We start from the raw sequence: 1,153,433 nt of genomic DNA, 5'->3' as shown, positions 1-1,153,433 counted from the left end.
AAATACAAGCCTCTAAATGCAAACTACCGCACTGCTTCTTCCAGGATGAAGGGCACAGTTGTTTATTTAGGTGATTAGAACAGTAAGGAGTTCTATTCTATATAAAATGAGCATTAAGACATCTTTTTCCATCTCCCCACTGTCTTGCTAAGTAGTTTGGCATCAGTAAGACAACTTCAGCTGTTGAATTTTCACCTTACTATAGGTTGCAATCTTTGAAGATTTTCTGAAGAGTTAATGATGAGGTATCTCTTTTAAAATGAAAATGCCTCCAAATCCCTTTTCCCTGTAGATACAGAACTATGTCTTGAGCCTCACGTTTTTCAATGCATACAGTTACGTTGCCAGAGTATCCTTCTCTTCTTGAAAATGGATTGCATTGTATTATAAAAATCTAGCATAGAAACAAAATCAGACACCTAGAATATGCTTGTAAATACAGTTTGAAGTGATGTTGAAAGGCAGATAAAAGCCAGGCACTTCTTAAAAGCTTATCCATCTCCCTGTGCATTCATTGCAGATTTACTGTTTTATAAGTGCTTATCTGCTATTACGTTCACTATGTGCATCTTTGTGGCTTGAGATAGTCTTGCAGTTGACCTGCATTCTCAGTAGAAGTTTCTTTTAGCTTGTCTGTGTTGTCCTCTTTTCTGTGTCTATGAGAATTACGTGCCTATTCTTAACCATCAACATTTAGGTGAGTATCTCCCAAGGTTTCTTATTTTACTTACAGTTACTATTACAGCTTTCCTACATTCAGAGTATTGGATTTTATGTTCTTCCTTCACACCATTTTGGTGGGGTTTCATCCTGAGTGTTGCATGGTTCAGTCATGAACACACAGATCTGAAGTGAGGATCCACTGATTCCAGACCTTTGCCACCAGCTTTCCAGTTTGATCTTAGCACCCTGTATACCCCAGTTTGTGTGATATTAATTAGAAATAGCCTTACCTCTGCTAAAATGTATTCTGGGGATGCACTCCTGCTTGCAGAGCACTAGGAGTTCCCTGATTTCAAATGATTTAGAGGAGAAAGTATTTTTCACAGCTATTTATATAGCAAGGCGGGAAGAGCAGCAGTTTTATTCACTATTTTGCAAGAAACTTTTGGTCTGTAAGAGTTTTCTAATAGATTTTTCACAACGTGAACCAAAGGCATATTTTTAGCCATTAAAATGCCAGTCATGCTGTTTAGAATTTGTCCTTGAGCCTTGTGACAACCATCTGAAGCACAGCCACTATTATTTACTGCATGCATTTCAAAAATAGTTCAGTCTCTTTCCAGCTTGCTGCAATCTATGGTTAGTAATTATTAACTCAGAGAAAAACACCTTCAGCATCTCCAGGTTTAGAAGTACAGCAGAACCTTGCTAAATGTCTTACTAGATAAATCAGCCACTGAATGTCTGACGCCGGTGTTTCTGGCAAGATCCCTTGGGATGATGGCTTCAGAAGTCCAGGAATCAAGGGAGGGCACCTGCTTACAAGAATGACATTTCTTCTGTTTTGCCTTTGTGAGAATCTAGCTTTCTTACTTGCCAGGAAAGCAAGTAGCTAAAACTCATTGCAACCAAATTGTTTTACTTCCACAGTGGTTTCCAGAAAGATTCAGCACTAGGAAGGACCTTGGAGGCAGTGACAGCCTGTCCTCCATCTGACGCTGAGGTGAACCAACCAATGCCTTTGGTCAAGAGCAACCTGTATGAATTCTATCTCCAACAGGCTGAGGTTGCTCTTCAAGAATCATCTAACTGGCCACTTACATTCTCCAGATGATTCCCAATGCCTAAAGAAAAGGGAAAGGGAACAAGTACAGAAGAGAAAAAATAAAAAACACCTTATAAGACAAAACATTTCTGATGTGACATTTCATGACTTTTCCAGCCATGATTCTGAGTATACAGTGTTACTGTCCTTAATGCTCCTGCCCAGGGCTGAGGCATTCAGTTAATTATTGAGCTATACTGGTTAGGTTGGCCACATCAATTTAGATAAGGTCAGCTCTTTTCGGAGCACACGTTGCTGCCACGTGCACAAAAGAAAAAGAAGGAAAAAAAATAAAAAGGAAAAGCAATTGCATTTTTTAATCTGCATCCTTGTGCTCTTTATTTTCATTGCCATTTAATACTAAAAATGTAATCCAGTCACTGGAAAAATGGAATTTCAGCTCTCATTTTTTATCTTCGGATGCTTTCACGTGTTCTGACAAGGAAGATTAGGGTCAAATACATACAGGGAATAAAACTGTTTCTGAGATCCTGTACTGTATTTTGGAAATGCTGTTTCCTCTTGGAACAGTCTGCTTGTTTTTCGGGTTTGTTTGTTTGCTTTTTTTGTGCCTCAAAGTTAATTGAAACTAATGACTTTCATATGAAAATTTAATGTAATTGAGGAAGTATTCATGGAAACGATGACACTTTATTTAATTCCTTTCTGCAGTCTGCTTCAGCTATGAATCGGGACTCAAATCTGGATTGCTCTTAGAAGGATCCTCTCTTGGATGAGATAAATGAGAATGAATACTTTCCGTTACTATGTACCTTTTCATAGTGTTACCCAGTTGGTGGGAATTGTCCTTTAGAAAGGAAAGGAAATTAATCTGCAGATCTGTCACTGCACCATCAGCTATCTTTGGTCACTCCTAAGCATCTTCTGAATGTGGCTCAGAAGGCTCATCTTTGTTTTCATCTGCTGAGTAATGCTGATGATCTCTCTCTGTGGATGGATGTTAAGATGAATGCTGTCAAATGAAAACAGATAGATAGATACATTTGATGCTCTTATATATATATTCTTCTGCTATTTGCTTTCTTGCCTTTTACATTTCATTTCTTAATGTGTGCAACTCTATGGCTATGTTATTCACTGCAGAATTTACCAAGATTATAATTTATCAATATTGATCAGTTTAGGAAAAGCATGCATGCAGAACGGGATCCTTTGTGACAGTGTTTGCATAAAAATAAGCCATATGATGCTGAGCATGTAAACATATTTACATGTTTTTACTGAACCTTCTGGGATTTCGCTGAATTCCAGCCTGCTTTTCTCATTCTGCTACATTCGGATGCAGTTATTAGAAACAGTCTGAGTTATGTTTTCTGTTCTGTCACTAACTTGTGTTTTCATAGATTGGGTTAAAAGGAGCCCCAAACACACTGGAGAAATTTCCATAATGGTCTCAGTAATGGAAAGGTATTTTGGAGTTCTGAGATTATTAGTCAGCGTTTCAGTAACAAACTGTGGTGAAAATGTTTCTCCAGCTCGATTTAGAGTAATTTTTATTTATACAAAACGATACAACTTCCGAACCTATAAATCAAGCTGAAAAAGAACATTTTTTACTTACGTTTCATGAGCCTCAAATTCCTACTGACTCAGAGGAAATGTTAGACATCTGTATTCCTTGGGGCATTCAGGCTATGTGAATACCAGCTAAGCTGGAATTAAAAATAAGCCATATCAGACTTAAATGAAACATATGCTAATTTGTTTCAACAGCTAGATACTGAGGGAAGCATGTTTTAAGAGAAACAAAATACTGCAAAGTTGGATTTTAGGCATGTACAGTACAGTTTTAATTGCTAGCTAGAAATGCTTTTGCATACTGTACAAACGTGGCTACCGAGGACGTGCAGAGAAATAGGCAGTGTTTTACAAAGCAGTTTTAATTGGGCTGTTTAAGTAGTTTAACCAGTCTGTTACAGCTAAGCAGGTCTAAATCATTTAGACCAGTGTGGTGTTTTGAAGCATTATGGGTGGACAGCTCTTAGAAGAAAAAAGGGCACGGTATAGGGATTGCCCCAGGCAGGTTTTAGCACAGTTCTCATTGCGCTGGTCCAGACAAATTCTACCACAGCACTGACCCAGTAAAGAAATGATGACATCAGGCACATGATAAAAACATAACTGTAGGAACACTGTCTTAGGAAATCAAAGGCAAACCTCTGGGCCAAGTACCTAAATAACAATGCAGCTGTGTGACTGTTAATGGGCAGTTCTTTGTTTAAATGTTATCCTGCACGTGGCTTTAGAAAGTCATAGGTAGCACTAATGTCTGAAAGCACTTTGTTTCAATAAAGCTGGATTCTCTTTCAACCAGTGATGAAAAATGCAGCACTGTAGTGCAGCTAGGCAATCACATCACTCAGCAGAAGGAGTTTCAGCTTGTTTCTGTTTTCCCACATGTATGCAAAAGAAGATGCAGTGATGGTGAACTGGTAAAGACTTCAGCTTGCAACCAGCAGAATTTCCTGCCGAAATAATTAAATCACACACATAGATATTATAAGTATTAAGTTTATTCAATATACAATTAAATACATAATTACTGAATTTATTGTATAATTATTATACAAAACTGTGTTACTCGTGGACACCTAATGCATGGAAATAGTAAATACACACATACACAGTCACTCAGATACTTCTGCATACGCTATTTACCCATTGTCTTCTGTCTTCATTAGCTCAGAAAACAAGTTAATCAACTTTCTGGACTTGCTCTGACACATATTTCTAAGGTACTATGAAAATCAAGTTACTTATGTAATTTGAAAAAGTATAAGTTGAAAAGGGAAGAGATCCCCTCCAACCTAAGCCTCTGTCATTTTATGGTTCTTTGTTTCTATGACTCAGAGAGCCCTGCCAGCCATGTAATAATTGGCTTTATTTTAGCTATGACAAATGGGAGGGCTGTTACAAAAATATACTATTATTACTTAGTAATGAGCAAGTGTATCAGCAAGTCAGCTGAAGCAACCAGCAAGGTTATGGCTGGATACTCTCAAAATACTCAATTATTATGGGGAAAACCAGGCCTTCCTAATGCTCCCTGCACTGAAATTGCTGATACCTGAGCAAACCCATGGAAAAATGCATCTTTGGATGATAAGTCCCTGGTCTGCAAACTGATGAAGGGAGGCACAGTAATTGCACAAACAGCACAGTCTATTCATCCAGCTCTCACACTCTTCTCTGTTTGTTTTTCACATCTATTGCTGTATCTCTGGTTTTTGGAAGTAGCAGCACAGTTCTGCACCACGTGAAGTGGATGAAATGAGCTTCTAGTCCATCTCCCGGCACAATAACATCCATTTAAATCAATTTAGTGTAAAATCAATTGAACAGAAAGTTCTCAAGATGAAGACACATCAAATATTAAAATGATATGGAAAGATAGCGTGCTCAATCATGGCCAGATCTTAGTCTGTAGTCTGACACTAGGACTGTCAAGACTGTCCTCTTACTTAAGCAGTCAGAAGCACAAGCTGTACAAGTAACGTGGCCCTTTCTGAAGTTATCTGTAACAGCTATGAGTTCTGCATCTTAATTGTGAGGCTATACAAGCACTGTGGCAACTTGTTAGATGTCTGAACACATAGTAGAGGTTCTCAGCTCTACCCTAACTCTAGGCTGGGCAGTTTTCCTTTTATATATACATATACCACCAGTTCCAGGTCAGTAGACAGTGTATGTGCCTCCCCTGTGCTGTACAAGTGTTCCTGGTCCACTGATCTGGCAGAAAAGAGTATTTACAGTGCTGAGGATGAAGACATTACTTGCCGGCGCCTGAGAAAGGCAGTGGGAATTTAAGAATACCCTAGTCAGCCTGTGATATAATTTATCTTAATTTGGGGAAGGAAATTGAGAAGTTGGAGGTAATTTCAGTGGGAACGGGGAAGTCATTCCGTACAAAGCAGGAACAAGTCAAATCTGTGCTAATGCTGTTGATGTTTATGTTAGTGCTCAGAAGCTGAGAATGACTGAAAGAGGATGACTGTGCGGTTAAAGCAAGGCCGCCTGACTCAGGAAATCTGAGCTCATTTCCTGGCTTTGCTATCTCTTTAGCTTTGCGCAAGAGATTTAATCTCTCCACTTATGACTTTTCTTTTTTTCTTTCTTCCTGTACCATAGGGGAACAATTATGCTTCAAGTTATTCTAAGAATAAATCCATTAATGCGACGGGTACATTCAAGTTCAGGCGCAAAGACGTACAAAGGCTTTGGCTGTTGCTCCCTATTTTAAAGAAGGCCTTTATTCTGCCTATGGGGCAGATGTATCAGGGTTCTCACAGCCCATGGGTGCAAAGGTGCTGCTGGTGGAGCTGGGCTGACACTGCCAGGAAGGCTCACCCTGGCAGCATGCCTGACTGCTAAGTAGGCGGCTGTAGCAAGTGATGCTTATCAGCAACAGGGCTTTTTTTCTTCCACAGGAGTATAGCTTGAAGCTACTGCATGTTCCTCCTCTTCTGGCAGGGCTACAAAGCAGGCAGGGTTAAGAAACTATGCTAAATTCCAGTCAAAACAGAAAAATCTAACTTTGAAAAATCTGAAGCTCAAGCACAGAAATGCAGATGCTGAAATGAAGATCTCCAAGCAGGAGAGAAGCAGAAACACACGCCCCAAACAAAGGCACGGGCAGCGAAGGATCTACATGCCTCCGTCAAAGCTGGGCTACCTGCAGGCCTATCTGCCTGCGCTCTAACATGCAGCCTGCTGTTCTACCTGGCTGATGGGCCCGTTACGGGGCAGAGCGAAGCGCACATCACGGCTCCGCGCACACCGCCGCCCGACAACAGGCGCGGGGCGGGGCTCGAGGGCTGGGCGCGCACCGCCCGCCGTGACGCCGGGGTGGGCCGGGGGACGCGGAAGGGAGGCGGCGGGCATGCGCGGTGGGGCTGAGCGCTCCGGCCCTCCCTCCGCGGGCCCGCCGGGCGGGGCGGGGCGTTCGGCGGCCGCTACCTGAGTGCGAGGCGCGGCACGGCTCGGCTCGGATCGAGGAGGGGGCGGCTCCGGCTTGCGCCCGGCACGGCGGTGAGTGCCGTGGCCGTCCGTAGCGTTGCGCTGCTGAGCGTCCCTCGGCGTCCCTCAGCTGGCGGCGGCGGGTGGCGGCAGGAGGGGGCTGCGGCATCGCCGGCATCTCCGGCCCCGCAGGCCGTGCGGCCGGAGGCAGGGAGGGGCGGTGAGGGCTTTCCTTGCGGGCTCAGCCGCACCCTCGGGGACGCTGCGTGCCGGAGGGTGTCCCAGGTTCACGCGGGGCTGTGCGGGCGGCAGGTAGGAAGACAGGCCTGCCGGCCGGCCTCGTTCGGCCCGCGCTGTCGGCTGTAGTCGGACGTACCTGCGGGCTGTGAGGAAAGCGCTGCTGAGGGCCCTGCTAGCGCAGAGCGCCGAAAAGCGGCTTTAGAACCGGCGTACGGCTGTTTGAAGACAGCAATTAAAAGCAACGCTGAGATGTTCTTCTCTGTGATGTATTTCAGCTCTACCGCGGCTCAGATTTCCCTTGCACCGTCCAGCGCACGTTAGGCGTGTTGCACGGTGACACAGCTTTGCTTGCATCACGCGCACCGTGCCGCTGCCTGCACTTTGACACGCCATGAGCCGTCGGCAGCCGCAGCCCTCAGCTCGCAGCACATCGGCCTGCTCGACATCGGCTGCACCGCGCGGAGTGCGGGGGAGCTCGGTGCTGTAGCGCGATCCAGGCCATACAGCGGTTTGAGGTAAGGACGGGAGCTGCGTTATGCCGGTGTGGGGAGTAATTGGTACAGCGTGGGTAGGGGTGGTGCTTCCCGCTCTCAGCAGGTTTGTTTCTGTTGTACGTGGGCCTCGAGCCTTGATTTGGTGCAGAACAGGAAGTTCTGTCGTTATCACGGTGTTGGAAACAGATGGAGATGGCATCCGAGGTCCCCTTTGTTGTGCTTTTATAATGGGGAGCACTAGAGGAATTTCTTGAAACTTGGAAAATGTGTTTTCTGTAGGGGTTAGAAGTTGGAAATGCTTCATCATGTCAGTGTGACGCAGTGAGTGTTTAATCCTGTTTAGTCATACTGAATGAAACTGACAGTGTCTCAAGCATTTATTGGCTTGCATACCCCTTAACGCTGTGGGCCCATCTAGAATTTAATACTTCCAAGCTGAAGAGGTGTCACCAAGCAGATGGTAAGCTGGGATCTATGTCAGCATACAGCTTGCAGTGGCTAAAATGTAAGTTCAATCTTTGCTCACAGCCAACACCTTTCAGAATAGCAATCTCTATGTCTGTGCTCCAGAAATGGCTGAGTGGTGTCTTTAATCATAAGACTGCTTTAAAAAGTAGGAATATTTGGGGTTTTGGAGGTTTCTACGGTTACTTTTTCTGCATTATGACCCCTCGTGTTTCTGAATTTAATAATTAACATGTATGACTATATGAAACATGAATGGTAATGACCACAATTAACACAGTGATCTCAATTAACACGGTGTTGTACTAATAAGTAATCCTGTTTAATGGAACTGCTGGTGTAAAAGCTTGCTGGAGTAAAACCTATTAGTTTGGGACCTGATCATCCTTTAAGATGGATCGGTTATTTGGAGTAAACCAGTTGTAAAGAAGAGCTGGCGCAGGCATTTCTCTACATAAAGCCAATCACACCTTCGGTCTTCAAAAGAACATTGCTTGTCTGCAGTTGTTAAAGAATGTAGGTCTGTGGAAATGGAGGAGACAAGAGGGAGTGAAAGGTTACAGCTGTGGTTGTGGTGTTTCCTTTTTGCCACTGTTGTGAATTGCAAACTGCCGTCGCCTTAATTAGAAGCTTTCAAGCAGGATTAAATTCTTTGCCAACAAGGATGCTAACAAGATGAAAATACTAATGGTGGTTTTGATAATTAGGTTTAAAATCCTGTATTGTGATTCAATGGAAGCAATACAGAGGCTTATGTAAATCTTTGTATGACTGAATGTGCGGATGTTAAAATAATGTGTGTATGTTAAAATAAAATCAGAACAGCGTTAAAGTAATTATTCCAAAGGTGAGGCCAAGCTAATAAGTGTAGGTCTCTGTATTTCTTCCTACCTCTGGAACATGTATTGAATCACACCTTGGAACTTCTGTCAAGTTAAATGCAGTTTTGAGGATGCTCAGTGCCTTCCATTCTTAGTTTAAAGCAGCTTGATTCACAGAGCTGAATTTTACTTTCTAGCTATTTTCCCTCTGTTCTAAAGGGGAGGATTCAGCTGGAACGCTTCTATTGACAGTATTGTATAGTGAGACAAGAATCCTGGGGCTGGGGGCTGTGTTTCTCTGGTGATATGGGGAACTGGTAACACAAGTTCTCAGTGAAATGCCTTTTTCACAGCACAGTTTGTTGGGATTTTCATGAGCTCTTAGTCCAGGATGATTTGAGGTAGTGTTCTGCAGAGTGCATTTTAATGGCTTTGATTGAAGAGGAGGTATGGCTACTGTTGGCAGTGTTTGCTCTGCTTGGAGTGCCTTAGTTTTCTAGCTAGAGGAAAACAGCTGGTAAGATTTAACTTTAATGTGGTGGTTGAACAAGTTTGGGGTCTGGAAGAGCCCTTAAATTGCAGACAATTTCAGACTTGCAAAAGAACTCCTGTGTTTTAGGCTTCGTTGGCCCAGATGGCTTGTGGCACACTCAGCATCAGTTAAGCTGAACATAATGGGAGTATGTCCTGAATATCCTGAGTTCTCTTGGCTCGGAAATACCATGTGTGGTTTGGGCTCTGTATAGATAGATTCACAGTAGACTATGGATTTGTGTGATACTTGGTTTCAGTTTGTGAATCACATTAATGATAGAAATACATGTAAGAAAAACTAGACTTTACGTAGTAATACAATTACATAGGCTTGCTAATCAGTATTTTTGATGAGTTGAGCTCTTGCTTCCAGCTAACATGCATCTCACCAAGGTAAATTTGCATAGGTATAAGCTTGGGAGGCCAAAGGTACTGTTGTTAGGAGATGTGAGGGAAGGACCAGAATCCTTCACCCTGTATAGCTTTGTCATCAGGAAACAGCTGATGATGATAATAATAAAAAACACGAAACAGAATGCCTCAATTTCCATGTGAATCTTGCAGTTGTGAATGTGCTCTGCGATAGTTTTGTATGCAAATAGCACTTTACCACAGATAAATTGTGATGTTGAGTAAGCAAAACTAATCGTGTGTCCCCACACCCTATAAATTCAAGTAAAATGTGAATACAGGTGACCACCTCTGTGTAAATTAGTAAGCTTATATAGGAGAAATGGCTGCTGTGGACAAGCTGTCACTACTCATGTTCAGTTACTTATGTTCCATGTGTCTACTTAGTTCAGTTTGTTAAAGAAACAGTTTTACTCTTTGGTTCTGGTTGGATGGAAGTATAACAAGTATCTGCAGCTTCTATGTGTTTAAAAGCTGACCTTGATGGGTACATTCCAATCTGTGTATTGTAAAATCAGAAAGAAAATGTTAAAACACTTAGAGAAGGCTGTTAGCCTGCGGTTAAAAATGTTGTTCTCTAATTCTTTAGCAGATTTGCCAAGTTGTTTGTTCTGGAATATTCTTTTAGATTTTGGTTTTGAGGTGGGGAGCTGATTTGTAGCAATCATGTTGTAGACAGAAGCTCTAACTGCTCAGCACTAATGAGGTGAAATTCCGGTGGCACTTTGAGAATGACTGTGGTTTAGAAATAAGTTTCAACTGAAAATTATGATGTGCTGGTATGTGGCTGCACTAGTTTTGATTAAGGATGGATTTTGAGGAGAAGTCAAATTGGATATCAGAGAATGCAAGCTGTCTAGTATATTCTTGAAAGAACATAGAAAACAATCCTATTAACTGGTTTGTTTGGTAATGGGGCAGAAATCAGTGGCCAGTTCTTGCAATGCAGGGTATTTACAATTGTGTTGAACTGGAGTATGTATGAGGGCTCCTGTTGTTCCAAATAACCTGGATAACAGTCAGGGTAGTTATAACCCCCACTGCACAACTTGTGTGTTAACACAGGTTAACTGAAGCTGAAGATTTTCAGGGGAAGTATTTTGGTGGGAGAAGTGTAAAAAGATGGAGGACTGATGACCTTTTAGGACTCCCTGCCTTGGAAGAGGGGCTACTTCTTGTGAAGACACAAAAATAAGATCCCTTAAAGGAAAGACAAATATAACCCTCCTGCAGTATTCTCCTATGTGAGAAGTAAAATGTTCAAGTTCTCTTTCCAAGAGTTAGCAGCAGTGCTCTGGAACTCATAAGGCAGTCATAGACAGGAAAAGTTAGAAGGAACAGGTTGGACAGGATTGCAGAGGAGAGATCTGCTGAGAGTTCTAAAACTAGATGGATCAAATTCAAGAAATCCCATGAGCTGGAATTATTTGAAGTCGTATTGTATGCTTTTCATTGTATACTTGCCCAGCTCTTCTTTTTCCTGGTGCATTGTTTTAAGACTGACATGAGAGACAGTGTTTTCTTATTCATTGTCTTTAAAATCAGTTTAACTGCTGGAACTGGATGGATGAGCTATGGAGAACTGAATACAGACATCTGAATTGTTGGGATCCCAACACAGAGAAATACAGGGATTTGTTTACTATTCCAAGCTGGTTTTCTTTCATGAGAGAAGCTTTAAAGATTTCATCTGTGTTCTGTTTTCTAATATTGTTGTTTTGTTTGTTTGTTTGTTTTTTAAATCCACTAGTGTTGGACTGAAGAATAGATATCTATCTTTAAATATCTCTAGCTGTAGTTTGGTACTTTCTTTTCTCGAGGCCATAGAATTCCAACAAAAACTGAATTAGTTTCAAATAGCACTGGCAGTTAGAAGAAAAGAAGCTCATAGCATTTTCCTCTACCTGCCTGCTGTTTTACCTTGAGTAGTCTTGTTCACTTTTCATCCCTGAACCTCTTCAGGCTTATCTCAGGTCCAGTGAGTCCATATATCTAAGTGTCTATATATGTTATTCAGCTTAATCTCTAACAAGCAGGCTTATTTATATACCAGTAAGAGGAATGAACATGCATGAGTTGGGAGGAGGGAAAGACGTATCAATGATAAGTAGAGCTTAGTTGGAGATTGAAACTGATGAGAGTTGACCTTAAGATATGTATGTGGGTGAAGTGTTCAGATATGGTTCATGCTGGTAGCAGTGCTTGCCAGTTATTAGCAGCAAGAAAATCTTCCTCTGGGCAGCGTCACCAGACAAGTAGCAGAAAGCTTCAACTTGAAGCTGATTCTTTAGTTTGATACTGAGACGGAGGTGGAAAGAATCACTCAGAGATGAGTTGGAGGAAAGAGTGTCTGTGTTTGAATTGCTGGGTGATGGGATAGTTGTGAGGCAGGAGTGATGCTCCTCTTCATGTGTAACATTTTGCTCAATGTAGTATGCTAGTTCATTAGTATACATGTAAACTTCACTTTTTAAGTAACATGTTCTCCTGAATGTGGCCTTGGTTTGTCTTCAAGTGAAGTAGTTGCTTGACAACAAGAGTTCAGTGCACCATATGTATGGAACAGCATTGCTTCTGTGCCTGAGCTCAGAGTAATCATATCAGAAAAACTGAAATGACAGCGATGGAATGCTATTGCTGAGGGAATTATTCCCTCTGCAAATGCAGTCAGTCTTCTGTTCCTGGTATCAATTATTTGATGTTGGAAAAAATCACCAAGTCTTTGAGAGGAGACCTTTTGCTTCTACAACACTTGTATTCTAGACTGTGGGCTCTGTTTAAGGTTATTCAGTCAATCTTAACTACAGAATAAAACTTAATTAGCCTTTATGACATAATCAGCGATAATAGCTTAAATCTTTGAAATGCAGTTGTGTCTTTCATTCCCACCCCCTCACCTTATAATTACCTTCTAGGATAGAGGTCTTGCCAAATACAAAGTGTTAAGACAGCATAAAAGAGTGACTTAGATAGAGGTGTGTTTTATGGCTGGTACTTGCTGGAGAGGTGGGAGTGGTGCTTGCATAATGGGATGGCCTATCTCTTCTTTGTAGCAGCAATGCTTTGTCTTTAGGTTCCAAGGCATTCTATCTGTATGGCAGACAGATGGTGCATATCTCTTCCTAGCTTGCTTTTCTCCCTTGTGTTTGCTGTCCCTGCAAATCTGTTAACAGTTAGAACCGAATAATGTCGTCATCGAATTGAAACAAGTAAAGACCCTTCATATCTGTACATCAGCAGGGATTTTGAAAGCAATGCATGTTTCAAAATGTAATCTGCTCTGCTTAAGAAGTGTGGTCTACATGACTCACTCACTGGGGCTGAGTCTGTTGTGGAGGTTCTGTCCATGAAGTCTATTTCTTGGTACGTGACAAACAAAGTAAGCAGTGTATTTTAATTCCTTCTAGCATGAGTGTTTTTCCATTGGTGTTAGGCATATCAGTCTTAAGTATGATGAATGTTTGACAGAATATACGAACTCCGTGAAAACCTTCAGTCTGTCTGTGTCTAAGCCATCTGTAGTTATTGCTGAAGGAGCTGGTAAGAATTTTGGCAAAACAGGTTAGCTTAGAATGGTGTTTTAGCTCTGTGAACAAGAGAGTTGAACTTAAAAGTGAGGGAACTGATTGCTCTGTGTTGATGCATCAGGTAGCTAGCAGCTTCAGAGCAGTGTTGTGGTTCTGGTTGCTCACTGACCCCTGCCCTGAGAGCAGGCTGCCAGCCACCAGTGTAGGAAAAGGCTAATCTCATTGGATTTCACTTCCCAGTTATGAACGAACTGTAGTAACTTGTATTCTTCCATTCAAAAAGAACACTGAAGCAGAATTTAATTGAAATGTGTTATTTTGGATCTGTTTCTTCTTTTTCAGGCCCTGGTTTTTTGGGAGTAAAGCCTTCTCCTTTCTCCTCAGTGTTACCTCTCATCTATATATATTTCTTTTGTCCTGAAGCTGCTCCTGAGCTTCTAGACTTCCCTGCCCTTTACCTCAATAGTCATTGGTGTGAGACTGCTGAAAATCAGTGCAGAATTACCTCTTTGAGAAACACCAGCAAAGTTCTTTTTCTTAATTGAAGCCTGTCTATTTTGTTTTGTTTTGTTTTTGTTTTTTTCTATTCAAGTTTTAAAGGTTATCTGATAATGCAAATCTTGGTTTGGGTTTTTTTTTTTTCTCACAGTCTTTTTATTTTTGAAAATGCATCATTTCTATTTTCCTATTGTGTAAAGCACAGGTGGGCAGAGGAGTACAAAGCAAAACATTTCTGGGCAGATAGCAATTAGCATCTCCTCTTCATCCCCTTCCCTTGTGGTGCCTGATGTTCAATGTCAATAGGACTGATGACTGAATTCTGAGTGTGGCTCTGAAGGATGTGAATGGAGTATTGTGGTTCTGTAAGTATTCTAGTAGCTTTCTCCTACATAAGCAGAGCAGCATTTTTCTGTTTCCTTTACTCCGGTAAGATCTTACATCCTCTAGCCATACTAAATGTTAAGAAACAGTATTCTAAATAACGGTAATGTTTATTTCTAAAGACTGCAAGGAATGCAGTCTTAATATCTTTTTGCTATATTGATTGGTTAAGTTGTTCAGTGTTAGACAAGTGATAGTCTCTTTATGATGTCTTGTTCTCTTTTCATCTCTGTACGTAATCATCCTCTGTTTATATTCCTTGGACTTGTGTATTCTCACCAACCTTAATTGAAATTCAGCTCAGCAGCAGTTTGGGCAACTGATTTGGTGTTTCTCAGTATGAACCTTCCATGTGGCTGGAACATCAGCACACCTCAGGGTGATGGAAAGAAGGCTTGGAAAATATTACTACAGCATAGGTAAATCTTATTTCATCTTGGAGTTCACAGGAAAGGGCTTTTTCAGCAAAACTGAAGCTAATCTTCAGGGTAAATAACACTAAAGAACATGCAATGCCTTTAAATACCCAGAAGTTCTCTACCATCAAGGCTTTTAATTGTATTCTCTTCCAGTTGAATTCATATGGTCTGAATGATTTTTTTTTAGGATTCATAATTTTTTAGTTCCTCAGACATTTGAGGCCTTGTCCTGCTCAGAGCAGGTGTTTGCTAGCCAGATCTTCTGCTAGGTTCTTTCGTTCTGTTCAGCTCTCATGAGTTCCCTCAAACCTGGAACCTGACTATTGGCTATGCTACCCATCCTGCACTGCTCCAAAGTAGTTCCTAAGGAAGTTAATTTCTACTGTAAGGACCTCCCTGTTTCATTTTCTGACATGTCATTCAGTACCTCCCTACTTTGATAAGAGCAATTCATGCATAGTTCATTTTTAATGTTATTTTTAAGTCAAACAGTCCTTAAGCTATACTTTTAGCCCAGAAACTAAAGCATTGCTGAACATACGCGGTCAGAAGGTCTGTATTCCTTGTGTCCTGAATATGTATGTGTCAATATAAAAGTTGATGTATAATATATAGATGATTTATGCAAGTACACAGAGGTTGTTTCCATAAGCCATGCATGGCATATGTAGTTGAGATATTCTTGTGCTTAAATTCACAAAGAAAACCATGTGATACATCTAGATCCGGGAAATACTTAAAGTAAAATACAATCCTTTTCAGATAGACAATTATGTTTTGGTTCAGAGGGCTTCACAGTTATAGTGAATACCGCTGGGATGTTAGGGGCAGGTATCTTGAAAGCATATCTTGAATGTGTTTCACGGCATCTTGAATATCTGGTCTTGTGTGTCTGTTTTCAACAGGACTCTGCTTTTATAAGCGTGCTGCAGAAAGCAGGATGTAATTGTTATTTAAGGTGGTAGATTCTGCCTTCCTCAAGACATAGATCTGTTGCCTTCTATTTGCCCTTCAGTTCTTAAAGGTGTATTTCACTCATTTCCATTTTCCATGCTGTTTGGGCATTGGTTAACAGTTATTCTGTTTTTTGTTTGTCCTCGGCTCTAGCGTAGTGATGTGGCTGAGAAAGTGTTTCACTAGAATAATAGCGCTAGATAATTTAGGTTTCCATGGGTGAAATGTCTTTATATTGTTTTCACGGGTAGAAATCAGTTTTTGTGTTCTAGGAAAAAGAGTGAAGGTACCTGGAGGTTACCTGGAAGATATCGATTGATGAGGATTAACTGTTGCTTCAGGTCAGCTGTCACTGAGCTGAGAAAGTGAATTAGGCAGTCACTTGATTCTTAGCCTTTCTGGAGAAGGGAAGTAAGAGAAGAGAATAAGGTCTGGCTTGGCAAATGTAGTTACTAAACTTTTGACTTCTGTAACATCCCAGTTATGGAGGTAGAAATGTGGGTAATGCTGCTAAGCTTCATAGTGGTTACGTCAGTCTGCCCAAACCAAGTAGCAAACAAAACTAACTGGTTGCTAATTGGCATTTGCCATATGTGAACACTATTGAACATAATGTTTCTAGTTGAGTGAGGAAGCTTGTGTACTGTCGCAGCTGTCAGCTTCTTGTAGACTGCAGGAAAGCGCTTTTCATCCTTCAGCTGCTTACTGTGCACTGCTATGGCTGTAAGAGGGAGACCGGTCCCACAAATAACTGCAATTTCGGACTGCTGTTAGCTCTCTGGCTTGGGTTATAGGGACAGCAATATTCTTATGTTGTCCAAGATGAAAATGTATGGAGATTGCTCTGAAAGCAATGCCTTCTAATTATTTACATGGAAACTACAACAAATACGATGAGCACGATAACACTATTTGATAGAGCAAATTCTCAGCTACAAAACTCTATTTTTCAACACGTTCACTGCCATTCACTGTGCATTTTTGCTAGTGATTAACAGGAGCCTGTGTACCACACTCAAAAGGATCTGCACCAGTGGAGGTGACCCACTATTGCCACTGGTGAAAAGCACCACCCGCTGGCCTCTCTGTGCTCACGTTCACCTCTTGGTCTCCATGAATGTTCAGCAAGTGTCGATGAATGTCACCGAGTGCTGATTTTACTGCGCTTTTTATTGTTTATGTGCTTCATTCAGACTTCCGTGTCAGACGCCATTTTGTCACACAGCAGCAACACATAGTGGAACACTGGTGGGAAGGTTCAACCCCTACTGCCATTCCACCAACATCGGCCTCCGATATAATGGGCCAACAGAATCTAGTAGTAGATATTGCTTTCTGAGCAGCCCTTATATAGACTTTGCCTTTTTTGTATGTGTGTGAGATTCATTCTAGTACATGTAGGGTGAAGTCTCAGGTGCGAAACTGGACTTAGAAGAGATGATGATGTATGGGAAACTCTTCTTGATGCTCTTGAAAGAGAGGCTATGGGTGTTGCATTTGCTAGTTGAAGCTCATGTCAGAGGATCTTGTCTTGATGAAAATAATCTTAAATGGGAAGTGCTAAGGAAAGTAACTGTGAATATCCTTTCTTATCACCAGAATCGTAAATATCCTTGAAAATAGTGATATAGCACCTTTTCAGTTGGTTCAGAGGGGTTGTAGATCTTAATTCCTTTTCCCTGGATTATTATGTATGGCTAGGCTCTTCATAATTAGTTTAGCTCCCTATTAGACTTGTGTGAACTAGATAAAGCATTTCCCAGGGCAGAATGTGTAAGGCCTGTTTGTTCAAATGTTAGTTTAAGAAAAAATCCATAGGTTGCTCAAATCTAAAAGTATGTTGAGTTTTTTAAGATACAGAGGAATACAATGTAGATTATAATGAGCCTGAGTTGTGTGCAATGTAGGAAACAAACTAACTTGCGATGCTCTTGTGAATGGGGTCTTTAGTAGTAAATGTATGTTGAAACTGAGGGAATTTGAAAGAGGACTTGGAGAAAACTTCCAGATGGTGGGAGAAAGTAACATCTGCCAGAGTGTGCTGCTAAGGTTTGGGTTTTTTTGATGGCATTTGTCCTTCAACCAAACAAATGAGACTGATAATAGGAAATGGGACAGCAGTTATAGCTATGTAGATAGTAAAACATAGGCATGTGTTTTTTGCAGACAGCATTTAATTATCTGAGGTGTTTTAAGCAGTCGGTACAGTTTTCTTGAAGATATTTCCTCTTTCCCTAATTAAGGATAAATGAACAACACCCTTCTGAGAGACCTGAGCAGTGTTTGAGTTTAATTTGCCGCAGTTGTTGGAGGATTAAAGCAATCTCATTAAATGGCCTCATTTAAATTTTACGGTTACCTGAGAGATGGTAGACAGATCTCAGAAGGGATTTATTCATGCAGCATGAAAGCAGCTTTCTAGTTCAGCTTTCTTGTTTTTTTTTTTTTTTGAGCATTTCTTTGCGAGAGTTGAGCTTTTTTTTGTTAGAGTTGGGATATGTTTTGATTTGTCTTATGTTGCTTGCTGTTGAGTCAGTGCTTCATAATGTTAAGTATAGTGTTGTGCATGGTGTTATTTTAAATAACAGTAATGTACATTATTGACATGCATTTGGCATTAAGTGTCTTGGAGGCTGATGTTTGATATTCAGACACAATTTCATTTTGATAAGGTATACAGGTACACTGTAGACAGAATTCTTTTTTATCCAGCCTGGCCTTGAATGCCTCCAGGGATGGGGCCTCCACAACCTCCTTGGGCAACCTGTTCCAGTGCATCACCACCCTCTGGGTGAAAGACTTCCTCCTAATATCCAACCTAAACCTCCCCTGTCTCAGTTTAAAACCATTCCCCCTTGTCCTATCAATGTCCACCCAAACAGGTGTATGGGTGTATTCTAAATGGGTGTGTACTACCTGTTGCAGGATGTGGATTCTGACACGTTCATTGTGTTATGATCCCTTAATGTGTATGATCCCTTATGTGCTTCTGAATATGTTTCTATTAATATCTTTTTAGTTAGACCTACTTTGAGAAGCACAGCTCTGGGGCATCTTATTCGGTTACAGAATCCTGGGGTTGCTTCAGTTTGCATGATTTTAATGCCACTTTGATTTTATCTGATGTGTTTCTTAGTGAGTTCTTGCAGCCTGGGGAGTGAGTCACTTAGAGCTAATGCTTGCTGTGGTTACATAGGGTATTTCCTGTCCCTTGCTCTGTGTTGTTTATCAGCGTGTTTGCTGTGGTTTAAGGACTTTGGTGTTTTTCAGTCTTGCCAGCTGTCTGTGAAAAATCAAACACAGATAATAGCTTCAGGGAATAACATAAAAACTAACAACACTCTGTGCTGGTAACCTTGTAAGACCAGTGGGTGGAGCTGACTGATAAATAAAATCAGAATGGCCAAAGCAACATAACTTTTCACAGGTGTCTTCTACAACAGAAACCTCATCTTGCTGATATGGTATTTATTGCAAGTGAGAACTTTGTGTTAATATGCAGCATCAAAACTTGGAGATTTTGCCTGTCTTTATTGTCTAATTGGGCTTTAATAATAATAATAGCATTTAGGCAAAATCTTTGGATTGTATTGCTGTGCAAAAGGTTGGTACAGATAATGTTGTCTGTGCAAATAGTAAGATGAGTATATGTGGACATGTATTCAAGTGAGATGGAAGCTTTCAAGCCAAGAATTGTTGAGGCAAAGGTACGGCTTCATAAAATAAAAGCGTTGTATTAAAAAGACCAAAATGACGTTGTCCTAAAACACATTTTTGATGATGAAGATAGTGGAGTATTTCCAAGGGTATAGGGAGCAGAAGTCACAGACATATGGAAAGGAATAAACGCTATAAATCTCTTTATCTCGGAATATGGAGGTAGGTTTAAATGTTCATGCATCTCTGCACAGAAGTCAAGCGTTTAAATTCATTTGTGCCAAGAAATATTTAATCATTGTTAATAAATGTAATAACTTGAATATTGCATGCAGCTGCTATCCTGTAACTCAAATCTTATATGGAAAGAAGGCAACCAGAATCAGTTCATCCTGAATGGGAATATGGAAAAAGAAAATGCTGGGTTGAAGATGCTTGTTTGTTTATTTATTTATTAATCTCAAAACTTAGGAATTGGGGAAACGAAATGAAATGATCAGCCACTGAATTATCAACAAATGTAAGCAAAGATATGTATCGCACAATGAATTTATGGAACTCTGGGACTGTATAGTTCCAGGCATACAATTGAGTCCAGAGTATTCTGACAAAATTGATGGAGAGAGAAGTTACTGTTAAATGGAGGGCTGTGAATGCAGGTTTGTGCTTGGGAAGTTTGACATAAACAGAATCCAGGAGAATACACTGGGGAAGGTCCCTGTGGGAATGAGGAGAAACATACAGTGAACTCTTGCTAGAAGGCAGTTTTTGCCTCCACCTCATGCCTGGGTGACAAAGATGATGTTTCTGTTTTGTGCTGATGGTGGAGGGAGTAAGTAGCTTTCTTCAGAAAGTGATCTTCAGGGCTGTGTTCTTGGGGTCAGTGCAAGTTAGTTTTACATCAGTCCGTCAGTTTTACATCAACTGCAGTTCCTATAGTCTGTGCTGGTTCTGCTGGCAGTAACCTGTATTGCTTTGTTACTCTTGCTAAAATGTTAAAACAAAAGCACCCCCTAACTGTTAACCATTTACTCAGATCTTCTATGTGAAATGAAGAGCTAGGGCAATCCCTAAGATAGAGAACGTTTCTTCAAATGGCTTTTAGTAATGTTTCTTCCACTGATATTTTCATTTGTTCATTCTTGACAATGTATGATGTCTGTTGGATTCTCTTCTCCTCTCGATGCTGTGAGCAGTACATTGTGAATGTTTTTAGCTAGGGAAGATAACTTTGCAAAGGGTAGTTTTTGTCAGGTTTTTATGGTGTAGTTTTAAAAGCTTTAGGTTGCTGACTACAGGTTTGTTCTATATTCAGTTTGTTCTTTTTTAATTATGAAGTCTTAAGTATGTAATTGAATGACTGCAGAACAGTAGAAAAAATCAGTTTGCTGTTCAAATTGGTAGGTGAAAAATGCACGCCCTTTATAAAGTTTACCTTAAATGATATGGAGGAAGGCAAAAGAATAGACAGTTTAGACTGACAACAAAAACCTGGGTGGTGGGGAGTGACATCTGAATAATATATTACTGCTGAATAGCTGCTGCTGTACTTCTGTTTCTCTGGAAGTCATAAAATGTGAGTTACTTTGTATGGTTACAGTGTAGTTAAGCATGGATGTAGTAAAGATAGATACGAATGCATGTTAAGTATGTTGTTTTGTGTTATTGATGAAGGTCTAATGCATTCTTTCTTTTTCTTAGATTCACGCACCCTTTGAGGACCAATGTACCCAATAGCTCATGGAAGAGAGAAATCAAATCAGGACATCCTTGGTTTCCAGGCTGCCAAAATATGGAACGAAAACTTTAGGAAGTGTCTTACAACCAACGTCAAATGGGACAGCTGTTAATTTAGCAGGGAATAATGGTGGCAAAAATTTCAGCAAGCACAATGGCACTGTTAACGCGTCTTCCTTCTCTTTCAACTGGAGAAAATCAAGCAAATATCAGCTTCGTGATCAAAATGAGAGAGAGACCAACTCTAAACATAGTTCTAATGACAAATTAATTGATGCTGAGAAGTATTCTCAGTCTCAAGGAGCATTGAATAATGATATGCTCAGGGTGGGTTTGAACAATACTGCTTCGTTTGGGTCAAAAACAGCAAAGCAAAACAATATGTTTGTATCTTCTACTGAGGAATCAAACCCCAAGTCTTTGCCTGGACTGTCTGGTTCAGCAAAATTCACCAAAGGTGCCCTGTCAGGAAGGACCTCGTATTCTGGACTCAGTGCTCCAAAATCACACTTAAATGGATTTTATGGTAATCGGCCAATGGTAGGTTTGCAGAGACCTAGAGCGAATTCCAATGCCTCAAGGACAAGTTCAGGAGAAAGCCTTGTACACTCTACAGACAATAGCAAGTCTTCTTCCTGTGAAAAAATGGTAAGATCACAAAGTTTTTCACATTCCATTCAGAATTCTTTCCTTCCCAGTGCATCGTTAACCAGGTCGCATTCCTTCAATAAAGCTGTGGATCTTACAAGGCCTTATCATAGTCAAAATCTAGCTGTTAGGACATCTCAGAGGTCGGCTCTGTGGTCAAGAAATGCAAGACAGTTGGATGTACCCAATGGAAATGAGTCTGTGAAGTATGGATTTGCCAGGCCATACTCTAGTATATCATCTTGTACAAAGAAGTCCCCGCTGTCGAATGGATCTGGGTCTGCACCTTCTTTTGGATATAGATTAAGTCGGCCTTCTCTGTTGAAGCCTGCTAGCCAAAGGTTTGCTGGAAATATTATTGTGGATGGTGGCAAAAGTACAACTGCTGACACGTATGTAGTGGAGAACTCTGAAATATCAACAAATATAAATAGAACAATTGATAAAAATAGCATTATAGAGAGTAATGCTCAAAGAACAGAATCTGTTGAAGGCCTTCATGAAAACTTGGGAAAACATGGATCAAATGTCATGTGTATGAGCGATGATGGAGATGAAATATCTATATCTTCTTTGTCGTCCTCTGAAAAAAATGACTTGAGCGAAGACTTCAGCGATGATTTCATAGATTTAGAGGATCCAAATAAAACAATACAAGTGCAGCAAAAGGAGAGCTGCATTCAAGAGTTAGAGCACGGGAGCATAACATCAGTAGAGCCGTTCACTTCTGTCAAGGAAAGTGGAGGATCTTGCTGTAATGCTGATGACTGGCTTGATATAAATGTGTCTGGTAAATACTTTGTTGCTTTTGATTTGAAATTTTTGGTACTAAAATGAAGATTCTGTAATTGCTATTGTTACTTTATGTATTTAACCATTCTGTTTTTCATAACAAAACTATACTAGCCCATCTGTTCTCTCACAGTGCCTTTTCTGCATTATTGCTATCTTCTTCAAGCAGTATTTTTTTCTTAAAGAGCTCTTTTTCTTTGGAATAAGAATTAATTGTAGCTTCTTTTGCTACTTTCATGGTAAGGTGGTAGAATTCCTCTTAGCCTTGTTTTGGATTAGTGGTCTTCGCATTTTTCTCCTCTTGATAGGGAGAGAGCAGCTGTAACTGCTATAAGTGGTGGGAGTAAATGTAGGGCGTCTCCTTTAATTAGTTAATTTTTAAAATCGGAGTGTTACTGGTTTTCTTCTAGTGGCATGCTATATTCCCTCCTAAAGTCAATGAAAGACAGAAGGTGCTTTAAAGTCTGTGTTTTCATATCCCTGATGGACTTTCGGTGTATAAACCTGTGTTGAAAGACATTATAGTTGAAGGATTGGGCTTAACTTTGGAGCCCACTTTATTAAGATCTTTTTAATAAAGATAGAGAATTCTAAAAGATACTTCTTCTTGGGAGGTAGATTGCTGCATTGTAAAACTTCAGCAGAGAAGTAGGTTGAAAGGATTCTTGGTTATAACTGCCAATCCAGCCTGAACTTTTACTTACTAGGGTGAGTAGTGTTAATACTGTAGAATGCTTTTGCTTAGAATTTGTTAGAATATGGTTTGGAAACACGAAAACAGGAATAATGCATGCTTTTATTTATTTGTTTTTGGAATATTGGATTGTTTTTTTGACTTTTTTTTTGTTGGCTGTGTTTGTTTTCTTTAAGCAATGGATGACAACAGTGAAAGCACAAAGCACAGTGCCGAGAGTGCGATTTCTCCAGAGATGAATTACAGAGCTGGGTCCTCTTTTGAGCTTTCTCCATCTGATAGCTCTGATGGCACATACATGTGGGATGAAGAGGGACTGGAACCTATTGGAAGTGTCCATCCGTGTGGAAGCTACGAGTCTTCAGAAATGAACAGCATAGTATGTATTTGTGTATAGCTTGTGTATTTGGTTTTTTACTGGGTTGATTGCTGAAGTATATTTTAAAAATAGAATTAATGTAATTTCTTTTTACTTGATAACTATTTCTTCTTTCCTCTGTAGCTGACAGATGTCTGAAACTTCTTCTTAAGGAATTCTTGTTTCTAGACAGATGGCACTGAAACAAAATGTTTACATACATGTCTTCCTCATTCTTAAGTTGTAACAAAATAAATCAATCCTCGTGTGATTTCATGGTAGCACTCACCGTTTACTGAAGGAATTTCTTTGTTCTGGTAATGCTAAATATCCTTTACCAGTCTTTAAACCTAAGAGTGAAAAAGGAAGATGACAGCAAATACCTGTCCTACATTGCTTTGTTTCTAGTCTGTATCTACATATGACCCTTTTGAATACAAATTCATTTTCATTTGTCAGTTTGTTCTAACATAGAATCTTTGAAGTAGGTACCTGGCCGTAGTTCATCAGGTGACCTGGGCTATTTCTGTGCCTGGAAAACATAAGAGGAACAACTGTTGTTTTTTTTGTTTGTTTTTTCTTTTTGCTAAACATTACTGATCTGAATCCAACATCCATCCATCTAGAGTGAGTGGATGGAGAGTAGTAGCAGTCCTCCAGCTGAAGTAAGTTAGCCAACCTCTGAATTCTGGCAGCCTTGATAAAAATGTTGTTTGTTCTTCATTCGCTTTTCACAGAAACGCTGCTCATATTTACTTATCTGAGTTGTTTAATTAGGACCGTTCAGATTTTTTTAACATTACACTAATAATTTGAGACTTCTAACAGTATCTGTGTGGAATGGATTAGTTTCTCATGCTTTGTAAACTTTAGGGCTGTTAGGTATTATGTCACCTGTGCCAATATCAGTACTGTAGAAGCATTTTGGCACTAATTCATGCTTTGATTTCTAATTTTACTGGGGTTGGCTATGCTAGCCCTGAAGTCAGAACAGCATAGAATTGGATAGGATAGAATCTAGGACATGGCTATCTAATTATATTGTTAGGTATAACTACATACAAATTTCTGATGTATTTTCAGCTCCCTGTGGTAGAGTTTATCTTCAGTCTTAAATTATGGTCCTGGGATGTGGTGCGTAAAAGAAAGTTTAGAAATAGTTATTATCTTCTCATGGTAATTATGACTGGCTTGAAAAAGCATTGAGATTTTTCCAGCATGAACTTTGTATTTTATGGACATTTACAGGAAAAAGTTTAGTTTATAAACAAATGCCCATCTCCCTGGCACACGTGTATGCACTAGGAAATGTTCTCGAACTTTCTTCTTGGTGAATTTTATGATATATGCAGTGGATTTTATGTAATAATTAAGTTACAACTTTCCACGTGGTTTTGGACTACAGAATTTGTTTGTTACACATAAGTATATTAATTTATGCAAGTGTATGAACTGTTGGTCAGGCATAGATAGTCTGTCTGATTGACAGAAGCTGCTTTAAGTCTCATACAGCTGAGGTACACAAGATGCCTTTGATATTTTTTCAACATTGTATTGTAGAATAATCTTACTTGTTTTAAAATGGATTATGAAATGACAATTGAAATCTCATTTGAAAGAGACAGATTTTAGCTGCTTTGCTTAAAATTTATTTTTTCTTGGCGTGGAATCCACATCTCAGTAGGGTGAATCTGGTTTGTCACTTACTGATGTGACTGGAGTTTCAGTTACAGAGTCTAAGATGGCTGTTTTCTCTACATCTTTGTGGGGTTTTTGTTTTGCTTTCCCTTTGTGGTTGAGTCTTTGTGATGGAATGTCCCTTTCCCAGGTTTCAGAATGAGTTTGAGAGTGGGTAGAATGGTTTGTGGTCCGAGGGACATGGCTAGTCTGAGTAATACGCTTTTTAAACATGCAAACGTGTTAGAGAAGGTGAACTTGCTGCGATAACATTGTGTAATATTCAACCTGTGGTACTCAATGTTTTCTTACAGTAATCTTAGTTACAAGTAATTGATTATTGCTTTATTATTTCAGTAATTTGCTTCCCTACATGACGTGGATTATCTTTTAAATTGACTTTTTCTGTTGTGCATTCTATCCAGTGGGTTAATGCCAGATCTGTAGTTCTTGTTCTGTGGGAAGGTGAGCTTATAACAAAGTAATCCAAACTTTCCAGCTTTAATAACAATACAATTGCAAGTCAGTTTAAGATAGTGTGCAACTATGGAATAGAGAGACTTTTTGGATAAATGTAAGTATTCTTGATGAAGTAGTATTTGGTTGCCTTGAAGGTGTCACCTCTTAAACTTTACCAAATGAGATAAACACTGGGGGAGTGATGTTTGTTTCTTTGTTTAACTGAACTATATGATACAAACAAAAATTGCTAAGTTTATTTTTGTAAACAGTACAGATTTTCAGTGCTCATTCCAAATATATAAAAATGGAGTCTTTGTACTGAGCTGGCAGCACTATGTAACATTCACTGGAAACATTTTCAAGACAAAGTCTTTCTGAACTAAGAGAAGTGTATAGATTTGAACACAGTTTAAGCAGTGTTATGAAAATAAGACATGGTTACATCGGGCAACTGTTCATCAGGAGCAACTGTTATTTTAATGAGGTTTCAGTACGGAGTGTTCAGAAGGTCCCATGCTTCAGTTTTGTTCTTTAAGAGGCTTTAGTGAAGTGCATGTGTTTCTTCCACATAGACAATTTTTTACCAACAACTTCTTCAAAAAGAAGAGCTGTGACACGAGAGCCCTTCATGTGCAAGTTAGTTACAAGAATCGCACTTAAAAACAGATTCTTGTCTAATGAGCTAATTTAAACGGGATTTTTTTCCCCTACATTTCATGCTGCAAGTGAATTGTCTAAGGCTTTAAGAAGCTGAAGGTAAAATTAAAGGAATGCATGTTTCAATATAAGATCTACATTTCTGTATGGAGGAATATATATAATTTCATTATTGAAACCAAGACTCTTAAATGTATTTAGATTCTGATAGTATCTTTATGGTAAGCCATTACTGAAATCCCTGGATTTCCAAAATCTGAGGCTTACCACCCTCCTCTATTCCTGTATTTGCTTTTCTCTTTGCAATCTGCTGTTAAAATGCTCCTTTACTAGGGATGTTCCAGTCAGAACTGACTTGCGTGCCACTTGGCTTCTGCCACCCTCCCACCCCTATGAGGGAGCTGAATGTTTCTGTCTGCTGATGGGTTGTGTCTGCCTGCAATTAGTGTATAAAATATCTCTATCTGCAAGTGGAGAAATTCCAGCTCTGATCTACAGTGTTTTGTGACCTTGAGTTGAGTCTCATGGAGCTCTGGGTCTCACTTGTCTATCTTTAGAATGATGGGTAAATTAAGAATGAATAATAGCACTTCATGTTGTATAATCAGTATATTTAATATTACTGATGTATTTGTACCTCTTGCTCAAAGTTAAGCTGATCAAGGGCAGGGATTTCTTACGGTTTATTCCTGGTGTGTTACAGCTGAAGGTGAAGTGCTAATGTCCAAATTCCATATTGACATCTCATGCTATATTCCAGGTTCTTAAAGAAATGACTCTGAGGACATGTTTGAATTATGCTGTTGTAACTTGATACTCTCACTTCCTAATTTTGATGTAATTGTTTTCAGGTTTCCCATATTACAAATACAGAAATTTCTGGCATTTGCTTTTCATATCCTCAATTTTAACAATTACAACCCTCTTCACCCCCCTCAAAGAAAAAAAAGAAAAGTTATTGTTTTCAGTTATGCTGAAAAACTTCTATTTGGAGAAGAATTGAACACTGTGAAGGTGTCAGTAATATTAATGTTCTTACAGAACTAAGGGTGTGTAGCTGTTTCAGAACATTCTGCAAGCAGTGCTGTTAGACCATTTATTCTTTCAGGAGGCCTTTGGTGGCTGTCAGTTTTCTGATTGTGGCATAGATGAATGTCGTGGAAGCGGAGACTGTGACTTCAGAGGTATTGAATCTGAGTGAAAAACAGCCGGTGTCTGCCCTCCCACTACCATGTGGCCTTCAGATGTAGAGCTTAATGATTACAGCGATGGGAGGCAGTAAGGAGCTGCATTACTTAATGAGATGGTGTTTCTGTCTGTGTCTTATGTGATGTGGGTGTCCCTGCTGCCAAATATTATTAAGAGGCGATATGACCGTGTTACAGTACACAAACCTCTTGTGTTGCTTTGAGAGGCATAACATTTTATGAATGAGCTTTTATGGTAAATTACTTTTTTTTCCCCTTTGGGATAGGAGAGCATACTTGCCTTTGAGAGTTATATGAATCAGAACTGACATAGCAAATATTCACATGCTGTTTTGGTTGGCAAAAATGAAGGAAAGCAACTTTACTTGAGCTTCCATATTTCATTTGTGCTAGCCTCTGATTTCTGTGATGGGGGGAGTGAGCAACAGTTGTATTGAGTGCAATATGATAAATGCTGGTAGAAATTAACACTTGCTTATTTCATGAGCTTAAAGTGAGATTTCCAGTATGACTTTCTAACAGTGTATACAGTGCTGTAATTTAATGTGAATTTAAAATGATTCCTTTCAGTTGTTGTCTTTATTCTACCAAGTAGCTTCATCTTTCAGTGACAGAAGAACTTCAGATTTAGTCTAGAGTGCTTCAAACTAATTGTGTTACTGTGGTTTTTCTTAAGGTATGAGAATGTTTAATTTATTCTGAGCAAGTCTTGAAATAGGTAAGGAAGGTGATCGTGTGACCAGAGAGACCGGTAGACTCTTTAAAGTTGGGGTAGTTTTCGGTGCTGTTGGTGTAAGCAGGAAAAACATATCTATGAAAGTACATCAAGTGAATTGCTATACACCTAACTCATCAAACTGAATTTCTGAACGCTTTGTAGATAGCTTAATTAAAAGCATGTAAATTGGCACGAGGTTTCTTTTCCTTTTTATCTGAAATTGTTATAATTATGTAATAACTATTATATAGTTATTAGCTGTATCAAGTTATAGAAACACTGGTATTGAAAATAACTTGTATAAGGTTCAGTTGGACAGCATCAGAAATGTGAGGGGCAGGACCTTAATGCATACTGGGATCAACATTTCAGTTGTATGCACAGTTTTGGTCCCTCTGGATGAGATGTATACGCTCAGTGCTGACTCCTGAGTTGTAAGGGCTGGATGCACACTTTTTTCAAGAACATGTAACATAGCATTTAGGCCACATCAATATAAACTACAAAACACCTTATCATGCTCATTGTCATAGCCCTTGAGATAAGAAATTTGAGTGTCATTTTTCCCCTGTAAAGGCTGTTTGTGAGTAAACAGCATTTTGGTGTTGTGGTGGGTTTTGTTCACTCTGAAATACGTCAGGATAATGCAGTGAGAATGTAACTTTGTAGCAGTGCAAGTCAGAGGATGGGTTAAAATAGCATAAAAACCTCAAATACTTCCTAGCTTTTCTTTCTTTTTTTTTTTTTTTTTTTTTTAAATTGGAAACAACAGTATTAATGTGCCTGTAAAAGAATAGAACACGTCAATACTATGGAATATGTTGTATTCAAATTACAGGAAAAATCTAGCAAAAATGCAATTTAAAATTTGTTCTCCAGGTAGCAGTCATAGAATCATTGAATGGCCTGGGTTGAAAAGGGCCACAATGATCAGCTGGTTTCAACCCCCCTGCTTTGTGCTGGGTTGCCAACCAGCAGCCCAGGCTGCCCAGAGCCACATCCAGCCTGGCCTTGAATGCCTCCAGGGATGGGACTTCCACAGCCTCCTTGGGCAACCTGTTCCAGTGCATCACCACCCTCCGGTTGACAAACCTCCTCCTAATATCCAACCTAAACCTCCCCTGTCTCAGTTTAAAACCATTCCCTCTTGTCCCGTCACTGTCCTATCACTATCCATCTATATTAACAGCCATTTACAGATAGTGATCTTGCAATCTGTGATGCTTCTCTGAATTTTGAGGTTGTTCTGTCTTGGTGAATTTCAGATGGTCGAAATTCCCTTTATTTTTTGTTTGCAGTTTGATTACTGGTGGCTAGATGGCAGTAAAGGAATGTGGCTGCGACTTCACTTGAGCTACATGTTTGGGAAGTGCTATTGTTTATAAATTGATGAAGTCTCAGCCAAATGATTAATATTTCAGATGTTCTTTCTTCCCCTTGATGCTATTGAATTTCAGATTTTTTTTTTTTTACTTATTCTGTTGTATAGTGAGATACAAAAGTAAAGCGCTGTGCCTAGCTGCTTCTTGAGAGATAATAACCTTAAGAATTAGTTCCTATCTGTTTCTGTAAACCTAAATTAAACCTACTGTGCCTCTGTAAAAATGTTTTCATGGAGGAATAAATCTGTAAGACTAATATCCAATAGTTGAAGTATTGTGGCTTTTCAGATCAAAGATCCTGTTACATTTGTTGTCATGGCAATCTTCCTTTATGGAGCATGAACAAGATGATGAATTGCTTGTTTGGATGTTGTGCTTAACTATCTTTAAATGCTGTGTATTACAAGTCATATCAAACTAGCTCCTTTTCTATCCTATTATTGATATTCTACAGGATTCTATTCCAGCTCTCCTCCCTGTGAGCCTTCCTCTGTTATTATGACTATTTAGTGATGTTTTTCTCTTCAGTTACCTCTTTGTCCGACTGTCCACTGAAAGTGAAGGAAGTCATTACTTTCATTTGTTTTCTCCCTCCAAGTAACTGGTCTGAGTAGTTTTTCTTTAATGTCACCTTTTGGTAGAGCTGTACTGCATTTCTATTTCTTTATTCATCTTCTCTCTCTCTGATGTTGTCCCTGGCCCCTTGAAGACTCTTCTCTGTACTGTTGGCCTGGAGATGGATTTGACAGACTTCTGTAGTTCAGATGTTTGATTTACTCCATTTGTTTATCCTTTCTTTACACATCTATTTCTGTTTCTCTTCAGGTGCCTCCAGTGTTATTTTGTTCATTGTTTTACTGCATATTTTTCATTGAGAATGGTTTTTTTGGGGGGCGGGGGGGAGAATTTCCCTTTCCTTATGAGAAGCTTGTGCATGTTGAGCATTAATCTCTGATCTCTCCATTCTTTTTTCCCCTCTGTCTTTTTTTTAATGGAAGTAACATTCATCAATTCTTAGTATCTTGCCTGAAGAGATGCAGCAAATGTACCTGCATAGAGGACGGCACAAAAATGTCTAAGATTTGTGTATTTAATACCGTGGGTCTTTGTAAAGCACATGGAGGTCTTAGTTGCAAAAGTATGTTTGAAACACTGTAAGAAAAGCACTTAATTATGACATATAACACTTGTCATATTTGACAGCACAGAAACATGAATTGCTTTCAGCTGGAAAATAGTGTAATTTTCATTTGAAATATTAAAACATAGAGTGTAGTAAATGCAGTCTATTTTTTTGTTCATCTTGTGAAATTGTACCAATTTGCTGCAGTAATTTCAGTCATGAAGCCATATAGACAACACACGGCATTTTGTTTTGAAAGTGTAACATTAAAAGCATGCATTGACTGAGGGCTTCAGTGTCAGGAGAGAAGTATCCAGATTGGCAGTCTTAGCTGCAAAAACATGGAAAGTAGGGCTTTATTTCTTTAGGGATATTCTCCCTGAATACTTTTTTTTCTTGTTAGTAGACCATACAAAGAGTAGCAATATGATAATGTAAGGGCTAAAAATGATGTCCTTCATCTTAATATGAGATTATTTCCTGGCTATTTCTGCCCTACTGAAAGGATAGTTTTGATGATGCCGGTGTGAAGACTCCTGTTGCCAAGAGAATTAGTCACTTACTCTAACTGTCATATCACAGGGCCTTAACCTTTTGACAGGAACTAGAGATTCCTATTTCAGTCTCTGCTCCCTACATCATCTGTTGTTTCAAGAGGTTTTTTGTTTTGTTCTTTTTTTTAAATGGGAACTTACTTTGATTACTGATATCTTCCATGTGATTTGAAACAAAATCATTATTTGCTGAGTGTGTAGTAATGTATCTGTTCCTCTGGCATCAGCCTCATGTATAAAACAGCATTGTGACCTGTGCTGAGAGATGGCACAAGTTTTTGTAAATAAGGGGTCTTTAGTCGTAGGGAACAAAATGTTGACATCTGACCAGGATGTTTGACTTTTTTTTTGTGTGGAATGTCTCAAGAGCAGCTGTCTGCTGCCCTATAGGGACTTTAACAGCTGCTTTCCAAGTGTGGTGCAATTGTTTCCAAGCCTGAACGCTTGCCTGTCTCTTCAGTCTTTTTCCCATCTCCCTACTAAGTAGGAACATTCACTACTATTAGGGCTCTGAGCTCATTCAATTATACCAATTAGTCACGGATCATCTGTTTCTCCTCGAATGCGGTTGTTGTTGCATAGACAATGATGCTTTCTTCACTTACTGAAGTATAGAGTTGAAAACCTGTCTAGAGGGACAGCTAGGCAACACCACTGTAGTTTGAGATGAGCTTTAACACTTCCAAACATGTATTTCTTCTTAAGTTGTACCATCTTGGAAAATCTAGTGATAGAAAGCCTTGCAAAGATACTGTAAAGTAGGATATCTCATTCGTAAGGGACTTAAAAACATCAGCTTTCAGGGCTAGCCAAAAGTGAAATGTGTGAATGCATTTTCCTAAGGTCTATTGATCACACTTGTATCACCTAGCACTTTTCTAGGAAGCCTATTTCAGTGTTTTACCACCCTCAGAGTAAGTAATAATATTAATAATAATAATATTTATATAGTACTCTAGATATATAGTATTTATTATTTATATAGTGTGCCAGAACTGCACGCAGTTCTCAAGGTAAGGCTGCACCAAGGCTGTCTATGGCAGGGGAACCATTTCTTGCCTGGTTGACTATCAGTTTTTAAGATGCACTGTTCTTTTCAGCTACTCAAATAAAATAGGATTCATCTCTTACAATAACTCCCCATAACTGCTGAAACATGTAATATGCGGCAGGGTTTGCGCTGATGCATTTTGAAATGTTTCTTTACTTTCTGTTTTGAGATTGTTGCCCAGAATAGGGTGATGATAATAGCCGTTAAGTGCTCATATTAACGGTGTTTCTGCTGTTCATTATGCAGGAGTAAGAATGACAACTGGAGTCTGTAAATACAGTTTTGATAAGTAGTAATGAGTTTGGGAAGCCTGCAGTTTTTCTCAGCTATTTCAAGATGGCAGTGTTAACACTTCATTTACAAAACGTGTCTGCGTTTATCTGCATCTAAGGAGATAGCAGTAGAAAATACTTGAGAGAATTCACACAAGGTGCAGCTATTGCAAAGAGTTTGTATTCAGAGCTTTGTTTTCTAGTATTGAGTTGCCTCAGTGTAGTTCAGTAACATATAATTAGCGAAACATGATGAAATGTGCTGTTGACAGAGAAGTATTTTCGGCATCTCCAGTTCTGACCTTGTTTGACATCGTTAGACTTCTGAAGCTCTGATGCAGATAGCAAAGTGACCTGTCTAGGTTTATTAGTTAAAAGTAGCATGCTCCATTTTTGTATTGTATTTTTAAAATACTTTTGCACAGTAAGAACTATGGTTTGTTTGGTTTTTTTTTTTCAACTGAGTGTTTTTGGCCGCTGCTTAACTGATGTTCACTGAGGTTCCCACAGTGGAGGGAAATAGTGCTTGTTCCTACTAATTGTGATGATCCAAATGAGGTATAGGAGCAATTTATCAACTAACAAACTGCGTTTGCTTCTCAAATGCCTACATTTTTCTGCCTCAAAGAAAAAATACATGTTGATTAAAAATCTTTGAGTTCCTGGAGAAGTATAAATTAGTGGACAGAAAAATAAGTGTACACCTGCAGTCGGAATGTTAAATTCACATTTTCTTTAATTTGCTTCCATTTCTCTGGAAGTTTTCCTGCAGATGTTTATTATTCACAATGTCCTGATGCTGTGTTTCTTGCCTGTGAATGCTTAAAGGAACCACAATGGATCAACAGTGCAGAGATGACTATCGTTGTTCTTCCTTTCTGTCAGTACATCTAACAAATAGCCAGCGGAGGGAGAGTTTTCCAAGTGAACAGTGTTTGTCTGCAAGTATACAGTTAAATATTTGCTGAACATCTTAATATCCAGAAAGGAGTAATTAGCAGTGCAGCTTTTCAACTTAATGATTTTCAATATTGCTCCAGTGAATTGCCTTTAGATGTAGCTGATAAGGCTAAGAAAAATCTGAATTCTATTCTTAGAAAAGAAATGGGTGTGAAATACCTGAGTATAATCCTAGGCCTTAAAGGTGGAGCTTTTATCTGTGGGATACTAAAAGACAGAGATCAAGAACTTTAGAGCTGTGGGGCTATGATCAGTTTCCTCAGATCTGCTTTGTGTAATTGCTTATTACTACTAAGTTTCTTTCTTTAAGAAACCATATTAAACATGCTGTGTTCTCTGATCAAGTACTGTGCTTTGGTGTTGACGCGGCTTTCCAGTCACACAGTGCGAGCAGCATCTGCCTGTTCAGTTAAGATAGTATTCTATAGCCTCCACCTCCTGATTATTTATTTATTTTGACAGACTTGACCTTGCTGACACTACAGTTATTTATCTTTAGAATACCTGTCTGACTGCATTTCTGAATGGGGCGTGATTCCATTTGGTACTACCATCTAATGGCCTTTCTTTATATTATTAATGTAACCTCTGCAACACAACAGTTTGCATGTGACTTCAGAAACAGCTTTATGTGAAGCACAGCATTAAAGACAGTGCTTAGTACTGTAAACCACGTTTTAAGTTTTGTTGGCTGAAGAGGGTGCTGGAACATGATGTTCTTACCAAAAACTTAGGAGGATGTTTGGTCAGTGGGAGTCTGACATGTTAAGGTGTTTAAGTATTGCTGCTGTTCTACACCAAAGCTTGCTTAAAAGCCAGAAACATGTTCAGGTACTGTTGCTTTTCTTGTGGATCCAAAGCTGCTTTTGGTGATGTTTAAAGGAATATAGAGGCCTCTCCATTCTTTATTTTAGGGAGGCAGAATTTGACTTAACGCTGATTTGGCTTCTTATTTACACGGAATTACAGCAACCAGATAAATCTTAATCTGAAAATACTGTCTCTAGACATTTAGATTTAGTAAAAAGGCACCAGAGGTGTGACACCAGAAAGATGCAGTAGAAGTAAATGTGTTAATGGAGTTAATCAATTACACTTTGCAATTGCATTTTGTCTCTTGCAGTCAGGTAAGTGTGTCACTGCCTGAGAAAGACTGCTGAAAATTATTGAGTGTTTTTATTAGATTTAATGGGGCTTTTCTAACAGTATTCAAGAAAAGACAGTGTGCATCTTAGGTGTACAAAACAAAAGTAACTGGTGCTGGAATTATGTTTAGCTTTGAAAATAGAAAGATTCAGTTTTGCTCCATACTTGTTTAGAAAACCATCTTCCTTGTTCTTTTGTTTCTTCCTCTTCTGAATAATTTGGTCTTGAATGCTTCAGTCAAGCCTACATTTAGAAGAGTGGAATTCTGAACTTCCTGATGTTTAAATCAAGATAGTATAGGTTCCCTACCCCTTTACTTTGTAAATAACTCTTTATCAATATGACATGAATGCTGAATCAAGATAGTTTTACATCATGTTCCACAAAGTTACCTTTGAATTCCAACTGAGCAAGATCATTTAGTTTTAAAGTGCAGGCAGGATAATAATGGGTAGGAAATTACTTGGAGTTTGGCATAGGCTCAATGTAGAAAATGGCATTAGTCCTTCTCTGTAGCACTGTTACCAGTATCACTGTTTCGAGATGAGTAGGAAGATGTTTAGTTACTATAGTCTCAGGTAAGGCAGGTCTTGGCCTTAAGAGGCTGCTCGCAACATCAGATGTGTATCTAATACCAATGTAGCAAAGCTGTGAAGTAAGCCTCTGTAGCAATGGAATAAAATATCAAACGCCTCAATTTGTGCTTTCCTTTCTTGAAGGACATCTTGAACAATCTTGATTCCTGTGATCTTGAAGATGATGATCTCATGCTTGATGTAGACCTGCCTGAAGACCCACCCCATGATAAAGGTTAGTTGAGTACCCAAGCGTTTTTACTGTGACATTGCATTTGTTGAAATTTACTCTTCTGACTTCTTCAGTGCTTGCTTCAGATTGTTTTGGGTTTTTTTAATTAGCTTCTTCCTTTGCTGAGATGCGGAATTGAATACAACACAAACTTCAAATCTGAAGTTACAGAACTTACTGCCTGTTATAAAACAAGAAACAAACACAAGTAAGCCAACAAAACTTCATTGCAGACTGCCTGTAGGCTGTTGGTAGTTTGAAGTTTACTCTATACTAAGTTAGTCTTTCAGTCCCATGTATTAGTTATATTTGAAAATGTAGCTTTGGTGAATGACTGTAATTTTTTAGTTTTTTTTAATTATTATTATATTATTACTATTATTACTATACAAAATGATGGTTATCTCCTAATATATTTGATTTGACTGCAACAGTAACCTTAGGCTTTAAATTGCAATATATTGAAGGATCTTCTGTTATGCTTCTGTTGTTAGTGAGAGTTCTGGCAACCTTTTAATGGAGAGGATAGATGCTGTTAAAATAGTACTAATTTAAACCAGAATTAACTGGTTCAGGTAAATAATGCCACAATTCTTTATCAGATCCTATCTGGAAAGTGTTAAGCATTTAGTTTTGGTTGTTCCTGACCTGCTCTTAAGAGTCACTGACTGCTGGCCGTAGGTCTGACCTGTGCTTCCCATTTCATGGGAGGCTAATGTGTCTTAAACTGAACAGGAACATTGGATGTGGACAAAGTAGTGCCCTGCCCTGTACAAATGACACTGAAAGTTTGGCGAGTTTAATAAATGGTTTTGTTAGCTACTTACTTACATATCTTTGCATGCCTTTCTAACTTTTTAAAGGCCTGACGTTATTGCCTGTAAGACAAAGTGGGATATGTTACTTCAGATTATCCTGGTATTTTTTCCTTCCCCATAGCTGTACCTGCACCAAATGACTTTTTTGTACCTGAAGTATTACAAAGGCTGACCTAATTTCTGCTGGAGATAGCCTTTAATGTGTGCTTGTTAACAAATTTATTGGTACTTACTGACGATTGTTTCTGCTGTGGTACAATTCAGCTTTTCAGCCCAGAAGCTTAAGATTTTTATTTTTCATTGTCTGGAATGAACAATAAACCAAGCATAAGGGATTGCTCACAGTACTAATGGTTATACATTAACTGTTCTTTCAGTAATGTTAATAGTTATCTTGTTGCAAAAACTCAGCAGTAATTACAAGGGGAAGATCAAGTTTTTGTTAAGCTTCCTTGTTTATGAAACATTCAGTGCATCTGCATCAGTGATTCCATTTGAAATGGATTTCAAAACTGTTCAAAATGCACACGTTTTTGCCACAAACTTAAAAAATCAATTTGCCATTCAATCTAGACACAGGTGATATACTGTTTTTATTTCACTGCTTTCTTCATTGCATCAATATGATAAATCTATACTCATGCTGCTACTCAAGCGTCAGTAGTGTTCGTGTAGCTGGAATAAATTGTGACTAAAGCAATCTGGGCTGACTTAAGTCAGTAGTTCAGGTGAAGAAATTGCTGTTCAATAGGGATCAATATTAGTTAATTACTACTCTTTTTGCATTTTTTTAATGTGGAATAAATTGGATATCTCTGCTATGGTTGCTTCTTCACTAAAATTCAGTGATTTCAAAGTAGCCTGAAAAGAACTGATCTCATGCTTTCCCTTCAGTAAATATGGCAAACTGAAAAAGTGAATTTTGTTCTTTGTTAATATTCTTATGTTTCTATTTAGTGTCTCAATTTGTTCCCCAAAGCAGAAAAACCATAAGACCGTAGTAACTTTCTGGGGGGCTATTTTGCTTTGACCCATTTGGACTTTGATGCGGTGCAAGCTGTAGAAGGATGCCTGTGAAGGAAAACAAATCTTGTGTTATTTTAAGTGTACAAGTTAGTTTATTACCTCCATTTTTACCTCCATTTTGGTTATTCAACTAGTTGATTTAAAAATAAAATAAAATAAATAAAATAAAAAAAAAGCAAAAAAGCCCAACAAAACCTGAATTGTAGACACAAGTATTTGTTTTGTTTGGCAGCACTTCTTGCCGACCCCTTTTCCATTCTTGTGTGCAGCTTCCATGACGTCAGCCTATTAGACTTCCCAGGTCAACAGAAACTCTCCTTGTTTCATTTTGGAGTCCAGGATGCTGCTTGGACACTATTTATAGCAGCCGTTCTAGTTCAACAAGTATGCAGTGTGTGAGGATGGCAGCCTTAAATCACAGGGTAAAACTGGGCTCCCTTCCCACCAAGACGCAGGCTGGGAGCGCAGCAGGAAGGAAGGCCTGTTTATGAGCGTCTCGCGCAGCTATGGCTGAGTAGGCAGCCGAGCAAAACAAAGTCCTCTTGTGTAGATTGATTCTTCTAGCAAAGGACTGACAATGTGAGGAAAAGCTCGTTGGGTAAGTTAGAGAGACGGTGTAATGGCAGGGGTGCAGTTCAGGACTCTTTGCTGTGCCTGACGGCACAGGCAGCATTTGTTTTGGCTGTGTTTCTAGTGGCTTATGAGCTGTTGCCAAATACAGCGTTTGTTCACTTCGGAAGTTTGTGGAATTTCCTTTGCTTTGCAGAAGTTAGTGTTTTAGAGAGATGATTTGGTTTGCTTGTTTTAAACTGTGCTTATTGTCCTGGTAACTGAAGTTTAAAAATGTCTCAAGTTGAAACAGAGGAGTGTCTAGAAGGAGATAGATAAACATATTAAGTATTTGTTTTGTTCTGACCCGTTTCTAAAACGACCGTATTTCTGTTTGTTGGCTGTTCTCACTTTTTAAAAGCCTGAAGATACTGTCTGTAAAAGAGGAATATGTTCTCTCAGATGATTTGAATATTTTTTTCCCATTCCTATAGCCCTGTTTCCTTCAAATGGTTTTCTTAGACCTGAAATACTTTCAAGGCTGACCTCTAATTCTGCCACAGGTTACTCTTATTCTTTTTAAATGTTTTGTATGCTAATAAAAACCTGAGCTCGTTACAGACTATTGCTTGGCTGTTCTGAAAGTGCTTTTGACTGGTTTTGGAGGGGGGGAGAAAAAAGAAGCACTGCATCTGCTATCAGCAGGTAGAAAACATTTTATTTACATGATCTGGAGAATAAATTGAATATGTTTTTCTAATTTCTGCTCCCTGTAGATGAATGTGAAAATATGAGCCGTTATGATAGACAAGACAGAAACACTAGGCAACATCAGGAAGGATTCTGGAAAAGAGCACCACAGCAGCGGTGGAATGCACAAGATCACTATCATCTTGGTCATACCGAGCACTATATTCATGGTAAAAATGATTTGAACAGGTAAAGGACTTTTTTTTTTTTCCTCCTCCCTTCGTGAGAAATCTCTTTTGCCGCTAAAGAGTATCAAGTGATCCTGGGTACTGTCTGTGAATAGCATGGCAAGAGGGAGCACTGCTGAGATTTGTAATGATTTCTTTGTGAAACTCGAGTAATTAAATTAAGAACGTTTTAACTTGTGCTGGAACTTACTTGGAAGTGTGATTTGTGTCTTGTCTTCGTAGGGTACTGTAAATGCTTGCTTCAATTAACATATCCATTCCATGGTGAAATTATTTAGCGTTTTGTTAGTTTCGTGTTTTAAGTTTGGATAGTTTTTTACTTGAGTTTTTAAGTAAATTAAATCCTATAGTTCTTATAGGCTAGCTTGCATGAGTGAGCTTATAGCGATAGTGATGACCAATCTAGTTTTAGGATCCTGTAGTTTTTAGTCTGTGAAAGATCTATGCGAGTGCAAAGTGAAAAAGCATCGGCATTTTCTGATTCTTTTTTCATCTGTATACCACAACACATAAATATAGCCCATGTTACATAAGTTTGTGTTGCTAAATGCTCCTTAGCTCAAGTTTGTCAGCCCTGTGTGTGTGTACATCTATATATAAATATTTGTATAAATAGATATATATGTTTATTTTTATCAGGGGATCAAACTACCTGGACTCTTCTGTTGGTCACTTGGAAAGCTATGGCACACCAAATTTTTACCAGTCTCCTAGACAGCTGGTGAGCTTACCGGAGAATACTGTGATGCTTGATGAGATGACACTTCGGCACATGGTCCAAGACTGCACAGCTGTGAAAACTCAGTTACTGAAACTGAAAAGATTACTGCACCAGGTGAGCTGCTTAAATGGAACAAAAGGTAGTATGTGTATTGGAGAATGGGCCCAGATGGGCTGGTCATCTGGTGCTATTAGGCTGCCATTTTCTGCACTCATTGAATTTACAGTGTTTAAGAAAGCGTACATTTTTCATGACCAATTAAAATAGTGCTTTTCTGCCATTTCATCAGTTTATTGAATACAAAAATATTACATATTGGTGTTCTGCTTCTCTTTGGAAATAATGAGAAATTAATCAGTAGATATGATGACAGTCTTTTATTTAATAAGATCCTAAGAAGCTAGGAGTTAAATAAATAAATAAATAAAAATCACGCTTGCTGAATGCAAATTAGTTCAATGGTGGTAGCTTTTTCTTTTAATAATAATCATTAAAAAAGCTTTGTATTCTTCACTCCTCTAAACATCGCTTTGTTTCAGAAGGAAGCTCTGCTTGTCCTGCTAGGTCAGATCAATTGGAAGTACTGAAACTTAACCTTACCCCATGTGTTGTCATAAATTTTTAAAGAGCTTTTTCATTTCACCTCCGTCCTCAACAAACTGTGGGAGTCTTTAGGATCCATTTACATGTTAGCATGGAAAAAATATTTTTGTTTATTGCAGTTTTTTCTTAACTGTGTAATATAATGGAAACAGGTGTTTTAGTTTTAAGGCACAAACAGCAAAACAAGAAGCAACTCAGCCCTGAGGCTAATGGGAGGTTATGACTCTGCCTTTGAGAAATGTGAGCATTTTCTTCCCATGGTAACCAGGAATGCTGGTGATGTTTTTCCAGTGACTAAATCAGAGACAGAACTGTACAAAAAATAACAGCGTCGGGGAGGATGTGTTCGTAGAGCCTCGTGTGTGAGCAGCAGGCAGCATAGGCTGTGCTTTCCAACAGCCTCAAGTGTGTGATGAGCCTACAAGATAACAGAAGGCTTCTTAGACAGAGCTCTTAATGCCTTTAGCACAAGGATAATGAAACAACTAGGCAAATGATGTGTGCTTGTACTTCAGTGTGTAAGGGTGTGCAAGTTAGAGCCAAATGGCGTGGGGCCTTGCAGAGTACTGTATTTGAAATCTTGCTTTAATTTATAGTAGTCAGGCTTCTTAGTAAGGTGGCAGAAGTCATCTTGTGTTTTTTTAAAAAAAAAGGAACTTAGGAATTAGTTATTCCTAACTTGTACATTCTTAACAATCTGCTGCTCCTTTTGCCAACAGTTTGATTTCTTCCGCTGTTGCTGCGGAAGTTAGTTTTGTAGTAACACCACTAAAAAGATGATGTATTTTCCCCCCTTGATTATGAATAAAGTTTGTGTAGTTGTTTTCAAGCTGAGCACTGAGCGAGGGCTAGAAGTCAGTTTGGATTATGTGACAAACTTTTATGAGGTGTGGAAAAGCAAGATGAAGTCAGAGCTCCTTTCAAGTGCAAACTTTAGTAAAGGAAGCAAAAGTTCTTGGACGTGTCACCTATGCTATGAAATGTGCAAACATTACGTTTCTAGATTTATGATTTTAGGAATGTTTTTAATTCGGGTGGGGGTAGAGCTGTATTCAGACCTCAGGTGTGAGAAGTTTTGTTCTTTAAGTTGTATTTGAAGTTGTTATACAAGTGATAAACTGTATGCCATACTACTGAGCATAGTGCGTAACAAATTTATACCTAGCAGACTCCTGGGGAGGCTTGATGTGCTATACTGGATTCAATGCTTTTACTGTAGTTCATATAGCCATATCTAGAGTATCTTTAAGTACCAGAGCAGCAACGGCATGGTTTCATGTTGTGTTCAGCATTCTGCCTGCAAAAATAAGGAGTTAGAGCAGTCGAGCCTTGTCTGAACTCTTTGTGACCAGGATAGCAATGTCAGCAGTTCACATGCTGTCTGCTTGCTGCTCACATACTGCTGTCATTCTCTCTTAAAATGCTGAAATAGGGATTAGGGTGTGTATCTTACGCGGACTTTTTGAACATCTTTTTTTACTGTGCTAATTGTAAACTAATTGAATTTTGCAGTAATGTTATATCAGCTTATATGGAGGGAACAATGTACTTTCTTGCACTAAAAGCAGTTTAATTATTTGCAGAAAGATGTTGAGCTACTGGCGCGTGTACCTACTTAAATCTTAGCTGAATCACTAACTTTCTATTGTAAGCAGTCAGTGACTATAGTAAGTGGCATCTAGATATTAAAGCCTCTTAAATGACTAAGATACTTAATTAGCATGCCTAATAGTAAATATGCTTTACTTTGATCTTAAAGGTTGCTTATTTCTTCCTTAATTTCCTGAACTTGAACTTGTTGCTCTAGATTGAGGCTACAGAGCTAATGTGTCAGAACTTCCTTAATTGTATCGCTCCAGATGTGCTGGAGCCAGTGATAGGCAAGGGCTGACCATCCTCTGTAGTAATTCCTCTCAGAAACAGCAGCAGTGATGTCCCCCCACATTGTCTTATCTCAGAAACATGAAGCGTATAGGCTTATGAAAGTGTTTTTTGCAATGTAGCGTTCATCAGTGGAAAAGAAGTTCTGTTTTTCAAACACAAATATTTGTTGCAGTATATAGGATAGGACTTTCTCCACAATATGAGCAGGTGTGAATGGAGAAAGGAAGTCTGTAAAATTGTAAAGTGTGGCAATATGTTTTGGCTGAGGGATTAAACCCATAAGGCACTTGAGTTCCTTTAAAGTATGTGATGTGTTCTTCTCTTTTTGATTCTGGTGAGATCTGTCAGAAATAACTTAGGTTTGTCACAGGAGCCCTGAAGACAAGGCAGTTACTGATTTAATTGGTAAAATAAATACAAAGGTTTCTCTTTGTTGTGTTGGTGGTGGTTTTGTTTTTTTCTTACCATGAGATAGTTTGCCTCGTTGATTAACCCAGGCTGGATTTGGCAGTTGTGTATTTGTCAGCAACTCAGTGGACTATTTCTGGAGGCACCTTTAATTTCTTCTTAGTTGGAAGTTTCACTTCTTGGGAATATAAGGACCTCTGAACCGCATGCGTGATTGCTCAGTGATTGTTGTGAGATGTTACGTTTTAATCATGATCTGAGCTGAGTAACTTTTACTAACACAGGCACTTTTGAATGTCAGCTTTAAATGCAGTCTTATATCATGTAATCGAAAGAATTTATGAAATAAATCCTCCTTCAGTTAAAATATCGTGTGGTAACTCGCCTTATATTACACACTGGATCTTCCACAGCAGTTTAAAACTATTTTCAGATGTATTGAAGAATTGTAATGGATTTTGCTTCACCTAGAGAGGAAAACCAGAAGTTAATTAATTTTTTGCTATGCTTTGGCTGTTTTCTGAAGTAAATTCCTAGCTGGAAGATGCTACTGTCATAGGAACGTGGTTATTATTTCCCTGTTACTACCCAGCAGGGGAACTGCAGAATGTTCTGGAGTGTGTCACTGTGTGTGTCTTCTGGTTTTGTGTATTTTGAAACTGTAAGCTAAGTGATAGGAGGGGGAAAAAACCCTAACCAGCCATGTGGGACACTGGTAATATTTGCTATCTATTGCTGTAGGGTTGTGCTGTACATTAGAAATGGGTGGTGATTAGCTGTTACGTACTCCTGCAACCTCCTATCGCTAATGTAAAGTGAATTTAATTATTTCTAGTCATAAGAAATGACAATAGAACAGAAATGTGCAATTGAGAAGATCTTATTATATATGCAGAAACCTTTCACACAAATCAGTTTCAGAGTGCATCATCTGTATTATGTAGCAGATTTTCCAGCTGGCAAGTGAATCATATAGGATCTGTCCAAATGCTCATCTGCTGGCTCTCCTCTGAAATCATTACTCTTTGCTTCAGTGGAAAATGGAGGACTAATGGCATTAACAGAATAACCTCTTGGTTTATACTGGCAAAATGTTAGAAGATAGCGCTCTGTAAAACAACAAGTACTAATAGGAATCTGCCGTATTTTGACAGCACAAGATGCAGTATTATTAATTTAATTGTCTTTGCTCTTTCTGAGACGTGATGGGAGCACAGACAGAGGAGATAAGATAGTCAGGACTTCCCACTTCTTCACAGCCGGAACTGAATTAAAACAAAGAAAATGAATGTGGGGAGCTGAGGTTTGAGAAAGTAAGGGAAGGTGAACTCCAGAGCCTGAAGTAACTTGAAGTATTCAGTTACACTGCAGTGTGATTAAGTGCACTAAAAAGGTGATCGATGAGCTGACTAGTACTGGCTGGTTAGAATGTCAGTAGTTTTAATGAAACACAGTGACATGGGCTCAGTGATTTGAAGGAATAAAATGACATTTGGTGAGGTGCCACCAAAGCAGAATGATGAGTCAGAAATGAAATAAATTAGAAGCCTGGGAGAATCAGTAGCCAATGAGAGAGAAAATAAGATAGGGCAGAGTGTGTGTTATTGTAAAATGAATAGAAATAATAATTGTTTACTGTGCAGTGAATGTGAGAAGAAAATTTTGACAGTGGAAACAAAGTGCTGAGGAAAATAAAGTGTGTGCCCTTAGATTGACAAGGTCTGAACGAGCTTCAGAATTATGTGGCTAAGGCGTATAAATCAGCTTAATAAATTCAGGGCTGTGCCGTGTTCAGTGATGAGGAGTCTGTCTAGAAGTGCGTGCTGGTGCAGCTGTGGGTATTACAGGGTGTTTCACTTGGGTTAGATATGGAGTTAGTTAATGTGTTTTAGGTGCAGCATACTCTGTAACTCTACACAACTGCTGTAGGGAATTCACAAGCTCAGATCTGTAAATAATCCTTTGTAGATGTAGATGAAGAAAAGCCATTTGTTTGCTTGGGCTCCCAGACAACTTCAGGAGCAGTGTATTTCCCTATCCACAGTTTCTAGTTGTGGATGTGCCTGCCACCATATCCTGCAAGCATGGAATTCTTTGTGGATAAAAACGCAGCTTAGTGCAGGTGCTTGCTAGTACCAGAAAGGGCATGGTGGGTGGATCTGCCTACAACCATCCAGCTGGCTGTTTCTGGGTGCTGTCTGAGCTAAATGCTACCCTCCTCGCTGACCCACTTTGTTAAATAACTGGTGCTAAAAGGTGAAATTTGGAGTAAGGATTCAGGCTACTGATGATCTGTGCGGAAGGAATTTGCTTAGGAGAAATGGGAAGCGTGGTGCTGTGGAGGTGCGCTTGGTTAGGAAGGCTTTGTTCTTGTTCTTTAGTCCTGATTTTTACTTAAACTCTTAGAAACAAGGAGAGCTGAAGAAATAGGCAACAGAGCCAATGTAAATGGCATATTTTATCTTTAAGCTGTTAATTACTAGGTGTTAGGCTGTCATTAAACAGTGTTTGATGATAGACAGGTGAAACTATGACATTCGTGGTAATATTTCAAGGAAACCAAAGTCAAATGCACTTTACAGTGTTGAGTGGTCAGCAGGTGAATAGCACCCCCTACTTGAGGAACACAGTTCTCTGGTGGCTCATTTACAGTAATGCTGACATAGCAAATGAAGGTATTGCAGTGATCAGTTTGTAGTACAGCTTGTTTTTCTGTGAGGCGACAGAGGAGTTGTCTTCTGAAAGAACACCCTTCTCTCTCCTGTTCCTCAGTGTTTAAAGGGAATTTGCACGGGTTTTTTTTTTCCTACTCCCTCAATCTGTTTCCTTTAAGTGGTTGTTAACAAGATTGGGATGATTTCCTAAATCTTGCTGTTGTATTTTGTAAGTTTCCAGCTTCAGATTTGCTCCAATTCAATAAGCTGCTTTTTAAACACCTCTCAAAGCTTGTGATTACCCCCAATTTGTTTAACAGGGACCACCCAAAAGTGTGCAAGTGCTGTAGTGGCTGCTGTTGACTGAAATAGAGTGAAAAGTTTCCAGTAAATGTGACTAAACTGAAAATCATTGCAGATTCAAATAGATTGCCAGTAGGTCACATCTTTTGCTTGATGCTCAGACGCTGCATTGATTGTCAATTGCTTGATTGCTGTTGAGAACAAGCTTGATTAAATATTGCATACAAATATATAGATATAAATTTCAGGCTACAAAAATGAATCTGTAGCTAAAGACTCTCCTTACATGGCTAAATGTGTGTCAACATCTGCGGCGTTCATCTCTTAGCCTCATGCCTACAGTGGAGGCAATGTTTAAATATAACTAACAGAGTTAGAATGTGTTTTTTGATGTTTTAATTGGTATTGCAATCTTAAATCTGGGGAATAGCCACAAACATGGCTATTTCTTTTCTCCCTGATGCTGCTGTTTCACAAAAGCAGTCTTCTGCTAAGGAATTTAAAATGTTTTATCCTTGCTTGTTTTCAGTTGTAGTTTATTTGTCAGCGTGCTTGGTGAGCATTTGATTTTGATATGCTTAATAAACCATCTTGAGCTGCTGTTTTTGCCTTCATTGTTTATATTTGGCACAAATGAGATTAGTTCAATTGTTCTCAATACACATTCATGGCATACTGAGTTATGTATTCAATGACTTAACACACAACACACAACACAAAACAATGGCAAACAAACAAAATGCAACACCAAATCAAACGAAGACAACAAGTTGGGTTAGAAGCAACAGCTTGGAAGTTTTTCTAGGTAACTGCAATGTGGTAAGGTTTTCAAGTTTAACACAAACCTGGGGTTTGAAGTGATGTTTCCCGATGTTGATGTCTTAGTGCACGATTTCTAAGCAACCAAAAATAACATACATGTAACCAGTTGCATTGTTTTGCAGGTTCTTCTATCTTTGTTCTAATTCCTATCTTTTCATGGTATGTGGTTAGCCTTCTTATTCGTATTGTTTTCTTTCTCCTTAACTGCAATTCAGTTAAGCAAGAAAAGCAAAGCAAGAAAGACTGCATAGATTAGCCCAATATATGTTCACAGTTGGGGTATGTGATGATAGTGTTAGATTTAATTCAATAACATTAATAATAATAAGATGATTAAAACAGTGGTGAGGGAGTTGGTGCAGATGATCTTGGCTCTTGCTTTGCTGGTGAGTATTGGATGCAGTATAGGGTGTGAGTGCTTGAATTACCAGAAGATGTGTGACTTAGGTTCTTTGCATTGGGGTCATAATCTGCTGCTGTAGAACGTTTTGTTCATCCAGTTTTGTGCGTTGCATTGGTATTCTGCAAATACCAACTGTAGAGCTTGAAATGCTGTGCAGGCTACTTTGTACATTTATTTTGCTTGGTATTTTCCCCTCCCCATAATTAATCCTTCCCAGTTACAACTGTGACACTGATATGTTTTTTCTTTGTGTAATAGTTAAAATAGTTATTTAAAGTTAACAGATTTCTTTGCTGTTTTTTATTGTTGCTCCCTTACTTTAGCATTTTAGAGAAGTTTGAGGTGATGTAAAGTTCTTCAAGATATTACTGTGCAAATTCATTCTAAATATTTCAAAGTGCTGTGGAACTACATATTGCAAGTTTCTGCTTCATCAGCCTGTCACCTGCTGGTGCTCTGCCCAGGAGCACACAGTGGCTTGTGGGTTGAATTAAACTGCATATTGGACAGCTGAAATAGGTGCCATAAAGGGCATAAATAGGACTATCTTTAATTCCCCCCACAGCTGATCTTTAGTATTTGAGCTGCAGTTTTATTCTGGTGGTTTTTGGGGGTAGTCTTGCTGGCTCAGACTTGCAGTGGTTTCAGACAGGTTTTGAGACATGATCATCTGTGAGTTTTGTGTTTTGTTGCTGTGTTCTTAATGCAAGTGCTTCTGTCCAAGAAAAATTATACTTTGGTACCATTGCTAGTTTTCCCACTTCTCCTTATTGTGATTAGTTTTAGAACTAGAAGAGAAAAGAGGGCTTTTTCATTCTTCTAGTTTTTGTAGTTATTTAGCTCCTATGACTGTGAAATAATTTTTTATTTGCCTGCATTGTGGTAAATGTTACTTATTTAATGAAGAACATTTAGCTGAATTATTTTGGCTGTGTATTTGGATGTTACTCAGACATTTTTGAATGGATACTAAAGGAGATTAAACTTTTAAAGTGGCATAGTATCACTATACCATCCTGATGTAAAGCATTTAAGCGCAATGGCCAATTTTTACACAAAATCAATGTTTTGACATAGCTGCAGCTAATTACTGTGGAGACATTCATGGCTCTTATTTGGGAAATGTACATATACTGCTGCAAGGCAAGCTTTTATATCAGAGAAAGGAAAATAGGAGAACTCATAGGGAGGGACTTGAGATGCTGTAGCAGGCTCTTCAGAGAGGTGATGTACCTATATATTTAAAAGGGGGTTGTTTGAGGAAATGATTTGACAATTTGTTCTTGTTCTCTGTTAGAATGATGAGAATGTGTCGCTCCAGGACATCTCGCTCTCAATTCCATCAAGTCCAGAACCACAAGAACCTGAGTCAACATATTTTAAGGTAAATGACACTGATTTACTTTTTAGAATAAGGGATATATGTTTGTATTTGTCTTATGAAGCAGTGCTTCCTGTATCTGTTAAAACCTACCAGGTGTGTGTGTGTGGTGCAATGGCCTGGGTTGAAAAGGACCACAATGACCATCTAGTTTCAACCCCCATGCTATGTGCAGGGTCACCAGCCACCTGACCAGGCTGCCCAGGGCCACATCCAGCCTGGCCCTGAATGCCTCCAGGGATGGGGCATCCACAGCCTCCTTGGGTGTATACGTGTAGGTCATCTGAGTTTTCTTAAAATGGAGTGATTTATTTGACCTTCTAAAGTACTTACTAATGGCAGTAAGTTGAGTAGTTAAAATAACCTTTCCTTATTAGTAGCAGTCCTGAGAATTATCAGCTTTAGAGTAGCGTCTTTAAAGATTTTTCTCACTGTTTGGTAACTATGGAAGTTTGAAAAGACGAAGTTTCTTTTCAAATGTAATAATACTATAATTATTTAAGTACTTGGATTTTCTGTTGCCTTATATTCCAGCTTCCTTAGATGGTCTAATAGTACTAATGCAAGTACCACTAGAGATAGTATTTGATGATTAGGGCTTTTGTCTCTGTGATGGTAGCTTCTCATACAAGAGCTGAGTCTGCATCAAGACATCAAAACTGCAGCTGATTTACTTACATGGGCTGCAAATTTAGTGAGTTGGCTGAACTTTTTGTGAAGAGACTTCAAGTTTCTTTGTTCATAAGGTGTACCCTTTATCACATCTCACCATGCAAATAAGATGAAGAAAGATGTTGTTCATGTTATTGCTAGGGCTCCATGAACCTCTGCTTTTGTATATCCGGTAGAGCAGTTGATTTAGATTATGTGACCCTTAGATGAAAAACTCATATCATGTCTATCTTTTGTAGACAGATGATTTATTGAATGAGATCAGGCAGCTTAAAGATGAACTGAAGAAAAAGGACGAAACAATCAACCAATTAGAGCATCAACTTGTAAGTATAATTGTAATGCTTAGTGAAATCCCAAGCAAGCACTGCAGAGTGCAAACCGAATAGGTATTTCTTATGAAGGCTTTAAAAGGGATAAACTTGTAATTTGTACCCTTTTCTGAGGGACCCTTTCATTCAGGAGGCCCATCATGATTTATATTTTTTTTTAATATTGAGCATATAAATACAAGCTGCTGTGTGAATCCAGGGGACACTTACAGTTCAGATTCAGATGAGCACGCGTCCTCAAGCAGAAGTATTGTATGACTATTCACTTTTTACTTCTGTTCTAGACTAGTTTTGTGTTTTACCCTGTGTTTTTCTGCATTGACTTCTGTCTAACTAGTTCATTGCAAAGTAGTTACATGTTTTCAAACCATTTGCTGAAGTTAATTAAGAGAAATTGCTTTTTAAATTCACATAAAACTGATTGTCTCATCAAAAACACGAATGAGTAATGTGGAGGGAGGGAGAACAGGATGCCATTTAAATGTATGTTGGCCTTTCTAAGAACATGGAGCATGATCTTCTGTAGGAATAACTTTTTCCTGCAATTTCCTGTGCAGTCCATGCATTTTCCATGACGAGTGATGCTGTATTTTATAATTACTTTAAAATACCTACACGTACTTTTTCAATTATTGGTAATGAAACAGACTTGCACCATTAGATGTGCGAGTCTGACATGGTGTATTAATTGTCCATTTTATAACAAATTTTGTAATAGTCATCATGTAACTTCCTTTGTTAATAGTAAGAACCTCCACAGTGTTGTTTCAGTGTCATCTCTTCTCGTGTGCTGAGTAAAGATTTTGAATGGGCTGCTACGTAGCCATTCATCTTCTTGATTAATTGCAGATATCTGCAGTTACTGTGTTTTTAGGTGCGTATGCATATATATGACAGATCTTTCAAGTACTCTCTTTGGAAAGAGAAATAATCCAGAGGAGCTTGTTGTTAGATAAGCAAATTAACACAGGCATGAGTACTTCATTGTATCAGTGCATGATAAAAACAGTAACCAAATACTGCCAGAAGGTATCAGGTGCTGGGCCTGAGCAGTGCTTTTCAACAGCGTTAATTAGTTATTTTCTAATAAATTCTTCGTTCTCTTTCTCGGGGGGTGTTTAAGGCCAGTAGATGTAACTGCCAGAAAGACAGCCAAAAACCTGCAGTGGCCAAGTGCGCGTATGCTGATAAATTTACACAAACTTCCTGGAGGAGGAGTTCTGTGAGTAAAACTTGTCGTGACATTGAGTTTCATTCCTCATTTTTCTAATTAGTGCTTATGCACAAGTGTGCCATACTTAACAGATTGTGTGCTGTTTATAAGTGTTCTTATTTGTATGTCCTTACTGCTGTGCTTAGCTTAGATGTTCTCTTGCAGACCTAATCATGTTTAAATATATTATTACAAACATTTATTTTAATACATATAATTAAACTTCAGAATTCTTTCCTTAATCATCTGTTGAACATTTATGTCATTTTCAACCCAAGCTGTATATCTAACCATACATTAAAATGTTTTCTTAATTTGATTTTGAAATTGGTTATTCATATCTTTTTTTCCTTGTTGAAATTTAATTGTTCCCATGTGTGCATCTGAGGAAGAGTGACAGCATATTCTAACCTGGAGCCCCTAGATGTAAATAAGGAAAGATACTTTATGCCTTCACAGTCATTGCTTTGTAGAAGTGGTTGAATTCAAAAAATGATTGGGTGAATGTCACTCTGATAGAGGACATCTTCATTCCCACATGTTGTTGCATGGATCATATTCGCTCCCATGTACAAAATTATTGCATTCTTAATAGAACTGTAAGAGAATATTGAAAATGGAACGGCAGTAGACAACATTTATGTTATAATAATGTGAAAATGTTTCTGAATGATGAACAAGGCTTTTATCAATTGCCAGCAAGTGGTCTTCAGATTATAATCTTTCAGGTGCTACTTCAGCTAGAGAATCATGAGGATTGTCTTCAGAAGATTAAAGCTGGGTTAGACTCTTTAGTTTCCTTTTAACCTGCCACAGGTTTTTTGATACCAAATTGTAGTAAAGACAACCCTGCCACCCCTCTAAAGCTATTCTTTCAAATATCTAGTGCTAGGATAGAAATGCCACCATATGGTATGCTCACCACTTCCTAGTGAATCTTTTTTTCCATGGAGACCAAGCTTTCCAACCTTCTCTTGTGTGATTAGAACCCAGAGTAAAGGGAACGTAGCCTTAAGTGGCTCTTTTTTTTCCTGTGGCACCTCTGTTTTTCCCCTAGGTACGTGTAATGTCCTTGATGTTTATCCCATTCATTTCTGTTCTTTTGTGTCTTTGGAGCTTTTATGTTCTTTTTTTTCCAAGATTTAGTTTCATATATGTGACCTGCATGCAATGTGTTTCCATACAGATACTGTTGCTGAGATAGTGGCTGTTGTTGTTTCCTTGGTCTTTTTTTCCTATCTCATTTTTTGTATAAATTTAGAAATAGATTTGTAACTACTGTAAGTTAATTGCTAGCTGAAGAAGCCTTAATTTGAGCATTAAGGATGGAAGAGGCAGGTTACTATTTCAGCTAAGAGCTTTCATTAGGCCAAGTTATTTCTTTGGTCAAATAGAAGTAAGTGTTGTCTTCGAAGTTCTGTCCTTTTGTTCAGAAAGACACTTCATTGCCATACAGAAATGGTCATGTGGAGGAAGAACATAGATTAAAAGAAAAACAACATAATCCTTGCTATGTTTATGGTTGGGAAAGTGTGTGTATGTATGTACACATACACATATACACAAACTTAGGCAATATAAGCTACTTTTCAGGAGCTGTTACTTGCGAATCAGCTCAAAAGTTTGGGCCAATGTTTTCTTTATCTTCTGTCTAAATATACAGTATAAATATAGAAAGCCTTGGCACAAAGTCGTCGTTGATCTGGAACTCAATGACAGTGTCAGTTGTAGTAGAAAGAAGAAACAAAAGACTGCATTTTCTTGAGGGATGAATACAGTAAAAGCAAATAGCAGGAGACAGGTGACAAAAATGTACTGTCACTAGAAGAAAGAGTTCCTGTTCATTCTAAAATAACGGTCTTGAACTGAGGGTGCAGGCTGGGAAAAACCAGGTTCATTGCATGTAAATGCGATTTAAATCACAAATGTGCTTAATGTTTATGGAGACTCTGAAGGTTTTATATAGGCTTTGGTTTTAAAAATGAAATTATAAATGGAATTTTTGCAGTAGATGTAGAACTCTGAGGCACGTCAGCTTTTTGAATCTTTGTGTATTAATAGCAAAGCTGATGAATATCCAACTGTTTTTTTTTTCTTTCTAAGCTCTGACCTGCCAGTTAATACAAATGATGTCAAATATCTAAAGTTACTTCAGTTACGTTGGCATAACTTTATTCTAACACTTCATAAATTCTAGCAGATCTGATACTCTAAGTTAATTCCTGAAGCATTAGTCCTTGTTACATTGTGTAATTTACTGTTTCAGAAGGCACTGCATACATGTATGTAATGTAGCATTTCTTAAGGAGTGGACAGCCGAATGAACTAGGCAATACTGAGAGTGGAAATCAGCTATTAAAAGATCTCAGGAAGATAAGAACTGTATGCAAATTATTGCAGGTTTAGTCTCTGATATAGCTGATAATCTTGCCAGCATTATGGTTTTCCTAATGAATAGACTTGTAAGTATCATTAATTGTGTTCCTTCACAGATATTACTGTTTTGTTTCTTTCTCTAGTACTAGGTATATTTCTTGAAAGTGGCTCATCCTGATGTAGTAATAAATTTATCTGTGACCACAGCTCTTTGGAAGTAGCTTTAGATATATACATATATATATATTTTACCTATACAAAGATAAAGACGTACATAATTGTAAGCTATGTAAATTTAAGTTCATTCTTCCAAGTCATTTTGAAAGCTGAGCAATTAAGGTTTGATAGTTAGCTCCCTGTTGCCCAGCCACCATCTGTTACGTCTTGTTTTCCATGTGGTATCCTCCTCAAAACTACATTCTGTAGTCTTATTGTCTGTATGGTCAGTGATAACTTAGGGGAAACCATTATTTTTGGTTAGCTGCCCTCAGGAGTAAAGTCTTAGGCAATTACTGACTGGGCTAGATTGTGAAGTTTCTGGGAGGACTTCATGTGGATCTCCTTTAATTCACTTCCAGTCAATATGTGCCTCCAGGTGCTGAAGCCTCATCACTGTGTGTTAATCTTCACATTTAGCATAGGTTTTTGTCATTGTCCAGCACTTCTGCACTGTTCACTTGCTCTTTTGTTATACAAAGGTTGCTCTGAAAGTAATGCTTCCTATTTATTTTCATGGAAATGGTAACAGCTATAAGGATCACAATAATGCCTTTTGATAGAGCAAATTCTCAGCTACAAAACACCATTTTTTTCAACATAATCACTGCCATTAGCTGTACATTTTTGCCAGCAACAAACAAGAGCCTCCTGCATGCTGTGCTCATGAAACAAAAATCATCACCAACAGAAGTGATGCACTGTTTCACAGCTGCTGTGATAGCATTATTGCTAAGAAAATGCTACCCATGCAGTCCATTGTTCATTGGCCTGTCCAGATGAAAGTCAGGAGGCACCAAATCCAGACTGTATGGTGGATGTGGTGGGACAGCCCAGTCAAGAATGGCGATGTTCTCTGACTTTATCCTGCAGCAAGAGAAAGGTTGCTACTTTCTCTGGCCTGACTCTGGAAATTTGGGCATTCATCTCAGTGTCACAGTGTAGTAGTCAGAGCTGATTGATTGTCTGGGTTCCAGGAAATCCCAAAAGATTGTCCCTTTCCTATTGCAAAATTAGTGCACATCACTTTACTTGCTGAGGGCTGTGCCTGGAACGTTTTCTTTGATGGGGAGCTTACATGTCGTCACTCCAGGAACTGCTGTTTTGACTCCAGCTCATAATGGTGGCACCACATCTTGTCACCAGTAATCATGTGACTCAGGAAACTCATCTTTAGCCTCATAAGTAAGCATGAGTGAATGTGTGCCACTTGTTTTACATGAAGGAACTGAGTTCCACACCTTTGCTTCATTTGCACTTCCATGTCAGGCACCCTTCTGTCAGACTCACTGTCTGCTGCCATCCGTTGCCAAACAACAACATGTAACAGAATATTGTCAGGAAGGTTCAGCCTCTAGTGCCATACTACCAACATCTGCCTGTGACATTGTGGGCCACCATAGTAAAATGGGAGGTAATACTTTCAGTGCAGCCTTCATGGTATTACTAATACATACTTCGTTGGTAGCACAGAAACTAACTGGACTAGGTAGTTACGTTGTTTGTCTGCTTCTTGCTTTGTTACAGTAACTAGACCAGGTAGTTATATTGTACATCTTCTTTGTTACAGTAACTGGACTAGGTAGATACACTGTACATCTGCTTCTTGCTTTGTTACAGTAACTGGACTAGGTAGTTATATTGTACATCTGCTTCTTGCTTTGTTACAGTATCACTGTTACACTGTGTAGCAGGCCGGCATTTGCCCAGTAGTGGGGCCATTGAAGTTTTATGGATGAATTTTGTTGGTTTAGTGAAAAACTACCACACGGAACTTAATTTATACTTCCAAAATTACCATTGCATACCAGGATTATTAATGTATGTCTTTCTGCTGCTAGGTTAGCAAAAGGCAACTGATGCAAAAACATTTTGTTTACGTTGATGCTTGAAGTACGTTGTAGGCTTATTTATTATGTCTTAAGTTTATATGGGACAGCTGATAATGCTAAGTGAGGCAGCAAATATCAACTTATTAGTGCTTTAAAGCTCCAAACATGTGGATCTTTCCTACATTTTTATTGTGTAGCAGGAAGAATTTCTCCTAGTAGTAGTAGTTCTGAGTATTGGGGTATCCTTGGAAGAAGAGCTGCAGTTTGGCTGATGGTCTAAGACTTCTATACAGCAATAGCTTACACATTTTTCTTTTGTTGTATGGCAGAAGCCTGTTTTATAGGATCACAAAGGTTGGGAAAGACCATTAAGATCACCTTGTTCAACCATTAACCGGTCCCACCAAGCCCACTAACTGTATCTCTCAGTGCAGTATCTACCCTTTCCTTGAAAACCTCCAGGGATGGTGACTCCATCACCTCCCTGGGCAGCCTGTGCCAATGCATCACCATTTATTTTTTTTATGGGAATAAAATTTTTTTAATATCCGTTTTGAACCTTCTCCTGTTGCAAGTTAAGGCTATTGCCTCTCGTCCTATTGTTAGTTACCTGGAAAAGGAGGCTGACCCTCTTTTGTACTTGGCTAGAATGATGGTATCTCCCTTGAGTCTCCTCTTTTCCAGATTAAAACAATCCCAGTTTGCTCAACTGTTCCTCAGTTGTTCCACTCTGTCTCAGGCCTGATAGCAATGTATGAGGTTGTTGTGAGCAAAATGCAGGACCCAGCACTTGGTCCTGTTAAAGCTCTTACATTTGGCCTCTACCCAGCTATCTAGCTTGTCTGGATCACTCTGTAGGGCCTTTCAATTCCCAGACAGATCAACACTAAGGAGCATATCTGTCTAAGCTACGGGTCGCCAGCTTCCCCAGAAGAATATTGTGGGAGACCATGTCAAGGGCTTTGCTGAAGTGTAGGTAGACTACATCAACAGCCTTTCCCTCATCTACCAGGCAGGTCACCCAGTCAAAGGAGGAGATGAGGTTGGTCAAGCAGGACCATGAACTTCAGGAAGCTGCTGAAATCAGGCCTAGACCTGATTTCCTGGTTGTCCTGCATTTCCTTTTATTTACATGATGGGTTATTCCAAGGTTAAAGTCTCTTCATAGCACTGGTAAGCTTTTTGTATTTTTTAAGGTAGTGTTTTTAGTTTTTAGGGTTTTTTTTAAGTCTTTTTACTTAAAACTAGGAACAACACCAAACAGGTTTTCCAGTGCAGTTTGGGTTAAGACTTCATGAAGCTTTTAGCAACAACTTTACAAGTTGTCAGGATCCGTGGGAAAATGTTCATCTTGTTCTGGTTTGAGTCAGTCTTAACACTTTCACCCTTCCCAGAGTTTCTTGTTTTGGTGGATAGTTAACCCTCTGAATCACTTTTCTTCTGGGATGCATTTGCTGGTTGTTTTTTGTTTTCCTGTTTCACATTTTCCGTATCTGGGAAATGAGAGGAATGGGATTAAAATTCAGTGCCTTGATGCACATAATAGCTGAGGGGGGAGGATCTGTTGAGGCTGCTGCCTAGCGTTGAGGTGAGGGTGCAAAGACTTGTATCGCAGCCACAGAACCTTGAAGAATCCAAACATCTTTCAGTTTACTTTTGAAGTAAGCACTTAGGTAAGTGACATTGTCATTTTTTAATTCTACTATTGCTTGCTTGTGAATTTTAGAGACTTTTTGATAACTGAGCTGTCTTCCTCGTATTTACTAGGAAAATGCAGTTTTCTATGGACTTTAAATATGTGCTGTAATCTGAAAAGATACACGCATTAATAAGTATAGGCTTTTTTATTGGGCCTCTGAGTGTGTATTTGGCTCATAGAGGGAGGCTTTTTGTTTTGTTTTTTAAAGAAAAAGCTCTTTAAATTTCATTGCTGGAGTTTTATATGCTATTAAAAGAAAAGCCATCTTGTCCTAAGTTAGACATTTTATCAGATATCTTAATGTCATTTGTGTAGAGGATCAATATAGTATTTATCATTTGTAAAATCAATGTAAGTTATACTAGAGGCTTTAATAAATCTCCAGCACTGTATTTCCTCTTCCTTATTTGATTCTATTGGTGTTGATTTTTCATTACTTTTTCTGATGTACAATTAGGCAAAGCTTTTGACTTTTACAAAGGAGGAGTTCAGCTTTTATTTGAGACTTGTTCATTGTGGAGCAGTGTCAGCTTTGAAGTCTGCTGCTGGAGGAGTAACTCAGTCTGCTTCTCAAGTTATAAGATGTTCCTTAGCATTTCTGAGAGGGGAACTGAGCCACACCTAGAGAGCAGTTCGGTCTAGCAGGCAAGACACTGAAATGAGTTAATTGCCCTTTCTCCATTTACTTCTTCAGTCAACCAATAATGATTAAATACCATGAAGAATTACTGAGCAGACTGTATTTAGGGCTGTTCTTTGAAGCATTAGTATGGATGCCTAAAGTACTGGAATGTTTCAAGGCATCTAAATATTTCTTTGCTTTCACAATAGTATCGTAGCTATTAAGTAGCTTGTTCTTAATCTCTCATTTTAGAGAGAAGAATAGAGGGTATATAACTTTAGCTACTTTTCTTAATTTAATGCACTAAAATATCAAAGAAGTCTGAGGAGAAAAAAAAAAAACGCCAACAAAACAAAAACCAACCAAACATCAAAGCAAAACCCTGCATTACCAAGCGGAACAGTTCTCTACAAGGTGAGACCTGTGCCTGCTGAAACTGGCCTCCTTACTGTCTCAAGCCTGGGCTATCTTTAGAGAATGGAAGTCATTTTCTATTGTTCCTCCATGCTGACATAATGTAGGATGAAATGTGAGCAAACTGTGTACAGATGGCCTGAAAAATGTAGTGTTGTTTTGTACAGTGTTGTGGAAATCCAAAGCTTTTATTAATGTTTCATCAGTCAGGGATCAGTTTTTTTCCTAGGAATATTTGTTTTTTAATACTGATCTCAATTGATGCAATATGTTATATTGTTTTGCCAGACTGATAGGCTGAAACTAGTAACGTTCTTTCATGTAGTAGTCTAAAAATATTGTGAACCCTTATGGCTACTGAGAGCAGACAGTGAGAACATGAGGTAATCAATATCTCTATCTAGAGTTTGTTGGATAACAGTGAACTTTTTCCTGGTGATTTCTTTTAAGTGATTGTTATATCTCAGCTTCTGAAGAATGAAGAAGTCTTCCCTACTTTTTTCCTTGTTTTCTGTTATAGTTTAACGGTGTTCTACCTGGCAAGCTCTAAGATTTCATTTAGATGGATAAATTGTTACATCTTAGCAGTAACAAAACTAGGAATAACAATATATAAAATCTAATTATTTGTAGAAAAGTGGCAGGTCAGGGAATTGTTTAAACTTGCACTACGGTTAAAAAAAAAATACCACAGTTTCTTTTTAGAAATCATATGGCATTTAATAAACTTGGAAAGGAATCATGGAAATAAAATACTGCTTTATTTTTTCAACCATGGCAGTGTGATGTGCAACATATAGGCCAGTGGAGAAACTAGAGGGGAGGGGAAACCATGTTTCTGGTGCTTTTGGTAGAGATGCTTGTTTAGATACAAGATTCCCATTATCTGAAGAAATAGCTGCAAATGGTTGCAGTTGGTGTCTGCTGGTTACTGGTAGCTGGAAGCAATGAAAGGCCTTACTCTTAGGAGCAGTGGAAACAGATTTTCCGCTGGTAAACAGTGGGAGGGTTGTAAAGACTTAAAGCCGATGTGCTGAAATGGAACAAGAGTATCCAATTAGATAGGGCAATTCTAACTTAGGTGGGTTTCTTTTAAATGCATGGGTGGAGAGAAAAAGATACTCATGAAGTTGCTTTTCTTCCTGTTGATTCTGTGATGATCTGAAATATCTGACAGGCAAACCTTGCAAGCAGTCAACGTACACGGTCGCAGTTCTCTGATACTGTAGTAGGGGGCTCAAGCTCCTAAAGCAAATTGCAGGCAAGCAGGTCAGTGTCATGTCTCCTCTTTCACAATCAGAAACACTATCAAAACATGGGCTCAAAAGCACCGAGGTTTATTAGGATTGTTTTTTTTCTGAGAAAGTCTTTTCATTATAAATGAAAGCTGATTGGTTTTGCAATGGATCAGTGTTGTTAACCAGTGTACTAGTTGGTAAGGCGTTTAAAAAACATTTTGTAAGCTGTGAAAGTAAGAATTTTAGCATGCATTTTCTACGTGAAAAGTTCAGCTAATGTTTTTCTTCCTGCAAAAAAAGCCCAACCAATTTTAACAGGTTTGTCTGCATATATAATAAATAAAGATGGAGGTGTGCTATAAGATTTCTGGTTAGGTTAGGGTATCACAGTGCCATCGCTTCGTGTGGACTTCAGTACAATCTCACATTTACCTCAACAAAGTAGAAAAACTTGTAAATATATTGATGCCTTTCTGGGGGAAAACGGAAAAGAATGGTGTGGCTTTTTGGTGTCTTGTTTTTCCCTGTTCTCTTTTTTATTATACTTCTCCCCCTCTCTCTTTCTGCACAGGGTGGGTATTCTGCTCCCTCCTTCTCTCCCTGGCAGGGCTCATTCCAGGGAATCCCTCGGACTGTTCCACCGCACCGCAGACAGAGTGAGTCTGTACTTCTCACTCATCTCCCTCACCGTGTTCCAGTAGAAGCTTCCCTTTGCACGCACTGTTCATCTTGTAGTATCCTCCTTTCTCAGGCAGATTTACAGGCATACACAACAGTCTGTGGCTAACCAAAATGCTTCCTTCAGCCAGTGTATAAGCAGCTTCAACTTAGAGCTTGTAACGGTTACTGAATGCTGATCCACTTCAGCAGATCTTCAGGCAAACCGGAGTAGTCCCATGTTTCCAGTCTTGTCTTAACATAAATCTCGCCTGCTGCATTTTCCCTTTGTTTTTCATGGCCGTAATATACTATCCCATTTGCATTTGTTCTGTTTGCTCATAAGTCTGCATGTATGCATACATGGATGTATTTACATGAACATGCTGTGGATGTACATAAAAAGATATGGGTGAGAATGTAATTGTCATTGCCTCTCACGACAGTTTTTCTTAACTTTGCATAATGGCTTTCCCAAAATGAGTATTTTTTTCCCCCCTCTGGTGTTTCTTGTAAAAATACTTCTAATACATCGAAGTGGCTGTTGCAAGACTTGCATGATTTGCTAACGTTGCTTTTATGCTAGCTAAAGTGTGGGCTGATGTAAGATGCTTTTGTTCTCTTGGCTTGGATCTGCAAAACAAAGACAATTGCTGATTTTAAGAATGTGTGCTTACATAGATGTAGAGAAATGGTAAGTCTTATTTTGTGCTTTGGATTGCATTGTAAACAGATATTTGTTCAAAGAAATATAACTAGTTAATAAAGCCAAGTTATATTTTAAAAATGTGCTGTAATTTGAAAATTACAGTGTTTGTTTAGCAATGTCCAAGAGCGTATTTGGACGGGAAATGCAGTATAATTATGGAAAGAGTAAGATTTCCAGGGCTGGTGGAGATCTGAAGAGTAAGCTGCACCTTGGAAAACTAAGCTTACATTTATTTCAGATTGAAATAATCCTGACAATTATTTCAACTGCAAGAAAAGAAAATCTCGTAAGATATCTGAAACTGTATTTCAAATACTCTCTTGACATTTGTGACAATATTCATTTAATCAACTCACCAGGAATGCACTCTCTGTTCCATAGGCTTTTCTCTTTGCAATAGAAGGATACGCCTTGTTTGTGTGTTTGCCTGTGTGTAAATGTAATGAATGTAGAACTCCCAATGCTGATCATTATGTGTTCTGTTTCTGGCTAGAGGGCAACAGTACCACAGTGCAGCTGGTGTGCTGGCCTATCAGCAGGGAATGGGAGTTTGAAAAGATTGGCCTTAGATCTGAGGAACATATAAGTACTACCTTTCTGGAATTTAGCAGTCATAGAGCCAGAATTGACAGCAGTACCTCAGCTCCCAGATACGCACCTCTCTGTCACATCATTCACAGAGTGCTTAACTAAAGGCAACATCTTTGCTAATTTCTTAGTGGTTCTGAGCTCCTGCTTCATTCCTCCACCCACTGCAGCAGCCTCTTATTTAAGGATTCTCTAGTAAACTTCCATTACTAAAGTTGGTTGGATTTTAAGTATACATCTTATGCATTAGATTCTGTAAATGGTTACTGGAGTTAACACTAGCATCTTTCTGCATCCTCCATACTAGGTTTTGTTTTAGTTTGGACAGGTTTCAGCTCTTCTGTCTTTAGTAAGGAATGCCAAAAGGGAGGGAATTGAGGCAAGAGGTGAGCTGAGTGTCACCACTGAGAATAGGAAAAAAAAAAACACTGAAGTTCTTTTGCAATAATATTGAGATGGCAATGGGAACACTAAGGGATGTTTTGGCAGTGTTTTCTGTCCAGAGAAATTGGAATTTAGGCACTTGTGTAAATTACACACAAACTTGAGCACTGGAACATGGGCGGTTTTGTCCAAACATCAGGAAGCACTCCCTTATTGTACAGGTTTTGGAATGATGAAAGTATTTGCTGTGTTATTGATAGGTGATAGATTACTTAGAAACACCGTAGATTGGGAATGTAAATCTGTCAACCAGTCATCTATAGATGTATACTTTAATTTTATGGCTGCTGGACAGCTAATTATAGAATCACAGAATCATAGAATGGCCTGGGTTGAAAAGGACCACAATGATCAGCTGGTTTCCACACCCTGCTTTGTGCAGGGTTGCCAGCCACCAGGCCAGGCTGCCCAGAGCCACATCCAGCCTGGCCTTGAATGCCTTCAGGGATGGGGCATCCATAACCTCCTTGGGCAACCTGTTCCAGTGCATCACCACCCTCTGGTTGAAAAACTTCCTCCCGGTATCTAACCTAAACTTCCCTGTCTCAGTTTAAGACCAATCCCCCTTCTTCTGTCACTATCCAACCTTGTAAACAGACGTTCCCCCTCCTGTTTATACACTCCCTTCAAGTACTGGATGGGCACATCGAGCTCTCCCTGGAGCCTTCTCTTCTCCAAGCTAAACAAGCCCAGTTCCATCAACCTTTGCGCACAGGAGAGGTGCTCCAGCGCTCTGATCATCTTTTTGCCATGCTTTGGAATTACATGCATGTTTTGTACTTCCAAGGAACAATAGTTTTAGTAATATTTTGTTGTTTCAGCAGACTTGGAGACAATTCAGCATTCTATCTTTCATAAACGCTTTCCTGATGGTGGGTGGATTTCTTTTTAAGAATTGAACTGTTTGGTTTTGTTATTCCAGTAACCCAGGTGTGCAGAGCTTCATTCATATGTTATGTTACTTGGTTTTTCTATTGGTAATAGGATTTAATTTGGCAACATAGCAAACCTTCTCCAGTGCCATTCAAAGCTTTTCTATTTGTATGCTGGAGCTTTAACAATGCTTCTCTAGAAATACTACATTTAGAATACACATTTTCAATAAGCCAACAATGAATTGTTGTTACATACAAGAATATAATCCCAGTGTATCTCAGCACCTAGCCCTGCCTACTTTTTCCATACAGAAACAGAGGTGAAAGCTGTTCTTTTGCTCACCTCAAGCTCTGCAGTTGTCTACGTTTGTTTACGAAGGACTTTGTGGAAAAAAGTATTTTGAGCTTTTATATATATATTACAAACAAAGGTAATGAAAATAATTCTAGCAGAGTTTCCATGGTAAATATTTGAATTTACTGACCAATTTAGGTTCTTGGTAGGGCATGCAAGGTCTTGATATTAACAGAACAAATTTGCTTCAGAAAGTTAACTTAAGTTCTATGACTATCATATTAGGAGTGATAAATTATTACAAATGTCCTGGGAAGGCTGCATTCTTCTTCTTTAGTCTCTCACAACTCAAATAAATGCATAGAGTGAAAAGTTACATGAAGAAATGTCCTTTAAGAAAACACCCTTCTCCCTGGTTTGGTAGTTGGATGTTTGGACTACAGTGGGAATGTTTCTTGTACCTAACCAATGATGTTTGCAATCAAAGCTTAATTTTCTACAGTCATACTTTTTTATTAGTTGGCCTTATATCTAAATTTGTGGACAAAAATCCTGCCTTACTGTACTATATTATTGTCAGCAATTCTTTTTTTTAGGAAGTTCTGTTTATATACACACTGTGCAGAAGAATCCATGCTATGTCATATATTATTACCTCACACAGTGGTAAATGATGGTTTGAAGAAAGGGGAGAGATTTGGTCTGTTATGTCTCATAGTTTGATGTCATACTCCATACTACCAAATGCTATTTTATGAAGCTGGAACACAGGTTTAATACAGCTAACTGAAAGAGAGAGAAGGGACAAAAAATAAGTCAAAAACCGTGACAGAATGTTGACAAATGCTGCAGATTTAAGGTGTGGAATCTTGATGGCAGGAAATGACAGCTTTTCCATGTAGCCTTCCAGCAAGGCTGCATTTTCAAATGAAGGTCTGTGAAATGGCAGCTTATCCTGTGCAATGTCAGTGAGATGTGGTGTCAGAAAATGAAACATAAATGTGGTGGAGTTTGTGTTCCTCCTTACTCCTTTTCCGAAAAGAAGACACATCAATTTGGAGTATCTTCATGCTCATGATTGAGTTGCAAGGAAGATCAGTGCAGTCAACAAGGTTGGAATATGTAACGCAGTTTATCTTATGATGATGTTCATTGTTAGGTATCTAGCATACGTGCGTTTGGATGCAGATATTTTTGATGTATGTGCTTATAATCATATACAAATGACACTTAATATTACGATGGCTACTTGAAGTGTAAGAGATTAAATGTGTTAAAAGACTTGAAGTTGAGAGAGCAAAGGTATTCCATGCGGGATTTGCTGTGAATATGGCTCATGCTGCATTACTTAAACACTATTGCTGTCTTTATTTCTGGAAGATGGATGAAAAAACTGTTTGCAATTTAAATGATGAAAAGTTGCAGTTCTGTCACGGCAATTGCTCAATGTTTTGTCTTGGTCCTCTGACATCATTGTCCTTGTCTTTTTCTTGTCTCTGCTTTCCCATTATGCCATTGGCAAGGAGTTGAGAAGTTAGTCCATTACTTCTGTGATACAGCGTGGTACAGTACAACTTTAGATTTCTTCTCATCTCCTCCTCACATGTTTTATCGTTGTTCTTTTGCCCTATGCATGATGCATGTCTATTGGAGATGTGCATGCGGTTTTTATTTCTCATTCCTTCATTTCTTTTGTTTCTCAAACACTGCAGGGAGAAAATGTCTGTATTTAGTTCTGCAGGGGTATTGCTGAGATGGGTATTCAGATTGGAGATACAGAGTAGCCAAAGCAGAATTTAAGAGGGCATTTGAAAGTAGTGCAGTGCCTGACAACACTGACATAACTGCATATCAGTACAACATATTTATTTGCATCTTTGTTAGCTTTGTTTTGGAGAACTATATCAGGGGTTCAGTACCTTTATGCTAATGATTAACCGCTTCATGGATGTTGTTGGCATTTATCAATAGGCGATCAGAGAAACAAGGAAAGATCCCTGAGGCTGATGTGATAGGGAACTCCAATTGAATGATCTTGATTGGTGCATCAACGTATCCAACTATTTGAAGCTCTTGCCACTACAGAAAATTCCATTTCTTTGTCTTGCAGTGTGTTCACAAAGCATTTTGTCTGCTGTACATTCTAAGGAGAACTAACTGTCCTCAGTTTCATGGTACTAGAAATATGAGCATCGAACGTTGCGTTCCAGGAACATCAGGAAGGATTGTAGGTGTTTTTATCTTCCTGGATTTTGTTTTTGCTTTGGACAAAGAAGAGAACTCTTAGCACGTCAGTCTCCACCAAGTCATGGTCCATCTCTCCTTGACATACTGTCTAATGTGCATTTAAAGCAAGACAGAAGACAATTTTTTAAGAGTTCTATGAACTAAAATATTATTCATAGGAGGAGAAATACTTGTTGTCTTTCTGCTCTTCCTCCTGGTGGCACATTTCACCAAGCAGTGATCCTTCTACTGGCTTTTAGACTGATAGCTTAGTCCTAATTTGTTAAAACCCCATGAACAGGAACTTGCATGTTTTGGAAGGGTTCTTCTACTTTCACTGACATCTTAGATGCGTAGCAACTCGGGATAACCTTTATTTCTGGTGACCGACCAGACTTTAAGTCAGTGGAAATACAAAGTTAGGAAATACTAGAGCATTTAAACAAAAACCTGGCAAAAGATGATCTCATATCTTTAGTGCCATCTTCACAACTTAGGGCACAAAGCTATCTTCTGTGTTTGAATTATGAACCTTATGGATCTAAAGTTGCTTATACCCTTTCAGATTAGGAAAGGTAACAAGGGAAGTACGTATTTGGTTATTTTTCTACACAAAGCATTAAGTGCAAAATGGTCCGAATTGAAAAGTTTAGGTATTACTTAAATTAAATTAAGTATTAAGTATTACTTTTGTCAAAAACCTTGATATAACAACATCGTCAAAAGCTTGTTTCTTTGTTGTTCATGTTTCTACTAACGTTCTTTTTCAACAAGTTAATTTTTCTCATTAGTATGACAAGCATAGCTAGTTTCTAAGTTAGGATTTGCAGTGTCAGGAAAAGATTGTGTCCTTTAAGACTGGCATTTAGAAACCCTTTCTAGGAGAAAGGAAAGTTTTTGTTGTTGTTTTTATGACTGTGTACGTATTTGAACTTGACATAATGCTACTTGCTATAAACTTTTTTTTTTTTTGCTTCATTACGTGAGAAAATCAATTATTCAAATATTTGTACACAAATAATATGTGCCTTGCTTTGATTTCTGTGCACATTTTTAGCAGTTTTGTTTTTGCAGGTGTGCTCTCATAACTGTAAACCAGTTTGGCTAACATCTGTCAGCTCCTAAGCTGGAAGGATAATGATTTCTGCAATCTGTTACAGAAACCCTGAGATGCAACATTAATATCTGTAGGATTTCTTAAACAAAGCCATAACTTTTACATTTTTGAAATACTTCTTGTTTTTAGTACTTGCTATAAGATTGCTTGCTTAGGAAGGCTGGTTCTGCATTTGACACCACTCAGAAAAAATAGGTAGTTATGGAGAAATGCATTAATTCTGCAGGGAGGTTTTTCTGCCAATTTTAAATCCTTGCAGCCCACAAACCGATTGTATTCAGACTGCTCAACGTGTCTGCCACTTCACTGATTGATGTCAGTGGTCTAACTTAGATGTTGCCTTTTCTTGCAAGTAGGACTGGTATATTTTAAGTGGAAAAAGATGGTTAGTAAATTGGAATTTGATCAAAGAACCTCAGTATTTCTCTCATTGCCATTAATTTCTCTCTTCATGATGACTTTGAGGATTCAGTTTGCAGCAGTAATACTATGAGATGAAAAATGAAGATCTAAAGAATCCTAGAATGTGCTCTTGTTCTAGAAACAGTATGGAATTTTGGCATGACGGTTATCATTATGGTTTCTCCGCTAATTCTAAGAAGGGCAGAAAGACTGAACAAATAAAGTTTCACATTTTGAAGCTGAGGATAATAATTCAAGAGGGTGCCTGAAGTGATGGTTGTACTCAAGTCCTGTAAAGCAAATGTTACTTCTTTTTCACTGACTCTATTTTACTTGTAAATAAAAGCTTTAATCTTGTTGACTGTGTACTTACAAACTAGAATTTGGTCAGGATGCAAGTAGTTTCAGCAAATGTCATGGATAGGAGTAGCTTGTTGCAGCTGAGTTCCTTTATATAGGAAATGAGAAAATCATCCAAACTTGAAGCTTGTTAAAAAGTGTAGTTTAAGTTCTGCTTGGTTTTGAGGTTTGCCGTGCATTGCAGACTTCTGTAATTCTTCCAAGACCTGCGTACAAGTTCAAGGTTGAGTATGTGTTTGTACACAGGTTGAGGTCTTTTTACGGGAAAGAACAAAGAAAACCTAGAAATGATAGAACTGTAGAATCGTAGAACAGCTCAGGTTGGAAGGGACTCAAAGATCATAGTTTCAACACACTGCCATGGACAGAGTTGTCAGGTTTGAATGTGCTGCAGAATTTCTCAGTGGTTCAGAAAGTGAGGTCACCTCAGACATGGAAAAGTTATGATTTTTTTTTATTTTTATTTTTTTTAATTTATTTATTTATTTATTTTTCCCCCTTGTTTTCTGGCTTCTGTGTTTCTGTCTCCTAACCACTGCTAGTGCAGAAATCGCGGTGGCCAGAATGCAATTCATAGCCGAAGGTGGAAGAAGTATGAGAGAGAAGCGTGTCAGATTCACACTGGGCAGGGAGACACAGCAGGGTTAATGTGGTGTGTGGAGGCTGCAGTGTGCAGCAGTGGAGGACTGGCTTAAGCCAATTGGTAGACAAGGGAAAAGGCCCTGCCAGCCCCCTGAGTGAGCTTCTCCCATTTACAGGCACTGCTGGTGAATATTAGCATGGTTATTTACTATGGATAGAAAGTATCAGGAGGGATACTGTCTGAATTGGAGATCCCTAGGGCTTACCCTGTTCATAACATTTTGTCTGCATAGTCAGTTGGGAGTCTGATGTAGGCAGAGGAAGAAGGATATGCAGCAAAACTGTGAAGGAGAGCTGTGGTGTATCTGTTTGGTGGAGACAAAACCTGCCTGTTCGTATTCATTTCAGAGCCTGATGAAGAAACTCAGCCTTCCACAGGTATTTTCTAGACTGTTGGCAGTTAGAAGCAAGGTTAATCTTACACACCTTAATTTAAGTTGAAGCACTGCTGTTATATGTAAAAATAACTTGTCCTTCTTGGAGAACTGAAAGTTACATCAGTCTTCTGTGGCAATGGGTTCCACAGCTCCATTCTCCGTGATTATTTGCTTCCCTTTGTGATCCAGAAGTAGCACTGGCAATTTTCTTGTCCAATACTGAAATGTCTCTTCTGGCAAAACGTAACGTCTTTATCGAGTTATCATTCTCTTTGGTTATTAGTGTAGCAGTATGTGATCTCCAGCTTCACATATACTTTGTTATACTGTTTTATTGAAGATCGTGTCTTTACCAGCCCATTTGAATTCACTTCAAGATAAAGCAGCTAGCTAAATCTATTCAGTAACCTAATTATAGCATACCTGTATCCAATTTATTTTGCATCATTTCTGCAAAGAAGATGTGCTGTAAATTCCTTTACTTTCCCTCCTGCGTTCTTGCTCGGCCCCCAGAATTGGTATTTTGTGAACTTCTGCTGCCCTTGGGCCGTCCTCTCCCTATCCCAGATTTTACCCAGCAAAGAGGCTTATCTTTATTAATGACGAAAGAAAATGCAGTGTCAGAAAACTGGGTGAGAACTGTAAAGGGACAGGTCATCCTCGTGTTTATAGCAATGTAGCATAACTCCCTGGATTTTGCTGGGGTTGTTTCTGCTTACTGTTCTTTCTGTGAAGGAAATTAGAAGTAAACCACACTCCAATAGAAGGAAACCTTAACGAGAATGAATATGTTTTATATAAACTCCTGTCTGTACAGTATGTAGCAATGATGGAAGTTCTGGGATAGATAACTCTAGTATGCAGCATTTAGAAACTAAAAGATGGATAGTCTGATAGCTGCTGAATTTGTTTAAGGATTCAGACAAGAATTTGAACAGTATTTTTGTGTCACTGTCAGGATGTCCTGCAGACTAAGGCAAAACCATAAACCAAGCCACTTTTGTGTTTCTTACTTTACACTGTATTCTATTTTTATTTTTAGTTTTACTTTTTGTCTTTACTGTTGTGTATTTCAGTACTGGTTTAACTTTTTCCACCTAAGTTACAAGTTGCATTTGTACGTGTTCCATGAACCATCCTATTTTGCCAAAGTAAAAAGTTTTACTTTTATAAAAGATATACAGCTGTTACCAAGCATCCAGTCAGCATACTTTGGGTTCAGAATGTTATCTGGTGCTTTCTTTGCCTAACATATTACTGCATTCTTTTCTCCTTAACAGCCTCAAGTACTACAGCCTTCCAGCAGCCTTCCCAGTTCCACAGACCTCGTCCAGGGAAAACTAATAAAAATGCCACATATCGAGGCCCCCAGTGAATATTCTAAACATGGTGTGCATGAAAATGGCAATCATCAGAATCAAAATGCTGCAAATGTATCTCTGAGAAATAGCCTGAATGATGTAAACACTTCAGTGAACCCACAGTTAAGCATAAAAGATAAGAATGCGTTGTATTTGGAAAATGTGAAAAATAAATGTACTGAAGATCCTGAGGAGGTGGCAAGTGAGAAAGAAGGTACGTTACTATCTCGTTCTCGTCTTCAGAGCTCTACACGAATTGATGCTAGAGAGGTGCGGACTGAGGTAGCTGTGAAAGGTCAGCCCTCATTCACATACCAGGCTTCTCGGCCAAAGACTTCAAGAATTGCAAAGCCCCCAACTGCTTTAGTGCCTCCTACAATGGCCATACTCACGAGGTCTGCAAATCATTCCGCTGCTTCCAAGGAACCTGAGCTTCTGCCATCAAGTAGTTCGACTCAGCTACAGCCAATGTCTAGTCCAGAAGACCTGAAGGGTAAACAGAGTCAGAAAGTGTCCAAACTTCGCCCACCAACTATATCCTTTGTTAAACCTAAGCAAGTGAGCAGTCAGAAATCCACATCGGTGTCTCAAGAGCCTCAAAGCACCTGCTTGAAAACTAACATCCCAAAGCCACAAGTACAGAGAAAAGAAAATGTGCAAACACAGAATACCGCTTTGCATTCTGGGGACAGTTTGCCCTCTAGTCGGCATTCCCGCCTCCCTAAACCAAAGACGCATTGAGAACATACCTACATCTTATTGGGTGATGTCATATGTTAAATTGCTTCCTCCGTACTGACGGCCATTGAGGCTGTTTCATCCGCAGCCTGCAGATCCTGGGTGAATAGCAAAAAGAGCATTTTCCTTTCGCGTTTGCTTATTCTGCTTTTTTGTTCTGAAGCTCATGTTACGAGCTGTGCAGCAGTTCTTGAGAGTGTTAAATTATATTGTAATTCTGTATTAATGATTGTATTGCACAGTGATCTTAGTACTGAAGTCTGGTGACCAGAAATACCAGAATGCTGCACTGTGTATTCCAGGAGGGCGGAAATGATATCTTACCTCTGTTGAGTAATTAGACAATGAAATCACTATTCTGTTGAACTTCTTGGTTCTGAGGACTCGTTAGGTTTAAGTGGTAGAAAGTTAGAATTATTAGCAGATGTTTTATTGGCCATAATTCTGACTCTGTATTCCAGAGGCCTATGCAAAAATCCTCGTATTTATCATTATCTGAAGACTGACATATTTAATGTTATTTAATCTGATGGGTTGAGTGGTTTGTGTTGTTTTTGCTGTAATCTGAAGTTGCTCTGTTCTTTATTTATCTAGTTTTCACTCTTCACAGACAACAGATTTCACATGGTGAAATGGATCTTCTCTCTTAAACAGCATCATTTGTTAAGATATCGTGGTATGTTTTTATCGTGTGATAGGCACATTACTGGGTAGATTCTCAAAACGTAGCGCTAAAGATATTTGTGCAAAACCTTGCAGTACAGGCTCTTGTGAATTGGTAAGTAAGGAGCCCGTGGGAATTAGGGGTCCATAACACCTACATTGAGGTTGCACAACATACATTTTAATGGATGTATTTTAACTTCTGTCGTACCGGTTGTATTTATTGATTTCCGTTTAATATTGAAAGACTCTGAAGTACCTGACTTGAAACGTTTGCACAAACTTTGCCATATGTGTAAGGATTTGAAACTATTTTACGTAATAAAACTTGTATTAGAAAAGCGACTATTTTTAAATAATAATAAATTAACCCCATTTATTTGTCCTTATCCAGAGCTGGTACTCTAAGAGTTTTTCAGAGATGTGCATTTTCTTTTGGGAGTTTTTCTGTAATTATTTTTTTTTCCTTCTTTTTTTTTCTTTTTTTGTAATTATTCAAGAAGTGCATGATAAAGAGCATTTGGGGGGGAAATAAAACAAGAAAATCAACATTCTTTGGCTCCCCAGGGTAAGTTTTTGGGTTTGTTTTTTAAGTGGTGTGGAAATGTGCCCATCATGGTGCAACTACGGGACCATAACACATGAGCTGTGAGTTGAATACAAGCATATCCAGTCACGTGTTCTGGAAACTTAATGTTACGTCCCATCTGCTCTTTTCTTCTTCTTTCCCATCACTGAATAGGAGATGTCAATGTTTTGGGGTTTGGGGTTTTCTTTTTTGTTCTGTTCTTGTATTGTTTTTAAAATAGGCAGCAGAAGGCTGTTACAATTCACTCAAAATCTGTTTGTGTACAGAGTGTAATGAGAGAAAAATGAAATACGCTAAAAGTTTGTTCTAGGCTTTGACCGTAGGACATTGACATATATTACAGTGTTTTCTTTGAGAAAATGAAGTGAATGGGTGTAGACATTTCATAAATATCTTCCACAATTATGTTGTGTAATATCAGCCCTTTAACTCGGGGTATCCTTATGGATACCTTGGTTGGATGGGTAAAAAGACAAAATGCATGTGATTTGAATTTCTCAGTGCATAGTGAATGTCCCCCAAAGGTTTGGATTCGTCATGCTGTAAATTCTTCTACCTGCCAAAGTAGAAGAAAAACAAGAGGTCTGGGGGAGGAAGAGTTAGGGGTAGTGTACATTCCAGAATGCTTCTGAATCTGAAGTAAAAGGCCTACAGGACTTTCTGGTTATTGAAGGGGCTTTGCTGAAGAGAATGTAACCAAGAAGTAATGAGTAACAGTAACTGCTGTAATTGATATAAGATGAAAATCAGTGCAACTCCCAAGTTGCTGTTACAAATCTTCTCCAGAGTTTTTCTTGCCGAGCACTGGGTTAGATGGCCTGCAGTGTAAACGTCTACTTTTGATAATGATATTTTGCATATTTCCCAAATGAGCTCCTGGAAGCTGACTGTGTTAATCAAGAGTTCAAAAACTGCCGAGGGAACGGTCAGGTTCCCAGTTTGTTTTCTGGTCCGTATAGATTTCTGCGGAAGGTTTTTATGTTCACTTTCCTTAAAGAGAGGCTGATTTTATTTTTGGTTGCATATGATTTTATGTAAAAACAAACAAACAATTTTTTTCACTTAATGCTATTGATGGATATTTCACCATGAATTTTGTTGTTTCCTCTTCTGGAATTGTCACCAGTCTGGTTTAGTGATGTCAAAGTTTTTATGTTTACATTTAAAAGAACGGATCTCCATTTGTCTGCACCTTTACTGAAAACTTGGGAATGAAGCAGAGAGATTACTGGGGTTTGCATAATACTGAAGGTGGCCCTTCATTTTATTTTCAGAAGAACAAAAATACATTATTCGGTGGTTTTTCTTCCCTGTTAAAGGAGCGTTGATTGATGATACTTTTTGACGCTAATAAATAGCACTTGTCTGTTTTGTTTTGGAAGAGTAGAGAGATTGAGCTGGAGAAACTGGGATTTGCTCATAGATGAGACAGATGCTAGTCTGAAATGTTTATATTTGGCTGCTAACCTCACATCCCTGTAAGGTATTTTAGCTCTTCTGACTTTTCCAGGGAAGGCTCTGTTGCATGTATAGTAAGTCCAGAGTATGAGCAAAGCCTGTCAGCAGGTGGGCAAGGGGGAAGAGTGGCAGTGAAGTTTGAAGGCTCGCTTCGGTGAAGGACAGGAGTTGGGGGAAGACAGGTAAGAGGGTGTTATGTACAGCTTGTAGAATGGGATTAAGTAAGTACTTTCAGGTAATTTATCTACCTTATGGAAGGTGCAGATATATCATCAGTACTTGTGCAGATTGTTCTAAATGCATAAATTATTTTATATCTTTAAATGTTTGGTTTTTTAGATGATGGCATTTTTTAATGTCTTATTCTTTTGTGCAGTATTCACAGAAGTATTCAACTACTGTTCAGTACGTGTGTACAGAGGCAATTACGTGTTTTAACAAGTGAATAAACACAAAAGAAAAAACAGAATTGCACTTTAAATGAGCTTTATCGCTTGGAGTTGTGCCTAAAATAATCTAGATGCCTCCTGCTGAGTATGGCTTTTGTTTGAAACTGATTTCCCTGCTAGCGTTACCGTTTCCAAGATACCTTCACATCACTTTCACAAAATTGATATGCACTCTAGCATGTTTATTAGAATAGTCATGTAGCGTACTGAGTTTTTGTTGTGCGATGGCTTTAAATCTGTGGAGTTTTAACGCTGCTGAAGCAGCCGGTTACCTTCCGCTTCCCTGAAGCCAGCACTTCATTTTGCCGATCGAGGCCAAAGGCAGTGTTTTCTTAGGACTAGCATAGCCCTTTAAAAACAGATAATGGTCCCAGCATATCTTTTTGTTGGAGAAAAATAATAATAATTTAAAAAAAAAAAGTGCAATACTGACTGTTATTGTTCCTGGAGTTGATCACAAAAGCCCTGCAAATCCAAAACTGCACTGAATTTTTCATGTAGTTCTGAGAAAGGTGGGTTCTTGAGACTCACTGCTGTGAGAGTCGAAGTTAGATGTAGCAACTAGACTGCACCGTAGCTCAGTAAAGTTTACTTCATCCTTGGTCTAAATGCCCATTTGTTGTAATGACGCTGGAAATCTGGTTACCATTTGCGTGATTTACTTTGTTAGCATGTCACGACCATATGCGCGTTCTATTCTAAAACCTCATACTTGGGTAGGTTGCATGTTGTGGGGGTGGGGGGTGGGGAGAAGTACTTGTTTTTGCACAGCACATAATCCTCTTATTGTGGACATTTTCTTGCCGTTCATAATGGCATTCTGTTCTTGAATTGGGCTTCCGTAACTATTCCTTATCTTGTTATAGTGGCTTTTTCTGAGCAGAGTGGATTTAATAATACATGATTCTGGTGGTAGGCCTCAGTATAGTAATCTTAACAACGCTGTTGAGGAATTTCAGTCACTGTTGTGGGAAAGCTTCTAGCTGCCTACTCAACTGTAAAAGCATCATAATAAAAACAGTATAATTCCAGTGTCAATGAAATCTTAAATTCAGTACTAGCTAAAACAAGAGGTACCCGTACTATATCTGCTTTGTTGGTTTTGTTGTTGGTTTTTGGATTTTTGTTGTTTTTTTTCACCCAGGCCAGAGTAAATATTGTATATTGGGATTTGCTTGTAAAGTTGATTTAAAACCCTGTATGTAAAAATTCTTTCCTCAATGTTGCTCTAGTGAATAAAAGTCATAATTCTAATCAGTCACTATTTCTCCTGACTGTTCACTTCATATATATATATATACATATATATATACACACACACACACATATATATATATTTCACTCTGTCATTGAACGTGCAGAATTATGAGATGGAAAGGGAGGTTTGGGGATGGTAGCAGTGGCGGGTGATTCTTTAAGCTTGCAATTATGTTTTCTCACGGACTTGTCTTTCTTCAACAGACCTGCAGCTTTTTCCCTCTGACTTAAGGCATGAGAGCACTTAGAAACAGACAAAAGGCATAGAAAAGCTATGAACGAGGACTGATGTGGTTAGTTTTTAAAGGTATGTTATTTCAGTTCTAACGTGCAGTTGAGGAGAGCAGGTGGTTACATTCTAGTTTTATCATGTAAACTAGTTAAATTGATATATTGTGATAATAACTTTTGAGTAAGTTGCATATGGCTTCCAAGTTCAAACATAAAATATGTACCTTCCTCATCTGATGCCCCAAAAGCTAATTATGTACTGGTGGATCCTCCTCTCTTGTTTCTGCTGGGTTAGCGTGCTTTTAATTGCTTGACGAACAACACTGTATTTTAGTGGTGTCTAATCATGTCTATGTGATCACCAGAAGATAAGTAACTGATACAATGACTATGTTGTTAGCACACATAAAAGCTGTAGTTCACATGGCCCTCCCATTATTTCTTCCCTGCCATCTCCCATCCAGAGGCATAGGCCTTACAGCAGTGATGTGCCTGGCCGCAGAGCATGTTCTGCTCACACTGGAACACATCTGCTCTCCTGTCACTGGGCATAATGTGTGAGAAGGAAGTGTGAGGTGATGACACTTCCTGCCTTTTGAAACCCAGGATCAACATCCTTGTCAGTTTTGCTGGAACAGAAATGAGTACGCTTGAATATTGCTGAACCACAAGACAAGTTATTACTGAACCACGTAATATCAACCAGATTCTGGTTGCTGCTTTTCCTGGGCTATTTGTATCAGCTGTTATTTGTATCAGCTGTTCTTTCAAATGACAATTGACTTTTTGCAGAGGACATCGAACGTAAGTACTGCAGCTCTTGAAAATATCATTACATACTTGAGGAACTCATAATTTGGCAGTCTGAAAAATTAGAGGAAGATTTTCTGCTACCATTTCCAGTCGCTTTCTGTGAAACCATAGCCATGTAGAGTCCTTGGGTCCCATACAATAGATGGAGTACTTATGTATGCTTAGTTCTGATGATAGTTGGGGATTTTACTATGCAGCTAAAGGCAGGACTAATTGCTTGTATAACAGAGCAGAAACTAATTTAAGAGTGATTCCAGACTTTGGTTATTCCAAGGTAGAGCAAAAGCTGACAACGTAAAGGTAACAAGTAAAATCCTTCCCTCCATCACAGCCTCTGGAAAGTAATTTCAAGTTGTTGGAGGCATTTCTTCATCACAAACCCCAGGAATCCCTGAACCATCAGGCATTTAAAGACAGGTGTGGAGATGGGATGCTCCAACAGTTGCTTACAGTATCTACCAAAATATTTTATAGAAAGGTAACAATTTCAGAGAAATGTTTAGATTTCAGTGGAATCTCTCACTCTGATGGAGAGGTATTAAGAGAAGTCCATTCCAATCAAAGGAATTGTTCAGCTTTTAATCTGAAGAGACCTAACGCAGCATTATTGTGGGTGTTACAGTTGGAAAGATCCTTGAAAATCAGCCTGGGCAGATTTCTGTAATTTCCTTATGATCATTGGTCTAAATATCCTTTGTGCATGAAGAGTGATTGAGTATTCATGTAGTAGTAACAAGTTAGAGATCTCCTAAGTGTAAGCATATAAAATGTATAAGCATTTCAGGCCTCAGGTAACAGCCTGATAAATTTCAGTGTGTTGTAATGTTAAAATTCAGCAATTCCTGCATTACTTTGCTCCATTTTAGTTGCCGTTCACTTTGGCCAACGAGACAAATCATTCCATGCTACCTTTAGTCTCTTAGTTTTCTTATATAAAAAATGAATATTAATATTGCAATTCTTGACTTTACCAAGATTTTTTCTGACAAAAAAATGAATCTTCCCTTGCTTTCTTAAATACTACATCAATTCCCCTGCATTTACCTGGTATGAGCCTTCAAAAGAATGAGCTACACCAAAAGGACGGGATCTCTCTTTGCTGGCTTTTGAAGATGGAGGCACATTTCATAGACTTCACTGGAGTTATCACCATCAGATCTGACAAATGCCCATCTTAACAGGGTTTCAAAGCTATTATTTGCAAGAATTCTTAAATGCAGATGTGAGGCAGTAGTTTCTCTATGTAAATTATGAGTACCACACTGGGCAAATTACACTGACATCACAGAGCAACAGGAACCTGCCTCCCTAGCTTCCTAGAGGGTCCCAGAGGTTTACATTATGCTTACACCCAGAAAAAGTTGCAACTTCATGGTGTTTTATCTTTTGTGTTATTGTTATCACTCATATTTTGCAAAGCTGCTTCTGTGTTGTTGGGGCTGCTGTAGGTAACTCCAAGTTCAGCCCTGCCCCTTTTAAGTTCTACTCTGTTAACTAATCTGGGTTGTTGCACTGTGACCTTGCAGGTTGCCGTCTTAAGGGAGAGCCCTTTCTAAGAGATGCTGTATCAAATATGGAGCAGAGAAGCAGGTACAGCTACAAGACACACAGCAGAGGGTTGTCAGGCTGAGTTGATCCTACCAGGATCTGAACTTATGTTTCTGGGAAGTCTGATGTTCAAACCATATGCTTATAAGTGCTGCAGATTTGGGAATTCTGTGCAGGGAAGCTTAATGATACACAGACTCTTTGCTAATAACCCTCTTGTGCATTTCATGTTGGCATTCAACTCCTTACTTCCAAAGAGTCAGTTAAGGGCTGTGCATGCATGTTGCATCAAAAAGCTGTGCGTGGCATTTGTGGGATGTGCACAGCACTGAAAAAATACTGTGTATTTCTTTTTTATACATGAAAACACCGTGTTTCCTTTAGAGTGCACTTGTTTGTTAGCTCCTTTGAGGACATTCATTTCCGAATGGCTGAATTTCTGAATTCTGCTATGTAATATTATCTGATTTACGTATTTCTTTAATGGAAAAAAAAAGGGATAACAGGTTATTTTCACACTGCGCTACGATGTCTCTTGCACTGCTGACAGCCAGAACACCGAGTCACATGTGTGTGTTGTATGTTTTCCACTCTTGTCCTGGGATGCAACTAGTCGAGGTCAAACTAAATAGGAAACTAAGTGTGAGGAGGGGTGTCAGAAATGTACCTGAGGGTTAATGTTACACGAGGGCTTTTTAACTGCAAGCAACAGCAAGTGTCACTACACTGCTAACTGCATCAGGTGCCAGTTGCACATGACTTAGAAAATGTGTTGTGTACAAGGCAACCAAATCCTAATAGTATGTGCTTTCCTGGTAAAGCACTTGCAGTTTTACTGATGAAAGAGACAAGAACTGTGTCATTTTAATTGTAAATGCATAGGTAGCAGGTGGATAACAAGCTAAACTATACACTTGCTGGGAAATCTCATGGAAAAAAATACTCCTGTTCGCCTCCTTTGCCTTTTCTGATCGGCTTAAACACGAGCTCGTATTGTAACCTGTCTTGATAGCAAAAACTTGTTGCCTTTCCTCCTTGAATGCAGATGGCAGGCTGCCTTTTGCTCCTATCAGCAGCAGAGGGCAGTGTAATGCAAGCAGATGAAAGACGAACGTTTACAAACGCGTTACCGTGTCAGAGCGCCTTCCCGGCCATAGGTGGGGCTCTCTCTTTAACTCTCTTACTGAGGTTCATCTCTTCGCTCTGTCCTGTTTGTTTAGATGGAAAAGCCCCAAAGAAAGAAATACTGATTCTTTTTTTTTCCTTCTCCTTTTTTTCTTCAGTGAGCAGAAGCAACATTGCTCAGTCAAGAGAAGCAATCATCTATTTGGAGGTGGGGAGTGCAGCGGACACTGGTAACCTTAACTGAAGCATCCGCATCATTTGAACTGGAATAACTGAGTTGGCTTTCCCTGCTTGGTCTCTATGATAGGCTGGCCTTGCTTCAGCCAGCTGTGTTTATCACACGGTTCACTGACTGCTTAGGCTGGAAATCCACAAGGGATACGGGAGATAAAGACTAAACGTGTAAATGTGTTCACAGCTCCAAGCCTTTGCAGAATCTTTAACCACTCACTGGGTGCACGAGGTGTCTCCCCTGGAGACAAAGTCCTGCCTAGGAAGAGAGTCCCTCTTTTCACTCCAACAACTTGCTGTGCTGGCCATCACTTGTGGAAAATTAAGGGAGAATGTGTGCGTTATCTTTTAAAGCAATCGGAGCTTTACGCCTGGGGTGCAAGCTCTGTACAGATACGGCACGGTATTCAGCAAATGCCGTTTCTACCATTCTACCTGTGTGATCTCAAGGCTGTTAGTGCTCTGTGGCACTAGTGAGCAATAACAGATTATTTCAGGCTGTATCCAGTAGAGGGAGTTTTGGGGTCTTTTTTTAAAATAGGGACGGACTTTTCTCTTATGTGTTTCCAGCATGCTTTAGTACAGTGCATACCTCCTACCAAACAGCACCAAAAGAACCCCACAAACCCAACAGCAAAAAAACTTTGCCAAATCATGCCATTATAAAAAGTGTGAAAGCAGCTGCTGCAGGCAGGAAATAAGCTGCCTTAACTGGAGCTGCATAAAGAAGCTTTAATGCCAAATTCTGTGGAAAAAGTCTGTTAGAGGAAGGACTGGCCTTGCAATCAGCATGTCTTTTGTGCAGCAGAACACAGTGCGGGCTAACCTGAGTCTGTACTAACTCCAAGACCAGAGGTAGAAATCGCAATAGCCGATTCCCAGATCCCTGGGAGCACGTTCAGCACCACGAGGGCAGCGCAAACAGCTGCACCCGCTCCGTGCCGCCTGCCTGCCCTGCTGCTGCTCCGACAGCCGCCTGAGTGCAGCTGCTGCACGCGGAGCGGGTCCGGGCCTCAGGACGGCCTCAGGACGGCCTCAGCAGCGCCTCGCGCAGCCGGCGGACCCTTCCCGCCTAACGGTCGGAGCGGCCCGCCGCCATTTTGAGTGCGAGCCGACGGCCACGTGGAGCTGCGTGCTGCGCTGAGAGGGGTGGCGGGGGAGCGGGCTGAAAACGCGAGTCCCTTCCAGAGGAATAAGTGTACGTAGATATAAGGAAAGGACTGTGCGACAACACCTGATGTTTGGCCTGCTGGTGTTCCTGGGGATTCCTGGAGGAAGGACGGCGGATTGACGGTGCTCGGGAGCGTTTTTCAACCTGTGAGGAAGAGCTGAGGCGCCTGATGTTGCATAGGGATTCCTGGAGGTGAGTGTGATTCGTGTGGGACTGCAAGGTACTAAAAGCTTCCTGGCGCTTCTAAAGGGCTGCTACTTTCTCCCTGTAAATAACGAGAATGGAGAAAGGGGGAAAAAAAATGTTACTCAGTTCTGAGGAAGAAAATATGTTTGATTTTCTTGCCCTGGTGCTCGGTGAAAGCCAGTTCATCTTCCTTTCAACAGCTTCAGTCAGGCAGAGTGTGTTGGTATTTATTTCACTGCAAGTTAAACAGGATCTTATGGACTCTGAGGGAGGCCGGTGGGGAGCGCAGCCCTTCCTCCGGCCTGAGGCTGGGCGAGCTACGGAAAGCAGTTTTGATTCCCAGATACATTGTACTGTTCCTCGCTAGCATGTGATAGCTTATTTCCAAGCTGTGGCAGTTCAACTTACGGATAAAATTATTTTGAGGTAGTTTTATGGTAGCAAATGTGTTGCCAAAACCCAGAAAGGTGGCTTTTATTTTATGTTATTTTATTATTGTAAATTGTATTGTAGACTGAGATTGTAACTCAGTAATAAGATAGACAACATCGAAGAACGCAAACGCATCTGTTCTAAAAGCTCTCTCTTGCTGACCTCTTGGTGGTGCTGCTTTAGGCTGAGCAGAGGTTGCCCACTGAGATTCCTACTCCAGCTGGTTCTCCTTGGGGGTCTTACAAGTGTGAGGCTCCTGAGCTAGAGCTCATTATTATTAATTAAGGATCAGCTCTCTTCTTGACAACCTGAGGCACAGCTTCATGAATCAAGTGCTAACTGTGCCGAGATGATCAATGAGGAGGGGGTGCTGTTGTTTTTTATAACTATAACCAGGGTTTTAAAGTGTAGTGAAGATTTGGGGTTATTTCTGAGGTAATTGCTTTAAGATCATCATTGAAGTGTTTGGGAAGATCCATTTTCTCCTGGTGACTTTTTGCCGTGTGATTGTCCTTTATATTTGAATGACTGGGAGATAAGTGCCTAGTTTTTAATTTGTTTTTAATTCTCCCTGGCTCTGGGGGGTGGTGGCTGAACACATCTCCAAATGTATTTATTGATCTCTCTTCTCAACTCCAAATTATTCTCTTAGCAGCCTTTATTACAGGTTCCTCTCTATTATGTAGGTGATGAACATTGTTTTTTTTTTTCTTTAATGGAGAACTAGTGGGGAACAGGAAAACAGCAGATGAGAGTTTTGAGCTGTTGCTGAGTTGAGTTTTGTGCTCTTTATTTTTCCAAATACTCATGTATGAACATAGCTTGTATGAAGAAGCCAAAGACCAGTCATTTCTTGTGAAGCAGAGAACTGAAGGGTCAGACTGTAAACTCAGGCTAAGTCCCTGCCAGAAGGTCTTAGTATTTTTCTTAATAGACTGTTTTGGCTTCTGCCTGTGCTGCTTATTGTATTGCAGATTCAGATCCATAAAGCTGCTACTCAGAGCTCATTTTGAATGCTTGGAGAGCAGTATTTTCCCAGTAGGGTTCTGCTTAGACTGGATACAATGTTCAGAGGGGACTGAGTAGTATTCATTGGCTCACTTTTCTGTCTGTTGTTGCCTGGCTTTTGTCTAGGGTAGGTCACTGCTTGTTGGTCTTGCAATACCTGTGTGTGGAAGAGCATGCCACGAAGTGCAAGAAATGATTTGCACTGTTTCTGGCTTCCAGATGCATTGCTATGTTTGATGTGGGCAGAGCTGGTCTGTCTCCTGCTTTGGTGAGTTGTTTTTCAATCCAGACTCTTCTTTTTGAGGTCTAGTTAGAGATAAGAAAAAGTTTTCATCTTGAATTTAGCAGAACATGCACGTCTGGTTCTTTCTCGGTGCTTTGGACCTGATGACCTCTAGCAAATACCAGTGCTGGTCTGGAAGCGGCTGTAGCACAAGTATGTGTGCCACCCTGCCGAGTGCAACTGGTCAGGGGATGCTTGGCCATCAGCAGTGGCTGTGTCCCATCCAGTGCCAGCACCAGTCATGGGTATAGTTCAAGAAGGAAACTGCATGCCATCACAAGTCAGAGAGGTTTGTATGTGGGCTACTGAAAAATCTTATAAGTACTCTATCCCACTGTTTGGGGGAGTTGCAAGGAAAGAAACTGAGAAGTGGAAGAGAGAGACAGTTTGGGTTTTTCTCATCTGGAAAGGTGCAAAGGTGTTTGTTGCTGTCAATGCACTCCAGTTGTGTGGGTGACCAGCTGTTCTTGGGTGGGAAGAGGCTCTTCTGCCCAGTTCTGTCAGTAATTGCTTTTCCTGTGCTTTTCTGAGTGCAGTCTGAAGACGGTGCTGTACTGAAGATGGCTTGTGTCAATGAACAGCATCTTGTGAGAGGCAGTGGCTCACTACACTAGGCCAGGCTGGGTCACTATTGGGGTATGCTTGGTAATTAAATCTTGGAGGAGCAGCTAAGTAGTTTGACCCCTTGTGTGCATGTAGTAATTAGAAGAGCTTGTAATTAATGGAAAACAGGGAGGGAAGTCATCTGGAACCTGTCAATTTTAGATGTGTTTTGATGGTGAAGATATATGCAATGAAGCAGGTGGGGTTGCCTTTTACTACTTCTGTAGGTCGAAGCTTTTCATGACCCTACAAATGGCCAGTGAGGCTTTGCACTCTATTGGATGTACTTGCCTTGCCTAACCAGCAGGAAATAAACAGAACTCATTAACTATGTTGGACAAATCTAGATTTTTCATTTTACCTGTAAATGTTTGAGGTTGCCTCCTTAGGGATACAAGTAGCTATGAATCTGTGGAGAGGAGGGAATCCTTGGTTTAAATACCTACGCATTTCCTTGGCAATGAGAAAAGCCTACTATAATAATTAAACCCAATAAATTCCTCCCCTCATTTTGAAGACTGCATTGCAGAACGCTTGTTATTAACCATCTGCTGTAGTTAGTCACCTGCGTAGTCTGTTAGGTGATGACAATCTTTTTTTTTTCCCCCTCTGCTGTGGAGATATTGGAAGGTTTGTAATCAGTCAGCAGAATTCTGTGCTTCTTTAAGTACTGAGGTACCAGGCTCCCCTTCTTCACGTTCCTCAAACTCTGTGCACGATGTGGAGTTCTTGGCTGCCTCCTGGGTTCCCATGGAGCTCACTGCCAACATCTAATTTGGGAACATAGTTAGCAGGCTTCAGAATCAAGTATAAGGAGGAGAACATCATTGTGCATAGAGGAAGGGTTTGTTTTGGGTGGTAGGGGGTGGAGGGTAATGAAATCAGTGCAGGGGTTATTTTGCAGCAATCAAGTCAGTTCCAGTGGTGGTTTTGTGTATTATACTTTGTTTCCATTAATAGTGTCAGGTGTACATTATACTTTGTTTCCATCAATAGTGACAGGTGTACATTACATGCTTTGAGACAGGGACATGTACTGCAGAAACAAAGTCAACTTATTTTATGTTATGGTGAATTAATTAAAATGAGTCCAGGAAATGGGAACAAAATTGAGCAGGCCTTGAAGGACAGAGCCACAGGAGAGAATCCAGGCCAGAATCCTACAAGCACACCTGGGAAGCTACTGTTCATCTGCACAAAAACATACAGATAAAAGAGATTTGAGAGACAGGAGTCTGAACTGTAAGCAAGTGTATACAGATGTACACTCTCTGAGGATGCATGACTGAGACACTGAAAGGAGCCGGGGATGAACTCGTACAGGTATCTGAAAGGTGCTATAATCAGACAAAGAAGAAGTGATCATTTTTTTGTTTGAGATGGTGTAATGATGCTGAAATGGAGAAAACCAAACTGGAACATCAAACAAGATACTGATTTGTATGTGAATTGAAATTGCATACAAAGTGAGATTTTGTTAGGAATACTCAACTGCTAGATGACAAGCTTTAGTAAGCCTATATTGGTTATCATTACAAGTTGTGTACTGAAATCATTTTGCTTATTTGATTATATGCACTCACTTGGACACAGAACTTTCATTTGGGATTGTCTGGGCTATGAATGGCAGAGCAAAATTAGGGAACCTGCAGTATTTACATACCATAGTGGCTCTGTACCTTGCTCAGAAGCTTATCTGACAAAAATCTGTTAAATGTTATGGTCTGCTTTACTTCCTGGGCAGGAAAATTGGAGGTATTTGAGAAATTCTGAATTTCTTGTATAGCCTGACATAAAATAGGTTGGTAATTTCCTTGTCAGAATTGCCACGGTACAAATGACACTTTGAATGGCTGTTTTGGTGCGTTTGTGTGTTCTGTAGTTATTGTAAATGTGAAGGCTGCTCTTGAGCACAGAGGTCATATCAACTGAGTTGCAAGAGGCAAAATGAAGGGCACAGTCCTACTTGCTGATGGACTGTGGTTTTAAAAGAAGAAGGCTTCCCAAATTAGATTGTGGTATTTTAAATATGTTTATTCCCAATGCAAAGCTTTGTCTCCAGCAAGTTCTCTCCAGTGAAACAGAACGCAAAGACTGCCTACTTGCAGTCCCCCTTTCCATCACAGAAAGGTGTGAAACAGACCTCTCGTGTTTTCTCTTTGTGCCCCAGTGCTATGCTACTGAGCAGCCATTCTGAATGTTATACAGTAGGGTGTCCATTTAGGTTTTGTGCACCATTTATTGGTATTGGGTGTTCTCCTTGCTCTTTTTCTTTCCTTCTTTCAACAGAGGCAAATAAAGGACCTGTAGCTTACTACCTCAGATTGCTACTGTATTGGGAATCATTGCGGGCCTCAGCAGGTGCTTGAACAACTGCAAGAGTAACCAGACATGTTGGTAGGAGTGAGTGCAATGTGATTTCTGTTATGACCTTTCCAGGGACTTGTTTCTCTAACAGCGAGCCTGAATTGTGTGCTCTGAGCATTCAGAAGTCTACATCAATTAGGAGAATTAATCTACTGACAGCTAAAGAAAATGGTGGTGTGGCAGTAGATGTTGAATCCTCCCACCAGTATTTCATTATATGTTGTTGCTTTGTGACAGGTGGCAGCAGAGGGGCTATCTGGCAAATGACCATATCATTAATGGTGATGAGATGTGGTGTCACCATTATGAGCTGTAGTCAAAACTGCAGTCCATGGAGGGGTGACGTGTGAATTCACCATTGAAGGTTGTACTGACCAAGAGTTAAGTGAAGCTCTGAGACAATGGAAGAAAGTGTGTCAGCTTTGTCCAGGACTGTGTAGTCTTGTCTATATCTGAGATAACAGACTTGTTAAAGTAAAATGTCTTCTCTACAATTTAAGTGTTACCTTGGAAGATACTTTTCCCTGCTCTTCTTCCCTCACTCCCTGTGGAGTGAGAGCCCAGAGGGTCTTAGCCGAGATAGGAGTTGCAGGATTTCCATGTGATGACTTGCAACCAGACAGCCTGCAGGGTACGCCTTGCCTTGGCAGTCTCACAGAGAGAACAAGTGTAAAAATGAATAATGTAGTGGGCAACAAGCTGGAAAAATAAAAATATCGATCTGTTTTTGAAGATCAGAATAAACTGCAGCTTTGGAAGTTTCAGTATCTTTATCCACATCTGGGAAGCTTAGCAGGGTTACAGAAGAACGAGGCTCCATATAATGAAGCGTGAAAGGGAGCTGCCTATTTTTTTCCCTTATTTGTTTCTTATTATATCCATTATTTTTCATGTTCTTACTGCTCTGTCATTGCTTAGCCTCCCTGTCCCTACCCTTTTTGCTTAATTGTTGAGTTATGGAGGAAAACTCAGGTAGTTTTCAAAGACTTTTTAAGGACTTTAACTGTTCAAATCTTGCTCTTCCTTATGTAGACAAGCAGATAAGTTCCAAACTTGGAAATCTAAAAAGGTGAAGTTGAACCCCAGGTGTGTGGTGTTGCAGGACTGAGGATCTGTTATCTGAATGCTAGAATGTCCTGTTGTATGGGAACTGTTGAGTCGTGGCCCGATCCACTGATTGACCCTGTCAGCCATGGGAGCACAGGTGAAGGTAATTAGCTGTGTGAGTGGAAGCTGCGGAGCCTGGCTGCACCTCTCTTAGACCTCATTTAAGAGCTGACTGCCACCAGAGAAGGATCTCTGGTTGCAGATCTCTCTCCCTATTGGAGTTTTCCCATTGTGAGCCTACATCTTCAGAGATGGGTGAGCGTTCCTTTCCTGTTTGTCTCCTGCCATTCTACCACACTAATCTTTCCAACTGTAACACCTATGAAAAGCATTCTGGGTGAAAAGGCTGTGAGATATACTCAGTAAAGAGTATAAATCTGTTTGTGGACTTGGTATTCCTGAGAGGTGAGCTGTATTCTATGATTCTATGATTATGTGCCCGTAGTTTTCATAACGCTGGTTAGGGGCTGGAGCAGGAGAGGCTGAGGGAGCTGAGTTTCTTTAGCCTTGGGAAGGCTGTGAGGAAGACACTGTACTGCTAAAAACAGAATCTGGGTTTCTCCCAAGCTGATTTTTCTCTACTTCTTTTTTTCTTCTAGCATTCCCATGTGTATGGTACTGAGTGCACGTGGTTCCTGCTGCTTTTGGCTAACCAGTATGAAAAGTCCAGTTGCCAAAACAATCTGATGTATGAATGAAGCCTGCTTCTGTCATGTGAACTGTCCTGAGGCACCAACAATCACGGAGCTGGAGGTGTGCTGCTGGGTCTACCATGAACGGGCTCCAGCTGTTCATTTTGTGAGTATTTAAGTTGCACCTTGGTGTTAGTGTTATAAATCAAAGAACTTTCTGAAACACTGGCAGTAACAAGTTGCACCATAGATTTAGCCTGTATCACCAAGCGGCAATCCTCCCATAGGGTTAAATGCATCCACGTCTTTGGGTTCCTGTTTGCAAATTAGTTTCACATAACTATTTAATTTAATTCAGTTTTGGTGTTGTCCATCTGAACGAAGTTCCTGAGTAGCAGGAGATACTGATGCTTATGAGGTTAGAAGGGAGCTGTGCTGGATCTGAATTGGAAAGCAGCAAGAGATGTTAGGGTGGCAATATCAAATCTGATAGAAAAATGAGAAAATAAAACAAGCAGGAAAAAAAAAACACAAAACGGAAACTGTTAACTCCAAATGATAGCCTGAGTCATGGAAAACAAATGGCCATATTGGTTGTGGATGAGTTCTTGTCTGGTGAGATTTCATTTTAGGCATTCTGGTATGGGTGGGATAATGGATTTTATAGGTAGAAACCATGATTTTAAGGCTGTTTCTTTTGCTGATTCCCAATTTAAATAACACAGCATTTACTACTGCCAGCTTTAGAGGACTGCTGGTTTCCAGTCAATTAACAAATAATAAAAATTAATAATAAGATAATAAATTAATAAAAAGGTGTAGTGTCCCAGAGCTGAAATAAAATATATATTGGAGTGTATTAAGTTGGGTTAAACAGGTAAGGTTGGAGACTAAAGACACTCCGAAGTTGTGCAGCAGCTGAGACTGGGCCCAAGGTCCTTGGATTCCAAATCAACAGCGCTACAATGGAGGAGGAGAAATGGCGCTGTCAGCTTTGTGCCTGGCAGAGACTGTATGGCACTGCCTGCCTCTCCTACAGAAAACTGACAGCAGGATCAAAGCAGCCTAAGGTAGGGTTCCTTGGGTAGTCACTCTTATTTTCAAATAAATATAGACTAGTCATAACAAGTCTTTTCCTACATGCTGCCCTTGGCGTGTATCTCAAGATGTTTGTTTACTGATTTTTGGCCTACAATTCACAATAAAGTGTTGTCTTTGAGAGGTAAATGCATATTGGAAGACTCCATTGGCTGGTAGATGAGAAACCTTCCCATATTTGGACCGTGCTTTAGATTTCTCTTTTGTTTACTGGCAGCATTAGAACATGTTATTTGGTAAAAATCTGACGCATTGAAAGTAGGATGAGGTAAGTCCTGAGTGGGTGGAAGTAATTTTAAAGACTTTTTGAGCTCTACTACTCTATTATTAACCTCCCTTAGTGGTGCTCTTTCCCACGTGGTGTATCTTTGAAACACAGAGACAATATAAGTGGTATAAATTGAGGTGCTTTGAGCAGACAGACTATGGCTGTTACTTTCAGAAAATCACCTTACTTGTGCTTTGAGCGGACGTTGGTACTGAGTGGAACTGATGAGAATTTTTCACTTTTCTCTGTTTATTTAGATTTCTGTTGGAGGAGGTGAGGAATGGGAGGACCCATGATGCAGTGTAGTAGTATTTGCTGTGTGCACTAAGTATTTCTTGTCCAAATATGCAGATGACAATCTGTACTTGTAGATTTTATCGAGCTATCAGTTTTTATTTGCTGTTGTAGCAGGACGGAGGTCTAGATGTGACTTTAAACGTCACTTGATATGTTTAAACCACACTTAGGATTTAATATCACACAGTAATGAATGAACAAAGTTGTCTTTGGGCACCAGGGTGTGGGTGCATTTGCCTCAGGGAATGATGGAGAATTTTTGTTTCTTGAGAGGATTTTTTTGCAAATGTTATTTCTTACCATAAGAATAACATATATCTGGAGACAGTATATGTGATACAGCTTTTCTCTGGATGAAGAACTGTCTAGCAGAAGTATGTGGGCTGTGCCCTTACAAAGCTCATGTGGATTTTGGATCAAGATAGGAGAAAATTCTGAGCAGTTTTGGCAGTACAGCTCTTGGTCTCTCTGTCAGCAAAATTCCCGTGTCTTCCTTTAGTCTTTCCCTGTTGTGTCTCCACAAACATCCCTTCACAGGGAAGAAGAGAAACCTTGGATTTGTTTACATTAAAGATTGTTTTGCATTTGCACTATTCTTTCTGTATGGAATTCTTCCCCATCTCTGCTCTAAAATGCCAGCATTTTCCTTTTGTTATAGTAGCCTTTTGTGAAGAGCTTTTTCCTATGCTATATAGAAGAATACTGCATAAATTGTCTCAGGCTATTGTTGTCTTGCAGCTCAAACCAGGCTGTACTCTTGCTATGAACAAGGCAATTTCACGAGTATCTAATGCTGACTGTTCACTGTTATTTATTATTACAGGCAGAATAATAGGCTCAGCCTTCTGCCAAATGCCCATTCCTTACCACACCCTTCTTACCTTCTTCTGTTTGAATAAGATTAGTGAAGTATAGAGAATGTTTAATTAAATTTAATTGCATGACAGCTTAAAAGTAGGAAGGTAATTACTCATTTAATTATTCGGCTGCTTCGTGCTTAAAGTGTGTATATAATTGCTCTTTTTATAAGGACACTCAACTTTGCAAGCTTGCATGAAATTATAACAGCCTCATACTTTTTGTTATTTTTTTAAGTGAAACTAAACAAGTACCATCTATAAAACAAGAGAAATGTGTTCTGTTACCTCAAACGTTCTCCCCTTTCTCTGCTCAGTTTTGATGGTGTCAGCTTCCCCTCATCACTTCTCTGTGTTGGAAAGGACTTTAACATTAATCATATTTAAACACACAACCCACTGTCACTTGTGTATTTTTCATTAACAGTTGTAGAACACTTTGAGAGCTTGGGATTGAAGACATGCAAGTGTAATTTATTCTTTCCTACACTGTCTTCATTATTTGTACATACCTGATCAATCACTGAATGTGATTGCTTGAAACAGTCAGAGGTTAAGTGACACCTAGTTATGAGTGCTGGTAGAAAACAAGGAGCTTCCCAGTGTGCATAAGTGCTCTCAAGGAAATCTAAGCAAGTGCCCTTCTTTGCAATAGACCATTTCTCTTCTCTCCTTAGTAGTACTGGCAGTGAGTTTGAGTTGTGGAGTTCTGACAATGCAATAACTCCCAGGGCAGCTAACAGAAAGTGGCTTTTTCTGTAGGTGTTGCTACAGTGGAGAGAAGCAGAGCTCAGTGGAGGGAGAGATGGTTATTCAAGTAGCGATTTGTAATTGCAAGGCAGCTCAAAGTCTGAGGTAGCTACAGGCTCTGTAAGATTGTGTTTGGTTTAATTAGCAAACAGATTATGTGAAAGTACAGTGCACTAAGTCCCTTCATAGTCCTTAGGCAAGCAAAAGAACTTCTCCAGCTCTCTCAAGGTTACTGTCAATTTCTGTATTGATGAGCTCTATTACCTTTCCCAAGTGAGAGGGAGCCAGTGTAAGTAAGTACTTTTCTTTGGTAATTCTGGTGTGACACCTCTAAATAAAGGCCAGTACTCTGTGACCTTCCTGCCAGAAAGTTAAAGGAACTGCACAAGCCCAGAAGACTTCATCTGTCAGGATTTGACCCACACCCCACTGTAGTCTGCAGCTATCCTGTTTGCTGCCTGTGTGTCTCCTTTTGTGGATGAGGAGATCTAGAGTAATTCAGGCTTATCCTTCTTCTGCTGTGCAAGGAAGACTATTGCTTGTCACCACAAACTGCCTTTAGCAGCTCCCTAACCTTTGCTTAACCATTCCCTAACCCTTGGTACCCATATCCATATTACCTTTCTGTGTGTTGTCCCAGCCTTGGGTACTCCTGGAACTCTTCCACTGTTTCAGCGTTCCTTCTGTGTTCCTAAGTCACTGTTTGAAGGAGATGATTTGACCTTTCAGTAGATCTTTAGGTACCACTGCCATTCAGGCTGTATACTTCTCATAGAGGATTCTATGGCTATTAGGGAAACTTTTCTCAACATGGTCAGGTTTAATGGAATAGCTGCCTTGTGTATATGATGCAAGAATCTTGATTTCCATAAGGCTGTGTCAGCCAGCAGAGCCTGAATGTAAAGGTGAGGTCTAGTGAAGCATGTTTACAGCTTAGTACTGCAGTTTAATCTGTATTACACTTAAAAGAAACTGAAAAGAGAAGATAGAAGCAGGCTGGAGAATCTCAGCTGTGGGAAAAGGAATCTTCGACTTGATTTTTAATTACCTGCAAGAAAGCATAGCCACAGGGTGCATGGATGTGGAGACAAAAAAGTTGTCCATAGCTGATGTTAAGGTAACTATAACTATCAGGCAGAATTGGTTGGAATTAGTAAAATGTGACTATTGACATTAATGCTGCATTAAGCTTGTAAGAGGACTGATTTGAGAATAACAGCGTCTTCATTTGGTGAGCTCCAGATGAGCTTGATTTTCTTTTATTATCTGTCAGCTGCTGATTTCCTCTGCTTATGTGGTTGTTGATCTGGAAAAGCAGGTGCTGATTTCACTGGGTGTGCATCATGGGGAGCCACATCTATGGAAAGTTCTGTTGACCAGCCAGCGGCTGTAGTTTGGCGCCTGATGTGGGCTGATACAGCATCACCTCAAAAACAATTGAAGGTAAAGAGCAGTTGCTGGGAAAATATGTGATTGCTTTGTTGAATAAGTGCCTGACTCCTCTACTTGACTAGTTTGAACAAATTAATTTTACTTTTTACATGGGGAAATAATTATAATTTTTACTTAGTGTTTTGTTGCCAGTAAAGTCACAATGTCAGTAAAGAACATTGGACTCCTGAGATGCTTTTTAATCAGAAATTCTGTTGTAAGTTGTTTTTAGAATCAAACATGCCAATCCTGTGGGCTTTTCCTTTTTATTCAGTATTTTTGTGTCCAGCATGAGGAACAGATGCTCCTTCACTCACTTCAGTATAAATTCCAACAGGGCAGCACTGTTTCATTAGGTTTTCAGGAAATGAAAATCTTCTATTATTCTTTGTGTTGAGAGTATAACAAAAAATATTAATAAACTAAATGCTGGTAATTTTACACTTTGGAAATGCTGTGCAGACTTCCTAAAAATCACAGGGTGAAATATCTTGCTATTAAAAGACAAGGGGACAGGGGAAATGGTTTTTCACACAGAGGGTGGTGACGCACTGGAACAGGTTGCCCAAGGAGGTTATGGATGCCTCATCCCTGGAGGCATTCAGTGCTGGGCTGGATGTGGCTCTGGGCAGCCTGGCCTGGTGGTTGGTGACCCTGCACATAGCAGAGGGGTTGAAACTAAATGGTCATTGTGGTGCTTTTCAACCCAGGCCATTGTATGATTCTGTAATTTTGATCATGATGTGTGACTTTGTCAAGCATTTATAAACAATGCTGGAAAAGGAATAGTCGAGGGAAGATGCTTCAGTGCTGCTTCAGTCCTGAAATGTATGTAGCATACCTGAAGCTTTTAGCGTTCTTCTGGAAGGAAACTGTTATCTGTGGGTCTGAAAAGAGCATAGAGTATGGCATTGTTTCCCACTCAAATGAAGTTAATGTTGCACAATTAGCTGAGACTTATTTCTAAGTAGTAAATCAGACTTATCATGTCTTTTGTTACTTCACTACTTTTTCAGAAAGGCTTCAGGGACACCTGATGCTCTGAAATATTCTCTGAACCGCTGTCTCATGTTTATGTGATTCTACCATGTGTCAGCTGGAAAAGTTGATTTGCACAAAAATTTACTGGACACAGCAGCTTGGCACATTTGAAGGTGCGGAAGTATTAGCCTTCTTAGATGTTGTCAGCAACTGATAGCTAAAGATGTCGGAGTGGAAGGCTTGGTTTCTCCAGAGCCTTTCTTTTTTCCCTTTGTCTTGGAAGATCAATAAGAAAAATGATTTGTCCACTAGGATTTGATCTAGCCTGAAGAAAACTGGTTGCTGGGCGTGCAAGTTCCTGCTAGATCACCAGCACTGGTAGAGCTGCTCGCTGGGGCTTATTACCTCCTGGGTGGCACTGTACTGACATAGCTGTTAAACTGGGAGTTCCCTTGCCAGCACGGACCAGAAGTAAGAATGCTTGTAGCCACATTCTTCTAAAGTCTGTTGAGTTCTTACCTGACCACCCAGCAAAGAGACAATGGAAATGAAACTAAAGAGAAGATGTTGTGGAATAAATGCTTTTAATATATATATACTTGGAAATTTTTTGTTAGATGTCTCTTCTTTGAATTAGTTTTGGGTAGAGATAGTGTACTATGACCAAATTACCAAAGCTACTAGTCTGGAAATGCAGTGAAAGTTTACTTCATTGCTGTAAAAAAAAAATGGTTGTGCTGACGTCATGCTCAGTAGTTGAGAATGCAATTCTGGCATGATGAGATGCTGTAGTGCTCTACCTGCTACAGGCCTTAACTGCATAGTCATGCAGCGTTGTGTCAGTGTACTCTAGACATTCTTGCTCCAGTCACAGAGTGAGTAGAAGATCTGGAAATGTTGCAGGTGATACACATCGGCTGGGAGTGGGTGTGGGAGGCTTGTGAAGGCTCAGTCTGGACTTCTTTTCCTGTTCAGAATCTGAGAGTTTTTTATTTTTGAATGAAGTGGTTAGTGAACTATGGGATTTCTCAGAAACTAAGTCTGCTTGTTTGTTTTGGTGCTTTGAGCTTTCCAACACTTCAAAAGCCTTTATTACGTGCTGTGTTAGGATAACTCTCTTGAGCAAATGCACTCTAAGGGGTGCTTACACACCATCGAAGAGCGTGTGTCTTGAACTCGGGAGGTGATGCTTCCCTTTCCCAGCAGAGCAATAGCATGTTCATCATGCCCCTGCATCAGGCTATCATGCTTCTGTTGAAGCAAATCCTCTCTTCTTAGGAAAGTAGAATATGTGGTCATTCACAGATGCATCACCTCTTGCGTGGTTTGTTTCTTGAGAAATGAGCATGGAAAGCATGCTTCTAGCACAGTCTGTAACGTGTGCCATTTGTATGACTGTTCTTTCTTCAGATCAGTTCATTAGGCATACTTTTTTTTCCTTCAGAGGGTAAAGGAGAGCTTTGATTCTTTGTTTGGAGTCTGTCTGTTGCAGAGAATACCCTGCTCTAATGCTATTCCATCGCTCTAATGGTATGCTGTAATCCCCTCTGGAAAAGGATTTAGCTTACTGCTTTAGGGTGTTCCCCCTCAGCTGGTAGTGATTATCAGTGTATAGCTATGCACCATGCTTATGATCTGTGGTGCTGTCTTCTCCCAGCCTTGAGCTTTTCATAGCTGAGGGTTATTTGACAGATGAATTCATGAAACATTTTATAAAGGTGATAAATTTTCTTTATAATTTTTTTAAATTATTATATTTCAACATGTTAAACTACAAGCCAGGCTTAAATTCATCATTATTCAGACTAGAAAGATGACCAGCCAGTAACAGCCCTGTGTATTCTTTTTGTCTGGGGGCACTGAAAGTGCTTTTCCAGAGGAAGGTGCCCAAAGTGAGACAATTGGGGGAATATAGATGGTCTATTGTGACAGTAGGCACTGGATGCAGAAAAAAAAGGCTAAGAGCTCTCTTTCTAATGCCATTTGTTATATATGTTGCTTATTGGATGTAGGTGGAGATGTCTCAGAATGAACAGTGGTTATTTAATTGGTCATGTGTGTTTTCTGTGACTGAGATGTATACTAAAGGGTTCTACACTGATGTATACTAAAGGAACTACAGGGTTCCTTTTTCCAAAGGTTTTTGTAGTGACCATGTGGCTATTAACTGTAGCAGAACTCAAGATACGTGTGAGGGATGTCAGAGATGTTTTTCACTCGCATTGTGACTGAGAATGTGCTGCAAGACTAGGAAGGAAGACTCGTTTTACCTTTGTTAGGTCCTATTTGGGCTGCGTGCTGTAAGTAGTTGGCGTTGGGGAGCACTTGATCACAGAGTGCCGCCGGCAGAGTGCAAAATGGGAATACTTCTAGTGATATGACGAGAGCATCAAATGCCAACAGTAATGCCAATCTTCTGTGATTAACTGGTAAGTAAAGAACCTCACTATGCAACATGACTGTCAGGCATCACCCATGGCTGAGCTCTTCTTCAAGCACAGACTAACATGGGACAGACTAATGTGTAGTGATATCTCTACAGACAGGAGAATGTGACTGGCTGGAATGTAATGAAGGGAGGGAATGGGAAAGGAAGCCAGTCTGCAGTGCAAGCAGAATCTGGGAGATGTGACCATTTCATTTTACTGTGCTAGTACCTTATATCCTGCAGTACAAGTAATTTCTCAAATAAGAAAATATATCTTGGCAGTGCAGGTGGGATTCTCCTCAAGACTGGAAGGCTTTAGGATTCAGTCTGTTCTGAATGTATTAATTTTCCTATGCCAGCTCTAGTGCCCAAAACCCAGAATCTATTACTTTGAAACATCTAGAAGTTATGTCACATCTTCCAGGCAAAATCCACGCTGGTACCATTTGCAGTATGTGATGCTATTGCAGGAAAAGTATATCGATTCATTCTTTGCAGAGAATATTAAAGGACTGTGTCTCCATGTATTATGAAGGATTTTCAGTTTTTACAATAGTAAAGAAAATTGGACCTTGCATTATCCGTATTTCTTCCTGAAACATTCAAATAAACTTTTCAGCATGTATCTGTCTGGCAAAAGGAATTGGTTTTACTTGGTTACTGGGGTCTGGAATTGAATATACATTGGCTCAGCTGCATTGTACAAATGATTGTGTTCCTGTTGGCTACTTATGCCTACAGGATAAATGTTGTTCTGCTGAGGTTGTTGGTGCTTGCCATCTAATTAAGTATAGGCTTATTAAACTGAGGTAGTGCTAGAATAGCCTTATATCTAGGTGCAGCTTAACTCTGGATCTCCTGAGGTGACTCACGTGCTAACTAGGTTCCTGTGTTTTGATGTCAGCAGCTTTTTGAGCACATTACTTTAACAACAATTATACCATTCGGTTGGTCAAATTCTGATTGGTTTTCAGGACACAGTGCACACAGCTAGGAATGTATCTGTGGTTTCCCTGGCCTTCCAGAGTTCTTACATGTCAGGGTAAAGCTGGTTGTCCTCAGTATGGCAGGAAGTGAAATGGGAAGCAGGGCTAGGAGAGCACTCCCCAGCAACTGTCTGTGAAAGGCTGGAAGAAACTGCTGAGCAGAATGAGCAACAGAAGAGCAGAGGTGATTTGTTGAGAGAAAGATGAGGGAAATCAAGATTTTCAAAGGGCAAGTACTTGCAAAGATTAAATGTTACAGAGCTTGATCTACGGCTGGTAAACAGGAAAATGCCAGGGTGATATTTCTGATGTGAATGGTTCTGCAGATTAACAGTAATTAAAGCTGGGCTTAGTCTGCCTGGGGCTTTCTTTTCCCTAAGTGACCGCATGCTTACCTATTAGTGTTGAGAAACAAGTAATATTAATGTCGTTTTTAAATTTCCATGTTTTTCTCCAATAAATTCTCTTAAATTTATGGGTGAAGCTGTGCAATCCCAATTGTACCAGTGTGTGTCCATGTTCCTCTGTGTGTTAGAGAACTTCTTTGTGACTACACCTTTCATGTATAATCACATGCTGATGTAAAATAGTGTTTAAACTTCCCAATGTAAGTGATTCCCACGTCACCTACATCAGTGACTGGTGTTTATGCAAGTTGCATACAGCTTGGTTATTTGTTGATAAAATCCACTCTTATGTAGACCTATTTTGGTGCAGATTTTTTTTCTATGGTAAAGCTATGAATGAAGAGAAAGAAAGAAAAAACTAAAAAGGACGGGTTTTATTCAGAAGAATACATTATGTTGGAATGGCTTCTGGAAGTGACAGCCATCTAGCAAAGGCACGGCCATGGTTCACAAGGGCAGAGAGAAGAACAAACTCTATCAAACATCTGATGTTTTCACTATGCAAATGGCTTTGAGGAACGTTTTATGATGATACCCTTGGTGACTTGTGCTTTCTCTGCTCATATGTTAGCATGAGTGGGTGGTTCCCTTTATCAACCATTTCTTGGTTTGCTCTTAGAGAAGTGTAGGATTTCATTTTCTTAATTAAAGTTGAGAAAGAAAACCCCTCTGAGTTCCCTCTCATGCAAAGCTTTATGTGCAATTTTAATCTCAGGAGACTGTTAGATCGCATTTCTTTTTCTTGCTAGTACATTTGGGCACTGGGAATCAGACAATCTGTTAAACACTACTTGGAAGCAAGGTCTTACTACCAAAGTGCTCGTACTTTTCAGAACAGCTCTTTGGCCCCTTTATTTTCTTCCATGTGACTGTGATGCATCAAATGGAAGATGGTATTCTGAGGCTTGACAGTGCAAAGTTTCAGTTACATTCTACACCTTCTGGAGATGCAGTGGTGTCTTTCTTATTGTTGTCTGTCTAGTAATGCTTTTATGAGAGATGCTCACTGACAGCGCATTCAATCTAATGAATAGTTGTCTGCTTCTTCCTGCCCTCCCCGCCCCTTCTCCAAGGTGATATTCTGTTACTACATGTGCATAGGTGCTCATTTCTAAGAGCTAAACTGGCAAAAGTCTGATTCACAGGGATCATTTTCCATGTGAGGAACATCTTTATGTTCCATCAGACTATGATTATCTCAAGATGAGGAAGGAACATTGGTGGATTGACTTTATGCAGCATTGAATCAAAAAGTAACTAGTATACAAATAATTGCATGTGACAAGGAATATGAAATGAGGTCCTTGACAAATTAAAAGGCAATTTTATGGTTTGTTTACTGAGTATATAACAAGTCTGGGTTCCATCCTGTTCTCACTGTATGTTAAAGGGATGTTTCATAATAGCTAGTATAAAAGTTTAAGAAAAAAGTGTTGTAAACAAGCATAATGTACAGCTATAATTATTTTGTTGGTAAAAGATTAACCAAATCACACAAATCATCAAGCCAAAAAAAGTCAAGTAGTACCAAAGTAGTACCACACTGAAACTAAAACACTATTTCATCATAACTAGCAAAATGAATTTCCTTTCAAAAAGAAGTAACAATGTACAGCGTCCTCAACTTATTTCCAAACAGGCAGTTCAAGACCTCAGTACTTGTCCTTCTGATGAATGTTTAAGTCGCCAGGGCCTTATCAGCACAGAGTATAACTTTTTTCAGCAGATTTATCCTGCTGTTTCATTAGAACTTAGCAAAATCCATTAGCACAGTCACTTTCCTCAGATTTAAAGTAGCCATCGTGTATTCCGTTTCTTATTTTGGAGTTGGAAAGGCTTTGCTCTGGGGCAGTGCTCGTTCAAACTTAATCTCATCATTATGTACTAGAACATGGCCTTTCAGTTGCTCTGTTGGCTGGGGCCTGGCTAGCCACTTAACAGACCACCTGCAATGATTGTCTGCAATGTTGCCCTAGATCTGTGGGGTTCATTCAAGAAAGCACTAGGTACTGTGCTCTGCTTTTGGTTGTCTGCTTTTTTTTGTGTTAATGGGGTTTTTGATTTTGAGGCCAGCAATGGTGGTTGTTTTGGTGGTTGTTGTTTTTTTTTTGTTTGTTTGTTTGTTTTTTCATAATTCCAGGATGGGACTGAAAACTTTAAAATATAGTGATGTGTGTTCTAATAAAATAAATGCTATTACGTACGTATATATGTTCTGTAGTAGTTTAAGGTCACTCATCTGCAATAATTCCTGTTCTTTCTGTAAGTGAATGCAGATGGGAGGAAAGAAAGGATTTTTCCTTTCAAACTAGTAGTCCTAGAAACAGCAGCATCAAAGGCACTACAGCGTTCTGCTTTGTCTTTTGCGTCAGAACTAGGAACTGCTGGGTGATGACTGAACTTTTCCTTAGACTGAATTGCATTAACATTTTGGACATGGTCTTTAGAACCTTAAACCTATCCCAAAAGATGGGCTGTGATCCTGTTTATCCTTCTAGAAATAGAATGGATTTCTCATATTTGTCCTGCTTGTGTTACTCTTTGTCCCTGTAGTTCCTCTAGTATGTATTTAAGAGTTATCTTCCCTAAAATGTTGTCATAATGCTGTATCTTCCATCTTGACAGCTTAAGGAACAAAAATCAAAGCCTTCAGCTTCAGAAGAGTCATCATTGGTTGTGCTTCCAGGCCCTTTGCCTGACCGAAGCCTGTAGATCTGCTTCCGTACTGCTTCTTCCAAAACTGAGCAAACATGCTGAATGTTACCTTGCTATTAATTCCCATAGCACAACTGAAAATGTGACAAGCTTTCAATTCATCAGTTTGGATGGGACGTGAGATGTTGTTTTTGTGTGATTGTCTGTGAGGAAATGAAAAGTATGTGTTTTAAATCTAAAGAACATCTGGAAGCTGGTTGTCATCTTAAGGTGTTTGTGCCTCTGAGTCTGTATTTGGCGTGCTTGTGGTTAAACTCTGGTATCAGGTATAGCGGTTTGCCTGGACGTTACCAGATTACAAGAGAAAAAATGCGTTTATTTCCAGAATTGTGAAATACCTGATGACTTTATAAGTGTACCTGACTGGAAAGGGTGTGAAATCATTGGTTTTCCAGGGGACCGAAGGCAACTTGGCTAGTAAACCGGTACCCAGGTGTCAGTTTAGGCCAGGGTCTAAATTCAGCTCTCATTCCTCCATTATCTTAGAGAGAAACAAATGCAGTTTAGTATGTCTGATTTCACTTCATGCTGTTTTGATCCCTCTTGTAGAGGAGATTCATTAGGTAAAGGGAAATGATCAGAGTTTGAAGTAGTTATGTAGTCTCAAGTTCTGTTCCAAGTGACTTCTAGAAACCTAATGGTTCCTCCTGCTACATCTATTACGTGTGTATTCTGCCCCTCATGTGGTATTGCAGTGATTTGCTGTAATTCAGAGGCCAAAACTTGTTGGGAGGTTCCAGTGCTGTGTGGCATTAATAATGGGGTTCCCAGAAGTCTGAAATCAGTTTCCACATCTTTGGAGTCTGTGATGTGACAGTGATACATTACGTCATTGTTCATGGCTCTCATTTCTGTAATAACAATAATGTTGCTGCCGCTTCTTTCTCTTTTGTTTATTTATTTATTTTTTTAAAATCCTGCCAGCTTAGATTATCAGAAATTTTGAAGCATTGGAGTGTGTTAGCAATGGTATGTGTGAACATTAAGCAATTTCACACCTGTGAATGGCTACAAGTCAATATGACCTGAAGCAATTGAAGGTGACCAGATAGGAATAACAGCCGGGTTGCTCCCTTTCATACTGTCTGGCTTCAGTAGCTGGTACGTGTCAACCTCTCTAATCAAGTGAATCATTCTGGCTGAGGTTTATCATGCTTGGCTGGCATGTCTTTCTAGGTATTTTCACATTGTTCAGTACAAATAAGCTCTGCTTTTGGCTGGGACTCTTAGACTGGTGAGAAAAGCTCAAAGTATTAACTAAATAGTTCTTCAGCAGATGGAGTCAAAGTTAACAAATAAAATATTTCATAAAATGCGCTGTCACTGTGCATGTTTGTAATGGTGTGGATTGCTTTGCCAGTTTACCAGCTGTAGTTTGTTCTTTTGTTGTTTTTCCTCTTCATTGTTTCTGGTTTAGTTGCTACCTGGTTTACCTTTGATCTTCTCCAGTTTAACAGTCTCTGGGGGGAATTTATAACAATCAACTCAGTGATCAGAAGGAATAGGAGTGTCTCTGACCTGCGTCTCCAGAGTAACTCCAACAGCCTGGAAATCGACATCATTACACTTGCATTAACTGCTCAGATAGACAGAAGATTGCACTCAATAGCAAGTATGTACCAGAGAATAAAATTGTACAAGGAACATCAGGGGAGAACAGAGGTGTTGCTTAATGAAACAGACTCGCTGCGAAATGTTTCTTATTTCCCAGGTACCATATTAAGAAGGTTGGCTTTGGAATTGGGAAGGAGAGAGAGAAAGAAAAGGTAGCAGGGAACAGCACAGGCAGTTTTCAATACAGAAGTTTCACTCCAAAAATAATCAACATGACCTGAAGCCTGAAGAGTCTGAAATTTATGAGACTTAGCTTAGTTGTCAAGGGGTGACTAGAGGAAGCTATGCAGCAGATGTCATGGCAGCTAGCAGTTGAGTGAGCTGATCCATTGAGAAAGAGTTTTTATTAATTCGCATTCTAAAATGAAATCAAACTACTAGTGATGCATTTACCGCCTAACCTATCTGAGACACAGCTTGGGGTGAGATGCTCTCTTATCACCTGCAGAGCAGAATTGAAAAGACCTATCTGTATTGCATTTTGAAGGCATTTAGATGAATGGTTGCTGTGAGACTGCACAGATGTTTTGCAGAAACCTGGAGTTACAGCTGCAAATTCATCCTGCGCTTTCAGACATTGACAAGGCTATGGGATGAACTCCAGTCAGATGGGCCATGGTTAAAGGCTTAAGGAGTCCAGCTATCAGGCACGTGGGCAGGTGGATGATAGGGTAGAGTACTACTGTGTACCACAGGACTGTTAAAAGCAGTATGCCTTACATTAGGGTTTGGGCAGATCTATTTCTTTAATTAGAAACCTGATAATTTAGACTTGGCATTTAGACTTGTTTTTTTCTGGTTTCATATCCCTTAATGTAGGGATACATTTTTAATATTTAAGCACTTGACAACCTCTGCTCCCTTGCTTTGCAAAATTAAAACTAAAAGGACCTGAACATGCACTAGTACTTCTGATTTAATGTTGCCCAGAGTGCAAATTTGCGTCCTCTGGTTTCTAACAGATTTTGTTAATATAATTGATTAAAGAGTGTTATATCCTTACTGTACGACAGCTGCCACGAGTCTGGCTGTTCTTTTAAAACTGAAATTCGTGATTAAAACAGTAACCATTTTTCCATCAATTCCCTGGTGATTTCAGGCTGAAAGAAAAGGCTGCAAAGAACTGATCAGACTGTCTTATGCCAAAGTTTCTCTCCTGGCAATCTCTGAAGGAAACTGCTGTTTCTGTTTTAAACAGAGCATTGCTCTTAAATTGATAATGTTGTGTAATTTTGTTGTTGTTGTTGTTTTTAAGTATTCTGGTAGCAATACAAAATGTGAATTGTGTTCCCTAGAAAGGAACGCTTAAATACCCGGCATCAGTACCTTCCTCCAGTTTATCTGTATCCTAATTTAGAAATAATGGTTGCAAAGGGAGGAGAAAGATGTACAGAATAAGCATGAAGATCTAATTTAGTTGTACTGTTAGAAGTGAACAACATTAAGTACATATGTAGGCTCACTGAAGTTGATGGAATTGTTGGTTACTAAACCATATATTTTTAAAAGTTCATCTGAGTAGGAAATTGAGTGGTTGAATTATAAACAGCTTCTTCACATAGGAAGGACACAAGCAATAGGACACTATTTGAATTGCTTTCTAAAGTGGAGTAGTTATTTTCCATTAAATCTTTTGTGGAGGCTCTCCCACAATTAATTGGACTTTAATTCCATTTGTCTTGATTCTCTTGCAAATCCATGCTTGAGACAGGCACTTCAGTTAATGGCTGAAACTTGGGCATAGGTTTTAGCAAATGGATGTGTTGTGCTGTTTCTGAAGGCTACCGTTTCTGTCCTGCTACAGAATGAAGTGCCTTGTGACTGTGTCAGTTCTACAGCCCTGACCGTAATATGAGGTGGTTTAACTAACCTGCTGGGAACCTCAGCCTAAACTCCAAACTGCTCAAGTAACACCATTATCACTGGCTTACCTGCTCTGCTGCACCTGTTTTGCAAAGACTATTTTGTGACAGCTTATACAATGCTTTTCAGTTGGTGCAGCTAAAAAGATGAGTGATGCATTTTAAATGTAGAGGAAATTGTTTAGAGGTGGGGGAAGAAAGAAGTGAGACAGGTAGCATTTAAGAGGGTATTGGGAAATTTAATTGGGACTTCAGCTCTTTCTCCTATATTGGTAAAAGGAGAACAAGCAGTTTTTCAAGCAAGTCCTTATCTGCTGTTATCTCCCAGAAAACCAAACGAGCGTGTTGTCTGGGACTAACTCTCTGAACTTTCATATGCAGGCAACGAGTATTTTTAGTTATGTATTTGTTAAAAATCTAAACAGGAATTAAATGAAGGCATTACAAATCTATGCTATGTATTGTGTTGCACCTTGAAATAGCTTCTTTCATTTTCATGTATTTTTTGTTGTATTGCTGTGGGTTGCATTGCATCATCTTTAAGTGGTGAAATAATTTAAAACTAAGACCAAGTAAAGAAAATGAACTAAACAGTGGTGTGAAAGTGGAACTATGTAAGAGGAGAATAACCTCTCGAAAGGATCTTTCAGAAGCTATTCATCAAAGACTGGTGAACAAGTGCTGAACAGAGAATCCTTAGACTTGGTGTAAAAATATAGATGTGATTACTAGATGCATTTGTTAAACGTGCCTTTGCAGATAAATAGGTAATTCTGACTGTGCTCGTTAAAATATCAGCCTTGGAAGAACAGACCTCTGCAACCTCTTGTGACATAGTCCATTGTGATAGATATTGTCAGATTCAATGCAAATGCTGCCAGCTGTGTTCACTGTTTTTCTGTGAGATGTTATTCGCAAGTACTCTTATTATTGGATAAGTTTCTATGGTAATAGATGAATAAATGTCATCATCAGTACTGCAAGGAAGCTAACTGGATCCCTTAAACATTCTGGTATTCTGTGCCTTTGTCTATGAAAAATCAAAAGCTTGCCATGACTGCTGTGGGTGTATTACACAAGTGGAATTGGGTTTAAGGTACTGTAGAATAAAATAACTTTTTTTTTTTTTTGTGGATTTTTTTCCCCTTCATGCATGTCATTTGGATGACTAATACCTGCCTGTTCGTTCCTCTTAGGTGCTTGTGTTGTTTTCTCTTTCTTTGCTCAGTGGTTCTTTAGGGTGTTCTGAACAAATTGTTGCTCATGACCTATTGTCCCTATGACCAAGGGAGGAGTTGGCGAGGCTCCAAAGGATTTCATTCTCAGAAACAAGTTCAAAAGCAGAAAAGTTAATTGAACTAGAGATGCTTTTGCTATAGGCTTTCAGTGGGCAGTGTGTATGTTAATATTTGCCTCTGAAGACTGACTTGTGGAAAGTTAATAATAAATATGTGGAACAGAATGGCCACTGAGAAGTCAGGATAAGCTGATTTTAAGAATTAGATAGCTTAGCTACTAATTGTAGTATGTAATCTTTTAAATTTCTGGCAACCAAAGGGAGTGGAATGCTCCTAGCAGGTTGTGAAGACGTAATATTGAAGAGGTCCTTGGCACTTAATCTTCAGTAAAGGTGGTTCAAAAAATGAAAGTGCTGAGTGAATTGCCACAAATTGCATATCCTTGCTCTTGCGTGGATACGTGGTTTGTTAAAAGATGGAAGGAACTTAGAAGTCAGAGTCATAGGGGCTGGAAGGGACCTTCAGAGATCGAGTCCGACCCCCCTGCCAAAGCAGGTTCCCTACACCAGGTCGCACAGGTAAGCGTCCAGGCGGGTCTTGAATATCTCTAGAGAAGGAGACTCCACAACCCCACTGGGCAGCCTGTTCCAGTGCTCTGTCACCCTCACCATAAATGATCAGTTTTCAGAGTGTAAAGAAGTATTGCTTTTAGAGGAGTATGTATTTGAAGCAGCACTGCTCAACATAGTGGCTTGAAAATGATGTGAATCAACAGGTGACAGTTTACTGATAGTACTGAGAATCTCAAGATAATAATGATAAAGGACAGCTTCAAAGAATCTCAGAATTTTCATGCACCAAAGTCATTAAGTGCAAGAAATGGTAGATGGAAATACAGAAGATAATGTGAAGTTATGCACGTAAGACAAAAAACAGTCCTGTCTGTACGTACAAAATTATGGTTTCTGAGCTGTTTCCACTTAGGAATGAGATCTGAGCATCTTGATTGATGCTGTGACGGAAACACTAGTTCACTTCTCAGTGCCCTCCTAAAAAGCAAATAATGTGCTAGGAGTATGACAGAAGAAACAGAGAGCAAGCTGAAACTAAATGGAATACCATGCCTGTTCCTGATTCCCTCTCTAGAATGTGGAAATAGACTTCTAGATACGACTGGAGAAGATGCTGAGCAGTGTGTTAAGGATATCCTTTTGTGCAGTCAAGGATGCAGCGGAGGATTCTTCATCTCGGAAAAGAGATGGCTAGGAGAGAACATTATGGATAGGCAGCAACAGGGGTCAGTTTATTTACTTATTTTCTCTCCCAGTACAAGGTTTAGGAAGTATTGAAGGAAATCAGCGTGTGGTCAGTGCAGCACTAATAACAGGCAGTAGTTGATCATACGGCATACAGAATGTTCTGAAGTTTGCATGAGTCCACTGAGGACTTGTAAATATCAGGGCAGTTCTTTTAAATTGAGAGATCTCTGAACTACAATCTGTTGAAGAGTGAAAGAGTATCTTTGGGGAAATAATACTGCATTAGTCCTGCCTATACACCTGCTTCTCTGTGATAATGCTCCTCTGTCAGCCAGGCTGGGTTGAACAACTGGACATGGTAGAATTTTGAGCTGATCGCTGGTTATATATGGGTGTATATGCAAGAAAAAAAAAAAAAAAAAAAAGCCTAGTGCCCTGATTCCTTCTTTGTCCCTCTTCCTTGCAAAGAGTCCCAACTTACCTTAGGATATGAAAAAAGCAAAATCTCTGACTGATTTAAGGAGAACAGATTATGCAGTTTCTTATAACGTTTTCTTTTTGGAGTGCTGCCGAATCGATAGGTATATGAACAATGGAAAAAGCTGACTCCAATTATTTTTCTTCTTTAAGAAAGGTGCTTCTGAAAGCTCATAAGCATTCCAGCTTTGCTGGCTATGCTGGCAAATGCCATCTTTAATGGAGCGTAGATCACGTTTCATAAATACAAGTTTAAAATTAAAAACTGAGAAGGTAATTTCTGCTGTCTAACCCACAAGGGAATGGTGTTTGTTCAGTATGCTGGAACAGTCTTTTTCTGAAAGCATAGCAAATCTGTAATACAATAAGCTGTATTGTTTCCTATTCAGTCTGCTTGCTGTTTCATGAAATTGTTCATCCTTTTACATCAGCATGCTAAGAAAAAAGAATTGCGAGTTTAATTGTTACAAGATGTTCTGATGTTCATTCCTTCAAGTCTCTTTTCTCCTTTGTACGATAAGCTGTGTGTGTATGCTGGATTTGAACTTATCATTGACTTCAGCAATAACAGTCTGCTGCTTGATGATTGTGCGTGTGTATGAGCAAAGTGTGCCTGGCCATCACTGCCATCTGATCCTGTTTGGTCCAATGGCTTATTGCATATCATCATCAATCTTGCCAGTGTAGCAAAATGGTTGTTCTCCATACTCCTCTTGCTGTTTATCTTGCCATTTGACTGGAGGAATCTTTGCAAATGAGCTAAACATTTTTCTTCTCCAGTGTTTCTGTGTTTGGGGAGTAAGAATATAAACTCGAGAAAAGCTGGGAATAATTATTTATTATTTATTATTACTGCTACTTTCCAGGCTGTGCACTTGTCCCTGCACAGCCTGTCTCTATCTTCTCTGAACTGTTAGTGGAATGTAAGTTTCCTTGTAATTAATCCCATATTTAAGTGTTGTTATTGTTTATGTGGAAGTGCAAGCATGCTTTCCAGGCCACCTAATAATTAACAATTTTAACAAGTGCTGTGGAAGGGCTTATTACAAAGAAAGGCACTTTTAAACTTTTTTTCTATATGTTTCCTGTTTTTCTGCCTTCCTTTGTGTCAACTTTCACCTGTATTTGACACGCAGAATATACTGAGAGCTGGTATTTCAAATGCCTCTGTGGACTTTAAAGGTCTTACAGAAATTTTAGCTATATTTTACCAAAGAAAGAATAAAATGAAAGAAAACAAGGGGTTTGACAATCAGTGTTGCTAGAGTTGTCTACACTGTAACTTTGGGGAGCATATTACTGTTGAAGTAGACTGATGTGGCTATTTTTCTTTCTTGTTGTTCTTTTCGTTGTGTGCACATCCTTGATTCCAGTGACAGCCAGAGTGATTATTTCTTTGTTTGCCAGGAACATTAAAATTGCTGCGTTTTCTAAAGAGAATGTGTTCAGACTTAGGGAAAGTAAGTGTACAATAGACTATCACAGCTGCCTTTTCTACTGGAATTGTTTTAAGTAATAGTGGTACATCGCAATTAACCCTTTGTGCTTGAGGATGCACATCATTGTCTCAATCAATGGGCACTTAAAGAATAAAGGGGCAAGGTATGAACAGTTTATTGATTCATTTTTGAAAAGCGTGTGGTTGAACTACCTATATCTTCAACAATAGCCATCTTTCAATAGCATATTGGATTTCTCAGGCTGTTATCTCATGTATGAAGTCAATAAAACACTTGGTTTTGCTCACTTTGAAAAATGTGTGGGTAAAGCTAGAACTTTGAAATTGAGACATTGCACCTGCTGCAGGAAACTGCTCTGTCATAAAGGCAGATGTGCAGACTTCCCCAACTTACAGCCTTGCCTAAAACCTGGTCAGAACGTGAGCCTCTGCATGCCTTTGCTAACATCTCCTAGTCTAGCGTAGAAGTCTTGCTTGTTTTAATACTTTTTATTGTATAATGGAAAATTATGTAAGCAGACATTCTGTGATTCCACCTGACTTATTAGAAAAAGATTACTTCTTATGTGGTTAAATTCTTACTTGTGTACATGCAGATGCTGAGAGAGCCTCTCATTTTTGCTGTTCATCTTAAATCACTACTAGTATTGACAACTGCATGTCCTTGTTTATACTTGTTTATAATTTTCTTGAGAAAGAATGAGTAAAGAAGCATGAAGCGCTGGGGCTTGGTTGAAGTTTTAGTGCGCTGAGTGCTCTTGTGTCTAATATATTGACAACTCCTTTCTAAGTCTGGCAAAATTAGAGTTTAAGACTGTGTTTGCAGTGACAGTTTCTCTTTCATTAAAATTAGAGCAGTACACTTCAGAAGTCTGGTACAGTTGCTCAGATTCTGTGGAGTCTTCTCCTTGGCAGTCCTCAAAAGCTGCCTGGATGTGACACAGGGCACCCTGCTGTGGGTTTTCCTGCTAGAGATATAATGGGGTGAGAGGGCCCTGCCAGCCTCGGACAAACTGTGATCTGTATTAGGTTGTTGTTGTTGTTGTTTTCCTCTTCTTTTTTGTTTTTCGAATGACCAGTCAGACAAGATTTTAGTTGTGTTTATTTGCTGGCTCTGGAAAACATAACCTTTTTTTCTTGGCACTGTATTCAGTGCCACTTTGGAAGTCTTATCTATAGATCACAAAGTGCAGGAGCAGGGCAACAAATCTCTTAAACAGTGAAATAAAAGTTTCTGTCTTTATATAAATATTCCACAAAGAATAGACATTGGTAAATTAATTTCATACTCATGTGACTGCTTTAATTACTGCAACATTTGCAGTTAATCCTGACCTTGTCTGTTACGCTAATACAACAAAGTGTTGGACTTCCTCTCTTGGGGTTTGATAATTATCAAGACTCCATGAAGCAGCCCTTTAGGTTTTGTTCCCAGTTGGTTGCCAGTGAACACCAGTGAGTAGAACTACCAGGAGGGGCAGAAATTAGTCCAACCAAAGGATTGTGATGTATATGAGGGAAAAATCATTGGTTCCTGTGTGTTCCCCAGACAGGAGGAATGGTCTTTTACTGCAGTTCAGAGTTTGTGCCTAGAGAAAGATGAGCTCTGAAGAATGTCCAGGTCCTGCTCATTTTTGTGGCTGTTCTTGCTCTGGGGATTACTGCTTGGTAATCATTGAGAGGTCTGCAGTATCCTCAGCACTGAAAGCACATACATCATGGAGACTGAAAGAGAGTAGAATGCTGAAGTGCAATATGCAGATCCTATAGTTGTTAATTACATATCTCTGCAAGGGAGAGAAAAGATCTTACTGAGAGAAAAACGTATTGTGGTAAGAATTTTGAGAAAGAGGATCCCAGGAAATCTTGATAAAGCAGGACAGATGTCATCTTCCTCTCCATCTTCCACAGAAACAAACATATATGAGAGATATGAGTGTGGGGAGGCTGTGGTTTAATACATGCAGCATTCTTTGCCCCTCAGAGATCTAGTAGGCAGAAGTCTTGTCATTGCTAATGTGTGATAGCTTTGCTTTGAATTAAAGCCAGAATAAATGTGAAATTGAGATCTGAATGTTATGGAAGGCCCCTCAAACTCTCGTATTTCAGTGGTAAAATATTCAAATGAGGTCACTTCTCTGCTTGTAGTTGGTTTCTACCTGGGCTACTGTAGATACAAAGTAATGTATTGGTGTAACATATAGGTAGTTTGTAGGCAAGTTGAACAAGAACTGTATCCCTCTCAGCATTTGCTGCGTAACAGTGTGTGTGTTTTACCAGTCAGGCTCTATTTCACTTATGTTTATACATTTATACATTCTGGCTCATTTGCATTTTATCATAATATACCGATGATAATGAAAAAGATCACTTCTGAATGCTTTACTGTCTAAAGTGCCTGTTTGCTTTTTCATTTATTGTTTTTTCTTGCATTCATTGTTTTCCTCCTTTAGATTTTTTTTTTTTTTTTAGTTTTATCTGTTAATTTGTAATTTACCATCTAATCCATATTTCTAGTTCTCCTGTTTAATTCTTCTCCTCTTTCTCTGTTATGACGGTACGTACGCTACTAATATTGCCTTTCCATTTCACCCTTCCCCTTCTTTTAAAAGCAGTCTTAAAATCGATTTTGTAAAATAGGCAGTATCTCACAATACAGTGTATTCACTCAGTGCTCCCAAATGTGTGATTACGCTTTTCAAAGGTTAAAGGCTACATTGCATTTTATCCCTTTTTGTCATTGTTGTTTATTTTTATTTTCTTTGTGTTGCTGTTTATGTTATGTTTAAACAACACTTGTCAGAGGCTTGGATGTTATTGGGCATTGATGTTAGACAGGAGAAAGGTCCCTCAAGCAGTGCAGATAAAGGTTGTTGATTCCAGAAACGTCATATCCTGAGAACTATTGTGATACAGCAGTAACATAACAAGTAAACAAGCTCATCAGACTTCAGTACCAGAAGAACCAGATCTGCAAACAGTATGTTGTGACTCATATATGTTGAGAATTCCAAGGAGAAGGTAAAGGATTATCCTGTCTCTGCACTCTTCAGAACCATTCTCAAAGGTGTAATCACGGAGGAATTCTTCCATTCACTCTCCCAAAAACACGGTTAGCTGTGAGCAGTTTTCCTAGTCAGTGTGGAGGAGATGAAGGAAGAGCACTGCAAGCATAACGATTAAAGTCACAAAGCCAAGTCAGTGTCTTTTGACAGCAGCATTCCTTAAGGATCTAGCTCAAACTCTTATCCCTGTAATGGAATTAAGTCATCTGTATCACTTTTTTATTTTTAACCTGTGTCCGATTTTCACAGCTTTGGGGTAATTTATACCTTTCATGCTATTATTTTGCTCTCTATCCTTCTATAAGCTTTGATTCATTATGATGTGCTTTGTTTTGATTATTTCTGCTGTGCTTGTCTCTTTGTACTGATTTTTCCCCATTTCTGCTGGTTAATGAGGAAAAGGCACCAAACTTCACAGCTCAATCAGTTTGGTTATGCAAGAGCAATCACATGCAGTACTGTAAATGTTTCTAATATTTGTCCCTGTCTTGCAAGGATATATTGCAGGATACAAACCTGTATAGAGAATCAGAACCGGACAAACTTTGAATTGGAGAAAAAAAAAGAAAGAGGCCTTTAATTCCATATTTTGGATTGTATTTCTGGGCATGAAAGCAATCCATTAGTTTCCTATAAACTGTAGTGTGAAATGAGCTTGCATTGTCATGGTGAAGTGCTTTGATCCCTTGAATTAGCACTATCAATTGCTATCATGCAAGAGCAGCCTTGCAGACAATGAGAAGTGAACAAGCATAACTAACAAAAACAGGCAAGCCACTAATGCTGCATTTCATCCTGATTCTGTGAACAAGGCTTCAGTCGATGTCAATGTGAAGACTTCATATGCCCAAAAAACAGATGACGTGTCTCTAATTAGAGACTGAAGGCACTGTTAGGTACCAAAGTGAGAACGTTCACTGAGAAGACCTACAAAAGGCAGACAAAATTTTGTGATTTGTTTAGGGCAAGATAAACCAATTGAAACCAGATTAAAACAAACAACACAATAATAATGCCTGTGCTTAAATTGGGTTGGAGATGACCCCAAATAACTTCTGAACTTTGTAGAACTTGGGTTTCTTCATCATGTGTTTAGCTGCCTGCCCTGAATAGAATGGAAGTGATGAAACGGACTAACTCTCAAGAGAGAAGGAAGTGGTTGCATTCATGTTTAAGAACTGGAAATCAAAGGGTTTTCCTGACAAGTGAAATTCAGTGAAGTATCTGAAGGTATTGAGGAATGCCCCAATAATGTCATCTTAATGTTACTCTTCATCAGAGACCTGTTTTGTTACTGCAGTCAACATCTCTTGCTAGGTGGGTCGTTGCATTTAAATACTTTTGTTTTAGTGTGGTGTTTTCCTCCATGAAGCAATCACCTAACAAGCTTAGGGAGCAAGTATGGGTAACTTAGAAGTAAGTTTCTTTAAATGAACTGCTCTGCGTGAAGCATGCAAGTAACTCTCTGTGTAGGCTGAGTAAGTGCATTCATTTGGCAGATAGTATAAAACTACTTATAGGCTGGCAAAAAGGTTAAAAAGATTAGTGCTTTAATTTCCCTCTCTCTGAGTGTTAATCTATTTGTGAAGTTTTTCAATAGTTCCTGCACAGGACTTACTACAGCTATGAAAATTCCTATGCAAATTGTCTAATTGTATTATTAAATAATAAGGTATCAACTTGGAGTAAACAAATAGAGCAAAAAGCAGCAGCCGCATTTATGTTCTGAGTTGGCAAGGTAGCTGGTTATTTAATCTCCCAGAGTTGGTGTGCTATTATGGTACTTGAGGATTGTTCTTCTTCTTTAAGTTATGGAAATAATTCTTTATTTCAAACACAGACTTTGAATCTTTTTCAAAGTCCTTTTCTTTTTTTTTCTTTAAACACTGACAGACAGAAATTGTTGAGCGTTTAAAGGCTCTTTCCAAAGCCAAGTGGATCTTTTAGGAGAGTGATCATGCTGTATTGCCTCTTAATTGAAAAAAAATCTGGAAATGGACTGTATGAAAGGAAGATGTAGATAACAAAGGAGACCTAATTTGCCCCATTTCCCTTCACTCTAGAAGGATTTTCATTCTTTGGTGTTTGGTTAATTAAACGATTAAGGAACTGTGAGGGGAGGGGAAGGAAGATCAGTATAAAGCCTACACGAGCCTGAGTGCCAGCGAATGTAATACTGTTCTTGTCTGGGTTGCTAAGTGTTCCAACTTTCTGTGCTTATACTAACAGTTGGAACTTTATGCTTACAAATGTATTCAGATAAGCAGGTCACTCTTAAAGTAAGCCCCCTATTTAGTTCCATGTAAGCTACAACAGATACAAAGAGCACAATAATGTTATTTGATAAAGGAAATTCTCAGCTACAAAACACTTTTTCAACATAGTCACTACTATTAGTTGTGTATTTTCTCCAGCAATGAACAAAAGCCTGCATGCTGCACTTGTAAAGGTCGGTGTGGCTGTTTGGATTGTGTCTGTCTTTCACATCACTGTTGCTGCTGCTGAAATGCACTGTTCTCCACCTCTCTGTGCTTGATCTCCATAAAAGTTCAGTTGCTGTTAAGGACTGTCAGCAGGTGCTATTTATTTTCAACATGGAGGAATTAAATTCCACTCCTTTGCTACATTCATGCTTCCATGTCAGATACCATTTGGCTGGACTGCTCTTCAGCTGCCATTTGTCACAGAGCAACAGAATATAAAGGAATACTGGTGGGGAGGTTCAATCCCTACTGCCATAATACCAAAATCCTACGTACTGCCACATATGGTGGCATTAAGGGCAACCATAATAAAATAGGATGCGTTACTTTCAGAGCAGCCATCTTACATATGTACATATGTCTCTTGCTCCCCTTCTGTGCAGAATTTATAGAAAGGAAAAGTTAAGTCCTGATCGTTATGAACACTAAGGAAATAGGACTTAAAGTACTAATGTAGTACATAGGGTTTTTATCCTGTTCTACAGTAAGTCAGGGTTGTGTCAAGTAAAGCAAGCCTTTTCTCTTGAGAGTTGGTGGCATGTATTTTCTTTGGTGTCTCAGACAGTAATGAGCTTGTTTGTAGTCTCTGTCAGTGGTAGCTAGTTGATGTTTTGTGATGACATTTGAGCTGTGCTTACTGATGTTGATGCAAAGCCAGAGAGATTATAGTCTTTCGGATTTCATTTGCCATAGCAGTTTGCTTGAAAATTTGCTGTCTGCCCTTCCCATTCCATGTGACTTATTGGCATTTCCAGTTCCTTGTATCTTGGATGAGCCAGTTGTCCAGCTTGTGCTCACCAAACAGGAAAAAAAATCTTCTTCAGAGACAAAAGTATCAGAGTCTCTTTGTATGCTTATAAAGAGATTTTGTTTTTTTTTTTCCTCTATTATGTCACCTTAAATTCAAAGGATGAAGTGGTTTTTTTTATCCCCCTCCCACTTTTAATACTGGGGAATTACACAACTCCTTTAAGATCCCCACACACAGAAGGGGAAATGAAAGCATGAACTGTAATGGTTAAAACCTATTGCCAAAGGAGTGGTTTTGTTACCTCAATGTATATCACAGTTATTTTCCTTCGCCTTTATCATTTCTGTGATGCTTGCAATAGTAAATAATAACCGTACTTTGGTCTTTATGTAGTGCTTTTGTCCATAGATCTTGGAGAAGTTTAATGAGAAATAGATTGTTTGTTTGTTTTTAAGAGAGAAACTAAGAGGTGAATTGAGTTGTTGAGGGTTATCCAGTGTGGGAACTGGCAGAGTAATTTTTGTCAATGTCATTTTTCATTAGAAAAAGCTGACACACTGAAACCGAATCTTTTCATGGAAATAGTAGCATCCAGGAAATGACACAGTTCCAGAAGCAGTGAAAATGACAGACACTATAGCACAAGTGCAGCTAGGAGCCCTGGTGGCAAGGGCATCCAGTATAGACAAGAAAGACCTAGATTTCACTTTTAGTACTGAAGTGAAAAGAAATTTGAATGTATCTCTCCCAAGGGAATATCCCATTGTACATTGCTAGACATACCTGCCTGCCAGACACAGAATCGCTTTCCTCAGGAGCATAGTTCAATGAGTCTAGTGTAGCTTAGTCTTCTAAAATAGTTACCCTGGTTGCTCACTGGTGTGGATTTTCTGGCATTTATTGAGGAGTGAGTTGATTTTATAGTTTGCATATCTTTAGCGTATAAGAAACAAAAAATTCCTTGCTCTCTAAGATCTTACTGTCCTCTCACACAGTTTCTTAGAAGTACATATTTCAAATTTACCAAGGGATTAGAAATTCCCTTTGAGTAAAGACAAGAACAGAGTGTGCAGATATAAATGTACTGTAAGGTCTGATGTGATGTATTTCTTCAGGTACCCAATGTGGCATCACGAGAGAGTTTGGGTTTTACAGTGATCCTTATATGAGATCTCAGAAACAACAGACAAGCAAGTGTTCTCTTTTTCAGTCCAGCATCTCCTCCAGCTGATGACTTTGGAGAAGTGTTCTTGATTATATGGAGAAAAAGGTAGTGGCATCTTGCTAATGAAAAGCTGCAAGTAGAAATCCAGAGCAAAACCCTCTGGCTGAGTATTTCGTATGGCAAATTCATTCAGACTTGAAAGTAAAAAGTGCAGAATAGCTGTGAAGTTTTTGTTACATTTAATGTAAATAAGCATGAAGGTGAGAAAACCTGTTTTGCTCAAGCTTTGGAATGACACTTGGAGGCAGTTTGACTCAGCAGAGAACAAGAAGATAAATAAAAAATAGCAACGTAGTAAATAATTTAGATTGAAACTCTGATGAAGGGCTTTATTCTGAGCATGTTCTTTGAAGAAGCGTTGGCAGTCTCATGTAAGAGAGAGCTGGGAGGTAGTTCCGCACATCAGTCAGGGAGGCAGCCTTTGTGCACTATTTTATGCTGAGCTGGAGTCAGAAATGCAAAGAAAAGGGAAAAAGAGGGTTTTGGCAGTAGAGAGAAAGGAGCCAGTATCCTGAGGACATTGTGAGTTGTGGTGTGCTACAGGGGGTAGGTCAGTTGTCTTCTTACCTTGCTAGGAGCAGAGTGTATGCAGGCAGTGTCCTACCAGCTGTTGTGGGGTTTGGCTTATAGCAGGCATGTCCAGCTTGTGGACCATGTGTGGCCCTGGACAGCTAGTAGTGTGGCCCCACAAGACTGTAAACTTGTAACATTATTATGGGATTTTTGTGGTATGTTTTGTGAGTCAGTCAAGCATCGCTTGGGCACAGACTGTATACGTGACACTGGAATGCCGTGGAAGGGAGAGGTCTAATTCTGCCTCTCATGCCCACCACACTCACTCAGAGAAATCAAAACCCACGTGTACTGAACTTTACATGCATTTGTACCACTCGGTGAGCAAAATGCAGTGATTGCCAATATTGCTACCTTAACTCACCTACATGTTTATATACCTGTGAAGATGTGAATTTCTTGTTATTAAGCAGATGTGTGTGGTTTCATATTTAATTATTCAACTTAGGCTTATGGTAGTTTGTATAAATAATAAGTTGACATGTTCACTGTGGACAAAATATTCAGAATAACATGTGGCCAAAGACATTTTTTTTACACTCGATGTGGCCCAGGCAGGCCAAAAGATTGGACACCCATGATTTTAGAGAGTACTGCAGTCGTTGCTGAATATCTGGTTTATCCCTTAGAAAAAGAGGGAGCTCTGATTCTACAGGAGCCTCACGTCTCCTCAAGAATGTTTTTGCCATCAGAGTGGGATGGGGATGGGGGAGAAAAAAAACAGTAGGAAATAAATCTGATGGTAGACAGGAAGGGAAGGAAATTAGAGGATATGTTAGCCCTGGTTGTGGGCCTGATCTCTTATGTGTGTTTGCAGCAATGCCCTGTGCTTCCTGGCTGTCTTTGCTCCCACAAGAGATATATCATACAAGTTACCATATTTTCGTAGTCCAGTTGATAGGAAGTGCTGGTGGATGTGGTCTGCCGTAAGTTGATGTGTACAGTCTTATAAACTATTTTAACAGCAGGAAAGTGCCTCTGTGAAATCTGTCCTATTACCTTGGCCTGTCATAAACTGGCCAAGATTTGCAGGCAGTATAGCAGCCTCCATGACTGTCTGTGAACCTCATTATACCTTTTTTTCCCTGTACGACAAGTCCACCTCTTCTTTATCTTTGCTTTATATGTATAAATAAATTCCTGTCATGGGAGAGTATTATAGAAATTTTGAAGGGAAAAAAAAAAAAAAAAAAGAAGTGCAGCTGCATTAATCAAAGGAATATTGTGCTGAAGGAAATGTCAGGCCTAATAGCTTGTCAGTGATCAGTGACAGAAAAGCTGCTTTCAGCTAGTTGCATGGTTTCTTCGGCACTAATTAAGAGACTCAGTACCTTTTAAAATATGATAAAAGGTGAGGGAGAGGGAGAAGCAGACCAGAATGTGCTATACTGAGAGTGGAAAAACGGATCTTCTACACGTGAGCAGTTCTAGCTAGAAGCACTCTTGTCCTTAAGGCTGCTTCTTGGTTAGCAGTACATGTGATTCCTAGCAAGTCAAAATCCGAAGCTGATTGTCAGATGTTAGTCTGTTTTTCTTCTCTGGCCAGACAAGGAAGGCAGTGCTTGGTTATGAAGTAGCTGTGTCTATCTGCAAGATCAAACTGTTGTAGTAGCATCTGATTGTTGTTACACTTGGGACCTAAACTGTAGTTCACTAGAATCTATCCAAGTTTATTTTACATGAGTTAGAAATTGTAATAGGAAATCGAGGAAGTTGTTCTTTGTTTCATACTGCTGGTGGTGCTGGTGCTGCTCATCAGTGCTGGCTGCCCAGGGGCAATGGGGGGGGGATGTTGGCTGTGCAGAGTAGAAGGGATGCTTTCTGAGGACAGATGTTGTCGTTGTGCCGTCAAAGTGATGTCTTGCTATAGGCCTGACTCAGCTGCATTCAAGCAGCAGCCAGAAGAATGATCTCTGATTCAGTTCTCACCAAGCCTTACTGCTGGGCTGTGTGATCTCATCTCTTCATAAAAAAAAAAATACCAACTGTAATTGCATTGTGTAATCTGGAGTAAAAACTGTATACAGTCCTGGGTATGTTCTATGTTTGCTGCTGTTATCAGAAAACTCCTGTGAGAGAAATGTCCACATAGCACCCTCTCTCTATCCTCCTGTGATTCATTTTCGAAGGAACTGAAAGATAAAATTATGCGTGATATTCTGAGCACTGTGAAGGGAAAAAAATCACAGGTGGTTTGGGTTGGTGACTTGTTCAGGAATCTAATCCACTGAGTGCCTCCATGGTGCTTTTCTCTTGTTTGTTACCTAAATGAGATTTTGCATGTTACATCTCTGGTTCTTCAGCGCAGTAGTTCTGTCTCAGAAAACTGAAGGATGTGTTGGGCATTTATCATGGCTAAGCTGTGGGGGAAAAGCAATGGTGCACCAAACTGCAGCTAAGCAGGATCAGATGTAATAAAAAAAAATGTTCCTGAGAGGAGTTGATCTGCAAGGGAGAGCTAAGGGTGGTGCTAATTGAGCTTTAAGATGAGCAATATATCTGAGCAATAACTGTAAAATCCTCTTCTTACCACTTACTTTGTTGTCATTAATGGGTCTCTTGTACTCCATAGTTGAGTTTCCTGAGTTTTTAACATGTGAACAAATGAACTCCAGAATGAATGTGAGACTTTTTTTTTCCTCTTTTACATAGAAAAAAACCACTTCTTCACTAAGTAATAGTTCAGTGAGTAGGCAAATAATTTCAGAAGTTAGAAAATAAGAATAAAATCCTTCCTTTGCCTTAACTGGTATCTGGCAATGGATGATTTGTTTATGAGTTTGGCAATACATTTCCTCATTTTGCCCTCAAAATCCATATTTGCAACTGAGTATCCTTCTGGGGATTGTTGATTAGGTTTTTTTGTTTGTTTGTTTGTTTTTCCTTTTTATTTAAGCAGCCATATTACAACAGAATTTGTGTTTTTGACTGTCTTTCTGTGGCTAACATTTGGCTGAAAACCTCCGAGCTGTTCCAAGCAGCAAGCTCTGTCAGCTCTATTGGGTAGTGAAGCTGACCTTGAGCCTGCTCTTCTGTTGCTGCCTATTTGTGCTTTTTGTCCTGGCAAAAAAAGAAGTAAAATTGCAGATTAAGCTCTTTTAACTTCTTCCCTTTCCACCAAAACCATCAAATTGACTGAAATTGTTTCATTTGTGCCTGTGTTTTGTGAGAAGAGGGAGGTTGTCTTGCTTTGCTTTTTTGCTGGTAGGTAATGTTCTCTGAATTCCTTCCAGTTTTTCTCAGCAGCCAGGCAAATCATGGCTTTTAAAATTAAAACTGTGCCATTCATTAACACGATTTCAGCCACTATGGGCTGGGCTTTAAGTCTAAAATACTGAAAAATCGTGATACTTGAAGCACGACCGAGAGCAATGACAGCACTAGACAGGTCTGCAAATCATCTGTCTTGACAGTATGATTGTAGTAATGTATTGTCCAGTGTTTTGAGCAGATACCTACTGCCCAGAGTTGGAGATGTCACACTGTGTGACATTTTTACAGGAAGAGAAGCAGCTGGAGCTGCTGATTTTGATGTGCAGGTAGGGAAGAGGCCTCAGAAGTGCATCAGGTGCTGAAAAATGCTGAGAGCCCACATATAGTCCTGGCCTGGGGAGCCCAGAGCCTCCCACTGAGAATGGGACTGAATAGTGGAATAGTGGAAAGCCATGCCCAGTCTTTGGAAGAAGAGCATGTGAAGGAATATCCATAAAGTTGAATGTCAAGATATCTCACTTCATATCTCCAGGCAAGTAAGACTGGTTGCCTAACTGTTTGACTGAGCTTCGGAGGTGTACCTGCTGCCTTAATTTTAGGACCCAGTTCTTGGAGCAGTGATCTAACACAGTTGTAGCCAACAGATCATTGATAGGCCTGTGTACTACTCACTCCCCTTCTATGACTCTTGTCCTCTTTCTTCTGTTAGGGAAAAAAAACAGCAACTGTATTTGCTTTGGATGAACTTACCCAGAGGAGATTTTCAACCATTAAATGTAACTGAATAAAACAGAATTGAATCAAGCAAATCCAGCCTTAAGTCTTTAATTAGTGTTGGCATTTGGAACGTTTCAGATAATAATAGGTCATATTCATGGAGAGGCTGAAAAATAAAAACTATTGTTAGGTGCTCACTCTTCAGTTCAAATATTTTCCCTGGGTATTTTAGTACTAGTATTTTTTTCAGAGCGTATTGTTAGTGTGTCCAAACAGTAACTCTGTGGGAAGTATTAGTTGTAACTCCGTTTTCCATGCTTAGTTTAAGAAGCTCTTTGTGATATCTTTTACAGTTCACATAGAGTTTATCTGGCAGTGCTTTAGCTCTCTAGATATGTAGCTGCAAGAGGTCTATAATAAAAACTTTGTCCGGAGTAAAATCCTTTATTTTCCATGTCACTGACCTAAGGGTTATTCTGGTGCCATAGAGAAATAAATGAAGCAGAGTTCAAATTTTTAGCTTTCCATTTGATTAAAATGTAGTGTCTGAGATGTAGATTTCTATCTGTGCTGTGCCATTAGGTAAGTGTTCACGAACTGCAATAGTGGATCCTGAGAGAACGTTTTAAACATGAAAGGTCTGGTACTTGTGTGTGCTGGCTTTCAAATATGGCTCTGCAAAGTATATTGTTACAGAAATATTGTTTCAGAAAGATGTGTAATGTGATTGCTGCTTACTGGTTAGATGTAATAGGTTCCAGAGAGACTCCTTACAGTTGAACTCTTGTTTAATTGTTTTTGCTGGATGAGCTTATTCTCTGGTCTTAAACTGCACATGTACTATTGTTCAGTTCATAATGGGAGCTGTATTTTCAGTATATAAAGGGGAGCTACAGGAAAGAAGGGGAAAGACTCTTTAGGAAGGTTTGTGATGATGGAACAAGGGAAAATGGTTTCAAGCTTGAAGAGGGTAGATTTAAGTTAGATATAAGGAAGAAGTCTTTTACAGTGAGGGTGATGAGGCACTGGTACAGGTTGCCAAGAGATGTGGTGGATGCCCCATTTCTGGGGACTTTCAGGGCCAGGCTGGATCAGGCTTTGGGCAACCTGATAGAGCTGTATGTGTCAATCAGTGGTTTTATCCCAGTTATTAATAAAGGACAGGCCATGCTAATAGATGTTTACATCTATTGTGTAATTTTAAGCAAAGGCAAAAGGTTTTCAAAGGATACTGAAATCTTTTCCTGCTAACACTTTAAGCATTCTTTCTATGCCAGTTATGCATGAAATGCCCTATAAGTGTGACTGTTAGCAGTTTTCTACCGCCTGAGATCATTACAGCCTTGTTCTGCTTGTAAAAGTTACTTCACCTCCAGGACTGACAAAATGACTCTTGACTAGAGTCAAATTCAGTTGGTCTTTTTATGTAGTTAAAGCCTTGAATTCAATCAAAACTTGAAACAAACAAACTGATTACTTAGTGGGGTAGGAGTTGTATCAGAGGGGTACCCTGAGGCTCGATGTAGAGGTCCTGAGCTCAACTACTCTTCAGGAGGATTTTTTTTCTTTCCTAGATCTGCAGAAGTAATGCCTTCACACAGAGCTGCCTTTTGGCATCCTGAAAGTGAGGCAGTAGAAACAGCTTTCAGGGTGATTAATAAAATTATGCAGATAGACCTGCTTACCTGACAGCTAAGTGAATATCTGGGCTTAAGAGAGTGCTGTATAGAAGTAAGTAATTTGTGGCATTATATCTGTTAGTACATTTTTTGTTGTCTTCTAAATTTGGGTAGAATGTCAGGTAAATACAAAAAAAAAGAAAAAAAGAAGGAAAAAGTCATGTTTATTTTATAGAAGTATTATATTGTTCCCAACTTAATGGCTACTGTCATTATAATTTTCACTTAGCAGCACACTTCTCCAGCAGCTATGTCTAAACTGTAGATAAGCTTGTCTCCTGTTTCTAGAAGCAGCATAGGACAAAGTTAAGTGTGTGGTTTCCCAGTAAAGGTACACCTGTGACTTGTGATGTGCAGATAAAAAATGCTCGCAATTTAGAGCTGGTTTGTTCTGAATGCTGTCAGATACCAAAATTCCTGCAAATGTTGAGTCCCTGGGGTTTTGTAACAGGGGCAGTCCAGTTAGTGCTGCACTTTCAGCTTTGCAGTCTCAGACCCATTTTGTGACAGTGGGAATGTTGAACCCCTATAGTAGATTGGCAATGGCTGAATCCTCCAGCCACTAGGGATCGTGCTGAGCTCTGATAAAATAAAGTCAGCCTCGTATCCCATGGAGAATTTCTGGAGTTGCTGCCCATGCTAACGTTTGTCCCCTACAATGGCTGCTATTTTGGGTAAATGGCAGAGAAAACCTTTGGTTTATTGCTGGCTGATATTAAGCTGCAGATAAGTCACTTTCTTGCAGAGCAGCTCTGAAGTATCTGTGTTCTGAATTATGCCTGATCATTTTGGTGACAGAAATAAAATTTTACTGCTTTTTATTTGTCAACCTTGCAGATTCAGCACAGCTGTGGATGAGTGAGCTGGAGTCTATTCTGCATGCAGGTGGCTCAAAAAAGCATTAACTATTTGCTGTTTTCATTGAGAATATTAACTATTTCCGTATCTTTATTGTTGTGTCTAATACATAAGCATGAAAGACTCAATTGGAGTCCCAGAAAACCATTTGAATTTTTCAGTGCTGGCAATTAGGGAAAACATCTTATCTTACTACTAAATTGAGCAAGGTTGATGTGGAAGGCAGAAAATAAACATACACTGCTATTTCACAAAGTCACCTTAGAAAGTCTAATCATATTTAATTTGGAGTAGTGCCTTTGGAGGGCAGCATGCAGCAGTTTATGGTGCAGTAAAGGTTAGTGGCCTTTCATCAATTAGAGTTTGACTCTAAAATTGCAATGATTTAATGTTTTTGTGAAGCCAAGAAATAAAGAACAGAAATTCACCATATCAATAATCTGTATTCTTTCTCTCCTTTCAGGATAAGGAAAAAATGCCTGTAAAAATGCAATTTGCTCCCATGCACAGGTGTTGTGTTGCTGAATGGAGCAGAAGTACTTTTTCGAAAGTGTGTTTTGTTCCAAACAGCTTAACTGGTTGGCAAAGGATAAATCAATGACAAGAAGTTCTCATAAGCAACTTGCATAAATGTATCCAGCACTTAGCAGTTTATCTGCAATTCTAATGGATTGCATTACTGATGAATTACTCTGCCTTAAAACTTAGTCTCTGCCAAGATTTCAGTGGTGACTTTGGCTTTCTGGGTACCAAGGAGACAAGTGCAAGTAGGAAATAAATTTCAGGTTTAATCTGCTATTGAAAACTCTGCAAAGCAGAGGAGGGACAAAGAACAGATGCGCACTAAAATTCCTGACTATTAAAAAAGGTAGTTTCTGAGCATCTGCTAGTTGGGCATATATAGGAGTATCTGTAGGTGCCTTGAAATGGCATAAGTTTCTGTCAGGGAAAGCATGGGATTAACTGTTAATTTTTAAAATCTTTCTACTTAATGTTGTTAAGAATTGTAAAGAGGTAAAATTCCTTTTCAGGGTTCCTTAATAAACTTCAGTCTTGGTCTGCAGACTGTGCGCTATTTTATTTTTTATATGAAAACAATGATTAGCTTTTCTTGTCTGTGTGTCATAATCTGCATTTCTTGTGAGTACCAGCTCTGAATGCTCTCATGGTGCCTGTGCTCAAAGTATTCTGAACAGGGATCCCTTTTAAGATGTATGCCCTTTCCAAATTGCTGTATTTCCCATTTCAGAATGTAAGGAATATTAACTCTCCCTGCTTGTCTCCATGTTCTCAGAAGATCTGTGAGGCAGATAGCGATTTGATATCTTCTTTTCTAGAAAACTGTTTTTGTGAAGCTTCCTTAGGTGATTCAGCTGAGGGAAGCACCAGCAGTAGTTCGTAAATGACAATAGACTTATTACTTGTGATAACTGTATACCACTGGCCATGGCCTATTGTTTGCAGACATACTGCTTATGGTAGTTGTACACTGGCAGAAGGTCACCATCATGCACTAGTATTGTATTTTCATACTTCTCATGTTATACTGTGGCCTAATGCTGAATTTATATTTAGAAGAAAATGTAGAATTTTGTTTTTTCTTGAGGCCTCTGGCATGGGAAGCTGTTTGTTGGTGAGAGTGCTTAGAACAACTTTAAAGAATTCAGATCAGGTACTCTGTAAATGTGTGAAAAGCAGCCTCTGTTATGTTGGAGAAGAACAGTTATATAAAACAGGGATAAGCATTTGTCATTAACAAACCTCCTGAACGTTAACAGTTAGGAAGAAGCTTTTTCTGTGGTAAAATAGTGCTCTGGTTTCCCATATCACCTTGTTGGAAGCACATAGCTATGGTCTCTGTCAGAGATCAGCAGAATTCTACTGGGGGCTGGCAGTCCTTATTTCCTTGAGTCAGGAACAGTTTTAGCCTTTACTCTGTAGTTGAGATACTCAGAAATATTTTGTGTGATCTGTTGAAAAAATATTTGTAGAAACTCCACATTTTTGTCTGAGGCAGAAAAGCAAACAGCTGTTCAGATTCATAACCGAAGGCCAGAGTTTTATGAATATCTTGGATGTAATTTGGCTGAAAGGAGTTAGATTATCTACAGGTGGTGCTGGGCACCCAGTGAAGTCCCTGACTAAACTTGATCATCCGTCTCAACAAGCATGCTGTGTGGTTCACAGCAAGCACTGCCTGGAAGAGCAGGAGGGTTTCTTATCAACTGGCATGCGTGCTCACATGCTGTAGCACTTTCTGTTCTCAGCTGCACAGCAATAAATCTGTACACTGCCATTACATAAATAAAACCACTGTTGGATTGCTGTCACACATGCACATGATTTTCTGTGTCCTCAAATGAGGTTTTTCTCCTCTGGTAAGTTGCCAGGCTCCTGTTCGCATTGGTCAGTCTCTTCTGACAGGGAAAATATTTCAAGAGACTTTTCAACTTACAAAGTCAGGCTGAAATAAGTGCTGTATATGTGAAAGTATGTCTGAAAGGCCGAGTCCAGCGGGAGAAACTAGTAGTGTGAAAGCGTGAGTTGCTGGGAAGCTAGTAGATGTGGAGTGGGCTTTTCAATAAATTCAATAATGTTCGATGTTGCAGATCGTTTCTATCTGTTCCATTTTGAACCACTGGAACCCTCTTCCCCTTTGCTTGGCATCTGGGCCATAGCATTGAGCCTTTCTGACATTTTCTTCATAGTCAGGGGACACTGGGAGTTTTGTTTGAAAAGCAAATGGGAGTTGTAGGTCTTTGCAGTGAAGCATCTTGACAGAGAGGTAAAAATTATACTTCTCTGCTGGAAGTATAAGAATTCTCAAATTTCAGTCATGAATTTGCATGGTTTTGCCTCAGTTTTATTACCCTGCAACTTCATTTTGGTTAGCAGATAGCAAATACCATTAAAAACACTGAAATATATTGACTTCTCTTTTTGCCGTTCTTGTCAAATGTGTTTCACAACTGAACAGAAAGACCATCTGTATGAAGGGAAGAAATAGCTTGAGTCAAACCTTGAGGTCACAATTTCGAACAAATTTTAACTCGTTATGAAAATTGATGAGATTTTTGATGGTTTTTGAACATCTAGTAAGTATTTCTGATATCTTTCTATACCTATGCGTATTTCTTAATCTGTCCTGGACTCTTAGACCTTGAATGCCTTTCCTTACATAAGGTAGCCTGAAGCACTGATCCTGAAGGAACAGTCTATATAGATAATGGAGTACCTATGTGATGTTCAATTATAGATTAACATTAGCCACTGGACATACTGAAGTGCTGTGTTGTAATTTTGGTGGGTTTGCATAATTCTGGATTTTTCTCCATTGGTAGCAATGGCAATAACAGTAATTTATTTAACAGTGTGTCACCTGTATGAGTGCAGTCTTTGATGATGTTATAATTTATTTATTTCTCAGTTCAAGATTTGATTCCTCTAAGTATAATTGATGGAATTTCTTCTCGAACTTTGGCTTTCTGCTTTTCATCTTGTTTGCTCTGGACTCCTACCTCAGAGAGATGCGACCTGTCCAGCTGAGATGTTACCTTGATGCAGGTGCAAAAGTTTTGTAAGAGTGCTCTTGGTCTCCAAGTTTTTGTTCCCTTAAACTGCAGTACTTTTATTTTCACTACAGGGCAATTGTACAGGCTTCCAAGCACTCTGCTTTGTTGAACTGGCATTGCATGTTCTTCTGTTTATCCCAACGCGAATGTAGCCCTGGTCCAGTAATACTGAGTAATGTTCCCCCTTAGACACACTAGAAAATCCTAGCAACATAAGAGCGTTTTCCCTCCGATCTCTAATTTGAGAAATGAGAGGAAGTCTTTGAATTTTGTTTGATCTTTTAATTAGCACTAATTTGATTTTATTTTATTTTTTTTCCTCATCGCATCGGTCATAGAATTGATCTTCATTCAAGAAACATCTTCATAATACTATTGCTTCATACAAACACTCAGTGGTGCGTGTTCTTGCGGAACTATACGATTTCTGCATTATGTATATTAATTATGAAGAATTGTACTGTTGTACTGTGCTGGCATAGAAGTTTAAATAGCTGAAATTATCAATTACATATCCTAAATATTTATACTTAAAAATACTCCGTGATGGCAACTGTCTGATGTGTAGTTGTAGAAGAATCTACCTTCTGTCTGTTGTTTCTCGAAAGGATGGTAGGGGTCATATTATAAAGCACACGTGACTCCCAGTGACTTCATCTGGAGCTGTAAATGCTCAGCACTTTGTAATGTAATCAGCCCCGTGTCTCTGTCTCTTGATAATTATACCCTTGGGGCTTTCTTGTCTTAATTTTTTTTTAATAATATAATTTAAACTATATTATCCTATTAGGAGTCTCGTTTTTAACTCCAACAAGCAGCACCTGCCCATTTACCAGAAACAAAGCGGTAACTGTTCTGCCCATTTCAGTGTTAAAGGAGATAATTCTGTCTGTAAAGTGGGGAGACTGAGCGAGCTTAGTTAAAAATAAGTACGTTAAATCTTGAATGGAGACATGTTTTATGCTTTTGCTCCTTGAATATTCATTTTACACTATCTTGGCTATCTCTGGCAGATGGGAAGAGAAAGGCTGTTTTGGAGTACGGTTAGAGCACCTACCTCAGGTCTCCATTTGAAATAAATTCATATCATAAGCTATGGGACATAGCCTTGGAGTTCTGAAGGGTGTGTGTACTCTGCTTGGTTTGTTCAGGTTAGGGGAAGGATGACATTAAAGAGGAGCTACTATTAGTTAAAAAGTGCTTGAACATTATAATACACAATGAATTAGCAGTCAGGCATAATGCAGAGTTTGAGCTAATGGTTACTCTGTTCACAAGTAGGTATAAATATGGCTGCGTTATCAAAACTTTGGGTTGTCCCACCCTCTTATGAAAAAGAAGTAAGGCTTGTGTTACAGCAAAGTATTTTTCTTTCCCACCTCCATGATTAAGTTGTTTCTGTTACTTCAGAGGTGGTTTGAAGTGTTTTGTACTATTTCTGTTTGTGTTCTACTGAGAAGTGATATTCAGGAGGTTGGAATTTAGCCAGTTGAAAATTTAAGGCAAAAGTGTTTTTAGCAGTAGAAACTCCATAACATGATATGCAGCACAGAGCATATGTTCAGGTTTTCAGGTGTTCAGGTTTTCACGGAAGGACTGTGAATGAAGGCCTTTCACAGATGTCTGAATAGCCAGGAAGCCCCTGAAGCTTCCGCTAGCTGCTATGAATTTTGAGAAGTGTTCCCCAGATTAACTTTATTTTTCCTTGTATGTGTGCATGATGATATAAATCCCTGCTCATGGAGCTGAAACCTTTGGCATTTTCATGTGTGCCACTCAGAGAATGGTATGTATGTGCTGCTTTGTGTTATGCTGGCAGAGATGTTTGATGGAGTGGAGACACAATCTCCAAAGTACTTTCATTTTGGGGGAAAATAACTCAGCCTTCGAGCTCAATAGCTTTCCTTTCTTTTTATATTATTCCCTTTCCCTCTCTCTACTTCTTTAAGCTTGATAGAAAGGCAGATTGATGGACGTGAAGAAAAGGCAAGTGTAACAGTCATGAATTTCTTTGAAAGATGTTATTGCGTGAGCTCATGGTAGATGGCAGGTACGTCTGGGCTGAGGACAGTTCATGTTTATTTTCTCTGCTTGGTACTCATCTGTGTGAAGGAAAACAGATTATAGCTGAGGTCCTCTGTTCCTGTCTATCAGAGTGAGAGTGATGGCAGCTAACCCATGATGAAGTGCCTGTTGCATAATGAAATATCTATGGTGAGAAGTCCTTAATTATATCCTTGCCTAGGCTGTGGCATCTTCCTGAAATTACTCCTCTGTTCAGCTATGCCTGGTGCAACAGCATGTATGTGAATGCTGAAAGTTTCTGTCAAAGTGCTTCCATGTCATCTTGCTCTTGTTCTCACTCCTTCTCACTGCAACCATCAGATGAAGAGGGAAAGCATCGCTCTGATTTGGAGAAGTTATGCCTTTGTTGACAGTTGCCGTTTGGTGATGAAACAGATCACAAAATATTTGACACTGTCTGCTGTGAGGAGCCAGTGGGCAGTTTGAAAGTGTATGATGAAACTTCTAATACTCTGGGGCATGTTCCATTGAGAACTAACCCAAGCCTCCTTCAGCTGCCGTTTAGACCCACCAGCTGATGTGCAGTTTTTGTGTTACTCTTCAGGTGGTAGTCAGGCAGGCTGACAGATAACTCTTGCCAAGTAATAGATCTTCGAATAAGTTTTTTGTTTGTTTGATGTGAAATAGCTAAGCAGTCCTGATCTTTTGGCTTTGAATGTTTCTGTAAAACAAGAAGCAGCCTATGCTACTCAGATAAGCCTATGAATGAAAAACTAAATGTCTCCTGCTGAAAACTGTCTGCTTGCTCTGGCCATCTGTTCTCTATCTCTGGAGAAAATAATGTAGAGGTAAAGCTGGTGCCTTAGACAAAGAACTTTTGTAATTTATTTGGCTCTTTCCACTTTGCAAATTGCACATGGAAATCTCTACTTTCTTAAAAGCCATTTGAAGCATGGATGACATTTGACTTTGTTCTGTGTATATAATTTAAACATACATATTTCAGCTACAGATTGTTTCCACTGTTGCACAGATTACTTATCAGTCTACATTTCTCAGTCATCTAAGCCCCTACAAGCATGACTAGGACTTGAAACATGTGAACTTTTTCATAATTGCAGAGGTGCTAAAATGACAAGCAGGCCATCATGTTGTGGGATAGACACCTGGTGCTGAGATTTAACACCTGGAAATCTGTTTCTGTGCATACTCCTGGAAGTGCTCTTGAATTCTTATGACTTTGTTTTTCTTGGAGGTCACTGTCCTGACACTGGAAGACTGTCCTGGGTTCTGCCTATTATATGGCCAAAATACCGACTCAGGCCTCATTTACAAACCAAAGTCTCTGCAATATACTCTATATGAATCCATCTGATTTTCTAGGTTACAGTTGTTGTTTCTAATAATCTTCATCTTCCTTAAAGTTACCTCTTTATAGAGCGTAGCGAAAGCATGTGCACCACTGAAAGTTTAAAGCTATAGCTAATGAGAGCCACATGAAAACTTGTGCATCAGCTTCTGAATAGAAAATTTCACCTTCAGAGTTAAGGATCAAAAGTGCAATGGGAATCATTGCTCTGATGTCTCTATTGAAAAGACAGTATCATTAGTACATTTTTTTTTTTAAAGTGCTATTTCTCTCTAGTGTGCATTACCATTAAAAGTTCCAGTATTAAAATCTACAGTACTTTCCTTTTGAAATGAGGGTTCATTCAGTGCCTTCCCTGGTTGCTTGAACTATGAATGATTGGCTCTGCATGAAGCACTTTGTTACCCTCCAGGTGGTGGAATCCATATAAAAATAAATGTTACCATCAGGTATATCTTGCATACTGTAGCCATGTGTAATTACCCAGTCTGGGATTCACTATTCTGCTGACCCTGAATTCACCAGTGTGCTTTGTGCAAGTTTTGTGACAGTTTAACCAAATGCAGTTTCAAAGGATTACAGAGATTACAGTTGTTTTTTTCTATTATCATAGATGGAAGAATAGGCAACCGGAATTTATTATATCCAATGTTACTAAAATATGTCCTTCTTAGAAGGACAGTCACTTAGAGGTCTGTCCTTACAAGGTTATTAACTCATCAGTTTCAGATTATACTCTATGGATCCCTTGAGCTCTATCATCTAAGAGACCTGAGAAAAGTATTTAAGAAAGGCAAGGATATAATTAATGTATTAACGCTGCGAGGTCTGCAAGGAAGTGCTTATGGGTCTGCAGATCAAAAGAAAAAACTGAAATGCAGTTAACTAGAGTTTCTAGAGAGTACATGAATATGCTCTGTTTTTTTCAGGTCATTTTAGTAGGAAGTGTTTAATCTCTTAACGGATTTCACATTCTGTAATTTCATCATAGTATAGAGGCAGATTATGGGTGGTTGTATTAAAAGGCCATAATAAGTTGCATATTTTTTTGCAGAAAACACTGGATTAGCTGAAAGAATAGCATGGGAAGTTTCTCTGGTTTCTGTTATTGCTAAGGACTGGTTCCTTCGCCATATTCTCTAAAGTTGTTTTGCAAACCACAAGTTTATCAGGAAGGTAATTGATGTGCCTATGGTTAGGATGAGTAAGGGGAGGAAAGAAGCAGCACTGTACGCTTATCTCGCTGAAATCTGTGTGGCTTTTATGGAGGTTTTCAGGGAAGTACACAAATGTGCGCCAGCCTGATGTGACCTCCAGGACAATTGGAAGCTTTTAATTTCTGGTTGTGTTTTGAGGAAAGGACAGGTTTTGGAAACCTCGTCTGCTTCTGTGTGCTGGAGATGGATTTGGGAAGGTATCATAACATCCCTGACCTTGGTCGTGATCTATGTTGTTGGCTATGTCCAAAGCAGTTTCTCCTGTTAAGGTAATGCTGACAGTGCAATTCCTAGTGATTCCTAAGAATGGCCTTGTTATTTTTGTAGCTTGTATAAAAGCACCTGCATTCAGTGTCTGCTGTGCGTGTTCTCTGGGCGCTGAGGTGAAAGCAGGGTGGCTGTGGTTGCTGACCTTACCAGCTACCTCACAAAAAGCACAGTTTGTGTTAATGGATGGTAGAAATCGTTTGAACCTGTGCAATCCAGCATCCAAATCAGCACCTGTCTGATCTCCTGTTGTGGCCTGGGAAAGTCATAAAGTACAGCACGAGTAGGTACTATCTGTTCCCAGATTTTAAAGACATCCCTTCCTCACCCCCACCAATATAAGCTCTTTGATCAAATGAGGCTGAGGAGTTTGTTTAGCTCCAGAGTATTCTTTACTGTTGCAGCTGAACACTTCTTAGCTTTGTCCTCTTTGTATTTGCTGTTCTCCATAAGGCAAATTTACCAAGAATCTCAGCTGAAGCTGAGAGAAGATCCTTTGACTTTAAAAAAAAAAAAAAAAAAAAAAAGCCTCTGAATAAATTATCCACTGTGAAAGAGTGATGCATATTCTACCTAAGAGCCAGGAAAGTGGAACAAAGAAGAATATTCTTAGAACTGTTCCAAAGAACCTGGGCTCCCTGGAAGAAAATGAAGCTTCTGGAACATGAATCAGAGGCTCCGTTTTAGCAACCTGCCTCACCTTAGTTACTCTGTCTGGAAGTCAGGTATCAAATGGAATTTAACTGCAGAACCAGCTGAAGATGAGTGTTGTGAATGTTTTCAGTCAGCACCTTTCAAGAGGCTGACTGGTGCAAGTGTAGCACATGGCAGCTCTGGCTGGGTTGGGAACTGCATGGGCAGGGCACAAATAGATGCATAGATGTGTGCAAATCCAGAACAGAACTAGTGTTTCCCATTGTAGGTGCTCTGGTCAGCAATTAAAAGGATAAAATGTTTCAATTTTTAATAATTTCTGGATGATTATAGTTTCTTCTAATTCCCTGTCCCTTGGTGTATCTTTCTTGAAAGCAAGGGCACGCTTCAGTTCTCATGTAAACTTAGCACTCTTTCACCTGCCTAGGAAGTGTAAAAGGGCTGTGATATCTCACAAGCTCCTTTCTATTGCCCACAACGTATATGTAGCTGGATCCAAACTTGTTTCTATGTAGTTGTTTGTTTGTTTGCTTTTTAATATTTCTTTTCAGAAATCAGTAAACGTTCTATGGAATACAAGCACTTGTGGGCACTTGAAGTTCCTAACATTTTTATATAGGAAACACATCAGCCCACAGGTTAATGGAATTCTTGGTGTCCCTGAAAACAAGCTGTTAATTTTGGGGCACAAAGGAAAACCATTGATTTTGAAAGCAGTATATTAAGATACTGAAAACAAGGTCTCTATTTTGGGCTGATTAGAAGCCTGCTTTGTGGAAAGCTGGTTATTGCCAAATGTCACGGAAATGACTTAAAGATGTCGCTGAAATATGTACTATGAGATCCTTTACATTAATGTCTCAGATAAATTGGAAATACCTCAAACATGCATCTTGGGTAAGCCAAACAAATTTTAGATGGAAATGAATGGAAATAAATTCAGGGTGTAGACTTAAATCCAGCCTCTAGGGACACAGTAATTGTGCCTTTTAGAAAATGGTCTCCTGCTCTTTGCATTTTAACTGTCTATAATTACTTTTGTGGTTTGTTGGTTGTTGAGGAGCTTGACAAGTCGGGAATTGGCGGATTCAGTGTTGCTGTTATTTACAGTGCTCTTGCCAAGTCATTAAGTTGGCAATAGGAGGCTTTGTTCTGACAAAACTAATCCATTGGTATGGCCGGACACTGCATTTTCCATTTAACTTAGTGCTCCTACTTTAAAACTATTTTGGTCAAAATTTAGCTTGGCAGGAATTATCAGAACACCACCAAAATTGGTCTAGATAAGCTGAGGATTTTTTCCTTTGTCCCTGTCATTTTGTTTGTTTTGTTTTCCATGGTTTTTCCTCACAGTGAGCAGTCCAAAGCTGATTAAGATGAGGACATTCTGTAGACCTTGCTGACTTATGTTGCTTTAATTTTTATTCTTACACTGCCAGAGGGATGGGGGAAAGGAAGATAGTCCTTCGATGGCATAGAAAATGCCAGGTAGCCCCATGAGCTTTTGCTCAATTCAAAAATGATCACTATTGTCTGCTGTTCATTTAGTTCTGTTTCCTTGATTGTGCCCAGTACTGTCCAGCCCTGCCAGTAGCTGCCTTTAGGCAAGGATGAAAGGCTAAGTGTGATTTGTTGTGTTACTAATGTCAAGGATTGCTGAATAACCATTGTGGGGCATAGTCTGGAGATGTGCTGTGTGACATGCTCAGGGATACAGTGACATTGTGTGGTACAAACACTAATTGTTATTATTCTTTCTTAAAACATCAGGGCATGTTTCTGTCCTTGTTCTGCAGGTCTTAGTGTCCTTGTACAATTAAGCTCTGACTTCATCAGAGTAATATTTGAATTGAAAATGAGCAAATATCTAAATCTTTACACTGAAAATTTCCCTGTTTTATGTAACCCTGGACGCATTGAAAACAGTCATTAGCAATGACTCTAGCACTGGCAGTCTTGAAGTGCTTTATACTTGCTGCAAAGCAAGTGTGTAGCAACTTATCCTATCGTCACAGCATAATGATTGTGTAAGAAGCCTACCCGATAACAGCTGATGTGTTGCTTAACTGCAAACTCAATGTATGAAACTGGAAGTCAGGATGTGGCTGGGGAGTATTTCTGATAAATTGCTTGATCTTCTAACATGAAGCCTATATGTTACCATGAAGTATGAATTCTTCTGATTTTACAATTTTGCTGTGGAAATTAATAATTGAAAAAAATTAATTTCAGGTTCAAGTCTTCCAGAGTAAGTTGAATTATGTGGGGTGTGTTGACTCACATTGTCTTGACCTTTATCTTCAGATAACTGTTCACTCCAGGGATAAAAGTTGTGTTCAATCTAGAGGTGGCACACAGACAAAGCTAGACTCTGTAAGAGAAAGGGTGAAGTTCCAATAACGTAACTCAGTGAATTGGAAGGGAATCATTTTTTTTTTGTTTGTTTGTTTTGTTTTTTTGTTTTTTTTTTTTTTAAATGAAGAGTGAGTTTATAAGAAGGGATCCAGGCCAGCACAATTAGAGCTGGGCCCAGAAGCAGGACATGGGCTCCAAATTGACACATGAGAACAGAAGCTGGGGTCAAACCAGAGGTGTGGAGCTGGGTGTGGAGCAGAAAGATGAAAGCTTAAGGGGACCGGTGCAGACCAAGGATGAACCAATAAAAAAGGTAGAAACAATGAGGTAATTCATCCCCAGTGAGTACATATTCATTTATTATCGTTGTTTTATTATTACATAAACCATGAATTTAGGTGAGTATAATGATTTCCATGGAGCAGCTACCATTAGCATGGCTAAAATTTTTGTGGAAGTGTCCAGGGACAAATATAATTTTATTGGTATTTAAATAACCCACCATGTAATCTACAACTCACGGATCTTAGACTGTACAGCAGATTACTTCTGTGAATATTTGATCTACATTTTCTCACTGAAATAAAGCTTCGTTGGTGCAGCTATGGAGCATTATTAGGTTGTAATCAGACACACAGTGGTCTTTGTTATGCAGTACTGTTAATTACAAATGCTGTGCAATTTGCAGGCCATCTATTCTGGCTAATTATGATGTCACTTTCACACCTGTGTCTGAGAGTATTTGCCTCTGTAACTAGGACTCATTCTTTTGACTCAGCAAGGAGCTTCTCTTGATGGTGGAAATAACTCATTTGTTGTCTCCATGGGTATAGAATAAGACAGAAGTGAAAACTTGGAAAACAGCCAGCAGTTGAAGTAAGCAGTGAGCCTGAAGCAACTATGTGGGCCTATGCAGCAGAGAGAGCATGCCTTGAATGTAACATGAATAAAAACTAGGCTTAAAACAGGCCTGTTTGCTGCTGTGATTTTTGCACAGCGCAATACATGTTAATTAGAGCTTTAGCACAACTTCTCAGCAAACACAATTTTCTCTCAAAGGAAGAGAAATAAAGAGGGGAGAAGTTTGATGCTGGAAATGAGATACTATGAATAAGAATCAGCAACAATGGGCTTAGTTTACCAAGCTGGACTGGAAATTCTTGCAGCTCTATTTTGACTTTGTAAAGGAAACCTGCGTGTCAGCTTCTGGTAGTGGCAGAGATGCTGGGAATTGGCATGTGAGGATAATGTGATAATACACAGGCACTAGGGAGTACGTGTACACAAAAATGCATCTCAGCCAGGCAGGAGGCTGTGCTGTGATTTCAGTAAAAAGCTGTGACAGGAAATCAATACCTTTCAGTAGGCCTTTACAGCATAGCAATGGCATTATCCACACTTCCTTCATTCTGCCTCTCCTTTCCTTCTTTTCTCTCTTCATAAAGATACAGAGCTGCGTGATCTCATATTTGAGTTTTGTTAACTCTGTTCCTCAGCGCACCTCAAGCAGTGAGGCAATTCAGGGAATACAAAGCATCTCCAAACTATGCTGGAGGGATGGAGGATAGGGATGTCATGCAGGCTATTGAGTTTATTGACAGGCTCTGATTACTTTGCAGGCAGCCTGTGTGGACTGCAGTCTCCTACACAGTTCCTCCATCACAACCTTGTTTTGTTCTTTAGAAAAACTTCTCAATGCATCTTAGTGCAGCCTTCACTCAGGTGTGCATTTTCTGATGTGTGGATTGGCAGTAAGCCCATTGTGCAGGCTGCCATGTAGGGCAGGATGTTCTAGTAGGATGATCTAGCCACGTGGACCCAGATTATGGAGTTTACATTAGGCATTGACTTTGCAGAGCTTAAAAGACTTACTCTGCGAAGTCTTCCAAATGTCTTCATTCCTCTATCTTTAATTAAGAAGTTAGTATAAGAGTTGTTAATGAGAAGTAAAGCAAAAAATACCTTAGTACTAGCTGATGTTCTATTCCATTTTACCATCTCTGTATTTTATATATACACGTGCAGTAGATACACAGGTAGTGTTGCATATGCTTTTGGTTTTCTTTTCATTGTTTCTTGAAATTTAAATGATTAATCATTCTGTGCTAAGATGCTTGGTCATCCTGCAAAACCTGAAGCAGGATGCAGAGTGAGGAAGACTAAGGCTGTTTCTTGAATGCCCTATTAAGAAGGATATTAAATCAGTTCAAACGGGGGCACCAGTGAAGCTGCATCAAATTACAGAACAGTTTTGGTTTGCACAGTGGACAGTGGAATGCACAAGAGGGGATGTTTGGCAGGTAGAACTCCTGCTCCATACTTTCTGTCCATGTGCAGGTTTTTCTGCTGCATATACATACATGGTTTTGTTTCTGAAAACTAACAAACGACCAAAAAAACTTGCTAGGCCCACTGAAGTCAGATATACTTGTGAAAGAGGTCCACCAATAGCATTCAAATGCGAGACTCTTATTTCAAGATATGGAAGACAGAACACTGTGAAAGTTATCAAGCCAGGAACTTTCTATAGTGTTTTTATTCTCTACTGTATCCACGCACTTGTATATGTGCAAAAGTATTTTGGAGATCTTTTCTGTACTGTTGTATGTTGGCTTAACACCAGTGGGCAGTCATGGTGCTCCCTCCTCAGAAGGTCAGGGGGAGAAAATAGGAGGAAAAAAGGCTTATGAGTTAAAGTAAGGACATGATGATCACTCACCAATTGCTATCACAGACAAAACAGAATTACTGTAAGGGTGTTTAATTTATTGTCTATCGATAACAGAGTAGAGCAGTGAGAAAAATGAGAGCTACTTCCCTGCTGACCCAAGCTCTTCTACCTCCTCCTGCAGGCAGCGCAGTAGGAAGGGGTTGTGATCAACCTGTAGCACTTTGGTACTGCTGCTCCTTCATGATCATTCTCTGCCTTGGTTTCACTTGCGGTCCCTCCAAGGGGATGCCATCTTTCCTGAGCTGATTTGCATGGGCTTCCCACAGGGTGCAAGCTCTTCAAGCACTGCTGTAACATGGCTCCATACCATGGGGCCCATCACGCAGGAGCAGATTGCTCCAGCACAGGCCCTCCTGTTGGTAGCTCCCTCAGGTCTCCTGTTCCACTGCTGATTCCTCTACATGGGCTGCAGCTCTGGGTCTGCTCCTGTGTAGGCTCCATGGACTATGGTTTCCTGTGGCCACATCCACTGCTGTAGTCTGGGCTTCTCCCTGGCTGCACATAGAAGTCTGCTCCACGATGTACCAGTGGGCTTTAGGGGGACATCCTGCTCTACCACGGGCTTCTTTTGAGTTGTACCTGGAGCGCCTCCTGCATTCTTCTGTGCTGACCTTGGTGGCTGCAGGGCTGTTTCTCTCCCTTCTCACTCCTCTCTGCCAGCTGCTGTTGAGCAGCAGTTTTTCTCTTTCTAAAATCTGTTCTCCCAGAATACAACCAGCTTCACTCGTGGTTCAGCTGTAGCCAGCAGCAGCTCCCTTTTGGAGCACCTGGAGCTGGTCTCATCGGACATGGGGCTGCTCCTGGACTCTGCTCACAGAATCCTCATCTGAATCTCCTGCTACCAAAACCTTGCAGTGTAAACTGAGTACACAATGTAGAGAGGAAATGTCAGCAATCTGGCATTAAGTAGTGATTAATTTGGTTTCTTTTGCTAACTGTTGGCACTGAGAATTTGAATGATGTTTACAAGAAAGTGTGAGGGTTTTTGTTGTTGTTGTTTGTTTGTTTGTTTATTTTTGCTAACACTTCTAATTGCTTCTCACCTTGCCCAAGGGTTCAGATCTTTCTCTATAGAAAGGGGAGCAACCATAGCATTTAAATCTTAGAAGGTGATGATTCTCATTTGACATTTTTCCATGAAATCTTTTTTTTTTTTTGTCAGAGCTCGATGTGTCAATAGACCAGTACATAAATGTTATTGAATTTATTCAGTGAAAAACTCAGAGCAAAAAGAGGACATTCTGCAGTACTTTACAAAAACTTTCCATAAACAGGTACTGTTTAACAACCAGTTATTCCAGGTTGGGAACAAAAAGTTCAGGTGGACATTTGTTAGCTGGTAAAGATACTTAGAAGGAAAAGTATGTCGTTTCCTTAGCAGTAGCTGAGGTACATAGTATACAGGAATTGCATAGAATTCATTCTATGTTGTCCACCAAATCACTGAATTTTCTTTGGTGCTGGGTTAGTTATTAACCTAATTGCCTGTGGGTCATAGTTCTGCCAATACAGTATGTCACTCTACCAACAGGAAAATTGCTTGAAGTATAGAAGTGACTTGATGACAGCAAAGATGCAGGGTGTACCTGAGTGACTAGAAGTTGATAATGAACAACACTTTCTGGTTTGTGTTTTAAATGGGCGTCTGTTCCAGCCTTCCAAGTGCACTGAAGTTCCACTACATCTGGGGTGGAAACTTGAAGCCTGCTAGATTAACTGATCTTTTCCTTCTTTAGCATCTCAGCTTGTCATAACTTGCTGCTCTTGAGCTCCTGTGACGTGAGAAAGGTTACAGCTTGGGAATTACTTGTAGCAGGGGAGAACCACTGAGTGATAAGTTTTCCTAGGAGGGCCATTGTCACAGGGTGAATCACAGTTCAGGTCAGTTCTAGCCATAGCAGCTGAAGAACTTCCTTTGGGAAATGGAGAGCTGAGAATTAAATGCGTGGAGAGGCAGCATACACGTCTTTAAATTAACAGGCATGGAAGCCCGAGGGCTTTATACTGCAGTGTACCAGGCAAGATTCTGAGGTCAGGAGGTACTGTGATGGGGCATTGCTCCCTGAGGATGCCCACGGAAGATATCCACTATGTTCAGACTTAAAGCAACCTGCAGTTGATGCATGTGTACGCTTCAGATGTGTTATGCTGTTGGTGACAGAAACTTGACTGTACTTAGAGCTTAATTGTAATAGGCATTAAGTATATATATTGTAGGAGATGGCCTCTGTTCACAGGATTTTGCAGGTTATGCAGTAGCAGATGTAAAAAAAAAAGAGGTAGGAGGAAGGAAGTATTGATACTGGGACTGGGAAGGAAAATTCTGAGGGACTGTATTCATGGAACATTTTTATGGTTGCAAAATGTAAATGTAAATACAAAGACTTCAGATTTTTCTTCTTCTAACTTCCTTAGTGCATTCATTTGTATTTCAAAACAAATAATTCGAAAGCAAGGAATGCCAAGGTGAACTTTGACACTGGTGCTTTTAGAAGAAAATGGAGCGTTAGGAGTCGGTGGTTCTGAAATGCTTACATTTTAGTTAGGTTTATCAAGGTGGATTATGTCCTTGAGGAAAAAAAAATGTTATTTACAAACTGTATTTTGCCAGCTTGCTAGAAGTCTCTCAAGCAGATACAATCCAGTTTAAAGGAAGAAAGCCTAAGACACAAAAATCAGGGGCATCAGTAAGCACTTCCCAGAACAAAGCTCACTGCTGTTGGCAGGAGCTACAAAGTCCTGTGCTAATCAGCTTGCCAAAGCCTGAGCTAAGTTCACAAAGCAATCATACTTTCATTAGGTGGGCATAACACTTTGCTAGTACTTCAGAGGAAAGTGAGTCTATTTGTAAACTTTGGGAACTGAAAGGCTGTTATTTATCTAGCTGCAGAAACTGCAAAACAGTCCATGTGTTATGAGGGTAACATAGACACCATTTGAATACCAATGTTGTCTGAGCTGCCAATGCCATTCATTTGTAATTAGTTAATTTAACAATGGGGTCAGATGAATGTCACCATAGTTTTTTGATACTATGTTATGAGCCACAACACTGCCACCCTTGCTGTTGGTGTTGAAAAATAAAAGTCAAGACATGTATAGATATTTCTGGCATCTTCTCTTGAAATGTCACCCAGTTTGACTCAGCAATGAGAGTGGGCCTATGAATCTGTCCTATTAGTGCACCAAGTCATGTAGGTAGCAGTCAGAAAGAATTGTGCCCAGTATCACTTGCATTATGACAGACTCAGATGCTTCTTAAGGAGGTGAGATTTTCAGTTCACTTATGCTAAGTTAATCATTTGGTTAAGTTAATTGCTGAGCTGCAGTTTTATAGGATTGTGCTGTCTTTGCTTATTAGATATTCTGTCTTGTAGAAAAGACATAGATTTCCTGTCAGAGTTGGTAGTATATATCCAGCACAACTCTCGTTCATCTTCTGGATGATTCACAAATTCTTCTGTGCAAAGCAGTCTTCTCAAGGATGCTATCATTTTATGCTCTAACTGGCACGATTTGAATGAAATATACTTTATAATTAATAAATATATATTGGTTATCCCATGATTTATCACCTTGAGAAAAAAGAAGGTTGCAACCAGGAATGTACAACTGACAGAAAATAGGTCTGCGTTTGCCATCTTGCCTACAAAGTCTGATTGTTCTTAGAATTACTTTCTAATCTCAGGTATACAAATATGTTGTTAAATGTGAAGAGCTTTTAGCCGTATCAAAATGATAGAAGTCCTGTGAACTGGATATATGTTGAAATATTTCACTTGATGCAGAATTTGAATTATTGTGAAAAAAAATATTGCTTAGAAATCTAAAAAGCAAAGGCAAATTATTTAAGTGTAGGCAATTTACCAAAGGTCATTTCAGTGTCTGACTGCAGGAAATATCAGTCGCTTAAAAACTAGAGTAGAACTATTAAAGCTTATAAATAGGTGTTCTAAGGCAAATCTCTCTCCACCAAGTTCAGTGGTGCCGTTCTTAATCTGTGCTTTGCAGAAGTTGTTTTGCTTTTATTTTTTAACTGCAATATAATCTACTTGTAATGAGCTTGAAGGCAAGCTAGCAAAATAATAAACAGGGTAGTTTACATTAGGAAAACAATGTTTAATTAAATGCTAACTGCAAAAACCAAGACTTTCTTGTTTCCGTGGTTTCCTTTTTTTGTCACTGTTCTGAAATGTTTCCATTTGATTAATAATATTTTACAACAAAGCAAACACTTGAAATCTGTTTTCAGTTATGAAGGGGAGGAATAAGTAGATTTAGGAACTTCCAGAAGCTTATGCTGATATTTCTGGCTAAGGGAATTGTTATTCTTTGACACTTCTGAGATGTTGAAGACAAAGTTTAAACTCTTAAAATTTCTTCCAAATAAAAACTTTTTTTCCCATACTGTTTTGATCATGGACCTTCGCTACAATGTGGAAACATGGGAAAGAATTCCTGGTTTAGTGGTGCAGGGAATATTGGTTTTAGTCAAACCATTTCCAGTACACAGCGTTCACCTCTGTGTGCAGTAGCCGAGGGCAGATTTCTTGGCTAGCCAAAGCTGCTGGGTGTTGTATGGGAACCTTCATGTCACAGCCTGAACCAGTGATTGAGCACCTGGTGAAGGGGCATAGTCAGTCCTGGGAGCATGGGTAGAAGCAATTCACCTGTGTGACCAGGAGGTCCCTAATCTCATGTTAAGAGTTGGCAGCCATAAAAGAAGCATCTCTACTTGGAGATCATGTTATTAGAGTTTCTAGCAAATCCTGATCTTTGTGAAAGGGTAACCTACTCCTTCTTTATTACTGAATTATGACTGCTGCCCTTCTTCGGTGATCTGAAACTGGTTAAATGTGACTATATCAACTGCCTCTTGTCCTTACAGGGTTTGTAACCTTACCTGTTTGTCATCTGTTTGTTTTTTTTTTTTTTTTAGTAGGCTATGTGAGATGCAATGGAGGAAATGGCACTGAAGCACAGTCTGTTTTTCCTGACATCATCTCCTTTTTGCCTTTGTTCAGTCTGAATAGAATAACCTCAACTGGATGAATTGCTTGTTTTAGTAGTTGCTCCTTTGCTGGAGGACTTTCAGATCCCTTAAACCAATATAAAGAACTGCGGGAATGTGAAAGTCAAATCCACACGTTGGTCAGTGAAGCAGAAATGTCATTTACTTTCTGTTTCAGTGGACTTTTGAAAACTGTCTTGAGACATAGAAATACATAAGTGTATTAATTGAAATTATTTTCTTGTTGTAGAGTACTCTGACTCTGTTCAAGTCTAGAGGTTGTACACCTGAATCTCTTCATATCCACAGTGAGAAATTTCTTGATGTCTTTCCCTGATGGGGCTCTGGGCAACCTGACCTAGGGGTTGGCAACCTGGCTCACAGCAAGGTGGCTGGAGCTAGACAATCTTTATGTTCCCTCAAAACTAATCCATTCTGTGATTGTAAAAGATTGCTCTGCCAGATACTGGGGCCTTCCCAATTTGGTACCAGCTGACAACAGACAAGCAGCTGAGTAATGAGAGAGCTACGTGTATTCTCTCATGATCACTGAACGTTGTGGCTGTGCATCACAACTGTGCTTGTCTGGGTAGAAGCCACATGAGTGTTTATAAAATATCTGCAAATAAAGTAACGGTGCAAAATGAAAGCATATTTAAATCACACAATTCTCATATATTTTGACTGTGTAGGAGTTGCCCAGGACTAGTGCAAATGTGGGTCAGTCTTAGTTGAAACTAACATTCGGAACGGGAGACTTTTTTTGTCATGATTTTGCAAAAGGCTATATGCTTTTGCACTGCAAATAACTTCTTATAATTGTCAGACCCTACATTTGCTTTTGCAATGAACTCACTCAAACTTAAATAAAATATTAAAATGAGTGGTTAATAAGTCATTGAGCGTTGACTTAGCAGAATCTTTTAACTTGCTAATTTTAACAAACTGTCATGCTGATGTTTCTGGGTTTGACACCTTGATGACAAGTAATTCTAGAAGACAGATGTATGAGTTCAGGGAACTCAGAACACTTGGGTTTCTGCTGTTGTGTTATAAATATAGAAATTGCCAATACTAAATAACTCTTATGTGACGTGCGGCAGAGGTGAATTCATCCCAGTACACACAACTCTAGGTCACTGACAGCAAAAGTTCTACATGAATGTAGCTGCAGGGCAAGTTATAGACATAGGCAAAGCCTGGAGTTGCCCAGGGCAGTGGGCTGCCTTTCCTGTCTAAGCTAGGGCATGGAAGACAGCTAGGAGAGCAGTGCGTGCAGTGAGCGGCTCATCCCTGCCTACCTCTGCTAAGGGAGGGATTGGCACACGTTGCCTAGTTCTTTGCTGTAGCACTGATTCCTCCTCTCTTTGTGCCCACCTGAAATGGCAAAAACAACCTTTACCCTGTTGTGTGGTGGGAGAGGAAACCAATGTGAATGTGGCGGTAGGGAGAGGAAATTCAGTGTTTGGGACCAGGAGAGGAAAAGGGGGTCTGTAGGGAAAAAACTGCATTGTTGGAAACCAGGATTCCTCTCTCCTGCATTCACCTATAGAACTCTTACAACCTCGATTCTTCTGAGAGTTTACAGATTTTGTTTGCTTTAGTATATTGGAGTGTTAGCAGTAAGTTGTTTTTCATCATGTAAGCAATCTGGAGAGGAAATACTGAGAATTTAATAACTTTTATGTTTATGAGAAAATAGATCTCTAGACTACAGAATGAAGATATGATGGCAACGTGTTTTACTTCTGTTCTAGAGTTAATCTGTCTGGAGTTGGTAATGCACACAGTGAAGGATAGGTAGGCATGAGTTGTGACACATGCTAACTACTGGAATGCAAAGCCTTGCAGATATCAGCTGCTAACATGAACTTGAGGACAAGTAATGCTAGTGCTGCCTTCTTTACGATGTGGATGTATGAGGCAATATTCCAAAAGGGTTGATTCCTGTTTCTGTCAGTTTATCTAGACAAATTTACTGCTGTACGTTTACCTGAATGTATTGTGAGATAAAATCTGTTATCTGAAAGTTGGATGCCAAAGAAAGCTAAAAATAAGGAACACATTTTAATTAGCTTCTGCAGTAGTCTGTTGAGGAAAGTGATTTATCGGTACTTTTGGACTCTAAATAAAAATTTGTTTTCTAAAGTAAGTTCTTTTAAAATTCAAGTGTGTTTTATTGCTTCCAGTTTAGAAATTGCTGAGACTGCATTCATGCACTCTTATGCAGACCTAATCAGATGATTGCCAGAGTTAAAGCTGCCCTTAAATTTATGGATATCTCTTTGTGTCCCATTTGTCTTTGAATTTCCTGCTTTTGCTCAGAATAGGAAGCATTAATACCTCTTGCTTATGTATTTGTGACCAACATTAAATGATAAAGAATGTCACGTGTAACGAGTTACTGCATTTCTGTCACAGTAAGTCACATCCTGATTTAAGAAGTCAAGCTATTCAGAACTAGAAACTTGCTTCTTTCGGAGTTAAAAATGGAAACTGTGGTAAGATCAATTTTTCCTCTCTATTCTCAGTGATTCCCCAACCCAGACCTTGTATTTCTGAAGTCTCTTTATGCTGCAGGTAGGGTGGGGGAAGGTAAAGTCTAGGCAAAACGATGCTAATAGCTGATGTCATCTAGACTTATCCAGAGCAGGCACTGATGTTCCTGTAGTCAAACCAATTGGGAAGATTTCACTGTTATTTTTCTTGTTCTGCCTCACATGCAACTGTTGTAGGGTAAGCAGTTAATATGTGTGGCATTAATAGGTTGCTGAACAGGGATTGCTGTTACTCAGACCATTTATTTTAAAGGCACAGATTCATTATGTTATCTTTATAAGATTCCTTGTTGATTAGCTTTGACGGTGTAATTTCCCAATAGATTATAAAAGCCAGTATGTGATGAGTGTTTGACATTAAAACATTACATGTGGAAAGCATCTGATACATAATATCTAGGATAAGATACAAGTATTATCTATTATATGTCTGGTCAGATGATGAGGAATAGTTGTCCGCTTCCTGTCACTCTTAGCTGTGTCAGTTTGTCTCTGCTTGATACAAAGTTCACTTTTTTGAGCTGAACTCTTTTCCACAGAGAAGAGAGTGAAAAAAGGAAAGATTTCCTCAGTTTATTCTTATCATTCATAGGAATTGAATTTATTTTTTGTATTATTATGCAAAAAAAAAGATCTTGGTTGGTGAATTTGAGAAGAAAGAAACCTATTCTGTATTAGTTAAACTGTGCAAGCTGTGATACTGTTGCGTATCCATTTTAGTAATTGGTAGGTTTGGATTTTGGGTTGCGTGGGTTGCCTTATCATTACGTCTGCTCTGGATTTTTGGGTTGAGTGATTCTGAAGAAGTTTTTAAATCTGACTGGTAGAGTTTTCAAACACTTTTATTCTCTGCTGGAGAAAGTTGTGCAACATTATTACAGTCTTACTGGCCATACATTTTGGTCAGTTCAGATGATTTTCTTATGCTTTTAAAGGCTGTTTTTCACCAGATGGGAGCATAGTTGTCATTTGAGTCTTCCTCGCTCTCTATGAAATTCCAAAGCAGCTAATGCGCAGAGTTCATGATGCACAGCTCAGTGAGTAAGTTTAGCTATCAGACTTCCTATTTCCCTCTCTTCCCTCCAGTCCCAGTCGGTGTCTCCAGGGGGCATCTTCAAACTGTTTGGCTGCTGGCATGTTGGGCAGAAGCACAGGTGGCCTATGAAGCACTTTGGCTGCCCTGATTTGTACAGTAGGTGAAGTCTGATGTTCAGCAGGCCATGGCCTGGCTTAGAGAATGCATCTAACCAAGTGAAAACTGATTGTGGGAATGTGATTTACTAGCCTTGCATGAGTGATGAAGGCTTCTACATTTCTGGAGCACAAAGTATTGGGAAAATGACTTTTCTGCTGCAATTCTATGCTGCTGCAATTTCTTGTTAGTAAGTGTGTTTGACATGAAAAGACAGAACAGAGCTGCTATGTGCATCACATTCATCTACATTATGTAGTGATCACACTACTTATCACAATGGAAATTGCATTGGTATCATCATGAGCTGTCATTTAGCCAATCCGTATTCAGCTGTCATCTGGCTCTTTGTCCGCTTAGAGCTCCTCAGATAGGCCCTGCAGTGCAATCCTCTGGATCCCTTCTATGTGGTCATTTGCATAGCTGCTTGAAGCAGAGATTTGAAGGGAATTTTAGAGGGTTTCTGAAGATGCAAATCAAACTTGCTTCATTTCTATATGAAGTATGTGTTGCCTTTTTTCACAATGAAGATGAGGCTGAATGACTTGGTGTTACACATAATGTATTGGTGACTTTTACTTGAAAGTTTTAACATTCACTCTGCCCAACTTGTCATAGTGCTGAATATCTTTTCCCCTGAAGTGCTCCTTAATAATTATAGTATGGGATTACCAGACAAAACAGGGCTCTGTTCTGTAATCTTAATAGTATGAGGAAACTGATCTTAGCTTTTCTTTAATGCATCCAATAAGCCTTACTGGACTTTTCATATATTCATCATTTAGAAGAAACTAGAAGTAGAAGCTGGCATCTAAAAACATATGCATCCTCTCTGAATCATTTGGGATGATTCAGTGTAGAAATCATTTTGAAGTGATAGTTTTCAAACTAAATAAAATTTCATATCTGTAATGTATTAGTTCCTGCTGTAGGATTGTATGTATTTTCATGAAAACAAGGGGTGGCATCTAAGCAAGAAATCATGAACTGATCACGTGGATGGGACTTAAAGGTAAGCAACTCAGTCTTTCTTTGTGAACTGATATGTTTGTACTATCTACTTTTTATGTTAATGGATCAAGAAAGCCCTAGGTCATAGGTTTTTAAAATATGTATTTACACGTTATGTATTTTAATGGCTATTTAGGTGACATTTATGTAATAAAAACCAAGTGTGCTCTCAGGTTGTTGAATGCTACACACGTGTGCATCAAACATTAAGTTGTAGTCAGCTAGGTGATGTGTGGTAGGTTAGAACCAATAGTTAGTATGCCTTGAACTCCACTTCTGTAGGAAGAGGATCTGCAATGCGCTGTTTGGCCACTGAAATACCAGTGTTGCAGTGGTTTGCAGCAAACCTGTTCTAGAATTTTGCTGTATTTGTTATAGTGCTCTAGAGAGGTCATGAAACCTGGGAGAGGCAGTGGCTGGTGGAAATGTCAGTGCTTAGAAGACAGCTATTTTGGAGGAGAGAAATCGGTAGGGTAAAAGCGTAAGATCAAGGGGGAGTTTGGATTATGTCAGTGAACGTGGATATAGGGGATTTACAGCAGTTATTTGGCCCCATTAACTGCTTCTTGCTGTGTCATTGCTGTGTTGACTGCACAAGGAAATGGAAGTACTCTTTAGTGTGGTATTCTTATAGAAACAACGTAATTATTTTTGCTATTACAATTAAAAAAAAAAAAAAAGTCTACTGAAAAAGGAGTCATCTTAAATTCCCTTTTCGTATGTAAGCTAGACAGCAGGTGAAGTTTCCCATGTTATTACTGCGGAGTATTGTATTGTTGGGCTTTAATATTGTAGTTACATAGTGGCTGGCTGGATCAAAACATGAGGGTGAGAGAGCATTAGTGAACTTTATGATCCTATAGGGATGTCTGCTATCATTGCACACTGAGACTTTGATGTGTGCAGCTAGACAGCCTCTAGAAGGAAGGAACTAGAATAATTGAATACGATGCTTACACTTCCTAGAAGTCAGAGTGTGTCTGTATCTTTCCCTTCATTCCTTCCTCACTGGGAGCAAGTAGGGTGACTGTATTCCTGCTGCTTTAATATTGTGTTTTCCTTTCCCTAAGGTGAAGGGACTTCAATGAAGTCACATAGCAGGTCTTTTATGAAGAGGGAGAAGCATGGAACAGAACAATATCCCTGCAACAGCCTGAATTGTTTGATACGCCCTAATGTTCTGTGACCCCACTATAAATCTTTTACTTACATAAAAGTCCACCTATATTGAAATTGAGGATTACAACAGAACCCTAGCAATTTTTGAGCTTTTCTTTCAGCCTTTATCAAGCTTTGAGAAATTAATGTTTTCCACTGCTGTATCTAAGTCCTTTCACGTGGCTTTGGTTTTGTGCAGTCCAAAGCAGATGTTTTTGATGAGGGCACTTTTCTGCCCTAATGGAACCTAGAGAAGGTTCAGTTTTGTCTTAGAGATGTATCTCTATTTCAGTCCAGAGATATCAGCCACATGGATTAGAAAGTGGGTCTGCTGACATGTTGTAAGGGTTAGGGGACTTGTAAGCACCTCTTTTTTGAGGGAGTAGGAAGAAGAGTGGTCCTGCTGCTTTTCTTTGTGTATGCCCACTCTTATTACATCCTTCCTAACCCTCACACCTAGTTCATGGGATCTGCCTCCCCCCTGTATTAGGAAAATTGAGAGTTTTCAGAAGTTGTAAATAGAATACAGAACAATAAATCTGATATCACCCAAGAAATAAATAATCTCTGCTTCCTTGAGGACAGTGTGCTACTTCAGGCATGCTTATTAATAATAATCATTATACCATGTAAGTATCTGCAACTGGAAACATCTTTGTGACAAGATGTTGAATATAATTAAAGGAACTTCTGTTTTGGTTGTATTTGTCTGTTGTGAAAGAAGGTGGATGAATGGAGAACATTGAGGATCCATGTGATTCTGGAATGGTAGACAGGAACTCTTCTTATTCCAGTAGGTTTATTTTGACCTTGGAAAAGCAGCTGTGTGAAATAGGTAGGTACTACCAAGGATGTTCCCTGTGTTATTCAGGGTCCAGTTCTGGCTCTAAGCTGGCTGCTTTAAGTAGTTGCAATACATAGTTTTTTCCTTAGTGGTTTTAAACTTTGTTTTTGGATAAAAACTTGTGCAGGGGGTAAACTCTGTTTACTCATACAGAGCTTTTTTTGCTAGTTTTCAACCAGCAAGCGTACATGAGGCTTAAACTGGACCAAGCAGCTGCAGTCCTACACTATAGTGCTGGCAAATTTCTTTAAGCCATTCTGTTAATATAGTTCTCATCAGCCATTACTACTTTCTTGATGATGCTCAAACAGCTTGTTCTCATGTGGGACCTTCAGCAGCTGGGAGAACAATAAGAAAGTAGGTTGAATAATATTTGTTTCACTCCCAGTCTGGAAGAAAAGAAGGTGGAAAGGATAAGAGAGGTTAAAGTATTATGGGTTGGCAGAAACTCAGCAGGAACCTCTGGTAGAAAGAGAGGAGGATGTGATTTGAAGAAACCAGAGCCCTGAGGGCAGTCCTCTAAAAATATATTAAAACAGCTCTTGTCAGTAATATTATTCTCCGGATGCACAAGTCCCGCGCTCTTAGTTAAAAAGTGCCAGGGGTAAGGTGCTCACCTTGAAACTTGTTATCTACTTAAAAATCATTTCTTTCATTTGCTGCTGCTGAGGGCTTTTGTTTAAAAGTGCAGTAAGTATTGCAGCATGGAATATCATTTACTTGTTGGTTTGAGAGTTCTCTCACAGGAGCAGTTGAGTCAAGGTAACAGAGCTTGATTTATTTACGATATATATTTGTGATTTATCAATTATGTAGCAACTCTGACAGTACTTCTTACCCCAAAGTAATTTTAAATGAGATTTAGTCATAGTTCCAGTTTGAAGTACCTCCTTATGTAATATATGTCTGTCTGTATTCATTATTACATGTTTGGGCACTACTGTTGTTCTGGATGCTTGTGAAAGGAGCTGGACATGAAGTATGGAGCATGTCCTGAAGTGGTTGTGGTCTAACTATGTGAATAGACAGGGAGAACTTTTGTCTTCAGAACAGGTTATGAACAGAGGCATAGCAATTTCAGTGGCTCATGTAAAACTATGTGCAGAATCTTATATACAGTCAAGGTTTATTGAGTACTGTTATTGATTACTATATTTTTCATGATTATTTTAAAATGTGAGGAGAATTTGTGCCATAATTATGACTCTGGAATCTTAGCCTTAAAGATCAGTTCAAAGAGTTGAACTGAAACTAAAAAAAACAGAACAGTTCATTGAATGACGGAACAAAAACTCAGCTGAAAGCTGAGTCCTGGGGAGGCAATGATTCTTCTTGAGTAACTCGTATCAATCTCTGTTGCAGAGGGGTAGAGGAAGAAAACTTGAAACTGTGATGGGGAATATGGTGTTACAACTTTAAGGGCTACTTTACTTGTCTCCAGGGCTCACATTTAATTTGGAGTTCTGTTGAGCAGTTTGCAAAATCAATGTCTCTGTTCCGATTCACCTTGAGACTCTTAGGCATATATTCATTAATCCTGTGATTCAGGAAAAAGGTGCTCATGTGTCTGAAGACACCCACCTGTATCACAAACAGAATATTGCTCTAATTGTTTCTGGGATCTATTTGTGTAGTTATCTTAGTCACATAAAGCAGTAGCTGAGTGAGCAATAAGCTAAATGACCTCTCCAGCTCTGTAGCTTCCTTATTCTGCCAGGAGTAGCAGCACTTATCTATCTAACAGGTTGCTGTTGAGAATGTCAAAGTAATTGGCTCCCTCAACCTGATAAATACTTCATGCTTCCTGAGCTGTGCACTAGCAGCAGGAATTAGTCTTGCCTTTTCTTGCCTTTCCTTTAGACTTGCAGAGAGGTAACCACCCCAGCAAGTGTGGTGGAAGGTGGGGCAGACTGCTCTGTGCTTGACCTGAGCACCAGAGCCTCACAGCATCTGGTCATGAGCTCTGCAACTATGAGGTATGTAGCAGACCAGGGAAAACTGGGTATCTTCGGTGGTTTTGGCACTTCTATTACTTGTGCAGAGAGATAAAAAGCAACGGCCAAAAGTTGCTGAATCCATTGCCAAATGGAGTGACTTGCTGCTCCCTCCAACTTTTCCCATGTTTCTTTTCAGTTCTTAAGTTACAAATCCAGGATGTATGTATCTATCTGTATTTTTTTTCCTGCTCTCTTTTTGGTGTTGATGAATGCTGTCCGTACCTGACCACACAAAGCTAACAAAATCCCTGACTCATTCTGCTAGGAAAGAGGTTGGCGACTGCTTGATTTTCACCAGCTGGAGCTCTGTTCCAGGCAGACTTCATCAATCTTTAGTGCTGTCAGCCTGAAATGAAGGGGACCATGCAGCATTTTAGGAACATAGAGGTCATGCAATCCATCATCTGAATACCAGACACAATCTGAAAAGGGTTGATTATTGATCTGAAACCTACTAAATTTTGTGACAGTGTTTTCCTTCAGTTCAGCAATCCCTAGGTCATGGTTCTCATTGTATTAGCACTTCTAGGAGCAAACTGTTTCCCTGACACTGAGTCTCAGCCCAATACATTTCTGGAACTCTAAGGTTCATTTCTCCCAACTTACTACTCTTTCTCATTGCCCTTGTGACTTGTTCATGGCAGGATAAAGTTGGTCCTTAGGGCTATTGTCATGAGCAACTTGAAGAGATACTTGCTATAAGTTACTATTTAAGTCTGTGTTCTGTGACTTTGTGCTTCTAAGTCCAGTGGGTGACAGGGAGGGGGGAGGAAGTGGAAATAGATGTTAAAATATTTTGTGTAGTGTACATAGTTTTTCTGGGGGGAAAAAAAGAAAGAAAGAAAATGCTTGAAATATTTAATAAGCCTCTATGTGCGTACTTCCCAGGGCTGAAGGTCATTAACTCTTGGCAGCACTTTATAGCACTTTACAGAGCATCGTGTGCTCTGCCAAGGAAGAGAGTTGCAAGGATGTGGGATTTGCAGGGCTGCAAGGAGAGCCAGGGCTTGTTCATTGGGGTGACAGGATTTAGTCCTAAAGTTAGTGTGACACAGCAGTGTGCTGTCTGGGGATAAGAAACACAATCCAAGATGAGCTGCCCTCAAGCTACATCCATGCCATTTTTCATAGAATAGAATTACAGAATTGTTTGAGATGGAAGGGACCTAGACCAGATGACCTTTCTAACTCTAGCAATGAACTTTTAGCAAGTCAGGCTTGCCTTGTATGTAATGCTGCATCTTTAAGGGATATGCTATGTGTATCAGAGCTGATCACTAAATAACTGATAAGCCTATGTGGTTGGGTGCAGACATGCTTGTAGTTTGCCCATGCTTAAACCTCTCTGCATGCTAGTATGGAGGCTCAGTATGTGGGGTAGTCCAGGGTTGCATTAGAAGAGCATGAAAAGGCAATAATAGTGCTGTGGCCCCCATCATTCCTGCTTAAAACCAGCTAATCATAGTTACTACACAGTTAAAAATATAGAATCATCAATTTATATTCAAATTAATGATTTTCTTATTTTGTTAAAAAGAAGGTTTAAAGATTTGACCTGAGGTATTTATAGAGAAACTCACGTGCTAGAGTGATAGGAATGTGACTGCTGCAGTTTTCAAACTGTATAGTTTACCTCGGGGCAAGCAGCATGAGAAAGGAAGCAGCAGGGAATTGGGATAGTGAAACTTATCAACAGTCTTCTTTTGTGATAAAGAACAAACAGTGGCTTACTCCTGCATGTTTTAAGTGCTCATCCCAGGTTCTTGGGGATGGATGGTCTGGGGAACATCCTATTTGCAGCCTCACAATAAGCAGCCGTTTCCTTGGCCAAATGATTTCTGAAAATGAGATAATCTGACTTGAATGGAGCAGCAGACACCCAGTTGTTCTGCCAAGCGAAGGCAGGGAAAAAGAAAGATTTTTTTGCTTCTCCTTCCTTTGTACTCTGCCATGATTCAAGGACAGATAAAAATCTTGGCTTTGTTTCTCTTGTTGTTTGTGGCCCTCGGTTGCTTTGTGAGCTTTGGTTGTTTTTGCTGGAAATGGCAAACTGACTTCATTCTCCCTGGCATAGTTTTTGACCATAAAATTTAGGCTGCGCCAGTACACAGAAGTTTGGTTCTGATTCAGCAAGGAATATAAGCATGTATTTGATTTAAAGCATATATTAAGCCCTCCCATGTTCAGCAGAGCTCACAAGCTATTTGTGTGGAGGACTTGCATGTCCAGGGGTCCATCTCTCATTTATCGGATGCCAGTTATTTGGCAATTTTACAATACACTTTTGGAACTGTTTTTTACCTTCACTTTGGAAGAAAAAAACGTGTGTTTCACTGTGACTTTCCTCATAAGCCCTTTGTCTGTATTTTCTCAAATGGTCACAGTGTGCTAGAGCTTGACTCAATCCTTCTCTAGGTGCAAATATAAGTATCTCTTACAAATAGCCTGAACGATATGGTGTGCAAACCACATTGCTCTCCCATCAGCTTCACTCAGGCCCTGATCCATCAGAAAATAGTCGGGTCACTGAATCTTCATATTGTCTTCTCTCTGCAGTTCCACATGGTGCTGTGTGTGAATGGTATGAGCAAGGCTAAGCCTTGCACAGTGGGAACTTGGTAATATCCTGTGATGTGAGGAGCAAATACAGACATAGCACTAACAAATGGGCCAGAGGATAGGTGTCATTTCTAGCTAATACCATACAAAGACAGACAGAAGAAAGTTCTCTTGATGTCTGTTTTCTGATGGCTCAGAGGGTTGTTTGGCTTCCCAGATATGATCTGTAGTGGAGAGCAGGAGGCAGAGTTGGCAACTGATTGGGCTCAGCTGCATTACACTGAGAACAGAAGGAATATGGAATGGAGGAAGGCTAAAAAAAATACTGAGTCTCGGTCTGGGGAATGCTCATCCTGCTAAAGAAAAGTGTTTGAAAATGTTCATCTCTATTGCCTAGCCTAATGTGTGGTGACTTGTTGAAGAGGGACAAAAGCAGCAGGAGGACACATCTGATACAGGCTCTGCCAAGTGACCTGCAGAGACTCATTTTGCAGGGTGGTAATTTGTCATCCTGAGGGCATTGTGCTCATGGGTGCCTCCTCTTTGTGCTGGTAACCTTGTCAGAGCCTTGTGACTCTCATACCTGAATGCCTTTATCCATGTAATTTTAGTGTTTCCTGTTCTGTTACAGGTAGGTTTTTTTCTTTGTTTGTTTAGATTAACAGTGTCACATTCCACTTATCATTAAATAACAACATCCTTCAGGTAGGGTTCACCCTAACCCAAGTGTCTGTAAAATTATACTCAGAACGAATCTATGCTATGCAAAAAAAAGTTACCACGATAATCTGAACCCATGTCAAAAGCATTAAGTGACTACAGTAGAAGAATACATTGGTACTGACTACTCAGATGAGGAACTGTCGCTCTTTGAGTATCATTTTCATATTTAGAAATACGTATTTTTTTTTCATCTGTAATTGATGAATTGTCTGCCTGGAGACTCTTCCGTACACTGTGAGTGAGCCAGACTTCATGTCAGAAGATTAGGTCTTTCCCAGCTCTAACTCCTGTAATTTAAAAGCTTCACATAGATGCCTTTTTTAACTTGTGTAGCAGTGGCAGTCCAAAGGTTAAACGACTGCCTTTCAGCTTCTGCACAGTAGTTACATGGGATAAGGTTTTGTCAGTGGGTCTCTAGGTACTCATAAATCAGAGTGCCCTTCCTATGATTTCTTCCTTTTTCTGTTATCTTTCCAAGGAAGCAAGTGACCCCTTCTCACTGGTATAGTGCAGGTGATGGTATTTTTCCCTTTAGTAAGTCACAAAAGTTTTTTGTTCTGCTCACAGAAGAGGTTACTGTTGAAGTAGGAAAAAAAATATCCAAATGCCATCACTTAAGAGAGAAAAAAATATCTGTTGCTACCTATAGATACATAAAAAAGTCTTTGTTGCCCTCTGTGTTCAGATGTCTGATTCATTTGGCTGAACTCCTCATCCTGACATGATTTCTGATTTTACTTCCAGAATTTCCTTCTGGAAATACCAGTTTGTTTTTATATTTGGGAGGTTTGGTTTATATGGAAAGGGAAATGACAAATGGCACTGAATAAAATGCCTTTAGCCAGCAGTTGGTGTGGTGACTCCATTGAATGCTGGATAGTGTGGCTGCACTTCATGACTTACGCTCCCTGTGTAAATATTTGAAGAATTAATTTATTTAGTAGCTCATGGTTATACTTTTGAGAAGACATTTCTCATGTTCTTTGAATGGGTGATATTATAGATGTAGTAAACTAAACTGAGTCCAGCCAGCTTACAAGTAATTTTTGTTTGTTTGTTAAGCCCAACAAACTCTTCCTCTCAGAGCCGTATCCATCCTGTAATGGTGATGTCAATGGTGTTAGGTGGAGGTTCTGTAAAAGAATATTGCCAGCTACATCTAGAAGTCAGAACAGAGTGCAGAGCAGGACTGTAGGTAAGTTTGAGGGCGTAAGTTTAAGCCAAAAAAAAAGAAAAAAAAAAGATTCTTAAGACTTGGGTCTTGGTGGCTTCCAGGGTGAGATGGAACATTTAAAATGAGGAGGCTGAGAGAAAGATGCCTGCAGCCTGAGAGTTTGCCTGGCAGGTGGTTCTGTGGCTGGGACATGCAGTGGTGCAGTTGTGTCTGACAGTTAAGGCCTTCCAGGAAGTGCTGCTTGGCCTGACCTGGGAAGGGCTCAGTTTCTGCTGGCTCAAAATCCTCTATTGAAGCATTTTATTTTTTTTTTTTCTTGGGAAAGTGCATCTTTGTCACCTTTCAGGTGTTTCACAGAAATTTATCAGTTCTGAGGACCTTCTGACAAAGTACGTGTAGTAATTAGCTGAAAGAAGCCTGGTTTGCAGCCATGAAAGCTGGTGCATTGCAGTAGATAGACTTGGGAAATCTTTTGAGCAATCTGTTTACCAAGGGACTGTCATTTTGCATTCAGTGACTAAAAGATTTGGGTAATGGGAACAGAGTATAAGCTAAAGGACCTATGATGTCAAGTCGCAAGAGGGCGGATGGGAAAGCTATCGTGAGTCAACAGGTTCAGCTGAGATACAGGATGGGTATGACCCACCCAAAAGTCACTGAGACTGGAAATGGAGGGAATTAAATCAGTGTTTGTCACTTGGAAGAGGAATTGCAAGTCATGTTGGCAAAACATCCAAAGGCAATATGCCACAAAGGGGTACTTTCTGTGTTAAAAGGAGAGGAAGTAGTGAATATGGTTGTAAATAGTGACATGTCTTCCCTGATTAGCAGCAATGTTAGATCATTTTAGCTGAAGTCATTGTCAAATAGCGTATGACAAAGTAATAGCTTGCAGAATTAACTACATTTACTGAAACGTTCACAGGCTGATTCTTCTGATATTTCCTTTTGCTACTTTAGCAGCTTGAGGAAAGGAGAAAATCACATCTTTGACTAACAAAGATTATTATTTAAGGGACAAAAAGTTTGCATGTACAGAGCCTTTAGTATAACAGCAATTTTTAAAAGAGGGTCAAAGCCCTTAGTCTAAGGAATTTAGAAGCTCTCAAGCTAAAAGCTTTGTTAATCCAGAGAATAGGAGAAAGCAGATCAGCTTTCCTGGGCTTTAATGTAGCAAGCTGCTGCCAGGCAAATAAATTGATCTCAGAAAGCAAGGAACAACAGATTTGGAAATGCAATAAAAAATAAAATGTGATCATAAAATGCAACATAAAAGCATGTGTTTAATGCATTTTTTGATTTTTTTATTTTCCATTTTGTGTTGTGATTATGCAATAGGTAACAGCAGCTATTACCCAAATCAGAGGCAGACAGACTGAAATATTGTTTCAATTACCCTGCTCACAGCAGCTCACTCCAGCCCAACTATAAATAACTGGCAGATCCTCCATTGCTCCATGGATTAAGATTAAAGATATACAGATAATTTAAACCTTCAACATACACTCCTCCTGTGCAGAATGTATTCTGAAGCCATTTGGTTGTACCCCCTAAAATAGAAATTACTGCTGAAAGACTACCATTGAATCAAACATTAGACACTGATGTTTCGTGGCAAGATAATGATAGACTAATCCAAGCGTTTCCTTTATCTATATCATGCTGTATGTAGGATAATTAGCATGTTGTTTCTTCTCCTCTTTTCTTCAGGCTTCTGGAAAAATGAGCCAGTCTGTGTGTGACTTGCTCTCTCCACATGAGGGAGCTCTATTTCACCAGCTTGGGTGGAGGGAAGCTTGTTCTTCTGCTGTGTTTAATCTGTTAAGATGATAAGTAATACAAACACAAACATAACTCCTCCATTCTCTCTCTCTTTCCCTTCCTGGAGAGAGAGCTGTTACTGTACCCGTAGGATATCCAGGTGACAAAAGAAGCTAAAATATGTATGGAACACCATACTGCAGGAGTTTGCTTATTGTCTGAATATTGCTGGGCTTAAAATAAAACTGGGTTCTGAAGAGTAGATGGAGAGCAGGAAGAAAACATGAGATGTTTAGGGAGCTGAGTCAGATGTTTATTGACATGTCAGACAGTTCATTTCAGTGAAGCTTGTTAGACTGAGCAATATGGATGCATTGCCTGGAGAAGGTGCTGGCTAGCAGACTGAGGAACCGTATTTGTCTTTGAGCTACTCACAGAAAATGTGGTTAACTCAGCGTAGAATGTCACAGTGCCTGCTTTGAACAGACCAAGTCCTTTTTTGAATCTTGTCCTTAGCTCTGAATTTAACTTGGGATTTATATGGATGGACATCCTTCTAGACACTTGATGCATCACTTTCTCACCAGACTTTGGAAAGAGGAAGAATGTTGCTTTCTTCTTCCTGCTCTTCAGATATTACTGAGTAGTGTTAAGAACTCATACCAGAATATGAGAGACATGATTTTAGTTCCCTTAAATTGGCAGGACGAAGTGCTGCATGTGGCATGAGCTAACTGACCGACCTAGCTGATAGATTCTGATCAGATTTTTGGTTTTTAGTGAACAAAATATTAACTGAGGCCAAGCAAGTAAGAGCGAGAACTGGTAGCTAACTCTTCTTGCAGCTGAGAGCTCTTGGGTTTCAGGCTTATTTACTTGGTATTAGGATGTCCTTGGATTTAGCATGTGCTGTTCTCCTGAGTGGACACTGCAGTCAGCACACAGTGACATAGTTCACTCTATCTTTTTTCGCTGTTTTCTTTGATTTTTACAACTTTAACAGAACGGTTAGATAATGCTTTTTGGTTGAAAAGCTGGAGAATTTAAATAGGATCTTGAGTAGAGCCCCTACAGGAAGGGAAGGGCCTTGAATCCACCATTGTTTTGAATTATTTTTTCTGTCATTGTGCTGTGAGTGAGTGCAAGAGAACCCTACAAGGATGAAAAAAGCAGTAAACTACTGAGTTGGGGAACTCTACTGCATGCATGACCTGGACAACTACCTCTCATCACTTCTCAGTGCGTTGTGGACACACATATACATGCAAACAAAGAGTACACATAAAGAACTTAACTAACTAGGAAACTCCAGTTTCTTGGTTAGATGGGTTAACTCTGAGTCTCTGTATGCTTTTATTTTGCTCATTTCCATTCCCCTCTGTGCTTCTTAGATATAATCTGTGTTTCTGGCGATATGTAGAATCACAGAATGGTTTGGATTGGAAGGGCCCTTTAAGATCATCTAGTTCCAACCCTTCTGCCATAGACAGGGACATCTCCCACTGGATCAGGTTGCTCAAAGCCCATCCAACCTGGCCTTGAGTGCTTCCAGGGAGTGGACAACCACAACTCTTCTGGGCAACCTGTTCCAGTGTCTCACCACTCTCAGCAATGTAAATGCTTTATATATCCTAAAGGAGTTTGATGTCTGTACCATTTGCTGGAACACTGATGAAGTAACTCCCTCTATTAACAGGGGGAATTTGCTCAAGCTTTTCATCACACATTCACTGTCAACGTGAAACTTAATCCTGCTGATTTATACTGAGTGATAATGTACCAGACAAGCGTTAGTGTACACAGTGGGGAAATACTGAGAATGAAGAAAAAAGAGGAGTTCAATATAAAGTGATGCTGATGACCTGGAATTCTCAAGGGTACAGTAGTGGGTACTGAAAAGGCTGAGCCACTGTTGCTGGCAGGCTGAGAGTTAGTCAGCTTTTGTGGAAACAAGAGCAGTCAGCTGCCTGCCCCAGGTTTCTCTTCGAGGGAAGTGGCTGAAGTGATTGTTTCAGCTCCCAGGCAATGCACTGTGATAGTGATGCACCTGTGTTGCTCTGCTTTTCACGTGCATTAGGTATAGTTGGGAGTTACATTAGCTGCAGTACAAGGCAAGGAGAAGAGGTGTTGAGATCCTGATGAGTGTTCTCTAAACTGTTTAGGATTTTAGATGCCTTTAGAAAAGACTTGGCATCACCTTTGGGTTGGCACCGCAATGGGATAATTTCTGTGGTGAGAAAGTGTATGTGCCGGAGGGCTGTTTCAAAGGAGCTGGTTGAATTGCCTTGAACAAAGCCAGGAAATCTAAGTTCCCCCTCTTCAAGCTCCCTCCTTGCATTAATCTCTTGTGACAATGCAGCTGAGTGGGGGAATTCTCTTTAGTCACTGAAAATAGCAGCAAATACAGTTATCGTGGTGGAAAGTGCAGAGGCTCAGAAAGCCTCAAAGCTTTGCAGAGCACATTTGTTTTCCTAAGTTTTGCGGGGCTAAGGAGGGGTCAAGGGTTATTAAGTCTCTCGATTTGTTTTCTAGCTGGGTTTTGAAATTGCGTAAATCAGACACAATTGATGAAGTTTGCCATCTGGGAAAAAAAAAAAGAAGAAAAATACCAAGTATGGGGAGTCTGGCTACCTTACAAAAACAGTAGAGACTGAAGAGTCTGGATACAAAGTATCTCTTGTTTGTTTGTACTGTAGCCCTTCCTCTCAACTGCTTCTAAGTGATTTCTTCTGCTTCTAGTGCCATTAGAGATGGTTCTGTACCAGAGCTAGGCAGGCTGTTTGAAGAGAAGTCATCTTCATGGCAGGTATCTTTTTGTATTTTCCTGGAAACAACTCGGAGTTTTGTGCCTTTTGATTTCATGGAATAGCTTAAGTGTTGTCTGTAGCCATCTGAGGGAATGTTTTCAAAGTCAGAATGTGAAGTCACAGGCTGTTCCTATTTCCGCTTATGTGAGCGGAGCCTGCTATCACCACCAATTCTGACTTAATTGCAAATTCAGAACTCTCTTCCTGCAAATAGTCTACTTAGAGTTTGTAATTCATTGTTCATTTGCCTGGTTCATGCCAACAGATAAATTCTCATGTGTTTATTTGGGGAAAGCATGAAATGGGTGCAAATGCTATGATATTCCAGTGGCTGTTTCTGTTAGTTCTGTGTTCCTTGGAGTAATGCATCAGGGATCAAAACATAGTCATTATCAAAAGGAAGAAAGGGAGTACAGGTTAAAAACAAAGCACTCATGACTCATATGATGGAAAAGTGCTTAAGTCTCAGCATCTCCAGCTCTTGATTTATCTGTATGTTTTGCAATGAAGAGTGAAGGGACAGGGGTTGTTACAGTTCTATATTAGGGAGATCAAGTACATGGCCCAGAGGACCCTCTTTTGTTCTTTGTATGTATCAGAGGCACCAGCTATCTTTACTTCTTTCACCATCTTTTTAACCTGTTGTTCACTGAAAAACACAATGCTGTCTTTCAGTTTGCAGTTTTCTTCTCTCAGAGTAGACCAGGAAGGGAAGTTGGAGAGCGAAGTTCTTAGATTGCATGTCACTGCCTGGTACCAGTATCAGGTGTATTTCCTCTTAGTTATACCTCATGGGACACAAGGAAGTGACTGGTAAGGAGTGTCAGAAATTGCAAGCAGGAGGTGGGTTGGTGGAGTAAATCTTTGCTGAACTTGTTAGGGAGGCACTGAAGTGATACACCCTAAACTGTGGTGGTCCCCTTGCCATCACTGAATAGAGAGAAGCAATTTAGTAGAAGAGGAAGAGTGGAAACAGGTCCCAGCTTAGTGTCACAGGAAACCCCCATCTGGGGGTGGTTAGTGGGTGGAGAGAGTGTATGTGTATTTTCTTCTTTCTCTTCAGTGGTAGGGAGGGATACTGAGGAGCAGGAAAGCCCATTTCATAAATACGTGGCTGAGAGGCTTGTGTAATCACAAGAATTTCATCTTTTTGACCATGGGCTGATTTACCTGGCACTTGGCATGATGTCTTCTGATGGGTCTCACATGTCACAAAGGAGGAAACAGACCCTAGCCCAAAAGCTGGCAGGGCTTGAAACTAGATGCGAAGGGAAGAGAGGATAAAACCAGGCCCACTGGAGATGAGCCTAGGGAAATGATGATTGGGGCTGGGGGTGAGGCAAGGGGCTCCAGCTTAAGTGCATCTACACCAATGCATGCAGCATTGCCAACAAACAGGAGGAGCTGGAAGTCATTGTGCAGCAGGCAAACTACAGTTTAGTTGCTTAATGGAAACACAGTGGGACCACCTCCATGGCTGAAGTGCTGCAGTGGATGACTATAAGCTCTTTAGAAGGGATTGATAAGGCAGGAAGGGTGGTGGTGTGCCCCTCTGTGTTAGTGTTGTGATGTTGTTGAGCCTTTGGGTCTAGGAATGATAAGGTTGAATCTCTATGGGTAAGGATCAGGGGGAGGGCCAATAAAACAGGCATCCTGTAGGGAAAGTTATTGGGAAATTGTTAGGATGTGACTCTCTGAAAGAGTGGACATGTCCTGTAATGAGCTGCCCAGGGAAGTTGGGAGTGGAGTCAGCATCCCTGGAGGTGCTGTTGAAATGTTTAGATGTCATACTGAGTGACATAGTGGGAAATATTGGTGATAGGTGGATGGCTGGACTTAGATGATCTTGTAGGTCTTTTCCAACCTGGGTGATTCTATGATTTTGCAATTGTGAGTCTGCAAAGTGAAGGCCTCAGTGCCACTGCTCCATGATTAGTACCATTACATTGTCACTTTTATTTCCTATATTCATAATTTTGAACTAAACACTTTCTTACTTGGAACAAATGCTTTTCATTCTGTGTTTACAGCATAGTGGTTAATACATTTTTGTTAACTGAAACTGTTCAGAATGAACTGAAGGAAATTCAGTCAGTCATCAAGTTGTCAAAAGACAGCTGTAAGGAGGTCTGGGATGTGTGCTAGTTATTAGTGCTCTTTCCAGGCATATTGTCATTCACAACATGTAGAGAAAACACAGGTCCTTAAAACTGCTCTTCTGTCACTTGCCCACTGAGATGTGATAAAATGGTTAATTCTATTTCAGAAGAGGAGACTGTGGATAATAGGTCCAGAAAATGAGTTCAAAGCCTGACTATATTCCTGACAGATAATCTGAAACAAAACCATGTGTGCTTTTGCCAATGGATCTGCAATTGCAGACCTGAAAAGAATTTGAAGAACAAGACCTTATAATTAAGCTTTTAATCGTGGATAATTCATTCTGCATTGACAGAGTTACTGTGTGTATACTTCTCTGGGAATTTCACTGTCAAACAGTGTCAGGATCAGCAAGAAGGTAACACATCATCTCCAAAGGCTGGGCTGCAGAGAAATTCTTGAGCTACTAAAATGATGGGCTATTTGTGAAACAACTTCAGTAAGTTGCAGCAAATTCATTTCCACAAAATCTTTTTTTGCTGCTGCCTGGATGAAGATGGTATAGGGCTGTGGGCCTGCACTGACTGCCACAGCGTGCATCCTGGGAGTTTGTGCAGCTGTGTTTGTAGCTTCTGAGTAGGGTGGGATGCTCTAATGGGACCCTTTTCTGCCACGACAGTAAGTAACTGGTTCTTAGTATCTCTTACAGCTCTGTGATTTGATTCATATGTTAATTCAATCAGACAATTTTATGAGTTGGTTGCAGATCTGCATGTAGAGCTCTGCTCGCGTGGCCACTCTTCTGCCAATCTGAATTCCTTAATGTACACTTGCTTGTTTATTGAAGTGTGCGCTCTCTAGATGACTTCAGGATCCTCTCAGGACTTTCACAGCATTAGGATCTATTTCCTTTTTGAGAAGAAGTCTGTGGATTCAGGATTCTTCCATTTGCGAGCAACATGAAGATGTCACTATTGAAAGCATAGTTTGTTGCAAGCTGTTCAGGACAATGAAGATGTCTATACAAGGGCAAAGCAGGCATCTGGAGATGTCTCTCCTGTTGATTCAGGCCAGCTGTGAAGACTTTTTGCTATTCACTAACACACATCTGAGTCAGAAGTGTTAGTCTCTATTATTCCAAGCACCTTATAGCAATACTTTCTACTAAGAGTAGCACAGAAGAGTGATTCTTAGAGTGAATTGAGCAGTGGCAATGAAAAGGTGCCTTTTCCCTTGTGTTCAGTGTGCTGAACAAAGCCTGAACATCTGGGCTTTCTGGACAGAGAAGATAGTCAGTATCCTAATGAGAATAATTGTCAACTAATGCTGAACTTTGAAGTGCCTTTAATGGATTTGGCCAATAAGTTGCAATTATTTTTTGAATGTGTGTTACGTTAATTTCTAAGTCTTTCTCCCCACTTCCCAAATACTTGGATTGTATGAAGTCTGTATGTCAAATCTATTGGTATATCACAAAGGGGCTTTATTTGCTTATTCAGAAAGTACTCGCATAAGGTCCCTAATTTTCTGTAATACATTTTCCCCTAGTTTTTATATGAAATCCATATTAAATCATCATTTGCAATTTTTCATTGAGTCATAGAATGGCTTGGGTTGGAAGAGACCTCACAGAACATCCAGTTCCAACCTGTGAGAAACACACTCAAGATCAAAAATTTCTGAGAAGGCAAAGATCTCTGTGAAGAGCAGTTTATTCATTTATACCTAATCTAAATCCATCATCTTTTAGTTTCAAGTCATTACTCTTTTTCTAATCACTATTATTTACCCTTGTAGAAATGAGGTTCCTCTCTTGCTTTCTTGTAGGGCCTCTTGACATAATCTCAACCCATTCTCTACCCAGCCTGTTTTTGTGCGTGGAATTGCTCTGACCCAGGTGTAGCAGCTTGCACTTGGGCTTGGTGACCTTCATGAGGTTTGCATGGGCCAGCCGCTTTAGTCTGTCCAGATCCATCTTGATGGCAGCCTTTTCCTCCAGTGTGTCAGCTGCACCACACAGCTTGGTGTGGTCAGTAACTTCATAGCCTTTGGTTTCTTTGGAGGTTGAAATTTGTCCAAGTACCTCAATAGAACTTGCCCTGCAGTGTTTAAAAGAAATGATCACCAGATGCCTTTTCTATGTGAATGTCTTTAAATATATTTTCCTTCTGTTGTACTGTTCTATTTAATGTATACACATTCAGTTTAGATTAATAACGTAGCAATATAAAGATTATCTGACTGTACTTCAAATTTAATTGCTCACAGGGGATTTTTCTTTTCCTTTAAGTACTCAAAAGAAACTGAATGGCGTTTGAAATAAAGGACGCTATTAGATTATTCAAAATGGAAATGGGGCTGAGTGCAGGAGGGAAGGTTTTGCCATCTGCTACCCAAAGCAAGTAAAAAAGGTGGATTTCACATGTTCAGAAGTACTTAGTCAAGTGTATTTAGCAAGGCTACTTTATTGCTACTTACTCAAATGTGCAGGTATCTGTTAAAAAAAAAAAAATAGTAAAGAGGAATAAATATGGAGAATGATCTTTCCCTTACATTGTGATCAGACTTCCAAAGGGAAGGGAAAAAAAGGAATAATAACATTGATAGAGAGATAAGTAGATAATTTTTGAAGAGACAAGAGGATGATGGGGAGTGTGTCATACAACCTGAGTTCCTGTGAGACCTGGAATATTTCTCCCATTTTATTTACCACGATCTGAATAGTAGACACAAGCCCCTGACCTAACTCAACTAAAATATTCTCACAATTGCTACTGAAACCTTTAGCTCAAATAATTTTCTTCTGCAAAACCTCTTACTTGCCTAAAGCTTATTCCAGTGGAAGTTAGATCTGAAGTGTTCACGACCTTTTATCTTTGTGCAACCATTAAAATCTGATCTCTTTTGCCCAAGTGAGTTTATCAGAATAAAGGTAGGAGATGGGAGGAAATAGAAAGAAGAAGCATTGTAACACAGAAGCATTAAAGTCTCTATGGAAAAGGAAATGCATTGGCCCCATCTGGCATACAGTCTCTCTTTGCCAGCTCCTTTTTGTAGGAATTGGCATCTGTGCAGACAGCCCTCCTTGGGGTTTTGCTGTTTAGGGTTAATCTGACACGGAATCTTCTGACTGTGTATGCTGACAACAATGCTGGAGGCTCAAAAAGGTACAATATGCCCCTAAGCTGCAGGGAGTTTACATTAGAGAAGGAAAAGTGCATAAATCTTGTCACTTCAGAACAAAATGGCTCCCACCAACAGAGTTCCTCTTCCAGAAAGCATTTCTAGGCTGCTGTTTGCCTTCACTGACTGATCTGTTTAAGCCACAGTATGCTTACCTTTCTGCTCTAATAGCTTATTAACGTCATTTTAAGTTAACAATATTCATTTCAAGTAACTTTTGTGTTTTACACACTGGTGAGGCTGCTGCAGGAACAGAATGTGTTAAGATATACTCAGGTAAAGGGAATAGCTTTCAGATTAGCTATTGTGTAGTTCTTTGTCTTCTGTGTATAATATGGAAAAAATAAAATGAATCATGTGAATGATACAGCCTACTGCAAACACATTCAGCTGTGGAAGTTTTAATGTGGAGGTTTCTAAGTTTTGCAGGGGAAGAACTCAGTATAACCAAGCGTGTGAATCTTGCCCAATAAGCCTCCCTGGTGGAAGGGAAGGCAGACTCAGCCTGTTGACTGGTCCCAGAAGTCCTGCTGTCCTACTGACTTTATCTGTGGCAGTACCTTCCCCCAAATTCCTTCTCTCAAGATGTATTTATACTGTTTTCTTCTTTTCATGTGGAACTTGAGTAGCTCTAATCATAGCTATGTTACAACTTGTGCAACAGAAAATTCAAAAGTTACTGAGGATAATTACTCTGAAGTTTATCGGCTTCATAGTATCACCAAGTTCCCAAGCGATCTTGATACAGAGCCTGGCCATGGAGTTCTATACTTTGCTCCACCTTCTGTGCTGTACATCTTAGAGTCAGCACACCAAGGTCCTGTGGTGCTGCTATAACAATCTAAGGTTTGCAGGTCTTATGTCATGGAACAGACTCCTTATATATTCACTGCATTTCACTGTGGAGGTTTCCTCAGTGCTTTTCTTCTTCTAAGAGGGAAATAACTTATTGGGGTACTCCTAATAATTACTCCACATAATCCACCCCAGAACTACAGTCACTTAAGCTTCTCAGTATTTAGAAGGAACCAGGGAAGTCACGTGCAGGTCTTGTTATTAGGATTGGAGATCAGTGTGCTCTCAAGCTGCTCACTATTATGGGGTAAGATAATTGGTTCACAGTACAGAGGGGAGCACACCATTACATGGTTGCAACTTCAAAAAATGATGACAGTAATCAGAATAAGTGCCTGATCCTCACAAGCTCACACATGCACTTCTCCCTGTTCAGCTTCGTTCCCAGCACCTACCAATAGTGGTGTGAATTGTGAGGCTCTTTGATAGTCATTCTCTCATGAAGCTGCAGACTCTGTGGAAGAAGAGCTAGGAGCACTTAGTGATGTGACTAGTGGGGTTGAAATGGTAATATATTTCTGTGACTGTGTTTGTGGAATGAAAAAAGGTAACATATATAGTAAGGCATATGCAGGTCCGCTCCTGGAGTGTGCATGGATTCCACTGGTTGCATGGAACCTGGAAACACAGCATGAAATTATTTCTTGTGATAGTTATTGGCAGAAAATGGGACCTAAGGGCAAGAAGCATTCTAGCCCAAATCCTTCCCCATTTTCAAAATGTGTTATCTGTTATATTGATCATAATCAATAGGATATGGGTGGCCATTAATATTTTAAAACAAGTCTTCACAATTGCAAAGCATTTTCTTTTTTTCTGCTTGTACCTTGCTAACCATGTTCTTCAACCTTATTAGCCATTTGAAAGATGAAGTTAAAGAGTCTTTTCTAAATGGAAAGGTATTTTCCATCATGTTAAACTCTTGTTTAATTGTCTCTTTGTGTATTTCTTACTAAGTATTTTGAGGCTTAGTTCCCCCAGACGTGCACCAGAACTGTGCTCTGAGCTGAGGGAGGGTTGTGTATTGCTGTTCTGTTTGCAGTCAGCATGAGTTTTGATAGAGCTCAGTCTTTCTTGGAACAAATCAGGACTATTGAATTTTTGTTGCTGCTCTTAAAACAATTGGTAAGAATTTGTAGTTGCTTCAGGGTGTTCAAAAGATTCAATGGCTGCAGTACCAGACTTATGGAATGTAGCAGATAGATTCCTAGATGAGCTGTGCTGCTGGAAAGCTGTACTGCTGCATTCTCTAGAGCCTGGAGAGTGCTTTTGTATTTAGCATGTCAAGGGAATCGCTGTGACTCGTTCACTCAAGTACACCAGGTCTCTGTAGAAGATGATGGGATAAGAACAGTTCCCTTTTCTAAAAGCTAGATGGAGGATGTTGCTTTCTTACTCCCATGTCTCAGCATTGGCAGTTTACAGTCCTGGAAAAGTCTTGAGAATGGTAAGGAGCACACCAGGATAGGCTGAACCTTTCTCAAGTATTTTCTCAATGATGGTCCGATGTGGTTGCTTTCAAAACTAGAGCAAGATTTTTCAAGGTTTTCCGTGCAAGATTCATATATACTCTCAGTATTCACTGGTACGAATAAAAGACTGAAGAGAGTCTTTTGGCATCCTGGTTTGAGACTGACTTCGTTGTGACCTTGGCATAACCTTGAACAGGTTATTGCATTAGGTATGGGCCACCAGAGGCCAGTTGTGACGTGCTGTGGCCATAACTGAGTGTGTTCTATGTACAGTCTTTTTCATAAATCAAGAAATTGTTTAAGAATAAGAAACATTTTGTGTGTGTATAGACATAAGTGTTTATATGTATTAGAGTAACTGTGTGATAAACAGTCCGGCTACATCAATTGCTCTTTCTGGAGCTTTTTATTTACCTGAGGTAACTCTACAAGCAGGTCCTGCTTGTCCACATGTGATCCTGGGGCAGTATAAAATAACTAATGCCAAGTGCTGTGTCTTTCACATCACAGCAGAAATGTGTGTGTGGAGGGGGGGGGGGGGGGAAGAAAAAAAGAAATAATGTTGCCAAGTGAGCAGAATCAACAGAATCAAGACGGAAAGCGAAGTTAGCACCAGACTACTTAGAGAACATCACCAGCAAGATGGAGTCCCTTATACCTCACAGAACAGCCACAACAAGGCAAGTTAAAAAGTTGCTAATGAGTCTGATGAGCCTGTAAGGTAGAGACATTGTTATTGAATTCAGATTAGTTTGGCTTTGGACAGCCTTTAGGAACCCCTGGAGGATCTTTAAAGGAAAGATAATGTCTTATCCCAGAGCATTATTTGCAGAAGAAACAGAACAATGAAGGATGATTTGCCTTCAATAACAACTTTAATGTGCGTGTTCCCTGCAAAGGGGCAGGTAGAAAATGGTAAGTAATCGTTACTAGGTCCCTCCTTATGTTGTTTTCATGCTTGCAAAGTAAATAGTTAGTAAGAGAAGGTCTAAAAAGCCAACTTTCTATTGTCTGAAATTGGGAAGCAGGAACTTGTCTGACTTGTGAACAAAAGCCTGCAGGAGGAGGGCTTGGTGACCAGAAGCAGCGCTCATGTGAATGTTTGTGGAGCTGCTTTTGCAGTTTCATTATGGGGATTCTTTGCTGTAACTGCAAGGTTTTCATTGTAGCAAAATAGGCCATGTGCTCCTTCTTTATCTGCCCACCTAAGAGAAAAAACAACAGCCTTAGATAACAAGAAAGAGGAGGAGGGAGGATATTAAAACAGCAACAACAACAACAAAAAAAAAAAAGTGGCTTATTTTATTCAGAAGAATAAAGTTGCCTGAAAATAAGTAAATGTTCCATTCCCTCCCTCTGCCAATTTTGTCCTTTGAGGCAAAGAAAGAAAGAAAAAAAAAAAAGGAAGATGAACTGCTGACAGTTATTATGCAAAACTAGAAGCAGTAGCTCGTATTAAGGCTAATAGTTCTGACTTTCAGCTTGATTCATTTTTAACTAATGTGTTTGGACTACTTGTGCTGATTCAAGGTCAACATTTGTAGGTTGTATGCAGCATATGGTGAGTACCTTTGAATTGTGTCTAATATTTTGTGTCTTGTTAAGCACGCTAACAGGACAATTTGTTACTAGAAGTACTCTTTATTTAATTTCCATCTGCTCATTCAGATGCCGAGTGTAGGATCAAAACAAAAACACAACTGGCGTGTGCTGAGGCAATCTCACAAAAACCACTTTTAGCTTAATGACATTGAAGTCCATCAAAACACTAAAATGTGCATAACTCAAGGATGTGAGTGGCTGTAATGGTGACAGGGACTTCTGCACACACTTAAAACTATGCTTGGATCTAAATAATTCTGGTACATTCTTCATGCCTGGCAAATGGTTAGTGCCAAGTAAATACATGTTCTACCAGAGAAAGATGGCCTTGGGAAGGAGTCCCTTCTGGAGAAAGCCTGGCATGCATTCATAGCTTAAAATTTAAAGGTCAAAACTGTATTATTGCACCACTTTTTAGATTGCATAATGTCTCTTCTTTTTTTAATGGTGTAGACCTGTATACATGTGTCACAATAAGCAGCCTGAAATGTGAGAAAGGATCTTGCAAACTGGTCTTGTATGATACTTCTAATGTCCTGCTGTCATATTTAAACCTAGCATTGTGAACATCTGGTTCCAGCGTATGAACATATGACTAAGTTGCACTTGATCACTTAGCTCCATAAACAGGATTACCTGGAAGTGTTCACTTATTTTGAATCTCTAAGTTCTACTCTTGACTGCAGGCACCTTTCACATAGCTTTGATTACAGTGAGATAAGACAAAAAGCAGAAATGCCTTTTGTTGTCAGGCTGACAGTTGGTAGGCAAAGCCAGACCCAAGAATATCAGCAGCTTGTTCCCAAAATCATGCACAGTGTGCTAAATCTGAAGGTCAAATCTGTTGTGGGTATCTTGGATTACTGGAAGAAGCAGACTCCAAATCAAAGTTTGAGAAAAGCAAATTTTCACTAGTCAATCACTGTCTGTCCCACACCATAACAGCTTCATTTTGGCTGTCTAGGAATGCAGAAGCTTGATGTTCTGTGACACTGAAGTTAGAGTTACCTGAAGGCTTTGTTTGGTTAAAACCAAACAAAACTACACAGGCTGCTGTCTGCATAGAAGTGAGGCAGTGAGGCTACTTACTATCTTTTTCTGCGGGTATTGAACTTCCTAGCAAGGATTTCTTTCTGAAAAGGCAATGCAATTTACAATCTGCAAGGCTGCTTTGCATTTTACCATTGTGTTCTGCACAATGACAGCACTTAGGAGGGAAAATTCCAATACGGAACTGTTTGCAGTTGTTGCAGCTGCAACTGTTGTTCCACAGTTATACTTAACTGAGATTCCCTTACTGAATGGCCCCAGTAGATCAGCAAGAGAAATCCATATTTTAGCCTGCCTTACTGGAGCAGCCTGTGTCACTAATGCACAGCTCTGAATTTGCTTACTTTTTTCTTTCTACCTGGGGAGTTGCTGTGGCTTGTCTCTGGTTCTGTCCATGCCTGCTTGCCTCCTCTGAGCCAACCTGCTCAATGTTACCCTCTGTAACTAGTGCTGTGTATGAGACTTCAGTCAGACTTTCCTGTCTTCTGCGTTATGGGGGAGATGAAGGTGTTGCAGGGAAATTCAGTTTGTAATTTGTGTCAGTGACTGAACAGGCTCTTTGCCAAAGTCCTTGGCTCAAAGTCAGCTACGCATTCCCAAGTTTCTTTGCAGTTTCATGGGAGGTGCTTGCTTTGCTTTAGACAAACTATCTATTCAAACATTTTAAAAGTCAGATACCTCTGCCTTTGTATCTTCGCTGCTATATTCCTCTCTGCAGAAAGCTCTGCCTTTTTTAGCCAGTCTTGGGCTGTAAATTGATACACTTACTCTTTTTCAAAATTTGCTCTGTAGGGATCAGAATATATTAGCTCTGAAATTTGTTGGAAATGTTTGTCATTATTATGGGAGCTTGTCAAATTCACAGTCCATGCGGAATGCAGAAGCAACAGAAACATCCATTTTACTGTTGATGGAAGTGCATTGCAATTATCCCAGTGCTGGTGCAGGAGGGTGTTTTTTGTCCTCAGGAAGCAGAACTACATGGCACCACGTGCTGCCAGAACAGGTTTCTTTCCTGATTTCAGATGTAAGTGCAGGGTAAATTGAAAAAAACAAAAATCTCAGACAGGAGGAGTCCAGGAGTGAGTAGTGAAAGGAGTCTGATGGAGCTACAATAGCATATGGAGATGGAAGATCAAATTTCATTTTCAGTTGTACCTTTTAAACCACTCAGGAAGTCAGGCAGCCATTTTTCAGAAGCTCGGTCTCTGTATGGATTGATTTGTTATTGTTGCAAAGCCTTTTGCTCAGGGCTCAAAACCTTTTAGCTATCTGTCTTCTGTGGTGTTTGGAACAGAGCTTTTCCCATCCCTGAAAGTCAATCTTGAGGCAGAGTTTTGTCAGGGATGGTAATTCTCTTCTGATGCTTCTTTGCTAGAATATAGGGCTGTTGCACTTTCACAGTGATTACATGCCCCACATAGGAGAGGCTGTATTATTAAGAAAGAGACAAGCTCCTAGAAGGCACTTTTGGAAGCCTGTGAAATTACGTTCAGTTTTTTGGAATTCACTGGACTTTGTAAAGCATTTGCTGAATGTTCTGACTTCCGGTCATTCCAACTCCTTTTCTTTCTGGAAAGGCAATGCAATTTACAATCTGCAAGACTGCTTTGCACCTGTTTGTCAATCACAGTTCAGATCTCACTGAAATACACTTATTTAGATGCCAAAAGCCAGAGATTTCTGAAATTGTTATTCTGACAATGAAAGACCCCAGATCTGTAGTAAGTGAGGAGGCAATTGCACATGTTTATTGTAGTGTTTGAATTTTTTATTAATTTAAAATGATACGAACATATAAGTTTAGCTGTGAAATGTCTGTGCTGACATGCCTACATAGGGAAGGCGTCAGGAGTGCACGTAACTGGAGGATAACTCTTCTAAGTCCAGATCTATCAGCAGCAAACCAGAAGGCAGAAACAATGTGAAAATGTCATTTCCCAGTGGAACCAGTACCTGACTGACACTTGTAATCTGCAATGCCTGTTTCTCATTTAACAGCTTTCACAAGAGAGGCACTTAAACTCTATTCCACATTTTCTTGTTTAGTTTCAATTTTGTACTTGACACATCACAGAGTCCTAAGGGGAAATACACCTACAACCTCGCTGCTTGTAAGCCGATGGAACATTTCTGAGAGAATCGGTCCAGAAGAGAACTTGATATGATAGAGTGCAGCTGGCTCTATGCAAGGTTTGCAACACACCATCTGAAAACATCCTGATTTTTTTGTTTTCCAGGCAAAGAAAAAAAAACAATCAACAGAAACCTCCAGGTGGAGCAACTCGGTCAGTCATAGACAGTACATTCAAATCTGGTTGAGCAGCTCCTAGCATGGTTACAGGAGTTTTTGCCTTTTCTTGCTCTGCTCATTCACTCACCATTTAAAAACTGCAGATGTAAAATGAGGTTTTGTGCTTTGTGTATGGAACTGTTTGATCAGCTGAGCCAGCCCCTTCTGGTTAAGTGCCTTATTTTGGGTGAAGGACTTGCCAGGCTGAGCTTCCTGTATTGAGAAGGTCTGTGCCAAAGACTAAAGATCTCAGGAAGCACATCACAGTCTTGCTTCTGGATGATGGTGGCCAGCAAGAGTCCCTCAGCCCTGCTGATAAGGATAAAGGGGGGGCCTCTTTTGTGCAGTAGTCATTTGCCAGGGAGAGATGGTGCAGCAAAGTGTCTGCTCCTGTGTTCTGCTGGGGGCAGAGAGGTTGCTTTGGAGGCAGACATGGTTGCACACCAGGCATCATATCATGGATCCGAATCTCTAGTGCCCATTTTTCAGTGCTTGTTAGAGATGGAGCTTCAAGTTACCAGCTCTCCCTGTTTTGTACAGTACCACTGAATAGCAAATTAGAACTGCTTTTTAAATATGTATTGATTGGCAAATAGTTCCTATATTGATTTCTTCAGGTGTGAGTGGAATGGAATATGATCTTGGTAAAAATGTCAAGTATTTATTTAGCGTGGCTAGAAATAACGATGGCTCCTCATTCTGCTGTTCTGTGGAACTGGCTGCAGTATTTGTGGTGCGGAGTAGAATCATATCATAGAATCATATCATAGCTGCCCATAGTACCCACAGCTGCTCTCTGTCTGTATCCTGGAAAGCATTTCTCAGCAGGAAGCTGCCTTTCAGAAAAGCCCCAAGACAAAGAGAACTGCAAAGCACAGGGAACTATGTGGAAGTGATGAAGAAAGATGAAGAAATGTGGTAATTTGAACTCCAGTGGTACTGAAAGAAACAGTTGCGTGTGGCTGGTGGATTTGTTTGTTTGCTTGATTTCCACTGAGAACATCCAAAGTGCCTTTGACCTTAACGGTCAAACTTGTTCCAAAAAATGTGGCCAAATTTGCCTTTCTTCTCTTAGGTGCTCTGGGATTTAAAATGACTGATATTCTGTGCTCAATTTCTCCTCTTTTCTCCATTTTTTCCCTGTCATCAGGCTACTGTCTCCCTTTTGTCAAAACCACTGTGTAGAACTTACCTAGCTTTTACACTGCCATTAAGTACTCTGCTGGCTGATATGTTGATTTGCTTGTCATTTCACTATTTCACGTGTTTTACATGAGTTCTATTTCTTTATCTTTCAAATCTTGGTGGTTTTTTCTTTCTTTCTTTTTTTTCTTTCTTTTTTTTTTTTCTTTTTTCAAACAAGACAGTGAAGTCAGTGCAATGGTATATTTTGCTTACCAATTGAGAGAGTGAAGAGTCAGTTGGTCACCTTCAATATGGAATTATTTACAAGTCTTTTCTTGTGACTGTGTGCTTCCTGAGTTGACATGTTGTAAAAGACTTCAAAGAGATTTTCTTAGTAAAGTACAGATACAGGTGGGAGCATTGGCTTGTTTAGATGAAAACCGGATCAAACTAGAGGAGAAAGTCCCCATACATATCTTCCCCAGTCAAGCAGTTTTGTATGTGATAGCTTTGTTTTTTCTGTTTATCAAAATACCTTTCATCATTATTTCCCTTCACCAAAAGTTGTTTTCCTTTGTATGAAGGTCCTTGATCACATTTAAATTAGCTGGCAGTGACAGCTCACATGCAGAGTCACTATTGTGTGCTTTTTTTGAAGCTTGCTTAATTTAAGGGGCTGCCTCCTGCAATGTATTTATCTGTAAACTGCCTAAGCTTGTGTTGCGTGCATTCCTGGAAATGAGAAGCCAAGAATGGACAGGCTACATGTAGGTAGGATGAAGGGGTTTTAACCCTATCCAACACCATTCAGCTACCAGTGGGAGAGGTCTCACAGTTTTCCATTGCCTTCTAACCCACCTTCATCTCCCATCCAGCAATTCACAGACTGAAAGCTAATCTGTCTCTCTGAAATAGTTTAATCTGGATTTCAGACAACATAACTTTACATGAATTTCCATGTTGGTTTGGATACAGAATCAGTGCTTAACATTTCACTCAGTGTTTGGCTAGGATGCCTCATATTCAATGTGTTTTCAAAAATACCACTGCTTCTTTTTCTTCTGTAAGAGAAGAATAGATCTGCATCCCCACCTTGTGTCTGGGAGCATCCCCAATTCTTTAGGAATCAAAACTACTACATTTAGGAAGACTGCTCTCCTAGTAGCCCAGCAGCAGGCAGGTCTTCTGGAAAATGTATTTTCTTTGTGTTTAAAAGTAGCGTACAAATAATTCACTTTCATTTTATCAGTTCTTTTGGGTTTTCTTTGCTTTATTTCCCTTGTGTTGTTACAGCTTGTTTGGTTACTGACTTAGTTATTTCTTTTCACAGCTCCCTTTTCTCTCATTTCCTTTTTTTTCCCTTTCAAACATGGACTCTTGATTTTGTGTGAAATCTGGTCTGTAGGTGGTCACAATGGAAGCTGTTAAGAATTTATGTTAAAAACAAGAAGATTCCCCCTACTGTGAAGACAATCTGTTAAAATAATGTGCACAACTGAACATGTCCTGGACTTCTTGTAGATTGTCAGGAGTTTCTAAAAGGAAGGGAAAGTAGCCTCTCCTTTCCTGAAATAAGGGAATCTTCCAAGGTTAGCTGCTCTCTGTGGTATGATAAGTCTTTACTTTCTTTGAAACACAATTGCAGGAGAAACTTCTTTATTCTGTATTTTGACAGCCGCTGAGGGAAAGGGCTTGAGGCTAAATCTGAGTTCCATATCTTGTGTATTTTGGATCTGAAATCTCTCCAGATTCACTTGAGGGAATGTATCCGTGTGTAAGTAATGTGAGGAATTAAAAAGTGAAATTGGCTTATGTTTGGTTTTATTGACTGTGGAAAGGGAGTATCCTTCTCACAAGTAAATGTTCTATCTTAAATTGCCATGCAACTGTTACTGACTGAAAACTATTAGATTTCACTGTTGTGTGTTTATGAAACTAAAACTTTCCTTATTCTGTTATTCAATATAGATATAAGCGGAAACAAGTCCTTTATGTATTGGTGGAACTAAATGCTGTGTTTCCAAAGTGGAGAAATATTTAGTGCTTTCAGAATTATTATTCTAGGAAAAGGCATAAGGGAGGTCTTCCATGAAATTGCTGTTCCCATTGCAGGTGTTTTTTTCTGGGCAGTAGCTGAAATTGTATCACTGGGGTTGAAAAAGTTGGTTGGACCATTCTCACAGCTTATTCCCAACTACTGTCAGGTGAAACATGGTGGTCCTGATGTGCTGGAATGCTGAAACACTGACTGGCTGTTTAGTACCTCAAAGAGCTGTACCATGTCCACCCTGCAAGCACAGGGCTACAGATATTCTTCCTGCACTTACTGTGTTTTGAGATTGTGTATATTATTGCAAGGTGAAAAGGCAATCCTGAATTTAGTGCCTGTTTGTGACCAGCATTTCTTTAACACAGTGAGCTCTTAACATGTTAGCAAGGACAGGTAGTATTCATATTTAAGGGCAAAGCAACTGCTGAATTTTCCTGGCCCAGATTCATCTTAGTTCAGTAGGAGCAGTGACTTGGCATCTGAGGTAGCATTGACTAGGCCAAGGCTGATTCATCTGTCTCTGAATGTGGATGGATTTGTCATGTTATCTGTCATAAATGTTTACTTTTATTGTTGTGATAGAAAAATATTTTTCTCCTAACATGGAATCATCATGACGTGAACAAAAAGTGGCTTGTTCAGTTGTTGAAAAAACTGACCAAGCAACTCCTTACTGCAGATTTCTTTGAGGGGAACAGGAGGGGTTCATGTTTGCTATTTTTTCAAGTGTCCCAAGTTAACTAGAACAATAGAGCTGAGTCCTCAGTTGTGTATGATTTGCACGTGATTTTGTCAGGTTCTAATTTACTAATTGACAAATGCTATTTAAACTTGTAAAAATTACAATTTCAAGTCAGAGTGTGCGTGGTAAAATAAACAAGCTAATTGAGAACAGGCAAAAATTCTGATGAAACCTTACCCACTAGTTAAAGCTATTCTTTCAGGCAAGTGATCTCCTACAGTTTTCCAAATGCGGTGTCATCTCTCAGAGGTGGTCATGAGGGTGCTGCTTCACTCGTGGCTCAGACTGTTACCTGGATCAGGGTTTTCTGGACTTCAAAATGCATCTGTACCATTGTGTTGTACAGTTAGGCATCAGGTTATAACAAACTAACCTCTGCCTTTAAAGTATTCTCGGAAACACTGAATGCTTGGAGAATCGCACTTGGTTATATTTTGCTTATTCAGATTTCTAAATGCAGTGTTCAAATTAATTAGCAGAATGTCAAGAATTTTCTACTTTCTGTCACTGGGGGAGAAGCACTGAGTATGAAATAATGCATCATCCTTGATTACCTTACCCAAATATGGTTACAGAGGTGCTGAAGTTCACAGCAGAGTTTTAATTTTACTTTCTCAGTTCAGAGTATTTCTCTTCTCTTCCAAGTTTTCAATGATAACTTCAAACATGCTACCCTGGTTTGTATGTTACAGCTCACAGATTAGCTATTGAAGGTGAATTACAAATGCAAGACCATGATTTCTGTAATCATTTTGGTCAAAGATTCAATGTAAAATTGTATTACAGAAATAAGAAACAAAGTAGGACAGTATGGTTTGGTATGAAATCTCAGTTCACATTCAAAGAAATTTTATTATGGAAGATATGGCAAAATACAGATATTTTCGGATTATGTTCTGTAATCATCAGGCTAAGGGAAAATTACAGTCCCTCAAAATACATAATAGCAAGTCTTTTCCCTGCCAACGGATGATGCTAGCCAAATAAATGATGGAGGCACTGTGCCAATGAAAAAAGTGGTAGCTGACATTGTGTCTCAGCCAAACCCAGGAAAATACATACTTGTCTTAGTCAAGAAACGGATGAAACTCTCTCAGTAGAGTAACCACCTTTCCTACTTGCCGTCACAGTTTGTGTTATTCATTCCTGGGAGAGAACAAAGAAAAAGAAACAATCAGCAGCAACAAAAAAAGAGCAGTTAGTTGACTTTCTTTTCTGCTAAAATTGTGCTGAAGAAGAAGCTGAGGGAAGAACAACTGCCTAAGACTGAAGTTCCTTTTTTAACCTCTGCAGTGATTTGAAAAGGATTGCCATTGCACCCTGAAAGTTTCCCAATTGAAATGTGAGATACTATATTTTTGAGAATGGAGACCCAAGCTATCACTGGTAAATAGAAAAAGTGGGATTTTAGTTTGATTTGTAGATGTAATGTTTGTAATGCTAAAATTTATTTAAGTTCATCTCATGACACCATAGGTAGCACTTTTTCAGTTGAGGAGGGGCTTTCTGTGTGGACTGTTTTGTCATTCTCTCCCACTTTTGCCTTCTTTGAGACAGTAATATTAGCTGAGCCCTACTTAGAGGATCCAGGCAGATAATCCAGCTGAAAATTACTGTTTTGTTGTCCTGTTGTAGGATTAGTTTTCAGTCAGCTCAGCTAACGCGATGACTGCTGCTAGCAAGATCTGTGAGAATGGGGCAGGGCTTCCACATAATCATCAGAACATGCCATCAGAGATATTCTGGCTTTACAAAATGTACAAACGTTATGCCTACAAGTTCTTCCTGTTTTTAAGCCGTAAGGCCAGATGTGGATTTCAGAGGTTAGTTAGATTCCCTGTAATGATAGAAGAGCTGGAAGCAAGAACATCTAAATCAGTCTGTATTTTACATTGAAACAGTTTACTCTTTACAAGTCTTAAGTTCTGAATCCGAATAACTGAAGTCTTGAGGAATTGAGACACAGAGAAAAGTTGTCGTTTTGGTGGTGTGTTTTTTTCAATGTTTGACCAATGCCTTGTCATTTCCATGGCAAAACAATCCTTCTTTCCGATCCATAGAAGCTGCATCTCTCAGATAAAGTATGAAGCAAGACTTATGTGTTTGGAAGCTAATGATGGGTGGTTGAGCCTCTGTGTTTCTCCACAGTTGGAATATGTGTCTGATTCAGAAATTTTGTTTCTCTCAGAGACTTGGTGCCAAATTACAACTTTACTTGTTTCAGTATAGGCTTCACGTGGCTTCCCTCACAAATCTGTTCCTTCATAGTGGATTGAAAATGCAAAAGAACTGATACAGGACAAACCAATGAGACATTTTCACAACAGCTCCACACATTCTGTTGATTCTTCTGTTATCTTGAGCGAAAAGTAATTGTACTAAGATTTTTCCTGAAGCCTGGGTGTTATTTCCATCCACTGTTGTCTGTCCCCACAGATAAATTAGAGTAGCTCTACAATTTGCCCTCTGCAAAAGTGGACAAGCATGAAGAGGAGAGGCACATATAATGGATTTCTATGCAAGAGTGGCAGAGTCTTTGCTTCTGAGATGGTGCCAGAGAAACCAATCAAAATTTTGTTCTCAGGACCTACTAGTACTTCTAAGTGAAAACTAAAGATGCGTAACTCTTAATTCTGCGATCCCATGAGCCATATAGCAGGAGAATGGATTCCTGGAATAAATGTATTCCTTTTTTTCCCCTACCACATCTTTGAAGTTTCAGTTTGGTTTTTGTAGCTTGCCCTCTAGCTTTACTCTTCTGTATACTTTTTTTTTCTTGTTGTACTTGTTTAGTTTCAACCAGGGCCACAGGCAGTAGCAACAGCAGATGTTCTTGCACCTCTTGTGGGACCCCACCAAGAAGATCATGTAATCTGGGATGTATGACTCTTTATGACCTCCAGCAGAAGCCTATTTTAGCACAGGCTTTGAATGAAGCAGAATGTCAAGACTGCAGCATAGGAAATTAGCCTGAAGCTGAGTAATGAGGCCTGCTGCAAACAGTGTAGGAAAATACTCGCTGCCTGCAGAATCACAGAAAATATCTTTGGAACTTTCTGCTTTTATGATGACGCTGGTCTTTCCATCATTGCAAGAAAGGTACTTTAGTGCAGTCATTATGCACACAATTGAAGTAAATAATGTCAGCAAGTGGTATTATGACTGGGAACTCACCTTGAAGTCCTCAGGTTCTGAGGGCCCCAGCTTTTGATTTGCAGAAATATTTCTGATCCAAACCATCAATGAACGAGTTTCTAATAATAATTTTCTCTCCTGATTTCATAGTTCTTAAAAGAATAATGACCTCAAGTTAAGTTTCCAATCATTTTCCAGTCACAGCCTTTGCTGTCAACAGGATTAATCCTACTACATGTGAATTTAGATGTCCTCAGAAGGTGGGAAAAGCTTTTGGCACAAGCTTGCGCTGACAGAGTTATGTTGACTTGTGTGGAAGATGGTCTAATCTGTTCAGTGTTTGGTCTCAAAGCCTGTCAGATCTCTGATTCTTTCTGAAGCGTACATAAAAGCAGCAGTGACTTGCAGGTCTCTTAGCAACAGACCATTTTAGGCCATAAGGAAGAAAGACTTGTAGAATTCGGTCTGGACTGCTGTGAGTTACTTACTCGAATGTCTGTCACACTGTGTATTTCTGCTTTGAGCAGTAAATTCTGTACGCACAGTTCCACTAATATTCTTGAACTAGTTAGGAATGCTTGAACACTTACATCTGTCCTATGGCCATGTTTGTTTTCACTTTGATTAGTCATATTCTTTCAATTGAAAGATCAATCTCTGTTTCCTTGAGGTGCCTCCTAGTAATTTACTCATTAAATGACTCTGTTCATTTTGTCTATAATTGCTGGGAAAGTGATGGTGGGTCGTCTGCACGGTAGTAGTTCTGGATGAAATTTAACCTTTTTTTTTTTTAAAGAAAAAATTATTTTTATATAGATTCTAGAAAGAAAAGTTGAAACCTGTTGAATGTTCTTAATCTGTACAGGAACTGCATGCTGCATCTGGAGAAAGGATCTTACCGGGTGCTATTTATGCATCCTCTTGCTTTAAAGGCTCTTTCACAAGAGCACTTCTTGTGTAAGTAGCTTTCAGCACCAAATCAATCACTAGCTGGCATGCCTGTCATAACAAAGGAGTGGAGTTTACCACCAAAATATCATGAAGGACAGCTGTAAGGATACTATAAAGGCTAATCAATGGCCTTGATTCCTGGAGATATATCTCATTGCAATGTCAGCATGATTCTTTACGCTTATTATTCCCCTCTCATTTACCTTTCTCCCAAGGACAATTATATCACCATTTATATTATTTAAAAAAAAAGAGATGTGCTCAGAGCTTTCTGTCCATAAATAGAGGGACATAAATTTTTCCTCATTGATTCAGACTTCGTTTTGTCCTTCTAGGCATGGAAAGGAGCCCAGGTTCATGTGTCATTCTCTCCTGTAAGTTGGGGGTGTTCCAGTTGTGGTGGATGGATGAAGATTTGAGCTTTTCAGCACTCACATGTTTCTTGCTATAGAAACCTGAGTTCTCTTTATCTTTTTGCAGAAGGTTGCTCCTATAGTTCAGTATCAGAAAGAAGGTGTATCTGTTAGGATTGAAATAGTTCCTCAAGGAGCTGAAACGCAGGGAGATAAGAGCTGGAGTGGATTTCAGCCCCTGGAAGCCTCTCCACCAACAGAGGTAGTTGCATTGTTGCCTGAGGAAGAATCTCGGGAAGGCATGTGTGCTCTGGATGGCTCCTTTGTGAGGAAGGATTCAGATTAGATGAGTGTAACACATCTAGTGCCATGGGTTAGCTGGTGCAGTATTTCTAACCTGGATCAGTACCAGTGTGACAGCCATTATCAACAGAGGGAGAGCAAAAATCTCTATTTGATCTGGTTCTGGCCTGGGGATTTTTAGGAGAACTTGGGAAATACTGGGCTTTATTTCTTTTTTTTTTTTTTTTTTTTTTTTTTTTTTTTTTTTTTTTAATTATATTTTATTTTATTTTATTTTATTTTATTTTATTTTAAAATAAAATAAAATAAATTATATTTATTTTATTTTATTTTATTTTATTTTATTTTATTTTATTTTATTTTATTTTATTTTATTTTATTTTATTTTATTCCCAACCTGCACATTTTTGAAGAGACCTTGTATCGTGGGAGGTTTGTTGTGGTTTTTGTTTTTTTATTTTTATTATTTACATTTCTGATCAAGTTTTATAGAAATTATGTTTGATATTTTGTAAACCAAGCATTTTTGTTTTCAAATCTGAAATTTCTCTCACTTTGAGAAGCCAGCCAATTATACATAACAAGCAAACACAACATGTGTCAAAAATAGGAAAAGAAACCATTTATAATGTAAGTACAAAAGTACTTAGACCCAGGCATTAAATTTCTTATCTTTGTTTATTCAATTCATATCATTTCTGAGGTACTGATATTTCAGCCTATTTCGGGATTGGGTAACTTCTCAACTTCAACCAATATGAAAAAGACATTTTCTACCCAGCTTCAGTTGCCTTACTGTTTTAAATCAGTCTGTGAGATGACTAGCTTCAGTGTGGCCAGAAGAAAGCCTTGCTGCATAGCAGAGAGCTCCCTGCATTGGTTCTTGCTGATGAAAGCATGTATCTTAACTTTCCTCTATGCTGTTCAATCTAGTAATTGTGGAGGAGAGATCTTTTCCTTATGTTGTTCAGCAACAAACAAAATTGGTGCACTCCCTTATGGAGAAGTGTTAGACAATTTACACACAACAGGTAGGCCTACTGATCTGCACATGGATGGAGGGGAATATGAAACAGCAGAAAATGCAGAAATACTGTTTTATGTATTTGACATTCATTCATCAGTTTAATCAAACTGATACAATTTATTAACCATACAATGGTTAATAAATCTTGCAGTTGAGAAATAAAGGATAATGATCGAGCTACGTGAAATCAATTAGCTGTCAGAGGAGCTGCTCTTCTACCAGCAGGTGTCGGTTACATTATATCATCCTTCTCATCTAGGTTACTCTTCTCACAGCTGCAAACACTGTAAGATAGTGTAAGATACTTAAGCTGTGTTTCAGGCTTGAAAACAGTGGTGCTGTTCTGAAGAGCCTTTTGTTCTGTGTGTTGGCTGTACAAAATATGTTATACTTCATATTATTTTTTTCAGGATAATGTATGTGCATATTCTTTCAAATAGATGGAAAGAAAGCAATCAAAATGTATTGGCACTGACTCAGAGGTAGACTGCACAATGAAACCAGCTGATTCTTTTAATGGCATATGTATTTCAAGCTGTTTCTGCTTTTCTGATTTTGTTTGAATAACCTTGCAATGTACTGGAGGGAAAGGCTGTTCTGTCCTTCCAGCTCCACACTTTTCCTGCACAAATAACGAACTCCAATATTGAAACAATGAAAACTTTATGTTACATGTAGATAACAGAGTACATGTTTTTTCTACAAATAGAAACCCTGTCAATTAAGAGAAAAAACAACTTTATGGTTCACATCTACTTGTTGCCTGCAGTTTTAGCAAGGAGCAGTAGCCTGATCTGACAGGGTGCATCACACTGCTCTCTAGGGGAGCTTTGTACAAGTATGTCTTACATGATTAAAACTGTTTACCAGAGAGGTGAAAAGAATGTGCCTATTCTTTGTCAGGAGTCTGTGTGTTGCAAGTCTGCACCTTGAAGTGAAAAGTAGGCCTTTGCCCTGGACACTTTGGGCAAACGCAAAAGGTGCTATAACTAATGGCCACAAAAAGCCATGCAATTTCTTTTCCCTTTCTCACAAGTTCTTTTCTCTGTTATTTGCTGTTTAAACTCTTTTTTTTTTTTTAAATGTTTGAGTCATACATTCTAACTCTAGTTTTTTTCCTTTTTCTTTAACTTAGGACTGGTGTTTGATACTTCACCAGGTATCCTGCCTGTGATAGCTCCCCTGAGATGGTACTGAATTACAAGGTCTGAGAAATCCTGACCACAAGCTAACAGATCCCTCAGAAGAACATCAGGGCACAAAAGGACGTGTTCTTCACTGTAAGTCATTTCTCTTCATTTCTCACATATTTTTTTTTCACCTGTATTTACCAGTTAAAGCAGCCAGCAGTGCTCTTTGTTTTGCTGCATGTTTGGAAAGATATTATGCAAAATTAAGCCCTAGTCCAGAAATCAGAAATATTTGGCTGGTCTTTGTATCTGGGTGACGATACTTTTTATTTCAGTGGCACTCTGCAAGGCTATTGGAATACCTTCTCATGTGTCCGACTGCCATTGGTCAGCTAGTGAGTTTATGAACACTGTGCATTTAGGTTTGTACTGGTTAGGTTTTTAGAAGTGTTTCTAAGCAAAATTTGTACCAAAAAGTTGACAAAAATAATCGATTCCACTCTGAAAACTCTGAAGTTGTACTGCTACAACTGGGACTGTCAGGTCTGTCTGGGCTACCAAACTGTCACACATTCTATTCCCTGCTCTTAAACCTCTCTTATTTTGTGTCGCATGAAGCATTGAAAAGATGTTCTCCCCTCTCTTTTCCAGAATTTTTTAGAGAGGGAAAAGGAAAGGGGTTGTTTTACATTAGAATAATGTTGTCATAGACACTGCCAGGGGATGATCTAGGCTGCATCTTGACTTGATTTCCCTGGTAGATTGCCAGTGGCAAGATTGCATCCCTAACTGAAGTTTAAGGTGGGGAAAATGGATTCTGGAGAAAAGTATAACAAGATTGAAAAGAAGAATCTATTTGAAAGGATCGTCATCTTTCTTTCCTCCACTTTCTTATTGTTCTTATGACCAGGGACAGGACAGCTCTTCATTATGGCTTTTATTCTTTCCCTCATTGTTTCCCTCCTTTCACAGCCTTCTCTGAAGGTCTTGTTGCTGCAGAATTGCATGGAGCTTTTAGAAATCTCACACCTGCCTTTCATCTGGGTTCTGCTGGTCTGACAAATTGCTGTGATTCAGGTACCTTAACAGAAGGCATCTTGGGTGGCTGGAACACCATTGTGCTAACTGTCCTGCCTTCCCCCATTGTCATCTCCCCCCCTTCTCTCTGCACTTTGCATGCTGTGGGATCAGCACTCAGCCACTGGTAGAGGAGGGAGACGCCAGGGAAAAGGCCTTTTATTTACAAGAGGGAAATTAAACCTGGTGCCGAAACAGCACATCATTCTGAGGCTCTTGGCAGACTTGGTAATCCATGAAAGGATATCTGAGGCTGGTGATGCCTTGTGTTGCTGCATGCAAGCCCAGTTACAGACTTGTGTTGTCCCAGGGATGATCGTGTATGGCACCACAGAATAGGGAAAAAAAAAAGCCACAACTGAAACAGTTCTGGGTAGAAACTTGGTTGCACACTGTGCTCCTGCTCTTGCTTGCCTTGGTGCTATGAAAGGAACACATGTTTATCATATCTGGGAATTATATTATCAAGTGTGGGGATTAATGGTCAGATAAGGGCAAATGTCAGTTCAGGTTGGTGGGTTTGAAACATGGTCCCTGGAGGTGTTCAGAGCCAATCTGAATGGGCCCCTCAGCATCCTGATCTAGTGCCCAATCAGGCAGTTGGCAACCCTGCCAACAGTAAGGGATCTGTAACTAGGTGATCTTTAAGGCCCCTTCCAATTCAAGCCATTGTGTGATTCGATGATTACTGGTACACTTGTAGACTGCTTTTCTCCTTGTGTGTTGAAGGAATTCAAGTGCTCTTTTGAGACCAAGTGACTTGTAGTCCTCCCTTCCCTTCACTTGCTTTTGCTATGTAATGTTAGGTCATTGAATGTCATGACTGTTACAAGATACAAGTTATGCAAACATACAAGGAAAAAGAAATCCTCATGTAAATCCTCCAGTTTCTGCAACAAGAACTTAAAGGCATTTTTTTTTATAAGTCAGACAGGGCTGAAGAGAACCAGAAAACACAACAGATATCAACAACATCTGTTTGGGTGTCTTATAGTAGAGATGTAGAATAATTTTGGTGTGTGAGAAAAGCAGCAGCACAGCTCTCTCCAATGCAGGATTCACTGTCAAAGAACTATGTGGAATATGATCTCTGTAGATTTTCTGGTAACAGAAGTGTATAATGATCCATGGAGACATGTCGGTGCATTTCCCTCACATACTTGCACATAGATATGACAATGTACTTAGTCCTTATATTCAACCATATTCAAGCATAATGCTCAAATAGGTGTGAAAATAGCTGTAAGAATCCTAAACATGCACCTTTACACAGAAATTTTCTTGCATGCAGGCACAGGTAGAGTTATTTTTTTTTAAGGAATTCACATAGAGTAAAACACAGTCATGACATATGCTGCCTGCCTTGAATAAATGAGTAGTTCCAACCTCATGTTTTGTAAAGGTTAATTACCAAACTCATTTGAATGTATCAAAATCTGTTTCCAAAATACTTGTGTTCTGAGACCTGGAACTTGGCAGATGACATAAATTTATGAGTTTTTATCTTGTGTTTGTTATGTTAATGATAGGCGTCAGAAGTGCAAAGATACAGAACTGCTTTTAATTAGTGAATAGGCAAGTGTGGTTTGGGACATAGTCTGGTTTCCAGATGGCTTTGAGAATCTCCATACTGTTGTTCATGTAACTGCCAGGCAAGGCTGCAGGCTCTCTAGGGTTATGTCAGTTGCCATTGTACTGACTGGCTGTTTGGAATTGTTTTCAGATTTCTGCAGGTGTTTTGTGATGGAGCCAGAATGTATGAGTAGGGGGAGAAGGTGATGGAAACTGATATTGGAAACATCAATTAAAAAAAATATATCATAAAAATCTTCGCATTCATCTGCACTATGTTATCCATAATTTTTATAAGATTAAAAGGAAGCGCTTGAAAAGCATGTTTCATCGTATTGTTTCAGTCTCATTTTTCATGCTGAGAACGAAGGGAAGCAGTGTGAGCAGGACAGATGGGATACAGACATGGTACATGATGGATGAGTCAGGTATCCTGCGTTGCTGGTACAGCAACAAGGCCATCTTAAAGTTGGAGGGGTTTAGCACAGGGTGCAGCGTAATCTGGAAAAGTTCTTGAGTTATTTAGAAGTTTTGCCTACAGTGACTGTTAGGAACTGAAAGGGAGTTGCTTTTTGATGGTTTGTGTAGTTTTTTTTTGATGCAGTTGTAGTTTGAGCATAAGTTTCCCTCATAAAGCAACGTGCTTCCAGTGTGTAACATTCTCAGTTTTTCTAGCGTTGCATATGGTTGTATGAGCATAAGCACTCACGTAAGCACACTTGAAATGCTGGATGTCTTGGTATATCTATCTGTACAAATTCTGAGCCTCTACATGACTCCTCAAGGGCAGCTCAGTTGCACAGTGAAAATGAAGCATTTCTATGCGCTAAGACTGTCAGTCATGCCAGAACACATTGTGACTGTGAGATGTTGATAAAAACTAGTTTATCATTTGAATTAGTGTCTCAGAGAGGGAAAGCATCACAGTTCTATTCTGTTTCCCAGATCTCAGCGTGGATTTAAGATCTGATTAAAAAGTGCCCATTGTTTGCTCTGAAAAAAATGTACACAACCAATTCTTCCAATGATCCAACATCAACATAGAAGTTCTCATTTACCAACCAAAGGAATTCAGATGAATCCTTTGTAGTCTGTTTACAGCGCAGTCTCAGAAAGGGCAGGAATGAGTGCAACAGAACCAAAGCAGGAAAATATCACTTGCTTTGTCTATAGCCTCCTGCAGTCATGGCTTAGAGATCCACCTCAGAATCAAGCAATCATTTCCCAGGTGTTCTGTTTGGAATTCAGTCCCAGTTACTGCTAGTTACTGACGTCTTTAAGCAAGTAGGGAAGATGTTTGGTGAATGAAGTTTTAATGTGTTCCCAGAAGCTTACTGTCGTGTAGGCTATTTGTATAATGTTGTTGTGCAATGGGAACAAATAAGTACTTATGTTTATTTTACTTTTTCTTCCTTTCTTTTTACCTTTTTAAAATACAATCTACCGCAGTCTCAGTTAGCTTTGATTTTGAAATATACCTTGAATGGAAAATACTGGATCTTTCTGCCATTTCTCAAATTGTGCTCCAGTGCTTTAAGGATTAGAGAGAAATTCTGGACTCCATCTTTGTGTGTTTACAAGTTTCTGCCAACAAGATACCGTGTTGAAAGTGAGTGAACAGGAGCTGTAAGAACATTCACAAGACGTAAAATATTAAAATATGTACCCTTGTTTTTAACCTTGTTTCATAGCAGAAAAATTCTTGTATCTAGAGTTGGTCAGGATTATTCATCACTCGTACTGACCCCTATGCAAAGCTGCTTTGGAAGCTGTCCTGAAAGCTAAAAAAACCTTCTGTAACTGTCCTTTGTTTCATGCAGTCGTATAATGTTGCATCCACATAAACTGTAACGATCTGTGTTTATCCACAACTGTGGAAGCATAAAGGGTTAGAAGCTGATTCTAATTACAGCAGTGGAACAAGCCCTCCAACTATGCTAAATCCACATTGCTTACCAGTCTAACCTCAGCAGTGCAACACTTGGTTACTTCTCTGGAACTTTTTATAGGATTTATTCCCTCTCTATCCTTGTCCCATTGATCTTTCAGTCCTATTCTCTGTGTTAATTCAGTCCTTTTCTGTTTCTTCCTCTTTGTTACTTTTGTCCAGGTGACTGTGCAATGATTTTTTTATGCGCAAAACATTTCAACTCATTTTGAGTTTTTGCTTCTTTAATATAATCTTCATAATTTTTCCTAGTTTCTTTGTTCTTGCATTTCCACTTAAACTTTCCCCTGTGTTGCTTCCATTTGTTTTTCTTCTCAAAGATCTCTCGAAGTGAAAAGTCTTTTGACTTCTTGGTGTAGGAAATCAGTGTCTTACTTTTCTGATCCAAGACCTGACCCATAAAATGACTCTTCAGCTTGTCCTGTTGAGTCTGGAAAATACCTTCAGAAGCATAAAATATATGCAACCCATTTACTTATCTGTAAAGGACTTACAGTGGTCTTTACAGAGGAATCTGATGTGTTTATATATATGTATTTTAACATGTATTACCAGAGAGGGAACAGATCCAGCTGTACAGGGATGACCTTCTTAGTCCTTTAGTCTGCCTTATGACTGTTGCAAGCATGCCTCATCCAGATCTATCACCCCTTTCTTATCTTTAGTTTTCCTTTTAGTAGTGGGTGGTAATCGATACCTTTTCACTGCATATGGTGTTCTTCTGAAGTTTAAATGCTAATGATGTCATTTGGCAAGGTGGGCTGCAACAGATTAGAAAATATAACAGTATAACAGTAAATTAGAAATGGTCTAAGCTTTCAAATGTGTTGTGTGTGTGTGTGTTTGTTTGTTTGTTTTTTGCCACTAGATTTTATCGTAATTCATTTCTCTTTCTAATTGGATTTTAACATGCGTTTCAAAACTCGAAATGACAAGGAAATAGATTGCAAAGAGCTTTTAGGAACAGGAAGCTCCCCGGGCTGTGTTTAATTTTTAGCATGTGAGTAAACAAGGAAGTGAAGATTGACAAGAATGGCAAGTATCAAAGTGACTCTGCCATTGAAATTCAATGATTAATTGCAATAATCTGCAATAAGCAGAATGAGTAAGCTGATTTGCTTAATTCCTGCTGCAGCATTGGAACAGCTCAGTTGAGCAGGATACTAATGATGACTTTTATCCCTGCTTTTCTACCCTTTACCTAAGCTGTTGTCTAACATTGGTTTACTTTGTTCTGTGCAAGATTATTTGGTGAATTAATTTAAGATTCTTTCCACCAGAACTTTAATAGCACAATAACCAGTTGTTTCTCCTTCTTAGTAAGAGCAAGTGTGCAAGTCTGAGTGAAAAGGATCTTCTCATCACTTCTTTGGAGCACTCAGATGTGCTTGTTGTGATGGTAGGGCAAGTCTGGATAATAAACTTAACACATGATCTGTTTCTGGGCTCTCTAGTGACCAAGTCTAAAGTAGGACCCTGCTACAGTTGCCAGCCATGGGAGGTATCGTGATGTACCCTGGCAGATTTCAGCCTTTACAGTCTTTGTCTGTATATTAATGCAATCATTATAATTGCATAACAGTCATAAAAATTCCAAGTGAGTTTCATTGTTTGCTTTGGGATGTTAAAACCCAGATCATATACATCATGGTAGCATTTCGTCCACGTTTTGAAAACAGTTTCCAGTGAAAAATGTGTTCTCCAGTAATGGTTTCTACAGACATATTGCAGCTTATGGATTGCCATTATTTTTCAGTTTTTTAAAGTAAGCAAATAATATTTACTTCACAGCTGAGACTTTCAGATGGGTTTGTTCCACCACAACCACAAGAGCATTACTGTGCAGTGAAAACACAGGGAGAGCAGGATTATAAATTCCCAGTCTCAGAAGCTCTGGTGGCTTGCAAACCTAAATATACTGAAGGTTGTGTGAAAGGAAGGGGATCTGAATGCAGTGAGAGTTAGATACGCTTCTTAATGCAAAAAAGGGATGCCTGTTCCATCAGCTTGTGTTGTTTTAGGAGCAATAAGTTCTAAATTTGGAAGTGCTTCTGTACCTGTTACATTATAGAAGAGAGAGAGTGAAATCCTCTCACTGCATCGTAAGATGTCTGTGATGTCACCTATACCTTCCTGAATCACTCTGTGGCCACAGAGGAGAACAGAGTTTGGAGAAATCATTGCATTTCCTCTTCTTTCACATAACTATTCCATATCTTGGTATTTGTGTGAGTATTTGAAATATGTTGGCTTTTTTTCTTTCTTTCTAGTCCTAGATCCTTCTTGGCTCAAGAGAAAAGACAGATAATGGCTAGTTTCATTGTCAGCCTACCAATCTGCTCTGTCGTGTGCTTACCAAGTAAAAGCATGGCTGTAGTTGAAAAAGCACTATGAATAACTGAATCCTTGTTTGTGATTCTTCTTCAGCGTCATTCCATGAAATATGAATTGTGTGGAAAGAGATCAGAGTGCTATAAATGTAGTCAGATTTAATTGCATGCAACATCTTAGCCATCTTGGAAGGGGGCATATTTTTCAGTAGTGACCTGATGTAGTAGCTTGCTTTAGATTCGTAAATGGCTGTGGATTGAGTTTATTTTCACATCCTTAGGATATTATGTCAGTGGCCTCAAGAACATCCTTTCATTTTTTCCCATTCTAAAGATTAGAAGGAACTTCTCAGGTACAAATGTTGTGCTAGAGTTCTCTGACATATGAGAGTACAGAAATGAAAAGAGCAAGAGACATTTAGCCTCATCACTAGCCAAGATCAGTGTTGTACATTTCTTTTGCGATATTTCAGTGCCTTCTTTGCTCTGTAACTCAGCTATTTTTTGGAAGGATGGAGAAAAAAATGTCTATCAAAAATGAGCTGGAAAAGCTCAGCTTAGACAATTGTAAAGAAAGCTATCAGTGAGGTAGGTGAAATGTGAAGATAACATCCTTTGTTGATTGTTTGATCCTTTTTCATGTATCTCCTCTGTCCATCATACATATCTTTGTGAGAAGGATTTTCAGTGAAGAATCCATAAAATCAGAGGTGCATCACATTGCAAACTATCTATCTATCTATCTATCTATCTATCTATCTATCTATCTATCTATCTATCTATCTATCTATCTATCCATCCCTGGAGTGTTCTTGACTTGTTTTTACAATAAGGAATATTCAGTACTTCAAGCTTCAATACATAAAAATATCTACACAGATGCTGTAAATTTTAGACCAGATGGGCTTTTTAGATAAGAGACAAGAACATACTGGCTACAGCAAAACAAAACCTAAATTTTTAAAGGTTCTTTTTTTTTTTTTTTCCCCAGTGTGTTTGTTCTCATGAAGACATCAATGGACAATTGTATTTCTGTCTCTAAAACAAACATAAGACAGACATCAGAGGTGCTGATTTCCTCACATTTTCTTTTTAGATTGGTGATTTGTATAATTCCGGTATGTTTTCCAGGAGTTGAAATGTGACTGCCCAATTGCTGCTGCTGATATCTCCTCACCTGGACTAGTCTCAAATCAGTGACCCAGAAGTGAAGTGTAGTTTCCAGTAGGTGACTGGAATTTTCAGAGTTATTTAAAATGAAAATTCAGGGCTATATTATTCACAATTTTTATGGTGCAATTTCTAGATAAGGCCTCCTCATGGCTTAAGGCTCAATGTAGAAAAGAATGAGAAATCTCAGTCAGCTGTTTTGGAAGACAGATTTCTGGGTGGATTGCTTGTTCCTACAAACTCAGTATTTCTCAGGAATCCTAAAATTTTCCCCTGCATTCACAATGTTCCCCCGCTTCTTCCCTGCTTAAAGTGCTTTATTATGGGAATGAGGGGGTTCTTCTATTTTCCAGGAGAAAATTGTCTGCTTTCCCTGTCAGGCAGTTTGCTGCAGGTGCATCTAAGAAAGGGGTGTGCCATGATGGCAGCATTGTGGTAAGGAACACTGGGAAGGAAAATGCACGTACAAACCAAGCCAAGTCAGATTTTCTTTCAGTGTGCCTTACAAACTTTCAGCTTTTCATCCAAGAATGTAAAGAACTTGAGCTAAAAGAGGATTTAATAGAGAAAATGTTATACATGTTCAGTATGTGCCATTTTTTGGCTCCTCATGTTTTGTTTTGTGAGAAACTCATTTTTCCTTGCAAGTGGATTTCAGAGCAAACTGTCCAGAAAGGCCCCGAGTAACTGAAAAAACCAAAAGATAAGTCCAAGATGAGAAGTAATGACCCCAGCTGGCAAGGAGCAGAAACAAGTAAAATACAAGAAAACTTTAGTGTTCACAGATCTGTGTTTTTTTCAGAGGAAGTTTACAGAGGAACTTACTATAATATTCACGTCCAGTCCTAGGCAATGCTGGCATCCAGTCCATCTCCACTTTGTTTTAACTCACATCTCACATTTTAACTGATGTGGCAGCCTTTAGAAACTTACCTTTGATGTCTTAATAGCATAAATCATAGACAGTACATAAGCTTGGCAATTCTTTACCTATTGAGGCAATTGTTTTAATCTCTTAAACAATTACCTTCATGATCATTTGACCAATCTCCAGCTCCTAAGTGGAGAGAAATACATGGAAATCATACATAGACTGAAAGGACTCAAGAGCTCTTAGCAATCTCTCTTTTTGCGTGTCTGCTGCCCCCTTTGTCCATCTATTTTGCAACAGGATGCTCTTTGTTTCCGTCACAGGAGACTACTGCAGCAGCACTGTGCTGCTGCTAGCTAGAATGAAGTCTTGGTTGGGATGAAGCATGCATCTCCATGTCTCTAATAAGGGTGTGTGTGTATGTGTATGTAGGAGTCGTGTTAAATTCATACTAGGTGGCATTTGAAGAAGTGACTGAAAAGTTCACAGACATTAATGGAAGAAGAGAAGAATGGAGTGAAAAGAAAGGGAGCACATTGAAGTTTCAGAGAGGAATATGAACAAACAACTGTCTAGTAGACAGGAAATACTCTGTTGCATAAATAAAACCAAAGTAATCTTTTTACTTTTTAGGACCAGTCATGCACTAATTTGTGGCAGAGGCACAGAAGGGAAATTTTGACCTCCAAAAAGCCATCACAGAAAACAGTGTCAAATGGTGGGGCTGTGTCTGTGGCGGTGTACCTCCCTCCATCTCAGCGAGACACACAGCCCTACTTGGCATCTCATAATCTTTCACAGGCAGACAGAGTTTCCAAGCTGGGGAACCAAGAGAAAAAGTCAGTACTCGTGGTCATTTATAGCTGGTAGTCTGAGGCAGCTGATGGTAAGAAGGATCATCATCATCTGTGTACAGTAGCATTTATTATGCCAACAAAGTCACAGTTCGATCATCTTTGCTGCTGACAGATCAGGTGTAGAATTACAGCAAGTGACAAATGCAAGCCTGATCTGTTAATCTGATTATAAATCACTCATTCTTTGAGTGCCAAGTAGGATAGGAACAGACATTTTCTCTTCCTTCTTCCTGACCAGAAAACAATTACTTTTATGTTTTTAGCCACTTTTCATTTCCTAGGAGTCATCTTCTCCCCTTCAATCAAAAACAATAGTTCTTTCCTTTCCAGGAGGTATATTCAAAATTCCACCAGTCTACCTGTTCTTGCCCTTTAACAGGAGAATGCTTTGATCCTTATCTTCATCCTCTTGTTCTGAAAACTGCAATCCTTGCCTGCTCCCTCCAGTGTTTCAGCCACTGTTTCTTCTACAGAGAAGTCTTTGCAGGGATGGCTCAGGAGATTGCCAGTGATTCACAACATCGCTTCCTCCTAAATTTGTTCCTGATTGTGACTGTTGTTTCATATAGTTCTGGGGAAGTGAGTTCGTTTTGTGTTCCCAGAAGAGAAGACTCTAAAAGAGAGGATTTGTGGCATTTATTTAGTCTTAGTCTTGCCAAGGAAGCAAATAACTGATGTGAAATATATTGCTCCTTGCCATGATCTTGGCCAGCAAGGGCTGAAGGGCAGTAGGTGATGGGCTGCCACTGCCATGTTTTCTGTCTGGAAATCCTAAAAAAGGAGCCTGTCTGCTGGTATCAGCCTGCTGCAAAATTCACTTCAAAAACTGAAATATGCTTATCCAGAGCAAATTTTCTTAGGTGGTTGAAATGACAGGAGATTTTTGAGTCCAAGAAAGATACACAGAGATGGGCAACCCAGATGTTTCCATCTTAGTCATTCTTCTGCAGTAGAAGGGAATGTGTTGTGGTCTTTGCTTGGGTGAGAGACACATACTGCTGCTTCTCTGGCTGGTATGGGGCACAGAAGAGGCACATATCGAAGTAACTCCAGGCTGGTGTAATAGTTGGTCAGTGTTGAAGTAAAGAGTTCTGGGCATGCTCTGATGAATACACAGTATGAATAAACAGTACTAGAGATACTGGGGCCAGCTGTAGCGTAATAAGTGGAACTGAGGCTAATTGTTAGTTAATGTTTTGAAATGTGTGTGAACCAAGTACAGCTTCCTGGAGGCTATTGTAGCTGGATAAAATTCAGTGGCTAGTGGAAAATATACTGTATTTTTCCTTGTAATCTTTTTGGTGTACTCACACACTAGAGCTGTAGTGTTTGACTTGTCTGTGAGTCAGCAGAGAATTTCATTTGTTATTTATAACCTCAGTGGTATGAAAACATGAACTAGCCTCTAACCAATATAACAGAGACTTTCCAGATTGGGACAGAGACTGAATGATCTAAAGTATGAAATCAAGCACTTTTCCTGGGGACTTGCAATCGCCCTATAGAAACAAATATAAGCAAACCCCTCAAGTTAAAATAGCTAAATAATCATTACTGCTAAAGACATAAAGTAAATGGAATAGTCTGTAATAGCTCAGACACTGAGTCTCAAACTTTTCCTTTTCACAAGGAAATGCTCCTGCCATAAATATATTCTTTTAAGGATACATTAATTTATCCAAACTGTTGATGTGCCACACAGAATCAGATAACTGTCACTCTCAATGAAAAGGGAAAGGAGATGAAAAACCAACCCAGCAAATCCTTTCTCTTTTAAGGAAAAGAAAAAGAAGAATCTGTATTCCTGTTATGTGACTGCTACTGGCAGACAGCTCACCCATCCTGCCCTTTTCTTTCCTCTGGTCAGTGGTAATGAAAATAGCCAGGGAATGTGAGACAGGCTTGATAGAGAATTGGATCACAGCGAAGAATTGGCAGTGTGAGTTTTTATGGTGATCAAAGAACACTATTAAGGAAAAGCAAATAACTTTATTTTGAAGAGAAGCCACTGCATTTTCTCTGCTGTTTCCTTATTCTGTATATCAATTCATACCTTGCAAGTTAGCAAGAACAGCATTCCATCCTCTCTAAATGACATATATTGGGAAGGAAGAAGTAAGCTATTATTACCTTCCTGTGATTATATTTTTGTCAGGGGATGGTGGAGTAAACTGGCTTGAAAACTGAGACAAAAAATGACAAACACTATTGCTTTTGATAGCCTTTGAGGAAACCAAAAGTACAGGGAGGGAGGGAAGAATGGAGATGATGGAGATGATGGAGATGATGGAGATGATGGAGATGAGGATTTTTTTCCTGTTTATCTGTTTGGGCTGGGTTGGATAATTTGTCTTTCAATGTAGCTTCATTTTAAAGTGGCTATGGGTTGCTTGAGCATTCATGGTTCAGAAGACTCTTTCTTGAATGATGTTGACACGTATGGCAAAGCTGACCTGACATTACTGCTGCTTGTCTCTGCCAACTGATAATTCCTCAAAAAAGGTTAAAAATGCACTTTCTCATTTAGCATGTCTGCAGCTGAGGCCCTGGCTGTAGTTTTATGTGTGTGCTTGGGCCATGCAGAGGGCTGGAATAGAAATCTCAGATGAATGTAGTTATATTCAAGGATGGAAGGCAAGCCTAACATTTAACTTATGTAAATTAGTGAGATTTCTTTAAATAGATATTCACTAGCTGAGTCTGACCTATTGTTTTTTACAAGCTAGCTAGTAAAAGATTAGAGGATGATTCTCAGGAAGAGGTCATTAAGTGTAGCACTGCAAATAACCTCCATCTGAATGTCAGACTCCGCTGAAAGAGTGAAGTCAGGCAGCTGCACTTGAATGCTGGTACTTGAGAAGCGCAAACTTGTTTTGTGCTGCTAAAGATGACAAGTCTCAGATATGGTTCTCATTCTTCTTATGCACAGAATTTGTACACACTGTGATCACTGGTATGCCACAGAGTGCCAATGAACATCAAATGTGTTTTGTTGAAGGAAATTAGTAACTATTTAGTTACTCTGGCAAGTTTTCAGTTTACATTGTGAGGATTTGATGCGTAATTTGGGGAAAATCCTACTGTCAAAACAGAACGTCCTGGGGACAAGCTGAATAGACTCATAAATCTTAGCCTTAGCATGAGAGTGCTGTAGCCTTGCAATGAGATGCCTTTGTTCTGCAGCATCCAGCTGTGGCAGTGCCAGGCTGTGAGCTGAGTGGCATTGCAGGACAGGACCCAGCATGAGGAGATGGACAGGGAGAGTTCAACAATCCCTGATGGCCTTTAGACTTGATGTGGAATATGTGTATAGATATATCCAAGGATCAAGCAATAAACACCAACACTGGAGAGCTGGAGATTTCACCACTGCTGACAATTGAATTGTGGGTAATTATTCATACAAGAGTTACCTAAATGTTACCCATAACCCCACTGTATCTACAACAGTGCTAGAAACAATTCTATGAGATGAAGGAAGCTTAAGCCACTGCTGCAGGCTTTGTTATCCCTGCCTCTCTGTGCATCTGTTTTATGTAATAGCTGAGAGCTGATTCCAAGGGACAGATTCTGTAGCAAAGAGGCTGAGGTATCTCTGCACAGATATCTGTGACCCGGTGCTACATAAAGGGAATGTGAGCATAGATGTGGCCAGGTAGAGCGTGGTGGATGTTACTTTCAGGCGGTCAGGAACTGAACATGCTTAAAGTGGTTCTGCTTTAGCTATTGCACAAGCTATTTTTAACTTTTTACTACGTATTTCTCTGCTGTCATGTCAGAAGTAGTCTCCTGCAGTCACTGCTCCAGGCTCCAGCCTCAGCAGTCCCAAGGTACTGTTTGCCTGATCTCTGAGACAGTGGCTGAAGAAGCCCTGAAGGTGAGGCACTGCTCACTAGGAGCAATGGGGATTGCAGGTGCATTTCCTACATAGGAATTGCCTTGGGATTTAAATGAAGGCTAGCCAAGTAGTGGGATTCAGATGTACAGTTGGGCTGGGTTGCTGGCTTCCTGGCAGTGGTAGTACTTGAATTGTTCAGTTCAACAAGCCAGACTTGTCTAAAATCAATCTAAGATTGGAGAAATCTCTGGTGGTTCACCTCACAGGGCTCTTTGTTGAAGATAGATTTCGGTATTTAAGTTCCATATGGCCCTGCCTCATATGGAAGATTCACTTGGAAACAAAATAAAAATAAATGAGTATATGGGTTGTCCCCTGGACATCACATGCTGCATTCCTGCTGCTTGGAGTCATCCCCAGATATCTGAACAGCAACAGAGGTGTTGCTTCCAACCTTTTTAAGGCTATAGTCTCACAGAGTTCAAAGAAAGGAGCTGTATGCAGTAAGGAAGGCTGTCACTTGTTCTGTCATAAACTAGTTTTTCATAAACCCTGAATGTTAAGAAAATTGAGAAGTTCTGCAGCTATCTATCCCAATTCTCTTTTTTCTTTTCTTCTTTAAGTTGTCGTACAGTTCTTTTGTGGTCATGCTGATACAACACATAAGGAGAGACAAGTCTTAGATAATGGCTTGTTTATTTTTTAAATCCTTTGAAGTTTTATCTTAATTTTGTACGTAGTGCTTAGGCTAATATGATGCTGTTGTAAGTATTTTGTACTAGTTCAAATTGCAGGGTGGGGTTGGAAACTCAGCTGACATCTTCACAGATATTCTCATACCCCTGTGAGATCAGTAGGGGGAGAATAGCGACAATATGATTTTCTTTTTTCTCTGGCATTTTGATGCAGAATTTCTGTTTTTGAAACCAGTGATACAGCAGACACAGCCATGGGAAGATGTGATACAAGGATTTTGTAAGTAACAGCTCTCCAAGGGAGAGGCTTTGAGAAATAGGCTCATTTGGAAGTAGCTCTGCCTGTAACATGCTGTCTGAGGCACTGTAGGATTTGCATGATATGAAGGTCATTTTGTTTCCCATGACAAATAACCTGCTTTTGCAGCTATTGTGCCTGGGCTCATTTCCAGACTGAGTGTCCAAAGGGCTCTGAGGAATCAACACCCTGCAGGACTGGCCCGAGGCAGGACAGCAGACAGCCCAGAGGCACCTGATCCAGGAGGGAATGAAATGAAAACATCAGAGTCCCACAGAGGTGCAGCCATCCTTGCTTTCTCTTCCCTAGGGAGGAAGGTAATTCAAAGGGAAATGTGTGAGCATGGTTGCACTACTGCTATCTGCCCTGTCTGGACAGGAGAGTCCAGCGTGGTACTCAGTCTGCATTAACATGCTGGTTCTGTTCCTATGCTGTCATACCCATGCAGCCACTTCCACTCCAGCTCTGTGATCCCAGGATGGGTGAGCCTCACAAGCAGCTTTAAAGTACACCCTTAACTTTTTATACCTTGTAGAAAAGACAGCTTCTGAACTCCTTCTCAGGCAAAATGGAAGGGCTTTGTTCAGGCACCATTCCCTTGGAATAGAAGAGTAGAATAGAAATAGTCATGAGCAGCATTGCAGTGGTTTATTCCAGCTCCACAGCAGATGCAGCACAGTTGCCTGTTCCCAGGGACTCTTTGTGCCCTAACCACAAGGGCTGGGCGGTTGTTATAGCACTGATGTGAATATCCTTCTGAGATTGACTTTCTGTGCAGGTGCTCCCTGACAGGTGACATCAGGGAGACTCTAGAGACAACAAAAGGCAGAAAATATTTCAGCTCATGTCATTTAATAATGAAAACATGTTTTAGCTCTCACTTGCATCCACATGGACGGACTGCTTTTTTCACTTGAAGAAAATGTCTTCTAGAGAGGGAGAAAACTACCTGTTGTTTCTGAAAGAAAACCTGTACAAGATCAGCTGTTAGAAATTAACAGCACTACAGAGCTATACTTGTTTACAGAGCTGTAGCTCCAGCCCAGGGAACCCCACAAAAAAAGCTGATGAAATAGATTTATTATGTGATTTTATGTTATGTTACAGAATTTCCCAGGGAAGTCTGGAGCTCTTGTATTCTGTAGCTGTTCATCCAGGCAACACTTTAGTTATTTATCCAGAGAAACAATAACAAGAAGGTGTGCATGGCTTTGTTTCACACATTGGTAATAGGTGGGTAATAAGGGTGAAGAAAATTCATATGGAGTGTTCTCATCTTCTGTGGTGTTGACAGATCCTCTTCCACATGAAGACAGACACTTATTACCAACACCTCCCAACCTCCTTTGAGGTCAGTAAGCTGTCCCATGGTACTTTTAGAGAGCAGAAGCAGTGAACAGTTATACTGATTTTACCCTGTTTTCCATTCAGTCTCTAGGAAAGCTTCCTTCTTCTAGTGCTTTAGTTTCATCACTACATGATGTCCAGCTGATTTTGCTACTGAAGCGTTACCATTATAAATCAGGATCCCTCCTGTTTTTGAAATGAGGCATATTGGGCTCTCTTTGCTCCTTTCACAAAGGTTACTTCTTCCTTACTGACAGAGCTGGGGAGAGCTGTGCTGCTGGCAGCAGTCATGGACCGTGACTGTGAAGGCATCCCTTCCCTCTGTGTCAGCAGGAAGTGCTTCTGCTGAAGCTCCAGTCTGCGCACTGTGCCTCCTGCATTCAAGACTGCGCACACATATAGGCCATAGGATTTGCATGTTCTGTGTTCTGCGTGTTTGGTTTTGTGCACAGATGTGATGTCAGTTCTTCCAGGAAGTTCTAATGTGTGATTGGCAAAGTTGTAAACAGATTATCTTAAATGGCTAAACACTGGGAAGTTGGCTAATATTGAGATACGTTTGATACAGTGCCCCACAGCTTTGTCGTAACCTGAGGCTTGCTGGGAGTATTGCAAGTCTTGCAATACATCAGTGAAGATTATGATATTTTTCTTCTGATTAGGTATGGGAATATAGAGAGTAATGGCTTTTTGGCAATCCATTTTCATCTAAAGGAAGACCATGCTATTCAGCAAAGAGTTAGAGCAAACCACGTACTCTAGCACTAAAACCTAAAGCATTTGTTTTCCAGCACAGAAGTGTATCAGTAAACTAAATCTGTTGTGTGGTACAGAAGCAACACTGATTATTTCTTAAAAGGATGCTTTATAGCCGTGTCTGTTTACACAGGCCAGAGGGTCTGTGTTCAATATGGCTAATTAAATTGATTCTTGGGAATTTAAAAGCAACGGGGAAAGTAAATTGGAAGGAAATGTGGTGACAAGGGTAACAGTAATTGGGAAATTGTGCTGCACATCACACCTTTCTTTTGGTTACAGAGTAATTGTTTTTGCATAGGGTGTTTGCAGTGTTGCCTGAAGCATGTGTACAGGGGCCCAGTCCTTTGGAGGTTTACTGGAAGGGCAATTTGGGTATTTTGTTTTTGCTAAAACCCCGCTGACTGACTTTAGGCTATTAAGCAGCCATTCAGAAAGATGCAGGCTGCCAGGGAAAAGCATTTGCTGCTTAGAGCACAAGAGAAAAGCATGATCAAGTTTGAATTGTAGAAAGAGTGTCAACAAATAATTTGTTTTGTCCACTTAAATTACAGGTTTTACCTGGATTTTTGTGTTCAGACCTGACCTATCTCAAATATGAGCATCTCGAACTTTCTTTTTTTCAATTATGGATCTGTACTTACGCTTGAGGTTTAGGTACTTGCAGCAGAGTAACTTTATGGGTGAATTACTTGCCATAGTGCCTACTGTGAGAAAGATGAGAAGGCAGACTTCTGGGTGGGTGTGCTCTCTGAGTGCTCTTTGAGAAATGACCTGAATTTGTGGGTAGCCAACACTAACAATCGCCAAATTTACATTCGTTTGAGCTCTCAGAAAGTCACTGGGGGTTATGATCAGCTTAAGGCATTCCAAAATCAATGAATCAGACCCCAAATCATTGTGAACTGACGTAAAGTAAGGATTAGAAAAGAGTTCCCTACCCCACACTGGTCCCTGCCCACAGGCCTGCCTGTGTCAGTGTTTCACACGCATTACCACGAGCACACACTTGAGGGCCACAGACGTTAAGTTTAGCAGTTTCTGCTTTTGTTGGATTTATTCACTTGGAGAGGGATTGGGGGTGCTTTCTTTTCCTCTGTAGTATTAATTTTCAAATTCAAGGCAGAGTGATCAGTAATCTATTCTGCCAGCAGTTTGACTTGGCTTATTCTTGTTTCAGGTATTAGTTTCCTCTGCAGATTTATTGCCTACAGCTTCGATGTTATCTATTCGGTATGGGATGAGCGTGCCTGTCACTGAGCCTACTGTGGCACACCAAAGTCTCTCTGTGGCCCTATATGTGGCTCTCTAAGTGGCTCTTAGTGCAGCTTGGCATGGTAACAGGTGAAATTATTCTGAGTTGCATGCAGTCGGTCATCCCTGAACTAAGCAATCATCTGCAATCTGTTCCAAAGTGCTGAAAAAAAGAACCATCACAGCTATTTCCATTTACCTGTACAACCTGGAGTCTTTCAATTTTCCTCCCCACTTGCGTCTGTTTTGGCTTGCATAGTTAGTACTGACCCCACACATTTGGCCTTTAAGTCAAGATTTCTGTATAATCAGATTCATGAATTGAATGACTTAAGTGAGTATTGGCCTCTACATCACTGTGTGGGCTGGTGCTACTTGCAGGTAGTCATACACACGCAGCTCTTCATTCCTGGCAGTGAAGCATATGTCTGGAGCGAGACCAGAACAAAGGAAGATAGAAAACTTCTGTGATTAGATAGGAATAAGGCTATGATTTAGAGTATTCTCCTCAAAACATTCAGAAAAGATTTGTGCAGAGAGCTGCGCAATGCAAAACAAGTAGTAGGGAGGCAGCCTATATACTGGATGGCACAGCACTGCATGCTGAGGTGCAGAGGAATCTGCTTTTCCTAGGCACTGATGCTTTGATACGTGCTGTCTGTTCAGGTCTGTTTACTATCTGCTGTGTTGCAGCACATTACTCATCTCCTGAAGGAACAACAAGGTTAGATTTTGAGGTACTCATTCAGAAAGGTTACATAAAAAGTGTCTGCCTCATAAGGACACAAGTTTGAGTTTTGTTTTATCACACAAAGTGATGTTGTTGAAGGAAAGGCACCTGGGATTAATGAAGGGAAGGCCTTTGGGTCATGAGTTTAGTTATTTTGCTGACTTGGACCAAACAGAGCTGAAGTTGCTGAAGCCAAACAGGCCAAGAATAGTTCTTTTGCAACCATCTACACCATGGGCTGTGCCTGGTAGAGAACTGCTTATGAAACAGTCTGATGGGCTCTGTCCAGGGATGTGCTAGGTTTGTCATCTAATGCTGTTTTAAACTATATAATAGAAGATAATTTTATGCTGCTACGAAGCAGAAGGCGAACAATAAAAGATTGATTGTCATTCTGTGTTAGAACAGTCACATTTTCATGGCAGATATTTTCTGTATTTCGGTTTCTGTCTTGTTTTTCATAGTATTTATGCGCATGGGAGTGGATCTCCATTTCTAGAGAAATGATTAGCTCCTGCTTCTACCTTGCTTGATGTCATGAACTTGGTTGCTGTGGAAATGATTAAGCTGTCATCAACAGGATTCAGATGGGGAATAAGCGCTGGAGAAAGATGATACAACATCGCTTCTTTTATGCAAATATGTGCAGTTAAGAATGACAAACAAACAAGAAAAAATAGAGGCAAACCCCCTTTCCAGTCCCAAATCACCCTTCAGACTGAGTAGACTTCATTTTAAAATTAGCAGGTTTTTTTTTTTTTGCAGGAGATGTCAGATGTTGTGTAAAAAATGCCACCCGCTGTTGTGCAAGTGGCAGAAGGGGGCTTGGCCTCAGTGAACACCCTCTAGTCCCTTCCATTTGAAAGGGTAACAAATTCCAAAGAAGAGGCCAGTCTCTCTTTTGCTCTGCATTTTGAGCAGGTCATGGCAGGTGTGGTGTGTTGGGTAAGTAAATACAACTTGCACATTTTTTCTGGGGGCAGATGGAAATGCAGCATGCAGTCAGATCCACTCTTAAATGTCTACCCAGAGCTGTGTTAAGCACACCAAGTGACAGTGAGGGAGTAATGATCCCCACACGCTAGATGATGCTATGTTGCCTCAGGAGGGTGAAATGCCTCCCAAAAGTACCTTTGGATTTAATTAATATATGTTTACAGTCAAGGGCAGTTCTCCAAAGAGGACTTTTGCTAATCACCAGCTGATTGCATCTGGAATTGCGTGAGGGACCTTTCAGTATGTGGTGAATACGCATGGGAAGCAGTTCATCTAGGTTATATATTTCTAGTTGTAATTAGAAAGACAAACTATATAAGAAAAGAAAGTCAACAAAGATCTTGATAATTAGGTTAATACTGCTATACATGTCTGTGTTTTCTGAAGTTGCTATTGCTGCTGTCTCAGTGGTGGGTGTAAATGCCCTTATAGTCAAACCCAATTACTATTACTTTGCAGAGTCTTGGCAGCACTGATATCTCTAACGTGGTCTATATTTAGGAAATGGAAAAATGCTCAAGTGTGAACAATCTAGAGTTATTTTCTTATGAGACAACTATCCTGAAGATGTGTTTTAGCAGAATCTCCTGGTACTCTGGCTCTGAAGCTGTAAGTAGTCTGCTCTTTACCTGCAGCTAAAATTATACACGCAGCATGATGAGCAGTTGTTATATGACTCAGCTGCTCTCATATTCAAACACTGATATGATGTTGTTATAAGGCATCAGGAGAGATTAAGGTTAAAAAGCAGGAAAAATCTTTCTATATCTTTTTTCATCACTTCTGATGCTTCGTGAAAGACTTTCCACTCAAGAAAAATTCCCTTTGTGTTACCTGCTGCTTTTTTGTTCTTTCTGATGAACGCTTCCCAGAATGGGCTCAGCTTGTAGCATGTTTTGAATCTGGGACTTTATGATCTGTAGGTGAAACTGCAAAATAGCAGAGAGCTCTCATTTTGTATGCTAGTTTTGTTATAACATCATTATTTTTTACCATTGGTTATAGGGAAAGATCAGCGCACAGTATGTTTGGGTCTCAGGATTTAAATAGCCATCTACATTTACTTAGTTCACTAATTGAACACTTTTTTAAGATATCTCCATAGCAGCTTCCTTAACTGCCCTGGTATTGTATTGCACAGTAGAAATAAGCATATGCACAAAGAAGAGCCCATGAAACTGAACATCTTGTTACTTTTTTTCTCCTGGTGAAAACAGCAGGAGGGCCTGAAATGTATTAGTAGTTCACTTGGTGCTGTGGCTGCTCTGCCTCTTGGAATAGAGTTTGGCTTCTTGTCTCGCTCCAATTAATAGGAGGGAGAGGAGGTTCTTTGATACATGTATATGCAGCGTGAGATTAAGAAACAACAGTTCAAATGTTGGTCCGACCAGTTTATTACAAATCTTAATCAGGAAGATGGGGAAAGGGAGGACAGACGCTATTACGATTTAGGGTGATGGGAAAGGGAAGGCAGGCAATAGAAAAGATAAAAAGAGGCAAGAATTATGTAAAACTGGGATGGTCACCAGCAGGATCCAGCAGCGGTTCCGTTGCATGACATTCTGATGGTCCAGAGCAAAAGCACAGGGAGAGAGCAGCAGCAGCGTGGCTGGCCAGTCTTGGGCAGCAAGAAGGTGCAGGTACTGGGTAGGTCCAGGAAGAAGTCTGGGAGGAAGCAGCAGGTTTCCTGTAGCAGGCCCTGGAGAGTCTGTCAGCATGCAGGCATTCCATAGCGAGGGATCTGATGGCAGACACCTATGGGGGGGAGCAGCAACAGAGTGGCCAGTGTTAGGCAGCAAGCAGGTAGAACACAGAGCAGGTCCAGGAGGGAGAGGCAGGTAGTGAGGTTTCTCATGTCATAAACCTTCTTGTTTTCATGAGGAATCTGTTGTCAGAAACCTCACTTCATGGCTGCTGATCTCTCTTTTATCCTCCTTTTTTCCTATCTACATGACATCCCCAGATGTTTGGGTAAGTGCCGTGTGCAGCACCCCATGGGATGGCCACCTTCCTTGAGATAAGCCCACACAAAAGACTGCTTCCCAGCCACTAAACTGCAGCTTCTCTCTCTCCTGTTGCCCCTGGCCTCATCCATCTGTGTCCCTCAGACAAAGGATTTCTCAACCCTTGGTCAGTACTTGCTTGGAGTTGTTCCTCAGCAAGCTTTGAGGCAATGGCATGAAAGGATAATCTTATACTTCTGTAGGATCCCTGAGCTGGTGGGGTTGGTGGTAGTTCTAAAGGGAGGTTTAAATAAAAACAGTGCTCGATTCTCTGCATGACATAAGCTAAAGGTCAGCTTTAGAAACTGATTTTTATTATTATTTTTTGGTCATCTTTCTTGGTAGAGTCAGTCTGTGCCAGGAGACCATCATGGCGCCTTTGATGAATTTTTCAAGAGGCCAAAACAGTGCTGAGCTGATGCATAATTTCAGTTACATCCTGCCAAAATGTGTCTGCACCAGATAATTTCTTGCATTTAAAAACAATTCATAGCGCACTTATCCATGTTTCTTTTTTTTTTCAGAGATTAAGGGGAGAGATTTTAGAGTATTGTATCTTTTCCATATATTCATCTGCACATGCGTATAAGAACAGTGAAAGATAGATGAATGCAAATGGATAGGCTCAGGAAGGATCTCCATCCATTAACCCAGTAGAACACCTTGGTTTCTGTTGTCACTCTGTGAGTGTTTATCACAATAAAGTTTCTGAGTAGAGCCATACGGAGGTGAAGTACAGCCTGTTTATATGAATATGCAGTTCATATATACACAGCACAAACAGGTGCAGTGCTAGCCAGTTACCTGGAGTATCTGTCTGCAGACATAAGAAATATGCTGTCATTCAATAGCAAAGTAAATCAAACTTGCCTCTTTTCTTCTTTTGACAGAGTCTGAAAATAGATTTAATCTTAGATTTTGTCATAAGTGCAAGGCACTATCTGCTTCTCCATTATACAGGATAGGATCTCTCCTCTTGCAAGTTTTATAGCTAAGCAATTCTACTGACTCCAGAGAAATTATTTCTTATTTAAAGCAAGTAAAAGAGAGGCAGCAAGGCTATTGGCAGTGATGCCTGGGAAAGCTGAAAAAATGTGATGTGGGTTTCTCCTCAGAAACCACCAGTGTTTTTCCATTAGAAATATCACAGAGATTTCTTGCTCCACCATGTTGTTGTTGCCTTTTAAATGCCACACTGCAGTACTTGGTTTAATAATGAGACTCACCAATGACATCCTGGAGAGCAAAGAGTTATCACTGGCCAATTACAGTTAACAAGGAGAAGCTTGGTCTGTTGGCAAGGCTACAGCATACCTTATGTTTTAATGACAATCGTGATCAAACAGTGCATGAGTATGCTTCAGAATTAATGTATTAATAGTGAGCAAAAGAGGTCCCTGTCCATGTATAGGGGATGCCATTACAAAAACAATGCAAATATTGATAGTAATTAGTCATGGGGATCTCAGTGTAGCCTCTCTTTCTCCTCTATTCCTTCACGGTGTCATTTCTTAAAAGGATCGCTGGTTTCTACAGTGATATTTTTGCACTTGGAAATTTTATTTTCATTATCCTTTCATGCAGTGTTCTTGACCTTGGCATTATCAGGGCTGCATTACGTAATGTATGCATCACATACTCCAGAAACTTTTTAGCATATTGCTTCGGAAGCAGAAGATCAGATATTAGCAGGGAGGGGTCATTCAAGAGACTGTCAGACATGTAGGCCAGTTCTGATGAAGCGATCTAAGCAAAGTGGGATGCTTTTGGAGGGCTGTAGATTTCTCATGTTCTCCCTCAATTAATCCTGACTAATGTAGAAGCAAGTTTGTTGAAACCAGCACAAAGCTGCCCGTCCTTCCACTTGAGAGGCTGTGGCTATTCCTCATTTAATCACCTGTCAACACTCCTCTGAACAGCAAGGGGAGGCACTCTTGTCTTCACCTGTGAACGAACTGTGCCCCAACAAATGCTCATCTTCTCCCAGAGGATGCATGTTCCCAAGGAGAAAAGACGTTCAGTGTCACATCCTTCACACTTATTAGTGGCTAAGCCTCCAGGCCCATGTATATGTGTTTTAGATGGGCTGACAGATTTCTGGTGTCTCAGAGTCCGTGTTCAGAGCAACCGAGATTGCTTCAAATGGCAGGATTATCCTCAGCCAATAAGTTTAGTACGTCTGCTGCCTGCTGTTTGCATCATAAGAGAGTATTGATGGATTGCCTTTAATTCAAATGATACAAATATCCTATAAAAGTCAGTCCTTTGTATCTAATGTTTTCTTGCAGGGTTGTTTTCATCACGACTCAACATATTTACCTATTAGTAAAGAGTTTAGGCCTCCTTGGAGGACTTGCTGTTATTTGACATCTTAATGTGATTAGAAACAAAGATCTTACAGGAAGAATCTACTGTGCATTGGAGCTGCTTTGTCAGATATTCTTCCTGCCCTATAGCAGGAGGCTTGATCAGGTTTTTCATTTTGAGAATCACATTGAAGAGATAAAGAGCTTAGCCCTTTTTGCTTTCCGCGCATTTGTGTTTCTGTGCACACATTTCCATGTGGGCTCCCATTACCTTGCAGCAGAAGCAGTCTAGCAGAAAATGTGGATGAGAGAGGCCACATCCCAGCTCTGATAGAATTTTTTTTATAGATTTTTTTTTCTATGTATGATTATTGATATTCCTAATGATGCTTTGCCTGGCATTGCAAAGAACTTGAGAGAAATAGTTTTTCTACTTCCCAACAGTGGTACATAAGAAAAACAGAGACATCCAGGAGCACAGTCCTTTCTGCTGAATATCAGTAGTCTTCTTCCAGAACTGTTGGACAGAACCTACTATTCCATGCTGTGAAAGGAAAGGTTCTTGTTTGTTTTTGTTTGAAGAGAATCTCAGACTGACACAGCATTAATCATTCTATCTCTTTTGCCCATTTTAAGCAGCAGTGGAGATTGATTCATTACACCAGTCTTCTTCTACATGTGGGCCTTACAAAATAGATTAAGAATTATCCAGAGATGCGAACTGCAGCTTGCATGTGTTCATTGTAGCATCCTCGCTCCATCAGTGCTGTGTGTACCTCATTCCAGCAGAAGCTCAAACAAATAATAAATTATTCAGACTGAAAGTCAAAGAACAGTAAGTTTCTAGAGTTACCAGAACCTGATTATTTGTCAATGCTTTTATAGAGGCAGCCTTCTGGGGGACAGAGTTTTCACGCAAATGCTTTCTTCTTCAGAGTGCCAGAGGCTTTAATAGTTCATCTTCTACCAGAAGAAAATCAATACATTTGGTTTCTGTTTTTCTGGTCTGTAGGTAGCAAAGAGAAGTAAATAAAAAGACTGATACAGAAGAGAAACAAGAGGAAAGCCACACAGGATTTCAGCAAAAGGAAAACTTATATGAATCTTAAAATGAAGCTCCAGATATGTCAGTTGATTGAGTGACATATATCTAAAGAGAGCCAGGAATTCACTGATTATGTGCTGATCCAAAAAGCCCTTTGAAATTAAGAAGAAAAAAAAAAAAAAAAGAAGAAGATAAAAACTTACTTTTTGCCCTTTACAATCTTTTTCTTGGCTATTTCCACCCATGTTTTGTATGCCTCATTTTAGGCTGATTTTCTACAGCCAAAATAGTTGAGATGAAAATCAAGAGATTGCTCAGCAAGCACCTTGCAGAAAGCTTGGCTAAGATCAGTGTATTTGGTGTTCTTATCTGTTTTGTTGTTGATACATGAAACTGATGCTGAGGTTATTGTCCTAGAAGACAACAAAAATCTGTTACGTGTGTTATGTAAAAAGGGTAGAGGTGTAGGCAGGTGAAAATATACAGTGGCTTTCTTGTGCTGTACAGATTTGTGTAGCTGTGATCAAATAGCTTGTCATCGGTTCCAGCTTATTGTATGTTTCTGTCCCTCGGGTGCCTGTGGGTGGTTGTTGGATTCTGGAATTCATTGGAACAGCTATGGTGGTTTCCCTGTTTCATCTCACTGATGTTGTTCCTTTCAAGGTTTCATCAGGGCTCTGGTACTCATCTCTGATGGGTTGTGGAAAGCAGATGACCTTAAAGAAGTGATTCAGATCTGTACGTTACACCCAAGTTTATTGAAGACTTAGTATTCGTGACTCATCTCCTTATATCCTTCTATTTTCCTATGTGCTCATTACCTGATGCCTTTCTTGATGGAAGTAAAAGAACTGTATGCTACCTGCCAACTAATCTAATAGAGCAGAACATTTGAGCGTTGTCTGTGACGTGTTGAGCTTCAACAAGCTCTGCTGAGCCAGTGTGTTAATACACAGACAGTGTTGTCAGTCAAGTTCTATACATTTTCCTCAACTGTCTGAAGTCAGCACTGAGATTAGGTGGTACTTAAAAGCCATGCTGGGATACACAGAAGAAATCTTATGCATCCAACTCATACTGAATTTTAATTGACTACAGGGATTTAAATTCCTTAGTTATCTCTGTTCTAAAGCATTAACGTTTCTGCTCTTTGTGATTCATTCCAAGCAAAACTGATACAGCTTCTTACAAATAAACAATTGTTTTGATTTGCTTAAAATTAAAAGTAGAAGGTGTAAATAAGCCTGTTTTGGAAGGACTTCAGAAATTATAGAGTAAATTCCTTGTGTGCTGGAAAGAAGCTGTAATGTTTTGTACTATTTTAGTGACTTTCCTTGGAAACTGTCAAGTTTATCTTTTAATTTTGAATAGTTTCTACAATTCAGTTAATGTGGCATTGGAAGTATTTACTGATACAGAAATACGGAAATGAACTCTACCTGTAAGGAGTCTCTTGGGCATGTCCTTAATTTAAACAGATGATTTTACTGATTTTCATTGTATGGGGAAAAAAACATAGCAACTTAGGGGTCTTATTCCCAACAAAGTGACTTTAAATGCCAGAGAAGTTTTCCAGTTGTTTATCTTTGACTATTGTTCAGACCCATTTTTTTCTCATGCACTTCGTGCTAAATAGTGTAGATGGCAAATATCCTCTGTATAGAGATGGTACATATATGGCCTGTTAAAGTCTACTTCATGCATTTTGATTTGTGGATGACTGCAAAATATGCTCAAAAGTATTCCTCCCTTGAGTCATATACACTGGCATCCTTGTGGAACAATCTAGGGGCTTGACATTACAACTTGTTTTCAGGCTCTATCAAGTGTTCACTTAAGACTTGTCCATGTTAGACAGGTATATTAACGGTGCATTAACAGAAGCAGACAAACTATAGTAAACTGGGACTACAGGTGCCCGTTCAACTGAACCTGTGTTTTAGTTGTCTGTAAATCAAAACCTGCTGTACTAATACTGTGTGTGGTGGTGAAGATGTTTTTATCCAGAAGTGAAGTTCTATGTATTTTCATCCGTCCCAGTTGGATGACCAGGGATAAGTCACACGTATGTCTCTAGGACCCAGTTAATGCAGGCAAAGAAAATGCTGTTCTGTTCTTTAGGAAATAATTCGGGGGACCGTGAGGCAGAGCATTATAATAAGCAGATATTAAGTGTTATTCATTGATTTACCTTTCCATCTTTCTAATTTGTTTTTATTGGACACTTTATCATACACTCACATACTGAAGTTGTCCATTAGTCTGCTGATTTCTTTGTAAAATTTCTGTTGCAGGAAGAAGTATTGTAATATTATAAGTGCTGATGAGTGTCTTTTAACAAGCAGTTTTGTACTTCTGACTGAATCTGTCTGCTGATTCAAGGCCATGGGCAATTTCAGTTGGAAAAGTGAAAAGGACACTAGATTGCACTGTTTGCTGTAATGTGACTGCTAAGAGATACCATTAGAGATTTAAGATAAAGATTTTCTTTTCCTCATGGATACAAAAATCAAGTAGGGAGAATGAAGAGGTACTTTTCTACTTTAAATGTACCTTTTTTTGAGCTGATGTGTCACTTGACACGTGTCAAAACAATGTAACTGCAATGGAGTTTAAAAGCTGGGAGCCACTGAGTGGTTTGCTGATACAATAATTGTTCTGTTTTTGGGTTCTCATGGATAATTACCATGAATGACAGTGAAAACTTCTAACTGACCTATCAATTGCCAGAAGAGCTTTATCATGGGGGTGCTGTTGGATTTGGGAAGTTTCGCTCCAAATAATGCAGGTTGTATAACTCCCTAAAACATCTTTACTGCCAAGCCAAGGTTATGTAGACTTTTACACTGGAGCCATATATGATCTTTGCTTTTAGCAGTAAGTGTTGTTTTGAACAGTCCATGAGATACACTGAGGATTTCAGATATGTTTTCCTCATCTGTGGTAGGTAACTGTTAGTACTGGGAGGTACGTATTCCTTCTCTTTTGCAGACATTCCTACAGCTTTTGCCAAATGCTATTTCAGCAGTGGCACCAGAAGTCATAATTATACTCTCCCACCTTCTCTTTGTCATCCCCTTAGAAGCTCCTAGATCCATCTCTAACTTTTCAAAGCGGTTGCATTAGCCAGCCACCTCTGTGCAGGAATCAGTTCTCTAGGAGTATCACTAAGGCATTAAACTTAAGGCCTTTAACAACATACAGAGTAAATACAGATAAAGGGTCAAACTTGGATTAACAATGTTTTAAATAATTAATTGAAACATGGAATTTAGAGTGGCAATAAAAACACTGCTTCCCAGTCAGACTTAAATAGATGAAGTGATTTGCAAAACAGATGAGAGAGGAAAAACTTGATGTACTGATTCTGATTCTAATCTACTGAAGTTGTTTACAGCTGATGAGTTTAAACAAATGATTTTCTTTCTTTGCTCTCAAGTAGATCTGCAGTAGGACCTTGGACAATATATTGGGTGTATTCATTCATTTCTAAAGATGTCTTCTATCAGACTGCATGATGGGCTATAAGCACAATTTAAAGTTATGTTCAGAAAAGTATTACTGCAGCAGATGCAGTATATCTCTCATTTTTTGTGGCTTATGAATTACCTGATACAACTTGGGCTGGCCCTTTTTGGCTAAAACACAGGGGCAACAAACTTCAACTCTCAGGTGAAGTAATCATTAGGTGTTGAATGGCGGGGAGGAAAAAAGATCTGCAAAGCTCCTCACTGAGAACTACTGATAGGAGGTGGCTGTGAAGGGGTGAGTATTGGCTTGTGGAACTGTCTGAGAATTTGATTTTATATAGTACTGGAGTAAAAGAGTATCAAGCATTATTAAGAGAGTCTAGGGACTGACTTCTGAAGGGGATAAGATCTACTTTAATAGTAGTAGAGGGAAAGTGCTAATGCTAAAGGCTGCTGCTCTGTTTATTTGTTAGAGTGTGTAAGAAGAAAGTCTGTTCAGTTTCAAGAAGACCCAAGAGCTCCTGTTTTGGTTTATTACTGTGAAGGCCCATGTTAGTTTCCAATCTCTGGTATACTAAATAGTTGTGGACCCTCTCCTCTTACCTGTTAGCTGTTTTTTCCCTCATAGGACTTGTTCCCAACAGCAATACAACTGTAGAGCAGTGAGCATACTACAGATTGCTGCTATTTCTAGCACTACTTGAGTGAGGGAAAGTGCTGTGTGTATAGCAGTAGCTGTGGTGCTGTAAGCCATCTTTTGCTTTGCTTTACCGAATGCTTTACTTGTGCTTATGTTCAAAAATATACTTGGGCAGATTTCTGTGGGGAGCAGAGGCTGTTAAAGAGGGAAGATTTGCCTTGTTTTGAGTTCTGCATCACAGTCTCTGTGGGCAAACTGAGGCTGGCGTTCTTCAAGTGCCTCCCCTATTAGCTGTTTCTGAAACAGACAAGAAAGACTGAAGAACTAGATGCCAGCACACTATCCGCTTACATCACATTAGATCTTTTGTGTGTGTGTGTGTGTGTGTGTGTGTAGATTTGGAGATATATTGTGAGTAATAATGGAAGAGGTTAGCTAGTGAAGTACAAGGAAATTGACGTTTGCTCTAATAGAAATACAAATCTTCAGGTTAAACTGGAGCAATACAAGTTGTCACTAATTTATGATCCTCAGGGAGGAAAACAAGCTCCCAAATTGTGTGTAGTGTGGTACTTGGCTTGCTAAGCATTTTCTGTAATGGCTCATTTGTAATATTCTCTCAGTGTAAGAAAGGAATGGTTATGTTCTTAAGTAAAGACTGTCATTTCCAGTATTGGCAATTGAGTTGTAACTCATAATTTGCAGATGAAGTACTTTAAGTACTCTGACAGCTTTGTTACAAAAGAAGAAAATGTAATGCTTTTGTAAAAGTAACCTTGAAAATAACTGAAGGTGTATATCCGTCCAGGTGCCAGTGGATGAAATGTTCCCCTGCTTCACCTTGTAATGGAAATGTTTGAACAGGTAGAGTAGCAAAAGTTAAATGTATCAGGTCCCTGAGGTCACTGCATCATCTCCCTGCTCATAGGACTGTTTTTGTATATCATGAAGCTTGTGGGGTTTTCTTGTTTGTTTGTTTTGATTGCTGCCCTGGCAGTGAAGAAGCCTTTGTACTAGGGTCAAGTGGAGAAAATACAATGAACAGCTTCAGAGATAGAGAGGTTTTTTGTGTGCTAGTCCATGCAAGTTGAATAGAAGTGGGAATGTAAGCAGTGGGAAAGGGAGAAGCAATAACCTAATAAGTGATACATAGGTTGTAGATGAAGATTTAGATATGGGCCTTCCTGTGACTGTCAGAGTGATGATATTTGTATTGGTGTCATGCCTGAAGGTCCTTGGGAAACTGCTGTGTGAGAGTCTTCCTCACACACGTAACAGCTGTATCAAATTGTGTTGGATTACAAAACTTGGAGTCTGAAGTTACAGAAAATCATCACAGTGCTGCTCCATTTTTACTTGAAAGTTAAAGAATTCACCTAGAAATTCAACCATCAGGAGGACTAAGCTCTGGAGAAAATCTAGGCGGGATGCCTGCTTTGAAACAGGACAGTACTGTGTTTAGGGACAGTGCCCTGTGAGCCAGGGTAACAGATTGCACCAGAGCTGAAGGGCTCCCAGAGTTGCATAGACAGTCATTGGGATGTCAGGGCAGTCACAGTTGCTTTCCTGCCCTCTAAAGGCTAAAGGGAATCTCTGGTGAGATGTGTTGTGGGTTCACTGTGTGAGAGAAAATGATGAATTATCAGCTTGATGCATTCTGGACATATAAATTCTAGATGATGCAGAATAAATTAAGGAAAGCTAGAGGACAGGAAATGATTGCTGAAAGATTTGCAGTCAGCTACCTCTTCTCCCACAGCAATCTTCTGGGAAGAAAAGATTATCTATGTTATTCCTCCTAAGGTAAACATTTAAAACGACCAAGGACAGCTGTGTAGGGGCAGACATTTAGGAAGGTGAAAGCATTCTGAAAGAGCCTGGGACACAGCATGTGTTCTTGGCAGGTTTGTTTTTTAAACTGCTCTTTGTCTCCCATTCTCACTAAAAGAAAATCTTCTCTCCTTTCCCCTGCTGCTCCAGCACTTGTGTTTTCAGATTGCTACCAACCTAACAAAAGTTAAAGTCAGGTATATCTTTTTAGAATGAGCCAAATTAATGCAACTACCAACTCTTAGATTTTAACAACTTTCTGTGGTATCACAGCTCCCGATGTATGCACATGTGAAATGCTTTAGAGATAGAAAGATTCTTTGTCCCCTCGTAGTTAGTTCATATAAAATGTTGAAGAGTCTCCTTGCGTTTTGGTGAACAAGTAGTTATGCAGCTCATGACATATATGTAGCTGACCAAAGCCCTGAGTTAATTCCCTGCATATTTTGAGTCTTTCTGAAAGGGTCTAACAGGAAGTAGCATCCTGCAAGACAAAGAATAGGGTGTTACCAGCCCCCTTTCTTTCCTGCAAGGAGCTAGGAAATACCAGAATGGACTTGCACGTGGATTTGCTGTGTGATATAATTATGGTCTGTGACAATGCTGAGTGGAAGGCTTCTTTAATGAACAGACATCTCAAGAAAGAATTTAATCTTGGGCATGTAGTAAAGTACTGAAGCTTTGTTTTGCTTCTTAGATAAGTGTCACATGCTATTACATCTGTGATACTTTTTTTATTCTTCTGTAATGAGGAAAAGGTGCAGATGATTCACTAAAATGTAAGGGAGAACATTTTCTCTTTGAGTTATTTCTCTTAAAAGCATGTGAAAGCAATTCTGAGTGTTTTAATTTGTATTCGAGGATTCACTTATTTACCTTCTCTATATTTGAAATAGTGAAACAGCTGAAACTGTCTTGTTTAAAAGGTTAAATATGGCTTCTTGGTTACCCATTTTGTTATCGTCCTTTCTGGTGGTGAATTAAATGGGTTAGATACTCTTGGTTAGGCAAGATACTGCTAGCAAAAGATTTTGCTGTAATGTGTCTAGTACCTTCAATGTATTGGCTCAGGAGCAGGGAAAGATATGTGTGTATGTACATACGTATGTAGCATGCATATATATACATAAAGCTTAAAAGTATAAAACATGTTTAAAAAATAAATTTTGTTTCAAGTGTGGACTGCTATAGTAATAAGAATTTGAATAGGAAAAGCTGTAGTCTGGGCTTTTTGAATACAGGTGATTTATTTACAGCTGGTGATAACCGAACAGCAGGTGGAGTTCATGGAGTCTGGAATCCATTCTGTGCAAGGAACGGGCAATGGTGAGAGCCTTGGAGAAATGGGTCATGGCTTCAGTCCTAGTGCATAGTCTCCTCTGTTGTAAAATTCCTCTGAAACGTTGTGTAAATGATTTGTTGATCAGGCCTGTCTTTCCCATTGAATTCTGTGTTAGTACAGAGGTGATCTTATACATCTATTTGACCAAAGTCAGAAAAATAGTTTCAAGAATAATTTTACCTCCGTAACTATATTATAAATGGAGCTGACAGGAAGCCTGGGGATTCTTTGTAGGTTAGTCTGGCCCATTTGGGGCTCTTGGAGCAGCTATAAGGGCCCAGGATGACTTGCTTAGAGTTCAAGTGCTTCTGTTTTCCCATGTATTTTGTAGATGGACATGGCCTTGGTACTGGAAGGTGTGGTTCAAGTAACAGTGACATTTGTTGGCAGTAAAACTTCATTTCATCAGCATGCTGTTCTTATGTCTCATTTATTGAATTTCATTACTAATAAATTCTGTAAAAAGAACAATGTGATTCAGTGCAACACTGTGGCTGTCATTAAAGTGGACTTTCTAATAATGTTGGGAAACATTTAGGAGAATGCAATTAAGTACAGTGAAAGGGAGGTACTGTTGTATTTAGAAAGTGTGGTGAAAGGCATGCAAATATCTTTAGACTCTATTCGTTTCTGTGGTGTTGGGGTATTCAGGCTGACATGATTCTTAATGACTTATGATATTTTCTGGTTCATCGTGCAGTCATGATCTGTTACTATCTTGGCAGATTATCTCGTAAGTGAGCACACTTCCAGTTTCAGTGACCTTGGATTTGTGTGTGTGTGTAAGGGGAAATGCACTTGGTCAAATTTGAGCACTTAAGCTGCTGTATTTCTAGGTAAAAGCTCAAGATGTTGAAGACCAGTTTTGGTATCCAGAGTACAGTTTTCATGAAGATCTCATTTTAAACTAAGCCAAGCAGTCCTTTTGCTTGGAAAACAATGAATAGTGTTTACTGCATGTTCTTTCTTTAAGTGCTTTGTGTTTATGGCATTTTCTGTGAAAATTTAGTTTGAAAGCATTTAATTTGGTTTTCTTGTACTATGCTTAAAAAAAAACAGACAGCCAAACAAGCCCCCTGGCCCTCCAAACGATCTCAGTTTTTCCTCAGTGTGTTATTTTCTTTAACAGAAATGAAAACACAGATTGGGTGCAGAGAAGACAAGGCATTTGCTTCCCGGTGAGTCTGCTTTAAAAATACAAGGATATTTAAGAATAGCGGATACCCCAAATCTGCATTTAAATAGACTTGTGATGCCTGGCAGCTTGTATCCAATTCCCTCTGTGAGAGGTTTGATGTTAGCTGAGACTTATCATATTCAGTTGTGCAGTTCTGTGACTGGGTTCTAGCAGCTGCCTGAAGGAGTGCTGATGGCAGTGATTTCATTGGGTAGGTACGGACCATTGACATGGGAGAAGTAAGAGGCACAAAGAAAATAGAAATGTACTAAACCCCTAAGTTAAGTCAGGTAGAGTTCTCTAGTCCTTGTAACTCAATTGTTATGCTCAGTTTTGTGGTGGCTGAGAGTTTTTGTCACTGCCTGTATACAATCAGCACTGAAATTGTAGTGCTCGATAGCAGACCTTCCACTGCTGTTTGGGATTCCTGATTATAATGAACTATGGAGATTTATAAAAAGTTTTGCTTTGTTTTTTCTTTCAAAGAAAAGAAGGGTCACTACAGGGTGAGTCAGCACTCTGTGGGCCCAATTGCAGACAAAAGCACAGCAATTCTTTGAGATATTACTGGCTTCTGTATGGGACAGGTGAGCATCACCCCCTGCACTGACAGGATGATGTCTGTGCACGTGCCAGGTGCTCTGCTGGGCTGTCCCTGTGCTGCAGGCTCCGTGTGATGCCTCCTGGGCCCCGCTGGGTGCCAGCCACCATTTCCCGCCACTTGGATGGCTGTGGGGCTGCAGCCGGTACCTGCCGGCTCCAGCTGGTTCCAGCAGCACCTCACCTCACCGAGGGAGCGGGAGGGCGGGAGCGTCACCTGTGTGGAAAGGACGGCGAGCAGAGACAGGTAAAGAGGGAGGGAGGTATAACCTTCAGCTCCATTTGTTTCTTTTCTTGGTGCCTGGGCAGGCTGGCAGCAAGTTGCACGATGTAAATGTCCCTGCTGGGCAAGCAGGCTGTGGTGAGGGGCTGCAGCAATGCCGAGTGTGGCTTGGGAGGCCGGCCCAGTTTGAGCAGCTTCTTATGATTTACCACAGTTTTTACCTCACGGATACTGCTGAGGAAGTTGGTCACAACTGGCTGCTGCTAGACACAGAAACTGTGCTAAAATATGGGGAAATACCTTTTTTTTTTTTTTTTTTTTTTTTTTTTTTTTGTGACAGAAGGGGAATGCTAAGCACTGAAAATATGAAAAAGAAGGGTAGCTTCAGTTCAGGTGCAAAAGCGGCGTCTGAGTTGTTAAAATTGCATTGGGTGTCTGTGTTAATGCTCTTCTGAGCTTTGCAGCCTCCGAGACTTTTCTGTAATTCAAGCTGGTTAGGATTGTGGGCAGTCATTTTCTGTGCTGCTGTGACCAGTGTCACACAGCTATCACCGTGCTGTACGTGTCTGTTGTGCATCCGATGGCAAACACAATTACACGCCTATGGAGTACCTCAGAGCTGGTTAGCCACAGGATTCCTTTGCTGTTCTTCTCCCTTGTGGCTGTAGATTTTTAAATTAAGTTTAAGTGGAGATGTGCTAGTTAAGGATTAAGGGTGGTTGCTGGAGAAACAGGGTACGCATGCTTCAGCTCACATCTCTAACAAATGACATGGCTGACCTCTCATCAAGCTGTGGGCCTACAATCAGTAGTACTGTGAGCTCTGGGAATCTGAGGCGAAAAAGATAATATTTCATTATGGAAAAAGTGTTTTTTTTAAATAAGCCTTATGCTGTTTGGGTCTTGTTTCTGTTACCATCCATCAAAAGGTACCGACGTGGTTTTCATCCCAGTGATTAAGCCAATTGCAAGCGATGCTTCCTCACTTTGATAAATTCTTGTGGCTCAAACAAAAGCAATTCCCACAGTATTAAAACAGTCCATACAAACTAGTCTATTCAAGCTGGGGAAAGTTGGGATCAAAACTGTCCTTTCACCTTCACTTTCTAAGCCTGAATGGTAAGTGTATGTGTGTATTAGACACTCAGTCTAATATTTTAATAATTAAATGAGGGCAGGAGATGCAAGGACAGGGAAATGTCTTGAATAGTTACCAAGTCATCATTGCTCCAGTTAAACCAGTTTTGAGAAAACTAATGTATTGAAAGACTTTAGAAAAGCCTCCAGCAGTCCTGGGTTCTTAATGCTATATCCACCTGTCTTACTTCTCCACCATTCTCAAGATGAAGTCCTATATCATCTTATGATCACGAGGGCTTTGGTGGTGTTTCTGTTAGTGTTACTGTGTTATTCTATGTGCTCCTGATTCATCAGTATGTAAAAGAAGGTTGCTGTCTTGCTGTGCTTTCAGATGCTTATTTCTGTACTCAAGAGGAATCTCTTCAGAGATGGTACAATGACTGGGCAAATGTAGTCTGGCACATCTGTAAGCACTAACAGAATGAATGCTTAAATATGATTGATGTAAAAGATGGAACTGATGAAGAAAGTGAAAGCTCGGTGTGGAAATACCAATGCCCAAATATTTATTGTGAAGAAATATTTCATACGTGGAAGCAGTATGAAGGGAGAGGATGTGACCCTAATAATGAGACTTCAGAAGTGACACTGCCAGGTATTTAGAGAAACTCCTAATCTTTAGCAGTTCTACAAATGCAAGAAAATTTCTTGAGCAATGTTATGATTTCAAACTCTGGTGCGGTGGAACATTTAATGAAGGTGCGAGTCTGACAAACAGCCATTTGTGAGCAGGATGGAATTGGAAGTGTTGATCTGGGTCTTTCTGGTGTCTTGGGTTTAGTAGTGGCTTGAGATGAGAGAAAGGATAATGAACCCTGTGCTAAAAGGGGAGTGTTAATAGGGGGAGACAAGTAGATTATTCAGCTGAAAGCAAAAGATCAAAAGTGTGAAAAAGCTGCTTATCCAGCCCTTCAGAGGAGTGCCCTGAGAAGTCTGCAGGTGGGATACTTGGATGCATGCAGAATTTCTCGAGTTGGTTTTGGTATGTCATTTTTCATACCTGTAGGTGTCTCCTTCCTTTTGGTTCATACTGCTAATTTTATTTTAATGTTGCACTCTTCCTTTCGAAGTAGCAGTAGTGTAAAAATTGCCTGACGCCTTTGTCAGGCAGCTGTGGAATTCAATTTGGTCTTTAGTCTTTTGTCCTAAAGAGGTGTTAATAGCTGTAATATTTTCAAAATAGATTTAGCCATAAAAAGAAGAGTCAGTGTATCATGCTATATTTCTAAGAAGGAAATAATAACTAGGAATGGTTTTTATTAGAAACCTGGAAATGCCATTACATTCCAGTATGCTGACATAGTATGTAGACTCATTTTATGGCTGTTCTATTACTAGCATACATAGCAATAAAGGAAGCTGTTTTCACTGCTGTAAATCGCATGTTTGCAAACACAATACGATAATGCAGATGACTGATGGTTTGAACACAGCCTTTGCTAGCTGTTGCTGCGTGGGAAAAAAAACAAGCCAAAGTAAGCCCACTCTGATTCAAATGCTTACTCCCATAGCTGACAGGGGCTGTGAACTCTTCATGTCACTCTTTAGCAAGCTTTCTAGTCAAGCATGGAAAGAGTTGAATCAGATACAGCTAGGCTCCCTCAAGGCTGGTAAAGATCAGGAGTTCTTCACTGGAAGTAGGCTGTAAATGTCTAGTAATACATTTGTCTGTTCCACCAAATTTGAACAGAAATGTGAGTTGGGGTAAGAGGGCTTCTTTGTGTTCTCTATTCAATCCCCAAACTGTTAATGATCGCATCAAAGTAAGGCCTGACTATAAACCAAATCCTGTTCAAATCAGAAATCTCATGAACACCATGTTTCCTTTGAAGCAGGGAGCAGAAAAGAAAATAAAGAAAAAGATTGAATTTTGGGGAGGTGGTTTATATCTGGAATCCAATTTGAAATATAGATGATAAATCTGGAAGGGTTAGTCAGTGTGCTTCAGGCACAGCTGACAAAATAGCTCTACAATCAGCAGAAGTTGAGTCAGGTTTCCATACGGGCTATGGCTTTGGTTTGGATTTTCTGGTAATATCTTTAGCTTCTGTTGTTGGGAGTCATTAATGGGCTTCCTGCACAGATTCCAGTGTATGCCTATCTCATGTCTCAGCTGCCTCCTCTACTAGCCACATTTCTATGAATGGTGGAAGTATTTAACCTTTTGAGTTCCCTGGTGTTATCAGATCTTACTAAAACTGACATTGGCTATTGGATTGGCACCCTACTCCTTGGTCTTGCTTGGGAGTGGCTGAAAGGATTTCCACCCTCCCACTCCCCAAAATGATTATGGCAGTGATAAGGACAGCAGGCAGCTGTGCCGTCTGCCCCTGCCTGGACAGGCTGGGCTATTCTGCTGGTTGCCTCTCCTTATGCAGAATCAGCAACTGTTAAAGTGGCCAAGTTCTTCCCAATTACAGCCTTGGTGAGTTACAGTGCGGTGCATTTATTCTGTCCTACAAAGATGGCCTCTGCTGCTGACATGTCATGGGGGCAAAAAAGAAAATAAAGCAGTTTAAAAATGAAGACCACAACTTTCAGCTATCTGAATGTGTAGCATTGTAAGAAGTAGAAAAGAAACTTTGGGTGAAATCAGTGAGCTAGACAAAATCCGTGTGTGCTGCTCGGCTAAATTATGGACCCAAACCTGCTTTTGCCCCGTGGAGGCCTGCTGTGCTGAGCTACTGCAATCTGTGCAGCCGAGTCCGGAGAGCATGGTGAGCTGCAAGGCTCCTGCCATCTAATGTGTGCTGTACCTCATGGACTTGCCTGTTTTATGCCACCAGGTGGTGACTTTATGTTGTGAATGATCGTGGTGAGGGGAAAACAAGGTTCTGCTCAACCACTTCCCAGCCTAATTGAAAAATATATGTACACCAAGGAAGGGTCAGGCAGAGCCAAAGCCATAACAAAGTGAAGTGAGACTTGAATTAAAACGACTTTAGGTCCCAATTTGGTAAACAAGTTAAATATTTGCTTAATGCTAAATCTTTCTTGAGCTTTCTTGTTGGTTAAAGAAATGTCAAAGTACATTAATGGACTGTGGAACTTGGTAAGAGTTAATGAATTTAGCTTTAGTGCTGAGATCCTTCCCTCCATCTGATGGAGCTCAACAGTTGTCACAGTTATCAGTGTAACTGGGGAAAAGTGAGGGAAATAAGCTGTGTGTGTTTTTGTAATAATAGGTTACAAATATTCTGTGTTTGAGAGATTTAATTCCATGCTTTTCATAATAACATTTAAGCCACCTCCAGGGCTGTGTGAAGCAGTTTACTGGTACAGTTAGTAAACAAAGGGAGTGGTAAGAGCTCAGCTATTCTGACTGTGGACACAATGACTCTCAAGCTTTGAATCTCTGGTGACTACCTCCTTCTAAAATCACAGCTGTGTTTTCTTTTGTAACCTAGCCATTTCCTTTTAACCCCGAAAAGCTTGCTGAAACAAACACTTGTTGTAAGATGCTTTTTATTTCAATCTAAGATGAAAAAATAGCTTTGATTTTCTCTTTGTTTTCAGGTAAACTGCATAGCAGGCTTAAGTAGGAGAGTCATGAATTATCTCAGTTCATTGAGAAATGTGTGTAGACAGAGAGTTTTATAGTAATTCAGTGTTTTGCCTCCAGCAATTTCATTCAGTCTCTTCATTTGAGAAATGTTGTGTGGTGAGGTCTAGTGACTCCTAGACAGGCAGTAAAATGCATGAGCCTTTTGCCCTAAGCCACTGGTTTAGTTCAGGTGCATTGTGAGTGAAGAATGCATTTTCCAAGGTATGCTCAGTGATATGAAATGCCTTTTTCAGGACTGAAGCCAGAAGGAGTTAGGTCTAGCTGGCCTTTAGAGGAGAGTCTGCTTCCTTGGGCAAGCTATCTATTGCTCCTGAAACAGGGCAAGGGGACAGCTAGGTACCCCAAATTGTGGTTCTGTGGGCTGGTGTAGAGGCAAGCAGGCACCAGTTGACCAATGGAATGTCTTGGGAGGAGGGGAGTTAATTGTTTTTTGTTTTGTTTTTCTTTTCCCTTGCCAGGAATTTAGTTCCTACTGTGGCATAGAATCATAGAACACCCCAAGCATCTACTTCTTTGCTGATACTACTGAATATGCATCAGTTCTTGATGTCTTGATGTCTCCCTTCCTAGCTGAGTTTTTGGCCTATCCTGAGTCTTCTGTCTCACAAATTGTCAAATAATTTTTTTGTTTTTGTAACAGCTTCAACAGGAAGCAAACCTGCCCTCTTTCCTTAAAACTCATTGACCCTGGCATTCGTGCAGAGCTACTCCACCTTTGCTCTTCAGTCTGACTAACTTACATCTGGCAGATTAACCCCAGCCTAATACCTGGTAACAGAATCCTAAATCCTAGTACTAGATCTGGAGGTTGGTGGCCCTGCCTTATATTAAATCAAGATTGTAGAGCTGTATGTGAAGAAGCAATTTTAGTATTCATTTTCAAAAACAAGCCACACCAGTTTCAGATGTTTTTTCATGTTGAGGTAGATATGAAATAATACACTGGAAAGTAATAGGAGGAGAAAGAAATTGATGATCCTTGGGGTCCCTGCTGAGCCATTCTATGATCCTAATGTGAGGTGTGGGTTTCCAGTCCCTCAGCTAGGGTAGGGAGTTGAACAAGAGTTTCCTTTTTCCAGAGGGAATGTGCTAGCATCTGTAAAGGTTAGATTATAGATGAAATGGTTTCATTCATGTTTGGCATCTTGCCTTCAACCCCAACTGTTATAATAAAATGTTCACATTGAATCTAGGTTTGTAGGATGAGTCAATAATTCTTACAACAGTGTGAGAAATACATTATAGTTCCCTTCTCAATTAAAACTCTAGCCTGGGGAAGAAACAGTGGCTGCTGACTTCATGGAAATAGTAATTTCATGATTATGTTTGGGACAGTTGGTGGGCAGCTGGGGAGAGGATAAATCAAGTGATTGTTGCCCTGTGTTTTGAGTAAAGGGTCAATTGATCATGTAATAATAGTTTCCTTGGACATACAGGGGCACAAGGAGCCAAGGCATAGCACTCTACTAAAATGGCTATTTATCCTGCAGCTACCAAGGTGCTTTTAATGGCCAATAGAGAATGATGTGGACACTGTTCTGTGGGTTGGTGTGTGTGTGTGTGGCTGTTTTGTTTGGTTTTACAGAGTAGAGAGGGAATGCATCCTTTAGATTTGCTGTGACATCTAGGTTCTCTTATGCATAGGAAAGCTCTGATGTAGCTTTACTTGGTCCTGTAAGAGAGTTTGAAACAAAAAATACACCAAAAGCGTATCTCTGCTTCCCTTGGTCCTCAAGGAAAGTGGTGAGTTTGTTTTTAATGCTGTTTTGATTTTTGTGCTGTTTTTCTTTTCAGTCTAAAGTTGAGGTTTTTTTGGATCATGTTTTTTTTCAAGCCATTTCAATTACAAGACAGGTGAAATTAGTCTGGGTTACTATTTGGATGGTATGTCCTGAAGCTGGAAGAAGTCTCCTCTGAAGCTCAGCAGCAGCAAAACATTCCTTTTCTCAGCAAACTTCTTGTGTTCATCTGAGCAAGATGCAGCATGTACCACTAGGCAGGCTTTCCTGTTTGGAGGAGGGGATGTACAGAAAGGCCTTGTTTTGGAGTTAAATGTAGGGCAGAGATCAACAACTCCACCCAAGTCATTCCCAATGTGGATATTCGCAGCCTTGTTCTTAACAGGAGATTGGACTTACCATTAAATCAGATCAATACTTGGTTTCTTTCCAGATGTGCTATCACACTACTGAGAAGATCTTTTCTGTGATCTGTAATTAGTCTTCCTGCTGTTTCAATACTAATCCCTGCTGATTATCAGCCAGGAGACTGATAAAGCAGGGAGCTGAGTAGTCTGAGTTGGTAGGAGCCTTGGCCAGCAGAGTTTGTCTCAAGTTTTAATGACTTCTGTTCATATCTTATATTCAGTCAAGATTTTAGAGCAGTATGTGAGGAAGCAATTTTAGAATTAATATTCAAAGAACAAACCACAAATTCAATAGTTTGATATTTTTAATACACTGAAAAGCAATGGGAGGAGAAGGTAGGAGATAATATGAAGGAACACTAAGTAGCTCTAGAGGCAAGGCATCTCATCTTGGGTAGTGGGGAGCATGCTGGTGTAGTTCGTGCCTTCCTCACACCAATGGAATCCATGACTTCTGGCACTCACAGGGTATTTCTCCTCTTTTCTTCCTTTGATGATGACAACAAAAAACTTGTAATGAAAGGAGATGCTATAGGCCTATTCAGCCTTTATCTTTTTTGGTATGTGTTAGTTTCTCTTGCAGCTACTTCCAGGCATATGAGCTACTGATCCTAGTCTTATTTTGAAAGGAAAATGTCAAAGCCAGTCACTGTGTATATTCTATATTTAATGCAGATTCTCATATTGAGTGTAAAGTACAATGTTTCAAACAAAATCATCGTGTTTGTTTATAACAGTCATTTCATAAGTGTCTTCCTCGGATCTATTGAGGCAGTTATTAGTAATTAAATGTTGATGTCTAGCAGCATATGACTTCTTCAATGGAAGGGAGCTGGATATGGTCTGCAGCTTCTTATCTCAAATATTACTGAAGCATTGAGCGTACAATTACCATCTTATTAGAGTAATAATGTTGAAAGAACTACTTAGATATTTAATTGGCATCAAACAACATGTGATTGTGTGTTGATTAGATATCAATTACAACAAAGTACAACTGACATTTGATAAGCGTGGTAACTGATAGCTTGCTGGCTTTTGTTCTGCCAATTATGTGGCTAAGTATCTCCTGGAAGGAATTACAAATCATTAGAAAATTACTGACTTGTTTGGCAGCTTGTCAGAGGATCTGAAATACGGAGACTTCTGGCTGTTTGGAAAATGGACATTTTCTCTGCAGTTGGGTCTGTTTTCAGCATAAAAACTTTGGATAACCAAAAATTCCACTTCACAAGAGTTAAGCTTTTCCTCTCAAATTCATGCAGTTAAATAAAAGATTTAACACAATAAAGGCAGATAATTAACAAAATCCTCTTACTCAGTTTTACCAGCAGACATCCTACCTGGCTGCTGTTCCTGGTCACGATTTCATATACATCCATCCATATGTACATTGCTAAGGCAACAATTTCATTTTCTCCATCTGAATTCAAGTTTCTATTTTTGTTAAATTGACAAGTACTTTCAGGTGCAGTACAAGTGAAAGACATGGATGAGATCGAGATTGTCATTTTCTTTCAGAGTTCATATAGCATGTTGTTTTCCCACATGCTCTGTGGAATAGGGGTTTTGTTTCATCCTTGAGAGTACTCATCAGATGTTTTAGTACTGATGAGAGTTTGATATAACAAGTCAGTTAATGAGCACAAGAAAAATGAACTCTGTAGGAAGTGAGTGTGTGATATCCATGCACATACCTTGATAAGGCTTCCTATCATCTGGTATGGTATTCTGCTTGGGAATACTCCTTTTCTGCCTGTGTTCCAGTGTAGCTCTTTCAGTCGCTCTTCTTAACCACAAAGCAAGAAACTCGCTGTCCTACCTGTCTTTCTCCTGTGTGCAGCCAGCAGAAGTGGCCAGCACAAGGTGAACTGCAGTGACTGGTTTCCCATCTTCTCTCTGTCCATCCTTACTGCCTGGGATTTCCGTAGACCCTATGCTGGTGATCTAGGAGTGTCTTTTTCCCTTTATAATTGCTTGCTATTAATGGCTCTGGATTTTTTGGCCTCTGTTACCTATATACATGGCTAATAATGATTCTGAGGTAATTCATAAGGAACAAAGGAAACATTTATGATAAATGTCAAGTGAGTTCCCACTAGTGGTGTAGGAGCAGCTATACAAAACCATCTTCCAGAATGCTTCTTGAGCTCCTAGAGATTGTGTGGCATATTTGCTCAGACAGACGATTCATCTTGCATGTTGCAGGGAGAATGGCATGTGTTTAGCATTCTTGTGTTTTTCTTCCTTTATGAAATGTAATTATATTTATTGCTTATATGAAGAAAAGTTGAATTCATCCCAGTGCAAGAAGGCTTGCCAGTGAAATGCTGTAAATGTCAAAAAATGTTGCTATCATAATGGAATGTCAGGATTAACTTAAAATAGCTCCATTACGCGCAAATGAAATGTTTCTTTGGGAAATGTTCACTCTCTGTCAACTTCATTACCTAAACTGCCTTTGATTACATTGACATACAACATACCTCTTTAGCATGGATACCTTAAATGAGTGCTATATAATCATTACCTTTTCCAGCAAAGAGAGGATAGGTGATAATGTGCTGCAGCCTGTACAGCATAGCAGTTAGTTTCAGTTATTATGGGTTACTGCCATTCAAAACGATCTTGCTAGACAGAGGAATAGTGCTATGGCTGTGTGGATGATTACAGCTGAAGCTTTGTCTAAGTCTAGGTTTTAAGAAATTGCTTCTTAAATTTTTACAGAAGTTCAGCTGGGAGCTGCTGATCACTTCACATAAACTGTTCCAAGCTCTGCAAAAGCCAATAGCGATATTCCTCTTAACTGTAATATTGAACAGGTTGTTTTTCTTGGACATTTTGGTTGCTGGTCTCTTAAATGCTTAGTCTTTCATCTCTTCTGTGCAGAATGTAGCTTTCTGGTGAGAGAAAATTCACATGGAATATAAACAAAGGTGGCTTGCTTGGTTTTTTTTACATGCAATCAGGTTTTAGAAAGACAGATAGAACTACTCTTGCCTGACTGCTGCTCTTCACAAAGCTTTAACTGTGCTGTTCTGATGTATCTCTTTACAGAGTGCTGTGTTTTATGAGGACATATATGAGGCCAATACATAATAGCTATTAATCTTGTGACTAATAGAGTGTATACCATAAGAGTAACACCAATCTGTTACTTGTATGAGTTGCGATGGGTAAGAAGTTGCATAGACCTTCTGCAGACCAGACCTTCACATCCCTGTTTCTCCTGGCTAGATCTTTTGAGTACTTCAAAGGTGTCACTGACTTGTGAGCAAAGAGTCATCCAAAATAAAGTAAGGCTCTCACTGAATCTTCACTATTCCTCTCAAAGTCTAGGAGGGCAGTTCTGACCGAAGCAACCACACTTCTTCAGTTAATAAGTGTATGGTATTTTTGATATTACTGTAGCTTGGAGCAAACAATCTCATGCTTGAATTCTTAGGTGGCTTCTGTATCTCATGTTTGTGACTAGGCAGGAATTAATGGTGAGAGAAGGCTCGTTCCACTGTGAGGTGCTAGAGGTGATCTAAAGACTGATCAGAGAAATCTCTAACTGAAAAAATGGTGTGAATGTGACATTCTGGACCCGGTAGAATCACACTTGGAGCAAGTAACTGCCACAGTCACAGATCTACAGAAGGTGAGCTGACAGAAGCAAGTGCCTTTTCAAACAGACTTCTTGTCTGCAAGATGAGACAGCTGTACTGTGTGGCACTTTAACATGCTCTTCATTTCTGACTTAGATGAAGACAATGAGAATGAGCAGAGTGATTTTAAGAGCTTTGCACTTTTTTTTCCTAGCCTGTCACATCCCAATCCTCCTTAGCGTGACCCTTTTCCATTGTGTTAACAAATGAATGAATGAACCTAGATGCTTCTGGAATCTTGGCTTACTTGTCTCAGACTTTCTACAGCCCTCTTTCCCTGAGAACATCTATAAATACAGTTTGCCAGTAAGTTTATTTTTATTTTCAGTTAGGAGCAATGTTTTCTTATGGTACAGAATATGTCGAATATCAGGGTGGTTTAAAAGTCAGTCAGTAAAACTGAGTGCTTCTGGGGGAAGAGGGGAAAGTGTGCTGGGTGAAGATGTACGATTGCTGATTTACTTCTAACAGAAGTTACTTACTGAGATCATATCCTGACAGAGGACTTGTCATCTGGGTGAATCTATTCTGCTCTGGTTCCACAGTAAGTTGGCTGACTAGTGGATGCTGCAATAAAAGAATCCCTTTGTCCCACTTGCAAACATAAGACACAGAGTGGGGGTGATGTGGTGGCATAAAAATCCATCATTTCTCAGACAGAACTTTGGGGAGTGTGTTAGGCCAAAATAAGCTTATGTTCCCATTCACATCAGGATGGACCAGACCTTCTTCTCACTCTAGCTCAAGTACCCAGCATATCCTTTTCCTGAGCAGTTCACAAGACAAAAGCTTCTGGCGTAATGCAAGAGGGAAACAGATCTGAGAAGAGCAGGAAAAGCCAGGCTGCACCTTTCAAGGTGTGTTGGACTACAGGCTCTGTTTGTGGCTAGGAGAACACACACAATTCTGTATTTGTGTTCTTTCTGTTTAATAGAAGCAGCCATATCTTAATAGTGAAGGAGTAAAGTAATAAAATGTGTAGTGGTGATGTGTCAGGACAGATTGTGTATTTGAATGATCTGTCATAGCAAAGAATGTTCCTCTTATTAGAAGTGTTCAGATTAAATGTTACATGTTGAAGAACTGAAAGTTACTTGCTAGGAAAATGCTTTCCTTTCACACGAGTTTATTGAATGAGAGAAGGGCAAAGAGCAGGGAAATGAGAACTCAACCAGGCCCATTGATTTTCTTTGGGTAGTAGAAAATCACCATTTATTTCAGCGTTACTATGGAACAACACTGTAAAATGCCTGGTTAAGGCAGAGTTGCCAGAATATGGGGTAAAAACACTTCAGTAAGAGACAGACCGGATTCTTCCCTGAGAATAGTGGGTTTTTCAGTGAAACTGCCCAGGGAGCAGAGAAATCTCTGCTGGTTGGAACAGTTTTGTGTCATCTTACAGAAGAAAAAAAAAATTGTCAAAGTTTTTAAGCACGCTTCTTGCTGCTTCATTTCTAGTGAAATCATTAAGATCATGTTTAACACAGAATACTTAAATTCTGATTATTATGTAAGAATCATCTCTTCAGCAGAATCTCATCCTGTTGTCCAAGAGCAATAGGCACGGTCTAATCTTTCATTGCCCTGTGCCTTCAGTAGCACATATTCCAGCACAGGAGCAGGTAACTGTACAAAACCAGAGCAAAGGAGAGACTTGTCATCTGAAAAGCACATTTGGATAATGAGTGGCCCTCTTGTGTTTTTTTGTTATCAGTTTTCTCAAACACAGTGAAGAACAGTCTTTGTGAATAAGCCTGCCCAAGGGCTTAGAGAAAGGGCTATGCATGAAGGTTATCATTTGAGTTCTAGCTGTTTGAAGATAAGCTTTTGAAGGAATTAATGAATTAGATTCCTTGAAATATACTGTAAAAATAAAATAGACAGTGTCACTCAACAACAGACAACTCTTGGACAGAAGATCAACTTGCTGTTCTTCTGCATTGTTTTCATTCACTGATTACAGATGATTGTATTGAGCTTGTCTTCTGAGAGTCTCCAACATATGTACGTACATACCTGACATAATTATCATCTCAGTGAAGGCTGCTGCAAATTCTGTGAAATTAGACTTGACATTTACAGATAGAAACTTGCTTCTGACATAGCAAGGAGATTACAGTGTTTGTGGGGCATGGGAAGAAATGTGTTATAGTAATCTTTTCTTGTTTTACAGTCTTAGGTAGGAAAAGTTACAGTGTGCTGCCATAGAAACATGGAAATAATGGGGAAATTATTTACGACATTTTCAATAATGACCTTGCATACATTATAATATTCTTGTATTGCTGCTTTGTGTTGTCAGGCACAGGGTAGGCACAGTTCTCAGAAGGAAGGGGAATTATCACTTAGTACATGTGTGGACACTATTGCTCTGAGTTAAATCCAGCATTCCTGTTGTGTGAAGGAAAAGGTCTGACTGATTAATGGAAGTGCACGTTTGGAATGAACTGACAGAGGCATTCTCTTACTTGAATGCGTACTTCAACGTGCACAGAAGGGAAAGGGCCAAGGATGTTTTATTTTGAATCTGTTTGTACATTTTCAACACAAACCTCTAAATACTTGTTGGTTTTTCCCCTTTCCCTCACTGGTTTATTTTTCTGGTGGCTCCAAGTGAGGAGTGCATGGTCAGTGATCAGGTGCTTCAAAGAAGAGTGACTGGTTTCAGAGAAGGAAGCGTTCCTCTCATGTAAAGCTCTGGAAGTGTGGCTTGTCAGATCACCCCAACTTTCTGGTGGAGCTACATTAACTAAACTAGAGCTGGGAGCTTTCTGCAACCAGGAGCTTCTGCTCTGCCACTGTCTGAGTTTGCCTTTCTGAAGAACCCCTACACACCCATGAGGTTTGTTCTTCTGGAGTATAATGATGTCTTATAACAAAGTGTTTACCAGGATCGAGTTCCTTCAGCCACCAGTCAGTGTGGATGTTGCTAAATGTGGTTTTGGAGCTGAACAGAAAGCAGCTTATGCAAAACCACTCTGGGGTAAAGTTCTTGGATTTTCAGTAAAAAAACATTGGAGACTTTTTGCTAGGTGGGTGGTTTGATTTTTCTGTTTTCTTCTGGTATGTATTAAAATACACCAAAATTATTTGCATAGGAGAGAAGATGAAATTAGGAGTCTTAGTGAGACTGAGGGCCCAGAGGCTGCCAACAGGAATGAATAACAGACTTTGTAACAACTGGTTGAAACAAAGTAGAAACATCTTGTTACCTTGGTAATTTAGCAGCAGACAACTGCAGTGCACTTGCAGAAATAAAAGTAGCTTTCATGTACAGCAGGTCCAGCCAAATTTGGAGCAAGGGAAGCCTATCTGTAAATGATGTGTGCCCCAGGGGAGCCTTACAATCTCTGTTAAGAAAACAGTTAATAAAAATACTGGACAGCACAACTTGAGGGATGATGTGATGCATGAGAGGATTCACTCCTGTAGCTCCTGTGGCAGAACTTGCCAAAAACATTAAGCTGTTGTTACTGCTGGCTGGTTAACTGTAGCGTCTTCTCCTAAACCGAGGCTGAGGGCATTTAAATCTCTAGCTCTCACATTTGCTCCTGAGTATGGTATGTACTGAGCCCTTTCCATGACAGAAAACAGATACTATTCTCCCACCACAAGTGAGAAACAAGTGAGAACCTTGAGATTGTTCTGGAACTGAAGGCTTTCCTAGAGAAATCTTAAAAGGCTCAGAAAATCTCAGGGCATTTGTTTGGTAAATGAGTTGAATTTACCCTAATTCTTACCCAGCTGAAACAGCACTGGCAGAGATTCCAGTCAAAAGTGTTTGTTTTCTCTATTCTACTTCCAGGGGGAGTAAATGAAGTGGATGGAGCCCTCCAAATAACAGAAGTAATAGCAACTCGCACTAGAATTAAGGTGTTTTGTGGAAGATAAATTGTGGGATGCACTTTTTCCTTGAAGGATGTTTGTCTACATCCTAAGGGTTTCTGAGTCCAGTTTCTCCTCTTACTTCCAGATCTTACAATCTGTTTCAGGACAAAAGCCAGGCAGCTTTTAACTTTTTAACTGTGGGGGACTCTGTGCTGTAGAAATGTTCAGAAATACATCTGCAACATTACAACAAATATCCAGTTAGGCACTGGGGAATCTAGTGGTGGATTCCCTGATGTGTTTCTCAAGTGTGAGACTTCTAAACTTGCCTTAGAGTGTAGCAGACAAACTATTTTTCTTTAATTTGTCGTTTTTTTTCCTTACAAGAACACCCTAAAAATATTCTTTGAAATCCTTTTCTTCTACTTGCTGTCTATAAGGATAGGAGGCAGCAGATACAGTTGCTTTAAGCCAGTTTCACATCACCCAAGAAAGGTAGTAGCCACAATTCAGTAATAAAGAAGGAATAGCTCCTTTTCTGAGGATTAGGACTCATCAGATGCTCCAAAGGAGTTGATCTCTGAGTAGAGATGCTCACTTTTTGTCTGCCAGTCATTAAATAAGATTAGGGAGGAGTAAGCCCTGGATCTACCCACTTCTGCTCACATAGGTGAATTGCTTCCACCTGTGCTCCCTGACCTGGCTATGCCTCTTCATCAGGTGTTCAGTCACTGGTCCAGGCCATGACATAAATGATCCCATACAACATCCTTCCCATGATGGGAAATGTCTTTTAATCAAACCCCTGTGCAAAGAATATTTCCTCTGAGAAAAAGTATGGAAAGATTCATGTCCACTTCTGTCCTTACAACCACAAGACACAGAGTTGATTAAAGTTGTATTGTACCCTATGGTAAAGCTGAAGAAAAACAGTATCTCCTTTTAATTTGGAAATGCCTGAGGCTGCATTGTCTGTGATGGAGAAAAGATGGTCTTTGAAACCAATTGCAATATTTTCCAAATTACATCATTGTGTTTGTTTAGTTTTGCCCTTCAAAATTCTAGGAAGACCAAGAAAAAAAGATGCCCTGGAGACACCTGGAAGAATCACAAAACATCATCTATAATTTAAGTCATTAGCAGGCATCTCCATTATGCTGTAATTATTTATTGATTTGTATATAGTATGACCATTATGCACAGCACTCACTGAACTGATGTTGTAGTCAGCAAATTTAAAAGCCTTCTTATCAGACCTATTTTCATCAGCAGAAGCTGATTGTATAATAATAATGAGATTCTAAATTGTTATAAATGAAAATAAAAGAGGAAGAGTGGGCAGAAATAATCAGTAGAATATGTTGTTGTTTTTCCCCCATGCTCTGAAAAAGCAAGCAGGAACCAAGCCCTTCTGAAAAGCCTGCGTAGTATTTCTATGTTATGACTGCTGTGGTTTCCCAATAGTCTGTCTAACCTTATCCCATCACACATGGTGCCCATTGCACAGATGCATCAGATGGCAACACAAAATCTGTATAATGAAGATAAACAGTTCTCGGCAGCTTTTCTTCTTATTTGTGGGCTGCTAGAACTGAGAAGTAGTAATTTTTAGTCCCAGAGCTGAAAGCAAAGTACAGCGTGCAGAAGGGGAGAAGAGCTGATTTACCTACTAGTTTGTGGGCTGCCACTAGCTGAGCAGCTGCTTGCTGTTAGAGTTTGATCCTCAATATTTTCACTCACTTTTACTTTGTATTGCATTTCTGTTGTGATACCTGCAATGCCATCAATAGGGAAAAAAATTGGAGAGAGATGGCACTGATTTTTAAAAGGAATGACAAATAGAGCAAGGACTTCTTTATTTTGAGGAGGTTTTGATGCAGCTTTTTTTTCTCCTCTGGACAGGATAGTTTACAGAACTTTATGCACACAGTGTGCAGAAGAATGTTGTGAATAGTTTAAATCAATTCAGGCTTTGGTTCCCTTCAGGAAATCTTAGGATAATAAGAAAATGTGGATTTGGTAGATAAAGGTATTGGGAAAGCTATGAAATAGCATGGAATATTCACGTGAAATACAAGCTATTCATAAAATCGACGAATTCCCAATGACTGTAACTGGGACAGGGTAAGCAAGTATACTCTTATATGCAGTTTCAATAGCACTTGCTCAGATCTCTTAAAGGACAACACAGTTTTATGGAAGCAAAACTTGCTCTGCCTTGTCTCTTTTAATGATCTTTAATCAAAGATGTGTAGGTTTCTGAAGCCTGCTCTTATTGAACTTGTGGGCTTGTCTCGTGTCTTGCTTTCTCTTCAGACTAAAGCCAACCCATTGCTCTCTGAGGAGGCTGCACAGCAAGTACAGCCCAAGACTATTGCCTGTGAGACTTCTAATGCTGCTGTCACATGCTGACTTCAGGTGCCTCTCTTATAGCTTGTGGGCAAGTCCCTTGGGGACATCAAAAACCTCAGAATAGAAGCAGAGGAGTCAAGTGCTCCCAAGGCAGAGTTCAAAGCCCCTTCTCTTTCCTTCTACCATGTACATAGGGCAAATATCTTTGTTTCCTGAAGGCTTGAATGCTCTCCCAGGCAAGTGTTATAGCAGATGCCTTATGGGCTCTTACCTGAAGAAGCTGTCATCGAAGACAAATCTACAGGCTGTGAAAGAGAAAGCACAGGATCAGCCATCCAGTGTCCTTGGGAAATGACAAATATTATTTTGCTGAGGTAGAGAGGAGAGGAGGAGGACAAGAGATTGCCAGAAAGCACATTTTTATGATAACTGAAGTAATGAACCCAAATGAAAGGAATAAAATAGAGTGGAAGAGCCATTTCAGTTTTAACTGCAGTGTTGCTCCTGCAAAGATATAAATTAGAGCAAGGTAGTTAGGTCAGAAGAAATAAAGCAAGAAAGGCTGAGCCCTTGGTAATAGGAAACTTGGAGGAGCCCAGCCTCTAGTAATTGAACTATGTCCTGTACAGAGTTGTCTTCCTTCTCCTCTCAGCTGATAATTAATGAAGTTGGATGGAAGATGCCAGGAGAAACTTGCACGGGGGAGGGAGGGTGGGTGCTTTCTTAGCCCAGCAAGAAGATTTTATTTTTGCCTGTTTCCCTAATCTTGGACTAGAGATTTGCAGTTAATTTCTCTGGGTGTATTTTCTGAGAGTAATATTTGAGAATAAGTCCATAGGTCACCATGCAAGCTTCTCCCTAGTAAAAACTTCTCATCTCCCTGTATTATATTGTTTATACATTCTTCCACTCCAAATCTATTCCCATCCTGGAGAACTAGAGTTTAGGAGATTCTGAAGTTCTACCATCTTGCTCTTCCCCAGGCACTTAGTCATTGGCCTATTCATTCTCCCAATAAAAACTATTTTTTTCCCTTCTGTTCTACTATGGATAGGCAGAAACTTCAAGAATTCTTGGAAGGTTGGATCTAGACAGAGAGATGAAGAACAACAACAGGAACGGTTCAAACAATCCTCCCAAAAAGGTTCAAAAGATAAAATGGGTCAGTTAATGTTTCAGTAACAGCTTTCAGACAGAGTATAAATGATGAACAAACCCTACCAAACAGGTCGAAAAGCCATTTCTTAGTGTAGCAGCGGATGGAACTACAAAAGGTTTGAATACGACCTCACTGACATTTTGCTGTTATGTAGTTTATTACCACTACTTCATTAACTAGACTTCTGAAGGGTGTAATCTGGCCACAAGCATGCCTATAGATGTTATGCAGAAGTTGAGTTAAGGGGCTGTTAAATTGTAGGAAGTAATGCACATCACTATTAAGGAGCTTGTTCTGTTCTAATACATAGAAGAATACAGCATTTTCTCTAGAAGTCACCTTTCATCTCAAAGTCACCCTCATGTATTTCAATCTCTTTGAAGGCTACAGGTCAAACTTTCAGCCTGCGTGCATTCACAAGTGAATTCTTAAATGAAAGAGCTAAGCCAATTTGCACTTGGTGAGAATGCTCCTGTGTATAAAGCACCAGCTGTATATTATCTTAAATCTGACTTGTGGCTAAAGAAGAATGCAAGTGGAACAAACAGCATTATTTGAGCGCCTGTAATGCTGTAGTGAAATGCTGAGCTGAATTTGATCAAATTTTGTCTGCTTTGCTGGGTTGCTTGATACCTGATACATACAAGGACAGATGGCCGTCAGACCTACTTCCTTCCTGTGGCAGAACAAAAAAATCTGTAGTTCGAAGGCCACAAATATGAAAGCATGCTTTGCTCAAGTTCTCGACTTTCCTGTCCAGGAAGCGAAGTGTCTTGTGAGTGGATGCAATTGTAGAATTGAATTCTCAAAAAACTTCCTATAACTGCTTTCTCAAAAACGCTAAGTCACTTTGCAGACAGAGATCTTCCTGAAAGAGTAATGAGGGGATTCCAGTGAGTTTCTGGCTAGAATTTGTCATCTGCTGCTGCAGATTAAATCAGGCAGGAGGCTTCAGAATGACTCATAGGCACATCATGATGCAGCACTCATTTTGCTTGTTGGGGAAGGGTTACAACCCTTGTTCCTAATCAGAAAATCATGCATCAGTTCTCAACATGGCTTGGTGTCTTGTTACTTTCAAATAAGTAAATGGAGTGTCATTAAATAAGAAGCATTGGTGGCTTTTTAAGTTGGCAGGCTTCCTCTTTTCTAGGAAGTAGAGGCTACTGCCTTGTACTTCTGCCCAAACAAGGCCTCAGATTTATGAACCCCAGCTGTCTGATTCTTAATAGCTGTTTGGCTTTAACCTGCAATGTGCCATGATAGAGCAGTAAACAAAAAAATACATGTATTGAAAGTATAAATTCTGGGGCAGGCCTTCTGTTCCCTCACTTGAGTAGGATGGATGGTTCCTTTCGAAAAATGCTTAGATGAATGATTTTTTGTATCTCTCTGTAAATATGACTTCTGCTCCATGGCAACCTCTTTCACTCTTTTAGTCAGCAAAGAACCCAAGAAATAGCCATCTATTTTGTCACGTACTTGCCTCTGCAGCAGGGACATTTCTTAGAAGCCCCACACTCAGTCAATCCTGGGCCCAGCTCTCCTGCCTCTGAGAGAGCTAACAGGATCACAGCCTGGGATACAAAGACTACAGTAAATCAATATTCACAAAATGACACCCATAAATCTCTGTGTGGAGAGGAACTATGAAAGGGCCTGTGGAGGGTCTTATAGATAGATCTCATTCATAAAAAGATTTTGACTTCTTATTGTGGTAGAGGTATTATTTTGACAGAATATCAATGCTCTGGTGAGTAGCCTTTATCAAGCTGTTTGTGCTGAGCTGTCATGAGGTAGGACACAATCACTTGTCCATCACTTTGCTGCAATTTCTTCTGCTTCAAGATCCATCCAATTTAGTCTTCAAATTAATTCTCACACAGTGAAACAAAAGGTATGAGGGGGAGCCTCACCTGCCGTTCAAGTGGAAGGAATTGCTGAGAATGGTGAGCAAATAGCTTCTTTCATCTGAATTCAGGGAACAGGGATTTCCAAAGGGATCTGATGGGTCAGTGCTCCTCTCCATGAAGCCTCATTTTTGATGGCATGAAGTAGCAAATTTACAGGGTATGAGTTAGAGTTAGAAGTAAGAATGTCTTGTGTGTAAGTGATAGATGTTTCTTCATGTCTCTGGTCCGGTTAGCTCTCATTTCAGTGTTGCTTGTATTTAATTCAGAGACTAGTATCAAATTATTTCCCTCAAATCTTCCCCAAACAATTCCCCCTGGCTGGAAGGCAAAGCAGCCAATTTTATAACCATGCTTTGTGCATCTTTAGTCAGCAGCTTTTCTCTTTTGACAAGGCCATTTCAGCCCTTGGTTTTGGTTGATCTTGTTTTCTGTATGATGGATGGCCAGAACCAGTTGGTGAACCTCTACAAGCTGTTTGTGCCTCCCATCTTCAAGGCATGCCAAGGTGTGGCTCAGGGCATCTCAGAGGGCAGTGATAACAAAGCAGTGTGCAATAGATCATCTGTTCTTATCTGTTCTTTCTTGGTGAAATAAATCACTTGGTTGTAGGGGACAAGCCATGTGGCTGCAAGTTGTGCTCATTTTCCTTTTCTTAAAGGGAAAGTACTGCACTATGGAAAGATAGGACAGTGCTGTGCTCTGGGTTTGTGACAGATTACTGAAGTAATTTAAAATGAGATAAAAGGCATGATTATGAAGTGTGCAAACTAAAATGTTAAAGTTAATGTGGTTTAAAACTGGCATATAGGTAAGGTCAGTTCCTCTCCAGTGCTATTGATGGCGAACCCTTAACTCAGGTCCCGTTGCAGCTCATTAGTAGGGAACAGATCTCAGCTGTCTGCAAAGAAAAGTATTCAGGCTACAATGCTGGGGCTGGCATGGCTCTCTTGTGTGAGGCACTCTGGTGCATTAGATTTAGTCTTACAGGGCTAATTCCTGGATAAGACCTACTTCAGATGCTCAAATCCCATGTTTGGAACTGGCCCTAAATCTTCATGTGGTTCTCACCTGTGCGATTCTGTAAATATTCTAGTATGTATCTTTAACTGATCTTTGTTGTTCTTCTAATTGCTTTTCAATATTTATCAGAAGAAGAAAGAAAGAATTACAACATGCTGAAACTGTCATTAGGTTTCTTTTAAAAACTTGATTTAACTATAAATGCTCTTGTAATAATGTTGCTTCTGTCGTTTTAACAAATCAGAAGATTATAGAAGTCCAAGTAGTAGAATTACAACAAATAGCTGCTTCCTGGGCTTACATTACTACAATGCAGGGGCACAGACCAAACTATTGCACCATGTAATTTTGCTGACCTGAGAAGAGAGATGCAGGCAGGTAACTGCAAAACCTAGCAGTTTGGTTTCAGATTTGTTTTTGTATGTAAGCTTTGTTAGACTTTGCTATGCAGTGTCTTAGGCAAAAGGACTGAATTACCTCTATTGCCATGGTGGTGTGTCACTGACCTGAAGTCAGTGGGATTGCCATTTGATTACTAACAATTCCTCTCCACTGACCTTTTCAGCTGTCACGTTTAGAACAGATGAATAGAAAAGTGGGGAGGGAGGAGGAGTTAAAACTGAGCCTAGTGAAAGAAAAATCCACCTGTATTTCAGGCAGTGCAATATTAGCAATACTGCTTTGTGTTTGTATTGGATAAATATTGACATTATTTAGCATGCATGAGGAAAATTCTTGCATCTCTCTACTTGTGACTTCACATTGAGGATTAAATTGTATTTTACTGATCCTTTTTGTTATCTCTGAACATTAACAGAACTGATGTGTATTTTAAAGGGCTAAAGAGAGAAGCTGTTTCATTAGGCAGACAAATATTTTTCTTAGGGTTGCTAGTCAATAAGTAAATTGATGTCTTTGCAGAAATTAATTTATGAATGGACAGATCTAAGAAAGTAGTCAAAGTGCAGGTGACAGCTCTTTTATGCTTTCATTATGGGTGATTCATGTCTGAAAAGTCTACAGTTTCAGTGGGGAGACTATTTTGTAGTCAAGAATATCTTACAGTGAAATATATTTAGAATAAGTTTTCCATGCCTTACTTAGTCTGGGAGATGGTTGGTTGAGAGTGGTCTGGTACTGCTTGTCTCATTGTACGTGTAAAGACTAGTCTACCATTTTCTTTGAGTTACTTGTGGCCTTCATCACTGCATGCAGCTCTTTGTAATCCTCTTTTGTAAACTATTCTGTCTGTTCTTTGTCCTTTTCATTGTTTTTCTTTTTGCTCCTTTTGATTTATAGCTATCTTTTTGAAAAACTCAAAAGGTATTTAGGTAGCAGCATATAGTTTCATTGTTACAGCCTAGAAGTTTAACTCCATGCTTAGACACAGATGAGGACCTTATGCATAAACTCCTCAGTGTTTTTTTGTGTCTGGTTTGTATTATGGAGATGATTGCATTACATAACTCTCTCTCTTCTAAGCAAACTAACTCTTTATATATACACACAGTGATTTCCTTTAAAGACCAAAATCAATCTTAAGGAGTTTCCACATGCATTCTTGAAGATGTCCCTGTTTTCCTGTCATCCACAGACAATTAGAAAGCTTCTGTCTATATCAGGCCCCAAACTGTATGTACATAGTATCCAAATACATCTATGTTTGAATGAACATGAATCTGTGTGCAGACTGCTTGCTTATTTGATCACATTCCAGTTTCCCTTACTGCTTCTTTGGATTATTTTGTCCCAGATGTCTCAGCCTATGATTTTCCAAATTGCATTTTGCTGGTAACTTCAGCTCATGTTTCTAATCCCTCTAATCTGGAGATTTCATTACCGTGCTGTTTATCATCTTGCTGGTCACTACTGGAAATATTAAAAAGGACTAGCAACGATACTTCAAGACCTCATATATTGTTATTTGATTTTATCTTTTGTTTGCACGTCTTAAGCCATCTTTCACTCTGTAGGATAGACTTTATCCTGATAAGAATTAAATGTTATACAGCACAGTTTCAAATCCCCAAAAGCCATACATTTTAAATCTGCTAAGGGCCTACGCCTACTAATTTTGTTGTTTTGTCAAAAATAGTAATGCAATCAAGTTGATCTTAAGAAATCTGCCTCTTTATAAGCTCATTCCCTTTTATCTCCTAGAATGTTGGTGTTGTAGATTCAGCTGCTTCATAGACATTTGTGGCCGTCGGTTGAAATTAAAAAAGCAAGCTGATGCCTCAATTCTCTGATAACATAACTCTGATCTCAGAAAAAAGTTGCTTGTTCTGAAGCGGAAGCGCAATTATTAGCCGTGTCTGTGCATCAAACAGCAGATTGGTGGGTTTCAGGACTTGTTAGGGGAACGCATGGAGGGATGAGAGGCCTTTACAAGGGATGCAGGGATTGACTGCCTTTGCTTCTGGTGAATCAAGAGTAGCCAGCTCTGAGAGCATTCTGTTCAAAGTGGCAGATTGATTTCAACAGCTTTTACAAGTTGACAAGAACAATATGAATTGCTCATAGGGAAATTGCAAAAAGGTCATAGGGGAAATGTATTCCTGGTGGGGAGATTCCCTCGCCCCAGGTTTAGTTTGCCAACTATCCTATGCCATTGGCTATTTGTGGTTTGTGAAGAACTGCATTACAGAAGGCTGCTGTTTATTTCTGAGGCCTCATCATACAAACACTTGTGACCAATTCGTGCAGTGGATGGCTTGTACCTTTTGCCTCCTTCAGCAGGGGATTTCAGAACTGCTTTACGTTCAAATACTAGTTAGTGGGGAATTTGGATTTGCTGCCTTCCTACTTAAGGTGCAGCTACCTTTCCTCCTTCTGAGAAAAATGCCGTGAAGAAGCATGCTTTCTTTCAATATTGTGGGCATATTTTAAATACAAATGAAAAAGCATCTCAACTGTGGGTGGCTTGACTTTCCACTGAGAAGTATTTGCATTGCCCTAAGGCCAGGATGAGGATTACTCAGGATGAGGATTTTTATCAGTATTTTCCCTTGCCTTTTCAGATCTTGGTTTTCTAACCAGATCACACTAAGGTAGGAAGGGTTGCCATCTCTTTTGAGTCTGGATATCATTAGTTGTGTTGGATCAGCTACAGCATTCAATAGGGACAAGAAAAAGTACTGTTTCCTTTTTCAGCGTCATTGTGTTCCAGCTAACTGCTTCTGAAACCCATCCCTCTTCTCGTATTCATGGACATCCATTCATAGTGTGTGTGTGTGCATTTGCATGAGACAATCTCAATGTTTACAGAAGCACAGATATTTTCCATATTTAACAGCCAGACATGGTAAGACCTGCAGTTGGGTTATGTGAATGTTTAAGAAGATATAGTGGGTATATCCTTCTTTAGGATTTGACTGAAGTGGGTATGTGGAAGAAGTCATCCAGAAACGTCTATAGTACCTTTTATGGTATTCTACAGCAGCTGATGGTTAAGAATGGAAGGAGAGCTCTATAATCTAATCCATTGCTTCTTTTTTGCAAACTACAGCTACAGTCACACTCGGATTGTAATTAATCAATTTTTGCTCTTTTGCTTTTCAATGGCTGTTCCCTTTATCACCTCTCTAGAGAGTCCAGCTTCAATTATTTTCATTTGTGAATTTGGAGAGGAGGTGAATTCCGTTTGAATAATCAGCGTGTTATCTCACCGTAAAATTAAAATGCTAAGAGGTGCTTTTGGTTCATACCTTTGTAAACTGTTTCAACTAGACCTTATTACTGTTAATTAGAGAAAACCTTGGTTTCATCAAAGCTAGTAGCATTAATAATATTCAGCTTGTTATTGACCTTTTGGGATAGCAAGTACTTTCAGAGGAGAAAATATCAGTTTTTAAACAGCCTCGGATACCTGACAGTACACAGTTTTGTTTTGGGCTCTGCATCTGCCTGGATTTGCTCCTGCTTCTGTTAAGACAATCAAGATGCTATATTGAATAGGGAATTCTCATTCTCCAGCTAGTATTATAGCATATCCGAGTTCTTTAATTCTTTCGGGCAGAAATGTAGGACAGTTCATACTTGTGTTGTTTTAGAAGCACCATGCATGCTTTTTTACTTTCCTTTTCATATAGTTCCCACAAGATAACATTTTTTCATGTTTCTTTTTATAACTGCTACTGCTTTAAGTATAGCTATCAATATTCTTAAAACTGCAGTAATTGTGGCAAATAATTAGTATGATTTCTAGCATGACTTGGGCATGTACATAGCCATTGCCAAGGGAAATACATATAAAAACATGCCTTTTTTGTTTCCCCACAGCATCTGTGAAAAGAACGCTAAGTACACAAGAGTCAACCAGAGATCTACTTCAACTCAAACAAGGTACCTCTTTTTAACTTCTGTAAGTTAAAGCCACAGGAGAAATCTGTTTTCAAAATGAAGTTTGTTAGTTTTTGATATGCTGCTGGATTTTGTGTGCTTGGAAAAGGTTTATATTTTTTTCTTTTCTTTTGCCTTTCATAGTTAAGTCATTGATGCTTCGATTTATTTATAAATGCTTATACTGCAAAGATTTCTGACTTAGAAGCATCCTACTAACTAACACAAATTGCCAGATATTTCCAGAACACCGACAGAAATCGACATTCTACAGTATATGGGATGATAGGTGCTACACTGCCACAGTAGAATCAAAATACCCTGGAGTCACCATGATCCAAAGGAAGTTTAGTTGTGATGCAAATGTATAGACAAACTCTGGAGTAGCAACGTGCCCCATTCCTAATTTTAGTCTTGTTAACTTTTGTCTTGCTCCTTCCTCATAGGTACAATGTTTGCGTGTCTGTTCTAGCAGGTCTTGATATGTGATATTAACTAAGAAAGCAGAAAAATAGCCAAAGAAATGATTAAAAAATTCAACAGTTTACATGAATGCTGCAGGAAAATATTTGCAAAAGCTAGGAAGGATGGTGCAATTATGCAGTAAGATAAATGTCTATTCCTGCATTAATGCAGATCAATATCCCTTGCGTAAGAACAGAAGAAGGTGGAGATGAACTAAAGGTCCAGCTAGCTCAGTATCCTTTTACTCTAGAGCCAACAGGTATCACCAGCATTAAGAGTTGTAAAAACAGAGCAAATTTATAATGCTCCTGTCCAAGGAAAATAACTCGTACTTCAACAATTTATGAAATTTTGACTTTGAATTTTACAGCTCTTGTGGATTTTTCTTTCATGAGTTTCCTACCTGACTGTATGATATAAGCCTTTATCTGTTAAATTAGGAGATTTACATTGTGGCATATTTGCACTTGGGAATTCTAGTTCACTGTGATGTATAGAAATTCACAGTGCTCTTTTTCCAAATTTCCCCTTATAAAGAGTTAATCCCTGCATTTTTACTTCAGGAATGATGAATGGGCAGATGATGACACATGCAACCATTTTATTCTCCAGGTCAGAATTATGCGTTAGTTTTGCTAGGCTTGTCATTTTTCTGCATCTATTCCACTTGTTTCACATCAGAAAAGTAATGGACAGGGTTGTTTGTGTGTGTGTGTGTGTGTAGTGTTCTTTGTAGTTAACTAGAATGAGCACATACAGCAAGTGGGCTAATTTAGCTGGTATGTACAGTTTGAAGGCAGATTTTGTAAGCAAATGATTGAATTTTTTTGGCATGAAAAACCCGGGAACATATGGCCATGTGACTGCATGTAAAAGAGCTAATTTAGTCTGTAACTTTTCTGACCTTGTCTTAGAATTAAGGTGAAAAATATGTCATAGATTTGTAAGTATTAAGTATTAAGGTGATAAATAACCTGGAAATGACCTGTGATTATGTAGTGTGACCTTTCTTGCTAATGTTTGCAATAGACTTGCTTTTAAATTCAACGACTTTGCTTGAGTAATGTGAGGTATTGTGTTTAAACCTACACAGTCATGATTTTGAAGTGTTCAGCAATGGAGAATCCTTTATAAACCATTGATGCCTCTTATCATAGCCTACACCTCTTATTTATTGTCTGAATATACCTAGATTCAGGTTAAATGATTTCAGCCCTATCCTGTAGTAGTTTGCTATATTGGAGAGCTTTCTCTGCCATCGAATTCTCCCCATGATGAAGCTGCCCCTTTCACATACCACCAGGATAAGCAATTTTCTTGACCCTGTTATTAAAAAATGTTCACCTACCCTTGCAGAGTAGAGTAGAGCTTATGCTGGATACAGCAGAAGAGATGCAGACTTGAGGGAAGGCCTTCTGAAAACTTTCCATCACAAGGGATGGCTAAAGTAAAGTAAATGGCTAAAAAGTAAAGTAAGTAAATGGCTAGAGCAGTTGTTTAATTTAAATGGCAAATACAAGAAAAGGTAATAAATAGAGATTACCCAAACAAATCAGAATCAGGATGCTTCTGTTGAAGTGCAAACCTGCTGTCATAAAAAATTCTATAAAATCTTGTAATTTCCATAAGCAAGTTTTCTATTGGATAATGATTTATTCATCTGATGTTTCTCTGCTCTCTAGCTAGCTGCAAATCCCTTGACTAAAAACAAATCTTTCTTGTGTTTAGTTTCTTCTGGAAGAGGTGCTATTATTTCCTAAGTTAGCTTAAGAATGTTTTTTCTTTCATATTTTTGTTTTAGAGGTTATGAAATGTTAGAGGCACAAAGCTTTGACATCCTGTGTAGAAGCTCATGCAATTTTAGTCTGGAAATCGGGGGATCTCCTCCATGCATGGTCTGCAGCAGCTCAGTCCAGCCTCTTGGATATCACCAACTGATGACACAGACCTTAAACTTGTGATCTCAGCTGCTGTCTTTGTACTATGAAATTCAAAAGACTGGAAGACTATTGCTGGGCATTTTTGTATTTTTGTAGCAAAGCTCTCCAAGCTTGTGCTATTTTAGTAAACTAGTTTACACACTTTAAAGGGGTGCATCTCAGCCAGCTTAAACCATGGCCCAGCTGGTGGCTGGTTCATATCTTTCTGAGCTTCAGCTCTGTGCTTCGTTAGCAGTTCCTTGCACCTCTACAGTGAGGAGCACTGCCTTACGGCATGATGTGGCATGTCACAGCTTGTTTCAGGAGCATTCTTGTATGTTATAGGTTAATATGGCTGCTGGACACCTTGAAATTCACAACTCTTTCCTGTCCTTTTGACCTCAGCCTGTTCAACTGTTCAGTCCAAGGGCCATTCTCTGTCATGTGCTCACTTATGTAGTTGTTTCATGGCCCTTATATTTGAGAGGGAACCAATATGAAATTCTGCAAAATGTCCAGTTTGTCCTGCAAAACCATCCCATTAAACAGAGCAGAGCCTGCTGTTTTGTTTCTCTCTACTGGTATTCTATTCTGCAAAGAAGAATATTGTAGGAAATAAGGGGCAGGTAATTATTTGAGTTTGGTGCTTGAAACCATTTTTAATTCTGCAAGTCCACGTCATTCTTACTGAGTGACTGGGGGAAGGACATAAAAGAATGCTGAGATGAAATCACCATTTAAGAAAATAAAATAAGCTTCTGCTGTCTCTGCTGTTGGTTGCAGTAAAAACATAGGACAGTGATTCCTAATTCTGCTTGCATTTGATTTTTCTGCTTCTATTTTTCTTCTTATATTGAGAGTGTTCACTGTAATCCTAGTAGACTCCTGACTAAATACCTGTGTAAACTTTTTGCAGTTGGAAAGTGGGGACAAGCATGAGTTAACTGGCATTCTTCATCTCTCATCAAAGCAGCTGGTATGCTTTAAAAAGGCTGAGTACTGGTGGCATGTTAGGTTTTCATTCTTTTGAAGACAGAAGGAAGCCTGAAGATGTGAGCACTAAATAATCTGTTATCCTGCAGGTGTCATCTTGTACTTCATTCAACAACCTGCAAACAGCCTCTTGAAGGCAGAGGCTAGCTGGAATGTTATTCAGGTCTCTTTGCAGGCAGAGTATCATTCTAGTATTTCCAGGTGTCTGAAAAGAAAGCAGAAGTCAATTTGCAGGTCGACTTCTCTGGGTTGAGATAATGTACCTTCTCGTTCTTAAAGCCACAAGGAGCTTTTCTGAAGACTTCTGCAGAGCATCGCATGGTTGTGGCAGATAATGGAATCAAGTCTCTTTGGTGCTGAAGTACAGGGTGTGTGACATATACAAGTGTATGCAATCACTGAAATGTGCAGTGTAGCAACACCTGAGGTAACTGCATCCGTCATTAATATAACTGCTTATGAAGAATTCTAGGCTGCTTTAGGTAGTGAATGATATTATGATCATGCTTTGAATATGGCAGAACATCAACAGCACTTGCTGAAACAAGACTTCATAAGGTTGAGGCTACATATACTCATTGTTATGGCCATCTTTTGAGTGTGGTGTTTCAGAAAACTACTACAGATACTTTCTTGGGAGTGCCCCTTGGCTGGCCCAGATCAGGTAGTGCAGAACTCCTACAACACAATCCAGCTCAATAATTATTTCAAGAAAGCTCTGTCTTGACGTAGTAACCAATCTGTTTTGTAGAACACAATGTCCAGAAAATGTTTAGTGATAAAACTTTTCATTTCATAATTTTAATTTTTGATATCTTGTCTAACTCCTGGTCTTGCTGCGGTGAGCAGAGAAGCCCAAAGTGACTAATGCAAGTCCTTTTCTCTAGGTAAGAGCAGAGGAGCTTTCTGAAAGCTTGTGTCAGGCATTTGAAGACTTGCCTGTAAAACAAAAACAACCCAAACCAATCAAACAGAAAATCTCTCTGAAATCTGACATACACTTCTGCAGTCTACTCATGAAGATAGAAGTCAATTGCTTCCTTTTTTCTAGTTCTGTTAAGTGCTACGGTTTCAAAACTTGTCTAGGTTTTTAAAAGCATAGAGTAGGATAATTTCATGTATTTGCTTATTTCTTTGAAGGTAATATGTCTGTATTGAAACATTTATTGAATTCTTGTATTATGCGATGGAAGTGGAGTCCAAGATGTGCATATGCAGTTGGTTACCGAGTATTGGCATAGATTCCAGAAATACAGCTGATGATATTCTTCTTATGATAAGGTTTGGCAGCACCTGGGCATTACCTATAGGAAAATACTGAGCTGGGTTTGTAGCTGCTGAGGAGCATCATCAGACTGTTAGATCACAAATGTATTTTTTTACTTTCAGTTTTTTTTTAAGTTATATTTGTAAATCGTTTAAAAGAAATGGAGTGCAATCAGACTCCATGGATTGAATGCAGTGAAAATGGCACTCTAGAACTTCCTGAAGGGATGTTGTGATGAGGGGCTTAACCTCTTCTCCCATGCAAACAGGACCTGAGGAAATGTCTGCAAGTTGTATCAAATGCAGTTTAGACTGGACATAAGATGGAACTTTTTCTCTCAGAGAGTGGTCAGGCACTGGAATGGCTGCCCAGGGAGGTGGTGGAGTTGCCACCCCTGGCAGTGTTCAAGAGGCGTCTGGATAAGGAGCCAGGAGATCTGGTTTAGTGGTTTTCTGTAGGTATGATAAAGGCAGGACGGTTGGACTGAATGATCTTGTAGGTCCTTTCCAATCTCGTGATTCTATGATTCTTTGAAAATAATGCCAACTGGTATTTGCAGAATCATACTCAGATTCAGAGTGTGATTTTTTTAAATATGTATTTGTAACCTGAATGTATACAGCAGGATTTGGCTGACATCATCTACATTTGAATATTATAATGAATGTATAAGTTATACAATATAACTTCATGGCCTGGTTTGCTAATGTTAAAAGGAAGTTTGGTGATTTACCATGCCCAAATGGAAGCAAATTTTTTTTGTCATTTTCAGTCAAGCATTGATTCTGAGTTATGAGCTGAGCAATTTGTATGGCTGGAAGCCTGTGTGCTAACAGTGGAAAGGAGCTGCAAAAGGGGAATGCCAGTCTATTGCATCATTGCAGGCTATGACCAGGTGATCTCTAGAAATCAACTAGAAGCAGATTCAATTATTGTGGACATTCAAAAGTTTATGAAGTTCCTGTATGATCCCAAATTGAACCAGTTTTGTGTGGCTGGATAGTATTCTAGTTGGCTGTAGTCACCAATCTGATCCTAACGGTTCAATTTATTTCCACATAAAGTAGTAGTGACCCACATTTCCAAAGATATTGGAGTGAAAGGGGGAAGCCTTCATTTACTGAATATTTGCTAGAAGGCCATGGTTTTTAGAACAGAATTTACACTGTGCACAAATAATGTTTGTGCAGAACACAGCTGAACGATCTCTATTGTGTTAACATTATTCCACAAAATGATCCTGCTTCTAATGGTAGTAGCAAATAGAAACACATCAAAGGCTGTAACATTTTAGGAGTTAACTTGACTCAGCGTGGATTTGCTTGTCTGTTCTGCATCAACACCCTCTTACTGAAACAGGTGGATATTAGCAATGCCTGTTGCACAAATACCTTCAGAACAACACTCATCCTGTCTGCTAACCTTAAATAGCTTCTGCGTTGGTCTGCGTCTCTGTCATTCTTTTCTCTGTTACTGCTAGTTCTGGGGAGGAAAGTGTCTGTAATTGGTGCTAATTTACAGCAGGCTGAAAATACCAGAACAGGGCTGGATTTACTGAGCTGGGGCCTGAAGAGGAGGTTTGATTGTAGCTTTTGCTTTCTTAAAGCAAGAATAGGTCTGTCTCTTCTTAGTTTAATTTTTTTTCCTTAAAATCATTCAATTGTGGAAATAGTAGAATTTAGCAAAAATTGTTCTCTGTAGAGCTAGACAGCATGAATACAATGAAATATAAATCTATTATCTTTATGCTAAATGGGAGAGTAACATGCAGAACTGATCCTCTGTGTGCAGTTAGTAAATAAAATGACTGCACCTTGTATTGGCAACTGGGGAAGAAAAGAAAGTGGAAAAGGAAAACTGTGATGCTGATTTTAATCCTGCAGCATGGGCTTTTTTTTTCCTCAAGGCATTATTGATTTTTGATACGTCAGTGTCCTAAAGATAGAATCTATGCAGATAAAAAACTTTAACAACTTCTCTGCTGCAAAGAAAAAAAGAAAAAGTAACAACCAACAAACAAGCAAACAAAAAACCAGGAATCTCTGAATTAACCATATTTCATACCTCATGTCTCTTGTTCTAAAAAGGAACAAGAAATGAAAGCTCAGACTAAGGCATTGCTATGGATCACTCAGAGTTGGGCACTGTGATATTGAATCAGTCACCTCTGGGCTGCTTCACTTGTCTGCCAGGTCACAAAACTGTGACAAATCCACGGTAATCCCTCTGCCGATGAGGAAAACTTATGTAGTCAGGTTCCCATAGTCTTATGTGAGCTGCCACAGCACATGGATTCCTTGGTGAATCGATGTTCTCTGTCAAATTGTTTTCACAGAACTGCCAAGCCGCAGTGGGGATGGGGCAGTCTAAGAGCAACATGATGTTTTTGTTGTTAAATTCAAATTTGTCTGGGCTTTTTAAAACTTAAGGGTGAACATTATGGAAACTGCTGTTCTAGACCACACATTGGGTGTGTTGTCTGGAAATTTGGTAAGAAAGAGAAGGTGTTACTGGGTACATCAGAGAAAGAAGTAAAATTGTCAGTACTAGATGGCTATAAAAGAATCAGGCCAAGAGAAAATGTCCTTCTGAATCCCAGAGGGATGTATTGACATTTAGTCTTGAAGTGGCAAGGTTTCTTTCTTCTCCTCTGATCATTTGCTCCATCTTCAACTCTTTAGCTCTTGTGGTCCGGGTAAGTAATAGCAAACATGGTTGGGAATATTGCTGTATTCTAACTGTCAGTTAAAATTAGCAGTCGTGAATTAGTATGTGACTGTGAATGGTACATAAGCAATACAGACAGCAAAAAAAACACAGGGGGGAGGGATGTGTTCATATTCACTTTGCTGAAAGCATTGGTGTGGGCATGCATACATCAGTGAATGAAGAGCACTGGTCAGAAGGAAAAGAGAACAGTACACCTGTTACAGCCTATTTGCAGCTGATGAAATAACAGGTAGGAAAAATAAATTATTCAACACCGTCTTTAGAAAACACTCTTTTAGGGCTAGTTATACTGCTAGAAGGTTGGGCTGTATGGTGTAAACACTCTTCAATAAACTAGAATTCATCATCTGTTCCTTGGCACTATTGTGCTAAGTTCAAAAATGAATACTTAAATGCAGATAAATAAATGTTGCCATACATAAGTAATTGGTATTGTGCCATTTTTCTACAGCATCAGTGGCAAGATTCCAGCAACAAAAGCTTTGGTTGCTTCTGATCTTCCCAGTATGTCTGAGGGAAATCAATTGTGGTTATTTAGTGTGGGGGAAATGTTTGAAGACTGCAGTAGACATGAGGATTGTGTGAAGTATGTGGTGCAGTAGGAAGTGTGTATTAAGGGTACAGATTATTACTCACTAATGGCATGCAAACAAGACCAGGAGGCTCATGTTTTCGATTAAATGCTTTGTGTGCTCATTGAGTATGTGTCACTAAGAATGTGATTCACTTCCTCTAATAGATGCTCCCCATCGAAAGTTCAGATTGATGGTGTTCTCAAGAGGCCTGTATGTTTATCTCCACATGGAAATACTGTCACCCTGTAAGTGTCCTCTAAATCCTCAGGCTTGTGGTATTTTGAGTTTTGATTTTAACTTGCTTGATATTTCAAGCTCAGTACAGTGTCGTAGTTTCCTGTCGCATTTTGGTAGTGCTTCTGAAATGCAGCATATTTAGAAGGGTATGTAATAGTTACTCTTTGAGGGAAGGACTGGATGCAAGAACAGTCACTTTCCACAGCGATCATGCAGGAAACCTCCTTTACTGGTAAATAAGCAGAACGCTACCCTGAGCCAGGACACCATCCTTGTCTGCAAGCCAGTGTTGAGCTGATAGGTTTTATAACATTCAAGGGTCATGTTGAGTGGAGCCCAGCACTGTCTGCAACCCCTGTGTACAAACCAGCCACCTGAGCTCTGGGCAGACTGTAGAGGAAAAGCTCATTTTTGTGCATGTATGCATAACAAAGTGCTGAATAATACTGAGTCCTCTTGAGATCATAAGAACTTGGTAAGCGAAACTCCCTTTTGCAACCTGCAGTCTCTTTTCAGGACATCTTTTGCAGTACGGAGTGTAGGTGATGTAGGAGTCCAGAGTAGAGAAATAGCACCAGTACAGCATTCTGCACTGCTGGCACTGATAAATGAGGTGATGCTTGCATGATGAATCTGTAAATTAAGGCAATTAGTGGGGGGAGAAAGATTATTTTTTAAGACTGGAAATATCAGTCAGTGTTCTGAGAAAAACAAGCGGGTTTAAAACTAACTAAACATAATGATAATTTAAAAGAAACAGTAAGCAATGAAGTTTCCTCTCAGTTACCTTTTGAGGAAACTTGTGTTTTTTATTCATTATTTTTTATCCCTCACTTCAGCACATTTTTGAAGAGTATGGTCACAAAACAAATTTGTCCTGCTGTTGCTGGCTGTCACTTGTAAAGTGCATTGTAATCTTGTGAGAAATGAAGAGAAAATGAAGGAGATTCATCCCTCTTTGTCATTCACGTATAAGAGAGAGTCCTTAATTAAAAAATAAAAATCTGTTCATGACATTCTCCAATTTACTGTTATTCACGTGCTTTGTATTTACAGCTAGGGCGCCATTTAAATGATAAAAACAGCAATCCCCACACTAGAAAATTCAAATGTTGGATGTTGATGTGATTAAGAAATAGTGAGTGGAAGAGCTGTGATTCATCAAGCTCGGTCTCAGTTTTCACAGTGCTTTTATCAGAAAAGATTTCTGAGGTGAACTAAAGTACTCATTTCCAGGATGAAGGGGAACAGAATGATGTTGCAGGATAGGAAGTTCTGGGCACTTTGTTCCCAGTTCAAATCTTATTAACATAAGGGCTTGGAGGAGGTGAAGAATTGAATTTCTAGCTGTAAAGTCCTTCTGATTAATTGATTTGTGAGGAATCAGATGTGTGACTTATATTTTATTGAAAATAAATGTACTAAGTTGCTAGAGAGATTCTTCCTTCCTTCCCCCCCCTAAACTTTGTATTTCTTTTTTCTGTCTATGCTTGCCTGGCAATAACAGAGGGCCCTGAATAAAAGAAGGAAGGATGATGACTGAATGACATTAGGAAATATTTGTGCTTATATAATTATCAGTTTGTGCTTATATAGTTACCAGTCACCATCAGTGGGAGTAGCAGTAAGCAGTGTCCTGCAGAATAAGGAGAAGGGACGTAGTAAATGGATGAGCTAAGTAAACTGATACTCTGTTTCTTCTTGGACTGACCTCAGCTTCTTCGGAAGAGCTGAATAAATTCTGCCTCAAGCAGAAGAGAGAACTAAAGCTGCAAATACTTCCTTTTCTGCCTTTTTGGCTCTGTGACATAAAAACCAGGCAAGCTACTGTGACTCCAGACTCTCTTTTATCTTCTAACTCAGATTTTGCTGCCTTTCTAAGAGCCTTGGAAGGACCTTGAACTTCAATGATTTAGGAAGTAAAGCTATGTTTGTGCTGTAGTTAGATATGGTTTGTGAAGAACTCTTTAAGTTGCTCCCTGATCATCTGGACTGGTGGCTTTCTTCTACTCTGTCTTTTCTTGTGTATCCATTTTTCCAAGGGAAACGAGCTATCCTGGACAGCAGGATGAATTTTCTGGTCTCCTATTGACAGATACTCAGCAACCCAAACTGGGCAGTGCTTCTGGGTCCTTCAGTTAGCAGTAGTATAAGAGCTTTGCCATCTGTCTTTTTCTTCCAGAGGTGCCTCTTGCAGTACAAATTATGAATTTTGAAGTACAAAAGAAATAGTAAACAACATAGTAAGGATCAAAACAAATTAGTCAGGCATCTTGCCAGGATGAAGTTATCGATGTAGCACTATTAATTAGTACGAAATAGTCTTTGGCTCTTTGTGCTATGCAGATCATCATTCTTTTTCTCTCTGCTTTACCTTGTTGTTATTAATCTCTCTCAGTCTTCCTCTTCCCTTCTAATGTTGACAGATGACAGCGTTCCTCCAAAAAAAGATTAAAAATGCCAGAATTGTAGGTAAGGAAAATACTGTGAATCCTCTTCATGTTAATAACACTAAAATCCAAATACAAGAAAGACCTTTAATTGACATGTAAGAGTTTTGGGGTCAAATGGTCCTTATCTGATGAGGGGAGGAATAGTAAAGTGATCCTAATTATGGATGGTTCTTTTTGTCAGATCAGCAGAGTAGTGCTTTAGTTATGTCTAAGTTAGCGTTTTATATCCCATGGAAATGTACTTGAATACCTCATTTTTTGCCAAAACAGTGTCCCACAAAACATACAGAAATGAAAGTTCAGAGTAAAGCCATCTGAATTTATTAAAGTGGCAAAACTGGTGTTGCTTAATGCATCTCTGTTCCTAGTTTTCAGTTTCGATAATGACCTAATTGTGCAGTGTAAAAGCCATTGAGCTTAAACTAGAATTTATTTTCTATAAATAGTTTCCAATTTGATTAAGCAAGGGTAATGTTTCTCTTATGTTTGTTGTCAAAAGATTTTTTTCCTGTATGAGTCAAAGGAACAAAATGACTAAATTTAGATGAAATCCACGAAACATTAAGATTTTAAAGTATATACACTCTATCTACAAGCATGAGTTTCCCTACTGGATTTTGACTGCAGCTTTGAGCTTCGCTGTTTGATTAATAATGCCTTATAGTTGTTCTTCAATAGAAAGTGAGAGGTTGAGCCCATCTTTACCCTTTCCACCACCATTTTTAACCTCTCAGCAAGCACGAGATTTTCAAGTGTAATGAAGAAAACTTGGAACTGTAGAAAGTGAACCACAAGCAATTTATCACACAGTTGCTGGACATGCAGCTATTTCTTGTAGCAAAATACATTTTTAATAATTAATTTAATAATTTAATAATTTCTTTAAGGTAAATAGACAGATGTAATCCTGTAGAAACAGAAGGGAAAGAACAAAGATTATAATGCAGTTACAGGATCTTAATATATATGTCTGTGTATATGTGTGTGTGTACATATCCATACACACTTGTAATTTCTCATTATATTAAAAATTATTGGCAGTGAAATGTATTCCATAGCAATTTCTTGTTTTTATGTGCACATAAATGTACTTATTGTGGAAATTAGCAGATTAGGATGTGCTTTTTATGAATGCTTCCCTCCAGAAAGTGGAGGAACAGAAATTATGTAAAGGAGAATGCATGTTGAAATACCAAAAGTATGATGGTCTCTATTTCAAGTGAAAAGCCCCACTGGCCCTTATCTTCTGACACTCAGGAGAACAGCAGCTTCTATTAAGTGAGATGTAAGATCAGTAGCAGGGCAGGTGATAATTAGAAAGGGGGACTGGGAATATTCCGAAGGAGTGATGGTGCTGGATGGAGATAGTTAACTCTGCTATACGAAGTGATGGTATCTGTCTGCAGCGCAGACAGGGTGTGGAGATGGTATCAGTGGTTTAGGAGACTTGAACTGTTTAGAGACCATACTTACCATGTGACAGACAGGCTCAAAGCAAAGGAAAATAGAGGAATCCAAGTTGATAGAGGATGCTATGCCCCTGATCCCCTTATGCAGCACTCTGAATTCTGTGGTGTGATGCAAGGCTTAGAATTTAGGAACTGGAATATCCAGGGCTGTAACATTTTCAAAAGTTTTATGTATGAATATATGATGTATATTTTTAATCAAGGTGAATCAGCAAGTGCAGCTTGGAGCACTCCTGTGGGCCTTTGAAATCCATCTCATTGGTTAAAAAAGAGGTGACCATTCAGGTAGAGGATGCTAAGAATTTTTCAACCACCTTCACTAGATTTATCTTTTATCATGGTTTATATTTAACTGCATGTGCAAACTACCATCTTACTTCATCCCAAAGCACCATATTTTTGCATTAAACAGTCTTTAAAACTGGAACTATATTTGTAAATAGACTAGCACATCAATAGCATTAAAAGTAGTTATCAATCTGGAAAGATCAATCAGTCTGGAGGCTGAACATTTATCCATAGTGCAAGAATCTTTTTCTGCCCATTACTTTATTCACTGGAGCTTTTGAGCTTGAATAAATACCCAAATTCCTCTTCTACTTGTTTTTCTCTCTCTCTCTCTCTTTTTTTTTTCCTTTCTCTTCCTTCCTCCTGCAAGTTTTGAGAACATACATTGAAATGAAATGAAGGTATCTTACTTTTAGCCTAGTTTAGCCTAGCATAATAAAAAGCGTTTGGCCTTAGTCAGGTAGAAATCATGTGCTCTGCTGGTACTTGGTTAGTCCTTCACAGAAGAAGTTGATTGTACAAAATCAAGCATCGTACTCTGTACTTCCTTGCTTGCCCTAATAATACATAATAGAAATATGTACTGTGTAATCGTAGAATCACCGAATAACCCAAGTTGGAAGCAACACGTATGGGTCATTAAGTCAAACTTCTGTCCACCAACAGGTTTCAGCTTGCCCCAAATCCATCACAGCCCTGCCTGCTAATTTCATTAGCATCAGCAGAACATCTAAATAAAAGGCAGAAAAGACTTTCTTGGGTTGAGTAACCCCATTTCTGTTATTGCCAAGCACTTGTGCAGCTGAGGGATTGTTTGTTCAGTTGTCGTTTTGATTTTACAGAGCAGCTCTGCCTGTCTTCTCACGAGCAAGGCAATTTCTATCAGAAGCAGTTATGAATAACACCTTAAGTTAGTGGGAACAAAAAGTTTTAAAAACTTTTAAAAGCTTCTTGGATTTTTTCACAAGCAGAATGAAAATATGGCTATTGCATGTCCGATGCAAATTTAGGGAAAATAATGCCACACATTTGTTTCTACTTCAGTACGCTTCAGTCCATCCAAAGTACTTTTAGTGCAAGTGATAAAACATAATTACTGCTCTCCTGTTCCGATTATTCATTATACCACAGACTGTTGCAAGAATAAGGTATCATTTGACTGTCAAGATTTAGTCACAGTCATTAGTACATCACCTTTATCTTGATATGGAATATGATGTTTTGCTGTGAGCTGCTGGTACTACATTATATGCACCACTGCATTTCCTAAACAGGGTATCAATTCTGACTGCCACTGTCTTGTACCCTTTCCTGGTGTAAGGGGAAAATAATTTTACTCCACTGATTAAAATGTTTTTAATTCATCTTCCTTTCTATCACACCTAGATGTGCGCAAACAGAAAAGAATAATGGTCACAAGTACCTTTATGTACAAATTAGAAGTGAGATATGCAGCCAAGTGTGGGCACTCACCTGCTTTTCCATTCTGGTGACAGTTTCTTATTGACTGCTGCTGGGTCAGAACTATATTGCAAGGAATTCAAACTGTATATATTCAAACTGTCCTCATCCAATTTTACCTTTCCCACAGGGTTTAACTTCTGCTCAGTGTGAATGTTTACCTGTTTTCCTTAAAGATTCCTTCTAGTTTCATCTAAGGTAGAATCAAGGCTTTCTTTGAATTTGCCAGTTTTGAGTGAGCTGGGATCTGGCAGTCTATGCAGTGTGTAGAGCTGAGTGTTTTCTTCAGTTGAGTGTTGTCAGACATCCATTGGCACAATACCAGCATGTTCAATTCAGCTTTATTCATGGCTCTTTTCACTCATTGCCCAGGAATGGTTGCATAAATCCATACTTCCATAGTGTGGGAGAGTGCTCAGAGCAATTGGAAGTTTATAAAAAGTGTAAGAATAGGTGCTTGCATATATACCTCTTGGATAAGCAGAGCAGCTATAGTGTGTTTGTGCTCTTCCTGCTCAGAGGACTGCACTGGGATGCAGGCTGTTAACATGTCCCAGGTGAGCAGTCTGAAAAGCTGAGTACGAAGAGTGTAAGCATCAACTGTGTGACACAGAGGGCACAATAGGCAGCCTGCATCAAACATCAGTGGAAGAGTTCTGGGTTCCAAGTGTGTAATCAAAATGGTTTGCTCTTGGTTAATTTGTGAACAGAAAAATGAGCTACGTTATGTAAATGATGAGTACTTCTGGCAGAGATGTTTTGCCAGACTGCCTCAGCAATTTTCAGATACATAGTCAAAGCAGTATGGGGTAAATGTATCTGCATAGCTCTAGATGGTTCCATTGGTTCTAATGGAACCAATGCTGCCTTATTTCTTAGGCCATCTGAAAAGAGAGCTGGATCCATGTAATGATTCATTATCCTCAATCGCATCTAACATTTGATGGTTGCCTTGCTAATCTTTAAAAGAAGTTTTTCTATGATTATGTTCAGTTTTGCTTGAAAATAGTGCAGGCTTCAGTTGAGATCAAGAATAAGGACTGTATTAGTTAGCACTTAAAATCTATACTAGATTTGTTTATGATCAGTCACACTTAAAAGTATTCTGGGAAGTCACAGTTTCCCTACTGCAAGCAGGACAGGAGTTCTTCATTGCTAAACCCAGAGCAGTTGTTTATCCAAGCACTGCCTGGTAGGAGCAGGACAACCTGGTGACTGGAAACATCCTAGCAAAAACTCCAAGGATCTGTCACCCTTTGCATGTGTTACAACCACGTGTGCTTTGCATTTGCTTTGCTGCTGTGGCTAGCATGGTAGGATATCCAGGTCTTGTTTGCTGTACAAAAAGGATCATTGATTGCTCTCTTCACATGTGATTGCTAAGTTGGAGAGTCTAGCAGGGAGAATTACAGGACTGACTGAACATTTAACACTGCTGGACTGCTGGGTAGAAATCTCCATTTAAAATACAAGGAAATGTGTGAGAAGTTTAGTTTGGGTATGCTGAACTCCTAGCACTGTTTGCTCACTGTAGTTTCAAAGCATGAAGCTCTTTAGGCAGAGCCAGAGTTGTACAGCTGCACAAGTGGAAGTTAGAACTCTGAGAAGATTGCAGTGGTCTACAATATGCTCTTGTACTGGGCAAAAGCTCACTTAGATATTAATTTCATGGTAACTGCTCTGCATTCAGTGTGGATGATTTTCTGTGATATTTTCCTTTCCAATTTTCTACTACTTCTAAAGCTGCCAGTGCATAACAGAACAATTATTTCCAGCTATTCATGTTGAATAAATGGACAAATTTTATTATGTACACTTAAGTTGTTGTGGTTTATGTTTAAGCCAGAAAGTAGTCTTTTTTTTTTTTTTTTTTTTTTTTTTTCCTTCTTAAAACATTCACTGTCAAATGAGATTTAAAATGCAATCCATGTAAAACAACTTATATAACATAGGAGATTATCCTGGGAAACTTCATCCGATGCAGGAACCCTTTAGGCTTCAAAACAACAGTACTGACATCTTAAAAAGATGTTTACAATTTGCAGTAACAGCACACCTACCTTAAGTGAAATGAAAACAATGTTGTGAGCAGGAAAAAAACCCCTCTAGATCGAAGCAGCACATGCTGCAAGCCTTATTAATCCAAGGACACTACATAGCTCCAATGGTAAAGTGACATTATTGGTATTTTCTGGGGAACGTTTTCTTGAAACAACATCTAAAGTGAGTATTACTTGCAAAGCTGGCATGGTGGTTGGTAGAATAATTTGTTTCTTTAATAGTTTCAGCTTTCACTTCTGTTTAATGTTTCTGTTTCTATGCCCTAGAACATTAATGCTTGCATTTTAAAAACAAATTTTGGACTGGAATACAGGTATTGTTAGGGAAAAAGGGGTTTGTCTTGCCCTCTGAATTTTACAGGAGTAATTAGTGGCATCTGTGGTGAGTTCTCCAGATAGTGAGCCTTTCAAAGCCAAGGGGCCATGTAACATCTGCATGCTTTGTTCATTAAAACAATCACAAATAATGGGCCCACTGTAAATGTATCCTCTGGGCTCCAGACTGTTGGTTGTTTTGCTTTTTGTCCCTCAGAGTAGAACAAACAAGGGTCATAGTTCCTAGTCGGTTTTAATTTGTAAGTCCTTATTGATATGTAACTCAGCAGGAAGAAAGCAGCTGTGAGAGGTAAAAAGTATCATCCATTGAACTGTAACCTCTTCCTCATCTTGCTTACAAAACAACTGCTCTGAAAAAAATACAGTATTACTGAGAAAAACTGAGAGTGCCATGAAGAAGATCTTGTCCTTTATGGTAAAACTGCAAAGTCAAACAGGAAATATATATAATAGAAGAATTCTAGGAGAGCATCCATTGTAACTATTGGCACTGAGAGCTTAAGACTGGAGAGAGATTTCAGAAAAGAATAGGTGAAAGAATAATATGTAACTGGGCATGCTATAAGGGAATAGTCTGAATTTTGGGTAGGGGGTGATTAGAAAAATAAATGGTCAAAATCTGTTCTGACTGAGAGAGAGAGAGAGAGAGAAGAAGGGAGGCTTGCTAAATATCAGAAGAAAGAGCAAAATAAAAGGATGTGTAGACCTGCTATTCAATGGAGTATAAATGATGTTCTGGATAGAGAGACTTCAGGAGAGCTGTACTGCTGTAGCAGTGTCTGGTTTTCTTTTACAGAAGACTTGGAATGTGAGCTGATGAGAGCAGTTTTGGACACCATGATTCAATTGGATCAAATCCCATATACAGCCAGTTGCATTCTTCCCATAGGCATATCAGCTGAGGCTTCATTTTCAACACACTGGTTCCCAGTCCTGACAAAGTAGTTCTTCGTCAGTGCAGGACTGCTAATCTGTCTGACAGCTCTCACACAGGACAGTTGGCATGTCTGAATTTTGCATCAGCATGACCTGAAATGAAGGACCAAAAATGGGCAACTGTCTGACAGAATGGAATTAATTGAGACTGAGTCTGCAATCTGTTTTCTGTGGGAAAAAAAAAAAAAAAAAAGAAAAAGAAAAAAGGAGTTTTTACCATGGCAAATAGTGAAGTATGATTTTTATACATAACTAATGGACTCACATATGGTACTCCTGTAAAACTTCTCCGTTACAGGAATTATTTTAAATACCAAGAAGAGGTCGTGCATCTCTCGTTAGCCTTGTGGCAATTGAGGAGATACATTCCTACTGACTCCACGCGATTTCAAAAGTAGGTTTACTGCTTTCTTCTAGTTAAAATAAGGTAGGAATTCTTAGGTTCTTGCAGTAAGGTTTGCAATCAACGCTTTGGAAGGATGAGCATTATGTAAAGTAAAAACGTAATGAGCATCAGAAAAGCAGTACAGAAGAAGGTCCCTGACTTCTCCCTCTGCCTCAGCCTTACATCCACACTTTTATTTTAAACCTAAAGTTTTTCAGTCTTTTTAAACCTATTTTAAACCTATTTTAAACCTAAAGCTTTTCAGTCTTTCACGCTGTTGTGGTTTATTGCTGCCTTTTAAAGTATGTGGCAATAGGGATTATCTGAGCATTGATTTTAGAAACTTAGTACAAAAATATCCCAGTGCAAAGTCTACTGGTAAGAAGAGACAAGTAAGACTACCAGGGGCTTTTCAGAGGAAAAGCTGACGTGATTGGATGTTCATGGCATGTCAGTGCCCTGCTCATGCACTGAACTAGCAAAGGATAAATCAGCTCCAAACTGTCAGTCTAGCTGTTAGGCTAATTGGTGTGAAGCGCACGTGTTAGACTAATAGTGATGCTGGCTTGTGCTCAGGCTGTCTGGGATGCAGTGTGGAGAACTAGCAGCACTGTGTGCTTGTGGCTGTGGAGGTGTGCCCAACACATGAAAATCTGGGTTGAAACAGCAACACTGAAAGCAAACAGTAAGAGTACTCAGGAGCAGCAAAAGGTTGGAGGGGAAGTCAGGAAGGTGAAGACTAAAGAGAATTAAAACAATAAAAAATAAAATGATAACTCTAAAGATGTTCTGTTAGGGTAGTTGGAGAAGGAAAACAAAGACAAATATAAGCCCAGTATGTACTACAAAAAGACCTGATGATGAATTGGAGTCAGTATTGTTTCATGAAGTCTTCATGACAAATATTGGTTATATATTATATGAAAATGGAGCCACTGAGGTGGTAGAAGTGGATATCAATATTTGTAATAGCAAAGAATGGTGAAGTCAGCGGCGTCAGGAAGAAGTTTCCACTAAGGGACTTGAGAATGGGCCAGAGTTCTCTCTAAATTCTGGGTTATTGATTTGGAGAATTCATACAGCATAAGGAAAGTCCAAGAGGAAATGTGGTGCCTATTTATATAAAGGGACACAGGTGAATTTGCAGCAGGAATGTTCCATACCAGATTATTATATTATCTGGCTGGTTCTTAAGTAGCTTCAGGGTAAGTAAGGCAGTGAAGTAAAACTCAAGCAAGAAGATTTGTGAAGACAAGATCATATGAAATTAGTCTATCCTGGCTGCCTCCCCCTCTCCACTTTACTTTTTTCTTCTGCAGTTACTGGTCTTGCTTAAAATAAATAAAAGTCAGAAAAAAATGTCAGTGATAAATGGACAGTGGGTAAAGTTACTAGAAGGATCCCATGAGAATGTGCTCTGGGAATTGTGTTGTTTGACACACTTATAACAGTAGCTAAAAACAAAGCTGAGGAGTTCTAGTGAAAACATTTGCAATTGAAAAGAAGGTCGGAATAGACCAAAGTAAAGTTGTCTGGGAAGAGCTGCAGAACTATTTTTCGCTACTGAATGACTAGGTGATAAAATGACAGATGAAAGCCAGTGCTGATAAATCCAAATAATGATCCAAGGAAAAATAAATTCTAATGCATATACTATAATAAACTCTACATTAGCTATTGCCACTCTAAAAAAGGAATCTTTAAAGTCACTGTGAGTAATTCACTGTAAATATCATCTGTGTGCACTGAAAAGGCAATAGACTCATAGTATTTAAGGGGGAGAAAGAGGACAAAATAGAAAACATTTTTGTCAGCTATAAATCTAGGCTTTGCTTGCACATTTAATGTGCTGCACAATTACAATAACTCCTTCAAAAAGAACATAAAGAAAGTTAATACAGAGGAAGGCAACAGAGGTTCTAAGAGGCAAGGAATTACTTCCAGGTACAGATGTAGTTAGGCACGATCTTGAGTTGGAGGCTGTCAGTGCAAAGCAGGGGGTATACAGAGCGCAAAGAAGGCAAATGGGAATGGGAAATTTCTCACCACTAATTCTTCCAATACTCAGTGGTACTGAGCGCTGCTTTATTCAATTACAATATATTTCCTTCAATAAAATTTGGTTTAATTGAATGCATATAAAATTCTTATGCATTGAAGTACATGCTTCAGTCTGCTGAAATTTTCCTCATTTGAATGCCATTATATTTGGGTAGGATTATATCATTTTCAAGAAATAATGGTGTGGTAGTTATTGAATGTCTGTTAAAGGTGAGCTCTGCACTACTTGGCTTACAAAGCTATTTTAATTGTGTTCTAAGTGCTCCCCAGATGTGGCTCAGCACTTTTTCCATGAATCTCTCTTGTGGTTTTTTAGTATTACCGTATCGGCTCTTCAAACAGGACTGAGTCCAAGAAGCTAATTAGTGAGTTCTGCTCTGTAAAGTGTCTCTTTATTCTTACTGGCAATCTCTTATTTTATTTTGCTGTTGTTGTGTGAGGGTTTTGATAAAACTCGTAAAACTGATAATGCATTACTCTTGGCATTGGGAACCACAGTGATGAGAAATAGGAAAGGCAGCCATACTTGTATTACAGGAATAGATTAATAATTATTTCATAGGTGAAATAATTAGCTGAGTTAGCAAAGTGTATTTAATAATCTAGATACATTTTAGAAGGGATAAAAATAAGTTATCACTTCATCTTCTGGGATAATAGCGTCTGAGTGCCATTCTGTGGTTTACAGCGTACACTGCTGTAATGGTGTTGCTGATAAAATGCTTTTATCCATACTGTGAGCTACATAGCCTTCCATTGCACAACCTGCAGGTCTGCCTTCCTCCCTGCTTCTCCAGCTCCTCTCATTGAGTGCAGCAGTGTCTGAGCTGCGCAGATCAGAGATGTGTGTGAGCCTATTCCAGTTTCCATTATGCCACACTGGAAGGATGCTAGCCTACACTAATGCAGAAAGCCTTATGTGTTCAAGCTTCTCTGCATTACCATTGTAACTTCATCTCTTTTCTCCTGAAAGAAAGTTGGTGCTAAATTTCCGTGAACTTCTTTTTGGACCGAACAGCTCCCTGCTCCATCTCTTGAATAAGGAGAGGGAATTGTGTGCTTTTCCTCAGGTTGAAAAGCAAAATATTACACTTATATTTCAGTGCTGGAGCTGGATGTTTGGTGGGGTCACTGTGTTGGAGATACGACTTTCAAAAACTCACTGATGTCTGTATACACTGTCTGGAAACTGAATAAACCCATTTGGTACCCTGAAGAGGGTAGGATCTCACATAAAAATGGCAGAAATGGATAACACCAGGGAGAATCGGAACTTTCCACTTAGAGAGCTTAGCTTTCCCTCACTGCTTCAGAGGATTTAGATAGCTTTAGGGAGTTGGTTTTACAATAATACTAATTCACACTAAATGACAGAAAACGGGACAAATGGGTACAGTGAACCTCTGTTAAAGCTACTCCATCACCTTTTCCCATTTGCAACGCTAAATGTATAAGCTGTGATCACATCTCATTATTCTTTCCTGCTTAGCTTTGTTTCAGTGACACTGAAGATAATTAATCTGCCAGTATCTGTGCAAAAAACTTTATTCATGCATTTTTCCATTTTTGCTGGGCAACAAAGCAAAGCTTGGTCAAGAGAAAGGAAAGTAGCTTTCTCCGTAAAACCACACAGATTCCAATGGAATTTGAGCCCACAACCTGCAAAGGCAAAGTCAGCCTGGCAGATGCTTGGGATTAAGCCATCTTTATGAAAGGCAGCTGCAATTTGGAGTTGTTGAAACTGCTCACCGCAGGTTGTCCTTGTGCCTCGCAGCAACCCACTGCCAACGGAGACGCAGAGAGCAGAGCTTGGAACAGGCACAATCCCAGTTCACAAAAAGCTGTCTTCAGTCATCAAAATTTGTCAGAAGAAATTAGGCTTTTTCCAAGGCACTGCTTTTAATCAGCTTAATCAGCACAATGTGATTATGTGCCACTTCATTTATTTTAAACCCAAATTAACCTCTGTAACAGAGCCTCAGCTTAGTTTCTGTAAATTAACAATGAGATATGACTTTACAGCTGAGGTTACATTAAAAAGTACACAGATGCAACATCAAAAATAATAATAATAATAATAGGCAAGCAAATGGGACGCTTGTTATGCTTCTGTAATGGAGGAACTCTTGCATACGTTTCCCTCTCCTTCCTCCATCCCTTCTCCCCATTGCAGCACAATGCTTTTTCTGCTGTTCCAGTGACTGGGAGACACTGGGTGCAGTGGAAACCAGGATCCCACAGGGTTGGGAATATTTCCGCAGCACTGCTTCCTCCCAGTGCTTGTGTGCTGTTTGCTGCAAGTCTTCAACTGTGCTCAGCCACTTCACGTTGGCTCCAAAAGTGGCCTTAATCCAGCAACCTTATCTTGTCTCCCTACTGCTTTGTCTCGCATGTTCCCTCTTTCTGTTGCTTCAAGTTAGGTGTCAACTCTTACAAGCAAACTGCCACTTGCAGCCCTCTTTTGTTCTGTATTTTCCATCCTGTGACACTGCTTTTTGTTTGAATAAGTTAGCTAGATGAGTTCTGATCCCTCCAGAGTATGAGTGTCAGGGTGAGTGTGGGGGCTGATGGAGAGGCAGTGGAAGGAAGTGTGGCAGTTTGCAGGGGGTTCCAAAATCTGACTCTGACCTCCACAGCTGTGTAGCTTGGGAATTGCTTGGGGGAGAAACTGCACGGGATACGCCATGCTGTGTTCTTTTAATTCAGTGTTTTGGTTGTGAGCGCACTGCACTGAGAGCTGTTTGTCTGCCTCCCCATGGAGTGGGTCAGTCTGTGAGCCATTCAGAAGTGCTTTGTCCCTGAGCTGTTTTGTGAATGACAGAGAGGAGAGGCCTGGTATAGAAATGAACAGGTGCAAATCCTGCACTACTCCTGGCTGTATTGAACTGAGGCAGATCTTAGCAGTGCAAGAGCTTTCTCTTTGACCTTCTGAAGTAAGCAAGGAAAAATGAATCTGAAAATTGGAAGGCAGACTAGGAGAGAAAATAATGCATATGAGTAGATTGATGGAAATGTCACTCAGTGAAGATGGAAGACAGTGCTGTTAGAGTTGCTGTTCTACCATCAGACAGGGTGATCACGTCGCTGCCCATGGCAGCATGGCTACGCTGCCCCAGCAGGGAGCTGGAAGCAGCATGTGTAGGTAGCTCAGTGCCTGGAAGCATAGGGAAAATTATTTACGTGTCTAGCTTGTGTACTTCAGAGATGGTTAACATGCTTTTCCTTAATGGATATTAAGATTTAATGGATCTAGCTGTTTCTATGTAATGAGGAATAATTGGACTTCCTTACTATGCCTGTATTTCAGCTGGTTTCCAGTTTCATCTTTTGGATTTGTACTGTCAGACAGACTAGTTCACAACAAAGCAGTTGCTGCTGAACTGTCCCTTGAAGCTGCATCATGGGAGTACAGAACTTCACTAGCTACAGGTCCAAAAAACCATCACAGTGGGGTTGTGGACAAGATCCTTACCAATGAATAGCAGCTCTGAAGGCAAAAAGCCCCCAGACAGTGGTTTCGTTTTAATGGGAAATATTTAAGGAGTGAAATAGTGACCTGTTCTGAACCATCTGCTCAGCAGAGGAGAAGTTCACAGATGCAATCACAGGCAGTGTGCTGCTGGAAGGACCACATGGATTTCTGTGCATAGAATGAAGGACATACAGTGGGCTTGGTTATTTAGTGACTGCATTTTCATGTCACTGTCAACTTGATCAGCTGCTGTGAAAAAGCAGGGTAGAGAGCTGAACACCAGTGAGGCAGCATCTGTGCTGTTAATGCTGTTAACTGTTAGCATTTATAACTTCTGCCTGTTTTGACATCCCTTGTATCAAAGAAGAGGCAGAAACAGGCAGGGCTTCATTCTGTATTAGAATAATTCCAGTAAAATATTTCAAGTACTTGAAAAATATTATTTTAATTACTTTGCTTGGTTGAGACTGAGATTTCACAAAGTCAAGGAAATTAAATAGCTGTTTTAATGCCTGAATTTAGGCCTGTTTGGTAGTGATTAAAACAGAACCTGATCGTCTTAATCTCCTTTGTAGACATCAAAGGACCACTTTAATTGTCTGTAAACTTAAGGGGAAATACTCGTAATATTTTCAGACTGTAAGGATGCATTGTAAGGATACTTTGAGTGACGAGAGGCTGTAAGAGCTCTGAACCAGTGTCCAAGGGAAGTAAGTATGATGAGAAGGTGAGCTTGCTTATTGTGCTCTTTAATGATACATAAAAGGGCCAAGAATGAAAAATCTTCCTGTATTCTTTCCTTCTGGGAAAGAAAATGGAAATCAAGTGCTAAATTTATACAGAGAAGGCTAAAAGTAGAGACTGGGAAAAGTGAATTAGGAAAGAATCATTTCTTCTTCTCTCTGTATTTTTAAGAAGCTTTTACTGTTTATTCTGTAAAGATGCTACGAATACAAACGTTTAGAAGACATTTCAAAATATTTTGACAACGTTTTTAATTGCGTTGCAGTTTACAAACACTTTAAAGCTATTCCTGTCTTTTTTTTAATCGTCAGTGTGAAGGCTGATATTTTTTTCTGGAAGGTAAGAGAGCAACTTCCTTCAAATGCACAGCATGTTTGCCATAAGGCAGAGAGAGAAAATATCTGCAAGCTACCTCACTTTTAATAATCATTCAGAAAGACAGGACTGATATTTTCAGGCCAAGGATAAATATTTGGAGAAACTTCAAGGGAGGAAAACTGTAAGGGCTTGATTGGGGTTAATGTATGAGCGATTCACTGGCAGAATTTTTCATCTCATCCTCTGGGCAGAGCCTGTGCCTCGGTTTTTTATTATTATTAATTTTTTGAATGTGCCAAGAGCATTTGTCTTCTCTGTGTGCAGGTGATCTGGATCTTTAGCATCCCCATGAAAGTAAATCAAGCCATTTACTGACAGGGATTCCCAACACCTTATTAACTAAGCTAGGTCAACTGTCTCTTTCAGTGCAGATGCTTCCTGGATATGGGAAGTCTGAAGTAACATACTCCATGCACAGTGTGATGGAATGGATCGGATGTGTTTTGGAGAAGTATAAGCTTTAACTTAGTAACGCGTTCGTGATCTGACAAGAAACTTAGCAAGTCTATTAATTTCTATTTTTATTTATTTATTTATTTATTTTTATACTCCACAGTAGAGTAGGACTAATGCACCTCTGACAGCTACATTCTAAGGAAATAGCATGGGTCACACTGAACTCAGTTTGTAGGATACTATCTGTGGCTGGATTGGGGTATGTGATCAGCCCACAGGCACGTCTTGTATTGCCCATCCCTAAGGCCTTCTTGATGTGCTTGGGTAGGTAATCGCATGCTTTCCTTTGAGAAGTCTTCTACATTTTTCCTTCACAGAACTAATGACAGTAACTTAAGGTAATTGACTCTATCCTTGCCAGCTCAGGCTGTGCTTTGCTAGTTGTTTTCCTGGTGGATGAATCTACGAACAGCAAAAAGAAATTCAAGACAGGTCAAAGTCAAAGGGAGAGCCTTCTGGATTAATTCATGCATGGGGGGCTCTGCAGTGTTCCGGCACAGTGTGTGATGAATGTAGTGCGATTCTGATGTCTTTCAGATGGCATGATGTTATCCTGCCTGACATTATGCCATTAGGTACATGATATGAAATGGCATCATGTAGCATGCTATAAAATCATTTTGGATTAAAAGCTAGAACAGGAATGACAAAGCCAAACAGGCTAACAATAGCTTCCTTGTAAACCAATAAGTTAAAAAAAAGATAACAAACAAAAAATCCTTCCATTTTTCTAAACTGTAAGTTCTTCCATTCAGCTGAAGTTAATGTAATTTTATGCAGACTTAGTTTTTGCCATTATACATACCTTGACACCCACACACAGTTTATTTCTGGTTCTGCTTATGAATCCTTAATGTTTGAGGTTTAGTAGAAAATGTATTGGCTTGGTCAATTAGTGCTTCAGCTTCTCTTGGCCCCAGCATTGCTATTCTAAAGGAAAAAGTGTCCTAACCTTCACAGCTGTCTCCTTTATCAGTCCTCTAACCCTGATGTACAAGCATTCAGGTTCAGTTGGTGTGCAAGCCCTCCAGTGTCTTAACAAAGTACAAAAGACTTGGATGTTAATGCTTTAAAAACAAAACCAAAAGAAACACACACAATTCTCATGACATCCGGGCTACTGTCATCACCAGGGATTGTCCCAGTTCCTCATCAGATAGGAAACAGTTCCTTGCCCTAAACTCGTAATATCGCTACATTAGAAGGGTGCAGAAGCTTGCCTTGGGGTTTTGGAGTACAAGAGTACATCCCAAGGACTTTTATCCTTGTGTGAGCTGACAAGCTTCAGCTACTTGCAGCTCTCAGGATGAACTGCTTAGCAATCGATCTTCTGTCCTTTAATATCACAGGTAGGGTGCAGTTCTTTGCAGTGGCTGTTAGTGAGCTCTTTCTCAGGGTATCATTTGCAGGTTATGTGTAATTAAAGCTTAGTCTAGCTGGAGGGTTTTTTAAATAGTACTTTTCCCATTCAGACTATTGTAAGGCACTTAGATAGAGGAGTGATTATGTAGGCAGTGAATTCAGCCGTTACACACTCAGTGATAGTCCACATAGCTCAGTACGTTACTACTGGACTTTTACAGAGGGATCTAATGTTAGTCTAGACACCAGGGTCATTCTCTCCTCTCTTAGGAGAAGTCTTGTGGAACCTTTACACTTACTCAGAGGCCAGTGAAGGCTCCAGTTTTATGACCACCATTACCAGAGGACAGCTGTGGGACTTCCCTGAGCACCTCTTTCTGCCATGTCAGCAGCTGGGTACAGAAACACCACCTGATCCCTTTTAAAAGCCTGTGACCTCCTTCTTCAGAGGGAGGAAGGTGAATCAGTGAGCAGGATTAAGAAACTTGTCATTTAGGTTGGGACTGTCCTGAAACTATTCAGACTGAATCTCTTGAGAAGCAAATAACTCTGGATGCCCTTAAAGTCCTCTGCTGCTCTTTCAGGAGGAAAATTCATTCATCTGTGATGCTGTGATTTTAGGTCCAGTGTTTTGACCAGTAACTTATATAAAATAACTATTGCATGAAGGTAGATACCAAAGCATTCGCATAAGAAACCCACAATAGAAGGAACTCTCACAGAAAAGTAGCATTGAGTCACTGTGAGCAAATGTAAGGAGCTTATTTCTATGTTTGGTTTTCTACCTTAGAACTGGCATAACAGTGGAAATGCTTTGAGGCCTGAGCCAGAGCAGGCCAGATGGTGCCTGCCTTCAGAGGAGGATGCTGATGTCCTGCTTCATGGAAGGACCCAGCTCACTGGTAAGGAGTGAGTAGACAATTCCTTGTTTAAGATGTTTCAAGAGCAAACTTCTCCAGACAAAGAGATCAAAAAAGATCAAAACAAAAAGCTGACATCTAAAAAAAACATGTGATTAAAAAAAAAAAAGAGAGAGAGAGAAAAAACTTGTAAGACAAATTTTGATTTTATCAAAATCTAGCTTTCTAAGGGAACAGCACAAGCCATGAAATGGGGAATGAGTGAACAGGAATGTACCTGGTCTTCTACAGTGCCTCTGTGTAACTTCCCAGCTGCCAAGTTTCTGGCCTGGTGCCGAGCTGTGCAAACAGGCAAATGGCTGTAGAAATAACAGTGAAGGGAGGAAGCAGCTGGGGTGGGCAGGAAGCACAAACTGAGCATCCTCATCATGAGCACTGCAGTTTCCCCTCATATTGTAGGGAAGGCATATAAAACTTATTGTGGCTGTGAGTGTTAGAAGGGAATTTACAGCCTGTGTAAATATCCACTGGGGCCGACTAACATGATTTTCTACTCTGTGCATATAATCAGTTTGAAGACTTGATAGTATTTCTGGCTGTGGAAAGCTGGAGGCAAGCTGCTCTGCAGCAGCAGGAGCCACAGGGCAAAACGTATCCACTGTTATTTGTAGCTTGTAGGGAAAAAAAATTCCTTAGAGTTGATTTGCAGTTTTGTCACATTCACACATACTTCGTGCTTTCTGGCACCTCCTCTACTATGGGACTCCTCCTGGGTGCACGTGGGGCACCTGGGATCTTCTTTTGCATTTCTGTGTAAATGCTGAAAGGTCACTCCAGCCTTCCCACCACAGCTGGACGAGGCGATCACAAGATGGTTGGCAAAGGGCAGTCCTTGAAAGCCCAGCCTAGTGGGCAGTCAGCTGGAAGGGTTGCTTTGACAGTCCCTGTGGTCTGGCTGTTAGTGGGAATCCCAGCAGAAGAGCCTGATGAGCACCAGTCAGTTCAGAGCAGCTGGCATGTGAGAAATGCTTTTGTAACATGGGATTTTTTGTGACAGCAACATTAGGCAGTGAGATTCCTTTAAATGCACAGATCTGGTACTTGTCGGTGAAATACCAGCGTGGCAGGACTCGCAAGCTTGTCTTTGTTGCAGCAGGTGCACAGACATGCATGTACTGCATGGAATGTTATTAAACATCAATAAACCCTCAAAAGGAAGCAAACAAACCAAAAAAATTCTCTGGTTTGCAGTTTAGTCTCACATCTGAAAAAGGATTTATTTTCAGATACTCTCTGTAGTCAGGTTACGGCTATCAGTGCCCAGCACCAGGTAACTTGACTGCCCGGATTTGTTTTCAGTGTCATTTCAGGCATTCTTTTATGTTCAAATATCCTACCAAACATTTCTCTTGCATCAAGATTTTTCAAGCAGTGTTTTCCCTATGCTTGTTTGTAATAATCATTTGGCAGCTGACAGCATATATCTGTTTTCTTATAAATGGTCTTCCTTTCTGTATGCACTGTTTATTTTGTTGCTATTTATAGTAGGGTCTCCTGCAAGGCTATGGGCACTGGTAATGGCTTTTTAAGAGCAGAAATATCCTTGCAGCAATTTCATAAATGGAAAGAGACACAGAATAAACAGATGCAACGGGAGAACTAATGCATGTTATAAATTGGCTCTTCATACTCTCATCACTCAGATGAATCTGTCAGTCCAAGAGGCTAAGATGAACTGTTATGCGTCTGTCTCAAGGAATATATCCACATACCTTCCAAATATGATCGTCATCCCCTGTCAAAAGAAAACGACACTAAATCTACATTTCTTAGTGAGTCTAAGGAGTTTAAATATGAGAAAGATGGAAATTGCTATAATTTAAATGCTACCACCATTCTATTGAGTACTTTCCATAAAGGACCCCATAATCTGTAAAACTTTAACAGAATGTGAGGATGAAATCAGATGTTTGATGCAATAGATTGAAATTAGAGTCAGAGAATTTTATTTATTTTTTTTTTTAAAATGGTGTGGATATTGTATATGAAATTCGGAGTGGAGAGGTATTATACTGAAATGCTGTTGTGGCCCAGTGATAAAGGCAGACTGCATGGGCTGTCTTAAAATGTCGGTAATGTTTACATTTAAGACCTGATTGTCTTAATGGAAGGAAGGACCTGAGAAACTACAGGCCAGTCAGTATCAGCTCTGTCCCTGGGAAGGTGATGGAAACACCTTATTCTGGATGACATCTCCAAGCAGGAGGACAGAAAGGTATCAGGAGTAGTCAGCATGGATTTGTCAAGGAGAAAGCACGCTTTGCCAACCTGGTGGCTTTCTGTGATGTCATGACTGGCAGGGTAGATGAGGGGAGAGCAGTGCATGTTATGTACCTTGACTTTGGCAAGGCATTTGACACTGGTACCTGTAACATTCTCTGTAACCATGGAAAACCATGACAGCTGTGAGGGTTACAGAGCACACAGACAAGCTGCCTAGAGAGGTGGTGGACCTCTGGAGATATTCAAAACCTGCCTGGATGCTTTCCTGTTTAACCCACTCTAAGGAATGTGTTTTAGTGAGGGATTGGACTAGATGATCTCCAGAGGTTCCTTCTAACCTCTACAATCCTGCGATTATTTATTTTAGATATAAATATTAACTTACTGAGGGCAGCTCTGCAGAGAGGGACTTTTGGGTCCTGGTGGATGAGAAGCTGGACATGAGCCAGCAGTACACTTGCAGCCCAGAATGCCAACAGTATCCTGGCGTGCATCAAAAGGGGGGTGGCCAGCAGGGAGAGGGAGGGGATTGTTCCCCTCTCTTCTGCCCCTGCGAAGCCCCATCTGGAGTACTACATTAAGTCTGAGGACCACCAGCTCAGGAAAGATGTGGAGCCGTTGGTGTCCAGGTCCAGAGGGAGGACCACAAAGATTATGAGAGGACTGGAGCTCCTCTCTTACAAAGAAAGGTTGAGGGAGTTGTGCTTGTTTAGCTTGGAGAAGAAAAGTCTTCGGGGAGACCTCATTGCATCCTTCCAGTACTTGACGGGAGCTTTTAAGCAACAGGGGGTCTGACTTTTTACATGGTCTGATAGTGATAGGTCAAGGGGTCTTTAAACTAAAAGAGTGGAGATATAGGTCAGATGGTAGGAAGAAATTCTTTACTCACGGGGTGATGAGTCCCTGGCACAGGCTTCCCATAGAAGTTTGTGGATGCCCCATCCCTGGAGCCATTCAAGGCCAGGCTAGATGGGGCCCTGGGCAGCCTGATCTGATGGGTGGCAACCCTACCCATGGCAAGACACTGGAACTGGATGATCTTTAATGTACCTTCCAACCTTAGCCATTCTATAACCTGTCATACTTGTACATTTATTAAAAATATATATATAGGATTGTGTAAACTAATTTTTTTTTTTTTAAGTGCTGGAACATTTTTTATACTCAAAATGTGTTATTTTTGTATTGTCTTTTCAGAAGATAACTGATCCCCTACGTAACTCTGACATTCTTAATCCAAGATCTGTACTTGTAGGAGTAGGCAATGCATTTACAGGGGCAACAAAGAAGACTGACCAAACATCTGTTTTACTTTTAATATTTAACAATTCCTTAAATTTCCAGATAGGTTAGTTCTAAAGTATTCAGTCTGTACTTACATCTAGAACTAGACGTTCAGGAACATAATTCTAGTTTAAAGGAAAACATTCAGATTAGGAATGGATGCCTCACATTAGGCACCCTATGCTGAGCATGCTTTTCTCACCTATGAGGGCAGGTGGTGCTGTGCGAGTCACCATAGTCTTCATGTTTTAAGGCAATGTCTCTGGGATGACCCTCCCTCTTTTCTGAGCCACAGGAGCGGTGGGGCAGGGCAGGCAGGTTGACTGTGGCTCCTGGCAGGAGGATGCTTACAGGCAGACAGCTGGCAGGGAGCGCTGGGGGCTGATGTGGGACTTGTCACTACACTGTGATACCCTGCTCACCAATGGAGTGGCCTGGCATGCTCTCTCCTTTCTGTGACATCTTTGCTACTTGCCTGCATTCCTGATTCAATTTAAAATTTGTGTCTCTTCAGCTTCTTCATTAGCATTGCTAGTGAAAATGAAAAAAACACTAAAGAAATGTAAGCTATGCTGTGGGTGCAGACACTGGAGCAGGGTCTTTTGTATCTCTAATATAGTCATCAGCTTGAACCACAGGAAAATCACAGTTAGATCTAAAGTAACCCTGAAATGTTCATGCCAAAGGGCTATTTCAAAATGATTTTCTTCTTGTGCTTGGCTGTGTTAATCTAACTACTGTGCCAAATCGGATGCTAATGGCAACTAGCTGGTAATAATGGGCCAGTCTAGGTCCTAGGTTAGGTCTTGGCTGTCATAAAGGTTTAGGTTTACAACCCGTCTGTATTAAAGATAGCTCAAGGATACAGCATGGAGTCTTTCATCTGGAATAAATGGAAGTTTGTCCAAATGAATTCACAAGTGTGATATTTAACAGCTTTCTCAGTTCTTTAGCACTATTCTTTTCTATTCTGTCAGTGTTAGTAAAAAAAAATAAAGGGATGACATTATTTTAGCTGCAGGTTATGTCTACATTTACCTGAATGTATTGGGCAGATTTGGGTTTTTTTAGTTATCAATGATATCTATATTCATATATATTTTTATAGATATTATGTGTATTTTAGTCATCAACTGTGTAGTTGTGAATTTGCCCAAGCTATTATTATTATTACGAGCATGATTACTTATACTGATACTTGCAAAAACTTCAGTACTGTAGGCAGCCTTATGCTTTTGCTGGGGTAAAGCTTGGGCAACGTTTGCTCCCAAGATAATAAGATGGCATCTTTTATTCCAAACTTAGGCACCAGCACGAAGTAAAACACAGCAGCTGCAGTTTAGATCAAAATTTTCTGTTCTCTCATTGCTGACTACATAAAATACTGCGATATCTGGGGAGAACTCTTTTTGGATAAGGTACGTGTAGTTTTCACTACTAATATAATTCATAAACTCCTTACTAGGAATTGTAATTGCGTACATATCCATGGTGGGATTTGCATACTACCAAATGCAGTTAATGCAGCAGTCGACTCCAGAAGTTCCTGAAAAAGGAGCACCTAAATGGAGATCAGCAAAGAAAAGAAGAAGAAACAGACAAATTTATGTGGCTTCTGACTTTTTTCCTAGTAATGGGTCTTTCACATACAAAGCACAGTTTTATCTTTATAGCAGACAACGTTTCTCTGGCCACATCAGCCATCAATTCAGCAAGCACTTTACTGTACTGTATGAGTCCATATTTTACTTGGCAGATTAATTACAGCCTGATACCTGCAGCTTTTCTAGAACAGAGAATGCAATTAAAACCTGTTAATTAAAAGAGAAAGTTAATATAATTGCTAATTTAGAACTTATTAGTTTGTTCAGTTAGTTGGTTCTGTGCTCAATATGTGCTCTCCATAACGACAGTCAGGAGAGAGAACCCAGTGTTTTGCTGATTAAAACTGGGGAAGCTCCACTAAAGTCAGTAGCAGCGCGCCCACTTGTTCAATTTCCATTTCTTTCATCCCACAAAGGAAATTTCTCCCCTCTTCTAATTGCTTCTCTGTTTCCACATGCACGCACAGAATGTGTGCATATGCAAACTGTCCACAAAGCCCTAATGAAGTTGGGCAGCAGACTTGCTTGAGCATAGTAGGAGCGAGGGGTGAATTTTTTAAAGAAATCTTTCCCTGATCCATATGGCAAGCATTCAGAATTGCATTTGGATACTGAGCTCTCCAAAGCTTGTTAGAATCCAGGTACTTTTGTACAGTGAAGCAGGTCTAACATTGCCAGTACTGCAGAGGCTACTGATGAATGGGTCCTGTCAGTTTACCTAAGAATTTGGAGTAAGATTTAGCTGAGCCATGTAGGAAAAACTTAAGAATCATCTGGGGGCAAGATGCCCTTCTGTTTCTGATGGTGGTCCTTTCCTTGCTTCTAGTTGGTTTACCTGGTTGGCAGTTATGGGCAAGGCAAAGAATTGCAACCTGGCCTGCTGTCTCCTTCTGTCTTAGCTCATTTGTTTCTCCAAGGAAGGCTGTATGGAGCTTTCACTTTTCCTTTTGCCCAGGTCCACCACCTGGAGAGAGCTTTAAGGATTTTGTTTTATGTGTCTTCTTCACAATGGAGCCCAGTGATATTGCCTTGTTCCACATTTGCACGCCATGTACAAGGTCCATGCGTATTTATGGAGGTCATGCTGAAAAGCTATGGCAAGGTGCGGTTATTTTTAAATATCTCATTCATATTGCTCCCCAGTTTGTTCCTTTTCCTTCTGGCTTCCTTAGAGGCTGCTTCTGCCAATTGCAGCAGTAAGAATGAAGGTTCTCAGCTACATTCAGGGAGCTTGAGCAGTACGGCTGGCTTATTAGAGCTTGCTTATGTTGCACCAGAGGCTTCAAATTTGGCTGTGGCCTCTCGCCAGACTGGCACAGAGTTAATGTACTCTTTTAAAGTCTACCTGGGGTCTTGATGTAAACAGAATTTCATCAGTAATAAAACACGTTCTCCCAGGACCTGGGGCTTGCTGTGAGCATTGATTTTTTTTCACTTTGAAAGTCCTCTAATCAAAAGCTGAACCAGGTTCTGCTTTAGTGCTTATTTCTTCCTACCTACCTTTCTCTGCTACGCACATGGCCTCCTTCCACACCATATTGTTAACTTGAACAGTGAAGGTTAATTTATAACAATGCTTGTTAGCAACCCAGAGCTGCTGATAAGCAAATACAAACATTTGAAAAAAAAAACAACAGTTTTTTCTTGAAGTGAATACTCTTAACATTTTACCAGCTTTTCATTATACTTAACCGGTGCCTTCTAGAACTGGGCTATAGTGGACGCACGCGTAATTCATCTGCAACATCTACCAACAGTGTATTTACCAACAAAGCTAATTCATGAATGTAACTTTGATGTGATGCTGTTGTCAGCATCTGGTAGAAAAAGACCCATTCAAGTGATGGGAATAAGCCATTATGGGGAACAAGGAGAGGGGAGTGAGGGGCAACCCCACACTACATGAGAGCCTATTCTGAAATGATGGTTTAGTGCAGAGCAGTTCAGACAGGGGTTTATGGAGCTTGTTGATTTAATAATTTATTTTGAAATAAATCACTTGAAATGTTTTGGAAGTTTATTTCAAGGGAGATTTATTCTTTTCTATTGTAGTATGGTGTTAAAGCTGCATTTCTGTCACAATGTTTTCGTGTGATTCAAGCTTGGACAGCTTAATAGAGCCACACAAAATATTTTGGAAATTGTGTTTAACATTCTTGTTTCATTCTAGCTTGAAACTCAGCTACGTTTTGAGATGTTAGAAGTTTCTGGGGAATTGAGAGTCTGAATTTTGATGAGTTCTAATGCAAAGGCCAGAAAGCATCTGTGGCTCAGTATGTTCTTAGGAAGCCGTGTGATTACTCCTGGAGACAGCTCTGTACAGCAGTTGTAACATTTATAGCTCTGGTCCGTGCTCGGGCAGCCTCTGTCCTGGGTTCACAGGCATACCCAGCCTGTCTGGTTTTGGCTCAAGTAATTACATACAGCAGTTCATCATCATTTTTAATAAAGGAAATGGAAGTTTGACAAGCTTGAAAATGATTCTCTGAGGAATCTTCCCAGTATCATTAGCGAAAGAGAGAGACAGGAGAGAACGACTTATTTTTGACAGGATTACAGTTTCTCCCGGGCATCTAAAGTTAAGTTTGCAAAAGGGAACACCGTAGGGAGCTTCAATCATGGATTCTTTTTTTTTTTTTGTTATTTCCAGAGAAAAGTTCTCTTGCAGTAGTCTGTGTTCTGTTCTCAATCTGTAAGAAAAATTGGCAGGTTTGTAGTAAGCAGCCTAAACCCACAGTAATATCTGTTGGTACCAAGTCTGCTACATGCCTCCTTTCCTCTGGGATGTGCAAGCAGCCACCTGGCAGTGGGATGGGTCTTAGAATCTGACTTGGGATTGATCCTTCTTGTGCCGTGGTCGATTGCATACCCAGAGCATTATTTTGCCTGGTTTGGTGATGAATGGCTGATGTGACCCACTGGTTTTCTCAGAATCGCTTTTGTTCAGGCTGGTAGACTGGCTGTTCCCTGACTGTGCAAGGTACAGGCCTGCTGCAGTTGAATCTTACCCGTTGCTGTGTCAAGAGTGATTGCCAGCATGTGCTTTGTGTTCCTTAGATGCCAGCCCTCTGAGGACAGTGTGTAAGCCCTCAAACAGTGTTGGACCTGGCTTCTGCAGAGGGCCTTTGCCTCACCCTTCAGGGAGAGCCCTGCTGGCCAGTTGCTGGTGGCTTTCTGCCCCTCGCTTTCTCATCTGGACTCTAAGGTGGTTTCTTTTCTGCCATCTGCAGTATAGGAAAATAGTGATAGCAAATGGACCACACTTGTTGCTATAGCTCGACCACACAAAGGCATCAAAATAAACCGTAGAGACTGCAATTGCAAAGGATATAGAGGGCACTGCTACTGAGCTGTTGCAGTCGGTCCTTGTTTCACTGGTAATCCAGAGTATCCCAGAAATGAGTGAGACCCTCTCCTTTTGGGATGGGAGGAGATCCAGATTATTACAATCACCCCAGCATTAACAATGCATTAACCTGCTGTGCCTACAGTGTAGAAGCAGTGACTCACAAGTAGAATAAACTAGCCCATTAAAAGCTGTGTGTATGTGTTATGCTGTGAATTGAAAACGTGCTTATCTCCCTCTTCTCTCTGGATCCCAACTGCCTTCCTTATAACAACTGAATCATAACCCTATCTTGTGTGGTTCTGCAGAGGGTGGAAAAGGGATGAAAAGAAGGGAAGGAAGAAGGGAGTGCTTTGTTGACCGCGTGTCATTGTACTAGCTACGCAAAAAGCAGAAGAGTGGCTTTAGAAGGAAACTGACTGAAAAGATTCTAAATGGATTTAATTAATTCCTCCCTCTTTCTCTTTTATCTCCATCTGGAAAGAGCTGGCCTCTCTGTGGCTTTTGTATAGCTCTCTGCAGGACCAGGTACCAAACTGTAGTAATTAAAATGGGGAACGAGGAGGAGGCGGTAAGACAAAAAGCCATTTTTCTTGGCATACACCTCCAGTACAGTGTTGCAAAAATCATTTGTTCACAGTTTTTTTCCAGTTATTCATGGCTTCAAAATCGCTTTAAAATTAGCTTCTAAAGAGAGGGAAAAAAGGATGAAATTTTACACATTAGTTACTTTCTTTGAACTTTGACATCATTTCAGAGGCTGTTCTCATTACAGGCAGTTACATGATGACATGGCTTTAAGAAGACTTGCATTCAGAGTTCCTGAAAGGAGCTGCTGTAACCAGGGACTGCTCATACATGTAACTGGTGTGTGCCTGATATGCAGGCTATTCTAGAAAGACAGAGAAGGCTGTTGCTGTAAAGGTGATCTCAGGAAGGAATAATTCAGGCAGATAATAATCAATATGAAATAAGTGAGGAGAATTTGTACCACTGTACATCAAGTAATTTGGAAGACACAAGGATTTGTTTCTGGAAGAGAAATTGAGGCTGAACTGATATGGAATAAATCAAGCAAATGCAGGAGAACTTATCTGTACTCCACAATTTCTTTTAAAATGATTGTAATATGTTGTATTTTTGGAAGGATTTATGTAGGCTCTGAACAATGGCCATCATCGCTGATCTTGAAGGGAGAAGGAGGAAAAGTCTAGAGATATAAAATATTAATGGTATACAAATATATCCTTTTCCTCTCAGTGCCAGCATAGCCAGACACAGAGTTTTATCTGTGGGAACCACTCCAACCAGTGTCAGTCTGACTTAAATCCCTTTGCTACCTGATGCAGCTAAGGGAAGCCAGATCAAGTCATTCTATTAAGCATTCCTTATCCTGGTAAGCAGCAGTCAGCTGAGCATTTGAAAGGCTAGCAGCAGCGGTTCAGTCCGGCATCTCGCTAATTTACAGTCTGCCCAGCAGGAATTATAACAGCATTATCTGTAGGCAGGGTATTTGTGCCCCACAGATAGCATGAAGGCTGTTTGCACAGTCTATGCAAAGTCTCAGATTTATTTTAGGAAGATGTGATGTTCTGGTTAAAGTGTCAGGGTAAGATCACCAGGCACAGCATCTTTGAGGTGAAAGCGTCATCATAAGTAACTTAACCATTCCCAAACAATTCTTTTCTCCATGTTGTATGCCCTTTCCTAAAGCTAGAATTTACAAGGAGGGTTCTCAAGATGCTAAATAGTACGTAATACTTAAATTCACATTCATGTGAAATTTGTTACGGCTATGACACAGCTATTTAGAAAGCACAATCAAGTCATGTTTACAGTGCTTTTATGAGCACTCTGCTCTGAGTTACAAGATGCTTACAGGCAGCATTTCTTCCCTCCAAGTTGACTATTTCTCAATTTAATAAACACTGATTTATGTCTAGTTAACAGAGCTTGCTGCACTACTGCAGCTACTGTGTCAGCATCATTTTGCTCTATCTTGATGAGAAAGTGGCCTTTGCAAGCAGTAGCAGTAGTGCTCACAAAGACAGATGGAACACAAAGCAAGGAAAGGCGGAGGGGCAAGACTCCTGAGCACATTCCTTTGCTGATGCTGATTCATCCTAGAACTATGGGCATGCTTCATTGTTTATGAAGGACAACTGCTGTTATTCAATGCATTAAATATAAAAGTGGCTTTCTAGGTTTAAAGTTATTTAGGCTTGTAGCAGGAGGGACAGAATGTCATCTTGCTTTCTTGAGGGAGATGAAGGTTTATTGGTAGAGGCTGTTGTTGGAAGGTTTTTTGAGGTCTTCTCTGAAATGCTGTGGGTGAAGCTGATTTTATTTGGACACAGGGGACACAGCAGGTATATCTGGAGGATACCATAAATGATACTCTTTGACATCTGACAAAAGATGAGACAGGGTGTGAGAGCTCCAAGGAGATTTAGATGGGAGTAAGGTTGTGACAGTGGTGTGAAGATGTCCTTGGAGGGAAAAAAAGCACATATATGTTTCATAGCTTCTGTCAACACAACTCTCTGCATGTGCCAGCAGCTAGCTGCCACCTCATGCTAACAGGGATGTCTCAGATTCTGATTGCAATGGAAAAGTAACAAGGGCACTCAGAAAAGGGTGCTTCCAGAAGAGATTTCCAATAGTATGCCTGCTTTAAACAAAAAAAAATATGCTCTTTAGCTTGTTTAATTACATAACTTGTTTTCTTCTATAGCCGTAATGTTTTTCCATCGGTTGTTGCCTACAGCTGCTGCCAGTGCTCACCAGTTGCTTGAAGCAATGAATGTGAGCAGTGGTAGAGCTCTCAAAGCACTTGGAGAAACAAAGATGTGATATCTGTACCTAGGCAGGAGATGTTCTTCGAATCTTAAAAATAAGCTGGAATATGTTCAAAAACTTATAGGCCATTAACCATAGTAGGAGAGCAGTTCACTAAGGAACATCTGATCCAGCAAGTGTGTTCACCAGGTGCATTTGGCAGTGAATGAGAGAGAAATGATTTATCCTCATCTTACACCCTTTTGCCTTGCTTTTTGACGGGCAGCAACCACGACACTGACCGGGGCTGCTTGGTCCTGCAGCTCCCTTACAGCACTGCCTGTGCTCAACCTGAGTGCGTGGGGCCAGGCCGTCCTGCTGAGTGACAGGGAGTGATGGAGGCCCCAGCACCAGCCCTTCAGAGAACTCTGACAATGGCATCAAAGAGCAATTTGAAATGCCACTAGAAGAGATGTTCTTTGCTCCTCTGCATTGATAAAAAGTGCTTTACTTGCATTCTACATCGTGACATCTTGCCAGGTATAAATGGGAAATTTCCAATTTCTGTAATTCACTGTCTTTTGAAAGCACTCTCTGCTCTGTGTTGTCGACTCTATCTGGAGAGTGTGACAGCTGCCTATCAAACGTTGGTCAAAAAGCCTGTGAGCATGAAACAGTTTTGGAGTGACTTGGATGAGGCTGGGACTCCTCTAGTCTCAGTCCTGCATTGTCATTAGCTGCTATAAACTGCACAGTAACCTTCTGTCACCTGCACCTACTTGTAAATATAAAGAAAAAGATTTCTTCTATTTATTGAGGTGGTTTTTTTTCCACAGATTTATTTTGCATCTTTGGTGTAAGATTCTATCCATATACGTAACTTTCTCCTTATTTTGCTTTGCAGTGGTTCCTTTTATGGTGGCAATGACTACATGACTAGCATAATCCTTTCATGTATGCGTATGCATTTACAATATTGTAGCAGGCCAGAAAGAAACACAGTCTAATGATAGCAATGCAGGGTACATTTCAAATGGCTTGATACTGGGTGCAATGTTTGTAAGTGAGGTGCAAAGTTATTCTGAAATTAGCAAAGGACCAGACTGGGTTACTTTGCTGTTATAAACAGCATTTGCATGATAAATCCATAATTAGAAGAAACAAGTAGTCGGCAAGGAAGCTTTGTAGAAGTCAGCAGCCCTTCCCTCACTGGTGAGCAAGAGTCTCCAAGGGGGACTGACAGTGAGCGTTTCTGAAACCAAAATATGTCCACGTGGATAAAGTTGAGGATTCTTTTCAGAAACAACTGCAGCACTTTGACCAATGTTAAAAGCAACAACACGAACACAAACAAATAGCAAGTCAGGCCAAAACAAATGCTAGATGAGTAACATGTCATTTGATACAGTAAATTTCTAGCCCAGCCCAAATGCAGAGAACTAAAAAGGAGCTTTGTTACTAGAAAGAGTCAAGTCATTATAATAATTGGCAGTGACCCTAATTGGTCATTAGAGGATCAGGAATGCCACAGTAATCACATCACATCTTCCAAAAGACCAGCTGCAGCAGGCACTGCTGGGTGCCAGGCTGCTCCTGCGGCGCGGGGCTGCTTTCCTGCCAGGGTGGCAGGGGTGCAGAAGGAAAGGGAGCAGGTCTGGTCTGTCTCTGTGTAGTGAGGATTATTTTGCTTCAAAAGAAATGTGCTGATCTTTATTTGGGGGGGGGGGGGGGGGGAAAGAAGAAAATTGTACTGTTGTACTAATGAATGACAGTGGCATCTGTTGTACACAGAGAACTCTGCCAGGCTCCTCTCCACAGTCCTGCACCTCTGCTTGTGCTTCCATCAGACACATCCTAATTGCAGATTCACAAACCAATGAGTATCAAGGGTCAAAAAATCATTAGCCTCTGTAGGATTACATAGGATTGATTAATAATCCACTTTATCGCTCCAGACCGGAGAAGCAGTGACCTTGTGAAGGAAAAAAAGGTTTCCCTCCCCTCAAATATTAGCCTCTTTAGTACCTATGATACTTTTTTGCATTTAAATCCAATAAGAGCACCATTCAGGACTGCAAGCAAGCACAGCAAAGCCTAATACTTGCTAGTGAATTGCTTGGCTTTTGACCCTTAAAATTCAGATTGTTAAATATAAAGATGGGGATAGATTTAAAAGAAGATCTGTGTTTAAGGGAACCTGTCAGGATGCTTTCCTGTCATCTGCAAATTATCTCCCCTCAGGCTGTTCTTTATGTAACAAGACCCTGAGGAGCTTGAAACTAAACTCTGTTTTGGCTATGCTTGCCTTTTTAAATATATATATTTTAAAATAGTTACTTGTCACTGTTAAATGCACACAATGTGTTTATTGTAGAGAATCGCAGGAAACACGAGTTCAGTTTCAGGGGCTGGTATGATGAGGGAAATTTGAAGAGCATGTTTGAAAGGGGAAACTGAAGAAATAAAGAACTGTGAAATCCTAAAAACATTTAGGAATGTTTGCTGGGAAATAGGACAACTGATAGGTTGCAGCCAGTATAAATTCAGGTGGATTTGAGTATGCAGACACATAAGGAAACACATCAAAATGCTTCTTTTTGGTAATGGTGAAGTTAATTATCCATAGGCTACTGGTATACACTGTGTGTGCCTGGACGGTCTGTGTGCTTGTGCTTGCATTGCATCATCAAGTAATAGAAGCTGGGAAAGCTGGAACAAAACATCTTTTTCAGTTGTCCTTGAGTTTTGGAAATCCTGTTGGCATCACTGAAATCAGGCTCCTTCCAGAGCTCCTTCACTGCATTCAAACCACATTACCCAGTGGGAAAGAAAATCAAGCTAATTTTGAATGTAGTTTTATGGATACTGTAAGAAAAACCTCAGCTGACTTATACATCACCAACATTGCTTAGAAGGGTGGGTACTATTTTCTGAATAACTTTAGGTCTGTGGTTTTATGCATATTTTGTTATTGTCAATTGAGAAACAAGGTTGTTAATTTAAAATCATGCCCAGTTCACAGGGACTTGGATAGGTGAAATGGTGGAAGAGCTTTAATTTGGTTGATGACAAGGAAGAAAGGAAATCCAGGCTGGATTATGGCACATGTGTGCGTCTGCCAGGCAGTGTGTGAGAGCCTTAAGGACCACTGCATTGACACTTCGACTGGAAGGTAGAAAAGGAAAGCTCTAAAATCACTTGGCAGAAACATGTTTAAGCACTGCAAGGCGGTATTTGCATCTTGCAGTGATGCAAGAAACAAATAGGGGCAACTAAATGTTAATACATACATTACAGCAACAGCCTTTCATATTTGGAGTGATTTATCAAGTTTCACAGATCAGTTTGTTGTTTTGCTATTGAAAATACTGAATGCAAATCAAGTGTGGTGGGCTTTTCCTAGTGGGAATCAATGTGTCTTGTAAATGTCAACACAAAAGGTTGACACTGATTCAGGTTAGACCTCAGGATCTGACTGGAGAGACTGGAGGTGGTGAGGAGTGACCCCTCCCTGGCAGTGTCCAAGGCCAGGCTGGATAGTGCTGTGAGCAACCTGGTCTAGAGGGAGGTGTCCCTATCAATAGCAGGGGATGAAACTAGATGATTTTAAAGATCCCTTCCAACCCAAATCATTCTATGATTCTGTGGAGATAGGAATTTATGGTGACCATCTATTTCAACACAAATGAAAAGGAGCCACGTCCTTCATTAGCTCACATGATAAGTTTTTTGCTAGCTAAAATATTTGCTCCAACAGTAAGATGGGGAGTTATTTTTGCATTTTTATTAGAATTTATATATTTTTTTTCCTTTTTTTGAGGATTTTTCCACCAATGCCCACAGAGCATTTGCTGTTGCCTTTAGGTCAGGTTCCAAGAGAAACAGCTGTTCTGCTCTGGATGTGCTGTGTGGATGGCATCTCCCTGGCAACTGGGATTGCTCAAAAGCTGCTGTGTGGTTCTGATACTTCTTTCTTCCCTCATTTTTGTAGCCATCCCTCATAGGGAACGGACGCTGCAGGAATAGCTACCCAAGTAATGGAAACTCAGTGATGGCATATGTTTTAATTTCCTACACAATAGGATTCTGAGATCCTTTCAAAACTTGTTTTATACTTAAAATGTATTCTTCTATGCCCAAGTATGTAGACAGCATGGCTAGATTTCACTATGTGTGCGAACATGCTCCCCAGGCAGAGACACAATAAAGTGACTGTTATCACTAGCCTGTAGTAGTTGTTCCCACAATTAACACCTTTCACCCTATCAGTTCAATTCTCCCTCCTCATGGAGACTGCCCTGTGTTACATGCCCTTCAAAGCATTGCAGTTATAGTTTTTTCATTAACCTGGATAGCCTAGTTGGTTGCCTGGCTTTAGCTGTAATTGCTGCCAGGTGCCTAGTTAACTTAAGAGCAAAACATACTCAGAGAAAAACAGCTTGCCAGAAATACTCACCTAATAACCCTGCCTCTGCTAATTACTTGCTTGTGCAAACAAGACCACCTGTTTGCCAGAGATAGTACTGGAACAAAATCTTAGGGGCACAGAAAATGTTTGTGGGTGTAAAAGACTAACATCTTTCCGTGTCTCCCACAGAGTATGGCAAATGGCATGATAGGGGGCACAGCCATTGTGCTGAGGGTGTGATTACTTCCATCTAATCAATAGAAGCACTGCAAGTGGGTGCTAATTACTGCCCTGTGGTAGCTGGGCAGTAGCTGGGTGGTAGGTGGAAGCATGGCTCTGACAGGTTTGCTACATGAGAGAGGATCTTTGCTGAGGACAGTGTGGTCTTCTGTGAGGAAGAAAGAATACAGGTTTCCCTGCAGTCATGAGGTCTCTCGCAAGCCAGAAGGTACTGTACTGCTTATTAGGCAAGGGGAATAGAAACGCAGCATGAGGTGGATATGACTAATAATAAAGGGAGGCTCCAGGCTTGTGGTTTTTTTCTTCCCCCTGGTACCTTGACTCTGTGTCAAGCTCTGTGCAGGTTAACCAGGGAAAAGCCTCTGTTCCACCAAAAAGCTTTCCAGACTAAAAGATTTACAGCTGCTCCTTCTGGCTCCTCAGTCTCCGAAGACTGCAGGGCTGATTGTTGAACAGCTTTGTGGAAAACAGAGGCAATTTTCCTTCTCTTCCTAGAATTTAGGACTTAAATAGCTTTAGAATCATGGCCATGGAGGGAATTAGCAGGTGTGTTCTCTGTTCTCCTGCTTAATTTCAGTTTAAATCCAGGATGCGTGTTCCTGTCTTGGGATTCTCATTCCTTACTGTTTTATGCGGCTTAGGTGAAAAGGCTGGAATGCATCAGGCAAGCCAATGTGGGATCTTGGAAATCAACTGTTAATGGGACTGCAATGATTGAGACAAAGTTTGGTGGGAGTTTTATAAAATGTAGCTGGGAATGCAGCCTGCTCTCCATATGTAGAAGCTTTGCAAAACAGCACAACTAACAGTGAAATCAGATGATGTCTGTGGTGGATGGGTACCTTTCCAATTTTATATCAGCATGTAACAGGATATCTGGTGTGTTTAGCACTTTCTAGGGGAGATGAAATAAATTCTGTAGTTTTTGCTAGCTTCCTAGCTAGCAGTGGAAGAATGCTTCAGGTGGTTGCTGCTTGCCACATAAAATCAGGCATTTAGCTCGTAAGAGCAAAGGAAACATGATTGTCCTCAAACTGGCTTGCTAATGTGCTCCTGTCTGCTCGCTATATGCTGAAAATAAGACTAATTCCCTTGGTACAGCTATTTAGCATTTAATCTCTTTTGCAGAACTTTTAGGGACCTTTCTGTGAGGTGGTGCCAGAATTCTTGTGCCAGCCACCATTCTGAGTGAGAGCTGCTGGAAGCAGGGCTTGTCAAGCACAGTCTTGGCTCTGGCAGAGAGGCTGCTTGATGGAGTGCTAGTTATTGGTGATCTCTCATTCCTCCAAGATAGTAAAGCAAACAATAGAAATAATGTATGCTTGCATCTGATTGATAGCTTTTCCCAGACCTAGACACAGATACATTAGAAATCAAGTCGTCCTGGCTGAGTCCCTGGTGAAAAGGAGCTGAGAGCTTCATTTTATTTCCCATCAGTGTATATCACACAACTGCTCTGGTATTAACTGCACAGCAGTCTTTGTTACAGCAAAGCATCTCTGGATTCGGTGACAAGGGGAGAGGGCTGTATCAGAAAAGTAAGCATGCAGTGCTTGTTATTTCATCCAAGACCTAATTAGGGTTAGAGGATCTTTCCATTTGGTTCACACTTTGGATCTGACCAAAGAAGAGCTGCCTGAGGTAAGGGTAGTCTGAAGAGATTTACAGAGCAGGAGGAAGACATTCTAGCCCTTACCTGGGCTACTCTTGACTGAGATCAGTTAGAAATCCCAGTTTACATGAACATCAAAACCCCCTCAAACTCTAAGCTGAGTTTAATACATAATCTCTGTTGAGAGCTTTTCCCCCTGCTACCTTCAGGAAGAGAAACAAGAAAGGGAAAAGTTATTTGTGGTAATGTTTGAACACTGTAACATCTCATGGGAAAACCTCTCTGTTTCTGCCTCCCTGCTCCTTTTTTAAGGAGCCTCTTTCCTCTTTGTCCATCCAGTTAGAAGAAACAGAGGGAAAGACTTTGAAAAAGGATCAGTTCTCAAACTAGTAGTTCTCAAAGCAGTAGTTTTGAAAAAACCCAAGGGGAATCATTTTAATAGGGGAAATTTGTTCTCAGCATATCCAGACTGGTTTATTAGGATCCTTTCAATCCCTTTGTTCCGTGCAAGAGGAAATCTCTCTGCCTCCAAAAATGTGATTTAAAAGCGGTATTCTCATTTTTTTGCTATTTTCTGTTGATTCACTTCTTTGTAACTGTCATAAATCTCATAACCCTGGTTACGTGCTCTGTCTTACCCCTTCTCAGTCTTACAGTTTTTCCTTTGAGCCTTTTTTCTTCCTTTTCAACCACGTGTACGTGTTCTGAGCACTGAAACTGACTCCACCCATGTTCTCCGTTCTCTGGTTTCCCAGTTTCAGACATCAGGAATCCAGTCCTCCATATCTTTTCTAGGGATTCCAGTCTGCTGTAAGAGTTTTGCTCTAACATATTCATACTTTCTCTGGACTAATTACATAACTGTTTAATTTTGAATGAAGTTACCAAGTAGGAAGTATGCAGTGATCACTGAAAGAGGAAAATCTGACTCTTATTTCCAGGTCAGGTATGTGTAAGGTCTTGCATTCCGATAGACAGAAGGGCTGAAGTCCAGCCCATTATGGTTACTGTAATCGTGTACCTGCAACCACTGCAAAATTACCTTGAAATCCTCTGTTAGGTTGTGAGAAAGGCCCTTGTATTTGAAGATAACCCAACAAAACAGCATAGTGGGGGATTCTGTAGAGAACAAAGAGAACTGAATGCAGCGTTAGTCATTGGGAATGATAATCCTTTTTGCTTTTACATCATCTTCAAGTGTTCTTTAACAGAAATACAAGTATACACAAGAAAAGACTTCATTTTAAAAGAGTATTTCCCCTGAAAACTGAGGACAAATATGTTCTGCAGAGCCTGTTAGTGAGGACAAGCAATGTGCTCAGCTCCCAGGTTTCCTTGTTACTCTGTCATACTGGTATGGCAGTTCTGCAGTATAGGACTTGTACTTGGTGTGCTTTCTAAAAATGTATTTCTGTGGAGGTTTCTCTTGGAAAACTCCAGAATAACTCCATAATTTCATTTGCCCATCTCAGGTTCCCTTTTCACCATTTCCTAGCTGTCAGGGGCAGGGCAAAGGCTCTTTCCCCATGCTCAGGGAACCTGCACCACAGCAAGGGCTGAATGGTTTGAAGGGCTCTGCTTGGGAGCCTGATCAGTGACCTGGTGCAGGCAGGCAGCGTTCTTCAAAGATCTGGTTTAGATGGAGACCATATAAACCCAGTGAGAGCTGCAGAGGCAGAGTGTTTGGGTAGTGCCTGGGATCTCTCAGGGAGAGCTGAGAAAATGTCAGGTGGCTTTTGGTGTGAGGAAAACCCGAACTTGGAACCCCATGTGTTGTTTGCTCTGTTTTGCTCTTCTGTCAGAAGTGTTTTGCATAGGTCATACTGGTGTCTTCAAGCGAATGAAGAGCTTGGGATGTTTCTTTAGGAGAGCCTTCTATTTCACCTTCTCTCGTTGCCTTGACTGTAAATGAATCCTTCTGCTGAAAAAAATGCAGCAAGGACTCAGTCTTTAAGGAGATGCAAATGCCACCTCAGATTCTCTGGGGATATTCTGACCCAGTGAGCAAACCTATTTTCCCCTCAATTGACTCTGTAATGAAGGGTTGGAATCCTGGCAACATTTATTAGCTGCTAGTTGAACTGGGGAGAGACAAGTGCTTTGGTGTGGTCTCAAGTCTTTATCAATTAGTAAATGCAGATGTCAGAGAGGCACCAAACAATGGGAGTTCTGCTCTGATAGGAGCACAGGTCACGTTGCCTGGCTGCCTTTCTGCAATTTAAGCAAATTATCTGCATGTTAGCTTCACAAGAGGCTATATTTTAAAAAGCCATTACTGGTAAATCAATGCTATTGGAAGAAGATCCATCTTCTCAAATGCGTTAATAATTCATCAAAGCACGTTACGAGGGGGCTGGTATAAGAAGTATTTGAATGTGAAATTAAAGTTGGATTCCACTCACTGGTATATATAATGTTTGTTTGCCAAAGATGAATAGCAAACAACATTTTGCTCTCTTACAGTATTGTTTACAGCAGTTTCAAGTCAGCATGATCAGACAGGCAAGGTGAAAGAGAAGATAAATTCAGAAAGCTTGCAGCTTGGTGGAGTCTGCCTTTTGTCCTTTTCCCCATTTTGTGAAATGCCAGTCAGAAAACAGAGCAGTTCTTCACATGTTGCACTTGTAACTCTCAGTCATTCTCAGAGTGGGATGGCTCATCCATCCCACAAGCCGAATGCTGGCATCAGCACAAATCATCTTAATGCTGACAGCATCTGTCAGAAAATACATCTGAATTGTAGTAAAAGACATCTGTTAACTAAAATCTAAGCTGAAATCGTGAGCAGGACCTTGTTATTTTTGTTAAGTATTTTCCTTCCACTTGAATTTGAGGTACCCACTGTGTTTCTGTAACCTTTTGAGAGGTTCTGTGGAGGGTTTCCAGCAAAATTTTCACAGCTGAGTGTTGTTCCTGCAGCTGGGGAATCTGGCTCTTGCGGTAAGCTTGGTATAAAGGAGGCAGTATATCTCAGCTATTTCATACGTGCCTTGCTTTACACATTTACTGCATGGTCTCTTTTCCATGGGCTCATGCTGGGGCTGCAGTGGTGGCCTGCCCATCTGAAGCACCAGAGGAGCATTGGCTCTGCTTTGAAAAACAACTGGCCTCACACTAGTTGCACAGTCCCTTCTAATGGTGCTGTCAGCCTGAACAGGTTTGTCGCCGCTGTGCACCCTGTGGACAAGTGATTTGCTTTCATTTATTTATTCATCCATCTACTGGAGTAATCCTGAGATGAGAGTACATGGCAACATAGGTTCAGTGCTTTTGTACAGAAGCTTACAGGATCAAAGTACCAAAAGTTCGGCTATAATGGCTTGCTGAAGAGAATCTGTGAGTAGGGGGGATTGTATTTACAGCAGTGAGGAAATAAACGCTAAGGAGTATTTATTATTCAAGTGTATTCACATTTACAACTTATAATAAGACAAGTACATTTGTTGTTGGAGAGTTTGCAGTAGTTTATGCAGACTTTGTTTTACAAAGCTTTGTTTAAATGCAGGTATTTCAGAAAGAGGTTGTAGCTTCTAGAAATTGCTAGGCCTCCTTCAAGGACTCGGTTTAAATCTGGCTGAGGAAAGAAGCAGAATTCTTGTTAGCCTTTCCCTTTCTCAGATTCTCACTGTGCCCGGCTGGGGCTGAGAATGAGGATGGACTCAAAACAAGCCTTCATACCAAAGCTGGTTTGTTTAGCATGTGTATCAGTTAGTGCCACTGTACTGAAGCTTGAGGCTTGATACTGGGAGAGATGCTGTCTCATCAATGACATAGCAAAGGCAGTGTGAGAGGTATGTGACATGGGTGCTGGGCACAGGGCAGCTGGGGCACTGCTTCTCAGCTCAGAAACGTGCCACTGGCCTGCACAGGGGAACATTTGGGTGCTCTTGTGCCAGGCACTGACATCATTGGGGATTCACTCAGCAATCTAAAAGTGCAACAACCAACCAGTCCAAAGAGAAAAAAGCTGCTTTCTGCTCAAAATAAACAACAACTCAATAACATGACTCTATAGTCTCAAGAAAATCTCAAGCCATTTGCAGTGTCAGCTCTTTTCATGAAAATCCCTGACAGCAAAACTTGGAGGCAACCCAGGCTTGTAGCTCCGGGATTTACCTTTGCAAGGGAGGGTAAGCCTGGACAAACCAAGCTATTAAGTGCAGCTACTGTGTGCTCTAGGCGAGGCGGAAGGCCCTGCCCCACCTTCTGGTTTGCTGACTCAGGGCTGTCTGCTCACGCAGCCAGCATCAGCTGTGGCAGAAATGCACCAGGGCCTGCGAGGAGAGCACCGCAGGGATGCTTCATCTTGAGCAGCTGAATGCTTTATGCTCTGCCTTGTTGCACTGCTGGGGCATTCTGTCATTTTTCAGCTAGCTGAATGCAGATCTAAGTAATGTATACATCTCAGGCCTGCCACAGCCCAGGGTTATTTATGAATTAGCATTTTCCTTTATCATTAGGTAGGAGTAGCTAAAATTGACTACATATTGAATGCATAAATCTGCCAACCCCACTCAAATGGGGGACAGCATTTGGAAAATAGCACGCCAATTTAGGCAAATTTCAGAGAAAATGTTTTTCTATCTTCATGGCCCAGGGTGAACATGATTTGAAGGCTCATTTCTGCTGCAGTGGTGTATGGTGGCAGAACCTCCTCTTTAAACACAATGAACCTTTGGATAGTGAAGCTTGCAAAGGGTATCAGAGAGTCAATGGTGTGGAAAAGCTGATTTGCTGCTTGTGGAGGCCTGGCTTGCTGTCCAGTGGCTTGCTCTGAGGCAATGTCAGGAAATGAGTTAGCTACCTCATTTTCAGATGTGCTCAGCATCCTCAGTTTGTCTGATAGCCTTGATGAATCTCTCTAGTCTCAAGAAGGCATTTGTTTGTTTTAAAACAGTGAACGGTTTAATTAGTGTCCTTGCCTCTGAGGCCTCAGGCTTCCAAACTACAAGAGCCAAGCTGCTGACTGTCAGGGCTGTGGGACATCACAGCAGAGAGATGCCTGGAGAAATGAGTTACATTGGATTGAAGTTCCTAATGAGACTTTTATAGGGCTGCAGTCTCCTTGGTTTTGCTGTCAGATAGTGCTTGTAATCCTATGGTTAGCCTCACCTCCCAAAGGATAAGCTTGTGTCTGTCGAACAAGGCTTACCAGCAGTTCAGGTTTCAACAACAGTCACCAAAGTACAGCAGCATTTTAAGGCTGAATAACCTTGAGAGCTGCTGGCTAGGTGGTCACTGCCACCTGGATCCATGGGGTGGTGCTGTTTCACCGGTTCCAGTTTGGCTTTTAGGAGTAGTGCTTTTCTTCAAAAGCTGCCTTCCTTGAGGAGGGACACCTGTTCTGGAGACCCCTGGGGTTGTGCCTATCTCTCAGAATGCATCAGGCTGGACCCATCCTGGCTGGCTGCTGCAGGTCCTGGACCCCTGTGCTCTGTGGGATCAGAGCCTCAGATGCCTTCAGCTGCACAGCAGAGGCTGAAGGGCTGTCTGGCTTGGCAGCAATTGCACCCATCAGCCAGAACATTTCCGTTTGTTGTGCCAGTCTTACATGGTGGGAAGCTTGTCCTTGCATGCCCAGCTGACATGAAGTGTTGGCCATGAGACAGAGAAAAAACTGCGAGCATTCATAAGGATGGTGTAATAGGGTTAGGAGAGGGCTAGGAAGCAGCTCTTGTCCTTCCCATAGTTACCTGGTTACAGGCACCAGGCCTTTCAGGGAGAGGCTGAGATATTCTGAATAAGGAATTACATTTCTAAAGATTTCCCATTCTCTAACATAAAATTTATCAAATTTTAATTTGATGGACAGCACTCAGTCTTTGTCTGCCCCCAGCTCTCCTGTCACACAGTGCTCTGTGCCAGCCCAGCCATACCCAGCTGATGTGTCAATTTCTGCTTTAAGCTGAAGGGGGCTTCAGGTTATAGCATTCAGCTGGCCACTCACAAGAAGCCCCCCTTGTAATGAGATGTTTTTTTCTTCCTGAAGCACTTGCACATTTAATAGGTGACAGAGGGGAAGGCAAAGAGAGGCATAATTTGTTGTCCTTTCCCTACAGACAGTAGGAACAGAAACCCAGATCATAGTTAAACCATCTTTTGAGAGGCAGACCTACTGCAGCCTGCAAATCCAGATTTACTGTCTGTCTAGACAACTGGAAATGAGTCTCCTATGCTGACTAAATGTCTCTCTCCAGTGCATGCAGTATCCACACCCCAAAGCAACTGGCAGCTTGCTTCGCTGCTCCTGCAGCACACAACTGAAGTTTGGATGTAAGCAGCCTTTGGGAATGTCTCTGCAAGCACTATGCTGGCATCCCCAGGAAGAGGAGGTGGCTGAGTCTGATGGCAAAGCAGAGCATCCCCAGGGAAGTGTTCTCTGTGGCACAAACCTTGCCAAAGGAATTGTGGTTTACTCAAAAGGGATCCAAATTCCTCTGTCCTCAGAATGCAAGCTCACTGATTTAACAAAAGGCTTTTATATTGCCCCCGTAATCAGAGCAGTGTCCCTCTAGTAGCTGTCTTTAATATGGAGGTACTGGAACACTTTGATGGGCCAGACATTCAGACATTTTTTTCATTGCTTGTTAGGACAGGCAATGAAAGTGGGCACAGTCACCTGCAGCACATGGCAGTGAGCAGCAGTGCTGCCCCAAGCCACAGTGCTATAGAGTCACTAACCCATCTGTCTGCAGAGTGCTTTGTTCTTCCTTTGCTGGGCGTGCTCAGTGGAAACAGCTTCAGAAACGTGGCACTTTCAAACCATTTATCTCAGTGACCATTGCCATTGTTTTCCCCTTTTCTTTCTCTCTTTCATTCTCTCTCTTTCTTTTGTGAAAGAGCAAGTAACAATATCAACAGGCTGCACTAATCAAATGAGCATCTGTAGCACCTGCTTTAGCTTCTGCTTCTGGCATGAGTGCATGCAGAATGTGACAGGTCTGGTGGATGTAAATGTCTTGAAATGAAAGCAGGACTCGCGCTCAGTGAAAGGTGCAGGAGAAAAAAAATGAGGAAAGTGAGGGGCTGGACTTCATCTCTTTCATGCTGGCAGTTTGCAGCCAGTGCTTTCTGCTTTTCCTGTTCTTAGCATGCGGCAGTGAGAGAGGGGAGAAAGCTAGAAGCAGTCAAAAGGAAGCACTGCAGCTCTGCCCCGTGGCATTGCCAGGAGGCCACTGCTTTCCTTTGGCCTTCTGGCTGGGCTATGTGTAGCTTGGCAGAGCCCCTACAGCCTGGGCTGTCTCTCCACTTGTCCTCACCCTAAATGGGAGTGGGGCCAACGTGCACCATTGCTGCTATCCATCCTGCTCCCACATCAGTGTGGCTGCAGCTGGCACTGGGTGTCATGGAGACATCTGCCTTTGGCAGGAGGGCTCAGCTCCTTTCCTCCACCTTCTTCTGACAGGAAGCCATGAACAGAGTAGTGGGATTTAGCACAATCTCTGTTTTTTGCCATGGAAGCAACAACAGTCTTGTAAACAGGGCAGCAAAGATCCACTGCAATGACAGTGGAGAGAAGGGCAAAAAAGAGGAAGTTATTTGTATTTCATTTGATGTTAGAATAACAACCCCAAATCAATCAGGTGTATTGGGTAATTACCAGTGATGGCAGCAACAGTGCTGGAAGTGAGCAAGCAGATGGATTTCCCTGGTAGCAATATGGTCTCACTCAGTAAAAAAACAATGAAGGGGATACTCTGATGTTCGAAGCCCCAAATGGGCTCAAATTATCTGTAACTTTGCAAAAATATGTCCTCATTCTGCAAAGATCTGATATGTGGTTATGAATTATGGGGCTTACATTAGAGTAGAAGGTATAATTCACTTAGAAGGCCTCATTGTTGTAAGGAACCTTTTTGTCTGCTTTCAGCTGGCTGAAAACAAATCTTTATGCACAGAGCGGATTATGTTTATATTTAAAGGCAAGAACAAACACAATACTGGGGTAACCAAGTAACAACAAACTGTGCCTTGGCAGGAAGACTTACTATTCTCAAATGTGCTTTTTGATCGGTCCAGACATTTTGAAAGCAGGCTTTTGTTCCAGAAGTTTACAAGTCTCAGTCTTTCTCTCATCAGCTTTTACTTTATTTTTCTTTTTACTGAAATGGAAAAGCCCCAAATAGGTGGGTACCACGGACCCAGTTCAGCCAGGTGCTTCACACATGCTTCTGCCTTTATGAAATCAATAGATGTGTCTCAGTCTCCAAAGCAGACTGGAAGAAGGAGGACAAAGTGACTGGGAAAGAATGAATTAGAGAAATGACAATTCGGGTTCCCATAAATTTTCTTCCAAAGTGACAAGCTTATCATGGAAGTCAATCCTGAAAGCAGCTGCACACACAGAGGGTGTCATATATCTGAGATGATGCAGTCTCTCTTTCCCTAGTGTCAGATATATACGCGAGCTGTAAAGTGGCCTTCAGAAGCCAGCAAGCTTGGTGCTTCCTAAGCTGACACCAACACATAACTCATGCATTAGGTGCTGTCTAGATGTCTGTGATTGCTGTTAGACCCGAGAAACTCTCCCAAAAATTTGTATAGGTGAACATGAACAACTATTAGGAAACTCCTTGAGGTGGTTGTGATTTTTAGAGGAAAATGTTTGCAAGAAGAAAAAAGAAATTCCACACTGGAAAAAGAAAATAACCCACTTCTAGGTTATATATTTTACAGGACTTGCAGAAGTTATATTATTGGTTGCTGCAGCCTTTCTGTTGCATGTGGATTTAGTGCTGTATGATCCAGGAAGGAAAGCTGTGTGTGCCACGCACTCCACAGGCTTCTAGTCTTAGTCAGGTTATGGATAGCATGGAAGAAATCAGTTTCTGTGCCAGTACAATCTTGTATGCAGCCTTCATCAACGTGCTTTCTCGGCTTCTGTTCTGTAATCATAGAATCACGTGATGGGTTGGGTTGGAAAGAGCCTCAAATATCATCTAATTCCAACCCCCCTGCTGGGGCAGGCTTGCCAACCACTAGATCAGTCACTAGATCCAGTTACCCAGGGCACCATCCAATCCAGGCCTTGAGCACTTCCAGGAGCATCCGTCAATGGCTGAAGGTAAAGCCTGTTACAGACTGTAAGTGACCATACCTGCTACTTATCCCACAATCCATTTACATGAGAGAGCACTATCTTATGTATGAGTGAAGTACTTCCAAGTAGGCAAGCATATTAGTTGCAGGGTATAGATGTGTATAGATGCCTAGTGAACAAAGTGATAATTATGTCAAATGGCAGAAGTGGGTTTTTTTTTGTAAGCAACTAATAAACATTAATGATCTTTAAATGTGTAACTCTTCTGTTTACATTTGGACTTGTGTTTTTGAAGACTTTGAGACTTTTTAAAATATTCGCTTTGTTAAGATTTAAGGATTTATACAGAAGATTCTTTGTTTTGTTCCTTTACAGTACAGAGAGGTTAGGGGGAGTATGAGAGCAGTTAATGCACGTAGGCAATGTGCCCACTACAGATGGATGATGGCTTTTACTTGAAACCTGCAGAAACAGTTACTTAGATTAATGCAAGCAGAGCAGATTTCTCTGCTTCAGTTTTGTAGCTGCTTGTCTGCTATGCTTCATGGCTATTTGCATATGCTGTCTTTACTCATCAGATAGCTCACTGAAGCCTTCATTCCTGCTTTGTGTTCAATATTCTTGCTTGTATTGCTCTCTGAACAAGACTGTGTTGCTTGCTACAACTTTAGGTTGCAAAGCATGCCATAACTCTACCCTGTTCGGTCTATTGTGAAACGTGGGCTCACACTGGATTAGTGGTCACAGAAGCAAATCCTGTACTGCCCTGTCGACGGCCCTTCTATCAGACTTGGAAGAAAAGGGTACAGCTTGTTCTTTCTGCTTGCTTGAACAGGCTCAGCCACAACTACTAGGAAGGGTGTGGGCTCTGCTCAGGCCACCAGGCAGTCATAAAGCTAGTATTAAATCTTCAGCCCATCAGTTTCTCTCTTTGTTGTGACCAGTGCCTTATAACTCGAGATCAGTCAGAGTAGCTGAGTGGTTTCAATGCCTGAAACCAAAGATGAGACGAAACTTTCACCGCATCAGCCAATAAGAGGCAGCATATTTTATAAAACAGCTTATGCCACAGATCGCATTTACCAATATTTCTGTTGCTCATTTAGCTTCTGAAAGGTTGGGGAAAAAAGCAATTCTAATGGAATGCCTAGGAAAGCACATATGTTGCCTGTCATACACGTGAATAATCACAAGCAACACAAACTACTTAGCATTACTATGCCAAGAACTTTGAGGAATTGTGGGTTTTCAGACTCTGCCCATATGGTAGGGATTAGCATGATGTAACATGTATTTGATCAGTAAATAGCTGAACGCTGCGAAGCATTGATCTTTTTTTCACCCCCAATGAAACAGAAAGTCTTGTTGTAAATCTTCATAAACAAAGCTCCAAAGAACCGAAAACAATATTTAGAGAAGGCGGGTTGATTGGGAGATTTAAGTGGTCAGTCAGGCACAGGTTTTGATTTCAGCTTTCAATGCAGGAAGGAGCAGCGATCAATAATTCAAGCTTCATACATAAATAAAGAACACAATGAGCTGGCACCGTCTGGCAGAAGCTTTTTCAGATATCTCCATCTCATTGCTTTGCCTGCATCAGTGGTGCTGCTGGTCACATAGTGGGGATGTATTCTGCTGAGCAGGGTATGCAGGGTCTTACCGCATGCTGCCGCAGCTGAACAGCTGAGAGGTGTTCAGGGACCGCAAGGTGCATTTTATGCTGCAATAAATAAAGAAATCAGTAAGCTAAGGCAAACTTTCCTCATTTGTTTTAAACAGATTTTACATGAAAGTAAGCATGTTTAGTTACAGAAACTTGATCAGCCAGAGGATTGGGTTACCAGTAGGCAATCACAGAGCTAGTTAAGAATTCATCTTGAAAACTCCTTGGAACATTTAATTCAATTGTTGGTTGTTTTGTTTCCCCTCCCTCTTCCAGAGCTGCTCTATGGAAATAAAATAATTTACTTCAGGGAAGCCTTTCAAGCATTTCAAAATGTATCCAGGCCATGTAAACCTCTGTTGCTCTATTTTTGCACTACCAAGGTTTTCTGTGAGTTGTCTTCAGACTGGAGTGCGTTTAAACTGTGTTTGTAGAAACAACTAGACAAGCAGCTCTCCTTTTGCACATCATCAATCCTCATCTTTCCTAATTAAGGAGTCCTGAAGAGATGTTATATAAAAGATAGTCAGATGAACCTTGAAAGGGAACAGAATTTGCTTAGAGTATTTGCTGAATGCCTAGGTCCAGCAATGAAACATCTAGAAAGTGTTTTGCTTTTCATTTTCTGCAATGTTTTCCTTTCTGAATTTGCTAATAGATCAGTAAATAGCCTGTCTTACCAAACACAAGCCCATCCGCGTTTCATGACCAGCAGCGATTTCAAGATCTGCTTAGGAAGCAATCTAAATGGTGTGGTAGGCTTTCAGGGCAGTTCAGTCACAGCAGGACTTCAGAGGCTGTCAGCTCAGAGAATGGTGGTGAGCAGAGCAGCTTTGTTGCTGCTGAGGATCATTAAAAAGAAAAAGAAAAAAGAAATCGATGGTAACTTCTTTGTTAAGAAACTGAGAGCAGCCAGAAAAGAATTCCTCCCACAATACTTGGAAAGTGAAAAATATGAAAACTGAAGTCAGAACTGGCAGCACATTCATGTGATTTGGGAAGCATTACGATTCACGTTTGCATTTTTATTTCTGGGTTGATACCATGAGCCTCTTCCCCTGCAGGGAAATGCATGGACAACAGAGGTGGGAATGCACTGGTGGTTGACATGATGCTTTGGCCAGAGGTAGACAGAAGGTGGTTTCATTCAGCTTTCAGACTATGGCCACTGAGGTTGCTGAAAGTATCTTTGGTTAGTGTCCTTCTTTACAGTCAGTCTGCCTTGAATCTTATTTCAGTCAAGCCAAAAATGGGGGCCTGCTAATGAGGAAGCCAGAATTTTTATAGCAGGTCCCCAGGGGAGTTTCAAACCCTTTTCACCTCTGCTGCTCCAGTTTGTACAAATCCCATAACTCCAAGTGTGTCATTCTGTGCAGATTTCAGGTACCAAAATAGGTTGAAGGCAAGTTGTTCTCCTCTTGCTTGCGCTGATGCTAAGAGACCATTTGGCAGCTGCAGTACGCATGAGGAATGGTAAAAGTGTTTCCTCCAAGCAGCTCCATCTATTGTATAGCAAGATCTTAGCCTGTAGTTACAGGAAGATGTGTGTTACTGGATTCCCAAAAACCTAGAGGGTGAGCTCACCTTTTCCATTTGCACATTTCTATTTTCAATTCAGCAATTGAAGTAGCTTGATGAAAATGCAAGTGTTTTGATTACGTACCAGGGAATTATTTTTTAAGTGCTTTTGGAGCTGCAGAGTACTTCAGTAAGTAAAGTACCAGCTCTAGGTTGTCTTCTGTTCAGCATGTCTGCACAGGCAAAACTCTGCTTTTCCTCTCTGCTCCTGACCTCATTTGTTATCTTTCTGAACTGCCATTGGTAAAAGAAGTTCTAATAGCAGAAGAGGAACCAACTCATGGAGACTCAGAGGCAGGGAAGGATCTGAGCAGTACACTGAGTGTTAGATAGGCCTGGCATGGTGTAGCAGTGCCCCCTGAATGCCATAGATAGATTAAAAAGATAATCTTATTCTTAGGATTATATTAATTTTGGGAAAAATGAGATGCCGTTTTGACCTGAAACACATTCTCTTTCACTTCAAAAGCTTTGAAAAGAATTTTTTAATTGAAAGCATTATTTCTATTTAAAATCACTGTTTTATTTTCAAACACATTTTGGCAGTAAGTTCAACCCTAAGCTTTACATTTTTAACTAAAACTGCTTCACTGACGTTGGCAGTCCTGAGTAGAGTACAGTTGTGTCAGCCTCCTTGTGCACTCAGCTTTTCTACTGAAATACAAAACATCCAACAACCAAACAGGAAAGCCCATTCTCCACAGAGGTTTCTGCTTCTCTAACCCTACACCTTGTCAAGCCCTGTCAGCTGAGTAATTGCAGAGCAGCAGACAGAGCCTGACATCTCTATAGCACGCTTGTCTCTTTGGCAGATCTGTGCTCTGATTCCTGCAGTCTCAGCAAAAGAAGGAAATCTTCCTTCAAAATTACAGTGCGGTATTTTCATTGGGAACGTGCTTAGATGAGAGATATTCTGTGATAGGGACTGATGGTAAAACAAAAACACACAACCGGGCAAAAGACTCGCATGACAAAACCAAGAGTTTGTCTATTGAGCACATGAGGAATTTTGTGTCATTCAGAAGGATGGTGCTGGATGCAGGTTTTCATCAGGCACAGAAACGCCTGAGTTGAAAACACTTATAAGGCAGAATTCCCTTCCTGTCATAGCCCTGCCGCCTGCTTTACCTGTATTTATACACATGTGCCATATTTATACATTTTTCCAGACAGCTCTCATTATTACCACACACCAGAGATGCGAGAAGTAAAGTGCAAATGATGAAATAAATTGGAGCTCAGGACGGGAATTCTGCCTTTTCATAGGAAAGCTGTCAGTTGGATTAATGGCTGGGTTGAGTCAAATAGCTCCTTTATCAGATCAGATAGAGACCTCTCCCCTCTCCTGCTGAAATAAATGAGAAAGGGGGCTCTGATATGGATTCTGTGAAAGATGAACCCCTTGAGAGTAAATTAAGGACAGGATAATGGAGTTCCTTACTACGCATGTGTAACTGCTGCTCGGATAAATTGGGATGAATGTAATCTTATATGTGTCAGTGACATCCAAGTCTTTCAGTACTCCAGGTATATCTGTATCCATCGATACAGATGTGTTTTATTTTCTTGCAGCACTAGGAGGGAACCCGTGAAGCATATGAATGAAATTGAAAATAGCTGCAGCAGTGGGTACACCATAACCACACAGACAAAAACTCTGTTACCTTCGGCTCAACCAAAAGTAACGCATTTGTTCTGAAAAAGTCAGGAAAAAAGCCACAGCTCCCCCCAAATCCTAGCAAAGGGAATCTGGGAGGAGAAAGCAAGGTACCAGCTGTGCTCCTGCTGCTTGTCTGTGGTTGGGAGTGTGGAGTGCTCCTGTTCCACGCAGTGCTCAGCGAGGGATGCTGCTGAGCGGTGCTTACCTCACAGGGGTGTGCGAGAAAATTAATGAAGGGAAAGGAGAGGTCAGAGGAATTAATTGGCAGGATGAATGAGAAAATGAGAAGGGGGGAAAGCTGTCTCATGTGTGGAAAGGCTGAAAATAATAGGGATGTGCCAGGCAATGATCGCAAGGTGCTGCCTATGTTCTGCAAATATTTGAGGGAACAAACAGCACTGGGGAAGAGAAATTAGTGCTTCAAGATTTATTGTGGCAAACAGGAAGATGCTCTGTCAGAGGAACTTTTGAAAGACATAATAGTAAAATAAACCTCCCATCAGCAAGGTGTGGCAGGGGCTGAGGTCTTAAAAATAGGATTGCAAATGGGCACCGGAGAGCAGTCCTGCTTTGGTGGGGGAATGGATGTGAGAACAAAAAGGAAGAGCAAATTGGATGCCAAGTAGCAACCCATTGAGAGCATAGGAACTGGGTGCGTGACCATGCTCGGGAGCCCACACTAATGCCTTTGCAGCTGTCTGTCCAGAGGCTCTGTCCCTCTTTGCCTTTCTCTTGCCACAGCCAGCAGTGTACTGCACAGGGGGCAAAGCTCTGCCTGTGGGTCCGGATCCTGCCACACTCTGTGGGACCCGGCTGCAGTGCTGCCATTGCCCCAAGCCCTGCCCTGCTTCCTGGGTCACCAGGGGTCCAAGCATCTCTGCTCACTGGGCTGAATCCATTTCTTGTTTGGAAGTATGTGGCGCATCGCAGAAGTATTATTTGTATTAAGATTTTAACACTGTTTTGTTTATTTCCTTATCCATGCTTGTGATTTTTGCTTCTGTCCATCTTTCCTAGGTGTGTTATATTCCCCTTTCAACACTGTATGTCTTCTTTTTCCCTCTGTTGCAGCTTTCTTTAGGTGTCTCATTTTCCACCTGCAACATGTGGTGCAGGAACAATTTTTCAGTGAGTTCTTAAGGAGGGACATGATTCTTTTTAATGAAATGTACCTTGGACAGTCCACGCTTTCCATCTCTGCCTTGGTTTGCCTCCTGGTCCCTCATTCCCGGACTCATAATAACAATTCAGAGATCTTGTTGCAGACGTAACTGCTTATCTTTACAGTATCACCCCTTTTCCAAGCAAATGCTCTGTACTCTGGAGTGTTACCTGTTGTGCCCTGATATCCATACTGTAACATGAATTAGTTAAGTGGCCTTGGTAATATTACTTAATGTTCTGAGCAGAATTCTGCACTCTTGTTGCAAATACTGAAGGATTTTCTCATTGCCTTGTCCTGCCTTTACGCCATTTGCATGTGAGGGTTGGCATTACTGACAGGTGGCCATGAAGCCATCATGGTGTGTTGCAGCCCTCCATCAGAATGCTCCAGCAGTCATTTGGTCTGGTAGGGGTTTCCCCGTCTTTCAGCCTGTCTGTATTTGAATCTCCCAACCCTTACTAATTTCAGTGCCTTTCTATCTGAGAAGGGGACCTGCATAAAAATCAGATGTGTGTTACTAATTCATTATTACATGGTTTTGGACAGCCAAGTTATTTTGTATTTCCCATCTAGATGTTTTGTTTGAATGCTGCAGTCCAACATGCTTTTGTTAACTGACATTTCAAGTATACGCTTTCAGAATTAAAAACAGAAATTCACTCTTTTTCCTGCCATCTCCAAAGAAACTGGGAGGAGAGAGAATTAATGAGGAAAGCCTGTGGGAAAACAGCATGGTGATCTTGCACCCTTTGCTTCATCTCGTGTTTCTCTGTGCTTTGGCTGCATAAACATTTTTTTCAGAAGACTTTTAGCTGTGTTCCCTCTAGGCCATCTTGGATCCACATGTCTGTTCTGCTGCTTCCTACAGGACAGGCACCGTCTCTTGCCCACAGATTATGTGTCTGTGTCACAAAGCATGTCCTCTTTGCTTGTTATCAAGATGGCCAGCACTAGCAGGCTGCTCAGAAATGCCAGCTTTAATTACAACCTTTGCTTTCAAGCAGCATACACGGATTATGCCTGGGTTTCTTGAAGCGCCTCTTGCCTTTTGAACTCTGTCTGTTATGCTTTGCCCTTCGTGGTTACCAGTCCTTGTACTCACCCTGTCCTGAGAAGAACCCAAACAAAAACAAATGACAGCAGACAACCCTGTGCACCTTGAGCTGTCTGGCAGTCAGAAATAGTGCAATTCCCTCTTAAAAAAATGGGAATACACTGGAGTTATGTTACTTGCTCTGTTTCCTGAAGTGGAATTGAACCCTTTGGTAGTTGGCGTTAACCACTACAGAGAGTGAAACAGATACTGCAGTGCCTCTGTGGGCACAGCAATGAGAAAGCGGCTTGCTACTAATTTCTTTCTGGATGATGGATTACCTTGTTTCTAACACTGCTTAATAAATGAGTAGATAATAGGTACGTATATAATCATCACCATTTTGGCACCATAAAGTGAGTGAAAATATAATGATGTTTACTCTGTAGTCCCATAACACTGTTAGAGCAATATAAAGCAAATCGGAGAACTGGGTCACCGAGAAATGTATTGCCTCAGGAATCCATCTATTGTAGCATATGAATATAGTTCATATGTACTTAGTATGGCATGCATCCCAGCATCAGGTGATAATGTATGTCAGATGCTACAAGCTTGACTGACTTCAGAGTGGTATTGTTTGGGTCCAATTTTACTGCAGTTTTTAATTCAGATGAGTAAATCTTTGTACATAATACCTGAGAAAGATGGCTGAATGGTGATCTGATGACTCTGAGTTTATTCTTTTGAGACTTACTGAAGAGGCTTTGTGCATGTTGGGCTGATAGAAGAGTTCAAGGTTGGCTCGAGAGCTCAGCAGGGCTGTGCTCTGTCACCCATGTTATTCAATTATCTCTCTGGCCGAGTGTGCAGACCTGCCTTTGGTGATTGCAATGGAGAAGCAAAGTTAGGGGCTTTTTATTTGTATGTTGACAGTTCTTACATTTTTTTTTTTGACCCTGAGTGTAATCAAACACACAGAATGTCTTGACACAGCACTGCTTTAAAGCAGAGAAATATAATTTATCCTGAAATATGACATGTAGGTTTTTGTGGTCTGTGACAAGGAAGAGTTTTTTTCATGCCTTTGAAAGTCTCCAAGTAAGGAGTGCTAGAGCTAGTGCAAGTCAGCTGAGGGGTTTTTTTCAAACTAATTATATCTAATCGAATGTAATCTTCTTAGGTTTTTACCTCGTCAGTGCTGGTGTAATTCCACTAATTTTCTGTACAATCACGGAAGAATGAGTTGATCCTCACTTAGGAGGTATTAAGTAAAGCTGAAGAAGGAGGTCTGTAGCTACCAGGGCTGCATGCTGACACTATTTTTAGATTTGGAAGGTGATGGCTGCAATCCAGCTCTGAGAAAATAGAGATAAATGCATTGATTCATTTGAACATTTATGGACATACTTAAATTTTTCCCTGGCTCTCAAGATGATCATTCAAGGGGGTTGGTTTTCTTTTAACCTCCACTAAAGCAGCGTAAGGCAGTGTGTATATTTGAGATAGGGCTAATGAGCCACAGCCCTGAATTTGCTCTGCATCCATTCACTGACTCCAAGCTGCAAGAAGATTGAGGCAGATCTCAAGAACCAGAAATAACTGCACTTTCAGTTAGAGATACAGTCACATGAGGTGTAATTTGTGTTTGAATGATGTATTTTTGTGTCTTAGTGATCATGAAAGGGATGAGATGAAGAGCAAAAACAAAATGGATCATTACATGTTGATTTTCTTTGTGCGTCTTCAAGGAACAGGTCTGGGTTAAAGTCTGTAATGCACTTGAGGGACCTTTTTTACTTTTTTTTTTTTCTTTTGAAATAATTTGGTGCTCTGGTTAGGACATTCTGAGCCAAAAAAACTACAGTTAGAAGCAAGCTGGCCACATTACGCATATCCCATTGCTGATAACTGACATTAGGTGGAAGCAGTGGGGGGTAAAGTACTCTAGAGTGAATCACTGAACAGTCAGTGCCAGAGGAGTTCATTCTAGCACGGAAACACTACGATTATTCTGGATTGGAAAACCTGTCCCCCTCATACAATATTTTTTAAGATCTATAAGAGAGTGAAGTGCTGTGTAAGATTTAGGCAATACTGAAGCTTCTCTTGAAGCTAACCGTTCTCTTCTCATCCACTGCAGTTTTTTGAAGCTAGGAGCTTCTTTTAGTGTTAAGATCCCCTCTGATATTCCTCGATTCCTCCTCTTTCACCTCCACGCTCACTTTTGATTAGTGCCACAGGGGCAGGATTGTGGTGGCCAAAGACAGACATCAGTGGCTGGTTTGAGTCACCAGAAGGAAATAAGAACTTCCAGGGCGTGAGCTCCTTTTTCTGGACTATTTGTATGAAACTCAGTTGAATTCTGTTCTAAAACAGTTCTTTCTGTCTGCTAACTCCCAGGGAGTTTCTGGTCCTTAGCAGAGATTTGGATATCAATGCAGAAGCTGTCTGAATGTCCTGAGCTGATGCCTGGTTGTCCCTGTGCGGGAGCCACACAGCAGGGCCAGTAGGAGACTTCATATGTTGGAATAGCCTGCCTACTTAAAAAAGAAATACGTGGAAAATATTTAAAGAAGAAAATGGAAACATGCAATTTAATGGTGAAAAAAAAAAAAAAAAAAAAAAAAAAATTAAATTAATTTTTCCTCCATAAACGTGTTGTTTGGTACTGTCTGCTTAAAATGCTTAAAGGATGTTGAAGTTAAGTCTGTTCTTTGAAATATCAGGGTCAGTGGATCTGAGCAGCAATCATCCATTCTCAGGAACCAACATGGATTGCCCTGACTATAGATTTTGAAATCTCCTTCAAAAAGTGGGAAAGCAGAGGCTGCTTCAGGCATTGCCTCTCTTATTTGCTGATCACAAAATAACTGTAGCAGAAATCAATAGAGCTTGATCTACTAAATCCTCACCATCTCTATGATGACATATATAATCTACCCAGTTTTCTCCTCCTAGTTAAAATTCTTCTAGAATGAAGAGTAACAATTAACCTCCATGCTGGCAGCCTGAAGTCAGCTTTCTGATGACCCAAAACTTTGAGGTAGGAGAAGGCTGGTATAGCTTTGAAGTCAGAGCCTTCATATGGGTCTCAGAATGTGAGTTTCTGATGGTTAAAGGGGCTATATTACCTTGGGGGTGTCATAGCATAAGTAAGAATAGGCAAGAAGATGGTTCACTTCCTGCAGGGACATACTGATATAGTTCAAAACAATATGTATTAGGAATGGTGCTGATACATTACCAAGAAGTTTAATAGAAATTTCCATCTGTTAAATTAAGCAAGCAGTGTGAATACAGAAATAAAGCCTCTGTAAGAGAAAAATGTATGGGGAAAACTAAAATTAGAAAAATAATAAGAGGGGGTTAAAATAGGCTGTTCAATTTGATTCTGAACAGGCAAAGCACTCACGAAAAGTATTACAATTAGAGATATATAACAGGCGAGATCATTCCTGGACACTTTTTTTCCCCCTCATTATTCCTAATGCTTTGGGGCAGGTTCAGAAGCAGCAGCATGTCTGATGGTGCTGGTGGCGCTGCAAATTGAAGCATTCCCATGCTGTGACTTCCCTTCTAGTCCTACTCTTCTGACAATCACAAAGTTGCAAAACATCCAAGCCCTGGAATCCCATTTCACCTCATCTGCTTCTGACAGTGGCCTATGCTGGGAGTTATTCCCTCCTAATGAAGTGCTTGTCTTCACCTCTGCAATTCTAATGGCTGCAGCATCACTGCGTTTTCCCTTGGGAGCCTGGGATTTTGTATTTGCCCTTGTTCTGATCTCAGTCTTTACATCTTGCTTTATTTAAAGAGGACAGGTGAGGTGGTGGTGCCTCTACCACTGCTGGGCTCAGGGACAAATACTATGTTACAAAGCCCCTATTGTGCTGGAGGTGTGCCAGCGCTCCCTGCCTGTCCTGCAGGCTGGTCAAATGGAGCAGGGCTGCTGATTCATGGGGTGTCAGATAGCAGCATGTCTGCCTATGTCAGTCTAGCAGCAATTCAGAGAACAGAATGACTGTTAAATCCCTATACAGAAAGCATAAGGTTCGCAAATCAAGCCCAGTTATTTTCTGTCTGTAACATTCGCCACTATTCCTGCCACCTGCTGCAGCCTCTTTAATTAGTCCAGTACTGGGGCCATTGTAATGCAGTCTACCAAGTTTATTGCTCTGCTGTTTCCTGGAGTGCAAAAGAGAAGTGGACAGCTCTGCCAGACTGAGATACACGTCTCCCATTCTTTTCATTATGTCTCCATCTAACAAGAATAGGGCTTGTTCTAAACCCTACCACCTGGTCACGGTCCTTCCATGGCATCCAGCTTGGGGTAAGCAATGGTCTTGCACCCTCCTTAAACCTCCTCCTTCATTCAGTAGCAATGGAAAGTCAGCTTTCTTCTCCTGTGAACTTGCTTGAAATTTCTCTCTGTGTCAAGGTTATAGCCTACAGAAGTTCATCAGAGTTTGCTGAGTAATACAAAAGGAGCAGAGCATGACAGTAGATTTGTCAGTGCATCTGGGTGCCATTTTTTTTTTACATGCTTAGTTGCTTTTAGTAAATTAATTTGTATTTTAGCTCCCCCAGAACTGCCAACCTCATGAAACAAGTGACGGAGAGGAAGCAAGGCAGAGTCATTTCCCCAGCATTATCAGCGAGGAAGTGGTTCCAACCCTAAATGTGAAAATGCTCTGATCTACTCATGTTTATTTTCCTTCCCTTATTTTTGGCTGCTTATTGTAGATATCAAAGGTGGAAAAGCTGTGCTGGATAACTGACTTCATATGCCGGCCAATGAAAGATTATTCCCAAAAGTCACCTCTTAAATATAAATAATCTTTAACTGACTTGTTTTATAACATTCAAATGAAGGTTTTTCTACTTCTGCAATGGCTATAAGCCCAACATATAGCTATAAATAATATTGTGCAAACAGTCCTTGATGCTCCTCTTAATATATTCTGTATGATGATTTACTACTGCTTGCATTTCTGATCTTTCAGCCAGGTAGGTAGTAGTAGAACACCAACTTTTTTCATTTTATGCTTTCTAAGATATTTGACTCACATACAAACACTCTCATCCAGCATATTCTCGATATTGCAATGTCACTGCAGTATCCCACTCAGTCAGGGCTGTGTACAAGTTGGTTTTTGACCTTGGAGAAGGTGAGCAATGTCTTCCTTGCATCGGGACATGCACAGGCAGCAGAGACAGCACAGTGTTACTGGCACTGCACAGAGCAGTTATGAGAGTGTCTGGGATCCTGCCCACAATTCCATTACCCACATGCAACAAGAGAGCCTGAATGCCCACAGACACAGCATCTCTGGCACTGAGTTGACAGCCCTGATGAGAAGAGATTAGGAGGGCTTTGTCTGTTCACTTGAGCCTACTGAAGGCTGAGATACAGGATGGTGGCTGTCTATAAATACATCAGGAAGAGACAAGCACGGGGCAGGTGAAAGGAATGTGTTGGCACAAAAGCCAAGTGCAGATACAGCGACTATGAATTAAATGTAGGCTGTAACGGAGAAGTAAGTTCAGATCCTTAGAGGAATGAAAGTCTGACACAGTGGAGACAAAATGTAATGACTTTAAAGGAGGAACTTGACAGGTTTACAGCAGGAGATTATTTGATACGTTGTCTACAGTAGCAAGGGGACCAGGCTAGACAAGCCAATCTCCTGTTGCTGTCCTGGGCTTGCTGTGAATCTGAGCCAAGTCAGCCTTATCCCTCTTAGGCTTCTTCTGCTTTCCCAGTCTTGGGTGTTTCTGCTTTTCTCATGCAGAAATTCAAATCCCCAGCCAGTGACATCCCAGGGAGGGTAAGATGCCCACCTGCAGCATCTCCCGTGCCGGTGACAGCATCAGGCCTATTGCTGACTGTTAGAAATATTTTGGTTTCTTCTGCTATTATTTAAGGAAAAAAAGTTGGATCTCTTAGGTTGGGCTTTCTGGAGAGATTGTTCTTTGTTTTCCATATAGAGAAGCCTTTCTAGGACCTATGATTCCTAGCACATCTACACATTGTATCTGCTGTAATCTGTCTATTGGCACACACTCATAATTTGATGATAAATCAAACTTTATCTGGTGTAATCATAGGAATGTGAAATTGATAAAACTGAATTTGGCTATTTGGGTATGCGTGTAATTCCCTCTGCTCTCCCCTCCACTCTCTTCTGTATGCTTTTTTTAAGCTGTGATATTTTGGTTATAATGAAGGCATGAAACCAACCCTAATTCTGGATGTTTATCTGAAACATTTTAGCACATAGCTTTAAATCTAGCTAGCTAGACAACTGAGTAAGCACTGAAGAGAAAGATATATGCCTCTGAAGCTCAATGTACCTAATGAAAAATTTCAATCATCCTGCAAAGGAATCTGTTTCTTCAGTGCAGAGCCTTCCAGGCCTAGCTTAGAGGAGAAGGCAGAGTGCTTAAGAGGGGTGAGGGGGGAGAAATGTGAGCCTTTATGTTTTCCAATACTCCAATCCATAGTAGTAGGACCCATACTGCTTTTCATTCTATACTTCATTTTGTAGCTGTAGGAAAACTTACCTGAGGGTTAAGGGTTATACCTATTGTGGCACTGTTACTCATTTTTTGCTCTTCCAGTGTTTATATAGATCAAAGGACCATAGACAGTCTTGTTTTGTTTATGTGTATTCCGTCAGTGTGACAGACTCTTGTCTTCATGGGCACATGACATCATCTCATATAGGTATAACCTACGGATATTACTTGTGGCATTGTTCCCAAACAGATTTTTTTGCTCCTACTCCTACTATGACCAGCAACTATCAGTCACAGCAATTTTGAAAGTCACCTTTATGAGTTCGAATGCAGCACCTGCCAACAAGACAGGAAGACAACGGGTTTCTTTGGTGTTTGCTTTTTCCCCAAACATAGCAGCAGCCCATTTCTGCACAAGGTGCTCACTGCTGCAATGCTAGATTGTCTTCACAAGAGCTTGGTGCTGCACTTGGCTGTACTGGTGCTCAATCAGCAATATTTAATGTGGAAGCTTGCTACCAACGTGGGGCACAGGAAGCTCTGGAATATGCATCCAAACGTGAAGAAGCAAGAGGAAAAGCAGGGCTGCCTTCCCAAACTTGGTTTTAATGAATCCTTGCTTAAACATTTGGAAATCTGCAGCCTTGTTTACAATCTTCTCAGGGTTAAGGGCCACAAGATGTCAGTGTAGCACCGAACATGGAGAAATGGCAAGCAGGCTGTCTGCACCCAGTGACACCAGCAGCCCGGTGAAACTGAGTTGCCTTCACTGCCTGCCAGATGGGAGACAGCCACTGGGCACTGTATCCCCTCTGTTAAGATATACCCTATCCCCAGCAAGAAAAATCGTGATGCTGTGAAGGGAGATCTTTGGGCAATGATGGGAAAAAGCAGGTAGTAGAAATACAGTTTCTTGCACTGTCTTCTGCGTCACTGCTAAAGAAAATGTAGGTGAGCAGGTTTGTGAGGTTTGAGGTTGACAATGGCTAAAGAGATTCCTAGAGCTTGGCATTGTTGTTTTATTTTGTGCAGTTTTGCTCCTGCTTGAGAAGCTATAATATGAGGGATCTGATACTGAACAGCCAAACTGCATTTATAAAATGCACCTTAGCCAAGTGGCATTATGCTTTCTTGGGAGTGACTGTTTCTGCATCTGAAAGAAGCCCTTGCTGTTTGTCTGAGTATATCTATGCCAGCAAATAGAAAGCAGGCCAGAGAAAATGGTGCTGGAACTGCCCAGAGGTGTGTGGACCTGTGTTCTCTAAGTCAGAGCAGCCGGTACCAATTAGACCATTTGCTCACTCATGGGTTTGCCCTCTTCCGTTTTCACTTGCCTCAGGGGTGACCATCACTTTTGCATTTGGTTGGAGTTTCCTTATACGCTGAGCAACTTGGTAACTTTGACAGCTGCATAGTAAGGGAGCATGGCTTCCCCTTGCATTTTAGGTTTATTAACACACAACATGCATGATTACAAAAAAATATATTTATTTTTTAATCCGATAAATTAATAGTTTTAGAAAATGAAGAAATGTGGTATTAGTCTCCTTGGCAAAGTCTTCCTTCATTAATACAAAGCTGTTAGCACAGTTGTGGCCTGGAGCTAAAGCTGGGAGTGAGCACAACTCTGAGGCTCAGACATCTGTGTTTGGGATCTACTTGGAACCCATGCTTGCAAAATGCTCCTGGTACCTCTTACAGATTGAAAACCCTGAGCTGCTTATTTGAAGAACTGAGGAGTTCTTCAAAACCAGAGCTTGGCCACCTTTTTTAGTCTGCACCCTTCCAGTCAGGGTTTATTTTAATTATCACTTTCCTGACTGCAATCCAAGAAGTCAGAGCAAGGCGTGCCACTGGTAACAGGAATCGGTGCTGGGTAATAAAGGACCGATTAGACAGGAACTGCAAGCCCAGGTGAAACTTGCTCTTGGTGACATCTCTGAGTGGAGTTCATTGATGAAATCTGGAAAAAAAAAAAAAAAAAGAAAACAGGTAGCAGCAACATGTTTATTTGTTTAAGACCTGACTTGTTCAAGCACTTTAATCTGAGAGCGTATGCGAGTCAGCGGTTCCTGGATGGCACAGGATAAATGCTTGGTTGTGTGTTTTGGTCATTGTTTAAGAACAGAACAAATAAACACACAGAAAACCAGCCCCACACTGGTTTGGTGATGAATTGATGGCATGATAAAACTTGTTTTAGTGCCATATTACTCTATTAAGTCTGTGCTTTGATAGAATATAGCCATCAGCATAACCAGACAATTTCATTTTGAGCTTTAAAGCCTAATCAGGCATTAACTAAGAGCTTTCTTAGCATTGCAAGTGACAGCAACATTTGATCGTGTTTCTGCCAAAATCAATACATGAAAACTCGCAAAGATAATGCATTAAATGAACTAGGGCACTCATCATTTCTCTTCTAACCTTTCTCTCATGTTATGAACATAAAATGTTCCTCTTTCAATCACGGGGTCTTGGAACACTTAAATAAGTTTGGATTGAGAATACAAAGTGCTAAGCCTTCATAATATAGAAGTGCCTGTAAGAGATGCATACAGATGGATACTGTGATTTTCATTACAGCTTGGTAAAATATTATGAGCTTACTCAACCACAGTATAACGCTTTAGGTAGAGAAATTAAGTATCATTAGTTTGCTTCGTTGTCTTCATTGTGGTAGGGGAGATGGATGAGAATAGTTTGCACCTCAGCTGGCAAATACTACTGACAGTATTTTAAGGCTGTTAGAGTTTACACACTAGGTAAGGACAGCCTACTGTTGGAGAAGCATCCTGTTGGTGTATGAGCTAGAGGGAGGAAAAAGAAAACCAAGAACCAAACAGCTTGGCTGGGAGTAATGTTGTTCCTTTCAGTCTTGTCAGTCTTGCATGCTGTACTCTGTTGAAGAGCTGTTCTTTGACCTCACTTAGATGTGGTAATTACATATTGCTGGCACCCAAAAGAAAAGTGCAAGGACTCTTCTAATCATTATCAAAGGTAAGGAAAACTGGATTGCCTTAGAAGGCCTTATTTGAAAATGCTGAAGTGTGTCCTTTGCTTAGTCATTCATATCTGCCTCTACTCCAGGCATGTAGAACTGAGAAGTGCTAATGCACCCACGAGGATGCATCCAAATTATATAGTTTTATGCAATACGTTTATCTGATAGAGAGATGAATGGATCTCTGTATCTCTTTCTTCTGTACCAACATACTTCTATTTGCTACACTATCCAACTGCCTTTTGGTGTGAATGAATTTAATTACTTCACTGATGTTCTAATTACCAGTGGATTGTATTGTTGTTCAAGGACAGATGATCACCAAAGACTGTACATTTGATAACAGACCTTAAAATCTCATTATGCTTCATGCTGGCCTCACCTTCATTACACCGAGCAAGAGATCCCCACTCATTTATTGCACCTTTAAGCAGTGCCTCCATGGGAAGGTGCAGTTTGCAGGAGGGCTGCATTTCAGAGTAAATCTTTGTCAGGTAGGCTTGTATGGTTGCTTTATCCCTCCAGCCCCTTGTTTCTCTTCACCTCCTGCTTTCCAGACATTACAGGATAAGGAAAACAAAACAAATCTGCTTTAAGCACCTATTTTTTTCCTTCACCTTTTCATAAGATATAAATCCCAAGTTGATGAAATGCAGGCTATAAAAATTTCTTGGGCCTGAATGAGTGCAGCGTCCCATTGCTCGGTGAAAGCTGGTTATACAACCACACTCCTTTCAGGCCTGGCTTTGCCGTTCTGAACTTCGTATGATGTCAGTAACAGCTTGTCCTCTAATATTTAAGCTTGGTTTTGGTGAAGGGTAGTGGTCAGTTTTTGTCAGGCTTGTCATCAGTGATCTACATGCATTCGTGTGTTTGTTTCCACTGGAGATGTATTTCAGGTGTGCAGTGTTCAAACACAGAATAATGGAGACGTAGTGTCACGCAGCCCAAGAGAACTGCTGCCTATTTATTTATTTATTTATTGGCAACAGACATTAATAGTGTGCTTATAAATACTGTGTTTAAAATGGGACACTGAGCACTAATTCCTGTTAACAGGTAAAGGTTAATAACGCCCAAAGAGAGCTTATGAAAAAAAAAATGTAAGTATTGTGTTCAAGAGCTCTCCACTGTAATTGCCCAGATAACCTCGGGCCAGATGCTATCAGCAGTCAGTGCTTCTCATGGCAGTGAGCACCTACCTCACTGAGCAGTCCTACTGAAGTAACAGCACCACTGGGAGCACTTGGCCTGAGGTTGTCCCCCGTGCCTCCTTGTGCAGGTCTTCAGGCACTATCAAATGTCATGAGAGCTCAGCTAATTTCAGTCACCTTACCAGCACTGCCTATGGGAGCTTTGTCTAAATACATTATAAACATGAGTGCAGTTAGAGGTTTTAAGTAAAACTGGATTAATAAAAGTGTTTATGGTATGTAAATTGCTAGCTTCCATATATCTGTACATTTTTTCTTCCCTTTTTCTGGTAGGGCTGGGCCTAAACAACACAGGCTTTCCAGCTCTTGTGACAGAATTCAAATCACTGCATTCTGTCAAAGGTAGAGATGCTCTTGGGCAGATCCGTGCAATGATTGGGCTGAATTTCAGTGGTGGTCCAGACTTGTGTGGATCTGAAGCTCACTGAAAGAAAGAAAGAGACCCATAAATTTCTGGGCAGCATTGCAGTAGTCTGTATAAACAATTTGCAGCCTGATCTACTGCCAGCTGTTGTTCTGGACTGAGGTGTACTTCAGTGTATCTCTGGTATAATTAGTGCTGAGAAAAAGGATAAGGAATGCACTTAATTTCAAGTAAGATGATACGAGGCTTTTTCTATCTAAAAGTTTTCAGGAAGCCAAGAACATATATATATATATATATATATATATATATATATATAATAACCCAGTCACTGATGTGCACTTAGCTTCAAATAAGAGTACTGTATTTGCTTTAGCATTATATGAAATGCTTTCCTCCTCCTCATTTTAAAGGTGAGCTTCAAAGCTGTCAGACCTAAAATGACAATAGTGCTGTTTAGAAAAATTCTCTTGGCATGAAGTTTCATATCAAATGCTATGAAGTGAATAAAATTGTCCTGAAAATAGAACTTGTAGCACAAAGCGACATCTTAGCGTGTTTGGTTGATTCATGCAAGATATAGGCAAAATTGGTCCAATCTTTTCCTGTAACCATTCCTGATATCTACAACAAAAATGATTCCAGCAATGTCCTTGGGTTATCGGCCTATTGTTGGGAAACTCTGTGGAGCTCATCTCGGTTTTGTTTCACCAGTGATCATCAGGGTACTACAATTCTCCCTCTCTCTTCATGTGCCTCTGGAGGCAGGAAGGCAGGAAGAAGGCAGGCCACCTTGTTGGCCAGCCAGTAGAGAGCTCTGTTGGAAGCAGAAGGAAGATGTGAGGTGCATGTGGGTACCTGTGTGCCTTAACCAGACAGATGCTCAATTTTAGTCTCAGGAGCTCCAACAAAGTCCCTTTCAGTGAACTTCCCCCAAATACCTGCAGAGATAGCAGCAACTTCAGAATGCATTTTCACCATGGAGAGGTATTTGCCTGTCTAGCCCTTTTCTGCTTAGAATCACTTTCTTTTCAATAGATCAGCAGTAGGGAAAGAAAAAAAAAAAAAGAAAAAAAATCTATTCCCTGTTTCTTTTCTTTCTTTTCTTTCTGTCATTCTGTCATCTCGTATAAACAGAGTTAGGTCTCTCAATTAGGTGTTATCTTTTGGGGCTTGGGGCTTTTTTTTAATAGCAGCTCAGAGGAAGAAGCTTGAACACCTGAGGTCTCTTGACAGAGAGTCACAGTCTGACTTTCTGAAATCCTGACAGTCTCGTCCTTCCCTCCCTCCTCTTTTGGTGTCAGGCTAATGTTTGTACCTTTTGATATGCCATCTCCTGTGGGATGCCTGGGCCTTAACCCCAGAATTCTCAGGCTATGTTAGTTTTGATAAAACCAGATGGTTTTGTGGTCGCTAAAGGCTTTGAAGAAAAATTAAGTCATTTTCTTTCTCTCCCTTTTTCCCTTTTTTGGGATTTCAGGCCCCTTAACACCTCTCCAGGAGAAGGAAGAAATCTACAAAAAAAGAGTGAACAAATCACTGCTCTCTGGGAGGAGAGAATGAAGCAGAGGAGGAGCACAGAATTCTTATGTGCCTGATAAATGCGTGTGTTGCTGAAAGTCCAAATCCTGAAATGGCAGGATGAGACAGGGAAGCTTTATCTTGTGTAAAGGATGATGTTTTACACTTGTTCTAGTGAAATCAGATTGCTGGGCTGACTCTAGGCTTTGTTTTGCCGGGAACTTGATTAATAAGACAGATTACATATGAAATAGTTTGCATGACAAGAAGCAGGAGTAGATCTCTGTGAAAGAAACAAAAGCAAGTGATATTCTAATAAGTGGTCTTTGAGAAAGGCTTCCTGAGATTAATCTCTTCCACATGAGCCTGGTGATGTGAGACTTTTCTCAGGCTGTAGGAAGGCTGGAACCCAACTGGAGCCGTGAGGCTTCCCTGGGTGCTTTCATTCCAGTGGAAGTTTTTGTCATCCTCTCCTCTACTTACTTTGCCTAACACTGCCCAGGGTCAGGAATGGGAGACATACAAATCCTGGCCATCAGAAGTGACCCAAGAAACCCAGGAATTGCTCTGTCAGAAACACACAGAATACAGAAATGAGAAACCTGCAGGAAAGTAAAAAGCTTGGAAAAGAGGAGCATAGGTTTTCATAGCGAATCCTCCACAGGATGGGGATTGCGGGTAATGGGGCAGAAAAAGCATGGAGTGAGCAGTTCATTCTGGAGTGGATGAAAGCTGTTGATTTTGGACAGAGTAGGATTTGTCAGGGCTGTGGCAGGTTAGAGCGGGGCTCGGAGCTGCTGCAAGGAACGCTCAATGCTCCGCCGAGCATGGAAAGCAGCACAAAGCTGCTGTGGGACAGATCATTGGGATCCAGGCCAAAATGAGCTGGGGAGAAAATACTGTCTGTAGACTTAGTTATTTTCAAAGTATATCATCGTTTTCCAGGAATAGTGGAACTTCTTGCTCCTGCATAAGGCATTTTAATGTTCCTTTAAAGCTAGTCTGGTTAAAAACAAACTAAACGCGCACACACAAAATTATCAGACCAGAATCCCCGAACCTTCAGAAAATGGATATCACCAAAATCATAATACATCCAGAGCATTCTGCTTCTCTTAATTAACCCTCCCCCAACAAACTAAAATAAAATTGTAGTTTGTATTTAATCTAAGCTGATTGTAGTTTAGTTTAGTTTCCTCTGCCAAAGCAGAAAACCCACTGTTATTCTCCTAAATCTAATTAGTTCTGGACACAGGAACAGATTTTCTGCCCTTTTCCATTTTGGTTTCACCATTCACACATGCAGTATCTCTTGATCTGTCAATTCTTCTCAGCCCTAACTTAAAGAAGATATAGTTAGTGTTGAAAAGCCTATTGTAAAGAAAAAGATTGATCTAATACCAACAAAAGTATCAAATGTTAAGGAAACGAAAAGACACCCACTGATAGAAGATAGAGGAAAGAAACATTTTCTGTGCCAATAAAGTGTAGAAAAGAAAGAGGTCTATTTGCTGCATCTGGCCAGCAGTGCCCTACTATCAAGTGGGGTGCTTCAGTGCTGTGTCCAGCCCAACTTCAGTGCTACTGGGACAGCTTGGAACTCCAGAGCCTACTCATGTGTCAGCATGGCATTAAGTTATCATCTCTGATACTTGAGACAGCTGTGTGGGTTACATAAATTCTCCTTATGAGCAGCAAGCAAAACCACCTGGGGCACTACTTAAGTGCTTTCCCTGCCCGATGTCATGGAGTCAGACTGGCTTTCTGCCTTGCAGAGCATTGCTGTATTCTCTCTGGCTGAGGTCTTCCAGCTGAGCCCTGACTGCTGGCTACAGGGATGGATGCTCCTGTTTGCTTTCTGCCTCAGTGCGTGCAGGAGCAGAGAGGGAACTGCCATGGGGCATGATGAGATCTGCTTTTCCTGAGCAGAGAATGAGGATTTGTCTGCATAGAAAAGTTGCCTATAAGGTAGGGAGCTGTTCTGCACTGACACACACACTCCTTTCCTTCACCCGTAGTGATGTACCACTGCAAGAATATTCCTGATTTGGAAAGGCTTGCAGACTCCTGCCATACAGGGGGATTCTGGAAAGCAACAAGTAGTGATCAGTTCAGTTCAGAAGGTTAAATGATCGCCAAGCTCAGCAAAGAAGTGAAAAGGGAGAAGTGTTCTTTGTGACGTACCCCACTCCCCAGATTAAAAACACTGTCATTCCTTTTCCTCTCGCTCTTGCAGTCTGTCATAAACACGTGGCTGAGACCAGGACTAGGGACTCCGTAAATGTATAAATGTGGCAGAAGCAGCCCAGTACTCCCCAGCCCTGTGGGCACCCTGCCCCTTAGCAAGAGGCTGCCACCACCGATGTGGAGGTGAGCATATGCAGCATCTCAGCTGTGACTGCAGCAGCTCCTGTGTATTTGCAAACACATTGTCATTGCCTGTTCAGGCTAATTAGGCCAGAGAGGTGAGACCACACTGATGAAAGAGCTCACAAGTGCAAAAGGCTGAGAAGTTTGCACACATTTGCTTCTGCTGCTTTTCTTTAGGCAGGCAGGAGGCCAGCAGAGGAGCAGGGAGGTCAGCGGGGTACAGGAACATCTTTAAACACTTCACCAGTGCTCACGAGTCAAGCCCTAGGATTTATCCTTGTGGGCTGGATCAGATTGCCTGTGGTTCCAAGGTCTTTCTTGAAGATATTTATTCTTGAAATGTTACTTTTAAAAGAAAGGTGAGAACTTGAAAAATTGGAATTAAAAAGCGCAGTAACACCACAGGAAATTCTCAGGTCAGGTGGAGTCTTTCTCTTCCAACCCTCACAAAAAAACAAACAGCAATCTCAATCTCTGAAAAAAAAATGCCGAATGAAAATGAATCAGAACGCATGGTTTTTATTTCTCCATTTGGTTTTCCAGAAAACGGTACCTTTTACTGAATTTTCAGTCTTTTGTTGTTCCCTTTAACATAATTAGTCGTCTTTGCTCATTTTGCTTCCTTCTTTAAATAAGTTAACTGAGATCAACAGTGCAAAATTTTCAGCTCGCTGAAACACTTCTCTGAATCCAGCACCGTGCAGGGAAATGTCCCCTCTCATGTCTGCTCCTGTGGCTGATCTGGTGATGTTGAGGTAACAGGTGTGTGTGAGCAAGGACTGATGGTGTGGAATTTGTATCAGATGAGGTTTAGACTGGACATAAGATGGAACTTTTTCTCTCAGAGTGGTCAGGCACTGGAATGGCTGCCCAGGGAGGTGGTGGAGTTGCCACCCCTGGCAGTGTTCAAGAGGCGTCTGGATAAGAAGCCAGGAGATCTGGTTTAGTGGTTTTCTGTAGGTATGGCAAAGGGAGGACGGTTGGACTGAATGATCGTGTAGGTCCTTTCCAAGCTTGTGATTCTATGATTCTATGGAATTTGGCTATAGCTTGGAGGAGCAGCTTTTAATTTTCAGAAGATTTACAGAAAAATGACGGTGACTTTCTATGCTGCCAGTAGCTGTGTGACACAGTGCAGTGGGGAAGCTTTTGCCCCTAAGATCTGCTCTGCATTGCAAAAATAGCACCTCGGCCAAGAGCAGCAAAAGCTGGGTGGGAGCTGGTGGAGTTGCAGGATCAAACATTGTCTTTGCAATTAAGATATTTCATAGAGATTTCTGTCCTGGTATCATGAAAGCACAGCTTTTGGAGGTGTGGACATAACCCTTCCCTTCTACCTTTATCAAGAAGCGCTATGACAGCTTTGCTTTTTTCTTTCTGATGCTATTTCTCTGATGCATCAAAAAAGGGAAAAGGGTTGTAGGATCCCTCAGGAGAGCAGTGTTTAGCACTCATTTTGCAGGTGATATTTACCCTGCTTTAAGAGGATTAGATGCAGTCACAGTCCATAGTACCGGCTGGGTATCTCTGACATCAGCGACCAAGGCTGCCTTGCACAGCCTCTGCCCTTTTTACCTGCTCTTCTGTAAAAGGCATGGCCACGGCGAGTTCATCCCCTGCCAGGCTGAAGGGCTTTTTGCAAAGAGAGGCAGTGAGAGAAAGCCTGCGAAAGCAAACCACAGCAGCGCAGCAGTACTGAAAGTTGCTATCAAGGCAGTTATTGGTATTCCAGTTGTGCTTCAGCTTTCCAGCTGCATAGCTCTCTTGTTTTTCAGGCCTGTTTTGGCTTGTAGCATTTAAAAGCACACTGTGGACAAAGCACTTAAAGGTGACAGTGCAAAATGCCAGTGGAAAAGTGGGCAGGAAGGAAAAGGGGTTTGTCAGTTCAGGGTCAGTTTGTTTTTTATCGTCGTTCATTTTTAAATTTAATTTGTATTTGAAGTGGAAAGTGTGTGCAATCACGTGGAAAGTAAATTACGGTGGTTTACTCATAGGTGACGAAGAGAAAAACACCTTGTTTTTTCACATGGAAGCTGCTGTTGAAAGATGATAAAGTAAATGTGTCTGGAAGCTGGACCCCACTTCCATCTTGCGTAGGGCAGGGAGGGAGGAGCCTCCAACCTCAGCCCAAAGAGCCCGGCTCTGCTTTATCCCTGTGGGTGACAGTTCAGCTTTAAAGCACCAAGGTGAGGGGATCCTCCTGCCCTCTCCAGATGCTCTTTCCTTCCCTCGCAGTTCCCCATGCTTACTGCTCCTCTCCCCTGCAGCTCGGCCATGCTCAGCTTGCTGCCTGCATAGCGCTCAGTTGGCAGCTGTGCTGGGCAGAGGGCAGTGGGAAGCATGTCTGAGACCATGTTCATGGGAATGGCCCGGTGGCTTTTGTGTACTTTGTAGAAACATAAACTAGTATTATTCAATCAGTTGTCACAATCCATGAATGGGTAATGAGTACAACACTGCAGCTCTTGCTTACTGCTCGTTTCAGAAGGCAGCCCAGCTGCCACAGACACACCACAGGACAGAGCATTTAATGCTTGAGTAGCAGGTTGTTTGGGAGTCTTTGCAGAAAGGAAAAGGAAAACCTTTTCTTACTATGCTTTTTCTCCCCAAAAGCATGGAAAAGGAAGCAGTTTAATAAAGAAGACCTGAGTTTAGCAGATGAACAGATAAGAGACTGAGCTCAGAGGAGAAACAATTTCTGCTGAATGTGTTTTTTGGTCTAAATCAATACTTTTAGCCAAATTTATCACATCTTTGAGCTGGCAGGTACCTGCTGTCACGTATGGAAAGTGAGATTTGAAGCCAGCTTTGATTGAGAGGCTTGTCTGTTAGTCCGAGTTTGAGGCTGTGCTAGTGTGAAATGACTGCTGCGATAAATGGCAGTACTCTAAGGTATGTGTTCGCTATTCCAGCTGCTTGTGCAAACATCATGTACAATCAGGTTTCGGCCTGGGGATTGTGCCTGAGCTTGTGCTGTATTTCATTTTGCCTTCCTTATCCCTTCACTTCATGCTAAGGGTGAAACTGGCACCTTGAGGCCAGGTCCCCTTCGTTATTTATTATGGCACGTAGTAATTAGGCATCTGACTTGGCACCCTTGAGCCTATGCGAGGTATCTCCATTTGATATATGGAGCACGAGTAGTTAGTTGTCTCAGAATGGGAAAAGAGGCTGAGGATATACTGAGCAGGGAATTCCAGCCAGATTTCATTCATCATCAACCAGAGCAATAAAGATCTTGGAAAGGTTTTACTACCCATCAGGGAGCTTATGTGCATTTTCTCAAAACTAAAAAGATACAATTGGAAGGACTAGGAACTTAGCTTGTAATTTTCCCTGACCTATTCCTGCCTTTTGTGAAGCCACTTCACCTACCGTGGGCAGTGTTCCCCCCACCAAACCTGCCTGCCTCTTCTGAAGCCCACGATGTGTTTAATTTTGTCTGCTGAGTACTGCAGGTACACCTCCTGGGTTTCCATCCACTTGTCCAAAATATGAAACAGTAGAGTGAAAACATCTGACATCAGCTCCAACATTTATTTCCTGCTAGATCCAAATATTTTTAACCTAGTAAGTATATTTCTGTTGAAGAATCACTCTGAAGGAAATGTTTTATTCAAAAGGTTAATACCTTAGCTGGCTTTTAAAATAAGATGTTAAGGAAGCCAACATTTGAGGTACTGTAATTGCAGCAGCTTTGTTGTCTGTTCTTGGGCAGGGAACTGCTTTGGTTAAAAACCTCATCAGGAATTCGTAACAATAATAAGATGAAGTACTTCTCATAATTCTTTTAAGCTACACAAAACAACATTGCCAAAAGGCATTGAAAGAATAATAGGGATTATCTAAATAGTGAGGGCACAGGAGCTGAGACCCCCAAAATGAGCTTCCTTGTTTCAGTCGTGTCCATTTGTTTGTTGGATCAGTTCAATAATTCAATCTGAAAACACGTCTTTTTATTATATAAATAACTGTTGAGGTTTTTCCTGCACGTCAGTGCATAAATGTTATCTAAATACTCTGTTGTCATTCCTGACCAGGAAATGGCACCGCACAGCTGCCGACAGGCCCAGCTAGCACAGTGGCCAGCTGCAGAGCTGACTTGTTCTGGTCTGTTTTGTTTTTGTTTGTTCATTTTCTTTATCAAAACCCATGAAAGAATCCACATCCCTATTGCTCTGTGTGCCACAAGCTTTCTTGCTTCCCCTGGTAGCTGTAATAATTTCATAGAACTTTCTCATACTTTTGTGTGCTGGTTATCCAGGATGTGTCATTAAATGCCAGGCGGGGAGAGCTTTAAGCTTGTATAGCACGGTGCCAGATTCTGCCTTAATTTATGTTGCTTGGCATAGCATCTGGCAGAGGATAGATGTAATTATATCCTTCTTCTTCCTGTTTAAACCCCTTTCCTTCCCTCTGCTCTGCTCCCGGAGCAGCACTGTCTGGTTAGGAGCCATGACGTGTCTCCAGATGGGGGCCCGGGTTTGTAAAGACAGAGCTAACTGTACGGTTTGTTGTTTTCCCTTGCTGCATGCTGATGCATACAACATGGGTTTGAAAATGTAATCTCTTCCCGCTGATAGACTGCAGGTCTCATCTAGTGACGAGAAAGAATTCAAGGAACTGGGCATCAGCAGCTGCCTTTCAGAAATACCTCAAAGTATCAGGGAACTGTGGGACTGCCTATTTCAGGTTTTGTTTTGCCACACATTGTTGCAGTATCTGTACAGGTATCATTTAAAACAGACTAGAGAACAAAGCCATAACCAGTTCTCACTTTTGAGTCATCAGCTCTTTTCTTTACAGTCAGGGTGACGGAGCACTGGAATAGGTTGCCCAGAGAGGTAGTGAAGTCTCCTTCTGTGGAGATATTCAAGACTCATTTGGGCATCAACCTGTGTGGTCTATTGTGGGGTTCCTGCTTTAGCAGGGGGGTTGTTCTCGATGATCTCTGGAGGTCCCTTCCAACCCCTGCAATTCTGTGATTCTTTGTACAGAGATTTCGGCCTGGATATATACCTTGTCTCCGAGTACCAGTAAAAGCTTTCATTCCTTCTGGTCTGGTTTGAGATTTTGAAACTAGTAGAGAGTAAGGCAATTAAGAAGCAGCTTTTTAAATATACATTTAGGCATCCAGCTATTAATTCATTTGGGAAAATGTCAGGGAAGAAACCTTCCGTGGGTGAGCGATCAGATTTATTTCCTGTGCATCTTTTACTGCAGTATCTGAGATGTTCTGAGGTGAACATCCAAACGGTGATCCATACCCCAAGAAACAATAGGAAGAAATGCACTGTTTCTTTCCCAGAGTTTCTTTGTGTGGAGCTTTTGGGTTATTCATGATTTATGGTGTAGTTCTGTGCTCAGAAAATGATTCCTGCCTCTCATGATTCTTCACAGCCGGTGTCTGTACTTTGGCTGCTGGATTTTATTTACTTCAACCTATAATCTTTAAAACAAGCTCAGGTTCTTTCCGCCATAAAGATTATGCAGACCAAGTCAGAAATACAAGTATCAAATTTAAGATAGAAGGGAAAAAAACACATCACTTCAAAATTCTGCTTATTTTATCCTCTTGGAGGTTGCTAGTTAGCTTCCCTTCCTGCAGGATTCAAAGCACCCTGTAACGTCCTGCAAATACCAAGAAAATAAAGGAGAGGTACGAAGTGAGAACATGTTGAGCCAGCCCGGTTCACCAGCAAACCACTGTGCAGCTGGGCTTCATTCACACAGGAGTTGATCAGAGGCAGGGCTGTTCTATCCCTGCTCCTCTTTGCCAGTGTTGCATCACAAAGGAGGGCCAGTCCTGCCAGCTGACTTGCTTAGGTCAGGAAGTCATATTTGCCTAGGCAGTAGGGCTTTGTAAATGTGGCTCACTTTCACTGGAATTACTGGGGGGATGATTACAGCAGCAGCTCAGCAGCAGGTACTGGGAAGGAGATGGCTTTTAGAAGGCAATTTTCCAAGCCCTTTTGTGTACAAAGCTATTTAACTTGGGGATGTTTTTGTCATAGTAGCCATTTTGCGTGGTTCTTCAGACTGTGGCTGTGAGTGACATATTAGAAGGAACAATCATTTTAACTGGCAAAGAGAAAATAACCATCCCAGTTAAATGTCCCACTGGGGAGGGCAGCGAAGACGCTGTCAGGTTTCTGATAAAAGAAGCTGCAAATTTGAGACTGGAAGAGAAAAGGAGGGTGATGTAAGGGCTGATAACCTGTCCCACCTATGGAAAAACATAGTGCTTAGTGGTGCCAAAGCCTGTGATGAGCCAGCAAGTGGTGAGAGGAATGAATCTGCAGAAGATTATGATATTCACAACAAAGATTTTGAGGGAGAACAGGAGAAAGGAGGTTGGTGAGGTTTTTTTACTGAACTTGTTGTTGGAAATGTTACTTCTCTTCAGGTACTCCAAGTAAGCAACACATCATGGCGCAGTAAAGAAAATTGTACAAAACTATTTGCTTTTCCCATGGAAGCTGTTTTGTTGAAACTGGCTTGTCCTTGCCCAGTATTACTGAAACAGCAAGTCAACTAGTGCATTAATGAATGACACATGCAGAAGCCAGAAGCTGTGTGCAGCACCCAGGTCAGCTGTTGGCTGGGATTCATGCTGTTGGGATGTGCTTGCACTGCCTCCATGAGCATCTGCAGAGATGTTTTTTCTCCAAAGCAGAGCAGAGTTGGAGGTGTGCAGTGAGTTGGAATTGCTGCTTCTGGCCAGCCATTGTTCCGTGTCTAGTTAGGAGGTAGACAGAAATACAACAGCTGAAGAATTGCTCTCCTTGACATCCTGCAAATCAGTAACCTCTCCATTCCAACTCCATCTTTCTCTATTGCTTGCTGCCTGTGTCACTTCTTTTCCTTCTCTGGTGGCCCCACTGCTGTCGCTTTTGCTTTGTATGTGGCTGATGAGTCGTGGGCTTTGTGAGATCATTACTGGTTCCAATGAGCTCTAGAAACAGCTAGAATAACATCATTTCTTCCTTGCTGTTCCTAGTCTCCCATGAAAGTGAAATCTATACAGAACTTAATTACATTTTATATCTTATGCATTGTTTTAACTGCACTAATATTTACAAACGGATTTGACAAATATCATTGCACTTAAAGGAAGGACCCCCTCTGTGCTGTCTGTTCAAGTTACTGAAAAGAAATCAGAAAGAATGAGTTCTTTCAGAAACTTTAATTACCAGCTGATTTCATTGACCCACTAGGCTGGTGGTATCTGCCTTCTAGTCTTTTTCCAATCATTCCTCTTTCATTTGGATGTTAGGGATACGTTAGTTTGTGACCATAATAATTACAAATGGTAATGATTAAAAATTAGGGCTTTCTGTTGCAAAGAGTCTTTCTCATTCCAGCCAAAGGCAAAATGCAGCCTCTGATTTCTGTTCTCTTCTTTGTAGTAAGGGGATGAGATTTGCAGATGAGCGTAGGAGGAAAGAGGCAGCTGATGGCAAGCTTGGGGAGGAAAGGAGGCATTTTGTGGGGTGTTTTTGAAAGCCTCAACTCGTGTCCTTCTGCAAGAGGAGGCTCCAGCTGCTTGTTTCTGAATCTGCTTTTGAGCTGGGAAAGGCAGCAGGTTTGGTTTCAGGTTTTGTACGTGATGATTTGGGTTCTGAGACCTAACCTCGACCACTGGGATTATGTTTCACCTTTGAGTTCCTAATATGTCAGGTGTGGTAAATGAAGTGACTACCGGCATTAGCTAACGCAGACTGACAGGTTCATCTTCTGCCTTCCAATTCTGTTTGAAGAGCCATTCACTAGGAAAAAGACAACTGCATGCTGGTACCAGCTAACTGCCTTTCTGTCACTGAGTACAGCTGTCAGTTACAGCAGGCCCTGAGGCTGCCCTGAGCCCTCTCTGGCCAGGCTCCCAATGCCCTTAACTGCTGATGGAGAACTGATGTTTTGCACTGTTCCTTGGTCTGAATCTTCAGAGTATCCAAAGGTGTTGCCCTTCTTACAACCACCTGACACTGAAGAAGGGGACTGCGAAAAATCAGAGAAATGAGGTGGAGGAAAAGCATCCTGTTCCTTTTCTAAGTGAGTTAGAAACAAAAACAACTTCAGCAAGGCTGCAGCTTCTGAGAGGAGAACGGAACATGGAGAAAATATTAATCTCTTCCCCTCCTCCAGTCCTGGATTTTTCACACAAACCCCAGAGAGGAGGAGGGATGGATGCTCTGAATTATTTCTCCTCTTTTTGCTGTCAGAGGTGAAGTGGGTATATTAGTGTAGGCAGCCGGCACTGCCGCGACTTCATATTTTGTAATAAAGCTGCTGACTGTTGTAGCACATCTGTAATTAATTCTTCGGTACACAGAGAACCTGTGGCACTTGATGCACCCCTGACTTGCCCCGCTCCCTGCTCTGGAGCCCTGTGCTGACACACAGCAGAAAGCAGAGTTTGGCTTTCATAACTGTTGGACAGCCCTGCTTGGGAGAACCTGAATAAGACTTGCCATTTTAGTTCTGCTGCTTGCTTCACTCTTAGTTTAATAAGCCAAGGAAGAATTTCTATTCCATATTTTTTAGGAGATGTAATGACCAAACTCATTTTTAACCTGGTTGCCCTCTCTGTCCCACTTTTAGCCTCTTACATTTGTTGTTTTTTTCTTTCTTGCCTATGTAGGCAGCTGAAGTAGATAATTCACTTCACAGATCAAGTCTCTTGTATCATTTTATTAGGCTAAATCAGAAACCTCAACAAAAGAAAACAAACCCAAAAACCCAACGCTTAAACTAATTCTTGCTTGATAAATGAATTCATTTCTTTTCCAGGGGATGAGAAGGGAAACCAAACTGTAATTAATTTAACAAATTTCCCATCTTAACGTTTCAGAGGAGATTTATGCTGTTTACATAACCAGGCAGTGTTCCTACCTTTGTAAGTACATAGCTGCCGTCAGCCAGCCAGATGTGACCCGAGAGCTGCCCTCAGAGCATTTTTGTTTAATTGGGCAATGTATCTGTTTTGGGGCATGTAAGGTGTGATGGACAAACATCTGCCAAGAGCGTCACTGTCTCTGCATTAGGAACATCAAATAGATCTCTGCTACAACAGCTGCTGGCATCTTCTGGAAGCAGTTCCATCATGTTAGTGAATAGAAATGTTTTAGCCCTATGTCTTCTATTTCCTCCTTTTTTTTTTTTTCTCTCAGCATCCTCTATTAGCACTGCCATTTGCATAAATGTTGAGATACTAAAGGGGAATTTCATTGCGTTTTGTCATTGCTGATGCTGTACTATGCAACTAAAACTTATAGTACCCCGGCTCCAGCACCTTCATCTTTTACTGAAATATGTGAATTCTCCCAAGAGCTCACTTTTCTCCTCTTTAAATAAAGCTATATCGGCTTTATTTAAAATATATGGTGACAGCTACAGATAAGAGCTTCTGTTGTGAAGGTGATTTTCTGGAATCATTGTTCCAGTTAGAGTGAAGTGCTGCTTCCTGTCGACATAGCTGTGTCTCCCCTTGACCTCTGTTGGACCGTGATGCAGGTGTAGCTTTGTGGGAGGAAGGAGCAGAACTGAAGGGATATGGGGCTCTTTGTGGTATTAAGCAGAGATGTCCAAGTGAGCACGTTTCTCTGCTGTCACAGCTAGTTTTATTTCTATTGTTCATCTGTTTTCTGCTTTTAGGAGAAAAGAGGAAAAGGAAACTCCCTCAAAACATAGCCACGACAGCCAGAAATTCAGGGTTTTTCCAGTATTTCCACTCAGTTTTTGTATTTTCTAGTTGAGGGACAATCCTGCAGTAGTGTCTTAAGTAAAGAAGTACCAGTTTTTGTGCTCCTTCATACCCCTGATACCGATACCCATTTTGTTTCTCGTTTGAAGACTGTGATGCTAAACTGATGAATGAGTTGGCAATAACACAGTTGAATACGTTAAATTAAATTTGGCTTGAACAATGGCATTTTTTTGTTGTTCTGCAGTGTGGAAGGATTGTGAATAGTTACCAGTGATGCGTACAACAAAGATGCGAAGCAATTTGAAAAATGGCATGCCTTACCTTAATAGAGCATTTAAAAGAAACATGCTAGAGTAGTATTGTGCTTCCCACAGCACAATACTGAATGCAGCAATTCAGAGTGTACTTTTCTGTATGTTGGCTTATGTTCATTGTATTGTCTGCATTCACTTAAATCCCTATCTTGTAGCATTACTGTTTACAGCAAGCTGGAGTTTTCCAAATTAAATGTGCAGGTTGGCGGAGAGAGGCAAATTCAGCAATCGCTACTGCATCAACACAATGGCTATAAAAGTATATTTTATCGATCCCTCCCACTAAGTAGCTACATGCAATAAATATTTTGGTTTTACAGCTAGACCCTGTAGAAAGGATTTCTTTCTAAATACAAACGTTTGCTGAAAGGAATGGGCATAGTTCAATTCTAACATATTTTCCTTCCTCAGTACTTCTATAATAAGGCAGCACTAACATAAAGCCTAGGGTACCTGGCCACAAAACAACAAGGTGGTTTGTGAAATGCATAGCCCACAGATCCTGAATGGAGTAATATCCCCTCAGTGGCACGGAGCTCACTTGCATTTATTCTGGGGTCACTACTCCTGATGGCAGAAAGCAGGTTGGGGCTGGCTCCTGTGCTAGCCCAGCATTACACAGAGCAGAAGCGATTCCCTCTTCCTTATTACCACCTGTCAAGCATTTTGTGTTATAAACTAAACATTCCTGCTTTGTATGTGGAATTCAGAGGGAATTATAACAGGTCTATCTTACCTGGGGAAGCATAGGACCTCTACCAAACACTTGGTATCAGTGCAGCTAGTGCAGACTGGAATTAGTTTGTGTTGTGGTGGAGAGTCCTTGTCAGGTGTTTATAAGTTTTGCCACAGACATCATAAGGAGTCTGTCTATCCAATTTGCAATTATGGATATGAGTTCTTTGAGGAAGAATGCTGCACTGTGGCTGAAACAGCTCTGACACAGAAGCCTTCCTTCAGTGTGAACTGTGCTTACAGTTAGAGCTGCAGTACGAGTGTCTTGGTTGAAAAGCTTCAGTATGCATTAAAACAAGAAGTGGAAAAGGCTGAGGGAAGACAATTGCTTGTATACTGGTTTGAAATTCTAGGAAGAGCTGATAGGGTAAAATGATGGCACTAGAAGTACTGATAACCAGAAATGTTGTGCTGCTGTTTCTCATGGAGTATGAACTCTTAGTAATGTAATGTTTACATCATCTTTACCAAAATATTCAGTTGACATACGGAGTGTATTCCTTTTTATATTGAAATGTAATTTCGGATATCAGCTTAGTACCAAAACAAGTTCTTTACTATGTAAGGGAATCTAGCATGATGAATTTCTGTCCACTTGCTTGCGTTATACAAAATGAAGATGAAATCTCTCATGGGTTTTCATAGATTTTTCCAGCTGTTAGACTAGAAGTTGTACTTTAATTCCTGAAGACAATATTATTTGTCGAATAAAATAGGAAACCCTGCTATGTTTTTGCCAAAGAATAGAATCACAGCATTTCTGTGTGCTTCCACATCAAATTCAATCACAACTCATTTTATCTTTGAAAAATAACATAGAAGAAAATGTTATAATCAGGTCTTGATGCTGACAAAATCACATATCTGTCTCTTTTGGAACGTTTTGTAACGATCTTATTCCAAAAGGCAGCTGCTTGATCTTCTGCTGATCTGTACATTTGGAATCTGGAATTGTGAGAAAATAATGGTTGAGCTTGATTGAGTGAGTAGAACAGCGTGTACTCATGAAAGACAGGTCCTACTCCATCTATAACTGTGATTGTATTGGCCAGCAATTTCCAGTCACACGAAGGAGAGGTATCGTCAGGTCACACACCTGCATCTGCTAAAAATGAAACAGAGCTGGAAGCGTGGGAGAGTTTATAAAGAAGCACATTTTCTCTGATTTGGGAAACCTGACTTCTTTTGTATCTTTCTTTTGTTAGTTCTGCATGTGGCCCTCGAAGGAAGGAAGCAGCCAGCACAACATGCGCGTGCATCCAGATATCTCAAAATCAGCAAAAGGTAAAGCTTACAGTTTTTTTTTTGTCCACTGCTTCTACCAAAACATAGCTGTAGTCCGCACAGACAAACCTCTTTGCTGTTGTCTCCGCCAGCTCCTTAGGACAAATATTTGCCATTCAGCTTTTCTTTCTTCAAATGTCACATGAACATAAAAGTCTCACCCATAATTTTGAAAAGCAGGGAATTTCCTTTGCAGTTTCTACTCCTGGCACAGCAGAATATTTGAGACTGCGTTTTATAACTTCACACAGTCCACAGAGACACCGACTTGTTAGAAAATGGTCATCATTTTAATGCATAATTAATTTGATTGTCATTTTGAACTGCTGGTCATCTGTCTCTCTACTTGTGTAAGACAGGCTGCACGCCTCCTGGATTTTGGCCTGTGTGTCCATTTCACTCGTTACTCATGACATTACAAGGAGTAACTCATTGTTTTAAGGTTCTTGAATTGAACAAGGCTTTGAAAAAATGTCAGCTACTGTGAGGGAACTAAATACTAGCAGTGTCCTCAAGTTACAGGTATAAAAGCCATCTGGAATTTATTTTAGGAACAACAGAAAAAGCCTTCAAGGCAAAGGGCTGTGCATTCAAAAGAGTTATGAAATCACTGAGATAGAAATCGGGAGTGAAGAGTTACAGTAATGTGGAAGAGCCTGACCAGGAAATTAGGCTGCATCGAGAGAGTGGGGATAAAGTGGTAATTACTTTGTTGTGTTGAACTGGATTTCACTATAGCACAATGCTTGTCAGTGAAAAAGAGGAGGGGGCTGCAGATGTTATTCTTGGTTCAAATTAAAGTGGTGCCAGTTTTTGGCAAGACAGAATTTGTTGCTGAACCCAAGAGCAAAGCTGGGAGAGCTGGTGAGGTGGAGATACAACCAGGGCAGGAGTGCACGTGGGACAGTTCAGCAGTTTGGAGGCAGGCTTGCCCAGGGATCTCTGCTGTAGCATAGTCCTGCATCACAGCGAACTGGAGCAGAAGCTCAAACCTGTGGCTGGGTCTTCTGCGGCATCTCAGGAGGCTGGGTGTCCATCTGTAGCCTGCCCTGATTTGAAGTGAAAGCTGTTAGCTCAAAGCACAGTGAAGTCTCAACCCTCAGCACAGAAGGACGCAGCAGTAGCTCTGCTGGTGCCATGGGAGCAAACCCAAAAACAGCAAGTCTGCTGCAAGGTAGTTCAGTCAGCCTAAAAGGCGTGCATGATACAATTGCCCAGTACAACAGGGAACTCGGCTCAGCAAGTTCTTGCAGAACTATATTTCTGTTCTAGCCAATAGTGGTGTTCAATACAGATGTGAAATAGGACTGCACTGACCTTATCATTCACTATTTTAAATGCTTTGACGTCAGTTTCTTGACCCTTGATTCTGTCCTGACTAGAAACAAAATCTCTGCCTAGGCAACACCATGAAGGAGCACTTCAGTGCTGTGTGACAACCAATGAGCCTTTCAGGTCAATGAATTAAAGCTGTAGCAGAGTTTGTTAGCCAGAGACTGGCAATCAGAGATACACCATTTTAGGAAACCTCTGCTTCTGGCAGGACACCTGCAGGCTGGAAAGCTATTCCAGTTTCTTGTAATTTTTGCATACAATGTAGAAGGGAGCTGGATCTCCCTCAGTATACATGCAGCTAATGCAGTAGCAGCCGTTTGCAAAAGAACAAAAATGCATTCATTTAAAATGTTTATGAGAAATAAAAATAACACAATTCGCCTTAAAGCATAAGAGGATTATGTTGAATACAGGTCTCTAAGCCAGTATGTTTATCTGAATGTATTCTACCTGTTTCCCACTTGTGATGGGAGGGAATCTTGAGAGTCTTTATTTTGGACAAGACATTGGAGTTGAGCAGGTCAGGTGGAAGCATCACTTGTACAATAGGCCAGCCAGTATGTGAGATTTAGGATGGGATGGTGTTTTTTAACAGTATCTCCAGCATGTTTTGTTATCTCAGAATGGAGTCTATCCCCAGGTAAGTTTGTCATTTGTTTATTTAGGTATTCATTTATTTTAGGAAGTGCTGAAATTGCTGATTTTTTGTATACATCTCTGCTAAAGGTGCTTTGTCTCAGCAGTGCACATAGGCCCATGCTAGGATTAGAAACTTCTGTGTGAATTCTTGTCCTCAGAAATAGGACCACAACAGGATAGAAGAGTTTTTGCATTGCCTTAGGAGCCAGAGGGATTAGTTACAGCCCTGTTAAGGCACAGATCCCTTTGCACTCATTTTGTTTCTAACCAGAGGTTTGCCCAGCACACATCACTCCCTTGCTCAGAATTGCCTGCCTTCTTTCAGGTGGATTCAGATCTACCTGTGTCTCCAAAGCTGAGTCAGGTGAGCTGGGTCTCAACAGAGGAGTAAACACTGCTGCTTTTTTTGTACTGAAAACTTTTGTATAGTGACAGCTTCACCAGAGATTAGTGTTAATTAAACTGAGCTGTAAATCAGTTAATAAGTGACCAGCTGAGTACTGTCTTGGTGCTCATTTTGTTACATAACTCTGCTGATCTCTATGAACGCTTTTGTGGGAGGTCAAATGCTCAGGGTTAAATCACTTGTTATCACCTGAGAAACGAGGGGAAGCAGTACTGTTTCAAGCGGTGTTAAGGGTTGGCTGCCCTGACCAGGGAGCGCTGCAGGAGTGTCAGTCTATCCAAAGGACATTTTCATCTAGAGAGGTAACTGGGGAAATGAAGGATTTAGAGGCTATTTAACTTCCTGTTTGTAAACCTCTCAAGTTACTGCAGTTGGCTTTTGCTTTCATCCTTACCTGCTGAGGTCCATGTGGCTGATAAGTGTGTGTTGTATTGCACCATTTGTTTCACCAAAATAGAGAAGCAAAATGGAAGGGCTAGAAAAACAGAATACTTTTTCTGCTTAGCAGAATAGAGCTGAGAGCTAATGGCTCCTGATCCACATCAGCAGGGTGTTAGAATAGAAAGACAGCATATTGTGTTCTGAATGAGGAAATGCGTTGTCTAAGTCAAATTAGAATTCTATGCTGGATAACTACATTTTATTAAACCTCTTAATTTACATTTGTAAAGGAATCCAGCCAGAGAGACATTTGACAGCAAAAAGACCCTTTCAGAACCCAAACTTCCCGTTAGCAACTTAATAGACTTTTCTGTTCACCCCTGAGGAATCTGAAATAAATAATAGATGGGAAAAATCAATATACAAACATGTGGGGAAATTTACTGGCTGAGAGTGTGGGCAGAACTAATTTAGATAAGGTTAATGTTTCTGGTGTAATCCAGTGTTTCAAAATACCCCTTTTGCAAATGTTTGCCCTTATGAATTATATACAGCTGAAGAAAGTGTGCCAGAAAAGTTTACTTTGCTTCTGGTAATTATCAGTCAAATTAAACATAGGTATTATTATTTGTATTAATCAAGGGTGTTTTTTTTTTGTTTGTTTATGTGGACATGGACAGCATGTATTATATATATCTCCATTATAGTTTTGTAATTGCTTGATTCTGGCAAGGCGTTTTTTATGTGGCTTTCTTGCTGTTTTCTGTCTTGTTTGTCTCACTCTTAATCACCCACAAGAGCACTTCATGTATGGCTTTTGTAGGCATTTGAAGTTCATTGTTTGCCCTGCTGTTTCTCAATAAAGTAGTCGGTAAATGCAGCATCTTGAGGACTAGAACAGAGAGTAGTGCTAGTACCTAATAGCGTACAGAGCACACCTGCTAGTTCCCGGCCTCAGGGAGAGATCTGAGAATGGGATCCATTTTTCTAGGTACTTAGAATACAAATAGGATCCCACCTCCTGTGGACTCCTCAGAAGCCCAGGACACCAAGGTGCTTGCCCTGCCATGTGCCAATTGTTTGCCTGGATTACCTTCCTGAAATGAGATGAGTCCTTTGGCCAGTTGTGGGTGATCTGTGATTAAGTAGTACTGAGCCAAGTATGTGGGTATTTCTACTGCTTTCTCATTATGATGGAGACACCAATCAGTGGAGAAGCTAAACAAATGCATATTCATAATACCATCTGAATCCCTTGCACTGGTCCGTGTACAGCTGGAGCTGTACAAACTTTCCAAATTGTAGTGGTACTCATTCATCTGTTAAAAACAGATTCTAGTCATCTTCCTCATTCATTATGCTCACAAAAAATAAGGAAACTGTTCTTGTGGAGCAAGTATATGAATGCAAGTGGTTGGCTTAGAAGTTGTTGGTAACAGCAGGGCAACTCCTTTTCCTTCAGCTTTCAAGTGAGGTCAGGGTGTTAATCAACACAGAAGACATTCTAATTGCTGCTGCTTCTCATGAGGCAGTTGTATCTGGCATCCGACTTTATAAAACTTTCTGGACTTAAAACTCAAGGTATAGATAAGTAGTATCTAGTTTGCTTTCTGCCACATCACGCTGACCCTGACACTGCTGATCTTAAATAGATGGAGTAGCAGAAGTCTTATTTTTTCTCTTGTCCTCTGCTTCCTTATTATGAAATGAGAATTCAGACAATGCCATTACTTGTGTTTCAAGATCTCTTCTTGAATGGATTTAGATGGATAAGCAGAAATTTCATAAAAAATACTTGTTCAAACATCTTGATGAAGCTGTTATCTATTATATATTGTTCTGGATTTCTGTGTAGGTTATGGGTTTTTTTCTTTGTCTTCCATTACAGTGGTAGGTGCAACATGAATGTCGTTGTGTGATCTGAGGGAAGAGGTAGCTTCTTGTTTCAATGATGGCATTCATCTGCAGACAGAATAGGTCTAGATGAACAGAGGTGGATTTCCATTGGTGTAGTTTATAAAGTTGTTCTTACCAGGACGATGATGGTTTTAACTTTACTGGCAGCTGTAATGATGTTCTGCTGATAGGAACAGTTCCAAAAAAACACTGAAATGTTTTACCACTTGTATCCCTCATTGGCATTGCTTGCATTTCAGGTTCCTTTTGGCACACCTAAAACTGTGACATTTTGCAACGAGCATATTTATTTGGATAGTAAGAGACACTGGATGGAAGGGATTGTTGGAGGTAGCATGTCAACCGCATGTGGGAGAATGTGAATCTTGGCTTATCGATTGTATCATCAACAACCTCCAAACTTAAGGCTTTATTTTTTAATATACACATATTATTTCCTACACAAAATAGTAGTACTTTACCAGAACAGAAGAGGAGCTTGAGATCTGTTTCTTTCACACTTGGCAGTACAAAAACCTGCTGCTTTCCTTTCCTTCACAGTCTCTGAAAAAATTTTCTCCCAGATGCTTTGCTCAGAAGCTCAGTTCAGTGGGAACAAGCTTGTGTCTGGAATACATGACTCACCATGGTCTAGCTTCTTCACATTACAGACTTGTTTACACTCAGAGTTCTGTGGAAATTCTTGATCAGAAGATCTTCACTACCAAATGATTCTAAAGATGTAATTTGGTATTCTCCCTCAACTCCAGTCCTAGGAGTGTTTTAGTGTTTGACTCCTGTAGCTCTCCCTAGTGATGAGAGACTCCAGCAAGAACTGTGTTGCCCTCTGAAAGCCGACATTCAGTGATGCCAATCCCCATGTTGAGTCCTTGCTTTTCTCTCCAGGGTCTGGGCACTGTTAGGGACTGCAAGGAGCACACTGACCCACTGCTTCCTTTATAGTTGGGAGTGTATAGTTCCACTCCTCTATAGCTGCTACCCCAAATGATTCCTAGAGCTGTGCTGTCAGTGTTGCTCACTGTATTGGGTGTAGAGCAGTGCTGAGGAACTTGGGCACTGCTAGTTCGTGTTTCCCATTTGGAGAACTCGTGTGAGTCAACACATTTATATCGATATCTAGAAAGCCAAATATCAGCAGTTCTGCAGAGTTCTTATCCTGACTTCCCCAGGCTTCAGTTCTCTTCATTAAATTCCACTATTAATCATTGCTTTCTATCATGGGGTGTTGGGAAAGTCATCCTAACATTAAAGATTGTGAATAGCTGAATTTGCATGGACAGTGCTGTTTATTTGCCTTTTGTAGCTCCAGTCCTGACACGATGTCATCATACTTTTGAGCTGTTTGTATTTCAAAGAGTAACACAATTCTGAAGTATGACTCAAGTAATTCATAAGTGCTTAACTCTCACTCACTTCCATGGCAAATCTTTAAATGAAACATGTTCATTTTTAGACATTTTACTATAAAGTGTTCCCACGTCTTTCCATGAAAACTCTGGGTTTTATTACTTAAGCAAACTCATGGTTTCCCCTTTGAAGATCTCAAGAAAATCCTTAATATCTCATTTCTCAATGTATTCAGCTTTCACTAAAGTTTTTTCAGACCTATATGAAGGCAGACATTTTACACTGGCATGTAGGACAACTGGATATGTTTCTTTATGTTTATATTATCTCAATCCTTCACTTCTATGTTCTGAGGCACTAGGAGTTATTTCCCTTGTTTGAAACGATAATTACTAACTTCATAATCCTTCATTTTCAAATTCACTGATTTCCTGTTGCTAGACTCATTTTTACCATCAGTGGCCAGCCAGCTCAATCAATTGTTCCCTGTAGGCTATTATTCTGCATTTCTGTCTATTTGTTAGAAGAGAAAAGCATACACAAAAATAATTCATCAGAAATCCCAGGAGGCAGGATTTTTATTTATTTATCTATTTTTAAGAAACAAAACCCAAACCAAAATGCAGCCTCCTCTCCTCTCAAGCTCAATACAAGTTATTTAATGAGAAACGTTGTTTCCAATAGCTCAAATGCACCAAAAATCAAAATGAGATTGATATGTACGCTGCAGCTTGAAAAAAAAACCTAGGGAGAAGCATCCTGAAATAATCTTATCATAGAAAAATCTTTGAGGCTTTGCTTTACTTTCTTTTATTATACATTCTTATTTATACCATGATATGAGTTTCTATCCACGCCACTTAACAATAAAATAGAAAATAAATGAGCAAGGTAATATGCTATTTAAGCATTCCTAACTGGCTGACTTAGCACATGCGTGTGCTTTCAGAGATATGCTGTATTTCTAAGAAGATAAAGAAGAAATTTATTGTTTGTGCTTATTTTTATGATCCAGATTTTATCCCAAAGCAGACAGCTTTTGTAATACGTTGCTGGTGTCATCTCCAACTGCATGCGTTGCTGTAGTGCTGGCCAGCAGGAAAAGAGAAACTGCCAGGGGTGTTTGGCTTTTTCTGTATTGTTGTTCATAACCAGATGAAAGGTAGGGTGACTGTTACCTCCTACCTGCAATTCAAAAGTTTCAGGACATGATTAGGAATCTAGAATATGTTTTCTGATTATTTCTATGCATTCTGAAGGAAGCCTATTAAAAAGGCTCAAAAGAAATGAGGTCGTCTCTTCCCTCAGTATTTGAAATTACAATAGCAGCCCGTATGCTGTTTTAAAGAACTATTAAAAATAACTATAACAGTTTATGATATTCATGTAACAAGAAAATAACTGCTCCACCTGCTCCTGTTTTATTTATTTTTCTACTGAGGTGCAGTAGCAAAACAAATCTTGTCTCAAGGAGAATTTCATATTTCTGAAGATGAAAAAGTGATACTGAGAAATACCTCTTTTTCTTCCTTTCAGTGTCAGAGAAAAAAATGCACCTATAAAAAGAACTTGGAAAAATACAACATATTCAATGCTTGATCTGTTCTGTTCTCAGTCCTAAAAAGAAATGATTAAAAATTCACTCTGATGTTAGCTTTGCATGTATCCTGTAGATACTGGTCTACATTTGTAGGCATTGTCGTATGTGTAAGAATAAATAAACAAGAAGGCTAAGAATAGATGAGAAACTGCAAACCAGTTTGTTGGGATTTGCTGACAGACTCTCACTAATGGCATGTACTACATCAGACCTGATGCAAATGTATCACAGAGAGGTGGCTTTAAGTATTTGATGTGATGGTACGGGGCAGTTTTTATCATTAGGGATTAGCACAGTTGAACTTGTTTACTTTTTCTCTATAGCTTCTTCTGATAAGCTGCTTCTGACATTATTGTTTCAGATACTCATAAAAGAGAAATAAGCCAACATAAGCCATACTTTCTGGTACCTGGAAAGCAAGCTAGTGAAGCATTCTTATGTTTTCATGAGCTATGAGCAATGCTCCTTGTGGAAAATGAAATGATCGGATCACTCGTTTTTTAGCAAAAAGCTGAAGACCAGGGCTTGGTCTGTCCTGAAAGCCTGTCATGTGTGGTTGAATTACAGTCAGCCACAGAATTCTGCCCTTTGCAAGGGCACTGGCTGTGAGGTGAGGTTACTCTTACCATGGTGTGGCTCCACAGAATGAGTGCAGTTCAGGGAACTGATTCAAAGCTTCCTGCAGGGAATTGAAGTTCTTAATTATTGGAAAAATGTCATAATTAGCAGGCTTGGCAGAAGAAAAGCAATACCATCTTGAGAATGTTTTTGAGCAGCCCGTGTATTTATTACTCTTAAAAGACATCATTAAACTTCTTCATAATGTAAGGAAATGGCCTATGTACTACTCTATCAGAACCTTAATAGTGTCTTATTATGAGACAGATTTTAGCCATAATATGTTTAGCTTCTCTTTCTTCCTAGGATCTGCCTTCTCGGTAGCTGTGAGAATTAGTTGATGTAAAGTCAATGTTGGTAGAAACCCAGTGAAAAATGACTCAGGGTTGAGTCAACAGAGAATTGCTGGTCCTATTTAGTGATGACGCATAGCTGGTGCTTGTTCCCTAAGTGAAGGCTTAGCTGACTGCACTTGGCTTTATTAGGAATGTTCCTTCCATAATTGCTACAAAAGTGGTAGGATAGAACTGAGAATGTCATCTTACCCTCTTTGCTGCTCTGTAAATTTTGGCCACTTTTCTTCAGGAGGAAGAGTTCTTCCTCCCTAAATGTGAGAACTGGAGCATAGCAATAGTGCAGGTGGGAAATTGCCTTAAGGAATGTCATCTGGCAAACAGTAATTCAACATTTGCTAGGAATTTAGTATTATTTCATTTCTCTTGTTTCTCAGAATGATGTGCTCAACTGTTTTGGATAGCAGAAATTTAAATGTAAGAGTGTTTTGTGGCCTTAACAGAGCATGCTGATGATCTCTGTGTGCTATGTATGAGGAGATTGAGAATCAGAGGATACTTTTGCTGGAAGTTCGTCTTAGTACTGCTTCATAGAGCAAGGACAACATGTGTGGGGAATGAAAAGTGAGATCAAATGTCATACATGCTTAAGCTTTATGCCTTATTGTTTTGGATCTGGTCTCTAGGATTTCTGTGATTTGTTTGAGAATTGGAAAAATGGACTGAGCTCTGAGAGCCCTGTCTGTGGGCAGAAATACTGGAAGACAAAACGGGAAAAAAAACTCCACATTCATAAAATGCAGTGAATGCTTATGGAGAAATACTTCTCATAGAATGCTGGAGTTGTTACCACAAGAGCTTGACATCTGCTGTAATTGCTGTTGTTTGGTGCTGTGGTTTTGGCCTTCTGAAGCAAAAGCTCTAGGGAGAAAATGCCAAGATGGAAGTTTCAGTGCATAAAGGATAGCTGAGTAGCCTGGGGAGAGGGCAAGGGGGAAGGACAGGTTTATTTAACGTTTGTTCACAAAACTAATATGGCACGTGAAATCCATATTTCAGTTCTGTTCTGAAGCTTCCAGTTGACACCAAGATCGTACTAAGACCTAATTTCTGTCTATGCAAGCATTAAAGATTAGCAGATGTGATTCTTCTAGCAGTTCATGCTACCATGGCACTCCACTGCATTATTAAACTGGGCAGAACTCCAAATCTCTAACTTGTGTTTTCCTGATGCATGAAACACTTGGTGTCAAGTCTAGAGGATCTTTTCTTTTTAATATTTAGACTAGGGTGTTGGGAGAGAAGAAAATAGTACTAAGTTTTGTGCAGTGCTTTCCTTAGCTTCATAGATATAAGCATCAGTATTACTGGAGATTCTGAAGTCCCTGCAGAAATAAAGAAAATGGGTAACTTTTCGCTTCCTTGTTTACTTTCTGTGTTTACGTCGTTTGATTTTAGAAGACGTCCCTGGATGTCCATTCTTGAATGTTAAGCTAAAATACCTCCAGAAGCAGATATGTTCAGTGCTGCTGACTGAGCAAAGGTTAGCATGAAGTACCTCTGCAGTGACATAGGAGATGTCATCTGTTTTTGTAGTACCACATTATAAGCATCCAGATTCCTCTGACAGTTTCCTGTCTCTTTGGCTTCCAGTATCCTCCAAGCAGCTCATGATTGTGCCACATGTCCAATGTTCTGTAGCTTATTGCCTTCATACAGCACTTTGGCACATTCTTGATTTCTTCCTGATCAACCTTACTTGTCCCCCTTTTAGAGAAGCTAGGAAAATGCGATGCTGTACAATGCAGTCTTTATGTATGCCTGCATGCATGCCCCAGCAGCTGTGCTCTTGAGTTATATTTGTCATTATTTGGCCTTTTGGTTCTTCCCTACTGGTTGGCTCTCGAATAAAAATTCTGTATTTACTGTACATGTCTTTGAGATGAAAACACTGAGCTGATGCAGGTATCGAGCATAGTCATGTGATGCTTTAGTATCCTTTTCAGAGTGGATTGATTTTGTTGTTGGCGACTTTTTTTCCTTACTCACTTTTTTTCATGAAGTTGCCAGACTGGGAGAAATCTTCTTGTCAGGCTGAAATCTCGCTCCCCACCGAACACAATATAAAACATTGATCAGTGGTGGTGAAAGAGTCCTTACATCAGTTCAGCGTTTCTTGTTGTCCTAGATCTGAAGAGATCCCTTTGAAAGAGAAAACATAAAACCATTTCTTCTGCGTTCTCAGTCCTCAGTTACTGGTGATATTGTAAAGAGAGGTCAGGGCATGGCCCTACCACCCTGATTTGCCATGCTGTGGTTTTATAGGAAAAGGGGTAAGGAAGAAGGGTGATGCTCAATCTATGACTGCTATTCCAAAGGAGCTGCTATTCCAAAGGAGTGTCTGCTGTGTTACCCATGAGATCTCTATTCGTTGGTTATGTTGGCTGGTCTGTGACAGGGTTTTTAAATGGCAGGGCAGATGCCATAGCTTGCATTTAACTTTTGCACAGTGGCTTAAGACTGAAGCTATTACTGAATTCAAGCATTAATTCAAGGAAACAGCACAAGTATCTGTTTCATCTGTTATTTCATTTGACTTGGTTAACACACTTTGTCACACCTGTGCTGTGCAGATATGCCTGAGTAGATGCCGCCTATGCAGTGCTATAATTAGAGCTCTGGTTTGAGGAAATAATATTGAACTCTGCACCATTTGGAAAGTGATACTGGCACTCTAGATCTGCTGTAAAGCATGGCCTGTATTAGTCTCATGATTCAAACTTGTCCTTAAAGGGTTCTATTGAAGAAGTTATTGCATTCAACTTATTTTAACACACGCACACAAAATGAACTATTATCTGTATTTTTTGCTCCTGTATGTTGAGCTATTTTTCCCCACAAAGAAACGTTAATCTCAAATGCCAAGAGAAAGCCTCAGTGTTATTCCGTTACAGAGTCTGCTCAGTCATTTTTCACAGACTACTGAAAAACATTGTGGTAAAAACAATTTGTATTCTTCTCCTGTCCGAGCTGGTCTTAAAAAAGATGCCAGCTCCCTTTAAGCTCTGCCAAGGTGTTCTGCTCCAATTTGGTGTCTAAAACTGCACTTATTTGGAGAAGAAAAAGCAAATGGCCTTGTGCGTGCATGCATAGGAGAGAAGGAGAAATGAAGGAGGCGAGGGATTGTTGTGTGTGACTTTTGGCACTGTGATCGGAAGCTTCCTCTCAGTGTTCTTGGAAGAACAGAAGGCTTCCATCTCTGAAGTTAGGAGTGTCTGGCACTTTGCACAAGCACTATATTTTGAAGAGAAAAGACTATAATTTAGCATGGACAGTGTATTCACGGAACCAATTCATTGACCTTTTTTTAAGAAATGTGAAAGGTGGTAGTGAAGTTATTTCTCTTCAATTTATCAATCGATATTGATAAATTCAGGGAGCTTATGCGGTCTCCATCTCTAGAAATACTCAAAATCCAAAATTTCATTTGCACCAGTGGAAATTCAATGCGTGTGCACTTCGTGTCTTTGAAGTGGCATCTGTTTGACACCATGGATTCGTTTGAAAAAGGAAGGGGGAGCTTTGATTTTAGAAGAGCTGGGGTAAGTTCATTAGATACTGTTCTGCAAGCGGGTTATAATTTTTGCTTCTTTTTATGTCACCACGAGGAACAATGAAAGAAAAGAGTAACATTTACTCTGTGCAAGTGGATGTACTTTACAGCTGTAAATTAGATCAGATTTAAATTACCTGTACTGTTGTTGCAGATATACTCAATGTGAAATTTGTAGTAATATGTATTAAGCCCAGGATCTTAAGCAGGGTGCTGGATGGTGGCTTAGAGCAGAATCTTGACCTTACTGAAGCCAACATGGATGTTTTTATTTACTTCTTTAGAGATTAGGTTTTAAGAGCTGTCTATGACAGCCCCCATGCTATTTTTAAAATGTATTTATTTGAATGATTGACATTAAAATAAACAGCTCTTGCTATTTCACTGTTATATTTTATGCTTTATTGCTATTAATGAAAATGAAGGAAGTCCGTACCTACTTTCTAGAGACATCCTTTGAAAGAATGTGGAATTCTTTATAAACATTAACTCCACAAAAAATGGTCATTTTTAGCACAAAGTAAAATCCTCCCATTTACACCATGAGTTTAGAGTGAAAATCTCGTATTATGCCACTATAGAAAGCATCAGAGGTTTTTTCATGGCTGAGTTCCGGATATGAATGTATTGTATTTGAGAAATAATACAGATAATGGAAAAGAAAAGATTACTGGTAAAGTTCTCTTAATATAGTTAAAACGGAAGGATGTTCACAATAATAAGAGGTTTGTATAAATGCACATAATATATTATAGACACCCATAACTAAGGAAAATATGAGGAAAACATTTTTTTTTTCCTGTTAAATGGAAAATGAAAGATGTTTGCATCTATAAAAGCAAATCTCTTTACGATGGATATTTTTGTTATTATTATTTTTAATTAATGTGGCCCGATGATAAAGATTTTCATATTTTTTCCGTAATTCATTTTTAACAGAAGCTTGACTTAATGAAAGATAAAGAGAGCCTGGGGAGCTTTGGGTGATATAGAACTGTTGTGACAATGCTGTAAAAAGGCATTTGTAAGCAAGTCTTCCTTCCCCTCATAGGTGGAGTGTGGTGTTTTATTCACTTTATTTGGGAACGAAAGCAAAACCAAACCTGGTGGATCAAAACTTGGAGAGAATATTTTTCTGCTTACTTTGTTATTTATTTATTTTCATTTTGCTTTGCTTGTCTCAAAATTGTCATCTCTTCCCCTGTGAGAAAGCTCACTCCCCTGCAACAGCCCTTGGCAGCAGACTTGTGACAAGGATGTTAACTGTGCTAAACCAACACTGGGATGATCTGTACTACAGAGGTCAAAGTAAACTTCATAGGGTGAATAGGGAGGATGACAAGTGCAGCTATTTTAGAAGCTTTTAGAGTTACTGAAAAGATCCTGTCTAAAATCAGTGGGAGCTAAAACCGGGATATCAAAGAAGTGTGAAAGGAAAGTTTGTTTCTCGAGTGATTCTCCCATACATCATGCTTCCATCCCATTGCACAGTGGTGACCCTGTACTCTGAGGTGAAGTCAGTTTGTGCTGTTGCTGTTTCCAACCTCAAAGTTTATAATGAGCTGTGTGCAGAAAATTATAATGATATAATATTATATATATAATTATATACAATATAATAATTAAAATGAAAATATTTGCAAATTCTCCTTAATAACAGCCATGTTCTCCAAAATGCATTTTCTTCCCAAGAAAAAAAGTTAAATGAATTAACTTCATTGTTATGAAATACTTGACAACTTCTAGCTATGGATGGAGGATAAGCTGCCAAGGAAAAATAATTAAGAAATGGCCCAATTTCATTAGTATTAAAAATAAAAGGACAAAACCACAGAAAATGTGTAATGAATAATAGAGTACTTTCTAAATGGAATTAATTGCCATTTAAGTTCTCTATGTCACATCAAGATAGCTTCTTAAGACATGAAGTGACAGGAAAGACTGGGAGGCCACTCTCTCCTAGTAGCCCCTGTTTGCATCTCCCACACTCCATTGAGGCAGCGGTGATCTCGTCTGGGGCATCCTTGCTTCAGTGACCCCGGGCTTGCTTGGATTGGTGACTGTGAAATTTTGGAGCAGGTAGAGGTCAGAGCAGGTCAGACCCAAAACTGGAAGCTCAAAAGGAAACAGAATGTGTTTGAAATTAGTGAAAAGAAGAAATTTCCATCTCACTTGACAAATATTATGTGCACATACTTGAAGGGCTTGGCAGTATTTTGAGAAGCCATTAGCACAGTTCCCTTTTGGAATTACTGTCACTAAAAGCATTTAGATTAAGTGGCCTTTTAAAATCAAGGAATAAACCCAGCCTATGGGAGCTGGCACTAGGATCTCTACAGGAGCTCTTCTGTGAGTGGCAGCACAGAGATTTGCCCTCAGTTGGTGATGGACTCTGATAGCAGCCATGGAAATTCCCATCTGCAGCCTTTAAAAAGTACGTTGCAGCAGGGTTGTGGAAGGCAGCACAGGAAAGCTGAATGTGCTTGTTTCTCCTGAGAAGAGAGCCAACCCTTCCTCTGTCTCCCTGGTCATTCGCTGCTGTCTTTTACTTCTTCAGTGCAAAAAGTAAAGAGAAACTTTGAATTACACACTGCTTGTCTGGAGCCTGTCAGAGTTGCGAACTGAACCCAGGAGGTATTTAGCACAGTGGCTGTACAATAGCTTTTGTCAGCATCAGTCATAGCTTTGGGTCATAAAGTTTAATATATATTTTTTAGTATTTTAATACAATTTTTAAAATAAAAATATTTTTTAATCTTTTTTTTTTTTTTAATTTAAATTAGATTTTTAATTAGTAGGACACTGAATCAGAGGACAGAGGCATGACATGTTGCTGAGAATTAATGGTGACCTTAATGCAGCCAGTGGTAGCAGCCCTAGTGGAAGCTTGTTCAGAAGAATCAGTGAGGCACTTTTTCTAATTGCAGAAAATGATACGCAAGCAAATGGATTTTTTTCATCACTGTTATTTGTCATTATCAGTGTCTACATTCTGATGCCTTGCTTAGTTTTCTAGATCTTTTCCGTTCCTTTGCTCATACTTCTTAACAACTGAGTTTTCCAGTCTTCAAGTAATTGCTGAACACCTTGTCATTCACTTGAGTGTTATCCAAAGATATTGCTTTGTTCATTGCCCAAGTGCTTGGAAGGGTATCAAGTGTGTAATACGCAGCCCACTGTATTTTGCATGAGGCATTGAGTTACAACTGATAGAAGCTAAGGGACCTCAGACTGCAGAAATGAGTTTAAAGTTCAGGTTTGCCTCCATTATTGCACCATTCTGAATTCCACAGGTAATCCTTAGAGTCAGCACACTTAGTGAGCTGAAACATCGTTCTCATTTATTTTATGGCTCTGAGATGAAGACAGGGTATCTGAGACTGCACATAAGAGCAGGATGTGTGCCCCATGCAGAACCTGCTCAGCCTTTCGTTATGCTTTCTCATCCATAGGCAAACACAAAAGGTAACTTTCCTAGTGAGCCCTAACAAGCTTGCAGTGCATTGGAGTGATGTGCCACTGCTGGTTTCCTTCCTCGTAGTCAGGGACTCTGGATTGGTGTGGGTTGTTCTAACAGTGGCAACCCTTTCAAACTCTGTCCTCTTCAGCGTAAGTCCTACTACCTCAATCACTCTCATTTTGTTTGCTGTGTTGGTTTTTGTTTGTTTGTTTTTGATATATGTTAGAAGTGTACAATGGCTTGGGCTTGTATGGTTTGTTTTAAGGAAATAAGCTTTTTAGTTTTCCTTTTCTCTCATAGAAATACCAGCAGTGTCAAGTAAGGTCTTCCCTTTTAATATTGACGCAGATCGCTCATGATAAAAGCAAGATATGACTCATACTTATGTTACATAGAGAGAGAAGAAACCTTTCCTCTGCACAGACAGCCTGTGATAAAAGCACTCACTGGAAGCTTCTGAGATATCTGTATGATCAAGTGTGTAGCGTGACTGAAAAACTGGCTGTGGGAAGGGGAGGGAGGCAGACAAGGGTAGACTTAACAGACTTAGCTCCTCTCTGTAGTGCCATTGGGCATTTTAGCAGGCATTTGAACAAAGCTGAAGTTCCCTTCTGAAGGTAAATGTTATGAGACTAAAAATAATGGTCCTGCTCTGTATCTCTTGCTACAGTAGTTTCTCAGAAGTGTTGCTGTGTTGTTTATGAAAAAGAAGACACAGAAATAGGCAGATGGACTGCCATTACTTTTTAAGTATGTTTGCATAAAAGGGCACTACAAAAGAGACTCACGCCTCCTTTGGGAAGTCTCATCTGAGTAGAAATGTTTGGAGTACAGGGTTGGGTTTGATGAACGGATGTTTCGACTGTCCCCCTTGTTGCAGCTCCTTGGGTGCCCCCAGCACTAAGCTCAGCAGGCAGATGCACTGGAGGTGATGAGAGGCCAGAGGGATTAGGGGCTCAGGGTGGGACCTGTGCTGAAATGGGGTGCACAGGGAAGCCCTGCACATGCTCCTTACACAGCTCGATTGTTTGCCTAGTGTGAAGGGAGAGCCACATAAGACAGCGAGCAACTTTGGCTTGCAGTCTTTCATGCTGTGCAAGTCAGAACCTGGTATTAGACTCAAATAACCCTGTTGATACCCTTGGCTTGAGTCTTGCTGAGTTCCAAGCAGTAGGGTCAGCGATAAGATTGAATAGTGAGTCCCGCTGTTGTTAAAACGTATAGAAACTTACTCTAATTTTCATCTGAGCAGATTTATACAAGCTGTGTGTGTAGAAGAGGGTCACTGGAAGCAAGCTGTTGAAGGTGACAAAAATTGTGCCATAAGAGGAACAGGTGCAATGAAGCAACAGAATGTAGCACTCTGCTGTTAGGCTCCGTGACTACATCTGTATTAGTCAATTACAGGCACGCAGTCCACTCCTGGCTTCAGGTTCCCTGCAATGAGTGCTGAATGCTCCATGTTAAACAGACCCCAGACCATGCTCACAGCAGGACTGATGAGGGAGGGTGGCCATCAGGAAATAATATTCTCTCTGATGGAATAGCACACGGTTTGCTGTATTGCAATAATTTCGGGAGCTTGGCTGGTTATGTAGAAAGGAAACATAAGTAACATGTCTTTAACATCATTTACAAAAGGAAGAAGAGAGAATGGGAATGCTAGTGACTCTCTGAGACTGAGGAGAAAATCTAGGCTGAAGGGCAATTTTACGAGGCCTGTCCAAGTCTTCAAGCAGTGTGTATGTTGTGCTTTTCTGTGGCAGGAAATTAATGTTGACTTATTAATGCTGACTTCCAGAGCAGTGCTTTAGCATCAGTAGCAGCTCTGTCAATCCCTGTCCATAGGTTGATGGCTGGCCCTTACTCTGGGTTTGTTCCATGTTATTTTACCATGATACAGTGATGAGAGAAATGCATAGAATAAAATCCTCCAAGCTACTCATGCTAAAAGCTGCTATACGGTAACTGTATTATTTTCCTTCATGTACCTAATGAGAATGGAATACAAGTAATAATTGTACAGGGAGAAAAACATCTGTTGTGAATATGGTATGGAAAAGATAAATAATTGCACTGAGTTTATAAGAACAATAAATGTACTATATGTATTCAAGCTTGAAATGTGTTGCTATGGTAGAGACATTAATTGCTAAAATTGTAGCATGACTGGAGAAAGGACTCCAACATTTTTACTGATTTTGGGGTGGAGCGGGCTCTGTTCTTTTAGAGTAAATGCACACCTGAATGCTTTTGGTTGGCACAACCCCATTTCCACATTCCCTGGGCTGTTAACAGCTCCCTCCTGTTTACCTGCCTGCTGCTCCCATGGGTGCCTGGTGTAGCTTCAGACTTAATAATGAGGAAGGTAAATATTTCCGATTTGGTTTTATGTTTTAAAAAACAGGAGCTTGTTCTTCCAGCTTTTGATGCAACTGAAATGTCTGTTTTTAAACCATGCATTCAAGGAATAAGTTTTGAAGTTGGTTATATCTGATAACTGACATCCAAATTTAAGGAACTTGTAAGGTGAAGAAACATAGCCAACGCAGGTTTGTAAGGGGAAAGTTGTGCTTAACTGATCTACTTTACAACAAGGTTACCCATCCGGCCTCTTCTCCCAAGCAACTAGTGATAGAACCATAGAACCATAGGTAATGGCCTTAAGGCAAATCAGGGGGTGTTCATGTTGGATATGAGAAAAAATTCTTCTCAGCATGAGGGTTAAACACTGACCCAGACTGCCCAGGGAGGTGATGGAGTCTCTCTTTGGATGTGTTCGTGAACTATGGAGATGTGGCACTGATAGGAACTGTTGGTGGGGATGGGTTGGGGTTGAACTAGATCCTAGAGGTCTGTCCAACCTTTGTGATTCTAATGGTTCTAAGGGTGACTGGAGCACTGGAACAGGTTGAGGAGTTTCCTTCTCTGGAGATATTCAAAACCCAACCAGATGCTTTCCTGTGCAACCTTCTGTAGAGAGCCTGCTTTAGAAGGAGAATTAGATTGACTGATCTCCAGAAGTCCCTTCCAACACCTATAGTTCTGTGATTCTGTGCTTTCTGGGGCAGTAGCAGCCTCATGTTCCCTGACAGGCCACTGACCATGCCTGTAGTGAAGGGGGTAGGAAGGGGGTAGAAGTAGCCTGCATCCACATAGTGCTCACGTGTTTTGAGCTGATGGCTTGTTACCAGAAGCCCAACTTTTACAAATGAAAACCAGTCTCGGACCTCATTGTGAATGTCCACATCAGGAGAAAATGTCAGTAAGATCCAGCTTCTCTGTGCCTTCCGAATGCAGTGGCAGCCTGCCTTGGACAGTGGAAGCAGCAGAACATTTTCTTTGTTGCTTACATTTCTATCATATGCAGCTTAAATCTTGTTTTAAATGAAACCGAGATGTAAACGAGGGCCCCAATGCCACACAGAATGCTTATTCTGATTCAGTGGAAGGAGAAAGGAAATGAGGGAAAACCCATGCAGGATGTTCATTTTTAGTCACAAAACTCAAGCACTGATGTGCAACAATGGTCAAGAAACTGTTCATTAAAAATCCTTATATAGAATATATTTTTATATCATGTTCCTCTCAATATATTTAAAAAGAAGAAAAACAGATGCAGAAACATAGAAACACCCACGTACAGCATGTCTGATGCTGAGTAGGTAGCAATAGCCGGCTTTTATGGATGCAGCAGTGGTGTCCAAATGTGAAATTATCCATAACGGTTTCAATGTTCAGACTCAGCAAACATCCAATTAAATTTTGGAACAGTGGGAAAGAACAGCCACATTTTAGCTGTAGTTCTGAAACACGATGATGACTGTGTAATTGTCAATGAATAGTTTGCATTTTATATTTTTTCGTTTCTAGAGTCATATGCAAATACGAGATGGCCTGCAATGTGGGTTGCTTTACCGCTTCCTTCCATAATGTTTGAAAAGTGGAAAGTTATGTGTAAAGCGGGGAAAAGCAATCAAAACCTTTACAGGATCTGGTGCCAGAATTAATGAAACACTGAAATAAAGGAGAGGGGAGGAGAAAAGAGAGAAAATAAAAGAGTGAAGAGGAAAGATGAAAAAATAAATTTCTTTTATCAGTCCTCCTTGAAGCTCCATTTGGTATTTCAGCATGTGGTCATCCTCAGCCACGTCTCAGGCATTTTGTCTAGTGAAGATTATATGAACCTTGATATCTTCAATGATAATTTCTCTTATAAATACTGTTGTGTTTTTTGCAAACCTTCCTTCCATTTGGGTGGTTTACGAATATGATACACCATTTTTATTAAATGAAAGAGCTGCTAGCAAAACTCTGAAGGAAACCTTATTCATGCACTGTGCATGAGAAGGAACAGAAAGTCAATTAGCTAGCTGTAAAATTCTCAGGAAAGGTAATTTTGGGGGGATAAATCCAAAACTGAAAGATTGGAGAGGAAGTGCGCTGGGTCTGGGTGATTAAATTTTACTATGTAGCCCGGGGAGTAGCAGTTATGTGCCATGAACATACACCATCATGTCACTAACCCACTCAGCGCTAATAACTTCAGCAATAAAAGGAGTGTTAATTAGGGGCTGGTCAAACCAGATTGAAGGAGCTTGTCCTTACCCCGAAAAGGCATGGTGCAGCACTCCTTTCAGACGGGTTTCTAGGCAAGCTGATAAGACTTCAGTGTTACTTTCGGTGACTGCAGTGCCAGTGGTGCTTCACTTGAAGTACAGCCTAGCTGGTAGTGAAGGAGCTGTCCTGGATGCTTAGCTAGTGAAAGGACACTGCTGTTCCATACTCTAGGGAAGGGATAAATAGCTGCTTCTGCTCTCTTTTTTCCTTGTGAAGGATAATGCTGTGCTGTTCTTCCTGTGAGAGAAAGAAAGGGTTATTAGATGCATACAGATGAAAAACGGCCTCTTGTAATTTGTTCTGATTGAGTACACTTATTTTTTCCTCTTGGTTTTGTCTGGGGAAAGGCATCTGGTGCTTGCATACTCACTTGCTCTGCTGCTGACCTCAGTTATGTTTACTCATTGGTTGGTTATTTTGTTTGCTTTAAGATACGTTTCTTCTACCCTGTCTAATGTCTTGATGTATTTTTCCAAGCAAGTGGCTGTCAGAACGAGCTAGTCTTGGTTCTCAGATGGGCAGGCTGCAGTTCAGAGCTGGCAGACAGGGACAGATCTTCTCACAACTGGGTTACTGGGGAGAGTTGATGAGGGGTCTCTGAAGGAAAGTCGCACCTTCACATATCTAAGAATTGAGAGATCAAATGGCACTGGTAGCCAAATGGGGCACTGTGCTGGTTGCTTGGCTTGCCCTGTGGCTGTGAGTGATGGCACAGCGGCTGGGCTGGCCCAAGCACAGATGCTAAGGTCATATCGCTGGAAATGACAACTACAGGCAGTACTTGGAAGCAGCAGCAGAGTTATGGATGTGAAGACTTAGGGAACTTGGGCATTGTGTTTTCAGGTATACTCTGCCTCTCTACATTTACATTTCATTCCATCATGTTGGGGCGGAAAATGTACTGTGCATAGGTATCAGCAATGCAGGTAGATACGGTGGGAATGCTGTTAACATTGTTAGGGATTGGTGGAGGTCAGAAAATGCCTATTCAATACATGCCTTACTGTGCTAATCCCAGACTGTTTTCCATAGCAATTTCGTAGTGGTCCCCTCTGACATTTATTTTGAAAAGCTGTGAACCAGGAAGTTTGTCTGACCTTTTCAGATTTAATTTGCACAGTCTCAAGCAACAAGTCTTCCACTGGGAACTCATTTCATGGGCTGAAGTGGGCAAACCCGTGCTTTGCTTCATTCCCATTCAGCTTCAATTTCAACCCAGCAGTGCCAGCCCTTCCTGCTTTGTCTTGTTTGCTGTGGTACCAACAGGTGCAAAGCAGCAGAGAGAGGCACTGTGGGAGTCCAAAGCAGTAAGGATGTAGAACAACAGAGGGAAAAACAAAGAGAAAAGTATATCTACATTGATTTTAGAGTCTGCCACGGGTGGATATTATTGCTTCGTTTTCATTCCTCTGTAAGAGATGAGGCTCTTCTGATACTTTCCCCTCTGGTGTAACAAAATCCTTAAATTAATAAAAAGGAAGAATAAATAGAAATGGAGTGAAAAGACAGACACAGAGATGCACAAGGTTGAAATCTGTTCTTCATTTGGTCACCCGCTTTGGAATAGGGCCAGGAATTAGTGTCAGCCCTTGGCCAGCTGTGGAGCCCTGAGAAGCCCTTCGCCACGGCTTCATCATGGCTCTGGTCTCCTCTCCTCCTCGTGCAGGAGGATCGTAAAGGCAAAAGGCTGGCCATGAGTAGTGCAAGTATATGTCATTCTCTCAAATATACGGTTTTCTAGTGAGAAAAAAGCAACACAACTGGGAAAACAGTATTGCAAACTTGAACTGCTTTTGATATTGGCCAGAAAGTATCTATTATTTCTATAGATGTGGGCTTCAATTTATCTTTTTAATATAGGTCAATTTTCAAGTAGCTGCACTCTTCAAACCTGTTTGTAGGTTCAGTTCTTTATAGGTCCAGAGCAGTAAACTGTTAGATATTCTTGGAAAACTGAACTAGCTAATGTAGAGGGTGAGCTAAGATTTGAAGAAAAATCTGGAAGGCTACTGCAAGCTTAAGAGACTGGAGCTGTGGAAGTGTGTGCGTGTGTGTGCTCATATATCTTGCACAAGCTTGTAAACATGTGCTGCCATCACCACTTCCCTGATATGGGTCTTCTGAGCTGATGCTGATCTCCCAGAAGCGTTAATTGGCATATGAGCCTGTCTGCAAACAAGTGGAGTTATCTGGCAATGTCAGGTTACTGTAGGAAAAAGTGAAGTTCCCTTTCCCCGTATACTTAATGCCATACTTCTTAAGAAAAGAAAAGTGATACCTTTGTATTCTAATGATAATATGCTTTTCATCCTCAATAACTCAAACATTTAATATGCTATCCAACTGCATTTTAACTGCTGCACCCTTTTTAATTACATAAAAAACGTAGCACCTCTAATGTAAGGGGAAAGCTTTTTTTTCCTGTGAGAAATGGCTCTCATATATTCAGAGGCCCACTTGAAAGTGTTTTCAAGCACACTTTTTGGAGAAAAATGAATTTTTAAGAATATAAATTTCCTTGATTGCTACTCAGAGCTGCTCTAAACAGCTAAAGGGAGGATGAGGTATACAAAGTGAATGCTGCAGTTTTCATTGAACCTTAAAGCAGACATAAAGCATTTGCACACTAATATAGCTGCAGAGGCTCTGTTTATAATTCCAGCTTTTCTAGAATGGTCTTAATGCTAAACTGCATCATCTGTAAAAGAGGGAAATACCATCCCAACAGTCTGGCTAAGAAGAGGAAGCAGAACAGTCTCCTGTTCACTTACGTGAGTGTTGGGTCTCTGGAAGGAAGATGGTGCAGTGTGCTCCAACAGCAGTAAAAAGCTTGGGCAGAGGTTTTTCTCATTGCTCTTGCTTGATGTTAATGCAGCGGGGGGTGGTTGCATATTTCCATAAGCTTTAGAAAGCAGTGGCATGTGCCAAGTTCATCATCAAAATACAGCCGTAAGTCACAGAAATGGCTGGTTGGTTTGCTTACTTTTGTTGTTATTTAGACATTATGCATTTGATTTATTTCTTGCTGTAGAAGTATTCCATGTTGTTTAAGCTGCCAGTATATCAGGATAATAAGCTAAGAAACACCAAAAACATAAAGGTGCACATTTAGTTCCCATTGCTTTTTCTTAGAGCCACTTACAATTAATGGTTGCAAGTGGACTGCCTCAATGTTGGCACAAGAAAATCTAACAGTTGTACAGGGAGCCCAGCCTAGCATCTTTCCTCTGGGACCTGTTCAGGGATTCCACTGATGCCCAAAAGTGTTATACCTATCCCTATATAAGATAAAACAGGCTTCCAAGTCTAATAGGCATCCCTGCTTTCTCTAAAGAAAGACAGGTAAAGCTTTTATTTTTCCTTTTTCTTTCCTTCTACATCATTTTGTAATTAATACTCACGCTTGACTAGAAAAGCCAGGTGTGCCAAGCCTGGGTTGCATGATGATTAGTGCCTTGATAATGAATCAGCCTAGGCTACACGTCTGCAGGATAAATGATGGACTTCAGTTAAACAGTAAATAGACAGTGCATCATTCTGCTCGTTTACAGTATTCTATCACATTCCTGTGTTTAGAGAAGGGAAAGGCTACTAAAATCTAAAAAATCACAAAAAGAAGTAACTGTTTTTCTTTCAACAAAATCCAGTATTTTCACCACATAAAAAGTTTTATAAAGCGCTTTCTTCGTTCATGATCTTTTCCCCTTCTTAAACATGAATGCTACATAAAGCTTTCTTAATATCATGAAAATGCATTTACTGATTCTCCTAGGCTTCCTAAGGGAATAGTGTAGAAAGCAAAGCCAAAGCAAACCTTCATCATTTCATAAAAGTCAGATTGAATTAAGGCTTCAAAAGTTTCAAGTTCTGCTCAGATTTTCTGATGTTTATTTACCTTACCTTCTTATCACACTGGTAACAGTACTTCAGTTATGTAAAGCAACACCGTAGAACTGTAGATCCCAATTCCAGATCTTCAGATTCTTCTTTTGCAAAATGGCTCCAGGAACTTGCAAGGACAGAGAAACACTTTACCAGGAGCACTTTAATCTTTTTCTCCAACTGTGTTTACTGCATTTACTGTTAACAAAAGGAGGAAATGGCCTTGTAATATATATTTATACTTATTCTATAGCTACCTTTAAAGCCATATTGACTTGTGCCACTATAACCTAACAAAACATATGCCCCTGAGGTGACAAAAAGCCTTACTTGAGCAATATATGCAGTTTTTACTGATGCTGAAGTAACTGGAGTATGAGATCTTCCCTGGGACACTGATGTATGAGAATATGGAGAGACACAAATTTCTGCAAAGCAATAGTTTAGCTCAGAATTTTAATATAGAGAACACCAATCTGAATTTTAATGACTGCATCATTTTTATCCTGCCACTCGTGGGGAGGATGTGAGAGATTTCATGAAACATTAATGGCCCCAACTGCAGTCTTCTCCTTTTAATTTTTGCTGTCTTCTCCATCCTCCTGGTGCAATGTAAAATACATGTTTGGGCAGCGGAGCGGCTTTCTGCGCAGCTCTGTGCTGCTTGCTTGGTCTTGCAACAGTGGCTGTGGTTCTTGCTTAGGCTGAGAGCTTCCATAGGGAGAAGGGAAGGGTGGAGGCTCGTGCAGATAACAGAGAGTCAGCTATTTCTGAAATGGTCTATATTTCAGGGAGGGTTAAGTAAAGGGCCAGCTAGGTGTTCTCCAGTATTCTCAGTAGCACCTGTAGGTTCCCTCTGACTGGCTGGTTAAAGGAGTGCAAACCAGAATTTGTGAAGGCTTATTGGTGCAGGGGCACAGCAGGGAGCAGGGAGATGTCTGTAAATGCTGATGTGATAAGGCACTGCTGGGCACAGCCCCAGTCAGGAATGGGTTCTTCCTGCAGCTGGTCTATCAGATCTCATTGCGCACAAAGATTTGTTGGCATTTGACAGCGTTCTCTCACTTTATAACTTTCCAGGAAACACACGGCTCCCAAGTGAAATGAAGAACCTTGAGGCAGATTAACACAGTTTAACACACGCGCTGAGGCCAAGCATATTGGGAATCTGATTTGTGAGATGTTGTAAAAAAGGAATAAATTCAGGACACTCTTCTCCAGAAGATGCATATACTTGTTCCTAAGTAAGAGCTCCTGTTTACACAAAGAAAGCCTACTATGAACTTAAGAGTGCATTGTGGGATGCCACAATATAGTGACTGCAATGTAGCAACAACAGATTCAAACATTGACTTGTTTATCATCATCCAAAGGCAGCATAATGCATATATTTTCAAATGTGAAGTCTGTAGTTACATCACTGTGACATTTATATGCCAAGCTATCAGTGATTCTTTGAAAACCCTTCTCACTAGAACAGCACAAATATGGTTGACTCTTCCAGGAACCAGGCACCTTGGAATACAGTTTTCTTTCCTGGTCTGTTGGACTTCAGTGACAAAATACAGCTATGGCTTGGGATACACTGTGTAAAGGGGAGGTTTGCTGCCTTAAGCTCACTGTACTTCAAGCAGGGGGTTATACAGAAAGGTGGATCGATTGCTGAAGCCTTTAGCTATTAAGTTTTTCTCTTCAGTAAATGTTCTTTTGGGTTTCTGTGATGTTATGCTCTGATTTCAGCTCTAGTGAAGGCTAGAAGGTGCCCTGGGTGTGCTTCAGGAAGCAGGAGGAATGTGGGATTTCTGTTCTGTGCAGTACCAACTAGTAACCGCTCTGGTTCTGCAGGGCCACGTTTGGTGAGCATGGGTGCACCGAGCAGCTGGAGAAGCAAATGGTTTGGCAGTGCTTAGGTGCACTATGTAGCCATCAGAGGGTGAAGTCTGCTGGTCAAACAGATGGATGTATACATCAACAGGTCTGATGCATATTTAGATTAGTCCATTACAATGATCAGTTTTGGAATAAGTCTGTAAGTGAATAATCAAGTCGTTTTCTGTGCAACGCCGCACTGCTAGTGTGCTGCAGAGCTGTGATAAAAGCGGGCGCAGAATAAATCAGGTCACAAAGAAAGATTGAAATGAAAGTTATTCCGAGCTAGCTGTGCTAATTAAGTGCACTCACACATTTCACCATCATTAAGATGAGACACAGTGGTAGAGCTCAATGTATGTGGGAGTTCATTTAGATGCCTGTAGTTCCACCTTTTTTTTTTTCCTTTTTAACAAGTGCTTTTTGAATTAAATGGAAATCTCTAATTCTGAAACTATCTCTAATTGTGTCACAGCAAATATGTGCATTCTGATACAGAAAGAAAACATCATCCCTTTGTATTGTTTTCGTTATTGTTTCAGGTTTACTTAACTCTTTCCTTAACTCAGTGCAGAAAAAGGCAAAGCTATTATCAGTGCATTGCTGTTTACAAGTGGCACTTAAACAAGTCTGGTATAATAATGCTGCATGATTGGTTTGAAATCTGAGTTTTCCTACAAGTACAGACACACCAGTTGGTTTATTTGTTTTAGATGGAAATGAAATGCAGAGAAGGGTGACATTCTGTGCTAGCCTGCATGACTTGGGAGAAACACCCCTGGAGAACCAGGGGCACCATTGGCAGATTTGGGGTCTCTGTGGCAGGGTTGCTTCTGGGATAAAGGCACTTTTTCTGGGGTGAGGATGGAGGAAGATTACAAAGAGGAGATTAAGGGTCAAAATGGGGAACCTCAGAAAGAGGGAGCTCCTCAGGGTGGAGTGGCTCGGTCTGACCATCAGCACCCACTGCCCGTCTCAGGAGTTTTGCACGCAGTGCCACAAACCATGTCTGCATCCTGTGCCTGGCTGGGCCTGTCCCTGCGGTGCTGCAGGAGGAGCGTTTGCCTTCAGTCTTAGCAGAATGCAGAAAGCAATGCACAGGGGGTCATGCCTCGGTTGCTGTAGTGTTCTTTGGGAAAGTGGGAAGCACTTTTAACAGAAAATGTGCAATATGAATGATAACAGGGGTCACTGGGATTTGGTCCTCCAGCAGTACAACCTTCATTTGTTTTCTAAGTATGAAACAGTGGTGGAAGGAGATAATTTATACTTCACTGTGCCAAAGCTGATGGTTGTAGAACTAATGAGAAAAACCCAAGGTTTGGGAAGCAGATTAAAAGAAAGGATATAACAACCAAGGAGAAGCACGGAGACTAAGACAAAACTTCCTGTACTGCTAATTCAAGGCCTTTTGTTGTTTCAGCTAAGAACAGACATACTAAGGCAGTGTGCGATTGTACGTAGACAGTCACAGAACAACAGCCAAATGGGCTTCTGATTCCCTTTAGAACTTTGTATTGGTAACTGGCAGCTTTATCATATTATGTGTTAGTTACATGTAGGGCTATATTTGCATAGCACAAGAGCTCCCATTTTAAAGCAAATATGCACTTATATTTTCAGAAGAGCTCAGCATTTTGGTTAGATTTCAGCAATACCTTTTCCAGAGACATCAAAGCTCAAATACAGAACTAGGGAGTTCTGTTTGTCCACGTGGGGCTGTGCTTGCAGCAGGCAATGCCTGCTCCGCAGGCAGTTTGTACAAGCTTTGCTACCCCACACTCACAACTGGCAGTCGTCATCTTGAATAAAGAGTGGGATGTTTTTCTGCTGTAAGCGTAGGCAAAGCTAAGGTCTCGTTTTATTGCATTCACCTTTCTTTTTCAGCAGATGATGTGCAAGTAATAACTTAGCTAAATTATGCCATTTCAGGGCTGACTCTCTGAGTGCGAAGCATTTCCACAAATAGCTTAAGGGGAAAAAAAATACTAAGCAAATGTTCGATGAGCAAATTGGACTGGGACATATCAGAGTGTTATGATTAATGACTTAGCTGCTTGATTACTGATGCCATCCTCTTCTTTTCTCATTGTACACATGCAGAGTGCTTCTCACCACAGGGAGCATTTGGATGCCTGAGGTTTCTGAGTTGATACACGGTTAAGATAGTGGCTGGTTGTGAAAGGGATGTGCACAACCTTTGTCACCACAAATGGGCTGTACCTTGGCCAGGAGTTAGGGGCATTTGCTGCTGCAGGTTCAGCTGAGAGATGTTGGGGCAGTGCTGGTGACAGCTGTGATGACCACTACGATCAGCTCTGTTGGAAATGGAAACCATCACAAACCTTCCTACACCCATTTCATACGCTGTGTGTGGCACATTCCACAGCTGTTACGGTTCTTTGCAGTGCTGCCTGTGATGGCTGCACATGAGAAACATCTTGCTTTTCGGGCCATTGCTGCTGCTTTATGTCTGTGTGTGGTGCTCCCAGCTCTGCCTGCAGCAAAGTGCTGCACGGCTGCCTTCTCGGAATGGCCTGACATTTGAATAACTGCCAGAGTAGCAAGAAAAACAGGAAAATGTTGAATACTTTCGTTGCTTCGGAGTCCATTGCTGAGCATGCGGTGATGTTCTGACGTACCGCTGGCTTGCATAATTCTGTTGCTTTTTTACTTTTCTCTGAAAACTGATCATTCTGCTTATGTGTCTTGTATATAATTACAGCCTTACATATCACAGAGCACACCACTCAGACACTGAGCTGTTGAAGAATCAAGTTTCACATGGGCTCTGAGTGTGTTTGGGGTTCTATCAATCATCTTCACAGAGAGACTCCTTTCTAAAACAGATTCTTACTATGTACTTGCCCTTAGGTGCTTTATTGCTGGAAATCCAATTTTTGGAAGTCACCTGTCCATTAAATGCTAGCTGTACAGTTTTTGAGCTAAATTTTGTCCTTATATCCCTAGTTTAATTTTCCATAGACACAACTGACTTCAGCTGAGCTGCTCCAGATATAAATCAGTGTGATAGAATGGAAGATTTGTCCTTTTCCTGTTCAACCAAAATTGCCTGGTTTTAATGCCTGGAAAACTATAATCTTCTGTCTTTCTGACTCACTCGGTACTTACCAGAATCCCCTGAAATCTATGACAGAGATAAAATCATCCATCTGGCTTGCTGTGTTAGTGATGTAATCTCCATCCTTGCACTGGTACTTGGTTTCCAGTCTGCTTTGTATTTCCATGTTTTGTTCTCCATGAATTGTACCTGGAAGAGAAATGCCTGGTAGAGATAAGAGTTCTTTTCAAAAACTGTTCACAGCCTTGCACCTGTTTGTCTCTTGCCTTTCATTTTTGCTTTTCAAACCATGTACTTCTTTCTCCAGTGTTTCCACATTACTTGTCCATCTATCTCACTTTATTTTGAAGGCCTTCTCCATGGATTTTTCTCTTGTACTGGCATTTCCCTCTAAAACTCTCAGGCTCAGTATCTTTGACTGTATCTCTGCTCTTAGTCAATAAATAGTTCAAAGCTTTTTGATCTACTTGCCTACTCCAAAGTAATCTTAAAATGCTAACTCCCTAACAACTGCTCTTTGAGTCAGAAGGTAGAAACTGGTCTAAAGGGCTGGACCTGGAAAGGCAGGATGAGTGAATTTCCTTCTTCTACTCCAAATGGAAAGCAGCTTTGGTGGAGATGAAGTCTGATTTAGGTCCCAAATCAGTCATGCCCTGGGCATTATGGATGTAGGAGTCTGGAATTCTCCTCCCTCTATTCCCAGGGGCTGTGTGACTGCAAACAGGCAGCAGTCAGGGCATTGAAGTTAATGCTGAAGGAGGTTAGCAGCAAAGCTAGGTGGGATCAGGTTGTACTAATACCTTCATGAAGCAAGAATTAGCTGCGTTATCTCTGTGCTGAAGAAGTACTTATGTTGAGTATGAACTGTAACTGTGACCGTATGGCAGAGCATCAGTGTGACACAAGCTCTGGAATTTACCAGGCCTGACAACACTCAGTGAGGTCAGTTATTTAGTCTTGTCATGTGCAGGTCAGCTATCTAATGTTGTACCAGGCGCTCTCATTTACTAATGCCCATCCTAGTAATGAATGGAAATGATTTGCTCTTTATCTCCAAGTAAACACTATGCAAGCAGGTCTTCAAGCAAAGCAAGCAAACAAAAATAAAAACCCTTATGGAATGAATGTAGTGGTGCAGCATGGTTTTGTATTGGAACCACATGGGTTTTTGTGCTTGCCTCATATTAAGCCAACTTTCATAAAAGTTTAGAGGAGAAAAATATCACTTATCTGTGTTGAGATAAACATTTAGTTTCCTCCACTCTGAGAATTTCCTAATTTCTTGTCAACCCAGTGGTCTTTCCACAGGACAAGATGAGATGATTTTAAATTTCTAGTGAGGATCTGTTATAGACCACCTAACCAGGAGGGATGAGCAGATGGAAGTTGTATGATCACCATCCCATATTTTCATGGGGAACTTAAACTTCCTTGATGTATGCTGGAAGTGTAATACAGCCCAGAGGAAGCAGTCTAGGAGGTTTCTAGAGCTTGTAGAAGATAACATCCTGGCTCATAAGAGAGCTTGTCAGGGAAGTACCCTGCTAGACCTTACTGTTCACAAAGAAGAACTGGTGGGAGATGTGGAAGAATATCTAATGAGCTGTTACCTTCATAGAATGAATAGAAGCACTTAGGTAGTAACTTAATAATGTGAGATACTTCACTGAGGTGTTCTTGATTGAGTTTGGGTTCAGTGAGTGTAGCTGAAGGCAAATCACTTCAGTGTCTGCTGATCCGTTGTGTCAGGCAATAATATTTCCCCCAGAGGTCACCTCTTGTGCATCCCTGATCTCCTTCTAGTTATTCCCATAACTATAGGGTGGATGTAAGGTACAGAGGCAGGTATCGTTCCCTTCATCGGTCTTTGGGTCTAGCATGGGAAGATCTGCAGGAGATCACCTGACTACAAGGCGTGAAGGTGCTGGGGAATATTGGCTAAGGATCACCCAGTGATGGAGCAGACCCTGCATTTCTAATTAAAAACATGTTATTTGTGGAAGAGAAATTATTTTTGAAGGACTTACTTGTAAATAAGCCTAATAGGAGCCCACATCACATCTATAAGTACTATTTACTCCAATCTTGAATACCTGTATACTCCGCTGTTCTGCTGCAATTACACTGGGCTTCTGTGGCACTGATACCAGTCCAGCTCTTGGTGTGAGCAGAAAGGGGCTGCTCAGCAGCAGCTGGGAAGGGCACTGCACAGCCCAGATCGAACCTCTCCTCAGATGCTGGGCCCATTGATCTGGAAAGCATTATTTCAAGGTTAAGTGCACAGTCTGAAGGTGTTAGGTGGGAGCGTCATCCCTGTGTTCATGTAGTGCACACATAATAGGCAGTTAGATTTACAGCTGTACTTAAATAGCCACAACTTTTCCTCAGTAAATGCAGTATAGATTAACTGTTGAAAATACTATTTATTTATAAGAAACAACTGGCGAGTATTTGAGCACGAGCCTCTCTGCTTGTGTATGTGTGCACGTAGACCTGGTGTTGAATTATCAGTGGAAACAGCGCTTTAATAAGTACGTAAGGATAGTCATTAATAGCACATGCAATTCCACACTCTGCTGGCTCTGTAAAATACAATGGAATTATCTGCAAGGCTAGGATAAAATCACAGCATTAAACTTAATCTACATGTAAGATTAGGAAGAAAATGCTTCTTTCTTCTTGTTGGTCTCCCAATGTGAAAATCTGTCTGTCCTGTGAAGATTCACAAATATAGATCTTCTGTGACAGAACAACTTGAATAAAAAGAAGGAATAAACTACTGCTGAACTACAAAAATAAAGGCATTATGTGCATATCTGAATGTATCTTAGTCATCTGCAAAAGCAGCAGACAGTCCGAATATTTTTAGGAGTACGGCTTTATTTTGTGTCTTAACTCTCACCCGATGATATTCTCAACAGCATACAGAATAATAGATAGAGGCAGGAGGCTGCATCTGAAGATGTTTTTACGAGAATTAGGTGAAGTTGTTTGATAGAATCAGCTTTTTTTTTTTTTTCCTTGATATAATAGAGAGTAATTCTCCTTTTACCATTCACTCAGTGGTCTGTCTCATCTCGCATTGGGATGTTTCCAAAATGACATCAGCCAGCTTTTGATTTTCTTCTTGTATCATCTTAGAATTTTTGATGTAGGGCTGAGTCAGCACGGACTGATGGTGAACATGATGAGAACTCGGGAACAGGTTCAGTGAGAAAGGACTGTCAGCTGTTCACTGCTCTGTTCTGATTGCACTTAAGAATTTCTTCAAGTGCATCAGAATTTTGCTTTTCTTCATGAAGCAGTGAATAACATGGTGTCCGTTGCAAAAGCTCAGCTTTGTTTCTGTGTAGCTAAGACTTCATAAAGAAGGAAAGCTCCTTTGCTGGGACATCAAACCCTTTTACATTAGAAACTACTGCATATGATTATTGGTGTCATAATATTTGCAAGAGGTTCCTTTTAGTGGTTTTTTGAGAGATGATAAGATGTAGACTTAGCACACCGTGATAGGTGATATTCTTCACTGTCTTAATCTATTGCATATATTTCTTTTCCAATCAGTAGACTGTAATTCTTTTATGGAGGAAGAAATTAGTTTAAGCATGCCAAAGGACATAATTTCTAATAGCAGTTGATGCCTGCATAATAGATTTAGTTTATCTCGCATTGCTACATTGTCTCTGAGCTGGTTATCCTTAATTATAGCATGGAATTACATGGTTGACATTAAGCTTCTGGACTCTGACTTCATGCTGAAGCTGCCTTGTGTCAAGTGAAGTCAGCTCAAAGTTCCCATTAACATCACCTTACAAAGTCTGTGCCAAAAGGATGCTGTTAACATAAGGGCCTGAGGAAGTCTGTGAGTTTGTGTACTGCCTACTTAGGCATAGAATAATCCTGAGCTGGATCCCTGCTCCGAGGAATGTGTGGTATAAAGGGAAAGAAGATTGTTCATACAGATCCCACTATACACTGTTGTCTTGCATTCTGTACAGGACTTTTAAAAAATACTACTGGGCTCAATTTAAAGTAATATTTTAAATGAAATTTTAGGGTGCCTATAGTTATTTTCAAAGCCTGTCATGTACAGATAGGTTATTAAATTATTGCCTATATCATAGAATGCGGGAGAACAGAATTGATGTTGTATAAACAGTAACCCAATTTTGTTCTTATTAAAGGCTGGGACTGTAGAATTGGGATCTTGACATGAGACATCACTGTTTTGAATTCTACAAGACAATCTATTCCACATTTTGGTTGTCGCTGCTCTGTATACCTGCTAAGCTTTGAAAATCTTCAGGCAGCCTTCAGAAAGTCAGGATGTGTGATCTCCAAGATGAAAATAGGGAGAAGGGTGTGGGAAGCAAGTGGAGGTAAAGAAGAAAGAGATGCTCTAACATCCTTCAGCATAAATAGAGGAAGTTTGTTTCCTCTCTCCCTCACCCTCCTCATCCCCGGTCCCTGACCCCCTGTTGCCAAGGAGTTACTCCTCAATAAAGGTTGACAGCAATTTTCAGGTGACCTTTCCAAGCAGGATCATAACAAACTTGCAGACATGGCTCTGCTGCAAAGTTTGTGGCATATGCCAAAATGCTAGAGCTTAATTCAACTCATCTGCTAAATGCTGCATCTGAGGTGCTGCTGCCTTTAAGAGGATGAAAGGAGGACGAGAGGCACTTCTGAGCATCTGAGGGAAGCCTCCTAGGGGCAGAATAAGATGCTAAAAGGATTATGGGGTTAATTAACCCCAGGTAATGGGGTTAAATAACTGGGTATCAGTTAGGATATGACAGGGTACTGCTGGTCCCTTTGGTTCTTGTGTTGTGTCACAGACAGTTCTATACTGCAGGCAAAGGGATTCCAGAGCAGTGACTCATTCAGATTTCACTTTTGTCAGTGAGGGTAACAGTCTGATTAGTTTCAGCGGTGAGAAATCATTTGGGTGACAGTGATTACAGAATGAAGGAATGGGAACTGCAGAATAAATGTAATGGTTCTCCAAAGCAGAATTTGAAGAAGTGATTAGAAAGTAGGGTCTGCTGGGGTTGTTTTGGTTGATTGAAGTATACAAAAAAAACAACACCCCAGCAACAAGGAAGCTGCAACAACAATAAAGAAACCTCGATGAAACCAAAACCAGCAGTTACTGTGACAGATCAGATTGAAAGAAAAACAGTAAGCTACTCTGGTGCAAGGGAAAGAGAAACAATAGTAGTAGGAGACAGTAGGACTCCACTTTGAGCTTTGTGAAGAATGGAACATCCCAGCAGAAGCATAAACAAGATGAAGACGAATCGAGTGGAAACTAGACTAGCATGGATGTGTTGAAGTGGAAGTGGAGCAGCTGAGGCTGATATCTCCCTGCCCTGGGTCCCTCTCCCCCACCCAAATGCCATTTTTTTGAAAGCCAGGCTGAGAGCTCTGCTTTTCCTTTGGATGTGGTTTTAATTGCTTCCTGGGTCCAGGGGCTGGGTGTATGCCTGATGATTTGCACATACACAGTATCTCGAGGAAAACAGGGTAAAAAATAATTGGGAAGATTATAGAACTTAATTGAAAAATAGAAGATTGCTGAGCTTCCAGTAAGATCTTTACAACTTCAAAATCATGCAAGCAAACTGCAGCTCCTTGTTTGTGCCAGCGCTAGGTAAGTTGTTACTGCTGTGTGGCTGTGAGCATGGAGCCAGCGTGTGCCCCCATGCAGCAAGTGCAGCTCAGGGCTCACCTTCTGTAAGGAGATCTCCACTCCCAGCAGCTGCTAATAGCCATCCCTGCCCTGAAATAGCCCTAGAATTGCTAATGATGACTGAGGCCAATAATATCAGGCTTTTTTCCTTGCTAGTAAAAACAGTTATTTTCACTATAAGATGCAATACTTGCTAAAAGAGAAAAAAATTACAATTTTTACCTTAACAGGAGTAATTTAGGAAACTGAAGTCATTTTGGGAGCACACTTCAACACAGCTGGAAATGCATTAAAGGTGTTGGTGTCGGACTTTACTGAAAATAATGGTAACTAGTAGTAGCCAAGTGGAAAGCTTGTGTTGCACTAAAGGATGTCAAGCATACTGGCATGAATGTTCAAAAGAGTTCTGAGCAGTCACTGCGGTGGTGAAAGCTTAGCAGGACGGCATGTACCTTGGCTTGGGACATTGGGTAATGTTGCATTTGTCCTTCCTAAACAGTAGCTTTTAGTAAGCGTGACCTCAAAGATTCACTTGTGAACTCATGTGTGTTTCTTGTCATTTCCACCCAGCTGTGCCATCCCATGCTTGTCTGTAGTGATTGTGGTGGTGCTCCAGGGACAGACGTGGTGATCAGTGACAGCAACATGCTGAGAGTGGGTTGGTGTCTCCCTGTGCAGAGCTGGGGTCTTATCTGGTAGAAATTCACCCTCTAATGGTGCTGAGTTATTCCTGCTTTGTTGGGGACACAGAAATTCTTGTCTCTCAGTTGAGACGTGTTAGGAGGAAAGGTTGTGTGACACTTTTGCCCATGGCTGCTTGAAGATACAGCTTGCTGGCAGCAGGAGTTACTCTTGCTGAAGAGGACTCTGCCTCCCACTGATGCAGTCCTGCCAGCATTCTATGGCACCAGCAGCTCAGGAACTGACAGCAGCAGCCAGCCACTAGGAGACATTGCAGTGCCTTGTGGGAGTGCATGCATACGCACTGTGCAGGGGGTGTCTGCTCCTAAGCTGATTGTAGCAGTAGCAGAAGGATTTGGAATCTGCTGCAATTTGTCTCCAGCACAGGCACCTCTTTGCCCTGAAATGCAAACCTCCTTCTCCTGACTTTTGCTCCCATTGCTGCTGGTGGCATTGCAGGTGACCCCCGTATCCTGCGCTTCACTGAGCTAAGATCACAGCACAGACAGGGGTAGAGTGGGACAATTTAGCCTCATTATCAGTACAAATATGCCCAGTTATACTTTGCTATTACACTGGGATCATGAATAATTAAAACAACACATCATCCTTAAAGTACATAAACAGTGCATTTCAGAATCCATTAGCCCTTTAAAAATAATTGGATATCTTCTCTTTGTTAAATTGCAGCATTCAGTAATTCACACTGGGTGAACCAGTCATTAGTGCAAATTATGTTTAAGAACTAAAACTTAAATATATTCCATTCTCTAAAGCCCTTCTGTGGATGGCAGGAAAATGATTGTGCTGCCTGTTACTTGATTTGTGAGGCAGCATATTAAGGAACCCCTGGCAGACTTTAATTCAGTGCTCTGAGCTTATGATGTTTCCTCTGTTACGTTGTGCTCATCGATGTAAAAATACAAGTAAAACATTAACACAAGTGTTTTTAAAATATTGACAAAAAAGTGATTTTCCAATTTTCCTTTTCTCCTCCAATGCCTTGTTGGAAAAGGGAAGCTATTTTGCATTGATTTGGTCAAAGTGGAATCACAAACACACAGACAAACTTACAGTGTTATTATTCAAGATATGTTGTTTCAAAGAGCTCCGGAATGGCTGCAGTAAAATATTGTTGCATCCCTGCTGCCAGCGTCATTTCAATTGGCATAAAAGTAAGCAGGTTCTCAGCACAAGGTACAAGGCAGGAAGGTGTTGTCAAGCAAAAAAAAAAGTTCACATCAAACCAAGTTGAAAAATACAATTTGTTTTTCAGTAGGATACAATCAAAAGAAAAAGAACACTTCCTTTGAAAGTAAAGACTGTTACTAATGGAGGGGGAGAAAACTGAAGGCAGAAGTTAAAGGAAATTAAAATAGTAGTTTAGGAGAGTTGGTTGTAGACACAGGGCTGAGTTAAGAACAAAAATGTTTCTACAGCTTGTATTACAAAAGCCCCTCACTTTTCTATGTTAACCTTTTAATACAGGATCTCAAATGTGATTAATGGTAGTGATAAAGAAGGGAAAATTCATAGCATACCACTTCTCCTTCCAAGTAGCAGCCAGGGAGAGGGAAATTAAAAACCAGCTTTGCTGTTTCCACATTTACTGGCTGTTAGTGATTGGCAGTTCCAGCTTTGAGCTGCAGCACAAGAGGAGAGGCCAGGAATTAAGCTTGCAGGGTTTAGGATTGCACACCTCTACTCTGTGCTCTGGAGAGTAACGGGATCATTTTCCCAAGTAATGGAACTGCCTCGGTGGTGACAAATTCTTCCCTCTTCCTATGTTGTTATTTTATTTATCAGACAAATTAATGGCTATATTTACAGCCCCTAAAGTACTCCACTAAAGAATAGACCTTGGAGACTGTAGAGAGACTCCTGAAGGATACTGCCTCACACACAACTCAACTTTTAATTCAAGGGAAATAAGACATGAAATGAGAGCGGATTCTGGGCATAACATCAGCATGGCAACTTGTGCAATGGTAACTGCTTCTGTTATTGGCATGTGACGCCCAGCATGTTCAAGCTCTGTTACAGTGGATGAATGCGCCATTTTCCACTTGCTGCTGTGTGCAGCCCAAATTTGCATCAGTTGACATCCTTTGTCTTTGAAGAGTCAGGTTTTCTGACAGCAACCTTCTATGCATGCAAGTGCATCTGGCTACAAAATGCAGACACAGAATCTAAGCGTGGCAATTAAGTCTTCGTTATTTATATTCCACAGGCAAATAAGGACCAGCCCAGATGGTCATAACTTGCTCCTACCAGAGCAGTCCTGATGTCTGGGTGCAGGTGAGTGAGTGGGCTGCTGCAGGGAGCAGTTCCTGGCTGCAAGGGAGAAGACTGCCACAGATAAAACAGTAGATCACTTGGATCTACTGACTTGGAGAAAGGGGAAACTGACAGCAGCACGTGTCAGTTTTTTTCCACATTATGGAAGTTTAGAGGTAGAAGAAATAAGCTACCCTACTAGGAGATACAAAAGAAGGAAATAGTGGAAAAAAAAACCAAGGATACTTGGGCAAAAAATAGGCAACTGACCTTGCAACTGATCCTTGTAGGGGAGTACCTGAGCCAACATGGGCATGTGATTATACTTCTGCAAACTTCCTAGGGCACGTAACATGTTTATTTGCCAGCAAGGGAAAGTCAACTGCACTCTGCACAAAGTTTTCTTAGACTGCTTTAGTTCTCCCTGGTTGCTCTTCCTACTGCCTGGTATTCCCACAGGGGCTCAATTCCTTCAGTCTTCATCTGAGGCCAAGTGGGAATGAAAGAGCAGATAGATACAGAATGATCTCCCTCACTGTTTTGAGTGACTGTGTTCCTGAGAGAGCGAGCTTTTCTCCAATTACTGTATTGTTTCAGATTACTGCACTTTGCATTGTAGAGCCTTCCCTTCAGTGAAGGGAAGTCAGTCTCTACCGGCTTCCAGTGGAGCCAAGAACTGACATCAGCATGTGCTTCCTTTTTCCTTTAAACTCAGCAAGAGGCTGGTATTGGGGCTTCCCAACTTGGAGCTCTGAGATGAGGTGGCTTCCAGTACGCTTCAAGGATTATCACAAGGTCACCTGGATATTTTTTCACTTCATCAGAATCATCTATTAAAAGCCAGATGAAAGAGACAAGGGACACAGCAGATACTTTTTGTCATTACAGTCAATCCAATCCTGAGGTTAAGGTGCAAACAGTGAGATTTGCTCTTTGCCATGAAACTTACAAAAATAGCTCTTCCTGTACAAAAGGCTCTGTAGCTGATGTTCTTTCCTATACTCTTTTTTTTTACCATTTATATTGTTGGATTACTGAGATATTATAATGGCTCATCTGTAAAAGAACTCTTCTTATTAGCAGTAATGATCAATTAGCAGATTAAATCTACAATAGATATAGGTGTTGGTCCTTTGTCTCTACCAGGGGGACTTGTGTTTGCTGGTACAAGGGGGGTTGTTCTGAAGTTGTTATAAGCAAGTATCTTTCCAAAGCATGCAGGAAGGTCAGGTAATGGCTGGGAATTCTCACAGGGATCACAGAAGTTTCATACCTGCCTCCTCTCAAGAGTGACCTTCAGAAGGAGGTTGAGGCTTGTCATATGTCCTAGGAAAGAAGACTGAATTCCCAAGTCAGGGACCTACCACTGTTTCTTTTAGAAGATAAAACTTCTCTTCCACCGGACAAAATGATGCAGATATATTTGTACAAAATGTGGGGGAACAAACCTCAGCAGCTTATTTATCATCAGCTATTACTTGTCTACGTCTCTTAGAATAGTTGTATTGATGATTGTAGAGTTCAGCAGCTGATTGTACTGTCTGTTTCTGCTAGCCATGATAGACCTGACATAATTATGTCTGACAATGAGCTGCCATTCCATGAGCATATGCTTAAGCTGTTGCAATGAATTATGGCTCAGCATGTCCCTGTTATCTCCAGTCTAACTGGTTGATAGAAAACAAAATAATAAAGTGCCTCCTAAAAAGGTGGGGAGGGTCAGACTCTTCCTCATATTTAATGCTTTTAAATTACAGAATGGCATCAGTGGAGTATGGGTTGTCATCTGCTGACATCTTGTTCAATGGCAAATTGAAAACAGGGCTGTCTGGGCTCCTAGCAGTGGATGTCAGAGTCAGTGGATACTTGTAGATATGCTAAGCGACAGTTCAGACAAAACAAAAATATGCAGTATGATTTAAGGTCCCAGGAACTGCAGCTGCTTCATGAAGATGCAACTGTGCACATCTGTGGTGGAAGCAGTGGCTGAAAACAGCACAGCTACCAAAACATGTAGGCTGGTACGACTGTGTTTGTTATTCCACTCGTTTGTGCTGTGGGAAAACAGATGACCTCAAATGCCAGCAGGCAATGAACACAGGGCAATAAGTTGGTGCCACTGAGGGAAAAACTCCCAGAGACTTCAATGACGAAGCTGTGGTACAGAACAGAACCAGGACAATTGACTTTGAGAAAACCAGAAGCAATGCTGCTCTGTCAGTGCTGAGTCTCAGCAGCTGTGCACTGGAAGGGCTGGGTGTGCACTGTGTGTGCTCTCCTCTGGGAATGGCTGTGCATCATGCCAGGAGAGCTGTGCCTGGCGCCCAGCAGGTGTGTTCACCCTCTGCCACTGGAAATTACCCATCCTGCAGTGTACCTGGTGCTGCAGTTCCTTCTCATCATGGGAGCTCATAATCGTAAAGGCTCTTTTAGGAAATAGTATTTTCTTCTTATTCTTTGTAGGCTTCCTTGTACAATGGTAATTCAAAAATGAGTTTAACTGCAACATATATTCTGTTGGCTGCAGTGGCTGGCCTGGTGTATTTAACCTAGCACTGCCTTCTTCTCTACTCCTCCATCCTCCCTGAAAAAGGAGAGCGTGTTCTCAAGCCTGTCAAGCTGAATGAACTGCTTGCTTCTGAACTCACTAGGTTAGCTTATTCTTTGGGCTAACATTCTTCATAGCCTTATGCTGTGGAAAAACGTGCTATACAGAATTGATTCCTTAGGAAACAGAAATCTTTTGGTAAATTTTCCACTTCTTCCTCAAAGGCAAAGACAGGTGGATCTCACTCAGGGCTTTTTGTTCTTTTGTTTCTTCTTCTTTTTCTGAGCATATTCTCAGAACCTGGAGACAATGCAGAAACAAACAAGACGAGGAGAGGGAAGGAAGAAAGGAAATGGATAAGAAAAATCTGGAGCTCTGTAAGGATGCTGGGTGTGAGGTTAATGTACACACAGCGCTCTGTATATCTGTGCTAGATCACTGATGCTCTCTCAATGGTCCCATTTTAGAGTTGTTCCAGGAAATCAGCTTTGTTTATGAAATGCCTCACCTCACCACTGACCTTATTTTTTGCACATAATATGAGACCTGAAGGATAGAAGGTAATGGATGGGAACTAATTTAATCTGAGCTGTGGTGAGTGTTGGATGAAGCTGTTCTGACTGCATCTCAACTTTCCAGGTAGTGTCAAGGTACAAAGTTTTGTTCAGATTTCAAAACTGCCATCAATGCAAATTGCTGTGACAACACATCGGGTCAAGTGGGGATGTTCCTTGCATCTTCCTTAGCTGTCCTGACATAGCTGTTGTGTGGCATCCCCAAACATTAGTGTTCCTTTCCTGGTCATATCAGTCTGAGTTTTAAACATGGTGGAAATGTCATGCAGGAACTGAGATAGCTAATTTTCTTTTGCTGTTTTTGGGGGGTTTTGTTGTTGCTGTTTTTATTTTTAATTTCTCTTTCCACTTCAAGTTACAATTGCAGATAAAACCTCTTTAAAATGCAGCTGGTTTCTAATTCCGTGCTGTACCAGTGTAGCTTCATTACTTTCATGTGGTTACTCCTTACGTCTGTGTTAGTATCAAAAGAATAAGGCTTATTACTTCTGGAACATAGAAACCATTCTGAATAGGCCACACTTTGCCTCTAGCATATGCTCACAACTCAAACTAAACACGTTTTGATATCTAAAAGCGTATTACAAAAAGTTCCTTTTTTATATGTCTCCATTTTCTTGGCCTTTGAAAATCTTAAAGCTGAAATAAACCACAGGAGAGTCATTTCTTTGTGCTTTCAGTCCAGGAGAATCCAGATAATAAAGAAAGCCTCTGCAAAGTTAAGCAGTTTGTTAAAATTTCCATCTATTAACCAGAAATCACTGATGTTTTACCAGCTATTGCGGGACGGTGCTAAGGGTTTGTTGTTTAAATAATCAGCTTAATTTTGGTGATGGTTTCTGCTGTTAGGATGGAGAAGTAGCATCAGAAAAAAAATATATATGTGATATATCATTTTCTGAAGTTTATAAAATGCTTTATAGCTAATAGTTGTATCTCAATAGTAAGATATTGGGCAATAAAGAAGTCGGATTCTTTTTAATAGTAACTGTTTCTGGGACTGTGGCATATATAAGTGCATTAGAAAAGATCAGGGAAAAAGTGAAGATTTGTGAAAATGTAGATCTCCTTTGATCTATCTACTTCAACCAGATAATGTATTTCATGTATCTGTGATCCAAATTGCAATCACCGTGAAAAACTTCATGTGATACATATATTAGCTCGTATGTAACACGTGCACACCCAACTGTAGAAAGCCCATACAGGGAATTTATGTACTTGATGCTCTTTCAGAGAAAACTTTATGATGCAGAGATAACAGCTGTGATTCAACAGCATAACTGTACGTGCTGATCTTGTCAAGCCCTCAAGGGATCTGTTGACAACACCATCAGTCACAAGAGTGATGCACATACATACAGCGTGGCTCTGATTTTTTGGTGTAGGGCCTGTTTTGGAGCTGTCTTCCAGCAGCCACTTGGGCTCTCTCTGCAACTCAGTCCTTTGTTATCAAATTCTTGTAGTACTGCAGCTGCTCCAAAACGAATGCTTCCAATGTTATTATGTTGGCCCGCGATATCAGAGGCAGATATTGATGGTATGGCAGTAGGGACTGAACCTTCCCACCAGTATTCTGTTATGTTTTGTTGCTGCGTGACAGATGGCAGCAGAGGTGCAGCCTGACAAAATGACGTCTGACATAGAAGTGCGGGATGGTGCGGAGGGGTGTCACTCAGTTCCTCCATGTAGAAAAAATGGCACTCAGTCATGTTCATCGATGTTTGCTGAATATTTATGGAGGCCAACTAGTGGATGTGAAGCACAGAGTGACAGTGGGTGGAGTGTTTCAGCAGTGACAACACTGACAGTGGGTCAGGTCCTCTGGTGCAGATTTTTACAGGAGTGGCATGCAGGACCTTAGTTCATTGCTGCTGAAAATACATGTCTAATTGTGGTGACTGTTGAGAGTATCAAATAGTGTTACTGTGCTCTTTGTATCTGCTGTAGTTTCCATGGAAATAAACAGGAGGCATTAGTTTGGAGCAACCTACTTATTTTTGTTTGCTTGCTCTACCACTGAGACATCTCCTTTGCTTTCCAAGATCTTGTCAGGGATAATCATGATAATAATGATCAGTTGGATACACACTGGTAGGTTGTAGTCTTGGGAGCACCTTTTCCCCTAAGATCTTCTTAGTGTTCAAATCCAGTGTGCCACACAGTTTGGACCCACGTGGTTAGAACCCCCACCATGTTTCAGTCTCCCTTTCTGCTCTAAGATTTTGAAGCCTGTCATTCCTCTCCACCCTCTGCAGCTGCTGTCTGCATCTTCACTTGTTTCTGTGATCCTCCCTCATCTTTTGAGGAGCTAAGCTTTCCAGGAACCTCATGTCGTGCATGTCCTTTGAATCACCTTGTATTTGTTGCTGTGTGGCATCCTATAGCCCAGCTCTGCTAGCAGGGGACATTGGATGTGTGTTTGCTACATGGTGACATATGGAGAATGCACTCCCAAGGGGAGGGGAATTTTTCAGAGCACATGGGGAAAACTGGCAGCCTGCAAATATGGGTTTACAAGTTAGAAGAAAGGTGAGTTAGTCACTGCAGACAGAGAAGGCTTGGGAATACATTTCAGCTTTCGGTGCTAAAGCAGAAATTTCTAATAGCTTTTGGTTACTTCTGTTAGCAATTTCTAAGCTCTTCTCTCTGAATACAAGTGTTTCATCTGCAGTCTAATAAATCTACATGTTAGCATCCTTGTCTTTCCAGAAGAGAATGTCCTATGTTGAGCCACCTGGTGAGTGGGACTGTGGGGTCTCTAAGAGGTTTGCTTCTTGCCTTGTTTTAAGAGGAGACAGCAAGGAGAAGCTCCTTTACTTTGCCTGAAAACAGGTGCCAGGCCTCACAGCAGTCTAGGGATAGAACTGGGGAGAGAAAATAAGACAGCATTTGCATTTTAACTACAGACTGGGGAAACAAATGTTGGCAGAGCTGAGCATTCAGAAGTGGCGGAGCTGCTCAGGCAAAGTTGCTGTTTCTTTTTCTTATTCAAAGGAGAAAGGAGGACTTTTTTTCTTTGTGTTTCCTTGGCAGGGACTGCATTGCAGGGACGGGGAGGAGGTTCCAAGGTAGTACATGCAAACAAATGTGAAGTGTGCTCTGGGGTCTGTTGCATTTCCACTTTAGCAAAAATATGTGCCTGGCTCAGGTTGTGCAGGCTTTGTGTCCACATGCTCTCAGCAAGTTGAAAGCAGTAGCGAGGGCTGTTGAGTGGGGAGGAGGGACTGTCACAGAGACTGGCACTGGGTCAGTCTGGGGACCGAGCTTCCTGAAGGCTGCTGAGGGAGGGAGTCATGGAGGTAAATGAAGCTCTCTCATCTGTTCAGCTCTTCTTGTCCATTTAACTGTTCCGACATGTAGCTCTTCTTTCCCACACCTACATGGGGAACAAACCAGCAAACTGTTCTTTAAAACATAGTTCTTAGTCTGATTGTTTCACCTTCCATCCCCTGCCCATTTCTGGTTAGAATGTGTCCAGAGAAGAGCCATGGCATGGCAAGCCAGTTGCCACTCATGGAGCGAAACTCTTACAAACACTTAGAATAAATGTTTTTGAAGAGTGTGAGCAGAGAAAGGAAGACACATTGAGATAGATTGTGTGGGTTCCAGAGAGTAAGATCTGCTTCTCATACAGTTAGGAATCAGCAAAAATATCCTTAGTAGTACTGCTAATTAATGTGTGAAATATACTGGTAAAACTTTTGAAGTATGTATGATGGCTCATGACTTAACTGCAGACCAAAACCTTGGCATTGAATTCTGGCAAAGCCCTTTCTTCTGCAGACTTCTTGTGTATCTCTCACTGGAGCCACAGCTGGTGCTCCCTCTCCCTGCTTGCCACCCCTCTTCTGATGCAGCCCAGGGTACTGTTGGCCTTCCTGCTGCCAGTGCACACTGCTGGCTCGTGTTAAGCGCTCACAGCACCAGCTCTAGGGCTCTTCCCATGTTGTCTTCTGCTTCTTTTGCTGTGTTTGTGGACTATTGAGCATTCTATCTGATGCTGAACCTGAAATGTACCTTCAGCTGTTCTTCTTCCCTGATGACACTTGGCTCACATTGTTCGGTTCTGTTTAGGGAAGCATCCTTCTCCCTCCAGTGCAAGCACTGACTGCCCAGCACTTTCAGGCTGCCTGCAAGGAGGGTGGAGGCCTTCTGTAGCACTGCAGCGAGCCCACCTGAGCTGGGTGACTTTCGAGGTAGAACTGTGTGTTTGTATGGCAGGAAGAAAGTCCAAACAATATTGAGACTTAACAATTCTGTGGATTTTTGCATGCAGTTACCTTGTTTTGGCCTGGTGGGAAAAGCTGCAACCATTTTCCTCAGCTACAGCAGACTCACTTTAGCTCAAAGAGGTTCTTATGCTGAATTTCCATGTCACTTGGAAACAGCAGTATAATTAATTCCCTGAAGTCTCACTTGCATCTAACATCTAGCAAAACTAGTCATCTCATTACTTTGGGCTGAAGGGATGTTTTGGATGGCATCAACACCAGGACTTGCAGGAGCCACCGTGGTGAGCAGCTCCCCTCTGCCAGCCTTGCTTCCTGCTCCCCATAGCATCACCCCCAGCACAGCCCTGCTCCCTGCTTGCTGGCAACCACCGAGCTGCCTGTTCATCTGTCCCTTCAGCAGCAGCTGGGGAGGTTTCTCTGTGCAATACAAGTCAGCTTTTTTTGGAATTATTGTCAGCCCAAATTACCCACCAAATGATGAGCTCTTTTCTTTCTAAACTCAAACAATTTGAAAGCTAATGCAAATATTTCCGGAGAGAGAGAAGGATGAAACCTCCAGGGACTGACACTAAGATAAATGACTGAGGAAAGGAGCTGCCTTGCATCAGATGACGCAGGGCACTCTCTATTGTCTTCATTAGCGTGCCGAGTGAAGTAGAAGTAACTGACATTTTCTCTCACTTACTTTTTTTCCAAATAAAAACATAAATGCATTTACCTTTAGGATCAATTTCTACCATTTATTGAGAGGTGTTTTACCGGGAAATTCCCAGACTGGAAATCACATTTGGTCCCTTTTCCAGTTTCCAGGCTCTCCCTCAGGAATTTTGACTTTAATCCAGGTCAAATACCAATCAAATGAGAGAAAGCACAAGTAAGGCCTGGAAATGCAGACACTGAGAGGATATGAAAAAACCCAGCATGAAGCCAAACACATTTGGCCATTGATGTCACCCCTGTGGGAAGCAGAGGCAATTGCAGCATCCAGCCCCAACCCTGGTGATGCAGCCACAGCCATGCATGTGTTAATACTCCTGTGGGTACAACCAGAACTGCTTCTGGTTTGGTCTGGGGGATGGCTGTGATAATTATTTTCTGTACACACAACTTCCTTTTTTTCTTCCCTCTTGTGTTTTTTTTTTTCCTTCATTCTGGCATAAGCAAATAGTACTTGTTTGCTGCTAAGCTATTGTCATTTGTCTCTAGGAACTGGAAAGTTACCAGATTTTGTGTGCAAAACTAGTTCTTGTTTCCCCCAAGACCTGAGCAATTAGAGGCTCACCATTTTATTGCCAACTGTCCCAGAGTAATTTCTGTGTGTAGTTCAAAGGCAGCTCTAAAACCATTTAAACAGTCACTGTATAATATCCCCAGTGCAGTTTGGAGCCCGAGAAAATCATGCAGTGATTGTGAGGCCTTCTGTTGCTCTGCAGTTCTTTCAAACATATTGGATCAATCTTTGTAATTTAACGCTATCAGCTTGACAGTGTTTAATGAGGATATTTAATGTTGTCCAATGGGTTTCCAATAATATTTTCTCCAAAGTGTCTATATCAGTGAGAACAACAGTCCCTTAAATAGCATTTTGGTGGCAGGAAGTGATACTGTAGCTCACCTGCAAGCCCTGCTGCTTTGCTTTGTTAGGGAATCAGGCAGTGCTTCAGCTGAGCAGTGTTACAGCAGTGCTAAACTCGGGCTGCCTTTTTGTATGCAGACCCCTGGGGTGAATTAGTAAACAGGAACACTGTACACACAGCAAGATGCTAACTGAGATGTGATGGGCTACAGTGTTTGTGAACAGTTTGCCAAGTGTCTCCATGCCCGTTCCCATCTATAGTCTGCAGGTTGAGTGCTACCTCACAGCATCCCATGCAACTGAGTCTTGTCTTCTGCTGCTTTCTTCTCTAGGTGTCTTCCTCCTCCCTCTTCTCTGTGCTACCTTGTCACTTTGGTTCCCCTCTTTGCTAGTGTTTTCCCATCTGAATTTCACCCTTTGACTCAGCCTAAATTAAATATGAAGTTCAGGAAAACAATTCCCATGGCACTGGGAAGGTTTTACTACAACTGCTGTGTTCACAGTCATTTTGGCTTTCTTTCCACATTGGTGCGTGTCTTGTCTGTGTGGCTGCAAGCTTTTCAGGACTCACACCAGCTCTTGCCTTGTGTTTCTCAGTGATTTTGCATAACAGGGTCCTATAGTCATTATGTCCCTGGGCATGACTGTAATGAATATAATAAACAAATAACTTACCCATCTTCTTCCACTTGATTGAGCTCTCCTCTTCACTGTTACTTCTCCACTTGTAACTTGTGGACATTGGTCTGAGTGAGGAAAGTGGTCTTCAGTACACTCTAATTCTGCTCTGTAGAAAACACCAGATGGGATATTCCAAAGGTACATAACAAGTGACATCCAGAGGAGGCTTTGCTGAGGCTGTTTCACCACAATATTAGTACAGATCTCAATTCAGGGCTCCAAACTTGTTTTCCTTACGTTCTCAGCACAAGTGATTGGGTGGATGATTCTGTTTTCTAGGCTTCCTATGTTTACATTTCTTCAGATTCTTACCTTTAGTATGACATCATGATAGCTTTTATGGATGAGTGTGTATTCTTCAGTTCCTTAGCAAGGCAAACACTAGCAGTATAATCCAGTTGTAGTATGAAAACAAAGGTTGCCTCTTAGAAAAAGAGGCATCTTCACTACAGTACCGTATTCTTAGCCTAAGGTCTAAGTACATATCATAACAAAGCAGCAGTCTTCAAAATTTATTATCAGTGGGTCTGAAAATATCCCAGAGACACTTTTCATTTTTGGTTTGCATCTCTCTCTTCTCTGTCAGTTATGTTGGCCACAGCTATTTACACATCTTGAGGGAGAAACAGATGTCAGCAATAAAGGCAATAATGGAGCTGATTCAGTTCTTCAGCTATTAGCCAAGATCTGCAAACAGGTATCTTGATGATACTCTGCCATAATAAATGTGAGGACATTTAACCTGGAAAGCCTTCAAGACAATGCAGTTATTTCCAGAGGGTTTAGTAGCAACTGGACTTCAGTCTGTCTCAGTACCATCCTCCCTGTTCCTTGGCAAAGGTTCTTCCTCACCTTTTGAGCAAATGGTATTTCCTAAGGACTGCGCGCTTCCACAGTTCTTCCCTCAGTGTGGGTTATAAGATGATTTTTTTTCTCTCTTTTTATATTTCTGAATTAGGGTTTCAATTTAGCAAGAAAATGTGGTTACACATACTCTGAATAATTTATGTTCATACTAGGTGCATGCCATTGCTGTGTTGTATGAGTTAAACACCATAGGAGATGGTGAGCAGTACGTGGAGATTTATTATTGGGAATAAATCCCTCTTTACTAACATAAGCTTTTGCTCCCCTCTGGAGGTTTAAGCCCTCTGTGGCACTAGTGGCCTCACTGAGCCAGCCCCAGCAGCCACCTGAGGCTCTTACAGCTTAGGTTAAGCAGTAAGAGCAGAGCCCTGATGGGGAAGATGACAAGGCAGGAGAGGCAGGAGCATCCTGCTGGCTGCAGCTGACCCAGGCTGGAGGCTGCAGGGCTGCGATGAGCACCAGCTCTGCTGGCAGTGAGCTCAGGGCAGAGTCTGAGGCTGGCGGGAGTGGTAGGTGGGCACTTCACAGCCTGTTGTTTCTGTTACGGGAGGTGCTGTTGCTCAGCCCTGCAAGGCAGTAAGTGCCTGCACTCCCAACATGAAGGAAGGTAATCAACTGACAAAGCGATATCATCTGAGAAACCATTAGCTTTCTAATGACTCTTGCAGGTCTCATTAAAATCGGTCACTTACTGATTGTTCACATTACTGGAAATTTGAGTAAAACGTTGTGGGATTTTCCTCTGGCTGAAAAGTTAGGACACTTCTTTCTTTATTCTACAAACAAAATTAAAAATAAAGAATATTGGATTTTTCTCAGCAGGCATTAAGAGCTCAGTTTGTAATAGCTGCCTTTATTATTATAGTAATCCCAATACCAACATTGCCAGTTCTCTGTCTGTACCTTCTTTCCAGAAAAAGCCCAACCTTTTCGGAGTACAGGACTTATTTATTGCCTCTGCTTATCATGGCGAAGGGATCTGACAGCTCGCTTATTTTGTAGGTTATGCTTTGTGATCTGAGTGCCTCCTGCTAATCAGCCCTGCCACCTCACCATCATCAGTCCATTTTGCTCCCTGATATAGACTCACGGGCGGCAAATATGGAAACTGAATGAGACAGGGCTTGTTCCTTGAAATAAGGTGCTGCCAGCAGGAAGAGAGAAATGCCTGATGCAGCAGAAGTTTTGTTTTTCATTAGAATTTAAGTAGGCTCAATGCAGTCTTGGGTTAGATTTAGGTCCTGGCTGACTAACTTAAGAAAAACTTTTCTGCAAATGTTACTTCTGCCCTTCTAGTGGTCAGGATGCAGCATTGCTCACCAGGCTGGATGGCTGAGCAGGGCAAGAAGGCTGCTGGAGGAACTCTGGGTACCCAGGAAGGCCCCTCACTTTAATGGTTCATTGCATTAACTAGTCATGCATCAGTAATCAGCTTAACAGATGTATTTGTAATACTCATGGAAATAATACAGGTGTGTTCCTCTATTTTTCACAATCATGTTTTTGTTTGTTTGATAATGGAGTGGAAAATCTTTGCAAAACACACTATAATTTGCTAGAAATACAGTCAATTGCTTCTGTCTTTTTGTACTGTGCAGCACTGCGTGATGACGTCCAGTTGACTTCTCCAGCTGTTAGATGAAAATTCAGTTTGCGCTGGCTTATCTGTGTTATCTGGCCCCAGGCACTTGTGCAGTTTGTTTTTGATAGTGCCCATCAACCTAAATCCGTACTCTCAGGCAGCAAATGAAGCTTGATTGGCGCCAAATGCACTGTACATTTACAGGTAGTGAGTGGGCCGTCAATGCATGTTAATAATAGGGAATGAGTTGTTAGGGAGTAGGAATTTAATAATGCCTGGAACCTATCTACTGGCATTAATGCTGGAAATAAACAACCACCTGAGCTGGCTCTCCAGCTGAGAGCTGTCTGGCATGGAGTGCTAGAACTTAGTTACTGAGACTATAGGAATTGAGGCGTCTAGTGCTTGGTAATGCAAACAACCACTTTGTACAGTTTACGTTTTGTAGGGGCAGTGAACAATTACTGCTCACATTAACACATTTCCAAGAATTGGTGCATAACAAACTGCCGTCATGAGCAAAGAGCACACAATATGGTACTCTTAAGACCAGCATCGTGCCTCCTCTGTAACCTGGATTGTAGGCCAGGTTACTATACCTCTTCCATGCTACTTAAGACTGAACCATGCTTCTGATTGTTTCAAGTAACGCCCTAGCTTGCTGCATGGTTTGCTGGCACATTGAGCTGCTACCACCTGTGCTCAGCAGTCTTTGTCTGCATCCATTTGTTCCAGCAAGCTTATCTGAAGAGCAGATCATGTGTTTTGTTAACACAGACTGGACCTTTGGACAGTGTATTAAAGCAGTTCTTTTTACCATAACAGCAAAATGCAGCTGCTGACTATTTTTGTCTCTCCACGTAGTGTCAAATTTAATAAAAGTGCAACGATGGCAGAAAGGCAGCCTTCCCAGAAACCTGGTTCAGTATTCAGATAATATCCTGTCAGATTTCATTGTCAAGTCACAAATGAAATCCACAGCCTCATTACGAACCCACGAAAAGGTGCACACTGGAATTGGGATCCTAGGGACTCAGGCAGCACAGCCGTTCCTGTTGTGACAGACTTGGTGCTTTTATGCCTTCTTCAAAATAATTCCCAGTAACTTTGGAGGATGGCTCTCGACAAAAGCAACTGGGGAAAATATGATGCACTGGAGAGAGAGTCTGTGGGACTCTGGCTGGGATTGTTATTGCATACCTGGAATAAGGATTTCCTTCTATCATTTTGTTTTATTTTCATGGTGCACCGAGTATAACAAGAGAAGGAAATAAAGTTTGCATGTTACGCTGCAACTGAAGAATGTTTTCTTAATCAGTGTTCTGGTTCAGCTGTCATTACTACTAGAAGTACGCTATACCTAAGCACATACAGCAAGCCACTGGGCATTTTTTAGTGTCTTGTGGTGTAGCTTCACCTACCAGGTATAGAAAAAAGCACAGATAGTGTTGTGCTGTAGAGACAGCCATTGGATCTGAGCTCCTTTACATTCTAAGGAAGTCTACAGCCTTGATAAAGGAAGGATTTCCATCACTGATTAATATAATGAAAGTATAGGCTAAGCTTCTTAAAATCTCAGCTTGTAGCAAAAAACTGAAAACCTACAGTAATTTCTACTTAGATTTTGTATATGAACTTTCCTTTTTGATGCATTAAATAGTCTATTAAAAGTCTTTAAAGTACTTTATCCGAATTCTACAACTTTTCCCTCAAAATGTCTTAACTTCGTTTTTCTTTTAGCTACATTTTCTGATACTCTGTTTGTCCAGTTTTCACTGTTCCAAAGCATAAAATTCTTCTTTTTCTCTCTTTTAAGAAGTTTTTCTGTTCTTTTAAAAAAATCTTCAGGGGCTGCGAATGCACACAGGTAACTCAGAAATAGATTCTTTCAGAACTTCAGTCTTGCCATGAGCTCGCTCCTCAGTAGAGGAAGGGTAGCTTTGACTCACTTGAAGAAATTCATGTCAGATGTTGCAAAATTAGCGTCTGAGAACCTCACGCTGTGCATGTGCAGCAGATGGCTTTCCACAACACTAGCTACAGGCTTTTGCAGGGTCCCTGATGTGGATGGACACCAGATACCACTGGCACGAGATAAATGCTTCCTGAGGGCTTTTCTCTGATGAACACGGAGCCAATTCTGAAATTATCTGACAGTTTTGGTCAGAATATTCTGCAGTTTGGTTATTCTTCTTTTGAATGTGTGTAGCTCATTGTGAATACTATTTCTTAGCTTATTCCCTTAGTGTCTTTCATTAACATCTACTGAGGGTGAGATAACAGACTCGAGGGAATCTTTGTTGTGCCTTTATGAAGCTACTTGTTTTTACGTTATGTGACTGTTCCTTCCTTATCCTAAAGAGCTGAACTAATTGGACAATACAGAAGCCATTCTACTGCAGAGTTTGAGAGTTTGTGGGAGGCAGCAGAAGCCCGGTTGCCTATCTGAAGTGTTGGAATTAGCAGATTAAAGATTCTTATTTTAATACAAGGCTTGTTCCCAGTTTGTCGCAGCTTCACTGAGGAGAGCAATGTCCCAGTTAAGTGTTTCTTCTTGATGCATTTCTGCTCCAGTATGCAGTCAGTAAGAGTTGGAGAAAGAAGGAAAGTAGAAAAGCATCAGTAGCTGAATTTTGAACAGCAAATCCAGTTTAATTTAGCTCAGGATTCTAACTGAAGGATTTGGCTTTATTTTTGCATTATTGGAGTTGATATTCTGTCTCTTTCTCACATGCATCATGTCATTTTACCTTTTAAACCATTTTAAAGGTTCTCAGACATTTTTAGTAAGTAGAACACAGTACAAGCAAGGAAAAATATCCATCTACATTACATTTCATTGTTTAGTTTCACCTGGGAATTTAAGCTAATGCATGGTCTAATAACTATTTATACGCTGTGCACAATATGGCCTTGACTTTCAGAAGTATTTTCAAGGGCTTTTTTTCCTGCAGTAGTTTTGAGGGCTGAGAGTGTCTGTCATTTAGGCATACAAAGGCTGTGACTTGTCGTGGCTGTTTCTGAGTGCACTAGCCTTGGCTGTATGGGTCTGCAATGTGCTGTTTGAGTAGCAGAAAGATATAGAAAGATATAGAAGCAAATTGCGAGTATTATTTTAGTATGTTTTAAGTGGGTAGCGAGGAAGAGGAATTGCTACTTGTTGATGCTGTCAGTGATGCAGAACAATAACTGTAAAGTCCCAGTACACTGGGAGAGTTTTACATCAAAATATGATCAGCAGCAGGTTGTGTGGCCAATCCTGTGCACCATTTCACTTGCATCTGATGTGAACTCAGAATATGGCAATTGCAGCATGTATGTTCCAGCTTCTGTGTGCTACAGCTCCTCTACCTTGCCTTGAGGAAAGCTAATAATGCAGCATTAGGAGCAGTGTGCAACCTGTCCTTCAAGCACCCACAGAATGCACCTAAAGAAAGCAGTAAGGTGTTTCTACCTGTAAAGACCAGTTACTGGTTTAACACTTCTGTTGGGTTCCTCATCCAGAGTTATTTTCTCTCCACCTGTAGAGAAGACACTTCACTGTGAGACAAGCCATAAGATATCTCGTATCTGGTTCTGAAGATGCAGCTATGAGGTTTTTAGGTGAAAGAAGTATCTAGTTATTACAAGTCTACACATGCGTAGGAATGGTCAAGACTGATCTTGATGTGAACTTAGAATTGTGGATAAACCTCCTAGTCTTGAACTACTAAAACTGTATGCACCACACATATTTTCAACATCAGGGCTGATGTAAAATGTTATCAGCACTGCTGATAGGCCAAATTGTTTTCTCATCTTGATTTTAAAGCAGGGAAAGATGTCAAGAAGTGGCCACATTCTGTGCAGTTTGTTTCATTCTGGTCTTAGGAATGGATTAATTAACTGTATGGGAGCTTTCTACTGCTAGAGGTGAGGCGTGTATTGATTAACCTAGTAAAATATTATTCATTGTACCATTTGAGATGAAGATATAGATCCAGAGCATGTAAAACTATGGATCTGGGCTAGCGAAAAGGACAGACAAATACTTTCAACCTTTCTGGCTGCTACATTAACATCAGTCATTTGGGAAGCTTTACATGAAGAGCTAAATGAGGAACAATACCGCTGTAAAATAACACATACTAGACAAACAAGCTGAAATAAGTACTTGTGCAGAAAAAGCACGGAGACTGAATGCTTTTCGAATGATTGAATTAGTAATAAAGGCATAAGTAATAACTGTTCTTTAAAAGAGCACTGAAGGCTGGGAGGGGTGCACACCTTTACAGGGAGTTAGCATTGTGAGGCCTAAAAGCAAGAAGAAGGGCTCTCAGCTTTCCATGGCAGAAGAAAAGTTTATATGCAAAGCACTCTTGTGACTACTAAGAGGGCAAAACTAGGATACATGATAACTTCTGTTTTTTTTTTTGTACTAAAAGAGCCAAAGAGTAGACAATAAATAACCTATGAGCATCATATTACAGATGTGAATGATAAATATGAGAGGCCATGTATGACTTGGGTTAGAGTTGGCAGTTGCTGTGAAACTCAGTGGGAAACAGGAGATGAAGGTACCCTCTGGAGCACAGCCCTAGAGAAGGGGCTCAAACACTGAACCTCTGCATGAGGCATGGCACTGACACCAAACCGTGTCTTGTTCTGCTTGCTTTTCCTGCCAGGGGCGTAAGTAGCATAAGGGAGACTAGATGTAACAGCCTGAATGAGTGTCAGAAAGGGCTTGATCTGTTCCATTGATATCTTCAATGTTTAGATCTGTAAAAGGTGGGGTGTTAACATTTATTGTCATTCTCTGATTTATGTTGTGAGTAGATTTGTTTACTTAGTTTAAAAGGAATCTCACCGTGATAATTGATGCATCTTGATGTGAACTTGTACTATGTTGAATAAGACATCTTTATAACTAACAGAGTTTTTTCACTTGGAGAAAGATCTATATTAAAGTTTTTAATACAGCTCCTTAAGGCAATTCTTTCTTATCCCTTTTAGTCTGGCATCTCCTCTATAGCAGAAGTTCCACTTCTGGCCAGGTTCTGTTGCTTTGCTCCAGGGTGCAACAGTCAGCACATGGCTTCTGGCTTCTCAGCCTTGCTTTGCTGTTCTGTGCTGCTCTTTGAGCAGCCACCAAATTCTTTTGCTTTGCTGCTGTGGCCCTGGGGCTGTGAGCCTCTGTGGCATGTAGAGATGAGGGTGACCAGGAGCAGGTCATCTTGTTGAGAGGCAGCAGCTCACCACCCCTGCTGCTGTTTCCCAGCTGTTCTAGCTTCTACTTTGAAAAAGGAAAATGCAGTTCTTACTGCATTTTCTTAGTTTCAGTGCTTGTCTTAAGAAATCATGTGAAAATAAGTAGATAGGGTTACAGTGTTAAGAGGTATTTGGGCACGGTACTAGTGGCAGAGCTGAGCTGCCCGCCGAGCCTGACATGGCAGCTGACTGCTGATCATGGCCTGATGAATTACCTCAACACACCACAGTGATGCCTGCAGTGTTGATCCTGGCGCTGTAGGCCGTGCCACGATGGTTTCTGTGTGACCACATCTGTATATTACAAATGAGTCATCCCAATAAACTCTGCAGTGCGCAAGCAGTCCTCCCTGTGCCGAAGTGATGTGTGCGTAGGTGGGGGCACTGGAGGCTGCTGAGTGTGCTGCTCTCAAGTGCCTAATTTATCTGTGCAAACAACGCATTAATACAGTCAGCAGGGGAAAAGCCAATGTGGCAGCAATGATTTACGTGCTGCAGGAGGATGTTTCCATAAGTTCTTTTTGCTTAGTCACCTGCAGGATGCTCATCTGTAAAGAGCAAGTATGGAGCCTGATGCTTAATGCAGGAAAAGCCTTTTCAGAAGCTATTTGCTGCAAAATATGCTTGTATACCACCCTCGCACAGTACAACATGCGTCTTTTTATATGGGTTTCCAAATTAGGTCCTTTATTTGCTGCTGCATATGGAAAAGTATTATGTAAACAATCTTGAGAGTGAATAAGCCTTTCTGTCCCTGCAGATATCTGTGTCTGCCATCAGTGGTTTCTTGAGGAGAGGAGATCAAGGATATTTTAACCTACTGTTGAGCAAGTAAGGTCAGCCTGAGCACCTTCTTGGCTGTATTATATTCTTTTACACTCTTTACACCCCCGAGAATGAGCTAGGAAGCTCTCCAGCATTAACTGTCATATGTAAAGAGCTTGAGTGACTAATCTGTGAGGCAAGACATAGTAGTGCATTACAACAAAAGCATCCTGTCTTTAGGAACAAAACCAACCTCCAGACAGTACACAATCTAAAGCAGACTAAACCACAGGGAGCACTGGCAGGGATCAATGGGCTGATGTCTGCCTGTTGCCACCTGTTGCTCTGTCTGAGGGCTCCAGCCAGCCAGCCAGCCATGCCTGTTTGACAGCAACTGAGGACAGGCAGTGCTGCTGTGTAGGAGGGAGAGTCATGCATAGCTCACCAGGAGCAAAGTCCCAGTTCTGCTCAATCTGAACTCCTATAGTTCGGTGGCTGGGGGCTGAAGGTGCAGTTGGCACTTTTTGTTAGAATGTAGAGCAGTGCTTGCTGTAATACTGCCCCACAGCACCACAATGGAGCACAAGGCTTGAGCTGATGTGAAATCTCTCAGGTTGTACGTAGGTCTTAGCCCACAGCTTCCCAAGTCCCCCATCTCTGTGCAACAGCTGGTCCCTGTTAGTCCTACAGCAGAGGACACCAGGAAGCAGCAGGGTGTGTGGCAGGCACCTCATTTCTCAACCACATTGCAGGGAAGCAATTTTGGCAGGGTTTTTTGGTCTCTGGGAACTGATGTCTGGCTCAGTTAACTTGGGACAGCATGCCCAGCTCTCTCAGGCCGTCTGAGAGTCCCAGGCTGAGGCGAATTCAGCTCAGCATAACACAGTGACTAGGCTTAGGCCTCCCTTCTCCTCCTGCCGGACATGAGAGGCTCCTTGGGCTGGGGTCTCCCTCTGTGTTTAGGAATTACTTAGCAAAGCGGAATGCTCCCTTCAGTCAGATTTCCTGAATAAATCACTTCAAATCTTTGTCAGTGCCGATTAGCTGGGCTCCTACCAAGCAGTGGGACCATGGGTGTACTTGTGGGAGCACACTGTCCCCACAAGGGCTCGCTGAGAGCAGCGGGGCTGGCACTGGATGGAGTCAGGAGGCTTCTGCCGCACCTGTGCTTGGGCTGCATGTGCAAGCACACTGCTCTGCTTTCACAGGAGAGATGCAATTAATGCTTTTTAATGGAAATGAAATTCTATAGCAGCTGGTGATCCAAAATGCTGACCAAAAAAAAAAAAAAAAAAGGACTCTAATGAACTGTGCAATCCTCTTAATTTAGTTAGTTTACATAATTACATTTCTGCCTCCTACTCAGCTCAATAATAGCACGGATGCCCTATCTTGAAAACCCATCTTTGTGCCTTAATGGAGGGGTTTAAATTATGCTGACCCACTATGCTAATAACAGTGATCAATAACACCAGTTCTTCTCCATTCATTTTTGAAGAACTCTCTGTGCTGTCGTGTCACTGTTGTGTTTGTAATTGGGATCTACAGTAATAATCACCCATTCCAGGTGTTGCAGAGATGAGGAGGACAGTTTCTGCTGTGGCAGCTTGGGACAGTTAGAATTTTGTTTTCTTCTTTTCCTTTTTTTGCCCTTCATCATTGTTTGAGAAATCAGCGAGCAATCTCCTGTTGTTCTGCAAATAATTCCTTGGTAGCAGCTTGAGTTTACAAACTAGTAGCTTGAGGCCAGCCAACTGGTGCCACATGGAGACACAGGGAGTCAGTGGAAGGTCACTGACTGAAATCTGCTGAGTGTCTGGCCTTGTAAATCTTTCTACCTGGGATCAGTCTGCTGGTGTCAGGCCCGCGACCAACAGTGATGCACAGGTGCAGTTTACAGTTTTGTCTTTGAGAAGGTAAGGTTACAGAATCGTCTCTCTACTTCCATAAGAAACATTCAGCTCTTCTGTTGGACGTAGGTTTATTTCAGGCTATTTCAAAACCAGTGATTAAAATATGGAAGCTAAAAGGTACTTAGGAACCTGCAGACCTTATGTGCTCTGCAGGAAATGTTTATAATTGCATATCTTTTGAACCAGTCTGCATATATTATTGGTCTTGTTACCTTTAAAAATACCACTTGCTGTTCAAGCTGGACACTCACCTATGGTGATCCCACAGGTTGGGGCTGAAACCACTTTATCTATTTATTTAATTTGTAGATGAAAGAAAAGTTATTGTTTTATAGTGTTCCAAGGCAATGAAAAACTAGATATAACTGACTTACAAAAAAAAAGAAGCTCTTGAGCTTAAACCCCAGCAGGGTTTTTCCTTGGTGTTGTTGTTCTTTATTTTTTTCCTGCTCATTTTGCAGTGTTATTGGAGCTATCACTCTAAAGGAAGCCAGGAAAAAAAAATCTGCTAATGTTGAATCATTCTACCGTAACTCCTGTCAAATCTGCTTCATATTAATGATGCCTGTTTCACTGCTGGTGAAGTTTTGTCTTGCTGCCTTTGTTGTTGCCCTCTGTTGTCTCGGGACAGTTCCAGTCTGTCCCATCTGACTTGTTCACCCAGAGCAGAGCTGAGATTTTCAGTAGGCATGGGGATTCATACAAAAGCATCTGCCAGATATTCTGTTGGTGTTCTTCTTAGATTTATCTGGAATCATCTGGGCAGAACGGATAACATTGTTTGTGCTCACTGCTCGTGAATGTAGATTCATTAGCAGTCATGAAACACTTCAAGAAATCGCCACCTGGCAAAACTATTGAGGTCTATGGTTGGATTTCTTTACCAACGCTTAATTGCATTGGAATGAATGTACTGGTGGTCCCCATGGGGTGGTAGCGGTACTGCAGTCCCTTGGGTGACCGTGTGTTTCAACCAGCAGACAGCTCTAAGGGGTTTTGAATGGTAAAGCTGGGATAGCCATCCTTCTAGTTTCAAAAGAGAGAAGCTCTGGGACAGTCTAAGATAGCTGCAGACAATGGCAAATGGGCTTCCTTTCCTGGAAGATGAAAAGCACAATGTTATTTGAAAGCATAAAGAACGAGCTTGGCTCCTGGTTTAAAAACGATTTATTCCTAGCATTTTGATGAATAGAGAAAATTGTGTTTAAGCTCTGTGGTTTTGCAGTATAACACGACAGCGTGTGTGATACACTCACTTCCGTACCAGCACTAATTCCTCAACTTTGGAGTACTGAGCAGTTGGCCAAAACACAAGAAAGGCAGAATGTGTTGAGCTGGCTGTGATGTTGTAAGTGCTTGAAACCAGGCTCAGCAAAGCTGCTGTGACCTCTGTGAAACAAAGCAGCCTCAAAAGCAGCCCCAGCTATGCCTGATCGCATGAAAAATGCCAATTATCTGGAGTTTACTTGAAAAACTCATTTCAAGGGAAAAGCATACATATATTTTTATCATTAGTAAGAGATACGTAGAGGCTTGTGTTGACTTATTTGGCCTTGATGGATTTGGCCTTGCAGTATGTGCACTTATATGCTAAAAACAGCATCAAGTTTCTCCACAGAGCGCATAATTTTTGCAAGATTTCTACTTATTTCAAGCTGATGATCTCCTGATTATACTGTATCCTTTTACTGCAGAAGTTGTTGATCTTTGCAGAAAAAGAAAGAGACTGAAATGCAGAAACTGTAGAGCTGTTATTTTGTGGTGACAGGAGAGATGCGCCAGCATGCAGGTTTGGTTTTTTGTAATACATGGTTGCTCCAAAAAAAACAACCCTAAAAAACAACAACAACAAAAAAGCAGTCTTGAAAGAAATTGCAAGGACAACAGAGCAGAGATGTTGTTTGGTAAATCTGCTTAGGCTGGACAGGAATGGAAGGGTGCAGGGATCACAACACGGTCATCACTGCAGGAGGACCTGTTGGACGGAGGAGAGCAGATCATTGTGTGCTCATCATGCTTTGGAAACAAAACAACCTGTCTGCAATTCTCGTTGCTCCCTTCTGCATCATGCAATGGGTTCACACCTCCAGGGATATTCTGGATGAGGAAGAGCTTTCTGTCTGTTCTGTAGGTCCATGTCATTGCTCCTCACTGCACTTTGGCACTGCAGGCTTTTCCATGTCTTCACAATGCCAGACATTGCTTCTCCCTACAAACCATCCATTGCTGTTATTCTCATGACTCCCACACTGTTATTCCCACTGTACCACTGGTGTTGGCAGTGTCTTGTGCTTGTTCTGCTGGCAGTGTAAACCAGGAGGTTTGAACTAATAGCCTTTTTATACCAGGCACAGAAGTGTCCCTGTGTCTGTCCTTATTTGGGGCTTACTAGCCTCTCCATGCAGTGATCCTGTCCCACTGGTGCACTGAACTGACAGATACCTCTGGAAGTGAAGACAGCAAATATGGGAGGTGCTGCCTGAGCATATTCTGTGGGTATCTGACGTGACAGCCAAATCTCCTTCCTGCAGCCCTCTGAGCACTCGTCAACAAAATACATTGCCATAGCACAGGCAGTTGCAGCTGTGTGTTTAGGCACGCACATACTAAGGATGAGGGTGAAGAACTTCAGCGCCCAGTCCTCCATCACATTAAGAAGGTGCTTCCCATACCAGGCCTCATTTTGGTGAGGTTGCTCCAGAAGTTGCAGGTGATAAAGTGAGGTTCTGTTGATGTGATACTTTAACAGTGAGGATTTTGCTTTGTTGCTTGCTTTCATTTTTCTTTAAGTCCTCTCTGGCACTCCAACACCCCCATGTGATCCCAGATGCTCAGGGTCCTGTGCAGTTAGGCAGATGGCAGCGCTCCTGCTCAGCCCTTCCCACCGTAAACTTCCCATTTGAAACCAGGAGGAGCAGACCTGCAGTTTGGATGCAGAGCTGCAGTCTCCAAACTGCAGTGTGATGCTGAGGATGGTTCCCCTGCCAGAGATCTGACACTCACACGAGAAGCTTATTTCATGGGCTGCCTTGGTAACCATGCTGGTTTCACAGATGTCTAACAAATACTGTATGCTATTTCATAATAAGAAGTTGCATTCCAATATGATTAGCCATCAGAAGAAGTAAAGATGCCATCAGAAGTATGCCTCTTAAGCATATGTGCCAGGCTCCTATGTGCAGTCAGCCGTGATAAACGATCATCGTGGAGTTCATCTGGCAGCAAATAAGCTGAACAAATAAGTTTTTACATAAGGCATAAAAACTCCACGATGTAACTTAAAAACTACATTATTATTCTTATCCCTGAAGGTTGACTTGTTTAAATTTTCAACTTAGTGAGTTTTATACACTTTGCAATACAATTTATTCACTTACTCACTTTGTAAATTTTCAAATGCAAGTATGAGAACATGTTCAAAGACACGATGGGAACGGGCTGATTCAGTTTAAAAAACAACTAATCTCATAGAGCTGTGCTTCTATTGTTATGTATTTATAGTTTTGGAAAATCACGAATGAACCTGGGGAAAACATTCAGCTAGTCTGAATTACTCTAATTTATCATTGGCATTAGGACAGTCCCTAGAAACTCTGAATGATAGGTGATAATTTACCATGCTCTACAATGTCCTACATAAAATAATAAGAGAGTGCCCATGCAAGAGAACTTAACATAAATAGCCAACACTCAAAAGAAGATTGATGAAAAAGCATTATCTTACCTATTTTCAAACATGCCTCTGGGACAGAGAAATGAAGTGACGTGTCAGAGGCATTAAGAAAACCTATAGAAGAAGTTGAGCTGAGCTGATGAAGTCTCCTCAGAAATATTCTAACAGAACTGACATGTACTGGAAAATTGGGTTTTCTATGGATGTGTTTTCTTTCTCATAACATGCATCTCCTTTCTATATTATTTCTGTGAATTAAAAAGGGGTGCTTGTTTTCAAGCATCATTCTTGAAAAATTTAAGGAAAAAAATATGAAAAGCTTATATTATGTTAGCATCTTTACTGGAAGGTCCTGTTCTTCCTTTAGTTCTGACACTGAGGTGCTTCCATTCTAGTAATGGTGAAGCCATCTGTGTGCCCCCGAAAAGCTGCCACAAGTGCTTCAGCAGCCGTGTCCATGCTGGAGTGGGAACTGCTCAGACACATTGCCTGTCCCATGTAAGCTGTGAGATGACAGCATGTATTCTTGGGGATCCTTCTGTGCTCTGTGTGACAAATACCTTGCCTGACAGGTCATATTGCTGTTTTTTTTTTTAATGTATGTTGAACATGTGACTGTGGAATGTGTAACCCACTGTATAATTAGTAACAAATGACTTCAGGGGCCCATGAAAAAAACAGTAAACATGCCAAGCTTTGATGCCTGGAGAGTTTCTGGCACAGGGACAATCCCCTGAGAGAACACAACCCACATTTCTGTGTTTCTCCTAGACTAGGGTTTCTCCTTACAGAGCTGAGAATACCTTGAAGACTTCAGTAGCCCAGTTTGTTGGCACACAGACGAGCGATGCTGCAGCAGAACTGAACGCCTCCTGAGGCCCTGCACCATGAAGGCAGGCAGCGAGCAGCTACGCTGGCTGTGCAGTGCTTAGTGTTTGACCCATTGCTGTGGGGATTTCTACAGAAGATGGCCTTATAGCCTCTGTGTGCAAATGAAATGGCCCAACAGGGGTAGGAATACAACTGAGAACTGGGCCAGCGTTGTCCTGGAGCAATTTGAGGCAGAAACTGTCTGGGTTTATGCTCGTATACAGCTGTTTCATGTAGCGCTGGGAGTTATAAAATGTGCTCTGTTTTTGCTGTCAAAGACCCTAATTTAAAGCCATAGTCTTTAGGAACTGTAGAAGCAGGAGAGAAAAACAACAACAACAACAAACCCAACAGACTAGGACAACATTTGTGTCCGTTTGTTTCTCTCATCAAGTTAATAATGCCTTCTTGCAGTTCAAAATGGCACAGCATCTCAGAGATCATAACAAATAAAGGCTTAAAGGTCTAACTACAAGACAGAAGGCTACCCCTTGTGTTGCAGTCATTCGCCTTTAATAGGATATAGAAGAAAAATTCTTTAGATTTATTGGACTTTACTGAATTTTTGAAAAAGCATGGACGACACTCTTTATTTTAAAGTGAAAAAGGGGTTTGTGCATCATGCATTTCCAAGAGAAGTATCTTGCATGCACAAAATTATCATGAAGTTGTCTAGTTCTTTTAATCAAACCATGCTTTACGTAACAGTACAACCTATCTTTTTGCTTAGCTATCCAAGAGCTGACAAATGTGGAGGAGCAGAGAAATGCCAGCAGTGAGAGAATCAGAATGGCAAAACCTCTGATTTATATAGATTTGCATGCTGCTAACGCACCTGAGGGTCAGCGGCCTAGCAGAGGATTCTTTCTGTTTTCTCACTCAGCAGAACTAGGTAGCTGTCTTCTGGATTTTAGTTCTTTTTTGACATCTATGCCATAAGACACTTGATATCTTCTTACTGTTTATTTTTAGTTCCACCTTTGGGCCAGGTTGCCTAAGCATTGGCCAGCCATTGCCCAATGGACATCCAGTCCACTAGGTAGAATTATGAGACACGTAGAATCTCTTTAATAGCATCTGAAGTCTTGTAAACACAGTTGAATGCCGGTAAGTAAACCTGCTGGCTTTCTTAATGCTGAGGAAAAACCGCAATATTTTTGTAATACCTTAATTACTCCAAAAATGCAAGGACTGGAGACACAACTGCAGGAGTTCCACAGAACTTCTCCAAATCAGCTTTGAATATCCTAAGAGCTGCTGTACCTTAGGTGTTTATGTTTTCCTTGCTTACCTCAATTAACACCGTGATTGGCTACAGAAAGCACTGCAGCTGGCACAGCTTTGAGGAACATATGTTAGAAAAACATCAGTTTGCCCAGAAGCTGATTTTAATGGGATAGTTTCGTGGCTGATAGCAAAGTGGGGAAAAGATTCAGAGTTTTCTTCTTTAGGCTATTTTTTGAATTGCAAACCAAATTTCCTTCTCTTGCTTTCTGAAAGATAGAAAGAAACCTCTAATTCCACAGAGGTAAATGCAATTTTTTAGGTTTGCTTAACGTTCTCTATTAAAGTAAGGGAAAGGTTGTAGCTTTTTTATTCCTTGTCTTTCCTTAAAGGAAAGACTTATGAGGATCGAGAGGGTGAGAGATGCGAGAAGAAAACAAAAAAGACGAGATGACCCTGTGGATAATATAGTTGGCTAAGAATGAAGAGATCACTTTTTCTCATAGAAGGGAGAGGGTGACAGCTGTTATACTGAAGCCTTAGTAGATGTTGTAGCCTGGGGCCAGTTCTGTGAAGTTTTTAGAGAAAAGAATGGTTAATGAAACTGGCACATTGCTCATCAGCTATCGGTGGAATAGGGGAATCATCTTTGTCTGCAGTAGCCTGACCGATGCTCAAACACTCTGAGAAAGAAGAGAGGCAGAGGAGTTGCCAGCCCTTACCAGGAGGCACCATTCTCACTCAGAAATGTGAATGGTAGCAATTTTGTTGCTGTGTAGTTTCTCCTTCTCTTTCCCTTCTCTTCGGTGAAGTATCTGTCCTGGAAAAGAGTTCAGGATAACCTCAGCTGTGGGATTCAATCTTTTTGAAGATAGAGTGTTAACTACGAGCACATACCTGTTCTGAAGCAAAAATGTGTTCAGTCCTTTTGAGCAGCTTTGGCATTGCTGCCAACAGGATTGCTGCTGGACAGGGCAGCAAGGAGAGCCCTCACTGTTCATCTCTATAATTGCAAAAAGCTGGTACTCTTTGATTTGAAAGAACAGAAGGTACCAAGTCATCTGTTAGCTGTCACCAAGCAGTTGTGCTATAATGGTTCCCTAACACTCCGCCCAGAACTGGTGATCATGATCTACCCCACTTCATTTTATAAAAGTGAATATCCTCTAGTTTTAATTCCAGAACCCTAAGTGCAGTTTTTGGCCATATACCGAGCCCTCTTTCAGCTTGGAGAGTGACCCTAAAAATACTCATCTGAACAAAGTAGAGCAAGGCAATGAGACTTTTCCATGTGTCAGGCACTGGGAGATTCCTGCTGTGCAGGAGGGTGAGCAGAATGGAAACCTGGAGCCCTGCCACGTTAGAGGGGGGGGTTGGTTCTGTGCTTTGGTTTGTTTCAAGATGGATCTTGAATTTTGTGAAGTGTTTGATGATCCTACCAGCAGTGTAAACAGAAACAGACAGTGACTGATTCAATTAAATGATAAAATCTGTTACCAACATGCCAGAAAATCTACTGGAGGTAAGCAGCAGGCTGAGGCAGATGTATGGCTGCCATCCTGTCCTTGCTGGGTGCCCGGCTGCTCTCTGGGCTGATGTAGGTAGTGCTGGAAGCAGGAGGGGGAGAACACTTGTTTTTAAGCACCCAAGTGCCCACAGTTCAAAAACTGTGAGTGCAATTTCTGCACAACTTCTTAGCTTGCAGACTGCATAGCTTCCTTTGAAGAACCTTTTGCATAGGAAAACCAGCCCTTACACAGAGGCACTGGAGTGCTGGAGCACACCAGCATGAGACTGGAAAGAGGCTTTCCTCCTTCTTGTCTGGTGTGAAGTATGTGGGCTTGGTGCTGTGCTCTAATAAACTTCAGAGGTTTTCGAAAATTGCATTCCCTTCTAGTAGGGGAATGAAAAGTAATCCTGACAAATCCAGAATGAACCTAAATACCATATAATGAGTCAGATGAAGTTAGGCAAAGTAAAACACCAAATACAAAGGTCCAAACTTCAGGCAAAGAAAAGGAAAATGGGGAGAATGGGTATAGTCCCAAGGTTGGTGAGTGTATGGTAACTGTTGAGCCCTGTCCTGACCCACTGATTGAGCACCTGGGGAAATGACCAGGCCAGCCCTGAGAGCACAGGTGAAGGTAATTAGCTGGGTGAGTGGAAGGGCGGAGCCTGGCTGCACCTCTCTTAGACCTCATTAAGGGCTGACTGCCATCAGGGAAAGGTTTCTGGTTGGAGATCCCTCCTTTTTGGAGTCTTTCCTGTGAACCTACAATTTCAGAGTTAGGTGAGTACTTTTTCTTTGTAGCACATTTCTATGGTGTTGGTCCCTTTGTTGCTATTCCATGGGATTGGTCTTTCTGATTGATACAATGTATTTGAAAGAAGTGTTCCTCATTGATGTGTCAGTTGTTCCTCACACCCTGAGCCCTGGTGTAGGTGAAAATTGAGCTGCTCCATTGTGGGTGCAAGGACATAAGTTTTCAGATGATGTGACTACTTTATTGTCATAGTTATTACAGGCCAGGAAGCAACAATTGAAAGCAGCAGAGCTTCTCAAAATCCCATAGAGGTTGTCATTCAGCTGAGTGTGTTCTAAGGTTTTAATGGAAACTGGCACCTGTCACTTTCTGGCTGCAATCTAATAGTCTATATTAAAACTATTTTTCTAGAAGGATGGGATTGAGGTTAATTTTAGCTGTGTATTTTGGCTTCTCCTGAATGAATTTGGCACTGTATTTGTCTTTTTCTTTTGGAAATATAATAGTTTGTTCTCTGAAGAAAAAAAATACGTGCCTTACTCATTTATATACAGTAATCATATGTTGACAAAAGACTGTATGGAGACTTGGATGTGCATTGATTGATAGGACTTGTTTAGTCTACTCCTAACCTACTGCTTTGAGAGCTTTCTTATTAATGTAACCTCAGGTGGGTCTGACGTGCAAATTGCTAGCCTAGAAATCTGGCGTACCCATCAGACCTTAATTTTCCAAAGGTGGCACTCTAAGGCTGCTTCAAGATTTTATTTTAGCTGCAAAGTGATTAAGAAAGGTGAACTGCAAAGAAATTAATAAGTAGTGTAAATCGGTGGGAGGCTTTTACACCAGCTGAAGTGAAATTTGACCCTTTGGGAGAAGTCATGAGAGCCAGAGAGAGGCTTTTCAGGCTGTTGTGGAGAAACAGCAGTGATCAGCTCCAGCTGTCTCTCTCACTAAAGCCAATTACAGGTGTGCTTCCCCACATCTGACGTCTCATTTTGTAAGGCTGTAAAGTTAAGGAAACTTTTAGTTCAATACCTCCCAGTGGCATTGTATGTATCATATTTTATGTTTGAATGAAAGATAACCACAAAGCTGTAATGCGTGCCTCGCCAGTGCAAGGAGCGAGGAACTGCTTTTTCATGGGTTTTGTAGCTGTTGTATTTTAATGTACAGGGATAAATGGGGTTAAAGCCCATGTGAGAGAGTGCTAAGGGGGAAAAAATTGGCTTCCATGTGAGGAAGTGGAGTACTTAGCTTCACTAGTTGATTGCAGTCCTTCACAAAGGGACCCTCAGGATTGGTAGTGCTCAGAGAACATCAAGAAGGAGTGACGTCTTGATGAGAAGTGATCCCCTGTCTAAGTAATACTGGGGAGAGGAGGAAAATGGCGGATTTGCTTGGTATTTGCTATTCCATCTTTCCCTTTTTTAAATTTGCACTAGTAAGTCTCTTCCTTCCTGTCACACAGTGTTTTTCCCCAAAGAATAACACAAATCTGACATATACAGTCACTCATTCTCTTCCTGAAAACTGTGTGATATTATTATTCACGATTTCTGGAAGGAATCTGAAAGGTGTTATTTTCTTTTCTTATATGTCCTCAACCTGGCTGTTTTGTTTCTTCTGCAATTCAGAAACTTGGGTAAAATAGTAATTTTAGAATGGCTTTGTAGGAAGCTCACAAAGTCCCCAGAGAAGACCTGGTGGGGGGAAAAAATGTATGGGAAGAGTGTGAGACATCCGGGCTAAAACTTAGATTAAAGAAAATGAACTTTTATGTGGTTGAGACCCTCTTAAGACATCATTCAGACAAAAACTTTTCGCAAGGTTGCAAAAAGTTCAGGTCAGCTTAGTAAGGATTTTAAAGCATCTTTTCTGGTTCTGGAGGTACAGAGATCTACAGCAAGAGTGTCTTACTGTTCTCATGGGTGGGGTTTCTACCCATCTTAAAGATCTCAAAGTGCTGTAGAAAACTTTCTTTGGTATAAGACTCACAATAAATGTAGATGGAGCCAAGAGGATTTCTAGTGGCTTCAGTGTAATGTACGGCACTGACCTTGAAATGCTACCATATACCTGGTTTTATGTGGAGGGTATAGCTGGGACCAAAGCATAGACATGAAAAGCTTTGTGTTTTTTACAAACCTGAAATGCTGAAGTTCCTGACCTGCTCAAATCTTGGCTGAAATCTGTGGTGGATTTTTTTGTTGTTGTTTGGCTTTATGAGAATGGTAAAAGCTGAAGTAAGCTCTGGATACCAGCTGTTCATTTATCCCCAGTCTGAGCTAAGCTCTTTGACAACTTCTGCAGTGCAAGTATGATTTACAAGTACAGGAATACAATAAAAGGAGAGAAGGAAAAAGATGTGACAGAATATCCACGTAACTCCCTTGTATGCCGAGGAGATTCTGCCTCGGACGCAGTCTTTGTGCACACATGGATTTCAGTAAAATGCTGCTTTTTTTTAATGTTGAAATGTGACATTTCTAGTCTCTTATCCCAGCTGCCCTACAGCTCAGGGACTCTGCTATAACTGAGCCTCTGTCTCATCTGTGGTATGGCCTGGACTGCACTGGTAGTGTAGGAAGCAGGAGCTGCTGCCTCTCTATCACCCTGAATTACAGAGTTTTGCACTGGATTGCTGTATCTGCACCAGAGTTGTCCCTGGGCCATCCACTAGTGGTTCAGCAGCATAAGCAGCGATGCCTTGATATGGGGGTTAGTAAGTCTAGTCTGATGTTTCTCTTTCAGAGTCTTAGGTCTGTAGCTGTTTTCTAAAACAATGCACTATCAGCTGCTATGCTATGTTACTGCTCTTGCAAAAGGCACTGCTTTCACTGTTACTTTCTGTGCTTCTGAAAAGCATGTGCCATTTCTATACAAAACTGGCATAATTCAGCAAGGGTAGTAAGAGGTTAACATTGGGGTGCTGACAACCAAATTTTGATGGAGACACCTCTGAAAGTGCCACGGGGGTCTGAGAGATCTAACCTGCTCTGGAATACCTGGCTGCTTCCTCTGTGGCAAGAGAAGGAAGCTTAATCGTGACAAAGACATCAAGGCTGTCTGTGGCAACTGATTTGAGGATGTCAAGGCTTCTGCACAGTCTGAGCAATTGCAAACATTTTAATAGCTCTAATTTAATCTCACACAGTTGAAGTTTTCTCCCAAATGAATAGTTAATTCTCACATAAATTAAATAAATCTTCTGTATTAAGATGAACCTTTTATCAACCAAAAACATTAGATTGCAAGAATTGGGGAAATTAGAATTTGATAGTGGAGCTGAGACTGAGGAAATGCATCCTTCAGTAATTCATGCAAGCATTGTTTTCCCACTAATTTGCTGTTGACTGTTAAGTATTCTTCCCTGGAGGTTATTCCATACCTTAGTAAAGTTGTTCATGAGTCATAGATCAGAAAACTTAAAGAATGAGAAAGCAACAAATGTTTATCCACAGCTGATATAGGAATCAGTCACTGGGAATATAGTTTGGTCTATGTCAATAACACCAATTTAACTAATGCAAAAAATTGCATGATATCTCAGTAGATAGAGGTGAAACAAACAACAATAGTAAACATGCAGTTGTTTGTTTGTTTGCTAAAGACCATCATAAAGATTACTGAGAACTGTGTGCATCCCCCTCCTGGAAGTTCACCAAGACTGTCTCCTGATCAGATCCCTCCAGTTTTATTGCCTCAGAAAATGTATTTAGTTCAGGTAGTAAAACAAGAGTGTTGGATGTGTACTCCCTGTATGCACATGCATTTAGCATGGATATCAGAGAACCAAAACAAAAACTGAAGCATAGGATGTTTATGGCCATCCTGGTCACACATAGTTAAATCCTTGGTAGGGAGGTGTTTCTACACAGAGTTGTTTAGCACTGAAAAGCGGACCAAGTCCTGGAAGGAAACGTTCCCTTACGTCTTCACACTTCTTCCATCCCCTGCTTTACATGGAATGTATTTTCCTGGGTCGTACTTGAAGTGTTTGCATGCCCTACAGCTCTGCACTGCCTCCTCTATTAGCATCTTTCTCTGTAGTAACCGCTGATCTAATCCTCTCCCTCCATTCATCCTCCTGTGAACCTGGTTTTGCACTGAACTTCTCTATACGTGTGTGGAAGTTTTCCAGACTTGTAGAGATTTTTGTTCTTGTGCTTAGATCTGACGGTGCCACGTGTCAATTGTCTGACCCAACTAAATTCATGCAGCAACTGTCTGAATATTCTTAAAATTTGATTTAATTACATGTGAGAACTTTATTAAACCTTTTTTTTTTTTTGGTTTGTATCTTCAGAACTTTCCAAAAGACCTGGATCTATACCTGTCAAATAAAGGTAGTTCAGTATCTTGTGTTCAAGGAGCTCTGCATGAAAAAGGCAGCAATGTTCAGTCATGTGTACTTGGTTGGCCAGCGGGTGGTAACCAGCCACTATTATTCACATGGGAAACACTGTTATCTTGAAGGGATGCAATTTGAAACACTGATATTCACTGGCAAGGAGGAGCTTGGAAATGAGTGTTACTGAAAAGGAGGAAGAGAAATTGCCAGTATTAAATTAGATCTGATTGCATACTATCATATAGTGGGGGAGGGAGGGGGAAGCCCAGTAGGATGTTATGCTTGAAATGTAGGCTTGTCAGCACACAGCTATTCCTGTTTCTTTAACCTGAGGGAGGACAGTATGTAGAATTAAGTCACTGAATTCTGGTGATGTGGTAAGCATGCATCCCCCACAAAGGCACCAGACAAGAAGCATGTTGCTGAGACAGGCTGCAAGTAAAATGCTAAGAGAGGTCCATGTGTTCTTAGTAGAACTAGATGCGGGCAGAAGAAGGTTAAGGGCTGAAACCCCCAAAACTGTGCTAGACTGATGTGTACACAATGAGTAGGATAAAGAGGCTAATCAAACTGGATGCCAGGTATAACAAAGCAGTACCCCAGTGAAATAATTAGGAGTCTCAACACTTTTAAGGGTAAACCAGAAATACAGAGCTGGTTGAGCTATAGGAAATGTAGGAGAGAAATGAATTGAGTGTTTGTTTGCTTTTTTTCTTTTTAATCTGGAAAAGCAAAAAGCCCCGGTGATGTTTTACTCTTCAAAGAAATCCAGTGTATTACATCATGAAGCATCTAAGATGTCTACTCTGAAGTACATAACTGTGCTTCACTCCTGAAATTTGCTGAGGAAGCTTATTTTCTACTAAAGCATCAAAGTCATGGTAGGAAGGACCTTGCTGCTCTGGGAGCTAACACTGGGGTAAGAACTCTGAGATGACCTGCTTGGAGTCTAAACAACCATCTAAACAGAACGAGGGTTGTGCTGCCTATCTGCACACAGACGTGGTTTTCCAATATGTTGAAGGTTTAAATTTCTGAGAAAAAGATATCTGCTAAACACCAGCAAACTGAACAACTCAAGAGATGACAATAGTAGAGCAATTTGCATTGAGAAGGACTTCAGAAATGATCTAGTCCTATCTGTTGTATAAATCAGTCAACACTAAATTCAGACAGTTTATTAACAAAAGCACAAGTATCAAATCTTTAAACTGTCCAACACAAAATGCTTTTATAATTAAAAAATCCTTGAGAGAAACTGAGGATTCTAATCTTAGTAAAGTCTTTCCCCTAAACTTGTAGTTCTTTTACCCTAGGTAGAAGGAGAAAGGAACATCTGGAAGCTAACTTAATACTTAGCTCCATCTTCTGCTGAAAGAATATTGTTTCCTAAACCAGCAGGGTTACATAGCATGGTTAGATTAAGAAGTCACTTCAGCATCACTTGTGTTAAGGCATGTCTGTTGTTATTTTTTTCCTGAAGTGGGGTATTTTGAGACTCCAGTCAACCACATGAGGGATTTCCCTTACAAGGAGTCCACAAAATCACTGTTCAAGGTGCCACAAGAGTCTTCTCATCTTACTGAGCGTAGAAACCAGACGGTTTTACAGAATCCTATGAGTGTGTGGGTTTGTGGTGTTTCTGCACTGATAAGCTATCCTTTAAGATGTTCATGCTGTAGTGCTTGAAGACCTCCTTCTGTGTCCCCAGCTGCACTCTTTTCACTTGTTGTATTGTTTGTCCTTTCTGCACCATTTTTCTTTTTCCACTTCTTGTCATCTTCCCCCTTTCTGTCCCTAAAGGCATACAGTGTTGCAGCTGCTAGCAGTCCCTGATCTGATGATACCATAGTACAGTGAGCTGTTTAATTCTCCTAGACATTTTCCTACAGCAACTCTCTGTAAAAAATTTGTTTTGCTGAGGGCAATTCATGTCATCTAATGAAGAATTGAAACAGGAAATCTTACTTAAGGTATGAAGGCTGTGCACTTCCCGTACCACGAGTATGATGCTACAACTCATTTTGACTGTCACAGATTTTTGTTCTTCTGAGATTATTCCTTCTGCCTGGCCCTTATTTTAACAGGATAAATTCTGATATTTTCTCATCGCTGAAGTAAGGGAGCTGGTTGAAGACTTGGTATTCCTCTTGAGCTCTGCTCCTCTCTGAACTAGGCCCTTCAAGGGAAGTGTTTGATACCCTCTAACAACTTATCAGTTACACAAAGACTCAATTTTTCTGCCTGAACATGAATTTTCACTTGTATTCATTTTGGGGTTTATTTTTCTCCTTGTAAAATTCAATGGTTCTTAGGGATATCATCTTTAGGTGGGGCCACTGTTATTAATTACTCTAACCAGATGCCTACTATGTATTTTGATTACCTATCTTGATTTTTGTTTATAGTTAGTGGAAAATATACAGATATTTCTAAGCCATTATGCAGCTCACCCTAAACTTACAGCTGTTACATTTCTGATGGGAGATGCTTTGCTCAGAAGAACATCTGATATCAGAAGCATACATTCTCCTTCATAGACATGCAGTTAATTTGAATCCTGCCCCATACGTAGCTTAAGGCTGTAAATTTCCTTCTGCCATAGGGTAAACAAATTCACGCAATGAATTGTCTCTTGAACCTTGCTTTTATTTCATTTCTTAAGGCACACGATGAGCAGTAACGTGATGTGTTGAACTTTGTGCTTGCCAGTGCTTGTTGGGGGCTTTGTGAAGAACTGCCTGCTTGGACTGTTCTGGGTATTTACAGAAACTCAGACCAGGGATGTCAGTCCAGTCTGTAGATAAAATATATCTCATGTGGCCTTGCTTACAACCCTAGCTTCTGAAATAAGGCAATTATCAGCTTTTTTTCCTTTAACAGGATGCACACATACCTACTTCTTGCTTTAGTAAACAAGGGCTTGAAAATGTGAGCTACTTGAGCCTGAAGACAGTTGAAATGCAGCTTTGTGATGTGCAGCAGATTTCCCAGGGAAGATGGTGAATACAGGGGGCTTTTCCTATTTTCTGATAGTGCATTGTAAATAAAAAGAAGAGGGACCATCAGTGACATGAAACCTAAAAACAAATAGGAAGAATGGAGCAGGTCAGCTGTGCCATGGAAGTGAAAATGAAACTTGATATGAGGGTCTGAGTCTCCAGTTTGATCTGAGAGCCTGGTATTTCCCTCTGCTTATTGATGGGCTTTTGCTAACTGTATTCTGGAAGGTACAAGACTGGAAGTCCATCTGGGGTTGTGCAGCTGAGCCCCTGTGTGCTTGAGCAGTTCTTGGTTACCAGGGTAGAGTTTTCTCTCCATTGGAGGTAACTAGTTTGTCCTTGCTGGAGGTGTGAATTACAGCGTTCATCTTAGAACAGTAGAAATTTTGTTTGAGAGGAACATAGGTTAAATCACTTAATCCAAACAGATGAGCTTGAGATGATGATGGAGAAATAACTCTTTCCTCTAGTTGAAATTTGTATTATCCTTAAACAAACTGAGCTTGAAAAACTGTGTTAAAGGGCAATACAGAAGTAATGAGAAGGACTTCCCTCCATGACCTAGCTGGGTTGGCTGGGAGTTCTTAGTTCAGGCTGAGGTCCTGCTGTGTGGCCCTACCGTCTTAAAGGCTTTTTCCCCTGTGATCTGCCATTTCATTAATTTCAGCTTTTTTGCTAGAATATTACTGAGGCAGCAGCACACCAGTGTGAACATGTAAGAATTATTTGATTTGAGCATGCTTTTCCAGTAGATAATGTATCTGATTAATGCGGCTTCTTCATCTTTAAATGGAGTGTAGTGTCCATCTGCAGATAACTGTCTGATTTTTAGCTTCTTACATTAGTGTGTATAATACAGCACACATACACATATTTTCTCATTGTTAACATTTACTCGGCAATTTTTATTAATACAGTTTTTCATATCCTTTGCCCTCATTATAAGGAACTCATTGAATGTGTGTATCTTGTATAATCAGGACATCTAATAGAAGTTATGATGGTTTTTCAGAGAAAATTGATAAACAAACAATAGCAATCTCATGAAATGCTCTCTTTATATTCCCCTTCACATAAGTTTTCCAAAATACCGATTTAATAAGTGGACCTGTAGCAATATTGCAGCTATATTCTGATTCTTTTATATGTACATCCAGTTGTTATTGATTTCATTAGATTAAGCCTTATGTAGTGCTCTCTAGACCAAGAATTTAGCATTAAATTATAATAAAAGCATCATTTTAAAATTAAATCAGTATCAATGTCAATTGCACCATAGCTCTTATTGCTCTGAAATAGATGTAATCATTACAGATTCTAACAATACAGTGTCTACCAACATTGTTATCTCATCAGAACTCTGTTATGCTTGTCCAAACTCATGGACATCTAGAAAGGAATGGAGAAAAAAAACCCAAATGGTGATGTTAGGTGTTTTGTTGCTGCTCACCTCCATTATCCTGATTTCAAAGGCAGTCCTTTTATTTTCTGACATGCTTGATGGCTCTTTTAGAACTAATTTCTGAAAATGGTTCTGTCAACGATTTTAGAACTCCATTCTACTGATAATCATGTCGGTAGCATTAATTTTCTTCTCTGTTTCCTGAACAGCAAGTGTTCTTGGTGTGTAAATACAGTGAAATAAAACTGTAAAAGTGAAGGATACCTTAGGAACAGCTTATCTAGCATAGTGAGCCTGGTAGTGCTGGCTCAGCTGGATCTACTAGAGTGAGCCTTCATTATATTGGTGTTGGGCAACAACCATGTGGTATCATCTCTTCTGAGCGCCATGGATTCTTTATTCCACTTCCAGTGTTTTCTGGAGGTGCATCTCTTGCTAGCAACCTTCCAGTAGTGGTCTCATTTAAGCACTGAGCAGTGTGATTTCACTAATTGTTCTATGAGGCAGATGTACATATTGTGTAAGATGTCCCAGTAATCCAAGTTTCCTAGCAGTAGGCTTGAAGCTGCAAATTTATTCATTATGTCATAGTATTTAAGATGTTTGATGTGTCTTTGAACCTCAGTGTTGACTGGAAGGTGAAGGGTGTGATTTGTTTGCTTTTCTTGAAATGAGAAGGCAGTACTAGTCAGTATTTGTGCTGTATTATGGGTCAGTACTTGTTTTGTTTTTCATCTGGCAGGTCTATTAGGAGGGAGGAGATTAAGGTGCAGCATTACTTGCTACTATGAGAAGTTAAAATACATTTTAAAATGTCACTTTTCTGTTCTTTGGCATTGATGTTTTCTTTGTCTTGGAAAATACACGTCTCATCCTCAGTTCTCAATTGAATGGGCACTTGGTCAAAATGGGTTGGGCAAAGCATTTTGTAGTACTTTGTAACATCACCTAAATCTATCTCAGCAAGACAGACCATATGGACCTACTGTATGTCTTGTGATCTGGAGTTCATTTTTGGTTAACACTCTGACAGCAGTCATGGCACTCTTAGTGTTTACTGGGACATTAAGGCATCTCTTCACATTTGAGAGGTGCTTCTTTTTGCTGCCTCTTCACCAGGGTTTTACATCAGTGTGAAAGTACCAGCCCCTCTGATTTATATTAAGGCAGTTTCACCTTAAGCATACATGATCAAACTAAAGTACTTGAATATAATGCTAAAGGAATCCCAAGTTTTGCCATAATGACCACCACCCTTTTTTCCTCTCCTGCTCCTTAAAATCAGGTGGTTGCATTCCTAATTCCGAAACAGATGCTGCCCTTGCACAATGAGTCACTGGGTGTGTATGTGAACAAGAAACAAATGACAATATAATGGCCGTCTCTGAAGTACTGAAATATTTGTCAAACTTTTCTATCTACCAGCTCCAAAGACCTTTTCAGAATTCCCTGACCTGTACATCAGCAAACATGGTGCATCTGCCTCAAGCATATGTTTTCTAGGCAGAAGCAAGCAGACCCATCATTATGATGGTTTCCTCACTGCTCAGATTTTCCACTTATTACAGATATTGGATGCACTGAATAAGAACAGCAATCTGTTTTTAGCTTGCAAATCTCAAAGTACTGTTTCAATTCTAATTTATATTATTGAAAAAACACAGGCCTCTTCCTGTAAGGGAGCCCACATCTTCCAAGTTCCACATCTGTGCAAGGTTGGGGGTATGAATGAGTTGGGATATAATGCAGCCACTTTCCTTAATGGGTCATTGTTTTTAATGGTCTATTTCAGCCCGATTCAGAAATCTCATTACAAGGCAAATGAGAACTATCTGATGGTCAGAAAGTGGGCTCTCTTTACGCGTTAAAACTTGTCAGGTTATCATTATTTTCACTGTAGCATGCCATGTAACTCCCTTAATCCTAGTGATATGCAAGCAAGTATATATATATAAAAAAAACAAAACAAACAAAAAACAAACTAATAAATATCAGTTTTGGAAAAACACCCAAATTTTGTAGTAAGTATTCACTTGGAAATAAATAACACATTACATAGCTAATCCTCCAAAAGCTTGGGCAAAACCTTACTTTATTACATAAGGAGAATCTGAAGCAATACTACATTTTATATATATATATATATATTCCTCTTTTCTCCTATATGTGAAGTATTTCCTCAAATATGAAGAATCATCCTGTCTGGTCAGGAGATATGGAAGGTATGAAATAGTCATGCTGAGCTACTGTAGATAAAACTCAATAAGTGGAATAAAAAGGTCTTGGTGGGTTTTGCTCATGTTTTGTACAATGAATATCATAAGAATTTCTTATTGAACAGAGGAAGAATTTAAATGATGTAATTGTTAAAAGGACAACTGAGGTATTAATATGTTGTTTTACATCTTTGGCACAATATACCTATGTCTTCCATTGTAATTTTTCTCACTCTCTTTGCCTCAGTTGTAATTTAAATATTGATTTAACAACTTAATACTTAACCATCTATACTTCAAACATAAGCATACATAAACATCCTTAATCTGTTTTCAGGAAGGATTTCTAGAGTATGATTACAGTCTGCAGTGTGCATCATGTTTGTTGGATCTTGGCAACAACGGCGACATCTTTTTGTGTCTCCCTGTAAATCCTGGGTGCAAACAAGTAATTGCTGTGACCTTGCTCCTGGCAATCAGAGCTCCCTGCGCTGCTTTAGCTGTTATGGTGATACCTAATGTTACTGCCTGTGAGCCAGTGACTGTGCACATTTTGGGCACTGTCTGTTGCGTGGGCTCTGCCTGGCTGTAGGGAGCGAGCAGAGCATCCTGAAAACATCCCGGCCTGTGCTTTGGGCACTAACTAACTGATAAAATCAGAGGAAAGAAATAGCCCCTCGAAGAGCAACACTGAGCTGCTGCTCTGAACTTAGGCTCCTCCAGGGCACTTTTCGAAGCAACTCCTTCTCTTCAATGGCAATAGACAAAGCCTACAGCGGTTTAGCTTTCCAGCACTGCTGGTGACCCAGGGAAGCATCTCTCTCAATAAATAAAACAGACCTCTCTCACCTACGATTTGCTTCACTACTTTCCTTTTGGCCAAGGTCAAATGCAGTAATTTGATGAGCATAGGAAATGCCGTAGGCTTTCTTTGGATGCAGCTGATGGCAACCATTTAACTAGGTGGCCTCTGACTTAACATTGATATAACAATTGTTATTAATCCTCTATTTGTAAGTCCGCTGCTAATGAAGGGTTTATAAACATCTCTGTCTTTCCAACAAACTCTGCCACCAGGGTGATAAAAGTGCTGACAGTCTGCCAACGCATTCAGTTGTGTGCATTTTCATTATTCTCCACTGTTGTTTTTAAGACAAAGAGCCTGAATCTTCAGTGAGAATGCTTCTTTGTATTTTTTTTTCCCCTTTTTGTGTGTGGTTTGTTTGATTGAAAGGATTAATAGCTTTAGGGCAGATGTCTGCAATATTTCGTGATTAAAAATGTGACCTCCAGTAAATAGTCTGTGCTATTTTCTTTCCACTTAATGCAAAGATCATCTACCTCACCTAAAGAAAAAGGTTATCTTCCCGGGACACGTCAGCTACAAACCTATGATTCACAAGAATCCTGAGTCCTCTGTATGAAACTGTGTCTTATGCAGATTCCAAGTGAAACTTTGCTTAGGGTCTGAGTGTGTGTCTGCTTAATAAGTACACTGTGTTTTGAAAAGCTAATCATCTTTCTGTTGTGTGTGGCCTTGTCCTTCAGACTGAGTCTGCTCTGGGTGCCTGCCCACCCTTTGGGTGTTCAGGAGATGGACTCGCAGCTCCTCCTGCCTGAGCTGAGCAGCTCAGAGGGGGCTCAGAAGCCAACTCTTGTAGCCTGCAGAACTCTGAAGACAGAAGGAAATGTTTGGTGTGTTTTGTACTTTGTGGAGCTGGATAGTCCTGAGTGTCTGAGGGCCCTGTGAGCACAGTTCAGAAGTCCACAACAGTTTGAGGTTTTTTCTATGTTGATATTCCTTTTCTGAATCTGTCCCAAAGTTTAAGTTGGGAACTTTGACAGAACAAATGCTGACTGTATTAAATACTTGGCAATAAGATAACACTTCCTTTGTGAGAAAATTCTAGGGCTTTGCAAACATTAATTACACTTCATGAGCCCCTCTGAGGAAAAAAAAACATAGCTAACTCTAGTTTGGAAGACATGCTGATTTTACTGATTGGCTGTATGCTGAAAGAAAAGTAAAACCAACCTCTATGTTGCCCAAAAATGCAACCAGTGTAAAGTTAAAAGAAAAAGCAGCAAGATTCCAAGGCCTGTTGCTTCGGTGCCAGATAGAAGGAATGGAAATCAGTTTGCGATGAGAAATGTGTCGTTTGATGAATTGGAATCTCACTTTACATATGCTACCCAACAGGTTTCTTTTTGTCAGTGTATGTGACACTGTTTTCTAATTAGCCCCGATGTTTCTTTTGAGCTTTATTTTTGTTTTGTGTATACCTGTTGGGGAAGAAAGCTCTGCCAATCCCTGGGATTCATGTTTAATTCAGAATAGCTATTATTCCTTTGATGAATAGAAAGCATATTTAAAGCACGGGTACAGAGCAACAAATAAAATCAGAAGGGGGGGGGGGAAGAAGAAGGAATACAGTTAATATGTTCAGTGTATCAAGTACTGTCTGAAAGATGGCATCAGGCACAGCCAAAAAGATGATATATTGCATTGGGATATTGGCCAGCGTGAAGGGGTAAAGGAGAAGCCTCTGAGGGAAGCATGAGGAATGATAAAATCTTCTCCAGAAGCATCCTCAGAGGCATCTTCCATTTGTTCTGTGGTGTGGAACTGGGCACTGCAGTACTCTCCCCTCAGAGTAGAGCTCTGCCTGAAGCAGTTCACTCATTGTGGGTTCTCATGGCTCCCAGTGCCAATCTGTGCATGTGAGACATGTTTCATCTTTAGTTCCTAAGCACAAAGAACTACCAACAGATGTTACTAAGGCAGAAGTGTCCTCTAACTTACATCTGCTTATTCGTTCTTTTACTTCAGCCTCTTTTGCAAAACTTTGCTCTCTTGTTTTAGGTTTGTTTGTTTTCCTAGTCATAACTGAATTTGCATTTTTAGCATTTATACAAGGCGTGTGATTGCTACTTTAGAGTAAGAGCCAAGCTGCTGGCAAGCTTCTTACTTGAGTTTAGACCCACACTGTGCTTTAAAAGAAAAAGAATCATACTTACCTTTTTTTTTCTTTTTAGTATATAAATGTAAGGATATTATAGAGATAATATAGTATGATTTTGCTGAGCTAGAGATGGAACAACACTTTGGACTACTAAAATCAGTGAGCACTGAATCAGTACTAGGATACTTCAGATGATCCAGCACCTGTGTGACACAGGAGGTCATCAATCCAAATTATGAGCCTGACAAGTGAAAAAGAAGCTTGACTTCCTTGTGGAATAAGGAGGATATAAGGGAAATGAAGTTTTTGCTGCCTTTATGGCCTGATGTGTTTTCTGCAAGGAAGGGTAATTTTAAGCTTTGATTAGGCCATTAAATGTACATGGCACTGGGCAACAATCCACATCTCACTTTGTACAATCAAGCACTGCGGTGGCTATGGCTGAACAGTGCTCTCATGTTAGCCTGATCCCTGCCAACTGGGTGCATGGCATGCAGAGAAACCCTGGCGGCAGTACTTCAGGCAAGCACTAATGCAAAGAGAAGGAAAGAAGCCGTTCCCTATGGCCCATTCCTAAAAGGTTAAATGACAGTGAGTTTGCAAACACAGCCTTAAGTCACAGCATTGTGGTCCTTATGGCTGGTTTTGTGCATTACCCCATCACGTACCAGTGTGGGCCTGACCCAGACAGCTGAGACCTGCTGCAGAGTTTATTGTGGCTTTATGTAGGTGTTGGAAGAAGCTGGTTTCCAAAATAAGGTTAGAATAGTGAGATACATGACACTAGAGGTGGTACAAAACCTACTGGTATGCAGTTAACTCAGGAAAGGGTTGTGTTTAGAGCTGGATTTATTAGTACTGGATTTATTAGGAGGCAGGAGTATCTCAGACCAGTGAAAACTCTAAGTATGCCCCGCAAATAGATAGTAATGTGGATGGGGTGGCTGCAGGGAGCAGTTTCCCTGAAATATTCCAAACTCCACCTAACAGTCTTCAGCCTGTTTAACTCAGGTCAGCCACAGCAGAAGAGAGGAGGCTGGCATGGCACTGGAGTAAGAGCTCTTGCAAATCAGGTTTCAGATGTCCGGCTATGATAGATCAAATCTCTTCCTTTGTTTAGATCATTACCCTGCAACTCCATCAAAGGAGGTTGTAGTGAGGTGGGGGTTGGCCTCTTTTCCCAGGTAATTAGTGCTACCATGAGAGGTAACGGCCTCAAGTTGTGCCAGGAAAGGTTCAGGTTGGGTATTGAGAAAAATTCCTTCTCAGGAGTGGTGAGGCCTTGGCACAGACTGCCCAGGGAGGTGGTGGAGTCACCATCCCTGATGGTTCTCAAGAAAAGGGGAGTTGTGGTACTTGGGGGATGTGGTTAGTGGGCATAATGGTGATGGGTTGGGGTTGGACTTGATGATTTTAGGAGTCTTTTCTGACTATAATGATTCTGTGATTAGCAGCATGTGTGATGCTGCATTTTTGTTCCTGCAAATAGCTTTCTGAGCTCGTGAATGGGACAATCTCCAGAGTGTTCACTGCCAGGCTGGCTCAAGGGATGGGATGCTCTTTTCAAATCTCTACCCATCTGAAGATCTTGAGCTCAACCTCTTTTTTAAGATATCTGATTGTTCTTCCTTCCAGCTGAGCTAGAAATGTCAGAAGGGCAAGTTTTCCTGTGGTGTGAAAGAAAGGTACAGAAATCATGCTACTACTTGCTCCTATCATTTATAAAAATCTACTTGCAAATGCTTTACCTCAAATAAGAGCTGTTTCTAGAAGAAAATCATGGCCAGCTGGTCACAGTAGGAGCCAGCATTGTGGATTCCTGCTGGAGGAAGGTGCAAATAATTACCTGTCCTCAAGTTAAATACAATGCCCAAGAAAAATAATAATAGCTGTGTTCATATAACCCACGCTGAGTTACAAAGCGAGTTGTGTCCAGGAGTCTGTAAAGTGCCCTGCTTTAAGCTGGCTCGTTTCTGGATCTCTCATCTTCCATTGGGAATCATCTGCTGAGGTTTCAACACAGAGATTACAAATAGTGGAAGAAATTAAATGTATAAATATGCTGTGAGCAGGGTGTTTAAACCTTAGCTTGGGAAAGCATCTTGGGGATGTGAAATTCTGTCACTGTGGGGGGCTGCTGGTGTAGGGTAGGTAACAATCTTAGTAATGCAATAATGGATCTCCCCTTGGAATAAGGGAGGCTAAAGGAGGTGACCCACAAAGGACTTTGCCTGCCCTACTTTTCTTTCCTATTTTTACATAGAAAAATCGAAGCTGTGGTAATCAAAGCCTTGTCACTTCATGCACTTAAGGTTTAGATGTTTTCCACCAGCGACTGATAATGCAATGGCTTCTGGCTGAGATTTTCTGGAAAGTAGCATGGTCTAATCTGGGGACGTTCTCAAAAGAGATAGCGAGGAATAAGAAATACCTGCAAAGATCCCACATTTGGAGAAAAGTTCTGAATCCTGCTGAATCCATTGCAAAAAGTGTCTCTCCACCCATACATACATGCATGCACACAAATGGGTCATGGGTTAATCTTCTCTAAGTTTGACAAGTGACACCCTGAGAGTTACAAGTTATTGCTGAGGAGGCAAAAGAGGAAGCAGGGCTTTGACCACTTCTGCTTCAGGAATTGTCTGCCCTTGAATGTTTTATGAGAGTAAGCAGGGCTTCATAGAGCCAGTACCCCTCCATCACTCATTCTGCATCAGCTGCTTCTGCTTCACAGAATTGCAGGGGTTTGAAGGGACCTCATGAGGTCATCAAGCCCAATCCCTCTGCTGAAGCAGGTACCTACAGTAGGTTGCACAGGAAGGCATCCAGATGGGTCTCGAATACCTCCATAGAAGACGACCCCTCAATGTCTTTGGGCAGCCTGGTCCAGTGCTCTGTCACCCAGAGAAACTCCCCATTGGGATGTTAGGATGAAGCAGGAATGAAGGTGTGCAGAAAGAAGTAGAGGTCGCTGTTATCTGTTACTCTACTGTAAGCTTATCATCTCAGTATAATGTGGGAATCAGAGGCATCTTTTCTAATCAAGAATTTAGAATAATACCCTAAACGACTGATATTCAGTGGGAGGGGAAAAGAACAGAATGAATCTCAGAGCTAAAGCTTTTGGCTCAACAAAAGTTAAGATTAATTTTTAGGGAAGAAAAGGTTATTTATTTTGCAATGCTTGATTATGATTTCTTTTATTCTAATATGGTGGGGGGGAGGGGAGCGGGAAGGTTGATTTGTATATTGTTGTCTGGTCTTTTCTGTATATCTGCAGGGGGGAAAAAAGTAAATTATCTCAATTTACCTGCAGTCTGTGAATGTGCCATTTCCAGCAAAAATCTTTGTTTTATTCATAGTGTCACGAAGCTCTCTCTATTCTGGAAGCTATCGAGGCTACTCAATTCAGCTGCTGATAGATGAATTTTCCTTCATTATGTTTCTCTTCACTCATGTGGAAGGATATAAGTTATCAAAATTAGTAAGAATGCTTTAGTTTATTTCTTCAGATGTACCAGTTAACAACAACTCAATTTGCAGCTGCCAGTCATGGTTAACCAAGCAAGTGAGTGAGCAAGCCTTGAAAATGCGATTGCAGCTGCTGTGCTGACTGGTTATGATACGTGGATAGAAGGAGCAGCTCATGGGGAGAAAAGAGGTTTGCTTCACCAGATCGTGCTACATGACCAGTTCTGTTTGTGTTCTTAGGAATAGATACTTCCATTGTGATTCTCACTGCTTCTATAAGAATTAATCAGGCATTCAGACACTGATATCTGGACACATTTTTCATCAAAAGAAAAAAGCTAATTAGACCGCAAGCAGCAGCGTGTATTCCACAGTTAACCACAGCAGGTGACATGACGTCTTGAATAACTGAGGCTCTGGAGGAAAATTAGGAAAAGAGTTTGAGCTCATACTATCTTAGGATTATAAGCACACGTCAGCTGCTTGCTCTACTGGCCAGCTTGCCACAGTCCCTCCTCCTAGGACTTTCAGTAATGCTATCCAGGAACCAGACTGTTTTGCATGCTCTGAACTCAGGTTACTCCAGGGAATGCTCTGGCTCACTTGAAGCCAGACAGCAGTGCTCAAGGACAGACCTTAAGGCTGAACAGAGCTTGGTTCAGGAATTCACTGTGAGCCAAAAGCCCCCGAGATTAAGGGCTTGGTTAACATGATAAGGTGATAGGATTGCAGAGAGAGTAGTATCAGAGAGCCCAAAATACAGCTTACATGATATAAAATGAAGCTTTAAATATTGGAATACTGATGATGGCAAAGATCCTTTATACAGAGGGAAAGCCAGGACAGGAAAGGCAGCATGGCCTGGAGTTGTGCAGTAGGTGTCTGAAGGGATACCATGGGTAGCATAGCTCCAAAATTGTATCTGTCCTTGTCTCCCTGCCTTTACTTATCTCTAGTAAAACAAAACAGCAAAGTGTTACGCTTTAACAGTCTGCAGCAGCTACAGATGTGGAAATGGTGCTACTTGTGTGAAGTAATCCTTTTGCTTATTACTGCTCTCACAGTGCACAGATGCATTAATACAGTATGTATGCACGTATAAAATACAGTTCCTGATAGTTTAATTGTGCAGGTTTGTGGCTTTAGTCTGTTTCTTAATGTTGCTTCTTACTTTTGACGAAGTTCTATCATAATTTGCTGGAAAACTGTGGGTATCTTTGTAACGTACACAGTGTGTACAGAGGACTACATATGCTGCACCTCAGTGCAGTAGACAGGTAAACCCAGTAACATGGCAACTTCCAAGCAAGAGTGCATCAGCAGGAGTTGCCCAGGATTTTTCTAGACCCCCAAATGATCAGTTTAGGGTTCATCTCCTCATGTCACAACACTCACCTCCTGCAGGCACAGGATCTTACTCAAATGTTGGTCTTGTCTGGAAGGATGTTTTCTCACTACATAGCCATAAATATTGATAGCATACATTTTCTTACTAAAACAATGTTGTGGAATAGTGGACTTGTTTTAGTGTGCAAATGTAAATGAAATGTGATTAATCTGGACTTTTAGCGAGGGATATCTTAGATATCATTAATGATGGGTTACTTCTTGTAGTGCCCTATTTATTGGGCTTTGGCATCGTGAGGAAAATTTCCAGTAGAAATGTTGGAAGTAAGGTGTAGGCATATGGAGTTGTTTCATAGGGGACTGTATGTTCACAAGCAGAAACTGCTCTATATCTCAAAATCAGAACTACTCTGCTAGTTTAGAAATTAAGAAAGGTTACTATTTCTCTTAGGTTCCAGTGTTCACATTGCTGCCATGCAATTTTTGTTTTTAATGTCTTTTGCATTTCTAATGAAGGGCAGGACTAATTTGTAGTAATTATAGCAGCAATAAGTGCTGGCGTATATAGTAAGTGTAAAAGTAATTGGTTTGCCAAAGGGATGGTGCATGTAGCCAGAATGGAAACCCTAGTGTGTGAATCACATGTGAGTTTGGAAATGCTGAAGAGCTGAAGTAATCATGTAGAACTAGAGATAGGAGAAAGAAGATACAAAGGCACGCACAGAGTAAATGATTTTTAAAACTTTCCTCATGGCAATGTTTTTGTCAGCAGGCTTTCCTGCTGTGCCAGGTCATGCTAATAGTAAAGAAGAATCTATGTCAAAACCAGGATGGAAGGCTGCTGTGGTTTTAATGCTAAAAGAATGTTAGCTTTGTCTCCTTCTTTTGGTGAAGTAGCTCTGTGATGACTTGTAGTAATGTGAGGGACAGGTCAGAATTGAGGTTAGTGAAAGGATCAGTGCCATCTGAGTTACAGGAACGTGTTTCCCAGATGTGGTGGTGGGGCTGTGTGTTGTGGGAATGTAGGCCACCGATGCCTCCTGCATGGGTGAGAAGGGAGTTTATCCCACTATGCTTTTGTTTATAGGGCTGACCTATACAGACTGCCAATTAAGACTATAACCATTTTGGCACTGAACTACGTGTCCTCACAGGAACATATTCAGCTTCCAAACAGATTGTTAGAGGGTTGTTAGTTAGGGTAGTATTGTTAACTTGAGGCTGTACTTGATCATCTTTAACATCTTCTCCAACTTGAGCATTTATATGATCCTGTGCTGTAGTTTTTGTCCCCAGAAGCCGTGTTTCCAGGTACAGCACAGAGACCAGCATATTTGCTTAGGAAATCATTTTATTTTTGAGCAACAGTCACACTGATCTTGCTATAAAATTCTGCTGTGTGTTAATAGCATTGGAATTTAGTTTAGGGAGCTGGTCTTCACAGGCACTGTTGCTATGCAGATGGTATCTTCCAGATGTGAAGTGTGTTATGGGAATTAATAAAGATTGTGTGTCTATGAGCATAGCTAGAACATACAAAATAACCTTTGCCGTGTAAGAAACATAAAATAGAAAATTAAGTGTGACCAAACATGTACGCCATGGAGCATTCAGAAGGCTTTGACTCTGCCCTCATTTTGTGCAGGGATGTTTCGTGGTGTTTCTTCTCAAACAAGCCAATGGTACAATGGTGGGATGGGCTCACCTGTGGAGTGCATTTACTCATACTGATGGGCCATAGTGTGAGAACATGGCTTGTCTGCCTGAGAGCACTTTATGCAGCAGGGATTTACCTCTTGTGCAGGGGTCTGAGGGGGTCTGAAAACTCCAAGTCTGGGAAAAATGAATGAGATCTTCTCCATGGCAAGAGCAACTTTGTTTTTTAGAGAACTGAAAAAATAAAGCTCTGCTTGTTTCCATGCACCAGAAAAGCAACACACTCCCTAGTTGTCAGATTATGTCTTGAAATAAAAAGAAGACCCTGAAAACTCATACAGAGGAGCAATCAACTTTGAAATCTTCCAAGCTTCAACTGCAACATCTGAAAAATGTGATTGTTTTTTGGTGTTTTTTATTTTTAATTATTATTATTATTTTTGCAAGTACTGGACTTTAGAAAAGCTTGGGAATCTTCTTGCTGCCCCTGAGGCAGCCAGCAGGAGCTTGAATCTGCTTCTGCTTGCTCTCTGAGGGATTAGGAAGATGGACCAAGTAGAGAACCAACTTGTTTGTATTTGTTTATTTACACAGTGTAACTCTGTATATGGCTGTTATGCCAACAGTCAGACTCTTTCCTACCCAAGGCTCTGCAGGAGATAGAGCCCAACCCTCAGTTGTGAATCAAGATGTTCTGGTGCTGTGCCCCTAACACCATACAGCTGTGATGCCTGCCACAAAGGCTGTGTTCAATGGCACATCTGCACAGCCACAGCAGCCATGTTGGTACAGCCCATATGGCAGTTCTAACAAAGAAGTGGAATCCTTTCTAGTTGCAGCCTCTGGTCCTCTGCTGGTGGCCAAGGACACTTTTCAAGAAGGATGATTGGATGGAAGTGTTAGAAACCCACTCTCAAAACTGCACAGCAGCAATGCTGTTCAGATCAGGAGCTCCTGATCCCCTTCATACCAAATAGCAAACCCTGACCAAAGATAAGTTGTGACCTGGAGCATATGCTCGTCTTCAGTCTAAGAGGCCTTTGTTACTCTCTAAGTTCCCGTACTTATAAACCTTTCTATTCATTTCAGCTGGCTTTTTTTTTTTTTTTTTTTTTTTTTTTTTTTGCTTTTTCTGTACAAGAAAATGGAAAGTTCAGTACTTGTAATTCAGTAAACACATTTTTTATGCAAGGCTTTTATTTCTCCTGTAGAAAGCTCTCACTTGTTTCTTTCTTTGGGAGGCATGAAAAATTGTTTATTAAATATAATAATAATAATAAGGTAGAGATAAGCTTTCGTAGCTGGCATTACTTCAGATTCCAACGTATTTTTCCTCAGCCTCACTTCATTATAGCTCTATTTGGTAGTGCATAACCAGCATGTGTCACGCTGAATGAAGGCTGGCTTCAGAATAACATGTCAGTAAGATGATTGCTCTTGGAACACACGGTGCCCTCACTCTATAATTAAATGCAAAACCTGCGTGGAAAAAATTGCTGTTAAAAGTCTTAGCTTATGCTCAGCAGAGACCAGTGGCACAGGGACAAATGCTGTCACGCTAACTTTAATTGCTTTCCATGCATCTTGCTGCAGGAGCTGCAACACTGCGGAGCTCCTGCCAGGGTGTTGAGACTGTGGAGCAGGTGGGGGGCTAGGTGGGATGGGGCCAAGGGGCACTAGAGAAGACAGTGCTGCCCACACCTGCCAGGCATGGGAAAGGGGATGAGAGCCCCACATCCTCATAATTTCAGCTGTGGTTTCTGGATTCTTGTTTCCAATCAGGGCATGGGGAGCATAAAGTGAACTCACTTTCTACAAGGTGAACACAATTGTGTTTTTCTGTTCTCAAGTTTCCCTTGACTTTCCTCTAACCAAACGTGAATGGAGCATGTTCTTTCAGGACAGCTCACAGGCTTTCAGACCTAAGCTTTCTGTCCTTCTTTCCCTGTAATGGTCCATTTCTCCTGTGAGGTTACCTTCATCCTGAGCAGCCCTTCCATTTACGCAGCTCTCATAAGGTACAGTCACATCACACTGCAGATCAGCTCGCTGTGTCAAGGCAGAGAGGTGCAGGCTCCTTCAGGCAGCCGACAGTTTCTGTGTGCTACGTTGTGTGTCCCCTTCTGAGCCAGCTGCATCATTCCCAGAGCCCGACTCTCTTCTGTCTCCTGAGACAAGACCTTTGCTTTTGATCTTGTCTCAGTCTTCTTTCCTCACAGACAACCTTCCCTGCTTAGAAAGGCCACAGCTATCTGTCATCTGCAGGAGCCCCTTTATTTCCTTCTCTGCCTTAGAGGTGAGTTACACCATAATAAATCAAGCAGCAAAAACCAGTCATCTTGGTCCTCTGTGCGGTCAAGATCAGGGCCCTCTGAGGTGTCCAGGAAGCATTAACCCTCATGTTATCCTTCAGAATCTTTACTTTCTGCTTTTTGGTGATGATTTCAAGTTGGAAATTGTAGCTTTGTTCTGGGTTCGGCTCATAAAGACAGATGTGTGCTGTTGAGGCATGCAGTCAGTAGGAAACGAGTGGCTTTTCTCAATTGCTTTCTTTAGGCTGATGAAAATAACAGCGAGAAGTGTGAGTTTAGCCGTGCTTCACTGCTATCAGTGTTCATTTCACTTTTGACATTTAAATACTCTAAATGCCTGAGAAAATGTGCTGGTAGACACCAAGCAAATATTCTGAACATTTCTTTGGCACTGCCAGGTCCTTTAATTCCACTCCTTCATGTCTACAGGAATCTGAAGTAGACTTGTGTGAATGGATGTGTTTTGGCAGCCTTCTCCAGGTTAGCTAAACCTTAGGGGGCACGTCATGTCTGGTCCTTGAACTGTTTCTCAGCAGTAGGAGGCATTGCAATTGATAGTCTTGAAAACCAAGGTAAGGATGTTTTCTAACTGCCACTGCAGCCTGCTGATCTGAGACCCCACTGCCCTCCCTGCAGGATGCCATCTGCACAGGGATGCAGGGCATGATGTGCCTGCACCCTGCCTCACCCTGAGGGCCTTCATCCCATCTCCACTGGGTCCTGAGACACCACAAAGCCCAGCTGTTATATGGCTTTCTAAAGGGCATTCAGCTAGGTTTCTCAGCAAGAACTCAAAACCAAGGTTTTGAAAACAAAGGTGCCATATAATGAAAAGGAAGGTGCTTTCATAAAAACAGGTTTGAAAGTTGGGATGAAAGAGTGTGAATGTATGGTTGGCTTATGTACTGAGTGTGAGAGGTGTCTCAGATATGTGCACTGGGGTCTGTGCTGCTCAACATTGCCTATACATGATCTTGAGGAGGGAGTGACTTGTAAGATGTTAGTTTGCTGGTGTCCATAAGTTATAAAGGGTGAAAAGGTAAGCGCAGGCTGTCAAGAACTGCACGAGGCCCTTACAAGAGTGGTCACTTGAAACAGCAAGGCATGGTCAGTGTCCTGAATACTGCCTGCATGTCCCTGTTCTGAAAAGGATACCACACAAGTGGAAAAGATAGAGATTTCCTCTGTGCAATATTCCCTGTGTGTGAGCCTGTGAGAAACTAATTCAGATTAGTTAGCAAATGTTCAAACTGACAACTGTCTTCCACTCTTCTCTGTGCCCCAGAATACAGGTTTTTTTTCCTCTTTTGTAGTCAGGCACAGGTTTGTAAGCCCCAAGGCCTCTCTGAGGACAGTCACTGTTGTCAGGCTTCATCTGCATTTTTGAGAGCACACTTTGTGATTCAGTTAGCATTTGGGCTCTGAAGACAGAATGTGTCTGGAGTTGTGGCAGAAAAAGACAGCAAGTATTCATCTTTAACTCCCTGCGCATTCCATCACTAAGCGCATCTCTAACAAGCTTGTGTGCAGGGCACACACATACACCAGAAGGGCAGTCCTTCCCTGGTTTCCAGTAGCACAACATTTAGGGAACTGAAGTTAAGAAGTCAGCAGGGAACCCCATGGGGATTGGAGAAAACAGACTTAGTGCAGCAAACCTGGAGGGAATTGGGATCGACATCACCTCTTCTGTTTCCTTCATGGGTTTCTTCCACACTAGTAATTTCTGCAGTGTTAAAATAACGCTGCCACAGGCTTCAGATGGCAATCATAGTTCTCATATAAATTATACATTTGTACCCAAGGAGCAGAAATTAGAACCGTACTGTATTTATTACTGAACGGCAAAAGTTTCCTGGAAAGGTTTTTGAAGACCTAACGTTTTTCGCCCACTTTGTTCTCTATTTAATTTTTGCAATAAAAGGGCTGGCAATGCAGGAACTCTTTGGAAAGTCAGCTGGATGCTGCTGGGCAATCAGTCCTCTAAGGAGCCAGTTTGTCGGCTCACAGGTACTTGGAGGTTTGATAGACCACCTGATGGCTTCTGTGGTTAAGCTTTGCTTCGTTCTCTCCAGGCAGCAGCCAGTAGAGAGCGATATTGCATACATGTGAGAAGTTAGTTCACTATGCTGTATTATTCTAAGGGGAATTAACCACTATAATTATTGCTTGCCTTCTCCAGCACTGCTGTAATATCTAAGCTAGATATAAAGGAGTTTAGGCTTTGCTAATGATTTTTCCTTCTCCTCAGTCCTTACTCTTTATCTTGTGTATAGTCAATGGCTTGTCAAACCTGAAGCTAATTTATTTGTTATTACATATTTAAAATGTTTTACTCCCTACAAACCCACTAATGGGATATTACACATCAGAATTAGATTAAAGAGCTCTGGAAAAGAAATCTTCTAATCACTTAGCTGAGTAAAAGCCTTTTGCTCCTATGGCAAATATTTGTAGGCTCCCAGTTTTGTATAAGCCAGTATTATTTTCAGAACTCAGCTTGCACTGGGGTCACAGGATGAAAATACGTGTTAGCATTTCACAATCTCCATCAACTAGTTTGTGTCACCTCCATCTTCAAATTTAGCACCTTTTTTTTTCCCCTGATATAATATTTATATGATACATAAAAATGTACAAGATGACTCCATATCTGAAATAAAATAGCTCATAGCCTTAATGCCTATCCATAATCACAGTTTTTAATCTAGGATCTTCCAAGTAGAGAATGGATGATCGCAGGTGAATAATTCATCAAGTATGTCCACATGCCTCTGAACATGGATATGGATAAGAACACTTGATGCAAACTAAGTGTCTCCATATCATTATTTTGCTGACCCCTCTTAGTGATCCCCAGCATCTGCTGTCTCATCATACCACATACAGCAGTTTGCATCAGTGTCCCTGAAATGCCTCATGCAGTGAGGCAGAGGTGCTGGCCCTATGGGGCAGGGAAAGGAAGGGCAGCATGGTGGTATGGAAAGGGATGGCAAGCGGCATCAGGAGCTGGGTGCTACACGAGAAGGACAATTGAATTCTTAGTTCTGTGCTGATCACACCAGGGTCTGCCATTAAAAATCAGAAACTCCAGCACCAACAGCATCTCCAGTTGTACTGGGGTTGGCTGTGTCTACTCTGAAATGTGCCCTTGGGTAGGAGGGGCTGCTTCCTTTCCTTAGCTGAGGAATTTGGATGTTGTGTTGAGGGATATGATTTAGCTGAGAAGTATTGGTGATGGTTGGACTGGATGATCTTTTAGGTCTTTTCCAACCTTGATAATTCTGTGATTCTGTGAATCTCACCCTGCCAGCACATCTCTGTGCTTCTTGGTGCAATGCAGACTCTGCTGTGGAAGGCAGGAAATAAGTCTTAAAAAATAATCTGTGAGCTTGCTTCTCCATCATTTTATCACAAACCTTTGGTTAAATTTCCCAAAGGCTTTCAGAGGTTTTTTTTAGTAAACTTGGAAGATAGAATTAAGAGGGGGGAAAAAAAATAATAATTTATCAGCCTGCTTTGTATGTGAACTGAAGAGTTGCTTGGTGAGTGAAGTAAGCCTAGTCAGCACTGGGATACACATCACTGGATAACATGCAATAACCTTTTCTGCATGCCCTGAGAATGAAAAGTGCAATCCTATTACCAATGCCCAGAGCAAACAGAGGCACCTTTGGGAGCAAAGTCTTTTGCTGCTCTTTATGAGAAGAGGATCCTCTTCTTCTGTTTGTGTGTAAGAGAGAACCGAGGTGCTTATCAATAATTTGATGGCACTACCTTCCTACAGATGAGCTTAGACAAACCTTCTTTCATTACTGTAAGAAACAGTAACTCTTGCATTGTTGTTTTCCTGGATTCTTTGCACTGTAGTCAGCAGAACATCCTCCTACCTCAGTCTCTTCAGTGCTGAGTCTGTCATTTTGGTTTGAACCCACATTTCTCTGCTGTGGTTTGGCTTCCCTTGTCTCTGCTGCTGTGGGTTCATCCTTGGGCACCTTCCCTGCGGACAACTGACTGCAACTGTCTTGCTGACACCTGCTTGCCCCACTCTGCAGAGAGACCACCAGGTGAGCCCTGCTGACCTTGGGTGTCAGTCTGTAAGGAAAGGAAAGGCACTGATCATGAGCCAGTACCTGTCTTCTTTCATGCATCTGTTCAGGAGCAAAAATTATTCAGAACCAAAAATGTAAGCATTACTCCTCGTTTGGGTCCAGGCTGTGCAAATGGCCTCTGTCTCTATGATGAGTATTTAGGTCTATCTTTGGGACATGAGCATCTGCTCCTAGGAGCTCCAAGACTGTCCCTTGCCTGACAGGAATACACTTAATGAAATTAAAGAGCAATAAAATCAGCTACATTACTCAAGATTATTACTTTCTGCCACATTGTGTATTCATACTATAATTTACCACCACAGGAGATCACAGGAACAAACCCTGGGTTTTACAGAGGTCTTTGTGATATTACAGCTATAATCAGAGTCAGCTACACCGAGTGCCATAATGAGGGCAATCAAATCCCACGCGTCAGCACGTAACCCAGTGCCTACAGTGTCCCTGGTGCAGTGCTCCCCTCCTCTTCCCAGCCCACCTCATAGGCAGCACACAGCTGGTCATCTGAGTTATTGGTGTTAAGGATTTTGTTATGGCACAGCAGCCAGGTGCTCCTAAAGGCTAATGGTAAACGTAGCGTGGATGTCCATCAGACTGACAGCTAGATTGCCTCTGCTTTGGGACTTTCCACCAAAGTATTGAAAGCTATGGAGTGAACTGGTCATCTGCCAGAAGGAGCACGGCAGTGGCCTTTGGAGCAAGGAGAGGCAGAATAAAAGAAAAAAAAAGGGGAAAAAGGAGAAGAAAAAAAAAAAAAAAAAAAAAAAAAAAAAAGAGAAGGAGCAACGATGTGGCTGCGAACAGAAATAGAATTCACCACCTTTCTGCTGTTCCCATGGAAATCTTTCACTGCCTTCCATGCCATGGAGTGTTTCTCTCCAATCTCAGGTGACCCTTGCAGCTTCCATTTGTTGAGCCTTACCTTGCAGAAGCACTGCTGTTTGCTTTTGGGTATGCACTGTACAGCTCGTGTGCCCAAGAATATTTGGCTTGCTGGGAAAAAGTCTCTTTGTAGAGCAACTCAGCTTACCCAAGGATGTACTGGGGTCACAGCTGTCCCCTGGGGGGCTCCTATTGAACCAGGCAGCATAGTCCTGCTTCTGGCTTCCCTCTTTCATTCCTGCTTGCCCCCCAGGTGTCTGCCCACATGCTGGCCTCTGCTCACTTGGTGGTACTTGCCATGACAACCTGCGATGCATCTCTGGATAAAAACAGCTTGGTCTTTTAGTCTGCTTGCTCTATTATTCAGGTCTTTCTTTTTCAGGCACAGGACTTTATTAAAATTTAGTCTTTCAAGAAGTGACTGTTAGAATGTATGAAGAAAACAAAAGGAGACTGCAGAGCTTCCTTCTTAGGTCAAAAACCTGTGACAGGATGACTTGGTAACACAGAGCACAAGAGCTAACAAATCTTCCTCTCTCATTTTTCTCTACTGATCACTGATGGCTTTTGAAAGCCCAGGTTCTTGCTGTTTTCACAGACCTACCTAGGGGGTGGGAAGGGGCCATAAAAGCACTGCAGGAGAGCACCAGAGATTTGGGAGGGGGTCAGCTGGAAGGAGAGCCACAGTGCCTCTCTGCAGATGGCAGCAGGTTTTCCTAACAAGGCTGGGGGAGCTGAGGGCTCTGTGTCATGATCTAAAGAGAAAGGACAGCCTAAACTTAGTGTCTTCTTTCCGCGAGGGACCCTGGCTTGTACCTCTTCCTCAATGTTTTCTTCTATTGAAATGAAAGATAAAAGACAAGTATTTAAAATATTTAGGAAGACAAAGCTGTGCACAGGAAAATAAACCAAGAGGCGTTTAGTGTCAAGTAACATTGCTGAGTTGTTTATGCTACCTTCTGTTGTGACCCTGACACCACAAGCTCAGCAATGTTGTTTCTTCTCAGGGAGTACTGCTTCTCACTCAGGCATCCCTTAGAACCATTTAGATCACAGACTCATGGAATCATAGAATGGTTTGGGTTGGAAGGGACCTTTAAGATCATCTTGTTCCAGTCCCCCTGCGATAGGCAGGGACAGCTCCCACTACACCAGGTTGCTCAAAGCCTCATCCAGCCTGGATCGTAAATATAGATGTGGATGAGCAGAACACGTTGTCTGAGATGCGCATGGTGGATTTCCAAATATTTTAATCCCCTCCACAAAAGAAAGGAGAAAAAAGCTATTTCTTCTTAGAGAAAACAGAAAGGGGTGAGTCATAAGGGGTTTTTTGTTTGTTTGTTCATTTTTGTGTTGGTTTTTTTTCCTTAAATATTCATAAAAGGAATAAGGAATAGGTCAGGGGTATCCAGCTGCAGGAGAACTCCTGACAAATATCAGTGGTGATCTCAAAGTGATGGGAAACTTCCCCAACTAGAAAGGGCTCATGAGAGAGGTGGGCTGAGCAGAGAGGTGGCGAGCCACTGGAAATAATACAGGATAGCTTTCTAATAGTTCCGATTAATGAATAGAGCCTGTTGTGAATTAATTTTTCAAGGAAAATGAATCATTCTGGGAATGAAAAAAAAAAAAAAAAGAGAGAGAGAGAGAAAAAAAATGTATCTTCTGAAACTCTTTGGCAATATCTAACAGTAGCTTCTATTCAGGCTGTTCTGTGATTTTAATAACATCAGATATTTGGTGCTCAGCTGTCTCCCTCAGTCACATGAAAATAAGCCTCATAAGGAAGTCCTACAGCCAGCCCCAGCTTGAGATATGTATGGAGACACTTCTCTGGAGGGAGGGGGCAGCTCCAGTGAGGTTTGAGTATTCCCAATACATGTTTCCTTCAGAGGGAGCAAAAGGTGCTCAGAACTGGAGCCAGTAGTGCTCCCAGGAGCCCTGGGTCCCTTCAGAACTGTCACTCAACATTAACACTGCCTTGGTCTGCAGCCTCAACACTGGGCTCATAACTCCAGCACTGGGAATGCATCTGTTTGCATTGTCTGAATTTATCATGGGTTCCAGGTAAAGATAACCGTGGGGCTGAGAATGTGATGCTCAGGATAAAGGCTTAGCAAAAGAAGTGAATGTTCCCATCCTGTCAGTGTTATTCTGGCCTTCTGCACCTGGGTCCTCCCGGCAGCCTCCATGTGGTGCTGCCTGAGCTGCGTACAGGCCTCAGTGCACAGAGCTGGCTCACTGTGCTCCATTTGAAAAGGATTGCTACGTGAGAAGCAAGTCAGGCGGGCTCTGACCAGAAATAAGGACATGCTCTGGTGAGATCCCAAGGCAAGCAGCAGAAGTGTGCCGTTGTTTCCTTCATGTTCTTGACTCCTTTTCACTTGTATGTTTTTTTCAGTTGTGTTTAACAGTCTACTTGCTTCATGCTGCAGCTTCTCATCGCCTCGGAGGAAAACTCCTGAGGCCTCATCTAGACAAAAGTGAGAGATTTGTACTGTGAGGGCCTAGGGAGAGCTTCAGAGGGCTGAAACTGTCACTGAGCACCTGCAGGGGTGGGAGCAGCAAGGCCTGAGAGGCAGAGAGCATCCCAAGGAATGGGCGGGAAGAGAGAGGCTGTGTGAGGAAAGGCCGGAGGACATCCTGAGCCAGTTTCTCTGTGTAAATAATGTATATAATAATACAATAATATAATAATAATGTAAATAATAGTCGCTCACACTTAAAATCGTAAGCCCAGTGCTTAGTCTGCAGTGCTGCCCTCAAACTGAATCATGGCCTGCACTGTTGGCATCAGGTATTGCTGGGTGCCTCTGTCTGCATTATAAAGACCCCTCTCTTTTTGGTGGGGGCAGTGCCATAATCACTATTAATTCTCTGGAAAGATGTAGGCCGCATGCGTGTAGTTAACACAAAGGCAATAAATCAAAGGGCAGTCGGGTAAATCACATAGCTCTCTGTGGCCATTTGAATACGTAGGCATCAATGGGAGTTCTCAGTGTGCATGCATCCAATCTGCTGTTAGCAGATGCAGGGTCAGGTCCCACCACTTCAGACTGATAGCTCAGTTATGTCAGGTAGGAAGTCGTAACCTCGTCTTTCACTTTTCGGGGGTTCCAGAATGGGCATTGCTATGGTGATTGAAACAACACAACAGTACTGATGTCTTCTTTAGAAAGGGACTGTAATTGCATTGATGTGCTCAATTATACAGAATTCAGTATGAGAAGTAACAAAAATAAGGTGCATTTTCCTAAGGCTCTTGGGAGAGGCACATTACACATTTAGTACACACAGAGCAATCCACAGAATCATCTGTGAAAAATCTGTGCTGAAGTATATTTTACTTGTTACCATAAAAACAAAATACATTGTATAATACAATGCGAATGTTATGTATTTACATATTTCTAATTGACTCATTCAAAGAACAGTTTCAGAAAGGTTTACTTTAGGAAAAAAAATGGTTCTGGTGAAATGAAATGGCAGTATGCACAAGGTTTACACTGCCAATACATTCTCCCTTTTTATTCTGCCTGCAAATTCATCTCAACAGCAATTAAAGCGGAAAAAAAAGAGGAAACCTACATATTTATAGTTGCCAGAGCAATTAGTTAGATGTAAGCAAGTTTACTACTCCTTTTGTGCGTGTTGTGTTGTGCTGTGCAGGTGGTGACATTCAAAGGTCATCTGGGGGATCAAGCTCTGATATAAGTATTTTGAGATGCATCCAGCTCAGGCTGGTCAGCTACCGCACCTCAAAACAGGCCCCTGACTTACAGCCTCCTTCCTCCCACTGCCAGCATCCCTGCTGCACCCTCTGCTAGCTCCCATTTATGAAGAGCAGATGTGGAGATAAAACCCAGCGTTCACCTTCAGAGCTGTTCCTTACAGGTCAGAGCTAAAGGATTTAATGAAATAGTAATGAGAAGCATGCCACTACCTCTGTAATTTCTGTAGCGCAGACAAACGGAGGTTATCACTCACTAGTGCTGTGAATCTGGCATCTTCTGAAAGCATGATTCTCTTTTAAAAGAAAAGGTTTCAGTTAATTCTGTCGTGTACGTCACACCCTGGGTGATATATGAGTCTTATTAGTACGTACAGATTTATGAGACAGCATATGGTCCTTGAAAAGAAAAATCTCTTAAATTATTGCATTTTACCTCTCTGACCTTTGTTCTTGCACAAGGTCAAACCGCACTTTTAAAATGTCCCCTGCCACATTCCTTAAAGGCACAGAGTGCTGGGGTTGACTGTGCACCAGGAGCACAGTGAGGGCTGTGGCATGCCCTGGTGGCAGCACCTGAGAGATGGGAGTGGATGGCTTTTGTGGTACTCACATCCCCCATCCCTGCTGAGCCAACCAGAAATTGTGCCCATCGGAGGCTATTTAGAAGTAAGCAAGCCTTCCTTACCCATACCACGTCCTTCTCTTGATGAAACCAATTTGCTATTCAGAGAAGTAGCAAAGAAATGGACAAATAATGATGTTATTTGTACTTCAGGAAGAGAAAAATTAATGCAAACCAACTAAAGAAAAGGGACAGTGGAGAGAAAAAGGACAGTGGAGGCAAAAAAGCAACTTTGGGCTTAGCAGACAGCTTTGCTTTTCAATTTTGCCTTTCTATAGATTTCTCATGAAATGCACAGGAGCCCTTCTTTAACCTCTGCAGTCTGCAGTGAGAGCAGTGTTGCCTCCTTCCAGTCCCATGAAGGTGAGCTGTGGGCCACAGTGGGCTGCCTAACCACAGGGCTGTTCCCTGGCACTGCTTGGGCTGCGGGCAGAGCTAGCCTTACAAGTGACATTAAATGAACCATCTGAGAGGGCACTTCTTCATCCTCAGAAACCATGTAGAAATGGCGCTGTTTGGAACCTTGTGAAAGAAGCCCTTGCTCTTTCTGCATGCTCAGTGTGAGCCCCTGCACTCCTAAGCAACAGGAGGCTGCTCGGGCTGAGCTCAGCAGGCAGTGCTTGGGTGAGAAGCACTCTTAACTTCCTTGCTGCAGAGGGATGCTGTGGGGCAGCTGAGGCGGCTGGAGAATAGAATAGGCTGCTTTTGAAAGGAGGATTATGATAGAATCTAGGACAAGGGAAGGAACTTAAGTCAGATAGTACTGTCTGCTGCTTCTCTGCAATGATCAGGATTTCAGATCTTGATCCATAATAAAGTTAGAATGAGAGGGAGGCACAGCTGCATGCCAGGCACCGGCAATGGGAGCAGGTATGTGGATGTAGTGAAAGAGCTTGTGGTGAAAATCCCCCAGAGGAGCATTAGAGGTTGACATAGAGGCATCCCAGCAGAAGTGAAAAGGAAATGCTGCCTGAACTGACCTGTTATTCTGTGAGCAGTTTAAATGGGTTGTCTAGTAATATTACTTTTGGCCTGAGTTTAAGTATATGCCTGTGAATGTATCTACATATTAAATAAAACACAGAGCTGGGAACCTCATTTTCCAATTGCATCTAGCAGAGATACCATGTAAAAACCTGATCTCTGTGGCCCTAGAGACAAGCCATGCTACAGCTTAATGAGAACTGCTTTAGTCCTCCTCCAAACTTACCTACAGTTACCTCCTGTTTAGGTAGCATTGACTCAAGTGGGTGCACAAAACTGTGCCCCATTGCTCCCGACAGGTAATGGGAATGAGGTGTGGACAATAAAAGCAATCACATTCCCATCATGGGATATGCTGCAAACTCTGGATTTTTCCTTAAACTGTGAATTCAAACAATGGCACTATTGGGAGTAGACCAGAAAGTAGCTGTAAAATACACGTTTGCTACCAGGTGTTGCCTTTAATTCCTTTCATGTATTATGTCTGTCAGCTTACCCATTTTCTATTCACAGTGCCCTCCAGAATCCAGCTGCAGTGTAGATAATGTAGATAGTCACAGGGTTTTGTTTGTTTGTTTTGCCTGTTGATAGATAATAATGTGTTCTTGAAATGAATTACCAGAAATCAGACCTTTCTACTACAGAGGTTTATTAGGAAGGTCTAGCATAATAATTCAGCTTCTTGTGTGTGCCCAAATGACAATGCTGTGAATTCTCTTCCTTCTCAACTTAATTCAAGGATCATTTCCACAACTCGATTTACTCTTGTACCTTCTCCAGCTACGCTGATTGAGGTAATAGACTGGCAAAGAAAACAAATCAAGGCTCACATCATGGTACACGCTATATTTTGCTCAGGCTAAATTATATGTAGTATTCCAAGTCCATCATTCTTTGTTTCAAGTAAAGGAAATGGAAAAGAAAGGCATTTTCAGGGAGGTTGCGCAGTTGCAGAGTATTTGTTGTAGAAGATTCTGCAGCTTCTTCTGAAATTCTGCAGCTAACGCTGTAAAGGAAAGGCTGCACAAAGGAAAGGGGAGAGCATGAGAGGGAAGGCTCTTCTGCCACAGAAGTGCAGCTGCAGAGCTCATGGCAGAATGCAGGTGTGGGTCTGTGTGGGTAAGGCTCAGCACGCACACACAAGGTATGGTCTCAGAGAGCAAATGTCACAGTGCAGGCACAACGTATGGGCTGTCCACACCTGAATGAGGTGATGGAGGAAGGTGAAGTAACCTTCATGAGTGAAACACGCCAGAGCATGTTAAAATGTGTTTCTTTTGTGGTCTCAAATCAATTGCAAAGTGCTTGTGCTGTTTTTGTGAATGCGCCACGGCAGCTAAGCACATTTTGACATCCTGCACAGGTTGCTATTATGCCTTTTGAAAACCTGCTGATTTGGAATGCATATGGTCATTTCAAATCGTTGGCTTTGGCAGAGCTCTGTGATCACAGGAGGAGGATCATTACTCTGTTTACTGTTGTTACCATGCCAGTGTGATGCTATATGAGATGGAAGTGCTGAATATAAGCCTTTTATAGTTATGTTTGAACAGTCAAATAAAAGGATGATTTGAACATGCTGAGCATTACTCTTCTCAGATATTCTGATAGAAGACATCTTCCTGATGACATGAAGTGTTTCAGGGCTGCAGCTTTCTCAGAATTTCACTGCAGCAGAAGGCAGCACTCCTGCAAGATCAAACATGGTTTAGCATTGCAAAATCTAGCACTTCAAGTATCACTTTAAATGGGATAAAAATGAAAACTCTGTGACAGGGAAAGGAAGAAGCAGCAGCAGAAGGAAAATCAAAGCGGAACGCTTGGGTGTAAAACAAAGCCATCCCCCTACCCCCACTGTTTGGAAACATCCTCACATCTGGTCTGATCCTAGAAGAGAAAGAGATTTCACATCTTTTGCTATTTCTTCCCAACCACAAAACAAAACAAAAACGAGTGTGTTTTAAATGACCTTTAACAAGAAGCTGATACTTATTTTATTAATTTCAGTAGTTTTGGAAAGTCCAGGCTGCAAAAATAACTGTAGCGCTCTTATAAATGTGACTAATGACTATGTCTTCCTCCATTTTTCTTTTCATATTATGATGGCATTATGCTGGAGATCAGATCGTATTCCTGTTGCTGTATAGGATCTTTATCTTTGCAAGGTAGCCCTCAGATGAGCTGATTTCCTAGCATGCATGACTTGAAAGCAGTGTTAGAGGAGTACTTTGAGATGCAGCAGGTGAATGGGCCAGGGCTTGTTGGCTGCTGGGGTACAGGTGAGCAGTGCCCCTCTATACCTCCCTGCTGAGCCCTGGGCAGCCCATGGCTGGGTCAGGTGCTGGGAGAGGACCGGTGCAAGGAGCACTCGCTGCACTGCGCTGGTCAGCGTAGGGAGGGATCCCCAGTGTGCAAAGTTAATCAAGTTGTGGCCTAATTAAAGCACATAGCTGCATTTCTGTCTGCCTGCAGTGCCTAAGACAATAAGCTCCAGCAAAGAAGCCCTGGTGGTGCTGTTTTATGCATTTCCCAAGAGGTCAAATAACTGTGGTATTTGAGATGTTGATCATATTGAGGGAGAAAAGGGTAAGATTTGTTTGCTTTGTTCCCCCTTAGCATGTTGGTTTCAGTACCTATTATTTGACAGTACTATTTAAACCATATTTTCCATTCTGTGGTGGCTAAATGCTAACAAATAGGACTACTGAACTGGTGAAACCTTAACCTCTACTTTGTCATATACAAAGCTTTGTAATATACAGAACAATTTGAAGTCAAGGGAAAAGTTTCAGTTTTAAGGAATCCCAGGTGTATTTATGCTATCAATCTGTGCAGTGTCTCTAATGATCACCTCAACACTCTAATCACTAGTGAAATACTTTATTGGTATTTTTTTAAAGGATTATAGAGAATTCAATGGTATTTAATGGCTGCTATAGAATGTAACAACTGGTTTTCCTCCTCTTCATTTTATCAAACATATATAAGCAGTAAGAGTTAGAACACAAAAACATCTAAGAAAGCATTGTAATTTTGGACAATAATTGAAAGTGCATTTGTTTTAGTAACCACTGTTACCTTTTAATTAATAGGCCAAACACCTTTATATCTTGTTAGTACAATTATTCTGATTTTTCCCCTTACGCTGTAGTCTCGCATAGGAAAGCATCACAAAATAAAACCAAAAGTGAGTGACCTAACCACTCAGGAAACGGTGGGCTGCTCTCATTTAACTGACCATGGAGCAGAATCTGCTTTCCCTGTAGTGTGCCAGGTGATTTCTGCCTGCTTCTGCTTTGGGCTTGTCAATGAGAAACTGTTGTGAACTTTGGCCTTCACTGAGCAGCTGCTCAATAGTTTGAGGACCTGAAAAATATCTGGAAAGAAATACCATACAACTGATACCTGAAAATACAGCTTCACTTGGGAGCTACAGGAAGCCTCGGCCTGGCTTCCCTCAGCTGTCTGCTGCTCAGGGCTGCCCGGCACCTCTTTTTGGTCCTGCAGGATACTCTTGCATTTGTGCTTCTAACACTGCTCCCATATCTCTCCATTAGACTGCTCTGAGATCCAGAATCTGAGGAGTCCAGCATCCTCTGGTGGGGGAGGCAGGGTAGGAATTAAAATGGAATTTCATCAATAACCAGAAAAATCCCCAACAAAAGCTCATTTTTAGGTTTGGTGTAACTTCTTGGTAGGGGAGTGGTTTCTAATAAAGTGCTTTTGGTTGGTTAAACAGCAATGGAATATTTTCAACCATTTAATTAGTCAGGAGGAGAATGCTTGAGAAATCAATGTGCTAATGAGAAAAGTTTGCATTAAAAGGCTCATCAGCCTCATAGTAGTAGACAGAAAAATATATGAAACTCATGACAATTCAGCTCTAAGTATTGAAGTGACATACACACATTTTAGAGAGAAACATTTTAGTTTGGTTTTTGCTTAGCAATTCAGGGGATCAACACGTTGTGGCTGTGAGTGTTCTTTTTTCCTGACGGGACTCACAGAAGTGTGTATTTAGGCTAGTTAGCCTCTTTAGCCTGCTCAGCTTCTCACCACCCACATGCTGGTGCACTGAAACCAGACACAGGGAGATTCCTCTGCCCCCTCTGTTCCTCTCAGTATTGCTCGTAGGTGGGTCAGTAAGCCAGCAGGTGCCTTTATGGCCATGCACACTGACCTCAGGCTTCACACAGAGCTGTCGCCTTCCTGCTGCAATGCGTCCTTCCTCTCACATGTGAGTTCTATTTGCTGTATTGTCACTTTATTCTGTAACGCATTTTCTCTCTCCTTTGTTATCTGAGGTTGTTGTAGCCTTCCATGGGCTAAAAGAAAGGGAACGCAATACCTGCTAAGGGAGATGTCATGGCCCTTCCATGCATTCATTCTCAGCATGCTTTTGTGCAAGGAGCGAGAAAAGGGCCATGATCTGTGCAGAAAATACATATGGTAGGGGAGTAGCATTGTAGCTACAAGATTCAATAGCATTTACTTAGGTAACACTTCTGAGTCGAGAGGATCACAAAGTACAATCTATAAGGATACACATCTCAAGGGGGAAAGAAAAAACCCTGCTAAAGCTATACTGTTGCTTTTCTTATCAAGAAAAAAAGATAGCAAGCAGGTAATGTTCAAGGAGAGTGAGGAAGTCCAGCAAGTCTGTAATAATAGATGTCTTGAAGTATTACACAGATCAGGTAACCCAACCGGACAAGTTTTATAGATGTTATTTCTCACTCCTTGAGTCTGCTGCTTCTGAAAATAGTTTTAGTTCTGCGGTGCACATGAGAGGAGGCTGCTGTCATCTTAAATAACCTGAGGAAAAGGGAGAATTACAAAAATAAAAATGAGATTTAAAGAAGTAGTAAAGAAGAGAGAAAGCAAGTTTTTATTCACATCGTGGCCCCTTGCTTCCCTCTTGCTCTGAGTGAGGAAGTGCTCCAGAGAAATCAAAGTGTTGCTTAAATGCAGGAGGGAGATTCAGTCGTTTTATTTCATTGTGTGATGAAACGTTACCTTCTTTGGATGTGTTGAAATATGGTACCAATTAAGGGCAAACCAGCAAAACTAACCATGAGGTTGTTATAGAAAAGGGTTGAAGGACACCTCATAAAACGTTATCAGGTCTTGGCAGTGGGTGACAAGGCTGGCAGACTGGAAGGAGCTGAAGGGGGGAGCAATGGACAGCTTCTGTACAGCTTTTTCTGCCAGTACCTATCTTTTTTCTTACTTCTACCAAACTCTAGCTATTGAATTCTCTGTTTTCATTACTGAGGACTGACCTTCATTATAGGACTGGAACAAGCCATAAGAAAATGTGTTTATGGTGCTGCAGAGCATTATCTAGAAGGCACTTTCAGAAAAAGTCCAGGAACGGGAACAAAATATTGGTATAACACTGCCAAAATGAATTCAGAATAATTGCTATGGGAGAGTTATATAAGAAATTTACAAATAAGATACCTAATCTACTAGAATATGATTTCCTATGAGCTTGTACCTGGTACTCTTCTAATCCTTCTTCTCGCTTTGTCTCTTGCAGTTAACATGCCCAACATCTGCTAAGTGGACACAGGGAGATGCTTGACTGGCTCCTGACAAATACACGTTGAGATGAAACTGACTTCCCGCCAGAATGTAAGTAATGGTCTCTATTTGACACATTTGCCTACTAATGATTAATGATTCAGATGTCTTAACTCTGTAAAATTAGGTTGAAATTGCCCAAATGGTGTCATAAGTTAGTAGTGAAAGGACTGGAACAGGCACAAGTAGATAGTACAAGTTACATGTTCTAGTTCTGCTGGAAAACAGAATTATCTTAGAATCACAGAATGTCTTGTGTTGGTAGGGACATAATGATGATCAAGTTCCAACCCCCTGCTGTGGGCAGGGTGGCCACCCACCAGATCAGGTTGCCCAAGGCCTTGCCCAGCCTGGCCTTGAACACCTGCAGTGATGGGGCATCCACAGCTTCTCTGGGCAGCCTGTGCCAGTGCCTGACCACCCTCTGAGTAAAGAATGTCCTCCTCACATCCAATCTAAGTGTCACCTCTTTTAGTTTAAAGCCATTCCCCCTTGTCCTATCACTGTCTGCACACGTAATATCGTGTTAACAAGACATCATTTTAAAGAAGAGCCATCCTGGGAAGTGGTGATTAACTTCTCTTATGTGTTTTAAGTCAGGGAGTGCTTATCCAAAAATAAGAGACAGACTGACTGTTTAAGAATTTGCTCTATCTTGCTCATCATGAATACATTTTAGTTAGGGACTAAAATAAAATATTTAAGGTATCAGAAAAACAGGAGGGCTTGCAGTGGCTGTTTCCCCAACAGACTTTTTTCAGACTACTCACATATGTCAGTGATACAAAGTGGTGCATTTGCTGAGGTAAAAAGACTTTGTGCCAGAGGGCTGTAGGACACGTTGCCTCCTCCCTTGGGGCTGCAGGTACCTGCTGCAAGACACACTCATCACTTTGCTATCCCTTCCCTTAAATAATAAATGCAATTACCGTTGCTGTTTCCTGGCCTATGTGGCTAGGCCTGCTGGGTGTTCATCTGAGTTATGGTTTTGAGCAAGCTGAGGGTTTTGGTTTCAATGAGAGCTTGCTGATCATCTGCTGTATCTATTAATGGCATCAGATATTTCCCAAGGTATGGATTCTAAATAATGTCGTGGTTCACATTCTGTTTTGAAGGGAAAAAAAGTATGCTTGTCAAGAAGTTTTTGAAAACCAATTTATAATTTATTTATTTATTGTTCTTGTTGTTGACAGTCATCTTGTAGTTAGTTTGAAGTGACCTGAATGCAATATGTTTATTCTCTTTGCTAGTTGAGTAATTGCCATAGATAATTCTTGGTTTAGGAACTGTTTTGTTTGTGAAGTTCAAACAGGCCAGGTAGCTGCCTGTTCCCTGTCCAGCCTGACCCTTCAGGATAAGCTTTCTGTTAAATCTAGGTAAAATGTCAAAAAATGTGTCTTTTGAGTGTTCCTTCATAGTTGCTTATGATGCATTTTATTCACCTGCTCAGAAAAAGTATAGAAAAGAAATTGCCAGCCATGGTAAAAGTAAACTAGAGTTATTCATGCAAATAACTCTTCATGGTTTTAAAAATGTTCCTTTTTGCATCTTGTATTTTGTGCTTATTAAATGTGAGTGGAATAGATTAGTATAATGAATATGAATTTCTGCTAAACCAGTCCAGGGAAGAAGTAGATGCTTTCTGGGAGATATTACTGAGCTAAATGTGAGGTCCTGGTCCCTCTTAAAGTATGAATTGATTAAACTATGTCAGACCGGCTGATCCAGTGGTATCTCCTCATTTAAAATGTTATGATTTATCTATGCCATACATATTGTACACACCTCTATACTTGAGTTATGTCTTGCACTTAGCTTCTCTGTGGTACTTAGCAGTGACAGGGGAAGAACATTTACATTTTGAAGTGATTTTTACTGTAAGTTAGTGGCAGTATCTGTGTACTCTTGCAGTTTGTCTGTAAATATGAGGGTGCTCTAAAGGTATTCTATTATTTTGAGCCATGAAATGAAAATCAGATGTCAGTGGGATAGTAGGAGAGGTTGAACCTTGCTGACAAAATGCCATTCCATGTTGTTGCTGCATGACAGATGGCAGCAGAGGGGCAGTCTGACAGAATGGCATCTGACGTGGAAGTGCAGGTGAAGCAAAGGTGTGCCACTCTGTTCCTCTATGAGGAAACAATGGCACCCAGTGACACTGAAGCTTGCTGAGCGTTTCTGGGGACCAAGCAGTGGATGTGAGCACAGTGAGACAGCAGGCGGTGCGTTTCAGCGGTGGTGACAGTGACAGTGGGTCACCTCCTCTTAGGTAGAGTTATGTAAGTGTGGCATGCAGGGACTATGTTGAAAAAAGGATGCTTTATAGCTGAGAACTCACTCTATCAAATAGTGTTACTCTGATTTTTGTATCTGTTGTAGTTTCCATGGACATAAGGAGGCATTACTTTTAGAGTGACATACAGATAATACCTATATGCAGTGGGTACAAAAATGTTGAGTGTATTGAAGCTAAGGATACATATTTGTGGCATGTTATGTGTAGAAAAAAAGTCACCACTTGAAGAGGCTTTGAGGTTTGGAGCACTAGTATTAGTCCTTGGAGAGAGGACTGTGGTCAGGCAATTATGAATGCGTGCTAAATTAATGAATCCCACTGCTTGATCACATAGCTGAGGTTTTTGAGGGAATATCTGCAGAAAAAAAAAGTTTCTCCTTATTCATCCACATACAGGATTTTCTCTTCTGTGGTATTTTTTGCTTAATGTCATGGATGCTAAGGATGAAGTCCTGGGGTAATAGGTTATCTGTTTCTATGCTGTAACTTTCATTGTGCTTTATAACTGTAAATTACACAAGGCGAATAATTGTATTATTTAAATTCTTCTGGTTCCAAATTACCCCAGATAGTACATAACTTAAAACTGTCAGCTCTCTCTACATAAAAGCAGTGTATCTTAGATAGATTAGCAGTCCTTTGGTATTGAGTGATACAAAAATTCAACTCAGCTGATGTCAGGACATCCAAATACCAAGAATGTAATACCCCCAAGTTTGACATATTCGAGTTCAGTTTAGCTGTCTGGGTTGGGCTGTATCTAACAGAGGGATGGGAAGTACTGAAGCCTTACAGGCATAGCACATTAGGAACTTATCCTTTGGGGGGATGAGCCCTTTTTGGGGTCCCTGATCTTCACTCGGAGCCTGGAGAAATAATCCTAGGCAGAAATCTCAGGGTGGGAGAGAAGTATAATTCATACTAATGCTTTTAATCTCTCTTTACGAGAAGAAAGAAAAGAAAAAAGAAATGCAGGATCATTTATGCATATTGTATATGCATATTTACAGAGACATACGTACGCCTCTGATACGTGTGCCAGACTCCGAGTGAATTTACAGCAATTGTACTTTACAAAGCAAAGGGGCTGGGCTGGTACACGGGGTTGTGACATACTGGCACTTCTCCCAGGCTGCCAACACGTCCAATTGAATCTCATTTTTCATTTCTGTTCCTCCTGTGAAAAATAAGGCTTAAAAACATTTATTGAAGTGCAAACCGATGCAGAGGCGTCTCCCCACTGGCAGCCCAAACCAGAGCCGCTGAGGGATGTGAACTGGCCTTTCATTTCAGTAGCTGACTCAGAGGTGATATGGCAGTGCAGAAGTCAATGCTAAGTGCTACTCTGCAGAAGAGTGGGGAGGAATGCCATCCAGAATATTTACATATCCGTCTGAGTGTCCCTTTTGTTTTCATGCATACGAAGCTACATCTCCATCTTCTTAAAGTCATAAATAGCATCCCAGCATGGCAGTGGATATCCCCCCCCCACCCCCAGCTGGTACTTAATTTTTATGCTAAGATGTAAAGTCTAGATTTCCAGTTGTTATGCTTTTTCTCTTCTTTCAGCCTCTACTTAGTATGAGCTGCTTTTTTACCAGCTTTGAATTAGATTTTGGTACAGGTTAAAGTTCTCCTCGCCGTATTCTAAATTAAACTTCTGTGCCTTTTCAGTCTGCATACATTCTTTGTCAGGGATGATGCAGAAGACATTAAGGAGTTCATTAAAAAGTATGATTAATTAATTTTACTACAGTAGCACTTAGAAACCCCTGCTGAGACAGGAGACCTATTGCAGTGGGAACTGTAGGGACACATAAAAGAGTGAGTTTCTGCTTCAAAGAGCCGAAAATTGAACCAAAAAAGACATGTTTCCCTTGGCTTCAAGGGAAACTGAATAAGGGCTTTTGTGATATTCTTGAGCAAGCTGAAGCCCCGTGTTTCATTGAAACCTTTTCTTTTTCATTCTGCAGTTTCATAAAAAAAAAAAATAATAATAATTAAAAAAAAAAAGATGAATGAACCCAGATTCAATTTCCAATTAAAAGCCTCTCTGACTATCTGGTGCTCTCTCTCCCCGCAGCCTGCACCTTTTGCTTTCTTCATTCTTCCTCTGCAGGAGCTATACAACAGCCCTGCGCCCCCTGATCCTCTTCCTGCTAACCTGTTCAGGCAGCTGTGTTTGTGTCTTGCCATCATTTTATAACAGTGAATATTATTTTCACATTTCAAAATGGGATCTACTGCTCTTAGTTTTTTTGTTTTGTTTTGTTTTTTGTTAGAGCTATAGTTAATTGAAAATACTCAGACCTCTCAAAGAGGAAAAACGGGAGGAAGGAAAGAATGGCCTCCCCTCCATTAGCCCCTTTCTATGGGTTCTGATTGCAAAGGAGTGAGAGAAATGCAGCATGACGTGCAATAGTTAAAAACTGTGCTGTCTTCTACCACTAGCCTTGAGTTGTTTTTTCTTCATTGTACAATAAAAGTGAAAAAAGGAAGGGTGCAGAGCAGGAGGTTAGTGCCTTTGTTTGTACAAAGGCAGAGAAATCTGACTTGAGAAACAGGAGATTCCAGCAAGCTGCTAAGGTCACAAAACAAATCTTGCTTTGTGCTCAGATTTAGCTTTCTGTTTCCCAAGTTCCTGCTCTGTGGCTGCTGGGGGACCCTTACAAGCTTTTTTCCACCAGCCTAGCAGTCTGGGGACAGGCTGGGCTGAATGGGCAAGGTGGGTGCCATGTGGTTGGTGAGGGGACATGGCCTGACCTGCTGCTGGCTGCATGTCCCCTCGGAGCTAGTGGCTTGGCTCCAGCTCCATGACTGCTCTCTGGCAACTTTTTCTGATCTCCAGCACCCTTAATCTTGCACTCAGTCCCTAAATTTCAGCTGGATTTCCATCACTGCTTGCCTCCTGGCGAGATGCAGACAGGGTTAGGGGCGAGTGAGGTGGGCCAGCACCCTGATGGCCACTCCATGCACCAGGGCTGCCTGCTATGCCTGCTTGGCCTTCTGCTGTGGCCCCGTAGTGCAGTCCAATGTCTGAACTAAGTCTGAAGACAAAAGCAGGAAGAGCATTACTTGCACAGGTATGTGAGGTTGGCAAAGGAAAAATGGAAGACAGACGTATTAGGATGAGTGGACAGTTCTGCCCCTTTGTTTGCTTTTCAAATTCCTTAGATGTTCTGCAGTCTCTGGCTTCTTGGTGTGTGCCTCAGTTTAAATTTTCATAGTACTCATTTCACCGCTTAGCCGTGTCATGTTGTGTTACCCCGTAGCACCACGCATCAAAACTTTATAATGGAACAAACACAACAATCACTTCAAACTAATGCTGCCCCTGTTTCATTATTCAGTGCATTATATCACAGGCTGCCAACAAAGAAGATCTTGGAGTTACATTTAGAGGCATATTTACGTAAGGAGTGTGTGTTGTGGGGGAAGTTTTTCTATTTGGTGGCATTTTTTTGTATTTACTCTGTTCTCCTCTTTGAAGAAGAAGTCCTTACTCACTACAAGAATAAGAGGGAGAGACAGGCATAAATCGTCAAAGAGCTACCTCTTAGTCACAAAAATCTATCTTTAAACTCTGCTTCTTTTGGTGGAGGAACATTTGTATCAACCTTATGCTTAGTGTTGCCTCATTTTGCAACTCTAGTTTATTATTAATATAGTTGTACATTCTTGAACAGAGCAGAAAAAAAGGATGCGGATAGTCCGGGTGTGGTGGCTTTATGTTCAGCAAAGTCTGGGTGTAGTGGCTTTATGTTCAGCAAAAGCATAATTGCACTAAATATTTTCAATTAGTTTCTGTCCTGATTTAGAAAAAATATCAGGACAATCTCGGTAGGTTTTTGTTTGTTTATTCTTTTTATTTTCACACAATATCCTGGGAGAACTACCATGAATGGCAGAATTTAGCAAAATATGGAGCATGCACATGAGCACCATAATAAACAGGCAAACTGATCATAATATAAAGTCATACTGATCGTTCTCTTGGCACGTGTAGGTTTAGTGCTGATTACTTATACTTCCTACTGTGATAACAAATATTCTTTGGTATGCTTTGGGAAGGTAATGAAACTCTACTGCCAGGTTCTGACACCTTTACTTTGAATTATCCATCAGTTATATATAGAGCTCCATGGACTTAAGAAGGAGTAATGTATCTCTGAACATGGCAAAAAAGGATCCAACTTTCACTCTTAGGAAAAAAAAAATATCTAGAAAAATCAGATATCTAAGTTGCATAGGATGATTGTTTTAATAAAAGCTGTTGCACCGATGTTCTATGGAAGCAGGAAATATATCTGCTTTGATTTAAAGAGGTGTCTTGCTGGATGAGGTTATCAAAAAGAACTCCAGCAGAGGACACAAAAGCATTCAGAAAAGGCACAATGAATTTTGACTGCTTTTGAATCTATTTATCAAAGCCATTGCCATTCCCATTTCGACACAGGTGGAACAATAATAAATACCGAACAAAGCAACTCAATCTGTATTCAGAGCATTTCAATACATGGAAAGTTAAATGCAAAGAAAGAAAGCTTGTGGAGTCAGACCTATTGACTCCCGCTACTTCTATTCCTCATTGAAAATGAATGGTGGATAGTGCACAAAGACTGGCAAGATGTTTACATTACTGCGATTAACATATAATAGGCAGCACATTCTGTAACACGAGTTTATTATTTAACTGAATCAGTTATATTCTGCATCATAGGAACACAATCCAGCTATGAACCTTGGCATTTTCTTTCAGTTTGACTAAACTTACATGTCAATTTCCAAACGTACTGGAGCCATATTATTTCTCCAGCTGCCATTTATCCCTCTAGGAGGGTCTTTGTGCATGAATGAGCCCCTGTCTGGTAAAGAAGGACTGCTTCTTCTGTGGAAGATAGGCAGTGGGAAGAATCCTCATTGAAGTTTTGAGTCTTGGCTTACATGAGAGTCATTCCCTGGGAGCAGCCAAGCATGGCACCGACAGCTCACTCCATGCTACTCAGTGTTCATAATCTTCCAAAGATCAGTGTCTGCACTTTTCTCTTTCCTTGGATTTTTCTTTCACTGTCCCTACAAGCTTAAAGGGAATTCCTAGATGGAATTTCACCCTGCTCAGGGACATAATGACCACAAAGGCTCAAAGCCTACCAGGCACTCCACAAAGTGGGCTCTGATGAATGCACAAGCTGGATTTTGCACAGTTACAGCTTCATCCAATGCAGGTCTTTGCTGATACAATGAAAGAAAACAAACAAAACCTGAACAGGCTGGATGATATAAAGTGCAGTTGTGCATGTAAGGGACATCACAAGATCACACAACAGAAAAAAGGAAAGAAAGCTCAGTTCAGTGCTGCTGCTTGAAAAAAACAAAACAAAACAAAACAAAAAAAAACCATAACAAAGCAAAAACAAACAAACACACAAACAAAACAAACAGTCTAGATATGCAGTGGATATGTCTGCTGGGCAATGCTTTGAGACCAGTAATGCTTTGAGACCAGTAACAGGAACCTCTCATTGTCTTCAGTGCTTCCTCTGGATTCTGGGTCAATCCATCAGGTATGAGCAAGACTTCCATCTCCATGGTTAGTGCTTTGCAGCAGATGACAGAAATTCAGTTTATCTCTTTTGGTCTTGAAATTTCCAAGGCTTTCTGGCTTTGTCTGATTTCACCCCAGTATTCAGCAAACAGCCTAGCACATCGCTGTTTGCTTTTGGTCATTTGATCTGTCCTTTGGGCAGTCACATAGGCATTTCTCATTTCAGACACCCTCATTCTCAGCATGCTGCAGCGCTTTCGCAAAGCTGATTCAGATCCATACAGCAAAGCAAGGAAGTGGATTTTAATTTTGAGTTGCTGCTACTGTTGTCAAAGTTCAGTGCATTAAGCATGGATTTTGTTTTCATTGCTCTCTTATAACACCAGGAACTACATAAACTATGAAACACGTGCTTAATGTAAGTAAAGTAATGGAGAAATATATTGTTCTTGTTATTTTAAATGTCACACGAGATCTTGCATTCATTTCAGTGGCACAATGAAGCAAGCTGCAGTTTTCACAAAGGCACAGTTTTAGGCGCTGCTAGTGAAGAGATGAAATGTTCTTTTGTTTCCTTTTGCTGCTCCTCCACAGCAGCACAACGAAAATCTGCCTCCATGTTGAAGCAGTGCAGATTGCTTCCTTCTTCTGGCTGCCTTTAGCTTGCAGGGTGGAGGATTTTATGTCCCCCCTGCTGTCTACAGCCATATTTCCTGCATTCAATTTGATGTGCTTTGTGTCATCTCTAACATATCTGTTTTCTGAGTTCAAATACATTACATTGCAACTCACTACAGTATTAAATTGAAACTTGAATGCAACCATACAGGAAATGAATGAGGACAAAAGTATATGTGAAAGATGGCTTGAATACTGGCCATACGTTAAGGTATGAGCTCCCCAAATGGCTAATGCAGAAAGAAAAGGGCAGTGCTGCCCATCCTCCTGAGGCTGTCATGAATAAGTGTTTGCAGACTATAGTGTCAGTCCCTGCCTTTGTTCAGTCCCTGTATTGCTTATGTTTCCACTAGTTAAAAAAAAAATTAAAAATCATCATTTCTACTCTACTTTTTGTGGGTTTTCATCACCCTCTTAATTCCCTGGCTGTTGCTGAATAGGTGAGATGGTAGCAGAGACAGTCTCACTGCCTGCCTGGAAGAAAGGAAAGCTGCAGCATAGGTATGTAGCTGTTATGTTTGTACATGCCAATAGAAATTTCAGTGAATTTATGGGGTGCCAAAATTTCAGCAACCTGCTGGAGTTCTCTCTTGTGTGCTGCCCCTAGATTTTTTGTAGCCATACTGGAAGTGGCTGTGGGATTCCAAGAGAATGGCAAACTCAGGCCAGCTGACCTGTCTGCACGTAGGGTTCAGACATACCTTGGGTCAGGCACTGATACACTCAAGCTCTGCCAGCCTGCTGCCAATGCAGCTGCTGGTGAGCAAGCGCTGGCAAAGGCTCAGAGCGATGCCCCTGGCTCACTCACTCATCACCTGCTGGATGCAGCAGTTGGCCCTGTAGCTTTCCACTGCTGGGGCTGTGACAGGTGGTGATGGCCACAGGAGTAGAGCCACACTGAACAAGCATGCAGATTTCAACCAGCTGTAACCAGAACTGTAAGATAATCGAGAGCACCACCACCTCCACCCATCTTCAGTGGCTATACTATATATCTAATCTTGTTAGTGCTAGGTGCCTTTGTTGCAGGAATAGAATTGAATCACTATTGAACTACTGGCTACAAATGATGAAATCATATTATCATATTACCAAGCATAGATTTGTAATCAAATGAAAGTTCTTCTTACGGTATGTTATAGAGGATTTAGTGGCATCAGACCAGTTCCTAATAAGCAGATGTTTGTGATACAGAGAGAAAACATCTTTGCATTTGGCACCCTTATCCAAAGTATCAGTCCAAACAGCAGAATATGAATATGGAAGCGAAAGGATACGAGTAGAGCTGTGACTCTCTTAGTTCCCTTATTTCTGTACTAATTTTTCCACTCTGACTGGCTCTGCAACCAACTTGCTTCTCCTGCAATTAGGAGAGCATCATGCACAGCACAGCTTGTCTCTGTAGTGATATCAATAAAGCAGCATCAAACAGCTCAAATTATCACTTAAAAGTCAGCAGTTGAAATAAATTACAAAAAGGTTGACCAAATATAAGCATGAAGAGGTCCTGAATCCCAGACTACTCCCACTTATTAGTTGAATTGCATGAAGTGCAGAAACTTCAGATTTCAGTGAACCAGACAGCAGCAAGAGATGAGTTTCTGTCCTACAGAAGATTTTGAAGACCCTTGCCGTGGGTTTGAGTTCCCGACGTTCCATCTCCATCACTTCCGAATACGAAGGCTCATTCCCTCTTCAAGTGTTTGAAAGCATTTATTTTTCTTCCTGAAAGCCTCTGTTTTCATTCTTCTGCTCAGCTTTTTTGTTGTTGTTGTTGGTTTTGCTGACACACTTCAGAAATACTCTGAAACCAAAAAGCACTTGAAGGCCATAACTATAAACTCCCCTCAGCTATGTATGGATTTCCTGTGAGCTGCCTGAGAGAAAGCTTTCAGTGAATCATGTCAGCTCTCTTCGCTTGCTTTACATTCTTTTCCAGAGGTCAGAGTCTGAATGTTCTTCTTTTAATTGGTCCCTGAACTTGGCTTTAATTCTGCCTGATGTGATAAGAGTGAATCCCATGGAAGTCTGTTGGCTTAAAGATGTGTCTTACTCCCCAGCCAGCTGTTATAGACAAAACCAAACTCATCTGAGTGGCCTGAAATGGCAGAGATATGAGCAGAAGTATCCCATAGACTTCCACAACTTCTACACTGAAGTGTTGGTGCAAGCAGTTAGAAAAAAAATGGGCTTAGCATCTCACTTCTATTCTCATTCAACTTTGCCTAAGTACAGAGCTTGGACAGGTGCATTCAAAATAGGAAGGATGACTCTTTACCACCTTCTGAATAAAGTATTAGTTATAGATTGCAGTTTTGATTGCAGAGATTGAATGCAGTTTTAGATTAGTGTTTCCTGACATGCAAGGTCTGTACCAGGAGTTTGATACCCCAAAGTACTGAAGTTCAGGTATTCAATAACAAAGCAAAAGCCTATCAATTTTTCAAACCTTAATTTTGGCACCTTGTGATCAGGATGTTCATATAGGCGGATTTTGGAAGTCAGAAAGTAGTCAAATCGTAAGATATCCAGATTATGCCAAGAAATTAAACAAACAAACCATTCCAGAGTAGTTTTCCATAGAACAAGTAGCAGAAAATCAAAGTCACAGTACAATATAAATGTCTCAACTACAGCCCCTCAGTGTGACACAGATGATGCATGGAGAAAGTTAGGAGCTGCATAATGCATGAGTTGAAAAAGAATAGCTTTCGCATAAATGTAAGGCTGAGAAAAACTGCATATAATTGAAGAGAGAGGGAAATAGGACAACACGATTTTTTAAGGCTTTACTTTTTTCTAACCAAATTGATAAAGCAGGCACAAGTTAAAATAGTGTAATATGGAGCCAAATAGTGTAGCATGGAGGCATGTTATTGAGCCTAGCAAGAATGATGGCAGTTCATCACATCATGCTTCATGGTATCTCCCATTCAGGCTATTCCATGTCAGTGGTAAAAAATGTTCTGCTCCCTGCCCGATATGTCTAGAACACTGAGCTCTTATAGACAGTAAAAGACTTTTGCTTAAACTGCTTATCTACAATGAGCATGTGCCTACTACCAAGTTGTATTTGTGTGTTAGGGGAAGATAATCCAAGCCATACAATGCGGTATAAGAATGTCTTGTTTTGTTTTGTTTTTTTAACTTTTAGGTTCATCTTTGCATTCTGCAATCTTTTCACCATGATAGATAACATCCCTACTAACAAGCTGAATGTGCAGTTGTTGCCATAAATAGGTCACTATATTGCTACTAGGAAAATCCGTCAGACTTAAAGTCTGAGGGTAGTGAAACAAACAAAAAAAACAAACCCAAAACATAAGATGATTCCAAAGGCTTTTAGAATTTTGGCCACTTCTCTCTCAAACACCATATGTTCAACATCATCTCCACTTGCAAAAAAAATTCAAAGCTGTCTCCCAGCTAAGTTTGAAGCACTGATCCTGTACTTTCCCTTGGTACTATGATGGAAAAGTGTAAGTTTGGAAGTAGAGTAAAGCTCAGAATCTTAGCAATCTTTAACTAGTCCTGTCTGTTTTGCTCCTTCCCTTTCCCAGCCAACACTGAGATTTGTCCTCATAGTGCAAAACCAGTGGCAAAGGAAACCTTTGACCAAGATGAAAAAGTTACAGCTACTCGACTAAGACAAAAATAAACCTGATTATATTGTACATAAAACCTCAAAAATGTCATGAGTTACCCATATTACAGACATGAAATATTTAATGTGCCTGCTGTCAGGCAGATCCACTGAGCTTACGCGCTATCTCAGAAAGAGACAAAAATGTTACATTCATGCGTTTGACTTTCAGCACAGTGCTGTGCCATTATCATTTATTTTGACCTGAAAATCTAGTGCTGCACAATGATGGCAAATAAGTAGTAATAGCTTTGGTAGCATAATTCCTAAAGGTACATCTTCCAATAAAAACGGTGTGCATGCATGTGTGAAGAAATGAGCATTGGGGTGAAGAGAAGATGCTGGGGAGTTAATGGAAACCTTTTTGACTCAAGTAGAAAGACATAATTCTAGACGTGGATGGAAATAGGTTTCCACAGTAATAGGTAAAGCTATCCTCATCTTGCTCTTTCATCACCAAACCCTAAAGAGCTGCATTTGGCACAAGAGGTGTATACGATTTTGCATGTGAGCAAATTCCTGGCTGGGCCACCTGAGTAGTGGCATAAATACTCTGTCACAGCCTGGGTGGTCTGCTATAATAATTCAGCATTTTTTCTTCGTGGTTATGACCATTCTCTCCTCATCTTTGTCAAACCAGCAAGTGGTGTTAGTGAGTACAGACACAGCCACCACACTGCTGGTGATGAAGCTGCTGTGAGCACCTTTGTAGGGTGCTCTGCTCTCAGATTTAAATCCTCTTCTCTAATGCAACACAATCTGTGTTTCCAGCCCTGTGCTTGATAACCACCACTATAACTCATCTCACATACATGTCTAATCTACTGGAATTTAAAAAATGCTGCTTAGCTGGGGGAATTATTTTCAGAGTCAGTTGCAAAATAGCAAGGCATTAAAATATACTAAGTAAAATAGACACAGGTAAAAAGGAAAGGAAATAATTATGACCAGAAGGTTGCTTTTTCAAATATTTGATTGTAATAAGTTCAGGGTTTTTTTAGTTGTTGTTGTTGATCTGTTATTTAGTGTCACAGCTGGTCTTAAATCCTCAACATAGATGCATACATTCTGCATACATCCTGAGGTGTTACCGGGTTGAAAGCTGCACTGGATTGTACTGTATTCTCTTATTCCCAGACAGCAGGAAATAACACTCTCTTTTCCATTAATAATATTGAACTGTAATGACAGTAATAAAATAAATAGTCATGAAATTATGAAACATAACATTGTAACTGTAATGACTAATTATGCTTACAGTCCTTAGCGTTTATTTCGCATTCTTGAGAAATATCTTTGCTTGCAATAAACACCAGCGCTGACAGTATGATAGCAGTAGACAAAATGCCTACTACTCAGAGTGCCTCTGCTCCCCTCTGTGCAAGATGCTGATTTAAGATTGGCTATTGCATGGATTCCTGCTTGAACTTTCTTACAAAAAATGGGGCATCTGGAAGAGGATGTTTGATTTTGTTTGAGATATGGCCTCCAGGGAAGTAGAAAAGAAGAAAAAAAATATCTCACTGAGTCATAACAGGCAGGGAAGTTGAAGAAAATGATGGAGTGTATGTTGTGGCTATGTTATTCTGCGTACTTTACTTCTCACAAATGCATATATTATACACAACAGCAGTGAAAATGGAGAGGAAGATTGGTCCAAAATGGAGGGAGCAATGGAAGAGGGAAAGGGACTGCAGTTTGCATTTGAATCCTGCCATAGTCTGGATTCAGAAGTCTATCCTTGGTCATTAACTTTTATGAAGTGCTGATTTCCCTTTTGGCTTCTGCCGGTCTATCAGCCCTGCAGCGAGGGCTGTCGTTCTACACACAGCTGAGCCACGTAATTGCTCAGTGTGATGATCCTCGAATACAGCATTTGCTCACAACCCACCTTTCAGCAGCTACCTAATAGCTTTGAGACAGCCTCGGTCTGCCTGACTGAATGACCACTAATGACCCAACTGTTCTTAGGAAGGCGTTGCATGATTTTCTGCCAAGACTTAAAATGTTTCCGTTGTATTTAGTACTCGCCGTGTGTATGATGTGGTGCCAAGCCAGCACTAAGCAGCCAGCTGTTCTCAAAGCCATCTTTCTTTCCTTCTCCCCCAGTACTTAGACCTTGTTTAAAGTTCCCGGAGCTTGTGCCTAAGGCACACTTTGAAAAGCACAGGATAGTGCTGCTGCTGTTCTTTATGGCCATTTTGATCAGTTCTTGTGTTGGTTTTCAGAAAATGAAATGGTTCTGAGATGAGAAAACGTCATCTGTCTTTAACACATTAGGTCCTTTCTGACCCCTTCTCGGAGAGCACAGGTCAGTCTGAAGGCTTAAGTGCAGTAATAGAAATGACAACTTCTTTCACAACTTGACAATTATTTCATGATTCGCAGCTTCTCAAGTGCACAGACCAAAGTCTCAAACAAAACAAATAGTTCATGCTATGTGCTACCTAAGTATACAGGAAGAGAAGAAGGTATCACTGTAAACTTGTGTGCTATACAGATGAAAGAAGGGCTTTTTCTAAGTGACTAAGGCACTGAGAAGTAAAATGACATATTGACATCACTGAGGTGCAAAAAACACAAAACTGAAAATAGTGGTCATCTCCAGAACTGTCTGGGAGTGCCTTCCTCCTCAGATTAAGCTCTCTTCAGCTTGTGCAGTTTTAACTAGTATTTCCAAGTGTTTGAAAGCATGGAGGGTAGGCCACAGCTGGAAATAGTGCCCCAGTTTCCTCCTGTCTGAGTTTAGGCACTGAGCTCGGGCACCTTTGTGACACTGAGGTCCAGATGAGTTCATGTCAGGGTGTGATGTGAGCTGACTCGCTCTCTGTGTCTGCCTCTTTCCATCTGTATGTCAGAGTTCTGAGAAAGCTGGCAGCTGGCTGTTCGAACAAAGAAGGAACTCAGAGAAGCTGGTATTTTAGTAGCCACTCCTTTTTGATGTAGACTTCCCCCTTCCTATGTTATGGGGATTGTTTATGTATAGTAAGAAAAATATCTTACTTCCATGTTTGAAAAAGTCTTTTTCTTCAGTCTGTGGGTCATCAGAGCTGAAAATAAACCAAGCTGGCTGCCTCTGGGGATTTACTGAACTACAAGTGCCCATGACTCACTCTGTGATTTAAAAGAAATGAATGCCTATTAAATTTGCCACAAGAAAGCCTGAAACAGGTCTTGGTGCTGCTGCATGGTAGAATGGAAAGAATGGAAAAGTTAGACCAAATCTATCAGAAAATGCACTTCTGTGTTACTTCCTGAGCGTCCATTGCACACAGGAAGAAAAGTGTTAAAATATATATATATATATATATATATATATATATATATATATATTTGCTTTAAAGAGGAAGAACTGGAAATTATTTGTACAAGAACTTCACAAAGGGTTTATCAAAAAGAAGGCAGTTTGCATGGCAAATGTAGCATGGGTGAAAACAAAGATGCTGTTAGCAAGTGTTACCTGGAATACACACAAAATGCACAAAGCATTCAGTACTACTCCTGCATGGAAAAGAAAGAGCTTTGCTGCTGCTACAAGAGTGCTTCTTAGCACTTAGACAAATATGTGGTTTTAATTGCTGCAGGTAGAAAGCTCTGAATCTTTTCTTCTGAATGAGGATTTACAATAATGATTGTCTTCAGCTGCTGGCAAGCCCTGAGTGCAATCTGTAAGTACTTCAGAACTGTCCAAAGCTTTATAAATAGTAAATGTGGGATGCTGCAACAATTCAGTTGGGTTGAAGTGATTAGGTATGCAGAGGGAATCTATGATTGATGAGAGGGCCTCTGCTGGAAATGAGAGCAGATAGAGGGATGGGACTGACAAGTCTGAGCACATAGCAGCCACTACCTGCACTGCAGGAGATGCATGAGGAGGAAGGTTGGAGCCTCTCTTGTGTGTGTGTAGGTGTATGGCTGCATGTGAGATGGGCCTAATGTAAGTGCCTAGCATGCAGGCAGTCTAAATTTATTGCAATGGTAAAAAGGTAGCTCACACTAAGGCTGCCTACTCATAGGCCTTGTTTGGATTCTTCATTCAGTGCAGCAGGAGGCACCTTATAGAGAGAAGAGAGGAAGAAGGATTTGAAGGGAAAGGATGACTTTTGTTTTGTTTGATATTTCTTATGCAATTCTAGCTTTCCAGAATTACAAGGATTGACTGCTCAAAAATAATCTCTCAAGGAAATTGATAAACAACTAGTGGCATGATGGTTGTTTGTGTTTTGTGCCTATATGTCTGATGCTGTCAGCCTTGACAGTGCAGACTGTGGTGCCATCTACCACAACAAACTTGTGGGGTGCTGAACTTAAGGAGGAACATGGGCTTGTGATGTTCCTAGTCTGCTCATCTCTATAGGATTATGGTTGGCTGATGTTCAGGAAAGTGTTTTGGGAGCATGGGTGACCTGGGTTACTTCCAAATAAGTTCAAGTGTCTGTTTTTTTATGTAGTCATGGTTATAAAGTGTTTGGACATTTATGTGAAGCCTTGGACATGTTCAAAGGATATAAAGGGCAGATAGAACATCTACAGAGTGAGAAGAAATAATAGTGGTGATGGTCTGTGTTTCTGTTCCCTTTTCAAAGTGAGTGTTCTTGATCTCTAAACTGGTGTGCTAGATGGAGGAAGAAAAAACTGTTCTTTTGCGCTAGAAAGAATGTAGAAGGAACGAGGAAGGAAACACATGTAGGGAGCCAGATGCTTTGTCTAGTCAAGCTGATATAATGCATGGTTTTGTCTATTCCATCCATGGAGGATTGGTCTATGAGTGATGAGAAGGGCTGCAATTAAAAGGAGAAGAGGTGAGAAGTAAAGCTCTACTGCTCCAGCTCAGCTAAGAATCAAGGGAAAATCTAACTTAAATTTTTCTTCTTGCTCTGAATTTTTTGGAGACTTTACCTCTATCATGCACTAAATCATGCATCTCTAATGGACAGTATGATGCTGTTTGACAGCAGTTGATCAATTGTGATCATCCTGTAATATAAGGAACCATTAAACCACACAATCAGATCTGTTGCGCATACCTCTCTGCACTGAGCCCAGTGTTTTCGGGTAAACCATATTCCCTAGAAATCAGCCTGTCATTCACTTGAAGATATTCGATGTCTGATAACTCTCAAAGTACTTCCTTTCCTGATTTTTAAATAAGATTGTTTTTATGTGGCACGTTCTCACTACGCATTTGGTAGAAAAGACAATCACCATTTCTGTAGTTTCAGAGTAAAATGCAAAGTAGCCTATATGAGGAGTGGACTTGGAAAAAAAATTAAATGAAATTAAGATTCAGGTCTAGCTTTTTCTATGCTTGTTTCAAAGTCTGTTGTCATAGCTACTGCAGCATAAGCTGGCTCAGTATGTTTGCTTTTCCTTTAAAGACACATTCACCTTTTTCAGGAGGCTGACTAATAGCACAAGCAGCTGGGGAAAAGAAACCAAACTTTGTACATCCATGTTTTTATCATGAGTTATTTAGATGAGGCATATTCAGCCTTTAGTAGCTATTTATTCTTCAAGACTGAAGAACTGGAGAATAATTAGATGCATATTAAAGTACACCATAGTACAGAGCAGTTGCAAACTTCAAAGGGGATACAATTCAGCATGGCTAATTCTCTGCAAAGTCTCACTTCTTAACATAAGCCATCGAAACATGTGGTAGTATCAGACATCTGGCCCCCAGGAGTAACTTAACGCTTCTGTTTCTGAATTCAGGAGTGACTCCAAGTTTGGGCATCTCTGAAGGCATTAGCTTTTTAATTGGCTTAGTTTTGACAAATATCTGGGATTGCTTCTCTTCTCCTTTTTACCGCTTATCATATAATCGGATTCTTTTACTCATTTATCTCTAGAATTAATTCTTATACCACATCATAAGAATTTCTCGAGAAGACAATTTAATTAAGACCTTATTTTGCTTAGGTAAAAGTGCTTTTGTTTTGTTGTTGTTAGGCTGGAAGTTAATGGTTGTTTTGATGGAGGACATGAATAATTTCTGTCACACCTGGATAAATTAATATGGGCGTCTGGCCTCTGAGCTGTCTCCTTCAGATTGCTGCTCTTGTGGCTTTGTTCCTCTGCAGGACTTGGGCTGTCTTGAGTGAGCTCCTTTGAATCTTGGTGTTTCCTATGGACTCTGCTGCTTAACTGGGCTGTGTCCTGTTATACAACAACTGAGAAACCTCCTCAGGTCAAGAGTTGGCTTTTGTCCACAACATCTCATATGGATGCTGACAGGCATTTTCTGTACTCTTTCTATAAAGATCTGACAGAGGAGTAGCTTACATCAAGAAAATAGGTTTAGAGAAAATCATGCTACGCAGATAGGATTCCTATCTCTAAAACCCGTGCCTTGTCCACATGTTGATCACATAAGCTGTGCCGGCTTTGCCCACTGGCAAGCATTTCTTCTTTGAACAGTTATTCTGTACTGTAATGCGGACACTTCAAATCACTTTTGGTTCTTGAAAATCTCTGATTTCACTCACGTTGCTTCCAGCAGTCTGTAGCCTTGGTAGTAGTTTGTCTCTTTGTAGGGAAACTCGCTTCAGTAAAGCTGACTGTGAGAAATGAGAAGGAACAAAAGATGTTAATCAGCTTCAGGATGGTCCCTACGAATGCTCTAGAAGGCAGCTCTGTGACAAGAGGCAGAACAGTGATTGAGCAAAATGCTTCAACATGCAGATAATCCTGAGCATATGAGAAATCACCTGTTGAGGCTGAAACCTGTGCCAGATTGTAGCTTTATATTTTCTGTCAACATAGATATTTTAAGTTGTTTACACTCCCTGGCTTAGAGATATGTATATACTTCACTGGATCTGGACCTAATTAAGCAAATTCCATCTGTTTTTGCCCCTGGCTTTACTGACTGATAGTTGTATAGTAATTCATGTGAAGTGTGCCTTCCAATTTGTACTCATTTCTGAAAAATGAGATAATTAACTTTGTTTTCTTGTGTACTCATTCAGTGCATGTGGAAAGCTCCTTCACGTGATCTGCAAAGACATAAGGAGATGTTAAAGTAATATTTAATGTAACATTTTGCATATGACAGTAATTAAATGTTGCATGTCACCAGCAACAGAGTGATCAGATAGATGGCTGCTTATAAGTAAAAGTTTTTCACGTTTTTCAAGTGTAACATTAACCCATCCTGACATTTGCCCTTCCTTAAGCACAGCCTAGCTAACAGTGTGCTGGTTAACTGCCTAGGGTACGCTGATGATGATTTTTGTTGTTGTCTGGTATAGTACCTTATTTAAAGGCTAAATATACCCCATTTTGCAATATTCTGAGTTAAGAAGGAAGATTCTATAAATAGTATGGTTGTGTTTTTTTGGTACACTCGGTGTGAGTGTTGGTTGCTGAAATGATGTCCTAATGAACAAGCTTTAGAGAAGAATCATGCATGCTATAAAGGGACTGGAAGGTGTCAGTGTGCCAATGCTTGCATGTAAACATGCCAACACCCACTGATGTTGTGCACAGGTTTGTCAGTGAAACCAAAAAAACCTCTGAGTCATTGGAGCATAATCAGCTTTTTTTAATGACGTGCTTTTTAGGGACTTTTTTTTTTCTTTTATGAGCTATATTTTGATGTGAAAGTTATACATACGCTTCATTTATATTTGCTTTTTTCCTTCTCTCAGATGCTTTTTTTTTTTTTTCCTGCCAAATAGCATAAATGAGCTAATTACATTTGCTTGCTTAACGTGTGGGCAGAGAGAGGTTTAACAGCCGAAACCTCCTTTTCTGCCTTCTCCCTCCCCTTTAAGCCGACGTCATCTTAGTCTTTGAGGAGCTGTATCAGCATTTCCTGAGTTGCTCCTGGCTGGGTGTAAGGAGTTTGTGGTAAGCTCAGCTGTATTGTGACTGAGTGGCCATGCCACACTCTCAGGAGGATGGGACTAATGGAAATCCAGCCAACCCAGAGAGCAGCTTGATGTAAAACACTTGTACAGCACAAAATGATTTCGCATCACCTGCAGAGAGGGCTATAGAAGTAAATGCTTGACTGGTGCAGGATGACACTGGAAAAGAGATGACTGTGCACCAAAGGCCCTCAAGGCACAATGCAACCAGACTTCTTTGTTTCTGCAGGCAAGCAGGTCCAGGCTGCAGTCAGCAATACTTGTGTATTATAAATAAGTGTCTTAATTTAGCACGCTTATACTGATGCTCTTAACTAAAACTGCAGTTCACTGAAAAAACTTTGAAGAAAACTCTGAAGAGTTCTCCTTGTCAGCTGTCTTTGCGTTGCTGCGCAGTTAACATTGCCCAGCCATACAAACATTCTGCACCTCAGAATGTATGTATGAACAATAGGCCTTTTTGGCCACCAGGGCACACTGCTGGCTCACAGCCAGCCTGTTATACACCAGGACACTCAGGTCCTTCTCTCCAGAGCTCCTCTCCAGCAGGTCAGTCCCTACCCTGTACTGATGCATGCAGTTATTCTTCTCCAGGTATAGGGCTGTCCATTTGCTCTTGCTGAACTGCATCAGGTTTCTCATCATCCACCTCTCCAGTCTGTCCACATCTCACTGCCTGGCAGCAGAGCCATCTGGTGTGTCAGCCACTCCTCCTAGCTTTTTATCATCAGTAAACCTATGGAGGGTACACTGATCCCTTCATCCAGGTCATTGATTAAGATGTTGAAGAAGGCCAGATCCAGCACTGATCCCTGGAGAGCAGTGTTAGCTACAAGTCTACAGCTACACTCTATGCCACTGTGCATATATAAGCAGATGTTCTATTTCTTGGATAAGGTAAAAGTGCTTAACCTGTAATTTCACAAAATTCATCTGTGAAACACAAATCATGATTGCATCTTCAAGCTTGATTTTCTTCAGAAGCTCACAGTAGAAGATGCCCAAAGGTAGTGACTGCAGGCAATGTAATAAAGCAGTGCAATGACATAAAGTCAATAGCATATCACTCAGGTGTGTACTGGGCTCTGTACAGGTATGTTGTAGCTCTGAGGTAAAGGTTTAATGGCTGAGTCACTCTCTGGGTATGAAGTGAGCAGCACGCTGGAGGTAGAGAAGTTTAGGAAGGTTGTAATAAAATCCTCAAGGTACAGAGGAACAAATGTTTCTGGCAACAAAGCAAAATGGTGGGGGGCATGGGGGGATGGGGAGGAATGGTGTCTTTTTGAAGTGACATATGGATTTCTCAACTGTTATTATGGCAAAAGTTAAGAAGATTCCAGATGGGAAAGTCAGGAAAACTTCAGCTTGAAGTATTGATGTTTCAGAGAAGTGATAAAGAAGCTGTTTCCTCACTGTAGCAGGGAACTATGCTGATGAGCACGAGAGAGTGTTCCATCTAGGTGCTGTGTGGCATGTGCATCACAAAGTGGCAGTAAGGGAAAGAAGGGAGATATGGCTTTCTTAGATGTTAGTTTAGCCTTCTAATGCCTTGAGCACAAAACTGACTGTGCTTAGGAATAAGGCCCAAAGAAGGGTAATGAAATGGAGGATTTGTTTTGAGGTCATTCAAAATCATTATCTCAGGGTTAGATGTGACCCAGACCTGTGGGAATCCTCAGATGTAAAAATATAGAAATTATAATTTATTTAAACAAATAGGAGCTTACAAAACTTTTTCTTTTCTTAAAGGCCTTTTCAGGCTTGGTTAGCTAACTGGGAGTCTACAACTTATTCAGTTGAATTGGACAGAAAGGGCAAGGCATTTATCACTTTCACAACTCCGTGTAGAAGATGACATTTTGAGAGCATGTCTTTTGCTATCTCTTAAACCCAAATATATTCCAGGAATTGTACCCTGAAAGAAGCACAAAACTAATTGCATAGCTGCAGATGAAGGGAACTCAAACGTTAAAATGAATTGCAGAAAAATGAAATGAGTGCTGAGAAAATGAATTACTTGTGTCCTCCTGGATAGAAGAGTCATTGAAATAGATCAGAACAATCTTAGAATAAGGCTATTCAAAACAAGTGTTTTCTTTCTGATTTTTGGAAATCAGGTTAGGAATGACTGTATTGGTTTGATCTTATTCTAGTTGAGTAGACCAACTGAGAAGTATGTGAGGATATCATTAAGGGGTACCTAGGACATAAGGAAGGTAAGACCTTTTGAAGGAAACAGATTTTACATTGAAACAAATTGAGGAAACAAAATGCTACGAATCAATGATTCAAAAGCAGCAGCTGGGGAAATGTTTGTGCAAGAAGACGGGTGTTTGGCTCAGGAGTGCTGATGCCTGGTCTGCTCTCCTTAGCTCTTGTCACTGGAAGTCAGAAATGTCTGTGTTGGAGAGCAGCATGTATTTTGCAGCAGCGTAGTTAAAATATATTGTAGCTCAGAGAAATAGTTTGTGTTCCGTCATACTGAGCTGTTGATTCTTCTGCTGAGGTTCTCATGTGTGGTCATGATGATGTAAAGGTGAAACTTAAGATGGGATATTGTTCTGAAGAGAATTTCTAGTAGCAGATCAGCCCCTGCACTGCTTTAGAAAGATGGAAACAAAGCAAATGAGAACAAAAGATGCAAAGGAACATGCGAATGAGATAGCAAAAGAACTGTTCTGTACAAAGATGTTACTAAATACAGGAAAACAAATGGGTAGTTGTGCAGTTACCTTGAAAGCAGCAATACAATCAACACTTCCTGTATCAAGCTCAGTTCAAATGCAGTGTTGTTCTTGTTATGGCCAGTGGATCTTTATATGCCCCTGAAAAATGGCAGTGGGTTGTGGTTCATCCTCCTGTGGGCTAGCAGAGAAGTAGTCCCTCAGCTCACTGACACAGGTCCTGAACAGCTCCAGAGGAGATGCTCAGAACCTTCTCTTGGTTCTGCAGAGCACTCAGAGCTCACTTGGGTGGGCAGTTTCACCCATGCATGCATCTTGAGCATCTGCAAGCATCTCTCTAAAAGGTTAGATAGAGGAAAGGCAGTGAAGAGCCTATTATAATAGCAGTTCATAACACTGAAAAACTTAGAAAAGTTATCAACTGGGCTGGGAAGCAAGCTCACCTAGTTGGGATTCAGCAACTGAGCAGGAAAGGATGTGTTATGGTAGATGGAGAATGTTTATCTGTCTAAGAGACATTTCAGACACCTGAAAATGCTCTTCTTAGTATGGCTACATGTGATGATGAAAATACTGGCCTAAGGTGCTGAAGCAGACAATGAAGAGAGCAATTACTGTGATCCCAAGAAACCATTAACAACCACCTACTGTGTGGGGAGAAGACACTGCAATTAGAGCAGCTACTGTATGATCCCCAGCTGCTGCTAATGGCTGAGTGCCCAGGCACACAGAGCAATGCTTCTGGTGCGGTCTTGCCTGAGCAGTGAAAGCCTTGTGATAACTTCTAGATAAGATTAACACACAGCTTTGTTAATAATGACATCTCCTACTTGCCTGTCAGCCAAGAGCGAATGTACTATACTTCCACTGTAGTAGCTTGAAATTAATGCAATCAGGTCCTTCTTTCAGTGTTTCAGCTTCAGATCAGCCCTGTTATGTTTGGTAGTCTGGCATCAGTTTATAACCATGTATTCGCATCCCATTAGTTCCCACTCAGCTATCTTCCAAACAGGTATGGATGGCAATTGAGACTTTAATGGGAAGGAGAAACTGAAAGCTCAGGGAATGACCAACTGAAACATCTGCTTGTCACTTAGTAGGATCTGGGCACCAAGAGTCCTCACCTCTCAGCTGAAAACTACTGGGTAGCATTTTTGCAATGATTCTGAGTTAGATTGCAGGGTAAATTTGGTAAAATGGAAAGGGAAACTATAAAGGAGATGGTGTTTCTTGAAAGAGTAAGAAAATAGAGCTTTTTTCAAAAGGGAGTAGAAAGTTTGTTGAAGAAGTGATTATCGGTGTTTGTCTGATTATTTCAAGTGGCAAGCAATGCATTCTTTATTTTTTCAAGTATGAGGTCTAGGAGAGCAAACACTGTTATTAGGTCTATTTTGAAGAGTTAGAGGGTAGAGAGTAGATAAGAATCTTGAATTAGAATTCCAATATTTCTAAGCTCCGAGTGGTTCAGTTAATAGGCTTATTAATATTTATTGATAGCCTGATAAAATGAATTTAGTTGCTGCATCATGGACAAATTCAATTTGAAAGATTTACCACCTCTTTCTTTCCTGCAGTTTTCTGTTCACACGTTACTAATATCAGCCCCCACCCCGTCTCATAAATAAATGAGTAAATAAAAGAGCTTTCCGCTCAACTGGGTGCCATTGATGATGCTTGCAGAAGTAGCTGCATAGCATATAACCAGACAGGGGTAGCATTCAGAGGCGTTGAGTCCTATCCCCTGAGGCTGGCTTCAGGGAGGGAAGGATTTCTGATCTTGTGTGTGGCCAGACTGTGCTGAGAGGTCCAACAGTCAGGTTTAAAGGGGGGAGGGACTAATGGTGCCGGTGGCTGGCTGCGCTGCAAGTGCTGTAGTCAAACAGGGGAGTGGAGAGGTGGAAATTAGACCCAGTGAATAGAGGGAAGACCCCAGCAGTTGAAGCATATTTAACCTGCAGACTTGGGCTCACTGTGCTGTCATCAGTTCCCTCCAGTTTTGTTCATAATGAGCTGACCTGCTGTGACATGTTGGACTCTTCCTGTCTTTCTCTGCGCGTGGCCTTTGAAGAAAAAGATGCTTACCTCCTAAAACACCTGTGAGCAGAAAATTCCCTCTTTTCAAGTTAATGCTCACAAAATTTCGTAGATGGTGTGCTCTGTAGACTGAAGTTAGTAAGGGTCGGTGATTTTTGGCATGGCAACAACAGGACACATAGTACCTACTGAAGCAGACTACAGTCTTAGCTTTGAGAACGATGTTACTGTCTGAACTTGTCTTTTCCCTTCGCTTTAGATGCTTATATTTATTTCAGTAACTCTATTTTCATATTAGAAAATATCTGCCTTCTCAGTTGTGACTTAGCGATTACCCAAAGCCACAGAAGTTTGCATCATTTGGTGTCTGCTCCAAACCAGACCACATTGGTGTGTCATATAATGGCTCAGACTCAACAGTCAGCTGCTTCCTGGCACTTCCTTTCTTTCCCAACTAAGCTCAATATTAGTGGCAACCAAGGAAATACCTACAGTTGCAGGTATTGTTAAACACCCTTATTAGTAGTGTCTAAGTGTTCTGAGATGCGGGGCTGTGAAGTCTTTTAGCAAATATGCTTTTGTCAGAAGGTGATGATTAGTTTCATTTCTATCTTTTCTTTTTTAATCTTTTTTTTTTTTCCTTATTAAGAATGAACTGACTTTCAGCTCATCAGCTGCATGTGCCTCCCTTCTGAGGCTTTTATAGGTAGCATGGCAGAACTCTCTTCTGAGATGTCACAAGAACTTTCAGCTATAAATTTCCCCTTCGCACACCCCAGGACATCACTTTCTTTAAGTCCCTTTACTCATATTGTTACACGCAAGACAGGCTGCTCCCATTTCCACAGATGCTGGCTTCAAGCTCTCCAGGTGAATATTTTCTAGACAAACTCCAATCTATTCATACAGACATAACTCTGAGTTCGGTATTCCTAGCTGAGAATGTTCTGTCTCTGTCCAAATGCACAGACTGAGATTCCTGTTAGGAACATCCAGAATTCACTGGGTTTCTAGACTATAGAAATCCTTCCTTGTATCCTAACTTCAAAATAAAATAAAAAACACATCCTGCTTATTGTCAGTCAGCAGTCTTTAAAGTATGATTACATACTGTTATGTTAAGCTCCCAAACACTGTAAGGGCATCAAGTCTATAATGAACACCTTCCTTATTACTGCTATGAGGTCTGCGTGTCAGGAGCTGTTAAAGGTCTTTAACCTTCTCTCTTAGCTGTGCTCATTGTCGAGGAGTTTTGTTTTCCCAGTTTTGGCAGAGCTTTTAACTGTTCTGTTTGTTTGTTTACATCCATTTGGAATGTTTTCCTCTGTTACATTCCCAGTAATAGAGCCAAAGTGCCTAACGGAGGTCTGCTTCATTCAGTGTCTGATCAGCAATGCATAACATCAACATCTCTACAGTAAAATAACCATTTCCAGCTGCCTTTTGCCAGAGTCATTTAAAGCCCATTTCTCTATAGCTGGCATGGTGTGTTTGGTAAAGAGGCAGAGCCCAGCCTTAAGGGAATTATGGGGGCAGAGACTAGCAGCTTGGCCAGCTGAAGAGCTAATATAGTTCATGGGAAGCCTCTGGTCCTTCCAGCAGTGCATCCATTCACACTTGTCACTTTATTGGTGACCTAAAGTCACTTACCAGCTTGGCATATTATTGCAGCCTCTTCCCACTAGCATTTAGTTCAGTAGATAGAACAAACTTATGTCTCCAGCACAAATATCTTCACAGTTATGAATTTGAGACAGCTTAGCAGACTTTAAAAAGCTGCCTTTCTTTACCTCTGTGGAAGGTCTTTTTATCCAAACTGGTTCTTGAGCTTCTGAGAACCAGGATCCCAAATCTGACATGAAACCAAAGCAGTCAGTTTTATTTCAGGTCATCAGAACTTCTAAGGTGATCCTGCAGACGCAGTGCTGATTTGGGATCTTCTTGCAAGTAGATGGTAGACCTTGGAGGTCTGATGTACTGACAAGAATTTACTTCTACATTTTAAAAACAAAACAGCCCAAACCAGCAACCTTAACTGAACCACCAAGGATAGAATGAACATCGATAGGAATTGCCTTCCGGAGAGGAAGGGTTGTGACATATTGACAAGATGGTATGCACATGCCCAGATTGCAGCCTTGTAGCTTGTACAATGCATGCAGTGCATGCTCTTTCTATATGTGGCCTTCTCTCATGCTACCATATGCTGCTAGTTGTATTTTCCTTTTTCCTTAGAAAAACACATTTATTTGTGTATTTGAACATTAGTTTATTGTACTACAGAATACCTCTTGTCTACAGTACCCACTCCCTAATTCATAACCAGGAAAGAACTGGAACTGGTGATGTCAGGCCAGCCTTTAGGAAACAACTATACTGCTGGAATCTGCTGGAGGGGAAAAAAGCAGGTTATGACATAAGAGCTCTTCAGTCAGTGCTATAGGCTTTATCCTCTCACTTGCTATGATTTTGTTTCACTCTGGGGAGGAAAAAAATAAAGAAATAAACATTTTCTATGTAATAAAATGAGAAGTGATAAACTTAGTAAAAATGATTCAATTACATTGTTGTGTAACAGCGTACAATTCTTTGACATATGACATTGTTTACAAGATATATTATCAAGTGCTTTTGAATAGTGTAATTAATTCCACAAAAACAAAGTTTTATGGAAAATCAATTTCTGTACTGCTGTTTAACAAAGTAACTACTCAACCATAATTATTTGCACGTACAATTAATAATTACTTAAATTAGAGCGGAAAATGTTTCTTTTAGTGAATGTGGAAAGCTGTGGTGTTGTTCCGCTCTGCCTATGCTTTGCTTCTTGAAATATCAGTTTCCTACAGTTCCACATTGCAAGCAAACATTTTAAGCTTGCAATCTGCATGCAGTCAAAGGCAAAACTCTGATGGGAGCCAAGTACTTGCAATAAATTAGTAGCTTTATGAATATTTGAGCTGGTTGTACTCATGGTGCGTCCTAGTGGGTCAGGGCTGCTGTCACTGTTGCTGAGGCTGTACAATTACGCTTCTCCGTGATGTGTGAGTACTGTGAGAAATGGATCTAGGCTGGCTGGAGGCAGACTTCCCATGCAGTGATTATCATTCTGCATATGGAAGTAGAGGAACAGTAAAATGGAGATAAAGAATGTTTTCTGTTAAATTATAGAAGAGGAGCACACTGTATGAACTCTTCTCCTGTAATTTTGATTGTGTACGTATAAAAGGGAATAATGCACGTTAATCCCCAGGAATCGATCAGGAAGCCGTTAACAATGTTTAAGTGATTTCTTCCTGCTGCAGGTAGCATGTTTTGATATCCCAAATACCCCAGACCTATTTCTCCAGGGGAATAAGACTTGTTGGTATTACAGGTGTGGACTCAGAGCACCATCAAATGTACTTTTTTCAAGCTAAGATCCTCATTTTTACATAAGGAACTCTGGGTAACTTACGTGCAGGATAGTTACTGAGGGATGCAGGTATTGCCACATCCACTGGAGCAATAGGAAGAGCAATAGGAAGCAATAGGAAGCAAGGCGCCTTGGTTACTGTTTACAAAACCACTTTTGTATTTTCTACTGTAGACAGAATTCTCTCTCTTCAGTGAGAGGTAAGGCATCTGAGAAAGGCAGTGTGAGAAATCAGCATCCAGCCCTCAGGAGTACACACAGGCTTTGAGCTCCTACACAGTTGTATAACATCAAGGCAGAAAGGGATGTCCCAAAGCTGCTCTCAGGTAGCTGGAAACCCACATTCACATACCAGGCAGATTGAAACTCATCTCATGCTCAGTTCTGCATCACCAGGTGCCCTCAGGCGCTGTCAGAGAGACGAGTGCCCCGAAGTCATGCTGTGACATTTGTTTCTAATGCTCCTTTGTAAATGGGGTCCTGCATGACCTGACCACAGCCGTGCAGGAGGTTGGTGATGAAGCACAGCCTTTAATGCCGCTCTCCAACTGGGTTCCGCACCAGTATCTTGGTTATCCTCAGGTCCCAGTGTGCGTTAACTATGGTGTTTGTAAACACTGCAGGGTGACTGGTACATAGTTTAAAGAGGAATGGAACAACTTTAGTAGCTGTTATACATGTGTAATTAGTAGAAAGCTGGTTAGGTAACGAAAGGCTAAAATTGTGTGGGAGGAGGTTTGGTTGGTGCTGTGAACATCAAGTGCAGAACTGTGGAGTTATTTCCATTGTTATAAGGCACAAGAGCCCCAAGAGACAATTTTCTTCTTTTTCCTGAATATTGGATTTTTACTAATAAAGTATTGAAATGTGTAGGCAGTCTGTTCCTGCCGCTGTTGCTGTGCTGCACTGAATGCGTAGCAGGTCTAAGCATGAATGTCACAGACAAGAACTTTTCCAAGAGAATTGTGTCTTTTGGCCTCACTCTTAACTAACTAGCCACATCCTTGTAAGCCTGTCTGGAGTAGTTGTGTTTCTTCTTAATCTTTCCTCTCTAGGGCTGCTTATGTTGCAGCTTCTATATTAGGTAAAGACATACATAATTCAAAAGACATCATTAGAGAACTGAATATAAACGCTTTAGGATAACTGTCTTACAAGCACTGGAACTGGTGTAGGAACAATGTGAAGCAATATTTAGTATGTGTGTGATGCTGCAGGTTTAAAAAGGAGAAGCAGGCTGGCAAACTGTAAGGTGTCCTTAGGTCTGGAGCATTCTGTGGAAGCAATCATCCTGGGAACTGCACTGTAGTGTGGCTCTGAAAAGCCTCTCAGGGACTTTTTAGAAAGGGAGGAGAAATTGCCAGCAGTGTGCAGAGAACATTCGTCGTGTTTTGCCTTAAAAAGGAGATGCATACATGCAGGCTTATAAACTGCACAAGTATTTCCTTTGACGCCCATCCCTCCCACCAAAATTCTCAGATTAATCCTGAGGCAAAATGGGAAAACATGGTAATTGTAATAAATACATAAATACAAAATAAAATCACACGATGGGAAATCTCTTTCTAGTGTATCTTTATTAGGCACATCTTCTCTTCATAGCAGAACTTTACTTTTCACGCTTCTTGACAGGTCTCAGTTTGACAAAGGAAACTTAGCTGTAAAAAGCAAAGCCATTATTGGGATTCTAATTAACACTTTGATGTTATATTATGAAGCTGGATGTGTGTGAAATTATGCCCCAGGAGTTTTCCACCACTGGGAAGGGTGATGGATACTGGTAGAAAGTAATAGATAATGTATTAAGTAACCCAGGGATGGTTTGTTTTGTTCGTGCTAAGTAAAAGACAAATTTCATCTTCATTCTAATTTTTAGATGAGAGGCAGCACCACACAGAGGCACAGCTGCAAATCTCAAACTTCTGCTGCTCCATATTGGGACCCCAGTGAAGCAGAACATTAATCTGTATGGCAAACAAATGACTATCATTTACATAATTACATTTAGTCACGACTTATAACATATTCATGAGCGCATGAGTGAGAATGATGCACTTAGGGTGTAAGGGGTAGGAATAGTGGATCCGTCTGTGCCTGATCAGGAAAGGACAAGTGAAAGAAGTAATTTGCCTATGCATTAGAAAATGGTGTTCTACCATCAGTAACCTGTTCTTATTCATGCACCTGTGTTTTGTTTCTGTGAGTGGTTGTGGATGGAGTCATTGTTCATGTGAGCGTGTGGTAATTCTTGCAGAGAGCGTCAGTGAGGAAAAGGGCCAACACTTTTCTGTCCAGAAGGGCTTCTCTCAGTTTGGGATTTACTTGAAAATGAAAGAAAGCAAACAGAAATCAGAGAGACTGCCAGAAAATCTGCCATACATCTCCGGCATTGTTCTACTGCCCCCAGTGCTTAAATAGGAAAAAGCAAAACTTCCATGAGGTTCCATAAGTCCAGGCCCGTTTCCTTACCCAGAAGAGTTAATCAGTTTAAATATGATTTTAGATCTCCTTGTATTTCAGTCTCATCTTCCTTCTCTCTCACTTTTTTTTTTTTCCTAATCTTCTTGGATTTACCTCTTCTTTCTCTTCCACTGCCCTTTTTTCTCTTGACTTTAGAAGTAAAACTGGAAAGCAGTCATCCCACCAACTGTTAGAAGTAACAAATGCTTCACTTGTTCCACCTTATTTTCCCTGTTTCACATCAGTTCCTTTAATTTTGACATCTTTTAAGCTACTGGACAGTCAGGTCTGAGGTAAATCACCATTGTTAGTTTCAACTTTTGGACTTCTCACCTAAGCACGTCACAGTTCCAGCTCTGTCATTCTAAAAAAGGCATAACACGGGCTTTAGGGAAAAGAGAACGGAGCCATGTTAGACAAAGCACCTATTTGAATCAATCAAATAAAGAAAAGTCTTATTTTCTCAAGGAAATGACAAGTCTGTCAGATAACTCCCTGTACGGAGAAGAGTCGGTCTCCCATGTAGTTTTTTTTTATTGTGATGTTTTGTGGTTTTCAAGCAGCACATAACAATATAACGCAACAATAACACAGATGGGAGCAGGGGGTTGGAAACTGCTTGCGGTTCACAGCCCAGCCAGGAAATGGAGTCAGCGGTTTGATAGAGGCTATTTGGTTAGCTCGTGGTGTTTGGGGCTCAGTGGCAACGCAGAATGGTGAATAACCACCCCTGTAGTGAATGAGAACTGCTTAAGAGGTTCTGGGATGTATCTGCAGCATCTTGACATAGGCCATGCGTGACTTCGCATAACCAGTGAGGTTGTTGATGCATCCCCTCAACTTGTGCTGCATTTAAACATGAGGCAGGCACGAGGGGTGATGGTTCTTCCTCAGAGTCAGCAGTCCTAATGCAGCTTAGAGAATGTTGTCTGTCCTGAGTGCAGGTATTCCTGCAGCTAGCTAGCCAGTTGTATTCATTAACTGACTGAATTATATGGCTTTCTTGCATTCAAAAGTAAGGCAATCCAGGAAATCCCAAACAGAACTTTTAATGCAATATCAGTATTCATATTCAACTCCCCCTCATTTCATAAAAATTTAAATGTGGTAATTTTTAGAGTAACTTTTGCGGAACTCTATTGTATTCTTCATAAAATCAAATTAAACGCACCACAATTACACTTCACATGACTTCCCTATCTTCAGAGATTTCAAAAGCCCAGAACTGTTTGTTAATGCATTATTAAACACCATTTAGAGGAGGGGAAGAAAAAGAAGAAAAAGAAGAAGAAGAAAAAACAAATGTGTGGTGTGGGAAGAAAAACTATTTCTCAGTCAAATTCTTATTTTTATCTTGGAAACTGTATTTACGTCTCTCCCTGTGAATACTGGAGAATTGAATTTGGAGACAGCGTAATTATCAGGCCATCAGCTTTTTTGTTTTTTAGTCTGTTCATCTTTCATCTGAACATTAAATCTGTTGGTGAACGTAGGGGTTGATGAGAAGTTTTGTGACCACTGGGCTACTTCAGCCTTTTTGGCTTACATAAACCTCTTGCTTTTGCACAAGGCTTATCATCTCTTTGGTAGCCCCCATGATCTAATGCAGCTTTATGGAAAACAGCACATTGTTATTCCTTTGCACTAGACATGTCACATTAGCTTATTTTGTGGTTAATTTCTGTCCATAGGCAACCAGTTGAACAATTAATTACTATTGCTATAATCATCAGAAATTTAACTTCTTCAAGTGAGGTCTTGCCCCTAAACTGAAATGTTTAATACTCTTCCCCAGGACCTCTGTGGGTGGCTCCTACAGTAGACTCTGGTTGGGTAATACAAATGGGAAATAAGTAGGGAAGGGTAAGAAAATGCCTACAGGCTGACTGGGCAGGCATTACACTTACAAATATGTAAAAGACCACTGAAACAAAAAAATATATATATTTATATGGGGAAAAATTCTGTAAATTATTGTCTGTGTGAAATGGTGGAAACTTTGTTGCTGTAAGCTTTCTTAGGAAGTGTTAAAACAACACCTAACAGGCTTTTGAAGTTACCTATCTTCACTTTGGTCTGTTATGGACTCTTGTATCTCCTGATAGCACGTTGCTTTTTGTGAGTGCATGAGGTGCTGCACACCTCAGGTTGAACTGTGCTTGGTGTAAGGATGAAGCTCCCTGTGAGAAGGGCTTGGAATGGACTGTGGGCATCTGTAAGCAGTGAGATGAGATGTGACGAGGGTTTTTGAAATGTGTTTATCTAAAAGACAGACCCACTCAGGAGTGCCGTACCATGGACTGTTTAATTCAGGGAAATTCAGGACTGCAGGCAAAATAATTATTATAAGTAAATTTTTGTATTAGTACATTTAAATAATCCTTAAGTTAAATAGCCCAATGATTTGGATATTACTTGTAGGAGGAATGAGAATAGAAGCATATTCCAAGTGATGAGTAACACAATAGCTTAATACTGTGTATTGAGTTACTTTATCACATATAGGAATGTATTATTGGAAAATAGAGATGCCTACGAGCATATGCTTTTGTCAATTAAATTATATGAAGGGGATCCCTAACGTCAATCAACCTGGTAATTTATTGCTGATAAAAAGCCACCTTCTCATTTATATTCACTGCACAATTACTGAACTGTGTTTCAGTAGGAAGCTGACAAGCCTCTTGGAAGCAATAAAGTAGATAAGCTCTTGAAGATTGCATTCCAACCCAGTCTTCTATGACTTTAGTCTCTAACAGGTTTCAAAACCTATGGGATTTCTAACAGACCCTCGTAAAGATAATCTACAGTTCTGAGGATTAAATAACCCCTGGGGGGAAACCCATTCTCAATCTAAAACTGACCAGGTCTGGAGGACTGGTGAAATCTGACATTTTCTAGATGTATGACCTGAAGGGCAATACGTGTTAGTACTGTTTTCATATAGGGAAGAAAAATGCGATGAAAACTTGTTCTCTGTCCATTGTGAAGGTGATCACTTTGCTAAAGAGACAGCATTTTTGGTTGCATAGGAGAAAAAAAGATGCCTGAAGTATCCTAGGGCCCTTATATCAAACTCATGGACATAATAAATATTATGTGGGGTTTTTTTAATTGTTGTGTGTTTTGTTTTTGTTGATTTGCTGTTGTTAGTTTGTTTGATTTGGTTTATACTGTTAGGAACTTGGAAAAAGAACAAAAAAACAAGAAAAGAACAATATAATGATTAGGAAAAACTTTCAGTTTTATGCAAAGCTACTGTGGAAGATGTTGTCCGTGCACCCCTCTGTGGGAAAACAGAAAAGGCATGAATTTGCCCTACAGTAGGCTGAGTAATAACGTTGTAGAGTGTCAGTCATTTTTGCAAGCGCTGTGGAAACTTTTTGCCTCTGAATCTGTGGGCGCTTATCCCAGTTTAGTGAATTAAGTGAGCCGCTCATCAGTCAGTGTAGAGTGATAGTGGTAGGTTTATCAAATCTACGGAAGTTAAATGGCAATTTTATAACGCAGTATGCTGTGTAGTGACACTGAGGAGGTATTTTAGGATTTTACTTATGCCTTTCTTGCTCCTAGTTTCAAGGAAGAATATTCTGTTTTGCGTTTTTCCCTTTATGCCACATACATTGCATGTTCCAATGAGGATACAGCATCTATCTCAACATTCAGGATCATTCAAATCTAGTTTTCAATACATTTTCACTCATTTCAAGTTTGCTGTCACTGAACACACCTGATGGCTTCGTGCACCTTCCCACTCTGCATTCTGTCCCCAGCTCTGTAGGTATGTTTTGGGATCAGAATCTAAACCAAAGAACACTGAAAGATGCCACCTCCATCTGTGCTGTGTGGTACAGCCCATGTTCTGCCCTCAAAAGCCGTAATGCCCACAGGAAGCAATGTTGCCTGAAGAGCATGCCAGCAGGCAGCCATGATTTCTAGTGGTAGCCTGCTCTAACAGAGACCATCCTACAGCAGATAGAAGTAGCTGCACGGTGTTGCCATTCTAGCCAAAGTAGAATAGCTCCTGTGGGAGGGAGCTGTGCTGACACAGCCTGCCTCAGGTGGTGAGGAAACATTCATGTGTCTTTAATTTATTTGCACATTAAAAGTCCAATGTAACAACACCCGCTGTTTGATGAAGTCTTTAAATAGCATACTCTTCTATTTAAAAGAGAAAAAAACCAAACAAACCTGTTTTTGTTCTACTAAGTATATTGTTGTTTAATCCAAACCGCTTATCAGTATATAGCACAGCCATACACAAAGAAGTAGTCAAGCCAGAACGAAGCTCTTTTGTGTCCTAAAAACCAACTGATCTCCTGAGAGAAAAATCAGTTCTAGGGTTGCAAAGACACCAACATTGCAAGCATTACTATTTTGTAAGAACAAGGTACAAAACTGTAAAGATTTCTTCTATACATCCTGCTGTATTGTTGAGCCCTTTGGATTTTAGTTGTGTGGGAAGAAGGATGCTAAATAGATTTTTCTGTGTCTGAAGTTATTTTAAGTCCAAAAAGAGAAGGACAGCAGCAAATCCACCTCTGAATTGGAACAGCGATTTAGATACGTTTGATTAATGTGAAACCATGATGGGATCTCTGCTATGTGAGTGAACTGGTGAACACTTGGGATACTGATGTCACCACTCCATGCAGATGTGGCTGGAGGTGCTACCTGCAGCCCAGGCTCCCCAGCCCAGACCTGGGCAGTGTTAAGTGCCACATGAAGAGCTGTACAGAGCCCTGCAAGGAAGTTGTATGAACTGTGAGGAGTATGAAGTCATGTAGATAATAAACGAGTGAAAGATGTTAACTTAGATTAAAAGAGATTGGCAGCCAGTCTGTATGGGAAGAAATCTTGCTGTGCATACATAAATTCAGAGACTAAGCTTCAGAGAAAGCTGATGGGTATCAGTAGGGGTTATAGAAGCTATCAAAAGTGGAGTTGTATGGAAATGCCACAAAATGACTATGTTTACCTCGGGATCACTTTCCTGTTGTCACTCATTTGCCTTAGACTTTCCTCATCTATTTCCTTTTTTACTCCAGTATTTCCCTTTCAGATCTTAGTTCTGGAAAGATGGATGAATTATTCAAGGCACAAGTGTGTGCATGCAGTTGCAAAAATCAGGAAACGGTTTTCAGAAGTACAACTTTGTTTTTTGTGAGTTTCAGCAAACTTTAAAGATGATCTTATCTAACAAGTTGGCACAGGTAACAACATACGCATCAGAAAGCGGTAACTCAGCAACAGTATAATGATAATAGAAGTAGAAGTAATCTTCTTAAGTATGTTACTGTAAATCAATCATGAACTTTAAAATGCACATGGCAGTGGCTAGTGAGAGATGACACAAAATACACTCTGGAAATGTTTACTGGACTGGGGACCATATTTCTTCTCATATCTAAGGCTTTCTTAAGCCCCAACATGAATAACTTGCCTTTGCTGGGGATTACTGGGCACTACTGAGCTGCAGGCCTTCGGTCAGATTCCTTGGGGTTCTGCTTGCTATTGGCCAGAAAGCAAAGCATGCTCACCATCATGCCATTAAGCCAGCAAAACAAAAAAAAAGTGACCATGATAATTATACCTCCCGTGGATTCTGTATTGTGCTTCTATTTGCTGCCTTTTTTGAGTGTGGTTGGGCATATATAGAACAGTCATACATTTTGGATTTGGAGTAAGGTTAAAGGCAGATTTTGTGTGGTTCAGTACCTGAATTCTACATCTAGGCAATGAAAGAAGTCAGTATTGAATGAGTCAGACACAATGTGCCTATCAAAGAGACAGTCTAAGCCATGTGAATTGCAGTTTCACATAAGTTCTTCAGAAACATGACATGAGCAGGGTTCCTTGGGGTATTGTATAGAGCTGACCAGGCTCAGGGAAAGGTTTGTCAAGATCCCACAGCCTGAGATGCTGCCAATATAGCAATCCTTCTATGTCCTTTTACAGGCTGAGGCTTAACTTCCCCTTTTCCTTTATCAGACATCTGAAGTCAGATGTCTTACTATGCACTGAGAGTTCCTTTTCAGCTGCAATGCTGCTAACTTAAGCCCTCCTTCTCATCCCTAGCCATTCAGTGCCTTCTGCAAGACACAGCATTAAGGTTAGTTAGAGTAAAAAAGCAGTATTTTATAAGACTTGGGGAAAGATCAGAAGTGAAGAAATACTGTATCCAGCTTTGATGCTACTGTTTAGTATAGAAAGAGATATGAAAGCTTCAGTGCATCTGGCATTTGGTAGTGAGAATGCCATAGGAAAATTTGCCACAGAATCTACACTGCCTTGTTTATTGAGGAGTTTCTTGTGACAAGCATTACAAGGAACTTCAATGACCTCTGCAGAGATTTTCCACACAAGAATACTGTATGGAGGAAACATCTTAAGGGGATGTTTTAAAGGAAGGAGAAGCTGAGTGGTTTGGTTGTAGGTGCACCATCAGAAGAGGAGCAATCCTGCAGAAAGAGCTGAAAGACTGATATTGCAGATCCTTCTTGGCAGAGTTTTTGTCTAGATCAATATGTTTTGCATCTGAGCTGCGTTCTCTGTCTGATTACAAGATCCTGTAAAGAGAATCAGATATGTGTTTTCTTGCATTTCCCATAGGGCCCCAAGTCCTCCACCAAAACAGGAGTGTAGAATAAAGATGCTGGATTAAAGTCTTATTTAAACATACTGCAGAAAGACTTTTTCAGGACTTAAAGTTTGCAAAGATGGAATTTCCAGAAAGATCAATGACAAGTCAGTACAATCAGCATTCATTATTGATGTTTCAAACCCTCAGTAGAGATCTGCCTTTATGACCAAGGACAGTAATTGTGTTTTAAATTGGCTAATGTCCATTAGGTGGTAGAAAGAGTATTTCAGACTTCCACAGCTGGAAGCTGAAACAAAATTCAAGTTGGAAGTAATTTCAAGGAGAATTTGCCTTGGAAGCAAATGCAGAATGAAGAAGATAACATACCCCTCAATTAAAAATTTCCAATCAAGACAGGGATCTGCTTTAGCTGATTAGAGTCTACTCAGTGCACTGCAGGAGTAAGTTCTGCCATCTCTGAAGCTGACAGTGGGCTTCAAAGATAATACGATCCAGCCTATTGTCAGGTCTGTGGGCCCCTGTAGTCGGTACAGGACAAGCTCTGCTGTAGCTTTTCTGGAGAAAGAAGGAATGGAGGCACAGAGTTTTGGCCAGCCAATGGTTATGGCTGTAGGGTGAGGCAGAACTCCTGTTGGTAAGGACTGGAGGAAGGACTGTGAGTCTTCATCAGCCGGTCCCCCAAAATATGGCCAACAGTGTTTGAAAACATCTCTGAATGCTGCAAAGTGTCTCCTCAGATGCCCTTGTTATCTTGCCTCTGCTGTCATGTGTTGAGAGTGTGGTCAACAAGACAGGGAGGCATTTAGTTTAGATATTTCTCTGTTAACTATATCAATTAATTATATTTCCTTGATGGAGAACCTTCACCTGATGTCCTTGCTGCAGTGGGAGCTGTCAAGCTGCCACATCGAGCCAGTGGTACAGCCAAACCTCATTTGGAGCCCTGTTGGTCTGGCACAGAGTCCATCTTCGTGTTACTGCCTACCCAGTGGCACTTCTTTTTGTCCTACCTGCTTCCTGGTAGGAGTTTCAATGAACTCTTTAGCACCTTGCTTCAGGCAGCAGTATAAGAACAGCCCAATGTTCCCCTGAGATTTGCATTTTTAAACAGTAATAAATCAAATTCTGCAAAAGGAATTCTTCCACTTCTCTCTCTCTTCTGCTTTTCCTAGGGCTGCCTGTGCAGCTAGTAAGTAGTATCAGTGTCAGGATCTGCAGTTTCCAGTTCTTCACATATTTATAATGACCATCTCCTCTTCCTTGAAGCCATGGCTGATGTACCTCTGTATGTCTCAGGCTTCTGTCAAACCATGTTGGTAAGGATCTTTGTTTTACATGCCTGGCCTGCAAAATGGGGTACCTCACCTATTTGCAGGTGAACATTTCTTCCTTTTTCTCAGTGTACGCCCTGCTCTCTAGGAACACTGACAGTGCTATCTAGTTTCTTCGTTCAAACACTGATCAGGTCTGAAGTGTTTCAGACTAATCCAAACTTGTTACGTAGTAAGAAGACAGGTTGTCCTTCATAACTTCAGTATTTCTTTTTTTCTGAACCAGAGGTTTTGCAGCAGCTCCCCTTTGGATCTATCCCTGTTGCAGAAAATGGTGACTGCAGTTTTCTAATAAAATCAGAAAAAGATTTTCTGGCGCTAGCAGGGACCACAGTGTGGTGTGGGACACCATGCAGACCCCAGAGCCCTCCCACCAGCACCACTGGGCAAAAGCCAGACCTACTGTTCTACCTCCCTTGGTGGCAGTTTGAGCAAATGTTCCAATAATTCCCATGAATATGCAATGAAAACCAATACATTCACAGCAATCGTAAGCTTTATCTTCTTTCTCTCTGACACTCAAACCTTATTACATCTGTAACTGAATTGATAAAATGTTATGTTTTGATAGCGCAGAGGGGAAAGCGATTTAGAGAAGGCTGTAATAGATGATTTGGATATTTTATTTCTTTTCTTTTTTTACATTTCAGGAAATGACAAGTTTTGAGGATTTAAAAAAGATCAGTGTTTGTATCCTGATGTCTTTCACTTCATTCTGTGGCTTCTGTTAGTGATGGCTTGCTGTCCTTGTTTTCATCCTAAGTAAAGCACTAATATTTTTGTAATTATTGAAAAACAGGGCTGAAGTAGCTACAAGTGATAGTAAAATAATGATCTGCATTTTAAAAGTAGATTTGGGAGAAAAGCAAAAAGAGACAGAAACAAGAAACAAGAAAAGAGTTTCAGTCTTGCTTAAGTGTCCAGTGGTCCTGAGCTGCCAAGTGGAAATGACTGTTTTTCACTGATTCTTGAGGGCCACGAACCGGCATCCCTCTGGGCTATGATCCCTACAAAAACAAAGCAGAAAGGCTGCCTTATTGCTGTCGTACAAAACTACTGTAAGAGTAACCTAGCTGAGGTGTACTGTTCCCTTATCCATGCAATGCCTGAAAGGTACAGTGCACTGCTGTTGTTTGTCAGTGCATGCTGTCTGCTGTGAGAAGGCAGCTCTTTGAAGGGCTGAGGTTCATGCTCTGCCTTGCCACGTTTGTCAGTCATGTTTGTAGCAGGAGCAGAGCTGGTGGGCAGCTGTTAGTCTGCTCAAAGAGGGAGAACGAGGGATCCATTTTTAACTTGTTCTATCTTAGCCTATGATGCTAAGGTTGGAAAATCACCAAGGCTGGAAAAGACTCCCATGATCATCCAAGTCCGACTGTCCACCTACCACCTATCCCCGCTATATCTTGTCCTTTAGTACAACATCTAAACACATCCTGTACTTTCTGTTTTCTTTTTATTATATATTTCCCTAGGTTATTTATCACACATCAAGCCATCACATTGCTGAATGTTTTTGAGGCAGGTAGCATTTGTTATTTCTCTAAGTCCCACACTATGCAAAGTGATTTCCAAGGTTAAAAAAAGAAAGGTTTCTTTATGACTTTAGTTCATTCCCAATCCCAGCGGTTTCTTTCTTGTTCTTGACATCTCAAATTCTAAAGTTTTTAAGAGCCCTTAACTTGATATTCTATTTTATTGCATTTTATAGAACATTAGTTTCTCATTTATAACCAGGAACATGTGCTAATTAAATAAAATCCATCTTATAAAATGCGTAGTAATGAATGTGGTATAAAACTAATAAACAGGCATTATGTTCCCATAACAGGGCATATTCCATTGAGCAGCATTCATTTCCCATATAAAAGTCCTTCCTTTCAGATTGGGGAAAACTGTAATAATTTGGACCTTTATTCTAATGCAGACTTTTAGTTTCTAGTATACTCTGTGCATTTTTAAGATAACTCTTTCCTCATGAAAGCCTTGCCCTGCTTACCTGCTTGCTTTTTTTTTACAGTGCATGTAATTGCCACAGCTTTATTAACTCTTCATTTTTCTTTTCGCTGGTTACTATACTAGCAGCTGCTTAGTAAAAATCTTCTCACAAAGTGCCAAAATATTTCAAGTGAAATATTTCAAGCTCAGCTTTTTTCCTATTTACATTATTAAGAACTAAGCCTCGCAGGCAGGTGAATCCATTGCAGGTAAATCTATGTGACTGGGTCACTGAGTCACTGCCTCCTAAATATAATTAACACATTATGGCGAACTTATACAGTCAGATTAAATTTTTTAGTTCCCAAACATCCCGTGTTAGCAAAATTGGAGCAGAGGGGTTGGAGTTTCACAAGGAAGATGCCCACAGAGATGCTCCACTCTGCTGCTGCACTGCCTTGGGCTCTAGGTATTGTTGCCAGCACTGTGCAGGTGCTAAGAATGAGACAAGCACTCAGAAAGTAGTTTGGGGTAAACTTTCTTTCCTTTCTGCCTTGTGTGTCAACAGATAGGAAGGGATTCTTCCTCTGAGTGAAGGGGAAAAAAGCATTTGTTGTACATTTAAAATCAACGGAAGGAAATGTATGCTAAAACAATAGAGCAAATCTTTAGGGGAAAAAAGCCACCAACAAACCTCTGTGCTCTGCAGTTTTTATTTATAAATAAAACATGATCTTGTCAGAAAAGACCATAATTTTCTGTAAACTTTTCACTTGCTGCTGTCGACTTTGCCTTATGGCCGCACAATGTGATAGTCATCTTTTCCCCTATTTGCATCAATTAGCTTTCATGTTTCCAAGATACCCTGTGAAACTTCCCCTACTATTGTGCCCAGTTAGCAAAATTACTCTCTGGAACTGAAATAAGACCTCCTCCAGATCCAGCAGCTTTCCAGTTCACTGCAGATACCCTCTACTGTTAAACTGAGAGCACAGTGAATGCTGGTTTTTGCTTTTTGATAAGGTCCTGTTATATGTATGCCTGTATCCTACCATTGAGGTGATACAAGCACAAGACTGGTGAGCACAGGAGCTGTAGGTGAGCAGGCATTAGGTCTCTGCTGAGGGCACAGAAATGCGAGGTCCTCAGAAGGTTCCATATTTCTGTGCTGTAGCACACCAACACTTCTTGCTTGTGTATTTTTCCTGTGAGGAGCTGGTGAACAAAGCAGTGCTGTAAACTACCGTGTGCCTAGCTATGCTGTAAATATTCCATGCTTCAGGTTTTTTTTAAGAAAGATAGATACGTGGGATGGTGTGTTTGCTTCCTCAGCTTCCCTTCCAGGCTGTGATGGGTAGGGCAGCAAAATCTGCACTGCCTGAATTCAGCTGCTTCAGTGAGCTCTGCTAAATGCAGGGAACTTGGCTTTAGGAGCTCTCAGGAAATAGAACGCTTATACCTCACTGAATTTACTTCTTTATCCTCCAGATGTGAAACACTGGGGGTAAACAAGACATTAGTAGAATTGTTCAGTTTGTACGTATGAGTGCGAAGAGAGAAGGGCTTTTCTTTTGCAAGATACACAATTGCATGTGGTGGTGCTTAACCACTTTGCAATGTTTTTAAATAGACACACACTGTAGGTACTTCCTTTCCTGCATCTTTTCATGTCACAACTGTGTGTTGCCTGAGCACCTATCACTGTAAAGCTATTTGTTAGTGAGGTTTTGCCATGAAGGGTGGCTTTCCATGCATCCCTGCCTTTTCTCTTACCTACAGTTCCTTGGTTTGCAGTGAGATGGGTGCAGTGCAGGGTGGGATTCACCCTGGGCTCTCCATCAGCATCGCTCCTTCCATTGCAGTAATCACAGCAGTGTCTTACTAAGGTAATACATTTGTATTAATTGGATTATGTAAAGTAATGTTTTTGAGGCACGAATTGGTAGGGATTACTAGCAAAGCAAGATAAAAGACTCCCACTTTTGTACCACTTCCTCTTCCTGCAGAAAAAGAATATCATTTTGGTTGTATTAGAGATCTGAGATACTAGAAAATAGATATTCTTATAAGCACATTATATATTCTGGAGTGCTCAGTTTGTTGCATGTCTTGTGTCAAACAGGCTCCAGATTTGTTCTGGAAAAAAACTGACACCAGGAGCCGTTTTTGGCCCATCTGTCACACTTACTCCGACACCTGTCTGCTGGTTCGTCACCAAGGTCGTTTCCCATCTCCATCCATATTTCATCGCTTCTGATCCTTTTCTGGGCACTGTCATGTGAGGATGGATGACATCTATGATAGGCGCTTACAGCTGGAATAAGGCCTGAAATTTTTGATTGCGGGTTGGCTGATGCAAGGCTGGCTCTGAGCTATGCTCAGTTTCTATGCTGGTTTGCTAACTGTGCTCACCATGCACTTGTTAGAACAGTTTTTATTTAACAGAGTGAGAGGGCGAGAGGTTTGCTTTCTTCATTGTGCACAGAAGTCAACATTATACTTGGTCAGGTTTCAAGAGATAGAAACGCAGTAATTTAACAAGAGGAAGACAAGGAGACAGATGGTTCATACGCATGTAAATGCCGTGACCATGGCACAGTAATTTGAGTAGGGGGCACTGACCTACTTGCTCCCGCACTTTGCTGATTGCACCTTGCATTTGCTGTGACAGCATCAGCACCTAACAAGCATCGTGCTGATGGCTTACAACTGCTTTGGATTACCCTGAATCTTACTCCCTCCCAACCCTGGAGAATATTAATCACCATTTTATTACCTTCGGCTGGAGAAGTTTGAATTCATTATTGTAATTTTTAACTACACATTATGGAATAACAATGAGATTGAGCATACACTTATTAATTAACATTAACAATAACTAGGAGGAGAGTAAAACAATCTGCCAGCTGTAGATTTTTCCATGTGACGCTGAACAAAGAAGCACAGAACCATATAAAGTAAGGTATTTAAAATTACTGTTCAGTGATTCAAAAGCAAGAGTCCTTTCATTATGAAACAGCAGTCAGTTGCATTAGACTGGAATTTAATTTAAAGTAGCTCCTACTACTCCTTTAGGTTCCCAAAGCAATAACTGGAACTGGTAGTGACGCATGATGTGGCTGCTGGTGCCAACCCATAGCTTATTGCAGTGGGCCAGTTGCAGGCTTGGTGTTGGCTTGCACAGCTCTGCAGTGTGCCCCGGGGGGTGTGGGGCTGATGTACAGCAGCCAGGGGCTGGATTGCAGCCAGAGGTGAGTGCATGAAACACCAAATCAGGTGAAATATTTAAAAAGAAAAAAGGCAAGGTTAGCCAGTCGATCCCATTCATTGCTATTACTTTTTAGAGCTTGCTTGACCCAGCACTCACAAAATTCAATAAGTCTTGGCTCAGATCTCGTACAAGCACTAAGACTCTGAATTCTTGCTCTGAAGCACACTAGCAAAGGGACAAATGAGAGTTCATTTAATGTCCCATGCACTACAAGACACTTTTATAAGGGAAGGTGTACTGTATGCGTAAAAACATGCATCATCATGTGCTCAGTGGAGAAAAATGGAATGCAGCATTTTTCTAAAGCTATTTTCTGCTTAACCATTGAGTAGTTTGCTGGCGTTTTACACTTCAGGTACAAAGCATGCCTGGAAACAGGAAGCTCATTTGTCTGAGTACTCATCTGAAGGGCTTGCAGAACTGGCTGGGGTCTCGTTGTCCTTGTGTTCCCTCCATGACAGAGATCAGGAATTGAATGAGGAGTTACTCCCTAAAACCACATTTTCTTTGCTTTTCTGTTTTCTGTGTGTCTTCTACAGCTATGTGTCAGGTACCATTAGCATACATGGGCCCAGGGGCCCAACTCGAAAGAACCTCCTATCTGTTGCCACTGACTGCAGGGCTTACGCTTCAGAGCCCTGTGCTCTGATATTGATATAAATCCAGCGGCCACTGCAGATAAATTGCAGTTTCCAAATTGCTTGTGTGTTCCCTTTCCAATTAAAAATATCAGTTTATTTGCATAGCAGCTTCTGCAAATCCTGCGCTTGAGCTCTGCTACAGTTGATGTCTGAAGCAAATCCCTTCCATGTAATTGTCTGCGTGCTTTATTTCTTGGCCAGACATCGTGACCACAAATATTATATGGACAGATAAGGTAGTTAGGGTTTTACATAAAATTTGCTTTGCTATGATCTTCTTTGGTAGCTGGTACTTGACAATCTCATTTTAGCTGTGCTTCAGTTTGAACTTTCTGGTTTGAACAGTGGGAATAATAATATTTCATCTCTCACTGTATATGGTTTATTTATGTTAAATATTTTGAAAATGGGAATTGCTTTTTCCTAGTGGCACCACGGTCATTCATTTTCTACAACACAGCCTATATTTAAAAACATTTCTTTTTTGAAATTGAAGCTGATCTTTTGATCAGGCTGCTCCCTTTTGTAATGCAGAATCCATGTTTGAGACTAACAACATTTGAGCAGGGCCGGTGTTTTGATTTGACTTTTGAAGCAATTTAAAATTTTAAGCATTAGAAATCAGACGAGATGATGAGTGTGTTTGAACCACGCTGGGTGCTGTTTTGGTGCTGGCAGCTGCTGCTGTCATGCAAGGTGCCATTTAAAACTGGGAGAGGAACAAAAGTTGCTTTTTATTCTCCAGAATTCACAGAATGACAAAAAAATAAAGCAAGATTGAATAGCTCTGGCAAGCATTATTAGCGTGTGAATAGTGTGACTTTGAGAGATGTCTCAGACAAATGCGGCCCTCAGGACTGCAGAAATGAAGGTATTTGAGACTAGCTGAAACCAAACCAATGTAGAGGTGTTGCTAACAATCCTCGCCATGAAAGGACGTGTGTAGACAGGGCTTAGCGATAACCTGCTCTGTGACAGGCACTCCATCCATCTACTGCACGGATTCACACACATTTATGGAATTAGCTGAGATTAGGAAAAAGATTCCTTATTTTCTTTGGACTTGACTTCAGTACCTGTCTTGAGCATGGCCCACTCGGGTCTCAAGCAGCAAAAGCAAAGCTGATCTGTGCTTGTGCTCAGGGAGCACCCCACGTTCCAGAGCAATTGCCAGAAGAGGGCTTCGTTTCCCATTCACCTAATGGAGGTGTCACATACGCTGTGGTCTTGTCTTTTATTGCAGTCAGCTGCTTAATGACACTGTTCCGAGCTTTCTAAGTGAGTTCTGTTACCACCCATTCTTCAGCAAACTGGAGAATCCAGCTGAGTCCTCCAGCACTTGAGCTGGAGCTTTTAGAAGTACTGATTATTTCAGCCTTTCCTTTGTAAAAATGTCTGTGCTTTCAGACAGAAATATGCAGCACTGTTCGCTCTCTGAGGGCATGGAAAGGGAAGGAATCTCCCAGGGGAGTTCTCCATGAACAGGCAACAGCAGCACACCAGCTATTTTAACTACTTCTTTGCAGATGGCTTGACAAGCTGTTGCAAGCTTTACCCCGACATGCAGTCTTCTCTACCAGCTTTTCTCTGAGTGATGATGTCTCCAGGTATCTAGCTCCAAAAAAATATTCCCTTTTGATCCTAATGATGCTCTCTTTATGATGGGCTTTCTATGGATATCCAGTAATCAGCAGGATGACTGCAGATCCCATTATAATCTGCCAGGTAGAAACACAGAAATCTATTGGCCTGTGCTCAGCTTTTTTCATCATTGTGACAGCTTCCCATGAGCCTGCATTCATCAGATTCCCTCAAAACGGCCAGCCCCCACAGCATCCGACAATGAAATTTCCACGAGGGATCTGCAGGTTAATATATGTTCAGTCTTTATTTAATCACTTGTTAATAATCCAAGTCCTGATTCCCTTCTCTCTCCCTCTGGCTCCCTTCTCGAAAAACTGAGTAGTGGATGTTGGCTGGGAAATCGGACGGATGACTAAAATTGATGCCACAAGTGTTTTGACATGAACATCCTGGCAATTTTGCTCATCACAATAAAATGAGCCCCTTGTTTCTTTTGCTTCTTATGAAAGGCCACCGGGTACTTCAGTTATATATATAGCAACAGGTTTCTGTGTGACAGAGAGCAGACAGATTGCTGTGCTGCCGTGCTTGCTGCAGCAGCCATCCTGGAAATGGCATCAAGCACCAGTATCAGCACTCTCTCTGCAGCCCCTGCCTTGTGAATTATCCATCCTGACAACACAGGCTTCATTATCTTTTCAGGTCCACTGGTGTAAATCAGAAGTAAAAATAGACTGAGGGAAAATCAGTAGAAAGAAGGAAGGCTCACACTGTTCTGATGTACCGTAACTGTCACATTTCTGAGATACTCTCGCTTTTTTCTTTTTGCAAAGGAAATATTACTGGGCAGTGAGAATTTCTATTGCATTATATTTAGACCGATTCCAATTCTAATTTGCTAATTTTCAAAGTTCTTTGTCAAAATGTTTGTCAGAGGGAGAAAGCCTGAGGTAAGTGGAAGCGGAGGTAAAACAGGCTGAAAAGGACGTAACCACTTCCAGCCCACTGTAACTTTGTGAGCAATATCCAGGAAGCCTTTCTAAATACTGACTCTACTCAAGTTAGGACTGCACTGTAGCACGACTGTTTTCTGCACAGCATCCAGATGTGCTCTCCTGTTGCTAAGCACCAGCAGACCCGCCTGTGGACTTGCACACTTAGCAGCCTTAACCCAATATGGGTCAGTCCTTAAATAAGTATTTCAGTTCTTCAGCTTGCTATATCTCTCTCTGGCTCCATGAGCCATTTTCTACCCCTGTTTCTGTTGCATAAGTCACTGTAGCTCCTTTTCTGTCTTCAGATCTTATTGTCGAAAAATTATAAAAAGAAATGAAAGTTCTTTCAGTATTTACAGATAGAAAAATGTGAGCATGTGTTCAGCAGGGGGAGGTGTTCTGTGCGGGCTTTCATCCTGCAGGTGACAATAGCCATAAAGCCACAGTGACTTCAATTGCTTCAGGTGCAGATAAGTATCCGTGGTCTTTTATCAGCTTTGCGGCTTTCTCTGGCTGCAAATCTATTAATAATGATGACAGAAGATCATTGCACCATGCTAGCCTGAATGTATATCAAACCAAGATATCTTACCTCCTATGGTAGAAAGCAGTGGACATCTAAGGCAGAGTGATATTTCCAAGATATGTTCTCCAAACCTCCTGTGAATTGCAGCTTAAATCTTGAGGCATATATAGTGCCTGGATGTAGAAAAATCTCAGTGGATTTCTCTTCTAGTGCTTTTTTCCAGTTACTTTTTGAACTCACGTAAACTTTTAGCATCTCCAGCATCCTGTGGTAATGAGCTCCACAGTTTTAATTGCATTTTGTGTGAAGATGTGTTTTCTTCTTTTGTGCTTTCTGAAATCTGTCATCTGTTCCTTTCATTTCACTCTCCTTAATCCTTGCATTAGAAGAAAAATGAATAATTGTCCTCTGTGCACTTTTCCATTGCTCCATTGATTTTATAGACCTCTATCATGTCTTCTTCATTTATCTCTACTCCAAATTGAAAAATCTCAATCTCCTTAGCTCATCCTTATATAGGAACAGTTCCTCGCCCTTCTAAGTTTTCTCATAGCTAGCTACAGAAATAGAGATAAGAACGTGTCCATTGACAGATTTTTTTATACTGACTGCAGTGTCAGAAAGATGTCATGGTTAAAATTCGTCTTTAAGGATGTTTTTGGTAGTCAACATTATTAAATCTTCTGCAAAGTGAGAGGCAGAAGTAGCGTTCCCAGTATCCAAGTGCTGCAAAAACATTTTTCAGCCCCAGAATCCTGAATGGGCTGAAGGTGCATCTCGGTGCCAGTTGCTCACTGTTCTCATCTGTATATCAGATATCCCAGACAGTTTTCAGGTGAGACACTTCTGTGAAAAGCAGAGGATGTGGGACAAAGCATTGTGGCTAACTAGCTGGTTGGCAATGATATTCGCTATGGAACCACCTTATGAGCAGCAAAACCTTCATCAAAATTCGTGGCATTTATTGTCATCCTATGGCCCATTTCTGTCCAACAGTGACTCTCCAGCAGCTTGTTCCCATCTCACAGCTTGCACCTCAGGCCGGCAAGGATCCATCCTTCCTGTCACTCTAGATGCAATAGATTTTTCTATTGTATTTTGCCCTCTCATGGGAGCTTATCAGATCAGGTTCATCCTCTGCATGAGTCTCCAGAAATCAGATGCAGTGTTTTCAAAAAAGATCCTGAAATCCCTTCTGAGATTTGCCTTTTCAGCATTTTTGACACCATAAAAAGTTAGATGTGATGCTAACACATGAGAGCATTCATCACAATTATAGCCCACCATAAACATGAGAAAACAATTGCAACCTTTTATTCTTCTAGGAGAAACAACAAGGTTGTATAAGCTTTCTGGGCCAGCCACTAACACAGCACAACTGCTACAAATCCTCATTCAAATTCCACCTGAGGAGGCGCTTGAATAAAGCAAACAGTACCAAAGCTGTGTCTGTAGGCAAAGGTGTAGAACAACCCTATCTAGGCATCTGCTGAGCAGCACTGAACCAATAGGCAGGAGCTTGTTCCCAAGTGTCCCCTATTTCCACATGCTGGAAACAGAAGCACACACAGCTGTTAAAGCTCAGTAGCACTCTGATTTGTTTGTCTTTAGGAAACTTGCAGTGACCTTCCGTCTATGTGTTTGGCACTTAATGAGTTGCTGGAGCAGAAGGAGGAAGGGATGGGTTTATGAGCTATGTGGCAGGGAAGGGGCATGCACAGTAAGTCACACAGAAAATGCATGACAGCTTTCAATTAGAGATGGATAAAAAGTAAAAGTTAACTTTCCTTATTGATCTAAGTGGGAGTAAGAGTCTCCAGTGTCTTCACAGGGCACTGTTTTTCTCCTACTTTGATGGATGAGTGCTCTTCAAACTGAAAGACAGCTAAAAAGAAATAAACAAAACCAGAATAAAGGAATTTTAAAAATTTAAAAATAATAATAAAAGGAAATAATTTGCATCAGTCTCGTATCGGAGATAGTACCATGTTGTTGCTTTTGAGATGGTGCTGTCCCTATTTGATCACCATGGCTTGGACTTCTTTTTGCTGGCTCTTCAGGTGTCTGATACACAGCACCAAAGGTGACTGTAGCCCTAGACCTCTCTGTAATAGACCCCACGTCTATTGATGGAGTTGTGTGAGGATAACACTTAGTGATTAAAGCTGCCACATTCATTTTCACTTGTGAGCTGAGTTGGAATATTCAATTTCAATCTCAGAAGTTGGCAGTTAGGAGCTGCCAGTCTAATTGATTCAGTCCTCAGAATGGTTTCCCTTTCATTTCCAAGCAAGAGTTCAGATTGATTTTCATTTTTAAATCCAGATCTCCGTGTCTCCCCTGTTACAAATTACAAATATATAGAAGGAACGAAATAAAATAACTTTCCTGGCTTGTTCCAGTCTATTCTATCTCTCTGTCTTTGGCAGAGACTACAGTTACAGACACTTAAGTTAGATTAATTTCTGCTAAGGAAAAAAAAAAAAAAAAAGCAACAAAAAACTGCTGTTTTAGCATCTGTTTCAGAAGGCAGCTTTCTGGAATTCAGCATTATCACTTTAAATCCTCAGTGCCAACCCTTGGTGTCACTATCACAAGTTTATTCCACTTCACATCTTACTTGATTAAATCAGTGGGCTTGGTGCTGTGGTTATTAATTCCCATCACTGTATTTCCAGCATTATCCATGTACGTAGCTGTGTCCTGGTGGCTGTAACCATGCTGTTGTTGTGGGTAGGGCCGGGCCCTTTGCCTGAGAGCGTTGCCAGTTGTTGCTGTGCACTCCTACCCTCCCATAGTGTACTTGAGATATGATTGTAAAAGCATTTTGCCTTCCTATTTCTGTAGTTCGTGTTGGAAGGTAGAGCCCTGCCTTGGATACGCGAGTCATATGTTTCGAGTTCCTTCTTATGCTGTCCAATTAAATCTGTGTTTTAAATCTGTGACTGCTCAATCAAGGGAACAAAGGTGAAAATGCTGACTGCATTATAAAACTCTGAGCTCGGAGTCTTATAGATCAGCCTTATTTGAGCAGTAACACTTTTTGGAAAAGCTACTAGCAATCTGTCCCTGAGTTAGATGTGTGCTGAATGTATAATTCCCTTTCTAACTGTTCCATAGTGATGCAGATAGAATAACAGCTAGACACTGTTAATAAGCCCTTTCTCCTGTGGGAACAGGTTGTTCTCATCTTCCTCATTTTGAAGAGTAGCTCATTCATCCTAGTGGTCTCTATGGTTTCGCGATTTCTGGGACTGGAAAGCATGAGCAGTTAATGCGATAGAAACTAGTTGGGACAGCAAAGGCTCGTGCCTGGCCAAAGGGCTGTTCTTCAACCAGCATAGTATCTTATGTTCCACTGGCTTTTCTGCTCACCTTAAGGTTAAGCCAGCACAGCTTGGGAGAAAAGGAAAAAATAAATAAAAAATTGGGCAATAAAAATACAGTATGAAGTTGTCAGCAGACTCAATCATTTGGCTCTGCAGGAGATTCCCACACCTGTCTGATGACAGACAGGCAGCAGAAGGAAAATCAATGTACTTGAGTGTATTTTTCCACGTGACTGGATTTGTGGCATAGAGGGAAGAAAGCTGGGCAGAAAGGTGGCAAACCAAGCTACATTATTTCTGGATGAAAACTAATTTTCTGCGAACAAATGAAAATATTCTTTTTAGTTCTCTCTGTCTGGAAGTGCTGCTTGCTTATTCAGGTTAAGATATTGTTCTAAATTGAAGTTTCGCTGAAGTTTAGGATAGCAGAAGGTGAGGAAAGGGTGGATCAGTACGCATAGCCTAGAGATACCCAATTCTGTCTGCATGAAATATCACAACAGGAGGAAGGTTTCACACTGCTGAAGAAAACCTTAGCAAGTTTGGACATGGAGCTGTCTGTTTCACTCCTAATACAGAGTTCTTATCCATAAAAGTCAACATCTGGAATCCTGTTCATGTTCTTTCCGTGTTCTGGGATATAGAAAAACATGGTTTGAGGTGGCTTACAGAGAAAAGAAGAAATCCTAGTAGCCTTCTTCATAAATATCTACTGAATAGCCAGTGATACTCAGAGTCTGTTGAAAAGAATTTTACTGCTCTGAAATGTGAACGAGACAAACATGTAGAGGTTTGGTCCAGTTTTGGATGTATTCAACAGCTCTTTTGTTAAGCACAGCAGAAGACAATTAGCATTAGTGAAATGAACAACAGAGATATTAATCAAGGAGCATATTTTCTGGGTAATATTGTACCACCTTAGCTCATGATGGATTTGTTGTTGACAATAATGCAAAATTAGCATGCGCAACAATTCCATCTCCCTGTTACACATCCATGAAGGGTCTGAGCAGGAGCAGCTGGCATGGAAGAATCTGTTGCAAATCAGAAGGGTATAATTACTGTGAAGCTGTTAGAGAAAAGATGGGCTGCAAAGATGCACATCAATCAGGAAACACTGGAGATTAATACAGTGTCTTGGGAAAAGCCCAAGTGAATCTTAGACAACATAATGCCATGAAGATGGATTTATAATTGCAGGGTTTATATCTTCATGAGTGTTATTTTTGTAATATTAATAAAAGACAATGAAATGTTGTAATGAAAATGGTTCCTTTAGATATACTATTATCAAAAGGTTCCTGCTTCTTCTTTTTTTCTTACTTTGACAACTCTGCTTCCCTCAGGCCTTGTGAACCTCTCTTCTTCCCAGACAAAAGTGCCATGCTGAAAATAAATAAGTAAACACATATCGTTGCTATCCAGAGCTTCAAACACTCCCTAATTCTCATTCTTTTTAAGGCTCTGACACCATGCTGTACTTTACCTACCTACGCCTATGGATCAGGTTCTGATCTGAGGTAGTTTGGCTCGCTTTGATCAGTGACGCAGCACCTCATGTTCTGTGTGCTGCTGTTGGTGACTGAAACATTTAGGGGAGAGAAAAGAGGAAAAACCTTTGAAATTAGGTTTCCAAAGAGTGCTTGGGAAAGAGCTCACGCCCAACGAAAGGCCAGTGGAAGGATCTGGTTGTAATCTGCCATCTCTGCTTGCAGCAGAGGCGGTGTCACTAATGTTTTCCAAAGATTTGTTGGAGGTTTGTGTGTTGGTCATCTCTGCCACAAGCAAGATTGCCGTCACTATCAGGATTGATGGTATTTGTTGATTTCAGATAGTAGTTGTTTACACTGTAGCAGAGTGCTAAGGATGCCAGTGCTGGGTGCCCCTGCCAGGTTAGATGTGCAGCTGTGGGGACACATCCATCTGCCTTTAGCTGCATGAAGCAAGCCCAGCCCCTAGGTGACATTGCCCATAACATGCACAATGTCACTCTTAGCAAAGGCTGCCTGTGTGATCAGTGGCACAAGGGAGGTGTTGACAGCAGCAGCAGAGCGACAGCAGGCAGGTACCTCATGGTGGATATTGGATATTCAGCTTTTCAGTGGGTTAGATAGACCCTGGTTTAGGTCTGCAGAAGCAGGCACGCAGCCCAAGAAAAGCATTCCTGAGTGTGTTCATCCAGGCTGGTGGAGGAATAGCATCCTCGGATCTTACTATGTAAAGGGTTGTTGTTAGGAAGCAATGCAAACAGCTGCTGTCATCTTCTGTTAGTGAAATTAATCCCTACAAGGCAGTCCAGCAATGCTCTATTTGCAACCTGTACTTTTCTCACACCTTCTCAACAGGATTCAGCAGACGCTGAGTGCTGCCCCCTCTCCAGCAGTCAGCAGTTTGGCCGGCATCCTTCAGATGTACATCAGTAAACTACGTGATCTTGTGTTTTCTCTAAAATTCATAGCACTCCAAGTCTGTGAAACAGGGAGTGTTAAGGAGGTGGTTAATAAGATAGAATCTATAACGAGATAGGAGAGAGTGCTCAGTGGTTTGCAAGATGGGAAGAGGGTCAGAGCTGTGCATTGTTTTGGGTCCTTTCCTAGGCTTGATAAAGCAGGAGCTTCTTGTGGAGTTGGTCCATCAATGCCACAGGAACGTAAGCATGAAACAGCAGCAGTTATGACAACCCAGGTATAAGCAGTGAAGTGTAACACAAACAGGAAGGGTTGCCAGTTATACTTAGAAATGTCAGTCTCCTACCTTGCAAAAGTAGAAAGTGATTTTTTTCTTCTCTCTTCTTCTCAGTTTTTCTGCTATATATTTTAGTTACCTCAATTTCTTAATGTCAGACCTCATAACAGGAGAGGCTGTGGACTAGATGAGGATAAATTAAGCCAATAATTTTAGGGAAAGGAAGAAACCTCGCATAGATTAGTCATATATTCTGAAGCAGCCAAGAATTGTCTGCAGTAAGATAAAGAGGGAATAGAATATTAATAACTCAAAAATTATAAATAGGGTGCAGATGTCCTGTTTAAATAAGGATAAAAACACTTGGAGTCAAGCTATGTGTGATGGTGAAGCTGTGTGCACTTTAAGGCTTTTTGGTCCAAACTACTGGAAAACAAATAGCGTTCACAGTTCTGTTAAATATAAAATAGCTTTCCTGTTTTCTCTTACCAAACATACGAGGTTGACTCCCTCATGACATCTACTTCATAGATGTTCAGGCACTGAAGTTAAATTAAGACAAAGCTTATTGCATATCACATGCCATTTAACTGGTGATACATAGATGCTCAGTCAAACTTCACTTGTATCATTACTTTTTCAGACAAACCTGAATGTCCTTCAGCTTCTATATGTATGTAATATAGATGGTGATGTATTTTCCATTCAGTCTGAGTTGAAGACTGCAGATATCTGTCTGATCTAACCTAAATCCTTTGGCTCGTCCACAGAAGTCTTACAGGCTATCAGTCATACACATTCCTATCTTCCTATCTTTCCTGTTCTCCTCCACCCATTCTGGGATTATCACTATACAGTGATTTGTGCAAGATCTCTCTTCTCTAGATCACTCCCCAGATCATTAGTTACCTGCAATTACCCACCAGTCCTCACAGCTCCGCTCGAGACCTCTTAGCTCAACAGCTGAGGCTGGCTGGAAGAGCATGGGCTGCAAAGCATTACATGCTTGGTGTAATGCATAGAGGCTTAAAAAAAGGCCAGAGTCAACCCAGCTACATGTAGAAAAGGCATATTTCCCAGGCAGCAGCAAGACTTTTCTTACTCATACTAAAAGCATCACGTGCACAAAGGCTGCAGGTGTGGGGACACTGTTTTCTTATCTCTCTTGGTCAAACAGTTCCCTGTTACACCCGCTGTTTTATGATACAAGTTTTTCATATCCTTCTGTCGCAGCACCAATCCCTTTGCTCCATGCTTCTCTCTTTCCTCCCAGCCTGAATGCAGCAGCTTCAAGTTTAAACGTATTGATGGTTCAATATATCAGCATTGCAATGCGTCTAAGTGGAGGCTCATAAGTAGCTCCTCATGGCTGGTCAGAGCTTTAAGGACCAGTTCAATAACACATTAAACCCATTTTAATTCAGGAAAGTGTCTAACAGGTATTTCACTCCCAACTGCAATGTGATTTTATTCAGTGCTTAAAGGTAAGCACCAGCTGAATTACTCTCTGAACAAAGAGGGTTCACCCAGGGATCTGGCATAAAGTTAATTCTTTTTGTGGGTACTTTATGTTAGGGATAAAATTAAATGTATTCTATTTGTATGCATGCATACATACACACATATATACTTATTCCTTACCACATCACCAAATCTTTTTTGCTTTTCTCTATCTTTGGAAAGTAATAAAAAACACTGATAAGTTAATGTGACCCTCCCTCTGTTGGCCAGGCATTCTATCCTAATAAAACCCAAATCATCTCCTCCAGAGTCTTGAACCAATATACTTGTTTTCTAGGAACGTTTACATAAATTTATTCTTGATTTGATGTTAAATATATATATATAATATATATATAAATATATATATATATTTAACTACTGACAAATGTCCTTTTCAAATTATACTTGTAGGAAAGAAGATGCAGTTCTAAACAGCCTTATCCCAAATGAAACATAGAGTAGGCTGCACTGAAGTTTGAAACGTTGAAGTCCACATTAAGTACAGTGTTATGGAATATTGAAACCATAATAAAACATGGTCTTTTAGTGCAACTGCAAGCCATTTCAGTGCAGATGAATTCATATTTAGTGACCAACTGATGTTAATCTTGTCTAAACCAGGATACTGCAAGTTCCTATGGGCATTCTGAGGTTATTCTCCCTCTGACACTGAAGATTAGCTATGCCAAAGACTTATCTGACTTGCTGCAAAATACTTAACGCTTCACTATGTAACCCTTTTTCTAAACCACTTATTCTTGCAAGACTTTCTGTTACAAAGCCTCACAAAATGTAAGTCTAGATGGCTAATTCCTCTCTGAATGACAAGCATTATGTTACCGGTGTCAATGGTGCTCAGGTGCAGTGCTAATATATCTCCTGTTAAGAAGAACAAACACCCTGAAATTAAAACATAGTCTTGAGTGTAATTTTAAAACAGAAGGGCTGCAGTCTTGAAATTCAAGATACAAAGATACCTGAATGTGATTCGGGAACAAGGATTTCCAGGTGTAAAACAGCTGAACTTCATCCATTGTGGAATTCTTGGGACTTCGCAGAAGTCCTCCTTCCTCCCCTTTTTTCCTATAGGAGAAGGATGCAGTAGCAGTTCACAAGTGTAATATGTACGTGGCAAATGAAATGTGTAGTAACTGTTGTTCTGTAGCTCAGGGCATCCTGATTCTCTGCTGTTAGCCTTCTGGAAGAAATCTGTGGCTTTGTCTTGAGGCAGCATTGTGGAAAAGGTGAAGGGTCCCAGTCTTGAAAACAAATACATGGGGAGTTCTTTAAATATATGATATAGATCTAAGACAAAAGAACAGCGTTATTTCATACAAAAAAATTATGAGCAATGTGGGACATACTGGGGGTTAGGGGGCGAAGAAATGTGTACTGCATGATGGGTAGCTAAATACTTACAGTGTTCCCTAGCAGCCAGCTCTCATGTTGTAAGCTCAAAGATTGATTAATCATCTACTCAGATGCACCATAAAGTTTTAGAGATTTTCCCTTGGTAGATGTCTGGAGCATTTGGGGGAAAAAAGGATGCAATTTACAAACAAGGACAAGAAAACTTAAATAGCTGTTACCATTTAAAAGGAAGCATTTACTGATAAAAGCTGCCTACTCTCTTTCAAGTACTTTGATCATAGGATGGAGGATGCTGACTGCAGCAAGCCCTGCCTTACTGGAGCCTTCCCTCCAGTTCCCATCACTGGGTTGCGCCTGTTCTGTGGGCCATTCAGTGTTTCTTGGCATGACGTGCAATTGCAGAATCTGTTAGCTTAATGAATGATGCACTTTCGTATTTAAAAGCTAATTGGAAAGATCTGAAATTTAAAAAAGAAAAAAGAAAAAAAAGAGGGAAATATCCTCATCTGGTCTAAGACAGTGTAATTCCTTTGATTTCATTCGAACAATGCTTATTGAAGGCAAGCAAAACAGCTGAAAAGCCCCAAGTGTAACCCATGCAAGGAAGCTGAGCTGCATCTGGGAAGAGCTGGGAAAAGACACAGAACTTCAGTATTTTCTGGGTGTCACTGAAGAAGGGAAACAGATCTGCATGCTTGAATCCAAGACATGCCTCAGTCCTGAAGGCCAGCATCTGACCTTGGTCATAATCTTTCTTTCACATCCTCTTGTTCACTGGGACTCATACACGAGAAGTCTAATTTTAAGTGCAGCCCTGGCATTTTCTCTCTTGGCAGTAATTTGACATTTTCCACATCTTTTTACTCATGGAACCTGACATCATGTCAGTCTTCTCGCATGAACTTTCAGCCACTTCAGTTTTCTTCCTACTTAATTACAGCCATGATTGAGGGGAAACCGTTTGCTGCTCTTGGCCAGCGAGACTGCTGATAGGATGACTGTGACATATCGAGATACAGATCATGTTTCTGTATTTATTAACATACTAATATAAGGGTACAGATGGATGGACGTACATTTTTACATATACTTGAATGTATATATGTGTAAACATTTTGTAGCGTACTGACTTGTGACAGCAAGGAAGTTCTTAACAGCCATATTTTGCAGGGATGTTCAATACTAAAGCAGTATTATTGATGCTACTTTATTTGTAGTGTGCATGCCCTTTTGAGCGTATTTTCTTTTCACATGTGTTGCAATAAACACTTCAAAGCTGAATATACCAGCACTTTGAAAACTATAACCAGCTTTCAGCTCAGACTGCTTACTCACCCTTCCTTTCCCCCTCACAGGTTATGATTTACCCAATAGAATGCCATCACCTAAAGTCAAAGCAGTGGGAAATGAAAAGTAATTTCTGTGCAATGAGTACTTTATAGCAGATACTTGTTCTTTGATACTTTATCAGAGAGACAAAACTGAACAAAATGCCCATATTGCAGTTGTGTGATCTCTACAATTTCAGTCGTCTTTGCACCTGCAGCTGCTGCTTGTGGTTGTTTGGAAAGAATTCAGTAATAATGAGTTTGAAGATGCAGTTTGTATCTTGAGTCTGTCTGTGTCACAGTGCGGCTATATGGAGATGAATGCATATAGCGAGGAATCATGCTGCACCTCTGCAGAGAAGGACAAGGGAGTCTGGAGGTGCTTCCCAAGGGAAGCGGTGAGCCTGCCCAGCAGAGCACTGTAGCATGATCACTTCTGATTTGATATGAATGCTGCTCCAGCACTTTAGGATGGGGAACTGACAAGGGAGCCTCAAACTTGAGGCCAGGCTGGTGGGCTGGCATGGCTGTGCTCCTTCAGCTGCTGGCTGGCAGCACCCGCTCTCAGGCACTGCTGGTGGGCACAGCAGCTCACACAGTCAGCTGTGTCTTGTGAAAATGCAGGCAGTAAATCTTAGTGTAGTTCCTTGGTATCTGAGTGTGCGTAAGTGCATTTTTATGTTTTAGATATAATGTGTGTGCACGTGTATGCACAGATATATTTCCCTATTGTTTCTTTCAAACATAGATTATTTCCAATGTTCCTTTTGCTGCTTTAATCATATTCTTCAGACTCTTTAAAATAGTGGATCCTTGCATCTCTGCCTTTTACTTGCAGCTGCTGGCACAGTGAGCAAGGCAGCAGTTTGGCCATGCAGTTGACTGGGCTGGAGGCCGCTCAGGTGCTCAGGAAGGATGCACCACCCATGCCAAAGCCATGCAGGGGTAGGGAGCACAACCTCAGAAATTAGCTTATGTGACGTGTTGTGATAGTGTATGTGAAGGAAGCATACACATTGCTATTGCTAGAGGTGAGGAAGCTCCTTGAACCCACTGGGCCTCAGAATTCAACTTGCGTACAGAAATAATAACTGAGAAATGCTGAGTTTGTGCAGTAGGAATTTTCTGATTCCCCTGGTGACTGAACCGAAGTGGCTTACCCTGAATTTTTCTCCTACTGCCATCATTCACCTCTCATCTGAAAATGTCAACTGAGTTTCAGAGTGAAGTCTGAATTCATCTGGTCAAATTAACCTGCTCAGTAGCATTACAGCAAAAGCTGACCTTTGCTGAGGTATATCTTATGTCAAATGCTTTAAGGAAATGTTCAGAACGTAAAGATTGCTCTGAAAGTGAATTGCTGTCTTCAAATTAGGAACAGGAATTAGTATACATAGAACCTGAATTTTGTCAACGCACAGAAGATAAAAAACACATATTTTCCTTGAGTTCTGAAGCGGAAACTTCAGACGGAGCCTCACCATTTCCACTGTAACAAAAAAATGTCAAACTGTGAACCAACTTTTCTACCTTACGTGATTGATGTTATGCACTAAATTTCAATTTGAAACATGTAGTTTTCACTTACATCTGTGAAAAAGGAACCTCGATGATGAGGAGATTTGTTGATTCAGCATTCTTGGAGAAGGAGTGCTCTGCTTGTCTTAGAGCGTGGAATAAAGAAAAACAATGAACAATGTCCATCGATTTTGATGACTGAAGTCAGTCTACCTTAAGCTCACTGCTCGATTGCACTTTATGTGCTGGATGAAAACAAGGAAAAATACTGTTGTAAATGAAGCAAAGTTTGATACCTTTACGTTAGTATTTTTAGTCATTGTAGTGCTGAGGGCAGAACTGCCACATGCCCAAGTGGATACCTGTTGAAGGAAGATGGAGTTTGTCCCTCTTGGTTTGAAATCTGAGTAAATATCCTTACTAGTATTATGTAGTGTGGAGGATTTATAAAGAAAGGTACTCAAGGTCAGATGCAGGAATTCAGAATAAATTTTACACGCAAGCAAGATACATTCATTATAAAAGTACAAACTGTAGGATTTCCAGTTTTTCTCCCATGCTCTTAAACAGCTGTCTCACTTTTCTCCCCTGGGCTACATGGGGCTGTTTGAAAAAGTACAGAAACATGTATATATGCATATAGATATAAACAAGTGCCGTGATCTGCTGAGAGTTCCAAAGTACTTGAGACGTTTTATTGCAGAACTTGAATAGATGGCGATTTCAGGAACTTTTAACAGAGGGGATGATTAGGAAGTTTAATTTTCCCTGTGAAAATCTCAGTTGGAAGTATATGCCACAAAGCAGCAATTAGTAATGATCTAAGAAGACTGGAAGAATATATTTTCACATATTAATCAAAGAAACTTTACTAAACTACAAAGCAGCCTTGGGAAGTGATGAGTGTAATTGAAGAAAGGGTTCTCCGTAGGGGAATAATGTAAGTACTACTCAGACTTGTTGCATCTTCCCATCCTGCTGCTTAGGTGGATTACGTGCATAACAGATCTACGTGTCACACATGCAGAGCAGCCCAGAAGGCCAACTGTAATCTTGGGCTGTATAAAAAAAGGGGAGGGGCAGCAGGTTGAGGGAGGTGATTGTCCCCCTCTGTTCTGCTCTTGAGAGGCCCCATCTGCAGTACTGCATCCAGGTCTGGGGCCCCCAGTGCAGGAAGGACATGGAGCTCTTGGAGCGGGTCCAGAGGAGGCCACTAAGATGATCAGAGGGCTGGAGCACCTCTCCTGTGAGGAAAGATTGAGGGAACTGTAAGGGTACCAGAAAACCTATGGGCACTGGCATAAAAGTGTGTGTGTGTGCATGTACCTAAGCAGCAATTTTAAGAGCCTCTCTTGTTCTCTTTCAGTATAAAAAAAAAGTAATGTTTTCAGTGGTTTATTTTTACTAGTAGTGCGTGGGGATCTTGAAGGTCAAAGCAGAGTTTGTCTATGGTGCAGTGCAAAGCAGCAAGGAGGAGTTATCAGTACCAGATTTTAGTACCAATTTGGAGTCTAGGTACCACAGAGATGGGCAGGGAATCATAAAGAAATGAGCATCTGTTCAGCTTCCAGTGATGCTAAGCTATTTTACTCCTCTGGCACAGATTTATTTATATGAAGTGAAGCACTGAAACAAAATGTTGGCTTAGCCTCAGTCTTTTTTTCTCTCTATCTCTCTCTCTCGTTTTTAATCTGGTATCATCAGACCCGTTTTGTTTTGTTTCAGTTGTAAGTTAATGTCCCATTTTCGTTTTTTGGCATAGTGGAGAATTGTTTTCTCCAGGTAAAAATTGGCAGTTTACAAAAGCGCAATTGAAAACTGAATAGAAACTGTGCAGAAATTCATGGGCTGTCCCAAATGTTATAAACTTTTCTCGCTGCTATGCGTAGGAAAAGAATGTGGAGCTATATTTGTATTTCCAGGTAGTTTTGTACATGAACTCCAAAGCCCAGGGTGAATTCCAAAGGCATAGATTTTGATCAACTTTAAAAATGGAACGCATCTGTGTTTCATACCAAATAACTCCCTCGAGGTTAAACACCTTGCTTTAAAAGCAGGTTGGTTTGGATCTGTCTGTAGCCTAAGGATTTCAATGTAAAGATTCAAAGGTCTTAATGAAAATTTGATGATCATCTCCTGAGAGGGCAGGTTTTTTGTGCAAGCTTTCAGCTGTGCCTCACTCTTCAGCTGGAACATTCCTTTACAGCTGCATTTCAGCTCCCAGCCAGAACAAAAATGAAAACATAACTTACTTTTTCTGCAGCCTCATTAAAATTGAACTATATTTTGAGAACATTATACTGTAGTTCCATACTTCATAATAAACTGTTTATTTTTCCCATATAAATGAGTGTGAACCATTAAGCTTTCAACAACAGCACCTAAAATAATGAGGAGGAACACATTTTTATAATGAGGATAATTGTAATTGCAGAATTTTCCAAGTGATGCACTAAAGTTTATCTCAGCTGTAAGATTGGACTTTCTACAAAATAGATGCTTTAGTTTATCTTTCCGTTATTAAGCTTATTACCAAAGTCACTGAGTGAAGTTTGGTGACCTAAATTTTCCAGATCAAACTGAGCAAAGCTTCTTCTACCTTTGGAATCCTCGAGTCCTCAGAAGAATCATGTGCCTCATCATTGAAATCCAATGCTTTTTTGTTTGTTTTTTATATCCATTTTTTTCCTCTCCTACCTAATATGATATTGGTAATGAATATACTGTAAGAAGTACTTATAATGATCAAACAAGAATCAAAACCTTCTGCAAAGACAAGCCCCCGGCATCCGGGAAAGGGCAGTTCACCCTGCTAGCTCCTTCCCTAGTCAGAAAATACCCCGCTGTGTCCTCTTTGTCCACCCAAAGGAAGTGTTAATACTGGTATTTCTCTGGGATTTAGCGCAGAAGATAACATTAACTGCAATTTTCTTATAAGTTGGAATGTCATTTTCTTCCTTGCTCATTTCTCTGTAGTAGCCACAGGAACAAGGCTGTCTATTAGGCAGGGGCATCACAACAATCAGCAAATGGGAAGACAATTAGAAATAATTTCCTCAAGACTCAGCGATCACTCCCTTCTTTAGAGCTCGGTTTGTGCAGGGTTGAGAACAGCCCCAGATCTCCTTCAGCCTCCTGCTATCCTTTCAATTAGCCAGCAAAACTCCTGAGGTACGTGGGTAGTTATCCTCAGAGGTGCAATGAATTTGACTTCTTGTATGCATTTCTAAGTATATGTTTGATTTCCCTTCTGAGGTCAGGGCACGTAAGTGATCATATGGCATTAGGTGCTTCCAATTAGTAGCCTTTCTGTTCCACAATCCAGCATCAAAACCTAATGAATGACCCTCGAGGACTTGGTGAGCTGCCAGAAAAAGGAGCAAGCCTTCCCTGTTCACTCCAGAAGGAATTTCTTCTCTTTCCATTTTCCTCAGCTTTTAGGAACATGGATGCATAGGGCTTAGCTGCTCAGCATGGCAGACAGATTGGTTTGTTCATACATCAGTTTACCAAAGCAAACAGAAGAGCTTTCTAGAGAAGGACTACGTGAGAGAGGCAGGGAGGTGAAGAAAAACCCTAAGTGATGATTCATAAAATGATATGATTATTTATGTAAGGGCTTCCACCCCCCACACCTGTCTACTCACTGCAGTTCAAACAAGCTTTTACTTTGAACCAACGCGTTACATAAAATATGCATCAGAACCCAAGGAAGCATTTGCTTAATTAACTGTCACCAGGCTAAGACAAAAAGAAAATGCCTCTTCTATCAAAATATGCTAAAAATAAAGGATGATACCACAACAAAGTGGTTGTGTCAAGGATCTGAGCTTTTGCACAGAGCTCTCCTGAATGTAGATTTGCTTTTTCCGTTTGACTGCTTTCACTGTGGTGTAGAACAGTCAAAGTACAGCACCAAGGCCCCAGGCAAGCGATGTTCACTTCCACCAGACACCAGCATGGCACACCGCGATTAGCACTTCCACGGTCAGGGCGTAGCAGTTTGGGCTGCTAATGTGGTTTTGAGTTGCCACTTGTGGTACGTGCAGTAGTCTGAGAGTTGTCTCCTTTAATGTCACTTTTAAATGTTTAATAATCTGATTGTGATGAGTAGCCTGGATGTTTTATCTCCCTCCTCGCAGCGAAGGATCCCATTAGTGAACTCAGTTATTTCAGGAGGACCAGGCTTCCTTGCTTGAGTCCAGCTGCAGTTTAGCACGGAGTCCATTTCTGTCCATACTTTATGCCCCTAAGGTGTCACAAGGGTCCATTTTTCAACCATCAGAGAGGACAAGTTGCCAAATGTTCTGCTTGAATTGTCCCCAGCAACCCTGAGGAACACCAACAATTTCCTGCTGCTCTGGTTGTGTAGGAACTCACTTCACTGATTCATGGCTATATTTTAATGCATGGCTATATTTTAAATGCAAATGTGGGTGGTTTTTTTTCCTCCGGGAGGGCACCCATTTCTACTTGTCTAACTGAAGAAAAAAAATCATTTAAATCAACAGAGCTTTCAAGCTAGTTAAATAGAGCTTGTAGGTGTGTCTCATAAGATGCCACTCCAAGACTTCAGGAAAATTCTGCTACTTACATAAATTACACTAAATTACTGCTATGCTATGTGATTCTTCTCACCACTCTCCCATTTGTCCTATAAATAAAATGTTGCATGTGACTGGATTCCAGTGAGAATCGCTCTCATGCCATAAGAACCTTCTTTCCCCTACTTATTGCTATGCCCAGGCTATTCCAGAATCGTAGCTCTAGAGCTGGAGAAATCACTTGGGACAGGTTCTGAAGGACCTACCTGAAATTCCTGGCACATTCTTCACTGAAACATACTGATGTAGCTTGAAGAAATTGAGATCTGGTGGCGGTTTGGGGCATGTGGGCCAACTCCAAGTGGTGTTTAAATGCTGTGAGTCTGTCTGCTAAGTAGGACTGCTGATTCCTCTACAGAAACCCTGCACTGCTGCTCTGCTCCGCTTGCCAGGGGAGGATGGCACTGAAACAGTGGGGTTTTGCTGCTCTGGACAGAGCAGGTGCCCTTTCCCATCCCTGTGACATGTCCCCAGGCTGGACACAAGCCTTAGCTGCAAAGGAGCAGGGCAGTCAGTGCTGGTCTGTGGCGTGACATTTTGGAAATCACTGATCTAGAGCCACGAGTGGGCATGGATGTGAGAGACAGTGCCTTGCACAACTCAGTTCCCCAAGGCTGTCAGGGTACAAGCTGGATTCAGTGGGTTTTATTTAGTTTTGCCTGTGTTCCTTGTTCTTATTTTTTTTGTAGCCTGCAGGTAGGCAAACAGGTTTGAAGATACTTACAAAGAATACTGGAATGAATGTAACCCTTCTTTTAGGCAAGTACAGTCTTACAGCTGGGAAGCGTTTAGCCTGAAGTCTCGCATTTTCCCTCTGTTTTTCCTAAAAATGAAACACATACAGCAAGGCAAGTGATGTTGCACTGGTGAGAAAAGTACTGCCGGGTTGAGAGCACCCAGTGCACATTGTGGCTGGGATGCACCGTGCTGAGGTGTCTCAGTCAGTGCCTTGGGTTTGGGAACCTTCTCTGTGTGCTGGCTCTTCCTGGAGCAGCTACCCTGGGTTTTACTTCTGTCTTTTCCTGGGCTGTCAACACAAACCCAAATGCTTGAGTGACTCACATCAGATGAGGCAAAGGTACTTTGCCATGGGTACTAATAGGGCTGGACTAAGAATTTTGTTCCATTTTGGATTACTTTGTTTTTTTTCTTTATTGTATGCTATGAACATCTTGTGATAAAATGGTTACATTTTTACCTGGGATCTGCTTCAAACATGGTAGGTTTTTGTTTTGTTTTGTTTTGTTTAATAATTGTTCATCTCAGGCCAATTAACTAGTTGTTAATCCATTTTAACTTTACTTAAGGTAAAAGGAGCATCCCTATATGGCGTAATATTAGGTAAAGCTGCTTCAGACTATCTGCTGTTGATAAACCAGCATGTATTTTTCTCATAAGAGCAAAGTTTGGAAGGCAGTGTGGGTGCAGTAAGAACCCATGCACCTTATGTCAGATGTCATGGACCCACTCACACCCAAGTCCTTTAGGCCTCCCTCTCTGTTAGGGGAACTCATGGCATTGCAGATAGAGGACAACTTGAAAACCAAGCTGGGCAGAACAGTAGGCAGTGTTGCATTACAGGTATGATGAAAAAAGCATGGGGAGGGAGAGGCATCTGCTATGGCTGTTAATCCATCCTAAGCTTGGGCACGGGCAGGTGAAGGTGCTCCTGCAGCAGCCAGGTGCATGCCTGGCTAAGTGCTTAATCATTTATTGGTGATGCTTTTGAACAGGAGCACGTTTCCATTATTGACCTTCAATTTTGTTGTTTAAGCAAATACAAATGATGCTGCCGTACTCCTTCAAAACAGAAGCACAATTAGATAAGTCTTGAGAAATTCAAACATATTTATGTGTGCTCGTGAGCAAACAGGGAGTTACCTTAAGCCTAGGGAAGACATTGCCATTCCTTGTCAATCTTCTGTAGGTTGTATATATATCTGCTTCACTCTGTTGTTTCCCCCAAATGATTGTTACCTTAGCAACTGCCAAGTTGCATACATAGGCTTACTCTGAGAAGCAGAGCATAACAAAGTAGGGTACTAATATTTAAGGAGTCACTGGAAATGTAGTGGAAACTGTGGATATTTAATTCTTATCAATAATCACCTTCTTTTGTTCTTTCATGATTTCTGAAACAACTTTTATCAACTAGACAGTTGTAGCATCTGTTGCTCTTCTGTCTTCCTGACTCTCACAAAAAATACTGTTTAATTTATAATAAGGGTGATGAATCACTGAGCGGTCAGTGACGTGCGTGTGTTGTGTTGGGATTATGCTGGAATGGGTGAGTGGGTGGCAAGGCTCAGAGTGCCAGAGGACTCATCTTCCAGTTGTGTCCATCTGAGATCTGTTTTGATTTGCATGCATGCTATAATAATTGGTGTGGATTGGCACCTTGGAATAAAATTAATGATTTTCAACCTGCTGCTTACCCCTCAGATGAGATTTTTGGGGTAAAATTTAAGGCAAGTAGTTGAAAAACAAACTGCTGTACTTACCAGTCTTTTACCGTCTTTTCTGCACACAAGTGGTAACAGTAAATGAATAGGAGAGCCAGCCTCTTATGCAGTAAATGAATATATGTACGATTTTACCCATCATGTTTGGTAAATGTTGGTGAATATACATTAAGCAATCTTCTCTCTGAAGAAATACATGTCGATAAGAGATGTCACAGGAGCACATTTCAAAGTGTCGTTCAAAGCAGCCTGTCAGAGAGGTCAGACTTCATACTGGTTTTCCAGCTGATTTCCTGAGATTCAGTGAGACAAGTGATTTATCCAGGGTCACACAGCAAGTTATTGGTTAAGCCAGGACTGTAAGATCCCATGATGCTCCTGCTTCACAACATTTTGCTTTGTTTGCATGTACCATCCATGTGCTGAAGTGCCAGTACAGCCATCTTCAAGCCAAACATTATTAATAGCAATGAATTCTTTTCTGCCCAGAGCCGTCAGGTGGTTTTTGTTTGCTTGTTTGTTTTTGAAACTTCAAATCTCTTGCTAGATCTGCTTTTAGCTCAACACTTGACTGGGAAAAGAAAAAATCAATTCCCTCAGTTTAAATAACCTGGTGAATACACAGTGTGGGAAATATTTCTTTACTCATTTCATTCTAAATCCACCAGACACCACTTCTGCAGGACGCTATACCTGTAATACAAATTGTGAGCCACTGAGAAGAAATAGGCATCAGGAAATTACACCAAGTGGAATGAGTTTAATTTGAAAATGATTTCAGATTGGATTTCTTATCCAATCTAAGAGCATTAACTTCAGTCAATTTTCTGGAAGACAGCCACATAACCACATCATTGGTCCTCCTAGATAACTGCATCCTGGGACTGCTGCAACATTTACCTGCAACATTTACCATCATGCAGGTCAATAAGGAAGCAGGAAAGGGTAAACCTTTTAGTTTTGAACCTGTTTGAGTCACAGTCATACAATCATATGCCGGCCAAGGGAGGGGGAGAAAAAAATGAAGTGAAAGAAGAGGAGAAAAGGTATTAACATTCAAATCTTCACTGCCATATTACTTTCTCTGACAGATTGCCCTGTCATAGGCAAAAAGTCAAAATCACCATTTTAATAAGAGCATTGTGAAGAATTTGTTCCCCTTTCCTGCAGGTGAAAGAGAATTGAGACCCCCATTTCTCACAATACCACAGCATTCCAAAATGAAGATCAACCATAGTTTTATTTTATTGAGAAACAATTTCATAGTGATAGCAATCCTGTTACGCCCTATTCTCTTTCAGTCTTCTTGCTCTGATCTTTTACAAGTATTATTTATATAAAATATATTTTGGCAAATATTTGAAAGATAGATATATATATATATTTTCACTTGGCAAAACCACAGTAGCAAAACCACTTCAAATTTTCTTTCAATTCTCATCTGGAAGAGATAGTGTTAAATACAGAAATCCACACAGAATTATAGAATGGCTTGGGTTGGAAGGGAGCTCAAGGATCATCAAGCTCCAGCCTCCCAGCCACAGGCCACGTGTTATATTATTTCCCATTCTTTACCAACGGCCTCTAAAAGCTGGCTCTTAAAGTGAGAGGTAAAAGGCAAAAGCTGGATCCTAATGTATGCTGGGCTAGCTGGTGTTGTTGGGTAGACAATAGCAGGAGGCCACAGTACCATGCTAATGCAGTGCTTAACCTTGCTGACAAGACTCACTGGCATGCTTATGCATGCTGCGTTGTTTCTCACTCCTCAGTCTGATAAAGACATTGAAAAATAAAAATACTGTCATTGTACAAAAGAGCCAGCCCACTTTGCTAGCCAAGCTCTGGTTTGTTTATAGTCGATCTCACTTAGGTTTTCCTTTCATTCAGCTAGACACAAATAGTCTTGATTTTTATTTTCTACCTCCCGTTTTTAGGTCCTTCTTGGAAATAGTTAAAATACAGTGCTTAAGACAAGGGTCTGTAAGCTAGGAAGTACCAGACATATGAATGGGAAACTTCATAATAAATTAGTTAATCTTTGGCATTCATACTGCTCACAGTGACAATGGTAACATCTGTGTAAGGGTTAACATTAGCCAAACTTTTCAGAATGTTTAATTACAGACCATGCTGGAGCTGAAGAATAAATTTGTATTCTTATTAATCTAAATAACAGATGAGCTAAGCACCGTGACAGCAGTATGTTTAATAGAAGTGGGTTTAAATGATAACTCCTGAAATGAGGGTTGCTAGTCTTAAGTCACTGTTATCATCACCACAGACCTTCTCTTAGGGCGCTGTGCTTCTGGAGAGGCTAAATATTCTATGTAGTGCAGTCTGCATTAGGCTGAATTCAGAAAAGCTCAGGTGCTCTCTTCATGTGCTCTTCTTTGTTACATCTACTGATCATCATATGCAGGTAATGGAAGCTACCTGTTGTGTAAGGGCTTGTTGTGAAACTGAACTTGGAGTAAGTAGCTGTGCATTCAGTGATCTCAAGCACCCAATAAAGTAGCTTGTTCAGAAGAAAGGAAGTAGATCCTCTCAGTGCCATAGTCAGGGATTTTCTATTGCCTGTCTTTGGGTTCATTGTAGTTTATGTCTATAGCAACTTGGAAGAAAAGACATGAAAGAAGAACAACTTTAACTTAAGCTAACAGCAAAAATCAATCCAGATAATTTCAAATAGGGAAAACAGTACTGGAGGAAAAAGTTGAGTTTGTATTTTGGAAGTGTGAGAAGAGTTGGATGGTAATAAAGATGCTCTTTGGAAAGCAAGGCATCCCAAACTCATTGGTCTTCGTTTTGATCAAGGGGGCAGGGACTCAGCAGCAGCTGCCCTGTGTCAGGAGGTCTGCCAGTTTGGCCCTGGCAGAACTGGCTGTCAGATCAGTGCTAAAGGATTAAAAACTTAAAAGCAATATGAATACTTACAGGCTTTCTCTAGGGCTCATGGCTTCAGGGGAAAGACAGGCTTAAGTTGATTTCTGGATGGTGACGATGTCACGTTTCATGTCAGACATGACTTTAGCATCTGAACTTTTTGTATACAATATTTTTTCACTTTCTGTTAACATACTGAAAGAGATTAAAAAGGAAAAAAAATTGGGACGAGGCGAATAAGAGATAAGGTATGGGTACAATGCCGTAATGGGATTTATTACCTGAGTCTGTTGATGCACACAGCAATTGGTGGTTTTCTCTTTCTCCCTAAAGCCTTGACTGAAGAACTGCAGTTAAAGGCACCTCAGGCAATCTTCCTAATCTCTACCAAAGCGAGGCATTAAATCTGAGGTGTAAGGGCCCCAGAGGGCACAATGCCCTTGACAGTGTAATTATAGAATCATTTAATGATTTAGGTTGTAGGGAACTTAAAGCTCATCCAGCTCCATCCCTGCTGCCATGGGCAGAGTTGCCCCCCATCAGATCAGGTTGCCATCCAGCCTGGCCTTGATCACCTCTAAGGATGGGGACACCCACAGCCTCTCTGGGCAGCCTGTGCCAGGATCTCACCACTCTCTTGTTGTGTTTATTTTAAATCACAGCTACATGCTAGTACCAGCAAGTATACTGCATATAAGGCTACAACAAAGCTATGTAAAATTACTGAAATCCATGTGATGATCTCTGTGGTGGGGTCAGCAAATTCAGATGAAATTTCTGCTATGCAAATAGCTGAAAAAGCTGGTGGCAGTTGGGGTAGAAGGGGTTTATTGCTGCTGCTTTTGTAGAAGTCTCCTTGTCTGCACCACATTAGCAGAGAAAAGTGAGAAACCAATTCTCAGCCAAGGGTTTATTTTGTACGTACACATTCATGCATTGCAATCTGCTAAACATTGCAGCTTTTTGCTCCCCTTTCTAAATCTTCCACGTTACAATATGGCTATGATATGACAGGTGAGATGTGATTATTACATTTTGCCTCTGTTGCCTTCTCTCCAAAGAACTTGTGAAATGAGACCTTACATAGGTGAGCGATCTGCGTGCTTGATATTTTCATTCAATAAATGGAAAAAGGAAAAAAAAAATGAAAACAGAGGAAATTGTGATTCATGAAATCTCTTTGTTCTGTTGATCCTGCACGCTGACTAGTAAGTACTTCTCTCACGTTGAGAAAAATCACTTCTCAGTCCGTGTGTCTTCAGATATGTAGCACTTGTGTTGCAGGAGTGAGACATCACGTAGGAGCTGGATGTTTATCCAGCTCCCAGTACTGCTTTTACTACCTGTGCAATTCCCAAGAATAGTACTGTATCTTTCCACAGTATGGTGGGAAATTTTTCCATCTCTGCTTCTGCGTAGCCATTGGTGGTGAGGAAGGGGGAAGGAACAGATTCTGTGCTGGTGGCAGTGCTGGAAGTGGGTTGTCTGAAGTAGAACTGGGGAATTACAGTAGCCAGAGACCTGAACACAAGTTTTGCTCTGTAGAAATGGTTTCCAGGGTCAATTTTCAGCCAGGAATATTTAAGAATTACTATTAAGGCAGGAAATAGATACATTTCCCCCCCTCCCCTACAACTACACTGAAATCCATATTCTCCCTTGCTATCAAAACTTGATCAGAATCCATACTTTCCCTGCAAACTTTATTTCCAGTAATTCTTCCCTTACGTAACCACACATCTTTCTTTTTAACCTATCCTTGTTCCCCTGCTGATTGTATCTCACTGAATTATGCCTCACTTCTGTGTTTGTGGTATTATCAGCTCTTTTTAATGAGGATGGCTGAGCCTACAGATCTGCTGACTCAAGCTGCAGTGAAACATGAGGGCATGATGGCAGGCCTTTATTCTATGGCCAGTTCACGTTCATTTGCCAGAGCAAGATCTCACCCAGGTCAGTGTGTGACAGTCAGGCACAGAAGGCCTTCCTTTAAATATCATCCAAACACAAACCACATAACGCTAAGTTATGAGAGCCCTTGGGGAATCTTATTATCCTCTGAGCTTGAAAACTATCATTTCTATTCCATTGTTAAGAGGAAGAGGAAACTTTATTTCCTAGCAGCTGCTGGGAATGTAGAGAGATGCTGTGGCTTTTGGTCTAAGGTTATGCTCACATCTATCATAGTTTCTCTGAGAAAAACAGGATGAGGGCAGCCCTGCCAGTAGCTTGTTCTGGAAAAGGCTTCTTTGTCTTTAACCAACCTTTAGCAGTTTGGAGCAATCTGCTTATTGCTCGTGATCCTGAGCAAAATCAGCATTTGCAATACAATAAGCATTGATCAGTGAGTGATGGAAAGTCACCTGTATCTCTTCTTGCACTGCAAGATGGAATCTGCCTATTATTCATTTAATGTCTTCCCAACTAGCTGTAGTCTGCCTACCTCTAAACACTGCTTATTGATGTGTTTCATAAAAACACGTTTGTTAAATGTGAGGGGAAGAAAAGTCATACTCTACAAGCGTTTCCATAATCAGATAGGATGCTGATAGGAACCTGGAGTGCCTATTTATGTATGTTTAAGGGTAGTCACTTACATCACACTGTAAAATTAACAATTACAACAACATCAAAAGTATTAACAGATCAGTAAAATATTTTCCTGGTTAAAGAAGTATGGCTGTGCATAAATGGTTCTGAACATTTTGAAGTGGCAGACTTAGCAGCTGCAATATTTCTTGTTTTGTATGATGATAAACAGAGCTGCAGTATCAACACTTCTCCTGATGGAAAAGGATTTGTTTCTACTAAGGCTGCTGCCTCCATCACCTGAGTCTGAAAAAAAAAAAAGGAATAAAAAAAATGTTCAATATGCTTTCAAGATTAAAGTCAGCAAGAGCAAAATGAATGAGCCCAGAAAAACCACCATAGCATGTGAACTTACTGCTTCCATACATCAAAATGGGAATGAACCCTGAATAACTGGAGGTGACCAAAAAAAAAGAGTAAAATGGAGATCAGCAATGTGGTTGGTTGGTTGCTTGTTTGTTTTATATCATTCACATCTGAATGATTCATACAGCTTCTTTCCTAAAGAGAGATTCGTAGAAGAGGAAGAATTGGTCTTTCTCTAATGCATTTGCTCATATATATGTAGCTCTATATGTAGTATTAGAGAGCCAGCAACAAGTTCTGAAGGTCTACTCTGTACTGCCTCACATTTGGTTTTCCTTTTAGGCTTTATAGATCTCTCACAAGCATTGCTCCTGGGAGTAAGTCAAACAGCTTAAAGAAACCAAAGAAACATGACTGAAGCAAAGATTACTAAGAGGAGAGATGAGAGATCCAGAACGTTCCTGTGTTTTAGAGCCCCGAGCCCAGGACTGAGGTTAGTTTTGAGCTACATTTTGAGATATCTGATCACAGTCCAGAAGAATTTTAGAAGACTAACCTTCAGAAACTTGGTGCAGGACACTGAAATTGGTCTCCTTAGGACAAACCACTGGTCCAATTATTCTAGGATATTTTACGTGGCTAGCAGTAAAATGACAAGATATAAATCTCTTGAAGACAACCATTAGAGATAATTGAGAAATAGATGATACAAGGAATGATGAACTCACTCGCTGATACTGAATTCACATTCATCTGTCTCATCAAGATCTATAATTATATGAAATTACAAATTAAGTGTACTTTCATTAGGCTCACGTAAAAGGAAATGGCTTTTCTAATGATACGAGTAAATCTGCACTGGAGGCCCCTCAGGACCTCAGCCAAATCTTTTCTGGCAGCTTAAAAGGGGCCCCTTTACCTTTATAAAGTGAACCGGAAGAGCTGAACCCCACGCTAAGTTTGAGACTACATTAAGCAGAACTAATTACACTGAACCCTCACCTCAGCCTATCTCATGTTTTCTTTCTGCCCCCAGGGCTCCTGGGCCACATTTGTAAAGTACATCGAGACTGTTGTTGTGGGATAGGACCCTTGTTTCACCTCTTGAGCTCAGTCTAGGTTAAGAAAAGGTGGAATGTGTACTTGTGTACTTCAGGAAACTGTGCTCATGGAGAATTATCCACTGGGGCTGAGAGCAGCATCTTAGAGCTGCATGCAATGATGAGAGCTGAGAAGGAAATGAATGAGCAACATTAGTGGGGAGATGATTAAAGTAGTATTCAGAAAGCAAGGAATTTAAGGGGTTGTAGTTTAGTTACTGGCTTCACTGGAGTCAGGGTTTCCAAGAAATTTCAGTCAATTAAAATAAAATGAGTCATTATGTCAGCGAGGTTACTGTAGATTTAAAAGAATGGCACATTTTATCAGATGGTATATTTGTCTCATGTCTAAGGACAAGTGTGCTTTCTTAGGTATTTTAACTGTAGGCTGTGATAATGAGAAGAAAAAAAGAATGGAAAAAGGAATAGGATATTTATGAAGCCATTATGTCAGTGTGCTCTGATTATATCTCACACAGCTTTCAAATACTTTCTTTTGGAATTTACTCTGAAATAAAACAAATATCATATCTGCGGAATCCTTTAATACGCAGAGATATCATAGGCAAGCAAGGGTCTCTCAACGGTTGATGAAATCAAATATGTATCGGACATCATTCTAATGCCATTAAAATAGAGTTTTATAAAAGATGACTTAAAAATAATCCCTTTGGATCGATTCGCTGGAAAGATCCCATTTGCCACACCCTCCTCAGGTTGCATCATGCCGCTCATTCTCTTCCTGTAATCCTACCACTCTCCTGTGTACTGCAGTTAAACAAAATGGAGGATTACTGAAAGCGAAGAGCTAAAACCAAAAAGGCAATTTGCAAATATGAACCAAATCAGGGGAGGTGTTGGATATGAACTTGCTTCAGCTGAGGAAATATTCACTACTTCTGTTTTCTAAAAGATGAGTAGCACTGTGAAGAAAAGCAAACGTCAAGGTATGAAAGGACAAAGGAAAAAGAGGAGTGTGTTCTCTGAGTCCTCAAACAGAACATAAGGAATATTGTCAATATTTAAACCCTCTTTTTCTTGCTGCTAGGAACAGAGTGCTATCAGCAGTCAATCTGGAAACAAGGCATTTCATTTTCAGCAAAAACCAAGGACTTTTCCCTTCCAAAATAGCAAAATTGGTCTGTGCAAATATGCTTTGCTCTCAGCAGCGTGCAGATGAGCAGCAGGCAGCTTCTTGTTTCTGTGTACCATATCTGAGAAGCCCATCATTTATTAATAACTCTGTTGACAGAGTCACCTGGAGCCCCTTCATTTTCCCTGCTTGTTTTAAATCCAGATTTAACCAGTGGTCTCTCCAAATTTGGATTCCGTGTTCTTCCTAAGAATTCATATTTAGGGCTTATATTTTTGCAGCTTTTCCCTAGCAGAATTAGTTTTCTTTTTCATCTCTTTCACCTCCTCTGGAAAGACATTTATCTTTTTCCTCTCTGAGGAAGGGAAAGAGCAACACAGGGTAGAGACAGGTGCCCTGACCTTCTCCTGCAAGGGCCTTTCCTGCTCAGAGACCAGAAGAGCTGGGCAGCAGAAGGGAGAGAGAAAGCCCCATTCTCCCCCTGCTTCAGGAAAATAAGGAAAAGAGAAAATGTAGAAGGTATCCTTAGGAACTTTGCAGAATTTCGGTTCTTCTTCATCATATAATGTGTGTTTAAAGCCAAAACATTAATTAAAAAAAAAATCAATTTAAACTTATAATGCAGGGGAAGCTGATAACTGCTACTTTTACTTAGTTAGAATACGTAACTGTAGGCTTCAGCTGATGTGTTTTATGTCCCAGCATGTTATGGAGGAGGTATCTTTCATAAACCTTCTTTCCTTCAGTCTGCCAGTGAGTTTGCCCCACATGGATGTCAAGGCCAGAACACTTTATGAAGGATTAGACAACTTTATTTCTTTCTTTCTTTATTTAGTACCCAAACTTCAAGCACCTAATGAGTGATTTCAGTCAGCTCTTTATCATTTAAGGATAGCAATAATTTTATGACTGAAAATGTCTTAAGTATTGGCAAACTGTCCCAGATCAAGTGCTCTTTTTATACTTGCATTGTACTTGGGATTGATACTTGGGTGGCTGATTCTTTGTTCCATAGTCTGTTTTTTAATGTCTTGTTCAGTGTCAGAATTTGTGTAAGTAGAAACAGTAACTCAGAAAGGAAAAATGCTGTAGACAAACAAGTGTAAGAAATGGTTATTGCCTTTCCACATACTCTCCCAAAGCTGCTCATAGTCTCTGTGAGATGTGTAGAGGTCCATGGGAATGCAGACACAATTGCTCTTACCCAGAAGCATTTTTTCTGGACAAGCTCATGTTTGCTGAGGCAGAGCAATATAACAGGTTGGTGGAAGCAGGTGGGATGAGAACCAAAGATTTATGAGACACATGGGCATTGCATGTAGCATTTCTGACCAGGGTCAGGACAGGATGGATGTCAGCTCTTCACCTCACCTGTCTCACTAGGTCATTAGCTGTCAAATCTATCATAGTCTATGAAATCATTTCAGTAAAACAGCTCCAGCCTCTACTTAGAACATAAGCAAAATTTGAACTGAATCTCATCTGAGGTTTGGCTGTGGCTCATACTTCAGCTGATTAAGGAACACAACTGCTCAGGACTGAATAGGAAACGTGTTCTTTAAGTGAATCAACTAAGGTAGCACTGAAGGAATCCTGGCCTTTCCAGAGGTTTCCACTTCAGTAACCATCTGCCTAATATTCCAGATTTACTTCTCTCAGATTCACTGTGTCAGAAGTCATTCTTTTTTGGCTCTACTCTTTTTTCTTATTTAAATCATAGCGTCTTAAGGGAGGAAATTCTTACTTTGTGTCCACACAGTGTAAGTTTCAGCTTGGTTTGTGGGTGTTGGGTTTAGTGTATTTAGATTAAACTGACTGCTGGGAAGTACATGTGCAAATGTTTGTTTTAAATGAGCTTTTTTGCTTTTAAATCAAAGTCAAACTTCCTCAAGGATTAAATTTTAGATTTTCAAATAGGCTATATTGAACAACACTGAAAACCAAATGAAGAACGAAAGTCCTGGAGATGTCAGGGCAGCTACAAACTGATTTCCAGCTCTTTAAATTCTGCTGATTCATCCAGCTCTGGTTGAGGTTTATATGGTATTGGAGAGAGGCAAGAGAACACACTGATCCATTTGTACATGCATCTGATAAGACTGATGAGCACAGTTAAGTCCTTCACTCCATCTTTTAAAGTCTTAATCTCATTCATAGGAGTTCTCATCTGGCTCTTCACCTCTATAGGCTGCAATCTAACAGAGCACCAGGCAAAGTACCTCTGAATTTCTTTGCTCAACCAGTACCACATTTAATTATTTCTTTTGGAGCTGACACCTTTCCACAGAAGAGGTTTTGCTCCCTTAGTTCTCAGTGCTGCCAGGAGCTGGCACTTCCTCTGCGGTTCTTCTCCAAATCCTTTACACAATTCTGGAGTTTTATAATCCCATCTCTGAAAGATCACCTGGGCACTGTGCTTAGCATTATAGATCTGCAAGGCTTGGCTGTGTTGTCTTAAACAATTAATTTCTTCTCTTTGTCCCCATCACCCCCACTTGCCCTTTTTCAGCTCTGCATTGAAATAAATCAATATCCTGTTTTGTGGGAAATATCACAAAATGCAAACAATCTGATTCAGGAAAATGATTCAGAAAAAGGATCGGGGCTTAATCATGAGATAAATCTTGCTGTTTTAAAAATGCCTTAAAAATTAAAAAAGAAGGGAAACATGATTATTTTCTTGGCCGTGAGGCAACTTGGACTCTGCTGCTCTGTGCAAGTGAGAACACTGTCCAATTCCATGATGGAAAAATGGGATCCATTAGCTGCTTTGTCCAGTCTGAAACAGGAGAATGAAGAACTCTTCACTGTATTCATCCTCTGTGTTTATCACTGAAACAAAGCACAGACCTGGCACAGAACTGTTTGTGATAATGCTTTTTATTTTTTCTTTCCTCTGGTTTTAGACTTCCACAGTAAGTTGGCATAGTTATACAGAAGACTATAACCTTGCATTATTTTAATTTCTGATTAAAATCAGAGGCAGTGGGCTTACTGTATTAACAATGACCATATCTACCAGCCTCAGCTGCTAATTGCCAAAGACATGTAAACGTTCCCTAGCTGTGCATGCCTGGGTAGCTGCCTTGGATCCACAATATCACAATAATAACACTGCGCCTAAAGAGAGTTGCCTATAGTTCTAACATGGACTTGGTGATAGCATACAGCTTAGTGACCAACGCCTGTGTATTCCCTTGGTTTTATTTAAGAGAGTAAAACCCTAAAGCTGATGATCTAAATGAAGATATGAGACACTACTGGTATCATTTCAGGTGAAGCCAAGCACTTATTTGCTGTGGTTATGATAACTCTATATGTCTTTAGCAATGTGAAAGGCACAAGTCTTAAAATCTACTTAATATTTATGGAGAGTTCTGAAGTAAGTTTTATTTGCCATCTCAGTGTTTTATTGAACAAAGATAGATTTGGAAGAATTTTCTGAGTGTGGATTTCTGAGATTCATTTGAAAAATTCCTGGCGAAAATGTCAAGATACAAAAACTGAAGGACTGTGTCAGCTGGAAAGCGAAAGGAGTTTTAGCCTGTGGTAAAAAAGAAAGCCAAGAAATCAATCATGATTGTTAAAAGTTGCTGCAGGAAAGCACCACATATGACAAAGGACATACTCAGAATACATCACTGAAAAAAAAAGAGCAGAACATCTTAGGGAGGATGTGATGTTCCCCAGTTCTTATTCTGGAAGGAAATTTAACAAGAGAGAATTTGAAATAGTAAATAAGATGCATTTCACAATTAGAGCTAAACAAATAACAAAATGAAGTTACATATCAGGATAATAAAGTGCCTTGTGAGATGGCATGACCCTTAGGTATAAAATTGGAAGGCTCTAGATATGTCACTGCTCTCGGTGCAGCCAGAAATGATGAAGAGAATCACCCCCGCGAGAAAAAAAGGGGAAAAAATCAATGGGAAATTAAATTTTGTCTCTCCTATGAAGGGCTTTTCATATTTAGATGTATGTCTCAGCCTCTCCCAAGCGATGACAGTCAAAGTGCCTCCTGTGTAGGTCTGACTGCTTTCCTGCCAGATGGAACACCCTCGCTTCCTCAGCTGGATTTCTGCATAGAATGGACTTCCAGCAGCTTCTCCCCCACCCCATTTTCAGTGAATTTGATCAGTGTAGGCAGACCACCAGCAGTGGGTTTTCAGGAACACATCCTTCTTTTAAATCTGATGTTCCTTGTCCCAGACAAATGCTGATATATACACTGATGTGTTGGTCCCTTCTCTTGATACATCTGTCTCTTCTTGCGTTGACTGACTTCCTTCTGTAGCAGCATTGTTCCTTCCAGTTCCCTCTGTTCAAGTGCTATCTATTGTCCTCGTGCCTTTCTGAGACTCTCTATCTTGGGTACTCAGGATTACAGAGGCTGTTTGGAACGACAAGCATTTTTGCCAAGTGCTTCAAGGCTGAGCATTGTAGGTTCATTTCCCAGCCATACACAATGGCTTGGTTTATGTATTCCAAGGAGGATTTTAAGGAATTCAAGAGGGATCTAACACAGCTAAGGTGATTAGACAAGGTGATGACATGTAAGTCATTTGAGAGGATTAAAAATGCAATACAAACTGTAATGAAATGAGTTTTAACCAAATTGTCTCTTTCAAAGAACCAAGTCTCATCATGGTGACTGACTCCACAAAGATGTCAGCATCATGCAGTATGAGCCACATAACAGTGCTGACATGACCACTGGCTTTATATGCTTATTTGTTTCAATGAAGGGCTCTTCTGTGAAGGAATCAAATACTGACTATCAAATCCAGCTTTCCCTTTTTTCCCTGCAAGTAACCGTGTGGCAGCAGAGCTAGAAATCCTTGACAAATAATTGCTAGATTACTACAGGATTTAGGCAGAGAAATTCAGCTGGCAGACTCTTAAGTGATGAGCATCAACATGCTCTATTTGCTTCAGTGAGACTATGCACGTGAAGTATCATAGAAAACAGGTGTGTAGGTTGGTAAATATGGATTTACCATCATTGCATAAATAAAATCTATTTAGAGAGCTGGAGGAGTTGCCTCATTTAAGCTTCCACATTTTAATCTTACGGTGTTTATCTAGATTATTAACTTGTAGAAAAACATGGAAAAGGGCGATCTCACAGCAAACACAGTGACCGGGACAGCGACTTTAAGGACTGGATCTTTCTTTTAAGATTGCATGTCTTTCTGTTTCAGGCAAACATTACTGTACTACAGAATTACACCCTGAACATTCTACATTAAAGTTAACCTTAGGAACTGTGAAATGTTGACATTTACAATAAAGATACAATGAAAAAAAAAAAGTCAATTTAATGTTTATGATAGAGAAAATGTCATCAAATGCATATTTTTACCTTAATGCATTACAGATACAAAGATATTCAAAGAAAGCAACAAATTTCAATCAACCCATCTTATTACATGGTATTCTTTGCCTGAAGACAGCAATAAGGCAAGCACATCAGAGACGTTGTGGCTTTTTTTAATATTGGTTGTATATCTGAATAAGAGCAAAGAGCAGCCCAGCTCTGTAAAGTTCTGATGACTCTTTTTAAGTTTCTTAACTTTTCAAGTATCTGTACATAGTAACCTGACTCAGTAGCGTCTCAAGGCAGTAATGAATGCTTTGATTCAAACTGAATTGAAATGAATGGTAAATTCAACGAAATCAAGTTAACCTCAGTGGAATTTTAATCAGATCCAAAATCCTGGCAGGTAATGGCTGCCGGCCAGGCTGCAGGACTACACCATCCTTAGGCTGATTTAAGGCATCAGAGTCAGAGCACACAGACTAAAATGCTCTTAGGGGACTGTTGTTTCCATTTAACTACAACTAGCTGGAAAACAAGGGGAAGGTTTCCTCCAACCTCAGGCTTTCACTGTCCCAAATCACTGTGACTTGGATCAAGGGGCACTTCACGGCTGCCCTGTTGGCCATTCGTATAGGCACAGCCCAGGGGTCTATCTCCCTATTCCATCTCAGAGCCGTGTCATTATTCACCACTTTGATTAAATAATGGAAATGGAACATCTTGGAGCAAATTAATGTTTTGAGTATCTCTGTGGAACAGCCACAAAAGGAAAAAAAAAAAGAAAAGTTAAAGCAACCGAGTAGGAAATGACAGAGAATTTGCCTAGAAACTCCAGTAGGAGGTTTCACATAATTAAATAGAAATGAAATTACCTGAATAACATTACCCAGAAAGGACCAGCCCTAGAAGTCCTGTCACACCTTAAAGCAATGCAAATGACTTGCAACGTTCCAGTCCCCATTTTTATCTCATTGATCCGAGTGGAACAGCACGAGGCTGAGTTGTAGAAATCCTTATTTTCACCAGCATTAGTAAGATCCAGATTTCATTATGCAAATAAAGGAAATCTGACATTTGGAGTTTTCCAAAGAGCAGTCAGTCAGCCACAGCCTCGTGACAGCTTTTATATACGTGCAGCTAATGAATGGTGGAAAATGATTACAGCAAGGACATAGAAATAAGCACGGATACTATAGCAATAAACAAGAGCTCATATAAATCAGTGGCGTTTTATTGACTTCAGTTCTGCCGGCCTGATTTAAATCAAGTACAGATTTGGGCCCAGGGCTGTGCACTGAAATCTCCAGGCCTGAATCCTGCTGCCTTGACTCTGGCAATTGTTTTTCTAAATTTCAGGGAGCATCGTGGTTGAACAAGGATTTCAGGATTCCGCCATCACATAAGGCAGGCGACAGCTCTCTGATCAGCAGTTCATTTAGTTTTGAAAGGCATCTAAATGTAGAAGATGTGGTTAAATAAAAACAAGCAGATATGGATTCATACACACATAGCTCTGTAGGTGGGGCATGTAAATAACGTGAGCATGCTTCACTTTTCTCTCTTCTCTCATAGTGATGTCTTGAGACTATAACATTTTTATGTCATATAGTCATTATGTCATGATAGTCTTATTACATATTACAGACATGTAAGGCACTGAATGGAATGTGTTTAAATAATTATTAATGAAGGGGAAATGAAGAAAAGGTATACCAATAAAGGCATGCATTTGTAAGGGACCCACTCATCTCAGGGTTTTAAACTTTCCAGAGTAAAGCAGTTGCATTGCTCACAAAACACAGTGTGGGTCTGATTTTTATCACAGTAACAACTCTAAAGCAGATGTACAAGCGATGTATTTTTATAAACTTGCATTCCATTTTGAAGAGACCTCCCGTGCCTGTTTGTGAGAGTGGCAGTTAGACTCCAAAGGATCATGGAGCCCTGCAATCTCCATCACCTGCTCTGGGTGTTCGTTAACCTTCCCATCACACCATTCGGCAGCACAGCAGCTGTGAGGGGTGAGAAGGCAGGGAGCAGAGAGAGCAACCTCTGAGCCAGACCAGACAGCATTTCAGGGGCTGCTCTTTCAGTTTCTGTCTGAGGACTTGTCCTGGTTGTGTGTTCTAAGGAATCTTCTTATCCCCAGGTTGAAGCAAGAAAGGTATTGTTCCTTTTTTTGGTTTAAAAATTATGTGGATATAAGTAAACTTTTGAGGGTGTGGGGTTGGGTGGACTTAGTCAATTTGTTTTGTAGGGGGGGATGACTTAAGAAAGAAAAAGAGAGTAAAGAGAGTATGAAACTTCTGGGTTTTCTTGGTTCTGTGGTTTTGTGGGGCTTTTGGAGGGGAAGAAAGATAGCAATCACTATTATCATTTTAATCCACAAATAAATGTTTTACTTTCAATTGGGGGCGGGGAACTGTGTTAAGAAGTAGCCTTGTATGAGTTCTAAGCACAGCTGTGTTCTCAAAAAGAGAGAAAGAAAGGTCTTTACGGGGTTTCTGAGGTGTTGCCTTGCTATTTTGCTTTTTATTTTTCCTGCTGCGTCACTACTGTTTTAATCTGTTGAATTTGCTTAGCCAGTTGAGGTAGACTTGTACATTGCTTTGTGCAAATGCTTGTGTGTTTTTTTGTGTGTGGACGAGCCAGTCTTCCTGGATTATTTTTGCATTTCTTCAAAGCACACGTGGAAGGTGCTAAACTCGATCTTTCGGCCTGCTTGTTTGCTCTGAGCAAGTCTGAGTGCCTTTTGCTGAAGCTGCAAGGCAATGGTCAGACACAGCTGAGCCTATAATCAGTTGCACCTGAGCCTGCGGCCAGACCCAGGGCAGCAGCATGTGCTGTCTTTGTCTTGAGTCTGCTCTGCTGTGTGCGGGCGAGCTGATCGATTCTTGTGCTCAGGGCTCTGGATCTAATGTTCTTGAGTGGTTTGTTTGTTTTGTAATTAATGGAATTAATGCTGTGCTTTGGATTAGGGTCAAAACCTCACCTCCTCAGTGTTGTTAACTGCTATTCACATCTGAATCCTTCCCAGGAGTTGCTGTGTGTCACTTGTGAGGTAGCCCTTCAGGTCTCAATACAGAATACAATACAAAAAGCAGAAAGCTTTTACGTAACTTATTTGCTTTGTATTGGAGGAACACAAAAAGCATTGTACTATCTTCTGCAGGTCGGTCACTGGGGTGCTTTGTTTGGGTCTGTCTGCTCCCTCACAGACACAGTTTCATTTGTTTCCTTTTTTTCTCTCTGCTACATGAAGCTGTAAAAATACAAAGTAGGTTACAATGGATGGAAAGTAACTATTGAATTCAGGAATAAAATATGTTAATTGATGCATTTGGCTCCATTGTGCTGTAATACTTTGGTGTAAGATTGCCCTCAGGGTTCAAAAAAGAAGGTGCCCTTTAAGTTTAGGGTAAAGCTTTATTTGGCCATTTACTAAGCCCTTACGTAAAAAGCGTTAAAGAAGAAATGAGCAAAAGTCAATGACATCTAGCAGAATTGAACAATTAATCCCAAATTATATGGTGTAGGCATGGATGTACGGGATCGATGTTTCAGCTGTGAGGGAGGGAACAGACAAAAGCAGTAGTCTAAAATACAAATGAGAAGCATGTACAGCAAGGGATTGTTTCGGCCAACTTGAGCACAGCAGCACAGTAAGTGCAAAAGCCCCCCAGACCCCCTGGAGTGGGGAGGTGGGACAGCCCCATAAGGCCTCGGGGCTTGGGGGGAGGTGTAAGTGCCATGCAGGTGGGCAGCATGTGCTGGGGATGAGTGGAGGTAGCATTGAGAGGTGCTTCCTTCCATACTGTGGTGGTCACTGTGAGACTTAAGTCACTTGGCTGGACTGAATAAGTAGTTTAGAGCTGAGGTCTAACATTTAAAGTAGCCTCTGGAAAAAGAGCAGGGGAAAATATCTCCTAGCCCTGATGTACAGAAATAGACTTAAGCTGTGGCTTTGTTTAGAGCATGCTCTCAGCTCAAGGATAATGTCAGTTCCGGTGACAGCAGTCACTGTGCTATAAAAAAGGTGATGCAGCGACACCAGGTTGCCAATGCTCTTAATTTATCACCTTGATAGATCAGGTCTGCTGTATTTTAAGGGCTGCAGTCTTGTGTTAGCACGAAAGCTTTGTTGTTCCATGAAAATAGGATTTCTGCCAGGTGTGTGGCACTTTACACTTTGAGGTGTAAAGAACTTCACAGTTGCTGTAGGCTTGTGCCTCAGAAAGGCATCTTGCTGCCATGGTGTCATTAATTTACATGAGCATGGGCTCACCCTGTCTGAGCTGAGACAGATTTAATTCAGAAACGGAGCTGTGCTGTGTGTGCATAAGAGGTCTGGAGATCATTCAGATGGGTTTTGAAGGATCTGTTATTTATCATCTTCTATCTGGACAATAATTTATTTTAGAGACCTTCCTTTAGAAAGTTCTTCTGGTTTGTGTTCAGAAGTACAAATACTTATGAAGGTACTTAAAATATTTTTATATAAATGAGGGCATAAAGAATTGCTCTGAGAGGTGTCCCAAAGAACAGTCTGAGTATCTGTCCTTCTAAAAAGCTGTGGTTTGACTGGATGTTTAACAGACTACCCCCAGCAGGGATGTACCATTGCTTTGCACAGGCTGAGATAGCAAAAAGCCAGAGCTGCTGTGATTTACTGCACTTACATGTGCAGGGCTTTTCCCTTTATTGTCAGATGGGTTGGTTTAATTTGGCAGTTGTTGATGGGATGTTGGCTACTTTGTCTTGTTAAATTAATGCTCCTTTTCTCTTTAAATTTCAGGTGAAGCCAGAAGTTCAAAGCAAGGTAAGACTTAAAGTGCCTTAACTGGTTTTCATTGACTGTTATTTCCAAAAACCCTGTCAATACTGGGTCCAATCTCCATTAATTGTTGATGGGGCAGAGCATGCCTTCTTTGTTTGTTGATAATGGGAAATTGAGATGAGTGACTGTTAACATTAGGAAGAATGTTGCCAGGAGGTTTGAGGGAGGTGATCCTTTTCCTCTGCTCAGTACTAGTGAGGCCACATCTGGAGTGCTGTGTCCAGTTGTGGGTTCCCCAGTACAAGAGATATGGATGTACTGGTGAGAGGCCCAGTGAAGGGCTATGAAGATGACAGAGACAGGAGCACCTCTTGCACAAGGGGATGCTGAGAGAAGGATCACAGGGGGAAATCTTCTTAATGTGTGTATGTAAGTAACTGAGAAGAGGATGTAAAGAACTGAGGTAGGCAACGAAGTGGAGCACAAGAAGTTTCATCTGAAAGTAAAGAAATATGCTTTTACTGCAAGGGTGACGATGCTGAAGCTGATGGCCTGTGGAGGTTGTGGTATTTCTGTCTATGGAGACATTTAAGTCTTGGCCATATGTGATGCCAGGTAATCTGTTCTAGGTGTCTCTGCATGAGCAGAGGATTGGAACAGATGACTTCCAGAAGTCCCTGCCAACCTCCTTCTGTGATAAACAGGGTGGAGGAGTTGGACTTGATGATCTTTATGGGTTCCTTCCAGGTGGGATAGTCTATGAAATAACTGAAGTTAATAGTAATATTTGAGCCTTTGTCCATCATGCCTCAGGAGATTAATTTTCTGTTCAAAATGATATCAGAAGAGGAGCATTAAGTACTTAATAGTATTCAGAAATATAAGCTGGATTTGGATTCATGGATTTGATTGGTTTAAAGTTGATTCTCTTTCAAGTGCTGTCTCCACATTTAGAGAAATAAGTGTGTGTCTGAGATGGGTGTTAGCCTCTTAATTGTAATTGGTGCTGCTTTTCCTCAGCACTCTGGGAGCCAAATAGGTGGTTGGGATGTCTTTTTCCCCCTCTCCTCCCCCCCTTCCCCATGACATGAGTCTCCCCAGAAGTACCCCTACCAAGGCCATGCATATCTCTGTAATTTGGTGTGTTCAGCTCCCCCTCCACATCCCATCTGTCTTTACATCTAGGATGTGAGTACTATGACTTGTTATTCTCAGGGGCTGTCTTTCAGATGTGAACATCTCAGATGTGTGAGTTGACCCTTTGTATTATACAGCAGTATTGGCAGCATTTAACAACTATTTTTAGAGGGAATTAAAAAAAAAATAAATTATAAACCACATAAAAGCTCTCATGGTAATTTAATCTTGTATTTCTCATTACACCATGAGCTGGTTGTAGCGAGAATGGAAGCGCAGAAGGTGGTTAATGTATGTAGTCCCTTCAGCTATTCCAGAGCAAGTCAGCTCTTCCATGTAGAGGGTTGCATTTGAAACTCATGAAGACAACCACGGAAAGACTAAATTAGTTCTGATGTGTTGTTCCAGCCTTTATCCTGTATACAAGCAGCAGATGGTTCATCATGTTACATTTTATTGACCTACAGGAAGTGATAGAGGAGGTGTTTTTGTCACTCTTACTTGCTACAGAACCTATAAAAGTTGCTTTTAGCTGTTAACTAGTGACTTTAAATTGGGAATCTGTCTTGTTTAATGAGGAGAGGAAAAGAGGCAAAAATCAATGGGAGTAGGGTCTGTAAATATGTTATCTGAATCCCCTGGGCTTATTAGGTAGGGTAGTCTTGCAGATGTTTGGCTCTTGATGAAAATCCTTGAGGTAATTTCATGCAGTGTTGTTCCATACTTGTAATTCTTTGGCTGCACAGATGATTTTGCATCTGACCGGAGTAAGTAAGTTGGGTGAGTCACCCATTAAGAGGATTAAATGCTGCTGGCTAGAAGAAAGCAGAGACCAGGCTTTCATGTGTGGTGTGCAGTTGAACTAGTATGATAAAAGAAATGCAAGAAACAATCTAACTTTCATTTCTGACATCCTTAGATAAGGGAAGAATTTGTAGATGCTCTTTTCTTAAATGAGAAACTTAAAAGGCTTACATGTGACCATTCAGGGGTAAATCAAGTTTAGAATATAAACTAGATGCCTAAAAGCAACTTTCACAACATTTGAGAGCTGTTTTCTTAACACAAGTGCGGCTTGGAGTTTGTCAGTCTATGAAATGTTTTATGGCTTTTAGGAAGGTGTGCCAAAAATGTGAACTGACAGAATTGTTACCTGAGGCCATAGGAACTCCAGCTCTCTGATATTGGTCTCTAAGCCAAATTCAGGTGATGGAGATGGGGGGTGAATTGAGACTGCATTTGCTGTAAGTCTAGACAGCCTATCAGATATGCGGTGTTAAGTAAACATACACCTTCCAGCTTTCTGACTGATCTGTATGTGGACTTAGTGTTAATTTCTGTCAGCTGGGCACAGTTGCTATTTGCATGTGAGGGAGTGAGGCTGTAAAGGAAGTGATCAGATTTAAGAAATAAAGTAGGCTCTAACAGTGGAAGGCAGTCACTTTTTGTATACAGGCTCATCTGCTGGGCCACCCTCAGCCTTCAACAGCAAGCTTGCATATACTTATTTGCGTTGTTCCTGAATGACAAAGGTGTAGGGGCTGTACTCTGCAAGTAGCACTGCTTGACCAACTGGCTCAAAAACAAAGAGCTCTGAGGTATGTAATTTCCCTAAAATGAGTTTTGAGAGCCTAGCTTATGTTGAAGGCCTGTCCAACTTTACTGTCACAATGTCCCTCGAATGGGTCCTAGCAGCATGCCGTGTTTGAAATTCAGATTTTTACCAGAGAGTAGATTAAATAAATATTAAGTAAGGAAGGTGGTATCGTTCAACATTAAAAGTAATTAAATGAAAACACCCCTAACAAACTGGAAGACAGTTTAATTTCAAAAGGCGTATTGAGTGATAGATAATATTTAGGTCAGGATGCTTTAAGAGTAAGCAGACAGAGTTGAAGGCTGAGGCAGATGTGGGTCTCAGAGGGCTCATGCCACAGTCCATCACCCTGCCAAGGGGGGGTGGATTACCACTCAGCAAGTTTCAGTTGGCACTCAGCATAGTTTTCAACTGGGAAGTCTCCTGTCAGCTGCGTAACAGCTTTCATTGAGCAGAGAAGGCCAGCATTGCTGAAGACAAGAAGCAAAAAATAATTGAGCGAGGGGAACGCCCCTGTCTGTGCAAGCCTGCTGCGGTAAGGAGTGGAACTCCTCTCAGATTAGATTAAATGCTATTTCTACTTAGTGTATTTTGAGTTGGTGAAGGAACGAAGACTAACAGCAATAAATCAGGGACTGAATGAAGTGTGCATGTCAGCTGATTTCCCCATGCATCGCAGCAGCCTTGCTGAAAACAGTTTGGTACCGGCAGCCACCTCTTCTTTCATCCCACAAAGCTTTGTCTTCTAGATTTAAAGAAGTCTTTATTTTATATATGTATTTATTTTTTGGCAAAGTGGATTAAGTCACCCAAGTTGATTTTTCTCAAGCTGGTCTAGTATGAAAGCAATTACATGTCTTGACTCAGCTCAGGGGTCGGGAATGAAACAAGGCTCTTCTTTACCACAGCAGTCCCTTTGTGCTGCTCTTTGACTCCTCTCCTGGGTTCAGTAACAGGATCAAGGGTTTATATCCTTAAATGTTAATAATAAAAAGCGAGGGAATGCTATGCTTTTATTTTCTGTTCTTGACTTTCCTTGCTCCTGGGGCTCTGACTGCGTGATGCTGCTATTCAGTATGGTGGATTTATTCCTGAAGCCTGTGGTGTATCTTGAAAGAGCCGCATCCAGGGAGATTTGTCTTTTTTTCCCTTCTTTCACTCTCTCATTCTAACAGGATCAGATTTTATGGTGTTCCAGCAAGCGCTAAATCTGCTGGTAGAGGGTGATGCCATGTCTGTTTTCCCTCTAGCTGTTTCCTCTAATAAAAACAAAATAAAATAATTGATGTGTTGCTTTTAGTGGACAGTCTGTCCTTTCTTAAGCCTTGATAGTGAACACAAACTTGAAAATGGGATTTTACTTCTGTTTTTTTTTTTTTCCCCCCTGCTGTTGTTTGTCTCTCCTAAACCACATCACAAACAGAGCCCTAGGTCACATCTCAGAGGTGACATAAAACAGTAGTAAGCTCAGGGTAGATTCAGCCACAACCACTGAACAAACTCATAGATATATAGCAGCCACGGGTGGGGAACCACAGCTCACAGTTCCTGGGGATGTTGACAGGGTTAACCACGTAAGAAATCCAGCCTGCTTTGGGCTTACTTGTTTTTCACTACACTGCAGCCCCAGCAATGCCCTTGCAGAACAGGGCACCACCTAGTGCCTCAGTCCTGTGTGCCTTGACTGTGAGGATGGGGGGAATGCCTACCTTAGCAGGGTCTGAGCACTGTGTGCGAAGGGCTGTGAGTTACTTGGAGGCTAACTGGAGCCAATAAAAGAATGAAGAGGTTCCAGCTCAGGAGGTGACTTTAAATGCATTAGCCCTGTAACGTGCTTGGACTTGAAATGCAATAGTGAGGAGAGAAATAACTCTAATTTACTCACTGAGGGTCAGAAAGGGGGAGCAGAACATGAAAAGTAGTGGAGTAGTGGCTATAGGAGATGCTTTATCTTATATTCTTACAGGAAAGCTCAGCAGAGCTGTGTGTATGTGGAGTTCAAGCCAGTAAATTTTTAACTGAGCTTAACTGCAATGCAATGGAAAGTCTTCCTGTGCTTGACAGCTATGGGAGCTCAGGGCTGATAGGTGCCAGGCTTCCTTTAAGCTGGGTTTCTAGGTTTGCTCTTCTTGGCAAGCAAGTCCTTGTGGTCTTTTTCCCTGAATTGTAGTTTGGGACAGAGCATGGTAATTTACCATGTGTGTTTTGCTTTCAGCAACTATACTGTGAAACTTACTCTTGTTACCCTGATATAGGTATTCATAGAATCATAATCACAGAATGGCTTTGGCTGGGAGGGAGCTCAAGGATCATTAGTCTCCTGCTTCCCCCCTGCCACAGGCAGGGTTGCCAACCTCCACATTTAATACCAGACCAGGTTGCTTAGAGTGACATCCAACCTGTCCTCGAATGCCTCCAGGGATGGGGCATCCACAGCCTCTCTGGGCAGCTGTTCCAGCACCTCACCACTCTCTTGGTAAAGAACTTCCCCTGACATCCAACCTGAACCTTCCCTCCTTCAGCTTAAAACTGTGTCTCCTTGTCCTGCTGTTGAGAATGGGATGGTTTTGCACAAGAGTTGTTTGATGTGTGTTCTGAATGATGAATAAACAGCGGAGGAGAGATGAGGGAATGTGTTCTGTGGTGTATTTCTTCTCTCACTGAGTAGGTTTTAAGTTTGCAAGTTACAATCTGCTGCAGATAAGCTCTGTGAAAATTGCATCTTCTCTTATGTCAACCTACTATTATGTTTCTTTGTCCTTGCCATAGCCTTGTTTTTGTTTTTTCTGCCCACCAACCCCAAAGAGTAGAGCAGTGCTTACAAATTCCCAAGGCATTATTTGTTACCATAGGAGCGTTTCAGAGCTGAGCTCTATGAGGGGAGGCAGATAGGAGGGTTTGTGCTGCTGTTGGAGCAGAACAGACCAAAGCTGTTGTGCTGTTATTTAAACAGCTGGGTCTTCTCTTGATGAAGTTAATAGACCTGTGCAGGATTGACTGCAGTGATGATACGGCTTTGTTGTTGTGTTCTCTTACAGTTAGGAAATGTTCTTTCCCCTTTGGAATTCATCAGTTAGAATCATTCTTCCCAGAGCAGCGAGGGTTATAGGTTAACTTCCCTAAGGCAGTCAGACGCAGTTTGCTCACCTCTAGTGCTGTGGGCTGTTAGTGCTGAGCTGTGCCTCCAGCCAGCTATCAGAGCCCATGTGTGACATGTACAGGAGCTGAGATAACTTGGTGTTGTCTGCTCTTTTGTATCACCTTTGCTTGTAGCTCCCAGCACAACAGCAAAAGCTACATCTCAGAATAAGCCTCTTTCATAAACGTGGCTGTATGTGTAGTTTGTTCTGTGCTTTTTCCCTCTGGGTGTCCCCAGGGATTCTTTTACCTCCACTGCTCCTGAAATCTGTATCTGAGGGGCATTTAGCATCATAGTGTTAGCACAACCACTTCCCCACATGCCTTGAGGAGCAGTGTGGCTATGTGCAGCCAGGCCCTGCAGCTCAGTTCTGACTTGTACCTGCCTCGGGCTGCCAGCCCTGGACATGGAGCCCATGCTTTCACAGCCTCTAGCTGCACACCGCAGAGCCCGTTTGTCCCATTTTAGCTCTGTGCGTGACTCACAGGCCAGCAGATCTGTACTCATCCCCCTGCTCATCCTTTGAGAAGGGAGGTGGGTGAGCCACATCTATTATAGTGGCTGGATGAACCAGGCCCACCAGCACCCATTCCCCATGAGATGATGCATCTCTTCCCTGCCCTCCTTCTCCCTCTGATGCTTGAAGCTGTTAATGTTTTGATGTATTTGAATTAATCTTTATAGAATCATAGAGTGTCCTGAGTTGGAAGGGATCCATGAGGATCATCGAGTCCAACCCCAGGCTCCACACAGCACCATCCCAAAATCAGACCGTATGACTGACGGCATTATCCAGATGCTTCTTGAATTCCAGCCCCTTGATGCCATGGCTCTGGAGTACCCGTTCTGTGCCCATTACTCTGTCCCTTAGGTGTTTTCTGACTATTTTTTTCCCTTATGGCTTTCTAAACATCGTATTTGAAATAAATTATATCTTTAAACGCTTCAATATTTAATGTTTTCCTCCCAGCAAAGCCTGGGAAGGCATAGGCAGAAACACACAACTTTCTATTTTGACATTCTGTGCAGTAAGTGATATCTATTCTTTCTCGCTGGTTATTTTTATCCCTTTACCCTTATTCTTCTTTCTCGCTTGTCTGCAGCTTTTCTAAACCTTTCTCCATTTCTGCTGCAGAAATTAAACTCAAGACAAAGAAAGTTTTTCAGCTTTGGGAAGTTAGTGTGTTTCAGTTGTCCTTTTCAAGAGTGAGATTCCCAAGGAGGAAAAAAAGAAATGATGGGGAAAAAAAATGTCTGTCGTTCCATAATATTCAGCAAAAAGTTGATTTAATTTTTTTTAAACTCTGCTCTGGAGTTTTCCAGTGGGGGGTAAATAGAGGTGGCTTAGAGCTATTGGGAAACTCAGCATTTGCTGCTGTGAAAGACTTCTCACAGAGAATTGTTTCCCTCTGTGCCAGCATTTGGATGGATGATTAAGAGGGAAGAGAGCTTCAGTAATTCTCTGGATAGCACCAACACTGAGCAGAACTTGGATTATTGCTGTGCGGTGTTTGGCAATTAATATATTCATTAGGTGGCAGTTTGAGGTCAGAGGTTATTAAGAATCAGAAAACAAGCAGGAGGTTGGAGTTGTTGTTTTCCAGAGCTGCTTTTCAGCTAGTGCAGGCAGTTACTTCTCCTGGCTGCTGAGTAACAGGCATCTGGATTTTTGCAGACTTATCTAGAGTCAAGTCATTTGGTAGTGTCAGGTCTGAAGAAATGTGTGACAGGTACACTTCCACATAGACTTAATGGCTGGGAAAGAGAAAGGGGCACAAGGCAAAGGGAGAAAAGATGTTTGTTGCAAAAATTCAGCAAGTGCAAAAGGAGCTCTGATCTCCATGTATTCTCATGCAGGTATTTAAAAAGAAGTCTAAAAACACTGTGTTAAAGCTGCACCTTTCAGTGTACTTATACAGGCTTAATGGCAGTGCAGGCTGAAGCACCATCTGTTTGCCTGGGTGCTGGTTGTGTCCACACAAGCAGGTCTCCCTTGATCCCAAAGGGAGCTACCAAATAAGCACAACTAATGAAGCTACCCTGGGCCTGTGTCACCTGGGTCAAGTACTTTTTTAAATTGGTTATAGATGGATTTTCTTGTTGCCTCCACATACTCCTAAGATTAGGATTCCCCTTTTCTCAATTCTCACATGGAATATTTGGCAGCATTTGACTGCTGAAAATAGATACCTGCATTGAATGTCCTCAGGGCTTTGTAAACTGATGACTTTCTTCTAACTCCCTGTAAAGTTATCTGTAATATTCATAGGAAATGCCTGGTCTTTGAGAGCTAGCAAATGTCATAGAGGTGTCAGTTCTAGCTTTAGAGTGTTGACTAAGCATCGCTGTGTGGTTCCTGTGTCATCAAAACCACTTGCAATATTCCAGTTCCTACATGCATGCGCCAAGAAAGTGGGTCCAGTAGTGATATGAAGATTTGCATTGTGTCTATGAGGTCATCCTAGTGACTGTGCAGAGCTCCGTGCTGCACCGCTGTGGCCTGCAGCCAGGTCAGCACTTGGCAGCGGACGTGTGCCATTGTCTCTTGCAGACTTTTAAAATGACCATTTCTTGACTTGAAATATTGCTTGAGATCGTTAATAACTTGAAATCATAGAATGCTCCAATGCTTCCCAGAAACTTTTATGACACTTGGAAATCTATCTTCGTGTTTAACCCTGTGAGGAGACAGAGCATTCTCTATTCTAAAGTTTGCCCATGCAGCAGTGTTTTGAAGGGTCAGAGTTCTTGCAAGATAATGCATTTGAGCTGTGGATAAGAGGAGCATTTATCCCCCCGATTGCATTTCAGGGTGAGTTTTGGTCCTTTTCCTGGCACACAGCCATGGTAGTTCTGTTCCGAAGTCTGATGGAGTCAGTGCTGAGATTAGAGAGACCTGAGCTTTTTGACCATGCAAATTAAAATAAATCTATTCTACATTAGAGCAATCGGTTGGATTTCTTTTTGTAGTAGGCTACTTTAAATATCTTTATCGTTGTTGAAACCATAACACATAATGCACCAAAGATTTTAAAGCGGTGCAAATATCAAAGCAAAAGGACTTTCCTGATAAAGATGCATTTGAGGAAGGTGCTCTTGTATTACGCCGTTTGTTCACCTTAGTTTTATGTTGTGAATCTTGTGTTTTATAGTTAATGGTGAATTGAAAGACTAATGTATGTAGGTTTTTAGACGGTAATCTCATTTGGATACACTCAAGCACTCCATTTTTAGATTGACCTTTCCTTTCTCTTTTTTCTTTAAAGTGTATTTGAAAATCTTCACAAAAGCCACCATCAGCATCATCACCTGAGGAAAAACTGGGTGGCTTAGCTGGGTAATATCCGTCACTCTAAACAGGAAAGGAAATGCATGGTAGCCAAGGCTTCTGTTCCCAAGTTTTTGATGAAAGCCTTCATTCTTAAGCTTTTTATTCTTTTTTTTTCCTTCTTGCACCAACATCCCTTTTAATGAACTAATTAAGAGCTATAGATCTGCTGTCGACAACAGCAAACCTTACTGCTATTTTCTGTCTACAAAGTTCTCCTGCCACATAACCATGAATTTTTCATTTATTTCAATATTTCTGCTTTTTTTTCCCTCTACTTTTCATTGTTTGCTGTTAACTTAGACTATCTTCTTCCATGATACCATTTGTCGATCTAAATAAATATTTCCATTACTTTCAGCAGCACTACTCATGGTTAATTCATTTCTACAAGACAGCAGTTCTGGCCACAATAAGCTCGACTATCGCATGTTTCTTAGTTGTTCTTTTGCTCCCACAAAGGCTGACAAACAGAACAAGCATGTTTGTCCTGACTGCTGATGACACTGGTATCCTGGAAACTGCTTTATTTTTTTTCCTTTTTAGATAGAGAAGAACAGGGGATTTTTTTTGCTCTCTGGATAGAAAAGCATCAAGCCACTTCCTAGAGCTTCAGCAAGATCTGCTCCCCAGATCAGGTCAGAAAAGACAAGAGCTCATTCACAGTATTTCCAGTAATATATTCGTTATTAGGAACAAAGAATTGCTGCAACAAAAAGTGAAGTACATTCAAGTAACATCGTTCATAGATCATACTTTGCAGGGAAGTAATGTTTTTTTTAAAGGCTGCTTTTACATCTAAGGCTTAAATATACATCCTACTCATATCATAGAATAGAATCACAGAATGGCTTGGGTTCCAAACCTCCCATCTCCCCACCCTCCCCCCACTGCATGCAGGGCTGCCAACCTCCACACCTAGTACTAGACCAGGCTGCTCAGGGCCCCATCCAACCTGGCCTTGAACACCTCCAGGGACAGGGCATCCACAACCTCTCTGGGCAGCTGTTCCAGCACCTCACCACTCTCAGAGTAAAGAACTTCCTCCTGACATCCAACCTAAACCTTCCATCCTCCAACTTTAAACTGTTTTCCCTTGTTCTGCTATTATCTACCCTTTCAAAGAGTTGACTCCCCTTCTGTTTGTAGGCTTGGTTCATTCTGATCACTGCAGGATATTTCTGATGTCATTTACTGAAGTTAACTAAATTCATGCCTGTTGTTTAGTTATTCTTGATAGCTTTTACTATCCTTTTCATATAGACACAGTGACAGGATGCACAGTTTCCCAGAATGGGGAGGTTTTGCTGTAAATCTCAAAAAGTACAGGAAAACATACCTTGTTGCTTACAAAAGAAGCAGAGGGTACGTTTTGGTTAATTTGTCAGGATCTCTGGACAGTTGTGCTATTTGCTTGTGAAAAGCATAACCTGTTTTTGCCACTAGGCTCGGTGGACTTCAAGAAGAGCTCCAGCTCTCAGCAGAAGCTGTGGGTGCCTGCAGTGGCTGTGGGGCTGCAGACAAGGTAAGTGCCACCCAGAGCTGCTGCTCGCCGTCCCCAGGTTGTGCTGCTCCAGCACCAGTTTGTCTTGTCCTGCAGCTCCTGTCTTTCTGCTCGTTAGCTGTATCTCTTTGCAGCATGTTTTAATGAGAGGAGAAATGCAAGCTAGCTTAGTTGTTCTCTAAACGAAGCCAATGAACCCTGAATCCCTATTCTGCAGTTCTGTATAGGCTGAGGGTTTCCCAACTGTTGAGAAATAGCGCTTGTTTCCTGAACCAAGCTAAATGGATACAAGGAGACAACGAGAACCCATTTGTTCCATAAATGTAGATGTGTCTGTCTTGCAGTATGTAAGGGTGGTTGCAGGTTGTTCAGTGACCATGATGGAAGGAGCACCCCTGGCCCCATGCCCCCCCCCAGCAGCCCGGTGCAGCTGGAGCATGGTTATGCTGTGTGCCAAATGGGGCTGTGCCTGTAGCGTTGGCTCTGGTCCCTTGTTTTCTGGGAAGCTTCTCATTCTGCCTTGCCTTCAAGGACAGTATTTCATTTTGATTTGTGGGGAAGAGTAAGGAAATGGAGATCCAAGTGATCAGCCTCTGAATTGTGTGTCCTTTACCTCTTATTAGAGGTGTTAGTTCACATCTTCATGAAGGATGTGTTACGTGATCACAGAGAAAGAAGAGATTTACCTCTTTTTAAATGCCTTTTATCAATTTGCTTTTGCCATAAAGAATGAATTATTGACAAACCCCAGGCCCTCTGTCACACCTACGTTTCTGGTTTAATAGCCAGCTCCCACATGCCCTTGTTGCTATGGTGCCCCATTTCACCACTGTGATGCATTATATATTGTAATAAGGGACATAAGCTCAAGGCAGCCAGAAGAGTCAGCATGGTGACAATTAATAACTTCACATTCTTGGCTTAAGCAAAGTTCTGTGAGGGCATAAGGCAACGAAGGAATGGCAGGAGTGGCAAAGCTGCTCATCGGGTAATTCCCACTTCAGCTGCCGTTTGGGAGCATGTCATGGGATGGGATTGCCTAGGAGCAGCGAGCAAAATACTGCATCAGTGCAGCAGGGACACGTTTCTCAGGTGAAGGCTATAATATTTTATTGACAGTTTTAGATAAAAGTAAGCAAACAAACCTGTCTCTTATGCTGATTTCCTTCTGTCTTGTTTGTATAAAATTGGCAGAAAATGTGATCTCTTCCGTGTGTGAGATCTCAGACTTCTTTGTGCAGCAACTTGGAATGAGAGGTCTGGAATTTCCCAGAGAAGAAAGCAGGAAACTTTTTATTACCCCTTCCCTTGTAATAACGGCTCCTGTTACGTATCTTTCTTGTGCACAGAACTGCCACAGAAAGCAAAAGGAAATGAAGATTTCTGTCTTGGGAATTGAACCTTCAGTGTCTTCTCGTACATGAGGTAATGCTATTGGTTGGTGCAGAATCAGGTGGGCATCTGTCTGTCTAAAAATTTGCAATAATAATGCTTTGTATTAACATTTACATCCGTCATTATATAAATTGAAAATGTAGTAAATCTGCACTTACTTGCTGAATCTAGCTGAGCTCCAAATGCCTCCCACCATCAGGCCACACAGCCTCTTTAGTTTCTTGGGCTCTATCTTCTCCGTGACCCCCTCTGGGTGATTCCACACCTCAGTTCTTGGCCCTTTTTCCTTCTCACCTCAAGGTGGGATGACCCAGCTCCCTCAGCCCCTCTGCACTGTGTACTCAGCCCATTCTGTTGGGTACCATGTGTGCTGCTGTCCCTCGGTATCTGGTAGGAGACTGACTCCCAGCATGCTGGCTGCCTTCCTGTCAAGGCCAGCAGCATTCTAAAAGGAGAGGATCAGGTCGTTTTGTTTTGCGTTTGTTTGGCGTGTTTTTTAAGCAAGAAGACAGCAGTGGTTGCCAACCTGGGACTGGAGTGATGAACACCATCAAATCATGCGCCGTTGCTCAGTTTCCTGCTTTTATTGGCTTGCACAAGTTTTGTGACTGTTCCAGAGTATCTGCTCTGCTGAGAAACTCTAACAACACCAGGCAGGTTTCCTTGCAGAGCCAGCAGCCAGCGTGGAGCTGCTGCTTGGAATTCGACAAAGCGTTTCTCCAAAGCTGGTAACAGCCAAGATTTATCTTGGTAATTTTGGTCTTGGCCCATTGGAAATGTTTTTTAGCCTTCAGACATGCTGCTGGTCAAAGCTTTCCAGTGGGATGCGAGCCATAGACTTTCTCAGTTGTCGTAGCTGAGTTATTTTGCTACTCAGCTATGCAGAAGCAGCAGGCCTTTAGGCTAATTAATAAATCATCAACACATTTGTGGTGTGAAAAATGAAATATTTATGCTTGCCAGAGTAATATTTCTGTCTTGCAGCCCCATGCTCTGTTGATGCCTGATGGAGGATGAAGTAAATACCAGCTGGTGTAGAATGAGCAGAATATAATTACTTTCTACAAAGTTAACTGAATATTAAAAATAGAAATCAGAGAAGCTGGCAATAAGAGAAAATATATGTGTATACGTTGCCTGAAAGGCAGGACACAGCCGATACATGGAAGGAGCACTTGCCTAACTAGTGCTGTGAGGATAGAGAACCTACGGGATCCATATTGTGTACAAACGTGTCACACTGAGGTCTTTTTACAGAGCGGTTAGTGACCAGCTGGAGCAGTTAAAGGTCTGAAGGGAAGCCAAGGATGCTCTAACGTTTGGTTGGTCATCGTTAGAGGGCCAGCAAAGGACTTAAAGCATCAGATGCTGCTTTCCCAAAATGTGACCACTACTTAAAAGAAAAAATTATATATATATATACTACTTGTACATTTGAAGGCAGCCAGGTGCTAGTTGTGCTCTTTGTGTTCTGACACAATAGAGGATTTAAGGGCTCTCTGCTGGGTGTTATTTCTGCAATCACCACCCCGGTCCTCTGCTGAGTGAGTGTACCTGCACCAGCCCAATCACACAGCTAGAAGGAAAACACTCTCCTGTCACAAGGGAGGATTTAACCCTGTGTCTGAAGCAGAGACTCAGCTAAGAACAGTCTGCGAAAGGAGCTGATTTTATCTGCTGGCAGCTGTGACAACAGGAATGGAAAGAGCAGGCCCCCTCACAGAGCTGTCCTAGCATAGGACATCAGCCTGCCCACTTCCCAGCAGTAATTTCCCTGGAATGTGTGGTCTGACTCTTTTCCTTAGGTTTGTGTGTACGGTCTGAGGCTCCAATGAGAGCTGAATGTCCAGAATCCAGGAAGAAGTCTCTGTTTCTGCAGATTGTTTCATTTGCTTTCACAGACATAAGAGTCTGTGGTTCAGGTGGCGAAGTTCAGTTCTGCTTATCAACTTCTGGGGCTGCATCTGAGCTGAACCTCTGTACCAGACCCTTCAGACTGGTAATTTCTGCTAATTATATAGGTGCTTACATTCAGATTTTTTTAATGGAATTGATATGGAAGGTGAGGTTTCTAACCTGTTGTATTGGTCTGTCCTGTGTTGAAGCATTGATGCTAAAATCAGAAAGGAACATGTTTGCTCCCATCCAGTCTTGGCATTTCTGAAGTCAGTGAGGGCCTGAGGTTTGCACACAGAGCTGTTCCTCTCTTATGGGGTCTGTTTGACATCAGGGGCAATGGAGAGGTTGGGTGTTTCTGGTTTTTCTGTATTTGCTACTTAATGTGCTTATAGTATTTCTGTTACTGTTTAATAATATAGGTGCCCTTGATGCAATTTCAGGACCGTGTTTTCACAAAACCACAGCACAACTGAGGCTGGCAGGGCCCTCTGGGTCCATCGGGACCAACCCAAGCTCCAGCAGGGACAGCCAAAGCAGACACCCAGGGCCACATCCATGTGGATCCTGAAGGTTCCCAGGAGGAGATGCCACAGGCATCCTGTGCCAGTGCCTGTCCCCCACAGCACAGAAGTGTCTGGCGTGGACCTTGCTCAAGGTATGTGCAGTCTGCCCTCTTATACCTTGCTTCTGGAGGAGGGGAGGAACTTGGAGCTGTGAGCGAACATCAGGGTGGTCATACAGGCAGGGAAGATGGCCCACAAGAAGCCCAAACTCCCCATCTCGATTGGCAACAGTGAACATGGTGCCACCAGGACCCCTCAGTCTTCTACCCACTGCCTGCTGGGTAGGACTGGCATGAGCCCCTAGTGTAGGTGGCCCATAGAGGGAGAGGGATGAATGGCTGTTTACAAGGGTGGATAGTGATAGGACAAGGAGCAATGGTCTTAAACTGAGACAGAGGAGGTTTAGGTTGGATATTACGAGGAAGTTTTTCGCACAGAGGGTGGCAACGCACTGGAACAGGTTGCCCAAGGAGGTTGTGGATGCCCCATCCCTGCAGGCATTCAAGGCCAGGCTGGATGTGGCTCTGGGCAGCCTGGGCTGGTGGTTGGCAACCCTGCACATAGCAGGGAGGTTGAAACCAGATGATCACTGTGGTCCTTTTCAACCCAGGCATTCTGTGATTCTATGAATGTACCTTTTTGCGCTTGTCTGCTAGAATAAAAGACAAATGCATTCAAGAAGTTTAAGAAACGGTTATAAATATTTCAGGAGGTGCCAAATTTAAGATCTTCAGGTGATACTTCAAAAAGTTGTTGGGCCTTTTGAGAAAATCCCTTTAAATGGAAGAATTACAGAAGCAGCAAATGATGTCCCCTCATCTCTTCTCTATTTGCAGCAAGGTTTAGAACTAAATGTCATATTTTAGCTGCATGCTTCATGTTTGCTTCTACAAGAACAGACAATTTAAATGTCAGTTATTATAGCTTGTCAATAAATTTCAGAATCTAAGCAAATCTGGCAAATGTGACTGACAGCTACAAATTAATTTAGCTTTGTTAAATAAGCAGCCCGCACTGCACTGCCATTGCTGACATGCATCATGGTATAACACTAGTAATTCCGAGTGCGGGCTGTTGCCTTGTCATGAAATACAAATTATGCAGATTTTACTCCTCTCTTAGGAAGAGAGAATTCTTTGAGGCTGTGATGCTCTTTCGGAGAGGTAATCAGTAATCCAAAATGCTCCGTGGCTTTATACTTAATAGAGCAATGGTGTGGTTTAAAATAAAGCAGGCTGTCATCAGTGCATAAAATCATAACCACTAGTGTGGATGGTAAAAATTACTGTTTGCTGCTTAGAAAGAGAAGAACTATTGTGGAAATGAAGGCCCTCACAAAGGTAAAAGTCAGTCAAAAGCCAGCAGGAGCCACCACCAGGTAACCAGAACTTTAAAGCATACGGAATTTCTTAAAGCACTTTAATAAATTCACAGTAGACTAAACACAGGTGTGTGTGTGAAAAATGCTAGGCTGTATCTGCACCAGGGACTTGTACCTGAAAATAATCTTAATGCTGCTCTTCAGGTTAGTATTGCCAGATGCTTTTGTTATAGAGAATGTGATACACAGGTGTTTTGACAGGAGTATTATTTAAAAATATATATATATCAGAAAAAGAGAATCTGTGCAGGCAGTTGTTGTACTCGGAGCAGGTGGCTGCAAAGGGATCATCTAGAAATCGCCAATTTTCTTCTTTTACTAATGTCATTAGTCTGCTGCACTGGGTCATCACCTTTTGCAAGTACACAAGGAAAAATGGGTGTTTCTTAACCTGTTATAAATCAGTGTTCAACATTTCCAAGGGCAGCAAGTTGTGGTCCTGATGAAGCCGGTCTTGTCTTCAGCCAGGCTTGCTGTGAACCCAGCAATTGGGGCAGTCAGGGCCCTGTTCCCAATGTGGAACACTCTCTGTATGGGACCGCTATTGCAGCTATTAAGGACTTGTTCTACCCCTGCTGGAGATGTATTGGAGATGTGTGCTTAGCCATATGTGTACAATTAGCATTCATGCTGTCCTTACCTTGTTGCAACTGTAGGGTTTGGGTTGGGCTTTGTCGTTGTTTTTATCTATTTAGTTTTAATGGCCAGCATCTACTTTCCGTGCAGTTATGAATGGTAAGCACTGGTAGCATCTTTCGCTGTTCAGTCTTTAGTCTATCATGGGTTTGTATCACGAACATTTCCTTGATGCAGGTAGGATGGGCTTACTGACTTACAATGTCGAAGATATGATATGGCTATGAAACATAATTGGTTTGGGGCACCACTGACATAAGCTGAGCTGGAGCTGCCTTGTGGCAGAGCTGACACAAGGACTGTTTCAACCCTTATTTGTATGGAAACAAATGCTGCTGTATGGATTCTGTTCAAACTTATTTGTTTTCCAGTATTTTTGCTTGTTTGTTTCCAATTTTTACTATTAACAGCAAAGAAATCCTGGCTTGATTTATTATGAGGCTGTTCCACCTGAAGAGGGATTCAGGCTGATATATCTGCTCCTACAGAAATCATTAAGTCATTAATCTACAAGAAATACAAAAAGCCTCAGTAATCTCAACTGTGTTTTAGTCACAAGGTTTAATGATGCTGGTGCAAAATTTAGCACCATTAATTACTGCATGGAGAAATATAGCAGCACCTCTGTCATTTGAAGCACTTTAACAGGTAAGTCAGCAAAATTTTACTCAAGGGCTACAAAAGATCAGATAATGCTCCAATTAACAATTTTGTACTTCAGCGGAGTGTCTGAGTAAGTAAACTGGGGGGGATGTGATTTGTGGATCTCAGAGGAGAAATAAAGATAGTACAGGAGAGAGAGACGGGACCATTTTAATAGTCAGTTTTATTTAAAAGCATTCAACCACAGTATGACTGATTTGCTCTTACAATGCATTTGGACTTTCATAGGTGTTGTGAGAGCAATATTCTAAGGGGAGAAAATAGAAAGGTGGTTCCAGTTTCTCTGTATGCTCTATCAGCCAACCCAGCACGTATTTTAAGTAATCATTTCTCTTTGAAACTCATCTGGCTTAGGATCTCTCAGTCAGATTGCCATAGGACTGTAGCAGCCCTTGGAGCTGCCTGCTGCTGAGCTGGAATTGAAACTCTAGCTGTTTCCTGAAGGTTCAAAACAGGAGATGGTCTTTTGTTTTGATGGAGGTTGCCATGGAGCAGCCTAGGCATCAGTGTCCACACAGAGAGGAAGACTCCTTGAAAGTCAGGAAGTGTCTTGGAGGCTGAGTGCTTGTTCAGGCTGATCTCTCCAGCTGCAGACTTAATAAACTAAAGTTGTTCTATGAATTTCATTCCTTTTTAAGCAAACATGCCTGTGATGTCCCCTGTGATTTCAATCACAGGAGTCTTATCGTGCATTAAAATGAATCCATTACCTCACAGTGCAGTATTTACCACTGAAAATGTGTTGGGTTGCTAGAGCCGGTGCTTCATTTCCCCCTCCAGCCCCTACAAGCCCAGTGTAACTGTTTTTGATAACCACTGTAGCTAGATGAAAATGTTCTAAGGTTCTTCCAGTTCTCATGCCATAAATGCCAGACTTGTTTTCTTCCTGGGAAAACGATCATCTGAGGAAAGAAAAAGAAGTGTGTTGTAAACAGAATATGTAATGAAATTGGCCTGACTATGAAACTCATCAATCTAGAACCCATAGATGCTGTAAAATCAACAGGTAATAGATAAAAGGTCATCCTATTTCATGGACATTGCTTGGAGATAAAATAGCTTTTAGAGTTAATAATTCTCACTATAAATCTTACTAACATAAAGAGCTTGGTTGTACAACTGTAGTTATTTTTATCTCAATGACCTTAATTATTAATGTGAACACTTCAGTGTAACAGATTTTGCTCTATCAACTGCATGTCCAGAGTATGGAAGGTCCCAAAAGAACACTAGGGAAAGGAGCAGGTACTATTATAGTATTTAATTTGCACTATGTACCTTTAATTTACAGTGAATCAGATCTGTCATAATTAGACTTACCACTGAATCAAAATAGCAGTGGTGAGGTGCTGGAACAGGTTGCCTACAGAGGCTGTGGATGCCTCATCCCTGGAGCGGTTCAAGGCCAGATTGGACGGGGCCCTGGGCAGCCTGATCTGGTATTAAATGTGGAGGTTGATGGCCCCACATGCAGCAGGGGAGTTGAGGTTTGGTGATCCTGGAGGTCCCTTCCAACCCAAGCCATTCTATGATTCTATGAAAATATTGGTAGGGAGCTGAATGAAGCACAACCGGAGTGGACTCAGCATCTGGTTTCAGTTCACTTGGGAAAGAGCTTCCAGTTCCAGGGAAGGACTCCTTAACAAAGCATTTTTTTGTCCTTTCAAATGGTAGGAGTTGGCCTAGTGAGAGCCACCATCTCTCCCTCCAAACCTGGCTTCTGGATCATGCTCTCACAACTTAAATCCATTTGTTACATGTAAGATTAGGCTTGGACAGACTTCTGGTCAATATGTAGTATGGGGTATATTTAGTCTGCCTGCTTTACCTGACTTTTCAAGCCTGCCATGGCCTGTTCCTCTTCTGAAGTCACAGAGCCAGCTTACAAGAAAGATGGGAGCGACGGGGCGGGCAGTGTTTAGCTCTCATTTGAGTCTGTCTGATCCTGGGGGGTTTGTCAGTGTTATGTGTAAACATAGAATGTTATTCTAATTTATGGAGAGCTTGTTTTATTTCTGTGCTGCTGCCTCGTTGGAAATGGAAAGTTCTCCATTATGCATGGAAGAAAACTGAGACCCACCTTGAGAGCCAATTGTTGTTGATTTATCTTATTAGGCCTCAAAAAATGAGCTTACTAGAACTAATCCAAAAGGTATCATATATTTCCTGTAAAGATTATCCTCCTCTTTCTTGCTTGGAAAGAAAAAGGAAGGAATTATGGAGAAGGCATCGGGTAACCTCAAAGTTACTGCTTTGCTGATGGTGATTTCATTCTGGTATTATTTTGTGTTTTGGTAATTGATGATAAGCCGCCTTCTCAGATCATCAGTTGCCATCCACAGCATCAGATGGGGTTTGCTGTGGGTACCATTCCTGGGTATCATAGCCTCTTATTATTTGATGGTCTACTTTTCAAATGATCTATTTTTGGGGGAAAAAATGACATCAGGATTCCTACCTTAGCATGTCTTCTAGTGCAATTATTGAATGCCAAGAAGGAACTTATTTTTAACTCGCAGAGAGTTTTGTTCACAGCACTGGGAAATGTTAACCTTTATATACCATTCTATATGTCTTCCTGCCTTTTCTTCCACCATGGTGAAGAACGAGCTTGTCATTCACTCGAGGTCAATTTTCTATTGCTGGGCAATTGACTGAAATGCAACCCTAACAGGTCTGTACTTAAATATGAGAATTCTCTCCTTATTGATATCTGAATTGTCAGGTCATGTAAGAGATTCACACACTGAGCACCCTGCAGGTAGGTTTTTGAAGAAGACAAGGTGAACATCAAAGCTGGTCTGATGAGTTTTCCTTCACATGTGTGCATTGGGAGCTCAGGATCCTGATGAGATTCCTGTGTTATTTATTAATGGGGAAAAAAATGTCTGGAAATCTAAAAATGCTGCATTTGGGAGCATGGTAAGCTACGTAATTCATACAAAGTAAGTCAGTAGAATCGAATGCTGCTTAAAGGTGGAGAGATGTGTGTGTGTGTGTGTGTGTGTGTGTATATATATATATACACAACCTGCCATATATATAGATATATAAACTCATAGCAGATGAACTTATACAATGGGCATTTTGTCAGCAATGATTCACTGGTGTGAAGAGGTAAATACGGTTCTGATTTTTAGACCTTCGAAGCTCAAGATGGGTAAGTTCTGTGCTCGTTATTTTTAACAAGGAAAATAAAAAGAAATGGACATTACAGTAAGGTAAGTACTTGCAAAGACTTTGTAATTACAAAGAAATGGGGGAAAAAAACCCAGCTTTACAAACAATGTTCACTAGCATGCCAAACTTCTGGGTGTTCACTAAAAAGATGGAGCTGCATGAACAAGTATGCTTTATTTAGTGACATTAGCAGAGAAGGAACCACAGGAAGCAAAAGAGATGTAAGAAACTAATAGAATTAAACTTGCAAAATGAACATGGAACATTTCAAGTTTTCTCAAGTAGAGATAATCAAACCTTGCTAATCCGTTTTACAAATTCTCATCACATAGGGCCAATTATATAACAATTCCTCAGTATAAAGTACAAGTCACTTCTCATACTAACCTGATTGTGAGTGCGTGAATAGGACATTGTGTCTAATTCCACGCACTCACACACATAGTGTCCAATTTTACGCACTCACACACATTGTATCTAATTAGACGCACTCACACACACAGTGTCTAATTTTACGCACTCACACACATAGTGTCTAATTAGACGAACTCACACACATAGTGTCTAATTTTACGCTCTCACACACATAGTGTCTAATTCACGCACTCACACACATTGTATCTAATTTTACGCACTCACACACATTGTATCTAATTAGACGCACTCACACACATTGTATCTAATTCCACGCACTCACACACACAGTGTCTAATTAGACGCACTCACACACATAGTGTCTAATTAGATGCACTCACACACATAGTGTCTAATTCATGCACTCACACACATAGTGTCTAATTCTGGCACTCACACACATAGTGTCTAATTTTACGCACTCACACACATAGTGTCTAATTAGACGCACTCACACACATTGTGTCTAATTCACGCACTCACACACATAGTGTCTAATTTTACACACTAACACACATTGTGTCTAATTCACGCACTCACACACATTGTGTCTAATTCACGCACTCACACACATAGTGTCTAATTTTACGCACTCACACACATAGTGTCTAATTCACGCACTCACACACATAGTGTCTAATTCTGGCACTCACACACATAGTGTCTAATTTATGCACTCACACACATAGTGTCTAATTCTGGCACTCACACACATAGTGTCTAATTTTACGCACTCACACACATAGTGTCTAATTCACGCACTCACACACATAGTGTCTAATTAGACGCAATCACACACATAGTGTCTAATTCACGCACTCACACACATAGTGTCTAATTCACGCACTCACACACATAGTGTCTAATTCACGCACTCACACACTTAGTGTCTAATTCACGCACTCACACACATAGTGTCTAATTTTACGCACTAACACACATTGTGTCTAATTCACGCACTCACACACATAGTGTCTAATTTTACACACTAACACACATTGTGTCTAATTCACGCACTCACACACATTGTGTCTAATTCACGCACTCACACACATAGTGTCTAATTTTACGCACTCACACACATAGTGTCTAATTCACGCACTCAAACACATAGTGTCTAATTCTGGCACTCACACACATAGTGTCTAATTTATGCACTCACACACATAGTGTCTAATTCTGGCACTCACACACATAGTGTCTAATTTTACGCACTCACACACATAGTGTCTAATTCACGCACTCACACACATAGTGTCTAATTAGACGCAATCACACACATAGTGTCTAATTCACGCACTCACACACATAGTGTCTAATTCACGCACTCACACACATAGTGTCTAATTTTACGCACTCACACACATAGTGTCTAATTTTACGCACTCACACACTTAGTGTCTAATTCACGCACTCACACACATAGTGTCTAATTTTACGCACTAACACACATTGTGTCTAATTCACGCACTCACACACATAGTGTCTAATTTTACACACTAACACACATTGTGTCTAATTCACGCACTCACACACATTGTGTCTAATTCACGCACTCACACACATAGTGTCTAATTTTACGCACTCACACACATAGTGTCTAATTCACGCACTCACACACATAGTGTCTAATTTATGCACTCACACACATAGTGTCTAATTCTGGCACTCACACACATAGTGTCTAATTTTACGCACTCACACACATAGTGTCTAATTCACGCACTCACACACATAGTGTCTAATTCTGGCACTTACACACATAGTGTCTAATTTATGCACTCACACACATAGTGTCTAATTCTGGCACTCACACACATAGTGTCTAATTTTACGCACTCACACACATAGTGTCTAATTCACGCACTCACACACATAGTGTCTAATTCTGGCACTCACACACATAGTGTCTAATTTATGCACTCACACACATAGTGTCTAATTCACGCACTCACACACATAGTGTCTAATTCTGGCACTCACACACATAGTGTCTAATTTATGCACTCACACACATAGTGTCTAATTCTGGCACTCACACACATAGTGTCTAATTTTACGCACTCACACACATAGTGTATAATTCACGCACTCACACACATAGTGTCTAATTAGACGCAATCACACACATAGTGTCTAATTCACGCACTCACACACATAGTGTCTAATTCTGGCACTTACACACATAGTGTCTAATTTATGCACTCACACACATAGTGTCTAATTCTGGCACTCACACACATAGTGTCTAATTTTACGCACTCACACACATAGTGTCTAATTCACGCACTCACACACATAGTGTCTAATTCTGGCACTCACACACATAGTGTCTAATTTATGCACTCACACACATAGTGTCTAATTCTGGCACTCACACACATAGTGTCTAATTTTACGCACTCACACACATAGTGTCTAATTCACGCACTCACAGACATAGTGTCTAATTAGACGCACTCACACACATAGTGTCTAATTCACGCACTCACACACATAGTGTCTAATTCTGGCACTCACACACATAGTGTCTAATTTATGCACTCACACACATAGTGTCTAATTCTGGCACTCACACACATAGTGTCTAATTTTACGCACTCACACACATAGTGTCTAATTCACGCACTCACACACATTGTGTCTAATTCACGCACTCACACACATAGTGTCTAATTCTGGCACTCACACACATAGTGTCTAATTTATGCACTCACACACATAGTGTCTAATTCTGGCACTCACACACATAGTGTCTAATTTATGCACTCACACACATAGTGTCTAATTCTGGCACTCACACACATAGTGTCTAATTTTACGCACTCACACACATAGTGTCTAATTTTACGCACTCACACACATTGTGTCTAATTCACGCACTCACACACATAGTGTCTAATTCTGGCACTCACACACATAGTGTCTAATTTATGCACTCACACACATAGTGTCTAATTCTGGCACTCACACACATAGTGTCTAATTTTACGCACTCACACACATAGTGTCTAATTTTACGCACTCACACACATTGTGTCTAATTCACGCACTCACACACATAGTGTCTAATTCTGGCACTCACACACATAGTGTCTAATTTATGCACTCACACACATAGTGTCTAATTCTGGCACTCACACACATAGTGTCTAATTTTACGCACTCACACACATAGTGTCTAATTTATGCACTCACACACATAGTGTCTAATTCACGCACTCACACACATAGTGTCTAATTCACGCACTCACACACATAGTGTCTAATTCTGGCACTTACACACATAGTGTCTAATTTATGCACTCACACACATAGTGTCTAATTCTGGCACTCACACACATAGTGTCTAATTTTACGCACTCACACACATAGTGTCTAATTCACGCACTCACACACATAGTGTCTAATTAGACGCACTCACACACATAGTGTCTAATTTATGCACTCACACACATAGTGTCTAATTCTGGCACTCACACACATAGTGTCTAATTTTACGCACTCACACACATAGTGTCTAATTCACGCACTCACACACATTGTGTCTAATTCACGCACTCACACACATAGTGTCTAATTCTGGCACTCACACACATAGTGTCTAATTTATGCACTCACACACATAGTGTCTAATTCTGGCACTCACACACATAGTGTCTAATTTATGCACTCACACACATAGTGTCTAATTCTGGCACTCACACACATAGTGTCTAATTTTACGCACTCACACACATAGTGTCTAATTTTACGCACTCACACACATTGTGTCTAATTCACGCACTCACACACATAGTGTCTAATTCTGGCACTCACACACATAGTGTCTAATTTATGCACTCACACACATAGTGTCTAATTCTGGCACTCACACACATAGTGTCTAATTTTACGCACTCACACACATAGTGTCTAATTTTACGCACTCACACACATTGTGTCTAATTCACGCACTCACACACATAGTGTCTAATTCTGGCACTCACACACATAGTGTCTAATTTATGCACTCACACACATAGTGTCTAATTCTGGCACTCACACACATAGTGTCTAATTTTACGCACTCACACACATAGTGTCTAATTCACGCACTCACACACATAGTGTCTAATTCTGGCACTCACACACATAGTGTCTAATTTATGCACTCACACACATAGTGTCTAATTCTGGCACTCACACACATAGTGTCTAATTTTACGCACTCACACACATAGTGTCTAATTCACGCACTCACACACATAGTGTCTAATTAGACGCACTCACACACATAGTGTCTAATTTATGCACTCACACACATAGTGTCTAATTCTGGCACTCACACACATAGTGTCTAATTTTACGCACTCACACACATAGTGTCTAATTCACGCACTCACACACATAGTGTCTAATTAGACGCACTCACACACATAGTGTCTAATTTATGCACTCACACACATAGTGTCTAATTCTGGCACTCACACACATAGTGTCTAATTTATGCACTCACACACATAGTGTCTAATTCTGGCACTCACACACATAGTGTCTAATTTTACGCACTCACACACATAGTGTCTAATTCACGCACTCACACACATTGTGTCTAATTCACGCACTCACACACATAGTGTCTAATTCTGGCACTCACACACATAGTGTCTAATTTATGCACTCACACACATAGTGTCTAATTCTGGCACTCACACACATAGTGTCTAATTTTACGCACTCACACACATAGTGTCTAATTTCACGCACTCACACACATTGTGTCTTATTCACGCACTCACACACATAGTGTCTAATTTTACGCACTCACACACATAGTGTCTAATTCACGCACTCACACACATTGTGTCTAATTCACGCACTCACACACATAGTGTCTAATTTTACGCACTCACACACATAGTGTCTAATTCACGCACTCACACACATTGTGTCTTATTCACGCACTCACACACATAGTGTCTAATTTCACGCACTCACACACATTGTGTCTTATTCACGCACTCACACACATAGTGTCTAATTTCACGCACTCACACACATTGTGTCTTATTCACGCACTCACACACATAGTGTCTAATTTTACGCACTCACACACATAGTGTCTAATTCACGCACTCACAAACATAGTGTCTAATTTTACGCACTCACACACATAGTGTCTAATTCACGCACTCACACACATTGTGTCTTATTCACGCACTCACACACATAGTGTCTAATTTTACGCACTCACACACATTGTGTCTAATTCACGCACTCACACACATAGTGTCTAATTTTACGCACTCACACACATAGTGTCTAATTCACGCACTCACACACATTGTGTCTTATTCACGCACTCACACACATTGTTTCTAATTCACCCACTCACACACATTGTGTCTAATTTTACGCTCTCACACACATAGTGTCTAATTTCACGCACTCACACACATAGTGTCTAATTTTACGCACTCACACACATTGTGTCTAATTCACGCACTCACACACATTGTGTCTAATTCACGCACTCACACACATTGTGTCTTATTCACGCACTCACACACATAGTGTCTAATTTTACGCACTCACACACATTGTGTCTAATTCACGCACTCACACACATAGTGTCTAATTTTACGCACTCACACACATAGTGTCTAATTCACGCACTCACACACATTGTGTCTTATTCACGCACTCACACACATAGTGTCTAATTTTACGCACTCACAAACATAGTGTCTAATTTTACGCACTCACACACATAGTGTCTAATTCACGCACTCACACACATTGTGTCTTATTCACGCACTCACACACATTGTGTCTAATTTTACGCTCTCACACACATAGTGTCTAATTTCACGCACTCACACACATAGTGTCTAATTTCACACACTCACACACATAGTGTCTAATTCACGCACTCACACACATTGTGTCTAATTTTACGCACTCACACACTTAGTGTCTAATTCACGCACTCACACACATAGTGTCTAATTTTACGCACTAACACACATTGTGTCTAATTCACGCACTCACACACATTGTGTCTAATTTTACACACTAACACACATTGTGTCTAATTCACGCACTCACACACATAGTGTCTAATTTTACGCACTCACACACATAGTGTCTAATTCACGCACTCACACACATTGTGTCTTATTCACGCACTCACACACATTGTTTCTAATTCACCCACTCACACACATTGTGTCTAATTTTACGCTCTCACACACATAGTGTCTAATTTCACGCACTCACACACATAGTGTCTAATTTTACGCACTCACACACATTGTGTCTAATTCACGCACTCACACACATTGTGTCTAATTCACGCACTCACACACATAGTGTCTAATTTTACGCACTCACACACATTGTGTCTAATTCACGCACTCACACACATAGTGTCTAATTTTACGCACTCACACACATAGTGTCTAATTCACGCACTCACACACATTGTGTCTTATTCACGCACTCACACACATTGTTTCTAATTCACCCACTCACACACATTGTGTCTAATTTTACGCTCTCACACACATAGTGTCTAATTTCACGCACTCACACACATAGTGTCTAATTTTACGCACTCACACACATTGTGTCTAATTCACGCACTCACACACATTGTGTCTTATTCACGCACTCACACACATAGTGTCTAATTTTACGCACTCACACACATTGTGTCTAATTCACGCACTCACACACATAGTGTCTAATTTTACGCACTCACACACATAGTGTCTAATTCACGCACTCACACACATTGTGTCTTATTCACGCACTCACACACATAGTGTCTAATTTTACGCACTCACAAACATAGTGTCTAATTTTACGCACTCACACACATAGTGTCTAATTCACGCACTCACACACATTGTGTCTTATTCACGCACTCACACACATTGTGTCTAATTCACCCACTCACACACATTGTGTCTAATTTTACGCTCTCACACACATAGTGTCTAATTTCACGCACTCACACACATAGTGTCTAATTTCACACACTCACACACATAGTGTCTAATTCACGCACTCACACACATTGTGTCTAATTTTACGCACTCACACACTTAGTGTCTAATTCACGCACTCACACACATAGTGTCTAATTTTACGCACTAACACACATTGTGTCTAATTCACGCACTCACACACATTGTGTCTAATTTTACACACTAACACACATTGTGTCTAATTCACGCACTCACACACATAGTGTCTAATTTTACGCACTCACACACATAGTGTCTAATTCACGCACTCACACACATTGTGTCTTATTCACGCACTCACACACATAGTGTCTAATTTTACGCACTCACACACATAGTGTCTAATTTTACGCACTCACACACATAGTGTCTAATTCACGCACTCACACACATTGTGTCTTATTCACGCACTCACACACATTGTGTCTAATTCACCCACTCACACACATTGTGTCTAATTTTACGCTCTCACACACATAGTGTCTAATTTCACGCACTCACACACATAGTGTCTAATTTCACACACTCACACACATAGTGTCTAATTCACGCACTCACACACATTGTGTCTAATTTTACGCACTCACACACATAGTGTCTAATTTTACGCACTCACACACATTGTGTCTAATTTTACGCACTCACACACATAGTGTCTAATTCACGCACTCACACACATAGTGTCTAATTCACGCACTCACACACATTGTGTCTAATTTTACGCACTCACACACATAGTGTCTAATTCACGCACTCACACACATAATGTCTAATTTTACGCACAGATTCAAGGACGGACGGACTCATTCTAAGACAAACCTTCAAAGACAAACTTTCAAACACACATGCATTCAAAGATACACACTTTCAATGACACTAACACTTTCATACACACACTTTCAGACATACACACATGAAATGTTTCACACACACACACTTTCAGAGACACACACACACTTTAAAACACATTCAAGCACAGACACGCTATCAAAGACACACATTCAAATACACACACTTTCAAACAAACACTTTTAAACACATATTTTTCTACAATATTTACTTTACTGCTACAGTGTAGAAGCACAATAAAACTAAAAAGCTCCTAGATGACATTAATGTGGTTAATTGTATTACAGTGTGCTGAGCAAACTTTTTCAGTGCCATCAGGTTTTTTTTTTTTTTATGATGTCTTTAGTGCTGACCGTCTGTACTGAGGGCACCTTGCAAATATGAATCTCAGAGGACTTACCCTGTTAAAACAAAGTTTTGAGTTACCCAAACCACATTTAGCTTCTTATGCATAAAGATGTTTATTGCTGCTGGTTCCTAAATGAAGTTTCAGGTTGCCTCTTGTAGCTTGGAAACTCCACCTTCTTAAAAACAATTTGTTTTAGTGACACTTTTGAAGTTATATGTTATGTTCTTCATTGCAGGAATTCATTTCTCCAGCTACATGTTTGAGAGGAGATGAGTGCTGTCTGGTGAGAAGCAAACTTGGGATGCGGACCTGAAAGCAGCCAAGTCTGGGAGCAAAGGTTATGGGTGGAGTTTGCCTTGATTCATTCTGTGCTTCTCTGAGGGGCAGAAGTGACCTTATAAATCCCATACCCTGGGAACATAAAGGAGCACAACAACTGTGGTCAATGCCTGCCCCTACTAACAGCTGATCAGTTTGTGGGTTTATGCAGTTTTTGTTCATGTGCCTAAACATAAATATGTATCATCAAAAACCCTCTCAACCTATGTGGAAATAAAGACTGTGAGGAAACAGATTTCAGGTGTATTATTTTTGTGTCGTTGCACCGGAGCCTTTACGTTTATTAGACAACTACTCACTATTAGTTATTTAGCTGTAGACCTTGGCAAGCTACTTTTAAAAGGAAGGCCCCCACTTAGGGATCAATATTTATGGATCATGCATTCAGTGAGCTCCACTTTACACTTGAGACTAATGGAAGCAGTTTGATTGAGGTGGACTTGTCCATCATTATGAAAGTGGGGTTTTGAGATCCCTGGGGAAAGCAAAACAAAACAAAACTGGCTTGAAAACAGAAACACCAACTGACAAACACAAGTTCCAGTCAGTTATAGGTATTGCTCTATTATCTTTGCTATCCTGGGAGAGAAAAGTATATTACAGCATTATTTTATTGAAAAGCTTTATAGACTTTACTTTTCAAAACCTCCCATGTAGTCTACCAGGCTGCAATTCATCAAGAAATACATTTGATGTTAGTCCGAGAGGCACTTTTATAACTTGTTCTTTCTCTGGGAACATAACAGAACATAAAAATATCCAATTGCTAATAGGTTGATAGGATAAAGGGGTTTGATGATGAGAACAGAAATAATCCTGAAGGCAACTCTGCCGTATGTCTGGGGACAGTGCAGCTGCTCGGGGTGCTGAGTTGATGAGCTGCCAATAGTGGCAGGAAAATAGGCTGTCTCCCTCACTTTCCCATTGACTTACCGCATCTGACCAGTAATAGAAAATCCAATTGTACTGGAAGGCAAAGGGAACACAGGGGCGTAGGAAGAAGTTGTGATACCAGCTGTGCATCAAGTCAGCAAGCTCCCCCAGCAGGCTCTACCTGACATGAAATCTGCCATGCCTTGATGGACATCTGAGAGCAGAGTGAGGTCCCAGAGGGGCTGCCTACGAATTTAGGCAGCAGTACATGAAGATGAGAAATGGATAAACAGCAGAGATGTTGAAGATCTGTGTTCCCAGTCAAACAAGTACAAACAAGGTCAGCAGGAATGGTGCTCTCAACAACACAGTTTTGACTATTGAAACTTAATATATTTACTACATGTAACTAAGTTTACCTGAAGGCATCTTATATTCAATGTTAATATTTTATTAAGGCTATGCTATCTCTTTGATGTGCTACATAATTTAGCTGTGGAGGGTAGGGCTGTGTCTCACTGCTGGCCTTTGCTGTGACAGCTAACGAGGGCACCATCTGCCTCCTGGCCTGACAGAAACTTGCTGTCTTGGTCCCTAGATGGCTGAACAGGCCTCGCGCCTGGTCCTTAGCTGCTACAGCATGATAGTTCCTCCTTCCTAGCAGTGCCTTGGCACGTCAGCAGGACACGGCAGCGTGGCAGTCTGAAGGTACCGCTGAGCAGGCTGCTTTGCTGCTGGCATTGCATGACTCCTCTTCAGTGTCTCATTAGCTTATAGCTTAACCTGCCATTAGCTGCTGGTAGGACACCTGCAGTCCACAGCACACTCACAGCTGTTTCATGCTGCCACATGGTCTAAGAGCTGATATTCCAAATGAATGCTCAAAAGATTGCCTCCTCACCTGCCAGTAGCTAACACTGCATCTCCTCAGCCATGTCCAAATTTCATACCTGTGACAGAGGGCCTCAGAGTAGCACCCATCGGGCATCAGGACACAGCAGAGCACCAAGGACACATTGACTCACTTACCTCTCGCACTTTCAGAAGCAGAGCTGCAGTTAAGGTACGTGCTGATGTCAAACACAATGAAACCATTACGGTGTTGCAAGTCGCCTGAGTGTTCTTTTGAATTTAATTATTTAAATGACCTGCTATTGTTTCTAAATTAAATTTTTAAGCTTGCTAAATGGCTGCCATCCTGGGTTAGTTGTTACGGTATTGTGATTGGTGCTGGCAGAAGTGGAGTTGATGCAGGCGTTGGGGGATCTCAACTCTCTGCTTTCTGAGCACTGTATGGGCCAGCCCTGCAGTGGTGTGCATGGGCGGTGTTGGGGGACTTGTAGCTGAGCATTGGGGCAAGCTAAGGCCTCAGAGCCAGGGCTGCCCTGACTTGTGCACAGAAACACAAACAAATGCAGCATGACCACCCTTCTGAAGGGCCACGGCTGTTACCACATGTGCAAGTCCAGGATGAATGGCCGCGCTGCCACAGGCACCCAGAGAAAAGCTCTGCTATTTTTACTTGTAGAAAGACAAGTCTTAGCCAAAAATAGAGCTAACAGTGTTTAGTTCAGCCAGTAGAAATACAGACCCATACAAGTGTCAAATGCATGTCTTCCCTTTAGTTCTGGACCCTGAAACCAATGAGAACGCCTCCTGTTGTTTGTATCAGAACGCGTAAATCAGCAGGATTTTCACATAACTTTATAATTAGGACAAAATAATGCATGAGTTGTTGTTCGACGGAACTGACGTCTGTTGCTTAGCACTGTTAGATTTATTTCACGTTATTTTATTTCAAATGTCACATACTACCATTGTAGAAGAGATGACTCTCAGTGAAACACCCAGATTGAGCTTCTCCTCTAATTATAATAATGGTATTTACAAAGGGGCAGCAGGTTCTTCTCACAGGGAGGAATTTAATCTGCTCTCCTGTTAGCTATGTCCCAAATCTATTTTCTTTATTCGCCTAGTGAGTAGGTTAAAAAGTAAGAAGACAGCATTCTCCCCAGGAGAGAGCTGCTCCCCAGGCAGAATATGTATTTTAAAGTGGCTGCCGTCAGTGTGATGCGGTAATAGACCTCCATCCTTAATGTGAGTGTTGGCAGCAGCCGAGGCATCATTTACTAGAATATATCCGAGGCTGACTTTTGGTAGCTTTTTGTAGCAATCTGAGTTCAATTCAAACCATAATCAGCTAATCACTGGCAATTTTCAGATATGAGTCAAGCTAATTTCAAGACAATCAGCCTTAGATAGTTTCATTGAGCAGCCCTGGAGATGATGTTTATGTTGCTGTCCATTAGTATTGCAACTGACAGTAACGCGTGCTCCACAAAAAGGAAAACAACCAAAAAAATTAAACCTTCTCTGCAATGAACAACCGAAAGTCTGCAAGCCTGAAGAACGGGAAGCTTATTTTTACCCACCGGTGTTCCCCAGCAGGTGCTCTAACCCTAGAGCTGCTTTCATGCCAAGAGACACCATAGCAGTTCGGGAATATTTATTTACCCTAATCTGAAAGCTTCATTTTAGCACTGATTTTTCACAACATTTGCTCTGTGTAAAAGCTGTGGAAACTGAAAAGATGGTCAGAATCTTGGCTGCAATGTGTGCAGTGGCTGTCACTGTTTTAGGAGTTTTGATTCCAGCTTGATTGACTTAATTGACATGCATCACCACGTTATGTAAACGAGCCTTTAATGACCCTTACTTTCTTGATTTTATCCTCTTTTCCCCCATTACTTGAATTTATTTTCTTTCCATAGACTATGGAGTTAGATAGATGCAACACCTCATTTGCAGAGAAATATCCCCTACAAGACAGAAGGATGCTGCTTCTAATCACACGGCCCAAGTGCGATGTTGTGAGACTGAAATGGACAACCGGACCGTATGATCAGCCTTCTTTTATGAGAACACTATGTCAGTCAGTCAGTTTATGACCTGAAATTGGATGGGAAAAGGCTGATCCTGGCCCTGCTGAATGCAAAGAGGTACTTTCTGGCATCTATTTCAGAGGTGGGAAACCCTGAGGCCTGTTTCTTGAAGCACTATATGACAAGGTTATAGCGGTATTAACTTCACTAAGAAGTATTTGTTTCATTTTGCTGTTCTGTTCAGGAGATACAGCTTTGAAGCTGCTGCTGTCACATCCTCGACCTTTTGCGTGTCATTAGCTTGAGACTAAAGTTTTGTTGTCCCTCACTGGAAGCTGAGCAGAGCAGCACTGTGCTAACCCGTGCCCAGGTCCTTCCAGTGCCAGGGGCCTTGGGGAGCTCAGCACCTCTTTGCAGCAGCAACCAAGGTTGGCATTGAAACTAGGAGAAGCATGTCTTACATACAGACCTGATGATGACCCCCACAGAGAGAGGGGGGTCTCTATTATTAATTACACAAGTTAGAAAACAGCAAACCCTTCAAATTTTGCTAAGTATTCAGATTAAAAAAAATGCTTACTAAAGCTCAGTCACCACTTCATGCAGACTGAGATGAACACTAAAAACCGTAACTCAGCACCACTGTGTCTGGCAATGTGATAATGAGTGCTTTGTACAAAGCTACAGCAGTCAGGAGACATCGGAACACCTGTCTCGCAGTTGGAGGCTGCATTACCTGTGATCATGGAGGAAGGGGGACCTGCGGTTGTTAAATCCTTTGCTCTACTTCTGTACTCTCTGTACAGTAGTCGAACGGCAACCAGAACGTTAACACAGCTGAAATAGAATATTCATTAATAGAAAAGTACCAGAATACTTACATCATTAATCAGTACTCCTTTACTCGAGGAATTAAATGCCACACCTTTGCTCCATATGCACTTCTATGTCAGACTGAGTCAGATTGCCCCTCTGCTACCATCTGTCACACGGCAGCAACAAGTAACAGAAATTGGTGGGAAGGTTCACCCTCTACTGCCATACCACCACCATCTGCCTCTGATGCCACTGGCCAGCATAATAAAGAGGTACTGCTTTCAGAACAGCCCGCATATATAGTATAATATATATATTGCATACATGCTATAAAGAAGTATGGAATATAAAGCAAGACGTATGACATACAACCTATAAAATATCATATATTATTGAATTATTAAACAGTATTTTGCATAATAATGTGTGAAGCCACAGCAGCTGCCCCCAGAAGGCACTCTTTTCTGACAGGGAGTGTGCTAACTTGAGCATGCCAGACAGTGGGTTCACAACACCTTTCCACGCAGATTTTGCGCAGTAAAATCCAGTAGCATGAATATTCATGGGCGTCAAATACAAAAGATTTTTGTGCAAAATGAATGCATTTTAAAAGGGTTGTAAAATATCCATAGGAAATGTTTCTAGCAGGAACATATAATAGGGGGTCCAAGTGTGTAGCCCATTCATTGACAGGATAATGTTCTGTTTTGCAGGGTCCCTCAGCACCAGCTCTAGAGGACAATGCCATCCTGGTGCCTTCTCTGAGGCTGCTGTAACCCCAGCACACCCCCCAGGCTGCCAGAGCTCTGGTGGCTGCCACTGACTGATGCCATAGATGTGCTGCCATATCTATCAGCAGCTGTCTCCTCATCCCAGCTGGACAGAGAAGTGCCCTACAGAAGATGTGGTAAGCAGAAGGTTACAAACCTTGCCTGGAAGTTCTTAGACTCTCTGTGGGACCTGGCAGGAATGACCTCACTTTGGTGCTGTTATAGGTTGAGGTCAGATATTAACTGAAAGAAATGTGGAATAATTCCTCCAAACAAAACAAAAAGAAGAGCAAGAAATCAAAGTTTTGGAATTAGAAAGAGGATCTGGTCCCACATTTAAACAACTGATCCTTGTTTGAGATGAGCAATAGCTTCCTCTTCAGAGCTGGTTATTGAGCAGAAGGCAATCGTTTTAAAGATGAGGTGCTGGATATGAATTTAGCTCCCTTTAGCACTGTGATTTCCTTGCAAAAGATGAAGTAAAGTGTGTGTTGGATATGTACTTCCTAGTGCATCGATCTATTATTAAATGATGCTTTCAAGTCACAACAACAGCAGAGTCCATAGGTGTCTTTCTTTCTCAGTCTGGTGTGTGTAATATCTCAGTTTAAATGTATGCAATACCTGGGTAAAGCACTTGGTGGGCTGTGAGTAGGATAAAAGCAGGCTGTGCACTTAGCACGATGCTTAAATAACTTGCAGGGCTGATAAGCTGATAAGCGAGAGGCATAAGACTATGAGAGGAAATGGAAGGGAAGCTAAGGCCCGTGATGGCGCACCCTGGCTGCTCTGTGATCCTGATTCATCCTGGTGCTACATCCTTCTGAAAGATACAGCCTTAGAATAGTTCTTGTGTTCATTAAATTATTTATGTTCCAGATGGCCACGCAAACACCTGGGAAGTCTACAGCAAACTTCAGCTGTCTCCAGGCAAAAGCCTCAACTTAGAGTGCTTCTGGGGTGACTGAGAAAGGGGTAACCAGCGACACGGTCGCTTCATATGCGCTCTTGTTAGCACCAACTCATCTACTGCCATATGGTGCCTTATGTCGAGATAACCTGTAAACATGTTAGCAGGAGTCTAAATAACATTTAAGAAAAAATATAGTATCAGCCCACCTGTTGATGACTACAACCTATAAGTATTCTTACCTTTCTCATCATTACAACAGTCAGCTCAGCTGACCTCACAGATAAGTATCATCCATGTCAAATTCTTTTCAATGTAATCAAAGGGTTATTTGTAGATCAGACAGCGATTAATGAATAACACGGTATTTGCACTGAGTTGGCTGAGGGCTGCTATAGAATGTCTAGGGTTGTAAGGTCGCCTTAAAGTACTCCAAGCAAAAAGTTCGTCTGCTGTGGGTGGCAGCTCACAGAGGCTTCTATCATAGTAAAGAGAGGACTGAATTTGCAGTGCAGCTGCTATTTCTGCAATGTTAGTCACGATGTGTGGCGCTTCTGTAGGAAGTCAGACTTTCCTTGCAAAGAACTACCTTGGAAAAAGCAATTCTGATGACGCCTTTGTACCTGACATCTGCAAACACACGACTAAGAAACTGTTAACACGTACTGGAGTAACAGATCATAAGATGGAGAGGTAAGAGGTGAAAGTTGTAGCATTTAAAAACATTATTCAGATCGCAGTTCAAAGGCAATTCATTCCTTTGGAGAAAAAGCAGCAGGACTTGCAGGTAGTACTTCTAGACAAACACAGATCACCTCCAGCACTGGTTTGGCACTGGCAAATAACCAACAGCTCCACGCATCATCACCATTTCTCCCATGGAGTCCAAACTGAAGGTAATTTGCAGTAATACTTCCTTCCTCCCCCACCCCTTAATAATTTCAGGCCATTGCTGTAAGTGTGCTCTCTGCTCTTCCTTGCAAATAACCTAAATCTTGTCTCTTGCCTGCACTGATTATGTAAGTGTCAGTCAACTACAACGATATTCGTGTCGTTGCACAGAATAGATATTTGGACAAATGAAACTGTACAGTTAATTATGACCAGGTGTGTTTTGATACAGCATTTAAACCTTTGAATTATCCATTATGGTTTCACTCTTCACTCACTCCCTTACCGTAACACAGTAACTGACTCAGTGAAAAATCACAGACAAGTACATATACTGGTCAGTATATATATATACAGTCTAGAGCCCTTCCTTCCTTTCTCCCTCCCTTCCCACCCTACTCTGAAAACATTCCCAACTATCAGACAACCTCCAAAGCATGAAATCTGTGGAGTTTTTGTTCTATTTTATGTATTTTCCTAATGTTTGAGACCACTGCAAAAAGTCTTTGTTAAGGAGCAGGATGAATGTTGTAAAGATAACTTTAAAAAGAAATACAAACAATATTTTTGTCTTATATATACATTTCTAACCTTGGGGCATTTACTGTGCTGAACTGTAGTGCCAAAAGTTTCATCTGCCCATGATTTACACAGTCATAGTTTGCAAGCATTACTCTCAGCCATTCTTGCCTACCACTACTTCAAGGACAGCTCACGGGTATTCCTCTTTAACACAGCAGCTCTTCTTTATTTGCGTTTAACAGTGAAGACGTTTGGCTACCTCTTTCCCTGCCAGACTTGGAAAACCAACCCACACAAATGTATTTCATTCAGTGCCCTCACTTTCCCTTTTTTTTCTTCTGTCCCTTGCCTTTCTCTTGCTTTCCCATTCTCCACCTCCCCAGCAATAATTTGCAGCACATTTCTTTGCTTTTCTTTCCAGCACAGCGGATGTCTACTTTAAATGCCACCTTGTTGAAAGATAAGAAAAATGAGAAGAAAAACTGCCACAGAACAAACTATTCTTCCTGTCCAAATATAAAATAAAAGCCGTCTTATTTTTAGGTCAGGTGTCATTTTTATGATTTCTTTCTCTCTCAATGACTGTGAATGAGAAGAGGCCAGAAATTACTTTTTTTTTTGTCCCCCCTAGAAAATACATATTCAGAGCTTTTAGTAACCTGATTTCTCCCACATTGACTCATCCACAGGCCACGCTACAGTGGAGCTCCAATTACCTGATGTGTGTGTCAGCTTTCAGTAATCTGCATCCTGGCAATTAGCCTACTGTAATGGCACCAGCAACACGATGCACATAGGCTATAAGTTTTTAAGTTAAGTTCTAAACCTAAGTCCAGAACACAGCAGTAAGCTAAGGGAAGCCAGGTTCCTCTTCGGGTGAGAGCAAGCTGTGGACTATGGCAATAGGGTGAGAAACCAGCCATGCCATTACTTTCAGAATTTGCCTTTCCTAAAATGACTAATAATACCTTTACAACAACACAGCATTTATGGCAGCTATCACCTTTGTGGATATAGGCAACAACTCATCCTGTTTTCAGTACATGTTTTCATATATGGTTTTGTTAGCCACTATATAATGGTAGTCAAAACATCAAATTGGGTTGCACAATTAGAAACAAAACATCCTGAGCATTAAATATTTGCCTTTCACTTTAAACTGCCTGTAAAAACAGAGCTTTTACTTCATACTACCATGACTGCCTACTATCAAAAAGCCTTTCCAGTGTGTAAATATAATCATCTGCTGACTTTCTCTAAACATATTGCCATCCCTGGAGGAGAACGCATGAATACATCCAATATTTGAATCTTCTTTCCTCCAAACTGCAGCAGAGAGAGGATATTATTGAGGGATGCTGCTAGCAGGTGTGCATGACGCTGCTGTTTGCCCCTTGGGTTACTGCTGAGAAGCTCCAGGTGCAAGGAGCAGGAGAGGATGTGAATGGCATGGCTGCACTGTGCCTGGGATGGTTGTGGCACCACTGCATGCCACTGCAGAGGCATTGCTTTGCTCTGACTGCTGTGAATGTCTTCTGTGTTAGCCTCAGCATCGTGCCTGAGCACGCACTTAGCCTGTCATTTAACTTTCCTGTTCACTGCCTAAACCATTTCACCATTTCTCCTGTTTCTACCCGGGCCCTAATCCCTAAGCATCCAGTTTGCTGTCAGCCACACACAGCACCAGCCCTGCCATGCTAAAGATGCCCCACCTTCCTCCAGCAGCCTGTTCTTAAAAATAAAACTTCCTATTTCTGCAAAATAATACTAGTGTCTGTAGCTGAGGAGCTGCAATGAATTCTTCCTCTTTTAGCACACAGCTATCAATTAGTGCCGGTGCCTAATCTGAACCTTTTAAAGTCTGATAGATCTATTAATAGAAAACCACTAAGCATCTAATTTCCAGGTACCCAAAAATTTCATTTCTATTCTGTTTGACGGGATTTCTGTTTAAATTTAGCATGCATATTTTTTTTTGCTAACTGTGTTTCTTTATCCTGATGTTATCAGGATTAAGCGCAGATACATTCAATGAACAGCCTGGTTGAAAGGGACGCTCTGGCCATACCTCTCCCTGCACTGCTGCAGACACTGCTCATGAATAGTGCAAGATCTGAAAAGATGGAGGAAAATGTCACTCCATGTAAAAAGAAAAACAAAAACCACCTGTGTAGGAAAACAATACAGAACAAAGCTTCAAAAAATAGCCATCCTAAGAGAGACATCCTAACAGACCTTCTGCAGGACTACAGCACATGCCACTTAGAAGACATGCATAAACCCTACCTCAGACAAAAGATATGAGGAGTTATTATTTATCCCTTGCACAGGTACATACTGTGAAGCTGAAGTTAGTCCCTAATGAAAACACATACAGGCATCATCCTCAAATAAATACATTCATCTGGTATTACTCCTTTTATTCAAGAAAATGTGCCTGAGAATAGTTGCCCATATTATGCACAATACCAAGCCTTTTCTCTCTCTTCAGTTACACATTCATGAATCCCTAGCTTTTCTTTGTCCCTATTTTGAAGGAAGTACTTATTTCTTTCTTTAAAGAGAAAGAAAACAAGTCGCTGACTACATGGCAAGAACTGAATAGCATGCCTAATAATCACAGAATCATTAAGGCTGGGAAAGAACTCACTCTGCTATCATCAAGTCCAACCATCAACCCATCCCCACCAACCACGTCCCTCAGTGCCACATCATCTCCACGTTTCTTGAAACACCCCTGGGGACAGTGACTGCACCACCTCCCTGGGCAGCCTGTGCCACTGCATCACCACTCCTTCTGAGATTTTCCAGATAGCCAACCTCAGCCTCCCCTAGCAGAACGTAAGGCCATTCCCTCTCGTCCTATCACTGTTATATGGGAGAAGAGGCCAACCTCCACCTCACCACAGCCTCCTATCAAGTAGCTGTAGAGAATAGTAAGGTCTCCCCAAAGCTTCTTCTCCAGACTGAACGATCCCAGTTCCCTCAGCCACTCCCCAGACCCATCACAGCTTCACTGTCCTTCTCTGGACACGCTTCAATGCCTTTCTTGTCATGAGGGGCCCGAAATTGAACACAGTCAGATTGAAAGTTCAGGTTGCACTCATTACCCATTAAAACACAATGTGATGTGAACGAAAACAGGGCAGAGCACGGAAATATCCTCTGTATAATTGTGACACTTTCTTTGTGTGTTATTATTCCTCTAACTGTGACAACTATTTCAATATTCAACACAGTCCACACTAAAAACAGTAAAAACGCAACCAAACAAAAAGCATTGCGCTGATATAGCACACATCTTATGCACGGTAATATGCAAAAGAAGAATGGTTATATTAATAATATTGAAAACACGGCATTTCTAAAGTACGAGATTTAAACAAGAATCTGGGAAAATATTACATCAAAAGTGAGAAAAGCTGAGAGAGAACAAATCACTTTGTAAGTACCTGTGTATATTCATCCCCGTGTGACCAGATTCACTCCTTCATCACATGCTGGATGCAGTCCTCAGTTGTGCAGGGTCCTGGCTATAACATCATAGAAACTGATAAAGATAAATGGTGATAAAGAATTAGAAGCAAAGATGAGAAAGCCATGAGGGATGAGGGCTTTATTTCCAAAGTGGGGCTCTGCCTTTCAAAGATAACTGCACCCAATAGAGATCAATAAAAAACTAAATTAGATTTGATTCGGGTCCTGCAATGGATCTGTGGCACCGCGGTCTTATTTAGTTCACTGCCACATCAACTCGAGGAACCTGGATCTGTCAAACAGCGGGCACTGGTGGTGCAGGCAGCCCTTTTTGCACAGCCATAGTGGTGGTATACAGGAAAACAAGCACATCGGGCCCCTGTAACATGGGAACCCAGAAGGACCATGGTGTGAGGGACCAGCGTCCTGCACGAGCACCACATGGAGCCCACTCTTCCAAGAACTGGGTCTGAGCAAAGAGCGAGTCCAAACACTTGTGAAAGACCGTGCTGTAACTCCAAAAACCCAGAGTGCCCTGTTTTATCATATACACTTATTTTTCCTCACGGACTACATTCAGAAACTACACACCCATGAAATAGATGGGTATGTTTTATTAATCCTGAAATTCTCCACACTTAGCTCCCACGAAGAAGTAACAGCTCATTTCTCTGATCAGATAAGGTAACACAGAACTATGAGATCAAAACCCACACCTCTAGGCTAATAAATCTCATACTGTTAACCCCCCCCCCCACACACCAAGAATTCATCCTGACTCTTAACTGTCTCCACAAACAGACTAAGTGGAATTTATTCTTATTAAATGCAATGTAACGTTCTGTTTTTTCACCATTTCTCAAATAAAGTACCTCTCACTACAATAATTAAAGAAAAAAACTTCCAACTCAAATGCATATTGAGAAATGGCGTGAAGGTTAATCTCCATAATAATTCCCGTATCAGATATATATGGAAAACATCATACATTTATTTTATGGAGCCTGAAAGAATAGCATTTATATTTAAGTCTCACATGTATTAAAAAAGTAAAAAAAGATGGCAGACTGATATTATTTATTTAAAGAGTCAAAGATAGAATTCTAAAATCGTTCCAAGATGAGTTTTCAGGCTTGGATGATTTTATGGCTGTTAACATCAGACACCAAGTACTGCTGGTTGGAAAAAAGTCTGTGAGATAATTACTAGCAAAAGGAGTCTCTTAAGTGCTTTGTCTGTGTTAAGATTCCCAGAAGGGGAAGCATGAGGGGTAGAACAAAAGGTAATATTGTCCAAAAAAGTAATCCATAAATTTTACCTGTTTCTCCATCCTGGACTCAAGTTCCTGTCATGCAGTTGCCATTCTCTTGGTATGGAAAGATGAAAAGCCAAAACAGGAGCTCTGAAAAGCAGAAGTCTTTTAGAGTTTCAAATAAAGCCAATATTAAGTTTGGGGTTCCATGGAACTTTCAGCGAGCAGCTTCAAAGGCAGACTTCTATCACAAAACAGCCCAGAGATCCGGTGCATTATTAGTACTTACAGAAACATCTTCAGAGCAGGAGCTCTTCATTCCTGCTCTGTCAGGTTCGTGACCCTCTGACTGGGAAAGTAATTTTTAGCCATCAGGATGTTTTTAATGAGAAACACACAAAAAAACACCAGTATTACTGAGAAAAAATGAAGTCTTGGAAAAACACACTTTGCTGTCATACTGTTGTCTCACTGCCAGTGGGGCTGCATTGAAAGCTAAAGACTGTGGTCTTCATGCAGCATCTGTATTCACAAGTCCTAAGGAAAGATCCAGTACAAATTGAGTTGCAAATTGAGAACAACTTTGACTCAAAAGGATGGAGCAACAAAGAATTTCAGTAAGAAACAAGAAATAAATGCAAAATCTTAGAGAAAATATTTCAGTATTTTCAGTTCTCAGTGGATTTAAAAAATAACATTTTTTCCTCAAAGTTTTCTGCAAAGCGGCACCTGATTTTATCTCCAAAGAAAAGTGGTAAATGCTCGATTCTGATACTAATTATATCTAAAATTCCCTAAAATATCACTTTACTTCAGCTGACTTAACTGCTCCTATGGGAACAGAATTCTTCGTTGATTTCTATTGCATTTTCATCTCAATTTTTAGCCATCTTAACTGGATGGATCTTAAATGGACATCCTAAATGGAGTCCAGAAAGAGTAAGGACAGTCTTTACAACTTCAGCATCCAATTTCTCAGCCACAGGAGGAAAACAGGATCACAGTGCACATAAATCCACATTTGTTTTCCATCGCAAAGAAGGCAGCATAGAAAGAAATACAGGCATCTTTAAGGACATACAGGAACTGAAATTGGAGCCCACCTGCAGTGCTTTCACTCCACCATCCTAGCAATGCAGTCTCCTCTAATACACTTCAGTATGCTGTAGCATAAATTACTTTTAACTTAAAACAGAGCTAGCAATACAGGTAAGGATTATTAACAAGCACATCGTTTGTCCTTTATAATGATACTTAATGATACTTACTGTCTGTCTCTCTTCAGCAGAAGCCAGATCTTGTGAGTTATTTACACATCTGATACAAGTTTTGAGGACAGATCACACACTTACCCAGTCTCGTGCCTTTCCACAAGGGTGCAAATATTCACCCATTTTACTGATGGCATTTTACTTTTAGCTTGACAAAAGATATTTATACCCACTGTTAGAATAGCCTTATAACATGAGTGGCACACCTGTCGGTTGCTCTGTTTCACATACTGAAAAGCAGTAGGAAAATTATCCCACTGCCACGCAGTGTGTCTGATGACAGGGGAGTTAGGCTGACATTCTCTGGGAGCATTAAAGACACTCACATGAACACATCCAGATGTATATACGAGTTATTAGCGTAAAGAAGGAAGAAGGCAAACAGCCCATCTGACCCGCAGTCAAATTATCTGCTGGTTATCCTCGCTGCATATCCAATAGCTCATTTTTACTCTTTAGCAAAAGGATTTCTTGACAGGGGAGCAGCGATAAAACATTGGGTGAGATGTAACAGAAAAATCTCTGCAAGCAGTTTGCGAGCAGTTACAGTTCGGCTACTGCATAAAAATGGGATTAAAAAATAGCCTGGAAGAAAAAAAAAAGAAAAAAAAAAAGACCAAATCATCATGAACTTGATATATGCCATTTAAAATTCACCTGATTTCCCCCTGCTTTCCCTCATAAATCAAAAGTGAATACACAGATCCCAGGGATGAGGAGCAGGTGGTAAAACAGCCTAAAAATCGCTTTTCTATACTTCAGGAGAAAACTAATTTCATGCTGAAAAGAAAAGGTCATTTTTACTGCTAGTTTAGCCACATGGCTCCCAGGTACCAATTTTGCAAAGTATTACACATTTTCACCCTGGGTCATTTGTTTCCTCTGCAGATTTCCTACAGACTTACAGAACTGATACGTACTGATCTTTCCATCTGTGGCTTTGAGTGTATAATGATGACTGGACAGTTTATCTTCCCTTTAATCTGTACAACAAGTGACAGAGAATGCAGAAGTTTTGTCTGTGTGTCACACAGAGCAACCTTCTGATGACGGTGCCTGAACGAGACGCTGATGTTGATATCCTTACATTGTATGTTCTGTGCTCCTCCCAGCCAGCTGTAGCTGCTGAAACCAATATGGTCGGCCATGGATATTACAAACAAATGAACATGGTTGGAGGTTTTCTGCAGAGAAGCTGATGCTTGAATTTGTTTGAGAAATAAGAGCTTTGTGCTTGAACAGAAAACACTGTTTCCCTTGTTAACCCGAACACCAACCTCTATCCTAATTACACCAAAACACTTTTTTTTCTCAAGGACAGGACAGGAGAAGTACAAAATTCTTCTTGGCCACGAGAATAGGGAGATAGCAAGTGCTTAATCCTCAGACGTGGCAAGGAAAAACAAAACAAGACAGCAGAGCAAAGCAGTGCAAGGCTATGCGACTGTTCCATTTCCATGACCAGAGTATTCAATCACACAGCATGGGGAAAATTAAATAATATTCAATATGCTGAGTGCACTGAATAGGAATTCATATTGAGTTTATTCGGAGGTATCAGACGCAGTATGTCACCATGTAAGGAGAGGCATTTGAGCTACATAAAGGCTGATGCCTTATGTTTTTTAATAAAGTTGAGGACAGATTACATGCCTTTGATTTCAGCTCAAGGTTGCATTGGATGGAAGCTATTTCCTTTACAGTACTGAATAATTTGGAAGTTAGAATAATGCAAAAACCTCTGGATAACAAACAATTTGAAATGGCAAGGTGTTGAATTGATGCATCTGAAAGAAAATGTCACTGAAAATCTGAGAAAAAGGTCAGTGAAGCTAAACGGACCGACACAAGTAAAGTCAAAACGACCATGTTGCACAAATCGTAACTGTAGCCTGGATTTTTGCTTCTTTAATTACTTTTACTTAGAGCTCTTGATTCCTGACTATGCTCTTCAGAAAACCAAGCTGATTGCCACCTTTATCCTTAATACTGCAGGACAGCTGGCAGTGTGTACAGTGCATCACTCAGCCACAGAGACCTCAACCACCTCCAGCCCTTTGGAGTAACTGTGCCTGCATCCATGAATCATAGAATGGCTTACTTGGAAGTGACCTCAGGGATGCTCAGTTCCCTCTTGCAGGCATTGCTAGCTGGTAGGTCAAGTACTATAAGGCAAGGCCTCCGTGAGTGCAGGGAGGTGCTGAGCTCCCTTCTCACTGCAGCATAAGCACAAGCAGCAAGGATGCAACCTGGGATAGATGGCACAGAACGGGTGGGATGCTAGAAGGAGCCTGCTGCAGGGCACCCTCCAGTTAAACAATGCACCTGGCATTCAAGCAGTCATCTGCACTAGGAACTCAGGTACTGACACACTGATGTTAATGGGAATATGTGAACAGCCTCCAGGAAGCTCAGAGCCTCGCGTCAGCACTGGGGAAGCAAGAAGGACAGAGGTTACAGGAATAGTATGATGTGGGTTCTCCCTGCAGGTACCTTGCAGGTCCAAGTACACAAAGACATTTGGCATGAGTCACACCCAGCCTGTCCCACACAGCTTTCTGGCACAGCTCCCTCTTCAGACAGCGGGGCTTTTTAGTTTTTGTTGTTCAGTTGTTATTGTTGTATTGTTTTAATATTGCATGCGGCTCAATTTCTGTGGCCAGCACTGACTGCTTAACTTCTTTAGAGAGCCCGTGAAAACTGCCAAGGAAGACTGCCTGGGAGCAGCACCCTGCAAGCGGTTGGGAAGCCTTTAGCTGTCTCCCTGCCCTGGCATCCTCCCCCCTAAAGCAATCCCAACCACAAGCCAATGCGCTCCTGCACAGTCTCAGAAGAGGCATCTCGGCCTTGAGGGCAGCTCCACGTGGGGCTCAGGGAGCTAAATCATGGCAGTTGATCCTTGCATGATGTCGTAACTGTAAAATCCTCCACCAGGAGCAATGCGGAGAGTGGGTGTTTTTGTGCATTCATCACGTATGCTACAACAAATGGCAGTTTTATGGTTAAACGTACTTGAATGAAAGGTTAAGGTTCATCTCCCTTCCCTGCCCTAGATTTCATTTATCACCTCAGGTAAAAAACGAAGAGACAGAAAATACCTTAAAAACAGGACTGCTTTCCTTTGCCTTGCCTTTCTAGTGGCTTCGTCTCTGCAGCTGAGGCCTGCATACCTGGAGGTTTGCTTGGGGCAATGGGAACTCTGAAGTCGGGGAAGCAGCCTGAAAACTAAAGCAATGCAAAACTAACAGTAGGCAGTAAAACCAATAAAACAGGAGATAAATGAGAACTAGGAACCTGTCATCACAAATGAACTCATTAAGGGTTAATTAGCTGATGCTGAAGTGGAAATAAATCCCCCCCAAAACAAACAGAGATCTCAAAAAGACCACAGTTGACCTCACTGCCACTCTGAGTGCCACGGTTTCCCCACTGCACCAACAGAGATCTACCTTTGGCTCCTATCTGCTCTAAGGAGAACAGCTATTTTATGCCCCCCAGAACAGGCACGTTGCTGTCGGCTAAAAGCAGGAGGGCTGGCAGGGAACTGTGACATTTCTAATAGCTACTCATTTCTCTCTGGATAAAATCGTTTCTGAATTTAAGTGTGCGGGTGTTTTCCAGCACAGTGGAAGATAAGACAGATGCTGGGTAAAGATTATGCTGAGCCCAGGCTCCAGTAACATGATTGTGGGCATGGTGGAAGCTACATAATACAAAGATATTGCACGTGATTTATAGGTTGTGAAAAGAGGGCTGGGTTAATGATTTTTTGTTTCCAGAATTCTGCCAGTTTAGCTCTGTGCGCTAAAAGAAAGGCAAGTTGGTAGACTTTAAATTGATAGCATCGTGCCTTAAAAGTGCCCATCCACATCTACTGAAATTTGCTGAAGCTGCTTTATTCCCTGCAATGCCCATCCTACAGCAGTGCTGTACAGATCTTTCTGCTCATTCTGTGTGCACAGCCCTCAGACAGCTTTAGCTGCTTTCTTCTCTACAGTTAACGTAGTGCCACAGCTCTCTACATTAGTCATATTGGTCACACTTAGACATATTTAATGGAGTCAGAGGGAGACAAAACCATATTCATGAGGAAAACAGAGCAGTGTCTCCAGCCAAACTGCAGGCAACACAAGTATAATAACAGAAGACATGAGATAGGAGTAAAATACAGAGAAATGAAAATATATTCTTGCTAGAAGAGATTATAAGAAACAATCTGGGCATTGATAATCCATGACATAAACAGCTTTAGGGAAGGAGAAAGTCCCGAGTCATTACCTCCCTTGTCTTTTCCCTACGGCAGTACCATAGTGGAATAATAATAAATTCCTGGGTGCCTCATATCCCTCCCCAGCCTGTGCTGCCACTGCTCCTTTTGCCTGCTTATTCCCTCTACTTCATTATTCTCTGTGTCTGTTTTTATCCTACCTCACAGACTTAATCTTATGCGTGTTTTCCAACCTAAACGATTCCATAAGTCCTCCATCTCCTCCTCGCACATTTATTTTCATGCCAGCAGTTCTTTTTCCCTTTCCAAATGCATTTATTTTGCCAGGTACTTTTCTCCCTCCTATACTTCTTCAGGGATGCCAGCTGAAACTCAGAGCTGAGCTTCTTATTGCTAGAATAGAGATGTTCTGGGCAACCCCCGCAATCCAGGATTAATCAGCCAGGACACACCTAGCGAGCCCCAGGAAAACCCCTGCAAAGCAGAAAATGCCAGCAAACCAGTTCTTCTTCGGCTTTTCAGCTTGTCCACACTCTTGAGGCTTTAAGAGTTATCTCCCTTCAGTAAAAATGCAATTAATAGAAATCTCTGTAAGAAATGTAGGTGTACTGATTCAGTTTCCTAATCCAGTAGCCTTACTTGAGTCTTAAGCCAAACGGGTACAGTTTGATCAATTTAGGTCATGTATTTTTCAAAACAGTAAGGAAAGAATAGAAAAGCATTTTTCCATTCAGGCAAACAGCAAAAATAAAGTGTAACTCACCGGGCCTTGAGGTGCTTGGAGAAGCCATTCCTGTGGCCAGAGCCAAGCCATGATGCTTCCCAGTGAGATCATAGAACGGCCTGGGTTGAAAAGGACCTCAAAGATCATCCATCCAGCTTCAACACCCTGCTATGTGCAGGGTCGCCAACCACCATCCCAGGCTGCTCAGAGCCACAGATCACAAGTCTGCACTGATGCACGTAGCTGTTGGTGTCCTCAAGGTGGACCGCAGACCAGAATATAACTGCATCACTATCCAATAGTTGTTGATGGCTCTTGGTGGCCTGCTGCTACAGCAGTGGGTGGAGAAGTAAGTGACCGCATTTACTGATCTGCAGTGAAACAGTTAATTTTTGAGGGTTTTACTACAAATTCGTCTTGTAGCAAAGCGACTGGGAACTAACAGGATTATTGTTGAGTGGCTCAGGTTAATGGCATCACTTGTTTGGATTTTATAAAATCCCCACAACTGAGAAACGTTTATCTAAGTCACTATAAAAACATACATAGATATTGAGAGTAAAATTACAGACGGCCAAGTACAGGATGAAAGGAAGCAAAGTGACCAAACCTGTGCTTAGAGGAAAACGCGAAAGCCAAATTAAATATGTTAGGCTAATGGTTTAAATGATCCAATTTACCAATAATAAGGGTACTTTAGAGCCAGGTCATGTTTGATTTTATGCTGTATGAGTGCGCAGAGGAAAACATCTGCTTGAAAGGTAGATGGCCTGAGCCCAAAAGGGACATTAAGGGAACGAGCAGTTTGGGCCTCTGCATCTTTCCATACTCATTTCACATATTCCTCGTGGTTTTCAGTGAAAACTGTACTGACTTAAATTACTTGGGTACAGCTGACTTTGTCCTGCTGAATTACAGAGGGAACAACAGAAAAGCATATAGAGCAACAGGCAGATTTCTCTGAGGCTTTGCTGAACAAAGAAGCTGCATGGGGGATATCAAGTAATTCCAGAAAGTTTTGGTTTCAGGTGAAGCTGACTATGGCAAGCACAGCCCCCACTAGCAAACATGCTGAACTAACAATTCCCAATGCACTGACAGCAGCAGTGCAAATCTCTGCACAGACCTTTTGGTACCTGTGATGCTGAGGCAACGTGAGGGCAGCTGGATGCTGGAGAAGATAACCCAGCCTGGATAACCTTAGAGCGAGGTAAAGGTGCCCATTTATCTGCAGAAGGAGCGGCGGCATGAGACAGGCCCTGCTCTCATTTATCTTCTCCTCATGGATCTTTCCTCTCTCTCCCCGTACTACAGACACAACACAGCCTTTCTCTGTTCTGTAAGATAAAAGATCTCCTTTCTTGGCAGCTCTCTCCTTACAATGCAGCCACTGCTGGCTTCCCAGCACCACGCTGGCTCTCCTGTTCCCCAGCACCCACAGCACATTGCCCAGGCACAGCCCCTCCTCTTCAGGTCCCGCACCACAGTCCTGGCACCCCACAGCATGGATCACACCTCTGCCTTTCTGCTTCCCAGATGATCCAGAAAACACTCCGTGTGTCAGAGCTATGATTTAGAGGTCAGTTCCACCTAAAAGTGTTTGCTTTTGTTTGCCCATTTTCTTTGAATATCGGCTGGTCCATTAAGCATAATACCTACAGGTTTTAGAGAGCGATTCCTCTTTGTGAATTTCATTTAATGGCTGTTTCAGTCTATGTTTGTTCAGTGCCTATAAATCTTCCCTTCCCACAAGCAGAACCAAAAGAAAAGGAAGAAATTTCATTTTCGAGCTTTGTTTCACAAATGTACAGTATGTGGCCGGGAAACCAATGTCAAAGAAGTATGAACAAAACAGTTGTATGGCATACATCAAAGGATTTCAGCTGTTGTTCTGGAGAGCAAAATAACCGAACATGGCTGTCACATAGAAAGAATGATGGTACTGTAACTTCCACAAAAGATGTAATTTCCAAACATCCTTGACTCTTCTTGCCATGTAAATGCTTTATGCCTTTCCCCTATTTTCCTGTAGCTTATTACGCTCTCCCATCTGTTGCTGTTTACATCTAATACACAAAAAAATGAACAGGTATTATGGGATGCTGCAGATTTTATACATGCAAAAGATCGATCTGGATCTGAGCTAGAAGAATATCCTCATGGGAGGGTTTACTCTGGTGGGCAAATGCCAGCAGAGGCAGCGTTTCATCATATGTTTGCTTCAAAGAAAGAGAAGGGGAAAGAAAAAACAGGCTAGATTTACAGCCTTGGAAAGCTTTCTGTATTCCTTTAGGGATGAAGAAAAAACAATGAGAAAAAGTAAAGAAGAAAGGGAACTTAATAGATGAAAGCACTTGATACAGACACCTACCTCAATTACCAGTGCTAATATTCTCCTTCATACAAATGATCCCACAGACATCAGCAGAGTTGGTCACTCCAATTGCTTTCGTAAGGAAGCTCCTGCTACGTTCACCTTCGACTAGGAGCCGTATGAGACGCCATCTCCTGAGGACTTCTGACAGATTTACAACAGAGAGAAGGTTGTGCTTATTGACTTGAGGGACAAAAAATACATATTTATGTTGCTGCATAACTGTTAATAAAAATACGATCAACTGCAGCTCAAGATTTACGCCATGTAGAAGATTCCAAGGGTGCAGTTTTACATGAAAAACTGTAGCAACATCTAAATTTAGGGATGTCTGATATCTTCTATCATACTGTACATTCCAGGCTTACAGCATGGCTGAACTTCTTGAAGTGAAGATGCCATTTTCCTTGTTTAGACTCAATTAGAAAAAAATATTCAGCAAAATTTAAGGTTAGGGAAGGCATATTGTTTCTCACAATTACTTAAAAAAACCACAAACACCCACCCCTTTAATCAAGAAATGAGAGACCCTTCATGAATTTGAAGAAGGAACAGAAAAACAGTTTGTGTCTAGGCTTACAGGAAGAGATCTAGGAAGAGATCACGCATATGCTGTCAACGCATGTGATAAATGCTCAGTTCACACCTGCCAAACAGTGCCGGGCACTGTTATGAGTTAAAATTATTCTGTGGTGAGCTGAGTGCTCACAGGGTTTGATTTACAGGATGTTCCTGACACTATAAGAAGGAAAAGCCCAAGAGGGAGAGCATCTCCTCTTCCTGGGGGAAGACAGGAAGGCAAGCCAGAGGAGCTCATGACAAGAAAGGCACCAAACTAATACAACAGGGCCTAAATCTCCCCTCAGGAAACAAACCACAGTAGAGGTGCCAGAGTGACATGGCAGGAAGAGCTGGTGACATGGCAGAGGGTGCAGAGGGGACAACTGAAGCTAGAGAGAACTCACAGACATAACTACCTTATGTCATGATAAGCATGTTACCAAACATTTGCTCTGAGGCCAAAGCAAAATAACATCTCTCTCCAAAAATTCTCGCTCTACAATGGGATCTGTTTGAAGCATTTGTAAAATAACGCTGAAAATGCTTGGAAGTTTTTCTGCTACCAAATTGAAGCTTAGGGATTTAGAGACACAGCCTATTAAAATTCTGTTTAGCGTGCACATTTTAACACAGACGCTTCAATAAAAGGGGTTTCTGTATAATTACTTAATGACTTGCTATGTCAGTCATGATAGGTCCCACATTTGTGCCTCTCTCCTGAGAGTTAAACAGAAAATAAATACACAAGTTCTTCCCTGCTGCCTTTCCAATTTGGGCTGAAAGCAGTGAATAGTTTATGGATGTCTCTGATGCGATTTGTGCTGCTGAGAAATCAAATCCTATAAGGCATAAAAGTAGGCAAAAATATGTGCTTTTTTTTCTTCTAATTGAATGAAAAAAATATTCTTCCATGATGGGTGAGAATACACTGAACCTTACTTTTAATTCTAACGCATTCCTCAGTCACTCTACCCCCAAGTATTTTCACTGTAAGGGCTAAAAAGGGTTACAGATCTGCAGACGTTGGAATGTCATGCCTGAATATGTTTTGCTTGAGCAATGAGATATTTTCCTGAGATGCATCCTGGTGGGAACGAGTGCTTCCAAAAAGCTTGCAGCCATGTGAATGCCTGTTACGAAGACAGTAAGTTGGTCATGCAGTACCCAACCGGAGACAGCCCAAATGAGGAGATATGACACCAGCAGTTCAGGACAGCAGTGTTCGAGCCAGCTAGGCCAGGAGGCATCCTAAAAGCTTTAGGAAGCCACACAGAGACAGAATCAGCCTCAAGAGGGGATTCCTCTGGCTTCAGCATCCCGCAATACGTGCCAGATGCTGAACAGCAAGTCACCTTGGATGCTTCGCCCACTGCAATGCTTGGAGATCCCTAACTAACTGAGACCTGCACCTCCTGCCAAAGGGCTGAGCTCAGCCCTCTGGGCCCCAGCTGTACCCCAAATGCATGGAGCTGCACTGCTGGCTGGAGAGCTGCAGGCACTGCCAGGACTGCGAGGAGCAGCGCCTGCAAGGTTTGCTGCTGTACATCAGCCCTATCCATCACACTGTTACTGCATGCAGCTGCCAGTTGCAACTAAGGCAGTAAGAGGAGGCTGTGTCAGCCAAGGGTCTGAAATACTGCTGGGGGTAGCACAAGGGCTTTTTTCCTCACAGCAAGAAACAATCTCTGCATGTGAGCACGGTATTGTTTGAAAAATGTCTTAACATCAAGAGTTCCGAGTATAAGAGCAACTGGATTTGAGCACTGCTCCCAAGAGCAGCCTCCCAAAGAAGCAGCTTTACAACAAGGACTGGAGAACAACTCAGTTATCCAGATTTCCTCTCCCAGATTCATCCACGTACTTTCACACTGGTAACCAGGGGACTGTTTCAGCGGTCCCCTCAAGATCTGTATCCATCTTTCAGTGATTAATAATGAAGCATTAATGAGATGGTTCTGTGTTTCCACGCTCCCACCAACTACATGTGCGCAAGCCAAGCGGTGGAGATAGTAATTCTTCACTGGGAATATTGGTAAAACAAGGCCTGCATTTAGGGGATTCAGACTGGTAAAGACAGTTTCTTAAGCTGACATTTAAGAATCACTGACTTTCAAATACCACATTAGCAATCAAGAAATCAACAGCGTTTAGAAGAAATGTAATTAGCTCAGCATGCTCTGCTTGAAACCAGTACTGTAGCTATCAGCTGCAACAAACGCTAAAATGCAGGATTTGTTTTTCCATTGAAATACATTACCATTTACTTTAATAAAGGCATGAGAGCTTGAGACATCAATATTTCTGAGAAACTGCTGGAGTGAGCTTAGATTGGGGTGGATTTTTCTCCATTAGCTGAGCGGATTCTGGGAAAGCAATCTGTCTTTCTTTCGCTTGGTTGGCACTAATCGCATTGCCGTGACATCGCGCAATACGACCAGGGAGAATGCGTGGTAGCTTATTATTAATATGTTTTCATTTCATTTATGTACAGAAGTTACCGAGATTGTGTTTTATACGTAATTACATTACGCATTATCCAAACTGGCCTTCCTATCCTAGAATTAAGTGCAGAGGATGTCAAGTTAACAGCCTCCGGAAGCCAGAGCTTCTGGGCACAGATGGCAGAGCTCATGTGGAGGGAGCAGAATAACTGGATGCACGGCTGTCAATATTTACTCAAACCCAGGCAACATCGGTACAGCTTTAATTCAGCAGCTGCTTGGAAACTTATTTGAGTACATGATGGTCTCAGACCACTGCAAAGTTGAGAGCTGTCACCCTTCCTGGATTCCTCAGTAAGGAAGACACAAATTAAATCCTAAACTGAACTATATACTCAAAGCTGGGTAGAGAATGTAGGATGACAATTAGCTTCTGCTGTACATCTTTTTCCAAGCGAAAGGAGACCCTAAGTTCTTAGCTGTCTATCACTTTAGCACTTTTCACAAGTACCATCAGTGCACTCAAATTTACAGAGCGAGCTGGAGCATGAAATCACACTTCCTTCATTTGCTCAGTGCAGGCCCCACGCTTCTCTCAGCGTGGAACAAAAGGCAGTGACACCCTTCATGCCCCAGCCCTTCCCACTGTGCCAGGCACAGTCCCTGCCAAAGCCAGCACAGTGACCCGCGGAGGCATGGCGCCATCCTACAGGCAGCATGAGAAGTCTTCTGCAAACACACCCATTGGGACACAGGCTGACAGAGCTTTCTGGAACGGGCCAGCAGTCAGTACTGGGTTGGAGAAGAGTGACAGGGAGGGGAAATGTGCATTTTAGGAGGAGGACAGCGGGGATAGAAGTTACAGGGTCATGATGCTCTCAGACTGAGCCTGAGCTCCTCAGTGCCGCGGTCAGATAAATACTAATGCATTAGTTTTAAAACACTGCATCGGAATGTCACCTTCATCTCCATTGATCTCTATTACCAAACAGGTCCTTCACTGTCACTTGTGACAAAAGGCATTAGTCAAGGAAAAGCTCTAAATAAACTCGGGGAAGCAAGTGCTCCTGTGAGCCACACGCAATAACTTTGCAGAAAGGCTCGAGAAAGTAGAGCACAGAAAAAAAGCAGCTATTACCACAACTAAAAACTGAAATGTTCTATTCTAAAATTGTCGAGCTTATAAAAAATATTTGACTGGGGTTTTTTTGTTGTTGTTTCCTCCCCCCCCCCTCTAAGGAAGGTTGTTTTTGTCTGCATCAGAAAACAGCCTACTGAAAGATTTTTAACAGACTGACTTGAAGCCCCACATTACACCAGGGTAGATGGTACCCAGATAGAACCATATGGCTGGAATTTAGCCACGATGTCCCACAGGCTCATCGGGGTCCCCACCACCTCCTATGGGAACACTTGAGCACTGCATGCCCCAGCTCCTCTCCTGCTGCACACTCAGACATCCCGAGAACAACCAGAGCAGCATGTTCCTCTGCCATGCCCACGGGCATGCACCAGGCAATGTTTTAGCACGCACTGCTCCACAGTCTTAGGAGGTACAAAGTGAGAACTCAGATTTACAAGAACAGCTGCCTAAGGAGAAATAAAATGGGGTGGTTTGGCTATTGATTTGGAAAGCTGGTTGCAGGAATTGCCGTGATGAGTTTGGATGGGCACAGCCATGTAAGGGAAAGCTGTTTTGGTGATGCTCTTGTCATCGCTTAAAGTATATGTGGTGAGCTGAGAGCAGTGGCACCACTTTAACTACCACACACCCATGAACTGCTGCCATGCCCATTTGTCAGAGCTCCCGTATTTCGGAAGTGTCACAACTGATGAGCCTCCAGGGAAATGATGTTTCTCTCTTCTTCTCTTCAATCTTAAACCAAAGGCAGACAAAGGGGCTGTAAATCTCCCTGATGGTTGCCCAGTCACAAAGGTACCCTTGCAGCAGTGCTCTCAGAGCAGAGTTAGATGCAACCTTTCTCTTCTGCACCAGAGCCCTGAGAGAGCTTTTCTCCACTGACACACCTTTTCTGGCACAAGAAAAGAAGCAGAGGCAGAAGGGAGATGTGAGGAATGACTGTGCATGTGCTGGCTCCACAGCACCAAGGGCAGTGTGGAGGGGAAGCTCCAAGATCCCCTACGAGACCCCTATGCCCATGCCATGCAGGTTTTACACTTATTTCCCATGCCCTTATACCCTCCAGCATCAACGCTGAACTAAGCTTCTGCTTTTTGTTTCCCATAAATATTGCAGTGGAGAATTAGCTGAATTTAATTACAGTTATCATGAAATAGCAATAATTAATCAGATGCCAGTAGCAGCTGTATTTTGCTCTTCTGAAGGCCAGAAACTATTTAAAAACTATTTCATTACAAGCAGAAAACTATTGTAAAAGCAAAGCAAAAAGCATTCCATTTATAGAGTCACATTATCCCAGAGAACACAAACACTCTCCAAATAATAATCAAAAGCCCCTCTTAATAGCATGCTGTTGTGGTAAGAGCCTCTTAGGGGACAAAGTCTAGAGAGACATTCATCCGGACAGCACTGGATCTACAAGGCACAGAGAGGAAGAGAGCAACACAAACAAAGCACATCGGTTTTCTCATCTATTTCAGCTGCTGACATGCACTTCCAGTAGAGAGGCCCATCTAATTACAGAATCATAACGTTCTCTAAATGTGCATAAATTGCTCTAATTCACACATCAGTTCCTCTTTTGCACTGCAAGGAGCATGTCAGTGCCATGAGGATCAAGCCCTTCATAGAACAAAACCAATTGGATTTGACACCCCCTACTCATGAGCTTTCCACTTGCCCTCCTCCCAGCACAGTGTGGGATCTCTCTGGGCTTGGGAGTAGATGTGCAGAGGGTTCCTGCCCCCAGCCCCCAAAGAGGGCAGACCATCTCACAGCTGTTCCAGCTGCAGGGGTTGCACCAGGCAGCCCCTTTTGTTGCCTGGTCCCTGCCAGAGCATTGGGATCCTGCTCTGGTACGTTTGCCCCTAAGGCTTTAGCGTGCATGAAAGTATAAATGTATCTGACCACTGAAGGAATTCCAATGTTGACACTAAAAATTAAGATGCCGCAAACTATGCACCATGTGCAAGATCGGTTCCTTGTCACAGTTCACATGACTTACAGTTTATACTGGCCTGCAGCCCCCAAACCCTGCTGTGTAGCAGTTTCATACAACTGTCACATCAGTTCCATGCAATCACCTGGAAAACTATGTGGCAGGTAGTGGGTAACACCCCTTTACATCTTCGTAATGGTGAACAGCAAGTACTCCTCACTGCACACAACCCAAAAGACCTTTCCTACATAACTCTGAGATAGACTCATAGGTCCACTGGTCTGCAGGCTGATGGGACCAGCCACGGGACTCGCAGAAGTATTTTAACAACTAGTTCACTTCTCTCAAAGCTGAAATGTACTATAAAATGTGTCAAGGCAGGGTTGTGGAACTTTATGGATGCGCAGTTTGGGGCAGTATGCCAAGTTAAGATATGGCTTTGCATAACTCTTCAGTTGTAAAACAGTTTACACAGATTACTTTTTTAACACTGTCGATTTAACTCTCCTGCTGCATCTGAAACCACTTCTGCTCCTTTCTAGGGCTTCTCAAGAGAAGCACCCAAGTTGTAACATATTTCATAAGTGCAGAGATATTAAAACTTGAAGCATAAAGCCTCTTCCTATCCCTGATGAAGAAATTTCCTGTGATTTCTCACTACAGTGACAGCAAAGGAAGAAGAATTCTCATCAAAGTCAGGCAAATAACTCAGACGGTGCAATGTAAGCAATATAAACTCACTTTTTTAAGGTTTAAAATCATCCATTAGGAGGTCATCCAATATATTTGTTCCTCCAGGCCACATACTTGCATTAATAGTTCTCAGTCTCCAGCTCCTGACACACTGCAGTGAGCACTTTCCACCAGGAATTGCCTCCCTTTTTTTTTTGACAAATGAGCCCACCTCTTAAATAGAAGCTTCAGACACAGTCCTGTCCTTCCAAAAAACACTCGGTAGCTTCCTAGAGTAGTTTTCTAGAGTCCTAAACTTCACACACTTGCCCAGAACTCATGGATTGATGAGTGGCAGCACCGAGGGGTGGGAGCAGGTTCTCAGGGTCACAGAATTGTGAAGGCTGGAAAACCACAAAGGCCATCCAGTTCAGCCATCAAACCATCACCACCATGCCCACTGAAACACTCCTCTTGGTACCAAGGAGCTGGGTGCCAGGGCCCCATGAGGCACCCTTAGCACATGGAGTGTGTGGTAACGGGTCACCGCCACACAGGGAAAACAGCAACACAAGACATCTCTGAATTTAAAAGAAAGAAGAAAAGGGTATATTTACACATATGTTATCTGCTGCCTTCACACTGTATCCCGTTTCTCTTTTCCACCAGCAGTCCGATGGTTGGAGGCATCCCAGTTATGGCAGAGTCTTCAACCAGCATCCAGGTCCGAAGAGCCTGAAAAGTTGATCCAAGAATAAAGATGAGGGGGAGAACATTAAAGGAGGACTGCCCCCCAAATACCTCTGCCTTCTGGTACAAGTCCCACCACCTCCTGTTTTCCTTGGATGACCCCCCAGGCAAATTCTCACAGGTAAAGGCCTATTTAGCAATAAGACAAATCACAATTGTCACTGCAGAAAAACAAATCATCTGATTAGCTTTAAAGAACCCTTCTGAATTCTAAAAATAGCACCTAGGTCTTTCAGAATGTCATTTTAAAATGCCCCATTTTAGGTAAACAGATAGAACAAGATATTGAACGGATGACTGCTGACAGCTTAACAAATTAAAACAAAGATCAAGTTTTGGTTTGGTTTGTGCACTGGAAACATTAACCTACTTTGTATGAAGCTTGCTAACAGAGCAGAAGAGAAAACAAGTGGGGCAGACTGAAGGGAGATGTGCATCTCCTCATCCTCATGCTTTTGGAGCTACAGGGACCAATCACAAAGAGAAGAACCCAGTCAAAAACCTGACTGCCTTCCAGCAGCTTAAAGCCTCTCAAAAAGCCCAGTGGTGAGAATGAAGCTACTTAATGTATTGATTTATCCCATCTGTTTGGAAAAAAATAGGAAAAGTCTGGCTTTAATTATAATTAGTGGCCAGAAATTGAAAAAAAAAAAAAAAAGGTTTGTTTTGTTGTGGTTTTGTTTTCTTTTTTCCCTCTCAAGTGAATGTTGGCATTGGTGACTAAAAGCCTCAGGTTGTTTGTGGGGGTTCAGGCAGCCGCTTGTCTCTGTAATGGGATACCAGAAATTATGACTTACTGAAACATGTAATTCCTGCTAAGAACAGCACTGCCAACATTTCCATCACTTCTGGGGATAATTGATTCCTGCATAAAAGATGGGATAAGTAAGGATGGACCCCTGAAACACACTGAACATCTTTACCACGACAAAAGCAAAAGCGCTGTACATTGGAAAACAGCTTTTAAGGCATCATTTTCTGTGTAAAATTACTTTCCTTTATGGATTATTATTTATTTATTTATTTTCAGCTCTGCAATAAATGCTTCAGAAAAGGACTTTCCAACTGAGCATAAAGAATACTTACATCCCTCTTTAACACAAACCCACTGGCTTTTCACTTTCAATGCACATTATCATATACCCTATATTACAGGGATAGAAACTTGCAGAGGATGCAGATACCTTCACCTAGGCCTCCTTTCTTTCTCACAGAGTTAGGGAGGACCTAAAGAAAGAGTAGGGAGTTAGGACCTAAAGAAAGCTTACAAATCACAATTCATGGCATTATTTTTTTATAGAGAGGATGAATTTCAGAGGCTTCTTTCTGGACAAGCATCTCACACTGCATAGAGCAGCAAGATCAGCCAGGCTCCCTGTCTCCAGAAGGTTGATGCTGTTTGTGATGGATGCAGACTGTACCATGAGCTGACCAGCAGCTGTATCTCAGGCTGCTGCTTTCAGACAGGTCAGAATTCACACCAGGAAAAGACACACTCTTTTGATATTTCTATTTCAGAAAATAGAGATCTTCACAGAACCAAAATGAAAATAAAGATCTGTCTGCTTTCACCGAACATCTCTGGAAGTGTTTGCTTTCCATTTGGAGCACTGCTCCAATATGAATCATAGAATTGTTTGAGTTGAAGGGGACTCTTGAAGGCCATCTGCACCACCTCCCCTGCAATGAACAGGGTCACCTACAGCTCCAGTGGGTGCACAGTGTCCCATCCAGCCTAACTTTGAGTGTCCCTGTGGAAGGGGCACCCACCAGCTCTGTGGACAAGCTGTGCCAGTGCTTCACTAACCTTACAGCGTTTTTTCTTTTTCCTTATATCCAATCTAAACCTCCCCTCTTTTAATTCGAAACCATTTCCCCTTGTCCTAGGCAGATGACTGCTTAATAACCCACTCAAGTTAAAGCAAACCTACAAGGGTTTCCTTGTTGGTAGCCCTTGAATCATCAGTTTATTTTTATCCCTTGCTGCCAAAGCCAGCTTTTCCCACTGAACACCACAAGCCTCAACAAAGCTCAGGGTTTCCTACAAGTGAATAATTGACCTTATTTTCCTGTCTCTCAAAGTGACTGAGGTATCACCAGTGTTTCCAGATCAGCTGCTGGGCAGCTTTCTGGATGGAGGCTGTTGTCCTGCTCTGCACAGGGCACAGCTCACTGAAACCTTACTCAGAGAGGGCCATTTATAAGGGTGGGAGTCCTACTGAGTGCTGAATGGGCAACACTGTGGGCCACACAGCAATAGTAAACAATCCAGAATAACGGGGTTCGTAAAATGCCTCATCCAATAATACGGGAAATTCATCAAAGAGGAAAGCCCGACTTCCCCCAGGAACTAAATTTCTTTCCACTTGAAGTTTCCATCATTAATTGCAACCTTGGGGGTAGATGCCTCCTGACTCCTGGCAGAGCACTGCAGGCACCAGAAGCAGATCTGAGCAGACATTCCAAACACCAAAGGGTTTATTTTTCCCTTTCTTCAAAAGGGACCTGTCTTCCAAATCAGGAAGGGGGGAAAAAAATAACAAGTTGTTGGGCTTCTTTTAAAAATGATGTTTTCAAAACAGAAAAAAAAAGAATAAAGAAAATTAAAATTAAAAATAAGGAAGGAGGAGACGGAGATGTTTTTTGAAACGTTTAAAGGAAAGTTGTTTCAAACACCACTGAATAGGAAGCGAACAGACAGGGAGTGATAAGGACAAAAAGCTCTGGTTTTATTTGGTTGCTGTATGAGGATGTAATGACTCTGCTGTATGTGGGCAGAACAACAGGACAGGAGAAGCGCAACAGATAAATCCCACACCTTCCCTCCATGCAAGATGGGGATGCTGCAGTGAGCCTGGGTGAAGCACTGCCTGGTCTGGCTGCTGGGGGAAGGTCTAGAGCAGCACTGCCAGTGCTGGGGTGGGAGTGGACGCCCAGTAGTTAATTAATTTAATTACCCAGCTGGGCTTTATTCCTTACTGAGAATTATGCTGAAAAGTCTGGACTCATTTGAAGAGATGGAAGGGCTCCATTCCAGGCAGCTCTGCTACTAAACAGCTGTTGATTAACTACCATAAAAAAAGGAAAAAAAAAACAACAAAACAACCCACCCCTAGAAACCAATCATCAGAAGCTAACTTCAAAATATGTTTCTACCAGCAAAACCAAAACAATTCCTTTTCCTGGCAGATTGAATTCTATTTCCTACCCTTATATCAATGTGAATGACATGGCCTTAAGCTGAATTGAGATCTGACTGTCTAGGTGTAGGGCCATTCAAACTCCTAAGTCCACTAAGACCCCCAAATGGGAAGAAAGAGGCTGACTGTGCCCCTGAGCTCTGCAGCATGCCCAGGGCCAACTCTGGGTTTTATATAGGTTCAGCAGCCCAGCATGACCCAAAGTTGCCTCTGTCTGACCCCATAGCAGGGTGCACAGAGGGAAGGCTTGCAGCCTCAGGGTTCAGGGGCCACAGGCAGGCTCAGTGACCCAGCCTCAACCCAGGAGCTCCACTGTGATCTCTCACCAGTAGCTTAAAAGATGATTACTTCCAGCCTAGTCAAGAAAGAACTTGAGTTCAAAACACGCAGTTAGGTTCACCCACCGAGGGTGTCCAGCTCTGTTATTTTTATCCCTATGGCCTCCAAAATGAGCCCTTGCTCATACCAAGCCTTGCACAGAAGATCCACATGGGATCAGAAATGCAGCCAACAGCTTCACTCCAAGCAACAAACTACAGTGGTTTGCAGTTCACCCCCAGATGCTGTTTTCCTGGCCAGAGCCAACAAGTGAGAAGTGGCTGCACTGAGCCAAGGTTGTATTGCCCAGGGCCCATCCACCAACTCCTGGAGCTGCTCCCAGTACTCAGCACCCATCCCCGTCCCTGCTGTGGGGTACCAGGTAAGCGGGAGCTATGCAGAAATGCAAGAAATGGGCTTCCCTCCCTGAGTGTGGGGAAGGAGTGTGCTGCACGCTGCCTCAGTGCTGCTTGTGTGCACTGATTACGACTGGGGAAAGCCAGAGGACACTGTTAATGAGGGGAGCAAGGGGATTGCTTTCATTCTTTGTGATCTTTATTTAATGATTTCACTTCAGAGCAATGGAAGACGGGGTATATTGGGAAGAAAACTGTTGCTCAGGAGGACTTAATTAGATCAGTGAAGATGGTCCAAGTGTTTGGACACAGAATGGGAAATTAAACAAAAACAAACAAACAAAAAAACCACAAGCCATTACAATATTTTCCTTATCAAAGTATCCCTGAAGTCAACAAATTCTCACTCTTTGAAACCTGACCAAAAAAAGGAAGGATTATTGTGAAGATTTCTGGAGTAAAGACTGTAACAGACAACGCAGCTGTCCCACTCATTTCAGCTGTTGTGTTCAAGATTCAGAACCTATGCTCATAAACACACATCGTGCTAGCTTCTGTAGACTGCCAAATAAATACAGGCCTTTCCTTTCCTAGGCATTATACTGGGTTACTCCGCACCATTTAATACCCTGCCCTCTAAGCCAGACAAATGGGATTAGATCCATGCACAGAGATCATCACCAAACTGCCCCTTAACCAACACGGTCACGTTCACTCCTAAGTCAAGAGAAATCTTTTCCAAAGAAATGCAATGTTCAGCTCAGTTATACATACAGCCTCTTTCCAGATGTAGCACTCTGTAAATGTACAGATACTGTAATACCAAAAGCTGCTGTTTGAGCCTCAATTCCTTTCATTTCTCTACCTCCTACTGAAAAAAAGTCACAATAAGCCTCATGGTTGTGTTCCAGCTTCTGCACATGTATCAGGCAAAGGAATGAAACACAAAGGGGGTAGGGAGCTTGTTTTTTACTAACCATAAGTTCTGGCTTCCTTTTCCAAAAGGAGATGGTCAGCATAGCTCAGATATCTGCCTATGCTTGTGGTCACGGCTGAAAAGGTGGGCAGAGGCAGGATTTATTTTCACAGAATCACAACAGTTGGAAAAGACCTCAAAGATCATCAAGTCCAGCCCCAACCCATCCCCACCATGCCCACTAACCACATCCCTCAGTACCACATCTCCATGTTTCTTGAACACATCCAGACAGTGACTGCACCACCTCCCTGGGCAGCCTGTGCCACTGCATTTCCACTGCAACCTGTACCTCCCCTGATGCAACTCAAGGCCATTCCCTCCCATCCTATCACTTTGCACACTGTGATGCTGCTAGACAACAGTCAACAACACGGCCACATTACTCAAATACTTTAACTTCTAGCATGCTTTCAAAATCACTTAGATGCTACAAAAACTCCTAGCTTTAAATAGAGATAGTTGAAAAAAGTGGTTTCTTGTGATGGAGCGTTTTGTTATCATGAGTTGGGTTTATTTTGCTGAATTGACTTACTGTTTTTGAGGAGAGGTTTTCCTTAGTAGGTAGGTTTCATTTGTTTGGGGTTGTTTTTTTTTTTTTTTCCTCCAAAAAAATCCCTCAACAGCAGGCAGGCAGAAAATGACCAGCTGAGCTGTCAAGTCCCTGTTGCAACACATTTATTGATCATTCTGCTGCACACACGTTTTGTTTTGATTCAAGCCCATGCTGGGCTGTACAGTGGTATTCCCTCCCCTGTACAAGTTTTGGAGGCAGGGCCACGTGGGCCAGACAGACCATGGTCCCTGGACAGCAACATCAATACTGCTGCTGTTCGAGCAGCACTGAGCCAGCCCTGAAGTAAAGGAGCTGGGGTTGGGGTCTGGCACTGCCTGCTTCCAGCCCCACTGCCAGAGTTCCATTTCCCATCACCATCCAGCTGCCTACTGCTGCTGAAGCTGAGCTGGCCTTCTCCCTGTTGCACTTCTTAAAATGTTTTTAGCAGCAAAACATATTCTGCTCCAGGCGTGGTTATTAAGGTATGAATAGAATGGGAGCGTTTGATTTTGTCATTAACCACACTGCTTATGTGTTGATGGAGGGAAATAAATAATGTACAAGCATTACCAAATCATATGAAATTGATAAACAACATTTCATTCCCTCTTTTCAAAGGATGTTTGTTTCAAGCCTGCATCTTCACGCATTTATGACTATTTCTGCTTAAGGAAGAGAGGGACAAATTCTGTCAGAATGAGTGCTAGAAATCCAGAGGGGTAGCAGCAAATAATAAATTATGTGGTTGAAGGGGATTAGTTGAACTCTTCACCTTCTTCAGAGCATGGGAGATCCTATTTCTTCAACACTGGAGTATAGCTCTATTACACTCATCTAAATACAACTAAAATGCTGTTTTTCTGCACGGGATTTCCTACTCATTTCTCTTCTGGATGTTAATGGACATGGAGTCCCCTCTGAATGAATCTTCCTACCTGAATAACTTGCACAGCACAGAAACAGTCGAGCAACACAAATGTACGGCCCTACTAGTCATGAGAAATGCATTTTGCTCCTGAACCTGAAGCCAGTTTTACCTCATGAATGCTTTGGAAGAACACAGCTCTACAGCACAGATCACTGCAAGCAGATTGAACATCAGCAGCACTGTTCACAAAAGCAACACCAGTGGCCCTTCAGATCTGAGCCCTGGACAGAACGAGGCAGAGCTCACTCAGCTCCACCATGCAGTGGTTCCCTGAGTCAGACAGAAGGCAGAGCTGGCCCTCATCCTGACATACCCAAGTCCTGCAATATCTGAAAAGGGCACAGACATTTTTAAAGCAGTTTTAGTTCAGTTTCTCAAATGGATTTAAAGTTACCTTTCAGTCAACTGCTGTTGGCAGAGGTATGGACATACTCTCCTGCATCAAGGACCAGAGGGTACTGTACCCTGACAGTAGGGAAATCCTGCAACTGAGATAGCAAAGAGAGCATAACAAGGAGACAGGAAATACCTACATCAAGCTAAATCAACTGACTATGCATGGGCTTATTACTGTGAAAAGCAAATTAATTAGTAATAGAAATGCCTGAAATGCAACAGGGTGTTATACTGAGCTAGAAAGGTCTTCCATTGGCAACAGCATGTAATGGAAAAGTTATGTAATGGTAGAAGGAACACAGTTACAGTCTATTGTCATGGCTAGTCTCTGGCAATATGATTATATGTCAGAATCTTAGTCAGATTCCTTTCCCAACAGAAAGGAAACAGAAAAGCGTGGTTTCTCAGCATTTTCAGGCTAGATCTATCGCACTATCAAGAAGCCAAGCTTCCAAGCTGAGGGGAAAGAAAGGCTGGCTCCTTACTAGCCCATGGCGATAGCAGCAGCCGGTGGCACCGGCGGCACCTCACCGTACCCAGCTCTTGGAGCAGTGAATGTGATGTGGCACTGCACAGCCCACAGCCCTGCCCACAGCCCCAGCTGCTCCGCAGAGCACCAAGGTCACAGCCAGCAACACCCGCTCCCAGGTCACGCCGTGCTGAAAGCCTCCCTCCGGCACGATATGCGTTTCACACCTAGCTGCTCCTTTTGTCAAGCTGTCATATTTAATTAAAACGCTGACAGCCTTTAAGGATCTCTGCAATGTGCAAAAAATGCGTAAGATCCACACTTCACACTTCTACCAGAGATTATTCTTTTCCTACAGTAATTTAATTTGCTTCCTCTAGTTCTTCAGGGGCTGTGGGCTGAGGTTTTTAAACTGAGTTTTCCTCTTGCTGCTTTGCTCTGGAAAAGCAGAACTTGTATATTCTATTGGTGCCATGAACTGGGCATGGAGTTGTCACAATGCTCTCCACCGAGATGGTCCCCACTCTGCCACCTACTTTCAGCAGGGCACTTCATGGCACTGCCTCCCTTGCCCACCCCCTATCAGAGCTAAACCCATAGCTGTGTGACTATGGTATCTAATGACACCTTGAGATACTGGGTCCCAGCTGTACCCACTGCCCCATCTATGTAAGACCTCTTGTTATGTACAGACTGACTGGATGACCTGAGAGAAGGAGAACAGCAGTCCCTGCAGCTGGGCAGCCTGTGGGAGAACCCAGGGCTGGGTTATCCAGCACTGGGTGCTGGTATCTCTGCACCCCTGACAGAATGTAGCAGGCACTGCCTCCATTTCTTCAGTTCCCTTACTCAATATATCTTGAACACACTGGAATGATCCCACGGTAAATGGAAACTAAATTGACACCAACCACAGACCCAGAAATAGTGCTATTTTAGTTCAGATCATTAATTTTTAAACAAAGCAGTACAAAAAAAGCTAGGTTAGAGGGGAGCTCAGGAGCCTCTGTGTAAGTGGAGGGGTAGGGCAGGCCAGCCTGGCCCCCTCATCCACCTTCACCATCTTCAAGTCAGATAAGTAACACCCATGGTGGGTGGCCCTATTTGGAGCCCAGTTATCTGCTTCACCCTGTTAAAATCAGGTGCAAGCAATTGCTAAAGATACTCAAGAAAGACACTTAGAAGTGACCAGAGTATTCAAAACTATTGCCTTTTAGCAATTTGTCTTTATAAAGAATGCTTTTGGGAAGTGAATTGGTAGAAAATGGATTTTGCTTTGCAAATGTAATGATGCATATCCTGATTAGCTGTGCATTCATCTAGCTGCAGCAGAAGAACAATGTCATATTACACATCCTAGCAAACACAACTCATCAGTATAGATTAAGAAGCGAGATACCCGCAAAGGGCATTTTTTCATATCAATCTGTATAGGTACAAAGAAGAACAATACAAGACACTGAAGACATAAAGAGCAGCGTGGTTTCCTAATGAACACTCTAATGTACGATTCCTGTATAAATTACTCATTCTGATTTAAGTACTCAGCTGTAATAGCTAGTTGTGCTATAAACGCAGCTAGCATCTATACATTTATGCAGTCAGAAAGGAAAACAGAACTGGCGAAAAGGTCTAAAACTCAGGAGGACATACGTCTGAAATTATTTATACACGTATTAATTTAGAATATTAAAAAATTCTCAGTATTTTAAGTGGACTGAAAATTATGTAGTACAAACAAAGATGGTTAAAGCTGCCAGACACTGGCACTGATTTTAAAGGTCATGCTTTTATGAAGCTGTACATGCAAAAGCCTACACAAAGATATTCATATTCCTGAAAGAGAAGCTAACAGGAGGTCACTAATAAGGTCTTCTTTGGGACTTAAACGAACACATTTAAAAAATGAGGACAAAGATAAAAAACAAGGACAAAGCAATAAGCATGAGACCAGCCTGCTTGGAAATAACTTCTTATTGGAAATGTATCAGGTAAGTTGTACCTGCAAAGTAAGTACTCCTGAAAAGGATGCTGAGTGTCTCCAAGACCCACCTGCATCCAGAGAGTCACTAGGATGCATGGTGTCATACCCAGCAGCAGACCTACCTGAAGTTAGCTGAGGAATTACAGCCAAATGCATATTAGTCCCTCATAACCCTCATTCAAGAGAAACAGAAATCGTTTCATTCTGAAAACACAGCATATAGCCCCTTTGGATCTATGACAGCCCAGATCCAGCTCTTGCTAATGGCTCAAATTAATTGTGTCACAGCTGAAGTTATGCATATGTCAGGAATTAGGAAAAATGAAGCTGCTGAGGCCCCAGGTGACTCGTCAAGCTCCAGGACGCTTGGTGTATGGTCATCCAAACATCATCCGGGCACCTCTTTGCAGCTTCTCAGTGGAAATAGCTCACTCCTAAGGTTCACCCAAGCTGGGGACTTGCAGATTCAGGAACCCGCAGCTCATGCTGGAGGCTCAATGAAGTGTTTCATATTTCCCAAAAGGACAGTATTTTCCAGATCTCCCATTTTAGACTGCTACAGAGCTGGTGCCCATTCTCTACTGAATGAAGCTGGAAAATCTGGCCACTCTTAAAGGCAGCTGAAGAGCCCAAGGTCCAGGAGCACTGCCTGGCTTGCTGTGCTTGTTACATCTGTTCCCTTATTTACCAGGAGGAGCCAGGTAATGAAAAGCAGGTTGCTCTCAGTGCTACCAGCTTTCTGGCTGCCATTATAGGACTGCCTGCAAGGTGCCAGAACTGCTGTGACAGTCAGCTGGCAAGTGGAATTGAGCCACCGTAGCCAAATAGCCCTGCACACGTCTTCCCTCCATGCCAGCCAGCAGGCCCTGGAGCAGAGATCTCCAGCCCAGCTCACTGCAAGCAGAAACCTCAAACAAGTTTGGACTCTTTACAGGAAGGTTATTCCAGCTCTTACGTGTAAGAGACTTGTGGGCAATGTGATGGCCAGATTTAAGAAGTCTTCTCCTGCTTTTTTTTGTTTATTAAAGAAAAAAGTGTCTTAAAGCAGTCAGGTAGTTGACAACACACAGGGCTATACTTTGGCAAGACATGAGCATATGTTCTTAACTGTGGTCACCTGAAAAAACACATCAAAGGTATGCTTTCCTGTCCTCTGTTCCTCTCAGCACACTGCTGCTGACTGCTCCCAAAGTGAATTAAGAAGCTGGGAATCACACCCAACTTGTCAGAAGAAACTGAAAGCATTTCCCACCCAGTCCATGACAGTTTGACACTCACACACACACACACACACACACACACACCCCTACATGTGTTGCTCCTGTTGCTGGACCTGGCTTCATTCCCATTAGCACATCTCTGCCCTGTTCTCTCTGTTCTCCTGTCCCACGCTGCAGGTCCTTCTTAAATCTCTCACAACCCCATCAAGCATCACAGTATTTATCCATACACAATAATGCAGGAATACATCTCAGTGCATGGAATGGGCTCTTTACTTTTCCCTTGTTTATTAATCTACTTGAGATGCTCTATGAGAACACATTGGTGCTGCTGAGGTTAATGATTAACTGACTCACAGCAAGGGAGCACCCAGGCAGATGACCCTTAACAGTGGATGCACTGAAGGTTGCTGTGAGCTCTCAGGGCATGGTTGGGCATAACACAGCACAGCAGGAGATCTGGCAGCCTTTGGGCTGCCCCCAGAGGAAAGGCAGGAGTAGGTGGTAGCAGGGATGTCCCAGAACACAGCTCACTACCACCAGCCCTCCTGGCACACAGGGCCACAACAGCCCCAGGGTGAAGTGATGGTACTTGTGCTGGGGTTGCTAGGGAATGGCATACTTTCTTTCCTATGCACTTTACAACAGAGGTATATGCTAAGGCTAAGAGGAGCTAGCACCACAGAAACAAAACCATTTCCTAAAGCAGATTTCTGCCAATTAGAAGCATGTGGGAATTACCTGCTCTCATTCTCACCGCTCAGTTATCAGGCTGCCTACAGCAGCACCTTCTCACCAGACTGTTACTGCAGCTGCTAGGAGCATCCTAGCAGGTTGCAGAGAGCTCAGAGGAACTGAGCTGAGCAGGCAGCAGGTGGCTGTCCCAGCCCCAGCCTCCTGCCTTAGCTGGGGAGCCAAGGGAAAGCTTCCAACAGCTGAGGGATGAGTTTTGACTTAAAAATCAACAGGACGCTCCATTCACTGCAGGGATTTAATTTCACAACGTGACAACACCTAAAAACGGGGCTTTGGTGGTCTCAGCTTTCTGACCACAACAGAAGCACAAGCTGACGCTGCACAAACTAAGAAAGTGCCCCAAACTCATGCTATCTCCATGGTAATTCACTTCTTTCAGCTGAAATCACAGCTCTGAGCCAGAGATTCAAAACATATCTGCCAACTGCAAGAGCCCTTGAAGCACTGGGATATTTAATGCAAGGAGAGAAGCTTGGGGCTGTTTTGCAAGAAGGAACCAAAAGTGTTTTGTTCCCCAGAAATTCCCATGACCACTGCTGGTAGATGCTGCCATTCCATACACACACGTCACTCAGTATTCCAGCAATCATACAAGTGATGAAATGCAGAAATTGAGGTACAGTCTTTCCTGCTGGCAAACTTTTGTAGGTGCTTTCAGAGCTGACACATTTCCTGGGTTGGATGGCAGAGAGCATCACACTGCCAGCAAGTGCATACAGGCATCATTACAGGGGGCTCGTTACATCATCAAATCACAGCAACTTCTTGATGGTGGAAAAAACCCACAGACACAACAGACACTACTATCAAAACCAACACACTCTGACTTCTCTTTGTCCCCTGAAAGCACTGCTGTTCACTGTGGAGTGTTTTCAGCTTTCTCTGCCCTCTAGTCTGAGCTCTTGGATGCAGATGGGATACCCAGCACAGCCCCCTGTACTGATCTCAACTAGGTGTCCATTTAGGCAACAGATCAAGTTCAATTTGTTTGCTATACCAGTTTGACAACAGGTATCCTGGAGTCACTTTGTGTAATTAATTTCTACACTTTCTGCACTTTGCAAGTTAAATTTTTCCATAACTGTCTAACTGGTTATACGCAGACCGTGCATAAAATAGCATCATTTTGCATAGCATATATGGAGCATTATTGTGACCTTCATTTATATGAAGTCAGATGCACTGTTCTTATTACGCATAAAATTTCTCTCAATGTATTTATCTGGGAGATATATCAGTCTCACCTTCATTCTACTTATAGCCCAGAGACAAGAGTGAAGCTGTGACAAAAGCGATGCCCTAATCCCATTTTAGGCTTTAGGCACCGCCAGCCTCCACCTACTGAAATGGGACAAGCATTCCCCTCTTGCATCTCCATACCCAGATACAAGAGGAAGCTCCAAGGACAGAAAAGGGAATGAAACTGGGAGTCTATTTAACCTGCATCCACGCACTGTGTTAAGACAGTCTGTGCTTGAAAGGGAATAATTAACAATAATTAATTTCTGCTGTAGATCATTAGCAATTTACAACCCCTATGAGCAAATGAGAAGAAAACCATGGTTCATCAAAGTACCAAAAACAGCACTAACTGAATCTCTTACACTTAATTCTTTCCAAAGGGCAGGAAAGTGGTGCAAAAACTTATTCTTTAACTCCATGCCCCCTGACAAATGGGGCTTCCCAGCCCTGACCTGTGTCACTTCTTGGAGCTGGCCATAACCCAAGCCGACAAGGCAAACCGAAATGTCATCTGTAGTACATTTAATAATTAGTGAAAAGATAGCAGCAGCTAGAAACAAGGTTTTTAACAACATGGGCTGATATTTTTGCAAATGCTTTCAGCTAAGTACGTATACATCAAGGGTTTAATAGACTCTGTTGAATTTAGGAATATAACCCCCTCCTGCAGTGCTCAGGGTTTAGCTGCAGGTAGCACATATTCATTCATTAACACCCCATCTCCACCTAGGAAATGTAATCTGAACTGCAGTAATTACAAAATGGCAAAAAGCAGGTCTTAGGCTCTGGAAGTCCACATTAAAACATCACGGTCTCTTTTACTCTAGAATGAATGGGTCACTGCAGTACTTTGTTATTATTTATGCATATTTACATAAGCTCGATATTGATAACTGGACTGCTGGTATAACTGATTATTTATGGATGTGGTCTGCAATCTGAGACCTTTCTGGCCGAATTCCCAGTCTCTGTATGAAATTCTGAGACCCAAAGTAAAAAAAAAATAAATTATTTAATCTACTTCATGTTTCCTGTCTGAAGCAAGGATGAGAAAATAATGAAGATAATGCCTCTTTAGAATTTCTTCTCCTTATAGATTTACATATAATAACAGTAGCCCTTTGAGAAGGCAGCATTTTTGCAGCATAAATTTGTGCTGAACTAGCAGCACTGGGGGCCCCAAGGATAACACTGTAATATAAATGTTAATTAATTTATATTTAACTGAAAAAATTGCACTATAAATACTCTCTGAGCAGTAGTCAATGAGAGATCATGCTACGAATCCCCAGACCAGACGCAGATTGGGAAATGCAAACAGAAATATACATGCCTCTAGAAACACAAGAGCCTAATTTATACTGCCCACTCTTCCAGCCATCCGGCCATCGGCATGTCCTGTACAGCCTGACACCACCAGAAGCAGCCCCAGCCTACTGCTGACCTCCGCTTTCCTCACATAGCGGACCAGACCACACTGGAATAAATAAACAAACGTCTCTAGCAAAGCTACAGTCATGAAAACTAACATAGCACAGGGTATGATGTTTTACTTAAGTTTTTTTACTTCACCTATTCTAAAATACTACCAAAGAGAATTCCTTACCAAAAGTCGTATGTATGACCCGTAAGTCAATACCTTTCTTTTAGGAAGTGCTGAAACTGGGGCTTTTGACTCTCTCAGCACTTCTTCCCAAGTGCCAACGCATATTAGCAAAGTGTTTTACTGTTGGCAAATGTGTGTATTTTGCTGAAAAAAAGTTTCATGCGAGAAGCATCACTCAGCCCTCTGCCTCCAAGAGTTCCCCACTTGCAGCCTGTTAAGATTCATATCCTACACGATGCCCTCCTACAGGAGGCACCTGCTCATGGGTCACGGATATGGCAGAGGATGACAAAATCAGAGTTATCCCAAATGAGACATTTCACTGTTTGACAGCATCTCAGCCTTATGCAAGTAGTTCTCTGCTGTACTCCAGATGCTTTTGAATTCCTTGTCCCAATTTGCGTCCAACTGGCAGCTCACCTTCAGTACTCAGGGACTCGCTGACTGTGGTACAGCTACTGATCCAGCAGCCTGTACAGCATCAGATGCCTGAAATAACACTATGTGTATTAATTGCTTTACGAAACAACATGAACCGAAATTGATTTTATAGTTTTGCAGCCAGATTGTCCGCATTACTTTGTCATGCCGTTCATTGATTTCATAGCACTGCAGACAGATTTACTTGGCAAGGCGTAACTCGTCATCCAGTGTTCGTGGCTAATGGGCACTCCCAAAGTCTTTTCTAAGCCCCCTGTTTACATTTGCTTCAAACAACTGCTACAAATTAATCAATTTGAGTATGATTAAAGATTTCAGAAGAAAAATCTGAAAGAACTTCTGCTTGTTTTGCACTGCCTCCTTTCACCTGTGCGAGTTATCAGGTAGCAATACAAAACAGTAGCTGGCAACAGATGTGCCTGAGCGCAGCACATCGCAGCCCAGCTGTACTGACTGACAGCAGATCAGAGCAGTAATATTTCTATCCAAACCAATTGCATTTGGGGATCAAAATGGGAAAAAAAAAAAAAAAAAAAAAGTTAAAAAACCAAGTTAAAATGCCTCATTTCTCATCTCTTATACTTCGTCCTGGTGTAAATTAAGCAACTCTTACTGTGTTTTATCAGATTCACGGCACTGCAATTATTACTAACAGTGTTGTTATCGTAAAATTTTGCTATGTCCTACATAATCTCCTTGTTTTCTGCATGTACTAATTCTGAAATTCTAACTCATTGCAATATATAAATAACCGCAGAAAGCAATCAAGATTCCTTCACTACATACCTCTCACAGGGTATGTTTCTCATACATATGTATTATGACCAAAAGACACATTCCGCATACTGACAGGAGCTCTTGTTCTGCTCGTGCTCTCGCTCACTGTGACAGGTCAGCTTCTTTTAATACCAAATATTCAACTCTGCACTTGTTTTTACATAAATAGATAAATAAAAATCCTGCTCTGTTTGGTAAAGTTCACTTTCTTATCTAACCAATGAATAGTGAAATATCTCCATCCCTCCCTAAAATATATCTATATCTATATCTATCTATATATATATCTCAATACCTAATGGAAAATAAATATGCTTTTCCCTCCTTTATCCTCTTTATCTGCCATTAAATTACTTTCATACATCTAGCACCATACTCCAGTCAGCTCCATCACAAGAGAGAAATCAAGATGAATCACAGTGGAGAGAATCTGAGAAAGGCAGAGACAAATGCAGGGCACCTAAATGATTTCCCCTCAGGACACAGAGAGGTAATTCAGAATTAAAACACTTTTTCATCTGCAGCTGGAATGTGTCATTTTCTGATTTGCAGTTGAAAACAAAAATTATACTCAGAGGAATTTGTTACAGGAAGTTTTGCTGTTTCCAGTTGTCACCATTATCAGTGAGTTACACACCAGCTGAGAAGCATTTCTAAAAGCTGAAGAGTATGCATAAACTTCAAGCATTTTTGGAAAAGAAACTGAAATTGCATAATGAGTTGTTTATTACAAACCTGACTTCTAGCAAACACACAATGCAGGGTGTGAAGACTAGATCCAAGTATATCCACACGCATGAAAGAGGATATCATTCTCCCCATCATCGTGATAGCCCCCAAATAAATATATTTCATCAAACACTACAAGAACTCATTTCTTTACACCACTAAAATCAAAACTCCCCATTTCAGCCTGAGCATTTGGTACTTGTGGATGCTGAAGTCTTCTACATGCCCACCCCCCAGAGAAGCTACTGCTGGAATGCTCTGACAAAGGTACTTGTGTATGTGTATATATATATTTATACATATACATAATGTGGTTATGTTCATGCTTATATATTCCCAATCAAAACAGTATTTAATGCTATCACACCAAACAAAACAGCTTCAACAGATGAAACTGGGAAGGCTTTGGAGCAGATTTTTCTTGAAGTTGGTGGAAGGAGAATTTAGGAGTGAGCAAGGAAGCAACAGCCCCGACCAGCTCCAACAGGAGGAGTCTGGAGGTCTCCTGTCTCACACAAACCACTGCACTGTGCTTCACTGTGTAGAGGACTTGACCTCATAAGCATGGCTATAGACTTCTCAGAGCTGGACCTGAAGCTGCTTAGCTTGTAGGCTGTTACAAACAGTCCTTGAAGCAAAGCTCTAATTAACCAGGGAGTTTTGCTCACATGGACATCAATACAATTTAAAGTAGTCCAAATTTCACTGCAGAACAAATTAAGGCTTCATCACTTAGAGAAGACATGACACATGCAACTTCTCCCTGCGGATCTGATCCTTAGAGAAATGCTTCAGGAGGGGGACAAAGCAGGGAAATGAAGGATGAGGTTTGTCTTTAAGAAAGCCCAAGTATGGTCTCTGCCCAGGACACTGTCAGTGGGTTCCATGCCACTTCCCCCATCCCTCATTCCCATAAAGCCGCTAATTAGAAGAGTTTGGATAGTATTTCCCTCCACTATTTATAACAACCTGAAATATTCTATAGGGTGAAGCCAAGACAAAACCACACATATGCAACAAATAAAACAGCCATTTATCTGGATACAAGTAGCACCTTCATTATTGACCTTCAAAAAAGTAGGGAAGGAGGTGAAAATAAATAACCCTTCATATAAACAGCAGAGAGCTGTCATAAGTTGTATGATCCAGGCATTTTTATCCACTCCCCCCCCCCCCATCCTCCAGAAAGACATAATTAATTTACAGTCATTTTAACCTGCAAACGACACTTGTGCAGCTGGAGGACTGACAATCAGTTTCCCATGCTAGCAGCAGGGTGTAAAAGCCTAAGTGCCGCAGCATCCGTGTGTATGCATTGAAAAATGTAATTGATGGGGCCTCCTACCTTGTTAAGTACAGTGGCAGTAGCTGTAACTACACGCAGGCAGGAGGCAGACATGCTGCTCTTTAGCAGGGAGAAATCAGAGGTAAATAATAAATTAAACAGTCCCTTAAAGTCCTATCTTGAAGAACGGTTAACATTATTTTCTTTGTATTTTGACTTGCAGAGTGTGGCAGTGCACACGCACAATGCAGCTGTCTGTACCTAACTTTTTCTTGTGTTTTAGATAGCAGTAAGTTCAGGCCATGATGCACACAACCTCTGCCAGTGCCACCATAAATGACATTAGTAAATAACAGATCAGTGAAAAGAATGGAGTAGAGTTGTAGTTTAATCTGGCAGGTGGCTCAGCACCAATACAGTCGTTTGCTCACTCCACCCTTCCAAGTGGGATGGGGGAGAGATTCTGGGGAAAAAAAAGCAGAACTGACTGGTTAAGATAAAAACTATTTGCTAAGATGGAGAAAAGGAAATGGATACTAGTTATGACCAAATACACAGCTATATGTATATATGAATGTATATAAGAAGTAATGTATGAATGTATATAACAAGTGATGCACAGGGAATTGCTCAGCGCCCCCAAACTGATGCCCAGCTAGCCCTTCAAGCAGCAGAAGAGAGAAAGCTGAGCTCCCACCTCTGCCAAAACTTCTTTCACATGATACCATATAGCATGGGATATCCCTTTGGCCAGTTTCAGTCAGCTGCCCTAATTGTTCTCTCCCATCTCCCTTGGGCCCTTGACTGAGAACAGCCTTGGCTCTGTACAACACTGCTTAGCAGCAGCTATCAGTGTGTTAGCAACATTGCTTTCTCCTAGAACTAAAGCATAGCATCATAGCAGAAACTCTGAAGAAAACTATTCCATCCCAGCTGAAACTAAGACAAATAGGAACTGTAGATCTGTATGAATATTTGCATAATTCAAGGAATCATCGATGACAAGGTCATCATTCAAATAAAAAGAACTCAGCTTAAAAGATTGTTGGTACCAGGCAGCACTTTCAACACCTAGGATACCCAGAAGACAGACTGAGCTTAAAAACTACTCCAACTGTGGAGCGTTTGCAATGAGGTGATGCTACCAGCCTGAAAGCCTTCCCACCTTGCAGAATTCCCTCTTGTGCACAGCTCTCTTTATGCCATTTCTGCAAACGCATGGCCCTTCTGGCTGCACCTTTTAGCAATCTCACCTACGGACAGAGACTGGCAGGGGAAGACTTCCACCCTGCTCCTCTGTGCACAGGATGTGCTCTCTTAAAATATGTTACGAAAGATTTTAGATGCATAGATCTCAGTGTGCTGCAAGAAGGGGGTCATACACAGCATGAGTAATCTGACAGAAAAACAGCCTGAAAGATGATACATTTCATGCCACTGATTTGAAGTTGTGGAGAAATGAAATGAATGGTAATCAGTACGTTATCTCCAACCTTGGGTACCTGAAAGCTCACTTGGTTATAAAATGCTGACTTAGTCAGAAGTTCATTATATCTCTTGTGCAGCCTAACAAATGTGAGCCTGCTTTCCAGAGGTGGGAGCCTTCCTCTTTCGTGGGAGCAGCGGATACCCTCGGGGCACTGAGTCACTGGATACTGTACCACAGAGCTAAAAATAGGGAATCGTGTCAAACCAGATTTATAAGAGATTGTTTTCTGCGCGCAGACAGACTGATTCTAGATTTACATCTGATCTATGCTCCACTGCATGGAAGTGCTTCCTCCAGAACACCTTCGGAAGTCATAAAAGGAGCCCAGTGTAATACAGCTTTAGTTGTACTCAAGTAACTGTCCCACCACTGCTCACAAAAGATAAACAAAAAATAATAAAAAGGCAGAAAGAAAGGAGAGCTGAATGAATAAGCAGGAAGGGCTGTGGGCACCAGCTTCAGATCCGTAAGTATTTTCAATCCTGGACACTTTAAAAACAAGTATCAATTTAATCAAGGTCAAAGCCACAACACATTTGCTTTGGTCTCAGTGTTTTGTTGATTGTTTTGTCAATCAACTTCACCTAATCACCCAGCTTTTCTTCACAGTTGAGCTTACAGTCTATTTCAACTCTTCCCTTGATGGATCTACAACAAGCTTCTTGAGTGCCTTTGCTTAGCTACCCATCCCAAGTGCAGAAGACACGACAGTATGCAGGAGATAAAAGTTATATTGGTCTGACCAAATTACTCGTGAGCAGTGAACTCATGAATAAGTTATGAAAGTCATTACTACAAGTGCCAATAAAACCTCTTTATATGACATTGTCATATATTCTACATATGCGACTTATTTTACAGGAAGGAAAAAGTTCTACATAAGACAATTTTTAGAGAGTCTTAAATTTTTTTTTATTGAGGCCATTTCTTCTAGCCTTCCAACTGCAAACCAGGCTTTAATTAAATTAAGCCATTGCTCTACTGTGCTCAGAGGTACGGAACATTTGAAACATCTCAAACTTACCACTGTAGTTTTCACTTTGTCAGAAGTCACGGCCCACCACAACTTGATGACAGTGTTGTCCCAGTGCAAAATTATAGCCCTCCCATTCCCAAAAGGTCACCAAATACTGTCTATTCTGAACATACAGTCTCCTAAGGGGGAGGATTTCAAGGTTATTGGCTAGAATGCATCAGGCTCAATCAGAAGAACATCAACTTTCTGAACATACTTAAACATCAAGTCCCAAGAAACTGAATTACGAGAGTTATCAGTGAGGAAGGTATCAATTTCTGTTCGCTTGTAAATTACCCCACACTTATAGGTCAAAAATGAGGGAAAAGGGAAAAGAGGATGAATGTGTACATCTCTATTATTACCAAAATCTACTTCCAGTTATCCAAATTGTAATAGTGAGGATGTTGCAAGACACAGGAATCTGCCCAACATTCTCTCAACGTTAAATTCTTGCTGGTATTTTTCCTGCCTTAAAATGTCAAGCAAAGGCTCCAATCCCCAGGAGCTGATAATTGGCATTGTTTTCAGGAGAGCTGCAGGCACACAGGGTGAGATTCATTCATCTAAATATAAGTTTCTCCCACTTAATGGCTTGTCTATGTACTTTTATTCCCTTCCCAGGATAAAAAAAAAAAAGAACGAACTCAATCAGCACCCAATATAGAACAGCTTGAAGTAAACAGTTTGAGCTCTGGAAGTGCTTCCTTTCCCACTGGCAAGATGCTCTCTCCGGGCTCTCTGCTTGCGTGTAGGTGTTTGCAGGCAATGAGAATCCAGCCCACAGAGCCCAGTGCTGACTGCCAGCTCCTTCACTGGTTTGCCCCATACGCAGCCACATGCACGTAAAATTAGTCAAACAACTTTTTAACATGGTAATGTTTTTCAATTCATATTCTGCCAGGTCACTACATCTACGCTGTGCATGCCAGCAGTTAATTTGTCCATAATTGTATTTCTGGTGAGAGCGGCACTTCAATCAACAACGTGGCTTCTCCTTATGCTGGGTTTTGCAGCCTGGATTGCATTTTTATCTACTCGCCAGATATGTGAAGAAATTACCTGGTGATTTGTTTTCATTTATCAGTTGCAATACTTTCCTTGCCTATATAGATCTCTTAGATTTGGCACTGCTTTCAAAATCCCAGTGAATCAAGGAGAGAAGTGGAGGCACTGGCATTCCCTGCTGATTTTCAGTTCTGTGTTCCCAGCGCAGTTCATCCTCCAGACATTTACAGGCACAATTTCCTCAAACTATCAGTACTCGTGTTTTGCCTTACTACCTTTCAAATCACTGAGATGCTTAACTGGGCTCTTACGCTCTCATCCAGCAATTTTCAATAGATAATATGTGCAGCCAGTGAGGGAAAGGAAAGAAATGCCAAAACCCAGCATGCTCTCCCTGTTGTCCGAACTGCTGTGTGAGGAGAGACAGAATCACGGACCTCCATCTTTCTGCCAGAGAGCCTCAAGTCCTGCTGGGGGATGGCTTCTTGGGAAGCACAAAAGGGCCAGAAGAGCACAAGGTATCAAATTGCTAAATAAATGAGAGACCTGATAAAGCGTTCCCTGAGCCTGTGCTGACAGCTGGACAGCCTGGCCAGGCAGCCAAAGCAATTAAGCCCTAGAAAAAACTGGTGCCACTGAGAAAGCCCCGCAGATAACAGCCTCTCTCTGTCCAGACCAGGAGATGTTTGGCTCAGGGCAGGGACAGCAGCTACACTTGGGGATGGGAAGTTTTACAATCGGTTGCCGTCTGCTGTGAAGAACTAATCATGTTTTAATCTGTGGTGTATTGGCATAGACTAAACCCTCATGGTCAATCATTTAGATGCTTTGATGAGTCTTGGCTGACCACCATTTAAATCCAATATGTGTCCATTACTTCAGCAATAGGAAGCAATTCAGGATTAATGTTCCAGGGCAACACAGCATCCAAACCATGAGAATATGGAATAATCTCCATTACTTTCACAATAAACACTACCCCAGACTCTTCCAAAAACATGATCTCCCATCATGGGCCTTTTCTTCCAATTTGCCCTCTCTCCTCCCATGCTTTCTTTTGTCTCTTGATCTCCATAACCCTGTCAGTTAAGATGGCCACACTCCAGCCTACACGCATGTTGGTCGAGGATTTATTTTTACTGTATTCCCATATGAAGTAATGAAATAAGGAACTGCACAACAGGACCACAGACTTGAGTCCAGGAGGGGCTGGGCAACACCTAGAAAGAGGATTATCTCAAGTGACAGTCACTCATCTGAAATTCATCTTCCACAGTCTTGATGCCTGCATCTAAGCTCCCCAGCGAAATAAGGGGAAGGGAACAACAACATGAAACATATTTCAACTAGTGGGTTTTAGTATAAGCTGAAAGGTGTGTAAACACATGGTGACTGCAGCAGGTAGGATGTGAGTAAGCCCCAAAGCTGTGCAAATACATGTGTAGAGTCAGGCTGCCTCTAGATCTAGAAGTCTCTTTAAGCTGCCTTTGGAAACCACATCCAGGCTGAACAGGGCTCACTGCCTAGTTCCAATAGCGACAATAAAACAGCTCATCCAGTTGTTCAGCACTTTACAGTAAAGTGAGTAATGAAGACCAGGAGCAAGCCTGGAGCACTGGCTTGAACATCAGGCCTCGCCACTGCTCAAAAGGGGCAGTAATTGGCCTGGCACATACAAGCTCCTGAGGCTGAACTTGTGTTATTTAAATGAAGAAGCTCAGAGGTAAGAAACTGAAAGGATGTGTAATTTTCTTCTTTTGTGTGCTGACTTTGTACTGCAGCCCAATCCATTTCCTGCTGCTCTGTGTTCCCTTTCAGATACAGAAGCATAGTGCCCCTTGGTACCTGTGGAGCAGCCTAGGAATGCCCAGCATCCTTTAACTGCTCTACCCAACACCCAGGCAATTAGTGGCACAAAGAAGCACGACACTCAGCACCGATTAATCTACTCTGGACTCAAGGTTCAAGGCTAAACTACATTGCAGCCCACACCTAAGATATTCCCACTGCTTTTTCAGTCTGAAAACACTGTCTTGTTTTTTCTTTACAGCTTTGCTTGCCCTGAAGTGCAGCTGTCAGATGGAAAAGAGGTTGGAGAACACAGAAAGAAGGTTAACATTTCAGTTATGCCGTTGTTATTTATACCATAGTGACTCAAAATAACTTCTGCATGTAAATGTGGCTGTAAACACTGCCTGTATTTATGCCAATTATTCTCCACAAATCACCTATTTCAAAATACTTCTTCATGACTTAGTAAATGATGGAACTTCCTGAACTCCAGGCAGTCCTGCATCATCCCGACTGCCACTGCTCTTCAGTGCGAGCTCTGCGCTGCCAGAGCTTATGGAGCAAAACCAAGCGATGGGAGAAGGCAAAAGAACTGCCTCCTTGCCACCAAGGCAATCCAATACACAACTCAGGGAGTCATTCCCAACAAGGCACAGGACTGCTGTGTCAAAAGCTGCACCCATCCATCCTTCTCTCCTATTCTGATTGCCAGCCTTGCATTGCAGCTCAGCTGGAGTCTTTGCTCCCAAGCTCAACAGAGTTCACACCCAAAACACCAAACCCCTGCTGCTGTATCTCAATCCATATGTGCTTGAACAGCACCCAGACTGTGCAACAGACGGCCTCAAAGCTGTCCGTGAGACACTTTGAGGAATGAGAATGAGCACCAGAAGGAAAATCATTCCCAAGGACTTCTTTCTCACGGAGGAGGCAAGTTATTGCTGGCTCTTCTGAGAGCTAAAGATAGCAGGCAAACTCTTCCATTCTCTAATAAAAGATGTTACAAAAGAAGCAGACATGCAGTTTTAAGAAGTGACCTTACTGGTGAGCAGAGTTTGCACTGAAGCGTTCAAAAGGTAAGAATAAAAGTATAATTTTTTTGCCACTCAGAATATGCTTTCAATTCAGAATCGCTTTATAGGAAAGCATAAGGTGTGCCATAATGCATGAAAGATGTGCCTGAAACGTCATCCCAAAGAATGTTTTCACCGACTTCCTTAGCAGAAATATCTCAGTTATCAAACATTGTATCAACACAACTAGACATTTTTTAGAGCTGAAATTTAAAGCAGAACAATAGTTCTGCTCTAAATGATCCTTGACAGCCTGCTCAGAAAACAGAAAGACTAAAGCTGAAATACGCTGAAGTACTATACCTTTTATAGGATTATGTTTCTAAGTATTGAAACAAAATATAAAGCTAAATCTTTAACAGGGAAAGATGTTAACTTAGGACAACCTAAGGCAGTCACAATGAAAGCCTTTGGTGAAGGCAGCAGAGAATAGGGCCCCCTAAAAACTCCAGAGGGCAGAGTCCCTCTCCAAAAATGGAGGCCCATTTCCTGGGTTTTAGGGCATTTACTTTCTCCACCGTTCTGGAGTGCTTTTCTTTCAACTGACTTATTTAGCAAATCAATGAACAGAAGCTTCCTGGCTCTGGTACCACTGTCATCCTGTTGGTTCTTGTGTTTCCAGGCCACCTAACTCCAGTTGTATTGACGATCTTTAATAGAAACTCTCACTCTTCTCACAGCCAGCCAGTTCCTAGCAAGACAAAGTAATTCCTCATCTATAATATGCATTTAGCCAGCTGAAGTGTATGATTTACACAACACAGCAGTCAATACATGGAGTATTCAGTGAGTACTCTTGACATCTGTGAAGAGATTTGCTTGATAAATAGGGAAGCTTTAAGTGTTCCTGCCATATGCACTTTGCTGTAATTCTAAGGAACAGAGAGGGGTGTTTCGTTCCTAATCACGATTTGGGTACTGCTCCTATAGCCTGGAGAACATGAAGAGCTGAGGATTCAGGCTGCTTAGCTCCCTGCACGCTCCTTGAAAGCTCTTGTAATTTTGCTTTTTGCCCTCAAGGAGAGCATTTGTTGGGAAGAAGATTAACTTCTGTGACCAGCTTCAATTGCCAGCTCTGCCACTGACCCTGCTGCCAGACCTCACGCAATGCTCTGTGCCTCCGTGTCCCTTCTTACTTCTTTATCAGTTTTTCTCACTTAGAATTGAGTTCTTCAGGAGGCTGTTTCTTAGCAGGTTTGTTGTTTTGTTTGTTGCTCTTGTGCTTTTTTCCTCAAGCCTTGGCACAGTTCATCTTTAATCTCTGCGATGCCATAACATAATCACAACACCACAACACCGAGGGCAGGAAGGCCAGACCTTCTGCATCCTCCAGCAACCCCCATCAGCAGCACTTCCCTGCCCCAGGCCTTTGAACATCTCCCTCCCTGTGTGCAAGGATCCTGTTGTTTTCAGAAATGACTCAAACACTGTCTGTATGTGTTAGCATTTAGCTAAAAGCAACAGAGAGGAAAGCCAACCAGCCAAAATCCTCCAAGCCTGCAAAGAGCCTCAGCATCTTCCAAGAGGTCCTGCCCCACAGTTTCTTTCTGCTACTTGGTTTACAAAAAGATGGTATTGCTGTGGTTTCACATCCTCAGTGGATGCAGTAAAGCACAGCGGTTCTAATTTGGCTTCACTGCATGCTTGCAAATTAGATTGGCCTCATTTTGGCAGCTACCAGCCCAAAGCTGGGACAGCAGAAGCCTGCCACCACGCACCAACAACCTTGGGCAGGAGGGTAAGAGCAAAGTGTCATTTCTGTACTTGACAACAACACGGAGGTTCTGCCCCTGCACCCAGTTATTCATTTAGCTCCAAGAACAGCTCAGACAGACTGCACAACTCTTCTGAGAAAGCAGATACTTAGAAACACCTTCACATTACAGAGATGACGAAGGCAGACCGCTGTGAAACTTGCTTCTGATCTAACAGGACACAGCTCATGCAGTACAAATGGTACTTAAGCATTACTCTTCAGGAATTTCTGGATTTAAAATAAAGAAAGGTTGTGGCCAGACAAATGCCAGGCTTTCTGAAACTCACTTCTCTCTCACACAGCAATGCAAAAAAAGGCAAATCATCACATGTACGACCAGCAAGCAGTAAATGACTTATTCTGACAGCTTGCTTTCTTACTACACTTTAAGAGCAGAGATTTGCAAAGGTGCATTACTGTCTTATATGCATACTCTCAGCTGGACTTGCTTAAGAAGAAGAAAACACTATTACTTGCCATTTTCTGATAGCTCTTCTGATAATGCCTTTACCCAGCCATACACTGGAGCTGTCAGTGACTTCTATGAGACTGAAGTTGGGAAAGGAATTGGTGGCCTGCAAGGCCGACAGGTAGTACTGCAATCTCTTCTCCAATGTATTCCAGCAACAGATCACCTTCAGAGTCAAATGGGCAACTTTACTCTTCAGGGTAAGGCTTTACCTTCATTGCAGATTTCCCTGTGACTTCTTTGAAACATTTCCCTTACTGCAGCAGAGCTATTATTTTTGTGCTCTTTACAGTAACTGAGAAAATCACTCAAATGCCTTCCCAGTATGGGAGCTGCACAACTGGGAAACATTGATTTACCCGCATATTGTTCTGCTTGGTATGTTTCCTTTTTCATTTCTCATTTCCACCTTACCCTACATTTCCAGCAGTCCAGCGCTGAGGAACATTTGTCACAGCTATGTATAATCTTACAGTTGGTTCCCAATAAACTTTTTGGGCACATGTAAGGAATGACTGCTTTTAATAGCATATGTACTTACCATGGCCCTCAGTCAGCTGAAGATTTAAAATGGATCCGATTACAAACATCTTTCAGCAAGCTCTGTAAAATGAGCTAAAGTAATTAACTTTTGAAGTGTCTACAACCCAAAGCAAGGTACACTAAGTTAGAAAAGGAAAGAAAAAAAACCAAGGACCAGCAGTAAAGGCTCATGTTTCAGCTCTGCCATCTGTGCTCACCTCTTTTCCTTCCTCCTTGCAGTTGGGCTCTAGACACCGTCAGGTTTGGAAGCAGCTCCCCACTGCCCAGCTCTCCCCACTGTCTTTGCAACAGAAGAGCAAATGCTGCCATCATCTTAGTGAGCACTGTGCACATTACAGGGAATAATAGCCTGGGGCTCCTTGTCAAGAAGAAGGAAACACAGCAAATGACAAGTCCAAAAGCCTCGTAGAAATTAAACGCAAGGAGGAAATACCTCCCTGTCCTGAGAAAGGAAAATCTCCCTTCACATCACTGTGCAGGACATGTTCTCTATGCGCTGCTGTACACACAATAACAAGGAATTTATAACAAGGAACATCCTTCTGCTGCAGGTTCCCCCCAGCCTTGCAATGCCTGAGAAACGTTCATCCCACAAGCCGCTCCTAGCTCCATTCATCACTTCTCATCAGCAAACCTTCACTTACCCTGAGATGAAGCTAACTGCTGGTCTCACAGAAACACTCCTGCTTACTCTTCAGGGCATTTTGTACCAAGCTCTGCAGTAACTCCTTGAGTTACTGTGCTGGCAAAGACTGGCTGTCAGGGGACCCTGCTTCACCCTGTGCCACAGCCAGGCCCCACACTGCCATCACCTCCACCGGGTCCTCTGGGGGTGTTATGGGGTCACCAAAATGGTGAGGTCGGACAGGACTTGTAAAAGGCTCACCCTTCTTATTGAGGAATCTCTGAACTCTAGTTTTAGCACTTGAAATCTTCCCACTTTTCTCTCAATATTTAGAATAGCTGAAGGAATTCATTAGTGTTTCTGTACACTTAATTGGGGTACTTCACACAGACTTGATACCTGATATCAGTTTTTCTTCACCTTATCTTACCCCCAGTACCCCATTAACACCAGCTCACAAACATTTATCTCCATAGTTTTATGTTCCCTCTAAGTACACCAGTGCTATAGTCTATGCGTCTCCAAAGTGTATTGGTGACTGTGACTACATCAGTAGTTTGAGAACCAGGCACCTAAATTCCCCCTGTAAGACAACTCAGAGACTACTCACTCAGTGCATCACAGTTAAACCTCAGCGACACAAACCCACATATCTTTTGATTCCATCTAGGGCTGTCATGTCAGTGTCTTTCCTCTAAAAAGCCTGCAAGAATACGCTCTTCACTTACTCATGACATGTTGCTGCAAAGCAGAATGTAGCTCCTATTTCTAATACAATTGGCCCTACCAAGAATGAAGTCAGAAACATCAGGGAAATAAAATACAGTCCTTGAAAAACAAAAATCTCAGATTCAAAAATCTTATACTATCATTTTTTAAGCTATTTGCTTCAGAAACCTCTCATGTCATTCCAACCTTGACTGATTCCTCCTTTCAATACCATTAGATGCAACCCTGTCAAGACCAGTTTAGAGGTACAAAGATGAGAAAGAAATGATTTGCTTGGCACATACTACAGCATAAGGCCTTGAGAGCTTCTATGTGCCTCCTGGCACTGTCTCACCTCAGTTTATTTTATAGCCATGCCAAGTACAGGGTCTATATAGACTCCTTGCTGGTCCTAAGTTCTGGTTGGACAACTCTCAGCTGAAATTATTAATTCATTCATGCAGAGAGCAGGCCCTGCTGCCCTTCTGAAGATGTGCCCTACCTGGCCTTATCCTGGAACAGCAGGGAAAGGACAAGTCATCTCCCAGACTCATTCATTATTCATGGCTCTCTAATGAGACTCTGACCAAAGAAGCCAGTCTGTTCCAGGTGAGATGAAGGCTATTGTTATGAGAAAGCCCACTCGAGACCAGAGGTTCATTTCACCAGGGCTCATTTGGCAGCCATGGCTGAATTTATGGCAAGGATCTGGAAAGTTAATGCAGTTCTGGGGCCTCTTAAAGAAGAGAAGTGAAAAAGCAGAAACCAGAAGAGCCTGAAATTAATTTTCTAAATATATCTGGGAGCTGCGCAGAGAGTCATCGCTCCTGGAGTTTGGGAGTTTCAGTGTGTCACTGGATTCTGATTTGTAAAAGCATTGGCAACCACCACCAGTCCATTCTGTGGCTTTTCCAAGCTTTTGTCTCTACCTCAGCCCTCTGATGGAGCAAGGGGACTCAGCTGACCAAGAGCTGGTGCCTCCAAAGAGCCATCTCCTCATTCTCTAGGGTCTTACACAGCAGAGAGAACTGGCAGGAGGTCAGGGAGGCTCTGCCAGCCTCTCTTCAATCTAAATATTTCCCTGGGACAATTACATCCCATTGAATCTGCGCACACCAATCCACCCTCGTTGCACCACGGGATGACACTTGGCCGTCAAAAGCAGTGACCCACTGTCCCTAACCTCTGCAGGGGCTGTTATCTCTGCAGACCTACTTCAAGCAAAAATAAATCAAGGAAATGTGTCCACTCCTTACACAGACCTTCAGAAACCTTCCTTCAAGTCCTGATGCTTCCATCTGTTTCAAGTCTCTGTTCACTAGAAGTATCCTTTCAATAGAGAAACAAGAGTTTGAACACAGAAGGAAGATGCTGAGCCCTTTATCACTAATTATCTAACGAGGTCAGAGCTGGAGCACCTCAGACTGGACTCTCATCTCCCTGTGCTGGAGAAAGACTGCTTTGAAACACTGCATCCCTCTTAGCAATCCCAATTTATTTGACAATTGCCGACCATCTGTGCCGCAAGCACCTTTGAAACTAAGTTATTCTTGACAAAGCCTCTGACAGCACCATCAAACCCAAAGCATGAAAGCTTTCCCAGTAACGCAGCCGTTTGTCACTGCTTTCCTTGTGCCCAGCTCATCAGCCAAAGCAGCAAGCATTTTGCTTCTGTACTTCACTTTCAAAGAGAAGTTGCAAGTAAAAGTAAAAGTGAAAGGCTTCACCAGGTTAATCAGGTCAGGAAAAGCCAGAATAACACAAAAAGCGAGCTGAAATACATACTTATTTCCTTGCCTGAAGATAAGCACAGAGGTCAGTGACCTACTAAGGCAGGAAATGGAACAGGGGAGGTCTGAAAGTTCAGACACTCCTCTCGAATACAGGTAGGTAAGGCACCTCAAGCTCAGCCAAATTGAGCTGAGACTAAAACAGAACAAAATGGGGTGCAGCCTGTGGCCGGCACCGGCTCCCGCACACCCAAAGGGATCCATCTGGCCAGTGCCCATCTGCATTTAATTTACAACATGTTGGATTTTACAGAAACCCTCCCTTCAGAAGGGTCAGGTGAAAACGGGTCCAAAGAGGGCACAGAGCCTCTTTGCTGGATTTATGAGGAAACATTTCCTTCTCATGAAAGCCACTATAAAGTCATGCTTCAATATACATCACCTTTGTTCCTTTTCCTTCAGAAATTAGCATGCACCAAGTGACTAAGACTATTAGAGAAAATTGACCCTGGAGTCATTTAGCTAAGGATTTGCCAAAGCTCAGAGGTATTTATTATTCTTGCAAGCAATGAGGCATATGGTTGACTTTTCCAAAAGCCAATTCTGAAAGAAAAGCAAACGACCATTTCTTGAAACAGTCCGGAAGAAAAAAAAAGACTTAAGGACCTTTAGTGCAAATCTGGGAAGGAAAGTTTCATCATAGGTGCTACATGAAAAGGCAAAGAAAGGAGAAATGCTTGATGTCTGCTTCAGGATTTATACCTGTGAGACTACATGCCATAGCTCCTCAAAGGTGCTGCCCTTCCACACCACAGGAGTGTAGATATTGCCACTGCCACAAGGACAAGCACGGAGCAGTGACTTTCACACCTAGGCTGCAAATGCTACGTGGGAATGCTCTGGCAAAATGTGAGGAGGGCTCTATATTTAAGAGGAGGCTGAGACCTAAGGTGAGAGTTTGGAGAAGTTTCAGTCTGGGCCAAGTCGGTGACTCAGATTTGTCTCTGCAGCTGCGTCTGGATTAGACAGCAGACTGGATTTTCCCTTGTTGGTATACCTGAGTTCTAATGCTGTCCATCAAGTGCTAAAATGAGCTTCAGCAACGGCACAAAACCACCATTACAAAACAAAACAAATTTTGCATGGAAAGTTGACTGAATTCAATCACTACTTGTAACCCAACAGCAAAATCAGTGGCTGAGAAGATGTCTTACCCCAGACCTTGCAATAAAACAACATCTCTATATTTGAATATTCTCCAAAAGTTTTTTAGCAAAGGATTGAGACAGAAAAACCAAATGTAAAGCTTAAAGAGTCACGGGTTCCCCCCTCCCAAATTGTGTTTCAGTTACTTATCCCCCTTTGCTTTTGAAGTGCATGAAGGCCACCCTTACCCTGGAGCGTAATAAGCCTAAAGAGTGCAATGCAACTTCTGCCTTTGAAAATGAGACTCAACATCTTTAATACACAAACTCATTTAACAACTTGATGAGTACGAGTATCTGAACTTTACGGCCTGTACTTAGGAAAGAGGAAAACAAACTATTATTACAGAAGTAGAGTAAGTTATTTTTACATAAAGTAGTAGTTTCAAAGAGTTTAATACTAACTTTTTATATGGATATAAAACAGAGATGTATTTTCGTGTAAAATACTCTGTTGGCTGCTTACGTTAGGATTTGGTGCTGCCAAATAGAAGGGCTCTTTCCCAGATTTAAAATAGCCCTATTTAAAAAAAAAAAAGAAATTAAGAAAGAATGAAAGTGAAGCAGTAACATCCAGGTTTTACAACTACATGAAAAAATGCCAAGGATCCAAAAGTCCTGAGGAAACCCAGGGATCCACCTCATTACACAAAGCTGTTCCACATTCTGAAATGCCTGTGTTTCATGGAGATAAAGAAGGTGTATCTATCATTTTTCTGCTAGATACAATCATCTATAATAAGTGCTTGCATCTCATTTGTCCAGACTAGTCCTTAAGTTTTGAGGCCAGCTGGTGACATCCTCTCCAGCAATTAAACTTCTGCTGTTCTGCTCCCAGCCCTACAAAGTCACTGCCTGCTGCCTGGTAAGCAATGCTGGCCTGCCTTGGAAGGCTGACAAACAAACTAAAGAAAAAACACACACTTCTGAATTTACAGTAACAGAGAGCTGTGTTTTGGCATCCGCTCAGCAAGATGGAAACAATGCCAAAGCATGCTGAAATGTCTACAACAAAAATGACAGAGAAGTTATGGTTACACACCACAGAAACATTCATGTGACACTGAATAATCCAGGCATGACTGGTTCAGCACACGTTTTGCTTTGCTGAAATATTAGAAATGCACCAGGATGCCAAACCACGATGTATCAATTCCTACAAAGCACTGCTCTCCATGAAAATTATGCAGGAACAACAAATATTTCTCCACCTCAAAAACAATACTTTGTTAAAGCTCAGCTACTCATGGAAAGAGTCATTTACAGCAAGTTCTTTTTGAAAAGCACAAAAACTGAAGGAGCGGGATATTGCAACATTGCTAAACACATTTCTTTTTGATGAAGTAGAATATCTCCTTTGTTTTCAGTGACTTCACAGAATCACAGGGGTTGGAAGGGACCTCAATTGATCACCGAGTCCAACCCCCTGCTAGAGCAGGCACCCTACAATAGGTCACACATGTAGGCATCCAGACAGGCCTTGAATATCTCCATAGAAGAAGACTATACAACCTCTTTGGGCAGTCTGTGCCAGTGCTCTGTCATGCTTATGGTTCTTCTGCATCTTGGTATGGAAGTTCCTATGTTCAAGTTTTAGGCCATTACTCCTTATTCTATAGCTACAGGCCACTGAGAAGTACCTGGCCTCATTCATTTGCCTGCCCCTAGATATTTATAAAAGTAGATCAGATCCCCTCTGTCTTCTTTTCCTCAGGCTGAACAGACCAATGTCTCTCAACCTTTCCTAGTACAGGAGACATTCCGGGCCCTTCATCACCTTCGTTGCCCATTGCTGGGCTCTTTCTAGGAGATCCCTGTCTGTTTTGCATCGTTGAGCTCAGAACCAGACACAGCAGTCTCAATGTGGCTTTAGCAAGGCAGAGTAGAGGGAGAGGATCACCTCCCTCAACCTGCCAGCCATGCCCTTTTTAACACACCCCAAGATATCACTGGCCTTCTTGGCCTCAAGGGCACGCTGCTGGCTTGTGGTCTACCTGTTGTCCACCAGGACCTCCAGGTCCTTCTCCATAGAGATCCTCTCCAGCATATCAGCCCCTAATCTGTTGATGCTAAATGTGAGAAACTTCACATGAAATTGACTTACTTACAAGACTAACAGGCAGACTGAACTCCTGAAACTCTTCAACCTGGGCTGTTTGTGCTAATCCAACATTGAGGAAAAAAAATAAAATAATCTCATTTCAAAAATTCTTTTGCATTATGGAATTCTTTTTACCACTAGGATAAGTCCTGTTCAAAGCCTTTCAGAGGCTTGCCAGCCTATAAAACCAGAGAGCAATCCTGACCAATATATTTCCAGTGAAATAAATGTCAAAGCAGTTCCTCATTTATAATTATGTTTTTAAGAAGTCACATCCTCTGTTTCATGTCCACTGTGTGCAAATCAATTGCGAGTAATTTGGGATTAGCTTCCTTTGCCTCAGAAGAAGCTTGTTAGCTACTGGCATTACAGTTTTCTTTGAGTTGCTAATCTGGTGTCGCTAATTAAGATTTGCAAAGACTGTTGCAATATTCTAATTATGGTAAGAGCATGTTCCTCAAATCCACTTATTGTAGAACAAAGAAGTTATTCTGCGATCCACATTTTTTTCAACTACATGGCAGTACACTATTACTTGCCCACCTTGGGATTGTCTTTCTAATGGCTGAAATTCTTAATGAGGGAGAAGGAATTAGAGCAGCTGCCAGGCAGCGAATGAGCAGCAGCATGCAGTGAGTGTCAGGGTTCTCTCACCTACCCCTGCTCTTGCAGAACAAATCCCTGGTCCTACAGCCCCAGGAAACCCCACAAGAGCACACCCTGCACCCCTCACTACCTTTAAGAGGTAAACACCATCATCAACCAACACAGCACAAGGGAAGGAGCAAACAGCACAAGGCCGTTGGTGTGTTCCATAGGCACCTTTGTAGATCTTTATGATGACATACACTTCCATTATTTTCTCATTACAACAATGCAAACTTTCCTCTTGCTCTCTAGCACTCACTGCTCTCTGCAGACATGTAGCGCTTTGCATGGTACAGGACTTTGGCCTGACTCTTGTTCCTGGCAGGAATAAATACATCCAAACCTTTGCAGGTTTGGCCCTCCAGTAGTTCTGATTCACACCACACATCTCCACCATATCAACAGGCAATACACAAGCCAGCACTCTGCCCAGACTGTTGGCCTCATCTGCATTTCCTAAGAGATGGCGTTGAGGAGCAGTGATTTTATTCAACATATCATTTAGCAATTGCTAGGCAGAGTTAATGCTCCCGGACCTGACATATCCCCAAAGCCTCCAGTTTTCTGGCACACTCTGCTGAAAAGTGCAAGTTCTCAAAGTTGTGCAATTTGGTTTCAGCTCATGAACTTTTAATCATTGTCTTTGTGTCTTTTGCAGTCCTTTATAATCTGGTAGGATTCTGATGGCGCCTTTTTAACTTGCTCTTTTTTTTTTTTGCCAAACACTTTGCTTTCTTCTCAATGTAGTGAATAATGAGAAAGCGACAGAATGCAGATGGGACAGTTAACTTTATTCCCTTCTTTCCGTCACTGTAATTTCACATAACCCGCTTCAGCTCACAGGTGTCAGAACATTTCTACAGCTCTCCCCACTCTAAAGTAGGTTAAAAAAGAAACGTCTCGAAAGAACAAACTGAAAATCCAAAGCAAAAAAAAATGTAGTGCACTCAAAAAGCTGCTTCCATTTCAGCTCCCCAGTCGTAACTTAGCTTATATTTCAGAACGGAAAGCTCTCTTGAGGTCCAACTGCTCCCTTTCCATATGTGTTGCAACTAAAATAAAACCCACTACCGCATGAAAACCAAAATGAAATGCAGTGCAAAGTGTATGGTTGGTGACACAGCGAAGGGCTGGAAGCTACAAGTCGAGATGACTGTGAGGTGGCAGAAGTTCTTTGTAACTTCTCTGAAAAGAAGGAAGGTAAAACAGCTTGTGGGGCACCAAAACTTATAGATTAACAAATGAAGCCATTTTCTGGCGCATAGCTTCAAGCAAAGGATCAATAGAAGGGGGGATGGAGGGGAGAGGGGGTGGTTAGGGACCTCCTGTAGCTAAATAACACCAGGACAAAAGGTAAATTGCTTCTAATGATCCAGAGCTGGCACATGAAATACAGAACAGGAAAATACATCCCTCAAACATAAACCTCTGTACAAACGACATAACCCCTCTAACCCCTCTACACTCCTCTGCACAGGACAGGGCACTTGGAAAGTGCTCTTGCCAAATGCCAAAGCCATTAGAAAACCAGGTATAGCAAAGTATAACGAAAGCGAGGTTAGTTAGGTAGCCACTCTACATGATTAATGATACTTGTTTTTAATGCTTCTCAGTTTTCTCATTTACTGCATTTTCAACCACCTTGTCTGGAGGAAAAAAAAACACAACACAAAGAGAAAAGAAAGGGAAAATCCATGAAAATCAAGAGAGGCCTCACAGCTATTTCTATCACACAATGAATATTGATTCCTCTCTGATTTTCATAGAAATTTGTCAGAGTCCTGTCAGTGCAAGATTGATTTCTCTGCTTCCAGGAACGGTAGGTTATCAATATAATTGCTACCATCTGTGAATTTTCACTATCCTTCCTGATGTTTCTGCTCCAGTGGCAGATCAGTGTGGTGCTGACTATTTCCTCACCTGAGACAGCCACCAGCGCACGAGGGTTTTGTTTTTTCGCCTCTGATAGAACACAAACACTCCTGCCCCAGCCACAAAGCACCTTTTCGTTATTACTGAACAGTACCAGAGTTCAATGAGAAAACCACAAGGAAGCAACCGTATATCTTTCTGTTGACTTTATGTTGGTAGTTTCTTTCCCAGTGTGTGTGCAGACTGCAACTTCAGTATACTCCCTGGCAGGAAACAGGGAGTGCAGTGAGTCAAGGCTTCTGTCCCTTTATTTTGCAAGTAAATTAAAGCAGCCAGCTGAGAGGTGCTGATCCTGCAGAGAAACCAAGCACACGCTGCAAGCAATCCCAGCAGGTGCTGAGCAGCACCAGCCCCACAGAGGTTCCAGGCACTCCTCACCTATCTGCATCAACATACTGAAGTGCTTTTCATCCCTTAACACTGGATGTAACTGCTGTACGAGTGAATTACACTGCTGCCACTGTGCTCCTCAGGGCCTGACGATCACCTCCATTGAGGCTGCTTTAGCCAACTTGCTTCTCCACCTTTAATTTTATCATCACCTGTAAAGGAACTCTTCTCCATGGCACTGCACATAATAGGAGGATCTCCCTGAACAGTTTATGTATAGAGGCTCCATTTCCCAACCATCCACCAGAGTCCTTCCAGTGTTTCCTTTCTGTAAATGCAGCACCTTGGTTTTGGCTATCCTACACACATTATGACAGGCAGAGGCACGCCGCAAGAGTGGAAACCCTCAACTGCACACTAACAGTATCCAAAGCAGCTCCCTGAGGCAGAACAGAAGTGATTTCTGACCCTCGTGCTGACTCCTACCAAAAGGAAAGCACAGCATAAGGGCTAAGCGGGGACCCACTGAAGTCCCCAGGCTTTGGAACCAGCCTTTAATTCAGCCATCACAGCTTACCCGCAGCTTCCCTACGTACAGCAAGGTGCCTTGGAAACACCATGTTACTCAGTAGCAAAAGCCTCAGATTCACTTGAATTGAGCTTTGATACGGCTTTCTGGCTCTAAAGGATTTAGGATCTCTGTTGAGAAGTACTCACAGGAGCTTTACTTCTGTGATATCCAAGCTGTCACAGTAGCATATCCTCTAAAATACAGCAGGTCAGAAACCTTCCATTAAAAAAATAAAAATTATATATATATATGGGAAAAAAAAATAAAATGGTGCTTATCTTTCCCTATTCACTGTGAGGACTTACTGAAGCAGAAGCTGCCTATGAAAAAATACAAGTGGGAGAATAAAGTGTTTCTCTGTTCAGTATCTCTAATTAAGGACCAATGTCTGCTCCCAAGAGAAACAGGACATGCAGCTGAGTGGAAGCACAGCATAAACCTCTGCTCTGTTTGGTGAAGAGGTACCTGCTGACTATGTAACATCCCTGGGACGCCGTAGATCCCTGTGCTAATTCTAGAGACACCTTTCAAGGTCTCTAAGCATCCACTTGTCTGGTTCTTACCCTGGTGAAGTCAAACAAGTGTTGAAAACTCTGCGTATCGCTTTTGGTTCAGCGGAATTCCACTCCCCAGCCAAACCCAGCTCTAAACTTCTGCCATTTATCTGCCTTCCGCAGAGGCTCTGCGATTCCGTCAGCCAGCTCCGTTCAATTTGCAGCTGCAGGCGCACGCTGCAGCACGGTGAGCGATGCATTAGTAATTCATCTGATGATAATGGGACTTGCAGCAATAACACCCATGCTGTGGCTAACGGGAACTTCCAAAGTCCTCGATAAAACCCTTCTCTGTTCTGAGAAGCACAAGTTCGTTGTAAATCACTGTAATAGGTATAAAGGTTGCTCGAGCCAACACAGATAATACGGCATTTGCTGTCAGCCTAGGAAAAAGGCTCAGCTGAAGCTGTACGTAACACTGTTCCAAAATGCACAGCATTGCTGAAGCTTTATGGCTAACAGATAACCACAAATTATCTCCCCTGCATTCAGTAAGGAGCAGGTTTCGCACAAAGGCTTATTTAAATGCCAGTAGGGCTGCGCACGCAGAACTCCCCACAGTATTTAGGGTTGCAGAGACCTCTCCTCCTGAGAACTAATTTGGCAACCACCGCTGCATTATGAAGTTAGAGAAACTCACTTTTGTTGAACTCCCAGCCTATCAAACATACATTTACAAGAGATAAATATGTACAGCATAAACAAGCCAGAGGATTACCAGGATTAGCTGCAGTCTTCTTCACTGCTGCCAAAGCTATAGACAATCCCTCACTGTGGGAGAGCAGCACATCACAACTGCACGGCACGTATAAATCACGTGCACTTGGTGAGCAAATGCATCCACTGTAAAATGCCAGTGAAGAGATTTTGATACATCTGCTCTTTTCCCCTCCCTCCTCAGCAAATGGAGAACCGTAAAAACAGCAGATACCTGTGAATGGCATAACAAGGTCAGCCATCACCAGGCCAGCTCAGCACCGCAGCTGACAACCTGTTTTCAGCACACAAATTTCTTCCAAGGGAAGCCTCAAACCTAACTTGTATAACGCCTGTTCATTCTCCAAAACACTGGAGACATGCTAGTTAATGCTGCAGTTGCCTCATGCCACTGTAGAGTAATAGCTTCACAGAAAAGCACCAGAAGTGAGGGTCAGCACTGGCAATTACTTTCAAACTAGAATAATTTCTGTGAAGGGAAATGGGGAAGAGGAGTTGTACTTTTTGTTCTGAGTGCGTTTTTGGCTTTTTGGGGGGGTTGTACGTTTATATGCTTTTTTTCATTTTCTTCCTAGAGAACATTAAAGACTTCTATTGGTCCCAAACAGAACTAACACACAGCCCAGGTAAGCATCTATTACAATATTCTAGGACTATAAGCTTTTTAGAAGGGATAGGCAAAGTAGGGGGGCAACACCAAAGGCTGTACTATGTTAACAGGTGAATAGACTGCAAGCAGCTCCCTCTGAGAAACAGTCCAAGAACACGTTATGTTGAGAACCTGTGGGTTAAGAATAGGGACCAGACCAATAAAGGACATCTGGTGGTGAGCATCTACTACAGGCTACCTGATCAAGGGCAGCCTTTTTACAAGGCCTTCTTGCTTCAGTTGCAATGTGTTACACTTGCAGGCTCTCACCCTGATGGGGGATTTTAATCACCCCGATATCCACTAGGAAAACAACACAGTGAGTTGTAAGCAATCCAAAAGACTACTCTGACAAACAAGAGGGAAAACTGACTTCAACAGATATGGAAAAGGCTGAGGTATTCAATGAGTTCTTTGCCTTGGTCTTCATAGCCAGTCGATCCTCCCACATCTCTCAGGTCCCTGAACCTCTAGGCAGGGATTGGAAAAGGAAAGGCCAGAGGACAGACATCCCAGGGTCATGAAGGAACTGGTTGACAGCTGCCGAGCCACTCTTTTTTGAATATGATAAAGTCACAGCTGTCAGGCAAAGTCCCTGATGACTGGAAAAAGGGGAATGTCACTCCCATTTTTAACAAAGGGAGAAAAGAAGACTTGGCCTATAGGCCAATGAGTATCAAAGTCTGTGCCTAGGAAGACTATAGAGCAGTTCCCGCTGAAAGAGATGTTAAAACATGTTCAAGATCTGAGCTGATCTGAGAAAGCCAGCACAGCTTCAGCAAGGACAGATCACATCTGACCAATATAGTGGTCTTCTATGACAGACTAACAGCATTAGTGGACACAGGAAGGGCAACTGATGTCATCCACCTGGACTTAAAAAGCCTTTGACAAGATCCCGTATCTCTAAATTGGAGAAACTCAGGTTTGAAGGGCAGACTACTCAGTAGATAAAGAGCTGAATGGTCACAACCTGAAAGCTAATAATCAATAGATATAAGTCCAGGTGGAGGCAGCAGGTATCCACATTGGGACCAGTGCTCTTCAATTTCTTAATCAATGACACAGACAGTGGGATTAAGTGTACTCTCAGCAAGTTTACTGATAACACCAAGCTGAATGATGCAGCTGACATAACAGAAGGGAGGGACATCATCCAGAGGACCCAGACCAGCTCAAAACATGGATCCACGCGAACCCAATGAGGTTCAGCAAAACCAAATGCAAAGTGCTGCATTTGGGTCAGGACAGTCCCAGATACACAGCACCAGAGTTGGAAACAGATGGTCTTCAACATCCCTTCTACCCTAAGCTGCTCTATGACTCTATGACTTTGTGCACCTCTGCAGCAAATGACTATAGTCAATAAGAAACCTTCTGAACTAAGTATGTTGCACTGCCAACCTGGAGAAACACATTAGGAAAAAAAATAGCTCTTCTAGTGTAAACACTTTTCTGTAATATGTAGGTATTGACACAAACACCTCCCCTCACCCTGTATTTAACCAATAAAGCCTCATTTATTAGTATTCCACAGTTGTGAGATCTGTCTAGTGAAGCATTAGTGCAACATTTCTCAAATGAAGTTCTTGTTCTGCTTGATCTATCTTATAAATGCTTAGTAATCTATCTTGATATGCTCCTGTCTGTCAGGGGCTGCTACCTACTTCATGTTTCTGCTAGGAAAGGCAGGCAGTAGCACTGAGGTACCTTGCTAGGATACTGTATCCTTCCTTTCTTAACTACCTAAGACCACTTTCCCTGCTTCAAGACAAGAATAATTGGAAACATCATGTGGTATTTATGGTCAGCATTAAGCTAGTACAGAAGTTAGTAAAGAAATAAGGATGTTTGATGCTAACTAGAAAGCTCCCTGATCTTCCTTTCCAACACCAAGGACAACTAAGCGCTTTTCACTTGCACATTTCCAGGAAAATTTGCATGAGATTTCTTTCTTTTTGAGCACTAAGAATTTTTGTTCAATTGTGGTTTTATTTTATAAACCATCCCCCATCCACTTTTCACAGCCAGTTGAACTTAAACTTCTTCAGTTACTTACTAAAGGGGAATGGTGACAAGCTGACAGCCCTGTGGTGCCATTTACCATGGATATTTCAACGACGTCACCAAACTCCCTCTCTGAAGTTTGCCACAGATTTTCCAAGATGCTGGAAAAACACACACTTAGTTTTGTCAGAAACAACATTACTTATTTAAGCCAACCAAGACTTTCCTAAATCACCAGGCCACCAGCACACTCCATACTGTAAGATTATTGCAGAGTAACAACCCACAAGAAACACGTGTCCTGCCACAGCACCACGTTCAAAACTTGAGGCTGGTGCAATGTCTATTTCTGTCTTTATGGAAGCTTCCAGAGCTGACCTCCAGCACAAGAGCTGTGTGGGCAGTCCCACAAATTCTGATATCCAAGCGTTAGTTCTGACCGGCCTTGGCAAAAGGAATGACTCCCAAGGGAAACAGCAGTTGCATTCTGTCATCCCCTGCCCAACTGCTGTCCTTCAAACACATCATGCTTACAGCCTTGACATGTCTCTCAAAGACTTTTGTGTAGTACCTGGTCAAAAACAAACCAAACAACTGCCCTACACTAGGCTCCCTGCTGCCTCTTGCACAGCCCCTGCAGCACCCATGTCCAGTAGAAGGGCCCACTGTGCTGCTTCCTGCAAGTAACAAGAGGCAGACAGAAAGGGAGGAGCAATGCTGTGAGTTTCTCACTTGGAGTTGCATACAGTCCTCAAGTTTCTCCTCCTGGACCACAGTGGTAAGGCCACGTTCTGGGTCCTCAGCATGCCCTTCAAAGCTGCGAGTACTGCACAGAGAGCCTCCCATCAGAGTGAAAACAAGTCAGCAGCTGCATGCCACCGTAACTGCTCAGTTACAACAACATGGGGGGAGCAAGCCCAGTTTTGGGGAGACAGCACCACTGGCACATGAAAATAAAACAATGGGTACTTCATTTGTAATCCCCTCTGCCTCTCGGAGAGAACAGAGGACTTTACTGTGACACTCCATTGTACATAGCCTCATCATTCCTTTTCCTGTGAGAAATGATAGATGCCTAATTCCACTTCGCTCTATGCAAGATGTGGCTTCAAATGAGGCGTATCAATGGACTGTCTGCACAGGGACACAGCAGGGGAATGTGTTCAGAGCTCCCTTCTCTCTAGCACCATTAACAGTTTGGGACACAGAGCTGCTAGTTAACACAGCACCACACACGAGCCATCCCCCCCACTCAACACTCAGATGTATTTTTAAAAGGAGCTCCCTTATCATGGAAGAAAACTTCATTTCATTTACATAAACAGCATCCACATTTTAAATATACAGTATCTGTGTGTGTGCGTGAGCATCAAGTCGTATTCAAAAGTAAAATAAAGACAGCCTGTTGCTTTTAGGGGAGAGGTTCACAGTGAGCTCAGTAAAATAATCTCATTTTCTGTCAGGAAAGGCATTCATTAACATGTTTTCTGACACCACAAAGAGTTATGAGTACATTAAAGGAATTCAAAATGAAAATACAGGTGAAGCAAGTGTTTGGGAAGAGCACAAAGAGATGAACAGTCATTAATATTTTAGGAAAGCTTGAAGGGTTTGGCTCTTTTATTCAGTGAAACAAGGTAAGTGACCGAGGACTCCTGTGTATACCAAAGTGCCTGAGACTGAGACAGGAGTGGTCACTTCTCATTTCTGTTTGACCTTGAGACCATAATTGCTAAAGCAGCACCACTGTGTTTCTGTTGTAATTGGCAGCCACTGAGCTGAAGATTAAGCTAGCATGAAAACCGAATTACCACTGGAGTCCTCTAATAAATTGGAAAAAAAAAAAAGTTATCTATAGCCCATATTGCTACATAAGAACTAAAGGTTAAAAATTGCCACTTTTCCTCCTTGGGTTTGTAAGTTAGCTGATGTGCTCACAATAAGACCAGCACTGACTTTTGGGATAATACAGTCTAGAGCGAGGACCTGCAAAGACCTCAAGTCTCTGTACTAATACCAATGCTTTATATTTTTAATATCTATTTTAAATATAATGCTTTAAATATGCAGTGCATAATGAAAGGATTTGGGGGGTACTTTGCATTTAGTTCTTTGCTATTTCAACAGTGCTAGTTCTGCATTTTCCTCAGATATGTTTCACAACAGCAGAAACTGAAGCTGCTGTAGATATATTAATACATAACCCAAGAAATAGAAGACTGGGACCAAGACAACTGAATACTCCCATAGAATCAGAGCACAACTCCAGCACTGCTTTTGTCTCTTCACATGGATATAAACCAGCTGTCATGGCACTAAAACCAAGGAAGCTGCTTAGATATAAAGCTAAAAGGAGAACCAATGAGCTTTGTCTGTTGGCTACTCAAATGAATTTGTACTTGCAAGCTATAATCTACCACAAATAGCCACATTTAAAGAATGCAATTACATGGAACAAAGCTGATGACTCTTTCAATGCACAGAGATCATTAGAAAATGGAAACCAGTTGCAAGCTATTATTTCTTTGCACCAGAGAAACGAATTGATTACATGTAAGCTGATTTTCTGCCACACATACATGGAGGTGTGCTTGTAAAATCCACTCAAGCCTGCTAGCTCCAGCCCATCTAGAGCAGACACACATGGGAAAGTAAGGCAATTTGGGGATACTGGGGAAGCCTTAAGAACTCTATTTGGTATTTCAGGCACTAACCTACAGTACAGGCAAATACAAATTACTCAAGCCAGAGGTTTTTAGAGCTTCATCTAAGAAGCTAGCAATATTCACTGTAATGAGAAGTAAAAATAAACTGATCCATGCTGATCCCTGAAGCATCTCTCCCTGCTTCAGCATTTCTCTAAGCAAGTGGTCACACTTTGAAGTCATTACTGAAAAATCTTGTGGAGATAAAAACCAAACCTGAACCTAGCTCTCTCAACACACTGTACCTCTTGTAACTGAGCAAAATATGTCCTCTGTTGGAATCAACTTTACTGTGACATTTTCCTCCGTCATGAGAAGCTGCCTCTCCCAGCTGGCAGCTGCCAGACTTTCAGAAATCACAGTCCTCTCTCTGTTCCTACCAGACAATGCTGAATATAGGTCTTACAGAGGCCTACCCTCTTTTTAAGTGATTTGAGAAAACCTCCAAAACCCGTGTATCTACCATAACCAGGTTTTCAAAAGGGAGACAGGTTTCTACAGACAGAACCTATTTCAACTAATTTCTTTCTTTTTGTACCATTGTTAGATCTCAATAAAAGACCAAACTACTATTTCTTGGAATAAAATTTCCTATTACTTCATAATTCTGACCAGCCATTGGTGTGTGTGCTAAGAGAAAAGGGTTACGGTAAAGCCTTGCAGCACTGATTAAACTCACTCAGTTTGCTCAAAGACAAGTTTTATGCAGATACCATTTATTTTAAAGATTGATTCTTCACTAAGTTAGCAAAAAACAAAGTATGAAGAAAGTTCCTGATTATGAATTGAAAGATCAAAATGGTTACATACAGTAAAAGCTCTCAAAATCTCACATTAAAGCAACCAATAGATGAAAGCCTTGTTTGCAGAAGCAACAGATATGGCCTAGAGAGCCACCACAGGGAAAAATCAATATTTTGGCCAAAATATGGATCTGGATCTGATGAAGGTTGGGTTTGTCAGATCTTGAATTTATATGTAAAGAATAAAATCCCTTTTCAAAGGAAGAATCAGAATATGCTGCCTGTTGGATACAAGAAATCAGCCTGTTACTAGTTAAAGGAAAAAAAAAGGTCCAGACCAGGAAGGAGAGGAACTAGAAAATGGAACTAGTCAATGGGACCCCCTCTAGAGAGTCTCCTCCACCATATAACCCCAATGTTGCACAAGGGAGACAGGTGCTGCCCCAGTAAGAGAAAATGGTAACGCACATAGGGTCATTTAACAGGAAGGGGGACATGCCGGGCTCAGGAGAGAATTAAAACAATGTAAAAGGGATATTGAAAATTTTCCTTTCCCAGACACTAGCTGTACCAGCACCTCAGTGTACTCCTTAAGGGAGTTCCCACTGGGACAAGGACAAATATGCTATGTAAATTCCCCACTCACTAGAGGAGACATTAGAAATTTTACAAAGGAAATGAAGTCTTTAATTGAGGATCCTATATGAATAGTAGAACAATTAGATCAATTTCTGGGGCTTTCAAAACTTTAGCCCCACCAGGAGCCCTTGGTAAATACAAAAGTGGGACCTGAGGGGGAAGAAGTTGTGTTTTTAGTTGATATGAGGGCACTTCATTCATTGCTGGCCCATAAGGGGTCAGGACTCAAATTAACAAATGAGACCTTAAAGATAACAGAGATAGAGAGAACCTGGATGACAGTACCACTTTTTGAGAATACTGAATTAAAACTAGAGGATAAAGATGAAATTGGTAATCAAGAAAAACATGAAATAAGGCCATAAAAATAAGGGTGGAACAGCCAAAGGAACTGAGTGATACGGATTGCTAAAGGAAAGTTATCTGGTATTAAGGGTGTTTGTGGAAACTGAAGAACTGTATTGTTTGATCTGTGGGTTTTGAAGGGAATGGGACAAACTGCTTTGATGGTATAAGAAAGTGTAATTGTTAATGGTATACAGAAATATAATTGAGGGTATGTGGAAGTGTAACTGAAGGTACAGATAGTGGAATAGTGTACAAAGGAAAAAGGGTTAAAGAGAAAGTGAGTTTATCTGTGCCTGTATGAGAGAAATTAAAAGCATGAGCTTAGCCAGTCAGGGTAAAGTGGTGCCCTTTGAGGATGCCTAACTATAGAAGTTACTATAGAAGTATATAGAATCTGGAGTTTGGATTCCAATTTTGCAATTTTTATTTGTTTTTTTATAAGAAGTGCTATAGTTTGGTACAAGACTTGAAGGCAAGTAATGGAATTGTTGAATGCATACACTCAGTGGTGGCAAATCCATGCACTTTATTAACCCAGTTAAGGAATGAATAGGTGGAGTTTACCTTCTGGATTTGAAGGATGTCTCTTCTGCCTAGTTTGGCCAAAGGAAGCCTGAGGTTATTTGCCTTTGAATAGGAAAGCCCTCATAGAGGGAGAAGAGACTCAGTTAACCAGGACAGTGTTACCCAGCGTTGTGAGAACAGCTTAATGATTTTTGAGAACTGGTAAACTCGTGAGCCTGAGACCTGGGATCTCCATCCCAAGGTGGAACTTTACTGCAGCACGTGGATGCCACAGCAACAAAAGAGAACTGTGCAGTGGATTGTGAGTTTGCTGAGTTTCTTGGTTTACAGACAGCACAACTAACTCAACAGCAAGTGACATATTTGGGATACGGGATTACAGCTAGACTTTGAACCTTAAGGACTGCCCAGAAAGAAGCCATCCTGCTAAACCCCTGAGCTGCAAACCGCCAAGGAACTCCATACCTTCCCAGGAATGACAGGATGGTGCTGACTGTGGATACACAGCTATGGACTGATCGTAAAGCTCCAAACAGCTCGATGAAGTGAGTAAGGGACGGCCAGGGTGCCTGAGGGTGGTGGCTGCACTGGGGCTCAATATTCAAGAAGCCTGTAAATCTACATTGGGCCAAAGGACTTCTAACAAAGTACTTCTAACAACTGAAACAGCTGTGAGGACAGCCAAGAAAGAATGGACTCACTACACACTGGTAAAGGCATCCACTAGTCCTGAGGCATGGGAACTGTTGCCACAGAAAAACCTTTAAAAGATAAGAATTAGAAGGAAATGATGAAAAGTTTGAATCATGAAAAATATGAAAAAGCATATTTTTATTATTATTTTAACTAACCTTTAACTTCTCCTCAAATAGGTAAATAAATTGTATATGTAAGTGGCAGAGTATTATAACCTATATAGAACTAATGCTCACAAAAAGTTTTCCATGTTGTATCAAGAAGTTTTTACTGCTGTAACAGAGTGTATCCCATTTGTTATCCTGATAATTATCTGGAAAATGTAAAATTTGACAATAATGCAGGGGAGGAACCAATGGGTAGTTTTGATATGAGTAAGGGATTCTCTTGTAGTGTATGGAATGATGTACGGTGGACAACTGCCTACTGAGGCTGGACATATACACCTGGAATATTTGATACTTCATGAGCACGTAAAGGAGTTGTCCAGCCAGATTGCAAACCACTGCAATGTAACCCACTAAAAATAACTATTAACAAGACTGATAGCATTGTTAATACCACTTTTGGTCTTGGGGTAGATAAGCATGGAAAGAATCCAACAGCTAGATTCTAGATAGCTGTGAGGGATATGCCCTGTGAAAATACCCAAATTGTCCAGGATAGGGAAGAGCTTAAAAAGGGGTTAGAAAATTTTCCTAAAAACCCTGCAGTTGTGACAGTTAAGGAGATAAAAGATCTTAGATAAACATTTGAAATCAAAACAGGATATTGAGACATTAATGCCTGGGTAGAATGGATTAAGTATACTGTCCAGAGTCTCAACCATAGCAATTGCTATGCTTGTGCAACTGGATGGCCCATAGCTCAGGAGGTACCCGTTCTGCTGGGATGCTTATACCATTCGCCCTGGCATCTGAAAAAGAAATGTCTCTGGAAGAACTAAAAGGAGCTTAGTGATACCATTTGATTTGAGTCACTGTTTTGCTGGGTGATGATCAACAAGAACATAGACTGGACTATAATCAACAGTGATTTATAAATTATACAAAAAGTGCAATTAAGGGAATTGCAGAACAGACAGATACCACAAGTAGGATGGCCTGAGAGAACTGGATAGCCCTAGGTATGATGCAAGCTGAAAAGGGGTGTGTGTGTGTAATGTTGGGGACCCACTGTTACACCTTCATCCCCAATAACACATCTCCAGATAGCACAACTATGCCATTGCAGGGGCTTACTACCCTTGCCAATGAATTGGCAGATAATTTAGGGATACCTCTATCACTGGATGGTTGGACTCTTGGTTTGGTAAATGGAAAGGGATGATTATATCCATATTTACTGACTTGATTACAGTAGCATGAGCCCTGGTGGCCATAGGGCGCTGTATTATCCCCTGTGTGAGGGGACCGGTACAGAGAATAATTGAGACAGCATTGTTAAAACAAACACCAGTGGAACCACCACAATATTCAGATAAAGTGAAGATATTAGAGGAGATGGGTAATGAAGGAAGTGATGAAGAGGAAGAGGTCTACAAGATAATGCCTTAAAGAAAAAGCAAAACTTGCAGAAATCAGTGTATAAAAAAGGGGGGAACTGTGGGAATCAAATGTTGTTTCTGCATTTAGAACAAGATAAGAATATTTTATTTCAAGGTCTCAGTATATAAGTGAAGCAATTTGTAGTTATTAGGTAGAAGTCATAGGTACAAAGACTGCAGCTCCTGTCTGTCCAGCTGTCTGAAACAGAAGGACTGATTTTTGGTGCTGGACAAATAAGACCTGAGTAATAAAGGATCCAAAGAGGAAAAGTTAAAATAGTTAACAATATACCTGTATAAACTAGCAGCAACGTATGTTTTAATGTTTTGTTGGACACGTTGTAAAAATATACAAGTCATGACATACCTAAGGATGTGCCTGAAGAGATATTGGGAAGGACTGGAATCACACCCCCCCCACATTCCCCCCCCCCACATGGGCTCTTTGTTTAAGAAAGGCCTCTGGGACAGAATGGAAGAAGCTTTGAAGGGAATCAACATATCAACACGACTGACTGGCACAAGATAGCACGTGAATTAACAAGTTTCAGAATGTAATTAACAAATGCAAACCTCGGGTAAAATTGTAACCTCGAATACCCAACCAAAGGGGAAAGGGGAGGGGAAAACATATGGGAGACAAGGCATAAAAACTGTAACATCGTGACCTTAGGTGTGCTTCTGCTATCAGGACACCCACCATTGCAACCACAAATAAAAACTGCTTTTATCAGAGAAACCGTCCTGACCAAAAATTGAGGATATTTCCAACAAAGTCAGAAGTCTTTTTTACTCCTGTTTTTTAGCCACTTTTGCCTGTAATGGCAGCAATGATATATAGACCATCACTATACAATCTCTAGACCTGGCTACAGCGATAAAAGCATAACAGGTTTACTGCACCAAGCCCAGCCTTGTATCCCTCCTGAGATGGGCTTCAGAAACCAGGGAAACAGCAATGCTTCTAATTAGCACGAGGAGGGCTAAGCTATGGCCCTACAGAAGCAGAAAGAGCAGTTGCAAGAGGAAAAATTAGGCACTTGAAAAATACCAAGAACACCTTCGGCTTTCCCCTACCCCTGTAACACTGAACTCCCATTCAGACAGAAGCCTGCACCCTGGGAAGAAGCCTCAGGAAATTTCACAAACAATATAGCCTAAAATAAATGAAGGCACTACTTTCAACAAAAATAACAGTTCTCTTTTCTCCTGTGCTTTTCCTGACAGCTCCAAATAATTCAAACCAAAACAAACAAAACGCCATTGGAAAGTGCATCTTCCAGATATGCTGGTGATACAGTCACAGCTTCATCTCCGTCAGAAATAACTCCACACAATAGATTTTTACCAGTTCTATCTACCTCTTGTTTCACATGCATACAGCAGCCTTAAACATAAAATAGAATGACTTCTCCTCAGGAAGTGTAATTAAATAAAATGGGAATATAACTAAGGAAACGAGCCCTTAAAGATTCATTTAAGGAACAGTACACTGGTGCTGGAAATCTACTGGGGACTGTAAATCCTGGCTGGAGAATGTACACAGGGACTTGCACAGATAGATGCAAGATTGCTGGGAGCCTGTTTCATTCCAGAAGAAATAAATGATTGATAAAGGTATAGACTTCCAAAGTTTCACTCCAGGAAAAAACCAAATAGATAAATAAGAATATCCTGTCTTTTGCTTCTATATTTCTAAAGCATTCCTGTAGTCCTGATGGTTTTTTGTTGTGTTTTTTTGTTTGTTTGTTTGTTTTAATCCTGAATTACTTGTGCCACATTAGAATAACAATGCTAGTATCCAGGAACATAAGCAGAATGTTAGATAATGTTTCTGTCTAAGGAAGCTCCTCAAGAGAAGTCAGAAAGAGCAAGCTCAGCTACAGATGCTGCAGCAGAGGGTTTCCCCACCTTTCAATGACCTAGGCTACATGGAAACCAACACATAACACAAGTTGGTTTCCAAGCCTCCAAGGACTGAGTGACAGAGAAGTGAGCTTCCACCTTGCACCAGCACAGCACCCTTTCTCTCACAGGTCACTGATGGTTTGCATAAGTATTTCTTCCAAACCAAACAATTCCTCTGGAATAGTGGCTTGGGGTGAACAGAGCAGCAGATTCCATCTGCAAGGGAATGAACAGCAGCTCTTAAAGAAATACAGGAAAGGCAGCTTGCTTAGGAAAGCTGCCAAAAGGAGGGAAAGGGATGGCTTGTTTCACCCACAGATAGCAATGAGCACAGCTCAGCCTGATGCCTGGGAGCAGAATAAGCTGAGACCTCAAGCAAAGCAAACCAGACCCTCTCCACTTGAGACTGTCTCCCTGGCTGACTTCCCCAGTTACACAGAAATTCTGATCAAATATTTGGCTAATTTCATACAGCAGATACATTGTAAATCATTCATTTATTTTTGCAAGGAAAAGGAGGAGACAGTTCACATACTATAAGAAAAACAAGAATCTCACAACAGTAACTGCCCTATTGCCTGAAGGAACTTCCTGCACACTTCAGCTTCACAGGATGAACTCCATTTCAAAAGACAGCCTTCACAGAAGACTGGCCTTTGGATATACTGAAACTAACTTAATCTTACACAGGACCTTATCAGAGACTCCATAAAAATGATTTTTCTCCCCTTCAACTTAACCATTCTATTAATAGCCTGCTTTTATCTACAGATTTCATATCACATAGATGTAACACTCGTTTAGATAGGCCATGGTGTCTCACGGTGTGACTTTAGCCTCAGAACTTCTGCATAAACCAGCTCAGACCCACAAATGTCAGCATGACCTACCAATAGGGCATTTCGGGATTGACTAAATAAGGTGATAGGACAGAGGAAAGTGTGGCTAGCAGATCTGAGGCCACCAAAAGCCATTCCACTGCACTAAGTCCTTCATAAACATTTACCCATACACTCGACCAAACAAATTGGAAGAACGGCATTTCATAAAAAGGAACAACAATCAGAACTGCAATGCCAAATACAGCACGTCATTCAGTACCTCCTTGCTTGGGGGAAATAGGCATCCTTAAGTGACACAGCTGCAGCTGTTCCCACTGGCTGTGGAGGTGCCTCAGGCATCAGACCAGCTCTCTGATTCACTGTTCCTGCACAAGCTTTCCTGTTAGCAGCCAAAAGGTGACAGCAGGCTCAGTGGTAGCAGATTTGGTTAGAGAGAGATAGAGCTGCTTACATGCAGCAGCTGTGGGAAAACACCCCCCATCCTATTTGTGATGACCACAATATTTATTGTGATGACAACAATACAGACTGATGTGCATATCCAAAAAGGAAAGACCTTTCTTCAAGACATCACCAATAAGTTAGTATCCTTGGCTGCCTGGCACCTCGACAGATGGCTTCAGCTTTCAGAGAGCTGCACTGGGATAAGGAGAAGGCAGCAGCTGTGAACTGCTTCCAGCTAAATTCAAGTCTGAGTCAGACCAAGTGTCAGATAGGGCTCTGACTCCTCATCCTGCCCAGCACAGAGCAGATACAGGAGTTTAACTTTGGAGAAAGTGATTCAGTTTTTCATTTGGAGTTGGAGATGGTTCTGAGTTCTCTCTCCTCAAAACCTTTATAGTGGGGTAGGCAACGTTAGCTATGTCTCCAACTAGAACTTGGTGACTAAGCAAAAGAGAAAAAAGAGCAATTTCAGGTATTCCAGAATGAACTGAGCATTACTTTTTAGTACAAACTATTTACCTTCAATCAGAAATGCTGGTCCATCACTTTAATAAAAAAATTAATAAAAACATCTTGCTTATAAAACAGTAACCACCTGGTTCACCCCACAGCCACCCATGCAGGCCTCAGGGCAGCAATCCCACAGCCATGCCCCCTGCCCCCAGCTGCTGGGTAGGCAGACAACAGGCCATGCTATTTTCTAGTCCCCTCCTTCTAAATAAAAGCTGGATTTATATAACAAAAGTATATAGGTGGGTGGTGGTGGACAGCAGGACAGAACTCTCCACTAACCACAGAGGCTTCTTAGAGGGTAAAAAAAGGAATAGAAATTGATCTTGCCTAACCTGCTGTCCTTAAGAAAGTCACAAATGATAATCCAGATGGCATAACAAAGGCAGATGTTCAAAAAAAACCCTTTGAACCAGTTCAAGTAATTCTTAGCATAACTCAGTTGTTAGTGGATAAAAAGAGATCTTCTCTCAGATTAAGAATGGATTCACCTTTTAGCAACTTCTCTTTACAACTGATGAAAAGATAAAACCCAAAGGAATGGATACAACTGGTCAGTTCTCAAAGAAACCTCACTCAGAAAAATTTCCTGTCCTTCTGATGGAAAGGAGTCCTTATTTCAGTTTCCTACTTCAAAAATAAAGATATCCATTCTCAACATTGACAGGAAAATGACTGCTTCCTTTACAGATAAAGGACTGGAAGAGGCATCTGAAGCAAAGATACATATAGATATTTTTAGAGGCAGATTTATATCAAGTATACCATGAAACCATTTCGTTTTCATTATTTAGCATGAAAAGAAGAAAGGGTTCGGCTGCCATAGAGAACTAAACATTTCAAACCAACTCTGCCAGGATGTGTCAGAACACTCTCAAACATCTATATTTTACTAATGGATCGGTGATACATCAATTATTGTGTACCAATAATCCAATTAAAAATGCACTCTGAACAAACAATCTGGCCCAGCTCCAAACCCTGACTACTTAAACAAGCTAATGGAAACATTAAGTGCCAGACTGCGCATTTTGTTTCCTAATGAAGATAGTATTTGGCTGACATGGAACCAATTTACACATGAAATCCAAACAATTAAAAAGGTCTCACATCTAAAACTCAGGCGTTTCACACATGCAAACCAAGCTACCCAACATGAAACAAACTGACACATTCAAGCAAGACTGAGTTTGGATCCACCTGGTTAGCTAACAGAGAACTTTATAATACCACATTTCATAGCTGCGTAGGAAGAACACTAACAACCTAAAAGATAAAAATCATAGTAGTTAGGTTACAAACAGTAACCTCCAAAAGGGTCACGGACAGACTGCACCCACAAATCATAAAACTGCTTAAGTTGGAAGGGACCTTGAAGACCATCTACTTGCAGCCCTGAGCGCTGCCAGCCACTAAACCAGGCACCAGACCAGGCTGCCCAGGGTCCCATGCAACCTGGCCTTGAACACCTCCAGGGATGGGGCACCCAAACCTCTCCTGGGTAATCTGTTCCAGCACCTCACCTGCAATGAGGTCTCCCTTCAGCCTTCTCTAAATTAAACATGTTCAACTCCCTCAATCTGTCTGCACAACAGAAGAGAGACACTGCAGCCCTCTGATAACCATTACAGCCCTTCTGTGCACCACCATCCCCCTCTTTCCTCCCCCGGCACCCCCAAAAGCTCCACATCTTTCCTGTGCTTAGTGCCCCAGGCCTGTACCCCACAGTACCCCACATCAGGCCTCATGAAGGCAGAGCAGAAGAGGACAACCTCCTCCCTCTCCCTGCTGGCCTCCCCTCTATTGATCCAGCCCAGGATACCATTGGCCTTCCAGGCTAAAAGCACACACTGCTTGCTCACGTTAAGTCTTTCACCTGCATAGAACCACAATCCTCTGGCTGTGACCATCTCATTTCTTATCCACTGAACGCTACAGAGCTCAGGACATTAAAAAGGAAGGGAAATTTTGATACAAAACTGTTAGCACATGGCATTCAAAGGACAAAGCTCCAAATCCTAGCTAAATACAATTATCCCCAGGCATGGGAATTCAGATTCTAAAAGGCTTTTTGCTTTTCACTGTCAGATGGCTTTTCTTTGGTTTTCCTCACTCTCGGCTGCATGAGCACACACCAGACAGCAAGCAGAGCGCCCTGGTTAGCCCTGACTCCAGCACAGGAAGAACTCAATGAGAGCCACAAACACAGAGAACCCCTGCTGCCTTAGAAAAGAAAAAGCTTTCATGCACGTGAGTCTCATGAGGAGAAGCAAGGAGCAATTAGAAAGCAGTATTAAACTTAAATGTCGATTCTGCCTGACAGTTCTTAGGAACTAAAGCTGAGATCTTGAGACCCCTTTCTTTGTAACGCCACTGCTATTCATCTTCCACAAAACACCACCAACAAGAAAATAAAGAACAAACAACCCAAAACTAACACACAGATATACACACCCCCAAACCGCACATGCCACAGTAAAACTGCAGCCATACAGCTAAAGACTCAAAGAAAAGCCAGAGGAGCACTGTACACTTCTTCTCTTGCCCCTCTGAGAAGAAAGGAGCATTCTGACCTCATGCTACAGCAAGAACACAAATCTAGCCAGTGAGAATAACAATGCATTTTGAGTTCAAGGTTTTCAGACAGGGAGAAGGACCATATTTTGCACCGGATTCCTCTAAAGTGCTCGGGTTTCTCAGACTGATTCACCTTACCATGACAACTCCTTGGGCTTCTGAAGTAACTGTACCTCAATATCCAGTAACTGCAAACAAGTAAATACTCCCTCTCCTACCGCATGAGGTAACATTGCCTTTGATTTTACATGCTAAGAAATATAATCTTATTCTAAAGATATATTTATTCAGATGGTGGATATCAGATTAATTACTGAACAAAATTAACCAAAGAAAAAAAAATTAACATTAATAGATTATCTGCAGTATTTGCTTGCAGTTTATTTAATGGTCTCTGCATTAACAGCCCTTGAAATGTATTGATCTCTATGTACACCTGTACCTCTATGTATCTCTATGTACATCAGTGAGACCTCTTACAGTACTGAAAGAGTTCCATTCTCATTTTTCAAACACTAGGAGCCTTTCAAGAGCCTTAAGAGTCTAAGACCTATGTGGGTGTGTATCTCAGAGAAGGTCAGTGTAAGTAATCAGCAAACATTGGAAGACTTCCCATATGAGAAAGGCATTAGGTTAAGCTTCCTTAATCAAGACCTTTATGAGTAACACGCTTACTCTTCATATAAAAACAGCGGCAGCCTGAGGAAAGGTGGGAAGCCAAGACACATCAGCATCAGAACTGATCAAAGTCTGTAAGAAAACAAAACAAACAACCTTCCACAAATATTGGGTATGGGCTTGAATTAACCATCCAAAGCACAGGAACAGCTTTGAAATCTCAACCCATGCGCATGAAGCAACACACTCAACAGTGAGCCGATGTCTACTTTGATCAGGGACTATCAAAGGGATTCCGTGCAGTTCAGCTGCCAAGTCTCACTACAGCTTAACAGGCTGGAGAATTTAAATGCCTTGGACTCCATCACAGAAGCACTTTTTCCCTTCCCACCTCTCTGGCTGCCAGAATACTTAAACCATTTCGCTGGAGAAAACGCCGAGAGGAGCGACACAGAACCACCGCGATCATCTACTCGCTCTCAATAACAACTTAACTAAAGCCAGGCTAGTAATGCTAATCATTCCCAATTACTTCAAATCAAAAGCAAAGCGTTACATTACTGTTTGTGTCCAAGTGTAAATGCGGGCAATTTGCAGCTCACCGTGGTCACCTCCGCTCCTGCAGGCGTTCCTGCGATGCTGACTAGCTACGTAACCGCAAACCTTTGTTACCCAACAAAAGGATCCTCAACGTTCGAGCACTGCAGCCCGCAGTTTGTAACAATTTGAACGCTATGCATACGAACCACGTTTTCACGGCTCCTGAGGTTGGTGGCAACCCAGCACGGCCACATGCAGCCCTGCACAGCTCACAAAGCAGCCGCCCCGTGCAATCATGGCATCGCCTCCTCACCTGAGCAGCCCCCGGCACGCGCCCGTAGCTCTGCAACAGCCAATCATCAGCCGCGGTGCACGCTGTGCCAGCTCACACCGGGGCACGGGGAAGGCAACGCCGTGCAGCGCGGACAAGGAGCTGTTTGCAACTCAGTGCGGTGCTCTGAGCGGCTGAGAACACGCAGCCGGTTTGATACAAGGAGTTTGGGAACAGGTTTCAAGGTCAGCAGAAATCTCTGACGGACACAGAATTGCAATCCCCGCCATAGAACAAAACTGATGCATTAGTTTCACACAAATAAGCTCAAATACCCCACTAACTTCAGGGTAAAACACAGCTTTCATTCCTCTTTTTTAAATACTTTTAGTAAATATTTTAACTTTTTCTTATACAATATCATATATTCCACAAGGGCTTCCCGAAATGTAACACCTCCTGTTTTATGATGATGTACCACAGGATCAGAGGTGAACACTGGTGGTATAGCAGTAAATGTTGAACCCTCCTGCAGACACTTGGCTCCATTTTGTTGCTGTGTGATGGACGGCAGCAGAGGGGCACTCTGACAAAATGGCATCTGACATGGAAGTGTATATGAAGCAAAGGGGTGGAACTGAATTCCTCCATATGGAGAGGGAGGGGGAAAAAAAGGCACCCACTGACATTCATGGATGCCTGCTGAATGCTTATGGAGACCAAACAGTGGATGCAAACACAGAGGGATGGCACTTTTTAGTGGTGGCACAGTAGGTCACCTCTGCTGGTGCATGACATGCACAAATGTGCAAGTTCTTGTTCAGCTCTGGCAAAACCAGAGCTAATGGTGGTTAGACCTGTGGTCTTCGAACACCAGTTACTCCCAGTTGCTTAATGCAACACAGATGCACTCCAAAGTAAAATATGGTTTATCAAAGCACTGAATTGATGACTTCATATTCTTCCATGGCAGATGCTACAAGCACACGGACAGACAGCCCTCACTGATCCAGTGCTCTGCAGAAGCTCTATTTCAAAGCATGTTTCTCTGCTTGATGCTTGGACACAAGTGACCAGACAATGCCAGGCATGAAAGCGTGCAAGAGAAAACTGGTCTCCTGCTCTAAGTGTGCATTATCCCCATCAAAAAGAAACTGGACAAACACTGAACAGTTGATCAGAGCCTGGACAAGGAGCACTACCAAAAAGAGACTAGCAATGCTGCCCAGGCCCTGGGCATCAGAGACTCACAGCACAGCCTGTATTGGGTGTCATGGTCAGGCATCCCATCTAACACCACCTGGAAGTTAGGAAACCTCTCTTTAAATAAGGAGAGCATGCAGCTACCTACAGAGTATTTTACTTCTGATAAGTAGTACTTCTGATAAAAAACCCATTTTTTATGGGTTTAATCCAATATAAGTCACATAGAGAGCACATTAAACAGAACTCACGTTTTTCCTCCTACTGTTTTATAGAAAACATACATAAATCTCTCAGATTCACTGTCATGGCTATTTGCTCTTCTAGCTGCAAACCTCACCTGAAATCCTGGGCTCCTTCATGATGGAGTTAACCACCTGGAAAGTATTTCCCTCAGAAAATAACACACTTCTATTTACTTTTTTATAAAGGGGAAAATTGAATTATAGCAACTCTAAGTTATTTTCTCTACTGAATGGGTAGCATTTTGAAGCCCCAAAGCAAATCAGCAATCAACTAAAACTGCTTTAAAACCTCAGGTCCCACACCCCATCACATACAGCCACAGTGTTAAAATAAACCAAAATTAAAGGAGCTTGCTTTATTTTGAAAACGATTTAGGAGCACGTTGTGCTGAGCTTTGTACCTTCCCACCTGGAACCATTCAGGTTTCTAAAGCACAATTACTTATGGTATATTATTATTCAGAAACCATCTCCTGTCCCAGCCAGGCACCCCAGCAGTTGAACAATTAGCAAAACATGCAAACATTCTGCCCCCCCCACACTCCATATTTGCTCAATTTTCTTCCCTCCCAGCCACTCACCATGTCTTCATCTACAATTGTGAGGATTTATTCCCCCCCCAACTCTGTTCATAGGGATCAAAACAATTAGAAACTGTTTGCTACCCTTAAAACTTCAGAGCTCCGTAACTGCAGTTAAGAAACTGAACAGTTACAGAATATCCTAGAGGTCTTCCACTAAGACATATAAAAGAGGATGGGGGGAACACAAAACACTTCACTGATGATAACTACACCCCTTTACCACAACAGATGTTATTAACGGCATTAATCAACCTCCCAACAAATTATCTTTGAGCAGTTCAAACACGGAGAAAAGCCACTCCAATAATACTTCATAACTCTACAGTTAGAAAAACTAAAGACCCACTTAAGAACCTTGACTTTAAACATCAAAAAGTACATAAATCATAAAGAGACCAAAGCCCTATGCATCTCATACTCCTGTTAGGTACCTCATGAGTGTGGAGAGTCACATCTCTGCGCTGCTTCAGTTCCAACGTGAAGATCAACAGAACAGCATACTTCACCCAACACCACAACTCCAACTGAACTGTGTTCCCTGGGGCCGGAGACTTACGGGCAGCTCAGCACAGCTCATTATTCCCAGCTGAGAGCGAACCAACCAGAAGGGTGCAATCCTGCAAACAGCCCACAGCTGGCTCAGGAACACCTCACTCATCAGAGCTCATTTACCCCCAGCTGAGAGAAAGTTGAGCCAAAAAACCTGGCACGGCCAGTCACATAATTCCAGCTCTTAAATAATATAACAACTGCTTCTGGTAGAACAAAAGCTATTTTTATTTGATTCCTAAAAGTTAAGAAAATAATAATTAACTGAGGCAACTGCTTGTATGATGAAATCTATGCTCCTGATACAGTAATAGAGCTTTGCTAGACACTTAAGATAGATGATTTGTAACCACCCTTTCCTCCCTCCCCCCTCACCACACATCCATTTTTACCTTGTCCTTTGCTTCTCTTCACTGTTTTCTTCGACCTTTCTCCTTGCATTTGACAGGGTTGCAACAGGGTGTAGATTATTTAGGAAAGTTTCCAACACTGTCCCCAGGTTTGTCGCATTTAATTCTTTGTCACTATTTAGCTGCTTGTAACATAAGTTCCACTCAGCAAAGTAAACTAAAACAAAATCAAATCAAAGGGTCTGAGCACTGTGGTTGCTGTATCTTAGTTTCCCTTGAAAGGAAAGCTAGCAGCTCATAGCCTATCTTAGAGATATGCCTAAACATGAACAGGTTTTAAAATAAAGCTGTTTACTAAGCTATTTTAGCTAATAGTTCAATTTCAAATCCGTGTTAAGTGCTCAGATTAATCATACTAATACAAGTTCCTTTTTCAGGTACATTTTCATTTCTGAGGCTCTCAAAACATTTCCCTTTCCAGAGCTAGCACTAAATACACGTTCATAGCAAGTAGTGCCAGCAGTCCCACTGTTGAAAAGCCAAAGCCTGGCAGGTCCTTTTACTGGAAGGGTTGCTGGCTTACACAGGTGAGAACCCACGCCCAGGTGTTCTATCAGCAGGCTGAGAGAAAGTGAGATGTTTTGCTGAGCCTTCATCTACAGTGCAGCAGTGGCAGGTTACCAAAGCAAGGCAGGTGGTGGGAGTTTCACTTTGCAAGCCAAGTATCACACACACATAGTTGTAACTCAGCATTAAAACATTCTATGAAGCTTCAACTCTGAAATTAAGAAGCACAATTACTATATTTTTTTTTCCATTGCGATAGAAAAAACATGACATACTACTAAGAAATAATAGCAATGCATCCTTCAAATTGCAAGCGGACTGCAAGCAAATAGAAGAAACGGAGTCACATTTCTTTTTTTGTATGAAAATATAGTTATCTCTAAACTAATGGATAAATAGAACAAGACGCACTACAAGTGCTGTGCCACAGATGTCGCTTTCGCAGAAGTTCATCAGCAAAAGAGCGCGATAAAAGGAAGGTATAGGCACTCAATTTCCATTTCTTGTACAGTCATCTTTGCAATGTAAACATCCCGGAGGATCTGGAATATTTGGGATCAGGCATTATTCTTCTTTTTAAGCACGCTAAGAGGGAAGTTCTGTTTGAAAATCAAGGGTGCAGCTCTGTCTTCAAAGCTTTCAGGAATTTCTGCATTTTTTTCTACTTGCCAGCTATTTAAAAGGCAAGGGTCAGATCTGCAAGTGCTGTGAACAAGCATAGCTCTGTGAGGGCTCTGAGCTTGTACCCATTTACATCACATGGAAATTACGCTTCTCACTTTGGCTGTGAATAACTGTGCATGTATATATATACATATATATATGCTAGTGTGTGGTGGATACATACTATATAGAAAATGTATGCTTTGATCTGTCAAAATAAAGATATATATTTGAAAAAGGAGATTGAATGTGGAAATTATACACCCCGCGCTTACTTTTGAAAACTGAAAGGGAAAGAAATATTGTTTAAGCTCAGGGATCACCTGGTGATTTCTTCCTAATAACCTAAAACCAAACCACCACATGAAAGATTTAACAGCTCTCTGCCATGGTTGAGAGGCCCATGCCACGACTTGCTAACTTTTATATAAATAATTACTAGGCAGTGCCATAGCCATCATGGATTGCTACTTTAACAGCCTAGACCCTGGTGCAGCAAAGTACTTTTTATTGGCTACCTTTAAGCAACTGAATAGTCCCCTGGAGTTTGGCAAGCTCACTCACCTGCTTAAAATTAACCACGTATTTAGTCTGGTGCCTGCACTGAACTCCATCAGTAATCAGCAAGGCACTTCAACCTGTGCATAAAGCAGCTGCTTCTATAGGGTTTATGCACATACTTAAATACTTCTCTGAGTGAGGGCAGCATGGCTTGATGCTGCAAGATCCTGACCATCTTAGACGTAATCCTGCAGAGCTTTTAAACTAGTCTTTCCTAGTCTGTGAATAAAAAACCAATCAGATCCAGCATCATTTACAAGTTAAATCACACTTCCAAACACTATAACACGTGGTAAGCCTGGGCTGGGTGAAGAATGTTGAACATGGAGAATATTATATACTACGTTCACAATTTGTTCCACAAATGCAGTTCAGTTTGCATTATTCAGCACTGTGGTTTAGACTACAACGTGAAAAAAGACTTGGTACGCTTTGTGAATGCAGTGTTGCCTCAACCAAAGCAGCATTCCAGCCCCCTGCTCTGAGCCTTGCACGCTCAGGCAGCCCCTAATGAACTTATCTGCTACATGATGGGCAGCAGCAGCTGTGCTGCTGTGCACTGGGGGCTCACCATGGCTCTTCGTCGTCCAGAGGGGAGGCTGTAGCCAAGCAGCTCAGGGGATGCTAGGAATGAAGGTGATCGCCAAGCACCTGCTCCAAACAAGCCCTAGCTTGTATACTTGCAGCTATGCATCTCCTTGCACCTCTTCAGAAAGCTTAAATTGGGAATAAAAAAAAAAAAAAGATATTTTTTTTTCCAATACAGACATTTGCGTGCTCTCCTCTTTGCATCTTTGCAGACAGCTAGGAGTGCACGGCCTTCTTGTTCAGCTCATTCTGCTATAACTAAGTGGTGCTTGTGCATGGAAGGCAGAAAAGTCCAGGGGAGAAATGTCTATCTTTGCCTGCGGCCAGAGGTTTGTTAGGAGAATAGGAGGAAAAAATACAACCAAAGAGGGAGGAAAAAAAAAAATCCCAGGCTTGTGTGGGCCAGCTGTCTAAACAGGATAAATCCTGTCAGCTGACTGCAGCATAACTCATTTTTAATTACTTTGTGGCAAATAGTGCAGTTTGTGCCAGGCTGCAAAACTGGGCCGTGTTCCTGAGGAGCCGCACTGACAGCAGAAACAAATGGATCCCTGCAAGAGTCCTCCTTATGGAGGCTCACCATCAATACCCCTCATTTAAACTGTGTGCTGGGTTTCTTCTTCTGTGAGACTGCTCTTCTATCCTAGCTTGATTTTTGTTTTCCTACTGCGAGAAATATAAATGTAAAAAATTGGGGACTTTTATCTTATAAATCAACCTGTTGATTAATAATACAAATCAAATTGGGAGCGATCAATGAAATATTTACTTATCCAAAAGCCTGACCTAGATTGCCTGCGGATTTTCTGAGGATGGGACTGCACTTTTCCCTCTGTTCAAACAGTCTTTCACCTTAATGAAGGCTGTGATTTTGCTGCACCGAGACCTACAGCCTTTTTCCAAATAGCAGCATTCTAATTAAGTGGAGAAATCCAGCTACAGAGGGAACTTGCAACATAGCTATAGGGATATGAGAAGATATTAAATTATCCCAATTCTGGAAGCTACTGATTGTCCATTAGCAACAGTGGGCAAAGGGGGAATCGGTTATCTGGAGCACTAGAACTACTGTTTGGGAAAGAAACAACGTGTTTTGGATTTGCCTTTTTTTTTGTCATATGAAATGGCACTGGTGACATTTGCAGGATAAGACCTTAGATCAGCTGTACATGTTGCTTTATCTTTGTCCTTTGATTTTGTTTCACAGACAAAAAAATTACAACCCAAAACCTTTTAATGGCCACTTCTACCAATATTATAGGCATGGCCATTAACATTTCTCTCGCTGTATTATCACTGAGAAGAAAAAGCAGAGTTGTGCTCGTAGTCACGAGCTTAGCCTTGTCATTCAGGGATATACCTTCAGCTGCAAGCATTACATCCATTATGCAGCAAATTCCTTGAAATCTTAAAAGAAAAGAACGGCACCAGAGGGCACAGTCACTGCAGTGCCATTACCTCCTGCCTGCTCAAGCTCTCCCTTCTCTCTGTCCTTTCAGCCACCGGTTACTCTCCTTTTGTATTCGTCTACATAGGACAAAAAAAAAGAGCTGATCAGTTTTTTTCTTAACAGCTTTACCCATAACCAGAAACTTGTTTCTTATCGAAGCATTTATATATATGAAATATATACGCTATATAGCATATATATTTTATATACACATACAGCAAAAACATAGATTAAATAAGAAGAGCCACACAGCACAGTACACATGTAATAACATAATTCCATAATCCCGTGCTTAAACTTAAGAGCTGCGTGGATGTCCGAATCCTTGTTAGAAAGCAAAAGTTCACTTTCATCACTTGTTGGGTTTTAGCCATAATTCAGGTTTCAAACATTTGCTACCGCTATTCTAATACCAGGTGCTAAACACTCTGAATGAACTGCCAACAACAGGATTCTAGGGAAAGGAGAGGTCTGAGCACAGTGAACTTTCCTGGCAAGAAATGGAGAAAATTCGCCCTGAAAACAAAAAGAACAGGAAGGGAATACATGTTGAAATCCACAGGAAAAATCATAATGTACGTCCCTCGGTCCCAGTAACTGGTCTTCTTTGGCACTTGAGAACGATCACAAGTAGTTTGCCTTTTTATTCATATAGAACAAAATTTACAAAGTCATTCATACATTTGTTTGTTTTTTTTTGTCTTTTGTTTTTTTACTGACTTCGAAAATTGGGAATATTCAAAATACACTTTTACCCCACTTCATTCTTTCATTATTTACACTTATATACATGAAAAACGTAAGAGTTTCTTTGCTGTTTGTTTTTTTTGTTTTTTTTTTTTTTTTTCTGTTTTGTTTTTAATTTTGTATTAAAAAGCTCTGCTGGTTGTGTTACTGTTTGTTCTCATCAAATGGATGTTCCGTGAGAAGGCTCCATTGCTTCTGGAATGACTCCCCCCGGCACAGACTGAAATGACATAGGGATTGGGGTTTTCACGGGGCTCTGACGAAATAGTCCTCCATTTGGCGACCTGTGTTTACACTGTATGGAGGGCATGGTGGCCGAGCTGCTCAGGGGCAGCGGCAGGTTGCTGCCAGAGGCAGCTGTGAGTGTCCTGCTGGCACCATGAGTTGTCTGTTCGGGTAAAAAGGTGGTGACAGAAAGTTGCGTGTTCTGGTATTCGCGTACCGGCTCCAGGGTCTGAGCTGGCTGCATGCCTCCGATCTCCAAGGCTGAGATCTCGATGGACGCCGGAGAGATCTGCTTGTGGGCTATGTCTTCGTCGATTAAACTGTTCATGCGTCTATGGACTTGCTCCAGGTTCACTTCTTTATCCTAGTGAGGAAGAGAACAGAACAATCACTCCAAACGCGACCACCTCTTGTGTCCTCCCCCTCCCTCTCCTGTATGCAATGGAAATTAAGTGTTTGCTCATTAGATTGCTTTGATGCCATCTGTGCCTATGCAAAACCTCGGGGTCTGTCCAATGTCTTCAACTGAGAACACGTGCTGAACAAAACGCCGGCTCAGTTATGACCTGCAAAACCCACTGATGCCCTTAGTATGAAACTCCCTGGAGGTAAAAATGAAGCCTTTGGTTCAGCCAACACATCTTGTAGACCCAGGACAGCTCAGCACTCTCAGATAGCTGAAGCACACTTTCTGATGACAACAGCAGTATAATACTGTACACAGCCTAGCTGGCTCTAGGATATTTGCTTCACGTGCCAAAATCTACTGGCCAAGAGTTATGGTGGCTAAGACACTTTCACTAACCAGCAGGGAACACTGTGTCACCTACCTGGCAATATCCATGGAGCTCCCAGAATGGGACTAAGATGGAGACCTGCTCTTGGAGCCCTGGCAGGGGAGCATTCATTTGTGAACTGAACAGTCGTGGGGTCAACTATAAGCTGTCACTTTGGCATCTCATCTGGTAGAAGTTTACATCTGCTTTCAGTGCTTGGGAATGCAGCCTCAGTCTTTACAAAATGCATCACTGTCCTTGATGATGAGTCACCTATGGCACCCAGAGTGGTCTTGTCGAGGGACTTCTGGCACCAACTGCCAGCATTTTAGCTTCCCAAAAAGGCCAAAAACATTGTCTTTAAAACCTGAAGTAGCAAAGGCCTGCAATGGGCTCTTATCACCTTAGTGCGGCATTCAGGATGTCCCAAATGGAAAACAACCAAACTGGCAGAGTAAAGCCAACCACCCGGGATGTTATATGACTAAATTTGAACAGCTAGCAGTCTATAAAATAGAAAGGCATTATATCATTTCTCTATACTTCACAAAGCACAGCTGTGCAGTAACAGCTCTCTGATGTAAGTGTAGCATACCGCAGACCAGCAGCAAAGCATCTATAAAGCCCAACAGTCCTGGAACTAAAGGCAAAAGGCATCCTCTGGTCTGACAAACTACACGGTGCTCCCAGAGAAAACCCAGGCTAGGAAATGGGACTACCAAGTGGGTTCAGTAATCCCTGACTGCCCATAACTCAATGTGTTCCTAGCTGGTTAAACACAACACTAGTAGCTTTAAAGAAGCTCTTGTTCATGCCAAAAGCTAGGCTCTGGGAACAGAGAAGTATGAAAAGTCAGTGCCAGCCGCCCCACGTGATATTTATCATTATATTTCAGGTGGGGCACAGCGAATTACACTATTATTCCGATGTCATCCACTGCTATGCAATTTTACCTTCACCCTTCAATTGACAATCAAGTCAACTCCAAAGCCCTTGATTCCAGCCAATGTCAAATACAGATTTGATTGTAGCCTTATGATTTAAAACCACTTCTGTTTTTCAAGAACCATTGGATTTGCTGATCTCTGTATGGATTTGGAAATGAATTAGTGTAACATGAACCCAAACCTCTGAGCTTACACTAAGTCTCCTGTGAGTTCAGCTGGAGTACAACTGTTCAACAATTACACAGCCGAGCAGCAGTTTGCACTTCCCTCCTTCATCAGTGGAAAAACGATCCCTATTTCATTTACCAACCAAACCCCCAGTGCTGCTCTCTGGCACTCTGGGGATATTATCTTCCTCACCAGAGAGATGGATAGATAGAAACTGTTTTATTTTTTTCCCTTAACACTGTTTATTCAGACAGACTCTCTAATAAAACAACTTTGAGTTAGAGAAAATCAGTGGAAAATAAATAAAATAATAAATGTTTATAGCAGAAAGGGACCGGACAATACTTGATCAGATAACTGCTACAACTGCGTCGAGTCTTCACCAACCTGACACATCAGGCTCTTTATTCTCTGACAGTGCTCTAGGCTGATCATAAATTAAGCATTTGTGATATAATGGCCAGAGTACATGGATTTAATACTAGAATTTACGTAGCTCTGTTTCATGAAATAAAACTGTGCACTGGGGGCAAGTGCAGGAGGTGTTATCCTCAGCTGGGAGTAAAGGCTCAACCTCTCTGGGCAGCTTCATTTTGTATGGTGTCTGGCCATGCACTTCTGTATCTTCCTCATCTGTCTGCCTATGAAAGACTACAGTGAAGTTCTGCTTATCTGCAGAATTTAGCTACTGTAGTGTCTGATGGCGTCTGTGCCAAAGGAAGCTAACTCCCCAGATCCCAGTAAAAGATGCTTCTTTAGGTACCCTGCACTACACGTCCGTTTCCCGAAAGCCCTGCTTGCTTGTATTTAGACTCCTAGATTAGCTCTTTAGTTATCTGGGACCCATACTCTTGCCAATACTCTACTACGAGAAAAGCAAATGTAGAGTAATCAGATTCAAGCTGAGCAAATACAAGAGGAAAAATATTTCCTAAATAAAGCTTTGGAGAAATGTCTGTGACTCATTTGCATTTTTATGAGCTTTTATCTAATGCTTTCTTCAGATCATTTCAAGTGAAAATATACATCAACAACTTATATTTGTATTTTTTGATTGCAAGCACAATCCCCAGTGCATTCCATCCTGTTTTGTTATGGGAACAAAAATAATGCAACAGGGATAACTAGCCAAGCCAGAGAGAACAGTACAGTACCAATATTTGCAACACACAGCTATTAACTGTTTGCTGAGGACAAACACGCTGGTGATAGAAGCATACTTCTAATTTGGAGCATCTGTGCACAACAGATCATAAAATTCAAAGAATCCATCCTTGTTATAACATTCAGCTCTTTGAAGATGTAAACATAAAGAGCCACCGACGGGATGATCCCACTAGACATCTCCTAGTTCAGATGAGAGGGGATATTAATGACCACGCTGTTGGGGAGGTGCCCCTCCACTAGTCTAAGAGGACTGCCGTCCCTTCCTCCCTATGCGCAGTGCAGCCCTGGAACAGCACTGTTCGTCAACTGTGCAACTGCAGCTGCTTATGTACCACCGTATAAACACGTACTTAACCATGCATAACATTTTGCTATCAAGAAAAGGAAAAGCGTAATTCCTGCACACAAACGTAACTTTTGATCTCCTACAAAACACAATTAAGTAGAGAAGTAAATGCTTGGGATTTTAACAGGGGGTTGGTAAGGTAGGGGGGGTGGATTTCATTTGCCTTTTTCTAACTCTTTATTCAGCAAGGACAACTCTCTGGCCTTATTAAGATAAGAGAATAAATAATTAAATAAATAAATAAGAGCTTCAAAGAGCCCAGAAGTTCACATTATTCCTTCTTTCTGTTGCTAAAATAAGTCATTTGTAAAGGTTAAGGAAAATGACTCTCTCTCTCTTCGGATTAATAAAACGCACTGTAAAGGTTCTTTGCCTTTCTTTGCCTTATCAGATGAAGAGCAGCTAAATAACCAAATGTCAAGCTTTGTATGAAAGTATCATGGTGTTGAATGAATGATTTTTCAAATGCTTTAAGAAACAACAACTATCCAAGATAAAGATTAGAATCACGTGAAAAGATGAGTCTGTCCTTACACACTAGAAGACTGCTTTGAATCCTGGGGTTTCCAGCATAGAAACATTGTGTTTCATTTGACAAGTGCAGCTCGCTGAACCTGTAAGTTCTGTAAAACTCGTCTTTCTTTTTCCTTTATTGACCTCCTAGAAAATTCAATAACAAAACATATGCTACGGAAACGTAACAAGATATATGGAAAGGGTGAAGAGGTAATAAAGCCACACAAACAAATGTTAAATGTTAGGACGTTCTCCTCCCTTGTCAGATCATTGCTCTACTCTATTTTCAGCTCCGTAATTCTCATTAAGTATAAGACATTTGCTATCATTTTAAGCCCTTTGCTGGCATTATTTTTTCCCCCTCATTTCCTGCAACTTTGTGATCTTAATTCTGAAATGGTAACGTAGCACTGCAAAAAGACTCCCAAGCTTTTCGATGCTGTAACTGGTTTCTATTTTTCTATTTCTCCATGGCAAAATTAACAAATTGAAATTGCTAAATTAATATAAATTAGCAAATTGAGGCTTGGAGCTGGGGAACAGCAGAAGAGCTGGCTCTGGCAGCTGGATGGGAAGAATTGGAGCCACAGGGGGGTGTGTGTGCCCATTTTGCAGCACAGAGCCTTCTGTGGCCCAAGGGCAGCCCCTTGCTGCTTCTCATCACAAGTGTTTCTGGCTTCAGCTTGTTCTCCTTCAGAGATGAATGAATGAGCTCCAAACTTAATACTTCAGTGTCTGAGGCAGACGCATAGCTGAAGGTTCCTTCTCTTTCCTTTCTTGTATTTAATATGCAAAACTTAGTTAATATTATAAATGTAACCTCACCGATGTCTCATGCCAATTCAACTTCATTTTTCACGTATAGCTACACTGGATAAATGCTTATGGTTCTGCTGCCAAAAGGAGATCAAATATTTTTCTTCTGCTGTCTTCATAATTCTATTTGCAGTATTAATATTATGCTCCAAGTAGATAAGTTAAAGAAGTTAATCAGTGAAGGGGAAAAAAATACCTCTTGTGTAACGTAAATGAATTATAAACACAGGCTTATCCTTCTCCACATTAAGGAAAACAGCTAACCAAACAATGCTTCTAGTCAGGAAATTATCTCACTCATAAATACCAATTGAAATGTCATTCTTTCTCAATAAGTTTGAGTTTCATAAGGGCAAAACGAAGGGCATGTTTCTGATACATCCTAAGGATTGATCCTGAGTGACAGGCTCAATGGTCTATAACTGACAGCAAAAGCACACCACGGCAAGCATCTGCATGGATTTGAAGGATGCTTACCTGAATTACCTAAAAACAACTAGCTTTGCACAGCCGTGACTGCAAGGAACTATGGCTCCCTGGCAGAACTCAGTTTGGCTTGATCATGCAGAGAGAAACTACAGCAATATATAAATGATGATAGAACAACCCTAAACATAATATTTTTTCTAGCTTATTTTCTGCCACTTTTTACAGTGGGCTCTAAGGAAAGTGTGTGGGCAGTCAAAATGAAAGAACATAAAACTACTTGGGAAGTTTGGAGTCAGTTAATATTGTCAGGCCTAAGAGATGCTTCAATGTTGGAAAAGAACTACTGGACTCTGTTTTCAAGACACTGCCTATGTCACTTCCAACACTATTACTTCAAAGGTGTTCTGTTCAGCTGCCTGCTTTGCAATGGCTTGGATTTTCTAAAGGAAAGACTTGTTCTTAACTTGTGATTTCTACCATCCTATCACAAAGTCCAAGAGAAGCCACTTGAACAGATAAAAGTTACAAGCTGATGAAGCAGCTCCAGTAAGGTGAAACGCCCAGAAAGGAAGGATGGGTACCTGGAGAAATTTGATGCTAGAATTATGATAAAACTATGATAAAACACCATCTGCACTCACACTTGCAAACAAAACTACACTAGACTACAGCAGGAATAAAAGACCGATAGTTCTGACCCTAGATATCAAACACAAAAGTAGCCAGTATGGCCAGACAGGCACACGCACCGAGGGGCTGTGACGAATGTGCTGGTACTTCTGGATCAGATGCAGATAACTGTGCCAAGTGTTAAACCCTGTTAATGCCATTCTTAGTACATTCTTAGGAGACAGGCAGAAAATAATGCTTGAGGTCTTTCACAGCAACACAGCCTTAATCATCAATCATGGAACATTTCTGTTCTGCTTGTTCTGTCTTGAATGAAAATATGAAGGATAATTTTTCAGCGAGAGAATGAAAGCAAAACAAGAGATAAACGTTAATACTGCACTTTCATTCTGCAGAACAACTATTTAAGAAAGTAAGATAATTTTGTGAGTAGGACTGGGGTTCGAGAGTTGAGTCAAGCCCCAGCCTCAAACACACATTCCCTCTTCTGACCTTGGTGAGGTCACAGGCCTGTCCCTCTCCCATCCATATCACACAACCACAAACTGGCCCAGGTTGGAAGGGACCTCAAGGATCATGAATCTCCAACCGCCCCCTCTCCTCTGCCACAGGCAGGGCCACCAACCTCCATATATAATACTCAACCAGGCTGCCCAGGGCCCCATCCAATCTGGCCTTGAACAGCTCCAGGGACAAGGCATCCACAGCCTCTCTGGGCAAACATATCTCTCAAAACTTATGCATGTGTTGAAGACGCAAGCATCGGTGGTCATGAGAGACAGAAGGCACACATGTACCAAGCAACTCAGGAAGGAAGTCTCTTGGACACTTCCATGAACAAACAGGCAAACTGTATAACTGAAAAGGCAGGTTTCCCCACTCAGGCACCCACAGGCTTCATAGCTTATCAGCAGAACCAACAGCTCTGCCCAGCTCCCAGCTTCTGTCTGGGGAGGTTCAGACATCACTCATTCACACATTTAGCCTAGTAGGGAGAAATGAAGAAATAGCAGCTCTGCATTTAAGAAAATACTTCTTTTGAAATGCTGTATTCACACTGGGTCATGATCATTGCTTTCAGCTGCAACTGCTGCATATGTAGAAATATAGTTTTAATTTATTCCAGAAGGCTCTGGCAGAGTGGCAAAACCAGACAAAATTGGCTTGTTCGAGAAGAAAAAGCAGTGAAGATATAAGTAATAGATGTGCTGCAAAACAATGACAACACAGTATGGTATTATATTAATACAAATAGCCCATTTTAGATAAATATCTGTTTGCCACACTCATTATTTTCAGAGATTCCACGGTCGACAACGCAGTGAAATACAGACAGATGTGTAAACAGATGTAGCGATGATGTATGTTTGCTGTCATTAATTCAACACAGGCAACTGACCTAGTCAAACAGCACTTAATGTTACATAAAATTTGCTGAGTGGTTTCTGAATGTACTCTACTATTTGCTGGTTTGACCATAATGGTACCTTTCTAGAAATAAGTACAGATGCAGCTATGGAGTCTACTTGAAGACCTGCTTTTATAAACAGGCCCAATTCTGTAATTAAACTTCTGCCCTTATAAGTAGAAACAATACCATGTATTTTAAATTAGCAATTAAGTAAGCCGTTATCCATAAAACAGCTGTTGGAAGAATGCACTGAGACTGACATTGGTTGAGGTCCAGTAGACCATTATCCAGCTGAAAGGATCAAAGAAATGAGAGAGTTTTGCAATATATTAATTTAAATTGATGTGTAATCACCTTTAAAGAAATAAAACATCATCAAAATCTATACAGAAGAAGCCGCCTTATTCACTAGGAGGCGCCCTTTTTCACCAGAGAGCAAAGATTTTGTTTTGAAGAGAAAGTAATATTTTTTTCCCTTTCTAAGGGAACGTAAATCTGAAAATAAGTAAGAAATAAAGGAATACAGAAAATTTTCTATTAATGTGATAGAAATACATTTTAGATATATTGCCAAACTCTGTTCTTGCTTTCCCACATTCAGAAAATATAACTGGTGAAAGAAACTATTACCAAAACCTGAAAGACCATTGAAGTAGCAGTGACTTGCTACACAACTGTTGCAGCATCAAGGCATTTCAACAAGTAGTCCACATCTTCTCACACTCACCTTTTTCCCCTTGATTAGGGTGGCTTTATTTAACCTGAAGTCACATCTAGCCAGGGTTCTAATTCTGAAGATGGCCATGACTGTCCCATAGTCTGTGCCAGGAGGAGAGTTAGTTCCCCACCGGGCCATTGAAACAGATGATGCACACCAACTTAAATTAGCTAACTATCTTTTTTTTTTTCCTTTCTCCTTTTTTCCTTCAACTGCAACTTCATGATACATCACTGTGAACAAATATGCAGGCAACAGTACTGATGGAACATCTATTGCAAAGCAGGTGATGACAGGCAGACCCACAGTCTCTTGCAGTGACCTACTCCCGCATTCACTGTAACCCATGAACTAAGTGCAATCACAAAGAAATACTGGGTAGTCCTCACAACCAACAGCATCCTCAAACCTAGAAGGTAAGAGGCTGTGGTAGCATCCTCATTTCTTAGTACAGAAGGAGGCATTCAACATCATGCTGAAGTATTCAAGCTTCACAATCCTTACCAACCTCAGTTCACAAGCAGTAGATTCAACTACAAAGAAAGTGAATGACTGGTTCACATTAAACAGATGTTTCCACAGTTTTCATGAAGTTAAAAATATGTGGATAGGAAGAATGCACAGAAACATTTTTCAAAACAAGCAGCAAAATGCAGTACTGAATGAATGCTGATGGACAAGCATGCCAGTGTCTCTCAAAAGGAATACTTTTAGGAGAAAGGAGAACTTGCACAAAGGGAAACCTTTACTGTGTACACACTGCCTATACTATAGTTACAGGCATTTACAGCAACACAAAGAATAGGTCAAAGGGGACTTTTCAGGGAGAGGTTGAGGTGGGGAGAAAACTAGCAAGGATTCATCTGTGCAGGCATTTTCAACAACAAACCGATTATCCGTATATTATAGATTCTCACCATGCTTCTGAGGCCCAGCCTCACATCATTGGCCATCTCCAGACAGAAAGGAAAAAGAAGATGTGGGGAGACAAAAAAGGATCAAAACAGTGAGGCTAACAGTATATTTAGTATTTCAATCTTTTTAGCAAACATACACTAATTACACTTCTGGTTTGAAATAGCCAATTCTAGCCACTGCAACCAAATAGGATGGTCCTTGAAGATGGTGGTGGTTTCAGAATTAAACTATGACATCTAAGATACCCCTGAGGCGACAGATTATTCTTGTACAAACTGAAGATTAATTTCACCAAGGTTTTGTCCCCAAACCCACTCAAAATTGATGCCATTCTTTGCATTATTGCACACAGCCTTTAAATCCTAAATTATTATAGAGCGCATAAAGATGCAATTTTACACCCCACTACTACCCTTTAGCAGAGTGATTTACTCTACTGGACCATTAGCATAAGACTGCTCTATCACCATCCTTCTTCACCTTACAGCATAAACTCAGAAATTTCCACTTTTCAAATCAAAAGTACACAAGAGAGCTGGAAGAGGAGACAGAAAGAGCTGCTCATACAACCCATTTGATTCCCAGCAATAAGCTGCCTTGCAAAGATTCTCCTCTCCACTTCAGCTTTAAGAAACCCTTAGAAAACCATTGCATCCACATTCAGGGCAGTATTTTGGAAACTGCACAAGATCCTATTTCAACGTGAGAAAAGAAAGGAACAAATCATCAGATAGCTCAGCAAACTGAAATTCAATTCCAATAGATAAATATATTTATAAGTTGCCTGTTATTATGGCATGGTAAATTAATAGTACAAACATTTTTCTTTTTCAGCAAGAAGCCGATACCCTTTAGAAGAGACTGCTGAATCTTATAATACACTACCTAACTGTTCTCAGCAACTACTGTGACACAAAAGATAAAGACTTCTTCAGCAAGTCATTTCAGTGCACACATAATGTCCAGCTTTAGATGCACGTAGGTTTCAAAGCAACTGAATTTAATCCTGCATCAGAGGTGAATGGAAGTGTGTGCTCAGTGTGATCAGGATCAATCTCTCACTTAATTTTATGTATATACTTAAAATCCCTAGCTGGATCAAGGCCCAGATCCCTTTGAAAACCACTTAAGAAAAAGCAATAAGAGAACAAACTCATAAATTAAAAATAATAAAAAAATAAAAAATAAAAAAAAAATCACATTTTATGTGGTAGTTTTTTGTTTTTGTTTTTTTTTATTTTAAACTTTTACTGACTTCGTTATTACTGAACATTCGACATCCCCTCAAGAAGCCAACTTTCAAACACCACCATAGGCTGAGATAAAATATACAAACATTAGCTCTGTAAACATTGTGTGAAGAATCTAGAAAGAATCTGATGCATTACAGTTCCAATTCAGTAAGATACATAAGCTCATGCCAAGCACATGAGTAACCCCTGAAACTCTCTAGGATAGGTCATGTAATGCAACATAAGCAAATACCTAAGTTCATTACCAAACTGGAACTTTAAATGGGTTGTTTCTTTCTGAGTTTTCTGCATGGAAACATTCATTTTTTTAACTATTTCTCTTCAGTTTTTCCTTTCCCTCCCCCCCGCCTCCAAGGTTTATGCTGAGAAAATCCAGATTGTATCACCAAGAATCTTGTTGGCAAGGCTTTCTAATGTGACTGAAAGAAAAATTAAAGCAAACACAAAAATCCCTTTCTTGCACCTATGGAAATAAGCTAGAACCAAATGAATGCATGAATACTGCTTTAAGTATCAGGAGCCTGGATCCAATGTCCTTAATCACAGGGGTGACATGTCAATTCTAATCCCCTGCAACCTTGACCTAGATCTATGGTAATCAATAGCAAGACATTATTGATTGCACTGGATTCCAGACGTGCACGCTGCCTGCAACCAGATATTACAGAATATCTACTTCACCATTAGGGGCCTCTAAGGAGAAAATCCTATTTCTTCACTCACGTAAAAAGATGACACTGAGTTAGTTAAAAAAGCTTTCAACTATTATCAATTTCTGTACATGGCAATATATTTATCCTCCTCTTATTTTATTTCTCGTTCTCTGATACTTCCAGCTTGCACTTTGTCATAAAACCACATTAAACTTCTGCATTCTGTAATGACCGATTCCTAACACTGCTTTCCTGAATTAAAAATGCCAGTTAAATGAAAATTTTCAACCTTTTATAATTGAGTTAGATGGCATGAACTTCTAGATGGCATTAAAATGCAGTATTTTGCCGGTGTTTGCATTCTTTATTTTCCCCCAAAATCTTTATTTATTCTTAGAAAAGTAGAATACAATACAGTAGTACAAACAAATGATCATTTATATGCAGTTGAGCAAAAAATGTACAAAGGTTTCAGATATGCCATAAAAATACAGAAAAAAAATAATAATTTAAAGAAGAGATAAAATTTAGAGGACATGCGGTGAAGAAAATAAAACTCCAGTTTGATGGCTGCATTGTTTCCTTTCTCTCTCAAAAAGGAACCATCCCAGTGGAAATCAAATTGTCAGGTAAAAAGATAACAACACAAAAGAGACGATGTAAATGAAGTGACAGAGAAGACAAGGATAGTGAAAATAATGGTGAAAGCGTAAGACTTTAATAATCCAAACCAACACTGCTGGCACCATGCTGAAGGTACAGAAGCCCTAACTGCTGTGGAAGAACTGTAGGTGAATGTGGTGCAGGTCTCAGCTCTTAGCAGTGACAAATTTTGATCCATTGGACTCACATGTATTTGCTCATATTTCCATTTCTGAGGTACCCTGGGTTTCATACTCTCCTAATGCCAGAGAAGAGTCCTACTGGGTCACTGAGTGCTAAAGCTGGAAGGAGGGATTTCTGAGGTAGGCTGGAATTTGTGTATCATCAAACAGGGGAACAGGGGAACTTAAGGCAGATCATGTAAGGCATCCTTGGCAAAAGATACAGGCTTGCTTTCATTCATCCTGAATGCTGGTATTTGTTGTAATTTTCAGGGTCATTTTTGCTACCTCTTGCTGTAATACAGTGCTAGGAAGTATTGCAGAACATAGACAGAAGTAACAGAAGCAACAGGAAGTTAAGAAATCACAAACTAAGCTGCAAAGACTGTGATTGTTAATGAATTATAAACTAGACACAGGTTATTGGGAAATGGCTAGTAACAGCTCAGCATGTGAAAAACAACATTAAGTCCCCTTATGCAGTTACAAAAACAGTCTGAATGCACTATAAAATGGTGAACATATTGGGTACCGCTGCTGAAGCACATTGCTAGGAACAGCACAGTCTGGAGAAAATACACTTGATTTATAATACATGCTAATCAGAAATAAGAAAGAATCAAAGCAAGAATTTCTTGAGATGATTCTAACATCATGTGTCAAAACCTGTAATAATGGTAAGTGAATTAAGCTCGTCCTTCATAGAAGATGCAACAAGTATCAATTCCCAGTAATTATCTCACCTAACATCTCTAAGTGATTTTCTTTGACAAAAGCTGATCTATTAATTTGTTTTTTAGTGAATACACCTTGTGAAAAGTGGAAAAGCCAACTTTTCTTTCCGTGAATAGTATGATACATAACTTCTGCTTTTATATTTTTATTGATTTGGAGTATGCTATGTGGATGAATAAGACGTGATATCTTGATAGCTCTGAAGAGATCTCTGAAGGGGGAGAGTAGATTCCAATGAGACACAGCTGATAAAGCACAAAGGAGCACAAAGGATGCTGCTGAGCCTATTGCAGGAAGCAGCTATACCAGACTGTAACAACAATGAAACTTTGAGAACTGACTTTCAGTTATAAAAGTCATATTTTCATGGAATATAAGGTAGGAAGAATGTGATGATGTGATGAAGCCCTTGGTAGTTAAATGATCCAGATTACATCAGAGCTTACCAAGATCAGGAAATAAAAGCATGGGACCAAAAGATATAGGAATATGGAGATAAGTACTGAAAGTCTGACATTTTATGCCGCTGGGTTTCAGTAATTTCATGGGATTGCCCAACTATCCAAAAGGGGGCAAAGATTTCAAAATTAAAATGAATTTCCACTTTTCTTTTTACAGTTCCCCAAATCTCTGAAGCTGATCACAGCTGAAAGGTTAGGAATCACTACTGAATGTGAGCAGCCGTCCTGTCAACTCCAGATTTTAACACATAAACATATGAGCTGACTAAATTTCACAGTGAGCGTAAGATGGCTGGGCATTAGTAGCATTTAGAAGAAGCTGATTATAAACTCTAGAAAATCCAATTTGAAAAAGATGACCAAAAGTAAATTTCCCAGAAGCAGAAATAATAAGAATGTTTAAACATTACTGAATGTTTTCAACTTTAATGCATTACAGACCTGAGCCCAAATAGATGAACCTGGTATGGTCTTGCAGATGTACAGTTTTTCTGAGGTTGTTGAAGTTAATCCTTCCTTCGTTAGTCTGAACTGATGAGGAAGTGTTAGGATCACATTAAGATTTTTAGAGAAGAAATCTTTAGAAAAGGACCTGCGCATCCTGGTGGACCATGAGCCAGCAGTGTGCCCTTGTGGCCAAGAAGGCCAGCTGTTTCCTGGGGTGCATTAAGAAGAGCACGGCCAGCAGGTCAAGGGAGGTGATCCTTCCCCTCTACTCTGTCCTGGTGAAGCCACATTTAAACTACTGAGTATGGTTCTGGACTCAACAGTTCAAAACAGACAGGGATCTCCTAGAAAGAGTCCAAAGACAGGCAACAAAGATGGTAAAGGGCCTTGAGATCTCCCATACAAGGAAAGGCTGAGAGACCTTGGTCTGTTCAGCTTGGGGAAAAGAAGACAGAGGGGATCTGATCAATGTTTATAAATACCTAAAGTGCAGGAGTCAACAGAACAAAGCCAGACTCTTTTAAGTGTTGTGTACTAATAGGACAAGGAGCAACAGCTAAAAACTGGAACATACAAAGTTCCACACAAATATGCAGAAGACTTTCACAGTGAGGATGAATCGGGCTGCACAAACAGCTTATGGCATCTTCTTCTTTGAAGACATTAAAGATCCATTTGGAAGCCAACCTGTGTGACCTGCTGTAGGCAACCTACTTTATCTGGGAAGCTGGACTTCATGATCTCCAGGGGTTCCTTCCAAACCCTGAAATTCTGTGACTCTGCTTGGCCATTAAAGAAAGAAATGCCACTACTGCTTGCATGATAGAACTGGGAGCTAAAGGCAATTGATTGTTCTGAGAAAATAAAGAAGCCCTTCTTTCCTGGAGGCTCATCCAAATGAATTGACTTTATGGATAGAAATTATATATTTCGCTTAAAAAAAGGAAAGAAAATTTTAAAAAAAAAGGAAAATAAATAAATAAATAAATAAAGGAACAAGGAATTTCCAGTCGGAAGCAGTCTAACTGACACAGCACTTCCTATAAGGTCTCTGACACAAATATGATCTACATTTGTAAAATCCAAGTTATGGTGTCAGGGTTCAAAAAATAGTTCCCCTCATTACATAGTTAACAACACATTTTCTACACTGATTTTAATTAAGAGTTCTGATTTATATCACCCAGAGCTCCAAGTCCTTGAATACCTCAGTGCATTGGCTCCCAATGACCTCTATGAAAGCCAAAGGAATACAAAGGGGGAGAGGAAAATACAAGGACACCTTAATACCAGCTGAAAATATTTCTCCAATGCTAATGAGTGTTGTTCAGGTTCTTGTGACCTCAGACTTCACATCAAACCCAAACGGAAAACATGACAGTCTCTATAATGCTCTCTTTTTCTTTGGCAAGCTGCACAGTTGCCCAACCCTATCATAAACCTGTCAAGAGTGGTCACAAATTCGTCTTCCCAACATTTCTCAGTCTTTCTCATTGGCATCAGATTAGCATGACAGTCTAACATGTGGGTCAAGCCAAAGAGAGGAACTTCTAAAAGGCTCAGCAAGTTACCAGCTCCTCATTCAATCCCAAAACCACTTTTCTACAATTGATTTACAAGTTCCTAACAGTTTAAGGGTCACAGTAGCCACACTGCCTCTTTTTACTTACAATGGTGACTGCAGTGAATGCTGTTCTCTTTCTGCATGAGGTGACTATCAAAGCCTAAGTGTAATATTTGGCCTCAAGGGAATCATCCCCTTCTGTGACCTTTCACAGGCTCTGCACAGACAAAAAATGGTCAGGAGAAAATCCAATTCCCAAAGATTTTAGGTGATATCACAATACTCAGGTTTTTCCAAAGCCTCGCTGAAAAAAAATAAGTAAAATAAAAAGGCAGAAGAGAATGGAAATCAGCAGAATGGCTTAAGTTGACAGCTGTTACTGAACTAAAGACTGGGATGGAGTATCAGAAGCTGTCTCCTTTTGATACACTGAAAATCCTCAAGCAATTTCCACACCACCACCTCTTCTAAAGTGGGGTTACTACTGTGATTACTGTAGTCATCAGTAACCTCCCTTTAGTTCCTCCTCACTAGTACATGATTATATCTGTTTACTAATCTACTGAGAAATGCTTGCAACATTCTTGCACTACATTAGCCAAGCGTATTTTATGGTCACTCTTTTCTCCAGCTCCTCTGTCCTTTTCCAGAGATGCTTTTGGCCTCCTGCACTTCACTGCACCAAGCTTCCCTCTTTCAGAACCCCTCATGGTTTACAACCTTGTCTGCCCCTTATGGCACTCTTATGCTTTCCTCCTCTGCTTTCTCACATCTGCAGAACCCTCATCCCTGGTGCCCTTCTGTCTGGAACGATGACTTTCTCTTTCAGCTCTAACAACTACTTGTTCCAGGGATCCCACTGGCTGTTCCCTCTCTCAGCAGCACCCACAAAGACCAGTCATTTCTGAGCCTGTTCATGCATGTTCTGGCTGACTTTAGTTCGTACTGCTTAACCTACACCTGCTATGCTCATTCCCACAGACAGGTGATATTCCTGAGTGCAGCTTTACCATCCTGGTAACTGCAGTATAGTTTGAAAGATGGAATCTTGGAAGTATTTTATTGTTCATCATGAAACCTGTCAAAGAGGATGGGAGGAGCACCTTTAATTTAGAGCACGCTGGAGGGAAGGGAAAGGAGGAGGGAACTGGGAAGAGGAGAAAAGACAGTAAAGACAGGGATCTGTAGGAAGCTCTGTAACAGGTAAAGAAGAGAAATTAGGGAGATGATAGGCAAAAAGGAGATACTTAAAGTCAGGAAGGCAGATCCTTCCTCAGCAATGGAAACTAAGTATTTACAAGTCCTTGCAATAAAAGTGACCAATTTTTTCACCCTACCTGTATGAAACCCTGCCTTTGGGGTTTATGCTCATCTCACACCAGAAAAATGCACAAAGGTGAGAGAGAGGAAGGTGCTCCGGGGTATAGCAAGACAAAATGGTCCATATGTAACATCAGAACCCTTCGCTCTCCTTGCCCCTTACCCTGCCAGGCTTTCACAGTGGGAACAGAACTGTCTTCTGCTATGATTTAGGCCTTAGTTACACTAACATGAACTGAATTCTACAAGGTAGCAGGGCAAAATATCACATTATTTAACCAAAGAACAATTAAATCCAAATTCACATTCACACAGAAGCTTGTTTCTGTGCAAGACTTGTGCTCTCTCTGGCTGCTTTTGGAGTGCTGCATTGTACAAAGTGGAGACGCCTCCTTTTAACCAAAATCTTTCTTTTGCTATTGTACACTGCAGAGCCACAGGCAAGTGACTTTGCAGCTCTGTCCCTCAAACACGATACAGATGTTTATCACTGACACTTGATGGATGAGTTCAAATGGGAGAAGCAGGAACTCGGAGAAATGGAATCTTACTGATAAATATTTCACAGCATTGCATACTGCGATATATATCATCAGATCCCATTTGGCAGAACTGCTTACAGGTGATGTGTACGTCAATTATTGTAATACTCCTGGCAATCTGAGAAACAAAGATTGTAATTGATGGGCTATGTACTATTTTCCAGCTGTAGCACAGCTCGCTGCTATTATTTGCTTGTAACAAACATCTGTTCCAAGATGAAAGCACCTATAAATGCCTCTGCTTAAAAAATTACAAGAGGTTAGTTTGTTAAACATTTAAGCTATGTAAACAAATACAGGTTTCATGCAAGACAGATTTGACTACAGACTGATTATTCTATCATAGCATTGCTAACCATTACTACTGTGGCAACACATTTCAAAAGCAAGACATTCTCAGATGTATGTTCCTAAGTAAAATGTCACATGAAATTCAGTTTAGTCAGACATCCCTAGGTTTAGAAATAAAACTGATTTCAAAAGAAAGGAAGCATTTAGTAACAGTGTCATGGCAATATGGCTTACTCGTTATTAAGTAGATGGTTTCTTTTTCATTACTCGTGTACTTCATCAAACTCAGCCTAAGTCAGCCATGAAGGAAAACAACCACCAGCTGCTGGCAGCTGCCTACCCTGTGCAAGACGGACATGGATCTCACAGCCAGCGGATGGGGTCTTAGATCAAAGAAAATGTCACCACAGTTGGCACAACGAGGTGCCCACGGCTGGCCTCCCTGTCACTCACAGCAGAGAGGCCGAGGGCATGTTTCTGAACTACTCTCTTACCCCTAAAGGTGGTCTCTCCAGGTCAGGGTTGAGGCACATTGGTGGGGCAATGTGGGGAAGTTTGCACTGCTGCTGCCCATGCTGTACCTGCTCTATAAATAAATAGAGGACTTTAGTCTCCAGGGCCGTCAGTTTGGCACCTTCCACGTGCACAAATGACACATTGTGGTTTTTTTGTTTGTTTGTTTAGAAACAACCACCCAGAAAGTTATATGCAAAGCTTAGTATGGCGAAACAAAACAAATCGAATTTATTGCATGAGAGCACCTAAAATCCCACCTTGCACTTGCTCTCTGTTTTGTGTTTTCTACTTATTTTCTAATTGTGATAAGAATAAAAGTTATGGACCTCTTTCGGTGTTTCTTGATGACAACGGTTGCTGTTCCACCACAACTCCAATGCTGCCACCAAGCAGGCAAGAAGAAGGCCTATAGCTAAAATGCAGAAAACGCCTGCAAAACTGTGCAGCTTGAGGGCCTTCCCATCTGTCTGTGCATTTGTGTGGCTATTCAGGTCACAACGTCCCATCCGTGGCCACCATTTTTGTTTAAGGACATCCAAATCTCCAGTTTCTTGCAACTCTAAGATCCTGCAGAAATTTAAAAACATACACAAGTATTATGTTCAATTACATCTTTTTCCACATTTTTTGCAGTCTCGTCCTCTTACATGAACTGACTCACAGTTCGAAAATCCATCTTGCCACCCCCCGTCCCCAGGCAGTATTAATCTGAAACTCTGCTGTACGGGGTATCATTCTGCTCACAACGGCAGGCAAACTTCAGTGGGTAACTTCAGAGGAAGGATGACTGTCAGAAATTTCACTGCAAAGGGAAGAAGCATTCCCAAGGGAAATCACCATATTCTACAGTTAGTCATGGCTGGTCTGGCTACGATCAGATGCAGCAGCTGGTCCCACTAGTGAAATATGCAGCCCATTTCACTGCTGCTCTCCCACAATAATTTCAAAATCACGGGTGACTAAACATGCTATTTGTGCACCACTTCATACAAATGTGTTTAAGCAGCGACCAACTCATTTAGTTCAGCAAACGCAGTTTATTCAAAAGGATTTTACTTCAGTGCTGTTACTTCGTGCTTGAATTACTTTGTTAACAGTTGCTAATTAATCATTGTTTTGCCTCTCGTGAAGTGTCCTTTCTCTCCAAGAATGATCCATTTTGGATTTGGTTTGATAACTATTTTTGCTGTTTACTAACAACTCTTTCTCTTTGCTTATGCAGCTGGTGCTTTACTCCCTCTTAGAAAGAACTAGTGAGATGGGGAAATCCTGCTCCAGCTTCCTGTCTGGAGCAGTGCACCCACTCACCTTCTGCTAGGGCCACGCATGCCTGCCCAACTGCACGTCTTCCATTCAGTGTACATGCTGACATGAAAAAGATGCTCACAGACCACCAAATGGCCACAGATACTGCAGTAACGCCATGCAATAATCAACAATTCCTGTTTTCCTGTACTACCGTGAGATTCAGCATGCCTCTCCACCCTAAAGGATAAACTGGGATATTATTAATTGCCTGCTGTACGGAGGAACACATTGTTTCATAGCCTGAAAAACGTATAAAGCAGAAATCTCTCTCTGATCTCTCCCGTAGCTCATACAGAGCTCTGGGGAGACTCCAGTCCTTTTTCTGCCAGAGCCAGTGCTGCTGAGAGATGTGAAGCCACACACCATCTCCAGTCCCTCCTCCCTAAACAGAAGTACACACAGCAGAAGTAGCAGTTTTGTTGAAGCCTGAACTCCTAACCTTTCTGCTTGTCGCTGTAGGAAGAGAAATAAATGTATTCGGGAAATTGTCATGGTCAGAATTGGAGTGAACCATCAATGGGATGCCATGCTGGTTGTAGAGAAGAATCCTATAAAATGAACTTTGTTTAGGTTTACCTCTGGGAGAAAAGATCTCTGTAGGGGCTTCCGTGCTGGAGTGCAATCCCGTATCCTTTGCTGCTGATGCTGTTACCAATGACTGTCACGGAGCATTCATCATCCGTCAGCGCAGCATATTCCACCACTGTCACATCCCACAGGAATGCATAATTTCCTTTCTTTGCCTGTAAATACAACACGAGCACAACAAAATCTAAACTAAACTGCATTTTTAGATAGGAGGGAAAAAAACCCAACAAAGCAAAAATAAAAAGCTTGATGCTGGTATTTCACCAGGTCACATCTGTAGACCTCCAGCATCTTAATACATTTTTAACAGTCTTCCCTCCCCATATTACCTCATCTATGCTTTTCCCAGCAGTACATCATCTACTTCAAACCTCTCTAAAATGTCTTCCATTTTTAATAGAGAGAGAAAGCATAGGATGACATAGTCTGCTGTAAGTTTAGGCAAGGCTTACATAACAGGTGATTAATTATAAATCAAAGCCACTGCCTTAACTGATGAAATCTGATGTATGTTTTGTAGGAGACATGGATTAGCAGGAGTGGAACCAGCTCCATACCTTTATGTAACTAGACAGGTACAGGATGAGCACTAAGTGGTGCTTCCTAATCATCACAGTCACCAAAATGGAAACTGTACAGATTCCCTCAAGTAAACATGTAAGTGAAAGAAGGGCCCTCCAAGAGCAATGTACGTCCTGTAACAAAAATCGTGCTCAAAGCTTAAAAAGAAATCCCTTTCTTTTTTCCTTTTCTTTCCCACAGACAAGAAGAATCACCAACATCTCATCAGCTCCGTTTTGGGGCAAATATTGTTCTATTTTAGCACATGTTCATGCAGATGTCCTTAAATGTCAGCCTTAATTGGGATTCTAACCAATGTCTGCATGGGACGCATATGATGAATGTAAATCACCTTACTTAACATGTAAGATGTAAGAAAAATGTCTGGATAGGAATTCAGGAAGGAAAAAAAGAGATCATTTTGTTTGTTTAAAGTAATCATCGGTTTCCCAATAAATTTAAGTATTAAAGATCTTTAGTCTCTAGTGAATATATAGAGCACAAAAGAAGAACAGATGGATGGAAACAGCCAATGCAAATAAATGAATAAACATGACTGCAGATTTCCAAGACATTTTTTTTCCTTTTTAAGAAACACAAACCAAAACAAACAGCGAAGGCCCACCTTTGGCTGATTTCTTTAGCTCAAAGCAAAGCAAGACAGGAAGATGAAGTCTGGAAACTGAATCATTAAACTTTCCTTGCCAATGGCTGCAGCTGACATTATTCCATATATTTTCCATTTTGTGTAATCTCAGTTACAGAATTGACCTGTAAGCCTATAAGGCTCACTAAATTAATTTCCTCAGTTGAGCAACTAAGTTAATTTCACCATGCTTTAGTATAAATCATAGCTTTCTGAAGTCCTTGACAGTTGCTTAAACATGATAATAAATCAGATGGGTGAATTACCTTATAACAGATAGAATCTAGGGAAACAAAACTGAAAAGTATGCTTTGGGATGTTCTGTAAATTACTTGCCACAATTCACCTCCTTTTCTGTTTTACATTCTGACAACATCGATGTAATCAAATACCCCCCAAATTCTTTTTCTTCTGAACTAAACCACAGTAGTAATACATTATAGCCTTCGATTCTGGGAAGATTCAAATGATCCTGTACTGACCACTTAGAAAATGTATTTTTCAAATGCATACCAGCACTGTGGGGTTTGGCCAGTCGAGTCCTCCTGCTACCTCTCGGTCAGTTCAGAGTAACAGTAATTAATGTATGCTGCTTTTCTATTGCTACTCCAGCTCAAAAACAATCACTTAAAGCTAAAACGCAGCACAGGGATTACAGAATACAAATAGGAGCCACAAGATCCTACTGTTAAACTCATATATTGGTTTAACTAACATGACTAATTATACAAGCTTGGTCACAAGAAATCTCTCTCACTGAGATGGTACTGCATGACTCCCACATCTGTACTGCAGTCCCCCTGGCCATCTACCCGACTAGTACTGGTGAAAGAAAGGAGGAAGCAACAAATAAATCACTGCTTACTGTACGTGAGAGTCAGAAAGGGTTTCAATCTGTCAACACAAAGATGCATAAAAAAATAAAGGATGGCAAGGAAAGGGATTCCTCTTATATTCAGATGGCAACATGCACTCTTGGAAGCCTAAAGTGCTTTTCAAAGGTACTTGCTGAATGGTCATGTACCTGGAAATAACCTTGTTGTTAGCAGCAAGCCTCTGCATCTTGCTCTCTGCTCTTCCTCTGATGGACTTTGACAACACTCATTCTATGTTTCCATGCCCGTGACAGTGCTGATAGGCCTCCTACCCGCTCAGGGGCAACAGGCATTCCCCTCACTAGTGCTCCTGGCTGCACGTTTCAGGTTTTGCCCTATGGTAAACACTACACAGGCTCTTGCTATTTACAACAGAAAACTGCATGCAAGTGCTTCAGCACTAAAAGCCACGTAGTTACAGGACCAAAGACAACAGCATCTTTTTACCCTATACAAAATCTGCTCAAAATCTGTTGTTACTAGGGAACAAAAGCTTGCCTGATATACATACAGAAAAAAGACCCAGAAAAGATTTCACCTACATCGCAGTGCTAAAATGTCTTTGATTTCTTGTTGGCTTCTGTTTGTTTGTTCTTCTTTTTTTTGAATAGCCGTATCTTTTAGCTGTTTCAGAATTGTTCCATAAATCATCTGCTCATATTAACAGTTTACAAAAGAAGAACACTGACAACATGTCCTACATTCCTCATCTTTTTCTTAGTAATACTTGAGGAACACAGTCTTCCTCAAATATTCAATTTCAATTATAAGGCAATGTCTAGAGAAAATCACATTATTGATTCTACCATTCAAGCCCCAGTTTTCTGCACTTCATTTTATGTAGAAGAGCTCTGTATGCTGACTTTCAAGGTTAGACAGCAGATCTTTTGACAAGGTCTACTTCTCTTGCACTTGCAGTCTTGCTGTCCTAAGTTATATCCCATGAATACAAGTGGTCAATGAAGAGTTTACGTAGTCTCTCTGTATCAATTTAGTATTTTTATGACAAACAGTTTTACCCAGTGGCATCACATCCATTGAGCAGTATTTCTCTGTTAGCCTGTACGTTTCAACATGAACAGGCATCTGAGTTTTAAACTCTTAATTATGTGTATTTCCTAACTTCCAGAAATACCGTACATGGAACTATGTCCCCTCTCTAACTGTCAAAAACTAACTCCCCCAAGATTCCTTTTTCCTCAGGGAAGATATTTCTCTTCCAAAATCTCTTCCTCTTACAGATTTTCCTTTTCTCAAGAGTAGAGATCTCATAGTATTGGCATGTTGATTGCACAGAAGGCTTCCTTATGACTGAACAGTTAGTTGTGATCTAAATTTGGCATGCTTCACATCCCTATAATACTGTTGTGACTGTTCGGTGAAGGCAGACAGGCTAAACTACCGGTGACATTGGGCACTGGCCCATGGGATGTATAAGCAGGAAACATATGTAGGCTTTTCTCACACAGATGTATCTACCCATGCAATTGCATCATGACTCCAGTACATTAAAGCTCCATATCCTCATGCTTTTGCATTCACAGCTTAGCCATTTAAAGCTTGATCTGTATGTTTTAGTGTCCCAAATCTTCTAGGGCTCAGACACCACTGCAAAGAAAATATAGATAAAGAGACAGTAAAAGGGAATGTGGTAAACACCAGCTGAGAATAGGTAAGATAGCTTGAATAAAGAATGACTAAAACAAAACACAGAATAGTAAGCTAGAGTTTAGGCTTTTAATTGGCTTTCACCAAGGGAGCTGGGGCTGTTTAGTCTGGGGCAAAGGAGGCTGAGGGGAGACCTTATTGCTCTCTTCCAATATCTGAAAGGTCCTTATAGTGAGAGCAGGGTTGGTCTCTTCTCACTGGTGACAGGATGAGGGGAAATGGCCTCAAGTTGCGCCAGGGGAGGTTTAGGTGGGATATCAAGAAAAACTTCTTTACAGAAAGGGCTGTTAAGCACTGGAATAGGCTCCCCATGGAGGTGGTTGTGTCACCATCCCTGGATGTGTTTAAAAACCATTTGGATGTGGCACTCAGGGACATGATTTAGCAGAAGGTTGTTATGAGTTAGGGTAGTATGGTTAGGTCATGGTTGGACTTGATGATCTCTAAGGTCTTTTCCAACCTGAGTGATTCTATGATTCATACTGTGACTCTCAGCATGCAGGCACAGTGCAGAACAAAACAGGAATAGCTCAGCTAAAAGTTTCAAAAACTTCTTTAACAGAAATTCAGCCAAAGTGGTCATCTATTCCACCAAGGCTGAACTTCTGCAGTGGTTAACACCAAAGACACCAGATTTATCTTCAGTCAAAGAGATTTATGAAAACAGATTTCAGAAGAAAAAAGAAACTTGTACTGAAAATTTCTTCTTCACAATTGTCATAAATGAAAAGACCCAAGGAAGACTGTTTCCCTGGTATAATAAGAGGGATCATAAAGATAACAGTAATGCTTCCAAAAAGCAGTAACCAATCTCATTATGTTACCCTTCAACACAGAGGGAGAAAGAATATATTTCAAAGGGTCCTGTCTTACTGTTGGTAAAGTTATGTATTTTCAAAGAACACCTGTTAAGAACTAATAATACCTGAAAAAAAGTTTAACTTCAGCTTTATCACTGACAGGTCTGTGATTCATCTGCAACTTATGATGAAGCTACCACACTGGAAAAAAAAGTGCAATAATGCTACATTCATCATTAATCTATTGCCAAAATGGTGTGTCACTGTAGATGATCCCATTATATAGATGGTAACACAGAAATATCAAAGAGTGACCTTCACATTGGTATTAAAAGAATAGTTCAAAAACATGCTTGGATAACATTTATTTTCAGTTTCAAAACTGCTTTAGGAGAAGCTGAGCAGTTTTAATAAAGAAAAGGCTTGTCTCTTAATCCTGTTGAAATTACTTAAAATTAATATTATTAGAAACTACTAGAGAATGTAATATGTTTGGGCATTAAGGAAGCATTTGTTCCTACTCCAAAGGCTGATGATGGTCAAGAAATGAAGAAATTTATGAGTATCCATGAAAATATACGGATAAGCCACAATAATTCACAATGCAAAATTCAGTGTGGGCAATAAATAACAGGAAAAAATATTTCAAAAAAAAAATCATCTTCATGGAACTCTTGAATTACTTGTAATCTCAAAATAAAGATGAGGAGAAGCGTCTGTTCAATAAGATCTCATTCAGTGTTCATTGTTCAGTAAAGGAGAGAAATGTTTTGAAGGAAGCAAAAAAGGAAGGAATGCATTCATACTGTGCTATTGCATAAATCAACGATACATTCACATTTTGTACTATACTTTGTTTTGATCATTTCATCAAAAGCAATATGCAGGGAGAACCAATAGAACCAATTCAGAACAATTTTGGCACCAAATTGACCAGGCAGGAGAACAAACTGTCTCCATTAAAAGAAGACTTAAAAAGCAACAATAGCGATTTCATTCTCTCACGTTATATGCGTGTACATATATATATGTTCATGTATATATATATATGTACACGCATATATATATATATACACACACACATACATACATAAACACACATATATGTATATATGTATATATACATAAACATATAGTGACATACATGGGAGTATGCAGGGGCTCACATAACTTTCTTCTTTCAAAACAAGAATGGCTGCTCACAATGAGAAATGCTGCAAGTTATTAGGTATATTGTGATAATTATTAATTACCCTGAAGAAATTATCGCCACGGGGTATTACATAAACACCTTATTCATATTTGCAAATAGTTTAGGGATGTATGCAATTCCCCTATCAATGTCAATCTGAGATAATATGGCAAGAGCCATGCAAGGCACACTTCTGGGACATTCTTGCTGCAGCTTGACCCAAAAAGAAATGCCCTATACAACAGAATTAGTCAGTCCTCTTCTGTAGTGCCAGAAAACTCAAGTGGCAAAATAGCACTTTGTATGGACCTGTGATTTGTCTCGCAACTTCCCCCTGCTCTATGTGGAGACATTTATGAATAGGTGGATGTTTTACATCTGCAATGACCATTTTCAATTGTCACAGCAGTACAACAAAAGCAACTTGCTCCCACAGCTCTGAAATGTTTTTCTGTCACTTTGCAGCGCATTACTGCTGTCTCTGTGGCTGTACTTGTGTTGTAAAAGCTGTGCTTTGACAATGGGAGATGGTCACTGTGGCTACAGGGCTCCGCTATGTCTGAAAGTGACCTCTTCCATGGTAACCAAAAGCTTTTGTGGCATTCGGGACATTCTTCCATTATTATCTGCTTGGTTTTAGTCAGTCAAAGGGAGTAGAAACTTGTCTGGGAAATGGAGAGAGGAAAATGGAATTGAGACAAACACTGGAAATACCTGCCTATTGCATGAATAAGCAGCGTTCTCCTGTTTTGCATTGAAGAGGCTTTTATCATTTTTTCTTACTTAACTTGTAGAACTATGATTCTGTCTGAAGAAAATGGGAAGTGAGAAAAGAAACAGGTTGTTTTTTTCCCCCACTGTATCAGGCAAGACCTCATTCAGAAAATGTTAGATATACGCTAGAGGAGATCAGACTTTCCTTTTCCTGTAGAGCATTTCTAAGGTACATTTACATCTCTCTCATGCAGAGGCATGTGTTTAGAGATGTAAAGTCTGATTTCCTTGGCTGACACCATTTCTTCTTTAGGAAAACAGAATTTCTAGCTAAAATATTTGATATGGCTGACTTGTCTGTTTGTTCAAAGAGCTCAATGAGTTCGGAAGAGTAACATTTAAACTATAAACACAAATGTTTAGTTGACAACGTTATTAAATACTGAGCTCAATTTACATGTCTAATTAAATAGCAGCCTTGGTCAGCTTTGGGAGCTGAGGTAAATTCAGTTATTGTTGATGTTAATGGAATGAGCTGATCGAGTTATATAAAAATCACCCTACAATATTAAAATCAAGCTCAGTATGAAACATTTAACATTACTTACAAGAGACAGAGCTGCCAGCTCCATACAGACAACGCAGTTGCTAGTCCAAACAGCCTGCCAGTCCACAGTTACATTTAAGGCTTAGGTAAATCTAGCTATAACAAATGGCAGCATGCAAAAGGCTTACAGAAAGCGGGTATTTACAGCTTTACCACTGACTTAAGAATGGGAACAAAACAAATGACTAAAGGAGTAAATTTTTGTGTTTTTTATGGCTGTTTTACTCATATATTGTTTTTAATGTCATGCTATGTGGATAACTTCACAATGGCATTACTTCTGTCTCCTTTAAATGCTTAGAAAGTCTTGAAATAGAGGCTTCATTTTCAGAAAGTGATGAGCAAATACAAAGAAGCAAACCAAAGCACTGCAGACCTTTCTATAGCCAGGCTTCTACCTTCTACAGAGGAAAAAAAGTTTAATTGAGCCACGTGCTCAGCTGGGAGGTATGAGAAAATGCAGGGGGAACAAAAACTATTGACAGAATGCTCCTGTACTGGAAAAGGCAAAAGTGTATCCCCCCAAAAATCAGGATTTTATCCAGAAGTCACACAAACCATTGGGAATCTTACACCAAAAGACCTGGATTCAGGAAACAGGATGGCTTGATTTTTCAATCAATTGAAAAATAAAGGGGACACATTTCTCTAAAGGAAAAGCACATTAAAATTTCACTGGCTACTTCTGCACACCTTCTGCCACAATATACTTCAGGACACACACAGTTTGCTGTTATGTACTATCTGCTTTTGCTAAGATACAAGATGGAAAGCAGAGAAGAAGAGCAGTAGACTAAGAGCGAGTAAGTGTGGGCCTGATCACTGAAGATGAGTATTGTCAAAGCCCCCATGAAACACAGAAGTTTTACAGCCTGCTCCAAAGAAGGATTTAAATACTGAATATTTTGACACAACTATAGTACTTTAATTTAAAACCACAACTTCGCAAGATGCCTCTTATCTGACAGAGTTACTGAAAGGAACTTTCTGTAAGCCTAAGTTACAATATAATTGCATTCATGTGACTTAACAATATTAACTCCATGCAAACTGATTTTGACGCAGCTCAAAAATGAAATGAAGAACACTGTAATCCAGTCTTACCTTCCTGATGCCTTCAGAAGGGTTCGATACGCAATTATCTGCCCCATTATTCTTACTTATTGTCCTCCACAGTTCAGCAAATGTGTTATCCTGCTCCAGAGGGTTTGTTCCTTTTGCTTTAAAGTACTCATACACCGCTGAGTCTCTGACTGTACCATAAGATATATCCATTTGCTTAGACAGATCCTGAAATGTTCTGAAATTCAAGCAATATTGACATATTAGTGTTACATTACTGAAATTTCATTAATTAAATGATTTATTCCTGTATTTAATCAGAAAGCATTTATCAATACCAGGCAATACTTGAGTATCTCTCGTCTTCATCATAAAGGAAAACCAAAGAGTAAGAGAATAATACAATTGAAATCATGCGATACCTGAGTTCTATCTTTTAACCTTAATAAAGACTTTCTGGATAGATAATATCCACGTTAAATATTATGATCCTAAGTTTGCACAAAAAGGGAGTCCAATACGGACATATTCCGGTGCAGGAAAAGCTAAGGTTGTAAATATAAACTGTCAGCCACCTCGGCACCACCTCACAGAACTCAGTGGAATTAGCTGGAAGTTATACCAGTACTCCAGCTGACTCCAAATCAATAAGACTTTTTAAAGCAAACAAATAAAAGCCTTGGTTCCAATTTCCACCATGTCCCTCTCTCCCTTTCCCTCTCTTCACAGCCTCTGATAAAACAGACATTTTTCATTCACACACAGGCCTAACTTTCATTTACTCATCATACCACTCTGGAAGTGTAAATGGGCCTCAACTTGAGTGACTGCGAATGCATCATTTATTTTCAAATAGTACTGAATGTAATTCACTCCTGTTTTACAGCCTTTTCAGCACAGAAAGGTGTAAATCACTGCCTGTGATACTGAGAACCAGGCCAAGTTTCAAAACACACGAAGCAGAATCATAACAGTTTTTCACCTTCAGCCACCAATGTCCGCTCCTGTGTCCCCTTCCTTTGTCCTCACATCTCACTCCTCTGTACAGGTACAGAGTGGCAGCGCAGGCTAAACTGCATCTCAAATTATGATATTTATGTCTCATAAATGTATAACCTCATATAGTAAGATTTATTTCAGATGCTTCTGATATGAAATACCAATTAACTGCAGTTGAGATCAAACTAAAGCCTCCCATCCACACTTCCATCCTCCCCGTCACATCACCTTCAGGCCTTCTGGGTTGGGTTCTCAAAGAGCCCCTTTACCTGGAGGCACCTTGTGAGGCTGCCAGCTCCATCCCCAAAGCTGCAGCTGAGCAGGGATGCCTCTCCTACCATTACAAACACCCTTCCAACTCACAAGCTGCTTCTAACATTTTGAGTGGTTTAAGTTCTTAAATTGTGTTAAGGACTTTTTATCATTTTAAGCTGCTAAGCTGCTTTCAGTAAGACTGCAAACAGTTTTTCTCTATACACTTTGCACACTTGTGGGTTTGGGCTAACTCCAGGACTTGCATCAAACCCCAAATATGTTACTGCCCTTCCTCTGCCACTTCAGTAAAACAGAAATGAACACCCTGGAGGTTGCCGGATATTAAACATTCTAATAAAAAATGAGAGAATTTGTATCAGTCCTCTCTCTGTTTAACAGTCCTGAAAGTTATATTCTGATTTCCTAAATGTTTCTGGTACATTTCATTGAACAGGACCATTTTTCCTCCAATTCTGATCTAAATGATTACATGCTACATTTAGTTCCTTCTTTATTTTTTAGAATAAGCTTCATCATATCACATGAAATTGCTCACATCCCAGGGATGGATGATCTGACTGTTAAAAGACACGTTTCAGTCTATTGTATGTACAAATGACTAGGAAAGGTGCTGAATACACACGGAGGGTTTCTGTGGCAACCCTTTTAACACAGTCTGCTGCCTAGATTTCAGTGTCTTTAGAAGCATATATAAGGTAGAAGCACGTTAGCAGCAGCGTTTTTAGCTAATGTACTTTAAGGCGACTTTCAGCTGATAACGACTTTATAGATGTCTACTCTTCATGCAGTCATCTTCGTTGAAAATGGAAGCCCTCAAAAGAAGCAAACTGTAGCTTTCATGTTTCATAATGTGGATCCCTTCTACTGCCCCTGCAACTATGGGAACTTTGACAGAAATCTGCCTTTTGTTTTAGCTAAATTACACTTTATTGACAATCAGTACTTTTGTTTTAGCTAAATTACACTTTATTGACAATCAGTACTGTACCAAAGCACAGTACGTCTTGCTTTTCAAAAACTGCTTTTCTCCAGTTCTCTAAGCATTGCAGTGAGCAAATTCTGGGTGTAAATCAAGTGCTTTGCTGGCCCAATAAGCAGGTAATCAGAGCAGGTGGCAGGGAGGGAATCGCAGCCTTTGCTTGGGTGTTGTGCGGAAGACAACTACGATCCCTTTAGCTGGCAGAATTTTCCTACAAGAGATAACAAAGAATCCTGCATGTCCTGAGGATTATGCACACCCTTCCTGCAATGCCCTATTTGTTGTACGACAAGAACTGCTATGGACAAAGGAGATTCTCTGTATCACCACTGGAAAGATCTTCTGAGCGAGGCAGGTCACCAAAGGACACAGCCAGGGTCATAGTAGGTAACTAAGCTTGCAAGTGGTTCCTGCAGCATAAATACATGCAGATGGTGAATGTCTGAGAAAGAAAATAACTTTATGTCTTCACCAAACAGACGACAGCAAAAACTATCTCAGAAACTATTTTGATGGGGGGGTGGTCTGGACAACAGTTCTTACATGGTATAAAAAATTTCCCTGCACTATATTTCTGCACTGAATTCAGATTGGTATCTCCTGTCTTACAGGATGAATTAAGATAATCACATGTGAAGATTTTAAACAATAAGATTTTAGTTACTTCAGATGTTCCATCGCACAGACAAAATTGCTCAGAGCCATATATCACATTGTGTCACTCTCTAAAGGCAGCTGCTCTTTCTTCCTAGACTTCTCCATTTTGCTGAATAGCCATTAGCTGAACCCACCTTTGTTTGCTACTTAGACTCTTGGCTCACATTCCCATGGTAAAGATTTCATGCATTTGATATATAAAATTATTTGCAACAAAAATGTGCAGCATAACAAGATGCTCCATTAACCTTACCACCTCAATTATTGGATCTCACAACCCATTAAGGACTCTCTGTTAAGTGTGATTAAAGATAAAGCTAGTAAAGCAGAAAAAGCCAATGTTCCTCACTTACACTTATAGGAGCTGACCTTCAATCTGTAGATAAATACATCCACTGTGTGATTACTGTAATTGGCAAGTACATGTAAACCAATTGATTTAAGTAAATGTATCCGCGGTCCATCTAAACAGAACGGCGTTACCAGCCAAAATATTTAAGCAGCGTAGTAATATCTGCTAGATAAATAGGACAATTGATACATCATTTCCAGTGGTGTAGCAATTACTTCAAGCAGAGTCAACTGAAAACTGTTTCCTTCATTTTTCAGAAACATACTGACATAAACCATATGCTGCAGAATAAACATTTAAGCGATAGCTGTACTGGCATTTATAATTAGACTACTAGAAATAATTGCCACAATAAAAATAGTGGTTAAGTTGTACTCTTTGGAGATGCTTTCCTACTTGTAAGAGACTCGTGGAGCTTTAGACATGTAGACAAAAAAGGTTCTGCCAGCATAGGTTTATTTGACTCTAAAGCTGCTATAAAGATAAGACTTTCTGGATGAACAGTATGAACAAATCTTATCTAAGGGACAGACTAAACCAGTCACTAGGTGCACTGAAGTAGCTGCTGACCAATTAACTCAACTTGTAAAACTGCAGCCTCGGCTGTTCATCCAAAACTGCCACTTGTGATCATCAGTCAGGATCGAAGTAAATAACCCCAAAACACTAACAAACAATAGCAAAACAACAGCAACAAAACCCACAAAAAGATAAGCAAACTTTCAACATCTTTTTCAATATCTTTTTCTTTCAATATCTTTCAATATATTTTTTCTTTTTTTCATATTTTTTAAGGCAAAAAATACACTGAGTTTTTCACCTTCCTAATTATTCTTTTTCTTTTGAGTTAAAAGAATGCTGCACATCTGGAATCCTATGTGTAAATTCTATGCCTGTTAACAAGACAATTACCCAGTAATGTCACAAACTCTTCTATAGCACTGTAAAAACATCGTGTTCATCTTGGCTTCAGCCTTAGAGAGACCATAATGGCAACAGTGGCAGCTCCTTGATTTGGAGGTAGTTTCTCATTAGCATTCACCACTGCCATTATTATGACACTGAATCTGGTTGTTGTTTTTTGCCCAGTTTGCTATGACTTAAGGAAAACCAGCATTTTAGCAGTTTCTGAATCCACAGCATTATCTTCAAAAAATGATGCAATATTCTTCACGACCAGCTCCTGTTTGCTCATCTGAACACAAACTATTAGAAATAATATAGGTTAAGACATACAAGTGGTGATCAGAACTCTGCTATTGTTCTCCTCTGTTGTGAGTACATTTCAGAATAGCCTTTCCCTTTGTGCCACTGTGTAATGTTTGGGAAAACAACACAACGCAAATAATTTCTCCCAAGTAAATAAATCAATTTTCTCAATTCATATTACTCCCTCCATCACACACAGACATAGCATGCTTTTCCACATTTGCCTGGGAAGGCTATGTTCTTATTTTACCTACGGATGCCAGCTCCCTAACATTATTGCTCAATGCAGCATAATATTCCAGGTGACGGCTGCCATTAAGATGAAGCAGCCTGGAGAAGATGAGAGTTTTAAGCTGCTTTACCAAAATGGAGCGCCTTGAAAATATATACAAAAACATATACTACAAGTTCTGAAGTTCTACTTTTTAAGTACCTTGAAATTACTTCATTTTATTTTATTTTTTTTCTTTTTTTCCAAAGCCTAGGAATTATTGATATGTACGGAATTAAATACAAAAACTACCCATGAGTTGAAACCTAGCATATATAATCCTATCCGAAAAGAGATTCATTTCACTGATTATAACAATTGGAAAGAAAAGGCTTGAGAATCCTCCACGAACAGAGGGAAAAGCGTTTGCATTTTGAGACACTGAATTGCCCAGCACTAGACTATAGACTATATATTTGCAAAGACAGTGAGAACAAATGGGAAAACAGTGTTTGTTGCTGGTGATCACTTGGCAGAAAGATTTTGAAGCCAGGCAAGCTTTGCAGTATCAGCTTCTCATCTTACGTGTCTCCAGTGAGCAAACAGCTGTTATTTGATGTAAGAAGACTGGCAGGTGAAAGCAGCCTGCAAAACTCTGGAAAAGCTTTGGAAGTTAAGCTCAAATGAGGTCATGAGTTGTAATGTACCAGCACAGATAATTTATTGAGAATAGCTTTAAACATGTATGAGCAGAAGATCCCTCACTTCAGAAATGGAGTTCTCTTTACTTTTCATATCACTGCCTTGAGCAGCAAGGCAAAGGACTTGAGCCCCAGTCCATTATTCATAGATAGCCAAACTTTGGATCTTTAGTTTCAGTAAGATTTATGAGTGGGTAGATAATGTCTTAAGACATCTGAACCTGAGTTCAAACTCCAACATAAAAACACTCCCTGGAGAGTTTTAGGCCCAAGTTGAAATTTAACTTCAGTTCAGGAAAAAAAGTCATCTCTCACATATATAAATTGCCAGTAGGTGATGATAATCTCAGTGACTCAGAGGCTAATGTGAACAGTCTCACTGTCTTACCAGATCCAAGTTATAAAAGATGAAGCCCACTTAAATATTCATTAAAAAATAGCAGTTATTCTCCCTAAACACTCGTGCAGTCTAAACTGAAAAGAGCAATACATTAACTGAATAATGGGATAATATCAAAATTAACCTACCCTGAGCCCTTGTGAGTCTGAAAATTAAATATCCATTCCACCTCCAATAGAAGACACACATTTGCATTAACTTATAACATTTGTTGCCAGTACATACTGGAATATTACTGGCATATGATAAAATGGATGTGAAGTACATGAATTTAAAGACAGGCCACTAAGCGAGGCCAGTAAGACAGTTCAAAGTATGGCTAGAATGGCAGTAGCCTTAGTACAGAGAATATTTAAAGGAAAGCAGGTTTAGCTCCGCATCTAATAACCTTAAGCTACAGAAGAATTCAATCCGTGGTTTTAATTTACGCATCTCTTTCACTTTCTTCAAAATCACAATCAAACTGAGCTCTTAAACCAATCACTGAATTGACAACTTCTCTAGTGTGACATGACCGAATCCTGTACTACTTCATTTCACTGCAAATCAAGTCTCTTTGACCACCCTTAACTCTGCCTCAGTGCAGTGACAAGCTCAGCATCAGGTTTCTTCGGCAACTACACTAAGCAAAATATTTACTGAGAGGCAATCCAGCAGAAATCAGCAGTAGCACTGAATGCTTAATAGACACTTTTCAAGTCCTTCACTGGTAAATATATCATTCTATAGTTCACATAAAGCTCATTTCATAAGGTGTCCGTGAAAAATACCATCCACTTTATTCTAAACAACTAAAGCCTTAACAGCAAAAGCCTCATGGGAGCTTCTACAAGAGAAGTTGTAAGCGCTGGAAGATTAAACTACATTGAATAAATGGAGTTGAAGCTCTTCACACCAGGAATAAAAATTTCCTGATCACTAAAAGAGACAAACAATGGAAGCATTTGCGCCTCTATGTGTGCTCGTCATCAACAGTGGAGCAGGAACAGCTGCTATATACATGATTTCAAAGAAGCAGGGACTTTCCTCCAGTGCAAAAACCAATCAATTGCATGTGTCACAAAACACGTTGCCATGTCAACTACATACTTTTAATACCATGAAAACAAACAGTGATTGAACCCCTCAGCAGGTAATGGCACTGCAGCAGCTGCTTGTCATGGCAGCTGTTTTCTTGATGATAATAGGCATTGCTGCCAATGTGGTGGCATCTGAGTCCCATCAACTGTCCTATATTAGATACAACTAAAAGCAAAATATAATATCCAGTTATGGATTTAATGGGAGAAGGAAACTAAAGCCTGCTTCATTTCCATCACAGGAAAGGGAGCTGACATGTGCTCCTGTGCCATTTCTACTGGCAACAGTTCTTTCCCCCTTCTAATGTGGGACTGGCACATGTGGGACTGGCACTTCTGCCCTGAAGAAGCATCTCTATTAGAGACCAGTACCACCGAGATCAGTGAAACCATTTACTCACACCAAAGCATGTGCTAAAGAGCTGCTAGAATAAGAGAGGAAAACAGAGCAGAGAAAGGCAAAACAAAAAAGCCAAATAACATGCACAGAATGTACTAGAAACAAAGAATATCCAGCCTTTGGAATTAGTTCATTTCCTTGAAACAACTTTGTCACGGTTCGGCCTGGTTCGGCCTAGGTTCTATGACAAGGGCCTGAAGGGACCCATGGATCCACACCCTGGGAAGGGGAAGAGGGGAAAGATACAGAGATGGGCCTGGATGAAGGATAATGGCAGCCACAAGCTAAGGGAAAAAAAAACTTACTTTACTAAATACGAAGAATAAACTAAGTATTTCTACTCAATAAGAAAACTAAACTCTTCTCAAGTCACAACACAGAAATGATTTCAGTGCTTTCTCTGGGATTCTGTTCCTGCACAACTACTGCATGATTAATTCCTAAAAGAATGGAACAAATAGCATGTATAACAACTCATGAAATGTACAGCCACAGTAAAGCTATTATTAGATGATACACTGCCACATTTATGATTTTAATAGTAATTAATTATTACCTACAAATACTGCATAGGCAAAGCATTTACAGGCTTTGCTTAGTTTCTAAGAGAGTAATATGCAGCTTTACTGCTCTCAGAATAATTCACTAATTATTCAGTAATTCAGAATAAAAAGCATTTTTGCTGAAGCATAGGAAATGTAGGACAAAAATCCATATTTTGTGCTCACAGAACTTGTTAATATGTTTCGGTGGTTCACTCAGGAAGCATACCCATTAAACAAACAAACAAACAACTTGACGATTCTTCTTCCTGTGAGACTCAACCTTGGATCCAAAAATCAACCTCATCATCATAATCAGTAAAGCAGGTTCTCCTGTAAACAGAGTTAGATCTGCATTTTCCTCCTCACTGCTATTTCTAAACAACGCCCGCAGGACCACCTCAGCAGCTCCAGTCATCTGCAGTGATCTGCACAAGTTTGACTTGACTTGCCACTGGATCATAGCAGTTATTTTGCTCAGAGCTGACACTGGCTCTGTGCAAGCACCGCACACAAAGAAATCTGCTAAACGGCACAGAATTAGCAAAACATCTCAATCACAAGGCCAGCATTTCTAATTATATCTCCAACCCTCCTCTTATCTATCCTGTCACAGATTGCTGATTATTCCATTAACTAGGGAACTTTGTTGGTTTATTGTGTGTAATAAATCTTTTCTTTCTATACGCTCTACACTTTCTGGCACCACTGTCTTTCTTTTCACTGTCCTGTTTTTCCATACCTCTAATTAATGAATATGTTTGAGATATTACCCATCAAAGTTTGGCAAAAGAATCCGCAAGTTAATGATTGAAAGAAGAAAAAAGAGGAGCTGAAAACAGCTCAAGAGGTTGTAGTATATTTTCAAGAAATAAATAAATCACTTGGACTAGCTTTGAATGTTTTCTTATCCTAATCTTAAACTGATTTGCCACGGTGACCTTTCTCCAAGTACCTCGAATGGTTAACGTGTTAATTAAAGCAAGGCATTCTACTCCTCACAATATTAATTGAAATAAAAGCTGCAGCTGGTGTTTAACAGCAGCTTAGTCCCAACAGCAGGTTTTAGTCACTTCTCCTAAATCAAACATATCATAAAGTTGGCATGAAAATCATATCGTCAGAATCAAACACATCTGGCAACTGACATATGCTTCTACCTGTAATGAAAATAACAAACTACCTCTGTTGTTTATGCAGATGCGCTTTAAACTGTTTGCTATGCCGACGTCTTCTATCACTCACATTTGGAAGCTAAAAATCCTAATGAAGATTAACGATGAAGACCGAGAGGGAAGAAATTGCTTTCTTCCTTCACAACTGGCTTTACAGGTACTGATACCATTGCCGTGCTGCTTTGCACTCAGATGATAAAGAGTATCTTTTCAATTAAACAAAGTGTGGAATGGGTAAGCTTGGCATCTTGGTGCTAGTTTGCAAAGCTCCTACTCAGGACGAATGCTACTTCAAACCATGACTGTTAGGATATCATTACACTATGAGTAGTTCCACTAAAAGCCAGGAAATCCCACAGTAGGGTAAGGTCCTGCTCAGCTTTTTATTAATTTTTGATTTATCAAGAGCTGTCTCACTCTGCAGGACAAGGGTTTCTGTAGAGAGAGCTCCAGGCTGCCGCCTGTACCAGTGCCAGCAGCCTCACAGCTGTGGTGGAGTGACTGGATGGATTCACACTGCTCAGATCTCTCGGAGGTACAAAGTGATGCTGGGAAACAGCTTCACACCCTTCCCTTAACCACAGGGAAGACAGCAGAAGCTATCGATGTTGACAGAAAGAAGAAAACAGAAAGACTCTGAAGAGGCATGTTGATTTCCAGAACATGGGTACGCTTGGGACATCAAAACATAGGGCTCTTCATTAATACCAAAAGCACATACAGGATTCAGCAATTATTACTGATATCTAAAGTGCATGCATTACATAGGCATATTCTCAAGTCTAGAAGCCCTTTCACTTGTTTCTTAGAGGACCCAAAAGGCAAGTGCTCGGTATGAGGTGTACTTCTCCCCCTCATCCTGACATACAATGAAGTAAAGGGAAAGGGAGATCTTCCCGTTTCTTCCGCCTCTTCTCACCCTAAACCTGTGTCTCACCTGAATACTATATCCCATACTAGATACACTGACAGCATTGCATCAAAGCAAACTAGCTGTGTTCCATACTGAAATTCATTACTTATTGGGTAGCCTAATTTAATTCCTTGAAATATTAGCTTGCAAATTGTATTACTGCCACATAAAAGAAACACAGTAGTTAACATCCACCCCATTCTGACCAACAGTTTTCTATTCCTTTTTAGATAGATATGACTATTCATAAATAAACTGAATTACATCGGTGGCTTATTCTCCTAGGCTGGTTTTAATGGTTCAGAAAGCAAACAACGTCATTGCATGTGATTACATCACATGTGATGAACGTATACAATATGCAGTATTATTTCCAAAAAAACTCTTCTTTCCTTCTAGAAGACCTTTCACAACATCATAATAAAAAAATAATACTAAGAATTAGCAGGGAAACACTCATGCTGATAAAGACTAACATCTTAGTTTCAAAGGAAAATAAGAACTCACAGCACTTTTCCCCTCAAAAGCCATAACCTGAATCTATTAAATGTGTGTTTTGTTGCAGGCTCTTTTTGTTTGGTTGGTTGGTTTCCAAAATATCAGGAATTTAAATGGTAAGTTTACAGTTTTCCACCTTGTGGCTGGAGGCAACACTTTATCTAAGTTTCACTATAAAATATGACTATATAAGTCAATTGACTGCAACACTTGCTTGCATGGAAAAACAAATCAGAAACTCAAAAAATCCCCTTTATAAAACTAACAAAGCTGTAGCTTCTATGATTTAAAATGTTACTGCATGGTTGTTTGCTTCATCTCTTGTCTGAAGTTCCTGCATCCAAAACAGCTGGTGAAAAGATACATGCCTATAACGCAATTAGCCCAAACAAAGTTTTCTTTCTTAGTTTATGACTAATTTCATCACCACAACATGAAATAGATGGCACTGCATTAAGCTCACCAAAACTCAAGCTGTAATCTTACAACCTTCAGCACAGCAAAGCTGCCAGTTACGGTGATCTATGAACAGTAATACTTAATGCTGAAAAGCAGATGCCACGAGGGCAATGCTGAGCAAGGCACTGGCAAGAAAAGAGGTACAACAGGATTTTGGTACTGCTGCACGTTGTCTGTATTGTGAAGCTTCTCTGGTAGATCTTCTTGCCCTCACTAAATTCCCAATAACGGGTTCCATTTTAATCACAAAAGGAAAGGCTTCTGAACCTTACTCCATGAGATCAGCTTTTTGAAGTGATTGTATGCATTGGGATTTTAGCTATAGGAGATATGATTACGATCATTACTTAACTTTTATTGCAGGCTATGAATTCAAACCTTGCAATGTGAAAGTCAGATTATCCAACTGGACACGTGAGTGTCACAGCTTGGTGACACAGGTCTGTTGTAACAACAAACCACTCCTCCTGGAAGTTAGGACAAGCATTCTTCCTGTACTCCTACTGGAGACTTCCATTCTTATCCTTCTCAATCCATTCAAATTAATCTAAAAAAAGAGATGACTTGGTGCAAGCCTTTGGCTTCACAGTTATCCTGCTGATGCTGAATATATGGTAGTGAATACCGGGTGGGAAACAGAGTGTGGTATAAGAACAACAGAACCACCACTTGTGTGGAGATGGTAAAGAATTACGCGAAAAGAGAAGATTTTTTTTCTGGCCAAAATACACAGTAGATTAACAGGGCTGGAAGCTCATCTATGTCCTTGTCTGAGCTGACAGCAAGTAAAACAGTTACAGCTTTCCCTTCTTACAAATTGGGTAGATCTAGTCTTTAATTTTATGCAATTGTTTTATGGGAAGCAGAGTACAGGAAATAACTTGACTGTGATAACATGCTTGCTAATTATTGGCAGCTTTGCAAATAGAGCTAACTTGCTTGTTCTGGCTGCAGAGCTGCTTTGCATCTGACTCCATGGGATCTGGAAGCCTATAAAAAAACAAGCACTATCTTACCTCTTTACAGAACATCCTGTATTACTTTCACATTTGGACCTGCTGTTACACTAATGACAGTTACCAGCACAGATAAAAAGTATAAAATGCAAATCATCTCACAAGGCTTTTTTGTTTGATTGTCTTCTTTCCAGGGAGCTTCTTCACTAGTAACCATCATGAAGATACTTATTTTGTTAATCCAGGTTCCGCCCGGCTTCTCACTTAAGGGCCCTTTTTAAAACATTCTTCTGAGAAAGACATATACTGTAGGGACACGTAACAATAATTTTCTGTCCAAAAGAAAAGTAAATAAAGCCAGTAGGCAAACACATGGAACGCTACAGTAACATGAAAGGTGGATCAACTGGAGATCAAAGAAACAGCTACCTGATAAGAGTGGGGATAAACTATCTGCATTCTTGCAGGACTAAAACACACACACACACACAAGCACAGTGGTCAGCCTGCCTTAGCACTGCTTCCTCAATAAAGCTGCATTTGCAAAACAGAATTCACTGTGAGGCTTTTCTCCTTATTGTTCTGGTCCATTCAAGTGATGGAGTGAGATAGTCTTCACAACTAGGAAATATTTGGAGCTTTAAGGCCATCTCTGTCTAAATTGTTGTCATAATGATTTTTTTCCTCCTTAATAATCTGCTATATTAGATTTTATTATCAGTTAAAAGATAAAGGACATTTTATCAGCTTCTTGAGAGAAAAAACAATACAAATACAAATATCGTATTGGGCAAAATTCTTCTGTTTCTGTATTTTTCTATTGTTTATCCCTTAGGAGCCAAATAGGAAAAAAAAAACAAAACAAAACAAACAACAACCAAGGAAGCCACAAGTATCAGAAACCACATACTGTAACAAAGGAGGATGAAGCCAGAGACCAATGTCATGCATGCAGGCAGCATACAACCACTCTACGCAGTAAATAATTGACACTAATGTAAGAAAATCTGATTTCAAAGATAACTCAGTCTGAGCTGAGAAGAAAAGATGGTCCAAATCATTTACTGCTCTGAACTCTATGAATATTAGTGCCCCAGCCCACTTAAGTCACAGAACTTCCCAGTAACAAAAACAAATGAAGAGATGCTATAATACAGGTGTTGTAAAGGCAGAACTGGAAAGGCTGTGGAATCACAAGGCCGTTGGTTTTCTATCCATCTCTAACACATGCCACTTATTTGTAGTGGCAACTGGAGTGGTGGAATGCAAGCCTAATTTTCAGCTCTGTGTTCTCATATTCCCCAGAAAAATACGCCCTTGGGAAATATTTGCACTTCCATGCATGCCCAAATACAGGAGCCATTAGGATCCATTTTAAACCACATTTGAATGGCATATGACAACATTCAGAAAGCTTTATAAAAATCTCAGGCTTTGTCAAGTCCTGCGTTTCCCAGAAGCACCCACTGGGCCCCACCATCAACAGAAGGGAAATGAAATGATACACAGCGGGGATTCGGCACTGGCCCTAACACTGTGCCTTGCTCCAAACTGTGCCTGGAGGCAAGTTCTGGCCCTGAGTACTCCATCCCCTCTGCACAGGTTGCAGAGTATTTCCCTTGGCATTTCTCCCATGTGCTCTGAGAAGGGAATATTCTAGAAATTAAAGTATATTTTGAGGTTTTTGTCCCTGCTCGCTCTCTTTTTCTAGCCTTTGTCTTTTTATGGATAAACTTAATCTAGTTATTTAATGATTGAAGCTTTTGCTCGCAGGCCTCAAATAATAATCATGATAATTATTTTTTATCACGCTTATTCATACATGCCTCCTGTCAATGCGCCCGAGGTGCTGCACAGATAAAACACAGTACAAACTAAACATAAGAAAACTAACAAAGAACATCCAATGAAATATTTAGAAAGCCAAGTGCAATATTAAAAACAGAATGGCTGTTTTCAAGCAAGAAATTTCAGGGCAAAATCATTGCAAATAAAGAGATTCATGCAAGCTTCTTGCTACCAGCATTATCAAATCCACTTCAATACAGCAGATGAAACCTTTGTTCGTTTCCTTCTAGCTGGCATCTTCAGAATACTTCCCAAATTTTCTTTTAAAATATTTTGAGATTGCTTCTGTTCAGTATGCAATCTAGAACAGCTATCTCTTTTGATTCCTATGGAGTTATTATAATATAGCCATTTCCAGCCAACATTTTAAAGCAGCTGAAGTGACAATATGCCATGTAAGATATGAAATAAGTTACTCTGTTACACAGAGAGGGAACTGAGACAGAGAGAAAGCTCAGCTTGCCAAGATTAAACAAAGCCTGTGGTAGAAAAAGGATTTAAACCCAAGTCTTCCAAGTGCCTGACTTATCACCCTGACTAAGCTGCTGTAAATCTTCAGCTGTCATCAAAACAGGTGAAATTTGTGGGCTGAAACCCCAAATAATGAAACAAATGCAAATATAAAAGCAGGTGTATCTAAGATCATCCACAGAATGCACAAATATTCAGGATCAATCTGATAAAATCTTCAACTCTTGAATTTGCAAATAGCCTACCTTTTATATTCTGTTTTTTTCTTGCACGATTCTTCTTATCAGACAAGCTGTCCTAGACCCAGGTTAAAGAATATCTTTGCACTACTGAACAGCATGTAGTCTGCTTGTTAACAAGAAATGAAGCTGGAAGTTAAGTCACTCCTAATTAAACTCATAATTACAAATGGAAGGTCAGACGGCAGATCCAAGGGCTGCTCAATAATGTAATATGACAAAAGAAAGAACAAACTCTCATGTAATAGTCTAGCCCTCATATGGCAGACTGATCCACTGGAAGACTCCTCAGCTGCACACGGGTCATATCGCAGATATTAAAAATACACATAAATCATTTGGGTTTAAAATATGACCTGAAAACAGAAATTATTAACTACTCATTCACAAGTCAGAATGTAGGTTGCAGCCCTGCAGTCCACCAGAAAGAAGACGGGGTTGGTTTCTTAACAATGGAAGTACACACAGATGGATTTGGCACTTCTCAGCTGGTGAGCTGAGCTCCACTGTAGCTGAGCTATACAGTAGCACAGATACGCTGTAGATAAAATACACTGTAGCACAGCTACACTGTAGATGAGATACACTATAGCACAGCTACACTGTAGCTGAGCTACATTGTATCCAATCTTCACTGTAGCTGAGCTACACTGTAGGTGACCACTTTACTGCCTTGATTCCCTTGGTGTCAGATTTGGAACAGACAAACACAGAGAAGATGAGAAGGGCATGAGTGGTCGGACAGTTGGCTCAGAAAAGCGCTGTCAGAAGAGTAAAGGGGAGCAGAAATACCATTCACTTGTTACTGGAGAATGGAGGGCAGCTTCATAAGGCCCCCGCTGTTTCCTCTTACCTTCGATCTCCTAAGGGGCCAAAGGTTTTAATGTGGGTCTCAGACCCTGCATTCTGACAATATCCACTGCCCTGTGACAGAGGGGTGAGCAACAGGCAGCTAAGACACACAAGGGAGCAAGGCAACATCCACAGACATGCAAGAAAGGGAGACCTAGGCTCTCTCCCATTCATCATGCCATGGAGCCCACGAGGGTTCTGGAAAACCCACGGATAAGTTTTTGTTCTATCCAAGCACATTTCTTACAAGTGTTCTGGGCACCTGGACAGCACAGCCCCTACGGACCCATTTGACACTTGGAAAGTCACTGTCAGGAAGTAAAGAAATGCAGGCAGCACTTCAGAGCTGCTTCCTTCCATGCTTCCTTCTCTGGGTATTGCACCTTTCTATGAACCACAGGCAGATGCTCAAACTCTTAACAAGGTAGGAAAGCCTTTGAGAATTGCTAATACCACTTCCCCCCCCCCAAAAAAAAATATTTCATTATCAGCAGGCTTTCATCTGACATGCTAATATTAAAAACCTGCCTTCCAACAGTTCCACTTCACTTCAGTAAATGTCCTGCCAAGCCCTTTCTATTCAATGTCATCTATGATTTCTATGCCACGCTTGTTTTGTAGTAAAAATTGTGGAGTTAAGTATCACTGGGTTGATTGACACCTAGCTATTCAATCAAACATACGCCTATTTTGTTAGGCGCAGACTGCACATGCAAAAATTGATGCTGAAACAACTTTTAGTAGGTATTTTGCAGGGGGGGTGGGAAGAAAATCAGGCTTGTAGTGAAAATCCTAACTATGTTTCAGCTTCTGCAGCACCAATGTACTATATTCTCCCCCGCTGGCAATTTAGCAGCAGCAATAATGAACACCAGAGGACTTTCCTACAGAGGGAATGATAACAGAACACACTTATTGAGAGGACGGGGTTGGTTTCTTAACAATAGAAGTACACATAGATGGATTTGGCACTTCTCAGCTGGTGAGCAAATTTTCAACTGTAACTCACTGTGCCTCTTTGGGTGGGAACAAATGGATCTCAAATAAGCATTCCTTTCTGGCTCCATGAAAGACCTAATGCAGGCTAGCCCAGTGGCAAATATAGAAATGTAAAAATCCTCAACGTCATAGTATGCTGAAGTTAGGTCGTGCTGTGAGCTGACAGACCAGGGAATGATGCTTTCATGTAAGGAAATAACTTCCTTTCTTGAGTAACATATTTGTTTTAAACCTGGCACTACAACTACGAAAGATGTCTCTCTTGAAGATAGGTGACGTGAAATATCTTCATCACAGATTAGAAGTGGATCGCTGTATTGATGCTCAACATCCAGACAACCATTTTTTTTAGGATTTAGACCAAATCTCCCAGAGCAGCAGGAAATTCTGAAACAACTGTGAAATAGCCTATGACAAGACAAACCAATCCCTTAAGTTTTGCCAACCAGTCATTAAACCTAAGAGTTTTCTGACAGTTACCATTTCAGATTACCTGACAAATGATTTGGGTGCATAAGCCAAAGCATCTGTGATCAATTAAAACACTCCAGACAGTAAGAATAATACACACTCTGGCTGGAACATCTATAGAAACCCCTGCCCTTATGGCCAAGCAGCTGGAGCACAAGCAGTGAACCTTAAGGAAATTTAAATAACAGTAAACATTTCTGACTTGGCACATGAATGAATCTACTGGTATTTGCAGATCACTGTATAGCGTTTCCTACTTTATCTATCCTCTCCTTTATCTTTATCTTTATCTTACTTTATCTATCCTATCCTACAAGTGGATGTGATACTAACAACTCCGTAAGTAGAAGCCACCACTGGGTATAGAAAGGCACATAACCGTAATTCTTCAGTGGCAATCTAATGAATGAGAGAGCAGAATGGACTCTGAAGTCCCAAGACAACACTGAGCAGCTCCTTTACCCAAATAATTGCTCCTTCACCTGCCCAAAACTCTTAATAATTTAGTAAGAAGGGAATCAAAAGCCCTTATAGATGTTGTTGTAATAGACCAGCCTCAGATGCCTCATCTAATGATTTGCATTTCAGTTCATAAATAATTTGTTTTTTTTTGTTGTTGTTGTTTTTAGATTCTCCACTGCATTTTATCCCACGTTTTCCCTGCTCTGAAATTTGCTGCCTTTTGGCAGGTGCTCAGTAAACCCAACAGACAATTTCTTCTGTCATGAAGGAAACAGAACATACAGAAATCATTTGGAAGGTCACTGCTCAAGCTTTCCAGAGAACTATTTCTGTTCCTGGGTTACTCTGCAGTAGTAGTTTTATTCTCTTTAGTTTCTTGTGTTATTTCCAGAAATTACATGCAGAGATTGTTTGTTTTACTCCTTAAATCCACTCATTCTGGCCAATATAACAGAAAACTCATTTTAAAACAAAACTCTTGTGATTCTGAGTTGTTCATGTTATTATCACAACAGTATATCCATGCAAAGCGTTACAGTTTTTGCATGTTTGCAGTGGCAAGTTAAATTGGACATACTGTGAAACTCATGAGAAAGGTATCTAATGCAGGATAATGAAGCAAAAGCTTTTTCAAGAGCTATCCTCACTCAACTGCCAACAGCAACTTTACTGTTTAGGAGCACTGCACAAAGATTCCAGTCCCAGTTTTTCCAGTGGAACCACAAATGAGATTGACATAGTAACTGTGTCAATCTGTAGCACCTAAAATCTTTGCATCAGCGTTTTCTAAGAGGGCTTGTGTAGCAATGCCTGTCTAATAGATACCTCTCCTCTCAGTTGCTGTCAGATGAAACATGAGATACCAGACTCAAATCCTGTCAGCAGTGAAAGAGGACAATAAATGGCTCTCTCACTGCTCCATGCCAGTGTGAAGCTGAAAGTTTTGTCCATGTTGAAAGAAAAAAGGGAAATTTTGTTTAACAGTTACATTTTTACGAACAAACATAAAAATTGCCAACAAATAGCCAGCAGCTCTGAGGGGCTGCTCAGAGGCCTTGCTTACTGAGAATATTCTCATAGGATTAGTAGGCAGATGGTGGGGGAAAGAAGTCAAAGGGTAAGATAAATTGGGTTTGTTACAGAAGCTGTAATTTATCATCCTAATATTGCCAACACAAATACAGAGAATTATATATATAAATTTAATACAACAACTGCTATATTACATCTATTATCCTAGAGTCAGATTTGGTTATCTTTTTCTGTGAGAAGGAGCCTCTTCTGAAAGTAATGCCACTGAACAGGGCCATTTATATTTTAAAAGACCTCCTACATTATATTACATGCAAATAATGGCATAAAGAACTACGTATATCAAAGTATTAAGAACATAAAATTATACACTGAAGGTGAGAAGTGGAAATGATATGTAGTTCCCTAGAGTTAGTAGTTTTCCTTCTGAAAAAAGAAGAAAAATAGACAGCTGAAGCATTAAGACCTCTAGCTAAGAAAAATGCAAATAAACGTGAAATGCTCTCTTCTTGAAAAATACAGAATTAAAATGCCACTGCCCCCTGCATTCACCGAACAAAACTACTTGGAGGTTGTAGGAGTCAGTGAGGAACAGGGAGGGTGGAAGAGAGAAGCAGTCACTGAAAATAAGAAGAGTTATTATTTTTTTAGAGAGCTATCTCCTTCTTGCAAGAATGAGTGCACAAATGGATAATATATTTCTGTGAAATCCAGCTTTCCAGCTTCATGTTAAGAAGAGGCTCTTACCTTATAGGATTATCCATCCTTGATACTGTGAGAAACGCTGCTAAGTTGGCTGTGTAGGATGAGCACACGATAAGGGTGAAGAGCCACCAGCTTCCCATCACAATGCGCATAGCCACAGAATTGACAGTAGATTCACCCCCTGAAAGCAAACAAGGAAAATAAAGGTGCATCAGGAGCTTCTACATTGTGTGACCCACTGTGTTCAACTTTGTTGGAGTAACCTCTGCATTTGTGCTTTCGGACCACCCTTCTTCTGTGAGCTAAGTGCTATTTCCACTAAGACTGACAGCCAACCTCCTGCCCTGGATGTTCCTCTAGAAAATTGTATTTCAAAATGTTTCCCTCATAATTCAGGATCAAACCTAGAGAACATGAATAATATTCTAAATAAGTTTTACGGTGAAGTACTACTAATACGCAGAAATTAAATCATTAGAGTGTTCAGAACATCTTTCTATTGGTTTTAAATGACAGAAAGATAAACCCTCTCACATGAGTTCAAAAACATATACATTTCTAAAATCGGATTTCAATTATTAGGAGAGCTGCTGGTTTCTGAGTGGCATTGTAATGTCACAGCAAGCAGCTCTGCGTCTTATTTACCAAATAATCCTTTTCACAAAGCGGAAAAGTCTGTTGGGAGAGGTTTTATCAGACTTTCTGAGAAACAGAGAAGTAGAACTTACCCCCCTATAGCTTACTTATTTTTCCATTATCTGGCCTAACAAAGCTTATTGCCTCCTCATATAAAGCTTCTCTTTCATCTTGAGAGCATTCTGGTCAAGACTAACATGTCATGAAATGCTCTAACCAAGGTAGAACACTGTGGAGTATCGATGAGTGGTGCTTGAAACAGACTGAATACCTTGCTGAACAAAAGCGCCGTACACAACCCAGATGGCACTGTGCAGGGTGGAAGAGGCAGAAGGGCTTGGCTGGGAGGCATTCTGTGCCCTGACTGCCTGGATCCGGTTCAAGACAAATATCAAGACACCAACTATAGGGATGGCAGCAGCAATGCAAGCCCACACCGCAAAGTCAAACGGAGCAAAGAGAGAGAAGATGTTGATTTTCTCTTCAGGCTTCTTGATCAAGATCCCCACTGAATAGTCCATGTACCGCTTGCTGAAATCCACAACGCTCTCTCGTTCAGGTGTTATAGTGATGGCTGAAATTGCTAGATCTGCTCTCTGTGAGACAAAGGCAACAGGTCAGATCTCCTTCAGTAACCATGAATTCTGCAAGCATGTGCATTTCCAAAAAACAAGTGGCTCCATGCACCTCTAAAACCTAACAGGTTAAGACAAATGGAAATAAATCATTTTCACCACTCAAATGTTAACTGCATTGGCTTAAGGAAGAAGAGTGAAATGTAAATTGCCAAAGCACTGCAGAACAAGAAATGTCAGGAATGACTGCAATTTATTTAACCTTCATGTCTTTTCAAAACAATGTCTAAAACTTGAAACCGTATTAACTCAGCTCACTGCAAGAAGTAAAAATGAAACATCATCCACATAGACCTCACAGTTGTATCAACGCTTCTTTTACTCTATTATCATCACAAGAGTACTTAAAACAATTCCTTACTCCTCCATGCAAAATTTATTTAGCTTGTGCACTTGGTAGCAAGTTGAGAAGAGCTAACGTTCATTGCTCCCCCTGTACAGTTGGCAACTTCCCATATTCGTGAAGGGAATTTATCTGACATCTGGGGGGGAAGATACTGCTGCTTTTTACAATGAATGAAGTGCTTGCAAAAAATTAATAACTGTAAGAATGCCCCAAAAGCAACTCAGCTCCTGCTTTGAGCAAAATATTTAAAATGAGCAGGATTTATATATTGAAGGACCTTTAAGATTATGCAAACTCAATGAAACAGAAGAGTTTAATAAATAAGATCCCCAAAGCTTTTAAGAGCTGAGGCTGGTTTTTGCCTATTTTCTCATCTTAATCAAAACAGTTCCCTACAAAAAATAAAACACACTTTTCCGAAGAATTTTCACAGGATTTCTTATTAGACTGAAAGTCAAACAGCTTATGTCAATGCAAAATAAGACAAAAATCCTTTACTTTTCCTACCACCAAGAATAGTCCATTATCATACACACATTTAATAGTGCTTTAATTGCTTCTATTTCTTCCTAAACAACTACTTACCAGACCCTGAGAAGCCTACTTACTAGATAACAAGAAAGCTTTTCCTCTCAGTAATAACTCTACTGCAGAAGTGTAACCTTTTCTACAAAGGGCAGTAACATAAATATTAACTCCTTTGATTCTTTTTCTGGATTAGCATTTGTCATGTGTCAGATAATGAGAGCCCGAACAAAATACATTCTAATTTCGCCCTCCTGGAGATTCTAACCTATGGACTTCTCCATTTACTTCAGTGAAGTTTAGTTCATTTATTCCTGATTTGCAAAACTTGAATTAAAACAGAAAATATTTTCCCCTTTATCTTAAATAAATGAATAATCCTAAGCTCAGTTCAGAATTCTAGTCCTTCAAAAAAATTATTTACAGCATATATTGTGTGGGATACTTTTCCTGCTTTGGAGTCAAACAGTTGATCATTATGAAACACACTGCCATAAAGTGACACAAAGGAAGTCATACTTACAATCAATGTTGCAAATACATAATGACAAACAAATGTTAATTCATATGCTAAGAATACATACTTTCTGTACTCATTCATTCACACACACAGACATTCCCTTTCTTTTTATACTGGCATCTCTATAAACAGACTTACACTGATATAAAGTACACTGATAACAGCGGGGGGCCAAATAAAACAACAGACTCTACAGTTACTTTAGTTTTAAAATGCACAGTTTAGACCACAGTCAAACCACCCAAAACCCTGAAGTGTTCAGTACTAGCTCTTCGATCCCAATTCCATCTCCTGTAATTTGCAGTGGAGGAAGGGGAGAATTTCAGCACCCCTTTACAGAGTTCTGACATCCTACTCAGAAGAGTTGTTGTTTTTTCCCATCTTTCCCCCAAATATAGCTTCTTCACTATGTACCTTGTTAATAAGTTCTCCAATCATGCCATTCCAGGAGCCATTCTGAAGCTGGTGTCCATATTTCCCATCAGGAACTTGATATATCTCATATTTGAAGCCCAGATTCTTGGCCAGTGCATCCAGGACATCGATGGAAAATCCTTTGTAACGTTTTGGTTGCCCAAGTATGTTCTCCGCCACCATCACAAAAGGTTCTTCCTGAGAAGAAAGCACTGTCTCAGATGATACTTGAAACCTTTTTTTTTAGTTTGCAATTTTAGCAAAATCGGGGCATTCTGGGTTAATTCTGGACAACTTAGCACAGATTTCAGACTTCTCAGAAGGTCCTGAGGCAAAAGCTATAGGCCAGGTGGGACACTCAGAGGCATCTCTACCAGACACCAGTGCTCCAGCAGCTGTCCCATCCATGGTCCTTGATTTTACGCAGTTCATGAGAAGACACAAAGACCCCAGAGGATAACTCAACCCCCTCCTGGCATCTGCAGGATGAACTGCTCTCTGGAATACCTGTCTCTTCAATGGCCAACGTTTCAACTAACTGCCTGGAAAACAGGTATTAAGCATATGGGTCACAGGAACATTACAGCTCTCCGACTGAGACTGTTGGCTGCATATCCTCTGCAGTTGTCTGCATTTCTGGTGTGGCACTGACAACCTCCTATGCATGTTATAGCATAACCTTCCCTATCACCTGACTGAGGAAAGAAAGCTGGGGCGATTTCTTTAATGATCTTGTGCATTACTACTTATTTGTACCGTGCTTCAAAAAAAAAAAAAGAAAATGAAAATCACAAAGACACCACATTCTTCAACCTGGGAACTACAATATTTTAGGTAGGAATGAATTCATGTCTTAATTTGTCCTTAATTTAGCACTCGACTAATAGGAGCTCTGCTACCACTCAGGATAGCAACAAACAACAGTTCCAAAAGCACATAATTTATGTCTTTTTCAAAGACACAGTTTATCAACAAGAAGTTATGAACTTGATGGAAGAAACACTCAATTAAATTTTGCACCCTGCAGCGCACAAAAGCCAAGATTAGATTATTGTAATTGACTCATCTGATCTTAAAAATCCATGAAATGCTGAAAACTGAGTATCTTGAGTGTAGCCCTGAGTACTCGGGTCTTGTGCTGGTTCTGTGTGCAGTATGATTTTCAATGCAGAAAAACAGCACAAGGGAACAAACCAACACTGTACATCTCTGACAGTGCATAGATTCACATAAAATAACATAAGGCCATCATCTATGTTCCTTGCTTACGTAACTGATCATCCAAAAATACAAAATTGAAAATGATAGGGAAAAAATACTGAAGGAAGTGCCCAGAATACTCAGTCACAACCTTTTTATTTTCAGCATTTTGTTTCCTGAACTCAAATAGGATCATACCAAGACAGTCACCACTTTGAGTGTCAGTCCTTGTAAATCACTTCCCAGACGTCGTTCTTGCAGGCTACCATTCAGCCCTTTCTCAGAGTCCCACGTTGCCAACTAGGAAAAGAAAATGCAGTGAGTCTGAAACACTGGTAGGCAGAAATTCTTCAATGCTTACATAAATGTTTAACAGCAGCTTGATCGAATCCAGAACTAACACGCACATAGAAGTGAGTCTTCTAAACACAGAATCAGAATCGGTGAGATTCAGAGGACAGAACCTAATTCTTTGTGAGACTGTATTTTCATCAATATCTGTAATGAAACTGCTTTATTATTTGCAGTACTTGTCATATTACTTCATCTAGATGACTATGATACGTCTTTTCTCTCTCTAGTAAGTTTGTATTGCCTGACAGTCCATAGGATCATCAATACAGTCTCACTATCCCATACTCCTCTCTCAGATCAGATCCCCCCCTGCTTTTTAAATCAAAGACCAACTTTCTTTCCTGCTGCATGACGTTCTTGCTCACTGGTGGTTATAAAATCTTGACACAGATTCTGTGGAGGCAAAATGCCTTCCTATCTTGGGCTGTCTTCAAATTCTATATTAAGTCCTATTTTCTCTCTTCTTGCCCTACTTCTACCTCATCAGTAAAACAATGACAGCCTCTCAAGCTCCCATTATCAAATATCTGATAACCTCTATAAGCACTATATAGATATATATATATACACACACATATATATATGCATTTGCTAGATGCAAGATATGTATTTTCAAGATAGCTCCACTGAACATCACACGTAAATATTTTATTTTTCAATTAAATTTAGCACTTTAAAATCAATTTTAGTGCTTTTTCTGGAAAGAGGTTCAATAGAAAAGTCAATCTTAAGTGACCCTTGCATTATTCAAGTGAATACACTCTTTGCCAGCAGCAGAAATCAGACATTCCTTTTACATTAAAAAGAATCCATAGTACTCTTAAATCCAGCTGTACTCTTAAACACCAATACTGTGCTCACATAGGAGGCAGTGCTGTTAGCTGAAGGCATGCCCTGTAGTTATTTAACTTAGTCCAAGATATGTGAAATGTGCCTTCTTGGTGCCGGAAGCTAATTTTCATGTAGCAAGTCAAAACCTACTTGGAAAGAACTTATTTTGCTGAGAACGCCTATAGCTAGATGTCCTACACAATTTATTTCCATGACTTCAGTCATATCCTAAAGCCTCAAAAGTCAAAACAACGAATAAACTGTGATAGGAGAGATCTGTATAGTTCTCCTTTTGTTTTGTTGCACTAAACTGATAAACAGGGAACTAGAAAAGAACAGGACAATCGGAGATGACTCAGCCATCCTATCTATCACAGAAGCAGATTCATTATTATTTATTATCCAATTATTCTATAGTCATTGAATCTTCCAGTTGAGACTCATGTAAGAAAAGAACTAAAGCTATACCTCCTTTTACCCAGCTGACCTGAGGGACAGAAGAAGAGAATAAATGACTGATAATAAGCTTCCCAATGACACTCCTGAAAGCTGAGGGATTTCAGACTGGAAATTCTCCCTGTGGTGTAACTTGGGAGTTATAATGAATACCCAGCAATATGTTATATATATATTGCAATATGGGTAGATACCTATAGTCATTGTATCTCCTAAATCCAAATTCAGATCCTCGCTCTGAAATATGACTTCATGTGTTTCTTATCTCTTTCTACTGCTAAGCAAAATTAACCAAACTGTCAGCTACGAAGAATCACTATGGTTCAACAAAGACCAATTTAAGTGCATGTGGTAAAAATACTCTCTCAAATCATTAAAGAACATTGCACTACCTAAGCTTTCTTGGACTGTCCTACACAATAACCATATGGTGAAGATACGGGGAAAGTTTCAGCAAAAATGGCCCATACAGTCTACAGACAATCACTATTTATTCAAGAATGGAAAATGAAATAAATTGATTACTTTGGCACAGGTGGACTGACATCAGTTCCTTCTCTTGTTCCTTTCTCCTTCATAAACTGTATTTGACTTCACATCAGATTGGTCAAACTATTTGAATACCCCACATTTTCCATTCTGTACTAAAAATAAGAATTCTTAAAAGGAACTGGAAACCCACTATAGCAAAAGTGTAGGTCTTCTCCTTTCATTCAAAACCAAACTTTTCTCTTTTTATGCAGTAGGGGTACATGCAAGGATGAGAAGCATATTTCACAGTGTATCAGCACAGAAGTTCATGGTGTTCTGTATGGAAAAACAATTTTTTCAGTCTCTAAAAGGCAAATGATGCAGATAAATATGATAGATCGAACATAAGGAAATCCTTTTCCATTAGGGATTTTTCTCTTAATATCTTTGTGCTTCAGAACATTTCCCTTGCTTAGAAGCGTGCCAATTTGTGCTTCCACTTATTGCAGACAGAATTTTACTTATAGGACCGATGCATTTACAGATATGTATACCAATTTGTGACAGCTGACCTACCAAGATCAGTGCCTGAGAAACTAATTTCCAGCACTGTTAAACACAATGAGTACTGCTGTTGTTTGATAAGACCACCGGAGTTTCACTCTTACTAGAAATATGTACTATGTTCCTACCAGGACCTGGAACCAAAGGTCAGAGAACAACCATCAGCTGGTAGGAGATACACGACTTTAAGATCTGATTATCACAAACTACTTGCAGAGTCAGCACTTGCGAATGTATGTCAAAAATTAGTGTTCTCTGGAAAGGACACTGTACGGCAGTCTGAGTGTTCTTTTTTTGGTTTCTTTTTGTTCTTTGGCTCTCAAGTTACCGTGTTACAGAGGAGTTCAGGATTTGAAAGCATCTACTTCAATAAAGCTTTTCAATTTAAACCTTCTCTTTCTCATAGAGCCATATCGGCTGTCTTACAGTTCTAACCACACATCAGAAGCTCAATCACCCTCTAAAGACAAACCAGAAGAAACAAAGGTGAATTTCAGACAAAAGTGTAATTTCTTGGAAAATTCTGACTCAAGAGATGCTTCTGATCATTACCAATATTCACTGTGTTTTCAACAAAAAACCACAAGGAAAAACTTAGAGAAATTCCAAATTTTAACATTGTTTTCAAGCCCCCAAGGCCATATACAGGTCCACACTTCCTCAACACCAAAGGGAAACAATTGCGTGGCCAGAAAACCTGGGAATGTGAAATGATAAAAGATGTCATCCACTTGCCTCATGAACCTGCAGGGTTTTCTTCCTCAAAAGTACCTGTCAGGACCTCCAAAGAAAACTCCACATAAATATAACTATGGGTTTCCTGAGTTTCCATTGATAAATTCTAAGCCAATTTCTACCACGGAGTTTCATGACACTGTTAATGATGCAGGATCTGACCGCCCAATGCTTACTTGAGCTTAGCTCCCCAAGGGAAATCATAATGAGATGACATGGTAAACTGACACCGGACAATATCAGAAACAACTCCACAGAAGCGTGAAGACCCCCATCAGCATAATGAGGCAGACAATCCATTTGCTCCAATAAAGCAAAGTTGCATGCATTTAACATAGATTTGCAAGATTTACTACCTCCTTTGATCGTAATCAATTAGATTGAGAGCCTGTGCGCTTCCTCATTTAGGAGATGAAACTGATGAAAAACTCCATTACTTGTCACACAGGTAGGTGTTGTCTGAAAAATGTGTGTTTTCACCATAATTACATACTCCTTGAAAAGTAACTTGAATATAGTTTTCCTAACTCTTCTGTGAGTGTTCAAACCACTGACTACGGTATATTTGTCTCATGCCCAAATAAACGGAGATGTAAATTATCCTAATCTGGTAGGAAATATAGCTGAAAACTTGCATTAGCACAAAAAGTGAATATTTAATGTTTATCTCACAATAGTGCATAAGAACATTTGCATTATATAAGTTGATGATGCAGCAGTTACTGTTTAAATAATGCATGCCACTGCTAGTTATGTCCATTTTAAGTATGACATCCCAGACACTTCCTCTGCTTTTCAAGGAAATGTGATTCCCATAAGAAGTGCAAAACAATTATTTTTGGCACATTTACAGTAGTGTCTGAAAGGGCATCAACCCAGAGCCTGCCCCTTCTACCTGCCCAAAAAGCACCTCTGGAGCTCAGGGTACACCATCCAAACAAACTAAACATGGGAACCCCTGCCTTGAAACCTGAACTTCTAACAAAGAGAAATGGAAGAGAAAGAACAAGGCAGTCAGTTCTAATGCCCTGAGATAGTGGCACCTTTATCAACCCAAATTATATTGGCTATACAAAAGCTGTTCTGGCTATGAAATTAAATAAATTAATTAGTGCCACTCACAACACGACAACAATGCTTTTAGATTAATGTTGAACTGAAATGAATTTCAATTCACTGACAACTTGTTTCTTAAACTTCAAGCCAACATAATTTAAATCAAATATATTGTCCTTGAACCACATTCATAGATTTGGCATGTTGGAAATTCTGGCTAAGAACATACAGGAATATTTAACGTTATAAAAGCAGACTTCAAATAGACACAGTGATTAAAATAATAAAAAAAAAATCAATATAAACAATTAAAGTTTACAGGCAAATGAAATAAAGGAGTGGCCCAAAAGATACACTGAACAAACTGGACGCTCCTATGCTGCAATTCTACTGGGGAAAAAACAGAACTCGATTTAAAAAGTAAGTAAAACAAATATTTACATTTTATCCAAGGAGTCTTTTAAATGCACTCAATCTGTAATGCAGAGATTTGCTGTCATTCAGTATCATTCACAGCAAGTGATTAATAGGATTTATACAATGGACTTCTTAAGGAACAGACAGGACCTCCTGGAACATCTTTTCCTTCTTTATGACTGGAGTTGCCTTGCAAAAAATTTTCATGTGAAATATGGAATCATAACTAAGAAAAATTAATCATCTTTTTGAACTGTGTATTTATACAATCAGTAGTTGCATAAAATAGGATTAGGAGAATAAGAAGGCATTGGCAATCGTACTTCTAAGCAAATCAGATACAATGCTTTTCTATAACAGCTACATAATTATTAAGGATATTCAAAAGTCTCTATTCTAAAGCATAAACATTATTCATTACAAGAACCTGGACAAGAACAGCAATCAAATTGATTCAAGGCAATATTCTGTGTTCCAGCATGACCTTATCTTCTCTGCAGTGAAATAACTGCAAGTCATCAAGGCGTGGATATTTATTCTATTCTACTCTGATATTCTGCATTTACATACACTAAAGACAGAGCCTGCTTCCAAACATCCGCAAGAGGGTGGAATTGTTAGAATGCACATATATTTAGATAGGAAAATAATCAGTTTGTGACAATGTCTGTAAGGCTACTGTGAAGGCTGGAAGTAGTAGATTTGGTCATCAAGGTATCATTACACATTAGGAACCAGAAGTATTTAAACTGAGAAACAAGGAAGTTAAACAACTCTTAACATTTTATGTGCTACCGTAAGATTTAATAAAGTATTTACTTTTTTTAAGATGTAGATACAGATATTATGTACTTCAAAATGTTGATGCATGTTAGGGCTCTTGAAGAATTACTTCATTTGCTGATGCATCCAGAGATCCAAATGACATTTCTGTATCTTCGGGAAACTAAGATCTAAGCCAAATATTTGAGTTTAATTCTAAGATAATATCAATCATCAAAAAGTTGCATCATGGGTGTACAAGGGTGTATTGACTGAAAGCAATGGGGATATGTTAGAATATCTACAAACCCACAATGTGAGAATGGAGAACTCCAGAACATACCAAAATGATGACGCAGAGGACTGTGAATCAAGACTTAAGCAATACAGAAAATTTCAGTCCTTTGGATGAAAATTTTAACACATCCTTTTTAATGCTCAGAACGATCTGTTTGTCATTATAGGGCCACACACAGATTGTAGATGCATGGTAAAAGTTCAGAGCATGGCAGGGAGATCACGGAAAGCTGCTTTCTCTCATTCCCAATACTTCAGCAAACAGGGCCATCCTGAGACAGTAAGCCCTTTAAAGAAAATAAATGCAGGATTAGCAAAGGGCTGACCACACCACTGAAGGACCCAGTTTTCTCCGTGGAATGATGAATCACGCTGATGTAGGTTGCTGCTTTAACAGGAATATAAGAATACGAGGTCTTGAGCAGGAAGAATACAGCTTATTCTAATTTGAGTGTTTTGTACATATAGTGTATCATATAAAATAAAACATCTCTAGAGAATAATAGGAAGATGAGTATAAAGCAGTAAGATCTTATGATGACCACACCACTCTCAAAGACGTGTTTGCTTTTTTGAAAGCAAAAGTAATAGGTAACAGAAATGAAAATATGACAATAAACTTGTAAGTGGATTTCAGTTCTATTTCATACAGAGTCTTGTGAAAATTCAGCTAAGAAAACTGTAACTCATTCTCTGAAATACGAACAGTATCATGTGATTTGTAAGTTAGTTTCTAAGAAGCAACAAAGAATGACATATGAAGATGAGGAGGGATGTTTTGAGGTAGCTTAACGTAAGTCGGTATTAATAACTTACTTACAGCTGTATTAGCAAGTAATAGCAAAATACTAAAATCAAGTTTACAAAACAGCAAAGATATCTAAAAACTGAAAAACACTTAAAATATGTCAGACTAGAAGAGGGGGAAAAATAAATGGGAGAAGTACAGAGCTAGAAATGAAATACTGCAATGCATTTTGCTTTGGCTAGAAGTAAACATTATTAAAAACAAAAGAAACGTGAAGCAGAGATTTATCTATTGAAAATAATGGAAATTGATGTTAAAAAATTCCACAGGGTGAAAGTGAGCTGCAAATGGATGACAAGCTTGTAATACAGTACAGTGGCACAAGTGTCATTTGGGACTCCACGTGTTTCATGGCATATGCTGCACAGAGCGCAGTCACAAAATAGCTGAGAGAAACATGCAATCTTAATGCTGCACTGAGCATCTGTCCAAACAGGATTTAGGCATGCTGGAAGAAAACCAAGGGAGAAGGGGACAACTACTGGGGCAAAGGAATTAGCATAAGAAGCGTAGAAGAAGCAACCGCAAATATCTAAGTTAATGATGACTAAGAAGTTGGAAAATTAGAAGCAATGCTGGGAATAAGACAGCAGAACTACTGCTGTTGAGTTCAAATAAACTACAGGGGCTCTTTCATGTGAAATCCAAACCGGCTCCAGGAATCATCCTTTCATTCTTGATGTAGACTGCAAAAAGAAAAACGGACTAAAAAATATCCAGACAGGCTCTGCCCTTTCAAATAAATAATTTTGCATGGGAAGCCTTTGGTGCATCATGGATATAAGTAAGCATATACACAAAAAAAATCAGCCTGACAGCCCGGTGGTTGCTGAATTCACCAGAGATACCTGAATCGAGCTCATGTTTCACAGAATTCTGAGCCTGAATTCTGAGAATTCAGATCCCAGCCAATGGTGATGAGGATACTTAAGTGTGGAACCAGCTGATTTGTGTCCAGTGCTGCAAAATCTAGCCTGGGATCACATCAGTTTATCAGCTCTCAGGTGAGCAGCTTGATCACCATCTAAATTCCAGCATGGCCACATTTTTACTAGTCAGAGAGGCATTAATTATGCTTTTTGAGGAGTGGAATAATCCCTGAATTTTTGAAATTCTCAAATATTTTCACATTCAGTAAAAAAATCATTAACCAATACTGAAATGATGGAGCAGACAGGGAGCAGCTATGAAAAAAAGTGCACAGGAGCTATTTAAGTCCCCAGCCTTACAATTACTTACAGATGTGCTTTAGCTTAGCAAATGTACATAATACCATAGAAGCCTGAGAGTTTCTCTTATATAAAGTTAATTGAGCATAGACTAGAACAGAAAATACAGTTCAAGAACACTGAAGGAGGGATTTGAATAGGAAAGAGCAATTGACCTGAACTGACATGTGTGAGGAAACAGACATACACCACTGCTCTTCTGAGAAGTACTGTGAGACAAATAGCAAACGTCTGGGAGTAAGATGCCACGTGAAGGCTGCCCTTGCAGCAGCATAATGCCCTTCAAAGCACGTAAGGGAACATGTTCACAATTAAGAGAGAAGAGAAGCACTAACCGAATCACCACCTACATGGATTGTCCCGTGGCTTACTTATTTAGCATTGAAGAGAACACAAATCTCCAATTGTGCAAACAAAATACACTCCAGTAAGAAGCTGCATAATAACAAGCTGACAATTCTAAAGTAATTCAAAGGGCTTATGCCAAATGAGAAGCAAGAAAATAACATTAAAAACACAAATTAAAATCAGAAGCACTATTTTTTTTTTTTACATACAGCATTAAATCACTATTAACCAGAGAGCAGCTAGCATCTAGAATAAGGAGTCTATGCCATTTATACTAAGTGACGCTTGATAGATACGGAAAACCTAGAGGGAAAGACTACAGCACCTAACCCAGAACTGTGAAGGGATTTTAGGAAGACCAAATACTGTACAGTCAGAGGCTTTGGTAGAGGCATTTCAGCATTAATATTCTTCATTCTCTAGAAGTCTGCATGAAAGCATTTATTTAGCTCTTGCTCTACAAATTCATCTACGTATTGCTATCAACAACTTTGACTTTACCTGGCATACTCAGCAGTACCTTGTTGCACTATTTTTGTGGTTCTTCATTCCAGAAAATATCAAATATTTGGAAGTGAAAGCCAGTGGTTCTCTTTACATTTTTATGAGCCATAGCTCAGTTCAGTTTAATGAAATGGCCACGTTATTAAAAGCCAACTACTTTGTATCTCTATTACATAAATGAAGATTAGGCACATTATGCCTCACACTACTGATATTAAGGAAACTAAGATGTACATGTATTTGTGTATACCTCAGCTATTTGCAGAACAGTGACTGAGGAGTTTCATGCAGAACTGAAGTAGCAGTTGTCTGTAAATCTACAGCTTTAATTGACCCAGTAAAAGACTGCTCATAATCCCTTGGAATGGTTCAGAATCACATACTTCATATTTTATATTCCCTGCACATCAAATTTCATGTTATGGTGAAAGATAAATTATTAATATTATCTTTCTGCCAAAATCAGATCTTGCTCCATTAATAGGCAAAATGAGAGATTTTTGTGCCAGGAAGTCACTGAAAGAGCAATGATACCAATTCAGCATTGGTCCTCTTTCCGTCTTGTGACAGCTAGTGACTATATTTGATCATTTATGCAACAAAGAGAAACATGTACATTCTACTGTACCAAGTCTGAACAGAATGGTACAGGACAGCAAGCCTTCAGGAAGTGGGAAGAAGGAGCTTATAGACCATAAGAAGGTAAGTGTAACTTCATAGTTTTCATTATACAGAAGTATAAATAAACTACCTTCAAATCTGGTATAAGGAATTACTTCAATTAATAATACTCTTTGAAGGAACAGTGACAACATGGTGATGATAGTAAACAGAAGAAATTAGTAGGGGGACACTGCAGCAACACAGGTAACTAGAAAAGATATAGCGTTAAATGAAACAATCGTAACAGTGATGATAACAATATGAAAAAGAATATTATCCTCTGATAGTAACTCTACAGAGCACCAACAAGTATTATTCTGTCCCCAGATGTTTGCACTTCATCTCACCAGCACAAAATCAAACTGAAGGGAATGATATGTTGAAAACGAGTCGGAACTATTTTCTTCTAGCATCTTACTGCTTTTCTCCTGCAAAGCATGCAGATAACCTCCACTCCTGTCCATCTGCACTCTTCCTGCTCCTCTTGGTTTTCAGAAATAACAGAACTCTCTATATAACTTAGCAATGCTGTTGTTGAATCATATGGTAGTACCGCTATAGCACAAGATGTGTGTAGCATCACAATTCTTTTAAGGCTTGAATAAATGAATTGTGAGTGCCTAGGATGCTGCTCAATCAGGTGCTTCCCAGAGGTACTGCAAATTACCAGTTGATATGAACAACCATGCCTCTAAAATTAAAGCCTGTAAGTAATCATAAAAGTTAGACTAATAGACATCTAAAGCCCACAGCAGATGTTAAGTGACTGGCTCAACAGCAGAATCATCTTGCCACTGGTTTGGCTATTTGAAAGACAAACCAACTACTTCACTTCATCTTCCTCCTGCAGTTTAAAAAACAAACAAAATTTCTATCCAATGAGAGACAGTGAATGCTGGAGTCCAAAGATACTCTAAACACTGTTGTCAAACGTTCAATGCTGAAAGAAAAGTCAGGGTGTACAAGAGTAACTGCTTTTGGACAAACCAGAACCAATTCCTTATGCTATTACTAATTACTTGCGGACTCTTTTCAAAGCCTCCAAATGATTCAGGTGGGAGATTACCAGCTTCTAAGAACAGAACTACCCTCATCTGTGCAACAGTGAGCACAGTAGACTGTTTCATAAACAACAAAAACACACTGAAAATTTGGATCTAACAGCAAAGAACAATTTATGTTGATTTACATCTGTTTTCCTATTCTCTGCAGCATCATATCCAGCTGTAGCGATACACTGAATTTTTTACTGGCCAGCGTGAGTAAGAGATGATGCATTAGCTGGAAAACCATCAGAGCTTGGTATCTTTTGCAGTCATTCTACATGTGAGCTCCACATTTATGCAATTAATTGATATGCTACTGTTGGGAACGTCAAAACATCTGCTGTTTTTGCAGTTCGTAATTGGCTTTTTGGATATTATCTGAGTGGAGTGCTTTTGAATTTGACCACCCTTTAAAGAACTCCTAGGTGGTTTGTGCGATTTGAACAGTCGAACTTTTCATAGCCTTTTGTCAGATGACAAAGAGACCATAGTATGATTCTACCAGCTACAGACCTTCTGAAGCTTGACCATCATGAATTCACTTTCTGATCCTGGTTGATGGTTCTGAGTCATCTCAGAATGAAAGAAAAGTTCAGCCCATTCTTTGAAATGACCCTGTGAGCTGCCTTGTCAATTGTGTACTAAAAATGCTCCTTTCTTAAACTCCAGGCACTTTTCAAAAGCTCTACAACTTCAGGAATGTTTTTTTCCTCGTGTTGAAGAATTATTTTTTAACTAAAATTTTCAATTTAAAGGTTTGAGATTCACTCCCTTTTAACGTTTTCCATTAAATCTGTATGTAGTTCTTATTTTATTTCATTTTCCTACCCTTGCTATTATCTAACTACACAGGGAAATTTTGGTGGCGGCTCTGAGATCATAAAGGACGGTGTTCTAGAAGAAAATACATCCTATTCATACTCTCATTTAAACGGGATGGATTTATAAACATAACTTAAAAAACAAAATCTTGACACTGAGAAGTCAAAACCATGGATGGATTTTCTAAAACAGAACCCTAAAATTTAAGGAGCAATGTTTTGTGACAGCTCTTCTAGAGAAGCTAGACTTCTCTGGAGATGCAGTTAAACACTATAGGTGTTTCCCTGGCAAACAGTTTAAGAGAACATTGACCTGCTCTGGCTATAGGCAGTGGAATCCAGACCACTATCCACAGAACAATGAAAATTCCTGTATTAAACTGAAGAGTTTGTTTTTTACTGAATCTTCCTTTATTTTCATCTTTTCTACATGTCTCTGTTTCCTAGCTCCTCACAGAACACGATACAGAATGGCTTCGGGAAGTCACAGACATTTGCCTCCTAAAAAACCAAGAAAGTAACTAGAGAAAAAAGATGTAACTTTGTGCTTGGTCACAAGAAACAGAAAAAAAGTAATAATGAGATAGCATTAAGTAAAGTATGAATTTTCTCTTCCATAATGATGTACTTTTAATGGTTTTTATTATCATAGAATCACTATGGTTGGAAAAGACCTAAAAGATCATCCATTCCAACTGTTCACCTACTACCAATAGCTCCCACTAAACCATCTCCCTCAACACAACATCCTTGAACACCCCCAGAAATTATTAACATCAAACTCTATTGAGAATGCTTTCAAAAATATTATTTTCCATTGGTTTTTGTTACATATATAAAGCAGGCTTTGTGAAGAAAATATAATCAATCAACTTAGCCACAAAGAAAACAAGCAGACAGTGTACAAACACTGTATCCACAGACAGCGCAATTTATAATATCTATACAGCATTTGTGAAGTACTCAGAAGGACCGTAACAACACTTAGCTGATATTTGATTATTCTCCATAAGGAAACCATGGTAACCCTGGAAAATATTTTTCTAATGTTACTATTTACGAATATTTTGCTTACAAAGCTTTTGTTCTCCTTTATGTTTCCTCACTTCAGCACTGGGAAGATCTTTTAGCTGGAAGTCCAGAACTTCTGAGCAATTTTGCACAACAACAGACTGTGCACGCAAGGTATATAAGAAAGACTGCAGTAATACAAACTCAGCCCCACAAGCTAGTGCATACCCGATAAACTTCATCTCTAGAAAGAACGTGGTTATTACAATAAAGCAGTCAAAGGTAGGAAATGAGAGCACATAAGAAAGCACTAGAGATAGTACAAGGTGGCTTAAAGGCTTGCCTTTCAGATTCCCTAACATAGCTTTTAAAGAAACCAAACACACCGATGCCCAAACAGCTTTGTTAGGAAAGCTCTATATCGTGTTCACGAGGACTCGATAACTTTATGCAATTACTCTGAAGCTGATTTAATATTACACCAGACACTTTGATTTATGACGCTGCAAAGTGTTGAGAAGAGCATTTTGATTGGTCAAAACTAATCGAAAGAATCACTGATTTACACTTTGCCCTCCTCCTCCTCAGCCTCATCAAAGGCCCCAGGCAGGCAGCAGCAGTTCCAGCTCTCTGTGCCACATGGACTCTGCCCTGGCCTAAAGGTCACACTATGCAATGCTGCCTCTGGGGACAAGGCAGCAGCACTCTAGGAACACCCCACAAGCCAGGTGTCAAACTGCAAGCTGACCACTATAGCTGAGAAGTCTTAGAAGATTTCTTCCCACAGTGCAAATGGCTTCTTGCCACTGTGAGGCAAGGATCTTCGCAGCAACAAGCAGAGGAGTACTGGTATGCAGCACTGGGGCTGAAATGTGCAAAGCTCTCTATGAAATACAGATGCAGAAATATGACAATGAACTACTGCAAATGTATTTGAAGGGGAAAAAACTACAGGCCTTAAAACCCTTCCTTACTGATTTAACCTGATATTCTTTTTGTTGCTATGGTGATTGTTATCCAGTCATTTATACATTTAAGGAAAATATCAGTATTATCTCTCATGAAATTCTAAGTGTGAGAAATCCTTCCTTAATGCAATATAAAGACTATTACCTCAATAGACCTATCAGGCATTCATTTTCCTCAGGTCTTCTGAGTCCATTTAACTTCTCTCTTCCACACATTCTGCAGCAATGAATTCCAAAACATAAGCACACACTCTGTGAAAATGTGCTTTCACATCCATTGTAAGCTGTCTGCCCGTTCATTTTATTAAGTCTCCTCTAGATTCTACTAAGAGAAAAAAATGAATTCTTGTTCCCATTTTGTCCTTTCATCTCCTCGTTTCATAAACACCAAACCACGTTCCCATTCTTAATCTACTTCCTGAGCTAAAGAGCTACAGTCTCTACAGTCCGCTCATACAGAGGCAGTCTGGTGCCTCCAATCACTCTTTCTACCTCCTCTGCATCTCTCCCCATTCTTCCAGATACATTTTTACATAGGAGTATGGAGGGAACACACACACAAAAAACAAACCTACCAATAAATCATCTCATAAAAACTGGAAAACTGGTGTTGTGATGCAGTATGAAATCTTTACTTTAAAATGAACTGGAAAGAGCTGTCTCCAAAACCTGCTTTATCTTTAACCTGCATTTCATTACTAAAATGCAGACACAGCTGAACAAGGCAAGAGGAGAGCAAATGTCACTTGCCAATAGAAACTGAATGTGTTTAGATATGTTTAGAAAACTGAAAATAAAATTCTTCCCTACTATGGCCACAGTAAAATGCAGAATTATGTCATGCTTCTTGGGAAAAGAAACGTCCGTAGAAGAAGGTGATAAAACACTCCATTGTATTAGCTGGGAACTCTCCCTAAAATCTTTTCCTTGACTATGCAAAAGGTGTTGTACACAAAGTAGAAAGCTATGAGCTAACAGTCATCTTCTCCCTTTCACTAGGCTCAGAGTAAAACAGTTTGTGAATATTTGGCTGTTGGCATTTCCTCATGAAACTAAGGGTAATTTGCAACAGTTGCTGAACTTTTGCTATTTCTGTAGACTGCTTTTCTGCCTGCATAAAGCACGCCATGCTTCTATGTATGTTCCAACCAAGAAAGATTTTTCTGTGATGCACAGAATTCCCTTGCAGATCCCTGAATTCCTTAATACTATGCACCTTGCTCACAAACCAGATGAATTAAAGGAAACAAATTCAAGGAAACAAATTCAACAGTGTGTTAATAATTATCGGCTGTTGCCCACATCTCCATGGTACAATGTTCCCAGCTGCTTTGGAACAGGCTTAGGACAAGCACTAATGGTTGAAAGGCCCTACAATCTGCTGTCTGTCCATCAATGTAGCGGTTCATTATACTTGAGTGGAAATTTGCCTGTTACGGAGCTAGAAGGGCCTGCATTAAGCAGCTAAAACACTACCTAGCTGAAAGATTTCAAAATGCAGCACCCACTGAGGGTGACGTATGAATATCAGGTGACAAATCCCAACACCATATTCACCCAGATGATGCTAATACAATGCTGCTGAATAACGCTCCCAAGGTCATATTTAGCTGACAACCTGTGCTCACATGAGCATACAAAATGGACACTGTCAAGGATGGAGAAGAAACTCTGACAGCTGAGGTACTTCCAGAACTGACAGCTCAGACTGTGACAGCCACGTCTGTTCGCTGCTCAGGGGCACAGGGAAGACTCCTGTACTGAGGGCTGTCAGGCTGGTACCTGTAAAAGCACTCACTCTTGGAGTGTAGGAAGGGGAAAAGATTTCACCGTTTCTCATCCAAAACATGCTGAAAAACCTTCCTGCCCAGCCGGATTGAGCACCCGGGTCACAGGCTCAGCATCCCAAAAGCAACAAGTCTTTGCTGGTCCCTCAAAAGGGAGATCCTGATTACATTCAGCTCTGCCAGCAGAGGACTTTGCCTTCAACCTGCACAGTACCACAATCATCCAAGGTCATAATTGAATAAAATATAATGTTCTCCTTTACAAATATGTTCCTTCCTATGTTCACTGAGGTTTGTTATACATTACATTTGTTCATCTCTCCTTTAGGAAACACACAGTTGGCATTACATACATATATCATACATGTCTACATATGACACATGTAGGTGTCTATTTGTACATAAGCCTGTGAAGTTTCCACTAGCAAGAACACTGCTAAAACACAGCTAAGTTTATATTGCCTTCCAGCACTAAATATCACTGTCATGCTGGAGGCCAACATGCTGGAGGCCAACAAACCAAAGTTACTGTTTGTTTCTTTTTTAAAATCTCCATATTCTCAATTCGTTTTCAGATTTTTAACCAACCTAACTTCTTTTCCACTGGGAAATTTCACTCTATTTTACTTCTACCAGATTCTCCAGGGCATGAATTGGTACCATGCTAGCTAAGGGAAAGAATACAGGACCTCACGACAAACAGAATTTTGCTGTTAGTATGAATAAATCTGCTCTCAGTAACTTTCACCAGGACCTCAGTTTTCATTGGACTGGCAACACTGTAGAGGCTGCATGTATACACAGAAACCCTCAAAAGAGCACTAGGCTTATTTGTATAATGGGCTGCATATGAATACGTCACAAACTTTTGGGTAAGGAGTCTCACAAAGCTAAAAGTTGAGCAATCGCATCAGACAGTGCCAGTCACCCGCACATCATTGCTATCCTCATAAGCAGCCAACCACATCAACACGCATTTCTTCATGGACACGTTACATGTCACCTAGTGGATGCTGTGAAAACTGCTGACCTTACAATTCATGCCGGATTTCTCATTCAATATTCCTCAATAAAACAAACTGATATCCTTCCCATCTATGGCAGGTATGGTTTAGGATCTGAAAACATATAAACGATGATGCAAATTACTAAAGAAAGCTGCATATTAATGTGCTTCAGGTGAATATCTGTATCACCCTGTGAAGCAAAATAACCCAACAGCACACAGGATACTTGACATTTTTTTAAAACACCCTCCTTGTAAATACTGCACTCCTGCAAAGGTGACCTGGAAAACAAAATCTTCTACACTGGAGGAAAACAGAGAAGACAACTGCCTCTTGTTTTTTATTTGCATAGCTGCACTAGTTCTATTGAAGAACAATTCTCAATTGTGCTATTTCAGGATAGTGAAGGAGGGGAGAGTGAAAATGCAGGTATGCTCTGGCACCAACCCCTGCATACACTGGAATTCATTTTGTGTAACTCAGGTTATTTGTAGCTACTATAAGAAAGACTAACCAGACTCATACTTCTGGCATATTTCCTATGGAACATAAAGATGTTTGTATATACAATGACACAAAAGAAGGGAAAAGAAGGAACAAAAGACGACAGATTACATTGGACTAGCTTTCCTAGTCTTCATGAATGTCTATTTTTAACCTTTTCCATTGAAATGTAAAGCCAAATTGATCCCTGCTGTGAGAGCAAACCCGGTAATCTCTGCAGAACTGCACTCATTCCACTAGTTCTGACCTATGAGCCCAAACACCTTTATTGCTTTACAGTGCTCCCATACCAACCACCTCTCATTGTCACCACTCGTACTTCATTACTCCTGACGCCCATACTCCAGGTCTTGTTAGCTTTCTCCCAAGATATTTGCCCTAGAACAACATAAGCACAAATGTGCTATAAAGTTAGCAGGCTCACTGTTCCATTCCAGCCATGGAACAATTTTCCCAACTTGCATCATGTTTTCATTATTATATTCATTTTATTTATGTATGTCTCACACAGCTTTTGTTTTCCCCTGGAAACTGTTCTCACCAAGCACCTTAATGCTGATTTAAATTTGATGGGCTCTGCTAAGGCTCTGATCCTCATGGCTGCCTCTGTTCAGTGAGAGACTTCAGATCCAGCCTGCCCTGCTCTAGATTTTCTAATTAATGTTATTTCTACAATTAGCCCAAATCCAACATGGAGTTGGATGTAAAACTGAGGGGACAATCATGAAATGGTGAAGTAAGAACCATAGGTTTTTATGGGGGAAAATGCAACAAGAGTGGACGATACTGAAAGATAGCAGCATATGACAGTGCACTCCCTGCAACTTAAGTCTCTGAAAGACTGACAGGTATTTATCTATCCTTGTACCAACTTGATTACTGCTTGCTTTACCTTCTCTCCCCCATATAATATAATACATATCCATATAAACACATCCACGGTACTGCATGCTCTAAGGGATTTTGCTAAAGTCTATTTTTTTTGCTAAAAAATCTAAAAAATGGTGAGGGAAAAGTTAGGTTGTTCCATTATGCTGATCATACTGAAAAGCCAAGTGTGCCAGGCAGAACCCACCCCACACAACCCTAAACCTTTAATTAACAAAGCCTGATATTAAGTTGTACTCAATTTCAACACGCGTAATTTGCCACTGTGCTCCCAGAGCTGGTCCATGTGCTTGTGAGGCACTTTTTCAAACTCTCTTTTGGGCACACTACGACTATCATACATTGTGCTTGTTTTATAATTAAATTTGGCATAATTACTTTACAGAGTGATCAGTGACAGTCTATTGTTCAGGAAGAATTAATCCTCTGAGCCTTCCAACATCATTTTAGTTCCTGGTTCTAAATGAGATATCAAAGAATGTAATTTGTAATAACCAAGATCCCAAACGCACTTTTAAATACAGCTTCCCTTCTCATAGTCGTTCCGTAGTGAAGTGCTCCTGAATTAGAACACTCCCAGAGTAATGAGTTACCTGTGCTGCACAGAACCTCCTGAATGGCAACAGAAACCCAGCAAGAATGCTTCACCATACCCACTTTTGATGCCTTCTCCTTCTATTGCCCCTCTGAAAACAGAGTTGCTAGAGAACTAAATCTGCCATGTAGGTAACATCCTTCCTCTACAAGACTGTTCACCTCTCCAGAAAAAATCCATAAAATACCATGCTAATTTAGGTAGGTTTTCAATGAGGCAATGGGTTGAATGAGAGTTAGGGCTGAGCAAAGACTTGAACCACTCTTGCAGCAGAAATAAGGCATTTTGATTTTCCTCTGAAATGAGATGTGGAGCAGAGAAATCTAAGTTGGACAGCATCAAAACGCTCTGTTTAGACAGCTTCACTTCAAGCAAAAAGTCCTGACAAAGTGTAATTCTCAGAAAAATCCTTTGCAAATCTCACTTACTCCAGTATTAAAACACATTTTCCTATTGTTTTCTGTTCATTGCAGTCCTAGTCCTTAATTACTTCCTATGGATCAGTAGCTAAAGCACATTATAAGCTAAAGCACAACATAAATTCCCACAAGGCCCTGCAGTCCCTCAGGATTGCATGAGAAAAAGTGACACATGATGCAAGACGAGATATTAGAACAGTTCAAAACTGGGTTCTTTTTGCTGTTTGTTTTGTTTTGTTTTCTCTCCATTAAAATAATTGCTTTCCTCATCAAATTCGTCCACTGGAAATTCATTCTAGTGAAAACCTGCCAACCAGCTACAACTACAGTTGATTTTTATACTGGTATGCTTTTTCTAAATACTGTATTAAAAAGTTTTCATTCAGCATCCATGACTTATTTGCCTCCCTGAGATACCAAAGCTTAGTCCTTCTGAACATCAGTGAGTCTCATTTGTATAACTGAAAATGCTGGAAACTGAGCTTTTACAGGTGATATTCCAAGGAAACCTCACTGTTTATGTGGATGACCAGCACTTAATACTGTGTGAGATTGCAAATGAATAAAAAATCACAGCAGAACACATTTTGAGCAGTTTGTGCTAATCTGCACATCACTTACAAACATAGAATCACAAAGTTGGACAGGACCTACAAGATCATCTAGCCTGGCAACACTGAAGTGTAAAGCACTCACACCCACACAAACTAAACAGCCCTTACAATTCTGCATACAGCAAAAAAGCAAGATAGTATTGTCTTCTCTTTCTCTGGACAGAGCTATGAAACAGAAGTGTTTGCTGGAGGACATAAGATGTATGAAATATTCTTTCCTGGAATGTTTTAAGCAACAGCAAGCAGGATTTTTTATTGCATTTTTCTAAGCTGAGGAGTATAATAATGAAGAGAAGAAAAAGATCTTTCTACTATTCTCGTTTTTGAAGCCCACAAACACTGCAAGCCCAAGGACTGCAGGTGCCTCAACAGGCCTCATACATGAAGCCTCAGATGCCTCATCCAGGATGTCCAGGCTGGTTTTCATTTATTTCTGTTTTCATTTTAACCAGTGACTTAAGGTAAGGAATCATATCCCTATATGCAGAACAAGACTGAAGTCTATCTGCTATCTACTATTACAGCACAGAATGTATTGTTTCTAAACATACTGCCTAGGTTTTCTACAAAACATAATGAATGTAAAGCCTAAAAAGAAGCAACCTAATATTGTTTCTATTTATCTCCTCACTATTTGATGAACAGGACAGTTTTGAATCTCAAAGAGCAGCGGGACACGAAGTTGAGAGGAAGAAAACAGAATGCTGAGGCAAAACACAAAAGAGCGGGAAATAAGGTGAGAGAGAGGTGGGAGAAAAGGAAGAGATGTAAGGACTGAGTAAAAACAACACAGCTCAGAAGAGAGGGCAAGCAAGCAGGAACATGTAGCTTTCTGCTTTGACTGCATTCACCACAAGCATCACTTGCTGCTGAAGTACTGACAGACTGACCACCCAAGTAACATACTTTAAAGAGCTAAACGTTAGCTTGCTCCTCCCAGAGGAACCTCAAATGGAATAGCAAAATATTACTGTCTGTATCTCTCATGAGCTATCTAATAAGGACCTATTGAAGTCTTCTTTCTTCCACCATTCTGCAGATATCATACTGAAACTAATCTAAAATTACCTTCTAAGAATGCTGTATTGTAAGATAATCACTTCTCTCTAGCAGAGTAAGCAGAATTCCAAATGATACAATATCAAACATTAACAGCTGCAAGTATGCTTTTGATTTATATTATACAACCCCAGTTTATTATTGCAGAATAAATGCATGAAAGAAAAAGGCAGATACATTACAGTTATGCTACTTCCGTTTGTTTTCTTTCTTCCCTGATTTCTTGGAATTAGAAGTCATATTTTCAAATATGTCTAACTTTTTATCTAAAACATTAGCACTGACATTGTAATTTAGGCATGGTACAGTAAACAAACATGGTAAATTATCTCATGTTCATACACAAACTGCATGATCTCTCCATTTCAAGAGATGCCAGTATATGATAAAAGAAGCTTTCAGGATAATTACAACACTGTGCAGTGGCAATGTCATCGCATTCACTCCATTCACCTTTGGATGCCATGTATGAGGCTTTCAGTGCCTTAGCAAGGACTTGTGCATGCTAGCAATGGAAAAAGTTTTGGCCTCAATTTGGCAAAGAAGTTAAACAACAGTCACTCTAAATTTTGGATTAGACTCAGGTCAGAAGTCTTACTGCACCAGGGCCCCTTCCTTGCTTCCCTGAAATGCAAAACATCACAATAAATAAATATGACCATTAGCTTTTCTCACAAGCTGTTCAGGTAATTCCACTAGCACTTAGAGAAATCTGTCAGGAAGAAATAACAGGCAATATACTCCACAGGGGAACACACTACAGATGCTGTACACCACTGGTTTCTGCGAACATAGTAAGGTAAAATCCAAACAAAAGAGGTCTAAAATAGTGCCAACCCAGACTTCTTCAGTATTCCAAGCCCCTGTAGCCCTGAATTAACTGTGAGGGATTCAGGAGATGAATATCCCTGCTCCATGATGTCGTAATGGCTACAGAGCTCTGCATACGCATCCCTCCTGCACTGCCCTCACCTCCAGCAGCACTTCCTACGCACTCAAGGTTCACTCTGTGGTATGTAAATGCTGAGATAAAGCAAAATGAAACAGATATTTCAGAAATTTCCCTTTCAAGGCAGGCAGCAAGATCATCCATTATTCAACACAACATTCATCACCTTTTACACCTGGACACATCAGAAAAAGATTCTGATCCTGAAATCCATACTCAAGAACTCCTAAGATACTAATTAAATGGAACCAGTCATTCCTTTTAAGTAATGACTAGCAGACAAGTTTTCAAACTCAGTTTGATTTTTATATGTTATAGAATTAAGACCTTTCTGAGAAAAGGAGAGGGAAGCAAACCAGTGGGTTTTTTTTTTTTACACCAGTGTTAATTCCAGTTTATTCTCCATTTCAGACCAAAATCACACATAAGTAACTATCCAGAAGACATATACGGCATCCAGGTATTCAACTCAAGTGCATCAAAAGAGTTGTAGTATATGAGTAGTGTTCCACCTTTTCACATTAATGGACATTTCAAGATAGGATGACCCAGTATCAGTTGTCAAGAAACAACAACCAGTGTTTTAGAAGGAACATAATGCAGGTAACACAGATATGTTAGTACAACATTTGCACTGTCCTACTTCTCTTCCACTTATAAAAGTAATGTCAGAAGTAACATATAATTTCATCAATATAAGAAGTTAATACATGAGTTCTCTTTAAAGAAAGAAAACTTTAAATGATATTCCAAGCAAGATCCTTAACCACAAAATGTTATCAAGATCACTTGACTTTACTGAGTATATACTTCTGCGTGTCAGCTGAGCTTCGAGCTGATTCTTTACCACTTAAGTCTTTGTTAAATGCTCCTACTAATCTGGCACTAGATTTTCTATCTGCATGAACAAGAACCTTTCTGGAACACATATGCATCCAGCCTACTTTTATATTATTGCTTCTATGCAACAATATTGTGGACAGCCACATCATAGATTATCTATATCTATATCAAAGAGAAATCTTGGATGAACTAAAACCTTGCAGATGAATTGTCTTATTTATAGCATTTTTCTTTTTACCAAGTTTTTATTGGCTTCATTTGGTCATTCTTAACTTACGATTAATACAAGTGAATGGCAAATGAGTCTTTTCATACCTTCTACAGTACAGTATATTAAACTATTTTAATGTAATGAAATGGTCAACATAACATTCCATTTACTGGAAAACTGCACGTTGGAAATGTAGTCCAAAATAAAACTCTGTTTAACTTTACGGAAATAGATTTTCCAGAGATTTATAAGGAAAAGAACATAGAAGGAAGTTGAAGTTTTGCAAAGATACTTTAAATATAATTTTCACTCCACTCTGTACATTAATTAAAACTATACAGAAAGCACATAATAAAGCAAGAAGAAATTAGTGGTCTTCTTTCCCTACCGTTCTCCACTGATTTCTTTTCTCTTCCCAATTAAAACATGTTGTACACAGAAACAGACAGTGTTATCAGCAGAAATATGACAAGGTTAATAATCTGGTTTAAAGGAATATAATTTTCCCCTGCAGGCAATTGCAGCTATCAGTTTCCTGTGGAAAAACAGTCAATAATGTCTCCTAATCTCTTACAACAGACAAGGGACAAACATTCTATTACAAACTAAATAAACGAGAGAAACTTTAATTTGACTTGCCTATCAGAGCAACACTCCAGTAATTATTACAGCTTTGGCTGGCATCTTTTTATTTTTTCTTCTCCAATTTTCTTTTGGTTAGATACTGCTTCACTAAACTATAATAACTGCTACAAACAAAAGCCAAATTTTGATATAAAAATACTATTATTTGCCACTTATCCAGTCTTTTCTAACTTCTGCTTATTCCCAACTCTGTTCATCCTGTTCAGTCACCTCAGTATCTCTCTCCATACTGCTCTCTTGTTATTCCCCAAGTTAATTTAGTAGGCTGCTATTCACGTCATATTTAAATACAATTTCTGTTGTGCCTCTGGAGTCAATTAAGTTGACTTCTTCAACTTACAGATAAATTGCATATTGCCATGCATATTATGAGCCAACCTCTGCATCTGTCCTTACAAAGCAAAATATTCAGAGCAGTTATAGCCTATTAAAAATGACTGCGGCTCAAAATCCAAAAATAGGGAACGTCAGAAAGAGAATATACTTAAAAGACCACCGGTGTTATTCATCAGGTTCTCACTTCTTTGAGAACTGCATATGCAGCTAACAGCGAATACCATGTTCAAAAACTTGTTGTTTTTTTATAAATCACCATAATGGTGAATAGAAGGTGGCACAATGACATGTGACCGGCAGAACACAGTTCAGCAAAAGAGCCAATATGAGAAGGCTTACAGTTCAGTTTCAGGCTTTTTTCCACCTTCACAGAATTTAGTAATCTTTCCCCTCTTTAAGGCAGCTGAGAATGTATGAGGTATATCCAAGATCTCATTTGATTTGGAGGGAAGAGAGAAGGGCATTATTTCTCCATATAGGTCTCCAAAAACCTAGAATAGTTTCCTAGCTACCAGATAATGGATATGTAATTTTATGTAGAAATTGTATTTCAAAATTGCACATACTTTCTAAAACGTGGAATCTGAGATATATACTAAGGCTTAGGGACAGAAATTTCTGTTCAATTCATTATTTATACACTAGGTATTGTCATTACTTCAGTCTAGATTACTCGGCCACAATGAAAGGCAAATTGAAATGAATTTGATTCCAAAGTTGTGAATTACAATGAAAACCGTAAACAAAATTTCTACCAAGTCCAAGCTCTAAGCGTATTTTGGAGTAAAGTACTCAGCGTCAGAAATCCTTCCACCGGAGTTCTCCACTGTGGATTCCGGTAGTAAAAAATACAGCAGATTAACTTTTAGGCTTGCAACCTCTATTTCAGTGATTGCAAGTCTATTAGATGTCTAACTCTGACCTAAAAAATGAACTAAAGGAAATTCTACCTGCCTATAAATGAGTTATTCCACCTTGTACTGAAAAACCTACAAGGAGACTCATTGACTATGTCTATTTCTGAAAATGGAGGAAAACGACGCAAAACAAAAAAGCAAAAGCCAGAAGAGATTTTGGGCCTGTAGATTTGGTGTGTGGATTTTTCCTCATTTTCCTTAGAAATAACAGAAAACCTCTAAAGAGCCATTTCTGACACCAAACAGGATTCTAACCAGACTAAACACTACCCAAGTATTAAAACTGGTCCAAGAAGTAAACGAGATTAAAGTGTTCTGCCTGGCCTTTTAGCACTTGCTGAGAAACATAACACCTTGATTTCGGTGTTTTTGTCCCAAGTACCATGCCCCAAAGATGCCTCTGAGGTATAAATAGAAGGACATGAAGGCCATCTATTGCAGCTAGTTGAGAGCTTAACAGCTCAGATTTTCAGCTATCTCAACACTTTTTCAGATCAGAGAGAAGACTGAAAATGTACAAACAATACTCAGCCATTCAGTAGTAACATACAGAAGCAACAAGTCGCATAACTCATGTAATCTTATCTTTCCACATGTAGAAGTGGCAATACTCTGGTCTCCAACATAACAGAATATAGAATAATTAGTACATCTGTGATTCTGATAATATTCATTAAACTACCTCAAAGATTAAGACAAATATATGCACTTACTGGTTTAAACTGACCCCATGATGTGCTTTCACTCTCATTAAAATACCAGGTGACAGGAGAACAACGATGACAGAGCACAGATCCCTTAATTTTAACCACAGACTTTCCAACAGCAAGAACGCCAGTTATTCTTGCGGAATTAAAGAAAAACTCTTACATATAAATTCAGTCTTTTCATCTTCAACCCACTAATTTGCAAGGCATTTCCTAAGAATATACTTCTCCTCTACCGCAGCTCTTGAATAAACCCAAAGTTAGTATCTTGTTTCAAAGATGTTGGACCATTCTACCTCATACCGGTAAAAAGCTTTTAAACAATCACCAATTCAGTGTAACATCTACTGTGCTATTACCACAGAAAAGCGTTACTGTTCAAGAATATTTCCTTTGGATCGTAATTATAATAAGAACAGGTTCCTGAGGGCATAATGCAACCAGGTCCTGAAGTTGAAAGGCTGTTTAAAACCTTATTGAGGTAGATGTCTGCTGTTTTATTTCAGAAAAACACAGATCTGAGGTTTATAACATGTCTGAATGCTTTAATGGTTTTTCATTTTTCGTTGTTTGGAAGAAAAAAGAACCACACGTGGTTTCGAATTTCGCCAGTTGGGATAATCACTGTGGTAGGGCAATTTTCATTCTAAAGGGCCCTTAACCTTTTTTGAGATACATTCATTCTTTTCTGGGGTGAAATGTAACAGCTGTTTCACAACGTCAATAGTGTAAAACAGGCTTGGGAAACCACTTCAAAGTACACAACAGTAAGATTTAGGGAAGGAGAGAAGTCAAGGGAGTTTTCAAGGGGGTGGATACGAGCAGCTTATATTTATCTCAATAGAAGTCAATTCACTTCATGTTTTCAGTAACATGGCTAAGATATCGCTTAAAATACAGAGAAACAACATGACTGAAAATAAACTTCAAGTAGAAACTAGCCAGGCACAAGTGAGATAGTGAGAGCTGCTATATAAGCAACAAGTTAAGCAGCATATGGCCAACTGTCTTACACACATTAGGGAAACAAAGGCTCGGAGAGGAAGGGACAGAGCAGAAGGGGAAACACTGTGCCCCAGAGGGTGTGCGGATGGCACAGCAGAGCGCACTCTCCCCTTGGGCTGATATCTTAACAACTAAGGAACCTGGCACTGTATTCTGTTGCCACCCACCAGCCTGAGCACAGAAGAATCTTGCCACATTGTGCAAACTCGTGTGAACTCGATTCATTTGACTTTGGTCACCTGATTTTCACAAGAAGCCAGGCAGCCGCTCTTCCTTGATGTGCTGTCCCCAAACCACACATCCCTTAGGAAAGTTATACAAAGTCAATATGCACTACTGACACAGGTTGGGAGCATTCTGAAAAATGAGGCTGTTTCTGTGCATTTCATGCTCCCTCACACTGAATTAATAATTTAAATTCAATAGCTAAAGAAAATATATAAGGCACTGTTTTCTGAAGGCACATAATAAAAGCGGTAGAAACTCTCCAGCTTGGAGGTATTCAAGCAGACCACAATATTCTATAACTGCAAAGAACTTGATTCTTTTCAACTAATTAATGCAAAACATTAAGAGAATTCCATTTGGAAGTGATAATTTGATACCGAGCATCTATTGCTATTTCGAGGCGTTTTAGGTACGCTGGGTCTGGAAGCACACCTGCAATCAGTTTAACTATATATACACCTTGTTCTCCATTTTGGCTTTCAGGTAGGAAATTCAGATTCACCCCATATGAGGCTGGATCAGAAAGCAAACCTCTGCATTATTAATGAATTTTGTTCGAACGACTGGATGTAACTGTTCATTGCTTTTCTGCAGACATCAGTAAACCACTGACAGTGCCCTCTCCAGGTAGGATGGCTGATAGCTACTGCTGCATCACAGCCTGAGGAACTGTCCCTATGCCTTCAACAACTCTCTGCCCCCACTAGCTTTAATGCAAACACTTGTGCAGCATCACAGTGCAGAGCACACAGAGAATAAGTTCACTGGCCAAGTAAAGTTATTTCTCCACAGTTCAGGATATCTAGGCCAACAACCTCCAGCATGTATCCTTTCCAAGCTATGAATGGTTGTAAGCAGTACTGTGCAGTTCTATCCCAGGTGCTGTAACTAACAGAACCTAATGCTTCTAAAAAAAACAAACACACGGCAAACACCATTAGATAATCTTCCTGTCACTGCCAACCAACTGATTTTCTTTGGTTACCAGAGAATTAAAAAATCCAATGAGAACCACTTCTAATAGTATGATTTCCTCCAGAGAAAAAATAAAGGACTGCAGAGATACAAGGCCCTCACATGAAGGTAAACTTAGAGAGACTGCATTGCTACAGAGACACAGCAGTAGCTGTAGCAAGAAAAAATAAAATTCAGCTAGCTAGAAATCAATGATTTAGTCTTTACCAAGAAAAAATATGAGTTTCAGAATTCCATTTCAGATAATCAAAATAAATCCCAAAAGAGAGTAAATTGTAATAAAGTAGGTTTTATCAATTAGAACCAGATACACATCCATGAAAAGGAAAGACATGCTTTTCATAATGTCTCAACTGAGGCATATATGTGCCTTGCAATGACAGCCAACTGAAAGGTGTTTAAAACAGTGGCAAAAGAGGCAGCAGGAAAAGAAACAGAAGAAAGGACTATAATGATACGATTTGCATGTTTAAATACATCACCTAACATGTGGCCTATTCTACTAACTAAACATCTGCTTGTGCTGGTTGTTCTCACCACCTGCCAGCCTCGGTGGAACGAATAATTGTTTATTATCTGTGAAAGCAGGGTGACATTTAGTTCAGTTTTCAAGACTGTGTTCCTCATCTTTTCCATGAAAGTGGTAAATGTTTGCACGTATATATAATGCATGCATATTTAAATCTCCTCATAGAATTAACTGACAACCAAAATATTTGAACCAATTAGCGAAAATATTTCTTAGCATCCTGAAAAATGGAAAGAAAAGTTTGCACAGGCAGCAAATGAACGCTCAGTCTATGAAAAACTTCCACTACTTTGAAAAGAAACCCACAACCATCTAATTTAAATAAAACATGGAATATTTTCTGCACTAAACCAGTTTGTAGATTCTCTACATTTTTTCTTCTCTCCATCTCCTTCTGAACTCTATCAAACTTATTACCAATTTTCTTGCATTGCTGAGAAGTATCAAACGAGTGTTCACCAGTGGCTAAGCTAGACAGGAACATCCAGCACCAGATGCTAGAGGAAAGTGGAGCATCACAGATGTCAACATCTTTGTAGCATTCAGCAGCACATTTGGGGAAGGAGAGCATGTTGTGCATCATCTGAACAGTGAACCTGCAGTCCCAGTGCGGTGACCTGACAAAATTCATCCAGCTGTGCTGCCCTGGTGGCATGCTGCAGCCCAGCTTCTCTGCTGAGAGGAAGCGTGAAAGCTGGGCACCTCCTGTGCTCCAAGCAGGTTTGAGGGCTAGTCCAGAGCACGAGAAGAGAGATCATACGACTGTCTTCAGAATATTATACAGAGAAAATAAGGAAAGACTCTTCCTTATAGCAACATTATTTTACATCTTAAGGCACTATCTGGAAAGCATGCCCATAGATCCAGTTTGTAGTCAGCAAAATAACAAATCTGTTATCGGTTGTCAGGTTTTTTAAGGATTATTACCCATCAGTTCTTTCTGTTTTTCTCACATCCCTACCTTTCTACCGGGCATGTTGTTTCTCAAAGCCTGACAGCATTAGTCAGCACACTAAAGTAAAACATCAAATCTTAATGCTATGTTTTTTTTCATCTTCATACCGTGCCCATATAGAGCTCTCAGAGCACTGCCAGAACAACTGCCTTTTGCTGACAAGAAGAGCAAATTTGATTACGCCATAAAGGAATTAAGATTCACTGAAATCTATGCATGCACATAGATGTGTATATATGAGTTAGTATATCTTATCATCTTTCATACAACTGAAAGACTTATCATGTTGAAGTAAGTGGTTTACAGCAATAAACAAAAGAACATCTAAATTTGCAATTTGGCATACTGGCACATAAGAAGTCTGAGGCACCCATGACAAAGCTTACTTTAGAATAAATATACTTCAGGAAGTCAATAGAATTAGCCCAGATTTGGATTTCAGCAGACTCGCTGTCAATTAAACCAGTATTTAATTCAATAGACTTTGTAAGCTTGCTTAAGTCACAGGCCAGCTGGAGGTCTTTTTCTCACTATTCATCCTATGAACTGTTTTCTGGGATTACTGTAATTAGCTGCCTGAGCTCCTGGTTCACTCACCCACAGAGGACTTGCTCTGCTACCTGGGTTTATGCCCTATTTACTTTGTCATTATGCATTCTGAGATGCCTAGAGGAACTAAAGAAGCTCTGGAATTAAGATGGATCAAAATAACAGTCCAATTTTTATCTGGAATCCTGTTGCTATTGCTCATTGTTGGAAATGGGAGGCATGGAAAACAACAGAAGATTTGAAGCATTGACAGTGTCCAGGATCATGTCTTTACACAGGCACACAAAAGGCTACAGGGTTAAGGCCGGTTAATTACTGATGGAAAGGACGGATGAAAGAAAGCAATCACTTCCTCTTCTCATTGCTCTGCCACAGCATTAATCTATATAGTGTCTTTCTTGACTGGGTCATGCAGTACTGACTGAAGCAGCGCAAACTAGAGAAATTCTATGTTCTAGAGGGATGCTTCAAAATCAGAATGACAGCACCCCACTTCAGCAAGAAAGTCTGCCTCTAGAGAGGCCACTGATTCTGAATATCCACATATTCAGAGAAAGGGGCCAAGGAGATCCTTCCTGGTCCAATTCCTCCCGTCCTTCCAAGAGACCCATCTGACTCTTCTACTATTTGTCTTAAAGCCTTTCCATTGGTGACAAAACAGACCGACAGCTCCAACATTTTAGTATCAATACTCAAAACACCTACCATAAATCCCCCTGGTACAGTGGCACCAACCAAACTAGTGTAGGTCTTTAAGTTGTATTTTGCTTAGTAACTGTGAGAACCAAAAGAGATCATCTGCTAGGGAACAGGAGCAGCACACAGCTGACCTCTGGAGTGTTGTAAATGGTCAATAAATGCACTGTGCTCTTCTCCTCAACTGAAGCCAGAGGATAACGTGTAAGTGCAACTTGCATATTCTAAGCAAGGAAATTTATTTTCCTCTTTTATTCGAGTAAAACAATATAAGAGCTCTCATAAATTTCCAGTGACTAACTGGTATTATAAACAATATATAGAATAAGCAGAAATTGCAACACATTGTTTCTTGAATGAAACAAAAAGCTATTAAAAAACATCAGAGGCTTAAAATTAATGCAAATAGGAAAAAGGAGAATGCCTCTTTATTCCACGCAATGCCAATGAACTTCAGTTTAATATGTCAGAGGGAGAAGAATGCCCAATCTCACTCCCTCGACCAGGAGATACCCTTTCCAACTAGAAAGCTTCCATTAAGATGACAGTTATTGAATTTCCCAAGTAAATCTCCCTGTGATAGAGACAAAGGGTTTAGTAGTGGCACCTCCAACTCTTCACAGATGAATCAGTTGTCAAACAGTAATTATTCTCATATCCTCATCACATTTTTCCAATATCAAACTATGTTACACTCTACAAATCTACCTCAATGATTACACCAAGTCAGTAATGGGGAAACTAAATGATTTGCTAGAATGCTGAGAGTCTCTTCCATGTTACCTGGTTCAGTAATGTATTACCTTGATGCACAGGAGACCCAAAGAGATTTTGTTTGCAGCATACTTGCTAAATTTGAGCTCTAGCACTACGGTATGGTCTCTTTTGTGAGCCTGAAAAATCATAGTGAATTATACAGCAAAATTAATCTAAGTGCAATAATTGTTCTAAAGGCACTCCCATTCAATGCCTTAAATTACCTCGATTAATTCTGAAAAATACCTCTTTAGTTTAATCCTTATAAAATCTGAGTCTCACTGAAAGTTGAATATATTAACAAAAGGCAGACCAATCCATTTTTTCCCTTTGTGCTTCTTTATGAGCTATGATAAATGACTACATTGCCCTGCCTCTTGGGAATGGAAGAAATAGAGAAATATCATGGTATATGGATTATTAAAAGGCCTCAAACAGGAGTCATCTTGGATAAAGTGTTATGAAGGTGCTAAGTCATGGCTGACATACTAGAATTGATAATACACAGAAGTCTTGTAATCCCACCCACAGGCAAGATCTGCGGCAGTGCATCACATAAATAATGAAAGCATATGAAAACTTCTCACTTTCTTCCTTTGAGATTTACCAGTAGGCATTTCTTTTCCTTTTTTTTTCTTTTTTTTTTTTAATTAAATCAAACCACTTAAAATAACATAGTTATAGATCCTGTAACACTTCATCAGACTTCACCAATCCCCCGTCGTGATTCAAACTGGAAACAGAAAAGAAACCAATACTGATTTGAATTCTAGTTTGTCATATTGGTTTGTGGAACTGACGGAATATATTTAATTTTTCACTTCACTGTATGGCTACATGGAATGTTCTATTAAAAGGCAACAGAGAAAGGTACCAACTGTTTCAGAGCCAGACTGCCTGTGGGATCACACCAAGTGGCTTGGAGAAACGCGAGATCGTGGCTTCCCCAGAGGCAGATGACTTTTCTCTACAAAGAGATGCTTCTAGAGTGAGGGATGTAATACACAGTTAATGACCTTGTGACAGGGGATGAAAGTGGGGGATGTGTAAGAGCAGAGTGAAACCTAGAGAGACAAGACACTGAGAAAAGATTTATATAGTTATGAAGAAAAGATGGGACGTTCTCTTTTAACTACAAAAGCCAATGAGATATCCTGTAATGAGAGCAGCAGGCACAGTGGGCAGTACCCTAGATTCAGATTCACCCTTTCATTTTAAGCTAGCTCACCCAGCAAATCTGTGTTTTCTGCTTCACTGGTTACTGTGCTCAATTAAAGAAGCTCTGGAATGTCCTTCCAGAAAACCTATAGAGAAGAAATTCTGTAAACACTTAGAAACTAATCAGAATTCATGACGGATAATAACAAAAGCTAGGTGCACTTCCTACTTGCACATAATGTAAACATTTAATGCTCTTTTTGCCCTTGTTAAGTCCAGTAAAAGCATGGAGAAGCAATGCTTCTTTCTCATAAAAATTTCTAGTGGAATTGCTTTGTGATATCACTAACAAAACCATAGCCACCAGGTGCTACTGAAACATAGGTAGCTACACTGGCTGTAGATTGCTGTTGAATGGGGTCTTGAATGAGAGTACAGAGGATAAGCGAGAGCACTGTTTAGATTCAATACAGTTCAGAGAGCAGTCTTGCAAAGAATATCCTAACTTATGCTTACTGTTTTATTAATTTTATGGCTGAACAAATTGCACATTTGAGAACATTATAGATGGTGCTACAACTGCTTGAATTGAAATGTTCTCACAGTATTAAATATCACCCATGCTCCTAGTTGCTGGGCATGGGATTATGTTTTTCTTTCACTCCATGTAATCAACTGCCAATTCTTGTACTGGTGTAGAACCAGTTTTTGCTAAGGGCTGAATACTGTCAGCCCTTCGATCATTTACGTGCCCAAGTGTTGTTTTTTCAGTGTTAGACTGCTTTGTAAAGGAACATGTATTTTTGCACTGCATCAACCTTTGCATTACATAAATTATTACCTGATTATTATTACTTACTATGGTCCCTAATTTAAAACAAACAAATAGTAACTAGTATCAGCCATATACCATCCCTAGATGATATCAGCTCAATTATCTATTTATCAACCAATAAAACCTTAAGAATCTGAAACCTTATGACAACACAGGGAGAAACAGTGGGTCAACCTGCTGAAACCAAAAATCCACTTGTCATGTCAGTAAGATCATCAGACTGTTAGTTAACTGCATACAACAAAATCTGTCATCACCAGTTTCACCACAGACATAGTACCCCAGAACACAGCACGCAGAGGAGACAAGAATCGCCTACCACTTGTTATCAAAGTTTTCTGACAGTAGCAGAAGCAGCAGGACCAGACAAGAAAGCAAAGAAAACTTCAGACAGAGCTGGAACAAATGCAAGCACTTGTCCTGAAGCAAAGCAGTAGGAAGGGACCTTCTGGTGGTGTTCTGACTGAGAGGAATTCACTTCTATAACTGAACAAATCCTTTTTTTTCTTGTTGTGATTCTCGGGGAAGCTGAGCTCGGCAACTCAATTTTTTAGCAAATAACTTATGTCAGAAGCAACTATTCTTATGCAGTTTCTTTTCCTAAAACAAAAACAAACAAGCCTGTATCTCGCTATCTGCTTGGCTTGATAACGAACAGTAGCGTATTTCTCTTTGACTCCCCCACTATAACAGACTGTGGATTCTTTCCCAATATACCTGCTTTACAATATAGCCCAGTACCTAAGAGTTCTTCAGATCTCATCATTAAAAAAAATGCAATGGAAGAAAACAGGCTTTTTGCAAAGTAACAGAACTTTGCCTTATTAGAAAGAAATCCTGTATTTTTTTCCTCTGTTTTGCCATGACAGTTGACCACATGGGCAGTTGATTATCAAGAGGAATTTTCCCCACAATGCATTCCTTTTCAATGAAGAGTTCATAATTCATAATTCCTTCATTCTGGAAAGGGAGGGTAAGGACACTCGTCTAAAGTTTGGCTCACATTCAAATGATGCAGTTAATCAAACCTTCTGGATAGCACCATATCAACACAGCTTGGAGCTCTCCAAGTTCCTTAGCACTCTAAGTTCCTGTATTAGACTTCTTGCTAATGATAAAACCTGTACTATTGTTTTGTTTTCACTTCCTTTTACTACTACTACTACTGTAGATATTATAAGCTATTTTCTTCCTTCTTCACTTCTCCTCCTCAACTCTGAGGGCTTCCTCTAACAAATATACAACCACAGATGGCACGAATTTAACAAAATATCTTACAGCTTCAGCTGCTTTCGTTGTTTGCCTATACTCGTGGCCTCCATTTTTTTTTTTTTCCATTTCAAGCTTTTCTTTGCACTGATTTTGTGCCACAACCAAACAGCTTAACTGCCTGCAATCAATTGTCCACCTTCAGACATACTGAATATATCAGAACAATATATAGATGAAGACTTCACAGAATGATGAAATAATAGATTCCTCCATGCAGCTGCATGTAGCTGCAGCTTCACAAGTGATACAAAGCAACAGAAATGATTAGCAGAATTAAACACATTTCAAACACTACCGAAAGGAAACTGTTGCATGGTTTCCATCAACCTGCTGTCCTTGCAACTGTCCCCGATACTGTAATCAGGCTAAAAACAAAGAGCTACAAGACCTAGTTAATATGTTCATGAAAGCCAAGATGACATCAATTTGATTTGCTAGTTGAAATAATTGAGCACATATTTTTGGTGCTAACAGTACCTCTTGAAGAGACTTTGCAAAGGAGATGCTATGCTAAAACGTGCGTCTGACAACTCACAGCAAATTCTTCTCATAGAGGTGTGATTATTAAACATAATGGTTTGAAGATATTTCTTAGAGTGGGAAATACAGTCAGATTGTCATTCATTTCTGGAGCATGTGGTTATTGCCTTAGTTCCACACTGATGCTGTGCAAGAAGGAATAGAAAGTAATTTCCTTCCTTAGAATTTGTGAAATTGTTTTCCAGCACCTCCTATTTGCTTTGCGTGTAGCTCAACAAATTCTGACCTCCTTCCATGTGGAAATAACTGCACAATGCACAGATGAGAACAAAATTCATTGTGAACTCATCTATTGGTTTTCATCTCATTCCGAATACTCTCCTAAGAACCATAACTAAATTACAGGAGCTTTGATGAAAACTCCACACTTAAAGACGTAATTATTTTGTACAAGGCTGATTTTAATTCTCTTAATGCCTCACTTTTGTGCAAAAAAAAAATAAAAGACAATGTTACATCCAAGATTCATTAGAATATGTTAAATACAGGCAGTGATGCTTATGGGATATAGAAGATTCAGCAGTGTCTTAATCACGGTAGGTATCCTGTGTCTTGCTCATAACTAAGATGTGGCTGCTTTTCGAAATCTAGCCTCAAGATTCATGCTGTGAAAATGTCATGTAAACAGCCAAGCAGTGTTCCAATGGAGAATACCAGCAAGATCTTATGCTTAGAGGAATTCTAAACAAAATCTGCAAGACATCCCTCTTACTGAGGGTTGACACTGGTCTATTTGCAAATGCTTCCAGGGTATTTTGTATTTGCAAATACAAGCTACACTTTACACCAAGCACAGGTCCTGCAGGCAATCTTTTCCCAAACATAAATAAAATGAAATAAAGAAATGTTTTGTTTTTTTTTGTTTAAAAAAAGCGTGTCATATTTGCAACAAAAAGCATTTCCAAACTCACTTACCTTTTTTTTCTTTCAGTTACTGAGTAGAATAATTCAGCTATAGCTTTAGAATGAAAGCATACAGAACATAAAATATTTCAACTGCCAAAACAAAGAACTCATTTGCAGACCTTGGGCAAACAGGGACTCTACTTCATTTTAGAATAAAAACACTCAGCTTCTTCATATTTCTTCTATTGTACTCCTCTACGTTCAGCTGTATTTTTCACCATGAATAATTCAACCTATAGAATTTGCAAGAAATACATTTACTTTTACTTCTCACATTCATCTTGAACAGAAAAGTACAACTGAGAATGAAGGAGGTTTATTATATTGAAGAAAATATCCTATATTTATCTTTGCTTTGACACAGTATGTTTATAGGAATAACCTTATTAATCTTTTTTCCAGTTTATTCTATCATGATACTTAATCCACTCAAGCAGAAAAGAAAAGTTAAACCAAATATAAACATGCACGAATTGCATTCTACCCATAATAAGTCTATTACTCCTTTCCTTTGCCAACTATCAGAGGGTCTGTAGAGATCGCAAGTAGTCAAGGCTCCAGTCCTATTTCTCATCTGAAAAACACTCTGCCAACACACACCAAATTGAATTACTATACCCAAGTGCATGTTTACAAAGTGCTCTGACAGTAGACCAGCATCTGTTTCAAGTCTAAAGCAAGGAAATTCAGTTAGGCATTTTTTAATATGAGTAAAACTGATTCAATTACAGTTGTAAGCACCTCAGATACTCTTCGGTACATAACTTTTACTGACATATGATGCAACTTGGCAATATTCTTACAGATAAAAGCACTTATTGCCACAGATTCCTAAAAATGCAGTTCCATTTTGCAATTAGCAAGAAGCACCGGCTTGCTCATCATGATAAAGGTGAAACTTCATCTCAATGTAACAATCAAAGCACTTTATCAGACTCCAAAAATGGGGTTTCAGCAACTTTGGAATATATCACAAAAGAGTAACTCCTCCAACCTAAATCACAGGTACTCTACGAAACACATACAACTGTTAAAGAAACAGATTTCAAGAAAATCTACTTTAAAAAGAATGAGAGCATGCCAATTGACATAAATACCCAATGGTAAATGTTATTGCTTTGAGCAGAATGTTTCCTGCGAAATACAGTATGTGTGTAAACCATTAATTCTGCCTGCATTCCAGCCAGCTTGGGGAAGAAATGCAGACTGCTCTAAATATACATTTATATGATCCCTGTCATAAAATATTCTAAACAAGAATATGATTTCTCACCTACATAGGCTCTTCCTGATAGGGATGAAGATGATCTCAAAGCTCCTTACAAGTATTATCAAACTAAGCCTACAAGTGCAGCTACGGGTTATTATACTATCTGTATACGTAGACAAATGAGACAAGCAAGTTTGTATCTCAAGAGATCACTGGGAGTTAGTAAGCTGCTATGAATACCACCCTGGGGCCTTGACTCCCTTATTTTTGCTCTCACAGATGGATAATTGAACTATTATATTGTGGAAAACTCATCTAAGAGCAAAAATCTAAGAATTATGAACCTGCACAAATGTTCAGAACGTTACAGAGAGGTTCTCATTAATAACACTTAATAATACAGATGATGAGCAAAAAGGAAATTAACATAGTCGTGACCTCTTTTCCCACTCCACATCTTTTGTACTGTGATAGCACAGTTTACCACAGACAATTACAAACTAACTCTGAAGGGATGTTCTCCCTATGCTTAGGAATATACAGTTTTTAATAATATGATTCACTCAATTTCTTGATGTTAGCAGCTAAGTATCTTCCTTATAATCCTTTTCTATCAGAGTTAAAACATTCCACAAAGCAGCTAAGTACCCTCAGCTCCATAGTACAGCTGGGAACAGTGAGTCAATGAAGCAAAACGACTTAATGACCACCTTCAGCCACTGCCAGCACCGGGAATGAACCAAAGGAAGCTTAAGATATAAAGATGTAAATAAACTTTACCCGTCCATATCCTCTGTGGCACTAAGGATCTTTTCCAACCTAGATGATTGAATGTAGGTAAAAATAAATGAATGAAGGGGAAAAAATAATAATAATAAAAAAATTAAATGAGAAAAGAGAGAGAAATGTTGGTAAACTGTACATTCAGAAGAAGAGTGTGTGGTGGTGAATATTCCAGCAATTATAGGAATCAGGGCTGATGCTGGACTTGATGCATCCAGTCTAGCATGGGGAGCAGGACTGAGAAGTGAAATGAGAAGAAAAGTGTCTATTGGCCATCAATTAAAATCTCAAAGGGCTTTGAACAAAACAGGATATTCCAGCTGCTCCACAGGCTTCACCTGAACAGTTTATACCACTCTTTTCTTTTACTCCCCTCCTCCCCCTCAAAGTTATGCTTATTTTCCATTCGCTAATTCTTTCACTCCAGTGTCACTGAATTTAAAACATTAGCATCAGCTATTAAAAATCTCTACTTGGTCTTTTCATTTGGTTGTGTTATTCCATTATGTTTTATACTTCTTACAGCCTCTGCATCTCCCTGGATTTTATGCCTTCTATCTGTGCTTTTTAGATATACAAATGCTTGGGTTGCTACTTGGAAGGTGTTTACATACACTGGGAACATAAATCATACAACAATCATCAAGCAGCAAGAATTTAAATCTTTTCAGTCTGTTTGAGAATCTTAATCTTCAACCTTCGAATGTCCTGATTGGTCAACACATGCTGCACTCTTTTTTCAAGCACAAATATGCCATGCTTTCTCAAACTCCAAATGCACACAGTGAATAGAAGGCAATCACCCAAACCTTTTGAAAAGCAAGATAGTAGACTTAAGGGATTGCTCCCAGTCTTTTGAATTGAAACTAAAGAAAATAGTGCATTTTCTGAAGTTTTCCTTCCACTAAGGTATGCCTAAATAATCTAAAAGAGGGTACACAGAAAGGAAATGGAAGTCACTGTCAGCCTTTGCCAAAGAAACACGATGCTACAGCTCTCGAAGAAAGGAAAATACATACAGAGACAGGAAATGCATGTATTTACTTGCACTCCTAATTCCATCGCACTTGTGGGGACTGAAAAACAATCATGGTTGCAGAAAGATGAGAACTCAGGGAAACTGCTGAGAATCAAGCTGCCTTCACACAAAAGTTCTGAGAATTCCTGCCAGATTTGGGTTACCCTCATCAAGGTGCTCCTAGGACTCTTTCGATGATTACTGAGAGACTCTCTAATGGATGTTGAGTCATGGTACCCAGCCTTTTGGCTGGATTTACTCTAAGCCTCGACACTGAATATTATATTCCTTTGCTCCGCACTGTTACAGATCCTAAGTATAAAGACTTGTTTAGGGTCGAGGTAGGAGTGAATAGGTACAGAAAATTTCCATGTAGATGTAAGGAAAACCATGCAGAAAGGAACTTGTGTTTTCATGATAAAGTGCCCCTCTACAGCTAAATCCACAGAAAGGCTGATATGGAAACAACTGACAGTAAATCAGAACTGATCTCTCACTCAAATAATATAAAGACAGGAATGACTTTTGAAGCTTTTAAAAATACTTCTGAGATACAACATTTTTTTTTGTTTTTTTTCAGCACTAATAAAAAGTCAGGTTGTCAAAATAATTGAATACTACTATTTCCATGGTAGTTTTTCCCTGAGAGATATCTTAGATTTGAAGTTCTTCTGTAGACTGCTGGGCATGCGCTCTCGCATGCTAAATTTTTGCTCTCAGTCTCTGCCTCTCCCTTTCTCGCTCTCTCTCTCAGACTAAAAGATTCATTTTCAGAGCTAGATTTTAATCTGCAATAGTACTATACAGCCAACGGTTTTCTACCCATTTAGAATTATACTCCCTTTCATTCCTGAATTTATGCTCTGTGTTTAACATCCAACGAGTTCAGCTCTTCTCTATTAATCACCTAATTACAAATTAGCAAATTAGGTATCAAAGTGATCAGTATTACATCAATTCAGCCATTCTAGTTATCTTCCAACTTAGTCTGTTTTCACATTTCTTTGCCTCGAGGTCTCTTTTTAGTGCCATGTTAGTTACCTCCACACATCTGGATTACACCCAAATCAAGATCACTGTGCTCCACATATTGAAATCAGAGCTTCTATATGTACATGAAAAGCACATTATTAAAGAGAAAATAAGAGAAGTAATAACGTATACTAATACATCCTAGTTTTCATTTAAGGCCTCAAACATTCACTGTAATAATTATGCCAATTTTACTGAAAAGGAAATCAAAGCACAAAATGATTATGTGATTTATTCAAAGTCACTTGGGAAGTGTATATCAAAAGGGAAATGAATAAGTTGCCCCATGGCACCTGAGATGTCTGCTGAGGATAACACAGCACTGACAGGAGACTCATATTTTTCTGTAGTGGCAGCTAGAAACACAGCAGAATAATCCCAAATCATCTCAAACAGAATTGGATTCTAGTTTTATGTACTTGTCTATAAACTCATGTATGTACTACTTACGAAGCTGAATTTCTTCCTAGGCCTCCAATGGCAGTTCTGGTTTATTAAATCAGCAACACTATTTCCAAAATGATTTTAATTTTTCATCATTCTGCCAGTACTCAGACCTATTTGCAGTAGAAAACTTCTAGAAATTATGTATAGTGGACCGAGGAAGAGCCTTTTCTAATCATGACAATACAAGAAGGTACATAGCCAATTTCAAGTCTTCTGAGACATTTTCTGGCAATGGATGGTTTTCAATTGTATTAGCTTTGTGCAGTTCAAATGCTTTCTTTCGTTCTTTAGAATTCCTAACAGATTTGTAGCTTTTGGCTGCCTGTGCAGAATAATCATGCCAAAGTAGACTCTGAATCTCACGTTGAGCTATTTGGGAAGTTAATGTAAATACAAGTTCTTTACTTCTTTTTCCATTTAGGCTGGTATAATTCAGGTGAATTAAAATAAAACACATAAATCAATGTCCAAATGAAGAAAAAAATCATAATCGTTAATTCTGTATGGAATTTGCCCTTTTCAACTCTGCTTAACACAGGAACCACTGACTATATACTGTTAGTATTTAAACCAGATGATCAGTGTAGGGATAGTTCGTGTTCCAATCCAAACCTTACAGTTTAATTCAGAGTTTGATATTTTTGAAGCATTCCCTCTGCATAAAGAAGTTCTTGGTAGCCTTCTCATCCCATGACATTTTAAGTTAGTGACCATACGGAACCATTCTGACATCATATCCTAGTCGGTCCTTGTTCTACTAGCTACCACCGACAGCTTATCCTTTACTTTGTACAATACAACATCAACTGTTTCTCAAATTATCTTCTCTAGCGGTTCCTACTTTATTTGTTTCAAATTCTTAGGTAAGGTGTAAGTATGTCTTACACCTTGCTATGTTTGGAAAATATAGAATTACAGTTAGCTTCCTTACTAAAACCACTGTCAGTTGTATCAATGGTAAATTAATTAAACATAAAATATTTGAGTCGAATTGTGCAGTCTTAACTATAATGTTCATAGCACTGTTATAGTACTGTATCACTACTGTATATATGGAAACAACTTGCAGAGGACTTTTCCCTACTAGAACTAAATTAACTTTCAATGCTTAAGCATGTGAGAAACTTGAAAATATTTCTTTTATAGTAATTTTTTTCTGTGGTGTAGTGGTAACTCATTCTCAGAAAATAACATTTTATCCTGTAAGATAAAATTTGCATTATTTAGAGGGTTAAAAAAGAAAAAAGAGAAAAGCTTATCTTTACCCTCCGGACGTCTTTGCCAAATGTTTCACTGTAGCTAGTGCCCAGTATTTCAAATTGAACGTAGGGGTTGGCGCCATCTTCTCTGAACTCCATAACGCCGGTAAGCCCAGTTATGTGGCCCTAAGGAAACAATGTTCAAAAGTTTTACGATGGAACAAATTTGCCTTTATAAACACTCACCTTTTTTAAAGATACATAAATCCACTCTGAAAACGTTTACAGTGAATGTAAACGTTTACAGTGAATGCAAATGTAGCAACCACACATTCTTCAAAAGCTCAAATACTGCCACACACACACAAAAAAACAAACCACAAAGTCTTTTGTGGAAAGGGCTCTAACACTAATATATCCACCGTAAATTGTGTTACGAAGTCATTCAGGCCTTTATCTTCACACAAACAGACCCCAGATAACAGGACTGTGGAACATGTGACAATGGTTCTGTCAGTGTAACTGCAAGCAGTCAGTTGAGTTCTGGAGTTCAATTCAAAGCCAGAAAGTCCAAGACCAGAAGAAAAAGCAATACTTGCTGTGCTTACAGGAGAGGCGTGAAGAAAAGATGAAATTTGAAGAACTTTTAAAACCTCTCTGTAAAAGTATCAGTACATTTGTTTTGTGTTTGCAGCAAAGGAACTTGAGATGAACCTAAATTTTGAGTTAATTTAGTAACAAAAGATCGTGTTCATTAAGATCGTAAGATCATTGCACAGTACTAGAGCAAAAGCAATTCATCAATGTACATGGGCTACTTTGAAAATAACGCTGTCTATTTATTTTACTGTGTTGGACTATGATGTCAGAGGTGCTTGTTGGTGGAATGGTAATAGAGGCTGAACCTTCCCACCAATCTTCCATTACATTTTGTTTCCGTGTGACAGACAGCAGCAGAGGGGGCAGTCTGAAAGAACAGCATCTGACATGGAAGGCTGTATGAAGCAAAGAGGTGGAAATGAACTCTTCCATGTGGAAAAAATGGCACCCACTGACATTCATTGACACGTGCTGAATTTTACAGAGGCCAAACAGTGGATGTGAACAGAGAGAGGTAGTGGGTGGTACATTTTAGCAGTGGCAACAGCAGGTCACCTCCACTGGTGCAGATTTCCTCAAGCATTGTATGCAGGCTCTTACTCATCACTGGCAAAAAAGGCATAACTAATGATGATGACTATGTTAAGAAAGATCATTGTGTAGCTGAGAAGTTGTTCTACCAAATAGTGTTATTGTGCTTTGTATCTGTTGTAATTTCTATGGAAAGGAGTAGGAGGCATTACTTTCAGAGCAACCAATGATTTAAATAAACAGGTTGCTTTTACAAATACATGCTAAAGTTGTTAAAGTATGAGTACTTTTTCAACTAGTATTTGTGAACAAACAACTTTTGCATAAGAGGTTACCATGCATCTGTAGAGACACAGTACTGTTCATATTTGATTAATTCAACATACTGCAAGACAGTTTAAACAACTTGGCTAAATCACACTGCATTTGCTCTGGGCTACACCACAGAAAGAGACATTTAACAATGCTCAACTAACTTAGGAAGCTAGCTGAGCAGCAGTAAATGGAATCTAAAACTTACACCTTGTTGTTGATTGGCCCCTCAAGCTCCTTATGCTTTCTTGACGAAAGGATTACAACAAGTGAACATATCTACCTATCTGACTACTTCTAATCACATGACCGCCAGAAGAGGTAGCTATGATAGCCACAGATAATAGAACACATATCACTGGACTAATACTGCAATGTGGGTAATTTGTTTGCAATAAGTCATTTGCTTTAGTAATGGTAGAACACTTATTGTAGTTGTAAATCACTTGTTTCTAATGAAAGTTAAACAGAGATCAAAAGCCTCTTTAAAAGCTAATCTCAAGAACTGAAACAAATCAATCTCTCAGACAATTGTGGCTTGCCTACTCTCACCTTCTTAATAGTCTCAAGCATGGATCGTCCTCCATTCCAAGGTTTGGTGGATTTCCTCATGCAATTCAGACTTGCCATGCTGTGCCATTTCCTGTCCTCCAGTTTTCTGTGGAAAGCATTTGCTAGCATGAGCACACTGTCATACAGGTACAGGTTGGAAACCTGCAAACAATAATAAGAATGAGCCTCTTTGTTTACTTATGCATCTTTCCAAAGAAACCGTAAAAACAAGAAAACAAGAACAAAAAAAGAAGACATCTGTAAAAACCAAAAGCTAGGCATGTGTGAGATGTTCAACAGCTAATTCAGGTGTCTGCGCACACCCTCTTCCCTCCAGCTTAGCAACTGGGTTTTTCTGCCCGAGGGATTCTGGTGCATTGCCTTACCTGCACTTTACCTACAGTACTGCAGTGCAGTGCAGTAAAGATGTAAAAGACTGCCACCCAAATATAAATTCAAGCTACAGAAAGAGCACAGCTATCTATCAGTAAGAGTCAAGGATTGCTACCCTGTCAGTCATTTCAGCAAGAAGAAAAAGATGGAACAGAATTAAGCTCTTAGCCTTGTTCATTTGAACAATCTTGGTAATTCCTAGCACTGCAGAATGCAATACTAATGCATCTACTTAGCACACATGGAGAAGAAATGCCAGTATTATTTTAGTCTCATCATCTCTATCCACCAAATAAAAATGAGACTGGTCATTGTTCTACTTTCTTGGGAGATATTGTTGTCAGCCTTCTTATCCTCCTTATGAGAGATTATAGCAATAATTGACAACAAAGGCTCTAATAAGAACTACACACTAAGAGCATTTAAATCTTGCTTTACCAAAATTGCTTTTTCCAAACCAAGACATAGCCACTGATACAAAAGCAATGGTGACATGCGGCAGTATCTACCGTAAGAGGTAAAACTAGTGGTAAAACTTTAGCAGTGGCAGCTCTACAAGTAATTTGAAAGAAATAATTAGATACTCTCTTCATTCATCTTAATTCCCCTTCAAACCTATGTACAGATTCAGGGGTCTTGATTTACTCTTTACTAAACTCAAGCAATCAGTTAGCATGAGGTGCCAGATCCATAACTTAATTATTTATTAGACTAAAAGGATATTCACTGATCTGAAAGCTTTAGCCATGGTGAACTATTTATCCTTTGGATTTCTGTAATTCACCACAGAAGATGTTACCTAGGGATCAGTAAAAGGCAACATGTGAAATGCAATGCAACGACATAATTCCTATGAAACATCACTCATCTGTAAAGCTTAGACATACAGTGCTGTTGCATCACTGTCTACAACTAAACTTCCAATATCTTAAGATCTTAAGGTTAAGAAATAAAAAGTTCCATATCCCATTATCTGGAGTTGAAAGTAAATTGAAAACCCAGTCATTTTGAAAAGTTTTCTGGTGTAAGTTAATCTGATCAAAATACGCAAATATATATATGTAAACAGATTTGTAAATTAGTAAACAAATAAGCAATAACACAAGCCAACAAAAATTACTCTTGAAGCAGTTAAAATAGGAAGAAAATAATCACTAAATATTAAGGATACTCCCATGTTTAAGTGACTAAACATGAGCAAGGATCTTAATGCAAGCCTTAATAAATACTATCACTGAGCTCGTCTCCCATTTGGTGTTGCTATTTTTAGTATAATCCACTTTCTCTTCTTTTCCCCCCAGAATTCACTTCATCTTCTTACTGTTTTCCTTTTAGGAGAGTTTCCAAAGCAGCTACTTTCCACAATTGCTCTTTTTAAAAAAAGTATGTACTTAAAAGAGTTAATAAGATTTCCAGCAACTAAGTTCTGTTTTTGTAAAGTCTCTTCTGCCCAATTACATTTGCATTCTCCTGTAGATATTTTCCAAACATCTTTCAATTAAAGCAACCAAGCAAATCCTTGTTATTCAACAATACACTTTTCCTCTTCTAGTCTCAATCAATCAATTGATCAATCAATAAAATTAAAGACTGCTATGCAGCACAGTGTCAGAGAGATTATTCTTTTATACCACTGAGTCAAAGCTTGCTGAAGATGAACAAGTCCAAGCAAGTCCTGGCCAAGGGTTGAGAAATCCTGTGTCTGAGGGACACAGATGAATGAGGCCAGGGGCAAGGAGAAAGAGATAAGCCGCAACTAAATGGCTGGGAAGCAGTCTTTTGTGTGGGCTTATCTGGGGAAGATGGCCATCTCAGGGGGTGCACCCAGGGATGTCACATAGGCAGGAAAAAAGGAGAATAAAAGAGGGATCAGCAACCATGAAGTGAGGTTTTCTGACAACAGATTTACACCTACATTTTTACATTTTTAACTGACAGCTCATCGTTGTGTTGCCGTGGAGCAGCCACAGAGCAGAAACGCTTTTTGTTTCTTAGTTTGGCATTTTTTTAGATCTGGAGAAATGCAGCCTCATTCCCAAATCCAGTTTGCTTGGTTTGCAAGTAGAAAGCTCTAGGGTAACACAATGTGACTTGGTGCAGTGCTTTCCTTCCCTTCTTATGACATAGGTCTCCATATCTAATACACAGAAAGCTTGAGAGTAGTTTCACTGACTGTCTTAGCCTATATATCCTTATATACAACTCACAGACTACATGATGTACAAAAAAAAAACCCAAACAAACAAACTCAAAACCCCATGACAACCAACAGTCACTTGTTGACAAGCCTAAACAAAATATATTTTAGCCAGTTCCATAATGGATTTTGTACCACAATTGTTCCATTCCTTTTCTCTGGAAGAAAAAGGGATATAAATTGAGTGGCAGAAGGGTCTGCAGAAGAGAAGATTCACACTGTTTACTTCCTTCTGTCACACATCTGGAGATGTGCAGCGAGGCAGACATAGTCATTTCAGGAGACAGAGCAAGTTACTTTTCTGACATGGAAAGTCTAATCCATACATCCTGCTGTACACACTGATCCACTGCTATTTTGCCACTCTTATCTTCTTCCATTGCAAATTTTGGGGGAAAAAAATAATAATAAATGAGTGTAAAGCACTGTTTAATTAGCAAAATAATTATAGACTCATACTCTGAGCATCCAGCTCCAACAGCAGTGAACTGCCAATATTATTTCAGTAACTTTGAAAGTAAGTTCATTTTGATCCATCACAGTTACAGAGGAAAACCCAGCTCCTGTACATTCACAGTAATATAGAACAAGTGTCTTTGCTTTTATGCTAGAAAACGCAGCTATAGTTCTAGTTCTAGTCTGATGCCTGAGTAGTTTAGTATTAACACAGCTGAACAGTTGCTTCCTTGAAACCTACATGTGTGAAGTTTTTTGCTGGTGTTCTTTATTTCCTAGCAATTCCCAGTCTACTAAAATCAGAGGTAAAAGAAAAACAAAACAAAACAGTTTCTGTTTGTTCTAGATCGGGAATTAACAGTGTTTCCGGAAAGAAAAGATAAGGTAAATTATGACTTTACTGGGAAGTATATTTTTATCTCTTTTTCTCCTAAATCCTCCCTCAGGAAGAAAAATAAGAATACTAAAACCAATCAAATATGCTCTTCTTCTCTAAGTTGCATTCACTTTCTGCTTTAAGTCATTACTGGGTATTTCTGGGTGGAAAAAAAAGATACTGGAAGCAAGACACAAATTGTGGCCTGAGATCACATTAAATCCAGAATGGCATTAATTTCCCTTTATTTTCTATGATATTCTGTTTAATATGTTAACACTTCTACAGGCCTTCAGTGCTTATCAAAGTTAGATAGTCATTATAACCTTGCTCACAACATGCTACTAATAACCTGCATCTTTCAAGGCCTCTATAAGTCACTGTATTTCCAATTAGACTGAAATAAAACAGTCCATTTGGAAGGGACCTTCAAATATCATGGAGTCCAACTGCTTGACCACTCCAGGGCAAACCAAAAGTTAAGTTAATGAGGGCATTGTCCAAACATCTCTTGAACATGTACAGGCTTGGGGCATCAACTACCTCTGTAGGCTGCCTGTTCCAGTGTTTGATCACCCTCAAAGTAAAGAAACATTTCCTAATGCCCAGCCTGAGGGAGGTGTACAGGGCAACAAGGTTACCTCTCTTGGCCTCCTCCAGATTAAAAGACAACTATTTCAGAAGAAAACCATCTTCTACAAAATCTCAGCATCTATACTGGGTGGTGTTTGCAATTGTGTATGTTTGTTGTAACCTCCAGAACAGCAATACCACAAAATTCAAAAGGATTAGCTGGACAAAGCCTGTAAATACTTGCTAGTGCAAGTGCACACATATTTCAATTTTCAGCAAGCTATCAAATTCTGCATACAAAAATGACTCATGAAAGGGAACTCGTGAGACACCCAAGGGATCAACTATACCTTGCTTCCACCAGTGCTGTTTGAGACATGGGAGAACAGTAAATCTGAAAATTAGTCTTCAAGTAGCTATTCAGAATTGGTAGCAAAGTAAGAGAGAAGAAACAATAAGGCAACAGACTTGATTCCCTTTGGGTTTTCCAAGCTCAGTAACATTACTTATTTCCCTTAAAGATTTAAAGAAGGAGTAGGGAAGGACATGTATCTGCCTGCAGAGATGCCCCTTCACATAACAAAGCTTCTTAGATAAGAACCAAGTGTTTAATTTCCATCCTACTTGGAGGAAGAAGCTGTAATTCTCAGCTCCTCTTTCACTTGCTGAGAGCTGTAAGAGCTGAATAAATGCTTTCTGACCTATCTGCTGTAAAAATGATGGTGGCTGCTTCACCAATATATTAAAGAGTTTGCACTGTACGTGAGTAACTTCAGATTTATTCTGCTACATATTCTGAAAACTATTTCCAGAACCTTTGTGATCCTGTTAGGAGCCTTTGTTTCACAATGAAGAAAAATGCTGCCATGCGCGGGTTGAGCAAAGCAAATTTTCAACAGGAGAATGGAAAGCTTTCCATATTTACATTACTAAACGTGATTTTCAAGATATGAATTCCACAAGAATTTCCAGAGTGAATTTACTTTTAAAGTAAAAAAATAAACCTATATGAAAATGGCCTTTAGCTCCTTCAGAAGCACTAGTCATAGACAAGTGCATTTCTGGGAAGGACAGCAAGCCACAGAGACGGAGCCCAAGTTCTGATCTGCCAGCAGTGCCAGAAGTCCAGGCAGACAAGATTACTGAGAAGATCAGCTGGGAAGAAGATGCTCAGAAACAACTGCTTCAAAAACGTATTCCTGAAATCTGCATCTGTACCCTGCTGCTGCCAAAATCGTCCTGTGAGTGGCCACAGTTCCAAGGATGAAGCAGGTGGAAGCCAAGCTCAGACCAAGCACAGGGCCAGCAGCAAGAAATGCTTGCTGCATGGGGAGCGGTATCACCGTGTTCATGTACATGCACACTGGTGTGGACTAAAACTGTGTTTAATCTTTCAAAGTTCACGAACTGACAAACACAGCTAGGCACTTATGTCTCTAATGACAGGATGCATCTTGCCAGGAGTAGTGAAGATCAATGGTTTACTTATGCTCTAACAGCAAGGTTACAAGGATATCGTTAGGAGGGAGAGACTAGCAATTTGACCCATTTAATTATCTCAAATTAGTTTGCAGAGCTCATTGTGAGACTTCGTGTGAGTGCCTATGTTTTAAATGTATGCTTTGCTGCTCATGGAGAACAAAATCACAGCCAGCAGTCTGGCATTCATGAGAAAATCAGAGTCAGAAAACAAACTTTCATTAAAGGCTCAAATGTCAGCTTCAAACTTCCAAAGGGCTATTTATTATCACGAAGGCAAATGAAAGCCTGAATAAAATCTTCAGAAAATCATAACAGAAAACTAGACCAGTTTATTTAGGCGAGCTCTCTAATGCCAACGAGTTCAACTAGTACATTATTTAGTGCTTCGTCCAGTCTAATTTTAAGTGTCTGGAAAATGGGACTTGCAAAGATTTATTTGGAAATCTGCACCATCAGAATTGTTTTCTTCTTCTTTAAACTCATGAACAGTTTTTATCTCCTTTATTATGTTTTTCTTTTTACTGATTTACACATCACTACTCTCCTTAACTACAGCTTCTGTTCTCTGCATGCTTTGTGTCCTTCAGCTAGTTTTCTGCAAGCATTTATTATAATTATGTGTGTTTTCCTACTCAATATGTTTTCTAACAACGTGTTGACAATAAAACAGGGCCTGGATTACACTGCACAGCTCAAAACTTGTCAGCTAAAGGCACTGGCATTGCTCACTATTCATCTCAAGAATCTGCCACAGCCAACGCTCACAGTCTAAGGAAAGCTTAGCGAAAGATATTTGATAAAGGAAACTGAGCACAATGTAAGACATGCAGGAGGGCAGACAGTAACACTAAATTGCAAAAGGGCGTATAAGATAATAATTTTACCTTCTATCATATATAAATAAATATGGCTGCATGTCATGCTTTAGAGGCAAAAAAAAGAAAAGAAAAGATGAGGCAGTAAGCCTTGCTTCCTGCCATTGTCATCCACTCTCTGGTAAAGCACTGAACAACAACTCAATGAAATATTTAATTATGCAAATAGAGAACTCCAGAGGTCAAAAGAGCTAGTCTAAGCAGAGGAAAAAATCACTTCGCAATTTATTTGGCTTCCAAAATGCAGACTTCTCACACAATTGCACTTGGTCAGAGGGCACCTTTTTTTCCCCTTCTTCTAATGCACCTTTTTAGACATGCTACGGAGCTTGAGGGAGAGATTACGCCTGCAGTAGGCAGTGAAGTCTGTTCAAGACTACTTTTCGTTCATTCTGTTCTCTGAAAAAATACCCCAGCTACGACTGATTATCCAGCCAAAAGTCCAAAACTAAGTTTTGCTAAAGAGACGTGCTATTAAAGGTTTCATAACAACAGGAAAATAAAAACATTTCTCATCAATTCTTTATGACAGAAAGTATATGTTTTAATGGGGCTCAATCAATATTTGCTGCTTTCGGTGGTACTCGACAGATGAGTCAAATGCGTGTCAAGCTGTTTAGCTAGGTAAAACTGCAGGATAGGAGAATTACGTTAATACTTGTAGAAAATATAGCTTCATGTACAGTAGTTAAATTGCAGTAATTCTGGAAAAGACGACAGTTCTTCAATAAAAATGCAGCTCTGAAGGAGCAACTGCTAAGAGATGCCTCCAAAGATATCTCACGGTCAAGTCTGTGGAGAATGACATGGAGAGAAGAGTAGATGTTTCAAGGAATGCCCTCCTACGCTTCTCAACATCTTCTCTTCAAGTATGTCAAACCATGCCAGGAATAGTTCTTCAGTGGAGAGGCAAGATATCAGATCCTTTTAGGAATAGCCTTGTTATTTTTGTGACACAGTTTGCAGGAGTTCTCTTCTTTTTGATTTTCAAATCTTACTACATATATTCGATCTGCATTAAATAATTTAGATACCCTGCGCCAACTAATATATTTTACTAAAGACAAACTTTCACATTCATTGAACTTATGAACTGCAAAAAGTAAATAAGGGATGAAGGTAACTGGAATGAAAACCACATTTCTGAAGAGAAATATTTCTTCAAAAACATAACAAGAAAAACATTCTGATTTTTATAACTGAATATATCGTGAATAACCCTGAGGAAATAAAAGTGACCATAAAAGATCTGTAAAACTAGTCTGAAATAATCTAAACACTTCACTAGTGGTAATCCTCCTAAACATCATTCCAGAGCCATATAGATACAGACTGAGCTTATCTGAGATGAACAGGATTTGTTATAAACCCTGAAGTGCTTCAGTATTCTTTCTCCCATTGATGGAGTAATGATGGTTCTGATGGTCCAAACTACAGGGTAGTCACTGCCACCAGAAGACAGCAAGTGCTAAAGCGTCTTCACCAGTTATAAAAAGTAGAAGAGGGATGCAAGAAATCAGATATGAAGAATAAATCAAAGATTGACACAGACCACTGAATTCAAATAAAATGACCAAGATGAAAACCTTATGAAGACTTCTGAAGAAGAAAGCCAGTTGATAGCACCTGCAAGAAATAAGGGCATGAGCAAAATTGTGACAAGAGGGTTGATGGAGCAAGACTGGATTTCCATAAAGCATTCAGAACACATGAGGTTTTGGATGAGCTTGAAGAACAGGCTGATCTTTAAAAGCCTTGTCAGGATGCCAACATGGGATGATCACCTACAGAAAAACAACTTACCAGGATATGGTACAAAACAGGCACTGGGAACAAAACTGCTCCAAAAAGATGTTCATTAATTTATCCAGAACAAAGTTAATAATCCTGGATGTAAATCTTCCTTTACTAGCTTGTTAAAAATGCTAAATTCTCTACTAAAAATCTTACAGCTAGAGGCTGACAGAATTTAGCTTATTCGTCTTCAAAGTCATTAAATAAATAATTAACTAACAATAACTGGTAAGTAACCTTGACAACAAAGAATTATTAATATGAAATTGCCCAAGGGAGAATGAGCCAGGGATTTTCAAACTGTGGTGTTAATCAAACTACTTCAAAGCAACGCAAGGACTCAGTGCTGGCAGGCAGGCAGGCGGTCACTGCCTCGGGTGGATTCATGCAGCCTGACACAGAGCTAGGAGCTACCACTCCCTTTGGCAACACGGGTAATTTAGTGATGTACTTCTGTGCAGCAAAAGGTCAAAACTATTTTTTAAGCAAGAAAAGGGAAATAGAAGATTAAAAGTACCTGAATTACAGAACCATTAATAATGTGTCAATCATACTGAGAAATGAATATTAGCTCTATTCCCAACAAGATGTTATATAACATGTTTAGACAATGGCTAAAAAAAATGCAGATACAGAATGCTTCAGACATAACTGCACACGTGTCGAGCATTCCACAAGGCTAACTATACACCTCTGTACCTCCTTCTCATTTCTAAGAACTAATGGGCAAAGGATAACATTACTTTTCCATTCTCTTAATGACTGTTCTTAAGGTAGCATAGTACTTCTGAAAGATGAGAAATCAGAATGCTGAAGATGAGTTACTTGTCAAAACCCACATTTGTGAACTAGTAGGAAGAGTATTTAGACCTAAAGGGTCTTTTGTCAGTGAACTTCTGTAATAGTCTGTGAGGCTATTCATGCCAGCAAACCAATTACTGGTTTAGCAAATAACTTCCTCAGAGAAGTCGTTCAGTCGAGTCTCTGAGTTACATCATCCATAAGCAAGCTTAGTCAGAAATCCTGTTGTAAGGTAAGACTGTTCTCCAGTAAGTGATTTTTAGTGCAGGTTACATCAGTTTTTTTCAGCATAATGGGAACAGTTTTGATCCTCTGAAATGACTGACCCCTGCTCTCCTTACAGCAGTTCTCAAAACTGCTATCAAACACCAAAAGTGTCTTTTTATAGAAAGAAAAGGCACATACTTTCGCCAGTGCAGAAGAGCAGACCAGTGCTTGGAGATACAGTTTGTGTGGCTGGAATTTCCCAAAGTTTGCCATCAAACACACTGTGACAGAACCTGAGTCAGGCAGAGGCTCTTTTCAAGGTTCTCTCCCACACACCTTCTCTTGAAGGATTTCAGTCTTTGCAGTTATGACTTTTTAGTAGAGCACAAACAAGTAAAATGAACATCTCCATTCCCTGCTCCTTTGAAAATCTTCCCTTTTTACAACTCTCCTCTGGGGAATTTCCTTACCTCTCCTGGCTTCCTGTAAGCCTCATTTCCCCTGATGAAGCTCTTCTAGGCTTCATCAAAACGTGAGTTACCCACTAGCAAGGACACCCTTGCTGACTGGGTTGCAGCAGCCCCCATTATCAATACAAGCTGGAGGAAAAGCTGGATTGAGCAGAACTCATCAACTCATTTTGAGGAGGACCACAAAAATGATCCAAGGGATGGAACACCATTCTACAGGGTGAGGCTGACAGCTGGGGCTGTTCAGCCTGGAGAAGAGAGAGGCTCCAGGGAGACCCAATAGCAGCCTTTCAATATCTAAAGGGGGGCTATAAGAAAGGAGGGGGCAGACTCTTTAGTAGGGTCTGCTGTGACAAGGAGAAATGGTTTCAAACTAAAAGAGGGAAGACATAGGTTAAATATAAGAAAAATGCTTTTTTTTACAGTAAGGGTAGTGAAGCACTGAACAAAGTTCCCAGAGAGGTGGAGGTGCCACCACTGGAGACACTGAAGGTGAGGATGGACATGGCTTTGAGAAATCTGATCTAGCTGTAGATGTTCCTGCTTACTGCAGGGGAGTTGGATTAGATGACCTTTAGTGGTCTCTTTCAACTCAATAAATTCTGTTCTATGAAACCCATTACCAAATTCTGGAACTCAAACCAGTAGTGCATACTTCATATGCTCAAACAGTTATTGGCTGCTGGAGACTTCTGAGACTACTGAAATGGGACAGATTGAATACATCAACTGGACTCAGTCCATTAAACTAAATATGAAATGCTCCACAGCCCAATGCATATCAGAGCTTCGTTGTCCTCCAAGATTCTTTTATATCAGATATCTGAGGTACAAATACAATAAAAAAGTAGTGATGCCAGAGGACTATAATGACCCAGGGTTTTCTTTTTTTTTTTTCCCAAATAGAAAAAGATTCATAAAAGGAGGGCATACCCCAAATCATCTTTGAGTCGGCACAACTGATTTCTAGCATTTTATGGACATAACATTCTATCTAAAACACTTGGTTTTGCAAAAATGAAATAAAAGATTCAATCAGGAATAACTGAGCAAAAACTACCTGCGCAGATTTATCCCTACTCATTTTATTCTTCCTCTGACATAATTCAGTCACAGAAAACTTATCTCACATTGAATTCCTAAAATGGACTTTTCTGCTGGACATAGCTACTGACCTGCAGCATTTGAAGATAGCCTTCTTGTGGATCACAGAGCAGCGATGATATTCGGTGATTGTTCCTCATGCACCTCTGATTGTTGTCCTTTGAGAGAGGGAAAATCTGCCGGATAACTGTCATCCTCCCAAGAGCACTATGCACCAGCTCTAATATTTCATTATCAGTGATTTCCTGTGAATGGAGACAAAGTATTTTAGAAACAAAGACTTATCCAGATATTTTAATATACATCTATCATTGCTTGAAAAATGTTTTTAAACAGACAAAGGAAGAATAAAAAGTTATGATCCACGCTTTATCTACAACAAAACTTATTCTTTTATGCTTAATAACATCATTTTTTGATGTGCTATCTGAAACAAAAGAGAACAGCTTAACATAGCATCATCTACTCAGGCAATATTATCATACAGTGGAAGTAGTTCCTCATAGGAAAAAGCACAACAATAGTCTCAATAGCTCTCAAAGTAAAGAACAAGAACCCTCAAATGAAATGTTTACAGAAAGAACAGAACCTCACTACAGCCTCAAAGCAAAACAGCAAATATCAAATGTAACCACCGGGAAATACAGCCCCCACCTCTGAGAATAAAGGTGCAAGCACATTCTTCCCATAAGAACATCAAATTATATCTTTAGACTAATTCTTATAATAATGACTCAATCAAGTCCTTTGAAGTAATCAATGTTACAGAATCAAAAAGGAGGGAAGCCTCGTGGAAGGGATGGATGCATTTAAGAATGTAAAGTACTACATAGGAAATAATTTGTGGTAAGATACAAAGAAAATTCATGACAAGGGACAGAGTCTGCATCTGCTGCCCTTATGTTGCAACTGATGCCAACTCAGCTATATGCTCTATGTATTCTGTACTTAAACAAACAAACACAAACCTCTTTTCTTACCCAAGAAACAAATCATTTGAAAATTATGGGTTTAGCTGATCCTGAAATCAGAAGAGCAGTACAGCTTGTGATGGCTATCAGCTGCCACAGAGATTGCTTCCCCATGGGGAATGACAGGCTATGGCATCACTGTCTGCATTCTTCCCCTCAGTCACATCCTTCACAGAGAATGGCTTTACGGCCAAGCTCCCTACCACTGCCACCAGCAGTCTCACATGCCACATCAGCCCATCTCCAACATCAGCTGGTCAGGAAAAAAAGGGTCTGAGCGTGACCACATTTCAGATCCAGTGCTCTAAAAACTAAGGGTAACTATGAGCCTTTCCAAGCCGGTACACATGATCCCCAGCAGACTGCAAGCAGTGTGGTACAGGGCATCTTGGGCAGCTCCTAGAGCAGAACTGTGATACATGGAGGACAAAAGGAGATGCCATCCTGCTCAGCAGCAGATGCAGTTCCCTGGACCAGTGTCATGGCCACAGGCCGTCCCCTCATGTGGTGTTGGCAGACCATGGGGGCTCATTTCTAGAAAAACTCTGACTCTGGCTTAGCAGCATGTGAAGCTTTAGAGGTCACCTGTGCTCTGACTGTGATAAATACAGGAGAATTAAAAGCCAAGGAAGGAAATTTATATGTGAAGTCGTCTCTTACATTTACATCCACCAGGATAACAGCATATGAACTGTATATAGTTCTAGGTCTTGGTGTCACAGAGGAAAAAAACCATTTCACACTGATCTTATAATTAAACTCTACTCATCTAGTAACCTGTTTTTTTGCCCCTGTGTATGACACCACAGAACCACAGAATATCCCAAGTTGGACTGTGACAGAGCACACTGCTCACCCGTGTTCAACTTGCCACCAATCAGAACCTCCAGATCCCACACCATGGGGCTGCTCCCCTGCCTTTCTTTCCCCAGTCTGTATGGGGAAATGATACTTACACAGGGGTGCCCCAGCCTATATGGAAAATCTGGAACTTGCTCTTTTTACTGGCTTCCCTTGAATAACTAGGGACCCAAATTTTCTGTGACAACTGAGCAAGCCATTTAATTCAGTCCTAAACCTTCTTTACAAGCAACTATGCCCCAAATTTCCAATCTTGATCATGGATCATTACACATCACAAGACAGCACACTAATTACCTTTTATACTATATCTGAACATTGCATTCTAAATAAATCTTATTGATCGCTTTGCAGCATCTCCTTACAAAATCCCATTCTAAGTGCCCACTTTCTGGCTTTCACGATCCCATGATATTACTGGCTGTTACTGGTATTAGTTAATATAGATGGCAGTTTTTGCTCGCTTCAGGGGTATCCTTTAAGGAAGGAAAAGAGCCTAACTACAGCCAAGCACCTCAAATAGCAAGTTGCAGCCAGACCTATAAATACTTGAATGAGGATGGAACAACAGTACTTTTGTGAAAAATAAAGGATGTTCTTGTACATATGTGCCCTTATGCTGGATTTTTTCTTCGCTAAGGGAAAGAGTATGAGTAGCCCAAATAATTCAAGGAGCACTTAAATATTTTGGTAAGCAGACATCAGTGTAAATATGGTTACATCAGTGTAACCCCAGGCTATTTGTAGTTCTCACCATCCAACACTAAAGGAGTATTCCTACAAACCCTGTTTTCAGTTCTTGTGGCACATTAATGACAGAGATCCCTCTTCAAGAATTTGTGGCATTCATTTATCTATTTATTTATCTGCACATTAAGAACTCGAGTTAGACTGTAATACCTAGCCACATTGCTCAGGGGAATACTTAAATTTGCTCTAGTTGCGCCCAACTATCGTAACACAAATTGCAAAATGAGACAATTATGTTTCACATCACAATCTCTATTTTCCTAGAGGTAATAAATGAATATTATAAATTTTAATGACATTAATAATTTAAAGAACCAAAAGAGATACCAGAAAGAAGATCCCTGAGAAAGTTGGAGGATAAAACTGAATGGCAATGAGGGCGAGGATGCTCTCAGAGACAAGCTACAGATATATGCTTTTGCAGTATGATCAATACTCCTCTCAATGCACATCTATCTATAAATGGACGCTTGTTCATACATTGCAAATCCAGAAAGCAACTTTTGCAATAAGCTGGTTTTAAAACATTTCTGACATCTTATTTTGTAAACTGATTTATGAAACCTTAACATTATGTTGGCTTCCCTGAATCCCACATGAACAGACACACACGCAAACAAAAAGGTTAATCCTTTAAGGGAAGGACACAATCCACTTTTCATGCCACAGAAAACATTCTGATGGAGGTCTACATGACCACCTGTTCAATTTCCATCTTTGCTCTTCTCCAAAACACCTCTTCCTTTCACCTGATGCCTCTAAAATTTCCTACATGTCTATCTGTATTTTCAAAGACTCCACAGTGAGTGCCCAGAAGTCTTTCTCAGATCATACTGAGTGCGTATACAGTAAAAGCATGAAAAATGGCAGTTAACTAAAGCTGGACAAAAACAAGGAAACAAACAACTTGGCATTGATTTTAATGCAGATTTCACTGACAAGAGAACTCATAATCACATACAGTCATCTAGCCTCGCTCCTTGACTGTTTCAGTGTAATTCAGCAGTAACTGAATTAGGTCGATTCTGAACCTTAGAAGTTACTGAGAGCAGGATGCAGGTGCATACGCAATCCGGTTTCAAATACACAAACACATAAAAAAGTTGCTAAATATACAGTCTTTTCTATAGTGTCGAAGACAGCATTCAAAAGGAGAGAAAAAAGGTTTCTGTCGGCAAGTTACAAATATAGATTTACTTGGAATAAAATTGGAATAAATTTAGACATGTAAATTACTAAGCTTTGAACTGAAATGTGTCATCTGCTAGATTATTTAAAAAGAGTCTTTCCAGTAGTTTGTTCAGTTTTTATAAATCTATACATTTTTGTCTAATTTTAAATAATTATGCATATCATAGAATGCTTTGCCCTACTTTCATTTGTGAAGCATCACTGAAAATTCTGCTTTGTTTAAGCAAAATAGGCAGAGGGAACCATATTCTACTTATCATCCTATTACCATAATAAATACAAACAGAACTGTGTAGACTGCTTTTTCCAGTGATCTCTTAGAACTTCCATATGTAGAGAAAAACTGAGCAGAATTCCACATAGTTCTGGTCTTACTCAAATAAAAATGAAGCCCTAACAGTTTTTAAATAGCTGTGGATCTGACTCTTGGCCACTCAAGGGCTATTAAATAGGCATTTCTAGCCGAAAGGAGAAAGATTTTTCAAAGGAAAGGGAAAAACAAACACTGCATCCAGATGGGATTTGTATTCTGCAGTCAGAAGTTTCTCCAAGATTTTTCTACAAGCTCTGCATTAGGAAACACTGTTCATCATGCATCATCTAATGTCTTCTTACATGCTAGCCTTGGAGAAAAAAAAGAGGTAAAGTAATTTGTTGAGACACACTTTATTTGATAATTGCTATGCTATTTTCTGCTCCTTCTCAACCTTTGAGAATATTTTATAGAGATCTCTATGTCATTATTTTCCTCTGGAGGAAGTGCCTTGATAATGGCTGAGAAGAATTTTGATTTGAAAAGCAAAGAAATTAGTAACTGTGGATATACTAGACATGTGTTACACAAAAAAAAAGGAAAACTATTGGTAGAAATGATGGAGCTGCAGGGTAGAAACAGAAAGCACAAAACACATTACACCAGGGCAGAAACAATGGAACACTTTCTCATTTCTCACATAACAAACTGCCTCTTACAGAATAGAGAACTGACGTGGAGTCCAGTAAAGAGGAAACATGTTTTGAATGACTGAATGCAATGGAGGCAGAATGAAAAAAGAATAAATAAAATAGAAACTTTTTTCTGTACTTGGTTTTGAATTATCACATGGCTTGAGTTTGAGAAATCTGTCTTTATCTGTTGAAGGTCTGGAAATTCAACTGCTGGCAGCACCACCAGCATCATTTGAAATGCATCATCACTCTGGCAAGGGAGGGTAAGGTCACTCATTGTCTAAAGTTTGGCTCACATTGAAATGACGCAGTTAACCAAACCTTCTGGATAGCACTATATCAGCACAGCCTGGAGTTCTCCAAGTCCCTCAGCACTCTAAGTTCCTCTATTAGACTTCTTGCCAATGACAAAACCTGTACTGTTGTTTTGTTTTCACTTCCTTTTACTACTACTCCTGTAGAAATTATAAGGTATTTTCCTCCTTCTTCACTTCTCCCTTCTCACTGAGGGCTTCTTCTAATAAATGTACCACCACAGATGGTAATAATTTAACAAAATACTTTACAGTTGCAGCTGCTTTAGTTGTTTGCCTACACTCGTGGCCTCCATTTTTTTTTTTCCATTTCTGCTATCCATCTTACAGTGCTGCAGAGTAGCCTGTTTGGTTGATTTCTGTTTCACTTAAATGTGACAAAGAATAGGACTTATTTTTTTCTTAGTGACAAAGAAATGACTCCATATTGAAGCTCAGAGTCAAGCTACTCTGCACAGCATGAAACTGTATCTTGAATCAAACAATACAGCCAGCCCCTGTGTTAAGTCCCCAGGACACAAGCAAACACAGAGAACTGTGCTAATACATCTATTGGGGCCATCAATACTATGATTACTTTCTCCTTTACAAAGTTTCATTCTGGCATCTTTACAAGAGTTCACAGGAAAAAAATGCAATGGAAGAATGCAAAGCAGGCTTTTTGCAAAGTAAAAGAACTTTGCCTTATTAGAAAGAAATCCTGTCTTTTTTTCCCCTCTCTTTTGCCATGACAGTTAACCACATGGGTCACTGATTACCAAGAATAATTTTCCCCACAATGCATTCCTTTTCAATAGAGTTCCATGAAATAACTTGATAACTTACATAGAAAGAAACTACTGTCATGACATTTCCACAGTTCTCCCCACAGTTCCCTCATTAGTACTTGGAAATACAGTGTGTGAATTTCATCATTTGCTATTCCATATAGTCTACAGACTCTGGAATGTACCCAAGGGTATTCAAGGAATGACTGGATGTTGTGTTGAGGGAGATGGTTTAGTGGGAGCTCTTGGTAATGGGTGAACAGTTGGACTGGATGATCTTTTAGGTCTTTTCTACCCTTGGTGATTCTATGATTCAATGTTAAAAAAAATAATAATAATAAAAATAATCAGTATAATAATAGGTCATTTTGTGTTAACAACGAAGACTTGATTATTTGTATAAACTGTCACTGTCACACATGTTGAAATAAGACATTTGAAAGAACTTAGAAGAGGTGGTGTAGATCTGAACAGTAACATCCAGTGGCGTTCATAATACAGTTATATTTGTCTTTCCAAACTGGAAACATTTAGCAGACACAAACAATGTGAGTGGGATGCCAAAAAACAATAAAAAAGAATAAAAATAAGAGCAGAACAACAAGACAGATGACTGAGATGGAAAAAAGGTAACTAAGGAAGATGCATCCATTATGATATATTTAATTATAAATTATTTTCCAATAACCAATTTAATTTTTACTGCTGAGGATTAAATTGCATTTCCTTTATCTTTGCAGGATAAATGTGATCATATTCTTCTTGTAATTGTTCATGTCTTGCCACCATACATTTGCTTCAGCTCCTGATTTTCATAGGAGCTAAACCTAATTCTTTCAGTCTTTCCTCATGGCTCACACTCTACCAAGCTTTCATCATGCTAAGTGGTTTCCTCTATTTCCAACATACACGTTGTTCTGTATCCTCATTTGTTTTACAGTGTCTTGCTCCAAACTTCCAACACAGCACCAACAAGTCCAAGTTCAGTGAGAAGTAACTGCCTCTTTTGTATTACTGGACACAGCTGTTTTAAGATTTCTGAGAACTAAACCACAATAGCATTGATTCATATTCTGTTTATAAACCATGATAACTGGAAGTTGCTCCAGCAGATGCTCAACAGCTATTTTGTAGCCAAAGTACTCAGCATTACACTGAACTTCATGTAGTGGACTGCCTAAACAAACTCAACTACTGAAATTTGTTTTTATAACAGTATTTTATAATTAGTACTTTCTATAATGCAGATTCAAATAAGTCAGCAAAAATATTAAAAACTCTCTTGTCTTCTCCTTCAAAGTCACCTAACACTTCACCTTCTGCTACATCCAATCTTTTCAAATCGCTTCTAATGACTCAGTTCACACCTCAGCAAACCATTTTTCTGTTATGCCTTTGCATTCCTCCCTATTTATTCCATCATTATTTTTTCCTCTCTTTTTTAACAGAATCCCTCTTGGATTTCAAGATCTGTAAAAATATCTCCATTGAACTACAGTATCTTATGCCTTCTCTTCATAGAGCTCCAATACTAAGTCCATTGTTTTATCTTTTCAAGAGCTTTACTAGTTCCCTAAACTTCTGAAGTTGCAAAATCTCCATTAATCCTATTCTCCCATCTTCCTCTTCTTCAAACAGTGCATGTTACCATCTCACAACTGGATCCACAGTAATTATTTTCTGACTTGATATTCCTAATCCTTTCTTTCTTAGCCTGAACACAATCTGAACAGATTACTCCTCAACACACACAGGGATAAAAATGTCCATTGCAAGAAACTGTTCCCTAACACTGCTTTTTTCAGCTACCAGAGAAATTCAAAATCCATCACTGTTACCATTTCTCATCCTTTGCATACTTATATCAAAGATGCACAAAGGTCTTCTCCAGTGTATCTCTGTGTTTACACACAGCTATCTGATGAGGCTGACCCTCACCACTCCTCAGGTTCATGTGTACATACTACTGGTCTGTATTTTGGACACTAAAACAATTATTCCCAACTCAAAACTCCAGCTAGTGATGGAATCTGGTTGAAATAGAAAGGAAATAAAGGATTTGGTGAAATAACTCATTTCATTTAAAAGTTAAGTTCAATAGTCATTCAGTTTCAGTGAAGAACGGTTGAATGCTTTGTGTATTTAACTGGTTTATATACAAAAAATAATGTATGTATGTATGCATGGAAGAAAAAATCCGGAATCAGAACTGAATCTATTGATGTATAGGAATAAAATACTGTGTCTAACAATTGCTTTTTTTAGTCCAAGCTCGGTTTCACAGAACAATTTATTTTTTATGCATCCTTTATTTCCTCTCTCCCCTGCTTAAAACAGAGGAAGTTTCCAAACCATGAAATGCCCCACAGAATGGGAATCATGGCTTCTTATGGTATTTATATGCCTATACCTACTGCTAACAAAAAAAGCAGAGCACTGTTCCTTGTATAACCACATACAAATTCAGTTTAAAGTATTGCTCCAGTGTTTCTCCCCCAGACATGTGCTCTAGGCAATGCACAGCATTTTCTCTGAATGTGCCAAAAAAGAGAAAGGGAGAACAAAAAATGTCAGGAGTAACCAGCAGAGATGTTTGAAGTCAGGCACCAAAGAGAAAGAAATGTAAGGGAAAAATAGAAAAGGAAAACAAGAAAAAAAGGTGGAAAATAAACACCCTGAAGAGGAGGAGGTGAGGTCGGAGAGCATCTACAACTGTGTCGCACTCATGCCACAAGAAGAAACAGCATGCACCTATCAAAGCTAGAAGGCCACTTTACCAACATATCAGGTGATAAATAGCAAAAACATAAGCAAAATACTGGATTTGTTCTAACATAATTTACTGTAGGTCAGAATTGCTTATTATGGGCAACCGCCAGTAATCAAAGTTTTTGGACAATGAAGCTAAGCATGGACAAGGCATTGTTCTCAAGAGGTGTTTGCCTGTGCAAGGATTTCTCTGTTTTAAATCACATATGTTATGGTTTCCAAAAAGCTAAAAGCATCTTTAATGCAAAACTCAGATACCAGCTCTATCTCAATGCACAAAATCATTTAGTATTTCTAGAGAAATAAACGTGAAGAGGATTAAACATATAAAACAGAGGGGTGGTTAGAAATACATTTATTTGTTTTTTCCCCTCAAATCTCCACTATTTCAAGAGCTCTACAAGTCTGAAACACAAAATGGCTGATATTCTCACTTCAGAAACATTAATTTTTAAGACAGTATGGTTCTTCAGACATACTGGAAGATGAGGAGAAAGGCAAATAGTGACTTGAAAGAAAGCAGGGAAGGGGCATGACATGGCAAGACACGTCCCTATGTACTCTTCTATCCAGAAGGACTTGCCACATAAGGTTGCAGCCTTCCAACCCATTAACAATTTTTAGAGATGACTGAGTCCTTTTGTACCACCAATGGCACCCAAACTGAACGGCTAAGTCAGCATAGATTGAGGTCATTAGAAACTAAGAATGCAACCTCTTAACATCAGAGTACTGTAATTAGTGCATAACCCTAACACAGTCCATATTTGTTCACCTGAACTATAACAAGCTTAACAAGCATGCTGTTTTACCTTAGCTTAGTGGTGCTGATTACCTAACAAAAAAGTGAAGGGGTAAAGTTAGTTGAAATTCTCAAATTTAACTCCTATTTTTACATGTGGGATAGAGATTCACTTAATAAATAAATAACCCATAAATATTTATTTATCAATGCAGAAGAAAAAAGTAGATTTAACTCAAATAAGATTTAATAATTGGTTTCTTGTAGAAATAGTACTGCACTATAAAGCCACTTTAACTATAGCCAGATAAGTCCAATGCAGCAGATTGTGAGATGAGCCTCAGTAGTCTGTATATCCAGTACCAAGCCCTTCAATGTGTCCCTGAAATAGGAATAGCCTAAGGAATCTATTTTCTAGAATCCCACACTCTTCAAAGAAGGAACTGTCAGTGGAAACAACTGTCACTGTATTATCTTCCTACTACTGTCCCTTCAGGTCAATTAGTCCTACAATTCTCCTTCCCTGCAATGGGATGATTAGGTCACACAGACCATAGGGTGAACAGACCTTCCATCTGCCTGGGAGAGGTTAAAAAAAAACAAATCAAAGAGGAGTGGCTCAGTGTCGGCACTATTTTACAGAAATTGCACATGGTTTGCTACACATGTGAAACTACATAAAAAGCTCATTTGGCTGCTGGGAATTAAAAATTAATTCAGTTCTGCAAATCCCAGTGCCCATCAACACCCAGTCAAGGAATAGCTTGTTTTCCATTGAATATCCATGAAGTTTTTACTGATACTAGCTGGAAACATGCACGTGAAAAGCATAATCGGTTTGTCTTCCTGCTAGCATAGGGAAATAAACCCAAGTAACAAACAAGCCCTAAGCAGTCTATCCTTCTACACATACACCCATGTGCATGTTTAAGTATTTTCTTCTAGTTGTACCTCTAAGCGCACAAAAATCAACACTTCATCATAAAATATTTGCAAAGTTTCTCTAAAGAATCACAGAATGCCTGGGTTGAAAAGTACCACAGTGATCATCTGGTTTCAACCCCCCTGCTGTGTGCAGGGTCACCAACCAGCAGACCAGGCTGCCCAGAGCCACATCCAGCCTGGCCTTGCATGCCTGCAGGGATGGGGCATCCACAGCCTCCTTGGGCAACCTGTTGAAGCTTCACAGAGTTTAAGTACTTCTGCAATTCTGTTGGAATTTAATTGCATTCTGAAGACTTTATAATTATTTGTAATTATGTGCATTATTATTTTTCACTAAAGCTAATTTATAAGTTTATTTGCGGTAACAAGCTCCCCATCCTTTTTAAGTTGCAAGGACATATGCTTTTTAGCTTCGAATTAGATTTTAGTTTAGATTTGCATTTTGCTACCACAGCTTCCGTACCCAGTTTTTAGAGAGAAAAACACAGAAGTTCTCAAAATGAGAGGAGACATCTCGTATGATAAGTGTTTGTGTATAAGCACATGTTTGTGCCGAGCGTTTTTATTTGTGATGTTATAGATTCAGGTTTCATGAAGCAAGTTTAAACACCTGAAGAGCAGAAATAGCAAACTCAGAAACTCTCCCTCTCAGTCAATGTTTAGGGAAATACACACTTATCTTTATGTGAACATAAACACTGACTCTAAGGGCATCTTGCTGGTATTTTGTAGTGGGTCATTACTGCAGCTAACAAATCAGGAAGTACATAAATGTAACATGGCCTAGAAAGAATTACAAAGCTTTTGTACGCAAGAGATTTCACTCTCTCCTCATTCTTAATTACAGCTTATTCTAATGCCACACGATTCACAGTTACTATCAAAAGTAATCTATTCAAAATTATTAGCTAGGCATAAAGAAAGGAATGAAATATTAAACAAAGGAACTGGATATTAAATTAAAGGTTATTCATTCAAAATAGAAACATAAAACTGAACTTAGATATCATGCTCTCCTTTAACAAATCATTACTGAAAGCAAAAGCATGTAAAATAATGCAACTAAGTTTGAACAATAAGTGATTTATAAGTGATTATATATGGTACAAGATTTCAAGCTTTCTCGGGCTTTTTAAATGTAAGTCTGCACTCATTCCCATTAGGACATCATGGTATTAAGCCAAAATAAATAAGCAGAGTAGCAGGACAGGATACCATTTGCTGCAGAGAGAAAATCTCTCATTTTAAATCTGTGCTATCCTGGAACTCAGCCAAAACACCAACAAAATTCTGCTCTACAGAAAGCCTGCATATCATGCAAATGCATTCTCTTAACAAGCTAAGGCTGCACTCTTTCCTCTCCTGGTATCCAAGCACAGTCATTCAAAGGTGAGAAAGGTGAGATTCCAGCAGATACACAAATATCTATTCAAGGTTTATTCTTTGGTTACTAAATAGGTAACGTGGCAGGGTCAACATGAAGGTAAAAGTGAAGTATTTGCAATCTTTATTTTGATTTTTTCATATTCAACGTGTATCAATTCAATAAGACATGCAAGATATAACACCACAGGGTTTGCCTTTTGTGCCATTCAAAAAGCAAAAACGGTAAGAGGATGCTGAGTTTGATGCACCCAAATACAGAAAACAAAAGATGGTGATGAGTGAATATACCAAGCTAGGTTGTCTCTTGACTTTCTTACCTCGTTTACATAGACCCAGTGACTATCTTTTGATGCAAGGTTGGTTTCCACAGCCTAAAAAAAAAAAAGAAAAAAAGAAAAGAAATAAAGAAATATAATAAAAAGTAAATAAAACATGAAATATATCCCAAAGAGAATTTGCAATGTAAGGTACCGTCACACCTTATTTTGAATACTTTATTTTCCATGGACATTGTTTCAGTACAGTTCTTTCTGATTCTTTCATTGGTACTTGATTGAGAGCTGCTTTATCAGCTGCAGTCACATTTCTGACTGCTGCACCCAAACCAAAGTACTGTGTACCATGAAGATAATCTGCTAACATAACATGAAGACATGCTGCAGCATGGTGGTATATCAGTATGATAAGGGATCCTGTAATGAACAACTGCACTCAGAAAACACGTGGTGGGCGTGTATTTATGAGAGCTGCTTTGAAAGTAATGCTTTCTATTTTATTACCTCGGCCCGTGACCATCAGAGGCGGATGTTGGTGATGTGACAGTAGAGGCTGAAACTTCCTACCAATATTCCATTACTTATTGTTGCCATGTGAGAGATGGCAGCAGAGGGGCAGTCTGAAAGAGCGACATTTGACGTGGAAGCATATATAACGTCACTGAATTACTCTGTGTGAAAAAGTGGCACCCACTGATATTCAATGATGTTTGACTGAACTTTTATGGAGATTGAACAGAGCAGAGAGAGGTGGTGGGTGGTGCATTTCAGCAGTAGGGACATTGGGTCACCTCTGCTGGAGAAGATTTCTGTAAGTGTGGCATGCAGGCTCTTGTTCGTCACTGGAAAAATGCACAGCTAATGGTCGTGACTGTGTTGAAAAAGACTGCATTGCAGCTGAGAATTTGATCTATCAAATAGTGCTTTTGTGCTCTTTGTAACCGTTGTAGTTTTCATGGTGAGAAATAAGAGGCATTACTTTCAGAGAGACCTACAAGTAATGAATCCTAGTAGACTGGTTTTCTTCTAAAAATGCCTCCCAAATATATTATTTCTGCCTTGTTACAACTCTGTTCGTTTAACTTTAGTTAACCTATTTAATTAAAAACACCATTCTGAGACACTCAAGAGACACTCGTATGAGTCATCCTCCCTTCACATTTAAACAAGACCCAAGAGAAAGTTATGATTTGCACGGACATTTCTTCTAGCTTCCTGGTATGGTCTTGGATAATAATTTCATATTACAAAGAAAAACATTTCATCTCGTCAGACAGCATATTGATCAGCCAACAGGTAGCCCTCGTGGTCCACCAGGAAGGTAAAACTGGAAAAGACCACCAGAACAATAGTAAATACTAGTAATGAGGGTCTTGGTGAAAGGAGTTGGCAATACACATGGAAGTTTCTAATTGCCCCCTTTTTTTAAACAAAGATAAGTTATTCTGTAGTATCATAAAACTATATCAAGCATCAAGAGGCGTACACTACAGTGATTATGATATCACTAATGTCCTGTTTAACACATAGTTAAACAACCCTTGTGGATTCATCTCACCTAATAAAATGAGACAGTCTCAGCACACACTTGTATTTCAGGAGGCAGTTCGTTACACGAAACCAGTTTTTCATGTCACTGCATTTCTTCTTCTATGCCAAAGCAATCCTATTTATTGGGCAGATATTCTTACACCATGTTATAAATGGCCCTATGAATCACTGTAATGTACCTAGTTAAAAAAGACAAATATAAATGAACAAACTCCTTCTAAAGTTACTGCTTTTTAACCTGGATAATTTCAGCACCGTGATCACTCTTTGTGGCCTCAAAAAAATAACTGTACCGATAGTGAGAGGCTTTATAGACTGCGGGAAGGAACATCATCAACCACCTTCCTCTCCAAACATATTTGCATAATAAGCCTCTCAGATACTTCTCATGAGATGGGATGAATCACCTTCTCTTATGACACTGACTACAGATGACTGACTGAGCATAAGCACCCATGATTTACAAGGCTGAAGTGCAACGACAAGATAGCTGTCCTTAATACAGACAAAGGGAATACCTGATCCTAGCAAGAAAACAAAGCAAAAGCTGGCAAAGCAGCCAACATCAACTTTTTTAACTCCACTCTTCATTAATACCGTGTTAAAAAAAATACATGTAAATTATTTGCCTAAGTAACAGCGCTTTAAAACTTGTTATTCAGTCTCTAAGCCAGAGAAAAAACACACGGATCTCAATCTATTTCTCATGTCCACAAGGTGAAGTACTCCTTTAAAAAGACAAAAATTATTAAAGAAAAATCAAGAAGTCAAAGGAGAAAAATCATCACAGACAGGACACAATATTTTACATTATCACCATAAACAGCATAATGGGGAATGTAACTATCCCCGTGTCAAAGTAGATGAGAACTGCTAGAGACAAGATAATCCTCCCCTCAGCAAGCAGTGAAAAATTGTCTCCCTTGGTTAATTGCCTACTTAGCATTTATTTTAAATTGACAAGAAAATTAAACTGACCCCTTAACTGAAGAATTGCAGCTGCTATGAAAGCTAATTGTAACAAAACTTGTACATTTTCTCCCCATTCTTCCCTCTAACCTGTTCTTCAGACAGACCCAAAATAGCCCAGTATAGTAACATACAGAGGAAAAACACAGTGCTGCCAACATTAGCAAAGCAGAACTAAATAATGCTCAGGTGCAGAGTTATTGCATTGGCTACATTTTGTGAGTTATCTGCAACAGTGAGCGATTTGTATGAATAAATATTAAGTCGGGGGTGCTGAAATAGCCAGGGAATTTCTAATGAATTATTCTAACTCATTCTTCTGGGTTCACATATCTGGGTCAAGCTATTTAAAAGAGAGGGACTAAATTTAGGATGCTCAAGGTTTATCTTTAGTCATCAGAGCGCTAGCCCTTTCAGCATCCCCTACAAAACTCAATGGCTCTTCACTCCAGAAGCCTGAAACATTTAGAAACATAACTGCATTTAGAAATATAACAAGAGGTAGGCAAGTTTAAAAGTCTATAAATATCTTCTGTTTAGAGCTGCACTGTATCCCACAAAGCAGTACTCTAAAACTAGACACATCTGAGAGGAGCAAAAAAACCCTATGTTTCAAATTTTGAGCCACATTTACAGAGTCACCCTAAAGAACCCCTAAATATCCTAAAAGGAACGTCTGGAAGAGATCATGGAGATTTCAGCCTTCCAAAAGCACTACTATATCAGAGCTGTATTCGCTGCCAGAGGCTTGAGAAAATTAAAGAGCATGAAGACCAAGGTCTTAGGCACCTACAATATCATAAGCAAATTCCTTCAGAATTCTCCAAATAAAAATATATACCTGTATGTTTGTAATTTATGTAGTTTCTTCTTCATTATAAAGGAAAAAGTATCTATACTTGGGAGATTACGGTCATTTGGTTTTCATTAGAATTTAAATATTCAAGCTGTTCAACATCTTGTCATTTGTTTGAGCTACTGGCTCAAACCATTCACAACTCTATACAAAATATCCTGAAAAACCTACTACAGCCTATTTCATAAATGCATCCTTCCATAAAGAAAGCAGGCTGGGAATCTCTCATTGCTGCAGCCCAGGAAAACCTCTGAAATCGATTGTAGCAGGATTAATTGCTAAAACGTGGGTCCTTTGCTGAAAAACACTAACATATGTACAAAATCGGATATTTCTTTGTATACTGTCTGTGTATCGAGACACTGAGAATAATGCCTCACAACATTTCTAATCTGCTTATGAGATAAACAGTACACTGGAAATTAAAGTGTATCTGTGTTTCTTTAATCTTAGGCTAGCAAACAGCCCCCACAAAAATGGAAAAAAAGAGGTGTTGGGAGACCACACAGCCTTCTTCCTCCCCAGCTACATTTCAACTACCAGATGTTGAAATACAGAACCCAAAGTCAACTGATGGGCCACTATTTGCCACAACATACAAAAGATATTAGCAGAACTCAGCCAGACTGGGAAGAGAGGAAAGAGAGCAGCGAAATGTAGAAGACTGCTAAAACAGGATCTGAAATCTCAATGCTTGTGTTTCAGTCTTCTGTTTCTCCCTATTTCTTTTGTATTGCTAGTGCACTCTACTGAAAAAATGATAATTAATGTTTAAAAAAGATCATTCACAAAAAGATGATCAAAGCTGTTTTCATGTAGACGGTTTTGTTTACTGTTAAATTTATAAATTAAAATAATACACTGCTAAAAATCCATCTACTTCATTTAAACCACATGGAGAACAAATATTTACATTGCTTTACAAAGGAAGCAACTCTGCTCATTAGTTGTAGAATTGGAAAGAGAAGTGAGGAAGGTTTGCAACAAATACAACGACGCTCAGGAAGCAAGCCATCCTGCAGCAAACAGAACAAGCACACCAGATGCAATCCCTTCCTGACCTTTTCCAAATATCTGAAACCAAGAACATTTCCAAGCAGACAGAGACGGTGAAGGCTGTTTTCCAAAGTATCCGGCTGCTTTGCCAGGGTCATCACATCAGCATGAACAGTGAAGATCTGGGTTTGTAGAAGGGAGCATGGGGATGAAAGTCCAGACACAATTTAGAGGGTGAGAAGCAGATGAGGGTCCAAATAGAGGGAGGAAATTATGTTTCAGTGACAGGTGAAGACAGCAAACACAAGTGGTCCTGCTGCCTCTATAGCTCCAGAAAGAAGGGCTGCCACCTCAAAATTTGATACTAGTGAAGCAGCGTGTGCTTTACCAGGAAGGATATCAAAAGAGGACAGGATATTCTTCATTCTTTCACTGTAATGGTGGGGATAAAGAGCATTGCAGCTTTCAAGGGGAAAAAAAATAATATAATCAAGTGAGAAGTGGTGAGTTCACAGTTGTAAAATCATCTGGAAAGCGTCCTAAGAGACACTAAAAGAAAACAAAGGCAGAGTTTGAAGACTAATTACAGCTGGAGGTACAGTGCAGATATACCTGCAACACAGAGAATCCAGCCTGGGGGCGCTGACAGATAGAATAGAAAATAGACGAATAGAAAACACAGCATCTCAAGTTGGATGGGTACCATACAAATCACAGAATCCAACTACTGGCTCCAAACATGCACCATCCAAAAAAATCAGAGCACATGACTGAGAAAACTGCCCGGGATCTTCTTAAATTCTAGCAAGCTTGGTGCCATGACCACTGCCCTGGGGAGGCTGTTCTGGCACCTGACAACCCTCTCCCTGATATCCAACCTGAAACTCCCTGTCGCAGCTCCATGCCATTCCCTCAAGCACTATCACTGATCATCAAATAAAGGAGATCAGCACCTGTATCTCCACTCCCCTTCATGAAGAGCCCTAGGCCACAATACGTTGTCCCATCATTCATTCTACTCCTCTCTAGGCTGAATAAGCCAAGGGACCTCAGCCATGCTTCACAGGCTTTTTCCTCCAGACCCTTCTGGAATGGTTCCACCATGTATAGTTGAGTATTCAACTCTTAACTGTTTTCATGGGGAACCAACCGAGACTAGCAGCAAAGCCTGCTAGGTGCTGACATCCAATTCTGTGATGCCCAACACCAGCAACTCCTACTGTGCACCTGCTTTCTACCTTGCAGCCCTCCTGCAAGCTCCTGCCAGCTGGACTGACTGCCAATGGGCAGTTCCTGGGATGCTTACAGCCAGGGAGTGACTGGGGAGCTGTAACAGAGATCTGCAGAAAGTCACAGCTGGGGACCCAAGTCCTTTTCCAGGATGAGAATGGTGAGTGAAGAGACTAGGAAATGCTCTGTTGCATTGGGTAAGCTTTGTTAATAGGGAACATGTGAAAAAAAAAGCTTCATCATTGGCAAATATCACAAAGTACTAGCTCATCCGAGGGCCTCTGTCATAGTTTCCTTCTTATTTCTAAAGCAGCCAGCAGGACAATGACTGGTAAACTTCACTTTGTTGTTAATATATTTATTAATCATAATGAAGCAATAAGTAAAGAAGGGCTTGTGAAAGTAATCATGTCTAAATCTCACACACACACAAAAATAAAAATAATAAGGCAAATTTTTCAGGATCATTTTGAAATCTACTTTGTAATTGTGAAACAAGCCCAGCTCCAGTTACAGACTTGTGTTAGCAGGAGACAGACTTATAGTTCAGAAACATCTTCTTGGTTTAGATGTCCAGGAAAAAAACAAACCCAGAAACCTAGGAATCAGGTAAGTGGTTTATATTCCAAAGAAGACACGACCAAGCTGGTAATGCAATATGGCTGTCAGTAATTCATTCTATACTCTCAAACTGCAAACAGCTAATCTCAGAAGCTATGTATAGGCCCTGGGGAGAAATAAGTTAAGACAGAAGACATGTGCAAGTCCATTATGGCAGAGCAGGTGGGTTCAGTCTATATCCCTTAGATACTTGATTTATATTTAGAAATTCATTTTAATAGAACAATGGTTCCTGTTCAGGACTTGTTTGCATTGGGAATAAAGCTTCACAGATGAACACGATCTCAGAGTAACTGAGGTTCTTGCAATTCATTACAAACCTTCTTTCTCTTTCATTTTAAATAAGTATCTATTCGCTCAGTGTTTCCAGAACAACTTAACTCCTATAAAGCTCAACAGATCAAAAATAAAGAAATAAAGTAAGCATTAATAGCCATAATAAAGTATTTTAGCAAAAACAAGAAGAAAAACGTCAGACAGCTCTAATCTACTTCTAGTATATATAATGTTGTGAAGAATACTGCAAAGCAATATAGGTTTTAAAGCTGAATGGTAGTATAACCATTAGTAAGCTTTCCAGGCCATAGCACTACATCCAAACTCCAAAGCCATGACCCTGAGACATTTTGGACTCTGAATTTTGAAAAGATCTCAGTTCCAATAAGCTGCATCAGGAATGTATGCTTACATTTTCCTTTTTAATACAGGTTAATTAAAATTTTAAAATGTCATTTCAAACAAATATGAAATTCTTCCTTCTCTAAATGTTAAATGGTAATTTAAAAAGGCTCTATGACATATTATTTCAAATAAGAAAACTCACTAAACCTGACCCTTTCTGACTGTAGTTCTTTATGAAGGGTTTGTCCTTTCATTGAAAAGTTTTGACAAAAGTTCAATTCACTTCCTTTACTGAGCATCCACATTGATAAAAAACACCTAGCAAGCTGAATACGTACCTTCCAGTGATCACCACCTCACCAGTGGTACAGCTATTTTCCCTATATTTATAACAGAAGCCATCAATTCAGAGATCTAGTACATGTTAGCTATGCAGAAGGGATACAAGAACCACAGGCATAGTGATGGTTTAACATCCACATTTCTCAGTCATCAACTGCACGTATTACTTCACTTTTGGTCTGTACTCCAGCAACTGAGAGAACCATTTCCAGTTGCTAATAACATGTCATGCAAACAGGAGTAAACTCAATCCAGACCTTCCCCTGCTTTTGGTAAACACTCCTACAGTAGATGAATGCTGATTAGAGCATATGTGGCATTTTGTACAATATAATTGGATAATAACCCAAATGGATATATAATAATAACTTCAAATCACACCAGTTTCCTGTTACATATGTCGTAGGTGGTTTTAATATATGTATTCAGTATACATATGCATATACTGAAGAAAGCTGCCCAGAAGTTTAATTTTAATCAAGAGAAATAGTGAAGATGAAGAAAAGGGAAAAGGGCAAGGAAGAGAGGAGAAACTATGCACCACAACATCTGCTTACATGGCTGTGTTCCTTATTAACTACTGTAATAAAGGTGACATTGCCTATTAGTTTAATCGCTTAAATCAAATACCTTGGATTTCTGCTTAATCTTACTCACTTTTTATAGGTAATGCTTTTCATATTCAATCTCTCTTGCATTCCAGTTATGGCACATTCTGCTGAATCTTATGTGAAAATAAAATACCGTATACAGAGTTCTTCTGATAGCATTCACTAAGAATTTACTTTTCAAAGCTCAAGCATCACATACTATTTACAAACTTGTTAACCATTGACCATTTGACTCTTTGGTACAGTGGTGACGCTGGATAATTGCAGAGCTGTCAGGAAGCAATAATTCTGTGAAGACACAGATCTAATGTCAACTACTGAATGTAACCTCTCAGAAATCTTGCACTTAGAATCTTACCAAAGTCACACACTAAGCTGACTTTGAAGATCCTCTGGAATCTTTAAGGAAAACAAAAAGACTGACTTTTTATTCACTTAGATATTGAATTCCTTTTTGAAGATAGCAGGTTTACTACGCCTATCTTCTATTAAAAATAGCCTCACTTTTCTAGAGCAAATCTTTGAATGCTTTGTTAGCAAAGGTATTCCTGAAAGGGTCAAACTACAAAGAACAAATTAAACTAGTCTGTTTCAGTCTGCTTTGCTGCTCCTCAATGCCCCATGAACAGAAGAAATCACCTAAAACACTTCGGTGTTTTAAGTTCCCTTCTTGTTTGGAACAGCTACATGGAGTTGACAAGACTTCCTTTTCAACATAAGCTTGAAAATGGTTCACCAGGCACAGATCCTTCGCAAACAAAGTATCAGCAAAGGTGATTACTATTTTAAAAACAAGCATCCATACCACAGCCAGGGCTAACACACTTCAGTGGATAGCACCACTCTCATACACTTCTCAGCTCTACTCAGTATAGCTTAAGCTCCAAACTCCAGCTTGCACTGAACTTCAATATACGTTGCAAAGAACATGACTTTTTTGCAGATTTAAAGAGCAGATGGTAAACATGTCATTAAAAAGAGATGCAAACTTCTTATCCTTCTAACATACAACAGAAAACAGCGGCAAAATTAACGTTCTTAAATTCCTCTTTTAAAAGTATACTTCATCTTGTGACAGCATGGAGTTCCTGGGATAGTGTATCATGGCACAAACACTACACTTGAATCAACTACAGGGTCAGGAGATCTCTTTGATTCTCATGAATTGAGGGTTTTAATGATGATTTATAGCCTCTTTCGTAACATTGCCAATTGTAATTCAAGGCAGGTATTTTACAGAGGTTAAACTCTTTGTAAATTTTATAAACTTGGAAAACTACATCCACATCCAAGGGAACCCTTGTATCTTTTAGTTTCTTTAAATTCCTTAAATATACTACCTGGTTTTAAAGAAAAGAAGAGTCTTGCCTCGGCCACAAACATAATCACTTTCAAACCAGTCCTTTTCTGCCTGCAGCACTCCTATTTTAAATTGCAAAATAAAGACATAAATAAAGTAAAATCCTTACAGATGCGAAGACCTTCTTGTCAGTTAGAGTGCATTTCACATGCACAAACAGCGCCACAGGCTGTGCGAGCACTAAAGAAGAGAAAGATCACCTTTAACAAGAAAAGAGTTACTGATCAGGTCTGCCAGCAAGGAAGATTTATTTATCTTTATACTTCACTAGGCTCCTACATACCGGTCAATTGATAACTCTCTGTCTGCACTAGGAGGAAAGAAATCCTTGGCGAGAAATAATGGAAGAGCTAACTTTCCCTTTACACCATCTTAATGCAAGCTTTGCAAACAGGTAAGCAACAGTGTCCCAGCTCTGTGTACACAGCACACACCACCGAGAGGTAGACAATGATTAGTTCAGCTTCATTTACAGATCTTTCTTCCAAACAGGTGTACAAATATTCATCATTTAAGTCCTAACTTAAGTTTTGCATTTGCACTGTCTCAAATCCTGTAGAGATGCATTTGAGCCCACGTGGCTGCCACTTCATCGCTGCCAGTCTTTATCAGCTGGCAAATCTTTGACAGCAAGGATGTTATATACAGTACCATATATACACACACACACATAGATATACACACACAATAGTGTGACTTGAACAGATTTGACAAAAAAACAACAACACAACACCACATATTTACTTTTCCTTAATGCTTGCAAACAGTTATTCAAGAGAGTACAGTAAATTAAGAATACATATTCCACCCTTTGAAGCAATTCCCACTTTGTCTAACAGAAGCGTGCCTCGTGTTTGCACAGTTATAAACAAAGGGGTTTCTGAGAATGAACTTCTCTACACTGTCTGGAGCAACAGCTTATCTTCCAACTCCAGGGAAAAGAGCATTCAGAACAGATTATTCCTTGATTCTGTTATTGAAAACAAATCACTTCTAGCATTGTAACAATTGTAATTTTCTCCTCATTGTTTCTGAGGTAAAAATCCAGACAAAACACAGATTTGTGTTCAAATTACAATGTACAAACCCAGAGGAAAAATAAAATAGTGAAACTTGTATTTTTTGATTTTAAAATCTGAGCGTGTTTCACTTGTGATACAGGATCCTTAACCACTGATTTCCATTACCCCATCCACACAAGTAAGACAGCTAATGAAAGCAGCCTCCGCATCACAAAAAAATAAAGTACATTACAGTGCTCCTGTTGGATAGTGTGGTCCTTAGTTAAATTAGGCTAAGAACAGCCCAGATTGCTAGCTTTGTAATGGAGGACCTTGAAGTAATTCCAAATTTCCTCAGCTATCCTCAGATTTTGAACTTTACATTAGCCTATTTTCTCAGCAGTTACTCCTTCTAAAGCCAAGTGCTTTAAATGTTTGTTTGATATTATCAGCAGTGATTCTGAGAAATACTGTTAAAGGAAATGGTCCTGGTTTCCTGAGAAAAACACAAGTGTGATAAATGCAGAGCCACTTAGAGAATGTTTAAAAAGATGATGACTTCCCAATCCAGATAACATAATTACAGTGAAATAGTGTGAAAAATAAGGTCACGCACTCAGAGAATAGCAAAAAGAAACAACCCCACAACACTGCTATTACTTGAGACTCCGCCAGCTGGAAAACACAAGAGGCTTATTAGAGGTTTATTCTCCGCTCTACCAATTTGTGCTCCTATGAACAGTTTGACCCTAAGATGTATCAGCTGAAATGTCAGTGGCATAAGAAAGTATTAATAACACCAGGGAGGTTTCTGCAGTAACCAGTGGCGTGGAAGTTGAGCTTAAGTTTGGATAGTTTACTTATGAGCAGAACTATAAGAGAATAAGCTAGCTGTATTTCAAATACTATTTTAAGTATCTCAGGAGGATAAATGCCATCGCAATTGCTAAATTCACTTGGGCATGCTGGAAAAAGGACAAACAGGATCAGATATGTTTTGGCTGAGAAAGATTTCTAAGTAGTATGGTGAGCTATTGAATTCCCCTCAAGGACAATGGCAGCAGGTCAAAACACAGCCAGCTCAATTTCAAGAGGGCATGATTAGTTTATAGAAGCAACTATGGAATATGTATATACATATTACTGTGGCCCCTGTTCTCAGGGGATGGGAGCTCATTCCTCATCCTACAACTCTGCTGCAGTGCAGAAACCAACCAGCAGTGTTCCACGTTTCCTGACAGGGGCACAAAATATACACTTTACGCATCAGAGTCTACACTGGAGCTGGAACAGTTAATTTTGAGTTTGCAATTCTATCAGGAACTCAGACATTCAAGACTTAATATATCACAGGTTCCAAATTGCATCTCCTGTGACTTGGAAAGCTTGGAACTTGTCAGCTTCAATGCAATTTGTTTTTCCAAATCCTAATTGTTTTTAAAAGATCAAGGTGTTCTCATTTTATACAGCATTAAGCACAAAAAACAGCAATCCTTTACCATTCTGATAAGAACTGTCTGCCATAATATTTATTATTTACTAAAGCTTGACTGCTGGAGAAAAGCAAGTAGCTTTTTGAAGTCTACTTAGGTAGCTAAGTTGCTATTTTCTGTATTTAGGTCTGAAAAAAGACTGATTACTTCAGCTATGAAGAACTTGGCTTACAAATATACATATATTTCTTGTAAACCATATGGTTCATGAAGTAATAATGTAATATAGGATCAATATTAGCTCCCTTCAAGTCAAAGGGGACAAGATTTCATCCCCCAGAATCTTCTGTTTTAGGAACACTGCTTCAAATCCTCCAGAATTGATGGATTTAGAAGCTTATATTAAGAAACAGTGCACATGACTGAGTAAAGTAATTAATTTCACAGGTTCTTGCAGAAGTTATATATTATAAACAAATACACATTAAATATAAGCAAACAAATCTTAGCCTGGACAGTCAGAATTCTAGGGAGAAAGAAACCCACTAAGTAAAACACAAAAAGACCCAAACCAACACGTGTAGTTCTCAAATGAGGTCGGCACAAGTTCCAAACTGATGAATTCCAAGACAATACAGGGTGAGCATTCAGAAGAAATAAATATAATAATGTGGTACTATTACACCCTCCTTCAGGTTGGAATTAACAGCACACAGATCAAATGCATGCTAAGTGTCTCACACAGCACAAGACAGAACACGTTCTTGTTCATCACCTTCAGTACGTATCCTGATGTCAAAAACCTAGACTGCTTTTTTTTTGGCTTCAGTAGCATCAAAAGGGTTCATCGCAGCAAAGCATGTGCTGAACCTGCTGTTTTCTGCTCCAGAGAAGGGTAAAGACAATGCACATTTGGAGACATTCTGTTAATAATCTTCAAGTCTTCTCCACGGAGGCATTTTAAAAACCATCCTATATAACATCACCATTTGATGAGTACTGTGGATACACCTACACTTGACTGTCCCATAAATCTGCCTTTCATGCCATCTCTATTACATCACTCAAACTGAAAACAAAGCCTTTACTTACAAAAGTATCACTATGAGTTTGCACTTGCAAATTATATCCTATTGTTTCATGCCTGCAGCTACTAATAAGCCTGGGGTTTGATTGTTTTCAGCTGAATGCCAGAAGACAGCAGAAGGATTTTTCCTCCATGAATCTGAAGCTGACAGCCAAATGGTCTGGCCACAGTCCAGAGCTACCCTGTCCCTCTCTGAGCAGACAGACATGTCTGCGTGCATATGTGCCTGCTCTTGTGTGGGTGTTCACCCCCAGACATCTACACATGCAAGTGCTTAGGGAAGGGCACACAAGCAGGAAAAAAAGCTGTAGGGGAAGAAAGAGGCAGCAATGCATTGACAAGAGAGGCAGTAATGGCCTCCAGAATGTCCAGAGCCACTTCCAAGCACAGTAACAGCCGTGTTATGTATGTGTGCCTGTATATACACACACAGGGACACAAATAGGCATAGATGCCTATCAAATTTTGTAAATACAGGACAGAAATAAAAATAAAACACAAAACAGTTGCAAAATTGAGCATGAATAACAAGCTGTTTGCATATGTCTTAGCTGCTCATATTTAAGTTGGGCTCCACCTATGCAGGACTCTTTATTTATTTATATTGTGGGGGTGGTTGGATCAAATTATATGTTTTCTTGGAAAACAGTATAAATCATGAGACCACACAATTTGATTCTCTTCTGCTGGTGTTTCATGTAATCACTCCTTTCTGTGGCTTTAGGAATAAGGGGACAGCAGAGGACAGTAATTTTGAAGAGGTTTAAATATGCACATTTCTCTGTAATCACTGGTCTGCATCTGAAAGAACAACGTCTTCCCCACCCAGGGCAGTGCTTCTGGGACAAGTGGCAAGAAGCCATTTCCCCGCTAGATTTGCTATCGCCTTGCCTTCGAAAGCACATTTCCCCACTTCAGTTAACTGTGTCAAATGAGATACCACATGAGTGAGCTCTGTGCAAATTGCCTCTCACAGCAGTCTACACACCGTGCTCAAACATCACCTTCCCTAACCTCCCATTGTTCTCTGTTTCTTTTCATTAAGTCTATTCAGTTCTTCTCTCTAATATCTGTGTCTTGGCTGACTGTCAGCTGACTTCTTCCTGCCCCTTGCAACGATCACAAGTCATTAGTCAGCTATCTGTGCTGCACAGCCGAAACAGAAAAGCTCTCAGTCAAGCGAAAAGACTGCAGCACACTACCTGTGCTATTAGTTTGCTTTCCCTTAGCTACTCCACACTGTGTATTTCTGAGGAAGATTCATTTCCCAAATTAATTACACGTATGTAACCAGCCTTTCCTTCTGAAACCCTCACAAGCTATTTCCTCCACTGCAAGCCAAGAGACAGACAGAACCGCTTGCCCCTATTTCTAGATAAACTCTATCAACATAAGCTTTTTCCTCTCCATATACTACCTAACACATTTTTCCTACTGCCTCCCCAAATTGAAGAGTGTACAGCAGCTGCACAAAAACCTGCATTGGATTTTCCTGGGATGGAGGCAACTTCTCTCACCCTGCAAGTCCTCAAGGGCTGTAACCTCATGCCACATGCTGTGAGAAATGAACAAGCAATCAAGTTCTCACTAGCTTTCAAAAGCCAAGACTATCAGCTTGCAAAGTGACTTTCCACCCCTTCTGCCCATCTAATTACAAAAGGGAAGATACTTAGCACCAGCAAACAGGGATGAATAGCCTTTGCAATCCTCAATTCTCATTTAGCATAACTACAGATAGATAGTTTTATTTATGTGTAAAACTATGCATATGCACATACATACCGTCCAACACCGGGTACAGCTGCCATCCATGCCAAGCGCCAAAAAATCATCACAGAAATTATCCGTAGATGTCAGTCCGTGCCGGGGGATGGCACAGGACCCAGGAGAAGAAAAAAGAAAGACGAAGGACCAAAGGAGAAAAAAAAAAGGAGCTTTGCCGAGCGAGCCGGCCCACCCCGGGCCACGTGCTGCGGGAGAGAGGGAAGGGCGGAGGGCCAGCAGATCGTTCTAACAAAGAGCAAACACAATGGCAGCGATTGGAGGAGGAAATGCAATTAACCAAATTAACCAAATCGAACAAAACGAGAGAGATGAGAGTACCCGAAGTAGGAGTCAAGCCACGGCAGTGCGAAGGCAGCATGTGCTCTGCTCCGCGGCGAGCTGAGGCGGCCTGAGGCAGAGAACGGCTGCGGCTCGGTCCGGAGCCCCGGCCCGCTTCCTCCTCGCGCCGCTCCGGGAACCCAAAATGGCGGTAAAACGGAACCAGAAGATGGACTCTTTAACTGCCACGGTTCTGCGTGATGTTCTGACGTGGAATACCGACAACAGAAACCACAAAACCACAACATCAACAAGCAAACTATCAGAACCCAGCCAGGACAGCGATCTGGCATTTCTACATAGTTCTCATTGCAAATTTCACTACTGAAATCCGTGATGGATTAAAAGAGACTAACAAATGTAACCCCAGGATGGAACTGATGGCAACAAGGGTGAACAGCTTTAAACCAAGAGGGGGAATTTAGGTTAGGTGTTAGGAAGAAACTGTTTACTCAGAGGATGGTGAGGCAGTTGAACAGGTTATGGATGCCCCATCTCTGGTGGCATTCAAGGCCAGGTTGGATAAGGCTCTGGGCAGCCTGGTTTCCCCCCCTCTCCCCCCAACTAAAGCCGTTCTATGATTCTATGCTGGATTTTGAGCAGTTTTATTCACATAACTTAAAATCACCTAGGATATCAACAGTTTTGTCAGGCTTCACAAAGACTTGAACCATTCTTTGTGACTAGTACGCACAACTTATTCAACTTGAACATTTATTTAATAACTGATTAATTGCTCAAGTCCTGCTCTTGAGTTACATGCCTGAGCAGCTTGGGATACTGCTGTAAAAAAAAGCAACTCCTAAGCTTTGCTATTCCATCCCATTGCCATGGAAGTCTCAAAACCTGTCTCAGATGAATAATTGTGGTAATAACTGAAATAAACTGAGATGTCTTGTTTTTATCATTGTTTGAACTACTACCAGAGAAAATGAGGGACTTGGGAAAAAGGAAAAAAGATGTTACAAACATCCATCTGATACTAAAATCAAAGGAACTTTGATGTTTTAAGTAAAGTGACCGCAACTGAAAACTGGGTTCAAGTTATTGTAACCATGTTTTTAATGCAAATAGGATTTAAAATGTATGACTAATTGGTCTCATTAAAATCACCCTTTAAGATTTACGTATGTAAATATTTGCCAAATTATCCTTTATCTAAGTAATTATGTCACCCTAAGTTACATGATACATATCATATATGGTAGGGATAAGATGGAAAAAAAGAAGATAAACTGTTTCTGATCAATCTGAACAAGCTTTTCTCCTCGAGTAATCTCATTACAACATGGGAGGACCATCCACCACAAATCTCCAAGCTCAAGGAGCCTGGTTGGTTTGTGAACAGTTCTCCACAGCTGCAATTCCTTCCAAGCAGCTTCTATTATGTAATAACCAACCTGCTTCTCAAAGGGTAGTTTTACAGCCTTCTCCCAGACTCGCTTTGAGGATGCTTCGGAGAGCCTTTTATGCTACTTCATTAGTTCTACACAGTATATGGGGAGAAGGATCCTGAATAAATTACCCCCCTTAGAGATCAGTGCTTTGGTCAGAAATCTACTAAAATTAGTCTTTTTTCTTTTGTATGCAATAAGTGCTAGGCCAAGTCTAGAAGTAAGGCTAGTTAGAAACAGCAGTTATCAGTTTTCATTAAAGTATTTTCATTAGATCTTATCTTTTTTTTTTTTTTCATCTGGGAGAAGAGTACTGCAACAGGTTTAATGAGTATCTTGGCAGAAGAAATCATAATTTAAATGAGAGGTGTTATGTTTTTGGCTGGGTTAATTTTCTTCACAGAGGTTTGAACGAAGCTGCATTTTGGATTTTTGATGAAAATAGTGATGATTGGAAACCAATATTTTAGTTGCAGCTCAGCAGTGCTTATGAAAAAGCAGGGACTCTTCTGCTCCTTGTGCTGCCCTGCTAATGTGGGGCTATGGTTACAGAAGAGGTTGGGAGGGGACACAGCCAGCACAGCTGACCTCATCTCAACCAAAGGGATGTCCCATACTGTTATGCATCATGCATAGGTAGAGGAAGTAAGGGAAAGTTTGGAGTGATGGTATTTGTCTTCCTGAGAAACATGTGATGAGCCCTGCTTTCCTGGAAGGGACTAAATGAATTCCCTGTTTTGCTTTGCTTGCACATGCAGATTTTGTTTTATCTAGCAAACAGTTATCTCATATTTCTTGCTCTTTTGCCTTTCCAATTCACTCCCACACCCCACCTAAGGAAAGCAAGTGAGCAGCTGTGTGCTACGTAACTGTCTGCCAGATTTAAACCACAACAAAATGACACATCAATATCTAAAAAATAAAGTCTCCGTGCTTTGGGGTCTTCCCTTCATAACTGAGCTCCGAATGCACAGTGCACCTCTGCTGAATGGATGACTTCAGATAATCACAATTGACCTGAAGTAACAGCAGCGTAACACAGAAAGCTGAATCTTCACCATCATTGCTATCTCTCCCATAGGGGCTAGAATTCTTTGTACCACACTTTAAAATACTGTTTGTGTTGGTAATAATTTTATCTCGTCTAATTTAAAAGTTCATAGGTTTTTATGATGAATGAAATGGCTCACACAGCTGGCAGCTTCTTCCCAATACCAGAGAAGAAGTGGGTGGGTGCTAATTTACCATTACTCAAACTAGTAACTTCCTCTGTCTGACTGCTATTATTCCTTTGCCTGTGACCAAGCCACTTAATGAAGTGAAATTAATTTACAGTAATAGGAAATTCTCAGAACTACATGAAAGCACAAGCTTTAATATGGAAAGAACAAATGGCCTTTTCATGCAAGGCTGACCATAAGCATTGTAAAGAGATCTGAAAAGACGTTATACCTTTTAATGTAGGTATGGTATTAGCTGAAACAATATAATGCACTAAATGTGATAAATCATCAAATACCTCTTAGAAGCAGAAAACACCATTTTCTCCCTTTGTCACTCAGCATCATTTTCTCATTTACATATAAATGCATGACACGTGTATTTTGTAAAGATAAACTAAGTTCTCATCATCCTTCAAATCCTTTCTAACAGTTCTATTGCTATACCCATGACAAACTGACAATAGAAAACCAAGAACGGGGAGGTCTGACATTTATTTGGCTTATTCCTCCTTTGCCACTGCATGCATCATCAAATAACATGTCTAATTCTTCCTTTCTACACAGCCCTAGCATTGCCTTTATTGCCCTCATATGCTGTAGAATCACTCAGGTTGGAAAAGTTCATCGAGTCCAACCACAACCTAACCACACTACCCTAACAACCCTCCGCTAAATCATGTTCTCCCCTCCTACCAAACTGGTGGGGAGAACAGGATAAATATTTTACCTTCAAAAGAACTCAGCTGGCAACAGGGGGCTGCAGAGACTCTTGTACTCCAAAAGCACAGCCTGGCTTGCCTAGTTTCAGGTTATCTCCGGCTCAGGTCAACTTAGCACTAAAGAAGACTTGCCTTTGCAAATACTGATCAGTTAGAAACTAACGTGTTCTCCTTTGTTAAAGGGAAATCTGAGCCCAGGAGATTGTTACCAGTTCATTGAAATACCTCGTAGAAACCGGGTTTGCTTCCTAGCAGCCTCAGAGATTATTCTTAAAGGTCTGGGTGACCATGCAAGGTGTAACAGCTCTGAAAGTTTGAAGTGGTTTCCTCTGTACTTATAGCCTTTTTTTTTTTTTTGCACACTTTTGCTAAGGGATATACATACGCAATCCGAATCAATAGAACAATCTCTTGCCTTTGTCAGAGAAAATACCTGTTCAATACAGATGCAAATTACACAGGACAACCGCTTTGGCAATAAGGCAATTATGTACTCTTTCGCAAGCACAATGCAAACTCAAGGCTCTTTCAGGTCCTTAAGCAAACTCACTGACTTACAAAGACAGGAAAAGTAAGATATGGGATGTCTTTACAAGATACCAAGTGATGCCTAGCTAAGAATAATTCAAAGAACTCTCTCCCTCTGTATTCATCTGCTTGCTCAGATAAATTGAAAATCTCCTCAGTCTACTCGGTCTACTACAAATTCATTCTTTCAAAAACATTTCAGGGCTACTGGTTTGCTTCTGTCACTGTCTGGCAGTGCATCTAAATCTTCAGTAACTCAAATGCAGTATAGATGCCACCCCACTAAAGCTGAAGAGCATGCTTTGGTTTTACAATGCGTTCAAAGCAATTTTTTCCTCAGGAATCATCCTAGATGAAAACGAATAATCTTCAGCTACCATTCAACACAGCTCAGAAAAAAATATATATAATGAATAATAATTCAGTACTATGAATACATTAAAAAAAGCAATGGAATCTAACCTAATGGTCTCAGTGGATTCACACCACTTGCAGCATTGTCTCAAAGCAGCATTTGCTAACACACGTCTCACCGTGTGTACATTAAAAGGAAAAGAAAGAAAAAATGTGTTCTGATCACAAAAGCAATCCCTGTCTCTGACATCCTGTGTGACATGTGAAGGCTACAGGGCTGAAATGCAGGTTTGCATATTAACAATGTACTTGCAAACACTACTTCTTTAGTAAGCGTGGTGCATTCACTGGAGAAAAACTAAAATGGAGCACAGTGTTTTACCTTCTACACAGAGTACGTTTTCTATAATAAACATAAGTAAATAATAATAAAACCTCTAGTTTGAAGTATTTTTACAGGGCACACGTTTATGCATTTCAGCAAATATATTGTTAAGAAAATAAGCAGCTTCCCTGAGATTACCACACACTATTTTAAACTCCTTGACCTTCCCAGATTTCATTTTTAACCTTGAGCAGGTGATTCAACATCTGAATACTTGGTTGCCCAGAATAAAGGCAGATAATAATGCTTCCTTAGATCATAAAGCTGCTGTATGCGTACAATTTATTAATGTTTGCAATACTCTGAAACTACCAGGGCGAGACTCAGAAAACTACAGAAGATGCAGATGCATATTTGGGGGTACAAAGTTCTCGTTTTAAATTTAAAGCCAGAAACTTTAAAACATTTACCATTTAAAAAATAAATAAATAAGGAAAACTAACTTTGGCTGGAAATTTTTATATATGAAGTTAAGAGTGTATGACTCATGTTATGATTTTTGCCCAATAAATTCCCCATGAAACTGCACCTTGATATAATGTGGGCACCAACCATCAGTGCCAGAAACTGATCATCTGCTAGCATCTGATGGTTGCTCAGGAGGGTCATGAGACACAGAAGCCTGGAAAGCCATAGCAGACCAAGGTCACTTCTGAGTAGTACTACAACAAAAAGCAAGACTGGTCTGAAGAAAGGAGAATCCTGCTTCATGAGCACAGCTACACGGAGCACAATTGCTTGTGAGCAGAAATCATCTGCAGACAGTTGCATGTGATTTCTAATGAGTAAAGTATAATGTATTTAGAAACCCAGGTAAAGCAGTTTGGTGTTGCTTATTTAAATATCTCTGCAGAAATCAGGAGGTCCTTCCTTAATCCAGGGATTCTGAGCCTTGATAAAACTCTGAGACTAGGGCTTATTAAAGCAAAGTTGATGCCAGCTTCAAGTCCTGCACAGTGAAAGTGAGTGCCAGGTATGTATGAACAAACGGCAAGAGGAGATGAGGTCTGCCTCTGAAGCTTACAAGTTTGGAGATGAAAATGCTGTGTGTAAACATTGCCAAAACCAACAAAACCATAGTGAAAAGCATAAAAATATTGGTTGGAGTGGCGCAAACAACTCCTCCTAAACACAATATGCATTAGAATTTGCTCACTTGACACTGAAAATGAAAAGTCAAACTTCTTAAGCTTATTTTCATGAAGGATACATCTCCAGACTCTCATAATAGCAAACTCCAGAAAGAACTCCATCTCTCACCGTAGGCCTGGAACTACCAGCTTTGAGCTGAATGAGAAATCAGCCCAACTTTCTTAAATCAGAACTTCCTTGATCCTTGACCTGAAGCATATTCCTAATAACTATATTGTCAAATCTATTACATTTCCCACAATCTCTCACTTTTGACAAAGTAACTAACTTAATCCATCCCTTTTCCAACAGTTAGTTACAACCAGTGAAGAAACCTCTAAGAATAGAAGTATTATTTCATTGTCCTCTCCCCAAGATCTCCTCAGCATTGCTGCTCTGCTTCCCAACTCCTGTATTTCATTTTGAGAGAAGAACAGCTGATAGAGCAGAGCTGCAGAACAAGCACTCGTTGTGAGCTTTATCAGCTCTGAAGCTTTTCTTTAGAAAATAATTTGCAGTCTTTCTTCAGTAATATCTGGGATTCTGGATGTTTCATTAGCGGCTCCTTTAAAATCATTCATGCAAAGCTATATATGTGCAAAGAGATTTTCAGAAGGATGAAAGCTGAAAAATGTAATAAAGGTTCTCTCAAAAATCCTATATATTCAAAATGTACACAGTCCAATACCATGCTAAAATATTATCATGAAAAGGTCACTTGTAAGGATGGGCAAAAAAGAAATGCTCCATACAACAATTAAGAACACTTGAGAAATCTTCTGAACTGATACGCACTGAATTATGTATACATATATGTATATATATTTGTATGTATATAGTATGCTACAATGTGAACAAGTTGCTGTTGGTAATAAGAATGTACAGATTCCTCTTGTAATTTTTCATGACTGGAAATGAAAGCAGATCTTTCCTGTTTCTCTACAAGCTTGGCAGCATGGATCCACAGTCAGTTAACACTTGACTGACTCCAGAGCTCACACTCCATCCAGCGCTTGCAGATGTACTGTAAGAAGAAATGAGGCTGGATGTGGCTCTGGGCAGCCTGGTCCAGTGGTTGGCAACCCTGCCCACAGCAGGGGGGTTGAATCTAGAGCATCTTTGAGGTCCTTTTCAACCCAGGACATTCTATGATTCTAAGATAGGATTCTCTGAATATCCCACAGTTAAGCTTGCACATAGACATAGTATCTGACATCTAGAAGGAACAGAGTGGGCAAAACAATTTTGATACGTTTTGTCATGAAAGCTCACTAGGATGACTTAGAGATAAGTTTGGGGAAAAACCCTGCAAACTACATGGTTTGCAATAACAGAATGTGGAGAACTTACAGAATCCTGGGTTCAAGATACCTCCATATCCCAGTATTGAGCAAAAAAATGCGTTGACAGTCCCTAATACTTTTGTCTGGATGCATCATCTTGAAGTAGAGAAGTAACCTTCTCTGTTCAAAACAACCCACACTCAACTTGTTGGTCTGTGGCTGAGCACCTTTTCAACAGGGCCTGTAAATATTTACACTTTATGAGAGTATTAATATTTACCACCGTTATGCTTGTTACTTTGAAGCAGATGCATTATTGCAAATGCAAGACCATGAAAAAATAGTGTTCAATTGCTCAGGAATTATAAATAAATATGAATATTATCTTTTTGTAGATGCATATACAGTAGGATGTTTGTTCACGTACACATATTCTTATCTTCTGAAAGACTGGAGAAACACAGAACCAATTATAGTGAATGTTTTGCCTTCAAGACAGAAAACTATGTGCCAAATTAAATGTGATACTAAAGGATGTGGTTTAATTGACAATATTGACAATAGGTGGACAGCTGGACTAGATGATCTTACAAGGCTTTTCCCAACCTTATTGATTCTATGAGTCTATGAAATCACATTCTAGCATTGTGAAGTCATCTTTTTTCTTCACTATTCGATGAATATTCTCCTATACCTATTTGTTGCTACTTTCTGCTGACTGTACGGCAAGAAAAGACCTTGCTCTTCTTCCTCTTTTAGAAGAGATAGGGAAAGATAAACAAAACTCTAAACCCAAACCGAAAAGCTGGTTCTTCAGCAAGGTCTTGCTTACAGAGCACAGGAGAGAAGAAAAAGGTGCCAACTACTGAGGAATGACACAGTATCTCACTCACATTACTAGAGAAAAGAAACAAAAGCAGGAAGAAAAAGTATCTAATGCTTGTCAAGAAAAAATAGCATTTATCAGTATTACCCCTCAAATAACCAAAGCTGCACTTTTCTTTCCCCACTAGGTCAGAAAGTGTTTCTCTAGTAAATAATTAATAGTTTTATACAAAAAATGTTCCTCTAAGTGTCAGCTTTTCCTCTTCAAATCTGCAACCTATTCATATTTATCAGTAACGAAGAAATCATCTTGCAGAATTTGTGGTAGAAAATCCTCTTAAGAAATCAAAGCATCTCACAGAACACTTTTTGGAAAAACAACAACAACAGAAACAGAAAATATATGAATATAATTTATATCTTTAATATTGACACAAGGCGTATCAAGGTTTTAAACAACATCTCTCCCAGTTACTGCACTCTGCCCTGTCAGTGTCAAGAAGAAAAAGGCAATGCCAAAACTGAACACCTTTTTGTACCTCTGCCATAGCATTGCCAGAGTTCCTCTCTCACTAACACCTGAATTCTTTAAGATGGGACAGCAATTTATGCTCCCATACTCATGTGCTGTCCCATCACAAAGCATGTTCAGTTGTTTTCTGATAGACATACAGAGTTTTGTGGGTGTCCTGAAACGGCCTCACCATTTCTGCATACAGGCTGTTATGGAAATCCAGGGCAGTAGCAACAGAGCCAGAAAAAAGGGAAAAGAAAAAGGAGATTGAGTCTGTTTCCTCAGTCAAACACACCCAGTGTGGGACACATGGAGAATAACAGATCTTCTAATGGGGGTTGTTTCTTACTTCTTTTGTTTTCTTATTTCCTTTGCTTTCACTGCTTTTCACTACTCCATTCATCCCAAAGGCCCTTAAAAATTGGTTATTTCTGACTGATAAACATTTCTTTTTCAAAAAAGAAATGACATTCAGATTGAGTGATGGTATAAATGCCTTTTGGTCTTAACTGCCCAGTTCTTTATTTAGTACAAAATAAAGTCCTTTCACTTAAACAGCAAGGGGGAACTTTTCAGAAGACCAGTCAGGAAAATATCACTAGTGATTCATAATACTCAATCTCTTTCAAAGCCAGTAAGATTTTTGTGAAGTGCAGTGAACTTTCTGATGCATTTCATGCATCCCTACTTAACACCTTGATACTACAATTTCAGTACTTTACTTTTTATAAGTGACTGTCATGAAAAGATTGCTGCTGTCAACCTAAGTATCCCAATGGCAGTAGGTGACTAAGGCCCAGTCCTTTAGAGAGATCTGTACCGTATTCAGTGCCACTTAATGACTTTTCATTTAGCTAATAAAGAGAAATGTGGCAATGCCTAACTTTTTATTTGCAACATTTTTTTTTTTTTTTTTTCCATAAAAGTTTTTCCTTCTTGTGCACTTCTGAGAGATTTACCTCAGCTTACTTTAGGGATCTAAAATTAGGTTCCCAATCCGAGCAGCTCACTAGAATACCAAATCAATAGAAGTAGACACTCAGCTCCAGGGTAATTTAATCTATTCAAGAGAGGCCTTAGTGAATCATGCTTTGGAGGTGTCTGTCTTTTGATTACAGAGGAAACCTAGTTGGTAAGGTTAGAGAAGGCTGCTCTTTTACAGCCTTTCCTTGTTTGCCTGGACATTGCAGCTTATTATAGCTTGGAGATGCTCCAACCAAAACATGCCATGAGCAGTCCAACAAGTAATGGATGAAGTGCTGCTGGGAGGTTCAGCTCCTCAGCCACATCCCTGAGAACTGCTGATGAACACAGCAGACTACCCACAGCAGCAAAGCAGTGGTGCCAACGCCTGCTCTGTCTATGCCAAATTCACCTTCCACTGTGTCTGTTGTCACCAATGAGTGATAGGACACAGAAGGAATACACTGCTCTCTAACAGCAGCTGGCATCTCCTCCCTGCTTGCTCTTCCGATGACAAGTGAAGTACTAGGCACAGTTCTCCAAAACTCTTTACATTTTGGTACTTCTCCCTTCTTCCACTTCTGATCATTGGACCTCCTGGCTGCGTTCTACCCCCAGGGTCACAGAACCTGCAGAGTCTAAGGGAACTGCACTAACAGAAAGCAAGCAGAGGCCAGGCACCAAGGATTTTCTACAAGGGCTCAAACATAGCAGCAAAATGTGAAGACCATTTAGAACGCATATTTGTGCACTTCATAACTCACAGTAGAAGATTCCATGACTAATCTCCAAATACTGAGAGTTGCTTGTTGTTGAAATAAGAAAATGAGAATAAATAAACCTGTCCATTTTGTGATCCCACATGGGTGTGAATGCGACTATCAAGAAACAACTGCAATATGAGTCATATGATGAAAGGCTCAGGGTACCACTATTTTTTGTGAATGTCTGCCCTATGCAGCATACATAAGAAAGGCATTCCTGCCTGCCTGAGCTGTAATGGAAGAGCTGGCCATCCAGCAAAGCTCCTAAGCACATGATTATTCCGAGTTGTCTATCACTCCTGCTTCCGAAGCCACCTCTCTCTTCAGATTCAGCTAAACACACGCTTAGGTACTTTACTGAACAACAACCCCCATCTTGATTGAAATCACTGATTTTACACCTTCATGTGCTAGTATAGCACAAAACTCAGAAATCTGATCAGAAATAATGAATTATATATAAAATAATAATAAAACAATGAATTAAATGAATTAAAGCAAAACATGTACTGGCTCAGGAAACAAGGAATCTGAGAGTTAAAAAAATATGTTTTTTAGTAGTTCCAAAATTCAGATGCCATTAAGAGGGGGCAATGCAAGTAGTACTTGTAAGGGTAACATGAAAGGTTATTTCTTCTTGTTCCTCGGGCTCACTATACCCTTGCCTTCCACAACATGACGTTTGCTCTGTTTCCCTACTTTCTTCAGTGATGTCTGCAAATGTACAAGGATCTCAAAATAGATGCTTCCAAAGATTTATTCGGATGAGATTTCTCTTTTTATCCTTACTATTACACAACAAATAGTAGTGAATCATGTATGTGTAAGTAACGTTATTAAGTCTACCTGATGATACAACACAGGCCTCAAAAGAAAATATCACCTCGCAAAACTAGAATCAAAGCTTCTATGACACTGTAATTTCTCTCCATGAACAGTTACTTACAGTATCATTTTCTACCAGCAATAAAGGAGACAGTTGAGGATTTCATCACCTATATGTTACCGACTAAAAGGAAACTTCTCTTCCAATTTAAAAGAAAAAGTGAACAACTTTGACTTATGACATAACTGTAATGCATTGCTTTTCTTATATAACATGCCTATGAAATAAAAACTTTGCCAGTTGATACAACATTTGAATACACTGCTGCTTCTTTGATGCTGTTATATAGGAAATTTTAACAAGTTACAACTCTTTCAGATGTTGTGGGTCTTTTTTTTCCCCTACAATTCTCATACACTTTGAGAATAAGTTTAGAAAGAAAAGTCTACCTGATTTGTTCCCAGCATAATTCAGTAACAACTTTTGCTTTACACAGGTTGAACAAACACCTTTCTCTTCAGGAAAGGTTTTGCTGAAGATGAGAGGCATGTTGTATATTATAAGGTATATGTCTTCTTTGTGTACCACTTTGAAATGCTTTGTCATTTCATAAAAGATGTGCTTTTTGTGACTGATAAAGTTTGCTCTTTATTCAGGAACTTCTACGCCTTTCACATCTACTGGCAAAGCAAATTATATACTGCTATAATTTTCTGTGGTTGTGGTTACACTTTGGTGAATAATAGCTTCTGTTTGTTTAGCAGACAAATTAAAAATGAAATAAAATTGTTCATTCCAACTGGATTGAAGCAGAGTTTCTGTAGCAACACATTCCTGGCAAAAATCAGAAAGTCAGTTTTGGGTCAACTGGAAAAACTCATCCAAACCAAAACTTTTGCCCATGTGTCTTAAAATATACCTTCTTTAAATAATAATAATAAAACAGTTTGGAAGTGAGACAGAAGTCAAAGTGCTGCATTTAGAGAATGTCAAAACATTTTCTTTTCTCTGAAATGGTGTTTTATTCTGAAATGACTAGTAATGCTTGTGTTATATGTAGGGCGGGTAGAGGAGTATGACTGGGAAATGTCTGGAGCTGTGCTTCAGGACTGTTTTGTCTTTGACTTCGTTACAGCTAATGCATAATTTAAAATCACCATAAGGGCTCACCAAGCAGTTTACAATAGGGCTTTGGAAAGTGAGATAAATCCCTTCTGTTCCTTTCCCATCTCTGTTTAGGCTGAGCATAGCCGGAGCATAATTTGAGTTTGAACTGCTTTAAGAAAAAGTGGGGACATCATTATAAATATACTTAATATCTCTTCATTGCAGTTCACTGGAACAGCTTCTTGTAAATCTCAGGAAGATTTTGTTCAAATTCAGTCACTAAACATAAGAGATTTCTGGCACAGTCTTTTAGCCTCCAGCAGAACTGCAAGTTATGTATTCTGCCACAGCCAAGGACTTCCAATAGAAATGTCATTTTTTAAGGCATGGTTCAAAATACTAAGTACCACCTTTTCTGAGAACTGAGCTTATTAACACACAGCCTTGCCTCTCACATTGCTTTTAATTGATGTCAACGTTAATGGGCTTGGCATCTTTATTCTGTTGCATGCACTGTGCATTCACCCACCAGTATGGTCACATCTGGAGTTGCTCCACCAAAGCAGAGAGATTCACTGTTGGGAGATCATGCAGCTCACTAACGGAACCTCACAGCACTGTGCAAATTTGAAGGTTTAATAACCTACATTTCATTCGACAGTGTGAAAAAAGCATCTGAAAAACGCCTCATGTTGAGGGTTTTCTTGCACTGCGGTGTTTTCTCTTGAAACTCTGGAGTAAAGGATAATTGATAGAAATATCATGAAGAGTGTGGGCTCAACATGAACTGCATAGCCATAATCAGTTCTCAATGGAAGGCTGAAAACCAACAGTGTGCTAACTGAAGACATAAGAACTAGATGTCAAGACCCAAGCAGGCCACAACAGGATAAAGAAGAACAGTACATACATCCTTCATGAAAACTTCAATGAAGTCAGGATTTCAAAGCTGTACACTCCTCCCCACCCAGTGGTACTCCAGTCATACATTTTGGCACAAATTACTGTTATTTTCTTGTTTTATAAGAAGAGCTTTGATAAGGGCTTCAAAAGTGTTAAGCCAAAACATAACTACTTTAATGTTCTATTTTTCATCTTCTTGTTCTTTATGTGTTTATTTAGCATCTCTTGCCAGTTTTGAATTTCCATCGCCCATACCTCATTAGACTAAGAACTTCAAGGAGAAAAAGCAAATTGCAAGATAAATAAAAATTGCAGCTTTTTGACCCACACTTACAGCTGAAAACTCTAATAATATATCATCAGTGACCCTGCAGAGAGGAAAAACAGGTTCCACTATTGTCGGCTCCACAGTAAAAGTAAATGCCTCTTCTGGAGAAAAACATACCAGAACTTTCTCCTTATTACTGCCAAAAATCTTCACATCTACTCAACTTTTTTGTGAAAACTTAATATAATTCTCTTGTAAAAATTCCTAAGTTGTTTTCACCTGCTGAGTTTCATTTGAGAACTCAAGACTAACTGTCAACAAGCAATAAGCATGTAACTATTTGACATGAATACAGGTTTGCCTTGTATTCAACTAGTGCTCAAGCAAAACCTTGAATAGTAGCATTTGATCCCTGGAAATTATTAAATTCCCACTTTATAAATAAACTGGAAGACTTTAAGAACATCCACACTACAAATAGAAACTGATATCTTCATTGGTTTCCTTGAACAAGGCTTTAAATCGCTATGAAGCATTTCCCTTCCTAAGAGTTACCGTAACTCAACGTTGTGCCTCAAGCATGTGAAAAAATAAACCAATTTTAAAATGTAGGCCCTCTAAAGAGAAAATATAGTCAAGGAACAAACAAAAATCCCAGTTCATCTGTGTGAGAGAGAAAGATTTTGTGGAATCAATGAACATTTACAGATTTGAAATTACTATTTAGCACTTTTATTGCACCTGAAATGTGAGACTCAAAAAGATTTACAAGATGTCATAACTAATGCTGAAGCCAGAACTTTTTAACTTATATTAAAATTTGATTTGCTTTGATATCGGCCTTTCCTTCAGGAGATGAATTCCTGTAATAGGTGAAGCTTTAATGCTTCAGCAATATTGGAAACTCTCCTCTTTCCTGCTCAGGCTTTACTAGTCCCAGAACAGGCAGAGCTACCTTTCCTGTCATGGACTGCAAGCATCTGCACCACACAAAAACAAGGATTAGTAGCATTTAAGGTGTTTAGAATGAAGAGATTTAAATGGATTCAAAGACATGACAACCAAGGCAGCACTTGTCAAAAGCAAAAGAAAGCAAGTACGGGAATAAACAAGAGTATAATAAAAGAGTAAAGGCAACGACTTATTCCACTCTTTTGGGTCTAGGAATACTCTCTTATAAGTGTAAAATACCTTAAAAAATGAAAATTTGTCCTAAACTGGTCATAAAGGACACAAGCAGAAAGATGTGCTCCGTAACTTGAAATTAAGCTGTACTATACTGGAAGATAAGAAATTATTGCCTTTACTGATAGAGACTCTCTACTGGTTGCCAAAAACCTTACTGAACTCATGTAAGAAAAGATTCCACCTGATATATAACTGCTAGCAAAATTTTAATACCCATATTTTAAACCAGAATTCTATGTATAAAATAATCCTTCACAGAGCTGAGTGAAGACCGAGCATCTTAATGCTTTATTACTGTACTGCAGCAAATGTAAAATTAATTATTCATTGAGTAATTTTAGGAAGGTGTATTAGGAGGGCTTTGTTACACACACATCACACCGCACAGCTTGCATTTGTGGGTTTTCTTTAGTTCTGCTTAATAACCAGATCAGAAAAGGACAAAGTAATTCTTGACTATAAAAACAATTGTGTAGCTATATTTCCTATTTATCCAATCTGTTTACTAAATACATATTCCTGACATTACTTTTAAATCACAAAGAAATAGCTATTTCCAAATGCATATGGGCAAAGAAACAAATAATTCTTTACTTACAAGAGGGCTATTAGAATGTTGTAGACATTGGAGACAAGGTTTCTGTTGGAAATACCACATCCCAATCACCTTAATAACCTCCCTTGGTACTGTGCATACCCTAGAGCCTCGATTAAGTTCATTTCCTATCTGACATGAGAACTGAATTTCAACTTTCTTTTTCTTAAGCTTTTCAAAAGTATTATTTCCCTGAAAAGATACCTAGTTCTAAGAGGTCTTACTTAGCAAACATTCATAGAACTGGTTTGATTATTTTGGCAGCACAACATTCTTTATAAAGAAACCTGACAAAGAGAGTCAGCTATCATTTAGGAACACAGCTTGATGAAGTTAATATCAGAATGCCGTCCTCCATATTCAGCTTCAAGCACGGTGCTAATTTCCACCAGGTTGCTCCAAAAATTGTTTAGTGCTTGGAATCTTTGAGATTCAAAGTTGAGTTGAAAACCTCTGTGTAAGTGCCAAGTGCATGTTTTTGCACAGGGTATGGAACAAACTGTGTCTTAGCAGGCACAAACTCCAAGAGATTCCTGCTCCCGAGCTGAAGATTAATGCAGATTTGTAAGGCCCTATTTGCAGTAAGAACAAATAAGATACTTGAAATATCTAACATCCTTCAAACCCTACGAAAAGTACTTCATGCAAGTTCAGAGCAGTCACAGGACATTCCTCATGAGGGGACACTGAGCAACATCCTCTCGTAAGGAGCCTTAAGTGCCAGAATTTGCTTGTATTACTTTTCCAGAAGATTACTTCTAACTCCAGATGAATATTCATCCAAGACACAGCCCAAATTAGACAACTCCTCAAGTTACACAGGCAACCACTCTTAGAAAGACAAGTCATTCTGTAGTGCTTCTGCTCTCATTCCATTTCACTACACAGTGAGGGTGTGACTTAAGGTGACCACAAATGTGAATCCTACCTAGTCCAGCACGAACAGATCAAATAACAGAAATCAAACCATGTATATCTTTTTCAATCTGGAAAGACTACAGAACTGCATCACTGATAGCGATAAAGCTGCTATAAAGAGGCATCTCCTCTCCTGTCAGAAGAGGTTCTTTGTTTGTTTGTTTGTTTGCTGTAAGAAACATCTCGTCACCAAACAGACAAATATGGCAGATTATCTCCTAAGCTCACCCAAACAACAGACCCAGCTTACGGTAACGCAGCTCTGATTTATCTGTTCAGGAGGGGAAAACAAATTGAAAGGGTTTATCTTTACATCATTTGTATGACGTTCGGGATATTTCTAGTTACAGACACCTTTCTGGACAGCAAAGAGAGTGAGGTAAAAAGAGACATCTGCTTGATAAAGATGTTACTTACACAGTTGACTCCAAGAACAGCACCTGAAAAGGTGATGCTGATGATCATTTAAAAGCTGCCTGGCTTATGGCCTGATTAGCACAGCACCCAAAACATGAACAGAAGTGTCAGCTGCACCATGTATCATGCATCTTCACATCTACCACTGAAACAATGCCCTCATGGAGTTAAAACATGTTCAGGAAAGACAACAGTTATAAACAGCCTGCAAATATGCCCCTCATAAATGGAAAAGTGCCAGACCCGTATTATCCTCCTGCAGAGGATGCAGGTTGCTTCATTTTTTATTTTTTTTTCAGTTTATTAATATGTAATAGGACAGTCATTCACTCAGATTCTGCACAGTGCCTAGCCTAGTGAAGAGCCCAATCTCACAAGGGTTTCTAAATGCTTTTGCAAAGCAAATGTTAAATAACATGTGCTTTACTTTAGAGTCTTATGACTCATATTCCACCTCCAACAATCCTTAGGTTCTGTTACAATTAGGAAATTCTATTTGTTTTCATGGCAGTGCCAAGAGACCTTGTTCTCTGGCACTGGGCACCACAGGAGTACATGGATGACCTTTTTAGTGTAAGCTCACTGAAAGTGCTCTAAAAATAGAAATAGCAATTTTTCCCTCTACCACTTCTCAGATGGAACATAAGTAGCGTGATAAGAGTCTCTGAATGTATTAATGATTTTATAAATGTACTCCGTTCTGAAAATGCTGAGCACTTCAGTGCAAGAACACCACCATAACATATGGCAGTCCCTGCGAAATTCCTGCTTATAATGACCACAAGCCTCTTTGGGCTGGGAAGAGCTGTCGGTTCAGGGCTGAAAAGGCAGTCCAAAGCCATAAACTGCAGATGTGCTTTACACAATTCATTTCGTCCAAGTCATTTACTGTCTCTGTCGCCTGCTCTCACTGGTGAGGCAGGGCTCTCAGTCAAGCAGTGAATATAAAAAGTTGTGAGGAACTCAGAGCCTGTGGCAATGGGGTGCACAGAATTGCTTTAATGGATTGAATATAGAATTCTTCAGCAGTATATGCAGGATGTTATTTCAAGCTAAGCCTCTTTCAGTGTGCAAAATCTCCTCTTTTGAAGCTGTAAAAGAATATTTCCCCCTGGTGTCTATGTAACTATGATAGTTTTGCAAAGTACCACCCCAGGACTACTTTTCAGTCAGTGATGTGAAACGAGAGCAATGAGAAGTCAGTTCTCAGCAAGGCAGCTGACAGCCTTCAGCAAGCAATGCAGCACACGCCAACAGCTTAGAGCAGTGAGATAACCATAGCAACAGGTGACTCTAATTGGAACACTGTAATTAACTGCAATAGCCAACCTTAATTATAAGATAGCCAACACAGCAAAGAGCAAAATGTCTGGCTTCACCATTGGTTTATGTCTTCTGCATTACAGCAGTCTGGAAAACCTTCTGGACACTTTGAGATGTGCAAGTAGGAATGAGAATGAGAGAAACAGAGCAAAAAGTTACTAAGTGCAATAAATATAAATACTAAAAGGAACAGCTCAGTGTCTCAGTACAATGTTCAAACCATTGACTTCCAACACGCTGCAGTTTTTATTGCAGTGAGCAAGAGCAGCACGCTCCTTATCAATACTAAAGTCACTTCTAGAACTCCCTGGAATATACCTAAGGACTAATCGGTCCTAAAGTGCTGAAGTTTTAATAAACGCCATTTTTTCTCTCATGTCCCGACAACTACGAGTTCTTCAAAAATATCTGATGGCATTCAGAGGCTTTATATGAAAAACTCCCATCCGCTGATTTCATAGCCGTTGTACTGAAATATGGTTAACTCGGACAATACCCACCATCGACCTTTAACTGCTAGTATTATGTATAGATTTTAATAAAATCATTTTCTTTGGAAATGACATACTGAACCAATAAAGATGAAGGCTAAAGGTTTCTTTCTAATGGGACAATGACTCTTCAAAACATTTTCCCCCCTCTCATAAAACTAATAAAAAGAGAAGAAAAATTCCTTGTATAGAGGACTCACATAGGAAACAGAAAGTTTTATAGGTAGGGATACAATATTTCATCCATACCGACAGTCTACAAACTGTCCCACATGTATTTAGGTCCACTCAGAATGAAATCTGTTTGTTGTGGCATTTCATCTTCCCCCTCTCCTAAACCTTTTGACAACGCTCATCTATGCTCCAAACGTAATGGGATTTCGTAGCACAAGTGGATAAATTATTACAAAATCAAATCCCATTTCATGGAATTTTTCCTGGTAATTACAACAAGAATAAGGGGAAACACAGCAAATACATTGTGTGTGGCATACAAAGACAGCTGTGTCTGCCTGGAATGGTTTACAACCAAAAGAGCTCTAATGCAATTTGGAGACTGAGGAATAGAGGGGACAGAGGGAATAAATGGGCCATAAATTCTCATAGCCTAATGCAAAAATAATAATGAAAAAGTAAATTTGATTCTTTGCTTTCAAATGAATTTAGGAGAACAGTGACATTTAAAAGTCACACTGTAAAGAAATAAATGCCATTCTATGAACTACTGTTTCCCCAGTATCTCTTGTATCTGACAAGAAATGAGGTATGTTAAGCCTGTTTATGTGCCGTTTGGTTTTCTCTGATGTTGCTCTGTTTTGCAGAGAAAGCACGGATATTGATTTGTTTTAGAATGAACTGCTCCAATTGGAAATTAAGCAAAAGCAGCACAGACATTTCTATGCACCCTTGATTTTTTGAGAAGTTTGAGCTACCCACAGGATACACCATTAGCAACACTTAACACCTTATTAGTTACAATGATTGTCTCCAGTTTTATTAGCAAAGAGAATACTCTAAATTAATGGAAACTCCAGTTTGGGGAATTATGTCATATGGAATGAACTGAAGATTACTTACACTGCATTGATGTAATGGTAGTAGCCCACATCTTAGCCCCATGATATGAAAAAGAATACAGTTGAGCTCTTCATATTGTTCTTAGGTGGATGTTTGGTGTTGATTATGCAATATTTACATCTATATCATTTGCCTGTTTTCTATTACACGCATTTAAACAGTTGACTATTGGCTATCAGAAGTATTACAGCACACAGTTTAGTTTCATTAGATGGCTAGAACTGTAACGATGACGAATTGCTCTATTTTAGCCTAAAGGAAAATACTACTATTCCTCCAAGAAAAGCAAACCAAGGAGCTCTAGACAAACGGACACATTCTTATCGAGTCAAACTTTCAAATTACTTTGAGTCCACTATCTTGCACTGACTGCTTATTTATGGCCTTCTGAGGAAGAAGCAATCTTTCCTCTATCAGTGCTCAGGGCAAAACAGCTATAATGCCTATCTCATCAGTCTGGACATATCTCACAGATCCACTATCCAGGTACGTACAAAAAAAGCTTAAAAAAAAATCTCTATCATGGATTTTTGTCATTTATCTGTTGTTCTGCAGGTGAGGTCTGTTCCATAAACTTAAACTTACAACAACAGTTACATATGAAGGAATTAAAGAATTCAAGAAACTTCTGACTCCAATTTTTTATGTGAGACAATTTATAAAAAAAAATAGGGAAAAAAAGAAAAAAATAGGCTGTATAAGCTCATAAGTACCATTTAGTATAAGTGTCTCAAATACAGCTGGTCCTTTTGATGCCAGGGTTCTGGCATCTTTATAAGCCATTATTAACCATGTGCATTTAATATCAGTAGAATTTCAATTTCCAAAGGATCTTGAATAACAGCCAGTCTGCATAGAAAACCTATTCTACAAGACACTTAGAAGCTTTGTCAAACCAGATCATAAAAGTTATTAATTAGAAACCATGTTCACTTCAGTGTTTTTCCAATGAGCAATTTAAGCTATTTTACAGCTGGTCGTATTCTGTACTGTAACAGAACTGTATTTATTTTAAGTGAAAAACAGTAGCAAAGGGCAACTCACTGCTCCATCTCTCATCTGCAGAATCTGCACTTCAGACACTGTGTCTACTGTAGTTAACATGAGACTGAGGATGTTTTCTCTTGTGGGATGCTATGAAAATCCAGCCTATAAAAAACAAAAGCTGCTAATAAATAAACTGAATTCCTTCTGCCACAGTGCTCAGCTCAGGCTGAGAACTATTTGGCATGGTACCTCACTAGACTCGTGGATACACAGGAGAAACAAAACGCCAAGAAGGTCATAAAGACAGATACATATAAAGAAATTGTGTCTTCAGTGCTAAACTGGGACAATAATAGCTGTGTGGCAAACTCTTAAGCTACAGCAAATAAGAATGAGCCCAAACACAGCAACCACGAATACAGAAAAGAAGGAAAAGAGCTACTTAACTTCAGAAGGCCTCAGGTATGCAGGGGTCTCCAGCAAGAAATGTCCTCACCACCACTGCCAGCCCCTAAATGGGGGCCAGGAAAGGGTGGATCCTGGTTCCAGCCCTTCCAGTCACTTAGCTGCATTGCGTGCACCTGAGCTCCCCCAGCTTGGCCCTGCCTTCCCACAGGGTGCTCAGTCACTGGTTCTAGCCCATGACTTAGCATTTCCACTACAGTATTGTATGCAAAATCTTAGGAACCAAAGGAACGATCTGCAGGGATCGCCTATAGCAGAGCATGGCACGGATTTTTAGCTTCATCCAGTAAGAGTCCACTGTAACAGCAAGGGAGCATAAAACGTTTTTGGCATCTTTGCTCAGTTCTCCTTTTTTTCTACTGTTAATATCAGTGCAGGAAATGGGAGCCGTGGAATTACTAGTTTTAAGCCAGACAAGGCTTCTCCCCAGTGTACCAGTAAAGACCAGTAGAGCAGAAATAAAGCTACCTAAAAGGCCTTTGCCAAGAAGGCTCAAACGGTAAAGCCCAAAAGCCCCTATAAGCTCAGATGTCATGATTGCATTCCTAGGTTTGAACTAATGGTTGTAAGGATTCTGCTTATCAAAATAAGAAATATATATGGAAAAAATATGTTTTTTAAAAAGTCAGTAATTGAATCTCAAGTAGTCCTTAGGGCACTGATAAATGCACTTAAAACAAAGATCATTAAAAACAACTCAATTAACCAAACCAACAAAATCACACTTGTTTTTCAGAACGTAAAAACCAGAAAGTACAGCAAATCTCTGCCAGGGAATCAGTGCCACGAGAAAACAATCCAGCTTTGAGCTTCAGAGCTGACTCCAGTGTTATCCCTGCTCTGAGAGTGCAGTTGGTCCAGATGACATTCACATATTCCTCATAACCTGAGCCATTATGTAATGTTAAGATAACTGATGTTTTAGTGGACCTGTTCTGGTAGATGACAGAAGACCCTAACTTTTCTTCAGCCATAAACAATTTTCTTTATCATGAAACTGGGGCGCTGTGCCTTAACCTGCAGCAACAATTTCTGCTAAGTGCCAGTATGTGTTACATGAATCTATCCTGATGGAGCAGACAGCTTCACAGTGAATTACTACCTTACAGCAAAGTACTATTTCCTTTTACAATACTGTATGTCAGTCTCTTTTTGGGTTTGGTTTGTTGTTTTTTGTGTGCTTATTTTTGGGGGTGATAACATCAGAGAGAGGCAGCAGCGGCATTTCAGGATTTGATAGTTTTTGCAAGCTTTCTGGTAGTACAGTACAATATTTCAAGTCATTTCAAGTAAAACGTGGCTCTTTATTAGCCTCATAATGACCTAAAATGGTTCCACTACAGTGGCTATTCCACGAACAAAGAAGAAACCAGCTGGCCATGTCAGTCAAATGGCTCCTGCACATGAGATGATACTAAATAGGCTGCAGCTTTTCAGCTGGAAAAAGATATGACTGAGAAGATATAGAATAGCAACTCCGAAGTTTTAAATGGCCTGGAGAAGGTGAATAGAAAGTGATTATTCACAATTCAAGAACTAGACAGAGCCAAATAATGATATTATCAGATTGCAGTTTAAAGAAAGCACTTCTCCACAAAGCATGCTGAAGTATGTAGCTCACCTCTGAAGAATGAGGAGAAATCAAAAGGGCTGCCTTCAAAAGAGCAGCGGGCACTTTGGCAGCCATCCACTTCTCATGCAGCTCCCAGCTCTGGCAGCACGTGCTGAAAGCGTCCCTTTACGTGCCCACTGCCATTGCAGTTAAGCTTCTGGCTGCTTTTAGGCAGGAGCCAAGGTGTGCCTACTGCTCTGACTCAGAGCAGCAGGTGGTAAAGAGGGACACAGAAGGGAAACCTGCTCTTCTGCTGCCTGAAATAAGCTCTTTATGAGGGAAGAGGGAGGCTGTCTCCTTCCACATCCCTGACTTGCATCCCTCTGAGCACTCTCGTACACAAGTCTACTAACAAAAGCACACCTCATGGCAGTTTAACCTGGTGCTGAGCCCAGGGAGTTTGCAGCACTGATCAACAGATGGCATCCCTGATTTGCATGTCGTCAGGATTCACAGCCACAATTCTTAATGATTAAACTATCAGAAAGATCTAACAAGCTCTGTAATTGGGAAAGAGGAAGGGGAGAAGAAGTGATCATGCTTGGCTTCCTTGTTTTTGACAGCCCAAATGACACGCTCACATGACGCTTGTTTAACAGAATTGTTGCTTTGGGATGCAGCCGCTGCTGGCTGAGTGCTCAGGGCTGCATCCAAGAATGCCTGCTGCATACAGAGCACAGCAGAGACAGAAGATAGATGCTGCAGTCAGAAGGCCCAGCCCTGTCAGCCAACACCACAGCCCTCCTTTCCCCAGACTAAGGTGGGATTATCTGCCACCCAGTGCCCCAGCTGTGGGGTGCCCCATGGCCCTGCTGAGCTGTGACCAGTGCTAAGCAGCACCAAGGAGATGCTCAACAAGTCCTGCTGCAGTCCATAATCCCCACTGTAACACCTGCTGCTCATTCAGTTATGTGACACTTTGTTTCAGCTGGCAACGCTATCACCTTCAGATTTCTTCCTTCTAAATTGTTATCTGTCCATCCAGGTTTTTGTTCATCTCAGTATTTCCCCCCCTCTTTTTAAATACAAGCATAAGCTGTTTGAGACATATCAGCCCTACATACTCCTGTTCTACACACTCCAGCTCACCAGTGCTTCAATATTTCCTGTGATCACATCAGTAAACCGATGGTTGGGGATTTCATCAGCCTGAAATTAAGTGTCTAGAAGTCCCAAAAGACAGCTTTTGTAAATTTCCTGAGCTTTTCTTATTCTAGGCAGAAAGTTATGTTTTGTGAGTGGTTTTAGTCATGTCAGCCATCTGCTTACGCTTGTTCTTTTGATCAAGGACAAAAGGACTGAATTTCAAACTCAGCTCTGTTGTTTTCGGTTCGGTTAACAAGTAGCTGATAGATGACTTAAAACAAAAAAGCTTTAGCAGAAAGGACTCACCACTCTTAGGGATGAAAGTTTCAAGTGTGTTTCTAATTCTATTCTTTATTCAAACTGCAGGCTTCATTAGCAGGCACTTTTTTGTGTGTGGTTTCCCCCCCCTTCTGCTTTAAACAAGATCTCAAGGCAGAAGGAGACAGGTAACAAGGAAAGCTCAAAAAGAAAAGGGCAGACTTAAAATATACAAGAGTCGTGGGATATGAGGATGAGAAATACTGCATCTGAAGGACAGGGAAGAATTTTAACTACACGTACTTAAGAAGTTAACTGATGAAGGATCTCTGCAATAGACAAAAATAAAATCATGTATCAGTATGATATATGTATATGGCACTATCCAAACAATGTATAACTGTATATGGAATGAATATATATATATACACTCTATATATTATATATTGGTAATGTAGTAGTTGATTATTTAAAAAAAAATAAAAATAAATTATAAACCTGTTACTGTTACATTATTCCAGCTATCATAGAACATGTAATGTTCTGAGCATGTAATACTCTGAACATTTCCAAACCATTATGTCTTTTATACCCAATAAGCAATCCCTGAATGTTGCATCTCACCAAAGCAAACCCAGAGAGGCCTATAGGCACACAAACTGGAACTTATCTTAACCTAAATTTGTTCACATGTTTTTGTGTCTGCCTACTACCACTTCATCACCTCAGTGAAGATCCCTTGAAAAGTGACACAATAGGAACCCACTGAATGAGGATAGGAAGGACCAATGGTACATGGCAATGAACTGGTACTCAAGAGATTTAACTTCAGTACCTCTAACTGATAAACATTGCATTTTAGAAAGATTTTCTCTATTTCCATTAGTACATCCTTGCTGTAAAATAAACAGGACCTGTATTGACTATTCCTAAAACAAACACTAACATAGGAAGTTCTTTAACCTTTCAGAGGAAAGGTTACCTGACATGGCAGCGGTCTCCAGCTAACTTGCATAATGTTTCATTCCAGAGCTGTGCTTCTGCCTTTTCCTAACTGATGCACACCCAGGATTACAACCCAAATTTCACCCAGTTATTCCACAGCTACTTCTTAACCTGATGGCTAAGAAATGTAATTGCCTTTTACTGCAATGCAAACAAACTTTTCATTCCAGAGCTGTGCTTCTGCCTTTTCCTAACTGATGCACACCCAGGATTACAACCCAAATTTCACCCAGTTATTCCACAGCTACTTCTTAACCTGATGGCTAAGAAATGTAATTGCCTTTTACTGCAATGCAAACAAAGAATACAAAAAAATAATATGAGCAAGAGAGTACTTTCACATAATGTTTAAACACACACCATACTTACAGTGAAAGGAAAACTGCACCAGCATTTTGCAAGACCAAGACTCACACAGTTCAACATCCCAGGCAAGAAATGTTTACTTTCATCAGAAAATTATTTGAGTCCCTGACAGCGTATCAATTCTGTAGATTCGGCTTTGTGTGCATGGCCACCATCACCATTCCTCATTTTCAGCTTCTGAGAAAAAGCAGAGGGCACTACACTTCTTTTTCCCTTCCAATATTCTGATGCTGCTTGTGTCAGGAGAGCTAAATGTTTATTGCAAAAGAGGATATAAACTGCCTGCCCTCCTTGACATTTATTGAACCAATACTCAACATTAAATTTCCTTTCTGGCATCCAAGAGTGAGATAAATAGGGATTTAAATGGCAGAAGAGCAGCATAGGAACAGTGGATTTTTATTTATGCATTCATTCTCCTAGAGCTAAGAATAAAGACGCAATAGAAAACAACACGCACAATGAAAAGTTAACATCTCCATCAAACTACAGGATTCCGAAAAGAAAAGGGGTAAATCACACTCTTAAAAGCTGAACTCACTTGATAATCTGTAATAAAAGTCGCCAAATATAGAACTGTTAAGAAACAGAATTTTATTCAACTAATAAAACTTAAGCAGTGGTGTTGGTAGCAGCATCTCCTGAGAAATACGATGAAACAATTCAAAAGAGAAAAACTTGTAATATTTAACTTAATATATTATAGACAGAATTCCAACTGTGTTCATTTGGGTCTTTTCCCCCTTCAGTTATAGGGCTCATCTTTCTCAGTTCCTGTCTTGACATCAGCAACATAAGAACCCTCTGCTGGTAAAAGCATGGTGGACTGATAACCTCCTCTTGAAAATCACTCACAGAAAACAGGTGCCCTCAGAGGTATCTGCCTCCTATAGAACTATACACCTTAAGACCATGTCTTCTTCAGTGCCTCGACCACATTCCTCTTTTCTGATGTGCAATAATTATTTTTACCAGCATTTTGTTGAGCTTAGTCATTTCAAATAAATCCAAAGCCCTATAAAATACTCACTAAAACGGTCTTTCATTAAAATTTAAGAAGAATCAACCACGATTTTGATGCAATAATAAATTAACAATGACATATACTGCACAATATGAGAACATATAAATAACCAGAGCATTTGTTGAAATATACCACAGGATCTGAGTGAGTGCCATTAAATGGAAGAAATGGCTGAGTCACTACACAGACTGTTCTTGCTGATGAATACCTGAGTTCACAATATGAGTATTTTAATCTCCCTGCTGAAATCAAAGATTTACTCCTGGCATCCCTAGAAAATAATCTTTTTCCTCCCCCCCCCCTTGTTTTCCATTATAAAGATACTTCTCTCACGGTTTCAGACACAGATATACGATGATACATATGGCTCTCCAATCAACAAGATGACTGTAAAGAGTATGCAGCTCTGGGAAAAATATAATGTGTTTTAAGAGTTGCTGTTATCCTAACAGTTGCCAGACTGTCATCATAATTTGGTATTTATTGAACATTTCTAAGCCTCAGGTCTTTTGAAGAGAACACCAGGGAAGTTACAGTCTCATCAGCTTCCTCAGTTATCCAGGAATGACTCCAATGGGCTGCTCCCATCACCAGCTATCAGGGCAATCTTGTTCTAATGATGCTACACCACAGCACTCTCTGCTGTGCCTTGCAGGGAGGCAGGGCACAGCTAGCCTTACTGCTGGCACACTGTGCTTGAGGCCTCAGACACATGAGAAGGTTGAGCTTAGTGAGCTCCCCTAACACTCTTACCACTGTCCAAGTTTGTAATATGGTGAGGACATGGCTGTGGGTTGGGAGAGAAGCAGGTCAAGCATGTCTTCTGCTGTCCACTCCAAAGGATTGATCCAAAATGGTCCAGAAGAATCTGAACTGTACCTATGGTGTACTTTCAGAGTGGACCAGGAGGTACCTTGAACCAGAAATGTGACATCTCTGTGTAGCATGCCACCTGGGCTTCACAGTGTAGGACACGCTGAACAGAAGGTGTAGTCAGATGTAACAGCATACAGAGACAAGAAGCTAGTGTGCTCTTCTCAGTATAGCAGTACTTTTCTGACCAAGGAATGACCACCTGTATTAGGTTTCTCTCTGTGTGTGTTCTCAGACACAGCCTCTCTGCTGCTATAATTCAGCTGGGGAACAAAACTGCCCAGGGAGGCAGCAGTGAGGCCAGGCATGTGCATGGCAACAAAGCGCCTTCTGCACACTATTATTACTGCTAAGTGTACAGCACACCATCTGGACACGCATGCCAAAGGGCTGCTGTGGTGCCATAGTGCACCATGGATGTGGAAAGCAGTACCTGGGCAGGGCTGCTTCAAGGCTAGGAATCACCCCGACTGTGCAACAGTGAAACTAGATGAGGTAGATGCAGATAAGTATAAAGCTAAATCTTTCATATTACATACAAACACCTGTGAAACCTGAGATAAGAGCATCAACATACATGAATGAGCCTATACCAACACTGCACATTTCACTTAAACATGATCATCTAAATTCCACTATACAACTATTTTAATATTCATTGCTTTCAAGCATCGCTGTCTAATTTATTGTCAATTAAAATGAAATAAAACCACACAATACCTCATCCTGATTTAGGTAACATTACTCAACAGAGTAAGATGGGCTTCAAATCAGAGTTTCCAAAAGAAGTATTTCGGAGTTTCTAACACATATTATATTAATAGGGATTCCTCATTAGTTCAGCTGATGGATGCATTAAAATACTTTTTCCTTCAAATAATTTTTAAGAATTGCAGATGTGCAATAATCCTCATCATCTGTATCCTTTTACTTATTATACTTAGTTAACAGTTACTATAAAACACATTTTAACTAAGTTATTTTCTATGGAACCTGCTTTCCCCAGTGCATAGCAATGGTCAATAACCAGCTCACAACACCATTGCCATCAATTCTTTTTAACTGGAAAACATTCATCTCATGTGAAGAAGTTACCAAGTGCTCTTTTCAGTGAAGAGACTTTAAGTCTCCACTCGTGAATGATGAAAAAAAGTGGAGGACCAATGAAACACTGCAAGATGAACTGCTTTTTTTTTTTTTTCCCCTTGTATTATCAGTCATTTAAAGCTGAAAGCTAATTTAAAAATGCTAATTTGGAGAGTAGTTCTAAGCATCTTTTGCATTAATAGCCATAAAGGGCCCCCCCTGCCTGACTCAGGCTGCCTCAGCCATTCCCCATCTGTAACAGCAGCCCTACATTCCTGAATGGCCACTGACATGGAATTAATAGTGCTGCTGCAGTGGTGCTTTATCCCAGGTACAGCACCCTTATTCTTTTTTTATACTTCCAAAACATAACAGGGTCACAACCTAGTTTAGGTATCTCGGCATAGTGGAATATTCCAAACCTAACCCACATCTTGCTAAAGCTAGCAGAGAAGTCCGTTCCATTGATAGAGATGAGTCTGCAGCTATTGATTATTTGAAAGCCAGTTAATAATGTTTCTACAGTGAAAATGAATCTTGACAAAAATTTAAGAAATAAAAGTGCTTGTCAATATCTGAGCAAGTCTTATATCGTCACTACATACCTTCATTATGCTGTACTAATGAACAGCACTGCTAATTGCAGTACTGCAATGAAGCAAATTTACCTACGAAGAAAGAGTTTTTCTCTTACAACTATTCATGTCAGGAATAAACAGCTTCTAGGTTTGAAAATACTGGGATGGGGTTGAGAAGCATAGATATTACTGTCATTCTACACATGATGACAGATGAAGCTATTAAAGATGTTTTTGTCTAAACACAAGCAGCTTTTCAACGAGCACTTGAATTTACATGTAGCACAAGCAAACATTCTGTTTATGACCTGGCTCTTGGAAAACAGTGACTCTACAAACTTTTCTTTGTAACAATGGTTGTTATTTGTCCTAAAGCCTATTTCTTTAAATGATTTACCAAACGAAAAGAAAGAAGAAAACAAAACCAACAAAGTGCTGTCCTTCAGGTCAGTCTAGGAAAGTGGAAATACTCTCTCCATAATGAGAAGGCAGAGACATCCTTTGTGTGTTTGGCAACAGTTTTCACAGGAAGGTGCCTTCAGCTGGAACAAGGCTCATAGCAAAACAAAAAATACACCCCAAACAAGACCACGCCAAACACCTACAGATAAAGGATCAGATTCAAAACCACTATGTGCAAGTAAAAACTCTTCCACGCCACTCTTAATCAGCAAAGTTAATAGGACTGGCTAATTCTATTTTGAGAACATTTTCACTTATTTATTATCTTCATAATGGAGCAATAAGAGGGTGAAAAAAAAAAGATAACTTAGTGAAAAATATGGGGCATGCGACAGAAATATGACAGCCAGTGCTCAATGAGGAATGTGTGAGCAGATAGGGGAATCAGTCACATTTCCTGCAGTGTGTTAAAAATAGCCAGGTGGAACAAGCCAGATTTTTAATACATACTTTCTCATGCGATGCATGTTCCCTCAGCAGTAACCACAAGCCACCCACTGCTGGTTATTTACAAGTGTTCATTTTCTTATGGACTTGACTGTTATTAATATTCCCCATCTCCAGAAAAATCCTAAACCAAATCATGGTTGAAAGAAGAGAGAGGCAGTCCCAGCACTGCATTATGCTGCTCAGGCTTTCTCTGAAAAATCCAGATAATTCACTGGCTTTCAAGCTTCATCCCATTAGCCTCCAGGTCCTTTCCAAATGGCCTTCAAAACTCCCCCAATTTCTTCAATGCAACTTTTTCCCTCTGTGTGTGCGTTGCTGCTCCTACTGCTGACTGCTGGGCTGCAGTTGTAGTTCTGCACCTGGCAGTTCCGTTGGGGTCTATCTATCTGCACAGATATATTTCATAGAATTGGTGACAATTCAGAGAGAAGAGGCACCTCCCTTATTTGCACCATACGATCAAGCATTGCCCATAAACACAGCCCTATAATAACAACAAGCTTTATGCATACACCTAGTTTCAAACCCTTGCATTCATCTGTGATATAAGCCCTTTACTTGTAAGTCACATTTTCCTGCATGTGAATAATAATTTTTGGTAAATTTATAATAGAAACTACGTAAATAAAGATCTCCTGGAATACATTATAACAAACTCTTCATAAATCCTGCCATGTCCTTCCTCAGCTTTCTGCCTATTTTTGCCCCAAACTCCTATGAGCTCCTCCAGCAATCAAAGTTATGAAAAAATACCCATACTGTTCACAAGACCTACATATGTTTTGCCACAGGCAGGCTGCGTGTGCATCACATCCCCAAATATTTGCATCCAAATGAAACTTTTGAAGATACAGCCCTACATGTGGTTGCTGGAAATTAAAAGGTGCCTCTGCAGAGCCAAAGCCATCATTTCCATTTCCCTCTGCTGCCGTAACCACGCTGATCGTTTAACAGTTTGTTAATTTTTAACATCTTCATCTCCAAACGTCCTTTCATTAAAATGCAGGCAGTTAAAGTAGTTTATTGCAGAAATCTACTGTATGTACCCGTGGGAAGTTGCTGATATATATATATTATTTTTTTCTTTTTTACATTTGTTTACTCTGCAAAAAATTAAATACTTTGTGCTAAAAATCTACTACTAGACTTGGGAGACCTAAACATACTGTGGGCTGCTAAGCTCTGACACGCAGTAATACTGGTGCTCCCAAACCTCTGCCACCGCAGAGCTCAGGACAACCTCCTTGATTACAGAAGCTGAAAATGCAAACCTCTGGAGAAACTTCCAGCTAAGAAACATAGCGTTTACGTTATTGCTCTTATTTGCTTCTATGGGGAAATTATTTTGGCCTGCTTCCCAGCCATTCAGGTACCACTGCAGCTTAACACTACCATAAGCAGAACAGTTTGAAGACAAAGTCGCTGCCCAGCACACCAATGGCCTTAAGTGATGCCCTAGGAAGAATACTTACATCCCAGCAAGAAATGCCAAAGCCAGGGACCAAAAAAAATAGGAGACTACGCAGTAATTAATCCAGCGGGGCCTCAGATGGTTGAAGCCAGGGAACGGATCACATGGTGCTGTATTTACACTGAAGCAGAGGGAGGACTTGAGTCGAGCCTCGTGAGGGATGGAAGAGCAGCACAATGTTCCACTGGGCTCACAGTAACAAACAGAGGCACAGGGCTGGCCAGGCAGCCTCAGCCTGCAGTTTGTTCCCAGCCAGTACAAGTAACGTGAAGAAACTTGGCTCATAAGATCTTAAAAATGTCCTGATCCAAGCTAATGGAAACTAGCAAACACTCATTAACCCTCTGTCAAGCAGTTGGTGATTACAGATGGCACGTTTATACTGCTGCTTTAACGAGTTCTAATGAATGCAGGATCCAGCTTGTGCAGATTAATTCCTTCGTCCAAACTTAAGAACATCCAAATTTTTTTTTATCAACAGGGTGCTTGTTCTCAAAAGGCACTTGATACCTGCCCCGGATTTACATAAGCAATTAAATAAATCTCAGTTTTCAGCTTCCTCCAGTTTAATATCATCTACATAATTCATCACTGTGCTTGAGGACAAATAATGAAGACAATAAACTGTAGGAACCCCAAAGACGACTCTTTGTTTCACTGATTTGATAAAGACAATTAATTACCTTAACTTCAGTGGAACAGAGTAAGCATTTTAATGGGAGAATAATTTTACACTTGCAAGATCTCCTCCACGATCTCCAGGAAAAACATTCTGGACATGACTGAAACAAGGGCCACGTCTCAACCATTTATACCCGACAGTCTACGTTTCAAGGCTGTCAATTCTGCACTACAACTGTAAGATTTAGAGTCTCTGATGGTGAAAAGATCAATAATATGAAATTACAAATTGTCACTGCTTGTATGTACCCACACGCACTCCTACATGCAAACCTCTGTTCTGACAGCAGGAGAGAGGTCTTGTACAAATCACTGCCCATTAACGGTGCTGCTCACGAGGAGCGATCAGTTCAGCACAGAACTCAGGAGGAGCAGTATTTCTATACAGGTTATTTCAGGTAATTTTATACCTGAATTCAATAATATTACATTCTGCAATTAGTCACTATGCAATGAAATGATTCGCAATGTGTTCTGAGAAGCAAGACCTACAATATTTTGCTTTGAAAGAGTATTTTTCCCCTTCATCTTTGTATCTCCATTTATATGTATCACTTCAGAAAGCAAATGAAAGTTGTTAAGAAAATAGATTTTCCAGTAAAAACTGATAACTATGGAAATAAACCTGGATTAAGGAGGCAAGTTAAGTACAGATCTTTCATCTTAGAAAAATATACCACAATACTCCAGAATGTATCTAATCCTGGAATAATTCAAAAGCACAAATACGGTTTCCTTTGTTCGTCTTGGTTTTTAAGGACAAAAGACATTCATATTGCATGTCAAGGCTACTTTAAGTGTCTAAAGAGCATTTATATCTCATGACTTAGCTTAAGGAAGCTGCACAACTTCTATAGCTCTCCTAAAACTCTCCTAAATTAAGTAGCAAACACATGACCATGCTGTGGTCACCACAGTAATGACTCTTAAACGAGACTGAATTGTGAGAATTACTGAACCATCCCAATTCCATCTTCTTAGAAAAAACAATAGTAGAAATCATCTGAATCATTTCTAAAAGTCACTGCAAGAATAAACATTTCACTTTTTACCCATGGCAAGGCTCTTCTGGTTTTGGATAAGCACAAGAACTCAGGAAATGCAGCTGATGAATGATTGTTAGGGAACAGCAAAAATCAAATGCTGTAGCACGAAGCTGTAAAGGAAATACAACTCCAAAGCTTCTCAGGTCATTCAGACTGAGGCACTCTAGCTATGGCAATGAACAGCTTGTTGTATTTGGATACGTACACAGCCTTCAAGAAGAACTGCAACAAGAAATTTAAATGCTGTGAAAAGTAAAAAAATCATCAACAAAACAAAAAGGACAAAGAAAACCCAAACTGTGCACACCAGGGTCATTTCTAGAAAGATATTTTTCATGAGTTTTTCTTTAATGTACCATCACATGAATGGGGTGCTGAAAGTTGGCTGCCATTATCCAAACAGTATCTTTTAAGCTAGCTATTAAGGGAGAACAAGAAATGCCAGTTGCAAATATGGAGTCTGAATGATCCAGTTTTTAGATATGCGATTGTAACACATGTAAGTCTGTGAAGCATATATCACAGCTATAATTTAGCTCAGTATCTCCAAATGATTGAATTTCAAGATTGAAAAGCTCAATTATCCTATTTCATCTCTCTCAGCATTACACAACTTTTCCTCTACAGACCATTTTCTAGTGTTTTGTCAATTCTAGTTATAAAAGTCTCAAGTGAATGGGTTTCTAATATTTCCTTAAAACGACTATTTTACAACCTAATATATCTCTGCCATAAAGTTTTTTTGCCATACAGTTTAATTTCTCCCTTGCTTATTTTTGTCCAGTGGGAGTAGTTCTCTGACCTCAACCTAGCTTTCTATGTGCTTACATTTAAACACTAGATTAACAGCACAAAAGGCATTGGTATATTCAACAAAATGAGGTAATGGAACAAGACTAGCTGGGGGGAGAAAAGGAATACACTGTTAGAGATCAAACCACAGAAACGAAGTTTGAGAATATAAAGGAAAAATATACTTTCACATCTAATCTCAGAGAGTAAATCCTCCCCCCCCCCCCCCCCTCCCCTTTCTCTTTCTTTTTTTTCCAACTGAAGAGACTTTGCTTATGCCCAACAACACAACAGAATCCATATAAAACACTGAGCAAATTACCTACTTTCTGATTTGGTTCCTTTGCAAAAGAGATAATGCTTCCTTAATCAGTGATTAATATCTGCTTAGGTTCACTAGCTATGCACGAGGATAAAAAAACTACACAAAGCAATAATATAATCTCTGCATTTAAGGAGTTATAAAGAATATTCTTATTCACACTACTCAGAAATAAACATAAAATCCTGTTCTGTGATTCTGCAGGTTTGTGATGCTCTGTTCCACACTTCTGCACTGACAAAATGTACTCACACAAAATGATGTCTTTGTTCATTCATTCATTTTGGTAACAAGACTGTTTTAACTTCTTACTTTAATTACTCTTGGTTCTTATAGCAGGCCTTGCTGAGTAACTTGATTACAGGAAAGAAAGGGCTGCCATTTAATCAATATTGAAAACTGAGCAGCAGATGGGAAGAAGGAGCAGCAGGCATTAACGAAAGCCATAAAAGCTCCTTGCAACCACCACTCAGCCTCTGGTATTCCTGTTGTGAGGAGGGAGTCTGTACAAGACTCAGACTGCATTTACTCCGATGCTTGGCCAGAAAAGCAACGGACTGCTTAATAAACTTCCTTTAAAATGTTTGAGATGCAAATAGTCATCAATAAGTTATTATACAAAAGCCGCCCCTGTTCCAAATTAAGCCAAACTTATTTGTCAAATAGAGGAATTTCCTGGATGCAGATGAGCACACTGAAAGGCGTGAGAAGCTCTGGAAAATGGCCAATTGCCATCACTGTACCCAGGTGCGCTGAAATTAGCATATCTACATCAGCATGCAGATACAACAATGAACAAACAGACACAGGTAAGCAAAGTGCAAGGATCACATTTGGTGAGTTGAGCTCAGACCATAAAAACACAAACTTGAAATCACTTATGCTGCATTATAATGATTAATTATTGTGTCCCTTTGCTACAGTATTGCAGCAGCCCAGAGAAACTGCAATTACGTCTTTTGAAGAACAAAGTTAAAAAGACTTGATACTAAAGGGCAGGGTATATAATTTGGTGGTTAATTAAGACTCCCAGCAAATGGTTTCATTACATTTCAAAGTACCACTCATGGATTGGAAAGCTCAGTTTTTCAACACTCCTATTGTTACAAAGAAAATGACAATTAATAAATTGGCTAACCCACACTAATTAAAAGTTATCATTGAAAAGGTTTACTTACCTCAAACCAACCCTCCCAATCTCACTATTAAAACTTAAGGAAGACATGAAAATCTGATAAAAAAGACCAAGTAGGACCCTTAACTGCCCTTTGCCAGTGACTATAGATTAGTCCAGTTCTCCTGGCTGGAAGTCCATCATTTATTTTTGTGCCTAGTACCCCATACCTTTAAATTGTATTTAAAATTCAAATATGCAAATGAATCTGTAAGTGAATACAAAACATTCTGCCAATCCAATGGAAACACCCAAAGTAACAAGGAAAAGGGAGATTTATGCTAAAATACAATTACTGGAAATACTAAATTTACACTTCTTAAAACAACCACTGATGTCCTATATAGAAGACATGGCCATTAACCATCAACTTGTTACATGCTGACTTAGTTTTCAGCGCCATAATTTTACTTCAGCGGTACATTGGTTGGAGATGACTTAACGGCATCATTTAGAGTTATGCTAAGGAAGGTTGGATCGATCATCGCTAATGAAAGGCAGCAGCACTGCAGACAACCACTGGCTCAGCATTTTAAAGAACGTGTGGAAATGGATGACAGCACAACAGAGAAGCGTGCCTTCAAAAGCACTTCAGCTCACTATGGGAGAAGACAGAGGAAAGCACTCAAAGGTGAGATTATCAGAAAATCTGCCCACCACTGCTGGTTATTTTTGTGCACTGTTTTCATCGAGATGCCAGTTCTTTTACATTGTTTAAATAGAGTGCACTACACAAGATAAAGGCCTGAGTTTGTATTCACAACAAGCTAAATGCTCCTTTATTTCTTGTAAGATAAAAGAATACATACAACTTCCTAAAGCAGTAAAAGCAAAAGGCTGTTCTAAAGATCAAAACGTTAAGTAACCATGAGGGGATAAAAAAACCAAGTAACTTCTAATCTTATTGAACTCCTCAAATTCAATCACTATATTATAACAATTTTTTGGAAAATAATTTATACCAGAGAAGCCCTTGTCTGGAAATGTATTATAACACTGTAGTCTCCAGATGCAATTTATGCTCCCTATCTTTTTGTTTGGTTAGACTGCTTACAGGTAAAATTTGTATAAAACAAAAAATTGAAGACAATCCATTCAGTCACTTTGAATCATCAAAAGCAAGGAAAAAAAAAAATGTTCTCACTTCAGAGGAAAGAAGAAGAGAGAATGGAAAGAAATTCATTTTCTTCCACTCTTTTCTTGTCAGAACTATTTAACATTAATTTAGCAGTAACAGAAGGATGATAAAGGAGACTGTGCCAGGTACCCAAACCCAAGAACTCTCAACAACAATGAACAAAGCAAGCCATCCACAACAAGAGAGATTGCGCCCCTCCCTTGCCCAGCCCAGTCGAAACCACTTCCATCCTGCTACATGAGGACAGCAAAATGAACACAACTCTCTGGGAGCCTGCTGACATGCTGTAGGTGGTCTCTGCACTTACACAATGCTGATGCACATCCAATCTGGCAAAGTCCACCAAGAACAACTCACAAAAGCTGTTCCCCTCCGGCTGTTGTGAAGAAATACGCACACCCTTCCACAACTGGAAGCCATTCTGCCCCCGGCATATAAGTTATAATTGAGTTTATTTATTGTTTTGATTTACTCTTTTTCAGTTAAGAGTGCCAAACATCATTGAAACCCTCTAGAAATGTTACCTAAATAGAAGGTATTATTCAGACTGGAGTTCTGATTAGTAAAATTCAATCTAAACAATACAAGTTAATTGCGTTCCTAGGTTCAGATTCCTCTTTAGTTTAGATTCCTCTACCACTGGGTAATGAATACAGATGTTTTTATAAGCAACTGTGTCAACTGACAAGCATTTTCTGATTGACAAAATATTTTAAAAAGATAAAATAAGAATAATAAAATCTGTGCAATTCATACTCCTAGCATGAGGTAAAACTGAATAAAAATAAAATTTAAGACTGCAAGTATTAACTCCAGGAGGGAAATATATGCATTTAATTCTTTTAATATATTATACAAGTGAATCAATAGTAACTGGTCAGTCCTTGATATACTATTGCCCATCACAAGATGCGATGAAGGGGGTGATCGGCTATATACTATCTAGTTCCCATCCCTCATACTTCCCAAAGTCATTCATACTGTTCACCTAAGATACCAGGAACAGATGTCTTTCATTTGTACTTCCTTATACTAGTTCAATTTCATTAAAAAAAAACCAACATGACTGTAATGGCTCCGTGATGCTGTGAAACTTCTTTTCAGAAGTTGAGTTTTATCACGCTTTCAAACTAAGCAGATGCCAAAACAACAGCACTTAGGAGCACTCCCTTGGAAAGGGCCTTGGCATTACAGTGTGTGATGTGATGAACACTTAATACAATCATTACATACATGCAAAAAAATATATATATTAAAAAAAAAGGCTGAGAGAATCTTACTCCTGTAATAAAGAGCCAGTATCACAGTAAAAAGGCACATGTGGAAAATGGGTTACCTGCTTAGGAAGGATTCAACTTCGGATGTAAGGCAACATGTCTGGAAAAAGATGTAATCCACTGTGCCTTAGGGAGGGGACAAAGGTGTCTGCTTCCATTTGGATTCCTTTTGCTCTGTGACATGCAGAGTGTGCTCCTGTGCCACCCAGGAGGCCGGGCTGCATTTGTTCCTGCTCAGGTCGGTGCAGCTTGTTAAAGTTAATACCAAGTTTCACTTCACTATGGAAACAGTGATTTGGTAAACTACTTTGAAGTTAAAACCTTCAAGACTAGAAGGCAGAGAGTAATTATGATTTGACTATCAACGATTGTGGTTAGTATCAATATTTTGGTATTACTGACTTAATCCCTGCTGCCTGCTGGTTTGATAACACAAAATCATTCGTACTGATATTCCTCTCTGAAGACTGGCTGCATATGAGCTAAGCTGTCAGCACTGCATTCAAATCAGCTAAACGTCTGTTCCTGTTTTCAGGCTTAATGGCAGATATTACAGGACAGGTAACGTCATAGGGTGAAATCCAAGTATTAACAGAAACAGAGGTGCAGCAACTGCCTTGATGCAATGAGGCAGAACCACATTCTAGACACACATTCCGAAGTCAGAGCAAAGGGTAAAGATGAGGCTACACTCCCTATTGATCAAATTCAGACTTCCAGAGGAAACACTCCGTAAAGACTATAAAGGTAACCTAGGAACACAGACTAGAAGGTGGGATCACCTGAAAACTAAACGCTCTGTAACTTGAACTAAAGCCTCAGGTTTTCCCTGATGGGAAGGAAAAGCTGGCTCCTGAGGAATGATAAATGAAAGGAAAAGACTTTACAGAAGAGAAAAGGAGTATTGCAAGTCCTACTGCTCTGCTAAAACCTGGACTGATACTGGTTTCTGGGTGATATCAACTGAACCGTGTTCCTGAGAAAGCTATGTTTAGAAGCAGGTTGCAGAGCAGTCCATAGCAGCAAGAAGATGACCAGGGTTTCCTCTCTAATACTAAAACAGCCCTAGCCAGTGGCTGCTACAGAAGGGCAGGCATTAAAAGGAACAATTAAAGTACGAACCCCTTGTATTTTGGCAAGTTGATACTATGCGATAGATCTTCCAAGAGATTCAGACCCAAATTGATTTTTCCCATTCACCCCAACATCAGGCAGGTAAAAATTCTTAACTTGTGACACCCAAATGACATGCTATCTTTCTAAGATATTGATGTCTCCATTTGAAACACTCATTCTATCTAACATAGTCAAAGAAGGTAAGACAGTCTTGTCTCATGGTCTTAACTCACTTGATCTTTCCTCTTTCAATATCCACCACACAAAAGTACATGGCAAAGCATATGGCATTTCTACCTGTTTTCCACCATAACTGTTTTCACTTACACCAGATTATAACTGCTGTAGTTTTTCAAACAGTGCTTAATACATCATTCAGTCTCAATTATTTCTGCAAAAAACAAACAAACAAACACATGGCATTTTGCTTCTTTTCAGTCACCCTTCACCAGATTCAAACAGAACTTTATTGCCACAGAGTCACATCACTACCTAGGGATAATTCTGTACTCACTGATCACCTCTGCAGCCATGACACCACAAAACTGCTTTTCTCCATGTCCGAACACAGTTATACAATTAAAATCTAAATCTCTAATGTAAGTAGCATTCATCAAGCACTTTTTTTTGCTACTTTTCTTTCTTTTAAGCATTACATGTGGTTGATTTTTCCAACTAATACCCTTCTCTCTGTCAAAGCTCTGAGGATCTAATGAGCCACAGAGAACACCTTTGCTTTGTCTTGAAGTTAGATAACGCATATTGAGTGCATATGTGCTGATCCTCCCCAAGTCCTGATAAGGTGTTAATAAACCTTAGCCAATTCTGATTATGACTGTTTCATTATGTACGTTGTTGCATTTTCTACAGACAGCAGTACTGGTAAATTAAACTCCATGAGTGCAATGAATGAATCTGCTCACCTGAGCAAGCAATGATAAGTAATGAAGGGCAACTAACAAAATCCCCTATTTTTTTCCAGAGTTCACTGGGCCAAAGCAAATCTGTAGTTATTTCTAATGGGAATATATCACTTTTTTTAGGAGGCAAAAGTGCACTAAACAGTATTTTATTATCAGCATTCCTCAAGCACTTTACCTGAAAGTGCAGGTGCCATCTCTAATCATTAAACAGTATCCACTGAAGGATTTTTCCTTTTTTCTTTTAACCAAAATCTCTTGCATCCCCTTATGATCACATCTTATTTGGAAATTGCTGACTCAATAACAGCTATTTTGCTGTAGAAGGGATAAACTCCTAAACAGGCACAGATGTGACAGGCAGAGAGCATTAGAGAAATATCTTCAATGATGATGAATGTGCAAAGACATAAGTAAATGGCTTCTTATTAAATATTCTTGTTCATCCTAGCGAGTTTGAGTTAAGCCAAACATCAAGATACATGCTTATACACGAACTTCTTCACATTTAAGGAATGCTTCTGTAAGATTTATTCACCCTATAACATGGCTGTAGGATCCTAGGAAGTTAGTCTGCATTCTTGGCACCTCATCAATGACACTGTGAAATGGAGACGTCAACTGTTAAGCAACTCTAGATATACAAATAAAAAGTAATCATTTGTGGCTTTTTCTGCTTAGGAATTGAATGTTGGGTGGCAGTAGTGCAGTGGAGCCAAGGCAACCTGGTAACTGTCAGTTCTCCACTGATGAGTGAGAAGTGGCAACCTGGTAACTGACAGAGTTATTCGGACATGTGAAAGCCATCACAGAGGTTAAAATAAGATATCATGCAAAACAAATACTGCAGGCTATAACAAAAGCAAGGAAGAAAACTATGATATATGAATTTATTGAAAGACAGCAAGGTTCTCATTAAAAATAAAGTATTATTACTTAAAACATAAGCTAGAGGTCTTAAAACTGAGCAGCTCTGCGATGTGCATATCAACAAAGTAAAGGCAGGAATAGATTTTTGGAGCAGAACCTAAGAAGCAAAATGAGCTGGAGATGAAATCGTGAGGAACGATAAGATTATTTGTGCAACATCAAGCAAGAAGTAACAGAAAGGGACCTTGTGGATCCAAAAGAGAACTCTGTCAATTTAGTCTCCTTTCCACAAAAGTTCTTTGCTTCAACAACAATCGCAATACAAAATCAAAAGCAACAGCCATATGTATACATAAAACATTTTTTCCCTTTAAGAAATAAATGTTTTATGAACCATCATGATCAGAACAAATGTAGAAGGGAATAAAAAAAGAGAGAAAAAGAAGTCTCACATTTTAATGTAGCTTTTCTTTCAGAAATCTCAGAAACCTCACTGGTTTCTTCCACAACAATCTAGACATTGCCCAGCGAGAGGGGAAAAAGCCCTTGGGCATATCAGGTCTTTGCTTCTTCTGTTCTAGCACATCTGACACTTATCTGTAATACTTAAGTTTAATTAAAGCACGAGGCTTAATGAACGTTCAGGGGAATGTAATACTTAGTGTCATTCAAGGACAACTTTATTTTCCAAGGTGGCAATCAGTCTTACTAGAATCAAAATAAAATCAATGAAGTGGAACTCAGCAAATCAGACGCAACGACAACTGCATCACTAGTGAGCCTGTCTTAATCGTGAAAATCAGTTAACAGTTGTTACCTGCTTTTATGTGAATAAATCAGGATAAAGCCCTTTTATGCCAACCCTATATAGCAAATTATTACCTGTTGCATTTTGGGAACATAAGGAGCGCAGTCACTTACCCTTCATTCCAAAGGGTACCAATCAGAAATGTGAACAATGTCACAGCCTGCAACCCCCCAGTTCCTTTTACTCTTGATTTATGATGACAGTTTCCTACACAAGGGGATGGAAATCTGCCAAGTATGTTTATTGGTGGAGGAGACATTCAGGGGGTTGTAAGCACTTCCTAAAAATTGTTTTGGCAAATATCTGTCGTCTCCCAGGTCAGTTATGGGGCTGCTCCAGTCTGCCACTGTTTGCAGTCACTCCTGCCTCTGCAGATAACGTGATGGCTGCAGAATGTGGCAGAGGAATGTGAACTGAATCCTAAGCAGGATGTGGCTGTTACTAAAGCTGATGAACGATATGGATTTTGGACACTGAGAGGAATACAATTAGTACCCGTATACTCCTGTCTTCCAGCTGCCCAGCACATCGCAGATCTCTTTCTTTTATGAGGTACTGATTATTACTGTAGAAATACTGGGGGAATTGCTCCACACAACACAAATTCCATGGTATTAACATTGTATTCAACACACTTTCCATAGCAACTTCATTTTTGATATTCTAGTTAAACCTCTGACAGCGTTTCTAGGAGAAACTTTCTTATTAAGGACTTTTAGCCATCATAAAAATGTGCCCTGGGCAAAAACTCAGCACATAAGGGCTCAGCAAGGAAACAAGTGCCACTTAAGATGTATTCAGTATTTGTAAAAAGCAGCATACATGAGAAAACCTTCAGTGCCACCAGTAGCTTTATAGTACAGCTAATACTAATGCAGAATGCCGTTTCTTGCTTTTTCCTCCCTTGTTCCCCTCTTATTTCCCTATCAGTATTACTCCACAATGACAATGCACAGTCTCTTCCTGGCGATGGAAAATCATTCACTGTCTGCTGAACACAGCATTGAGGAAGGAAACCATCCCATCTTAAAGGGACTCAGCCTCAAACAGGAAAAAAGGTGCTGGTTAATTTGGAACCAGCTGTGCATGACTCTTGGGGTCAGTTATTCAAATCATGGGAAGAGCAGCATGGAATATTCCTCTCCTAGGCTTTCCTCTGCTCAATTGTATTAAAAAACAATTAAAAATATCTCTTATAAAACAATTTAATTTTTTTTTTTCGGTACAACTTCAGATTTCCTTCCTGTACTTAATGATAAAAGGGAGCTCAATACTTTGGAAGAAGCAAAGAGAATACACAACACAAGCAAAAACAAGTGACAACCATCTCAACACCACAGAGAACAATGGCACCCACTGTGTGCCCCCTCTCACATGCACAGCTGACCTATCTCAAAAAAGATTATTCCCTTGATTGAGTTTTAAACCTTTTCTTTAAGGAGATGCTTTTGCAACCAGTGATTAGGGAAGACAATAAAAGTGCTTGTTTCCATAGCTCTGATTTTCGAGATTTCAGACCCAAACTTAGTGTAAAGAAAAAGGGTTATGCTAAGTCATACCAAGGACTCTGAACAAGCCCATAGGTTCCTTTTACATCTCACCACCTTACAAACCATTCTGACTGATTGCCGATCATACAGTCGATAGATAAACAGAGACTAAACAGATGTTTCATATGAAAGATTATAGTAATAGAAAGATAATCTATGATAAATGGAAAATGCTCACCAATGTTGAAGGTTCGCAGAAAACTCTATAAAAAAAGCAATCTCCAGAAAAAGAGAACCTGCCTAAGTGGTAGTCATCCTTTAAGTGAGCCAAGCTCCACCCCCTCCAGTAGCAACACTGAATTAACTTCACCTGTGCTCCCACTGATTGCCTCAGGTGGTTAATCAAAGGTTCAAACTATGATCAAGTTTCCCATACACTGATATATCTACTCAACATGCTGCCCAAAGCCTTAAAACAAGCAAACAAACAGACAAAATCCTCAAGAAAAAAAAAAAAAAAAACAAACACCAAAATCCCTAAATCACCAATCAAAAATAAAACCACAACCAAACAAAACTAAAATCCCACACCACCAACAAAAACACGCTAACTTGAGAGTAAACAGCGTAAGAAATCAAAAATTCCTTGTGCTACGAATTATGCACAGGCAATTATAATCTTTGAGTGTTCTGCCAACAATTTGGTTTGCCAGATTGTCCCATTTAAAGAAAAAGAGGAAATCTAAACATAGAAAGATTGCAGAGAAAACATTCGGTATGTGCACAGCTGGGTATATATCATCAAGGATCAAGTATTTCTAACTAAATGGACAAAATGCACCTGAGAAAGTATGCTTGGATTGTAAACATTACATATCAATTTGTTTCAGCTTCATCTTTCAGAAAACTCAGTCAGGCTATTGTGAATTTTCCAAGTGAATGGCACCCAGCATCTTGCATCAGGTCTGCATCAGACAAAACAGACCGTGTGTGGTAAGAATCTGGAATCACAGGATACCCCAAGTTGGAAGGGGCTTTGAGTACAACCTCCTGGATCCACACAGGATCACCTAAAATTCAAACCCTACATCTGAGAGCGCTGCCCAAACGCTCCTTGAACACCAGTAGCTTGGGGCCATTAGCACTGCCCTAGGGAGCTTGTTCCAGGGCCCAAGCCCTGTCTGGTGAGGAACCTCTTCCTAATCCCCCCTGCCCTGTCAGCCCTCCCCTGATGCAGCTCCATGCTGTTCCATCACTCCATCACTGTCCTCAGAGAGCAGAGCTCAGTGCTGCCCTTCCACTCCCTGTGAGGAGCTGCAGGCTACATGAGAGCTCTTCTCAGCTCCTCTGCTCTGGGCTGAGCAAATCCAGCAACCACAGCCATACCTCAAATACTGTGCCCTCCAGACCCCTAATCCTCAGATGCTCTCTCATAGCTTCACTTTACAGTGTGGCACCCAAAGCTGAACGCAGTGCTCAAGGTGAGGCCACGCAGCACAGAGGACAATCCCACGCCTCACCCAGTAGCAGTGCTGGGCCTGATGCACCCCAGGCTATTATAAAAGTTGTTACATAGGAAAGTAATATTTCAAATTCATAAAAGTAAGACAAAAAAAAATATATATTTTCAGGTCAGTACTGAGACATCATCTCAGTTATCTATCCAAAATGATGTGAGGAATAAACGATTTTAAGAGTGCTCAGAATATGAACATTATTAATTGATCACTTTACGAATGGTTCCTTTCTACAGTAGCGAGTATGGACAAATCTCTGCTTTACTCAGAAATAGGAAATAACCTAAGCATATTGCAGTCATTATGACTGACGACCTAGGAATTACAACCATTTGGGATCAAAGAAGTTATTGTATTGTTTCATCTGCTCTATTTGTTGCAGAGCATGAAAAATGGTGACTTTGAAGAATTAAGCATTTGTGTTGTTTTGCATCACAGTTTGATTATCCTCTCTCAGCTCTGAAAGAAGATAACCAGGCTCAGGCATCAGATTACATATAAATAAAAGGTAAATAATGAATCCCTATAAATCAGATCATTAGGATATAAATCAAGGGAATGGTTCATAGCATAAACCTCAAATAAGAAAACATGCCTTCGAAGTATTCTACTTGCATTATACTTTACAGAATGTTTTATAAAGAAATAGGTTTTAATATGTATTTCAGCAAAATAACTAGAGAGACATCAGGCTACATAGCAAGAATCCCCCGCATTTTAAAGTATGATGCTAAAGCACCCTCCTTTAGCTACACTCTATCAGGCCCAGGGAGGGAACCAGTGAAATAATCATGCCTGACCATTACAGAGTCTCCTGGCTTGCAAACCTCTTCAGACTAACCAAGACTTGGATTTGTGTGCTCAAGGACTGGCATGTCATTTGCTCTTAAATTATGTTTTCCATTTGCTGCCAGGGAGAGAAGGCACAAGAAGGACACGGAGCTGTTGGAGCAGGTCCAGGGAAGGGCCACATGGATGCTCAGAGGGTTGGAGTATCTCTCTTATGAAGACTGAGGGAGCTAGGTTGGTTAGTTTGAAGAAGGGTGAGGGGAGATCTCATTGTAGCCTTCCAGTACTTGATGGGAGCTTATAGACAGGAAGGGGATCGACTTTTTATATGTTCTGATAGTGATAGGACTAAAAGATGGAAACTTAAGTTAGGTTTTAGGAAACAAATCTTTAATCGGAGAGTGGCAAGGCAGTGGCATGGGATGCCCTATCCATGGAAATCGTTCAAGGATAGGTTGAATAGAGACCTGGGCAGCCTGATTTGGTGGGTGGCAACCCTGTCCATGGCAGGGAGTCCGAACTGCTCGGTCTTTAAGGTCCCTTCCAACATAAGCCATTCTATGATTATATGTTTAGATGTTTGAGGCAGCCTAGGGAGACCAAGGCAGTGCTTAGGAGTTCTAAGTACATGCAGCTCCTGGCACCTGAATTAGCAGCACACTGCAGCACATGTCTTCTGGGCCAGAACAGGTTTCTGTGCCCATCCTCCAAAAGAGAGGCTGCTGGGTAGGTGGGATAGCAGAAGCTTATGGGAGAAAGGAGCAATGCTGCAACAAAAAAGCAGTGAGCAACATCTAATAGGGGACAGCAAGCAACGGCTTCTCCTTTTTCTCTATGCAGAGTCCAACCCACAGCAGATGCCATTAGTACAATAATGCTACACATTTCATTTTCAAGTACATTCATTTTAACATGTTTGCAAGTCCTTCTGTTTTGTGTAAGAAAAACACAACACCGTGACCAACTGCTGAAGATAAAATAATGAAGTGACCAAGCTTCCATTGCTGGATATTTAGGTAAGATTTTCTTCCTTGTCAGACCTCAACAAAGAAGAAAACAATCAATTTAATCACAGCCCAACAATGGAACTGAAGAAGGAAACACAAATAATGGAGAAAAGCCGCTGCCAGAAGAACAGCAGTATGCATACATTAATGATGCAAGGAAGGGGGGTGTGGACTCCTGATTATTTAGCATGCATTTACTAACATTCTTCCAAGAATACAGTTTCCCAATTACAAAATATCTGCTAATAGAAGTGAAGCCATCTGGTTTCAGAGAATTCCTCCCTTATCCCCTCTCACCATGGATGCCTATTTTGTGAGATCTTCTGAAGCACAGAATTTTCTATGGGATGTTCCACCACTTACTAGAAAACTCTCAAGTCTTTATTTTTAATGTCTTTCTTCTGTGTAGCCAAAAACCTATGCTTTTAGCGAAGGACTGATGATACGGAATAAGTCCATAATACATATTCCTCTAGTCAAAACTGTACTTGATCTTTCAACAGGGCAAACAAATCAAAAGAAGCAGATAAAAAGTATTTTTATAATGACAGCCATGCAGGAGAGCAAGCTGATGCAGAAGAATTGACAATGCCCTAAAAGAGTCTGCTCCCATTAGAAGCTGAAGGTTGGTAGCAATTGGATGACCCAGAACAGCCATGAGTAGTTTCACATATAATCCAGATGTTCTTCACTGAGACAAGTTCTAACTTTTTGACTGCCGGGTTGAGTAAAATAGATGGATTTCTAAGAACTTTATTATTTGTCCTTGTAATTAGATGGAAAAACACTTGCAAATAGAGCTTTTCAATTGCCTATAAGGTTAATCAGTGCCAGAAACTGAAAGAGAGAAGGGGACTTGTGAGAACAATTCCAAGCACATACTTAAGAAAAGGAAATTTTATATGTAGAGATTTCACATTTTTAGGCAACATCCTCTCAAAAAACATAGTGCTGTTCTGAAATAAAGCATTTCATTTTGGCTTCTGGGTTGAGCACTTATGCTGCTGCGCTTACAGACTCTAACACTAAGATGGAAGTATTCCTGTGAGTTAAATACTGTTGAGCACTGTGTCCTATGTAATACTTACCTACATCTTCATTCAGGACTACTGAACAGGTTTGTTCTCCCTTTCTGTACATATGCAGTGCCCTCGTGATGCAGGAGAAAGGGAATTATGGATGAATCTGGTTTTGCAGAAGTGCAGAACACGAGTGAATCACTGAGAACTGAAATTTCTCCTAATCCTTGAAGCTCCAGCTCTTTCATAATTTTTGCTGTCTTAGAAATAGAGTATTATATTTATAAATACACCAGGAAAAGCAAAAGGGAGAGTCCGTATGACTCAGTGACTGAATTACAAGGCCACTGAAAAGGCGGGCTGTGTGGTTCACTACCCGAGGTGCTCAGTAATTAGACAGCAAACATCTAAGGCCAAACTGACATGAGAAAAAAATGTGACCCTTTCATCCACTTGCAACTTTATTGGACCATCCAGTGCCCCACTTCCAGGTCAGCCTCTGTGCTGCCCTGAGACAGGGGATCCTGATTTACAGAGAAACACAAAAACAAGATTTTCTTAAGAGACAGCAGAGGTCAGCAACCCACCAACAGCCAAATGCACAAGGTGAACCCTGTGGGACAGAGTAAAAACTGGAAAATATAGGGAGAGGGGTGGAGCTAGACAAAGGCAGGTAAAACACAATAAAAAACAAATGAAGCCACATTCTGTGCCACAGACCAAATCTGTCACATCCCACATTCCACTCCACTTTTGCCTGCAGCATCTGACTATACCTTATCTGGCAGAGGCACCCTCCAGTGTCCCACAGAGCATTCAGACCGTGTAATATTTGTTTCACCTTCCCCTTCTTCCTGCAATTGGGCCTGCACTGGACTTTGCTTCCCATTGCTATCAGCCAGCCCTCCTTCAAAAACGTTTTTTTAACCTGCCCCCTAGCAGGACTTACATCCCTCCAATTCTCCAGTATCCTATGTGAGGTTAGGGTACTCCTTCCGTCCCTCTGTTATCATTTTATTTTTGTCTATGCTATCCAGCAAAGGTTTACCTAAGGGAACCCATCTTACTTGTGCCTCTCCTTCCCAAGTCATTTCCTATCTTGTCCTTATACTACTTCTGAAAAGGTTCTGCATGCCCCCTCTCATGCTTCAGTCACCTACTTGCTCATGCTACATACCAGGCGTGATCTGTTCCATGCGCTCTGCTGCCCATTGAGGCATAGAATAAGCAGGACTGGAAAGGACCTTTATTTTGTCTTGTTCCATGCCCATAACAGGCTTCACTCCCCAGGCCAGAATAGCACCAGTCAAATCCCCCAGGGGAGATCTACACATGAACACTTGCTTATTTCTTCCATCCACACCACCTGCGTGTGCCTGCCTCTATCTCTTCAGACCAGCTCCCAGTCCCTTCCTTTGGCCACAAAAAGGACTTTGCCTGCCCTACTGCTGCTCTGCATACACATCCCCTCAGTTTGGCTCCTTGCAGCATGGACTCTTGTGTCTTTCTCTGGTTCTCTCCACCCTCCCTCCATCATTTCTTAACTATCTGTCTGCTTTTACTCTGGAAAAATGGGGAAAGGTAAAGCAGAGCTATTCTTATGACTACCTGTTGCCTTGAAAACCATCTCTGATCTGCAGCAAACATACACACGCTCTGCTGTAAGATAGGGCTCAATTTTTCTCCACGCTGATACTCTGATATTTCCCCAAAGCAAACTACTTCTAGCCAGAAATGCCAAGAACACTGCTATTTTAGAATTGATTGGTGCAGCTTTCAAAGGTAGGAGATAAAGACAGATAAATTAGTTCTTGAGCTAAGGTGTCAGACTTGGTGACCAAGCTCATGTATGAAATTTTGAGAGAAAAGAACTGGAGAAGAAAGAGCAGATGCAGAGAAGGGCAGTGAGCAATGAGGAAATTCTGTGCTGCGGGTCCATACTCTTAACCTTGATGCCACTGTACCTTAACACTCATCTTTTCTAAGTGATGCTTTTCACTGAGTGAACAATAAAAGCTAAAATGCACATACCTTGCCTAAAATCTAAGTTAAACAGAGAGGTTGGCAAGACAAATACTAGAAGGATGCAAGTAATGTATTACAGGTCTCAAAAAATGATTCAAACGTTACTGAACTCCATGCAGTCTGTATCTCCAGTAATGGGAAGGGCCGCGAATGAAGCATACCACAACCATTTAATACTCCTTTAAAACATGCAAATGAATTGTGAAAATAACACGGCAAAGATATGACAAAATCTTCATAGTTTGGTCTCACACTGTGCAGGAACCCCTTTTTGAGCCTCAATTATTTCCTATGAACAGAACACAAGCGTTAGTAGTGATGCTACACACCAGCACCCTCTAGCGTGCACCCCTGCTTACAAATGCCCTGCTTGAGTTCATTTCCCTGCTCAGGTCATGCATAAAGGGCAGCTCTCACTCTCTGCAACACCCTCCCACCTATAACTCATGTAAAGGTAAATCCCATTGATACTGATACCAGTGAAAAGCACATACATTTTTCAGGAGGGCTGACATCTCTGTCTTTCTTTATTTTTGTTATTTCCTGGTTGACACGTAATATTTCTTGGCAGCCAATTAGCAAATAAAGTACTTGCCTAAGCCTTCCCCAGAGCTGAAATTAAAATGTACATAATTGCGTGGCTAAAGGTTTGAGACACAATTATTTACATCTCAAATTGTTCTTACAAAAAGGATATTTTGTTAAGGAGTGGCTTAATTATAATAGAAACAATAGACTGCTAACAGAGTTCCATTTGCTTCTTAATTATGGAACACCAAACTCTCACCTGGAATTTTTTCTACTTTTTATTTATTGTTTCAAGTGTTGTTTTTTTTTTAATCATGCAAGCTAATTTATTCATTAACAAGGCTTGAAAGAACAGTATTTGCATTTTTATGGAGTTGTTTGTTTGTGGGCTTTTTAGAGAGTAGATCTGGGACGAACACTCTACAAAGAAACATTTAAAAGCCTTTTATTAAATTTATCCTTTTTCTATTTATAAATACAGCACTCACCACTTCGAGGTCATCGTTTTCTAATGCTTATGCAAACCAGTCAGATTACGAGGGGATCATCTATTCCTAAGCAGAAGCTATATACTTTAAGTGCAGGGCAGTGGCTGACCAAATTTGACATTCCAGAACAAGATGTATTTTATCATTATTTTTAATGAAAGATCTCAACATTCAACAGTGTTATAGAACTTTTTTTTTTTTTCTCCTGCATGCAACAAATGTGCACAGGAGAGCTTGGAAAAGCATCAGTAAATCATAGGCAAATGTTTAAAGACAAAGCATGGTCAGGTTTGGAATGAAATCTTCAATCCTTCAACTACTGCACTGCTTCAAATGTAAGGCCTTTGGCAGGAGGTGACCTAGGCCTAGAAGCCCTGACCAAATCCTGTGGTGTGCTCATTGCCATCAGATGATGGTAAGCGGGACGCTGAAATCTGTGATACAGAGACAACAAATCCTGTTTTCCACACAGCTCTTGCATTCACATCACAGCTGCCTCCAAGCCACCTCCAGGCAGACCTCCTGCCATTAGACATGCATTATTCTTGCCATTAGACGTGTATTGTATTAAGCTCAACTCTTACCACTGTTTGCTTCTCACCTGAGGCCACCATTCTCCAGCACGTCAGAGCTGAATTTTTATAAGAATGAGAATGAGAGTAAAATATTGTCAAATAGTAACTATATTAAGTGAAAAAGCTGTTGAGAAGGAAGCATCCTCTTTACCAAACAGGAGTTCTTAAAATAAATAATGAGTCAGGAAAAACAAATTATGTTCATTTAGTGGAATTGTTTCTATATAGACTGCTCAAAAGCTTTCCATATGGGATAAACAGATGTTGGTATGTACTCTGCGACAACAGATATCCCTTGCATGACATTGTGCATATTATTCTACTGGATTGTAGCAAAATCAGTGATGGTTAATCTAGTACAGAGGAGAAAGGTCTATATGTACACGGAACCGGCTTCAGATGCTTTTAAACTACTCTGAGCAACTTACCTCACCCTGGGCATCTCATGCTGCCTGTGCTCATTTGCAGTCTCAGCCACAGCATGGGGAAGTATGGCAGGCTGCAGCTGCCCTCATACACCAACTCAGCAGCCTCTCCAACACCCAGAGCTCCTACTCTATAGGCTAGCTCACTTAATTCTGTATTTGAATCATTTCTTGCAGAATTAAAAACAAAAAATGTAAACGAATACCCAGGACTCAGTTTCAGATATCTCTGAAACAAGTTGATGATAAAATCAGACTGAAAGTTCAACCTGCTCTTGTTCTCCTTAACCAACAAGGAGTCAATCAGAACATAAATCAAAATCTAATCAACATCCTCCAAGAAGACGAATTCCTGGGCTGTCGTGAAGTCAGCAGAGGATGGAAAAAGCACAGGGTTTCTTTATTTTGGAAGAAGGCAACAATTAAACTTCACTGTTGAGCAGTAGCTTCATGCTATATTGAGAATATACTAACGAGCTTCAATTAGCTTTCTAAGTTGCAGTGGCTTATAGTGAGGGTTACACAGTGCCTGAAATCTTCATGCATACACGAGAGAAGAGTCGGTATGTCTGGGTCTTTTCCCTGTACCCCTGGGTGATGCAGGACATGGCTGCATTGCTAGCTGCCTCCACATAACCTGCTGAAGGCAGGTTCTCAGCCTACGTGAAACATTACCAGCAGTAAAACCTGCTTCACTGCGTTAATGCTATAAAAAGAGGCCTTTGTGGCAGTAATGGGAAAAAGTAAGTAAAAGCCTGTTTGATTGTCACGTATTGTGGTAGAAACAATTAGCAATGCGGTTTAATAATAGATTGGAAACTGTTTTGAATGACTATCAGAAGAAAAGAAATTCTTTTAAGTTTCAAAATATTTGGATCCCCGGGTGTGTTGTTCATCCCAACTTTTTTTTCTTCTTTTGAAACCATTTTTCTATTTTATTTTATTTTTTAATATAAAAGTAAAGGATTTTTTAAATTTAATTCTTTAAAAAGGTGGATTCTGTTCTCCTTCCCATCCTCAAGTTCTATCAGTTTAGCAGCATCATTCTGACAACGTCTGTTCTCTTCAAATCACATTTCTTCAAGGAACCGTCATATCCAAATACTCAGTTTGTTCTTCCTATTAATAGCTTGAGAGTTTTGGTCCTTGCTGCCTTTCCTCCTCTATCAGGACCATTTTAGAGGCCACCAGAACAAATTAGGCTTGGAGAGGTTAGTAAATTAGAATAGCTTACAATCAATATCATACTTATTTAACAAGTAATAAATAAACTGTACATGCAACAGTGTATACATCATTTTGCTCTTGCTGCTATTTGATCTTACCAAGTATTCTCTGAAATTAAAAAAGAAAAATTGGAAGCACTGTTTTATTAATGCAACCATACACAAAATAGCTGCCATTATAGTAATTTCCCACAATTATGTTCTTCAAAACTCTTTTATTCCTGGCAGTTCTCTAAAAGAGCAGCGCTGTCGTGAAACTGCAGCTCTTTCCTAAGGTTTCCTTCAATGCTCTTTGGTGACTTCACCCCAAACAAAATACTCACCCAACCTATCATATTTCAAATCCACATCTTTCTCTTCAAAATCAAAACAAACAAACAAAAAAACCATATACATATGCACAAGTTTGTTCTATTATTAGGGAAACAAGCAAAACATGATGGTTGTTTACAAGCAGAGCAAGAACCATGTCCGCAATTAAGAACTCAACATGGGCAACCTTTGCTTTGTTTGAAAGAAATTGATTTCGAGATGCAACAGCATGAAATTATACATTAAGAAGCCACAGCACAACAACGTGAAAAAAACAAACTAGCAAGATCCTACAGAGCAGCTCTTCCACAGCAATTGCCCAAATCTGAATATAAGAAAGCTGTACCAAAGAACATGAGTTGCGCATGTGCATGCATGTGTAGACATCAACAACATGCTTTGTGGGCATATCAAAATAATATCATCCTATTTACAGAGTAACTTATATAAGGGGAAAACATCAACAGGAAGTCACTTACTTAAAACACAAATAACTCTGTTTTTGAGCAGCTTAACTGATACATTGACGTTATTCCCATCCTAAATTCCTAGAAACCAGGAGCTTGTCACAAGTGAACAATTTACAATTTTAAGGCAACATAATTTGATTCATCCTAGATGAATATTTTGATTAATTTTATTCAGAGTCCTATTTAGAGGAAGTGCACTATGTTTCCATAGCCTCATCACTGTGTTAATTTGTGTTCACTTAGTCTAAAAGGCAAATACTTTTTACGGTACGCATCTGTTCTGGCTTTAGCATTGAAAGTTAAGAGACAGGTCTAGCATGAAGACCTCAATCACAGCTGCCCACTGCCCGCACAATCAGCTCCTGTCCAGCCCAGACAGACTTCTCCAGGCTGTCACATCATTATGGTTGGAAAAGACCTCAAAGGCTCACCATCAGCATGACCCTCTGTGCCACATCTACACATTTCCTGAGCACCTCCAGCAACAGTGACTCCATCATCTCCCTGGGCAGCTGGTGCCAATACATCACCACTCTTTCTGAGAATAATCTTTTTTTAATATCCAACCTGAACTTTATCTGGTGCAACTTAAACTCTTGTTCAGTGGCTAGTTACCTGGGAGAAGAGGTCAACCTCCACCTCCCTATAAACTTGCAGGTAGTTGTAGAGAGCAATGAGGTCTCCCCTGAGCCTCCACTTCTCCAGACTGAACAATCCCAGCTCCTTCAGCCACTCCTCATAAGACTCAGGACAATCACTTCCCTGCTCCTGCTGCCTGTACTATTTCTGACACAAGCCAGGATGCTGTTGGCCTTCCTTGCCACCTGGGCACACTGCTGGCTTGTGTTTAGCTGCAGTCAGCTAACACACCCATAACCTTGACCTCTGCACAGCTTGCCAGCCACTCTGCCCCAAAGCTGTAGCAATGCATAGGGTTGTTATGACCAAAGTGCAGGACCCAGCACTTGATCTTTTTAAAGCTCATACAAGTGGCCTCTGTCCACTGACCCAGCCTGTCCAGATCCCTCTGTGGGGCCTTTCTGCTCTCAGACAGATGGACACTACTTCCCAACTTGATGTCATCTGAAAACTTACAGAGGGTACATTCAATCCCTTCATCCAGATTTTCAATAAAGATATCAAGCAGAGCCAGCCCCAGTACTGATCTCTGAGAAACACCACTGAAGACTGGCTGGATTTAACTCCATTTTACCCCATGCTGCCATTTCAGTGTGGCATCTTCAGTCAGAGCTGGAACAGCCTTTCCTCCAGCCAGAGAACAAATAGGGTTTCTCTTCTCTCACAGCCTTTTTCCCCCAGAAAATACACTGGAAAGTAGCAACTCTAAGATTTCTACTTCCACACTGAATGTCACCAAAACAGGTCAGTAAATGCAAATATCTACGCTGGCGAGCCACACACGTTATCATCACACAGTCTCACTTCCTTCTGACACTGCTTAGTGTTTAAACAAGCATGGATTTCTTTTTCTTTTAAATGTTCAACACAAAGGTATAATTATCTCAGATGAAAACATTTCATCCTGGGCAAAACACAATTATTTACAAGAAAAAAAAAACTGAAAAAATATTTCTGTTCCATCTGAGCTGATTCTGTATCTCTCAGTTCCAGACTGAGAATGTTCTTCCTATTTAACTGTTTGAGAGTCCACGGACCTGAAAGGGTACTAAGGGCTACAACTGGCTGAACAGTGAGGTCCAATACACATCAGCTAAGGGGAATCTGGAAAGCAAGATACATCTCCTCAGCTTTGGAAGGTGCTTTGTTATGAAGAATATAGTGGCATGCATCCCCCTACTGCTTCTCCTCAAAATGAAGTTTAGCTTTGGTATAGCAGCGCTCACACACAACTTGAAATATAGCTGGAAAAAAATGTTTTTAGATGATGTTTGGCATGTTTAAGAATATACTGGTTTCTAATATTTCACAGAAAAGTAAAGAAAGAGAAGCAGCAAGCTTTGGCCACATTGCCCTCTTCATCAGCTGTCAGCAGAGTCTGTGTAATGCTATAAGGGTCTGAGTTTCCTCAGAATTTATTCCAGTGAGAGTTTTGCATACACATCACTTTGGAAGCTCCACGTTTTACCATCTACTTTGAGAGCAGCACAAGAGAAAGAAAGGAGGAAGAAAAATTGAGCAACAAAGCAGTTGTCCTCCCCAATAGCTAACAGCTTTCTGACAAATAAGGTTTCATTCCATGCTCATACAGTTCATGCTGAGATTCATTTACCTGACAAATTACCCCCCCAAACTTCTAGCTTCATTATTTCCTTCAATAATTATGCCTGCTTTTTAAAATTCTTTTCTTCTAGTATGATTTGTGACGGTAGCAAACATCTGGCATCATGCTATACACAAGTTTATTCCCAATTAATATAAAGAAACAAATGTTATTTATGAGTGCTTTGTTTTGCAAAAAGGCTGTGCTCCAGGTAAACTTCCAATATGTATGTAAAGATGCACACTTTACTGCATGCTCAAATACAATTCAGTGCATAGGACAGTAAGTATAACTTTCTCACTCTACTGCTGTTATTATAGTGAGCATGGTCTGATCCATTCAGAAAGAGCAACAGAACGACATCTATTGTAGAGACACAATTTCAATTAAGGCCAAGAGTTGCTAAGTTCTGAACTTCTTTCTACCTGAGGACATCCCCAAACCATAAGATGCTATGATGGCTCTGGAAATCTCCATTGCTTTTTCAATGCAGGAGCCCTATTGTGTGAAGAGGTGATTTCAGATCCTTGCCATTTCAAATCCTTTATGAAAATTAATATCTCACATTCACCTACCATGTGCACCCTGCACCAGGCTCAGATCGGATCAATTAAGCAAGGATATCAGACACAATTCTCTACGCAGGTCCCAATAGCAGTGAGTCTCCTCTTCCTTTTCTCCTGGCACTGCATTTTACTGATGGCCTCACTTCCCTCTCATTTTTTAATTAAACTTATAATGCACCACCCTTTCATTTCCTCTTTCTTTTGGGGAGTTGTCTCAGTTTATCATTCAGATTCTATCTAAAATTGCTTCATGCCACTACTTGTATATTTCTACTGCCACTTCCCCAGGTCAAAGAAATCAAAAACAGTTCCAGACAATCTTAGGACGTTTTCTTGAGGGACTTAACTAGTCCCTAATTTGTGTTCTGTTTGCTTTGCAACCATCTTCTAATGGCAGAACATCCATCCCCATATCCTGATCACTCAATTCTGGGCCTGCAGCTACTTCTGAGCTGATATTTTTCCAGGGTCGGGATAAAAACTTCAGAGGTTCAGAATACAGCAGCAGAGAGGTTTGCATAGGATGCGGAATCCTCCTAACGAGAACCGTGAGACCACATTGCCTTTTTGGCAATAGTGTCCCTTCTATGGTATATCATGCAATATTGAGAGTGCCTTCCTTGCTCTACCATGTCCGCTCTGCTCAGTCTTTGTGAGCACATGGGCCCCCCAGGAGATTCAGAGAACTGAGCAGTGGCTAAAGAGAGAAGACTAACAGAAACAAGCTCCAGTTATTGCTAGGTGGAGTAGTGCTAGGGCTGAAGGCTTACCTTCCTGGAACTTCGCCAACACATCTGTGTCTCAAGCCCTAACATCTGTAGGAAGTGTCATATGGAAAATCTCATTTAAAACATCAAATGTAGAATGCAGAACAAGTCTCCTTTCTGTGCTAATGACATCCATCGAATACCATCACCTGACAGAACCAGAGCTCTGCTCTCTCTGGTGAAGATCTGCCCAAATAAAAGTAAAAATGTGCGGTCTTTTGAGCTGCAGCCGAATCTCTTATTAAACACACCCTAAGCAATGGAGTCAGTCAGCTTCCACATCACTGCTTGTGACTGATGCAGCTGTGGCATCAAAACAATTTTACTGTCATCACAACCTCAGCTCAACCTTGGAGGAAGAAAGCAATCTGTAAAGATGGAACGTGTATTTCAAAGAAGATACGCAGTTTCAAGCCCGAGGCTAATAAATCGGCCATTAAAAAATATTTTTAGCTAAACTCTCCATTAACCCAACTTTTGCAGCAATGGGCACTGCACGTAAAAGCTTGCAAATAACAAACTCGACTGAACCAGATGGAAGGAACTGAACATAGTTCTTAAGTGAACAAGACAGCTGTTCTTCCAACGTCTTGCTCCTGACAGACTCAATCAGGCCCTGTCTGAGCTCCTAAAGATGTGCAGATCTGAAGTTATGAAGTCTATTTCCTATTTTCAGCATTCCAAAACCCAATGTGAATTCTGTGAGAAAGAGCTGTCAAGCTTTAAATATCAAAGGGAATTAATACCTCATTGTCCACTCACTACTTTCTGTTTTTCCACCACAAATCTAAGACAAATTAAATGCCACAAAACTGTTTATTATCTTCTTCCCTCCATTCAGTCCCTCTGGATGTGACATATGCAGCTAACTTTGTTTCCCTTACTGTTGCCTGAAAGGATGGGAAGCAATAACATGTAAATTTACTAAAACTACATATGCTGTGGAATTAAAGGGTAACCATTCATGTTTTGTTCCTCACTGAGTTGCTTAAGTTCACATTTTGCTCTAATTTAGAGCAAGTATTATTTGTTTACAGAGATGTATTGATATGAAAAGAGTATGGGGGGTGGGAGGTTGCAGTTCGTGCTCCTCATCTCAAGGCTGAAATTGCATCTATTTGCAAGGCTGTTTTTGTACAACATGTGGTGCCAATGCCGACGTTCTCAAACATGCTTCAACACAGACTTATTACTCAGAAAACTGTAAGACTGATCAATGCTTAATTTACAGCTTCATGTAAAATTATTAATCCAAATGCAAGGCGGATGAATGGAAACTAGTTGTCGCTTCCTTCATGTCATGTCCCAAATGTTACTGTCATCAGTTACAAATACTCATCTGTTGAGGTCGATGCAAAATGCAAATTTAACTCAATAATGCAAAATCAATTCTTAAAATCTGTGATATCTCTAAACCTCTCAAGGCAGTAATTAATACTATTAATATCAATTGATGAAGCCTCAAAACGCTGTTGCTGAGTAGGTAAATGTAAAGAAGAAACTAAAGCAAGGTGAAAGAGTCAACAGATCACAAAAGGAAGAAAGAAATGCAAATGTGTTCGGCTTTCTTGCAGCGTACTTATGAGACAAATGACCATATGCAGAGGGATAACAAAATTCAATACAAACATAATGAGCCTAAATGGGATTTTGTCTACGTTTCCACAACTGATGCGTTCTCTGGCCATGAAGAAGTATCAAGGGTCACACGACTCAGCTACCACTGAACATCAAAGGCAGTCTCTCGAAAGCTCAGGGAGCATTAAATAATTGATGTTAAAAGCAAAGATCTACACATTGTATTTCGCAGGAGTAAAGGGTGTTTGGCTGAGTCTCCATGGCAATTTTACACTGAAAGAAACCTGGATGATATTTATTATTTTACCTGTTTATTCATTTCAGACTTTGATCCATCTCTGTGAAACTTCAAGCCCTTCATTAAAGCCAGAACCTAACATTAATGACTGAGTTTCTGCAATGAAGAACACTTCCCATATGTTGCATGACAAGACAGTGCCCTGTCACAGTGAAATACCACAGAAGTTCTCATACCTGCAGGAAAGCACAGTATTTAACTACTGGATTATTTCCCCAGGGCACAAACCTCAATCTTACACAAACTGAAATAACTGAAGTATTTAATGTTTTCTAGGTTTCATCCTCTTTCACTCCTACTTGAGTATTTTTTTTTTTACTTTCCAGGAAAAAAAAAAATTTATATATATATATATATATAAACACATATACATTTTTACATATATATATACACATATATATAGCATTCTATTGTTGAGAGTCTCCTGGGAACAGGATGATACTGCAGAGGGCAGTTATGACAGAGATGGTTATTCAGATATCAACATCTACAACAGGACTTGAAAAAACACACATTGGTGCTTGAGGAATACTGCCTTACTAGTGGCTTTCATGACCTGTCAGGCAAAGCAACAAACCCACTGAAAGCTGTGGTAACTACTTTGAGAACAGAGTCAACAAATCCTTGTTGTCACACTCCTGAAGTCCTCCAAGAGCTCTAATATAATTAGCAAGGGGTTTTGGTGCTTTTGTGGTGTTTGTTTGTTTTTTTTTGACAAGATAAGGCAATCTAACAGTTACTGCACTGGGCTGAAATGAAGCAGCTGAGAGTTGAATCTTTTACTACGACACTGATCAAGTGAGTAGCCTTGGGCTACTCACTGCAACCCCCAGTTTCCCTGGAATAGAGGGAATGAAGCTGATAGCAGTTTGAGAAGCAGCTCTGCTGATGTCTTGTCCTTTCGGATAGACTATAACTTCCATTCTGGAATAGAAACGTAACACCAAAGACAAAAAGCTTTGTCCAGAAAACTAGAATGTGCTCAACCTGAGGCTGCTGATTTCAAATGGTTCTTCCAAAAGAACAAACTGAGGGTGAAACATTGATCATACCTGTATGGTGATGCTTTAGGTGATTATATTTTTTGGGGGGTACTACTACTTCCCAGTACCTGAGCAAAGAGGTTTTTAGATTTCCATGTGATTCAAGATGCAATGATGCTGATGAAGAAAGCTTGATAGGTTTTGGTCTCAAAAGGCTGCTGTAGCTAAACTTCTGAACAATGCACCTTATTGATGGACAGCCTCATCCCCGTGTCTTTATAATAAAAGTAAGCCATCCCAGTACTTCAGTGAATGATCAGTCCCTTTACAATTGCATTTATCCTATAAAAGCTAAAATGATGCATCAGCTTGCTAATTTGAAAAGTGGAAGTGCTCTAGACAAGCCCTGCATTGGATTCCATCAACTTGATATATTTTCGGAAGAATTTTACACAGAAATAACACAGATGGAATAGAAACGGGCACTTAACTCCATTTAATTACGACTATGTACAATCTTTCCTCTGTACCTCATTTTTACTGCAGCACAGTACTTGAAATATCTCAATAGAGTAAATCCCTGTCCATTATTTAGACAGAAGAAGATGGAAGTTTTTCTTTTCCATACAGCCAGTCCTACTTAAGGCATCTAAAAGCACTTTACAGAACAATCAGTTAAATTTTGGCAGACAAGCAGTTACAGCTGAAACAGCTGGGAGCAGTAAGGTCCCAGTCCTGAAATGTCTTATCTGTAAAACGTATGAAGGTTATCAGCCACTGTTGGCACTGCTGTTCTTATTTCAAAAGTGTGTCGGAGGGAGCGTGAGTGTATATATATATTAGAAAAGGAGGTTGTAGGGAGATGCACTTGAATGTAATGTGTGAATGTAATGAAATTATTGCCTTTCTTTCAGGAGATAAACTTGTTCCTTATCAGTTCACATTAATTTAACCAACTATTATTCCCACTTCAAAGCTGAATTAAAAAAAAAAAAAAAAAAAAAAAAAGTATTTTTTTTCTCTAACATTCTCATCTTCAGATGTTTTCCTCAAAGCTAGTTAATAGCAAAGGAACGAGTCTCCAGCTATACTCTCCATGTTTTCCTTTTTCTTCAGTAGGGTATTACTAGCCTAATTATCTGGCATGCATTATCCTATTAGACAGAAATTTTGTGCCTCAAAAGTGTTAACAATTATGAAAGCAGCAGCAACAAAGAATTCAGCTGGATGAGGATCACCCTGAAAAGGCTGGTAATCGCAAATCAAAGATCAAAGCAGGAATACCCTACGGTTCACTTATGGCACAGAGCTAATCAGTAAAAAAGAGGATTATTTACTTGTATAACGTGATGAAAGATGTGTATGCTGCGAATGTGTCCTCCCTGCAGACTTTTAAACCAACAGAAGGCTGAAGAATTCTGGGCAATCTGTTTTCTTCCTATAAATCAATAAAAAAAATTGTTTGGAGACCGATCGTGTAATCAATGATTTCGGGCCACTGTTTTCTCACAGAGATATTTTGTTAGTTTTCCTAGATGGGGATGATAATTTATACCTCCATTCAATAACAAATGGCAATCCAAAACCTTCTGACAGAAAGCAGAATCTCAATAGCCTATCTGTTCACATACCTATGAGTTTCTGTATGTTTCATCATCTCGAGCAAGCCACGGTTTTCTAAAAGCCATAACTGAGCACAGACAGGAGCATGTAACTACATCTTCACAAAGAATGTACTGAGATTTATTCCAAAATACAGCCAAACTCATTTAACCTTCACAGCTGAACATGCCATTATTCACTGTTCAGCAGTAAGCTTTCTTTCCAAAATCCATTCAACCTGTGTACCGCTATCTTATGCTAGGACTCGGCTTTCTGAATCCCCTTATTCTGTCAAACCAAACAACTTTGTCCATGCAAGATAACAACCCCTTTTGTATTTACATTTCATTTATGTAAAAAGAAAACAAAACAACTTGACAGGTTATTCTGCTAGGTGTTATGCCACCAGCCCAGACAGCTAACACCACACGTTCATATATTTTTAACATATACTTTCTTGGCCATAAGAATTTGTCCTCTTGGGTTACAAACCAGCATTTGTTGCCACAGGAGCCTGTAGAGGCAACTTATTCTCAGTAAGTTCAAAATAGTAGACAAGTCAAAATCAGATACTAAAGGATACAGCTCTGCTCGATCTTTCTAATATTCCTAATCAAACAGATGTGGTTCCTGCAGAGAGGAAGGACAGCGGAGGGTGGCCAGCTTCACCTGCTCTCCAAACCTACTGTCTCCTGCTGCCACCTTCAGAGGCAGAATGCTGGAAATGTGGTTGTGACCCAACACAGTTTAAGTCATTGTTGTTTTTCTGAAACCCTGTTTCTGTGCTCAGTCATTTATTTTAGACTGATTTTATCACTATCTGCAGCTTTTCTTCTCATTAGTAATGAAACTTCCTATAAAACAACTTTTTGCTTAATTACAAATGCTTCTGATTCATTTTTCTGTTCTATCTTATCTCAATGAGTCTCTTAGCCTCTTCCATCTAAAGGTCACATTCAGAGTCATAATAAAGCAACTCTCTTCTACCTGAGCTCACAGCACTAGGACAAATTGTACAGGAACACAAATAAAAGGAAACTGAAGTACAAAACATTTAGGAATGGCACTACTTCAATGCATGTGAAGTAAATATTTATCATTGCTCCTCAAACAATTTCTATTCCTAGGCAAAATCCACATTATCTATTTAATCATTTTTACCTACACATTTTATGCGTTATAGAACATCAGTGATTAACATGTTTCTGAACATGCTGCAGCAGGCACATTGCAATGAGTAAGTATTACGCCAGGCATGAATCCATGGGTTTAAAACCGAATTATCCGCATACCATATGCAACACTACTTAGTCAAGGTCAGAACTGTAGCTGAAACGTGCAAATCAACAGTTAATGCAGAGTAGCCTAGCAATTAGCCATGCAATAAATGAATACTCTCAAAACAGACTGATTTGTATTCAGCCTCACAACAGACCGAGGCATACACACATGCACACATACACACACACGATCAATGAACCAGATAGCAATGACGGAAAATGAAGACATCATTGTATGTTTTACTTTACAATTCAGTAAGGTCTGGTGAATTACTAGGAAGAGACCAGAGTAAATTTCTGAATTCAAGCACAAATATCTAACTTAAGGCAAAGACTGTATTTGTTCATCTTCAGTCAAAAGGTACTGTTGCCTGATAAATAGAGTGACTTCAGGGATGCATCCTTGTCTTTGCATTCACATAATCACATAATCATTTAAGTTGGAAGGGATCTTTAAAGGTCATCTAGTCCAACTTCTCTGCAAAGAAAAGGGAAATCTACAGCTAGATTATCTAGTACTATGTCTTAAGATCTTTCACTTGGTTGAATTATAGTCCACTTAAACATAAGGGAGAAAGATCTCAGTATAAGTACAATGCATATATGCCTAAAGAAGTAATTTAGGTGTATTTCCTAATCTTTACTAATTCTGTTGCAAGAATCTAAAGTCAACATGGTTAGAGAGCTTCTTTAAACTCATTTTACACATAATTAAAAACATATATATACACACACACAAAGAAATACACATTAGTTAAATGTGCTGCATTTTGTGTACTGGGCATTGTGTGAATTTAATATGAAAATATATTTAAGTGTATTATCCATTAAAAAACAATTTTCACATGCATATGTCTGCCTTAATGCATAAAAATGTTGCATTCAGATACCCCTAAGACAATATCTAAGCCACTACCATATGTATTGAGCACATTTTTACATAAATCGTTCTGCAATTATTCTGAATTATTATTGCATTTTGCCAAAAAGCACATTTATAAAACAAAGACAGGTTTGAGACACAACAGCAGATAGAAATCATTAACTGGAAATCACTGAATCATTGATCATTGAATCCAAACTTCTCACCCTGAAGCTATTTAGCAGGAAGTTCTAATGCTGGAGTGAAGGGTTACTGAGGGAGCATTTTGAAACTTACAGTTATAAACTGGAAAAAAAAAACAAGAGGGAAATGGTATAAGAGACATTTCTCCACTCATCAAAAAATAATATTTATATCCTGTTACTTATTTCTGATTGAAATCCTGAATGAAATCTTCCCAGAACTTTCATACTACAGCAATCCTGGCCATGAAGGTTAAAGCACAGCATGAGTAAACTGAGTATCTTGCATAGCATTTCTTCCCATAGATTCAGAACCACTATAAAAAGATGATGATTCCTACGTGACAGATGGGAATAGAAGAAACAGAAGCAAGCCAAAGTTATTTCCTGAAGTTACACCTTCTGTCACAGCCTGGAAAAGAAGGCACTGATTTCTGTATCAGTGACCAAGCGGAAAACTCATATGAGGATGAATAAGTCTATTCTCCGTTTAAAAGACGTAACAGACTTATGCTCATACATTACACTGCACTGGTTTTGATCTTCTGTATTTCTAAAGAGGAGATCAGCATCATAAAGCTCATTCCATATTGTGTAGAATCTATGGCATGAAGCACAGCAACAGCCTGCCAAGGTCCAAGGTCAGCCAGCAAGTGCGTGACAGAGCTGGAGGCTGAAACTAAGTATGCTCAGCATGGTCATGTGCTTATCATCTAAGCCAGTAAACACCTACCAAGGGCATGCAGTACTTAAACACAACTCCACATCAGTCACGTGCAACATCTTCAATGTTTTTTTTTCTTATTCTTAAGCACTGATTTTATTTTTCAGGTCTTATCTACAGAACAACAGTATTTCTGACAGAGAATTTGTAACGAAGTATTAAGCTGCAGACAAAGTGCAAGCTCTAATCACATGAAACCCATGTACTACCACTGCATTATATATTACAATGTAACACATTTTTCTTAATTGCAAGTATCTAATTCCAAACATACTATCAATCTTTCCCTAAGCATGAAACACAATTCCCTTGACTATCAGTTTTAAAAAACGCATTTTATTATGTTAACTGATGTCTACTCATCAATAACTCATTCAGATGTGCTGAGCAACCTTGCTCTTCTGCACTTCTGCTTAGGTCTAACTGGCAGAGAATATGAAAGAGAAGATCAATGATGGACAGAAGTGAACTGTTCCATACCATGAGCTGCACATATCTTTAATCATCAGTGCTGTCAAAGACAATGTACCTAAGAAAATCTTTAATCATTATTAGTAAACTTGATGAGTAGAGAAAAAAAAAAAAACACAGCATGAATTGTAATAGGCAGGATTTGAATGATGGTAACAATTCGTCATTAATGTTTCAAACTGAAAGGCATTTTCCATGTATCATACATTACACCAAATTAAATAAGTGTCAGCCAGTCAAATAAAAGACATTGATTCATTGATAGATGTCCCAAAGACAAATAGTGCAACTGAATGAATCCGTTGGTCTTATACTATTATTTAAAGCAAAGCAACAGTGTTTATTAAAGTGTGAATTTGTCACTATGAAGTCTGCTGCTAGTTCTAATCTGGTATCATCACCTTCCATCCAAGTGTTTGTGTCCACTGGTACTCTCTTGCATTGTTTCTCATTTTGTTTTACCACAGAAGAATTAGAAGAATTGCACACATACAATTGCATCTTGCATTCAATTTTCTGGCATATTAAAAATAAATAAATTAAAAAAAATAGCTTTTCTACAGTTCAGCAATGGTGTCTGTTTGCAAGACACTGAAGACAGAAACCAGCAGCACTTCAATATTAGGGGAAGAACCTGAACTCAAAAGGATGAAGATGCTCAAAAGTCAGGGGAAATTAGTAGTAAGAATTTAAATGAGTAGACTATTTTTAGCAGGGAGATGAATAATAGGGCATGTAATAAAATACACTGAGTAAAAAATGTTCTGGAGAGAGCAACCTTTGAGCTGTTATTTCTCTTGCTTTGCAACCCAGTAAAACAAAGGACATTTTTTCTCACATCAAGTGAACTGAATTTTTATTATAGAAATCACAGAGATCAAGAATTCAGCAAGATTTAAACATGACTGACACTAAAATGGATGTAAAATACATGAAGATCTGAGATGATTCATGATAATAAATATTCTGAAACTCATCGCAAGTCTTCTCTATCTGGACCTCTCTCTGTCCAAGAGTACCTGTCTCCTCAGGGTGCAGGTTTACCTGACCCAGAGGTCAGTGTTTTCCTTCAGCTCATGTAGTGCTGGGGATTAGCAGAGCTCGGTTTTATATTAAAACACTCCAAGATCTGGTCCAGCCAGGCCACTGCTACACTGTGATGACTTCAGAGCCCACAGTGTCAGTCTGCCTACTCCAGGACATCTGAGGCCATCATGAAGGCATGGCTGAGATCATAATGATTCATTTCTTGGGTTTTGGCATTTATTGTACAGTCTCCAAAGGAACACAACAGTAATTTCAGATATATGAGCAGTTGGACACACTGAAGTACTTATTTTTTGTCAACACTAACTTTCTTGTATCAGTTCACTGCTAAAAAGTAATTACCTTGTTTGTTCATTACAAGGGACAGGACACTGCCCTGCCAAGCTGCCACTGGGAATTTGCTTTCTGAGGGCACCAAGGATGCCACAAAGAAAGCCTGCAAGTAGTCCAAAGGAAGACTGACAGAAGAACTTCCACTGCTCCTAATTTGACCTCATTTTGTAGGAGCCCTGGGAAATGAATGAAACCGGACCCAGCAAAGGTATGAGGATTGTCTTGAATTTGAGCTGATACAGGTCTCTAGACATGGATCTAAATTTGGAAGACCAGAATTTCCTAAGTCATAGAGGCAGAAATGTCTACACTTTGCGATATCCAATATATGTAGATATGCCACTCCAAAGTAAGTGCTAGGAGTCCAACCACACACATCCTCACAATCATTCTCTCTCTTTCTACACACAACAGAAAGCAGGTTGTCGCCATCTATGCAAGGGCCCAGTGCCATCCTATGCCTGAATACTACCCTTCTCAAAACGTCCTTTAATTTGATCCTAATTATTTTTATCTCTAGTTACTCTGATGGATGAGTTGATTTTAACTTCTATGTGATCATCTATCTAATCGATCTGACAATTGATATATGAGTTTGGCATCTGTTAGAAAAACTAAAACTAACTAGCTGAGTAAATAAACATGTACTTTAACATAAGAAGTCAGTAAAAACTGAAATAACTCAGTAACAGTCTTCTGCTTAATAACATCAGGCCTGTTTTACCTGATGCTACTTTCAAGATAGCTACGTGGCACTGCATTACAAAGCACACTGCTTTCTAGCTGCTAGTTCCAATAGGGATGCTAGTTGGGAACCAGTCAGTCCCCTTGACTTTAAATCAGCAGCACAGCTCTGTGATTTCTCACAGTTCCAGTCACTGGCAGATACAGTATCTGAATTGTACTTCACTGTTGAAAGAATATGAAATAAGGATAGCACTGCTACAAACCATGCAATTGGTAGGAAAGGGTTCAAATACCCTAAGGTTCAACATTGCATGTATGTGAGATAGCTGAATCTGTACACAATTTTCCATTGATTGGCTTCTCCTGATACCACAACAAGCTACTGAGAACAGGCAGGACAACTAATGAGTTATGGAGGAAGCTAAAGTAATGAGACACAAGGTTAAATCAGACATTCATTTAGTATAATTTAGTCGTCAGCTTTTTCAGCATGGAAAAACAAAATAGCATCATTATTAATAGGATAGAACTTCCCTGGGTGCATTTATTGAATTCTCTATCAAAATTTTAAAATATTTTTGTAAAATCCTGTGATTGCATATAAAATTAAAACACACCAGGAAAATGAAGGCAGAAAACAAATGGTCTGGGAAGTCCCAAGATTTACACTGCAGAGAAAATAGAATCAAGAAAGCAGATAACAACATCCCTAGACACAGACTAAAGGAATCGGGAGCCATGGAGGTTGTTTAATAACAGATACTATCTTTCTAAGCCACTGGACTTAGAAATGTGACTGCATTATCTCCTGCAATCTCTCTCACCACCCCTTGCAGTCCCAGATTTTGGCATAACAAGGCAGTGTGTGCTTTTCCAACTTTACATTAGGATGCCATGCATTTAAGCTGTCTGGAAACATAACTCATTTGCTGACCAAACATGCTTTAACCAAATTTATTTTAATCAAAACAAAAACATGGAAGCTTTCTTGTAAACTGCATTAAAAATAGAATGTGTGTGTGTCTGCATAACCTACCAGCAATGCTAATTATTTGCCTAACTGCACAGTAAAGTGTTTGGATATAAAGAGAGTAGTTGCATGCCCAACACCTAATTTAAGAGTCCAGCCATATTTACATATTCAAAATATTTAAATATTATAGACAATTTCTGTCTATGCATATAGATCTACATACCTATACTCACACTATTTAACCACAATGAAGTCAATATCCATTATATTCAGTATATTGAGTGTCAGAAATGTATATAGATATGTAAGTAGAACTTCCCTTTGAATCTGAAGAAACACATTTACAGCCTTAGCAATGCAGTTAATGAACTAAGTTTCCATTGGTAGTATTTTTAATAGCTTATATCATACTTGAGTTGGCAATTTTAAATGCAATTTACTATTTACTGGTAGAAGTAGCAGCTAACTCAAAGCCATCTCACTAAATTCTATTTAAAATGCATTATTTGTTCATAAATTTTTAAATTAAATACAAATGGGATTCTTGCAAGGCAAGGCAAAAAGCTTCCAAAACAAATACAGGTCCCCTCTATGCTCTCTCTGGCATTTCCTGTTCATCATAAACATTCTTTCCTCATACTTCAAGTTCAAAACAATTAAAAAGCAGAACAATAGTGCAAGTGGAATTCAAATAGGTATCGGCCAAGCAGAGGCCAGAAAGATTCAGTGTATATTGAAATGTATGATACCAAACATTCCTCTTTTTGTACTAGTGCTGCTGTTGCCCTACATGTGAAAGCTGTACCTCAGTCAGTCTGAACATTTTAGGGATTTTATTGAGTGTTAAGGTCTCAAGGCTAAAATTCATACTTGTTTGAGCAGTTAATCTCTCATTTTATCCTGCTGGTCTCCTTAACTGAGCCAATATGTGTTTATATATATATATGTGTGTGTGTGTGTAAATAAGAAATAGCCCTTTGTTTCTTGATGCAAAAAGGAATTCCTCCTAATTCCAAAAAACCTCTGTGATCCTGCAGCCTTCCTTGGTGCTCCTCAGACTTTTTTTGACATCAAGAACCACGAAACATCCTTAGCAGCACAGTCTGAATTCTAATCCACATTCTATACTTTCTCTTTTGCTACCCTCTCAAAAGGTCTTATTTTCTTTGATGCATGAGCTTTCTCTCCCAAATGGTTAAGAATCTTGCCGAGAATGAGAGAAAAAACAGCTCCTTTCTTGCTTTCATAAAAAAAGAAACAAACAAACAAAAATAAAACCACCCAAAAAGCTGCTCTTTTGTTTTGAAGGGAAAACAATACATTCACAAGAAATACCTCTTTACATGTGCCTTGAATTTCTTCTGGTTTAAGAAGGAAAAGGTCAAAAAGGCCCCCACTCACATCCAAATCCATGGAGATCTTATGCCACTGAGTAACAGGGATGCACTTAGAAAACAGAGTGACAGAGCACTCCAAAAGCCTCGTGCCGACCAAGCAGAAAAGCAGCAATTTCCACTTTCCATTGATACTCTGAGAAATTCACAGCTACATTAAACTTTGCTTGGCTAACCCATAGCGCTTAATACTAGGAGCATGGAAACAAGCTACGGTTAGGAAACCTCTCAATTTGCATATTTAAAAGAGGGATGCCAAGTGCTTTTTCTCTTTCTCTCTCTCACACTTATATATTTGATGCTTTTCTATGCAAAATGGATCTGAAGGCCACGATCAGTCAATATAAAGCAATCAAAAGGGTTTTTCATATATCAATATGTGACAAGATTTCATTGTTTACTGCACAATTACAGTATGTAGAGGAAAAAAAACAACCCTTAGTATTTGTCATAGTCTAAAATCAATAGATTGAGTTATGCAACATTGGAAGTATAAAATATTGTTATTTACATTATTTAGCCACAACAGATGTGTTTATATGGACTCATTATGATGTGACTCACAAATCAGACAAAGAGCAACTGCAGCTATTCCAGATTTTCACAGATAATCTGCAACTGGTTTTGCCTGATTGACAATTACTGTGAAATAGGAATAGTCTTGTATCACTCTGTTGCATATTCACAATAAATAGTTTTTGCAACTGATTGGTGAAGACAAATGGAATCATTCAGTTTTTTTCAGGAGCCACTCATGGCTTAGAGTCAAGAAAGTGAGAGAGATTAATCTTTAAATACTCTACAAACTCAATATATATGAAAATAAAAACTTAATTCCGGCCTGAAGCACTAACCATTCTACAAACTGTGCCCTCAGCAGGGAGGAAAATTAATTGCGTATTTCTCCTCTAGCATTATATAAGCTCAGAATTGCAAAGGTGGCCAAGCTCTCACAAAAATTTAACTGAACCCAGGTTTCTCACCAAAAAATACTTCTAGTGTTGAAACAGCAGAGTATTAAGTGGCACTGTGTGCAGGGAGAGGAAAGTAAGGTCAAGCTCAAACAAGGGGAATGGCACCCAATCTCTGGCTACCTTTGCTGCCACAATTCTGGATGGATAGGCTACTTTAACCTTTCCAGAAGTCATCTTACCAATAAATAGTGGCAGGAAATGCACAACTCCAACCATTTTGATATAGCAGCCTTGCACACAAGGGGACTTCACATACACTTGTCAAAAGCAACAAAGCTAAAAGGAGTTTGCGTGGGATTTTCTTCCAATACCATTTTAGCTTTGTAGTGAAGATTCAGCTGATGAACGGAAATGTCAGTACTTGAATGCAGGCAAAACAAATGCTGCCCTCCATTAATCCACCCAGTCTTTCATTTATAGATGACACTATTTTGTCCAGCTTCATAAAAGATGAGTCCTACTCTCTTTTACTCACTCTTGTGCAGGACCAAAGGGGGGCAGGTGAAAGTTCAGGAAAAAGAGACACAATCAGGTAGCTCCAGGACATTGACACTGCTTTGAAATCATTAGTTGTCCTAAAGTGAATATGAAGCATGAATATTGTTCATTCTTGATGACTGAAAAGTTTGCTGAATAACAAAAAAGACTTCCAAAGCGTTCTGAAATATGCATTCTATGGATAGTTCAAATCCAAAACGCACCCAACAAACATCTCATTTGGCCTGTTGTCTAAAATCATCCAACCACTTAGATTATGCTCTTCCTATTAGTTTGCCATTTAATGCCTTATGAAGGCTACTGGATTTTATCCTTCAAGCACACCTCTTACAGCAAAGCTATCCCTTAGTATCTGTATAATGGTATCTAACAAAAATAAAGCGTCCTCTCAGACTAACTCTAAACCTATAACCACTCATCTTAGGAGTGTTTATATCAACAAGTACATGACAAGTGACAGCAGCAGTATACAAGCTATGGTTTACCATACTAAATTGTCTTTACGTTTATTTAAGCCCAGCTGGAGCACTGCTGCATTCTTATTCTTTAAGCTTCATTTAGTTGCTTGAATAACTTCTTTATCCAAGTTCTTTTGTATATATTTATTTATTTTCAGTCCCCACTGCTAGTTTTCCTGATCTTTCCACAAGCAAGTGACAGTGATAAACAATGAAAAACAGAGCCCTTGGAAAGCTGCTGCATCTTGGCTAGAACACTTTGCTGAAGTAATGACGCGATTCCAATAAACAAACAGGCAGATTCATTTGCAAATCAATATCAATGAACTGAGCAGGAAATTGAGGGGAGTCATTATGCTCTAGAGCAGCCCACTAGCCTCTTGATTTATCTGTTCGCCCAAGGCCGCTGACAGTGTTCATAACTCCAGTGATTCGGCAAAACAGATGGGACATCAGTGTTCACTTTTAATTACAGCAGCCAACATGGGAGCTTCACTAGTAGCTTGGGAGACATTTTTTGGGACAAATATTGGTTGAAATGAACAGAATTTACTTCAGCTTTGTAAACACACAAAGCGCCTTTATATGGCAATTTTTTAACTGGGTCATTACCTTCTCGTGAAGACTTGTATGTACTTTTAATTCTAATTTTAGGGTAGCAATTGCAACAATGCAAACACATCTCATTAAGTGTTCACATCACCCATTTTAACATGATCACCATTATCACGTAATGGTAGGATCTCCTCAACTCCAACTGTTTACTAAGTGAACTTAGAAGTGAGTTAATATGAATTTATCATAAAGGGAAATGTTTGAAAGGAAAGTGTTGGGGGGGAGGAAGGGAAGAGATAACAAGAGATGAACACTGATCCTCTGCCTAGAAAGGCTGCATTTCATTTTTGAAAGCAGTGAAAACAAAGAGACAAAGCTAATGCACAACTTGAGGGAGCATCACTGTGACCAGTATGATCCAAGGCAGGTATGATCAGCATTTCAGACTGTCCAGTACAACTGGCTGATATCAACATGCTCATGGCTTTTCTACTTTAAAGAACAGATCGTGTGACTCATTTTCACATTCTATTTAACTAGTATATGCAAGCAGCCAGCGGGGTCTTTCTTTGCCAACAGCAGGAGGGTGAACAACACGATCAACTAATGACAGTCTCATGGTACAATATTAAAAATAGAGTTTGAGGAATGAAAGAAAACTCCATGTTATATGCAGTTGGGCACTGCTTTTGACAACTGAAGATACACTAATGAGACCCAAATGATTATAGCATTTGATCTTTATAGTGGTTTACAATTGTTTGATAATGAACTTCTGCCAGGTGGCTTTTAGCTTCTATTCTTGAAAACTTCTGTCACAAGTTTACAAGCAGATGGAAATTCTGAATCATACAGCTGACCTGCAGTCCTCTTGTCACCAGATCTGCCGGTCATGAGCTGCAAACTGCTGGCTTTCTCTCTGTGGAGTTCTCCTATTTAAGGATGTTTTTACAAAGTTGATCACTTGCATAGATTTGATCTTGAAAATGCTAATGGATAGAAGAATCCTCCTGACAAGCTAGTACTCTCAGATACATCAGAAATTGTGCCTGAATATCAGATGGAGTGTTATGAGATCTGCTTATAAAAATGATGGGAAAAACTACTACATACATAGTCTCTCCATCCTGCATATAGAAAAGAGTGAGATGGAGCAGACCCTGATGATGTGTTGTCTTGAGCATCCCTGGCAACCCAGGCCTCCCCATGCCTACATATCACTGCTCAGCACCAGTTAGCATGCCCTCTGCAAGCATTTCATGCCTTCAAATGGTGCATAGGAGCTAATCCAAACGCATCCCCCCCAAAGGCCATCCGCAGGAGCGTGCTGCCCGAGAGCACACACAAACACCACTTTTATGAAGGTACATGCAAAAAAACCACTGTGCTGAGAATAAAAAATACAGAATTTTCTTTTTCTTCAGCTACCCCTTCCCAAGCAGTGTTGGGGAAAAGGTTGTTTATTTTCACTGATAACATACCTAGTTAGTTTGACATTTTCTGCTAAAAAAAGTTAATCCTTTCTGCTTTTTCCCCAGCAGCTCTGACAGGCAGGAGCTGACCTCACTGATTTGACCTCACTGATTTTTTCTGTTCAAGTTATGCTCCCCAGATGATTATTCGAAACATCATGTAGGCTACTCCACTCTCCTGAAGCATGGATCCATTTTGGTGTCTCCATTCAACAGCCCCAAAAGTGGTGAAAGAGACACTTTGCCTCATGATATTCAGAAACGTGATGTTTTGGCACTTCCTCTCAGATATTTCATTCAAGTTTGTCTTCCTTTGCAGCTGAGCTTGCAGCACTCCTTAAATGTTATTCAGAAATCACAAACAACAGCTTCCACATCAGTTACCACTGAATTGTGGAAGGCGTGACACATCTGGCTCCTGGTCAGGCTCTGTAACTCAAGTGCTCCATGCATACTCCCTAAGAGGTTTCCTCACTTGAAGAGCCAGGGTGACTTTTCCCACCCCGCTCTGGCATTCAGGCTTTGACTTTTCCTTATTTTACTCTTTGTGTCTTTGCCATTCACAAAAAATGTGGTGGCAAAGAGCCTGAGCGAGGCAGGCTTTCTGTACTGTTTCTGTTCCATCTGATCAGTGTTGCAAGTCCCCTGCCTGAAACAATAACCAGTTCCAACAGGGCTTTTAAGAAACCATTCTTAAGATACCACCTAGTTTACAATGAGAGATTTTGACATTGTTTGGAAATGACAGTAGAGCATATTAGAAATGCAAGTGTTCTCAATAAGCTGAACTAGAACAACTCTGAGCTCACGCCTTCCAGGATTAATTTCTCTACTATTCCGGGGATGATATCCCTATTAAAATCCAATCGGGCACTTGAAAAACAGGTATAAAACATACTCAAAACAGAATGAGAAGGACAGAAAAAGTTCAAGATGCAAATACAAACTAAATGTGAGAGTATCCAAACCAGGAACCTGAACACGAGCTACTCCATGGTCTGATGATTTGGGCTGCATGAACCCTTCTGAAGAATTCCATTAATTCCAATAAAAATAAAAATACATATTAAATAATAATAATAATAAAAATCAAAGTTTTATTCTATACAAACTACTACACTGTAGAAAAAAAATAATCCTATGGAAAATAGAGGATGTTCTGAGCACTGCCAGGGGAGATGTCCTGATGCACAGGTTGCTATGTGCCTTTACATGTCAGTCACCTAAGGCTCACATATGCTTACAGCGGTGCTGCACTCTTTGGGGTCTTAATAATGAAAGTAGGCAGGGAGAATCTCATCCATACATTCCCAAAGATTCAGGAGAATTTGGCATGAAGCTTTGACTCTTATTTCAGCACTGATGTATGCCACACATTTTCCAGTTTGGACACTGGATGAGGTAACCATCTTAATTATACAGGGACACTTAGAGCACCTACAAGTGCTAGGGTGCCACTTGGTTATGCAAACTATCAGATAAGATGAACAGCAAATATTTATTAAGTATTCATCCCTACATCCCAGCCTAAGTGCTAGATTGTTCGGACTTGAAACCAGGGTGCATTCAGAACTGACACTCATGTTTATTCTATCCTTGAATGCTAAAATATTTTAGAAGTTGAACACTGAGGTAGTTATTTTGTTTCACTTTTGTTTTTCATTTATTTTATGCAATGATGTACATCTCAAAATGTGCTCTAATAATTTTAAAGGAAAACATTCAGGGGAACTTGTTATATTTTCAAACCAAGATACCTTCATTAAGCACAGTCAGTGCGATGGTTTTGGTGTGGGCTTTTCTTTAAGGGGAATTGTTTGTGTGTGTGTGTGTGTGTGTGTGTGTGTGTGTGCTTTTTTGTTTGCTTTTTGTTTTTTTCCAGTTCAGTTTGATCTAAAAATAATTTTAAGTAGAATTTTTTTTAAATTGCAAGGAAATATTAATTCCATACCGAGACCAATCACTCAAGGTGCTTTCCTAAACAGTGTCCTTGGAATCCAATCACTATTTGTACATACATTAATAAAAGTGCAAAGCTTTTAAATCTGATTGCTTCAAGCTGAACGGATGGCTCAGTGCCAAACAAACTGGTCTCATTCAAAGAGCACGGGGACTAAGCAAACTATAACCCCATTACACAGAGAGGACTCAATTCAATAAATAAAATACAAATTTTAGAAGTTACCTGAGCAGCTCTTAAAATGCTCTGTAGGACTTTATGGGCAAGCTGTATTATTTACCTGAAAATAAAGCCAACCTACTATTTGAGAAGTGCGATGATATTTGACACAGTGTGTATGGGTTAAAGGCTGCATGTCTGGTACAAGAAACACTGGAGTGACATGAACGTCAGCTCTATCAAATGAAACAGCTAGACATCAATAGTAGCAAAGACATACCTGGCAGTATCAAATGAAAGGATGACCTTTTGGCAAAGTTCTTGGTGTGACATTTAGAAGTTCAGGCCCCATTTCAAGTGAATTCAGTAAACTGCCCTTTTTCTCTGCAGCCCCATGCCCCAAAAGGGGAACAGAAGAGACTAATAATCCTGTATCCTCCATGTTTGATGTGCTTCAGGGTTAATCATTAGGTAACTTCCTCAACACAAAGAGATCAACCTTACAAAATGATCTTTGAAAAAAAAAAAAAATCATGAAAATACATTTTAATATAACTCTGATATACAACAAACAAAACCAGGGGCAAAAGAAAGCAAAAGCCATATGCCATTCGTTTGAAAAACAGCAAATCAATGTAGAGAAGTGTGATTTTTTTCTTTCTGTGAAAATTTCAGCACAAAGAGTTTTCCAGTAAAAAAGACAGCACTAAAACCTAAAATTCTATTAGAAATTGCCCTCCACAAAACACAGTTTATGTTCTGCCCCACACAAGACACAGTCAGAGCCAGTGCTCTTTTATCCCCTTAGTCACACTGCAAAGGAAATGATCCAAATATCTGGAGCATTGTCTCCTTTCTCAATAAAACTAAAAAGAAAGAATCCTGCACAATGCTGTTCTCTTCACTGGGGGGAGGATATGCAAAAGCATCTCTACTGCTTACTGATCTGTAACTTTCCAATCACTGGAGGACAGAATACAAAGGAAACCTCATTTCCAATGAGATCTGTAGAGACAAACACAGCCAACTCTTAATTTGCCACTCTGGACAGCACTCGCTGTCTATCCAAAAACATGCAATCCCCAGCCTACGGCAACCTGCTGCCACTGCCATCCTCTCCCTTCACTCTACACATACAATGCCTTTCAGTCCCCGGAACCTTTGAAGATATCTTCCACACAACTCGTATTATAAGAATTAGAAGATACCATTGACAGTGAATCCTTCTTACTTTATTTCTCTTTCCTGAAACCAGAAAGCATTTGAGACATCCTCCTTTTTCACACTCTTCACAGTTCTACACCCCATTTGCCCTCTCCCTTTCAGCTGACGCCCCTTAAATATGCATCTGTTGCCTTGACTCCCTCTCTCCTGATCTCAGGCTGAATCCTCCTCATTCTGGTTTCTGTCTTCTTCAGTAAAACCATTTCAATTGAAATAAACCATGAATTTTTCCAAGCCAAACTCTAAAATTTTTGCTCTTTGACTTGCCAGCTGTTTTTAATGCAGCAGAATTCCTTTCTTCTGAATAAATCTTATTGTCCCAGCACTTCTCTCCTGGGTTTCCTCCTACACCACCTCCTTCAGTACGGCCTTGCTAGGGGACTTTTGAATATTCTTCAGGCTCCCAAGGAAGGTCCCTCATCAGTTCTTTCTGTGATCTCTTCTTCTCTTCAGCAAGCAAAAAAGCAAATAATCCACTGCCATCCTCATGTTGTTCTGTCTTCATCTACCACTCTGTGATACATTTTTCATATTCTGCTTGGTCTAAATTGTTAACCTGGTTTCTGGATACTCTCATAAGCTTTATGGGGATAATGAGATTTCTCAATCCTCTCCCTTCAGGGAAAAGGAAATCCTTTTTCTCAGTCAAAATAGACAGCCAGAACATCAGACCTGCCAATTTAGACTGCGATCCAAGTGTCATCTTTGCCTCTTACTTCTTTCAAAGCCTCTCATCCAGGATAAGCCCCAAATCTCCCAGATTCTTTAGACATAACCTTTCTAATAAACAATTCTTTATATCTATCCGTACTGCTAGAACTCCTTCCCAGCCTTGATGGCATTACATATTGATTATTGCAAAGTTCATCTTACTGACCTTAAAAACTGCAAGTTCCTCTCATATCTTACAGAAACTTCTGCTGCAAAGAGGATCTCTAACTTTGATCATTTCACCTATTCCTTCACATTGCTTCAAGAGCAACGTGATTATCTGTAACATCAAAGACAGGATAACAATCTTAATTTCCAACACTGTATACTTTTTATCCCAATATTCCAGGTTACCTATATTTCATCACTGAGATTTTGGTCTTGGTGTCAACTTCCTCAACTCCTACCTAAAATGAAAGAAGAAATCGGTCCGCAAATCTTAAGACTCCGTATGTCTTTTCAAAATGCTAAATGCTAGCCTTCTCATACAAAGACTACTTCTGTCATTGAACAACCTTCTCATCCAGACACTGTCTGTCACCTCTCGTACATTGTAAATTCTCTGGGCACACACGTTCATACAGCATCCAGTAAAACAACATCCCAATTCATAATTAGGCGCTCAAGTAATGCAAGCACAGTATTTACTATAGCACCCCTGGTACTAACAGCAGCAGTAGGAAAATAATTATTCATGGGATTATGCTATTTAAAACAAGCAAATTAAAAACCAAAGAAAATCAACAACTTACATCCTTTCATTGTACAGAGTACAAAGGTAAATGAAGGAGCTGGCACATCATGCTTTATGCTGATGACACACGGTTCTATTTGTTTGACACAGAACACTCTTGGCCTGAGGAAAAGACAGTCTCATTGCATGGTTATCACACTGTCTCAAGTTATAAACTTAATTTAATTGGATCTAACTGCTTGCCCATAATGCACAAGGTTCCTGAATATTTCTTCCCTCACATTTCCAGAGAGCTAACGTGAGAGTTTATTTCGGATTCTTTGGGAGCTCTGACATTCTAAACTGCGAAGAAATAACCATCAGTGCTGCCACATAGATGCTGGCAATACTACAGCAGCGAGGGCTGACCATTGCACCTATGCCACATGCACAGAAAGAACTGTAAGAGGAACAGAGCACCAGTCATTGTTTAGGATTAACCTTCTCAAACCAAAATAAATCTAGGCCAAGCTTTTATCTTGCACACAGATACTGCTATATTGCACGCAGCAAGCAATTAGTGAAGACTTAAATCATTTCCCAAATTAGTTTGAAGCTAAAAGTAAGACTTAGGTAAATATCATTTCATTTTACCTACTAAATGTGATTAAAAACCTCCTCTGAAAAAGATGCAAAGCAGGTGCAAATCATTATTAGCAATTACTACTCATTTCTTCTCAGGATAAATGGCCTTCTTCTATAACCCCTGAAAAGAGTAATGAATTGAGGTAGTGATTTCCTTAATCCAGTACATCAGTTCTACAAGAGCCTTTTAAGGGAGAGATGACTGACAGACTGAACAGAAATCCCAGCTCTAAGTCAGTCCTGGTGCTCAAAAGCCCTTGCAGATGTGCCCATGGGAAACGTCAACCTGCAACCACAGTGTGTATGCACTGGTGTTCAAAGTTCAAAAATTGAATGCATTGTAATGGCAATACGTGTTTCATAATCCTCAAAGTCAAGCTACCATAACACTGTAAGCTGAACGATTCACTGAAGGTTTGTGGAAAGTCAGAACTGGAAAATGGTAAATAGCTTTTGTGCGAGCATTACATTGTTCTGATTTTTATAAGAAAGTGGTTTTTTTTTCCATGAAGCTCTTCTGCCAAAGTCTCACAATAGGCTAACACTGGTACAGTGATGAAATGCAAATGCAAGAACCTATTTTAAAATTAATCATCCATAATTAATTAGTAATCTCTGCTTTCTGGTAAATGACAGATAAATTGTAGAAAATTATCCTTGCTATGAATGATAAAGTCATCTGCAGATTTACAGTATTTTAGAGAAGTGTTTCACAGATATTAATGTATTGTAATGACTACAGATATGTCAGAATATTGTATTTAACCTTCCACTACATTAAATATATGTATATATATATATATAATCTTTGACTTTAAATTGCACAGCGTTCCAGGAGTCAGCTGAGCAATCTGAAGTAAAATAACTGATAAAAACAGCCTTTGAATATGAAGGAGTGAGGAGAGGGGATGTTTTCTGGTAGCTTTGGTTTTTTAGTGCTCACTAGAGACTTGGTCTCTCTCAACTTATAGAAGGGCTAACCCTGGATGCCACTCAAGACAACACTAAAGAAAGTGAATTGTACATTGCCCAGCAGGACATTCCTGTGTGTCCAAGGCATTCACAGCTTTTCTTCTTTAAGAACAAAATCATGAACACAGCTTTTCCCAACAGCCACAATCGTTAAGATAAATCTGTGCAGAGAGCTACTTCTGGAACCGACCGTGTTAACACAAGGAGTAACCTATTAACTCACACTCAGCTCTACACCGACACCAGCTCCTGCCTTCCAAACACCAGTGTCAGCCTCTGCACTCTCCCACTACACCGACAGCTTCTCCAGGGCCCTCCCATACAAAGACGCTACGTTGCATCACATTGTTCAGCTCCTACATTTAATAGTGGCATTCAGGAAAAGATAAATATGTAATGGATAAGAAAATTTTAAAAAGAGAATAATAATAATAATAATAATAAATTAATCAAGCAGACAAGTCAAATAAAAGTTAAAATTAAAAGTTTGAACCATTTTCTTAGCCAGATATTTGGCACAGTTTCCTTTGACCTGACAACCTTGTTTGCAGACAGCAGAAGAAAATTTAGAAGCTCAATCACATCTAACTACTCAAAATAAAACTGCAGTGGAAAAGTACCCCAAATTCACTGAGCGTTAAGAGTTTCAAACATTAAGATGAAAATTCCCAGAACTTCCTAAGCTTCCAATACTTAAGAGTTAGAATATCAAAACTCAGCCTCATCCTTGCCAGACAACTCTTTCGTAGGCAAGCTGAGCTCCATAGAAAACACTCCATAGAAAACCTCAAGGTAGACACATGTAAGTGGGTTAGAAAGAACACGATCATCTCAAGTTTCAGTTCTTTCCTCCTGAAAGCCATCACCTGATTGCCCCAGCATCAGTTCCTTGGCTTGTCCTACAGTAGTCCTACAGCAAAGTGTCTTTTCCAGCCTCAAGCATTTCTGATATTACATCAATTCTAAGCAGCCGCTTCTTATCACTAGATTGCTCCAATCAGTGCCTCAAACCATAGCATGCAGTTCTGAGTCATAGCTAAGTCCTCCACCATAGAGAGAGAGGAGAACACTTCTTTATAGCATAATTCACTAAGAAGCTTTGTCCATTTCACTTAAGAGCAATATCAGCAGCACTTCACTTAAAACTTTATCCAAGGAGCACTAAGGCGATTGCTCACAACACTCGTCTCTGTGAGACTTCAGAAGGATTTTCCACCAATTCATAGTGGAGGTGGAATTTTCCTTGTCAATAAAACCGTGATCTTCTCTTTAGGCAGTTCTTTTCCCACATTATTCTTCTCATCTCCACCTCCTCTATCTGGAACAGAAGCTGTGTGTCTTGCACTGTTATTCATTCAACAAACTGATCTGGAACTATCAGTTTTGATAAGCCTCAACTATGCTTCCATCAGATGCTTGTTCTTTTCACACACTTAATTCACATTAATTGTCAACTTTAACAACTGCTTATTGCTACAAAACAACCACAACAACAACAAAAAAACCCCACATTTTTAGAATGCCCTTTCTCTCCTTTAATTACATACCTGTTCCTTTCCAGATTCTTGAGTTTATTGTTCTGTTGTACCACTTGCTATTCAGTCACCTTCTCTTTCACTAGCCCTTCTGCTTTTATGCCTATGTTCAACATCACCTTTTCAGCACAAGAACAGCACAGTCTACACTGTTACCAGATGTCGCTACCTTGTTCTGCTCCATGCAGCCAGTTCTTGCACATACTGATTTAATGACATCCAAAAAAATGAAGTGATGCTCTATTCATGAGCCCAGTCAACAGAATCGAAACAGGAGATAAAATCCAGTTCCTTCAGAGCAGACATTTTATCTGTCATATTGAGGGATTTAGTAAGACTGCTAGTAAAGCAGTTTTTAGACTCATAACGACTTATTGCAACTCTTGCCAATGGACTCAATCTCCATAATCTTTTTTCTCCAGTGTTCCCCAGGCCTCAGAAAACTGCTGCGTTTTGTTGTTAGGGAAGTACAAAATTGGATGCAAGCCTCACTTTTCTCACAGTTGCAACACTCAGATTCAAAATTTGATGCAACATTACCAGCTGAGTCAAACAGAAATGGTTTTTAAAAGTATAATCACTTAAGCAGTGATATCTACCTGCAGTAGAATTTACATGAAGCTGTGTAAGCATTTAAGGAAGTTATTTATTCACCAAATTAGGAATTTATTGCCCTCTCTTCCCCGCACCCATAAATCTATAAACAAAAGTAAATGATTTCTTCCAACATATTCTTGCAGTGATCCTATTTTGTGGTTTATTGGGGTGGTTTTTTTTGGTTTTTTTTTTTTTTGCTAGTTTGTTTTTTGTGGGTTTTTATTTTTCTTGTAGCTAGTCCCAAATAAGTTTGCTTCTAAGTCAAATTATCCCAAAATGGGAAGCTTTGTTTTTCAGTCAGGTTGTGGCAGTCTAATGAGGTTTGTTTGGGTTTTAATTATAGCTAATACTCTCTTTAACCACAAAGAGTCTTACTGTGTTGCAGCTGTCAATGGCACACATGATTATAACTCTGAGAAAGAAACAGTAAATCAGATGGGGATTTGCTAAAAATCAGGCAGGTGTAATTTACCTCGAAGTATTCTACTACTGTATAGCTATTATTTCTAACTTCTGTTTCCAGCACTCACAAATCATTACCACCTCTTCAAACAAAGGAATTACCTTCTAAAAACAGAAGAGGCGTAATATTTTTTCCTGAAGTTATTCAGCCATGTCTCAAGATGTTTATATACTGTATATAAAACAGAAATACAGACTAATATGCTGTATACTTGCAAAGAAAATACAAAAGAGATATACGCCAATACGAAATACCAAGTGCCAGAAAATCAGTATTAAACTACTTTTTTCCTGTTAAATTCTGAAAAATAAAAGTCTTTGCTTCTTATGAAAAAAGCTTTCACACATTTAGTTGTGGGTGCAGTGTTCAAGATGCCATAAATAATTCCTCTGATCAAGTAATCGCATGTCACTGACTGCAGGAGGGAAAGAGAGAAGTCACAAGAATGCACTGGTCACAGACAAGTGCCAACTGAGTACTCCAGAAACAAGGTACTCAGCAACTTGAATGACCAAAGACAAAGGAAGGCCACACATCACTGTGAAACAGGCAAAAAGCAGAACCTCTTCTTTTCATTTTCTTTCTTTTTCCTTTTACCTGTACAGAACCACATGGGATATGAGCCAGAGAAAAAGAACAGTCATTACTTTCCAGGGTGTACACAGAGGTGACTACATAAACAGGGCAGAGATAAATGACAACTCCTTAACAATACTGGTAACATTGTGGAAGCGGATATCTTCAGCTGCTATTGGGATTGCAGTGATTCAGATCACCCTGCCTCAACAATTCAGGGTTTTAGCATTATCTTTTAATGCAATTAATCTGCTCTCTATTATGCATGTTTTATTTTTGCTTTTTACTTCTTTGCAGTACTAGGCATATGACACTCAAAGTGCTCTGCTTCCAGCTGACATGCTGCAGTGATATGCATACATACTGGGCACCTTATTGCAGTAAGCTTTCTACCTTACACAGGCAGGACAGACTTGCAAGTAATAATATCATTCTCAAAGGCCTATCTAAACAGAAATATTTTGCACTTCACTGAAGCTGCCAAAACAAGACATGCTGAGTTGAAGGTTTTGTAAAGCCAAGAATTCCTTCTCTTTTCAAATCAATAACCACATGCAACTGTTACAGTTTCCGCTTCACTGGTTTACAAAAGTGCAAGTGATAACACTGGGAAGTAGGATGACCCAAGTCTATAAAGCAACTGATGTCACCTATGGTTTTAAAGAAAAATCTCATCAAAATATACAACCCAAACAAACCAAACAAGTTCTGTGAAAAAGAAAAACGAGAGCCTCAGCAACTGTTAATATAAATCTGCAATAGGAAACTTAAGAAACCCTAAACTACAAGATCTCTTCCTCCTCTTCAAATACTCTGTGTAAAAAATGTATGAAGTCTAAATTTATTCACACAATAAATGTTTCCTGATAGGTCTTCAGGAGGACCCCTGGGTCATCTAGCACATTCCTTCAAACTAGTGCAGGAAAGATAGCTGCACTAAGCTACCCAAGCGTTTTATTTAGCGTGCTCTTGAATGCCCTGAAGGACAATGCCTTGCTGACCTCTTGCCAACCGCTCACTATGTCTAATTGACCTCCCTGGGAGAAAACTTGCCTTGTTTAGCTTCAGGTCATAACTTCCTGTTAGACCACCCATCATCACCTCAAATTATTCCTCCTCCTCCTCCTCTCATGTTTCTTCTCAAATATGTCAGTTACACTCCCGTAGGCAGGCTGTATGTACTGTGCTCCTGAGACCTGTCTGCACAGGTCACGCTCTCCTATCCTTTTATCATTCTTGACACCAATCTTTGAACTGTTTTCATGTCTCTATGTAGCGCAGAGCACTTAATGATAAAAGCAGTACCTACAAATGTACTTCTACTTGCAACTGAAAAAACATATCCATTGGCAAGTGGAAGAGCCAGGCAGAACCTGGCTGCCTCTATAAGCTTGTCTTACAGAGGGAGCCTTCTGAACTTCATACCCTGGCACAGGGGCCAAAGACAGTAACAGCCATGTGTCCAACCTCCATCTCCCACTTACTGAATTTCCCTCTTTTCTGGTCTTAAAAAAAATAGTAATAAGTCACCTCTGCTCTTACATGCTTACTTGTAGAAGAGAATGGTCTTACATGCAAACTGAACAAGGGCACCAGGCCAAGCACACACAAGAAGGATCTCTGCAGGTGGAAAAGAAAGCATTTTTCTCTCTTCCTCCCTTTTCTCAGAGTCAGGGCAATCTGGTAGCATAATAACCAACCTTTAAAACCTATTAAAATGTCAGTAATCTCTGCTGCAGTAAGGCTGACACAGAATCTGGCACTGAAAATACATAGCCGGTAAAGTAAAACCAGTGCCTAAACAAAAACAAAGAGAGAAAAATATCTTAAAATAGAGTTCTTCTGTGCTTCAGAAAGGTTTTCATATATGAGATTTCAGAGTCCTCTATCTTTAGATCTCATCTGAAGTTAGATGGGATCTCTCTTGCCCACCCAAGAGATGATGAGCAGGACTGAAACATGGAACCATTTTTTAGAGGGAAAAATGTATCACTTTCAATATCAAACAAGCAAAATAAATCTTGTGCCTGCTTCAAATGACTGGTAGGGATGACTTCTGCTTAGAAAAAAATTGTTACAATCATTCATGTCAGGGTTCATAATCCAGACAGCCCGAGAATGTCTCCTGTTTTTATGATGCGTTCCACAAGAGGGTCTGTATGAAACACTTCAAAAAGAAAATAAAAATCAAGATTTGTCGTTTAGCCAATGGATTTTAATCAAAACTGACTGAAGTTGCTCTGAGAGACTTTTCCTCAACTACGAAATGTCACCTAAGTAACTAATCTTAATAAGGAATCTCTGCTACAAACAGAATTTGCATTGCCTGAAATTATACATGGGATCACAGGGTGGCAGAGGCTGTCGAGGTCCTCTGGGTCCATCGGGCCCAACCTCAGTTCCAGCAGGGACAGCCTGAGCAATGGCCCAGGGCCACATCCATGTGGCTGCTGAAGGTTCCAAGGAGGAGATGCCACAGGCATCCTGTGCCAGTGCCTGTCCCCCTTACAGGAAAGAAGCACTTCCTGAATTTTTGGAAACAATGCATTAAATCCAAATCCTTCTCTTTAAAATCTTATTTTTAATGTGAGTTAAGAAAAAACAAACAAACAAAAAACCCAACAACCAAATTAAATAAACCCAAATTTTAAAAATCATGTCTTTGAACCTTTCTTCTTAGATTGCCATTTAGCTCTTAGAGATTTATTTTTTCCTGCAAATATTATAAGAAAAATTTTCGCATCCTCATACAACGTCCAAGCCGTATTACTGCTAGTGATCCAGCTACAGTCTTTATCTTAGAGCATGAAATACTCCCTAACTGTGGAAATATGTAAGCAAAAAGGAATTTTCCTTCTACTGTTGTATCTTGTGAACAATGTATTTCAGTAAATTACATGAAAACATGTATTTCAATCAAGCAGAAAGTTATTATTCCGGACTATCTGAACTTACGCTGCAGATAATCAGCTACACTTACTGCCTATGTCCAGCCTCCAGTATTGAGGGATTCTTTCCTACCTCACAAACCTTGCATCTTGATTCTTTTAAGAGCTCCTTTCAAAGATTTACATTTTCTTTTATAAAGCTTTTCTGAATCAATCAGGATTCAATACAGGAAGATTGCCAAATAAATTACTTTTCATTTCTGCCTACAGTTAAACCCCTGCAGGGATCTGGAAATATATCAAGATCATTAGCCTTAATGCCTATAATAGACACTGCTTTAAGGTGAAGTGAGGAGTAAAACAGTTTAATACATTAGCCTCTACACCCAGGAGACCTGCAGGGTCCTGGCCAGGCTTGCATGTAACTCCTGATAACATCTGCCCGAGTTTGGGACACTGAAAGGCAAGGGACCTTCTAGCCAGTGCACATCACAATAAAACACACATGACAATTTCCGTTCAGTGCCTGGCTTGGAAACATTGTGAGGACCTCCTGCAAAACCAGTCTCACCTGTGTTTGCTGGAGGTCTGCTATGAAACAAATAACACTACTGATTGAGCTGTGTAAGTTAACTGTACTTCTAAGGCATGAACTCCCTTGTTCCTTGACTGAAAATCCTTCTGCATGCATAAACACAACTGAAGTCTGTTGCTGTGCTCACTCCTGTTCAAACTACTCCTTTTGCCATGTTTATATATGATAAAATTAACTCAATTAGTTTTAAAAATTACCACTGAACATAAATATGAAGGATTTACTTATGTTGCAATCTTAAAAAAAGACAACAAAACTGATCATTAGAAACAAGTCACATCCTTATTTTAGTTTCTTGGTTCAGTCTTATCCATGGATGGTTAAAAAAAAAGCCCAATTCTTCACTAATGAACGTAAGTGAAAGTTAGGCTGAGGATCCAACTCATATTCTCAACTCTGACATATAAAATGCTCTGCAAAATAATCCATTATTTAATATTTTAAAGGCTGGATAAAACTAATTAGTGCCAAAAATTACCCCTTAGCACAACATTAATTATGAGTTCGCCCAACAGCCACATCCCTGTCCTAATGAGCATTAATGACTCCAAGAAATCATCAAGAAAAAGGCAAACATACAATTCCTAGTTTGTACTTGAGAAAAAACTGATTCAGCCGCCAAACATCAGTAATGCACAATTCTGCAACAAGTCTGGAGATTTCCAAAGATGATCTTTTCAAACACGTTATGTTTCATTTCTAATATACCATAGTAGATTTTCCTGTCACTTGAAGACAGTGGTTAAAATCCAAGTCAAGAGTATTGGTACAAAAGACAACAAATGCAAAAGAGTAATTTCCCCACTCAACTATTTGCATTGAAAGCACCCACCACCACCCCATTTGCATTTACTGCAAGGTTGGCACTAAATGATGTACATTACACTGTTATACTCTGAAAATGATCTGACAAAGAACATTTGATGCTTATCAACCACCACTATCAAAATCTACCACTTCCAAAAACCTGGCCAGGTATCACGTAAGTCATCATATACATTCTTGAAATGATTATAAAAATAACTGTTCACTGACCTCGTTAATAAATGTCTGGGCTCCCCGTGGACTTAGAAGTAAGATAGCCCTTCGTAATGTGTCCCGATAGCGGTTCAGCTCTTCTGTTTTCATTGTAGTGAAAAGGTTGGCAAAGACTCTGCTGATGTTCCTGTCCACTTTTTGTAATGACACATCAAGTCCCAGCCTGGAGGCCTGATCGAGAAATCCCTGCAGTCCACGTATATCTGTAACACAGGAGCAAAAAATAAATTTAAAAAAAAAAAAGGAAGAAAAAAAAAAGAGCGCTGCATCAATCTCTGCCAATTAGACAAGCATCACTAATTAAGTGGAAAAATACTTCTTTTTTCCTTTGGTGCTGCAGAAGAGCATTCCACACAGCCTCGCAGGTCTAGGGCAGCAGTTGCTTACAGCTCCCTTTCATAGACAATGGCAGCAGAGAAAGCCCATCAATTCCCTTCCCTAGAGGTCTCTGAAGCACTCTTTGAAAGAGCAGAACATGTAGTGTCATGGCTGTGGATACCTCCTCCAGCAGCTCGAGGACACAGGGCTGAACCCTGAACTGAGACAGTCCCACCCCTAGCAAATCGCAGCTGAAATGCAGAAAGCCAACAGGAGATGGTGAAGCAGGGGAATAAAGCTCTCACCCCTAAGCCTCCCTCCTTCTTCAACCTGTCTCATATAAGATAATGCATGCTTTTCTCTTAAACAAAAAAGAGACGTTCAGCATACATACAGCCCTCCTTTTTATTTCCCCTTCTACAAATCTATGAAGCAGTACACAAAGCTCCAAACTGCTAGGTTATATTAAACTGTAAAAAATAAAATAAATTGGAAAAGAAGCATTTTAATAGGGAAAATGATGCAAACAAACCCTTCATGATCTGTTTATTTGAGCTCTGTCCCTCAACTTCAAGCTGACTGAACAAAATAAGTTTTGCTAACCCAATTTTTAGGACATTAACATGGAACAACACACATTTCATTATACTTTCATGCTGAAAACTGCTGGTTCAAACTGTACTCTGTCTTCATGACTATCAGCATTTTTCAATAATAAATGTCTGAGTTTTTATTTGGTAGTGAAATCTCAAGCAAGGAAAAGGTCAATGCTTATATTGAACCAGGTTGCTCTCAATATTAATAGTGACCTGACAGCAGCTGTATCATGTATAAAGGAGCCCTTCATTTTATTTCAAATATGTATAACTTGTCTTGATATAAGGTATTCTTAACTCCTCATATTCACTTCTCACACTTCTATTATGAAAGTTCCTGGGTGAGACTCAACAGTGCAAGTTAGAGTTAACCATACAAATATGTAGCCTTTTTAAAGCAATAAGAACAAAACACTTGGGACAGTTTCATGGAAGGCAGCATTGCTGCTTTGTTAAATTGCAGGGGTTGCCCACTGTAACTCATTTATCAGATTTATCTCAAGCTGAATGATCTCTATATCTATAAACTAGATTGTAAAACCTGCTTTTGTTTGTTTAATTCTGAAAGTAAGAAAGCTCTGATAAAATTTTACTTATCAATACAGGCACCACTGAAGAGAAGGGATCAAAATCCAGCCTTATTCAAGAAAGCAGAATTCCTTGTTGCCTCATATGAATACGCTCTTAGATCACTACTGATCTTGATGTGACATGACCATGAAATATGAACTTTCCCCACAAGAGAAGTGCTGTAGGAGACATAACGAAAGTAACATCTTGCCAGGTTGCACCAGCTGAAGGTCTTAAGTTCAACATCAATTAAAGTAAGTAGTAAATACTAGATCCAAGACTAAAACATTTGAAAGTTACCTTGAGTATATTCATGCTTCTATCTACACATGGAAATGGTTGTTACTGTGATTCACACAGATTCAGGAAAGGGGCACAACTATGGAGAAACTTCAGAAAAGAATAGAAACGATGCTAGTGATGCGACGACCACAGCAGACTGAACTTGAACAGAGTTGCTAAGATGATGCCTCCAGCCAAGCCCATGCTCAGGACAGGTCCCCTCGTGGGGTTCTGCTGGTGACACAGGCAAGCCCACAGCAGCTCTGTCATTCACAGATTATCTGCTAGTCTCTAAAATCCTGAGTCACTGAGGAGAGGATGCCAGAGGAATTCAGCACTCGTATAACTGCTAAATGCTGGTTGCTGAAATAATGACAGTGACAAACAACTGTTGTCTACAGGTTAAAGTATTTCATTAAAGTTGTCAAGCCAAGTTTGGATTTCACTAATTTAAATTCAATAAACTTGTGTTCATTGCTATACATATGCTCACTTAATGGGTCTGTGATACTAGAAAAATATTTTTTTAATGCCGTTTAGTCCTTCAAGAATGACTGCAGTGCTTGACAAACAGCAAGCAAATATGCTTACAAAATACACAGCTCACTAGCAAGCTGATGTCTGTGTAAGCATCTGAAGTCTTCACTGCAAACAAAAGGTTGCTCACCAAAAACTGACCATTCTGACATTGCTCTGGCTATTTTTGCCTTATTTCAGCTGATCCCCCAAAACCACTGGTTAGAAAAACTGCAGACCAGCATAAAATCCTTGATGGATATGGGAAGACAGTTTGGAATTGGAAGAGCATTTTGTATTCTCTCACAGCAGTTTGTATTCCCTCACAATTTTTTTCCCAGAAGAAAACAGCCTACTTCCTAATTTAAAGAAACGGAAAGGACTCACATTTTTTCTAGCTTGACAACAAAGCAAACTCTGAGATGGAAGAAACTGTCCAAGCTCAAGTGTACAAACACAATCTGTCAGTTTTTCACAGATATAAATGAATGTGAATTTATTCAGTGTTGGCAATTAGAAAGAATTGCATGACTGTATCTTCCTCAGTGCTGACATGTCTGTTCCTACACGACACTGAAGAGGAGGAGAAGGCTTGGTGGGAACTCAGAAGTGGAAGTGGGAATTGAAGAGCAATTTGCAGGGGTGAGTAACCAATTCAGCTGCCTGACTAATGGGACCTTGCTTCTCAAATCATTATTTGCTATTGTTACCAAGAGGACAATCAATTCTTAAAAAGTATGAGTACAGGAACACACAAACACATGCACATATGCAGGAGCATCTGCTTATAAATCATAATGAATTAAGCTCAGCTTTATTTTGTCTGACATATCACATAAGAAAATAACTTGATCTCCTCATTTTTTTCTACATTTAGCCAGTCACAAATCCACACAAGGTAAAATAAAACCAGATCTTTGTTCCACGGTAGTTCAAAGAAATATTAATAGAAATACAACTGTGATTTCTATAAGTGCATTGGTTAAGTGAATGTGCTTTATCTCCTGTAGTCTTAACATTGACTCTTTATGTTTTATTAATGTTCAGATTCACAAGAATTATCCTGAACTACTACTACTAATTTCTCATGCCCAGTCATTTCATACTTCATAGTAATAGCACAGCAGTCTAAACTCAATAACTGTTAAAACACTTCTACCTAGACTGTCTGATAAAGAAAACAGCCGTTTGCTGTATCTACACAACCTACACCCATCTGTGCCTTTCGCAGTTCCTTTAGTTCAGGTTGTAGCCTATACTCAACCACAAAAGTCACTTTGTGTGATTCTAAATGATCTAACTGCCCATGTATACCCAGTTCGTGCACATTTAACATGGTAAGCAGAACTTCAGAGACAACCCCTGAAATTCTTTCTTCAAATATCAACTTCTTGGCAGTGATGCAACCAACACCTCCGCTCAGCAAAATGACACTAGGCACAAAAAAAGGTGAATCTCTCTCATAAAAATTATCCCTACAATAATGGGATATGTATCTATTCTCAAATACAGTCATGTGAAATCAGCAGGTTGTAACTGGAACTAACTCAGAACTATGTCCTTCCACTTACATCTGGCTTGGGAAAAAACTGCTGTAGCTGAGAGCCCTTTTCTTCATTCTGAGAGACACGCCTTGTATTCAGATTTGACAGCAAAAGATTGAGAAGATCTTTTTTTTTACTGTGACTATAATACAAAGGCAAGCTATAAAAAGGGGGGATTTATTGGACTATAAGATAAAATCATTTACCGCTTGAGATCACTGTGCAGTTTATTGGAAGACATCTCTAAAAGCATAATACCACATGTGTATTAGCTTCCACTAAGTAAAGCTTCATGTCATTTACAAAGCAATCCCTTTTTATATTATCATCTGCAATCTTGATTACAGAAAAGAAGTTTGTAGAGTCTATAATAACGTTTACTGTCACCAAATGGTAATATCTGATTCTTGGCCTTGACACAAACAGCTGAAAGCTGACATTTTTGTGTGAAACAGCTGTACAATTGGGCACAACTGGCCTCCAAGGATGGCCCATGGCAGAAAGGAATTTCCAGGAGGTAGAGAGCAGTATATTGTCCATTCAACATCAGTTTCCTAACCCCAGCTGACATAAAAAGAAGCAGCATGTGACCAGGGAATGTGCCACCTTGGGCAGAAAAAAGCCTTAAGGAAACAAGCTGGATCTGAAGGGTAGGCTGGAGAAGCTCCAAGAAATAATTTCACACTCTCTCACTCTTATCCATCCATCAAGCACGTAAATTTTAGGAGCACTGAAGTATCATCACCAAGCTGTATTTTCAAATAACCCACACCAATCTTTTCACTTGCACATTTGTAAAAGAGAAAAGTAAATAAGTGTGAAAAACAATGAGATCAGGCAGAAAAGGCTGAGCTTTTGAGTTCTCATTTTCTTGAAGGTATGCTCTATACTTCACACTTTTTCTTCAGTATTCTATTTATTTGCGCATAATTTTGGCAATATTTTTAAGCAGTAAGAAGTGTGTCAAAGAGAGTTGGATGGTTTCACTATTTTAGCACTTATACACTTCTAAAAATATATTCCATTTTCCCAACATTTGAGAAAGAATATCGAGGCATTTTTTCCTTGTCCTTCAAGAGAAAACAAGAAAAAAAAAATCCTTTTCTTAACGGGTATTTCTTACTTTTAATAAAAGAATATTCTGCTTTATTGCAGGTTCGTCTCTTTTGACTACAAATGGTGCATAATATTTCCCACTTGTAATTTAGTTTCTTTAGGCAGTATAAAATACACATGTAGAATTCACTGATTTGGAAGATAATCTACAAGCTCTGAAACGGCTCTCCTAAACCACTTCATTTTCATGGGTCTCCTTTCATTTTAACCCCTTTCCACAATCGCAAACTGTTTACATAAGAAATAAGGAATAATAAGACCGACCAAAGAAACGGATGCACATCCTGGAGATCAGACCTCTACTGCATTGTACACTTTCTGAATGAATGATTTTGAATATCATTTTTGGGTTCTTGCTAGAGATAATAACCTGCCTGAAAGATTTGACTATACGCTGCTACTTTAGAAAACTGAAAGTAGACATACATCAGAAGTGGCTCCTCTTCTTATGTTAATAAGTAACAAAGTTCTCTTCCTTCAAAACAATAGGGAGTAGATTACTGCTTATGCTTCCTGATGGGAATTACTTCATACATACCATCTAGAACAATTCAACTTCCAGCAAGCACTGAGATTTTCAACCTAAGAGACACACAATGCAATTCTAACTGTGTGAGTAGAGTGTTTAGACCAGAAAAAAAAACCAACAGCAAAGTCCATTATAATATGTTATGCATCCAATACAAGATATGACAAGGATATTTCAATGTACATTCCCATTAGAACCCAATGGAAATGTGATTTTCTATTTCTAAAAAGCCTGTTTTTCCCCTCTGTTCTTACAGTCTCTCACTGTGCATGTAACACCTCTCTCCACCTACCGCATGTCTGTCTGTATATTTCAACAGTCAGCACCAAGGTAATTGCTGACAGCCAGATCATTCTTATACAAATGATGGAATGCACCATTTCTACACTCTGTGATTTAGTTATCTCATTCTTAAGTATTACCTGAAAAGCTTTCTGCTACAAAGACCTGTTCTGCTCATTACATGCTTTTAGACATGCCAGGAATCAAAACAGCAGTTTTCTAATTTCACTCAGTAACTAACACTCATACAAGTACAATAAATCCATGAAGCCACAGCTCTACTTCAACAAAACACAATAGTATTATTTTCTTATTATTATTCAGCTTCATAAGAACAGCTATACAGATTAGACCAATTGAGAAGCTCTGTCTTGGTCTTTAACCTGTTTGGAATAAATGGTGTAAAACAGGAGCAGTCACACAGCAGTACTTCCCTCTAATGCTCTCCCATCAGTTCACAGTTGGCAGCAGAGGGAATACATCAGGGAGGTGTAGTTCCTGTGTATTTCTATGCTAAATTTCTGCATCATAACCCTCAGGGCCTCGGTGGCTACGTCCTTCATAGACTAGTAGTTTTCCCTTTAGCCCATGTAAACTATAAGCAGTCAGATTAGTGCATCTTCAGCAGTTTTAAACTGGGAATTTCCAGGGACTCAGTGGTCTTTCTCCTCACCTATTTTTTCCCCACTTTCTTAGTTGTACTAGTATAGATCAAATACACAACAACGTGCCAGTGCTGGCTCTGCTGGACCAACCAGGCACTATGCAATGCCCTTCAGACCTAGAAGCTGCATCACCTCTTCTCACAAAAGCTACAGGGGGAAAAAAAAAAAAAGTAAAATTCTGAGATTTCTGGAAAGAATAAAGCAGACTGGCAGAAGTGTAAGCTTTGAAAAATACAAGGAACATTGATTTGCCATTTAAATCTGGATCACAGGCTGACATTTGACCACTTCTCAGAAGAAACTGAAAATCTTACCGTGTGTTTCGATATGAATGCAAAGGTCTAACCAGAACCCCTTGCGATATCAAAGGCTGACTCTGTATAAGGAATTATTTTCAATAAACAGGTACACTACATGCATAGATCCCTTTATTACATTTTTAAATAACAAAAAGGTTCTTCAAATAGAGACTCAACAGCTCTCAGTGATTTTTCACTCCTGAATGGATGAGAGAGGGACAGAAGAGATAGAAAGTCAGATTTGTTGCATGTACAAGAAAACGTTTGCAGATTTGATTTGCAGTAGGAGACAGATGTGACTATTAATAATATTAAATGTTACATATAATGAGAAAATAAACTCTACACAACTGATGCTTCATACCTGAAGCAGCTGATCTGGTCTGAAGGTAACTGAAGCTCCTCAGGAGGCCCAAGAGCAGAAAAGCTTTTTAAAGGCTACAACAATCCTTTCTCATTTAGCATGAAAGCTCAACTACAAGTCCCTCCTGCTGGATTTTAATGCTTAGCATTCAAAAGCACAAGGCAAACCACCTCAGGAAATTCATTACTGTTGGAAAAAACGTGGACATATGCTTCAATTGTTGTAAAAAGGAAATTCACTGGAGAACCAGCATTTCTATTCAAATCACTCATCCAGTTCTTCCAAGTGCAATAATTGCCAACTGTTTGTCCAATGGTGAACCACTTAAATGAGCTGTAATAGCTCCTCATCTCATTATTGTTGCTAATACATAAAAACACTTCTGAGGACAATATGTAGTGTTAGTGCTATAAAAATAGAGATATTGACAGACATCATGAGTTTGCAGACATACATCTTAAGTTTAAACAAATGACTGTTTTATATCATTTAAATCATCTCAAAGTAAAGAAGATAAACTAGTAAGCCTGATATTTGCTCTGGCTGAGTGTAAGTAGTTCTAAGCCTCCATCTACCAAGACATGAGGAAAATGTATTTTTCATCTTTTGGAGAGTTGAGATGAATCTTTTTAAAGCCACATGATTTTACATAGAAATCTGAACGAAAATCTAAGGCTGGGGTTTTGGGACTGCAGGGCTGCTTGCTTTAATGCACTTCTTACTGTTGTTACTGCATTTTAAGTTTGGTTATTGTACTTGGACACATGATGTGCATCCTTCAAAAATAAGTCCAGTCACCCTAAATTAGATAAACAATTGCAAACAAGTGAATCCTGAAATAGCTTGAATGGATAGAGGAAATGTCTTAAATAGAGAGGTGAAAGGCATCTCTTCACCTTGAAAGAAAACCTGCAGTCACCTGAGAATTTGAAAGAGATTCCTTCTTTGTAGCTATGCAAAGACAAGTGTGCATAGCCAAATGTCCAGCAGAGAGAAGAAGAAATCACTCCCTTTGATATAAATGGAATGCAGAGTGACTGTCCCTCTCGTTTAAATCAACTTTAAAAACTACACATTCCAATCTCAAGAGAGACTGCAATAAAATTCCTGCAGATAAAGAAATTAAATTCCCCCTTGAGGAAAGGCTACTGGCAGGAAGACCTTATTCTTTTATATGTGCAACTGTAATTATTGCTCACATTTATATACCACCTTTCAGCTAAGGTGCTCAATGTACTTTATAAACACCTGCGCTGTATAATAAAGTATACACTATAAATACACATTACAGAAGCGAGTTGCTGTTATACCTACTTAACTACATGTCAGCAAATCATAATTCAACTCCGTTGAGGAAACATTCTCCCTCTGCAGTGTTTCTGTAGGTTCAAGCAAAAGTCAGAAGCCCCAGGCACACAAGTGGCAAACAGGCTCTCAGAGCTGCAAGTTCTCGTGTTGGTGAGACCATCTGGGGGTTGAGCTCTCACTGATAAACTGTGACTTCTAAGTTTACTGCTTCTCAGCCAGTCTCAGGTTTGGACAACCACATCCTTACTGATGTGTGTTTCATAATATCTCCAAACCTTTATGCTAAGAAGTCTAAATGACGCAGTGGTTGTTGCAAAAGTTTCCATTCCTCTTCTTTCCTTTTCAGAGCATTCAACACAATTTCAGTGTGGTGGCACAGAAGTCCACCCTGAGCCAACCTCAAACTATGTGGCATTTGTTGACTGGCTGACAAGTCAAGGACAACGGTGAGCATATTTTTAGGTCAGAACTCAGGAAGAAGAACCCTGTGGCCACCCTCTGTTTTTCAAACATTGTTAATCAAGCTGTAATTAGAAGAGTGACAGCTGAAATCTGGAACTTTCCTTTCCTTGGCTTTTCTTTTCCTTGTGAGCCACTTGCTTCACAAAGTGTATTTTTCTACAGACACTGAATGCACAAGATCAGAAAAATTATGCATTGTTCTTTCCTTTACATTTTGAAGCTCATTTCTGCAGTACTGCCTCTATCTAACCATATAAAATCTACTACAGGCTCCTCTGTTTCCCACTGTAGTCTGTTAAAAGTGAGGTAAGATGAATCCCTACTGAGATAACAATTCTCTTGTGGTAGCATGAGGGAACTGAAAACAAAAACTAAGTTCATGTCACATATAATGACCATCAATTAGTCTGTGTCGTAGTAAGAAATCAACAAAAAGCCAATTGCTAATTATCCATTTGCATTATGACAACCACTTCTAGTATAGAATCATAGAATCATAGAATTACCCAGGTTGGAAAAGACCTCGAAGATCAGTATGATGGCAAACACAAGTATTCTATTCTCCAGCAACATGACTGATCCCAGAGGGGAAAAAAATAAGAAAAAAATAAAAAAAGTAAAAAAGAAATTCTGGAGAATAAAAACATGAATTTACTTATATTTGTCATCAGCTAAAATATCCCCAGGCATCCCTCTGTTAGCTCCACACGTATGAAAAATAACGAGTAATGATTACTGAACTGGTAACACCAAGGTAGCTCGCTGTACCAAGATTAGTGCCAAAAGATTCTCCACTCCTCATACTGTAAACAAAAGTAACACATTTTAACAGAATGAAAAAGGAGATGGTTTAGGCCTTTAGTCCTACAAACATTCAAGCACTTATTCAGTTTTGTGTGAGGAATCTCAGCGCCAAGTCCCCTCCCACGTATGAAATCTCTCAGCATACAAATAAGGGTTCACATAGATACTGCACGCTGTGATTTATTCCTGCGCTTATGATCAAGATAAACACTTCAGCTGTGTAGAGTGCACTCCTACCTTTCAGGATGCAAAGCCCTTTTTTCTTTAAGTAGTAACAAAAAAAGAAACAAGCACAATCCTCACACCCTTTCAACCAGCCCTCCTCTCCAAACTTCAGGCAGGTACTTACCAGTTTGTAGCTGTATTGCACCACGCAGCTATTCGGAAAGCACAGCAAACTTGCTCCTGAAAAGCATGCTTTCCATTGGTTTTATACGTGCCCAGACAAGTGTAATTTCCCACGTTTCACCAAGGCACTCCATTACAAAAGTAAAAGCCATCTTGAAAACATAGCTTTTCTTCTTCACTTAATTACATTTGTATAGAGCAGTAGCAAAGAGAAATATTTACAAGCCTTGAAAAATACTGTCCCCTCATTGAGGGTTCTCTCTCAATTTACTTCAGTGACAGTAGGTTGTTTATTTGCATACTTACAGACTATAGCACATCCCATAAATACATATATATATGTATGCGTATCCCATACAGATAAATATATATATTCAAGAAAATGAAATAACAGCTATATGCCTCAGTAAGTTTTAATTGAGAGATTAAATAGTGGGATTCATCAAGACAGAGTTTAAGTGCAACTCCCCTAAAATCTGCCAAGCTTATTTCTCCTGAATATAACTGAATATGAAGGCCAGTTAGGAAGCCCAACATACCCTAAGGTCAACATGAAGAGGTCTACTTTGTCTCCCCTAATTAACCTAATTCCTCAGCTAATATCTTGTAAATTACTGGAAAGGCATTAGGCAATTCTGAATGCCACTGGGAAAAGACTTATCATTAGAAAAGGATGTGAGGAACACTGCTGGCTGAGCAGCACCGTGCAGGTGCCGATAGCATCCATGCGGGCCGGCAGACCTGCACATCTTAGCATGGCTCACCGAAGCAGACACTGTGCTAATTGCAGTTACTTCAAATAAAGCAGCGGCTTGGAAGAAGAGGAGAAGTTATGCCAGAGAGGATAAGATAGTATGTTACTGCCAGGCATCCAAAGGTCCAATCGATCAGGTAAGGACAAGACTTTAACATAATTACTAGATTCTCGTTTTCTTACCCTTCAGAAATAGCTGGAGAGAAGGAAACAGTGCTATCTCCATAGGCAATAATGCAGTGAAAGGAAAACGGAAAAGATTGAAAATACAACTAAAAAATTCACATTAATTTTACATAATTTAATGCCCAAGAGGAGAAAAAAGCACACTAACTCTGCTCAGCTCATGAGAACTACTCAGCATGTCATGCTTTACAACAAAAGCATGGAAAATCTGTTTGAACTCCAGATGAACTAGCTACAGGTTTTCAGCTTAATACACAAGTTTTTATCTTTATCTTTTATTTTATTCCTCACTCCAGGTAGAATCAATCCCAGCTTTTTTTCCTGAGACATCACACACTGAGCTCTGCCTCTTTATAGCTGTAAGGTAGCTTCCGTGTACTGTAAATAATCAGAAACACAATGATGAGATAAGGGCTCTGCCTCACATTCTCCTAGCCCATTCATGCTCCATGTGCAGATAAAGCCTATTTTAGCTTTCTTACAGCTTAAGCATAAACATCATGATAATCGTAGGGCTCTGATGCTACTCAATACACACTAGCATTTCTGTGTCTTCAAAGTGTGTCTGATTGTTATAATTAATGAATTTTTGGGAGGTGTGAGGCAAGTGACTTCTTAGCAGAATGTGACATAGATCACTGAAACACCACTTCTTCTAAAAGCCAGTTGGAAACCTTTAGAAGGCTGAGAAATTGTCTTTTAGACATCTCCGTTATTTTAGTGTCTTAGGTTCATTTCAGTTCAGGTATTCAGAATCCCTTCATTCATACATACATACAATCATCCATTCGTACAATCATTCCTCACACTGTCACAAATGTTGCTCTTGGTCACTGAGTACATTAACGGTCTGTGCCTCCCTTCTTCTCACCCTTAGCATTTATTTAGATCCTTCCTCTGATATAAAACTACAGTGACTTATACAGCAGCACAGACAATATAGTTCAAGGAATGAGACAACCATGTAAGCTGCTGGAAACACCCTTATTTCAAAACCTCCTGGCAAGCAGTTGCAGATGCAGTTTCACACTTCATTTCCTTTGACATGTCCCCAGAACCACTGTTGTGTGTATCTAGTGACAGTATTTGAAACCTCACATCCCAGCCACCTCCAAGGCTCTAGTACAATATCTACCGCTTGCATGAAGAAGAATCATTTTTTTTCCCCTGAAAACAAGTACTCACTGTCTGTATGAACACAGCTCTTTTGCTCAAAGGAGCGGAATGAGCAAGCAGCAAAATGTGCTTTAACACCAGAAAGAGAAGGGGCTGGAAGTTAGGCTCTTGAGAGTGACTAGGTCACTGATTAAATTCTTCATACAGCAAGATCTATTTCTTATGTAAAGTGTCTAACACAGAGAAGCTCAGATGCCAAGTACAGTATGATAGGATCCAGATACACATTTCCTTTCATACACTATTACCAAGACTTTCAAGTTCAAGAATAAATAAATAATTTTTCCTGCTGTTTCCGCTCATATATCTTCAATTTGTGTACTTACATCCAACACAGTAACTCCCACCTCTTATCTCCTGTGCTGGCTTCTGATTTCAGGGGCAATCGCAGAATGAATGAATAGTTCAGTGCAGAGGGAGTCATCCTTAGATTTACAGGAAGAAGTTACTGTGGAGTGTTTGCACTCAGAGAGGTTAACCTAAGTGTAAATAAGTACAATTTTCCAGGCCGTTCTAGAAAAAGTACTTCTGAAAACATGAATAGCTGCTTAGGTCTCTGCAACGTGAGAGGCAGGCAAAGTGAACAGGACTTCACTACTGGATTAATAAATAACGAGCAATAAGAATATTTCCCTTGAGCAAATAGGGTACAATTTGAGCACGGAAGCCAAAGGAGGAATATTAGAATGAATATCAACTAGTTAATTAAGGATAAACGTATCAGGAGTAAAGAAGACTGTGTGTACTTTGCAGCCAGCTGATGACAATCTGAAGAGACAGTGAGTAAAAAACCTACTTAAAAGAGAAGAGAATGAATCATCTGAAATTTGCAGTGGATTTAGTGAAGTGCACAGTCTCACGGGCTAAAGAGATGTGAATAGAGATAGTAAGGCTGACTGTGAAAATGAAACAACTGGACAATGAAGAATGCCATGGGAATAGAGAGGCAAATTCTTCTATCAGCTAGAGAACAGAAAGGAAGAAAATAACGCAAACAAGCACGATGCCAAGCCTGTTGCTTCATTTACATTTTTTACCTCGTTCTGGGAAAAAGAAAAAAGACTGAGAATAACACAAATAAACACCAAAAACATCACAGCAACTTTTCCAGGTTTAGATTCCAGAAAGGTGGGAAGGATCCTTCCCCAGTAGCAAAGGAAAAAAAACCCAAAAACTAAAAGCAAAAATCAAGTAGCTATTATCTAAGTGAGGTAACTTCACTTCTCTCTTCAAACAGCTGGAATCCTTCTCTTGAAGGCCAAGATACTGCTTCAAATTCTTATTAAGAAATCGAATGTAAGATTCACTGTGCAAAATTTCAGACAACATGCATTTACACACAGGACAAACAGGACAAACATCCATCAACATGGATGATCTTGTGCATAAAAGCTGTTCAATTCTACCTACAGAAAATGTTGCCCCCTGTGCTGCCGTCTCCATTTGTTCCTGAATGGATGCCAGCACCTTTTCTTCCTCCACCTTCTTTCCCCCACTCCACAAAAGGCCAGGCATCCCCTTCCCACAGTGCTCATCCCCAGGATACAAAGGGAGAATTCACCCCACCCACTCCCATCCCTCTACTGCCTAATCCCTTCCAGGAAATGGATTTGGAAACACATCCCTTCCTAAGGGAGGCTTTATTTAAAATAAATAAATGAACAGATAAATAATAAATAAATGGACTTAGCAAAATTGCAAAGGGTGAATCAACTGATGCCAGTGAATAGAATGCCTAGAGGTATACTAGGAGACATCTCACCAAGCTTAATCTGGTTTCTGTTTGCAGGAAATAGAAGTCTTCATAATAGCAAAACTTCCTACATCTGCCAAGTAAAGTTGTCTTCAGGCTTCTAAGACCTACCAAGTGCTGTATCTGTGCATTGGGGTATTCAGTCTCAAAAAGAGGGACAATGTCCAAAGACAGCTGCAACTCTCATCATCCCCTGTGAGTGCCACTGCTTTCTTTTGCTCCCATATCCCATTTTCTCAGCCTTCCAAAAGAAAAGCTGATTAAAAAGATGACTTTGTTAGGAAGGACATTTCCAGTAAATCATCATTTTAAAAAATAATCTAAAATTAGTAATAATTTCTGCATCATGGTTGAAAACCTTCAAGTGAAAAGGATTTCAGTGATTACTGATTTGGCAAAACTATTTCTTTCTGCTGATTCTAATCGAGAATGAGACTCTCACACTACTGAGGAGCTAATTCCTTTAGAAAAGGGCTGGCAGGATGCATCAAGCAGGACCAGGGAGATGGTGCTGTTTCAGCTGCTGCATTAGCAAAGCCGCTGTTTAACCCTATGCAGGTCCAGCATCCATTCTTCAAGAGAGACAGTAAAATTCCGGAACAGGTCTACAGAAGTTATTGGGTCTGGGAAGCATGTTTTGCAGCAAGAGACTGAAGAGCTTCATCTTACTTGGTGTAATGAAAACATAAACAAGGATCAAATTTCTGATTTCTTTCACTGGAAAGAGAAACGGCAGAGGAAGGTCTGCTAGACAGAGCCTAAAACAAACCAACCATACAACAAATTAAATACATTTGTAAAAGTAGTGAAAGCCACTGAGCTTATTAGAACAACTTCCCTTGGGATACGGGGGTTCAAATTAAGCATTTACAAGTCCTGGTGTGAGACCAGAATAGATCTGAAATAGCTGAAAGAGCCCATAAGACTTATTGGAAAATAAAAATATACTTTTTTGCTACGTGGGTCAAAATTTTCTAGCCTTGCATCATTGGGACTGTGGGTTTAATGAATAATTCTGGTTGCTTGAAAAATATATTTGCTTATGTAGCAAAGAAGCAAACCTGAAAATTAAAAAAAATAATAATGAAGAAAAATACAAGTACTTTCTCAGTAGTTCTGCATACTTGCAAGGAGGTGACTGAAGGAATAGGAGAGGTAGAAAGGAGGTTTACCAGCAATTTCTATCTCATCAGCATGAGGGCTACGTCCGGCATGACCACAGAAGTCAAAAGAAAAGCTATATGCTGAACAGGCCAAAACAGAGAACAAAGCAAATGGAGATATCAGCCCTGAATCTACATCACAGCCTGTATGACTGCACTATGCCAAGGCTTTGAGAGAATCTATTCTTTGGAAAGAAAAACAAGTTGCACAGCTGTATGTCCTTGCTCTAAAATAGACAAATTCACCTTTCCCAATACTTAAAATAAAGTACTTTTAAAAATAACCAGTAGAGAAACTGAGAGACTTTGAAAACAGCAAGTTGGAAAGAAAAAAATCTACATTGGTATTCAGAGTCACCTCACAAAAATGGTATTACGGAGTTGGAACTACATAAATCAAACTAGAAAACAATTTACATAATCATCAGAATTTGCATTTTACACGTATTATGATGAAAATAAGTTTGCAGGGTAACTGTTCAACAACTTTTCCTTGTTTCTAATTTTGCAATTCACTTCCACAAATGAATCTTGGTGATGTTTATCTGACGCTGACTTTGATGTTTCATATCTTCGTTTCGTTTCTGTCTTCTTTATTTTTTATTCAATCCATCCCTTATTCCCACTGCAATAAATAGTCACTTTGATTTACAATTCCCTTCAGCAAACTGAAAAGGATTTTACGTATATATATAAATAAAATAAAATAACTAAAGGCTAAGTTCGTATTTTATAGATTTTTGTAAGATGAGTTTGAACTTTCCTTTTCTTCTATCTATAATTGTGTTTACAATTTGCGTGACATTGGCAGTCAAAAGACAAAAATGAGCTGCAAATACAACCCTTAAAGATATAAGCAGCCATTAGTTGCAGCTTTCTGCATAAATAATAGGACTGGGGAGTTAATGCTGTACTACAGAGATTTTATATACTGTTTTATACTACAAGATATACCACAGAGATTTTAAAAACCAGGTTGAATTTCATTCTGCCTTAGACAGATACTTTTTGCTCCTTCTGTAAAGGCTTTTCAAACTGTCCTATGTCTCAGATTCATGAGATGTACAGGGTCTGTGTTGCAGCTTGCACTTCAACTGATTCGGAGCTCTATTATTAGTTCTCTAATTAATAGATTTCACGTCATCTTATTTATGTTACAAACAAAAGACTCATAAGCTCCCCTTAACTTTGCCCCCATTTCTTTTTTAGCCTCTACTAACTGAAAACCACATTTGACTGAAAATTAAAATTTCCATAGCCTGCAGGTTCATTAAATTTATCTGATACAATTTTTATGGATTACAGTACTTGCAAAAAGATAACTTTGTAAATTTGCTTTCAACATGTGTCTATAACTAATGGAAATTTAATAAAATTAGAATTTATTCTTCACAGTGGTGCTTATCAAATCTCTTAAGTCACTCCTTCCTTTTGAGCAATTCTGTCTCTATATACTCACCTCTACACCAGGGCATAATTATCTCTCATTTCATCAGCAATGTATTACCTTCTCCCCTACCTGCAGATGATTCTGCACTTCACTTCGAACTACCCCTGAAGCAGCATGGTCTTCTTAGAAATTCAATTAAAAAAGATGCTCTCCCAAGCACTGAAGATCAGCCAGGGTGGCAACTGCTCTAAAAGGGACATGGCCAGGCAAGAAGTAGCATATCCACAAAGCCCTTTCTAATTCTCACATGCTCTGCTCTGTCTGTAGACCAGCTTACCCAAAAAGTTCATTTACTACAATTGACACTGTACCTAGCATCCACTTCATCAGCAGTGATGTCAGGATTATTTCCTGTGTCTCAAATGGCACCTCCCAGACCTGCCGCAGCAAAGCAGGGTAGGAGAGGAGCCAAGGCATTTCATTCTGCAGAGGCTGACCCAGGAGCAAGGAATCCTCTGCCTTACAAGGCAGGGCAAGATTGTTGTTGATAAAGTAAATAGTCAGCCATGGAAGATTGATTGTGCCAGTTCAACAATATCAAACTCACAAAAAGGGTTAAGAATTTGTCACAATCAGGCCAGAATTAACCCCAACAAAAAGGAACTCACATATTTTTTGGCACGTGTTTTCTTCCAATATACTGCTGCGAAGTCTGGAAGGTAACCAAGAGCAGACTTCCAGCTTTGCCATCACCTCTCAGATGGGCACTGAGGCTCTACACATGTGAGTTCTTTGCACAGCATCCTCCCTCCCTGCCCCTCCACTTGCCTGACAAAGATCTGAAAAGTCTGTTGTCTACCAGAGAAAGAAGTGGGTAAAGACAGTTTGGATTGAAGTGGAATGATTAGTTTCTATAGAGAGAAATGTCAGCTCTACGTATAAGATTTATTTATTTATTTTTAATGGTTTCCTGCTGCTTTGATCCTCAATAATCTGTAGCCAACTGTGTTCAGCAGGCTGTGCTCGTCAGGCCTACATGCCCTTCTCCGCAGATGGTCATTCCAGCAATAAGTCATCCAACTATTTCAGAAAGGCAATAATACTAAAAAAAACACTGGCAAGGTGTCTTTTGGCACCAGCAGATTTCGATCATGATAATGCTTATTAAATCTGATACACCGGGTGAATATATACATTTTTATTACTCATCTAGGGAACCGCATTACCACTGATAATATTGAAGTTCTGATATTAACCTTTGCCAAGTATTTGAGCCATACTGAAAAAGATAAAACAACACTAGTTAAAAACTTGAAAGCGCACGAATGAATACACCCATGATTGGTGTAATATTGGCTCTGTTCATCCCATACAGGTAGGTTACAGGTACTGAGAGATTAATATTTTAGCCACCAGCCACAGCACATCTGGCACTGAAAAAATGAAGACTATTAATATGTGATGTGTATCATTGACAGTGATTAATTTTTAATCAGCTTTAATAACCATAGCATTAGAAAGTTAAATTCTATCTTTATTACCAGTGTAAATGAGCATCAATGAGCATGTGATTATTACATTCTTGGGGAAAAGAAAAAAAAAAAGAAAAAAGAAAGAGCTCCTGAAGGACACGAGCAGGAAAACAAGAGAATGTAACCAGGTTCTATTTAGATCCTCCATAAAAGTCTAAAGTATAAATGGCCATCTGTAACCATGACTTTAGACATGCAATCCTCAAATATTTCTACAAGAAAAAACAATCTTCTCAACAACATAACATTTAGTTTTATCTAAAAGAATTTCTAATACGTAAACCATCTTTAAATAACTACCTTGCCAGTGTTCTTTATGCTCTTTATGTCATTGAATTATCATGCTTTTGCTTTGCTGCAGATTAAGACCTCGTGGGAGAGCCTGATCCTGTGTTGGACACCCAGTGAGAGGTGCTGGCAGCACTTCACCAGAGGGTTCCTGCTATGAGACAACATAAATCTAAACACAGAAAGGGCAGGTGAGGAAAGAAAAATCTAAAGTGGAATTACTTGCTCTTTAGCATCACGTCAGAAGTAAACAATCTTATATTTCCAATGGTTCAGGTCTCTGCCCCAGCTCTGGCTTTGGATGGACAATAGCAGATCACATTTGGTAATATGTTTGGAGGTATGGTGTGCAGAGATGCCTCATGGCAACTGCAAAATTCCTAGCCAATCCCCAATAAAACTGTTAAGCAACAAGGTAACTAATGCTTTCCTAGAAGGAAATAACTACCTAATTCTGCATGTCTGTGCCTCTGTTTCCCAACTCAAAATTCTGAGCATTTTTTCACACAGGTGTGATAAAAGATAAACTACTCAGACAACATTAATAGAAGTAATATTCTCTTAATTAGCAGAGATCCTTAAAAACCTTATCCAAAGGCTCAGGAACCGCTTGTATTATATCTTCCTCAAGATCTAAGTCTACTTAATGCTAGCTACAGATAACTTGAGAATGTTTGCTTGCTGTCCTGGTTCCTCTCCTCCTACAAGGAGGAGACCTGAAGCAACACTGTCAGTGCAAGCAGGTTCTCAGAGAGGCAATGCTTAGGCAAAACCTAAGGAAGAGTAGGAGGTGGTGGGGAGATAAACACATACATCAGCAGAAAACAAAAATACTTTTCACAAAGTTGCTTGACTCTTCATTCACAAATGGGGAGAGCTATTTGAGGACACTACCTAAAGAGTTGATTTAAATTTCTCCAGTTACTCCAGCAGGAGTCTTAGATGATGCTTACTAGTCAGGCCTAGAAATACCATACCCACACAATGCCATTAAAGACATGACAGAGATGTCACAAGGGTAGTCACCTTTGGATACTGAAAAGATTACTCACAGCCTATCTACATACTTAACTCTGGCAGGGGACAGCATCATACTTTGGATGTAAGCTGGGACACCAGTAAGTGTTGCCACAAGATACTGTACAGCAGGATATGGGCTGCCATGATGAATGTGGCATGGATCCATCCCAGCCAGGCCCAATGCAGCTGCTCAAGTCACCTGTTCTACATACCCTCCTGGCAATGTTTGTCAGCAGTTCACTTTCATGCCTTCCTTAGAGCAGCTCCAGCACTGTACCATGAATGGGTATGCAATGCCACATTACTTGGACAATAAGAAGAGCACTCATCAAGCTAATTTTAGTTAACATCATACAATATCAAAATCTTTAATATCTAGGGTCTGGATAGATTAAAGCCATCTGCACGCCATGACAAAGTCCTTTGCCTTACATTGCTTGCTGCCAGCATGAAGAAATTTAGTATCTATAGTTAGTGTCATATTTAAAATATTACCAGTGATCCTTTCTAAAAATCAATTCTTGCTGATAATCTAGAATAAAACATACAAACAAAAAAGTAGATGCTAATTAAAAAGCTATACTGGCAAAATAATGCCAGTCTAATAGGATGTGCAAATAATCAATCACTAGCCATCTACTGCCATAAACACTATGGGAGGATTACAAATGCGGTGCTTTGAAGGAGGGGAGAATTCTTCTAAAATATAATTTGAACTTTACTTTTGAAATACCATGACCATCACGATCCATCACTTGCTGTCACTGCCCAGACTTGCAATAAATCAAGACCGTGACCCAGTGGGTACAGTCAGTCATGAGAGAGCAGAGAATGCGATTGGTACTGCCATGTTCGGTTCATGCATTTCAGGTTACACGATGCACCACTTTAGTAAATGGCAAACAGAAAGCTGAGAGTGGAAGCACAGGTCTAATAAAACCTTACACAGCAACTAATTAAAGCAAACAAACCAAAAAGATAGAAATCCACTACAGAGGTTCAGTTGAAGCAAAGCTACATTGCCTAAGGTGCATGGGAGATGGTGATTATTTACACATTGGAAATTAAAAGCTTACTCAAAAGAGATGTTATATGCCACTCTTCCAGAGGAGGTAAATGACCTTGGAAGAAGTTTAAACTGTGAAGGAGTTATTCAAGTAGAATAAATGACCAATTACTAGAATGTAATTGTGGGCTGTTTTCCTGAAGCTTCAAACTGAGAGGCTTTTGGGGCCAGAATTTATAAAGGAACTGAGACTATTTTCTAACTTATAAGAAAAAACTATGCCAGGCTACTTGTATTTATAAACAAGAATTCAGTTAAAAAACAGTCCACGTCAAGCCTACATCATAGTTTTACTTGAAGGAAAGTCTGTCTTAGAAGGAAGTCTCACCAGGGATGATGAGAAAATCCACAAGTGCGTGTAGTACAACATTAAATTTTTTACTAAGCTATTCTGGACAGAATTTTTACCAGATTTCATTTATCCAAGCCGTGTATTTTCTTACCAGAAAGCATTTTGACAGTCTTAGTTGCTGTCAGAAATCACAAGTAACCTTTCATTTCCTATTGGATCTCTACCATAGACCACCTGACTAGACTTTAGTCAAATACATTATATAAAGATTTTACCAGGATGAATGGTTTTCTACTTACACATTCAAAAAATAAATCTAAATGGAGTAATTGAACCCAATTTTCTTCAGTCTGTTCATATAATTCATGCAACGTATCTAAAGTCTTAATAATTCCATGCAATCAATTCTGAGAAACAAATCATGCAGCACCATTGCAGAACAAAGTGGTGTGTAGTCTAGCCTTCATTCACCATACAGGATGAAATTTTAATACAGCAATTGCTTTCATTTCCTGTGAGGAATTAAAATGGCTTTTCTCTAGTAAACGGTAGATGTCTATTAAACAAAGTTATGATGAGAAACAGAAAATGAACATTTAAATTCACTGTCAAGAGTTTTCATTTTGATTATAGCAATTTCCAGTTTAAAAGGAAATGAATATCCAGGAAAGCATTTAAAATTAATCTTTCCCTTCTGAAGTAGCACTAAAATTCAGTTAGGAGTGAAATATGATTATTTCATTTCAAATCTTGTCATCTAGAATAAAAAAGATTCAGTTGTGTATTTATTCGGCAGTAGCTCACTGAGCAGAGTGAGGTATCAAAGTCCTTAACTGAGTTCTAAAATCCCAGCTTTGCTACTTTCCTTCAAAAACTAGAGATCAGAGACAACTATGGTGCTAGCCTAGTACATTTTCCTTCTTCAGGTTACAAGTATAAATCTCACTGAGGTGCGCTGGTATATTTTAAGGCAGAAAGGAATTAGAAACTTGCATAAAGGTCATCCTACCTCTTCATTCTCCAATGCAAAAGGAGACATTTGAACACAGACAAAATAGTTGGAGAGTTAAGCATAATGAGGTTAAATGCCATTTCAAGTCTGTCACCAATGACTGCACACAATAATCACTAATATGAGCTTGGAAAGCCTAAAAAAACACAACAAACACTTGTCCTTGGGCCTCCTAGCACCTTGGGGAGGATTGTCCTTGTTGTGCTTGTCATTTTGACTGTAAGAAACCTTGTTATCCAAACTGTTACACATTTAAAATGAAATAATAAGAAAACGGCCATGTTTTATTAAGACATTTTGCTTCAGGCAAGCCCCAACATTTCTGATCCTCCAGCTTCCTTCCTTCATCCCTTCTTCTCTGTCTCACCTGCTGAGGCAGAACCCCACTCTCAGATACTTTTTTATACAGGGGCAGTCAAAGCCTTTTTCTTCATAATAATATTGCTGTCTGCTGTTTCTGCTCTGTGGACACTGTGATGTCTCTGAACTCTTTAGAGCTTTTCTAACAACCATGACACCCGTTCCAGTTCACACAAGATAGCAGCTATCTTCCTGCTCTATCGTGCAGCCTGCATTTACCCATGAGAAAACTGTAAGCACCACCACTGATAGGCTGCTAGTTCAAGCTTCTCAAGAGATGTGCTTTCCTTTGATACTCCCTCCCTATTTCTACTCTACTGTTTTACAGACTGCATGTCGACCCTAAGCATGCTCCACCAAAAACGTCAGTTTTATCCCCCAACCTGTTAAGTTTCTAACACCTATTTATCTCTGTCTTTTGCTTCACTTTCAGACACTTCCACTGGAGTTTTATCCTGCCAAGCCCCTCAGCTTTCGTGATTTGCACCCTGCTAAGGGGAAACCATCCTAGGCCATGAAGACTATGAAAAATGCCTTCACTAACCACACTAAGAGGCAGACACAGAGAAAAGGAGAACATGATCTCATGTACTTCATTTATTCATACCTATATGCAACACACATGATCTCTCTCCCTGCAATTTTATATTACTTTTGAAAGTTCAGCTGAGGCTACTCAAAGAGGGGAACCCTGATAACAGCTACTAAATGCCTTGGAACTTGGCAGAAATCTGAGATGAACAGTCCCTGTGCACAAGTCAGTACACAATATCAGTGGGTATCCTCTCCATTCCTAAAAGTAGCACTGTATAGAGATGATGACTTGATGATCTTAAGAGTCTTTTCCAACCTCCATGGTTGAAAGGAGGGAAAGGGAGTCTTCTCCCTAACAGCAGTAATCTCAGAATGGACACAACATGAGCCCACTGAGCTGCACTGCAGGCACCCACTGCAATCTCAAACTCACCAAGTAACTAACTCCCTTCTTGCAGAATCAGATATGAGCCTGTTGGCAGCCCTAGTCTAGACAGGCAGTTATTGACACACACTATTTCGTATTTCATTAATACATTTAGTTATTTAAGAACCAGAGTACGGGGTAACATTCAGATCTCACTGCTAATGCAAAAGCAATTGTTATTAATAAAGTCTAAATGCTTTTTAATAAGGTGCCTTGATAGCTGTGTTTTTTTGGTGTTTTTTTTTTGGTTTTTTGTTTTTCCAACTGTTTCTTCCTAGCAGTATTATTAGTATGGAAAAGCTTTGCACAGTACAGGTGCATTGCAAGTAACTAATGATTCAAATCAAAGCACTTATGCCATCCTTCTAACCAGGGTGTCCAAAGCCCACTGTAGTCACAGAGCAAGTTCCTTTTGGTGGCTAAAACATAATCCTGAAGATTTCAGACTGGCTTCTTCAGTCACAGTTTCGTGGTCTCTGTTGATTTCAATGAGACCTAGGCAGAGGTTTGAAAATTTGGAGCTAATGTGTCTGACAACATTAGTTCTTAACGCTAGCTGTAAAACAGCCCTTACGAATGCAACATTAACAGTTCAAGAAACATCCAGTCTAAAGTACATACATGGCCATAAAGATAAATTTGAGCAACACGCTCCATGGGCTTACAAAAGAAACTGTTTCACAGCCTCTTTCCACCATTATTCTGTCAGCTCAGGCTCTGCATCCTCCAACCTCTGCCACCTTGCAGATGCAGACTAATGCTCCCTCAGCATATGGCAGACACACAGTGGTTAAATCAATCTTCTCTTTCACTAAAATCAGGTCAGCCTTAATAAAAAAAATACTAGTTTTTCACTATTGACAGCACTGAATTACTTTGTGGTGCCTTTGGAATGGGCAGTATCACTTCAAGAACAGGGCGGCAGTGCCAGGAAGGCACGTATCCCAGCACACCTACATTCACAACTGCACACACACTCCTGACATGACGCAGTTCTGTCCCTGTGTGGGACCGCAGTGCTTCTGGGCACACAGCATACACAGCAGCAGCTCAGAGGTATTCCTTCAGCTTTATTACTTTATTATTTTTATGCCCTGTCATGGTAATCGGGGAAGGCAGAAACCCAGGAGAAGAAAGTAAATAAATAAATAAATGGCACACAACTTCTGCCAGATTAATTTCTTTTTAGGCTGGTAGAGAGTTTAAAAATAAATTAAACAAGCATGATTCATTTCCTATTATTCACTGTGAGATCCATTCAATTACTGCTATACCAGCACGTTGGAGCAAGGATAGCTCTCTAACACAAGGAAAGGTCAGTCTGACCTCTGCTGCTAAACTCTACCTAAAACTTGCCTCTAGACTGTTCTCTGCCAGCTGCCATGGCAGAGAGCCACAAGTCCATGGTGCTGCCCTGCACCTGAGGTCTGGTTCAGGATGAGGAGCTGAGAAGCTCAAAAAAGGAATACTAAGGAATCACGTGATACTTATCCTTGGAAGCAAAATTGCTTTGTAGAGTTTGGCTCCCAATAGAAAAAAAAAGCTTTCCAAGTTCCAAGCTTGCTTAAATACAACAGTTTGCTCTTGGCCTAATGCATACAAGCTAATTACACTTAGGGCTAATCAGCAACCTCAAAAATATACTTAGGTTGCTCCAGAAGTAATGCTTCCTGTTTATTTCCATGGAAGCTACAACAGATTCAAAGAGCAAAGTTATGCTATTTGACAGAGCAAGTTCTCAGCTACAAAATGCTAACATTTCAATATAGTCACCTATGCAGCTCTGCACTTCCACCAGCAATGAATAAGAGTGTGCATATTGCACTCATATATTATATATAAAAATCTCCTAATACATATACGAGATGAAATTCATTATTGTTTGAAAGCATTTAGAATTGGGACAGTACACGATGCAACAATGCTAACTTCAAACAGGAGGAGGAGGCAAAGCACACAGCGCCAGTGGTGTACACAGTAGTTAAGCTCTGTCCTGATCTCTCACGCAAGTGTGACAGTTCTTCTTTGAAGTTAACAGGCAGCCCCTCCTATGGAATACACTGCCAGCAATCAGAGGAAAAGTCCCTGTGTTTTGACAACATCACGTGTATGTGTTGTGCTGTATAAAAAGTCTTAAGCAGGTACATTCCAAGTACCTTGCCTATAAGGTTAAATGAGTAACACAATTCAATGGCTTTTCAGAGTGTGTTTGGACTGAAAAATTGAAAATTCCATTTTCTGCTCTGTACCAAATGGGAGTAGCTGTTAGATGACACAGCTCCCTATTTCAGAGCATGGGCAGGTGGTGATTGACTGCATGTTTAACTGGAAATGGCATTTGACTGTCTGAACAGTTTCAATATGAAGTAGCCCAAACCCACCCTCTGAAGACAAAACACATCAACTCCCTTACACAGTGCTCTCCTCCATCTCAAAGGAGCAAAGCTTCTCTGGGTTTATAAAAGCAACTCTTCTGCATGCGAGGCCAGGATGCAAACCCGCACACATATATTAGAGGCTACTGACAGTTCAAAGGAAACATAAATAACAAACAATTCAACCTAAAAAGATATTTAAGGGCTTGAGAATTCCCTAAGCATTTAACCACTGTTAGGCTCTTAAATTATTAATATTGCAAAGGACATTTGCACAACAATTTTACCTGATTTAAGAGGCAAGCTGCAATCTTCTGCTGCTGCAGACTCCCTCCCCTGTAGTTACGCTCCCGTATTTTGACACAGTCATTATTTTTGCTCTGACCAAGGATGCTGCTAAGTGAAGTCTGATTCCAGGTGAGGAATACATAACAGCAGCTGCTTGTTATGTCAGAGCAGAACTTTGGAAAACCACTATAGAAATTGCTTTATTTCATATTTTAACTTATTTTAATGCTTCAACCCCATTCACATTTGCTCTTGATCCCAAGTTCTACATTAACCAACAGTTAAAGTGAAACTGTTCCATCCTGCTACTCTGCAGCCCAAGATGAAAGGAAATGGAGTTGCAAGTGACCGTTCTAGAAGTCATGATTTCAATCCACGTTCCTCAAATCCCAGCTAGGAAACACCAAGAAGACAGCATTCAAAGATTAAGGCATTTAAAGATTGAAGAATTTCACTTACTCCCCAGATAAAAACAGAACAAAAAGCTCTAATGAGCTGCTAGTGCACGGCGCTCCTTGCCTCAGGTCTGACCCACATGGATCCATTTCTAGCTAAGTACAGAGGTCATTTACTCAATACAGTACAGGGTCAAACTTACATTCAGTTCCAGGTTAACGTCAATTATGACCGTTCTTCCAGAAAGCAAAAAGAAAAGTCACATATGTAAAATTAAACCTGTCAAGGACTTAAAATATTTGAGGTAATCGCTGTCAGCAGAGGACAGGAAGCTTGCCAAGGTGTAATAGTATGCTTAGTACAGCAAAGGACAATTTAAAAAGCATTCACATAATCCAAGAGTTTAAATCTTATTTCTAAAAGTAGTATCAGTACTCAGACAAAATACTTGGACTTTTCTAATCCACATCACTCGCTTGAGGAGTTAAGGGTTAGCACAGTCAGCAAGCCACTGCAGCTGTACAAGATGCTACAAACAGTTCCATAAACTGTTCTAAACTCACCCAGTTATTATGGACAATATGTGTATGATGTCAAGCCAGAGTAAATGCTTAAGCCAAGGATTTCATAGTACTGTAAAACACAGTCAGTATCTATTAATAAGTTGAATGTAAACAACAAAAACAGTGGAATGAGGGGGGAAAAAAAGACCAAAAAAAAGCAGTAAAAATTGAAAGGCAACTCTGCGTACTTATAGGCCCTCCGGTATATTCAATATTAAAACCAAACAGTGATAAATTAAATTGAAAAGGGCTTTCACTTCTAAGACACAATCAAAACGTAGTTCCATTTTATTGCATTACTTGCACAGTCCTGCGTCATGGACTAGATCAGAGTTACTGGCTTGTTTAGTTTAATTGCTTCAAAGACAAAGCAATTAAAAGCATTTTGGTCCAGCTCTAAGACCTGGATCCAGAGCTCAACAAAGAAACAAACCCCCTTCCAAGTTTGCAGCAATCTCAAAGTATGAAGCAACATCTTTTGGTATATACATTCCACATCAAAAGAGATCTCAACACTGTCTTTATATTTATGATTCCATATCTTAGAAAAACAGAATATAAATATTGAGCAAGTTTGAACAGCACGTAAGTCAGATCCTATGTAAATGGCACTTGGAGAGCTCACAGAAATAATACTGGTCATAAAACTTGATTTTCTTTATTCAGATCAGTGTTCCTCTCCATGTCCTACTACACACACATCAATCAGATTATCTGGTTTTCCAGACATACACTGAACTGTATATATGTATCTGAACACTTAGAAGTCTGTACTATATTGAATGGTTTGTGATCTCACGACTGCTTCTAGCCACAGTTTTTATAGTTATTTATTACCCGGATCACAGCCCAGGTGTGCACAAAGCCTTACAGGCAGACAAGGCAGATGTCAGGGCTGGGGAGCTGAGTGGACTAGACATCACACAGCTGAGGAAACAGCAAGCAGTGAAACAACAGGACTGATTGTACAAAGACGTCCCCTGTGATCACAGAAATACATACATAAAACCAAGCAATGTTTATGAAATCAGCCTTGTCCCGCAGTACACTTTCTTCCCTGTTTAGACATGACAGCAAACACCTGCCGTGTTCCAAGGGAATAGGCTGCAGTGGCTTACTGTGGTAGGGCTTTTACCTTCCGCCATCCTATACTACCATCCAGAGCTCCTGCTTTCCTGTTGCAGAATGCTTCTAGTGAGTTAACTGCAATGGAGCTGTTCAAACTGTGGCCAGACCCAAATAACGAAAGAATACCCACTGCTCCATTCTCTAAAGATGTCAGAACTGGATATCTGGTTTAACAGTTTCAATAAGATTTATAGAAAGAAAAAAAATAATAAAATGAAAAGGGGATGGCAGAAAGCAGCGTGCTATTTGGAAGCATCCACAGGCAGCCTGCTAAACTAACTTGGATCTTTTTCTCTGATCTACTCAAAGGCAGAGAACAGGCACAGATCTCAGCAAACACAAAGCTCCCTTCCCCCAGGAAGTACCACAGCATCCCAATGCACTCCCAAGCTTTGGAAAGCAGTGGGTGGGTTTCAGCTCATGGCTCTTCACCAAGTCACTCAGGCCCTATGAGCTGCTCAGAAAACACTCAAGTGTAAAACATGATGGGAAAAGAGCTCTGACTGAGAAGTTTCACTAGAAAAACTGTACACAAAACTCAGATGCTATCCTGCTTTAATGTATTCTGCTTAACACTGAGCCGTTCCTTAATGCATGAGGTAAAGAAACATCTCCAAAGGCCTTCACTTTTAATGGCTCTTCATTTAAGGGAATTTACATCTTCTAGCACACTGTAAGGAACAAAATATTCCCTATCTTGCCACCCAGGCATGCATATGCCAATTTTTAGTACAGGTATTTATACTCACGTTCATTTTAGAGAGAACAATTCTGCAAATACAATGAAGACAACATAAAGCTCTAACATAGCCTACTGCCACTGTGAAGGGATGTATGGAATAGCACCAACAATACCCACACGTCTGTATGAAAACAAAACAGAGTACGTCTCTCTCTCATTTTCAGTTAACATGTCCAAATACAGGATTTTTTTAATGATTATGTGCCTCTAATAGCATACTTTTCTGTCCAAATGTCCTCTTCCTTTGTGATTATTGGAAAAATAGTATCTGGTTATCTCTTCCTTCTTTGTTTCATACCTTATAATCTTGTTTACAATAAGAATTCCAAATAAAAATAAAAGTTTATTGGGCCATATTGTGAAAATCTTGTAATAAGAGGTACTTGCCTGGGGATAAAAACTTCGCCTGGCTTTTATTTCCCTCCAGATTTTTACAAGATAACTTCTCAGCCACATTCATAATTGTGCCAGTGAATACACAACAGTTGATGGTCAAGATTAATTATTTTGTTTCTGGAAGCTGGAGATCGTTTTGATTTAAATGAATTATTGTTTAACTAATCTATAAAATGACTCACTTTATAGCAGTCTCATTAAGGTGGAAAAATTTCAAAAGCCAAGGTATAATTTTTCATGGCTTTCTAGTCTGAACTGTGTGATGCAGAATTGGGTCTTACAAAGGATGCTGTCTTGCAATGGCTGAGAAAAACCCAAACTATCAGTAGCTGTACTCTTCAAATAACTCACTTAGGACTGTGACCACTAGAACTTGATTTAATGAGAAAGATTATTGCATGCTGTTAGGATTAGCCTTCTCCCCTCACCTTTCTTCAGTACCATGGCAGGATAGCTAGCTTACATTTTCACAGCAGTCACCAGCAAAGGCACAGAAAAATCCACAGCTTATCTCTGAAGCAAACACCACCAGTTTCTCAGAAATAAAGGCAAAAAAGCCTGGATTCACTTAGAGTCCAGAATTTAAACAGTGTTCTGAAGCTACCTGGACGTTTATTCAAATGTTTTGGAAAAATCCAGAGCACCTCAGAGAACAAAGAAATAGTTCATTCATGAACTATTCTCATTTAAGAACCAAACTGGATCATTACTCAGATCCTTAAACATGTGCATCTAATTTAGTATTTTCTGTGTCTTCAGAATGCATCTCACAGGGCCTATAAATTGTCCAACAGTAGCTTATGTATGATAAAGTAGATGGCCTAAAGAACATACTCCAAGCACCCACAATGGTACTAACCAAACACTTTAGGAACAGAGTTGTCACCTCCATATTTTCATAGGTAAGGCAAAACAATATATTCCTTTCTATCAGAGTACTTGCACTACTTGCTATAATGCTATAAGGATTTAAATGCGTGCACCAAGAGTAAAGAGCAATACTACAGTCATACTCATGGCCAGAGACAGTGATGTATTAGTAATGCCAGGCACTCATTAGACCCTTTACATCTTTAAAATAAGGGGAAAACCACTCCAATACACAATTACAAGAACAAAATAACTAACATTTGCCCCAAAAATAATTTATTCTCCAAAGGCTAACCTAAACACATTTGAATAAGTCACGGGAAAACTATGACTACCCATTCAAGCATGAAGATAGGTGCAACACAGCTGTGTTGAGGTTGTATGTTACTGTGTTTGCGTGATATGTAATGTAACATTTGAAGACTGTGAGATAATCAGATGAAGCAACTGTAAAACTTTTATACAACTAGAAATTGATAGTAAGATTTATTAGTGATTATTATTTCACCAGAAGGAAGTTTGTGATTCAGGTGAGTAAAGAAAAAACACTATAAACGTAGTGAGCCCTCTGGAAAGTAGCAGCACGCAGGAATATATATTTTAATATAGTATTAAAATGGTTTTCAAATGGAACACATGAAGAGGAAAAAGCAATCCATAAATGCATTTCTTTGTCATAATATAATGTTTGTAGCAATATGGTCACAATACAAAGTGAAACTACCTGCATTTCATCAAGTTTCAGCAACAGCTAGAAGATAGCCCTTCAGTATTAGTTCCTAACTCTGGAAGAGCAAAAGCTCAAGAATTTCTCCCATTCTAAGAGGTAAAATTAAAATTGGGGTAGTAATTATTGCTGCAGTGAATTTGTCTTCATACCACAAATAATCTCAACACACTCTAAATGCCAAAGTCACTTTTCAAGGAACTGTGACCATTCTTGCTAAAGCTGACAGAGATACTTGCAGTGAGTTAACGAAAACTAAACTACAAGCGCATGCTGAAATGAAACCACTTCCAAATTGCAACATATAGGTCATAGCTCTGGTTCAAGATGTGCCTTTCGTGTCAAAAGTCATAAATTACTAAATTAAAAGTTTAACAAAACCTCATTTCCTAGAGCCACAAATAGCAGGACACAACATGTTGTAGCTTGACTAAACAGCAGTATTCATCTCACAATGGAAATCATCACTAACTGAAGGGTAGGTAGAAATCAGGATTAAGATGGATAAAAATGTCGATTAAGAACAGGAGGGAGGGTATACTTAGAGCTTTCCAGTTGCTTTCAGGAAAAAAAAAAGAATATTACTAAAATATACTCAAGTAATAAATTATTGGAAAAATACGAATTGGCCACTGTGTCTCAGGTAGAATGAATTACGTGAAATGTAGTCCTGAAGAGCCCATCCCCAGTTGTTCCCTTGTCAGGAAAGAACAGATTTTACATATGATAAAACTTCTATGGTTTCATTAGATTCCAAATGTGAAGGTATTTCTCTCACAACACAAGGAAATACAGCAAAATTGCCAGTCCAAGTTGTTGTTTAATGACAGAATACTGGAAGATGAAGAAAGAGTTGGAAAATAAATAGTACTAATAGTAGAGTAACTACCACACATCATGCAGTTTCCACATATACAGAGCTGCCTTTCCTTCAGCATAATTCCTTTCTGATTATTTTCAGCTAGGTCATTTTTCCTAGTCTAATCACATAAACTTTGTCTGAAGTGGTTTTCAGAACAAGAAACACATAACTTCCAACATTCATTCCACAAAACAAGTCATGCGTCAGGTCAGAGCATTAGTGGATAATGCAGGATGAATTGTAACTACACTAATCTCAGAGCTTGGCATGAATTTCACACAAATTTGTAAGGAGCGTTAAGCAACTTTGCGATAGGTCCAAGGTGTCAGAATGACAGTGACGGTAATTTTTTACAAAAGGCTTGTCAAGAAAACTGGCAAGGTAACGGAAGCTGAAACACCATGAAAACTGCTTCATTTTTTTTTTTTTTTTTTTTTTTTTGTATGAGCTCATTTCTGGGACAAAAGATTAGTTTCCTCTAAAGCCACATACCTTGCAAATCCTAGTTTAAAGAAACCAGTATTAGCTGATATGTAAAACAACACAGCATACTTTAACTCAGTATGTTAGTGGATGTAGAAGGCACTCTTACACTCAAATGGCAAATTACTACTAATTCACGTTAACTTATATTTTCTAAATCCTAGACAACTGAACTCTTTCTGACTTTTCACAACCACATCAGGACAGTTCATCACCAGGAAACTAACTTTGCATGCAGCCATTTTGCATGAGTACACCAGCAGCAGATTAAATAATACAGCTGCCTTTTAGGATAAAGAAGTGAGTACATAAAGAAGAACACATGACATTAGCAAATCCTCCCTAATTTGCATTTTAAAATGCACACAATCAGATCATATATGCAAAGGTCATGATAAATCAGATCGTGCAGTCCAAAATATCATTAATATCTACAGCACTTCTTGTTTTTTTAAATTCAGCACGCTGCTCCAACTATTTGTCTTCTGTTTTTTCTCCCCATACACTTTAATAAATTCTTTCTTAATGAAAAGAAACTTGCTCCAAAAACTGATAAAAACTTTTCAGCAAATGCTGTAATAACAATAGTTGTTTCTTAAAGCATGTTCAGTTGTTTGTGCCTACCACTGATTTTGTCCTTTACAATGTATCCATTTCTTCCCTTTTTGTTCTTCCAAACTATAATTGCTCTATTAGATAAAACATGTAATTGAACTCAGCAATCTAGTCAGACTGGAGAAAATCTTTCACTGATTTCATGTGATATTCCACAGTCTAATAAAATTTTAACTACATCTCATTAAGATGCAAGTTTCTTTCCCTTAGTCTGATTCAGGTTGTACATGAAACACAAAGTTTAGACTGTTGAAATATTCTAAGAGCGAGACTGGTTGACTGTTGCTATAGAAATGATGAATTATTAACTTGGTAAACGGTGCCCTCTCTTTGGTGAACAGGTAACTGCATGCAGCACACTTCAATTCCATGCAGGATGCTGCATGGGAGGGCGGCAGCAGCTCAGCACATACCCATCCTCCAGAGCTCTGCAGGCACCCAGGCAGAAGTTGTGCTTCTGTGGTTTTTACAAAGACATTCACTGGAAGAAACTGAAGTCCATATAACATCACTCAGACAACTGAAAAACTGCATTATTTCTTGTATGCGCCCAATTTTAATACCTGCTTAAAGTCATTCTCATCATCCACTCGTTAACTCATGCTGACAAAGGCTCTCTCTCTCTCTTACCTTGATCGTCAAACAGCACAGTGCTGAATTGCTCTGCTGGATGTGAAGAACATCGTATTTGCCTGGAAACTTCTTATTGCTCTCAACAGGTATCAGATCAGGCCTTTAAATAACAAGAATCTTGTAAACAAGTCCCATTTTCTGTACGCTTCCTGCAAAGGTCAGTGACCAATGCTATACTGTAATAATAAATTTGTATGCTTCACCCTACAGCCACTGAGACACCTACACATCTCAGGGACAAGCAACTACCTGTCTCCCAAGGCTGCTTGCTCCTCTGACAAGCTTCCTTTTTATTGCTTCAGGTCAGCCCCTACACTCTCCTTCTGCCAGACATATTGATCCAGAGAAACAAAACACAAACAGTACTTTCAAGAGGCAAAAAAAGTCGTTTTCAACAAAGCTAGAAGTATTCTCCTTCTTGGGGAGGGACATCTGCCACAGGTTTGTTGACACAGGCATGTCCTGTCCCCTTAGGTCATTTGGAACACTGTGGTGACCAGAGTCACAGTGCGGGCAACAGCAAACAGGCCTGCAAAGCTGTGCCTCTCAGAGGGTTTTGGTTTGGATACCATAATGGACATTGCAAATGGATTCAGGATGCCTGTTCTGTGAAGACAGGAACACTTCTGGGCATAAGTAAGGGAACACAGCATACCTGGAAAACCACTGAAATCACAGGGAGCCTTTGTGTGTTTTCAGTGCAGCAACTACTGTGCCACACTGACTCCATTCTCTTAAGAGGTTTCTACTCAGTCTTTAAAAGATATTCAATAGCTACTGGAAGTTAAGGCTGGGGCCTCACTTATCTGTCACACTGGCTCTGCTATGAGCTTAACTGAAGCTCTGTGAATGATGTCTTCCTGCAGAAGACAGAGAGGGTGTACAGGGTGTTCAGTTGGAACAGCTGCTTTTTCAATTGAGAGATACTTAATTAAGCAGAGAGGAAGAATACATAATGTACAGAAACAGGCTAGCTAGGGCTTTTAGCCCAGCAATAAAAAGACAAGCATGCAAAAAAATATACCCGCCTACCTCCTTCGCATTACGCTGGCTTTCTAAAGAGAACCTCAAAGTGCTGTGTTAGAAGCCCAATATTCAAGAAATGAGAAAGGAAGGCATGTGGAGAAAGAAATTCATGGTCTACTATGACCAGAGATTTCTACTCCCTGAAATTTCACGGCAACAATTAGCGCTCGATTCCAAAAATATATAGTTCTTTAAAGCAAATGAAGCATGAAGGAAACCCAATTACAGTAAGTACTGAAATGATCTGAACATACAACAAAAGCATCAGTAGTCTTACTGTGCAATAGTGTCATGCTCTGTGCCTTCTATCAGATTATAGGACTGCTTAATTCTATTATCACAGTTTAAACCTTCCTGTCTAACTTTCAATTCACCAACATGAAGATATTTTTACTCTTACTCTTAATGAATTCAGCAGTTTTACTACTACTTTATGAAATGTCTGCAGACTCTTATATAGTCCAAGCAACCAAGAAATGAAATAATCGCAGGAGGTGTAGCAGGCCCTCATCTGCCCCTGGGTGTTCACAAATCTGTTATCATTTGAAATGCCTGCTTGAGACTGCACCAGCGTATAGTCACATATTGCATTTTCAACACAGTCCTACCTAACCTTGTCTTAACACATCGTATGTGCTTCCTCCTCCATCACGTTGGCTTAGGTGTGCTTTTCGGGATCTTTGTCAACAGCAGACAGCAAACACAGATGCCTTGTTCCCACAAGCTCCTGTATTTGCTTTTATTGGTTGGGTGCTCAGCTCAAGTCATATTTTACCACCTGCTCCCCACAGTAATCCACATCACACTCTTACACAACAAGAAGGAGAAATTTCCATAGTATTAGTCTCCAATATCATAAAACTGGCCGCTAATCAAGCAAAGATAATAAATGTTTTTTAAAAAGCTAGTGCCAGATGCATATCCCTATAGAAAATAGATGAAAATCTGCAGCCCATCACTCTTGTGTAACCTTTCCAAATCTTCAGCATTAAAAAACCCCCACATTCTGGTAGACCCTGGTGTCTTTAAAGAGGAAATAAAAAGGTTCTCTGTGGCATTCCATAGTATTTTTGTGCTCCATAGACTTGAATCATATTACATCAAAATCTTCTACACAAATTAACATCTGAGCTGCCTGCCCGTATGATAAATCTTCATTTTCTAACACAGCTATTAAAATTTCTGTACTGTGAAAAATGTTGAGAAAAAAAAATCACAAATAAAATAGATGCAACACCTGCTTAGTTTTTAATATCTCTTTCAAATGCCGCCAGTAAGTCGGCCACAGTTTCACAAGATCTTATCCCAATCTTACCACAATACAATTGCTTACACACATTCATTTCATATTCATCCCTCCGAGCCTACTGCAATGTGAATAATTTCATGTAACGGTCAGTCTATTTCACATCTCATGTTCAGACAACCCAGTCTTAGTGCCAATCAGTGCTATTAATTACACAGATTATGAACAGAACTGGAAAATTAACATTAACAACTGAGCAACCACAGAACTGATAAAATCATTTTGATGTAATGGTGAGTAATCATTGCCGAACCTCTCCACAGGAATTCAAAAGACAGAGATGGATTAAGCATGTGCATTTCCACTGGGAATGAAGAAGTCAGTGAAGATTCAATAAAGAATATATCAGCCTTAACAAATAGCAGTTTGGAATGCAGCTGGCTGGGTTGGAGCAATCTGCAGTAACATATAATGCAAAATGATAACAGATGTTTCTCATCCTGCACCCAGAAATCAGCGCCTCCACCCCAGCCTGGACCGTAAGGTTGGTTAGCCAAGATGTGAATGCTCAGCAGTAGGATGAATCACAAGCATTACAGGTTAGCATCTCCAGGAAAGTCTAGCATGATGTGTAAGCAAAAGACCAGCACCAGTAACTCGAAGGAAACAATGGGTTTTCTAAATTTCAGGAAGCAGGAGCAAACGCCACCACAGATAAAGTAAAGGCCCTGCAAGCAGTACCACCATCTACTTCTCTCCTTTCCCACACATCTCAATCAAAGTATTTTCTCAAAACAAGGAGGCTGCAGAGCTGCCCAGCAGGTCTTACAGAACCTAAGGAGTACAATGAGTACCGACAAGGACAAATGTTGAGTTAAAGATATAAAAACTAATCAACATTACTCCAGAGCATGTATCTCAAAAACTGTACAGACCTGCAAAAACCTTACAAAGCGATCTGAGCTCCACTGGTCCTCTTGCAGTCCTGAGTACTGCTTCTAACCCTGGGTGCACTGAGGAGCTTGTTGCCTGCTTTTCTCCTCAGAGACTGGGGAGCACTGGGATGTGACCTCTGCCTCAGGACACAGCACACTGTCAGGCATGGGAGATCTCTGGCGATGGGTTTCTTACTTATCATGTTTACTAATAAGAATCTTGCTCCTCAGCTTTACTGTCTCCACTGAGTTAATATTGCCAATCCCAACCACTCAAAACTGAGGAGGGCTCCAAAACCAGCAATACTTGCTTTAAAAATAAAAATAAAATAAAATAAAATAAATAAAATAAAATAAAATAAAAGGCAGGTAGATGAGAAGGAAATGCAAACTGATTTTATTATTATATATAGATTTTTTTTAACTTTAGCTTGTACCATGGTTAGATTTCCTAGGCTTACATTTCTGCCTCCCTAAAATCAGGCACAGGAGAAACTTGTATTAAATAAACAGATAAGCAAACAAGAGTTACTGTAATTACATTGTCATAACTCCTGAATCTGAGATGGGAAGAGAAATAGCAGATAACACAATACTACTGATGATTTCACAGAGCTTAACAATACAGTACTAACAAGACAGGGGACTTGGAAAAGTCCTGAACAATCTCTCTGATGATAACTACCCAAGTTTTAGGGAGTTCTCAGCACTCCATCCCCAAATAACTACATTTAAAATGTATTAAAATTTAAAGTTATTGCAATAATGTCTTGCTGTTCATCCCTCTACTTAAAAAGCCCAGAGCAGTCATCTAAATCTCTCTTGACAACACTGTCAAGACAGAGCTTATCAGCAGTCCAGAGAAGGAAAAATCCTGTGGGTTGGGATTATGCTTTTGATTATAAACTTCCTGAGAGAATGATAAAGCACTCTTTCACACTAATATTTGTCAGGCTGTGCGGAAGCAGTATCTGCAACATTTCTCCTATGTGAGAAATAAAAACCTCCTCATTAGATACAACCCCTCAAAAGAAAGCAAGTCAGGGTTTGTTTGCTTTTTTTTGCTTGTTTTGTAACGAAGCCCTGTTTATTTTTATCTTTCCATTGTCATCAGCATACCAGCTGTTACGTATCTCTTTAAGGAAGATTAGAGATTAAAACCCTGTTTCCCAAATATATTTGAGTACCTAGTTCCTTACTCTATCATACACATACTCCAACGCAGGAAAAAAGGGAAGGTCTATTTCTAGACAACTCAAAACACAAGAGACGAAGATGATTTCATCGGGATTATCCCATGCACACTCATGAGAAATGTCAGCTTCATGCTTACTGTCCTTACTCTGTGCTGCTCTCCTGTAGAGAATGACCTCAAAGACCACAAAAGAGCATAAGTGACAGAGCAGGAGGGAGCCCAGGATCCCTGAAAGGAAGCGAGCTACCTGTCTCAGGGCCAGGTAGGTGTCTCAGCCTGTTTTCTGCATCAGGAGCAGAAGCTCCTGGGTGCTCAACAGAGCAGAGGTCCCCACAAATGTTGGCACAACACTGTCATTGAAGCATAGAACCACAAAACCACTGAGGTTTAAAAAGACCTCTACGATCCAGCTGCACACCTACCACCAGTGTTGCTACCACAGCAACAGCAGAGCACACAAACACCAGGAAGGTTGTAAAGACACTCCATTAAATAGGCAGTAATCAGGGTTTATTCCAGTGCATACTTACCGCTGCAGCTCTGCGCTTACAAAAGCATACCTTACGTCTCCAAAAAAGGAGAGTAATGAAAAATAAATCCCTCCTGCTGACCTGGCTATGTCACTTCCAGAACAACATGTTATCCTTCCATTTTAGACATTACTGCCATTTTTATATCAGTCACCACTGAAACCAACAATTTTCCATGGGGCATTGCACTCAACACTTTCAGTTGTGCAAGAACCAGCATATCTATTATATCTCAGGAATGAGCAGCCTTGGCAAGGAAAGATATGTTTGTTTTGCATATTTTGCCTTTAGAAGCTTCATCTGCTTTTATCCCATTTTCTATGTACGTAAGTATTTTTATCCATTTGAAAATAAAAAGAAAACCCATCTCCCTGTCCCATAAATTCTTATTCCCCACTACAGGAAGACCAACAAAGTCTGTTGTTCTCTGGATTACTATTTCTCTTTTCCTCTGCCCCTCAACCACACGCACTTCTTGAGTATAATTCCCAATACACCACTGTGGATGCTACTCATCATTCCCACAGTAATACCACTAAGTAGGTACAATAATTGGAAATGCAATTGTATTATCTTAAGCCAAGCCTTTACAGCTTCAGCTGAATGCTTAGCAGATCTATCCTGTACAAGTGTACTGCATTCTTCAGATTGTATTTCAGCTTTACTTGTGGCACTGTCTGTTCCCCTTAGGCCTACTGTGATTAGCCATCCTAATTTTGCCAGAGTGGCCAGTAATCAAATGTACTGAAACCAAAACACAAATACATTTACTGAGATTTGTAAGTCTAGCTATATTATCTTTTTTCTTTATCAGATTTCTCAATGTGCTTGATGGGATTTTTGGTTGGTTGGTTGGATTTTTTTTGCTGTTGATGTTGTCGCTGTTGTTGCTTATTTGGCAGAAGAATCATTTGTTTCTCAGAATTAACTCAGTTTGAATTTGACAGTTCACATCTAACTCTAAAATACTGGGCTCTGAGGTATCTTGTTCATAACCATAATCCTTTCATTATCTGCTTGTTCCTAATGCTCTTTCTGGGATGATCATTTACTCAAGGTAGTGAGCTGCGTTTTTTTGTTTGCTGTTTGTTTGGTCTTTCAAAAAGAATGTCAGTCTTCCTCCCTGCTCACGTTCTTGAGCTCCTTGATTCAGACTGAGAGTTAACTCCTCGGAATTTCAACTCTTAAATCAGGACCTTCTGGGAGCAGCTTTTGTCTTTATGTTAAAACTCCATTCATTTTTGTGCTATCCAAGTACTTCAATTCATCTTACCCGTTTGTTTACTGTTTACTGCTTATCAGAAGAAAATATGAAGTATTACTTACACATTTACTGGACCAACAATGTCAGCTTTCTCACTACAAAACATTCCATATACTTAGAACCACCGAATCTTTTGAGTTTGAAGAGATTCTAAAATATCACCTGGTCCAACTCCCCTGCAATAAGTAGGGACAACTACAGCTAGATATCTTGCTCAGTGCCCTATGCAGCCTGCTCTTGAGTATCTACAGGGACAGAGCTTTTACCTGAACATCACTGACTTTTGAAATATGAGGAATGGCTTGGTGACTACATCAGTCATGGGATGCATCTCATCAGGACCCACAGACTTGCATATGTTCAACTTCCTTAATTTGTCCCAAATGTGATCTTCACTCTACAACACTCTCCCAGCTCTCACCTTTCAACCCATCTGTTCAAGGAGCTTGTGAAGAGCAGTTACCAGTGAAGACTGAAGGGAAGTTGTTATTAAGTACCTCAGCCTTTTCTTCTGTTTGCCTGGGAGTTCAGTTTGAGTTTCTGTATCCCTTCTGATGCAATCAGCCTGGCTCTCTATCAGGTGGATACCCTGACTAGGATTCTCTATTCTCGGAGGGTGATAATCCTACACTTAGATGACCCAGTATTTAGCAGGTGATAACTCCCTATTGAACTAACCTCTGTAGATTGCTGGTGCTCTCCCTGCCACCCTCCTGCGGCACCACACTCCCAGTGGCTGCCTTTGTACACACAGTGGTTTGACTGCCATCACTCCTGACTGCCCCAAGTATTGCCTTTTCTGGGGTTGGCTGGGCCTCAAAGATCCGAATGTTCTACCCACTTCATCTTTGTACAGACAAAAAAAAAAAAAAAAAAAAAAAAAAAAGGAGTAATACAAACAGGAGAAAGAGACAACGTCTTGCTTTACAGCAAGAAAATGCGAAGATTAGAGAAAACTCTGGGAGGAGATTGGTGACTGTAAGACATTGTGCATGGGCCCCGGGCTAATCACCAATTCATCTGTGCTCAGGGCCCCAGTCAGCCATGCCAGAAATAGGGATACTATTCTAGGGAAGGTGCAGCTGCCTTCTCTGTGACTGACCACTAGCAGGATGCACAGAGGGATGAGCATCATCAGTGCAATAGGGCAGGCAGTGAAGCTCAGTGTATGACATACCCCCGTTTCTGTGTTATACAGAGACCCGAGGCTCTCAATTTCCTTCTGGTATTCTTTGAGCAGCGATGCTGTCAGTTACTTCAAACAAAAGCTTTGTCTTAAATCAAAAGACAGTCAAAACCACTCTTGCACTTCTTCCATTAAGTATACAGGATGGCGTATTAAAAGGGACTGAAATATTTCACATATAGTGCTTGCTCTTTGTTCTTGAGAAAAAAAAAAATGGCTGTTATTTCCTGCTATGCTGTCTTTGCAACAAAATGCTTTCAAAATGTTTGAAATAGTTGCTATTCATGATATTTAGTAACCTAGGTTTTTAATGCAACATTTTATAGTAGACAAATTAGTTTCTCCAATTCCTGCTCTTAACAAAAAGGATCAGAGATTTTTCTGAGAGCTCACTGAAAGTTTCAGCGGAAAATAACAGTGATGTCAATCTCAAACCAAAAGGAAACAAAAGAAGAAACTGCCCCCTCCCCTCCCTACTCAGCTTCTATTTTATTTGCTTCTAAACAAACATTTGCTTCACTCTTCAGACTGCCCTGAGGCGTGAAATTGCTCTGAAACAATTAATTACAAAAACATCCAAAAAAGTCCCACTACCTGAGTGCACGGTCTGTATTTGAATTTGTAAGTGAAAGACAGTAACATGGACCCTATTCATTCCTTTTGATAATTACAGCAAAGAGAGAAACACCTTCCAAAAGTCACTATACAGTCCTGGCAGAAGAATGCTTAATATCCAACCAAACTATTCTTGACTCATACTTTACCTTGTGCAGACATAAATGATAAGATATTAAGGAAAAAGTAATAGCCATTCATCCTTTCAAAAGCACAGTTTCTTCACTCTGTGCAGTTCAGTGCACAGTAACATAACTTATGAGTACAACACTTACCTTGATCTCAGCTGCATCAGTACATCAGCAGCTTAGGAGATCAACAGTGACAGTTATCAGGCATCCAGATGACAATCATATTTCAGAGAGGCGCTCACAATTTAGTCCATGTTTTCAATTCTGTTCATATTTTCCAGTGTGTAGACTGGAACAGCACTTTTTTTCGCTACCCCTACAACTCTTAGAAACTACTAAGGTTTTCAGAGTTGAAACTAAGCAACTTGCAGAAGGCATCGAGACATAAAATGCTATCCGGCAAACACTAAAAGCATCACTTCTGTAAATGGAATGCTCTCACAGGAAAACTCTAAAACAACAGATCTCTGACACAGCAGTCAGCCAGAATTAAGAGTCTATACCTGTCTCACTACAGCATGCATTTTTGAGGTCTGTCTATAGCAATATGCCCTAGAAGAAGAATACGTTTGGTGAACAAAGCAACTTCATTATCGCTGCTGAACTCAGAAACTTGTATCCCAGTCTGCACTTTCATTCTCAAGCAGTGAAGTTGAAGTGCTCTTAAAAACATGTGCTGGTGAGCAGCATATCCACCACACCAGCTTTCCCACACACTTATAGCCTCCAGACCTCTATGACCAGCCTTCTGCATGAGGTGTTCTGGTGCATCAGGATGGTGAAACACCAGAGAAAGAAGCATTCTGCACCAGAAGCCAGCTGCAGACGAGCTGCAGCAATCTGTACAGTGCAGCACTTGTGCACACAACTGCCACCTCTCCTGTGATTCCCTAGCAGCTGTTATGTTCAACCAGATGCAGGAAAGAAAAACAAAACAAAAACAGCAATAGAAATAGTACAGGCATTTAAAAATATTAAAGATGATGTAAGCAAAGGCATGAATAACATTTCACCAGAGAGATAAGCAGTTCAAATTTAGGGGTTCTAGGTCACTATCTCAGTATTTATGTTTATATCTGATACTCGGTTTCCTCCCAGTGTACCTGTATTGGAAGATCACCAGCCACCTACAAATATCAACTCAGCTATACCGCACCTTTTCCTGATACATTTCTTTTGTGCTTGTTTTTTTCCCTCTGAGGTTACTTCATCACTACAACATATGAAATCAGCTACATGCCCAGCTAATAAATCTTTCTGCATACGATCCTCTCTCAACGTATTTGTGCAACATGGGAAATGACTTTTCATTGGTTTCATAAAAGAATTTATCATAAAAAAGCACCGTGAAAGGAACAGTGCATGACAAGACAGGAACGTCTGGCCAGAATGATTTATAATAGCATAGAAATTCCAAATAAAAAGATGAAGGACAACTATTAAACATGGGAATTTCAGCAATAGTGTTGGCAATATGCCTAAGAACCAAGAATGTTCTATCATGATTTCTGCATAATTCATTTGCTCTTATGTGCTGTAACAGAGGAACTATTAAAGGTTCTCGTAGAACATTCCCAAGCTCAGTTCTGAAGCCTTTCACACCATGATGGGTTTTATGATGATGTTCCTGCCAATTGCACTTGGATTTCATTCTAGCTACAATTTCCTGCCATATATGAGCAAGTCTGTAAGTCTGCAGTACTCCTAGATTTAGATCAAAACAGATGAGGAGAGAAATGATTCACTGAAAACATACTTTTTAACAATGCTTTTCTGGAAGCCTTAGAAGACATGCAGCTGCCCTGCCTTGGCCAACACAAACAGATCCACACATCAAAGAATAAGAGCAGAAAAGGAAGAAAAGGAAAGTTCTGAGAATATCTCTTGGAACGGGAATGTGTAGAGAGGTTAACAGAACAAGATGGACAGATGAAATGGGAAGACATTCTTTTTAAATTACATTTTATATTAACAGAGGACTAAGTGTAAATTCTGAAAACACAAGACTGAAAAAGTAATACTGAGAATCAGGAGCACGGGCACCAAGAGAACTATCTACGTAAGGCAAACAGCAGATTCACCTTCATTCCAGACCCTCTGTTCAAAGTGAGTAGCTCTCCAGGTCACATGCTATAAACCAATCAGTCTGCTGTGTAAGTGATACACAGGATAGATCAGATAATCCTCTCCAGCCTTAAAAAACATAAATTTGTAAAAGACTCATAAGCTAAGAAGTGATCAGAGTTAATAGGATAGGAAGTGCATGTGAGGTAATCCTACCCTATAGAGAGCAGGAACAACTCAAACCTTACACAACTTGAAAGAAGATTCAGAATTTGTGTTCTCAGAATTAGCAGGCATTCTTGTGATAGGAGATTCTTCCAGTCTAAATTTGCAACTGCTTTGCTCAAAAGTCCACTGCACATAAGGTTGGTTTTCATGACAGAAAACTATTACTTAAGATACAAAACCAAAACTCAGTGGTCCAGGTTTCAAACACACAACAGCAATAAAATAGTTGTTACCAACACTGAACAATAAAAGCATTCTGATAAACACTGAATATGTAACTGAGATTCAAACAATTGCACATTGACTTAAATGCACAACACTCATCACACAAACAGCAAAGTCTTAGAATGTAGATGTTAGTACACAATAATGTTCTTACATTTTTCAGTAGCTGCATATTCTGAGATCATTTTGACACACAGAATTCCCAAGACAAACACAGACAATGACGTTCCACATCTTTCTGATGCCCAGCACTGCCACGTTGAAAATTAGCTCCATATAACATCTACTCGTGGCTGGCATGTCAGAAGCCAGACTTCTCTGTGAGGATTAGTGAGGGCAGACCGAAATAGAAGGTGGGAATGTTACAAACAATAGTTAACGTTTTCTAACCAACTTTTTGAAGTTCCACACAAAGTAGTAATTCCTGTTCCTCCCCACACAAATGCTTTGTTACTGGAGAGTTTGCAAGGGTGCTGATTAGGGCCTTCATGGCAGCAGCCAAAACAGCAGTTAATATCAGAAAGCTGAAAATTCTTTGGTGAAAACTGCATCAAATCTGTTAACATCCCAGCGTGTAAAATTTCAGCATGTTGGACTTCACTGCAACTGCTGACTTCAGCTTTGAGGCAAAAGATTCAAGCCTAGGGTACTCCATATTTCTTTGGGATAGCTCTGCTCTGGTGCACTGACTGAGCTGAAGGAGGTTATATCACAGTATCACAGTATTATAGATTTCATTTGTATCAGTGTAGGAAAGGTACATACAAATTCCATACTGGTGCAGTACCAACATATCTTTAAAGTCATTCCTACTGTGTTTGTAGTCATTTAACAATACATTTACCCATTCATCTGGCTCTTCTTTTCACTGCTAAGGTACTTTTCTAATTCTATCAGTACCACTGTCACTCTTCTCATAATGCCAGAGAAACTGATCATTCACTTGAAGATACAGCAAAAAAAACCTGTTAAATAAATAGGAATTTAAGGAATTTAAGGAAACAGAGCAAAGCAGATTCAGAAAAAAATGAATATTGACACAGTGATTAAAGATCCAGCAAGTACTACTCGTAGCATGCCAATGCCATACTAAGACTGTGGTTTCAGTCCATCGAGGAGGTGCTGTTTGTCACCTACTGGACAACTCAAGTCAGAAATTCTGTATTCATAAATAAATGGCACAGAACTAAGAAAGCTGCTGGGGTGTTATATGATGAATAACAATGATATCTGATACCTAATAGTGCAAATATCTCCTGGACAAGAACTCAGTATTGGAGGAGTTGAAACCTCCTCATCAATCATAGAACAGGTGGCAAAACTGTCTGGATTTCAAGCTGCTACTTTCGCTATAGCCCAGGGACCTGAATCATGTGTGCTGCTACAACAAGAAAAGCCAAGATCAGTCAAATAAGCAAAAAGCTATTATTTCCACATATAAACACATACCGAACAGCTGATATTCTTACAGCTGAAGAAAGGGTAAAAAAAGAGGCAGCTTTGTATAGAAGCACTTGATATTCTTTCAAATGGCACATTTGTTTTCTTTTCAAATAAAAAACATGAAACCAATGAAGATATCAAACATGAAATGCAGATTCAGTGATTACACAAACATTTCTGTTTCACAAACACTGACACCAAGATGTTCCTCAAAAGACCTTGGAATATGTAAAGTCCAGAACTGCAGGTAGGAAAGCTAAAGCATGAAAACCTGAATGATGAGAAGACAGAAGACTGTGAGAGCTTAGCAATAGGCCAACAGAAGTTCCAAGAATAAAAGCTCAGATCGTAAGTTTCAATTACTCAGACTTCCTGATCAGACAAGTATTTGTAATCCGATGTCTTTAGCAATGAAGCTTCACAAAATATCCATTCTAGTTTCTTTCCTAATCACAGAGATAAATGATTCTGACATGTTATATTTTTCTTCAGTTATGGTTTACGAAAGTGGGGAGGAAAGGGATAAAACTCAACAAATATCAGCCTGTTGTGCAAATCCATCCACAAAAGCATGCTATTCACTCACACAAGCCACCATACAAGGTTTGAGTTAAAGTATCTTTTCTGAGTCAGTCTCTCCTTGAAAGCAGTGCTTTAAGTGAGGCTTTCAGAACTTGCGACTGCAGCCATCCCAAGAGAAATTAATTCAAGTTGTAATCTAAATCAGAAATGGGAAGGAAAAGGTTTCAGCTTTCTCTTGTTTCTATGTAATGAAAGCACCCTACCTGTTGGTTTTCAAACAACACAAACACTAAAACACAAGACACACTGGTGCTAACATACATCAGAAAGACTACAGGTTCACGTGCTAGTTCCTATCTTATATGAACATGGGATTTGCAGTTAACACGCACTGCAGACATTATATGTGGTGTCCTCTAAATGAGATTATATTGTATTCCAGTGTTAGCAATCCCTGTAGCGAAAAAGAAAATAAAAAATTACAGGCATAAGAAAATAGATAGCTGCAACTCTTTGGCACTTCTCAGTGATTTTGCATGTCTGTAATTTATCACTGTAATTGTATCACCGTTATGCCAATGACACTCAAGCCTACTTTTCCACTTGCTGCAATCTATCTTGCAAGACAGAATGCAAGCTACTCTTGGCTCTGAAGCTGCAGCTGTCAGGCAGTTTTTAAAAGCAGGCACTGACAGCCCCAAACACCATTTCCTGCTCTGATTATTTGATTTGGTGCTTTCTGCCAGTTGTCCACCCTGACTACCATCCTATTGCTTTGGAGGAACAATTAGACTCCTACTTGGCTTTCAAAAAGCATAAAATAGATGCACAAACAGACTTTGGATGCAGGCAGAGAGAATGTCTTCTCCATCAGCTCAAAGTGTGAGTTCATATAGATGTTAAGACATATTTAAGCCATGACAAAAAGCAAAAATAGGGAAGTTCCATAGTAACAGTTTTAAATACTGTAACACTAGGATAAATCCCAGAGGAAAAAAATAAATAAAAAAAATAAGACCAACGAAAAGCTAATTATCTGTTCTGTTCCATCACTTTAACTTCAGGCACAGTAGATATTTGCCATTCACGTTCCTCAAAGTAGAACGCATTAAATGTTGAAACAGCATATGCTACATTCAAAATCCATTTCCATGTGCACCACAAACACTGGAAAAATAAAAAGGTTATATTCTGATAAGACTGAATTACTTCTTCATTTTCTGTTAGAAGCACAGCCCTGTTTTGCAAAACAGGATATAAGGAATTCTTAAAGGTTAATCCCTTTCCCATGAAAGTTGATTTCAGTTTATATTTGTCAACTTCTCTATCATGTCCCTTTTGGACTTCGTGAGCTAAGCACCAAAAGCAGAGCAAAGACTTATTCACAGCACAGTCCTTTATTGACAAGACTCTTCTTTGCACAACACCTCTGCTGTGCAGTTTAATTTGCCTTCCAATAAAACCTCTTCAGTTCAGCCTTTATATTTAGGACAGATATTCCTCTGCAATCATTTTAAACAATAGCAAAGGAAAAAGGTTGTTCCTTTTCTTATTATTTACCTTCAAATTTTACAGGGTTACATACTTCCTCTCTGATGTGCTTTACAGAATTTTGAGATGGTGGCTCTGTTCTCACTTGAAGATCAGCAGCTATACAACTTTTTAAAGCTAGATTAAGGATATCTTAATGCAGTAAGCTTTAAAACTATGGCCCATTTATCTCTTCGGCAGGCAATGCAAGACACTCTCATTGTATATGTGCTAAAACCATCAAAGAGCTAACAAAAATCAATTAAAATGAAATACCCTGAAACTATCATGGACTGTGAGAAACATTGTCCCTCTGGGATAAAACCTCTGGAAACAAAGAAACCAAGATGTTGATTTTCTCAGTACTGCCTCAACCCAGCACATTCATGGCAGAAATTGGGGAAAGCAGGATGTCATCAGGAAACTGCCCATCTCTGCTGCTTCTAAAGAAAACTGATAATGAAAATTGAGACCTGAGCTAATTTGCTCTGAGGAAAAATTAAAGAGCATCATGGGGACTGAGGAGAGAAAGGAGAAAGGGAGCACTATAAGGAGGTACCACCATGAAGTGTTTCTGTGCTTTTGATTTTTGTGGGAGTTTTTCTCTCTTCCTTTTTTTCCCCTCTCCCTCCTTAGAATTAAATCTGTGGGAGTTTGTCTTTCTGACAGCAGCGAAGTAGAACTTGTTTGTTAGCTTGCTGTGCCTCATGCCAGGAGAGAACAGACCTGGTTCCCTCCTGGAGCTCATGCTTACAAGAGAAGAGTAACCTGAGGGAGAAAGCAAACCACAGCGTCGGCACCTGCCATGACTGTCCAGAAAAATCATTTCACCCTTTTTGTATATGATTTTTTATGAAACAAATTAGTGGAGTTTTTCTTCACCCGCAGCTCTGAGACTGCCCTTTCCCATGTACGAGAAGTACCGAATATACTTCCCAAGTATGCCCTGTGATGGGAGGCCAGAGATGCAGAATCCCAACATTTGACTCTCAACTAAAATTGAAAGCAAAAGAATCTTGCACAGGACTTCTCTGATATTTCTGAAGAGCAAAACTGCATAAAAGCTCATTTTGTTCCCCAAGTCACAGCACACAAACATCTCCATCAATTTCCCAGACAGTATGAGGGAAGCCACTGAAAATCTTCCCATGGTTTTAGGTATGAATTGAGCCAGGTGACTTATTCATCTGGCTCTGCTCTGCAGTCTGTACTTTCTGCTCCTGCATTCAGTCAAAACACTATCACACAGATATATCGCAGATAGACTATGCTTGTCTCCTTGTGGGCACAGGCATGACAGTAATGTGATGATGGGGATGTGAGTGCAGCTACACAGGACATTTCATTTCACACCAGTATAGTCACTATTTGATCTTTTACCTCCACTGCCTCTTGTAAGCCTTCCTCTCAGGGATCGTTCCTCAGCCCCACTCATTTCTAACACATCTCTATAGAGAAAAGAACCAACCCCATTTAAGTTATGTGAACAAGCAAGGAAAGAAATAGCAAATGGGGAAAAGATGCGAGAAAAAAGAACCCACTCACTATCAGAATTTAATGTATTTCCATCATACAAACAACAACAGCAAATTTAAGACAACAGCATTCATTAAAGAGCAATGTCTTTAGCAACTGACAATGATCTTTCTCAATCCCCACCTCATTACCCAGGAAAGGTAGCAGAGAAGTCAGACCCATATTAATGGTCTGCAGTACATTTGAACTGTTTTGCATGCAACTATAAAGCATTCTGCCTGAAGCTATTACATTAGCTCTTCGTTATATGCATCTAAATGCCCACCCACTGAATATGAGTTCATATCAGATACTGTAAGATAATTACCCATTCACCAGGAAGTCACTGTTTATCTTCTCAAGGACATTTCAAGGATTACCTGTGATACCCATCAATCAGTTTTCATTTCCAAAACAGAAAACACATCATCTTTTCAGCTCCTGTTAAACCGGTTCAAAGTCTCACAGTATTGCTGCTGGCAATAAAACACCCAGTCTGGCCAAAACAGCACTACTTCACCATGAAAGTGCAAGCTGATATTTCACCTGTGTCTGTGTTAAAATTACCTCTCTACATTTCACAAGGCAACACGTTGATGTTACTTTGCGTGTTGTCCATTCTCCTCACAGTTGGACTCTGTTGAATGATAGGGATTGTCAGAAAGGATTAATTTTAGAAAGAATATTAGATTTCTCTCCCCCCCCCTTTTTTTTTTCTTTTTAATTAAGAGAAATGTTGCATTTAGAGAGAAATAAAAGAAAAGAATAAAAGAAAAGAGGTTTTTCATGGGTTTTTCATGGCTGACAAGCTCAGGAAACTGAGGTTATTACTTACAAAGTTATTATTTTATTGTTTTATTTATTATTTACTTCTTTACAAGTAATAAATCCTCGTGAAACTTAAGCTGCCACATTCAGCTGAGAAGCAGCTTTGTCTGGATGAATTTAGAAAGGTGCTCCCACTCAAAGAGCAGAACAGTCAAGTAGCAGCTTTGATGGATGAAGTATTTAGGTACCATAGATTCAAATGGCATACAAAATAAAACAAGCAGTAAACACAGACGACATCTAAACACACTCTGGAAACCAAAGAGGAGGAAAAATTGCAAAGAGAGAAGAATGTGGTAAGAGATACGATGCCTCAAGTTGCACTGCTGCTTTGCTGTTTGGCCATGGCACAGTTTTTCAGTTCTGGAAGTTGCTACCTTGCACACAAACAGCTTACAACGTTATAAAGATTCCTTTAAACAAAGACAATTTTATGGATATCAGGTTGCAATTCACTCTAATTTAAGGACATCTCGCTTGCAAGCCCAATTCAATGCCCCTATTTCTAGGATATGTGTTGCAAAGAAATTAGCTTTGAAATATTCTGTTCTCTTACTAGAAAGTAGGACCTAATTGTTCTAAAGTAGAAAATGCCTTTCTGGTAATTAATCCTCTCACGAAAAAGCTGTTCACAGTGCAAAGTTCTCAAGTGGACTATAAGAAGCCCTTCAGAGTTACTACAGCAGCTGATTAGCATTCTGTTCAAGTTACCCAAACTGTAAATCTGGCATTTAACCTTTAAAGTTGAAAATACAAATTTGAGCCCCAGTGGATTGAGGTGTGTAATAAACACGGCCAATAATCTTTCTAATGTCACACTTAAAAGGCAAACATAGAACCACAGGTCATATAGAAAGCTGGGCTTAGAGATTTTCATATTTGAAGGTAATCAGGGCTTACAGCACTAATTAGAGCATAGGTCCAACATAGAATTGTCCAGGATAAACTGGTCTGGTTTGTTTGTTTATTTTTGAGAGATGGGGTGGGGGGCAGGGCGAGGAGAATAATTTTCACATCTTTAATTCTCTTTTTCCTTTTAAGATCTTGGTAGAAATTGACACAATAACATCCCCTCCCAGGTAAAAAAAACCAAACAAACAAAGATTCACACAAAACTCCCAGATTACAACTCCCTGGGCTGCACAGATGATCTAAAATGGCAGAAAGCAATTCCGGCAGCTGGAAATTGGCTACAAGAAACAAACAAAGGTACTTTCCCCTTTCAGGAATGCTGTGTGATAGTTAATGAGAACAAGCAGCTGGATCTATAGTGGCTATATCTTAGTGGCTGTATTTCCACTACAGCCAAATGAGGAGCAGCAGGTAGCATAGACACATGTAAACCAGTTTTCAGATGACATCACAACTACTCATAAAATGCTCTGATGAAGAGTAATCAGCATGAGAAAAACTGCACTTAAGAAGGAGGGTACTTACACAAGCATTTTGTTCTTCTCAGTATCATAACTAACCACATGAAAATTAGACAGACCTTTAAAGCTGCAGTACAAAGAAAACCCTTTTTCAAATTGCTTTTTCAGAAACTTAGGACCTTCCCTAGCCAAGACAGGAACCATATTACAACTGAATTACCAGGTCAAAACAGTTCTTCTAGTGACTGTTCTGAGAAAAAACAAAGCTATTTGATCATTTTAATTCCCACTTCCATTTTTGAGGAGTCTTCAACAGATCAACACATTTGTTAGGATGGAGAGACAGACCAGTTCCCCACAAGTTGCTCCTCAGTGTGCTTTCCTGCCACCTTTCAGGTTGAAAGTTCTTTGGCTTCTAGCTTCCTGCCTTGCCATTATATCTGATACCATGCAAACATTTTCCTCCTCTTTCCTTCTTTCTTGCTGCAAGGGGGGCTGATAGAATCATAGAATGGCCTGGGTTGAAAAGGAACACAATGATCATACAGTTCCAGCCCCCCCCCCCCCCCCCCACACACACACACACACTAGGTGCAGGGTCACCAACCAGCAGACCAGGCTGCCCAGAGCCACATCCAGCCTGGCCTTGAATGCCTCCAGGGATGGGGCATCCACAGCCTGCTTGGGCAGCCTGTTCCAGTGCGTCACCACCCTCTGGGTGAAAAACTTCCAACTAATATCCAACCTAAACCTCCACTGTCTCAGTTCAAAACCATTTCCCCTTGTCTTATCACTGTCCACCCTTGTAAACAGCTGTTCCCCCTCCTGTTTATATGCTCCCTTCAAGTATTGGGAGGCCACAGTGAGGTCTCCTTGGAGCCATGCTAAACAATCCCAATTCCCTCAACCTTTCTTTCCAATATATATATATTTCCCCTTGGGTCTTCTCACTGCTCCTTTACAGCATACTCAGCTTCAGCATGTGACTGGTAATTGCTGTGTTTAAAACATACACTTTTTCCAGTGACATACAGGCTTTCCAAGTTTACTCCATTTTCTCCTGCACCTTAAAAAATGGCTATGACAAAGGGGCAAGCTTCTCCCTAACCTGTTCTACCCCTCACCTTGGACTCTTCTTTGAAAGGCCAAACTGTTTCATTGATTCCATTTTCCCTTGCTTAGATAGTATGCAAGAAACCAGAACTTTTGAAGAGGAAAGTCAGGAATCAAAAACATTCTTCAGAAAAATGACTGTCATTGCTTTCATAACAAAGTTTTCTTGCAGGTCATCTCCTAGAATCTACTGATATGTGGGCAAGAAAATCAAAGGATGCTGTTAGTGTCATTGCGACTCAAAAGAATACCTCTTCATCATGTCATCTCAGCAATGCCCATGATCTCATTTGAAAATGAATATATGGATACAAAGAGCATGCAATTTCCTGAGTCTTCTATCAGATAGTGTGATTAAAAACACTTCACAACCTCAATGCAGAAATAACAACACTCACTCCATAAAATTACTAAAAATATTTGCACTGCATTATTACTAGAAAGCTCAACTGATTTGATTCAGCTTTCACAGCAACAACGGCCTAGACCTTCAACAGCTAACACCCGTACTCAAAAGCAGACAGATAACATGCAGAAGATGACATCAGAAATAGTACAATTTGGAACTGGTTCATTAACATGGATTCTAATGACGCTAAATTCTACAGAGGAACTATGAACTTATAAAAGCGGAGTCTTCCTGATACAGCAATAACATTTTGCAGAGCAGGCAATTTCCACAAGCAGCAATTTGAATCACTTTTCTCATGTTCGCTCTTTGCTTCCTTTACTTTTTTTTTTTTTTTTTTTAATTGAAAAGATTAAATATTATTGCAATTTAATATGCCATTAATGAGTCTTCACTGAATTTATTAGTTTTGTGAAGGCAAACACGCAACCATTTTCAAACCCAACAGGTATCTGACATAAAAATTAACATATTTTCATATTGGAGTAAGTTATTACATTGGATGCAACCAAAAAAAAAAGCATCCATTTCCCAACCTCACTTACATGGTTCTCTTGGTAAGAAAAGCAGCCTACGAAGCCAACAAGTCATTGGTATCCCTATAAATGCTACAGCAGGCTATCTAAGCAAATGTGAATTTCAGGTGTGTCAGGTCATATTAAGTCCCATAACATTACATCCTGTCAGCATGAAGCAGAGCATGGTACAACCTGACATGGTGAAAAACAACCCCACAAACCTGATCTGAAATGATGTGGCAGATGATAGACTGAAACACATGTTGGTTTTGAAACAAAACGCAGTAATGTACTGCCGCCCTAGAAGTGACCTTCTAAGGAGAAAAAACACCAGGTCATCTCCCATTCTCTCCATGGCAATAACTTAGGTCTCCTTACTCCGTAATTTCAGAACTGGCAAGTAATCCATTGCTCAATGACCTTATCAACAGCAGGTTAACTACGAAGACTCAGAGGAAGATGACAGGTAGCATCAATGAGGCGCTCTATTACTGGCCTATGCACATGCTCTAGAAGACTCAGATCAAAATTTTGGATACTGTGTTGTGGATCTGAAAAGATAAACTTAATCCAGAATACTTTTGGAGCTGGCTTTATCATCCTAATTAATGGTTTCTACAAGACAAAATATATCCAATATGGAAAAAACAGGTGCCATATCCAAGCTTTAATGACAATGTCTAATAAATATAAGAGCTGTAATTTCTGCTAAATGTGAATTCTGAGAAGAAGCTTCAAATGCACATCAGATCATTCCACTTACACATGCATTTGAACATATGTGTATATGCATAAATAATCAAGCATTCCCGAAATGCTTCCATAGGAGAGCTATACGACCAACTTGGTTCAACAGCATCTTCAATTAACTGAAATAGTACAAGAAATAGTTCCATAGAGCTACGAGAAAGCTAAAGCGCTTTGAACCAAAGAAATTTTAAAATGCTTAAAAAAAATGGAAAACATAACAGATAAAAACAAACAATCCTTTGTAGTCAAATCATAATTACTGCTTCTGCCCATTTAAATTAGGATGTCAAAACTGGAGGCAGAAACTTGAAAACACACAAAAGAGATTTTCATGAAATAACAAAAGAACAAACAAAAATACCACCAACGCCCTCTCCCCTTCACATCCCCCACAAAAACATGTTTAGGTTTGGAGCTATATTTCATTAATACTTCATGTACAACAATTTGAAGAGTAATTTCAACTTAAAAACAATTAGATCAAGTCAGCAGTGACCTCCTGGGTCACGTGGTAGAGCCAGCTCAACTAAGCCTCCCAGAAAGCTTATCAGTGGTGTGTTTGTAAGGCTGGAGACTTGTTCCGGTTTACTACTACCACAGAACTCATGAAGCCTCTTAGGACTGTAAGGTTTGGTACACTGAGAAGAGGCTGAACAACAAATACAAGGGTTAAAAGGAAACAAGCAAGGAAAAATATGTTAGAAGTTGTTGGATTTGGCACTAAGTGTTTCACAAAGATCAGTGTGCTAATTGAAGCAGCAAGGAAGTACGAAGTCTCTGCCTGTCAATAAACAGAAGACTTGGAAACATAATTTCAAAGATAAAAATAGACATTTTCCATTTACTTTTCAATTTACTTAATGTATTTTAAAATACAGAAAAGCTCTAGAGATAAAAGTGAGATCCCTGCCTACAGAACATCGCTGGTTGTTTAATGCTGATCTGGAATTATCTGCATTGACAAAAGTATCTGAATCTGAAATTAATTTGGCTCTCCTATCCTACGCAGCTTCCAGAAATAGATGCATGCAAGAGAAATTGGATGTATGTCAACGGATGAAAACAAAACAGGGAAGCACTTTAATGTATATCCTAACAAAAATAAAATAAAATAAAAGCAGATATGTATTTTAAACTCATCAAGGTACCACCACATTGCTTTCCTTTTCCATAGGTCAAGCAGAGTCAACCGACCAAACGTTCATTTGGCAGCTGGTCTGTCTTGTCACAACAAAACTGCAGTTTCAGCCCCTTGCCAATGTCTGAAGATCCTAGCATCTCTCTTATTATGGTGGACAGAAATTAACAGGGAAAAAAACCAACAAACAAAAAAACAAAAACAAACAAACAAAACCCAATAATTTCTCATTTCCATGAAAGAAAAGTGTTAATAGTTATACTCTAAAGCACAGAAGCATACGGTCATAAAGGCCGCAAAAGAACACTAAGATCATCCAAGTCCAACCATTTTGTAGCCTAGACATGACAGCCTCCTTGCTCCTGCTGTGAAACTGGAAGGAAACTGCGTTCATTTCTTTGGTCAGTTTGCACTGCAGCCATGTGAGGCACAATGGCCAGTGACAGAGGAGAGGACAGCTATAGGAAATTCACCTTCTCACCATGCCAGTCATTTTTCCAAATATCACTTCCAACTGCAGGCACCCTTTCAGAAGCCTCTGGATACTGCACAAGACCTAGACTTTCCTACTGCCAAGTCCTATCTATCCAGCATTATAGCTCAAAGCAGAGTGCTGCCTACACTGCCACAGCCTTCTTGATCCCAAGGGATGGAAAGCAATGTTGCTTGGGATCATGGCCAGCAAGCAACTGATGACTGGCATCCCCACTGCCCAGGCAGAATGCTGTTCAGAAGGTTCTAACACAGAAATTATCCTTCAGACCATAATGAAACAATTCATAGCTTCATGCATTCAAAAATGAAACAGAAGAATCAAACTCACTGCTGCCCCTTTTTTCCCTGCCCTGTTTCAATAACATATATTAAAATCACATCAATCATGAGTAGAAAATAGAAAATGTTTAACTTTCCTGTCTAAACAAGTTCTACTCTTAAAGGAATATTTCATCACTTTTATACAGGGAACACTGTGTAAATCTATTAAACATTCAGTAATAAACACACAAGGACTTTAGAGAAAACAGTCTACAATCTGAAGTCAAACTACCTTCCAGTCATAATGTTTGTCATAGGAGAGTCTGAGCAACGTGAAAGAGAGACCAATATCCTGTGAACTCAAAATTAATGCCTCATGTGATAGGGTTGAGACTCCACGATTACTGCCTTTTTAACACATACTGGGTTGCAGAAACAAGTTCTCAATGAACAAAATGTCTTGAGGGCCAGGGAAACTAGCTTAGCCATCTTCATTCTACTGTATCACAGTTATTTCTCTGCTAGCTCGTATATCATTAGTTAACTCACTTAATAAGGATATGAAAGGCTGCACAATATAGGAAGAAAACTGCAGGGTTCTAATCTTTAAGAATACCTGCACAGCAAGGTGATGGGTGATGCCTCTTCACAGGCAGACTGTCTCCCAAGCACTCACCTTCTGATATCTGGATAGTCAGGTGAAAGTCCTTCAAAGTATGATTCAATGCATACTGTAATATTCCGCTACCTCCACTTGCAAGGATTTTAACATCACATTTAATTTTTATCTTTCAATTTAACATAGGACATGTTAATATTTGGAAAAAAAAAACCAGCTGAATTTGACCTTGAGGCAAATCCTTTGGTTAACTTTACTTCAGTATTGTTACTGAAATAGGTTACAACCTATTTTACCTTGACTATCATCAGGATTTACAGGCAGCCATTTTCAATATTTATCAGCTTGTCTGACTTTAATTATAACAAGCATGGAGTTAACTTCAAAAACCACATCTATCAGATGAACTTCTCAGAAGTCAGCAAAGCCTGAGCAGGAACATCAGAACTGAGCAAAGAGGGACTTCCTTGAGCTGCCCATTTTGTTTGCTAACCGCTCACCTGCTGAACTAGGGAAAGTCAAAGCAAACTTAATGCATCTCTGCCTGGTGAAAGAAGCAATCCCCAGCTGTCCTCTCCCTTGGGAAGCCTCTGACAGTGGAGTGCTGGGTGTAGGCTATATATGATGGAAATCATTGAATTTTTATTTGATGTGAGGGGAGAGAAAAAGCACAAATAGGAAAAAAAATACTAAGGATATATTCACAGTACTTAAAATGCAGAGTCCTCCAGCTTGCCAGATACGTTATGTTCAATAAAACAACACTGCATTACCTGTACAGATTGACCTTTCTAAGGAATCCACTCCCCAGACACACCAAAGACAATAAAATTTCATCTGGAAAGCAGAATGGTAAATAAAGCTACCAGAGCTACACGGAAACAAAACTGTAACACAACAAGCTTTTCTGTGCTAATAAAGACAGGTACCAGCAGTCTCCAGAATTTCTTAAGATAGTGCTTTTTGCTAGCTTTATTATTTTTTTTTCCTTTTGTTTTTAAACTCATGTATATTTGTAGTCATGCAGGCTGAACTGTAAGCAGTTTCAGTGAAAACATGAAGTAGTCCCTACAGTCCAACTTCAGCAACACCTAATTATTTGGGAACATGGAAAGCGTACGTGCATTTTTATTCCCCTTTTGTTAGTGACACCCCACTAGCCTTTTCTAATTAGTGACAAAGCAAACTTTCATTTTTACAAATTTGTTGATGTTTTTTTTCTACCTCTGTGGTTAAAGCTGAATTTCTAATTTCAAACTGAGGTTCTTCAATATAATCTGTGACGATGTGCTCCCTCCTGCCCCTAAACTCCTCCTTCAGCCTGGCTGTTATGCCTAAGGCCTTGTTCAGGACTGATAACAGTGTCCTAGTAAGTTTTACAAGCCAATTATTTTACTCATTAACAGTGAGCTGCAGGAGAGCCCCTTGAACTCCAAATCCAGTAATACAACTGCATGTGATCTCCCCAGTTCCTTCTGAATGTCGTGAAGTTTGAGTGACTGTAGTCATCAGGTGGATTATGTGAAATAGTTACTAGAAGTGATTTAATGAAATGGCCAATACTTGAGAAAAGGTAAACCTCCATATTGGAATGCACTGGAGTCTCTCTCCCATCCTCTCATGGGGACACCTACTGGGTAAGACTCACACTCTGTTATACTGAGTGCTTTCCCCAGGGCAAATTAGAAATTTCTTAAGAGTTACTGCATGATTTGATTGCAGTCAGCTGCATTATTCACATTCTTTGTTAACCTCCCATGTTTTGCAGACACTGCACTGATCATCAACAATCATAAAGAATCTCTCATCTGTGGTTTAATAAAATGCATTACTCACTAACCTGGCTGTGAGAGTTCTCATTGGGTGCAGCCATGTTCCTTAACAGAGGTCACCAGAGTACGTTCAATTGCAACCAGACAAACTTGGCAGCACGCTATTTGTGAATCCATAATCGTGACAGTTCAGACATTGACTGTGACTTACAGCATCCAACTGGGCATCACTCAGAATCTAAGCTCGGCCCGCCCCAGCCCCTCTGATACCTGGGGACAAGCTGGAAACTGGTTTATCTTCTGTTAAACTTCTCCAACATTTTTGCATGACATAAGCATACAGTTTTTGCTCATTCTTCACATACACATGCATGCAATTGTATACATCTGAGTTTGCATGCATGTGTACATATAAGTCACGTATACATAAATTACACACGTGTTGCATGAAGACATTATTAGACACAGAAACACACCTTTCCACACTGTTCACAGATTTATGTGGGTGTTGAGTACAGATGGGTTTATCTCTTTTTTTTTCCCTATCTTTTACTGATCCTGAAACATAAACAATTGCATTCAGCAACAGGTAGTCAGCCATAAGGACAGACATGCAAAATAAACCTCTTTCTCAAGAGGCCAGCTTTCTTTGTTAGTCGCTGTGTCACTACACAAGCAATTGCTATCAAAGAGGTACCTATCCCTAACTGTAAAGACTGTAGGGAAAAGAAGACAACAAGCTCCTCCTTAGCCCCCTCATCAACAGTACCCAAATGACTGCAGTTTTTCCCACTGAAAGTGAATGTTCTCAAGGCTCACATGTGGAAGGAGGACAGAGCTGTAACACAGTCCACTGAATTTACATTTGAGTGAAGTCTCTAAAGCAATGTGTGGTCACAAAAGGAGAAAGGCACTTTTAGGGCTCTAACAGAGCCTCAGCAGCTAGTGAGATATAAGCCTCTCTGCACAGTGGGACACTAGTTATGGCTTCTCACCAATTATTTCTAATAGAGGCGGCTTCATCTCCCCTATTATGAGAGGAGCAAGCAGAGAGAGGGAAGATAACCTAACACAGACATACCAAATGCAAAGCGCATGAATGTCAGGAGAACCACAAAAGAACAGAGAAGCCACTTCTAACTTGATAGATACTCATCTACCTTTCTCACTCTTAAAAAAAGAAAACTGCCACTAAGCACGGCCAGGCCTCTCCTCATAACAGCTTTGGATAAAATAACCCTCGGTTCATCAATGCCTTGCCTTATTAAGCCATCCAGGTAAATGTGCCAAAAGGAGGATAAATCATCAGAGTACAGGAAAGCTTACAAATGCAATTCCTATTATGAAGGAATGGTCACAGTTGTTTGTTTGGTTTTTCAAAACTAGTAATAAAAGAGGGTCATAACACTGATTTTCTCTAAGATTAGGAAATTGTAATCTGTTTGTTCAAAGTGTACGAACAATGAGATTTTAAGTTGGCTTTTCTTACTACAGCTTTAAAAAGAAGCTTTAGGGGCTGGACTTCAATTGGATCTGCATCATAGCCAGCAACATCCTTTGTGATAAATATAACTTTAAAAAAGCAAACAAATCCAAATCTTCTTTTCTCTCCCTTCTGTCTGTGACCTGAACATTTGAGAGACAGCAAAGCTGTGGAAAAGTCACAGCGAAACGGATATGAATATTGTTTGCTTTTAATCCTAGACTTAAGGCTTCTGCAATACATGTGATAGCTGGAAGGTTTCAGGCTATGCACATAAACTTGACTGATGAAGGCCAGGTGTGCACTGCTCTGATTGATAAGAATAAGGTGCCCTGAAGTCTAACTGACTGGAAGAACACAACTGATGAGGATATGTGCATGAAAACACGGTTGGGAAGAGCTCTCTGCTTGAATTTTAGCCAGTACACTGGTATATAGAAGATTCTATGTGAAGTTCTTAATTAAAATTAACTTTATACTCCATTTGCTTTAAAAAAAAAGAAGTCTTACAAATAGAAAAAAAAAAAAAAGAAACAAAACAACAGTAATTTGAGAGACAAGTCACCAGACCAGGGAGTTAAAGCAAATGAAACGCAGTCATCTCTCCTCCTCTGGACCTTCAAAAACTTCTCCTAAGTAATAAAAAGTTTCAGTCACAGAAATGAAGCATCATCCCACCCTGTGTGCTCATTAAGTTTGGCCACTTCAGTGTCATTTCATTATGAACATATCAACAGGTCAAGTTCTGTACAAAACACCCCGCAATACCACAGGCTGTACAGAGATTGCACCGTCTGACAACACAGCTACGTACCACTCCAGATCTTCTAATGAAAGACTTGATTGCGGATGTATTTGCACGTTTCAAATAAACAAACAAAAGGCATTAACATCGCACATTGCCAGCACTATACAACTGCCACAGTAATTAACAGCAGTGAGCATTAAATGTTTCAAAACCCTCTTTCAGATCATTTCAGAGCCTTGCCTTTTTCCTTTCAATAACAAAAAGGATCTTTCCTCCTAACAAAACATCTCTTTAGCACATAAAGAATTAGCTAAATGAAAAGCTGCCATCCTCCCACCCAAGACATATGGGAAAACAAAGCTATTTGCATATATCCCCACAGGTCTCCTTTTGCTTGCCAATTTCCAGTCCTTAAATCATTAAGGGAAAAAAAAAAAACAAACAAAACATTTAGTTGTTAATTTTTATTACCTTGTTTGCTAAAGAGAATATATAGTTGAATCAATTCCTCATAGCAGTGTTTCTGCCAAGGTATTTTTGTTTCACTTAGGTGGGTAACTTCTCCAAAATCACTCACATTTACGCACAAAAGGCAGAGGTATTCCTATGCCCCATTTTACTAATAAATCAATGACAAATCGATGTCCCTACAGACAGTGCTGGGGCAATTCTTCAAAAGCAGCAATGACCACAAATAAGAGAAAATTCAACCAGGCTGTTTGATTTCTAAACACTCATTAAGAATCCCCAGATGGTTCTCCTGATGTTTTAACACTTAAGCTTTCATTACCATTAAGAAACAAAGATCCAATTAGCTATTGTTTGGCCAGAGAGCAAGTATAATCTTGCTTCTACATTAATAATAAAACCCTGCAATGTAAACGCACTTCTCTTCTGCAAAGAGTTCCAGCTTTTCAAACACCCTCCCTTGCCTCAGAGGCCTTTATTACTTAGGTAAGGGATTTTCCTCTCCCTCAGGAGGCCCAGCCATCCCCTTCGCAGCAGAAAGGTCTCAAATCTGCCTTCTTTCACCATAAAGTGATTATTCACAGAAGGATAAGTGTCACCATGTCCCAAGGAAGGAAAAAGGCCACCTTCAGAGGAAATAGAAAAATACAGAAAGAAAAGCAGAAATTACATCAAGCATGAAAACTATCATTTACTTTGTTATTTCTATCTTGCAGTTCATTAGACAGCATGGTGATTGCTACGGACAAAGGTTCTAAAAACTATTTTAAATATGGCTTACTCCTTCCTAGTCCACTATTTATTATAATAATGAGTCTTCCTGACACTAGCTAAGGAAACACAAAAGGTTAATTATCACACAAAATGCAGCATCAGAAACAAACTGTTTCCTGTGCAATGGCGATTCCTGTGATGGTGTCTGATGGCTGGGTTATCTCATGTTTAATAATGTTTGACTAATGGCTTCAGTATCCTTGAGAGTTCTGTAAGACTCTCTATTCTGGGGATTCCCTGATGTCAGATCTATCCAAGCTCTTGCTGCTGCTGGGTTGATTCTTTTCTAATAGCTTGCAGTCGAGCTCATGCTGCAACCTTTTGCACAGCAGGAATTCAGAGCTCACTGCTGAGCTCTCTGCTGTATTAACCAACTACTCCTGCAAAATGTATAGAAAAGGGCTGAGGCCTTTGCCATACCAGATTGGTTTGAAATTGGCTAACAAGTTTGAAATGATACAGGTCACATGCAAACCGACAGGTAATCTCACACACAGAATGTATTCACAGACATCTTCTTTTTTTCAGGAACTAAGAAAAATTCAACACAAACTGAACAATTCAGTACTCACATATAGGAAAACAGCCCTATTTTGGCAAATATTAATATCTGTTTCAATTTGAAACACATTCACACATTCAATTTTATATTTAGTCTTTGCAGTCCTTCCAATCCATAGAGTCAGAGAACAGCTGAGATTGCAAGAGACCTTAAAGCTCATCCACTTCCAATCCCCTGCCATCATCAAGGTTGCCACCCACCAGCTCAGGCTGTCCAGGGTCCCATCCAGCCTGACCTTGAACAGGTCCAGGTATGGGGCACCCACAGCTTCTCCAGGTAACCTATTCCAGTGCTTCACCACTCTTTGAATGAAATATTTCTTTCTAACATGTAATCTAAGCCTCTGCTTCCCCTTGTCCTGTCACTACAAGACTATGTACAAAGCCAGTCTCCCTCCTGTTTAGAAGCCCTCAAGAACTAAAAGGCTGTAATAAGGTCTGAACAGAGCTTTCTCTTCTCCATGCTAAGCTGGACCAAGTCCTTCAAAAGACAGAATCTTTACAGGAAGAAACTGTCTCTCTTCCATTTATTTTTCTAAGTAGGGTTATGAATCTTCCTTGCTGTGTAAGAATAATTAAAGGTCAAATTCTGACAGTGCATTCATAAGTTGGCACAGCCTGCGCAACAACACCTAACTGGATGTCCTACCAGGCATCTGTGGTGTAACAGAAATCCTGTTGTCTGAAGGAAGAGCAGTGTGTTTTAATCCCGAGTGAAGATATTTCCCATTGCTTTGCATTAAGAATGCTGTGCTATATTTACCTTGTATGAAAGTATAGACGTAATAATTTTAATAGTTTAGACTGCAGATATTTGACTCCAAATGACAATCCTGGTGCCCAGCATGCAGTCTCCCTCTTCACCGAGCAGTATCTGGTAATTTGTGAGGAAGTCTTCATGGTGTTTTCTATCTTTTATTCACTCACACCTTGTGCAGCCACATAGGTTTGGACAAGCTTTAATTAAGTGAAATGATCTGTTATGGTATTAAGTGGTGCAACAAGGGCAGCTTCGTAGCAGTAAGTGTGGGAGGCTGATTATTAGGGGTGAGTTTTCTCTCAAAAACGTTGATTTTCTCTCAAATCCACCACTAGAAGGGGAATTTTTTTTATTTCTTTGTTTTTTAAATTACAAAACATGGAAACATGGTTGCAAGAGAGGGTTGGAACCCCATAAGATAAGTGAGTTTGGACAGCATAGCACTCTCAGTAACCTCAAGCTGGTCATGGAGAGAAGTTACATTGATGTAACGCCACCAGTAACATCACCATAGGATGGAAGAACTCTTGATGGAAACTCAGACTATCCTCTCCCTGCCAGAGCTCATCATGACACTCCCTGTGGCACCTCTCTCCCCTCCTTCAGTACCTTCTGTGCATTATCTTCTGCTCCATATGCAGAGTAGAAGCAGATACTGTATCTGTATCTCTATGGTATTCAGCAATACTCTTTCAGGTTAGATTACTACAATTTAATCTGTTCATTATTTATCTGTTTTAGTAACACCTGCTGTGAAACAATGAAAAATAATAAATCAGAAAATGAGCTAATTAGCAATTATAAAGCCTCGAATACCTTCAGTTATATCAGTGAACAATAAGACACCCAGAGCCTCTTCAGACAGTTACTTCAGAAAAAAATTCAATGGATAATAACATGATGGGTCTGAAAAAAAACATCAGCTTTAGCATTAACTCAAGTGAGAAAGATTGATAAGCATGGAGTTAGTAGTGAGATGAGTCACCAAGTCAGCAACTTGATTGTAGTGAAAATGAACTGAAAGGAAGGAGAGAAGGAAGTTTTGGCTTTAGGCTGAGATCTACTTGTACATACCCAATTGTAAACTAAATAATCTGAATTGAGTTGTTCAATAAAGAATAAAGGATGAGAAGTTATTACCTTCTTTTTTAGTGAAAGACCATGTATTGGATGCTCTATGCAAGAACTAGCGTAACTTTCAATGAACAAAAAGTCTCCATGAAATCCAGATGTAAATGACTGATCACAGGAATGGAACTGAGGAGTTCATAGCCTTTCTGAAATACTCAGATTGACTTATGGGCTCTAATCCCCCTGAAGAAAGATCTTGTTAATATGTGGAAATAACTTCATGAGGCATTTTTAAGCAACAGAGCCTCATACCATGTCAGGATGCCCATGAAAATGGTATCAGCTCCTAGCCTAACAAAAATATGCATATGCTAACTGACCTATCCTTAAGTCTCAGCAAGGGAGATATCTGTCCCACCCTACACTGCCCTTGTGGGGCCTCATTGGGAGTACTGTACACATGCCTGGAACCAGGCCCTCCAACACAAGAAGGATGTGGAGCTGTTGGACCAAGTCCAGAACAGGTCCAACAAAGATGCTCGGAGGGCTGGAGCACCTATCCTATAAAGAAAGGCTGAGGGAGCTGGGCTTGGTTAGCAAATATTGGTATCAGTGTACCCAAACAAAATGACTCTCAGTCAGTGAGGAGCTGTACTGGGACGAAGGAGATCTCTGAATTACAGTTCAGTATGCAAAGCACGTATTTTGCATTTCAGGGACTGAACATGTCCAAGTTTCTTGGTATAAACACACCTTTTCCTTCCACAACATAGTTTATTCACCATTTTTCTCACTCAACACATGTATTTTGCCAGGCAAAGACTTTGTTGAGGCCAGAGACAGAACAGATGCAAATCACAGCAATGTTGTCAATTCATTTCATGCCAGCCATAATACGTACCAGACCTGAATTACCCCTCTTGAGTTCCCTCCCAAATCTGCTATGCAACAACTGAAGGATTTATCCAGCCAAGAGTTTGACTCTCACCAACAGATGAGATCAGCACCTAGAAATTGAGTACCATCAATAGGTCCTGACTCCCTATATCTTCCAAACAGATGAACTAACCTACAGGCTCCAAGCAGTGTTTCAGTAGCGGTGTTTCCATTCAGAGATCTCCTGTTACAAGGAACGGATCAGTGAGATTTAGGATACTCTTATTCAACTTCCTTCGCTTTCTTAAAGCCCTCTGTGATTCTTCCATCTGTTTTTGTTATAAACACATAATTTGACTGTTGATTACCAAAGAGAGAGATAGAAAAACAAAACATTCAGTATTAAAAGGATCTCTGTAGGACTCAATGTTCTTCAGTAATGAGACTAATCCTATTTCACTCAATTTGTACACAAAAAAATAATGCATTATTTCCATTTAAACAAAAGCTATAATAACGTGATGAATATTAAATCACCCTCCAATGGAACTTACAGATCCAGATTACTTTCCTAATGGGCTCTGACTCCGAATAATCCAAATTGTGAAACAATTTTTCCTCCACATTTTATTTAATTCTTCACAGTCTAATGATGCATTTGCTTCTAAAATGATTGAAATAACTCTTAAAATTACTCTCAAAGCTACAGATCTAAGCATTAAATACACCAGAACATAAATGAAGACTGTGCAAAAGACTTGCCCAGAACAACTGAGGGAACAGCAAGCCTATGCCACTTTTGCACTGCTCTGGGCAGGAATTAAATTGATGAGGAGATTAAAAAAAGCTTCACTGAGTTAGAGGGGAGTAAGGTGCCTTCATTATTATCACATAGATCTCACACATGCCCAGCACTCCTTGTGTCTCTGCAACTTTCTGTACAGCTGAATAAGCACAGTTCTCTTGTTTTACTGGAGTTGCATTAAACTATCAGTATCTCAAATGCTGAACATGATAAAAGTATCGTACTAAATGGATAGCTTAATGTAAAGTCACAAACATAGCCTATAACAGTGATGACCCTAGAACCGTCTAAGGGTACAACTTGGTGCTCTGCTCCGAGTCCAGGTAATTCCAGATCCTTTGAGATCCACACAGCTGAGGGTAACTCCCCAGGTTCATAGACAATTTCCTGAAGATAGGGTTCATCAGAATGGAAACTTGTGCAGTTTGAATTCAAAGAGTGTTTCACTGACCAGGATACACTCTTTTTTTCCCAGCATTTTTGATTTAATAACTTCCTAAATGAACACAGAAGCTTGTCTGTGTTTATATTCATCTGCACCTGGAAAGCAATCAAAATTTACTTACTCTTCATCACTGACCCTTTCTGGTTTATTTTTTTCCAGGTAAGGAAAATAATCTTCCTTTCCTGCTTCCAGCTATAAAATATAAGACAATCTTGCACTTCCATGAGGACTACGGAAATGGCCCTCAAGTTGGTTTAAATTCATAGCGTTGTTAACAGTTATTTCATACTGCATAAAGATCACTACAGGGCAGACTATTTACAGTTCTAACTTGTCTTTTCAGGAAAAAATAGATATATTGTGGCTTTGGTTTTAAACGCAATCTTGGATTGCACAGACCTTTCCAGTTCTTGAATTCTGAACAAAAGGCTGGCATTAATAATTCTGCTACCACACACAGACAACACACATAGACACACACACAGATGATGTCGTCTATTTTAAAGGTATATGAATATATCACAAGCATATGAATACTATGTAGGCATGATAACAGCACATATTTTTTGGTAGGTAAATTAAGCAGAAAACCATTCTGACCCTCAGGGCTCTGTCAAAATTACCTTCTGTCCCATACTTATCCTCTACAAGGATTTCAGGAGCTTTATATGTATTATAGTCACCAAGAATAATTACTTCTATGAAGGCAATGACTAACAACATTATCTGCTCTCTCACATACTCAGTCACCAAGCTTCACTAGCAGAGGAGAAACAAAGAACCCTTCAGAGTACATTCATTTGGCTTATCATTGACCAGAAGAGAACTGCTAAGTTAAACTGCTAGTCCCGGTCTATCAAGAGAGTGCTGAAGAAACCAACAAATGGTACCACCACAAGAAAAACATATAAAACTCAGTATCTAAATACAGTAAATTAGGAGAAGGAATGGAATTTCTGTCTCAATAAAGACAGCATGGAGTAGTGATAGCAAGTCATGCCAACTCCTAATTGGGTGAAACAAAGAAGAAATCGTACCTAATCAGGAGGAAAGGCACAAATTTGTGCCCTGAGAGGCATTAGCAAAGCTTACTATGAAAAACTGGCAAAGACAGGAAGGAAGGTGAGAGAGAGATTCCTTGATTCCATATATGAACTCCTGCATACGTATTTACACATACACAACATGACCTTTTATCCTTTCCATGAAATCCATACACTTATCTATGTATGTTTGTATACTTGCAGACATGCATACAATTTCCATGAAAGTCAACCGATGCTGGGAATTTGCCCACTGAAGTTCACTGTAGATTATATAATGTGACTGTATTTTGTCAGAATAATAGTGATATTGCCTGAAGAGCTGCAAAAATCCTCCAGGACAGACTCCATCCCTCTAATGCTTCATTTCTGCCTGTGCACCTATTGAACACTTTCTAAACAGATGCAAAAACATCTATCATCTAACAAATGTGAACTTAACAGCCTCCCTACTGGAATTAGTTGCTCAGATTCCATACTCAAGCACAGCAAACCATCCTTACATTTCTCCTTGTCATTTACACACACCTGAACGAACAGTTTAGCCTTATGCCATGGTTTGAAAAGTCAAGAGATTCAAACTACTGTCAGGCAGAGAAGGAATCCCCAGGAACGTAGGATCCTCTACAATCGACACCTGCAATTTTCAAAGATCACTCTGTTGAAAATTAATTCATTCGCACCAGTCTGTTCAAGGGTGCTGAACTTTGCATTTTCTTCAGAGTGAGCGCTGCGTTATGAAACATCTTTCACAGTATAAAGAAAGAAAACAGGATCACCAATAGTCACTGGTTTTGGCAACGCTGTGCCTTGAGACAAGTAGTTAAAATGTTACAGGTGGCTGAAAAAATGAGTAAAGAATGCACAGTGAAGCCTCCAGGAGTAAACTAATAATTACATCTGATCAGACCACAATGCTGAAAAAACGGTAGAAAAACGCTTTTAATAAAGACTTTCATTTAATTTTTTCCTGAGCTTCCCCCCACATACACACTTTTGAAGTCTTTTAAGGTACAAACTGATTTTAAATGTAACTGTTTTGAATTAAGAAGGCAAGCCTTCCTGTTTTGAAGCTATTAATCCACACATGCTTCTTGATTTCTTTCAAAAGAACTCCTATCCTTGCTTTGCAAAGCATGTTTTGAAACTATTTGAAAGATTAAAATCATTTCCTTAACTTGCCTTGAATTTAAGTAACACAATTTACCTGAAACTGTTTAAACTGTCCAAAGATCTGAATGGCTCCAGGCAGGCTATGATACAATGCCTTTGCCCTTAATCTAAGGAGTAAAGGCTGTATCATAATTTTAAGATCATTTGTATTTAACATCAAGCACTGCCCTGAAAGTATTTAGTGAATTACTTTTATGGGAAACAACCTCTGCCCCCCTGCTCACGTACCTTGCTAGGAAATACAGGGGAGGAAAGGGGAGGGAGCTTACTTTTGCTACTTGCCCCTGTTAGAACACTACTCACGTGCTTTAAAAATCAAAGTACTAAAATTAATTTATAAGTAATAATTTGAAGTGAAATTGACTTTCTTTAATTACATTCAGTGTTATATACTGTGATGCATTACTAAATAAAAAAAAAAATACCATCAGAAATGACAAAAATCCATGCTTAATTTAAGAAGGCCAATTACTTTAAGTGCTGTTACAGTCAGAAAAGTGATTCAAGGATTAATATGGGAACACACAATGTCATTTCTTCAATAGCTTCCAGATCAAATTCAATGCAAAAGCCAGAAGGTCACGTTATTTTTTTTCCCCCTCTTTACCCCATGGCATGACAAACTTCCCACTGGAATTGGAGATCTTGACTGAATACTTTCTTTCCTAGCATTCTCTGCAGCAGTAATGGCAATTATACATAATGTCACAAGACATGCTCTTTTTCCAAGGAAAGCTTTCAATTTATCCAGGTAGAAGTTGAAGATTTCATGTTTGCCTAGAATCTAGACATCTGGCAGCCCTGTTCAAAGTGAATAACTAGGTGGTACAGAGCTTGTTTGTAATAAATGCTCAGAGAACCTTATTCCTTGTAGGAAAAGGAGCTTCGGTCCAGCCTGTTCCTCCCTCCATCACTGTACACCAATGACAGAGGTGTCCAAGGACTCCCATCCTACATCATTTCTCATTATAATGAAGTTATGTTCCTCCATGGCTGGCTGCTTAAATTCTGTTCTTTTTACCCTTCAAATCCAGCACTGTCAATTCAGGCTTCTCTGCAATGGTTCCAGCTGGCATGCCCCAATCAGCCACAAAAAGAGGTGTTTTTAACAACATATGCGAACTCAACCATACAGCTCATGAAGAAAAAGCCAATGCTACTTTCCATTAGCGTCACATGTGCCCAACTGGCACATAACAGGTGCAGCTGGTCCAGAACTTTAGTGCCATTTTCCCCGTATTTGCATTAATGAAGCCAGTGCTTCCCATCACAACTGATTTGCAGCATTACAGATAGGGACTGTGTAAAATACTCATTTCTCAATTTTCATTGCTATTTTCCATTGCAGATTAAGTACTGCAGGAGTACTGGCCTGCTAAAAAAGTATGTTTTCAGTAGACCATCTCAGGATCAATAGCTAGCTGTAAAGCTACTGATAGCATAATTCCTGTAACTTTCAATCAAATGCCCTTGACAGGTATGACTCAGAAATAAACCTACCACATAACACTGCTGTAGGAAAGAAAAACTTCTGTGAAAGTCACTACACTGAAAACCAAGTTCCTTCTATGTAGCACAATTAATCACAAAGCTTTCAAGTTAATGTAGCATTCATGAGCATAATGAGAAAAATACCTTCAGTCTTAAAAAAAATAGTTTAGAAACTGAAGATTAGATTTAAGGGTTTTTGGGGGTTGGTTGGTTGACTTTTGGCTTGTTTTCTTTCCCTATAGGAACAGAGCTTCACTGACAGTCTGAGGTTCTTCAAATGTTGCTCCTGTACATCTTCTGCGCAATACTACCCTTAAACAGACAACACTTGAGACCAAGAAGTGAACACTGACCTTTCAAAGTTCTAATAGCATTTCATTAATGAAATGGAGCCATAAAAAATTAACTGGGTTGTTTTACATTGTGTAATATGTTTATGTAGGAAAGCAGAGAGGCCTCATAACAGAGACAAAGTGTTTCCAACACTATGATTACTCCAGCAAAAGCAAAGCTATTACTCACATTCTCTTCAAAAATATGACTTTCTATTCCTCACTGCCTTCATTTTTGCATTTAGTTCTCATGATCCTTCTCAAATCCTTCCTCTGAATCTACAGCTCTTCACTTATCCTAGAAGCACATTTTCAACTCATTATTACCGAATTTCATCTTACTGTGGGAAGCACCCACTGCTTTTAACCTATCCTCATTTTAGATCCTGGTAAGATTCTTAATCAGAAAATGTGATTATTGATGTTTCTACTTCGAGGAGGTCAGCAAAATAAAACATTAAACTTCTCAGCAGGCCTTTACACACTGATATAATATATATGCAGAAACATGAAAAATACTTATGCAGACAAAAAAGCAATTCAAGCCACAAGCACAGCTGAAACTCTTAGGACAATACTACACAGCTGACTGCTATTGCAAGGTCTTTAACAGGTAGACAGACACAGTTCCACAGAGCACTGTATGAACAGCCATTAACAAACTTAATTCATTTTTCCCCCAGAAAATTGAGATCTGATACCATGACTTAGCATGGCATTTCCATACAAACCTTTAACTAACAGTGCATTTAATAAGACCTCGTCCTTTGAGTTCTTACTGAATCTACTTTTCTTCAGAATGCGACATTTAATTTCATTGCCTAAAAAATTCCTAAAGAAATTCCAAACATGGCTTCAGTCACAATGGGAAGAAGGCTTTTCTTCTCCTTTCACATTTCAGAGCTTTCTCAAGACAATACAGCAAAGAAAAGATGTGGCAGAGAAGAGATTCAGTCTCCCATTCCAGCTCCAACAGCTGTACAGCACATCAGCAAGAAAGGAGACTTGCCTTATCTAAGGCTTATGTGAGTTACTATAGGTCCTCATTACCATTTTCATATCAAGCAGCAATCTCATCAGCAGAAGTCTCCCACTGTGACCAACAGGAAGTAGATTTCTTGCCTCTTCTGAAATTCCAAGTCATAAGTGAGAGAAATAATAAAACATGGACTGAATCACAAAGATCCATCACCTATGTGAAATCTCTCTGCTATCCTGTGAGCCCTTATTTTTCATTATATAAATATAGGAGAACCGTGTGCTATGTATAAACTGCCTTTCTCCCACTCAACAGATCAGTGTGCCACTGAGAAGAGTTGGAATGCTACAGCTTTCAAATCTGAAGACTCTGAAAGGTCACTACTCCAGAAGCAAGTTTTTATCCATTTCTTCACCAAAAAAAGTGACAAAAATCTAAAGCTGGTTTCACACAAAGGGAAGTTACACAGTTTTGAACCCTGCTTCTACCTTCTCCATTTAGGCATCCGGTTCTTTAAAATTTCCCTGTGAAATCTTTCCATCTTTTGCTATAGGTTCAAAATCAGCATTACAAGCATGCTACCGGGAAAGGAGTACATACTTAAATTGAAGCTATGAGTACAGACTTCTATCTGTTGCTCCAGTGACAAATAAGGCATATATTATCATAAGCACAAACATATTAATATATATGTTCAGTGATACAGTGACTACTCTGCATTCTGATCACTAAGACTGCTCTTTTTCCTTTACTTACCACTGCAAAAATTATACTACAAAATACATGTCTGTTAAGGGATGAGTAATTCAAGAGGTAAATATTTTTCAGCTCCCGTATAGCATGGCATTACTAAAAAATGAGATTTCTTTAAATTGTGCGGTGTTATTTCACCTTCAGAAACTCTGCCAGTTTCCAGAAGGACACCAAGAGACTGGCTGTTTTTTAGAGATCAGCAGACATACAAATTAAAAACATCAGTCTAAAAAGTAGCGTGATTTCCACAGAGCAGGTAGAGAAGGCCTATTTGTTAAACAACAGAAGCCCAATGCTGGAAACTCTCCACAATCACAAACATGTTGTTCAAGTGACCTCCCTCCTCAGGGCCAGCAGTCAATTCCTGCATGTTGAGCAGGGAAGCGCCACTGAAGATGCTTAAGCACAGCTCTGCTGAAGCAAACTAATGAGGGCATTGGGCATGCCTTGAGAGCCAGGTGCTGTTCTTGAGCTCAGCATGCAATTTCCTGGGAACTAGGTTATTCATCCAGTACTCACCAGTGCCTGCCCAGAGCTGGCAAGCTTAAATTGCCAAATGCTTCTTTATTGAAATTCCATCTTATGAAAAAGTCCTTCTGATGAAATTGGTATAAAGTAGATATCCCATCCATGACAAATAGCTAAGGAAATAATACATGGACAGCTACAATATACAAAACACTCTACACTGGAAGGAACACACTACCTGTGGTAGTCTTTCATTCCCCTTTACTGTTTGTTTTATGGGTGACAAGTCTATCTGTGATAAGTGGAAAAGGTGAATTTGATATCTGAATTTACAGATTACAAAAATTAAAGACTTCAGGACTTGGTGCTGAGAACTCAACTCTTTGCCAAGAACAAAGAAACAGATGTATTACTGGAAAAAGAGGTAGTTTAGTTCAGTTACCAGGTTTGCTACCAGAGAAAATAGGTGACAGCAGTTTCTACCACAGGACATCTGCAGTTTTACCAAGGCCAGGATTCTCTGGAGATTAAACTGCCTTCCCCTTTGAAGATTTCTAAGTAAAGCAGCCTAATTTCTTTTAGGCTTGCAAAATAAAAGCTACAGATTAAAAGTTGCGAAAGAACAGCATCTATAAAAATGATGTTTGTAAGGCATCCTTTTAAAACCCTCTGTTACAATAATTTTAATGTTAAGCTCAACCCTCTGCTAAATAGCAACATGGTCAGCACTACTGAGATGTACTTACAGTGCTGGTTTTGATTCCAGTGTTCACTGGTCTAAGACTACATAGGACAGTCAGTCAACAACTTTATTTGCTGGGCTCATACATTTTTGAGTCAACTGATTACCTCTGTACAAGTATCACGGCAACCTTCTCATGCTTAAAATAACTGTAATTAAAAGTATGTAAGAGCCTCGATTGATTTCCGACTTAAAATCATCACAATCGACTTCCATTTGGCTGTTGAAGAAACAGCTAATGACAGAAGTCAACCTCTTGCGTTGCTTTCTTTTCTTGTTGTTTTTAAGCTACAAGTGGCCCAAATTAATAGAACAAATATCTCATTGATTCATCCATGAAAAACCTCCATTACATAGCAATAATACAAACACAGAGCTACACGGCAATTGCTGAAGACTGTGTACAAGATCAAAACTATACACAGAGATGCACGTAAGATGATCTTTCCAACTGCAATCTAACCTCAGCTTCCTCTTTTTATATTCTTTTCATACCAAGTTACCACACCAAAAAGCACACACGTCACACTGTAAACACAAAGTATTTGCAGGGTTTTTAAAACATGCAATAGAAAATTTATCTTCCCCATTACAGATGCCATATCCTAAGATGAGAGTACTGAAAAAACTCTAAGTTAATCACATGGAACAATGTTCCTACCAGTTGAGCGGGGTAAAATAAAAATAAAATAGTAGGCAGATACTTCACTCAGAGCTTGGCACGAACTGAGTTTTATATTTCTTCTTATTGCTTCTTTACACCCATCAAAGGGTATTACATTCCCTTGACTTTTTTTTGCTATGTTTCAGCACAAAGTAAAAATTTTGCTGAAGAAGGTGCAGCAGACATAGTGAAAACGCTAACTGTAACTTTTGGTTTAATTCCAGGAAACATAACGCTGTGAAAATTACTCCAAACACAGAATAGTAAGAGGAGGCAAAAATGTGTGAAAAAAAAATATGGTAACAGTTATTTTGAACATTAATCCTTAGAGGGAATAGTACTCAGCTCTGATAGAAAGTGTATACAGGGAATGGGTAGAGGCCATGTTGAACCTCCCTGCACAGCTACATAACCCTTGCCAATCAATAACAATGCTTTATTAATATTTTACTTCAGAAGTGTGAGATAATTCAAACTTTGGCTTTTCTCTGTAGGTGTTGCTAAGCAACTTTGCTGCTTGTCTGAGAATTAGTTTTCACTGCAATCTTTCCTTCAAACCAAAGACCTGTGTCACTTAAAACACTTTGCCAGAGAGAGGCCCAGCAAGTTCTATCCCCCACAACACTTGTATTTCCCTTTTCCTACTTAAATTCAACAATGTCTGAAATTCTCTGCTTTACTCACCATAATCGCTGTCATAAAAGACGATGAATTTCTGCCACCGCAGCTCCGTGACCAGTTTCAGCATAACATCATTGAGGCGAACCGGTGGCCGGGCAGCCAGTGTGTACTCCTCCTCCTCCAGGCTGGGGTTCAGGTGGCAGGCCGTGCGTGGGGAGCCTCCCGTGTTGCGCTGCACGAAGAGATGTGGGATGTGCATGGCATCTGTCAGGGACTGCAGGGCGTTGGCTGAGGCACAACCTGTGGAGGTCACCAAGGCTAAGATCCCCAAGGTCATCAGGTCGCAGGCTGCAGAAGACAAGAAATAAAGGAGGGTTAGAGCAGGCTCACAAATTCCTTTGACTGAATTGCACACCAGAAAGGGGACATGACAGGCTTTGCCCTTGTCATTAAAGCAGAGTGGAATAGATTTGTTACAGTATCAGTTGAAGCCGTTTAAAGATCACCTTGTATCTTTATGGTAAGCAACAGTATCTTCACTTTGTACAGATAAGATTAAGCTGGGGACAGGTGACATTACTGCTGCCATTTCTTCATACCAAAGCCAATCTAAATGGAGACTCTGGCCCTCAGCGCAAGGCAGAGGCAGGAACCAAACTCCAGATCTTTACAACTCACTTCACTGCTTTCCCCTCTCCACTGCATGCACCCTATGTGGGCTCTGGATAACAAAGAGCAATTTTTGTTTCAAGGATTTGTTTTAAACAACAGAGTTTTGAAAGATTTTTAAATTGATGAAGAAACGTTCACTGAGTGCCTCTCAGAACAACAACAAAAGCGCTCATTAGTAGAAAGGCAATTCATGAATGACTAAACAATTATTAGTAACACTGTAGTTCCCTTTAGAAAAATCAGGGAAAGCATAAAGCACTGAAAAACAGATATGGATATTTGAGACTGTTCGCTTCCAAGAATGAAGCAAAACCAAGCTCGAAGCACAGCCCGGCAGGATGGGCACTGCCAGCAGCAGAGGCCTACAGCCTGGGCCTACCGGGCCTGCTTTTCCTCAGGGTGAGCCTGACTTCAGCTGGGGCTACAGAAGTAGGCTACCACAGCCCCTAAGCTGTACCTCAGCAGCTACTCTGTCAATGCTGTGGCACAGCATATCCCAGCAGCTCTCAGCAGCCAAAAGCCTTCAGACAGGAGCCCAGTGCTTCTCACTGGGCTCCTCCCTTGAGGAGGGCTGGGGATTCAGCTCTCTGGGGGAAACAGACCCAGCAGAAACAGGAAAACAAACACAGGGTACAGGAAGGGGTCTGTCGTCCTCCCTTTGCCAACACATTCATTTACATCTCCATGTTCAGAGGTCAAAAAGCCAAAGAAGAAGGAGAGTTTATGAATAATTAATAATAATTAGCTGTTAATTATCAATTAATATAGATTTTTATAAAGTCGTGGTAACTGAATGCATAAAACTGTGCCTAATTCAACCAGTGAATCATTTCACCAAATACCTTCTTAGAGCAGACAGAAAACAAATTTATTTCACATTGATATGAGTTAACTGAAAAAAAAACATTTAATCTTCTCTACAGAGCGTTCAACATGTATCCAAATGCAACAGAGAAACACAAAGTGCTTCCCAAATTATTTTCTTGATGGTCTTTACAATGAACATATGTCAGCTGCACTATCTAAATTTACTCTGCGTTAATTATAGTTACATGAAATCGTACTTTGTTTTTCCTGAGAGCTGACCTGATTTAGCAACAGGGAGGCATTACATTTGCCAAACGGGAGATCCAGGTTTGGGAACAGACTTGATTTCCCAGGCTCCTTGCCAGAGAAAACTGAACATGTCATACAGGTAATTTATTTAGTCACAGCAGGGGAAGGAACAGGAAACACAGAAGTGGGAACAGAGGCAGAGAATGGCAGAGCGGAGCTGCAGACCCCCGCAGAGAGCACCAACCACTGAGCTTTGCTGCACCAAGGTGAAAAAAGCAAAGCCCCACAGACCCACAGAAGGAAGAGTTTGCTTGCACAAACAAGACAGAAGGACAGAAGAAATAAAGCCCTTTCTTACAGAAGACTGCATTCAGAGAGTCAATTATTCACGGAACACAGAACCTATCATCAGTTTCATTACAAAAGAGATCTTCATTCCGAAGGTGACAGTAATCAAAAGCTGCTCTCTTACCAGCAGCAAAAAGATCAGCGGTACAACAGACCACAGCAAAAGGTCCTCCATTTCTCTCGGCACAGACAGCAGCTGAAATACCTCAGCAAAGACTGCTTTGGTTGAGGGATTTTCACAGTGTTTTACAGTTTGTGCCAATGGGTTGAAATGAAGAATTAGCCAATCAGATTCTACATTCTGATATTTTGTCAACTGATTGTGTTTTGCCTGAAAGCATATGCTACACAGCAAGTGTTTTTTCCTCTTGCCTTTCTGTTTTCAGATAGTACAGAAAGCAATAAAAAGTGGAATGACTAAGGAAAAGAGGTTTCGTATTTTCCGAATCACTTTCTTCAGTCAAATTACAGAATGTGAAACCAAACATGTCATAATTTCAATAGACTTGCAATATATAAAAATTCGATGGATTCCAAGAAGTTTAACCTCCACAGTCCTCACTGAAGGCTAAGAATAAGCCTTCAGCACGTTTAGAAGAAAACTGCTTTCTACATGAGTAGCACAGCGGGGAACAACTACAGAAGTATAATAGACTCTAATTCATTAACTCATTAACTCTCCAGACATCTTGAAATCGCCTAGCAAGAGAACGTTCAAGAGACACACAATCTCAGAGGAAAACTGCTGACTTCTTTTTTTAGGATTTCCCCACTTACACTCTGTGGCACGAGAAAAGATGGGTAATTTTGTCTTACCTCATGCTAGCTATTGATATAGGTGGGCTTGCTTAGCAATAGAGAATACTACATTAGATTAAGAACCAATATATTAATCTAGCAAGATGAATCCACACGTGATAGTTCTAAAACTTTCCACTTCAACTTTAGTGGGTGAACAGTGTTGTTTTCCTCAATAATTTTGTACTGCAGACATAATAGAACACTTTCATCTTTAGCTTCAAAGATTTTGCCCCGCGAGAAGAACTGGTGTCACAATAGAAGACTTTTATCTTTTGCCTCAAAAGGTGAAAGGACATTTTCCTTATGTTCCACATGTACTGTTTTAGAAAGCTGCACACTATGGCCTAACAAGCAATGGAAATTTTCCAAAGTGGATTAAAGTGAGTCAAAGGCCTCAGTGATGAAGCCGATAGTGAAAAATGGGGAAGAAGTAGGTGGGCACTTGACTACCCTACATACCCACTGATACCCAAAGGGACATTAGCATGTATTGATGAGTCCTTGAAAAGGATTAAGTATGTATGCCAATGTACTGCATCTGCATGCCTTAACTACTCCAATATAGGGTGTTAAATCTGAGACGGTGAACTTATATATTGTAAGGAATAAAAGAACGCTACTTTCTAACAGCACATTGGAGTTAGAGGGTTTTTTCCCCAGATTTTGGATGATACCATGGATTCTGAGCAACCACTCAGCACGTGACTGAATAGATCAATAATTAAGTACCTTAGCTATTATTTCATACACACCTCTATAGGACTTCAACTTCGTGCACACAAATAGCACAAATCCCATCTTTATTTCCTTAAAAGTGAAACAGAAGTTTGAAGCACTGTGGCTCCTGCAAGTTATTAGCATAAGGGAGAGATGAATCCAAATGCAATGACTTTTAGTGATTATTTTTTTAATTATTAGAGACATACCACACTTTCATCTAGCAAAGATACTTTCATATTTATTTACCCTGAAGATAATATTCTTGAGTTTCAAGAAATAAAGAAATAATGATTTTTAATTTGAGTTCTACTGATAAAAGAGACAGTGTTGTGGCAAACTCCAGATCACACTGCTATATGAGTAGCAATAGTTATTAGTTTCCTGTATTGAATGTCTTCATCACTGTCAGGACACACCTTAAGAGAATAGCACCATGCCACAAACTATACTGTAAGAAATGTGCATGGTAACCTGGTAAAAACAGGATCACTACCCTTAAAACAATAAATCCACATTCAAACCATGTGAGTAGATTAAACTATTTAACGGTGCTATTGGTCAGAGTTCTAACAATAGATGATCTCAAGCTTATACTTGATTTGTATCCTAAATTATCAATTAATCCAGTTTCTAATCATCTCAGTGAAATCTCTCTCCTAACCTGTTCTTTTGAAGCCCACTTTCAGAACAATCTTTTTCCCACCTGCTTGACCTTTTTTTTCTTCTTAAACTGCTATTTCTATTACAGAGGAATGGATGAATTCTTTATCTATTGTATTGTTCATTTATGAACATCTACCTTCTCTGTAGTCAGCACCTTTATTCTAGATTTTATCAGATGTTATATTTTCACGATATTGGCAGAAGTAACATGTTGGTACTTTGGGTGAGCCTTCGTACATCTATTTCTCTAATTTGACTCTAATATCATAGTGATATATACTAATTTTTTTCCTCATTTGTTCAGTGCATCTGTAGCTCTAAATGTATTCCATGAAGATAACAAGTGAGACTGGAAGAGCAGCTGATTTGTCATACTGCATCTTATCCTCACTGCTGTTTTCAACACGTGGAACTCTTATGGCATATGAGAGAATGCCATAATTCTGCTTTGCTACATTTAAGATTTTATTGTCCTACCATTGATTCCTGTATTGCCATCCTATCTCTGAAGACATATGAACACTGTAAAGTTTGGCACCAGCTTCATAAGGATAATGGCATTAAGGGCTTTAGCTCAAATCTCCCTGTAATTGAATCCCTCTTTCACTCTGCATGGAACCAAAATGCTCCAAGCGAAACTGCTGTCCTGCTCCTGGTAACATGACAGCATTGTTATCTTTCAGCCCCCTTTTCTTTTGTTTATACAGTTATCAACAGTCCAGCTGCCACTGATTTCTGATCTAACAAGACATCCTCCTACTGGTATTCACACTGCCTCTTCCAACTTCTAAGCCCTGACATCTCTCACTTCTGCGTATCACTACAGCTGGTCCTACCCACTTTGGACACCATTACGTAAATCCTCCCTTATTTTTTTTGCTTGAATTATTTTCTTCTTTTCCAGTTTGACAAGCCCTTAAGAGCTTATTACTGCACAGCAAATGGAGTTTCATCCTAATCAAACAACTTGAGTTTTTAAACAATTTCACTGTTTGAAAATCTGCCTTTTTTTTTTTTTTTCTTCTTAGAAAGACCCTCAAATGAAGGATGAGAACATCAATCAGACGCAGCAAAGGAATAGAAATCCAGTCACACTGCACACACCTGGTATTTTTGGTGCAGTACTCTGCAATGAAATGATTAACAAAGTTGGCACTTAAGTGTTTTTAATTAAGTTTCAAAGCTACCATCCTGCTGAGATGAAGGACTTTACATTTGTCTCAGTACTATCATCTCTGTCATCCAGGCTGAAAAGTCATTTTTCCTGTAGTTTATCTTAGAAAACCAGAAGGAATAAAAATAATTTTATTATTAAAAACATCAAATTCAAGGGAACATATGAAACTCTGGGAAAAATGTATTCTGGCATACTAAATCCTTGTATTTCATGGGATTATTATCAATTCATGTGATTTATCCTGCTGCAAGTCCAACCAAGTAGCCGAGCTGGCAAAATACCGTGTGTTATACACAAACAATTAGCTATTGCATTATTCGTGCATACAAAATCTAATCACCAATTTGATTCATTAGTCAGTTTATAAACAAACAGATGCACTTAAAAAGTTTTGAGTAAAACATTCTTATAGGGAAGAATCGGGAGATAAAAATACATCAGGTCAGGAAGGTGGTAAGCTGTATCTTTAATCAAGACATTAAGTGTTCAGGAAACTCATTCATGGAGGTGTTTTTTAACTTAAATGGAAAAGGTCTTTCTGGGAGACGTGTCTGGAGCACTGAGATGAGATAAAAAGGATGACAGTAGGAGGAAAAAGAATGCAGCCCTCCCAGCAGGTGTTTAAAACAAGACGGATGATGACAGTTTCATCACAAAGGAAAAATAGCAAACAACACTAAACAGGGAAGCATTTTCATGCATATGTAAACAAAAAAAAACCAAAAAAAAAAAGCCCAAATGTTTCTGAAGTAGTACATGAGAAACTTCTACAGCCAAGAGCTAAAATATACAGCAAATGCAGTCCTGCAGGAAAGAGGCAAGACTATTAACTATCTACATTTTAATTCTCTTCAGGCCTTGACAGGTATTTAAGATTTAAATGCCTTTGTGCAAATTCACTCTATTGGGCACACTAAATTAGAGAATAATCTTATTAATACCAGTAAAGATGCTTCTATTAAATATGTTGATCTACAAAAAAAGATTAACTCCTACTACTGATGAATTGAGGACAATATCAAAATCAGCTATGTAAGCACTCAACCTGATGACTCACTAAATTGGGTTTCCAAAGGAATGTGTTCTTCCTTAATTCATGTTTGATGGTGCTTGGTTACTCTTCAGCTTCTTTCATTAATTGAAGAAAGGCAATTTGTAAAAAATTTACATTATTAGCACCTAATGACCGTCATTTTATGCAACTTCTCTTTCTTCGGATATTCAGCAGTAAGAATCTTTTTCTTTCCCTCATTTATATGGGCTTCTGCTTCTCCGTATGTTCTCCATTTATATTATACCTCCCCCTTTTCAAGTAACTAAGATTTTATTCTAAAAGCCCACATGAAGCTATAGTTACTTGTCACAACAGAATAACTGCTAAAAGAGAGAACAATATAACAAATGTCAAAAGTAAAAATATTTTATGTAGCACTTTTATTGCTGTATCACTTTGCATGCAGTGAAGTTGAACATTTCTCACCCCGCCACACAGACCTTCAATCCAAACATAAGACATCTTAAAACAAGAAAGCAAATTTAAAATTAGTCATGGTTTAACCAAAACCAACCAAAACTCCTCATTAGCCCTAAAAAGACTGTGGGTTTCTGGATATAGTGCTTTAAGAACAATATATCTTCCCTCTCTTTCATTTAAGCAGCTGTTCTGTATTTTAATTTTAGACCAGTATCCGGGCACTCTTGATATAATTACATTGGAAGCTTCAGGAAAGTCTAACACAGCCTCACCACAGATCCTGATGTAAATCATGTTCCTGATGTAAATCATGCTGGTCAGATGGATAAGCTTGCTAGACTTCACAAAAACTCAATGCAGATACTAAAAATAAATGATCTGTGTACTCAGCAGAAAAGCAGAGCAAACTTTAGTGTTTGCCCCCTCCAAATCCATGCTCTCAGAGCCCAACATCAAGCAAACATCCCTTTCAGAATTCCTTTTGTAAAGCTACGTTAAGAGTCTACAGGAATTCATTACAAGGTTCTCTCCATTTCCAAGCACACCTCCTCCTGACAGACTGCAATCCCAATAACAGCCCCAAAACCTGACACGTCACATTACCAGAGCATCCCAGACAAGACACTGAAACTTTTCCAAGTGCAAAGATATGTGATGTAAGGTCCTTAACAAGGGATTGACAACAGTAAACTGGGCACCACAGTACAAAATCATGGACTAGCATGGGCTTACTGAAGCAAAAAGATGTATTTTGTGAAACCGAACCTACAGTACTATCATTAGCATCTATGTGTGGACAAGACACCAACAGAGAGGTACAGGCTGCCTCTAACCCCCATGCGAATGAGAAAAGAATGCTGCTAAAGCCTTGTAAGCTCATATCATTGCCTTCAGTGAAACTACAGAGGAAATAGTTATCTTCAACACTGAAATTTTCATCATGAGACCTCCATGGGGTATTTTTTGCTACTTACTCTCCTAACAACTACCAACTAAAAGGAATAATTACCATGTAACCTGTTTCTGATTATTTCTTCCTTCAAGATTTTCATCATGAAGGAAGTTAGGTGTTTTTCTTAGCAACCGAATCTTAGCAACAAGAATGGTAAGTCAGTTGAAGAATATATATATATATATTTATATATATATATAGGTGTGTTGTTTTTTTCCTCTTAGCAAATCCCATTATAAATTGCATGGGTATATGCAGCCCTATAGCTGAACACTTAGTTTCCACTTTAGGAAACATTCTCAGTAGGCCAGCTCACATCACTAAGCAATCCAAAAAAATAGATATGCATCACTGCTTACATTCTCTAAGATAATGGCAATTATTTCAGAAGGCCAGCAGCTCTAAGAAAAACAGTATACGTATATGTTAGTGTGCATGTGAAGTGTATGTGTAGTCAGCATGTCAAAATATCTCTGATAAAGCAACATACAAAGAAAGCATCTCATCAGTAAAGGAAAGCAAGAGATTTAGACATGTTTACACAAAAATTTCAGAAATGATATTATTTGATAGCTGCTAATGTTTACTAAAACTCAAGCATTCAGCATTGTAAACTAAAGAAAGGGCGAGGGGAAGAAAAATGAAATTATATATATATTCCTCCTCCAACACCAAGCCACCCCACTCCCCCAAAGCAAGAAATGCTTGCTGTTCCTCGCAGTACCAAAAGGCACACTGGCAGTACAACCTTACTTGTGCTGCTTTGGCAATAGGGGAAGCAATATTTTGAAGACGCTTGCCTACAACTGTATACCTTACTGATACATTGTGGGCCTATTCTTAGAGCCACAGAATGGCCTGGATTGAAAAGGAACACAATGCTCATCTGGTTTCAACCCCCTGCTATGAGCAGGATCGCCAGACCAGGCTGCCCAGAGCCACATCCAGCCTGGTCTTGAATGCCTCCAAGGATGGGGCATCCACAGCCTCCTTGGGCAACCTGTTCCAGTGTGTCACCACCCTCCAGGTGAAAAACTTCCTCCTAATATCCAACCTAAACCTGCCCTGTCTCAGTTTAAAACCATTCCCCTTGTCCAGTTTGCTATCAATGCATGTTGATTGTTTGAATCTGACTTCATTGGAAAAGATCCCTAGGATATGTGGCTCTAGCAATAACGAGCAGCTACTCTGCATTAACCTGGCAATGTTCTCAGCATATATAAGCTGTCAGAGCTCCCTGACAATACCTGGACCATCCTTTACCTCTAAATATCAGTTGTGCCTTGTTTCCTCTTTATCTCCATGTTTCAGCATTTTCAGTACACAGTTATTGTAGCAGCTTGTTACACACATGGAAAGATCACCCACTTTTGGTATGACAGCTGAAGAAATGCTTTTGTTTTATAGGAAGTATTTACTCACCAAACTGCATAATTCCTTTCCCTAGAATGCACAGTGACTGCTGCAATTGGAGGCTTAAAGTAATTTCCCTGGAAAAGCAAACCAATTTCAACGCACAACACCATTTTTTGTGTCATTATCAGCCTGATAAAACACTAGCTGCCATCCACGAGAAGATAACAAGGGCAAGCAGAAAGAAGAGATATCTAGACCAGCCTTCTGTTGGCTTTTATGTAGTTAAAAGTAAGATTCGAAGTGGTGAACGATACACCATAAAGAAGAAATATAGTTATCAGAACTAGCTTTCATTTAGCTTACGGGAGCATGTTAATAGCTCTCTCCAGTCTTTAATAATCTAAAATAAAACATGAAAGTTCCTTCATACCAAGTAAAGCTGCTCTATGGTCAAAGCGCTTCAGCTTCCATACAATTGAGTGACGCCACCAAGTGGTGAACAAATACTCCAGTTGTTTTCCAAATATATATATATATATATGTTTAATCTTCATTGAAAACACTACTTTCTGTGCAGAAAAGCTGCCAGCATGAAGTCAGAGCAGGGCATATGTCACTGCTCAAAGTGCACTGAGAGTACACATTGAAAGATAATTGATGGCTTTGTTTTACAAAAGACAGATCTGATACTGCTCTCTGGCTCCTCCAAAGAAGGTAAGAATCTGAGAGTAAAGCAGCTTTATAGCCAATAATCTACTTTATAGCTGAATTTTGCTTGCCTTTGCACTTGAGTAGATTTGGAAGACTGAGCCAGTAAAGACTGCATCGGGTATTAAAAAAGAAAAAAAAGATGTGGGTTTTTTTTAGACAGCGATTTACAAGTACGAGTCAAGACATGAATGATCCAAGAATTTCAACTTCTTCTAGATTTTATTACATTTTACTAAAAAATAACAATAAAAAACCTCAACTGAGTGGTACCTGGCAGGAAGTCTCCAAAATAACTGCGTTCTTCTCAACAACATGTAATTCCATTAGTAATGTTTCTCTGCCAGAATTACAGCTTAACACGAAGTCTGAAACTGAATAAGCATTTCTGGCAATTTTGAATGGAGCATAGTTTTACAGAGCTGCATGTTAGTCACAATGGCATCAATACTACTCTAAATCACCAGGTCGAACCGGGCAGCTTTAACTCCTTTATTTTCTGTCCTTCGACATCAGTTCAAGGTAGCATTAACCGCAAACCATCTCAGTTATTTGAGGGGCATACAACTATGTTTCTTCCTGAATAGCGGCGCATTTAACTTGCACTCCCCCAGCAAGTTCTTCAATAAGTGCTTTCATTTGCCCTTCAGCACAGACTAAACTCCATTTTCTCACCCTCTGCTTCTTTCACCTGCTTCTCATTACAGATCATAATGCTATACAAGTATATTTTCCCCACCTTCATTAGCATTCAGCAGGGATGCCCGACTCTGCTGCCTCCTTAGGGGCTGTTTTGCATGTACACGCTGAGTATTATTTTAACATCAGTGTGGCTCAGGCTGAGTTCCGGCATGCACAAAAGGAAAACACTCTACTGCCATTTACAAAAAACAGTCAAACGTGGTGGTTTCAGACAAGCTGATAGAACCTCTGAGTTCCTGGTAGCGAGAAACTCATTTGGATTCTGAGCAGTATTGACAAGCAACAAAACACGTTGCTTGCCCGTCTAATTAGCAGCAAATGATACATATGCACAAAAAGTGCCAAGAGAAACTTTGATTATTTTTTTGTTGTTGCACTCTCCCTCCCATTAAATTGTTCTTTGTATCCTGCCTTATGCTGAAAGCAGGGGGGAGGCGCACCAGTCTGAGCATAGCAACGTTACTCCCAAACAAACTGCAAGAGATTTCTCCATCCCCTTGTTCCCCCAGCACACATTGCACGTGCCGCTCACTGCACACTCCTACTCCCCGAGACAGTTCTAAGCAAAGCAAAACACTGACGTGTGATCCCTTCTCCATGACCCACTTGGCATCGTGCTTCAGGAAAACGCCTACTTGAAAATGACAAACTGCTGCAAACATCACGAGGCAGCATTTCACTTCCTCTGACCTAAACTTTAAGCAGGAGATTTAGAATTAAGCATCGAGGCATGTACAATACTAACAGAGCTGCTGTGCTACGAGAGAAACGGTCACAAGTCAGGAAGTTCAGAAGAGCTACAGTCACTTCCACACGCAGCCAGCAGGCTCCTTAAACCACAGTGCAGCCTAAGGAACACATGCTCTGAAAACATATACTTAGCATCCTGTTTCTGATGTTTTTCCCCCGGACAGGTGTTGTCTACCAGCAAAATGGACAGGGCCATTACGTAAGCCACAGAGACACCAGGAAGCAATCTGTGTAGCTGGGGAAGTGTGCTCATAGTGATGGAGCCAACTGCAGCAAACAACATGTATTTATTTGTGCCAACTGCTGAAAGACTCGTCGTGTTTACAGGTCTAGCTATGAGTCAGTACGTATTTATAGCATATATTTATTGACAGAATTTAGTGGTTGATTTATTGAAACAATCTCTGCAATGTACCACATCCTTACAACTGCATCCAAGGATTATGCAAATTTTCCAAGCCTAGCAACAGTCTAATGTTACTATTTCAGTTTATAAAGTCAACTTTCAAAGAAACACTTTTTTCTTTCCTTACCCATGAAACACATAATGAATGCCAAAATCATTTTTGCTCAATACTCAAAGATCCACTCCTCACTCAGCACCAGTATTTCCTACGTGGAGGGAACAAATAAAAAACAAACTGAATAAAAACCACTTCACCATTTTCAAATCCCCACAGCCATCCAGAAGTACAAAACGGGTGGCCCAAGAGCAATTGCAGATGCCACACATGACTTTAAGGCATCTAACAGAACTATGTTAAATTATTTGAGCAGCAGCCTGAATTTCTCTCTTCCCCTCAGCTCTGCATGAACCAAATCAGGGGACAACATCAAAACCTACGCAGTTTCAAGAGATCTCATCTAAATACATGAAACGAGCCAGTTGTTCAAACATATTTAACACCTGATGAGCTCTGTCTGTAGCGAAAGCTAGGACAGATTTTCAAAACATCTCAACATTGATGCACCTATTGCCCAAAGGCTGCCTGCAGACCAGGCCACGTGCTTGGAAACTTAAATGTGATCTGACCTCTCTAATTTTTGTCTGCGTGCTCTTACTTTTTGAAAACAAGAAAATAGAAAATATCTCCATCTCTGTATCTAAGCAGATTTATACGATGCTGTGGACCAACACACATCACCACAGAAGTACAGTACTTCCTAAGTAGCATATTATTCAAATGTGTATTAAAATTTTCCTAGTAATATGTTGCACCTATTCATTTTTTTTTTCAAGATATGAGAATCACTTTAAGGAAGACACCATTTTAAAACTAGTAAGTTTTCCCAAAGATGCACTGGTTTGGTAGAGGTGAATGCCTTTCCAGCACAGTGTGCAGCTCAAAGAAAACCACCCTGAAAGGCAAATTGAGAAGTCATTTAGAAGTGGTCAAGTCACATTCTCTACCAGAAGAACCACAGCTTGGAAAAGACCTCCAAGATCATCTAGTCCAACCCCCCACTCATCCCCACCATGACCCTCAGTGCCACATTTGCATGTTTTCTGAACACCTCCAGGGACAGTAACTGTGCCTCCTACCTGGGCAGCCAGTTCCAACACAGTGCCACTCTTTCAAAGGGGTCCTCATACCCAAACTGGACCTCCCCTGGTACAACCTGAGGGCACTATCTCTCATCCTATCACTGTTACCTGGGGGAAGAGGCCAATCCCCACCTCAAAACAACCTCCTTTCAGGAAGCCATAGAAAGCAATAGGGTCTCGCTCTTCTCCAGAGTAAACAGTTCCTGAAGGACTGAAGCACTGTAATGACTGCATGCTTTTAAGAAGCTTTACTTCTTCATTGCTCACCTTCTGACAGGGTTCTAGAAACTCACAGAAATATATTCAAAGCACTCAAATCACAACTGCGAAGGAGTCTGTTAATGTAATTCAAGTTTCTGTAAGCTATGCAGAGATATACATATATATATATATATATATATATTAATACATAAACCTTACAATTACTTGCTAGAGTGGGCCAGAAATAGAAAACAGGCATATTAAATTCATATTGAAAAAATAACCAGCTTCATAGAGGATTTCATTGAACAGAAATAAATACTCATTAATATTGTATTTTAGTAGTCTCCTATCCTTCCCTAAGTGGGGTGCATCACCAATCCCTCCACCTGACCTTCACTTCAAGCTTTCTTAGAATAAAGTTGAAGAAGGAAGAAATAGAGAAGGCAGTCTTACGCACGGATTAATCAGGTTGCTATGGTTAAAGTACCATGCTAACAATTAAAATGTTATATTAATAAGACAACTGATGACCCTATTGTTCTCACATATGAGAACTTTCAAATACTTACAATTAATAACAAAGCTTACATCTGTCATCAAATTGAGACAAAGAAGATATGTCATGTATATGAAACCGATCATTTAAATAAACAACAAAAAGACTACAGGCTCTGCGAGTGGAAGAAAGATCCAGAAAGTGAAAATATATTCAAGCCTAAACTGACTAATCCAGAAGGAATCATGTACAGAGGATCTGCTATTAAAAGGCCTTAGCTTCCACTGAAAGAGGCTGTTTCATTTCCAAGCTCCTTCAACTTCATCTGATTTGGGTAACTCCATAACACATAATTATTAAATTGGATAATAGAGGATAACTGAGCCCCATGGCATCCACGCAAAAAAGCAACTACACTTCTAATTAGGCACTGCTAAGGGTACGTTACCAATAAATCCTAACTGTCTGTTCGCTTTGCATTCATTAAGCCTCATGAAAAAACCTCCTTTTAGTCATATCTAAAAGCAAAATAACTTTGCCCCTGTTCTCCTGTTGTACGGTTAGGATAAACGGTATGCAACACAAAGGGAGCTTCCATTGCTCTGCAGTGAGAGGAACAGATGGTAAGAAGTGAGCGCAGTTCCTGAGATGTTGCCACATGATGGGACAATTAATGATCAGTATGGAATTTCAATATCACACTTTCCTCAGTCTATTTCTTCAGGGTGTTATAACATCATTAGATATTACTTGCATGAAGAATTCTATTCTTAAACACAGATAAAAGGAAAATACTTAAACTTGTACATTAGGTCTTATACCAAAGGAGTCGGTGCCAAATAACAGCTCCCTCCCTGGACATGCAAAGAGATCAGTTTAAAAGAAGATGCACTTCAAATACACAAGTAGATAGAGTTGGAGAATGGTCCTGTATTTAAATATCAGTTCTCTCCTTAACAGTTAAAATGTAATGAATGACTTATTAGAAAAGTTGTACGTAGAGCTACCAATCCAACTGAGAAGTTGAATTTGTTCATGTGCCACCAGCTTCTCACTCAAGGCTTTAATTACATCTCTAAATGTGCATTAATTGTTGGGTCACACAGATTTTCTGAGACTATGCGTTATAGCCACATGCTCGAGTCATAGGCCAAGAGAAAAAGGTTCAGAAACCAAATGTTACAAAGCTGCAGCAGCTGCAGTCTTCCTGCAATTCCCAAACTGTCTGATGGTTTAGAGATGTCTGCTGTGAGAGGAGAACCTCCGTTCTCAGACTACCGCAAATCAAGTTAGAGAGAGATACCACAGACAAAAACCATCAGCTACTATGTTAATCTTCCCTATAGGGCAAGGTTTGTTTTTGTTTGCTTTTCTTTCAGTTATTGCTACAAGATTGCTATGCTTGTTTTGGTTTTTATTCCTTTTTTTATTGTACATGATCTTTATAAAACCACCATCCCATTCAGAATTAGTTAAAAAGCTCAAGCTACATAAACTAGCTACACTGCTGCTTCTTCATTCCTTTCTTATTCTCTAACAACTATTGAGTTGCTTATCATACAGTAAGTTGACTGCAAGAGAGAAAACCATTTATCAGTACTCAAGCTTGGTGGCACTTTCTCCTCAAGGATCTCATGTATCTGATTTCTAATAACCTCAACAACAAGTGCTGTGGGCTTCTACATTTCCCAGAGGCTCTCCAAAGTGAGCAATTGCCTTTCTGAGGTTAGATCTCCAGACAAGCCATCAAAGTGTACTTTCTGCAAGCTCAGGCATAGCCCAGTTCTGCAGGCCCAGTGGCGACCCAAGCTCTCCAATTCACTTTGATAACTTTTTCTTTAGGATCCAAGATCCAGACCAGGCCATAATTTTTCATTCAAGGAAGCTGACAGCTAAATCTGTGCCATCACTTTTGAAGCAGTTCATCACAGACCTGAATCACCAGGATAGGTTTGTGCATTAGCAGCATACCTAAATAATATTACTAAGTAAAACTCCTTTATTAGAAGCCTTATTATTGTCACAGCTTACTTCTCTTCTCTTAATGACATTTTTAAGCAAGGACTTGGACAACTGAATTTTTTCGCAAGGTTTGTCTAGTAGTGCCTTGGCTTAGAAAGTTCCTGAAATGTTGATAGACAGAAAGGCTGCTCTTCAGCAGAGCAATTGCACACTTGTGCTGAAAGGTACTTCAACGTCCACATACTTACACATAGACAAACCCTTTACTACCAGTTCTGTAGTTTCAGTCTTCAGCATTTTTTTTGGTAACATTTCTTACAGGCACACCACTCCAGAAGTCAAGTCTCTTATTTACTTTCATGGAAATTTCAACAGATACAAAGAACACAATCACACTTTTTCATAGGGCAAATTCTCAGCTACAGAGCAATCGTTTTCAACAAAGCTATCCCCATTGGTTGTGCATTTTTCCCAGCAATGAACAAGAGCCTTCATACTGTGCTCACTAACATCTGCACCAGCAGAGGTGACCCACTATCACTGTCACCGCTGCTGGAATGCACCACCTAGTGGTGGTCTCCATGAACATCCAGCAAGCATCAATGAATGTCAATGGGTGCCATTTTCTCTGCATGGAGGAATTCAGTCCCACATCTCAGGTTCAAACACAGTTCCATACCAGATGCCATTTTGTCAGACTGCCCGCTCCGCTGTCCTGCCATCTACACAGCAGCAAGATGTAATGAAATATTGGTGGGAAGATTCATCCTCTCCTACTGCCATGTCACCAACATCTGCCTCTAATTTTATGGGTCAACATAATAAAACAGGAAGCACTACTTTTGGAGCAGTCCTAATGCATACAGTGCTATAAACCACTCATACTTAGGAGCTGACTCATCTGAATAAGTGACTCTTTTGAAATCAAATGGTATTTATTCCCTCACTGTGCTTAAACTATTCTATGCAACCAAGAAAAACTACCTCCTGGATAAGCCGTGTCAGCTGATTTTTCAGAGAGGCCTTTTGCCGGAGTGGCTCTTCGTTTTTACATGACAAGCATATTTTGATATAGTTCAAACCTGTATTCTGAGATTGCCTGTCTGGCAGTGACCTTGTACATTTTATTACACTCTAAAATTCCACGGGGATCAGTCCTATTTTACACATATATTTAGACTGATGCGTATTTCTCTGTTTTACAGGAGAAAAGTGATATTTCTCCTGTGATAACAGGGTATCTTAGCTGTACAGCCCAAGGCATAATATATTTTTCACAACCATGGCATCAATGGAGGGTGTTAATAAGGTACTTACAGCTTAAAGCAAGCTTAAAGTTTCGAAGAAATCCATCCCCCTCTTGCATGCTTTAACTCTTACATCTAGACTTGGCAGGCACAGCCCAAACAGCCAGATGACCAAGGATACAGTAGGGATCCTACTGTAAGGTCACACTGCTGCCTCTTTTATTCAGTTTAGTGGCTATGACAGAGCATGGCAAAATACTACAATAGGCAGCATGACCAGATCCTGACAGCAGAAGAGTAATCTTCAGGCATATTTAAGCCCACTTCAATGGTGAAACCAAATAGGCAACTATTTTTCCCTCTCTTCCACTACAAGCCCATTACAGCTTAAGAGATGTGACTGTGCAATGTAATGAAATCCCATTTCTTTTTTTTCCCCTTAAGATTCTCTCACCCTGTTGCACTTCTATGAATACAGACAACCGGACATTGATGTATTAAACCTCATCCTTTCTTCCACATTAACTACAGGAGGAGCTGAATTTTCCTGAACATCAAAATTAGATCAGCTTTTTGTGAGCAATGACCAAATATATCAGCTAAACAGTCAGAACGATTGCAAAATAAAGATTATACAAATGCTGAAGTGTATCATGCTAACTGGTGCTTGCACTCTCAGCTGATCTCTTCTGTACCTGCCCATCCCAGCAGTCCACACCTGTGCATCATCTCTGTGCAATAAAAACAAAAAATCAGTAACAGTGGTTCAATAACTCTTTCTCTCTGAAACCTCCAAGGAAAACAGTTAGTGCAAGTGTCACGTTGATTTGCAGTGATACCTGCATACAGATACATCTCCAGTGCACTTCCCATCTTACCTAAGCATATCAACAAATTCTTGCTGGTTTTAAGCCTTGACTCTGCATCCTCTGAAGACACAGTAACAAAATCTCACTTGCTTTCTCATTACCCGTCTTCCAATCATGAATCCTTTTTGCACAATAGTTCCAAGGTTCTACCATTCTCTACATCGTTAATCAGCAGTCGCTTCTCTCTGAACACCTCAATCTGCTTCCCATATATCTTCACAAACTACGGTCACCAGAAAGCAAAGGGGAAAAAGTAAGTAGACCTAACAAGTTTATACTGATCTTTCTTCAGTAAAGCTTGGCTCTCTTTTCATGAACTGCACTACAGCTGTATAATTCATTACTTCTCCAAAGGCACAAGTGCACGAGTCTCAGCACTGCCTTTCACCTGCAATTATAGTACCCACCCATTTACCTACACTAGTACTGTACTGTCTGAAGGATGACAAAGATACCTCTATCTTAGAACCAACGTTTTTTCCCTTTGAAGTTAACATTGTAAAATCATCTGTTTAATTGGGTATTGCATTGGAAAATTGTATTTTGGCATCAGCAGAAGCCACAAGCTTTCTAGTAATACTTAAGAGGCACTGCAGCACTCCTATTGTAATGGAATCTCATTCTCAGTATTGCAGCAAAATACCTCACAGCAGTTCCTGGAAAAGGTAACAAACAAAAGAATAATGAGACAGTTATAAAGATACTTCTGCCTCTTTAAACATTTAGTAGTGCCAAATCACACTGCCTTCAAAAGAGGAGAAAGGCAGAACCAATATAAAACCGCAATATAAATCCATATAGACTTTGCAATTCATCCATACTGAGCAGCTTACAGCCGCATCAGCTTCTGGAATGCGAGCCAGGTCATTCTGAAGTCACTTTGGTTTTGCTGTACTACAGTGCACTAAGCAGTGCAGGCAAGCTCACAAGCGGTGCACATTTCACATCTGCAAAGTAGGGCAGGAGGTCTGACATCCTGGTTAAGTCTCACGTGCTTCTGACACAGAGCCAATACAGTACTTATGCCCGCATCGGTTCCTCTATACACAAATCTTGTGGAACGTGATTGAATTCAAGCTTCAGCAGAGCCACAGAAATCAGCTGACAAATCTCTCTCGTGTCCTAGGAAAACTGTATCATGAAAAAAATGAATGATTCAGTCTTGAAGTAGATCCAGCTTGCTATTTCTTTGGCTGTGGAATTCATGGGCTGACAGCATGGGTTAAAAATGCCCTAGGGATACGTCTTTCTTCTATACAGAATTCTGTACAGAACTTTTCAGCAAGGTTTTCAACCCCATTATTCAGCTAAGATAGAAGGGGAGGTTATTTCCCCTGGCAATACAAGTCTCCCCCTTTAAGCACTTCAAAGTAGGATTTAATACTTGAAGCTGGAAATTAGGGCCCTTTCTCATAGCTGAAGCAAGAGCACGCTGTGTACTGCTTGCTGTTGCAATCAGAAGCCTCATGACTCATTTCTTATACCCTCATAAGACACTTCAAATGGAAATGCACTTTCAGGACACGCAAATATCCCTTTTCCGTGGCACATGATTTATTAAACCATCATGAACTTTTACAGTGCTATTACTTGTTTTAGAGGAGGTTTTATGTTTCAATTGGATTGTGACTCTACTGAACTTTCTTTTTGGAGTAATTGTTGTAGTTCAGCAAAGCGTACAGAGATGTGCGCGTCGCATACCTCAGTATTTTATTCCAGTATATTAATGAAGGGTATTTTTGAACCAAAGAACAAAATCATGGTCTTCATTATTCAGAGCTCTCTTTTTACTGCCTCAGCATCCCTATCAAACATTATCACTGCATTTACATGTACCGTCAAACAAAACAACTGGCAAATAGTGGAAACTGAGTCCTGCCTCATCATCAAGTTCCTGCCCTTGAAGATGAGCACCTCAGAGTTTGCACTGCTGATTTTGTTGTTTGATCCATGAATTATATCTTTGACAAAAGCATTCGCTTCGCCCTGACAAAACACTTTTCTGTTTGCCTCATCATTACCAGACTGTCATAATACCCTTTCAATTTCAGAGACTAAGAACACAGTAAAAATTCAAACTTAATTTTATCTTAGAGCAGCTAAGACAGGCCTACCAGTCAGAATTACAATAAGAAACATAAGACTGGAAGAAAATCAGGACATTTTATTTTATACATGTCTCCCTATATATAGCAGATATCTATTTTTCATCCATAAAATACATTACATGAATATGTATTCGGAAGTATGTGTTTGCATATACATTTTGAATTACAGAGCAGTTTGGGTTGGAAGGGACCTAAAGGATCGAGTTCCAACCCTTCTGCCACAGGCAGGGTTTCCAGCTGGTAGATCAAGTACTAGATCAGACTTACCAAGGCCCTGTTGAACCTGCCCTCAAACATCACCAGAAACAGGGCATCCACAACTGCCCTGTGCAGTTCCAGCACCTCACCTCTCTCTCTGCAAAAAATAATTCCCGACATCCAATCTAAATCTCCCTTCCTTTATGTTAAAACCATTCCCTCTTGTCCTATCACTATCCATCTATGAAAAAAGTCGCTTTCCTTCCTGTTTATAATCTCCCTTTAAATACTAGAAGGCTGTGATGAGGTCTTCCCACAGTCTTCCCTTTTCCAGGCTGAACAAGCCCAGTTCCTTCAGCCTGTCTTCATAAGAGATGCTTCAGCCCCTGGATCATCTTAGTGGCCCTCCTCTGGACCCTCTCCAAAAGCTCCACATCATTTCTGTGCTGGGGGCCCCAGGCCTGGACACAGTACTCCAAATGAGGTCTTATGAGAGGTACGATCACCTCCATTTCCCTGCTGGCCACCCCCCTCTACTGATGGTACTCAGGATATAATTGGCCTTCCAGTCTGCAAGTGCACACTGCTGGCTCATTTTAAGTTTTTCCATCAATGAGGATCCCAAAGTCCTTCTCAGCAAGGCTACTCTCAAGGAGTTCTTCTCCCAGCTGGTATACATACCTGGGATTACCCCAACCCAAGTGCAAAGCCTTGTGCTTTGCTTTGTTGAAACTCATTTGGTCCACATGGGCCCATCTTTTGAGTTTATCAAGGTCCCTCTGGAAGGCATCCTTTCCTTGTGCTATAGCAACCACACCGCTTAGCTTGGTGTCATCAGAAAGTGCAGAGTCTGAGCTAACACCGATCTTCTTTTCCAACATGTATTTCGTGGTAACGAGCTCTGCAATTTAAAAGTGCTTTCCATATAAAACTACTTTTGTTCATTTTAAATCTTTTCCTGTTGCTCTTGGACACCTCTTAGCTCCTACAAACAAACCAACCACAACAGGTATTTCTCTCTCCCTCCTCATATTTCTATTCTATTAATGATTTAGTATATTATTATCATATCTTCTCATACAGCAATCCTAATCTGTGTTTCTCCTCCCTTATGGGCACATTCTTCTTATCCTCTGCAATTCTATCCGTCTTACTGTGACCTCTGTGAGACGAGGTCATCAAACCTGCACATGCAATTGGAGATGCAGACACACATTTACAAAATGAGGATTTTTGTCTTGTTCCACATCCCTTTCCTTAGAATCCCAAAGATTTATTTGCCGTTTTTTATGCCACTAAGTATTCAACCAGTGTTTTCAGAGAAATACCCACAATAGATCCAAGCTCTCTTTCCCAAGTGGTAATAGCAGTTCTGGAATTTATTACTGTACGCAGATGCATATATATTCTGTGCAGAAACACATACAGTATATCACAGCAGGAAATGCTGTTTGACAGCCTCACAATGCTAAGAAAATAGAATGCCCAGAAAAGAATCATCTGTCATTCCACATCGAAATAGCAACTCAAGTGTTTGTGTCTATCCAACCCTACGTCCAGCTTCCCAAAATGATGATTATCTATGAAAGTACATACAGGGAACTCCTGTTTGTTAACAGCCTAAAATCAGGAGGATGTGCATTTGCAGATTTGGCCATTGTTCAAAAAGCAGTTAACAGGCAAGTCACCAAGAAATGCCCTTCCCACCACACAGCAGAGGTGTTGCAGGTGGTTGGTCACATAGCCAGACAACTCAGCTCAACAGAAACTGCACCGGAGCTCAAAGAGGTAAATAAACTGTTCTGACAGATATATGAAGCCTACGGTGTGTAGGTATTGCAGGGCTAATTTCCAGCCTGAACCAGAGTACCACAAAATCACTGCAAGTCTCTGCATGTAGCACAAGATTTTGAGCTTCAGGCACTTTCAGGGCATCATAAAAAAAAGCTGGGTGAAGCTTATCAGTCAGATAAATCTCCTCTCGGCCAGCACAGGGCAGGTAAGCAGCACGTTCCCATGCTGACAGGAGGCTTCTGCATCCAGGCAGCAGAAATATTTTCTGCTACCTTCACATGTATCTTTAACAAACACCTCTGAACCCAGGAGGGCAACAAGAACATGCACAACAGCAAGCATAACTATGCCTGATAAAACAACCAACGGATACACCAGAGAGAGCAGGATGAATGTATTTTTTTAGGTACGTGGGAAGACAAAGTGTATTCTGGAGAAGTGCAAGACTGTGAGAATTCCTTTAAACCCAAATAACTATGGATAAATACAAATGTGCTTCTTTAGAAAAAAAAGAATAAAAATCGGAGCCGCATTCAAATTCATCTCCTTCAGAGAAGATGCTGAATACCTTTACCTGTCTCAGTGAAATCAAACAGCATATTATGAGGCACTGAAACTTATTTCCTTGCCAGGTTTTTCTATTTCTGTTGTCTGATTGTCTGGGTGTTTTTTCATTTGCACCCAATTGAGCACTGCTACATCACCAGTTCCTTTGTACTGACCTGCTCATCTGCTGCAATATCTTTTTTGTTTTCCAGTCAGTGACTCCATCTCCGAGCATCTATCATCCTGTTTTGCTACTTTATTCAATTTTACAAACTTGCCACCGCAAATTATTTGCACAAATGGAGAGTGATTTCTCTTTACATCAGCTCACCCCTCTGTAGCAGATGTGCTCCAACAACACACTTGGCACCACTGGGGCAAACAGCAGAAGGCCGTAGCACAGCAGCAAATAGTAAGTAATGAACTTGAGTGCTCATGGAGATCTGCACACTGACAAAAGTAATACTCATTTTACAAGCCACAGGAGACCAAGAAAGCTTACCACAGTCCTAACCATTTCAGCAAAATGTTTCCTTAACATATTTTATAAGCTGTACTTACAGCATAAATCTCCCATTCTTCACAGTTAATTTAAATGAGAGAAGAGAATAAAGTGGGATGTTCCATGTTACTTGAAACGAATAAAAAATGCCACTGCAGTAGGAAACTACAGAGCTCATTTTAAATATCAGCAAGCTGCACAATACTAACAGGATCTAAAGAACGGACCGCATGCAATCTTGTTATTTTCAACTTCTGTTTATCAGCTGAAGCGTCCTTATTTAATGGCCATTACACACTCTCTAATTCAAAACATGTCAGGAAGTTGAATTAATCCTCAGAGCTGATACCATCAGAAAGTCTTGTGCTGCGAACAGCTTGTGGAGGAAAAATGTTTCAGATTCAAGAACACAACATTTCATGCTTGTTCCATAAGGTTAACTTGTTGCACCTTCCTACACCCATTTTGTACATCTTGTGCTCCTTTCAAGCAGAGCAAAAATTATATCTCTAACAAACATAGCTGAAAGCCTGGCAGATACTTCTTATCATCTCCAGCCAACCTCTCAATGCTGTTTACTGTTCGTGTTTCCAGGAGCTCAAAATACTTCCTGATATACTTCACTTGTTTCAGAACCAGGAAACGCTCTACACTCAAGGCCCAGGAAAGCCAAATTACATCTCTGAGCAACATGGTCCTTCTGCCCATAGGTGATGTGCTGCACATACAGCCTATGCACTGCTTGGAGGGCCTGGAGCCAGACAGGCTGAAGGATGACTCTGACACAGCAATGGCTGAACACTGAACTCCCCCCCCCAAAGAGCACGGGGTCTATACTATGCAGTAAAATGGAGGTTTGGGATGCTGAAGATTCCTCACACTGTAATAAAGCAGCTATCAGTTTGGTTCATGCAGCCACCCTTCCTAGAAGGCTCAGCAGGACCCACAAAAGCTTGTGAACAGTCATCTTTCTAGTTGAAAGAAATTACGGGAAGGGACAGGTACAGCTGTGGAACAACTTCATTATGCAAGTACAATAAATATCCTGTGCATCTAGAAACTTGAGCTCACATCACTTAATACAATTGCTGAACTGAAATGCCTTCTGCAACATCAGTAAGGTATGGCCAAATGCCACCTCAAGTTCTAAACCCTTCATTAGAATGTTTATAGAAATTCTACTCATCGTTTACCTGAAACTAACTTCCCTATAGATGAAATTTCAGCTATTATGTATAATAAGATCTGTATAGTTAGAAGATAACTAATTCTAAGAAAAAAATGATTTCTGTATATACTTTTCATCAAATCCAATTTCTTTCTTTTATCTTGTTGATACCATCTATGCTGAGTGATGCAGAACTTGCCATCAGGCCCACAAATAGTCTCATTGATACCAAAGATGGAACTCCTTTGAGGTGAGCAGAGATCACAAGGCTACAGCCAACTCACATTTTAATCCAGTTGGTTGTGGTATATTTCTTAATGATTCTTCCCCTTTTTTTTCTGTAATATTAAGGATTATTCATGCTCCATGAAATATGGAGAAGATGAAAATGCTAAGCAGGGTGTAATACACAGGTAAACATCTCAACAGTGAAAGCTGGCATTCTCCCACTGTTCCTTGGGATTTCTCCATATCTGAACTTCAATCACGGATTAGTTTTGTCTTTAGGTAACATCTGCATCCATTAGTCAGAGGAAAATTACATAGGTGAGAAAAACACCAAATATACTTTGTCCATAATTAATGTGAGAAGAAATTCTAGTCTATAGGATGATCAAAGACATCCAAAATCTGAGAGAAAATCTCACATGTTTCCAGAACTCATAGTCTAAACTTTGCTGGTCGGTATATACTAATTAGGATGCAACACAGGAAAAGGTCAACTTGAGAAACTATAAAGAGAATTAATACATGCTGACCTTGCCATTTTCTTTGATTTGATTACAAGTACACTGCCAGAGGAAGACTTAACATACTACATTTTATTCATATTTATAAAACATCTCTGGATGAAAAATAGATGTATCTCAGGATGCATTTATTCAGAGAAAAAAACAAGTACTGATTTGTATGGTGAAGTTACTTTCTTTTTTGTTTTGTTTTTTGTTTCCCACTCAATATATCTATCAGTTCTGTTCAACCACAATATTGCTGAGCCCCAGTGGCTCCTGTGGTGTCAACCATGATTTCAGCTCATAACAAAACTGCTATAAGACTCTCCCAGACAAGAGCAGGCCATCCCAAAACATGGTTGGACAGGAAACATTTCACCACCTGCCTCTGCCATGGCCAGATACTGATTTAAAGGTGAACCACCTACAGAATCAAGTATTGCTCAGGCTGGGAAAGACCTTAACAATCATCAAGTCCAATCACAACCTAACCATACTACCCAAACTATAACGACCCTCCACTAAATCACGTCCCTGGGCACCACATCCAAACTGTTTTTAAACACATTCAGTTCAGAGATCCTATGTGAAAAGGAAAGAAATGAAGATACCAAAACACATAATAACAATGAATCTAAAAAATAATAAGTTTCTTTGTGATTTGGGGGGTTTTTCACGTGGATGACTTGAGGTGAGTTTTTTCTCTTTTTGTATATACTTCACCAGCATCCACATTTCTTCACTACTGATAAGCTTTGTGGTGACAACTGAGTTAGTTTAGGAGATTTCAAAGATCAGTAAGCTTTAAAAATAGAATTTTGTCTTCAAAATCACCCATTCATTCCTTAGACTTTTACAAACCATAATCTGCTAAGTGATAAAGCTTGTAAGAGCTGCCAGGCAAAACCTCTGGAGAGTGCAAGCACACCTCTCCCAGGAGCTGCGTGCCGACAGTGCCAACCAGTGCTTCTCTCACACCGGGGAATCCAGTTGACAATGGGAACATACTCCATGAAAAGGTCTACATGGATAACAGTTGCTGTACCTGAATGCGTAACATGCTAAAGTGCTGCATCTCTCATGCCGAAATATCAGCAGCTACTGAGCTGGCTGAATAACAATAGAAAATGGATGTTTATGAAAATATCTCTATTTTCCCAAGAAAAACATCAAGACCTTTCTGCAATTTCTTGAAGAAAATAAAATAGTTAGAGGTTACGCTTTGTGTATATGCTTTATCAGTAATAGCACAGGGTAGCACCGGCATTAGGGAGGTAGCGATTCCATTTTCTTAAAGCATTTTTTGATTGATTTTAGGCATTTCACCACCTGAAGAGCACATGGCATGCAATGAAGTAAGAGCCAAACACAAAGCAAGGATTCGCTTTCTAAGTCAGGGTTATTTTTAAGGACCGGTCACAAGAGTAATGTATTCCTCAACTTCCATGTAACTATCAGTTTCTCCATTTAGCAATTCTCTGTTTGCTATGACTACATCTCCATGCGACCCCTTCTTTTTTCTTTTCCTACCAGTCAATGTAGGAGTTTTTTGGTTAGTAGGTCTTGGTTGTGGGGTCCTTTTGGTTTTGTTCTGTGGATACATCTGTATTTGTTTGTGGGGTGTACGGGATGTTATTTGAAGGTTTTTTTGGTTTTGTTATTTGGAAGATAAATAACTGACTGCCTTTAGACCTAACATACTAAAGCCCTAAGAAAGTCCTCTCTAATTTTTAATTAATTTAGGTTAATTAGAAGAGGAAAAATCTATTTCTTACACTTTACTGTAAGCATCTGAATTTTCTGTAATGTATTATGTTTCTTCCTAGCCAGGATTCAGATCATGCTTTTCAACATTCATCTTCTATTCCTATTTTCACCTGTATTTCCATTAATTTTCAGCAGCCCTTTGTGTTATTTAGCTATTTTTCTCTGCATTGGATCTATCACTGTTCAGTACCTTCAGTTTTCAGTTTATATCCTTTATTTTCTACGTTATTAACAAAGATATTAAACACTAGAACACAAACAGCACTGTCCCCTGGTTAGGAATTTCCCAGAGCTCCAGCCACATCCATTTAGCATTATTCTTTGTTTACAGTTGCTCTGCCAGCCCTTAGATCATACGGCAGCATCGCCATCACAATCAATTTGAATCAATTTCTCAAGTACGATTTCTTGAAATAATAACAAATGCTTTATTAAAACCCAAATATATGACATTCACTGCATTCCTTTCACTCACCAAATCTGCAATTCTATCAGAAAGGTAATCAGGTTTGATGTGCTTTCCATGCCGTATTTATAACTCTCACATTTTCTGGCCAAAACATATTCATCTCTCTCTACTTTTAAAATGCAGAATCACTGTACTACATGCAGAGCTGAAGAGAAATAGTTTTTGGTCCCAGAGGTAGAGCAAACTCATTTAAATCTCATCTCCCTCATAAGAGAGATGACCTCTCATTGTGATCCAGCACATACACAAATAAATACAGAGTGATTAAGCTGCCTGTGATACAATTTAAACAACATTATGTAGCTCCACAATCCAAAATGCAGAGCTGAGAGCAATCAACTTCAATATTCACTTGGCTCTGGATCCTCTTGATTCTACACAGCAACTGGGTGCTTTAATGAACACACTCACCCATTTTTTCTCCCAAAGCCAGATACCACGGCTGCTTTTGAGGTCAGGCTGTGAAAGCATTGTAAGCAAGACTAATCATGGATGGTTGTTCTCATCTGCTGGCATCTCTCATTCTTGGCTCTGAAATGCATGTTATGATGGCTTGGGAATCACCCTCACTCAGCTTGCACCTGGAGGCTCCTTCTTTGATTCAAATTTCAGATATATTAGATACACGCATTATTCAGTATGTATTCTGCACTGTAAAAATGGCAGGCTACAATCACTGGACAAAGGAATAGACCAGCAGTTGCCATGCAGGACTTTGTTCCATACAAACGCCACTGGCCAGTCACATCAGCATAGAGCATCCCACTTAGAAAGTACGAAGTATAACTTTCCAAGTCTATAGAAAATACAAGCCAGCACTAATTGCTTCTAAAAAGTAACCAACTTTCTGCTTAAGTGGAATAAACTGGGCCTAAAAGTCTCATTAAATGAGACAGATTTTTAGCCATAATGGATGCATAGATTACTACTGTTTTCCTGATGTAGTTTTAAATAAAAATAAATGAGCTATGTGATCACTGAGAGTACAGCTCCCACTGAAGCACTCTGGCTGCTCTTTTAGCCATCGCAGCGTTCAGCATCCCTACCAGGAGGATCACTCAGACCCCCTCATGGGACACACCTCCCTTGCAAGAATGAAAAATACAGGCTAAGATGTGCAAAGTCCATCATTATGCACCAGCTGCTCCTTGCAGTAGAATCAGTAGAAATAAACTATAGCACAGCACGGTGTATAGTAGAGGAAAACAACTAGAAAAGCACTAAAAAGCTCATTGGCCTTTAGTTTAATAAAGATTCCTTCCAAGCCTTTGAAAACAAACCTTGCTCAACCACAACGCGCTCACACTAAGATAAAAACTTTCTATAGCAATTTCTTTCACTAATACTGCTGCAAATTCTTGAGTATTTTTCCTGTAATGTTGCAAGGTAGGGCTCACTTGCCCTCCCTGAAGAGCACATCATACCAGTAGCACCACATGAACAGAGGAAGGGGACAGCCCTGTACAGCTGCAGACGCTGCTAGCACAGTCAGGGACACTGCACTGCATGGTGATGGTCTCATGCTGCAAGCATCACTGCTCTTCCTTTTTCTTATTACTTCTTTCTAGCCAGGACACTTAGAATTGGCACAAGTGCTCATGCAGTGAGATAGCCTTCTGCACGAGCACAGGTCCAAATCGTGATGTCAGACTTCTCAGCTCCTTGCTGATCACATTTGACATCACTGTTAGGGATTTCCTCTGACAGCACCCACAAAGCACGCATTGCTCTCACTACTGCTCACAAGCCATGGTACAGCACAGGGCAGCTTGACCCTGATATTCAAATGGGGCTTTAACTGACCGTTCCAAGATAAACACACAAGCACTTTCCAAAACAGAAACATGCCAATTGGTTTCAAGGTCGCAATTCTATTTCTCCTGCTGTTAAAATACGCAGTGATGATGCCTTATATTGTCTAAGTACAAAACATTAAGAAAAAAGCCCACAATAAAAGGGATTTCACATGCTTGGCAGAGGTAAATCTAGGAGCAGAAAATCTTAGTAAACATACTGCTTGTCAAGGAAAAACATTTCCCAGTGATACACCAGCTGTATGCACTAAGATTAGTAACGTTACAACTTACTTATATTGAACAGTGATAAATCAAAACAAGGATCCCTATTAAGCAATTATTTTTAAAAGGCTTTAGCTTTCAACTGCCAAAAAGTAGTCTTTTTTTATTCTCGATTTTGTTGAGGTACCTCCTTTAATCCTCAGAGAGTGAACTACAAGAAAAAAAGCATTTCATGTTTTACATCTGTTGTTCATGCAAAGCGTACAAGATGTAGCGAGCAGGATCAGCATGGGAATAAAGCAACCTGCCAGAGTCAGACTAGAAGGTAAATACAGATTAGCGACTTTGCATGGTTCAAGAGTAACTGCTTGGTTTGTGCATTAGCTCTCTGCTGAGGCATTTATTTGATGTACACAAAAGCTGGGAGGACAGCAATGTGCCAGTGTCAGCTATACCTTGGTTCGGCACTTCAGCACTCCAGAGATACCTGCCAGGGCCCCCAAGGTCTTGTTGCCAGCAGGGTCTTACATAGAACCCCTTTACTGCCCTTATTTCTGCACGTCTCACTCTGTTTCAGTGCCAGATACTGGAACTGAAAAGATTTCAGTCACTCAGCAATTCAGTAACACTGACACTCTCCGCATTAACCTACACTTCAAACAAGTTCGTTCTATGGGGTAAATCCACTTCCAAATGCTTAAAGCTACAGAACTTCTAGAGGGAAAAGAACAATCCACACCAACCCTCCCACCAGTTTCACTGGTGTCGAAGTCTTTTTAAGACAGACTACATGGGAAATCTTCCCTTTAGTTCTAGCAGCTCCACAGCTTTATATGGCCCATTAACTACTGAATCTTCACCCTGTGCCACTGGTTGGGGGTACACATCCATTCACTGCACTGCAAACAAAATCACACATAATTTGCTTTGTCATCTCAGCTCAGACTTCAGCATTACAGATTATACCAATAATACTGTGCAGGGGAACTGAAGTCGTAATACAAACATGAAGAGGAAGAGAAAACAAAATGCATGCATTGCTGATGGTAAGAAGCAGAATCCTAACCTGACCAAAACACAAAAAGAGAAGGAGGCCACCACTGTGCCAGGGCTCAGTGGATTGATTCAGTTTCTTTCTGTGCATGCTCTCCCACCAGTACATCCTCACTGGCCCTTGTGTGATACCACAGTTATCACTACAAGCAAAGCCAATAACACCACAGGAAATAATTCCCTGCAGATGACAAAAGCAAGAAGTGAGAGCAACCTGTAGAATAAGATGGACCCAGACAAATGCAAGGTGTGGGAATTGTTTCAATTAGGGGTGGTTTTGCTGTTGTGCAGTGCTCCACGTGGGGTAACCTCACATCCCTGTCCGAGAGAGAAATGACATATGGCTACAGAGTTATGCCTTATGACAATTTGGCAGTTTCCAGCCCTCCTTTCTAATCTTAGAAAAATGCAAGTCATTTTCTTAAGTAACAGCAGCACTTGCGATTCTAACTAATATTGAAGTGTCTTTCTCCTTTCCCTGTCAGTCTCCTTAGACGTGTAAGACACAGCATCTCTGTCATTAGTTGTCATCGTGTGGGAAGCAAGATATTTTTGTTTTCATTTCTTCCACTGAACAAATCAGTAGAGGGTGACCTCTGTTTAATTACTGTAGGTCTATGATCAGTTATACATGCATTCATCTGAGAAGCCCCATTTTCTACAGCGTCTACTTTCTTTTCTCCTGTTCAACTAAAGAAAATGAGCACTAGTTAAAATATCCATAATTCCATTCAATAAAAATAATAAGAATAATAATGGATTTTAATCCAATGAGAAGTGGTCTAATGAATGAAACCTGCATCTCATGGGAAAGGATATTCACAGATGCATTAAGGTTGGAAAAGACCTCCAAGATTGTCCACCAACCACCAACATCGCTCAATAAACCAAGTTCCTTAGTATCACATCTTCATGTTTCCTGAACGCACCCCCCAGGGACTGTGACTACACCACCTCCCTGGGCAGCCTGTGCCAATACATCACACTTGGTTTGGAGAAGAATTATTTTCCTAATATCCAATCTGAACCTCTCCTGGTACAACCTGAGGCCATTTTCTTTTGTCCTGATGCACTTACCCAGAAAACAACTTTTTCTCAGGTAGTTGTATTGGGCAATAAAGTCTCCCCTGAGCCTCCTCTTCTCCATACTAAAGAATCCCATTTTCCTCAGCCATTCCTCCTAAGGCCTCCAGTTCCCTCACCAGCTTCCCCACAATACAGCAAGAAAATCACTACTGCCTTTCCATAGGTATTTCTACAGTGAGGACAAAATGGCTGCTATTAAGCCTTATTTTCACCCATATGCTTTTATCCGCTGTTTTTCCTGGTACTGCACTGATATGTCTACCCTAAAGTCCTGGAAGTCCAATTCCCTCATAAAGGTTCCTCTCATTTTCTATTGTGTCCTTTCATGCTTTCCTTCTACAAGCAGTACTTTAGAGCTCACCACCTTTTCATCTGGACATATTTATTGCTCCTTGCAAATTCATGTTATACACTGCAATTTTTCCCTCTTTCTCCAAATGTCAGGCTGACACTTGACCTGACTTTCACAGCTCTAACTGCCTTTTCACTTTAAGTATTTACAATTTTCTTTTCTGTCTCCGGGATCAACGCCCTGCTTGTCCCTCATTATAAATTGGGCAGCTTCCTTTGGTTTTAGCATACTAGCAACCATAACCCTTTGTTTTCCAGAGTTGGTATCATTTTGTCGCACATATAAACCACAATCTGTTTTCTTCTCAAGGATGCATTCTTACAGAATCTCAAACTCAGCCAACTTTTAGATGAGTTTATGCTTTTAATTCTTGTGTCTTACTTTTCAGCCTTCTGTAACAGAATAAGTCACTAGAAAGGGACCTTCAAAGGTCATTGAGCCCAACTGCCTGATAACTTTAGGGCTAACAAAAATTGAAAGCACATTAATAAGGGCATTATCCAAATGCCTTTTGATCACTGGCAGACCTGGGGCATCATCTACACCTCCAGAAAGCCTATTCCAGTGTCTGACCATTTCTGTGGTAAAGAAATTGTTCCCGATGCTCAGTCTGACCCTCCTCTGACTCAGCTTTGTGTCATTCCCTTCCTGCAATTAGACCCCAGGAGCAGAGCCCAGCACCTCCCTCTGCTTTCCCTTCTCAGAGAGCTGCAAACAACATGAACATTGTCTCTCAGTCTCTCAGTAGCTTTAAGCTAACCTTGATCTTCTGTCTTACAACACACCTTTTGCTTCAGGTGAAATAAAGTTCCTTCTAAACTACAGTTCCTTTGTACATTCCCAAAGAGGCTCAATTCCAAGGAGACATTCCCTCACTTTTTCTTTTTGCCCAGTATGCTCATCCAGTGGCTGCAGTCATCCCTAAGACCCACAAATCAGAAAGAGATCTGTTCAGTCCCAGAGTTTCTAATTCTGATCTTGATCTGTGTAATCAGCATCACAATCGCAGACGGCAATTCACACCAGCTGGCTATTGCCCAGCACTTTCAAGAGGTTTGGTACTTAACAAGGGATGAGCTGAATGCAGCTAAAGCCAAAATCACCAGGAGAAAAACTGAGGACATTTCCAAAACTAGCAGTCTTCTAGCTAGCTTATATGCAAAAAATAAGCAAACAATAAAGTGATGTAGCCACTGAAAGATTTATATTTCCTGCAGAGATGTAACACAGAAAGTTAATAAGGCAAAAATAATGGGGTTTGGATCAATGCTATGGCTCCCAGCAGAGCAGTTACAAAGTACCAACTTCCTTCTTCTCCATCCTGATCTGAGTTTGATATGAGTAGGACTGAACCGGCTGACGCCTCCTTCCTGGCACTCAGCCACTCCTGTGAATAGAGCTGTTGATCTCATTACGGCTTCTAGTAATTTATAATAGACACATCGATAGTTATCAGCATTACTGTGACACTTGGAAGTCATGAACTGGAAAGCTGTGGCCTCCAACCAGCCCCTTCTCCCACAGAAGAGTTCCCTTCACATCAAAGTTGGCAAATAGTGCTGGACATGGGTACGGCAACACTGACACTGACAGATTCAATTCTATTTTGATGGCAATCCAAAATATCTATCAGCAAATTAAATCATGCTAAGGAAATAAATCCACTCTTTTAAGAGGTTGCTTTATAATTAATTATACTCCAGCTTTTAAACCATTTTGCAGAGTGCAGCTCTCTGTAATATAATTATCTCACAAACTGCATTTTATGGCAAATCTGCATTGAGAAGTTTAGTCTGGAACGCCCAAAGTGAGAATACTTTGGCACTCCAGTAGGTGTTCATAACATGTACAGGAAAAAGCAGGAAATAAAAACTCTACAGCCTTAAGACTAAAATTAATGAGACCATAAACAGTAAGAAATTAACAAGCTGGCCGGTCTCTAGTCCAAAAGCAGTGACACAAGCAGTTCTCTCAGTGTTATCCCTCGTACTGACTGCAACACTACAGGTCTTGTTCGGATGCCTGAATTAATATGCCTGGTTTCCCACAACAGAGATCTTCCATGGCATAACCATGGACTCCTCCAGCCCCATCACCCTACAGGCACCCCACACAGCAGCTCCCAGCGCAGCCCATGTGCTCCCAGAGCACTCCAACAGTTCCACATGACACACTCACCACAGCTGGAGTGCAATGCTCAGCTAATTGGGGGCATTTCCTTTTCCTATGAGCTGTGGGTACAGGGTATGGAGAGGTCTATCCACTGAGAGCTAGGTCAGGACCAGGCGCACACAAAGGGGCTGATGCCAACATACCTGGTAGTTAAAAACCAAGCACTCATCCCCATCTACCAAACTACAGCTCCAGCAACTAGCCCAAGACTTCAGTAAGAGATAAAATTAAACCTCTGAGAGAAATCCAGCAGTCTACAATGGGAATTCTGTTCCACATTACGCAAAAAGATCACTCCCTGTTTTGCAGTAACAAGCAAACTAGAAATAACGAGGCTGAAAATAGATTGTTCTATAGGAAATTCTGACATTCCTGATGGCTTTTTGTAAATGAGAAGAGTAGGACTCTAACAACTACTACATCATTTTCATTTCGTATTGCTACAGAATGGTAGTGTAAAATAGTAAAACAAAACCTCAGGCATGAAATATTAACTAAGTTTAAAAAAAATGTGTTGTAATGAAAATAAACCAAATCATATTTGAATAATCAATAAAATAGATATTGCTAGGACAAAAATGAAATCTTTTCTCCTCCAAATACAAACATCCCTACAACAGATGTTCACCAAAATAGCATACAGCTTCCTACCATTGTTTTTCAGGCAGAGAGGCACTGTACAGCTTAGAAAAACCTCAAGGCAATACCCACATTTCAGGGTACTATGATCCACACACAACACTTGAGAGCTTCCACGTATTTAAGATGAGTGCCATTCAGCTTGACCAAATCCAACCTTGGCATCATCCTCAGAGCCCCTTAAACCAATAGAGCTCTGCACATACAAACGCAGGCTGTTGTTTCCAGTGTGCACCCATTCAGAGCACTGAGCACAGTATTTACAAATAGTCCATAGCAAGAACAACCTGTCATCTACAACTTCTTGCTTGTCTCCTATATTTTTCTGGCTGCCAATTTAAACAACATGCTGTGCAGAAAATTTGTGGGCACAACTCTCTCTACAACTGAATCCAAAATAAAATATATCTCAGACATGAACTATACGGGAAAACGCTGGAATTTCATTCCTTCACTGCACAGGTCAAGTTTTACACTACTTACTACCTATGTCAAAATCTGCATTTGTGAGAAAATCCTTAGTATTTAAGGTTCTCTTTATAAATGTTATTAATTCAGATGTGGCTGAGTTGTCTAGTCAGAATAGAGATCTGGTAGAAGTTTGAAAGTCCTTCTTAAACTACTCAAATTTTCATTGAAAATTCGTCAGTAAAGATTGCAGAAACATAAATGTGAACATTTCAGTAGCGGCCAACCCACAAGACACACAAATATCATCCAGTAATACAATTGCTACATAGTGCTGTCTGTTCAATATTAATTCACACTGAACTACAGTCACCAAAATGGCCTGAAAAAGCAGTTATTTATCCTATAACCACAATCACCAGTCTTCTGGGATGGCCAGCAGTCCTTGGCCAAATCAAAACTGATTCCAATCAATCTGTATTAAGGCAGTAATGCCTATTCAGTGGAGACAGAGAATACTTAGACTGGCAGAAGGCATCAAAAGGATCACAACCCAGAACTGTTACTATGAGAAGTACTGGGCACATATGTGCCAATAATATAAATAAAAACACACATTGTTTTTAAATGACAGAGCAGAAGTATAAGGCTACAGTCGTTTAAAAAAGATGTTTAGAATAGCTCAGACAACTGCATACATTCCACTGATTCTGAAAATGGAGCTATAACACAGAAGCTATGGTTTCAAATTATAACTTCAGAAAAATACTAAATTCTAATTTTATTTCCTGTATTCAAATTTGTTTGAATACATACAGAGTATTGTCTATTAAAAAACCCATACAACAATTTTCCAAATATCTCATTTGCAATTTTGCTCCATCGTTGACAAATTCAAGCACTGCAGCTGTGAATGCTGTTAAATCCACCAGCTTTTCTGACCATTTGCAGTTGCACAGAAATACATCACTGTTGCTGAATTCTTTCAGTCATACTTCTATTAGGTCACAGGTACTTCAGCTCAGTCCCCCAACAGAACTCTCATTTAGTCCCCCAAGATCTTTTTAATACCCACTGCCACAGAAACAGAGTAAAATCGTGTATTTCGATGACAAGAAATAGCATACAGTCCTCCATATACAGTGTTAGTAATAACACATTTTAACAGAGCATTTCCTTTGGTTTATTTACTTCTGAATGTCCATAAAGGATCGATACACCAGTAGGTTAAAACATATCAGCACCAACAGGAAATCACAGCCCAGTAAGTGATTTACTGCATGAGGATTCCAGTATAGTAACTAACCAAGAAATCAGCAATATCAATGTCATTAATCACAAATAAATGAAATTACCTTCAAACAATTTGAAACGCACTGAATGGTACAAACATTTACTTCCTATAAAAAGTCATAACTCTCTGCATTTCAATCCTTAAAGTAAAACAAACAACCAACAACAAGAATCTGGAGTTTAACTGAACAAAAATCCTTCGTGTTTAGGAGCAGAACAAACCCCTCCATAATGTGACACCTCAGCTTAAGGACCTACCAAGCATCACTGTGCCATTTTTGTATAACCTAAAGCATTACAAATTCATTTTTTACTACATGCTTTTGCAGTCCCTGCTTCTTTTCACAAGGGTAAGTAAAAGCAACTCCGGATGCAAAGATTCCATTGTACCTCTAGTAGAAAAACCCTCCCATGGGCAGATCCCACTGCTCTACAAAATTTCCTTACCTTTGGGCTTAACAGCAGCAAGCCCACCTCTCGAGAACACAGCAGCTTCTTTACAGAGATGCCCATGCATCCCTTTTCACACCGAAGGGGCTTCATTTTCAGAGATGACATGGTGCAAGAGAAGACCAGGTGAGCAGTCACTCCATGACTGCACAGTCCCCACTTGCATCCAACAGAGCAGGCAGTGCTAGGCAGTGGCACAGATGGAGGGGGGGTGGATCAAGGGCTGCACAGCAGTGCTCTCCTGAGCCTCAATAAGAGACTGAATGCAAAGGATGAGCGTGCGCTAGCTACAGAGAGTGATAACAAGGAAAAACCTAGCCCAGTTCTGCATCTATTATTTCTCAAAGCCTTCTGAAATCAATATCCAAATGGGAACTACACACATAGAAGAAAGTTACTGAAGCCCAGAGCTACAATTCCTTATGCAGTACAAAACCACTGTCCTCCAGAGGAAGATGCAAACCAACAACACAGGCACTTCACATTGAATGGATGTGTCAGAACTGAAAACAACCATGCAAAACACATCTACTTACTGAACTCTTCTGTACAAACAGCAATGGAATAAGTACAAGAAAAATAAGTTAACATCAGCAGCCTTCCCCATCATTCCTTAAGCGGGTAAATTTAACAGCTCCCAGCACTCCAGGCAAATGTCACTCAGAGGGGCATCTTCAGGATGCAAAGCATCCTACAGCAAAACAAGCTTCAAATATGTACAATTTGACATTAAGCAGAGAAAAATGGAAAGCTGTAAATACATACAAATTATAGCAAGACCCTAAGACATATCCAGGATTATTAGCTTACCAAACTCCCTTGGTTCAGCAACAACTGAACTATGGGTCTCACAACGGAACACGCTAGAAATGATCCAAAAGCTAAGAAGAACTTAATACGGCCCAAACTGCTCAAGCTTCCAGCATTCCATGTGTTACCTAGGACCATGCTCTACCATAAGTGTTGGAAATTGAATTGGAATATTGGAATTGAAACCGTCTGCAGAAAAGGAACTTACTCCCATTCTCTGGTTCCACTGTAAACTCTTCAGCATCATTAGGTAGGAAGTAGAAAACAGTATTAGCATAGTTATACATATGACCCAAGGTTATCTGCAATGGAAAAAAGGGAAAAAGCCTTCCAAATCATACAAGTTTTTTGATTATGCAGTGGATAATCATGAGCAACGTCTATCTCACAGGCACTCCACTAACAGTTTTCCAGTCCCCAACCTCTTTTGTCATCCTCCCTCACCCTGAGTAACAGTCTTTGTTGCCTGCTCTGACTTTGTGCAGATTATCTGACAATATCTGAAAAGGACTTTTAAAGATGTTCAACTCATTCACATGAAAAAGTCACTTCTTGCCATGGCTTACAGCTCAATTTTTGATGAAAGAGGATTGTGAATAATTCTAACCACTCTGAACCTACACATTAATATCTTACGTACATCACTGGCTAAGCAACCATATCTGCCTGCAAAGAGCAGCTCTGCAGCATACTGTGAAAGTATGGTTAGCTGGTTCTTACAGCACAACAAGGAATAAGGGCAATCCTGATGAATTCAAAATTAAGAGAAGGGTCAATTCTATCAGACTCCTGCAAAATCCTTGGACAAAAACAAACAACAACAAAAAAGCCAAGTCATTCAGGTGGTTTGACATTTTAAATGTGTAAAAATAACATCTTTTTGTCTTTAATCAAAACTGACAGAAGCTGAGTGAATTCACTTGCTAACAGTTGACATGAAAGTGCTAAGCTTGAGAGTCAACTCATAAAGCAAAGGGAGAAATTTGTGGCTTGTTATGAGTTGCTGACCCAGTGCACAAAGACTTCATGCACAGTTATCCACATGATTGTTCCTATTTAATACTTGACTTCTCTTCTGATACTACTAATAAAGTTGTCAGAGTGGCAAGGTTTGTTCAGCCGTCCTGTAAAAAGCTAACATGCAGTATAAACACCTACTGCATTTTTATAGGCCAACAAACAGCTTATCATGATATTACAATTAGACTGATGTGATCAAATTCAAAGCAAGGTTCCCTGTCTCATTAGCAGTCTCCTGCAGCAAGTCGTTAGCCAACAAACAGTTTGCTTAGTGTCCTATTCCTCAAATAGTTTTGTCACCAAGCAGAGTATTTCCATCAATGTTATGTGAGGTTGAAATAACTCAGTGGGGGAGAAACTCAAAAGAAAACAAGGCCAAAGTCAATAGGCCCTGCAAAACAGGCTTATCATGAATAAAATCCAGAAATTAATGTGTTTCCAAGTTTCCAATCCCAGTATTTGGTAAAGAGAGTATCATGTCACATTTTAACATCCTCTGGCATAAGTCATCGTGCTTTAACTAAACACAGAACGCAAATCTCTTCTTCCCTGGTATATGATGCCTCTCTTTCCATAACCCAGCATAGAAACAAACCATCAGAGAACTGCAGAGAGACCAGGGCAGCTGTGAGGTTATGAGGATGAGCTTCCCAGCCACCACCGCAACAGTCAGCTCCTAAAGAGTTCTGGCAGTCACTTCAGGCTCGGCTCCCTGCTGGCAAGCAGAAAGCCATCCCTCTCTGCTGGTGTCTTCTGGATCAGTAGGCTGCATTTGCTGGCAAGCATGAAACTGCTTACACACATGCAATTGCCTTCAACTCCAGGAGAAAAAAAGAACAAAAAACAAATAAAAACCCTTATTTGATTATCAGTTCTCTGTAGGACAGCCCCACCAACTTCAGAAAACTATAGCAGCTAACCTACATAGTGCAAATAGCAGAGAGCTATTCACTCTGCTGTTTTCAACTACCCGTAGTAGACAACACCACATAATCAATGACATTTCTGTGTAAAACCATTTTGTCCAGTGACCAACCACTTCTCCACTGAAAAGCTAAGAAAAATACAGGCACAGGAAGAAAGCAAAAATCACCCTTGTAGAGAAAAACATAATGCTTGGAAGTAAAATGTCAAGATATTCAATTTATTTTCCTAGTCTATCTCCTCTCAAATCTACCAGTTCAGGGACGTTATGACATTTTCACAATAAACGATATACAAGGATGACAATGGAACCAAAACCAGGGGTTTAAGTCAACACTTCAGTAATTCTCAAGTTTCAATTGTGTCCCCTTAAATTCCAAAGATGATGCAAAACCACATTCATTCATTACAAAACAAAAAACGCTTATTTTCAATAAGCATTCCCAGACACCAAGCTGAAAACACTACTGCTGTATTAAACACATTCAATTTACTGTACATGAAGCCAACCAAAATTCCTCCAAGGCTGCTTAAAAAAAATAAGAACAGCTACCAAACAGTGAAGATTTGCACATCTTAGGAAAATATCTTGTCTGACAACAGCCAGTTCAAATATCATGGTGTAAGTGCATAATCCACAATCTACAGTACTGGGAATTCAGTGCTGCAGCCTCTTCTGCCTTCACAAGCAATTTCTGAGGCCTGAGAACATTGTACAACAGAAGTAGTCCTCAGGAGTCCTTCCTGGGAAAGAAGGCTGGCAGAAGCATGAAAGATATGGCTCATCCTACAGCCTGCACCCATGGAAAATGGATAAGCTAACAGAGGGCACACATGCATTTTTAAATACTTGAAGCACTGTATTCTAACGTGCATCTACACTCGGTATTGAAAAATGAAGCAAGGAAAACCCACATCACAGACACGTTCATGTCTAGACAGACTGCTACTCAGAAGCAGTATTTTATGCTGTAAGCTACTGGCATATCGAATTCCCCTGTCATTACCAGGGATTTTTTTTCTTCCAAAGTACCTTTCAACCAAGCTCAGGGCGCTGCCTGAAGTGTATCAATGCACAAAGCCTCATGTCTTACCCCTCTGCTCGATGTTCCTTTACATCTTTCAGGGGGGTCAGCACCACAAGGTAATTCAGGGTCTGACTCCCTGCAGCCATTCCTCAGACCCAGTTAAGACCTCTGCACTACTCCTTTTTCCAGTGAAATGTTTATCTGATGCTGCCAGCTCTTAGCTCCCTGACTAAGAGAGATATGTGGTACTGCAGGTGTTAAATGGGGAGTGAGAGAAAGAAAGCTCAGTAGGAAGTATCTGCTTCACAAGGGAAACTGATTCCTTTAACCAAAGCAAATGCTCACAAAATGTTACATATCTTTCAACTTGTGTAGAAGAAACAATGGAAATTCCAATTACATATTGCATTAGATACATTGCATAGGGCCCAAAAGTTAAAGAAATCACACGTATTAAGTTTAGCCTTTAGTACAAAAGTCATAAATGATTATCATTACCGATTCTTAGTGACAAATGTCTTCATCTAAACTAATGGGGACTCAACAAATTTCTGCTCAAAGTGCATCAAGAGCAACACTGTACTTGGGCATCTGTGGCTGCCGGTGCCTTCCTTCTCACTGAGAAAAAATATACAGTTAAAGCAAAATACAGAAGAAAGACTCTATGTTTACTCAGGCACCTCCATGAATGCTAAGTAAGGGGGCTGCTCTGAAGCTGGTGAAATCCTTGGAATGCCCGCGCTGGCCATACAGCATACAGAACATCAGCCCAATATTAATGAGGCAGAACAACAAGATGGGCAGGCTCAGCTATCACAGCTTTAAGTACTGGGCAATAGAACTACACTTTAGGTCACATTCCTTTCCAAGCCAAAAATCAGCAAAAAACTAAATCTCTAAAGAAATGTTTTTGTTTGTTTGTTTCATGGCCCCATTCAAAACCTGGTTAATTGATTTGGTGGGAATGATTTATCCAGACCTCAATTTAAAGCAAGATATTACTTCTTAAATTTGAGTGTAGTTAACAATAGTGGAAAATGAGCATAATTACCTCACTGAATCGCAGCCCTCATCACTGATGGGATTTTGGGCAACGTTGAAAGTAAAGTTGTTACAGATTTTAAGACAATTGCAGATACCTGGCTCTTAGGGCAGCAAGTGGAAGGAAGACTGGTTAAGATAAAAAAAACCACACCAACAACACCACACAGCAGCATCTTTGTGAGAGAGAATAAATTGCAGATCCTCCCTCTGAATCCTTTGGCCTCATGTAACAATAATGAACATCTCTGTCCCTCTTTCAGATTCTTCTTCACCTTCTTTGTTTGAGGTGTTGTTTGCCTTGACAGCAAAAGAACTGTAAATTATCTGCAAACAAAAATATTTGCTAACAATAATGTTCAAGCACTTTGATAGTGGAAACAAGCAAGGATCTCCTCCAAGCATACCCCAAACCCCTTCTGGGTCATAACCAACACAGCCCTGCACTACCTAGTCATCAGGAGAGACCCATTTCACTTGCAAAACTCAAATGTTAATTCCAAACAACACGGCTGTACTGACACTGAAAACACATTCGCTAATTAGGGCAGTTAATTACTACTTCAGTATCTAACTGGAAGATTATTTCCTCCTTCTTACGGATCCTGTCTTAAGAGTTCTCCTAACCAAACTGAAGGGTTTCACACGTGCAGTTTTTGTACAGATGTCTTCAGTCTGTTTTTTATTAATCACCATTCTACTGCCATGTCCCACTTAATTCTGTCTAAATGCTGTGAGAGAACCAGACAAAAGTGTCAAACTTAGGTCAGTTTCTGGGGAATCTTTTTATGCAATCCCCAGCTAGAATCCAAAGAATAACACCTGCATGCTGCTAATTATAATCACTCAGAGTTCACATTATTTTACCTATACAATGTACTTATTCAAATCATGCTGTCAGTTTATGGAGGCTTCTTTAGAGAATTACTTAAATTTATCTGAGAACAACAGAAAAATGCTTTACTTTGGTTTTTATGCATGTTCCAAAGTAACAAAAAGCCATAGCTGGAAGATAAAAAACCATTTTATTCCCCAACAGTTATTTTTTTCCTACCTGTGTAGTATTTTCAACTATTTAGCTTCTTATCTAAATAATGAAGACGGAGCTTCCGTGCTCAGAGGTTTTCATTTCAATAAGCAAGGCAATTTCCATTCAAAATGTATGTTCTGTCGTGCTTCCACAAAACAGAAGAATGTCATTTCCCATTTAATACAGACGCCAAGTTATCCAGGCTCTTGCATCCTTTCAGAAAACCATAAAACAGTAAAAGAGCCTCAGCTTGCTCAACGCTCAGCACAGTGAGATTCCTTGTCAAGCCTGAGACCTGACTGCCAAGTTTAAATGCAAAGACTGCTCAGCTTCTGGTTTCCATTCCTAATTTTAACCTGGCATACACAAGGGCTGCTCCAAAACCGTAACACCTCTTGTTTTATTATGTTGGCCCACAGTGTCAGAGGTGGACACTGGTGGTATGGCAGTAGGGCCTGAACCTTTCCACCACTATTCCCTTATATTTTACTGCAGTGTGACAGATGACAGCAGTGGGGCAGTTTGACAAAAAAGAATCTAACATGGAAATTCATTGATATTTAATAAATATTTATGCAGACCAAACAATGGATGTTAAGAAAAATTACTTCTCAGAGCGCTGATGCATTGGCACAGGCTGCCCAGGAAGGTGGTGGAGTCACCGTCCCTGGAGGTGCTCAAGAAAAGGCTGGATGTGGCATGGGTTAGGGAGCATGGAGGTGATGGGTTGATGGTGGGACTAAGTGATCTTAGTGGTCTTTTCCAACCTTAAGGATTCTATGATTCTTTATTAGCAGAGTGAAGCAGTGGTGCATCACACAACAGTGGGTCACCTCTGCTGGTGCAGATTCTTATGAGCATGACATTCAGGCTCTTGTTCATTGCTGGCAAAAAATGAATAGATAATAGTGGGTATCATGGCAAAAAACAGTCCTTTGTAGATGAGAATTTGCTCTCTCAAATGGTATTATTGTGCTCTTTGTAGCTGTTGAAGTTACCAAGGAAATAAACAGGAGGCGTTATTTTCAGAGCAAGCTACATACATTTTCTGAGGTTGCTGCATCTGTTTCTCCCTTTTCATTTTTTCCTCACACAGGGTATTTATGACCCTAAAGTTCAGAAAACACTTTGATGCATTTAGATGAAAGATACAGAGTAACGTTCTTAAGAAATCAAGTTATGTGAAACCAGTTTTGTCAGCTGTGTTAAAAAGCCTTCTCCACCCACTCCTCTTGTTGGAAGACACAAAACTGATATTGAGGCAAAGTTACAGATTAAAATTTCATGCTGAAATTTACAAGAAAGTTTTTTTCTTAGAAAACCTCTTCTTTAAACAGCATGAGCAACTTGGCCAAGAGCGATTGATAAGTTAGTTTGTCTCGTGGCTCCATGAGACGTAAATCTTTAATTTCATTTGCTGCCCTTGTTACTATGACCCTAGCAATATTCCATAAATATTTAGGTAGCTTTCCACCAGCATGCTTCCAGCTTTTGAATACTAATGCTAGCTGTAGCGAAGAAGAAAAGGAATTGCTGTAATGGACCATGGAACTAGCTGTGAATATCCAACCTGCTGCTTGTCAGGGATCCTGTTTGCTAGAATTAAAGCAGTCATTACTAGCACAAGGGAACCCATCACATTCTTAATGAATTGTGAGGCTGTGTTGGGAAAATAACAGATATCTTTACCTGAATAACCATTAATGTTGTATCAACTAGAAAAGAAAAATCAATAGTTGTATAAAGCCTAAGGTCTAAGAACAGGAAAACAAGACTGGCACGCATACAGAAAACCTTACCAGTGAAGAAATCAAAGAGTTTCTGGTTTGCTCTGCATCTCATCATGGTATCTGACAGATTATCAACAACTTTAAAAGCATCCTTTGATTTAAGTACAGTCAAAGTACAGGGACTGGACCTTTTACTACCTATATTCCTCCATTCTGCAACACCCCAAGCTCAGCAGACATCAAGGAAAGGTTTTTCCACTCTTGGCAAAGCAGCAGCATGTAATGGTGTGAGGAGCCTTCCCGCTGCCGCAGCCAGAAGTAAGGCAAGCTGGGGAGCAAAAGCACAGAACACCCCTTGTTCCCTTGGTCAGCAGATGCAGCATCCACTTTCAGTCTCCAAGGGGACAGGGTCATTCAGTCCATGAAGAGGTATTTTCCTGCCAGCTGCCCAGATCTGTCAGACACAGCAGATGCAGAAGCAATTGTTTGTCCCAGCAATGAGAAGTGCTGAGCGTAAGTAACCATTAGCACTGAAAGAGAAGCAGTGGAAAAGCTGCCAGAATTCATCTCTACCTTGCTTCAGCTAGAACCTTACCTAGGCTTCAGTCACTTTTTGTCTCCACTACTGAAATTACCCTTAAAATCACCTTGTTACACCGCTGTGTTCTCAGAGCTACAGCAACAAGTTGAGAACACTGCAGCACAACTCCCCTCACTCCAGAGAGCTCACGTTACTTCATCTCCTAAGTCACAACTAACATCCTAATTTTAGAAGCCATCTTTTAATTTTTCCTGCAAATCCAAAGCCAGGCTCCTTACATTCCCCCCTCCTACCAAATGGTCCTTGGAAAGAAACAGACTGGAGAATTGGGTGCTAAGGTGTTGTCTTTTACACCCACTAGAACTCAGTAAAATATTAATTCCATGCTTTCATCATCAGTGTAATAAAATTTGTGGGTCAATGTCCTCCTGACTCCTCCCTTTCTTTACTGACTGGGCTCAAACATGAAGCCCCTGGCTAATAAAAGTATATGAGCAGTGACAAAGCAAGTGTAACATTACATTAAAATCAACAAGTAAAATGAAACTACTTTCTTCACATCACGTTAAAAAGCATTTGTATGCATATAATTTCTCCTCTTCTTTGCAAGTAATAATTACATAGAGCTTGTAGTCTGGCCTGCTCTGTTAGGCTCAAAACTGGCCTGGCCTGGCTAACCTAAGCTCCCATCACCCCCAGCACATTCCTTCTATTCTCAAGGCACAACATACTTGTTTTCAGACGTAAAGGGGTTGATTTGCTAGCTTTTCTTAGCACTTGAGTTAGCACGTTTCCCTGTCTTAGGGTCTGTAATTACAGTCAGAAAATGGTTCCCCAAATCCTGCTGAAAACTCAGACTGCTCACTTTACCTGTTCAGACTGCATTGTAAGCGACTCTCAAGCCCACTGAAAGACCATCTGCCAAGCACGCTGCACAGGGTACCTTCTGAATAACGGCAAAGCACACAGCAGAGCTCACAATAAAGATACAGTTGATCTTTACCATAAATTCCATTCATCACTGAGACAACAAGTACCCCATCAGCAGGGTAAGCAGCCTTAGTAGGTTAGAAACCCCATTTTCTTATTCAGGCAAAGGAGCTGCGTTGTTACTGCTACTGGACTGTAAATTCTCTGTTGCAGACAGAGTTTAGTGGTAAATTTATAGCTGTTACTATAAAGATTTTCATTGAAAGATGTTTTTCTTGTAAAATCAAAGGACACCTATGCACTATTCCTTACTATTTATTAACTCAGACAAAAAGTAAAGCTTCTAAACAGTCCAGAGCTTCAGAACACTTCAACGTATTTTCAGAACATAAGCCTTCAATACTTAGCTTAAAATCACCTTGAAATGACACATTTGACTTCCAGTATTTAAACGTGAAATCAGGCTCCAACACCTACTGCTGTCTGAAGACAAATTCTTTTCCATCTGAATACTGATTCGAGGTTCAACGGCCTCTCTAAACTGCAAATAATCTACTCAAGGAAACATACACAAACTTAAAAAAAAAAAAATCAGTAATAATAATAGCCATTTTCTTCAAGTACTGCCCATTTAACTAGCTCCTGGAAATTTAATGACACATTAGGAAGAGTTAACAGTGACAATTCTTTCACTTTGAAGTGTCTATGCAAACAGTAGGCATTAATAAGCGTCAAACCACAGTAGTTCCTTAATGATGTGTCATTCAAAACACTGCCCAGTTGTTTGCTGTTTGCTTGTTTTTCAGTCCCTGCTTTTGAAATAACCCAGCCATTTCCAGGCCCTTGCAAAGTTTCTAGCAAAGTATCTGCAGTAGAAAACAAGATACCAGGACTCAAAGAAATGCATCTTAACCACTCACGTGTCTCCATCCTCTCTCCAACATCACAACCTTCTTAAAAGCAGAAAACAAAGCCCAAACAAGTATGCACACGTGCACAATTAGGTTCCACCTCTCCGCGAACTACAACCTGCCCATTCAGCAAGTACTACGATTCATTCTAGTATTCCAAGCACACAGCATCTCTGTATTAAGCTTTCTTAGAACAAAACCAAAAGGGTTTAAAATCCCACCATGCTGTCCCCGCCCTTCCATCAAAACTTTGGCAGTTGTGTTGCTGCTGATGCAGTCTGAAAATCCTTTCAGTATCATTCTCCAATGCTCCAAATTAGCAGAATGAACCCTAAATTCAACTGTAAGTCGCAGTACTCAAATACAAACAAGCCACCACAGCAAACACGTAACATATACTACAAAGAAAGACCATCTTTCAAGCCACGTTGCATTTATGCATACTTGAAGCCAGGAACTTATTAAGCTCTTCATCAGCAACATCACCTCTGAAGTGTCAGCAGCCTGGTTGAGCCATGAGAGCATAAAAAATAGAAATCCTCACAAAAACCTGCACTTACGGGTACTCCTGCTGGTTCACTATGCAGAATGGGGAAGCTGCACAAGTTCTGATGTGCTGACAAGTTCTGGGTCACATAAATGCTTGAAACAAAGCCTCCTTTGCTTATCTCTAGAGACTTTTGAAGATCAATTAAGGAATCCATGCCTAGAGGGAATTAATCTTTACATACTGCTCAACACAGCCTCTCTCAATAAAAATATACTGCCAGCTATAACTTTAAACATTGCTAACTGTCTCATAGCTGCTGGGATTTCCTATGACCAAGTGTGTTGCTATTACTTAGTTTTCATTTTGCAAGTACTTCAGGATTCTTTGGAAATCTAAAAAACACAACCGACTCCACCGGTGTCTTGTGCAGCACTTCCCAAGTTAGCAGCTGTAAACTGGAAAGAGACACTGCTGAGCCTGGCAGCTACTGCCACATGGCATCCTAGCAGATCACTGAACATGGAACAGCTTCCCTCCACTTAATGCGTAGCTCCTTCCTGGCACAGCTGAGTTTGTGCTGTTTCCAAGCACGCCACAACACTGACACCTGCCATGTTCCCACATAGAGGGGAATAAACTCACTATTTGGGAGCTCCCATTTTCAGAGTCCTTCTGAGCAAGTCCCAGGAAGCTAATGTACTATTAGTATATCTGTGACACATACTATCCTGTGTCCCCAGACTAGGCTGGATCTGGACTGATTAAGTAATCCACCCATGAGAAATCTCAATCCCTGTAATTAAAACAAACAAATAAATAAAATTAATAGCATGGCACTTGACCTCTTAGCACCAGGCATAACAGATGATCACGTCTGTGAAGGCTGACTTCAGGGATTAATGCTATAATAGCTTGGAAAATAAGCTTTCTCAATCTTTTTTCACTTGTCACTACTAACTTCTAACAAAACTTACATTTCCCTCACCCTTTAGGTATCAGAGCTGACAGTGATTGACAAAAAAGATCTGGTTCCTCCTTCAGTTTTCTTACAGAGAAGAGATGTTTCCACTGCTCATCATTCCTATCCAGCTCCATACTGCAATACTACCCTAGGAGAACCAGGCTTCCTTGGTCTTTATGTTATCAGCAAGCAGCATCTCCAAGCTCTCTGCAGCTTGCTTAGATGCAGCTGCAGTGCCTTCTGCCTTCACTAGCAGCCCACACTCCCTGCCTGCTCAGAGATTTTGTCAATGGGCTGCAGCAAACTACAACTCTTCACAAGGCCAAAAAAGGTTCAGATTTTTAAGCGTCTGTGTTGCAGCAGTTGTAACCACACACACGTGATTTACCCTGCGCTTTTGTTCCATGCTTAGGTCAGGTTAGGCAGACTGTGTTGACTTCATTAACCTCAAGCATAGGATTGGGGTCACAACCAATTCCACAAACCAATCTTCTAAACTCAGACTCCTGTTCTCTCCCCCATGCTGTTCTTTACCAAGAAGATCCCCAAATATTTGGCATCAGAAGCACAACTACTACAAGAACACACCCATAGAGACGCAGCAATACGAGACCAATAAAACACTCACTTGGATGTTTTCAGACCTTTTTGTCTTAAAAACAACAACAACAACAAAAGCTGCTCAAATCTGTGCAGAAAATGGACAAGTCAAACCAAACACACACACACACAGCACTCATAAAATGAATGCAGCTTCCAGCTAACTTACCGTAATCATTAAAGTAATTCTAAACTTTGAACCGTTGCTGTACTCAACCTTCTCAGTTAACTTTAACATTCAATTTTACTCATAATGGTGACCTGTAAAGTTGGTCTAAACCCTCAAAAGTTTGAGCTTTTTTTCAGGTTGCTTTTTTCCTTCCTGGTTCTGTACAGTTAAATTACATTCAACAGATACTATGATCTGTACTCACATTCTGTCAGATACAAGAGAACAGGAGCCAAGATTCTATTAAAATAATCTTCTATCTACCAGTTTCAATTTATGCAAAGCTAGAAGATGGCATTTAAATTCAGCACTCAGATTCCTTATGTCAGCATTTGAAATCTTTGAGGTGGGAATTAGGTGTTAACTCTATTGCTGAATTGCTGCACGTGAGACCTGCTCCAGAACAAAATCTTCCTATTATTTTGACCTGCAAAACTGGAGGTGGATGGTAGTGGTACTGCAGAGTAAGTTGAACCTTCCTGCTAATATTCCATTGCTTTTTGTTGCCATGTGTCAGATGGCAGCAGAGAAGCAGTCTGATGAAACAGTGTTTAATGTGGAAGAGTGTATAAAGCAAAGGTGTAGAATGCAATTACTCCATGCAGAAAAAACTGTAGTCATTGACATTCACTGATGCTTGCTGAATGTTGAATCTTCATCACTTACAGAGACCAAGCAGAGGACGTGAACACTGTGAGGCAGTGGGTGGTACATTTCAGCAGTGGCAATAGCAATGTGAAAAAGAAGTCATGTTCCTGATGGCCACTCACAGCTTTCACACCTTGAAATTAAGAACTTTTCAATCAGCTCACCCACATGAATCACCAGTTTATAGCCAGGGAACTGTGCATGGAGATAAATATTGCCTTCAATGCATTGGAAACAATGGCAGCAACATCACAGTATCACAAAATTTGCATCATGAAGGTCCTACAAAGGCTCACACAGGAACAGAATGAACACCACGTGCAAGTTTTCCAGGAGCCATTGAACCAAGACAACAATGAAGGTGACAGTACCTGAATTGTATGCTTTAATAATACCAAACTGTGGGGTCACCACTATAAGCCAGAATTCCCCATAGAAGAACAAGGTCAAGATGCAGCCCTCAGCAAGTAAAGCAGTGTGCACTGTCTTTTAGAACAGGAAAGAGGTGATCCTTCTGAATTTCCTGGAACTGAGACAAACTGTTAACAGCTACACTGCAACACTGACTAAGCTGAAGGCTCAAACTTAGGCAAGAGAAGACAGCCGTTCTCTTGCATCACAATGATAACAAGTCCCACACCAGTTAAAAGACCACAGAGCATAGTGCCAGTCTTGGCTGAAGTATCCTACAACAGCCACCATACAGTCCTTTGGCACCTTCTTACTTTCATCTGTTCAGGCCAATGAAAGATGGACCACATGGGCAACATTTTCCTAGCAAGGCCATCATGAAAGCAGCTGTGAAACAATGGGCCACTTCCACTGGTGCTGATTTTTATGAGTGCAGTATGAAAGCTTTTGTTCATCACTGGCAAAATGCATGGCAAATGGTGGTGATTATGCTAAAAAAGTATTCTGTAGGTCAGAATTTGCTCTGTTAAATAGCATTACTGTGATCTTTGTATCTGCTGTAGCTTCTATAGAAATAAGAGGCACTACTTTCAGAACAACCCACATTTTATAAGAATATTTTTGCTGAAGTAGCTGAGTTTCATGATGGGCTATTCTTGAACTGTAAGGAGTCAGCATCAAATATGTCTGAATTACCCACAAAGCAGCAGCACCTAAAAAACAAACAAGGTCAAGCCAGCAGTAGTTCAATTAGATAAATCTAATATTTATTATGCAATATACACAGAGTAATATCATATTGTATTTTACTGATTAAAAACTGCAGAAATGTAACTACCCTGAGATCCTACAGTTATAAGAAACGCAACCAAAACTTAAATCCAGATCTTTACAATAGAAGCTTGTTTTCAAGGTGCAAAATGAATTAAAAATGAAGGATAATTACTTTCTTTGTTTTAAGTATTTGTGTTCTAACAGGCATGACTTCAAAGCTTTTATTGTTTTTTCCCCTTGGAAGGTTATTCTTATTAATTTTTCTCCCTTGTTTTTGTTTTATTTGTTCTGTTATGAATTGAATTCAATGCTGAAAAACAAATTTAATTATTTTGTGTTTGTTTTAATCAGGCCTAAATCTCACTTTATAAATTTAATATAATACATATACAGATCACATGCCTTAGCTGAATGCACATACAGAAAAAGCAGCCAACTCTCCAGATACCCACATAGCCTGAAAGGCCAAAATCTGTTCTAGTTTACATAGGCAGAGGCACTCGATTCCAACCCTGGGAAGACAGATTGCAGATGCATGGACCTGCTGGAGCACCACAAAAATGATCCAAGGGATGGAACACCTCTCCTACAATAACAGGCTCAAAGAGTTGGGACTGTTTAGCTCAAAGGATTGAAGGGTCTGAGGAGACCTGATAGTAGCCTTTCAATATCTAAAGGAAAGAAGGGGACAGATTGTTCAGCAGGATTTTTGGTGATAGAACAAGGAGAAATGGCTTCAAGCTCATAAAGAGGATACTTAAATTGCATATATGGAAGAAGTTCTTTATAATAAGGGTGGTGAGGCACTAAAACAGGTTGCCCAGATAAGTGGTTGATGCCCTGTCCCTGGGGACTTGCAAGGCAAGGCTGGATCAAGCCCTGGGCAGCCTGATCAAGCTGCGCATGTTCCTGGTCATTGCAGGGGAGCTGGATAAGATGACCTTTAAAGGTCCCTTCCAACCCTGAGAATTCTGCGATTCTAAGAAAAGCCCCTAAGCAATTGGTAAGAGGCTACACATACATATATAAACATACATTGCTACAGCAATAGGTCTGCGGTGCCATTTTGCATCACAGACTGAGGTCACTGCTACTGCTGGTCCTGACTCCAAGACGCTACAGGCCTTATTGCAAGAACATCCCATGCTATTAGCAGGATGCTGCCTACATACACAGACACACATTGGGAAGGGAGAATACGGTCAAACATCAGCACATTTTCCTCCAGGCACACACAAAGCCATCTTGAATTTCCAACCTTCCACAGCCCTGCAGACTGCTTCTTCATTTGATACATACAACAGTGCAGTAAGAGATTCCGATTCAGAATGACTGTACATCTGCCTTTACTAATATAAGAATTACACAAGGTTCAAGACCAGCCCTTAATGGAAGGCAAATCATATATCACATATCATACCTTTGCATCAAGTTCGAACTCTCCTAATAAAAGTTTTAAGTATCACTTAATTCACTTTCCACCTCTCAGGTGTTTATACTTTGCTTTAAAGCCTCTTCTACAGTCATTAATTCTGACTTATCTGTACAAGTACAGCTTTCTTGCAATTCCTGGATAAAGAAAGTTGAAGTAGATGCTCTCAGATTGTCAAAACACTCCAATCAATATTCAGCTACATTTTTCAGGAATACCTGCCACTGCACCAATACAAATCACTCCGTACTGAATTAGTTTTTTATCGTATTCGCACAAGTTATTTGTTTTATAGACTTGATATCCCATTGTGGTGGGTTTTATTATTTGTTCTTGGTTACATTAGCACTGTTATGTCCTTGGAAACCCCCATGGCACCAGTCTGTGACTTTTTTTCTTCTTGTTATCTATTTCAACAAGAAAAGACAACATTTATCCTGTATCTCTTTAAAACAACAATGCTGTGGACACAAGAAAGATTGTGGGGCACAACAAACTTATACAAAGAAGGTGGGGGGGGAGGAATAACTGAGCACTGAACAAAAGGTTTAGATAAATTACTCAAATTTATGGCTTTAATAAGCATGTAAACGAAGTCAGCAACTTGGATTTACAATCAGCTTCCAACAGTAACAAAGGCAGCACACTGTGCTCTGCCATGACATTTACCTCTCTTATAATTTAAACCAAGATACATTGGAGCGGCTCTGCACTGAAGAGCTGGTAGGGATCGAGCACATAGATCACTCTGATCAGAAGGCAAGTATTGTCGTTAGGTGACAATAAACTGCAGGAGATAATGAATAATATTATTTCTGCATGAAATTTAAAATCAACTGCAAGCACGTAAACACAAGGGTTGTTTCTTGTTTGTTTTTAATGTGTCCTTGTGATAAGACTTACAATAAAGAGTTGTTAAACTGTCTGAAAATAACAATTAAAGGTCCCACATGGCATTGATTGTTCGATGACAAAAGCATCTCAATTTTTAAAATGCAAATAAAATCATAATTAAAGGGAAAAACCCTTCCTACAGGCTTTTTTTCTGGCTATTCCACCACAACACTCTCTTCAAAAACCTACTGGAAATCTTCACATTGGGCAGAGTTGGATCTAACCATCACAAACATTAAGCTCGCAAATGGATTATTGAATTCAGCAGACAACTACATTAATTTTGCTTTTGAGGTGCGCCTTTATTTCCTAAGCACAAGGAAAGCTAGTGTTAAAGAAGCATTAGAAGTTACTGCATTCAATTCAGTGTTTCCTGCTATCTCCTTACAAGGAGCACGGTCTGCCATAATTCTAATTCAAAGCACAGAAGGCTGCATTCCATGCTATTCAATTTACCCCATTAAACAAAGGGTAAATTTGACTCCATGAAATTTCACCACCTCCATGAACAGAGGGCAGCTGAAATCACCTCTCCGAACTGTAAAAATAAGTTACGAGAAAAATCCAGTCCCAACATGTGACTCCTTAAGATCAAATCAGTTTAAATTCTCATAGAGACAGAATGGCTGAGATTGCAAGGTGGATCACTGAGGCCAGCCTCATCTCAAGCAGGCTTAGTGGCAATGGGTTACCCCAAGCCACTGGAATACAGCTTCTCCACAGAACTCAGCTCCTGCCATGAAAATCTCTCCTAAAGATAAGGAGGATGAAGTGCCTCCGTTTATGAAACAAGAACAATCACTTGATTTAATTCTATGAATTCTTCAGAGAGAATTCAGTTTTATGCCACTACTTTCATTCTCACTAAATTCTTAGTCTTCCCTTGTTAGATACTATGCGATAGTGACAACTAGCTTTTGTTATTTAAAAGCTGCATATATTTCTGTGGCTGATAAGTCGCACTGACTGTTATGCAATTTATTGCCATAATCAAGATAGATTAGCTTTTCACAATCAGTGATGCTTCCCAATATAGGCTACTATTTGGCATAAATGGCATAAAAACCTATGTATAGAACTAGTCAGTTCCTACATGTACCACAGTGTTTCACACTGCAGACACTGCCAATCCCAGACTAAGAAGTGGAAGGACATCTGGATTTTGTACTAGTTTTATCTCTTTTGCTGGAACACAGATGGGAAACGTTGAAATCTGAAAGCAAGAGATGTGGGTAGACAAGTAAAATCTCAGAGCAGTTATCACGTTATTAGATATAATCCTGTCACTACTATATGCAAGCATCCAAATGATGTGACACAGAGTAAAAGGAGTGATTTTTCTGCACTAAATAAACCATGTAAATGAAACTGGAAAAAAAGTAAAACTAAGAAGAGTTCTGTTGAACTACTTGTAGGTAGAGAGTGACCGCTTACTAGTGGAACTAACGTTGGGTAAGATTCAGTGCTTGGAAATACAGCCCTGATGGTATCAGTAAGTAACAGCAAATTAGCTTGTTCTCATAATCACATCCCCGTAGAAATTAGAATCAGCAATAAATTTTAAAAATTAAATCCAATCACGTTTTTGGGCATCAGTGATGAAGATTAAGAGGAACTAACCAGGATATGCTAAAGAAAATTAATAGGAGATACCGATAAAAGCAAATGCATAAATGCAAGCTACAACTGAAGGGCCACATACTTCACTTCACATGGGAAGTGTGGATATTTAATACTCTAGAAGCAGCTTAAAGAGCAACAAAGTGTTTCTCAGAGGACACGAGTCAGTAGAAAAGAAATTGCCTGTTAAAGACAACAATGGTTCAGGTGCTCTACCCATGACTTGTCTGATACAGCTGAAATGGGATAGGTACAGCGAATAAGAATGTACTTTCTTGTAGCTTAAAATTAGACACTTTCCTGTTGTACTTACCAAGGCTATGTTATCATAGTCTAGTCTAACCTTGATTATAAATCAATTTGAGTTTAATTTGATTCATCTCAATGATTCCATTTAGTTTTTAAATTGCAGGCTTGTAAATCATTTTATATAATATTCACAAAAAGTGCTCCGGTCTACCTTCTTAATTTCCTAACCTACTCCATAGTTGTATTTCAAACATCCATACAAATATAACAAAAAGCACACTTGAAAAAATTCAGCCTTAAAAAGTCATGTTTTTCTGCAACAAATGGCTTTTCAAGTGGTGGAAAGTGTGTGCAAGTGCAGCTCTGAAGTTACTGCTGTTACTGACAGTAACTTCAAAATACACAGTCCTCTGTGCCGCTGGTCTAGCTATTACTGTTTCTAGGGTAACCCACGCTCAGCTTGAGACCATACAGAGGAGCTAGTGTCTTTAGAGACCTCCTGCCTGCACCTCAAACAGATGAATATCTTATGTGCTGTGCACAAGTTTTGACTCGTTCAGGAAAAACACCAAACCTCTACAACAATGTTCTCTAATCTCAGAGACTCTTATGAGCTCTGAGAATTTAACAAGAAAAAAAACAAAAACAAAAACAAACAAACCACAAAATCAGACTGATCTCTGGCACTTCTCCCCACCACAAAGATGAAGTGAATAGGTTATTTTGATCAATTATCTGGAGGCTATTCCTCCACTAGGAGAAAGATGAGTTTTAATGCAAATAATCAAAGCTGACCAAAAAGTTCTACAAACTTAGGTTTATGTGTGCCTCACCTTGACTAACTATTGTGAACACATGATAATATTTACTGACTTTAGAAGTACACTGAGAAGCAGCTAGCTGATAGAGGAAAACCTGGAAATCACAGATGACTCACCAACTCTTTGGAGCACCGAGTCGTATGATCTGCTAGAGCAAATGAATGCATTTGGTTTCCCAGAAAGATTAAACTGAAGTCAGCAAGGAGCACAAAGAGCCACCATGTCATTATTTAACCAAATGCAATGGCTTGCAATACTGGTTGAAGGCATGGCTACTTTTCTAGATCTGTTCAAACTGATTGAGCTGAACACCTTTTAAGAACCAATAACATGTTAAGTATAGGAAATCCTGCACAGTTGTTTATGTCACTGCGAAGAGTAAAACAAAAGGGTAACAGACTGTTCCAATGAGAATGGGGTTACAAACAGAAAATTCCCTCAAGACAGAATTCCTGGAGACTGAAACTAAGGAGAAGCAGATGACTTCCCCATCAGAAGTCACAGATTTCTTTAATTACTCCAGCATTCGCCATAACAACCTTGTAAACAATAGGTGGATGTAATACTGCAGAGTTCAGGTAAATGGTCATCAGTAACTGAAAAGTGAACTAAGGTGGTGAAGCCTATTATTTGCAGCTGGCTTCTCTGCTCATTGCTCACACAGACCGTAGCCTGAAGGACAGTAAATCCTACTTATCTTCCAAACACAGCATCCAAATATGTATGTACACATAATCCTTATGTTTGAAACTATAGTCAAGCTACACATAATATACAAAGTACAAGAAGAGAATAAAAGAACAAATCTGTTGGTAATTATTTAGCAGGAATTTAGTTACTATGGTGATGGGTTTCCTCCAAGTGCCTCAGTCAGAGACAGCGACACACATTCTGGCAACATATCCTTGTTTTTCAATTACGTTCAGAACTGTCCTCTTGCAATGAACTACAGAATTATCTTCATTCCCCTCTAATGCTTTTAAAACAGGCAACAATAACAACAGCATTCAAACAGATTTGATGGGGGGAAATGAAAAGCAAAAAGTTCTGGGTGCTTGCAGACTAGAAGGCCAGGGCTGCACCAAAAGAGATGTGGCCAGCAGGGAGAGAGGAAATAATTGTTCCGCTCTACTCTGCCTTGTGAGGCTCTACTGTGCCCAGAGCTCCCAGCACAAGAACAATGTGGAGCTGCTTAGATTATTATTTATTTAGAAATATTTAATTAGATGTTAGAGGAAATTCTTTATTCAGAGAGTGGTGAGGCACTGACACCAGCTGCCCTGTGAGGATGTGGCTGCCCCATCTCCGGAGGTGCTCAGGTCCAGGTTGGATGGGAGCATCCCAGTCTGGTGGGTTGCAACCCTGACCACAGCAGAGGGTTGGAACTGGGATGGTCTGCAAGGTGCCTTTCAACCCAAGCCATTCCATGATTCTATGAGATCATTCTAATGTTTTTCTTATGCTCTAAGATGCAAGTACTAGGCAAATACACAGTTACAGAAACATCAACACCAATGCATTTAGTCGACATTAGTGTCAAATGAAATAAAATTTGTCTCATGCCTTTGCTTGAATTGACTGAGTATCATTCTTTGCAATTACACACCATCAATTTTAAAACAAATGCTTATTGTGATATGGGTTCAAACCTGTTATTAGAAGTAGCCCTCCAATTAGAGCTCATTACATGACCCTGCCATAAAGATGATTGGTGGACTAGGTCTGAGCTTCAGTTCAATTCCATCAGGTAGTACAGAGGGCATCTGCAGCCCTGTGCCAAGATAACTTTCAGCAAGCCTGAAGGGGGCAGCAGCCAGCTCTGAACAGTCACTTCCTATCAGCCTTATCTTGTCTGCCTCAAAGTCAGGACAGTGCTCTGAGGCAGGGCTTTTCTCAAGGGATTGAGTGGGATACAGACACGAACCTGCCATTTGTGCTTCTGGAAACCTCCAGAAAAACGAAACAAGTCTGAGAGGCAGCACTTCTCACCTACCTACCCACCAACTTCTGTTCTCATCATGCTCAACAGACACCTCTTTCAGAAGTTCTTGATCTTTGCATTCAAACTCAGAACAGGCCATAAGTTTCTCTGTTTGGTTAGATTTCTAGCTATTTCCATTAAGTAGCAGTACTTGCAAACTCCATTTCTTGGTAGTATGGCAATGAAGAGGGTTGTCCAATAGTCCAGAAATGCCCATCGTTAAACATAATAAATAAAATAAGTTAAAACACAGCACTTTCCCCACTCCCACTTAACTATATTTTACTCTCTGGCCGTGTTTTAGGAGGGGATTACTTGCCCTTCACTCACATTTCTTAGTAAATGAGAAATTAGTTGAAAACAGTGGATGCTCCTCACATGAAGCATCAAGGTCCTGAGCATCCTCACTGCAGCTGCAAGCACTGGGCTGCCAAGTCAGAACAGCTCTCCGGATCCAGCTTCTAATATTAGATGGGATTATACTCACTGTATCTACACTCTGCTTTTACTCATCTCATTGAGAGACATTTGGCATCAAAAGCAATGTACTAGCTCAAGCATGTGCACATCACCACAACAAACTGGCATATGGCTATTTTCAGATAATCTACATTTGGCATCTGAGGTGAATAATTTTCTGAATCCTAGCATCTGACTTCTCTGATACCAAAACGACTGAACTTTGAGTATGAATCCTCTAGCAATGACTTTCCAGAGGAATGATTATAACCGCAGTCAAAGGTTTCAAATTCTGTAATGAATGAAGTTGATCCTCTCCCACCCTCTCCAATTTCTTCCTGAACTCCTAAGCAATCCATAGAAAGCCACAGTCCTGTTCTCACTGCTTGATAATCTAATCACTCCTTCCTCCTTAGCAAAGCGCTTCTTACACATGTATTTTTTTAAACCACAATGAGTAATAATCTACTGCTATTAGCTGCTCGTGTGCTCACGTTAATACGTTCTCTTATTTGAGATGATTCTGCAATAATGTAATAAGTCAAAAGCAGATTTAGACAAGCAGTGGCAGTGAGTTAGCAGAAAAGGAGGACGGGAGTGTGTAGAAAAAGAGCATCCTCAAGGCTCCTATATCACACCCCAGTAGGGAAGGAGGTGACCATGACAAAAGCGCTCAGGATCACTCAGAGCAACAGGGCAAAACAGCAAACCAGGTAGCTTCAAGCCCCATAAATTTTCTTTCAGCAACCCTCCTTGATTTAAAATGCTTGTAACCCCAAGAGATTCATTCTTACGACAGGGCAAACACTTCCGGCAGACACAAAAGGCTGCACCTCAATTAGACACAACTGCAGCAATTCCACCTTTTTGCTTTCTCTCCCTACTACCTAGATGTGTGAGGCACCAAACGCAGCTGACCCACTTAATATCTTCCCTGCCTCTGAGTTTTTATCTTCATTGACAAGACCGGTGCAAAGGTTACTACCCAGCACCATTACTGGTTTTATACCAAAAACTCCAATTCAGGCCTGCTGAGATTGTAGTAATTAGTAACCTTCTCACACACCTTCTCACACCATTTCAGAGAAGCCATGAACTCAGGCGATCCAGCTTAGCTCCCATTAGAAACAGCTTTTTCACACAAGCACCATGTCGCTCGATTTGAAATAACTGAACCATTTCTGGGTGCTTGATAAATTCAAGACTGCGTTGGTGGGAATTCATTTCACCATTAATTGCAGAATATACGTTCCGTATTTTCTTTAGTAGATTGAAAATTCACATCAAAAAAGGAAGAATTTTTAATTTTACTTTATTATTTTAAACTCAAAGCTATGAAGCCACCCAAAAAGGAAAAGGTACTGCAAACTCCCCACTTGCTCTCTCCCCTAAACTACAGCCACAGTGGATTTGATATCAACACAGAAGCAATTTCACTTGGAATGTATTCTCGATTTTAGAAAAGAAAGTAGATCCTTTGACTGAAGGTAGACAATCAGAAGAACAGCCAGGTCAATGAGCTGTGCTAGTGAGCACTGAAACAAGGATCCTCCAGACATATGCCTGTAGAAATGAATAGAAGAACAGCTCATCCTTTTTCTCATCTAATTAGGCAGGGAAAGTGCAGCTCCCAGGAGAGGGGCCAGCAATAACAGGGAGCACAGCTTGGTGGAAGCATTATTGAGCGGCCAACTCAGGAAATGGCTAGGGTTTGGAAGCCGATTTTACTCAGCTGGACCAAGCTGCTTCCACAACAAAGTCCAACCCTCCTTTCAGTCAAGGAAATGCATAAGCCCATTTGGTATCAAGATACAGTTTTTCTTCTACCATTTTACACAGATAGTTTTGTAACAAGCCACATTTCCTCCCCCTGTCCCTCCTGCCCCCCTCCCCAAGTTGCTATAGCCAGCTTATTTGATCTTTCCTATATTTTGCAATTCAATTTGACTTTGAACAGCAGACAGGTAATTGGTCACAGTAAATGCTGTCATCCCTTCTAAAACTATGTTCTGAATATAGAGGCATTTTCTAAATTACTTCTCTTGCTTATTAAACACCTAAGAACTCTATGAGAGAATTCCCTTATCACTGGTTGTCATTTGACATCCTGCTACTCAAAAATGACACTTAAAAACAAACGAACAACACAACCTTCTGTCTGTCTCGGAAGTTTGAAAGAACTTGGCCAGGATGGATTTGAGCAAGACTTGCTCCTTTTTCATTTGAGTCAAACAGCATTATTGTAAAAGTTGTTTGTCATTTGAAAAGTCACTTTGCAGAAGCTAAACCACACCGTGAAACTGAGGTCTAAATATACTGTATTGCTCTGATCAGTCTTAAAGTTCTACTGGATTACATTAAAAATAAAAACAAGCTGTCCCATGTTTCATAGTTGTATTTTCACATTCTGAAAAGCTGGAGAGGCAGATCTGCTCCTGAGACAGGCCAATGCTATGGCTGATAAAACAACACCACGAAACGCTGACACTGGGGCTTCCTAATAGCCTAGGCTGTGTCATGGTTTGTTTGCTACACAGTCAGAACAGATCACTTTTGGGGATCTTCTCCATCAATATAGCCTGAAGCAGAGTATTAATTTGTGGAATTAAGTGAATGAAAGAAAGGCAATAAAACAGGAGGGTGAGAAGTACGTGAAAAGACACACTTTGCATGACCTGTGTAGGCAGTAACAAAAGAAAAATGGGAAATGTAGAGGAAATAAGTTTAAGTAAATATGTCCTGTCCAGTTCTGCTGAAAAATAATTTAAACTAAAGGCCGATGTGTTCATCCCCGCACAGAGGATGGCCTTGGAAGGCTTAGGGGGTTATTCTCTTCTTCCCAATTGTTGTTAAGACCTCCAATACTTCTAGTAGTCTGGTTTCCAGATATCTTGTAACACACAATAATATGAGCATAATATTGGCACTCACCAGACTGTGAATAAAAATTGTTTGTACAATTGCCATAGCTCACTTCAAATTATCCTTTATACTCTTCTTTATTAAGTGATGTCAAAGAATAGTATGAGTTGAGAAAAAGACAACTGAATATGATAATCCGATTCATCTAAAATCCCTGAAGCTGTCAGGAAATGCTGCAATATTTTCCTTTCACTTAGCCTAGAATCCATATAACAGAAGAAGATAACTGTGCGGGAAAACCAGCTAAGGTTTAGAACAGCTGAGATGACACCCTGATCTTGTACAATGTGCTATGTAGACTGCATAAGGCATTATGAGAGCTTTGCAAAGTCTTGACTCAATTACTGTCTTAAAACCATACCCACTTTCCTTCCTGATGAACAGCTTTTAAATAAAACAGCTTGTAAAAAGTTCTCTTCCCATACAATCGATACCCAAATATTTTTAGCTCATTGTGCTGCATTTCTGAGAGATTTTTCTTACCTAAACTATCTGCATGGCAACCAACAATAAAACCCCACTACTGCAGCTCCTGCATCATGCACAGCAGCAATGGCACACGTACACCAATCACTGCTTGTGCATGCATGTAAAATTCATTCTATAGACCCTTCAGTGAGCCACAGCAAGAGACACTTGTTACCCAGCACACACTCATCTTCCCCCCCACTTCCTCTTTGTGTTTCTTTCATTCACCCCATATAGGTTGTCAGTCTTCCAGACACTAAGTACCTACTAAGAAGCAATAACTGCCAGTCCTGAAGAAGAATTTCATCCTTCCCTTCTGTCTCTTGGGTGCTCCTTCCCAAACCACCACATCAGCTGCTGAACCCAGAAGCAAACACCAGCTGGCCAGAATGGTGCCAAAACATCAAGGGCTGCCAGAGGAATACTGAGCATGGGGGGCAAGGCACTACAATGCTTCCATCTCACCTATTTGATGGACTACCGAAACAACCATGCTACTTTCTATCCCTCCCCACACGTTAGTATAGAATACATTACTTTCCATGTGTTCATGCACACATACAGGCAAGTCTGTTTTCCTGTCAAATCATTTTTTAAATTGTGCACTCGCTAAGCAAGCCTGTGTAAACAATCAAATCCCTGAGTGCCAGAAGAGGAAACACCACCCATGTACCAAATGGAGGGAGCTGGGATCCTGCCTGGAAGAAGTCCAAACCTCCTCCTTCGTTTTCTATTTTTATGATGGGTGCTAATGTGTAAGAAAAGGTTTTCACAACCTGTCATCTTCATTCTATGCCTTTTGAAGCCCAAAAACTCCAGATGACAACGTAAGCAACCCCTGCCTGCATAATACCTCCAACCCTACAATTTCCTTGTTTTTCCTTACCAAGCAACACAACGGCCAAGAGCTCGCTCTTACGCGCTAGAGCAAAACACAGAATTAATGTCAGTACTTCCTGGCATAGCAGTTTTTGTGTCTGCCAGCTGTCAGCTACTGAAAAAAAGCAAGATGCCAGGGAACAGCTAAGCCACTTTCACTCACAGCCCCATCCCAAGAGCCTGGTGAAACTGCCATCAGGTACCAGTTGTGCAGCTCTCCTTTAATATCCATTTTCCAGCTTTTCAGCTGTTGGCCACAACAAGATGTAGAATGTGGCCATGGTCAGGCCATTTAATTATTTATCACTCACTTATGTGTGTGGTTTTTGAGTTTTTTAGCTAATACTACATTCTGCAGTCTATCCAAACCTGCCAAATAAGATGTGCAAAACAAAAAGGCAAGTAACCATCAAGTTAAAGCTAAAACAGCACTGAAGCTTAATTTTAATTATAATCAAGTTGTAACCTCATAGATTTTTCTGTTCTTAACAAAGTCTGATAACTGACTTGCTTAAAATCAGGACCAGTAAGCTCATTTGAGATAGTCAACTAGGGTAAATCTATTGGAAAAACGTATTTTCATTTCATGTATGTGTATTAAATATATAAACATCTCCAAATGCACATATATCTACACATAAGGTTTGTATCTACATAAGACTACAATTTAGAGGTTTATTTCACAACCACAAGATAGCAAAAATTAGCTGGTTCTTCCTTCTGGAGGAACGAGACAGCAGCCTGTGCAGATGCAAACATCCTTGTTTTCAGTACCCAGAAAAATTCCTATGGACTAACAGTGTTGTTTCAATGATTTAACAACCATTTTCAAATTCATTGTGTTGTACTGTGTAAGAGAAATAAATAAATAAATAAATCATGAAGTTCGGGGACATTCCTTTTACCTAAACAGGTTAATTTTACACCTAATGTTTCAGACAAGTCATCTGAAATCTTAGTCTACCCATTGCTTTGAAAGTCACTCACCTGTTGACATCTACATCTAGTCATGAGTAAATGAGAGGAGTTAGTTCCCTGAATTCAGTCTAGGAACACTATTCAGTAAACAACTGAGATTATTCAACAATCCAGGCCATCTTCCACATTTCTAAAAGACTCACATTCATTTTTCCCTCTTGCTGCATCCTTCACAGCTTCAACAAACAACTCTCATATGTGTGTCATTTAAAGTCCTTTAAATTCCACAATTTCAGTTTGTCCAGCTTCAAACGTGTCTCACTGAATTCACTATTTTTCATCAAGAACCTGCCTAAGAAGCAAGGCTCCCCCCTACCAAAGAGTAATTAGAACTCAGCTGGAACATTGGTTCTCATGGACAAAGGAAAAACAATTATTATGTTTTAACCCAGTTTCTTTTTTTCTGTTAAGAAAATGATACAGTCTATCATAATCCTGTGTCACAAGCCTGTATTTACATAGTGTGTATTTCCAGAGATTATGTTTTAACCTCGAAGGCACCCCTGGCTTAATACAAGATACTGGAGAACAGTATAAATTATCTCTGCAGTGATTTCATGCTGAATTTGCAGTGGTAGGTAGCAAACAGTAAAACTGGAAAAGATACGCTTTTGTGGGCTCACAGTACTTTATCTGCCGTCCAGAAAGTAAGTAACAGTCATATTTGTAATAAGCTATATGTATGTAGTAATATATGTAATAGGTATGCTCTGTAGAGGTCTTTTATTTAAAAAGACATGCAACTAAGATGGAAAATTGTATCACGTGTTGAATTAAAAAAAGAGCAATTTGCCCAGGCAGGAGGGGGGAAAAAGTTTCATTAGCTATGTGAAGTTACAATGGAAACTGCATACAATAGTTTCCAGTAATTACATTCATTCTGACTACATAAACAAGTAACATCAGACTCTTGGTATGTGATGGTTTTGCGTCAAAACTGAAGACTTCTGTGTGTGATCAGCATTGGAAAGCATTAATGGTTCTAGCCTGGTTCTTCCCAGCTCCATGACAGGAGGACCCGAATACTCACACCATGACAGAGGAGGAAGGGGGAAAACAAAGGTAGGGAGAAGGGCCTAAAAACAGAGCAACAGCACAGAGCTAAAGGAAAAAACTAATTTACTAAGTATTATAGCAGGAGGCATGATAACAAAATATAATACAATGTAATTGTATTAAGCCAATAATGTAATTGTGTGAAGCTAATAAATCAAATAAATGAAAGAGTGTCCAAAACTGAAGCCCTTATTCTAGCGCTGAAGGTGAGACAGCTAGGGAGGACACGCTGCGAGACAGCAGTGACAGAAGGGGCAATCTCATGGCTCCTGGGCAGTTTTACCTTCTCCTCTAATTGGAAAACAGAACAGTGCAGTCTTGTTCAATGTGTAGTTGTTGTTCTCTTCTGAGAACCAGGTACCCAGAAATACTGACAACACACCAAACTGGAGCATTAACTCTTTAACTCCTAGTACACTACACAGTGATGTGATGTGGAGTACTGATAACAGATAATGAAACAATGACAGAAAGAAGGGGATATTGTTTTATAAAATCTGTGTCCACTTGCATTGTATTTGCATCCACTTTTTCTGAAAGAAAAATGCATATTTGTTTCTCTTTTTTTTCCCTGCTCTTGTTCATCTTGCCTCATTCTTTTCATTCTTGGTACGAGATTTCTGATTCATGAGATAGAAGTGATTCAGGGAAGAAGCAATTATAACACAAAGATTTGCTGCATTGTTTTCAATATTTCACTGCCTAACAAAGTTAGCACTCTAAAGCTCAGAAGTTATTTGGGAGATAACTCATGTTAGCTTTGCCAACTCCCCAAGCAGAGGGAGGAAAAAAAGTTATGCATTTTCATCTACAAAAATTAAAGCTAGCCCGGGATTACAAACACAGTAATATCATCATAAAAAACTTGCCACGTAATTACAGGAAGATCCAGCGCTGGGTAGAAATCTTAACTGAGCAGGTCTTCAATTTTAAGACATCAAAATCTCTGAAGTGTAGCCTTACCCATCAACTTCCTGTTTCTGTTGTGTAAACACTAATAATGCAAAACTAGGCTTCAGTTCCTATAATATTTCCCTCAGTTTGATAATAAGACTAGTTTTGCAGTGCATCTTGCTGACATACGCGTAACTTAAATACAAACAGTTCTTTGTAAGGGTTTCTTTATATTGCAAGATATAAACACAAGTTTAGATTATGCTTGATTTAACAATGCAAAATTCTTAGCAACCCTCTTTAAACATTTGCTTCTATAGCATGGAGTAACACGGGTATGAGCAAGTACACCCAAGAGAATGGGTGTCAAGATATCCACCTCTTTACAGGCTGTTGATGCTTAACACGTCAGGTCATTCTCTAACTAAGAAACAACATCTTGCTAGAAAACACAAGTGGCTTAAACACGAGCTTTTAACTTAACCCACTTACTTTGGAAAATAAATGCTTGCACTATCATGCCAACGTGAATGAAAGCCTTCTGACACCAGTAGTAACTTCTAGCCTCAGGATTAGGAAGAGTGGAGCCCAGTACCTTAGAGTCTCATACCCAAGTATGTGTCCTACCCTTACAGCTCCTTCTTCCAGATCAAACTGTCAAATGCCTGTACTTCTACAAGTAGTTGGCTTTGACAATTAAGAACCCATCTTACACTTTCTAATCTCTGTTTCTCACATTTAATTTACAATAAACACGATATGCTCATGAAGAGATAATCACTTAGCTTTCAATCCAGTCATAAGCTCAGCTTTTAGTACACACAGAACAAGAGTAAAACCCACTAGTGCTCACAAAAGCAGCTGACAGCAGGCAAACTTGTATTACCAGCCTATACTGAAAATGTATTTTAAACTGTACATTGCTGCCGATAAGCCATATTTTAATTGGGCTTCATTCACAACAGGATTCATCAAGTTTTCCATTAAAGGAACGGGGCTCAGAAATTCTAGCAAGTGGTAAACCAAATTCAGTAATACACACACACACACAAACACTTATTACTTATATATTCTAAAGAAAATGAGTGCAGAGAATAGCTGCTCTCAAAGAGCCAACGCTTACATCACTTTATGTTTGGCTGGGTACTTCTTCCATACTACTGCAATTAAATTTTGACTGCTGAAAACAGAATCCAGTCAAGGCAGAAAATCCACCCAGCTTGAAGGGCAACACAAGCACTCGGGAGCCCAGATTTCCCTTGTTAATGAAGTAAATGCATACAACCCATAGAAAGCTGCAACAGCAATAAAGTACATGTAGCCTCTAACACTGGAAAAATTACAACAGTATAAACAATTTCTCCCACCTGCAGAAAGATGGAACACTGGAAAAGAGGGAGAAGGACAGAAAATATTTCAATGGCTTATTCTTATTAAAAATACTCAGAGGCCTTCCCTGTTATGTAAGTACTGTAAAAGCAAGATGTTCTTGGCAATCAGCATAGCTTCACTGTTTGCTACATTGATTTCATTAACTATTACATCATGCCTAATTTCCATAATTGGCTTCAACTTCACTTTATAAGCCAGCCTAATTTAGTTTTTATGCATATTTCAATTTAATACAGTGTGTTCTCCACTGCAAACCCTTCAAGGGCCACATATTCATCTTTCACTACCTCATTTAGAGCTTTCCCTAGGAGCAAAACTAAAAAGGACAAAGCCCACAGTGTCTAGGAAGTGCCCTGTTCTTTCAGCTCTGACAGCTAGAACTCCCATTCCGGCCCTCACCGCACAGATTCAACTAGCAAATCCTTCTCTTCTGGTGTATCCAAGACACAAGGACACGCTCCCAACAAAATACAGCTGCTAAGAGTTTTTTGTTGATACAATTCTATTACAAGTTTAAGGCCCTCTACTAATCCATTTTTCTCCACACAGAATAAAGCTTCTCAGCCTTCACCTTTCAGGATACACTGGATGTTCTAAATAAAGTTTTCCCTTTCATCCATATCCACAGTTCAGTATTATTAATGTCAAACTTAGGAACTCCAGATTTGGCACCAGCAACATTGCAGTAACATCAGACCGCACATCCTGAGCAGCTATTTCACTTATGACAAACCCTTTTGCAGACCTCCCAGTCCTGTTCTCTGCCTGCAGCACACCCTCCACATACCCATCTGCTTCACGTTCCTTACTCATATCTCCTCCAAATCTTCTTTTACATTGACAGCTATGAGGATGGGCTAACAAGGGTCACTCTTTCCATTATGCAACTTTCTACATGTTCCACTTCTGAGTAAATTCAGTGTTTACTGATGTAATACATCCAGTTCTCCTCATCCTTACTTGTTACATCCTGTTTTCAAATGTCTAAAATTAGAGTGACACCTCCTGAGGAAAGAGCACAGTTTTTAAGTGAATCCCGATGACTGTCATACCACAGCTTTTATCAATATAAAGCCATAAATAACATTGTAAAATATACAGTAAGTGAAAACCTAACACTTGCTTCCAGAGCAGAAACGCACTTTAAAGGAAGGCAGTGACCTAGAAAGGGAGGCATTATTTGGATAGCTTTGTTATCCACTCAGCTTTAAACCTTATTCACTTTAAAGACACAGATGCCATCTATGTCGGGGAAATGTTTATAACACTAACACGATTAAGCTCGGTAGTTACTCAGAGTTAAAGTCTCAGCATAACCAGGACTCCAGCTGTTGCTCACAATAACCTAATGCGTACCTGCCTGCTTCCCGGCAAGCTGTGGAGAGTATGCTGGCAGAAGCCAAGGACAGTACAGAGCAATTCCCACTCACCTCTCTTCTGCCGAATGGTACAGGATCTGATAGCATTCACCCAACACACAATAAACATCTGTCTTTGGAAGGAATTAAAGCGTTTGGATCTTTAGTGATTTTTAAGCTGACAAATTGTCATCAGTTTACCAGTTTCTGCAGAGTATCCGAATACCAAAAACCAGGAAGGCTGTAATGACTGAAATTACACGTATATCAACTTTTCACAAAAGATCTTAGATTCTTAGACTGAATACAATCCAGCCATGACAATTTAATGTTCTCCAGTAATCCTCTAAATCTTAGATTTGTACATCATGCAACACACTGCACTTCCCCGATTGTTCTGAAAATAAATAGGTTGGGAATCATTTATCTGTTAATATGATATTACAGAGCTCAGATCAGGGTGGGGATATCCAGATGCCTGCCACAGAGTCTCTCCCAGCCCTAAGCCAATAACCCACCAGCAGCACAGCATGCAGCTGGCTGGGTTGGCACAAAAAGCCTGGCAGCAGAGCTGGGGCTGAATGCAGAGCACCCGGGACAAAATGACTCTGCCACCTGAATGCCATTTGACATCTTGCTCCTGCAAAACACCAACCAACCAGTGTTTAGAAAATAAAGCTCATCTGCCAATCATTGGAGGCTCAGAACACCCTCTGCAAGCTGTGTGTACTCGGTTGCACTCATTATGGATGCAAAGGTTACTAGAGGGAACAGTAGATAATGGTAGAAGCAGGAAGGTTTTTAATTTCACAAGTTGTCAGGAGTTACATTGATGCTGCAGGAACGGTCTGAAACTCCCAGAGAAATACATCCTACACACAAAACAAGCCCCCAGAGCAAAGGAGTTCTCTCCATTAGAAATTTCAGAACTTTCAAGTAGTTTATAGGTACAAACATTTTGATCTGGATCTAGTTCAGCAGAGCACTGATTTGTCTCAGTGAAGTAGGTTCCTGCTCAGCTTTCTCATCACTACAACAGATTTCTCTTCATTGCTGCTTTTGCACAGCAGGAGCTTCCTGCCCTAGATCTTACTAAAGCAAGTTTCATTCTGACAGTATTTATACTACTTTTGTGGGAGCTGACATCCAGCCATTCCAACACATCAGCCACCAAGCAAGCCCCTTTGACAGGGGCCTTGAAAGACTCTTTTGCGCATTGAAGAGGAATACTAAAGATTTTACATGTTTTACTTTTCCTACATTACAGCTATTGTAGCATGCAATACGGATATTTTCTCCCTGCTCTGTTTATCACTGTCTTCAAGTATATGGAATACTCTGTGTGTTGGTTATTTCTAAGGCATGCTACACAATTGATTTCCTATAGCACTAGCCTAACTAGCAATTATTTTTTGCTGGTCTGAAGGATACAAGTGAGTTTAAAACCAGGAGCAAGTTTCTGGGTGCTCCCCACCAAGCTACTGGACATGCTCAAAGCTGGCTTTCCCACAGAGCCCTTCATATGCTGCAGAGAGCCCTGGCCTGCTTATCCTTCTGCTATCCCACTCTCAGCCTCACTGACACTAAGGAAGCGAGCCATGCAGTGGATGAAACTGATGTGGAGTTAGGAGTAAACTGAGAACACTTCCATTTCTAAACAGTAAAACCGAATGCAAGCATCTAAAGGCTGGTGAGCACACTTAGGTGGCTATCAAGGGGCTCACAGCTCACAGACCATTTTGATAAGGTTCTGCTGACCTTTTCCAACAAAGCAATTGCATTTCATACCCTCTATTAGAAACATCATACCGACTTTAAAGCAAGAAAATCCCTATTTACAATGCATTACATCTGCCAACTTCTTTTATGTGTGAGTATAATGAAACTATCTTTAGGGTCAAACAGACTGCTCCATTCAACCCCAAACACTTTTTTCCACTATTTCACATCATTTAACACATTTTTTTTGTGTTTTGTCAATCCAAAGCAATTTCCTCACCCATTTTCAGAATTGCTGAAGTAATAACAGAGCAACAATCACACCATTTACATTCAGTTTGCTTTTTGTTTTGTTTTTTTTTTCCTTTGGTAAAGGAAAGACTTCTACAAAGTTCTGTCTTCTAAATATCCAGAAGAGACCTGAATTGGTGTTGCTTAAGAAAAAATAAATACCTCCCTTAAAAATCCACTACCTAGAAAGTAAAGGGAAAGCTGATGAGGTGTTCCTCACTCAAAATAAGAGAGAACTATTTGGTTACTTCTCACAAATTTAGTATTTAGAATTACTGTCTGACAGTTATGGCTCTGGCTCAAGAAGGAAGGGACGTCCCCCATGTGCTGACAGACCATGTGCCACAGAGCAACCCTTGGAAAAAATGTGCAACACCATTTCCCAGCTATTAAGCAATATATGAACACATTGCATATCTTAAATGCCGTTTAGTGAACTACTCGCTATTATTTACTTTGCAATAAACTACACACACCTCCACAAACACTCATACAGTAAGAGGTTAGATACACAGCACAGGTTATGTAAACAAAATCAATTCAGCCTTATCATATTGTTATACAATCTTTAATTATATGATCCTACTCCCCCCTCCTATTATATGGTCTAGCTCAGTTTCCAGGCATATTTCTGACACCTGACAGCGCTCAGCAATTTTGTGCAACAAACACTAAGACATCATAACAACCCAGGTACAATTAGAAACCTGTGGGAAGCTTAGTTTGGTGCAGTTTGCTTAGAATCATTCTGGGGTTCCACAACAAAAGCAGTAAAAAAGTTTTACGCAGCTTTTTGAAGCTTCAGCTCAGAAGATTCTAGAAACCATCAAACAGCTGCACTGACATCCCTAGATCTAAACTCAAAGTCCTTTAGGAAACCTTTTTATGAGAGGCTTGCAGACACTGGGGCAGGACAGCATCTGAGATTACATGCTGAGCTGCCATGCCTTAACACTTCGCACACAGATTGCGGTGCACACACCAAATCCAGCTGCTACTGGGTTATGATATATCTGAGTAACTCATTTTGGCTGGTAGCACGGTAAGGTCACCAGAAGGTGAATCCTGACACTCTCCCCTCTGCAGGTCTGCAATCCACATTCCATGTGCTGTCACATTCATCTAGCTGCCAGCACACAGATGATGCCCTTTCTGACCAACAGCCCAAATCCCCCTACAACACATCCCTCCTCACACACGCCTCACAGAAGGAGATAAAGATACACGGGCAGAAGCCAATTGCTTTAGAAACATGTAAGTAAGGATAACAAAGGAACAAACAGCAGTCGACGCTGCATTAGAAAAAAACTATGTTGTCAGAGCTCTGTCATTTGCCAATGGCTCTCCTGGAAGAATCAGAATTGTGATGCCAGCATTCCTGTTAACAGACCCTGCATTTTCAGCTAGAAAGAATGAGATTTGGTTTAATGTTCTTACAAAATAATCTTTCCACAGAAAAAAAAGTCTCTGCACAGGCTTACTAATTAAAAATCACTGATATACACCAAATACTTTGTCTGTGGTGTAAGATTTCCTTTAAAAGAGAGAATTACTTTTCATCTGAGAGGAGAAAAGACCATATAAATCCATTTTCATTGGTTTCTAGTTGATGTTTGCTTCTGAAATTCACAATATCTCTGATTAGATATGCCCCAAGATTTTAGTAATGAGTTACATTTTACAAGGCATTCTTTGGCATTCATTCAAACATGCTTAATACTACAGACACACATTGTTAAGGGATTACACCTTAAAGAACTCTAGTCTTGGAGGATTGCTAATGGGATACAGACTTTCTCCCTCTCTTTGGGTGACTGAAATCTCATCATCCCTGTGCCCAGGCTGAGTCAACATTCAAATTATATCTGCTATCTAGCCAATGCCACATGAGAAGCACAACATTAAGAACTCCACAGAATAAAAACGATTTTTGTCTTTTCACAGGGGAAAGCATGCAGCAAGACTATTTTGCACTGATAAAGTGCCCTTACTGCCCTTTCAGTGTATGCTATTCTTCTTTAACACAGGAAGACTTCAGACTTAGATGTCCTCAGCTTGGCACTAGACCTTTTAAACAAAGCTAGAGCAAGGACTACAGTTTGATGTTACACTTTTAGTCTGTTGTACACATTTTCTTTTTGCTTCAGAAAACCTGTATTAGCTAGAGCATCACTTTTGTCTCATTAGGGGTCATATATAACATTCCAGTCTGGAAGGATTATTGGGAACACTCATGAGCTTCCACTTTGCTTACTAAACTGCTTCGTTTGTCCCACCCCTACATTCCATCTATGGCCAATACTGTGCTCAGCCAGAGAAGAAGAGGTGCTTTTAATCTGCACTAGGAAGGGGCCAATTTCACAAAGTCTTGCAAAAAGCACTTTTTCAGAAACCATACCATCATGAGAAAAAGATGATACCTTACTAAGCACCTGATAGCAAAAACTGAGAAAGAAAAACACATTTCACTATTAAAACAAAAATTCCTCAGCAAGATAATTTACACCAAGTCATTAGCTGCCAAAATTGACCTTTTGCTTTTAAACCACATTTCTCCCTTCCAAGTGGCGTTTTCATTAAGATGAAACGCTGCTTGAGGACTTGGGAGAATTTGCATTTCGTAGACGCAGCACATTGTCATCAAATTGTATACAATTAACCTGAAATTAGCATGAGCTACAGAAAGGCAATTAAAATAAGTCATCACAAACCAAAAAAATTGTTATCTCTTCAGTGAATCCTCTTCGGAACAAACACCAGTGGCTTGTAACTGGTCTACTACACAATCGTATAGATCTCCTATCATCCTAAAAGCTTTCCAGGCTTTTACCATGTCAAATTTTGCTGAAGTTTTTCCCTGATGTACTTTTCAGCACCCCAAAATCAACACCAGAACTTGATGAAACTTAATTTTGTGTTTTTATTCAACTGCACTGTTCAGCATGAATACAGGCCAACAAACACACCACCTCTGTGGCCCTGCTGGTGGTGTTTTAGTTTTGTTTTCATTGTGTAAACCAGACACGTTTAAAAAGCAAAACCAAAGAACGACAAAGTTAATGTGGACTCAATGCAAACCATCACACACCATCCCATGGAAGACTCTGTCAGCAGAAAAGCTTACATCCCTCAGATCACCAGCTTGATACTTCACAGGGCTTTGGTTTAACTTCTGAGCATGAAAACTCAGATGCGCCAGCTTCACGTCATTATGGATTTCATGGAAAACATTCTCACATTCTGGACCCACAAAAAGCAGTTAACAATGTTCTCAGATAGTCACGGTCCTAAAGCAGCTCCATGTCTACATTCAAAAGACTGTTCTCTACACCAAATGAGCAATGCACATAGTTCTCTTCATGTAAACAAATATTTCCCTGAGCTTGAAATTGCCATTAGTTAAGGCATTGGCACGATACTTGTTGCTAAATAGCATGACAAAGGGGGAAAACAAAAGATGATGCTATGACTTCTGCTTCTATTGTGATCACTCCAGCCTTACCACATGCATCTTGTTTGTGAAAGCCAAACAAGCCTCCATACTGCAATCACTCACGCTGTAACGCTACATATTAGTCCCTTCTGTATATTTGTATTTCTCTGAATACCATCAGTCACACTTCTGCCATTCCTAGCCTGAGCTAGGAGATCCCAGATGCTAATGAATAACACAGAGCAAGATGAGCGAGTGAATCAAGGGGAAAAAAGCAAAGCTCTTTCTCCAAACTTCTGGATTGGCGTTATGGTCTGCAGGGCCAAGAAGGAAGGGAATTGGACCTCTTGCTTTGTGAGTGCTCACTCTAGCACTCCAGTCATTAGTTCCCCATGTCTCAGGATAAGGAACAAACTGCAGTCTGATTGCTCATTGCTATGGTAACCAAGCTGCTTTCACTCTTGTTTAAAAGGATTTTAAAATATAGATGCTGAAAAAGCAGTTTTGCAGTCCTGTTTTGGAAATGTGAAATTTTAGAAAAGCTTTATTTTCCAATATTTAGACAAAAGTTCAGACTACGCATCACCATATCCCTGCCTACCTTCCAAAAACAGCATACAATCAAATGTCAGCTGTCATGATAATCTGAGCACCAAACCCCAAGCTGTATTTCAAGACAGTCCTAGGGGAAGCATCGTGTTGAGTTTTGACTAATTGCGTACCTATCATAAACAACCCTGAGGTTCAGGCCATGAAGAAATGTTGAGTGTTATTTTTGTGCTGCTAATTAATGGGATACACGCTTTTCTTCTCTCCAACCTTTAGCTAGCTTCAGAGAACAACTGAAATGCTAGCAGAAATTTAAACAGCAGCAGGTAGCATTTACAAGCTGCCAGTATCATAAACAAATGTAAATGTAAGCACAGGCATAGCAATACTTTTAGAGTTGTGACGTTCATTTATCTTTTATATATTATTTCTGACTTAAAGCTGCAAATTCCAGAACAGATCGAACAGACATGAGTGCTCTTCCCTGTATCATTTGTAAGACATGATTTCCCAAAACAGAAATAAAGGAGCCTTGACATCATCCCTCGAGCAGCCCAGTACCTAAGAGCAAACTCCAGAAGCACAACGGTCTTTATAAGGAAGCACAGAAAAAGCATTTAATCTGAATACTGTTCTATGAACCTACTATCTTCAACTGAGCAATTGTTTGAGAATTTGGAAAGCACGGACCCTCTTAGTTCTGTTCCTAACTCTCCAGGTTTCTTTCAGATACAGAAGTTTTGAATCATTTTGCAGATGTTCCCCCCCAGATGTAACTGGCTCAGACATCTCGTTCTGCTAAGAGTAACACCAAGGGAGTTCTTGAGCTCTTTAATGCAGCACATGATCAAATACATTCATTAACAACACTGTCCTGCATTGCTTTACACTATGAGAAAATAAGGGATAAGCTACCGATGTCCCCTATTAATTTTTGCTACAATTTCTACTTAAACTTGCATGTTGAATTGCCTCGTATGATCCTTTCATTTATGCTATATACCACGTTAGGTTCTAAGTTTACTTAACTTGAGCAAAACCTAATCTTATAAACAAAAGATTCCACAGGAATATGCTTAAATTGCTTGCATGCCACAATTAGAAGGACTGAGGGTATCATGCACACTTGCAACATCTGGATTTTCCTTTCAAATCAGTCTGAACAGTCTCTACTACTTTCTTGCTCACAATACCTAGTTAGTACAATATATCTATCTTCCCTACCAGAGAGGTACAGTCTGTTTTAAGGCCATAAAGATACCAGGACTGTTACTGTCCTAAACTTATAAGCTAGGATATCCAAATATTGACTTCTCAGCACTTTATATAAGCCTCCTATTTGATTACTGCAATAGGAGATGTTGGGTTGATAACGCAGTTTTTGAAAGGTTTGTCATACCAATTACAACACTGGCTAACAACCACAGTGCTGCATTTGTATTTGATCTTCTTTTCAAATGTCTTAAAGGTACAGTTCCCAAATTAAATCATTCAACCTGTCCCAAAACTGAGATGTTTTCAATTGACCTCCGTAGACAGATGGAGTTAAATTCCTTCCTCAGTGGAGCTGAGTTGGGTTCAGGCTACAGAGAAAGAAGGGAGGATGGTTTGGGTTATTTATTTCACACAGGACAATTGCTTCTATTTAGATGGACAAGACACTCCCACTAGATCTGCTTCTGCTGCTTGACAGCAGGTATGATCTAGAGCAACAATAGTAATGGCAAAATACAACAGGATCTACATGTACAGATTTTAGAAGGCCACTCTATTTTGAAGGGAGACACAGTCTGCCCACGTTGTGATCTATGCATTCAGCACAGCTGTTCCAGCACTGCCTTGCCTCCTAGAGAAACGAACCAAAAACCCAACAACTCTCTTCCACACTAAGCTACACCAGAAAGCTCCAGTTTGGGATTATATGACTGTATATTTTGTTCAAGAGGCTTGAGTCAATACATTCTCTCTATACCATGGAGAATGAAACCACAGGCTGCAGATTCAAACAATAAATGAGACAATTAAATCCACACCCCTGTTTGTGCAAAACAATTTGTAATGACTTGGCTGAGTACTCCAGTAATTCCTGGTAATTGTCACAAATGCATAAACTCTCACCTTCCTTCAATGGAATAGCACGCAGACTAGTGCTAAATAACAAAGAGAAAAAACTGTCACCCAATATTAGCAGGTCAAATGTAAGAATAAAAACTATTTTTGCAGCATACTGCTTTTACCACTAAGGAATAAACCTTTGCTACTCCTGACTCTATCAACAAGGATGAGAACTGCTGCTACATCTAGCTAGGACTGAAGGAAATAATATCACAGCTTGAGGCACTCAACATGTTCTACTACCATAGATCCAGTAAGGCTGAACAAGAGTCTTTCACCTTCCTGCAAAGTGCACAAAGGAAATAATAAACTTTCTGATGGAAGATGATACTTCGAATCTTTTGCTTCCCATTTCACTAGTAACTCTGAAAAATACACACAATTTACATAACTGTTGGATTTCCTTTAGGTTAATATTCAGTAGAGTCACAAAACCCAGAAAAAAAGAAAGCATGCAGTAAATGAAGAATTAAGCCAACTAACCAAATCCCAAGGGTCCCAATATAAATTACACAGAGACCAGAGCGTCAGCCAAGCTTCGCTAATTGATTTGTAAACTTTTGAGGGTCTTGATTTCATACAGTCCAAGTTGGTATGAAGCCAGTTCATTTGCCTCCAGGGGAAAATGTGAGGAGAGAAAAAAAGATAATGAGACAGAATGTAACGGGCAGTAAATTGAGAACGGGCAGCAAGATATTTACCTATTTCAATGGCTGAAGCAGCAGGTACAAAACAGTTTCAACTTCCTGAGCCGGAACACGGCTAGCCCTTCCCTATGAGACTTCAGAACCTCAAGACAAACATGGGCACACTGAATATGTAAAACCACAGATTCAGCACAGCAGAGGCTGATCCACTAACTGAAAGGCTGAATTGAGGTAACATTACCCCCCTTCCCCAGTGATACAGTGAGACCTGACAGCTGTTTGGCATCCCTGCTCAATACAGGAAGACAAGACAGAGCAGCACTTGGTCTTGTTTCTTAATTCCAACTATATTTCTCAGCAGATAGTCAGAAAAGACAGATCTCTGTGTGCTTACTGTGCCCTATGTACAAGGATTTCACTAGATGCCCCTACTGGGAAAACATGTCTGTATCAACAATAATGAAGATCTTTCATTCTGTCACCTGCTGCTTTCTTTCTTCCTTTCACGCACAGGAAACAAGAGCACTACCTAAAATTTCTATTTGGTCATAGGTTAAAACAGAGCTTAACTCCAGACTCTAACTTACAGATTCCTACTTAAGAGCATATATGGTTCAAGCAACATATTGGCATTAGTGTTTGTTCCAAAAAGTTCAGTCACCCAAGAGGTGATCATACCCTACTGGGGCCAGTTAGCGTATGTCTTTTGAAGCTCAAGGGGACAGGGAATGAAAGCAAGGGTTTTTACAGTCGTTTAGTACAAAGACAGGCTGAAGGAACTTGAATTGTTCAGTCTAGGGAAGAGAAAGCTCTGAGGAGACCTCACTGCAACCTTCCAGTATTTTAAAGGGAGATTAGAAACGGGAGAGTAATCAAGTCTTTACACAGATAGTAATAGAACAAGACAGAATGGCTTTAAACTAAAGGAAGAGCAACATAGATTAGATGTCAGAAATTTTTGTACTAAGAAGGTGGTGAGGCACTGGAACAGGCTGCCCAGAGGGAGCGTAAATGTCCCATCCCTGGAGGTGTTCAAGGCCAAGCTGGGGCTGGATAAGGGCCGTGGGCATCCTTACCTAGTACTTGATCTGGCAGTTGGCAACTCTGCTAAGGCAAGGAGGTTGGAAATAGATGATCTTTGAGATCCCTTCCAGCCACGATTTTAAGGACACCACAGTCATTTTCACAACAACAGAAGGTTTTCCACCTTCATGACAAAAGCTTTCACTTGAGAAACGGTGGGTGGGATTTTGTTTTAAATGGAAGTTACCAGCACTGTAAAAAGCAAGATACAAGTGCTAAGTTGTTTTCGTGTACTGGAAAACAGGACTGATAGAGCACATTTCCAACCACAAAAACTCCTCAAATCACTAAGCTGACTGCTACTTGACAGAGTAACTGGTAGTCCTAAACTAGATACACAGCTGGAGGAGCACAAATCCCCTATTTTAAATTGGACTTATCCCTTCACTAGTCAGACAATAATTCCAGTTTTGTAATTCCATTGCCTAAGCACTGCATGGGCTGGAAATCCGCTCTCTCAAAAAGGTGAATCCTATTCCTCAAGTACTATTATGAAACAAACATACTGTTCTCTAACTAAGCCCTTTGAAAACAGTAGAGCAACTCTGGGAAAGGAAAATACAGACATGAAATAAGCTATCAAATACCAAAGCAGGTACCACCGCAGCTACTGTATGCAGGCAGAAGAGTACATTTAAGAATGCTTGGGTTCTCAACAAGCCTGCTCATTTAGGATCATGAACCAAAAAGCAACTGATGGAAATAACCCTGCTGAAAAGATCCAGCAATATTGTCAGTATTTTTCTATTTATTTATCTTTTTAATTACAAAACAGGTTGTTACTAAATAATTCATATTCTCATGGCTCCTTTCCCATCTATAAATAACAATGTTCAATTTTTCTAAGATCATGAGTAACTACAATTTCACCGAAAGGCTGAAGGGCAGAATATATCCCCACACAGGGAAATAAGCAAGAGCAGCGTCTAGAAACCTTAAAACACTGTGGAAAAAAAAAGCAAGAAGAAAGATGAGGGGAAAAGGAATCTTAAAGGAATCAAAACTGAAGTCTTAGAAATAGGGGATTTGTTCCATATTTAACATTGGTAACCAATTTTTGCAACAGCCTGAACATTTATAAATAAGAACGCTGGTGTATATAATATTTCTTGGACTCATAAAAGAAAATATTTACAATGAATACTTGCATGTACATATGTTAAGAGCTGGTTCAGCTAAAATAGGCCGAGTTCCATCAGTAAATCAGAAGGAGTAAGAATTTATGTGTGTTCAATGCATGATAAAGCCTGTTTTCATTCTTGATGACTTACAGGAAGAAAGTACATGATGTCAGCAGATCATTCAAATGCTGAACAGTCTGCACACTAAAGTCTGTTGGCCCTCCTGAATGCAACTAAATTAATCCGGCACATAGACTCCTAACCCAGCTTACTCATAATTCATTGCTTCTCCCCACCAGACAAGAGTCTTGCTTACAAGGTATTTTTAGAATACTAAGATGGAACATGGATTCAAATACGCTTCATTATTCCTCAGGAAAATTGCCCAAAACCTGCATAGCACTGGAAAGAAAAAGAGCAACCTGCCTTCTGCAGGTTTAGTAGTAGAGATACAAATACTTAAGAGCTAAGAGCTCTGATGAGAACCCCATTCCTTTCTTCCAGTGGGTTGCCACAGTTTGATTTCCTCTAAACTCACTTAGACAACTGAAAACTGTGAAATGAACCCAATCAGCAAGGGCAAACCTGGCAACTAGCAGCCAGAGACTCAAAGGTAACTTTGGATCCTGGAGTACTGGAATGTACTGGAATGGCTTCTGGTCTGTGCATCAGTGTGGTCAGAGGATATGCAGAACACCATAAGATGCAGGAGCACGTTCCCCTTCCACAGCACCCAGTGCCAAGCTATGGCTTTCCAGGGGAGGATGCAGGGTGAGGTCTTGGAGAAATGAAGAATGCAGTAAGTAAACAGGTGAGCAAACGTAGTGCTGGGATTGTGCTTTGGAGAGACAGTAGGAGGCTCTCTAACTAAAATGGGACTGCTTCCTCACTAAAGAACACGTTTTCAACATATACAGTGCTGTTGACATATTCCACATCAACTTCTGTACTTAAAGGATTTCTTTCTAACTCCACTGAAGAAGGATTTGGGAAAAAAAAACTAACAATGCATCATGGTGATTTAATTGTACACAGATTCACAATGTAAGACCGTCAGCATACAGAACTCTTAGTGATTTAGTATTGTCCCAAGGGCCACACGTACACATACTCAAGCAGCCTGCTTGATTCGTAGATCCTTAATGACAGTGCCTGTGTCTCTGCCTTGGCAGTTATGCAATTGTTCTCTTTAGCCTGTGACCCGATGACAAGCCAAGTAGATGTGAATAAATGTGGCACAGTCCATCCCCTTTTTTCTTAATTCTTCTGGGATTACCGAGTAAGAGTTGGCAGAGTTTCAAAGCGGAAGAGCTTGATAATTCAATCTTGGTTTTTCAGACTTACAAATCCTGATGCGTTTGTAGGGTATACATAAGATCACTGGGTCAAGAGAGATGAACTAGAACCAATTCTCATAGAAAGCAAAACAATTAAAGTTAATCTTACTTTTATAAGTAAGATTTCAGATGCTCGGAAATATCACTTTGAAATCATTACACTCTGAAAAACTTGTAAATCATGTTTCCAATATGCATGACTTCACATTTAATTAAAACTGAATAAGGTAATTACTGTGTGTTCAACAGCAACTTAAAAACTACTGGAGTTGAATAGCTGCTATGTGATAAAGATGTACTGACACTTACGCATGCTGATGCACAATTGTAATAAGCTTACAATGGAAATCTGTACATTTCCATCTTGAGGAGGCTTTACTAAACTATCACCTCTCTCATTTTCATAAGCATCACTTGCAACATTTTATGCAGTTATACACTTCTCAAAAGTGAGTGTGATAGTCCTGGACCACACTAAGTATTTCTTACTACTCTAGTACTGTAAAACCACAAACCATATTTATTTATGTAAGGATAAAAATTGTCACAGTGCAATAACAAGAGAAATTCATATATAATAGATCAAATATTGTAAGCAGTGGAGAAAAGAGCCTCATCGTTTTTGATAAGTACTTAAAGAGTTGGCAATGCAAGAAGCAAAGCCTAGAGAAATTGGAGAAACTGTATTTGGAAACACCCAATCTCTTTCCCAGACCATATTATGCTTGAAAATAAGTAGGTTTTCTTAGAACATAGATATTTCCCTAAAACATTTCCACAGACCATCACCTACAGGCAAACTGCCTACCTGTGAACTACAAAAAAAAGCAAACACGCGTTCCCATTCACAGTATCACCACTTCCCCCTTCCAGGCTAAACAGCAAAAAACCTACAAATATCCTACATCCTCTGAGGTGGGTGGATGTGCATTACATTTGTCAATTTGAGAACATGGCCTTGCAACTGATTCACACTGAGGAAAATTAAACTTCATTTCCCCAACGCTTATGTGTTAGCAATTCAACAATCCCTTAGCTGAAATCACTCCTTCCCACTAAGAAAGTAAACAAGGCAGTGTCAACTGACAGATTTAGGACTTGCTCTGTACATCCAGGGAGGCTTTGCTGGAAACACTCAGAGCTTTAAAACACATACACACACACACACACACACATATATATACACACACACACACACACACACATATATATATATGTACTGTACACAGATGAAGAAACAATTTGGGTATGTACTGACTGAAATGATACTGGCTGGTTCCTGCCTCAATGACACAGTGTTGCCCTAATGATATCTGCAAGACCACAGATATGACGATAGCTACTTTAACTGTTGCATGACAAATAAAAACAGTCATAATTTTGCCTTTCACGCATGGCTCGGTAGCGGGAGGAACTCTTAAAATATTCTGGAGACTGATTATTTTATTATAACAATCATGAGGATCCCTTTGCATGAGTCTTTAGGTTCATCTCTGAAGTAATTTGCCCATAACCTGTAAGAGATCACTTCTAATAATTAAGCAAATTCAACCTCTGATTCTACTTCCTACATAGTGACCTCATGCTGACATCCCTTCAACATAAATCTCCTGATATATTTCAAACTCTTCATTTAGCAATGAAGAACCTGGGAAGTACAGACGATGTACTGAGGGAAGCAGCTTGGCTTCCTAGTGCTGGGATTCTATTGAAAGCCATAAATACGAGTACAACTTGCATGGACGTAAAATGACTCTACCTTGAAAAAACAGACTGTGGTTCTCTCCAAGGACAACCTAATGTCTTCTGGATTGAAAAGCTTTCATGCTAAGCTCACAAGTTCGAGCTTTAAACAGCCTCTCAAAAATGTTTCTGAATGCAAAACAGTTTTCCAGTTTCACCGGTGTTCTTTCTCAGTGCCAATCCTTCCACGTCCTTATAAAGTACAGTAAGACACACCACAACCATCCTTTTGGTAGAAACAAATGTATGTAAAATTAACTGGCCACCTTCAGGCATGGAAAGAGGTGAGGGTAAGGAAAGAAATAATAACCTTTTTTGGTTCATCTGTCTCCCTGCACATGCAGCTTTATCACATTAACGCAAGAAGAAATGATACAGGTACCAGCACTTTCATCAGTTCACTACTCTTCAGCATTCTCTACGAGATGAAAATGAAGCATATTTCTATACTGAACCACCACCAGCACAGATATGAGAATAGAGAGTCTATTTCCAAAAGGAAAAATCCATCAACAAAATGAATTCTTTATCACAGGAAGAGTTTTTAATGTCACACTTCAGCAACTACCATAGATGTGCATCAATGAAAGATGTGCTGCAATACCCATTTTTGAACCTGTGTTCTATATATGATGTAACCACGTACTCGGAGATGGGGAGCACAGCTTTTATCCAAGCAATCCCCTGATTTTTATCGATTTTATTATTTTTTTTAATCTAGATCAATCATCACAGGCTGATTCACTATAGGAATAATTAGATCATCAAAAGCCAAAGGGAGTTCTTGGCAGAAATCTGATGAAAACTATCATTCAGAAGGAACATAAACCAAGAAGTCTCTATAGCTAAAACTGTAACAGACAGATGAGATCAACATTTTTTCTGAGTCTAACAAGAAGATATAATCCTGTTGCACTGTAGTTTGGAAACAGAAGTGAATGGGTTGTAACAACTGAAACAACAGAAGACTTCTCTCAATAGAAGCTACGTTTCTAATTATGACCATCTTTTGCTCTATTTGAAAAGATGAAGAAAAAAAGGAAAAAATAAAAAGGTCTTTTGTCACAGCTGGCTGGGAGAACCAGAAAGTACGACTTACTGCCAACAGCTTGGTGGTGTAGAAATTGCTTTTTTGTCTTAAGTTCTGGGAAAAGAACATTCACAAGTCTCTAACTACATTTACCATCAAGGTTCCTAAAAAGCAAATACTGGAAGCCTTCTAACAAACTGAAATTCACTTGTGCAAACTACCACTTAAGCTCTGTTCCTACTGTACTGCAAGGAATCTAGAACCTCCTATGAGCAACAGAAAAGTCCTTTTGTCTTCAGTACCCTTTTATCTTAAAGCATTTTAGGCACATCCAGTTATAACTACCGGATCACAGATTATTTTCTGTCTCCTTCCCATCTAATCCCTTTCACTCTTGGACCCCAAGTGACAATCTTCTGCTATTTAGCATGTCAAAGCCTGCCAAAATGAACATTTATTCTCCATCATCATATAATTTCTACTGATGAATGATCTGGAAGCCCGACCAATTTACATAGTTTTAGTTGTATATAATCTCTAGTCACCTCAAGCTTTTGCTTCCTAGTCCAAGAGGAAGCGATGCCATCCCGCAGAGCGCAGCCACTCATCTTGCATAACTTGTTCCCTTCCTACACCACACACAAGGATAAGATTGATGTGCCTGCTGCACAAAACAAGCAGTGCCAATAGGATTGTCAAGCATTAAAAGGCAGTGTCGATTCTATTACATACAAGTTCAATTCCCCAACTACACCTCCATCCCACACTCAGTCATTAGTTTGAATTTTGCCCAAGTCAACAGGGCAGAAATGCTTAATCTTGCAGGGTCTTAAACCATCGAGCTCTGGCCATTAACAGAACACCTTTAACTTGAGATCCTAAAGCCCACCCTGACATACCCGGCAAAACAGCATTGCGCTTAACCACGCTGAACATAAACCCATAAAACAGAACCGTCATTATATCTAGCCTTTATTTTTAGTTCTCCAGTGAAAAGCTCAACAGCAAGTGGCTCCAGAGAACAAGCAACATCTTACTGTGGTGATTCCCCAGGGACTAAAGCAGCTCATTATCAAAACTTTGAGATTAAGCCTATATCTGCTTCACAGGGTATTATTTTCCCTTTTGTTAATCAGAGCTTTCTAAAGAAAGCAACAGTTAATGTAATAAAAACTAAAGCAGTAAAAAAAATGGAATAAGCAACACCTTTGAAGTGAAGGGAAATAAGGTAACAGATCTAATAATCACAAGGAAAACCTCAGAAAGATTTTATTGTTGCAAGTAAGATTACTATTAAACAAAAGCAAAAGACAAAACTGCTAAGTTAAACATTTAAGCTTCTGTTATTACACGTATCACTTACTCCTGCATATAGAAGAGCAATTAATCTTGTTAATTAAACTTGTGCAATTAATGCCATATAGTTTATTACACAAGGATTTTTATAATGGTTGTTTATCCCAATGTTTCAATCTTGTCCCAGCCAATCTTGTCCCATTTGAAACTAAACAAAAATGTCTCAGAGCCAAAAAGATCACACCCATTTTTTTTTCCCCACTTTCTCTTAACACCTTCAGCATCATCAAAACCCAGAAAGTTTGAAACTGGAACTGCCTAACAAGTGCCAACGTACTCGGAAGGTGTGACATATAATCTGTAATCTCCTACATCAAGAGTCTGTTCTAGATGACTGAGTTTCTGTTTTCCCCCTCATAAAGTTCAGGTATTAAGGAGCTGATGCCACTCAAGCAGAAGGGAACAAGAAAATAAGCAAATGGAAAAAACAGAACTTGTACATTATAAAGGGAATATGTCACAGCGTGGTGTAATCATTTGTTCTTGATCATTCAAGAAACCTTTGTTCACACCTGACTACACATAAGTTTATGTTATTAATATATCTAGTTCTAATAAGAAGCAACTTTGGAACATTTTAATTAGACAGCTTCTTTAACTGGTAAGCCATAGCTCCTGAAGAATTAAGTGTATCAAAACAATGATAAGAATTAAAAGCTGTAACATTATATACACATTTGAAGCTTTTCAGATCCATGAAGTATTTCACATTATTCCTGTCACACAGAAGAAAAACTCATACTTATTACTTCAAAATACTTATTAACCCAAAATATCTAACTTTGTAATAGTTTCTCCTTTATCTGTATCTATTTCTTAAGACTTCCCATGAACATTAGGCGAACATCACAACCCAGCTTCCAATGTTGTATCCAATGCTTAACGCACTGCAAATAAAATGCCAATTCTAAAGTAGCACACAGGTACTTTCAAAGAGACAGTTCATAGCATAACAGCTGGTTGCTTTACATTCAAGGTTCTGTTAAACTCATAAGGATTTCAGTCCAACAATTCAGCATCCAAGACTCTTGAGCCCTCTGAATGAATTGTAACCTGCTTTGCACACAGTTCCATGACACTGGGAAAAGCTTGGTATCTCTCCCACTGCTTTACGAGGTTAGCCTTCCTCTTGTCCGTACTACAGAAACAATTATTAAGTGGTTTCTCAAACACTGAAAACTACCATTTGGTTCCACCCAGTCCAATACCAAACACTATTAAAGTCATCTTTACTGCCAGAGCACTTCCCAAACACACATCCCTTGCAAAGATAACTCTTCTAGTGAAGTTTCTGATGTCACTCAACACCAATACCACAAAAGGCTTCCAGTGCCCAGTTCTGTGACAAACATTATTCAAATGGCACCACAGCTCTCTGCAGGTTCCACAGCAGGAAGAATGGAAGCCACAATCCAAAATAAACACACGACATTTAAAAAAATTAAATAGCTCTTTAAGCAGAAGAAGACATCAAGGGCTTTTCATTTGATGAATTTGTGTCCTAACAGTAACTTACTTGACAATCTAAAGCACGATCACTTTAACAAAAGCAACAGCTCCTGAGGTGACCGAGCATACAGGACTGCTCACCTCATTAAATATTCTGATATGCAAAAAATAAGGGAGATTCTCCTCCAGTTGCTGCAAGGAACGCCAATAGGATTTCCCCAATCCTGTCAACCTCCTGTCAAGGTCAGCTAAAATTAAACAAGAAACCACAAGGAAAAGGCAAATACACATACAAGCATAAACAAAGCTCTTCTGAACAACATGACAAAACAATCAATGCAATATGAAAGCCAGTAGTTAGAGAGCACATTGACAAAGCAGAAAAACAAATATGTTGTGTATGCTACCAGATCCCAAAGGTGTCTTATGCTTCATATATGTGTAACTGCCTTTGAATAACAGTATTTACAAAAGATAAAATGGGGGATATAATTCTCCTTAAGGCAACATAGAATTATTCCACCTCTAAGAGGAAAAACAAAAACAAACCTGAAAACACTTTCAGTTTCCCAGTCTTTAGATTAGGTCTTATGTAAGAATAAATAGTAATCAGAAGAAAAATTACCAAAGGAAACCTTTCAAAGGAAGGAACTGAGCCTAAACTACTTTGCCTAGGAATCACCATTCTATATTCTGATTCCACAATAATTTTTAGCATCCTACATAAGACCAAAAAAGAAAATCTGAATGAAAAAGCAACATTCACGACTATACCTTACTATGCAACTTCCATTGAGGAACCAGTTTTATATTTTGATTGACAGTGCTTCTATCAATCAGTCTCTTCACAGTTTTCCTGTTACTTGGCTAAAATAAGAAAGGTTTTACAAAAACAATAAAAAAAATAGAAGCACAGAAGTCCTCTTCCAGTATGCTGCATTCTTGCTTCCCCTAGGGAAAAATGGGTTTTCAACACTGCAAAAAGCAGAGCCCAGTCTCACAATGAAAGGATACCAGGCATACCAAACCATTAGAAGGCTGGACATACGCTCAAAAAAGAAACAACAAAAATAAATCAGAACTCCTCCACATGGATAAATAGCAGAACACTATTCCTGACAGTCACGGTGACACAACAAGATCTCATGAGAAAAAAATATCACACAGGAGGCAAATTGAGAAGAATAATTATAAAACAAGATGAAAACGACAAGTGGAGCCATAGATGAAGAAACCAATACATTCATATGGCCTTAAATTATGAGAACAGGCCTTTCCTACTCCAGGCACTTCCCCCCCCCCCCCCCCCCCTTTCCTTACGCCCTTCTATTCAGTTGCTTAATCTTGCAGAGTACAAACTATTACTTTCTCTAAATATTTTCATTATCCCAGTCCTAAAGCTCATTTAGTGCAGTAAATGTGTATGCAAAGTGGAACCTCAATAGTCAATGCTAAAAGCAAAACAAAGCATTCAGTAATGACTTACAAAGCTGGCATTTACAACGCACAAGTTGAGATGTGTATCAAAACCTCAGAGGTGAGAGTTAGATGGTTCTCCTACATCTCAAAAAATAGTCATCCCTTGTCCTCCATGAAAAGGAATAGTGAAGTTCTCATTCATCCTCATGGAAATAAATATAATCAGAGTTTACGTAGCATTGTGTTCCTTGTGGCTTTTTTCTTATCAAGTTAGAAGTCTCAGTTCATCTCCATAGATACTTCATCCTTCTTTCTCCATCCCTCAACTTCACACTCCAATGACCTTCTCCTTTCCGTGGGACACACATACAAAAAGAAATATAATAAAGGAAATCTCACGCTTTACCTGTATTAGCCAATAACTCAAAACAGTGTGAGCAGCTCCCACAAGCAGTGAATCAGCAGGAGCTATTGACCAGGTGTTCTCAGAATAAAGTTAGAGGGTTTTGCTTAGCACTAGCATTGATTCCGTGTTGTGGGCTAAATGGCCAGTGGAAGCTTTTGGAGTCCTCCTGGAGAGCATCTTCCAGTTTAATTTCACCAGCAAAGACCCAGCTGTCGAGTTTGAAATCGGCTCATGACACAAACCAGAAGTCAGTGACTAAGGATTAGTTCCTGATTAAAGACCCCCAGCACACACACACACAATTAAGTCCGAGACGCAACAACACGCTGATTGTGTTGGGTCTCAGAGACAGCTGATGCTTAACTTTCAAATTGTGTATATATCTGCCAATAAAGATATAAGACATATGTAACACTATAACAGGATGGAATGTACAGCAATAACAGCATGGTGGCAAAATCTTTGGCTATAACAAACAAGAACAAGCCCAAATGCAGCAGCCACAGAAATGAACAAAAAGAGCTGCTTAACTTGGGAAGGCCTCAGGTATACAGACATCTTCAGCAAGAGATACCCTCACCTCCACTGCCAGCCCTTCAACGAGGACTGGGAAGGGGTGCATCCTGGCTCCAGCCCTTCTGATCACTCAGCTGCACTGTGTGCACCTGAGCTCCCCTGTGTTGGCCCTGCCTTCCCACTGGGTGCTCCATCAGTGCTTCAGGCCATGACTTACCATTTCTGCTACAACACAGAATTCAAGAGGGAAGATAAACGAGAAGTCTCTAAGATGCCTTGCAATGTTTGAATAAATGCATACTCTCTACATTCTTTCTTGAAGCACTAGGAAGAACTCCCTTGTAAAGACTGGTTTTCCACTAAACAAATTCATTTCTACTTAAAGGGCAGGAGCTGCAGGTCTGATTCAAGCGCTGGTTCAGTTCACTGAAAGCTAAAGGTGTAAAAGGATTCAACCCTTGGCTGGAGTTCTCAAGGGCAATTCTGGGTCATAGAAATATTTCCCCCTTCTCCCCTCCCAGAGCTACCTGGGCCTGGATTTCATAGACAGCAAATTTGCTTAAAGAAAAAAATATTACAAAAACGCCACATCCAAAACTTTGTAGCAGGCAGCCACAGTAACCATGTCCAATAAATCTCATCACTCTTCCCACCCTTCTGCAAAGATATGTTTCTGAGAAGTACAGCAACTCACTCAGCCACACCAGAGACAGCTAACAACAATATAAGCTTTCTTGCTATTAGCAGCACACCAGATAAAAGCTTCCTGCGATGACAGTTTATGGTTGATAGAGAAATATGTAAGCAGTGCCTATGAACAGCAGAAAAAGTAATCAATGCATTACGCTCATGCATGTACACCGTAACACGAATCAATCATTCAAATATGAGCTAGAATGAAAACCTCCCTGTGGATGAGCTAGTGGAATCAACAGTCATCCTTCACAGTGGGAAGCACACAAACTACAGCACTTCACAAGGCTCCCCGAACACCATTTGGAGTTCATTTACACACTGGTTGTTTAAGAACACTGAACTCCCTCCCCGCTGACAGATATCTCAACTTTAGTTACTCTAAAATAAACCCTTGTAATTCACAGCATACCATTAACATCCACAAAAGGTGAAATAGGCCTCTTAAGCAGAAGCAAACTACCACAGAGCAGTTACTCAACAGCTTTTGAAAAGAGGAAATAAAAAAAAAACAACAACAGTTAGCAATTAGTCTATGCCATAACCCTACTTTGGTTTCCCGAAGAGGATATTTCTACAAAGAGAACCACGCATACCAGTATATTATCTTGCAACTTGTATGTTTTCTTACATCCTTAACATCAATAAAACTGGTAGACTTCTACACCCACTTTCCACCGATAAAGCTTTCATAAAGCAGGATGGAATCAGCCCATAGTGCAAAAATTGTTCCACGTAAAAAGAAATAGGTAAATACAAAACATCTCCCAGCGTACTTCCTTCTACTTCATCCACTTGAACTCTATAATCCACCTTATACAATAACATTCATATTCAAGTTATTAAGAACCTTCTAAGAACTAAGAGCCAATGCAAAAGTTAAGCTACATCAAAATAAACAATATTCAAGTTTACTGAAATACATTATGTTCTGCTTACAAAGAAGAAAATTGCTTCTGACAGGTGCTCAGTGATATTAAAGTATCTTCAGGTAGGTCAAGAGTCACAGAAAGAACAGAACTCACCCAAGTGGCGATGGGGATCTCTGGCTATGCAGCACCCTGTCTCAGGGAGCAGCCAAGGAACAAGAGATGCTCTCCATCCAATGGCTGGCCCTGGACCCACCCCTTCTTGTCATGGGGGAAGCACAGGTACCAATGATCTGCCTCTCCCTGGGCGAGCCACAACCCTTCACCAGGTGCTCAATCACCAGTTCAAGCTATGACCTAGCAGTTTCCCTACACCCTTTAACATGGTATATATATTATTACCACTCAGCATATAATAGGATTCCCTTTGGAGGTACAACTACCCGTCAGTGACTTCCAGGTACCCGACATGTTTAAACACCAGATAAATAGCAATCCAATAGCTTCCAACCCAATGGGGCTGCTAGGTCTGCAGACAGATTTCTTTCCTCAGTCTTCTGGCTGATTGTTGACTTTTGTACCCCAAATACTTCCTGTACAATAATCTTCTTGCAGTAGGGTGGACCCAGAAAGGATTTATGACTTACAAAGCTCACAAACATAAAATGAGCTTCCGAACAAATAAAAAACAATATGCTAATAATAAACAGAAGTGACTAAAATAACCAGATAGGTAAATAAATCTTATTTGTTACCTGCATAGGTAAGTTGTATCATATACTTCTAAAACACTGAAATCCCACCTGAAAGCTGTGCTCAAAAGCATTAAGCAAGCCACCTTTTCTCAAGAGAACTCCCAGTTTCCTGCATTCAGAAAGGTTCCACATCTCTTAGAAATTCCCTTTTAAAGGCTCCCCACAACTGCTTTTCTGCTGCTCATTTAGCCATATGCTGCTCACCACTCTGCTCTCCACCTGAAGTCATCTGCTGCCTGAATGTGAGCCCTGTAACTGCCTTGTATGTGAACAGCATGCATAGAACTAACAGAAATCATACAACAACACAGCAGTGGATTCCAGGTACCTGCTAAAAGTGATCCTGAAGTCTAGACTTGACTCTAAGGTGGTGACCTCTAAGGAGGTGATAATTCTCTTCATTGATTTGAATGTAACAAGATCAGATTTAAAGCAGGGGAGGCTCCCGTATTCCACAGCTTTCAGAATGGAGAGAGAACACTCAGAAAAAAGATGCAAGTTTTTGTCCTACAGAGATGGGGGCAATCAGCCTTTTCACTGAACACAGAGTTCAGATGGAAGAACTGCTGCTAATGCAAAACCTGTCCTCAACAAAAGAAAAAAACCTTTCTAGGAGACCTTTATCCACACCTGTATCCACACCTTTAACAGAGGTAAAAGTTTTCACTACCTCTACCAAATCAAAACAGTGAAGAGAAGGGCAATAACCACTCATTTAGCCTTCAGGAGCCCTATAAATTTTCTGTTAAATATCTCTACTGGCTTTCCTAAATAACATTTTTTCCTCTATACCAGTGTTAAGATTACAGTACTGTTAAGAAGTGGCGGAAGCTCTAGCTACGATTGTCTGTACAAGATTGGTTGGATGTTAGGGAAAAATGTCCTTGAAAAAGCAGTCAAACAGTGAGTGGGCTGCCCAGGCAGTGGTGGAGTCACCATCCCTGGAGGTGTTGAAGAAACCTGTAGATGTGGCTCTGAGGAACACGGGTTAGTGGGCACACTGGCAATGAGCTGACAGTTGGACTATATGATCTTACTGGTCTTTTCCAGCCTTAATGATTCTACAATTCTAATATGAAAGTCTTGATAAGCTGATGATACCAAACAAATGCAGAAAGTTGTTTCCCACTCCATCTGACAGCTCAGTTTCTCAAGACCGTCACATTTACATAAGAAGATCCATTAGATGATGAACAAAATGAATTCCGCACGCATGCAAGTTATAAAAAATTCATTTGAATTGCTGGATTTCATCTCAGAAACATCTCTCTTTTTCCAGAGGGAAGTAGTAAATTGTAACATCATTTGCCTTAGCATAACATAATACATCTGTCTAGGTTGTTCTTTATATGTATTTAGATTTTGCTTAACAATTAAAATCTGTGTGGTACCATCTTCATCTCAGCACAAATTAACATAACCTGTAAGTATACATAATGCACTAATTCTGACAAGAGAGTCTGAAAATGATGGCAAGTAAAACAATTAATACTTTATTCGGTAAATAAATAAAATATTGATTATGATAATATGTAGATCGTGACTTCATGCAGCATGAACTTGGGAAAGACTGGATGCATGGTCTGTATCCATCAGCTGTCCAGTGAGACATTAGAAGTTCCAAGTGTAAAAGGAGTATTAATCTGAGTTTCTTCTTCCCTGAGCACATACAGGAGCAAAGTTACAGTTCTGTGCCTTAAGAAGTTCAGCATGTTTGAACCAGCCAATCTTACTAAATCCTCTGAAGGCTATACAAGCATTGTTTCCCCCCCTTTCACCTCACAGAATAAAAACAAAAAACAAATGCACTAAGATTTAAAAGTGAATGTACTATGACAAAAGGACATCATTGCCATCCGGAATGGCAAACAACCTTGAAGGGTGCCTAACAAAGGAAATTGCCATAGAAGACAGAGCGAGGAAAGGTTGGTAAAGCAAGGAAGAATGAAATCTTGTTCCTAGCTATGACTTCACGATACACCTGGCAGCTCCTTTAGTAACACCTACCATGAGTCCTTACCTACAGAAAACTTCGCTGTTCTGTGAAGGTATAAAAACATCAGTTCATTCACATTTGTTAAGTTAGCAGGGCATCTAGATTGCAGTGTCACAGAATGAGAGGCTTTGTAATAAACTTTGATGCAGCTATGACTACAATGCTGTTCTGGTAGTAGTAGTCACCACTTACCTGAAGCCGGATATAAAGCACTTATGGCATAATTTTAAAACTATCCAGAATCTTAGGAGTATAGAACCCTAAAATCTTGATCCAATACACATCCAGAAGATGTAATCTAGAGCCAGCAATGACATCCAGAGAAAGAGACCGAAAGTATTTCTTTACTCCTTTCACTGACCTCTCTTCTCTTCACCAGAACCACAGGAGAATCAATATCCTACCAAATCACACCTAATTCTCATAACCACAAATTTCATTTGCTCAGGAAGCAATAAAGTCCTTACATAATAAAAGACTTAAAAGGAATTCTTTCTAAGCCACACTATTACTTTTTAATATCAATTTCAGTAAACCATAAGAACACCAGAGAAAAGCGTATCTAAGACTTGAACTTAAACTGCTTGCACATCAGACATATAGACTCCAGAAACTGGATTATTGCCCACTATCTCAGTCAGTTTCTACAAGCTCTACACAAATCTAGGACAGCGAACACTGATCCTAAATTTGAGGTAGTGAGATGAGAGTACAGGCAGAAAAAAACCCAAAAACTGTGTTTGCAATTTGTTAGGCCATACCGTCCTATGAAATACACTTTATCCTTCCCAGAGTCTTCCCTGTACACCTGATCCATCTCTTAGCCCCTTGCCAAGGTGCATACTTCCTCATCACCATTGCTTCCCAGAAACAAGGGAAGAGGAACGAGTCCTCCACAATTACCCACTGAAGAAATAACCACCCATTTAAGGCAGCAGCTTATTCAATTTGCCTAGTGATTAAACATGTTTCAAAGGAATGTTCACACCTCAAGAATCCAAACGAGGAAAAGCTAGCTAAGTTTGCAGTGTTTAGGAACTTTATGGATGGGCTTGGTACTCACCATGATGATCAACTGAGAATGCAATACTTAAAAAACTTAAAACAAGAGCCATAAATCTCCCTTACAGTCAGATCGTCAAAGCCTCTTAATTCCCAGTTTATTCAAAAATGTGCCCTTTTTAAACAGCAAACTGCTGAGATGGTTGCCAAGAAACCAGTGTTTGCAATTCACAGAGTTGATATTCGAGAGATATTTGTACTTTCATAAATGTTTGTAAGTAAAACTGAAATAAAATTGAAGCCACAGTCTAATGTCTCTTGTGACTTATCAGCATCACCCTAAAACAAAGCACACATCCCAAACATCCCATCCTGAGATTAGTACGTTAAAGAAGAGATCTTTGTGGACTTCTGTTCCAACTTATTCTCTGAAATACTGAATAGGAAACTCCTATAGTCTGTCACACCCAAATGTTCTGGTTCTCACTGACATTTCTTCATGAATTATAACACTGTCACTAGGGTCCTAAGCAATGCCACGCTCTTCTAAGTCTTTGTCCCACTTTGTGGATTGCTGCACTTGCTCACTGATTAAATCCAGAGTTAATCATGATTATTGTGCTGTAAAGCACCTTGGGAGACATGAGATGCAAAGTACTAAAAACTGCAGATGAACTTGATTACTCTGTATCTTCTCAAACCCATTTATATGTGAAGGACCCTTTTTTATTACATTCAGTATAACATTTCATACAAACTCCAGTTTCAAACCAATTTCTCCGTGCCATTTTTAATTATTAGTATCACTCTTTGCAACCAGCAACTTTAACAAGGCTGGGTCCTCCTTGTTCTAGGCCCTTTACAGACACCCGATGAATGAGTTTCTAACAAGGACAACTCACTGGGTTGTAACAGCCAGTTAAAGACAAAAAAAATGAGACCAGACAACTGGCTGAGACAAACAAATAGAAGGTAGAAGGAAAACAGTCCATTACCATAAGAAAATTTCCACATAACTACTTCCAACAATCAGTTCTTGCTCTCTAACTTGCCCCAAGTATGTGTATTTTTGTTAGCTCTCCACCAGACCATCTTTTTTTAAACTTCTGATTTCTGTGAGGTTAAGAATAAATAAAACCCATGGTCAGAGTCATGAAAACCTGAATTTAAATATTGTACTTTTTTGAGACTCACCAGACACTGCTGTATTTATACCCATAGTATCTCATTACAGCATAGTACTTCACATTATGTCCTCCAATACATTCGATATACAAACACTTTAGAAGAGGACAAAGTAAGATGTTCCTAGATACTTCCACTGCTCTGGAACCACTCTGTTCTGAGATGCATCAGTTGATCCTTGCTGCACTAACTTGCTCAAACAGGCATGCTTCATCACTTGTACCTTTTTATTTTTTTCACTTTTTTTCCCCCATTTTCTCCAGTAAGGATGTGACAGAGGTAAGAAAATGAAGAAAGCGGTTAGACAGAAGGGCAAGCGTGTGTGAAGTGTGAACAGGTAAACTCAGCGCTCAGCCAATCTTTCAATAACAAACTAATTTGAAAATAGAACAAGAATTTGGTGCTTTCCAACATGTCCTCTAATGAGATCAGATGATATTTCATCCTTCAAATAAAATGCTTTTCCAAAAGGAACAAGTATCAGTGAAGATTATTTGTGGCACATCCAATATTATTTTTGGATTATTATTATTATTAATATTAGGCGACAATTGATTTTCAGTATCAACCTGCAAAGAAAACAACTCCTAAACACGTTGGATAGCAGACCAAATAAACTAGTAACAGATTTAGAAACATATCCAAGGATATATTTACATTTTTCCTTTAGGGAGTATTTAGTTTAATAAAGAAAAAGAATTAGGATCATGATGCTACTTTAGCTTATTTCACTTAATTCATCCTACTAGTTCTCATACCCTTAAGTCCAGCAAAACATCCATCTTTTTTGTTAAAAAAAACCAAAACTATTTTATTTAAGAGAAAATATAATCTCTCCTGCATTTAAATAACAGGTTAACTTTACTATAAAATATGACAAACTGTAGATAAATAACTTTAATTTGATAATAGCATAGTGTTCTGCAGAATTGAAACTAACAGCCATACCACAAAACAAAACCCACTCCAACCAGTAATCCTTGCAGACAGGCAAGCTGAAATTCTGTTCTGGTAAGGAAAGATTATCATCTTCCTGTTTCAGAAAGCAAGTGAAAGGGAAACATGACATCAGTCAACACTACTTGTCTCTAGAAATCACTGCAATGCCCCTTATTATCTGTTTTTAGTAGGGCCTTCATTTAAGTCATATCAGTAGAGATAGGAGAAAAGAAATCTAATACGGTACTACACCAATTTTATGCTAGTGATGAATGTTGACTGCAATCATTATTTTCTGGCCATTAAGCAAGGAAAGGAGGAAGAGGGTGTAAAACACTATTTGCAGCAATTAGCCCCTGTGATTTGGAGGATACAGGGAGAAAGCTGGAGAAAGCAACCCATCCCAATTGCAGGTTGCCTCTTAACAAAGTCACTGGAATTTGGGGGGTGTCAGACCTTGTGAAAATATGCACGCATGCAAAACCAGTGAGGAACTTCACCTTAACATCCTTATATAAATATATGAAATACAACAACAAAGCAAAGAAAGCTCATTTTAATCCCTGATTACACTATTCAGCAGCTATGCCAGGAATGAATTCAGTTTATTAAGTGTTTTCTCATAATGGAATAGCAAACAAGTTTTCTTTTATATCACAGAATGTACTCTTCTAAAGGATAAGGTCGCTCTATAAATATATTTTTTTCTCACTGCAGATGTACCTGTATAAGCTTTTAAAGCACTAACTTTATCCTAGGGGTTCCTTGAATACTGTCACGTTCATCACCATTGACCAAAAAGCAGACATTTACCAAAATGACTCAGCAGCCGGCCCCTTGCTGACTGAGGAAAGCTGAGTCACCGCTTCTCATCTAACAACAACGTCCTGCATCAGATGCAGTGCATCCATCAGTACGTTGTTTACCATCCTAAGAGCAAAGTAAGTTATCGCTGTGAGTCACGGATGGAAAGAAAAAATAAGAAACCAACACAGAAATAAAGACAAATGTTAAGAACACAGGACAACTGGAAACAATAAACTAAACTGTGACACACACAGAAATAAAGAACTCAGTGCCAGGAAAAGATTCAGATGTCTTTTTTGGTAACAGACACAAAGATCAGTGATTGCTGCCAGCTAAATCACAAAGAAAAATCTCCTACTGCCCTGTATATTAGCCTGGATTATTAGATTGTATTGAACTGTGTAATTAGGCCATCACTAAATTAACTTCTGCAAAAGCTCGAATTCACTTAATATAAATATTCATATACTAAATTAAAGGGTTTCCTCAGAGATAATCAATAGTGATATATTTGTGCATCATCTTAACATCTAAGATGACATGTTTCCTTTACATTACAGAGCTGCAGACTTGCTGTGATTAAAGAATCAAAGCAGTGAGGATGAACCTTTCAGAACCAGGCAGGAAGGCTCAGCTCAGCCCTAGTTCTGGCAGACAAATTCATCACCATCAAAATCAACTGCAGAAGGAGGCTGTACTCAGTACATGAACTGAAAAGTACAATCAAGAAAAGATTATAGGCCTGCTTGTTTTGAATGATTCATGAAGCATAATTTCTGCTCTTGCCCGAGTAATTAGAAAGCTTTCAATTCCAATTCAGAGATCTGTTTTGGGGCATTCTCAAATCTATTAAGCTAATAGAGCTGCTTTCAGACATTGACATCAAGGCAAGAGGTGTAGCGATGCAAAACATGTTTTCATCAGTCTGTAAAAGTTCATACAGTTCTGCATTAACAGTCGAGAGGAAAGAAAAAGCCACTGCAGGGTCAATTTCTGAGAAAGCATCCTCAGCTCCACCACCATGGTGCCCTTGGTTAGACAGGAAACCTTTGGAAAAGGCAAACTGCAAGGAATTTCAAAAAGTATCTGTAGGGGAGAACGTATCACATCTGTTTGTAAGACTTTTTTACTTCATAATTAAATAACAGTAATAAAGCAAACAAACCATGATTGAAACTGTCATGATAATTCTACTTAATCAGATGACTACTTGGAAATTCAGGACAACTCTCAGCTCAGTAACCTGTTCTGAGGGCTTATGCCTGCAGACTTTACAACCACTAACTTTTAAAACAGAGATGTGTTATTTTTGTGCTCTGTGATGGGCTGGTTTACCAGATCACTTCAATTGGCATCTTGCATTACGTTAATGAATGCTATACAGAGGATAATGCACAAAAAGTTGTAAAAAAGGACGATGTGCTTTCAGATGTTATATCCTCCTCCTCGGTGGTGCCCTGGAAAACATAGACTTGCTAACAACAGTAGTGTCTCTAAACTGTTGATATAGCATTACAAAGTTTCCTGAATGAACTAACTCAGTCTCTCAGGAGAGTAAGAAAAAAGTTCCACAAACAACACCAGAAGGCCTCTCCTATTTTTAACTCTTCACGAGCATTTTTATTACATCTTTGTTATTAGAAATCCTGTAAGGTGTTTTTCTTAAGTATACCAGTGGTTTCTTTCTGGCTTCAGAATAATACTTCTTAATTCTCCCTCTGGCCTTAAGACTTCCCCTCACGTACTCTACCAGCATCACAGTAAACATCTGCAATACTAAACAGCTCTAAAAAATAACCTAAACCTTTCAGAAAGGTTTTAGATGTTGTAGAATGACCACTGGTTGATTTTGCACAGATAGTTCCATAACTGTTGTTCAGAGGAAGAAGCTCTGTCTGTTCTCCAAAATGATTTTTTAACTTGTTTACTCTGCTGTAAAACAAGGTGGTCTGTAGATCCTGTTGCCTGTAGTCTGTAACTACCTGAGATACTAAGAATAGGTTTCAGAAACTGTTGTAACTTTAAGTTATACAAGGCAAAGAGACTCAATTTCACACAGTCCTGGCTCGTGACTTCAGAGCACTCCTCAAATTGAAATCTGCTCACTGGACAATTCATGCACATACACAGCCTCCTGGCAGCCCTAAGTTCAGGTGATCATATCAAGACACAACTGTACTCAATCAAAACTTGTGGTCGCTTTTACCACAGCAAAAGAAACAAAGATTTTAGACAACAAGGTATAATAATATGATAAAAACATTATAATCTCATCTACAAATGCATTTGACAGCACTACCCAACCTCTGCAAAATCACATCAGTGGTAGGCATAGAGCAGGCTGCAATATTACTCCACAAGTCAGTAACTGCAATTACATCTACAGCAATATTACATGATTTATTGTTCTGATTCAAAACGATAAATAAGGGAAATACCATCCTTTTGTTATTCTCTGTACTCTCCCCTAGACTTGTATTTCTACACTCTGATAGGATGTAGACATCGTATGACATTCATTTTCCACTCTACAGCTATAAAGCAGTCTAGGCTGTTACAAAACTGCAAAATGTCAGTGGTCTACAGTACTTAGATGTGCAATTTTATGACCTTGTTCTTTCCCAGCTTCTAGCATTTTATAGACATGAATGAACCCTTACAGCACTGTCCAGAGACAAGAAAACACAGCTTCCAGTTTACAGAAGCAGAATGTCAAGGCAGAGTAAGTACCCTGGCCAACATTCCACATCCATTTGGCTGTAGCAGAACCAGGAGATGCTGGCTGAACACAGAGCTTCTTCTGGAACTTGGGAAACTAAAATGATCTGCTTGAGGGTAGGAAGGCTCTGCAGTTGGATCTGGATAGGCTGGATCAATGAGCTGCATACAACTGTAAGGCATTCAACAGATGCGATATGCAGATATATCTGGGCAATAGGATTCTAGCCTGGGACATGGGAAACCAATTTACCACCTTCTGTCCCACCTCAGACATCTTTTCGTACCTTAGGAAAGCTACAGTCCCATCTTGTGTTTCAGTTACTCAGCTTTAAAAGAAGGACGGCACTTTCCTGCCTCAGAAGTTTGTTCAAACTATAATAAAAATCAATAAAGCATAAAAACACTGGAAACAAAGAACTACCTAAGAATCTTAGTAGTAAACTTTCTTATGCCAGAAATCTTAATACCCCATTAGATTTATTTAAAGACTCTTTCCCGTATCTCACTTAATGAATTCTTAAATCTACCGCTTTCAATCTCTGGCATCCTGAGTGCAAATATGTTCAAACTTACGTTGGATCTCTACTAACAAATACTCTGATATATTTTTTCACATAAACAACCTAAAATCTTTTCCTCTCTCAAGTTACTTATGTGTAAGTTACACTGCTAGAGCTAATGCTTCAGAGTTACAAAACTAAGAAGGAGAAATTGCCAACATAGTTCCATGTAAGAGAAACCACAAAAAGCAAAACAAAATATAGAATGCATTAGTGAAGAAAAAAAAAAACTATTAAGTAGAATAACTATCCAATTGTAACTGCAGTAATTCTAATTCATTGTTGCACTGAAATGCAACTACAGGATCCTTCAGTCTGTGACCTTCCTGAAGTAAGGTCTCATCATTTACTTTTCTGATGTGATAGAGTAGCAATTACGCTCTTCTTGCTTCCTGTGAACTACAGAAGAATGTGCCACCTTTCTTTTCCAATGACATCCTTTCAATTACTTCTCCGGAGACCCATTTCTTTCCCCTAGTACTAACCGACATGTCTAAACTATTCCTTTCTGCTCCAAAACAATGATAACTCCACTTATCTGACTCCTCCACTATGTCACTGTATTCATTACTTTGTATATCTCCAACTTCTAAGACAGCAGGATGCTGATCCAGACAACTCCTGGAAACAGACCGCCTCTTCCTTCCATTACAAAAAAGCCATCAAGGGAGACAAAGAGATGAGACAAAGAGATTAATAGAGCAAAATAAAAGCTAAAAGGAACCTCTGACAGTCACAATCAATGAAATACACATAGAACAAAATAAACAAATAAACAACTCAGATGCTCAGGAGAGCAGAGAAGAACCAAGGCATGTCCTTTCAAAATCTGCTTCCCTCAGACTTGACTATGTTCCAGTGGGAAAGATGTTTTAATATTACTTTTATAAAGCCTTTGTGGAGCATATTTAGAAATTCTCATTGTTTGGCATTTACTGACAGGCAAAGCATAGAGAGGAAGAAGTTGATTCTGGCAGCTGTAAATGAATCCAAGATTAACAACTGTATAAAATCTGAGAACTGAAGATCCTTTGATGTATTGTTTTGAGGTGAATACTTGATTTTCTGCAGCAAATCCCTACCCCTGGGATTATACAATTGCACAATAAATAAAATATTATCTTCACCTACAGGAAATAAAGAGAACCTCTTTGTGTTGTACATACCATGAATGTTTCTTTTTTTGTTAATAAAGAGTTATTTTGCTATTGAGCCATGGACAAAATTGCAGTTATTATTCTCCTTTCTGAATTTTTCCTACCTCATGGATACGGTCATCTTGTAAAAAGTGAAGTCACAGTCAAGATGAGTAGAAAGACCTTCACATCCAGAAAAGCAGTGTGACAGCTCTGTCTGTATGCCTGCACTAGACAAACCTCAACCTCTCTTAATTATAATTACCTTTGAAATTGATGAGCATAGCAGCCAAATAACCTGATCAGATTTGCATGGCTGAGCACAGTTCAGATACACCAACTACCAGAGCTCACTTAATGCTCGATCTACATTACCTCTTCTGCAGGTATCCTAATCCTCAGAAAAGAGGAACAGCATGGAAGGACCACCTGAACAATGATCAAGGAATACTGATTTGAACAATGCATGTCTGCAATTTAAGCTTCTCCCGAAGCAATCCCTGTCTCCATAGAGACAGATCAATATTATACATAACTCAGAAATTAAAAAAAAAAAAATAAAAAAACCAATTACATTAAAATGCATTCCGCTCATGAAAACCTATGACAAAGGGATATGTAAAAAGCGTGAATGACCTTTAACTCCAACCTGGTCTCTCCTTGATCTGCGATGGGCAATGTGCATCTCATTCTCATACTCCCTTGTGTGTTGCAGAACCTGGATCCTTGAAAATACTCAGAATTGAACCAGACAAGATCTTGAGCAGCCTCGTCTCCCCTGCTCTGCTCTGAGCAAACAGAACAAGAGGACCTGCAGAAAATCCATCTTATGATCCCTCTTACTCCTTTTAAAATCAACTCTTCTGTAAGTTATGTTCTCGTAACCAAAGCATTCTAATTTATGTAACCCCCTTAATATATAACCACTGGTTCTATTTCTTAAGGTTTCTGTTCCAATGTCTCTATTTCCATTTAGTTTTAAAATAACAAAGTGACCAGGGATGACATGTTTCAAATTATCACTAGTCACTAATAACAGGAGAAAGCAATTTCTTAGGTCTAATTTAATGCACTTCTGAATCCTGTAATTTATTTTGATGCTGCGTTCTCCCTTCCTTCCCCAGCACTCTGCCAAAGAAGTTAAAGAGAATTTTCCTTGCTAGATTTCCAATATTCTTCCCACTTTGTTTTACTGAAGACATAGTTGGATTTGTGGCACGGAGCCAAGCTGAAGTCATTAGTAAGGATTAAGCCATGTAAAGATGGTGTTGGAGTAGAAAAAGTAAACACCACTCACTGTGGTAAAGTATACCTTCAGAAAAAGGAGACAGACATCTTTTCTTACAGTGAAGATACAGGAAGGAGTATTTCCTGCTTGTTTGTTCAAGAGTGATCTCAGAGAACTCTTAGAGAGTTTAGAAAGAGGCCTGAGGAGTTTTACCTCTATCTTGTACTCAACGAAATGCACAAGGATAGAAATTTTAGGCAATCTGTACAATAGGCAGAAAATAATCTCAGCCTGTGAACAAAGGGCATCATGTGGTAAAGTAACTTACATAGCAATAATGCACAGAGCAATAAGCACAAAATTCAATCATATAACTTGTCTTAATAATTGTGCATTCTCTATATGTCATGTACTAACATACACAAGCACATGAAAACTTGATCTGGGAATTAAAAATGCAGCATAAGGAAGAACCACTGCAATAAACAACTCATTACACTCATTCTCTAAGTGAAGAAGTCACATGAGAAAGGCTTTTTTGAACTATCTGACCCTGAAAAGACATTGTAACATATTTGTATTTTGAGGAATAGAAAATGAAAGGACAGTTCAGTGCTTTCTGTTTTTCAAGGCTGTAAGTGCTGACATGGTGCCCTTTAAGACTTAACCATTCCCAACAATAGTTAACAGTTAAAGTGATGTTAATGAGATTTAAAAAGACTTGCTCCTCTAAAAAGAATGATGGCTTTAACAAGCAAACCATCAGCAGCAGCTTACATTTGTCAAATGTTGTTCTTTTAGTCCTCGATATTGATTAGTATTCCACTTGGATGAGGAGATAATGAAATAGATAATTTTAGTCCTCCAGCACACCTTACACTATCACAGAAGCTGACAGAGCATTTTCCTACTTCTCAATTTGTCTGCCCCACCTATTTCCTTTTCTTTGGAGGCCACAGGGGAGAACGAGTGAGAATTAAATTAAGACGTTCTAGAAAATAACTGAAAAAAAAGTTATAAAGTAATGAGATACATTTGAATTTCAACAGAGACACTGGAGGCATAGATGGCATAAATCAAATGTCACGTTACATCATTTGCTACCTATGAAAACACAAATAAGGCTAGTTAAACTATTTTCTACCATTTTATATTCATTATATGCACTTACACAGAATGCAAATGTTTCACCAAAATAGCCTCTCACTTTAGAGCTATTTTCCTTCCAACAACATACAAGCATACACTCACACAGAAAATCTAACCCTGCACACTCATGTACTGTAGGAACCAGAATAGCTACAGAAGTAATTGTGATTGCTAATTTAGTCAAAAAACCAAATGCAGACAACAACAATTTGAATTTCCTAAACTGACAAACACTGGGTGCGAATGGTTAAAAGAAAGCCTGATGAAACGCAGGAGCAGACAGCCTCTAAGATGCTCAGACTATGAATCCTTTTTTGTTATTGCTTATGTAGTGGTTGTCCAGCCGAGTGCTATTACATGGCCTTGCAGCCCTGGCTTCCCAAAACACCTCTGAGTTCAGCCAACTGCTGAGTAGAACAACCTGCTCTGGCAACTGTAACAATGGTCCCCCACATCAAGCCCCCCATTCTCTCCTGCAGCAGGGCAGTATGAGCAAGGGAGCACAGCAGGTCCTTAGTATGGTCATAGCTACATACAGAATCACAGAATTGTAGGGGTTGAAAGGGACCTCTGGAGATCATCGAGTCCAACCCCCTTGCCAAAGCAGGTGAATGAAGTAAAGAAGCTGATAACAGACTTCAGAGTATAAAAGAGGAATATTGGTGTGCGTATAGTGCAAAGGTTTAAAATGCACACTATAGATAGCAAAGCACCCAGGGGAGCATTTCATTTAGTGGTATCTCTAAGCCTTACTAATTCCAACTGGACTCTGGGCTTTGCTGATTTTTGGCCTGCAGCAGAGGAGAATTTTGTTTGCAAATGACTGCAGCTTCTTGACGGGCAAACAGAACCAAGTCTCATCCATGTTTCACATCATACACAGCATTTTCTCCAAGGGTGACAAGACGCAAAGAATATCTGGTCCGACCAGGATTTCTGTCATTTCCAGGAACTGTACATAATGCCTTTCCCCAAACTGTCCTCACCACTCACACCTTCCTTTCTTGCCTTCTCTGACTTCCATTTTTGGGCAGGCTGAAAATTCAGAGGGTTTATTTATCTATTTTTAAGACTTGGGGATTTTTTTAAGGCAAAAAATTTGCTATTATTGAGAACTGACATAATCCACTTTATGAGTAATCTGAGCATAACAATGTATAGCTGTACAGATACTCTATTCTGGACACAGACTCACTTTTATCCCCGCTGTATCAAGCTTTGATTTCAAGTATTTTTGCTTTTTCCCAGACAGTTCTAAGCACCATCTGCCCAATCCCAACTACTGGGTAAAAGCAACAAGTGGTTTCCTTTTTACCTGACATACCAAATAAACCTCAGCATGCTGGAAATTCATAGCCATAAATAATCAAGAAATTCCAATAGGTCTTCTTTTCTTTTACTATATCCAAGCAATAACCAGTTGTTTTTCTCCAAGCAGAGGAAATTTATCACCTTTTGTTTTTCAGTTTTACTATTAATTCTCCAGGCACTTTTACCCACAGCTCCACCTGCACAGTCCGAAAACACGTGAGATGAACACTACCAACTCTTGAACAGCCATTGTTTGCTCCACTGACTAATAGTTAAACGACGTGCTTTTCAGGTTATTTTACTTGTTAATTATACCTCCAAGTTGCACTTGCACTTTTATTTCTCATAAAAAGCAACCACTTTGAGAAGAGTTCCATTAATTACACATCAGACTGCGCAAAATTAGCCATGTTACCTGGCACCACGCTTGGGTTGTGTTACAATGTTTCAAAATCATCATTCTGTGATACGATGTACTCTAAGAGGATAACACTTCTTACAACTTCCTAATAAAATGTGTTTTCTTAGAAATCAGGATGTATGTTCTAGATTACTATTCGGGCACATTGGAAAGCTCATGGAAAATAAAAGGGGATAAGTTTGAATTATTACTCTTTTTTATTCATTCTGTAAGCTACAATCACGGAGTTCACATCTTAAACTCCTTCTAAAGCATTAGATGATGGATACAGTGTATCTTTTAAACTCCTACTAAAGCGTTAGATGGATACAGTGTATCTTCTCCAAACACAGCCTTTAAAAAGGCTCTTAAAATCCAGTTAAGAACAAAAAAAATAGCATTAAATTCTTCTGACCTGCCAGCCATACCTTGGACTTAATAAGAAGGAGCACATATAGGCCAGGCACAAACCTTTACAACATTCCCCTCCCCCTGATGCTGCCATTGGAAGCGTTACTGAAGGTCCAAACGTGAGAGATGTGAGAGTGTAACACAGGATAAGAAACCAAGTTCTTGTGGAAACCCGTACATTTGGGAGGAAAGATTTCATGAAGTACAAGACAGAGAAAGACACACAGAGATCAGCCAGTATTCTGGTGAGCACAGCGTTCAAATCCTATCTCCTCATCAGCTTTATTCTGACCTACTCACAAACTAACTTTATTCTGACAAATTTTGAACGCCGGAAGGTCCTTTCCCAGCCTGTGTCACACTCAAAGGATACTAAACCTTTGTGTAACCATCCAACACACAGCAATTAAACACACAACTACAAATAGCCTGACTTGGCTTCTCATGATGCTTCTTAGGTGTACCCAGCAGGCCACCCATTTGTCTGAAAACAGAATCAGACTCTATCTAATGAAATTCTGTTGCAGACCTGAGTGACCACTCTTGCAGGCACCATCTCAACATACCAGTATTTTTGGATTCAAAACAAGCTTTTAATCGCATTTTTAAGAGGCTATAAAAAAGCTTCAGCTGCTTGAGCATAAGACTCACAGAATTTGAACAGCTTCTGTTTCCCCACTTTCCATCAAGGTGTGGAGCACCGTATGAAACAACCTCTTCTTCTTCAGGAAAGGGAAAGATACAACAATTTCTTACATAGGAGAGGGGTATCTTTGGAAACACAAGCATATATAGGTATTAACAGAATCTGGCAGCTAAGTAAACAGGTCTAACCTAACATGAGTGCTAGTGGGCACAAATGATGTGTTATCACAGTAAATATTTAAAATTTCAGTTTGCTAATATTTCCCTTTCCTAATTTTGCTTGGATCACTCCCACCCATAAATGAAGTCATAGAATCTTCTAATAAAGGACATAAACGCATTGTTGTTGTTAATAATGAAAACATTCAGAACACTTCTAAAGTTGCACTGAATCCAGCAGAGCCCAGAATCGTAGTTATTTCTTATCTCCCACACGAACGTCTTCACTTCTCGACAAATGATTTGGAATGGATGTCTATGTGGAAATGCCTACACTAAGTTTTTCTCCAGAGAAAAGCAGACACCACATCTTTTCTGTTTCTCTTAAGGTGACTCAGAGCTTGAAAGGAAACCATGCAACAGTGGCATTCTTCCTTGAGAGTCACCCTCAAGAAATCTAAAGGTAGTAAAGTGGATTTATATTAGAAAGGTATTTATCATCCACATTAAACAGTTATTAAATCAGATGTAATGCAGTACCTGGGGTGAAACAAGCTTTCCTATTTAAGTGAAAACCTCTCCCCCAGCGACACGACCATCCCAGCGACAAGTTTGTCCCTCCACCAAAAGAAACCCAGAGCCGTGTGATCAGCACCCAAGCTCCTCACACTGGGAAAGAAGAACTTGAGTACTCCCAAATGCAAATCACAAAGCTTTGAGTCTGAATGATGCTCCAGATATGTACAAAATCAACAAGGTATCTCAGTTAGGTCAGTTAAAAAAGAAGAAAGGAGGCCAGTGATTTAACCCAAAGGAGCAATGATCACAACAGCCTGTAGGGAGCAAGACGCTAAGTAGAGGGGGAGAATCACCTCCCTCTTCCTGCTGTTCACTCCTCTTTTAACGCAGCCCAGAGCACAGTTGGCCTTCTGGGCAATAATCTTATGTTGTCTAAATACTTATTTCACATTCTATATATCGTACTCAAAATGTTCAAAGCAGAGAAGGCATTTCCTTCAGTCTGAAATCAAGGTGACTCTTTCACGTGCATTTGAACAGTATTCTTCAAACTCTGCCTTGCACACTGGAAACAATCACCACTAATTTGCCAGTTCACCTTAATTTTGTATTGCTAAAAGAAAGAGAGAACTTACTGAGGGATCTGGTACCATTCCAAAGGATTAAGGACTCATTTTGAGGAATACTCCAGGTTTTTGTGGAAGGAAAAGGGGAGGAAAAGCAGAAGGTTTAAAAGAATAAAAGCTATTTCCATAACTATATTTGTATGAAGTAATCCCCATGGAATAACATCTAGGGAGCTCCAACTAGAAAATAACTGTGATATTTGTTCTCTGAAAATACTCTCTGAACTTCAGTCTCATTTGAGAACTAAACATGACAAGAGGAAAATTTTCTTATACTGCTCCTTTAAAAATAAAATTAGTAGTAACAGTAATTGCCAGGAAATGGGGAAATTTCTTATTTTTTTCATAGAAACAAGTCTAATATGTAAATTCACTAATTGGAGAATTCTTCTCGCCTGGGTTAGCTCTACAGGACATTCCTGTCTGAAATAACAAATGTTCAAGTACCTAATTACAAATGTTGCTATAAATAAAGTACTTGGTGCAACTATTTTACTCATTATGATAAATAACTACAGTAATCATTACATGTAAAATATGCTAAAACAAGTGTTCTGATTTTGTATCCTTGCATTTTTATTTCACATTTGAGATACGATGTTAACGAATATTTAACTTGGTAAATCACATTTACTTCCTGCGCTCATCTCCAATTCTAGACTCCTTTCACATCACATTTATTGCACACCATGATCCCCACAAAAATCTCATTACACTGGCTAATGATTATTTCTTTTTAGAGCTGTTAATTTTGATGTTGTAAACAACTGTATATACTCTCTATAATCTCTATACAATCTGCCTGCTATCTATAATCAGATATAAAACTTTAAACTAAAAAAAAAAGAAAGCCATTATCACTGTCTTCTCTCCATGAAAATTGCTGCACACACAATAGATTCAGAATAGAATATAAGCAACAACTAAAGAGAAGCTGATCTGCTGTCCCCATGATACATGTATGTGTCTGTAGTCATTTCATCCTTCCTCACTCTTGGGATTTCTCTTTTCTGGGCTGAATGTCACTTCAACTGCTTGCTTTGTTGCCTTACAGCTAAAGATACTAAGGAAACTGTAATGAAAACAACAAAAGCAAATGTATCGTCATTTGTAAAGCAGTAATCAGTAAATCACTTACTGACTGACAACCCCGTTCCATTCAGGGCAGGTGGCATGCCTCTGTGGAACAGCTGACTGGGAAACAGAGCTGCTTCCTACCAGAGTCCTTCAGGACTCTGTACTATGGGGAGGAACGGCTCATTAGAGACTCAGATGAAAACAAACAAGGCTTGGAAATGTGGATTCTAAACTGGAAAAAACAACAACAACAACCTGACATAGCCCTGCTTTCTTCAAGATGAGAATTCCTATGGCATTTGGATCGTGTCTGTATCTTTATGTTAAGCTAAACATCTTTCATATGAATACATGGAAACTAGTCGTCTTAAAAAAACCTGAGAAGCCTCAACAACCAGCAGTTCCACTTCCATCATTCTTCATAGCTGCAGGAGCCTGGCTGTCAGTTAGGATTAAAACAAAAGGTATCGATTCTACTAAATTTTCATAGTATCTATTTTACTTCTATGATTTAACACATTATCTCATCTTATTTGTTCATGCATTTAATGGAACCCATCACAATTTCTGTTTTACTTGATTTGTGTAGCTTATCTTTGAGTGAAGCCAGAGAGATTCACTGGAGCAAAAACAATGTGCTCTAACAAAATCAGAGAAGAATAAGAACAGTCATCTCCAGACACATATATTTTGCTGTCCAGATGTCCTACCTGCCTTATACTTCTGGATGTATCTTATACCACAGTCCATTTTAGAAAGCATTTCTACATGGTGTTTCCGTATCAGAACATGCAGAGGCAGCAATGGCTCCAGCTTTTCTGGTTTGGTGGCTGTTTCTGGTGGGTTTTTTTGGCTATGCAGCACTCAGTCTCCAGTGACGAAGGTGATAAAACTATAAAGCACTGTGACAAATTGACTGAATTTTACAAGCTTTCCCAAAGTGCTTTTTCATATTGTTTAAAGCTTTCCAGGGAAAACATGTTGGCAGTATTAGCTGGGCAAGGTACTGACATGCACAGAATTAAAAGGGAGTTAATACAGTGCTCATGGTACTTAAAAAGTGTTATGCTACCAGCCTGTAAGCAATCTGCTTCTCTTTATGCATCTTGTATGGCTTGAACAGAAAGTAGCTGCAAGCATCTCTAAACAGGAGCGAAGAAAAGCATGTGTGATAAACAGCTACCCCTCAAAGCTTTATTCCCTCTGGTATTTGAATTCTTTCTCATTCTTACAGTCAACAAGCACTTTGACAGGGTTCTACTCAGGGCATGTTTGTTTCTTACTACTTCTTCAGGCTCTGTGCAGCACCTTGTGGTGTTCAATTACTTTCTGCAACAGCAATTAATTTGTTGCAATAGAGACCTTCCACACTCCTTGTTGAGTATGGAAAAAGACCTCCAGATGTCTCAGATTCCTTAAATTACTATGGGAAGAGCAAATTCAAAAAATACCGGATAACACACTCCTGTAAATTAAGCAACGACATAAGCAGAACTACCCAAATGTGTGGCAGGCTCAGTGTGGACAATGTTCAGAGAGGCTTCTCAATCATGCAATGGAATCTTAACTTCATTTACCAGGCTTTAATGAACATGAATTCAAATTGTTGTTTGTATCTGTGCTTTCCTTCAGACTGAAGGAAATGTGAAAATGAAATGTGAAATGCAGACCTTGTCTTAAAGAGGAAAAAAAAAAAACAACACAAAAACCAGATAGAAACCAAAACTAGACACTAATTATTCAAAAGCCAAATACAAAGTATAATTGATATTCTGACAATCTATTCTAAAGCTTTACTCTGAAATCCATAGAATCATAGAATAGAATCACAGAATTGCTCAGGTTGGAAAAGACCTCAAAGATCACCGAGTCCAATCACAACCTAATGATACTACCCTAACTTTAACATCCCACAGCTCAAACACGTCCCTGTGCACTGCATCCAAATGGATTTTAAACTCAAAGCATCCCACCATTCATTAAACAACACTAAAACAAAATCCTTGCCCATTTTGGAGATACTTTAGCCTGAACAGTCTAGAATGCTATGCACTTTGGGCCATTTTTCAGCTAATTCTATTTCCCATTCTTTTGTCCTACAGAAATAGAACCTAGATAGCAATGTGTTTGATTATGGACCAGCAAAAGTATACTTTGTGTCCTGTATTTTTTTCCAGAGAAATGAATTAATGGAAAGACAGGTATATTACACCCAAGAGCTGCACTGCAGGCAAACAGGTTACAAGCTATAGACAATCCGATTTTTGTGGTTGGTTTTGTTTTGTTTTTCCTTTTGACTTCACTATTGTCTCAGAAACATTTATAAATCTTGACTGCCTAAACTTCACAAATATCTTCCCAATAATGTAATATAACTAACGTAGCTAGCAGAGTCAATAAATCTTTTCATCACTAGTTTAACCATAAACTTGTTATTCCTTCAGGCAGAAATGAGATATTCTCTTCTACCCACACTTTTGGTCACTCATCACCATTTTCTGTACAACAAGGTTCCTGAAAGGATTCCTAGAAAAGAGAGTAAGAACAATGTAGAATTGTTCCTAACATCAACTTAATACTCACAGCTAAGGGAGCCAACTATTTTCTGACTAGGATTTCCTGATGTGAACATCATCTCTACGTATTTAATTTCAGTACATTTCATTTCCATTAGCTAATGTTCTTCCCTTTATTAATGTAGAATTTTACCTCCACAGCAATCTCTCATAAGAAAAAGCAACTTATTCCATTTGTTTCAAACTTGTCACCTCCTCAATTCACCCAATAAGGCCTAATGTTTAGTTTAGGAAGGGCAGTGAGATGCTGATCCTTCTTTATGTCACTGAAGATTTCATTGATTGCTATCATATTCTTAAGATTCTATAATATTCATATCATTGTAGCTGTCTCTTTTCTAAAAGAGTTTGGAAACTTCTTTGCACTAATTCACAAAGTGCTAATGACATGGACAGAAGACATCATTCTATTTCACTAATTTACAAACCAAATCTAATCAAAAATTGAATGCTCCTGAATAACATAAGCAGAACTGTCCACTACAAACACAAAACAGAAGACTGGATGGTACAAAAAAATTAATTGTGTTTACCTCCTGCACAGCTGATTAGAAGCCTGTTTGTATTAGGCTTATTATCTTGATATATAGTTGATGACCCACCTGCAAAGAAATCTGTGGTTCGTGAAGCTGCTATCATGACTACCTGCTTCTGCAGGAACATTCCCAAACAGAAATCTCAAATGCCAGAGGATGAATAAAGATCTCATCCAGCAATAGGCAGCAATATGTAGAGATAACTGCACTTGCAGGTCAGAAGGTCAACCGTATCCTGGGTTGTGTCAAGAGAAGTGTAACCAGCAGGCAGGTCTAGGGAGCTGATTCTGCCCCTCTACTCTGCTTTCATGAGAGCCCACCTGGAGTACTGCGTCCAGTTCTGAAGCCCCCAACATAAAAAGGGGTGTCAAGCTCTTGGAGCAGGTCCAGAGGAGGGCCACAAAGATGGTTAGAGAGCTGAAGCACCTCTCCTGTGATGACAGGCTGAGAGTGCTGGGGCTCTTCAGACTGGAGAAGAGAAGGCTCCAAAGAGACCTTATGGCAGCCTTCCAGTGCTTGAAGAGGCCTACAGGAAAGATGTGGCTGAACTCTTTATAAGGGCATGTAACAACAGGATGAGTGGAAACAGTTTTAAACTGGAAGAGGGTAGATTTAGATGTGATATTCGGAAGAAGTTCTTCACTGTGACGGTGGTGAGACACCGGAACAGGCTGTCCAGCAAGGCTGTGGATGCCCTCTCCTTTGAAGCTTTCAAGTCCAGGCTGGATGGGGCTTTGAACAACCTCGTCTAGAGGGAGTTGTCCCTGCCTATAGTGGGGAAAGTAGAACTAGATCATCTTAAAGGTCTCTTCCAACCAAACCATTCCCTGATTCCATGAATGGTTGCCTAGGTTAACTTGATTATTTGGAGCACTAGGAAATTTCCAGTAAAAAAAAGCCAAAGGTAGCTCTTAATATTTTATGTATCTATTTTTTATGCTTCCTAACATAAATGAGGCATAAATGTGTGCATATGTGCCTACACAAACTCAAATACATCTCCCAGCAAAAAGTCATTTCTTCCAAGTAACCCACTTCTGATCTGAATTTGCTACTTAAATCTTTAAATTGATTTCACCTGAGGAATACAGGTTCTTTGCTTCCTCCCACCACCATGAAAACCAAATTACTTTAAAAAAAACAAGAATGGGAATGCCATTAGAAAATATACCGTAGGTGGAATCACGTTCTAGTAAGGAAACTTACATATTGAGAGGAAAAGGCACACAACGCAAACTGCAAAATATATTGAAGTATACAAGAAGTTTATGAGTATTTGATACCTGACACTATTCCTTTTAAAATTATCCCCAACATATCACATGTTAAAAGTTCTCTACGTAACTTCAATTCCTTGATTATCTCCTCTTGTGGAAAGTCCCTCTAGAGATCTGCAGTATTTCTTCAGTCACTGCTGAATTAAAGAGAATACTGAATGTAGTGTTGTAAATGACAATGAAACAAAAGATTCATCCAGTCTGAATCCCAAGTTCTTATGTATATCACTAACCTTGTCTACGTTCCCATACACTTCCATTTTCAATTCTTGAATGATTTTTATTTTCAAGCAAAACATACTGAAGAATAATAACTCATAGCAGACAACTTCACGAGCCTCCTGTAATTATACTGAGCAGATGATAAGTACACTAATCTCTGAGGACATTTTTATTTTACAAGTGTTCATTCCCAGTCCCAACTCATTTCCAACAAACCCTTGAGGGTATTCCCGTTAAGCAACAAAAGCGTAAAAGCTCAAAAGGTACAACCAAGTTAAGGAAAGGAGTATCTGAGTGACCTCCTTTTAAGTTTCATCTCTGCCACAAACCGAAAGCTGCAAGTTTGTGTCTGCAGACACTCCATTTTTCCCCACAGTTCCCTCTGTAGGCTCTGCAGTGTTTAGAATTACTATGTTACTGTATATGCTGATTTCTCCTGGGGCTTCTCACTACCTTTAAACACAATTTAGAAAAATAAAAAACAAAGAAGTGAAAAGAACATTTTCTACTTGGTAATCATTATAAAAATGATTAACATTGCTTTCCTAAAGAAAGAGGCACAAATTCATTTTGTCTCTAAGTGCATTTAAGTGTATGGATTAAGTCCAAGAATAAATTTGTCCCTGTGTCCAGAAAGGTACTTACTTTATTGAATAACAAGTGAGTGTGCCCATCCTGTCCACAGATCTGTCAGTAGTTATGACAAGCCAAAAGCAAAATCTATTATTAGCAAATTTACTGAAAGTTTTTGCTTTTAGAAACACTGGCCACTCTTGACTTGAAAAAACAAAGATACGACTTTAATTTAGATTTCTACCAGGCGATGCAGATGCAGGGTTGAAGAGGAGGGTCTCAAAACACACTCAAATTTAAGAAAATCTCACTAAAGGTTCATTCTACCAAAGCTGTTCCCCTGTTTCAAGATAAAAAGCAGAAACACCCCTGCAGGATTCATGCAAAATCCTCCACACCATGGTGCCAACCGCTGGCCAGGCATTAAAGCTGAATCAACCAATTAGTAAAGCTTCAAATCTGCAATAGCCTGGACTTGCTGCTTCCCCCCAACTCATATTACCCCAACAGAAACTTTTAAGTGATATCTTTCATAAGAGAACATCTCTCTGAAATATTTTTCTTTTAATCTTTTCAATGCACAAAACCAAACATGGTCTCCAGGGAAAGATGAGCATTCAGAGTTGGCCCATGTGCACCATAAAAGGGGGTTTTTTTGTAGGTTTTCCTGCACATCAGTTCACATATTCTTCAACTATGAGCAGAAGTAGAATATGGATGTCTAACCCTCTGAGAAATGCAGTGAGTAAAGGCAAATGACTTAAAATTGAGTAAAACAGGAACAGATGTTAACATAAACATCGAATTTCAGGTAGCCACAATTTCTTGAATTATTTAGAGAAAGAAACTAATAGAAGACCCTGGCCTAACAGCTCTGGACAATAAACTTTTTCTCTCAGAAGTAAAGTCTAAACTTCTAGTAATGACAGTTTTGCACTTCTGTCAACTTTCTGTTGAAAGGGAGCTATCTGTTTGAAAAATGAGATCCTGTATTTGCAACGGCTTTTAAGATTGCTTAAATGGCTATTCTGGATATTACTAGAGAGATTATTATTCAACAGATGTCAGTAAAAGAGATAAATAACAAACTGGAATCAGACAAAGCAGCAATCTGGTAGCAAGACTTCACAGTGATTCTGATTTATGCAGAACCTGAAGTGGTAACATTGAGATGAAGAACTTTAATACCTACTGTCTGAAGCCATCTATCTCCCAAACAACTTGCATAAAGACGACAAGGCCCTGTAGCGTGACCAAGGGGCAAAAAAGCTTATGAAGGGTTTACAGCACAAGTCTTATGAACAGCATCTGAGAGAACTGCAATTGTTTTAGTCTAAGGGAGAGAAGGCTCAGAGAAGATTTTATTGCTCTCTACAACTCCCAACCTGGTGCCTGTAGCAATGGGTAGGGTTGGCCTCTTCTCCCAGGTAAGAGCAAAAGGATGAGAGATAATGGCCTCAAGTTCTGCCAGGGGAAGTTCATGTTGAATATTAGGAGAAATTTCTCTACAGAAACAGTGGTGAAGCACTGGCTTCATTCACCAGTGCCCAAGGTGGTGGTGGGGTGACCATCCCTGGAGTTGTTCAAGAAACTTGGAGATGTGTCACTGAGGGATGTGGTTAGCAAACCTAACTTTTAGCTTTCAACAGAGGAAAACAGCACCCCTGACCAATCCTAAAAGAACTGGGAATTGTTTCATTTGTTTCTATTGAGAAAAGCCTACTAACTTTGACAAGTTAGACCATGTTTTCAGCACACACACATTTATCTCCTACTGAAGGCATTTAAAACAAGGTAGTTGTCAATGAAAGTTAATAGGGAAGGCAGACATATGACCATCCAGAAGTAAACCAGAACTACCTGGTCATAAGCCTTACAACAAAAACATATTTTCCAAGACACTGTCAAATGAATAATACTTAGTAAGCACACAGACTTTGCAGCATTGCAAACAGTACTTGGCAGCACTGCCCCAGGGCTTGCTCACCAACATTGCTATGCTTCTGAATGCGCCTTGACATAACCCTGAAATTTCAGCCATAATAACGAGTATTAAAATGAAAAAGAAATGCAAAAGTCAATTGTGAAAAGCTGTTCTGAAAACACAGTTGCCTACTACACTGCTACTCAGAAAACAAATGAAGAGAGAAAATAAAACTTCCTGAAATTCAGAATGTTTTAATAAGAAAAAGCTCATTTAACTTTGTCAGAATCTTTGACAAGAAAATAACAATTCCACTGAAACTTTCAATGGAAGTATGCTGATGTGCAATTATACAGTTGATAGGTAAACAGAGATTAAACATGTTTCACATGAAAGATTATCATGATAGAGAGATGATCTATGACAAATGGAAAATACTCACAAATGTTGAAGGTTCACAGCAAACTCCACAAAGGAACAATCTCCCGAGAAACAGATCCTGCCTTAGTGGTATTCAGCCCTTAAATGAGTTCTGGGAGAGGTAGAACCAAGCTCCACCCCTTCCGGAGGTGTTCCATTCTTGAGAAAATCTGTAGATTCCAGGATGTCCAATAAGATCCCACTAAACTGAATCTCTGCCCAGCAATTTTGCAAATCAACATAGAACCAACTTCTCAAGTGGACACAGACATTTTTGGAAGGCATTAACTGCCATGTAATGAATCTACAAGGCCCTCCATCCAAGTAAGTCTGTTTTTTATTTATAAAACGCAGGCATAGCACTTGGCAACTCCTTTTCAAAAGGAACATATAAATGAACCTTATGCTGAGATGCACAAACAACGAAGGGTTTTGTTTTCTGGTCAAACACTAAATTATCTTTTCTTGATGAAATACAAATACATCAATTTGAAAACAAATGAAGATCCTGAAGCTTGTACTGAATCCTGAGGACAACATCCAGGTGCGCAGCCACAGCTCCTAGGAGAATCAACTTCAAATCCCTGCTTTTCTTATTTGAAAGAGAACAAAAAATATAAGAAACAACAGAGTATAATAAGCCTAAGAAATAATTAAACTACCCGAATGGGTAAAAATACAGATCTCAGCTAATTTCTAGGGCCATATTTCATTAAACTTACAAGTATTAGAAATTGCTTCTATAATAAAATCTTTGGGTAGCTAGGAAGATAGATTCAAGAGCTGTCAGGGGATAAGGAGCTGATTTTTTTTCCATTACAAGAAGCTGCTGATTATGATGTTGTTCATATGTATTTTTAATTTATTTTAGTTCTTTGGCAAAAACAGCTAGAAATACCTTGTCTTTCCATCAAGTTCAACTGCTTTTGAATCTGTTTGCAAGTAGTATTTGAGCTATGATAGAATACATATGATAGCATTCCACGGAGAGCCAGAATATGCCTAGTTGTGCTTTATATTCAGCATGAAGTATAGACTTATAAAGCATCTCTCACCGTGATATATTTTAACCCAGCATCTCATATTTTCCTCATGAATGAGGCTTAAGCCACCAAGGTCTGTATCATTTAAATAGTTCAAAATAGCCTTATCTACTTTACAGATCTGAAAGAAAATACTCTTTACCTCATGCTATGTTGCCAGGCTTCTTTTCATAAACCTACAAGCAACCCTAAATGACCAACCAATTTCTTCCTTCACAAATCAAGTACGCAACAGAAGCATCTTAACAATGCAGATCCACACATGAAAAAGAATCTTTTGACAACAGGAAAGATGGAAATATATCTGGGAATGTAAAAATGGAGTACCTGCACTTTAAAATTTCTAGTAGATCGTCAAAAAGTTACAGGCTCAAATTAGCAATATCCTTAAACAAAAGAAACCCTGATTTGTGGATGTCTTATCTACCCTTTACTACAACGACCACAGAAAAAAGTAACAGATATGTAAGTGTGAGATTTCTGTACTTACAATATTAAGATCTATCAAAGGTGTTGCTATGCCAGATAGCTGCTCTCATTCGCAGGGAGGAAAAGGTCACATTCCTGTCTTCTAGTTTATTAACGACACACAAATAAATATTTGAATAGAACATGAATATTTGATTGCCTATGCAACTATAGTGCCTTGGGCTTTTTACTACCGAATATATTAGGTCTGAATTTTCAAAATCATATGAAAGAAAGAGGTGCAATCACAAATGGCTTGGGAATATGTACAGAAGACCAGAGAAGAAAGAGAAATAGAAATGAATCTTTATATAGGAGAAAATCCTTCATTTTTGACTCTGCGTATTACATGCATTAGCGTGCAACAGAAGGAACAGAACCCAGAAACACCAGCTGAGGTTACAGTCACCTCATTTTAAGTACTGTTTATAGCAGCAGACAGTCCTAGCTCAGACAATTGGGTGTCTCAACATGCAAAACAAAGTATCTCCATTCACAGAACTTCACGTCAACCAGTGACAAACAGCATCACATTAGTACAGATCACACAAGAGCAAGAGAAGAATCACAGCCTCCGTTAAATACATGGTACATGCTGGGCAGTTTACAGTAATTACTGGTTAGGATTTCTTTTCAATAAATGAAATAAAAGTGCACCACATCATGAAACACCTCTTCAGTCAACCAAATGCATAAGAAAATCCTGTCAGCTCTTTCGAGATTACTACATGCTAAAACTATATCTAAGAGCGGAATGGAATGGGACTGAAAAGTTCAGTGGGAAGGGAGCTTCAAAGATCACCAAGTCCAACCTCCTGAACTCTTCAAGATAAAACACGAGTTAATGCATTATCCAAATGACTCTTAAATGCCAACAGGCATGAGGCATTAACTACTTTTGTAGAAAGCTCGTTCCATTGTCTGAACATCCTCGTGATAAATAAACATTCATTGATACCCACACTGACCTTCCCTGGTGCAGCTTCATTCCATCACTATCCTGCCATCAGTCACCAAGAGCAGAGCCCAAGACATTCCTCTGTTCTAGTAGCTGCAGTGAGCATGAAGATCACCTCTCAGCCTCCTCTTCCCCACACTGGATGGTCTGAGTGTCCTCAGCTTATCCTCACAGGACTTTATTACCCTCTTCTGGGTGCTTTCAAGGACCTTAACATCTGTTATTGTGGATTATATTGTGAATTTAGACCAGCATATGGCTTTTAGGAATACCACACATATTGTTCATAATACAGCAAAATTGTAATAACAGCCTAAACCATTATCTCCCACAAACATCGAAATAAATCTCTTTCCTTTCTTGCAGCAGGTGAAGTCACTTCTCTGCTTCCAAGGAAAGGCTATGACTGGTTTGTCTCTTTTGAGGCAGAAGAAGGAGACAAAGACAAGGGGAAAAGAGAAAATAAGATGAAAATATTTTACTAGAGAAATTGGCCTACTAGAGCCTTTAGTCTATTGTGTGTTGTCTGTGCTCTGTGCTACACTTGAAAAAATAAATGATGAAAAATTAAAGAACATCACTATTCAAACATGGCATAATGTTTAGGGCAAACTAAACTATTTCTTTAAAACAAGATAATTAAAATGAGTTGCAGTAGGCATGAAATGCCTGTGAAATCTTTCTATTAATGTTCACAGTGCTTGCCCTTGGACACAAGCTCATGACTGACAATGAAAGCACCCTGCCTACGCAAAGAACAAATACACTTCTGTGATCTTCTGACAGCAGAGGCCATTGAATTAAGTGACTCATTATTAGCATTTACCCTTTTGAAGTCATTTCTAATTTATTTTGATATGGTGCAAAAGAAAGAATGGTAGATTAGAGCTGAAGTTTACAGTAAACTACTAGTTGAGTTTTGCTGTACAATTATATGGACTCATTTAGCATCTCACTTGGTGCAGTGAGATACTTTTCACTTCCTGGGGAACAAACTGACACTCTGCAATGATGGAATGAAGGAACAGCATTTCACAATACCACTGTCTGATGTGACACCATTCACAGTTAATGCTGTAAAGCTGGTAGCACTGCAGACAAGTCTGAGCAAAATTTTGTGAGGAGGTTTGCACAGCGTATGATCTTAAAGTTGTCTATACAGCAGCTGGCCCAAGCCGAAGCTACTGGTCCCTAAGCAACAAACTTGCTGATGGACTACTGACAAAAAACAAGCAGTTATCAAATCACTCAGTGGTTAGAGGGTTAGAACCTTCCCTTTAGGGATGCATCATCATAAAGACGCATTATAGGAATCACATCGAGGAGAATCATAACCACAACCCTGGAGCTTCTTAGAAATCAGAGAACAAATATTTATAGCTTCATCACCAAAAATACTATGTGTTCTCTTTCAGTTACTATTATCACCAGTAGCTCAAGTGGCCAAATTTGAACCAGGAGGAATTCAGATGTTCTTACATTGTAAAAACAAGCAAACAACAACAACAACAAAACCCACCCCGATCTTCTGTAGTGTTAGATTCCTTAAGTAAATGTTAAAATGCTGTTCTACAGTAACCGGTCGTGAACGGCCATCATCAAAGTATGGTCCTTGGTATAAAGATCTTTACTTTCAGATACCGATGTCAGCAACACAATGTTTAAGAGAAAACGTTTTGATCATGAAATGCTTCACCTTCAAATATTATATACGCAGCTGACTTCTAGACAGAAGTTCTTACATAAAATACCAAATGTGATAGCTCTCTGCCCTAGAACTATCAGTACAGGGAAAAGTTTCATTCATAATCAATTACATTTATTTCATCAGTATAAAACTCTGGATCATTAAGTTAAATACTTTCAAGTCTTCACAGTACTTTGTTCCCCCTCAGTGATCTCAAAGATATGATCAGGAGGGGTGACAGCACATTCCTGTGACACTTGAGGCCACAGAGCTCCCACCGCATAAGAAATCTGCCTAAAACCATACTCAAGAACTCTTCTGAGACTTCTGCAGCTACTCAAGCACAAACCCGAGTAACCATGGGAGGTCCAAAAAATACTGAAATACTCCCAAATGGTCAAGAATATTGTGCACTGCTAATAGGTTTAAATAATTCGTGAAGACAATTGGCATTGATCCACTAAACAGAAGGAATCAATAACCAGATGAGAACTTAAATGGCTTTTAACATACAGAGGGATGCCAAAGTCATCCTGAAAGGAGTTAAAGGAAATCTGAAGATTCCTGATAACATCAGATATGAGTTGTCACAGAGTTATAAAAAAATTCAGGACTGAATGGAAATGTTTGTGATAGGGCTTTATGCCTTTTAGTGTATCAAGAGATGTTTCAGCTGTCATTTATCACTCATATGAAGGTAACTTCCTTCATTTTCCTGGAACAATTTTTTATCACTACCGTCACGCCATCTTCCAAATCTTTGAGTAACACATGAGAAGTATAAGCAAAATACAACCTCACATTCTCCAGAGCACAACAACTGAATTTCTTTAATACATTAGTCAATATTCCAAAGGAAAGCAGGCAGATTAATGAGTAATTTAGAAGGGATTAATTTTAGTAAACATCACTTATTTGAGCACCAACATTTTCATTAGCGCTTTGCCCACTGTCTGACACAATAATAGAGAAAAGCATCAAGTCTGCCTACCACTCACCAGAGACATATTTATTAGATTAGATGCATTAAGCATTTATCATTTAAAATGAAACACATCTTTACATAAAGCCACAGTAAAACCTGCAGCAGACTGAAAGCACTGGAACAGTTCTCAATTCAGAGCAAAAGTTTCATGGATACTGTCTTTCCTCACTATTAATACTGAATTCTGTTACTCATCAGCAATGAAGTCACTTAAATATTCTAAAAGCTCATTTTTCATTTCTTAGGTTTGGCACAGTTCAATCATTGAAAATCATGTGAGATTTCTCAGTAAATAACTGCACATACAATGTTACAGCCTTCCATTATCTCATATAAACAAAAAAACAGGCAGCTGAGCTGTACAACAAGCAAGTCTAGAAACAGCCATCAGTAAAGAGCTGATAAAAAGTTGTTAGAAAACCTCAGAGTTTATGAATTGAATAGATACACATGCTCCAGTTTTATAGAATACAAAAAAAAAAAAAAAAAAAGTCTCTGTAACTGCTGTTATTACTCTAAGCAATGGAAATGTATAACAAGGAAATGCACAAAAAATGCTGAGCTAACATACAGAAAACAAAATAAAAGCTAGAAGTTATCACAGTTAACCAAAGAGAGACTGAAGAAAAGTTTGAGCTAAGAGTATAATGAAGAGGAGACTAATGAGTAACCTGTAATCATAAATACAGTATCTTGCAATAACAGATAAACAGAATACAAAATATATGTGTAATTTAATTGTAATATCTAATAAATTCTTCCCTAGAGCTTTTTGTGTTCGCTTTTTCTTACTTTATTAAAGAACTCGGGTTAGAAACTATTTTAAGTCTGAACTTCATTACCATTTTGTGTAAGTGCCTTCTTAGCGAGTGGGACTTCTCTTATTTGGCTCAAAATTCATTAGAAATATTGATGAAAAACATTTAAAGAAATGTAATTAGATGTGAGCATCTGGAATAATCAGCATGTAGAATAATAAGATAACTTGTTTCAGATCCCGTCAATTAATAGTTGATATAATACCAGACGAAAAAGGTTAATGAAACTCATTAGTAAATGGTAACATGTGATAAGCAGGAGTGAGGAAGGGAAACAAAGAAAATCAGAGAGAGACATGAAATTAGTGCACAAAATGACAGCTGACTGAGGGAATGGTCAGATGAGTCAGGGAATCAATTCCCAACAGGACAGCATTGGAAACTTGAATAGTTAGTTATGCAAAGAGAATCTACGAACTAGGGGTCCTGAGCTAGTCATGCACTTTGAGAGTAGAAAATGCTAATGTAATTTGGACTAAACTGTCAGTTTGAGGATAAGTTGGATACAGGACTTTGCAAGGTGGCTTTATCCTGCTGGTCAGATGCACAAGCACTTGGCTCTGTTGAAGGCACATAAGTTCTGAATCCTAACGTAATACTGTGAAAAGAGCTGTAGCGACATTTTGCAGGAATCTGTTCTGGCCATTCTCCTTCCAGGCTCCCTGACACTCAGTCAGAGCAAAAGACAGGATTTGTGGTCCAATGAACAGCTTCCTCCTGTTCTACCAAGAAGGCATCTTACAGTATTTCAACTATAGAACACACTTGATCCCAATTTGCGCTCTAATACCTTTCAGGAGTCAGGGAAAAAAAGAGCTTTGATTCTTGCAAACTATTGCTAAAATTGTTTTGGAAAGATTTCTGTGCTTTCTGCTCATGTGAGAAGGGTGTTTGGCAACGTTTCCTTCCCTCTGCACTCTTTTTTTTTTTTCTCCCTGATAATGTCAAGGACTGTTCCTTCATGTGAGTAAGTGTCAACATGCTTCTTGCAGTGTGTAAGCTCTGAAACCTAAGACAGCAAAGATCACGGTGTAATAGAGATTGGGCTGAAGACTGTAGGCAATAAAATACCCTGCTAAGAAAAAGAACTAGAAATTCTGCTCAGTGCAACTTGATTGGAAGGAGAAGCACTTTATCTTTCTGTGCAAATTAATGGCTTAACTGAACTGTGTTTAGTTCAGATGTTAAGAGCATTGCATTAATCCTCTGAACAATTTAAAAGCCTCAAACCCCCCTGAACAGACTTCTAAGAATGTTATCAACAACACTGACAAACCAACATGAACAACACTGGCTGCATTTTTGTCCTATAATTCTGTCTCAGAACCATTTCAGATTTTGAAACATTAATTTTCTGTACACAGAACAGGAAGTCAATTTTCTTCCATTCCAATAAGTGAAGTTTGATTTGTCCAGGATAGGAAGAAACCACAACCCAGAGTCCCTGAGTTGTGCAGCACATCCAATGGGATACATTCCAGCCATCATTATTTTAACACGCTTTGCCAGACTAAGCTTGACCTGGGGAACTGTGCATGAAGAGACAGACAATGAAGGGCAGTGAACACTTCGCTTCAAGTGAACTTGTCTTGATATTACATACCAAGACATACTGCAATATTACTTTCTCAGCACAGTATCTTTCCCCTCAAAAACCAGGAAAAATAATCCTTGAAAATCTGTTTGAGTAATTATAAAGATGCTTTTAGGTGAAGTTAATTCAGCTACCAACACTTATTATTCTCTATATTCTGGAATACAAGCATTTTCTCTGTAGAGTGCTGGTCCTAAGAAGGATGCAGTTCTCTTTCTCTCCAGGTTTCCAAACACTGAAACGTAACGTCTTAAAACAACTGTTATTGTTATAAAATGCTTAATCACCATTTAAAAACAAAAATCATAAAACTTTATAAGGAAAGAATTATATTTTTTATCATCTGAGCTTCCCAAGTATCTTACATATAAATTAAGGAAGAAACAAATCACTCTGTGCAACTGCCTATGTCCAAACACACAGTGTGGTATTTAACAAAGTCAGTGCCATTTAAATGAGTGCACCTGTACGCACACAAAAATAATTTCCTAATTAATCAGCTCTGCAGCTCCTGGTGCCCTAACAGGTCTAATGTACATTAATTATATCTAACCAAACAGAAATCTTTAACAGGTGGCCACAAAACCAGTGAATATGAAATTAATAGTTCTGATTCCTGCACTAAGATAAGATCAAATATTAACTTGCCACATACTTCTGGGGTATGAAACATAATTAAGGGAAGATGCTGTATTATCACTGACTACAATGACATGGGTTTTACTGTACAGACACATAAAACAGCAATGTCAGGAAACTGCACAGCACTGGAGATAGCTATAGCTGTACTGTGAACAATGGCACACTGAGCCTGCAAGAGCTTGTCAGGAAAGAGTAAGGGTGAGAGAGGGACTGAAACAGAGAAGGGATCTAGGAAGGGTCTGACAAACAGAGAGTTGTAGACAAGGTGATTAAAACCTTCAATTACTGAAGAAAAAAACACTTCACAGAAAGGATGCTAAATGTTAATCAAGCATCTGCACAGCCTTGAACTGCCACTCTGGTTAAGAGTCCCTCAGCAGAGGACATGCATCTATTTGACTACAGTATGTTCACGGTGTATTGACAAAATAGAAAAACAAGTTCAAAAATGTTGGATGATCCAAACTTTTTTTAAAGAATGAAATCCAATTTTTGTTTGAATGTGAAGGAGGTAATTCATACTCAAGCACTAGACACACACACACACACACATATATATATGAATATATTAAAGCAATCATATTGCTATCTTTCGATACAAACTTATTTCTACAAATTTTACTGCAGTCTTCCATTTGAAGAAATAGTAAGTCGGAATTGGAACTTTCCCCAAAAATCCCTATGAAAAATCTTGTATCCTGCATCTTCCTTTATATTATTTTGGCTTTAGGATGATTTCCAGAATCAGAACAATTCTTTGAAATGAGGATTTATAAGTTAAAGGCTCTGATAACCTGACAATATGTGTACTTCCAGGAGGACTGGTAATAAATGTGACCAAGGTAGCTGAAATACAAACGCAATATAAAGAAATACCATAACCTTGCTGTTAAATCTTCCCATAACTTTTAGCAATTAATTACTAATCTCTATGGCAAAAGATGGCTTAACAAGAAGCAGCAAAGACTACATGCTTTATCTTCAAGATGACAATGGAAAGAAGAGTAGAAGCCCTGAATGTCTGGTGAATACATCTCAATAGCAGCAACTATATAACAGAGATATCTAAGTGCAATTGTTTTTCCATTAATATCTTGACTTTAAGTTTTCTTGGTACTTACAGCATATTTAAAATCAGGTGTGTTAATAATTCACATTCTTGTGATTTATTTTTTGTGACTGACTTAGGCCTGGCAACTACTCAGTTGTTGGAACGTAACTTAATGGTTTACTGTGTAAGACTCTAGGATTGTTCAAACACTGCAAACTGAGTTCTGCAGCATCTCTTGAATCAGGAGTTATGTTCACACTGCAAACCTCATCTGCTTCTAAGATACTTTACTAAGATCTTCCCTGGGACTTTCTAGATGCCACTACAACAAGGGGGGTCAAATGTGACAAAAATAATCAGATGGATGCTTCTAAAGATTAGTTTGGTTAGTATGAACATAACATAGATGTAGGCTTGTGTTATACTGTTTCAAGATTGACTGTCTGGTCTCTTCCTTCAGAATCAACAAATCAAAATTAGAGCAACAAAGAGCTCTGAAATTCTCACCTACAAAACATCGTATTAATCAGACCAAAGAAGTGAAACTGATGAACCTAAAACAGTGCTTTCAAGGCAAACTATTTGCTTTCACTTAAAAAAAAATATAATATTAGTAAGAAAATAGATGGGGAAACAGCCAGAACCCCGTGTAGTTTTCTACAAAAAGATGAACTGACAACATTAATAAAAGACTTGCATAACACGCTATTGATAGTGAGATTTCTAACAGCCTTTTAAAAATACTGAAAAACACCCAGTAAATGCATAAGATTTTAATGAAGATTATCGGCCTTGACAGATCACTTATTCTATTATTTTTTTTCTCCTAGTATTTTTAACAAAAAGTGACACTGAAGTACAACCAGCTAAATATACACACATGCAGCAAAGTAACTGACAAATACGTTTGTGAACTCTTGTCTCTCAGGCCAGTGGGGAAATCAAAACAGCAGAGAATTTAACAAGTTCTTTTCTCTTAGCTGAATGATTCTTCTTTGTAGCAGAAGCATAAGCCAGCATCTGTGCTCAACCGTGGACAATACAAGGGCACCAGAATTTCATTTCACTTTCACACTGCTGCCACGTAAGGGCTGATGATCACATCACTAGTCTCTACACCCGACTGTGAGGTGCAGAGAAACTACTTAATTACAGCAATCAGGATATGAAGTGAAGAGAACTATCACAATCATTAAAATATACATCTGATAACTGTATTCTAACTTTTAGCTCATGATGCTGAAGGTGAAAGATGATGAAGAATCTCTGCAGATAGAGAAATTCCACTGACACTGGTAAACAACTCACACTGTGTTAGAGATTTTCAATACTGTTAAATAGCAGTAGTTTGATTTTCTTTATTATTAGGAAAGAGCCCCACCAGACAAAAGTTAAAGAACTGGACACAAGTGATGGTGCATTACCATCAGACCCCACGGCACACAGCCATGTCCCTGCAAAGGTTTCTCACCCAACCAGAACTGAACCAGCACAATATCCCCATGCAAAACCTGTGCTTAACAACTTAGACAGAAAGAATGCTAAAAACTCTATAGCAGTACTGCTTACATTTACCTGAGCAGTTTTCAATTCACTGAAAACTACTAATTTCTAGAAAAACCGAGTGATTCTGCAGTTGTGAAAGATTTAATACAGCGATACCGATGCTGACTTCTAGTAATGCTTCCCTCAGTCATGAGCCACAGAATTAGCAGTCCTGTCAGCCTTCACAACTGTCAGCCTCATACTGGTATATTCTAAGTTATGCAAATGTACAAGACATCAAAAAGCAATCAGCCAACATAAAAATTTCCATGTCATACCCTGAAGAGCTTTCATGTTAACAGGAAAGATACATACGGTATTATGGGGCAAGATGTCTTAGTTACATATTTCTACTGCCACAGTTCAAAGCTGAAAGCTCCTTGACATGGCAGACGTATAAAGAATGAAAACTGGAAGGAGTGCACTGCACAGTCATTTGGCTTACAGGACTCCTACTTCCTCTACAAACACAACTTTATGGAGACTGTTAAACTAATGCCTGTAATGTAACCCAAAAGCAAGCAGTGAAAAGCAAGCAGAAGGGGGAAAAAACCATGCTCTCCTAGGTTTTGTTTAGCTCTTCAGGTATTTTGTAGACAAATTTGACTTTACTCTTTGGAGATTATTACTGCCAAGCAAGATTTCAAGCAGAACAGGATGAAAGGAAAAAGTTGTGTTTCAATACAAATGCTTCTCAAATTAGTGGCTGTAAACAGATTTATTCAAGACTGTACTTTCACTCTGACATTTTGGGTCCAAAATACCTGTACAATTTTACAAGCTTCGAGCCATACAGAGCTACAAGGAATCTGAACAGTGGACAGAAAGAGCAACTTCCTCTGAAAATAGATTAAAAAGAGACTAAAATATCCTGCCAGCCAGCCCCTACTTCTTTTATAACCATAAAGTTACTATCCAAGTATATATATGTCTCCTAACTCAGCCATAAGAAACACAGCAGAATACAACTAACCCTGCTGTAACATAGCAGCAGTACTGAGTTTTCCTTCTTATCAATAAAGCAGCAAACAAGCACCTTTGCTATATTTTATCACTGTACAGCTCACCTCCCACTCACTACTGCTACCCGCAGAAGTGGTGAATAAGAGATCATCATCATTAGGCTGCTAATCATTTGGATCTATCAGCAAATATAGACAAAATACTTTTTCCTCCCTTGAATTTTCCCTCATCTGCTTTCAAAAAAATACCATGAAAGAAAGGCCCCTTTGACTGCTGTGTAGTCATGAGAAGCCACACAGTCCTGAGAAATGACAGACTGGGCACCACTGTAACCTTGATGACTTTACTAAATTCCCATTGTCATTTGCAGGTTTTGTAAACCCCTCAATATTTCCCTACAGTGCATTTTGCAGGAAAAGGCTTAAAATATTTGGGTTTCAGTCAAACCATCCAATTTCTCTATCGACTATAGAGAGTTACAGCCCAAACTATGATTTCATCACTGTCAGACAGTTCTTCTAATGCTGTAACAGAGTTGATCAGTGCATTGGCACTTCATCATAGAGGTGGCACGCAGTTTTACTGCCCACACTAGATGAGCTGAACTGCAATCACTGCAGTGTGTAACTACCCTGACTGAGAGGACATGAAAGAGAAGGCTTTTGGAAAAATAAGTACATACTCTCCTTTCTTCAAGATGCAGGAGACAGGTGGTTCCCTTACACTGGCCTAGGAGCTTGATGGGAAGGGAAGGCCCAAGCCTGTCAGAGAGCTTGTAAACTCTGCTATAAAATTGACTTCTATACTGCCAATGGTGTTTTTTAGGTTAGTAAAGCAGAGTCTCACCAATGCTTAGAAACAAAAACTCATTCCTATGGTTTACAGAGTTTGTTCTTCCTTTGGCACTCATTAACGAAAGTGGGAGTTTTGTGTGTGTGCACAAAGGAGAAAATTAGATCCATATAGCCATCATGTAGCAATTTCTTAAGGGACTAACTACTAATCACTACCTTTCGGCAACACTCACTCCTTCCTATTAAGTTGTTTTCAGCTTGCAAATCTCCAAAGGGAAGCTCTGGTAAGCAGAGCTCTCCTTCGTGTATCAGCAGTGCTTTGACCTCTTTAAGAACATAAACCACATCCTCTGCAGCTTGTCCTTGAGTGCTTGCCCTGGAAGAGTCCTAGCCAGCTCCTATGGAACATCATGGTTACATCAACTTTCAAGTACTGCAGAGCAAAGTACAGAAAATGATGCACTAAGTAAATACATCACCCAACTGGCATCTTTTTCTAGGCACATCTGACTCTGTAGAACCAAATTTAAAACAACAACAATAACAAAATGCAAACTAGCAAACCTTCTCAATGTTGAAGATGTAACAAGGACTGCTTCATTTGGAAGATGCTATCGGCACCTGAGACATGACAAACAGTGTGGGATGAAAATGTGATTTGTATATTGTCAGAACTGCAAATTAGTGAGCTTTTGTTTTGAGTTCTACAGCAGTTAAATTATTTCATTTAGTTTTTTAGAATATTCATTCAATTAATTAAAATGGCCAGCTGTGAAAGATTTATTCCGCGAGAATATAACTGAGCAAAAAAACAATGAAAAAAATACCAGAAAAATAAGTGTTTGATTGCAGAAAAAGAACCACAGATGCTTGCCATCACCATAACAAGGGAGAAATTGATATGGCAAAACAGTTTATAAGAGAGTGCAAAACAAGCCTCAAACAAGGGAGTTATTTTTTTTTTGCCCCTCAGACAGTCGTAATTTATTCAAGCAAAAGAGAAGGGAAGAAATGGATAATGACAGAGCAGGAACAGCAGCCCACCTTACAGGAGCCTGCCACTAATGAAGTTATATTGCAAGTGTCTGTGTGCTTGTTCTGTAATGAAACTTTAAAGATTTCTATTTCCAACTTCTATACGGATTCTGCTCAGCTTTATTCACACAGAAAAAAAGTCAGCAAACTTTAATCTCCTGAAGGACATGACTCCTTCTTTTGTGGTTTGGCACTATTGCTATCATTCAGCATGCCAGTCTATCCTGGCGGAAGTGGCAAGGAGAACGGTAATTCACCTACAACCAGTTCTCAGGAATTTTATTCATCTGAGATAGGTTTTATGGGAGTAATAATTTCGGAAGGTTTTCCATCCAAATGTTTTATGAGAACAATAATTTCTAATATCTAATTTCTACATGAAAAGGTTAATTTTAATTTTTTTTACTTAATTTCGAATACAATTTTTTTTAATGGGATTACAATCAAAGAATTCTGGAAAGTAAACATCGGTCCCAAAAAACATTCAGAATTTCATTCCTTTTCAGAATTAATTTTAAGTAATTTTATTAAACTCCCAGAATTGCACTAAGATGGCAATTGTTCTTCTCTGTCGTCACTATTTTATCCTGGCCCATCTGTATTTATTTTTACACTTCCTGTTCAGAAACCACAGAATAAAAAATGAGTACGGAATAAAGTGGACATAAAACTGTCATAAGAGAAATAGCCCAAGGGAAAAAAATTGTGTAAGGATAGAGAAAGGATCTGAAGTGACAGGAGAAAGGCCTAATAATGATGAACGTAAAGAAATAGTGAACAGTTTGTCACATTTTAACACATAAGAAGTAGATATATTTACTCCCAACTTGTTTGACTAAATTATTTCATTACCTTGGGCAAAGGCTGTCTTAATCCTCTGTGGCATATTTATTCCAGCATCTATAAAACAGATGCCATTCCTCCGCCTCTGTCAAAAATGTTCCCACCTATCTACTACATAAGAAAAACTTCAGATTCTGGCAAGAAGGTAAGTCAGATTTGAGTCAGCTTTGTTCATTCTGCCATATGCCATTCCTGGCTGCAGTTCTTCTGCTACTGCTTTACCATAATACCTGCAATATACTGTGAGAAATGCTGAAGTTCTACCCTCCTCGCCAAAGAGAAAATGAAAACCAAGCTCCGCACCGTAACTATGTTAATTCTATCAGCGATGATAGTCCAGCATGTACAAGTTTCTGATTCTAAAAGACGATGAAAACATTCACTCCAATGAATCAAAAACTTGTCGTGGAATAAGACAAATTGGTAGCCAGTAATTTCAGAAATGAATGACAGAAGAGCAAAACCAAGCTCATGCTGAGCCATGCAGCCTGTTTATGCAGCTTATTCTTCCTGATTTAAAAGAATAAAACCTCTCTGTTGTTAAATTAAATCAAACTGAAAAAGCAGGCACTTAAATTTCCTTCAGCCGTACCCTATCTCAGATACAGCTACAATTTCAAGGCTTAAGTTTCATGCTGTAAGAGTCATGTCTGTTTTTTATCAGTTTCTAAATATGCCAGTATGATATCACCATTTCTTTGATTAGTCAAAAGAGATTGGAAATACAACCTAATCTAAACTAAAATAACCTTCCAGACAGATAATGGGAAGTCCAATGCTTATTGCATTCTTTACCCCGTAGTATTAAAAGTGAAAAATTTTCCTCCTTCGATGGCTAGTGTTGATTGCTTTATAAAATAAAGGTACATAGCAAAAACCAAGGTAACTTTATACAGCAGTTGGCCAGAAGCTGTCTTCCCTTCACAAAGAAATGAAATGAATTTTCTCTTCACCGTTAATGCACCAAATGAAACTAAAACACAAGTATGCATTAAGTGATACAACAAATGTGACAATCTCACATGAAAAAATGTAATTCCAAGCTCAGTTATAACACTAGTATGGCTGCTACAGAGCATTCTTCCTAGCCCATTTTATTGTCTGAGCATCCCAAATATAGAAAAATCTAACAGACTGAAAAATAATTTTGCAAATCCACTACGATTTATTTTCCTGTCTCTCCTTTCAAAACTGCTCCTTCACTAAGTAAACAAAAACGGATCTTCCAAAGTTGAAATTACTGCAAGAATCAGAAACCAAGTGATAGTGATTCAGCACTGTGAAGAAACAGAGATTTTACTACTGATAAAATCTTTGATGAACATAAAATGCTTCAGAAAGTAATTTGATTATCATGTTACTTTCCCAGGATAAGCATTAACACAAACACGGTCACCAAACCATCCCAATCTGAGCCCTCGGTATTTCAGAAAATAGCTTGGAAGGCAGCTTGCCCTGGACAGTGTCCAGTTGGCTTTTGATCATCTTCAAAGATGGAGACTCCAAAGCTGCTCTGAGCAACCACTTCCAGTGGTCAGAAATCCTTATAGTGAACAAGATTTTCCTTCTTTCAAATGCATTTCCTGTTTTTCAGTTTATCCCTACTGCCTCTTGTCCTGCCACTGGGCATTACTGAGAAGAATCTTCTTCTGTCCCCTTTATTCCCTCCCATCAGGACTTTAGATACCTTGATAAGAACCCCCCCAAGCCTGCTTGGCAGTCTCACCAGATTCAATTCCAGATGCCATTTATCTTTTGAACCTCAGAGTCACTGCACTCCTCATGGGTTACCTGATCCCACTTCTACATCTTCTTGTGTGCTTCCCTTTTATGGTTAAATTTCAGAGGATCCTTTTTTTATGCATGCAGATTTCCTAACACCATTTTTCTTGCTTTGTACCTTTTTCATGCTGGAAAAGACCACTCTTGTTCTTGGATAAACAGAATGGAAAAATATCACTTCATATCTAAAAACCAGTATTTGTTGACCAAATTTCAGAGGCAAGGTGGGAAACAAAGTATAAGTGCTGGTGACAAAAATAAATGAACGGTTCCAACTCTCCTGTAAGAAAAACACTTTGGACAACTTTTAGGGAAAGGAAGGCCTTAAGACAGAAAGAACAGGAGAATAAGATTGGTGTTTGTTGGAAAATGGGATAAAAGGAAAATAAGCAGTGGAAAAATACATGAAAGAATATAAAGAAAGAGAAAGGATATAGATTTCTTGCAGTTAGATGATGACAGAATGAAAGGCAGAGAGGAAATAAAATTGTAACTCTTCCAGCACTGCCAGCAGTTAGACAGAGAAAACTATCTATTCATGTTTCACGGATAATGAGGAGATGGGAGAAACAAACATCAAAATTCTGCAAGGTTGGTGATGACGGAACTGACAAGATTGTATGCCATTCACGTGCGTGACGTGTTATAGCACAGGTGTTAAGTAGAGTCCCATATGGGGTGATACGTGATGCTCCATCACAGCATCTGTTCCTGGGTCACAGTGGCAAAACACCGTGGGGCACCCAGGGACACATGGCTACAACTGCCACCCTGCTCAGCAAGAAGCTCCCAACAACCTCCTCCTCAGACTCCCATCTCCTTTCCAGCCATTGGAGACCTCATCTCTGGGTTTGTGCTTGCTCCCAACTTGCCATCTGGAGTAGGTAATTTCTTTAGGCATCAGGCATTGCTGCCCTCCCACCCTCCCTGTCACATCTTGCTAACCTGGGCTCTGACAACAAATGTCTTTAGAGCAAAGCAGTCACGCAGCATGTGGGAAAGCTCCCAGCAGAACATTTGATGGTCTGCATGTTCTCTGATGGGAGAACAACCTAACCCTGACACTTTCACAGCCCTGTAAGTCACACAGTTCCTGCAAGCAGCTGAGTGGCAGCCCATAAGCGCAGCACGATGCCTGCTCCCAGTGCATGGCCCTCAGAGGTGCCCCCACCACCTGCCGCTTCCAGGTCACTAGCAAGAAGCACAGCAGAGCAGAGGCCCTGTGCTAACCTGCAGCCACATGAGACACATCTGCTGTATCTGTCATTTCTGCGGGGTCACACGGCTCTCAAAGCTGTGCCCCCAGCTGAAGGGGACACCTGAGAGAGCCACGTTGGGCTCCCAGCCTCTGCTGAGCTCCCAAGTCCACAGGGACAGAGTAGGTCACCTTTTGCTGAAATAAGATAAAGCCAATTAGCTTCTGTCAGCAGACCCTACCCCTTGGGACATAAAAAGATTCTGAGATCCTATTGATCTAAGAAATACAGCCTTATTGGATAATCTCCAACTTTCTTTCTCCTCTTTATTCCCCTCTGTACTTTCAACATCTAACTCTCCAAGGATATATCCCAATTAGCACTCCTGCTCCAGTCTGTGAATTTAGGAACTCCAATTTACTGGAGAGGCTTGCAGAAGACTGTGATGTGCAATGCATGCACGTAGTGATCAAACAAGAGGTAAGAGATGTACATACTCATATCACCTAGAAGGCATTTGCAAGACCACTTTTGCAGCCTCCGCATTTACACAGCACAAAAAACAAGACCACACAAAGGGAAACATTGCAGAGATACTAGACATATATGAGCAAAAAGTCTCGTTACATTTATGGCATAACTAACTAATGGCAACTAGTCACAGTGCAGGGCTGCAGTAAAGAGAGGAAAGAAAAGCAGTGCAGCCTAACAAATTCAACCGATGTAAATTCAACTTTAGGATTTATTAATATGCTAATCAGAGTGTGCTAACCCTATATAAATATTAGATATATTAAACAGTTATATTTACTCCTCAAGCAATAGTTAATACAATACATGTTTCTAAGAGACTTATTTCACAAGTGATAACTATTACACTGATTTCAAATTAAACACCTAGTTGGTGCACCCTAGGCAGCTTAATTTAATGGTAGGTTACTGCATGCACTATCATTACTTGAAAGTTAACAGTGACAAGCAGTTAAAATAATATCTAAAATACCTGTATTTCTTTTTTTTCTCACAACAAAAGGTGCTGATATACACTGACCTTCTGCATACACCACTCCGCACAGAAAGCACTATGGGTTCTATGGAAAAATAAGCATGCAATAATGCGATATAAAAGTTCAACGTAATAACCAGAAAGAAACAAATGTTGGATTTTACAAAATTTTCCATTCAAAATAAAATATGAAAAAGATTGCAAGTTTTATTCAGTACAGCTGTTTCCTCATTTTCCCACCAAGGATCTGTGATCAGGACTTGCATGGCCTGAAATGTAGTCATGCTGCGTCAGCTGGCAGAAGCTGTTAGAGGCCAGGCTCTAGAGGCTGGACTTGTTACTAGCAGACTCAGCTTGGTTTAAGCATATTTGAGATTAAAATCACATTTATTTCCTGCTTACAAAAGGGAAAGGAACGTCCTCCCCATCCACATCCTCATTCGCAGAGTTTCCTGGGCCTCCTACTTGCCTTGACTAAATGTGCAGCATGTGACAATACATTTGCCCACGCTGTGACAAAATCACCTCTTTTGGCCTCAAGAGGAGAAACACCTGTATTCTGGTCATCAAACACATACAGTACTTCCACAATGCAAGGCACCATGAGACCTCAGGAAATAGAGCAGCGAAGAGGCTTTCTGAAAAATTCTTCTGCCTGGCAATCCCTTCCCAGAGTTGATGTGAATAAGCCCAAAGAAAGTGAAAAAAGAGGTACAGACTATGGGGATCTTTCCATGGTCTCAATGGTTAAGTATCCTGTAGAGAAGATTCATTCCCACATCACTTAATATTTTCTATGCAACACAAGCCTGACTGCTATCTACGTTTATAATGCAATAAAAATTGAACTGGATAGAAAGATGAAAGGAAATATATATCCTTTATAAGATTTTTCTCCCTGAACATCCAAAGCTGCTGATGTAAAGGTACTAAGGCTGACAAAATCTGATGAAGTTTGTTGCTGAGCTTTGTTTTTGTTTTTCAATAGAGCACTGCATATACAATGCGTATGTGGGATGTCACACCTCCTCTAACCTGTATCATCAGCCAACAAACAGTTGCAGTTGTTCTATTCACTTTTTCCATGAAAAACTCACTAGTGTCCTTGCTCATCCACAAATGAAACAAAAGCATAACATACCTTTGCGCTCATTTCACAGAAAAGAAGCTGCTATGTTTGTAAGATCACCTCTCTATATTTTCATTGGAAAGTAAAGAAAACACACATTATAAAGCAGTCAGTCAGTAGTACTGTATTGCAGCAAGTTCTCATCTGTCATCAGATTTTGCAAGGCCCACATGGAGAACTTTTTCTTGCTGCATTACTCTCGATAACTTTTTGAAGACAGTGATCTTTAGTTCAGAGTCAGTAGTCCCCTTTATTCTGCAAATCAGTGATTTCCTCACATTGTTAAAACTAACTCCTGTTTTAAGAAGTTAAATTTGGTTTGTTTTTTAATTTCTTTTTTCATCAAAAACAATTTTTAAAAGGTTGTTTTACTTGTATCACTGAGCAGAAATAAGGTAAAAACTTCTCACTGCTGCTGACAGTTCTTTTTTCTGAATCCTGTGTCACATGGCAAGCACAATGCTCAAGCAGAACAAAAGGCTTTCTGTGACCTCTCCATACACAGGTTTATTTGTTGCTTTCTTGCTGTCAACTATTTCAGCCAATAGATCAAAAGGTACATACAGAATCTTGAAAGAAGAGGAAGGACAAAAAAGCATTACTGTAGAGTGATACAAAAGACAGTGTTTCTTGGCCAATTATAGATTTTTTTAGGGATGGGTTCTGTACTGAATGGTGTATGATTCTCAGCAAGATATGTAAGCACAGAGGAAAAAACCACAAGGTTATACGATTGCTTCAGTAAGCCAGAATTAGAAACTAGACAAGAACTGCTAAACAGAGCTCTTGACAAAGTGACAGAGGGGAAAAAGGGATGGCAAAACGTGAGGAAAAGACTGTAGCACCTTTCTGATCCTAAAAAGCTTCTTGTGATGTGTTAACGATATCATATTTTTATACAGTTAACACAACACGTGAAAGTTAAGCTAGTAAGAGCTATTCAGGTGCAAAATAACCTAAAAAGAAAAAGCAATCAGAAAAAAAAATAGGTTAATATGGGAAGATCAAAGTTATATCTATGTATAAATCTAGTGTACATACCAATACCAAGCAAGATGCTCTACCAAAGACATACAATTTCATTGTGCAAAGGGATTTACCAAAAATAAGCCAATTTTTAATTGTTATTTCAAGGCATTTTCCGCTATTTCACATTATGGGTTAGCACTGACACCATTATATCAGTAAACTTTATTAAAAGATAAAATTAAGGAGCTGACTTTAAGAATTCATTTTCTACAATAAGTTGTTTTTAATCACTGCTTTCACCAGAACTGTTACTCAAAGGAATGTGGATGAGAAGCATCCAACACAACCACAGTTTTTTCACCAGAAAGAAACACATTCCAAACTTGAATTAATACATGAACTACCTGTAACATAAAAATGGCAGCCTGAAGGGACCATGGTGCATGTAACCATAAATTGGGGAGCTCCAATTATGAGCTGAACAATCTTAACCTCAAAGTTACTGATGAGTTTTTCATTTTGGAAATATCTTCTCAGTATTGTAGCTCTGTTTGAGCATGCCTTGCAAAAGTCTCAATAAGGTACAGAGTACCCAATGCTACCCTGAATACAAGGCCTTTTCTTTCTAGCATAAAAGACAATCAAACTTGCTTGACCTAATTGGCAGCAACTTATCTTCTCAAACCGCAGGTGTTTACAAACAGCTTGTGTGTTTCAGAAATGTATTTACATTTTACCAACTAAAGCATTAAATGCAAAGACTGACATTCTTTCCCTGGCAGGCAGCTATCTCACCTTTTGTTATTGGTATTAATTTTGTTAACTTCTTGTTTATATTTGATCATTTTCTTAAGTGCTTTTCTTATTCAAACATTAAGAATACTGCCTTCACTAACATCATTCATCGAAAAATCTTCCTTCTGTTGATAAAAAGGAGCAAAGCTGCTCTTGTCCTTCTTTTTCAACAAATGCAACTATAGAAATATTTCTTGAAATCCTTAATGTTTCCTGCTAGATGCATCTACTCATATTTTTCAGCCCTCATTTTCTAAGTACCTCTCTATAAATCAGTGCTACTCTTACAGCTGTTCTCTGTAAACTAACTCATTTCCCTTACTACTTCAAGACAGTGGGGAGTCCGTGATTTAGCCAAGTTGGGTTTAATACTTTTGCTCTGCTATCCTCCCTCCACGCGTGGATAATTCTGAATTATGCAGTTGATGCCATCTACTTGAAAACAGGTCACTTTCCTTACTCTTTTCCTTACAATGTTCCCCAAGATATTTTATTTTTTTTTTTATATTTCTGCCTTCTTGAAACTTCTTTTTCATTTTTTCAGTCATTTTGTTTCTAAATATGAGTGCTGCTCCAAAGTAATGCCTCACATTTTATTCTGCTGACCCACCTAATGATGCTATTGTGCTCTTTGCATCTATTCTAATTTCCACGAAAGAAAAACAAACAGGAGGCATTATGTTTGGAGCAACCAACATATTATGAACTCTGTCCATCCAGCAGATCTCATCCACCTAACTTCCTCAGCATCAAATTTTTCTTTCTAGAGCAGATCAAAGGATGCTGGAACAATTTCTCTCTTTTCACACTGTCCTTATCATCAAGATATCAATAAAAGATGTTCATCAGTTAATGAGCCTCATTAATTCTAAGACATTGCTGAGCATCCATCACTTTTTCTACAACCCGCATAATAATGCTTTACTTTAACTTCATGGTATACCAAGCCTTGCATTCTTTGTCATCGTTCATTAAAAACAACCTTATCAGATTACTGACTTCATCATCTTTTGTAAATTACCAAAATGAAAAGTCCTGCTCCCTGTGTTACAAGACAATGACTTTTCAGCTTTATTCACATGTCCAAGTTTCTGGTATTTTGCTCACATGATCTTTCTTTAAAGCCATTTTCCTAAGCCTGTCAGCCAATGAAGATCCCACATTGCCCTTTCTCAGAGCCTAAACAAACCTGCGTTTAAAAAGGCAAAAAAATTAAAATGCATGTACCTGAAATAGTTCTCATAATCAGATAAACATACATAAGGTACTTATTTCACATGCTCCTAAAACCATATATTAAATTAAAATCTCTTTAATCAATTGCTTGATATGAAACGTACCACATTCCTTCACATCCGCAGTCCCCCCAGTCTATTTGACCAGTAACTTCAGAGGAAGCCCAATTCTATTTGATGCAAACTAAGACAGGTTTCCATCAACTATGTCTAATGCCCAGGTACTGTATACTTGAGAAATTACTCCACCTCATCAGACATTACAGTCTAAGATGATATACAATCTACTGTTTTCTTAAAGTGCTGTTTTAATGTAAATGGGGTAAAAATCTATGACATCATTTACTGTGATAATTTAAGGTTCTGACATGCTGCTTTGTGTTGTGCAGACGTTACTATTCTGCATATAACTGTCTCACCATTACATGCGTTAAACACGACTTCCTGCTAGCAGTAAAAGAGCTAAGAAAAGATGCTACTATACTTTTTTAAACTAACCCAAATTTTATTATTTATTTTCCAGAAAGAATTTATTTGTAATTAGAATCACATGGGGAAGAAAGCAAATTGTTAGGTTCCTTATATATAAAAAAGTAATTCCACTGTAAATATCTCGTTAGCAGAAAGCTTGTATTTAAATGAAAATTATCATGAGAACACACGCTTCAGAATAGAAGAAGAACACAACAACATGCATCAGGAACTTTACTTGATTACTCAAATAATGAGTCAGTCCAAGGTGTTATATCAAGATTAGTATTATCTAGCAGCAGAAAGTCAAGTGAAATTCAACAGCAGGTGATAGTCCCAAAAGATGTCCTCACCATATGCAGATACTTTCAACTACATAGGATGCACATTTAAAAAGAGCGAAGATATGTAAGGTGTTCTTAGTTTACTTCGTTTTAAAGGCAATAGCCAGTGAGCATGTCAACTAATTGAAGGCTCTTAAAGACATTATGCAATTACCCCAAATATATTAAGATACACACATATATATGTCATACATAAGATACATATAACAGTAAAATAACTCTGCCAGGGCTTGTTTCTAGTTTCTGACTGAGGCCAAGCAAAAGAAGTAGTTTCGAGCAAAGAAGCCCTCTCCAAAAGCACTAACAGAGAAGAGTAACAAGAGAGGAATGGAAGGAAAGAAGTAGCAAGTAATCTTCCAAGAATTTTACTCCAGTTCTGTGCCCTCGACAGGGACTTTTGAAGTACATCATGCAAAACCACACAAAAATGCTCAAATGTGTTCATTTTTCTTGGGAACAGCCTTGGGTGTGGACCCTAGCTCCCAATACATTTTCTGTTTGAACTGACTTGTTATGGTTCCCTATATTCGTAACTGAGTTATGAACCGAAGTCCTACTATTCAACGTGAAACTGATAAAAGCAAGAGAAGGAAAACAAAACTGCTCCAGATGGCCTGTCAGAGCTGCAGACAAAATACATGGAGATGCTTATAAAATTAAATTAAGAACTGACTGCATCTACAATAATAGTAAACCAACTATGCCTATTCCAGTACAGCAGCCTCACAATAAGAGGCTTCAATACGCAAATTGCAACTCAAAAGCCAGGTGTGTGTTTATGAGCTCTGGGCCCTTGAAAGATTATAAATTCACCATGGGAAATAAAGATAACTAGCTTTGGAGAAAGTTTGCTTTTATCTTCCAGCACTCATACACTAGTAGTATCAAACATTCACTTCTCCCTCCCTTGTCTCACCTCCTCTGGCAGTCCCTCAGCCATTATGGACCATTCAGGTGCTTTACCAACTTGGGGCTTGACTCGTACCCAAGCGATCCGCTCTGCACATGCAGACACTGAGCAAAAATACCTGCCCCATCAAGCATTTTCCAGTACTGTGCAAGACAGTGAAGATCTTTCAGCAGATAACAAGCACCGACAAAAATATTTCTCCTGTTCCCTCAGTAAAAGAAGGATGGGCTCCCGCTCCATTTATGACATGAATAAAGGTTTGGGGAAAATGAAGTATCTGTTCTCTTTTGTTACCATGGTGACCATCCTCTTTGGAAGGCCAAGTGATTTCAGTCTGTTGACAGAATGATTTGTAACTGAGTTTTAGAAAAGTGTACTGTTCATCATATTTTGACTTGAAACAACTCTTTTTTAGCTTTGTCTTTTGCCTTGCAGAACAATATGGCCAAAACATGAGAAAATCTGTTGATGTCATTTACTGTTCTGAAGCCCCTGGCACTAACAAACAGAGAGGAATGTTGTATAGCAACAAAAATATCTTCAGTGCTTAGCATGAAATGCCTACTCTCTTGGCCCCGTAGGACCAAGGAGGAGACAACTTATTTTAGATGCAATGTGCATTACAGGCTGTCTGAGGTGAAAGATTTTGCATCTTAGTTTCAAATCCTTAGCCTAAATTCAGGAGGGTTGGTTTTTTTGTTCATTTTGTTGTTGTTGTATTCAGCTCAGTAGCATTTGACACTTAGAGCTGCTTATTTAACAGTGTAATGCCTGGTACAACAGCGATGCAGCTCCTTACAATGTAATGTATGCTCCACTGCCCCTGGAAACTAGGCACAGCATGAGCCCAAACAAGTTAAAGCAGCAAAGGCTATTGCTGCGACCAAGAAAAGTCCTGTTTTCTTCAAGTCCTAAATGCTCCACTTCATCTATGACATATTGCTGGAACAACATATTAAAGCAAAGCAAAGCTATAACCAAGCACTCAAGTTTGTGAAGAGATATTACTGATCCCTCAAGCTGGTCATCTGTTTCTCCTTCAGATACTGCAGTCAACATTCTGGAAAGTATTGCCGTGCCAAGTAAAGAAGATACTTACTGGTGCAGAATTTTTTAGCAGCATGATACCTGAAAGATATAACAGGTGCTTAGCAACCACCACACCAGCTGCACCTCATAATTGTAAAAATAAAGAAGTTACAAGCAAGTTCTGCTCAGCATACTCTGTTAGAATACTCTAATGTTGGTTTTATGGATTTGCTGTTTCAGGTGTTGTATGTTTTAGTTGAAAGCCAGACTTCTGAGGAGACCTTACAAGGTTCAGGGATTCTCTCATTGGAAAAGGACTTTTGGATCTAAAATCAAAATCAGAGCTGTATACAAGAGAACATTTATTAGCCTGGTGAGCAAGGCTCCATCTAGGAAGCCTTAAGATTTTAAAAATCAGATAGATATTAGAATGAAAGTGACAAGACACATGCATGGATCATGCATGACAAGACACATGCATGGACACATGCATCAGAGACGGACACTAATATTCATCATAATAAACAATGTTTGCTTCTATATACTCCTCAGCATGACAATGATCCGGCCTCATTGCACTTGCAAGCAATCTCTCCAAAAGAGTTAATTAGAACAAAAGCTTCATATTCATCACTGAGTTGCCATTCCCTAGCATGTAAGCTATGTTTACCCTTCACTAATGCTGTGCATAAATTTCATCTTTTATTGATTTATAAATACTTCACACTATGTAAAATATTGTCAGATTATAATTCTCTCTCCATAAAATGGCAAACAAACGTCCAGCCATCTGTTTGGCTAATGAGAACAATCACAAAGACTACTTTTCAAGCATAACATATCCCAGTTTGAAACTGCTTTCAGTGTAAGCACCTGTTCATACACATCAATTAAAATGATAATTACTCTGTTAGTGAATGCAATCGAAATAAAATAGTTACAATTCTATTGATACCTACTAAGACTTTCAAATTCATTAATGCTATATTTCTGTGCTCATATGTTTTTCCTTCTGACCCATTTTAACACCTGAGAATGTGCACTTATAAAATGGCAAATCCAGGGAATTTCCTCTGGAGTGAAACACTCTCCTGGAACATGCATCTCTTTGCAACAGGTCCCATTAAAAAGGGAGGAGACTTCTATAAAAGGGAGGACCACGCTTTCTGAGATGAACAACACGAACAAAGTGAATGATGTAACTAAGCAAGAGCTAGAACATTGCTCTCTCTTTGTACAGGACAATTATCAGACCTTAAATTATTACTATTAACAATTATCAGCAATTGTGAACAAACTCATTATACAAAATGGACTACGATGATTTCTACAGAAGTGCTGAAATACTCAAGACAACTTAAAGACAGACAACTCAAAAATGCAGTACCAAAAGATATATTAAAATGTCACCTAAAACCAAAATGTAGATCTTAAAATTATTCTAAATTCAATATATTTTGAGTTCTAATTCTGCTTTCTGTGACAAGACCTTGTTAAATATGTAAACTATAAGGTCTCAAACCAGCAAAGTAATCTAAATGCACATCTTAGAGAGACAAATCTCAGAATGTTTTTGTTGTTTGTTTGTTTTTAAATGAAAATTTGAGCATATCTTCATCATCTTAGCAAAAGACAGGTCATGAGCACAGCCACAAGAAATGTCAGGAAGCCACATTTCAAGCCACAAACAACAGCTGATAGACGATGAGAATACTTTCTGTAAATACAGATTCGAGCTTCTATATTACTTTAATTCACTTTAATGTAGACGAGAAAAGAGAACTGTCTCCACAAAGAGGCCAATGATATCTTGGGATGCATTAAAAAGAGCACGGCCAGCAGGTCAAGGGAGGTGATCCTCCCACTCTGAGGCCACATTTAGACTACTGAGTTCAGTTCTGGGCTCCCCTGTTCAAAAACGATAGGGTCTCCTAGAAGGAGTCCAATAGAGGGCCATAAAGATTATTAAGGGTGTGGAACATCTCCCTTATGAGGAAAGGCTGAGTAATCCAGGTCTCTTCAGCCTTGGGAGAAGACTGAGAGGGAATCTGATAAATCTTTATAAATATGTAAAGGAAGATGGGATGCAAATGGATGAGGCCAGGCTCTTCTTGTTGGTGTGCTGTGACAGGACAAGGAGTAATGGCCCAAAACACAGGAAGATCCATACTAACATGCAGAAGAGCTTTGGTAAGGGTAAAAAGCACTAGAAGAAGTTGCCCAGAGATTGTGGATTCTCCTTCTATGGAGATACTCAAGACCCATTTGGATACCTATCTGTGCAACCTATTGTAGGGGACACACTTTATCAGGGAGACTGGACTTGATCTCAAGGTCCCTTTCAACCCCTGTAATTATATGATTCTATTATATACAAGATATGATCATATAAGTGAGTTCCTTCCTTCTTCCTTGACAGCACATAAAAGATTTTAGGCATTTGTCTACGAAAAAATTATATGAAGGCAGAAAATAAATGCAGGTATTACACATAATCGTATCAACGTATGGGCTACTTCTGCGTTTGTATGACATTCTCATATTCAAAGTGCTTTTTTATGCACACTGGGAAGTGAAACTCCTTCATTCTCTTTAATTAGCTGCAAGACAGCTTCCAAATGAAATGTTTTCATTTTCTAGTCTGATCCACTCTCCGGTAGCCAATGAAACAAAGCTCTGATTCTCATTCGGCATCTTCTAACCTTCCTTCAAGTATCTGTTCTTCCTTACCTTCTCTGATTCTTACCCTCATCAGTTTCCAAGTCAGTACTGGAACTGAATTCTGGAGCCCTCATTCCACATAGGTCAAATGAGGTGGTACACGAGGTGACAGCTCTAACAGCTGTGGCTACAACAGATTTATGCTAGAACACACGTGAAACAGGAAAGTTTGCTATTCACATCCACCCTCATCTTTGTTAAGGATGAAACTTGACACATCTATCAAACAAGAAAACTATTTTCTGGTTCATGAGTATACAGTTATTTTTTTCCTCCAGGGAAATTCATTGCAAGTATCACAATACAAAAAGAACATTTAAATTTCACATACACTGTTGTGGCTAGTAACGCTTTAAGAGATACCACAATTTACTCATAGGTACTTTTTCATAGTTCACTGAAATGTGGATGTCTATTATAATAGATATTACATATTTTTCTTCCTCCATTACTCACACAATCCATCATAAGTTGACATCAGTAAACATGACTATGATAACCAATCGCAACAGTTTCCAATATAGCAGAAGTGCCTGGAAACTGACAGTGATTTTAACATTAGCTTTGACCAAGATAAATTCTGACACAACTTCCACTGTATATATAATTCTCTAAAGACTCTGATAGACAGAAACCATTTTATATTCTCAGAGCACCAAGTGGACCCTGTCATTTTGAAAGATTTGCTAGCCTTAAGTCATCCAAGCCATCGTGACAACAAAAACTGTCTAGAGTACAAAAAACACTAAATGAAAGGAAATACATTTTTAAATGGATATGTACTTAGTGACTTTTAATTAAAGAACTGAAGATATTTCCTAGTTTGCTTCCACGTAAATAATTATTCTTGGACAAAATGCCCAAAGGGAACAGGTCCTCTTCCTACACAAAATAAGCACTAAAAACAGAACAGATAACTGCGTTCACATGGTGGATGATAAGTATGAACAAAACATTCCCTTGCTGTGGTCCTAACACTTGAGTTGTTTGTGTAAATTGCATATATTTTGTGTAAGTGGTGGAGCAATGGTGAGGTTACATTCCAAAGGCATTTATAGCCAATTTAAATTTAGAGAGATGCAAGAAAAACTCACTGATATTCTGTCCATTCCTCTCATTTCGACTTACATTTTCAGGTCCTTCTTTCCATGTCTTTCCACAGATTTTGAAATTGCTTTTTGATCAACCACATGAAGTGGGTACAGGGTATTCTGCTTATATTGGTTCCTGATCTTTTGCAATTAATTCATGATATTTTACTCTTGCCAAATTTCATACTGGATTTCACTCCAAAGTAACATCCAATTGCATTAATAACATTAGTTATCTATTTCTGAAAGTCAGCCAAAGAAAAAGAATCTGCCAGGGTCTTAACCAGCCAGTGAGCGTGTTGAAACTCCACCACCACTTCAGTGTACTTTGGATTTTCTCTTGGACAGTATCAGCACCGTGTTGAATGTGACACACCAAATGTTTTTTATAGCCATCTGAGAAAAACTTTTTTACAGAAAAAAAAAACTTTATGTTATAAATAAAAGTGTTATATATAAAATTCAACTATAATAACAAGAACTATTTTAAAAGAAACATCCTAACATTATTATTATATAATCCTCACACCATTTGGTAGTTCATAATGGCACTGATCATTCAGACTAAAAAATATATATGTTTTTCTTTTCCATTTGCAGACAATGGCTGAGACATATTGTACTAAAGCAGGCAATATGCTTAAATTCCACCATTGGCAGTGGTAGCTAATAACCTGTCATCAACAGCTCACCAGTCCATACCTATTCCTTACCTGAGCACTACTAATCAGAACACATCTCTGGTATTTAAATGCCCATGTTCTACTATTTTTTTCCCCCTGGAGCTGCAGCTACCAGAAAATAGGGGAAGGAAAAAAGAAGAAAGGAAATCAGCCTTGGTATTTTTGACTTCTGCCTCCTCCTCCCTCAGATGTGCTACAAGTTTGGAATTAAAACAGAAAACATTCTTTCTACTCCTTCAGTCAACACCAACTCTTCCTAGTGACTTCCTGAGGTCACAGTTCCCACTCCCACTGAGACAGGGAAGCTGAAAGTCCTCACTGCATGATCTTGGGAAGTGCACGGTACTGAATTTTACAATTGCCCCAAGGCTTATCTTTTACTGCTAAATATAAAATAATTAATTCTTTCCAGATTACTTTCTCAGTGGTTCTCAACCAGCTTGAGTTCCTCGTTCAGCTGGAATCAAAAAGGAACACAAGCAGGTGCAGCCTCATCCTTTTAACTCTTCTTCCAAAGGGACTTCCCTCCTTCCCTTCCTGGTATTTACAGAAGCAGACATGTTTGCTTTTGTGACTGCTTTTTCCCATAGTTACTTTCATCTCATTTTGGACTACAACTTCACCGTGTCTGACTCACCGTCTCTCAATTAACAGCTCACCGAGATTGAAGCAAACCCACATCAAAAGTTACCCTGCAGCCCACACACTCCTCACTGAATATAAACAAGGTAGCTTTATATTGTCACCTAACATCTGACTAAACAGAAGTCATCTGCAACAAATAAAAAAAGCTAAAATAGCTAATTAATTCATGATAGGTACGGCTTTTTGAAACAGCATATTGTCACTAGGAGTAGAGAAACAAACAGCTAAGGAGAAGAAATCCAAACATCCAATCCAAACATCCCCTAGGAAAGAGATGTCATTTTCAAGGAGAGACCAACCAGCTGAGTGACACATTTATTCCATTTCCCTTCGCAGAGATTTTGATTATATTTCACCCCTGACCCCCTTGCTTCTGAAAGAACATGGGCAGAAAACACTGCTCTGCATCCTTAGGCTCAGGGTTGCCTACATGGGTCACTGCACAGATAAAGCACCAGAAATAATAAATTTCTGTCCTGCTGCTTTGGCTTTTCTATCACACTCCCACTGAATGTTTTAAGACAGAGGTAAGGAAAATGACTCCAGATCCTATGCCTGTAAAAGATACATACAGGGATACTCCTGAACAGAAGCCTGTAGTTGTTTTAACTTTGTCCACGTACTCAGTGTCTTATCCCTACTTGTCTATATGCTACTCAAGCAGATCACATAATACTGACAGCAAAGTATGAACAATTTTTCCATTTCCTGCATTCATATTTTGCTGTACCTTTTTGAAATAATTTTTTGGTAGATGGCACACAAACACATATATGTATGTTTGATATTAAAAACAACAATCCTTTATAGATGGAAAACTAAGAGCCACTAACAAGTAGCTAAGAGCCGCTTAGAAAGCATCTCCTAAACACTTCAACTCCTTCAACAATGTGTTTTCATAGAGATGCTAAGGACAAAGGGCCCATATTCAAGAAATACTATTTCGTGTGATCTTTATTTACAAGTAATAAGAAATCCAATTTATTTCAGAAAACTGAACTCTCCATTGCAACTCTCATGCATATATTCTAGATGGGTGTTTTACTTAATTCCGCAGATGTAATTAAACATACTGCTCATTCGTTCACCATTGTGGCATTTCAGTCAAAAAGAAATTGATTTCAGACTTCATGATAAGAAAACTATTTTCAGGCAAGAATTTGCTAACTTCATAACAATAGCTTGCGAGGTCGTCACAGTCATTTAGCTTTTCTGTTATCTATTTACAATGAAATTTAGACTGAACAGCCATATGCATACACATGTGTAACTAAGTACCAATTTATCAGAGCATTAACATAGAATGAGTTGACAGATTCCTTCGCCCCCCCATATATAGTGATAGATGATGCCTTCATGGAACGTTCCTCCTACTCGTGGTAGTTTATAATATATTTAATCATGTCTGTGGTTCATCTATGCTCTGTAGTTTCATTTTATTTGTAGAGTTGGTAAATATGCGCTGCTGGAAGTTAGGTAAGGGAGGCTGCTGAATGACTGAAACAGAGGGGAAGAGCATAAAGAAACTGGGAGGGGGAATGGAGTCTAGCATTTAAGTCCATTTTAATAAACAAATCCAGAAATCCAGCCTATCGAGGAACATCCCTTTCGTGTTACAAGTGATGTGGTTTGACTGCTCGAATTCAGCTCAGCTCTCATCTGCCTGAAAAAGCCCATTTATATACGGAGTGGTGATTGCAAAATGAATCCTGGGAAGCATTTTTTCAAAGAGGAGGCTATTGACAAGTCTGTACTGCAGAAAGAATGCACTGTGAACAGAATTATCTGTCAGAAGATAACTCACTGCAAGGTCAAACATTGACCTTGCACTGATGAGGCAAAAGAGGCTCTCAGGAGGCAATAGAAGAGGAGTTGTTTGAAGGTGGAATTGGGCCAGATCAGCTTCCTTTAGAAGACTGCAAGCAACTGTCATTTCTTTACTGAAAGGATTAGCTACCAATAGAAGATAGTTAGAACATTTTGGGTTTTTCACCCTTATGTGCCAAAAGTCAGGATTTTCCCATCTCTCTCTTACCGTATTTTGTTCTCAAGACCTCAGGAAATCCAGCACTGCAAATTTTCTGTTATAAAAAGGCTGCCTCCCTTCTTACTCAAGCCAAGTATAAATAAGTTAGTATAATATAAATATAAGGCACAAAAGTAATGAAGGAACTGCCCCCTAAGTATTCAGAGCACGCCCAAGATGAACTGGAAAAGGTAATGCGATTCCTCTTCATATAGTATTTACCAAAATTTCGTTACTGAAGTCATTTGAAGTCATGTTATAGAGGCAGCATGTTACAGACTTTTCTTGGTAGGAATCCTACAGACCAACCAGTGAAAAGTTTTGTACAGCAGCCTGTACTACTGCACAAGTATTTCAGTACCCACAGGATGCCTGAGAGCCTATGAATCTATTCAGAGATGCTCATTTCAGTCAGATAGACAGCCCGGAGCACAAAGCAGCTCAGAGAGTCACTCAGTTCTGCCTTTCACCTTTCTGAGATCAAAATCAGACAGGCCTTGGAAACAAGAAAGTATATTCCAGCGTTGCTGTCAAGACCCACAGGTGCCACGTAACTACATATCTTGCTGCTATCTCTGTAGCATTCTTTAATAATTTCATTGTTTAAATTCATTTGCCATCACCTTCCTTTGTATTTTTCCCTACTAAATTTAACGTGGATGTCGCTGTACATCATAATTCTGTAATTACAAGTTTCAGTGGGAAGATGACATATAATTAAATGTAATTTTACTCATTATATAAATGCAACACTGTAAATTAACATTTACAGAAAAATGGCCCTGAAAAAATAAAATCACAGTAATGGAAAATTTAATCTGATGCATGAGGTAATAAATGCAACAAATGGAAAAACAAAGTTAAGAAACTCCTCTCAAGTCCTCAAGAGATCTTGTTATTTAGCACGGTTTTATTCTACTTTTAAGCATGTTTGCAAGATTAGGACCAGATCACACAACTTATCAGTTTTTAGAAGACTTCAGAATATGAATCTTCTTCCTTCCCCATACTGAAGCATTTTTATTAATTAAGGTAGTAAAAGTCCCTGGATTTATTCATAACTGATAGCTGAAGAACTAATATAGTTCTCCTAACCATTATACTTTTACTTCCTTCACTGCTGTATGAACAGTACAAAAAACAAAAGCTGTACCCCATAAAAAAATTAATTATGGAGACATAACCATCCCTGGGGCCTCTGAGGTAGAAGTTAAGGCCTATATCAAACACCTGCTTCCAAGACCAAAACACGCAAGTTATGATTTTGTAGCAGTATGTGGTGAACATCTCTGAAGACCTATATAGACTTCTGGTCTTTCAAGACAAACAAAACAAGTAATTACTCGTGGCTTTTGTTCTCATTATGCTACAAATAAAAAACAGCTTTACTAGCTCTGCTTATTGTTCAATCACATCTCCTCAGGTGCTCTTCTGTCCAATATATTTCTGAATCTGAAACTATGAAAACAGGGTGTGCAAAAAAGAACCAGTGTATCTGCCCTGAAGAAGAACTTATCGTTCCTTTCACCCATGCCCAAAGCCTGAACAAGAAAGCTTTTTATAGAAAAAATGCAAACATGTTAGAAGATCAAAACCTAAGCACATTTTCCAACGGCCAGATGAGATTTAGGTGTGGTTTGAATTCAGGTTTCACAGAAATAATTGATTGCTTTGTAATACAGAAAACTTGTATGAACACCCTCAATTCAAACCAAACTCTATGTGGTAACTTATGCTAAAAGCCACAGTTTGCTTTAGTGGAGCCAGACACAATTTTTAATATGGCACAGGTTCCCACAAACCTACAAACATTAGAACCTGAAAAAGATTTGGACAGTCATCCCATGGCTGTCAACCAGTTATGCAAAAATCACAAAAATCACTGTGATGCTGTTATGCTGGAGCTAAAAAGGCTATTGCTGAGTAAACAGTTCCCTTGTCCCTCCTACCTGCACATTTGTTTCCTGTACTTATTCTCAGTTTTATCTCTTCGTTCATGCCAGCACCCACACTTCAATCAGCCCACCCACTTTTCATCTGCCAAGCAATCATTCTTTGCTCCTTAAAACATACAGCTTCTTGGCAGAAAATCCCAATGCTGCTCTCCAGGGATACTCTCAGCCTTCCCTCTTTTAAAAGTGAACCAGCATCGTGGATGTTTTTATAAATGCTGTAGTAGAAAGCTTACAGCAGCAGCTCCAAAGTGGATAGAGCAGCATCCATGCAAAGATAGATAATGAGAACAGGCAGTGTTGCCTAAAGAGTGCTATCATTTTTTACTTTTTTTACTACATATTTCTTTCCAAAAAGCCAGATTTAGATCAAGATTTATCATAAATATAATATGGAGCGGGAAAGGAAAGAGACTAAAAATATATTTGGAAGAGGATAGAGATGTGGAAGCCAGTACAGATGTGTTATCCACCTGATGCCACACTCCACATGCGTATCTGTCTTTTATTGGAAACCAGTTTTGTTTTACACCAGTTTCCTATGATACAATCACTTCAAAAGACTTCTGAGAAGAAAGAAAAAACTCCCCAGAATGTAAATCCTAAAAATATTTTAAAAGCAATGGGATACACTGAAAGAAGGAAAATCAGATTTACTAAAGAAAAAAGGGATCTGCAGCAGAAGGTACCCAAACTACCATGACTGTTGAGAAACAGGAGAATTTGAACTCATTCTTATCCAAACGGTAATGGAATCAAAGTCAAAACTCAAACTATTGGTCTCCAGTGGGACAGCAAGCAGATGGTACACAGACATTCTTCACGAGAAGTGAAGGCAAGCATTTGCAATACAGCCCCAATTTCAATAATTAAAGACCTAATAAAAAAATCAAATCATAACCTCTGTCATATTATTAAACACTAAGAAAACTATTTTATATTGCATTTTCCTCCAAGCTTTCTTCAAGAAAATAGGAAAAGAAACAAACTATTTTTAAAATAGGCAACAAAACACTTTTTCTTCTTGCTAAAGACCTAGTTCTGAAACTGAAAAAACATACTTAAAGCATAACATAACCTCACAGGAGTATCGAGAAGATCCACAAGGGGCTTTCAAGAGTCAGTCTCAACTCAGCCTTTGTTTTTTTGTGATGGAAATCTGTGAAAACCATACCAATCAGTCTGTTCAATTTCCAATTAGTAATTTAGTGGACATTTATAACTTTCTGCAAAAAGACACAAGAAACTGAAATATATGCTGTTTATCAGTCACTTCACCATGACATTAAGTTAATACAGCACAAGAAGGACATGGAGCAGGTCCAGAGGAGGACCACAAAGATGATCAGAAGGCTGGAGCACCTCCCTGGGAGGACAGGCTGAGAGAGCTGGGGCTTTTCAGAGTTGGAGAAGAGAAGGCTCCAAAGAGACCTTATAGCAGCCTTCCATACTTGAAGGGTCCAATAGGAAAGATGGGGAAGGACTTTTATAAAGGCATGTAGCAACAGGATGAGGGGAAATGGCTTTAAAATGGGAGAGGGTAGATTTAGACTAGATATTACGAAGGAATTCTTTACTGTGAGGTTGGTGAGACACTGGAACAGGATGCTCAGTGAAGCTGTGGGTGCCCTCTCCCCAGAAGCACTCAAGGCCAGGCTGGATGGGACTTTGAACAACATGATCTAGTGGCAGGCATCCCTGTCTATAGCACAGGGGATAGAACTAGGTGATCTTAAACATCACCAACCCAAACCTTTAAATAACTCTACCATTCTGTGAATCTATCTAGTCAAAAAAGGCTGGCCTATTAAAGCAAACAGAGTGCTGAAATTTTCACATTCTGCCTTTTTTTTTTCCCCTCAATACTGTCCACCATACCCGGTTTTAATCCCATGTGATGTGATTCATTACTTATGACTACTATACATACTGGGAAGCAAACATTTTACACCCAATAGAGAAAGACTGGAGCACTCAGATCACTCACCTGAAGATCATATACAGGTAATCAATATTTTCATTAGAAATTCATCTAATATTCAAAAATGTGTTTGGTCTCAGTTATATCTACCGCTCTCATACTCTATAACACAATTTGTTGTACATGTAATTTTACAAAGTGCTTTCTCTTTTGGAAAAATATCCCCAAATCAGTGGCCAGATGCAGACTCTACTAAGAATATTTTATTTTCTCACATTACAAACTAGAAGTCACGACAAGCAACTCCATCCTTAATTCATATGCATGCAGCCCTATAAGACGCCATAGAATCACAGAATCATAACAACTGGGAAAGACCACTAAGATCACCCAGTCCAACTGCAAATTCATTACCACCATGCCCCCCTAAGACTTCTTAGACTTCCAGCTAATATTAAAATATCTGAGTTTGTTGTGCATCATCCATCTAATCTCTCTTCCCTACTAAATCAGACGATGTAATGGTACAGCTTTACTATAAAGGTAACCTCACTAAAAAGCAAGTGCTCCTAAAATCCTCCTAAATCCTGTATGTTACATGAACAACAGCAACATTTCAGCAATGGGTCTGAAGATTTTGATAGGTATCAGACTGATAAATCAGAAGGTCTTGAGATTATTAGGAACTTAAATATCTCCTGTTACAGATACGGCCACACAAAATATACTGCCTCTACTTCAGTTCACCGCCCATTGGGCATCCAGTGAACACACTACCACAATCACAAATGACAGTAAATACTTGTAATTACTTTATACAAGTGTTTATTCTTACAGAATAACAGTGTCAGTGTCAGTGGTCTGGATCTCCTGAGTGACTGAATGCCAGCTCTGCGGCTGACCTTCTGCAAAAGTCACTGAGAAAGAAACAGATGCAATTAGAAGTGATAATATCTCCAAAAATTCTCTTGACTAAGTAAAGGGCATCTTTGAATAGATCTCCATGTCAGAAGAAGATTCTTTATATGGCTGATCAGGAACCAGCTCATGGTACGTCCCTTTCTCAAGACACTCAGGGCTTTTCTCTCCCCCTCACATTGTTCATTTTAAATTAATGATTTAAAAGTAATTAAATTCAATAAACCATGACAAATTAAATTTAAAAAAAAAAAAAATCAAAGCAAATGAATTACTGGTTTCACATACATCTATTGTTTTGGGCTATAGAACAAAAGAAACTAGATGATGAGAGTAAGAAAAACTAATAAAATAAGAAGAAAGAACTCTTCAGCAGTTGAGACACATTACAATGGACTAAAATTAACTTTTCTGTCTGTTCCTTGGTGAAATAGACTCCATATCAGCTAACAAGACAATCTAATGAGACCTATCAGGGGACAGCTGTAACAAGATTAGCAGAGGAACCAGTAGCGGGGCTGTTCCTGCACAATCAAGAAAAGGATTTTTATTTAATTAACAGCATTTATCTCAACAGTTCATTCCTAAGGAATACTCAGATAAAGGAAAGAAGTCTGTTGAACCAAGTGGTCATCTAGCCACACAATTTTAGAAGAAAACATTTGGGACAATTATTTTGAAATAAGTTTGATTTAGCCCCTTCCATCCTCTTCTCTAATAGTCCTAACCCAGGACAAAACACACACATGCATCTAAAGTTACTAGGCGCACATGTATAGTTCAAGTCACAAACACAATAGATAAAAGACTCCAGGGCTGTTCCTGAATCTGAGTCATAATGGTTGCTGCACGTTCTTGGCATAACGTAGAAAAGCAGCACCCCCATCTGTACAGTGGGTCCAATGAGGCCCAGAGATTAACTGCTAGAGCCTGAAGATGGTATCTGGCAGATGGTAATGAAAATAATTTTGTAGTAATAACATTAGGAAAATCCTAGGAAAAGTAAATGCCACAGAAGGATTAGTTTTAGTACCAGGACTAAATATTACAAAGTTTCTGTCTCCCAAATCTGCGTTTAAATACTTACAGTAATTCTTCACCATTATTCTTTTTTCTGAAAGGCTCTGTCAAGTTCCTTAAAGATTATGTACATTTAAGTACAAAATGAGAACAGAGCAAGTATATACACACCTTTAAAGAGGTCCTGAAATGCAACTACTTAAGACATGCACCATTCTTTCTAACTTACACTAAAAGAGACTATTGTAGTCCAAAAGTAAAAGAGTACTGTACAAAACCAATAGAAGTCGAATGACAATAATGTTTTAATTCACATTTGGCTCGGAACAATGGAACCATCACGTTCAGATGCAGTCTTAGATTCAGTCTTAAGACTCTTCTACCTACTTTGCACAAAAACAATGAGCAGCCCAAGAATAATGGCAAACAAAAAAACTCTGCTATTACTCATCTCTCCTGGAATTTTCAGGCATATTGTCAGTTCCACTGCCAACTTATTTTATTAATTTACAGGAAGTGTTTTTAATTCTGTGGATAATTGGTATGTAAAGCTTTCTGAGGACACTGAAATCTCAAAGCCGATTCATAGAAAGGCAATAAAAGACTACATAACAACTGTTGTCCGTAACTATTAACGTTGCTCTCTATAACCACTGACTTTCGAAATACAGCTGACAGGCTTGCTTTAGGATGCATGGCTATGCCAGATCTTCTTCAGAAAACAATTCCATACAAGAACACTTTGTTAGTTTACTCGATGTCACTTTTGAGGGCACAGATTCACTTCATAATCTGGTGTATTTTTTTTCGCAATGGTAACTGCAAAGGCTGCAGATTAGCATCTGGCACAAACAGTTCAATAATCAAAATCTAATGTACTACATGAAAACAGCAGAAAGTCTGCTCCTATGGAATTCAGCGGTCACACATACCTCCCTACCACAAAAAGATTAACAGCCTTATATAGACTTAGACTAAATGCTCAAGAAACTTCTTTCATTAGTTATTACTCAAATCCCTTACAAATTATATGTAAAACAACAGAAAACCCAGTACAAGTCTTGGTTCCTTGCAAGCATTTTCAGTAACAATCTGTGACAAGCACCTTGACTTACCCATTCATGGACACTTTCTGTCAGTGAGTCAGTACTACAACTTGATCCAAAGCAAGACTTAATTTGCCATTAACACTATTCTTTAGAACTCTTAAGATAATGAAACGCTCTCTTTCTCAGAGTAATTAAAATATTAACTCGGTTTTCTCAAGATTTAAGTTTTCTGGAAGCACTTCAACACAAAGCTCTTGGATGCTATTTTTGAACCCACGAGGAAACAGCACTCACGACTTTTCCACAAATGCAACAGTTTAGCTTGTACTACATTCTCTACTTATTTCAAAAGCTACATTTACGCCCATGTTGTCAATCCCTGCAAAGCCAAAAGATGTAGAAGTAGTTCAAACCTTCTGAGTGCCACATCAAGTAAGGTCAGGACTAAAGAGCTCAGCTTGCTGCTGCAGGGGGCTGGAAGCAAGCCCTGCTGCTACAGAGAGATCTGTCCCATCCCAAACCACTACCCAAAATCTTCCATCCATCTCTTCAAACTCTGCAACTGAAAAGAAGGCAGCAAAGCTAAGAGATGACAGCAATAGCTGACCACTCCATGGCAGTCAAACCTTACATGTGACTGAGAACGTACAGACAAAATTCTCCAAGTCTCATTTACACAAAGACCTTTTCCCACTTGTAAAAGGGTCTTGCTGCAAACATGAACTCAGGACTAACCACTCACTTACAACCACCACTGTTGTGCTATTCCCTCCACACAGCTTTTGGGCCAGGTAAAAGAAGGTGACTGCCTTTGCTTTGCATCCAGGGGATGCACAGGGTACACAAGAAAGCATGGAGTAGCTCTGCAACTAGCAGTTGTTTCCAGTAGACATGTGGCATTAGCATTCTAACAGGTCCTTCCCCTTTACTTTATAGCATGCTATATTGATCAGTGGATGCTTGTACTCACTGGAGACCTGAATTCAGTGCCTTTAATGAATTTAATTCTCTTAGCTCCAGCTAACTAACTTGACGCCTTTCTATTACATAAAACCAATCTTTTGCAGCTTAATCTTACATATTTTTGATCACTGAAAACCTGCTATTTCAAAGAATTTGAGTTCCTTCAGAGAGAGACCCTCCACCTCCACATCAGGAAACAATGGAAACCCTTCCAGATTTTCTTCCTTGTTTTCAGACTCTCCATAGCATGAAAGAAGTAGTTAGTCTTGAATAAACTGAACATTCCATTTAGTGGAATCCAGGACACCAGAGTAAAGATCTGATGAGTTTATTTAATCTATCAAAAGCCACTTGCAAAACAAATCTTCTAGAACTGTACCACAGCAGACATGAAAACTGTTACTGTAACTAAATAATCAAATGCTGGACATTTTGGGTTTTTTGCATTCTGTAATGCAGATTCCGCACGTTGCCATAAGAAAATGGATAGTACAGATGGAAAACTATTTGAAGAACAACAGAAATGAAAACTGTTTCAGTCACTTCAATGTACCTAGCAATGATTCAATAGCTGTAAAAGCTAACAAGCTCTGCAATATTTTTTTTTTAGATGATTTCCAAACAAACAGTTTGAAAAGGGGTACTGCAACCAAAGCCAATTTGACGCACACAAATGCAAAATACAACAAAACATTTTCATATCACTGGACTAGATCTGATCACTAGATCTGTTCTTGTGGATAAATATTGCGTAAGCAAGAAGAGGCTACACTTTTCACACACAAGACCTGAGTATGACATCAACACATTGAATTTACAAGCCCTCCATCTTTAAGAGATGTAATCAGCCTTCAGGATGGAGATGACAGAAAACCTGAAGTTTCAATCATGGTCATGTCTCTCACTGTGGCAAGGACACCTGCTGCAGCCACCTTATTTAGTACTCTGCTGGGCAGGACACTGTTTTGTAAAGCAACTGGGAAAGGGATAAAAAGAAGCATGTGATCTAAGACCATATGACCTTTCTGAGCAAGCCAAGGTGCAGTTATCACCTTTTAAGCTTAGCAATGAAGCAATTCAAAATCTGTATTATGAAAATTCTGAAAATATCAATCTGAATAGCTAGATTCGCACCAGGAGAAAAAGGATCAATTATTCCTTTTGACTAAAGTAGATGGCAGAGGCTGTAGTAATTGCTCTTTAAATAAAGTGCACCATTCCCCACACAGGATTTAATCTTCTAGACTGAAGAAAAAGATTACAAGCCCTGGAATATCCCACGCATATTTATCATACTACTGCTGCTGCCGTGGAAGGGAGAGAAAATACCTCATTTTGTCTAGACAAAAGAGTCAGAAAATAGTTTGAGATTTTTTCTGGATCCTGATGACCACGAGAATCTGTACAAGTAAACAAGACTGCAGGGCACAGCTTTACTTCACCAACTCCCTCACTGATATCCCTGATTTGCAAATGATGTTTCTTTCTTTTTCCTTAATCTCAAAATAAAACTCGGCAGAATTTTCTCCAAACTAATATTCAAATAAAGAGGAAAAAATATATTAAAATTCAATGCATTTTTAAAGCAAACACGGCCTCTTAAATAACATATGGTAACTATTTAAATAGAAAGAATTTTAATTATTCTTATTATATTTTGTTCATTCCTCGCCTATATTTAATTCTGTAAATGATACAGAAATGTATTCCTCAAAACATATGGCGGATTAACCCAGAAGGCAGGTCAGAACCACACAGCTGATCACTCACTGCCTTGCAATACGATGGAGGAAAGAACTGGAAAAAGTAAAACTCATAGGTGGAGATAATAACAATAACGACATTAATAACAATGGGTATTTTTTTGTTTCACAAAACAAGTGATGCATAGTGCAATTGCTCACCATCCACTGACGAATGCCCAGCCAGCCCCTGAGCAGCGGCAGCCCCCCATGGCATCTTCCCTCAGTTGTACTGTCAGCACAACACCTTTTGGTGTGGGACATCCCTTTGGCTACTGTGGGTCGGCTGTCTCACAGTAGAGAGCTGTCTGCTCCCAATTCCTTTTGCCCCCTCAGCCCACCTGCTGGCAGGACAGCACGAGAAACCAAAAGACCTTGACTCGGTGTAAACGCTGCTCACCAACAGATAACACATCTGCAAGTTATCAACTCTATCCTCATCCTAAATGCAAAATGAAGCACCAAATCAGCTACTAGAAAGCAAATTACCTCATCCAAAACCAGGACAGAAAACCCTTGTTATTTTACCACCATTTTTGCAGCCCACTGTTTGATTAATTAATATCTACTATAGATCTCATTTAGCAAATAGTGGTGCACACATATCTAAGCTACAGGACAAACCACAAAATGCAAGAAAAACATGCAGACAAAGTATGCAGGGACACACTTTACCATGGTAACACAATCACATGCTTCATACTTTTATGAGGTTTGGAAGTACAGTAAAACTTACATGCTTTCTATTTTATCCAGTTGTTTTTTCTCTTTATTCCCTTCTTCCCATGTAACAATCTCCGTCTTCTCAGTATTGACTGACTTTTACTAGTAAAGTATCTAGAATATTCTACAATGCACTAAGATTTTAAAAAACATGCTCATTAACTGTGTAACAGTCACCATGCATGCAGTCATCACCCGAGCAAAGAAATTGATCTGCAGTTAAAAGATTATTCAAGCAATTTCACCTTCGCCAACATAAGCCACAAGGTTCTGAGTCACAAACCCTCACTGTCCCTTTGCCAGTCCACTAGGAAGATTTAAAAAATAAAAATAAAAATAAAAAGATTCAAAAAAGAGATTGAGACTTTCTTGGCTAATGGTAACAAATAAAACACATCAGCCTCAGTCATGGCCTTTGTTATACAAAGTCCATAAAAACCATCCTGGGGAAAACTCAGCAAAGTATCTGGCAAGAGAGGGCTGAAGCACTCAAGCTGACTGAACACATTTTTTCTCAATGCCAGACTAGTGCAGGACACAGTTGAAAGCTACAGCTAAATGCTGTGGATATTAGATACAAACAGTGAATAAACTCCGTGCCAACTGTGATCCAAATTTACCAGCATTCTCCTGAAAAAGTGTTTACTGTCCTTTATGCATCCACGCACACTAAACAAACCAAGAAACCAGCAATAAGTGTTTACATAGAAACAGAATTCAAAGCAGAAGGTAGTAACAGACTCTGAGAATGCAGAATTGGCTACTGTCTTAGCATCTAAAATTTTCAACAGCAGTATGAAACTCAGAAAGTGACTAATTAATCCTGCAAATTGCCCTGCAGTATAAACGACCTCCAGCAGAAGGAATCATTGCAGCGGTCTTTGCATGTGTAGGAGCACACGCTGTGTTACTGAGCCACTGCAAATGAACCTATGTTAAATGAAATGACCATGGGGAAAAGGCATAAGGGGTTAATTACAGTCAAGTACACATGAAATATTTTGCTCTCCGGGTTTTTAACCTGAAACTAATAGTGCAAGTAAAACCATCACCCTCCTGTTAATGGTGTACTACGATATCATTTATATTAGTTTTCCCTCAGGTATAATAAGCTTTGTACTATATGGGGCCTGTTAACGAGGGAAATCAGTAGAACTTCGAGGCTTTTAACTTCTCTTTTATAAATGTAATCACAGTAGAGCTACACTCATAAAGTCTTGCAGTACATTCATATGAGATTTTCAAGCAAGTTTACTCCTGTGAATGCTATAAAAGAACAAAGGTTAAATATTCTACAGATACTGCACTCTAAAGAGCGATTTGAACATACATAAACAGTGTCAGGCAAAACAATTCAGCCTATTACAAACCTAAAAGGAGTAAAATCAAAGATCTTCAAGAATCAGGACACTGTCAGCAGCTCTCAGTGTTGTTCCTTACCTGGCTGCATCCTTCAGTAGTGACACAGGCTCTTCACCAATGCAAGTAACTCAAGAAAAATGTCATATAATTTAAATGTACAGATTTTGAAATGGGAAAGATCCTAGGATTATTATTCTTTTTTCATTTTAATAATCACTACACTCATACAGTCATGAAGAAAAGACAAACTCTTCATTGTATAACACCTATCTTCAACGGGAATAGGCAGAGTCAAAATCCAGCACAAATAACATAGTCCATTTTGTCCCAGTGCCAAAGAAGCACTGTTTGCAGAATGCTGCCTCTGAACCTAACACAATTAAAGGGGACTAAACATGATTATTGCTTCAGCTGTCTTATATTATCTAAGCAATACTAAACTTAATAGTAAACAGAGACTTATTAATGAATCTCATTACCAGATATGCATTACATCTCCCAGTAATATCCTAAATAAGATCCTAAATAAGACCGCTTCCTAGTGTAAGAAAAGCTATTTCAAGTCAATCAATTAAAAAAACATTACTTTGACATCAGTTTTAAGGATTAGGTTACATACAGCTGTGGGGATCAAGCTAACCATTCATTAGGACCTCTGTACACTTCATTAGTATTCCACAAGATGAAGTTATTGTTAGTTATACGACATAAATAAGTGAGCTAGCAAGACAACAAAAACTGTTTTCCTTTCATGTTAAGTATAATAAAATTTTTATATTACAATTTGCTATGGTGTTTTAAAACCTGGTTAAAAGTCAGCACATACTGAATTTCATCTGTTCTCTCACTGAGACTCATCGTCCAAGTGACAAAGTAACACGGTTCCATGCAACCATAACCCAAATAGACAAACAATATTTCTGAGTTTTTTTCCTTCCATTAAGCTGTTTTGTTTCCTTGCAGCAAAACACCTGCAAGCTGTTCTTTTAATACTTTCACCTCCAAGTACAACCATTGTATGGCAAGAAGACTTTTTCTAATGATCATGCCTACAACTGAACTACAGGCTGGGAATTCTGGGGATTAACTAACATCTTAGGTATTTTACATGCCATTAAGAGAGAAGTCCAGTTCTTATCCATATTATCATACTATAATGCATCTCTCTGCATAATAGTTGCACAGAATTACATACACAACCAGGCAGGGCAGCCACACAATATAAGTCCATTTCCACAGTACAAGGAAATTTTCACCTCTCGCTACCACTAACGTACAGCGCTAGCACATACTGGTACAGATGCAGCCTGAGAGCCACTAATCCAAATGCACAAAACTGTCCTAAAACATTCAGGTGGGGAGGTTGGAACTAAATGATCTTTATAAGGTCCCTTCCAACACAGTCAATTCTATGATCCTGTATAACTGTATTAGCACATCAGAGACTGCCTTCACCTCTCCAGTTCCCAAGTGTTTATCAGTACTTGAAGAAAACTGCAGTATCAAGAGTTCCTCATAAAATAAGATGGCAGATATTAATACCATTTAATACCATTGCCTTACCACCAAAATCATTCCAGATGTCTACCACACAGCAAAAAAAATTATCCATTTGGAATTTCACAGTCTACTCTGAGCAACAAATAGACAATGTTTTTGTACACAGAAGTAGGACTGCAGCAATACTTAGAAACTGCTGTGTAAGAACAGAGAGAAGCTCAAGGGTTAATTATAAAACTGTATTTTAATGTCCATTTTATATTACTGAAGCCAAGAGTTAATTGATAATTTAAAAGGCTCGGAGTGATATATATATACAAGTTTGGTAATATTCACTTTCTCGGTTAAGGAGAAAAATCTACAGTATAATCTAATGTAGGTATAATTTTGTTCCATTAAGCAATCTGTGTAAAAGCAATTCCGGGATTATAAATCTAACAAGAACAAAATACCTGAGCTAAAAGGTGCACTTAGAGTGGGTCATGATCTTACAAATATAGTCAGTCTGGTAATAAGAATTTGCCATGTCCCTTCCCTCAATTCTTTGTAAATAATGGAAAAATTAGGACTGAGGTTTTGAGTTTGGCTCACACCTGCTAATGATGACTGCAGTTGATTGTTTTCTAACTATGTATCTACTTCAGGCTATCAGGAGTCACCAAAACACAAGGAATAAGCCTTCATGAAGTAACATACCACTCTGTCATAGACAGCTGGTATCTTTTAATTCTTCCCTTATAAGGATGATATTGTCTGAACGAATATAAATGCAGTTGATTTTATTAACACACTCCGCAATCCCTTCTCTTCTCCACTTCCACTCTGAACTACCTCTAAAGATCTCAGTCAATACAGAAAAAAGCTAGCAGTTTTCCACTGCCCAGCAGGTTGCCTCTGAAAAGACCAGTCAATACACAAAATCTGCAGAGGATCGAACAACACAGAAAACAGCAAGAATCTCTGAAGGCAACCAGCAAACGCTATTGAAAAGACTTTTGTAATTTTACAGTTCTTATTCCCTCTGGATTTCTCCAGATTTCATATATTAATAATAACAGATTAAAAATTCTTCAAGTGTATGAACTTTAAGTGGGATACAAACTCAAATTACAAGCTTAAAAGCTTTGGAGCTCTTTGCTAAAGCTGGAAGCCCGCAATTTGCTCAAAGTTGAACCAATCCGCTTCCTAATTAGAAAGTGACCTGAGTGAGACAATGTTTTCTCTTAACTGCAGTAGTCCAAGATTAAATGATAACTTCTTTCTTTTTTTAAACCAATATACCTGCCAGTTTTAAAATCAATACCTGTTACTCAGTTGCAATATTACTACACAAATTATCAGACTCAACCAGCTTTGCTCTACTCCTTCCAAATGAAAAATGATTAAAGAAACAACTTGTAAGGAACACGGGGCATCAAAATTTACACTGTATCTTCAGGAGATCGATGGCAGCGTGAAAGTTAGAAAAGGAATTTCTATGAGTACCTGAACATTGCAAAATGAATAAATAAAACTGCTTTTCTCAAGAAACAAGATATGACTACCATGTTACTGGCACGTCAATGACAATGCATGAGAGAAAAAAAAAGAAACAGAACAACAATTAAGGAAAAAAACAGTAATTAATAAAAGCCTCTTTAAAACACATTTATATCAATAGCCAGGGGGTTGATGAAGAGCCAAAGGCATGGAAATGCTTGTTCAGACAAGGATTTGAGACATTCACAGGGAACAGAATCAAGAGAGCCTAAACCATGTTTTCAAACATCACCTACAACAGAAATATAAACACATATATATATATATATTGTTTGTTTGTTTTGAACATACAGTAGACAAATAGTCACAGGCAAGTATTCCCCTCTTGTACTGAGATACCTCAAGCCTGAAAGTTACAACTTACATCAATTAAAATGAGGACATCAGCAACTGTACAACAGATAAGTCTTCTACAAGGATTTTAACAGCATTCCAAGAAAGCGATAGAACAAACATACCAGAAACGAATGAAAGAATGTGTGCCTGTAGAAATACTCTGGTAAAGAGCATTCCATTCTCTCTCCTTTCAATCACTGTAAAAAACGGTCTCATTTTTAATACGGTTAATTCCTGTATGGAGGGACCGCTTGGTAGTAACTGGAAGAGACTCGAGCAAGTAATTACCTAAGCAAAACTCCATATGAACAGTAATTGTGGTTAATCTACCCGGCGTACTTCTTTGAGTTGGGTCCACAGAGCTGATCTTGAGGCACAAAACTTACTGAAGAACTCTAAAGAAAAAAAATAAGATAAAATAAAGAAGATTCTCTACCAAAATAACTGTCCTGGAACAGCTGAATGTGCAATGGACTCTCCCTTGTAATTCATGGGAAGATAAATTTGTTCAAAGAACAAAGGAGGAGATTCTTATAACTTGCCTTGTTACAGTTCATATTTTGTATTCAGCAGGGCATTGGTCAATACTGCATTACTTTTCTGTCCTTACGCTGTTTGCCAAGTTTGTAACAAAGGCTACTTCATGTAAAAAGAACAGGAGAAAGGAAAAATCCCATAGCAATACCTTCACACTATCTGTGCAGTTCTGAAAGTTGTATATTGGCATGCAGAGGAGGAGGACAGTGGTATTCTTCCTAACCATAATTCTGAATCCTGCTAATAGATGTTATTTTGGTCATGACAGGCAAAAAGATCCAAGAAAACTAATATCGCTGAAACAGTTACACAAAGACCAAAGGCGGGCTCCCATCAATAAATGCAGTCAACTTGTAGAAGCAGCAAAATAAAGGACGTTTTAGTTTCCCTTGGCCCTCCTACTGCAATTAATCTGGACGAGCAGAGCTCAAGTGAAACTAATTAATAGTTATTAAGGAACATGGTTAATGGCAGCATGAGCATGCATCAACACAGGCACCCCATTTGTACCTTTGCCAGAAATAATACATTTTTACTGCAGATAATTTGCAGACTGGATTTCTCACAACATATTCTCACCCTGAGGGGAATATTAGAACACAAGGCTGTCTGCACATACAGAAATACGCTGAGATATTTCATTTGCCAATGATTATTTACCAATTACAAATTTTAGACTTATTATATCTAGAGAAAAGTGGTTGTTTGTGTGGTATTTCTTCTAAGGAGGGAGGGAGGGATGGAGAGAGGGAAGAAAGGAAAGAACTGCTACATGACCAAAATAATGGGGGGGAAAAAAGAATGCTTATTTTAATGTTAGCATACAACATAATTATATATTTATATATATAATACAAATATGCTTTCAACAATATTTCCTTTCATAAAGAGAATTTTTAGGGTCCAAAATTGGAATAGATTTGTTGGTAAAAGTGGTAGAAATAAGAAAGCTGGCAGAGAAATAAAAAGCCAGAGCGTTATGCAAACAGTTCTTAGGGTTCATCACTGGACTACATCATTTCCAAAAGCAAAAAGTCAAGACGTTATTTGAAGATACCATAAAAAATAAAATACCTTTATACTTCAAATTTTCTGAGAACTCTATAAATACGTCTGTTTTCTTCTTTTCTCTTCCAAAACTGCATTCTTGGCAAGTGTGAAATCTATCAGAATCTAATTAAAAGTTCATATGAATAGCACAAGCTGTTTTTTTTTTATAGCCACGTATTCACAAACTACAAACATTTTTAATGCATTTCCACATTTCCAATTATAACAACGAAGGAAAATTAATTTGAAGAGACAAGTTCTTCTATAAAGTCAACAAAAACAGTGAATATATAGTCACTTAAACCTCTGATGAAAACCCAAAGGAGATGCTTCCATACTACAATACTGGTTAAAAGAGATACCTCATAGATTATCCTTCTTACTATTAGTGCCATGGAAGGCCTTCAACATTAATGCAGAAACCTTAGATTTCAGTTAAAGCATAAAAAAGGAAAGGATGGGTGTGATTGGTTATTAAAAGTATTTGAAAACAGATTTTCATTAGGCTCATTTTATTCCTGTCTTTGCCTAAAGGAGAAGAATCGGTTCGTTTTATCAGAAAGACAGAATGAATACAGAAATAAACACACACATGCTGAGGGAAGCACAGTATAGATCACAACCCTCCTGCTATCACACCAAACTTGCGCAGTTAAGCAGCAGGGATTATTTTGTAGTGATGGCAATGTGGAACATTTTTCTCTCTCAGGTAGAAAATGAAGGAGACTTAAGCCACAGCACAGGGCAACAAATACTCTGCCCAGTGATTGTAATTTCCTGCATCTTTTCTATCTACCAAACTCTAAAAACTTTCCCCTGCAGAAACAGAATAAATAATCAGAAAACTGGAAACCAAAATATAAATACCTATTCTTCTAATACAGCTACATGACAATGACAACACAGCTCTAGACTGTTGTTGTCGAGACCTTTTACACAATTCTCCCACTTAACAGCAATAAACATTGACTCCAGAACCTCAACAGAAGTCAGAACATGAGTCTGAAGATGCTCGACTTCTTTGGATGTGCATTTTGACTAGTAGAGACCCAAAATTAGCTATTTCAAAGCATCTGGAATGTCTAAAGCTGTAAACTTATCTAACGCATGTACAGATCCAAAATTCCAGCCTCTGTTTAAAGTAAGATGAACCACAGCCTACTGAGTAGGTCCAGTTTTATAGAGGACTGATGTTAAAACACGAACAGGCAACAAACAAGTAAATTCATCAACAAGCAGCTACCAAGTGGATAGCAAGAAGAGAGCATTTGCATTTGTTCTGGTCACCCTTCTAAGGAAATTCATTCTACATAGCCAACACATACAGAGAAATGCACAGAAGAATAAGTGAAATGAAAGCTTTCCTCAGAACATACACAGAATTCTCCCATCACTTACTGTCATTGTGCCCACAATGTTCTTTCTATAGTGCGTGAAATGCCGATGCTAGGTATGGGAAGTTGCCTCAGGAAGACCAAAAAGCCATACCTCTGCCCTGTTCAAAAGCCATTTTCATGAGTAAACTGAAGACTTCACAGTTTCTGAATCTTCAGCAGTGTCCAGGTTTGGACACTGGATACTCACTATTGAATACCCCACGTGAAAGCAAATGTTTGCTTTCTCCCTGGTTCTAAACCCTAAATTTAAGCGACCTCAATTTATGAGAATAACTGAGCATTTCATCCTTACTTATAAAATCCACAAAACCAGGTTAGCATCAAGTACTTCCCTTGCTCTATTGGAAAACGGGACATTGCCTTCATTCTCCAAAGCAAAGTTCATTTGAAAAGTCATTATTTTCCTATGGAAGGCCAGATCCCAAAGCACTTGCCACGTCATGCTGAACAGCACACAGAATGGATTATTATTACAAATATTTCTGAAGAGCTCATCTCACCGCTGTGTCTGCAGATAAAATACGCTGCTTAAAGATGAATAATAGAAATGAGAAACTGCGGTGCTGGTGGGAGATGAGAGCCAAGCCAGAGACTATAATGGAAGTCTTTTTGTGAGTCTAGGGTTTGTTGCTGCAAACAATATAAGAATTCAGTGCTCATTTGAAGTGTATCCTTCAGAGCTCCAGCTGTGCCAGTGCACAGAGGGGGGGAAAAAATACTTAAAAGATGAGATGTTTTCAGTTCTTCCACTGTAAATAGGAAATAGAGCCTAGACAGAGAGTGAGAAAATATGCATTCCAGCACATAAACTATGAAAGCTGAAGGGGGAAAAGATGTGCATGCAACATGTTTGAGATCTGGATGGTCTGAATCAGATTAAACGAATCATATTCTGTCTTCCCACTCAACCACATTTACACACATTCAGTCTAAGAAAAATACGAGCAAAACACAAAGGTGTGTGATAAAAGAGTTTCCACTCTGGTGAGATCCTCAGATTTCTCCTGAGTGAGGAACAAAAGGATTTTCTTCTGGCACAAAGCATCAGTTTTCACCTTGGCCTCCCTTGCTATTAGAAATGTGTCATTTTGTTTCCTATCTCTTTTCACATAAACTTTCTGGAAGTCCTAAGGAAACAGCCATTTGGGGTCACAAACATTCAACAACTCTGTGGTTGCACTACTAGGAAAAAAGAGAAGAAATGAGAAGTACAGAATTAAGGCAGATTAGGAAAATAAAAAAAGGGACAAATAAGGAAAAAAATATATTTGTCAAATCCAGGTGTAGTAGGAATGTACCAAAAACAATGGGAGGAAGAAGACAGAGGAGCCTGAAAAAAACCCTACAAGGCACAGGAATGTGAAATGACAAGGGAGGGTACAGGACTAAGAGAGACCAAAAAGCCATCAATACACCTTTACAAGGAACTTATTTAGGGTGCAGATTTATAGAATACAAAGCAAGTATTTGGAAAAAACATCTGTTATTCACACATTCACAAAAGGAATAAAGTAGAAGAGAAGATGTTCTAAAGGGAAAAACAATAACATGATGAAAATATTTGCTTCCCAGGGCAGTAAAATTGCAAAAGATAATGAGATCTGAAGGGAGATAAACTCAACCTTTGAGGAAGCTGGAAATGAATTCTTGCGGCTATCAAAGGTATGGAGTAAATGAAGATCAGTCTAAAAGGTGAAAAGAAACATGGCAGTCTTTGTTTATTTTCTCTTTGAATATCTTGGGCAGACACCAAGGGCCAAACCATGCCGTGGCGTAGCTTGCCAAGGATCAATGTAAAACAAGGGGACAACAGGAATTTTGGGAAAGGTGACAGAATAATTTCAAGTCTTGGTGGACTTGGGCAGCCATTTTTCTTCTAATTATCAAACTGCAGCAAATCATCACTCTCAGGATTTACAAACTAATAACAGTACTTAATATTGTATAAATATCTTCTGTGGAACATTCTGCCTCCACCAAAGAAAAAAGCCACTCTAAACATTGTAGATGATCACAAGGAACTGAAGAAACGTGGGGAAAAAAAGAAAAAAAAAAAAAAAAAAGGATATTGAATAAGAAACCCAAGAGTTATTTTAAGTAAATGTGATCCCCACCCATTGCCATCATGTTATTTTTTGTGATTAATCAACTAATTAAGTACTATTGAGTGCTCCACTTAAAACCTCTGACTACATGTAAAACATTCTCAAAGCAGTTACTACTACACAGCCTAGTGGTCAAAGCTTTGACAGGACTTTGTTCATCGTATTTAATTTGGCCACACATAAGATATGCCATCAAATTCTTTCTCAGATTCAAAACCAGACACCGTCAGGGAAGGGACGCGTAAGATCAGAAAGCTTTCAGTGCAAACCGATCAAAAGGCAATAAAAATAGCAATTTCATCTACTTTTTCACTTGGCTGGTACATCCACCCACCCAGTCCTCAACATCTGAAAACATATCCCTGAGGCCTAACAGTGCAATTCTGCTTCCTGACCTTTTATTCTCATGCAAAGAGAGAAAAGAAAAGCACTTCAAGTTCTTGTAGTGAAGGGAAGATATCTCTGAATAAAACACTTAAGGGCACACTGAATATTCTTATCAGGACTTGTTAATTAATTCTTACAATGCTCCTCGCAAGTAGGTAGAACAGAAAGATTATATTATTACAGGGCAACCATAACAGTATCTATACAGTGATAGACAGTAAAATGGTCTAGAATAGCTAAAATATTCCTGTGGAAGAAAATACAGATTCCCTGGAAAGGTGCCTGCCTTTTTTTCCTCTTCAACTCAAATCTAAGTTCTTTTAAAATTTGTATGGTAAGTCTGAAACTTATACCAGACCTGAATAATAAATGCATCTGCATGTATCCATCTGCCTCTTTGAAACACTGAGACTGTAAGAAACTTTGACATTGCTAAAATGACAAAGACTACACGTAAAACAAGTCAGTGTCATTTTGTCTTGCAGTGTTCATCCAAATCCCTCTAAAAAGCCCTTTGAGTCCTTCATAGAGTATTAACACAGCTATTATACAAAGCACGACGGTTTATGTTAAGCTAAAACATTTGTCTGCCTCCTTTACTATGCAACAGACCCTAGGCTTGGCAATTCGTCTTTTTGGGTTTTTTTTAAACCAAATTTCAGTCTTTACAGAGCATGTGAAGAAAAAAATAATCTTCTATTCTACAATACTTCCTATTTTTTAGATGATGGTACAGCTGCATCCAAGCAGCAATCTTCTGTTCTTCTCTAGTATCTTTACAGAGACTTTTGGGAAGAGTCCCCTAGATAAGAAGACTTGGCGAGGGCTGTGAATCAGACATGCACTCCTGAGCCTTTCATGTCACCAAGGATCTGGGTGAAGCAGCATTCTCTCTCGAGACTATTCTGAAGGGAAATCCACAGCATCATCTCAAGAGCAGTTAATAGCTCCATCTCTAAGGCATTCCATCAGAAATAAAATGACAGCCTCTCTGTTTCCCAAGCTTTAAACAGCATTCTCTAATTGAACATACAATGCAGGTATACAGCAGCTGCTTTTGATATTCCTACCACATCTGACACCTCCTTATTTTATTCTGAATCTCTATCTCATCAACTACTCTTGAATAGGAAACATTCACTATCAAAAAGCTTAGCACCAAAGCTATTTTTCTATGAGGAAAGCTATTTTCAACAGAAATATGCCATCTTTCTGTTGCACCAAATCAACAGGAAGCACACGTTGTTATGTAACAGTGATTCTTACTGGGATCTAGGCAGTGTTAAAACTTGTGCAGAGTTGTTTCTCATGAAAGGCCATATTAAACGAAGTTCTCATTACTGTGTGAGAAGTAATGCCACTGAGGTGGCCATTTAAGCACCTGAAGAGTTCCAGTGCAAACATCAAGTTTTACATCAATAAGTATGCATGGAGCCTGTGCTGCAGGAGCTGGAGCTGCTCCCCTGGAGCACAGAACAAGCTGGCACAACTGGGCCAGGAGGGACCAGGAAGGCATTGCTCAACACCCTACACTCAACCTGTGTCCCAGCTGCAAGGATTTCTTCACAGGGCTTCTTGTAAAGGACAGTCTCAGCATAAGACAAGACACACCTAGTAGAAAACTGAAAAAAATATACGATTTTTTATTTAAATAACAGAAGATCTATAAAAGAAAACCGACCTCTGTTCAGCTTTCAAAAAACAAAGGTGGCAAAAGGATTTTTCTAACCGTTGTCTCAAATCTTGTGGAATTAATTTTTACAAGAGGAGTTTTGTTTTGTTTGCAATCCCTCTTTTTCCCATATCATTCATCTCAAAAGGATGATAAGAGAGCAAAGATGCCTACTTGCCTTTTCAAAGCTCTTTTCTCATTTAGGTGCTGAGAGTGCTTAAAAGCTAACGATGAATCTCTAAACAGAATACACTGTGTTACAAATTGCCATTTCTGTGTAAAAATAATTATAGGCTCAGAACTCTTATTTTCCATATGTTTTGTACAATCCAGTAACAGCTCTACCATCCCTCTGTTTCTACATCTACATCTACCAAATCTGTTTCTACATCGACTGCATAAAACCACAGTAAATTAGGAAATGCAGTGTGCATTTTGGAATACATAGACCCTTTCTCTTGCTACGCTTTAAGCATATTCCTAAGAAGAGATATCAAGCTCCAGGTGCAGAGCTGGCACTACAGCCTGGAAGCCTGCTGTAGGGAACTGCCTGTTTTCATACCCCCATCATGCCTGGCTGGTTTTACTTACTATTGTGCAACAGTCAGCTCTGAGCTTAGAACAACTTTTGATACTGACTGGAAATCTGCAAACAGGCTCTCCTTGAAAGAGCTAAAAGCTGTCAAACCCAAACCAAGACTTCAAGAACTGTCAATTCCTTGGTTCAGATCAGATCCTCTTTCGAGGAATTATTTGCTAATGGCTAATAAAATAAGCAATGAATTTTTAAAGCTATAATTTTTACAGTCAGATTTAATACCTACTTTGTGTTCCATAATAAGCCTTACAGTAGGCACTTTTGGAATTAAAGAAGGCAGTCTAGAACATGTATTGCCTATACTTTAAAAAAGAAAACTACCTCCAATATAGACTTGATTTCTGTGTCTATTCTGAATAGCCTATATCAAACTGCAATCCTTTCTCTTAGAAATTCATCACTCCTGGCCTTTACTGGTCAGTTAAGCCCACTGCAAATGATCACTTAGCTGGATGCAGTCTCTCCAGGAACACCTCTTTGACGTTTCCTAACCAGATGAGAATGCCATCACCTGTGAGATGATCACCTACATCCAAGATAAGGGAGTGTAACTGTGAAAACACTCAGAATTTCCTCATCTCTATTCATGACACCGTCCATCTCTGCAATTACTTTAATACTGGAAACACTTTGGAAACTTGGCATAGATGATATGACTGCTAAGCTGAGACAGCTCACATATAAATAGTTTAGGCAGAACCAAACTTTGACACCACCAGGATAAGATGTTATTTCTGAACAAGTTCAAGTTGCCTCTGCTGCAGGCAAGAAATATAAAGGAGCAAACTACAGGCCAAGTCTTTGTCATGTACTCAGATGGGTGAAGCCTGTTCTTCCTGATGATGGGCACAAAAGAAGGGAAAATAGTTCAGCTGGTCCTTCCCTACTGCCATTCCCACTTCCCAACCCTACTGGGGCAGCAGCAATAGCACTAAGCCTTACCATGCAGTCACATTCATCACTAGAGCTAAAACTGACACTACTCTTCCAGCCCTCAAGATGCCTGCTTTGCATATGCCTTGAGTCATCCTACATTTAAATCCAGGCATATCAGAGTTCCTCCCATGAGCAGGATTTGCCTGTGAGAGGAATAAGTATCATATTTCAGAATTACCTGCAAAACATTTCAAGTGACTTCAATAAATATGTAAATATTCCTTTGTGGTGTAGAATGCCCACTAACTGAGGCTGAAGAGTCAAGATAACTCAGAGAGAAAAAAAGAAACACATCCAAAAGCATATTCTCATGTGTATGCCAAGCTCTACTAGGCCTGTACCTATAGCTTTCCAGCTATAGGTACAGGATCCAGACCCGGATCATCTTACAGTATTTATACTGTATTAGTCATAAGTCGAACCTAAATGCACAGAATCTAGGCTGCTAACAGAATTAAACTATGATTTGGATTCATACCTCCACAGACCTCAAGTTCTCCTCCTTCACACTGTACCTCCCTAGAGAAAGCAACTCAGACAAGCTAGATCACCAACACCCAGAGCAAGGGTTTGTTTACCTGCTTGTTGTTCAAGAACATCAGCTATTTTTCCTAGTCTTTGTTGTTATTTAATGATAAGTCAAGCCATAAGTACTTCCAGTAAAGAATCACTGGATAATCTTCAAGAAAGTTAACAGCACAAAATTAATGACAAAGAGCATTCTTATGTTCCATACCTGGTGGACAAAGATAAAAGGATCATCTGGGTCACTGACTCCTATTCTCAGCGATCATAGCCAAGTAAAAAGGGTTCGATAATGTATCAGGCCTGCAAACAACAAGGACTGTTTTCTAAACCTTCTATCCCTGGTTTTGGTTTATGGTTCGTATACCAAACTGGTCACTAAGAAATAAAAATAATCAAGTCTATTGCCAGTAGATTCAGATTATCAGCCTCTCTCACCAACTTTTCCAGAGGTATGGAAATTGGAAAAAAATAATTAAAATACGAAAAAACTGGTTTCCAGCCATCCCAAAGTCTGCAGTAAAGGACCAAAACACCAGAAGCACTACATGTCTCAAAAGGCAAAGCCAAAATAGTGAGTCCATTGTGCTGGCCCCAACAATATCAAGAAATGTGTTCTGTCACGTAGTTCAGACCAGTCTAAGAAATGGATCACGATCCACACAAGAGTCAAAATGAAATAAACAGCAGGTCCTCACTCATCTGGACAGAGTCAAAAATTCCTTCAAACATCCAAATCTAGGTCAGAAGGAGGCATGAAGCACGTGGCAGCACAACATGAGCACTGGAAGGCCAAACTCTAATCCCGAGGATGCCTACAGAGGTCACGAGCTTAAAGTTTTATGTTTCTTGTCCTGTTAAAAAGAACAGGACTCAGCAAGCACATCAGAAACTGCACCGGGAGCACCGTTTCTTTCTACTTAGTAATTCTCATTTACCAGAAATCAGAGATAGAGTCCACCTCAACAATATAAAGCTCAATCCAGAAGACCAGTTGATCTCTCTGTATTAAGGTAACTAATATTCTCAATTATATTACTTCCTGTATGATTAATTTTCCATAGAAAAAAAAGCAGACAAAATAACTTTCCTATAAAAGCTCATAGAAAAGAGAGTAAAATTGTGGGGAGAAAATAATAATGATTTTTAAGCCAATATAACCAACCATCTTGAGACAACCTTCAGTGCACGTTTGTACATTTCAAGCAGTTTTACCAGCATTTAGGAAGGAAAAATAATGCCTTGAGGCCAGCCCTGTCAGCAAATATTTTCCATCTTCAGTTTAACTCTCAACATTATTCCAGATGAATGCATTGCAAGCACATTTTTTTTAAGCACTGTGAACAGCCTGTTACGTTGATGCCACTTTTTTCCCATGTGAGCCATTATTTGCAAACACAGATACCCTGGAAACAAAGGTAACTGGTTGTCTTCTAGAAAGAACACAGACATGCTTCATAGTCACAATCTCTCATTAAGAAAATTCAAGGGAGATTTATTACTGTTAGATTTATGAAACCAAGGCCAAAGTACAACTGCACCTGTATTTCCATGCCTTCATGAAGGTAATCATTTTGTCATACCTGTTACAAGACTTTCTGTCCAAAAGTGTCATGACTTTTTTTAAACCACTGACATGGTCTGAGCAAAACCTATTAAAAAAAATAAGTTTCCTTTGTCTATTTGCATTTTATCAACAGTATCCCATGCTCTGATATCAATTTCCAAGTACTTTAATAACACTGCACTAATTCACAAACCTCGAATATCCCAGTTAAAATTCCCAGTTTTAAAGTGCATTTTGCTACAAACCCTGGGATTTATGACTATTTCCCAGTGTATCTGATAATCTGACAAGCTATTTGCAAGTCATACATTTAAAATAACTCTAAAGAGATGGAAATATATTTTTAAAAGGCAGAACTTTCTACACACTCCTGTTCATTTGTATTTTCTAAGCATATTCCACATCACCAACTAAAGACTTGTGGAAAAAAAACTCCAAAAAAAGACATCTTTATTTAAATGGCAAATTGACACAAGCCTTCATTTTGCCTTAATGCACTTTGCAGGGGCACCAGAGCCAGCAGAGCTTTTCAAGCTTCGTAAATTCAAATTATCTCTTCCTATTTCCTATTCAATCTAGAAAAGAACCAACTTACCTATGAGCGCACCATATTATCCCAAGGAATGATCCGAATGATGCAGCCTCAAGTCTTTTTTTTCTGCCTATTCTTTCATCATTGTGGAACTAAGTTTAACTTGAGTTTGTCTAAGTAAAGTGTCATGCATATGACACACACTTCTCTCCAGGGCCTTGTACAGTAGTTCTCTGGTCTCATGCACGCTATTTTAGACTGCTTCAATTTTACAGTTAACTTACACTCTGCGTGTAGGTTTTCTGCAAAGGTAAACTACACCTTTGGGCAACTAGCAATGCTGTTTCTGAAAATAAATAAGTAAATAAATAAACTCAACTTTATACACTACAAAACTGACACAGGTTACAGACTGTAATCTACACTCCTTTGCAAACTCAAAAGAACATTTTATAGCACATTTTCTTCTTTTAGAGAGATTCAAAATAATCTGTTACCTACCTTAAGTAATAGTTAATTTATTTGTTTTTCTGAATTCCAAAGAGACAAAACATCACTATCAGCTTGTTATAACATCTTGTTCCAAGACTTACTCATACAACTTCCTTTTGAAGATGTACCACTACTACCAACTCTGTGTAGTATCTTTAAGAGACAAGACTCCAGTTTACAAATAATCTCCCTGCAGGCCAAGATAGATAGATAGATAGATAGATAGATAGATAGATAGATAGATAGACAGACAGATAGACAGATAGACAGATTGACAAAATCCATCTCAGAGCCCCAACACCACCAGGAGTACAGGGCATGAGCTTCTGTCTTTGAGCAACAAACTGCATTTCTTAAATACTCAATCAGCTGCCTTAAGGACAGCCCCACTCTGAAGATAATTAGCACAAGACGGAAAACAAAAAGGCACAAAGTTATGATAAAAAATAATCTGCTTGCTAGTTCACTGACCATTTATGAAGCATTTTTGACCAAACTGTCCTTTTAACATGAATGCAGTCAGCTGTCAGTACTGCCACCAGAATGCCCTACAGCAAATACAATTATAATCGCTGCTGTAATTTTCTTTTTTACCTTCTTGATATTTTACCATTCTTTTCAACTACTGTGATGTTCTCAAGGAGCACCTCTGGCTTCTCATTCATGTGTATTCCCTGTTTCCTTATGATGTCAGACAGGTATACTTTTGAGGGTTAAAATGAAAAATAAAAAGAGAAGAAGGTGACATGTCCTGTTACTGAAAGGAGGCTGAGAGACTCAACTCAGCAGAACAGACCTTGGGCTCTCTTCAGCAGGTTAACATAGAGGAAGTTGTGTGGAACTTAAAGGATTCCCCTGGCAGTCACAGAAAGGCAGCAGCAAGTCTCCCACAGACACACATTTCATTTCTATAATGCAGTTCCACTTCTTTTGGTGTAAATGGAGAAGAGAAAACCTTCATTTTTTCATGTAGATATAGCTACTATTTATGAACCTTAAAATCGGCTCTGACAAACATCTGTATATTGCTGCCCACAGATGTTCTCATCACAATAATTAAAACACAATGGAAATAAAATAATCCAGCAAATCAAGAAAAAGCATGTTCATAAAATCTACTGCATTGAGCAAAGACAGGAAAGACAAAAGTACAGGGAGAACAACATGCTACCAAAGAAGAGAAGGCAGGTACAGAAAAGACATCCGAATTCAGAGAAACAGTTTACGTTGACAAAGTTCACCGGGAGCTAGAATAATGAATCTGCTGCTGTCCATTTGAAACAGGGTACAGGACTGGTGGCTGCAAATGAGGAGGAGCTCTGGAAAGGGCATAGGAAAGTATGCATCTCATCAGCAAAGAAAAACTGGAGTTTTGGTAAAGAATCCAAGGCATAAAGACGCCAGCAACAACTACACAGCCAAAGAGCTGGCAATAAGGCAAAGAAGAAATGAAATGAATAACAAAAGGATGATCCTGAGAACAATATCAGGTTACTGTGTAAAAAAAACTCTAAGGAAAGACAGCAGAACAAGCAATGAAAGTCTGAGAAGCAGGGTTGCACATTCATCTCAAAAAGAAAAAGGTACCACTACTGACTGCATTGCCCAGTTGATTCTGAGATTTAGCTGAAATGTTTTATTTTTTAATCAGCAGTGTAAATGCAAAGAGGGCACAACACGGTCACAAACATGTAAGCTGTCCTCAACACATGATACGGCGTTAAGCCTTTAGAAATACATTTGTGAACCAGCCCTGCCACAACAGAGCAACTGCCACTGGCAGAGAAGGGAGGGGAAGATGACTCCAGCCACCTGCTTTGAGAAGGCTGTCTCTAATCACGCTTGACAACAGCACTTCTGCTTGCCTGCACAAGTGATTTTGTGAGTACCCATCCAGAGGCAAAGCAAGACCACACCGGCTGCCAAAGCATCATAACACATTTAATGGCAGAGCTAACCTGTGGATAAAGATACTGCTTTATCTAAAGCCTTTCTGCAAGACATACCTCTCAAGTGCTTTAACGCTTGGCACTTTGACCCCCATTGGCATCGCATCATGAGTTCCTTCTTTCTGAGCCTCTTGGATAGCTATTCCCATTCCAGAAATATCCCTAAGCAGGACTGAAAATGGGGAATACAATGGTCCTTTGGATTAAAGTAGAGTTAATATTCCATACCAAACAATGAAACAATGCTCATTTTTGAACAAAGTTTCCTTTTGAGTTGTAAAGCAGTTTTTTAGAGAAGGAAAAAATAAGCTGAGGGTTTGCAAACACAAAAAATGACAGTGAGTCTCCGTCTCCCACAAACAAATTCCCTTTTCCTCCACTCCAAGTTTTACCTTTATTCAGGAGCAGAAAGCTTAAGAAAACACAAAGTAGTGGAAACGCCACTCCACGCCATTACACAATTTCCATGTTCAAAGTATGGCTGAGCAGCAAATAACTGGTATTTTCTAATTATCACGTAGTAGAATGGAGTCATTTACCTGCTGACAACGGTAACTCTCATTACTTTACAAACATTTACTTATATACAAAATCCTTTATTCACTTTCTAAATAAGGACAAGACAGACAGAGTGTAAGATTTTGATGATATCAGAAGCAATGTATCAGCACTACTAGTAGTTAAAATCTGAAAGACCCCAGTAACTTAAAAAGCAGAGTAATAAATAGTTGGACTGAGAAACAGGACAAGCAATGGGAGCTTGGACCCACTGGGAGTTTCCTGATTGGAGCTTGTAATTTTTAAGAGAAAGTCATTGCTTAGATATTATTCAGTTGAATACAGAAAAAGAAGAATGTTTTCTTACTGTCCTTTTACTCCTTTTATGAAAGGTTACTAAGGGAATGGTTCTTGTAAGGTCAAGCAGTAGAAGCCCTGCTGTGTGTTTTAATACAGCCAAATACTGTTTGACGTTAATGCCTCTTGGTTCTTTTTGCCTTTAAATGCAACCTGCTGGTGCTTTCCTATATTAATTCTTATTGCATGTTCTAATATATGTATTAGTTAATATATTATCATATAAGGGGCAAAAAAGGAAAAAGTGCAGGCACTAGGATGCCATAACAGGGTCAAAAGAAAGGGACTTGAAATCAGCAGGGCTTTGCATAGACAGACTCTTCCTGGTAAGGCAAACCTTCCAAGCCATAAAATGCACTTCAAACTCAAAAATCTAAATGCAACTTCAAGCACAACTACGAGGCCTCCAAATCATAACTGAATGCAAGCTATTGAGAAAAACATAAAAGAATCGCTTTCCACATAGTTTATATATGTACTGCCTTAAAGTTATGGAAATGAAAGAAATTTTGTTTGCCCAATGTTCTCCGTGACAAGGATCTTGAATTGTTGATTTTTAATTCAGCTTCAAGAAAACCATGTTATTTTTTGTGATGCATTTGTTCTTCAGGGGGGCTTTTTTAATATCCAGCACCCATCTGAGATGGAGTGAAGTGGAAAGAAGTTTCAGGATGATGCCTCGAATTTAACTTCAGAAGTGATCCATTTTCACATACAGTTGTCTGCATATCTCATATCTGCCCTGTGTTTCATTCCCTTGTATGAAAGCCAGCCTCTTTGAGCAAGTTTACAACCAGAAAGTACCTCACAGCATATCTCCACCTAGGAATAATCACCACTAAGTCCAGTATATAAAACAAAAAAAAGCCTGTCAAAATTGAAAATGCAAACTGTTTCTCAAGCCATGGCAAATCATGAACTCAAACATCTGTAAATTATGGAAAGAAAAGTCTTGATAGAAAAGCAAGAGCTGTGTGGGACGTTTCCTTTTCAGGAGAGCACTTACAGACATCTATTCAAACAATAAAAGGGAGGGGCTTAACAAAATCTATATAGCAATAGGGTTCCAACAGTGCATTCTGCATGGCTTTTCTTCGAGGGGCAAATTGAGAAAACGCCTCTAAGCAACAGGTGAGAGAGACAAATAAGGACATGGCAGGAATTCCCAACACAGGGAACATACTATGAACAGAAGTGAATGAAAAACATTTTGGTCTTCACCTAAAAAACAAAGAAGACTTTGAGACTCCTCTGAAATGGCAACAAGTTCAGCCTAAACTAACTGTTTCAACTAACCCCCCTGCTCAAGGAACAGGTAGTTTTGATTCCTTTCATTCTGTGGCTAAACCATACTATGATAAATTACATCAAAATAATAAATTTATCTAATCCTGCAAGTATTAAGATGCAATTTCAAACATAATACTTAGTCAGTCCTCTCATCTATGCCTGTAAAGACTCTGAACACAGAAAAGCTCAAAGCAGACTCCCTGCTGGCCACATTGCAGTTAAGTCTAGTAATTAAATTCTTTGTACAGGGTATACGTGCATGCATATATATACACACACATATATAGTTTATACTGCACAATTTATGACCAACTTCTTTAGCCATTATTTTAACTGGAGGCAGTTTTGTATACTCATTTCATGTTTACAGATCCTCCTCCACAGTAATAACTGAGAAAAGCAGCCCAAGACAAACAAAAACACTCAGAAAATTATTTTCTTCTAGAAAAAAAGTAAAACAAAAAAGAAAAGTCCTTAACCATGGAAAACACTCACTAATCCTTTTTATGATGCTTTCTAGCATCCACGTTAATGTTATAGCATATTCTCCATCATGAAATTCCAGAGTAAGAAACCCAGCTGCAGATTTCTGATAAATGATCTCCACAGACAGCAGGATCAGTGGGGAAGACCATCAGATATTGCAGCCTGATGTGGAAATAAAGGCATTAGCTAGTCAGCATATTAGAAGAGGGAGAAGAAATAAGCTTACACGGCTATGTAGGTGGAATTAGTGAGAAAAAATAACACCTGCTCGAACAAAATGAAAATCTCTTCACTGAAAGCAGGAAGACACTTGGGAATTTCCTGTCATCTCATGGCAAGCAGAGTCTATAACACCTGCTGTGAAAGGCTGAGCACACCAGCCCTCATCACGGAGCTGGGGCAGGTCCCTGTGCTCTAAAGCAGGTTTCATCCACACTGCCATGGTTTTCACAACAGGCCCTCTTCTACCTCTGGTTGCTGAGCAAGGAGGCCTCCTTCATTCCCTGAGCCCTGGCTGCCAACTGCAATCCTACGTATGACACTTCCTTGAGTTCACTCCCTGGGCTGCTCGGATCCAGCCCAGAATGATGGGAATCTCTCCAAAAGCAGATAATAACATAACTGCAGTGGAATTAATCTATGTACACTTAAGGAAAAACAAAAAAGCAATAGCAGGGATGCTTTTAAACAGCAGCAGTTCCTTCTGCGTGTACAAAACATTTTGCACCTCAGAACCTGAGTAACTGTGGCTATGAGTAACACACTGCAAGTGGAAAGAAACAGCAAAACAAACACGTATTTGGATATTCTCCCACAGCCTGCAGTCTGCCTTCAGTCTCAGCGCTAAACTAACTCCTGTATGGGCTGCTGGCTTCTCTCCTTCCTACTGAAGATATCAGGTTCCTGCTTTCAGCATCACAAAAACATGAGAATTGGTAGAGATAAGAATTTAAAGTTGTCGGGATTTTAGCTCTGTGAAACACTGGTAAATAATAAACTGAGCCATGCAACTACAGCTCATAAAATCAAAGGCACAATTGTATGACAGCATCACAGATGTCCTCACTGTGGCAGTCCTTAACAAGTCTTGGTTTGGTCTCGAAGGTCACAAGGAGGTAAAACTGTTAAGCACATTCACCCCACTGAGCAACAGCTTTTAACTGCGGCAGACTAGTAGAAAAAACGTGTAGTTACACAGCAAGGCCTCCCTGACCATGCGAGAGATGCACTACGTTCACTCTTTCTGGCTGGTTTTCAATAAGCGTTGAAAGCTCAGATTAAAACTAGCAAAGCTATACATAACAATATGTTCTTTCCGGAGAGCTCGTAACTCTGTCCAAGGAAGACACTGTATCCTGAAGAAATACTGTGAAATCTGCATTCCAACACACTGTGGATGAATAGAAGATGAAGTTCACATTATGTGGCAGTGATGGACTCAGGAGAAACCATTCGGGAAAATTCAATAGAGAGCATATGGATAAAAACAAACTAAAAATCTACCGAACTATTTCTAGGTAGGTGGCAACACCTCAGTTCAATGCAGTTGAATCAGTAAAGCACAATTTTAAGACAGAACACAGAATAAAAACAAATCACATTATTTTTACATCTAATACTTCATTAATTTTTACCAGATTTTTGGTTTATACTTGTTATACTTTGCTTTCTCTCTGCTCTTTTCTTCTAGTATTAAAATACCCTGACTCTTAAAACAACAGCCTTCGCTTCTGGAGCATGGGAAACTACAGCTCAGCAAAACAAAATGCCTGTCCCTACACTTACACAAACACCTATCTGACAGCTTTAAATGGTCCAGAATCTGGCTTACCAGGAGGTGAAGGGAGTGTTATCACCATCACTGATGGCTTTCTTTTCACAGCTTCTATTAGGTCTTTTCTTCCATATTTTTAATAGCCACTCCAGTTTAAATTCTCCCAGTGGAGAACAACCCTTTAACAGAAGTCTGAAGCCTATTAAAATCAAGATAGATTCTGACCCACCTGTGGATCTCAAATAAGGGACACCTGCACTAAGTTGACAAAGTCCCAGGCTTGCAAAGTAAGCTATGAGCAAAAATCCCACGATACATGCATATGATTCAATAAATCATTAGTCTGCTCCTCCACAGTTCCTTGCTACTGAGCAACGTGCACTTGAGAAGTATAGCTTCATTTGGGATCTTAGTCAGTCAAATAAATGCAAGAATAGCAATGGAGCTGCTAAACCCCATTCTCCAGTTGCGTAGTTCACCTGATTTATCCCCACACTGATCGGCTTACACCTTCTCAACAAATAGAACAGTTAGAATGCAGCCATAGTAGTAACTTGAAATACACATGCTGAGCCAAGACAGCTGAGGAACTGCACCAAGTACATCTATACACTATGATAAGAGATCAGCTTCACCCAACATTGTACAATACGGACATCTAAAAAACCTACAACTCTGAGCCACTCTAAAACCACGGCAGCATCCATGGGACTGACAATAAACCCATTTATGGAACACCATTCTTGATCTCAGATCACAGTTTGATTTTCCAAATTTGTTCTCATTTCCAGAGCTGACAGCATTTTAACATCAACAAGCATACATACAAGGCTGCTCAAATTAGAAACAATTCATGTGAAATTGCTATGCAGAGAGAACAGCAAGTTTCAGCTCCAGGAAAGCTCCATGGATGCGTAAGCATCATTCACTGGGAAACAGGGCTTTAAACTTTCACAGTTTCTGAATAGCAATCTCCCTGGGATCTCTTCTCCAAAGAGTGCTAAGGAAGGTAAATATTAGCTTTTCCTATGCCCCAGTTCTGACCTACTGCTGACTATTCCCCCTCCAAAAGTGACACATTAAAAACTTACACGTTAACCTTGTTTGTTATTTAGTCTAAACACATGCTTTCAAGCCTGGCTGGAAACTTGTTCACCACCCATATGTCACGTGAAGAATAACTTTTCAACACCAATGGCAGGCTCAGAAATCCCAATTTGAACTGAGAGCTTTACAGCGTTTCTCATATCCTTGCGCTCATTTGAACGTTCGAATCACAAAACCATCACTGTGTTACTAGGTTAAGTACACACCGCACACAAACAATTGCTCACTACTCCCCTTCTCCATCACTTAACAGAAACTGAGTGCACACCCTCCTTTGGAAGCTAACATATAATTTAACACCACATTTGTGATTTCAGTCGATTTCCTTAAAATCATATGATAAGAACAATGATTGCCCATGTATATTTTCTCCCATGACAGCCAGTGAAAAAACAATTTATCCCTTCAGTGATTGCCACATGCACAAAAGCAATATGCAACGAAATGCAATGCCTGCTCACAAGCACAAACAGACAACAAAGTCCTATTTCATGCATACACCAGGGTCTCTTTGTTCTTTACTGCTACATCCCTTGTCACTGTTATTCCTTCCACGTACACGCTTGCTGCTCTTTGTTATAAAACGTGAGCTTGATGGAGCCAAAATAGCACAACAGAATTTTGTTTCTGCAATTTATGACAAAATAAAAGGCAGATGGAACACAATTACACTTCTTGTCACTTACTACATAACCATTAGCATGAGTGTCCACCAAGTCTCTGAAGAAAAAAGACTATGATTTCATTTACTTCTTGTAGTCAACGCAACTTACCAGAACAGAGCCCTCCTCTCTGTAAAGCAAAGTCCCTGCAGCCCCTATGTTCAAAATCCTGTAATGCTTCTCCACACCTTTCAGCACCAAGAGCCACTCCATTCAGGAAAGACAAGTTCCTTTCTGTTCTGCCTCGTTTTGCTTCTACTGAGAAAACCCAGGAGCTTCTGCTTTTCCATGCTTCCTACCCGTGAGGAAGCTCTGCACCTGACAACAGCCAGCAGGTCAAACACATCAGTAACCATCCCCATCAGTAACTAATGGCTTCTTCCCTTGTAACAGATCCCATAACACACAGAGATGATTCTTTATCACCTCACCAGCAAGGTATCATCGAAATGTAGGTCCCAGCTTGCAGCACTTTTTTAAAAGGCCTTAAAAAATAATTCACTACGTTGTTTCAGAAGAATGCATATAAGACTATTCCAATAAAAACAATATTAGTGATTTGATTGATTGTATGCAGTGTCCTGGCAGTAGTATCACGGTGGTTTATTTTTATTCCAGATTGGTTTTTACTATAAGAAGTTCCATTGCTATGAAACTAATGCTTGCAACATTGATTTCCATGGCACTGCTTAGAAAGACTCCAGAAGAATAATGTGAATGTCAGGGCGTTTTATGTAGCAGCAGCGACATTCTGCAAGCAGTCTGGGCAGAGGATTTGCTCCGGGTTATTTTGAGAACTATCTGCAATACTCTACCAAAATGAGCAGGGCATCCATACAGTGAGATGCGGTGAGATTCTGAATAGTCACAATGACACTAAGGAACGCTCAGCAGAGCAACGCTGCACAGTAAGAACAGCCCAGCAACTTGGATGCCCCACGTATTATTTTGTCAGCGTGCTGTGTAGTGGTTCCTAATGTAGAGAATAAAATCTTAAATGCATAATAACAATAAAAGACCTGACCCGAACCAACAACTGAAGCCAGGAAATTGAGTAAAGGCTTCAGGACCACTTCAAAGTCCTCCCAAAGGAATACCCTGATCTGCCTTAATGAACTAGAGACAGTGGACAATATCTCTTTGGATCACTTCCTTAATTCTCCAGCCTGAGATCAGACCATCAAAGAGCCATTCTAAATGCAATGGACACACAATCCATGAAAGAGCATCCTGGAAGGAGGGAACATCTTTCTTTACAGATGTTCTCGCAGTACAAATATTCTGTATCAAATAGACTAAAAATCTGGCCGGAGTCGCTTCTGCGACTTCAACGTGGATTTTCAACAGAGATTTCCTGTTCTGATAGCAGTCTTTTCAAACGTGATTCTCATCTTCAAGATGAACAAATAGAGCAATAGCACCAACAACAGAAAATCTTAGGAGATCAGGAAGAATCCTGCAGTTGATCACGCTGCCTGCCCTCAACAACAGTAAGCAATGTGCCTGCAAGAAGGTCAGCCCGAAACCAAGGCATTCAGAACAGCTGCATCAAGTTTTACTCTGAGAAGAGACATTGTTGCAAGCAATTGTTCAGCCCACCAACCACAGCCGCTTACACCGACTTGAACAAGCTCCAATACAGGACCCTGAGCTTTTGCAAAAGTTAAGAAGATCCAATTTGCTGAGGGTTAATCTGTGCCAATAAATGAACTCTCTGACCACGTGCAAGGAGTTCTGTGTTAAAATCCCCTTCTTTTTCACAACCATTTTTATTTCCGTGCCTTCTCACTAAGCTTTCAGAGCAGTAGGAAGAATTCCATTAATGGGATAGTTATGTCCCTTGGAAAGGTATACTTTGCTGTTTCTCCTGAGTGCGCACATTAACCAGCGCCCACACTGGGGAGAAAAGACAGCAGAAGAAATGGTTTAGAGTTCATGAAAACTAACGTTTGGTGTAATTTTGTAGCCATCATTTGCATGTACACAACTTACATGAAAATACATATGGATTAATGCAAATTTCTCTACAGAGAAAGATTCACACTGTGCTCTGCAGAACTAAGGGCAAGGCTGGTGATGAATCATTTTTTTTTAATATTCTAGTTTGGGTATATAAATAGCTCTCTGTTTCTAGAATGATTACTACTGGAAAACACAGCTTCTGAAATAATACAGGCCATAATTAACCTTGGCTTCATTAAATCAGAAATAATATATTTTTCAAGTCTTATTTGTAAAGGCAAGCTGATTAATTTAAACGTTTCCCTTTGGAAAAGAAAAAAAAAACAAACGTAATTGCAATGAATTACCTACGTTGCTGCTTGTCAGACCTTGTGAACTCTGGAAGGCTCCAGCAGGTGCCCGGCTACCTGACCGACTGCCTGCCCGGCTGCCAGGCAAGGGCTCGCTCCTCTCCCAAGAAGCGCCGTGCTGTCCCGCCGCCTGCCCACCTTTGCTCTCCCCGAGTGGCTGCGGGAGTGACGCTGCGGGCCAGGCGCTGCCTTCTGCCCCACCGGCCTCCCATTCTCCCACCCACTCCGGCCCCTCTGCGCCGGCTGAGCCCCACCGGGTGGAGCCCGTTCTTCTGCCATGCACACACGTGGATTCCAGTGCGGGCCGAAGCAACGGGAAGCAGGGACGCTTGCAGACTCAGGAGCGACACGGAGCCCCCGGCCCTGCCGGTTCTGCCGAGGATGCCCCCAGCCCAGCCCGGGCTGCCCCTGCGCGGCGGTGCACGGCACGGCATGGCACGGCGCCGCAGCCGGCTCACCGCGCCGTCCCTTCCCTTTCCTTGTAAGACAGCGCCAACCCCCGACCGAAGAAAAGTTTCCAAGCGAGCAGCAGGACCGCGACTCCCTCCCCACTAACAGGACAGACCCTTCTCCCCGCCCGCCGGCGCGGTGCTGCCCCGGTGCTCACCTTCCTGCACCGCATGGAAAGGGTTGTTGGCCTCTATGAGCTTGATGGAGTAAGTGATTTTCTCGCTCTGGAGGATGTCGTCATTGAGGTTCAGATCCGACACCGCCTGCTTGAACACCTCATCGTCCTTGGCAGCATTGCCCTCAAAAATGGCACCTGTGGGGAACAAGGAGGTAGAGGGCGGTGAGAGCTGTGCCCGCTGCCCGCCCGGAGCTCCCCTGGCCGTACCAAGCCCATAGCAGGCTCGCCCAGTGCCAGCGGGGTTGCTCCCACGGCACTGCAGGCCCGGGGAGGGCGACCGCTGCCTCGGAGATGGGATGGGAGCGGGCGTGGGAACGGGACCAAGCTGTGCTCACGGCACACCGTTTGCAGCCCTTGGGGCAGCGCTCCGGACCGGGGGCACACACCCACAACAGACACGACCAGTCACCTGAACGCTTCCATTTCACTATCCTGCTTATGCACTTAACATGAAAACATCTGGCGCCGTGCATTACATAAGATGCCCTGTGCCGAGCATGTGTGCGCACACTACTCTTAGTGCCCTGCTCTAGGAGCGATGCGATCTGTCGTGCTGGCAGCCAAAGCTCTCCTCGGGCCCGGAGAAGCGCTGCCGGTTCTCCCGGTGCGTGCCGGGGCTGAGAGCCTCCGTGCGCTGCCCCCGCACCGCAGAGCTCCGCGCACGGCGCTCTCCTGCTGCTCGCCGGAGCGTCCTCCAGGGAGCGAGAAATGCTGCTCGGGATGAAGTTTCCGCGGGGAGAAGCGGCGGTGACGCCGCGCCCCCAACGGAGACGCGGGGCCAGGAAGCGACGAAGCGGGGCTACCTCGTACTGTCCCCCCTCCCCCCCCCCCCACCCAGCTGCGGTCAGGGCTGACCCCGTCTCCTTAATGACTCCGCAATGCTGTCTGCCTTGGCTGCGTCCCCGGGCTCCGGAGGCGCGCGGCGCCGAGCGGAGCCTCCCGCGGCGGCCCGGAGCCGCTGCCCACCGCCCCGCCTGGCCCCACTCTGCCCTTCCCTTCCCAGGGCCGGCGGGGCACTTTCCGCCCACAACCGCGGAGCTCCCCCAGCCAGGATTGTTCCTGCCCGGCCCCCTCTTCGTTTTCTTTCTTTCTTTTTTTTTTTTTTTTTTTTTTTTTTCCTTCTCATTTCTTTTTCTTTTATTCCCACCACCACCACTCCCAAAAGGGACTGGTGGGAAGGACGGCTCTTTCATTCTCCGGCCGTGCTCCCGTCTCCTCCCCTACCATCTTCCACAAGTGATCCTCTCCGCCCCTAAGCATCCTCATTTCTTTCCTGCTGGTACCTTCCGACACCAGCCAAGAGGTGACTGCAGAGCCCCGCTTGCGCTCGCCAGGCTTCCCGTGGACATTGCCGTGCTCGCTCCCAGAAGCCACAAAAGTTCACATCAGCCTTTCCTTTGCTTCTCATTCATGCCCCTCTTCCTCCCCCCGCCGATCCAGCCTCCTTGCTGCCCAGGGGTTTTAATGAGATCTTACTCAAACCACAACAGTTGCGCGCACAGCCACACGCACACGCGCGGAGCCGCCGCAAACCTCGCCTCTCTAACCCTTTCCCAGCCAAGTTCCCTCCTCGCATTCCGGCTCGGCTGCCACCTGCTATGGCAGGGGACGAAGACCGAGGGATTATCACCCCGAAAGTTTTCCCTCCAAGCACGTTCAGATAATGCCTCTCTGTGCCCGGGTTCCGGGGGCGGCTGTTTGTTTTCGGCGGCGGGCAGGAAGGAAGCGTTCCCCACGCGAGCAGCTCCGAGCTCGGTTCCCGGCCCCGCGGGAGACCGCGCAGGGGCGCCAGGGGGCCCCCGCCCCGCAGCCCGGCCCCGGCGCACAGCTCGCCCTTCGCCCCCAACTTTGCGATCCGGGGGATCCCGATGCCTTTCCCTGCACCCCGCTCCCCCGTTTCTCCGCAGAGTTGGGCTCATTCGCTGCCTGAAAGATGACAGCGGTCGAACGAGAAGATCCCTTCATTTATTTATCTACCGCGTTCCCCCCCGGCCCCCCCCGCCCGACCAACCCCCCGCGTTCCCTCTCTTACCGATGTGGATGATGGAGTCCGCCCGCACCGAAACGCACTGAAATATCCAGGGGAAAAGCCAGAGCATCAACACTTCCATTTCCAGCCTCTCGCGCAGCACATCAGCCCGGGCTCGGTGGAGAGGCAAGGGGGGGGAAAGAAGAAGAAAGGCGCAAGGGCAGGTGGAGCAGGCGGCGCGGGAGGGCGGGATGCCTTGACACCCCCCGTGGAAAAATAATCCCAAATTCGCACGGAACGCAGACGATTCTCCGAGATGGGGGAAGCGGACGATGCGGAGAGAAGAAAGAAGGGGCCGAAGCAGCGCGGCGGTAGATCCCGGCTTGGCAGGCGGCGCGACAGAGCCTCCAGCGCTCGGTGTGTGCCGGGGCGCCGGCAGACCGCGAACTGCGGAGCGGCCCCCCCGCCGCCGCCGCCCGCCCCCCGCGCCACGTGACTGCGGAGCCTCGGCGCTCGGTGCCGCCGGGGCACGGCGCGGCGGGGTGCGGGCGGTGGGCGCCCGGGAGACGCGGAGGGGGAGCTGGCAGCTCTGCGACGGAGCGGGAGGGCGCTGCGAAGCGGGGGGGAACCGGCCGCAGCGAGGCACGGAGGGATACGCCGGGAATGATGTTACGTATAGTGCGCGTACGGCTGCCGGGATGAGAGGGGCCGGGGCTCCGGGCGAACGAAGGAAAGCGGGGGGAGAGGGGATGCCGGCAGGTAAGGGCGCGGGGTGCGGGCCGGGATGGGGAGATTTCCCCCACCCCCCCCCGGCGCCGGAAGCCAAGAGGTGGGAAGAAAAGTGGTGCGGCAAAACCGCTGCTCGGCTTGGTTTGTTCTCGCTTTCAATGAAATCTAATTCATAAATTGGACGTGCGCGGACTCAGAAGACTAATTCATCCCCTAAAACAAACGCATCAGTGATTGCAGGCACCCAAACGTGACGAGCGTCTCAATAACGCCGAGGATCCAGAGAAAACAAATTCATTCAGGAGCCCGAACCGTAATCAAAACCGCTGCCAAGAAGAGGGAGCCGCGAGCAGGATGTTACCAACGCTATCAAGTTGCTGCGGGGCCGGGGCGATACATACACAGAACGTCAGCGCTCGGATAACGCGAGGCACGGCGATTCCCGGAGGTCGCCGCCTCGGCAGCGCCGTGTCGCTGCGGCCGGACCTGTCCGGGAGGGAGCGGCGTGGCGGCCGGGACGGCGGGCGGTGAGCGGGCCGAGCGGCGGGGCTGAGCGGAGCTGCTCCGCGCAAACGCACTCCGCCGCCACCCGCGCTGCCAGGCAAACGCAGCCCGCTTCTACTGCCAGCGCCTCGTCCGGACGCCGCTAAACGCCCCGGATACTTGGGATTAGTCGCTTGCCCGAGGGAGTGAGTGCTGCAGCGTGTTTATTTAATAGAGAAAGCACTACACGGCAAAACCGCTTAGAACGGGGGAGCAGCGAACACAGACAGGGTTTAAGGTGACTGGAGAGGCAGGCGGGGGAGGGAACGCGCGTCTGGATGGAGCTGGAAGGGAGCCCTGTTGCTCCGCACCCGCCGGCATCCTCCGGGCGCGAGGTGGTCACTGCGCACCACGGAGGATGGAAAAGCGGCAGGCAAATGAAAACGAGAAACACTCGACAAATAAATCACTCGTTAACAGCTCTTACTTCCAGTCCCTGTCCTAAAGATGCGATTTCACACTGATCGATGCAGAATGATTAAATAGCATTCGCCATATTTCACGTAATAAAAACACTTAATCCTGATAATTGGCTTCTGGGACAAAGATCAATAGAAATGTTCCTTATTTGACTACGTTAGCGAGCCAAAATTAATTCTGATCTACATTTGCTTCAAATCAATACACACTTAGTGACTTACATAGGCTCTTCAAAAAGTTAAACACCTGTATTGACCACAGTCATATATATGTCAGCAACAAGTTCACAAGGGGGACTTATGGGGAGTGGAGAGGAAGCATTTCCACATCAGGCTGGGGAAACAGGCTTAATTTATTTGTGCTGGAAACACGCTTTGGGATCCTAGCAGCCATGAACCCTGCTATTTATTTATGTGAGCACCCAGATCCCAGTCAGTTATACTCCCAGCACCTGGGAGCAGGCTTGCACAGTTTGCACAGAGAGGTCCTAACCTCAGCTGGGACTCCTCTGCCCGTAAACAGAGGATTCATCAGGCCCAGCTGCTGAACTGCAGCTTCAGTAGCAACTCTGCCAGATGGAGAGCTGTAGCACAACTGCTGCACCTTGCTGTGCCTCATTTAAGTCAGGACTTAGAAACTCGTTTTCTTTTTTCATTTGGATCAGATTATACTGTTCATGCTTAGCCTTTCTTTCCTTCCTTTCCTCCTTACAACAAAAAGGTGCCCGTGTTGAATTTGGAAGCCCCATAAGAACAAGTGTTCAAGTTCTACCATTCACCACTCAGCAAGTGCCAATATTCTGCAGTTGGGTGGATGTTGCTCACACACAGCAGTCAGCACTAAAAGGCTAATCCATGTGCCAGTATTTTGCATATTAATGATGTTACAACCTGCCACGGTATTCCATCATCGTGGATACTCCATCATTCGTTACACATTACTGCAGAAGGTACCGCTGGATTTACAGCACCCACAAAAGAAAGGCCTCTCATTCCAAAAACACCAAGTAAATACTCAACTCAAGCAATAGTCACTATTCAAAGATCAGCTCCTTGGCAACAGATGCAATTCTATGCACATCTCTAACAGCTATATTACCTTTGCAAAGCACTGCAGTGATTTTAAGCTAACCTATCACAAGATATCACTGTGCTCATTTCTGTTGTTAGAGCGAACGTGGAATGAAACTTGTCTATTCAGAGCTTGGCACTTAGCTCTGTCTCTCCCTGCTGCATATTCTGAAACACAACTCAAGAACTACAGCTGCAGGAAATGCCTGCATGGGAAAAATCCCTGATGTTTGCTGAGCATATACCACAGGATGGACAAAGCTGCTCCCTAAGAAAGACCCTGAGACTTTCACTGGATCATTGCCTATGCTTAGAACACATGGAGAGCCTTTAAGATTCACAAGAACACAGAGCAGCTTGGGTTGGAAGGGACATCAAGGATCACAAATCTCCAACCCCCCTTAACACAGGCAGGGCCACCAACCTCCATGTTTAGTACTAGACCAGGCTGCCCAGGGCCCCATTCATCCTGGCCTTGAACACCTCCAGGGACGTGGCATCCACAGCCTCTCTGGGCAGCTGTTCCAGCACCTCACCACTCTCAAAGAACTTACCCTGATATCCAACCTAACTCTTCCCTCCTTCAGCTTAAAACCATTTCCCTTTGTCCTTGTCAACCTCACCCACTGCCCCCTTGTCAACATTTCTCCTGTCTTTTTCTAACCATCCATCTGCTATAGCTAAGCTAAGACTTCCCCATGTAAAAGAACAATGTTAAGTGCTTAAAATGGGGTATGAAGTATTAGAGGGTAATTATGGATGTTGCTTGATGAGGGGGAAAACAAAAAAGATTCAGGGTGTGTGTAGGCCAGACAAGGGAAATAATCATCTCTGAAGACATCCCCACAGTTTATTCAAGAACCTTTTAACCTCAGCAAGGGGAAGAAAGGACACTGGGAGAAGGAGAGATTCTCCAGTCCTCCTTCACAGCACAAATCCCTAACAGCCTAAGCGTTTGTACGTAGCTAAGGTAAAAGCTAGTTCTTAAAACATACGTATGTATCTATGTGAATGCATGTAGCAAGGATTACTATTCCCTCTGAAAGTGAAAGAAGCTCCTTTTCAGTATCAGTTACACATATGTCAGCTGATCAGTCTGCACGGTCACAAGAATTAAAAAAGCCAACTGAAAAGACTCTAACACAACACTGTAATACTCAGTCTCCTCCCCAATACCAAAAAGAAGGCCAGTAGTTAGCACACAAAAAAATTAACTGCATTTGAGAGGAAGAAATTGAATAGCTCTGCTTCTCTTTGGAAACAATGATAAAAAAAAAGCCCTCAGATCGTGATTGCTTGCTAAGTGTTTAGATTTTTGTGTTTACGGTCATTTGACTGTCATTCTCTTGCAGTGACAGCCCACGATTTCAATGGTTTACTGAAATTTCCTTTAGCTTACAGAAATCTTTTTTTTCCCCTCTACTTTCATGGTTGACAGCACAGTATGAAAACCTTCCGGGAGTAATGGACTTGTGTGTCTGTGCATGAAGAGGTTGCTGAATTGTAAAGCTCTTCACAGGTATGCTGGTTTGGTTGGGATAGAGTTAACTTTCTTCGTAGTAGTTCATATGGTGCTATGTTTCTGGATTTGCAATGACAATGTGTGCATAACACCCCGATGTTTCAGCTGTTGCAGAGGAGTGCTAACACAGAGTCAAGGACTTTGCTTCTCATTCTGCACTGTCAGCAAGGTGGTTCGGGGGTGTGCAAGGAATTGGGAGTTGACATGGCCAGGACAGCTGAGCCCAATTGACCAGAGGAATATCTCATACCACACAGCATCATGGCTCAGCAGTGAGACCAAGAGGAGTCAGCTGGCGGTGAGCAACTGCATTTTGTATCACCTGTTTTATTTTGGATGTTCCTGTTTTGTTTAGGGTTTTTTGTTTGGATTCTTTTTTTACTTGTTGTTCCTTTGTTTGTATTGCTGCTGTTTGTTGCTCCTTCCTTAGTGAACTGTCTCTACCAGAACTCACAAATTTCCTAACTTTAGCCCTTCTGGTTCTCTTCCCCCCATCCTCTGGAGTGAGTAAGCAGCTGCATGGTACTTGGTTGGCTACTGGGGTTAAACTACAACTGCAGGACAGTTGACCTTCTAGTTTAATTTGTTGTGTACCTACTAACAATCTGAAACTTTGCTACAGTCAACACTATTTGAATTGATGTGCCTTTTAACATGCCATAAAGAAGGCAAAGAACTATTAGCCTCAGATTTTTACCTGATTTAATTCAGTAGAGTATACACAGCCTATATTTGTTTTAATTCACACTTATGTTTGCTTAATTCTATTATTCAATACCTGCCGTATCTTGATAAGACTCATATCTACTTCCCCACTCCTCTCTTCCAATTGTGCCTTTTCATGCCTTGATTCTCCTTAGCAGGCATTATCTTTACAATATATGAGAGCATTCATAGGCTTTCCCAACGTTCCACATGTTCCTGATACAGTTATTTTCGTCTCTGGCAGGCTGTATCAGTGTTGGTAAATGTAACCTGTCTTGGCATTTCTACTGAATAAGTAGAATAAACTCAAAAGCAATCTCCTCATTCACAACATCTTACTACCATCACTAGGTACCTTGGAGACAGCTCTAAAACACAGATGGACAAAGAATTTTTTGTCATGACCATTGGAGATGTGAGTGTAACTCACACTCAAGGGAAAAATATTTTCTTCTCCATTTCTAAGCAAGGCCCTTGTCATTACATCCACTGGACACTGACTGGAAAGGGCTAAGTACTGTGAGTTGGCTGTCTGAGCTGGGCTTTTTCTAAAAACTTTAAGACATGAAACAAAGGTGTTAAAAACCACTGTTGTTACAACTGGTGTGTCTGTAACAGTACAATTCCATAAAGATGCAAGCTTCTGAAGGACAAAATGTTCATTAGCTAGTCATAATTTAACAGTAGCTACATGAAGATAAATCTCAAAACTTGGCACACAACAAAGAGAGAAATACTACACATTTATCTGCAAAAGAGATGTAATCATCTCCAAGGAATTTCTGTTTCTATTAGGGCAGACAGGAAAGTAGAAACAATTCTGTGTCTATGGTCCAAATCATTATAAGTTGCTTCATGTTGCAACATCTGCAGTGAGCAGGATGTCCAGTCTCATAAGCAGTCTTTCATGGATAGCAAGACATTGCTAAAGCAGCTGCCCTTCTGTCCTCATAGAAACCCAAAGGGATAGCCAAGTACAAAACCAAAACACCTCCAGATCTCATTACCTGTATAACCACCACAAATATGTACTGACTGATCTGACACCTTCTCACCTAACAGGTGAGAATGGCAACTGTGTTGTATAGATACTTCACTGTGAACACATTTCCCAGCATTCCCACTAATACAAAACTTAACGCTTAACTATAAGAATATGCCCTTCCTTTGTTAGGATTGATCGAAACGATGGGGTGGGTGCGCCTTCCAAAGGAAATGGCTAGAAGTTGTCCTGCAGTTCACTTCATTAGGAATCTGGAAAAGTCATATTCTTGCTGCTCCTCACTTTACCCATCCAGACAGTAACAAAACCAGTAAAGCAGATGCTGCTGCACGGCTTGGCAGATAGTCCGAAAAGACTGAACAAGCACATTTGAAAAGTTGTACCCTCCAGCCAAGCCATGGTAACTGCTCTTCTGTTTGTTCCTACTTCATTGTCAACGCTACAGAGAAGCCATGTAAGCAGAAGGATTTTGCTACAAACCAGAAAACTATCCTTTGCTGCATCTCAGCCAAATAAGGACCTTTCAATTGCACTAACTCAGCCCTTCGCTATCACTAAATACTGATGCAGTTTGTATGTGCAGAGTCCTTTAAAAGCCTCACAGTGAGAAGTACTCTAAATGGAAAGTAATTTTACATTAAAGAAAACCTGATCTTTCTCAACAGTCCAATCTGAAACATATTAAATATAATGACTGTTCCACAATGGGCCACTTCTTCCAGCTAGTAGGTTCTCTTTTTTGACCTGTAGTGCTGTGCCATGTAGCGTATTTTTTTTTCCAGCTTGCTATTGCAACATCTATTTTGCAGCCATTTGTACAAACAAGTAAATATTTGCTTTTTCAGTGACTCCATTAACATGAATGGAATCCACACACACAGAGCAGGGGACAATACATTCTCACAGGGATCTGCATCCTCTCTTCAGGAAAAATTTGCCAGTCATGGAGTTCATAATTCATACTCACATATCCAGGAATGTATGAAATGAAGTCTTTATAACAGAAACATCGGTTCGACTCTCACCATATGCCTGACTTCAAGATTTATTGTAGTAAACTTTTTCTTTATTGCAAATCTGGGTGAGGGTGCATTCAATCCAACCACTGTGATAATCTGTCATGGTACTGAATAACATTTTATACCATTTTCAGTTTCCCCAGATAGGTTTTTTTTGTTTGTTTGATTGATTTTTTAAGCAGTTCCATCCTGCAGTTGGAGCAAAGGGGTGGCAACTCCTGGGCTCCATTCCCACCAGTGTCACCATTTCATTTCATGACTAATCGAGTGGACTGTTGCATGAACATTGTATTCAGTTCTCAGTTTAAGGGGGAACAAGAACATCAAGTTCCTTTCCTTAGTTACTGCCCTTGGTCAGCTGTCCTACTTCTCTAGGAGGTGTAGAGGAGACACGGTAGGTTTATTTTTGGCAGGTCAAACAGTGAATTTCAAGTATTTCCAAGTTGGTGAATCATACACTAAGTACAAAGTTATCCCCCATTTAAAATAATTTCAATCAGAAAATGTTTCATGTGGTCCTCAAGACCAGCCCATTCCATGTAGTTGAGTATGGACGCAAACATCCAATATCCAAGCTTCTTTGCTGATCTGAATGACAGGACTTCAATTGCTCCATGACTTTTGTTTTTGTTTAATTTTTCATCCTGTATGAAAGGGGAAGAAAAATAAAACAAAAACCCACTTCCACTGAACGGGATCGGGAAAACTCTACAGACAAGCTCACCTACAACTACAAGAAACTTGGTGGTTCCATCCATCTTTCAGTAAAATTCAAGTCACTTGTTCAACTCACGTAAAGCGGGCACCTGAGCTAGGTCTCCCACCTGTGATAGGGATGTCCTGATGACGGGGTGCTGGGGAAGGAGGGGGAAAGAATATATGCCTATTTTGAGAAATTAAATATAAAACTACCTTCCAATGTGTCTGTACAGCCCACTGAAAAAAAAGGAGAGAAGAGCAAAACATACCACTTTTGTCCTACTTCTAGGTTGCACAGAGTGCTTGTGTGCATGAATGGGGTAGCTACAATCAAAGTCAAGTTTCCCTGTATCATTCCAGTTTATGCCAGGTTGCTTTTCTGTGGGTGTTTCTATGATACTCAAAAGCAGACATTTCCACAAACACACCCAAGCACACACAATTTTCAATAGTTTAAGTCACATAAGGCCCATCTTAATGGCACATCATTCCTTCGCTTCTCTCTTCCTCCAGCACCTGCTAATTCCCATTTACACAGCCACAGTGTAGGGTCTGTGTGCATATGGGTGTATATAAAGTACATAGGTAACCAAACACCACATGGTTTTCTAACATTCCATTTAGGGAATTACTGTGCATTGCCACAGTATACAAGTTTAAATTCACACATACAAATATGCACATACAAGTTTAAAAACTCCCTTACAGTTCAGTAAAAATGTACTCTAACCAATAGCCTTGTATTACTGATTCCTATTAGAAATTAACTTCAAATTACTACTCGACACATTTCTCACCTGACTCACCAGTTCTGAGAGAATTAATATAAAAAAAGCCCCAGAACTTTTTTCTAGTCTTCTGACAACTCAAAGATATCACAGATAAAGGTTTTACGCAAAGTGCAGGGACACTAAAAAGCAGGTGGCACCTTAAGAATACAGCACTACAAGCTGCAGTCCCTGCTCTGGCTCCCTAGTGAACAACCAGTATCTTCCAAAACACCCCAGTTCATTTGTATTTTCATAATAATATTAAATACTTTTTTGTTCTCACTGGTGCTGTACCACACAACAGCATATTCTACTACAGCTGTATACTATCCAGCTGCATGCATGTCTGCAATTTAAATAGCTGTCTTTACAGTGCCGTATTTATCACACATGACCACATCACACACAACAGTGGTTTTTAAGCAACAGCACTGATCAGGAGTCTTGTTTTCAAAATGCTGTCAGGATTCAGCTTTTAGGCAAGTACTTTAAGACCAAATTTGAATTGCGTTCCCCAGCAACAATCCTTTCTTTACAGATTATACTACAGGACTACAAGTAGTACTGCTGACTTTAACACATACTGCAAATTTACACCAGCATGATTTCAGTAATACAGGCTTTGAGCACTCCACACACAATATGCTTCAGAATTATTATTTTAAAATACAAACTTTTTTTTCCCCCTCCTAACTAGTTTTCCCTGAAAGATAAGTTTATTAAGTGGAATGTGACCTTACAGAGCATACCTAGGTAGGGATTTCTACTCCCCATAAACACAGGCATGTTCTTCATATAGTGCTCTGAGTCATGCAGGGCTCCACAAGGAAATAAGCAAACCACTCTTGGAAGAACATTTTATGTTAAATAAAACATACACAGGAGGAAAAAAAAACAACATCAACATCAAACACCAAGTGTATGCTTGCACCTCCAATTCCAAAACCACATTTGGATGTATAAAATCACTACAATAGAATTTTCACACTCTCAAACAGTCCTCCAGATATATCAACAGCAGGTCACTGATTGACCAGATTCCCCAGGGTGCTACTTGCTACATTCCAGAAGTAACTTAGAAATACTACCTCACAACTTCAATGCTGCTTGTGTTTTTTCCTCATACTTCCAATAGCTCCCAGGTTGGTGGGAATCTCCGGGTTATCTTATTACTCTACCAGCTGAATCTCAGTTTGCAGAGTGGGTTTTGTTGCAGTAATGCTCAAAGACCATACTTCTCTGGATCTAGATTATTTCTGCTGGGAAGCCTGATTGCATCACAAAATCTTTGTTTCACTCAGTATTACAAGCACCAAGTCTACAAAAACATTGAGTACATGTAGTAATCTATACATCACACATTACAGTAAAGAGATTGTTTTTCTGAGCCTTGAACTCCTTGTCTTTGGAGTATCACCTCTAAATTACTACTAGTTACTTGTGCTTTTGATGGACAAACTATATTTTACTTTCTGCAGTGGTTTGTTCAGAGAGCTTAGAGTCCGCCATGTAACCGAGGTATATTCAGTACTGCAGGTTCCCCTTTCAAGGAGAAAGTTTGAAAGGGGAAGATTGGTCAGGTGCTGGAACAAGAGGAGGTTAAGTCACTGCCCCTGGACTGTTTAGGAAACATTTAGATGTTGTACTGAGGGATGTGGTTTAGTGGAGAAATACCAACCTTAGTATTTCTATGATTTAGACACGGTTCAAATCAATCCAGTACAAACACTAACTTAAGGTGCACCTAGTATTCAATCATTTCACTAGTTACTGTATTTTACCAAGTAAAATACATTTAGGAGAGGTAGGAGACATAACAGGATTTGCCAACATTAAGTCCAGTTGTTTCAAGCGAACTTCTTTTACTGCTTGCTCTTGTGGATTCCTAATTAAACCAATGACTGCTCTACTACTTTCATCTATGTCAACAAGAATTACTGTAAGACAGAGCTTGCAGAAAAGGACACAGGAGGACCAGTAGCAATTGATATAGCCCTCCCAAATCCTAAACATCCTGTGCATTTAATATGAGTTCACACAACAGCAACCCCCCTTCCCTCAACACAGGGCCAAATCAAAACCTGTGTACAGTAAGAGGAGAATCAAATCAAACTGGATTAGGATTATCACAGAGCAACTGCCACTTCTCCACAGGTCCCTCATCTCACTGCCATGGTTGGTCAGAGCAACCGACCAGCTGAAAAACTCAGAGGAACACAATTACCCTGTGCACTCACTTTGAAGATCTGTGGGATAGATTTGCTTCAGCTACTTGATCTTCTCCCACTGCTCTGTTACCACCTACCTGGCTTTCTTTTGAAAGCTCAGAAGTCCTGCATACAAACTAGGTATCAAACACCACTGCAATACACACATAAAATAGGTCTCTTAATACATATGTGAACCCTCACATCCCCCTAAATCCAAATCGAAGAAAACTATTATATTAAAGAACAGCTATAACAGAACATGTCCCTGCAAAGCCACACTTCTTGCCACATTATATCAATTCAGTTACATTCTCTCATCCATTTAAAAAAAACAAACCTGACAAGCATATGTAATTATTAACAGCAGTACTTGATTCAACAGGCAGATGGTTTTTCCACAACTATTTCTCATTTCAATCCAAAAATGCCCAAGACACCCAGTTCAACAAATTTTTGGCTATCCTAGATAAGTGTTTCTAAAGGAGAGCCTTCCTCTTTCCTGTTTGAAATTGGAGATATATACATGGATTTTGTGTAATCATCTGGGAAAACATAACTTTGCAATTTGGCCTTAGCTTGCTACCGTTTTCAGCAGAGGCATTTCTGGCCCTAGAAGTGGAAGGCCTCTATCAGTGACATCATTCCTTTTCCACCACCCATCATAACACCACCTGACTACAGAGCCACCTGAGACAGGAGAAAGAGCATCGCTCAGGTCCTTCAAAGTCACACCAGTCCCTACGATGATCACTATGAGGCATGTACTTTTATTTCCTGTATCTAGATCATTGCCAGTAAAAATCACAAGATTTAAAGCCCCCATTATCAGTACGGTTCTGTAAGGCCAACTGAAGAGCCAGCTGCCACTATGTGGGTAAAGAAACCAGAACTTTGCTATAATACAGTAAAGATGTAGGTACCAACAGCCCCACTCCCCGTCTTCATGTCAAGCTGTGTGTGTGTGTAGCTCCTGCACAATACTTGCTAACTAGGTACATGGGGACCAATTCCCAGCTTCTCACATTCAGTGGCAGCAGCTTGTCTGTTCAGTTCCATCAGTGGCTGCCTTCATAATGTGTGTTTAATGTGTGTTGGCCAACACAGCCTGAGAGGATGCATTTTAAGAATATAATGAATTATTTCCTATATTTAGACTTGCAAATGCTGGAGCAGAAGTTCTCACTATCTGCAGTTAGAAGCAAATCGTGATTTTCCTTACACAGGATGAAAACCCCTCTCTATTGATGAACGTGGCACCATACCAACTCAAACAATTTTCCATTAGCACAAAAAAATCAAACTTTCAATTGCTTACAAAGGGGAAAGAGATTCAGGATACCATCTGATACTGTAAGGCACTCTTGAGGAAACAAAACCAAGATGCAAATGCATTTCTCATGCATCGGTTCTGGTAACCTTGAGCTCATGACTCTCGTTGCAGTGTAGTGGAATAAATCTCTTCTGTCTATATATGGATTTCATTTCAAAGCTGAACAAGAAAAAGAAACATAGTAGCACTAGGATGCTTCACTATACAGTTTTACTAAACTAATTAAAGATGTAATAATGCAATGAATAAAATTGAGTGAACAGTTACAATTAAATCGATAGGTTCAAATGATCAGATCATTCAATTAATACAGCCAGGGATAACCAAATCAGATCACAAAAAATAAAAGGTTTCTGACTCACAGGGAAAGGAATGAATTGCTTTGGATGAAGACCATACGAGGAGGATTTTCAGAAAGTACCACGTCCCTTTCTGTATAGGGCCCCAACCAGCATTAAATTCTATGCAGTACATAATGCACGCTGGTATGCTGCTTTAGACTTCAAGATACAATAAAATATGGATGAGGAAGCAAAGACAAGAGACCTGCAGGTTGTCTGAGTTCAGATTCAAACTAAGAGAAGCATCCTAACACCAGGGGTTGAATCCCCTGCTTTCTGACTGGTAAGGCTGCGCTTGCTGAACTCCACAGCAATGACAACCACCACCAAAGGATGACCTTCCCAACTTTTCAGCTTTGCCACTTAGTTCCCAAAATCTTCTAATACAGAGAAGCATTTATGGTAACACTTGAGCAATTTTTTGAGGTGATCTGTCTACCCATCCACTAATGCAGCGTGTAGTTCTGGAACACATTTACTGCACTAGCAAGACTTTTTTTTTAAAGACTAGTGTGTAGCCTCACTCATCAGGATTATTCAATTTGACATCTTTTCTTAACCTCCATGTCCATTACAGTGGAACTTCTGGTTTGGGTTGTTTAATTCTTCAAGAAGAAATAGGAAACTGACTGAAACACACATGTACACTGCAATCACCCAAGCCATTCCTGATCTTCATACAACTAGACAGAAAAGTAAGATTAAGAGGCCTCCCTTTAGACACAAAAGATAAAGAGCTAAGCTATCTATTGCTTTATTTCTTGGTCACTAACTCACACGATAGAAAATCTTGGCCTGTCTGAAATGCGTGAAGCCTTTCTCCATGCAAATGCTCAACTTTTTACCTCTCCGTTTCTTTTTTATTTCCTCGCCAATGAAAAGTTAATTGAAATCACATCTGCATCTAATACATTGATAGCAGTGCCTATGTTAGAAGAGAATCCAGCCTCCTGTATCTTACTGCTCTAAAACAACAGGAGCATGAAAAACAATCCCTTGTTAACAATTTAACATTCATATGCTTGGGTAACAGGCTTATACACACCCAACAGCTGCACAGTATGGAGTTTGTGAGCTCTTTCTGCACCTTCCAATGACAGCTTACAGCCCTGGTGTTGGACTTTTTCCTCCTCCCACCACCACTTTAGCTAGATAAGAGCTGGATTAAATGCAGCCTTCCTCCACAGCCATGACGCAATCCAAAGAGGGATCTAGAAAAGCCAAGAGTTCTCGGGGTCAACCTCTAGCAGCAGAGGGGTAGAACTAAGACAACTACACTGGAAGCTCCAGTTCTACCACAAATAGCCTTTTATGACCGCAGGTCCAAATCCTATCCTATAATAAGTCTTTATCCATTTTGACTAATAGACAAATACCTATTAATGAAGCTACTATGAGCTACTGGTCTCACTACTTGTTAAGACAAAGAGGCAATTCTACTCTTTCCATGGCGTTATCTGCTGACAAACAGCGCTAACACAATTCACAACAGAACAAGGCTTCTCTCTGTATGTTTGCATGAAATTTTCCTTCTAAGTTTTTTCTGCAATCAAACACAGCAACACCTGTAATAAAGCACTTAGCTTTTATATGTAAAGCTGGGCAAATAGACCTCAGAATTCTGCAAGCCCAAATAAATTCAAATATGCACAGACTTTCCTGAAAGCTAAGGCAGCCTCAGACACACTGCTTCATTTGGAAAGAGGAATCCTTGCTGAGGAATTAGTAGAACTGCTGATACAAAATCAATATGTCTATATGGTTAGAGCCTCAACAAGGCCTCAAGTGAGTTGATGGAACTTGGACAGCCCAAAAGAACAAGATGCACCAAATAATAGGGGTATTTCTCTCTTCAATACCTTCCCTGTTCCAAAGCACGCTTGCAATTTTCTTCTAACAGGATGGTTGCTTCTTACACAACTAAAAGCAGCTCATTGCTTTCCTTTCAATAAATAAATAAATAAACCTTAATGGAGTCATATGAGAAAAGGAAGAGTAACTTTACAGCAAAAAGGATAATAGTCTTAAGGCAACATCATAATAAAATGCAAGGTTTTGTTTTTTTTTAATCTAACTTCCTTTCAGACTGACTTTTCCACATACCAAATGCTTCCATAACCATCTTTTAACATTTCTCCTGCACAGCTGGTTACACCATCCATAAGCAATCTCCATCAACCTGGCATTATTATTATTTTAAAAGCAATTTCTTTCACCTCCCTTCAGCTAAGACTTATGTTAAACATAATTGCCAGTTACTACTCTCCCTTCTACAACAAGAAAATCTGATTTCTAGCCCTTTGAAATGCATCCTTACTGCTCGCTATGACACAGTCCTAATATATGCATATGCACATCATAGGAAGATGATGTAGGCACCATTTGCCTTCTTAGCACCTAGCTTCAAATGCTAACTCGGAGATGAACATAGACTTGCAACAATAACAATATTACAGAGTTTATCAACAAGATTAAAAAAAAAAAGTATTAGTTCTTGCTTATGATTAATAAACATAGTTAACAGAAGTAATATCATTCTTGCTGGGTTCTAACTATGCGTTTGATTGTATGTATCCATAGGGCAGGGAAACATAGGGTTTCTGAAATGCCATCTGTAGGTTTCTTTTTAATGTACAGAATTTCTGACAGTTCAGGAACTGCAGCTCAGCAGTGCTAATAATGCTACAACACGAAATACTAAAGCCTTTGGTTAAGAGAACTTGAGCCATTAAACATCAAGAAGCAGACCGCATAGATATCCTGAGAGCATATCTTCTGTCTTATGATATTAATCTATTTTAAAAGCAATTTACACTTTCATATAATTGATTTTGATCAGCCATTCAAAGAGCATAACACACACAAAATGATATATTGCAATTATCCACGAATGCGATAGAAGTGATTTTGTTCTTTGATCTCTGTAGGAGAAGGTGTCTCATGAGAGATGCTCACAGAAACCTAGAAGAACCACAGGCAAAATAGCAACTACTTTTTCTTGAAAAAAATAAAAAAAAATAAAAAATATATATATATACACACATATATATAGACATCAAAAAGGCATTTCTTAAATACAAATCTATCTGCATTACATTTGTCGATACTTAAAGGCTGCACTGCTCTTGTACATTGCCATGAAAATAAAGCTCTCGTAATGAAGGTTAATACTGGAGTGTATCAGGTCTAGTAATTCTGACTATCGTTGATTCCAATATCTAATTAAGTCAACAAATGGCCCAATATTCAGAGCTTAGTTTCCCTTTGAGCATAAACTGCTGCTTTTAATGCAATTAATGAAACTGCGATTGATTTTTCTGAAACGGCCACTGTGTATTCATATCAGCATAAAGCTGAAGGGCATAATATCGCTGGCTAAAGGTCTAATTAGGACTACTGGTTCTAACAAGAGCCATAAATACTGAGCTGTTCACAGAGCAAAGAAATACAGGGAGAAATATCTGAGCACTGTAAGGGACAACTTGCAATTTGGCATTTCAGGGATATCAACATACGACTTCTGATATATAATAGGTTGATTTGAATATTTCAGGCAAATTGAGAAGTCTTGACATTAACTTCCCACTTGTTTTTTTCACATACAGAGAGCAGCTAGCACTGCTTATACAGCCTGGCCTCCATCAGTCTAAGAAAGAGCATCAAACCCTCCCCCAAAACATAAAACTTTCATGCAAGGGCACACAATCAACCTCCAACATCAATCTGAGCAACGTGCCCCCAGAAGAAAACAGGCATTCTCCTTATTCTCAAAGATGTAATTTGAGTCAAGGTAGGTGGGTGATAAATAAATTGATTTTGGCCAAAAGATTAAGACCAAGTGCTAACGGATTGAGGATTTTGGGGTGGATATAGAGAAGTTCCTATTGGTTTCTACAAATATTGCCAAACATGATTTTTCTAGAAATTCACTGTTAGTGAGGTATTTTTTACAAAAGCCAGAGTTGTAAAGTAATAAGTAGAAGCAAAGCTCAGCAGGAGATGAGGGCAGTCCTATAAAACAAGTCAGTGAAAACCACAGCAACTTCACTTCGCTTATTAAATATGATGCAGTAACAAGAATAGAGAATAATAGCAAGAAGAGATGAGGAACTAAAATGGTTTCAGATGGCACAAACAATTCTAAAACAAACACTGTACAATACTGCCTGTATTTTACTTAAATGCCACTACTTAAGTTTGTTCAAAATCATTGAAATGAGTGGCAGTTGTACCTAGAGGTAGCAAATAAATAATCAGTACACCCTCATGTTCCAATCTGCATTAAGTGGAAACACAAATAGATGCTACTTTAACCTCTGTGGAGAATATACAGTCATGATTCAGTTCAGGCTTGCTGGTAATATTTCCTTCACATTAAAGGCTGCTGTTAAATGTACTACCACAAAGTGTCTCAGTAGTAACTGACTGTGTATTTGTCAGAGAAATATTACAGACTGTGCAACTCTTCCCTTCCTATCATTTGTTTTATGCGACGGTGGCCTAGACTTCCCAAATGCTTAATTTTTAAAAAGACAGACAGTTCCCTAAATGGATTCCTAGAGAACGATACTATCCACTAGAGACAGGTCTCTAGAGGTTCTTCGGATCATCTTAATTAAATGAAAGGTTACCAAGGAGCACACAGATTTCAGTGAGCCAAATGGAGAGTAGCTCCCTTTGCATGAAACTTCTAATCAGTGGGAACCCTCTAAAGAACAAGTAATAAAAGCCGGATTTGTTTTATTGATCTGAAAGGAAAGGTAAATATGAGTTCATATATGTCCAGAAGGAAAGAGGAACCCCAAGTGCTGCTCTAAAAGCAAAGCCTCCTATTTTATAACGTTAACCTACAACATCAGAGCCAAATGCTGGTGATACAGCAGTGGAGATTGAATCTCCTTGTCAGTATTTCACTTTATTTTGTTGCCACGTGACAGACAGCAGCTGAGGGCAGTCTAACAAAATGGTACCTTACACAGAAGAATGCATGAAGCTACGGTGTGGAACTGAACTCCGCCAAGCAGGAAAAAAAAAGCACCCACTGAAATTCATTTGAAACACGTTGGGCCAATGAAAGATGGACTGCATAGGCAACATTTTCCTAGCAACGATGCTGTCACAGCAGCTGTGAAACAGTGGGTAACCTCTGCTGGTGCAGATTTTTGTAAGCATGGCATACAGGCTCTTGTTCATTGCTGGCAAAAATGCACAGCTTACACTATGGTGACTATGTTAAAAAACACTGTTTTGAAGCTGAAAATCTGCTCTATCAAATAGTTTTATTGTACTGTTTGTATCTGTTGTAGCCTCCAAGGAAATAAACAAGAGGCATTACTTTTGGAATGACTTATATACCATGCAGACAAATCAACTTTAGGGGGCTTGGAAACATGAAAAGTAAAGTGCAAGGGAGTTTCTGATTTAAACACAGTATTCTAAAATCTTGTTGAGTTGAACCAGTGAGGCAAAGAACACACACACACACACACACACCTCCCTTTGCTTGAAATTGGGCAGAGAGCTGCTGCCTTGATCTCTTCTTCACTCCCTTCAAGGGCTACCAAAAGCTGCAAGGTGAAGCTGTCTGGTTAACACATTTCCTTCCCACACATCCCGTTCCCTCAGTCCCTGCATATTACACTTGCTATCCCTTCAACCTCTTAAGGTTTGAGGGGAAAAAAAACAACAAAAAACAAAACAACCACCAAAAACAAAAACATGCAATTGGGCTGTAAATTCTCAGTTGTTCTTAACAGTAAGGATGCAGAGACCTGGCAGCCCAAAGGGCTCTTAAAGCCAACCGCTGCTTGGCACCTCAAAGGAAGTTTAATTATGAGTCTCTATAACTCCGTGACATCTTATATACAACTCCTTCTTTTAATGTAAGCAATGTTAACTGTGGATTGAATGATCTAAACTGAAACCACAATTAAAACACTTCCAATCCTAAGAAATGAAAAATGTATCCTATATTCAGAAGGTGTGTGATCATACTATAATGGCTTAAAGAAAGCTTCTGGTTTTTTGTGTGTTTTTTTCTTGTAAGTCTGCACAAGTTTTACAAGGACCCCTCCCTACAACTACAAAAATAGCACCCTGAAGAAAGTACCAGTGTGGCCGTGGCTCAACACCGTATTTGCACAAGTTTAAAAACCACAGCTCCACGGGGAAACATTTGTTTCTGCTGATACCTTCAATAATACCTTCTTACTGAATGGCAGTAGGAAACCAGACCACCCAACCAGTTATCTAAACTGGACGTCTTATTTCTGATGCGTAGTTGAACAAGCAAAACAGGCCTTGAACTCCACCATCCTTGCAGGTCCCTTCCAACTCCGGATATTCTGTGATTCTATACTTTGTGTTGTTAGGTACATTAGGCACCAATATAAATTGTGAAGCAAAATTCCCATAATAGAGTGGTCAAACAGATCCTACAAAACAGCAAGAAATAATTAAATACCACTTAGATCTAGACTCAGTAGCCTTGCCTTACAGTACAAGAGTGTTTGGCCACATTAGACTTCAACATGAAACCATTTCCAAAGCAGATCTGAGAATTATTCAAAAACCGAATGTTTCAAAATCCTATGCAAACAGCAACTTGCAAGAATTCACATCACATAGTCCAAAACAGAATGGTTCATCATGGAATATTAACTGTAACTGATTTATGTCTCTACATAATGGCATATTTATCTGTGCTATAGAGCAATACAGAACTAAATTTAAGTTTAGGTATTGAGCAACAGGAACCTAGCAGTATTTGCCTTTAGAGTTCAGATTCATCTCTAGCTGTGGCAGATATACATTTTGCATCTGCCTTATTATAACTACACAGTTCAATAGTCTTAAAATAAATTGTGCATTATCAACTAAGCATTGAAATACACATTTCATCACTTCTTGCATCATCAGTCTCATTTCAGCATTTGCAAGGTCATCAGCATTTTGTCTCACAGCCCAATTTCAGCACTGCTTAGTGTGTAAGTGCTATGTACCTTCATATCTTAGATTTATTTCACCTAGACATCATTCATCATGAATGGCAGGTAGATCTTCTCTGCAGACACTTGGAGTTGTGGTAAGAAGTTCCACAAACATTTCAGTGTTGTCAGGGAAAGAAAACAACAACAACAAAAATGGAGTGCAACAGCAACACCACAGTAAAATACTTTGGCATGGTGACACCTCAGTGCAGATCACTAAGTCCTGCATAATGGTTCACGTTCCTGCAGTGTTACTTTTACAACATAAACTCTTCCAGGCTATATTTTCATCTTTATCAGCTTAAATCATCATAACTGGTGATCAGCCATATAGGAGAAGCGCTGTTGGGAAAGTATTCTGCTTCAAACTTCATTAAAAGGCTTGCATTTCCCATTTCTAATCCCCAGGAAGGAGTAGCCACATTACTACACAAACATACATATCATAAAGTCACCTAGATTCTATCAACTGGAATCAAGATCATCTAGTCCAACCATCATCCCATGCCTGTGCCCACTCTAGACCATGTCACAGTGCAACACCTACCCCTTTTTGAATGCCTCCAGGGACAGTGACTCCACCACCCACCAGGCAGCTGTTCCAATGCATCGCTACTCTGAGAAGAAAATTTTTCCTAATATCCAACCTAAACTTTTGCTGACACAGTGTGAGGCTATTCCCTCTAGTCCTATTGCTAGTTACCCAGGAGCAGAGGCCAACATTTGACTCACTACAAACTCTTCCCAGAGAGCTGTAAGAGAGTGATATGGTCTCCCTTGAGACTCCTCCAGACTGAATAATACTGGTTCCCTTAGCTGCTCCTTCTAAGACCTGTGCTTCAGACCCTTCACTGTCATCGCTGCCCTTCCCTGGACACACTCCAGGGCCTTTCTTGTAGTGAGGAGCCCCAAACCGAAGACAGTATTCAAGGCATGGCCTCACCAGTGCCAAGTACAGAGGGACTGCATGACCAAGTGCATACTAAACATGAAAATACAGTTTGCTCCAATGCATTTTTGGAGGAATATTATTCCAGGTTAAAACGTAAAGTATAAATGATAAGGGTTCTGGTACAAAGCAGCACTTGAAAGAACGCTACATTTACTATGCAAACCCATAAATTAAACAAAAGTTGGGATATTTTTAGTGCATTTCTATTCACAGTATTTCCAGATTTCCACACAAACCTGTCTGTGATGGTACTGCAATGGGCAGAGGTGGATGAGGAACATTCTGAGACAGCTCCTAGCTAGTCTGCTGGCTTTCAGCATGCCCCAGCTAATTACTAGCTCACTGGAATTGGGGGAGTACTAGAAAAAAGTAATTTCCATGGTACCTTTCCTGCTATATTCCATTTAATCTTTTTCTAGAGGTGTCCTAAGGACAAGTATCCAACTCCTAGCTAGTAATGATCATTAGCAACTCAAACACAGGGTGAAGATAGATTTGAAAGCAGCACGCTTCAGAAGGCATTGAGTGCCATAAAATATCCAACCAACAGTTCAAATCCTCTTTCTGACTCAGACTGTAAAACTAGTTTTTAACACATAGATGCCTTCTATGTACTTGACCATGACATGACTTGACACCCCATGACCTAGGTATAGACTCAGAAAAAAACAAATGTATTTTCTTAGTTAATTATATCTTTCTAGTGATGGATGAGAATCAGATGCCTTGTAATAATACTGCTATTATTAGCTTGATTGGCTGCCTTTGATACTGTCACAGAAGCAAACAGGTTATCTCTAATCTGATTTATCTTGTCCAGAAAATAAGTTGACTTCCTTAGAGTAGGAAGGCCTCTGAGTTGAGTCACCTACACACCTCAGCAGGCAGCAATAGGGCCCGTCCTTCAAGTGAGAAATCAAACTCCAGCAAAGCTGTTCCTTCTCTCAGTTCTTCCCACAGGCAGCAAGAAGGATGGGAGTGAGGAGAGGCGAGTTCAAGTTGAACACACACACAAAAAAACCCACAGAACTAAACATGGTGAGTATTTTTAATTATCTTTTTAAGTGTCATGCTATTTTATTTTTTTTTATTCAAGTACAAAGTGAAATGATCTGAAAAATGACCTGCATCTCTTAGCTCTGCCCCTCCAAAAAGAGTACAGGAGCTGTATCAAGAAACAGATTGTTTCAGTTGATTAAGTCACACATTTTCAGGGCAGGAGGAAATTTTAAGAGACAGACAGACTTAAGTGAACTTGAATCATCTTCTGAGTGGTTTCATCATTTTCATTTCAGACCTTTCTGCTGGTAGTCACAGACATGGCCTCTTCTTCCACAACAGGTTTCGCAGAAGCACTGAAAGAGGCTGCTCTGTGACATGGGGCCTTAGAGGGACACGTGAATTCCAGTGAATGCTGTGTACTGACTTATGACAGCTGCACAGCCTTTCCTCATCTGACATGCACAGCACAGCTCAGGACTACCGACCACACCTTGCTGAAATGCAGATGCAGGTGAATATAGATAACAATCAGGTAAAACTAAGGGAGTCACAGCGGACTGGTAGAAAACAAACAGAAGCAGCAGTGCTCCTTCAAGAACATGGACTGAATCAGAGAGTTCATTTTAGCCATTACATTACAGCACCAGCCCGGTCAGCTCTTCCTACCATCTGTGTCTTGAAAGCAGACCTTCTCCTCATTACCTACAATTTTCACCCTAAGACTGAGGTTGTTAACAGTACGTCCCAGATAAGGCTCCATCTGAGAATCATCAGATGTTGGAATTAGAGTTAGATACTGCACTGCCATGTGCCAGCACTTAAGTACAGCCTCCAACTGCATTCAAGTACCATCTAAAACTGAAGGCACTGATTAGCACTGCCTTACAGGCCAAAACACATCCTTCAAAATAAATCATTCTGGCCCATCTTTGACATTCCAGTGACTGTGGCCAGGCAAGACACGCAAGTTGAACGCTGCTTCAGTACCAACTGCTGTGCTTGCCCATGTAAATGGAGCCCTCCTCAGAACTGGTATCTCATCCTGGCCAAACTTCAGAAGACAACAATATATTGAGGGCTTTAAAGAAAGGAAGCCAACGTTTTCCAGAAGAGTAAACTCCTTTCTACCTTTCTAAGTGTTTGCCCATTGAATTCTTATCAAAATGATTACTGCCAAAGTGCTGAACATTTAATGCGTTGCTAATGATTTCTCAGAGTTTCACATAGGTGTTTCATTTTAAATCCAAAATAAACAGGAATGCCTTAAACTAAGTTTACTGCTAACATGTAATTCTGAGTGCATGCTATCACAATCTTTTTGGGCTTGTAATCAAAAGATAAAACTCCCAGTAACCCAGATTTTTTATTTTTTGCAGTATTATTTCAAGAAAATCTTGCAATAATGCATCTGCTTCATCTTTTGCCTTTCTGGTAAATACCAAGGCCTTAATATAAATAGAGACATTTTGGGTAGAAGGCTGAAAAGCTACAGTGCAACAGTGCCATCCCCTGCCTGAAAAAATCATCGTCTCTCTTCTCAAAGAAGACAAGGATTGAAATACTCCACCAATGCCAGCTGTATCTAGGTGGGAGGTTACCTGAAAACAGCAACGTAAGTGCAACATGAGCCAAGTTGCAGTAATACTGGTGGGGAATTGCACTGTACAATCTAAATTCAGAGAAGTTACTTTATAGTTAGCACCTTATGTAAAAATAAACTGCTTGAGATTTCACACATTTTACATTTAAACTTAATTTTCAAGATCTTAACCAGCACGCAGTCTGGGAGAGGGAAGCAATTTGCATCCTTTTGCAGTAAGCAGAAATGAAGAGATTCCCACATGCACCAAGGTAATCCTAAAATATTCCTGAACAATATTTGTTCCTCTGTACTACTGCTTTGCATGCTAATTCCTGTTTCTAATGGAAGCAAAGAGTATTTATTCCCAAAGGTCTGTGCAAAGTACCATAGCAGCTCTAACATCTCACAGATCAACATCAGTTGATTAATCCAAAACATCAGCAACACACAAAAAAAACAAGACAAAACTTTAGTTCAACATCAGCTTTTGAACAGATCAGCTAAATTGGAATACAGTGGTACATGAAATTATATATTGCATGGAATTGTGTATTAAATGCAATATTAAAAGACAAAACAGGACTAAAGAAAACTTAAGAAGCAGACAGAAGTATACCAAAGGGCATTCTCAAAAGGATTTCGCTGCATACTTCATTAGCACTTTTAATTTAGAGGAATCTCAGAGGAACTTCCGTGTATTAAGGGAATAGGCAGGACTCCTTTTTTGACTATTGTAGGTGCTAAATCTCATTCTTTCCACAGTAATAAGACAGGAACACCACAAAGTCAAAATTAAGCACAAAGTTGGCCATGAAATTGGTAGTATAGACTTATTGCACCATTAGTGCGCATTTCCTAAATACTGCAAGTAAAGTGGAAACACAGCCAGAACTGTTTACATACCCTCCTCCAGTTTTCTCTTTCTACAACATCATACTAACTCAACTGTGCAGACCTCCCTCAGAAGCAGACTTCCTTCAAAAAAGACAGAAGTCTGATCTCACGTGCTGTCAACCCTCTAAGCACAGGCTACCATCTGAATACTTTAAGATCTCAGAACTTGCTTATTCCAATTATTTCAATCACAAGAGCTCAAAACCACTTTTAAAGCAGCTGCAGATCCATTTTGCCATGTTTTTTCATGCCACTGTTATTATTGTCACTTTCACTAAACAAGTGCAGGGAATTACTGCTTTTTAAATCACTGGAATTCTTAGTGTTGCCTCTTTCAGTTAGGCTCTTGGGAAAGTGTTACTGCAACATAACTGCGGGTTTTGCAGTTCTTATGCAGCTCCTTGCAATTTCCTTGCTTGCTTAAGAATAAATCAAAGGTTGGTGACCTGCCTCTCCTTGCCTTATCTACACTCATAGTGACCTTCCTCTAGGCAAACCATGATGGGACTCAACTGGGACCACGTGGAGTCCCATCATCCCCGCCAAGCCAGGTCAAGCAAGTTCTTCTCAAGTTTCTTTAGAGCAATAAAGCAAAAACATACCAGAAAAAGTACAAAATAGATCCGCTCTTCCATCTCTGCTGCCCCTAAGAACATCTGGAAGAAATCTCAGCTTTGCTCTTTACGCCTATTGGTTCTCATAGTAAAATAATTTTCTGTACAACCAGCTAGAATGCCAGGTTCAACTTGCTTTAATGCTGTATTTTCAAACTGTAACTGGTGTTAGCTCAGAGTTCATCAAGTCAGGCACAGAGTCACCTCACGTGAGAAAAGATGACAGACACATTGCCTGGAATACTTCATTTCTTATCTTCCTGAGTCTGAAATACTTCATTCAAACCCCTCCTATATTAGAAGCAGCATCTGATAGCAATCTAACATCAGAGCATACACTTAAGGAAGTCAGCTTCCACTTTGCTGTGAACAGGTTATTATAACTAGAACTAACAGCTAGAGTTTGATCCACAAGAAAAGTCATGGCAGTTGGAGGAGAAAGCATAAAAAACAAAAAAGCCCCAAACCTCTCAAGTTAGTAAATTGCCAGTTAGTCCACCCCTCAAGAGAAGTAGCCAGCTTTAAAGTATAGATGACCAGTTAACTACATTAACATAACAAGACAGAGCTATCTCAAATTAACTGCATTTAGCTAACTACTGATTTTAATTGCTGAGTAAGTCTACAGTAGCAAGTGACCTTGTGGAAAGTTTCAGACTAGCAAGAATTTATTATCAGCTTACCCAAATAAACAATAATCAATGACCTTTCATACACAAGCAAGAGAACTAAAGATAAACTGAAATCACTAGGAATTAGCTATGCTGCTCATCCTGAAGAGGCAGACATTTAGTATTGTAATTAAATGAGGAAATATTTCCACAGAAGTCACCAGGGGGTGCTATTAAAAATGCTCATTTTACTTGAGAAATAACTTTTTTTTTTTTTTTAAATGAAGTCTTATTAATGGGGGCAAGAAAGCTTCCTTTCTGCTTTAGAAATAATCTCATAGCAGGATCATGCTGGCAGAAGAAAAACTTGCTGCTTCTACCTAAATCTCTTGTGAAAGGTTTTCTCATGACAAGTTTCTGAACACCTCTGTTCTTGGACAGAACTTATGGGAAGCTTTGTTCACCTTACACTCTAAAAACACACAGATTTTGTCTCTAACATACAGAAGATTTACTAACAAAGCCCACAGTACATGATAAAACACAGAAGTTTGCACTAGCTAGCTCAAGCTATGTCCTGGATCTAAGAAACCATAAGCTACCGCCAACAGAATTACACAGTTAGTTCTGCAGCTTTCTTCTTCATGTATGGCTCCTTTGTACAGTACGTACACTTCGTGCTTATTACAAGAAAAAAAATGTTTAATCTTTGAGATATGGGATGAGATTTTATTTCTCCTTCCGTTTCAGTCTTTTACTGCAAACACACAGCTGGAGCCTACAGAGAACTGCAGCATTTCTTAGTTGAATATTGTGTGTCACATTGTGCTTTAAAAAAAAATAATCAGCCTACAGGCTGACAAACACATGACAGATCTTTATCTCTGTCTGATTAGGATACTTTGCCTTATCTTTTCCCAAAGCAACTGATTTTACTTCAAGTCCCTCGAAATAGCACCTCCACCAATTTGAAAGGCATGAAGAATCTTTGGATCCACAACTACAGAAAGTCACGTTTGACATCTTCTGTGGTCACGTTAATGCACATGACACCACTAAAAAATTAACCCTAAAGAAATCCATCACCTTAACAGAATGGAGAAACATTTCAGCAAAGAGAGCTGAGCCTGCTCCAGCAGATCCCCTGTTATATATTCATTGTTGTTTTTTGTAAAATGAAGACAAGTACTTTCCAAAGAAACATCTATATGAATTCTATGTGGTTAATTCATTTCATTACTCAGTAGAGTCTGACTACATTATTACTTTTGCACCGAGTAGAATGAATTAAGACACTACTCTAACAATATGATTTCCTTCAAAGCTATAGGAATCTTGCTGGCAGTGTTTAAGATTCAAAAGATGCTAAGATAAAGCCAGCCAGAAAGATGAGTAAAATATTCTACAAGTATGTTACACGTGTTTCTCTATATTCCACCTTTAAAATACCTATAACCACATGACCGACTACAGATTTTGCTCCAGAAAAGACAAAATAACTGATTAGCAGCATACAAAATAAAAAGAGAGCAACAAAACGGCTGGTGTCTGCTACCAGGAAGTTCACAGAAGGATCTTTTTATTTTTATTTATAAGTGCACCAGATAGGATGAGCCAATTCAAAATCAAGTAGCAGACAACACTCCCCTCCACACAGCAATCATTCTACACCCATGTAAAGAGCCACACGCCCTTTTTCAAGGCTCCTTTCACAGCCTGTGTACAAAGTTTCTTGCTAGCCTTAACATCACAGCATCTGTTGGCCCTGGCTAGAAACACTTCTCACAAATGTTATGTGTGCAAAAACCCTACATAGTCACATTAAAGACACTACCACAGTTATGTGCCATCTCAGACATGACTCCACACGTGACATTTCCGACATGGTCACTGGCGCTGTCATTCTCCAACTGATGCCAGCAGGAGTCCGGAGCTGCTTCAGATTTAGCAAACTCCAGATCATTCTGAAAGCACACCGGAATGGATAGAAAGACTTCTCTTAATATTTAAAGAAAATAAAAAGAATACAACCAAGCAAGGGAACAAAGATGAAAAAGTAACCTGTTTACTTCATAAGTTTGGGTTTTCTTAAAGAAAACAAAAGAAAACAGCACTCTAGACAACCTTCTCTCCCACCTGCTCACTACCAGCATTTCATTAATGAGCTTCACAGTTTGCTGCTTGCACTTCTCAAAAAGTCATAGATTTGCTTTTAGCTTCTGCTGATTCACTGCTGCAGCCTCTTTTATGCTGACAACAGGCCTCTTCTTTCCAGTTAACTTCATTTAGGCCAGTTTCAACACAGCTCCTAGCTCAGACATTAACAAATCAGACTGCTAAGTAGGTCCAAATAACAGGTGCAGCTGAAACCATTCTGAATTAAAGACACCCACACTGTTTTAGGAAATTATGGGTCATCTTCATTTTATGCACATCATTATTATGCACAAAGCCAATTTTCAGCCCATTACTCCACCGATTTTAAAAATGTAAAGAGATCCATAGACAACAAACGCAACACTACATCACAGAAATTAAAACCCAAATGAGCAGGAAGTTAAGCCATAGTTTTCTTTGAGTAATACCTTTGAGAACAAAAGTTTCCTACCAAATGTTTTCTAGCTGCTCAATTTCAAGAGCAAAGGCACATTTAGGAACAACTACTCTGCTGCCTCCTACCTGACAATAAATAACTTCAGATGGCACTAAAAGAGCCTAAGGGTCCAATACTGAAGATCTCCAAATCCTGAAAGTGAAAAAGGAGCTTGCTCTCTTGGCTGAAAACATCCAAAGCACAAACTGAACAAAATAACCTAGACTGCAGCTGAGTGCTGTCCCTGACTTGGGACCTTTAAGTCTTTTTCCAACAGACACACATTCCTCTCCTTTTACTCGTTACAATCCCAGTTCACGGGCTTCTTCTCAGAACTGCCAACAGCCTTTGCTTCTGACTACACTGGAATAATACGGGTAATTAAGTGCCCTGGTATTATTTCATACTTTCAGACCCCTACATGGTCCACAGCAGAAAGTCAAAGCCACTAAGCTTTACAAAAGGGGTGATATAGAGATACCAGTCTATTGATTATGCTTACTGTTGTACACTCAGCCTTTAAACGAATACTACACCACAAACATGGGATTCCCACTTGTCTGTTCTATTAAATAGACATTTCTTAAGATGAGATAAAAATAATAGCCTACAAAAATCCTCCCCAAAGATGGGAAGGTGAAGTAACCAAGCATTAGCCAAATCACAAAGGCTACCACCACTATCAGTCCTAAGGGAAAGCACTGTGAAAGCTCTATATCCTAGAAATGAGATTTTAATACTGCTCTTAGGGATAAGAAATAAGAGAAACTACTTAAATACCTTCTGAAGCATTCATTTGTAACATTTACTTTAAAGTGTAGCACAGTGTTGTATAAATACATTTTCCCTTCAATTTTAAACAAATGCATTCCTGAGCCACTCCCAATGCAATTCTCAATCATGCTCACATGCAGATCAGTTTCAAAACTGTCATAAGATGTGCCAGTTTCAAGTATTGATCTATTGCTTCACATACAGCCTAACATGGCATTTCACTCAGTCCTCAGCCCTATGACAAATCCTGAAAGCTAAGAGCAGAATAGCTCTTCACCATGGCTTCAGGGCACAGAACTAAGGAGTCAGCATTTAAACTCAGACGGAAACCAGAACAAAAGCCACCTTAAGCTGTGTCGATTTGTACAGCCACCTTCTATATGCTGAGATTCCTGAGCTTAACTGCAGCTGGCAACAGCAGGTCTATTATTTTTCTCCCAAATCACACCATAAACTATGAACAATAAGTCTCTCGGTGCTCTCCATTCAGTCTTCCTTGTACTTCACGAAAATACATTAGTACGCAAGTTGAAAAGTCAGTGTCCATTGATCAGTTTCCCTATCTGCCCTCCAAACCAAACCCAACCCTCAAAAATGAATAGACCCAGAGAAAACAAACTGAAGAAACAATCCACCAACCTATGAACACATATCCATAAGAAACAATGATCCTGAAAAAGAACACATTCTAACAGGATAGAAAATCATTTAGACTAAGAGTGTTAGGAAGCAGCTCAGAAACTCTCTTCTCCATCTGATACTTACACACACTTCTTTAAATTAACAAATACTACAGTGGGAGGGAAGAGAAACTGCAAAATTCAACAGATGGTAATAGAAAGCCCCACTTAACCAGTCATAAACCATATTTCCCTCTGTAGTGGTAGAACAAAGATAGAGCTCTGTTTTATGTACCCTCCAAGAACCTGTTTGATTCTTTCACCTTAAGGAGTTATGCTCAAGTGCACTGCAGATATGCTAGACAGACACATCCCCAAAACAGTGTCCTTCCTGTTTATGGGACAGCATCCATTTTGACAGATTTAACCCTAGCTCCCTGACATGGTCTACCTTAATAGAGGAAATGCAGTTCACCAGCATCCCAATCTAGTTTTTCTGGGGTGATCGTAGGCTGGTTGAATAACTTCCCAAGATGCAGCTCTCTACAAGGTCTTTTAATTTCCTCTGTTCCACCAGACCTGCCAATCACATATCCTACCTCCACAGCTCAGTTCAACCACGTCACTCTGCCCCACTTCCGTAACTTGAGGTTACAGGCTTTCTCCTACACAAGCAACTATTCTCATCACTCTGATATGGTGTCATTCCCCCACCCCCCCTTTTTGTTTTTCTTTTTTAAACTAGAAGGTTTTGGAGCCTGATTTAGGAAGTACCCATTCTTGTGAGACTCCACCCTTTCTCCAAGGATATGAAATTCATATTAACTTTAAGTATTCTCTTAGCCTGCGAAAGACTGAGATTGACAATAGGCTGTTGATCACGTGAGCCAAAATACCAAGAGAATACACAATGTGGCGTCATGATCTTAGCCACCTGGAGCAAACATTTCTGCATGCAGTTTGAGAGTCATGTGAGAAGGCAATCATCGTCTATTATCTATCAGGCAACGCTGATTACTTTCCAAGCAAATGACAGTTTTCTCATTTTAAAACAACATACAGTAGAATTTAGTTTATTTCTGTTGATTAACATTAGAGCAACCACCGCATCTACAGATGATATTTGCATGTTCAGGACTCTTGTTGATGCACCATTCTATTCTGGTTACGCTATAGAGGGAGAAGCAAAGTAAAATTTGAAACAAAGCATTTTATTTCCTTTGCAATATAGGTAGGAAAGAGAAGACAGAGTGTTACTAGTGCCTGAATTATGTACCTAAGCTTTGTGGCCTTTCTACAAGGTTGTTTTTGTTTGTTTTTAAACTAACTTATCACTCTAACATGCTGATTACTCCCTGGAAGCACTCAAGGCCATGCTGGACATGGCTGTGAGCAACCTGGTCTAGTGGGAGGTGTCCCTGCCTATAGTTTGAACTAGACAATATTAAAGCTCCCTTCCAACCCAAACCATTCTATAATTCTATGATCTCTCAAACATAGGGCTTTTGCAAATGTAGCACACATTCTCTTTCTACTGATTAGATACTGCATCAAACAAGCAAACAGCCACACGCAACACATCTCCTTAATTCAAATAAGAGCTATAACAGAGACACCAGTACCTCAGAATTGTCTTCACCTTTCTCATTTTACACTTTCTCTAGGATTTTTAAAGGAATCCAGAACAGGAATCTGATAATGGACTGCCAATGTATGCAAAGTACCTTAATGCAAACCTCCCAACAGGAACTATGCAGACAAGTACCCGGTTCCCACCTCTGCAGAACACAGGTCTGCTCCCCAGTTAAACAAGGGTACAAATGCAGTTTTGCCTTATCTACATACAAAGACTCTTATTCCTCAAAACACAAGGACTACATAAAGAAGCCCACAAAGTAGTCTTGGGGGAAAAAAAAGAAAAAAAAAAAGGTTTTCCGCCTCAACCTGCTACTTTTTTCCTTTTTCAAAGAGGATGATGACCTCAGCAGGATGAAACAACATTAACACTGAACTTTTCTTTTTGGGATTAAAAGAAACACTATTAGCTTAAAAGGCAGTGGGAGAGAAGGCAGGTATTGCAGCTCTGCTCACAGCACAGCAAACTGAAAAGGATTTGAATTCTCCACCTTTGAAACATGAACTAGGAATCCCACAAGGAGACGGCCATCTGCTGACAGAGACTGTGAGCAGCAGGTGTTAAAGCACCTACTGACCACTGCCTCATGAAATCATATTTATTGAGAATTACCTTCCAAAAAAAAAATAATAATAATCCAATAAAAGAACACAGTTCAGACTGATTAAGTGAAGAATGATGTAAACTAGCCAAGATAACTTTTCACAAACCACAGCTGAGTTTCCAGACAGACTAGCTAGAGGATACTTGCCCCGCATTCTTCCCAGTATGAGCATACGCCTAAAATGAGACTAATATTTCAAACACCACATTTAGGTAACTGCCTTTTAAAAAAGTAAACAAAAAAAAAGAACAGAAACAAATACCTACATATAAGATCCCCTATAATTGAAAAGGTAGTAGCTACTTGTTATTCAGTCTATACAGTCACAGAAGAAATGGGATCCCAAGCCTTCTTACTGCACACACACACAACCTGAAAAACCAACATTAGCTAAATCCTCTTCTCCAGATAGGAAGAAAAAACAGTATATTACATAACTATGTCCATGATGTACTTGTCACCATGTGGCAATACTTTGTTTCTAAATAGGTAACACTGAGATAATCCATCTTCCAAATTCTCACTCATGCTAATAAAATTACACACAGCAGTGCACTAATCCACACAATACACATTATGTCTAAACTGGACTATCATACAGATAAGCTTCCAATCCCCTCTGGTGAGCAAAAGTGCTGCAGCTAGGTGGACGTAATTTGTGTGCAGGTATAACTCTTCACAAAGGCTGCTCTACCTGGGAAGTGACAAAGAGATTCATCAAGTTGTTTATTCTCAAAACAGTTGAGAGAAAAGAACAGGCAATTGGAGAGAGCAGCCCTTTTACAAACACTCGCAGGTTACTCCTGCAATGTCCTTCAGTGAGAGATTGCAAAAAAGCAACCCTTTCCTAGGAAGATAATTTGGCCTGATGTGTCTCTGGTTATGTTGCATGCATTACTGTTTCAGCATCTCTTAACTTTTTGCCTCTGCAGAGATCTTGGAATCAAACTCCTCACGCATCTGCAATATCATTTTGTAATCACGCATCCAATACACATTTGTTTTTGTTAGTGCTACTGATCAAGGGATATTTGATAAACAGTGAATGCTGCAGCATAGTTTTCTCATCAGTCAAGCTATATAAAACTCCAATCCAGTGATTCAATCTCTTTTTGCTGTGAGCTGTCTAAACACAGAGGTTTTTAACAAGGCAGTTTTGTTCTAAGAGTACAAACTCAATCCAAATCTTGTCATTAATTTGAAAAATTTCATGCATGATCCCCAGTCCTTGGAACACAAAAAGCTATTTTACAGCTATTATTTAGAACCGAATTTCTTTTAAACAGAGTTGGAATGATGATTGACACATTAGCCATTAAAGCAGAAAAATAAAATTAAAGTTTAGTCCCCATTTTTTAAGAGGCCTTTTGTTTGATTTGGGTGGTTTTTTTTTGATGCAAAGCCAGATTTTAAATTTAAGGAAAGGTCAAACAGCTCAGAACTAATTACTCAAACAAATCTATTACCAAGACATTATTTTACATCTTTCTTTTTTAAAAATACACTTTCATAAAGCAAAAGACAACCACAGAATTTGAAACCACATATAGATTATCAGTGTATATACAAGACCAATGGTTTGTTCAAGATCTATCACTGACCACAGCATTTGCTGCAGACTCACTGCCTGAACATAACATGGATAACTGCTGGGCATGTGTGCGTGCATTCTAAGTCTGCCATGCTGCAACCTTACTTCTGTCATGCTCAAAAAATAAAATCCCTTCAGGATGCTCCTACATCTAGAATGGGAAAATTGACCCAGAGTATTCTGGAAAAACAAAGGCAATTGCAAAATCCAAAAGCAGTTTTCCAACAGCATAAGAGAAGGCAAAGACCTGTTCTGAAACAGAGCCTTGGTTTATTGCAGAGACTGTATTATACACTCAGTGAAACTCAACAGCCTCTAAAATTCCATGATCCAAAAAGCCATTTCCCTTCAGACTATATCACAAGCCCACCAGATCCTCAGATCAACAGGTTTTCTAACAGTGACTGCCATTCTTCATTGTGTCTCAAGCTCAAGCTGACGTTCAGTGCTGTGTTGTCATGAACTTAGTAAAGAGCGCTAAAAATTAGCAGACCACTAATAGTGGTTAGTGGCAATGAGTTCTGCTGGATTCAAGCTGACGACCTGCTATGGAAGTGAAAGTCTCTGCACTATTTCACTAATCCTTCAACCAACACACTGTGCCTATTCCCTCCTCTCCCATTCCTTCCAGTAAAGAGCAGTGAAGTAAGGACAGACTGAAACACTGTTCCAGGAAAGTCAAAATTGACGTTATACATCATTCATGCATTATGCATAAATCCCTTTTATTTTGACTTGTAAAAGTCAAGCTCTCTTCTGACCTGAAAATGTGAGTAGAAGACCTTTTGAATTTTTCATCATGGAAACCCATTGTAACAACTTAACATTTTAATCCATTTACTTCTCCAAGCAAATTGTAAAATGTCAAGTATTGAACACACTGTATCACCACACAGAGCATTTGTATCCAACAAACTTGGAGTTTTATTATGTTTTATAAGTATTTTCTATATATCGGATATTATATATTCTAAAATAATATTACTACTTAAACGAAACAGCTTAATTAGTGAGAAAAGTATAATTTCCAAAGGTCTTAACTAACTAATCAGTGAGTGCAAGAGCTATATCATCAGCATACAAAACAGAAAAGCAGAACAGTTTAATTTCTAACCTTTCTTTTATCCTTGTTTGGGGCAAAAAGAAATGGAAGTGGGACAGAAGTCCCACACACAGAAGAAAAATTGATTTCAACACTTCTGTTCATATCAGCGTAAGAACAAGGGGTTACTTGGACTCAGTTTGCACTGTGAGGAAGTTAAGGAACAAAAGAAAGAGTTGAGGAACAAATGACAGCGGAGAAACTAAAACAAAACCCAAAACCAACAAAATCCCTCTTCGTGCTCATTGCTCTGCAAATCCAATGGAACTCAGTTACAGACAGCACTAATCTAAGGTCCCCTTACCTGATAAAGCAATTGTGCAGTGACGAACGCTAGTCACCTTACATGGGATTTGGCAATGTATAACACTTGCTTCTGGCCAGCGCAACTCTTTAGGACTTTTATCAGTGCTCTGGGTCTCAGAACTGCGAATATCTCCACCAATTACTTTGTAACATCTGCCCAATCTGTTCTTAGTTTCAGCCTTTTCCCAGGAGCTGAGAAAATGACCCTCACCAAACAATCTTGTTAAAGAAATTTAACAGTTCCTATGTACCTCAGAGAGTCTGCAGGTAAAAACCCTGCCTTAGTGTTTTGAGAAACACTGAAGGAACAAAGATTGATTTCCTTCCCCAAGGATGAGACAGGGGAATTGGAAAAAAGCAAAAACAAAAAACAAATCTACCTCGTTTTCCATTATTACACATTTTAAAACCTGATAAGCAATTACCCTGAACTTACTTAAAACAAAACAAAAAAAAAAACCCAAAGCTCTAAGGCATTTACTAAATTAACCTGAGAAACTAGATCTGTACAAGCATTCTGGATAGTAACCTGCCTATCTCTCGCACATCTGAAGTTTGAAGAGCTATTATCCAGATGCTGCTTGATGTTCGTTGAAATGCAGCACCAAGTTACTTTTTCTACATGACAGCACTTCATTGATGATGAGAGAAAGGGAGGCAACAGTTACTGAAAATCTCTGTCCTTCCAAAACGTTCCAAATTTCTTATTTCATAGATACACATTTTCAGTTATGCTTTGACATGACAAAGGCCCCATGAAATCAACAGAAAGTTTAGAAATATGTGGCATATTTGGCACTCACTGGAAAACTTCTTTAAATCAGCAACATATTCACCCTACACACGGGCTCTTCAGCCAAGTTTTCATCATCACTGTCTGCACTTGGGAATACAGGCAAAAAGCTACATGGATATAGGTGTTCACATGAAGAGCAACTGCTCAGTATATTCCAATAAGAGGGAGAAGTATTGTATTCTTAGCAGCTATTTTGTTAATTTTAGAGTTTTTAGTGCGTTATTACTCACCTAGGATACAAATTCAACTGTTCTGTGGTAGGAAAATAAAGCGCAGAATGAACTGCATTCTGTTGGCAACAGTTTTTCAACAGCATGTCACATTAGCTCTGTGTCAAAACTGATCTGGCAAAACTATACAAGAGTATACTTGAATAAATTCTGCTACTTAAGTAAAATAGCTTTGATACAGTTGGAGGTAATATTCTGTTCTTGCTTCTGCAATCTTGTGTACAGTTGCCTCATCTGATAGCTTTGGTAACATTTATTATTGTCTTACTCTCTCAATTTTTGCAGCAGCCCTCAAAGATTAATAAAACTGAAAATTGAAGACAAAGCCGTGTTCTTATCAGAACTCAGACAAACATTGTGAGATTACATATTTACTGTCTCACCATTCTACTGATCAGGTTTGTCTTGTTTATAAGCAAGGAAAAGCTTTTTTATTCAGCTGCAAACTCCTTCACTGTAATCGATGTGGCTCCCCACAGTTTACTACAGTGCAAACGGTTCTCCAGGCAATCCTTTAGCCATGGGCCTCACTGTTACAGATTCCTTGGTCATGCTGAGAACCACGGAGAACACTCCTTGCTCTCCAGAAGACATTTGTTCCATGCTGCAGAACTCAAAACACATGCAACGATCATTCCTCACAAAAGCAGATCTGACAGATATTAAGGTGATACATTTTTACTTTCTTCAGAGTCCTCAAGCGCCTTATTCCTCAATTTTAGAACCAGACCTTGGTTCTGAAGTAAAAAAAACAACCACACACCTTACTAAAGAACTTAGAACTGAACTCATATTCCATGCCCCTTCCTCCAGCGACACTCAGCTTACAGGTCAGCTACGCTCGTGGTG

The 1,153,433-nt window shown here is 40.1% G+C and overlaps 2 protein-coding genes across 11 annotated transcripts; one reads left to right on the top strand and one right to left on the bottom strand.

Annotated features, from left to right (window-relative positions):
- Nucleotides 1-6,693: 6,693 nt before the first annotated feature.
- Nucleotides 6,694-73,730, top strand: CCSER2 (coiled-coil serine rich protein 2). Of its 4 annotated transcripts, XM_072339722.1 has the most exons (13): nucleotides 6,694-6,817; nucleotides 7,261-7,500; nucleotides 20,851-22,324; nucleotides 23,197-23,399; nucleotides 35,308-35,398; nucleotides 38,565-38,727; nucleotides 39,366-39,561; nucleotides 47,822-47,908; nucleotides 48,817-48,903; nucleotides 50,033-50,131; nucleotides 59,091-59,175; nucleotides 63,611-63,650; nucleotides 68,492-73,730. In XM_072339722.1, the coding sequence occupies exons 3-13, from the start codon at nucleotides 20,890-20,892 to the stop codon at nucleotides 68,553-68,555; spliced, it is 2,550 nt and encodes an 849-aa protein (XP_072195823.1). In that variant the 5' UTR covers nucleotides 6,694-6,817; nucleotides 7,261-7,500; nucleotides 20,851-20,889; the 3' UTR covers nucleotides 68,556-73,730. The 4 variants fall into 4 exon arrangements, with proteins under 4 accessions (XP_072195823.1, XP_072195825.1, XP_072195824.1 ...); XM_072339724.1 differs by lacking the exon at nucleotides 59,091-59,175; XM_072339723.1 differs by lacking the exon at nucleotides 63,611-63,650.
- A 558,410-nt stretch (nucleotides 73,731-632,140) lies between these two features.
- Nucleotides 632,141-1,117,793, bottom strand: GRID1 (glutamate ionotropic receptor delta type subunit 1). 7 transcript variants are annotated; one of them, XM_072339809.1, is made up of 17 exons: nucleotides 1,117,391-1,117,522; nucleotides 1,115,338-1,115,493; nucleotides 929,270-929,554; nucleotides 854,982-855,187; nucleotides 753,309-753,362; nucleotides 741,419-741,592; nucleotides 730,620-730,781; nucleotides 728,691-728,810; nucleotides 687,908-688,009; nucleotides 686,510-686,707; nucleotides 684,341-684,665; nucleotides 683,476-683,614; nucleotides 664,591-664,786; nucleotides 656,412-656,578; nucleotides 654,854-655,094; nucleotides 654,506-654,592; nucleotides 632,141-637,443 (listed from the first exon to the last, which is right to left on the bottom strand). In XM_072339809.1, the coding sequence occupies exons 1-17, from the start codon at nucleotides 1,117,467-1,117,469 to the stop codon at nucleotides 637,015-637,017; spliced, it is 3,120 nt and encodes a 1,039-aa protein (XP_072195910.1). In that variant the 5' UTR covers nucleotides 1,117,470-1,117,522; the 3' UTR covers nucleotides 632,141-637,014. The 7 variants fall into 7 exon arrangements, with proteins under 7 accessions (XP_072195910.1, XP_072195905.1, XP_072195908.1 ...); XM_072339806.1 differs by having other exon boundaries at nucleotides 637,313-637,443; nucleotides 654,506-654,597; nucleotides 1,117,391-1,117,793; XM_072339805.1 differs by lacking the exons at nucleotides 632,141-637,443; nucleotides 654,506-654,592 and adding exons at nucleotides 645,012-645,104; nucleotides 645,921-645,956.
- Between the last annotated feature and the right edge of the window lie 35,640 nt (nucleotides 1,117,794-1,153,433).

Source organism: Excalfactoria chinensis, chromosome 6, assembly GCF_039878825.1.
Source record: "Excalfactoria chinensis isolate bCotChi1 chromosome 6, bCotChi1.hap2, whole genome shotgun sequence".
Classification (NCBI taxonomy): domain Eukaryota; kingdom Metazoa; phylum Chordata; class Aves; order Galliformes; family Phasianidae; genus Excalfactoria; species Excalfactoria chinensis.
This window is presented reverse-complemented; position numbering and strand designations above follow the sequence as displayed.

What these genes read in the sequence shown, in the direction of transcription:
- CCSER2 (XM_072339721.1), top strand. Translation starts at nt 20,890, where the DNA reads ATGGAAGAGAGAAATCAAATCAGGACATCCTTGGTTTCCAGGCTGCCA. An exon ending in CTTCAGAAATGAACAGCATA is followed by an intron (nt 23,400 to 35,307) that starts GTATGTATTTGT and finishes CCTTTCTTGAAG; the next exon opens with GACATCTTGAACAATCTTGA. An exon ending in CTGAGTCAACATATTTTAAG is followed by an intron (nt 47,909 to 48,816) that starts GTAAATGACACT and finishes TATCTTTTGTAG; the next exon opens with ACAGATGATTTATTGAATGA.
- GRID1 (XM_072339809.1), bottom strand. Translation starts at nt 1,117,469, where the DNA reads ATGGAAGTGTTGATGCTCTGGCTTTTCCCCTGGATATTTCAGTGCGTT. An exon ending in TCAAAGTGGTGACTGTCTTG is followed by an intron (nt 686,708 to 687,907) that starts GTATGATCCTAT and finishes CTTTCTTCTCAG; the next exon opens with GAAGAACCTTTTGTGATGGT. An exon ending in TGGAGAGACCACCTTTAGGG is followed by an intron (nt 637,444 to 654,505) that starts GTAAGAGAGTAG and finishes CTTCCTCACTAG; the next exon opens with GATAAAGAAGTGAACCTGGA.